Source organism: Macaca thibetana, chromosome 2 (genome assembly GCF_024542745.1).
Source record: "Macaca thibetana thibetana isolate TM-01 chromosome 2, ASM2454274v1, whole genome shotgun sequence".
NCBI classification, from domain to species: Eukaryota; Metazoa; Chordata; class Mammalia; order Primates; family Cercopithecidae; genus Macaca; species Macaca thibetana.
Window position 1 is genome coordinate 101,575,985 of NC_065579.1, and position 1,064,918 is coordinate 102,640,902.

Below are 1,064,918 nucleotides of genomic sequence, written 5' to 3' on the forward strand. Positions count from 1 at the left end.
TTCTTTCTTTCCAATCTGTATGCCTTTAATTTTTTCCTGTCTTACTGCACTGGCTAGAAATCCAGTACAGTGTTGAATGAAAGTGGCAAAAGTGGACATCCTTGCCTTGTTCTCAATCTTAGGGAGGAAGACCTTCAGTCCATCACCATTCAATCTGATGTTAACCTGTAGGTTTTTCATCTATACCTTTTCCAAATTGAGGAAGTTTCATTCTGTTATTCGTTTCTTGAGAGTTTGTATCATGAATTGGTGTGAGATTTCATCAGATGCTTTTTCTGCATCTATGAGGTGACATGTGGTTTTTGTTCTTTAGCCTGTTAATATTGTTATAACATTAATTTATTTTTAAGGTGTTGATCCAACATTGCATTCCTGGGATAAATCCCACTTGGTTATGGTGTATAATTATTTTTTATGTTGTCAGATGTGGTTTGCTAATATTAAGTATTTTTGCATCTATGTTCACTTGAGATATTTTCTGTAGTTTTCTTTCCATGTGATGTCTTTGGTCAGTAATACCAGCTTTACAGAATGAGTTAGGGAGTGTTGTTTACACTTCTATTTCTGAAAGAGTGTGTGAAGGATTGGTATTTTTTCTTTTTAAAATATTTGATAGAATTCACCAGAGGAGCCATCTGGGCCTCTGTTTTTGTGGGAAATTTTTAAATTTTTTTTTTTTTTTTTTTTTTTTTTTTTTTGAGACGGAGTCTCACTCTGTCGCCCAGGCTGGAGTGCAGTGGCCGGATCTCAGCTCACTGCAAGCTCCGCCTCCCGGGTTTACGCCATTCTCCTGCCTCAGCCTCCCAAGTAGCTGGGACTATAGGCGCCTGCCACCTCGCCTGGCCAGTTTTTTGTATTTTTTAGTAGAGACGGGGTTTCACCGTGTTAGCCAGGATGGTCTCGATCTCCTGACCTTGTGATCCACCCGTCTCGGCCTCCCAAAGTGCTGGGATTACAGGCTTGAGCCACTGTGCCCGGCCCAAGAAATTTTTAAATTTCTAATTCATTTTCCTTACTTGTCTGGGGTCCCCCTTAGGGTGGGCATCTGCTTCTCTTAGGGGATGAGACCCTTGTGGTTAGGGAGATTCTTGCCCCAGCAGGGATTGAGATCACCAGAGTGAATGTGATGTGTGTCTTTACAAGCTCCTCACTTTTCCTCTCTCCTTTGCTTTAGGGTGCTCACCTCTCCTTGTCTTGGAGACCATCCCTGTTCTCCACTCTTGTACTGCCCACCACCACCTTTTTCTAACTTCTGAATATAAGAGGCCTTAGAGCTCAGCCCTGGATTCTGATTTCACTCCATGCATTCTCCCTAGCTGGTACCACCTTATCCCACATGTGAGGCAGGTTTCTGGAATCTTATTTTTTGAACTGTCCCAGATTCATGCATTCACTTGGATATGTCCAATATGATCATAGTTCGAAGTGGAAGCTTTGATTTTATCCTCAAACCTGGTCATCCCCCAGTTTCTCCCAATCTTCTCACCTACCCAGTTGCTCATTCAGGAACCCAGCAGTGGGTTTTGGAGGTGGGAGAAGTTGAGGGTCATTAATTTTCTTCTTCCTCCTCTCCAGTAACCAAGTCATGACCTAGTTCTGTTGATGCTACTCCCAGTCCATTTCTTTCCTCTCTTGCCACACTAGTCCACACCATCAGCATATCTTTTAGAACTTGGATTACGGAGGCCAGGCGCGGTGGCTCACGCCTGTAATCCCAGCACTTTGGAAGGCGGAGGCGGGCGGATCACGAGGTCAGGAGATCGAGACCATAGTGAAACCCTGTCTCTACTAAAAATACAAAAAATTAGCCGGGCGCAGTGGCGGGTGCCTGTAGTCCCAGCTGCTCTGAAGGCTGAGGCAGGAGAATGCCATGAACCCGGGAGGCGGAGCTTGCAGTGAGCCAAGATCATGCCACTGCACTCCAGCCTGGACGACAGAGCAAGACTCCGTCTGAAAAAAAAAAAAAAAAAAAGAACTTGGATTACGGGCTGGGCGCAGTGGCTCACACCTGTAGTCCCAACACTTTGGGAGGCCAAGCAGGTGGATCACGAGGTCAGGAGTTCAAGACCAGCCTGGCCAACATAGTGAAACCCCATCTCTACTAAAAATACAAAAATTAGCCAGGCATGGTGGCGGGCGCCTATAATCCCAGCCACTTGGGAGGCTGAGGCAGGAGAATTGCTTGAACCCAGGAGGCAGAGATTGCAGTGAGCTGAGATCGCACCACTGCACTCCAGCCTGGGTGACAGAGCAAGACTCCGTTCCCCCACCAGAAAAAAAAAGAACCTGGATTACTACAATGCTCTCCTAACTGGTCTTCCTACTTCCCCTTGCTCCCCCTCCAATCTATAGACAGCAGAGCAGCCAGAATGAAATTGTAAAGCTGTAAATTGCAGCATGCTCAGATCCCTCCAGTGGCTCCCAGGACCTCAGGACCTATTCTCCTATTGGGATGGCCTGGGCAACAGTTCACACATAACGCCCCTAACAGACAGGATGTGTGCCCCCCACCCAGGATGGAGGGGCTGGGACAGTTAGCACCTGCATTCCAAGCAGAGCTCTCCTTCATTCTTGATTTTTTTTTTTTTTTTTTGAGACAGAGTCTTGCTCCGTCACCCAGGCTGGAGTGCAATGGCGTGATATTGGCTCATTGCATCTTTCGCCTCCCGGGTTCAAGCGATTCTCCTGCTTCAGCCTCTGGGGTAGCTGGGATTACAGGCACGTGCCACCATGCCTGGCTAATTTTTGTATTTTTAGTAGGGACAGGGTTTTGCCCCGTTGGCCAGGTTGGTCTCAAATTCCTGACCTTAGGTGATCCACCCACCTCGGCCTCCCAAAGTGCTGGGATTATAGCCGTGAGCCACCGCACCTGACCTTGATTCTTTATAAAGTATTTGCACATTGAGTCTTGTCATATCCTCCCAACAGCCTGGTTGAAGGGACATAGCAGAGGTATCCCCATTTTATAGATAAGCAAGCTAAAGACAGGAGAAGAGACCTATCCAAGGTCATTCAATAAGTGGCTCCAAAAAAGACAAATAAAAAATGAACAGATAACAAGTTGTGATACATCCATACTTGACAATAAAAGGAATGGACTATTGGCCAGGCACGGTGGCTCACACCTGTAATCCCAACACTTTGGGAGGCCAACGTGGGTAGGTCACTTGAATCCAATTCAAGACCAACCCGGGCAACATGGCAAAAACCCATCTTTACTAAAAAAGATAAAAAATTAGCCGGGTGTGGTGGTGCTTGCCATAGTCCCAGCTACTCAGGAGGCTGAGGCAGGAGAATTACTTGAAACCAGGGAGGCAGAGGTTGCAGTGAGCTGAGATCGAGCCACTGCACTTCAGCCTGGGCAATAGAACATGATTCCATCTCCTTGGGAGGCTCAGGTGGGAGGATCACTAGGGCTGAGGAGACAGAGGTTGCAGTGGTCCAAGATCATGCCACTGAATTCTAGCCTGTGCAACAGAGCATGGAGCAAGACCCTGTCTCCAACAACAACAACAACAACAAAAGGAATGGACTATTGATAAAACAACATAAATGAATCTCAAAATAATGATGCTGAGTGAGAACAGCCAGATGAAAAAGAGTACATGTTGTATAATTCCATGCATATAAACTCTAGAAAATGCAAACTATAGCAAAAGAAAGCAGATTGGCGATGCCGTTCCAACCTGAAGACAGCAGGACTGGGCCAGAGTGGGGGTAGTGGTGGTGTTGAGAAAGAGGCAGGGATTACAGGGGTGTGAGGAGAGTTGGGGTTGGGATGGTGGATATGTTCACTAACTTGATTGTCGTGATTGTGTCATGGCATATAATAAGTCAAACTTAGCAAAATGTACACTGAGTATGTACAAGGTATTATATGTCAATTATAGCTCGAAAAAGCAGCAGAGCACTGATTCTCACCACATCTCCTGAGTCCCCAAAGTCTGCTGTCTCCTTTCCCAAGTGGAGGGGCCCTTTGTGACCATCTGGGGCTTAGATCCTGGAGCAGGGGTCAGGCTGGGATGGTAAAGGGACCAGTGGGCTCCAAAGGCATTGTGGTCTTCATCCTGTGGGGGTCACCCCAGCCAGCAGCTCCTGGGCTGGGGTGGGGATATATCTGAATCTGATGCCTGCTTCTCTCACATGGGTAAGTTTTAGGATCTTACTTTTGTCATTTGACACACTTTCATGATGTCACATGGTCTTCAAGAATATCACTGTTGGCCCGGCACGGTGGCTCACGCCTGTAATCCCAGCACTTTGGGAGGCTGAGACAGGCGGATCATGAGGTCAGGAGATCGAGACTATCCTGGCTAACAAGATGAAACCCCATCTCTACTAAAAATGCAAAAAAAATTAGCTGGGCATGGTGGCGGGCGCCTGTAGTCCCAGCTACTCCTGAGGCTGAGGCAGGAGAATGGTGAGAACCCAGGAGGTGGAGGTTGCAGTGAGCTGAGATTGTGCCACTGCACTCCAACCTGGGTAACTGAGCGAGACTCCATCTCAAAAAAAAAAAAAGAATATCACTGTTTTACATTTTTTAATTCCTTTATGTACATGCCCACCTTATAATACACCCCATATCACGTAAATGCAGAAGTATGCCTCACAGTCACGCTTTGTGAAAGTGCAGCCCACTTTTTTCCTTCCTTTTGCTTGATTCCCTTCTTGTTCTACCGCCTTTATTAGTAGCCCCATCAGAACCCATTTTAACACAGTAAAGTGGGTTGGCCAGGTTGGTCTCAAACTCCTGACCTCAGGTGATCCGTCCGCCCCAGCCTCCCAAAGTGCTGGGATTATAGGTGTGAGCCACCGCGCCCAGCCTGTAATCAATTTTTAAAGGCTAGGTACTTTGGAGGCTGAGGTGGGTGTATCACTTGAGCCCAGGAGTTTGAGACCAGTCTGGACAACATGCCAAAACCCCATCACTGCTACAAATAAAAAAAAAAAAAAAAAAAAATGCCGAGCGCAGTGGCTCACGCCTGTAATCCTAGCACTTTGGGAGGCCTAGGCGGGTGGATCACCTGAGGTCAGGAGTTCAAGACCAGCTTGGCTAACATGGTGAAACCCCGTCTCTACTAAAACTATAAAAATTAACCGGGCATGGGCCGGGCGCGGTGGCTCAAGCCTGTAATCCCAGCACTTTGGGAGGCCGAGGCGGGCGGATCACAAGGTCAGGAGATCGAGACCACAGTGAAACCCCGTCTCTACTAAAAATACAAAAAATTAGCCGGGCGCGGTGGCGGGCGCCTGTAGTCCTAGCTACTCAGGAGGCTGAGGCAGGAGAATGGCGTAAACCCAGGAGGCGGAGCTTGCAGTGAGCCGAGATAGCGCCACTGCACTCCAGCCTGGGCAACAGCGTGAGACTCCGTCTCAAAAAAAAAAAAAAAAAAAAAAATTAACCGGGCATGGTGATGCCTGTAATCCCAGCTACTAGCAGGACTGAGACAAGAGGATCGCTTGATCGCTTGAACCTGGGAGGTGGATGTTGCAGAGAGACAAGATCGTGCCACTGAGATGGTGCAGAGAGCCAAGATCGTGTCTGGGCAACAGAGCGAGACTCCATCTCAAAAAAAAAAAAAAAAAAAAATTAACCAGGGATGAGGCTGAGAGGGGAGGATTGCTTGAGTCCAGGAAGCAGAGGTTGCAGTGAGCCAAGATCGTGCCACTGCACTCCAACCTGGGAGACAGAGTGAGACCCTGCCTCAAAAAAAGAAAAAAAAAAAAAAAAGAGAAAAAGAGAAAAAGAAAAACCTTGTTAGGATGCTAATGGATTCTTTTTTTTTTTTTTTTTTTTTTTTTTAATAGAGATTGGGAGTGGATCTCACTTTGTTGACCAGATTGGTCTTGAACTTCTGGCCTCAAGTGATCCTCCCATCTCAGCCTCACAACCTCATAAAATGCTAGAATTATAGGCCACTGTGCCCAGCCAGGATGCTTATGGATTCTAATGTATTAAGTGTGTGTGTGTTGAGAAAACTGATTTATTCATGATATTTAATTTTCCTACTTGTTCAAGATTTATTTATTTATTTTTATTTTTTGAGACAGAGTCTTGCTCTGTCACCCAGGCTGGAATGCAGTAGTGCGATCTCTGCTCACTGCAACTTCCACCTGCCAGGTTCAAGCAATTCTCCTGCCTCAACCTCCCGATTAGCTGAGATTACAGGCACGTGCCACCATGCCTGGCTAATTTTGTATTTTTAGTAGAGATGGGGGATTCACCATGTTGGCCAGGCTGGTCTTGAACTCCTGACTTCAGGTCATCTGCCTGCCGTGGTCTCCCAAAGTACTGGGATTACAGGCGTGAGCCACTGTACCCAGCCTCACGATTTTTAAATTAAAATTACTGAATTTTAGGTATGGAGATAAAGCAGTAAACAAAACTGATAAAATTCCCTGCATCTTACGGCCGGGCGCGGTGGCTCACGCCTGTAATCCCAGCACTTTGGGAGGCCGAGACGGGCAGATCACGAGGTCAGGAGATCGAGACCATCCTGGCTAACACGGTGAAACCCCGTCTCTACTAAAAAATACAAAAAACTAGCCGGGCAAGGTGGCGGGCGCCTATAGTCCCAGCTACTCGGGAGGCTGAGGCAGGAGAATGGTGTGAACCCGGGAGGCGGAGCTTGCAGTGAGCTGAGATCCGGCCACTGTACTCCAGCCTGGGTGACAGAGCGAGACTCCGTCTCAAAAAAATAAAAATAAATAAAGAATTCCCTGCATCTTAGACCTTAAATTAGAATAAGACTTGTCTTTCTGTCTTATTCAGATCTAATTTTATGTGTTTTAATAAGATTGGGCTCTAATTTGGTTGAACTTAATCTGCAAGAATCTAGAGGAAGCCTAAACTGGGAGTTTCAGGTAGGAAAGGATTTGGCTTCCTGTCTGCTGGGTGTAACAGTGTGGGTGAAGGACCCCGGGAGAGCAGGGCCATGGACACTATTACCAGCATTACTTTTATTATTTGCCAGTAGACTATGGCAAACTTGTTCATAATGTTATTTTTACACTATCTTTAAGTTTTAGCATTAAGCATATTCTGGGATTAGTAAAATGGACTGAGGAACTTTACATCTTTCTCTTTGATTTTGAATTAAATAACTTTTTTTTTTTTTTTTTTTTTTTTTTTTTTTTTTAGATGGAGTTGCCCAGGCTGGAGTGCAGTGGAGTGATCTCAACTCACTGCAACCTCCTCCTCCCTGGCTCAAGCGATTCTCCTGCCTCAGCCTCCCAAGTAGCTGGGATTACAGGCATGCACCACCACACCCGGCTAATTTTTGTATTTTTAGTAGAGACTAGTTTTCACCATGTTGGCCAGGCTGATCTTGAACTCTTGGCCTCAGATGATCCACCCACCTCAGCCTCCCAAAATGCTGGGATTACAGGCGTGAGCCACCATGCCTGGCCAAATTAAATAACTATTATATAGGTGCTTACACATAAATTATTTTATGTAAACTATTGGCAAAGTTTAAATAATTTTGGAAGTGCATGTCCTTTAAAGCCTCACTACTCAACGTGTAGTCCATGGACAGGCAGCATCAGCATCACCGGGAAGCAGGGCCTTGTGGCTGGTCCTACAGGCCAGCCTCATCTTGCAAGGCCAGTTTCCCCAGATCTTGTGTGATGTGTGATGTTGACCACCATAGATGGGCCCTGAGTTTCCTGGGAGAAGTCACCCAACCCAGCCCCATGGTGTTCAAGATCCAAGAGGCTGGGCCTAGTGGCCCACAGAAGACCTGGATGAGGCCAGAAAGCACTCTTTTTTGGTAGTGGGGGTCCTGCAAGGGAGTGATGTGGTGTGAATGAGGTACGTTTGCATTCTGTGGGCCTGCAAGGGTTGGAAGTGGCCTTCACCAGCTGAACATTTCTCTACCAGGGGAGAGGATCTGAGGGTCTTGACTTATCTCACTCAGCCCAAACCTGCCCATTTCCCAATCTCACTCCAGAGTCACCCCTTGCAGCATCCCTTTTCCCCTCCTCTTACCCACCAGTCGGTGCCAACCAGGATTTAGGTGCCAACCAGGCTGGGTGTGGTGGTTCACACCTGTAATCCCAGCACTTTGGAGGCTGAGGCGGGTGGATCACTTGAGGCCAGGAGTTCGAGACCAGCCTGGGCAACAGAGTGAAACCAAGTCTCCTCAAATAATACAAAAATCAGCCAGGTGTGGTGGTGCGTGCCTGTAGTCCTAGTCCGCTATTCAGGGAGAAGTTCTGGCTGGAGCTGTGTGATAAAAGTTGGGGCATTAAGAAACTAAAGGGGTCGGCCGGGCACGGTGGCTCAAGCCTGTAATCCCAGCACTTTGGGAGGCCGAGGCGGGTGGATCACGAGGTCAGGAGATCGAGACCATCCTGGCTAACATGGTGAAACCCTGTCTCTACTAAAAATACAAAAAACTAGCCGGGCGCGGTGGTGGGCGCCTGTAGTCCCAGCTACTCGGAGGCTGAGGCGGGAGAATGGCGTGAACCCGGGAGGCGGAGCTTGCAGTGAGCCGAGATCGCGCCATTGCACTCCAGCCTGGGTGACAGAGTGAGACTCCGTCTCAAAAAAAAAAAAAAAAAAGAAACTAAAGGGGTCGAGGGGGCTGGTGGCCGACTCCTCTGCCTTCCTGAGCCTCCAGGCCCACCCTCTGATGGCCCCCAGTTTCTCTCCATGGTTCCAACCCTGACCTCAGGGAGTCTCCCGACCCCCACCCAGAACCTGACTCATTGATCTCCTTACCCCATGTCAAGCCAGTCCAGCGTCTCTCTAACACTTTATTCATTCACTCATTCACTTAATCATGTTTTTCAGAAATGCTTTATTAAGCCTCTCGTGGTTCTCTCCCAGGGGTGGGCTGCCCCCTTTGGGGGTGTCCGGATATGTGAAAGGGCATTTGGTTGTCACATGACTGGGCAGGGAGCAGAGGTGTTCAGGTTCCTCACAAAACAAACTGCCTCCCAGGATGCCAGGAGCACCTCATAGAGAACCTTGTTCCACAGCCACCTACAGCTGGTTTAGGAGGGTGCGCTGTGAGCCAACACAGTACTGTCTGAACATTGAGAGTAAAAAGATGAGGGAAGGGCATTTCTACCTGGGAAAGCAGAGAGGTTTCCTGGAGGAGGTGACTTTTGAGCTATGCCTTGAAGGATAAGTAGGGTTTACAGATACAGGATGAGGCAGGAATTCCAGGCAGAGGGAAGCAGGTGTGCGAAGGCAGAGAAGTGTGGGCAGGCTCAGAGTTTTGGGGGCTCTCTAAAGGGGACACCCCTGGACTGTGCAGGAAAGGGGTGCTGAAGCCCCCAGAATGAGCTGGACAGGTGGGGAAGGGGAGGTCTGTGGCAGGCCTCCCCTCCCTTTTCCAGCCCTAGAAATGACTTAGGATGTTGGTAATGGTGTCTACTTGACTTTCTCATATAGGTCCCTGACCACAGGCGGTAGCTTGGTGTTCTCAGCTCGTGAGGAGGGCATGGCTGCCTCAGAGGACCCGCAACTCACTGGAGGCAGCTGCAGAAGCCACGCTGAATAGTCACCACCATCGCCGTCACTGACCGACCCGTCCCTCAAGGCCTGGGTGAGGGGGATGAGGCACGGGCAGGCAGGGCTCAAGGATGGGACTAGAGGCAGCCCCTGGCTGAATCCCCTTCCCCAGAGCCCAGAGGACCCAGACTCTGAGACTTGTTTCCGTCCTCGCAGTTCTTCTCAATTGCCAGGAGGCTCCACTTCTGCCTCCAGTTTTCCCAAATGTGGGATTAGGGGGAGGGTGGGTTTCCAAAGAATCTCTCGGGGCCAGAGCCCAGGGTCCAGAGCACAGCCAGGGCCCTGAGAGCACCGGGTGCCCTCAGCGAGCCCAGACCCCGGGCCCCTCCTCCTCGTCTCCTGCCAAGGACTAGCAATCACCCTCGCATTCCCTACACACTACAGGCCTCTCCCTTCCCAACAGCTTGCGTTGAGAAGTGCTGGATCCGCCCCACTTTCCAGATGAGCAAACTGAGGCACCACGCTCTAAATTGCTGGCCCAGGCGGCGGCACCCCAGTGGTCAGGAGGTAACCAAGCTAAAGCCGCCGGAAGGGGTTCGCGGCAGTTTCAGGGAGGCGCGTCTGCGGGTGAGAGGAGGGACCCAGGGGGACCGCACCAGGGCGGGCTCACATCTGGCTCGCGCTGGGATCTTTGTTGCAACCGAGGGTCAGGAACCCCCACGTGCAGATTGGCTTCTTCTGCAGGGGACAGGGCAGGGGGTGGAAGGTCCGGGCCAACCAACCCGAGAGTAGCGGGACTGCCCAAACCCAGGACCCCAGCCGTCCAGGGAGGCCGGAGCCTGGAGGGCCGTGTAGAAATCCCATGCCCCACCGTGGGATTTTCCCCTAAGTCGTCCTCAAACCATAGATGCAAACCAGAGCCAGGAGCGAAAGACAATCACTGGGAAGAACCCCAGGGGACTACATGTGCATCCATTAAAATAAAGGATGGCCGTGTGTGTGTGTGTGTGTGTGTGTGTGTGTGTGTGTGTGTGTGTATGTATGTATGTATTTAGATACAGGGTGTCGCTCTGTTGCCCAGGCTGGAGTGCAGTGGTGAGATCTCAGCTCACTGCAGCCTCGACTTCCTGGGCTGCAGTGATCTTCCCACCTCAGCCTCCCCAGTAGCTGCTACCACAGCCCCGCACCGCTATACTCGGCTAGTTTTTGTATTTTTGGTAGAGAAAGGGTTTCCCCCATGTTGTCCAGGCTGGACTCAAACTCCTGAGTTCAAGCAATCCAGCGGCGTCAGCCTCCCAAAGTGCTGAGATACAGGCTTGAGCCACGCTGCCAGGTGTGTTCTTTTCATGTTTAGTAATTTTTTTTTTTTTTTTTTTTTTTTTTGGAGACAGAGTCTCGCTCTGTCGCCCAGGCTGGAGTGCAGTGGCCGCATCTCAGCTCACTGCAAGCTCCGCCTCCCGGGTTCTCGCCATTCTCCTGCCTCAGCCTCCCGAGTAGCTGGGACTACAGGCGCCCGCCACCTCACCCGGCTAGTTTTTTGTATTTTTTTAGTAGAGACGGGGTTTCACCGTGTTAGCCAGGCTGGTCTCGATCTCCTGACCTTGTGATCCGCCCATCTCAGCCTCCCAAAGTGCTGGGATTACAGGCTTGAGCCACCGCGCCCGGCCTGTTTAGTAATTTTTTAAGTATGTATTACTTTTATAAATAAGGATTTGCAATAATTTATAGCAAGAAAAAACAATTAGAAAAAACAATTAGAAAAAATCCGATTTTTTCCACCTTCGAACCTCAGGTGAAGTGGTCAAGTGAGGTGGGTGGAGGCAGACACATCTTCTTTCGAGCAAGAGAGGAGGTGACCTTTTGCTTACAGGGGCTGGGAGCTGGAGGGATGAGAGACTCAGTTGCCCTCCCTGAAGGCACATTTTTGGAGCTGTCTCCCAGCTGGAAATGCATACTATCTCTTTAATCCTAAAAATCATAAAGCTGAGTTCTAAAGAAGCAACAGAAAAGTCATGAACATCTCCCTTTTACAGGTGAGGGAACAAAGGCACAGAGAGGTTAAGTTTACACATCTGGAAGGGTCTTAGCCCAGGTCCGCACTTTTCGCCAAAGCCAGGGGGCTTGTTAAGTGGTCTCAGCAGAGGTTTAAGGTGCTTCAGCTTTTGGAAAGTGGCCAAAGGATACCACTTGTACAGCTGTACAACCCTAAGGGGTCATGATATAGTTTGAGTGTATCTCACTGCCAAATCTCATGTTGAATTGTAATCCCCAGTGTTGGAGGTAGGATCTGGTGGGAGGTGTTTGGATCATGGGGACTAATCCCTCATAAATGGCTTGGGCCACGCTCGGTGATAAGTGAACTCTCGCTCTGAGTTCACACAAGATCTGGTCATTTAAAACTGTGTGGCACCTCCCCCTCCATTCCCTCTCTTGTTCCTGCTTTCACCATGTGCCTGTTCCCACTTCACCTTCCACCATGACTGCAGGCTTCCTGAGGCCTCCCTGGAAGCCAAGCAGATGCCAGCAGCATGCTTCCTATAAAGCCTGCAGAACTGTGAGCCAGTTCAACTTCTTTTCTTTATAAATTACCCAGTCTCAGGTATTTTTTTTTTAATATAACAATGCAAGGACAGCCTAATACAGAAAATTGATAGTGAGGATTGGGGCATTGCTATAAAGATACCTGAAAGTGTAGAAGTGACTTTGGAACTGGGTAACAGGTAGAGTTTGGAAGAGTTTGGAGGGCTCAGGCCGGACATGGTGGCTCACACCTGTAATCCCAGCACTTTCAGAGGCTGAGGTGAGCAGATCACCTGAGGTTGGGAGTTCAAGACCAGCCTGGCCAACATGGTGAAACCCTGTCTCTACTAAAAATACAAAAATTAGCCAGTCATGGTGGTGCGCACCTCTAATCCCAGCTAATCGGGAGGCTGAAGCAGGAGAATCACTTGAACATGGAAGGTGGAGGTTGTAGTGAGCTGACATCGTGCCACTGCACTTCAGCCTGGCAACAGAGTGGTACTCCATTTCAAAAAAAAAAAAAAAAAAAAAAAGAGTTTGAAGAACTGGGAAGAAGATAGAAAAATGAGGGAAAGTTTGGAACTTCTTAGAGACTGGTTAAATGGCTGCGACCAAAATGCTGATAGTGATATGGACGATGAGGTCCATGCTGCCAAGGTTTCAGATGGAAATGAGGAACTTATTGGTAACTGCAGCAAGAGTAACGCATGTTATGCCTTAGCAAAGAGCTTGGCTGCATTGTGTTCATGCCACAGGGATCTGGGGAGGTTTGATGTAGGGTATCGCAGAAGAAATTACTAAGCAGCAAAGCATTGAAAATATGGCCTTGCTGCTGCTTTTTTTTTTGAGACGGAGTCTCGCTCTGTCGCCCAGGCTGGAGTGCAGTGGCTGGATCTCAGCTCACTGCAAGCTCTGCCTCCCGGGTTTACGCCATTCTCCTGCCTCAGCCTCCCAAGTAGCTGGGACTACAGGCGCCCGCCACCTCGCCTGGCTAATTTTTTTTTTTATTTGTATTTTTTAGTAGAGACGGGGTTTCACCGTGTTAGCCAGGATGGTCTCGATCTCCTGACCTCGTGATCCGCCCATCTCGGCCTCCCAAAGTGCTGGGATTACAGGCTTGAGCCACCGCGCCCGGCCGGCCTTGCTGCTTCTAACAACCTACACTCAGATGTGGGAGCAAAGAAATGACTTAAAGTTGGTGTGTGTGTGTATATATATATATATGTGTGTGTGTATATATATATGTATATATGTGTATATATACATATATATATATAGTTTGTTTGTTTTTCAGATGCAGTTTCACTCTTATTGCCCAGGTTGGAGTGCAAGGGTACAGTCTTGCTCACTGCAATGTCCGCCTCCCAGGTTCAAGCAGTTCTGCCTCAGCCTCCCGAGTAGTTGGGATTGCAGGCAAGCACCACTACACCGGCTAATTTTTTTGTATTTTTAGTAGAGTCGGAGTTTAACCATGTTGGTCTGGCTGATCTCGAACTCCTGACCTCAGACAATTCACCTGCCTTGGCTTCCCAAAGTGCTGGGATTACAGGCATGAGCCACCATGCCTGGCCAGAACTTATATTTAAAAGGGAAGCAGAATGTATAAGTTTGGAAATTTTACAACCTGGCCATGTGGTAGAAAAGCAAAGCCCATTTTCAGTGAGAGAATTCAATCAGGCTGTGGCACAACCACTTGCTAGAGATATTTGCATAGCTAAAAGGGAGCCAAGTGCTAATAACTAAGACAATGGGGAAAAGGTCTTGAAGGCATTTCAGAGACCTTTGTGGCAGCCCCTCCCATCACAGGCCCTGAGGCCTAATGGGGAGAATGATTTCATGGGCGAGGCCTAGGGCCCTGCTCCCCTGCACAGTCTCAGGACACTGCTTCCCATATCCCCGACCACTCTAGCTCCAGCCAGGGCTCAAAGGGGCCCAAGTATAGCTCAAGCTGCTGCCACTTTGCAGTCTCACTTTGGAGAATGCAAACAGTAAGCCTTGGCAGCTTCCATATGGTGTTAATCCTGTGGGTGCAGAGTCCAAAAGCGAAGGCTTGGCAGCCTCCACCTAAATTTCAGAGGATGTATGAGGAAAGCCTGGATGTCTAGGCAGAAGCCTGCTGCAGGGGCAGTGCCCTCACAGAGAATCTCTACTAGGGCAGTGCCAAGGGGAAATGTGGAATTAGACCCCACACACAGAGTCCCCAGTGGGGCACTGCCTGGTGGAGCTGTTAGAAGGAGGCTGCCATCCTCCAGACCCAGGAATGTTAGAGCCACCAATGGCTTGCAACTTCAGTGTGGAAAAGTCACAGGCGCAGAGTTGCCCAAGGCCTTGGGAACCCACCCCTCCCACCAGTGTGCCTTGAATGCAGGATATGGAGTCAAAGAAGATTATGTTGGAGCATTAAGATTTAATGAATGGGCCAGGCGCAGTGGCTCATGCCTGTAATCCCAGTGTTATAAATAAATTTTTGGTGCAGCAAAAGAAATAGCACTTGAGTAAAAAATTTTCTCTTTTTCATCTCAGCAAGGCAATTTAATTCCATAGAAGGGTGTGCCCTCACAGATGGAGCAATGGTGAGCACACACCTGGGCAAGGGAGGGGAAGAATTTCTTATTCCTGATGCACATGGCCCTTGTTGCTGTGTCGTCCCCCTATTGGCTAGGGTTAGACCACACAGGCTAAACTAATTCTAATTGGTTAATTTAAAGAGAGTGATGGGGTGAGTGGTTTGGCAGGAAAAATGGTTATGGAATGAGTCAGGGTGGAGAATGGGTCAGGGTGGAGCAGGTAATCGAAAAAGGTTGCTTTATGAGGAAGTTAAGTTTAAAAGTAGAAGGCAAAGAATTGAACATACTGACATATTGATTCTTTGAAGATAAATTTAGGACTTATATCTAACACCAGGACTTTGGGAGGCCGAGGCGGGCAGATCACCTGAGGTCAGGAGTTCAAGACCAGCCTGGCCAACATGGTGAAACCCCCTCTCTACTAAAAACACAAAAATTAGGCAAGGTGCAGTGGCTTATGCCTGTAATCCCAGCACTTTGGGAGGCTGAGGTGGGTGGATCACCTGAGGTCAGGAGTTTGAGACCAGCCTAACCAACCTGGTGAAACACTGTCTCTACTAAAAACGCACAAAAAATTAGCCGGGCATGGTGGTGGGCACCTGTAATCCCAGTTACTCAGGAGGCTGAGGCAGGAGAATTGCTTGAACCCAGGAGGAGGAGGTTGCAGTGACCCGAGATCCCACCATTGCACTCCAGCCTGGTGACAAAAGCGAAACGCCATCTCAAAAAAAAAATGTAGCCAGGCGCAGTGGCTCACGCCTGTAATCCCAGCACTTTGGGAGGCCGAGGCGGGCGGATCACAAGGTCAGGAGATCGAGACCACGGTGAAACCCCGTCTCTACTAAAAATACAAAAAAAAAATTAGCCGGGCGCGGTTGTGGGCGCCTGTAGTCCCAGCTACTCGGGAGGCTGAGGCAGGAGAATGGCGTGAACCCGGGAGGCGGAGCTTGCAGTGAGCCGAGATCGCGCCACTGCACTCCAGCCTGGGCAACAGAGCGAGACTCCGTCTCAAAAAAAAAAAAAAAAAAAAAAAAAAAAAAAAAAAAAAAATTAATGAATGGCTGCTGGATTTTGGACTTGGATGAGGCCTGTAGCCCCTTTCTTTTGACCAAATTCTCCCTTTTGGAATGATAATGTTTACTCACTGCCTATACTCTCCCCCCCACTATATCTTGGGGGTAAATAACTTCTTTTTTATTTTACAGGCTCATAGGTGGAAGGGACTCATCTTTAGATGAGACTTTGGACTTAAGACTTTATTTTTTTTTTTGAGTGAGAGTCTTTCTCTGTCACCCAGGCTGGAGTGCAGTGGCTCGATCTTGGCTCACCGCAACCTCCAGCTCCCGGGTTCAAGTGATTCTCCTGCCTCAGCCTCCTAAGTAGCTGGAATTACAGGTGGGCACCACCACGCCTGGCTAGTTTTTGTATTTTTAGTACAGACGTGTTTTTACCATGGTGGTCAGGCTGGGAGACTTCTGAATTAATGCTGGAATGAGTTAAGACTTTGGAGTCTAAGCGCTTGGGAGTTGATAAAACAATTTTTAAAATAAATAAATAAGTAGGCCAGGAGCAGCAGCTCATACCTGTAATCCCAGCACTTTGGGAGGCTAAGGTGGGAGGATCACTTGAGTCCAGGAGTTCAAGACCAGCGTGGGCAACATGGTGAAACCCCATCTCTACAAAAAAAAAAATAAAAATTAGCCAGGCGGCCGGGTGCGGTGGCTCAAGCCTGTAATTCCAGCACTTTGGGAGGCCGAGACGGGCGGATCACGAGGTCAGGAGATCAAGACCATCCTGGCTAACACAGTGAAACCCTGTCTCTACTAAAAAATACAAAAAACTAGCGGGGCGAGGTGGTGGGCGCCTGTAGCCCCAGCTACTTGGGAGGCTGAGGCAGGAGAATGGCGTGAACCCGGGAGGCGGAGCTTGCAGTGAGCTGAGATCCGGCCACTGCACTCCAGCCTGGGCGACAGAGCGAGACTCCGTCTCAAAAAAAAAAAAAAATAGGCAGGTATGATGGCATGTGCCTGTGGTCCCAGCTACTCGGGAGGCTAAGATGGCAGGAGTGCTTGAGCCTAGGAGTTAGAGGCTCAAGTGTGAGAACAGACACTCATAGCTCATGGCATGAGCTATGATCATGCAACTGTATGTATTTTTTAAAAGATTAAATGTTGAGGGGGTGGAAAATGGGATGGGGTAGGAAATGGGGTGGGAAAAATAAAAATAAAAGCAGAGAGGGGGATTGCACAGACCAAGGAAGATAGCATGTCAACCCAACCCCCGATTTAGTCATAACTCCTTGTATATAAAATTGAGCACCAATTAACATCCTAACAAACTCATTAGTAGGACATCTGAAAGGAGGTTCACTAAAGTTAACAATGATTATCTCTATGTTTCTTCTTTAGCTTTTATTATTTGAAAACTTTTAAAATAATAAACAACTTTCAGTTTTACAAAAATAACAAAAGTATTTTTAAAATGCCCACGCGGAGTCTGCATTTTATTCCACAACACGTCTGCAACATTTTTTTTCTTTTTTTGAGATGGGTCCTGCTCTGTTGCTCTGTAGCTGGGTGCTCTCTGTAGCTACAGGCATGTGCCACCACACCTGACTAATTTTTTGAGGAGACAGGGGTCTGACTATGTTGCCCAGTCTGGTCTCAAACTCTTGGGCTCAAGCGATCTTCTGCCTTGACCTCCCAAAGTGCTGGGATTGCAGGCATGAGCCACCACGCCTAGCCAACTTTTTATTTATTTATTTATTATTATTATTTTTTTTTGAGACAGAGTTTTGCTCTATTGCCCAGGCTGGAGTGCAGTGGTGCCATCTCAGCTCACTGCAACCTCCACGTCCTGGGTTCAAGTGATTCTCGTGCCTCAGCCTCCCAAGTAGCTGGGACTACAGGCGCCTGCCACCACACTTGGCTAATTTTTGTATTTTTAGTAGAGACAGGGTTTCACCATGTTGGCCAGGCTGGTCTCAAACCCCTGACCTCAAGTGATCCACCCACCTCGGCCTCCCAAAGTGCTGAGATTACAGGAGTGAACCACTGTGCCTGACCAAATTATTATTTTTTTATGTTGAGTTATCCATAAATGTTTTAACCTTGAAATATTTTGTATTAATATTTCCATGGTGGAGCAGAAACTGCAGTAAAATCAAGCCTTTAGATGCTGTGGTGTGTTTGCTCAGGGACACTGTACTCCGAATACGTGACTCTCCATCAGTTTGAGAAGCTTAGATTGCCCCCAGCATTGACAGATGAGGAAAATGAGGCCCTTAACCAGCTTTTAAAAAAGTTCAATGGGGCCGGGCGCGGTGGCTCAAGTCCGTAATCCCAGCACTTTGGGAGGCCGACACGGGCGGATCACGAGGTCAGGAGATCGAGACCATCCTGGCTAACACAGTGAAACCCCGTCTCTACTTAAAAAAATACAAAAAAATAGCCGGGCGAGGTGGCGGGCGCCTGTAGTCTCAGCTACTCGGGAGGCTGAGGCAGGAGAATGGCGCAAACCCAGGAGGCGGAGCTTGCAGTGAGCTGAGATCCGGCCACTGCACTCCAGCCTGGGCGATAGAGCCAGACTCCGTCTCAAAAAAAAAAAAAAAAAGGCCGGGCGCGGTGGCTCAAGCCTGTAATCCCAGCACTTTGGGAGGCCGAGACAGGCGGATCACGAGGTCAGGAGATCGAGACCATCCTGGCTAACACGGTGAAACCCCGTCTCTACTAAAAATAAAAGAAAATTAGCCGGGCGAGGTGGCGGGCGCCTGTAGTCCCAGCTACTCGGGAGGCTGAGGCAGGAGAATGGCGTGAACCCGGGAGGCGGAGCTTGCAGTGAGCCGAGATCGCGCCACTGCACTCCAGCCTGGGGCACAGAGCAAGACTCCGTCTCAAAAAAAAAAAAAAAAAAAAAAGTTCAATGGAACTCTTTTTATTGAGACAAGGTTTATGTACCATAAAATTCTCCCTTTTAAAGTGTACAATTCAGAACATTGTCATCAGCCCCAAAAAGAAACTTTGTACCATTAGCAGTCATTCTCCCATGTTCCTCTCTTCTCAATCACCAGCAACCAATTCACTCTGCCTTTATGGACTTGCCTATTTAGGACATTTCATGTAAATGGAATCATGTTAATCTGTGGCATTTGGTGTCTGGCTTCTTTCACTTAGTGTGGTATTTTCAAGGCTCGTCTATGTTCAGGCGTGTGTTAGTACATCATTCCTTTTTATGGCTGAACTGTATTCTGTGGTATGAATAGTCCACATTTTATTTATTCATTCATCAGTTGATAGCCATTTGGGTTGTTTCCATGTTTTGGCTATTATGAATAATGCTGCTATGAATATTCACATATGAGATTTGTATGGGGATATGTTTTCAATTATCTAGAAATGTATAGCTAGGAGTAGAATTTCTGGGTTATATGGTAACTCTATGTTTAACTTTTTGAGGAACTGCCAAACTCTTTCCCACAGAGGCTGTGCCATTTTACATTTCTGCCAGCAATCTGTGAGGGTTCCAGTATTCCCACACCCTTGCCAATATTTGTCTCTCTCGCTCTTTTTTTTTCTGAGACAGACTCTTACTCTGTTGCCCAGGCTGGAGTGCAGTAACACGATCATGACTCATTGCAGCCTTGAACTCCCAGGTTCAGGTGATCCTCCATCTTAGCCTCTCAAGTAGATGGGACTACAGGTGCATGTCATGACACCTAGTTAATTTTTTTCTAATTAAAATTTTTTGTAGAGATGTTATCTCACTATGTTGCCCAGGCTGGTCTTGAACTCCTGGGCTCACACGAGCCTCCCGTCTTGGCCCCCAAACTGCTAGGATTATAGCCGTGAGCCACCATGCCCAGTATCTTTCTCTTTTTTCTTTTTTTTTTTTTTTTGAGACGGAGTCTCGCCTGTTGCCCAGGCTGGAGTGCAGTGGCCAGATCTCAGCTCACTGCAAGTTTCGCCTCCTGGGTTTATGCCATTCTCCTGCCTCAGCCTCCTGAGTAGCTGGGACTACAGGCGCCCGCCACCTCGCCCGGCTAGTTTTTTGTATTTTTTAGTAGAGACGGGGTTTCACCGTGTTAGCCAGGATGGTCTCGATCTCCTGACCTTGTGATCCACCCATCTTGGCCTCCCAAAGTGCTGGGATTACAGGCTTGAGCCACTGCGCCTGGCCTCTTTCTCTTTTTTTATTACAGCCATCCTAGTGTGTATGAAATGATATTTCACTGTGGTTTTGATTTGCATTTTCCTAACAGGTAATGATGTCGAATATCTTTTCTTGTGCTTATTGTCCATTTACATATCTTCTTTGAGAAATGCCTAGTCTCAAAGGACTTCTTTGAGAAATTCAAGTCCTTTGCAAATTTTAAAATTATTATTATTACTATTATTATTTAGAGACTGGAGTTCACCATGTTGGTCAGGCTAGTCTCAAACTCCTGACCTCAAGTGATCCGCCTGTCTCAGCCTCCCAAAGTGCTGGGATTATAGGTGTAAGCCATTGCGCCCGGCCAAAATACTATATTTTTTATTGTTGAGTTGTCCATAACTGTTTTAACTTTGAAATATTTTGTATTAATATTTCCACGGTGGAGCAGAAACTCCAGTAAAATCAAGCCTTTAGATGCTGTAGTGTGTTTGTTCAGGGACTCTTCTCTCCCAGTATGTGACTCCGCATCAGTTTGAGAAGCTTAGATTGCCCCCATCATTGACAGATGAGGAAAATGAGGCCTGTACAAGTTAGGAAACTGGATGGGTGTGGTGGCTTATGCCTGCAATCCCAACACTTTGAGAGGCTGAGGCGGATTGCTTGAGCCCAGGAGTTCAAGACCAGCGTGGGCAACATAGCAAGACCCCATCTCTATAAAAAATAAAAAATTAGCCAGGCATGGTGGCATGCCCACCCAGTTACTGAGTAACCCAGTTACTCAGGACGCTGAGGTGGGAGGATTCTTTGAGCCCAGGAGTTCAAGGCTCCAGTGAACTATGATTGCACCACTGCACTCTAGCCTGGGTGACAGAGGAAGATCTTGTCTCTTAAAAAAAAAAAAAAAGTTGGCCAGGCATGGTGGCTCATGCCTGTAATCCTAGCACTTTGGGAGTCCAAGGCGGGCAGGTCACCTAAGATCAGGAGTTCGAGACTAGCCTGGTCAACATGGTGAAACCCCATCTCTACTACGAATACAAAAATTAGCTGGGCATGGTGGTGTGTGCCTGTAATCCCAGCTGCTTAGCAGGCTGAGGCATGAGAATCGCTTGAACCTGGGAGGCGGAGGTTGTAGTGAGCTGAGATCACGCCACTGCACTCCAGCCTGGATGACAGAGTGAGACTCTGTCTAAACAACAGCAACAAAAGTTAGGAAACTTGTCCAAATGACACAGCCAAGTCTTATGTAGAATAATGGGAAACTGGGAAGATTTATCTGGAGGAGAGGAGCAACAAGGAGATTTCAGTTCCCTGCTCTGCCTTTGAAAGGCTGTGACAAACAAGACAACCAGAATGTTTTTGTGGCCTCAGAGCCAGAATGAGAGTTTAGATTCTCAGAGGGAGACATGTCAATGGGAAAGGCCTCCTTACAACAGCTGGAGCCTAGCATGACAGAGGCGGCTTGGGAGACACTGAACTATGTCTGGACAATTCATTGGCAGGAAAACCGTAGGAAACTGCAGGGGCCATCTGATGCTTGGCCTCTTCAGCATCTATTTCCCCTACCTTTTTTCCTGTCGAATCAGGCCCCAATTTCCTTTTGAGGCCCTGCATGGTTCTAGGAGTGGAACTTAGACTAACTAGACTTAGTCGAAGTTTACCAGTGCCTCCCATCGCTCCATTAATGTGGTTCGGGGTATGCATGTGATTAGCTGGTCCAATTAGAATACATCTCAAAACCTTTGGTGAGGACACCGAACACTTTCTCTTTCTTTCTTCCCTCCCTCCCTCCCTCCCTCTCTTCTTCTTCTTCTTTTTTTTTTCCAAGATGGAGGAGTTTTGCTCTGGTTGCCCAGGCTGGAATGCAGTGGTGCGATCTCGGCTCACTGCAACCTCCGCCTCCTGGGTTCAAGTGATTCTCCTGCCTCAGCCTCCCGAGTAGCTGGGATTACAGGTGCCCACCACGACGCCTGGCTAGTTTTTTTATTTTTAGTAGAGACGGGGTTTTGCCATGCTGGGCAGCCTGGTCTTGAACTCCTGATCTCTGGTGATCTGCCCACCTCGGCCTCCCAAAGTGCTGGGATTACAGGCATGAGGCACCACGTCTGGCCACCCTTCCTTCCTTCCTTCCTTCCTTCCTTCCTTCCTTCCTTCCTTCCTTCCTTCCTTCCTTCCTTCCTCTTTCTTTCCTCCTCCTCCTCCTCCTTCTTCTTCTTTGTCCTCTTCTTCCTCTTCTTCACTCTCTTTATTTCCTTTCTTCTCTCTCTTTCTTTCTTTTGAGACAGACACTCTGTTACCAAGGCTGGAGTACAGTAGCACAATACTAGCTCACTGTAGCCTCAACCTCCCAGGCTCAAGCAATCCTTCTGCTCAGCTTCCTGAGTAGCTGGGACTACAGGCATGCACCACCACACCCAGCTAATCTTCTTAATTTTTTGGTAGAAACAAGGTCTCACTATGTTGCTCAGGCTGATCTCAAACTCCTGGGCTCCAGCGATCGTCCCACCTTGGCCTCACAAACTGCTGGAGTTACCAGTGTGTGCCACTGCACCATACCAAGATATTTCCTTCTCCTTGGAAATAACGAGGGAGCCTGACTAGATGTGACAAAGAAGACATCTTGGTTATGAGGTGGGCTGCCCTTAAAATGAGATCAGCAGCACAGAAGGCACAGAGGAGAGCGAGAAAGAAACAAATCCTTTCTGATGTCGCTGAGCTGCTGGGTCACACTTTGCCTGAAGGTGGAGGGGGCCTCTGGAGTTTACTGTTAAAGCTAGTTTGAGTGGGCTTTTCTGTTATTGGCAAAATGAATGCAATAAATATAGGACTCTGGCATCCAATGGAGAGGGATGGGGACAAGACCTTGTAGCCTTTATGATCCTGTCAAACCCTAAGCCTCTATAACATGTCCAAAGACTTGAGGTTGGAAGGCAGTAGAGTCAGTCTTGGGAACTCAGGTGGGAGACTTTCAACTGGAAGAAAGGTGTTTTTGATAGGTAGACTTTATAGGATATGAGTTCAAATGATCAAACTCCGTTATAGCTACATGAAAACCCTTCAGTAACTTGTGCTTGATAATCAACTCAGAGCAGTTTCAGGGCACAGCTGTATGAGCCCCTCCTCTGCTCCAGGGTCCCATAGATCTGGGTTCAAATCCCACCTCTGCCACTTCCCCACTGCTTCTTAGTCGATCTCTCTGGGATTCAGTTTCTTCATCTATAAAGCAGACAGAAAGCTAATATGGGCAACCTGGGCCAGTGTGGGAGATAGGAGAAGCTTCAGGTATGGTGGCTTTTGCTGCAGTGATGGCGCAGAGATGCACTGGAGACCCTTATCAAGCACGGAGCTCTTACCCCTGCCAGGCATAGACAAGGGGACTACCATTAACCCGCTTTTGCAGATGAGGAAACAAATACACTGGGAGGTTAAGAACGGGACCCAGTCTGGGCGCAGTGGCTCACGCCTGTAATCTCAGCACTTTGGGGGGCCAAGGCAGGTAGATCACCTGGAGGTCAGGAGTTCGAGACCAGCCTAGCCAACATGATGAAACCCTGTCTCTACTAACAACAACAAAAGCATTAGCCGGGCATGGTGGCAAGCACCTGTAATCCCAGCTACTCAAGAGGCTGAGGCAGGAGAATCACTTGAACCCAGGAGGTGGAGCTTGCAGTGATCCGAGATCACACCACTGCACTCCAGCCTGGGTAACAAGAGTGAAACTCCATCTCAAAAAAAAAAAAAAAAAAAAAAAAAAAAAGAACAGGACCTAGGCACAGAGCTGGTAAGTGGAGGTGCTGCGGATCCACCCCAGGGTAGTGTCACCCCCCAGGCTGCTCTGCCCTCAGAGGAGGAGTGGCAGTCTGCTGTTGGTTTGGCTGTTGGGACCTGAACTGCAGAAGGTGAGGGCAGGATTCCAGACCCCCAGCAAGAGCTTTCTCCAAGACCCACCCCACATGTGACTTGACCCTGGGGCCTGAGGTTGGGTGGCAGCTGGAAGGTGCAGAGAGCCAGAAGTGGACTCCCCCACTTCACCCTGGGAAAAGTCTTCACCTGCAGGAAATGAAAGGTTCCATTCAAGTGAGCAGTCCCACTCCCCAGTTATTATTCCCATCTTCTCTGCATAGAGCCAGCACTACAGGCAGCCGAGACCTGTGACTCCTTCTGGATGTCCCCAAAGCCTCTACACCTCCCTTGAGAAGATGGCTGGAGCGAAAAGCTTTCACAAGGACTGAAGAACTGTGATGAAAGAACCCCGGTGGGCCTGTGTAAGCCCGGGACCTCAGTGGCAGCTTCTCTTTGCCGTAATGAAGTAGCCAGGAGGTGGGCACAGATTCTAGGAACCCTTGCCTAAGTGGCCTGCACAAGTCGAATGGGGTGAAGAAAGCTGCTGTGGCCACAGTGGGGCCACATGGGGCACCACCTGATGTTCCAAAACCCAAATGGTGGATACAAGTCACTCTACTACCCATGGACACAGAGACCTTGGCTAGGAAGGCTTTGCATCTAAGAGTCCCACAGGTGATCCCAGTCCTGACCCAGTGGTTTTGGCACCCTCAAGGGGTTGCTGCCCAGCCAGTCTGCAGGGTCTCACTGCAAAGGCGAGGATGTCTCAAAGTTCCACCATGTTCCGCTGTGCTGCAGCTCACTGCCTGGCACTAGACAACCTTGGAGGGTGTACTTGGGCAATCCCAAAGACCCCATCTGCCCCAGAGGCCCTTCCTTCCTATCAATGAATGGCCTGAACTTGGGAGTTTGTACCAGCCAGGAGAGGAATAAATTCTCCATTTCTACCTTTCCTTTCACAGACACTGGTACCAAAGGGCCCCTTGCATAAGAATTAAATCTGGTCCTGAGCAAAAAAAACCCCTGATTTTAAATATTTTGGAGTGTTTTTGTGCAGCCAAAGGCCTCCCAGGATTGTGGCTGTGTTGTGGCAACACTGTGGCCTTGGCGCCATCTGCTGGCAGACACCCCCCCCCCACCATCCCCACCCCTAGGCTGGGAGCTGGGGAGGGGTTGCGATTTTGTGAATGAATTCAGAGGCTTCCAGCCTTCCTGAATATTTGCAAATCCGAGATATTGGATCCTTTCCTAGGTAGAAAGTGCCCAGTGCTCCGAGAGTTCTTGGAGGGTCTGGGACCCTCTGGAGGGAAGAGGAGTACTGCACCACTGAGCAACCTCTTTTCTGCTCTGGTGGGAAGGTCCCCACTGCTCTCTAGGCCAGCGGAAGAGGGCTGCCTCAGAGGCCCCTCCCTGAGCTCTAGGAACCTGGCCGGTGGCTGGGAGGGAAGGAATAAGATGGGGATGCTTCCTACTCTGGCCTCCACTCTGCCAAGTGTGAGACCAAGAGAGCTCCCCGCTTTCCCCTTTCCCCCGTCCCCTTCAAAGTCTTATCCTCCTCCCCACTTCTCCTGCCACAGCAGACCTCTCCTGTGGCCCTCCCTCAGAGCCCACGTGGTGTTTTGGACAGTCCCTTTCCCATGGCACACCTCAGCTTCCCCACCTGTAATGCAGTAGTTCTGGATTCTCATCCATGGGAGATGGCAGCAGGGGAGGACTCCATGTTTCCTGTTTGGGTGGCTATGACTATTCTTTCCTGACACAGCTCCTGGTGCTGTGCGCAGGAGTCTTTCAAGGGTATACAGGCACCCAGCAGGTCACAGGGACTGATAGTGTCAACTTGACTAGATAAGGCCAGTTTTCCAAAACGGTGGCACCAATTCACAGCCCTATCTACAGCCCCATCTCACCAACACTTATTATTGACAGACGTATACTCATCAGAATGATGAGTGGCATTTCAGTGTAGCATTTCAGTGTATTTCAAGTGGCATTTCAGTGTAGTTGGAGTTTGCATTTTCCTGGTTACTGATGAGGTTGGACATCTTTCCATGTGGTTTTGGCTGTTCTGTTCCTGTTAAGTTCCCATCCAAGTCGTGTGCCCATTTTTCCATTGGATTGTTTGTGTCTCTTGAGAACTCATGAGACTTTTTTACATATCCTTAATGGTAATCCTTTTTTGATTATGTCTCACAAATATCTTCTCCCAATTTGGTCTTGTCTGTTCGTTTTCTTTATGATGTCCTGTTTTTCTTTTTAACTTTCTATTTTGACATAATCTCAGATTTACATCAAAAAGTTGCATGAATAGTGCAAAGAATGTCTTCATACCCTTTACCCCAGTTCCCCAAATGTTAACATTTGACATTTGTGTCCCTCTCTCTCTCTTTCAGTGCCCCCATATTTACACACGTATCTTCCCTCCCCTTCCCTGAGCTCCAAGTCACTTGGGAGTAAAGGGCAGAATGCTGCCTTTTTACTCCTAAATACTTCAGTGTATATTTCTTTTCTTTTTTTTTAAGACGGAGTTTTACTCTTATTGCCCAGGCTGGAATGCAGTGGTGCAATATCTACTCACTGCAATCTCCCAGGTTCGAGTGATTCTCCTGCCTCAGCCTCCTGAGTAGCTGGGATTACAGGTGCACACCTGGCTAACTTTTGTATTTTTATTAGAGACAGGGTTTCACCATGTTGGCCAGGCTGATTTCGAACTCCTGACCTCAGGTGATCCACCCACCTTGGCCTCCCAAAGTGCTGGGATTACAGGTGTGAGCCACCACTCCCGGCCCGGTGTATATTTCTTAAAAACAAGAACATTCTCGGCCGGGCGTGGTGGCCCATGCCTGTAATCCCAGCACTTTGGGAGGTCGAGATGGGCAGATCACGAGGTAGGAGATCGAGACCATCCTGGCGAACATGGTGAAACACCGTGTCTACTAAAAATACAAAAAATTAGCTGGGTGTGGTGGCCGGCACCTGTAGTCCCAGCTACTTGGGAGGGTGAGGCAGGAGAATGGCATGAACCCAGGAGGCAGAGCTTGCAGCTAGCTGAGATCAAGCCACTGCACTCCAGCCGGGGTGACAGAGTGAGACTCCATCCTCAGTTAAAAAAAAAAAAAAAAAAAAAAAAAAAAAACATTCTCCTACATGTAAACATTACTACTGAACAACTGTCAAAATCAGGAAATTAACACTGAAACACTACCATTATCTAATCTATAGACTTTATTCAGATTTCATCAATCATACTAGTAATGTCCCTTGGAGCTGAGGTCCCCAACCCCTGGTATCAGTCCATGGCCTGTTAGGAACCTCACAGCAGGAGGTGAGCCGTGGGTGGCAAGCATTATCACCTGAGCTCCACCTCCTGTCAGATCAGCTGCATTAGATTCTCACAGGAGCGCGAATCCTATTGTGAACTGCGCAGGTGAGGGATCTAGGTTGTGTGCTTCTTATGAGAATCTAATGCCTGATGATCTGAGGTGGAACAGCTTCATCCTGAAACCATCCCCCGCCCGTCATCCATGGAAAAATCGTCTTCCATGAAACCAGTCCCTGGTCCCAAAAAGGTTGGGGACCACTTCCTTAGAGCAAAAAGAACATCCCATATCATGTGTTCTACTTCTTTAGCATACTAAAGAGGTTATGTCTATGTCTTTCTATACTTTAATCTAGAACAGTATTTGTGTTTCATGAGACTGACTTTTTGGAGATGATAGACTAGTTATTTTATAGAATGTCCTTCAATTTGGGATTGTCTAATGTTTCTTCATGATTAGATTAAGGCAATGCATTTTGGACACTCTGTCCTCAGAGCATCAGCAGAAGGCACATGATCTAGATTTCTCTCATTCCTGGTGATATTAAACTTCATCACCTGGTTAAGGTGAGGTCTACTAAGTTTCTCCATATAAAGTTACTGTTTTTCCCTTTCTGATTACTAAGTATCTAGGGGAGATACCATGGACTGTGTAATTGCCCTATTACTTTATTTCTCAAGTCTACTAGTTTTTATGTCCATTGATGGTTTTCATCGAATTATTAATATGGCTGCCAAATAGTGATTTTCTAATATCCTTCCTCATACTTCATACATCTATTAGTTGGCTTTGGTTTTTTGTTTGTTTGTTTGTTTGTTTGTTTTTGAGACAGAGTCTCTCTCTGTAGCCTAGGCTGGAGTGCAGTGGCACAATCTCAGCTCAATACAACCTCTGCCTCCCGGGTTCAAGCGATTCTCCTGCCTCAGCCTCCTGAGTAGCTAGGATTATAGGTGCCTGCCACCATGCCCACTAGTTTTGTATTTTTAGTAGAGACAGGGTTTCACCATCTTGGCCAGGCTGGTCTTGAACTCCTGACCTTGTGATCCACCGACCTTGGCCTCCCAAAGTGCTGGGATTACAGGCGTGAGCCCCACCATGCTTGGCCTGATTAGAACCTATCTTAATCCAGTATGACCTCACCTTAATTTGATTATGTCTACAAAGACCTTATTTCCAAATAAGGTCATATTCAGATACTGGTGGGGGGTGCTAAGGCTTCAATATATCTTTTGAGGGGAAAAATTCAACCTGTCACAGACTCCAATTTGTTTTGTTTTTCATATGGATGACCAGTTAGCCTGCGTCATTTATTCAGTAGCCATCCTTCCTCACTGGCCTGCAATACTACCTCTGAGTCCATTAAGTAGATGTGGATGCCTTGGGTCTATTTCTGGGTTTTCTATTCAGTTCTGAGGATCTAATGTTGCATTCCTGAACAAACACCCACACTGTCCCAATTACTCAGCAGGCCTAGACATCTGGTAAAACAGGTCTGCTCATTTTGTTTCTCTTCAAGACTGTCTAGTGGCTGGGCACAGTGGCTCACGTCTATAATCCCAGTACTTTGGGAAGCTGAGGCAGGAGGATTACTGGAGGCCAGAGTTTGAGACCAGCCTGGGCAACATAGCAATACCTCTCTCCACAAAAAATTAAAAACTTAGCCAGGCATGGTGGCACACACCTGTAGTCCTAGCTACTTAGAAGGCTGAGACCGGTAGAGTACTCGAGCCTAGGAGTTTCAGGCTGCAGTGAGCTAGGATGATGCCACTGCACTCCAGCCTGGGCAATAGACCAAGACCTTGTCTCTTTAAAAAAAAAAAAGAGAGAGAGAGAGAGAGAGAGAGAGACTGTCTAGGCTCTTCTGTGGTCTTTGCTTTTCCATATAAATTTGACAAGCAGTATGCCAACTTTCTCACAAAAAACTTGGGAGTTTGGCAGGAATTGCACTGAGCCTATGGATCACATCTCTTCTTCCAGGAAACCTTCCCTCTTTACTAGCCCCATTAGGCTCTCTGTCTCCTCTGGGTTCACACTATCCCTGCCCCATTCTGTAGGGGTGATCTGGCCCACTTGACTGGCCTGAATACTGCAAACCACAAGGTTATGTTCCTTTCAAAAGTCTCCTTCATGTCTCTTGCGTGTGTCCATACCAAGATCTGACTATGAAGACCCTGAAAGCTAGATCTGAGTGACACAGTTATCCTGTCTCCACGCTCCCCTATACAGAGCCCAGAGCATTGTCTTAGGAATCCTTGGTAGGGCTTGTCTCACACGTCCATGTGAAGAGACCACCAAACAGGCTTTGTGTGAGCAACATGGCTGTTTATTTCACCTGGGTGCAGGCAGGCTGAGTCCAAAAAAAGAGTCAGCAAAGGGTGGTGGGATTATCATTAGTTCTTATAGGTTTTGGGATAGGTGGTGAAGAGCAATGTTTTCGGGGCAGGAGGTGGATCTCACAAAGTACATTCTCAAGGGTGGGGGGAATTACAAAGAACCTTCTTAAAGGTGGGGGAGAATTATAAAGAACCTTCTAAAGGGTGGGAGAGATTACAAAGTACATCGATCAGTTAGGGTGGGGCAGAAACAAATCACAATAGTGGAATGTCATCAGTTAAGGCTATTTTCACTTTCGTGGATCTTCGGTTGCTTCAGACCATCTGGATGTATATGTGCAGGTCACAGGAAATATGATGGCTTAGCTTGGGCTCAGAGGCCTGACATTCCTGTCTTCTTATATTAATAAGAAAAATAAAACAAAATAGTGGTAAAGTGTTGGGGTGGTGAAAATTTTGGGGGGTGGTATGGAGAGATGATGGGCGATGTTTCTCAGGGCTGCTTTGAGCAGGATTAGGGGCAGCGTGGGAACCTACAGTGGGAAAGATTCAACTGAAGAAAGATTTTGGGGTCAGGGGTGATATTGTGGGGTTGTTAGAAGGAGCATTTGTCATATAGAATTATTGGTGATGGCCTGGATGTGGTTTTGTTTGAATTGAGAAACTAAATGAAAGACACAAGGTCTGAATAAGAGAAGGAGAAAAACAGGTATTAAAGGACTAAGAATTGGGAGTGCCCAGAACATCCAATTAGAGAGTGTCAAAGGGGGTTCAGTGTAATTATTTGCTTGGCTGGCAAGTTTTTGGGCTCTATCCTTGAGTTTTTTTATGTTGTCATATACCAGACCAGATTGATTTAGGTAAAAACAACATTATTTGTTTAAAAATATACAGAGTCCCCCCCCCCTCTTTTTTTTAAGTGGTGAGTAAGTTGGGCCTCGTAATTTGAGGAAAGAGAAATGCAAAGCCAGCAATTGTTTGTTAAAAAAGGATTAGAAATGGCTAGGAGAGAGTGACTGAGATTGATAGTGTGGTGGAGAAAGCTGGGGAGAGGTAGAGGGTGGCATAAGAACAGAATGACAATAAGAGTAAGTATAAAAGTAAAGAATAGGACTTCATCAGGGTGAAAGTATTGGAATGTACTTTGTCACTGAAGACCTTCTATCCACTTCAAGTGAGACTTAAGGGTGGCAGTTTGAGGTAAAACCAGGAGCCACTAAATACCAAGAGCCTGAGAAACTGCTTGGGTGATTTTGTTTCATGCGTCCGTGTGAAGAGACCACCAATCAGGCTTTGTGTGAGCAACATAGCTGTTTATTTCACCTGGGTGCAGGCGGGCTGAGTACGAAAAAGGAGTCAGCAAAGGGCGGTGGGATTATCATTAGTTCTTATAGGTTTTGGGATAGGTGGTGGAGTTAAGAGCAATGTTTTGGGGGCAGGGGGTGGATCTCACAAAGTATATTCTCAAGGGTGGAGAGAATTATAAAGAACCTTCTAAAGGGTGGGAGAGATTACAAAGTACATTGATCAGTTAGGGTGGGGCAGAAACAAATCACAATGATGGAATGTCATCAGTTAAGCCTATTTTCACTTCTGTGGATCTTCAGTTGCTTCTGGCCATCTGGATGTATATGTGCAGGTCACTGGGGATATGATGGCTTAGCTTGGGCTCAGAGGCCTGACAGATTTGACTAATAAAGGCCGGTCCAATATCGGACTGTATAGAGGTGGGAAGGCCAAACCGAGGAATTATGTCTGACAGAATGGAAGAAATGACCATTGTGGCCTTCTCAGACCCTGTGGGAAAGGCCTCTACCCATCCAGTGAAAGTGTCTACAGAGACCAAGAGGTATTTTAGTTTCCTGACTCGGGGCATGTAAGTAAAGTCAATTTGCCAGTCCTGGGTGGGGGCAAATCCCCGAGCTTGATGTGTAAGGAAGGGAGGGGGCCTGAACAATCCCTGAGGAGTAGTAGAATAGCAGATGGAACACTGAGAAGTGATTTCCTTAAGGATAGATTTCCACAATGGAAAGGAAATGAGAGGTTTTAAGAGGCGGGCTAGCGCCTTGTAACCTACATGGAAGAGATTATGAAATGATGACAGAATAGAATGGTCCTGTGAGGCTGGAAGGATATATTTTCCTTGGTACAAGAACCATTTGCCTTGTGTGGGAAGAGACTGATAGGTGGAAGTTTCAGTGGGGGAGTAGGTGGGAATGACCAGATGAGAAGGAGAAAAACTGCCAAGGGATAGAAGTTGGAACGCTAGCTGGTTTTTTAGCTACCTTATCAGCATAAGCGTTGTCCTGAGCGATGGGATCTGATGCCTTTTGATGGCCCTTGCAGTGAATGACTCCAGCTTCCTTTGGAAGTAAAGCGGCCTTGAGAAGAGTTTTTATTAAAGAGGCGTTAATGATGGAGGACCCTTGCGTAGTGAGGAAACCTTTCAGCTCATAAAACAGCATGGTGGTGCAGGATATGGGGTCAGTATAAATATTGATGAGTAGTCCCTTTACAAGAGTGAGTGCCCGAATTAAGGCAATGAGTTCGGCTTGCTGAGAGGTAGTGGAGGGGGCAGAGCAGTAGCCTCGATGATAGATGTGGAAGATACTATAGCATAGCCTGCCTTTGCTTGTGTGTGGCGATTAGGCCTGGTAGAACTGCCTTCAATAAACCAAGTGTGACAAGGGTGAGGAACAGGAAAGAAGGAAATATGGGGAAGTGGAGTGAATGTCAGGTAGATCAGAGAGATACAGTCATGGGGATCAGGTGTGGTATCAGGAATAATGTGGGAGGCCGGATTGAAGTCCGGGCCAGGAACAATGGTAATTGTAGGAGACTCAACGAAGAGTGAGTACAGCTCGCTGAAGGAGCTGGGGAGCAGAAAGTATGTGTCAGGTGTGAGTAAGAAAACAGATTTTGGAAGTTATGAGAGCTGAAGAGAGTGAGTTGAGCATAGTTTGTGATTTTGAGGGCCTCTAAAAGTAATAGCCGCAGCACTGAGACATGATGGCCAGCCTAAAACAGTAAGGTCAAGTTGATTGAACAAAAAGGCTACAGGGCATGGTCCCAGCTGTTGTGTAAGAATTTTGACCACACAGCCCTGTACTTTGGCTATGTGTAATGAAAAGGGTTGGGATGAGTTAGGGAGAGCCAGTATCTAGGGATGTTTTTAAGGAATGGAAAGAGGAGTGGCAAAAGGATTTAGGATCTATGGGGTCAGCTAGGTTTGCTTTTGTGAGTTTACATAATGGTTTAGTCAGGATGGTAAAACTAGGTATCCAAAGGTGAAAGTACCTAACCATACCTAGGAAGGAAAGGAGTTGTTTTGTAGAAGGGGTTTGGGTTTGGGAGATTAGCCAGACACGATCAGCAGGAGAGCACGTGTGTTTTCATGAAGAATTATGCCGAGATAGGTAACAGATGAGGAAGAAATTTGGGCTTGACTGAAATAATGGGGGCTGTCCGCAAAGCCTTGAGGCAGTACAGCCCAGCTAATTTGCTGAGCCTGATGGCTGTCTGGGTCAGTCCAAGTGAAAGCGAAGAGAGGCTGGGATGAAGGGTGCAAGGAATAGTAAAGAAAGCATGTTTGAGATCCAGAACAGAATAATGGGTTATGGAGGGGTTGTGGAGAGAGGTATTGAGGATAGGAGAGTATATGGCTTTGGCACCACAGGATGGATAGGCTAGACAATTTGGTTGATAAGGCACAGATCCTGAACTAACCTGTAAGGCTTGGCCGGTTTTTGGACAGGTAAAATGGGGGAATTGTAGGAGAGTTTATAGTCTTTAAAAGGCCATGCTGTAACAGGTGAGTGATAACAGGCTTTAATCCTTTTAAAGGGTGCTGCAGGATGGGATACTGGTGTTGAGCAGGGTAAGGGTGATTAGGTTTTAATGGGATGGAAAAGGGTGCATGATCGGTCGCCAAGGAGGGAGTAGAGGCGTCCTATACTTGTGCTTTAAGGTGGGGAGATACAAGGGGAGGATGCGAAGGGGGCTTTGAACTGGGGAAAAAGGTGGCAATGAGGTTTGGCTGTAGCCCAGGAATAGTCAGGGAAGCAGATAATTTAGTTAAAATGTCTTGACCTAATAAGGGAGCTAGGCGGGTGGCGATAACTAAAAAGGAGTGCATAAAAGAATGTTGTCCAAGTTGGCACCAGAGTTAGGGAGTTTTAAGAGGTTTAGCAGCCTGGCCGTCAATGCCCACAACAGTTATGGAGGCAAGGGAAACAGGCCCTTGAAAAGAAGATAATATGGAGTAGCCTCCGTATTGATTAAGAAGTGGACAGACTTATCCCTCCACTGTAAGAGTTACCCAAAGTGTGATGGTCCAGGAGGCTTCCGAGGTGATCGGGCAGTGTCAGTCTTCAGCTGCTAAGCCGAGAAGACCTGGGAAGGAGCCAGAGAGCCTTGGGCCAGAGTTCCAGGGTCTCTGGGAGTGGCTGCCGGGCAAGTTGGACAGTCCAATTTCCAGTGGGGTCCCACACAGATGGGACATAGCTTAGGAGGAATCCCAGGCTGTGGACATTCCTTGGCCCAGTGGCCAGATTTCGGGCACTTGTAGCAAGCTCCTGGGGGAGGAGGTTCTGGAGGAACCCCTGGCAGCTGCGGTTCAGGCGTTTGGAGTTCTTGTGTGCTGGAGATGTGGCTGGGGTTTGTCTCACAGTGGAGGCAAGTAATTGCAACTCAGAAATACGTTGCCTGTACTCTATTATTGTGCACCTTGAAGGCAAGGTTAATTGAGTCCTGTTGTGGGGTTTGAGGGCCGGAATCTAATTTTTGGAGGTTTTTCTAATGCCGGGAGGGGATTGGGTAATAAAATGCATATTGAGAATAAGACGGCCTTGTGGCCCCTCTGGGTCTAGGGCCACAAGCGTCTTAGAGTTGCTGCTAAGTGGGCCATGAACTGGGCTGGGTTTTCGTCTCTACCTTGGGTAGTTTAAGTTTGTCATAATTAACAGCTTTGTAAGCTGCCTTTTTAAGCCTTTCAACTAGGCAAGAAACCATGTAATCTCACCTAGCTATACCTGGGGAATTGGCCTGATAGTTCCATTGGGGATCTTCTCGGGGAACTGCTCTAATACCTTCCTGGAGTTCTGGCTCATGAAGCCAGTGGTTATCAGTGCGAGATTGGGCTAGAGAAAAAACTTTCCCGTTCATCTGGAGAGAGGGTAGAAGTTAGGATGACATTTAAATCACTCCAGGTTAAATTGTAGGACAGAGTTAGAATATCAGAATTCCTGTATATATTGAGTGGGGTCTGATGAGAAAGAGCCTAAACGCTGGCTGGTTTGGGAAAGGTCAGATAAAGAAAAAGGCACATGTACCCTGACTATACCTTCAGCTCCAGTCACCTCTCTAAGAGGAAATTGTTGGGCAGGTGGGGGAGGGCTAGTTGTGGAACGAAACTGTAAGCCAGACCGGGTGTGAGGAGGGGAGGTGATAGAAGGATTATAGGGTGGGGGAGCAGAGACTGAGGAAGAACTGGGACCTGGCTTGGCCTTGCGAGGAGCAACCTGGGGAGAAGGGGAGAGGTCAGATGAGTCCATGGAAAAGAAGGATTCAAAGGACTCAGAGCTTGGGGTGGAGACTGAAGGAACAGACAGGAGAGAGAGAAGAAAGATTTGAGATGAGTCGCATTGGGAGCAGTGACTAGGGAGGGACCGATGTGTAAAAGAATGCCTGGACATCAGGCACTTCAGACCATTTGCCCATATTTCGACAAAAATTATCTAGATCTTGTAGGATAGACAAATCAAAAGTGCCATTCTCTGGCCACTTGGAACTACTGTCGAGTTTGTATTGGGGCCAAGCGGTATTGTAGAAGAAAATAAGACGCTTAGATTTTAGGTCAGGTGAGAGTTGAAGAGGTTTTAAGTTCTTGAGAACACAGGCTAAGGGAGAAGAAGGAGGAATGGAGGGTGAAACGTTGCCCATAGTGAAGGAGGCAAGTTTAAAGAGAAGGGTAAAGACATGGAGACGTGGGGTGGGGAGCAGCCCTGGGCTGCAACGTGGGTGAGCAGCCAAAGCAGGCGTCCCCGCAACTGACTTGCCACCAAGGGAACGTGGGTTAATGATCAAGGCAGGCATCCCCATGGAGATCAGCCACCAATGGAACGTGAGTGAATAATCAGAGAGGCATCCCCGCAATGATTAAATACCAAGAGAAGGCTGCCTCTGTAACCGGCGCTGGAGTTTTGGGTCCACAGATAAAATGTGTCTCCTTTGTCTCCATCAGAAAATGAAAGGAATTGAAATGAAGAGAAGGGAGAGATTGAAGAGTGGCGCCAAGATTGAAAGGAGAAAGAGGTTGAGGGATAGTGAGAGAGGCTGGAGAAGAGAGTAAAAAGAAGCCGCTTACCCGATTTAAAATCAGTGAGATGTTCCTTGGGCTGGTTGGTCTGAGGACCCGAGGCTGTAGGTGGATCTCTTCAAGGAGTGAGGATGAGGAGAGCAGACTGGTCTCCCGAAGGAGTCCCGGGTTTCGGCACCAAATGTCTCATGCGTCCATGTGAAGAGACCAGCTATCAGGCTCTGTGTGAGCAACATGGCTGTTTATTTCACCTGGGTGCAGGCAGGCTGAATCTGAAAAAGGAGTTAGCAAGGGTGGTGGGATTATCATTAGTTCTTATAGGTTTTGGGATAGGCGATGGAGTTAAGAGCAATGTTTTGGGGGCAAGGGGTGGATCTCACAAAGTACATTCTCAAGGGTGGGGGGAATTAGAACCTTCTTAAGGGTGGGGAGAATTACAAAGAAACTTCTTAAGGGTGGGAGAGATTACAAAGTACATTGATCAGCTAGAGTGGGGCAGAAACAAATCACAATGGTGGAATGTCATCAGTTAAGCTATTTTCACTTCTGTGGATCTTCAGTTGCTTCAGGCCATCTGGATGTACACGTGCAGGTCACTGGGGATATGATGACTTAGCTTGGGCTCAGAGGCCTAACAGGCCCCTTTCTCTAATCCCCTACTCAGTCTATGTAACCCTTAAACAAACTTAGGCCAGATCATATCCCTGGGTCTATTCAAACCCTCCCCATGGTTCCCCAGCTTGTCCAAAGAAAACCCACATCCTTATCATGGTCTTCGAGACCTGACTCTATCTGCAACACCTGACTCCATCTGTAACCCCTCGCCTCACCCCTCCTTGTTGCCTCTGTGACCCCATCTCCTCTATTCTACACACTCACTCAACCTCAGACACTCTGGTCTCCCTGCTGTTCTTCAGGCATGCCAGATACTGTCCTAGTTCAAGACCTTTGCATTTGCTGTTCCCCCTTTCTGAAACACTCTTCCCCTAGTTATGCCCTGTCTTGCTCCCTCACTTCGTTCAGATCTCGGCTCAAATAGTATCTTCTCAGTGAATCCTCCCCTGACCACCCAATATAAAATTGCATTGTCCTCTACCTATATTCCCACCTTCCTCTCCCTGTTTGATTTTCTTCCTACCACAGCAGTTGTTGCCATCTAACATACTGTCTACTCTTTATTGTGTTAATGTCTATGTCCCTCCCTAAAATGGGACCTCATGCAGGCAGAGCTCTTTACCTGTTTTGTTCAACAGCACCTAGAACAATGTCTAGGACACTGTGGGTGTTGAATAAATATCTGTTGAATAAAAGAACTGAGAGAGATGAGACTCATGTCCAGCCCAGACTTTTTTTTTTTGAGACAGAGTATCGCTTTGTCCCCAGTCTGGAGTGCAGTGGCATGATCTCGGCTCACTACAACCTCTGCCTCCCAGGTACAAGCGATTCCCCTGCCTCAGCCTCCCAAGTAGCTGGGATTACAGGTGCCTGCCACCATGCCCAGCTAATTTTTGTATTTTTTAGTAGAGAAGGAGTTTCACCATGTTGGCAAAGCTGATCTGGAGCTCCTGACCTCAGGTTATCTGTACGCCTCTGCCTCCCAAAGTGCAGCCCAGACTCATTTATATTCACTTGTTGAGAGACTTTGTGTGGTTCCCTCCTGAGTCCAGGCCTGGGTTTCTACATTGGTAAAATGGGGAAGGGTGTGTGTGTTTTTAAGGGCCCATCTGACTCTGTTGGGTGTGATGGAGAGGCCATCTTGAGAAAACAGTGTGCTGCCCCCTCGTGACAAGGTGGACTCTTCCCCAGTACCATCAAGTCTTAGGCTTCTAACTTCCAACTCTGCTGGGAAATACATGTTAGGAGGGCATCCCCTGCCCCGGAGTCATTCTTTCTGCTGTCTCACCTCCACCAACCCATCCCCACCCTCAGCATTCGAGGCCTGTGAAGGTCCTCTTGGTCTTTGATGCCTTTCACACCAATCGCCTTTCATGTCACTGTGACCCTGTGTTATGGGCTAAATGTGCCCCCTCCATTACTCCCCATTTCATGTTTGAAGTCCTAACCTCCAGTACCTCAGAATGTGACTGAATTTAAAGGCAGGGTCACCAGGCTCAGGGATAAGATGGCCATTAACAAGCCAAGGAGAGAGGCCTCAGAAGAAACCAACTCTGCTAATACCTTATCTCAGACCTCTAGCCTCCAGAACTGTGAGAAAACACATTTCTGCTTAACCCACTCAGTATGTGGTACTTTCCTATGGCCACTCTAGCAAATGAATACACCCTTGAACTCACAGAATAATTTATTATTTTTTTAATTTATTTTTTTGTTGTTGTTGAGACGGAGTCTCGCTCTGTCACCCAGGCTGGAGTGCAGCGGCTGGATCTCAGCTCACTGCAAGCTCTGCCTCCCGGGTTTACGCCATTCTCCTGCCTCAGCCTCCCGAGTAGCTGGGACTACAGGCGCCCGCCACCTCGCCCGGCTAGTTTTTTGTATTTTTTAGTAGAGATGGGGTTTCACCGGGTTAGCCAGGATGGTCTTGGCCTCCCAAAGTGCTGGGATTACAGGCTTGAGCCACTGCGCCCGGCCAAAATAATTTATTTCATTTGTTGTAGTTCAACTCCAGAAGCACCATGTGGGGACAAGTTGTTCCCATTCCACCTTGGGAGTGGAGGCCAGGCGAAGGAAAGACAGTAGGGCCAAAGCTATCACTCTAGGAAGCTCATGAGGAAGGAACCCATCTGCCCAGCTCTCCTGAATCCTGGAGGCTAGCCAGAGCTCCCTCTTGCCTCTGCAATTCCACCTACCTGGAATGCCCATCTCTATAGATCTTCTCCATCTTGCAAGGCCCAATTTAGGGCTTCCTACTTCTCCCCTTCCTCTCTCACTTCCTGTTCCAGCCCATACTGAACTGCAACAGCTTAATCCTGACCCCTTGCTGGCCTCAAGTTTGGGTCCCGGGCTGCCTGTGTCCTGTGGCCAAGCGGCCGCCTCCTTCTTTGCTCAGTAATGCTATGATGTAGTCTCCCAATTCCCAGCCTGCTCTGGACTCAGCTGTTGTGCCTAGGTCTTGCAGCTCCCTTATGGCTGACCAGTGCTTCACCATCAGAAAGCCCCAAGGTAGGCTGCTTCATATTTTTTTTTTTTGAGACGGAGTCTTGCTCTGTAGCCCGGGCTGGAGTACAGTGGCCGGATCTCAGCTCACTGCAAGCTCCGCCTCCCGGGTTTCTGCCATTCTCCTGCCTCAGCCTCCGGAGTAGCTGGGACTACAGGCGCCCGCCACCTCGCCCGGCTAGTTTTTTTTTGTATTTTTAGTAGAGATGGGGTTTCACGGTGTTAGCCAGGATGGTCTCGATCTCCTGACCTCGTGATCCACCCGTCTCGGCCTCCCAAAGTGCTGGGATTACAGGCTTGAGCCACCGCGCCCGGCCCGGCTGCTTCATATTTTTGTATTTCACTACAAATTGTGTTTGGGCAGTTTTGCAGGGTGTGGCCCTTCCCGTAATTTCTTTCTTGTGTTTGTTTTGAGACAGAGTCTTGCTCTGTCACCCAGGCTGGAGTGCAGTGGTGCAATCTTGGCTCACTGCAACCTCCACCTCCCAAGTTCAAGCGATTGTCTTGCCTCAGCCTCCGTAGTAGCTGGGACTACAGCCACACGCCACCATACTGAGCTAATTTTTGTATTTTTAGTAGAGATGGGGTTTCACTATATTAACCAGGTTGGTCTTGAACTCCTGACCTCAAGTGATCTGCCCACCTTGGCCTCCAAAAGTGCTGGGATTACAGGTGTGAGCCACCATGCCCGGCTTTGCCTGAAATTTCTCTACCTCTGACCAGGTGACCTCAAGATGGTCTTCCAGGCTGGGTGCAGTGGCTCATGTCTGTAATCCCAGGACTTTGGGAGGTTGAGGCAGGCAGATTGCTTGAGCCTAGGAGTTCAAGACTAGCCTGGGCAACATGGCAAAAACCCATCTCTACAAAAAATACAAGAAAAAATTAGCCAGGCCTGGTGGCACACGCCTGTACTCCAGCTACTAGGGAGGCTGAGGTTGGAGAATTGAGTGAGCTCAGGAGGCCAAGGCTGCAGTGAGCTGACATCACACCATTAGCACTCTGGTCTGGGCAAACAGAGCGAGACTCTATGTCTCAAAAAAAAAATATATATATATATCTTCCAGAAACAAACCCTTCTAGGATGCTAGAAGAACTGAGAAATTTTTCTTTCTCTTCAAATAATTTGCAAACTCATATATATATATATACACACACACACACACACACACACATATATATATATATATAAATAAAACAAAGTTTACAATTTTTTTTTTTTTTTTTTGAGATAGAGTTTCACTCTTGTTGCCCAGGCTGGAGTGCAATGGCGCAAATCTTGGCTCACCACAACCTCTGCTTCCCAGGTTCAAGCGATTCTCCTGACTCAGCCTCCCGAGTAGCTGGGATTATAGGCACGGGCCACCATGACCGGCTAATTTTGCATTTTTAGTAGAGACAGGGTTTCTCCATGTTGGTCAGGCTGGTCTTGAACTCCCAAATCAGGCGATCCACTCACCTCGGCTTCCCAAATTGCTGGAATTACAGGTGTGAGCTACCGTGCCTGGCCACAAAGTTTACAATTTCAAGCGTACAGTTCAGTGGCATTAAATATGTTCAGATTGTTGTACAGCCATTAAAGAGTAACTCTCCATTCTCCCCTCCCCCAGCCCGACAAACACCATTCTACTTTCTTTCTCCATAAATCTGACTAACTAGGTATCTCAAATAAGCCTAATACAGTATTTGTCCTTTTGCAACTGGCTTATTTCACTTAGCATAATGTCTTCAGGGTTCATTCATGCTGCAGCATGTAACAGAATTTCATTCTTTTTTAAGGCTGAATAATATTCCATTGTATGTACATACATCTTTATTCATGCATCCATCCATCAATGAATGGGTTGCTTCTCCCTTTTGGCTACTGTGAAATGATACTGCTATGAACATTCATGTAATTTCATTTTCTTCTGCTCTAACTCCAACTGGAATAAAGCTAGGCCCTTGACTAAGTCCTGAAAGGGTTTAAGGTCTCATAACAAAGGGACCTGGGCTCTACCTTGTGGGTGAAGCCTGTCTTAGAATCCCAGATCCCACATCCCACAGTCTCCACAATGTTTTGTTTTTTTTTTTTTACACATGGTTTCACTTTTGTTGCCCAGGCTGGAGTGCAATGGCACAATCACGGCTCACTGCAACCTCTGCCTCCTGGGCTCAAGCGATCCTCCCGCCTCGGCCTCCTGAGTAGCTGGGACTACAGGTGTACATGAGCCACCACGTCCTGCTAATTTTTGTATTTTTTGTAGAGACGGGGTTTGGCCATGTGGGCCAGGCTAGTCTTGAACTCCTGGGCTTAAGCGATCCGCCCACCTCAGCCTCCCAAAGTGATGGGATTACAAGCGTGAGCCACCGCGCCAAACATGGTGGTCTCCACATTTCATCTAGAACCAGTCAAAGGCCTTGACCTCGAGCTTAACACAGACCTGAACCTTTGCTCTTCCCGTTTTCCCTTATCAGTAAACAGTCCCACAGCCACCCAGCTGCACAAGTCAGAAGCTTGGAAAACATATTCGACGTCCTCATTCCCTTACATCCATCCATTCCAAGTTCTGATACTTCTGTCTCCTAAATATTCCTCAAATATTTCTCAAAGTGGGCAAAATATTTCTTTGCCCACTTTTTATTTCCCTCTGCTTTGCTACAATCACCTGTCTCCTGGAAGACTACAAAGACTCACTGGTCTCCCAGCTCCCACTTTTGCACTCACTATCTCCAGGCCATTCTCTGTTGTTTCTATTGTTACTATTATTTTGAGACGGAGTCTCGCTCTGTCGCCCAGGCTGGAGAGCAGTGGCGCGATCTAGAATCACCGCAACCTCCGCCTCCCGGGTTCAAGCGATTGAACCTCCAGCCTCAGCCTCCCGAGTAGCCTATTATTTATTTCTAAAAGTAGGTGATACAGCCATACGATTTAACAATTCCTGCTCTACAGGTCCTCTCTACAGAGGCAACAGGTGCTCTCCATTCCGTGGTCTCCTTCCAGATATTCTGGGCCTCCCTGGGAGCTCACCTGGCCGGATACCTTCCCCCACCCACTTTCCTACAGGGCCAGGGGCCTCCTCGCTCCGCTTGAGACGCTCCATCCAGGCGCTCCCTCCCTATCGTCCGTCTCCCTTGGGCACTGCCCGGCCTCCCAGGCTGGGCTGAGTAGGCCAGTCTCTGGTCAGTCATTCTTCTGTTCCAAAGCTCGAAAGCCTTCGCAGCCCTGAGAATGAAACCCCCTGCTCTCAGCACCGACTCCTTCAGGCCAGGTGGCCCCTCCGCACCCTCTCTTAAGCCAGTTTTCGCGTCATCTCTTCCCAGCGGCCCGCCTGCCACGTCATCTCTACCACAGCACCAGTCCTCCACGGCCCTTGACAATACTTGGGAGGGCAAGTTCATAGGTGAGTTCTCACGCTCTTCCGAGGAGGGAGGAGCGCGGCGGGAGGGGTCGGCAGGCGGGCTTGGCCCGGGAGCGGGGAATAAGGTCGCTCCGCGCCTCTCAGTTTAGCAGAGGAAGACTATTAACCCAGAAACCCTTTCGCCTCGGGCTGGCGAGCTCCTCCCCGCCCTACTCCCTCCGCGCGAAGAAGACTGAGCCTGCGCAACAGGGACTGCGCCTGCGCAAAAGACCACGCGGGCGGGGGAGGAAACTGCAACTCCCGGCAGGCAGGTGGTATTTTTCATTCCCTCCCGTGACCAGTGACTTCCGGCGCGAAGGGGCGGGGCTGGGCTCGTGGCTGAGCCAGCAGCTGCAGCAGCTACGGGAGTGGCCGGGTGGCCGGCTGGCGCCAGCCGCCATGGAGGCCGTGCCCCGCATGCCTATGATCTGGCTGGATCTGAAGGAGGCTGGTGACTTCCACTTCCAACCAGCTGTTAAGAAGGTGAGCTTGCCTTCCGTCTTCCCCCCCATCCGCCGCGTATCTCCGTCGTCTGCCAGCGCGTGACGCCCCCTGCGCGCCCATCACCTCAGGCCCCGTCGCAGGGTCCGGTGAGGCCAGGAGGGGCTTCCGCCAGTGTTCCTCAACCTGTCCCACACCCAGGGGCTCGCAGGCCATTCTTCTCCCCGATAGCCCGGTGCTAGCACCTGCATCCTCATCTGAACCCGCTTCCCGACTTCTGCCCCGAGTCATCCGCAGTTCCCACTGAGGCACCACACTTCCTCCTTCTGACGCTCGGGACCCAGTTCTGCCCCGCCCCTCCTCCATGGCTGGACCGCCCCGCGCGGGAGCGGTGGGCGGCCCTGACCGTGCGGATTCTTCTGCTGCGCCCGGCCCTCGGTGCACTGTCAAGTCCACGGCCCTCCTGGGACAGACGCTGGGGATGGCTCAGGGCGTGTGTATAAGACGTGAGCCCCGGTGACCCAGGGAGATGCCCGACCCGTGCGGTGAGGGTTTGTTTTAAAATTGCTGCGATGCTGTATGGTCTCTCATTCGGGAGTCTCTTTGGACCAAACGATACAATCCCATGACATTTTTAGAGGGTTACTGCTTTTCGTAACCGACTGGAGGGCATAAACAGTGTTGTAGAGCTTAGAGAAATCTTACTGTGTTGGAAGAACAGACGGGCAGGTTTGGCGTTGACTAAGGCCCTAAGGAACTTATGTGGAGAGGTCCAGGTATGGTGATTGAACACAGGTGCCCTCTGAGACATCCGCTGTGTTGGTAGCACTGAGGGCTAGATAGAGCAGAAGTGAAAAGGAACAAGCAGGAGGCTGTCGCAGGTGGGGGGCCTTGTGGGCATAGCACAGCAGATGCCAGAGTAAGCCCCAGTCTAGATGGTGCACCACTTAGCGAGATGCTTGGGAAAACAAATAGGAAAAAGAAAATGGGTTTTGAAGTAGTTTCCCAAGAAGCTATCTCCCCTCTTCTCTCCATACACCATTGCCTTAGTTCAGACAGTGTTTGAGTCCATCATTTAGCCTCTTGGGCCCAGGAAATGAGGCTAATTGATCCAAACTTCTAGAATTTTGTTAACTGTTATCCATACGTTACTCTCTTCATCTGCTGCTTTTTTTTTTTTTTTTTTTTTTTTTTTTTGAGACGGAGTTTCGCTCTTGTTGCCCAGGCTGGAGTGCAGTGGTGCGATCTTGGCTCACCGCAACCCCCGCCTCCCGGGTTCAAGCAATTCTCCTGCCTCATCCTCCCGAGTAGCTGGGATTACAGGCATGCGCCACCATGCCTGACTAATTTTGTATTTTTAGTAGAGACGGGGTTTCGCCATGTTGATCAGACTGGTCTTGAACTCCCGACCTCAGATGACCCGCCTGCCTCGGCCTCCCAAAGTGCTGGGATTACAGGCCGCCTTCTGCTCTTTCATAAAAATACAATTGGATGAATTTTTCTAAGACACAACAAAACTCCTGTTTTCTTTCTTTCTTTCTTTCTTTCTTTTTTTTTGAGACAGAGTCTCACTCTGTCACCCAGGCTGGAGTGCAGTGGCGCCATCTCGGCTCACTGCAAGCTCCACCTCCTGGGTTCACACCATTCTCCTACCTCAGCCTCCCAAGTAGCTGGGACTGCAGGCGCTCGCCAGCACGCCCGGCTAATTTTTTGTATTTTTAGTAGAGACGGGGTTTCATCATGTTAGCCAGGATGGTCTCCTGACCTCGTGATCTACCTGCTTTGGCCTCCTAAAGTGCTGGGATTATAGGCGTGAGCCACTGCGCCAGGCCAAAACTCCTGTTTTCTATTTTACAGAATGGAGCCAGTTTTTTTTTTTTTTTTTTTTTTTTTTGAGATGGAGTCTTGGAATAGAGCCAGTATCTTTACTTTTCCATTAGAGTTCTTCCAGAGTTATCCCAGTTCTTTCAGCATTTATTGAGTCCCCACTGTGTTCTTCATCTACTGTGTGCATCTGATAGAGGTACCCTAGATTCTGTTCGCAGTCACTTGTTGTTTCCTTACCATACTGTTTCCTCTTCTGTGCCTTTGGTCATGGAATTCCTCCTGCCTAGAAGAGCTCTCATTTTGCCCTGTGGGGTGGTGAGGTGCCCTTCTTCAATCTCTGTGAATTCATTTTCTTGTCTCCCATCCAACTTTCAAGGTCCAGCTTAAGCTCTCCTTTCTGCAGAGCCTTTCTTAATCTTCCTACCTGGATTAATCTTTCTTTTCTCTTAATTCCTTAACTCTTTTCATCCTTTCCCTGGTGACAGTTATGTATACCGTGTTTTAACCCCGCTGTTCAAGTGTGCGTTACCTCAGAAGTATCCCTGTGTTCCCCAGAGCCTAACAGTGTACCCTCTACATAGTTGGCAGTCAGAAAAATCTTTCTGAAATGATTGAATGACAGCTGAGAGGAAATTTAGAGATGGTGACCATAAATATATGGGAATGCAGTGGATAAGATCTTGGCCCACAAACTCCTAGGACGTATTTTTGTTTGAGTTTAGCCTTTGCTGCTCTGACCACTCACACGGAGCGGAAAGGGTATTGTGTGACCAGTGACTTCCCTCGAAGCACCTGGGCCTCCAGGAGAGGAGTTGCTCATTAGCCCTTTAGCCCGAGACGGTATCAGATATGAAACAATTCCTTCCATAGACATTGGAGGAAACTGTGCAGACACCACTGCAGCCTGGGGGACTCTTCCCAACCTGCACCCCCTTCCCCAACTGCAGAGCCCCTTCTCTGCCTTCTGCCACTGGTACCCTTGTCCTTCTTTATCCTTGCTCTGAGCTGTGGGAACCTCTGCCAGTGAATTGGAGCCGAGGGTTAGAATTTAATGTAGGATAGAAGGGTGAAAATTGGTTCTGTTTACATCAACTGGTTAAGTACTATGCTGAACCCTGATAAGCAGACAAATAAGAGACAGCCTTTTTTTTTTCAAGGAATTCATAAAGGAAATTTAAAAATTAGAGTGATGACAGTAATGTAAGAGTAGAAGTATTTGTAGGCCAGGCGCGGTGGCTCATGCCTGTAATCCCAGCACTTTGGGAGGCTGAGGTGAGCGGATCACCTGGTCAGGAGATCAAGACCGTCCTGGCTAACACATGAAACCCCATCTCTACTAAAACTACAAAATATTAGCTGGGCGTAGTGGCGGGCACCTGTAGTCCCAGCTACTTGGGAGGCTGAGGCAGGAGAACTCGGGAGGCAGAGCTTGCAGTGAGCCAAGATGGCGCCACTGCACTCCAGCCTGGGCGACAGAGCAAGACTACGTCTCAAAAAAAAAAAAAGAGAGAGAAGTATTTGCAGTGTATAGAAATACCAGCCTAAGGAGGGGCCATCAGAGAAGGCTTGCCAGAGATGGGTTTTAAAGGATGAATAGGAGTTTTCCAAACAGGTAAAGGGGTTCGTTGTTTGAGAGGACTGGGCTTTTGACACATCTTTCATGGTGGCCAGGGGACATGCCTTCCATTAAGGCATAATGTGAAATAGAAGCCAGAAAAGCAGGATGGTTTTGAACTGCAGTGGCTAACTGTAGGTTAGGATATTGGACCCACGTAACTTGTTTTTTTGTGTTTTTTTTGAGACAGAGTTTTGCTTTCGTTGCCCAGGCTGGAGTGCAATGGCACCATCTCAGCTCACCATAACCTCTGCCTCCCAGGTTCAAGTGATTCTCCTGCCTCAGCCTCTCAAGTAGCTGGGATTACAGACATGTACCACCATGCCCGGCTAATTGTGTATTTTTAGTAGAGATGGGGTTTCTCCATGTTGGTCAGGCTGGTCTTGAACTCCCGACTTCAGGTGATTTGCCTGCCTCGGCCTCCCAAAGTGCTGGGATTACAGGCATGAGCCACCACACCCAGCCAGACCCACGTAATTTTTTTAGTGGGGAAATGCTACTGGCCCTTCATCTTCTTAACTTGTACTTTGGAGGAAACTGATGATGGATAACTCTTGTCCTCTTTATCAGTGAGTGATTTGGCCTCAGGTATTACTGTTTAAAGTTCTTTCTTCTTTGTGACCCAAACACTTGCCCTTAACCAGCTCTACTTGAGCTCAAGTCCAGCTCACTTGGACTGAGCTGTTAGACATTCATCCCTGATTCATTCATTGAACAAATAATTATTGAGTGCTTGTCATGTGCCAGCCCTGGGTACAGTGGTGACAAAAACCTGTGTCTTGGCTGGGAGCAGTGGTTCTCACCTGTAATCCCAAACCTTTGGGAGGCTGAGGCAGGTGGATCGCTTGAGTCCAGGAGTTTGAGACCAGCCTGGCCAACATGGTGAAACCCCATCTCTACCGAAAATACAAAAATTAGCTGGGCATGGTGGTGAGCGCCTAGCTACTTAGGAGACTGAGGTGGGAGGATTACTTGAGCCCAGGAGGTGGATGTTACATTAAGCCAAGCTCACACCACTGTACTCTAGTCAGGGCAACAGAGTGAGACCCTGTCTCCAAAAAAACCCCACAAAACCCTGTCTTCATTGAAACTTACCTTCTAGAAATCTACACAGTAACCCTCATCCTCAAGTGCAGGTGTACATCTGGCTGGTAGCCACCCTGCCTGTCACTTGGCTTATCTTCATCTCCCTTCCTCCCACTCTGGCTAAGTTGATCTCTCAATCTCTACTTTCCCATCAGGCTGCTCATGGCCTGTCCCCAGCTTGCTTCAGCCTGCCTCTCTAACTTCACTCCCCAATCCTCTCCTATGAGAACTTTCAGCTTCTCTTTTTCCACATCTGGTCACTGCCCTTGCTCAGGCCCTTACTCAAATTCCCTTCCTCCTGTTTATCACACGGGTTGAACTGTACTTCATTAGGGTCCTCTTAGCTGCCCAACAAGTGTGAGGGCCAGAAATAAGAAAGAACTTTACCCTCCTCTGAATTCAGACTGTCTTGCTCTGCACCACTGGGCTAGACTGCACCCCACACAGTGCACACTGTTTTTTTTTCTTTTTTTCTTTTTTTTTTAAGACAGTCTCGCTCTGTCACCCAGGCTGGGGTATAATGGTGCAGTCTCACTGCAACCTTTGCCTCTGGGTTCAAGCAGTTTTTGTGCCTCAGCCTCCCGAGTAGCTGGGATTACAGGCATGTACCACCACGCCCAACTAATGTTTGTATTTTTAATAGAGATGGGGTTTCGCCATGTTGGCTAGGCTAGTCTCAAACTCCTGGTCTCAGGTGATCCGCCTGCCTTGGCCTCCCAAAGTGTTGGGATTACAGGCATGAGCCACTGTGCCTGGCCCACAGTGCACACTCTTGTTGCCTTTTTTTACTGTTCATTTTATTTTATTTTATTTTATTTTATTTTTTTGTTTTGTTTTGTTTTGTTTTTTGAGACGGAGTCTCGCTCTGTCGCCCAGGCTGGAGTGCAGTGGCGCGATCTCGGCTCACTGCAAGCTCCGCCTCCTGGGTTTACGCCATTCTCCTGCCTCAGCCTCCTGAGTAGCTGGGACTACAGGCGCCCGCCACCGCGCCCGGCTAATTTTTTGTATTTTTAGTAGAGACGGGGTTTCACCGTGGTCTCGATCTCCTGACCTTGTGATCCGCCCGCCTCAGCCTCCCAAAGTGCTGGGATTACAGGCGTGAGCCACCGCGCCCGGCCTACTGTTCATTTTATTCACATCCAGGTAGAAGCCTGGTTTTTCAGGTTTATGGAATTTTTTCCCCTTCCAGATTTTCCATGGGATGATTTTCCATGGGATGGCTCTTGAAAAACTAACTTGCACATGTATGTACATACACAAACACACACATAGAAAGGTAAATAAGAGGACTAGAGGCCTTAAAGGCCCTTGGCTGTTCAGCAATGAAGGGCATGGGACATTGCCAGTTACCTGTGGTGGTGACCTGTCTTATCTCTTGTCACAGATTTGGAGTCACCCAGTTGGTCTGCCTATGCCTGTCTGTTCACTTGTATTTGTAGCAGAACAGCTCCAGGCACAGATGACCTGGATTGTCCATTCTTCTCTGACTTGAATCTCATACACCAGAGGCCTATATCCATTTCACTTAAGAGTTTAGACCAGATTCTTTCCTTTACTCAGTACGTAATAAAATACCTGTGTATAGGGAGTGCTTAACAAGCATTGGTTTAATGACCTAGTTTAGTTCTAGGACCTTCTGGGAGAAGACTCAGGTTACCTGTGTTGTTCAGACAGGCAAGGGGCCATTCAGAAAAGATGTGGGAACGAGGCCTTGAGTATTATTGTAGGGATTAGACAAGGGGAGGATGAAGGTACGTTCTTGTCCCCAGTACTCTTGGCCTGTGGCTGTTTTCTTTCAGGCTTGCTGACATGGACCAAGGAGCTGAAGATTTCACTTGGCAATGCGCCATTCTCTGAATATAATTAGTCTCATTTGAAATTTAGTAACTGAACATATACTGTATTAATTAACAATACTGGTCAGGCACGTTGGCTTATGCCTGTAATCCCAGCATTTTGGGAGGCCAAGGCAGGAGGATCACTCAAAACCAGGAGTTTGAGACTAACCTGGGCAACAAAGCAAGACCCCGTCTCTAAAAAAAAAAAAAAAAAAAAAAAAAAAAAGTCAGGCATGGGCATGGTGTCACGGCACACACCTGTAGTCCCTGCTACTCGGGAGGCTGAGGTAGGGGGTACAGCTTGAGCCCGGGAGGTCGAGGCTGTGGTGAACCAAGATCTCGCCACTCCAGCCTGGGTGTCAGAGACCCTGTCTCCAAAAAAAAAAAAAAAAAGCTTGTTTCTTGGAGTAGCCCAAGGAATGCCCTACATTTGAGTCAACTCTGGAAGTGGAGAAAAAAGAAACATAATGTAATTGGTGAACAAAGGTAAAACTAACACATGTGATGCCTTTTAATTGCCTTTTCTTCTTGGATTATTGCTTTAATTAGCATGATGAAATTCCAAATGTTATATCAAATTAAGAGCAAAAGAGTAAAGCATACATAGAAGAATGAGAACATACTAGTACAAGAGAAGGTGATGCAGAAGGATTAATACTAGGTCCAAAGTCAGGAAATCCATCTTGGGGTCCTAGCACTATCATTGCTCAACTGTGGTTTCCCATTTTTCTAATCTGCAAAATCATGGCAGGACCAGGATGGATGTTTCCAGTGATCTCATCTAGTTACAAAATTCTCTACTGTTTGGTGCTCAGTAAAATAGCAGAGTAGCATCATGTAAACAGCATAGCTATTGGAATCAGACCTTGATTTAGGCCTCTCATTCGTTTAATAGCTGAATGACCTTCAGCTGTCACAAAGATTACATAACTAATCTGGTCCTCACTTTTCTTACCTGAAACATGGAACTAGTAATATACTTCATAAGCTTCTGAGAATCAAAAGTTAATGCTTCTAAGTTCTTTTTTATTTTAAGTTTTTTAGAGATTGGGTCTTGCTGTTACACCCAGGCTGGAGTGCAGTGGCGCGATCTCAGCTCACTGCAGCCTCTACCGCCAGGTCTCAAGTGGTCCTCCCACCTCATCCTCCCGAATAGCTGGGACCACAGGCACACACCACCATGTGCCGCTAATTTTGCTTATTTTTTGTAGAGATAAGGTCTCAGTGTGTTGCCCAGGCTGGTCTCAAACACCTGGGCTTAAGTAGGTGTATAAGTATATACACCTACTATGTACCCACAAAAGTTAATGGGGTACATGAAATTTTGATATGGCCATACATGTATAGTAATCACATCAGGGTAAATGGGGTATTCATTACCACAAGCATTTATCGTTTCTTTGTGTTACAGACAATCCAATTATACTTTTATTTTTAAATGTAATAAATTATTGCTGACTATAGTCACCCTGTTTTGCTGTCAAATACTAGATTTTTTTTTTTTTTTTTTTTTTTTTTTGAGACAGTTTCACTCTTGTCATCCAGGCTGGAGTGCAGTGGCACAATCTCGGCTCACCACAACCTCTGCCTCCCAGGTCCAAGCGATTCTACTGCCTCAGCCTCTCAAGTAGCTGGGATTACAGGCACCAGCCACCACGCCCAGCTAATTTTTGTCTTTTTAGTAGAGACTGTGTTTCGCCATGTTGGACAGGGTGGTATCGAATTCCTGACCTCAGATGATCCACCTGCCTTGGTCTCCCGAAGTGCTGGGATTACAGGTGTGAGCCACCATGCCCAGCCTGAAATACTAGATTGTATTCATTTTATCTAACTATATTTTTGTACTCATTAACCATTCCCACTCCGCTCCCCACACTGCCACTACCCTTCCCAGCCTCTGGTATTCATCATTCTGCTATTGGTTTCCATGAATTCAGTGGAGTTAATTTTTAGCTCCTACAAATAAGTGAGAACCTGTTCAGAGTTTGTCTTTCTAATGCTTGTAAGTTCTTAGTACAGGTCTTGGCCTATTGTAAACAATATTTTCACCTGAGCATCTTCCTTCCCTGTTTAGGAAATAACTTGAATCCTTATAACAGCTCTGAGCTAGACGTAGCAAGTGCTATTAACCCCATTTTACACATGAAAGAAGCCAGGCCTAGACTGGGCGTGGTGACTCACACCTGTAATCCCAGCGCTTTGGGATGCCGAGGTGGGAGGATAGCTCGAGGCCAGAAGTTTGAGACCAGCCTAGGCACCATAGCAAGACTCCTGTCTCTACAAAATAAAAATGAAAATTAGCTGAGGCTGGGCACAGTGGCTCACGCCTGTAATCCCAGCACTTTGGGAGGCCAAGGCGGGTAGATCACGAAGTCAAGAGTTCAAGACCAGGGCCGGGCGCGGTGACTCACACCTGTAATCCCAGCACTTTGGGAGGCCGAGGCAGGTGGATCATGAGGTCAGGAGATCGAGACCATCCTAGCTAGCATGGTGAAACCCTGTCTCCACTAAAAATACAAAAAATTAGCTGGGCGTGGTGGCGGGCGCCTGTAGTTGCAGCTGCTCAGGAGGCTGAGGCAGGAGAATGGCATGAACTCAGGAGGTGGAGCTTGCAGTGAGCCGAGATGGTGCCACTGCACTCCAGCCTGGGCGACAGAATGAGACTCCATCTCAAAAAAAAAAAAGAAAAAAATAAGAGTTTGAGACCAGCCTAGTCAACATGGCAAAACCCCATCTCTACTAAAAATACAAAAATTAGCCGGGTATGGTGGCATGCGCCTGTAGTCCCAGCTATTTGGGAGGCTTAGGCAGGAGAATTGCTTGAACCCGGGAGGTGGAGGTTGCAGTGAGCTGAGATCGCGCCCTTGTTCTCCAGCCTGGGCAACAGAGTGAGACTCCATCTCAAAAAAAAATTAGTTGGGCATGGTGGCACACACCTGTAGTCCTAGCTACATCAGAGGCTGAGGTGGGAGGATCACTTGGAGTTTGAGGCTGCAATGAGCTATGATAGTACCACTGTACTCCAGCCTTCCTGACAGAGCAAGACCATTTCTAAAAAATAAAAATAAAAAACAAAAAACCAAGCCCAGATTTCACAGCATCTCAGGGGTACTGTTTCCTACTTGTAATCTGGTAACTCCTTTCTTTTCTTTTTCCCCTCGGTGGCTCTGATCCCTGGACGTGCCCTCTCTGAGAGCTCTCCACGGGTCTTCTCTTACTCCTTCAGAAAAGGATCCCCAGCTACTCCAAAGCCTGGCTGTTTTTGGAGGTTCTCTGGTCTTCCTGCCATTAGTGTGTAGGTACTGGGGTCCTGTCAGGGCCTCTGGTTCTTTCTCCTGGTCTGCTGCTGGGCCTGCCTTCTCAGGCTCCTTTGGAGCCTCATACTCCTTACTAGACTGTTTCGAGTTCTGCAGAGTCCCAGACCATAGCGAAATCAGGACAAGGTCTCTGTCCCTTACTCCAAGAACTTCACCCAGCCTCTTTCTTCTTTTTTAGTGGAGGAGTGATCAGAAGTCACAGAGGATTTTGTTAGGGTTTTAAAAATATCCTTTTTGCTTCTAACAGGCTCCAAATAATAATAATAACATAAATATCCTGGCTGCTCCACTGACTCATTGTGTGGGCAGGGATTCATTTTCTGTGCCTGTTTTTTCAGAGTTGTTTGTAAGAACCATATTTTTAAAAAACAGAAATGCTTTGGGAGGCTTATGTGGGATGATTGCTTGAGCCCAGGAGTTTGAGACCAGACTGGACAACATAGTGAGACCCCTGTCTCTACAAAATTTAAGAAAAGTCTGGGTGTGATGGCTTGTGTCTGTAATTCCAACACTTTGGGAGGCTGAGGCAGAAGGATTGCTTGAGGCTAGAAGTTCCAGACCAGCCTGGGCAACATAGCAAGACACTACCTCTACAGAAAATTAGCTGAGTATGCTAGCATGTGCCTGTAGTTCCGGCCGCTTGGAAGGCTGAGGCAGGAGGATTACTTGGACCCAGGAGTTTGAGACTACAGTGAGCTATGGTTGCAGTACCACTGTAACTCCAGCCTGGGCAACAGGACGAGACCTTGTCTAAAATAAAATAAAATAAAATAAAATAAAGTAAAATAAAGTAAAATAAAAATAAAATAAAATAAATTTAAATAGAAATGGATTGGTCTAATATGGAAAGAACATGGGCTCTGGAGCCCAAATGCCTGGGTTTCAATCATATCCCTATCAGTTATTAGCGCAGTGACCTTGGTGAATACCCTCTTTGCCTCAGTTTCCTCATTTCCTCATCTATAAAGTGGTGATGATAATAGTGTCTACCTCTTAGGGTTGTTGTAAGGACAGAGTGCTTACTAGGCACTTAGCACAGTGCCTGACTTGTGGTAGGTTCTCAGTAAGCATCTGCTGCTGATCTTACAGGAGGACCAAGATGAGACTCAGATAGAATGTGACCTCTAGGCATGATTTGCTAGGGGTGGGAGCAGCATCTTTCTGTCACCATTGTGTGAACAGCAGGGTCAGATGTTTCTAGTGATATCACGGGAAGCCTTGTTTCTAGGACATAGGAGTCTCATGTCCATCTGATTCCTTTGGCCTCTATCCCACGAGACCTCTGAGCTACACTTTTACTCATTTTCTCTAACCTAAAAGGGTGGGCAAAACCTCTTACTGCAAGGGGGTTAACCACAGAACATTCTCTCATAAAGTCAAGTTTTACCTCATAGCTTAGGCCACATTTAAAAAATTAGTTAATTAATTATTTTTGAGACAGTGTCACACTCTGTCACCCAGGCTGGAGTGCAGTGGCACAATCATGGTTCACTGCAACCTTGAACTCCTGGTGCCAAGTAGTCCTCTCACCTCAGCCTCCCAACTGACCAAGAGTATAGGCGCACACCACCACACCTGGCTAATTTTTGTGCTTTTTGTAGAAATGGGGTTTCACCATGTTGGCCAGGCTGGTCTTGAACTCCTAGGCTCAAATGATCTGCCCACCTCGGCCTCCCAGAGTTCTGGGATTACAGGCATGAGCCACTGTGCCTGGCCTATTTTTATTTTTTAATACAGACAGGGTCTCACTCCGACACCCCAACTGAAGTGAGGTGGTGCCATCATAGCTCACTGTAGCTTCAAACTCCTGAGCTTAAGCAGTCCTGCCTCAGCCTCCCAACTAGCTGAGACCACAGGCATGCACCACCGCTCCTGGCGAATTTTTAAATTTTTTTTCATAGAGATGGGGGTCTCGCCATATCGCCCGGGCTGGTCTGGAACTCCTAGCCTCAAGTGATCCACCCCAGCCTACCAAAGTGCTGGGGTTACAAACATGAGCCATCATGCCCAACCCAAGGCCACTTTTTATCGTTGTGGTTTTGTTGTTGTTGTTGTCATGGTTTTTGAGGGAGTGAGTGGAGAGGGGGTTGAGTTGGATAGAGCAGAGTGAGGATTGTTAAATGCCTGTCAGCTCCCTAAAGTTCTTGGTAATTCCTTATGTTTGTGCATAGTTGAAAATTTCTAGGGGGATTTATTTCATGGCTTTTATCATATTCTCAAAGGACCCACAAAAGGTAAAACCCGCTGACAGGGGAAAGTGGTGTTCGAATACCATTTAGCTCTTTAGCAACTCTTAAGACATTTGCTTTTCAAATTTCAAACATATAGAAAAGTTGGAAGAATAATGCAGTGCTTGCCCAAATTCTCACTGTCTAGTTTTTTGGTTTTGTTTTGTTTTGTTTTTAGAGACGGGATTTACTCCATGTTCACCAGGCTGGACTTGAACTGCTAGGCTCAGGTGATCCTCCTGCCTCAGCCTCTGGAGTAGCTGAGACTACAGGTGTGCGCTGCACCTGGCTGATTCATTTTTAAATTTTTGTAGAGATGGGATTTATTGTTATGTTGCCCAGTCTGGCCTTGAACTCCTGGGGTCAAGTGATACTCTGACCTCGGCCTCCCAAAGTACTGGAATTACAGGTGTGAACTGCTGCACCTAGCAGATCACCTAGTTTTTTGTTTTTTGTTTTTTGTTTTTTTTGAAACAGTCTTGCTCTGTTGTCCAGGCTGGAGTGCAGGGGCGTGATCTCGGCTCACTGCAAGCTCCGCCTCCTGAGTAGCTGGGACTATAGGCACACGTTGCCATGCCCGGCTAATTTTTTGTATTTTTAGTAGAGACGGAGTTTCACCATGTTAGCCGGGATGTTCTCGATCTCGTGACCTTGTGATCCACCTGCCTTGGCCTCCCAAAGTGCTGGGATTACAGGCCTGAGCCACTGCACCCGGCTTTTTTTTTTTTTTTTTTTTTTTTTAAGATGGAGTCTTGCTCTGTGGCCAAGACTGGAGTGCAGTGGTACAATCTCAGCTCACTGCAACCTCCCCCTCCTGAGTTCAAGCTATTCTCCTATCTCAGCCTCCCGAGTAGCTGGGATTACAGGTACTCACCACCACACCTGGCTAATTTTTGTATTTTTAGTAGAGATGGGTTTCACCATGTTGGTCAGGCTGGTCTCGAACTCCTGACCTCAAGTGATCCACCCGCCTTGGCCTCCCAAAGTGTTGGGATTACAGGCATAAGCCACCGTCCCCAGCTACCTAGTTTTGATGGATGTATTTCACCATATTTGTGTTCTCTCCAGATAGATAGATAGAGATCCCACAAGCCCTTTGAAAGTAAGTTTTGGACATCATTTTTCCTGGACACATCTCAGCACGTTTTTCCTAAGAGTGAGGACATTCTCCTGCACAATCACAATATTATTATCATACCTAAGAAAATCTACCATAATTTTCCCCTATCTTTTATGACTTTTCTTTTTTTGCAGACTCAGATCCAGTTGGGGTTCTCATATTGCATTAGTTGTGTTCTGTCCCTTTAATCACTTATTTATTTATTTATTTGGAAATAGGCTGGAATGTGCACACAGCTCACCACAGCCTCAACCTCCCAGGCTGATTCTCCCACCTCACCCTCTGGAGTAGCTGGTGCTACAGGCTGGGCCACCATACCTAGCTAATTTTTTTTTTTTTTTTTTTTTTTTTTAATTTGTAGAGATGGGGTCTCATTATGTTGTCCAGGCTGCTCTTGAACTCCTGGGCTCAACAATCCTCCCACCTCAGCCACCCAAAGTGCTGGGGTTACAGGCTTGAGCCACCATGTCCAACCTGTTTAATCATTTTTAATCTAGAATAGCCCACTGCTCAACCCCCTCCTTTTAAATGACATTAATTTTTTGAAGAGTGGGTTCATTGTTGCCCCATTTTCTTCATTTTTGTGAGTGTTTCCTTTTCATGTTCATCTGTCCTCTGCATTTCCTGTGAAAGCAATAATTTGCTGAGTATAGAACACATCTGATAAGGCCCCTACCATTCCTTAATGCTTGTTGTTTGAGGTTGGGGTCACTGGCATGACCCTGCTGTCAGCACACAGTATAATGGAGGCATGTTTGGAATGTGAGCCGAACAGCAGCTAATATTCAAGGAAGTGACATTTCAGCTGAATCTTAGTAAAGAAGGTAGGGACAATGTAGATAAGCATTGATACCTGAGAGCAGTAATTCCCAAGTACTGTGGGCTGGTTGTCCCTGGGAGGTGCCAGAGGACAATCCTTGAAGGTTGTGAGGAGCAGGTTGTTTATTTTTGTTTATGTTTGTAGAGACAGGTCTTGCTCTTTTGCCCAGGCTGATCTCCAATTCCTGGCCTCAAGTGATTCTCCCACCTTGGCCACCCAAAGTGTTGGGATTACACGCTTGAGCCACCTCGCCCGGCCAGGAACAGGTTGTGCAGGGTCATAAACTCTGTGCCAAGATTAGATTTGGTCCTAGAGGCTTTGGGAAGCTACTGCACACATTCTTTTTAGATTATACGTCATTTCCTGTCATATCACTGTCCTGAGATAAGCATGTTTTGGTCTATCTTCTCCCTAGGGGTGTATGTGTGTTTCTGAAGGATTTAAAGCTAGAAGTGACCTCAGAGTTGTGTTAGAAATAACAATTCTGGCCACTTGGTAAGGGACGGATTTTTAGGGGTGGATTGTCCAGGACAGAGGTGGAGAGAGAAAAGAACTTATGGACACAGGGACTTTCAGGAGCTGAAACCAACAGGAGAACCAGGGTTATACTCAGAGGTTTGGGAAAGGGTTGCGTGGTGCTGTAATGAGCTCAGCTGTCACCTCCCTGCCATCTGTTCCTCTTCTCCCTTTGCTCACCAGGCAGATAGAAGCTGTCACACAGGCTTCCTGGTTCCCATGTGGCTGATTCCTTAGCCATGGTTCCTGGATCCTGGGAAGGGACCCCAGGAAAGATGGGTGGCCACACACATGGTGTGAGTGAGTGTACTCCCAGACAGAGCAGGCTGCCTCATCTCAGCCTTTCCCAGCCTCTCTCTCCACCTTGCAAACCTTGGTCATGGCCTTAAGGAGCCCTGTGAGGTGGGTATCAGTGCTCTTAGTGTTTGTGGCGTGAGTGGATCTGGCCCCCCCAGATTGCTAGCCAAGACACCAGCAGCAAGTACTGCAACAGGGGCAGTTGCAGTTGCCTTAGTCTGGTGATCTGAGTTGAACAGGGGGCCTTTTGGGCTGAGCCTGTGCCTCCAGGCAGGTGTGTATGCTCGTTGTCCAAGACAGTCTGCTCTGGAGGTGGTGAGTGCCACTGTGGACAGGCACTCTAGTGCTCTCTCTGATGTGGGTAGTGACCTCTCCTTCCTCACCTTCTCCCACCTGGGCCATTCTCCTCACATAGCCGCAGGTCTTTCCTCACAGATGAGGACACTGCAGATCACATATTTCTATGCTATCCTTTCCCAGGCCAGGAGGATGGGTTGGTGAGAGAGGCTTTCTGTTCCCACTCTTGTTTGGTGCCTCTTGCCTGCACTTGCTATGAGCTTAAGGTTATGGTTGTGACCCCAAAACACAGCAGGGCCCAATCTAGGGAGGCTTGAGTTTGTGACCCTTTCTGGAATCCTTACTAGGACCCCATTTCAGTCAGCTGAGTTCCTTGGCTTCCTGAGCTGGCAGACTCCTGGACTTTGTAGAGAGGCTGCAGCATTAGGAGGACTTGCCAGAGTGCTGGTACAGGGTCAAGGCTCTCATGGTCAGCATTTTGGTGCTGCCTCTTCATAAAGTCAAGTTCCTGGTGGTCCAGGAGACATGCTTATGGTTGTAGATCTGCAGTTAATCCTGAGCTCTGGTTGGTGCTTGCCCAGGACTCAGAGGGCGAGGCACGGGTTTTCTCTGCCACTGGCTTATGTTCTTCTCTTTCTTTAGTTTGTCCTGAAGAATTATGGAGAGAACCCAGAAGCCTACAATGAAGAACTGAAGAAGCTGGAGTTGCTCAGACAGGTAGGAGGAGAGTATTGTTTTTTTATGCATGGGTAGACAGGATTGGTTTGATAGGGAGATAAAGAAACCGCCTAGGCCGGGTGCGGTGGCTCAACACCTGTAATCCCAGCACTTTGGGAGGCTGAGGTGGGCAGATCATTTGAGGTCAGGAGTTTGAGACCAGCCTGACCAACATGGTGAAACCCCATCTCTACTAAAAATACAAAAATTAGGCGGATGTGGTGTCATGTGCCTGTAGTTCCAGCTACTCGGGAGGCTGAAGCAGGATAATTGCTTGAACCCAGGAGGTGGAGGTTGTAGTGAGCCGAGATCATGCCACTGCCCTCCAGCCTGGGTGACAGAGCGAGACTCCATCTCAAAAACAACAAAAAAAGAAACCGCCCAGCCCATTTCTAGCTTTTGATGTAAAGTGAAAGACAGCTGGATGTGGTGACTCACGCCTATGATGCCAGCACTTTGGGAGGCCAAGGCAGCAGGATCGGTTCCTCCTGGAGTTCAGGCCCAGGAGTTTGAGACCAAATTCAACATAGTGAGATCCTGTCTCTACAGGGAAAAAAAAAAAAATTAGCCAGGCATGATGGTGCACACCTGTGTCCCCAGCTACTCAGGAGGCTGAGGAGGGAAGATCACTTGAGCCCAGGAGGTTGGTACTGCAGTGAGCCAACCATGTTCATACCACTGTACTCCAGCCTGACTGACAGAGTGAGATCCTGACTGTTCAGAAAACAAAACAAAACAAAAAAAATGAAAGATGAGTGACTCTTCCTTTCACTTAAACACTTAAGAGACCATTGTAAGGTTATTAATTGGCCTAATTTCCATATTATTGTGTCTCAAGGAATAGGGAGGCCTGAGGAGAGGGAGAGAGACAGGAAAAGGCCAGCCAGTGAAGCAGCGATAACACACGGGACATTTATAAGTCTGCCGTCTTCTATGGGTGCAGTTCATGGCACCAAAAACAATTACAATAGTAACATCAAAGATCACCGATCACAGATCACCATAACAGATATACAATAAAAAACAGTTTGAAATATTGTGAGAATTACTAAAATATGACACAGAGTCATGAAATGAGTGCATGCTGCTGGAAAAATGGTGCCGACAGGCCTGTGTGATGCAGAGTTGTCACAAACCTTCAGTCTGTAAAAAACACAGCACCTGCTAAGTGCAATAAAATGACGTATGCTGTATTTTTCCCTGATTATTTTATGTATTATTGGATAACAACATGTTTTCCCTTATGTTTTTGTTAGAAGTCTGAGAGTCTGCACTGGCATGGCTGAGCTTGAGTACCAGTGATGTAGATACATGCCATAGAAATCAGTAGCTGTTAGTGTTTTCTTATCTGTCATGGACCACATACCAATCCTTGCAATAACCCAGCAGCATTAGCAACTATTTTCAGTATACTACCCATCAGTAAATTTTTGGATATATTTTCATTTAGTCTAGTGGGTGAAGATATTTTCTTTTTTTCTTTTTTTGAGACCTAATCTCACTCTGCCACCCAGGCTGGAGTGCAGTGGCACGATCTCAGCTCACTGCAACCTCCACCTCCCAGGTTCAAACGATTCTTCTGCCTCAGCCTCCTAAGTAGCTGGGACTATAGGTGCCCGCCACCGTGCCCAGCTAATTTTTTGTATTTTTAATAGAGACAGGGTTTCAACTTGTTGGCCAGACTGGTCTCGACCTGCTGACCTCAGGTAATCCACCCGCCTCGGCTTCCCAAAGTGCAGGGATTACAAAGGCATGAGCCACCGCGCCTGGCCTGGGTGAAGATATTTTCTCTGTCAGTTATTCAAAGTTAGTACAAGGCCAGGTGCAGTGGCTCAGGCAGAGGTTGCCGTGAGCCAAGATTGTACCACTGCACTCCAGCCTGGGCAACAGAGCAAGATTCTGTCTCAAAAAAGAAAAGCTAGAAATTATTACACTTAGTGAGGAAGGCATGTGAAAAAGCTGAGATAGGCCAAAAGCTAGGCCTCTTGCACCAGATCACCAAGTTAGGAATGCAAAGAAAAAATTCTTGAAGGAAATTAAAAAATAATCGAATGATGTCATATCTCTGGATATCAGATTCTCCCCCTTCCCCAGAATTTGCTAGTTTTGTTTTTGTGTTTTTGATTGTTGTAGGCTACCCCTGTGCCAAGAATCAGCCTGAAATGTAAACTTAAAGTTTTTTTTTTTTTTATTTTCCTGAGACAGGGTTTCGTTCTGTCGTCCAGGCTGGAGTGCAGTGGCACAATCCCGGCTCACTGCAGCTTCCATCTCCCCAGTTCAAGCCATCCTCCCACCTCAGCCCCCAGGTAGCTGGGACTACAGGTGCACACCACCGCATCCAGCTACTTTTTAAATTTTTTGTAGAGGTGGGGTTCCCCTCTGTTGCCCAGGCTGGTCTCAAACTCCTGGGCTCAAGTGATCTTCTGGCCCCAGCCTCCCAAAGTGTTGGGATTAAAGGCGTGAGCCGCAGCACCCGGCCTTGTAAACTTAAGGTCTTCACAGGTCTTTTCTGAGCCTGTACCATTCCCTGCACATGCGCAGTGACTTTCTCATTTCCCCTATATATGTGGTTGCTTTTGAACATCTTACTCTTCAATGTCTGCCTCCCAAAAGAGGAAAAAGACAAAAATGAAGAAGGGAAAAGATGCCAGGCCTTTAGATCCCTTGGAAGTTACTTCAGCTAGGGGTGGAGAAGCTTACAGCCATGGAGGGAGGTGCAATAGTGGAGGAGCTGCCTCTTTCTCTGTACCTCTGTGATCAGAAGCAGCAATCAGCAAGATCTCCTGTATTTGGAGTACAGAGTCCTTTTTGTCCATGCTGGCTCCCACAAGCTGCTCCTGGAACTGGTGCACAGCTACCTCCCAGGTGCTGGGGGTGGGGGATGGGTGACTGCTACTATGGTAGGGGCTGAAATTGACCAAAATTAATGGCAATGAACTGCACTGTCAAAGCCTTCCCCTAGAAGTTGCAAGCCTTCAATAGACTCCAGAGTTAAGTCAGATTCTGCCAGTGCAGCTTGTCTTGGTGGGGAGACAGATTTCTGATGCTTCTTATGCTGTCTTCTCAGAACCCTCCTCATAAATTGAATCTTCTAAAAGGGTTTATTTGAACAAAGTTTGAAAACCAGTGAGATTGGCCGGGCGCGGTGGCTCAAGCCTGTAATCCCAGCACTTTGGGAGGCCGAGACGGGCGGATCACGAGGTCAGGAGATCGAGACCATCCTGGCGAACACGGTGAAATCCCGTCTCTACTAAAAAATACAAAAAACTAGCCGCGTGAGGCGGCGGGCGCCTGTAGTCCCAGCTACTCGGGAGGCTGAGCCAGGAGAATGGTGTAAACCCGGGGGGCGGAGCTTGCAGTGAGCTGAGATCCAGCCACTGCACTCCAGCCCAGGCGACAGAGCCAGACTCCGTCTCAAAAAAAAAAAAAAAAAGAAAAGAAAACCAGTGAGATAATCTTAGCCTCTAGGACAACCATCATTTTGCACACACAGGCATACACTATACACAAGGACGCAACACACCCTAGAAGGAGCATTACCACCAATCTCCAAAGCGTCCTCTGAGACATATCCTCCAAAGCATAAGGCAGACAACCTGCACAGAGCAACGGGCTGGGTAGAGCAGCCCCTGAGAGAGCTGTGAGCCAGCAGCTTTCAGACCTGTGCTTTTCCAGCGCAAAAAAAGCTCACACAAGGCCATCTGGGGTAGCCACTTCCCCTTCCTGGGACTTGGTTTAATTTATCCCAGCAATGTGCGAGTTGGACTAGATCACTGTTTCTGTTTGTTTTTGTTTTTGTTTTTGTTTTTGTTTTTAAAGACAGAGTCTCACTCTGTCGCTCAGGCTGGAATGCAGTCTATCTCGGCTCATTGCAACCTCTGCCTCCTGGATTCAAGCGATCCTCCTACCTCAGCCTCCTGAGTACCTGGGACTACAAGTATGCACCACCAGGCATGGCTAATTGTTGTAATCAAGCAATCCTCTGCCTCAGCCTCAGAAAATGCTGGGATTACAGGCATGAGCCACCATGCCTAGTCTTGATGACTGTTCCTTAAACTTTTGAAACCCCAGAACAAATTTTCTTACATAGGACACTGATAATAATCTTTCAGTGAAAAAGTTATTGGGAGCTTTAGGCAATCCTCTTTCCCTCATCTGAGCCTCAGTTTCCTCATCTGTAAAACCAGGGTTTGAATAGTTGTTTCTAAGAAGACTTCCCTTTTGAAACTCTGGAGTACATTCTTGGCTCTGTGATTACAGGGAATAAAACTGACAGGTGCAGAGGATGCTGTGGGGGTGTCACAGCATCAAGCTGTCTCTCAGACTCCTCTGTGCAGTTCGTCTGAGAGTCTGACAGACCAGGCTACAACCACAGGGGGCTGCATTCTTGGATGGATTAAAGGGTACAGGTGATCTCTTGGATCTGGAGGGGAGACTGCTTCCATTGTTTCCCAAAGATGGTTTTAGGAAGTACAAGACAAATTTTATTTTATTTTATTATTTATTTATTTTTGAGACCGAGTTTTGCTCCTATTGCCCAGGGTGGAGTGCAATGGCAAAACCTTGGCTCACCACAACCTCTGCCTCCAGGGTTCAAGCGATTCTTCTGCCTCAGCCTCCTGAGTAGCCACCACCATGCCCAGCTAATTTTGTATTTTTAATAGAGACGGGGTTTCTCCATGTTGACCAGACTGGTCTCAAACTCCCGACCTCAGGTTATCTGCCCACACTGGCCTCCCAAAGTGCTGGGATTACAGGTGTGAGCCAATGTGCCTGTCTTATTTTTTATTTTATTTTATTATTATTTTTTGAGATGGAGTCTCACTCTGTCATCCAGGCTGGAGTGCAGTGGCGCAATCTTGGCTCACTGCAAGCTCTGCCTCCCGGGTTCACACCATTCTCCTGCCTCAGCCTCCCAAGTAGCTGGGACTACAGGCGCCCACCACCATACCCGCCTTATTTTTATAATTTTAGTAGAGACGGGGTTTCACCTTGTTTGTCAGGATGGTCTCAGATCGAGACCACCTGACCTCGTGATCTACCCACCTCGGCCTCCCAAAGTGCTGGGATTACAGGTGTGAGCCACCATGCCCGGCCTTTTATTTTATTTTTTGAGATAGGGTCTCACTCTGTTGCCCAGGCTGAAGTGCAGTGGCATGATCATGGCTCACTGTAGCCTCCACCTCCCAGGCTCAATCACTTCTCCCCCTTCCCAAGCCTGTAGTCCTAAGTAGCTGGGACTACAGGTGTGCATCACTGCACCTTGCCAATTTTTGTATTTTTTGTAGAGGTGGAGTCTCGCCATGTTCCCCAGGCTGGTCTCAAAATCCTGGGCTCAAGCGATCCTCCCACCTTGGCCTCCCAAAGTGCTGGGATTACAGGCATGAGCCACCATGCCCAGCCAAGATTTTTAAATATTTTTATATGTGCTACTTTAGTGAGTATTGAAAAAAACTGTGTGGCTAGTGCATCACACCTATTATTTTAGAGCTGTTATTGCTTAGGATGTGGCTCTTGATTTTAAAAATGGGTTGTTTAAAGAAAGATGTTAAGTACAAGTGGTATTTGGATATGGCAGAGGTCATGATGGAGGGGTATGATAAGAATGACTAGATTTGAGAAGCACTGCCCTAATGCTGTAAGCTGTGGCTGTGACATGCCTTATCCTTGCACTGGGCATTCTAGAGGCCTCACCACCAGGGAGATTATCATCCCTGTTTAAAGAAGAGACTGAGTTTCAGAGTCTCCCAGGATACTGCTGGGAAGTGGTGTAGAGTACAACTGATGCCTGACTCTTCTGTTCTGCTGTCCCCAGGGTGTATGTACCCCTTCTGAGAGCATCTCTGCCAGCAGCTCAGAGCTGAGCTCTCAGAGTGGAGTGTCCTGGAGGATTTCTTCTGGCTAAGTCCTAGTGAGGGGCTCTGGTCCTCTGCAGGGGGCTGAGGGCAGACAGGTGTCAAGCCGTCCCCCTCACTGTGCACCTGCTCCTTGGAGGGTGTACTGTTTGCTTTTCTGTTTGTTTAAGCAGAGGGTTCATTTGTTTTTTTGTTGTTTTCCCCCCAAAATAAGAATAGGTCTGTTGGCCGGGCGCAGTGGCTCAAGCCTGTAATCCCAGCACTTTGGGAGGCCGAGGCGGGCGGATCACAAGGTCAGGAGATCGAGACCACAGTGAAACCCCGTCTCTACTAAAAATACAAAAAATTAGCCGGGCGTGGTGGCGGGCGCCTGTAGTGCTAGCTACTCAGGAGGCTGAGGCAGGAGAATGGCGTGAACCCAGGAGGCGGAGCTTGCAGTGAGCCGAGATCGCGCCACTGCACTCCAGCCTGGGCAACAGCGTGAGACTCCGTCTCAAAAAAAAAAAAAAAAAAAAAAAAAAAAAAAAAAAAAGAATAGGTCTGTTGTTTATCATAAATATTGAAAATGTTTAATATAAAGAATACATAAACAATATGAAGAAGTAAATACATGTTTCTGTCAGATGTATATCCATTTATTTATTTATAATTATTATTTTTTGAGACCGAGTCTCACTCTGTCACCCAGGCTGGAGTACAGTGGTGCGATCTCAGCTCACTGCAACCTCTGCCTGCCGCATTCCAGTGATTCTCCTGCCTAAGCCTCCTGAGTAGCTGAAATTACAGGTGTACACCACCATGCCTGGCTAATTTTTGTGTTTTTAATAGATACAGGGTTTCACCACGTTGCCCAGGCTGGTCTCGAACTCCTGGGCTCAAGAGATCCACCCGCCTAGGCCTCCCAAAGTGTTGGGATTATAGGCATGAGCCACCTCGCTCAGCCATATGTATCTATTTATATAGAATAAGATAAATTACTTAAATCTTATCATCCCGAGATAATCACAGTTAACATTATGGTATACAATCTTCTGAATCTTCTTTTTGTTTATGTACCTATTTGTGGTTTTTTGTTTGTTTTTTCTTTTGAGACAGAGTTTTGCTCTTGTTGCCCAGCCTGCAGTGCAATGGCATGATCTCAGCTCACTGCAACCTCCGCCTCCCGGATTCAAGCGATTCTCCTGCCTCAGCCTCCCGAGTAGCTGGGATTACAGGCATGCACCACCATGCCTGGCTAATTTTTGTATTTTTAGTAGAGATGGGATTTCACCATGTTGGCCAGGCTGGTGTTGAACTCCTGACCTCAGGTGATCCGCCTGTCTTGGCCTCCCAAAGTGCTAGGATTACAGGCGCGAGCCACCTTGCCTGGCCTATGTACCTATTTGGATATGGATATCAGTATTTGTATGATTCCATTTGTTACATTCTTTTTTTTTTTTGCCCAATAGCATGCCATAGGCTTCTTAACATATGAATAACTAGAGACTCTTGTCTTTAGTTTTCATGGTTGCAGAATATTCTCTTGTGAGGCACCTTGACATAATTAATTTAAAACAGTCCTCTTTAATGGGAATTCTGGCGGGTATCCAGTTTTGCCTTTTTGTTTTTTTTGAGAGACAGAGTCTTGCTTCATCACCCAGGCTGGAAAACGGTGGCACAACCGTAGCTCACTGCAGCCTTAACCTCCCGCTCAACCGATCTTTTCCCGTCAGCCTCCCAAGGAGCTGGGACTAAAGGCATCATCACACCTAGATAATTTTTAAAATTCTTTTTTGTTGAGACAGGGTCTTGCTACATTGCCCAGACTGGTATCTAACTCCTGGCCTCAAGCGATCCTCCCACCTTGGCCTCCCAAAATGCTGGGACCACATGTGTGAGCCACTGCACCTGATCTGGAGTCCAGTTTTTGACCCTGGTAATAATGCTGTGATAAATATCCTTCTATTCATATCCAAGCATTTACTTTCCTGGATGTCTGTTACTGTAAACTGTGAGATATAGAACTGTGGGTCACGCTGAGTGGCAGCTCACGCCTTTAATCCCAGTACTTTGGGAGGTGGAGGTGGGAGGATCACTTGAGCCCAAGAGTTTGAGAACAGCCTGGGCAACATGGCAAAACCCCGTCTTTATTAAAAACAAAAAACTGTGGGCCAAAGGTTAAGTACAGTAAAAAACTTAAAACATGTTGCAAATTGCTTTTCAGATATTTGAGATGGGCTGGGCACAGTGGCTCATACCTGTAATCCCGGCACTTTGGGAGGTTGAGGTGGGTGGATCACAAGGTTCAAGACCAGCCTGGCCAAAATGGGGAAACCCCGTCTCTACTAAATATACAAAAATTAGCCAGGCATGGTGGCGTATGCCTGTAGTCTCAGCTAATAGGGAGGCTGAGACAGGAGAATTGCTTGAACCCAGGAGGTTGCAGTGAACACTGTATTCTAGCCTGGGTGACAGAGTGAGACTCTGTTTTTTTTTTTTTCCTTAAAAAAAAAAAAAGAAAAACTACGTGGGATGGATTCAGTCAGCCAGCTGCCAGCCCTGGCTTGTGGAATGGTTTGTTGAACGACTATAGGTGTAGCCATGGACTTTTTGGGATCCCTTGGCATGTGCAGTCGGCCGGCTCTGATGCGTTTTCCTGGCTTTGTGGGTTAGCTGGCCTGCCTGTCCACTGCCCCATATGACAACAGGCCTGCTTCTCCCATCCTGCCCCCCCAGAATGCTGTCCGTGTCCCACGAGACTTTGAGGGCTGTAGTGTCCTCCGCAAGTACCTCGGCCAGCTTCATTACCTGCAGAGTCGGGTCCCCATGGGCTCGGGCCAGGAGGCCGCTGTCCCTGTCACCTGGTGAGAGCCCCAGGAAGGGCTGGAGGATCCCGGGGGGGAGTCTGGGTGGTGGGGGTGCTCCTTCCCTCCCTTCCCCCTTCTCCTTGCTGCATAGGATGGGGAATGGCCTCGTATGGTCCCCCTAGGCCTCCCCACAACCCCACACTGGAGTAGTTAGTCCCCTTACCTAATCTCCGGGCTCTGGCCAGTTCCTGCCCTCGAGATAACTGGGGTGCCATGTCTGCAGGACAGAGATCTTCTCAGGCAAGTCTGTGGCCCATGAGGACATCAAGTACGAGCAGGCCTGTATTCTCTACAACCTTGGTGAGCTGCCTGATCCCTTCCCCATGGCCCTACTCCCCAGTCCTGCCAGCCTAGGCTTCAGCTCTTCAGATGGCCACGAAGGCAGTGGGCTGATAAAGGGAGAACTCCAGGATTCCCGCCCCTCCACTGACTTCCCTACAGCCCTGCCAGCTCCTCTGCTGTTTTCTGGTCTGGGCCCATGGGGAGCCTCTGCTGGGGCGAGGTTCTACTGGTCTGGTTGCCACACAGAGTTGCCACTGTGTGCTCTGGCTGGGAGAGATGGCCTTTCTTCTTTGACTGGACAGCCCCTCCCCACTGTGGTTTTGGGCTGCTTCAGGAAGGAGAAGAGCAAGGCTGGCCTCAGCTTGCCCTGCTAGTCAGCCTTAGCCTGGCTCAAGGGAGAAGCTTGGGGAGCCCCAGAGTTCTGTGCAAACATCCCTGAAGCTTCAAGATTGGACCCCTTGGACAGGAGCCCTTCCATCCTCTGCCAAATGCAGAGCAGGAGACTGCGGACTGGGCAGGACTTCTGAGTTTCGCTGTTCCCTCCAGCTTGGGTGTCCTTGGACTCATTGCCCTGGTTCTCAGAGCCCTGTTTTCCTGACTGTGGATGACAACAGTGCCCCTTCTGCCTCACCTTTACATGGGTATGAGCAGCCCCAGGCCCCCTAACACTGTGTCCCCTCCCTCCCCAGGAGCACTGCACTCCATGCTGGGGGCCATGGACAAGCGGGTGTCTGAGGAGGTGAGGAGAGGGGCAGTAGTGGAACATGTGGACATACCAGGGAGGGGCAGCCTGCCAGTTATGGATGAATCCTGACCCATGGAGTGGACCCAGGCCATCCTCCCACTCCCTCCCAGGGCATGAAGGTCTCCTGTACCCACTTCCAGTGCGCAGCCGGCGCCTTCGCCTACCTGCGGGAGCACTTCCCTCAAGCCTACAGCGTCGACATGAGCCGCCAGATCCTTACTCTCAACGTCAACCTCATGCTGGTGAGGAGGTGCCCTGGTTGGAGTGGAGTTGAATCCAGGGAAGGGGATGGCTGGGGAGGGGGCAGTTGGGCCTGGATCCTGGACCAGGCCATGTGCTGATGGCAGTGAGGGACAAGCAGGGGGCCTTGGCTTTGTTGAATCTAGGAGCACAGTGGTGCTGCTTGGCGTGGGGTCAGCTGGGGGAGAGGGCAGTGAAGAGGGATCCCTCAGTCTGCCCCTGGGGAAGGGGAAGGGGAAGGGTGAGGCCTTGGGTGAGTGAGGGACACCTCATGTGTCTCCCCAGGGCCAGGCTCAGGAGTGCCTCCTGGAGAAGTCGATGTTGGACAACAGGAAGAGCTTTCTGGTGGCCCGCATCAGTGCACAGGTAGGGACGGGGCTGATGGGAGGCCTTCGTTTTACTGTTGACCCCCCCACTCACTGAGCCCCACCCTGTCCCCAGGTAGTAGATTACTACAAGGAGGCATGCCGGGCTTTGGAGAACCCCGACACTGCCTCACTGCTGGGCCGGATCCAGAAGGACTGGAAGAAGCTTGTGCAGATGAAGATCTACTACTTTGCAGCCGTGGCTCATGTGAGGGCCTGGGGCCCCAGGGTGGGGTGGGGCTGAGTGGCCACAGCTCAGGAAGCAAGTCATGGCACCTCTTCTTCTTTCCCAGCTGCACATGGGAAAGCAGGCCGAGGAGCAGCAGAAGTTTGGGGAGCGGGTGAGTGAGCTGCAGCAAGGAGGGGACTAGGGACCGATAGCAGCCTTCAGTGAGATGCTGGTGTGCTCCCACTCCTTACACACCAGGGGGTGGCCTTCTCTGTCTCACCCTGGCCACCACCTGCTGCAGGCCTGGTGTCTTAAGTGTTGTCCCATCTGTGCAGCCCTCGTCCCTCAGAGTCTGAGGAGGTGGGGCAGGCTCCCCACAGAGCGGGTGGCTGGGGCAGGGCGTGGCGCTGCTCCCGGCTGCCTCCTGAGCTGCTTGTCATCTGATGGGTCACCTGATGGAAAGGCAGGGCCGGGTGGGAGGCAGGAGGAGTAGGGGTCCAAGCAGAGGAGGACAGAGCAGGCTTTCCTGCCACTCTCCACAGGTTGCGTACTTCCAGAGCGCCCTGGACAAGCTCAATGAAGCCATCAAGTTGGCCAAGGTAAAGCTGAGGAAGGCCTGGCTGCCCCTCAGACCCTTGGTTGGTGCCAGCCTTGGTTGGTGCTAAGACCCCACCCCTGTCCCTAACCCCACAGGGCCAGCCTGACACGGTGCAAGACGCGCTTCGTTTCACTATGGATGTCATTGGGGGAAAGTGAGTCTGTGGGGGTGGCCCTGGTTCCCTCTTTTTGTGAAGGGTCCTGTGTCTCTGCTGGCATCTTTGGGAGGAAGCCTTCAGTGCCAGAGAGCGATGTCCTACATGGGAAGTAGGTTCTGGATCTCCACTGACACCCCGTCACTGCCCACTCCCCCTGCTCCTGACCCCCAGGTTCAATTCTGCCAAGAAGGACAACGACTTCATCTACCATGAGGCTGTCCCAGCATTAGACACCCTTCAGCCTGTAAAAGGTCGGGGAGCTGAGAGGTGGGGGCAGAGGTGACGGTGGGGTGGAGACAGGACACAGGAGGCTGCCTCAAGGACTCTGCATGGGCCTGATCTCCACAATTCCCACCTCTCCAGGAGCCCCCTTGGTGAAGCCCTTGCCAGTGAACCCCACAGACCCAGCTGTTACAGGCCCTGACATCTTCGCCAAACTGGTACCCATGGCTGCCCACGAGGCCTCGTCACTCTACAGGTGGGTGGAGGGTGGAACAGAGGGAGGCTGGGTGTCTTGAGATGTGGGTCTCCAGCCAATGCTGTGTTGCTTCTGCAGTGAGGAGAAGGCCAAGCTGCTCCGGGAGATGATGGCCAAGATTGAGGACAAGAATGAGGTCCTGGAGTGAGTGTGGGACTTGGGCCAGGAGGCGGAGGCGGAGGCAGGCAGCACATCCTGGGGCTCTGGGAACCCCAGGGCTGCCTATGCTGGGAAAGGAATGAAATGTCCGTTCCAAACAGGTTTCCCAACGCTGCCTTCCCGCCCAGGGTGGTGGGGCTGGTGTGTAAGGCAGGAGTCATGTCTTGGGAGGAGGAGGTGCCTTCTGTCCCACTATTTCCAGCAGTGCCCTGGGCATGTTCTGTGAGACCAGGCCAGACCTGGTAGTAGGGGTCTGAGGTCACAATTTGCTCTCTGCTGAGACCTCAGATTCAGTGGTGGGGCTTGCCCTAGCGGCTCCTTTGACATGGTCAGAGTTGGATCAGCACCCAGCACCCACCTGGCCCTGTTACCCCCCCACAGCCAATTCATGGATTCAATGCAGTTGGATCCCGAGACCGTGGACAACCTTGATGCCTACAGCCACATCCCACCCCAGCTCATGGAGAAGTGTGCGGCCCTCAGCGTCCGGCCCGACACTGTCAGGAACCTTGTCCAGTCCATGCAAGGTGAGTAAGGGGCAGAGCAAGCAGGTGGAGGGGAGTGTGGAGGTCATCTGCTGTGGCCTCCTCCTTGTCTCTGGTCACCGAGGATGGAGGCTGCACCCCTCTAGGCCCTGGCTTGGGTATCCATGCCCACTCCTCTGGATCAGCATACCTCATGCACCCTGCTCAGTGTACGCATACCTCATGCAGCCTGCTCAGCACACCTCAAACCCTGACCTGAGGGGGCGGTACTGTCTCTTTGGGGAGGGGCCCATGGGTGCCCAGTCAGCCTGCCTCAGGGGCTGCCTCTACAATCCACACCCCCAGTGCTGTCAGGTGTGTTCACGGATGTGGAGGCTTCCCTGAAGGACATCAGAGACCTGCTGGAGGAGGATGAGCTGCTAGAGCAGAAGTTTCAGGAGGTGGTGGGCCAGACGGGGGCCACCTCCGTCCCCTCCAAGGCTGAGCTGGCAGAGGTGAGGCGAGAATGGGCCAAGTACATGGAAGTCCACGAGAAGGCCTCCTTTACCAACAGTGAGCTGCACCGTGCCATGAACCTGCACGTCGGCAACCTGCGCCTGCTCAGCGGGCCACTTGACCAGGTCCGGGCTGCCCTGCCCACACCGGCCCTCACCCCAGGTGAGCCCCACCCGACCCCATTGGGAGACTTGAGCTGGGGGTTTCTCTGGCCTCACTGACCACTGTTGCCCACAGAGGACAAGGCTGTGCTGCAGAACCTAAAGCGCATCCTGGCCAAGGTGCAGGAGATGCGGGACCAGCGTGTGTCCCTGGAGCAGCAGCTGCGTGAGCTTATCCAGAAAGATGACATCACTGCCTCACTGGTCACCACAGACCACTCAGAGATGAAGGTGGGCTGAGTGAGCAGGGTGGAAGGACTCTGGGCCCCACCCTTAGGAGTCGAGGCCCTGAGTGTCCATCCCCGGCCCCCACCCCTCCCTCAGAAGCTGTTTGAGGAGCAGCTGAAAAAGTACGACCAGCTGAAGGTATACCTGGAGCAGAACCTGGCCGCCCAGGACCGTGTCCTCCGCGCACTGACAGAGGCCAACGTGCAGTACGCAGCCGTGCGGCGGGTACTCAGTGACCTGGACCAAAAGTCAGTGCCCAGTCCTCTGCTTTTGTCTGGAGCCACCTGGAGCCCACCCCCATGGTTCACCTGGAGCTGGCCCTTCTGCCCACCAGGTGGAACTCCACGCTGCAGACCCTGGTGGCCTCGTATGAAGCCTATGAGGACCTGATGAAGAAGTCACAGGAGGGCAGGGACTTCTACGCAGACCTGGAGAGCAAGGTGGCTGCTCTGCTGGAGCGCACGCAGTCCACCTGCCAGGCCCGCGAGGCTGCCCGCCAGCAGCTCTTGGACAGGTTCGTGTGGCCCTGGGGCTGTGGTGCGGCTTGGGTCCAGACAGGCTGGGGTGATGGGAGCCTGGCCCCACTTCTTCCCTGCCTGTCCCACAGGGAGCTGAAGAAGAAGCCGCCGCCACGGCCCACAGCCCCAAAGCCACTGCTGCCCCGCAGGGAGGAGAGTGAGGCAATGGAAGCAGGAGACCCCCCCGAGGAGCTGCGCAGCCTTCCCCCTGACATGGTGGCTGGCCCACGACTGCCCGACACCTTCCTGGGAACTGCCACCCCACTCCACTTTCCTCCCAGCCCCTTCCCCAGCTCCACAGGCCCAGGACCCCACTATCTCTCAGGCCCCTTGCCCCCTGGTACCTACTCAGGCCCCACCCAGCTGATACAGCCCAGGGCCCCAGGGCCCGCTGCAATGCCCGTAGCACCTGGACCTGCCCTCTACCCAGCCCCTGCCTACACACCGGAGCTGGGCCTTGTGCCCCGATCCTCCCCCCAGCATGGCGTGGTGAGCAGTCCCTATGTGGGGGTAGGGCCGGCCCCACCAGTTGCAGGTCTGCCCTCCGCCCCACCTCCTCAATTCTCAAGCCCCGAGCTGACCATGGTGGTTCGGCCAGCCACCACCACAGTAGATAGCATCCAGGCGCCCATCCCCAGCCACACAGCCCCACGGCCAAACCCCACGACTGCTCCTCCCCAGCCCCGCTTCCCGGTGCCCCCACCACAGTCACTGCCCACACCTTACACCTACCCCGTAGGGACCAAGCAACCCGTCCCAGCCCAGCACCACTTCTCTCCTGGGATCCCTGCAGGTTTTCCAGCCCCGAGGATTGGGCCCCAGCCCCAGCCCCATCCTTCACAAGCATTTGGGCCTCAACCCCCACAGCAGCCCCTTCCACTCCAGCATCCGCACCTCTTCCCACCCCAGGCCCCAGGACTCCTACCCCCACAGTCCCCCTACTCCTATGCCCCTCAGCCTGGGGTTCTGGGGCAGCCGCCAACCCCCCTGCACACCCAGCTCTACCCAGGTCCTGCTCAAGACCCTCTGCCAGCCCACTCAGGGGCTCTGCCTTTCCCCAGCCCTGGGCCCCCTCAGCCTCCCCATCCCCCCCTGGCATATGGTCCTGCCCCTTCTGCCAGACCCGTGGGCCCCCAGGCAGCCCCTCTTACCATCCGAGGGCCCTCGCCTGCTGGCCAGCCCACCCCCAGTCCCCACCTGGTGCCTTCACCTGCTCCATCTCCAGGGCCCGGTTCTGTGCCCCCTCGGCCCCCAGCAGCAGAACCACCCCCTTGCCTGCGCCGAGGCGCTGCAGCTGCAGACCTGCTCTCCTCCAGCCCGGAGAGCCAGCATGGCAGCACTCAGCCTCCTGGGGGTGGGCAGCCCCTGCTGCAGCCCACCAAGGTGGACGCAGCTGAGGGCCGTCGGCCGCAGGCCCTGCGGCTGATTGAGCGGGACCCCTATGAGCATCCTGAGAGGCTGCGGCAGTTGCAGCAGGAGCTGGAGGCCTTTCGGGGCCAGCTGGGGGATGTGGGGGCTCTGGACACTGTCTGGCGGGAACTGCAAGATGCGCAGGAACATGATGCCCGAGGCCGTTCCATCGCCATCGCCCGCTGCTACTCACTGAAAAACCGGCACCAGGATGTCATGCCGTACGACAGTAACCGTGTGGTACTGCGCTCAGGCAAGGATGACTACATCAATGCCAGCTGCGTGGAGGGGCTCTCCCCATACTGCCCGCCGCTAGTGGCCACCCAGGCCCCACTGCCCGGCACAGCTGCTGACTTCTGGCTCATGGTCCATGAGCAGAAAGTGTCAGTCATTGTCATGCTGGTTTCTGAGGCTGAGATGGAGAAGGTGAGAGAGGGGCTGGGTGCCCACGAGGGCAGTGTGGGGTGGCAGGGCAGGGGATCCTGGAAAACCAGCCCTGTTTTGGTTTGTCTGTCCCTCAGCAAAAAGTGGCACGCTACTTCCCCACCGAGAGGGGCCAGCCCATGGTGCACGGTGCCCTGAGCCTGGCATTGAGCAGCGTCCGCAGCACTGAAACGCATGTGGAACGTGTGCTGAGCCTGCAGTTCCGAGACCAGAGCCTCAAGCGCTCTCTCGTGCACCTCCACTTCCCCACTTGGCCTGAGTTGTGCGTCCACTGCTCTGGATGGTGGCTGGGGGTCTGGGGTGCTGTCCAGTCCTTGGTGCTGGGAGGGATGAGAGCCTGAGATCAGGTCTGGCTCATAGGCTCTTCCCCACCCCATCCTGTCCCACAGAGGCCTGCCTGACAGCCCCAGCAACTTGCTGCACTTCATCCAGGAGGTGCACGCACATTACCTGCATCAGCGGCCGCTGCACACGCCCATCGTTGTGCACTGCAGGTAGAGGGTGGGCCTGACAGTCTCTATGCGGGCTCTTGGCCTGGCGTCATTCCCCAGCCTCATGCCCCCTTCTTGGCACAGCTCTGGTGTGGGCCGCACGGGAGCCTTTGCGCTGCTCTACGCAGCTGTGCAGGAGGTGGAGGCTGGGAATGGAATCCCTGAGCTGCCTCAACTGGTGCGACGCATGCGGCAGCAGAGGAAGCACATGCTGCAGGAGAAGGTGAGGATCTGGGCAGGTGGGGCTGGGATGGGCCTTCTGTCTCCGGGTGACGGGCCCCTGCCTGGCTGACCTGGCCAAATGCACCTGTGCAGCTGCACCTCAGGTTCTGCTATGAGGCAGTGGTGAGACACGTGGAGCAGGTCCTGCAGCGCCATGGTGTGCCCCCTCCATGCAAACCCTTGGCCAGCGCAAGCATCAGCCAGAAGGTGAGGAAGGTTCCCTGGAAGCTGCTGGGACAGCCACAACCTTGGGACTCCCTCTCCTCACCCACTCTGTCTTCTCAGAACCACCTTCCTCAGGACTCACAGGACCTGGTCCTCGGTGGGGATGTGCCCATCAGCTCCATCCAGGCCACCATTGCCAAGCTCAGCATCCGGCCTCCTGGGGGATTGGAGTCCCCAGTTGCCAGCTTGCCAGGCCCTGCAGAGCCCCCAGGCCTCCCGCCAGCCAGCCTCCCAGAGTCTACCCCAATCCCATCTTCCTCCCCGCCCCCCCTTTCCTCCCCGCTGCCTGAGGCTCCCCAGCCTAAGGAGGAGCCGCCAGTGCCTGAAGCCCCCAGCTCGGGGCCCCCCTCCTCCTCCCTGGAGCTGCTGGCCTCCTTGACCCCAGAGGCCTTCTCCCTGGATAGCTCCCTGCGGGGCAAGCAGCGGATGAGCAAGCAGAACTTTCTGCAGGCCCATAACGGGCAAGGGCTACGGGCCACCCAGCCCTCTGACGACCCCCTCAGCCTTCTGGATCCACTGTGGACACTCAACAAGACCTGAACAGGTTTCGCCTACCTGGTCCTTACACTACATCATCTCTCATGCCCACCTGCCCACACCCAGCAGAGCTTCTCAGTGGGCACAGTCTCTTACTCCCATTTCTGCTGCCTTTGGCCTGCCTGGCCCAGTCCGCACCCCTGTGGGGTGGAGATGTACTGCAGGCTCTGGGTCAGGTTCTGCTCCTTTATGAGACCTGACATTTTTCAGCTCTTTGCTATTGAAATAATAAACCACCCTGTTCTGTGGCCCATGTCTGAGTCTGCCCATTGCTGCCTCAGCTCCAGTAGCACTGGCAGGAACTTAGCACCTTTCGTGGATAACAGGATGGTACCAAACTGTTATACTACCAGGACAGTTCTTTAAGGGTCCTGCAGTTCTGGCTTGCTCATCCTCCCCGCTTTGCTACCTGTGCCATGCTGTATGTTTCCTCAGCAGCTCTGAGGAGGGTCCAGGCAGTGTGTGCACAAACAATTCCGAGAGAGACAAGTAGCTCCCAAAGTGCCTGACAGATGTGGTTTTTTAAAAAAGTTTAATATTACAGTCAGGAGGCAGCGGCTGGTAGATACTCGGCTCTTTCCCCCAAGTCCAGGTTCAGTGCATTGGCCCCCACACAGCACCCCAGACCCCTCCCTGCCTGGGCAGGGAGGCCCCATGCTCAGTCCAGCTTCTCCAGCACGGAGGGCACATACACCAGGCTGAGCTCACTGCCAAAGTTGCAGACAATGGCAGCGTTGTCCAGCACCAGGATCTGGCGGGCAGGCTGGGCCTCACTGTTCTTCCCCAGGTAGACTGTCTGTAACAGGTCCCCGTAGTTTAGGTCCCAAAAGGAGACACAGCCTTGGCCGCCGGTCACCAGCAGGTTGTCTGAGATGACACCCAAGCTTGCACCACAGCCCAGATCCTGGAGGCAAGGACATGACAAGCTCAGTCCTGAGTCCTTCCCTAAAGTCCCAAGAATCCTATGATCCCCACCCCCTCTACCTGCTGAATGGAGTAGAACTTGATGCCTGTGCTGCGGTCCCAGATGCTGATGAGGTCATCCAGGCCACTGCTGATGACACAGGAGGTGGTACAGGTGAGGGAGGTGACATCCCCACGGTGAGCAAACACGTGGCTGACCCGGCTGCCAGTCAGTACATCCCACAGGCAGATGGCCCCATCTTGTCCTCCACTGGCCAGCACCATGGTCTGGGGAAACAGGTCAGGGGAGCGGGGTCACTGTGGTGGAGTACCTCTGTCAAAAATGGTGTTCCTGTGCCCTGGTGGGTGGGGCCCTGACTCTGCTTCCTGGAAGGGGCCCAGCTCCCAGGAGTCAGCAAACATGGGCCACAGGCTCTGTACCCCCCTACCCCCGCCCCGCAGGCCCCTCACCTGGTCAATGTACACAGTCGTGATGGCCCCCGAGTGGCCCTGAAGGGTGAAGAGGCAGCACGAGTCCTCCAGACGGAATACCTGTGACAGGGATGGACCTCAGGTTCTGGTCTCTGGGATTTTCCAAGTTATACTTTGGCCGGGAAATGCCCTCTGTCCTTCACCAGGACTCCTCCAGCCTCTCCCTGACGAATGCATCAGGCTCCCACCCTGCGCCAGGCCACTCCAGCACCCAAGAGATGAGACAATACTCACTCTCAGCGTGTGGTCTTGACTCCCAGTCACCAAGCGCCCGGCAGCGGCTTTCAGGGCTGTGATGGGTTTTTGGTGTGCACAGGGCACTGTGTGGGTCAGGCGACAGGCCACTGTGTCACTGCTGCCGTACACTGGAGAGGCAGGGCAACTGCCCCGCCCTGGGGTCCCTGAGGACAAAAGGCCAAGTGAAGGATCTCTGAGAAGGCAATGGGCAGATGGCCCCTGCACATCCCACGAAGTGTGAACACCTGCCCACCCCAGGCCCTCCGACCTCTAAACTGCAGGGGGCTGAGGGCAGTGTGGGTCTCCAAGGAGAAGAAATCAAGGGAACCGTTGAGCCGCGCAGCCACAATCCTGGAAGAGAAGAACAGCTGCCAGGGGCCTCTCCCTTAGAGCCCCAGGAGAGCCCCAATCCTGGGGCTGAGCATGTGGGCACAAGAGAGATAAAGGGCCAGTTCAAGAAGGGTCAGGAGGGACATGGCCAAGAGGAAAGCACATGGTACCAGAACAGATGCTGGAGCCAGAGGGCAACTGCAAATATTAACCTCCTTGTGCCTCAGTTTGTCTGCAAAATAGGGATAAGAGTACCCACCTCACATAATGGTCATGAGAATCAAGTGAGCTAACATGTAAGGTGGTACCTGGTGAATGTCACATAAGTTTGTAAATTAAAAACAAGCGGAGGGCTCCATGTAGCCTGGAGCTGAAGGGAAGACTGCTGAGGGGAAACAGGATGCAGAGTGGGCTATGTTGGGCATTGTGGAAGCCTGCATTCTCCATCACATAAAAGCAGCTTCAACCCAATCACAGCCCACACCAATTCCTTTTTCCACAAAGAAGGATTTTTTTTTTGCTCTCCAAAATTCCTAGGTACAGTCTGACAGGCAGGGATGGGTATATTTGCCCAATAACCCCAAAGCCTCAAAGCAGGTGGGGTTCAAAATCTTAATGTAGCGAAAGGCAATGCATGCCTACAACCTCTGCCCATGAATTTGAAGGGCCACACCAGACCTGGGGAAGCCACAGTTGTATGATTGGAAGTGGGTGGACAAAGAGAGACCACAGTCACCAGGAACCCTGAGGATCAGGGCTGAGACCTCGGGGCTTTCCTTAAAGCTAAAACAAGCAGCAAAGGAGAATTTCCAAGAAGCACAGAGGGACCTGGGGAAATTGGCCAGGCTGGAGAGGATGTCAGCCAAGGCCCATGCAGAACCTGTGCTGACAGGAATGACGGCAGCAGCCACTGGCAGAAATCCACAGCACTAAGGGCAAGGGACGCCCCCTCCCCAAGGAAAAAGAAAGACTCCAGCTCTAGGTCAGATGGTGCTGCCACCAAGAGTCAAGGAGCCTTGGAGGAGGAGCCAGTGTGGGACAGGCAGGCGAAGGCGTTCGGTGGAAGGCACCTGGCCATTGGGTGGAGACCCAGGTTCACCAGCTCAGAGGTGGGGCCAGAACCCAGGTGACTGAGACTCCCCAAGCAGTGTGCATGCAGACGGAGCCCTGGCGACGCCCACAGCCAGCAGGCTTGCTGAGGAGGGCAAGCACGACAGGACCAGGGAGAGCAGAGAACAGCCGCCAGCAGCCAAGGAGAAGAGGGTTCTGCAAGCACACTTTGTTTCTGTAACCAAAAATGCAACCAAGATACCCCAAAGGCTCAAGACTGACAAGCTAATCAGAGAAACTGGCTTCATTGAGAAGGGCGAGAAAGGACAGGAGTGTATCACTCCCCACTGTCACTGCTTAAGGCCCTGGGAGGTCACCTTGTGCCAGGCCCAATTCCGAGCACGTCACACCCCTAATGCTTTTTAATTGTTACCTTCCCATCCAAGTGGACTGCCCTCTGCTTACACGTGTGGGGCTGGTCATCAAGAAGGTCAATCGAAACATACAGTGCAGCAGTGGACAGGAACCAGGACTCAAGACTCAAGATGAGTATGGCCTAGCCAACAAAGGCTGGGGACATCTGGGGCTGGGGCAGGCCACACTCACCTTTTGTCCAAGAAGACCAGAGCGGTAATGCCTGAGGAGACCTCCTCGCTGCTGCAGCACAGCACCCCTTCAATGGCGTCCCACACCTATTAAGTCCAGAGACTGTGAGCACCTGCCCACCAGAAAGGCCCACAATCCCCGGGGTGGACAGCCGCTCTGCCCACCTTTAGCCCCTCTGCCCACCTCCAGCCGGCCGCTGCTCCGCCCCACCACGATGAGGTGGCCCTGCAGCTCCAAGCTCCAGATGGAACCCTCCGCACTGGGGGCCCAGGCAAGGGAAGGGGAGCCTTTCTCAGGGGAGCCACCCTCGTCCTCAGGGGCCTGGGGCAGCACCGGCCCAGGCGAGGGTGGGCGCAGGGCTGGTGTGCAGACGGCCGCCAGCCCCTCCTCCTGGTACACGCGCTGCACCAGGCGGCTGAAGTCATAGCCTAGGGAGTCCCGAGCGCGGCCACAGACCGCCCGGTGCCGGGGCTCAGGCTGAGTGGGCTGTGAGGGCTGTGGCTGCGCCGAAAAGTTGGTGTCAATTAAGCAGGTGAGGTCAGGCTGGTCCCCGAAGAGGGAAGGCGGTGGAGGGTCCCGGGGGCGGTGTCTCAGGGGAGGGCTGTCCCCAGGCTCCTCTGGGCCAGCCTTCCCACCATCTGAAAGTCGTTCCCAGCTCTCCTGAGCCTCAAGCCCGCTGCCCACGCCACTGTCCCGGCGCTGCCTGCTGGGGGCCAGGATGGTGGAGTGAGAGGGGATGTAGGAGAGGGGGTGTGGGGGAGGGGGAAAGGGTGAGAGGGGGAAGTGAGGGGCCATTAGAGGGGACAAGCGGAGAGGGTGCGGTGTGGGGGTGGGAGGGAGCCTGGAGGGGTTGGGGGATACGTCAGAGGGAGAAAGGAGGAGAGATACATGGCTGCACGGGGTAGGTGGTGGGGTGAGGGGGGTGGGGGGTCACAGAGGAGAGGGCAGCCGCACCTACCCTGGGCGCGGGATACGCGTGAGGCAATCCCCGGTCTGTGCGTCCCACACACAGACGTGGCCTGCCAGGCAACAGCTCACCAGCAGCATGCCGTCGCTGGCCAGGCACTCGATATCCTGCGGGAGCCTGGTGTTGGTGTGGGCCAGGCCCCAGCCCTCCCCTGTCTGGCCGTTGTGCCCCCGCTCACCATGAGGTGGCCGCGCAGGACCAGCGGCACAATCTCCGTCTCAGGTGGCGCATAGCCGTAGTCGTCGCAGGGCAGCTCTCCGCGCCTCCGCCGCCCGGGTCCGCTGCCCGGCTGCCCGTAGTTGCGCGGGCACAGCACGCGGTACAGGCAGAGCAGCAGCAGCACCAACACAATGCCCGCGGCTAGACCCAGTGCCGCCACCCTGCACGGGAAGGCGGACTGCTGTGAGACACACCTCATAGCCTGTCCCCTCCCCTCCTCCCTCTCCCCTACTATTGCCCACCTGCCCCCCTCCCCACACTCTATCCCACCCCACCCCACCCAGCAACCTTACTTGTACAGTGTGACGTCTCCATGGGCCTGCACCCCACCTGGGCCCTTGGGTCCCGCTTCCCAGTGCCCAGCAGGTATGGGCCCCGGTGGGGGCCAGGCACTGCGGCCATCCTGAGGGTGCCGGCCCTCCAGGGCCTCCCTCGGGTTCAGGCGGAGTGTGACTGGGATGACAGGCAGCAGGCTGATGTACCTGGATCCGGACAGTGGGCAGCCTCAGCGGGGGGCCCCCTCCCAAGGCTTCCTCCTACTGTGCCTGCCAGCCAGTCCGCTCCCTCCTCCCCAGGCACGCCTCAGCTCCACCGGCCAGACTCTCCCAGCATGGGGGTTGGGGACAGAGGTAGGTCCCTCCCCAGCCCAGCCTAGCAGCCAACCTTGCTGTCCCAGATACCAGCACCCAAGCAGCCCTTCTGACAATGTGGGGTATCTCCCTCCCCACTCCTGGCACAGGTGGGTGGGTCTCATTCTAGCGAGGGCTGGCAGCCACCTGTGACTCCTCAGAGGAACCTGGGGTTGCTCTTGGGTTATGGCTGCCTAGACCACCAGTTTCCACCTCACAACCTTATGAATTGTTTTAGTTATTTGCAGAATTCAAACTGTGGGCCTCCTACATTGGGGAAAGGGGATGGTGAGTTGACACCATCGAGTGAGGTGGCACCTGGCATGGCCCAGCTCACCTCTTGGCCAGCGTGATGTTGTAATAGCTGAAGAGCGTCGGCCAGTGGCGGAAAGACAATTTCCTCCAAAGTTCCTCATCCTCAGGCCCCCAGGTTACCTCTGGGACTGGGCTGTCATGGACAACCTCTGCTGGACTTCCATGCTCAGGTGGCTCGCCTGGCGATGTCTGGTTCTCAGGTAGCTTAGGGGCATCAGGTGGGAAGATGGAGAAGGCAGGGTCCGGGTGGCTGGCGGGCAGCATGCCACTAGGCACGGGCATGGGAGCCAGGGCTCCCTCACCCAGCGGGCTCTGTTCCGTCACCTGGGCAGCGAGGTAGGTGCGCAGCCCTGCTGGGTCTGTGTATACCAGGATGCCAATCCAGACAACGGTGCCAGCCTGCAGTGGAGCAGGGTACTCAGTGGGAGGAATGGGCCTCAACCCCAGCAGCTTCAGCCCTCATGCTGAGAGGAAAGCAGCACGGGGACCTGAGGCCTAGGGATGGAGAGAGGACACAGGCCCCACTGTGTGCTTTCCTCCTGCCTCTCCGAGTCCTCCTGCTAACACCTGCCAGCACTTGCTGCTGGAGGGCCTGCTTCCCTTTCCACAGTTAGGGGCTGAGTTTCTTGGCCTGGAAATAGACTGAACCACCCTGAGGTTTGACACAGAATGTCCCCGTCCCTAATCTCCACCTCAGCTGGGATCAGAAAGCTGCTACCATTCATATGGTCAGCATGGCCAGAGGGCCAGCTGCCTGACCTGCTCCAGAGTCCCCCAGAGGGCCTAGTCTCAGGGAGCCTCAGCCTTCCTCCCGTCTCAGTTCAGCTCCCTGGGAGAGGCACTGCTGCCCCGCAGCCAGCGCAGCCTGGCTGGTGACTGATTTTGCCCAGCACTTTCCACTGTCTGCACACCATGCAGCAGCCAATGAAATGTGGCCCAGGGAAATGTGGTGGCCACAGGTGGGTCCATCCCAGAGCACTCGACTAACAGGCTCCTGTCCTGGGCCACTCTCGGGAGAGGATGGCTCCTGTACCTGAGAGCCCTGGAGCTGCTGCTCCCACAGGCTTGTCTCCTCAGAAGCCACCAGGGTCTGGGCAGGGAGGACACAACAGGCAGCTCCCCAGAGCCAGGTTTCCAGGGGCCACCAGAGCCTGAGGAGCATCCCTCGCCACTCTAAGGACAAGTGCAGCACCACAAGAGGCCTGGAGCGCTGGCCCTCCAGAAGAGGGCAGGGCAGGGGTGGCAGGTACCATGATGAGACGCTGTGCCAGGCGGGTGCGGGCCAGGAAGTAGACAACACGCAGCCTCTTGGGGAGCCGCAGGTTTCGGAAGGAAGACGGCTGCAACGTGATGGTGTGGGGTGTGGACGGCCGCACAGCCAGCTGCCGCTCGTAGCGCGTTGGCTGCCCCACTGGCTTGGCTGAGGGTAGGCAGGCCTCAGGGGGCAGCCGCTTGTTCAGGTCCGCTAGCTGTTGGGGGCACAGTGGTCAGGGCCCGAGTCCACCATCCAGAGGGCGCCCGCACAGGACCACTGCCCTGCCCAAGGTCCACACCCTTCTCACCCAGGACTCCCTCAGTACAGCCAGGGCTGAGGAGGTGGGCGGGGCAAGGCTCAGCCCACTCCTACCTCCATCCGGCGAATGTCAATGGACAGGACAGTGGTGAAAAACAGCATCTGAAGGAAGAAGTCAGACACCAGCCCCACGACGGCAAAGAGACAGAACTCCTGGAATCAGAGCACACAGGGTGGGGTGGAGGGGAGGCGGTGCCATGACCTGACTGCCCCAGCCCTAGAGGAGCAGTGCCCGGACTGCAGCCACCTCAGAACCAGCAGGGCAGCAGCAGGCAGGGCACAGCAGAGATGAAGAGAGATGCTGGTTGGTCCTCAGCTCACATACCACTAGCAGCTCACCCTGTCTCCACCAGGGGGCAGCAGAAACCCTCACACTTTCTTCCGAAAGGGCTGAAAGGGGGGGGGGAGTACCTTCCTTGAATCTTCCGGTCCCCCTAGAGAGGACTGAAGGCCTGATCCAACCTGGCAACCTCTAAGCCCCACCAGCCTGCTCCCCAAAAAGTCCTTCCCCACTGAGCCCCCGCCCTGCTCATGCATCACCAACCCAGCCAGAGCCCAGGCCTGATTCAGGGGCTCTCAGAAAGGTTCCCAGCCAGCAACTGCCCTGGAACAATGGAGAGAGAGAGAGGGATTAACTCTCCTCTAAAATCGAAAAAGGGTGAGCTCTCTGCTCCCCAAGCTCTGTCAGCAGACAGAATTTTCTGAGATGTCGGTGTTGAGACCTCTAGCGCATGACCACAGTGCTACTCGGATCTGGGGTAAGACCGTGGGGTAGACAGTGGCACAGTGGTTGTCTCAGCTCTAACGTCCCAAGACTACCCTATCCTGCAGATACTACTGTTTTCCAGGAGAAGCAGCCCACAGCCCATCTGTTCTCTGTTCACCCCCATCTCTCAGCTGGCCTGCCAGCCCTGGGGGAAAGATGGGGGAGAAAAGATGGCATCCTCCCCTTCCTGCAACTCCTTTTGGAATGGCCGGCATCAGTCTGAGGTTCCAGCTCAGTGCAGGGCCACCTCCACCTCTGCTCACAGCCCACAGCTGAGCAAGGGCACTTTGCCAAGAGCAGGGTCACTCTGGGCAATGGGTGGTGGCCCTCCACAGGTCAGGCCAGGCAAGGCCTCTTGTCTGGAGATGGCAGCATGGGTCAGGGCCAAAGGAAGAGACCGGAGGAAGGGTCTAGGAACCCCACGGTGCTTCTCCCTCAGAAATGGGAAACAGGTGTGACTGAAATGGCACAGACAGTCCCCAGTTTCTGCCATGCCCTTGCAGCCTCCTCCTGCCACCTGACTGAAGGGGAAGCAGGCAGGGAGGGGTAGGAAGAGAGGGTCAAGCGCAGAGCCTGCCTGGCTAGGCACTCAATCTCGGAACCCAGCCAGAGTTTGCTGAGCACTTCTGAGTCAGGCGTGCCAGGGGCCATCTGTGTGCTATAGTGATCCGCTTGCCAGGCAAAGAGGTCCCACCTCAGAGGCAAGGATGCCTGTGCTGAAGAGGGGAGCACCCTGTCCATGGCTGCACAGCTGGGGAGCACAGCAGTTGTTTCCATGCTCATCCAGGTGGCAGGCCTTGGGGCCTTACCTGGATGGCAGGCACTAGGGTGAAGTAGCCAATGAGGATGATGCCCAGCTCCGTGGCCATGTTCTTCATGATGGACCAGCTCTCGCTGCTTAGGCCTGCAGAGGGCAGCAACAGGGCACAGGGCAGCACGTGGCCACTCAGCGACATGACTCACACAACCTCAAGAGCCTCAGAGTGGCAGAGGCATGGGGAGGGCCCCCAGCCCTCTGAAGCAGCCATTCCACCAAAGCACCCCAACCCTCAGGGCCCTGCTAATGCCCAGACTCTAAGGGGCTGTCACCACCACACAGCTGCTACAGGGAACAGGTGTTCACAGCCTGGAGGGTGCAGGGGAGAGCTATAACCATCAGAAAGGGGAAGCAGCAGAGTGGAGATGAGAAAATCCACAAGGAAAGCCAAGTGCCACCCACTCCAGCCACATCCAACCTCCGCATGTGGTTCTTGTCTGGTCTGTATGGGCCAGCATGACAGTGTGCCCACCAGCCACATGGCAGAAGCACTCAGGGGGTGGAGGAGCTGGCTGCGTTCTTCCTCAAGCCCCTTCCTGTGGTGAGCCCTGATCCCATGCTATCACACTGTCACATGTCTAAGGCTCTGTGCTCCTACTGGGCAAGGACTATTTCGCCCCATGTCTTCCTAACTCCATATCCAGCACGGGGCCTGGCTTATCACAGAGGCTCACAGAGGTTTGCTGGATGAATGGACAGCTGCCTACAGTCCTGTTCCTCACAGACATAGGGTGACAGGAGGTGACGAGGAGGAAGACGCTCAAGTGACCAGACCTCCAAGGCCGCTTCTCCCTTTTCTCATTTTCCCCAAAACCCCAGATCCCCAGCTTCTACCAGCAGGGCCAAAGGGAGCTTTTCTGGCAGCCATGAAGGCAGCATCTCTGAAACGGCCAGACCCTGGGGCTTGGGGTAGTGTGCTGGAGTGAGGCAGTAAGAGAAAATACTAGGCACTAAAATCCCCAAACAGAAAGTCACCACCAAATACAAGCCCCACCCACACTGAAGTGCAGTGGCGTGATTACAGCTCACTGCAGCTTTGACCTCCCAGGCTCAAGCAATCCTCCCACCTCAGCCTCTTGAGTAGGTGCGACCACAGGTGCATGCCAGTATGCCCTGCTAATTTTTGTATCTTTTGTAGAGATGGGGTTTAACTATGTTACCCAGGCTGGTCTCGAACTCCTGGGCTCAAGTGATCCACCTGCCTCAGCCTCCCAAAGTGCTGAGATTACAGGTGTGAAGGTGTGAGCCATGGCACGCAGCCTGGTTTGCTTTCTTACTGACACATGAACCAGGACGAAGTACAGTCCAGTGGCCCCATGGCTCCCCAGGGCACACACTCAAGAGCTGCCAGGGCCCAGTGGCCCACTGCATATTATGCTGGAGGCAAGAGCAAGGGACATTTCAGGGGCTCTGTTTGCTCACAGAGCGTCAGCAGCAAGAGGAACAGGCCCCTCTCCAGCCCCTCCTGCAGCCCCCTGCCCAACTCTCCCACTGTGTTACCTTGGGCGATCCGCAGCTTCACCTCCAGGTCTACCGGGGTTGACACCACGGACTTGGTGAGCACCAACACATTCTCTAACCCAATAACCACCACAAGGTAGGGGAAAATCTCGCTGGGGACAGAGAAGGAGAAGGTGAGGACAGTGCTGTGGTGGTTCCCAACAGACTTGGGCCCTCAGGAAGGCTATAAGGTTTCCAGCCTGTTACAGGGGCTGCTGAGTGACTCCCACAACCACTGGGCAGAAACCCTCCCCTGTCCACCTCACCCAACAAGGCCTGCATCTACACAGTGCTCAGCTTTCAGGCAGGCTCCAGAGCCTTGCGGAGGGGCCAGCAGCTGTCCTGTCTCTAGCCATCTGGCTCAGAGGGGCTGGGAGAGGCCCCTCAGGGAGAGCTGTGCAGCGCCACTGCTAGACCACACTTCTCCCTGCCCTTCCCAGGAGGACTGCTGGCTAAAGACAATGACTGCTGCCAAAACCCACGCCAGTAACTCTGGGTGGACCCATCACAGCTAAATACGCAAGGAGATGAAACCACCCTGAAGGCCCACTCACCTTTGTTGAGAAGCTGTGTGCGGAGAACAACTGTTCCTACAGAAAGCTCTACCAGCTATCTGAGCCCACCGTCCCACACTCCCCGCGGCAGAACCTACGAAAGTCTATGTGCGAGGAACGCCAGCTGAGTTATAACTTGCGTCTCTGCTTTGGAGCCGAAGGAAGGGAGGGCCCCTGTAGAGGGTACGGCAGACGGTATGGGAGGGCGGTGTTTAACACCATCAGGCTCAGGAAAGGGAGCAGGTATCTAAGAGCAAGGAAACTACCAGAAACAAAACACGACGTCGATTTTCATACGACCAGCCTGACGGTCCAAGGTGGGGGACAGGCCAATCCATAATCCATTAATAACCATTAACAGACAGGCAGGTGGGCCTATCCAGAGCCAAGATCAAAGCCTGAGGACAAGCCAAGGGAAGGGCTTCCAGACTAAGGTTCAGAGAGGAGCAGCAAGGGGAAAGTAAACATCGGTGGAAAAGGCAACAAATTACAGTGTGCTCATATCTTCCAAAGAGCTTCCTCTAAAATGACCTATTTCATTAGGCATTTAAATGTTCTAATTACGAAAAAAAAGAAATGTTCTCTATCTCACACCTCCAGTGGCTTAAGCCATCAAGCTGCAGTGTGTGTGCGGTGTGTGTATATAGAATATATAAACATAGATGCACAAATCCGACTACACACATGCAATACATACTCATGTATACACAAACACACATACCAACACACACCCCATATATACACACCCAGCCCACAAATACACACTTCTGTACCTATGGACACTCACTATAGCTAGATATGCTATATACAAACACTAGTATGAATAAAAGCCAGACAAAGAAGAGGAAGAAAATATACCTCTTAAATGTCAAAAACGACAATGTGAAGACGTGAGGTCACAGCAAACACCCAGTCCAGGGAAGGCCAAGTACCCAGAAGTGCAAGGCTCTCTGGCCTGAGCCCACCCTGTGGCCCAGTGGAGCCTGCTGGGGACCTACCCGCCATTGAGGGTGGGCGTCAGGCCGAAGAGTGTGCAGAGTCCCACAGACATGAGCAGCGAGCTGAGCACTGTGACCACGGCGGCCAGGGCCAGCCCCCACTTGGACTTGACCATGTCGATCTTCCCTGGAGGGCAGAGAGGGCACATCAGGGCAGCCCCTCCCACAGCCCCCGGCCCACAGGGGCTCTCGGGAGTAGGTTGCCCTGACAGTTGAGGAAGGGAGAGCTCCTGGTTTCACCAAAGGAAAGGGATAGGCACAAGTACTTCCCAGTGTCATGGACATAGTACACCTTTTAGGAACCCTAACCCAGGAAGGGGCTGAAAGTGAGAAGAGCCCCGGACCCACCCAAGCTCCTAAGACCCTGCTGGGGGATAAAGCCCTAGCTCTGACGACCACCAGGTGTGTTCTATCTCTCTACCCCAAGCCACCTCCAGAGGCAGGGAAGCAGGTGACATGGAAATGCTCGTTTAGATTGGAGAAAGCTCCCGGTCTCCCTGCCATGAACCTACGCGTGGAGAAGTAGATGTAGGCAAACAAGATGATGTAGGTGGTCACAAGGGGGATGAGCTCAGCGACACCAATCTCCTCCTTGAAGTGCACGTGGACCAGGCTCTCCGCCCGAAGGCTGCAGTTGGGGCTGGGGTGCAGAAGCATCAGGCGGGCACGCAGGCTGCCCAGGAACCTGGTCAAGGAGTAGGGTGGGGGTAGATGGAAGTGTTGCTCTTGGTTCCGGGGACAAAGACAATCCTTGGACAGAGGGTCCATTAGGACCTCCCTCCTGCCCCTGTGTTGGAAGGGAACTCCTCTCTGGTGCCTGGGCTTCTCTGTAGTCTCCAGGGGTGCTGGGAAAATCACAGAGGGGCAACGTTTTCTCAGGAGCCCCTCCTGCTCCTTTCTCAGCTTCCCTTTCCGGACCTACTCTACACTCACTTTTTATTTATTTTCCTATTTTATTTTTTGAGACAGAGTCTCGCTCTGTCGCCCAGGCTGGAGTGCAGTGGCGAGATCAGGGCTCACTGCAAGCTCCGCCTCCCGGGTTCACGCCATTCTCCTGCCTCAGCCTCCGGAGTAGCTGGGACTACAAGCGCCCGCCACCTCGCCCAACTAATTTTTTGTATTTTTAGTAGAGACGGCGTTTCACTGTGTTAGCCAGGATGGTCTCGGTCTCCTGACCTTGTGATCCGCCCGTCTCAGCCTCCCAGCGTCTGGGATTACAGGCGTGTGCCCCCACGCCTGGCCTCCAACACTCTTGATTACCAAAGACCCAGGAGAGGCGATCAGAAGCACCTCGAGTGCCGTTGCCAGTTGGGGAGGTGCCTGCAGTGCCCCACTGGGAAGGACTCAGGCCATACAGGGCTCACTAGCAACCAGCTGGGGATGCCTGCCCTAGGCTCAAGAGAGACCAGAGGAGGCACCAGGACACTGAGACTGCCAGCCCTGCCTTAGTCCCCTATGCTTAACCAGCTGTCAGGTCATCCCCATTAAAATGTGGTAGACAGTATCATCTAGTGTAAGGGATGTAAACATTTCAACAGGAGGCCTGGAAACTCTCCAAGTTTCCAGCGGGGCATTCAGAACACTCTAACCAGAAGAGGGACTACTCAAAGCCTCATGTCACCCAGCAGACCAGTCAAGAGCCCAGGGTGCTGTCAATCTTACTTGGCATGGTAGCGCTGGAAGACCAGGGTGATGGTGTAGGAGACCATCCTCTTCCTGGTGTAGAGGCTCACCCCGCTGTACTTCCCGGGAACACCAAACAACAAGTCTGCAAGTAGAAACCAGCAGGTACTGACAAAGAAATGACAGCTACCGCAGAGCCACCAAGGACCCCTTTTTCACCCCCAACCTGGGAACAAAGGGTAAACCCTTATCTGCCTAAGTACACATCAAAAAGACAGTGACCAATGGGCACCCTTGCAGGTCTGAAGGGAACTTGTACTGCGGCTACCTTTGAGTGTGGCTGAAGTCTGCAGGGTTTTAGGCTCGTGCTGGTGGATGGTCCCAATGATGTCAGGATCAGCATGGAAGCGTTCCCGGTCATTCTGCCAGAAATTCCCAGGGGACAGCAGCAGGCATCCATGCTCAGGGAGTAGGTCCCTGAGCTTCCTGAGGCCTGGCAGCAGGTCGGTCACTTGCAGACACAACTCCTCCAAGCTCCTGGTCCCAGAGCTGCACAGGAGACAGGACAAGGAACCTGCTGTGTCTGCCACCACAGGGCAGATCTGCGGTACTTAGGGGACGTCCTCTGTCTGTTCTTCAATACCCCATATTTGCTCTCTAGTAACGCCAAATAGCCTGACCACTAGGGCAGCAGGGGAAAGTACTTCCAGGTGGCCAATAACCTAACCATGTGGCTGTCTGACTTCAAGTGCATCTGAGGCCCAAAAGCCCATCAGCTCTGAGGACAGGCAAGCGTACTATGAGAGCATGCACAATCCCGCCCACTAAAACACCCTGGCCAGTTCAGTGGATGAGGAGGGACGGGGGTAAATCTGGGGCTTCATTTAGTTCACCAAAATATCTGTCAACGCCACTAGCTAACTAAAACCTGGCAGTGATGCAGCTTGCCAATTACACACATTGTATGCCGAGCCAGCATAACCCAGGGACCCACTGACAGGCAGGGGAGCACAACCTGGGCTGGGGCTTCAGAAGGTACCCCCCGGTAGAGCTTGCTTCTCGTCGGCAGAGACACCACCATTACATTCACACCATAACCCACAGGCAGGAGGCCATGCAGGTCATGAGTCAGCTCAGTGGACACTTACTCCATCTGAGATGTAAGGATGAGACTCAGGGCTATGTGTGTGCCATCTGCATAGGTCTAAGGGGAATGCAGCCACTGTGGACCCTCAAGGATGCTGAGAAATTCAAGGCTGGCTCACCCTCCATCCTTCTTGCTTGTTCTATCTCTGCAGAGCTGACTGGCTCACTGGAGTTACACTGAGGACTGTAACTCTCCCTTCAGTACAGAATGGGATTCAGGGAGGCAAGGGTCCCTGAGGGGGTACCTGTCTCTCAGCACGTGGTTCCGGATCTCCTCCACCAGTTGGAATGCCCGGGACAAAGGTGAACGAAATACATCTACTGCCAGGAGGTTCTTGTGCCAGGGAAACACTGAGGATTTCACAAATATCTGCTGGACGTAAGCCACCGGGGCACCCACATACTGCAGAAGAAATGAGGGAGGGCAGAAAGGGCAGCTGAGCACAGGAGGAAGGAACACGGTCCAATTCAAGGGATTTAATGGGCATTGGAAACCATGTCCCACAGAGTTAAAGAAACCAATGACTAACACAAGTTCTTGAGTTTGCAGGATGGCAGATAAGAAAAGAAACAATTTGCTGAAACCCAGAAACTCCCTCCGCTAATGAGATAAAAGAACTGGCTGAAATAAGCTGGAACCAAGATGGCCGACTGGAGTTGTGCAGAATGACCCTGCCGCCATCACAGCCTGAATTTCCACTGCATGTTTCATACTGACTTCCCTGGAATTTGCACATGAGATGCATGAGGTGGCATCAAGAGATAACTGGGCATGCTCAAGGACTTTCCAGAAATCCCCCTTCCTTCCACCAATCATCTGCTAATCCTAGTATCCACCCTCTAAACCTTTTCTAATAAAATTACTGCCTTAAAGCCAGCACAGGGAGACAGATGTGAGCTGGACTCCTGTCTCCTAGGGAGTCAACCTTCAATATAAAGCTTTCTTTTCCCCAAATCTCAGTGTCATAAGTATTGGCTTCTAGCACATTGGGCAGCGAGCCTCTTTTGCTCAATAACACATCTACTATGGGCAAAGCGTATGTGGGACCAGGTGTAGGCAAACTATGGCCTGTAGGCCAAATCAGGGCCCATGCCTGTTTTTCTTTTTGAGACAGGGTCTTGCTCTGTTGCCCAATCGTGGCTCACTGCAACCTCAATCTCCCAGGGTCAAGAGATCCTCCCACCTCAGCACCCCCACCCACCAAGTAGCTGAGACTAGAGGTGTGCACCACCATGCCTAATTTTCAAAAATGTTTTGTAGGGACAGGGTATTACTATGTTGCCAGGCTGGTCACGAACTCCTGGGCTCAAGCGATCCTCCCATCTTGGCCTCCCAAAGTGCCACACCTGGCTAACTTCTTTATTTTCTGTAGAGATGGGGTCTCACTATGTTGCCCAGGCTGGTTAGTGCCTGTTTTTCCACCTCCAATTTTTACTGAAGCACAGCCACACCCCTACCATTACTATTGTCTATGGCTGCAACAGAGGCCGTCTGGCCCGCAAAGCCTAAATGCTTACTATCTAGCCCTTTATGGAACATGTCTGCTGACCGCACTATAGACTGCACACTCCCCAAAGCATGTAGCCTGTCTTACTGATCCAGGTTTCGTCACTTGCAGCCGAGTAGCGGGTTTTGAAGATCAAAGGACCCAATTTTAAATCACAGCTTTCCAAACATATGACCTTGGAAACACTTTTGACATCTCTGGATTTCAATTTCCTCACTGTGAAAGAGGAACGACGACATTCACCCTGCAGCATCAAGATGTATGCACACACCACACACGCATACACACAGTGTCTGAGAGATTAGCAGAAATATCAGTAATGAACAATCAGGAACTTCACTTCATCCGACCCTCACAACAGCCTGATGAGAAGCAAGGAGAGGCTCAGGCATCGTGCCCGCCTAGAGCTTCACACTCCAGGCAGAGTGGTGCAAGGACTCAAACCAAGGTTCCCTCACTAAATATCACACACTTTTCTCACTAGAATCTGCCATCTACCCTTCAAGAGCTTAACAGGGATGTAAATGACAAGCATGTTCACACATGCAACCCTCAGTGACAGGCATGTCGCGGAGCACCCCAAAACATGCTGGGTCAGCCATGGCAAGATTACGGCCCAGGAGAAGCTAAATGGAGCCATAAAGTTAGAAAAGAACAGGTAGGAGAGGGGCAGGAGGGAATGTGAGTTGCAAGGGATGCTGAGAGCACAGAAGGCACCAAGGAAACCTGTCAGGGGATAACAGAAATTATGAGGAAGATGACAAGCAGGCTTAGACTGAAGCCTGACTAAGCTGTCAGAATTTTAATCAATTGACAAAGTGAAGCCCAGTGTCTCTGAGGTGAAGGGCAACCTGATGAAAGCAGTGCTCTGGAAAGACTCCCCTGGAGGTGGTGACAACTGGAGACAAGGAAAGACGGTCCTAGACAGTGGTGTACTGCGAGCTATGGACTGAAGGGGGCAGGGCCCAGCCCAGCTGAGGGATGAGGGGCTGTCCCCACGCCTGGGCTGCAGTCAGGAACTCCAAGGGGCATGTGTGTGGATGAAGGGGAGGTCATAGGGCCACTCACCGACGCAGTACTCCAGGTTACAGCATAGGCAAGGGCCAAGATGCTGAGCAAGCAGAGCAAGTTAATGTCTCCTGGGACCCTGGGCACAAAGGAACCAGAGGCAACCGTCTGAGCCTTGTGAACTTGATGTGGCTGTGCCTTAGTGAGGGCTCTGGGGACAAAAGGCCTCGTCCACTTTGTCTTCTGTACCACACTCAGCCACTAAAAGCTGCTGGGAGGTACAGAGGCACCTGGATGGAGCTGGCCACCACAGGCTGTGACCAGAAGCTCACACAGGCCTGAGCAGGGAAGGAGCACTAACCTGGTAAGGAAGAGGTGGGCACGGCCCACACTCACTGTGCTGAGCTCCCACAGTCTCCACTTAATATTCAAGAGAGAAATGGACATAGAAACACTGGTATCTTGAGTGGGTGATGGAGGAAGTAAGGGCCAGTGGGGTCCAGATGCCCCTAGGCAAAAGACTCTTAACAGTGAGAGGCTGTGGCAGGCAGCCTTCTAACACAGTCCCCAGCAGTCCACACCTCCTGGTGCTCATGCCCTTGTGTAATCCCATCCCCTTAAGAGTGGGCTGGACCTAATGATCTGCCTCTGACAAACAAATACAGCCACAGCAATAAGAAATCACTCTTCCAATTAGGTTACAAAAGACTATGACTCCTTCTCCCACCCTGGCCCCGTTCTTTTGGGAGCCACCACTCTGATGAAACCAGCCACCACACTGCGAGCTGCTCAGGGAAGGCCTATGTGGCAAGGAATTGAGAGAGGCCTTCAGCCAACGCACAGTGAGGAACTGAGATCCTCAGCCCAACAGCCTGTAAGAAGCCTACCTTTAAGTGGGCTTGGACGGGGGTCCTCCCCGAGTTGACCTTTGAGATGGCAGCAGCCTTGGCTGATGGTTCTATTGTAGTCTTGTGAGAGACCCTGAGCTAAAGGACCCAGATAAGAAAACCATGGCTCAGAGAGATAAAATGAAGTGTCCGAGGTCACACAGTTGATAGGCAACAGAGCCAGGACTGAAACTCAGAGCTGGGTAGCTCTGAAGAATGTGAGTCTCATGGAGAACAACATGCAGAAGGAAAGGCCTAGCACAAGCAGCGTGGGAGAGGAGCTGAGGTTATGGGGGCCCTGGAGTCTCCAGCCACCATAGTTCAGAGCATGAGGCTCCCACCCAGAGCTTCCTGGAAACCCTGTGTCCACGCTCACACAGCCACCATAAACACTGCAATGTTGGCCGTAGAAGTCTGGCATGCAACAAGTCCAGCCACCGCTGTGGACCTGCCAGCTGGTTTTGGTGTGAGGCTCAAGTTTTCACAATGAGCCAGTCTTGGGGACCCAGGCAATGCTGGAGACCTCAGGTTTTTGAAAAACAGAATCCTTCCTTTCTATTTAGATAGAGCAACCTAGAGCTCCAGGTATTTTACCTTCACACTGGTGCACCCGTGGGCTCCCTCAGAACAGGATGTGGAGGACTCCTGCCACTCAGCTCTTCCTACAGAAAAGACCTCCTGATCCTTGCCCTCCAACCCTGGTGGGCAAGGGCTATGGTGGGAAGAGCAGGCTCAGGAGACCTGCCTGAGTTCCAATCCCAGTGCCACCACTCCCTGGCTGTGTCCCTTGGATGATGGTCTCTATACTCTCCAAGCCTTGTCCCTTACTGAGGGAAATGAGAATAAAACCTCAGACCTCACTAGAGCACCGTGAGGACCAAACAAAACAACTCCTGGGAACCATCTAGATCTAGCAAAGTATCTGAAAATGTATTCGTTATATCATTTCTATTATCCCCTAAAACTATGAAAACTGGAGTTGGTGTCCCATGCACAATCATCTCAGTCTACAAGTTTCTCCAAATTCAATACGACGGGTCTCCTTATCACCACTGTCATCGAGTCATTGCCTCTAAGGGAATGGCTTCCCAATGCCTATGGAATTAAAAGTTTAAACTTCACAGGCCAGGAGATTCAAGTTGGTTCCACCTACCATGCTCCAAGAAAAACTGCAGACTCACTGTCTCCTAAATAAGCCACGCTGTTTCTTTACTCAACAAGAAACCTTTCTTGAGCATCTACTCTGTGTAAAACACTGGAGTTTATAAACCTGAAGGAAACATGACTCCAACGGGGTCGTCATGTAGAACACAGAGAAGAAGCAGAGGACACAATGCAAGAGCTGGGGAAGGCTTCCTGGAGCTTCACGGAGCTGAGGGATAAAGCCTAAGGAGGGCACTCCTGGTGCACACCACAGGGCAGTCCAAGCACACGAATCTTCATTCTCCCCTCTGTTTGACCAGCCAGACTTGATCAATGACAATGATGGCAATGGCGACAGCCACAAACACTGCTGAATGCAAGCGACGGGCCAGGCACTGTGCTAAACCCTTGCATTCTTTCGCTTAATCATATGAATTACAGTGTATAATGTAGGTATAATTATCCCATTTTATGGATGTAGAAACTAAGGTACAAGGTGATAGTAACTTGCCCAAGGTCACAAAGCTGGAAAACGTAGTCTCTACTGTTTCTGCTTTGTTCCTCTCTTCCTCTGGTAAAAACATCCCTCTGCCCAGAGAGAACCGCCCTTCCCCAAGAGTGGCCACAGAGGCCAATGGTCACAGTGACACAGGGTAAGCCTAACTCTGAGCACAAAGACATGGCAGAACTGACTGGAGTCCTTTCTGGAGGACACATAAAGGTTTAACTGTAGGGTGCAGCCATCAATCGCATTGTGGAGAAGCACCTAGCAAAAGGGGAGGAGGAGGGCTACATAAAAAGAGAGCCATCTCCAACAGAGAGAAAAATCCACAATTCAACAAAAAGAAGTCAAACAACTCAAAATGGGGACATCTGAACACACACATCACAAAGGAAGATAGGCAAATACAATAAGCACTTGAAAAAGGGACTAAGGTCATTAGTCATCTGGGAAATGAAAATTCACATCACAATCACAATGAGATTTCTCTATATTAGAATATGGCTTTTAAAAAAATCCAAACAACTGAATACACCAAGAACTTTACAGCACAAAGACTGAACCTTAATGTATGGGAATTTTTCAATAATTTAGAAGGCCAAGGTATATAAAAAGAAGGACATTTCATCTCTGTAGTCCTCATTCTGAAAACCAAAGTCCACAGTGAAATTCTTAACCAAAGTCCAAAGTATATTCAGATTTTCTCAGGTTTTTGCCTAATGTCCTTTTTCTTTTCCAGGATCCCATCCAGGAAACCACGTTACGTTTAGCTGTAGTGTCTCCTGAGGCTTCTTGTAGCTTGTGACAGTTTCTCAGACTTCTCTTGCTTTTGATGATATTGACAGCTCGAGGGGTACTGGTCAGGCATTTTGTAGGGTGTCCCTCAACTAGGATTTGTCTGATGTTTTACTCATGATTGGACTGGGGCTATGGGTTTGGGGGAGGAAGATCAGCAGTAAAATGTCCTCCTCCTCACATACCAAGGGCACAATCAATCATTGTGATTTATCACTGCTGCTTTAACCCCAATCACTTACTGTAGGAGGTGTCTATCAGGCTTCTCCACTGTAAAGTTACTTTTTCTCACAATCACACTGTCCTCTTTGAAAGAAAGTCATCAGGCATAGTCCACACTTTAGGATACATTACTTAGAATTATTTTGCCCAGGAAATTTGTCTATTGTCATCCATTCATTTATTTATATTTATTCAAGCATATGGACTCAGGAGGGACTCACAAAGAATTATTTTATATTTTGGGTTATAATTCAATACTGGTTTATTTTGTTGCAAAAATTGCTTTAGGCCAGGCACGGTGGCTCACGCATGTAATCCCAGCACTTTGGGAGGCTGAGGCGGACGGATCACAGGGTCAGGTGATGGAGACCATCCTGGCCAACATGGTGAAACCCTGTCTCTACTAAAACACAAAAAATTAGCCGGGCGTGGTGGCGTGTACCTGTAGTTCCAGCTACTCGGGAGGCTGAGGCAGGGGAATCACTTGAACCCGGGAAGCGGAGGTTCCAGTGAGCTGAGATCGCGCCACTGCACTCCAGCCTGGGTGACAGAGCAAGACTCTGTCTCAAAAAAAAAAAAGAAAAAGAAAAAGAAAAAAAAATTGCTCTAGCACTGACCACTGGGAGCTCTTTCAATTTGCCCCCCTATGTCTCTTTGACATACACTATATTCATTTCAAACTTTGAAAAATATTTGTCTTCTCTTCCCAAACAGTATAGGATCTCCTCAAGGGCAGTAAGCCTCTATCTGTCCCCACATCATTCCACACCACGCACATGCAACGAACGAGTGCTGAACTGAGCAATGAGCAGAGCAGGGAGGGAAGTTTTGGCTTCTTGGTATAGGCAGCAGATGCCTGCAATGTGCTGTCTACTGCCCGAGTCTCCTATTTTCCCTTTTATTTTTTATTTTTAAAAATTTTTTTAGAGACAAGGTCTCACTCTGTTGCCCCAGCTAGACTGCAATGGTATGATCATGGCTCACTGCAGCCTTGAAATGCTGGGCTCAAGTGATCCTCCTACCTCAGCACTGGGATTACAGGTATGCAACACTGCACCCAGCCCTGTTGTCCCTTTGGAAACCATCCTCTCTCATTCCCAGCGAGGTGCTGACGACAACAATGAAATACCTGCCTTTAGCCATAGGGCTTGGGAAGGGGACAGGCAGGTAACCTTATTCATAGCCAACTGGGCTCCCTTTCTTCTTCCATTGGATTGAATGATGCAAAAACATACGGCTGAATCTGCTAGGGCCACTGTTGGGAAGACCAAGAGTGAAGCTGACCCAGAGAGGACAAAGTCAAGAGATGGATTCCTTTTGAGGCTCAAACTATATTGTACTTAAGTCAGCCCTGCACCTGGCTGAGTTATATGAACCAAAAACTCCCTTTCACTTACTCTGATTTGGGTTGAATTTTCTGTTCTTCATAACTAAAACAGTCCTTACCACCCACTTCAGTATCGCTGGCCTGTATCTTTATCAAGGACAGTCAATGGAGGTGAGATAACTGACCACTGAGCTGTATGACACCAAGTGACTGCACTGGGCCCAAGTCTCCTTTTCAATCCTGCAGGGGATAAGGGCTCCAATCAGAGAGAGAGAAAATGGACAATCCTCCTGATTCCAGAGCCCTCCTGTTACTCTGCACCAACACTTTCTGTCATCATCTCATCATTCAAAGAGCTCACAAACACTACACACCCCTTACAACCTCATCATTAAACATCTACTCCACACCAATGGGCCAAATGAACTCTTCTAGTCAGGAAACACAAATACTCCCTTATGTGCTAAAATTGAATTAAAAGGTTAATGAAGGCTGAACACAATGGCTCATGCCTGTAATCCCAGCACTTTGGGAGGCTGAGGCAGGCGGATCACCTGAGGTCATGAGTTTGAGACCAGCCTGGCCAACACGGTGAAACCCCGTCCCTACTAAAAACACAAAAATTAGCCAGGTGTGGTGGCAACATGCCTGTAGTCCCAGGTACTCGGGAGGCTGAGGCGGGAGAATCGCTTTCAACCCAGGAGACAGAGGTTCCAGTGAGCTGAGATCACACCACTGCACTCCACCCTGGGCAACAGAGTGAGACTCCATCTCAAAACAATAAAAATAAAATGGTTAATGAAGGTAAAAGGTTTAACCAAGAAGGTCCCATAATGAGCCAGTGAGCCAATGGCCAACCAGGGCCATAAAGCCACAAAACTGGTTTCACCACAAAACTGGTTTCAGCCAGCATCAGACCATGCACCCTTTGACCTTCATAGGCAGAGCCCCATGAAGCCAGGGTTGTGCACTCCACACTGATACCATGTATAGTTGTGCCACAGACCGATCTTACTAGATATGCCTCTATTTCAGCCACAGAGTCAAGTTCATAACAAGTTACCTGACTACTACGTTAACCAAAAAGGAAATGGGAATATGCTATGACTGTCAGAGAGAAGCGGGAGGGGAGCTCTGTTCACTGAGCTTTGGTTTTCCTCAACAACAGATTCAGCAAGTACAGCACCAATCCGGGGACCACAGAACACCACAGGAAGAAAGGGCACTTTGTCCATACCTGACAGGCAAAAGGTACAGAGATGAGCTAGTCAAGCTTCAATGAGCTCTAAATAATGAGTGCGGTGTGATGGTGAGTTAGGTCCCTTGACTGAGTCCCTCAACTGAAGACCTTTTTTCTCATTTATATCAGTGCTCGGCCCAGAGACAGTCAACTGAAAACAGTACAGTCCAGAAGGAACAGAGGGCTGGGGTCAGGAGACCTAGAGTTCCAAACTAAATAACTGGCCGGGCGCAGTGGCTCATGCCTGTAATCTCAGCACTTTGGGAGGCTAAGGCGGGCAGACCACCTGAGGGCAGGAATTCGAGACCAGCCTGGCCAACATGGTGAAACCCCATCTCTAATAAAAATACAAAATTAGTTGGGCGTGGTGGCGCACACCTATAGTCCCAGCTATTCGGGAGGCTGAGGCAGGAGAATCACTTGAACCCAGGAGGCAGAGGTTGCAGTGAGCTGAGATCACACTACTGCACTCCAGCCTGGGCAACAGAGCAAGACTAAAATAAAAAATTTTTAAATTAAAAAAATAAATAAGTAACTGAGGCACTTAATCATTCTGAGCCCCAGCTTCCTTACCTGGAAAAGAGATTTAGAATCTGTACTTTTTGGATTGTGAGGATAAAACAGGACCTGACAGATCTGAAAAAATTAGGTGCACGATACAAATACTAGACAGCACTGGAAGTCTATGTCAGACCACTCTCAGGGATGTGCAATTGTTCTGACTGCCCAGGGACAAGAAGGAGACAGCCTGTGTGTCTGCCAGGATACTGCCGCACACCCATGCAGCATGTGTGAGCAACTCAGGGTATGAACCCAGACCCGGCTGGCCACAGCTAGAACAAACACAGATCTCAGTTTTACTATAATAGTTATGTTTTGGCATCATTTGGTGTTTCCTTTCAAAAAAAGTTACTCAATAAATGTATAAACTAGCCAGGCGCAGTGGCTCACACCTGTAATCGTAGTACTTTGGGAGGCTGAGATGGGTGTAATCACCTGAGGTCAGGAGTTCAAGACCAGCCTGGCCAACAAGATGAAACCCCGTCTCTACTAAAATTACAAAAATTAGCTGGGCATGGTGGCGGGTGCCTGTAATTCCAGCTACTCGGGCGGCTGAGGCAGTAGAATTACTTGAACCCTGGAGGTGGAGATTGCAGTGAGCTAAGATTATGCCACTGCACTACAGCCTGGAGCAAAACTCCATCTCAAAAAAAAAAAAAATGTATAAACTAAGTATCTATATGGTACACTGATAAAGCTGTTAAAGTACATGAATTCACAAATCAGAAGCTAACCAACCTCAATCTCACTGGCAGATCCCTGCCTCAGCCAATCTCCACCCAATGCTCTGTGCTGGCCTCAGGAACATGCCGAGTACCCACCCACTCAGGCTGCTCCGTAGGCTCTCCTTGTTTGCGGTCAGAGTCCACAGGCGGGGGCGAGTAATCCTTTACAGGGGTGGTGAATTCCACAGGTCCTGTTCCTGGCAAGGGGAGTTTCAGCAGTGGGTAGCTGGGATGAACAAAAAGGAGAAAAGGTTAGACACTATGAGAGGCAGTCCTCTCTCAGCAGTGACACAGGAGCCACTGGAGTTAATAACTAAATTATGTTAGGACTGTACAAATGTGCAAAATATTAGAATCACAAAATTGCAAAGCCAAAACTCAGAAGTCATCTAGATTAGAATTTTTCTTTTTTTTTTTTTTTTTTTTGAGACGGAGTCTTGCTCCGTTACCCAGGCTGGAGTGCAGTGGCCAGATCTCAGCTCACTGCAAGCTCCGCCTCCCGGGTTTACGCCATTCTCCTGCCTCAGCCTCCCGAGTAGCTGGGACTACAGGCGTCCGCCACCTCGCCCAGCTAGGTTTTTGTATTTTTTAGTAGAGACGGGGTTTCACCGTGTTAGCCAGGATGGTCTCGATCTCCTGACCTTGTGATCCGCCCATCTCAGCCTCCCAAAGTGCTGGGATTACAGGCTTGAGCCACTGCGCCCAGTGAATTTTTCAAACTTATTTTAGTCACATAAACCTTACAGAGAAGCCCAACTGGTAAAACAGACTGTTCTGTTAAATGTTTTCAGGCTGTATAAGCTAAGTATGTATAAGTATACTTAGTTATAACATTATATATAACATTAATATATATAAACATATATACACACACACACACACACAAATAGATAGATAGGCGCCCGCCACCACACCCAGCTAATTTTTGTATTTTCAGTGGAGACGGGGTTTCGTCATGTTGGCCAGGCTGGTCTTGAACTCCTGACCTCAGGTGATCCACCCACCTCAGCCTCCCAAAGTGCTGCGATTACAGGCGTGAGCAACCATGCTTGGCTAGTTTATACATTTAATGAGTAACTTTTACTGAAAGGAAACACCAACATTAACACCAACATGTTATAATATATAACACTATATATATCTTTTCAGGCTGGGCGCAGTGGGTTATGCCTGTAACCGCAGCACTTTGGGAGGCCCAGGCTGGAGGGTTGCTTGAGCCCAGAAGTTTGAGACCAGCCTAGACAACATAGTGAGACCTCCTCTCTACAGAAAATAAAAAAAATTAGCCAGGCATGGCAGTATGAGCCTGTGGTCCCAGCTACTCAGGAGGCTGAGGGGGGAGGACTGTTTAAGCCTAGCGGTAGAGGCTGCTGTGAGCCATGATTACACCACTGCACTCCAGCCTGGGCAACATAAGACCCCTGTCTCTGAAAGAAAAAAGTTTTCAGAGACTTAATAAAGGCAAGATGCTAAACACAAACAAAAAAATCACCTTGCCAAATCAGACATAAGGGAACAATAAAAAACAAAATTGGGGGTACCTTTAAAAATCCAGGATTCCAATTCGGATAGCTAAGCAACTGTTCCACTTGAAGGGACAGACCATGAAAATTCTGTGTAATTTACTAAGGATGTGGTTTATACTAGGATCATGAGGAAAGTAAGTTAATGGACCCAATATATGCAAAGGAAAAGCCCTGACCTTGCATCAAAAAGTTGGCAAATGAGCCGGGTGCAATGGCTCAAGCCTGTCATCCCAACACTCTGGGAGAGGCCAAGTAGGCGGATCATTGGAGCTCAGGAGTTTGAGATCAGACTGAGCAACACAGTGAAATCCCATCTCTACCAAAAACACAAAAAATTAGTGGGGCGTGGTGGTGTGCACCTGTGGTCCCAGCTACTGGCTGAGGCAGGAGGATCATTTGACCCTGGGAGGTGGAGGCTGCAGTGAGCTGAGGTCATGCCACTACACTCTAGCCTACGTAACACGGTGAGACCCCATCTCAAGTGAAAAAAAAGAAAAAAGAAAAAGTTGGCAAATAGATGTACATTTTGTTTCACATCTCAGTTTCTTAAAATTTAAAAATAACTTCTATATAGTACAATGTACAGATCTTAAGTATAAAGTGCAGTAAGTTTTTACATGTGTGTATCTGTGTAACTACCATCTAGATCAAGCTACAGAACATTTCCGGAGTCTCAGAAGGCAGCCTTGTTCCCACTCCCAGTCAACAGCACACCGCCCCAACCACCAAAGGTAACTATTAGAATCTCTATCACCATAAATTAGTTTTACCTATTTTTGAATGTCATATAAATGAAATCATCCATTCTACTTATATACTCTTTTGTGACTGACTGCTTTCACTCAAATTCTATCTGCTAGATTCCTCCACAGTGGTGCATACAGCAGATCATTCCTTTTTGGATACATACTGTTCCACTAATGAATAAAGTATAGTGCATTTGTCTATTCCACTGGTTGAGGAACATTTGGCTGTTTCTGGTTTGAGCTATTAAGAGTAAAGTTGGGGCCGGGCGCGGTGGCTCAAGCCTGTAATCCCAGCACTTTGGGAGGCCGAGACGGGCGGATCACAAGGTCAGGAGATCGAGACCATCCTGGCTAACATGGCGAAACCCCGTCTCTACTAAAAACACAAAAAATTAGCCGGGCGAGGTGGCGGCGCCTGTGGTCCCAGCTACTCGGGAGGCTGAGGCAGGAGAATGGCGGGAACCCGGGAGGCGGAGCTTGCAGTGAGCTGAGATCTGGCCACTGCACTCCAGCCTGGGCGACAGAGCGAGACTCCGTCTCAAAAAAAAAAAAAAAAAAAAAAAAAAAAAAAGAGTAAAGTTGGGCCAGGCGCAGTGGCTCACACCTGTAATACCAGCACTTTGGGAGGCCGAGGCGGGTGGATCACCTGAGATTGGGAGTTTGAGACCAGTCTGACCAACAGGGAAAAACTCTGTCTCTACTAAAAATACAAAATTAGCCCGGTGTGGTGGCGCATGCCTGTAATCCCAGCTACTCAGGAGGCTGAGGCAGGAGAATCACTTGAACCCGGGAGGCGGAGGTTGCGGTGAGCTGAGATGGCACCATTGCACTCTAGCCTGGGCAACAAGAGCAAAACTCCATCTCAAAAAAAAAAAGAATAAAGTTGGCCAGGCCGGGTGGCTCATGCCTGTAATCCCAGCACTTTGGGAGGCCAAGGCAGAAGGATTTCTTGAGCCCAGGAGTTTGAGACCAGCCTGGGCAACATGGTGAAACCCCATCCCTACAAAAAAAAAAAAAATATGGCCGGGTGCAGTGGCTCACGCCTGTAATCCCAGCACTTTGGGAGGCCGAGGTGGGCGGATCACAAGGTCAGGAGATCAAGACCATCCTGGCCAACACGGTGAAACCCTGTCTCTACTAAAAAGACAAAAAATTAGCCGGGCGTGGTGGCGGGCGCCTGTAGTCTCAGCCACTCGGGAGGCTGAGGCAGGAGAATGGCGTGAACCTGGGAAGTGGAGTGTTCAGTGAGCCAAGATCGTGCCACTGCACTCCAGCCTGGGCGACAGAGCAAAATTCCGTCTCAGAAAAAAAAAAAAATACAAAAGTTAGCCAAGCATAGTGGTGCACACCTGTAGTCCCAGCTACTCGGGAGGCTTAAGTGGGAGGATTGCTTGAGCCGGGAGGCCGAGGCTGCAGTGAGCCATGATCATGCCACTGCATTCCAGCCTAGGTGACAGAGTGAGACCCTGTCTCAAAAAAAAAAAAAAAAAAAAAAAAAATTTTGGGCTGGATAATTTTTTTAATTAAAAAAAAAGAAAGAGCCGGGCACGGTGGCTCACGCCTGTAATCCCAGCACTTTGGGAGGCCGAGGCAGGCGGATCACGAGGTCAGGAGATCGAGACCATCCTGGCTAACACGGTGAAACCCCGTCTCTACTAAAAATGCAAAAAATTAGCTGGGCGAGGTGGCGGGCGCCTGTAGTCCCAGCTACTCAGGAGGCTGAGGCAGGAGAATGGCGTGAACCCGGGAGGCGGAGCTTGCAGTGAGCCGAGATTGCGCTACTGCACTCCAGCCTGGGCAACAGAGCGAGACTCCGTCTCAAAAAAAAAAAAAAAAAAAAGAAAGAAAAAAGACTAAAACTATTATCCTTTATTGGGTTTTGGTAGTCCCATAAGCACTTATTTCTGTTGGGTATATTCCTAGGATGAAATGGCTGGGTATGGAGTTATATGCATGTTTAGCTTAGTAGATGACACCAAACGGTTTTCCATAGCAGTTGTACAAATTTATGTTCCCACTATCACCAGTGTAATAGGAGTTTCAGTTTCTTCAAATCCTTGTCACCTCTTGATATTGTCAGTCCAATTAATGTTAACCATTTAGAGGAAGAGACAGTGGTATCTCAGCATGGTTTTAATGTACATTTTCCTGATAAGAAACAATTTAAAAAATTATTTCAGACTATACTCCAAAACAGGTATAGTCTAAATATAGAACAAAAACTGGCCATACTCTGTGATTACTATGCACATGCTGTAGTTTACTACTGGCCACTTGGATATAGCCTCTTTTGTGAAACGCCTCTTCAAGTCTTTTGACAATACCATGTTTTAAATAATTTAAATACATTTATTATGTTAATTACAGAAAACAATTACACAATCTCCTTACCTTCATGAAAATCAATTTTTACTTTTCTCTGGCTTTTCCATCTTTACCTACACTCAAAAACCATGTATTAAGTATGTATTATATGCTGGGCACTGGGGATATAAAAGATAACACTACGGTCTGCCTCCAAGATGCTCTAAGTAGGAAGAGAGAAACAACTGCAAGAGAATGTGATAAGAATTCATTTAGGGCTGCTCTGCCTATGAAGTAGCCATTCTTTATTCCTTTACTTTTCTAATAAACTTGCTTCCACTTAAAAAAAATTAATTTAGGCCAGGCACGGTGGCTCACGCCTGAAATCCCAGCACTTTGGGAGGCCAAGGTGGGTGGGTCACATGAGGTCAGGAGTTCAAGACCAGCCTGGCCAACATGGTGAAAGCCCGTCTTTATTAAAAATACAAAAATTGGCCAGATGCAGTGGCACACACCTGTAATCCTAGCTACTCGGGCGGCTGAGGCAGGAGAATCACTTGAACCCGGAAGGTGGAGGCTGCAGTGAGCTGAGATCGTGCCATGCCAGTGCACTCTAGCCTGGGCAACAGAGAGAGACCCTGTCTCAAAAAAAATGTAGGCTGTGGCTACAGCATTTGCATAGTAATCACAGAGTATGGTCAGTTTTTGTTCTATATTTAGACTATACATGTTTTGGAGTCTGCTTGTGCTTTCTGGCTGTGAAGGTAGAAGACTAGGAAGACAGTGAATAATAACAATGAAATACTCTTACATGATATGTAATATGTGCCAGGCACTATTCTAAGCACTTGACATGTACAGATATGCCTTAACTTATGATGGGGTTATGTCCTGATAACACTGTTGTAAACTGAAAATATCTTTTTTTTTTTTTTTGAGACGGAGTCTCGCTCTGCCGCCCAGGCTGGAGTGCAGTGGCCGGATCTCAGCTCACTGCAAGCTCCACCTCCCGGGTTCACGCCATTCTCCTGCCTCGGCCTCCGGAGTAGCTGGGACTACAGGCGCCCGCCACCGCGCCCGGCTAGTTTTTTGTATTTTTTTAGTAGAGACGGGGTTTCACCGTGTTAGCCAGGATGGTCTCGATCTCCTGACCTCGTGATCCGCCCATCTCGGCCTCCCAAAGTGCTGGGATTACAGGCTTGAGACACCGCGCCCGGCCAACTGAAAATATCTAAGTCAAAAATGCATGACTAGGCTGAGCAAGGTGGCTCATGCCTATAATCCCAGCACTTTGGGAGGCTGAAGTGGGCAGGTTACTTGAGGTCAGGAGTTTGATACCAGTCTGGTCAACATGGTGAAACCCCATCTCTACAAAAAATACAAAAAATAGCCAGATGTGGTGGCTCACACCTGTAATCCCAGCTACTCGGGAGGCTGAGGCAAGAGAATCATTTGAACCTGGGAGGCAGAGGTTGCAGTGAGCCGAAATTGCACCAGCCTGGGCAACAGAGTGAGACCCCGTCTCGAAACAAAAACAACACAATGTGATTCCAATTTCCTCTCCAAATTAAAATCCACCTTCTCTCACCATGAGCAGCAGCTTGTTGAATCAAATGACTCAATGACTCACATCACTCTCTGACCTGCACGTAGGGCAGTCCAACTAACATGGCATATGGGTGCTCTTTTTTTTTTTTTTTTTTGAGACGGAGTCTCCCTCTGTCGCCCAGGCTGGAGCACAGTGGCGCAATCTCGGCTCACTGCAAGCTCCGCCTCCTGGGTTCGCACCATTCTTCTGTCTCAGTCTCCTGAGTAACTGGGACTACAGGCGCCCGCCACTACGCCCGGCTAATTTTTGTATTTTTAGTAGAGACGGGGTTTCACCTTGTTGATCAGGATAGTCTCAATCTCCTGACCTCGTGATCCACCCGCCTCGGCCTCCCAAAGTGCTGGGATTACAGGTGTGAGCCACCACGCCCGGCCCTGGGTGCTCTTCTTTACCCCATGGTGCACCCACCGCTTACCAGGGCAGGTCCAGAGTAACAGCACCCTCTGTCTTGCTGGGCTGCTGCTGGGACATATCTTGGGCCCAGTGGTCTAACCTCCAAGAGTTACAAACAGACACCTCTTGCCATAACGCCTACTTGCTACACATTTCATCAGATATTCCCAGAGGAAAGAACAGTCACTGCACCCAGGGGCCAGGCAGGAAGAACAGCTAACTCTAGCTCACCTGCAAGGCTCAGCACTGGGTTCATTTGAAGTAGTATCCTTGGCTCTCAGTCACTGAAACCTGCAGCCTCAACGGCAGCTCAGAGAAGAAAGTCACACATCCTCAGTGCTGTTTGGGGTGAGCCTGACTCCTCATATACAGATGCCCTCTCTCACTTCCGGATTCTTCTGCCTGATGGAGACCGACACATTCCCAAGCTGTCATTGACCACCACCCCCTCTAGTGCTGCTCTGTACTTTCCCTGGGGTGACTCAGTGGTGGTGAGCCAGTGGTGTGCAGAAAGTATTTCTGCAGCTCAGGTGGCTGTTAGATCTGAATAGGGAAATTAAGTGCAGCAGTCCTTTGGGTTTGGCTGTACAAGCCTTTCATCCCAGGAACAATAAAAGGTTAAGCAATTAAATGGAAACTGAATGTCGAACAAAACTACTAGAAGAAGTCTATATCCATACTTTATTTTCTGTATGGAAACCGAATGTCGAGCAAAACTACTTAGAAGCAGTCTATATCCATACTTTGTTTTCTGTAGGCAATCCCAGGCTCTGGAAGAAGGGGGCACTGCTCTGCTGCTCTGGACACAAAAGCTTCTGAGGTTGAAGACAATGGTGAAGCTTGTGTCCCTGGGTCCATAATCTCTGGTTTTCTGGCCAAGTCCCAGAATCTATGGATTCTCTTATACAACCTTTTATTAGTCTTTGGAGGTTGAGAGACTTCACCCAGCCTTGGAAAAATGTTCTCAAGTCAATCAGGTTTTAAGAAAAAAAATAAAAAAAACTTTTAAGATCACATGACAAAGATACTGGTTTGGGAAAATAAGTACACAGCACTAAGAATGAGACAGTACAAGACTGGGTGTGGTGGCTCACGCCTGTAATCCCAACACTTTGGGAAGCCGAGGCGAGTGGATCACTGGAGCTCAGGAGTTTGAGACCAGCCTGGGCAACATGGCAAAACCCCAGCTCCATTAAAAATACAAAAAATTAGTGGTGCACGCCTATAGTCCCAGCTACTCAGAGGGCTGAGGTAGGCGAATCACTTGAGCTCATGAAGTCGAGATTGCAATTAGCCACTGCACTCCAGCCTGAGCAACGGAAGCAAGACCTTGTCTCAAAGAAGAAAAAAAGAAAAAGAATGGGATAATACAGAAGGGTCTTTCCTCCTTCTTTTTTTTTCTTTTGGACATGGAGTCTCACTCTTTTGCCAGGCTAGACTGCAGTGGAGTGATCTCAGCTCACTGCAATCTCCGCCTCCTGGGTTCAAGCGATTCTCCTGCCTACGCCTCCCGAGTGGCGGGGATTACAGGTGTATGCCACCACACCCAGCTAATTTTTGTATTTTTAGTAGAGACGGGATTCACCATGTTGGCCAGGATGATCTCGATCTCCTGACCTCGTGATCCACCCACTTTGGCCTACCAAAGTGCTGGGATTACAGCCGTGAGCCACCACGCCCAGCCAGGTCTTTCCTCTTAAAAGAAAAACAGGGTGACTACAAAAGAGGAAACCATAGTACCATCAGAGAGTGAAACCAAAGGAGGGCAACATAATGAGACCCCATCTCTACAAAAAATGAAAAACAGCCAAGTGTGATGGCGCACGCCTGTGGTCGTGGCTTCTTAGGAGGCTGAGGTGGGAGAATCGCTTGAGCCTAGGAGGTTGAGGCTGAGGTGAGCTGTGATTGTGCTACTACATTCCAGCCTGGGTGACAGAGTGGGACCATGTCTCAAAAAAAAATTTTTTTAAAGAAGAAAAGAGAAAGAGGTCAATTAACTTAGAGAAAAAAAAAAAACCCAAGAGCTGAGTTCTCAGAGCACTCCAAATTCATCACTTATGGGACACAGCTATAAGTATTTTATCTTGTACAACACAATTTAGCAGTTTAAACACCAATACAAACATACTGAGCCAGAGTGAGACCAGGTGACAGTAACACAGGTGCAAGCACCAGAGTCCCTATGGCTTGGATTTGAATTTGAACCCCAGTTTCCCTAATTTTTATGTGGACCAGGCAAATCTCTAAGTCCCTATCCCCTTTTGTTAAATGGAAACATAACTGCACCACTTCCTAATGTTATACCTGAAGCATCAACACAGCACCCAGCAAGAAACTCTCTGTGATGTTCATCTTTCTTTCTTTTTTTTTGTACAGACAGGGTGGGTCTTACTATATTGCCCAGGATGGTCCTGAACTCCTGGCCTCAAATGATTCTCTCGCCTCAGCCTCCCAGTGTTGGAATTACAGGCATGAGCACTGCACCTGGCCAATATTCATCTTTCTTACTGATAATCAGGGAAGAGCTTGAGATCATTAGCAACTGAACTGAACAGAGAGTTCCCTCCTGACTTCTCATCCTCCCTTCAGCATAGCACTGAAAACATCTATAAATGTTAGAAAGACAATGAATCTGAAAAACAGAATTCTTTCCAGAGAAAATAATAAGATGGGCTCTTTTCACGACTGTCAGCGTTTCAGAGCTAAAAGGGTCATCAGATACCATCTTATATCAAACTCCTCCTTTACAACGTCATTGTCAGCCATAGCCTTCAGGCTTCTATGAGGCCTTGAGAAAGACAGACAGGAACAAGGGCAGCTACAGCTCTCACATCCTGTCCTTGGCAAGTGCAGCTGGCCACAAGAATCAACAAGAGGTCTGAAGCAAGCTCCATGTGAACACAAAAAAATGACTAGAGAGCAAAGAAGCAAGTCTCTGAGGTTAGCCTGCCACAGGCTGCCCAAGGTACTGTTCTAATGGACTTTGCCTTGCAACACACAAAGAAGGCTCCTGCACTTAACCCGGTACTAAAAGGAAACCACTACTACCGAGAAATAAAATTGAAATATCATATCTTTCAATTATCTGTGTCTTAGAAGTATCTAAACATTATTTTGAGATAGAGTACCAGTGATGTGAATAAATCTGGTGAATCAGTAGGTCAGGGCCAGCCGGAACCATTTTATTATATTAGCTAACCATGCCAGGACTAGAGTTCTCCACTCACAGTTAGAAGGAGCCCAAGCTCCCCCTGTGTAAAAAGCATACAGAGGCCAAGAGCGCCATAGTGGTTAGGGTTAGAAAACCTACTGTCCTACGACACTGGTCCACCATATCCAAGGCAACCCAAAAACATACCAGCAGGCTAAGATGCAGAACCCCGTGAAGAGGATGATGGGGATGGGATACGATGCACAGAGGAGCCCATGGTTGTAGAAGGCCCGAGATATCTTCTCACGCAGCCTTTCAGTCAGGGTCATCCTCAGCCGAAGTCACCTTGCTGCCATCCCGGAAAGTGACCATGGATCACCCTGGCACACACTTGACGGCACTGACAAAGAACAACATGTGCAGGTACCTGGTCAGAAGGGAGAAAAGCCAGTTAACAAAGAGTACTTGGCTCTGCACACTAGGGCTGCTGGAGGGAGGCGATAGTTATGTGGCTGGGGAATGGTTTCAGAATGCCTGTATGTAAGGTCTAGTGACATCAATTCCAAAATACACACACACACTCACACACACACACACTCTCTCTCTCTCCCTCTCCCCCCTCACCGACCCAACTCCCTCCCTCCTATATTAGGCAATGCTAAAAGGCCACCCCGCAAAGGGCATTTTTCTCATGTGTGGCACAGGAAACCATGCCTGTGTAACAGACGTCACCTTCAGCTGCTGTCAAACAGGCATTCTTCCCCACCCTTCTCTATGCACCAACCCCACTGAGAGAAGTCCTTGGGAAAAACCTTTACATAGGGATGGCCTCCCCAAAACACACTGTTGTACAAATAGTGATTCACTCATGAAGAATGTCCAGTGAGGTCATGCCTCAATATAAAAACACCAAAAAGCTTAGGTCTCTGACATAATGGTCACCAAGCAAAATTCACTCTGGTAGAACTCTCTGCTCTTGGTCCTACAGTCGTTCCTGGGAACATAAAGGTAGAGAGCACCTCCTTTTCTGCCTGCCCAGTAGCTGTCCCCTTCTACGAGTAACAGCAGCCTGGTGTGGCTCAGGGGAACCACCTCACTCCACAGGATTTAGCCTGGATTAACTATGAGTCAAGGTGCCCCGTGCTGACCCAAGCTACACCAATTGGGCCTCGCTCCCTGGACTTTGACTTCTGAACACAAAGAAACAGGAACTTGGATATTCATGATGTTTATTCATCCCACAGAGGTTCCTGCTCCCAAGATCCCCAGGCTGTTCTGGCTCCCATCCTTTCCGAGGACTGGCTCATCAACTTTTCTTTCCATTTTGTAAGCTATTCTATATCCTTCCAATAAATTATCTTTTTGCTTGTGTTAGCCAAAGTTAATTTCTGGTGATTTCAAACAAATAACATTAAACCAATAAAATCAGAATAGAAAACTCCAGGAGGCCCAGGGATCTAGAATTATCTTCCCTACTGAGTCCTCCCATGGAATCCAAGTTTAAACCTACTTCTCTTGTTCCATGTTGCTGTTTTCTTGTGCTACAGGGAACTTGCCCAGACACGTGTCTTGGCTTGATGGTACTCACTGATGAAAACCCAGACTCAAAGATGACTCCTCATAACTGTCAAGATCAGAAACAAGAAGTAAAAGGAGTCACACCACAGCCAACTCAAAAGCCAAAAGGAATGCCTATTGCTCGTTCTACCTTTCCGAAAGCAGAAGCCTTAAGTGCACATGCAAGTTTCCAGTTCAAGAACCTTCTATTATTTTGACATGGAGTCTCATTCTATCGACCAGGCTGGAGTGCAGTGGTACCATCTTGGCTCACTGCAACCTCTGCCTCCCAGGTTCAAGTGATTCTCCCACCTAGTCTTCCAAGTAGCTGGGATTATAGGTGTGCGTCATCACGCCCTGCAAATTTTTGTATTTTTTTGTAAAGACAGGTTCTCATTATGTTTTCCAGGCTGGTCTCAAACTCCTGGGCTCAAATGATCCAGCTGCCTCAGCCTCTCAAAGTGCTGGGATTATAGGCATGAACCACCATGCCCAGCCAGTACTTCCACTACTTTTTTTTTTTGAGATGGGGTTGCCCAGGCTGGAGTGTAGTGGCACAATCTTGGCTCACTGAAATCTCTATCTCCTGGGTTTAAGCTATTCTCCTGACTCAGACTCCCGAGCAGCTGGGACTACAGGCAGCCGCCACCACGCCTGGCTAATTTTTGTATTTTTGGTAGAGACCAGGCTCACCATGTTGGCCAGGCTGGTCTCAAACTCCTGACCTCAAGTGATCCACAGCCTCGGCCTCCCAAAATGCCGGGATTATAGGCGTGAGGCACTGAGTCCAGCCACTTCATTACTTTTTATGGCTGAATATTTCATCAAATGAGCATGCCACATTTTGTTTATCCATTCATCAGTTGATAAACATTTGGGCAGTTTCTATGTTTTGCCTATTGTGAATAGTGCTGTGATGAACATTCTAACATTCCTGTATTTGTTTGAACACCTGTTTTCTTTTTCTTTTTTTTTTTTGAGATAAAGTTTCGCTCTTGTTGCCCAGGCTGGAGTGCAGTGGCGCGATCTCAGCTCAATGCAACCTCCACCTCCTGGGTTCAAGCGATTCTCTTGCCTCAGCTTCCTAAGTAGCTGGGATTACAGGTGCCCGCTACTACGCCCGTCTAATTTTTTGTATTTGTAGTAGAAATGGGATTTCATCATGTCGGCCAGGCTGCTCTCGAACTCCTGACCAGGTGATCCACATGCCTCGGCCTCCCAAATTGCTGGGATTACAGGCATGAGCCACCACACCGGGTCAAATTATTCTTGTTTACTTGGTCTCGAACTCGAACTTTTTTTTTTGAAACAGAATCTTGCTCTGTTGCCCAGGCTGGAGTGCAGTAGTGCGATCTCGGCTCACTGTAGCCTCCGCCTTCCAGTGGTTCAAACGATTCGTGCCTCAGCCTCCCTTGTAGCAGGGAGCACAGGTGCAAACCACTACGCTAGGCTAATTTTTGTATTTTTAGTAGAGATGGGGTTTCACCATGTTGGCCAGGCTGGTCTAGAACTCCTGACCTTAGATGATTTGCCAGCCTGGCCTCCCAAAGTGCTGGGATTACAGGCATGAGCCACCGGACCCTGTCTCAATTTTTTTTTCTTTTTTAGACAGAGTCTTGCTCTGCCGCCAGGCTGAAGTGCAGTCGTGCGATCTCGGCTTACTGCAACCTCCGTTTCCTGGGTTCAAGCAATTCACCTGTCTCAGCCTCCTGAGTAGCTGGGATTACAGATGTGTGCCACCACACCCAGCTAATTTCTGCATTCTTAGTAGAGACAGGGTTTCACCATCTTGACCAGGATGATTTCAATCTTTTGATCTCGTGATCTGACCGCCTCAGGCTCCCAAAGCGCTGGGGCTACAGGCATGAACCACTGCACCTGGCCAACCTTTTTGTTTTGTTTTGTTTTGTCTGAGACAGAGTCCCGCTCTGTCTCCCAGGCTGGAGTGCAGTGGCACAGTCTCGGCTTACTGTAACCTCCACCTCCTGGGTTCAAGTGATTCTCCTGCCTTAGCCTCCCAAGTAGCTGGGACTACAGACACCCACCACCATACCCGGCTAATTTTTTATTTTTAGTAGAGACGGGGTTTCACTATATTGAACTACTGACCTCATGATCTGCCCTCCTTGGCCTCCGAAAGTGTTGGGATTACAGGCGTGAGCCACCGTGCCCAGCCACCCCCAATTCTTATTTTTACTTTTCTGTTGTTGTTGTTCAGTTGGGGTTTTTTGTATTTTTTTTCTTTTTGTTTTCTTTTGAGTATATTCATTCTTAGGAGTGGAAATGCTTGGTCATAAGGTAATTTTCCTCAATATCTTCTTCTAAAAATGTGTAGTTTCACATTTGTTTAAGTCTGTAATCCAGCTGGATGCAGTGACTCATGCCTGTAATCCCAACACTTTGGGAGGCTGAGGTGGGAAATCACTTGAAACCAGGAGTTTGAGACCAGCCTGGACACTGTGAGACCTTGTCTTTACAAAAAAAAAAAAAAAAAAATTAATAACTAGCAGGGCAGGGTGGCACACGCCTGTAGTCCTAGCTACTTGGGAGGCTGAAGTAGGAAGTTCACTTTAGACCAAGAGTTTGAGGCTACAATGAGCTATGGCCACACCACTGCACTCTAGCCTGGGCTACAGAGCAAGACTGTCTCAAAAAATAAAAATAAAAATCTGTGATCCATTTGAGTTCATTTTTAGATGAGGTGTGAGATATAAATTCCTTTTGTTCCCCTTTGGTCTAAAGATAGCCAATTGTTCCAGCACCATTTGGTGAAAAGACTATCCTTCCTCCATTGAATTGCTTGGCATCTTTGTCAAAAAGCAGTTGTCTGGGCCAGGAACAGTGGCTCACGCCTGTAATTCCAGCACTTTGGGAGACCGAGGTGGGTGGATCGCTTGAAGCCAGGAGTTTGAGACCTGGCTAACATAGTGAAACCCCTCTCTACTAAAAACAGAAAAAAATTAGCTGGGTGTGATGGCACACACTTGTAATCCCAGCTACTTGGTAGGCTGAAAACCGCTTGAACCCAGAAAGCAGAGGTTGAGCAAGCCAAGATCACGCCACTGCACTCCAGCCTAGGTGACAGACTGACTCCATCTCAAAAAAAGAGAAAAAGGCCTGGCGCAGTGGCTCACGCCCATATTCCCAGAACTTTGTGAGGCAGAGGCTGGCGGATCACAAGGTCAGAAGTTCAAGACCAGGCCGGGCGCGGTGGCCCAAGCCTGTAATCCCAGCACTTTGGGAGGCCGAGGCGGGCGGATCACAAGGTCAGGAAATCGAGACCATCCTAACACGGTGAAACCCCGTCTTTACTAAAAATACAAAAAAACTAGCCGGGTGAGGTGGCAGGCGCCTGTAGTCCCAGCTACTCGGGAGGCTGAGGCAGGAGAATGGCGTAAACCCAGGAGGCGGAGCTTGCAGTGAGCCGAGATCGCGCCACTGCACTCCAGCCTGGGTGACAGAGCAAGACTCTGTCTCAAAAAATAAAAAAAATAAAATAAAATAAAAAGAAGTTCAAGACCAGCCTAGCCAACATGGTGAAACCTCTTCTCTACTAAAAAGACAAAAATTAGCTGGGTGTGATAGTGAGTGCTTGTAATCCCAGCCACCTGGGAGGCTGAGGCAGGACAATTGCTTGAACCTGGGAGGCGGAGGCCACAGTGAGCCAAAGATTGCATCACTGCACTCCAGCCTGGGCAATGGAGCATGACTCTGACTCAAAAAAAAAAAAAAAACAAAAAGAAAAAAGAAAAAAAGGCCAGGTGCAGCAGCTCATGCCTTTAATCCCACACTTTGGGAGACCAGGGCGGGCAGATCTCTTGAGGTCAGGAGTTCGAGACCAGCCTGGCCAACATAGTGAAACCCTGTCTCTACGAAAAATACAAAATAGCCGGGCATGGTGGCGTACGCCTGTAATCCCAGCTACTCTGGAGACTGATGCAGGAGAATTGCTTGAACCCAGGAGGCGGAGGTTGCTGTGAGCTGAGATCGCGCCACTGCACTCCAGCCTGGGCGAGAGGGAGATTCCCTCTCAAAAAAAAAAAAAAAAAAAAAAAAAACTTGATAGAATTTTGATAGAAACTGCATTAAACCTGTTCATCAAATTTGCAAAGAACTGGCATGTTGAGTCTTCCAATCCATGAACATGGTATATTTCTCCATTTATTTAGATCTTTGACTTCTTTCATCAGCATTGTGTAGTTTTCAGCATACATGACTGTACATGTTTTGTTAGACTTATACCTATTATTTCACTTTTTTCAGCAACTATGTTTTCAATTTTGGTTTTCACATGTTCATTGCTAGTACACTGATTTTTTTATGTTAATCTTTTATCCTGCAACTGTCCTGAAATCACTTATTAAGTGCCAGAGTCTTTGTGTGTGTGTAGATTCTTTGGGAATTTCTACGAAGACTTATCATGTTATCCGTGAACAAAAACATTTATTTCTTCCTTTCCATAATTTCTTCAAATATTTTTTCTGCACCACTCTTTCTCCTTTTTGAGACTTCAAAAACATAAAAGATAAACCTTCTGTTATTGTCCTATGGGTCCCTGAAGCTCTGTTTTTTTGTTTTGTTTTTTTCATTTTATTTCAATCTCTGTTAGTCAGACTGGATAATTTCTATTATTCTACCTTCATGTTCACTGACTCTTCTGTCTTCTCCATTCTGCTATTGAGCCCACCCAATTAATTTTTCATTTAGATTGTCATATTTTGCAGTAAATAAATTTCTAATTTTCTGTTCATTTCAAGAGTATTCACCCTTACTTGCTATAGCAAGGTTTTAATTAACATTTTAATTACACTTTGGCTTTTAATTTTTTGGATCTGTGTTATGTTGCGGTTGCCATCGGTTGGCTGTCTTTCCCCCTCATGATTTTCCTGATTCTTCATAGCTGAAGTAATTCTAAATTACTGGACATTTTGATTATTATGCTATGTGACTCTAGCTCTTGTTTAAGTCCCACGAAAAATTCTGAATTTGCCTTTGCAGCAATCAACCTAATTAGGTCCAGTCCACAAGTTCCTACCCACCTTCTGTGGGCTGTGGTACCAATATGAGATCAGTTTTCTTTCTTTTTTTTTTGAGACGGAGTCTCGCTCTGTCACCCAGGCTGGAGTGCAGTGGCACGATCTCGGCTCATTGCAAGCTCCAACTCCCAGATTCATGCCATTCTCTTGCCTCAGCCTCCCGAGCAGCTGGGACTACAGGCGTCCGCCACCACGCCCGGCTAATTTTTTGTATTTTTAGTAGAGATGGGGTTTCCCCATGTTGGCCAGGATGGTCTCGATCTCCTGACCTCGTGATTCACCCGCCTTGGCCTCTCAAAGTGCTGAGATTACAGGCGTGAGCCACCGGGCCCGGCCGAGATCAGTTTTAAAAGCCTCTGAAGTATTATTTTGGTTTTTCCCAAGCATACTGCGCAGGGGCCAGTGTGGAACTACTTGAGCAGTAATCTACTCCACAGTTTGGTCCTCAAAGCCTCTGGTATGCTATTTAGGGTCAGATGCACATATGTTAATTCTGAAGAACAGCCCAGGAGTTCATATGCAACTTTATGAGTTTAATTTGTTGAGCTCCTTCCTCTACACAATCTTTCTAATACTTTCCAGATCTCAAAGGCCCCTTTCCTGGTCTTCTAGCTAAAAGTCAGGGGTTTAATTTCCCTGACCTGCTGAGTACCTCCCACAACTGTGACTACCTCCAAGGAAAAGCAATGAGAGAAAGGAAACAACAAAATCAAGCATTCCCTCCATGCTCCTGGGACCACAGTCCCTATGAATAGAAGACTTCCTCTCCTATCCATCTGCCAATGTCACTGCTGTCTCCACCGCTACAGAATTACATGGAGGGCCAGAGCAAGAGAAAAGGAGAAAAGACAAAGCAAACAACACACGAGACTTCTTCCTCCATCCCCGTTCCTGACCCACGATGATCCCCTTTCCTGCTCCTCAAACTAGAAAGACAGCTTCTGTTAGACCTCTTTTCATGCACATCCAGCACATATTTCCAGGTTTGGGGCTGACTTTAAATCCAGGCTGGAAAATATTATATGGAGGAAAAAAAATATGGGAAACTCACTACCAGTTCACTGGTATTTGGAGTTCTGCTTTCCTTCTCCAATTTGCGTGCTAACATTTACCTTTCTGGGGTTACTCCACTGATCCATGCATTCTGTCCAGGGATTTCAGTTGCTCTCTGTCAGACATAAAGGGTGGAGTTATGTTTACTCCATCTTTATCACAATCAGAACTCTTAAACTTTTTTGTAATGTGAAAATCTTCATACATTTCAGGATTCTTTGCCTTTTTTGCCTTTTTTTTTTTTTTTTTTTTTTTTTTTGAGACGGAGTCTCGCTCTGTCACCCAGGCTGGAGTGCAGTGGCCGGATCTCAGCTCACTGTAAGCTCCGCCTCCCGGGTTTACGCCATTCTCCTGCCTCAGCCTCCCGAGTAGCTGGGACTACAGGCGCCCACCACCTCGCCCAGCTAGTTTTTTGTATTTTTTTTTAGTAGAGACGGGGTTTCACCGTGTTTGCCAGGATGGTCTGGATCTCCTGACCTCGTGATCCGCCCGTCTCCACCTCCCAAAGTGCTGGGATTACAGGCTTGAGCCACCGCGCCCAGCCGATTCTTTGCCTTTAAAGAAACTTTTTTTTTTTTTTTGAGATGGAGTCTTGCTCTGTCACCCAAGCTGGAGTGCAGTGGTGTGATCTTGGCTCACCACAACCTCCGCCTCCTGGGTTCAAGCAATTCTTGTGCCTCAGCCTCCCAAGTAGCTGGAGTTACAGGCGTGTGCCACCCCACCCAGCTAATTTTTATATTTTTGGTAGAAAGGGGGTTTCACTATGTTGGCCAGGCTGGTCTCAAACTCTTGACCTCAATCGATCTGCTTGCCTCAGCCTCCCAAAGTGCTGGGATTACAGGTGTGAGCCACTGCTCCTGGCCCTAAGGAAACTTTTCACACTATGCCTACTGGCATTTTTCTGTCAATCACATCATTTCATTGTGAGAAGCATGTAATACAAGTTTTCTACAAAAAGCATACATTACTTTTACAATTTGAAAAAATAAAAATTATACACAAAAAGTGCACAAAAGGAGAATAGAGGGAAACATTAGTAGTGGTTGCTTGTCTTTGTGTAATGTGATTACATGCAGGATTTTTTTTTTCTTGAGACAGAGCCTCACTCTGTCACCCAGGCAGCAGCAGGATTACAGCTCACTGCAGCCTCAATCTCCCAGGCTCAGGTGATCCTCCCACCTCAGCCTGCTTACTAGCTGAAACTATAGGCACGTACCACCATGAGAGATAATTTTTTGTATTTTTAGTAGAGACAGGGTTTTGCCATGTTGCCCAGGCTGGTCTCAAACCCCTGGGCTCAAGCAATCCTCCCGCCTCAATCTCCCAAACTGATTATAGGTGTGAACCACCACACCGAGCCGAGAAATTTTTTTAACTCAAATCTCAATACCTTTACATTGTTCACTATAAGCATTCATTTATTTATTTTTCTTTTTTTAGAGATGGGGTCTCACTCTGTCAACCAGGCTGGGGTACATGGGTACCATTGTGTCTTACTGCAGCCTTGAATTCCTGGACGCAGTCCTCCCAGCTCAGCCTCCCGTGTAGCTAGGATTACAGGTATGTGCCACCATGGCCAGCTAATTTTTTTTAAAAAAAATTGTTGGGGGGAGACAGGGACTCAATATGTTGCCCAGGCTGGTCTTGAACTCCTGGTTTCAAGCAATCCTCCTGCCTCAGCCTCCAAAAGTGTTGGGATTACAGACGTGAGCCAACGTGCAAGCCTATTTAAAATAAACTTTTAAAGTTTAGTATAACATGTCACCGAAAAGCATACAAATTATAAGCACACAGCTCCATGAATTACTACCAAGTAAACAAAGCCATGTAACCTAAACATCACTCCATCAAGAAACAGAACATTAACCCAAAGGGTCCCCCTTATGAGCCCCAGTGCTGACTATTTTTCAATTATAAAAGTAAAAATATACATGTTTATATTCAAATATTCAAATAGTACTGGAATGACCTTTTTTTTTTTTTGAGACAGGGTCTCACTCTGTCACCCAGGCTGGAGGACAGTGGCATGATCATGGCTCACTGCAGCCTCCACCTCCCAGGCTCAATCAATTCTCCCACTTCAGCCTCCCAAGTAGCTAGGACTACAGGTGTACACCACCACATCCAGCAAAATGTTTGTTATTTTTTGTAGAGATGGGGTTTCACCATGTTGCCCAGGCTGATCTTGAACTCCTAGACTCCAGCCATCCTCCTGCCTCGGTCTCCCAAAGAGCAGGGATTATAGGCTGAGCCACCCACCATGCCTGGCCCTCACAGACCCCTTCTTATCCCTTTCCAATTCACCTTATCTCAGAGGTCAGAGTGGACACAGATTCTACCAATGCCATGAGCTGGATCCCCTTCTGCACTTAGAACAAAGTCCAAATGCCTCTCCCTAGCTCCCAGGGCTCTGCACAACCCACCCCGGTCCTCCCCAACTTCACCTCATGTCACCTCTCCATTCTGCTCTCTTCCAATGCCTTATGTGTGCCAACCTCATTCCCATCTCAGGGGCCTGGCACATACTGTTCCGTCCTCTATTCCCTCTTCTCTTTATAGGCTGGTTCTTTTTCCTCTTCAAGTCTCAGCTGAAATATGACTTCTACAAAAAGACCTCCCCTGTCTTCCAGTAGTTCTCTCTATTGTTCCTTACAGAGCCTATTTCTTCTTTTTCAGTGCATTTAAAACTCTGTAACTGTACAAATGACTCATTCCCTAGTTTACTATCTGTCCTCTGTCGAGACTATAAATAAACTCCCTGTCTGTTCTTCAGGGTCTTTAATAGTACTTGGTATGTTAAATTTTTATTAAATGCACCTATACACCCAGCTACTCAGGAGACTGAGGTGGGACAATCCCTTGAGCCCAGTTCTATGCCAGCCTGGGCAACATAGACCCTGTCTTTGAAAACAAACCACTTGTTGAATAAGTGATGAGGAAACCAACCAACCCAACCAGGATCAGATATTATCAGGACAGTGTTCAGTACATATCTTCTCAATTTCTAACTGTGATACAAAGCACCTCAGGCATTCTGGAAGAAAGAGAGACAGCTAATAATCCCATCTCTCTGAATGAAATAATAGACAAGGAACACTTCATCCATCCTGTTCTTCACAAATGTCCCAATCTAAATCCTTGTTAGAAATGCAAATTATTGGGCCTATCCCAGACCTGGTGAATCAGAAAATCTGGGGGTGAGGCCCAGCAATCTGTATTTAACACACCCTCCAGTTGACACTGATATGCTCAAGTTTGAGAAACACTGCCCTACCAAACCCTGGAGCCCAAGAGTTGCCTCAGTCAACTCTATGGTGCCCACATCTGGAACATGTCTAAACTGGACTAGCAGGGCAGGCACTGTAGCTAACTAAAGTCTGCAATCCCAGCAGTTTGGGAGGCTGAGGCAGGAAGATTGCTTGAGGCCAGGAAAGTTCAAGACCAGCCTGGGCAACATACAGAGAACCTGTCTCTACAAAAAAAAGTTTTAAAATTAGCCAAGTGTGGTGGCTCATGACTGGAGTCCTGGCTACTTGGGAGGCTGAGTGGGAAGGATTGCTTGAGCCCAGGAGGTCAAGGCTACAGTAAGCTGTGATTCCACCACTGCACTCTAGCCTGGGCAAAAGAGCAAGGCCTATCTTAAAAAATAAAAAATAAAAAAATGAACTGGACTAGTGGCAGATATCCAAAACCACCAGCCTGAAAAATTCTAATAATCTCCTACCTGATTTTGCTACCTACATTTGCACTTCACTTCTGGTTTCTCTCCCCACACGGTCAGTGTGGACAGCTTCCTAAAATAAAGACCTGCTCATGGCCAGGCGCGGTAGCTCGCACCTGTAATCCCAGCACTTTGGGAGGCTAAGATGGGAGGACTGCTTGAGCCCAGAAGTTCGAGACCAGCCTGGGCAACATAGTGAGACCCCCATCTCTTTAAAAAAATATATTTTAATGGGGGAAAAAAAAAAAAAAAAAAGACCTGCTTAGGTCACCCCTTGCACAAAAGTCTTGAATGGCTCTCCAGTGCCTGCACATTTGAGGCCACACTTCTTTGCTTATTATACAGGCACACTCAAAATATACTGAAACCTCTTTCCAGCTTTATTCTCTTGCCATAAAAATAACTAGTATTTACAAACCATGTGTCAGCCTCTGGCCTAAGACTTTTGCCTACATTATCTCCTGAATCCTTATAACAACCCTTAAACTAATAACAACTTTTACTATTTCAATTCCACAGATGAAGAATCTGAAGCCCGGAGGTGTAACCTGCCCCCATGTTACCCATCTAGAAGGTCCCCATGAATATCACAGTCATGTTGGGTTGCTGGCATTCTTCCCTCAAATAACCTGCATTCCCACTTTCCACACCTTTGCAGTCAAGGCTCTCTCTTTACTGAATGCCCTTTTCCCATCTTCCCACTCTAATTCCCACCTCTAATTTTCTCTATTCAGCCTTCAGGCACTAGATAAAATGCCATTTCCTCCATAAGCCTTCTCTAAACATCATCCTATTCGTTTTGTGCCAGAAACAGGTAAGTACTAATGTTAAAACAATGTTATGTTCAACATGTTAACAGAGATCATCTCTGTCAATGCTGAAGACATCTGACAAAATTCAACCCTCATCCTTTTAAAATAAAAATAGACAAATGCTTAGTAGATATGTGTATGTTGATTTACATACATACATAAATACATACATATAGGCCAGGCACAGTGGCTCACACCTGTAATCCCAGCACTTTGGGAGGCCAAGGCAAGTGAATCGTTTGAGGTCAGGAGTTCAAGACCAGCCTGGCCAACATGGTGAAACCCTGTCTCCACTAAAAAACACAAAAATTAGTCAGGCATGGTGGCGGGCACCTGTAATCCCAACTATTTGGGTGGCTGAGGCAGGAGAATTGCTTGAACCCAGGAGGCAGAGGTTACAGTGAGCCAAGACTGTGCCACTGCACTCCAGCCCGGATGACAGAGTGAGACTCTGTCTCGAAAAATAATAAAAATATATACATACACATATATATAAAATACAGACTTCAACTAAATATTTACATCTTTCTCAATCTCAAAGCTAAAAATCAAGCCCAATGGGAATACACTAGAAGTGTTCTCACTAACGTCAGGGGCCATACAGGCTATGCATTTAACCACCATTATTTATTACTATTGTGGAGCTACTAGTTATCACAATTAGGCAAGAGAAAGAAAACACAGGTATACAACTGGAAAGGAAAAAGTTAAATTATCATTTTTGCAAATGATATTATATACAAAATCCAAGATAATCAACTGAAAACCTTTTACAGTTGTTAAAAGAATCACCATAAGATAGTGAGAACTAATATATATCAATGCCTTCACATACATCACCAACAAGCAGGCAGAAAATAAAATAATGATAATATTGATTATAACGATTCAGTAACACTAAAATAACAAAACCAAAAACTTGAAAATAAAAAGAAATGTAAGAAATCTCTGAAACTCCCAGCAGGACGCGGTGGCTTACTCCTGTAATCCCAGCAATTTGGGAGGCCGAGGTGGGCGGATCACCTGAGGTCAGGAGTTACAGACCAGCCTAGCCAACATGGCAAAACCCCATCTCTACTAAAAAGACAAAAATTAGCCAGGCGTTGTGGCACGTTCCTGTAATTCCAGCTACTCAGGAAACTGAGGCAGAAGAATCACTTGAACCCGGGAGATGGAGGTTCCAGTGAGCCGGGATTGCACCACTGCACTCCAGGCTGGGTGACAGAGCAAGACTCCATCTCGGCCGGGCGCGGTGGCTCAAGCCTGTAATCCCAGCACTTTGGGAGGCCGAGACGGGTGGATCACGAGGTCAGGAGATCGAGACCATCCTGGCTAACACGGTGAAACCCCATCTCTACTAAAAAATACAAAAAAAACTAGCCAGGCGAAGTGGCGGGTGCCTGTAGTCCCACCTACTCGGGAGGCTGAGGCAGGAGAATGGCGTGAACCCGAGAGGAGGAGCTTGCAGTGAGCTGAGATCCGGCCACTGCACTCCAGCCTGGGTGACAGAGCAAGACTCCGTCTCAAAAAAAAAAAAAAAAAAAAAAAGACTCCATCTCAAAAAAAAAAAAAAGAAAGAAACCAAAACAAATCTCTGAAACTCGGAAAGACAGAAAAGATGACTTCAACAAAAAGAAAAGCATGCCACATTCTTAATGAGGAAGAGTCAATATAACATAACCAAAATGTCACTCTTCCTACATTCATCTAGAAATGTAACACAGTCCCAATAAAAATAGGACTTCTTTAACTAAACAAACTTAAAGTTTATATAGAAAAACAAATATAGCCGGCCGGGCGCGGTGGCTCACGCCTGTAATCCCAGCACTTTGGGAGGCCGAGATGGGCGGATCACGAGGTCAGGAGATCGAGACCATCCTGGCTAACATGGTGAAACCCCGTCTCTACTAAAAAATACAACAAAAAAAAACTAGCCGGGCGAGGTGGCGGGCGCCTGTAGTCCCAGCTACTCGGGAGGCTGAGGCAGGAGAATAGCGTGAACCCGGGGGGCAGAACTTGCAGTGAGCTGAGATCCAGCCACTGCACTCCAGCCTGGGTGACAGAGTGAGACTCCGTCTCAAAAAAAAGAAAAACAAACATAGCCAAGAAAGTTCTGAAAAATAAAGATGATGAAAGGGAACTAACTTCACCAAATAACAAAACATGCTAGAGTAATTAAAACAGTGTGGTCCTACCACAAATAACACAGATTAATGTAACAGAACAGAATGTCCAGGAATAGACCAAAATGTACACATATGACAAAGTATATTATATACAGTAAATGATAAACAAGTGGGAGAAAGATTAATTGTGCAATAAAAGGTGTTGCAACAAATAGGTAGCCACAGAAAAAAAATTAAATTGGATCTAACACTTCACATCAAAATTCCAAATAGGACCAAGCACAGTGGCTCAGGCCTATAATCCTAGCACTTTGGGAAGTCAGGGCAGACAGATCACCTGAGCCCAGGAGTTCAAGACCAGCGTGGGCAACATGGCAAAACCCCTCTTCTACCAAAAGTACAAAAATTAGCTGGGCATGGTGATGCACACCTGTAGTCCCAGCTACTCAGGAGGCTGAAGTGGGTGGATTACCCGAGCCTGGCAAGGTCCAGGCTGTAGTGAGCGATGATCACACTACTGTGCTCCAGTCTGGACAACAGGGCAAGACCCTGCCTCAAAATAAAAATGAATTCCAAATAGAGAAAAGATTTAAAGGTAAAATATGAAATATAAAAATTACTGGCCGGGCGCAGTGGCTCACGCCTGTAATCCCAGCACTTTGGGAGGCCTAGGCGGGAAGATCACGAGGTCAGGAGATCGAGACCATCCTGGCTAACATGGTGAAACCCCGTCTCTACTAAAAAAAATACAAAAAACTAGCCGGGCGTGTGGTGGGCGCCTGTAATCCCAGCTGCTCGGGAGGCTGAGGCGAGAGAATGGCGTGAACCCGGGAGGCGGAGCTTGCAGTGAGCCGAGATAGCGCCACTGCACTCCAGCCTGGGCGACAGAGCGAGACTCCATCTCAAAAAAAAAAAAAAAAAAAAAAAATTACTTTAGGCCAGGTACAGTGGCTCACGCCTATAATCCCAGCACTTTGGGAGACCAAGACAGGTGGATCACCTGAGGTTAGGAGTTCAAGACCAGCCTGACCGATATGGCGAAACCCTGTCTCTACTAAAAATACAAAAATCAGCCAGGCATGGTAGCATGTGCCTGTAGTCTCAGCTACTCAGGAGGCTGAGACAGGAGAATCACTTTAACCTGGGAGGCGGAGGTTGCAGTGAGCCGAGATCATGTCACTGCACTCCAGTCTGGGCGACAGAGCAAGACTCTGTCTCTGGCCGGGCGCGGTGGCTCAAGCCTGTAATCCCAGCACTTTGGGAGGCCGAGACGGGCGGATCACAAGGTCAGGAGATCGAGACCATCCTGGCTAACACAGTGAAACCCCGTCTCTACTAAAAATACAAAAACTTAGCCGGGCGAGGTGGCAGGCCCCTGTAGTCCCAGCTACTCGGGAGGCTGAGGCAGGAGAATGGCGTGAACCCGGGAGGCGGAGCTTGCAGTGAGCTGAGATCCGGCCAATGCACTCCAGCCTGGGTGACAGAGCGAGACTCCGTCTCAAAAAAAAAAAAAAAAAAAAAAAAAAAAAAAAAAGACTCTGTCTCAATTAAAAAAAAAAAAATTACTTTAAAAAACCACAGGAGGCTGGGCGCGGTGGCTCAAGCCTGTAATCCCAGCACTTTGGGAGGCCGAGACAGGTGGATCACGAGGTCAGGAGATCGAGACCATCCTGGCTAACACGGTGAAACCCCATCTCTACTAAAAAATACAAAAAACTAGCCGGGCGAGGTGGTGGGTGCCTGTAGTCCCAGCTACTCGGGAGGCTGAGGCAGGAGAATGGCGTAAACCCGGGAGGCAGAGCTTGCAGTGAGCTGAGATCCGGCCAGTGCACCCCAGCCTGGGCGACAGAGTGAGACTCCGTCTCAAAAAAAAAAAAAAAAAAAAAACCACAGGATAGGCCAGGTGAGGTGCCTCACACCTATAATCCCAGCACTTTGGAAGACCAAAGTGTCTGAGGTTAGGAATTCGAGATCAGCCTGGCTAATATGGTGAAACCCCATCTCTACAAAAAATACAAAAATAAATTAGCCGGACGTGGTGGTGGGCGCCTGTAATCCCAGCTACCCGGGAGGCTGAAGCAGAAGAATCGCCTGAACCCAGGAGGTGGAGGTTGCAGTGAGCCAAGATCATGCCACTGCCCTCCAGCCTGGGCAACAAGAATGAAAATGTCTCAAAAAAACAAAACAAACAAACAAAAACACAAAAAACCCCACAGGATAATTTTTCACAATCTTCTACTAGGGAAGATCTTTCTAGGTATGACATAGAACTCAAAAGCCTTAAAAGTAAAAACCAATCTATATAATTAGTTAATAAACAAATATTTCACAACAAAATTATTTTAAGTAAAAAGATAAAGAAGGCCGGGCGCAGTGGCTCAGACCTGTAATCCCAGCACTTTGGGAGGCTGAGGAGGGCGGATCACGAGGTCAGGAGTTCAAGACCAGCCTGGCCAACATGGTGAAACCCCATCTCTACTGAAAATAGAAAAATTAGCCAGGTGTGGTGGCAGTAGCCTGTAATCTCAGCTACTCAGGAGGCTGAGGCAGGAGAATCACCTGAACCCAGGAGGCAGAGGTTGCAGTGAGCCGGAATAATCCAAGATCATGCTATTATACTCTAGCCTGGGCAACAAAGTGAGACTCCATCTCAAAAAAAAAAAAGATAAATAAGATCTGGAAAAACACAACTTCAATTCATATCGCTGACAAGGTGTTAAGTTCCCACATATATAAGCAATTTTGACAAAATCAATTTAAAAACACCAAAGCCCAGCTAGGCACAGTGGCTTACACCTATAATCCCAGTGCTTTGGGAGGCTGAGGTGGGTGGATCCAGGAGTTCAAGACCAGCCTGGCCAACATGGTGAAACCCTGTCTCTACTAAAAATACAAAAATTAGCCAGGCATGGTGGTGCATGCCTATAATCCCAGCTACTCGAGAGGCTGAGACAGGAGAATCGCTTGAACACGGGAGGTGGAGGTTGCAGTGAGCTGAGATTGAGCCACTACACTCCCGCCTGGGTGACGGAGATGAGACTCTACCTCAAACAAACAAACAAAAAAAGCCCAACAGAAAAGTGGTCAAGGATACGAATAGGGTTTTTGTGGGGTTTTTTTGAGACAAGGTCTCACCCTGGCTGGAGTGCAGTGGCATGATCTCAGGTCACTGCAGCCTTGACCTCCCAGGCTCAAGCAATCCTCCCACCTCAGCCTCCTGAGCAGCTGGGACTACAAGCACACACAACCATGCCCAGTTAATTTTTGTATTTTTTCTACAGATGGGGTTTTGCCAGGTTGCCCCGGCTGGTCTCAAACTCTTGAACTCAAGCAATTCGCCCACCTTGGCCTCCCAAAGTGCTGGGATTACAGGCCTGAGCCACCATGCCCAGCTTGAATAGTTTTTTTCACAAAAAATAAAACGTAAATGGTCCTTCAACCTCACTGCAACCAAACAGAGACAAATTAAAACTCCTCCTGAGATAATAGGAGTGTTCATTCTACTACTCTTTCAACTTTTCTGTAGGTTACACTAAAAAGTTTGGGGGGGGGTGGTGGAATCTAAACAGAGAAACTAATTTTTCACCCATCACAATGGCAAAGATCAAACTGTGTGGTACCACAGTGTTGGAGAGGGTGTGAATAAACAAGCACTGCCACACACTGCTTAGGAGCACATGTGGATAAAACTGCTATGGAGGTTTATCTGGTAAGAGTTATCAAAATTACAAAAGCAAATCCTCATCAACTCAGCACTTCTGCCTCTGGTAAGTAACTGGACAAATACACTTGGCCATGCGTGGACTGACTGATGCACACAGAAAGTTACTCATCCCAGTGCTGTCTGTACTAACAAAACTTAAAATTCCTCTACAATTCCATCAATAGAGCTCTGACTAAATAAATTAAAGGACATCCTGAAAATGGAATATTATCTAGTTATAAAAGACGAGGGGCTGGGTGCAGTAGCTCAATGCCTGTAATCCCAGCACTTTGGGAGGCTGAGGCGGGCGGATCACTTGAGGTCAGGTGTTTGAGACTAACCTGGACAACATGATAAAACCCCGTCTCTACCAAAAATATAAAAAATTAGCTGGGTATGGTGGTGTGCAGGCCTGTAGTCCCAGCTACTCAGGAGATTGAGGCAAGAGAATCACCTGAACTCGGGAGGCGGGGGTTGCAGTGAGCCAAGATCACACCATTGCACTCCTGCCTGGGCGACTCCGTCAAAAAAAAAAAAAAGACAATGAGGAAATGTATTAATGATAAACTATCATAAATAAACATTCAGAGAAAAAAGCAAGGGAACAGCGTGCTACTTTCATGTAAGAGAACAGAAGTCTCTGCTTATTTGTCTATAAATGCACAACACACCTGGGAATGGACACATGAGAAGTAGCAGCACCAGCAGCCTCTAGGGAGAGGATCTGGTAGCCAGGTGCAGGATGGAAGGGAAACTTTCCCATGTATACTGGTTTACCTTTCCAATTTTGTGTCACATAAATGTATTTCTACATTGAAAAGCTGAAATTAAAAAATAATGAACAAAGTCTCCTGTGGAAGCAGCAGTCCTCTTCTCTGAGCTTCTCTAACTATGAATTTCCACCTTGCTCATTCCGACTCTCAGCCTCCCGGACTGACTGTGTTCCCCTTCGGTAGAAGGGCATAACTGAATCACCTTGAGTTCCCTAGAGCACCCAGCACCTCACCTGGTGGCGAGCAGAAAGTCACTACAGGACTGCTCACTGTGCTAAACTAGTTCACTGGTGCAAACAATTCATTCCTTTGGGGGAATGTTTTCCTGAAAGTTGTCAAGTGGACCAATGCTCAGGGCAGAAAACTGCTTCTCTTAAGCTTCAAAATTAGCCAGTAACCTGGGAGAATTTTCAGCAGATCAAGTTAATAGTATTGAAAAAAGGTCAGGTACAGTGGCTCACGCCTGTAATCCCAGCACTTTGGGAGGCCGAGGCGGGCAGATCACCTGAGGTCTGGAGTTCAAGACCAGCCTGGCCAACATGGTGAAACCCCATCTCTACTAAAAATACAAAAATTATCAGGGCGTGGCCGGGCACAGTGGCTCATGCTTGTAATCCCAGCACATTGGGAGACCAAGGCAGGTGGATCACGAGGTCAGGAGTTCAAGACCAGCCTGGCCAACACGGTGAAACCCCGTCTCTACTCAAAATACAAAAATTTGCTGGGCGTGGTGGCACGTGCCTGTAATCCCAGCTACACGGGAGGCTGAGGCAGGAAAATCGCTTGAATCCAGGAGGCAGAGGTTGCAGTGAGCCGAGATCGCACCACTGCACTCCAGCCTGGGCAACAGGAGTGAAACTCTGTCTCAAAAAAATAATAATAATTAAATAGTATGGAAAAAATAAAGGAATTTCAGTTAATGAACAAAAACTGATTTCAGAGAATTTAAAGCCTAAAAACACACATATTCAAGAGGATGAGTACTGGCACATTTTAGAGTAACTGTTGGTATGGCACAACACCACCCAAACTGAAGGAAGACCAAATTATATTAATTGGTTGTAATGGTTGTCACAAATAACCACGTGCATAATGTCAACCCTCTTCACAGCAGAACACCAACAAACATATTAAAGATTTTATTCCACAATGCCAGCTACCTACATTCTTACTCCCTCTTGACCTGGTCAGGAATGACTAACAAAGGGACTGAACCTCTGCTGCTAAGAATCAGTTTTATTTGTGTTTATTTATTTTGAGACAGAGTTTCACTCTTGTTGCCCAGGCGGAAGTGCAATAGTGTGATCTCGGCTCACTGCAACCTCAGCCTCCCAGGCTCAAGCGATTCTCTTGCCTCAGCCTCGCAAGTAGCCGGGATTACAGGCATGCGCCACGATGCCCAGCTAATTTTTTATTTTTAGTAGAGACAGGGTTTCACATCAGGCTGGTCTCGAACTCCTGACCTCAAGTGATCTGCCCTCCTTGGCCTCCCAAAGTACTGGGATTACAGGTGTGAGCCACTGTACCCAGCCAAGAACCCGTTTTAAAGCTAGAAACTTGAGAGCCCATGGGGACAGCCTTGTCATTTCACACAATCAGACTCTTGGCCCATGGACAGAGGGCCCTCAGCCTCAGCCCCAGCAGGTACTCGTAGGAGCACAGCCAGGAACAGCCTCCTGCCACCAGCTACACATGAGCATATCAGGCTACACAGGCTGAAGACCTTTTGCCTGATTTCCCACAAGAAGTGTGCTTTGCTGGAGGGCATCAAAGCTCTTCACATTTTATACAATCAAATCCCAAAATGGGAGATGTGATGAGTCTTGTATTACTACTTCAACATTGGGGGAACCCACCCCCAGTATTTCAGCATAGGTTCTTTCAATTTTCCGTAAGTGTTGGCCGGCTGAGAAATAAAGAGAAAGAGTACAAAGAGAGGAATTTTACAGCTTGGCCTCTAGGGGTGACATCACATATCGGTAGGAGTGTGATGCCCACCAGAGCCACAAAACCAGCAAGTTTTAATAAGGATTTCAAAAGGGGAGGGGGTGCAAGAACAGGGAGTAGGCCACAAGATCACATGCTTCAAAGGGCAAAAAGGAGAACAAGGATCATATGCTTCTGAGGAAATAGGACAAAGGCAAATTCAGAACTATTGATAAGGGTCTATGTTCAGTTGTGCATGTACCGTCTTGATAAACATCTTAACAGAAAACAAGGTTTGAGAGCAGAGAACCAGTCTGACCTCAAATTTATCAGGGCAGGGTTTCCCAATCCTAGTAAACCTGAGAGTACTGCAGGAGACCAGGGTATAGCTCAGTCCTTATCTCAACCGCATAAGACAGACACTCTCAGAGCGGCTGTTTATAGACCTCCCCCCAGGAATGCATTCCTTTCCCAGGGTATTAATTATTAATATTCCTTGCTAGGGAAAGAATTTAACGATATTGTCCCTCTGCAAGAAGAAAAATAATGGCTTTATTCTGCCAGACCCCACAGGCAGTCAGGCCTTATGGCTGTTTTCCCTTGTTCCCTAAAATCGCTGTTAATCTGTTTTTTTTCAAGGTGCACTGATTTCATATTGTTCAAACACACATCTTACAATCAATTTGTACAGCTAACACAATAGTGATCCTGAGGTGACGTACATCCTCAGTTTACGAAGATAACAGGATTAAGAGATTAAAGACAGGCGTAAGAAATTATAAAAGTAAGCCGGGCGCGGTGGCTCACGCCTGTAATCCCAGCACTTTGGGAGGCCGAGGCAGGCGGATCACAAGGTCAGGAGATCGAGACCACGGTGAAACCCCGTCTCCACTAAAAATACAAAAAATTAGCCGGGCGTGGTGGCGGGCGCCTGTAGTCCCAGTTACTCCGGAGGCTGAGGCAGGAGAATGGCGTGAACCCGGGAGGCGGAGCTTGCAGTGAGCCGAGATCGCGCCACTGCACTCCAGCCTGGGCGACAGAGCGAGACTCCGTCTCAAAAAAAAAAAAAAAGAAATTATAAAAGTATTCATTTTGGGAACTGAAATATGTTCATATTAAAATGAAATCTTCACAATTTATGTTCCTCTGTCACCACGACAGCCAGTCCCTCTGTTCGGGTCCCTGACTTCCTGCAACACTTCAAGAACTCTGTTTTTTGTTTTGAGACGGACTCTCACTCTGTCCCCCAGGCTGAAGTGCAGTGGCACAATCTCAGTTCACTGCAACCCAACCCCCGCCCTCAGGTTCAAGCGATTCTCCTGCCTCAGCCTCCCGAATAGCTGGGATTATAGGCGCCTGCCACTGTGCACAGCTAATTTTCATATTTTTAGTAGATACGGGGTTTCACCACCTTGGCCAGGCTGGTCTTAAACTCCTGACCACGTGATCCACCCACCACGACCTCCCAAAGTGCTAGGATTACAGGCATGAGTCACTGCACCCAGCAAGAACTCAATATAAACATTGCATGGAAGATGGTTCCAAACACAGAGAGTGCAAAGAGAGGAGGAGTGTGTGAGGGGAAAAGTAGCAAAGAAGACAGCCAAGAGATGAGGCTCACCTGGGCCCCTTTTCCTTGGGGTCAGGGTCCAGGAGCCCCTAGAGCTCTCTCCAGCACACCAGACTTCACCAGCCCCTTTCACCACCTTATCTCCCAGGAGAGCCTCCCCTCTGTACCCGCTTCATGCCCACCAGCTTCTAAGAGCCTTTCATCCTGCTCACCACTGGCCCTAAGACTCCCTTCACACTCTTGAAGGCAAAGGGTGGTACTCTGGGCTCACAAACCTAAGTGCTGTGGGTACCTGTCAAGTCACAATGTGTGAAGCCTCACAGATAAACAAATCACATCTACATGGTGCTCATTCCCAAATATTTGGTCAAAGTCTAAAAAACAAAGATTTTTTTTCTGTTTCAAATTCTAAGTCCTACTGCAAGTTTTAGTTGCTTCTTTTTCATATCTATAATCTGGTACTAAGTAAAACTTTCCAGCTAACAGGACAGCTGTGGACTGTGATATGCACTGGGACCACACAATTCTTCCAAATGTTCACAGTCACTTCTAAGACTGGAACATGCTTGCTTTCCAGACATTTATAGAGGCAAAGGAACAGATAGTTACCAGATTTCAGAGCTAGGAGAGATGGGATCCTCCAGCACAATATCCTATTGGTAAGGAAGAAACTGAGGCTTAGGGAGGGTCATGCCAGATGACCCAGGTCATGTAGCAAATGACAACAGTCAACACTCTGGTTCCAACTCCCAGCCCGGGGAACATTTCCATGACAGAGTTGATTCCCCAGCACCTCCCAACAAAATAATTTGTTTTAACCCATTTAAGAGCAGTCTAGACTGGGCGCAGTGGCTCAAGCCTGTAATCCCAGCACTTTGGGAGGCCGAGACGGGCGGATCACGAGGTCAGGAGATCGAGACCATCCTGGCTAACACGGTGAAACCCCGTCTCTACTAAAAATACAAAAAAACCTAGCTGGGCGAGGTGGCGGGCGCCTGTAGTCCCAGCTACTCGGGAGGCTGAGGCAGGAGAATGGCGTAAAAACCCAGGAGGCGGAGCTTGCAGTGAGCTGAGATCCAGCCACTGCACTCCAGCCCGGGCAACACAGCGAGACTCCATCTCAAAAAAAAAAAAAAAAAAAAAAAAAAAAAAAGAGCAGTCTAGGCCGGGCCCGGTGGCTCACTCCTATAATCCTAGGACTCTGGGAGGCCGAGGCAGACAGATCACTTGAGGTCAGGAATTCGAGACCAGCCTGAGCAACATGGTGAAACCCCATCTCTACTAAAACTATAAAAATTAGCCAGGCTTGGTGGCAGGCACCTATAATCTCAGCTACTTGGGAGGCTGAGACAGGAGACCCAGGAGGCAGAGGTTGCACTGAGCTGAGATCATGTCACTGTACTCCAACCTGGGCGACAGAGTGAGACTCCGTTTCAAAACAACAACAACAACAACAACAACAACAAAAAGGCAATCTAGCACTCAGATTTAGATGTTTACTATAACCAGTGACAATATTGTTGTGCAGCCATCACCACCATCCATCTTTTTTATCTTCCTAAACTGTAACCCTTCGTCTTAGCTAAAAGATCAGCTTATTCTTTTAACTAGTTTACCATACAACTTCTCAAAGGTTTTTCTGTAAAACAGTCATCTGACAGCCTCTGTCCCATCCACTATGTGTGTAGCAAAGGCACACGCAGTGAAGCCTCCATTCTTTTAATCTAAGGACCTGACTGCTTGAAGACAGACTGTAAAACACCTTCATGGATGAGTTATGACTTATGATCAAACACCATCAGAGGCAGCCACTGAAAGGGCTGACCATGAAGACACTATGCTGAAATGAGAAACGCCTACAACCACCCTGGCTAACACGGTGAAACCCCGTCTCTACTAAAAATACAAAAAATTAGCCAGGCGTGGTGGCACATGCCAGTAATCCCAGCTACTTAGGAGACTGAGGCAGGAGAATCACTTGAACACGGGAGGCGGAGGTTGCGGTGAGCCAAGATCGCGCCATTGCACTCCAGCCTGGGCAACAAGAGCGAAACTCCGTCTCAAAAAAAAAAAAAAAAAAAAAGAAAGAAAGAAAGAAAAAGAAAAACGCCTACTTATTTCCTAGTTGTGAGTGACATCATGTCCCTACTAGTGTCCTAGAAGGTTGTGCTTCTCAGCCTCCCTTACTGCTTCCCTATAGGCTTTGTTCCTGGCCAGCTTTCCTCATCTACCCTTTCTCCCCAGGGCTTCTCAGCCTGACTCCTGAGTCCAAGTCTCATCTGTTTGCTGATGTCTCTCACATATACACCTCTCAAGCCTCTCCCCTAAGCTCCTTATTTACACTATTTCCACTTGGTATCTCCACTCAAATGCCTAATAAGTACTTCAAATCTGGCCGGGCGCGGTGGCTCAAGCCTGTAATCCCAGCACTTTGGGAGGCCGAGACGGGTGGATCATGAGGTCAGGAGATCGAGACCATCCTGGCTAACACGGTGAAACCCCATCTCTACTAAAAAATACAAAAAACTAGCCGGGCGAAGTGGCGGGTGCCTGTAGTCCCAGCTACTCGGGAGGCTGAGGCAGGAGAATGGCGTGAACCCGAGAGGAGGAGCTTGCAGTGAGCTGAGATCCAGCCACTGCACTCCAGCCTAGGTGACAGAGCAAGACTCCTTCTCAAAAAAAAAAAAAGTACTTCAAATCTAACAAGACCAAACACAGAACTCTTGATTTCTCCTAAGTATCTGTTCTTCCCCAGCCATCTCAGTTAATTATACTACTAGCTACCCTGTTTACTGCTTGGGCCCAAAGTTTAGGAAACATCCTACAACAAGCCCACATCTGAAACAGCTGGTTGCAACAGTTTTACCTCCAAATCAGATCTCCAACCTGACGAACCATCGTCATCGCCCTGGCTACTCTCCCCTCACTGACCATGGGGACAGCAGGAATGCCTCTATTCATTCCTGCCTCACTCCATCCTCGATACATCTTTCTAAAGCACAGATCACTAATGTCACTACCCTGCTCAAAACACTCCAGAGGGCCAGGGCCCAGTGGCTCATGCCTGTAATCCCAGCACTTTGGAAGGCCGAGGCAGGCAGATCACTTGAGGTCAGGAGTTTGAGACCAGCCTGGCCAACATGGTGAAACCCCCGTATCTACTAAAACTACAAAAATTAGCTGGGTGTGGTAGTGCCTGTAATCCCAGCTACACGGGAAACTGAGGCACGAGAATCACCTGAACCCAGGAGGCGAAGGTTGCAGTGAGCTGAGAATGCATCACTGCACTCAAGCCTGGCAGCCTAAGTGACAAAGTGAGACTCTGTCTCTAAAAAAAAAATTAAAATTAAAAATTAAAAAATGAAAGAAAGCAGGGGCTTAGCCTTGTTCACTGCTGATTCCCCAGAACTTGAACAGTGTCTGATACTTAGGAAGAATTCAATAAGCATCTGTTGACTTGTAAGTTTTTTTGTTTTTTATTTTTGATAGGGTCTCGCTCTATCACCCAGGCTGGATACAGTGGTACAATCGTGGCTCACTGTAGTCTCGACTTCCCGAGTGATCCTCCCATCTCAGCCTCTCACACTGCTGGGACTACAGGCATGAGCCACCATATCTGGCTAATTTATTTTTTTATTTTTATTTATTTATTTATTTGAGACAGAGTCTCGCTCTGTCACCCAGGCTGGAGTGCTGTGACGCAATCCTGGCTCACTGCAACTTCCACCTCCCAGGTTCAAACAATTCCTCCTCAGCTTCCCGAGTAGCTGGAATTACGAGTAGCTGGGATTACAGGTGTGTCCCACCATGCCCTGCTAATTTTTGTATTTTTAGTACAGGCAAGGTTTCACCATGTTGGCCAGGGTGGTCTTGAACTTCTGACCTTAAGTGATCCGCCCACCTTGGCCTCCCAAAGTGCTGGGATTACAGGCATGAACCACCGCACCCGGCCAAATAATGTTAAAAGTATAATGAGAAGAGGCTTGCCTGCCACCATGTAAGACATGCCTTTGCTCCTCTTTCACCTTCTGCCGTGATTGTGAGGCCTCTCCAGCCATGTGGAACTTATATTCATTGCTCAACAAGGAAGAGACCTGCAAGGCTATTACCCTGGGCAGCTGGCAAAACTCCATTTTGATCATAGTACAAAGAGAGCTCCCAGACTGGAACCAGAAATTAGCCACAGTTTCACTGAATCTTTGACCTCTTAATTCGCTGCCAGAGTTCTACTGTTGTAAAGAGAGAAGCAGCTTTGAAAGAAATGCTTTTAAATTAAAATAACCATGGCATTCGAACAAAATAACGTTTGGCATTCTTAGATGACTCTTTTAGACTAAGGTAATGGTAGCAAAACTACTTTTAAGTGTGTATACAGATGGCTGTAATCCTAAAATATTTACATGCTGCAAACTATTTTCAGATTAAGTTGGTCAGTTTAGAACAGGGGATCAAGATCTAGCCTTAAGAGAACTTGTTTTTTACCCCACTACTGGGGTAAAAAAGTCTTACTGCTGATGCTGGCAAACCATCATACATTTAGGCCAATGGTTATATGTAGGATCAATCAGGTAAGAAGATTGCTGCATCTGCTCAGTAAGTGCATTACCATTGGGAAAAATAAAAAAGAACTCTGGGGGACACAGCCAATGAGGAAGAAGACTGGCATTAGACACCCTAAAGGGGCTTGGGATGGAGAAATCCAGGTATAGCATAGGGCTGGAGTGAGATGTGGGATTGGTAAAAAGGATTAAGTGAATGTCTGTAGACAGGAGTTAACACTGCTATCTTGACAAGAAGAAAGCCTGACAACTAGGCATCAGCTCCTCAGGCAGAAAGCTAAAAGGTCTTCTCTAAGGACAGGAAAGGATCCCAAAGAAAAGAACCTTGGCAGGGCACAGTGGCTCACAACTGTAATCCCAACACTTTGGGAGGCCGAGGCGGGCGGATCACCGGAGGTCAGGAGTTCAAGACCAGCCTGGCCAACATGGTGAAATCCCATCTACTAAAAATACAAAAATTAGCCAGGCATGGTGGCAGGCACCTATAATCCCAGCTACTTGGGAGGCTGAGGCAGGAGAATTGCTTGAACCCGGGGGGCGGAGGTTGCAGTGAGCCGAGATCACACCACTGCACTCTAGCCTGGGCGACAAGAGCAAAACTCTGTCTCAAAAAAAAAGAACCTTACAGTTCCCCAGCATACTAGTTGGCTCCCTCCTCATTTACCCCAAAGTAACACCTATCAATTAATAAACTTCTCCCCCCTCAAAAAAAAGCATAATGAGGATTAAAGGATACAGATGAAACAAGAGTGTCCCCGAGTTAATGACTAAATGACAGATATAACTGAGTGATAGGTACACAAGGGCTTATTGCTCTCTACTTGGATGTATATTTGAATTTTACTATAATAAATATTAAAAAACAAGTCCTCAAAATGTGCAAAGCTTTTCAAGAATTTATCCCCTTACAAATTTTGGCAAAAATGAGTACAGAGGAGGAAGCAGGGAAAGGCAAGGCTCAGAGGGATTCAACAGTATAAAAAAAAATAGAAAATAAAAATGAGAACAAAGATTTGGCTATAAGAATATGATCACAGTAATATTTAGAACAGGAAGGAAATGTGTTATGTATTTTATAGTAAAACCTGAGACAAAGAGCAGAAACCATTAAAAACAATCTAGAAGATTAATACACTAAGCGCAAGCTGGAAGACCCTGGATACAAACCTGACTCTGAGCTTCCTAGTGGCCAAGGCAGACAGACAAAAACATCAATGACATAGTTCCAGTATACTTAGAGGTATAGCGATCCCAGTCACTCAATCTGAAGAAATTTTCTCAGCAGCCTCAGAGGTTCCCTTGGGAACTTCTGATAAAGACTGCAATATAAACTGATGGGGCCATGCAAAGTGAGATGAGTGAAAACAACTGGAAGAAGGGCCAGAATTGTGCTTTCTCATGATCTAGCTTCACCCAAAGACAAAACACTGCAGATCTGAAACAGGTACACTGAAGTACCTTCAAGCACAACTCAGTGGATATTCTTTCCACAGTTGAGCTCAGCTGTGGCTTTTGGGAGTTGAATTCAAGATTATCCTTCCTGGCAAGAACATGAGATGTAACATCTCAACTGTCTCCTAAATATGTCTCTAATAGTCACTGTCTCTGGAGGTGACAAATGCACATCACCGTCAAACTCTACCAGGGCTCAGGCCTGAAAGAAGAGACCTAATCAAAACATGGAGATGAGGCATGAACATGACCTTTCAGAGGGAGGAAGGGTTAACTAGGTAGGCCAGCTTGGGGCAGATCATGAGAGTGGGAAACTACTGACTATGACTGGAGACCTGGTGAGTGACAGTGCAGTCTTCCAAAAGGTGCAATCCAAGCCCACAGCCAAATGCAGCAAACTGGGCTGAACAAGGCTGCTCAATGGATAAAATTATTGAAAAACATAAAAATAAATGAGATTTTATGTTCAAAAAACCAAAAATGTCATGCAGTTTTACCCACGAAAAGAACCTCACAATATAATGTAGACAATGAATACAAAACATTCTGATCCCACTATAAGACAGAGAACGAGTAAGCAAGAAAGCATGATAAAAAGCCTAAGAAGCCTGATAGTGGTTACCAATGGGGCTACAATTTAACTTTGGGGTTTTCTGCTTACCTGTTAATTTTGCAACAAGGATGACTTGAATTAAAAACAAACTCAGCCAGGCGCGGTGGCTCATGCCTGTAAACGCAGCACTCTGGGAGGCCAAGATGGACGGATCACCTAAGGTCAGGAGTTCAAGACCAGCAAGGCCAACATGGAGAAACACTGTCTCTACTAAAAAGACAAAAAAATTTAGCTGGGCATGGTGGCGGGCACCTGTAATCCCAGCTACTAGGGAGGTTGAGGCAGGAGAATGAACCCAGGAAGCAGAGGTTGCAACGAGCCATCGCGCCATTGCCCTCCAGCCTGGACAACAGGAGCAAAACTCTGTCTTGGAAAAAAAAAAAAACACAAACTCTACCAGCCTGGGCAACATAGTTGAAACCCTGTCTCTACAAAAAATTTTTAAGGCCAGGTGCGATGGCTCACACCTATAATCCCAGCACTTTTGGGAGGCCGAGGCAGGTCAGGAGATCGAGACCATCCTGGCTAACACAGTGAAACCCCGTCTCTACTAAAAAATACAAAAAATTAACCAGGCATGGTGGCAGGCACCTAAAGTCCCAGCTAGTAGGGAGGCTGAGGCAGGAGAATGGCGTGAACCGGGGAGGCGGAGGTTGCGGTGAGCTGAGATTGCACCACTGCACTCCAGCCTGGGCAACAGAGCAAGACTCCATCTCAAAAAATATATATATATTTTAAATTAGCCACGCATGGTGACATGCGCCTGTAGTCCCAGCTACTTGGGAAGCTTGAGGTGGGAGAATCTCTTGAGCCCAGGAGACTGAAGCTGCAAGTGAGCTATGATCGCGCCACTGCACTCCAGCCTTGGGTGACAGAGCAAGACCCTGTCTCAAAACAAACAAAACAAAAACTAATCTATTCAACTGTAAAATAAACTGGGAAATAACATATTTTAAAAATCAGGAATGCAGAGGAATGAAATGAAGAAAACCAAGTCTCACTTGTAAAATTATAAAAAATCAACGTATTTGAAATCTCAATATTCAGATGATTTGAAAATACTCTGAAGTTGGGGAATGGCACAAATACAACCACTGTAATTGTCATATTTGTGTGAACTGATTATTTGAGTCCCTCTGGCCTCCAACCAAAATTAAGATGTTTAAAATAGAAGAGGTTCAACAAAATTTTAACATCTAGATTTGTCTAAGGGACCATTACTGGTCACCATAGCTTCAAATTTAAGACAGGTGCTATGTGTGAGACACAAAGACCTCTTTCACATTAGTGACTGCAATTTTTTTTTTCTTTTTAAGATGGAGTCTTGCTCTTGTTGCCCAGACTGGAGTGCAGTGGCGGGATCTCGGCTCACTGCAACCTCCGCTTCCCAGGTTCAAGTAATTCTCCTGCCTCAGTCTCCCGAGTAGCTGGGACTACAGGCGCACACCACCACACCTGGCTAACTTTTGTATTTATAGTAGAGATGGGGTTTCACACATGTTGGTCAGGCTGGTCTCGAACCCCTGACCTCAGGTGATCCGCCCACCTCAGCCTCCCAAAGTGCTGAGATTACAGGCATGAGCCACTGCACCTGGCCAACACCTTGTATATTTTACGCTTTCTGAAAATGCTAAATATCAAATAAACCAGTGGTTACCAAATGTTTTGATCATGAATGCCCAAACAACAAAAATTCAAGTATATGCTCCTAATACATGCTCACTTACATATAAATTATATATATGTACTACAGTGATAATACAGTGTACATTATAAAGTATATGCTAAAATTATTATGGTGGCTCATGCCTGTAATGATGGTGGCTCATGCCTATAATCCCAGCACTTTGGAAGGTTAAGGCGGGTGGATCACTTGAGGCCAGGAGTTTGAGACCAGCCTAACTAATATGGTGAAACCCCATCTCTACTAAAAATACAAAAATTAGCCAGATGTGGTGGTGCACACCTGTAATCCCAGCTACTTGGGAGGCTGAGGCAGGAGACCAAGATAGCATCACTGCACTCCAGCCTGGGCAACAGAGTGAGTGAAACTCCATCTCAAAAAGAAAAAAAAATTAAATGAGACTGAAATAAACAGGAAAATTAATTTTTTTCCTGAGATCCACGTGCATCTTTATGCTTACACACCAACTTTGGACCCCACTGCAAAGCTGCCTTATGACTTAGCATCCCTGCAACCATTCTAAGTTAGTGCCCTTGACTGCTTAACCAGAAACTGCCAAATGGCAGTGGTCAAATTGCTGTCACCTTGCTGAGTTCCACCATCCCGACACTCGAGTCAGTGACGCAGGCTTCCTCCCATCACCCCTACCACCTTCTTCCACTACCCTTACCTGCCAATGAACAACAGAAAAGACTGTGGGCTGGCTGCAGTGGCTCACGCCTATAATCCCAGCACTGTGGGAGGCCGAGGCAGCCGGATCACCTGAGGTCGGGAGTTTGAGAACAGCCTGACCAACATGGTGAAACCCCGCCTCTACTAAAAATACAAAATCAGCCGGGCATGGTAGCGCATGCCTGTAATCCCAGCTACTCGGGAGGCTGAGGCAGGAGAATCGCTTGAACCTGGGAGGCGGAGGTTGCAGTGAGCTGAGCTCATGCCACTGCACTCCAGCCTGAGCAAGAAGAGCGAAACTCCATTCCAAAAAAAAACAGACTGTGGAAGCCAGAGGGTACAAGAACAGCATAAAAGCATGGACTCTTTTGTCAGCCAAATCTCAGTTTGCACACATACTCTGTCTCAAATTCACTAGGTGACCCAGGGCCAGTCAAATCACTTGCCTAAAACTCTCCGTAAAGGGGGTGATAACAGAGTTATCTCATCTGGTTATTATGAAAACTAAGTGAGGCCGGGCGCGGTGGCTCAAGCCTGTAATCCCAGCACTTTGGGAGGCTGACGCGGGTGGATCACGAGGTCAGGAGATCGAGACCATCCTGGCTAACATGGTGAAACCCCGTCTCTACTAAAAATACAAAAAACTAGCCGGGCGTGGTGGCGGGCGCCTGTAGTCCCAGCTACTCGGAGGCTGAGGCGGGAGAATGGCGTGAACCCAGGAGGCGGAGCTTGCAGTGAGCCGAGATCGCGCCACTGCACTCCAGCCTGGGCGACACAGCGAGACTCCGTCTCAAAAAAAAAAAAAAAAAAAGAAAACTAAGTGAGATAAGCTAGTATTACAGTACCTGGGACAGTGCCTAAACAGCACAAGCACTCAATATCACCCAGAATTATTACTTTGGGTGGCAAAAGACAACACCTGAACCTTGTTTCTTTAACCAACTCATTAAGGTAGCAAGTTCTAACGGAAGGAGCTCAGGTGGCAGAGGTGTGGCAGACCTGGTTTGAAGGATGATCCACCCTTGACACGCTGGGTGACCTTGTAAGAACCCATTAGGAGTCCTTTCATCTGTTCAACGAGGGGTGATAACACAAACTGTATATGAAGTACCTGTCAGAGCCAGTAAAACACTGGCAACCACCAATGGTGAGAGTAAGCAAACAGCACATGAACCTGTCATTCCAGGATCCCTGAGGCACATTCACATGCATGGCTAGATTCTGAGAGAGAAAATATCCCTAAATTCTACCACCAAATGTTAATAAACATATATGCAGTGAAGTCCACAGGCACGGTTCCTTTCCCAACTGGGTAGTTGTTCATATACGACCTCAGGTAAATCACAATCTTTATGCCTCCATTTTCTTTCCTTTTTTAGTTTATTTAATACCTGAATAGCATATGCCTCCATTTTTATAGTAATAAACTTGGAGTAAACTTTTTACCCACCTCATGACAGTGACTGGGGGAACAGGGGAAGGGCCCCAAACCAGTGATTATAAAGTACATGGAGATCTCTAGAGAGGGGCTGTTTTTACCGCAATAGCAAAAGAAAAGAGAGAGCACTCAAGCCGGGCGCGGTGGCTCACGACTGTAATCCCAGCCCTTTGGGAGGCTGAGGCGGGCAATCATGGGGTCAGGAGATCAAGACCATCCTGGCTGACACGGTGAAACCCCGTCTCTACTAAAAATACAAAAAAGTAGCCGGGCATGGTGGCGGGCACCCGTAGTCCCAGCTACTCGGGAGGCTGAAGCAGGAGAATCGCTTGAACCCGGGAGGCAGAGGGTGCAGTGAGCCGAGATGGCGCCACTGCACTCCAGCCTGGGCAACAGAGCGAGACTCCGTCTCCAAAAAAAAAAAAAAAGAAAAAGAAAAGAGAGAGCACTCAAACATCAGATCAGTTCATAATAAATTTAAAGGCCGGGCGCGGTGGCTCAAGCCTGTAATCCCAGCACTCTGGGAGGCCAAGGCGGGTGGATCACGAGGTCAGGAGATCGAGACCATCCTGGTTAACATGGTGAAACCCCGTCTCTACTAAAAAAATACAAAAAAAAACTAGCCGGGCGTGGTGGCGGGCGCCTGTAGTCCCAGCTACTCGGAGGCTGAGGCAGGAGAATGGCGTGAACCCGGGAGGAGGAGCTTGTAGTGAACCGAGAGCGCGCCACTGCACTCCAGCCTGGGCGACACAGGGAGACTCCGTCTCAAAAAAATAAATAAATAAATAAATAAATAAATAAATTCAAAAAGCCTAATTCTTTCCATTTCAATTTATGACCAAAAGAATAAATATGGAAATATATTTATACAGTGTGAAATATATGTATATAGTGTTGTTTACATCATGTGCTGAGTGGGAATACCGCAAATGTGTAAAACACCTAAAATGTAAACTATATTAGCACACATTTTAAAAGATACAGGTCTTGGCCGGGCACGGTGGCTCACGCCAGTAATCCCAACACTTTTGGGAGGCCAAGGCTTGTATAATGCTTGAGCCCAGGAGTTAAAGACCGCCTGGGCAACACTGCAAGACCCTCATCTCTACAAAAAATACAAAAATTAGCCGGGCGTGGTGGCACACACCTGTTGTCCCAGCTACTGGGGAGGCTGAGGTGGGAGGATCACCTGAGCCCAGGAAATCAAGGCTGCAGTGAGCCGAGATCGCGCCACTGCACTCCAGCCTGGGAGACAGAGTGAGACCCTGTCTCCAAACAAAAAACAGGTCTTTAGGCACCATTGAGGAACACCTAAAATAGATACAGCACTAACTAGACACCCTCGACCCTGACTCCCTAATAAAAGCGTCAGTCTTTTGCACAATATCCTGACATGACAGCAAACCAATAAGGACACCGCATAACCAAACTCCACAAAACTTTTGGCCAAATAAAAGAAACACACAAAGCTAACAACATTAAACCTTTTCTATGGCCGCTTCACAATACGTATTACAAAATCCCCAGAGTTTATTCACCTAGCTCCGACTGTCGCCATACAAGGTGGAGCAGTGAGTGACTTGAACCAGGGGCTGACTGCTGCCAGAGCCCTCACTGGGACTCACTGCCCCCGCACCCGCTCCGCATTCCCATCTGGACAACTTTCTGGACTTCAAACAGTCCGGATCCAGGGCTCCCTGCAACTAACGCTATCGTGACATTATAAACCGGTTTAGTACTGCAGTCATAAACCCACTCAGAAGTAAACAGAAGCAACATTAGTGAAGCAAAGTTGAGATTTAAGCAATACGGAAAACTAGAAACCAAGCAAAACCAGCAAAGCAGCTAGCGTTCTCTCTCAAGATCTTCCAAAAGAGGCAGAAGTGGAAAGCATGCTCTCCCCCGCACTCCGGAAAACCCAGACAGCACCAAAGCAGGTTCTAGAACAGCTGCCCGGAGCAACTAGGCCAGGGGATGCGACGGCGCGCATCTCCCCGCGGCACACCAGGGGCCCGCGGAGGTCTGGTGGGGACGCGGAGCTCCAGGGGCCGGCCCGTGCAGGGGCGCGGTCGGGTTGGGGGTGGGGACGCGGCGGCCCTGCCTCCTTGCCGGCCTGCGGTCTCCAGGGCCGGTCCGCACGGCTGCTGGACAGCGCCATGCCCACGCACCCCCCTCCCCTAGCGGCCCCCATCCCGGAACTCCCGGCTTCGCGCGGCTGGAGTCGAGCTGGGGCCCGCGGGCAGGCGCCCTGGGCGCCTGATGGTACCTGTGGCGGCAGCAGCTACCAGGCGGCGGCGGCGGCGACGGGGGCGGCAGCGGGGGCGGAGCGCGGCGTGCGCGCTCCCGGCCCGCAGTCCGGTGCGCGGCGCCCGCCCTCTCCCTCCTGGCCGCCGGGCGCCCGCCCCTTCACCTCTCACCTCCTACCTTTACCCTCCCGCCCCACCGCCCTCGGCACGTGCTCCCAGGGCGTGCGCATGCGTAGTCGAACCCCGTTCGCGGCTCCCGTTCGCCCCCTGGTGGACACCGGTGGGAAGTATGGGCGGCCGGACCGGGCGGGGCGGAGCATGAAGCCGGGTTAGGGCCCGCCGGGTTAGGGCCCACAGGCCCCCATCGGTCATCAAGAACTTGCAGAAAGCCGGGCGCGGTGGCTCCCGGTTGTAATCCCAACACAGTGGGAGTCCAAGGCGCGAAGATCGCTTGAGCCGAGGAGTTAGAGACCAACTTGTGCAACGCAGGAGACCTCCGTCTCCACAAGTAAAATTAAATAACCGGGTGTGGTGGTGCGCACCTGTGGTCCCAGCTACTCAGGAGGCTGAGGTGGGAGGATCACCTGAGCCCGGGAGGCTAAAGTGAGCCAATAAACAAAAACAAAAACAAAAAACCCACCCTGCACAAGATGCTCATGTTCCCTGTTTTATAATGGCAAAAAATTAGAAGCAGCCGGGCTGAGATACACTACAAATGCAGATGAGAAGAATAAATAATGTCCATAAAACTAGTTTCCCTATAGACATTTAAAAGCATAAGTTGGCATTTAACCATTTTCCACAGGGAACAGGTATTTGTTATAATAGCAACAGCTACGTTAACTGTTTACTAGGTGTCTGGTGCGAAGCTGGTATTGTACACGTCCTCGCATTTGGCCCTCCTGAAAACACAAGGTAGGCCTTGTTACAGGGCCTCACAGAAGGGTAAGGGGAGGCTGCTTCCCCGCGAGGGAAACGCAATCAGAGACGCTGCCCGGACCACTCTGGGGGGACTTTGATCATGCTACTGCATGCCCTTGCTGTACCCAGGTCTTGTGTCAGAGGTAAGCCTCCCCTCAGCCCCTCCCTACTGCCCTGGACACCCGCACCCACTCCAGGGCTACCTGGTTAAGGCAGGACCTGTACCTGCCCTCAAAGGCACCAGCAAACCTCTCTGGGAGTTCCAGAAAGTGCAGATCTAGTCACCAATGCAAGGCAGAAATTAGAGGTGGCCCTTCTGACTGCACCAGCCCCCTGACCCTCTACACATTCTTCAAATACCTCCTCCTAAAACCCTGTTCCTCTCTGCCCACCACACTATTGTCACAATGAAATTAACAATGGGAACAGTGGGCCTTGGCCCAAAGTGACCTTCAGGGTTATGCCATTTTCAGCATTCTCTTTTGGCTTAATATGGGAATTTTTATCCTATAAAGAAAGAATTTGCTGGGCGCGGTGGCTCACGCCTGTAATTCCAGCACTTTGGGAGGCCAACGCGGGCAGATCATGAGGTCAGGAGATCGAAACCATCTTGGCTAACATGGTGAAACCCCATCTCTACTAAAAAAAAAAAAATAGCCGGGCATGGTGGTGGGCACCTGTAGTCCCAGCTACTCAGGAGGCTGAGGCAGGAGAATGGTGTGAACCCGGGAGGCAGAGCTTGCGGTGAGCCGAGATCATGCCACTGCACTCCAGCCTGGGTGACAGAGCAAGACTCCATATCAAAAAAAAAAAAAATGAATTTTTAAGGTTATTTTTATTTTTACATTTGAGGTCTCACTCCTTTACCCAGGCTGGAGTGCAGTGGCATGGTCATAGCTCACTGCAGCCTCAACTTCCTGGGCTCAAGTGATCCTCCCAAGTAGCTGGGACTACAGATGAGCGCCACCATGCCGTTTTTGTTTTTGTTATTTTTATCAAGATGGGGTCTTTTGCTGTGTTGCCCAGGCTGTTCTCAAACTCCTGGGCTCAAGCAGCCTTCCCATGTTGGCCTCCCAAACTGCTAGGATTACAGGTGTGAGCCACCATGCCCATCCTGTTTGATGTATTCAATGAAAGAGAAGCAACAATAGAGAGCATTCAGGGGAACTTACCTACACCCCCTTACCTATCCTGACACCACTCTCTCCAGGTCTGATCCCTTGAAATACCATCATTTGTCCCCTCAGAAACCTTGGGCATGAAGGAGTCCTCCTGAGCCGTAGGCCCACTGTACCAAAGTCTTCTCTCCAGAGAGGGTCAGGAGCCTGTCTTCTAACCACCTCCACGGCAGGACTTAGCCGGACAGCCTTGGGAACTGCTGTCACTCTCCTCACTCACCACCTCTTCCCACCCACCACTCCATCAAAGCTGTGTTCGCAGACCGTCAGCGAAGTCTGGATACTCCCCCACAAAAAATAAGAGGCTCCAAAACTGACAAGCACCTAGCTAAGTACCTTTGTGCCTTGAAGCATGGCAAACAATCCTCCACTGCCCTGAGAGGACCCACTGAGAACCCTGTGGAGGCTCTGGGGAAGGGGAAGCTGGGGCTTATGGGGCCCTGGTAAGTCTGCTACAGAATGCCCCCCATGGAGTATAATGAAGTGGCCGTGATTTTAGGGCTTCTCCCACAACATTTTTTTTTTTTTTTGAGACACAGTCTCACTGTTGTCCAGGCTGGAGTGCAGTGGTGAGGTGTTGGCTCATGGCAACCTCCCCCAGCAGGTTCAAGTGATTCTCCCCCCTCAGCCTCCTGAGTAGCTGGGATTACAGGTGTTCACCACCATGCCCAGCTAATTTTTTTGCATTTTTAATAGAGACAGGGTTTTGCCATGTTGGCCAGGCTGTCTCAAAGTCCTGACCTCAGGTGGGATCCACCCGCCTTGGCCTCTCAAAGTGCTGGGATTATAATAGGCATGAGCCACCTCGCCTGGCCCTTTTTTTATTATTATTTTTGAGACCAAGTCTCGCTTTGTCACCCAGGCTGTAGCACAGTGGCACAATCTTGGCTCACTGCAACCTCCACCTCTCAGGTTCCAGCGATTCCCGTGCCTCAGCCTCTTGAGTAGCTGCGACTACAGGCTTTCGCCATCGCACCAGGTTTATTTTTGTATTTTTATTAGAGACAAGGTTTTGTCATGTTGCCCAGGCTGGTCTCAAACTCCTGGGCCCAACTGATCCACCCGCTGTAATCCTGGGATTACAGGCGTGACTCACCATGCCCAGCCTCCTACAACATTTAATATGAAACATAACAGAAAAGTTGAAAGAACCATACAGTGAACACTCATATACCCTAGATTCTACAACTATTAATGTTTTGCTTAGTATCTCATGTCTATCTAAAAAATCTATCGTTTTATCCATCTATCTGTAATTGCCCAAGGCTGCTTCTTGCCCACTGCACAGACAAAATCACTTCACTGAGGCCTTGGCATTGCAGTAAAGAGTTTCACTGACAGACAAAATCACTTCACTGAGGCCTTGGCATTGCAGTAAAGAGTTTCACTGACAGACAAAATCACTTCACTGAGGCCTTGGCATTGCAGTAAAGAGTTTCACTGACGCAAGGCTGGCCATGCACAAGGCCACGCTTTGTGCATGGAACTATTACTCAAATCAGTCTCCCCAAAGGCTTAGAGGTTAGGGTTTTTCAAGGATAGTTTGGTAGGCAGGGTGCTAGGGAATGGGAAATGTTGATTGGTTGGGGATGCAATCATAGGAGGGGTCCTCATGCGCTGAGTCAGCCTCTGGGTGGAGTCAGCAGAAAAGCAAGTCTGAAAAGAAACATCTCAAGGCCGGGCGCGGTGGCTCACGCCTGTAATCCCAGCACTTTGGGAGGCTGAGGCAGGTGGATCACGAGGTTAGGAGATCGAGACCATCCTGGATAACACGGTGAAACCCCATCTCTACTAAAAATACAAAAAATTAGCCAGGTGTGGTGGCAGGCACCTGTAGTCCCAGCTACTCAAAGCTGAGGCAGGAGAATGGTGTGAACCCAGGAGGCGGAGCTTGCAGTGAGTCGAGATTGCGCCACTGCACTCCAGCCTGGGCGACTCCATCTAAAAAAAAAAAAGAAACATCTCAAAAGGCAAATTTTAGGTTCTGCAATAGTGATGTTATCTATAGGAGTAACTGAGGAAGTTACAAATCTTGTGACTTCCAGAGTAATGACTGGTTATCGTTATCGTTTAACTACACCTACACCTTAGCAGAATTCAGGCCCCTCCTATAAAAATCCTAGCCTTGGCCGGGCGCGGTGGCTCAAGCCTGTAATCCCAGCACTTTGGGAGGCCGAGGCGGACGGATCACAAGGTCAGGAGATCGAGACCACAGTGAAACCCCGTCTCTACTAAAAATACAAAAAATTAGCCGGGCGCGGTGGCGGGCGCCTGTAGTCCCAGCTACTCAGGAGGCTGAGGCAGGAGAATGGCGGGAACCCGGGAGGCGGAGCTTGCAGTGAGCCGAGATCGCGCCACTGCACTCCAGCCTGGGCAACAGCATGAGACTCCGTCTCAAAAAAAAAAAAAAAAAAAAAAAAAAAAAAATCCTAGCCTTGTGACTTTTCATTAGTTTTACAAAGGCAGTTTAGTTTTGGAAAGGGCTAATGTCATCCTTGCTTTAAGGTTGAACTATAAATTCCTCCCAAGGTTACCTTCGCCTATCCCCAGGTTGGAGGTTAGAAGCAAGATAGAGCTGGGCACGGTGGTTCACTCCTGTAATCCCAGCATTTTGGGAGGCCGAGGCGGGCGGATCACCTGAGCAGGAGTTCGAGACCAGCCTGACCAACACGGAGAAATCCTGTCTCTACCAAAAATACAAAATTAGCCAGGCGTGGTGGCGCAGGCCTGTAATCCCAGCTACTCAGGAGGCTGAGGCAGGAGAATAGCTTGAACCTGGGAGGCAGAAGTTGCGGTGAGCAGAGATCGCGTCATTGCACTCCAGCCTGAGAAAAAAGAGCAAAACTCTGGAGAAAAAAAAAAAAAGAAGCAACATGGAGTCAACCACGTCAGGTTTTTCTTACTGCCATAATTTTGCAAAGGTGATTTCATATCAATCCTTTATTTTAAGAGACAGGGTTTTGCTCTATGGTCCAGGCTGGAGTGCGGTGGCACAATCACAGCTCACTGCAGCCTTGACCTCCTGGACTCAAGCAAGCTTCCCAAGTAGCTGGGACCACAGGTGGGTATGACCACTCCCAGATACATTTTGGAGTTTTCTTCATAGAGATGAGGGTCTCTCTGTTGCCCAGGCTGGTCTCGAACTCTTGGCCTCAGGCAACTCTCCCATCTTGGCCTCCGAAAGTGCTAGGATTACAGGTGTGAGCCACCATACCCAGCCCCTATCTTATTTTTGATGCACTTCCAGTTAAGTTGCAGAACACTGATTTTAGTTTTTACATATAGTAACTCAAATGGAACGGTTCCATTTAGCCCTAACTAGGTAGAGCTCAACTTTACTTCAGATTGTTCCCCATGAGAAAGGTGAATTCAGGCCAGGCGCAATGGCTCACACCTGTAATCCCAGCAGTTTGGGAGGCCGAGGCGGGCGGATCCCAAGGTCAGGAGATTAAGACCATGCTGGCTAACACAGTGAAACCCCGTCTCTACCAAGAAAAATACAAAAAATTATCCGGGCGTGGTAGTGGGTGCCTGTAGTCCCAGCTACTCAGGAGGCTGAGGCAGGAGAATGGCGTGAACCTGGGAGGTGGAGCTTGCAGTAAGCTGAGATTGTGCCACTGCACTCCAGCCTGGGCGACGGAGTGAGACTCTCAAAAAAAAAAAAAAAGGGAAAGGTAAATTCAAAAACTTTAAAAACTAAATGGAGCACAGAAATCAAGAAATGATAACAATTTCTTTTTTTTTTTTTTTTTTGAGACGGAGTCTGGCTCTGTTGCCCAGGCTGGAGTACAGTGGCCGGATCTCAGCTCACGGCAAGCTCCGCCTCCCGGGTTCACGCCATTCTCCTGCCTCAGCCTCCCGCGTAGCTGGGACTACAGGCGCCCGCCACCTCGCCCGGCTAATTTTTTTTTTTATTTTTTAGTAGAGACGGGGTTTCACTGGGTTATCCAGGATGGTCTCGATCTCCTGACCTCATGATCCGCCCGTCTCGGCCTCCCAAAGTGCTGGGATTACAGGCTTGAGCCACCACGCCCGGCCATGATAACAATTTCTAATACTTGGGCTTCTACCCTGGGCCAATTCTCAAACCTGATCTCAATCCTCAGAACAATCTTGAAATATAGAGACTGAGTTTATTTTACAAATGTAGAAAATTTCTCTGCAGAGGGGAGATGATGTGTCCAAGGTCTCTCTGAGAACCGAACAGAGGGCCTTCTTCTGGGACCCAAGACTGCAGGTTCTAGCTCACTGCCCAGCTGCCTCACCCTGTCACGAGCACAATAAAGGGAGTTTCATGATTATATGGGTTTGTCTTTGCAATCACTCACACTGAGGATCATGCTTATCATGAATTAGCCATTAGTGATAGCAGCTGGCAACATCTTAAAGTGGAAAGAGCTGCCTCAGGGCCAGACTCCTTGGATTCAAATCCTGACCCTGACACAAGCAGCACCTCTGTGACTGGGAGAATTAACTTCACCTCAGGGAACCTCAAATTAGGAGTCAGGTTCTGGCCGGGCGCGGTGGCTCACGCCTGTAATCCCAGCACTTTGGGAGGCCGAGGCGGGCGGATCACAAGGTCAGGAGATCCAGACCATGGTGAAACCCCGTCTCTACTAAAAATAGAAAAAAATTAGCCGGGCGCAGTGGCGGGCGCCTGTAGTCCCATCTACTCGGGAGGCTGAGGCAAGAGAATGGCGTGAACCCGGGAGGCGGAGCTTGCAGTGAGCCGAGATTGCGCCACTGCACTCCAGCCTGGGCGACAGAGCAAGACTCCGTCTCAAAAAAAAAAAAAAAAAAAAAAAAAAGGAGTCAGGTTCTGAGATGCAAACACCACCAACTGCTATGGGTTTTGAAAACAATAAAATTGGAGGGTGAACACATGTAAAATGCCTACATTGAAATAAACGGTAGCTTTTTTTTTTTTTTTTTTAATTGAGAGATAGAGTCTCGCTCTGTCGCCCAGGCTGGAGTGCAGTGGCACAATCTCAGCTTATTGCAACCTCCACCTCCTAGGTTCAAGTGATTCTCCTGCCTCAGCCTCCTGATTAGCTGGGACTGCAGGCACACGCCACGATGCCCAGCTAATTTTTGTATTTTTAGTAGAGACAGGGTTTCACTATGTTGGCGAGGATGGTCTCAATCTCTTGACCTCATGATCCTCCTGCCTCGGCTTTCCAAAGTGCTGGGATTACAGGCATGAGTCACCGCGCCTGGCCCCAAAGGTAGCTTCAATAACCATGATACAATCATTTAAAAATATTTAAAATGTCAAAGTTGAATGAATACATTTATTCAATGTCTTTATTACCTATCAAATTCCTACTATGTGTCAGAGACCCAGAGTACAATAAGTTAATTTCCTGTACTAAAGAAGTTAACTGTCTTAGTGTTGAACCTTTAAACAAAACCTTATAGGCAATATAAGGGTTATTACAGAGATCATAATAGCCCATAATAATAACCAATTATTGATTGTTGGGTTCTTGCCAGAAGCAGGTTTTACAATATATTTATCTCAAATAATCCTTGTGATGACCTTTAGAAGCAGGTAAGATAACCATAACACCCCCCCCTTTTCTTTTTTTGAGATGGAGTCTCGCTCTGCTGCCCAGGCGGGAGAGCAGTGGCACGAACTCAGCTCACTGCAACCTCCGCCTCCCAGGTTCAAGCAATCTTCCTGCCTCAGCTGCCCCCAGTAGCTGGGATTACAGGCACTCACCACCATGCCTGGCTAATTTTTGTTTTTTGTTTTTTCAGTAGAGACGGGGTTTTGCCATGTTGGCCAGTCTGGTCTCTAACTCCTGACCTCAGGTGAATCACCTGCCTCAGCCTCCCAAAGTGCTGGGACTACAGGTGTGAGCCACCACGTCTGGCCGATAAACCCCATTTTAAATTGTAAAAACCATTGCATCCAGAGCTCTAACAACTTCTCTGAGGTTCCACAGTTGCTGTGTTGCAGAGGCAGCATCAAATGTTGATCCACCTATCCCCAAAGCCCCTGCACTTCTGCCACTGAGTTTCCAAATGCTATGAGGGAAAGGGATTTGGAAACCAAAGACCAGGAATCACGAAGATGCTGATGTGATTTTGGGTAGGGCCTTATAGGGTAAGAGCTTGTTAGGCAATAAGAACAGCAGCAGTCAGCCAGGTGTGGTGGCTTATGCCTGTAATCCCAGCACTTTGGGAGGCCAAGGTGAGTGGATCACCTGAGGTCAGGAGTTTAAGACCAGCCTGGCCAACATGGAAACCCCATCTCTACTAAAAATACAAAAATTAGGCCGGGCGCGGTGGCCCAAGCCTGTAATCCCAGCACTTTGGGAGGCTGAGACGGGCAGATCACAAGGTCAGGAGATCGAGACCATCCTGGCTAACACAGTGAAACCCCGTCTCTACTAAAAAATACAAAAAACTAGCCGGGCGAGGTGGCGGGCGCCTGTAGTCCCAGCTACTCGGGAGGCTGAGGCAGGAGAATGGCGTAAACCCGGGAGGCGGAGCTTGCAGTGAGCTGAGATCCAGCCACTGCACTCCAGCCTGGGCGACAGAGCGAGACTCCGTCTCAAAAAAAAAAAAAAAAATTAACTGGGCATGGTGGTGCACGCTGTGGTCTCAACTACTCAGGAGGCTGAGGCAGGAGAATTGCTTGAACCCAGGAGGCAGAGGCTGCAGTGAGATGAGATCACGCCACTGTACTCCAGCCTGGGTGACAGAGCAAGACTCAGTCTCAAAAAAAAAAAAAAAAAAAAATTAATAAAAAGAACAGCAGCAGTGGCTAATCCTTAAACCAGTTACCAGGCCTACTTTACATGTCATTACTTACTGATCCTAACAACCCCAATAAAACCCATGAAATGGGCACTCTTGTCTCCCCACTTTTTTTTTTTTTTTTTTTTTTTTTGAGACTGCACTTGGCTTGTCTCCGCATTTTACAGGTAAAAGAAACGGGCCTAGAAATGTCCAATCACGCCAGGCGCGGTGGCTCACGCCTGTAATCCCAACACTCTGGAGGCCGAGGCAGGCAGATCATGAGGTCAGGAGATCGAGACCATCCTGGCTAACACAGCAAAACCCCGTCTCTACTGAAAATACCAAAAATTAGCCAGGCATGGTGGCGGGCGCCTGCAGTCCCAGCTACTTGGGAGACTGAGGCGGGAGACTGAGGCAGGGGACTGGCATGAACCCAGGAGGCGGAGCTTGCAGTGAGCCGAGATTACGCCACTGCACTCCAGTCTGGGCAACAGAGCAAGACTCCATCTGAAAGAGAGAGAGAGAGAGAGAGAGAGAGAGACGAGAGAGAGAGAGAGGAAAAAAAAAATGTTCAATCACTTCAGTAAGATCACTATAGTCAGTTACTTGGTTGTTGTCTTCTCTGTAAGCTGATCATACACATGCACCCCTTGCCCAACGTCCGGTGGCTATGGAGCCTCCCGGCTGGGTGAGTGCACCTCACCTCTCCATTGTCATCCTTGTCCAACAAAGCATGAGTGAACATGACCTACCAAGTCTAGCAGAAGCTTTAAGAGCCACAGCTTGTGTGAATGAGCCTCTTGTTCTTCCCCTTAGTCAGGAGAACATAGTCCTGTGTTGGAACTGTTCCTTCAGACCAGGTGCCAGGATGAGAAGCCATGTGGAGCAGAACTGCAGCAAACAACCCATGGTCCCCAACATGTAATGTGACTGAGGAATGTGCTTGCGGTTTTAAGCCAACTGGGATTTGAGGGCTATTTGTTACTATAGGAGAGCTGTAAGTGGCAGAGTCAGGATCCTAACCTCAATAGATGTAAACACCATAAAATTCACCCCTTTCCAGTGTATATTTCAGTGACTTTCAGTAAATGTATGGTGCAACTATCATCACAATCTTCTTTTAGAACATTTTCATCACCCCAAGATGAAACTTAATGGAGTTACTTCCCATTCTCACTCCCAGCCTCAGGCAACTAATTTATCATCTATCTCTATAGATTTGCCTTTTCTGGACATTTCATATACATGGAATCATACTATACACACACACACATATATACACATTATATATATACTATATGGTATGATTCCATGTGTATGTGTGTGTGTGTGTGTATATATATATATTTTTTTTTTTTTTTTTTTGAGATGGAGTCTCGCTCTGTCGTCCAGGCTGCAGTGTAGCGGCACAATCTTGCCTCACTGTAAATCTCCGCCTCCTGGGTTCAAGCAATTCTCCTGCCTTAGCCTCCTGGGTAGCTGGGATTACAGGAGCCCAACAACACACCCGGCTAAGTTTTGTATTTTCAGTAGAGATGAAGTTTCACCATGTTGGCCAGGCTGGTCTCAAACTCCTGACCTCAAGTGATATGCCCGCCTCAGCCTCCTAAAGTGCCGGGATTACAGGTGTGAGCCACTGCACCTGGCCTATCTTTTGTATCTGGCTTGATGGTTTTTGGTCTCACTATGCTTCCCAGGGTGGAGGGCAGTGGCTATTCACAAGACAGGATCACAGCACATTACAGCATTGAACTCCTGGGCTCCAGTGATCCTCCTGCCTCAGTCTCCTGAGTAGCTGAGACTACCAGTATGTGCCCGACTAGCATACTGCTTTTAAGGTTCACCCATGTTGCAGAATGTATTGGGACTTTAGTTCCTTTTTTACTGCTGAGTAACATTCCACTGCACAGATATACTATATTTTTATCATCAGTTGATGGACATTTGGATTTTTTCTACTTTTCAGCTATTATAATAAACACTGTTGTGAATACTCACATACAAGTTATTCCATGAAAGGGCCATATATGCAAAATGACCCCCAAATGCAGAAGGAGCTGAGAAACCAAAGAACAAGGCAGACATATCCAGTTTATCAGCAGAGGGCAATTTATTAGGGAAATTATGGACAAAAGCATGGTCTTGGTCAGCAACAAGTCAGGTAGATCTCCCCACCATTATTCCCCCGACCCAGGGCTTATATACCATAGGAAAAAGGGGTATGTGCTCTATAGGGACAATGAAAGGCAACCCTCTAGAACAGGCCAGAATGAGTTGCACAATAACATCAAGGTTGCTTTGACCTAAAGGTAGAATATATTGTGAGTACATGTTCTTACATTAAAGACAGTAAACAAACAAGGAATCAGGAGGCATTCACAGGGCTGGGGTTAATCTGAGGTCAACATGGCAGATTAGCATCCAAGATGGAGTCACTTTTGTCACCACACAAGGATTTGTGTAGAACTATGTTTTCATTTCTTTTGGGTAGATAGCTATGAATTGAATGGTTGAGTCATATAGCAAGTATTTATTTATTTAGAGACAGGGTCTTGCTCTGTCACACAGGTGGGAGTGCAGTGGCACAATGTCAGCTCACAGCAACTTCCTCCTCCTGGGTTCAAGCAATTCTCATGCCTTAGCTTCCTGAGTAGCTGGGATTACAGGCACCTGCCACCACGCCCAGCTAATTTTCTGTATTTTTAGTAGAGATGGGGTTTCACCATGTTGGCCAGGCTGGTCTCAAACTCCTGGGCTCAGGTGATCCGCCTACCTCAGCCTCCCAAGGTGCTGGGATTACAGGTTTGAGTCACTGCACCCGGCTTAGGTTTAACATTTTAAGTAACTGCCAAATTATTTTCCAACGTGGCTACCCCATTTTCCATTCCCACTAGCAATGTACGAGGGTTCCTATTTCCTCACATCCTTGCCATCACTTGTTACTGTCAGTCTTTTTGATATAGCCATTTTAGTGGCTATGTAGTGGTATCTCATGGTGGTTTTTTTTTGAGACAGAGCCTTGCTCTGTCGCCCAGACTGGAGTGCAGTGGCGTGATCTCGGCTCACTGCAAGCTCCGCCTCCTGGGTTCAAGCGATTCTTCTGCCTCAGCCCCCAAATAGCTGGGACTACAGGCTGGGACCACCATACTCGTCTAATTTTTGTATTTTTAGTAAAGACAGCGTTTCATCATGTTGGCCAGGCTGGTATCGAACTCCTGACCTTGTGATCTGCCCGCCTCGGCCTCTGAAAGTGCTGAGATTACAGGCGTGAGCCACTGCACCCAGTCCTCATTGTGGCTTTAATTTGCACGTCCCTAATAATGTTGAGCACTTATATATGCATGTTAGCCATTCCTATGTCTGCTTTGATGTCTATTCCAATCTTCTGCCTTTTTTTTTTTTTAAAGAGACAGGGTCTCAGCCAAGTGCGGTGATTCATGCCTATCATCCCAATACTTTGGGAGGCCAAGGCAGGTGGATCATTTGAGGCTGGGAGTTTGAGATCAGCCTGGCCAATACGGTGAAACCCCGTCTCTACTAAAAATACAAAAATTAACTGGGCATGGTGGTGCATGCCTGTAGTCCCAGCTACTTGGGAAGCTGAGGCATGAGACCTGCTTGAACCCAGGGGGCAGAGGTTGCAGTGAGCTGAGATTGTGCTGCACTCCAGCACAGGTGACAAAGCAAGAGTGTCTCAAAAAAATAGGACAGTATCTCACTGCATCACCCAGGCTGGAGTGCAGTAGTGCAATCATTGCTCACTGACTGTTGCCTCAACTTCCTGGGTGCAAGCAATCCTCCCACTTTAGCCTCCTGAGTAGCTTGGACTACAGCCATGCACCACCATGCCTAGGTTTTTTTTTTTTTTTTTTTTTTTTTTTTTTAATTTTGTAAAGACAGGATCTCACTGTGTTGTCCATGCTGGTCTTGACCTCTTGGCCTCAAGGAATTCTCCTGCCTCGGCCTCCTAAAGTGCTATGATTATAGGCATGAGCCACCATGCCCAGCTTGCTGACCATTTTTTAACTGGATTATGTGTCTTATTCCTTTTTTGAAATGGAGTCTCACTCTGTTGCCTAGGCTGGAGTGCAGTGGCATGATCTCGGGTCACCGCAACCTCCGCCTCCTGGGTTCAAGCGATTCTTCTGCCTCAGCTTCCCAAGTAGCTGGGATTACAGGCGAACACCACCACACCTGGCTAATTTTTGTATTTTTAGTAAAGATGGGGCTTTACCATGTTGATCAGTCTGGTCTCGAACTCCTAACCTAGTGATCCACCCGCCTCGGCCTCCCAAAGTGCTAGGATTACAGGCATGAGCCACTGTGCCTGGCATGTGTCTTTTCTTTCTCTTTCCTTTCTTTCCTTTCCTTCTTTCCTCCCTCCCTCCCTCTCTTCTTTCTTTCCCTTCCTCCCTCCCTCTCCTTCTCTCTCTTTCTTTCTTTGACAGAATCTTGCTCTGTTGCCCATGCTGGAGTGCAGTGGCGCAATCTCGGCTCACTGCAACCTCCGTCTCCTGGGTTCAAGAAATTCCCCTGCCTCAGTCTCCCAAGTAGCATGTGCCACCATACCCTAATTTTTGTATTTTTAGTAGAGACGGGGTTTCACTATGTTGGCCAGGCTTGTCTCAAATTTGTGATCTCATGATCCGCCCACCTTGGCCTCTCAAAGTGCTGGGATTATAGGTGTGAGCCACCACGCCTGGCAAATTTCTTCTTATTCAGTTGTTAAGAGTTCCTTCCGTATTCTGGATACAAGTCTCTTATTATAAATATGATCATAAATTTTTTTCAGGAAAACAAGTAGAATGAGTAAGTATTTCAGAAAAGGACTACTAAAACTGACATCACAAAGAAAGTGACCACAAATAAAGACCAATAATAAACAAAAAAGTTAGATACTTTCCAAAAAGTTCTTTTCTTTTCTTTTTTGAGACAGAGTGTTGCTCTGTGGCCCAGGCTGGAGTGCAGTGGTGCAATCTCATCTCACTGTAACTTCTGCCTCCCAGGTTAAAGAAATTCTCCTGCCTCAGCCTCCTGAGTGGCTGGGACGACAGGCGTGCACTACCATGACTGGCTAATTTGTGTATTTTTAGTAGAGACGGGGTTTTGCCATGTTGGCCAGGCTGGTCTTGAACTCCTGGCCTCAAATGATCCACCTGCCTTGGCCTCCCAAAGTGCTGGGATTACAGGCATGAGCCACTGCACTCGGCCTATGAATTTTAAATGAGTTGAAATTTTACCCATATTTTAAAAATTATTTTACACTAGAAAGCATAGACTAGCAACTTCATTCCAGGGAGGAAGAAAAACACATTTTTGAGTCCCGAAGAATTAGGACACCATCAGAGATGAAACAGGAACATTACAAGGTCTTGTACAAATAGCACAGACCCCATAAATTCTTCCCCCATTTTCTGCTCCCGCAACAAAAAAGAAAAAAAAAATTTAGGGCCAGGCATGGTGGCTCACGCCTGTAATCCCCAGCACTTTGGGAGGCCAAGGAGGGCAGATCACAAGGTCAGGAGATAGAGACAATGCTGGCTAACGTGGTGAAACCCCATTTCTACTAAAAATACACACACAAAAAATTAGCCAGGTATAGTGGTGGGCACTTGTAGTCCCAGCTACTTGGGAGGCTGAGGCAGCAGAATGGCATGAACCTGGGAGGCGGAGCTTGCAGTGAGCCAAAATTGCACCATGCACTCCAGCCTGGGCGACAGAGCAAGACTCCGTCTCAAAAACAAAAAAAAATTAGGGGGAAATAATTGTTCTTCCCTACAAACGTCAGCCCCATGTTGGTAGAATCATTTTTATGGCCCATATCACACCTTATGATCCTGTTTTTCAACCCCTGTATTAGTCTATTCTCACACTGCTATAAAGAAATACCTGAGACTGGGTAATTTACAAAGAAAAGAGGTTGAATTTGCTCACGGTTCTGCAGGCCGCACAGGAAGCATGGCAGTATATGCTTCTGGGGAGGCCTCAAGGGAGCTTTCACTGGTGGTGGAAGGCAAAGCGGGAGCAGGTGTCTTATATGGCAGGAGCAGGACCAAAATGGGGTGGGGGGTGGGGGGTAGGTGCTACACACTTTTAAACAAAAGATCTCATGAGAACTCAGGACAGTACCAAGAGGGAAATCCGCTCCCGTGATCCAATCACCTCTCAGCAGGCCCCATCTCCAACAGTGGGAATTAATTTTTTTTTTTTTTTTTTTTTTTTTTTTTTTTTGAGACGGAGTCTTACTCTGTTGCCCAGGCTGGAGTGCAGTGGCCGGATCTCAGCTCACTGCAAGCTCCGCCTCCCGGGTTTACGCCATTCTCCTGCCTCAGCCTCCCGAGCAGCTGGGACTACAGGCGCCCACGACCTCGCCCGGCTAGTTTTTTGTATTTTTTAGTAGAGACGGGGTTTCACTGTGTTAGCCAGGATGGTCTCGATCTCCTGACCTCGTGATCCACCCGTCTCGGCCTCCCAAAGTGCTGGGATTACAGGCTTGAGCCACCACGCCCGGCTGGGAATTAATTTTGACATGAGATTTGCGCAGGGACACAGACCCAAACTATATCAACCTCATTAGGCTATAGCAGTCTTTAGGATTGTTTTGGTTTTTGGTTTTCGGGGTTTTTTTTGAGACAGTGTTTCATTCTGTCATCCAGCCTTGAGTGCAGTGGCTCGATCATAGCCCACTGCAGCCTTGAACTGCTAAGCTCAAACAGTCCTCCCACCATAGCCTTCTGAGCAGCTGGGACCATACCACCATGCCCAGCTTTTTGTTGTTGTTGTTGAAGACAGGGTCTTGCTATTTTGCCCAGCCTGGCCTCAAACTCCTGGCCTCAAGTGATCCTCTCATCTCAGCAACCCAAAGCACTGAGGTTACAGGTATGAGCTACCATTGCCAGCCTTTAGGATTGTTTTTATCTTTATAACCCTTTTTATGAAACAGGTCTTCTGGCCAAGTGCAGTGGCTCATGCCTGTAATCCAGCACTTTGGGAGACTGAGGCGAGTAGATCACGAGGTCAGGAGATCGAGACCATCCTGGCTAACACGGTGAAACCCCACCTCTACTAAAAAGTACAAAAAACTAGCCAGGCGAGGTGGCGGGCGCCTATAGGCCCAGCTACTTGGGAGGCTGAAGCAGGAGAATCGCTTGAACCCAGAAGGTGGAGGTTGCAGTGAGCCAAGATTGCGCCACTGCACTCCAGCCTGGGCGACAGGGCAAGACTCTGTCTCAAAATAAATAAATAAATAAATAAAAATAAAATCCTGGGCCGGGCGCGGTGGCTCAAGCCTGTAATCCCAGCACTTTGGGAGGCCGAGACGGGCGGATCACGAGGTCAGGAGATCGAGACCATCCTGGCTAACATAGTGAAACCCCGTCTCTACTAAAAAATACAAAAAACTAGCCGGGCGAGGTGGCGGGCGCCTGTAGTCCCAGCTACTCGGGAGGCTGAGGCAGGAGAATGGCGTAAACCCGGGAGGCGGAGCTTGCAGTGAGCCGAGATCCGGCCACTGCGCTCCAGCCTGGGCGACAGAGCAAGACTCTGTCTCAAAAAAAAAAATAAAAATAAAAATAAAATAAAATAAAATCCTGGATTCAAGTGATCTGCCTGCCTTAGCCTCCCAAAGTGCTGGGATTGCAGGCACGAGCCACCATGCCCGACCAACATCAGGTTTTAATTGATAAGTAAGCAAGGATAAGGAACAGATTCTGTACACATGGAAAAATACAGAGAAAATCATGTGCTAGTGATTAAAGAAATGCCAATTTTTGCCGGGCGCGGTGGCTCAAGCCTGTAATCCCAGCACTTTGGGAGGCCGAGATGGGCGGATCACGAGGTCAGGAGATCGAGACCATCCTGGCTAACACGGTGAAACCCCGTCTCTACTAAAAAAATACAAAAAACTAGCCGGGCGAGGTGGCAAGCGCCTGTAGTCCCAGCTACTCGGGAGGCTGAGGCAGGAGAATGGCGTGAACCCGGGAGGCGGAGCTTGCAGTGAGCTGAGATCCGGCCACTGCACTCCAGCCTGGGCAATAGAGCGAGACTCCGTCTCAAAAAAAAAAAAAAGAAATGCCAATTTTCACACTAGAATCCTTTTTATGGCCCATATCACACCTTATGATCCTGTATTTCTACCCCTGTATTAGTCCATTCTCACACAACCACCACTATTAAATTAATTAAAAAATAAGTTAAACCCAAAGTTGACAGAGGAAAATCTCTGCATCACCATCAACTGGCTCCATCATTCTGAAGAACAATCTGATAATGTGCCAGGGCCAGTTTCTGCTGTAATTGAGTAATTCCATTAGAAGGAATAGATTAAAATGGCATCACTCCTCACTTCTCACAGGCCCCTGTGCTGGTTTATTTATAGCACTTACCGTGGTCTATCTAAGTTAAATATGTCCCCTGTCAATTCTGTTGATTGCCTGTCTTCTCCTCCAGAATGTAAGTTCTATGAGCTCTGCCAGTGACCTGGTTTGTCAGGTTCTAAACAAACAAGTACTTATGCCCCCCAGCAATAGGTAGAGTTTATAAAATTTATAGCAGCATAATTGATAACTGTAAAAACCAGAACCTACATGCCCAGAGGACAACTAAACAAACTAGAATATAATGATAGCATAAAATGTTGAATAGCTATTTTCCTTTTTTTTTTTGAGACTAAGTTTTGCTCTTGTTGTCCAGGCTAGAGCACAATGGCGCGTTCTCAGCTCACTGCAACCTCTGCCTCCCAGGTTCAAGTGATTCTCCTGCCTCAGCCTCCTGAGTAGCTGGGATTACAAGTGCCCACCACCACACCCAGCTAATTTTTGTATTTTTAGTAGAGATGGGGTTTCACCATATTGGCCAGGCTGGTCTTGAACTCCTTACCTCAGGTGATCCACTCGCCTTGGCCTTCCAAAGTGCTGGGATTACAGGCATGAGCCATCGTGCCCGGCCCTGAATAGCTATTAAACATAAAATATTTGAGGGGAGGCTGAGGCAGGAGGATCTCTTGAGCCCAGGAGTTCAAGACTACCCTGGGCAGCAAAGCAACATCCCGTTTCTACAAAAAAATTTGAAAATCAGCCAGGCATGGTGGTGGGCACCTGTGGTACCAGCTACTCAGGATGCTGAGATGGGAGGATCGCTTAGAATTCAAGTGAGCTAGGAAGTGCCACACTGCACTCCAGCTTGGGCAACAGAGAGAGAGAGAACCTGTCTCAAAAAAAAAAAAAAAAAAAAATTTGTTAAAACACTTATAAACTAAGTGAAGAAATATGATAACAACATTTATGCCATGTAAAAAATGGTGCCTTGTCCATTCAAAACCGTAGCTCAAATGAACTTTGCATAAATACTGAAGTCTTAGTGAAAAAATCATTAGATTCTTTAGTAACTACTTTCTCTTTTTTTTTTTTTGAGACGGAGTCTCACTCTGTCGCCCAGGCTGGAGTGCAGTGACCAGATCTCAGCTCACTGAAAGCTCCGCCTCCCGGGTTTACGCCATTCTCCTGCCTCAGCCTCCCGAGTAGCTGGGACTACAGGCGCCCGCCACCTCGCCCGGCTAGTTTTTTGTATTTTTTTTTAGTAGAGACGGGGTTTCACCATGTTAGCCAGGATGGTCTCGATCTCCTGACCTCGTGAGCCGCCCGTCTCGGCCTCCCAAAGTGCTGGGATTACAGGCTTGAGCCACCGCGCCTGGCCGTAACTACTTTCTCTTAATTGCACTCGTAACTTTCGTTTTTTTTTTTGAGACGGAGTCTCGCTCTGTCGCCCAGGCTGGAGTGCAGTGGCCAGATCTCAGCTCACTGCAAGCTCCGCCTCCCGGGTTCACGCCATTCTCCTGCCTCAGCCTCCCAAGTAGCTGGGACTACAGGCGCCCGCCACCTTGCCTAGAATACACCTGGTGTCTACTCTGAGGTGACCTCAACTGAGGGGCTGAGTGGGACTAGTTGTCACCTAAAGGATGCAGAGGCAAGAGCTCACTTCCCGCAGTCTTCACAGGTGAGGGAGGCACCAGCTCCTCGCCAAGGCCCGATCTGCCTGGCAGCAAGAACATCCCTTACCCCTCTCACCAAGGCCATACACACCTGCGCCTACACAGGGTCTCATGTGGCCAAGGCCCTGGTGTCAGGCCCTTAATGGCTAGGATTTGTTGGCACAAAGGCAAGGCACCACAGAAACTGGAGAAGTGAAAGGTCCCCACCTTTGGGTGGGGAGCCGGCCTCTGGGTTGCGTGACTATCAGTCAGCAAGTGTGGACTTTGGAGTGAGGCGCAGTTACTTACAGCCTGCTGTGCAGCCTGTGTGCTTCCAAACCTCTCTAGGTCTGTTTCCTCGCTGGACTCATAGGGAAAGGGGAAGTACCTTTCCAGGATGGAAATTGAACAAGACAACCCACAGGAAGCCTCAGTGTGGAAACTTACTTTATTCTAGCCATGATTATCCTAGTTGTCACCTTGCACACCTGCCATCTGGTGCCATCTCCTGGCTGGCACATTTATACCCTCTCTGGCTCTGAAAGGCATGTCAACCAAAAATGGGCAGCTGGGACTAAGGCATATTTAAACAAAGGCTCCAAGGGACCCCTTTCACTTGGGTCTAGCATCCAGCCTCTCTCAGCAGAGGCAGGATCGTGGTACCTTGTCGTGTTTTCTGAACAGGGCCCAGGACAGCCAAGGCATGCCATCACTGCAGCACTCAATCCTCCTTGGTCACAGTGGAGTCAGCGGTCCAGCCTGAAATACTACTACAGAGGAGAAAGACCCATTCCTGCAAGGTTGCTCTATCTTCCACATCCAAAAACAGTCCTACATAGCTTCAGCTGCTCCCAAATCAGGTCACAGAACAGCAGGAGACATTCCTTTGGCAAAAAAGGACACGCTTTTGTCCTGTATCTTATACTGGTAAGTGAGGCTCTGATCCCGCTGGGCTGTGGGCTGCGATGGTCTCCTCCACAGGATTCTCAGCTACAGAGACAGAGAAGAATGAAAGAGGAGCAACCACCCCAGGAAGCTGCTCCACTGGGAGCCCCACCCTAGCTTCTCTGTGACCTTCAGCTGAGGCCTCTATGAGATGACAGTCAGACGTGCCATCTGGTAATGGGGCCAACTTGTAAAATAAAGCCTATCACCAGCTAACTACAAATAAAGGGTTCCCCTCCATTACAGTAGTCATATTGGCTCAATACAAAAAATGTGAAAGAGAAACAAAAAGGAGAAGGAAGGAAAAAGTCTTTCAAAGGAAGACCATTAAAGTATTTTTATTTTATTTTATTTTATTTTATTTTAAGCAGAGTCTTACTCTGTTGCCCAGTCTGGAGTGCAGTGGCGCAATCTTGGCTCATTGCAACCTCCGCCTCCTGGGTTCAAGCGATTCTCCTGCCTCAGCCTCCCAAGTAGCTGGATTACAGGTACGCATTACCATGCCCAGCTAATTTTTGTATTTTTAGTAGAGGCGGGGTTTCACTATGTTGGCCAGGCTGGTCTGGAACTCTGACCTCAGGTGATCCACCCACCTCGGCCTCCCAAAGTGCTGGGATTACAGGTGTGAGCCACCGCGCCCGGTCCCTTTGTTCTTTTTTCTAAGCATGGTTTTGTACTTGCGGGCTAGACTAATTTTGAAAATCCCATTAGAATTTGCACATTCAATACAGAGGCCCAGGAAGGCTAGATACCTGTTTTGATGGTGTTTCCGCTGACTACAATGCTCTGGGGGTCTGGCTGAAGAGAGGCCACAGCTGCCCAGCAGCACCTTCTCCTCAGGCCCTGCTGCAGCACTACAGACATAGCACTGCTGGGCTTGGTCCTCTGTGTGACCTACCAGCCTTGCCTCTGAAGGACTCTGGGCCAAGACTCCTAGCCACTCTTACTGGGTCAGGAGTGCTCAACATGAAGTTAACCAGGAAGCTGTGGTGGAGGCTTGGGAGTGGTTCCAGAAGAGAAGTTTGAGAAGGCAGAGAGCCACACGGCAGCCCATTTAGAGGGGTAGAATCCAGCTTCCCTCCCAGAGAAGGACTCTCAGTTTCTGCCCAAGTACTCCAATTGTTCTAGTAAGAGGCAGCAGTTGGGGCAGCAACCCTGGTCCATGGGTATGGCCTCCCCAGGTTGTTTCTCTTTTTTCTTTTTTTGAGACAGAGTTTCTGTCGCCCAGGCTGGAGTGCAGTGGTGCGATCTTGGCTCACTGCAACCTCTGCCTCCTGGGTTCAAGCGATTCTCCTGCCTCAGTCTCCTGAGTAGCTGGGACTACAGGCCCGCACCACCATGCCTGGCTAACTTTTCTATTTCTATTAGAGGTGGAGTTTCACCATGTTGGCCAGGCTGGTCTCGAACTCCTGACCTCAAGTGACTGGTCTGCCTTGGCCTCCCAAAGTGTTGGGATTACAGGCGTTAGCCACTATGCATGGCCCCGAGTTATTATTTTAAAAGGAACAGGCTGGGCACGGTAGCTCACTCCTGTTATCCCAACACTTTGGGAGGCAAACGGGGGTGGATCACAAGGTCAGGAGTTCAAGACCAGCCTGGCCAACAAGATGAAACCCCGTCTCTACTAAAAATATAAAAAAAATTAGCCAGGCATGGCAGTGGATCGCCTGTAATCCCAGGTGCTTGGAAGGCTGAGGCAGAGAACTGCTTGAACCCAGGAGGTAGAGGTTGCAGTGAGCCAAGATCGCGCCACTGCACTCCAGCCTAGGCGACAGAGCAAGACTCTTTGTCTAAAAAAAAAAAGGAACAGTGTTGACCTGAATAGACAATGCCTGCTGCAGTACTGCAGAGAAATTTTGCTGTTACTTGACGGCATGCCCTGCATTCCACTGTAGACAGCTGTCTCCTCTTTAAGAGTGCTCCACTTTGGTCACAAATGGGATCCCCATGGAATATGTGTGTTGGTCCATGAGGCTAAGTGCCATCTGGAGCAGGTCTATTACCTGAAGTCTCACAATTTCCAGTGTTTCCCTTCCACCTGAAGTCATGTCCCAACCAGACAGTCCCTCAGGCCTGACTCTCCCCTATGCAGTCAAGAATCATAGGTACGCGGGCAAGCAGCCCATTGCCCAGTAGGCCCCTGCATACCTGCCCATGCACATCCCTGCAGAAGCCAGTGGCCAGGCCCTCAGCCCGCAGGATCAGGTGGCTCTGGTGACTGACGCCATTCAGCAAGATGTCATTCTCCTCATCCTCCACATCTCCACTGTCGTGCACAAGGATCACCATGTTTCCCTGCATCAGATACAAGATGGAAGCCTGCTCCTTACCGGAAGGGACACCCAGAGTCAGGGAGTGCCAGCCTCTCATTGCCTCCGCTCCCCTGCACATCCTCTCACAGATCACCCTCCCTGCTGCTGCTACAGCCAGCCCCTACCTGTGCTCCCAGACCCTGATTCCAGTCATCTACTGGACAATCTCACCCATAATGAGCCAACCCATATTTTCAGCTCACTTCATCTAAACCAACAGTCTTCAAAATTAGCTCACTCTCCTGAATTCCTGAATGTTATTAAAAGTGTCACCATCCTGCCAGGCACCCATTTATTCCATCTACAGTTCCTGAATACTTACAGTGCACCAGATCCCACAATAGAAATAACAAGTGAGAGATATGGGCCCAGGAGCAGATAGATGCTGACAATACAGGATGATAAGAGCAAGGGAGAGGGAAGCATGAGGTATATGGGGAGCACAACGAAGAGGCATCCGCTCTAACCTGGAGAAGCAGGTCAGGAGGTGAGCACACGTGAGCTGAATCTCAGAGGGCAAGTAGGAGTTAGCCAAGCCGAAATGACTTTTTGGTCAACCCTGCCAAAAAGTGACAGCTTGAATAATAAGTCCTTTCAAAGGAATACTGTCCAGTTGTTAAAAAGAATAAAGCTGGCCGGGCACAGTGGTGCACGCCTGTAATCCCAACACTTTGGGAGGCCAAGGCAGGAGGATCATTGAGCCAGGGAGTTCAATACCAGCCTCGGCAACATAGTGAGACCCTGTCTCTATTTGTAAAGAATAGTAATAAAAGGCCGGGCATGGTGGCTCACACCTGTAATCCCAGCTCTTTGAGAGGCCAAGGTGGGTGGATCACCTGAGGTCAGGAGTTCAAGACCAGCCTGGCCAACACGGTGAAATCCCATCTCTACTAAAAATATTTTAAAAATTAGCCGGCCAGGCATGGTGGCTCACGCCTGTAATCCCAGCACTTTGGAGGCTGAGGTGGGCAGATCACAAGGTCAGGAGTTCAAAACCGGCTTGGCCAACATGGTGAAACCCTGTCTCTACTAAAGAAAACACAAAATTTAGCTGGGCATGGTGGCGTGTGCCTGTAATCCCAGCTACTTGGGAGGCTGAGGCAGGAGAATTGCTTGAACCCGGGAGGAAGAGGTTGCAGTGAGCTGAGATCACACCACTGCACTCCAGCCTGGGCAAAAGAGCAAGACTCCATCTCAAAAAAAAAAAAAAGAAATTTAGCCGGGTGTGGTGGTGGGCACCTGTAATCCCAGCTACTTGGGAGGCTGAGGCAGGAGAATTGCTTGAACCTGGGAGGTGGAGGTTGCATGAGCCAAGGTCACTGAGGTTGCACCACTGCACTCTAGCCGGGGCAACAAGAGTGAAACTCCATCTCAAAAAAAAGAAAAGAATAGTTTAAAAAAGAAAAAGAATAAATGGCTCCTGTAGGGGTACAAAGCAGCGTGGCCAGGCCAGGGTCTGAGCTGGGGTTCTGTCCCTGCTGGGCTGCAGCCCCAGCTGGACTGCTGCCACGGAACTCAGTGCAGAATAACTCCGGGAGAAACTGCAGTGGGACCTGGAGGCAGAGCATGTGAAGGTGGAGGATGTGACCCTCAACCGTTGTGCCTGCAGCTTCTGAGTCCTGGTGGTGTCGGCCAAGTTCGAGGGGAAGCGGCTGCTTCAGATACACTGGCGGATAAACGTGTGCCTAGCCGGAGGCTCTCACACATGCTTTTGAGCAGAAAACCCTCATCCCAGAGCAGCGGGCCTGTGAGCAGCAGAAACGAGGGACTGACACCTACACAGCCATTAAATTATCAATCAAGGCTAGAAACAAAGGAAAAGAATGAAGCAGATCCATGTGTTATTGGACAATGGACAACAAAATACACTGTGTATTACTAAATGAAAAAAAGAAGTAGCAAACAGTGTGGATGGCACGTTACCAGTAATGTGAAGAAAAATGCAGGGAGACAAATATGTGCATATACTTTGAGAGCCAAGGCAGGAGAATCACCTGAGCCCAGGAGTTCAAGATCAGCCTGGGCAACATAGTGAAACCAAGTCTCTATAAAAAGTAAAAATATAGAAAAAAGAGGCCGGGTGCGGTGGCTCAAGCCTGTAATCCCAGCACTTTGGGAGGCCGAGACGGGTGGATCACGAGGTCAGGAGATCAAGACCATCCTGGCTAACGCGGTGAAACCCCCTCTCTACTAAAAAATACAAAAAGCTAGCCGGGCGAGGAGGCAGGTGCCTGTAGTCCCAGCAACTCCGGAGGCTGAGGCAGGAGAATGGCGTGAACCCGCGAGGCGGAGCTTGCAGTGAGCTGAGATCCGGCCACTGCACTCCAGCCTGGGCGACAGAGTGAGACTCCATCTCAAAAAAAAAAAAAAAAAAAAGGCCGGGCGCGGTGGCTCAAGCCTGTAATCCCAGCACTTTGGGAGGCCGAGGCGGGTGGATCACGAGGTCAGGAGATCGAGACTATCCTGGCTAACATGGTGAAACCCCATCTCTACTAAAAATACAAAAAACTAGCCGGGCGTGGTGGCGGGCGCCTGTAGTCTCAGCTACTTGGGAGGCTGAGGCGGGAGAATGGCGTGAACCCGGGAGGCGGAGCTTGCAGTGAGCCGAGATCACGCCACTGCACTCCAGCCTGGGAGACACAGCGAGACTCCGTCTCAAAAAAAAAAAAAAAAAAAAAAAAAAAAAAAAAAAAAAAAGAAAAAAACCAAATATGTGCATAATTGTACAGACTGGCTAGAAGGATGCACGTTGAGCCGGTCGTGGTGGCTCACACCTGTAATCCTAGCACTCTGAGAGGCCAAGGCGGGCAGATCACGAGGTCAGGAGATAGAGACCACGGTGAAACCCCGTCTCTACTAAAAATACAAAAAAAAAAAAAATTAGCTGGGCGCGGTGGTGGGCACCTGTAGTCCCAGCTACTCGGGAGCCTGAGGCAGGAGAATGCATGAACCCGGGAGGCGGAGCTTGCAGTGAGCCGAGATCTCACCACTGCACTCCAGCCCGGGAGACAGAGCAACTCCATCTCAAAAAAAAAAAAAAAAGAAGGATGCACGTTGGAGGGAGGGAGAGAGGCAAGAGCACTTTTCTTCCTTCTTTTTCTTTTTAAAACAATGTCCAAGTTTTATTTTTTCAACTAAAAGAAGTATTCTTACAAAAAGAGGGTAGTAGCAGGTCACAGACCCAGCTGGACTGCAGAAGGTGACTTTGGCTACTTACTCTCAACCCCTAATCCTGACTGTGCCTTCCACACCCCTAAAAGTTCCTCCTCCTCCCATTCTTTCTGCATTACGCTGGTTCCTGGCTCTGCAGCTGTAGCCAGGATGGCCTCACAAGTTCCCTGAACAGAGCTTCCAGGCAGGACTTTGCACACAGGTGTTCAACACACACTGCTGGATACCCACACACCTGGCTAACTCAGTTAGCTTATCTCTCCCATTGCTCTGTACACTCAGTCTGACCACACCATACCACTGTCCACACGTTCCTGCCAGCTACACCATTACACAATGACAAGTGCTACTGTGGGCCAGACACCGTGCTGACATGTTACAAGCTTCATCTCACTTTACTCTTGTAGTCAGGTACCTGCGAGGTAGGCACCACAGCCATTCCTATTTTACTGACTGGCCTATTGTTATTGTTAAAAACTCTATTATGGCTATTAAGTACAGCAGTATTTACACCTAACTGATCACAACCAGTTACAGATTTCTTTGTTCCTTCTCTGCTCCCACTGCTTCACTTGACTAACCAAAAGAAAACAAAAACAAAAACTCTAAAACCTCTATTACAGCAGAAATCCCTGTTTGTCCCTCATAACTTGGTAATCAAGGTAACACTGTATATCCTATACTTGTATTGCCCTTTACAATTTTCAAAGTAGCTTATACTCATTATCTTAGCTGATCTATAAAATACACTCAAGGATGATAATAACTTGCCCCAGGACACACAGGCTATATCTGGCAGACCTGGGACTGCAGCAGTGCCACACGTGACCAGCCCCACTGAACGCAATGTTGATCATCGCTTTATTTTGGGGGGCTTTACTTTTCAGCAACGGCAGGTAAGGGAAAGCAGGTGGCTGGAGCAAAAGCTTTCTGGCGCTACCAGAGTAAAGCCAAAACCCCAAGCAAATAAAAAGATCACAGCAAGCGAGGTGTGGACCTGTCTGAGTTCTTGGAGGTCACAGGTGGGCGCACAGAAGGCAGTTCCATGAGTACCTTTAGTTCCCAGCACACGGTGGCTCTGCAGTAGTGAATGAAGTCTAGCACAGCCACCGCCCCCACGCCCAGGCTCAGGAGTACACTGAGGTCGTCCACCAGCAGCACCGGGTACGTCCACCGAGCCTCTCCACCGTCTACTGGCTTCAGGGCCTCCCGTACAAACTCAAACAATGGTTTCAAGTTCCCAGCATTAGCCTCCCTGGAGAGACAGGACAAAAGTTATCAGACTTCACTCTCTCTACAGATGTTTATCAAGAACCAAGTAGCACCACAGGAGAGGGCGAAGGGGGACAAAGAACTTTATCACAATTCTTGGCAACAAAGAGTTCATGATCTGGTTAGAAAGAAAAGGCATGCACGTGTACAGGAATAATTCAAATATTTCCTGAGGCCTGCTAGGTATAAAGCACTGTGTTAGAAACTGGGGGACACAAAAATAAACAGCTCCTAGGGCCCTTAAGAGACACCATACATAGTCAGGTGTGGTGGTTCACACCTGTAATCCCAGCACTTTGTGAGGCTGAGGCAGGCGGATCACTCAAGGTGAGGAGTTCAAGATCAGCCTGGCCAACAATGGTGAAACCCTGTCTCTACTAAAAATACAAAAATTAGCCAGGTGTGGTGGCGCACACCTGTAATCTCAGCCACTCGGGAGGCTGAGGCAGGAGAATTGCTTGAACCTGGGAGGCGAAGTTGCAGTGAGCCAAGACTGAGATCATCCCATTGCACTTCAACCTCGGCAACAGAACGAGACTCTATCTCAAAAAAAAAAAAAAGAAAAAAGAGAGACACCATACAGCCTCTCAACCCAAGAGCTTAAGGCATCTGGAAGATAACTGGATTGGGCAGGCAGAAGCCTTCCCAGGAGGTCATTCACAGCTGGAAAAAGTTAAACAGGCCAGGCACAGTAGCTCGCACCTATAATCTCAGCACTTTGGGGGACCAGTGGGGGAGAATCATTTGAGCCCAGGAGTTAAAGAATAGCCTAGGCAACAGAGTGGGACCATATTTCTACAAAAAAAAATTTTTTTTTAATTAACCAGGCATGGTGGTACACCCCTGTAGTCCCAGCTACTTGGAGGCCGAGATGAGAGGAGTGCTTGAGCCCAGGAGGTCGAGTTTGCAGTGAGCCGTGTGTGTACCACTGCACTCCAGCCTGGACAACAGAGCAAGACCCTGTCTCAAAAAAATAATGAAATAAGAAGTTAAACAGCAACTCAGATGCCCTGATGGTCAGTGGCAGTGGCCTAAGGGCTTCTGTATACATAACAGATTTGACCTGTTTCTGACACAAGCCAGACTGACTATCTCCGCCTTCTCTAGTGACTACCCCCAGCCATCATTTCTCAGCAATGAGTGGAGGAACAGAGCACAGGGCCCAGGGCAACTGGTCTACTGCCTTATGCTCCGGGGATGAGCCCCTGGCATTGCGTTATTTTCACTAACAATGAGGACATCTCCCCATATCTTGGGATGAGGTGTAACCAGCCCCTGCCTTCAAATGAGGAAACCCCAAGTCAGAGATGCTAAGGGATGTATGTGAGGTCACACACAGGGTCAGGAAACATGGCCTCACAGCCACCACAGAAGGGTGTGTGTGTCTGAGAGATAAGGTGGTCGGGGGAAGTTAATGTGTGGACCGCTTTGTAGTGGAGGAAGAACAGCAGCCAAGCAGGGAGTCTTCACAGAGCTATGTTTGTGGCCAATGTTCAGAAAGAAGGAAAAGCAGGAAAACCAATCTCAGGCCTGTGACGCTGAATACCAAACCAGGGGAAAAACTTTTTCTTAAATGTCTGAAGAGTAAATATTTTAGACTTGCAGGTCATATGGTCTTTGTCCTGACTACTCAACTCTATTTGTTGCTGTAATGCAAAAACAGCCAGGGACAACCTGCAAACAAATGAACGTGGCTGTATTCCGGTAAAATTTTATTTACAAAAAATAAATTAAAAAAAATAATATTGGCCGGGCGCGGTGGCTCAAGCCTGTAATCCCAGCACTTTGGGAGGCCGAGACGGGCGGATCACGAGGTCGGGAGATCGAGACTATCCTGGCTAACATGGTGAAACCCCGTCTCTACTAAAAAATACAAAAAACTAGCTGGGCGAGGTGGCGGGCGCCTGTAGTCCCAGCTACTCGGGAGGCTGAGGCAGGAGAATGGCGTGAACCTGGGAGGCGGAGCTTGCAGTGAGCTGAGATCCGGCCACAGCACTCCAGCCTGGGCGACAGAGCGAGACTCCGTCTCAAAAAAAAAAAAAAAAAAAAAAAATATTAAAAAAGACAATTTTAAAAATATGAAACAAAACATATTTATTTACAAAAACAGGCAGCTGACCCATAGCCCATAGTTTGCCGTTGCAGAGTTTCCGCTGTCGCAGAGCTCAGGTGTATACTAGGGCTCTAAGCCAGGGCTGGAAAACACAGCAAAGCATATTGTTCTGCCATCCTTCCAGCAAATGATCCTCTCTATAGCTTTGGGGACAAATGTCCACCCTCAGCCCCAGGATAAGAGCCAGCATTTGATAATGCTGCAACACCAGATGAAGTGTCTGTCTCCTGAAGCCAGTTCCATCTTCCTGCACAATAAGAAGGAATCACACAGCAACCAGGAACCCTGTCTGGGCCCACCTGCCACGTGTGTGCTTCCGGGCTGGGCTGCAGGCTGACTGACCTGAGAAACTGCAGGGGATGTGGCTCCTCTTGAGTCTGGAAAAAGACGTCCACTGCGGACTTCAGTCCCTCGAGGAACACAAGCTGCCCACGCTCCCGCGCCACAGTCAGGTTGACACCCTAAACATGACAAACAGTGAGTTACTGTGCCCATCAGACTAGATGCCAGCTTGCAAGAGGGCACAAGACACCTTCCAAACATGGCAGAAGTGTATCTGATCACCCAATGTACAGGCCTGTCTTCATTCCCCTGGGTGCTCCCAACCCACAATCCCCCATCTGTTTTCAGATGTGTATTTCCATTTAATTGTCACATTAAAAGAAAAACTAGCCAGGCATGGTGGCACATGCCTGGAGTCCCAGCTACTTGGGAGGCTGAGGCAGGTGGATCGTTTGAGCCCAGGAGTTTGAGACCAGCCTGGGCAACATGGCAAGATCTCGTCTCTACAAAAAAAAAATAAAAAAAAATTAGCCAAGTGTGGCAGTTTGCACCTGTAGTCTCAGCAACTCAGGAGGCTGAGGTAGGAGGATCACGTGTGCCCAGCAGGTCAAGGCTGCAGTGAGCCATGATCATGCTGCTGCACTCCAACCTGAGCAACAGAGCGAAACCCTGTCTCAAAAAGACACAAAAAACAAAAACCTAGGCTGGGCATGGTGGCTCATGCCAATAATCCCAGCACTTTGGGAGGCCAAGGGGCAGATCACTTGAGGTCAGGAGTTCGACACTAGTCTGGCCAACATGGTGAAACACCATCTCTACAAAAAATACAAAAATTAGCTAGGGGTGGTGGCAGGTGCCTGCAATCCCAGCTACTCAGGAGACTAAGACAGGAGGATTGCTTGAACTGGGAGGTGGAGGTTGCAGTGAGCCGAGATCGCACCATTGCACTCCAGCCTGGGTGACGAGAGTGAAACTCCATCCCACAAAAAAAAAAAAAAAAAAAAAAAACCCACAAAAAATGGGACGCAGAAATTTAGTATGCATATCCCTGCTCAGACCAGGACTTTTTTTTTTTTTCTTTTCTTTTTTTACTTGTCACTGACTTGAAGCTCAAGGACTTTCTTTCTTTTTTTTTTTTTTTGAGACATAGTCTCACTCTATTGCCTAGGCTGGAGTGCAGTAATGCAATCTCGGCTCACTGCAACCTCTGCCTCCCAGGTTCAAGCGATTCTTGTGCCTCAACCTCCTGAGTAGCTGGGATTACAGGTGTGTGCCACCATACCTGGCTAATTTTTATTTATTTATTTATTTATTTATTTATTTATTTATTCATTTATTTTTTGAGATGGAGTTTCACTCTTGTTACCCAGGCTGGAGTGCAATGGTACGATCTTGGCTCACTGCAACCTCTGCCTCTTGGGTTCAAGCGATTCTCCTGCCTCAGCCTCCTGAGTAGCTGGGATTACAAGTATGTGCAACCACACCCAGCTGATTTTTGTATTTTTAGTAGAGACGGGGTTTCTCCATGTTGGTCAGGCTGGTCTCGAACTGCCAAACTCAGGTGATCCACCCACCTTGGCCTCCCACAGTGCTGGGATTATAGGCATGAGCCACCGCACCCAGCCTAATGTTTTTATTTTTAGTAGAAACAGGGTTTCGCCATACTGACCAGGCTGGTCTTAAACTCCTGGCCTCAAGTGATCCACCTGCCTCAGCCTCCAAAAGTGCTGGGATTACAGGTGTGAGCCACTGCGCCTGGCCTCAAGGACTTCTTAAATATGGTTCATGAACTACCATCCGATTAAGAAACCCTTTAAGATGCCTGATTAAAATGTAGATTCCTGGCCGGGCATGGTGGTTCACGCCTGTAATCCCAACACTTTGGGAGGCCGAGGCACGTAGATCACCTGAGGTCAGGAGTTCGAGACCAGCCTGGACAACATGGCAAAATCCTGTCTCTATGAAAATTCAAAATTAGCCAGGTATGGTAGCACATGCCTGTAATCCCAGCTACTTGGGAAACTGAGGCAAGAGAATCACTTGAACCGGGGACGCAGAGGTTATGGCGAGCCAAGATCATGCCATTGCCCTCCAGCCTGGGCAACAAGAGTGAAACTCTGTCTCAAAAAAACCAAAAGCAGATCCCTGGGTCTAATTCCAGAACAAGGGCACAGCTCAGGATGTCCAGCTCAACAAACACCCAGGGATAGTGATGCATTCTAAATGTGCAACCCACTGCTCCACCTGTGCAGAAACAGGTCACATGGAGCTCAGTGTGGTGGCTCACATCTGCAATCCCGGTACTTTGGGAGGCTGAGGCAGGAGGATCCCTTGAGCTTAGGAGTTTAAGACCAGTCTGGGCAACATAAGGAGACCCGTTCTCTAAAAAAGAAAAAAAAAAAAAAAAAGGCAAGAAAGAAAGAGGCAACATGTAACTCTTTAGACTTTCCATGCCCCTACATCAGGTCTCAACTGCTCATTCACACACAAAATGCCCAGGGTCTTCCAATGTCCAACACCATTTGTTCTGATAGCTGCAGCTGACAGAGAAAGACTCCTGATCGTATCACCCTTGCTCTTGCTCACTACCAGTCTATTTATGTAAGTGCAACAATATGCCATGAGTATAGAAGCTCACGCTCCAGTACTTCACATGCCAAGTACTGTGCATGCCATTTCTGCTGTGCTGATTATCATTCAAAGGTAAAAGAAAAAGTAGCCAGTTTAGACATGCGAACACACAGCTGTCTCATCCTGAAACAGATCCAGTGGCCATAAAGCCATGCTACAGAGCCCTGGAATGCAACATGTTTTCTTTACATCCTGACTGTTCTCCCTGGGCTCCTGCCCTGATGTCTAACACAAGAAGTTCTCCCTTCTCTGCAAAGGATGGGAAAGAAAGAACCTACCATTCTCTCACCTCCTCATTTGCTTCTGCCCAACAGAGAAAGAGGCAGTGACTTGGTCCAATAGTAAGACTGGATTTTATTTTTTTTTATTTGTATGTATGTATGTATTGAGATGGAGTCTTGCTCTTTTGCCAAGGCTGGAGTGCAGTGGTGCGATCTTGGCTCGCTGCAATTTCCGCCTCCCAGGTTCAAGTGCTTCTCATGCCTCAGCCTCCCAAGTAGCTGGGATTATAGGCGTGAGCCACCACGTCTGGATCCTCTGAGAAATAAATGAGTGGAATGCACGCCCCATGAGTGAGATGATCCCAAAGTGTTAAGATTAAAGGCATGAGCCACCACCCCTGGCAGCCAAGAATTTTTATAGTGACTAGGTCTTGGGTTTTGTCAAATGCTTTTTCCGCAGTAAGTGATATCATCATATGAATTTGTTTCTTTAGCCTGTTGAGATGGTGGATTACAATAGCTGATTTTCAAATGCTGAACCGGCTTTGCAAAATTGTAATAAACCCAAGTGAGGTGTACAGTTCTTCTTATACATTTCTGGACTTGATTTGCTTATATCTTGCGGGGGGCGGGGCGGGGGAATTGCATCTCTGGGAGATATTTTTTTTTCCTTTTTTTATTGAAAAGGTGTGTCACTCTACAGGCGCACGCCAACTGCCCAGATAATTTTTGTATTTTTAGTAGAGATGGGGTTTTGCTATGTTGGCCAGGCTGGTCTCAAACTCCTGACCTCAGGTGATCTGCCCACCTCGGCCTCCCAAAGTGCTGTGATTACAGGCATAAGCCACCGCGCCCAGTCCAAGACTGGCATTTTAAAGATCACTGCTGAAGAGTAGCCCAGTTATCTCCCTCTCTAAGCCTGGCCTGTCCAAAAAAAAACCAAAAAACAGCCCTTCAGCTTCCATTCTCAGGCAGTGAAGTCCACCTAGTCACAGGTAATGGCCCAGGCTAGGTCAGGAAGTTCATCAGCCTCTTGGCCATCTTATTCTTGCCCCTGTGTATGATGTGGTGAGGGGCAGGAAACGAAAGTCCCGCTCCCCACATTGGGGTCTGAAGCGCTAGACTTAGGGAAAGACAGTGGGAGGCATCCAGTTTAGCAGCAGACCAAAGTGTGATCTCCAACCAAGGAGGACGAAAATCAAAACTCAAATGGAGAAGGAGAAAATCTTAACTGGTCCAGAATGAGTAGAGAAGGGTTTAATTAACATCTACAAACAGCAGGTCTGGTTCTACAAAGTCTCAATAAGTCTCAATTAATGCTGAGATGCTACCTCAGCCCTTCAAATAAGGGGTTCAGGATCCCAAGATTTCTTTCTTTCTTTTTTTTTTTTTTTTTTTTGAGACAGAATCTTGCTCTGTCGCCAGGCTGGAGTGCGATCTCGGCTCACTGCAACCTCTGGCTCCCGGGTACAAGCAATTTTCCTGCCTCAGCCTCCCGAGTAATTGGGACTACGTGTACGTGCCACCATGCCCAGCTAATTTTTATATTTTTAGTAGAGACGGGGTTTCACCATGTTGGCCAGAATGGTCTCGATCTCTTGACCTCGTGATCCGTCCACCTTGGCCTCCCAAAGTGCTGGGATTACAGGCGTGAGCCACCGTGCCCGGCTCAATATTTATTTAGTCCCTCTTTTGCTAAGTTCTGTACAATGCAAATAGGAAAGCCCAGCTTTAGACCATGTGTGACACACACACTCACTCAGGGACCTCACCATGGAACTCCAAAATATTTACCAGCTTCTGTCCCACGATATTGTAGTGGCTGAAGGACTGGGAGAGTGCCACAAAGCAGACTTTACAATTAGCTAGAAAACAAAACAATTGATTTTAAATAAATCCTCTGGTTACAACCAGTCTCACTGATTTCATACCTCTGAAAACAAAAGCACTGAGGCAAATCTAGAGACCCAGAGGCTCTGCAACCCGACATACACAATTTGATTCTAAGATGTACTTTTTTTCTTAACAGTTATATCTTATTTTGCTGATTCTAAGATATATTTCTGTTAGACGTAGTACTAGGTACTTCTTCTTCTTCTTCTTCTTCTTCTTATTATTATTATTATTATTTGAGCTCGCTCTGTTGTCCAGGCTAGAGTGGCACAATCATGGCTCACTGCAGCCTCAACTTCTCTGGCCTCAAGTGATCTGCCCATCTCAGCCTCCCGAGTAGCTGGAACTATAGGTGTGCCCAGCTAATTTTTGCATTTTTTTGTAGAGACAGGGTCTCCCTATATTGCCCAGGCTGGTCTCGAACTGCTGGCCACAGATCATCCTTCCACCTGGGTCTCCCGAATGCTGAGATTATAGATATGAGCCATTACGCCCAGCCATGCAGCAGCCACGTTCTTTAGGAAGCATCTACTGCCAGGACAAAGTGTCAATGGGGTCGAGTGCCCAGAGACCTCGAGATACACAAAGACCAGAGAGCAACAAAATCAGAAGCCACATAAGACCTCAGTGAGGCAATGTCCACACAGTAGGTGGAGAAGCAGAAGGTAGGACACAGAAACAGTGAGCACACGCCACTCTTTGGCAGGGCTGGGGAGGGAACGAGATGGCCCAGTGATCTGTTATCCTCACAAAATAGCCCCCCTAGGTATCCCAACACCAAGGCTTGGCTTGTAAATGCTGTTATTGCTTCCTTAAATAGTTTTGGTTTTTATTACTTCTGCACCCATCTTGGGTTTCTTTTCTACAGCATCAATGCGTCCCATACCTTTGAGGTAGAAGGAGAGAAAGTGGTGTACAAGGAAACTCCCATCTGTCTTGGCATCACAGAGTAGAGTCAGTTTCCCCTAAAAGTTACGAGGAACACAAAAAGGTTAGACTCCCTGGAAAGAGGTCAGCTTAGTGTAGAAATCTAGTCAATTGTGTCCACACCTAAATTCCTACACCTGAAGAGTTTATTTTTTTAATGATATATATGCTAAGGTACCCTGAAAAGATGAAAATAAGTCAAAATTATGGAAAATCCATGATTAAAGTTATCACTTATTGTTACTTAGGCAGGCATATCTCAGACTCCATCTCCTCAAAGCAAACAGAGAATAAAATAATTTCTCTTCCTCACTTCTCATGTTAGTAATTCAGGAACCAGTCTTAGGAAGAATTGGATCCTGAACAAAGGATGTTTTACCATGAGACTCCAATGAAAATCAGATTGCTAGGACTGGAAGAGGCCTTCAAAAGGCCTCCCCGCCAACTACTTTATATTCTGATGCCAATTCTATTCTGTAGGGTGAGGGAGAAGGGAGGAAGAAGCAGTTGTTGATAGAGATGTCTGATAACAAAGTTCACCCAATGGCCCTGCTTCAGAGGCCTGATCATGGAGAGCTCTAGAAAGACCTCTAAGGGTGGTCCCTGCAGAGCCGGGCTGTCCCGCTCCACTCACCTCTATTTCTGTCAGTGACAGGGAAGGTCAGGATCAAGTGATATCATGCATTCCACCTCCTTGCCGTGTGACCTTCCACAAATGCCTAACTTCTCTGGGCTTCAGGTTTTTTCACTTATAAAATATGAAAGCTCACACCGTCAGACCTTCAGGGTTACCCCTGGTGCTGTCATTTCCTGGTGCCCACTTGAATACTCCATTCTCTTATCTGGCCCTAGGCTGACTTTGGAAGTGCCAGTGGTAACTGGCAAGGTAATCAGAGTCATCTGGACAAGAACTGCCTGGCAACTAAAATCCACAAGGATCTACTGAAAGCTACAATTTGGCACTATGGGATCATAAAAAGGCTTTAGACACATAGTATCCTGGTTGCCATTGAAAAGGAGTTCACCATTTCATTAGGAAGACAAAGATTATGAATAAACCAGGCCAAGTGTGGTGGCTCACGCCTGTAATCCCAGCACTTTGGGAGGCAGAGGCAGGCGGATCACCTGAGGTCAGGAGTTCGAGACCGGCCTGGCCAACATGGTGAAACCCCGTCTCTAACAAAAAATACAAAAAAAAAAAATTAGCCGAGTAATTAGCTGGGTGTGGTAGCGCACGCCTGTAATCCCAGCTACTTGGGAGGCTGAATAAGGAGAATCACTTGAACCCAGGAGGTGAGGTTGCAGGGAGCCGAGATAGCGCCAGTGCACTCCAGCCCGGGTGACGGAGCGAGACTCCATCAGAAAAAGAAAAAAAAAAAAAAGAATAAGCCAGAAGATACGCTCCTGAAAGAGGTTACTCCTACGTTAAAATGTGAAAGGTTTCAAGGTGCCCCAGAGTGTGAAGAGAACATGCCAGCCTGGGGTGCCAAAGACTGACTTAGTCCAAGCCAATGTTTGCTACGTCCAGCTTCTAACAGTTATATCAGAAACCACAAAGAGGAAGAGTAAGAATAGCAGCGTTCAACACAATGTGCCGATTGCTCCGGGGCTAGGGGGCGGTTAGGAAGCTCGCCTATACGAACTCCCCTCTCCTCTCAGGCCTATTCCGCAGTCTCCTCTGAGCGCCTGGGACCTCCACCCCAGTGAACACGCACAGGGCGCCCCAGGGCGCCCCAGTTCACGTCCGTGAATATAATCCAACCCCCCTGTCGGCCATGCTTCCCAGGGACTTTTTTTTTTTGAGACGGAGTCCCGCTCTGTCGCCCAGGCTGGAGTGCGGTGGCGAGATCTCAGGTCACTGCAACCTTCCCCTCCCGGGTTCAAGCTATTCTCCTGTCTCAGCCTCCCGAGTAGCTGGGATTACAGGCGTGCGCCACCACGCTCGGCTAATTTTTGTATTTTTCCTAGAGACGGAGTTTCAGCATGTTGGCCAGACTGGTCTCGAACTCCTGACCTGAGATGATCCATCCGCCTCGGCCTCCTAAACTGCTGGGATTACAGGCGTGAGCCACCGCGCCCGGTCGCTTCCCAGAGACTTTTAAGGGCACGTACGGCCTTTGAGAATATACGAGATGGCCCAGAAGCCCACCTTCGGCGGGTCCAAGTCTACACTCCAATCCCCGGGTCGACCCTCTGCGGACTACAACTCCCAGGTGCCCCATGCCAGGTCGTCGCGCCATTCCCTGGGGTCGTGCGCACCGCCTCCCGGATGCAGTATTCCGCCGCCCTGCCAGGTCCCGCCCCCTTCCGGGCCGCGGGACCTCTTACCTGCTCCGCCCTGTCGGGGGTGGTGTTAAGCAAGTTATTAAGTTCCACGAACATTCCGAGCTCCTGGCACTAACACTCTGGAGGAGAATCCGGGGTGCTGCAAAGACGATGGAGGCTTAAACGCACCAGACAGCCCACCTCACGCAAAGAAGCGCGCATGCGCAACGCCACTTTTGCGAACCAGCCACAGCCAATGAGGCGGGTGTCTGGATGGGGCCGCTGCGCAAGCGCATAGACGTGCGTGGAGTCCCAGGTAGTTGGAAACGATGGGCTTTTCTGTAGGACTGCCAGCGGCCTGTGGCGGCTCATTCCGCGCAAATCGGCCTGGCGCCCGAGCCCTCCCAGTGGCCCCCAAAGCTCCACGCGACCGAGTATTCTCCTTCCCTTGGCCTCGCTCTCTGCCCAGCCCCGGGCCTCCTTTCCTCCACAGGTGGCTATCAGGCGCCCTCTGTATGCCCCACACTCCTGGGAGCTTGGGCTCATCGGTAAACGAAAACAAAGGACAGGAAATTATTATTTTTTAATTATTATCTTTTTTTTTTTATTGAGACGGAGTCTTGCTCTGTCGCCCAGACTGGAGTGCAGTGGCGCGATCTCGGTTCACTGCAAGCTCCGCCTCCCGGGTTCACGCCATTCTCCTGCCTCAGCCTCCGGAGTAGCTGGGACTACAGGCGCCTGGCACCACGCCCGGCTAATATTTTGTATTTTTAGTAGACACGGGGTTTCACCGTGTTAGCCAGGATGGTCTGGATCTCCCGACCTCATGATCCACCCGCCTCGGCCTCCCAAAGTGCTGGGATTACAGGCATGAGCCACCACGCCCGGCCGACACGGAATTATATCTTGAAAAGTTATGTGGAGGAAAGCAAAGCGGGATTGGGGAGTAACAATGGGGGCAAGGTAGGTTTCAGAATTAAAGAGGTTGTCAAGGTGGGTCTCACAGAGAAAGGGTGTTTGCGGCCGGGCGCAGTGGCTCACGCCTGTAATCCCAGCGCTTTGGGAGGCCGAGACGGAGGGATCAAGAGGTCAGGAGTTCGCAGACCAGCCTGGCCAACATAGTGAAACCCCTTCTCTATTAAAAATACAAAAAATTAGCCGGGCGTGGTGGGGGGAGCCTGTAATTCCAGCCACTCGGGAAGCTGAGCCAGTAGAATCGCTTGAACCCGGGAGGCGGAGGTTGCAGTCAGCGGAGATCGTGCCATTGCACTCTAGCCTGGGCAGCAGTGTGAGACTTCGTCAAAAAAAAAAAAAAAAAAAAAAAAAAAAAGTGTGGTTGCAACACGCCCTGTATTCCTGTCCTCAGAGCCTTTGCACTAACTCTTCCCTCTTCCTGGAATGCCCCTTTTCCCAGATATTCAGCTGATTTTAAAATTCCCCACTTCCTTCAGGTCTTTGTTCAGATGTCACTTTATTCGTGAGGCCTTCCCTGAGCACCTTACTTAAATCACAAACTGTCCCTTTTCGAACACTTCTTTTTCCTTGCTTTTCTTTTTCCATAAGGTTTGTATCTATTATACCGTATATAGTTTTGTTCTAGCCCAATCAGCCTCAGTTCAGTGGACAAACCTGTAGTTCAACCAAAGTCAAGTTTATTGACAGTCACTAAAATAAAAGAGAATTGTTATATGATTTGGGAAAGAATCGAATTCAGGTGAAATTTAAGTGAAGCGGTGTTTGATATACTTAAAGCACAGCACAGCTGTGTATGGAGGAGTCCTACTCTGGCATGGACTGCAAAGGGGACCCAGGGTCGTTCCTCTGGAAACTGCAAGTTGTTAAGATAGATGTAGAATGTAATAGTTAGCTGAAGCTCTGCACCTGGGATGGAAATCGAGGCTGCTGCTCTGTGTCAAAGGGACGTAGGTCCTTCAGCCAAGAATGAGATGTTTCATGTTTATTGAAATGTGAGAAAGAGAAAAAAAAATTGGCCTAACCCTCACAGCTAGGTCTTGGTGTTCCTGTTGAGCATAAACAATTTCACGAAACATCAACATCAGACTGATAGTGATGGATCAAGACAAAACTAGACCACTCCATAATCATGTTGAACACAAAACACATACATTGTCCAAGCCACAACCAAACATCTCATTTCCCAGCAATAAGAATACCTCTTCTTTACCAATCTTTTTAGCCTGATACAAGTTCTTTTTTTTTTTTTTGGCCTGATACCAGTTGTTTATCACATACTGGCTTTGCAAAGATGCCTCCCTGTAAATAAGATATATCAGGGTACCTAATCATAGAATTACTCCAACCTTCTGACAGCATCCGTCCCCGAGCAAAGCCGTACTTCCTTAAACCCTCCCCTAAATCACTTAACAAGCCCAAATCCTGTAATTGTTTTCTAACACTGTCTTAATGAGATACCCCATGGTTCCCCCATGGTGTACATTCTCCCTCATAGCAATGAGTAATAAACTTAATGTTTTCAGTAATAAGTATATTCCTGGTGGTCATTGCCTGGAGGGAATAGACGTGATGTCAATCAGCAAAGTTTTAATTTTAGAAAACAAAATTTCTTGCTGAGAAAGCAGTAGTCTCCACCAGGCGAGGTGATTCATGTTGCATGGAAGGCTGCGGCAAGAGAATCACTTGAAGCCAGGAGGTGGAGGTTGCAATGAGCCAAGATCACACCACTACACTCCAGGCTGTGTGACAGAGCAAGGTCTGTCTTAAAAAAAAAGAAAGAAAAGAAAAAGAAAAAAGTGGTAGTCTCTCAAAGAAAGGGGTTATTTATGAGACTACAGCTGCAGCATATTTAATCCCAGCTACCTGGAAGACTGAGGGGGGAGGATCCCTTGAACCCGGGAGACAGAGGTTGCAGTGAGCCGAGATCACGCCATTGCACTCCAGCCTGCACATCTATTATCTGTGATGATAAATAGCAGGACAGGTTTTCACAGTCTGAGCTAATTTTATGTTTCTTACTTTCCTTATTTGAACTTTAGTACCAAAAGGCAAGAGGACAGGGATTTTTGCCTGTCTTCTTTGCTGTTATTTCCTCAGTGCCTAAAAGACTGCCAGGCATTGGACCAGGTGCCGTGGCTCACGCCTGTAATCCTGGCACTTTGGGAGGCTGAGGTGGGCAGATTACTTGAGGTCAGGAGTTTGAGACCAGCCTGGCCAACATGGTGAAACCCTGTCTCTACTAGAAATACAAAAATTAGCTGGGCTTGGTGGTGCATGTCTGTAATCCCAGCTACTCGGGAGGCTGAGGCAGGATAATCCTTTGAACCCGGGAGGCAGAGGTTGCAGTGAGCCAAGATCTCACCATTGCACTCCAGACTGGGTGATTATTTTCCAAAGTGGTTGTACCATTTTACATTCCCACCAGCAATGTAGAAGGGTTCCAGTTCCTTGGCAATAGATGGTGTGGTCAATCTTTTTAATTTTAGCCATCCTGATACTACACTACTTTTTCTTTTTTTTTTTGAGACAGTCTCTGTTGCCCGGGCTGGAGTGCAGTGATGCAACCTCGGCTCACTGTAAGCTCCGCCTCCTGGGTTCATGCCATTCTCCTGCCTCAGCCTCCTGAGTAGCTGGGACTACAGGCGCCCACCACCAGGCCGGCTAATTTTTTTGTATTTTTTTAGTAGAGACAAGGTTTCACCCTGTTAGGCAGGATGGTCTCGATCTCCTGACCTCATGATCTGCCCACCTCAGCCTCCCAAAGTGCTGGGATTACAGGCGTGAGCCACCACGCCTGGCCTCTTTTTTTTTTTTTTTTTTTAGGACGGAGTTTTCCCCTGTCGCCCAGGCTGTAGTATAATCTGCGATCTTGGCTCACTGCAACCTCCACCTCCCCGGTTCCAGCAATTCTCCTACCCCAGCCTCTTGAGTAGCTGGGATTACAGATGTCCACCACACATCCAGCTAATTTCTGTATTTTTATTTTTTTGTTTTTGTTTTTTGGAGACAGAGTCTCGCTCTGTGGCCCAGGCAGGGGTGTAGTGGCATGATCTTGGCTCACTGCAACCTCTGCCGCCTCCTGTATTCAATCAATTCTCATGCCTCAGCCTCCCAAGTAGCTGGGACTACAGGCACATGCTGCCATGCCCGGCTAATTTTTTGCATTTTAGTAGAGATGGCATTTCACCATGTTGCCCAGGCTGGTCTCGAACTCCTGAGCTTAGGCAGTCCACCCGCCTCGACCTCCCAAAGTGTTGGGGATTACAGGTATGAGCCATTGTGCTTGGCCACATTGCGCTTTTAGTTTGCATTTCTGTAGTAATGAATGATGTTGAGCATCTTTTCATGTGCTTATTTGCCATCCATATACCTTTGGTGAAGTGTGTCTGTTCAAATATTTTGTCCTTTTTTTTTTTTTTTTTTTTTTTTTTTGAGATGGAGTCTCACTCTGTCGCCAGGCTGGAGTGCAGTGGTGCAATCTTGGCTCACTGCAACCTCCATCTCCTGGGTTCAAGTGATTCTCCTGCCTCAGCCTCCCACGTAGCTGGGACTACAGGCATGTGCCCCCATGCCCAGCTAATTTTTGTATTTTGAATAGAGATGGGGTTTCACTATGTTGGCCAGGATGGTCTTGATCTCTTGACCTCATGATCCACCCACCTCAGCCTCCCAAAGTGCTGAGATTACAGGCGTGAACCATATACAGAACAATTAATTTCTGTATATTGATCTTATTCTGCAACTTTGCTAAACTCATTTATTCATTCTAGTTAGCTTTTTGAAGATTTTTCTTGGATTTTCTGTATAGATGATTATGTCATCCATGAATAAAGACAGTTTTCTTCTTCCTTTCCAGTCTAGATGCCTTTGATTTCCTTTTCTTGCTTGAGTGCACTGGCTAGAAATGGTGAGAGCAGACATCCTTGTCTTATTTCTGATCTTAGGGGAAAGCTTTCAGTCTTTCACCATTAAATATATGTTAGCTGTGGGTTTTTCATGGAGGCCCTTTATCAGGTTGAAAATGTTCCCTCTTTTTGGTACTCCTTTTTCTGGCCTCTGTAGTTCTTGTATGCTGAATGCTTGTGTGACCCTCTGCAAGTCTGCAGGTTCTCTCTCTGTGCAACACTGTCATCTCTGGTACTCTGTCCCGTGAACTCTAGCTGCCTTGGTCTCTCCAGACTCTCAGCTCTGTCTTTTCAACTCAAGGAGTATTCCAGGGCCAGGCATGGTGGCTCACACCTGTAATCCCAGCACTTTGGGAGGCTGAGGTGGGTGGATCATTTGAGCCCAGGAGTTTGAGACCAGCCCGGGCAACGTGGTGAATCCCTCCCTATTAAAAATACAAAAACACCACGCGAGCGTGGTGGCACACACCTGTAGTCCCAGCTACTTGGGAGGCTGAGGTGGGAAGATTACATGAGCCTGGCAGGTCGAGGCTACAGTGAGCTGTGATTGCACCCCTGCATTCTAGCCTGGGCAACAGAGTGAGACCCTGTCAAAAAAAAAAAAAAAAAGAAAGAAAAAAGAAATATTCTAGGCTCCACCTTAGTTTCTCCTCACTGTCTGGAATTTTTTTTTTTTTTTTTTTTTTTGAGACGGAGTCTCGCTCTGTCGCCCAGGCTGGAGTGCAGTGGCACGATATCGGCTCACTGCAAGCTCCACCTCCCGGGTTCACGCCATTCTCCCGCCTCAGCCTCCGAGTAGCTGGGACTACAGGCGCCCGCCACCACGCCCGGCTAGTTTTTTGTATTTTTAGTAGAGACGGGGTTTCATCATGTTAGCCAGGATGGTCTCGATCTCCTGACCTCGTGATCCACCCGCCTCGGCCTCCCAAAGTGCTGGGATTACAGGCATGAGCCACCGCGCCCGGCCTGGAAATTCTTTTAAGGTGGTATGAACTGAGATGATCCTAGGTTCATCACATTATTTTCCCATCTCTCATGGATTATGTCTTTTGCTGGAAATGGAAGTCTGTGGATTATCTTTTTGTTGTTGTTTTATTTTGCTTTGATTATCTTTTGAGATCCAAAGTTAAGAACATATTCCTTTACTGTTTGAGCTTATTGAGTTATTTAAAAAAGGTCTTTCTTACCCCAAAGATCATAAATATATACTCTTATATTTTCTTGAAAAGTTATAAAGGATTTCTTTTCACATTTAAGCCTTTAATCTATCTGCAGTTGATTTTTGTGTTTGGTGTGAAGGAATGCAGATCCATTTTTGGAATAGCATGTTGCATTTGATTTTGCTGGTAAGTTGATTGGTATTATGTTGGATCTCTTTTTTTACTCCCCTTTTTTTCTTCCATTTCTTTCTTCTTATTACTTTTTGGTTCTAGTCTAATCCATGTATATTGAATCTTAGATATAGTTTGAGGATAATCAATATATATTTAATATAAAATATTGATTCTTCCTATATTTATTCATTCTTGTTTTGAGAGTGATGGGTTAGTTCTACTTATTTTCCCATTAGAAAGATGCCCTCATTGGCCAGGTGCAGTGGCTCACACCTATAATCCCAACAGGTTGGGAGGCTGAGGCGGGCAGATCACTTGAGGCCAGGAGTTCAAGACCAGCCTGGGCAACATGGTGAAACCTCGTCTCTACTAAAAATACAAAAATCAGCCAGGCATGGTGGTGCATGCCTGTAGTCTCAGCTACTCAGGTGACTGAGGTAGGAGGATGGCTTGAGCCTAGGAGACGGGGGCGAGGAGGGGTTGCAGTGAGCCAAGATTATACCATTGTGCTCCAGCCTGGGCAACAGAGCAAGACTCTGCCTAAAAACAAAACAAAACAAAAAACGATGCCCTCATGAACATACTAAACCATGTCCTTGGTGAACATATGCAGGAGTTTCTCTAGTATCTGGAGTGGAATTGTTGGGTTATAGGCAGAGGTGAATTTATCATAAAGCTGATAAAGCTAATCTACTGTTCATAATGTTGTACTCTTTTTGTCAAAGAGAACTCCCCTCCAATTATATAAGCTTCAGGTCCTGGAATACTTGGATTTGCCTCCATTGTTGTTTATGCACATGTTGAACAGAATAGTGCAACTATGGAAAATTCAAACAGCTTCTCTAAAGGAAATTGGGGAGAATGGTGTTGGAAGGACTGGAGGAACAAAAGGGTGAAGGGGATTTTACTTAGCAATTGGGAAGCTCCTACCTCCCCTGGCCTGGAGCACTCTCCTCTGTATTGAGTGGGCTGGAAGCCTGTAAACTAAATCTTCCAGACTGCTTTTCCAGCTGGCTTCCAATGCTGCTCTGTCAGGGAGACACTGGCAGGAGACTGGAAGGCAGGAAGAAGGAATTCTTCTGCTCATGATCACTCCCCTGGCAGGGTCAGCATCAGTAGTGGGTGACTGGGCTGCAGCAGACAGCGACAGTCTCAGCAGAGGCAGCAGGGGTGAGTGAGCGCAGGTGTCTGGGTTCCAGCAGCCACAAGGGGAGCCACGCCTCCCATGGCTCTGCAGTTCCCATAGCTCCCTCTGTCCACAGTCCCTTCACGCCCTCAGTTCACCACATCTTTAGCTCTGTTTGGATCTACAGGCCTTCATCATCTGTATTTTCTTTCCATTAGCTCCATTTCCTTCCATCCCTAGCAGGAATCTATGAACTACCCTTGAATTCAGAGTTCTCTTGCAAGCACCCTCAACGTCTTCATCTTGTTGGCCTCCTGGGAATGGCACCTGCTCTGCAGCTCCCAGTCCTGGATGCATCCTTTAGCCCCACTTCTCTAGTGACCCTCACTACTAGAAAACAGCATGGGCCCTGCCAGCCCCAGTCCACATGGTGCTGCATGGACACCATGGCTCCCTGCGCCTCCCTGTCTCTCAGTTGATGAGTTGCTGCCTCATCAACAGGTTGTTGTCTGACACCTCTATCATCTGTGACAAGAGGTTTTTGTTTGTTTTGTTTTTAAAATAATAGAGATGGGGGCCACCAGGTGTAGTGGCTTACGCCTGTAATCCCAGCACTTGGCCGCACATGGTGGCTCAAGCCTGTAATCCCTGCACTTTGGGAGGCCGAGATGGGCGGATCACAAGGTCAGGAGATCATCCTGGCTAACCTGGTGAAACCCCGTCTCTACTAAAAAAATACAAAAAACTAGCCGGGCGAGGTGGCGGGCACCTGTAGTCCCAGCTACTCGGGAGGCTGAGGCAGGAGAATGGCCTAAACTCGGGAGGCGGAGCTTGCAGTGAGCTGAGATCCGGCCACTGCACTCCAGCCTGGGCAACAGAGCGAGACTCAGTCTCAAAAGAAAAAAAAAAAAATCCCAGCACTTGAGGAGGCTGAAGCAGGCAGATCACTTGAGGTCAGGAGTTCAAAACCAGCCTGGCCAACATGGTGAAACCTGTCTCTACTAAAAATACAAAAATTAGCCAGGTGTGGTGGCGTGCGCCTGTAGTCCCAGTTACTCAAGAGGCTGAGATACGAGAATTGCTTGAACCTGGGGATTGAAGGTTGCAGTGAGCCAAGATCACACCACTGCACTCCAGCCTGGGCAACAGAGCAAGACTTCATCTCAAAAATAAATAAATATAAATATAATAATAATAATAATAGTGATGGAGTTTTGCCATATTGCCCAGGCTGGTCTCGAACTCCTGGGCTCAAGCGATCCTCCCATTTCAGTCTCCCAAAGTGCTGAGATTACAGGTGTGAGCTACCACACCCAGCCTAGAGAGTTTTCATACCACAGAGTTCAAGGTGAACCTGTAGAACCCATAAACTGTTGACAAAAGAAAAAAGCGGGAAGCAGCCTTGGGTTATCTCCAGCACACCCACCAGAGGGCAGCAGACACTGGCTAAAGCTCTTAGTCACACATCCTCAGTGCTGGAAACAGTTGCAATGGCCAGCACGTGGGCAGAGCCCACTGCAGACAGTCCTCAGAGGTGGGAATCTGCCCTGCATCCGGCAATCTCTCTGCTGCCCCTGCCCCAGCCTGCCCTTAGCTCCTCTCTCTCGAGCCCAGTGGTAGAACTCATGGGCTCTCCTGCTCTAGGCTGTCCTGACTTAGGGAATGTCCCCACTGCCCTCTTCCCTTCACAGCTCCCCTCCAGATCAGAGTGCGAGTCAGAGTCCTCACAGTGGCCTCACAGCCCTGGCTGCTTGGAATCCTTACCCACTGCCCACTCACCACGGCAGCACCAGGCTCTGCGCTGTTACTCCAGGCCTCAGCACAGGCACGCTCAGGGGCCATGTGCTTCTGTTCTCTTTGTTTATGAGCTATTCCCCCAGGTGTCTGCAGAGCACGTTTCCTTGAACTCCTTCAGGCCTTCCCTGAGCACACCCCTGTAGTAGACACAGGCAGCACCACCACATCCCTTTGAGCGGGACCCCGGGGAAGAGCGGTCACCAGACACCCTCCTGCAGGGCCCAGCACGCTGCATGCAGCCTCACCCGAGGCCACAGCCCTCCTAGGACAGCCTTCATCTGGTGACTGAGCAGAGCGGGGGCCATAAAGAACTGGCGTTTCCATCTCATGTGGGACTCTGTCCGACTGCCTAACTTCTCCAAGACTTTGTTGGGCGCCCACCACCGTTCAAGTTCTCCTGCCCGATCCTCCTTCTGCCTCCTTCCTTCCACAGGTGTTGGCCTCATATTCCATCTTAGCAAATGCCTCTGAAAAGCCCAGCCCACAACACTCCAGCTCCACCCATCGCCATCCTGCTTTAGTTTTCTCTGCAGAACTTACCACCTCCTCACAATTCACTTTGCTTACCCAGTGCCCTTCCTCACTAGAATGTAAGCCCGGTGAGGGCAGAAATTTTTGTCTCTTTTCTTCGCTCATGTATCCCTAGCATCTAGAAGAATACCTCTGATACAGTAGGTGCCAAGAAATGTGAGGAATGAGACAAGGACCTGTGGTCAATGTAGTATAGCTGGAGAAAGATGTGCTTGCAAGAGGGTCACAAAAGATGACAAAAGAGTATATTTAGCCTTGTTTCCCCAAAGGCTGAGCTGAGTGGAGTTCCTTTATTAGGAAGGAAATAAAGGAGTCAGGCAGAAGTAGGAGAGGCCTGGGGAGGCAGGAGTTGTCAAAGTGGAGGAGCTGGCTGGGGTCTGGGAAAAGCCAGCAGTGTCTCCCAGAGCTGTACACATGCCAGACAAGTGACTGGAACAACTTTCTTTTTTTGTTTTTTTTTTTTTTTTTTTTTTTTTTTTTTTTTTTTTTTTGTTTTTGAGACGGAGTCTCGCTCTGTTGCCCGGGCTGGAGTGCAGTGGCCAGATCTCAGCTCACTGCAAGCTCCGCCTCCCGGGTTCACGCCATTCTCCTGCCTCAGCCTCCGGAGTCGCTGGGACTACAGGCACCCGCCACCTCGCCCGGCTAGTTTTTTGTATTTTTTAGTAGAGACGGGGTTTCACCATGTTAGCCAGGATGGTCTCGATCTCCTGACCTTGTGATCCATCCATCTCAGCCTCCCAAAGTGCTGGGATTACAGGCTTGAGCCACCGCGCCTGGCAACAACTTTCTTTTTATTTATTTATTTCAAGACAGGTTCTTGCTCTGTTGCTCAAGCTGGAGTGCAGTGGTGCAGTCATGACTCATGGCAGCCTCAACCTCTTAGTCTCAAGTGATCCTCCAGTCTCAGCCTCCTGAGTATCTGGGACCACAGGTGTGCACCACCATGCTCAGCTAATTTTATTTTTTGTAGAGATATTGTCTCACTATGTTGCCCAGGCTGGTCTCAAACTCCTTGCCTCAAGTGATCCTCCTGCCTCGACCTCCCAAAGTGCTAGGATTACAGGTGTGAGCCACCGTGCCAAACCGCTGGAACACTTTTCTGTCATCTTCTGTCTCCACTAAGTGGAGGGTCAACCCGAGTAGGGCTGGTTGCCTGCACCCCTGAGCTGTCTGCTGAGCCTGCCCCGCTACCCCATGTTGGAGGAGCCTTGGGTGGAGGAGACTCGCGTGAGGTGAGGCTGAGCACACAAAAGAAGTCAACAGTGACATCCGAGGAGAGTCTGTGAGGTGGTGTGTCCACCATGAGAGGAAGGCAAGGGCTGTGGGGGCCATGCTGGGAGGAGGTGGGAGAGATGCAGCCAACGCATGGTTGGTTTGTTTATTGATTGATTGATTTAGATGGAGTCTTGCTTTTGTCGCCCAGGCTGGAGTCCAATGGTGTGATCTAGGCTCACTGTAACCTGTGCCTCTGGGTTCAAGGGATTCTCTTACCTCAGCCTCCCGAGTAGCTGGGGTTACAGGTGCCTGCTACCACACCCAGCTAATTTTTGTATTTTTAGTAGAGACGGAGATTTTGCCATGTTGGCCAGGCTGGTCTCAAACTCCTAACCTCAGGTCATCTGCCTGCCTCAGCCTCCCAAAGTGCTGGGATTACAGGAGTGAGCCATGGCGCCCAGCCACCAGTGCATGATTTTTAGACCAGCCACTGAAGCCACAGAAGCACTGGCTGCCTCAGAAGGGGTGGGGCAGGAGTCTGGGAGGGGCTAAACCAAGACTTGTAGTGGGGACAGGGAGAGGAGAAATGTTTAAAAAAAAAAAAAAAAAAAAAAAAAAACTACCCAGGGCCAGGTGTGGTGGCTCATGCCTGTAATCCCAGCACTTTGGGAGGCCAAGGCGAGAGGATTGCTTTAGCCCAGGAGTTCAAGGCTGCAGTGAGCTATGATCATGCCACTCCACTCCAGCCTGGGCAACAGAGAAAACCCTGTCTCAAAAATAGAAACACAGGCTGGGCACAGTGGCTCACACCTGTAATCCCAGCACTTTGGGAGACCAAGACGGGCGGATCACCTGAGATCAGTAGTTTGAGACCAGCCTGGCCAACACGGTGAAACCCTGTCTCTACTACAAATACAAAAATTAGCCAGGCGTGGAGGCTGTAGTCCCAGCTACTTGGGAGGCTGAGGCACGATAATTGCTTGAACCCGGAAGGCGGAGGTTGCTGTGAGCCAAGATCATGCCACTGCACTCCAGCCTGGGCGACAATGTGAAACTCAGTCTCAAAAAAATACAAAAACAAAAAAACCAAAATAAAGTCTCTGGAAATGGTCCTAAGTGCATTCAGAAAATGAATAAATATTCAAGTGAATCTACTAAAACTTGGTAGGACTAATCAAAGCTATGATAGTTAAACCAACATGCATTCCTTCTTTCTCCTTCCCAGTTCAATGAGATGGAAAGTCCACTCCAGACTGGTTAAGCCAAGAACATAGGATTCCCTCTCCAACTAGCTCCCAGTAGGAGAACTGTCTTCCCAAGAGGGATAGAATGTTGGCATTTTCCACCCGGCCCCCAGCTACCTGTTGCTGAGGCTAAGCTCTTTATGAGTATGGCCAAGATGGTAGCTCTCTTAGTGCACCCAGACCTCATGCAGGGGATAGAGACTCTACATTGTGTGTGGTGCCACTGAGAATGCTGGGGCCTTGATTGTCTTAATTCTGATTCATAAGGCAGGGGCAAGCCAAGAAGACTTGGAGCTACTTCCCTACTCTCCACAGAGTGACAATCTCTTATAGCAGGTGTGTCACTCAGCAAGAGATGGGCCATTGTCCCCGACCCCAGCTCCAGAGCTGTGGCTCAGAGATTTGGCCTGGGTTAAGGGGAAGGCTGGGAGCTTCAGATGTTTTCCCAAATGAATTGACTTTGTTTGCAAGAGTGTGGAGAAGTTCAAGCCTAATGGTGCTCTCAGAAACAATTGAGGTTCTGATTAAAAAAAAAAAAATGCCATTAAGAGGAATTTGGAAAATTAATCAGAGATAGAAGCAAAACCATAGGTTGGCTAGTTTGCTAGACAGGACCAAGGAAAGGTACAGTTAAGAGCCATTCTGGAGTCACAAGTCTCAGTCATTGACCCAAAGAGATATCCCTTCAGGCCAGGCACGGTGGCTCACACCTGTAGTCCCAGCACTTTGGGAGGCAGAGGCGGGAGAGTCACTGGAAGCCAGGAGTTTCAGACCAGCCTGGCCAACATGGCGAAACTCCATCTCTACTAAAAATATAAAAATTAGCCAGGTGTGGTGGCACACATCTGTAATCCCAGCTACTTGGTTGGCTGAGGCAGGAGAATCACTTGAACCCAGGAGGCAGAGGTTGCAGTGAGCTGAGATAACGCCACTGCACTCCAGCCTGGGGGACAGAGCGAGACTGTGTAAAAAAAAGGAGAGAGAGAGAGAGCGATTCCTTCACAAAAGTCCAGAGTTAACTGGATTCCTCCGTAGAGCAATTTGTACCCCAAGGAATTGTTGAAAACAGTAGAGCAATCAGCCAGCAATTAGCGGAGTCTCACAGCTGTGTGTGGTCAGGGAATGAGATAAAGTCCTGCCAGAACCACTGCCATCCCAGGGCGACTGTGGGCATACCCAAGGCTGTGCCCTCTGGGGAGCAACGTAAGAGGCTTCACACTATGGGTGGTGATTGGGATTGGGGTGGGGGCCGATGAGTATAGACTTCACTAAATCCACTAGTCACCAGACAAACAAAAACCCATAACAAGCCATGGAACAGAGAAACCAGTGCCCAAAGTTTCACAATATATCACCTAAAATGTCCAGTTTCCAATAATAAATTACATACAAGACATGCAAAGAAACAGGAAGGTCTGACCCATACCCCAGGGAAAAAAACAGGCAATAGAAACTACCTGTGAGAAAGTTCAGATGTCAGATTTCATGGAAAGACTTCAAAGTAATCATTATGAGTATTTTCAAATAACTAGAGAAAACCATGATTAAAGAAGTAAAGGGGCTGGGCACTGTAGCTCACACCTGTAATCCCAGCACTCTGGGAGGCTGAGGTGCAAGGAGAGCTTGAGCCCAGGAGTTCGAGACCAACTTGGGCAACATAGTGAGACCCTGTCTCTACAAAAAATTAAAAAAACTAGTTGGGTGGGGTGGCATGTGCCCCTGGTCCCAGCTAGTTGGGAGGCTGAGGTGGGAGGATCACTTAAGCCTGGGCAGTCAAGGCTGCAGTGAGCTGAGATCGAGCCACTGTACTCCAGCCTGGATGATGATAGAGCCAAGATCCCACCTCAAAAAAAAAAAAAAAAAAAAAAAAAAAAAAAAAAGAAGTAAAGGAAGGTGTGATGAAAAGTCCCATCAAATAGAGAATATCAGTAAATAGACAGACATTGGGTGTGGTGGCTCACGCCTGTAATCCCAGCACTTTGGGAGGCCAAGGTGGGTGGATCGCTTGAGGTCGGGAGTTCCAGACCAGCCTGGCTAACATGGTGAAACCCCGTCTCTACTAAAAATAAAAAAATTAGCCAGGCAAGGTGGCGCATGCTTGTAATCCCAGCTATGTGGGAGGCTGTGGCAGGAGAATCGCTTGAACCCAGAAGGCACGCCACTGCACTCCAGCATGGGTGACAGAGAGACACTTCATCTCCAAAAAAAAAAAAAAAAAAAAGGAAGAAAGAAAAAAAGAGATAGAAATTATTATTATTTAAAAATTTTTTAGAGACAGCCTCTGTTCCCTAGGCTGGAGTACAGTGGAGTGATCACAGCTCATTGCAGTCTTGACTTCCTGGGCTCAAGCAATGCTCTCACCTCAGCCACCACACCCAGCTATTTTTTTTTTTTTTAGACAGAGTCTTGCTCTGTTGCCCAGACTGGAGTGCAGTAGCGTGATCTCAGCTCACTGCAACTTCCGCCTCCCGGGTTCAATCGATTCTCTTGCCCTGGCCTCCTGAATAGCTGGGATTACAGGCGCCCACCACCACATCCAGCTAATTTTTGTATTTTTAGTAGAGACGGGGTTTCCCCATGTTGGCCAGGCTGGTCTCAAACTCCTGACCTCATGTGATCCTCCCTCCTCGGCCTCCCAAAGTGCTGGGATTACAGGCACGAGCCACTGTGCCCGGTCTTTTTTGTAATTTTTTGTTTGTTTGTTTGTTCGTTTGTTTGTTTTGAGACAGAGTCTCGCTCTGTTGCCCAGGCTGGAGTGCAGTGGCGCAATCTCTGGGTTCGTGCCATTCTCCTGCCTCAGCCTTCCGAGTAGCTGGGACTACAGGCACTTGCCACCATGCCCGGCTAATGTTTTGTATTTTTAGTAGAGACGGGGTTTCACCGTGTTAGTCAGGATAGTCTCGATCTCCTGACCTCGTGATCTGCCCGCCTCAGCCTCCCAAAGTGCTGAGATTACAGGCGTGAGCCACCACACCCGGCCCTTTTTTGTAATTTTTATACAGGCAGGGTCTCTATTTGTCCAGGCTGGTCTTTATCTCCTGAACTCAAGCAATCCACCTGCCTTGGCATCCCAAACTGCTGGGATTACAGGATTGAGATGCTGCGCCCAGCTCAGAAATTATCTTTTTAAAAAAGAATCAAATGGGCCAGGCACAGTGGCTCATGCCTGTAATCCCAGCACTTTGGGAGGCCGAGGTGGGTGGACCATTTGAGGTCAGGAGTTCAAGGCCAGTCTGGCCAACATGGCGAAACTTTGTCTCTACTAAAAATACAAAAATTAGCCAGGTGTGGTGGCACATGCCTGTAATCCCAGCTACTCGGGAGGCTGAGGCCCAAGAATCACTTGAGCCTGGAAGGCAGAGGTCATAATGAGCTGAGGTCATGCCACTGCATTCCAGCCTGGGTAACAGAGTGAGACTCTATCTCAAAAAAAAAAAAAAAAAAAAAAAAAGAATCAAATGGAAATTTGGGAGTTGAAAAGCATAATAATTGAAATGAAAATCTCAACAGTAGATTTAACTGGCAGAATAAAATATTAGAAAACTTGAATGTAGATCAACAGAGATTGTGCCATCAGAAGAACAGAGAGAAAGAAGAATGAAGAAAAACAAACATAGCCTCAGAGGAATGTTGGACACTGTTAAATATACCAATTATATCCATAAGAATACCAGGAGAAGGTAGAGATAAAGGAGCAGAAAAAAAATACTCAGAGAAATAATGACTGAAAACGTCTGAAATTTGCTATAAAGTATTAATACATCCAAGACACTCACTGAAATCCAAGTAGGGTAAACACAAAAAGATCAATGAACCAAAACATTATATTAAGAATTCTGGCCAGGCACGCTGGCTCACGCCTGTAATCCCAGCACTTTGGGAGGCCAAGGCCAGCGGATCACGAGGTCAGGAGATCGAGACCATCCTGGTAAACACGGTGAAACCCCGTCTCTACTGAAAATACAAAAAAATTAGCTGGGCATGGTGGCGGGTGCCTGTAGTCCCACCTTCTAGGGAGGCTGAGGCAGGAGAATGGCGTGAACCCAGGAGGCGGCGGAGCTTGCAGTGAGCGGAGATCGCGCCACTGCCCACCAGCCTGGGCGACAGAGCAAGACTCCGCCTCAAAAAAAAAAAAAAAAAAAGAAATCTGAAAGGCAAAGACAAAGAAAAATCTTGAAAGCAGCAAGAGAAATATGACTCATCACTTGAAAGTGAATTCCAATAAGCCTTACAGGTGACTTTTTTCTTCTTTTTTTTTTTAGACAGAGTTTCACTCTTGTTGCCCAGGCTGGAGTGCAATGTTGCAATCTCGGCTCACTGCAACCTCTGCCTCCTGGGTCCCAGTTCAAACAGTTCTCCTGCCTCAGCCTCCTGAGTAGCTGGGATTACAGGCACACGCCACCATGCCTGGCTAATTTTTTTGTGGATCTCGTGATCCACCTGCCTCGGCCTCCTGAAGTGCTGGGATTACACGCGTAAGCCACCGCACCGGGCTACAGGTGGCTTCTTATCAGCAACAACGGAGGCCAGAAGGTAGTAAGAAAGCATGTTCAGGCTGGGCGTGGTGGCTCATGCCTGTAATCCTAGCACTTTGGGAGATCAGGCAGATCACCTGAGGTCAGGAGTTGGAGACCAGCCTGGCCAACATAGTGAAACCCTGTCTCTACTAAAAGTACAAAAAAATTATCCAGGCGTGGCAGCAGGCGCCTATAATCCCAGCCACTTGGGAGGCTGAGGCAGGCAGGAGAATTGCTTGAACCTGGGAGGTGGAGGTTGCAGTGAGCTGAGAGCGCACCACTGCACTCAGCCTGGGCAACAGAGCGAGACTCCATCTCAAAAAAAAAAAAAAAAAAAAAAGAGCATGTTCAAAGAGCTCAAAAAAAAAAAAAAAAGTCAATCAAGAATATTAGGCCAGGCATGGTGGCTCTCACCCGTAATCCCAGCACTTTGGGAATCTGAGGTAGGAGGATCACTTGAGACCAGGAGTTCAAGACCAGCCTGGACAACATAGCAAGACCCGCTACCTTTACAAAATAATTAAAAATTAGCTGGGCATGGTGGTGAGCACCTATAGTCCCAGCTACTGTGTAGGTTGAGGCGGGAGAGTTGCTGGAGCCCAGGAGTTCAAGATGACTGTGAGCTTGATCATGGCACTGTACTTCAGCCTGGGCAACAGAGCAAGACCCTGCCTCAAAAAGAAAGAAAAGAAAAAAAAAAGGAATGTTATATTCAGTAGAGCCACCTTTCAAATTGAAGGTGAAATAGGCTGGGCACGGTGGCTCACGCCTGTAATCCCAGCTCTTTGGGAGGCTGAGGCAGACAGATCATGAGATCAGGAGATCGAGACCATCCTGGTTAACACAGTGAAACCGTGTCTCTACTAACAATACAAAAAAATTAGCCTGGTGTGGTGACAGGCGCCTGTAGTCCCACCTTCTCGGGAGTCTGAGGCAGGAGAATGGCGTGAACCAGGGAGGCGGAGCTTGCAGTAAGCCGAGATGGTGCCATTGCACTCCAGCCTGGGCGACAGAGCGAAGTCCGTATAAAAAAAAAAAAAAAAAAAAAAAAAAAAAGAAGGCGAAATAAAGACGTTTCCAGATAAACGAAAACAGAGAATATGTCGCTAAGCTGCCTTACAAGAAATACTAAGGGAAACTTTTTTAGCCTGAAAACAAGCAACTCCAGATAGTAATTTGAATCCATATTTTTTTCCTGTATTTTCATCTTTTTTTTTTTTTTTTTTGAGACAAGGTATCACCTTGTCACCCAGGCTGGAGTGTAGTGGCACGATCTCGGCTCACAGCAACCTTCACCTCTCAGGATCAAGGTATCCTCCCACGTCAGCTTCCCAAGTAGGTGGAACTACAGGCATGAGCCACCATGCCTGGCCATTTTTTTTTTTTGAGACGGAATTTCACTCTTGTTGCCCAGGCTGGAGTGCAATGGCGCAATCTCAGCTCACCGCAACTTCCGCCTCCTGGGTTCAAGTGCTTCTCCTGCCTCAGCCTCCCAATTACCTGTGATTACAGGCACGCGCCACCATGTCTGACTAATTTTGTATTTTAGTAGAGATGGGATTTCTCCATGTTGGTCAGGCTGGTCTCGAACTCCCGACCTCAGGTGATCTGCCCGCCTCGGCCTACCAAAGTGCTGGGATTATAGACGTGAGCCACCACACCCAGCCACCTGGCCAATTTTTAATTTTTAATTTATTATTATTATTATTATTTTTTGAGACAGAGTTTTGCTCTGTCGCCCAGGCTAGAGTGCAGTGGTGCAATCTCGACTCACTGCAAGCTCTGCCTCCCAGGTTCATGCCATTCTGCCTCAGCCTCCCCAGCAGCTGGGACTACAGGCACCTGCCACCATGCCCGGCTAATTTTTTGTATTTTTAGTAGAGACGGGGTTGCACTGTGTTAGCCAGGTTGGTCTCGATCTCCTGACCTCATGATCTGCCTGCCTCGGCCTCCCAAAGAGCTGGGATTACAGGCATGAACCACCGCACCCAGCCACCTGGCCAATTTTTAAATTACCTGTAGTAATGAGGTCTCACTATGTTGCCCAGATTGGTCTCAAATTCCTGGGCGCAAGCAGTCCTCCAGCCTCAGCCTCCCAAAGTGCTGGGATTACAGGTGTGAGACACCACACCAAGCCTTGCCAGTGTTTTCATTGCCTTTATGCAGAGCCAGATTTTTGGAGGTCCTACCATTTTTGCTGACATCATTATACATTTTGCTGCTTTAGTTTTAGTTCTTCTAATTTTTTGCCTTTTGTTTAGAGACAGAGTCTCACTATGTTGCTTGGGCTGGTCTCCAATGCCTGGCCTCAAGCACCCTCAGCTTCCCCAGTAGCTGGGATTACAGGCATGAACTACCATGCCCAGCTATTTTAAAATTTTGTTTTATTTATTTATTTTCTTAGAGGCTCTCACTCTGTTGCCCAGGCTGGAGTGCAGTGGCACAATTGCAGCTCACTGCAGCCTTCAGCACCTGGGCTCAAGCAGTTCTTCCACCTTGGCCTCCTGAGTAGATGACACTACAGGCTCATGCCACCATGCCCGGCTAATTTTTTATTTAGATGGGAGTCTTGCTCTGTTGCCCAGACCGGTCTCAAACTCCTGGGCTCAAACGATCCTCCCACCTTGGGCTCTCAACGTGTTGACATTATAGGCATGAGTCACTGCAAGGGGCCTTCTGGCTGTTTTATTTTGAATTAGAAAGTGTGAGTCCTCCAAAATGGTTCTTTTCAAGATTGTTCTTTTCAATGCAACAATCTGGGTTCCTTGCATTTCAAATGAATTTTAGGATCATCTTGTCAATTTCTGCAAAGAAGTCAGCTGGGATTTTGACAGGGATTGCATTTAATCTTCAGATCAATTTGTGGAGCATTACCATCTTAATAATATTATTTAAAAAAAATTTTTTTTGAGACAGGGTCTCACTCCAGTTGCCCAGGTTGGAGTACGGTGGCCTGATTTCAGCTCACTGCAGCCTTGACCTCCCTGGGCTCAGGTGATCCTCCCACCTCAGCCTCCTGAGTCTCTGGGACCACAGGTACATACCACCATGCCGAGTTAATTTTTGTATTTTTAGTAGAGACAAGGTTTTGCCATATTGTCCAGGCTGGTTTCAAACTTCTAGACTCAAGCAATCCACCCACCTTGGCCTCTCAAAGTGCTGGGATTACAGGTGTGAGCCACCGCACCTGGCCCTCGCTTAATCATATCAAGTCTTCCAATCTGTGAACACAGGATTTTTTTTCTTTTTTTTTTTTTTTGAGACGGAGTCTTGCTCTGTCTCCCAGGCTAGATTGCAGTGGCACGATCTCGGCTCACTGCAAGCTCCGCCTCCTGGGTTCACGCCATTCTCCTGCCTCAGCCTCCCAAGTAGCTGGGACTACAGGTGCCTGCCACCACGCCAGGCTAATTTTTTGTACTTTTTTTAGTAGAGACGGGGTTTCACCATGTTAGCCAGGATGGTCTCGATCTCCCAACTTCGTGATCCGCCCACCTCGGCCTCCCAAAGTGCTGGGATTACAGGTGTGAGCCACCAGAATGCAGGATATTTTTTCATTATTTTGGTCTTTAATTTCTTTCAACAATGTTTCTTTTTTCAGTGTAAAAGTCTTACACTTGTTTTGTTAAATTTATTCATAATTTTTTTTTTTTTTCCTGACACGAAGTTTCACTCTTGTTGCCCAGGCTGGAGTGCAGTGGTGCAATCTCGGCTCACTGCAACCTCCACCTCCCAGGTTCAAACAATTCTGCCTCAGCCTTCCAAGTAGCCGGGATTACAGGCACGCGCCACCACACCCAGCTAATTTTGTATTTTTAGTAAAGATGGGGTTTCTCCATGTTGGTTAGGCTGGTCTCGAACTCCTGACCTCAGGTGATCCGCCCACCTTGGCCTTCCAAAGTGCTGAAATTACAGACATGAGCCATGGCACCCGGCCTTCATAAATATTTTTAAGTAACTATGGCCAGGCGCGGTGGCTCAAGCCTGTAATCCCAGCGCTTTGGGAGGCCGAGACGGGTGGATCACGAGGTCAGGAGATCGAGACCATCCTGACTAACATGGTGAAACTCCGTCTCTACTAAAAAATACAAAAAACGGCCGGGCGCGGTGGCTCAAGCCTGTAATCCCAGCACTTTGGGAGGCTGAGACGGGCGGATCACGAGGTCAGGAGATCGAGACCATCCTGGCTAATATGGTGAAACCCTGTCTCTACTAAAAATACAAAAAACTAGCCGGGCGAGGTGGTGGGCGCCTGTAGTCCCAGCTACTCGGGAGGCTGAGGCAGGAGAATGGCGTAAACCCGGGAGGCGGAGCTTGCAGTGAGCTGAGATCCGGCCACTGCACTCCAGCCTGGGCGACAAAGCGAGACTCTGTCTCAAAAAAAAAAAAAAAAAAAAAAAAAAATACAAAAAACTAGCCAGGCGAGGTGGCGGGCGCCTGTAGTCCCAGCTACTCGGGAGGCTGAGGCAGGAGAATGGCATGAACCTGGGAGGCAGAGCTTGCAGTGAGCTGAGATCCGGCCACTGCACTCCAGCCTGGACGACAGATCGAGACTCCATCTCAAAAAAAAAATAAAAAAAAAAATAAATAAATAAATAAATATTTTTAAATAACTAAACATAAAAAAGAATATTTAATTCTTTTTGATGCTATTGCAATGGAATTTTTTTTCTGTGTGTGTGTGTAACTTTTTTTTTTGAGACAGGGTCTCACTGTGTCACCCAGGCTTGAGTGCAGCGACACAATCATAGCTCACTGCAGCCTCAACCTCTCAGGCTCAAGCCATCCTCCCACCTCAGCCTACTGAGTAGCTGGAACTACAGGCAGGCGCAACCATGCCTAGCTACTTTTTGTATTTTTTGTAGAGACAGGGTTTCACCATGTTACCCAGGCTGCTTTCAAACTCCTAGACTCAAGTGATCCTCCTGCCTCAGCTTCCCAAGTTGTTGGGATTATAGGCGTGAGCCACCACGCCCGGCCATTCTGTGTGTTTTGACAGATGTATAATGACATGTTGATACCATTATAATGTCATACAGAATAGTTACACTGATCTAAAAATCCACTGCACCGCACCTATTCATTCCTCTCTCCTCCAAAAACTTTGTTAACCACTGATCTTTTTACTGTCTCCGTAGTGTTATACTATACAGTATGTAGCCTTTTCAGATTGGCTTCTATTGCTTAGTGATAGGCATTTACAATTCCTCATGTCTTTTTTTTTTGTCTTTTTTTTTTTTTTTTTTTTTTTTGAGACAAAGTCTTGCTCTGTTGCCCAGGCTGGAGTGCAGTGGCTCGATCTTGGCCCACTGCAACCTCTGCCTCCCAGGTTCAAGTGATTCTCCTGCCTCAGCCTCCCAAGTAGCTGCAATTACAGGTGTCCGCCACCATGCCCAGCTAACTTGTATTTTTAGTAGAGACGGGGTTCCCCCAATCTGGCCAGGCTGGTCTCGAACACCTGACCTCAAGTGATACGCCCACCTTGGCCTCCCAAAGTGCTAGGATTATAGGCTTGAGCCACCATACCTGGCCACCTCCATATCTTTTGTGGCTTGATAATTTATTTACTTTTAGCATTGAATAATAATCCATTGTCTGGATGTACCACAGTTTATTTATTCATTCACCTACGGAAGGACATCTTAGTAGCTTTCCCAAGTTTTAGCAATATGAATAGAGCTGCTACAAACATGTGTATGCAAGTTTTTATGTGAACATAAGTTTCAACTCGTTTGGGTAATACCAAGGAGCATGACTGCTGGATCATGTGGTGAGGGTGTGTTTAGTTTTGTCAGAGGCTGCCAAACTGTCTTCCAAATGGCTGCACCATTCTGCATCCCCACCAGCAATGAATTTGAGTTAATGAAAATTTTTTTTTTCATTTTCAGATAGTTGCTAGTGTATAGAAATATAATTGATTTTGTATGTTTATCTTGTATTCTACAACTTAACTCATTTATTAGCTCTAATAGTTGTATGGGTGTGTGTATTCTTTAGGATGCTCTGTATTTTCTATATACAATATGCAAGTTCATGGCACATAGAAATAAAGATAGTTTTACTTCTTCCTTTCCAATGTGTATGTTTTAAATTTTATTTTCTTGCCTAATTGTCTAGGCTGGACCTTCCAGTACAATGCAACATCCAGATGTACATTTCCAGCCTGCACCCGGTTCCAGCTGCCTCACTGATGTGGAGTTCTAATTGGGGAGGAGGAGCCAGGCTTGCTGGAGCAGGGAAAAGCAAAAAGAGAAAGCAGATAAGCTATGAGTCTGCCTTTCTTCATGGTCTAGGACACATAGCCTTCCTGGGTAAATCAATCACAATCTTCCTGCACCCAGCTATCACCAGACCCTCGGCTGATAGAAAAATGGGAGTTAGCTCACTGCAACCTTGGCGTTATCATGACTACACAAAGCCCTCTTCAACACACAGCACAAACACCACCCTATAAAACTCCCAGCAAGCCTTTGTCTCTTTGCAGTCAGCTCCTCTCTTGCTGACTTGCCCGTTGCACCCTTGCAAAATATTTTCATACTTTTTCTAACAAATCTACCTTTCTTTACCTACAGCTGTCTTGGTAAATTCTTTTACCGCCCAGGTGACACCAGCCGCAGATAGTTGTGACCCGTGACATTTCAGTGGCCCATATGGGGAACCTCTCTCCTTACAGAAAACTCACCTCTCTCTCTTTCTCTTTTCCAACTTGGGACTCTTGGTGGAAAGCATCTAAGCACAGAAACAACTGTAGGTCTCTGGCTGGAGCTACATGCCAGTGGGACTGAAAGGTGTCCATGTGAAAGTATGCGACTACCACCGGTCCAGATAGTCGCTGACGTAGCTACTTAGATGCCTAATAGAAGTCTCCAACCAACTCATGATCGCCTCACCAAACCTGCTTCACCCACAGTGTTCTGCAGTTCTATTCTGCTTTTTTTTTTTTTTTTTTTTTTTTTTTGAGACGGAGCCTCGCTCCGTCTCCCAGGCTGGACTGCAGTGGTGCAATATCGGCTCACGGCAAGCTCTGCTTCCCGCGTTCACGCCATTCTCCTGCCTCAGCCTCCCGTGTAGGTGGGACTACAGGTGCCCGCCACCACGCCCAGCTAATTTTTTGTATTTTTAGTAGAGACGGGGTTTCACCGTGTTAGCCAGGATGGTCTCGATCTCCTGACCTCGTGATCCACCTGCCTTGGCATCCCAAAGTGCTGGGATTACAGGTGTGAGCCACTATGTCCAGCCAGTTCTATCCTTCTAGTGTTGAAACCAAGTCATCCTTTGCTTCTCATTTTCTTTTTTTCTTTTTCTTTTCTTTTTTTTTTTTTTTTTTTTTTGAGACAGGTTCTCACTGTCTCCCAGGCTGGAGTACAGTGGCACAATCTCAGCTCACTGCAACCTCTACCTCCTCGGTTCAAGCAGTTCTCCTGCCTCAGTCTCCCAAGTAGCTGGGATTACAGGCACTCGCCATCATGCCCGGCTAATTTTTGTATTTTTAGTAGAGACGGGGTTTCACCATGTTGTCTAGACTGGTCTCAAACTCCTGACCTCAAGTTATCTGCCCACCTCGGCCTCCCAAAGTGTTAGGATTACAGGTGTGAGCCACTGCACCCACCCTACTTCTCACTTTCTTTCATCCACATTGCGACCACCAGTAAAATCTGTGGTCTCAACCTTCACAATATGTCCAGAATGTGACCCCTTCCCACCAGCTCTAAAACCACCAGTCCACTCTGAGCCTCCAGCATCTCCTGCCTGGGTCAGTGCAGTAGGCTCCTAACCAGTCCTCTTAGTCTACTCTTGCCCTAGCTTCAGCTAAGTGATCCTTCTAAAATTAAATCAGGCTGGGCGCAGTGGCTCATGCCTGTAATCCAGACACTTTGGGAAGCTGAGGCAGGAGGATTGCTTGAGCCCAGGAGTCTGAGATAAGCCTGGGCAACATGGCAAGACCCTGTCTCTACAAAAAATAATAAAATTAGCCAGGCGTGGTGTTGCGCAACTGTGGTTCCAGATATTTGGGAGGTTGAGGCAGGACTACTTGAGTCTAGGAGGCCAAGATTGCAGTGAGTCATGTTCACAACTCTGCACTCCAGCCTGGGTGACAAAGTGAGACCGTGTCTCAAAATAAATAAATAAATAAATAACAAAACTAAAGCAGATCACATCATCCTTCTGCTAAGAACCCTTCAATGTCTTTTACCACATTCTGTGAGAAAAGCTGGGGTCCTTACAGTGACCTAAAGGCCAAGGTTTCACTTCGTTTCATTTCATTATTTCATTTCATTTCATCCCCCTCCCTCCCTCCCTTCCTTCTTTCCTTCCAAGGGTGGGAATAACTCAGCCCCTGGCTAGAAGGCAAGGCCCCACTGCTGGGTGGCCCCCATGCCTTGCATTCCGTATTCCAGTCCCAGCTCAGGCGCTCCATCACTGAGTGGCGCTGGGAAAGTCATGGCCTCTCTCTGGGCCTCAGTTTCCCCATATGAAAGTTTCCACAGAGGCTGGTATAGGTGGCCAAATGTTTCCTTCCATCCTGACTGTCCAGGATTCTGTGATTCCTTTCTAAGCCACTGTGTCCTCAGGAAATCCCTCGTGCCAGCCTGTGGGTAGCTCAGGCCTTTATGGCAGGGTGAGGGTGGCCCCCGGGTCCTGGAGCTCTGGCCTCAAGCAGATCTGGATGGGGCTGGATGCCAGCCACCCACCAGAAGTGGGGCTGGGGCTCCCTGTGCTCCCCCAAAGCACCAGGCTTGGAGGGCATGGGATTGGCGGTCCCTCGTCACCTTTTGTTCCTGTCTCTGGGGCTTTGCAGGCCAATGGAAACGCAGCCCTGAGAATAAAAGGCCCTTGTCCAGAGTTCTGAGCCCTAATCCTCTTATGTGTCACCAGCGGAAAGCCAGAGCCGGTGGCAGAAGGGCTGCTCTGATTCCCTGCCAGCCCGCCCCTCATCCCACACTCTGGTGCCAACCCAGTCTCATCACAAAGGGCTACTGCCTCAGCCAAGCAACAGCACCACTGAATGTAATCACCACTCGGGCCCTGGCGATGGAGTGCTCAGACTGAGAGCTCTGGATGGGGCTTGGATGGTTCTAGAAAGGCTGAGCATCCACCCTGTCCTGAGAGCCACTGGCCAAGTCAGAGCCCCAGCTTTGCCCAGTGTGGCTGGGCCCAGGGTTCTGCCTCCCTCCCTTGGGATCCCAGATTGTTGTTCTAGCCATAAGGGGGCCCTGGATTAGGTAGTCATGGGACCTCTCTTGGCTCCCTCCTCCCTTTAGGAAGCGTGGACAGACCCGCAGCTCTCTGCTGAGACTGGCGGGGCCTGGAAGAGGTGGGTGCAGTGGCCTCCCACACAGAACCTCCCTGTCTGAATAGTGGAGGGACAGACTCCTCCATACAAGGCAAGAAGTGTCCCTGTTCCAGTGTGGCCTCTCAGAGGATACAGCAACCCACCTGACCCCTGGGGAAGCTGGACAAGGCTCTGCTGGACTTAGAAGAGTGGGTAGGAGCAGGGCAGATGACTGAGGTGGGGTTGGGAGAAAAGGAAGGAGGTGGGGCCTGCCAGGAGGACAGCGGTGCAGCCGAGGACAGCATTCTGAGGATGGGGCGAGCAGCTGGCAGCAGCTACACAAGGACTGCAAAACATGATCCCTGTCCCAGAGGCCTGGGCATGCAAAATAGGGACACAGGTACCGCACAGAGAGAGGACTTCAAGAAGACAGAGGACAACTGGTCACCAGTTTTACCTGAATATTTAGTGGGGAGAAGTTAAAAACGTACCATATAAGCACTATAAAATCAGTGCTTTAAAAAGAAAACAAACAGCTGTGAAGTGAAATGCAAAATTTACCTGAATTTTTAAGACGAAACAAAGAAGTGTGTATCCATGGAGACACTTCAGACTCTGCAGGCAGATCCCGGGCCCTGTCTCGCTCCTTAGCCATATGTTTGAGTAGGGTGGCTATGTAATTGGGACTACATGACTACATGCAGATAGACCACGCAGTCAATCAGACAAGTGTCCCACCCACCAAAGAGCACAGTGTGGAGCCAGGGAGAAGGTAGATCCATCCACGGACAAGCGTGGTTTTGGTTTGTTGTTGTTGTTGTTGTTGTTTGAGACAAGGTCTCGCTCTGTCACCTAGAGTAGAACGCAGTGGTGCAATCCTGGCTCACTGCAGCCTCCACCTCCCAGGTTCAAGTGATTCTCCAGCCCCAGCTTCCTGAGTAGCTGGAACTACAGGTACCTGCCACCACACCCAGCTCATTTTTGTATCTTTAGTAGAGACATGGTTTTGCCATGTTGGCCATGGCTGGTCTTGAACTCCAGACCTCAGGTGATCCAACCTCCTCACCATGGTAGTCCCCAGGGCTCAAGCCTGCAGCCCACAGGGCCTCACATTTCTGCTTTTAAAGTAATTACTGCAGCTGGCCTGGAGACTCACACCTGCAATCCCAGCATTTTGCAGGGCTGAAGAGGGAGCCCAGGAGTTCAAGACCAGCCTGGGCAACATAGTGAGACTCTATCTCTACAAAAAATAAAAAATTGGCCAGGCGCGGTGGCTCACGCCTGTAATCTCTGCACTTTGGGAGGCTGAGGCGGGCGGATCATGAGGTCAGGAGATCCAGACCACCCTGGTTAACACGGTGAAACCCCGTCTCTACTAAAAATACAAAAAATTAGCCGGGCGTAGTGGCAAGCGCCTATAGTCCCAACTACTCGGGAGGCTGAGGCAGGAGAATGGCGCGAACCCAGGAGGTGGAGCTTGCAGCGAGCGCGCCACTGCACTCCAGTCTGGGCGACAGAGTAAGACTCCGTCTCAAAAAAAATAAAAAATAAAAAATAAAAAAAATTAGCCAGGCGTGGCGGTGGGTGCCTGTAGTCCCAGCTACTTGGGAGGCTGAGGCGGGAGAATGGCATGAACCCGGGAGGCGGAGCTTGCCGTGAGCCAAGGTCATGCCTCTTGCACTCCAGCCTGGACGACAGCAAGACTCCGTCTCAAAAAAAAAAGAAATACTGGGTTGAAGTAGGACATCTTGAATGAGTGACTTCCCCACACTGCAACCTCGATGAAATTCACTGAACTTCAGGTTCCTCCTGTTTTTGAGACAAGGTCTCCTCTGTTGCCCAGTCTGGAGTGCAGTGGTGCGACCATAGCTCCCTGTAGCCTTGACCTCTTTGCCTCCTCCTGCCTTGGCCTCCCAAAGTGCTGGGATTACAGGCGTAATCGTTTTTCTTTTTTTTTTTTTGAGATGGAGTCTTGTTCTGTCACCCAGGCTGGAGTGCAGTGGCGTGATCTTGGCTCACTGCAACCTCCACCTCCTGTGTTCAAATGATTCTCCTGCTTCAGCCTCCCAACTAGCTGGAATTACAGGTGCACACCACCACACTCCCTGCTATTTTGTGTGTTTTTAGTAGAGGCGGGGTTTCATCATGTTGGCCAGGCCGGTCTTGAACTCCTGGCCTCAAGTGTTCTGCCCACCTCAGCCTCCCAAAGTGCTGGGATTACAGGTATGAGCCACTGCGCCTGGCTGATTTTTTCAAAAGGTTAGGCCAGGCGCGGTGGCTCACGCCTGTAATCCCAGCACTTTGGGAGGCTGAGGCTGGTGGATCACCTGCAGTCAGGAGTTCGAGACCAGCCTGGCCAACATGGTGAAACCCCATCTCTACTAAAAATACAAAATTAGTTGGGTGTTGTGGCAGCCTGTAATCCCAGCTACTTGAGAGGCTGAGGCAGGAGAATCGCTTGAACCTAGGAGGCAGAGGTTACAGTGAGCCGAGATCACGCCACTGCACTCTAGCCTAGGTAACGAGAGCGAAACTCCATCTCAAAAAAAAAAAAAAAAAAAAAAGAAAGGAAAGAAAAGAAAAAGAAAGAAAAACAGTAAAGGTAATGCCTACATACATCTGTGGGTTGTCATGAGAATTAAATGAAATAATGCTGTTGAGAACTGTGCATAGTATCTGGCTGTGTGACAGTTATTACTAAGCTTATGAATCATGGCTTAATAAAGCCTGAGGATTTGAGGGTTACTCTGGAAGGAATTTCTTGGCCATCCAAGGGTTGAGCAGAAATCTCCTAAGTTTCCTCATCAAGCCCACTGTCCTCAGCAGTCCTGTGTGCAGTGCTGTGCAGAGTGACCTGCCACCTGCAGGTTAAGTCAGCTAAGCCAACAGGCTGGGAAACAGTCAACTAGCGACTCAGGAAACAAGAACAGGAGCGTCACAGTTTCCAAAGCATTGTTCACACTCCCCACCACCGCACCCCTCATCAGCTTGCTTTTAGTGCCACTAACACTGCACCCTGGGACCAGCCACCACAGGCAGAGAGGAGTGTGATGCCACGTGAAGCAGCCAGGCTCTGGGGTTGAGACTGGTGAAGGTCTTGGTTGGGGGTACAAATGACACATCCAACAAAGGTGCACATGGCAGGTGGCACTTGTAGTTAGCTCAGAATTCTGGAGGATAGAATTGGAGCTCAAAAGAATTTCAACAGGTTAGAAATATGATACTCAGTTTTTACAAAGGCCAAGTCTGTCCTTGTGCCCCCAAACCCATCTGAACAAATGGAGTAGTACTTTTTTTTTTTTGAGACGGAGTCTCGCTCTGTCGCCCAGGCTGGAGTGCAGTGGTGCAATCTTGGCTCACTGCAACCTCCGCTGCCCAGGTTCACACCATTCTCCTGCCTCAGTCTCCCAAGTAGCTGGGACTACTGGAGCCCGCCATCTCGCCCGGCTAATTTTGTGTATTTTTAGTAGAGATGGGGTTTCTTTTTTTTTTTTTTTTTGAGACGGAGTTTCGCTCTTTTTGCCCAGGCTGGAGTGCAATGGCGTGATCTCGGCTCACCGCAACCTCCACCTCCCGGGTTCAAGCGATTCTCCTGCCTCAGCCTCCCAAGTAGCTGGGATTGCAGGCATGGACCACCATGCCTGGCTAATTTTGTGTTTTTAGTAGAGACGGGTTTCTCCATTTTGGTCAGGCTGGTCTTGAACTCCCGACCTCGGGTGATCCACCCGCCTCAGCCTCCCAAAGTGCTGGGATTACAGGCGTGAGCCACCGCACCCGGCCAGAGATAGGGTTTCAACGTGTTAGCCAGGATGGTCTCGATCTCCTGACCTCGTGATCCGCCCGCCTTGGCCTCCCAAAGTGCTGGGATTACAGGCATTAGCCACCGTGCCTGGCCTGGAGTAGTACTTCTATCAGAAAAATGACACTGGGGACCAGCTCAGGGTGACTAAACTGAGAGAGGCATGATGTTAGCAAGTCACTGAGGTCCTCAGACCTGGGCAAGAAGGGCTGTGATCTTCCCTATGGGGTAATGTTCCTCAGGGCCAAGGGACATGCCCACTCAGAAGCCACACTCACACCACGCTTGGCACCGGGGACCCCAGAATCTATTGCCCAAAAGGCCCCAAACCCCTGCTTCGCAAGCGATGGGGTCTGAGAGGAGGCTAAGGGATTGTGAACAGAACCAGAACGTGTGGTCTCAGGGGGCCACACATGGATCCCTGAAATCCCCTGCATTACAAGTATAGCCTGGGGATACAAGGAGAGGGACCAGGTTGGGGTCAGCAGGGCTCCTCTCCTGGCCCCAGCACATTCTCAAACAGAACTCTGAAGAGTCCAAGAAATCTAAATTCAAACTTGGCCTTCCAAGTCATCATGAAGGTCAGAGTGGAGATTTGCTTATTGAATGGTTTGCTTGTACGATTGCTTGTAAACTTTCAGACATGGGCCTCTGTGCATCCCCTAGTACTGTCCTGCAAATGTTTGTGTGTGCCTGGGCGAGGAGGCGTGTGTGCTCCTCTGAGTTCAGGCAGCACCTAGAGAAGTGCAACCCCTTCCGAACCCCCACAAATGTCCTAAGAAAAGCACCTGTGACATTGAGGGGCCAGGAGAGCTGTCACGTGAGGGTCAGCTGAGGGGACTAAAGACATTCAGCCAGGAGGAGAGAAGGTTCAGGAGCGGCACTCTGGTTGTATTTTGTTTTTGGAAAGTTGATGAAAGAAAAAGGAGGACTTACTCGTTTATTCCAAGTGCTGAGAGAGTAGACTAGGTCCACAGTGTGACTCAGGGAGGCAGGAAGGCTCAGTGAAAAAATGACCCATCTGACAAAAGGTGGGGAAGGCGGGGAAGGGGTAGAAGAACAAAACAGGGAGTAGAGCACGGTGGGAAGTCGTGAGGGCCTTCCTGCTGGAGGAAGTCCGACTGTGCGAGGCACGTGATCTTTGGAATTTTGCAGGGGTGATTTCAGCCGCAAATGGAGGTCGGGGCCAGCCTATGATCACGCTCGTCCTGCCCGGAGAGTCTCTCTGAGTCTGCCTGGGGAAAGCACGTTGCAAGTCCCTCACAGACAAGCCTCCCCTGGTCCCTGACATCATGTATCTGAAACTCTTTCCATTTTCCAGGAAGGGTAAGTTGAGGCACAGGACAGGGAAGTCACAGTGGTATGTGGTCACCAGCTTGTCCCGCTCCGTGTCAGAGGGGCCTGCAGTGTGCTCCTGCTGGTCATGCTCTCCTCCACCTTTTTCAGGTTGGCAGGGTCTCTAGGGTGGGTGACAGTTCTCACATGGACAGTTCTCCATGAATGCCAGAAGTTAGAGTCTGGTGTCTGGCATTTGGCAGGGCCTGGGAAGCCAGGGGAGCCAAAGGGAGGTCCTTTTTCCTGTGGGAACTCATTCCAGCTGCCAGCAGAGTGAGGAGCAAAGCCATGTCACTTGGCTTTCTGGTGGTTACTCCTGGCAACCTTGTCGTGGCCTTGGACATGGACCCGGTCTGCCCCAGGGTTTCTGTTTCTCCATCTGTAGAACAAGGGTGAACTTCTGCCCTGGCTGTCCATAGAGCTGGCCAGACCAGGAAGCATGCTGTCCTCCTCGAGAGGGCCAAGCAGTCGCCAGAGTAAAGACAAGTGGGAATCAGGGCCTGCCGCCTCCCAGGAGAGGCCCAATTAGAGCAGAGAGCAGTTCCCACCAGAGGCTCTGGCCGGCCCTCAAAGCTAGCCGCGTGGGCAGGCAGCAGCAGGCTGTGTGATTAACGATGGCAGCTCAGGCCGCCCACTGGGCCTGGCCTTGGGAACTTCCAATGAGCACACATAGTGCCAAGGGGGAAGAGGACCAGTTCCCTTTCTTCTGCAGCGAAGGGATGAGGGAGCCGGCCAAGGGAGCACCCGGCAACCAGAGGGCAAACCCAAACAAAGGGCCACGCTTTTGAGGGCTCCTGAGACCTCAGCACAGGCCTCCCCGAGGGCCTCAGAGTGGGGGTGGCATCAGGGGTCCGGAGTTCAGCTCACTCCACAGGCTCCATCAATACATCCTGAGGAAGGCTCAGCCCTCTTCCAAGCCCAGGGCCATGATGCAAACAAGAAACTGCTCCATCCTCAAGGAAACAGAGTCTACCATTCATTCATTCATTCATTCATTCATGCATTCATTCATCCATCCCTCCATTCATTCAACAAAGACTACCAACTACTGAGTGCCCTGGGACCATGTAGGGAACAAGACAATCAGGATCCCTGCTCTCAGAAATCTCTATTCTGACTCCTCAGGCAGAAAGCAAGTAAACCAATGTGGAAAAACTACACAGAGGCAAAGAGTGGTTATGGGCACTGACTCCACAGGCTGAAAGCTCTGGGTTCAAAGCCCAGCCCTGGCTGCACCTCTGATCACGAGAAAGCTATTTAACCTCTGTGCCTGGGCCTCCTCCTCTGTAAGGTGGGATAATAAAAGCATCTATCACACAGGATAGCTCTAAGAATTAAAGGAGTTAATATATGTAAAACACTTCAAGCACTACCTAGCACATAGTAAACACCACAGAAATTTTTTTTTTTTTTTTTTTTTGAGATGGAGTCTCACTCTATCACCCAGGCTGGAGCGCAGTGGCACGATCTCGGCTCACTGCAACCTCCACCTCCTAGGTTCAAGTGATTCTCCTGCCTCAGCCTCCCAAGTAGCTGGGATTACAGGTGTGTGCCATCACGCCCAGTTAGTTTTTTATATTTTCAGTAGAGATAGGGTTTCATCATATTGGCCAGGCTGGTCTCGAACTCCTGACCTCAGGTGATCTGCCAGCCTCGGCCTCCCGAAGTGCTGGGATTACAGGCGTGAGCCACCACGCCTGGCCAAGTATTTGTTAAATGAAAAATAAAGTAGTTTCCAGTAGAGACACATACTCTGAAGAACCTGAGTGGGAGGGAATGTCGGGGGAGGTGTGGGGTGAGGAGAGCCACATCAGGGAAGGTAAAAATTAGACTGCTTTTGGCTTCAAGTGATAAGAAACGTGGAAACTGGGCAGCTCCAGAACTGGCCATTTCAGGGACTCACGGACATCTTTGAAGAACCAGGCACTTTGCTGCTCTCTGTTCTGTTACCTTCAGCCTTGGCCTCAGGCTGGCGCCTCTTGTAGCCACAAGATGGCTGCCACTGTGCCAAGCATTACATCTAAGGATGTAATGCATGACAGAGGTCACTGGAGAAGAGATCATCTATTCCTGGTGATAGAAAAACTTTCCCGGAATTCACTCCAGTAAGCTTCACTTCACAACTCATTTACCAGAGCAGCGTCACGTGTTCACGCTTAAAACTGATCACCAAGGCCAGGCACAGTGGCTCACAACTGTAGTCGCAGCACTTTGGGAGGCCAAGGGGGGCAAATTGCTTGAGCCCAGGGGTTTGAGACCAGCCTGGGAACCATGGCAAGACCCTGTCTCTACAAAATTAAAAAAATAATAATAATTAGGGGCTGGGCATGGTGGCTCACGCTTGTAATCCCAGCACTTTGGGAGACCGAGGTGGGTGGATCACCTGAGGTACGGAGATGGAGACCACCCTGGCCAACATGGCGAAACCCTGTCTTTACTAAAAATACAAAAAATTAGTGTGGGGGCGGGCACCTGTAATCCCAGCTACTCCGAAGGCTAAGGCAGGAGAACTGCTGGACCTCAGGAGGTTGCAGTGAGCTGAGATAGCGCCATTGTACTCCAGCCTGGGGAACAAGAGCAAAACTCTGTCTCAAATAAATAAATAAATAAATAAATAAAAATTTAAAAATAAAAACAATCACTGGCAAGGTGGCAGAAATCACCTGGATTGGCTTACCAATTAGGACTCGCTTCTAAACGCAGGGGCCTCAGAGGAGGCCTGGTAACGAAACAAAGAGAAGGTCCTCAGGAAGGATCACCACATTGTTGTTGGGTAGGCAACCACCAAATGCTGCAACAGAGGGTCAGGGGAGGCCTCGTTGAGGATGTTGATCTGAGCGGGCATCTGAATGACGGGAAGGAGCCATCTGTACAGAGATGTGAGGGAAAGATGTTCTCAGCAGACCGAGGAGCACGTGCAAAGGCTCTGAAGTAAGTCTTGTTATTCAAGGAACATAAGGAAAACCAGAGTGGTCATAGGATGGATTGAACAAGAGGGAAACAAGACAATAATAGCTTTTGGAATTTTAAATATATAGGGAGAATTTAAAAATATTAACTGTAGCGTATATATGAGGAGAGAAACAAATGAGTTAGTGTTCTAAGGTTCTTTAATTGCCTGGGAAGAAGATAACAATAATGTTAAAACCAGACATTGACAAGAAAGGGATGCAAGTTATAATTTCTACAACTATGCTATCTAATATGGTAGCCACCAGCCATGTGACATTGAGGGGCCAGGAGAGCTGTCACATGAGGATCAATTTACATTTAAATGAAGTAAAATTAAACAAAATTAAAAATTCAGTTTCTTCGTTGTATTAGCCACACTTCAAATGCTCAATAGCACATGTGGTTACTACACTGAACAGCAGCCACACAGAATATTTTCATTCAGTACAGAATGAAAAATTGGTCAAAACTATTCTAGAGAAATTACTAAATGAATATGGAAAAAGCAAATAACTTTCATTTCTCTTCTTTTTTTCTTCTTCTGCTCTATCACCTAGCTGGAGGGCAGTGGTATGATCTCAGCTCACTGTAACCTCCACCTCCCAGGTTCAAGTGATTCTCCTGCCTCAACCTCCCGAGTAGCTGGGATTACAGGTGTGTGCCACCACGCCTGGAAAATTTTTGTATTTTTAGTAGAGACAGAGTTTCGCCATATTGCCTTGGCTGGTCTCAAACTCCTGGCCTCAAGTGATCTGCCTGCCTCCGCCTCCCAAAGTGCTGGGACTACAGGCGTGAGCCACCGCACCCAGCCTTGAAAAAAGCTAGTAACTTTCAAACTGACAGTGGCAAAGCATGAAATGATAAAAATAATCATTTCTTATTTTGCAAACTGGGCAATGGTAATGAATAAAATTTGAAATTTTAATTTTACTCATGGATTTTCAAATGAGTTTTTTTTTTTTGGAGACTGAGTCTTGCTCTGTTGCCCAGGCTGGAGTGCAGTGGCATAAGTTTGGCTTACTGCAGCCTCTGCCTCCTGATCTCAAGTGATCCTCCCACCTCAGCTTCCCGAGTAGCCACAGTGCCAGCCTCACGCCCTGCTAATTTTTGTATTTGTATTTTTAGCAGAGATGGGCTTTCGCCATGTTGGCCAGGTTGGCCTCGAACTCCTGATCTCAGGTGATCTGCCCACCTCAGCCTCCCAAAGCGCTGGGATTACAGGCGTGAGCCATTGCGCCCAGCCGAGATATTTTTTTAAAAATGTTTTATTAGGTAGTGCAGGTCAGGCATGGTGGCTTACACCTGTAAACCCAGCACTGTGGGAGGGCAAGGCGGGCAGATCGTTTGAGGTCAGGAGTTGGAGACCAGCCTGAGCAACTGGTGAAACCCTGTCTCTGCGAAAAAAAATTACAAAAACTAGCTGGGCATGGTGGCACGCATCTGAGGTCCCGGCTTCTCAGGAGGCTGAGGCGGGAGGATCACTTGAGCATGGGAGGTCAAGCCTGCAGTGAGCCAAGATTGTGTCAACACTTTTTTTTTTTTTTTTTGAGATGGAGTCTCGCTCTGTCACCCAGGCTGGAGTGCAGTGGCGCGATCTTGGCTCACTGCAACCTCCACCTCCTGGGTTCAAGCAATTATCGTGCCTCACCCTCCTGAGTAACTGGGATTACAGATGCCCCTGACCATGCCCAGCTAATGTTTGTATTTTTAGTAGAGACTGGGTTTTGCCATCTTGGCCAGGCTGGCTTTGAACTCCTGACCTCAGGTGATCTGCCTGCCTGGGCCTCCACACTCAGCTACTCAATATATTTTAGAAGGCTGACATAATGTTGATACCAAACATCCAACAAAGATAGGCAGGTTATAGGCCAATCTAACTCATTAACATATGTGCAAGTACTAAAAATACACATTGGCAAATTTGGTCTAATAATAATTTGAAAGGTTAATGCATCTGACCAAGTTACGTTTATTCCAAAATTACAAGATTGGTTTAACATTTGAAAAATCGATGTAATTTTCTGTATTAAGCAAATAAGTTAGGAAAATTACATGATTATCCTAATAGACGTGGAAAAGCTTTTGATAAAATTTAACATCCATTAAAATTAAAACTCTTCAAGACTATGAATAGAAGAGAACTTTAATGTGATAAAGGGTAGCTGCAAAAAAGCTTACAGCAGGCAGTCTTGATGAAATATTGAAGGCTTTTTTTCCCTTTGAGACTAGCAATGATATGAGGATGTCTGCTCTCACCATATGTATTCTTACGGTACTGAAAGGTCCTGTCTAGTGTGATATCCAAGAAACAGAATTAAAATGTGTAAGGATTGTAAAGGAAGAAACAAAGCTATTACTATATGTAGATTACATGATTTTATACATAGAAAATCCCAATGCACTGTGGGAGGCAGAAGCGGGAGGATTGCTTGAACTAAGCAGTTCGAGACCAGCCTGATAACATAGCAAGATCTCGTCTCTACTAAAAACCAAAAAATGTAGCTGGGCATGGTGGCGGGCACCTGTAGTTCCACCTACTCAGGAGGCTAAGGTGAGGGAATCACTTGACCTCAGGAGATCAAGGCTGTAGTGAGCTGTGATTGCACCACTGCACTCCAGCCTGAGCAAAAGAGCAAGACCCTGTCTCAAAAAAAAGGAGAAGAAAAGAAAATCCAAAAGGATGTATGGATCAATTATTATAAGGGTATTTAGCAAGGTTGCTGAATACCAAATCAATACTAAAAAATAATTGAGCTTCTTTACAAAAAGCAGTATGTATGTTTCAACACAAGAGGCAATATATAACTAAAAAATTAAAAACTAAAAAGTTGGCTGGCAGCAGTGGCTCACACCTGTAATCTCACCACTTTGGGAGGTTGAGGCAGGAGGATGGCTTAAGACCAGGAGTTCCATTTACAGTGTTATTTGTGTGTCACTGTAGTCTACCCTGGTTGATAGAGTGAGATCCTATCTGTAAAAAAATAATAATTAAATTTAAAAAAAAACCAAATCAGCCAGGCTCAGTGGCTCATGCCTGTAATCCCAGCACTTTGGGAGGCCAAGGTGGGCGGATCACCTGAGGTCAGGAGTTCGAGAGCAGCCTGGCTAACACGGTGAAACCTCATCTCTACTAAAAATACAAAAATTAGCTGGACATGGTCGTGGGTACCTGTAATCCCAGCTACTTGGCAGGCTAGGAAAGAGGATCACTTGAACCCGGGAGGCAGAGGTTGCAGTGAGTCGAGATCAAGCCACTGCACTCCAGCCTGGGCGACAGAGCGAGACTCCGTCTCAGGAAAAAAAAAAAAAAAAAAAAATATATAAAAAAAAATATATATATATATATATATATATATATAGAATAGTTTCTACTGTAGACTTTATCCCTGACTTACTGTAATCTAGATACATTGTATGTGTATACACACACACACACACACACACACTTTCTCTGATGAGTGGAATCTTCATCATTCATTGTTGCTTAACTATATAATATACCTTATCAATTTCTTACACAAATCGAAACCACTATGTGAATTTAAGAACATAAATTTTTCTTCCCAAAATTATAGCTTGTGTTGCTATGGTCATTTTTCTATAGAATAGATAACTTAAAAAGGGTGAGAAAACAAATTCCACGGATCCCAAAGAAAGATCATTTCCATCACTATTGGTCCCACTAATGCTGCTTTTCAACCCTGTTTTCTACAAACTGGGGCTACAAAGGGAGGCTAGAATAACTTGTCCTAACTTTGGGACTCAAGACAAATGTTTTAATTTTTTAAGCATGTTTTTACATGTTGAGAGAAATTGAAATTTACAGATTAAGAAAAAGATAACCTAAAAGAAAGATGGACTCAAGAGTTAAGCAGGTGCTGCCGGGCGCGGTGGCTCAGGCCTGTAATCCCAGCACTTTGGGAGGCCGAGACGGGCGGATCACGAGGTCAGGAGATCGAGACCATCCTGGCTAACACGGCGAAACCCCGTCTCTACTAAAAAATACAAAAAACTAGCCAGGCGAGGTGGCGGGCGCCTGTAGTCCCAGCTACTCGGGAGGCTGAGGCAGGAGAATGGCGTAAACCCAGGAGGAGGAGCTTGCAGTGAGCTGAGATCCGGCCACTGCACTCCAGCCTGGGCGACAGAGTGAGACTCCGTCTCAAAAAAAAAAAAAAAAGAGTTAAGCAGGTGCTTCACAAAAGCAGAAATCCAGATTGCTAATAAACATGTTAAAAGCTGTGCAGCCCGGGTGCAGTAGCTCACACCTGTAATCCCAGCACACTGGGAGGCTGACGCGGAAGGATTGCTTGAGCCCAAGAGTTTGAGACCAACTTGAGCAACATAGGGAGACCCCCATCTCTATGAAAAATTAGAAAATTAGCCAGGTGTGGTGGCACATACCTGTAGTCCCAGCTACTTGAGAGGCTAAGGTGGGAAAAGCCTGACCTCAGGAGGTTGAGGTCGCAGTGAGCCATGATTGCACCACTGCACTCCAGCCTGTGCAACAGAGCAACACCCTGTATCGAAAAAAAAAGCTGTGCAATGTCATTAATAATTAGAGAATGCGAATTAAAATCACTATTACTTGCCACTACATTTTAGCCAATAAGAATCTCTAAAATTGACAAGTATAAAACTATCAAGCACTGCTGTGGATGTGGAGCAAAGGCAATCCAGTGTTGGTGGGAGTATACAACCACTTTTTTTTTTGAGACAGAGTCACACAGGCTGGAGTGCAGTGGCATGATCTCAGCTCACTGCAACCTCCATCTCCTGGGTTCAAGAGATTCTTCTGCCTCAACCTCCCAAGTAGCTGGGATTATAGGTGTGTGCCACCACGCCCAGTTAATTTTTCTATTTTTAGTAGAGACAAGGGTTTTACCATGTTGGCCAGGGTGGTTTTGAACTCCTGACCTCAAATGATCCTCCTGGCTTGGTCTCCCAAAGTGCTGGGATTACAGTCATGAACCACCGCGCCCGGCCTGATACAACCACTTTTAACTATGATCTTGTAAAGTCAAGATAAGTTAAATTCCATCCTAGCAATTCTGCTTCTAGGTATGTGCTCCAGAATTGCGTGCACATGGGTACCTGGAGGTGAATCCTTCTGATCGCCACATTCTTCTTCTGGTTTTGATAAACCATTGGCCAGAGTGTTACTTAGTCTGGCTGGCCATCTGAGTCCTTAGGGTAACTCTGCAATCTTGTTCCTATGTACTTTGTGTCATATTACGGTTATACACTCAGGAGACAGTATTATTTCCAAGCTTGCTTTAGAGGAGTTCCTCACACTTTCCCCAAAGCTGCTTGTATGCCTGCAATGAGCTGTTGGGCTGAGGAAAGCGCCTCTGCTGTAGCACCCAGCAAGGGTGGTATTCGCATGCTCCCTGCTCCTGGACCAGTGAAGCTGCCTCAGTTCCCCTGCTGGTACCCGCCCTTTCCCTTGGGCCTGGAGAACCCTGAATGAATTTCATGACACTGAGAAATACGCTTCACAAGGCAAAGTTTTTGGTCCGTTTTATTCATTGCTATATCCCTGATGCCTAGCTAGTCCTAGGAAAAGGCAAAGATTCTATAGATGAAGAGCCTTAGGTTCAGAAAGCACATGGCTCCTGAACAGAGAGAACTTCTAGCTCCGAGTTCAGTGTTTAGTGCTGCTTTCTGGAGCACAGATGAGCCTTTTCATCAGGATAAATTATCTGAGAAAGGACAAGGTCCCCAGAGAACTCTTGCCAGGCCTTTGGATCACAGTCGTCAAGAAGCACAAACACTCTGGCAGGAAAGAGGACAAACGCAGATGGAAATCAATATACCCTGTTCTAACACTTCAGCCCCTTCTTTGGGTCCAAGACTCTTGGCAACATCCAGTAACTCTATTCCATAGGCCTCCGCCATCTCCTGCTCCCCTTCTGATCTGGGCTTTCCTATCCCTCTTGCATTGTGCTGGGTAGGTGAGACAGAGCCAAGGGCTTTGACACATATTTCATAACACTCTTGCAGCAGAAACAAAACAGAGCACAACACTAAGAAAACCTTCTGTCTGCTGAGATCTAGAATTTACAAAGCACTTTTTTTTTTTTTTTTTTTTTTTTTTTGGAGACGGAGTCTCACTCTGTCGCCCAGGCTGGAGTGCAGTGGCACAATCTCGGCTCACTGCAACCTCTGCCTCCCAGGTTCAAGCAATTCTGTCTCAGCCTCCCGAGTGCTTTTTTTTGAGACGGAGTTTCCCTTTTTTAGCCCAGGCTGGAGTGCAATGGGGCGATATCGGCTCACTGCAACCTCCACCTCCTGTATTTAAGTGATTCTCCTGCCTCAGCCTCCCGAGTAGCTCGGATTACAGGCATCTGCCACAATGCTTGGCTAATTTTATATTTTTTCTTAGTAGAGACGGGGTTTCACCACGTTGGCCAGGCTGGTCTTGAACTCCTGACCTCAGGTGATCTGCCCGCCTCGGCCTCCCAAAGTGCTGGGATTACAGACATGAGCCACTACGCCCGGCCTACAAAGTACTTTTACATCCAGTCCCTCTTGATTGGGCCTAATTGTGAAAGGATCCAGAGGTACCTATCCACGAAAGACAGGTTCCCTAGTTAACAGAGTCCAGAAAGGCCCAAGCAGAACCAACGAGCTGAAAGTGGGTCAGAGATGTGGTTAGGAACCCATGACACACGTCCCAATATGCAGCCCTATGCTACAGCAAAGAGCAGACTGAGCTCATGGCCTCAGCTAAACACCATCTGGGCAAGGGACCCAAGATGAAAACAGAGGACTTCTGTTGTTAGTAAATGGGAGACTAGGTAAATTGTACCAACTCTTGCACTAGGAGCCAAAACATTTGAAAAGCATCAAAGAGCTAACAAGATACTAAAGAATTACTAGGCTAACATCCCAGAGAGGACACGAATCCAGACAGGTGAGCCCAGCATTTGGGCCACTTGGGCCTGGAGGCAACTGCCCATTTAGCAGAGGCAATGGAGAGAATGGGTTGTGTTTCTGAAAGTTTTGTAGGGCTGGGCAGGGGGAGCTGGAGTACGGGGCCTACCAAAGGTGGAATACTGGTAAACCACTGCCTGTTTTGAGGTGTGACCTGAGAGGATTATACCCTAGGGTTAAGGATAAACCAGAAGCAAACCAGCCCTTGCATAGTCTGACAGGTCTGTGGCTTGGTTTCAGTGGCTTAGAAAATATCCAATCTTGAATCTGGATTACTGTGACCCCAGAATTCTAGTGCTCCTGGGTACTTGACAGAAGCAAATAAAATTCCTCTCTAGAGGCAGAAATTGTCCTAGGCTTCAAAATATTTTAATGAACAGGTTTTCAAATACAATGTCCAGCACAAAGTAAAAAATGAGGCACACGTGAACACACATCGGGGGAACCAGCAGAAATTAGGTGACAGGAACACACAAGGATTCCAGTTATTGGAATGATCACAGAGTGAACACAGGCAAAATGTTCAAGAAAACTCCAATCGCTGGTAAGTCTGGCTATTTGAAATCTTCACTCTCTAATCCATCCCCATACTACAATCCCCATCCTCAATCTGCCTTACCCACTGTCTCCAGAGTTGTCTTTAAACAAAACAAATCTGACTATCCCTCAGCTCTGTGCTTAAATGGCATTCAGGGCTGTTTGTAATCTGTCCTAAACTGCCCTTTTCAGCTTCATCATACAATCTCTTCATATAGACTACTTTCCTGGGTATTCCACCTTTGCCTTCAATGTCCTCGTCTCCTATTTTATCCTGAAAAATGCCTCCTTATCCTTCAAAGTCCAATTTAAACCTCCTCTCTTTGAAGCCTTTCTGAAATATATATATGTGTGTGTGTATATATATATTATATATATATATTTTGTTTGTTTGTTTGTTTTTGAAATGGAGTCTCGCTCTGTCGCCCAGGCTGGAGTGCAGTGGCCGGATCTCAGCTCACTGCAAGTTCCGCCTCCTGAGTTTATGCCATTCTCCTGCCTCAGCCTCCCGAGTAGCTGGGACTACAGGCGCCTGCCACCTCGCCTGGCTAGTTTTTTGTATTTTTTAGTAGAGACAGGGTTTCACCGTGTTAGCCAGGACAGTCTCGATCTCCTAACCTCCTGATCTGCCCGTCTCGGCCTCCCAAAGTGCTGAGATTACAGGCTTGAGCCACTGCGCCCAGCCTTTTTTTTTTTTTTTTTTTTTTTGAGACGGAGTCTTGCTCTGTCACCCAGACTGAAGTGCAGTGGCACCATCTCAGTTCACTTCAAACTTTGTCCTCTGAGTTCAAGCAATTCTCCTATCTCAGCCTCCCAAGGAGCTGTGATTTCAGGTGCCCGCCACCACGCTCAGCTAATTTTTGCATTTTTAGTAGAGACGGGGTTTCATCATATTGGCCAGGCTGGGCTCGAACTCCTGACCTCAGGTGATCCTCCCCCCTTGGCCTCCCAAAGTGCTGGGATTACAGGCATGAGCCACCCCGCCCGGCCCTTTCTGAAATCTTAACTCCAACTCTCATAGCTTTTTACACACTGACACAGTATTCTAATTATTTGTACTGACACACTGTTATAATTGTTTGTTTATGTCTGTTTCTCAAGCCGACTATTAACTTGTTGAGGTTTGGATCTATTTTATTCATTTAGTATTCCTAGCATCTAGCATAGTGCTGGCTCAGAGTAAGTGCTTAATAAACATTTTAATTTTTAGAGGTAGGGTCTCAGCTGTGTTGCCCAGGTTGGAGTGCAATAGCTATTCACAGGCTTAATCCCATTAATGATCACCACGAGAGTTTTGACCTTTTCTGCTTCTGATCTGGGCTGGTTTGCCCCTCCTTAGGCAACCTGGTGGTCCCATGCTCCCAGGGGACACCACATTGTTACCAAACTTAGTGTGGACACCGGATCATCAGAGTGCACTATAGTTCAGAATTCCTGGACTCAATTGATCCTCCTGTCTCAGGCTCCTGAGTAGCTGGGACTATATGTGTGTGCCATGCTGCCCAGCTTACTAAACATTTATGAAAGAATGAAAGTGTATATGTATTTTTTGAGACAGAGACTCACTCTGTCACCCAGGCTGGAGTGCAGTGGCATGATCTTGGCTCACTGCAGCCTCCGCATCCCAGGTTCAAGTGATTCTCCTGCCTCAGCCCCCCGAGTAGCTGGGACTACAGGCATGCGCCACCACGCCCAGCTAATTTTTGTATTTTTAGTAGAGACGGGGTTTCACCATGTTGGCCAGGATGGTCTCGATCTCTTGACCTTGTGATCCACCCGCCTCGGCCTCCCAAAGTGCTGGGATTACAGTGGGCAAGAGCTACTGCGCCCAGCCAGAGTATTCTTAATAATAGGTGATACAGACTGTTACAGGCTGAACTGTGTTCCCCCAAAATCCATACGTTGAAGCCCCAATTTCCACTGTGACTATATTTGGAGACAGGGCTTTTAATGGGCTAAGATTAAAAAGCTGATAAAGGAGGGGCCCTAATCCAATAGGATTGGTGTCCTTGTAAGAACAGGAACTGACATCAAAGATCTTTCTCTTTCCACATGCATACAGAGAAAAAGCCGTGTGAGGATGCAATGAGAAGGCAGCTATTTGCAAGCCAGGAAGAGAGGCTTCATCAGAAACCAACCCTCTTGGGTTGATCTTGAACTTCCAGCCTCCAGCACCATGAGAAAATAAATTTGTGCTGTTTAAGCCACCCAGTCTGTGGTATTTTGTCATGATAGCCTAAGCAGACAAACACACAGAACATTTCTGATATTTCAAACATGTTTAAATATACATCTTTGCCAGCCTGGCCAACATGGTGAAACCCTGTCTCTTCTAAAAATACAAAAATTAGCCAGGCCTGGTGGCACACACCTGTAGTCCCAGCTACTTGGGAGGCTGAGGCATGAGAATCACTTGAACCCAGGAGGTGGAGGTTGCATTGAGCCGAGATCACGCCACTGCACTCCAGCTTGGGCAACAGAGTGAGACTCTGTCTCAAAAAATAAACAAACAAATAAATAAATATAAATAAATATACATCCTTGGCCAGGTGCGGTGGTTCACACCTGTAATTCCAGCACTTTGGGAGGCTGAGGTGAAAGATTGCTTGAGCCCAGGAGTTTGAGACCAGCCTGGGCAACATAGTGAGACCCTGCCTTTCCAAAAAAATGATGTATAAATTAGCCAGGTGTGTTGGCATGCACCTGTAGTCCCAGCTACTCCGAAGGCTGAGGTGGGAGGATCACTTGAGCTGGGGAGGTAAAGCCGCCATGAGCCTTGCACTCCAGCCTGGGCGACAGAGCAAGATTCCACCTCAAAATAAATAAATAGATAAACAAACATCTTCAGTGGAGGTAACTCAACTCAAACTTAAAGGAGTGGACACAATGACTAAGAAAATGAATAACTTTTTAAAAAGTTTTATTTCAAGAACTTTGTTTTTTTACTGGTATTTCAAAAAAAGGTGGGTCAAAGTACAAAAAAAAGTCAGTTGAATAACAGCACAGGTTTAGAAATCACAGCAGCAGAAGCAATGTACAGACAGCACAGACAAAACAACCCAATGTATGCAATTTTGTTCAGTTTCTTTGCTTATTTTAAGTATTTTTTTTTGCCTCCTGTACAAAATACATCAAAGCATGCCATGAGATCAGAAAAAGAAGAGTTTAACAAATGGTTACAAGAAATAGACTCTGTACAAGAGGAGATAATGTTTCTTTCCCCCCCCCCCCCCCCCCCACCAGCCCCGCTTCCTCTCTTCTTGCTCTGTTTTAGGTTAAATTATTCTGAAGACAGTTCACATCCAAGTCAGCCTGGTCACCTTTGCCACCCTCAAGTTTGGGCGACATGGAGTTCTGGATGTTAAATGACTCCTCCTCTTTCAGGCAGGATTTGAGAGCCTCCTGGATTTTGTGGGGAGCACTAGGATCATCCTGGAAGAGGGAAAAAGTTGGGGTGGGGGGAGACAATGCATACAGCAATCAAATAATAATATCAGGTTTTTCTATCTGGCTGAAGGAAGCATCACTGAAACAAGGAAAAAGCTCCAAGACTTGAATTAACTAAAAGGAACCAAAGTAACTCATTAGCAGCAACTTTTTAGGAAAGTCATCCTTAAAAGCAATGGCCAGGCAGAGAGGAAAACTTGACAGTAATCAGCTTACAAATACCTTTAATTTGGGCCATGTCCAAGGTTTTCTCTTGAACAGAGATCGGGAAGAAAGAGTCCCTTGGCCCAGGTGCCTCTATAGCCTCATGTGTTGATGAGCTCTGCGTGGCCTGCTGAGCCCGGCCTTCCTCTGGCCTTCCATCCTGTTGAGTTTTGCTTTCACAAAGATGTCTTGGTCAGGGAACATGTCTCATCAGTGTATACAGTGGGGTATGCATAGGACTGGTAAAGTGCAGAACTGCTCCTGGCTATGCTAGGGGCCTCTCTCCCCACAGTAAGAGCATGTCCTCTGAGTAGAGGTCAAAGATGTGTCAGTCTCTCATTGTCACAAGTGAACCTGCCAAAAGGATGTCCTCAATCCAAGCCCGAATGAACCTGGCTGCCTCAATGGCTTGCCACACTCTGCATCACATGATATTTGCACTGCTGATTCTAATGTAATAATCCATGTATATTGCCTACAGCCCTGTGACAAGCTCTCTCTGACAAACTCCTGAACCTGAGATGAATTTGCATTTTATGTATATATGTATTTATTTATTTTTGAGATGGAGTCTCGCTGTGTCACCCAGGCCAGAATACAGTAGTGTGATCTTGGCTGACTGCAATCTTGAACCTCTTGGGTTCAAGGGATTCTCGTGCCTCAGTCTCCCCAGAACCTGGGATTATAGGCGCTCGCGACCACGCCTGGCTAACTTGTATTTTTAGTAGAGATGGGGTTTCACCATGTTGGCCAGGCTGGTCTCAAACTCCTAGCCTCAAGTGATCCACCCACCTCGGCCTCCCGAAGTGCTGGGATGACAGGTGTGAGCCACCACACCAGCCTGAATTTGCCTTTTAAAGGTTCTCAGGAAGCCCACACTAGCACAAAGTCCTCCAGGTCTGCATTCTGCACATTCAGAGAACTTCTGTGGCAACTCTTGCTTTACTCATTTCCTTTAGGACCACCTAAGGGGAATATACCTACTACAATTCAGTGGGCTTCAGTTCTTTCTCTGGTGCCCCAAACAGCTGTTGTAAGTGCTTGGAACTCTGCTGATGGAAGAGGGTGTGTAACCACTAAGGCAGATTCATGGATGGCAAGAAGGTAGAGAGTGTCCTAATCTGACCAGCTAGCTAAGGCCATTCTTGCTTCAACTACTACCAAAATTCAAGATTACCTTAAGGACCAGGATCATGCTTAAGGACCAGGGTGTTCTCCACAGAAGTCTGGTGAATCCTCGTCTGTGCTGCCTGCTACTGAGTTTGACCCATAACAGCACTAGGTTATGGGAGTGATGAGTTGGAAAGAAAGTAGGGACAGACCCCAGGCTTTCCATGGTGCTTGTACACACAGGACACCGGGGCGTCCACGAGTTCTGTGCGTATGGAAATCACTGCCAGCTGCCCAATGGCCACAGCCTCACTCAGTGCTTCTCCAGAGGCCAATATTAAGGAGGACAATTTAGTAGAGTTTCAAAGACTTCACACATGATTTGTAGACAGGGGAACACATGTTTCTTGTCCCAATGAGACAAGAACAAGACAATGAACTTCACAGAGTACTGAGGCATACATGAGGCAAGGCAGCTGCACATAGCACGTGTAGCCAGTTGAACGGTCAATCACTGCTTAGAATCAGAAAACACTGTGCAGCGACATAAATGTCCATCTGCTGAGACAGAAAGATCTCCATGATACACTGATTGAAAAAAAGTAAGGGGTAGGACATATGTATAGCAAAATCTCATTTATGTTTCAAAAATATAGATATAGGTGTGTGTTTGTGTGTATATATATACACACACGTGTGTACTTTATGGAGAGGGAAGTGGGGGTGATGTAGAGCTGCACTTTTTTATTTCATGTACTTCTGTACTGTTTGGGGGAAACCATGGGCATGAAAGCTTGAGAGCTGAGCTAACACTATCGTTATGTAGGATGGACTTTGAATCACACTAAAATCTGAAACAGGACAAGAGGACCTATACTCACTTCTCCTCTTACAAGGATACAACTTGCTCTTATGTCTTTCAAGATAACCTCTCACCCTCAACTCCTTCATCACATATTCTTTGGGGGCGTACAGGGGTACAGAAACATTCTCATAATGTGAAGAAAAGTAGACTAAGGGACTCCTCACAGACCCAGGTCTCAGAGCTCTGATGCCATGAAGGTGAGCTCCCAGATTAAACCTGACCCCTCAAGGGCTCATGAGGTCCAGATTAGAAAACTGCCTTCTGAGCCAAGGCATGGAAGAAGCATATCACAAAAGCAAGAGATATGCAAACAGCGCTATTAGACAAGCTGAATCCCTCCAACAAACACAACAGGCAAAGGAATGTCTACACCAAGATGGGGCTCTCCTAACCCAGGTGTTTGCTCTAGAACTTGATCCTATTAAGCCAAGGGTAGCTGAATTCCACAGCAGGTCCAACTGCCTTTGACTTAACAGAAGTACCTCATCACAAGGGAGCTGGATCAACATCTGGCATAAGTTTCTAGGAACCACTGTGGACTCACTGCTCCCAGCCTTCAACCCCAGCAATATGGACACCCTTCAACCCAGGGGTCATGTGGGTTCAGGTCTGGACCCCACTGGTCAGAGGCAAACGTCTATTGGAAGAGGGTGGGCAGTCAGTGCTTTAACAAATACATGCAAGAGGAGAGTCTGGGAAGTGAGAGTTAAATAGGAAAAAACAAACAAACAAACAAAAGCACAGGGGCATCAATGGAGAAACCCTAGTAATAAACTGAAATCCTGGAAGGTCTGTCAAATCTTAGTACAACCCAAGTTACCCCCATGGTCTCCACAGCACCGTTGTGGGGACCACCAGGGCAGCCCAGTGTTGGGGCAGCTGCCCTGAGTTTCTGGTGGCTTCATTCACGCAGTGTGCCTGGAGCGCGGGCAGCTTCCTACACTCTCCGTGCCTCCTGACATACCCTTCAAGGCTGGTTGTTCAGCTACACAAGACACTTACACAGACTCAGCCTAAGGCTGGCCAGCTACAGAGCCGCACATCAGCCTGAGGGCAGAGAGGAGTGGAGGAGGGAAGTAGGTGCCACTGGTACAGATACCAGCCACTGACCCTTCCCTGTCACAGGCCCAAAGCCCCAGACTTTTTTGTTTGCAATCTTTTCAGAGTGTGGCTAGTAGAGGTGATTGAAACAGTGTAGGAAATTGACCTGCTCAACCTATTTTGCTTATATAAAAGAAATAACACCTCCATGAAAATAAATAAAACTCTCCAAAATTTTAGAGAACACCAATGCCAGCAAGGAGTTTGGGGGCGGGGAGAGAGGGGTGGGGAGAGGCCACAAGGCAGGCTGGACTCCAGTGCCCCCTCGTCTCTCCTCCCGGCTCATCTGGAGGATTTCTCACTCTCCCCGGCTGCTGGCACCCCTTGGAGGCAGTCAGTGTGGCGGCTGTAGCAGTGAGCAGGGCTTCACTTCATAAACAAGTGGCAACAGTGTTCATCAGCAATGCCCACAAGATCTTGAATATGACTAAGTTTGACCTTTGGGTGAGGTGGAGAGAATTAGAGATGAAGGTAGAAAATCCACCAGTACATTTCCTGCTGGATAGGAGAGTCACCTCTCTGCTTTCAGAGAGGAAAGGATGATGTCCCCTTGGGCACAAGCTGACAGAAAGACACCAGCCTCAATCTCCTTGGAGTCTGGGTATTTGGTTAAAAAAAAAAGGGGGGGCCGGCCGCGGTGGCTCAAGCCTGTAATCCCAGCACTTTGGGAGGCCGAGACGGGCGGATCATGAGGTTAGGAGATCGAGACCATCCTGGCTAACACGGTGAAACCCCGTCTCTACTAAAAAATACAAAAAATCTAGCTGGGCGAGGTGGCGGGCGCCTGTAGTCCCAGCTACTTAGGAGGCTGAGGCAGGAGAATGGTGTAAACCCGGGAGACGGAACTTGCAGTGAGCCAAGATTGGTCACTGCACTCCAGCCTGGGCGACAGAGCGAGACTCCATCTCAAAAAAAAAAAAAAAAAAAAAAAAAAAAAAAGAAGGCATCAGCCTCAAGATCTAAGAGGAGCCAGGAGAGAACCAGAGCCAGATCTTGCTGCTTCCTAACGGATGGCTTGAGTGCTGCCTTGGCCACCCCATCACCCCGTCTCAGGCATAGCCCACCATGGCCGACACCCTCACCCGCCCCGTAGCTGACCCCCAAGCCTCACGCTAGATCACCACTGCCTGTGGCCAACCACCCACTGTGGCCGACCACCACCCTTCTGTGGCTGACCACCCCCTGCTCTGCTGTTTTCAAGGCTTGCCATCTTCTGAACTAAGGGTCAGTGGCAGTGCTCAGGTACAAAAACCTCACTTTCCACAAAGCTGGATCAGCCAAGAACAAGAAACCTTTGCACTGGCTGTGTAGCCAAGCCCTCCAAGAGGAGCTCTTTCTTTTCCCCCTCTGGGAAGAGGAAAGGTGTCTGAAGCTATGGTACCAGAAACACAAGGGTCAGAAACTTTCCTAAGGACGCTTGCACTCCGTCAAGCGGAGTGGGAGGACTCTGTCCAACCGTGGACAGTGAACATGCTGACTACAGGAGCTCCCGCCGTGGCAGACCTGCTGCCATCTGCAGGATGGCAGATTGGCCAGTGGAACCGAGAGCCCCCGTAGCAGGCCATCACTCACTAGTATTCAGCAAGTGCTGACTGTGTGCATGTTACTGAAGAGGGCGGGGTAATGTGCTCACCGAGAAGAGTGAGCGAGACTCTGTCCTGCCCTCAGGGTGCCTACATCTCTGTGGGTTGATGAACATGGCGACCAATCTTACAGTTTATAAGACATAGTGTTTCCTTGGTTATAATGTTCATCTTGACCTTACTTGTTGTATCTTGGTACATACCAAGTGAAATAATCTGTTCTTTTTCTACCCTTTACATCAAAGTCTTTAAAAAATTATCCTAAGTTTACCTCTTTTACTTCATATTTAAATTCACCCATTTACTTCTCCTGTACCAGGCCAAGATTTCCTATTCTGGGGTTTTGTGAATGAGGCCACACATTTACTCTTATTCTCTCTTCCTCCTTCTGGGGCTGCAATTTCCCCATTTATAAAAGGAAAAAGGACAGTCATGGTAGCTCACACCTGTAATCCTAACACTTTGGGAGGCTGCGGCAGGAGGATCACTTGAGCCCAGGAGTTTGAGACCAGCCTGGGCAACATGGCAAAACCCCATCTTTACAAAAGTTAAAATAATGAGCCAGATGTGGTGGCACATGCCTATAGTCCTAGCGACTCAGGAGGCTGAGGCAGGGGTATCACTTGAGCCCAGGAGTCTAGGTCTGCACTGTGTAATGTGGTAGCATTAACTACCTTTTAAGAGCTCTGCAGCCGCAAGTGGCTAGTGGCTGTTGTAGTAGACAGAGCAGATATAGAATACTTGTATTTCACAGAAAGTTCCACTGGACAGTATTGGTCTAGATTGCTGAGGCCCCTGTGAGGTCTGACACTCTATGGTCCATGATTTCTAAGAACGTCTTCTAAATTTCTTCTTAAACTCCATTGCTTCAGTCTGCAGTCTCAGTTTAGCTTGTTTATCTGTGTAATAATCTGTGTAAAAATGCATTTATCTTGAAGTATGGAACCTGCATTATATAGAGAATTCTAGGATTTGGATGTGGCACGATTTGGGATTTGGATGGTTTCTGCCTTGTTTTCGAAATTCTCTCTAGTATTTTACTGGTCTAATCTAGGCAATACACTAGGCCACAGTCTTTAGAAAATGGTCTATTGGGATCTTTTATTGGATTTCAACTGATATTTATAAGCCCATCCTCCTAAGAACAGGATTATTCCTAGACTTAAGGCTCTGCTAGTGTTTGGTTTTCAGGCCTTGGCCCTAACCAGCTGTGTATAACCCTGCCAGTTCTTAGGGTCTTCAAATAGCAGCAAGGACACAGAACTCTTTCCACCCATCCCAAAGAGCAACCATCATTTGCTTCACTGACCATCATGAAATTCCTCAGCAGTGAAAGCAGAGCCTTTCTACTTGATATGGAAAATAAGACAATAATCAGACTTCTAAAGCATAGATGAAGCAAAAAGTCATGAGTAATCCTAGAAAAAGATCTTCTCAGCCAGGCAGGTGGCTCACGCCTACAATCCGAGCACTTTAGGAGGCTGAGGCACGAAGACCACTTGAGGCCAGGAGTTCGAGACCAGCCTGGGCAACACAGTGAGACCTCATCTCTATAAAAATTTTAAAAAGAAAAAGACCTTTTCTATTTAAAATTCTGCTTGTCAAATAAGTGATCCATCATCAAGTGCTTATTCCCACCTTTGCTGCCCAACCCAGTTGCCCTAGGCTGACCTCCAGAGCTCTCTGGGGATTTCATACTTTGAAATAGACACCAGACATGGGCTAGGGGCCAAAGCATGCATAAGAGGAGAGATGTGAAGAAAACAAGTTACCTGACAGATAACGTTATCATAGTGAGCCAAGGCACGGGCATGGGGGGAGGAGGTACGGGGAGTGTTGCAAAGTTTCCTTACATTTGGGTGAGAGCCCTCGGCAATGGTGGAGAGGGAGAAGTTATCATTGTGGAGTTCAGCTGGGGTCCGGAATTTGCTGATTAAGAGAGAAGAGTGAAGGAAAAATGTAAGTGAAATAATCACGACAAAACATGACAATGTCTCAGCTTCTGGATCAAATACTGTATTTCGGCCGGGCGTGGTGGCTCAACGCCTGTAATCCTAGCACTTTGGGAGGCTATGGCAGGCAGATCACTTGAGGTCAGGAGTCAGATTAGCTTGGTGAACATGGTGAAACCCCATCTCTACTAAAAATACAAAAATTAGCTGGGTGTGGTGGCATGCACCTGTAATCCCAGCTACCTGGGAGGCTGAAGCAGAAGAATCATTTGAACCCGGGAGGCGGAGGTTGCAGTGAGCCGAGATCGTGCCACTGCACTCCAGCCAGGCCAACAGAGCGAGACTCCATCTCAAAGAACAAACAAACAAAAAAACCAAATACTGTATTTCTTTCTTTATTAAAAAAAGTATTTTAGGCCGGGCGCGGTGGCTCAAGCCTGTAATCCCAGCACTTTGGGAGGCCGAGACGGGCGGATCACTAGGTCAGGAGATCGAGACCATCCTGGCTAACACGGTGAAACCCCGTCTCTACTAAAAAATACAAAAAACTAGCCGGGCGAGGCGGCGGGCGCCTGTAGTCCCAGCTACTCGGGAGGCTGAGGCAGGAGAATGGCGTAAACCCAGGGGGCGGAGCTTGCAGTGAGCTGAGATCTGGCCACTGCACTCCAGCCCGGGCGACAGAGCCAGACTCCGTCTCAAAAAAAAAAAAAAAAAAAAAAAAAAAAGTATTTTAAATTTTATTGGTAAGTGCAGAACTGTGCCTAGTGCTGGTTATCGGTTTTTAAAGGCTTTTCTTTTCTTTTCTTTTTGAGACAGGGTCTCACTCTGTTGCCCAGGCTTGAGTGCAGTGGCACAATCACAGCTCACTGTGCCTTGACCTCCTGGGTTCAAGTGATCCTCCCACCTCAGCCTCCCAAGTAGCTGGGACTACAGGTGCATGCCACCATGCCCAGGTAATTTTTGTAGAGATGGGGTTTTACCATGTTGCCCAGGCTGATCTTGAACTCCTGAGCTCAAGCAATCTGCCTGCCTCAGCCTCCCAAAGTGTTAGGATTACAGGTGTGAGCCACTGTGCCCGGCCAAATACTGTGTTTTATCAAATGCCACGGATTATCTTTTTTTAAAATTTTACTTTAAGTTCCGGGATATAAGTGCAGAACATGTCAGTTTGTTATATAGGTATACGTGTGTCATGGTAGTTGGCTGCACCCATCAACCCATCATCTAGGTTTTAAGCCCCATGTGCATTGGCTGTTTGTCCTAATGCTCTCCCTCCCCTCTCCTGGATTATCTTAAAACAAATTTTTTTTTTTTTTTTTTGTAAAGATGAGGTCTTGCTATGTTGCTCAGGCTGGACTCAAATCCTTGGGTTCAGGTGGTACTCCTGCTTTGGCCTCCCAAAGTCTTGGGATTACAGGCATGAGTCACAGCATCTAGCCAAATGCCATGGACTGTAATAAGATGCACCATTATTTGATGTACCATTAAGAAAAAATAAAAACACTTCCACCACTTAAACCATCATCCAATACTTTCTTACACCTTAGAGGTTTTTTTTGTTTTTGTTTTTGTTTTTTTGAGACAGAGTCTTGCTCTGTTGCCCAGGCTGGAGTGCAGTGGTACAATCTCGGCTCACTGCAGCCTCCACCTCCTGGGTTCAAGCATTATCTGGCTTAGCCTCCCGAGTAGCTGGGACTACAGGCGCCCATCACCACACCCAGCTAATTTTTGTATTTTTAGTAGAGACGGGGTTTCACCATCTTGGCCAGGCTGGTCTTGAACACCTGACCTTGTGATCCACCCGTCGTGATCCACCTGCCTCGGCCTCCCAAAGTGCTGGGAATATAGGCATGAGCCACCATGCCCAACTGAGCTTTTCTTATATACTTGAAGTAGTTCTTTTAGACTTTAGATAAGGGACTGACAACAATATGAACAGCTAGGAACCCATTTGTGCATGCCGGGGAATTACCACTACATCATAACTACCATGTGGCCAACAGTGATCATAAGATGCCAGTGGCTGGGCACAGTGGTGCATGCCTGTAGTCACAGCTATTTGGGAGGCTGAGGTGGAAGGATCACTTGAGCCCAGGAGTTCAAGACCACCCTAGGTAACATAGTGAGACCCTGTCTCAATTAAAAAAAAAAAAAAAGATGCCAGTGATTGTAAGACACAATCCAATTTCAGAGATGTTAATATGTGAGGGAAAAAAGGTATATTTTAGAATAAATAAATTATGGCAGTATCTGCAGTGCACCAGGTGCATGTCACACCATCAAAGCAGTAACCAGGCTTGGGAAAGAAAGAAGGCATGTGGAGAAACAAGAGGGCCATGCTCTGTGAAAAACATAGGGCTGGCTAGAGGAGGAGGCCCTAGAATAGTGTCCTGCACCTGGCTTCAGCTCTTGCTTCTTCACTGCCCTGGCTGTTGTTCCTTTCTCTCCTCCATCCTCATCAGCAACTGCCGTGATTGAAGCAGTCCCATCTCCTGTCCCCTGGATACCCCTGCTCACCCACCCCCTTGGTGTAGGCGTGAGGAGCCAGGGGTCCAGGACTGTGTCTTTCTGGAGTGATCACGTGCGTAGATGCAGCCCGCCTCAGTGCACAGGCACAATGGAGAGGCCCTACCAGCCCCGCGGCGGTTAGCTGAAAGGCTGCAGAGAGCTGCTGGCATCTGTATATTGTGTGAGTCTGCCCAGCAAAGGAGCAACAGATGGTGTTTTGTCCTTTTCCCAGGACCCAGGGAAAGTCCTTCAGTCATATTCTCTAGAGGAAGTCTCAGGTCAAGGGGAGGGGGATTAATGGGGCAACAGGTTGAAAGGGAAGTGGGAGCAGTTCTGCATAAATTGTTTCTGGGGTCCCAAGGAAGCTGAACTCCAATCTCCCTTTTGTGACTCCTGTGACACTTCCAAAAGGTTTTCTAACTTTGCTTAGTGATAGGAGTAATTCTCTCATAGCGTATAAGGTCACATCCTAGTGTTCAAGGCACGGGCTTAAAGGCAAACACATGTTGATTCTCACATGCACACAATAGTCACTGCTTTGCTAAGGGAAGAGCTGAAATAAGATTCTACATCCCATATGGCCCTTAAAATCTACAGTAGAGGAAGTTAAACCTAGTTCTCCCCACATATTCTTTTCAGGAGAGGTAAAGAGGATTTCCTTAAGTTCCTTGCACTTCCGATTGGACACAGGCTTGACTAGCTTTCAAAAACCAATGCAGTATGGTGCTCAATAAACACTTTCTCCTCAGCATTCACCGAAGAGGAGATGGTTTTGGATGACAGATATGAAAGAGATGGAGTTCCTCCACACAGAATTGTGAATGACATCTCGCACTGGCTGCTGGCTGTCACAGTCCAGGGAAGAAGGGGCTATCAGGAGGGTGGACAGACTGAGTAACTTACTTGGGGGCTAGAGGAGGAGTAGCTACATGCTGGTTGCCTTTTTAAAGCAGGCTCTCAGATGCCTAGGGCAGGGGTTTGGGAAAGCTGCTGGACAGCGGCAGTGTGCCACAGGGGCTTCACCTCTGCTGCAGCTCCAGCACATTTTGTGTGGGAACAGACGAGCCTGGGTGAATCTTTAGCACCAACAAAACAGCTGGGAATGGAGCACAGGTGCCAGAAACCCTCAGGACAAAGTCCCTGGATCAGTTGGAGGGGTATAGCAGGGTCGGGGGCCTCCCACACCCTGACCTGGGTGGACGGGTGAGTGACACAGACTCACTTGGTCCTACGCAGCTTGGTGTTCTCCGTCTTGAGAAGGTAGAGCTTCTTGGCGAAGAACACCGTCATCATGAAGAGCAGGAGCAGGACGAGGGCAGCTGAGCCCACGGCCACGCACATCACCTGGAAGTCGGTGATGATGGACTCGCAGCGCATCCCCTTGTGCCAGATGTAGTCCTGTGTGTTGCACCTGCAGCAGCGACATTGAGAAACCGTAGCGATGGAGCAGGCAGCCACGGCCACAGCAAGGGCCTGGGCCCTCACCCCAACACCTATCTCCACAGCCTGTTCCTAAGGCCAACTAGAGCAACTGCAATGCTCCGAATCTGCACAGACCTCAGAGCTGGTGTGATCGCCCCCACCTTCACAACCATTCTATGAAGTGGGCCAGGGAGCTCTGAGGTCTGTGATATAAATGAGGTAACCGAGGAGTAGAGAAACCGAGTGAACTGGTCAAAGTTCTCTGACTGCTAAGTGACTGAGGAGGGAAGGGAATCCTGGTCTTCTGCTGTGCAGCCTCAATGAAGACACCAACAGGATCCTCTCAGGCCTCTCCCTGCCCTTGGCTCTGGGTGAAAGAAAGATGAAAAACAAGAGGAATAAGAGCTACAACTACAAAGTCCCAGGACCTGCCCTGCACATGCAAACCTATCTTGCTGCTTTGTAGTCCCACCTAGTTCACGTGGCTAAGAAGACACCGGAAAATAAGGAAGTGACAGACAAGGACAAACAGAAAGATGGATGTAGATCCTTCTATCTCTGCAGCCCCCCAAGTTCTGCCCCTAAAGCTCCCTATTCTAGTACTATGAGAACTGTCATGCAAGCACAGTGAGAATCAACCCTCTGGGTGGGTTTTAGTCTTTTTGTTGAGTGACTTTCTCCTGCCCTTGGGGACATTCCCAGGCTCCAACTCTTCCAATGACATTGCTGTTTCCATGGGAACGAGGCTGCTTCAAAGAGGAAAGATGTGGAAGGATACAGAGGCAGGCAAAGGAGGGAGGACATGAACCTCAGGGTGAATGACAGACAAGAGAAAAGGGTCCAGAAATGGGGAAATTATGCACCAGAGAACTGGCTACTCCACATCTAGAATAGGGTGGGGAGACATGGCTAGCAAGAAATTCTTTGTTTTCCAGCTGAGCCTCTGCCGTCATGGAGGGCTATCTGTTTGAGGTTGCCAGGGAATGCAGACCCCTCTAAGCGGGGCCCTCTACTCCAGTGTTCTAGAGAAGTTCCGCCACAGCTCTGCTCATTTCCCTGCAGTGGGTCAGGGTGACAGAGACAAAGGCACACTGCAGTCTGCAACCAACGGCTCAGCAGTCTCCTGTGAGTGGAATGCAAAAATAGTTTTCAAGCCGTGGCCAGGCCTGGGTGTACACAGCCAGGGGAGGAATCTGGTAGGAAGGCCCGAATGTGATCCTGGGATGGAAGCTCAGCAAGGGGAACTGGAGTGGACACGTGGAGAAGCCCTTGCGAGGCAGTGAGAGGCTGGTAGACCCATGCTGGCACAGCCATGTAGCTTAGTGAGGAAGACAATCTTATTCTTCTACTTGGGAATTTTCCGAGAGTTCCAGGAGATTCTGGGAATTTTTACAGCTCTCTAGAGCTGTAAAATTTCATACTATTATGAGGAGTTCACTTTGAAGGTGAAAATTCCAGGCCTCCAATAGGATGAAAGATGATGATTTTGCAAAGAGGTTGCACAACCCCCAGGCTACATCACTATAGTCCCCCAAACTGAAGTTTGAGGAGCAAAATCACAGGGTTTCCTCATATTTCTGGTAGCCCTTAATCAATGGGCAAGTTAGTTTATTGCCATATTTTCTTTTTTAAAATAAAACTGCTACAATTTCTTAATCACAGTACCTCCTTTTGGCAGTGGCTGGGCAACTCCAAGAACTGTGTGGTCACGTCCTATGAGTGACCCTAAAGTCATGACCATTTATAAAAAAGAACTTCGGCCAGGCGCAGTGGCTCATGCCTGTAATCCCAGCACTTTGGGAGGCTGAGGTGGGCAGATCACGAGGTCAGGAGATTGAAACCATCCTGGCTAACACAGTGAAACCCCGTTTCTACTAAAAATACAAAAAATTAGCCGGGTGTGGTGGCGGGCACCTGTAGTCCCAGCTACTCAGGCGGCTGAGGCAGGAGAATGGTGTGAACCTGGGAGGCGGAGATTACAGTGAGTCGAGATTGTGCCACTGCACTCCAGCCTGGGCGACAGAGCAAGACTTCATCTCAAAACAAACAAACAAAAAAGAACTTCATAGAAAGAAACTGGAACTCAAGTTACAATGCCAAGGACAAAATGCTCATTGCTTTCTATATGTTATTCTCTGATCACTACATCAGGACTTAAGGAACTTGAATTCTTCATATACCTGCAGAACGAACAAGAACAAGAAGGATGGAGAATGACACTTGAAAAAGAGATACCCTGGCCGGGCATGGTGGCTCACGCCTGTAATCCTAGCACTTTGAGAAGTTGAGGTGGGCGGATCACTTGAGGTCAGGAGTTTGAGACCAGCCTGGCCAATATGGTGAAACGCTGTCTCTACTAAAAATAAAAAGAGACAGTCAGATGACAGAAGTGCTCCACTTAGGACTAATGGAGACAACCCTCAAAGGAGTCTGAGGGCTCTACTCCACTTCTACAGCCAGTAAAGGATGGAGACAAGCAAACCACCTGATCACCCCAACCTGGGATTCTTCTGGAATCAGGCTGCAAGCTCTGCAGCAAGTTAAATACCTCACTGTGAGGGCAGTTCCCAAGAGTGAGGTGAGTAGGGTAATTACTGATGAGCTGCAGACAATGCCCTTAGGGAAACTAAACTCTGAGTCTTTAAAAGGATTATGGATATGATATCCCAAGGTAGACAAACATCAAAGTAGAGAGAAAAAAGCCACCTCCCAAAGTCAAGAAACACCCCTCCATCTGCAATACGAAGACCCTCAGCTTGATTTTACCTGTGTGAGTGGCTGCATTTTGGGGTCTGTTTCCAAGAAGGTCCTTCCTTTTGAGTTTGCATGCCTACATCCCTTCTGAGGAACTGGCCCCTCCTCCCTCTGTGCACAAGGCACAGAGCAGTGTTCAGCAGCTGTCTTTATCCCACAGAGTAGGTTTATGGGCCTACCCCTCTCACCAGTACCGCCAGAACTCTCTCCAGCAAACACTCCTCAACCCAGCCCTCTTTCCAAAAGTCTTAAAGAAGTCCCTTCATTTTGCCTTTTTCTTTTCTTTTTTTTTTTTTTGAGACAGAGTTTCGCTCCTGTTACCCAGGCTGGAGTGCAATGGTGCGATCTCGGCTCACCACAACCTCCACCTCCCAGGTTCAAGCAATTCTCCTGCCTCAGCCTCCCGAGTAGCTGGGATTACAGGCGCCCACCACCACATCCGGCTAAATTTTTTTTTTTTTTTTTTTTTTTGAGACGGAGTCTCGCTCTGTTGCCCAGGCTGGAGTGCAGTGGCGGGATCTCAGCTCACTGCAAGCTCCGCCTCCCGGGTTTACGCCATTCTCCTGCCTCAGCCTCCTGAGTAGCTGGGACTACAGGCGCCCGCCACCTCGCCCGGCTAGTTTTTTGTATTTTTTAGTAGAGACAGGGTTTCAGTGTGTTAGCCAGGATGGTCTCGATCTCCTGACCTCGGGATCCGCCCGTCTCGGCCTCCCAAAGTGCTGGGATTACAGGCTTGAGCCACCGCACCCGGCCCGGCTAAATTTTTTATAGTTTTTTTTTTTTTGATACGGAGTCTCGCTCTGTCGCCCAGGCTGGAGTGCAGTGGCACAATCTCCGCTCACTGCAAGCTCCGCCTCCCGGGTTCACACCATTCTCCCTCAGCCTCCCTAGTAGCTGGGACTACAGGCGCCCGCCACCACGCCCGGCTAATTTTTGCATTTTTAGTAGGGTTTCACGTGTTAGCCAGGATGGTCTCGATCTCCTGACCTCAAGTGATCTGCCCACCTTGGCCTCCCAAAGTGCTGGGATTACAGACGTGAGCGACGGCGCCCAGCCTCATTTTGCCCTTGTAACTGAGGGTTTGGGTAAGGACACAACGCACAGAGGAAAGACAGAATCTTATTTCTGAGGAATCTCTCCTAGTGATAAGGTCACAGGAAGTGTATTTTACGAAGTAATTCTGTAGAAGCCTGAGTGAACATTTCTCCACCTGGGAATCCTACGACTGTACAACCTCTTGCAAGCTGTGCCTGTCACACTGCCCTCTGTTGAGTCGGCCTCACATACACACTTCAGTGTCCCTATGCACCTGCCTGCCATGCCCTTACCTGCAGAAGGCCCCTATGTTCTCCACCAGGTAGCACTGGCCGCCATTGTGACAGTAACTTGGGAAGAGGTCGCACACTGACCGGCAGGAGCCGTTATGCCGCACAAAGCCACTGCGGCACTCAGTGCCATTTTCACTGGAGGCCAGGTCCCTGCCTGGCTCTCCTGGGCGGGGCCTGAGGGCGATGCTGCTGCCGGGGACCGACCCCAGAGTGTGCTGTGGAGGGACAGCATGCCATCGACTGTTGGGCTGGCCTGTCCCGGGCCCCAGACCGGGCTTCCCAGTGGGCACTAGAAGCTCATTTTCATCTTCTAGGTCTCCACCTCCTACTGCATCTTTGTCATCCTCCTCCTCCTCCTCCTCTTCATCCAAGTCATCGTAAAAGGATGTGGTGGGGTAGAAATCAGATTCATCAAAGGGGGTGAAATCATCGTATAAGTCAAGCAGGCTCCAGGAAGGGGTCTCTCCCTCAGTATCAGGGTGGTTCTCTGAGGTTCCTGGTGACCCTGGGAAGCTCCCCAGGTCTGCGCCACGACCCTCACCATCCAATCCTTGGAAGTAGTCGATGTCAATGATATCTGATGCCGGTTGGGGCTCCAGGGTGCCCTGAAAGGGGTAAGTCGGCTCTGGCCCTTGAGGGTCGGGTGTGCTGCCCCCCAGGTTCAGCCAAACCTCCAAGGGGCTCTCCTTGGGGAGTTCAGAAGCTGGGCTCAGGTTGTCGCCAGGGGTGGGGGAGGGTGGCCCGCTGGCTTCTGTAGCCTCAGGAATGGCAGGGGGCATGACTGACTGCCCGAGGACCTCGTGGGGAGCCTGGAGTGTAGCTGGAAGGGCCTGGGCATCGCCACTACCCGCCTCTGAGGTCACTCCTCCCAGGCCTGGGTTGTCAGCCTCCAGCCAGGCGGTGCCGGTCGCCTGCAGCACCTCCTCTGGCCCGGCCAGCTCGCCGCCAGGCGCGGTCCACGACGCCTCATCTTCCCCAGCCGCTGGTGGGCCGGCTTCTTCCCGCGTGTCGTTGGCACGCGGCTCCCACGCCGGCCTGCCCTTCACCAGCTCTTCGGCCTCGACCGCGCTGCCCGCCTCACGCGCTGCGGGCGGGAGGGCGAGGGGCGGGGCGTCAGGGCGGCGCGCTGGGGAGCCCTGGAGCCCGGGCCCGACCCAGCCAGGTCCGCTTGCCTAGACCCGGTCAACCCAGACCCCGCCACCCGCAGACCTCACCGCCCCAGTGTGACCCCATTCACCCGGCACCTCTAAGCCCCGTCCCGGAGTCTGCCCCCAAGCCCAGGATCACAGCCCGCCCAACGGCTCGCGGCTCGGGTCCCGCCGGACCTGCCCTGCCGTCTGAGGAGCCGGGCCAGGGCGGCCCCCAGCTCGGCCCACCCAGAAGTCTCACCCCTCGGGAACCCACCCTGAGCCGCGTCCACAGGCTCCCTCCTTCAGCTCCAGGTTCCGCCCTGAAGTCTCACCCTCAGGCCCCGCCCCAGCCCCGCCCCCGGCCCCGCCCCCATCCCGCACATTGGCCCGCGCTCTTGGGTCCCGGCTACCCCCACCCGGGTCGGCCTCCATCCGGGTCGGCCTTCCCCGGACCCCCACCACCTCCTGGGACCCTTCCGCCGCCCGGCCGTGGCTGGGCGGTGCCCCGCCCCCTTGCCACAGCTCACGGCTCCACCTGTCCCTGCAGCCAGCGGGACCCCTGCCCTGGGTGGGGCGCGAGGGCCGCGGGGGTCCCGGGCGCAGTCATACCTACCCGGCACGGCCCCAGAGGCCAGGACCAGCGCGGCCCCCAGAAGCAGCAGCAGTGGCGGCGGCCCCCGGCCCGGGCCCCCGCCCCCGGCTCGCCCCATGGCGCGGCGCCCCGACCGCTGTCCGCGGTCCGCCCGGCTGGCTGCGCCCTCGGCTCGCCCGGCCGCCGCGCCTCCCGCCCGTTCTGCGGACGCCTCAGCCCACGATGGGCAGCGCGAGGAGCCGCATGCCGCCGCCGCCGTCCGCCGCTGTCCCCGGCGCGCCGCGCCTCCCCGCCTCCCGCGCCGCCGCTGCCGCCGCTGCGCTCAGCGCCGCCCTCACCCCGCCCGCCGCGCCGGCCCCGCCGCACGTAGCGCTGACGCCGGCCCCTCGGTCCGCCTGCCAGGGGAACAGACAGACCCCTCGCTGGGGACTAGGAGACACATGGACTGGGAGCGCGGGGCAAGCGTACTTGCGCGGCGCGGCAAGCGGCGTTAGGCGACAGGTGCACGGGCGGGAGACCTGTGGGATGGGGCCACGGTCCTGCCCCAGGTGAACAGGCGCCACGGGGCCCCGACCCGGAGGAACCCACCCGCCACGCGGCAAGCATGGAGGCGGGGACGTCGCGGGCCCAGATACCCGCAAGGTCGGGGCGGGGCTCAGAAGAGACGCAGGGGGCGGAAGCAAGAGCCCCCACTGTGGAAACAAGCCAGGCCCGGGGCGCATGGAGCCTCTCGAATTTCTGCACCAATCCCGTGTTCCGGGCGGGAAGGCTCTCAGGGAGGTCTCCGGGTCTCCACCAGGGAGGGGCGGGCGTTGGCAGAGCCTGGCAAGGGGGCGAAGCCGACGGCCCAGGCTCTAATCGGATCAGACCTAATCCGTTCGCAACCAAAGCCACTAGCCCAGATTTCGCACAGCCAGGCCCGCCAGAACGCATCCCTGGAGCAAGGGGTGAGACCCTCCCTGGGACTGCGGCTACCTCGCCTTCCTTCTAGCCTCCTCCCGGCAGCCTGGGGAGTGGCCTTTAATCCTGGTCCCTTCTCCGGGATACGTCGTCCCCCAGGTGTCTCAGACCACCAAGACTCAGATTCCTAGGTAGACCAGGGGGGCCTAGATCCCCAGCCGGGCACACATGGACGCCTAGCTTTAGAGTATCTGTGGGGCCCATTCACAGCTTCAGGGCTCACAGGGCAACCCAAGACCACTCACCAGGAGGTCTGCTTAGTTGGGAGGAGGAACCGCAACCTAGTCACTTAGTTTATTCCCCCAAACTGACCGTCTACCCCTTAATGTGTTATTCACCCAAATGTGACAGTTCAGGGTATCAGCCCAAGGAGACAGGACAACTCCGGTATTTAAGAGACTCTCGGTCCCATTTCTGTCTTAGAGGACCAAGTAAGTGACCAAGATGGAGATTCCATCTCCTAATCTTTCTTATACATGTCTCCAGATGGAATTGCCTTGGTTCAACACCTGTTTCTCCACAGAATTATGGCTGCAGCCTATTTGCCTTGCCTAGCGTCTCTACTTCTCCTGCCTGGTAAACTCCTCATGCCAGAAAAGCTCAGTTCTTATCACCTTTCCCTTTATGAAGCCTCCTCAGCAGTTACACTTATGCCCATCATCTCATCTTACCTACAGTTAATCCTCACTGGACTGCAAGGCACTTGAGTGCACAGGGCTGGTAACAGAGGGAGGCTCCATATCAGACAGGCATAAATGAACGAATGGCAACCACCCACACCCAACCCATAACTGTGGTCTGGAGCTCCTTGAAAAAAGGGGTAAGGCTCTTTCACAGTTTCATGCTGCCTCCAGGGACCAAGTAAAATATGTTTGAAACAATAGCCTTCTCTAAACAGGGCACCTTAGGGCTTTGCACTCACCTCTTGGCCACAGAGGCAGCAACACACCCTTAATTGCCTCCAACCCATCTCGGCTTCCCTTGTGTGCAGCTTACCTCCTGTCACCTTTCACTGTATGTAGACTCTCTGTGTTCCTCTGCTTGTTTCCTCAACTCGGGTTGTGGCTGTCAGAATGGCCTACTTCCTCCTTCCCTTCCTGAGGTCGGTCTGTGTGGGAAGGCCTCATGGATGAGTTCCTTGATGTCTGGGGCATGACAACCACTCACACGTTTTCAACAGCATTTGATGGAGGAAGTTCTCCCACTCATTTTAAATATATTGTGTTAACTATTTAAGTATCTTCCCTTTCCTGGAGATGAAGTCTGCTAACACTTACTTCAATGTGGATTTTTTTTTTTTTTTTTTTTTTTTGCGACGGAGTCTTGCTCTGTCGCCCAGGCTAGAGTGCAATGGTGTGATATTGACTCACTCACTGCAACCTCTGCCTCCCGGGTTCAAGTGATTCTCCTGCCTCAGCCTCCTGAGTAGCTGGGATTACAGGCATGCCACGCCTGGCTAATTTTGTATTTTTTGTAGACACAGGATTTCTCCATGTTGGCTCAGACTGGTTTCGAACTCCAGGCCTCAGGTGATCCGCCCGCCTTGGCGTCCCAAAGTGCTGGGATTGCAGGCATGAGCCACCATGCCCTGCCCAATTTGGGATTTTAAATCAATTGTTGCTACTCAGTTTCGTTCTGATCTTCCCTAGTGGATCTCAATAGCAGTTTGAGAAGTGAGCATAGCACACTTGGTTGGGTAACACCTCCACAAGATGAATGGGAAAACTCAGCCAGTGGAATGTGATGGGAAGGGCAGGATTCAGCATCAGTGTGACTTTGAGTTAGCAACTTGTCTCTCATATGTGAAAGTGCTTGGTAACCAGAGTGTCAAATGAACATTTATTCTGAGCACAGGACTGTGGTAGGGTAGAAAAGAGACAGAAGATGTAGGAACCACAGAGTGAAAAAAAGGGAAACTGACGTCCTTATACCCATGTCCCCATATTTATGTCTCTTGCATCTGGGCATCAGGGATGTTTTATGTGGCAACAGTTTCTTCATGCCTCTGAGGTTCTTACTGGGTTGGCAGCCTGGCTCCAGGGCTCAGGTAGGCTCAAGGTCCATTGCCATGAAAGCAGCCAGCCTCCATCTGCATGAAAAGCCCCTGGTTTGACCAGGGGGCTGCAGTCCAGAGCAGGAGTGCTACAATTGCCATGGTTGGGGGCATAGCTGCGTGGACTGGAAGTTCCCGGCTTTAAGTCCTCAGTATTAACCATTAACATTGATATGGTTTGGATGTTTTATTCCCTCCAAATCTCATGCTGAAATGTGACATGCAGTGTTGGAGGTGGGCCTAGTGGGAGGTGTTTGGGCCATGGGGGTGGACTCCTCATGAATGGCTTGGTGCTCGAGGTAATGAGTTCTTGCTTCATGGGTTCATGTGAGATCTGGTTGTTTACATGAACCTAGTACCTCCTCTCGTCTCACTCCTGCTCTCACCATGTGATGCTGGCTCCCCTTTGTCTTCAGTCAAGATTGTAAGCTTCCTGAGGCCCTGACTGGAAGCAGATGCTGGCTCTATGTTGTGTACAGCCTGCAGAACCGTTAGCCAAACACACTCTTCCTTATAAATTACCCAATCTCAGGTATTCTTTTATAGCAACACAAACAGGCTAACACAAACATATTAATGAGTTTTTAGTTTTCCTTGTGCTAATGTGCCTAATTCTTCACAATCACACTACAAATATCTTGTCAGTCCTATTTTACACATCTGCAAATGGAGAGAATTAGCAATTTTGTCCAAGAGTACGCTAATGAAGTGGTAAGGACAGGATTTGAACAAAGACCCTGATTCCAAACCCTTTCGTTTCAATATGGAGGTTTTCATTCTTGCTTGAGAAATCAGGACACAGAGGTAGACTATCAATTGGCAGAACAGAGGACCTCCCTCCTCCCCTCCCCAACTCTCCTACCTTCACTTAGCCATTTAAGAAATAATGCCATGATCTCTTACCAGGGAACACAGCAACAAGACCAGACTCCTGGTTCTAGGCTGCATGGCAGTCTGCTCTGTGACCATTTTATGTGATGTGCCTCTTTACACCATCCCCAGAAAGGGAAGGGCTAAGAGGTAGGGGTCTGAGTTCTTTGTGCTGACCACCACCTCCGCACTGCAGAAAACTCTGGATTCTCAGTTGAGCAAGTGCTGTCATCTAAGGACATCACAACCTGAAGAAGGTGGTAATCTTGTTCAGGCAATGGGTCTGCAACCAGATGGGAAAGGCCTCTTGAATTTCATAACCCCAAAGCCAAACCAGCTGGGAGAAAGCCACATAGCACAAGCAAACACAGGGCCTCACCATGTGGAGAAACTTTTTTTTTTTTTTTTTTTTTTTTGAGAGTTTTGCTCTTGTTGCCCAGGCTGGAGTATAATGGCATGATCTTGGTTCACTGCAACCTCCACCTCCGGGGTTCAAGCAATTTTCCTGCTTCAGACTCCCGAGTAGCTGGGATTACAGGCATGCACCACCACACTGGGTAATTTTATATTTTTAGTGGAGATGGGGTTTTGCCATGTTGACCGGGCTGGTCTCGAACTCCTGACCTCAGGTGATCTGCCTGGCTGGGCCTCCCAAAGTACTGGGATTACAGGTGTGAGCCACTGCGCCCAGCCAAGCAACTGTTTGTCTGCAGAAGAGACCTGCTGCCTCAGCAGGTGACCTAAGCACTTCGCGGGCATCCTGTAGCTACTGTGGAATAAGCTGACTGCAAACAGGGATGCCACAGGAAACCCATCCATGTCTGGACCAAACCAGACACATCAATCAGCCTGTGCCGATTTGGTTGGATCCACCGTCTATCACCTGCTCAGTTCTGAAACTGCTACAGAAATCTGCTAGGGAGGATCAGAATGAAACTGCGTAGCTATTACCATCCAAGACTGTTCCCACTTCCTTACATTCTTCTGGACCAACTGCCCTGAGAGAGCACCTTAGATGGTAGATTGCCACAGAACCAGAGCAGGAGGCATTTTCCTTGTCACTTGTCTGAAGGTGGTTGTCACACTGTATTAAGGCACGGCTATTTTCCAGAGGCCTGCAAAAGCTCTATCCTAAGGGCAGGTGGGAGTATCTCCCCTGAAGGGTAAAGTTGCTGTCAGAATTAGTCAACTGGCTGCCCTCTATAGGTTAAAAGGGCATGGAAAGGTCTTTGGGGGCAGTGGTAGTAAAGATGACTACAATTCTGCGTGGCAGGCTAAGAGCAGGGGTTCCGTAAGAATTGGAACAGGGCTAGAGCTAGCTACAGTTGGTTTTGGAACCTGTTTAGTTTGATTCATAGCACCTTCTCTATCCCTTTAGTCACCCTTTGTGTATGACAGTGTTGCCTCAACTTTGTCCCAAGGACTTCAGGATCACAGGTGTATCCTAATGGCCAGAGTGCTGGCATGCCTAAAAACAAGCCACAGGGAAATGAAGCTGGGGGGAGGAGCTGCTCACAAGGAGATCCAACAAAGGAGGTTTGGGTCTGAAGGCAGGTAGCGCTTCCTTCAGGGATATACCTTTCCCATCCCATTCTGAAACGACCTCCTTAAATGGAGATAATCCATCAACAGGGAATTGAGGGTACTTTCACATTGTTTCCAGGAAGACACCCCCCTTTAATGGGAGCAAAAGAACTATGCTCCTGGAACTGTAGAAAGCAGGGGTTTTGTAATAAACAGTTACAGGCAGAGCGGTTTGCAGAGTACTCTCACAAACTGGCATTATATAGACAAAAGGGTGCTCTGGGTATTCAGATAGGTATTTTTCCAGAATGAAGGTCAACCCCTCAGGCTACCATATCCAGCAGGACAGAAATCATGGGAGACCACGCAATTCACAGACTATCCACATTGTCCACCCGGAAGTTGTCCCCAGGAAACTTTTTGAGAGTTTTGCTCCTGTTGCCCAGGCTGGAGTACAGTGGCGTGATCTCCAGCTCACCGCAACCTCCACCTCGTGGGTTCAAGCAATTCTCCTGCCTCAGCCTCCCGAGAAGCTGGGATTACAGGCATGTGCCACCACACCCGGCTAATTTTTTTATATTTTTAGTAGAGACGGGGTTTCTCCATGTTGGTCAGGGTGGTCTTGAACTCCCAACCTTGGGTGATCCACCCGCCTCGGCCTCCCAAAGTGCTGGGATTACAGGCATGAGCCACCACGCCCCACCTCCAGGAAACTCTTGATTGCATTTATTTTCTTTATGAACACTTGGAAGAATACAAAACATTTTTTTTTTAACCATTTATGGTCTTGTACCCCACCCCATTAGAATAAATGGCCTGGATGGCATAGGCCCTGCATACTGTATTCACAACTGCAATTTCACTGTATTAATTGACCAATGTCTGGCAAATAGTGGCTCCTCAAATGTTTACTGTATGAAACATCTCATACAATAAACTGTAAGGAACTGTAGGGATCTTGCTCTATCATACGACCTTCTTAACCACTAGCTCTCCAAGGTTGGTTCCTTGACCAGCTTCATCAGCATCTCCTGGGAACTTGTTAAAAATGCGAAATTGGGCTGTGCGGTGGCTCACGCCTGTAATCCCAGCACTTTGGGAGGCCGAGATGGGCAGATCACAAGGTCAGGAGATCAAGACCATCCTGGCCAACACAGCAAAACCCCGTCTCTACTAATAGTAAACAACCACAACAAATTAGCCAGGCGTGGTGGCGGGTGCCTATAGTCCCAGCTACTTGGGAGGCTGAGGCAGGAGAATGGCGGGAACCTAGGAGGCGAAGCTTGCAGCAGTGAGCCGAGATGGCGCCACTGCGCTCCAGCCTGGGCAACAGAGCGAGACTGTGTCTCAAAAAAACAAAAACAAAAACAAAAACAAGCAAAATTTGGTTGGGCGTGGTGGCTCTCGCCTGTGATCCCAGCACTTTGGGAGGTTAAGGCGGGAGGATCACTTGAGTCCAGGAGGTTAAGGCTGCAATGAGCTATGATCATGCCACTGTACTCTAGCCTGGGTGACAGAGCAAAACCCCATCTCTAAAAAAAAAATTTTTTGAGATGGAGTCTCACTGTCACCCAGGCTGGAGTGCAGTGGTGCGATCTCAGATCACTGCAACTTCCGCCTCCCGAGTAGCTGGGATTACAGGTGCATGCCACCATGTCTGGTTAATTTTTTGTTTTTACTAAAGACAGGGTTTCACCATGTTGGCCAGGCTGGTCTTAAACTCCTGACCTCAGGTGATCGGCCCACCTTGGCCTCCCAAAATGCAAGTGCTGGGATTACAGGCGTGAGCCACTGCACCCAGCCTAAACTATTCTTAATTGAATGTGGGGGAATTACTCCATGGTAAGGACCCAGGGAACCTATGTAAGACTAGTTGATCATGCATGTCCTCCAATATCCTAAAAATAATTCACACTCAAGTTTATAAACCAGTCTTTAGTTTGAATAAAGGATTAACCTTCCCCATCACCCTTGAGAAAGTACAGGAATCTGGTGAGACCCAGCTGGCTTTGGCTCTCTTTATTAGAGGCACACTTTTGTGAAGAGCAGGGCATTCATCTCATGGCAGACACAGAATCCTCTTCTTTTGCTTCACTGGATTTATGAGCATCCTGAAAACAATCACTTCTTTTTTCTGCACAGGGTTTATTGTCCTTAGAGTATGTCAAGGTTCACAGAACCTTCTGCCCTCAAGGCCTGCCTCCAACTTGGGACTGTCTAAACTGCATCCTGACAAACATTATCCCATTCACTAAGGAAAGCTATTTCTCACACCAGGAGGTGCCAGGATGTTGGCCATCATTTTTGGAGAACTTCCATTTTCACTTTGACCATGCAAATGAACACTGGGTGAGGTATGCTCAAAATGTATGTTCCTTACACATCATGCAGGTGGGCAGTCAGAAAGGAAGCCCGAGTCACAGAATTTTAACTGCCGACCAAACCAAGACAAGGCGGGGCCAAATGTTTAGGTTCTTCATAGGATATATGAAGAAACTGGTATATGAATGCAGAAAATGGGACTAGAATCCAGAAATGGTGTTCCATTTATTCACTGAAAAAGAGGGAGATTAGGCCTTCTTCATTCATTTTCTCCAATCTCGCCAAACTCCCTCCCCTCATTTTCTCCAAAATAACAACACACTGAGAAACATGTTTGTACAAAAACCACGTATTATTCCCCCCCCTTCACAAAATCAGGTGGCTGTGAATTACAGGAATAAAACCAGATCAAAGACATGAAAAGAAAAAGCCACCACTTATACTGAAATATAACAGTGTTAAGAATTCAGGTATTTTGTAGAATTATTATTATAGTAAAAATATTTCCACCTGGATCTTTTAAATTTGAAAGTGATCACATTAAAGACCTGAGGTTACAAGGGACCACAGTATGAACCAGAATTCCATTTTCCTTCTAGGACTCCAGGGGAACAGGTAAGTATTTGGAATGAGTTTCCTTTGGGAAAGACTGGCAGGAAGTAGGGAAAACCCTGGCCATTGTCAAAAGGCACTGGGGTCTTTCTGGAGCCAAATGCATTGGAACTAAACTCCAGTAGGAATAAACTCATTCCCATTTTCCACTCCCAAGAGTCTAGAACAAAAACAAAAGGACCAAGGTCTCCTCGGTTCCAGTATTCCAGTACTCTGATGGTGACCAGGGACACCTGGTTAGAGGCAAACCTGAGGGTTTGAAAGGCAAATCTCAATTGTGGTTTTATTTTTTTTTTTGCTTTCTGATATTAAGGAAAAAAGTTCCCTATACCCTCTCATATGTAAAGCTTTAGAAAATATATAGAAAAAGATATCCAAAAGATGTCCACCTTGCATTCTAAATAATGAAACTGCCACTTGAGAATGTGAAGTAAGAAAGCCAGGAGCTTTGGAAACCAAGCTCTACCAAAAACACCCTTTCCCCACACATGGAAGGACAGAAGGGAGGGAAGGACGAGAAAACCGGGAACTTTCAAGTCACTTATCAGCAGGGGTAAATACGAGCTCAAATTAAGGCATTTTTGTGGCTTGTCCTCTGGAATGGCATTCTACCCTCCCAGCCTGAGCACCCCAAACCTCAAAGCATGATGCTCTGACTGCCAAGTGAGTTCCTTGTTACCCTCAGCATCTCTTTGAAAACCCTGTGATAGATGGAATGTGAGATTCTCAGAAATGGAAGGGAGAAGGTACAAGGAACTAATATCCTGCTTCACTTTTCCCATCCCATCCTAACCTTAAAAGTACCGGTTCATGAAATTCTACTCCCTGGCTACTGTAACAAGAGGTAGTTTGGGGACTTGTACCCCCAGCCATCCTAACCAAGTTTCACGAGCTAAAACATTCAGCACTATCTACTTTTTTTTTTTTTTTTTTCTTGTAAAGGGTTTTTTAAAGAGGGAGAAAAAAAAATGCACACAAAGCAGTGAATAGTAGGCTAGACTCATTGCAGGGGTCATTACCCAAGACTCCTAACTTTCAAGGCTAGTTGAGGAAACTAAGGAATGCTTCCCAATATTACAACCCTCAAAGGTCAAATTGCCCCCAGAAAAACAAAACACTCACCCCCAATCCAATGAATCATCTGCATAGAAAACCAGAGCCAGCGGGCCTAGGGAAGGAGCGGATGTTTGTGCTCTCCTCTAGCACATACTAGTTCAGTGGTATGTTCTGCCAGGCAGTGTGGAGGCCCTCAGAGGCCTCACTAGGGAATAAAATCACTGAGGTTCTCCTTCCACATCTCTTTTAATTTTCACACATTTGTGTGTGGCAAAAGTCTCAAACTTTACCATCAGCACCATTCTTAGCTCAGAAAAGCAGAAATAAGGTCACTTATAATGCCTTAAGGTTTGTCCCCTGTGGCTATCCCCCTTCTGCCCATCACTATTTTTTGGTTCCTATTAACTTAGGGTGCTCTCCTTTAAAACAATAATAACAGAAATATAAAAAGATAATGATTATATAGCATTATCCATAGAAGCATAAGACAAAGCAAAAAACTGCAAGAGAGCAAAAATGATAAAGACATAGCATGCTAAAGTTGACAGGACCTGCAGAGAAACTGTCAGCTTACTCCCACACCAGGACAGGGGAGATGCAGGTTATTTTAAGGATGACCAGGGCACACTGTCACCACAGGTTTCCCCTTGAGTGTTGGCTGAGGACCCAACACAAAAAGTGTCAGAAGGAGGGGTGGTAAGAGGAGTGGGGAGGCACTGGACACGTGCTTGGAGCTGTGAGAAGAAAAACCCTGAAAGAAACCAAAGAAAGTTTGAGGAACACAAGTCTTGTCATCCCCACTCCAGCTCATGGTGGTGGGCGTGGATGTTCTCTGCATCTTCCAGGCTAAGGAGCAGCTGAGGCTGGTGGGCCAGGAGCAGGAGGCGGAGGGACCCCATCTGCAGGTGGTGGTGGCGGCGGCTGCTGCTGTGGTGGAGGGGGATCTGCAAACATATCCAAGAGTAACTCGTTATTGCTGGAAATACAAGGGACTTAGAGGAAAGAGCCTACTCAATGAAAAAAAGACACAGAAGTCATTTTCTTAGTGGCAGGCAACCAATGCACCCTCTGAGGCATTGATTCCACTGTGGTCTATGCAGGTCAATTCCTTCTGAATCTCCAGGGCGCTGCTCATGTTGCTTAGCCTAACCCTAGTGGCTGGGGAGTGGGAGGTGTCTGAATTTCCCCCACCCTCCTTCCAGGCCAACTCCTTCCACGAATTGTTCAGAAGTTAATTTTGATTTCATTGTATTTCAATGGTTCTAATTTTATTTCTTCAGTTAAATAATAAGCTCCTTCCTGGGACAGTTCTATGTCTTATTTTTCTTTCTCCCATAGTCCCTAGCCTAGCTGGGCACACAAGAGATTATCAATAAATTCTTGCTATTTAAATGTCTCCACCAGGGCCAGAGAGCTTCACTTGAGGCAGTTGCTGACAAACTGGATAGTCCAGGGAGGCCTCCACAGCTCCTGAACTGCAGTCCTTCGATTTTTGGCCCAAACTAGGTCATGTCCTGAAGGGAACAATTAGTATGAGTGTCTGGGACTCTTTCCTATGTCAACTTTAGCTGCTTTAGTGTACAAAGGAACCCTAGAGATCATTTAATCTGGGTTTTAAAAACCCCTAGATCTTGCCAGAATTGAAAACATATGAAACAAAGTGCAGCCTTGCTCACCAATCAATTCACCCAACTCTATGCCCAAGAGGTTTCTACCAAACCCTTAAGACTCTTCAAAGCATTTTGAAACTCACTGATCTAATCCCTTGTGTCATCTTTCAGTGGAGGAAATGAAGGGCTGAAGTGGAGAAGCAACTCATCCAGTGTGGCCTACCTAGTATCCTAGAACCAATTCACATGGCTCAGAATTCCCAGAGCACTGACTTATGGTAGGAACCAGGCAGCAGGTGGGAAGGTTCCACCTGAAACCCTCCACATTCTCAACGAGCTCTACTGAGGTCCCTTTGGGAAGGAATCCTGAAGTGCAAAACATGCGTGACCAGCAGGGCATGACAGTGGTAAATTGGTAAAGACCAGTGACACTACCTCTGCAACAGGGATGGAAAACTGGTCAACTCTCCTGACAGGCGGGTTCATTTATGTACGGTTTGCAGGGTGGCTTGGCAAACATTTTCTTGCCAAGAAAAAGAGGTACCAACTGTACTATACAACCTCTGACCACTAGCTTAAGGGAGGTAATTAAAAAAAAAATTGTTGTGATCTTATATACCTAGATAAATTAGTGTCTTTCTTTTGTGTATCTACTTTGTCCCAGACTCTGGGGGCCAGAGAAGAGTAAGACACGTCTCAGTCTGTGAAACCTCCCAGAGTATTACAGTGTACTTAAGGCACATCGTAGTCTCATGTAACCTATGGTAAGTTCTATATGCCTTCATGTAACATTTGCTAAGTTCTATCCAAGTTTTCATTTCTTGTTTTCCCAACTAAAGCTCCTACAGAGCAAGAATTCTTATGCTTCCTATCTCTCTGAACTATAAATAGTAGCTAAACTTTTGGCCACACGTGAACTTCTACATGAACCCAAGATTACAGATGTGGCTGGGGTACCCGACCCACTATTGGCTGCATTTCAGCATCATCCTCACTGGGAAGACCTTCTGGAGTAAAAGGCAGGCCAGGGTCTCTGAAACAACCCTCAGGCCGAGGCTGAAGCCGAGCAAGAGCCTATGGGAGAAATGACCTGGCCTCTAAACACAGCCTCAGACAACTATCACTTAGCAGCACCAGTGCTTTCTTCATTGAGCTTGCTGGGACTTCGTATTTCCTCTCAACACAGACCCCAAATACTACTTTCTTAGCCTACACAGCCACTACTAATACATCAAGAATGGCTACAAGAAACATATGTTATTCCAGCTCTAAACTCACTTCTTTTCTTTACACACATCACTTTTGAACCCTGTATCCACAAAAGGCTGCTGTAGGGAAAACCACCACCAGTAGCTCTACATGTCTGTTGAGAGTCATAATGAGACAGGCTTAAACAGAGGAATATCTTTTTGGCCCCAATGCCGACAGTGCATGCCATAAAGGCACAACCCTGATTAGAAGCATTTTGTCATCTGTGCACCTGTCCATCGGGGTGCCTAAGAACAAAGACTGAAAACTGGTCTTCTAGAAGCCACTGTCACAGACTGCATCATCCATGGACCTGCCAAATCTCGGGGAGAGAACAAAGCCTCCTTCCCTTATCTACAGCCCTCCAGAACAGACCCTGGGATAATGCATCCCCCTACCGTGTTACTTACACATGCCGTTAGGTGCTGTCAGGGATACCCGGGGTCCTAAGATGTTTCCTGGCATTGGAGGCATGCCAGGAGGGGTAGGGCCACTCCCAGAGGGGTGGATGTTGGCTGCAACAGCGGGAATCATGCGGCCTGGCATGTGCTGCCCGGGCATCATGGAACCTGGGCCTGGTATCTGACCTGTGGAGGGAGATTTAAAGTACTATAAGTATACTAGAAAGGGGTATAAGAAAGGGATCAACTTAAATCCAACTCCTAAATACAGATAAATATCCAACCTTCCAGAGGATCTGAAATACCAACAGAGCAATAATCTGTAATAATCTCTACGTCTAGCTTTTTGTATTCTGAGTTTTTTGGAGGAGGGTGTTAATGGGGGTAGATCTGTGGAATGACTGATTATTCTAAACACTGGCAAGAAGGTGGCTGTAAAAAGAAATGGCAAAGGTTCCCTAAAATAAAGCACTCACTCTGGTTAGTTTGGGTGAGCAGTAGATTGTCAAATGTCTTCCTGAGGATATACAATGCCAAGCACAGCCCACAGGGAATGGAGAGGACTTTAAAAGGAAGTCAGTAAGTAAAAGTCAGTAAAAGGACCACAACTCAGTCCAGATTGTGCTCCATGGCTTACAGGGAAGGTTTGTCTGAAAGGGTATTAGTACTGCGAAATCACCATTAAAAGGGGATTCTGATTTGAATCCCCAATTCCTGTCCACAACTATTTCTCCCATTAAAAGCCTCATGTATGATTAAAAAAAAAAAAAAAAAAAATTCCTTATAGAGGTTACTATGAAGCACTCGCCTGATAGACTCATATGGGAAAACACAGACAGCTCCATCTCTTCCTACCGTTTTCTCCCTTTCCCTTCCTTTCATTTCATTTCTTTTTTTTTTGACAGTCTCACTCTGTTGCCCAGGCTGGAGTGCAGTGGCATGACCTCAGCTCATTGCAACCTCCGCCTCCTGGGTTCAAGCAATTTTCGTGCCTCAGCCTCCCAAGTAGTTGGGATTACAGGTGCCCCACCAGGCCCAGCTATTTTTTTTGTATTTTTAGTAGGGACGGTTTTTTTTTTTTTTTTTTTTTTTGAGACAGAGTCTCGCTCTGTCACCCAGGTTGGAGTGCAAGTGGCACCATCTCTGCTCACCGCAAGCTCTGCCTCCCGGGTTCCCGCCATTCTCCTGCCTCAGCCTCCCGAGTAGCTGGGACTACAGGCGCTCGCCACCACGCTCGGCTAATTTTTTTTATTTTTAATAGAGACGGGGTTTCACCGAGTTAGCCAGGATGGTCTCGATCTCCTGACCTTGTGATCCGCCTGCCTCGGCCTCCCAAAGTGCTGGGATTACAGGCGTGAGCCACTGCGCCCGGCCGAGACAGGGTTTTGCCATGTTGCCCAGGCTGGTCTTGAACTCCTGAGCTCAGGCAGTATGACTGCCTCAGCCTCCCAAAGCGCTGGGATTACAGGCGTGAGCCACTCTTCCTATTGTTTTCTAATAATGACAGAAGACTCTACAGTATTCAATACTGTTGTTCAATACTGAGGGACATGAACACTAAAGGAATCATTTGAGAGATGAAAATCATATGAGAATCAATATAGTTTTTTTTCTTTAAATCCAGGGGCTTTACTATCTTTTTGTAAGGACAACTGTATGCAACTGAATATAGGTTAGAAGACAGTACCAAGACAGCTAGAAATAAGAATGCTTGATCTTGAAAAATGTGGAGATGGGACCATTTGATAACTAACTGGCAACTGAACACTGAAGGACAAGAACACTAAAATACCTCCTGTATTCGGTTTCACACTGAGCTTTCTGACCCTTTAGAATGTTTAGCCAACTTTTTCTGTAAAGAGCCAGATAGTAAATATTTTAGTCTTTGCCAGCCATATGGTCTCTGTCACAACTATTCAACTCTGCAATGTAAGCATGAAGGCAGTCACAGATGATACACAATAGACTGTGTTCTAATAAATACATCTTTATGAACTCTAAAAGGTTAATTTCACAAATTTTTCATGTGACATGAAACATTATTCTTCTTTTGATATCCCCCTCCAACCATTTAAACTATAAAAACCACTCTTAGCTTACAAACTGTATGAAAAACAATTGATGAGCCAGATTTTGACCTAGGCTGTAGGCGATTCCTGCTTTGGATATGATGGTAAATATTTACTAGTTCTTAAACCAAGGGATTTGGCTGCTGGGCTTGTTTTCTTTTGTTGAGAAAGAATTCTCTACTGAGGTTGGAGTGCAGTGGTGCAATCACAGGTCAGCTCACTGCAGCCTCAACAACTCAAACTCAAGTGATCCTCCTGCCTCAGTCTCTCAAGTAGCTGGAACTACAGGTGAGCATCACCATGCCTGGCTAGTTTTAAATTTTTTTATAGAGATGGGGTCTCACCATGTTTCCCAGGCTGGTAGTCTTGGTTTTTTTTTTTTTTTGAGACAGGGTCTCTCTCTGTCACCCAGGCTAGAGTGCAGTGACACGATTTCAGCTCACTGGAACCTCTGCTTCCTGGGTTCAAAGGATTCTCCTGCCTCAGCCTCCTACATAGTTGGGACTACAGGTGTGCACCACCATGCCCGGCTTTTTTTTTTCCTTTGGTATTTTCAGTAGAGACAGGGTTTCACTATGTTGGCCAGGCTGATCTCGAACTCCTGACCTCAAGTGATCCACCCACCTCAGGCTCCCAAAGTGCTGGGTTTGTAGGTATGAGCCACCGCACCCGGCCGTAGTCTTGGTTTTAAAGAGTAATAAATCAAGAAGAATAGTTTAATGGGCACAATCAAGGCTTATTTTATTTTATTTTTTTAGACAGAATCTTGCTCTGTCGCCATCTTGGCTCACTGCAACCTCTGCCTCCCAGGTTCAAGCAATTCTCCTGTCTCAGCCTCCCGAGTAGCCGGGATTACAGGTGTGCATCACCATACCTGGATAACTTTTGCATTTTCTGTAGAGACAGGGTTTCACCATGTTGCCCAGGCTGGTATCGAACTCCTGACCTCAAGAGATCTGCCTGCCTCAGCCTCCTAAAGTGTTGGGATTACAGGCGTGAGCCACCGTGCCTGGCCTGAAATTTTTTTATGTAGGACAAATTATATTCTCTACAGAATAAGAAAACAGAATCAATGTAGTTTTTCTTTAAATCTAGGGACTTTACTATCTATGTAAGGACAACTGTATGAAACTGAATATAGGTTAGAAGACAGTACTGAGACAGCTAGAAATAAGAATGCTTAATCTTGAAAAATTTGGAGATTGGACCAAATTAAAATACACAAAGCAGTATTGAAGATAATTCAAATAAAGACTCTCTGTCACTACAGAAAGAGGTCTATCTAAACAAAGACATACAAAGCTTCAAACCACACCCTGCCTATCTCCAGTGGCTGTTCCTTGACCCAAGAACCTAAGAGAGGAGCCCCTTACTTCAGGGGTGTCAATGAAGAGAACTACAATGAAGTATGAGAATTAGGAATAAGGGGCTGGGCACGGTGGTTCACGCCTGAGGTCAGGAGTTCATGACTAGCCTGACCAACATGGTGAAACCTCATCTCTACTAAAAATACTAAAATTAGCCAGGCATAGTGGCATGCTCCTGTAATCTCAGCTACTTGGGAGGCTGAGGCAGGAGAACTGCTTGAACCCCGAAGGCGGAGGTTGCAGTGAGCCATGATTGCACCACTGCACCCCAGCCTGGGTAACAAGAGTGAAACTCTGTCAAAAAAAAAAAAAAAAAAAAAAAAAGAATTAGGAATTAAGGTAGTCCAGTCTTCCAGGGACTACTTTTTAAAACAAAATACATCAACATTATGTCCCAGAATATACAGAATAGTGAGTTTTGGGCCCTCTGGCCCATCTTTCTGCACTCTATAATGTAACGCAAAGCCCGGCAGAGGAGTCTCAGAGATCCGCTTGCTGGAAAATAACTTGGTCAAATCACTTTGGCAAAACCAAGAGCAGCTGCTGAATCTACTCCTACGTGGACACTGCCACTAGGACCAACTGACCATCATTAATTTTTGTCTTTTTGTACTTGTGCCGTAGCTAGGATAGAAATAGGCAGTGTTGGAGAGTCTGCCAATCTAGGGATTGACTCAGAGATAAAAGGGACAAATGGCAAGAATACTACAAGGCATATGAACGATGAGTGCACATAAAGGAGTGAAAGGCAAATCAAGGAAAAACCATGGAAGGAGCAAGCCAAAAAAAATGAAGACTTTCCAGCTGATCAATAAAAATTTGTGAGTAACTTGGAATTGTGGATGAGATGTAAGTAAAGTGAAGGAAAGGGATTAGGGATAGGACTAATCCTAAAAACACCTGGGACAGCAGGGACCCAAGGACTCAGGCATCCTTGTGATGGGACTGTGAAGCCACATGCTTGTAGATCCACAAACCAATAAGAAATAACAGAAATCCTGGGTGCCTTGGCCCACCCCCAGGGAATATGCTGCAGGACAGCAGGTACACCTTGATAAGATCTGCATACCTACATCCCTACAACCCATCCTGACTCCTGCAGCCGCTCCTCTATTCTCCATCTCTGACCTGTTGTTGCAGGAATGTTACTACATAAGTGGAAGCACTGTTTGCAATGTTTTGGAATTGGCTTCTTTTTTCACTCCAGGTAATTTCTTGGAGAGTCACCGGTTGTGTATGCAGTCACGGGCTGTTCCTCTCAGTGCTGGGTGGTGCTCCCTGCTGTGGATGGACCACACACCTTAAAGAGGACATCCAGTGCTTCTCACTTTTTGGCTACTATGAATAAAGCTGCTAGAAAAGTTTGTGTATGGGTTAAGATTTTTTTTTAAAAAAAAAACACATGGCCAAGTGGGCGCGGTGGCTCACCACCTGTAATCCCAGTACTTTGGGAGGCCGAGGTGAGCAAATCACCTGAGGTCAGGAGTTCAAGATCAGCCTGGCCAACATGTTGAAACTCTGTCTCTAATAAAAATACAAAAAAATTAGCCAGATGTGGTGGCGGGCACCTGTAATCCCAGCTACTCTGAAGGCTGAGGCAGGAGAATCGCTTGAACTGGAGAGGCGGAGGTTGCAGTGAGCCGAGAACGAGCCATTGCACTCCAGCCTGGGCAACAAGAGTGAAATTTCGTCTCAAATAAAATAAATAAATAAATAAAATAAACACACAGCCAAGCCTAAGTTAAACAATCAGAAAATAATGTGAATATCACTCCCATTGTAACTGAGAGGTACCATTTATATGTAGCATCTACATAAATACCATACCCTTCTGTGGTACCTTACTATCTTTCATCTGTATTACACTGAGGCTTATAAAGGTTTTTTTGTTTTGTTGTTTTTTGAGACAAGAGTCTTGCTCTGTTGCCCAGGCTGGAGTACAGTGGGGCGATCTCGACTCACTGCAACCTCTGCCTCCCCAGTTCAAGTGAGTCTCCTGCCTCAGTCTCCTGAAGAGCTGAAACTATAGGCTCACGCCACCACGCCCAGTTAATTTTTGTATTTTTAGTAGAGACCGAGTTTCACCATGTTGGTCAGGAAGGTCTCAATCTCTAGACCTTGTGATCTGTCTGCCTTGGCCTCCCAAAGTGTTGGGATTACAGGTGTGAGCTACCAAGTCCGGCCAGGTTTTTTTTTTTTTTCCCCAAAACAAAAATAAAACAAAACTGCTGGGTCTGTCATGATTCAAAGGAAAAAGGGCTACATTAATTCAAAAAAGAGTCATGCATGTAGAACAAGGGGTGAGAACTTCAATAGTAAGGCTACAGAAGACTTAGTGAAAAGTTGTGAAGAGAAGATTGAACCTAATTTTTTGTGGGATGGAAAGCAATTTTTTAGAAAATGTTTAAGAGATGGGGTCTTGGCCATGTGCGGTGGCTCATGCCTCTAATTCCAGCACTTTGGGAGGCCAAGGTGGGTGGATCAAGGGGTCAGGAGTTCAAGACCAGTCTGGTCAAGATGGTGAAACCCCATGGTGGTTACAGGCATGGTGGCAGGCGCCTGTAATCTCAGCTACTCGGGAGGCTGAGGCAGGGAACTGCTTGGACCTGGGAGGCGGAGGTTGCAGTGAGCTGAGATCATGCCATTGCACTCCAGCCTGGGCGACAGAGTCAGACTCCGTCTCAAAAAGAAGAAGAAGAAGAAGAAAAAAAAAAGATGGGGTCTTGCTATGTTGCCGAGGCTGAACTAGACCTCCTGGGCTCACGTGATTCTCCTCCCTCAGCCTCCTCTGTAGCTGGGGTTACAGGTGCATGCCACCATGCCCAGCTAGGATAGAAAGCTTTAAGAAGGGATGCAGAGGAGTTAGTGCCTAGAGAGAGAAAAAGCGCTTTTGCAGAGAAGTATGGGCTGAATGTCAGGTTGATGAGATAGACAAGAATAGGAGATGGCACTCTGCAAGTTCCTTCTTTTTTTTTTTTTTTTTTAATAAAAGAGATGAGGTCTTGGTTGGGGGCGGTGGCTCATGCCTGTAATCCCGGCACTTTAGGAGGCTAAGGCGGGTGGATCATGAGGTCAGGTGTTTGAGACTAGCCTGACCAACGCGATGAAACCCCATCTCTACTAAAAATACAAAAATTAGCTGGGCATGGTGGCGCACACCTGTAATCCCAGCTACTCAGGAGGCTGAGGCAGGAGTTGCAGTGAGCTGAGCTGAGATTGCGCCACTGCACTCAAGCCTGGACGACAGAGCAAGACTCAGTCTCAAAAAAAAAAAAAAAAGAGATGAGGTCTTGCTCTGTCACCCAGGCTGGAGTACAGTGGTATGATCATAGCTCACTAAAGCAGTGAACTCCTGGGTTCAAGTGATGCCCCCACCTCAACTTCCTGAGTAGCTAGGATTACAGGTGTGCACTACTACGTCAGCTAGTTTATTTATTTAATTTTTTATTTTTTGAGACGGAGTCTCACTCTGTTGCCCAGGCTGGAGTGCAGTGGCGCAGTCTCCACTCACTGCAAGCTCCGCCTCGTGGGTTCACGCCATTCTCCCGCCTCAGCCTCCTGAGTAGCTGGGACTACAGACGCTCGCCACCACGCCTGGCTAATTTTTTGTATTTTTAGTAGAGATGGGTTTTCACCGTGTTAGCCAGGATGGTCTTGATCTCCTGACCGCGTGATCCGCCTGCCTCAGCCTCCCAAAGTGCTGGGATTGCAGGCGTTTGAGCTACCGCGGTCGGCCCATACCAGCTAATTTTTTATACAGATGGGGCCTTCTATGTTGCCCAGGCTGGTTTCAAACTCCTAGGCTCAATGATCCTCCTACCTCAGTCTCCTGAGTTGCTGAGACTATAAGTGTGAGCTACTGTGCCCAGCCGCAGGTTCCTTAAAAACAGGCATCCTGGGGATTGGTGACAGAGCAAGGAGGAAGGGTGAGCATGGAACTGAGATGGAGAATGAATTTGGGTTTGGTATCTGACTACTGGGAGTGTGAAGATGGGATGATGTGAAGAGGACACAGAACTTTTGCTTTGGGAACAGGAGATATAGGCTGGGCAGCCACACAATGAAATACAGAGGTATGTGTAAAGGGAAGAAGGTATAGAACTCCCAGAGTTTCAAATAGAGCAGTGGCAAACACAGAGACTTACTATTCTAAGATTCTCCACAAACTGTCAAAGGGGCAGTTTTTAAGGTAGTACTGTCCCAGCTTTGTTTTTAAGGTGGTACCTTTGTTTTTAAGGTGGTACTGTCCCAGCTCCCTTTTGGAGGCCCGTTTTTTGCTCTCTTCCTACCCCACATCACCTGCTAGGCCATTAATAAAAGCAATGCTTTGTTTTCCACACTCTAAATCACTACTAATGATTCTCTAATGGTATTCTAGGTGGTGTGAAGGGTGACAGGAGATGACTTCGTTGCTGCTGGAAACAGGAGGCCTACCCTGCAGACGAAAGAACACTCCTAATGGACTTGTTGTGAGAAAGGGAAGCCATATACTAGGAGAAATAATGCCGCCCGTGTTTATCAACAGGTACAGGTTGCTTCCTTCCACCAAGTCCGACCTGGACAGAGGCCTTAAACAAGTTAGGAAGAACATATTGCCACCCTTCACAGGTCTCCTCCTCTCTCTCTGAATCCCTGAGCTTTGGTTTCCTGAGACTTTATTGAATAAAGCTATGTATGTGGCCCGGCACAGTGGCTCACGCCTGTAATCCCAGTACTTTGGGAGGCTGAGGTCAGGAGTTCAAGACCAGCCTGGCCAACATAGTGAAACCTTGTCGCTACTAAAAATGCAAAAATCAGCTGTGTGTGGTGGTACATGCCTGTGGTCACAGCTACTCGGAAGGCTGAGGAGAAGATCGTTTGAACCTGGGAGGTGGAGAATGCAGTAAGCTGAGATCGCGCCACTGCACACTCCAGCCTGGGCGACAGAGAGACTCTGTCTCAAAAAAAAAAAAAAAAAAAAAAAGAGAGAGAGACACACACAGAGACAGAGACATAGAGAGGAGAAGGTGATGTAAAGATGAAGCAAAGAAAGACGTGGCCATAAGACAAGGAATGCTGCAAGCCACCAGAAGTTGGAAGAGACAAGGAACAGGATTCTTCCCTATACACCCTGGAAGGAGCATGGCTTTGCTGGATATTGGACCTGATTTCCCAGAAAGTAAGAATAAATTTCTCTTGTATTAAGTTATTATGACAGGCTGGGTGCAGTAGCTCATGCCTGTAATACCAGCACTTTGGGAGGCCAAGGAGGGTGGATCACCTGAGGTCAGAAGTTTGATACCAGCCTGGCCAACATGGTGAAACCCCGTCTCTACTAATAATACAACAATTAGCCAGGAGTGCATATGCCTGTAATCCCAGCTACTTGGGAAGCTGAGGCAGGAGAATCACTTGAACCCAGGAGGCGGAGGTTAGAGTTAGCAGAGATCACACCACTGAACTCCAGCCTGAACGACAAGAGCAAAACTCTTGTCTCAAAAAAATTATAGCAGCCTCAGGAAACTATGTAGGAAACATGTGGTATGCCTTAGGCACTGTACTTAAGAGTTTTATAAATGTTAACTCATTCAATCCCCATACAACACTATAAACCAGGCACTATTATCCCTGTGAAAGAAAGGGGAGGACACAAAGATTAAGTAGCCTGCCCAACGTCATAAAGCTGTAAATGAGGGAGCTCAGATCTGATGTAGGTACTCTGATTCTAGAGATGGTGCTTGCAGCCAGTATGCACCTCTGACAATCAAGGTCTGGGGGAGAGGGGTCTAACAGGTGCTCAGAGACAATGTGATGCAAACCCTGGTGTCACCAAACTGATTGACCTGTTATTTGCCCCATGCTCAGCTCCAGACAGAAATTACTTTCTGAACCAGCAATTCAGAGTGTATGTTCCAGCAGAGAAATCAACTATTCAAGAAACAATCTGGCAAAGAGGAGCATCACTGGCTGACTGACAAACGCCCATGAAGTGATGTCTACCTATCATGCACTGGGAAATGCCTGCAGGCTCTTGCTCTTAAGTCCAGTAGTACTATTTCCAAAGCTATCTTCTCAGTGGCAGTGGCCCATTTACCTATTTCCCTACATCTTTATGAATACAAGCTGGGATAGGGCAGCTTTAGGGTTTTCCAAGGCTGTTAGCCCAACAGATAAAAAACCTTTCTTTTCATTTATTATAAATTCTAAAGCCTTGTGGAAAAAATTCTTTATCCTATTGTCACAAACAAGGTCATAAAGCCGCTTGGATACAGGTGTTCTGAGTAGGAGAGGACAACAGCTTCTCAGCAGCAAAAATGAAGGTATAGAGGAAAAGCAATTTACTTCTGCTTATGGCACCTTGCAAAGACAAACATCTCGCAGGAAAGCAAAGGGTACTCTAAGAGTGAATGATGTCCCTTTGCTGTCCAGAGGTTCCTTCTGTCAGATGCTATGCAACTCAGCACTGGTGTACCTGGGGCAGTGGGTTTAGAGAAAAGACAGGAAAGGAGGTAAGAATAAGGCTGAGTAAGGGTCGACCATGCCAGGTGATGTGACAGTTATCTCTTTGAAGCCTCCAGGTTGTTAGGAAGATGATGGTAAGGGCCCAGTTTTGAGATAAGGAAACTAAGCCTCAGAGAAGCTATGTAATTTGGCCCAAAGTCACAATGAACAAGAGACTGAGCTGAGATTCAAATCCAGGTCATTCTGATCCTGAAGTCCATTCTCTTTTCCTTTACCCCACCGTCCTTTCGAAGGAGTAACTTTCCCCTTAGAAAAGGTAACTTCCAAGGATGAAATCTGAAATAGGTAGAATTTAAGAAGACTCAGGAGAAGACAAAATCAATTTCTCGTAAAGCAACCCTTGTCCTTACGAAACCTAAACATCCTTATGGTTTTTGTGGTGTCTTAATACAGGTCTCACCACTTTTAAATGAACAACAGTGTCTGAAGGCATTTCCATTAATTCTTACTAACATTAAGAGATCTGGGCCGGGCGTGGTGGCTCAAGCCTGTAATCCCAGCACTTTGGGAGGCCGACACAGGCGGATCACGAGGTCAGGAGATCGAGACCATCCTGGCTAACACGGTGAAACCCCGTTTCTACTAAAAAATACAAAAAACTAGCCGGGCGAGGTGGCGGGCGCCTATAGTCCCAGCTACTCGGGAGGCTGAGGCAGGAGAATGGTGTAAACCCGGGAGGCGGAGCTTGCAGTGAGCTGAGATCCGGCCACTGCACCCCAGCCTGGGAGACAGAGCAAGACTCCGTCTCAAAAAAAAAAAAAAAAAAGAGATCTGGCCCACACAAATCTGAAATGCATAGGAACAGGCCTTGGCAAACAAAGTAAAGGGTGTATGTCTTTTCCATTAAAAAAAAAAAAATCAGGTATTTTTTTCCCAACAGACAGGTGGAGGAAGAAAATGAGAGAGAGAGAGAGAGAGAGAGAGAGAGAGAGAGAGAGAGAGAGAGCGTGCGCATCAAAACAGCAGTATCAAAGCTTAGAATGGTGGCAGTCTGACCTACATACAAGCTTTTTTTCTTTTCTTTTTTTTTTTTAAACAGCAGGCATCTGAAGCCTGAAAAATTAAAAGGTTTGCTAAAATTAAGTTTAACTAGTAGAAAAATCCCTCATTCTCTTTCAGGTTTATTATATCTTTTACTAAAGCATTACACTCATGACACTTAATGGAATATTAGTAAAGTATCTTAATTTTATACTTTGGGTTGAGAAAGGAGGGTAGGAAAAGAAAGTTAATCTAGGAAAGGGAACCTGTGAATTTCCAGTCTTGAGCACATTTCATCAATCCATTTCTAACTGTCTATATAAGCCACATCCTCTGGCTGAGTCCCCTGGAGAACGGAAATAACAAAATCAGGGCCAAGTGAGGGGAAGCCCAGGCTCCTCAGAGACTGTGCCTTCCCCACAGCAGCTTCCTGGGGGTGCCTGTGACAGACTCTCTTTGTTGAAGACTGGGCCCTCACTGTTCTCTTTGTGAGGGTAACCTGCTACTCCGGAAAGTAGCATGGCAGCCTTGTTATCACATGATGCAAGTAGGACCAAAGGCACCGCAGATAATAAAATCTTGGCTGATGTGATGGGCTATTGCTTTTTTCTTTTTTTTTTTTTTTTTGAGACGGAGTCTCACTCTTGTGACCCAGGCTGGAGTGGTGCAGTGGTGTGATCTCGGCTCACTGCAACCTCTGCCTCCTGGGTTCAAGTGATTCTTCTGCCTCAGCCTCCTGTGTAGCTGGGATTACAGGTGTCTGCCACCATGGCCGACTAAGTTTTGTACTTTTAGTAGAGATGGGGTTTCGCCATGTTGCCCAGGCTGGTCCCAAACTCCTGACCTCGGGTGATCTGCCTACCTTGGCCTCCCAAAGTGCTAGGATTACAGATGTGAGCCACCACGCTCGGCCAGGCTATTGCTTTTCTTTTTCAGTGTGGGGTTGAGTCCAGGGGTGGGTTAGAAAGTGATAACTGGTTGTAATCCTTTCCTGAGCTTTATTTCTCATGAGGTACGGTTGTGTAAGTAGGTCTGAGGGGCTTAAAAAGCCAAGTGTAGCTGGGTGTGGTGGCACATGCCTGTAGTCCCGGCTACTCAGGTGGCTGAAGTGAGAGTATTGCTTGAGCCCAGGAATTCGAGGCTGCAGTGGGCCATGACTGCACAACTATACTCCAGGCTGGGCGACACAGCAAAACCCTGTCTCAAAAAAAAGTTTGTTTTTTTTTTTAAAGACAGGGTCTTGCTCTATCGCCCAGGCTGGAGTGCAGTGGCGCGATCTTGGCTCAACACAGCCTCGACCTCCTGGGCTCAAGTGATCCTTCTGCCTCAACCTCCCAAGTAGCTGAAACCACAGGCGCATGCCACCACACCCGGCAAATTTTTTTATTTTCGTAGAGACAGGGTTTCATCATGTTGCCTAGGTTGGTCTCGAACTCCTGAGCTCAAGCAATCTGCCTGCCTTGGCCTCCCAAAGTGCTGGGATTACAGGCGTGAGCCATCATTTCCAGCCCATTCTAGTTTTATCATTAGAATATCACTGTATTATGTCTGAGTTCTCATCAAATCAGACCAATTCTATTCTGATTTTCTAGGCACTTTCAAAAATTCTTACACTATTAATAATGATGAAACAATGAAAATATTTAAATCAAACATGTTCTTTCCCTCTGCTTACACACATCGAGCACACACAAAGGCTTCCCCAATGCAGGCAGCTGACTTAAGATCCATGAGGCAAGAATATTCAAGAGTGTCTCATTTATTACAAATGCCTAGGATGGGCTGGGCCTAGTGGCTCATGCCTGTAGTACCAGCACTTTGGGAGGCCAAGGCGAGAGGGACACTTGAGCTCAAGAGTTTGAGACCAACCTGGGCAACATAGTGAGACCTTGCCTCTACTAAAATACATCCCTGCCTATGGAGAGCAGAGATTACCACTATAATTATATACTAGATTTCTGTCATTTCCTTCGAACTTAATGATAGGTAATCTTCCTTTAAACATGTGCTAAAGTTCCTACAGTCCTGACCATCTCAACTTAAAGGAGATCCCGCCGGGTGCAGTGGCTCACACTTGTAATCCCAGCATTTTGGGAGGCCGAGGCGGGTGGATCACCTGAGGTCAGGAGCTGAAGACCAGCCTGGCCAACATGGTGAAACCCTGTCTCTACCAAAAATAAAAAAATTAGCTGGGCATGGTTGCAGGTGCCTGTAATCCCAGCTACTCGGGAGGCTGAGGCAGGAGAATTGCTTTAACCCGGGAGGCAGAGGTTGTGGTGAGCCAAGACTACAAAATTGCACTCCAGCCTGGGTGACAACAGCAAAACTCTGTCTCAAAAAAAAAACAAAAAAAACAAAAAAAAAAAACAAAAAACCGGAGATCCCAGGAAGTCAGAGGTGCCCTCCTGCTCGAGTAAGCAGCACACCTCAGCAAACAGCAGCCACCACCTGGGCCATTCTCCTCTATGGTTCCCCATGTGCTTTCATATTAACAGATACCATGGGCCAGGGTATGGTCAAGGGAATAACACACATGTGCTTAAGAATTGGTTTCTATTATGACTATTCACCTTTTGCCATCTGGAATGGCAGCCTTATAGGGAGAATCTTAATGTAGGCATCATTTGATATAATTTTATAGTTTAAATGAAAAGGAATGAAATGCAGTGCTGTGTATTTCATTAAGATCAACAAAACCTAAACAAACAGTACAGGTGGGGCCAACCTTCAGTTTCCATTTGCCAACTGGATACCAGAAACACTCTACTACAGATACTTCCCTTGTCTTTTTGTTTGGTAGGAAGAAACCAAGTTAGGACACTATAAGAGATAGGAACAAAATAATAAGAGCCAAGGAAGAGCAATAGAGGCATGCACACAGTCGTCTCTAAACAAAAATTACAAGCATTTGATGAATCAAAGGTAGGGGATGGGGCAGAGGGGCTGAAGGACTTACAGAGGGGTACAGGTACGAATTAAATGGCATATGTACAGGTACCAGCTTATACCAGTTACACTGAAACCTAGAAGTCCATAAGTGTTTGAGAGCCTAGCAGATTCATAATACCAAGCTGCTACTTTAACAGGCTCCACCACTAACTGATGGAGAGTTGTGTAGAGAAAAATTACATGTAACTTATCTGCATACTTATACAGAAGCCAGAGAGATGAAAAATTAACCACTTGGTAATAAACCTGCCTAGTCCCTGCACTCAGCATTTCCCCAACCTTACTGGCATTCAGAGGCTGATTATTCCCATCATGTATCATAAAGTCTAGTCAAATACCAAAGACAGCCAACTGACCCAGACAGTCTTCAGCTCCCAATGTAAGTTGTGGCCTGTTAACTTTTCTGGAACTTAGGAATCCTAAGTTGGAAGGACCTGCTCATAGTTCTTACCCTGTGGCAACTCAGAGACGAAAGCCATTCTGGCCCCAGAACGCTACGGACAATCTTACTTGTCCTGGTTTGAAAGTACTCTGTAGCTGACCTTTAGAATATGGTCTATCAGACCTACCTGTTAGAACCAGCTTTTTCTGAACCGATAACTTTAAAACAGCGTGTTTAATTTACTTTTTTTTTTTTTTTTTGAGATAGAGTCTCTCACTCTGTTGCCCAGACTGGAGTGCAGTGGCATGATCTCAGCTCACTGCAACCTCTGCCTCCTGGGTCCAAGCAATTGGGTCCATGCCTTGGCCTCCTGAGTAGCTGGAATTACAGGCGTGTGCCACCAGACCCGGCTAATTTTTCTGTTTTTAGTAGAGATGGGGTTTTGCCATGTTGGCCAGGCGCTGGTCTCGAACTCCTGGCCTCAAGTGATCCACCTGCCTTGGCTTCCCAAAGTGTTGGGATTACAGGCATGAGCCACTGCGCCCAGCCTAATTTGCTGTTGCTCTTAATTTTACTCTTTAACAGACTTAATTTTACATTCAAACTCCAAAGCAACGCAACAAAGGGATAATTTGGGAAAATTATTATCTTGAATTGCTGGAACTCTCACATACTGCTAGAGTGTAAACAGGCACCACCACTGTGCAAAAAGTTTGGCAGCATCTATTAATCTGAACATATGCATATCCTATGATCCACTCTTAGGTTCATAAATACTCAATTCTATACCTCAGGGATATATACAACAGAAATGTACCTATATATCTTATCAAAAGACATGTGCTCATGTATTTCACAACACCACAAACTATTCATAATAACTAAAATCCAGAAATCAGTCAAATGTCCAACAGGAGAACAGACTAGTAAATAATACAGCCACAGAACACTGTATAGCATACAGAAGGAACAAATGTACAACCACTAACAACAATGTGGATGCATCCCAGATACACAGTGTTGAGTGAAAGAAGCCAGACGTGGCCGGGCATGGTGGCTCAAGCTTGTAATCCCAACACTTTGGGAGGCAGAGGTGAGAGGACTGCTTGAGCCCAGGAGTTCAAGACCAGCCTGGGAAATATAGTGAGCCCATGCCTCTACAAAAAAATTTAAAAAGCAGTGGGGCGTGGTGGTGTGCACCTGTGGTCCCAACTACTCAAGAGGCTGAGGTGGGAGGTTGAGGCTGCAGTGAGCCTTGATGGTGTCCCTGCACTCTAGCCTGGGTGACAGAGTATGGTCCTGACAAAACAAAACAAAACAAAATAAAACAAAACAAAACAAGGAAAGCAGCCAGATATAATAAATATCATTGTGGTTACATTTAGATAACATTCAACCAGCCCAACTAGTCTACGGTGCTAGAAGTCAGGTGCTAGAAGGCGACTGAGTATGATGAGGGCCTCTGTGTGTTCGTTACACATGAATATTCTCTGTTAAAACTCATCAATTCTGTAAGTATAAAGGAAGTAAAAAAATTAAAAAAAAAACCCTCAGCTGAATATTTATGATTGTGCATTATCCAAAATGTACATTTTATTTCAATAAAAAGATCATAAGACTATCTTGTCATAGACTAAAAATAAAAAAAACCTCTCATCATGCACTGCACTCAATAATTCTTTCCTTTACAAATTCACTTTAGAAAAGTCTATTTTTGTGAGAAAGTAAAAAGATTAAAATGACCTATTTCTCTTCCAAAGACTATTTTTATGAACTCTAGTTTGCTGGCACTGCTTCACTAGAATAGCTGTATCTGAATCTGCTGTAAATCCCCTTAGTCTTCTGTCACGGGAGGCAGCACTGTGGCACTGGCCTCACTTTGCAATTAGATGGAGCTCAGTGTGAATCCTGGCTCCACCATGCAGCAAAGTTCTGTGGCCTTGCCATGCTTTGTAAGGTGAGAATGAAAAGTAAGTGAAAAGTAAATGAAAAGTAAGTGAAACAATGTGGGTAAGGGGCATGGCACACAAATACCTATTATCACCAAAATCTCATTTAGGGAAGAAAGTAGATGCACCTCTCTGCTCATCTTTTACAAACTAAATGCAGATGCTAGTGCTCCTTAGATGTTCTGTGAGATTTAATGTGAATATGATGCTTTAGCACCATTAAAAGCCAAATACCATGTAGCTACAGTAAACTTCCTCTTAAAAGTTTATCCCAGTATTTTAGAAACTGAATTTTTATTTATTTATTTATTTTTTAGAGACAAGGTCTCACTCTGTTGCCCAGGTTGGAGTACAATGGTGCAGTGTCATAATCACAGCTCACTTGCAACCTCAAACTCCTGGGTTCAAGTGATCCACCAACCTCAGCCTCCTGAGTAGCTAGGACTACAGGTATGTAGTGCCACCACACCTGGCTTTTTTTTGGTAGAGACAGCTTCTCTCTATATTGCCCATGCTGGTCTCAAATTCCTGGGTTCAAGCAATCCTCAAACCTTGGCCTCCCAAAGTGCTGGAATTAATGGTGTGAGCCACCAAGCCTGACCTAGGAATTTAATTTTTGAATAACTACTGTTTTTGAAAAATTACTTTGAGATCTGCACTCTGTTAAGCATTTGTATCTTTTGAAAGCTTAACCCTGGAGAAAATCAGATTCTATACAGAGAATTTAAGATCCACTCAAGTAGACAGAGAAGAAGACTGAGAAAGAAAGCATCTGGTTGTGAGCAGGGCAAACTTCTAAGGCTTTCTCCGCAAATGTCATTTAGAGTGGCAAGTCTGGTGATGGTAGTAAATCTCATGATTGCACATTAATCCTCTGAATGTGTCTAAACAAAAGCTTCCCAAAGTAAACTTAGCCCTGTTTTTCAGTAAAGCCAATAAAAACTACTAAAACTAAGGCCTAAAATATATTTTGGGTTGTGAATAAGTGTGTTGATAATACCATGACTTGGCCAGAGAATTTGCATCCCAACCCCAGAAGCACAAACTTTGGCTCTGGCTAAGCACTTAGTATATTACTGTTGATAAACAAACTATAAAAATCTTACAAGATGACTTTCACTAGACTAACAATACACAGCACACACTCACACATATTGCCCTCTAAGAAGAGAAGGAATGTGGGGTTGGGGGGTGAACTGGAATTAAAAGTACATCTTAGGTTTTAATGATGCTGGCAGTTAAGCTTGAAGGAACTATGAGTTCAACTTCCAAAATGGTTAAAATTTAGTAAATAATAGCCAACTCGAAACAGCTCTCACAAGCTACAAATGGGACAATTTAAGCATAAGAAAATGCCAAGCACAGTGGAACATGCCTATAATCCAGCTACTTCAAAAGCTGAGGCAGGGGGATTAATTGAAACCAGGAATTTGGGTCTAGTCTGGGCAACTCAGTGAGACCCAACGTCTTTTAAGAAGCAACACAAATAGTATCTATGATAGACTGAAACACACAAAATATTTAAAAACTTGTAATTTTACAATATTAAAAATATACACAAAAAAACCTTCACTGGTCACCTTTGGTGACTGGGGGGCAGCAACTCATTATACAGACAACCAATAGAGGGAAAATATGATGCATTTATCCAGGTTTTCCTATGAGAACTGATTTTCAGGGTAACTAATTGAGACACAGTCTCACTCTGTCACCCAGGCTGGAGTGCAATGGCGCAATCTTGGTTCACTGCAACCTCCACCTCCTAGGTTCAAGCAATTCTCATGCCTCAGCCTCCTGAGTAGCTGGGACTGCAGATGTGTACCACTATGCCTGGCTAATTTTTGTATTTTCAGTAGATATGGGGGTTCACCATTTTGGCCAAGCTGGTCTCGAACTCCTGACCTCAGGTGATCTGCCCACCTCGACCTCCCAAAGTGCTGGAATTACAGGCATGAACCATCATGCCCAGACTAAAATAGCTAATTCAGGAAGCAATTCTGAATGCTAAATTCTAAAACAATTAAGTTTAATGGGGATTTTTATAATGGATGAATCCAACTGATAACACCAGAACTACTGATCAATCTTAGTATCACAAAAAGAAAAACTGACATTACAAGAATGCCTGACCTCATAAGTTAATCTTGGCTGGGTGTGGTAGAGCTCATGCCTGTAATCCCTGGACTTTGGAAGTCCGAGGTGGGAGGATTGCTTGAGCCCAGGAGTTCAAGACCACCCTGGGCTACAAGGCGAAACCCTATCTTTATAAAAACATAACCAAAAATTAGTCAGGTGTAGTGGTGTGCGCCTGTAGTCACAGCTACTCAGGAGGTTGAGATGGGAGGACTGACTGAGCCTGGGGGGTTGAGGCTGCAGTGAGCCATGATCATGTCACTGATGTCACTGCACTCCAGCCTAGGCAACAGAGCAAGACAGTGTCTCCAAAAAAAAAAAAAAAAAAAAAGGTGAATTTGAATCTGATAAAATATCCAGAGCAATCCTCTGGTTTATAGGAAATGTGTGTTTGTGTGTAGGTGGGGTGGGGGTTAGGACATATGACATGACACTATGCACCTTTGGTGTATAATCAGGCATAGCCACATTGCAGAAAAACCCTGGTTTCTTCAACACATAAATGGCACAAAAAAGGGAAGGTGAATTATTACATAGATTTTTAAGAGACATGTCAACAAATGTGTGAATCTTAATTGAATACTGATTCAAACAAACTAAGCACTCAAAGATATTTAACGAAAGATATTAGGAATTATGGTTACTTTTGTTTGATGGTGATGATAGTTATGTTAAAGAGTAAGACTCCTTTGGCCGGGCGCGGTGGCTCAAGCCTGTAATCTCAGCACTTTGGGAGGCCGAGACAGGCGGATCATGAGGTCAGGAGATCGAGACCATCCTGGCTAAAATGGTGAAACCCCGTCTCTACTAAAAAATACAAAAAAAACTAGCCGGGCGAGGCGGCGGGCGCCTGTAGTCCCAGCTACTCGGGAGGCTGAGTCAGGAGAATGGCCTGAACCCGGGAGGCGGAGCTTGCAGTGAGCTGAGGTCTGGCCACTGCACTCCAGCCTGGGCGGCAGAGCGAGACTCTGTCTCAAAAAAAAAAAAAGAATAAGACTCCCACTGGTTAGAGATATATTTGAAGTCTATCTCATTTCCCAAAGTGAGGAGGAAAAGATAAAAACAGACTCGAAAATGTTGATAATTTTGAAGCTGTCCAATAGGTACATGGGGGATTATCATACTATATTCTCTCTACTTTATCTATGGTTGCAGATTTCTGTAACAAAAAGTAAAAGTGGCAGAAAGATGATGGTTGTTGAAACCAGGTCATGGGAGTTTGCTGTGTTACGTGTGTTTATCTTTGAAAATATCTACAAATTTTTTAAAGTATCAATAATCCAAAGATAAATTCTGAATGAACTCTGAGATATTACTGTCCATTCAGAGACCGACCTACTCAAAGAAAAGGCATCATACCAAGAGAAAAAGAACATGGAAGGCCTTATATGGCGATAACCCTAAATCTCACATGCCTACAATTTTCTAGATGACAATGAAAATTTTGAACAGTCTTCATGAGAAAACACCAACTGTGTGGTTGGCCTCAGTGATGCTCTGTGCCTCTGTAGTGACCAAAAGCTTTTTCCAAGAGCAGGGCCTTCCTCTTACCTGGCTGGGGTGGATGAGGTGGTGGCATCTGGTGGTGCATCAGAGGGTAAGGAGGGGGCTGTTGATGAGGCATCATGCCAGGGTGCCCTGCTGCTCCAAGTGGGGCCAGGCCAGGTCCTCCTGAGTGCTGGTGGGCCTGTTGAGGGTTCTGGCCATGCTGCTGCTGTTCCATTTGCTGTCGTGCTCGTAATTCAGCATACTTGAGTTGTTCCATGTGGAAGTTTTGGCGTTCAGTAAGCAACTGCTGCCTCTGTTGTTCTAGCTGTAAGCAAAGGAAGTGGAAGGGAAAAGACACCAGAAGAGGCTTTCAGGATTGGATAACACAAAGAACAACTACATAATGCCTGAATTCCTTCTATCCCATCACACTGACATCACCACCTCACTTCCTGCACCTTCTACAGTGAGAACAAAGGCGTTATTTGAGTAGCATATTTCCATTTGGACATCTGTTACCATGCAACGTCTTCTCCATGTTGAGTCTAAGTCTTTCCTTGTAATCTTCCTGCAGTAGGGCTACTGCTCTTTGGGCTCACTTGGACACATGTAATCCCCTCTATGTTTGGCAGGCCTTTAGATAACTAAAAATACTTCCTATGGCTGTCTGAGTCTTCCCCAGGTAAAATGAGCCTCTGTTGTCCTTGTAATAGTTCCTCAGATGTTAACATTTCAAGTTCCCCCAACTTCCTATGTGCTCTCTTTTGGATGTGATACTCTTTTGGTTATCATCTATTTTAGAACATAACACCAGAATTAAATTACTCTGCATGAGTTGATGTGGCCTTAGCTGCAAAGATATGCATTTCTCTATGTGGAACTTTGGCAGTGCCACTGCAAATCTTAGCTTTCAAGTACCCAAAATTATACTTGGTGACACATTCACGGAATATTTTAGTTGCCTATAAAAAAATCAGCATGAATCTTAGTTTAACGACTACAAGCATTTCAATATTCAAGATAATCTTTCTGGCACCCAAATGAGAATAAAGAGAAATACAATATTATATGTTTAGTTCAGAGAATGAAGCCTATCCTAAATTAATTTAATTCAGGGATGATAAAGAAAATCATGCAGGAAACCTGAACATGTAGGAAAATGAAAATCCAGATCTCTGAAAGTAGTATAAAAATCATAAGCATTAGGAGGGTTAATAAACCCACTTCTTTTCAATAATGTCTCCATCCCATCATTTTCATAGAAAAATCTGAGTCATTGGGAATCATTTTCTTGTGCGGTGTTGTCCAATACAGCAGTTACAAGCTACACACAGCTACTGAGCACCTGAAGTGTGGCTAACACGAAATGAGATGTGCTGTCAGTGATGCACAGTAAAATGTGAAGACTTAATATGAAAAATTGTTCATATAGGCCGGGCGCGGTGGCTCAAACCTGTAATCCCAGCACTTTGGGAGGCCGAGATGGGCGGATCACGAGGTCAGCAGATCGAGACCATCCTGGCTAACACGGTGAAACCCCGTCTCTACTAAAAAATACAAAAAACTAGCCGGGCAAGGCGGTGGGCGCCTGTAGTCCCAGCTACTCGGGAGGCTGAGGCAGGAGAATGGCGTAAACCTGGGAGGCGGAGCTTACAGTGAGCTGAGATCCGGCCACTGCACTCCAGCCTGGGCGACAGAGCGAGACTCCGTCTCAAAAAAAAAAAAGAAAAAAAAAAAAAAGAAAAATTGTTCACATAGATTACATATAGAAACAATGTATATATGTAGGTTTTACATATACTGAATTATGTAGAACATCATTTCACTTGTTTTTAATTTGGTTACTAGAAAATTTCAGTTATATATATGGCTCACATATTTCTGTCAGATAGCACTATTCTGATGCATTTAATAGGTTAGGGAAGTAGAACATTTTTGCTTTTGGGGGCAGCCAGTTCTGTGGATAAACACTACACACTATTATTTGCAAAAACTAGATGGAATAAGCATGAGAATTAGCCTAAGAATCTGGGCCTTTGGCAGAGGGCCAACTGGGGAAAATCCCTGTGAAATTGAGTGAGAAGCATCACTGGTTATAGGAGTAGCAACTAGGGTATTTCCATGGACAGATGGGGTGTGGAAAGACAGGCCATGAACACAGTATGAAGAAAAGACGCATGAGCAGGCGAAGAGGAGAACAAATAAAAAGAGTAAATGGTATAGCTTATGTCCTGGATTTTGGTAACTGGCTTGTAGACTTTCCTTAGGGAGAGGGAGATCTTCTGAAACAAAACATTTTGAGAGAGGTTGACGGTTACCAGGAACAAGCAAGACAGGGTTCTACTGGTCCTAATAGTCTAGTGTGGGCTCTTCATTTTCTGGGAAAGGTGATCTGAGGAGGGTAAAGCCTGGCCTGGTTCAGTTTCCTGTGTGCATGATGAGAAGGGAGCTGTAAGATATAAACAGCAAGAGAATCTTCTGGAAGTAAGACTAAACAGATTAGTAAGTAAGAGGCAAAATGATTATAAAAGGTGGGGTGGGAAATCTAAATATTCTGGCTACAGATCCTTGGTTTTGCTTTCTTCTTACCATTCTTTCTAGGAATTTAGGACTTGAATTTGCTTAGGAGGTAGCCAGAAAACGTCCTCTTATCTATGTTTTTGTTGAGTGACAACTGGTCTGAACAGCTTGGCTGTAGTCCTACCGTTATGTAAGAACTATGGAATTCAGGTCAAGATATGCTTTATAAGGAAGCTGAACTGCTACTGGAGGGAGCAGTGACTCTAAAAAGAAATTTTGGTCTCTGCATTCTCTAGCTGAATTTTGGGTTCTGTTTTTAACCAAACTAGTCTTTCTTTGGGGGCTTACCTTAATATCAAGGTATTATCTTTGGAAACAAAAAAAGAATCTACTAATAAGATGAGAGGGCCAAGCTGAGAAGAAAAAATTGGCCAATTTTCCTTGCCTACAACATGAGCTAGCCTGTATTATCCTCTTTATTTTCTGAGTTTCATCTGTCATTTTAAAACTTAGAAGGTAATTTAAAAAAAGTAATTAGAAGAATTAGAAAGGATAAGCGATTAAACACATACATAAACCTGAAAGAGAACCCAGTTTAAACCAAAAGTTCCAATGTGGGGCTAAACAGATCCTATGAGTTGAGAGCAATGTCCAAATAACAGGCTACCAGTTGGCTCCACAAGGGCCATGTCTGCTCTGGGGCAGACGCAGCAGAGCTTGCCACCATGTACTGGCCTCATTATGCAAATAAGATAACTTTTCTTGTTCTAGACATCTTATTTTTATTAAATCAAGTTGAAGACTGCATTCACTTTTGTGACAATCAGAAAGAATGTTAACTAGGAATTTTTGAGGGAAAATTGCCAGTACTGGTCATATTTTAAATGCACTTAACCAATGAACCAGTGATTAGGCATCTGGAAATACTGTCCTAAAATACCGTATGTATGCACGTGTAAGGATGGTCATCAAGGCATTCTTTTTGATGTTCAGTTACATAAGATAACCTGAATGGGGAAAAAAACAAGTTGCAATAAAAATATTTATAAGATAATCCAAGTATATAAAAATGACTTTGTGATCATGTATAAACACATTTAAAATGTTCTGAAAGATACAAACTATTAACAGTGATCATCCATAGAAATGAAACTGGGAGTAGGAGAACTTTTCTTTTTTTTTTTTTTTTTTTTTGAGACGGAGTCTCGCTCTGTCGCCCAGGCTAGAGTACAGTGGCCGCCTTCCAGGTTCAAGCGATTCTCCTCCCTCAGCCTCCCAAGTAGCTGGGATTACAGGGGCCCACCACCACAACCAGCTAATTTTTGTATTTTTAGTAAACATGGGGTTTCACCATGTTGGCCAGACTGGTCTTGAACTCGTGACCTCAGGCGATCCACCCGCGTTGGTCTCCTAAAGTGCACAGGCATGAGCCACCGCACCTGGCCAGAACTTTTTATTTATGATTTGAAAATTTAAAGTACACACATAAATATTTTTTAATAACAAAAAAATAGGCTCCAGCGAACCCAGTTTTTCATACAAGGCAGCCTATGGCCCTGCTCTGAAGACACATCCTGAGTCCCCACTTCCCCTGCTTTCAAAAACCCTGCCTTCCTCTCCCTCTTCACTGTATATGCATAAAGCAGCCGTATCCGAGCAAAATCTAACACAACAGAGCACTTTTCAACACCAAGACACCAAACACAGACACAGCTGCAAGTGCAGCTGAAGTTCACACAAAGCTCTTCTCCCTTCTATTTGCATAAAGCAGGGAGGGGGGTGGGAAAGAGTAAAAGACAGTGAGGGTCACAAAAATTTATCTATAATGCCAAGGACTGAAATACCAGCTGAGACTTGAAGCCTCAGAGCTAAAGTAAATAATCACACCTTCCTTTTCAATGCTTTGTATCAGTGATGAGAAATTCACTGAAGAAAACCCAAATCCTAAACAGACATATCCATCCCTTTTTATACCTGAGGTAAAAGAAAACAATGTAATTGCGTTTTGCTGCTTCCATGTGTACTTCTGGAAGCAGAAATCAAAAAAGGGAGCCTGCATCATTATTGTGGGCTGGTCATTTTATCTTTGTTGCAGTGTGCTTGCTTCATGAGGCCACATGTCTTTCTGCTTCAGAACTGAACCTGCTACTGGGTACAGCTTTCTAATCTCAAATAAAACTACCTTTAATGTAATAGCAAATGTTGAACAATAGATTCAATTGTATGACAAGCAGCACAGAGATGAATTACTACAAATACACAGAAAACAAAGTTAAATATAATTACCCTGGGACAGTATGAAATTCTTTTTTGCTGTTCTTTCTTCCTTAGTTTGTCATAAAATATAACAAACTTTTCCGATAGCCCATTATCTCTATCTTCAAAATCCATCCAGAACTTCACCATTTCTGTTAACTTTCATGGCTGACACCCTGGTCCGAGCCACCGTATCTCACATGCATTAACCTAACAGCCTCCACACCCAGTCTCCCTGATTCTGACCTTGCTGCCTTATAATTTATTCTCTCTACATAGTAGACAGAGTGATTCCTGATAAACTGTAAGGAAGATCACTTCAGTCCTCAACTCAAGGTCCCTCAATTATTCCACATTTTAGAGTAAAGCAAAAGGCCTCTGGACGGCTTTCAAGAATTTCTGTGACTTGGTCACCATGATCTCTTTGACTTTATCCTCCTAACTCCCTTGACTCATTTATGCTCCAGCCCACCCACCTACTCCCTTGTTTTGGAACATGTCAGTCATACTCCTGCCTCAGGGCCTCTGCACTGACTGTTTCCAGCACCTGGAAGTGCTTGCCCATCAACTGTCAGTTTCTCAATAAGGCCTAATCTGATGACACCACTCAAAACAGAAATCCCTTCCCTGCCACTCCTAATCTCCCCCGACTCAGCCCATAACATACACACAAAGTTTGTATGTATACCTATATATATGCAGCATATACCTTATTACTTATATAACTTCCTTAATTCACTCCTGATTTCAAAATATTTGAGATCCACCAAGGCAGAGATCTTTGCTGGGTTTTATTTACCACTGTATCCTCACTAGCTACATGCCTGGATGACAGCAGATGCTCAGTGAGTATTTGGCAAATGAACAAATAAATCATTTTATCCACCACAAAAACTATCAAGGCAGGCTGATTCTCCAGTCTCCTAAGCAATCATTCTTTTCATATTTCAAGAGCTGGACCTTTCTTACAAATCATTATCAGTCCTCCTCTTCCAGGAACCTTACCTTGATAATCTGAGCTGACCATGAGACCTCCCCTTTCTCTGAATTTTCATAGCCCCATCATCTCATTGTATTTGGTTTCGTGTCAATGTCTCATCCATCCTTTAACTTCCTTAAGTACAGAGTCTGGGTTTCTCACAGCTTTGAGTTCCCTAATAGTCCCTCTTTTCTGAAGGTAGACAGTTTCTTTTTTTTTTTTTAAAGACAGAGTTTTGCTCTTATTGACCAGCCTGGAGTGCAATGGAGCGATCACAGCTCACTGCAACCTCTGCCTCCTGGGTTCAAGGGATTCTCCTGCTTCAGCTTCCCTAACAGCTGGAATTACAGGCGCCCACCACCACGCCCACCTAATTTTTGTATTTTTAGTAGAGATGGGATTTCACCATATTGGCCAGGATGGTCTCGAGCTCCTGATATCACGTGATCCACCCGCTTCATCCTCCCAAAGTGCTGGGATTACAGGCGTGAACCACTGCACCCAGCCTCTGAAGGTATAAAATTTCTATACCTAGCCAAATGAACTTCAGAGACACAGACAATATTTAGTCCAAAAGGTATAAATGGAATCAGCTCATAGATCCATTCTCAATGGCCTGAGAGTGTCTTTTAAAAGAAAACATTTAAAAGAAAACATTTAAATGTAAACGGCTTATGTGGGGCCCAGGCTCTTCAATTCTCTCCAGGTAGTTCTAGTCTACAACACAACCCATGTCTGAAACCTGCTCTGTTGACTGCTGCTCAGTCTACAGACACAATGAGTGGTAGACTCACTGGCAGCTCAACACCTTCCCCTGAACTGGAGTGCTTTTCTCATGCCAATTCCCTGACAGACTCTATAACTTCCATAACTGCCTTTCCTTTAATATTAACGCTTTAAAATATGAGGAAGCTGGAATAGCTACTAATTATAGCTGAGTTCATGATACGTATAACAAATTGTGATTTTTTTTTTTTTTTTTTGAGACAGAATTTTGCTATTATCACCCAGGCTGGAGTACAATGGCATGATCTCTGCACGCTGTAACCTCTGCCTCCCGGGTTCAAGTGATTCTCCTGCCTCAGCCTCCCAAGTAGCTGGGATTATAGGTGCCCGCCATCACGCCCAGCTAATTTTTGCATTTTTAATAGAGACGGGGTTTCACCATGTTGACTAGGCTGGTCTCGAACCCCTGACCTCAGGTGATCCTCCCGCCTTGGTCTCCTGAAGTGCTGGGATTACAGGCATGAGCCACTATGCCTGGCCCTGAAATTTTTATATGATTACATCTAATTACAATTACTTAAGACTAAAAAGAACATCTGGCTTTAAGTCATCAGACAAAAAAAAAAGCTTTATATTTGACTGTGAGTCTTAATTTCTGAAACCCATTGCTATTTAAACAAAACCAAACGTTCCATTTAAGAAAACGTTATCCTAGGCCGGGCGCGGTGGCTCAAGCCTGTAATCCCAGCACTTTGGGAGGCCGAGACGGGCGGATCACGAGGTCAGGAGATCGAGACCATCCTGGCTAACACGGTGAAACCCCGTCTCTACTAAAAAATACAAAAAAAACTAGCCGGGCGAGGTGGCGGGCGCCTGTAGTCCCAGCTACTCAGGAGGCTGAGACAGGAGAATGGCGGGAACCCGGGAGGCGGAGCTTGCAGTGAGCTGAGATCCGGCCACTGCACTCCAGCCTGGGCGACAGAGCCAGACTCCGTCTCAAAAAAAAAAAAAAAAAAAAAAAAAAAAAAAGGAAAACGTTATCCTAAAGCTACTGCTTACTGAGTTAAGATGAGCAAGAGTGCACCCTAAAATGAACTGAGGCAGTGTGGGAGGTGGAGAGTTAGGTGCCTCTACTCCTAGCTGATCTATTCACTGTCTCGAGTATCAACTTTATTGATTCATAATAGAAGGATGACAGAAGCTGCATATATATCTCAGAGTCCCTAGGTTAAAATGAAATAGCAAAAGCTCATTTCTTTATAAATTATGAAGTACTAGATAAATACAGAGAACAGAACAAACAGGTTTGATATCTGGCTCTGTCATTTCTGACTCATGTAATCTGAGGTACACAACCTACCAGGTTCAAGCTCCAGTCTGGAATGTAAGAAGGGCTAATAAAGAAGTGGCTTATGTTGTCATCCGACATCACTGCTGGATTCTTGAATAAGGGGATTCAAAGCAAACATTATTTTCTTGCTTGTGGCTTCCTCACATAGTTTGCCGGGAAATAAACTGAGTAAATCCATTTAAAGTGCTTTGGCATAGTAACTGACCCAATAAATGCTCACAAGGCCAACAATAGCTTATGAATTTTTTTTTTTTTTTTTTTTTGAGATGGAGTCTCGCTCTCTCACCCAGGCTGGAGTGCAGTGGCGTGATCTCAGCTCACTGCAACCTCCGCCTCCCAGGTTCACGCCATTCTCCTGCCTCAGCCTCCCGAGTAGCTGGGACTACTGGTGCCTGCCACCACGCCCGGCTAATTTTTTTTATATGTTTAGTAGAGATGGGGTTTCACCGTGTTAGCCAGGACCTTGTGATCCACCCGCCTCGGCGTCCCAAAGCGCTGGGATTACAGGCGTGAGCCACTGTGCCCGGCCGGCTTATGAATCTTAAGAATTTTCTATATATTTGTTGATTACTGGTTTGCATAATGGGAGGCGTATATTTACCAAACACTATGTATGTGCTAGACACTGTGCCAAGGCATATGTCATACTTCTCTCAATTTTCAAAAGAATTCTGTGTGGAAATCATCAGTAGAAAAACATTCATAGCTTTGCTTCCCACAGGGAAGGATAGGATGTTAGTGCTAGGGTGAGAAAGAGGTTATGTCTTAATTATACACAAAATGAACGGGTGGCATTTTGAAGTTCAAATGACCCATTTTTGTTGGTCTGAGAACGAGTCTCTAAGCTGGTTGCCAACGATCCTGCTTTCTAATATTTACACCGTCTCCACTGAAAACTTTCACCTACCCCAGATCCAGAGTTGGTCTCTGCAACCAACAGGATGTGGCAGAACGGATGTGACTTGCATGTTTACATTATAAAGAACATTACAGCTCCCATTTTGGGTGATTTTTCATACTCTTAACTTTTCTGAATCGCTTAGAAACCATAGCAATTTATAACCAATACAGTTGGATTACTGACATTCACTCAGTAGGGATAGGGACTGTCTCAAAGAATTTTCCTGCCACAAACAGCTGACATTAAATGCTGATTAAGAAAATAATGGTTGGCCGGGTGCGGTGGCTCAAGCCTGTAATCGCAGCACTTTGGGAGGTCAAGATGGGCGGATCATGAGGTCAGGAGATCGAGACCATCCTGGCTAACATGGTGAAACCCCGTCTCTACTGAAAAATACAAAAAACTAGCCGGGCGAGGTGGCAGGTGCCTGTAGTCCCAGCTACTTGGGAGGCTGAGGCAGGAGAATGGTGTAAACCCAGGAGGCGGAGCTTGCAGTGAGCTGAGATCCGGCCACTGCACTCCAGCCTGGGCGACAGAGCAAGACTCCGTCTCAAAAAAACAAAAAACAAAAAACAAAATAACGGTCGACCATGAAAGAATTCAAGCATAGCAGCCTTGTGTATTGGGATGGAGTCTGGAGAGTATTTCTGCAACATTTTCAGCTGTGTTGTTTTATTCAGAAAATATTTATGAAATATTGTGTGTGATCTGATTAGAAAGCAACATTTGTTAAAAGTCAAAAAGCTGGACACAGCAGCTCATGTCTGTAACTCAAACCCCTTGGGAGGAGGAGGCAGGAGGATTGCTTGAGGCCAGGAGTTTGAGACCAGCCTGGGCAACATAGCAAGATCCTGTCTCTATTTAAAAAAAAAAAAAAAAAAAAAATTAGCTGGTCACAGTGTCTCATGCCCATAGTCCCAGCTGCTTGGGAGACTGAGGAGGGAGGATCATGTGAGTCCCAGGAGTTTGTGGCTGCAGTGAGCTATGACTGCACCACTATACTCCAGCCTGGGCAACAGAGTGAGCCCTATCCCCCCAAAAAAAAGTCAAAAGAGAAAAAATATTGAAGTTACATAATTTAAGCAGTTATTTAAAAAATATATACCACACAAGGAAACTTCTGCAGGCCTGAGAGAAGTGGAGCAGTTACACATTGCCCCTTGGTGTCTGGGGGCCAGTGGACAGAAGTGGAAAGGGGATACGAACTCTGCTATTCTTAGGGGACAGACAACGGGTGCATCAGAAGGTTTAAAAAACTGGGGGACCAGCAGGTTCATTCTTTGAAGACAAAGCAACTTAGTGCTGAGGAAAGAGCTCCTTGCCAAACTAGATATATTATTTAAGTGCTCAGGGTCGCCTCAATATTCAAGATTAATGGATCACTTACACTTTGCAAATGACAGCAAGACGTCTTGTTGCCAGTGGGATCTACCCAACCATCATTTGAATTCTGCATATACCAATAATCCACTCCACTATATTACAGCCCCCCTATTACTCCAGGTCCTCTAAGAAAATCCGTAAAATGTCAAAAGGGAAGCTTATAAGAGAAAGATAAACACAAAGACTCATCCCCCAAAGCTCCACCTGTAGGACATTTTCTCTGATAACTTCTCCCTCTCCCCATCTCCTGGGGATGCCTCCTTTCTGTTCCCATAGCACCATCTGTACAACTGCTGTACTATACAAGCATACTGTATTGTCATTATTTGTTGACTGTTTCTCCCATTAAAATAAGTCTTTAAGGGTGGATTACCCTTTCCACTTTCCCAACTACGCCAACAATGCTGGCACACACTCATTTAAGTAAGGGCCTCTGATGTGCTACTTCTGTGTTAAAAAAGACATCTGATTAAGTCCCTACCCTCAAAAAGTATACACTCTGGTACAGAAATGCGAACACATGAACTGGTGATTACAGTACAATTAAGTGCTTTGTGAGACTGCCATAGCAGTAAATGTGAAGGCCATGCCACCCATAGCTGAGGAATGCAGGAGGTAGGCAAAAAGTGGGGCAAAGGGCCTTCTTGGCCAGAGAAGCAGAAAGCAAACAGGTGGCAAGGAGAGTAAGGCTGTGAAGGAAGCCTGCATTTGGTCCAGCATACACAGAGGGTGACCGAGATGAAACAGAGGTCTCATGAGCTCCCAGGGCAGGAGAGGGTCAATGGTGTGAGAGATGCTTACATAGACAAAAGCTCAATGACAGATGTAGAGCATGGAGTGAGAGGCACAGTAAGTCTCTGATTAGGCTCCTTCCTAATCAGGGAACTGAGGGTGGGGTGGTATAGAGCTGGGGTAGGAGAGCTACTGAAGCAGCTTCTTCCTACTCATGGGGCCAGATGGTCTTAGGACAAAATGGATAGGGCTATAGTGACAGGTACTGGGCTGCTCATCATGAGGAGTTCAACAGAGGACTTGCTTGGGCCACTAAGAAACACTTTAAATAATGCAAGAAGATACTTAGGCAAATGTAAACAGTGATCCTAAAACGATCAGTATTCTGGAATAATTTCTTTTTAAAGTTCTACCATTTGGAGTCAGAATCTCATATGTAGATAAAAAAGTCAAAATAGTCAGAGGGAAAAAGCCCTAACTAAATGCTCAAATTTAGCCCATGCTTAGGGAGTCACTAATTCTTTCTCCAGTCAACTCAAAAAAATATATTTTTGGCCAGGTGCGGTGGCTCACGCCTGTAATCCTAGCACTTTGGGTGGCTGAGGCACGCAGATTGCCTGAGCTCAGGAGTTCGAGACCAGCCTGGGCAACACAGTGAAACCCTGTCTCTACTAAAAAAACAAAAAATTAGCTGGGCGTGGTGGTGCATGGCTATAATCCCAGCTACTCGGGAGACTAAGGCAGGAGAATCACTTGAACCTGGAAGGTGGAGGTTGTGGTGAGCTGAGATCGTGCCACTGCACTCCAGCCTGAGTGACACAGTAAGATTCCGTTTAAAAAAAAAAAAAAAAAATTGTTTTTTTTCCCACAAAGAGCTTACTTAATCTCTTTTTCTCTAGAACTTCTCCCAAGATAACCAATTTCTTACTTTCTATGACTTCCACTCTCACTTTTGGCCCTTTTCATAATTCTCTTGGCCCTGTTTGGGCCATGACCTTATGTCAAAAATTTCTGTTCCAGGGAATGCTAGGTACAAGACTCCAGATGGGCCTAATTTCAGTTACCATTCAGTATAGGAGAGGGAAGAGAAGTGTGAGAAAGCCCAAGGATGGATCTGAGGGAAGATAAGAGAAAATGTGGTTCCTAATTCAAGATGAGATTAAGTTCTACTTTCTAGTATTTATTTTGAAGAAGTCAAGGAATCAAGAAAATCTCTGAACACTTACATACTGCTGATGAGACCGTACATTAGTTCAGTGTGGAAAGCAGTTTGGAGGTTTCTCAAAGAAATAAAAATATTATTCAACTATATACTACTATTTAACCCAGTAATCCCATTACTGAGTATATACCCAAAAGAAAATAAATTGTTTGGCCGGGCATGGTGGCTCATGCCTGTAATCCCAGCCCTTTGGGAGGCTGAGGTGGGCAGATCATGGGGTCAAGAGATAGAGACCATCCTGGCCAACATGTGAAACTCCATCTCTACTAAAAATGCAAAAATTAGCTGGGCGTGGTGGCACGTGCCTGTAGTCCCAGCTACTATGGAGGCTGAGGTAGGGGAATTGCTTGAACCCGGGAGGCAGAGACTGCAGTGAGCTGAGATTGTGCCACTGCACTCCAGCCTGGCAACAGAAAGAAAAAAGACTCTGTCTCAGAAAGAAAAAAGGAAAATACATCAATTTACCAAACATGCACCTGCATGTGCATGCTTCCTGCAGCTCCATTCGCAATAGCAAAGATGTGAAATCAAACTAGGTGCCCATCAACAGTGGACTGGACAAAGAAAATGTGGTACATATACATTATGAAATACTACACAGCCATTAAAAAAAAAAGAATGAAATTATGTCCCTTGCACCACCATAGATTCAGCTGGAGGCCATTATTCTAAGTGAATTAACCCAGAAACAAAAAATGCCACATATTCTCAGCTTTTTTTTTTTTTTTTTTTTTTTAATTTTTTGAGACGGAGTCTCACTCTGTGGCCCGGGCTGGAGTGCAGTGGCCGGATCTCAGCTCACTGCAAGCTCCGCCTCCTGGGTTTATGCCATTCTCCTGCCTCAGTCTCCCGAGTAGCTGGGACTACAGGCACCCGCCACCTCGCCCGGCTAGTTTTTTGTATTTTTCAGTAGAGACGGGGTTTCACCGTGTTAGCCAGGATGGTCTCGATCTCCTGACCTCGTGATCCGCCCGTCTCGGCCTCCCAAAGTGCTGGGATTACACGCTTGAGCCACCGTGCCCGGCCATATTCTCAGTTTTAAGTAGGTGCTAAACACTGGGTATATACAGACATAAAGATGGAAACAATAGACAATGGTGACTCCAAAAGGGGAAGAGGAGAAAAGGGTGAAAGACCGAAAAGCTACATATTGGGTACTATGTTAACTATTTGGGTGACAGCTTCAATAGAAGCCTAAACCTAAGCATCATACAATATATCCATGTAACAAACCCACACAAGTACCTCTGAATCTGAAATAAAAATTAAAACTAAAAAAAAAAAAAAAAAAAGAAAAAAAGAAAAAATCCCTGAATCAGAAAATGGAGTTATGGGCCGGGCGCGGTGGCTCAAGCCTGTAATCCCAGCACTTTGGGAGGCCGAGACGGGTGGATCACAAGGTCAGGAGATCGAGACCATCCTGGCTAACACGGTGAAACCCCGTCTCTACTAAGAAATACAAAAAACTAGCCGGGCGAGGTGGCGGCACCTGTAGTCCCAGCTACTCGGGAGGCTGAGGCCGGAGAATGGCGTGAACCTGGGAGGCGGAGCTTGCAGTGAGCTGAGATCGGGCCACTGCACTTCAGCCTGGGCTACAGAGCGAGACTCCGTCTCAAAAAAAAAAAAAAAAAAAAAAAAAAAGAAAATGGAGTTATACAGTTTCTACTTTATTGGTAACAAGTAGGTAATGAAATAAAACTCTAAGTTTTGTAGAAGGAAGAATTTAATATCATCATGTATCTTCACAGCCAACATGTACAAGAAGCTGAGATTTAGAGAATTAGCTTTAGAAAGTTAACAGAGTACCTTCTACTTAACATCACTGGCTAATAATCCTTTTGAAATGGCAAATCAAACATAGGAAAAAGGACAGAAGTTAGCCATGGAGACCAAGAGAACAGGCTACCATTTATTTTACCTAACTTGTGTTTTGTGAAAAGTGACCAAGGTTTAATCATGAAAAAGCCACTATAAAATTCCAAATACTTACAGCTTCTTTCTCTCTGTCCATGATAGTTTCCAGCTCTTCAAAATGTCGAAGTTTGATCTCTAGTTTCTTCATTTGTGTCTCAACCAACAGAGCTACCAGGGACTTGATCTTTCTTTCTTCCACTGCAGCCAGGTGCTAAGGGTAAAGATCATTCAAGCTATTTAGGTAAACATTTGCTTAAAGAACATTAAGAAAATGCTGACAATATGCAAAGTGGAGATTATATAATTTACAATGGTACCCTATATGTCTCCTTTGTACGTTTCTACTAAACATTTATTTCAATCTAAAATAACGTCTCTGAATTTCTGGTCCTTAAACAGATAAACCAACCCTTAAAAGATTAAAGGAAATGCCTCATGTGGTAAACTACTACCTTCAAAAGGCCTATCAAGAAGGAGAGGGCAAACTAGGACCCTGATGGGCCAAAGATGAGGACAGGAGGTACTTTGCCACCTACCATCCCATCCTGGCACTCGGTCTGTCCCCTCACTATCCTTTCCTCCCTAAGACTTTTCCACGGGTGGGCAGGCAGGCAGGCAGGCAGTGATCTCCTCAGCACCTGACACTCTTACAAAAGCCTCTCCCTTCTCTTTGGTGAGCAGACCTCACGTGTGGAAACAAAAGGGAAAACAATATTTCACCTGTAATTCCAGGTCCAGATCCATAGCTGGAAAAATAAATACAGTACTAAACAGAAAGGTACTCTGGAAGACTACCACTCCTTTCCGCAAGACCGATGGTGACTCCTACTCATGCTTCTTGCCAACTCAACAGCACAAAGAGGAAGATGCCACATTACTTGTATCTGCTTAAGACCCTAACTACTAGCCAGTAATCAATCCCACCCTCTACAGACTTCCAAGAACTTCCCCAACAAACTCCCAGCACCATTTTTCATTCACTTTTATTATGCCTGCTGAATTTACGTGTTTATCTTGCTTCTGCACAAGGCTTAAAAAAAAAAAAAAAAAAAAGCAGCAGCAGCAGCAGGGTCATTAAAAAAAAAAAAAAAACCCTATGTTGCTCAGGCTGGCCTCCAACTCCTGGGCTGAAGTGATCCTTCTGCCTAAGCCTCCTGAGTAGCTGTGACATGCCACAGCTGTGCATGTCACAGTACGCATCTTCCCAAGGTCTTAAGAAACAGCATGAAGCGGCTACTTTACTGATCTCTTAATGATCTTAGGTTTCCTATAGAACCTAGGAGCAACCATGCAAGAGGAACTTAATATAGGCTTTTGGGAACTATGCTGAGACCTAACACTTAGACGAAAGCCTAGTTTTTTGTTCATCTACAGTTGAAAATAAAAACTGTAGTTTTACAGATATGGAGACCCATTTGCAGAAAGATTCAGAAATGTAGACAAGAGGTGACAATGAGGTTTTATAGCTATTAATGATCATGTGTGCCTCCCTAAACTACAATGAGCTACATCAATGACACCAAAACTTTAAACAATTATGTAACTCAAGCCATTATCACTGTACAATGTTATACAATTTATATTTTTGAACAAAAAAATTTATGTACATGATATAAACTGAAAAGTTACAAACAGGTATAAAATAAAAAGTAGGTCTCCTCACTTCTGTCAGCTATACATCAATAACTCTTCCTTTGAAGATAATAATGTTATCAATTTCTGGTCTTTTTATGAGAATGTGACTCCTAGAACTCAGCTGGTTTGAAAGAAAATGTTTGGTTTTTTTTTTTTTTTTTTTTTTTTTTTTTTTTTGAGATTTATGCAGGAACGGGGGGGGAGGGTGGTAGGTGGAAAGGGGGTCCTCAAGTGTTATTCATAAAATAATATGAAAATAGGGTCTTCAAGTATTATTCAATAAAATAATACGCAAATATTTCCTTTTAAAACTGCAGGTCACTGGTCAGCCGTGGTGGTTCACGCCTGCAACATCAGCACTTTGGGAAGCCTAGGTGGGCAGATCACATGAGATCAGGAGTTGGAGACCAGCATGGCCAACATAGCAAAAACCCTGTCTCTACTAAAAATAAAAAAAATTAGCTGGGCGTGGTGGTGCACATCTGTAATCCCAGTTACTTGGGAGGCTGAGGCATAAGAATCGCTTAAAGCCAGGAGACAGGCCGGGCGCGGTGGCTCAAGCCTGTAATCCCAGCACTTTGGGAGGCCGAGACGGGCGGATCACGAGGTCAGGAGATCGAGACCATCCTGGCTAACACCGTGAAACCCCGTCTCTACTAAAAATACAAAAAAAACTAGCCGGGCGAGGTGGCGGGCGCCTGTAGTCCCAGCTACTCCGGAGGCTGAGGCAGGAGAATGGCGTAAACCCGGGAGGCGGAGCTTGCAGTGAGCTGAGATCCGGCCACTGCACTCCAGCCCGGGCTACAGAGCGAGACTCCGTCTCAACAAAAAAAAAAAAAAAAAAAAAAAAGCCAGGAGACAGAGGTTGCAGTGAGCTGAGATCCCTCCACTGCACTCCAGCCTGGTGGCAGAGCAAGACTCCATCTCAAAAAAAAAAAAAAAAAAAAAAGCGGGTGGGCAGCAAGTATCAAAAAAATTAAAAAGATCCATAGCAAGAAACATTACTGAAGTTTTAAGAACACAAGACATAGACAATCCTACAAGCTTTTGGAAAGGCACCGTCCCAAAAAAACAGGTTACCCCAAAAATTGGACTGTATCAGACTTCTTAAGAGTAATATCAGATGTTGAAAATAATGGTAAAATGCCTTTCAACTCAGAGCTAATGAATTTCAAACTAGAATTTCCTGTACAGCAACCTGTAACAGTGTGAATATAGAACAGACATTCCTGAAATTAAGGACTAAAAAGTTCACTTCCTACACATGCTACTGAGGTATGTGTTCTAGCTCAAGTAATGTAATATCAGAAAAAGGTAAAAAGACCTTAGATTCAAAAGTCACAGACCCAACCTAAGAAAGAAACTCTGAGTTTATAGGGCAAGCAATGATTCAAAAATAAACTGAGGCTGGGCACAGAAGCTCATGCCTATGCCTATAATCCAAGCACTTTGAGAAGGTGGGTGGATCACAGAAGGCCAGGAGTTCAAAACCAGCCTGGCCAACATAGTAAAACCCTGTCTGTACTAAAAATACAAAACAAAACAAAACAAAAAAAACCATTAGCTGGATGTAGTGGCACACACTTGTAATCACAGGAGGCGGAGGCTGTGGTGAGCCAAGACCGCGCCACAGCACTCCAGCCTAGGCGACAGAGCAAGACACTTTCTCAGAAAATAAAATAAATTGAGACAAATGAAACAAGACTGGTAAGAACTTGATAACCAAAGCTAGATAATGTGTACACAGAGACTCATTTTACTACTTTGTCTACTTCTGTATATATTCTTTTTTTTTAATTTCTTTTTCTTTCTTTCTTTTTTTTAAAGACAGAATCTGGGCAGGTGCTATGGCTCATGCCTCTAATCCCAGCACTTCAGGAAGCCGAGGTGGGTGGATCACTCGAGGCTAGGAGTTTGATACCAACTTGGCCAACATGGCAAAATCCCTTCTTTATTTTTATTTTATTTTTACAATTTAAAAAAAGAAAGGAAAAAAGGAAAAAAGACCAGCCTCCCAAGTAGCTGGGACTACAGGCGCACACCACCACACCCAGCTAACTTGTATTTTTGGTAGAAACAGGGTTTTGCCAGGTTGCCCAGGCTAGTCTCAAACTCCTGAGCTCAAATGATCTGCCTGTCTCGGCCTCCCCAAGTGCTGGGATTACCGGCATGAGCCACCGTGCCCAGTCTACTTCTATATATATTTTAATACTTTCATAATAAAAGTTTAAAGGTGGGTTGGGGTAGGTCAACAAATGGAGCTGGGAAAACTGAATATCCAATACAAAAGAATGAATTTAGACTCCTATCTCACATCACTCACAAAAATTGACTTAGTGGATCACAGATCTAAATATAAAAGTATACAATAAAAAATTCTTAGAAGAAAAAACAAAGTATATCTAAATGATCTTAGGTTAAGCCAAAGATTTCGAGACATGTAAAGAGCACAAACAATAAAAGAGAAAATTAGGTTGGACCTCATCAAATTAAAAACATTTGTGTCACCAAGAAGTTCACTGAAAACATGCCAGTTGCAGTTGCCCACATCTGTAATTCCAGTGTTTTGGAAGGCTGAGGCAGGAGAATCGCTTGAGACCAGGAGTTTGAGACCAGGGCAACATGAGACCCCGTTCTACAAAAAAATAAAAAAAATTAGCCAGGAATGGTGGCACATTCCTATAGTCCCAGCTACTCAGGAGGCTGAGGAGGAAGGATCATGTGAGTCTGCGAGTTTGAGGCTGTAGTGAGCTGTGATCTTGCCACAGCATTTCCAGCCTAAGTGACAGAGCGAGCCCTGTATTTTTTTTTTTTCAGACAGAGTCTAGCTTTGTCGCCCAGGCTGGAGTGCAGTAGCGTAATCTCGACTCACTGTAACCTCCACCTTCCAGGTTCCAGTGACCCTCCTGCCGCAGTCTCCCGAATAGCTGGGATTACAGGCGCCCACCACCAAGCCCGGCTAATTTTTGTATTTTTAGTAGAGACATGATCTGCCTGCCTCAGCCTCCCAAAGTGATGCTCCCAAAGGGATGGGATTACAGGCGTGAGCCACTGTGCCTGGCGAAACCCCGTCTTTAAAAAAAAAAGAAAAGAAAGAAAGAAAAAGAAAAAAGAGACTAGTAAATGGCAGAGCTGGAACCAAAAATTTAAATTCCAAACCCAAAGGCCCATGAATTATTTTCCAGTGCAGCTTTGGAATAACTGATACTTCAGTGGATACTTTCCTGGGTAATTCTTAGAAGGGACTTGTGGTAGATTAAAGATAGCCACAAGTTCACTGGCCTTTATTTCATTAAGAGGCAGATCAAGACAGGCTCTCTGCCTTGCCCAGTAAAAATTAGTGGTAGCCTTTTCTAAGCCCAGGCCTTACAATCCTGGAAACTTTCATGTCCTGTTCTTGGAATGTTCTCTCTGGGAGTCTCAAGTTACCATGTACAAAGTATGATCACCCTGCTGGAAACACCACAAAGAGAAATTCTGAGACTACATGGAGCGGAAAAAAACCTCAGTTACCCCTGCCAAGGACTAGGATTCTAATGAAGCCGTCTCAGACCTACATAAACCTACCTATGAAGTTAAGACTGCTAAATGACTCAACTGATACATGAAGCAGAACTGCCCAGCTGTTTGGTGTTAAAATTTAACAAAATTATGAGATTTAATAAAATTGTTATGTTTTAAACTACTCAATTTTGCTATTGTAAAATAATTTGGTTATCTGGAAATGGGGAGCTTTTGTAACAGAAACCTAAAATGCTCCTCTTTGGCTTGGGGACCACATAGTGGGTGTTAGCTGAAAGGGCTTTAAGAAAACCATCAGTAGGTATGTAAAGAGAGGAAAACAGTATTGAAGGTTGAAGAAGTAGATCTTTATTATCTAGTAGCACAACTTTTGGAAACACCATCATCTCTAGTCATATGGAAATAGAAAGGGTAATTAATACACTTGAGGATATGGTTGGGGCATTTCCAGGCAGAATGGAAAAATTTTTTTTCTATTGTAAGCAGGTAGAAGAACATGGAAGTAAAGAAAAACTATTGGCCGGGCGCGGTGGCTCAAGCCTGTAATCCCAGCACTTTGGGAGGCCGAGACGGGCGGATCACGAGGTCAGGAGATCGAGACCATCCTGGCTAACACGGTGAAACCCCATCTCTACTAAAAAATACAAAAAACTAGCCGGGCGAGGTGGCGGGCGCCTATAGTCCCAGCTACTCGGGAGGCTGAGGCAGGAGAATGGCGTGAACCCGGGAGGCGGAGCTTGCAGTGAGCTGAGATCCAGCCACCGCACTCCAGCCTGGGTGACAGAGCGAGACTCCGTCTCAAAAAAAAAAAAAAAAAAAAGAAAAACTATTAGGTTTTCAGGCAGAATTTAGAGGAAATATAAAAAGCAGGGTTTGAATAAAACATTGTTTCTCATGTCTGGTTCCTTCCAGCAGAGTCTGAAGCTAAGAAATGGCTTTGGGAGAAAGATCCAATCCAGAGCACTACCAGCAAAGGATGACCTGAAGGTAAATAGCTCAAGGTGCAGCTATAAAGCTTTCTGAATGGTATTTATAGTAGGACTTCTAAGAGTCTTGAGTATATGCCTTAGACCTTTCTACTAGACATGAGGGCCTCTAAGCATCTTTTAGATGTTTTTTTGAGACAGGGTCTCACTGTCGCCCAGGATAAAGTGCACCGGTGAAATCACAGCTCGCAGTAACCTCAAACTCCTCGGCTCAAGAGATCCTCCTGCCTCAGCCTCCCGAGTAGGTAGGATTATAGGCATTACACGACCATGCATGGCCAACTTTTAAAAACTTTATTTGTAGAGACAGGGTCTCTCTCTGTTGCCCAGGTTGGTCTCTAACTCCTGGCCTCAAGCAATCCTCCCGCCTCAGCTTCCCAAAGTGCTGGGCTTATGGTGTGAGCCACTGTGCTGGGTCTAAACATCTTTACAGCATGTCTCCTATATATATATATTCTTTTATTGAGCTTCTTAGGTCTGGAAGTTAAAGTTTTCATCAAATTTGGAAAGTTTTCACACAGCCAATATTTATTTTTATTCTGCCTACATCACTCTTTCCTTTCTTTCTGAACTCCCATGTTTGGACACTTGACTTTTCCCACAATTTCCTAACCAAGCTCTTTATGATCTTTCAGGAATAACTGCCTCTGCTTTTGTTTTCTGCCTAGTTCATATCACTGTGCTGAAATATTTGTTTTTAACCACTGTCCCTAGTTTTAAACTAGTTTTCTGTGTCACCTCTACGAGTTCACCTCTCAATTTCTTTGTATCATCATTACTGAAGTTACAAATCTAAGATCCCTCCAACTAGACAAAAAGGGATCCAAAAATTAAGGGCTTTGTTCTCATAACATCTTAACTAAGACTAGGCAAAAATTGAGGGCTTTGTTCTCATAACATCTTAACTAAGACTAGGGCAAAAAGGGAACTATGTAGGCAAGAAAATATAGGTGTGGCTTTTGTCTAATGGGAATTACTTTTTTTTTTTTGAGACAGAGTCTCACTCTGTCCCCAGGCTGGAATGCAGTGGCGTGATCTCAGACCACTGAAACCTCCGCCTCCCAGGTTCAAGTGATTCTCATGCCTCAGCCTCCCAAGTAGCTGGGACTATAGGCACGTGTCACTACGACTGGCTTAATTTTTGTATTTTTAGTAGACATGGGGTTTCACCATGTTGGCCAGGCTGGTCTTGAACTCCTGACATCCCTCAAATGATCTGCCCACCTCAGCCTCCCAAAGTGGGGATTACATTTTAAACACAGAATTCCCACAAAGTTCTTAAAAAGGTATAATACCTTGAACTGAAGTAGAAAGAATATAAACTGGGCCTAAAAGTAGAATGCAGGCCAAGAAGCAAAACTCTGCTAATTTTTTAATGGAAAAGGAAAAAGACTCAGAAGAAAAAACTGAAAGCCCAGAGGGCCGAGTCAAACTGTGTGGAGAACAATTCTGCGAGTAGGACTGGGCCCTGATGAAGGAACTGGAAATGTGTGCCTGGCTAGATTTCAAATTTGCCATGAAGTATGACTGTTTTATGTCTTCAATTCAAACCCTCCTTGAACGGAGTGCAGTTAACCTTGATGTGTCTCACCCCTGTTATACTAGTGCAGAAAATCTTCAAATTACAGTATCAGCATTCAAGAAGCTGTAAATAGGTAAATAGGAATCACTCCTAAAGAGCCTCATCTGTACGTGGACCTGATTTACATAAGACTTCCAACCTCAACTTGATATGATAATGAGATAAAGTCATGAGAGATCTATTTTTCAGTGGGGGAAAGGTATACAATTTATGATAAGAGAGCAGACTGTGGTGGGTTAAGGTGGCACATCTTCTACCTTGAGCTGTGCTCTGTGTCCCCTTACCTTGAATTTGGACAGAACATTTCACCAGTAGAGTAGGGCAGAAATTATGCTGTGTCAGTTTGGGGCTCCAAGTCATAAGCCACTGGCAGATCCTCCTCCTTGCTGCTTGTGACATTCTTCTCTCAAAGTTCTAAGCTTTGTAAAAAGTCCAACTACTCCTGGAGACTACCTTACACCTGCTTCTTAGGAAGGATGTATAGAGAGTGATGGTAGCCATCTCAGCCTAGGCATAGGCATATAAATGAAGTTGTCTCTGGCCCTCTCTAATAGCCCAGCCATGAGGTAGTACTGAGTGACTCTGGTCAATGCGACATGGAGCACATTTTGCCAGCTAAGCCTGCCCAAGTTCCTCACTGCAGTATCATGACAGATAATAAAATGACTGAGGTTTTAAACGACTAACTTCAAGGGTAGTTACATAGTTTACATAGCAATAAATAACTGAAACAGGAATATAGCGGATGCTCAGATCATGGATTCTTGAAAGGTCTGGCAACAGTGATGACCAGGGTGTTTCAGGGAGAAGCTACAGGGAGAGGCCCAACCCTTCACATATTGGCTTTACAGAACCTGAGAAGAATGATGAGGTCTGGGATGGTGCCACAGAAGATACACGGCAGCAGTCCCCAACCTTTTTGGCAGCAGGGACAGGTTTCATGGAAAAGGGTGAAAGACAATTTTTCTACGGGGCAGGGTGGGGGTGGCGGGTGGTTTCAGGACGAAACTTTTACACTTCAGATCATCAGGCATTAGATTCTCACATGAAGCACACAACCTAGATCCCTCACATGCACAGTTCACAAAAGGGTTTGCACTCCTATGAGAATCTAATGCCACCACTGATCTGACAGGAGGCAAAACTCAGCAGTAATGCTTGCTATCACTCGCTCTGACACTCACCTCCCACTGTGTGGCCTAGCTCCTAACAAGCCACTGAGGTTGGGGATCCCTAATACATGGAACATAGAAGAAACAACCTGAGATAAGTGATTAATGAGAAGTAATAATCCAGCTAGAATAGGGTTGAGGCAAATTTTGCATTACAAAGCATGAATTCCAACAAGTAGAACAGAAATTACTTTCTATGTAGTCATACAAAAATGAAACTGAACAGGACTAACTGTAGGCAAAATGATCAAATGGGCTATTTTTTCCTTCTGTCTCTTCTCAATAGGATTATTAAGGTATGGTAACAATGATCAACATGCTTAGTGTAAATCAATTTCAATCAACCCTTGTCTGTTAAAGCCTTGTGACTAAAATATATAATGACAATTTTCACACCTCCAGAAAGAATTTCATGCTGGAAGCAGTGGCTGACACCGGTAATCCCAGCACATTGGGAGGCTGAGGTGGGAGGATTGCTTGGCACCAGGAGTTTAAGACCAGCCTGGGCAACATAGGGAGACCCCGCCTCTACAAAAAAATTTAAAATTAGCTGAGTGTGGTGGCACATGTCTGTGGAACCAGCTACTCGAGAGGCTGAGGTGAAAGGATCTCATTTGAGCCCAGGACATGAAGGCTACAGCGAGCCGTGATCACATCACCACATTCTAGCATGGGCGACAGAGCAAGACCCTGACAAAGCAAGCAAGCAAGCGAGTGAGAGAAAGAAAAAGAGAGAGAGGGAGAGAGAAAGAAAAAAGAAAGCAAGAATGAATGAAAGAGAGAGAGAGGAGAGAGAGAACGAAAAGAATGAGAAATTGCAGAAACAATGCATCAAGTTATGAGACGTTTCTGAGGGGTAAGAAAGAGTCTTCCCGTTGTCCCAGAGCTAATATCCAATTACCATGTTGCCACGAATACAAACCTACTTACGCCATTTTGGAAAACGTGGACATGGGGTGGTTTGTAGAATAAATCCAAAGGAAGTATCTGTGGTTTTAAGAAAATGTGATCTCTGCTTTCTTGGAAGAACTGAACCTACTATTGCTGACAAAAAGAGAACATGCTCTAATATGGTGGATTTACAGTTTATTCTGGCAATAGTTCTGGGGCCTTCCTTCTCCTCTAAGCCTAAAGACCCAGATGGTAAGGATCCAAAGCATCCAAACAATGGTACTTCTGCTTACACCCACACATCCCTCCTTTAGTTGAGACAATTCACAGCCTGTCAGTAGGTGCAGTGAAAAAATGGACATGCTCTTGAAGAACCTTTCAGGGGGCAATAATAGAAGCCATAAAGCATGCCACCTCATCTATTTAGGAGATAGATCTAGAATCTCTAATTATCACTCCACGTCTGTATGACAAAAGATTCTTACGGAAAACTTTTAATAACAAAGCTGTTTACAGACACAGAAGAAGAAAATGAGAATAAGAGAAACTTGGATTGGCTACATAAGTTAATATTAATTATAGTAATTTCAGTGGAATCCTTACCCCCCTAATTACCATGTAGTATGAAAATGATTATGTGTGCTATCAAATTTATCAGATCCAGCTGTAAGTGGCACTGAAAGGTTCACACGTGCCAAGTCGTGCAGCATGAGCATTTGTACACTTTCGTAACTCAGAGGGAAACCTAGGTGTTTTGAGTATGAAGATACGAGCTCCTAGTAAATAGAAGGAAGAGTGAATGATGATGAGGGAGTGAAAATTCAGTGACCTGGAGAGAAATTCTTCTTTGGACACCTTTTAAATTTTGTATGGAATAGTGAAGAGGCAGGCCAAATGATCCATAAAAGTAGTTTCTCTGCAGTGAAGGAGTCAGGCCATTGTAAGATAATCAGTAGTGCATACCAGGCAAATCTTTTGTGCCCAAAGTTGCTCATATTAACAGCTATGAGGCCAGAGGAAAACATCATGAAGCATTTGTGAAACTTTAAAAAAAATTCTTTTTTGTAGAGATAGAGTCTCACTATGCTGCACAGGCTGGTTCTGAACTCCTGAGCAAAAGTGATCCTCCTGCCTTGGCCTCCTAAAGTGCTGCAATTACATGTGTGAGCCACTGCACCCAGCCTCGTGAAACTTTTAAAAGGTAATCTACCATTTCAGTTCTTCCTATGGCAACATATACTGAAGCACAGCAGAGTGATAACAAGAGGAGACATTGGCCAGGTGAGGTGGCTCACACCTATAATCTTGACACATTGAGAGGTCAAGGTGGGCAAATCTCTTGAGCCCAAGAGCTCCAGACCAGCCTGGGTAACATGGCAAAACCCAGTCTCTACAAAAAAAAATTTTAAAAAGAGAAGAAATAATAGAAAGAAAAAACCATGCTCTGTAAGAAAAGAATGTCCGAAAAAGCTTAGATAGAGATAAAAGAATAAATTCTGTTTGGCAGAGCTACAAGAAACAGTTCAAGAAGGACAGGTAAGAAATGAGAGTTGAGAATTAAGTAGGGTCCTGATTATAGAAAAATCCTAAGTTCTCTACTAAAGAGTTTGAAATTGTAACCTGAGAGAGATAGGGAGGTTACTGAAGAAAGCAACATGCTCCTATTTGCATTTTTAAAGATTTCTGTGAATAATGTAGGATTCCATTTATATGAAGTGAAAAAAAAAAAGGATAAACTAATCTACAGTGTAATGAGACAGACTAGTGATTACTCTCCAGGGAACGCAAAGTAACTGGAATAAGAGGAAGCTTCTGGAGGGGCTGGTATGTTGTTTATTAAAATGGATGCTTGTGACATGGGTGGGCTCAGTTTGTCAAAAATTCACAAAGGTGCAGGCTTAAGTATGTCCATTTATTTGAATGTGAGTTATACTTAAGAACAAGTTAAAAAGCAAAAAGATTACACTGGCTGCAGGTTAGAGAATGGGACTGAGAAGACAGGCAAAAGATTAAGAGATGCTGACCTGAGTGGGCAGTTGAACATTAGCCAGTGATCTAAAGCACCATGAAGGATTTGCTGGCTGAATAGCTATGGAAAATGAAGGAACCAAGAATAAAAAATGAGCTGAGGTTGCAGGTTTGAAGACTGAGGAAGGGCACAAAGGAGAAAGCCCTCTCCACCTCTAGCTCCTCATTTATAAGGTGAGAGTCTGGGCACAGTGTCTCACACTTGTAATATCAGTACTTTGGGAGGCTGAGGCAGATGAATCACCTGAGGTCAGGAGTTCGAGACCAGCCTGACCAATGTGGTAAAACCCTGTCTCTACTAAAAATACAAAAGTTAGCCGGGTATAGTGGTGGGCGCCTGTAATCCCAGCTACTTGGGAGGCTGAGACAGGAGAATCGCTTGAACCTAGGAGGTGAAGGTTGCAGTGAGCCAAGATCACACCACTGCACTCCAGCCTGGGGGGTAGAGTGAGACTCTATCTCCAAAAAAAAAAAAAAAATAATAATAATAATAATCCTTAAGGTCTCTGAAACACCTAATGACAGTATTACAGTAAGAACTTAAACAGCTCAGAGACAAAGAGATGCCCAAACACTCCAGGGTAGCAGAAGACAGACTAAAAAAGATGTTTGCAATGAAAAAGCAAAACCAGACAAATGGTGAAAAAGAGTCAAGTTATATTAGCCGTCACTTAAGCAAGCATGTACCTTCCCAGAGGTGAGGGGGATGTAGGGGAGATAGAACAACTAAAATTAGCTCAAGAATCAGAAAGATCAGGAGATATCTTACTGATTCTTGAGCTAATTTTAATTATTAGGAAGTATTAGCTAGTTTTAGTTATTAGGAAAAAGGCAGGTAGTATGAATTTGTAGGACTTCAAGTTAGTATAATAACGATGATCAGCCAGGTAACTGTCTGGGTTGACTGAGCATTTGCTGCGGCCTGTAAACACCTCCCTAACCTCCATTGTCTCTATGTTAGATGGGTGGTCATTCAAAACAGTAATCTTGTAGTTTGAATTGGTTCATCATATCAGATTAAACACTTACAGAAGTAGTTCACAGTAGCTGAATGATCCAGGGAATTAAAGACTATGAAAAAGCATCTTTATTAAGAGATCAAAAACAGTTCAAAATAAAATGATGAGCAATGTTCTAGTAATCACTGTTTCTTGAAATGTGGTATCCTATAATGGAAGGAAACTACTTCTGAAGTAGAATGAAGAATAGGGGAAAAGATTTTTCAAAACTTTACATATTCATGTTTAGAATTACTTAAAATGTTAAATTAACACAGAGAGGAAAATAACATTCTCATGTCTTCTTAAATATGCTCTGCAGCTAATACTATAAATAGAAAAAACCACCCCCAGAAAAGCTGGCAAATTCAAGAAGAAAAAGAGCTATTTTAGGGTCTCTCTCTCCTTTCAGTCTGTAAGATCAGGGTGAAGTATTTAGGCAAGGAAACGGGTTTTTGTCTTGAATATCATAAATATTTCAATCTGATAGAAATTATTGGAACAATAGTCCAAGATAAGTTCTGCAGGCAAATTAAAAACAAAATGATAATCAGTTCCTTAAAGAGACTTCAAAATTTGCCTTCATTCTCTGTAGTCTTTACAAGGCTAAATGATACAATGAATGGAATGAAGGTCACCCTTTAGACTGGATCTACTATTTCTATCGCCCTCCTCCTTCCTGTGGATTTCTTAACCTAGAAATGCCATTCAAGCAAATAGTCATCTTCTATTGGGAGCAAAGCTCTTTATACTAAATGTTCCCAATTAACTAAAAACAATACGACCATTCATGCCTTAAGAGAGCACTGGAAAAGGGCTGTCAGGGGCAAACCTTGGCTTTGGTAGCCGCTGAGGCAAGAGCAGCTGCTGCGGCTGTGGCAACATTTCCTTCGGAAATTTCATGTTCTACTTTCTTCTTCCCAGTATCACTTTCTCTTTCTTTACACGTATCAGTGAGTTCTTTGTTCTCTTCAGTCTCCTTTTCTTCTGAAAATATCAGAAAGCTTTATTACTAGTGTGCCCAGTCTCGAAAATCCATCTTTCTCCTCACCTCCACCACCGTAACAAACTAGGACTGATGTGACAAAGAGATGTCAATGCTTTTTTCATTTCTTTTTTTTTTGAGACGGAGTCTCGCTCAGTTGCCCAGGCCGGAATGCAGTGTCGCGATCTTGGCTCGCTGCAAGCCTCCCGCGTTCACGCCATTCTCCTGCCTCAGCCTCCCAAGTAGCTGGGACTACAGGTGCCCGCCGTCACGCCCAGCTAATTTTTTGCATTTTTAGTATAGATGGGGTTTCACCGTGTTAGCCAGGATGGTCTCAATATCCTCAATACCCGCCTCGGCCTCCCAAAGTGCTGGGATTACAGGCGTGAGCCACCGCACCCGGCCAATGCTTTTTTCTTTTTAAGAGTTCTGTTGAGGCATTCCATGCATTTAGGTTTGCCTCTATTGGGGGACATGTTTTCTAAACAGTACAGTTGTTTTCCTATCATTTTGCTAAGTTCTATGTGGAGGTCCCTTGGATATATATATAAAGGAAAATTCAGGGGAACTAAGTCTAAAACCAACATACTTGCCCATCAGTCAATGAAATGCCCTAGGAACTCTAGGGTCTGTAGGAAATCAGAAGCTGACAACAGACTACTTCTGTAAGCCTGACAGGCATGATGGGGTGTATCAGCAACTGACACAGAAAATAAAATGGCAAGTCTGTGAGGTGACTTCAATACTGCTGAATAACTTGTTGTTCTACATATTAAAAGCACAGAGAAAAAGTGTAGCCACCAGCATTAGTATTAGTACCTATGTGATAAATGAAACTCAATTACATACTTACTGTTACATTAAGAAACAAACCCAAAATAAAGGGGAAATATTTCTATATAAACCACCTTCATTTCTCCAGTGCCTTTTACAGTTTCACATAAGAATATATAAGGAGTTTCCTCAAATTACCTGATTTGGTATCCTCACTCACTTCACTATCCTGTTCCTTTTCACTATTTTTTTCATTTTCTCCATCTTGTGCTTTATCACCTTCATCTGTTTCATTTTCCACTTTGTTTTCTGCCTGAAAGGGATACAAAGCAAGAGGACAGGCAGTGAGCAAAAAAACCCCAGACCTTTTTACGAGTAATTATCTTAGACTAGCAAAAGGTTCCAATATTTTTGGCAAGAAGTAGACTAGATTCAAAAGTGACTTGTAGAGAACAGCTGGAAAAAAACTAATAAATTCTGAGCAATACTTTCTACCACTTCAACACTTGAGTGCTCACAAGATATTCCTCCGAAGCACAGAGTCACTGCCCTCTCTGCATACTCTGCTGTAAAGCAAGGTTTACAATGCCCAAAGGAAAGTGAAGGGAATGAACTGATATTATTTGTTGACTAAAAACAGGCCAGGCCGGGTGCAGTGGCTCACACCTATAATTCCAGCACTTTGGGAGGCTGAGGCGGGCGGATCACCTGAGGTCAGTAGTTTGAGATCAGCTGGCCAACATGGTGAAACCCTGTCTCTGCTAAAAATACAAAAAAGAAATTAGCCGAGCATGGTGATGGGAACCTGTCATCCCAGGTACTCGGGAGACTGAGGCAGGAGAATCCCTTGAATGCCCGGGAGGCAGAGGTTGCAGTGACCCAAGATCACGCCATTGCACTCCAGCCTAGGCAGCAAGAGTGAGACTCCATCTCAAAAACCACCACCACCAGCCGGGCGCGGTGGCTCACGCCTGTAATCCCAGCACTTTGGGAGGCTGAGACGGGCGGATCACGAGGTCAGGAAATCGAAACCATCCTGGCTAACACGGTGAAACCTCGTTGTATTAAAAAAACAAAAAAATTAGCCGGGCATAGTGGTGGGCGCCTGTAGTCCCAGCTACTTGGGAGGCTGAGGCAGGAGAATGGTGTGAACCCGGGAGGGGGAGCTTGCAGTGAGCTGAGATCACACCACCGCACTCCAGCCTGAGGGACTGAGCAAGACTCCGTTTCAAAAAGAAAAAAAAGGAAAAAGAAAAAGGAAAAAAAACCCCACCACCACCACACACACGTGTGTGTGTGTGTGCGTGTACTTAATAATTACTGATTTAAAGAATTAAGAGCTTTTAAATTTTACACCATCAACAAAGAAGTTGAAATACTGCTGGAAAAGTTGACAAAGTCTTTTAATATAGCCATCTGCTAACAGTTTCAGGAAGAACCATGAGAGAACATCAGTGATCATGCTTTAGAAACTGAAAAAACTGCAACTGACTATCACTGACTTCATGAGGCTATATTGTTTGCTTAGAGGTAGGGTCCCCATACAGTGCCTAGGGTGGTTTCAAAGTCCTAGTGTCAAGTGATCCTCTAACCTTCCAAGTAGCTGGGACTACAAGTATGAGCCACCACACCCAGCTGAGATTATTATAGGAATTAAATGAAATAAACAATGTGAAGTACAAATACCATCTTTAGAATACTGCAGGAACTATAATCAATTTCATTATTACCCTCACCCTCCCCTTGACTATATACAATTTTAGAATACCACATGTAATCAAGACCTTCAATCCTGGCTTATATATATATTCACTCAAATAGTGACTGACTGCTCACTATGTGCAGTAAAAGCATTAGGAATACAAAGGCCCAGAGGCTGGGCGTGGTGGCTCATACCTATAATCCCAACACTTTGGGAAGCCAAGGAGGTGGATCACCTGAGGTCAGGAGTTTGAGACCAGCCTGGCCAACGTAGTGAAACCACGTCTCTACTAAAAATACAAAAATTAGCTGGATGTGGTGGTGCGTGGCTGTAATTCTAGCTACTTGGGAGGCTGAGGCAGGAGAATCACTTGAACTCAGAAAACGGAAGTTGCAGTGAGCCAAGGTTGCGCCACGGCATTCCAGCCTCGGTGACAGAGTGAGACTCTGTCTCCAAAAAAAAAAAAAAGGAATACAAAGGCCTACATCCTGACTTTTGTAACCTCCTGTTCTGCCACACCCATGATGCATTTACAGTCTCCTACAGAAGAGAGATTGAGCCACTAACACACTGGCTTTAGTGTCTCTCCTCCCCAACCAGTGTGAATCTTTGATTTTCTAACCTCTATTTCAATCTTTATATTTCTACCTACTCTTTAAAACCTACCTCAAATGTCATATTCTCATTAATTATTTTCTAAAGATTCTTCAGCAGGCAGTTAGCCCTCATAGGAAATCACTTATTATTCTGTCATTCTCTTCTGGCACAAGTATAGGACTCAAACCTTACAATTCGATATTCACAAGAACCACAACTTTTTTGTTGTTGTTGCTGAGACGGAGTCTCACTCTGTTGCACGGGCTGGAGTGCAGTGGCACGATCTCGGCTCACTGCAAGCTCCACCTCCCGGGTTCACACCATTCTCCTGCCTCAGCCTCCTGAGTAGCTGGGACTACAGGCGCCTACCACCACACCTGGCTAATTTTTTTGTATTTTTAGTAGAGATGGGGTCTCACCATGTTAGCCTGGATGGTCTCGATCTCTTGGCCTTGTGATCCGCCCACCTCAGCCTCCCAAAGTGCTGGGATTACAGGCGTGAGCCACTGAGCCTGGCCAAGAACAACTTTTGTATTCATATTCCCAACTTGCGTATTCATATTCCCTCTTCTTTTGTGGGAAATTTGTATTCCTTCTTCTTCTAATACAATGAAATTAGATGTTTAAAATATAAAAGAAGAGGATAGGGAGTGAATATACCTTCTCCCCAGTGAATAAATGAAAAATGTCCCATATTATATCTTGTGAGAACTATATCTTAAACCAGCAAAGTCCAAGTAGCAGATAGAATTACTTACAGTTCCCTAAGAGGGACTCAAAAACACCAAAAAAACAAACCATTATGCTCCAAAAGGCATGCTATCTGTGGTTTTACTGCTGTGAGACTTTACCTTTTCAGGCTGCTGACCATCAGGGTCGGCTTCCATTTTTTCCTCTTCAGCTCCTTCTACAAGTAAAAGAATAAAAACAAGTACTCCAATGTTGAAAAAGGTAAAACTATTATACAACTGTAAGCATGTCTGAAATACAAATATACACAGTAATACATACGAATATAGCCATACAGTCAGGCACAAAACACACTATATGATAAAGTTCAAAAACACGTAAAAAGTAATCTATGGTGTCAGAACTCAGAACAGTGGCTAACAGGGGGAAGAGGTGAGTTATACAGAAAGCAGGTTCAGTGGGGAAATGGGAGGTCCTAGGGTGCTGGTACTTCTCTGTTTCTAGGTCTGGAATTTGTAGAAATGAACTAGGCTGTCTGCTTATGATTTTCGATTTTCTGTATGTATTAAAATATAAAGGCAAAATAAAAATAATTCATTATTATTTAACAGATGCTTGACAAGTATATATTTTGACTCAGGTACTGGGGGAAACACTGCTGACCCAGATATTCACTGAAATCTCAAGAGGATAACATTTTGGCTAGACAGGACACAAACCAACAAGTCCAGCACAGTATAACAGAGGCACGTATCAACAAATTACAAGAGAAAATTATTTCACATATGAGAAAATTATTAATTTTCTATAATTTTAGGAACCTAATAAACTAATGTCAAACTATATAAGCAGCCAGGCATGGTTGCTCATGCCTGTAATCCCAGCACTTTGGGAGGCTGAGGCGACTGGATCACGAGGTCAGGAGTTCGAGACCAGCCTGGCCAACTTGATGAAACCCTGTCTCTACTAAAAATACAAAAAAATTAGCCAGGTGCGGTGGTATGCACCTATAGCCCTAGCTACTCGGAGTCTGAGGCAGGAGAATTGTTTGAACCAAGGAGGCGGAGGTTGCGGTGAGCCGAGATTGCAACACTGCGCTCCAGCCTAGGAGACAGAGCGAGACTAACAAACAAAAAAACAGACCAACCGGCCGGGCGCGGTGGCTCCAGCCTGTAATCCCAGCACTTTGGGAGGCCGAGGCGGGCGGATCACGAGGTCAGGAGATCGAGACCATCCTGGCTAACACGGTGAAACCCTGTCTCTACTAAAAAATACAAAAAACTAGCCGGGCGCGGTGGCGGGCGCCTGTAGTCCCAGCTACTCGGGAGGCTGAGGCAGGAGAATGGCGTGAAACCGGGAGGCTGAGCTTGCAGTGAGCCGAGATCCGGCCACTGCACTCCAGCCTGGGCGGCAGAGCGAGACTCCGTCTCAAAAAAAAACAAAAACAAAAAAAAAACAGACCAACCAACCGTATAAGCAAAAACTGAGAATGGCAGGGAAGAAACAAAGACAAACATCATCATAAAGGATTTGAACACACCTCTCAATAAGATATAGAGCAGATATGAACACAGAAAAACGGTACAAATGTACATATGCTGAATTCTACATCCACCAATTAGGCAATAATACACATTAATTTCAAGCTCACACAACATTTTAAACATAGTGATTACCAATTAGGTCACAAAGTTTTGAGTCCTCACAAATTTCAAATAACCACTATCATACAGATCAATTTATCCAATCACAATGCAAAGAAATCAGATACTTAAAATATAAAAATAAACTTCTCTATGCATGGAAACTCAATTGTGGGAAGTAAAAGTAGTTATTACAGAGAATGTAAAGTCTTAGGTTTAAATCAGAAAAGAAATAAAGGCTCAAAGTATATGAGCTCTATGTCCTTTATGATATAGCAGAAAAAGAAAACAATCTAGAAGATAGGGAGGAAAAAAAAAAACAGAAAAAAAATACACTAGAGATTTAGAAAAATATACGAGAATTAATATTCCCAAATGTTGGTTCTTTGAAATGATTAATAAAAATGATAAATGTAACTGATCAAGAAAAGAGAGAGATGGCATAAACAAACTATATGAGGAATGGAAGAAAGATCATGACAGAACAAGGTCAAAAAGGAAGTGATAATATATTCTGAATAACTTTATTCCAAGTAAAATTTAAAACTTAGATCAAATGGGAAAATTACTAAAAATTTATTTTTATCAAACTGATTCCAGAAGACAAAGAAGTCCTGAATTGTCTTTATATTAGTTAGAAAAACTGAAATAACTATAAAACTTAAAAATACACTAGTCCAGATGTTTTATACTGGGAAATTCTACCAAACTCTTAGGGAAAAGATGATTACAATCTTACATAATCTTTCCTAGAGTATAGAAAAAGAAGGAATTCCCCTACCTCAGTCTATGATACCAGTATAACTTTGATTCACAAATCAAATAGGGATAATGGGTAAGAAATATTAGAGGCTAGGCTAAATCTCATTTGTAATCACAAATGAAAAACTAAGCAAATTATATGAAAACAGAATAGAGCAATGTGTTAAAAAAGAAAACCTATACTAGACAGAGTAATATGAAGGATGACTTAATATTAGTACTCTACAAACCTATTTAATTAAATGCATGTAAAGTATCTGACAAAACTCAGTATTGTCCATTATAAGCTCCTGGAAAATTAAGGCTACAAAGAAGGTTCCTGATCTCCAAAAGGCTGTTCTCAAAAATCCTACAACAAATAACATTATTCACTGAAAGATGCCAACAGTATTCTCTATATAAAATTAAAAGCAAGATAAGAATACAAATATTACTATTTCCCTTCAATATTGTCATACAGGCCAAAGCCAACACAGTTAATTAAGAAAAAATCTTAGGCTGGCCATAGTGGCTCATGCCTCTAATCCCAGCACTTTGGGAGGCCAAGGTGGGTGAATCACTTGAGTCAAGGAGTTTGAGACCAGCCTGGGCAACACTGTGAAACCCCGTGTCTACAAAATATACAAAAACTAGCCAGGCATGGTGATAAGCACCTGATCTCAACTACTCAGGAAGTTGAGGGAGGAGGATCGCCTGAGCCTAGGAGGTCAAGACTGAAGTGAGCTGAGACCTTGCCACTGCACTCCAGCCTGGACGACAGAGTAATACCCTGTTTCAAAGGAAAAAAGAAAGAAAAAAGGAAAGCTGAAAAGATATGCAGAGAGTAAAACTGTCTACATACAAAAATCTGCAGAAAACTTATTAGAAATAATGATAGGGTTTTGGAAGGGAGTGAGTTATAAAATTACCATATAAAACCAACTGCTACATTTTGATATGTTAACAAAAAAAAATCTAAAGACACATGAAAAAATAAAACTTGAATGTTATCTTAAACAAGACACAAAAAGCACTTAGGATAAAAATGACAAACAACACTTTTAAAAAATTACTCTTATGTATATTTTTAAGAGAAACGGTCTCCCTCTGTAATGCAGGTTGAAGTGCAGTGGTGAGATCACAGCTCACTGCAGCCTCAAACTCCTGGGCTCAACTGATCCACCCACCTCAGCCTCTTCAGTAGCTGGGATTACAGGCGTGCACCACTGTGTCTGGCTAATTTTGTTTATTTTTTGATAGAGATGGTGGTTTCACTATAATGCACAGGCTAGTCTTAACTCATAGCCCTAAGCAATCCAACCACTTCTGCCTCTCAGAGTGCTGGGATTACAGATGTGAGCTATCGCATCCATCCCTGAAACATATAACTATTAAAATCAAGGACTTCTCTTCATTAAAAGACTCCAAAAGAAAGAAGAAAGAAGTACCATGTAGTGTAGTAACTTGCAAAAGATTAGTACATAAGGCTGGGCGCGGTGGCTCAAGCCTGTAATCCCAGCACTTTGGGAGGCCGAGACGGGTGGATCACGAGGTCAGGAGATCGAGACCATCCTGGCGAACACGGTGAAACCCCGTCTCTGCTAAAAAATACAAAAAACTAGCCGGGCGAGATGGTGGGCGCCTGTAATCCCAGTTACTTGGGAGGCTGAGGCAGGAGAATGGCGTAAAACCCCGGAGGTGGAGCTTGCAGTGAGCTGAGATCCGGCCACTGCACTCCAGCCCAGGCGACAGAGCGAGACTCCGTCTCAAAAAAAAAAAAAAAAAAAAAAAAAGATTAGTACATAAGATCTATACAGAAAAAGACAAATACTCTACACAAAAGTAAGGAAGTCAGGAAGAGTTGCTTTACAGGAGTACATATGACCAATAAATATAAGAAAAGATATTAGGTTTTGCCCAGTGCAGTGGCTCAGACCTGTAATCCCAACACTTTGGGAGGCCAAGGCAGGTGGATCACTTGAGGTCAGGAGTTCGAGACCAGCCTGGCCAACATGGTGAAACCCCGTCTCTACTAAAAGTACAAAAATTACTGGGTGTGGTGGCGCATGCTGGTAATACCAGCTACTCAGGAGGCTGAGGCAGGAGAATGGCTTGAACCCAGGAGGTAGAGGCTGCAGCGAACCAACATCGCGCCTCTGCACTCCAGCCTGGGCAACAGGGCGAGACTTTGTCTCAAAAAAAAGAGAGATACCTAATATAAGACCACGAAGAAATGTCATTTTACACCTGCTAGATCAGCAGAGTCTAACACCAGAAAGGACTGGATCAAGTGTTGCTGCCTGAAATATAAAACAGCACATACACTTTGGAAAAAAAAACTGAAATTTCCAGCCCACGTATGGTGGCTCATGCCTATAATCCCAGCAATTTGGGAGGCAGAGGCAGGAGGATCACCTGAGTCCAGGAGTTTGAGACCACTCTAGGCAATGTAGTCAGACTCTGTCTCTATCAAAAAAGCAAACAAACAGACAAAAAGCAATTAGCCACGCATGATGGTACATGCCTGTAGTCCCAGCTACTCAGGAGGACTGCTGAGCCTGGGAAGTTGAGGCTGCAAAGAGCTATGATCACCCCACTGTACTTCAGTTTGGGTGGCAGAGCGAGACCCTGTCTGAAAGTAAGCAAACAAACAAAAAAACTGGAATTTCCTAAAATGTTGTTACTCATAGAACCAGTCCACAACAAAATAACGATTTGAGCAAGACGTGTTCAAAGTTCAATATTCAAGAACGTTCACTACTCTTCCTTCACTGACAAATTCATCTGATGAAAAAGTGACAAATGACATAGACAGCAAGCTTAGTGATGCAAGCTCCTTATCTTGGCGTGTCGGCTGGTCGATCAACCACACTTTGAGTAGCACCGCATCTAAGAGACATCCTGTGCATGTGCACTGTGAGGCATATACAAGACAGTACATGCATGTGTAACACAGAAACCACTGGATACAACCCAAACTGCTCATTCAATAACAGAATGGATAATTAAACTGGATTAGAATCACACAAGAGGATTTTACAGCAGTGAAAACAAACAGCTACATGCATAATGTAACCACATGAATAAATCTTAAAAACATAATATGGAGTGAACAACAACAAAAAATCAAGTTTCAGAAGTCTGACACGGTCACTTAGAGATCCAAGAAAAAAATAAAGTCTGAATATACCATGTTTTATAAACTTTAAAAAAAAAATTACATGTCACATAGTGCTTAAGTACATTTATGTTTGTGATAAAAGTTATTTTCACAGTACTTAGAATAACTCAAAATTCAAGATGCTTAGTGCTGGGAAAGGGAAAGTGAGAGAAGATATGGGAGGAACAGACTGATTCAAATTACTGGTAATGTTCTAATACTTAGTTCAAATGAAATATATAACCTGCATTAAGACACATTGTAATATAATAATGAAGAGAGATGAACAAAAAACTAAACAACTAAATGCAGATGGGATTATAAAAAACCACAAAATGCAAGGCATGGGTGGCTCATGCCTATAATCCCAGCACTTTGGAAGGCTGATGTGGGAGGACTGCGGCCAGCAATTCAAGACCAGCCTAAGCAACAAAGCGAGACTCCATCTCTACAAAAAAATTAAAAATTAGCTGGGCATCGTGATACATACCTGTGGTCCTGGTTACTTGGGAGGCCGAGGAGAAAGGACTGCTTGAGCCCAAAAGTGCAAGGCTACAGTGAGCAATGATTGCCACTGCACTCCAGCCTGGGTGACACAGGGAGACCTTGTCTCTAAACAAATAAAAATTAAGGGCCGGGCACGGTGGCTCAAGCCTGTAATCCCAGCACTTTGGGAGGTCGAGACGGGCGGATCACGAGGTCAGGAAATCGAGACCATCCTGGCTAACACAGTGAAACCCCGTCTCTACTAAAAAATACAAAAAAAAAAAAAACAAAAAACTAGCCAGGCGAGGTGGCAGATGCCTGTAGTCCCAGCTACTTGGGAGGCTGAGGCAGGAGAATGGTGTAAACCTGGGAGGCGGAGCTTGCAGTGAGCTGAGATCTGGCCACTGCACTCCAGCCTGGGCGACAGAGTGAGACTCCGTCTCAAAAAAAAAAAAAAAAAAAAAGGCTGGGCGCAGTGGCTCATGCCTATAAAGCCCAGTACTTTCAGAGGCAGGGGTAGGACAGCTTGAGGTCAAGAGTTTGAGACCAGCCTGGTCAATATAGTAAAAGCCCATCTCCACACAGAAAAAAAATTTAAAAAAAAAAAAAAAAAATTAGCTGAGCACAGCAGCATATACCTGTAGTCCCAGGTACCTGGGAGGCTGAAGCAGGAGGATCACTTGGGCCTAGGTGTTTGAGGCTGCAATAAGCTATGACTATACCTCTGTGTACTTCCGCCTAGGTGACAGAACAAGACACTGTCTCAAAAGAAAAATTTTTTTTTGAAATGGAGTCTCGCTCTATCACCCAGGTGGGAGTGCAGTAACATGCTCTCAGCTTACTGAAACCTCTGTCTTCCAGGTTCAAGCAATTCTCATGCCTCAGCCTCCTGACTAGCTGGGATTACAGGTGTCAGCCACCAGGCCTGGTTAATTTTTGTACTTTTAGTAGAGACAGAGTTTCACCATGTTGGCCAGGCTGGTCTCGAACTCCTGACCTCAAGTGATCCACCCGCCTCAGCCTCCAAAAGTGCTGGGATTATTGGCAAGAGGCCACGGTGCCCGGCCAATAATAACTTTTTTAAAAACTAAAAATTTTAAAAGGTTGGTTTTATACAAATAGGAAACAAGGATGAGATTAATTTCTGTATTTCTCAGTATCTTTATTAACTGTATCATCCTCTTGGTATTCCATGAAATGGCAAGGTAGGGGAGTCAACCCAATCTTGACTTTCTTCGCTCTCTCACCTTCCAGTAGCAATTAGTCAATAATTTCTATCAACTCTATCAGTGAAAATATCTCAGGCTGGGCGTGGTGGTTCACTAGGAATTTGAGAACAGTCTGTGTAACAAAGTGAGACCCTGTCTCTACAAAAAATTAGCTAGACGTAGTGCTGCATGCCTAGGGTCCCATCTACAAAGGAGGCTGTGAAAGAAGGTTGCTTGAACCCAGAAGGTCTCTTGATCCTAGGTCAAGCCTGCACTGAGCTGTGTTCAAGCCCCTGCACTTTAGCCTGGGTGACAGAGTGAGACCCTGTCTCCAAAACAAAACAAAACAAGACAAAAAACAACCCTCAAATATGCAGCCATACAGTGAATATGAGCAGACATTAGATGAAGATAAAGGTTCAACCTTCTTAAAATGAGTAAAACTGAAGTTAAATAAAACTGAAATAAAAATGACAGTAGCCTTAGGCTACCTGGGAGGCTGAGAAGGCAGGAGGATGGCTTGGGCCTAAGAGTTTGAGGGTACAGCAGGGTATCATTGTGCCACTGCCCTCCACACCGGGTGACAGAGTAAGAACTTGTTTATTAAAAACAAACAAACTTCACGTTACTTTTAAAATTTCTTTCTAATCCCGTGACAGATTAAGTACAAATTACTTGTAAATAAATACGCATTAGGTCACCTTGACTGAGTTAGCTTAGAGACTGAATAAGTATAATGTGGGAGAAATGCAATATGATTTTTTTCTCACAAAGATATCTGCTTTTGAAATGACTACCCACCATCTGTAGGTCCACATTCCAAAAGGATGACACACCCACTTTCTGTATTGGTAAGGCAAGCCAAATTTGAAATCAATTCTTTAATTAGCTATGATTCCAAGATAAAGTTACATAATATTAATAGCTATTTACATGGTAATAGCACAGTTAGAGACAGACTCTCTATAAGTGAAAAAATCCAGAGACAATGCTCAGGTCTTTGTTTTGGTTTTTAAGATGGGGTCTCGCTGTGTTGCTCAGGTCCACCTGACTCGGACTTTTAAGGTGATGTCTGTTAAGCATTTAATGGTAGGGCCAGGTGTGGTGGCTCACACCTGTAACCCCAGCACTTTGGGAGGCCGAGGTGTGGGGATTCTTGAGGAGGTCAGGAATAGCCTGGGCAACAGAGCAAGACCCTGTCTCTAAAAAAATAAAATAAAGAATTTAATGGTGTGTTGTCCATCTCTCAAGATGCTATGTGGAACAGTATGTAAAGCAATTTCTATTCCACAAAATATTTGTTTAAATCTGCTATGTCTTCTTGAAAAAAGAAAAAGTCTCTCTTTGGTCTAAATTCTGGTCTGATTCATAAACCCTTAGGAGGCTGCAGCCTCTCCATGAATCTCATGTCATTTTGTTGTGGTTGATAAACCAACAGGTTAAAAATCCTTCCCCAAAAACATGTAACCTGACCCATATCTGCAGCGTTAAAGAGGATTAAACAACTTAAACAAGAAGGCATATAACTTAAACTAGTGGGTCATGTGCCAAAGACATTCTAGTAATAACATGGCTAGGAAAAACAGTATGAAAAAAGGTCTAATAACTATTTCCTAACAGGTTGAAAGAACTGGGAGAGGCATACTGGAGAAGAGATTTAAATGTTTGCCACATAGCTGCCTTTAATGTAAGCATGTAATAATCAGGCACTATGACTATTTGGCAGGAACCACCCTCCATTTTCTGCACTTCATTTGTAAACTGCCAGCAGTTATTTTCAAAAACAGACTGAATCATGCTACTTCTATTTTCTGATGACTTCCTAATATCTGCAAGGTAAGAACCCTTCAAAATCAATCCCACAGCCATCTCCAGAGCTGCATGCACTTGACCAGAGTACCTGCTCCCCACAGACCTCTTGGCAATCATTCCAGAATATGCCACCTACATTCCTTTTTTTTCCCCTTACTTGTTCTTGTATAAAAGGTCACATCCTTTGTGAAGACTTCCCTAAAGGACCCAAGCAAAACTAATAGTGTTTCTTCTGCATGAGCCTCTACTTAAAGTCAAAACTATTTTCATAGTAACATTAAGATGTTATTTGCCTTTGCATTCTCATTCTCACACAGATTTAGAGTCTGACATTTTAGAGGCTGCATGATGCACAATGAAATGATCAGTCAGATAGCGAAAACAATGCACTCGTGAATTCTTTCAAAAGTTCCTCAGTCTTGATTTATATTACAGATGGTACCTGACTTATAATGGTTTGACTTGTGGCATTTCAACTTTACAATGGTGCAAAAGCGATATGCATTCGGTTGAAACCATAATCTGAATACCCATATGATCATTCTGCTTTTCATTTTTGATGTAATACTCAGTAAATTACACGAGACATTCAATATGTTAGTAGACTTTGTGTTACATGATTTTGACCAACTGTAGGCTAATGTAGATGTTCTGAGCATGCTGAAGGTAGGCTAGGCTAAGTTACGTTTGGTAGGTTAGGTGTATTAAATGCATTTTTGACATATTTTCAACTTATAATGGGTTTATCAGAACATAATCCCATTGAAAGCCAAGAACCATCTGTATAGCAAACATCAACAAACATAATCCATATAAACTGAAGCATCTGGGGTTCTCCTAGATATTTTTTCAGAGTATAAAGGAGTCCTGAGACCAAAAACTTGGAGAACTTACAGTCTCATAGATTTCTGTCTTGTCAAAAGCAGAATGAAGCACATGGCAGGAACCCAGTCAATACTTCTGTGAGACTGATCACGTCACTCCCTATATTTAACTGCAAGGATTTCATAAAGCCAGCAATACACAGCCCAAGCTCACAACCTTTGGCATCACAAATCTCTATAACCTAGCTACAACCTACCTTTGTAGCCTATTCTTTCTACGTTCTTATTTGAACTTTGTATTGTGGCCAATCTAGTTTATTTCCCATTCTCTAAATAACTTCTCATTTCTGTTTCTGTGACTTCAATCACATTGTTTTACAGAATCAAATACTTTCTCGAATCTGCTCAGTGACATTCTAAACCTCTTTTACTTTTTTTTGAGACAGAGTCTCACTCTGTTTGCCCAGGCTGGAGTGCAGTGGCACGACCTTAGCTCACTGCAGCCTTTGCCTCCTGGGTTCAAGTGATTCTTATGCCTCAGCCTCCCAGGCTGCTGAGATTATAGCGATGCGCCACCACACCCGGCTAACTTTTGTATTTTTAGTCGAGATGGAGTTTCACCGTGTTACGCAGGCTGGTCTCCAACCCCTGACCTGAGGTGATCTGTGTAACTCAGCCTCCCAAAGTGCTGGGATTACAGTCATGAGCCACCGCGCCCAGCCTTCTAAACCTCTTTTTCTACGTTCAGCTCAAATACTACTTTCTTTGTGAAGCATTCCTCCATCAAAAATTACACGATGCCTTTTAAGAATTCTTTTTTTATTTTTTAAGAGATAGAGTCTTGTTTGGTCACCCAGGCTGGAGTACGGTGGCAGAAGCAGACCTCACTGCAACCTCAAACTTCTGGGCTTAAGCAATCCTTCCATCTCTGCCTCCCAAGTAGCTGGGACAACAAGTGTGCATCACCATATCTGGCTAGGTTTTTTTCTTTTTGTAGAGACGAGGTCTCACTATATTATGTTGCCCAGACTAGTCTCAAACTCCTTAGCCCAAATGATTCTCCCACCTCGGCTTCCCAAAGTGGTGGGATTACAGTCATGAGCCACCACACCTGGCTCCTGTATAATAATTCTTACAGCCCTTCCTATGTAGAGTTTTCCATGAACAAATAATACTATACTTCATTTTATCGCCAACACCCCAAATGCTGAAATTATTTTTTTCATGTATGTGTAGCACAAAAAAATAGCTTCAATTGGTAGAGGGTATTAACTGTATGTCGCATGACATGACTTGCCCACAGCAAGAGGCATATATCAAATACCCAAAATGCCTAATTTGATGAAACAATCTCCCAAAGGCAGACAGTTATATTTTGTAACAAAAGTCAATTTCTTCCTGAAAATATACATCCTACTACCTAATAAATATGAGGAAAGTCACGTAAATCCTAGTCAGTCCTTAGAAATTAAATGTCCAATTATGAGCTATTCAGAAGTTTGAGTATATATTTCAATATGTTTTTACAATACTTGAAAGAGCCTTTTAAATATAACAAAGAGAAAGCAGCCCATTCCACATGATGTAAGTCTGATGATCAAATATGGTTCCACATTTTTCTTACATGCATTGGCCTAGGGTATTTTCACACATGGTGTTTTAGAAGTGCCTGACTTTAAAAATAATGTTATGGAAATCCTCATGGTGAGAAGAGTGAGGCTACTTATAAGCTATGAATAGTATCTGAGGCGAGAATTCTAACAGTCATTTCTGGGCTATATGTTCTTAGAAAGTTACTTCTTCAGTATTATTTATTGTCAGGATTATCTTAATCTCATAATGTCTAGACTAGTCCTTAACCTTCTTAAAAACTAGGAATGATTAGTTGGGTAAACACAGAGCTGTGACAACTGGCTCAAGATGTACTCATTGGAAACCTGTATTCCATAGGTTATTAAGGAGCTCAGTAGACAATCTACTCATTGACATATTTTTAAAAACTCTGATTATTCTATTTGTGATTAAATTTCACCAAAAGTCATCAACTTGCAAGGAAAACACTTCAATTAACCTAATCCCTCAAAATCTGTCCAAACCAGAATTGAGATGCAGACAGTAAATCCACTCAGTAGCAAAAGAAATGAAATTAATACTTGAGATCAGGAAATACAAATGACGGTAACAACAAAAGGTTTTTGACAAACCCTTGACTAGCCCTTGAATGTACAAGTACATTCCAACTCTCTTGAGGGAAAGCGCTGGTGTCCTAAAAAGGGACTAAAATCATTGTGTTAAATAACTGATTTAGGAAAGTGTCCTTATCCTTAGGAAATATATGGTGGACTATTTAGGCTACAAAGAATCATCATGTCTTCAAATTACTTTGAAGTAATTCAGGCTGGGTGCGGTAACTCACGCCTGTAATCCCAGCACTTTGGGAGGGCGAGGCGGGCAGATCTTGAGGTCAGGAGATCGAGATCATCCTGGCTAACACGGTAAAATCCCATCTCTACTAAAAATACAAAAAATTAGCCGGGAGTAGTGGCGGGCACCTGTAGTCCCAGCTACTGGGAGGATGAGGCAGGAGAATGGTAAGAACCCAGGAGGCAGAGCTTGCAGTGAGCGGAGATCGTGCCACTGCACTCTAGCCTGGGTGACAGAGCGAGACTCCGTTTCAAATAATAATAATAATAATAATAATAATTCAAGAAAAAGAACATTTATTTAGAAGGCTAAATATCAAAAAGTTGAACCTAACTAGTAGGTATACAAGATTTCACTGTGCTATCCTATCAATGTATCAGTATGTTTGCTATAAGTATCAGTATGTTTGCTATAAGTAAATTATAAGATAGGCAATTTTGTTTAGTTTCCAAGTCATGTAAAAGAATATCTACCTGTAATCCTAGCAAAACACAGGCATAAAATGTGGCCTTGGGTTGAGCGCAGTGGCTCATGCCTGTAATCCCAGCACTTTGAGAGGCCAAGGAGGGATGATGGCTTCAGCTCAAGAGTTTGAGACTAGTCTAAGCAACATAGTGAGACCCTGTCTCTACAATAACTAAAATAAGTAGCCCAGGATGGTAGTGCACACCTGTAGTCCCAGCTACTTGGAGGCAGAACTGGGAGATCACTTGAGCCCGGGAGGTCAAGGCTGTAGTGAGTCATGATCATGCCACTGTATCCAGCCTGGGAGACATAGCAAGACCCTGTCTCTTTAAAAAATAAAAATAAAAACATAAAGAAAAATTTAATAAAATCTTTAATAGAGCTTTCTAATAAAAGCCTTAGTTATGTAGTGAAGAAAATTTTCTTTGAAAATCATATATATGTTATCTAAATAATAAATCAATTTAATGACTTCCACATGGGAGTATATTCTCAATTGAACAGTTAGAGTAAGACTTGAAAAAATATAGGTCAGACTCAGGCCAGGCGTGGTGGCTCACACTTGTAATCCCAGCACTTTGGGAGGCTGAGGCAGGCAGACTGTTGGAGTCCAGGAGTTTGAGACCGGCCTAGGCAACATGGCAAAACCCCGCCTCTATAAAAAAACAAAAAAATCTAGGTGTGGTGATGCACCCCTATGGTCCCAGCTATTCGGGAGGCTGAGCTGGGAGAATCACCTGAGCCCAGGATGCAGAGGTTGCAGTGAGCCAAGATTGTGCCACTGCACTCCAGTCTAGGCAACAGAGTGAAACCCTGTCTCAAATACATATGTCAGATTCTGACATTCTTTTGGTCAAACTGCTCCACTTCCTCCACTTTACATAAAGTAAACATCACAATAATCCACAAATTACCTTAACATCTCATATCCTCCCCTCCCCCACCAATCGAGCTATTATGACTTTACAAGAGCCTCCTTGCTGTTCTTCAAGTATGCCAGGTACCTCCTACCCAGAGGGCTTTACACTGGCTTCTCCCAATACTGGGAACACTCTTACACTGCATGTCTACATAGCACTCTTGCTCACCTTATTTACATCTTCGCTCAAAAGTCACTTTCTCAATGAGACTTTCCCTGATCATTTAAAATTGTAATCCCCACACTTTACTCATATTCTTGCAACCCTGCTTTGCTTTTCACAATAGCACATCAGCCAACATACTCTTCATAAATAATTACATCTATACACGCTAAGTTTTACTTATTTGATTAGATTGCTGTCAATCTTACACTCGATAAATATAAAACATAAAGGGGAGAAATTTTGGTTTACTTTACCAGTATCCTAGCATCTAGAACACAAAGAAATGATGTGACAATATGATACACTGAGTTTGATTTTTTGTGATTATGTCCAAGAAAGCTTCTCTGGCACAGGCTCATGCACTGAATGACACTGACTGAATTTTGGTGTAAGGTTTTTGGTTTTTATTTGAGACAGGGTCTCGCTTAGTCACGTAGGCTGGAATGCAGTGGTGTGGATCACAGCTCACTGTAGCTTGGGCTCAAATGATCCTCTCACCTTGTGTTCCTGAGTAGCTAGGACTAAAGGTTTGCACCACCATGCTCAGCTAATTTTTTTATTTCTATTTTTTTGTACAGATGGGGTCTTGCTATGTTGACCAGGCTGGTCTCTATATCCTAGCCTAAAGCAATCCTCCTGCCTGCCAGGCAGGAGGATTAGAGAGATTTAGGTTAAATTTCTGGTTCAGATACACACCTATGTAACCTCTCCATGCCTCAGTTTACTTGCTTTTGCCAAAAAAAAAAAAAAAAAAAAGTTACTTCCTCCAAAGGATTCTCCTAAAAAGAAACTCAAAGGTCTCCCAAAGAAACCAAGGTTGCTAGGTACTTTAGTCTTGTTTCAAATCTCAGTAAACTAGAAATGGCTAAATTTGCAGCCTATTTCATAGCCACTAATGCTCTATGGTATCATCTACCAAAATATGTTTTCAAAACATACATGTAAAAACACATCCCTCATTTGGCAAAGTACACAAATCTCACTGACTCAAAACATTTAGGAAATTAAGACCCAGGCTTCATTAGTCCCAGGTTTTTCCAGCCTATGCTGGGTACTGTCTGATGGTGCAGAATCAGGAAAGAAGAACAGAGAAGTGACTTGGCCTGCTAAATTCAGTCTTCATATAAAAAAAGAAAATAAGTTAATTTCAAACTAAGAATTATAGATACTCTCAAATTACTTTTAAATCAAAGAGCTGGTACTCTAGGTGTAACAATGTTAAGAAGAATTAAAACAATAATTTGCGCAGAGGGCTGGTATCTTAGTCCATTTTGTGGCGCTATAAAAGCATATCTGAAACTAGGTAACTTACAAAGAAAAAGGGTTTATTTAGCTCACAGTTCCACAGACTTAGAAATTCAAGGGCATGGCCCTGATTCCTAGCAAAGGATTTTATTCTGTGTCCCAACAGGGCAGAGGAGGTCAAAGGAGAAGCAGACAGGTGTAAAGAAGAGAAACCTGAGGAGGGTCCTGAAATTATAATAACCCACTCTGAGGGGAATGAATCCATTACTAGGAGAACTAATCCAATTCCCCAAGAGTGAGAATGGAAACTCATTCACTACTACAAAAATAGCACCAAGCCATTTATGAAGGATCTGCCTCCACAACCCAAACACCTCCCAACACCATCACATTAGGGATCAAAGTTCAACACAAGTTTTGGCGAGGACAAACAAACCATATCCAAACCCCAGCAGCAGGGATGAGAGGCTTCATTAATCTGAAAAAATGTTTCTGTATAAGCAAAATGAGATGGCTAGACTGGCACTTAATTCAAACAAAGTAGAAAGAACAACAGGGGTAGGCCCTATGCAAACTCATAAAAAATGGTAAGATTTGAGACTTGAAAGGACCTCACTGATATCCACTTGAACTGCCAAGAATGGAGCACTAGGTGTTCAGATGGTATGTTCTGGAGAGCAATAGCTAGCAATTTTAATTTTTACTTCCTATTATCTTTATTTTAAGAATAAATGAAAAAGAATAGCCAAGAATGGTGTCATGTGCCTGTAGTTCCAACTACTTGTGAGGCTGAGGTGGGAGAATCACTTGAGCCTGGGAGGTACAGATTGCAATGAGCTATGATCATGCCACTGTACTCCAGCCTGAGTGACAAAGCAAGACACTGTCTTAAAAAATAATAATAATACGCCAGGCACAGTGGCCCACGCCTGTAATCCCAGCCCTTTGGGAGGCTGAGGCAGGCAGATCACTTGAGGTCAGGAGTTGGAGACCAACCTGGCCAACATGGTGCAACCCCGTCTCTACCCAAAATACAAAAATCAGCCAGGTGCTGTGACACACACATGTAATTCCAGCTACTCGGGAGGCTGAGACAGGAGAATCGCTTGAATCTGGGAGGTAGAGGTTGGAGTGAGTTGAGATCACACCACCATACTGCAGCCTGGGTGACAGAGCGAGACTCCATCTCCAAAAATAAACAAACAAACAAACAAACAAACAGACAAATGAAAATCATTGTATCTAAAGCACAGTGTATATAAATTTCATACAGGTGAGATAAAGATGGAAATAATTAGGCAGAATGACACCTATAATTCTTTAATCAGCAGACATACACAGTTTCACAATGAAAGAAAAGAAAAATATTAATGAACAATGTAAAACATGCTGGGAATATACTGGAAGGCAGGAGAATTGCTTGAACCCGGGAGGCGGAGGTTGCAGTGAGCCGAGATCACGCCACTGCACTCCAGCCTGGGTGACAGTGAAAGACTCCATTTCAAAAAAAAAACAGCCTTTCATATAAGGGCACTTCCATTTGAGAAGCTGTACTACATATAAAGCTGCTTTATTAAGTGCACTTCTCTTTAAGACTGATTAAAGAGAAACAGGTAATTAAGTCCTTAATAGCAAAAATGTCTCCTTTCTGACATCATAAAACAGCACTAGTAAACGATACATTACAGAAAGTATCTAATAATACCTTTTCTTCTACAGATGAGACAATTCAGAGCTAACCAGCAAAGGTAAACTGCTTTTGAAAGTCCTATGGCTATGAAGGGTAGAAACAAAGGTAGAATCTAAGTTTCAACTTCTCAAATACAATGATGACAATGCAGTCTGTAAGAATCACTTTTGATACCAAGAAACAAAGAGACTGAAAGTAACAAGACAGAAAAGTGATTCAGTGTAAACAGAAACCAGGCCCTGCCCCGTGGCTCACACCTGTAATCCCAGCACTTTAGGAGGCAGACGTGGGTGGATCACTTGAGCCAAGGAGTTCGAGACCAGCCTGGGAAATATGGTGAAACCCCGTCTCTACTAAAAATACAAAAATTAGCAGGGCACAGCGGTATGTGCCTGTAGTCCCAGCTACCCGAGAGGCTAAAGCAGGAGGATCACATGAGTTCAGGAGGTGGAGGCTGAGGTTGCAGTAAGCCAAGATCATGCCACTAAACTCTAGCCTGGGCAACAGAGGCAGACTCCATCTCAACAACAACAACAAAAAAAGTAAACAGAAACCTAACAGCATCTGAAATAGTATACTAATATCAGATAAGATAGACTTTAAGACACAAAATGTTATATAAGACAAAAAGGACATTTTATAAAGATAAAAGGTTCAATACAACAAAAAGATGTAACAATTATAAACATATAAGCAACAACGGAGTCTCTAAATATATAAAGCAAAAACAGAACTGAAGGAATAATTCAACAATAATAGTTGGAGATTTCAATACCCCACTTTCAATGAAGGAGAGAACTATGCAAAAGATAAACAAGGAAGTAGACAACTTGAACGACCCTATCCAATAAGAACAGAAAACATATTTTTCTCAAATGCACAAAGAACGTTGTCTGGAATAGACCACATGTTAGGCAACAAAACAAGTCTTAATTTAAAAATACGGAAATCACACAAATTACCTTCTCTGATTACAATGAAATGTAACTAAAAATCAGTAAAAGAAGAAAATCTTTAAAGTTTACATATTTATGAAAATTCACAATAACATCCTCTTAAATAGCCAATGAGTCAAAGAAGAAATCACAACAGAAATTACAAAGTACAGGGGCTGGGCTCAGTGGCTCATGCCTGTAATCCCAGCACTTTGGGAGGCCAAGGCAGGTGGATCACCTGAGGTCAGGAGTTCGAGATGAGCCTGGCCAACATAGTGAAATCCCATCTCTACTTAAAAAAACAAAACAAAACAAAAAAAAACCACACATACAACAAAAAAAATAAGCCAGGAGTGGTGGTGGGTGCCTGTAATCCCAGGTACTTGGGATTACAGGAGGCTGAGGCAAGAGAATGGCTTGAACCCAGGAGGCAGAGGTTGCAGTGAGCCAAGATCGCACCACTGCACTTCAGCCTGGGCAACAAGTGTGAAACTCCATCTCAAAAAAAAAAAAAGAAAGAAAGAAAGAAAAGAAAAGAAAAGAAAAGAAAAGAAAAAATTACAAAGTACTTTGAGAAGAACAGAAACATAAATAAATATATCAAAACTTATGGAATGTCACAAAAGCAGTACTGAGGGAAATTCATAGAGCTGTAAACACCTACATTACTAAATAAGATCTCAAATAACATACACTATCTTAAAACAACTAGGGAAAAAAAGCAAATTTAACCCAAAGCAAGCAGAAGGAAAAAATGAAGATTAGAGTGGAGAGAAATTATAGAACAGAAAAACAAAGAATCAATGAAACAAAAAAGCTGGTTCTTTGAAGAGACAAAATTGACAAGCCTTTACCTGGACTGACTTTAAAACAAGAAAAGCAAGTGGATGAAATTACTATAATCAGTAATGAAAATGAGGACATTACTATTGACAGTTATGAGAGAACACTATGAACTTAAAAAGATAGCTTTGAGATATAATTCACATAATATAGAATTCACCAATTTATTGAGATGTAATTCATATAATATAAAATTCACCCATTGAAGGAGTACAATTCAATGAAATTTAGCATATCAACAGATACGTGCAACCATCCCTATGGTAAAATTTAAAACATTTTCATTACTTCAAAGAGGTATCCTTTCGCAATCAACCCCAAATCCTCCATTCCACCTATGCAGAGCAACCATTAATCTACTTTGTTTTTATAGATTTCCCTCTTCAGGACTTTTCTTATAAATGCAATCATATAGTATATTGGCTATTTTCACTGGCTTTTCACTTACCAAATGTTTCCAAATTCATCCATGATGTGGCATATGTCAATACTTCATTCCTTTTTATAGCCAAGTAACATTCCATTGTATGGATATACTACATTTTGCTTATCACACATCAGATGATGGACATTCCAGTTGTTTCCCCTTTTTGTTGTTATAAATTTTTTGCCAACAAATTAAGATAGTCTACACGAAACGAATAAATTCCTATAAGACACAAACTACCAAAACTGACTCATTAAGAAATGTTTAAATCTCAGTAGAATTATAACGAGTTAAGAGACAGAATCAGGGCTGGGTGCGGTGGCTCACACCGGTAATCCCAACACTTTGGGAGGCCGAGGCGGGTGGTTCACAAGATCAGGAGATCAAGACCAGCCTGGCCAACACAGTGAAACCCCGTCTCTACTAAAATACAAAAATTAGCCAGGTGTGGTGGCACGCACCTGTAGTCCCAGCTACTGCAGGGGCTGAGGCGGAAGAATTGCTTGAACCCAGGAGGCAGAGGTTGCAGTGAGCCAAGACCACACCACTGCACTCCAATCTGGGTGACAGAGTGAGACACCGTCTCAAAAAAAAAAAAAAAAAGAAAAGAAAAAAAAGAAAAAGAGAGAATCGGTAATCAAGAAAGTAAGAAAAGCCCAGGACGTGATGGCTTTACCAGTAAATATTACCAAATGCTTAAAGAAGAATTAACTCCAAAGCTCCTCAAACTTTTCTTAAAAAAAAAAAAAAAAAAAAAAAAAGAACAATTCCTAACTTATTCTTTGAGGCTGGTATTACCTTAATACCAAAACTAGACAAAGATATCACAGAAAAAAAAACTACAAACAATCTATGAATACAGATGCAAAAATCTTCAACAAAACACTAGCAAACTGAATCTGATAGCATGTTAAATGGATTATTTACAAAGGCCAAGTTGGATTTATCAAAAAACAACAACAAAAAAAAGGGAGGGTGGTTCAACATGTGAGAATCAATTACAGAATAAACTAAAACTTTGGACTGCAGTTGATGATGATGTGTTAAAGTAGGTTTATCAACAAATGTACCACTCTGGTATGGGATATTGATCGTCGTGGGGGAAACTGTGCATGTGGGGGGTAGTCAGGTGGTATGCAGGAACTCCGTAATGTCTACCAAATTTTGCTATGAACCTAAAACTGCTCTAAAACATAAAGTCTACTAAGAAAAAAAAAAAAACGGGGAGGTGGGGCATGAATCTGAGTAGGTATTTCCCAAAGAAGACATAAAAATGGCCAATAAACACATGATATTCAAGATTATTAATCATCAATGCAAATACAAACCCCAACATCAAACCACTAGACTGGCTATTAAAGGTAAAAATAGAAAAATAAGTATTGACAAGGATGTGAAGAACTTAGAAATGTCATACATTATGGGTAGGAACATAAAATGGTATAGCCACTATGAAAAACAGGCTGGCAGTTTCTCAAAAAGGTAAACAAAATTACCATGTAACTCAGCAATTCTACCCCTAGGTATATACCCAATCAAAAGAAGTGAAAACCCTCTGTTCACAAAAAAGCTTGTATATAAGTGTTCATAGCAGCATTTTTCATAGTAGTGTAAAAGTGGAAACAAAATGTCCATGAATTGACAGATAAATATAATTGGGTATATGACAGATAAATATAATTGGTTATATCCACCCAAAGAAATAGTCAGCACTGACAAGAATGAGGTACTGATGGATGCTACAACATGGATGAACCTTGAAAACATGCTAAGTCAAAGAAGCAGACACAAAAGGCCACATATTACATGATTCTGTTTATATTAAATGTCCAGAATAGGCAAACCCATAGAGACAGAAAGCAGATTGTTAGTGGGTACCACAGCTGAAGAGCAAAAGGACTGGGGAGTGACTGCTTAATAAGTATGTGATTTCCTGTTGGGATGAGGAAAATGTTCTGGAATTAGATAGTGGTGATAGACACACAGCATTGTAAATAGAGCAGAAGCTATTATACTTTTAAGCAGTTAAAATGAGGAATTTTATGTTACAGGATTTTCTCCTCAGCTAAGAAAACCCACAAAACAATGAACTGAAACCCATTCAGCAACATATAAATTAACATAATCATAAGTCATTTCTTTTTTTTCACCTACAGTTCCATCCATCTTTCAGTATTCTTCTATCTGTCTATTCAAAACCTGGATCTACAAACAGTAACCAGATAATTCACAACTGTAATACCATTAACAATTACAAGACAATTTTTTTAGTTCTAGCTACCAAAAGAAACAGACAAGAGAAAACAAATCATGTACTAATCTTAAAAGACAAGTTTATACTGATCATTGTACTCACTTTTTAGTGCAGGTAAACCCAATTACTTGAGTAAGCTGACAGGAATACAAACATATATTAACCCTGTCCCTTGAAAGCAGCAGTGACTCACCAAGCTTCTCTGGCTCATCGGGCCCTGTGCCCGCAATGCAGCTGCTCTCCAGGCCGTAGGTGGGATCCACTTTCCCAGAGGCTCGTGCTGCTTCTTGTACTTTCTTGACATGAGCTTCAACCAATTCCAGCGGTACCTCCTCCCGGACCCGAGAAAACTCCTCTGGTTCAAGAATAAAAATGGAACAGCAATCTAACTTTGCACAAAAATTTGCTTCAGTGTAAAACCACCATCGGGAAACCCAACACAATATTATTGTCTTAGGTGTAGCAACCTCTTCAGGCTCTCAGTCCCTCTACACCAGCAAAATGAGAGGACTAAATGAGATTTAAAAAAATAATAATAATGAAATTCTATGGCTCTACATTTTATCCTACACATCACAGAGCCTTGATATAAGAGATCTTTCAACTCATACCAGCAATAATCAAAACTGCTGTCCATATTTTAACTTTGCTTACTAGATTAATAAATCAAAAAAACAAAAACAGCAAGGATTAAACACCCATAAAACCAAGAAAGAGTTCTATGATGTGACGAAGTTCTAGTTATAATTAATGTGTAACCCATGAATATCAAATGACTTCCTTTGCTAGTTATACCAAATTATAAATTAATCACAAAATATACAATAAAAAACCCCTGTCCCTCCAATTCCTAAAGCTCTTAATTTTAAGACGCATTACTTAAAAATTTTGTAATACTTCCACAAAGAATATGGTATCTTTCACAGGTAATATCTGATTTTTGTTATTTACATTAAAAGAAATGAATGTAATGGCTGGTAATATTCAAATTGAGATAAACTGAGTTTTTCTGTTGAGGAGATGGTTTAGGGACGTCCGTACCCAAAGCCGCTTTTGCTGCAGCAGATGCCACGCGAGGGTCCACCACAGATGCCAAAAAAGCAACAGTACTCATGACTGGATTTCCTGACTGACTAAAGGGGACAGGCTGGTAAGCCAAAGGCCCAAGGGAAGCATCTGAATTCTCAAGGTATGGGTCCTCAATGGGAAGTCTCAAAAAGTGGAGGATGCATTCATCCTGAGTACGACTTCCAACATGTTCCGACACTTTGTTCCAATCATCCTTATACATCTCCAGGGCCTAAAACAGAAAAAACAGATGCTTTAATGTCCGGTAACAAGAAAGTAATGTGTAATATTAGAAGTTCTTTATATAGCTTTTTTTAAAAAAAAATTAATGCAAATAGTTAAGCATAAATAGAAAGATTTGATGGCTTTCTTTATATTATTTTCAATCAGGCAAGAAAAATAAATAAAAGACATGCATACTATAAAGAAAGAAGTATTCCAAGCATGGTGGCTCACGCCTGTAATCCCAGCACTTTGGGAGGCATATCACCTGAGGTCAGGAGTTCGAGATCAGCCTGGCCAATGACACGGTGAAACTCCATCTCTACTAAAAATACAAAAATTAGCCGGGCATGGTGGTGTGTGCCTGTACTCCCAGCTACTCAGGAGGCTGAGGTACAAGAATCGCTTGAACCCAGGAGGCAGAGGTTGCAGTGAGCCGAGATTGCATCACTGCACTCCAGCCTGGGCGGTAAGAGTGATAGAAAGAAAGAAAACAGGGAAGGATGGGAGGGAGGGAGGGAGAGAGGAAGGGCTGATATTTTTACTAATATAGACAGACATGACTGTTTATATAGAAAATTCCAAGGAAGCTATAAAAAAAAGTACTAAAACTAAACAGCTGAGCAAAGTCAAAGGATAGAAGGGCAATAAACTCAACTATATATCCATATATAATAGCAATGAAAAATTTTAAACATGAAGAAAAAAAGTATTTAAAGTAATATAAAAACTGGGTGTGGGGGCACACATCTGTAGTCCCAGCTACTCAGGGGGCTCAGGCGAGAGGATCTCTTCAGCCCAGGAGTTCAAGGCTAGCCTGACAAACACAGCAAGACCCTGTCTTAAATAGCATAATTAAATACTTAGGAGGAGGAATAAACATAATAAAGAATGTATAAGAGTAACAGACTGGAATGAGTAAAACATGAGAGAACTAAAAGACCCAAATAAAATAACGAAGAGATATATTGTGTTCATTCACCAGAAGTCTCAGTATTAAGATGTCAATTATTTCCAAGTAGAACTTTAGATTCAATACAATTCCAGTCAAACTCCAAGTAGGCTTCTTTTTAGTAGAAATTGATAAACTGATTCTAAAATTTATAAACCACATACATTTCTAGTTGTATAATTTATTATTTTTTTCAGAGAAAATCCTGAAAGAAACCAACAAAAAGTTTAAAAGGAGTCTCCGAGGGAAAAATGGATAGAACAGTAGAAAGAAAACCACAACTATGTGGTGCTAAGAAAGTTGAGGAATTAATTGGATAACAAGAATTTATTTAGTGGCATACTGAAGTTGCTACTCTAACACCATTCTCTCCAGGACCATGGTTCTCAATGAAGAGTAATTTTTGCCCCCTTGAGGACATTGGCAATGTCTGCAAACATTCTGGTGGACCCAACTGGGGAAGTGCTGCTGGTATCTAAGAACAAGGAGGGGCCATATATGCTGTAAAACATATATGAACCCTCCACTCCAACAACAACAAAACTAGCCCAAATGTCAATATTGAATGCTCCAACTGAAAAACCTTGCATTAGAGCCTAATTTGCTGATCTACACTGTGAGATTGAGTTTTCTATAACAATAGTTGTCTCCATGTTTTACTTTTTCAGTTAATTATTTTACTTCAAAGTTTGTTTGTTATTTTTTAATTTTTAGAGATGGGTTCTCACTATATTGCCCAGGATGGTCACGGACTTCTGAATTCAAACAATCTTCCCACCTCAGCCTCCCAAAGTGCTGAGATTACAGGTGTGAAATACTGTGCCTGGCCATCAATTAATTCTTAACTCTGGGTTCCAACTGCTGCTCAGGCTTTCATTTCTGCTGGAATGATATAGGACTTCTCAAAACCCAAGCCAGCAAACGGTCTGAGTCATTAAATCCCTTGAAACACTAGGCTAATTCTAGGTTTCCTCTGGATATTCAGTGACCTCTGGATATTCAGTAACCTCAAGTAGTTTGAGAAGGAATTACTTTTTGAAAGACCCAGATTGTAAGAAAAAAGAAAAATAAATCTATCTCACGCAGGTCCATGGAAGTAGAAATATATCTACTGGGGCTGTATTATGTTTCTAATTATAAATAGGGATTTTCTAGGCATGCTCTATCACGCCCTTTTCCAATGAAGTTTATATTTTAAAAATATTTTTTCATGTTCCTTTCGCCAGGGAACAATAAGAAAGTTCACCAAGTTTTTTTTCCAGAATAAAGGTGGAGTTGGGGAACCTTCTGAGATACAAAATCCAAGCAAGAATCAGCATCCAGAAGAGCACAGAGTGGAGAATCAGTAAATGTCTGAGCCTGGGAACTGAGAGTAATGTTAGTAAGAGAGGAAAATAAAGAGATGTTTTGAAAAGAGAATACACTGGCCAGGAAGGAGAATGATTCAATTAAAGGTTCAATTAAAGGTTTTTAGTAAGTATCTTATAATACTACAAAACAGCTTCATTCATTCAATTAAAGGTTTTTAGTAAGTATCTTATAATACTACAAAACAGCTTTATTCATCCTGGCATAACCCAGGTTCAGGTCTTCATCATCACTCAACCTGGATACGTTCTCTCTCTCTCTCTCTTTTTTTTTTAGAGACACGGTCTTGCTATATTGCCCAGGCTGCTGTCCAACTTCTGGCCTCAAGTGATCCTTCCATCTCGGCCTCATAAATTGATTCTTATAATTACCTTTTTATACTTAATTTCATCCTTCTCCAAGCTGCTAGAGTGAAATATGTTTTACGTAAAACACTCTTTCTCTCCTGCCTAAAACTATTTCATTATGTGTCATTATCTTATGAAACTAAGCCAAACATGATCAGGACACTGCCTACTTCTCTCACCCTATTCCCTACTCTTTTTGTTTCAAGAATACACAGGTCCCACTGATATATTCCTACTAGGTATTGTGCCTATGAACCATTTGTTCTGCACTGGAAACATCATGTTTTAGGACCAACACAGCTATACCATTCCCAGAAGGCTGCTCATTGTCTTATCTACCTGGTCTGTTTGCAAAGCAACTCCTCTGTACAGCTCTTGTGCTCTGGACATACCTCTAATCATAAAGTTGGGAATTCTGCATTCAAGCTTTGTGTTTTATCTTCCTCTGTCACCTAGTAGACTATGAATTCCTTAAAGGTACAGACTATGTCCTATAGATCTCAACATGCAGTGTCTGTCATAGTGTCCGACACACAATACCTAATAAAGTTTACTGAACTCAAACCACAGGAAACTGAACTAAACCAAAAAAGAAATCTGACTTTGCTAAGGCTCTCAAATGTAAAAAGGCTATTTTTTAATTAAAAAAAAAAAAAAAGGCTTCTCCTAAACCAAGCTTATCCAACCTGCGGCCTGCAGCCCGCATGTGGCCCAGGATGGCGCTGAATGTGACCCATACAAATTCATAAACTTTCTTAAAACACTATGAGATTTTCTGGGGGATTTTTTTCTTTTAAGCTCATCAGCTATTGTTAGTGTTAGTGTATTTTATGTGTGGTCCAAGACGGTTCTTCCAGTGTGGCCCAGGGAAGCCAAAAGATTGAACATCTCTGTCCTTAAGAAAAGTTTTTTAATAGAAGATTTACTATTCCTCTTAGTGTAGTTCAAAAGTACATAGAATGAAATATTTCCTGGGTTGCGTATCAAGAAAAAGTATGTAAAGTGCATGCACACTGTGAGGAAATCTTGCATGTTGGTTACTAAATATCTTCTAATGCTATGTTTCCTGTAATTTAGCTGGCATAAAAAAATGAGAGAAGGCTGGGCGCGGTGGCTCACGCCTGTAATCCCAGCACTCTGGGAGGCCAAGGCGGGACGATAACAAGGTCAGGAGATCAAGACCATCCTGGCTAACATGGTGAAACCCTGTCTCTACTAAAACTACAAAAAAAGTAGCCGGGCTTGGTGGCGGGCGCCTGTAGTCCCAGCTACTTGGGAGGCTGAGACAGGAGAATAGGGTGAACCCGGGAGGCAGAGCTTGCAGTGAGCCAAGATCATGCCACTGCACTCCAGCCTGGGTGACAGAGTGAGACTCCGGTTCAAAAAAGAAAAAAGAGAGAAACTCTTATAGTGATACATAAATGTTAATAAATTATAAGTTTTATTTCCAGGTATAGCCTTTATGTCTATTAATTATCTAAGGGAAAATAAATAGCATGAGAAAGCAAAGCATACATGACAAACACTAGAGTTATCAAGGGAGAATCAGTGAGCTTACAAATTCAAGTCTTGTCACTTTAAAGCCCAGGAATAATTACAAATGAACAGGAAGAATAGTGCAATCAGTTGTGGACTTAAAAGAAACTGTGAAGGCCAGGCGCGGTGGCTTGTGCCTGTAATCCCAGCACTTTGGGAGTCTGAGGCGGGCAGATCACGAAGTCAAGAGATCGAGACCATCCTGGCCAACATGGTGAAACCCTGTGTCTTGTGAAAATAACAAAAATTAGCTGGGCGTGGTGGTACGTGTCTGTAGTCCCAGCTACTGGGGAGGCTGAGGCAGGAGAATCGCATGATCCCAGGAGGCAGAGGTTGCAGTGAGCCGAGATCATACCACTGCACTCCAGCATGGAAGACAGAGTGAGACTCCGTCTCAAAGAAAAAAGAAACTGTGTACCCAGCACAGTGGCTTACATCTGTAATCCAAGCACTTTGGGAGGCTGAGGCAGGAGGATCACTAGAGACCTGGAGTTCAAGACCAGCTTGGGCAGCGTAGCAAAACCCTGCCTCTATATTAAATAAGTATGTGCAAAAATATATAGATATGTATGTACATATATATTAATTTGAAAAAAAATTTTTGATCGCCTTAATCACTGTGGAATAGAGTGGCTCCATTATCTCTCTTTCCTTCTGATGCCCTGATTCTAACAACAGAATTTCAAACTTCCATAAAGACTGTGGTGGTCTTTTGTAGCTTCTTTTTGTTGTTGTGCTATTTTGTTTTTTCACCTCAAACTTCAGACTTTATATGCCTACTCATTCTAATGACACATTTTCAAGTAGAAATTCCCCATACCTTTTTACAACTGAAGTCTTATTCAAACAAGCCGTCGTCATCTCGATCTTACAGAGTAATTTCTTTTTAAAAAGTTAATATAAAATCTTACATTATCCTTCATTTCTACCAATTAAAGATCTTTCTTTTTCAAACTGCATTCCTTCATCTATTGTATACATTCCATTTTGACTATTTCCAAAACTGAAATGTTGCCTCCAATATTTACAATAAGATAACAAAGAAATGAACATGACCAGATATTAACCTTTAGCATTTACTCAAAAACTGTGCTTTGATAAAAGACTTTATGAAACAAGGTCTTTTAAAAATCAAAGCGGTGGGCTCAAGAATACAAAAAATATTTGGAATGCTTCCTGTGTGGTATATTTGTTTAATAAAATAGTATGCCAGCCTGAGCAACATGCTGAAACCCCATCTCTATTAAAAATACAAAAAAAACTAGCCAGGCATGGTGGTGCACACCTGTAGTCCCAGCTACTCGAGAGGCTGAGCTGGGAGGATCGCCTGAGCTCGGCAAATTGAGGCTGCAGTGGACTGAGATTGTGCTACTGCACACTAGCATGGGGGAAGGGAGTAAAACCCTGTCGGGGGGGGGGGGGGGGGAGTACGAAGCTATTTTGAAAACAGCAAACCCCACTGAGTCTACCAGATTTATCAACGTATTAGAAAGAGACGATATTTGATTATAAATCCATTTAAAAATACTCATGTGACTTCATATTCTTAAGCTATTGAGTATCTCTAAATAAACTATATAAATGGAAGATGTTAGAGGTAAACACTGATGTGGAGAAGTCTTTTATTTCTCTTTGTGTAATCGCAAACAATTACTGTTGACTGAATTGTAAGTTTAAAAGAAAAATCAAACACTGCACAGATTCCACCTGCAAGAGAGAAAATGCACTATTGTGTAAGAATACTGTGGTTTTCCTGGATGTTTTGTTTTTTGGTTTTTTTTGAGACGGAGTCTCGCTCTGTTGCCCAGGCTGCAGTGCAGTGGCGTGATCTCTGCTCACTGCAAGCTCCGCCTCCCGGGTTCACGCCATTCTCCTGCCTCAGCCTCCCAAGTAGCTGAGACTACAGGCGCCTGCCACCACGCCTGGCTAATTTTTTGTATTTTTAGTAGAGACGGAGTTTCACTGTGTTAGCCAGGATGGTCTCGATCTCCTGACCTCGTGATCCGCCCGCCTTGACCTCCCAAAGTGCTGGGATTACAGGCGTGAGCCACCCCACCGGATGTCTTTAAACAGTAGTTCAGTTATTCTTACCTCACTTTTACTACCTACTAATCTTAAATGTGAAAAAGGAGAAAAGTTTCAGCGTCAATGTGCAGCAAGAAAAAGAACAATTGTTGTCCCAGTCATTGTTATATAACTTACTTTCTCTCCAGAGCCCAAAGATTCCAAAATAGCAATACAAGTGTTTTTATAGTCACCCACAAGTACTGAAAACACGATTCATTTTAATTAATATTAAAATCTAGTAGACATGGCTATACAAAATAGTCCTGAAATTAAAAGTGAGTCAGTCAGTACCATAGGAAAGATAGTTAAATAAATAAGAAAAAAGTGAGTCAGCAAAGCTCTCTGCATATCACTGATACTGAATGGGCATATGAGAACATATTAAAGTAGAGGCAAAAGAACACACAACTAGGGATCGTTTTGATTTTGATCACAACAGAGAAAGACAAGGTTTGGGGGAGAAGGAGAAAACAGCAAGAAAAAGTAAAAGAGGAATGCAAAAAAGAAATGAAAATAGTTTGATGCACCAAGGATACTTCTACAGTAATTACAACAATTGGAACAACCTGAAAAACCAAATCAAAGCAGTACAGCAATCAAAATGTCACCAAGTCCACTCTACGTGGTCTGGGAACCCAGAGGGCACCAGGCTCTTTTAGGACTGTGATGTCAAACAATTTCCTTGATAATACTAAGGCACTACTGTCTTTTTCATTATGTCGACGTCTGCATTCATGGTGCAAAAGGAGAGGCAACATCTTAGCATAAATCCAGGCAATGAAACCAATTGTCTTAGTAGTCACTTTATTCCTAATTGTCACACACTCACAACTTATTTTGTTGTGAGTGTGTGACAATTATGAATTAGCTTCACTTAAACATCCTCGATGAATCTATAAAAATTATCAATTTAATCGTCTAAATATCTAAAAATAACTCCACGGTTTTAAAATTCTGTACTATCAATGGGAGATACAGAAAAGGATTTAAGTATCAACTATCAAAGCATGATGGCTGTTCTAAAGGAAAACACATGTGTGATTGAGTTTTGAGCTCCAGTGGACACTTTTTAAAACAGAATACTAAAGGTGAATTTAAAATGCTAGTCACAGGCCAGGCACAGTGGTTCATGCCTTAGTTCCAGAACTTTGGGAGGCCAAGGTGGAAGGATTTCTTGAGTCCAGGAGTTTGAGACCAGCCTGGACAACATGGTGAAAGCCCACTGCTACAAAAAATACAAAAATTAGCCAGGCGTGGTGGCACATGCCTGTAGTCCCAGCTATTCAGGACTAAAGGTAAGAGGATCGCCTGAGCCTGGGAGGTAGAGGCTGCACTGAGCCATGATCAGGCCACTGCACTCCAGCCTGGGTGACAGAGCAAGACCCTGCCTCCAAATAAAACAAAACAAAATAAAATGCTAGTCATAGAATCTTAGCACACATCCCATATGCATTAATCTGCTTACCTCCAAGAGTAGAAGGGTCTCCTGTTCAGTCCATTCTCTTCCAGCACTAGCACCTTTACTCTAAGGAAACAAAATCAGAAATTTTTTGCTCATTTTTAAAGTTGAATATGGAGCTCAGTAGAATTACTTTCCACGCTCAGGTGACTGTGCTATACAAACTATCAACGTAAGTCTTTGACTAACAGGAATAAAACACTTTAAGGAGCCTAAACTTCTAAAAGAAATGCTGGCTTATTTCAAAGACTGGCTGGCCACGGTGGCTCACGCCTGTAATCCCAGCATTTGGGAGGGCAAGGTGGGTGGATCACTTGAGGTCAGAGTTCTAGACCAGCCAGGCCAACACCATGAAACCCCATCTCTACTAAAAATACAAAAATTAGTCGGGTGTGGTGGTTCTTGCCTATAGTCCCAGCTGCTCCGGTGACTGAGGCAGGAGAACCCAGGAGGCAGAGGTTGCAGTGAGCCAAGATCGCGCCACTGCACTCCAGCCTTGGCAACAGAGCGAGACTCCATCTCAAAAAAACACAAAAACAAAAACCAAAAAAGACTTCCTGCTGTCAAACAAGGACCCATAACTATTTGGATATGTTATTTCTATTATTTTGATACTTAACAGTATCTTTAGCAAGCTAAAAAGGCATATTAATTTACTGCATACCATAAATCAGCTGTAATACACAAACATAACACACATCTTGGTAATAACTTAAAGACAGTACTTCTTCCAGGATTCAAGGATCAGATGTACTACAGACATAAAACACTGACAGGTTCTTGATTCCAACTGCAGTAAGTCTATACTATCTCATTTTAAAACACCTCTCAAATATAAAAGAACCTCCAAGTGAGTCCGTAAACTCAAAATCACCTTTTCCATGTGAGTCCCTTATAGTTTATGATTCATGTGACAATGTGAGTATAAGAAAAGTGAGACTGGCTTGTGTAAAAACTACAATTTAATTGATTAATTTATATTTCTTGATCTGCATACCCTGCTGCATTCACTCATCTTCAGGAGACTTGATTTGTAGTATAGCTGATATTATCATGCAGCTATAAACATTACTAATTCAAAATATACATTCTAACGTATTTCCCTCTCTCAAAGCTCTATTTTGAGAGATTACCATTTAATAAATAAACATTTCTACAATCCGTGATTTTCCTGTATATGTCAATAGTTTCTCAGTTTAGATAATTAAATCTCTTAGTGCAATAGTGCTACACACTGCATGAAAAAATTAAATTCTGTATGAAGGAAGAAAGAAAAAACAAAAATAAAACAACAACAACAAAATTAAACCCTGATTTGCTACATCTCTGGGGCATTCAATTCATAGCATTCTGACACACCCTGTTCACTTGCAAAAAGAAAAAACAAATAATGCATCAAAAATAAGTAGTCTTTTAACTAAAGAATAAAAACAGTTGACCTAAGCATTGCAGAATTAATAATTAAACTCCTACAGTATGGCTTTGTGAGAAAGAAAAGATGCCTGTATCTATAACACAGAATATACAGCTGAGATCCCCAAGGATTACTTTAAGATAACCAAAGGTTCTTTTAAAAAACCAAAATCCGAGGTAATCACCAATCAGATTTGGAGCACCAAGAAGAACAAAATTCATTAACATCTAATCTAAATTCTGAAGAAACAAAACCTGAGCAAACATAAGGAAGATCTCTACAACCTAGACCCAGACATTTATTTATAGGGAAGGTCCTCAACAACCATCTCTCCACTTCTCAGCCACAAAGTGTAGAAAGAATTTTTTCTGCCCCACAGACTTAAGTCAATGTTTCTTCCTCTTCTTTTTTTTTTTTTTTTTTTTTTTAAGATGGAATCTTGCTCTGTCGCCCAGGCTGGAGTGCACTAGCGTGATCTCAGCTCACTGCAACCTCTTCCTCCTGGGTTCAAGCGACTCTTGAGCTTCAGCCTCCTGAGTAGCTGGAATTACAGGCGCCCGCCACCATGTCTGGCTAGTTTTTGTATTTTTTTTTTTTAGTAGAGACGGGGTTTCACCATGCCCAGCCTGTTTCCTCTCTTGATAACAACTGGCTCTACAACATAAGCCTCATCAGAGCCCACAAAATGATTGCTGAAGCTTCCATATGATTAAAAAAAAATTTTTTTTTTATTAGGCTGGGCCTGGTGGCTCATGTTTGTATTCCTAGCACTCTGGAAGGTCAAAAAAGGTGGATCACTGGAGCTCAGGAGTTCAAGACCAACCAGGACAACACAGTGAGATGTCCTCTCTTTAAAAAAATACAAATACAAAAAAGCTGGGTGTGGTGGCTCATGCCTGTAATCCTAGGACTTTGGGAGGCTGAAGCAGGAGGATCACCTGAGGTCAGGAGTTTGAGACCAGCCTGACCAACATGGTGAAACCCCATCTCTACTAAAAATACAAAAATTAGCTGGGCGTGGTGGCACGTGCCTGTAGTCCCAGCTACTTGTGAGACTGAGGCAGGAGAAACGGTTGAACCCGGGAGGCACAGGTTGCAGGGAGCTGAGACTGCACCACTGCATTCCAGCTTGCGCAAGAGAGCGAGACTCTGTCTCCAAAAAAAAAAAAAAAAAAAAAGCCCAGGCCCAGAGGCTCACGCCTGTAATCTGAGCACACTGGGTGCCCAAGGTGGGAGGATAACCTGAGGTCAGGAGTTCAAGACCAGCCTAGTCAACATGGAGACACCCTGTCTCTACTAAAAATATAAAAATTAGCCAGGTGTGGTGGCACACACCTGTAATCCCAGCTATTTGGGAGGCTGAGGCAGGAAAATCACTTGAACCACAGAGGTGGAGGTTGCAGTGAGCCAAGATCGCCCCACTTCATTCCAGCCTGGGAGAAAAGGGCAAACTCAGTCTCAAAAAAAAAAAAATTCTTTTGTATTTCTGAAGGTATGATACATATACAATAAAATACACAAATTAGTATAAAACTTGATACAATTTAACTTATATGACAATGTAATAATACTCAAATCAAAACCCAAAAGGCTCCCTCCTTTAAACCTCAAATTGATAGCCACTCACAAAAGTATATACTAGTCTTTTACACAAAAGTATATACTAATCTATACTTACAGAAGTATACACTCACAAAAGTATATACTAGTCTTACAGAAGTATATACACTCACAAAAGTATATACTTACAGAAGTAAGTATAGACTAGTATATACTTTCTGTAACCATAGGTTAGTTTTTCTTGGATCTGAATTTTATATTAACAAAAACAGGCGTGAGCCACCGTGCCTGGCCAGAAGATGTCTTTTATACTGACTCACATGTTGACCTTTTTTCTAGCACTCTTTATTCTTCCATTAGATCCAGTCAGGTCCCAAAATGTTGTGTCAAATTATAGTTTACCCCAAATCAGGACTTTTGTCATGTTTCCAAATAATGTAAACTTTTTAACAATTTATTCAATTTAATCTCCTTCTGCCTTTCTGCCATTCTTATAATTTCTACCATTATAAATCCCAAATATTATTGTTTAAACTATCTGTATTACTTTATATTTAACCACATAGATTACCCTTTTCTCTGCTCCTTATTCCTTCATGGAGTCATGTGCTTTCATCTGGGATCATTATCCTTTATGCTGAAGACATTCCTTTACTTTTCTTAGACTGTGTGCTAGTGATAACTTTTCTACATTAAGAATGCCTACAAACGTCTTTATTTCACGTTCAATTTTGAAAGTAGTATCTACTGGATACAGAATTCCAGAGAGATATTTTTTCTTTTACAATTTAAAAATGTTATTGTATTTGTCCTTTGACTTTAATCATTTTTGTTGAAAAGTCAGCTATCGGTTTTATTATTATTCTTTTGAATTTAGTATGTTCTTCTCTACCCTTATCCCCACCCTCCATGTCTGCTTTTAAGATGTTAGTTTTTAAGAGATTAAGCATAAAGTACCCGAGTGTGGTTTTCTCTATATATAAATCTGGATCTGTTCTTTTTGTGTGTGTTTTTCAGTAGAGGCAAGGCTTCTCTTGAACTCCTGGCCTCAGGCAACCCTACTGCCCTGGTCTCCCAAAGTGTTGAGCCCGGCCTGGCTCTGTCTTTCTTGTTTTTTGAGTTGGTATCTTTTAATTTGTTCCAACATCTTTTTGGCCATTATATATTCAAGTATCACTCCTCCTTCATTCGTTCTCTTATGGGTCTCTAATGACAAACATTAATTCTTTGGACTCTATCATTCTTTTTTCTTTTTCTTCTTCTAATAATAGAGACACACAGTCTTGCTATATTGTCCAGGCTGGTCTCAAACTCCAGAGCTCAAGGGATCCTCCTGCCTTGGCCTCCCAAAGTGCTGAAATTACAGGTGTGAGCCACCATGTCCAGCCTGAACTGTATCTCACGTATCTTTTCCACTCTCCTCTCTGTCCTGGCCCCTCCCTACCTCAATCCAATTTCTTTTTCTCTTGGTACTTCAGTTTCAATATATCCACTAATTTGTCTCTGAGTTCACTAACCTGTCTTCTGCTGTATGCAGTCTGTTGTTAAACCTATCAAATAATTTCAAGTATACTTTTCAGTTCTAAAATATTCATGATTCTTTTTACAGATTCCAATTCTCTCTTCAAATTCTCCATTTTCCCATCGAATTTCTCTAATAGTGTTATTTTTAAAATACCTATCTACTAAGTCATATGGGAATATAAAAGGTAAGATAAATCATAATTGTTTTTAAAAATACCATCAGATTTGAGTAGAAAGCTCATCAGATGTATCTTAGAAGGACTAAGATGTGCTGGATTGTAGCCTGCATGTGATTAGAAAAAAAATCCTTACCTTTGCTAATGTTTTCTTGGAGTAAATATCAGTACGTAGACCAAAGTTCTGCAAATCAATTGGTTTTTCCTTGTTTTTCTCAGGAAAATTTAGCATCTGTTGAGCAGCAGGAACCTGAGTCAAATAAATGATAAACGGCTGAGTTAGCCTCTTTAAAGTCAAGAGGGTAAACGTTTTTTAAAATTTGTTTAGGCCGGGCGCGGTGGCTCATGCCTGTAATCCCAGCACTTCGGGAGGCCGAGGCGGGCGGATCACAAGGTCAGGAGCTCAAGACCAGCCTGACCAAAATGGTGAAACCCCGTCTCTACTAAAAATACAAAAATTAGCTGGGCATTGTGGCATGTGACTATAATCCCAGCTACTCAGGAGACTGAGGCAGTAGAATTGCTTATAACCCGGAGGCGGAAATTGCAGTGAGCCAAGATCATGCCACTACACTCCAGCCTGGGGAGCAGAGACAGACTCTGTCTCAAAAAAAAAAAAAAAAAAAAAGGTTAATATTGGAACTTAAGCCACTCTTGGTGGATTTCCTACGAAAAACAATAAATACCCACACTTCTACACTATACTTCTAACAAAAATTCAACATACAAGTTACATTTTGGTGTCCCTTTAAGTCCAGAAAGGATAACAAATTTTCATTACTATATTCTATTTCACAATGGAACAAAATTTATACCTTAGGTTCCTGTGAATCCAACTTAATGCTATACAGAATTTGTCTGACATAATCTGTTTGATAATGTATATATGGATGTCCACTTTACAAATCTTAGGACAAGTTATAAAGATTTCTTTGCTTCACGTTTCTAGAACACAGACTGAAGGAAGGGAAAGAAGATTTTGCATCATCTGCTTACTTATGTGTGTCTTTTTGATGACAGAAGGATAAAGGGAGTTATGCATATAAAAGTAAATTAATAATTTGATAGACTAAGGCATTGGGTTTTGGGATTGGTGGTACAGCATTAACTTAAACACTATATATTCTTTTGGACTGTAATATTTACAGTACACCAAAACACACATACAAACAAGCATCAAAGAAACAGCACTAACAACAGCATTCCTAAATAGATATGCTATAAACAGACATTTGTTACTATTCAGGTCTGATGAAAAGTCAACATTAATTTACCTGAGGTGATCGAAGATGCAGAGGCACAAGCCCAGAGGGAGTATCAGCTAATACATTAAAATGAGGAGTAGGAGGAGGTCCCATTGCCATGGGTCTACTTTCTGGGTCAACTTGGTAATTAACGAGTCCCCACTGCTCTAAAAAGGCATGGACCCTAAAGAATAAAGCTCGGAAAGTTAAAATCTAAAGAATCAATTTCATGTGCTTTATTATCATCCTTACACCATTAAAAAACAGAAACAATAAAACAAGTAAATGTGCTCAGCAGGCTATCAAACACCACAAATTACTTGACAGATTTTGTTCGTTATGTAGGGAACAATTTCTACAAGCCACAAATAATGTTGATAACACAGCACCCCCCAAACCTATTACAAAGTTTAATCATTTAAATCACAGAAATGAGAGCACAAATACGCATTTAGGTCCATGGTAATAAAAGAACCCACACACAGACCAAATACACACATAGAAAAAATCCACATTTTTCTTGACAGAGTCTCGCTCTGTCTCTCAGGCTGGAGTGCAATGGTGCAATCTCAGCTCACTGCAACCTACTCCGCCTCCTCAGTTCAAGCGATTCTCCTGCCTCAGCCTCCCAAGTAGCTGAGAGTACAGGTGCCCGTCACCATGCCCAGCTAATGTTTGGTATTTTTAGTAGAAACAGGCTTTCTCCATGTTGGCCAGGCTGGTCTCGAACTCCTGACCTCAGGTGATCCACCCACCTCGGCCTCCCAAAGTGCTGGGATTACAGGTGTGAGCCACTGTACCTGGCGGGTTTTTTTTTGTTTTTTTTTTTGGCAGAGCTAGGGCGCAGAGTTTATCCACTCCCAACCTGAATCTACTCCTTCCCTGGTTATTTTATGATTTGACTAAAAAAATTAAAATGTGAACTGTAAAATCTAGAAAACTAAATTAAATATTTATCTTACTTATTTTATTTTTTTGAGACACAATCTCGCTCTGTCGCCCAGGCTGGAATGCAGTGGGACAATCTCAGCTCACTGCAATCTCTGCCTCCTGAATTCTCCTGCCTCAGCCTCCCCAATAGCTAAGATTACAGTCATGTGCCACCACGCTCGGCTAATTTTTATATTTTTAGTAGAGAAGGGGTTTCGCCATGTCGGCCAGGCTCGAACTCCTGACCTCAGGTGATCCGCCCGCCTTGGCTTCTCCAAGTGCTGGGAATATAGGCGTAAGCCACTGCACCCAGCCTAAATTAAATATTTTAAATTTTCAACCTCTAATGCTGAACACAGTGCTCACGCCTGCAATCACAATACTTCAGGAGACCGAGGCAGGAGAATTGCTTGAGGCCAGGAGATTGAGACCAGCCTTGGCAACATTATGAAATCCCATCTCGACAATAAAATTAAATTAATAAAATAAAATAAAAATAAAATAAATTGAATGAAATGAAAGGAAACAAAATATAATCCACCCCTAAATGACACAACTAAAATTAGGTGTTTTACCCAGTTGAAACAACCAGTTTAATATGACAGCAAAGCATAAGTAAATTCCTACAGTTAAATGTCTCAGAAAAAGTCAAACATTTTACCTCATCACAGCACACACATCTCCAGTCAAGTTCCTCCGACAAGCAGTGCTAGTTAAATACTCTTGGGGGTTTAGGCGATACGTGTCAATCATAAAATTTCGATATGCCAAGTATCTAAAAAGCAATGGCAAAATTCATAAGGTGGACACGTATCCTTTCAGAAACAATGTTACTCAGAAACTCAAAAATCTTCAGATTCCTTAGAAATACAATAAATTAAGACAAGAGCATAAAAAAACGGTGATATTATATTGCATATTAAGTTATGAGTGAATTTAGAACCACAAATATGCAAAACAACTGTTTACTAATGTATAATAACAAGTAATGTAACGACATTCATGTGAAGTAACATAAATTCAAACTTGGTCATGGTGGTAGTTAACTGCAGAATTTGAAACTAACACATGGTTACATAGGCTATCTGCCTCACTACCACATATCTATACTTTACTGTGTGCAGGGCACTGTTATAAGCAATGTATGTCTGACAACTGAATCCTCATAATCGCTCCATATTGCAGGTAGGGTCTGCTATCATCCCATCTATGGGTGAGGAAACAAATACTGAGTTGTTAGAGAATTTGTCCTAGCCACAGGGTTGGTAATTGATGGAGCCAGAATTCATCGCACCCAGTGTGGTGGCTCTTCAATCTATGCTCTCAACCTCTGTTGCCTATCACTTCTGTATTTCAAATGTGGCACGTGGATTTGGCTCTGAAAATAGCTATGTAACTTCTCGTGGCAGTTCTTTAAGGGAGATCATGGCTGGGCAATAAGTAGAATCCATGAGACCAAATCCAGAAAAGAACATACGAAAATGGAGAGAGAAACTGAGATTCTGTTACAGCAGATTCCAATGACTTCTGTCACAAAATACAGTACTTAATAACAAGAGTGTTAAGGACTTTGAGACCTAGCAACTGTTCTTGGCACACAAGAAAAACAAAACTCAGGCAGCCAAGATCATGCCACTGCACTCCAGCCCGTGTGACGGAATGACTTTGTCCCCCCGCCACAAAAAAAAAAAAAAAAAAAAAAAAATCAACAGATTATACCCTGATTAATACATGGGAGCGTATCTACAGTACTGAAAGGTGTGTACTTATATATAGGGACAAGTGTTCCAGAAGTATATACTGATGAATCATCAGGGAAAGACAAAAAGTACTTTCTGCTAAACTTCTTCCTTCCAATAAGAGTTTCTCTATTTCCAATGCAAAAGCACAAAAATCCTTTATGTAATTAAGCTTAATTCACATGTAGCTATATCACCATGTCTCTCTTTTAATTAGCACTCATGCATCAGGAAGATAAAGATTCATTTTCTCCTGGATGAATAGAAACAATCCATAACATACATGCACACACAAGCTGAAAGTTGTTAGGACAGACCGGGCGTGGTGGCTCACGCCTATAATCCTAGCACTTTGAGAGGCTGAGGCAAGTGGATCACTTGAGGTCAGGAGTTCGAGACCAGTCTGGCCAACATGGTGAAACCCCATCTCTACTAAAAATACAAAAATTAGCCAGGTGTGGTGGTGCATGCCCGTAGTCCCAGCTACTTGGGAGGCTGAGGCAGGAGAATAGCTTGAACCCAGGAGGTGGTGGCTGAAGCAAGCCAAGATTGCAACACTGTACCCCAAGTCTGAGCGACAGAGTGAGACTCCATCTCAATAAAAAAAAAAAAAAAAAAAAAAGGGTAAGTTGTGAGATAAGCCTGAATTCATTATAGTAAAAATTGGTTTAAAATCCAAACTTAAACTCCAAGAGCTGATGTCCATACAGTTCAAGGTTTAGAAATAAAAGAATACCCTAGGCAACATGGTGAAACCCCCATCTCCGCCAAAAAATAGATAGATAGATAGACAGACAGAGAGACAGACAGACAGACAGATAGATAGATATCAGCCAGGTGTGGTGACATGTGCCTGTTCTCCCAGCTACTGAAGAGGCTGAGGTGGGAGGATCCTTTCAGTCCAGAAGGCAGAGATTGCTGTGAGCCAAGATCATGACACCGCACACCAGCCTGGGCAACAGAGACCCTGTCTCAAAAAAACACGAATGAAAAACCCCCAAAAAACAAAAAACAAAACTAGATACAATTTCCTTTGTACCATGGAATGCTATACAAATGAGATATGAACACTGTTCTGAAAGGAGTATTTGCAAACTTCCAAGAATCAGCAATAAGAAACTCAGGTGGATGCTTGAAGAGGCCCTACCACACACAGGCAAATAAACAAGTTTTCTAAAACACTGGCCTCACATTTCTGGAGTCTTGGATTTGTTTTTTCCATTGAAGAACTCAGGAAGAGCACGCCGTTCAATCACATGAATACTGAAAAGAAGAAGGAAAAAAAAAGGTTAGGAGCCTTCTTTTTAAAAGAATAAAATCATTAAGTATTCTAAGTAAAAGTGATGAATCCAAAACCTCAGTACCGCTTGCCAAAATTAATTGGCTTACACTAGTTTCTATGTATTAACGGCATACAAGAAAGTTAAGGAAAGCCTTCTCTTTCTTATTCCCAATACTTACTGTAGTTTTCCTATTCCCATAACCAAACTAAAAAACTACTATCGACACACTGAAAACTATACATTTTATTATTTTTTGACATAATACATCATAACTAGATAAGAAGCCACAAGATACGAAGAATTCTTTGAAAAATGTTGACAATAACAAAGTAGCTGGCATGGCATGGCAACAAACTGATGAAACAAATGACCAGAATAGACAATAAATTTGCAAGTCTCAGCTTCTCAGGCTGTTAACATAAATGAGCCTCTGTCCAGCCCTCAGAAACACTGTGATAAATTACTTTTTAGTTTTTAGTTTTGGTGGAGGTGCTGGGGAGATAAATTAATTTTTAAAAATTTTCAGTATCAATTGCTTTTAATAATATCATAGAAGTACATTTTAACAATATATACAAATGCTAATAATTTTATGAAATGTTACAGGTCATAAGCAAAGATCAGGTAAAATGATCAGGCCTAACGGTATAAAAATGAACCAACTGTATATCTAGCACAAAGTTTCTGCTGCTAATACAAGTGTCATCTTCCTGATGACATTTTAAGTTTCTCAGTGGCTTTCCAGATATGCAACATGTAAGTATTGGTTGCATAGCAAAGAGCAAATCGATGGTCTGGGAATATAACTCAAATTATTCACTCTTTGAGTATTTGGTAACATTTAAATTAAACTGGATTTGCACGGTAAAATACTATAAATACAATGAATTACCTGCAAACTTCTAGAAAAACAATTTCTAAGATGAATTAATGCTATATAAATATATATAATGACTTCTAAAAGAATAACCGTAAGGAACTAATTACATAATTCTAATATAACTCCCAATGTTTTCATTGTTACAGGTTAGGAAGAGCCCACTTTAAAAAAAATTCTGTTTATCTTTGGAATGTGTTTGTGTTTTTTTGTTTGTTTTGTTGTTGTTGAGACAGAGTCTTGCTCTGTCACCCTGGCTAGAGTGCAGTGATGTGATGTAAAGACATCCGTGAACCCGGGAGGGGGAGGCTGCAGTGAGCTGAGATCACACCACTGCACTCCAGCCAGGGCGACAGAGCAAGACTCTGTCTCAACAAAAAAACAAACAAAAAAAAAACATAAACACATTCCAAAGATAAAAATCACTTTCCATCTCCCTTCGTCAAAGGTGACAGTAATTTCTGACGAGGAACATGGGCAGAAAGGCACAACCTGATTTGAAGGAAAGTTCTTGTACTGCTCAGTACCATGCTCACAGATGAAGTGGTCACTCACCAGTTATAATCAAACCATGATGCATAACTAGGAATAATAATGTGATTAGTCTGCTCTGTCACATTATCTTCCCCAGGGTCAATTGATCGACTCTGATCACCTTTGGCAGGATCTTCATCTTCCTACAGAAAAGAAGACAAAGTGGAAAGAAAGAAAGAACTACAGATATCTATCTATCTATCTATCTATCTATCTATCTATCTATCTATCTATCTATCTATCTATCGATACATATGTATCTATATATAACATCTCTCACACTTTAGTTGTTAGATTAAATAAAATGAAGCTCCCTGATTCAATCAGATATCCGAAAAACAAATTTCAAGTAAAAACAACCTTTCACAGTATTTAAGGTTTAAGGTACAAGGTAGCCAGCTGACAGATAAGGTTTTGTTGCTCATTTATGATAATGAGGGAACCAATGCAGAGAAGGTAGGTCTCTCATAATAAGATTAACAAGTTGATTTAAGAAAGTCTGTTTCAATGCACAGGACTTCAGACTAAATAAATAACTCATAACCTAGATCTCATTCCATAACAGCTTGCTTCTTCCTTGCCCAGTTTTACTTAATCTAAAGTAAATGTTTACTTGATATACATTCTTATCGCATACATTTAAACGTATTTTAAATACGTTTTTTGATACTGAAATGTTCTCCAATTTTCTCTCTGTGGTGATTTTATTATTTGTAACCTTATGAAATTGTTTTCTATTAAAAAAACAAATTATGGGCTGGGCAAGGTGTCTCACGCCTGTAATTCCAACACTTGGGAGACTGAGGCAGGAGGATCACTTGAGACCAAAAGATCAGGACCAGCCTGGGCAACACAGTCAGACTTTGTCTCTACTAAAAATTTAGAAATTAGCTGGACATAGTGGTGCATGCCTGCAGTCCCAGCTACTTGAGAGACTGAAGTCAGGAGGACTGCTTGAGCATAGGAGGTCAAGGCTGCAGTGAGCTGTGTTTCCACCACTGCACAGCACTCCAGCCTAGGCAAGACCCTGTCTCAAAAAAATAAAATAAGCAAAAACCCAAATTTTAAATCAGTTTTCTTTTACAATGGTTCCAAAATTTAATTTCTACCTTTAACTTAATTCAACCTAAATTTCCTGTTCAGTATCTGAAATGACGATCTAGTGTACTACCTATAAACTTAACAGTTTCTATAAGAATAGTAAAAAGGAATAAATTTAAAGCTGAAAACACCAAGGACTCTAGTTATTACTTAAATGATATCGAATACAAACGTGATAATAACGATGACAAGGGTAACAAATTTTATTTCCCAAATCACAGAAGCTAGCAAAAAATATTCTCAAGGCTGACCTCTTTTTATTATGGCTTTAGTTAATACATTTTTGTGGCATAGACTTTACAAATCATTTAGGACACAAAATATTTTCCTTACTCAGAAAAAACAGGAAGAGGCTGGCATTGCAATTAATGAAGGACAACAGTATAAGTTGTAATGACCTCAATCAGAAAACAATAAGGAGGATGACATTCTGGGAGACTGCTTTAGAGACAATACCTTTAATCCTTTTAAGCTATATAAACGACTGGTACATGGCTTCAAATCCTCTTATCTTTGGCATTAAAATGAAGGAATTTGACTTTCCTTTTTAGCTGGGACCACAGGCAGATGTCACCACACCAAGCTAATTTTTTAAGTTTTTGGAGATGCAGGGTATCCCCATGTTGTGCTGGCTGGTTTTCAACTCCTGGGCTAAAAGTGATTCTCCCACCTGGCCTCTCAAAGAACTAGGATTACATACATAGCCACTGCACTCAACACTTTACATTAAAAAAAGACAGAGTGTCTTGCACTGTCGCCCAGGCTAGAGCACAGTGGCAGAATTTTGGCTCACGCCAGCATAGAATTCCTAACCTCAAGAAATCCTCCCATCTCAGCTTTCCAAGATGCTGAGGTTATAGGTGCCAGTCACTATTTACTTTAAATAATATCTTTTTGCACAAGTAATGTTCATTAATAAGTGGCTCTTTGACTAAGTAACTTTTATTTTTGTTTTTTCAAATCATAGCACATCAGGGACACTAGAAGGGAGGATGAAAATTTCCTCTAAGTAAAATCTTGGGGTCCAAGAAAGTCAAGTATTTTGCCAAGTGCAGTGGTTGTCACCTGAAATCCCATCACTTTGGGAGGCTGAGGCAGGCAGACTGCTTGAGCCCAGCTGTTCGCAACCAGCCTGGGCAACATAGAAAAACTCCATCTCTACAAAAAATAAAAAAATTAGTTGGGTGTAGTGGTGCACACAAGTAGTCTCAGCTACTCGGGAGGCTGAGGTGGGAGAGGGATCACCTGAGCCCAGGAGGTCAAGGTTACGGTGAGCTGACAGCCTGTCTCAAAACAAAAAACTAACAAAAACACCTTCCAGAAATGGTTCTTATGCTGTATTTGTTTTCCTTGGGGGGAAAACTAAAAAAAAAAAAAAAAAAAGAAAAGAAAAAAGAAAAAAGAAAAATTCAAAAACCAGAAGGGCCTCATAGTCCAAAAATTGGGCTACGTACAATTCAGTGCTTCTACTGTTCGGTACACAGGACCCTTAGAGAAGCTCTCTCACAACAGGCTTAACTGAATGTTACCTTTCCTCCTGCTGTGACTGTTTCTTCATCCTGCTCATCTGCAAAACCAAAACACACAATTCATTTTCAAAACAGGTAAATGTTCTTTGGGTTATTTGGAAAATTAATGGTGTAAGAACTGATACTGGACAAAGAAAAGGAATGAAATAGAGCATTATAAAAGCAAAATCACTCTGAATAATTCACTAAATTAGAATTTTACACAGAATCACAGACGTAATTAGAAATTCAAAGCAAAGATCATTAAAAATTTCAAACAGTAGGGAATTTAATTACTACTTGAGCTAATATCATAGTCATGATCTTAGTAACAGATACAGGACTTGATTATGATTCTTGTCTCCTGGGTTTTGCTAAAATAACAACATTTTAGGTTCCAAAAGAATTGAGTAAAGAATGATGAATAAAAAAACAAGTGATAACCAATCCCTTAAAAATCTTAGTAAGACAATGCCTTCTGAGGATACAGGGCTCAGCATGAGAGAAAGCCCAGGTAAAATTTATAAACTAGACAGTTGATTTCCACAGTGAAAAGCAAAACTGCCAGTACAGAATAGGAAAGAGGTAGTATTAAAGAACAACAAATTACGTTATTATATGCCTGTAATATTTAAGCTTTTTATGACTACTGTGACAGTTGGCACTAGGTAAGGCATGATGAAGTTCAAAAAGAACATGGGATGCTGGGTGCAGCAGTGCACATCTACAGTCCCAGCTACTCTGGAGACAGAAGTGGGAGAATCACTCAAGGCCAGGAGTCCAAGTCTAGCCTAGGCAACAGAGCAAGATCTTATCTCTTATTTAAAAAAAAAAAGGGGGGTAGGGTGTGGTCGCTCACAGCTATTATACCAACACTTTTGGTGGCTGGTATGGGATATAGCAAAAATAAACAGAAATTTATCAGATTTTGAAAAATGCTATACAAAGAATAAACATAAATATATTAGAGAGGAAGTGGGTAGGCGGACACTTCAGAGCAAGTAAAGAGGTATCTCTGAAAAGTTGGCCTTTAAGTTGAAATGTTAAGAGATGAGAAAGACAAGGTAATTATTCCACAAAAAGGAAAGAACCAAATCAAAGGGCCTCCAGTTGGATTGGTTTGGTGACTTCACAAAACAGAAAGCCACTATGAAAACACATAAAGGCTGAGCAAAATAGACAAACCACAACAGCAAGTGCAGTGATACAAAGCACTGGCAGGAAACGTAAGACAGACCAGGACCGAAATCGGGGTTCTGCAAAATATTTGGAAAGAGGTTACTGAACTTCTTTAAATCTCCATTTCCTCACCAATAAAACAAAACAGTTTAATAGTGAAGTGCAAACACATGTAGAACAAGATCTGACAACTACTCATGCCACCCAGAGATGGACATGGTGGCTTAATGTGTGAGTTAGTCACAAATACTTGCTAACAAGGAATAGGCGATTCTGGATGTGAAAAAAATACTGTATTAATTACCAGTAGGAGTTCTGCAGCTCTGCATAGTGACTATTTTTATCTAGGAAGTAACTAACAGAAAGAAATCTAGGTAAGGCTGCCAAAAACAAACACTTGGTCCATTGGACAATGGTAAACCATAGGATAACCAACCTCTTACTAGAAACTATTAGTTTGACTTAATAATCTCTCCCATTACTCAAATTACACATTTTTAGTCTGACAAATTTCATTCCCCAAGGTAGTCTTGGTACTCAGTGGAAAGATATGTCTGATAATACTAAATTAGCTGATCCCTAAATGGTAATATTCAATAAATGTTCTCTTCCTTCTTTCAGATGTGAGAAAATATGCTCCACACCAAACAATTGAATCCTTCAGAGACCTGAAGAATGAAAGACCTATATTTGACGAGGTAGCATATAAGGCAGAACACAGAGCAGTTAAAACAACAGCTCTGGTCAGGCACGGTGGCTCACGCCTGTAATCCCAGCACTTTGGGAGGCTGAGGTGGGTGGGTCGCCTGAGGTCAGAATTTCAAGATCAGCCTGGCCAACATGGTGAAACCTTGTCTCTACTAAAAATACAAAAATTAGCCGGGCATGGTGGCAGGTGCCTGTAATCCCAGCTAGCTGGGAGGCTGAGGTAGGAGAATCACCTGAACCTGGGAAGTGGAGGTTGAAATGAGCCGAGATCACACTACTGCACTCCAGCCTGGGTGACAAGAGCTAGACTTCGTCTCAAAACAAAAAACAAAATACAACAGCTCTGAGAACAAAAATTTACAGTTGATGGATCACTATCCAAAATACCCACTCATATCTGCCATCAATAGTAATTGTAATTGCCTAGCGCGAAAGCTCACACCTGTAATCCCAGCACTTTGGGAGACTGAGGTGGGTGGATCACCTGAGGTCAGGAGTTCGAGATCAGTCTGGCCAACCTGGTGAAACCCCATCTCTACTAATAATACAAAAATTAGCTGGGCATGGTGGCACGTGCCTGTAGTCCCAGCTACTCGGAGCTGAGGCAGGAGAATCACTTGAACCCGGGAGGAGGAGGTTGCAGTGAGCCAAGATCGTGCCACTGCACTCCAGCCTTGGTAACAGACCGAGACTCCATCTCAGAAAATAATAATGACTGCAATTTATTCAAATACAGAATTCCTTAATTAGAAGATAGAATTGACGTCTCATTTTCTAAAAAAGGAGATCTTGAAAATCCCTTTCACGTTTAAAATTCCATAAAGTCAAACATTTAGTATATACTGAAAACATTAGGTTCTCCTTTACAAGTGAATAAAAGAAATCAAGGCTATTGTCTCATCCACAACTCTCCAGAACAAAGATGTTTAAAACTACCCCTATTTAATTTTTAAAGAGAACAAGTGATTATACTTTTCTCTATTTTCCTGCAAAATCACTCAAGAATTACACCTTACTTGTGAAAATGTACTCTAAGACTTGGAAATACTAGGAAAAGATGATGTCATTCTCATTTCATACTGCTTAGAAACTTTAATTTGGCTTACAAAGTATTAACACTCCACAGATTTTTGTTCTAATACAATATCAATTTGCATACTATGTTACAAAAACAATTCTTTCAGCGACATTTGAAAAAGCACTTTAATTAGAACTATTTCGTTAAAACTCATATTCATATTCAATTATAATATTACCACCTTTGCTAGTTTGTAGAAAAATATGCTCCAACAGGGGGAGATCACTAAGAATGGCAACAATGGATCACAGGAAATTAACTTTCCTACAACAGTAGCTACCCAAATCATAATGACACTAAGAGTAAGCCACAGCTAATATCCTGCAGTGGTTAAGCACAAGTCTCACTTAAGAAAGGAGTATCGGCCAGTCACGGCGGCTCACGCCTGTAATCCCAGCACTTTGGGAGGCCGAGACAGGCAGATCATGAGGTCAGGAGTTCGAGACAGGCCTGATCAACATGGTGAAACCCCGTCTCTACTAAAAATACAAAAATTAGCTGGGCGTGGTGGCGCGTGCCTGTAATCCCAGCTACTCAGGAGGCTGAAGCAGGAGAATTGCTTAAACCCAGGAGGCAGAGTTCGCAGAGAGCCGAGGTCGTGCCACTGCACTCTACCCTGGGCAACAGAGCGAGATTCTGTCTCAAGAAAAAAAAAAGAAAAGGAGTGTATCAAGCTGGGCATGGTGGTATGTGCCTACAATCCAAACTACTTGGAAGACTAAGGTGGGAAAATCGCTGGAGCCCAGACGTTTAAAGCTGTGGTGGTCTACATTACGCCACTCACTCCAGGTTACCAACAGAACAAGACCTTGTCTCTAAAAAACAGATAAAAATAAAGAAAGAATAGACTATCAAAGGAGATGACATATTCAAGAGAGAAAGCACAGACCATTGTATATATATTTTGGGGGGGGGGTGCTTACCTAGATCCGCTACAGTTCCTCCTTTAACAGGTGTATTTTCACTATCTTTCTTTAGGTTCACTAGAAAAGCAAAAGAGTTATGTTTATGTGGGAAAGTTGTACTTCTTTTTAGAAAGAAAACAGAATAGGACACGATTAAATGACATGCATCTCACTACAACTGCGACACAATTCAATATTTTCAGGTAAAAATCATAAGTCCACATATGAAATATTTAGTAGACTATATTCTAATTACCCAAGCACTATGTATTTTCATCATAAAAGTAAACAATACAAAATACTCAACAAAACATGAAAATAATCTTTCAACTGCTTCCACAAAGTTTTTTTATTGAAGTTTATGATGCATTTGTTTTGATTCTCACTTATATTCCATTCATTCATTTAAAAAAAAATTAAGGAAGAACTAATACCTTTTCAGTTTGTTTTGAGACAGGGACACAGTCTGTCGCCCAGGCTTGAGTGCAGTGGTGCGATCATGGCTCACCACAGCCTTGACCTCCCAGGCTCAAGCAATCCTTTGATCTCAGGCTCCCAAGGAATTACACTATGGGCACATGCCACCATACCTAGATAACTTTTTTATTTTTTATAGAAACATGGTTTCACCACGTTGCCTAGGCTAGTCTCGAACTCCTGAGCTCATGCAATCCACTCACATCAGCCTCCCAAAATGCCGGGATCACAGACATGAGCCACTGCGTCTGGCCAAACAAATCTTTTATACATCCATATAGACGTCAAAATATATCCTGAGGGTTTTTTAACTCTATGTAAATGTTATGAATACTGTGCTTAGTTCTTAGCACTGACCTTTCCACGTAAGAACTTTGAGTTACATTACATTTCTTTCATTTTTACAAGTTCACTGTGTCCATGGGTGGATGTAAGTTAACTGGCCCTACATTTGTGGAAACCATGTTTATTTTGAATATTTCACTGTTCAAAAACATTCTTTTGTAATTATCATTGTGGGCACATGTAATTATTTAAGATAAATTCTAAAAATAAAACACTGCAACTAAAGGTACACATTTTAAAATTTTAAAAACACAGTCAAGACCGGGTGAAATGGCTCATGCCTGTATTCCCAGCACTTTGGGACGTTGAGGCAGGTGTATCATTTGAGGTCAGGAGTCTGAGACCAGCCTGGCCAACATGGTGAAATTCCGTCTATACTAAAATACAAAAACTAGCTTGACATGGTGGTGTGCATCTGTAATCCCAGCTACTCAGGATGCTGAGGCAAGAGAATCACTTGACCTGGGAGGTGGAGGTTGCAATGAGTGAGACTGCGCCACTGCATTCCAGCCTGGACAATACAGCGAGACTCAGATTCAAAAAGAACAAAAAACAACAACAAAAAAAATACAGCCAAATTGCGTTAAACATCTTCATTAATTTACACTTTCCATCAACAGCATTTGATAGTACTCATTCTTCAAAACTTTCACACTTTTCCATCTACCTTTTAGGTTTTAAAAATCTTATTGATGAAAACAGTGATCTGAAGAACTTGCCTATCTTTAAGTGACCATCTGTTCACACACTTCTTGGCCATGTATTTCTAACAAGTTACCAATCTGACATAATCAACAGTAAATACTTAGTCTAAGGGGTTCAGACTCTTTATACATTTTTAGTATTCTAGTCCTTTGTTATATGGGTAAATACTTCATCCCCCACCCCAAAAAAAACCTGTTTAAAGTGCTAAATTTCTTGTATTTTAACCTCAACTAGTTAACAGTGATTCTAAATATATTTGATGAGCTAAACACATAGTAACAGAAAAAAATGTGTGCCCATAAAATTCTTATGTTGAAACCCAACTGTAGTGTCCTGGCATTTAGAAGTGAGGCCTTTGGAAAATAATTAAGTCAGGAGGATAGGCCCCTCAAGAATGAGATTAATGCCCTTATAACTGGGTGTAGTGGCTCATGCTTGTAAGTCCTAGCTACTAGGGAGGCTGAGGCAGGAGAAACGCTTGAGCCTAGGAGGTGAAGGCTGTATGAGTTATGATTGCACAGCTGTATTCCAGTCTGGGTGGCAATGCAAGTATGCACTTTTAAATAATTAATTTTATGTTATGTGAAGTATATCTCAATTAAAACAATGCTATATTATGCATAAAATCATACACTGGAAAACTGAATGCCTGTTTTCTACTTCACCCTCAGCATCTGTCCCTATAGTGGTTGAATAAAAGTTACTTTGTCATCCAGGCACAGTGGCTCATGCTTGTAATCCCAGAACTTTGGAAGGACAAGGCAGGTGGATCACCAAAGGTCAGGAGTTCCGACCAGCCTGGCCAACATGGTGAAACCCTGTCTCTACTAAAAATACAAAACTTAGCTGGGCATGGTGGAAGGCACCTGTAATCCCAGCTACTAGGGAGGCTGAAGCAGGAGAATCACATGAACCTGGCAGAGGTTGCAGTGAGCAGAGACTGTGCACTCCAGCCTGGGCAACAGAGCAAGACTGTCTCAAAAAAAAAAAAAAAAAAAAAAAAAAAGGTCAGGCGCAGTGGCTCACACCTATAAACCTATAATCCCAGCACTTTAGGAGGCTGAGGTGTGCAGATCACTTGAGGTCAGGAGTTAGAAGACCAGCCTGGGCAACACACTGAAACTCTATCTCTAATAAAAATACAAAAATTAGCCAGACATAGTGGTGCACTTCTGTAATTCCAGCTACTCGGGAAGCTGAGGCAGGAGAATCACTTGAACTCAAGAGGCGGAGGTTGCAGTGAGCCGAGATCATGCCACTGCACTCCAGACTGGGTGACTGGGCAAGATGCCGTCTCAAAAAAAAAAAAAAAAAAAAGGGCCAGGCGAGGCGGTTCATGCCTATAATCAGCACTTTGGGAGGCCGAGGCGGGTGGATCACCTGAGATCAGAAGTTCGAGACCAGCCTGGCCAACATGGCAAAACCCCGTCTCTACTAAAAATACAAAAACACTGGCCAAGCATGGTGGCGGGCACCTGTAATCTCAGCTACTCAGGAGGTTGAGGCAGGACAATCACTAGAATCCTGGGGGCTGAGGTTGCAGTGAGCTGAGATCACACCACTGCACTCCAACCTGGGCAACAGAGCCCAGACTCTGTCTCAGAAACAAAACAAACAAACAAATTTATACAACACTAGACTCAAAAACTGTACAACACATGTCCTTTTCAAGTAGTACAAGCAAACGTTCACCAAAATAAACTATATGCTGTGTAATAAAACAAGTATGAATAATTTTTTTTATTTTTGAGACAGAGCTTTGCTCTTGTTGCCCAGGCTGGAGTGCAATGGCGCAATCTCGGCTCAATGCAACCTCCACCTCCCGGGTTCAAGTGATTCTCCTGCCTCAGCCTCCTGAGTAGCTGGGACTACAGGCGCCCGCCACCACACCCGGCTAATTTTTTGTGTGTGTTTTTAGTAGAGATGGGGTTTCACCATGTTGTCCAGGCTGGTCTAGAACTCCTGACCTCAGGTGATCCATCCGCCTCGGCCTCCCGAAGTGCTGGGATTACAGGCATGGGATTACAGGCCGTGCCTGGCCAAGTGTGAATAAATTTCAAAAGACTAGATTTTCAGTGAATGATTTTGGGTTTTTTTGAATCAGGGTCTCACTCCTTAGCCCAGGCTGTAGTCCACTGGTGCGATCATGGCTCACTGAAGCCTCAATGTCCTTGGTTTCCAGCAATCCTCTCACTGAACAGCTAGGACTACGGGGAAAGACCACCATGTCCAGCTCTGCCATAGATTTTAATTAGGAATTAACTATAAAATAAGCCAGACATGGTAGCTTGCACTTTAGGAGGCTGAGGCAGGCAGATTGCTTGAGCTCAGGAGTTTGAGACCAGTTTGGGCAATATGGCAAGACCGTGTCTCTACAATGAATAAAAATTAGGCAAACGTGGTGGTGAGCACCTGTATCCCAGCTAAAACGAGAGGCTGAGGTGGGAGGATCACTTGAGTGAGCAGTGAGTCATGACTGTACCAATGCACTCCAGCCTGGGCGACAGAGCGAGAGACCCTGACTTTTTTTTTTAAATTCCAGGAATGCAAAGTTGATTCAACCACTACAAAAATCATACAATGTAATTAAATAATATTAACTGATTAAAAGGAGAAATATCATTACATCAGTGGATATTGAAGAATGGTATCAAAATTTGGCATTCATTCATAAAAACTCACAAAAATCCAGGAAGAAAGCTTCTTGAAATTGATGAAACATCTATTGTGTGATATCACACGTCATGGTAAAATATAAATGTGTTCTTTCGAAGACAGAGAAAAAAGCAAAATGTCTGCTTTCTAAACCGCTATTAAAATTATAGTGGAGGTATAACGTAATTGGAGGTTTGTGTAACAGAAAATCCTAAGAAATCTACAAAAAAGTGCCAGAATACATGATTTTTTAAAAAGCAACAGAATACACGGTCAAAAATTAAGGAATATTAATTCTCTTTCTACATACTAGCAAAACATAAGTGGAAAATTTTAAACTTTCAGTAACAAAAAAAATTGAGATATAAATTTAACAAAATGTGAAAGACCTCATAATAAAACAGACAAAACACAGAAGAAGAAAAATTACATTAAACGCTGGTGCTAAGACTTACATGGAAAAGCTAAGAGCTATAATAGCAAAAACAATATTGAAAAATGTGAACAAAAGTTGAAGTTTACTCAATTTCAATACTTACTAAAAAAACTATAATAACTCAGGCCCTGTGGTATTAAGTACAATGAGATGGTTAGAATAGAATACTGAATCTAAATGTAGACATGTGTGATGATTTTCAACAAAGGCATCAAAATAGTTCAATGTGAGAAGTAGTGTCTTTTCAGCAAATGGTGTACAAACAACTAAATACCTATGTGGGGAATAAAATAATCTTCGACCCGTAATTCATAACATCCTCAAAATCAACTTTAAATTGGGTCACAGACCTAACTATAAAAGCAGAAGGCATAAGCCTTCTGCAAGAACACACAGAAAAACACATTTACAACACTAACGTAGGCAAAAAATTTCTTAGGACACAAGAAGTTAAGAGCACCTGTCCTCCAAAAAAAAAAAAGTGTTAAGAAAATGAAAATCCAAGCAACTGTGAATAGGGGCTTGAACTGGTTATACTTAAATTCAGAAAAATCAAATGCTTGAATGGTGTAATTTATAAATTCACTAGAGAACAGAAAACCAATAAAAAGGACAACTACCAATTCTCCTGCTTATTTTTTTTTATCCTTTAATCCCTCCATCTGGATGTCAAGAACTGCTTGGGACACTTTCCTTGCCATCTTTGTCACCTTTAGCCATAGTGCTTTAGCCTTCGACCGGACAACACACCATCAGCTGAGTGCAAAATACAGACAGACCAATGCTGATGAGCCTAGCTTCTCCTGGTATTCTTAACTGTCCTGTATGTATATACATATGTATATACATATATACACCCAGTGCCCATCTTATACATATGTATATTGTCCTATATGTCTATACATATGTATATTTCCTATATGTGTGTGTATATATAAGGTATATACATACATATGCATATTGCCCTACATGTATATACCTATGTATATATACATATACACCCAGTACCCATCTTAATTATTTATCAATTGCTCTGTCTTTAGTGCCATATAAACCATATAGTCTTCTTTATCAATTGCTCTGTTTAGTGCCATATAAACCATATAATCTTCTCCTATTTTTAACCGTATACTTTCTGAGTTTTAGTAACTCATCTTACTTTTAGATCCAGATGGCTTCCTATATTTTACAAATTTCTCAACAATGTACAAATGTACAAATAATGTTCTGGTTTTTCCTAGGCTTTTTATAATACTCTTTTCTGTCACTGCATAAGTTTAGCACAGGAGAGATAGTTATATGCTTCATATACATCTTAATCTAAATCCTAGATTTTTTTTCTTTTTCATTATTTTTCATGCTCACAGAATAGTAAAATAAAAAAGAGATACCTTATAATTTACTACAATCCTTCATCTTAGGCCGTTTTGAAGAAATTGTAATTCAGCTTCTAATAACCAGAAAAAGTTCTAATTCCTCCAGTTATTTCAATAAAGTATATTTAAAAAAAAACACTAATAACTTTAATGACTTAGTTTCTAGTTCCCAAATTTTAAATCTCCACTTTCTAGATTCCAGTGAAATTCTATAAACTCAGATGATTAGTATGAGAGTTATAATTCACCAACTGATATATATAGTCATATATATAGTCTCTTATTTACAAGCTGTACCCACAAAGATGGGTGGAGAAGGCTAATAAATCATAAAACGCCAATCATAGGTCTTTACTTTATAAAGTATGCTAGAGCTTATTTTTTTTAAATCTAATCACTGGCTCACTGAGGACACAAACATTTAATGATCAATAAAAAATACCTTATCAATATTTAAAGAACATTTTGGCTTTTTTATGTTTGTTGTTTTTGTTTTTGAGACTGAGTCTCACTCTGTCGCCTAGGCTGGAGTGCAGTGGTATGATCTCAGCTCATTGCAACCTCCGCCTCCTGGGTTCAAATGATTCTTCTACCTCAGCCTCCAGAGTAGCTGGAAATACAGGCGTGCCACTGTGCCTGGCTAATTTCTGTATTTTTAGTACAGATGGGGTTTCACCACGTTGGCCAGGCTGGTCTTGAACTCTTGACCTCAAGTGATCCCCCTGCTTTGGTCTCCCCAAGTACTGGGGTTACAGGTATAAGCTACCATGCCCAGCCCACTTTGAATTTAATTACATTGAATAGAAGTCAGGTCAGAATTTACATAACTGGTAACTAAGGTTCATCACACTTAGAAGAAATTCATTACTGGAGATCTTCAAATTTGCATTCACATAAAGCATTCCCTAGAGATTTCAATAAGTTAAACTGTATATAAGTACATACTCCACTTTTTCATATGAATATGATTCTGTTGCAATTTAAAAACCATTAATTTTAAAACATTCCTAAATTTAAAGTTGTTTTTGGTCGCTGTAAGTTTTCTCAATAAACAAAGAGTAGGGCCGGGCGCAGTGGCTCACGCCTGTAATCCCAGCACTATGGAAGGCCGAGGCGGGCAGATCACAAGGTCAGGAGATCGAGACCATCCTGGCTAACACGGTGAACCCCAGTCTCTACTAAAAACTTCAAAAAATCAGCCGGGTGCGGTGGTGGGCGCCTGTAGTCCCAGCTACTCGGGAGGCTGAGGCAGGAGAATGGAGTGAACCCGGGAGGCGGAGCTTGCAGTGAGCTGAGATCGCGCCACTGCACTCCAGCCTGGGCGACCAAGAGAGACTCCGTCTCAAAAAAAAAAAAAAAAGAGTAAAACTACTCAAATGATTACAGAACATTCAAAAATGATATCCATAAAAGGGATAATCTATTCATACTTGAAAGTCGAGAACTGTGGACCCACAGCAAGCAATGACTCATCCCATGGTATTGCTGAGAATGACTAAATTACATCTAACACTCTCATGCAGAATAATACAAACCATTTTTGGGAAGTACTACTTCTTCTATATTGGGTACAGGTGTTGGGTCTTCCATATCCTTGGTTAGATCTTCTTGTTCGTCTTCCTCTTTCTGACTTCTGCGCTTCCCATAAAGGCTAGCTTGGCTAAAACATACAAGGTATATGAAATATAAACAAGATTGATTATTGCTACTTATAGCAAACAGTTTCTGAGGCTGCACACCTTCATTATTTGTAGAATATATGCTCAAGATCACTTTAAAAGACAAACAGTAGGTCGGTCGCAGTGGCTCATGCCTGTAATCCCAGCATTTTGGGAGGCTGAGGCAGGTGGATCACTGAGGCCAGGAGTTTGAGACCAGCCTCGCCAACATGGCGAATCCCTGTCTCTACTAAAAATACAAAAATAAGCCAGGCATGGTGGCAGGCGCCTGTAATCCCACCTGCTCAGCAGGCTGAGGCAGGAGAATTGCTTGAACCCAGAAGGTGGAGGCTGGAGTGAGCTGAGATGTCGCCAGTGCACTCCCACCTGGGTGACAGAGGGAGACTCTATCTAAAAGAATTTTTAAAAATAAAAAAGGCAACATTAAAAAAAAAATTAGATAACTTCCCCCAAATTACATCTAACCAGCCAATAAAACAAAAATAAAAGTTAACAGGCATAAAAAATGGGCAAAAAATCCTACTAGACAATTGCTGGCACTATCACAAAAGGGACTTAAATTAGTGTAATAAAAGAAGAACTGCTAAGGAAATATGATATATTCTAAGATTATAAGCAATCACATATGTGATCAAAGATATGTACCATTGTGTTTTAATGGCCATTTTATCATCCAAATATCAGGAATGGCAAGTAGAATCCTTAAACATAGTACTAAATCTACCGTATAAAATCATCCACTGCTCTTGCACCAAAAATTCAATCAAATCATTATTAATTTTTAAAACTAATAAATGCCAGGGGGGCTCAAAAAAATAAACCCAGTAATGATTCTTTACCTTTAGGGATTACAAGGGATATACAACAGAAATCCTTACCTCACATAACAGGATTCACAGAAACACAGAGAAATACAATAGAAGTAGTATATTTCAGCGCAGAGAAATGAATAAAAGTACCAAGAAAATACATCATAGAGAGGTTGTAAGGACTGAAGATTAGAGTTAAGCTGAACCTTGAGAATTGTTTAACAATTCACTAAGAGGTAAGGGCTGGGTGTGGTGGCTCATGCCTGTAATCCAAGAGCAAGGGAAGGCCAGGAGTTCGAGACTAGCCTCGGAAACAGAGCGAGACCCCATCTCTACCAAAAAACAAAAAATTTAAATTTTGAGACAGGGTCTCACTTTGTTGTCCAAGCTGGAATGCAGTGGTGCAATCACAGGTCACTACATCCTTGAACTCCTGGGCTCAAGTAATCCTCCTTCCTCAGGCTCCTGAGTAGCTGAGGCTATAAGTGCACACCATCATGCCCAGACTATTTTTCTTTCTTTAATTTATTCTAGATACAGGGTTTCACTATGTTGTCTCAGGTGATGTCAAACTTAAGCGATCCTCCTACCTTGGCCTCCCAAAGTTCTGGGATTACAGGCATGAACCATGGCTCCTGGCCCAAAAAGTTTTGTTTTGTTTTCTTTTGTTTTGGTGGGGGCGGAGGGAGGAGACAGTCTTGCTCTGTTGCCCAGGCTGGAGAGAAGTGGCATGAATCTCAGCTCACTGCAACCTTTGCCTTCTCAGGTTCAAGCAATTCTCACGCCTCAGCCTCCCCAGTAGCTTGGATTACAAGGGTGCACAACCACGCCCGGCTAATTTTTTTTGTATTTTTAGTAAAGATGGGGTTTCACTATGTTGCTCAGGCTGGTCTCTAACTCCTGAGCTCAGGCAATCTGTCCACCTCAGTCTCCCGAAGTGCTAGGATGACAGGCATGGACTATTGCACCCAGCCTCCAAAAAGTTTTTAATGCTAAGCCAGGCATGGTGGCATGCACCTGTAGTCCTAGCCACTGAGGAGGATTGCTTGACCTCAGGATTTTAAGGTTACATGATTGCACCACTGCACTCCAGCCTTTATTCTGCACCCTGAATATTCTGCATTGTCTTTTTTTAATGATTATTTATTTATTCTTCAGCAGATGTTATTATACTAATTTAAGCCCCTAATTTATTTGTTATTTTTATTTTTTTCTGCCAAAGAGCAAGATCTTGTCTGGCAAAAATAAATAAATGAAATATTAAAAAAAAAGACAATGCTTCAGGATGCAGAATAATGGCCAAAAGGTATAAGAAAAGAAAAACACACTTGCTTTGGGAAGTACTGCATAGCAATCTAAAGTGCACTGTGAAGTGAGAGTGGAAATGGAGAAAAAGCTGACTGAAACAGCATGCTGGGCCAGCCTGAGTTCTACAGTGCAGAAAGAATGTTCAAAGTTCCCTTTGAGGGATGACATATTGGCTTAGGTTAGAATAGGATACATAAAGTAAAAGTGTTTTCCAAATAAAAATCACATGAGTTTTTTTGTTTGTTTGTTTTTGTTCTTGTTTTTTTTTTTCTTTTTCTTTGAGACGGAGTCTTGCTCTGTCACCCAGGCTAGAGTACAGTGGCGTGATCTCAGCTCACTGCAAGCTCCGCCTCCCAGGTTCACGCCATTCTCCTGCCTCAGCCTCCCCCGAGCAGCTGGGACTATGCCCGGCTAATTTTTTTTTGTATTTTTAGTAGAGACTGGGTTTCACTGTGTTAGCTAGGATGGTTTCCATCTTCTGACCTCGTGATTCACCCATCTCGGCCTCCCAAAATGCTGGGATTACAAGCATGAGCCACCGTACTCAGCCTTTATTTTTTTTTAAACAAAAGGAAGGAAAGTACACTTGGAAGAGGGCTAAGCAGGCAACTTGAAAGACAAGTGCTACATGATGATTTTTTAAAAGCCTATAAACCTAAAGGCAGCAGAGAGATAAAATACTTAAAGGGGAAGAAAACATACAATGCAGATGAATGAAACAAAAGTTGGGAAAACAGATTTCAAAATATTTTCTAATTATATTTTCAACATAATTCTAAGGAGAAACGTAAAATGAGAAAAGGTGTGGTCATTACAAGGCAAATGTATTCCATTAAAGTACATGCATACATATATTTTAGAGAACTCAATCTGGTATGCGTTATATTCAAAGTAGAGGGTACATGTCACCACTGTGAGCCTCAAGCCTCCTAGGGATCACATCTCGGTTCAGTAACCACTGGTGTCCCGGCACCCCATTTTATCTCATCATAGTTGACAGTGCCCTCCCTGCAGAGATCTCATGTAGCTCCAAAATCTCTGAACAGCAACAGCAACATTCAGACTAGAAATGTAAGAAATAGGCTAGGTGTGGTAGCTCATGCAAATAATCCCAACACTTTGGGAGGCCGTGGTGGAAGGACTGCTTGAGACCAGGAGTTTGAGACCAGTCTGGGTAACAAGGAGAGAAAACATCTCTACAAAATATACAAAAATTAGCTGAGTGTGGTACTGCGCACCTGTAGTCTCAGCTACTCAAGAGGCTGAAGTAGGAGAATTGCCTGAGCCCAGGGGATAGAGGTTGCAATGGGCTGAGATCACACCACTGTGCTCCAGTCTGGGCAACAGAGCAAGACACTGTCTCAAAAAAAAGATGAAATGTTAAATATATATAAAAGGAATGTATGCCAGGCACGGTGGCTCATGCCTGTAATCCCAGCACTTTGGGAGGCTGAGGCGGGTGGATCATGAGGTCAGGAGATTGAGACCATCCTGACCAACATGGTGAAACTCTGTCTCTACTAAAAATACAAAAAAATTAGCTGAGCGTGGTGGCGCGAGCCTGTACTCCCAGCTACTTGGGAGGTTGAGGCAGGAGAATCGCTTGAATTTGGGAGGCGGAGGTTGCAGTGAGCTGAGATTGCGCCACTGCACTTGAGTCTGGCAACAGAGTGAGACTCCATCTCCAAAAAAAAAAAAAAAAAAAAAAAAAAAAACCTGTAAAAAATAAAGTTACCCCATAAACAGCTAATGAAAAATCTATTTTTATAATTTCAATTTTCATGTCATAATACAAATGGGCTCAAAAACTAAGTTTTTAAAGGTTTTTTGATGACTGTAACTTGCTTAACAATATATGAAACTAAGAGGTTTTTAAATGCACCTAAAGACTTCTATTAGTAAGAGTGTTGTCATAACTACCCTTCAGGAAGTAATATGATTCAAGGAATCTTCTGGGAACAGAAATGCTAACTAGGGTAGGGAGGAAAGTCTATATAAGGAAACTGCAGGAGAGATGATGTCAATTGTACCTTTACACTTCAATCAACATCCAAAAAGTTGACTGTCACATGAAAATAATCAATTTACAGACCATAATTATCTTGCTAAGTTTAAACTATAAAAATTATAATAAAAATATTTTAAGCTATGCAAACCAGAAATTATGTATCTTAATATATACCAATTATTAACTACCATATACCATTTATTAAGTGTGTATTTAAGGCCAGGCAATGTGCAAAGGCTTTAAAGTCTCATTTAACCCTCAAAACAATCTATTCAGTAGAAATCATAATCCTCATTCAACCAAAGCTCACTAAGTACAAAAGTTGTACTGCCATGCTTTGCCGAACATCAAGCAGCCACATATTCACCTCTTCTATGAGTACATTTTGTCACAAATGGGACAAATGGTAAAATCAGAAAAGGAGACACTGAACTTGGTGAATATAATGTCTTAAACTCCTTACCAGCCATGCTTCTCAATACATACTTAGATATCAAAAAAAAAAAATCCAAGTGATTTTCCAGGCTCAGCCTCCCAAGCCTCATAAATCCAACAGCCAGTTCCACATCTCCTTGTGTAGAACGTCTAACAAGCATTCCAAACCTAACATTCAAACAGGCGTGCACCACCACGCCCAGTTAATTTTTATATTTTTTAGTAGAGATGAGATTTCACCATGTTGGCCAGGCTGGTTTTGAACTCCTGACCTCAGTTGATCTGCCTGCCTTGGCCTCCCAAAGTGCTGGGATTATAGGTGTAAGCCACCACATCCGGCCTGTTTTAATGCCCTTTGAATCATGTAATCGTTCTTACCTTTTTTTTTGAGACGGAGTCTCGCTCTGTCGCCCAGGCTGGAGTGCAGTGGCCGCATCTCAGCTCACTGCAAGCTCCGCCTCCTGGGTCTACGCCATTCTCCTGCCTCAGCCTCCCGAGTAGCTGGGACTACAGGCGCCCGCCACCTCACCCGGCTAGTTTTTTGTATTTTTTAGTAGAGACGGGGTTTCACCATATTAGCCAGGCTGGTCTCGATCTCCTGACCTTGTGATCCGCCCGTCTCGGCCTCCCAAAGTGCTGGGATTACAGGCTTGAGCCACCGCGCCCGGCCACGTTCTTACCCTTTCTTGCCACTTTTCTTCCGTGATTCTGTTGGTGTCGGAGGGGGAGGCGAAGGCGAATGTTTCCTCTTTCGAGCATTAGCTGATGCTTTTCTATCTCTTCTTTCTGGACTTCTGACTGGCTAGGAAGAAGTAAATGGAAATAAATATCAGCTATCTTTGCTCCTCAGTTTCTACAAATCCTTGGCAAAAGGTGAGTCTCCACATACAAAGACAAGAGCATATCCTTAGTTCAGAGCAAATGAAAAGAATATCATTAATCATCCAGGAACACCAGTAATCAAGAAACTTTCCCTGACCTTTCAGGTGATATATATCATCAATGGAAGTATCAGCTATCAGTTATTCAAACTATGCTATAATAGACATGCTGAAACCCTGCACAACTAAAAACTGGTACTGTTCACATTCTATGTTTTGAGGTGGGAAATGTATTTCAATAACTACTGGAAAAATATGAAATACACTCTATTAAACTGACAAAATACAAAGACAGGCCAAATGATCCTGTGAAAATGTAGCATTATAGGAATTATTCTTAATCTCTAAAACAAATAGAAGATAACTTTATGTTATAAGAAATGTTAAGCAAGATGGCAACATAATTTAGAAGTCAACGTCTGGCCGGGCACGGTGGCTCAAGCTTGTAACCCCAGCACTCTGGGAGGCCGAGATGGGCGGATCACGAGGTCAGGAAATTGAGACCATCCTGGCTAATATGGTGAAACCCCGTCTCTACTAAAAAATACCAAAAAAAAACTTGGTGGCGCCTGCAGTCCCAGCTACTTGGGAGGCTGGGGCAGGAGAATGGCGTAAACCCAGGAGGCAGAGCTTGCAGTGAGCTGAGATCGGGCCACTGTACTCCAGCCTGGGTGACAGAGTGAGACTCAGTCTCAAAAAAAAAAAAAAAAAAGAAGTCAAGGTCTAGGGCCGGGTGCCATGGCTCATGCCTGTAATCCCAGCACTTTGGGAAGCCGAGGTGGTAAGATCACTTGAGGCAAGAGGCAAGGAGTTCAAGACCAACCTGTCCAACACAGGGAAACCCCATCTCTACTAAAAATACAAAAAATTAGCGGGCTATGGTGAAGCATGCCTGTACTCCCTGCTACTCAGGAGGCTGAGATATGAGAACTGCTTGAACCCAGTAGGCGAAGGTTGCACTGAGTCGTGATCATGTCACTGTACTCCAGTCTGGGTGACAGAGCAAGACTCTGTCTCCAAGAAGGAAAAAAAAAGTCAACCTTTATAAGTAAAAACTATCCCGGTTTGCAGATGATACAATTTTATACATAAAAAAAGCTACCAGACCTAATGAACAAGTTCAGGAAAGTTGCAAGACCTAAGATCAACATACAAAAGCAAGCCTGCAAACAGTAACTACCAATTTAATAAAACAGACTATCATAAAGAAAAAAACACCTAAATGATCAGTACTAGATTAGGTAAAAGCATGAAAGGCATAAGTAAATAACCTAAAATTAAAACATCAATTAGGCTGGTCATGGTGGCTCACACCTGTAATCCCAGCACTTCGGGAGGCCGAGGCGGGGGGAATGCTTGAGCCCAGGAGTTCAAGACCAGCCTGGGAAACATAGTAAGACCTTGTCTCTACAAAAACAAACAAACAAAAAGTTAGCTGGGTTTAGGGGTGTGCGTCTGTCACCCGAATTACTCAGAATACTGAGCCGGGAGGATAGCTTATGCTCAGGAGGTCAAGGTCACAGTGTGCTATAATCGCGCCACCACACTTCAGCGTAGGTGACAGAATGAGATTCTGTCTCACGCCAAAATGAAAAAAATCCATGAACTAAATGTTAATTTTCTCTGTTGCCATCCTATTCCTTTCAACTGCATTTCCATTGAGAAGCTCCATGGCATCAAACTGAGAACCTTGAACACCTTATGAGTATGTAATAGCAGTTTGAAAAAAATCTAAAGGATATACACCTTTGAATGATACAATAAATCTGAAGTTGAATTTTTTTCTTTTTTTTTCTGAGACAGGGTCTCACTCTTGACACCCAGGTTGGAGTGCAGTGGCATGATCTCAGCTCACTGCAACCTTCACCACCCGAGTTCAAGCGACTATGGATCACTGCAGCCTTAACTTCCTGGGCTCAATTGATCCCCCTCACCTCAGTCTCTCAAGTGGCTGGGACTTCAGTTGCGCACCACCAAGCCCAGCTAATTTTTGTATCTTTTGCAGAGACAGGGTCTTGCCATGTTGCCCAGGCTAGTCTCAGACTCCTGCGCTCAAGCACTCCACCTACCCTGGCCTCCCAAAGTACTGGAATTACAGGCGTGAGCCACCATGCCCAACCCTAAATTTTTAAACAAATATCCTTTTTTTTTTTTTTTTTTTTTTTTTTTTTTTGAGATGGAGTCTCGCTCTGTCGCCCAGGCTGGAGTGCAGTGGCCGGATCTCAGCTCACTGCAAGCTCCGCCTCCCGGGTTTACGCCATTCTCCTGCCTCAGCCTCCGGAGTAGCTGGGACTACAGGCGCCCGCCACCTCGCCCGGCTAGTTTTTTGTATTTTTTAGTAGAGACGGGGTTTCACCGTGTTAGCCAGGATGGTCTCGATCTCCTGACCTCGTGATCTGCCCGTCTCGGCCTCCCAAAGTGCTGGGATTACAGGCTTGAGCCACCGCACCCGGCCCAAATATCCATTTTTATATAACCTCCTAAAAATAAATGAATAAACAAACTAAATCAGAACAGAAATGGGTATGAACTGGTCGGTTAAAGAATGTAATGTAGAAACTGGAATATTCCTAATGACAAAAAAGCCTTCAATTAAAATATATTAAGGGAAAGCAAATATGTAAGTGTATCTTCTGGAAGGGTTAAAATAAGAGAATATGGAAGAGTCATCAGCACCATAAGACTGGTGGAAAAAAAAAATTTGACGAGTCCAATTCCAAAACAAACAAGAACCAACTGCAAGTAAAAAGGTATGACAAAGACTCAACTGTAAAACATTTTTCTCTTCTCTTTTTTTTTCTCTAATTTTTTTTTTTTTTTTTTTTTTTTTTGAGACGGAGTCTCGCTGTGTCTCCCAGGCTGGAGTGCAGTGGCGCGATCTCGGCTCACTGCAGGCTCCGCCTCCCGGGTTCACGCCATTCTCCCGCCTCAGCCTCCGAGTAGCTGGGACTACAGGCGCCCGCCACCACGCCCGGCTAATTTTTTGTATTTTTAGTAGAGACGGGGTTTCACCGTGTTAGCCAGGATGGTCTTGATCTCCTAACCTCGTGATCCGCCCGTCTCGGCCTCCCAAAGTGCTGGGATTACAGGCTTGAGCCACCGCGCCCGGCCTTTTTTCTCTAATTTTTTTTATCATTTGAAGAGACGAGGTCTTGCTACATTGCCCAGACTGGTCTCAAACTTCTGGGCTCAAACAATCCTCCCACCTCGGCCTCCGTAACTGCTGGGATTACAGGTGTGAGTCGCTGGGCCCAGCCATTTAACATTTTTGTTTCCTAATATTTTTCCTAAAAATTGGCAAGGCATGGTGGCTCATACCTGTAATCCCAGCACTTTGGAAGGCCAAGGCTGGTGGATCAACTGAGGTCAGAAGTTCAAGATCAGCCTGGCCAAGATAGTGAAACCCCATCTCTACTGAAAATACAAAAATTAGCCAGGTGTGGTGGCATGTGCCTGTAATCCCAGGTACTTGGGAAGCTGAGGCAGGAGAATCACTTGAACCCAGGAGGCAGAGACTGCATTCAGCCAAGATCGTTCCACTGCACTACAGCCTGGGCAACAGAATGAGACCCCGTGTCAAGAAAAAAAAAAAAATTAATGTGAAAAACAGTAAGGTTTTCATAGTAAAGTCACAGCACTGAAATAGGTATGAAAGAACTGTACTCTGCATGTCAGTGGTTCAAAGAATATCCATCTCTAAGATGTTTCAACAAAGTAAAACAGGCCAGGCGCAGTGGCTCAGGCCTGTAATCCCAACACTTTGGGAGGCCGAGGCGGGCGGATCACCTGAGATTAAGAGTTCAAGACCAGCCTGGCCAACATGGTGAAACCCCATTTCTACTAAAAATACAAAAATTAGGCAGGTGTGGTGGCGCGTGCCTGTAGTCCCAGTTACTTGGGAGGCTGAGGCAGGAGGATCGCTTGAACCCAGGAGGTGGAGGTTGCAGAGAGCCAAGATCACACCACTGCACTCCAGCCTGGGCAACAGAGTGAGAATCTGTCTCAAACAAACAAACAAACAAATAAATAAAGTCAAACAATACCCCAGGAAAAGGAACCAGAAGTCTCTAAAGCTACCACAAATCCAATACTAACACCCCTTCTTCTCAGTGTCAAATTGTCTTCTAGTGACACCTACCGCACGAGTTGTGCCTTCCACAAGTTGTGCCTTACAAGGAATCACGGGTAAATATCTAAGCGACTGAACTTCTCAAAGGATTAAATGATATAAAATGTCAAATCATCCACCCTCAGAAAAGCGGATTGAACTATAACTGTTAAGATGTTTAAGGCCTGTACTTTACACTACCTACCATCTGTGGATTAACAGTTATTTAAGAATATTAAACAGGTCGGGCATTGTGGCTCATGCCTGTAATCCCAGCACTTTGAGAGGCCAAGGCATGTCACCTGACGTCAGGAGTTGGAGACCAGCCTAGCCAACATGGAGAAACCCTGTCTCTACTAAAAATGCAAAACTTAGCCAGATGTGGTGGCAAACGCCTATAAACCCAGCTACTTGGGAGGCTTGAGGCAGGAGAATCGCTTCAACCCAGGAAGCAGAGGTTGCAGTGAGCCGAGATTGTGCTACTGCACTCTAGCCTGGCCAACAGAGCAAGACTTTGTCTCAAAAAATATATACACATATTAAACAAAATGAGTTTTCCATAGGAAAACCAACGGCTACATTAAATTCTGCTGTGATGATATTGCACTTCAGATCTAGTGGGCAAAATCAGCTATACCACTATCCTTCTGCATGGGCCACTTTAAATCTTAATAACCTTTTAAGATTTTCATACCCCTTTTTGGGAGGTTATTAGCTTCTGAGATGGCTGTTACAGCCACTTAGGAATTTTCACCTGATGGCACATCAGCCATCAGGTAGATGTGAAAGTTCCTAAGTGGTTTGTATATGACAATTTATTGATGAAGATTTAGTAACATTTAGGCCAAGAAGACAGACTTAACGGTGAGAAATCATGCCAAAGAAAATACCTCTTCATTCTTGGTTGAAATCCGCTGACGAAAACTCACAGGCTTCCTATTTTCATCCACCTCATAATCCTCCTCATTCATCCATTCATTGAAAATATCAGTGTCCAAAATCCATTTCACATGAACCTAAAACCGTATCAAATCATGAATATCTACATAAATAACAAAATCACTCAAGGTTTTAAAGTATTGAAAAGGAAACACGCTGATTTATTTTCAAAGCCTCAAATGCATAAAACACATTAATAACGTAATACTACTAATGATATATGAGGTATACTCTGGAGCCTAGTTTCCTTCCTAACAATGTGATACCATAGTAAGTAATCATTCCCAGTCTTAAACTTCTGACACTATAATCTACAGGGCAATAAATGTCTAAAAATCCTTCAGTAGTACTTCGCAACATTACATGGTTCATGAGTCATATGGCTTACTCCTTTACTATTAGATGACAGTATAATTTCAACATTTAATTTCCAAAAATAGTTAAAAATAGAAAAATCTGGAAGAAGAGTACAAAGTAGTGCTTTTGTTTTGGACTACTCTTGCAACCTGTACAATTAATTTTTTTGTTTTGAGACGGGGTCTTGTTACAAAGGCTGGAGTGAAGTGGTGCAATCATGGCTCACTGCAGCCTCAACCTCCTCAGCTCAAGCAATCCTCCTGCCTCAGCCTTCTAAGTATGTAGCTAGGACTATAGGGCACTTGACATTATGCTCAGATAATTTTTTTTTTGGTAGCTCAGGCTGGTCAAGCAATCCTCCTGCCTTAGCCTCCCAAAGTGCTGTTATTACAGGTATGAGTCACCATGCCCCACAAAGTTTAAATTACTTCCACTTCAAAAGCTGACTAACAAGTCAGTGTATGGACTCTTACTACATTATGGTAGAAATGATTAATAAAGTGAGTCTACATCATTCTAAAAGTCACACAGGCACTGCTTCCAAGCTTTCCAAATGACATCATCAGTGATGTTCAACTCTACTCCTCACACTCCTCTCTCACAAACCACAATCTGACCTGCCTTTGGATTCTCCTCAAACATCAAGCACTGCAGACATCTCATCTAAGACCTAGATAATAAAGTCTTCGTAGCCATGCATATCTTGTAAATGGATGACAGGAAAGGGAAACCAACATTCTGTATCTCCTTAGAGAGACTGCTTAGAAAACAGCTGAGAAGAGCTATTAGATTATTATAATAATTTTTTTTGGCCGGGCACGATGGCTTACACTTATAATCCCAGCACTTCAGGAGACCGAGGCAGGCGGATCACCTGAGGTCAGGAGTTTGAGGCCAGTCTGACCAACCTGGTAAAACTCCGTCTCTACTAAAAATATGAAAATTAACCAAACATAGTAGCGTGTGCCTGTAGTCCCAGCTACTTGGGAGGCTGACGCACGAGAATCACTCGAACCCGGGAGGCAGAGGTTGCAGTAAGCCAAGATCACACCACTTCACTCTAGCCTGGGCGACAGATGAGACGCCATCTCAAAAAAACAACAAAAAAAGAGATTATTATAAGATTTTTTTTTTTAAATCATTTACCTTCCATGGCTTTTCTGGAATTGGTGGATCTTCAATTTCAGCATCAACATCATTACTATGGACCCAAGTATCATAGCTATAAAGGAACAGAAAAGAGAAAAACAAATTAGAGTCAAAGGTAATTTACTAGAAAGACTTTTACAAATAGTAAGAACATATTTTAGAAATACTACTAAAATCCCAGCCTGGTCAATATGGTGAAACTGCGTCTCTACCAAAAAATACAAAAATTAGCTGGGCATGGTAGGACGTGCCTGCAGTCCCCGCCACCCAGGAAGCTGAGGTGGAAGAATCGCTTGAACCCAGGAGGCAGAGGTTGCAGTGAGCCGAGATCATGCCACTGCACTTCAGTCTGGACAACAGAGTGAGACCCCATCTCGAAACAAAACAAAACAAAACAAAAAACTAAAAGAAATACTACTAAAATCTATTAATAGCAACTTATTAGACACTTTTCTCCTTACTATTCTGCCAAGAAAGCTCCTCTGTAGAGGTCACCAGTATATAACGTATATATTGCTAAACCCGAAGTTGAAGACTAAGACCAAAAAATTTTAAACAGCTGCTTGCTCTTTCCTCAAAGCATTTCCCACACTTGGCCACCAAGAAAGTACTATATCACCTAATAGTCCTTATATTCACCAGCCTCTCTTCAAGTTTCCATGCCAGTTTCTGGTCTTAGTCCCAAACGTCTTCAACCTTCAAAAGTTCCGAGATTCAGTTTTTGGAAAAATCCTTCTCCCCTGCTAATTTCATTCCTTCCTATAACTTTAAATACACACTGATGACTTCAAATTTTATGTCAGCACTCTCCCATGTATTCTGAACTCATAAATCCAACAGCCAGTTCCACATCTCCTTGTGTAGAACGTCTAACAAGCATTCCAAACCTAACACTCAAAGCTCAACTTGCAATGCTACCCTGGCCCCAGCGATGTACTCTAGCCAATCATTTCCACTTCAGTAATGGCAACTTTATCTTTCCTGCTGTTCAGGCCAAAATCATTGCAAACAGCCTTGATTCCATTCTCAAGCACATCCTGTAATCAAACCAACTGCAAATGTGACCAGCTCTAACTTCAAAAGTATGTCTAGAATCCATCTAATTCTTACTCCTCCACTCTGCTCAATGGTTTTCCGGCTTCTGCCATTGGTCTCTTGGTCTCTCAAGAGTTAATTTTTCACATAGCAACCATAGTGATCTTTTTGAAAACTAAGTCAGTCCACATCACTCCACTGATCCAACCCTTCCAACAGCTCTCACCCAATGAGAGTGAAAGAAAAAAACCTAATGATGGCTTGCCATGGCTTCAAGATCTGATTATCTGATGGAGACGCTGACCCCATCTCCTGCTCTTCTCTCCTTACTCATGTTATATTTGAGTCACACAGGCTTTGATAACATTATTCCAACATACCCTACTAAGCCTGCATACACTCTACACAGACTGGTCCCTCACTGCCGAGATATACATATAGCTTAGTCTCTCATTTCTTCACATCTCTTTGCTCAAGGAGCCTCTTTATCAACAAGCTCTAAGTTAATGACATAAATCAGGCCACCTACTCCAACAAAATCATAAAATAAGCATAACATTTTTCACCAAAATAAAACACTGTGAATATCACTATACTGACCAGTAAACTATGAAACCAAATGACATCTAGTATGATGACAAACATCAGCTTCCTTTTAGTCACCATTCAGAAGTCAGTTCAAAAGCATATAGAACCTGGCCAGGTGCAGTGGCTCACGCCTGTAATGCCAGCACTTTGAGAGGCCGAGGGGGTGGATCACCTGAGGTCAGGAGTTCAAGATCAGCCTGGCCAACATGGTGAAATCTCGTTTCTATTAAAAAATACAAAAATTAGCAGGGCGTTGTGGTGGGCGCCTATAGTCTCCACTACATGGGAGGCTGATTCAGGAGAATAGCATGAACCTGGGAGGCGGAGGTTGCAGTGAGCTTAGATCACACACACGACTGCACTCCAGCCTGGGTGAGAGTGAGACTCTGCCTCAAAAAAAAAAAACAAAAAACTCAATCTTATACTCTTCCAGTCTTGATTAGAAATCCAAATGTGGGCAGAAGTGAGGGCACAGGCCATAGTTAATTTTTAAAAGGTAAATTAACAAGACCCCTTGAGAAGACAAGACCTGAGCCAGCTGCCACATCTTAATTTGATACATAAAAGGTGAGCAAACAGGCTACTGTCTTAAAATGTGTTACAAATGTGTTATTTTGGAATTTATACCAACTCTATACTTATGTAGCTTGTCATCATAAATTTAAGTTTCCACTGAAGTGTTTCAAAGGGCAAACTGCTTTCCTATCATAGTTGCTGAGATATTAAAAGGTGTTTTTGGATGCAAGGACTACTGACTTGAAGCCTTTAGACTGAAGTGCTTTACAGAAAGCACTTATTCAAATGATGTTTTAAAAATAAGCTGGGCCTACTGACATACACTTGTAGTCCCAGCTAGTAAGGAGGCAGAAGAATCCCTTGAGCCCAGGAATTTGAGGCCAGTGTGGGCAACATATTTTTTAAAAGTAAAAACTAATCCTTAGGGGACGGGAAGTTATTCACTTAAATTTGTCAATTATGGTTCACACGAGACTGATTACAAAGGTGACTTGATTTAGTTGTAATTAACTCGAACTACATAAAAAGACGGCATATACTCTTAAAATGTTGAATGAATCTAAAGACAAACTTCCTTCTTTTAAAAATATAATTACAAGTAAAATAAACTTAAATAGATTAACAGAAACAATGCAAAACCTGACGTTTTGTTTCCTGATAAAGAACACACATATATGCAACAGTCTTGTTCCTCCCCAATTAAAATGGAATCTGATTAACCTCTAGATCCGGCTACCAATTTAAGGGAAATACAGAGAACAGAGTAATCCATTCAAATAAACCACAGTGCTGCCACTGAAAAACTCCATACTGTGGTAAACAAAACATGACAAACCAACTGGTTTCTTAAAACCAGTAAGGTTTTAAGAAAGGGGAGGTCATGAAGACAGAAGAAAAACCTATACAACTATAAATTAGAAAAGTACTTAAATACACCAACTAATCCCAACAGGTAGATTTTATCTAAATTCTAATTCAAACAACTATCAATCAATCAAATGTGTCATTTAATTGACAACATTGACTGGATTTTTATTTTTATTTGAGACAGGGTCTCGCTCTGTTGCCCAGGCTACAGTGCAGTGGCATGAACTCAGCTCACTGCAGCCTCAACCTCTGGGGCTCAAGTAATCCTCCCACCTCAGCCCCATCCCAAGTATCTGGGACTACAGGCACATATCACCACGACTGGCTAATTTTTGTATTTTTTGTAGAGACAAGGTTTCACCACGTTGTCCAAGTTGGTCTAGAACTCCTGGCCTCAAGTGATCCTCCCACCTCAGACTCCCAAAGTGCTGGGATTACAGGCATGAGCCATCGTGCCCAGTCATGATATTTTATATTAAAGAACTGTTTGGGGTTAAGATGACAATGGTATTATTACTTTGAACTGTTTGAGGCCAGGAGGTTGAGACCAGCCTAAACAACACACAGAGACCACCCCCCAACCAAAAATTAAAAAACAAGGCACCTATGGGTGGCACGTGCCTGTAGTGCCAGCCTCTAGGGAGGCTGAGGTGGGAGGATCACTTGAGTTGTCTTCATGCCACCGCACTGCAGCCTGGGTAACAGAGCATGACCTTGTCTCCAAAAAAAAAAAAAAAGTCCAGGCATGGTGGCTCACACCTATAATCCCAGCACTTTGGGAGGCCAAGGTGGGTGGATCACCTGAGGTCAGGAGTTTTCAAGACCAGCCTAGCCAACGTGGCAAAACCTCATCTCTACTAAAAATACAAAAATTAGCCAGGTGTGGTGGCTTGCGTCTATAATCCCAGCTACGCAGGAGGCTGAGGCATGAGAATCGCTAGAAGCAGGGAGGCGGAGCCAAGATTGTGCCACTGCACTCCAGCCTGGGAGACAGAGTAAGACTCCATTTCAAAAAAATTTTAAAAAAGAGAGAATGTATTTCTTTTTAAACACATAATAAAATACTTATGATTCAAATGGTGTTTGGGATTTGCTATAAAAAACATGAGAAGACGAGAAGTAGATAGAAGTAGAGGTTAAAAAAAAGTGGGGGTGGTGGCGAGGGATAAAAGACTACAAATAAGGTGCAGTGTATACTGCTTGGGTGATGGGTGCACCAAATCACCATTAAAGAATTTACTCACGTAACCAGATATCACCTGTACCCCAATAACTTATGAGAAAATAAAATAAAAACATAAAAATTAAGCAGGTGAAAGAAGACTGACTAGACCTGTAGAAACCACAATGAAAATCTCCACTTTACTTGACAAGAATGAAATGAATACTAAAGCTGCTCTACTATAGGTTTAGAAAAATAAAGTATAAGGAATGTTATCCCTATTTCCATGTGCACTATGCAGGCATTAATATTAAATAATTTTTATTTAATAAATAAAAAAAAATTTTTTTTTTGAGACAAGAGTCTCGCTCTGTCTCCCAGGCTGGACTGCAGTGGCGTGATCTCGGCTCACGGCAAGCTCCGCTTCCCGGGTTCACGCCATTCTCGTGCCTAAGCCTCCAGAGTAGCTGGGACTACAGGCACCCGCCACCACGCCCGGCTAATTTTTTTGTATTTTTAGTAGAGACCGGGTTTCACCATGTTAGCCAGTATGGTCTCGATCTCCCGACCTCATGATCCGCCTGCCTCAGCCTCCCAAAGTGCTGGGATTACAGGCATGAGCCATCACGCCTGGCCCCACTATTTTCACTAATATCTAGCTCTTGTTTATAATACTCGTTATACACACTATAGATACTGAAACCAGTATGGGTTATAACATGTAAAGCCACAACAGTACTAGGCAAATACATTTCTGATGAGAAGAAAAACTCAATTTTCGACATAAATTAATTTCATCCTTAATGGTTTGGCATGAGTAGTTTTTGAAAAAAGCAAACTGATCAGACTGGACGTGGTGGCTCACACCTGTAATCCCAGCACTTTGGGAAGCCAACGCAGGTGGATCACCTGAGGTCAGGAGTTCAAGACTAGTCTGATCAGCATGGTGAAACCCGGTCTTTACTAAAAATACAAAAATTAGCCAGGCATGGTGAGGCACACCTGTAATCCCCGCTACTAGGAAGGATGGAGGCAGGAGAATCACTTGAACCTGGGAGGTGAAGGTTGCAGTGAGCCAAGACTGTGCCATTGCACTCCAGCCTGGGTAACAGAACGGGACTCTGTCTCAAAAAAATTTAATCAGTAATAAACACTAGAAAAAATTCTTTATTTGTTGAAGACAGAGTGAGACTCTGTCACCAAGGATGGAGTGCAGTGGCATGATCTCGGCTCAGTGCAACCTCCGTTTCCCAGGTTCAAGTGATTCTCATGCCTCAGACACCTGAGTAGTTGGGATTACAGGCGTGTGCTACCATGTCTGGTTAACTTTTTATAGTTTTAGTAGAGACGGAGGTTCACCATGTTGGCCAGGCTGGTCTTGAACTCCTGACCTCACATGATCCACCCACCGTGGCCTCTCCAAGGGCTGCAATTACAGGCATGTGCCACCGTGCCCTGTAAAATTCATTTCTTAAAAGAAACAAATATAAATTAGCAACCTAATACCACACAGACTTTCTCGGCAAATACATAAAAGACACCAGGTTTTTTGGGTTTTTTTTTTTTTTTGAGACGGAGTCTTACTCCGTCGCCCAGGCTGGAGTGCAATGGCGCAATCTCAACTCACTGCAACATCTGCCTCCCGGGTTCAAGCAATTCTCCTGTCTCAGCCTCCCGAGTAGCTGGGATTACGCCCAACACCACGCCTGGCTAATTTTTTTTATTTTTAGTAGAGATGGGGTTTCACTATGTTGGCCAGGCTGGTCTCGAGCTGCTGACCTCATGATCCACCTGCCTTCGCCTCCCCCAAAGCGCTGTGATTACAGACGTGAGTCATCACGCCCAGCGCTGATATCGATTTTTTTTCAAAGATAAATAAAGCCATTTATGGCTTATTCATTCATGATTTAATGGTGATCTCATTAAATTCTGTACCTTAAGAAAATAGTCAATGAAAGACTCTGGAAGAGTCTGAAAGACTACACACAAATCAACAAATTGTCACTATTCAGAAAATAAAACTATAAATAAATGTGCCTTCCTTTCACAGAAATCTTTATACCAGGTCTCACAGCAAATGAACATTACCTGTCTGGGTAAAAGCCCCAATGCACTAACACTTGCTTGTCTTTTCTCATCACCGGTCTCAACCATTCTTCTGAAAGAGAAAAAGAAAAAAATTTTACTCAAACTGACAAAATAATGAAGAAACTATTATTTTTAGCCTTAATTTTTACTAAGATGTTTTAGTTTGCTAATGAACAACATTTTTCCAACATGCCATTGCTGGTTTAGAAAGAAAAAGTTTTCAAATTGAGTACTATCGGCCGGGCGCGGTGGCTCACGCCTGTAATCCCAGCACTTTGGGAGGCCGAGGCGGGCGGATCACAAGGTCAGGAGATCGAGACCACAGTGAAACCCCGTCTCTACTAAAAATACAAAAAATTAGCCGGGCGCGGTTGTGGGCGCCTGTAGTCCCAGCTACTCGGGAGGCTGAGGCAGCAGAATGGCGTGAACCCGGGAGGCGGAGCTTGCAGTGAGCCGAGATCGCGCCACTGCACTCCAGCCTGGGCGACAGAGCGAGACTCCGTCTCAAAAAAAAAAAAAAAAAAAATTGAGTACTATCTACCAGATTAAAGGGAAATTTCTCAGTCTTTCAGACTTACCAAACTGTAGATCTACTATCCATCACTCTTGACAAAACCAATTATCCACTGTGGTAAAATACTCCCATCCCATTCTCCTGCCAGCCTCCCCTCTCTCTTCTACCCAAGTAATAATCATCATATTATTTAATGCTTCACTTCCCATGGTGAACCTCTCATCCCTCTTTCTGTGAGGCTTAGCAATTATTACACATCTTTCCAGATGTAAACTGTACTTCATCTCATTGATGAAAGTTTTACTAACTACTCTGCTTCCTCTAGATTCCCTTTTTCTGATGTTCTGTAAGTTATACAGTGCTACATCAAAGTTTTTATCAAAAATACTATTTTTACTATTCTTTACTGCCTCATACCTATTAATTTAGCCCTCCCAACAAGAGTGTAAGCAATGTGATTACATATTGTAGACTTTTTTTTCAAGTTTCCTTTCCAAAGATAAGTGCAAATTACACAATAAAGTGATTTTCATTCTAATCATAGTTAAATTACCTCCACATTTCAACAATGGTTATCATGTGCTTCTTTGGTAGTCTGAATTTAGCTTAGAAAATGTATGCCTAATAGCAAGAGAGAAGTTCTGAAGCAAGCCCCCTTAAAGCCCAAGAAAGAGGGAAAAAAAAAAAAAAAAAACCACCAGACCTTAGTAAATTAGCCAAGTAAAAATTACTTTCCAGTGCTGGTTTTAACAAGATATAGCCTTGTTTTCACTGAATAAAGCCATGAAGCCCCTACACCTGTGCTGTTTTTAAAGTATACAATGACTCACCTAACCATCTCAAAAGAAAGTGAAAGGGGGCCAGGTGTGGTGGTTCAAGCCTGTAATCCCAGCACTTTTGGAGGCAGGGGCAGGAAGATCACTTGAGCCCAGGAGTTCAAGACCAGCCTGGGCAACAAAGTAAGATTCGGTCACTTAAAAAATTTAAAAGTAAAAATAGCTAGGCATGGTGGTGTGCATCTATACTCCCAGCTACTCAGGAGGCTGAGGCAGGAAGATCACTTGAGCATTATAGTTTGAGGCTGCAGTGAGCTATTAATAAGTGCACTCTTGCTCTTCAGGCTGGGCAAGAGTGAGTCCCCACCTCAAAACAAAAGGTGAAAATGACAGAATCAGGTCCTGTTCCCTAACCTGGTAACTCAACATGGCAGAGGAAAAAAGAAAAGAAGGGGCCAGAGGATCTTTCTAAATCCCCACTACCTAAACTACCTGTCCTGTCCTGTTAAGAGTGTCTTGGTGGTATTCTGACTAGTAAAAGCTGACTTTCAGAATACTGATTATCTTGTCAAAGACTATGTACTTTAATGAGAAAAACAAGAAAACATATCTTTCCTAACCACAGCTGACTTTGATACAAATTTTGACTTTTTTTTCTTTTTTGAGATGGAGTTTCACTCTTGTTGCCCAGGCTGGAGTGCAATGGTGTGATCTCGGCTCACCGCAAACTCTGCCTCCGAGGTTCAAGCGATTCTCCCGCCTCAGCCTCCCAAGTAGCTGGGATTACAGGCACGCGCCACCACGCCTGACTAATTTTTTTTATTTTTAGTAGAGACAGGGTTTCTCCATGTTGGTCAGGCTGGTCTCAAACTCCTGACCTCAGGTGAACTATCACCTTGGCCTCCCAAAGTGCTGGGATTACAGGCGTGAGCCACTGTGCCCGGCCAAAAAAATTTTTGATTTTTATCAAGGCAATTTTTTTTGGTTTTTTTTGTTTTGTTTTGAGACAGAGTCTCGCTCTGTAGCCCAGGCTGGAATGCAGTGGCGCAATCTCGACCTCGGCTCACTGCAAGCTCCGCCTCCCGGGTTCACACCATTCTCCTGCCTCAGCCTCCTGAGTAGCTGGGACTACAGGCGCCCGCCACCATGCCCAGCTAATTTTTTTTATTTTTAGTAGAGACAGGGTTTCACTGTGGTCTCGACCTCCTGACCTCGTGATCTGCCCGCCTCGGCCTCCCAAAGTGCTGGGATTACAAGCGTGAGCCACCGGGCCCGGCCAAGACAATTTTTTTAATTGTCTTTGAAAAATTTCCTAATAGCAGAAACAACAAGAGGTGTGAGATGTAAACTCACTCTCTTCCCAGGTATTATAAATTTATACCCAAGAATTAATTTATAGAAGTATGGCTGAATGACAAGAGTAAGGCCAATGCCACTGAAAGATGAATTACTTACATATCCCAAAAGAAGGGAAAGAACATACCATGCAGAGCCACTGCAGAGGCATCACAATAGTCAAGAGGTAGAAGACAGGAACAAGGGGAAGCCTAAGCCAAAGCCTGTATTGGGGTTTCCATAGAAAAGGTGACACGGGGCAGAGTAAACAGTTTAGGGTAGGGATGGCTGAATAATTCCAAGAAACATTGGGGCACAGAGGTTGTCTCTAATTGCCTAGTACCTCACCCTGGAATGATTTAGAAAAGGGGAAATATTGGTTTGGTGTGTGAGTTAGATAAGAAGATGGTTACAGCTACATACTCAGATTGGTTGGTTTACATATGAAAGATGTGCTCCTAGAGAAGTTATTATCTTTAGAAATTAGCTAGCCCTCAAAAGGGCAATCTCTCCCCAGGGCATCAAATGCCAGAGCAACACAAATACAGAAAATAAAAATATACAGTTAATATAATAATTAGTATAATATAAAATACAGTTAATAATTAGCATATCATACAGTTAATATAATAATTAACTGAAATTAGCTTAGCTAGAAGAACAGAATTGGGTTTTTTTGTTGGGTTTTTGTTTTTTTTTTTGAGACGGAGTCTCACTCAGGAGGCTGAGGCAGGAGAATCACTTGAACCCGGGAGGCGGAGGTTGCAGTGAGCTGAGATCACACCACTGCACTCTAGCCTGGGTGACAGAGCAAAGACTCCGTCTCAAAAAAAATTTTTTTTTTAAATTCCACTGTATGTATATGCCACATTTTGTTTATCCATTCATCTAATTATTTTAACTTAGGTTTTAGATATTTTCCTCTTTTACCAATAGGAATCTTCTTTTTTTTTTTTTTTTGTAAGAGAGAGTTTCGCTCTTATTACCCAGGCTGGCGTGCAATGGCACAATCTCAACTCACTGCAACCTCCGCCTCCCAGGTTCAAGCGATTCTCCTGCCTCAGCCTCCCGAGTAGCCAGAATTACAGATACCTGCCACCATTCCCGGTTAAATTTTTGTCGTTTTAGTAGAGACCAGGTTTCACCATGTTGGTCAGGCTGATCTTGCACTCCTGACCTCAGGTGATCCACCTGCCTCAGCCTCCCAGAAAGCTGGGATTACAGGCCTGAGCCACAGCGCCAGGCCTTGTTTTTTAAGACATAAGATTTCACTATGTTGCCCAGGTTGGAGTGCAATGGCTATACACAGGCACAATTATCACACACCACAGCCTCAAACTCCTGACCTCAAGTGATCCTCCCACCTCAGCCTCCAGAGGAGCTGAATACAGGCACATACAACCACACCTGGATTTAACCACCTTATTAGTCCGTTTTTTTTTTTTTTTGAGATGGAGTCTCCTTCTGTCGCCCAGGCTGGAGTGCAGTGGCGAGATCTTGGTTCATTGCAACCTCCGCATCCCAGGTTCAAGTGATTCTCCTGCCTCAGCCTCCCAAGTAGCTGGGGTTACAGACAGGTGCGAGCACACCCGGCTAATTTTTGGTATTTTTAGTAGAGATGGGGTTTCACCATTTTGGTCAGGCCGATCTCAAACTCCTGACCTCAAGTGATCCACCTGCCTTGGCCTCCAGAAGTGCTAGAATTACAGGCATGAGACACCACATCTGGGCCTTATTAGTCTTTCATAAGAACCACTTGACATTGCTGAATATCTCACTAATGTGTATTTTCTACATCATTGATTTTTGCTCTTTTATTATTTCCTTTTTTCATTAGGTTTAATTTGGTGGTGTTTTTCTAATTTCTTGAGAAAGATGTTTGGACCACTGATTTCTAACCTTTCTCTTTTCCTAATATAAAGAAATAAATGTTCCTCTAGGCACAGCTTCTACTACATCTTTTAAAAGTTAATGTTGGCCGGGTGCAGTAGCTCACACCTGTAAACCCAGCACTTTGGGAGGCCAAGGTGGGCGGATCACAAGGTCAAGAGATCAAAACCATCCTGGCCAACACGGTGAAACCCCATCTCTAATAAAAATACAAATATTAGTTGGGCATGGTGGCGGCCGCCTGTATTCCCAGCTACTCAGGAGGCTGAAGCAGGAGGATCTCTTGAACCCGGGAGGTGGAAGTGGCAGTGAGCTGAGATCACGCCACTACACTCCAGCCTGGGCAACAGAGACTCCATCTTAAAAACAAAACAAAACAAAACAAAAACAAATAAAAAGCTGGTTATTCTGTTTAAGACTTTGAGGATATGACATAAAATCCATATGGTATGATGTATGAGCTTATCCGTTCACAACGCAAAACCAACTTACCATCATCTTGTGAGGAAGAATATGGGTAAATGTGGTGGGAAGCTTTTGACTTCTCATCCGTAAATGTTCCCTGGAAAGCAAATGAACAAAAACCACAAAAATAAAGCACATGGCAAATGAACTATGGGATCCCAGATACAAATTCCATACAAATTCTAAATGCATGGTTTTACTTATAGACTTTATTTAAAAAGTATTGCTTATTTTTAGTCAAATAAAAAAAATAGTGATTAACAACAATAAACCAAGAAATTGTCTACACAGTTTAGACTGCTGTATAGAAAAAGTAATTCGAGCATCTATTAGCTAGTTCTCTACAGATCTCTCTCTCTCTGGGTACCCATATCAGTAATATGGGTACTACTAATTCTTTTTTTTTTTTTCCTGAAATGAAGTCTTGCTCTGTCACCCAGGCTGGAGTGTGTGGCAACACGATCTTGGCTCACTGCAACCTTCTCCATCTCCTGGGTTCAAACAATTCTCCTGCCTCAGCCTCCTGAGTAGCTGGAATTACAGGCACCTGCCACCACACCTGGCTACTTTTTCTACTTTTAGTAGAGAGGGGGTTTCACCATGTTGGTCAGGCTGGTCTTGAACTCCTGACCTTAGGTGAGCCGCCTGCCTTGGCCTTCCAAAGTTCTGGGATTACAGGTGTAAGCCACTGTGTCTAGCCAGGTACTACTACTTCTTAAAATTACTTCCAAGGTCATCACAAATTATCATTATTTAAAGTGAATCAATGCAGTTTCTGGCCTTGAGCCATAAGCTAGGACTCTGTGCAAGCATAACACAGAAATATTGTCAAGTTCAGTTTCAGACCACTGTGATAAAGCATTACAAAATTAGTTGCACAAATTTAGTTTCCTGACGTATATAAAAGTTACATTTATGGCCAGGTGTGCTGGCTCATGTCTGTAATCCTGGCACTGTGGGAGACTGAGCCAGGTGGATCACTTGAGGTCAGGAGTTCGAGACCAGAGTGGCCAACACGGTGAAACCACGTCTCTACTAAAAATACAAAAATTAGCTGGTGTGGTGGCACATGCCTGTAATCCCAGCTATTCCGGAGGCTGAGGCAGAAGAATCACTTGAGCCCCGGAGGCAGAGCTTGCAGTGAGCCAAGATGGCACCACTAGCTTGGGGGACAAAGTGAGACTCTGTCTCAAAAAAATAAAAAATAAGTTACATTTAGGCCAGGCGCAGCTGCTCACACCTGTAATCCCAGCACTTTGGAAGGCTGAAGTGAAAGGATCACTTGAGCCTAGGAGTTGAAGACTAGTCTGGGCAACACGGTGAGACCTTGTCTCAAATTTAAAAATTAGCCAGGCAGGCTGGGCGCGGTGGCTCAAGCCTGTAATCCCAGCACTTTTGGAGGCCGAGACAGGCGGATCACGAGGTCAGGAGATTGAGACCATCCTGGCTAACACGGTGAAATCCCGTCTCTACTAAAAAATACAAAAAAAAAAAAAAAAAAAACTAGCTAGGCGAGGTGGCAGGCGCCTGTAGTCCCAGCTACTTGGGAGGCTGAGGCAGGAGAATGGCGTAAACCCGGGAGGCGAAGCTTGCAGTGAGCTGAGATCCAGCCACTGCACCCCAGCCTGGGTGACAGAGCGAGACTCTGTCTCAAAAAAAAAAAAAAAAAAAAAAAAAAAAAAAAGCCAGGCAATAATGCCTGTAGTCCCAGCTACTCAGGAGGTGAAGTGGGAGGATCACTTGAGCCCAGGAGTTCAAGGTTGCAGTGAACTATGATTATGCCACTGTACGTTAGCTTGGGCAAGAGAGTGAGAGAGACCCTGTCTCTCAAAACAAAAATAAAAAGTTATGTTTACACGGTTTTAGAAAACAACGTATATACCTTAATTTAAAAATATTTTATTGCTCAAAAATGCTAACAATCACAGCCGGACCCAGTGGCTCACGCCTGTAATCCCAGCACTTTGGGAGGTCGAGGTGGGTGGATCGCCTGAGGTCAGAAGTTCGAGACCAGCCTGGCCAACATGGTGAAAACTGTGTCCACTAAAAATACAAAAAATGAGCTGGGTGTGGTGGCAGGTGCCTATAATCCCAGCTACTCAGGAGACTGAGGCAGGAGAATCCCTTGAACCCCGGAGGCAGAGGTTGCAGCGAGCCGAGATCACGCCATTGCACTCCAGCCTGGACAACAAGAGCAAAATGCCACCTCAAAGAAAAAAAAAAAAATGCTAACAATCATCTGAGACTTAAGCAAATCAGTCTTTTTGCTGATAGAGGATACTGCCTCAATGATGCTGGCAGCTGACTGATCAGGGTGGTGGTTGCTGAGGGTTAAGGTGGCTGTGGCAATTTCTTAAGATAAGTCAACAGTAAAGTTTGTCACATTAATTGACTACTTTCACAAACGATTTCTCTGTAGCATGTGATGCTGACAGCATTTTACACACAGTAGAATTTCTTTCAAAACCCTGCTGTTTGCTTTATCAAGTAAATTTATGTAATATTTAAAATCCTTTGTTCTCATTTCAACAATGTTAACAGCAATTATGCCAGGAGTAGATTCCATGTCAAGAAAGCACTTTGTTCATCCATAAGGAACAACTCTTCCATATGTTCAAGTTTGGTCATAAGATCATGGCAATTCAGTCACATGTTCCGGCTTCAATTCAAATTCTAGTTCTCTTATTTGAACCACGTCTGTAGCTAAAGTCTTTAACCCCTCAAAGTCAACCATGAGGGTCAGAATCCACGTCTTCACAACTTCTGTTACTGTTGATATTGTGACCTCTGATGAATCACATGTGTTCTTAGTGGCATCTAGAATGATGAATCTGTTCCAGAAGATTTTCAATTTACTTTGCCCAGATCCATCATACGAACCATTAACTATAGCAGCTATATCTTTACAAAATGTATTCCTTAAATAACAAGACTTGAAAGTCGAATTTCTCCTTAAAACATGGCTGCAGAATGGAAGTTGTGTTACTATGCATGGAAATAACATTAATTTCCTTGTACATCTCCAATAGAGACTTTGGTGACTAGGTGACTGTCAATGAGCAGTGGTATTTCAAAAGAAATTGTTTTTCCTGAGCAGCAGGTCTCTACAGTGGGCTTAAAGTATTCAGTAAATCATACTGTAAATAGATGTGCTGTCATCTAGGCTTTGCAGTTTGTTATGGAGCACAGGCAAAGAAGATGTAGCATTATCTATACGGCCTTTGGATTATAAGAACTGCAAATGACCATTGGCTTTAACTTACAGTCACCAACTGCATTAAGCCCCAAACAGCCTGGCTGAAGCTTTAAAGCCAGGCATTGACTTCTCTAACTATGACATCTTATAAATATGATGCATAGCATCTTATAAATAAGACGCTAAATAGCATCTTATTTTAATAGAAGACTATCATTTACATTGAATATATGTTGTTTGGTGTAGCCAGCTTCACCAATTATCTTTGCTCAATCTTCTGGATAACTTGCTGCAGATTCTACATTAGCACTTGTTGCTTCACCTTGTATTTTTATGTTCTGAAAATGGCTTCTTTCCTTAAACCTCATTAAGCAACCTCTGCTACCTTCAAACGTTCCTTCTGCAGCTTCCTCACCTCTCTCAGCCTTCACAGAATTGAAGAGAGTTAGTCCTTTGTTCTGGATTAGAATTTAGCTTAAGGAAATGTTGGGCTGCTTTGATCTCCTATTCAGACCACTGAAGCTTTCTCAGTATCAGCAATAAGCATGTTTTGCACCGTATCATCTGCATGTTCACTAGAGTTCCACTTTTAATTTCCTTCAAAAACTTTTCCTTTGCATTAAAAACTTGGTTGTTTGGCTTAAGAAGCCAAGTTCTCACCTTATCTTGGCTTTTGTCATGCCTTCCTCACTAAACTAAATCACGACTAGCTTTTGATTTAAAGTGACAGATAAGCAATTCTTCCTTTGACTTGACCAGCTAGAGGTCATTGTAGGGTTATTAATTGGCCTAATTTTAATACTTGTGGGTCTCAGGGACGAGGTAGAGAGAGGAATAGCCAGTCAGTGGAGAAGTCAGAACACATATATTTATCAATTAACTTCACCATCTTCTATGGGTGTTGTGCTAAACCAAAGCAATTAAAATAATATCAAATAGCATCTATCACAGATCACCATAACATATACAATAATACTAAAAAAGTAAGCCAGGAGTGGTGGCTCACACCTGTAATCCCAGGACTTTGGGACGCCAAGCCGGGGAGGATCACAAGGTCAGGAGTTCAAGACCAGCCTGGCCAACATGGTGAAACTCCGTATCTACTAAAAATACAAAAATTAGCTGGACGTGGTGGCGGGTGCCTGTAATACCAGCTACTCGGGACGCTGAGGCAGAGAACTGCTTGAACCCAGGAGGTGGAGGATGCAGTGAGCTGAGATCGCACCACTGCACTCCAGCCTGGGTGACAAAACAAACAAACAAACAACTAAAAAAGTTTGAAATATTGTGAGAATTACCAAAATGTGATACAGAGACACAATGTGAGCACATGCTATTGGGAAAATGGCACCAACAGACTCGCTTGACACAGTTTCCACAAACCTTCCATTTAAAAAAAGGAGTGGGGGGGAGTGTGTGCTGCAGGGTGGGTTCCGTGGCTCATGCCTGTAATCCCAGCATTTTGGGAGACCGAGGCGGCAGGGAGAATCTCTTGAGGCCAGGAGCTTGAGATCAGCCTAGGCAAGACCATGTCTCTTCAAAAATAAAACTAAAATAGCCAGGTGCAGTGGAGCACACCTGTTGTTAAAAAAAGAAAAACAACAAGGCCGGGCAAGGTGGCTCATGACTGTAATCTCAGCACTTTGGGCAGATCACAAAGTCAGGAGTTCGAGACCAGCCTGTCCAATATGGTGAAACCCTGTCTCTACTAAAAAATACAAAAATTAGCAGGGCATAGTGGCACATGCCTGTAGTCCCAGCTACCTGGGAGGCTAAGGTAGGAGAATCGCTTGAACCCGGGGATTGGAGTTTGCAGTGAGCTGAGATCACGCCACTGCACTCCAGCCTGGGAGACAGAGTGAGACTCTGTCTCAAACAAAGAAACAAAAAAGAACAACAACAAAAAAGAAACAAAGTAATAACAATAACACCTATATCATTAGAATTCTTTACAACTGAATTAACAAATACAATGAATTAAGGCATTAGGAACACTGAAGGTACTCAATCAATGTGAGCTGTTGGTTCATTTACTTATCATCTTGTAGAGGTTTTGCCTTGTTACCCAGGCTGGTTTTGAACTCCTGGGCTTAAGCAATCTGGCTGCCTTGGCCTCTCAAAGTGCTGGGACTACAGGCGTGAGCCACGGTGCCCAGCCTGTTAATTCATTTAAAATGCTTACACATAAAGGCCTGATCATCAAATCAATGAAGGTACTATTATTATGACCTATTAAGGTCTCTTTCCTAAGATTCTAAGAAGCCAGTTAGACCTCTGCATCTCTCTGGAGGGTATCCCTAGAAAACAATCACTAAGGCAGGTTTCATCAAAAATATAACAGCTAAGGCCGGGCGCAGTGGCTCATGCCTGTAATCCCAGCTCTTTGGGAGGCCGAGGCAGGCGGATCACAAGGTCAGGAGACCGAGACTAATACAGTGAAACCCTGTCTCTACTAAAAATACAAAAAAAAAAAATTAGCCAGGCAAGGTGGCATGCATCTGTAGTCCCAGTTACTCGGGAGGCTGAGGCAGGAGAATGGCTTGAACCCGGGAGGCAGAGCTTGCAGTGAGCCGAGATCGCACCACTGCACTAAAGCGTGGGTGACAGAGCGAGACTCCACCTCAAAAAAAAAATATATATATATATCTCTCTCTCTCTATATATATATATATAAAACAGCTAAATATTCAGCATAAATTGTAGGACAATACATAAAATGTTTCCAGTACAACCTGGTAGCAAAAAGGGTAGGTAATTTCAGGTTCAAGGCAAGAAACAGCAATCAATTTGTTCCACTCCTGTCCTGGTAACATTCCACATATAAACTGCATTTGACAGTCAATCCAATAAAAAGATATTCCAAAAGAGAGAGGTTTAAGGGATCTGTTCAAAGCCATAATACTAGTAAAAAAAGGAACTGGACTTCAGATTGCTCAATGTGATAAAATAATTATATTACCTTACACTTTGAGATATCATATATAAAAGAAAGAATGTACTCAATCTTTAATTGTATGCAGTACTAGAAACATTAACTTTCAGAACATGCAAGATATTTTACTAAATGCTAAAACATAATTCAATTGGTAATCTCTTTTGCAGCAGGAAAAAAAGACATTTCATGAGGCTTCTCAACCAATTCTAAGGATACATAAAACTCTGTCACACAAGGAATGTTTCAGAAAACTATCTTCTACATAAGTCTCCTCAGCTAGATTACTATGTGATGGGCTTAATTACAGTTTAGTCACGTGTAATCGTAAACTTACATGTAGTAAATACCCAAAGTCTCAGCCTAAAAGGAAGTCAGAAGAAGAAGGCTAAGATATCAGAAGACAGTACTAGTACATGTGTATCAAGACAAAGTAAGCTTGAGGGGGCAGAATTTTTCTGAGACACAGTCTCGCTCTGTCACCAGGCTGGAGTACAGTGGCGCCATCTCAGCTCACTGCAACCTACACTCCTGGGTTCAAGCAATTCTCCTGACTCAGCCTCCCCAGTAGCTGGGACTACAGAGGCGCGTCACCATGCCCAGCTAATTTTTAGTAGAGACGAGTTTCACCATGTTGACCAGGATGGTCTCGATCTCTTGACCTTGTGATCCACCCGCCTTGGCCTCTCAAAGTACTGGGATTACAGGCATGAGCCACCACGCCTGGCCATCAATTGCTTTTTTTTAAATAATGTATGTAACAGAATACATAAAATGCGGGGTTAAGGGAGACAGGATTACTTGAAAGTAATATGTCATTTCTTCCTACCAATTATGTTACCAACTCTATTTGACTTTATAATCTCTGTGATGTAGATAGAGCTCTGTGATATAGAATACATTGGTCTCCTTAGGTCTATGTAAGCACACTTCACAATAAGACTAAAGACTCCATACCAATGACTTTATTAAATGCTACTCTAGGCTAAAAGCTAAAGATGAGTGGAGAGAAAAAAAACACTGCTACTTTAAGAACTCAAAAAGAGGCCAGGTATGGTGGCTCACACCTATAATCAATCCTAATACTTTGGGAGGGCGAGGCTAGAGGATGACTTGAGGCCAGGAATTCAAGACCAGCCTGGGAACATAGTGAGAAATCATCGTGGCCGGGCACGGTGGCTCATGCCTGTAATCCCAGCTCTTTGGGAGGCTGAGGTGGGCAGATCACTTGAGGTAAGGAGTTCGAGACCAGGCTCACCAACATGGCAAAACCCCATCTCTACGAAAAATACAAAAATTAGCCAGGCATGGTGGCACACACCTGTAGTCCCAGCAATTCTGGAGACTGAGGCACATGAATCACTTGAACCTCGGAGACAGAGGATGCAATGAACCGGGATCGCATCACTGTACTCCAGCCTGGGCGACAACACAAGACTCTCTCAACAACAACAAAAAAAAAACCACACACACACACAAAAACTGGAAGATCTCTTGAGCCCGGGAGTCTAAAGCTACAGTGAGCAAGGATGCTAGGACAGCGCCACTGCACTCCAGCCTGGGCAACACAGTGACACCTCACCTCTAAAAAGAGAAATAAAAACTCAAGAAAAAAATTTATTTTGATGTAAATATATCAAGAAATCCAAAGCATTACTATGGTTGACATTTATTAGAGGCTTACAATTACAAAATGAAGTGATCGTGTCTATTATTATCTAAAGTGATTGTGTCTATTACCTGATGTCGTTTGATGATATCTTTCAATTTGTTAGCCAACTTCAGATCAATGTCTGGAATGAGGTAGATGTTGGGTCTGGTCAAACAATTGTTCTGAGGATGAAAAGAACAGACTTTCAAATTCTCTTGGTTTTGAAATAATATCACATTATTTATGTAATACACAAACCACCCCCAGATAACCTTTTCTGCCACAAAAAATATTGAGAAGCATGACCTAAAGAAATTCAGCAGCTTTTTCATTAAGATACCACACCAGATTGCCAGATTAATCCTCCTCCCCAATTTTACCCAAATTTACTTTAATGGTCTAATGTAGTGTTTTTAGCTATGGAAGGGGATTACAGTTAATCTTAAAAATAGCAATGACAAAACATGTATGTTGACTCCCCAAATCATGAAAAAAACTCTCACCCAACAAACAAAACATATCCAATTGTTTCCCTAGCTAAGAATCTGTGAGACAAACAACTTTCACATATTAAGTTAACAGTAATATCTAACTGAATTTTTGCCAGCTACCTCTCCCCAGGAAGGTTAATTTAGTGATCACCATAAATTATTAAACAATGAACATATTAGGAAACACAAATAAGGACATTAAGCATTCTTTTTTCCAGGTTATAATATAGTTAGAGAAATAATATGTGTATTTATGGTACAACCATGGAACAAACCCAAAGAAAATATTCAGTCAAGTGAACAGTAGGATGGAAGAGTGCTTAAACCAAATAAAATGAAGGCAGGCCGGACTCGGTGGTTCATGCCTGTAATCCCAGAACTTTGGAAGGCCAAGCAGGCAAATCACTTGAATTCATGAATTCGAAACCAGCCTGGTCAACACAGCAAAACTCCACCTCTACAAAATATACAAAAAATTAGCCAGGTGTGATAGCGTGTGCTTGTAGTCCCAGCTACAGGGGAGGCTGAGGTGGGAGGATCACTTGAGCCCGAGAGTTCAAAGCTGCAGTGAGCCTAGCTATGACCGCACCACTGCACTCCAGCCTGGGTGACAGAGTGAGACCCTGTCTCAAAGAAAATAAAAATAAAATAAAGGCAAGTCAAACAATACATTAGGTAAAATTAATGAAGAAAATTATAAATTATTTCACCATAAATTTTAATAGTCTTAAAGACAAGATTAATCATAGCTCTAATCCCCAAACACCCATAAAAATAATAAAACAATACCTTTCAGAACATTTTCTTCCTTTGTTCTTTTGGCAATCCAATAAAGCCAATCTGTTTTTGTTTTGTTTTGTTTTTGAGACGTAGTCTCGCTCTGCTGCCTAGGCTGGAGTGCAGTGGCGCAATCTTGGTTCACTGCAAGCTCCGCCTCCTGGGTTCACGTCATTCTCCTGCCTCAACTTCCTAGGTAGCTGGGACTACAGGTACTCACCACCACACACAGCTAAATTTTTGTATTTTTTTTTTTTTTTTAGTAGAGACGAGGTTTCACCATGTTAGCCAGGATAGTCTCGATCTCCTGACCTCGTGATTTGGGAGGCCTGCCTCAGCCTCCCAAAGTGCTGGGATTACAGGCGTGAGCCACTGCGCCCGGCCCGCCAATCTTAAAACTGAAAATATATTAAAGGCAAACTTTTTAAATAACCTGTTTCCAAGTTACCTGCACCAATGTTTTTTCAATGTTCATAAACATTTCCACATTACGATCCATTCGGGATGGGTTCTGTAGGTCAAACCTCCGCCTAAAAAAAAGGAAAAACCCTAGTTAATTTGTCTCCCACCTTAAACACAAATGAAAACTTGGTTTTAGAATTCGATGCAAATGAGTTAGAAAGATTTGGAAATTAAAATAACACTCTACAAAACGTGTGAGATATTCTCTCAGTAATATAAGAATACACAGTATCAACACCCTTATAAAAGAGATATTAAGATCCACCTCAGTGAAAATGAAGTATCAATTCCATGACATATCTATCTAATTTTCCTTAAATCTAAGACATCTTACATCTTACAGAAAAGTAGTTCACAGATCCATGCTGGGTACAGTGGCTGACGCCTGCAATCCCAGCACTTTGGGAGGTGAGGCGGGCGGATCACAAGGTCAGGAGTTCAAGACCAGCCTGGCCAACATGGTGAAATCCCATCTCTACTAAAAATACAAAAATTAGCTGGGCATGGTGGAGCACGCCTGTAATCCCAGCTACTCTGGAGGCTGAGGCAGGAGAATCGCTTGAACCCGAGAGGCAGAGGTTGCAGTGAGCCAGGATCATGCCACTGAACTCTAGCCTGGTGACAGAGCAAGACTCCGTCTCAAAAAAAAAAAAAAAAAAAAAAAAAAAATCATTTGTTCAAATTCAGCAGTATCTGTGTTCTCTTAGATAAAGGAAAGCATCTTGGGTATTTAATTCTGATACAGCTGTAAGACGTGATTTAAACAGACAAGGTTTCTCCAAATAAAATTTTTAACTGGCCACAGTAACAGTCAAGAGCAGAGACTATCCCTTAATCTGAAATCACTTGATTGCTGGGGGTATACCAAACCCGCAAGTATGAATAACAAGCACTGTTTTCCTAAATGTGGTAAAACTGATGTATTTACCTTTACTTGAAACTCTTCTCCAATGTCTCTTTACATTAAGTTCCCAAGCATGTCACCTCCATGTGGTTAAATCTTTACAAAGTCTAACGCCTGTTTCTCCTTATTTTTTATTCAATACCTACTTTGTTTTTGCTCTGTTTTAGTTCTTTTAACACTAACATCCAGGAGAGGAGTAGAGCTTAGTGACTGAAAGTAAGGATTGTGGAAAACTACATTAGTCTTGAGCAATTTGTTAACCCAAGGATTGACTGCTTCATAAATGTAATAGCCTACTGTGGGTTTTTGTGAAGGTTAAATGAGGTATATACTACAACAGTGCTTAAATTTAATATAAAGTAACTGATCAATAAATGTTAGCTATAGTTATAATTTTTGTTTTTGGAGGCAAAGTCTCACTGTGTCATCTAGGCTGGAAAGGTCTGGTGCAGTAAGAGCTCCCTGTAACCTTGAACTCCTGGGCTCAGGGGACACTCCCACCTCAACCTCAGCCTTGAGTAGCTGGGTCCACAGGCACCAGCCATCATACCCAGGTAATTGTTTTTTATTTTTATTTTTGTAAAGCCAAAGGTCTCACTATGTTGGTCCAAACTGGTCTCAAATTCCTGAGCTCAAGCAATCCTCCTGCCTCAGTCTCCCAAAGTACTGACATTACAGAGGTGAACCAACACGCCTGGCCCAGTTATAATTTTCTTAATCATTACCAGATACTACCTAGCATTAGGCAGTCTGAGTCCAGAGCTCATACGCTTAACTCACATGTCATGCTATTTTATCCTGGAGATGTTCCCCACACTTCCAATCTTTCTTTTTAAACTCTATAGCCTTTCCAGGATGTTACTACCCACTCAATGGGCCTGACACTATCACTTCCAGAATCAGTCCCCAAGTCACTTGCTCTATGAAGCTAAGCCTATCTTCTATGTTGTTGTTGTTTTAAATGGAGTCCCACTCTGTTGCCCAGGCTGGAATGCAGTGGTGTGATCTCGATTTACCACAACCTCTGCTTCCTGGATTCAAGCGATTCTCCTGCCTCAGCCTCCCGAGTAGCTGGGATTACAGGCATGCTCCATGACACCCAGTTATTTTGTATTTTTAGTAGAGACAGGGTTTCACCATGTCAGCCAGGCTGAACTCGAACTCCTGACCTCAGGTGATCACATGCTTCGGTCTCCCAAAGTGCTGGAATTACAGATGTGAGCCACCACACCTGGCCATCTTTCATGTTTTTTTCTTTTCTTCTTTCTTTAATAAAGATGGGGTCTTGCTATGTTGGCTAGGTTAGTCTTGAACTTCTGGCCTTAAGTGATTCTTCTGCCTCAGCCTCCCAAAGTGCTCGGATTATAGGTGTGAGCTACCACACCTGATCCTACTAGGATGTTTGCCACCCTTTTGGGGTACAGCATATTAGACCATCCTGTGGGGATGGTCTCCAGGGTAGTCTAGCTTGCTGTCATCATACAAAGCTCCTTATTTAAGACCAGCTTTAGCAACTTCCCCACAAAACTGTTTGGCTGTATTGTTGTCTTGCACTTGGCTCAGTGCATTTTTGTTTTTCCCTTTAGAAGTTTCCTTCTGAAGCCCTTTTACACAACTTCTATGGAATAAACTCTTCACCTGGGATCCATCCAGTGTTAAAGAGTCTGATTAGGCTGGGCACAGTGGCTCACGCCTGTAATTCCAGCACTTTGGGAGGCCGAGGTGGGCGGATCACGAGGTCAGGAGATCAAGACTATCCTGGCTAACAGTGAAACACTGTCTCTACTAAAAATACAAAAAAAAATTAGCTGGGCGTGGTGGCAAGCAACTGTAGGCCCAGCTACTCAGGAGGATGAAGTAGGAGAATGGTGTGAACCCAGGAGGCAGAGCTTGCAGTGAGCCAGACTGCAACATTGCACTCCAGCCTAAGCAACAGAGTGACACTCGGTCTCAAAAAAAAAACCAGACTATTTTTATTCGGACCATTTTCTTTCTTTCTTTCTTTCTTTCTTTTTTAAAGACAGAGTCTTGCTAGTCTTGCTCTGTTGCTAGGCTGGAATGCAGTGGCGCGATCTTGGCTCACTGCAACCTCCGCCTCCCAGGTTCAAGTGATTCCCCTGCCCCAGCCTCCCAAGTACCTGGGACTACAGGCATGCACCACCATGCCCAGCTAATTTTTTGTATTTTAGTAGAGACGGGGTTTCACCATGTTAGCCAGGATGGTCTTGATCTTCTGACCTCGTGATCCACCCACCTTGGCCTCCCAAAGTGCTGGGATTACAGGTGTGAGCCACCGTGCCCGGCCCTATTCGGACCATTTTCTAGAGGTAGCCCTAAATATACTCACAAGAGGCAATAAAACTGGAGGAATACAGTTAGTAGAGGAACTTTTTAAAAATTTTCTATTTTTATTTAATATATATATTTTAATAGACTCTTGCTCTGTCATCCAGGCTGGACTGCAGCAGTTCAGTCATAGCTCACTGTAGGTAGCCTTGCATTCCTGGGGTCAAGCAGTCCTCTCGGCTCAGCCTACCGAGGAGCTTGAACTACAGGTACATGCTACCTTTCTGGGGTAGTATTTTAAAATTTCTTCAAGAGACAGGGCTTCTCTATGTTGCCCAGGCTGGTCGCCAACTCCTGGGCCCAAGCGAACCTTTCACCTTGGCTTCCCACCAGCCCGTAATTCCTTTTGACACACAATGCATATTTACTGCCTTAGATTGAAAGGCTACAGCAAGATATTGCCCAGTAGATTGACAAAAGGAAACAATGCAGAAGACTTTTATATTAATGAGTAAACCCTCAACTGAGAGCTTGCATTTACAGTTTAAATGGCCAAAGATTTAAAAAGTCAGAAAGGCGGGACGCAGTGGCTCACTCCTGTAATCTCAGCACTTTGGGAGGCCTATGCGGGCGGATCATGGGGGCGAGAAATAAGAGACTATCTTGGTCAACATGGTGAAACCCTGTCTCTACTAAAACATAATTAGCCAGGCATGGTGGCGTGTACCTACAGTCCCAGCTACTTGGGAGGCTAAGGCAAGGGAATAGCTTGAACCTGGGAGATGGAGGTTGCAGTGAGCTTAGATGGCGCCTATGCACTCTGTACTGGCGACAGAGCAAGACTCGGTCTCAAAAAAAAAAAAAAAAAAAAAAAAAAATGCCAGGCACAGTGGCTCACGCCTGTAATCCCAGCACTTTGGGAGGCCGAGACAGGCAGATCATAAGGTCAGGAGATCAAGACCATCCTGGCTAACACAGTGAAACCCCCGTCTCTACTAAAAATACAAAAAAATTAGCCGGGCGTGGTGGCGGGCACCTGTAGTCCCAGCTACTCGGGAGGCTGAGGTAGAAGAATGGCGTGAACCCGGGAGGCGGAGCTTGCAGTAAGCCGAGATCATGCCACTGCACTCCAGCCTGGGCAACACAGCGAGACCTTGTCTCAAAAAAAAAAAAAAAAGTCAGAAAAGGAAAATGTATTTATTTGCTTTTCTCTAAAGGACTGTGATAACATAGGGCAAGAATATCTCTTTCCAGTTGATTTTGTTTTTTTTTTTTTTCTAGAGCCCTCCTATGGGATTCTTCTAGAACCTAGTACTAGTCAGATGGATTTGTAAGGAATTAGAGATACTCAACTTGAAATAAGAAACATAATACAAATGTAACACAACTGGCAAAATCATCTTTCAATAAAATGGTACTCATTTATAGTTCCACTAAGAATGTATTATGCTTTCTCCCTCTCAGTAGCCAACTATGTACTTATTTTTATTTTACATTACCTCACCTTTTAATCTTTGTCAATCTGCGATAGATTTTAAAATATTTAATGATTATAGTTTTTGTGGTTTTTTTTTTTAATTGACAGGGAGTTTCATGCTTGTTGCCCAGGACGGAGTGCAACAGTGAGATCTCGGCTCATTGCAAGCTCCACCTCCCGGGTTCAAGTGATTCTCCTGCCTCAGGCTCCCGAGTAGCTGGGATTACAGGCACCCGCCACGATACCCGGCTAATTTTTTGTATTCTTAGTAGAGACGAGGTTTCACCATTTTGGCCAGCCTGGTCGGTCTCCAACTCCTGATCTCAGGTGATCCACCCGCCTCGGCTTCCCAAAGTGCTGGGATTACAGGCGTGAGCCACCACGCCGGTCTAATGATTATAGTTCTAATTTGCATTCCTCTTTCGGGTTGAAGCTTGAACACCTTTCTGCATTATTAGAAAGCAAAACTTAATTTAAACATTCTTGGTAAATTCAAGATAGTGTTCCAGCTCGCTGGGTGACAAAGCAGGACTCCATCTCAAAAAAAAAAAAAAATGGGCTGGGCGCGGTGGCTCAAGCCTGTAATCCCAGCACTTTGGGAGGCCGAGACGGGCGGATCACTAGGTCAGGAGATCGAGACCATCCTGGCGAACACGGTGAAACCCCGTCTCTACTAAAAAATACAAAAAACTAGCCGGGCGGGGCGGCGGGCTCCTGTAGTCCCAGCTACTCGGGAGGCTGAGGCAGGAGAATGGCGTAAACCCGGGGGGCGGAGCTTGCAGTGAGCTGAGATCCGGCCACTGCACTCCAGCCCGGGCGACAGAGCCAGACTCCGTCTCAAAAAAAAAAAAAAAAAAAAAAAAAAAAATTTAACAATCTCTTTAGAACTGTAGGGAAAAATAAACAACATCCTAATCTCTGGGCACGTGGGCACTAAAGTCAATTCTCTATTACTTAATTGAACTTGGTATTTAATCTCTCCTTTGGGAGATCTGTTTGGATTTCCATGAATAGGTCAAACTTGTTATCCTTCAGTTACATATAACTACAATTCAAATCTATACAAAGTTTTATCCTTCAGGAGAAAAACCATTAATAAGACACTCATTGATTTTGCCTATTTAGAAACATCCAGAAAGATCAAACTTAAAATTTCAATTCTGTAATTTCTCTTTTTTTTTTTTTTTTTTTTTGACACAGGGTCTCTGTCACCCAGGCTGGAGTGCAGTGGTGCAATCTTGGTTCACTGCAGCCTCTACATCCTGGGCTCAAGTGATCCTCCCACCTCAGCCTCCCAAGTAGCTGGGACTACAGGCATGTGCCACCATACCCAGCTAATTTTTCTACTTTTTGTAGAGGCTGAGTTTTCCCATGTTGCCTGGGCTGGGTTCAAACTCCTGGGCTCAAGCAATCTGCCTACCTCAGCCTCCCAAAGTGCTGGGATTACAGGCATGAGCCACAACAGCTGGCCAATTCTGTAATATTAATATGTACAGTCTCTTCACAAATATGCTAGCAATTACCAGGTATTCCCATTCAACCTCATATGCATGACATTAGAGCTTCATGCCATTAGCGACTAAAACAAAGACTACTGAGAAGTAAGAAAGCAGAACCACAATGAAAGAAGAAGAAAATAGTGCTTGCCATAATAACGAAACCAGCAAACTTTGGACCTAAAGCCAGAAATGCAACCTAGACCGTGAGGTTCAATTAAAGAACACACACAGGCCAGGCGCGGTGGCTCACGCCTGTAATCCCAGCACTTTGGGAGGCCGAGGCGGGCGGATCACAAGGTCAGGAGATCGAGACCACGGTGAAAACCCGTCTCTACTAAAAATACAAAAAATTAGCCGGGCGCGGTTGTGGGCGCCTGTAGTCCCAGCTACTCGGGAGGCTGAGGCAGGAGAATGGCGTGAACCCGGGAGGCGGAGCTTGCAGTGAGCCGAGATCGTGCCACTGCACTCCAGCCTGGGCTGGGCGACAGAGCGAGACTCCGTCTCAAAAAAAAAAAAAGAACAAAAAAAAGAACAAAAAAAAAAGAACACACACAAGGTTCTGAGAGGCATGTTAGGCATGGGGCAAGTCAGGGCATGGTCAGAATGACAGGTCAGCATTCAGATATCCAAACAGAGTGGGGAAGTTACTAACATATGCACTCACTTCAAGTGTGAGGCACAAGAGATGAGAGAAGGTACACACTGAAACTGGATACATAACTATACCTGAAAGGAAATAATTGTGGCACAATCTGCATTAAGAGACTTGGAAAAATTCTTATTCCTGACAATGCTAACCCTATCCTTTACGTCTTTTTTAGCCCCACTTTTAATTTTAAGGAAATCGTATTACATATGTATCTCTCTCTTTTTTTTCTTGAGACGGAGTCTCGCTCTGTTGACAGGCTGGAATGCAGTGGCGCGATCCCGGCTCACTGCAACCTCCACCTCCCGGGTTCAAGCAATTCTCCTGCCTCAGCCTCCCAAGTAGCTGGGACTACAGGCGCATGCCACCATGCCCAGATAATTTTTGCATTTTTAGTAGAGACGAGGTTTCACTATGTTGGCCAGGATGGTCTCTGACTCCTGATCTCGTGATCAGACCACCCTGGCCTCCCAAAGTGCTAGGATTACAGGTGCAAGCCACTGTGCCCGACCTGTATTATACATATCTTTCTAAACTACTGCAAGTGATTTCAGATAAAAATATTTCACTGTGGCCGGGCACGGTGACTCAAGCCTGTAATCCTAGCACTTTGGGAGGCCAAGGCAGGCAGATCACCTGAGGTCAGGAGTTCAAGACCAGCCTGGCCAACATGGAGAAACCCGGTCTCTACTAAAAATACAAAAATTAGCCATGTGTGGTGGCAGGCACCTGTAATCTCAGCTACTCAGGAGGGTGAGGCAGGAGATTCGCTTGAACCCGGGAGGTAGAGGTTGCAGTGAGCCGAGATTACACCACTGTACTCCAGCCTGGGTGACAGAGCGAGATTCTGTCTCAAAAAAAATTTTTTTTTCATTGTGCAGAAACTATAGACACAAAGCAAGTTCCACAATACGTGACCTGTGAAAAATCATATCACTTTGGAATTCTGTCCTTAAGTGTCTAGGTCAGGACTTGTGATAGAAGCTGAACAAGAACCAGGGACAGAAAGAGTTCCAACCGGGAACCCAGAGTCAAGAGTAGGGAACAAACCATCTCTACGAGTACTGAAACATGCCGTTGGTCCTAGATCAGGGAATAATACCCTCGTGAGAGGTCCAACATCAGAGCTAGACACAGAACTGGAAAACAGAGAGCTACCTCTGAAAACAAAAACAAAAAAGACTCATGCTTTTAGTCAATATCTTTTTTTTTTTTGAGACAGAGTCTTGCTCTGTTGCCCAGGCAAGAGTGCAGTGGCGCAATCTCAGCTCACTGCAACCTCCGTCTCCCGGGTTCGAGTGATTCTCCTGTCTCAGCCACGTGAGTACCTGGGATTACAAGTGCCCACCACCAAGTCTGGCTAATTTATTTTGTATTTTTAGTAGAGACGGGGTTTCGCCATGATGGCCAGTCTGGACCCGAACTCCTGACCTCAGGTGATCCAAATCAACGTCTATTCAACACCATCCATATATAAAAAGTTTCAGTAAATACACGTTAGTTTATATGTCCTATTTACTATATAAATAATTTAATTGCACACTTGTCCTTATTGTTGATCTAAATATTTATTTGCACTTCCCAGCCATAAAGTATGGGGTTAGCTTAACTTTGAAAGTAAAATATATAAATTACATGTGTATTCTCCTGGAAAGATGCTAAGCTTATAAACTGCGCACAGCTAACTCAACTGAAAATACCAAACAATTTCAAGACAATATACTCCACTCCCCCAACCCTACCCTGTGAAGTATGTCCCTGACAACCCCACAGATCAGGACCATCATCGTCAAACATCACTAGTCCCAGCAACTGATGGAAACCCCAGAGTTCAAGGGGAAAAAAAAGAAATAGTACCAAGAGAGACAGCTAGAAAAGGGGAAAAGACTGAAGGGAGCAAAATGGCAGGAACATCTGCAGGGATTCTCAATCTATCTCCAACACTGATCTAGGCAAAGATATGTATTTCTCCTTTTATCACTGTCCTGAGGATAGCAAAATGGAACACTCTTGAAGGCCTAGCTAACTTGATCTCTTAAAACTGCTATCTGGCCAGGCACGGTGGCTCACACCTGTAATCCTAGAACCTTGGGAGGCCAAGGAAGGTGGATCACCTGAGGTCAGGAGTTTGAGACCAGCCTGGCCAACATGGTGAAACTCCATCTCTACTAAAAATGCAAAAATTAGCTGGGTGCATGGTGGCAGGTGCCTGTAATCCCAGTCACTCAAGAGGCTGAGGCAGGAGAATCACTCGAACCTGGGGGCAAAGGTTGCAGTGAGCCAAGATCGCACCACTTCACTCCAGCCTGGGCGAAAGAGCGCAACTAAGTCTCAAAAAAACAAAACAAACAAAAATACTATCTATCCACTTCAAACATAATGTATGAGTTCATTATACACATTTACACATTTCCTGGCAAGCCTACCTTCTAATTTGCTAATAATGTATACCTGTTACTATAAAAATCAAATATAAGAAATCACACTGGGCGCAGTGGCTCACACCTGTAATCCCAGCACTTTGGGAGGCTGAGACGGGCAGATCATGAGGTCAGGAGATCAAGACCACCCTGGCTAACACGGTGAAACCCCGTGTTAGCTAAAAATGAAAAAATACAAAAAATACTAAAACATCAGCCAGGCGTGGTGGTGGGTGCCTGTAGTCCCACCTACTCGGGAGGCTGAGGCAGTAGAATGGGGTGAACCCGGGAGGTGGAGCTTGCAGTGAGCTGAGATCACGACACTGCACTCCAGCCTGGGCGACAGAGCGAGGCTCTGTCTCAAAAAAAAAAAAAAAAAAAGAAATCACTTGCCTAATAAATACATGGTTGTGGCCAGGTGCAGAGGCTCATCCCTGTAATCCCAGCACTTTGGGAGGCTGAGGTGGGTGGATTGCTTGAGGCCAGGAGTTCGAGACCAGCCTGAACAACATGGCAAAACCCTGTTTCCACTAAAAATAGAAAAATTAGCCAGGCATGGTGGTACATGCCTGTAGTCCCAGCTACTCAGGAGGCTGGGGCATGAGAATTGGTCGAAATCTGAGAGGCGGAGGATGCAGTGACCTGAGATTGCACCACTGCACTTCTAGCCTTGCTGACAGCCTTGGTCCTATTTTTAAGACCCTGTCTCAAAAATAAGTAAGTAAATACATACATGGTTGGTTGATATTTTTCTTGGATGTAGAAACAAGGTAAATTAGGGCTCTTGGTAAAACACATTAATCATAATGTGCTTACAGAATTTTCTAACACAAGGAAATAGGACTTAAAAGTAAACAACTTAAGATCAAAACATGCAAACAAATACAAAAACTTACCATCCCTGTTCATTTTTATACTTGTAAGCAGACCCAAGAATGTGACATAAGGTGCCTCCAGCTTTGAAATCCATGAAACACTTTGCCTAAAAATGATACAAATTACACATGAGAAAAATAAAGCTTCTGACAAAATTACTCATGTCTGAATCCTAAGTTTTATAAATTCAAAGATATAAACACATATTAATTAAACAACCTCCTTAAATATCTTCTTGAATAAACTGAGGAATCAATAAGTTTTTCTAAAAGTCGATTAGGCTGGGCATGGAGGCTCATGCCTGTAATCCCAACACTCTGGGAGCATAAGGCAGGAGGATCACTTGAGCCCAGGAGTTCAAGACCAGTCTGGCAACATAGGGAGATTCAGTCTCTAGAAAAAAATTTTAAAAATTAGCTGTGCATTGTGGCACATGCCTGTAATCCTATCCAGGAGGCTGAGGTGGGAGGACACTTGAGTCTGAGAGGTTGAGCCTGCAGTGAGCCCTGATCGCCCTACTGCACTCCAGCCTGGACGACAGAGTGAGATGCAGTCTCAAGAAAAATGGAATGAAATAAAATAAACTGAATTCAAACTACTTTCTGGTAGCAAGTACAGTGGCTCACACCTATAGTCACAGCTACTTGGGAGGCTGAGATGAAAGAATCACTTGAGCACAGGAATTCAAAACCAGCCTAGACAGTATAGCAAGACCTCATATCCCTCCCAAAAGAATTCCTTTTAAATTCCATAAACATACTATAATTTGAGTAAATAGTCTGTCAAAAGAAAGATTTTAAAAAGCTAAATTTAGGCCAGGAGCAGTTTGTTGTTGTTGTTGTTTTTTCTGAGACAGGGTTTCGCTTTTGTTGCCCAGGCTGGAGTGCAATGGTGCTATCTCGGCTCACTGCAACCTCTGCCTCCCAGGTTCAAGTGATTCTCTTGCCTCAGCCTCCTAAATAGCTGGGATTACAGGCATGCGTGACCACGCTCGGCTAATTTTGTATTTTTAGTAGAGACAGGGTTTCTCTATGTTGGCCAGGCTGGTCTCGAACTCCTGACCTCAAGTGATCTGCCCGCCTCAGCCTCCCAAAGTGCTGTGATTACAGGCGTGAGCCATCGCGCCTAGCTACACACCAGTAATTCTAACATTTTGAGACACCAAGGTTGAAAGAATCACTTGAGCGCAGGAGTCTGAGACCAGCTTGGGCAACACAGTGAGATCCCACCTCTACAAAAAGTTTAATCCCAGCATTTGGCAGGCCGAGGCGGGCAGATGGCTTTAGCACAGGAGTTCAAGACCAGCCTGGGCAACATGGTGAAACCCTGTCTCAACAAAAAATGCAAAAGAAATTACCCAGGCATGGGGGGAGTGTGCCTGTAGTCCCAGCTACTGGGAGGCTGAGGTAGGAGGATGGCTTGAACCTGGGAGGCAAAGGTTGGAGTGACCTGAGACCACGCCCTTATACTCCAGCCTGGGCAACAAAGCCAGAACTTGTCTCAAAAAAATACAAATACAAATACAAATACAAATATAAATATAAATATAAATATAAAAATTAGCTGGGCATGGTGGCACATGCCTGTAGTGTCCCACCTACGCAGGAGGCTGAGGTGGGAGGATTGCATGAGCATGGGAAGTTGAGCTATAGGGAACTGTGATGGTGACAAATCCAGGCTGAGTGACAGAGTGTGACCTTATCTCAAAAAAAATTTTTTTAATAAAAAAGGTAAATCAAAATGTTCCAAAAGAAAACACCTATAACCCCAGTACTCTGGCTGAGAAAGAAGGCAGGGAGGAAGAGAGGAGTGCTTGAAGACAGGAGTTCTGAGGCCAGCCTGGGCAAGGAAGTGAAACTTTGCCACAAGAAAAAAAAAAAGGAAACAAAAAAATAAATATAGAGATAGTAAGAGTTTTTCATCTTATAGATTCTTGACTATAAATTATACAAAAATTAGGCCAGGCGTGGTGGTTCACGCCTGTAATCCCAGCACTTTGGAAAGCCAAAGCGGGTGGATCATGTGAGGTGAGGAGTTTTCCACCAGCATGGCCAACACGGTGAAGCCCCATCTCTACTAAAAATACAAAAACTACCTAGGTGTGGTGGCGGGCGCCTGTAATACCAGCTACTCGGGAGGCTGAGGCAGGAGAATCACTTGAACCCGGGAGGCAGAGGTTGCCAAGAGCACACCACTGCACTCCAGCCTGGGCAACATAGTGAGACTGTCTCAACAAAAAAATAAAAATAAAAACATAAATTATACAAAAATTGTAAGTGAACACTTTTATTATACTTATTTTTTTTTCTGAGACAGGTTCTCAACTGTGTCGCTCAGGCTGGAGTACAGCAACGTGATCATGGCTCACTGCAGCCTCTGCCTCCCGGGTTCAAGGAATTCTCATATCTCAGCCTCCCACGTAGTTGGGATTACAAGCGAGTGCCAATACGCCCAGCTAATTTTTTTTGGTTTTTGCATATTTAAAAGACAAAGTTTTGTCATATTGGCCAAGCTGATCTCAAACTCTTGACCTCAAGTGATCCGCCCACCTTGGCCTCCCAAAGTGCTGGGATTACCGGCATAAGCCACCACACCTAGCCTATTATGATATTTTAATGACCATAAAAACGTGGTGTAACTATATAAAACTATATTTAACTAATAGCTAAAATCCATGCCACAATTCAAGAGATCTGTGCTTTATGGATTAAAAATATAGCTCAAATTAAATGAAATGGTGAATAATTTCCACATTATGAAGGTATAAGCAATATAAACTGAGCATCAGATAGGCGAAATAGGATGAAGTGTTATTAGAAACACCCATGCATTTTTTTCTTTAAAAACTATTACTACAAAATAATATACTACAAAGAACCACATGGTATCAAACATTAAAAAAAGAGACAAAAAGCAGAATGGTGGTTGCCAAGGAAAGAGGGACAAGGAATGGAAGTCATTGTTTAATACATACAGAAGTGAGCATAGTTTCTCCATCCCATAATCCCAAACCTTTGGGAGGCTGAGGCAGGAGGATCACTTGAGCCCAAGAGTAGAAGACCAACCTGGACAACATAGTGAGACCCCACCTCTGTTAAAAAAAAAAAAATAGTAATAAATAAAAAATAAAAAGTATCCTGTAATCCCAGCACTTTGGGAGATCGAGTTGGGAGGCTGAGGTGGGAGAATCACTTAAGCAAGGGAGGCAGAGGTTGCAGTGAGCTGAGATCATGCCATTGCACTCCAGCCTGGGCAACAAGAGCAACACTCCGTCTCAAAAAAAAATTAAGAAGAATCATTAAGATCCCTTAGATCACTTGATGTCAGAAGTTCGGGACAAGAGTGGCCAACATGGTGAAATCCCATCTCTACCAAAAAATATAAAAATTAGCAGGGCGAGGTGGCACGCGCCTGTAGTCCCAGCTACTTGGAAGGCTGATGTGGGAAAATCACTTGAACCTGGGAGGCGGAGGTTGAAGTGAGCTGACGTCACACCACTGTAATAGAGTGAGACCCTATCTCAAAAAACAAATGAAAATCATTAAAATGGCATATTTTGTCATAGATATTAGAACATAATTAAATATAAATAAAATTTAAAAAAATAAATAGGCTCAGGCCTATAAAACCCGCACTTTGGGAGGCCAACGAGGCAGGATCACGAGACCAGTAGTTCAAGACCATCCTGCGCAACATACCGAAACCTCATCTATAAAATAAAATAAACTATAAAACAAAAATGAACCATGTGTGGCGGCACATGCCTGTGGCCCCAGCAACTCAGGAGGCTGAGGTAAATGGGTTGCTTGAGCCTGGGAAGTTGAGGTTACAGTGAGCTGTGACCACACCACTGCACTTCAGCCTGGATGACAAAGTGAGACCCTTTAACCAAATAATTACACACACACACACAGGGGGAGAGAGAGAGAGAGAGAGAGAGAACGCGACAGAGAGACAGAGAGGCGGCGGAGAGAGGGACAGAGGGAGGGGCAGGCAAATAATCAATCAGCTGGGCACAGTGGCTCAAGCCTATAATCCCAGCACTTTGGGAGGATGAGGCAGGTGGATCACTTGAGGTCAGGAGTTTAAGACCAGCCTGGCCAACATGGTGAAACCCAGTCTCTACTAAAAATACAAAAATTAAGGCCAGGCGCTGTGGCTCACACCTGTAATCCCAGCACTTTGGGAGGCTGAGGCGGACAGATCACCTAAGGTTGAGAGTTCGAGACCAGCCTGACAAACAGGGAGAAACCCCATCTCTAATAAAAACACAAAACATTGGCCAGGCATGGTGGCACCTGTAATCCCAGCTACTAGGGAGGCTGAGGCAGAAGAAGTGATTGAACCCGGGAGGCAGAGGTTGCAGTGAGCCGAGATCGCACTATTGCACTCCAGCCTGGGCAACAAGAGCAAAACTCCGTCTCAAAAAAAAAAAAAAAAAAAAAAAATTAAGAAGAATCATTAAGATCCCTTAGAGTTCTTCCAAATTAAGCTGATACACTCTCCAAGTCAATCTGGTTATTCTGTGCTTTTTAAATATGCAGCTTTTCTGATCTCCTACTATTTTGGCCAACTCTATACCCAATACATCCCAAATGCTACATTATAATGTCCTTAAAAAAAAAAAAAAAAAAAAAAAAAAAAAAAAAAAGGCCAGGCGCAGTGGCTCACACCTGTAATCCCAGCACTCTGGGAGGCTGAGGCGGGCAGATCACAAGGTCAGGAGATCGAGACCATTCTGTCTAGCATGGTGAAAGCCCGTCTCCACTAAAAATATAAAAAATTAGCCAGGTGTGGTGGAGGGTGCCTGTAGTCCCAGCTACTCAGGAGGCTGAGGCAGGAGAATGGCGGAGGGAGGTGGAGGTTGCAGTGAGCCAAGATCATGCCACTGCACTCCAGTCTGGGCAACAGAGCAAGACTTCATCTTAAAAAAAAAAAAAAAAAAAAAAAAAAGTACATTTGGGTGCAATTCTTATCCACTGATAACATTTTATCTTTGAAAATCCTGTAGTGCTGACATCTCAAAATAGACTAATGTAGGCTGGGCATGGTGGCTCACGTGAATAATCCTAACACTTTGGGAGGCCAAGGCGGGCGGATCACGAGGTCAAGAGATCAAGACCATCCTGGCCAACATGGTGAAACCACATCTCTACTAAAAATACAAAAATTAGCTGGGCATGGTGGCACACGCCTGTAGTCCCAGCTCCTTGGGAGGCTGAGGCAGAAGAATCGCCTGAACCCGAAAGCCAGAGGATGAAGTGAGCCAAGATCGCGCCAGGGCACTCCAGCCTAGCGACAAACAAGACTCCATCTCAAAAAAAAAAATAAATAAATAAATAAATAAATAAATAGACTAATGTAATAGGTGGGTATCTACTACAGTAGAATGAGACTTACTTCTCCTACACAAAGCCTCCCCTTAATCCTCAGATTGATCTAAAATGTTCTCCTCAAACCATGCCTGTAATCACTATTGCACCTCAGCATAATACTGACATGACTGATTCACATATTTTATGTGGGATATGAACTCCTTGTGGACAGGAACAGTGCTTATTCAAATCTATCACCGACATTCAGCAATGTGCCACCTGATAACATAGGTAATCTGAATTTTCTCAATAGTTCAACTATATTGACACCACTTAAAATGAGAGATCCATGCTACTCAGAAATATATACTGAGCAGGCCATAACAATAAAACATCTGTATAAATAATTTAAGGTCAATTTCTCAACAGATATTAAATTTGAAAAATGAAATCATTACCAAATATACACTTAAGACAAACTTTTTTTTTGAGACTGAGTCTCGCTCTTGTCACTAGGCTGGAGTGCAGTGGCGCAATCTGGGCTCATTACAACCTCCGCCTCCCAGGTTCAAGTGATTGTCCTGCCTCAGTCTCCTGAACAGCTGGGATTACAGACACGTGCCACCACACCAGGCTTATTTTTGTATTTTTAGTAGAGATAGGGTTTCACCAGGTTGGCCAGGCTGGTCTTGAATTCCTGACCTTAGGTGATCCACCCACCTCAGCCTCCCAAAGTGCTGGGATTAACAGCGTGAGCCACCGTGCCAGGCTAACAAAGTAACTTTTATTCAACCACTACAGGGGCAGATGCTGAGAATGAGGTAGAAAACAGATGGCCAGGCACGGTGGTTCATGCCTATAATCCCAACACTTTGGGAGGCCAAGGCAGGCTGATCATGAGGTCAGGAGTTCAAGACCAGCCTGGCCAATATGGTGAAACTCCATCTTTACTAAAAATCACAAATTAGCTGGGTGTGGCGGCAGACGCCTGTAATCCCAGCTACTTGGGAGGCTGAGGCAGAAGAATCGCTTGAACCCAGGAGGCGGAGGTTGCAGTGAGCTGAGATCACACCATTGCACTCCAGCTTGGGCAACAGAGCAAGACTCCGTCTCAAAAAAAAAAAAAAAAAGAAAACTGACATTCAATTTTCCAGTGGTAAAATATACATAAAAGCAGTGTAATTCCAGCACTTTGGGAGACCACAGTAGGAAGATTTCTTGAGCCCAGGAGTTCAAGACCCACCTGGGTAACATAGGGAGACCTTGTCTATATTATTTAAAAATAAAAATAAAAAGGAATAGACAGAACTCACGAACCTATCAAAGGTATTAGTTCCAACAACGAAGTTCAACAAGATAAAAACCTCGGTCAGGCACAGTAGCTCACGCCTATAATCCCAGCACTTTGGGAGGCCGAGGAGGGCAGATCACGAGGTCAGGAGTTCAAGACAAGCCTAATCAACATGGTGAAACACCATTACTACTAAAAACACAAAAAAATTCGCAGGACATGGTGGCACACACCTGTAATCCCAGCTACTCAGGAGGCTTGTGAACCCGGGAGGCAGAGGTTGCAGTGAACCAAGATTGTACCTCTGTACTCCAGCCTGGGTGACAGAGCCAGATTCCATCTCAAAAACAACAACAACAACAACAACAACAACAACAAAAAAACAAACTTCTACAGATGTGGCAGAATAAAATGATACTGGCGGGGCAAGGTCTATCCATATATCAAGGATTCTTACGGCTTGCACACAAATGGATTTGGGATAGAAATGGACTTGGGATTGGCTCATAAAGCTCAGCAGCACAATCACCCAAATGAAAACATGAGAAACCAAAGTCAGGTAATGGAAAGTTGAAGATGGGGACAAGAAACTTCTTAGAGACATTCACTGCACCTTGACTGTATCTCCCATTCCAGCACCATCCTATAAACCCCAGTGCTGAAGAGGCCCTGCCGTAATTCATAGTGAGTATGGTTCTTAAACATTTCCTAAATGAAAAGCACAGGATGTTAGAGTAAATACTTGTTAATTCGTATCGGAAAATCTAAAGAATAAAAAGGTAGCCAGATGCAGTGGCTCGCACCTGTATAATTCTAACACGTTGAGAGGCCAAGACAGGAGGATCACTTAAGGCCAGGAGTACAAGAACAGCCTGAGCAACATAACAGAGCAAAACTCTGTCTCTAGAAAATAATTAAAATAAAATTAGCCGGGCATGTAGGATGCACCTCCCAGCTACCCAATAGGCTGAGTCAGGAGGGCTAGCTGAGCCTAGGGCTAGCTGCGGCAAACCATGATCATAGTCCTGTCTGAAAAAAACAAACATAAAAAAAGTAGCAAAAACTGAAATTTCCAGAGCTAGCAAAATGATGCCTTACATGAGTATCTCAACAGCTGAACACTCTAATTAGAGACTCTGGGGGTCAAAGTCATCTCTAACAGGCTGCCTCTACTCTCAACTGTGTGACCCAATTGCTTTTAATAAACAATTCTATCCCTGGCTGACTCTATTGGAAATTTAATCTGATCTTATTCTGGATATATGTAAGTGGTCTCATCCTACTTATTCGTAGCCCACCTAACATCTTGCTGAGCTTAATGAAACTTAGAAAAGATAGGCCGAGCGCGGTGGCTCAAGCCTGTAATCCCAGCACTTTGGGAGGCCAAGACGGGCGGATCACGAGGTCAGGAGATCGAGACCATCCTGGCTAACACGGTGAAACCCCGTCTCTACTAAAAAATACAAAAAACTAGCCGGGCGAGGTGGCGGGCGCCTGTAGTCCCAGCTACTCGGGAGGCCGAGGCAGGAGAATGGCGTAAACCCGGGAGGCGGAGCTTGCAGTGAGCTGAGATCCGGCCACTGCACTCCAACCTGGGCGACAAAGCAAGACTCCGTCTCAAAAAAAAAAAAAAAAAGAAACTTAGAAAAGATAAATCTAGGCCAGGCACGGTGGCTCACGCCTGTAATCCCAACACTTTGGGAGTCCGAGGCGGGCGGGTCATGAGGTGAGTTTGAGACCATCCTGGCCAACATGGTAAAACCCCATCTCTACTAAAAATACAAAAATTAGTTGGACGTGGTGGCACACACCTGTAGTCCCAGGTACTCGGGAGGCTGAGGTAAGAGAATCACTCGAACCCAGGAGGTGGAGGTTGCAGTGAGCCAAGAACACGCCACTGCACTCCAGCCTGGGCAATAGAGCAAGACTCCATCTCCAAAATAAAAAATGAAAAGATAAATCTACTACAATAATTTGTGCCATTAACCCTTATTTCTTTACTTATTCATAAAAGACAAAGTAGGCCGGGTGCGATGGCTCACGCCTGTAAACTGAGCACTCTGGGAGGCCGGGGGGGGCGGCGGGGTGGCAGACCACCTGAGGTCAGGAGTTCAAGACCAGCCTGGCCATAGTGAAACCCTGTCTCTTATAAAAATACAAAGAATTAACCAACCAGGCATGGTGATGCGCGCCTGTAATCCCAGCTACTTGGGAGGCTGAGGCAGGAGAATCGCCTGAACCCGGGAGGTGGAGGTTGCAGTGAGCCGAGATTGCACCATTGCACTCCAGTCTGGGCAACAAGAGCAAAACTCCATCTCAAAAAAAAATTAAAAAAAAAAAAAAAAAAAAAGACAAAGTAGTGCTAACGACTGGTAAAAAACGTGTGTTTCTATGAAAGGAGTGTACACATTTATAACACTATGTTTAGGTCTATCAGTCAATAAATGACTGTGCCAGAAAAGGGATGTGAAGTAGTAAATAAGCAGAGAATGTGTCCAAAAAACCAAGAGAGTTCACAGGAAATCACAAAGTCATCCTCACACCTTGAAAACGGTCGAGAGAAAAAAAAACACATCATTTAAATTCCAGAATTCTTATACCTCACAAAGTAAAATGACATACATCAAAAATTCCATACATTTACTTATCTATTAAACTTATTTGGAAATTGTATTATTATCAGCACCTCTAATGATAGGTCATTGCTACTGTAACAGTCTTGGAGACAACAAAAAGTACTAGCACTGATACCAATCACTGAGAATTTACCATGAAGCACTTTTGACTTATTTCCTCATTTACTTGTCACAACAATCACACGAACTTTACTTTTTTTTTTATGACACAGAGTCTTGCTCTGTCGCCAGACTGGAGTGCACTGGTGCAATCTCAGCTCGCTGCAACCTCCGCCTCCCAGGTTCAAGCAATTCTCCTGCCTCAGCCTCCTGAGCAGCTGGGACTGCAGGCGCGTGCCACCACACCCAGCTAATTTTTGTATTTTTAGCAGAGACAGGGTTTCACCATGTTGGTCAGGATGGTCTCGATCTCTTGACGTCGTGATTCATCCGCCTCGGCCTCCCAAAGTATTAAAATTACAGGCATGAGCCACGGCGCCTGGCCTGAACTTTGTTCTTTTACACCAATTTTACAAGTGAAAAAAGTGTTGCTGGCTCCAGCAATATTGTAGACTAAACAACTATTACACACTACCACTAACATGTAGAAATATTGGGTAAATGTAACAGACATTATTTTAAATGAGCAGCTGAATTCCTAGAAAGAAAGCAAATCAAAGGGAGGAAAAAAAAGAAACAACTAAACGTCAAAGTGGTAATCACGCAAGGTAAAAAATACAACCCTAGGCTAGGCACAGTGCCCCATGCCTATAATGCCAGAACTTTGGGAGGCCAAGACAAGCAGACCACTGTAGGTCAAGAGTTGAAGACCAGCCTAGCCTAGCCAACATGGTGAAACCCCATCTCTATTAAAAATAGAAAAATTAGCCAGGCACGGTGGCAGGCACTTATAATCCCAGCTACTTGGTAAGCTGAGACAGGAGAATAGCTTGAACCCAGGAGGCAGAGGCTGCAGTGAGCCGAGACTGTGCCACTGCACTCCAGCCTGGATGACAGAGCAAGACTCTGTCTCAAAAATAAATAAATAAATAAAAATTAGCTGGGCACGGTTATACATGTCTGTAATCCCAGCTACTCAGGAGGCTGAGGCAGGAGAACTCGTTGAACCCAGATGGTGGAGGTTGCAGTCAGCCAAGATCGCACCACTGCACTCCAGTCTGAGTGAGAGTCTGCCTCAAAAACTAAATTAACTAACTAAATAAAAAATGAATTTTTTTTTAAATTGCACTTTTTTAAAAAAATTATCATGTAAATTTTAATTACATTAAAATGTAAGATAGGCCAGGCGCGGTGCCTCATGCCTGCAATCCCAGCACTTTGGGAGGTCAATGCGGGCAGATGACAAGATCAGGAGTTTCAGACCACCCTAGCCAATGTGGTTAAACTCCGTCTCTACTAAAAATACAAAAAATCGGTGGGGTGCGGTGGCTCACACCTGTAATCCCAGCACTTCAGGAGGCCAAGGCGGGTGGATCATGAGGTCAGAAGATCGAGACCATCCTGGCTAACACGGTGAAACCCCATCTCTACTAAAAATACAAAAACTTAGCCGGGCGTGGTGGCAGGCGCCTATAGTCCCAGCTACTCGGGAGGCTGAGGCAGGAGAATGGCGTGAACCCGGGAGGCGGAGCTTCCAGTGAGCTGAGATCGCACCACTGCACTCCAGCCTGGGCAACAGAGCGAGACACTGTCTCAAAAAAAAAAAAAAAAAATAGGCCAGGAGCAGTGGCTCATGCCTGTAATCCCAGCACTTTGGGAGGCTGAGGCAAGTGGATCGCAAGGTCAGGAGTTTGAGACCAGCCTGGCCAACATGGTGAACTCTGTCTCTACTAAAAATACAGAAATTAGCCAGGTGTGGTGGCAGGCACCTGTAATCCCAGCTACTCTGAAGGCTGAGGCAAGGGACTCGCTTGAACCCAGGAGGCAGAGGTTGCGATGAGCCGAAATGGTGCCACTGCACTCCAGCCTGGGTGACAGAGCCAGAATCCATCTTAAAAAAAAAAAAAAAAAAAAAAAGCTGGGCGTGGTGGCAGGCGTCTGAAAACCCAGTTACTCGGGAGGCTGAGGCAGCAGAATCATTTGAACCCAGGAGGCACAGGTTGCAGTGAGCTGAGATCGCGCCATTTTCCAGCCTGGGCGACTGGGCAAGACTCCATCTCAAAAAAATTATAATAAATAAATAAAAAATAAAGCTTCTGGAAGAAAATACAATAGAATATATACATGACTTTACAAAAGGCAAAGATTTCTGGCCGGGCGTGGTGGCTCATGCCTGTAATCCTACCACTCTGGGAGGCCAAGGCAGGCAGATCACTTGAGGTCAGGAGTTCGAGATCAGCCTGACCAACATGGAGAAACCCCGTCTCTACTAAAAAGACAAAATCAGCCAGGCGTGGTGGTGCATGCCTGTAATTCCAGCTACAAGAGGCTGAGGCAGGAGAATCGCTTGAATCCGGGAGGCGAAGGTTGCAATGAGCTGAGATCGTGCCATTGCACTCCAGCCTGGGCAACAAGAGCGATACTCCGTCTCAAAAAAAAAAGGCAAAGATTTCTATAAGAACACAAAAAGTATTAACAATACAGAAAAATTTTCCTAAATTGTTCTGTACCAGGAAACGGAAAATGATGGTCCACTGATCAAATGCAGTCCACTCTTGTTTTCGCAGATAAAGTTTAACGAAAGCAAATTCACACTCATTCATGTATTTTTTTGTGGCTACTTTCACACAATAGCAGCAAAAGTGAGTACTTGCATCACAAACCACATGACCCAAAAAGCCCAAAATATCCGGCATTTTACAGAAAAAGTTTACCGTTTCCTGCTGTATATTACAATTACAAACCTCTGGTCATCAAAGGACATCATTATGAGAGTAAAAACATAAACTATTGCCGGGCGCAGTGGCTCAAGCCTGTAATCCCAGCACTTTGGGAGGCCGAGGCGGGTGGATCACGAGGTCAGGAGATCGAGACTATCCTGGCTAACATGGTGAAACCCCGTCTCTACTAAAAATACAAAAAACTAGCCGGGCGTGGTGGCGGGCGCCTGTAGTCTCAGCTACTTGGGAGGCTGAGGCGGGAGAATGGCGTGAACCCGGGAGGCGGAGCTTGCAGTGAGCCGAGATCACGCCACTGCACTCCAGCCTGGGAGACACAGCGAGACTCCGTCTCAAAAAAAAAAAAAAAAAAAAGACATAAACTATTAAGCGGGAGAAGAGATCTGTAATAAATATTTCTGACCAATGAACCATATCCAGAATACCTAAGAAAAATTCAGCCAGGTATGGTGGCTTACACCTGTAATCCCAGCACTTTGGAACACTGAACTGGGAGAATCGCTTGAGCCCAAGAGTTTGAGATCAGCCTAGGAAACAAGGTGAGACTGTCTCCACAAAAAAACAGAAAAAATTATCCAGGTGTGGTGGTGCACACTGGTAGTCCCAGCTACTCGAGAGGCTAAGGTGGGAAGATCCTCTGAGCCCAGGAGTCTGAGGCCGCAGTTAGCTATGATCAAGCCAATGTACTCCAGCCTGGGTCATTAGGCCAGACCCCGTTTCAAAAAAGAAAAAAAGAAAAAGAGAGAAAGATGAATGTGCAAATTTTTAAACAGGCAAACAGGTACTTCTCAAGAAAGGATAGACAAGTGGTCAATAAATAAAAGTTGCTCACATTAATTATTAGCAACTAGAAAATAATGCATTATAACCACATTTGGGAGGCCGAGGCGGGCAGATCACGAGGTCAGGAGATCGAGACCATCCTGGCTAACACAGTGAAACCCCGTCTCTACTAAAAAATACAAAAAACTAGCCGGGCAAGGTGGCAGGCGCCTGTAGTCCCAGTGCTACTCGGGAGGCTGAGACAGGAGAATGATGTAAACCCAGGAGGCGGAGCTTGCAGTGAGCTGAGATCCGGCCACTGCACTCCAGCCTGGGCGACAGAGCGAGACTCTGTCTCAAAAAAAAAAAAAAAGATTCCAAGGGTTGGTGAGAAAGTAGAAAATCAGAATGCTCAGCTGGGCGTGGTGGCTCATGCCTGTAATCTCTGCACTGTGGGAGGCCAAGGCAGGCGGATCACAAGGTCAGGAGATCGAGACCATCCTGGCTAACACGTGAAACTGGTGAACCCCCATCTCTACTAAAAATACAAAAACTTAGCCGGGCGTGGCACCATGTACCTATAGTCCCAGCTACTCGGGAGGCTAAGGCAGGAGAATGGCATGAACCCTGGAGGCGGAGCTTGCAGTAAGCCGAGATCCTACCACTGCACTCCACCCTGGGCGACACAGCGAGACTCCATCTCAAAAAAAAAAAAAGAAAAGAAAATCAGAATGCTCATACACTGTTTGTGGGAATATAAATCAGTAGAACCGCTGTGGAAAACTGTTTAGCAACATCTGCTAAAGCTGACCAACCTATAACGTAGCAAGTAAACTCTCAAGAACATAACCAAAAGAAATATCTATGTTGAGCAAAAGAAATATATAAAAATATTCACAGCAGCACTATTTATAATAGCTCTAAGCTGCAAATTACCTCAAAAGCCTATCAATGACAGAATGAATAAAAAAAATTGTGGTATATTCCCACAACAGAATACTATACAGCAACTGTTAGCAAATCATGAAACAGCTATCGAAAAATAACAAGGGTCTCACTGTGTCACCCAGGCTGGACTGCAATGGAATGATCACTACTCACTGCAGCCTCCAACTCCTGGGCTCAAGTGATCCTCCCACCTCAGCCTCCTAAGTAGCTCCAACCACAGGAGTTTGCCACCATGCTAACACTAATATTTTAATATTCTGTAGAGATGTGGTCTCACTATCTAACCCAGGCTGGTCTTGAACTCCTGGGCTCAAGCAATCTTCCCACTTCAGCCTTCCAAAATAAAATAGCCACACGTGGTAGTATATGCCTAGGTTAAGACAAGAAGATTGCTTAAGCCCTAGAGGTCGAGGTTGCAGTGAGCTGTGTTCATTTGGGACACCACTCCAACCTGGTAACACAACAGGGTACCATCTCAAAAAATAAAAATTGGCCGGGCACGGTGGCTCAAGCCTGTAATCCCAGCACTTTGGGAGGCCGAGACGGGCGGATCACGAGGTCAGGAGATCGAGACCAGCCTGGCTAACACGGTGAAACCCCGTCTCTACTAAAAATACAAAAAACTAGCCGGGCAAGGTGGCGGGCGCCTGTAGTCCCAGCTATTTGGGAGGCTGAGGCAGGAGAATGGCGTAAACCTGGGAGGCAGAGCTTGTAGTGAGCTGAGATCCGGCCACTGCACTCCAGCCTGGGTGACAGAGCGAGACTCTGTCTCAAAAAAATAAATAAATAAATAAAAATAAAAATTAAAGTTTTACCAGTACACACCCCTACTCATTATGTATTGCATGTATATATACTCATTTATGTATCGTATATAGCTGCTTTCATACTACATTGAGCAGCTGTGACAGAGTCCACACAGCCTATAGGCCTAAAACATTTACTATCTAAAATATTTACTATCTGTCCCTTTATTTAATTAATTAATTTATTTATTTAGAAACAGGGTGTTGGCTGGGCACGGTGGCTCACGCCTGTAATCCTACACTTTGCAAGGCCGAGGCGGATGGATCACTCGAGGTCAGGAGTTTGAGACCAGCCTGGCTAACATGGTGAAACCCCTTCTCTACTATAAATACAAAATTAGCCAGGTGTGGTAGCGCATGCCTGTAATCCCAGCTACTCAGGAGGCTGAGGCAGGAGAATCGCTTGAACCCAGGAGGTGGAGGTTGCAGTGAGCCAAGATCGCACCATTACACTCCAGCCTGGGCAACAAGAGCGAAATTCTGACTCAAAAAAAAGGAGGAGAAATAGGTTGCCACTCTGTCGCACAGGCTGGAGTGCAGTGGTGCAATCTCAGCTCACTACAACCTTCGCCACCTAGCTCAAGCAATCCTCCCACCTCAGCCTCCCAGATAGCTGGGACTACAGGGGGGGCCCTCCCAAATGACCAGCTAATTTTGGTATTTTTTGTAGAGACCAGCTTTTGCCATGTTATCCAGGCTGGTCTTGAACTCCTGGACTCAAGTGATCCACCCACCTCGGCCTCCCAAAATGCTGGAATTATGGGAGTGAGCCACAGCATGCGGCACACTCTGTCCCTTTAAGAAAAAATTTAGCTGGGCGTGGTGGCTCACGCCTGTAATCCCAGAACTTTGGGAGACCATGACAGGCGGATCACCTAAGATCAGGAGTTCAAGACCAGTCTGGCCAACATGGTGAAACCTCCTCTCTACTAAAAATACAAAAAAATCAGCCGGGTGTGCTGGCGGGTGCTTGTAATCCCAGCTACTTGGGAGGCTGACGCGGGAGAATCGCCTGAACTCGGAAGGTGGAGGTTGCAGTGAGCTAAGATCACACCATTGCACTCCAGCCTGGGCAACAAAAGCGAGACTCCGTCTCAAAAAAAAAAAAAAAGAAAGAAAAAAGAAAAAATTTATCAGCCCGTACACAACAATGAGAATAAACAAATTACGACTATAAGCAATAGCACACAAAAATTTGAGGCTGGGCATAGTGGCTCATGCCTGAAATCCCAGCACTTTGGGAGGCCAAGACGGGCGGATCACTTGAGGCCAGGAGTTCGAGACCAGCATAGCTAACATGGTGAAACCCCATCTCTACCAAAAGCACAAAGTATCAGCTAGACATGGTGGTGCATACCTGTTAATCAGTTACTTTAGAGGCTGAGGCATGAGAATCGCATGACCTCAGAAGGCAGAGATTGCAGTGAGCCAAGATCCTACCACTGCACTCCAGCCTGGGCGACACAGACTGTCTCAAAAGAAAAAAAACCAAAAACTTTTTTTTAAATGTAATATTTGTCTGCATGCTTCAAAAATGTTAAGTCATGGGCCAGAGAGAGTGGTTCATACCTGTAATCTCAGCACTTTGAGAGGCCAAGGCTGGCAGTTACCTGAGGTCAGGAGTTGGAGACCAGCCTGGCCAACATGGTGAAATCCAGTTTCTACTAAAAATACAAACATTAGCTGGGCGTCGTGGCACATGCCTGTAATCCCAGCTACTGGGGAGGCTGAGGCAGGAGAATCATTTGAACCCAGGAAGTGGAGATTGCAGTGAGCCAAGATCGTGCTACTGCACTCCAGCCTGGGCAACAGAGCAATACTCTGTCTCAAAAAACAACCACCAAAAAAATGTAAGTAATGACAAACAAATGTCAGTCAGCTGGGCATGGTGGCTCAAAGCAGCAATCCCAGTACTTTGGAAGGCCAAGGCAGAAGGACTTCTTCAGTTCAAGAGTTCAAAACCAGCCTGGGTAACACAGTGAGACCCTGTCTCTATCAAATTAAAAATTAAAAAATTTGGCCAGGCGTTGTGGCTCACACCTGTAATCGCAGCACTTTGGGAGGCCAAGGCAGGCAGATCACTTGAGGTCAGTAGCTCGAGACCAGCCTAGCCAACATGGTAAAGCCCCATCTCTACTAAAAATACAAAAATTAGCTGGGTGTAGTGGTGCACACCTGTAATCCCAGCTACTCAGGAGGCTAAGACAGAAGAACCCGGGAAGGGGAGGCTGCAGTGAGCTGAAATTGTGTTACTGCACTCCAGACTGGGTGACAGAGCAAGACTCTGTCTTAGAAAAGAAAAGAAAAGAAGAGAAAAGCCAAGCCAGGCATGGTGGAATGTGTCTGTGGTCCCAGCCACTCAGGAGGCTGAGGCAGGTGGATCAGTTGAGCCCTGGAGGTAAGGGCTGCAGTGAGCTATGACCACACCACTGTACTTCAGCCTGGGTGACAGAGTGAGGCAGTATCTCAGAAAAAAAAAGGAAAAGAAAAAAACAGGCTGAATTATCTCAAATTAAATAAGACTAAAAATACATACCTAAATAAAATATGTGGTGTTGGTGTGGATCTTATAAAGGACATTTTTGAGATAACTGGCGAAATGTGTAGATAGATTATATGGTAAATAACAGTATTATATCAAAGCCACTCTCCTAAATTTGATCACTATATTTGCCAGGATAAAGCCCATGTTCTACAGAGATCTGTGCCTCAGTCTCAAGTCTCTCAAGCTATTCCCTCCCTGCTAGATTGGACTTGATGGATGATGACAACTCAAGTGACTATGACTGGTGATTTCTTTCACGTAAATCCATCCTTTTATTCTTCCTTCCAAGACCTATATGCTAATCTCTGCATTCTCCCTCATCCATTCCACAAAGTCCTAGAATCAGCATGATTTTGGCAAAACAATACCATTCTCACATACAGATCATAAAATGTTCAGTAAGAGAGATCATAACATTTGCCAAATTCGATAGTTTTCTCCTATTTCTTTTTTTTTTTTTTTCTCGAGACAGAGTCTCACTCTGCTGCCCAGGCTGGAGTGCAGCACAATCCTGGCTCACTGCAACCTCTGCCTCCAGGGTTCAAGCGATTCTCCCGCTTCAGCATCCTGAGTAGCTGGGATTTTTTTGTATTTTTAGTAGAGACAGGATCTCACAAGGTTGGCCAGCCTGGTCTAGAACTCCTGATTTCAGGTGATCCACCAGCCCCAGCCTCCCAAAGTGCTGGGATTACAGGCGTGAGCTACCGCGCTCAGCTTGTTTTCTCCTGTTTCTTTGCCACAGAACATTTTAGAAACTCAAAGAGGTCTATTAGGAAAAATTGTTCAAAGTGAAACTTGAAGACAACAGATTCTTCTTAGCCCTCTGCATTTACTCCTCACTTCCCTCTTCTCAGATGCTACAGGTACTCCCCAGGAAATAATTATAAAACCAGTGATAAAGTCCAACTCCAACTGTAAGCCCCTTCTTGTTAACTTCATGTTCCAAATGATTTATTCAATCAAATGAAAACAGACTGTTAAAGAGACAGTCCTCCAACTCCCACCCTTTCCATTACACCAGACTGATTCAGTTTGTGAGAATTCCTGCCATGAGGTCAGTCATACTGGGGAGAAATTCCAAGGTGTCAGAAAGAGATAGCTTATGAACTGTGACTCATCTAAAACATCCCAAAATATATTACCCAGTTCAGTCACACCACCACATTTGGCTATGACAACATTTTTTGCTCAGTGTATTTACAGGTATTCCACCAAATCACATAACAATTGAAAACAAATTTAGAAAACGTTGAATGAGGCTAGGCACAGTGGCTCCCAGAACTTGGGGAGGCTGAGACGGGCGGATCACCTGCGGTCAGGAGTTTGGTATCAGCCGGGCCAACATGGTGAAATCCTGTCGCTACTAAAAATATAAAAATTAGCCAGGGGTGGCCGGGTGCAGTGGCTCATGCCTGTAATTCCAGCACTTTGGGGGGCCAAGGCGAGCAGATCACAAGGTCAGGAGATCGAGACCATCCTGGCTAACACGGTGAAACTCCATCTCTACTAAAAATACAAAAAATTAGCCAGGTAGTCCCAGCTACTCAGGAGGCTGAGGCAGGAGAATTCCTTGAACCCAGGAGGCGGAGGTTGCAGTGAGCCAAGATCACGCCACTACACTCTCGCCTGGGCAACAGGGCAAGACTCCATCTCAAAAAAAAAAAAGAGAAAATGTTCAACGATAGTCCCCTTAAAATGGGTGTATCTGTCCCCTCAATGCATCTCCTTCTTCAAGAGTAATAATCCTTCTTTTCCTTTTTTTTATTTTTTAATCTTTTTTGGAGACAGGGTCTCACTTTGTTGCCCAGGCTAGTCTCAAGTTCCTGGGCTCAAGCGATCCTCCTGCCTCAGCCTCCCAAAACGTTAGGATTACAGGAATGAGCCTGGCCCTTCTGGGTCAACACTTTCAGAGGAGAAGGCGAGAGGATCACTTGAGCCCAGGAGTTTGGGACCAGCCTGGGCAACAGAGCAAGACTCCAGCTCTTAAAAAAAAAATTATAAAAACAAAATAATTTTTTCAGTAAGTTCTGACATCTGCTTTAAAATAAGTCAGTATTATACTTCACCATTTTTGTAGCTATATTAAGAAAAGCTCAATTTCACAAGATTGTTGCTCAGGCTAGTCTCAAACTCTTGAGCTCAGAGGACCCACTCACCTAGGCCTCCCAAAGTATTGGGATTACAGATAGGCATGAACCACAGTGCCCAGCTGAGATTTTTAAGAAAATAAATATATATGTATACAGTATTCTGTTTTATGTTTACACTATGTTTTCACAACACAAAACACTTCAGTTAGGTTTTTCTTCTGAAACAGGGTCTCACTGTCGCCTAGGCTGGAGTGCAATGGCATGATTATAGTTCACCACAGCCTTAACATCCTGGGCTCAAGGGATTCTCCCACCTCAGCCTCCCAAGTAGCTGCGACCACAGGCATGCACCACCACACCAAGCTAATTTTTTAAAATTTTTTGTAGGCAGGGTGTCTCACCATGTTGTCCAGGCTGGTCTCAAACTCCCGGGCTCAAGGACTCCTCTAGCCTCAGCCACCCAAAATGCTAAGATTATAAGCATGAACCACTGCACCCAGCTTTTTTCTTTAGAAAAAAAAAAGAGAGAGAGAAAGAGAAACTGATGGGATTTGGCTCTGTCACTCAGGCTAGAGTGCAGCAGTACTACTATAACTCATGGCAGCCTCTAACTCCTGGGATCAAGTGATTGTCCTGGGTCAGCTCCCAAGTACTTGGGACTACAGGCACACAGCACCATGCACGACTAACTTTTAGTTTTTCTGATAAATAGGGTCTCACTATGTTGCTCAAGCTGGTCTCAAACTCCTTGCCTCATGTGACCCTCCTGCTTCAGTCTCCCAAGTACACCGGATTACAGACATGAGCCAGTGTGCCCAGCTAAATATGTACTGTTTACTGTACATTAGCCATACTTCAGCAAAGCTGGAGGACACATTATAGGGAGAGAGAGAAAGATGAAAAAAAGTAAAAATATGGGAAAAAATAAATAAATGAAACATCAATCAAATAAATAAGTACAATGCCAGTGAACTCAGTTATCTACCTGTGAATCCATATGATACGGAGTACAAGCCTGCATTGAAGTTGATCATACAGCTCTCCAGAGCCTTGCCCACCACCTGGTCCAGCATGCCCTCTGCCTGGAATACTAGTCCATGTCTCCAACATAGCAGCCCATATTTTGCAGCCTACTGAGCTCTATCTAACTGGTCATGCTAGATCATGTAGGCTCACTGCCCTTGCACATGAATTATAAAGGCCAGAAGCTAGCTAACTAGATTTTTCAGAGACTTAACTCTTCTACAGTAATTTGTTTTATCCACACGTATATGGCTGAGCAGTTCAGTTAGACTATTTGTTTTCTCCATGTTTGCAAATTATTTCCTACATGGCCGCCAAGTTACAAGAATATTTATGAGTTCATTAGTACAAAATTCAAAAACACGCAAAACTATACTATATTATTCAGGGATGCATGCTAACACAGTGATACCTATAAAGAAAAGCAAGCAGGCCGGATACGGTGGCTCACGCCTGTAATCCCAGCACTTTGGGAGGCTGAGACAGGTGGATCACCTGAGGTCGGGAGTTCAAGACCAGCCGGAACAACACGGAGAAACTCCTTCTCTACTAAAAATGCAAAATTAGCTGGGCGTGGTGGCGTATGCCTGTAATCCCAGCTAGTCGGGAGGCTGAGGCAGGACAATCGCTTGAACCCAGGAGGCAGAGGTTGCAGTGAGCCAAGATCGCACCATTGCACTCCAACCTGAGCAACAAGAGCGAAACGCCATCCCAGGAAAAAAAAAGAAGCAAGGAAAAGATTATCTGTGGGGGAAAAAGGGGAGTTTAAGGTTAGGGAAGGAATACATACGCTTGTTAGGGTTGTTAGCAATGTTAGCAATTTCTGACCTGGACTGTGGTTAAATGGATGTTCTCTTTATAATTATTTAAGTCAAAATGTATTTTACTTTCCATATATTTTGCAATAGGAAGTTGTTAAAAAAAAAAAAAAAAAAAAGAAACCATTATTCCACAAGTACATTTCCCATACTATTTTGCTTAAACAGGTGCTTATATTCTACTTTCATCAGACAGAATTCTAAGCTACAAACTCAAATGCTCACTTCAAATATATATACAACACTTATGGTCTCCTTCCTAGTCCCATGTTCCCAAAGATAGTCTCTCCATTCTGAAATTCATACAATGGCAGAGTGAAATCAGTTCAGGAATATAATACTCTACATTTTTCCTCCAGTTGCAAATTAAATTTTTTTTTTTCTTTTTGAGATGGAATCTTGCTGTCACCCAGGCTGCAGTACAGCGGCATGATCTTGGCTCGCTGCAACCTTCGCCTCCTGGGGTCAAGCAATTCTCCTGTCTCAGCCTTCCGAGTAGCTGGGATTACAGGCGCCTACCACCATGCCCGGGTAATTTTTGTATTTTTAGTAGAGACAGGGTTTCACCATGTTAACCAGGCTTGTCTCTAACTCCTGACCTCAGGTGATCCACCTACCTCAGCCTCCCAAAGTGCTGGGATTACAGGCGTGAGCCACCGCCCCCAGTCTAAATAATTTTTTTTTTTTTTGAGACGGAGTCTCGCTCTGTTGCCCAGGCTGGAGTGCAGTGATGCGATCTCGGCTCACTGCAAGCTCCGCCTCCCAGGTTCATGCCATTCTCCTGCCTCAGCCTCCCGAGTAGCTGGGACTACAGGCGCCCGCCACCACACCTGGCTAATTTTTTTGCATTTTTAGTACAGATGGGGTTTCACCATGTTAGCCAGGATGGTCTCAATCTCTTGACCTCGTGATCTGCCCGCCTTGGCCTCCCAAAGTGCTGGGATTACAGGCTTGGTGAGCCACCTCGCTGGGTCAATGATTAATTTTTTAAGTGCAATGACAGGTTTACAATTTTGGGAATAAGGTACACATTCTCAGGATCTCCTGGGGCTGTGTCACGTAAAAAAGAAAACAAAATCTTGGACATCTCCCAAACACAATTAAAATCCAGTTACTTGAGACTCTCACTTAACCTTCTACATTTCTTACTCTCAGAGCTTTCTTGTTTTTTTAAACACAGATGCTTATAATCTATTTTAAAATGCAGAATTAAAAAAAATAGCTCTAGGTCGGGCACTGTGGCTCATGTCTGTAAACCCAGGACTTTGGGGGGCCAAGGCGGGAAGACAGCCTGAGCCCAGAAGTTCGAGAACAGTCTGGGCAACAGGGCAAAACCCTGTCTCTACAAAAAAAAACACAACAATTAGCAGGGTGTAGTGGTGCAAGCCTATTGTCCCAACTACTCAGGAGGGTGAGGTGGGAGGATCTACCTGAGCCTGGAAAGTCGGGGTCGAAGATGCAGTGAGTTGAGATCATACCACCACACTCCAGCCTGAGTGACAGGGTGAGAGAGACCCTGTCTCAAAAAGAGAAAAATAGTTCTATTATTACGATTACGTTTATATTATGTAGACTAAAGCCTTGGAGGGCTTGTAGAAAAATTAGAAACTTTACTTGTAGTGAAGGTAAAATATATTTTTCTTTTTTGTTTTATACCCACATCTTAGCAATTTTTTTTTGTTTCAATTCATGTGTTTGCTAATGCAACACACCTTTAGCCTTAGCCTTATGAAGTGTTTGGTTCTTTCTTTCTAAATCTCTCAGCATTTGATAGAACAAGAGCCAGTTGTCTGACATCCAGCATGATTTGGGAAGTTACTATATAAAGTTCCACTCTAGCCGGGCATGGTGGCTCACTCTTGTAATCCCAACACTTCAGGAGGCCAAGGTGGGCGGATCATGAGGTCAGGAGTTCGAGACCATCCTGGCTAACACAGTGACACCCCGTCTCTACTAAAATACAAAAACAAATTAGCCGGGCGTGGTGCCAGGCACCTGCAGTCCCAGCTACTTGGGAAGCTGAGGCAGCAGAATGGCGTGAACCCGGGAGGCAGGGTTGCAGTGATCAGAGATCGTGCCACTGCACTCCAGCCTGGGCGACAGAGTGAGACTCCGTCTCAAAAAAAAAAAAAAAAAGTTCCACTCTGATTTTTTCTTTTTTTGAAATGGAGTTTCGCTCTTGTTGCCCAGGCTAGAGTGCAGTGGCGCAATCTCAGCTCACCACAACGTCTGCCTCCCAGGTTCAAGTGATTCTCCTGCCTTGGCCTCCTGAGTAGCTGAGATTACAGGCAGGTACCACCACATCCGGCTAATTTTGTATTTTTGGTAGACACAGGGTTTCTCCATGTTGGTCAGGCTGGTCCTGAACTCCCAACCTCAGGTGACCTGCCTGCTTCAGCCTCCCAAAGTGCTGGGAATACAGGCTTGAGCCACCGCACCCAGCCTCTACTCTGATTTTTTAAAAAAATGATTAGTCCAAATAGCGATCTCGGTTGGGCATGGTGGCTCACGCCTGTAATCCCAGCACTTTAGGAGACTGAGGCGGGTGGATCACGAGGTCAGGAGTTCAAGACCAAGGCTGGGCGCGGTGGCTCAAGCCTGTAATCCCAGCACTTTGGGAGGCTGAGATGGGTGGATCACAAGGTCAGGAGATCGAGACCATCCTGGCTAACACGGTGAAACCCCGTCTCTACTAAAAAAATATAAAAAACTAGCCGGGCAAGGTGGCGGGCGCCTGCTGTAGTCCCAGCTACTCGGGAGGCTGAGGCAGGAGAATGGCGTAAACCCAGGAGGCAGAGCGTGCAGTAAGCTGAGATCCGGCCACTGCACTCCAGCCTGGGCAACAAAGCGAGACTCCGTCTCAAAAAAAAAAAAAAAAAAAGGAGTTCAAGACCAGCCTGGCCAACATGGAGAAAACCCGTCTACACTAAAAATACAAAAATTAGCTGTGCATGGTGGCGGGCGCCTGTAATCTCAGCTCCTCGGGAGGCTGAGGCAGGAGAATAGTCTGAACCCAGGAGGCAGAGGTTGCAGTGACCAAGATCGCACCATTGCACTCCAGCCTGGACAACGACAACAACAACAACAAAATAGTGAACTCTTTTTTTTAAAACAGAGTCTCAGCTCACTGCAACCTCTGTCTCCCAGGCTCAAGTGATCCTCCCACCTCAGCCTCCCAAGTAGCTGGGGCTACAAGCGTGCATACACCACCACACCCAGATGATTTTTCTTGTATTTCTTTGTAGAGACGGGGCCTATATTGCCCAGGCTAGTTTCAAACTCCTGGGGTCAAGAGTTTTGACAACCTCAGCCTCCCAAAGTGCTGAGATTACAGGTGTCAACTATGCCCAGCATGAACTCTTATACCATACTGATTACTCAGGGAAAAAACTTTTTAAAGTATATAACTTATATGTCTCACTGAAACATTCTTTGCTTTGTTAATTATCTATCTCAACGAATTTTGTTTTATGCCATTACGGATTGTATCAATTCCTTTCATGTGGGAAAACGCTGAACACCATTTTGAGAGGAAGGCAAGTACATCTGGTCCCAGTGGCACTAAACCTGGAATTGTTTTTAATTACGGCTTATGCCTAAAAACATTCCTCCCTAATACTTTAAAATCTGGAACTAAATAATGGTTTAGTTCCCAGAAGTCAAAGAGCCCACACATAACGCTCTCTGAAAACACCATTTTTGAAAACATGCATATTTTCCTAATTAGGAATCCCAATATAATTTCAATCATATTATGTAAAATACTTTATATAATATAATCTGTAATTTTACTCTAAATTACATGTTACAATTAATAAAGTGCAATCAATATGTACTATATTACAGTGAATTAAGCTATCGAAAACCTCAATCAATAGCTAATTTGATAATTCTAGCCCAGTTCACAATGCAAGAGAACAGGAAATGAATACTTTAGCTGTAAAGGAACAAGGAACTTTCAAATTTTTCACACATAAAATACGTAACACACATCCCACAGAAAATGATAATGATAAAGCAAATGGGTAAAATGTTAGCAACTGTAGATTCTGAGTGAAGGGAAAAGAAAAGTTCTTCATACTAATCTTGCAAATTTTTACTTTTAAGTATCTTTAAACTTTTGTTACAAAAAACATCAGGCAGCTAGCTGGGCACGGTGGCTCACACCTGTAATCCAGCACTTTGGGAGGCCAAGGCAGGCAGATCGCCTGAGGTCAGGAGTTCAAGACCAGCCTGGCCAACCTGGTGAAACCTTGTCTCTACTAAAAATACAAAAATGAGCCAGGCGTGGTGGCGGGCTCCTGTAGTCCCAGCTACTGGGGAGACTGAGGCAGGAGAATTGCTTGAACCTAGGAGGTGGAGGTTGCAGCGAGCCAAGATTACACCGCTGTACTCCAGCCTGGATGACAGAGTGAGACTCCATCTCAAAAAAAAAAAAAAAAAAAAAAAAATAGGCCAGGCACAGTGGCTCACGCCTGTAATCCCAGCACTTTGGGAGGCAGAGGCGGTCGGATCACAAGGTGAGGAGTTCGAGACCAGCCTGGCCAAGATGGTGAAACTCTGTGTCTACTAAAAAATACAAAAATTAGCCAGGTACGGTGGTGGCACCTGTAATCCCAGCTACTCTGGAGGCTGAGGCAGGAGAATTGCTTGAACCCAGGAGGCAGAGGTTGCAGTGAGTCGATATCACGCCACTGCACTCCAGCCTGGGCGACACAGCAAGACTCCGTCATAAATACATATACATACACACACACACACATATACATACATACATAAATACCAAAATTGACTAAGCCACCTTCTACTTTCCCCTATGATGTGGTTTCCCATCACCTTCAAGATAAAATGCACACTTCTAGCACAGTAAACCAGTCCTTTTATGACTGACTCTGGCCCATCTCTCTGCTGACTGCCCTCTACCTACCCTTAGGTCTAAATGTGCTGAACTATGTGCAACTACCTTTAAGTATCACATTCTCTCAGACCGTAATGCTTTTATGTGTTGCTACCACTGCCTGAAAATCCCATCCTCCCCCACTTAGCTGAAGAACTCACACTCAACTTTCAAGACACAATTCAAACGTCCTTTTCCACAGAAACATTTCCTGACATCACCAAGTAAGTCAAAGTCTCCACTCACACAGCTCATTAGACTGTGAGTCCCCTGAGGACAAATAATATACAGTATTTGTTTGTATTCTTAGGACCCTGCACCTAATCAAATTCTTAGCATTTGCTGAGCTCCAATCAGTGGAGAAAAGGAGCCCTTTTAAATGAACTTTTCTGGAATAACCAGATAACCATAACGAAAAACATAAAAATGGATCTGCCATTTCCCACACCAACTAACCAGGGCAAATCCTAAACGGATCAGAGAGCTAAATGTAAAAATAAGGCTGGGGACTGGCACGGTGGCTCACGTCTGTAATCCCAGCACTTGGGGAGGCTGAGGTGGGCAGATCACAAGGGTCAGGAGATTGAGGCCATCCTAGCTAACATGGTGAAACCCTGTCTCTACTACAAATTAAAAAAAAAAAAAATTAGCCGGGCGTGGTGGCAGGCACCTGTAGTCCCAGCTACTCGGGAGGCTGAGGCAGGAGAATGGCATGAACCCGGTAGGTGGAGCTTGCAGTGAGCTGAGATCGTGCCACTGCACTCCAGCCTGGGCGACAGACCGAGACTCTGCCTCAAAAATAAATAAATAAATAAATAATAAGGCTGGGTGTGGTGATTCATACCTGTAATCCCAGGACTTTGCAAAGCCAAGGCGGGAAGATCACCTGAGCCCAAGAGTTCAAGACCAGCCTGGGGCCGGGCGCAGTGGCTCACACCTATAATCCCACCACTTTGGGAGGCTGAGGCGTGTGGATCACCTGAGATCAGGAGTTCAACACCAGCCTGGTCAACATGGTGAAACCTCGTCTCTACTAAAAACACAAAAAAATTAGCCAGGCGTAGTGGCAGGTGCCTGAATTCCCAGCTACTTGGGAGGCTGAGGCACAAGAATTGCTTGAACCTGGGAGACAGAGGTTGTGGTGAGCTGAAATAGCACCATGCACTCCAGCCTGGGAGACAGAGCAAGACTTTGTCTCCAAAAAAAGACCAGCCTAGGGAACACAGAAAGACCCTGTCTCTATCTTTATAAATTTAAAAAAAAAAAAAAAGTGAAAAATGAAACCATACAAGTACTAAAAGAACACATAGCTGAATTCCTTTATAACCAAGGAATGATAAAAGCTTCCCAATTATAATTCAAAATGAGAAAAGTAACCACATCAATCTATTTAACTAAATTTCTTTAACTTTTTGGATCATAAAAACATCATACGCAAACACATTTAACGGTAAGATCACTGAAACACTATTTTTTTTTTTTTGAGACGGAACCTCGCTCTCTCACCCAGGCTGGAGCACAGTGGCCCGATCTCAGCTCACTGCAAGCTCCACCTCTCAGATTCACGCCATTCTTCTGCCTCAGCCTCCCGAGTAGCTGGGACTACAGGCGCCCGCCACCACGCCCAGCTAATTTTTTGTATTTTTAGTAGAGACGGGGTTTCACCGTGTTAGCCAGGATGGCCTTGATCTCCTGAGCTCGTGATCCGCCCGCCTCGGCCTCCCAAAGTGCTGGGATTACAAGCGTGAGCCACCGCACCTGGCCTATTTTTTTTTATTTTTTATTTTTTTTGAGATGGAGTCTCGCTCTGTCACCCAGGCTGGAGTGCAGTGACGCAATCTCGGCTCACTGCAAGCTCCGCCTCCCGGGTTCACGTCATTCTCCTGCCTCAGCCTCCCCCAAGTAGCTGGGACTACAAGCACCTGCCACCATGCCCAGCTAATTTTTGTACTTTTAGTAGAGACAGGGTTTCACCTTGTTAGACAGGATGGCCTCAATCTCCTGACCTCGTGATCCGCCCACCTCAGCCTTCCAAAGTGCTGGGATTACAGGCATAAGCCACCGTGCCCAGACTACTATTTCTTATTCTCAATTATATTTGAAAGATCAGTAAGTTGTTAAACGATTTAGTGATCAAGAACAGTCCCCACAAAAAAGGTCTACTGATCATAGATTCATAAAGGCAGCTAACACCACACTAGAAACAAAACCCGAAATGAATTCAGAGACAAAAATTATGAGAAAAGATATGACAATTCCTAAAAATCTAGTATTTGTACAATCAGAGTTCAAAAATATAAATGAAGGAGTATAAGATAGCAGAGGCTGGGCACAGTGGCTCACACCTGTAATCCCAGTGCTTTGGGAAGCCGAGGTAGGCAAATCACTTGAGTTCAAGACCAGCTGGGCCAACATAGTGAAACCCCATCTCTACTAAAAATACAAAAATTAGCCAGGTGTGGTGGGTGGTGCATGCCTGTAGTCCCACCTACTCAGGAGGCTGAGGCAGGAAAATCACTTGAACGCGGGAGGCAGAGGTTGCAGTGAGCCGAGATCACTCCACTGCACTCCAGCCTGGGTGACAGAACAAGACTCCATCTCAAAAAATAACATAAAATAACATAACATAAAATAAAAATAAAAATAAAGGCCAGATGTGGTGGTTTACACCTGTACTCCCAGTACTTTGGGAGGACAAGGTGGGTGGATCACTTGAGGTTGGGAGTTCAAGACCAGCCTGGCCAACATGGTGAAACCCTGTCTCTACTAAAAATAAAAAAATTAGCTGGGTGTGGTGGCGCACACCTGTAATCCTAACTACTCAGGAGTCTGAGGCACAAGAATTGCTTAAACCCAGGATGCAGAGGTTGCAGTGAGCCGAAATGGCACCACTGCACTCCAGCCTGGGCAACAGAGCGAGACTTTGTCTCAAAAATAAAATAAAATAAAGATAGCAGAGAAGGGCTGGCATGGTGGCTTGCATCAGTAATCAAAGTGCTTTTGGAGGTCAATGCAGAAGGATCGCCTTCTGGCTAAAATTTTGAGACCAGCCTGGGCAACACAGCAAGATCTCATCCCCACAGAAATTTAAAAGTCACCCATACGTGCATGCTAGCACGTGCTAGTAGTCCCAGCCTCTTGGGAAGCTGAGGTGGGAGGATGGTTAGAGCCCAGAGATCAAGGCTGCAGTACGCTGTGATCAAACCAGCCTGGGCAATAGAACAAGACCCTGTCTGTAAAAACAAAAATAAAACACACAATTGCAAGGACACCAAAATTATATTCTCACACAAGTTCAGAAGGTATCTCACCTACAAAATGTAAAAAATTCCACAAAACAGTATTCTAGGCACAAAACCTGCATCAGGAGAAAGCATGGAGAAGACTCTCACAGCGAGAGGATAGGGAACTGCAACATAGTAAAATATTTTTAGGTCTTCACAATGACTGCTCCAATATTTAATGCAAATATCAAGTGCTTCTTCAAAAAGCAGCTTCCTACGGTTAAAAAGTAGTAATATTCTATAACTAAAATTGTTCTCTTGGGTTTTTTTTTTTTTTTTTTTGGTTTTTTTAATTCTACACGCTAGCAGCAGCAAAGGAAAAAAGCCGGATGCTATACCTAAAAGTACAGCAACTGTGGATGCCCAAATAATAATAAGTTGATGTACTTACAGGGAGTTTGGTGAAGGCCGGGTTGGTGACATGCTTCCCAAAGGCATCTTCCTGGAACTGAAGAAGCTGCACCACCAGCCCAGCCAGTGTTTTATTGGTAGGAGCATCCGCATGAACATACTGCAAGATAAAGACAGGCATTCAAAAACAAGTACAATTTTTGCAGAAGAAAATGTTGGCTTACTTCTTAGTACCTACTAAGTACTTATGTTATGGGAAATTTATAGCTGTCTGAGACACGCTCTGTGCTATAAAGGAGCTTACAAAAACAAATACGTGTGTGCATTTAAAAATGGTTAAGATGGTTAATTTTCTTTTTTTTTCTTTTCTTTGAGACAGAGTTTCTTTCTTGTCACCCAGGCTGGAGTGCAGCGGTGCGATCTCGGCTCACTGCAACCTCTGCCCTCAGGTTCAATCGATTCTCCTGCCTCAGTCTCCCAAGTAGCTGGGATTACAGACATGAGCCACTATACATAGCTACTTTCGTATTTTTAGTAGAGACAGGGTTTCACCACGTTGGACAGGCTAGCCTCGAACTCCTGACCTCAGGTGACCTGCCCGCCTCGACCTCACAAAGGTAAATCTCCTGTGTTTTTTACCAAAAGAATGAAAGTAAAATATTATCCATATTAATGTAAAGAATGTCAAAAGCCCAACCCAGTAATAGACACATCAGCTAGGAAGCTTCACAGCAAGGAAAAACAATGGGTAACACAACAAGAAAAGCATAAATTAGTGAGTTAAATGTAAAAGTTTTACTTGGCAATTAAATGTTCAGTATCACTGAGTAGCCAACACACTCAAAAAAAATTTTTTTTTCTTTTTTCTTTTTTATTGAGATAGTCTTGCTCTTTCACCCAGGCTGGAGTGCAGCGGCACCATCTCAGCTCACTGCAACCTCTGCTTCCAGGGTTCAAGCGATTCTCCTACCTCAGCCTCCCTAGCAGCTAGACTACAGGGGCACACCACCATGTCCGGCTGATTTTTTTTGTATTTTTAGTAGACACGGGGTTTCACTATGATAGCCAGGCTGGTCTTGAACTTCTGACCTCACGATCCGCCCGCCTTGGCCACCCAAAACGCTAGGATTACAGGTATGAGCCACCACGCCTGGCCTCAAAAAGTATTTTTAAATCTCCAATTCTGAGCAAGAAAAACATCTACACTCGCCTTTCAGTTGAACAAGAGAGAATTTCTTTTTTTTTTTTTTTTTTTTTTTTGCTGGAGCAAACTTTCAAACTACCACCCGACATTTCAAGGTTAATGTGGTATGTCTCCATTACAATAAATATTTTTTAGATGACTGGTGTATGGTCAAAATTATATCAGCTGCAACGTCTACAATTACTATGCATAGGACAAAGGGCACACAATTTCTGCTACCATTGAAACTTACAGCATATAAAAGGGCAATCATTTATTTATTTATTTATTTTTCTGAGATGGGGTCTTCTTCTATCACTCAGCCTGAAATGACGAAACCCCAGCTCCACTAAAAAAAAAAAAAAATACAAAAATTAGCTGGGTGTGGTGACAACACACCTGTCCCCAGCTACTCGGGAGGCTGAGGCAGGAGAATCGCTTGAACCTGGGAGATGGAGGTTGCAGTGAATCGAGATCACATCACTGCACTCCAGCCTGGGTGACAGAGCGAGACTCCGTCTCAAATAATTAATTTTAAAAACATTTTTTTTTTTTTTTTTGAGATGGAGACCTAGGATGGACCACAGTGGTGTGATGACAGCCACTGCAGCCTCAATCTCCTGGGCTCAAGTGATCCTCCTCCTCGACCTCCCAGAGAACTAGGACTACAGAGGCGTGCCAACACATCTGGCTAATTTTTTAATTTTCTGTAGAGAACAGTTTTCACCAACTTCTCCGGGCTAGTCTAGAACTCCTGGGTTCAAGTGATTCTCTCACTTTGGCCTCTCAAAAAGCGCTGGGAGGCCAAACGCTAGAGGCATAAAGTACTGCACCTGGCCCATATACTTTCAAGTGAAAATTTTCAATCACTTTTTCTCCAATTTACTCAACATAGTAAAAATTTAATAGATAACATTCAAGGGCCGGGCATGGTGGCTCACACCTGTAATCCCAGCACTTTGTGAGAACAAGGCGGGCGGATCACAAGGTCAGGAGATCGACACCATCCTGGCTAATGCAGTGAAACTCCGTCTCTACTAAAAATACAAAAAATTAGTCGGGTGTGGTGGTGGGCACCTGTAATCCCAGCTACTCGGGAGGCTGAGGCAGGAGAATCACTTGAACCCGGGAGGCAGAGGTTGCAGTGAGCCAAGATCACGCCGCTGCACTCCAGCCTGGGTGGCAGAGTGAGATTCCAACTCAAAAAAATACATAAATAATATTCCATTTGGGCCGGGCATGGTGGCTCACACCTGTAATCCCGACACTTTGGGAGGTTGAGGCAGGAGGATCACCTGAGGTCAGGAGTTTGAGACCAGACTGGCCAACATGGTGAAACCCCATCTCTACTAAAAATACAAAAAACAGCCGAGTGTAGTGGCACACACCTGTAATCCCAGCTGTTAAGGAGGCTGAGGCAGGAGAATCACTTGAACCCAGGAGACAGAGGTTGCAGTGAGCTGAGATCACGCCACTGCACTCCAGCCTGGGCAACAAAGCAAGACTCGTCTCAAAAAAAAAAACAATAATAAGATTCAATTTGCTAAATAATTAGTGATACTCAACACAGTATTTTTTTTTACCTGTTATTTGAGGTTCAAGGATACATGTGCAGGTTATGTAGGTAATTGCATGTTTTGGGGATTTGGTGTTAAGGTTATTTTGTCACCCAGGTAATAGGCATAGTAACCATAGTTTTTTGATCCTCTCTCTCCTGCCACCCTCTCTCTAAAGCCAGCCCTGGTGTCTTGGTGTCTTTTGTTTCCTTCTTTGTGTCCATATGTACTCAACTGTATCTTTTTTTTTTAAGAGTCTCACTCCTAGTCACCCAGGATGGCATGCAGTGGCATGATCATGGCTCACTGCAACCTCAACCTCCTAGGGCTCAGGGGATCCTCTCATCTTAGCCTCCCGGGTCGCTGGGACTACACACATGCACCACCATGCCTGGCTAATTTTGGGGGCTTTTTTTGGTAGTGACAGGGTTTCACCAGGTTGCCCAGGGTGGTCTCAAACTCCTGGACACAAGCAATCTGCCAGCCCTGGCCTCTCACTATGATTACAGGTGTGAGCCACCGCGCCCAGCCTAATTTTTACTTAAGAATAAACTTCGGGCTGGGCGCAGTGGCTCACGCTTGTAATCCCAGCATTTGGGAGGCCGAGGTGGGCAGATCACAAGGTCAGGAGATCGAGATCATCCTGGCTAACATGGTGAAACTCCATCTCTACTAAAAATACAAAAAACTAGCCAGGCGTGGTGGCACGTGCCTGTAGTCCCAGCTACTTGGGAGGCTGAGGCAGGAGAATGGCGTGAACCCAGGAGGCGGAGCTTGCAGTGAACCGAGCTTGCAGAGAGATCGCGCCACTGCACTCCAGCCTGGGTGACAGAGTGAGACTCCACCTTTAAAAAAAAAGAAAAGAAAAGAATAAACTTCAAAGCTGGACACGGTGGCTCACGCCTATAATCCCAGCACTTTGGGAGGCAGAGGTGGGTGGATCATGAGGTCAGGAGATCGAGACCAACCTGGCTAACACAGTGAAACCCCATCTCTACTAAAAATATAAAAAATTAGCCTGTAGTCCCAGCTACTCAGGAGGCTGAGGCAGGAGAATGGCGTGAACCCGGGAGGCGGAGCTTGCAGTGAGCTGAGATCCGGCCACTGCACTCCAGCCTGGGCAGCAGAGCGAGACTCCGTCTCAAAAAAAAAAAAAAAAAAAAAAAAAAAAAAAAAACTGACAAAATACATTGTACATATCCACAAGATAACTTCATAATCTTTAATAACCACAGGTTTCCTAAAGGAGTCATATAATGTACTGCACTTTTTTTGTATAAGGTAAAGCAACGTAAAAAAATAATGACTGATCGTGCACAGTGGATCACACCCATAATCCCAGAACTTTCAAAGGCCGAGGAGGATGGATCACTTGAGGTCAGGAGTTTGAGATGAGCCTGGCCAACACAGCCAAACTCCATTTCTACTTAAAAAAATACAAAAACAAACCAGGCAGAGTGCCACACACCTGTAATTCCAGCTACTCAGTAGGCTGAGGCTGGAAAATCGCTTGAACCCAGGAGGCAGAGGTTGCAGCAAACCAAGAGTGTGCCACTGTACTCCAGCCTGGGTGACAAAGTGAGACTCTGTCTCAAAAACAGTAACTACAATCTTTATTTTTCAGATAACTAACAATGCCAAACTCTATAGCTGAAAAAGACAATGTCCGTGAAAAAGGCTCTTCAGATGGAACCAAATCAACTTTTCAGGTAAATATACATATATATGTAAACATGTACGTGTATGTATGTGTGTGTGTGTGTGTGTGTGTGTGTATATACATTTTTTTTTTTTTGAAACCCAGTTTCGATCTCGTTGCCCAGGCTGAAGTGCAATGGCGCGGCTCACCACAACCTCTGCCTTCCAGGTTCAAGCAATTCTCCTGCCTCAGCCTCCCAAGTACCTGGGATTACAGGCATGTGCCAACATGTCTGGCTAATTTTTGTATTTTTAGTAGAGATGGGGTTTCTCCATGCTGGCCAGGCTGGTCTCGAACTCCCAACCTCAGATGATCTGCCCACCTTGGTCTCCCAAAGTGCTGGGATTACAGGCGTGAGCTACCGCACCTGGCCTCAGGTAAATATTTATTTTTTTTGAGACAGAGTCTTGGTCTGTCGCCTAGGCTGGAGTACAGTGGCATAATCTCGGCTCACTTCAGCTTCTGCCCACCGGGTTCCAGCGATTCTCCTGCCTCAGTCTCCTGGGCAGCTGGGATTACAGGCATGCGCCACCATGCCTGGCTAATTTTTGTATTTTTGGTAGAGACGGGGTTGCACCATGTTGGCCAGGCTGGTCTCAAACTCCCGACCTCAGGTGATCCGCCCACCTTGGCCTCCCAAAGTGCTGGGATTACAGGCATAAGCCACCATGCCCGGCCTATATCTTTAATAACTATAGTGAATATAGGCCGGGTGCAGTGGCTCACGCCTGTAATCCCTGCACTTTGGCAGGCCAATGTTAGAGGACTACTTGAGTCCAGAAATTTGAGACCAGTCTGGGCAACACGGTAAGACCCTGTCTCTATTTATATATTTATTTTTTTTTGACACAGAGTCTTGGTCTGTCACCTAGACTGGAGTGCAGTGGCCTGATCTCAGCTCACTACAACCTCTGCCTCCCAGGTTTGAGTGATTCTCCTGCGTCAGTCTCCTGAGTAGCTGGGACTACAGTCGTGCGCCACCACACCCAGCCAATTTCTATATTTTTAGTAGAGAAGTTTCACCACGTTGGCCAGGCTGGTCTCGAACTCCTGAACTCAGGTGATCCACCAGCCTCGGTCTCCCAAAAGTGCTGGGATTACAGGCGTTGAGTCACAGTGCCCATTCTGAGTCCAATTTTTAATAAACTATAAAATATTTAATTCTGATTAGATTTTTTTTTCCCAAATCATCCCACCGAATTACCAAACATGAAAATGCATGTAGGCAAGGCACAGTGGCTCACGCCTGTAATCCCAGTACTTTGGGAGGCAGAGGCTGGCGAATCACCTGAGGTCAGGAGTTCAAGCCCAGCCTGACCAACATGGTGAAACCCCAGCTCTACTAAAAATGAAAAAAATTGGCCGGGCGCGGTGGCTCAAGCCTGTAATCCCAGCACTTTGGGAGGCCGAGATGGGCGGATCACGAGGTCAGGAGATGGAGACCATCCTGGCTAACACGGTGAAACCCCGTCTCTACTAAAAAATACAAAAAACTAGCTGGGCGTGGTGGCGGGCGCCTGTAGTCCCAGCTACACGGGAGGCTGAGGCAGGAGAATGGCGTGAACCCGGGAGGCGGAGCTTGCAGTGAGCTGAGATCTGGCCACTGCACTCCAGCCTGGGCGACAGAGCAAGACTCCGTCTCAAAAAAAAAAAAAAAAAAAAAAAGAAAAAAATTAGCAGAGCGTGGTAGTGGGTGCCTGTAATCCCAGCTACTCAGGAGACTGGGGTAGGAGAATCACTTGAACATGGGAGGCCGAGATCGCACCACTGCACTCCAGCCTGGGCAAAAGAGCGAGACTCTATCTCAAAAAAGAAAAAAAAAAAAAAAAAAAAAAAAAACACTGGCCGGGCGCGGTGGCTCAAGCCTGTAATCCCAGCACTTTGGGAGGCCAAGACGGGCGGATCACGAGGTCAGGAGATCGAGACCATCCTGGCTAACACGGTGAAACCCCATCTCTACTAAAAAATACAAAAAACTAGCCGGGCGAGGTGGCGGGCGCCTGTAGTCCCAGCTACTCGGGAGACTGAGGCAGGAGAATGGCGTAAACCCGGGAGGCGGAGCTTGCAGTGAGCTGAGATCCGGCCACTGCACTCCAGCCTGGGCGACAGAGCGAGACTCCGTCTCAAAAAAAAAAAAAAAAAAAAACACTGACTCCTAATCAATAAATTTTAATTTTGATGTCATAAACAATCTGTTGGGTTTTTTGGGGTTTTTTTTTGTTTTTTTTTTTTTTTTGAGACAAGGTCTTGCTCTGTTGCCCAGGCTGGAGAGCAATGGCGCCAACACAGTTCACGGCATTCTCAACCTCCTAGGCTCAAATGATCCTCCAAGGACCCTTCCTCAGCCAAGTAGCTGGGACTACACATGCATGCCACCACAATTGGTGGGGTTTTTTTGTCTCTTTTTTTTTTTTTTTTTTTTTTTGAGAGTGTCTCATCATGTTACCCAAGCTGGTCTCCAACTCCTGGGCTCAAATGAATGTCCCACCTGGAATTCCCAAGTGCTGGGATTACAGACCTGAGCCACTGCAGCTGGCCCAATTAATCTTTTGATCAAAAAAAGTCTATCATATTTTATTTAAGAAAAGAAAAATATATTAGTCTCAAAATATTTCAAATAAGAGTCAGTATGGGCCAAGTGTGGTGGCTCACACCTGTAAGCCCTGTACTTTGGGAGGCTGAGGCAGGCAGAGAGCCCAGGAGTTTGAGACCAGCCTGGAAACATTGCAAAACCCTGCCTCTACTGATAATACAAAAAATTAGGCCGGGCGCGGTGGCTCAAGCCTGTAATCCCAGCACTTTGGGAGGCCGAGACGGGCGGATCACGAGGTCAGGAGATCGAGACCATCCTGGCTAACACGGTGAAACCCCGTCTCTACTAAAAAATACAAAAAAAACTAGCCGGGCGAGGTGGCTGGCGCCTGTAGTCCCAGCTACTCGGGAGGCTGAGGCAGGAGAATAGCGTAAACCCGGGAGGCGGAGCTTGCAGTGAGCTGAGATCCAGCCACTGCACTCCAGTCTGGGCGACAGAGCGAGACTCCGTCTCAAAAAAAAAAAAAAAAAAAAAAAAAAAAAAAATTAATCAGGTGTGGTGATTCATGCCTACAGTCCCAGCTACTCACGAGGCTGAGGTGGGAAATCACCTAAGCCCAGGAGGTTGAGGCTGCAGTGTGCTATGATCGCACCACTGCACTCCAGCCCGGGCAACAAAGCGAGACCCTGTCTCAAAAAAAAAGAAAAGTTCCTAAATGAAGTCTCAGGTATCTTTCATTTGAAAAAGAAGGTAAATAATATCTATCATTTAGGACTGCTGTGAGGATTTTAAGTGAGTTATACTTTAAGTACCTGGCACATGGTAAATGCTCAGTTGTTCACTGAATGCATGAGCTGAATGCAAGAGTCTGAGGTTGCAGTGAGCTATGATCACACCACTGTACTGCAGCCTGGGCAACAGAGAAAGACCCTGTCTCAAAAAACTAAAGTAAAATAAAAATAAATAGGCCGGGCGCGGTGGCTCAAGCCTGTAATCCCAGCACTTTGGGAGGCCGAGACAGGCGAATCATGAGGTCAGGAGATCGAGACCATCCTGGCTAACCCGGTGAAACCCCATCTCTACTAAAAAAATACAAAAAACTAGCCGGGCAAGGTGGCAGGCGCCTGTAGTCCCAGCTACTCGGGAGGCTGAGGCAGGAGAATGGCATGAACCCGGGAGGCGGAGCTTGCAGTGAGCTGAGATCCGGCCACTGCACTCCAGCCTGGGTGGCAGAGCGAGACTCTGTCTCAAAAAAAATAAAAATAAAAATACAAAAAACTAGCCAGGTGAGGTGGCGGGCGCCTGTAGTCCCAGCTACTCGGGAGGCTGAGGCAGGAAAATGGCGTGAACCCGGGAGGCAGAGCTTGCAGTGAGCCCAGATTGCGCCACTGCACTCCAGTCTGGGCGACAGAGCGAGACTCCATCTCAAAAAATAAATAAATAAAATAAAAATAAAAAATAAAAATAAAAATAAAAAACAACACTAGCAAAATCATGTTTACTGAGACTGAAACTGTTGTCTGCTCTGAAAATGCAGTATTACATGCACTAGAAACGGTTAGTTAAAACCAATGTGTACACAAATAGAAATGCATTGTGTAGAAAAGAAGCAAAGAACCTTCTGATAATATTTTCACCACTTCGACACTAACACCCAGAGACTGAAAAGATTCTGGCTGTCAGGCCTAGGGCATATATGATTCTCAATCTCAGTAGACCATAGAAATACACTCTGGCTTTACAAAGTCCTGAGAAGTCAAAGACAACTTTGTCCATAAAGTCTCAGGGATAGTGAACCAACATTAGCCTAGTGGTCTCAATACTACTGGGCAATTCTTCAAACTGCTTTGTAGCCACTTCCCTACCCACCCAAACAAATATCTGAAGGATTATCCACACCTAAAGCTTCTTGTAGTTGGTCCCAAACTGATGCACACTGAACAGTGTGGAGAGGTAGAAATTACTGAAATTTGCCTTTTTCTACTCTCTTCCTTGATATTCAAAGGAACATCTCTAGATTATTTTTCTTTGTTAAAGCTTCACTGAATTTAAGACCCAAAGCATTGGCTAAAAGGAATGTAATAAGAAAGAATTAACCAATATTTTCATAACATATTCAATTCCACTAGCCACTCCTGGAAGCTCTATTACCTACGTTTAAAAAGCGCGGTGGCTCACGCCTGTAATCCCAGAACTTTGGGAGGCCGAGGCGGGCGGATCACGAGGTCAGGAGATGGAGACCATCCTGGCGAACACGGTGAAACTTCGTCTCTACTAAAAATACAAAAAAATTAGCCAGGCGTGGTGGTGGGCGCCTGTAATCCCAGCTTCTAGGGAGGCTGAGGCAGGAGAATGGCGTGAACCCGGGAGGCGGTGGAGCTTGCAGTTAGCGGAGATCGCACCACTGCACTCCAGCCTGGGCGACAGACCGAGACTCCGTCTCAAAAATAAAATAAAAAGTGACCAATTTATCACTGTGTAAGAAAGGGCAATATTACTAAACATCTAGAGTCTAAATGTAATTTCGGGGGGGGGGGTCCAAGCACCTAAAAATATAATTACTGTCTCTCACTTCCTCAAACTTCAGACAAGAAATGTAATTTTTCCCAGCTGAACTTCAAAAATAAAAAAGAAAGAAAGAAATGGTCATTTCTGGGGTTTGTTTTTTGCTTGTTTGTTTTTGTTTTTTGAGACAGAGTCTTACTCTATTACCCAGGCTGGAGTGTAATGGTGCGGTCTCGGCTCACTGCAGCCTCTGCCTCCTAGGTTTAAGCTATTCTCCTGCCCCAGCCTCCCGAGTAGCTGGGATTACAGGCGTGTGCTGCCACACCCGACTAATTTTGTATTTTTTGGAAAGACGGGGCTTCACCATGTTGGTCAGGCTGGTCTCGAACTCACCTCAGGTGATCCACCCGCCTCGGCCTCCCAAACCGCGCCCGGCCAGAAATGGTCATTTCCGAATGTACCACGTGTAATGCCAAAGGAACCCAAGATCCCTGCCCATGCCTAATAACTGCCAAACACTGACAGGCTTCACTGAGCTGTAAAGGCCAAATAAATAGGTTCCTAGTTTATCTTTTCATTCATTCAACAAATATTTACTAAGCAGCTACTAAGGGTAAGGCACTAAGTATCAGCCACGTTCCCGGATACACTGTAGTGAACAAAGCCCTTTCTTCAGTGCTATGATCCTCAATAGGAGAAAGTACAGAATTAAAGAGGGTGATAGGAAAACTTCAGAGGCTGGGGAGCCTTTTTGACTACCTGCTTCATTACACCCTTTAAGGGAGTTCTCCGGAATATTTACACAAAGGGGAAGTTGGAGAAAAAAAAAAATGTTATAAACAAGGGATTAAGTCAAAACTTTGAAAACTACTGACTCGGCGGAACTTCCATTCCAAAGGTAGGATAAATAAGTAAATGAATAATTTCAAAATGTGGTAAACACTACGAAGAAAATAAAGGTGACATAAGAAAAGTGCTCTAATAAAAACTGGGTTCTCGGAAGGCCTCCCTGAAGAACACTTTACGTACAAGTGAACATTAACTCTCACGCCACACAGAACCAGAAGCACAATGAGGTAGAAACCGTCGTTAATAGCTCTCATCCATCCTAGAATTCATATTACCTGTTAGTAATTAACGAATACAATCATCCCAGTCGTTTAGCAAATCAACAACAGGTAGCAAACCCCCTCGAGACTTTGAATACTCTCTAAACAAAACTTGAAGCTGCTTTTACCACGCTTGCTCGGTCTTTAAGGATCAGTGTTCATACACCTAAGGCAGCTGACAAAAGAGAGTCACACTCGCCTAGTGGCTGAGCTCGACCTGCTCTGGCACAAGAGACTGAGCAGGGGCTTTCGCCAGGGGTGCGTGGGCTCACAAGAACAAGCGCCTGACCCGTCAGGCCACCGGCGCGCGGGCGCCCAGAGCGGACGGCGGGGGCGTGGCGGGCCCTGCGCCTGCCTTTGTTGTCCCTCGTGGCGTGCGGGGGGGAGGGGAGGCCCGAGGCCCGCGAGGCCAGATGCCGCCTCCGGCCCCAGTCGCGTGGTCTCCCGGCCCCCATGGGCGCGCGAACCCACCTTCTTGTAGTGCTTGCCCAGCCAGACCCGCACCGAATCCAGCTGGGACACCGTCTCCGGGCTCTCCCAAAACTTGGTGGCCGGACCCCCATCCTTCCGCCGATAAACGGCTAGGCCTGCGGCTACCGCCGCGGCCCCCGAGCCCGTGGCGCCTACCGCTGCCCCAGGCCCGCCGCCGCCCGCCGCTGCGGCCATCGTCGCAGCCCGTCGTCCCCACACCCTGGCCCACCCCGGCCCTCGCGGTGTTTCCCGTTCGTTCCCGCGCGCGCCCGCGCGCGCGTAGCCGCCACTGCCGCTTCCCGGCCCCGCCCAGCCAACCCCCTTCCGGTGCGGACGCCCGGCCCCGCCCCCTCTCGGGACTGGCGCCGTATCCGACGCGAGCCCGCGCATACGCATGCGCAGCACTCGTGCGGGCGCGCCTTGGACTAGCACGTCCAGCCGCCTCTTCCGCCAGCCTCTGTAGGCTCCGTTCACCCCTAGTGAGTGCCGGTTTTTGAGCCATGCTCTTCTCTCGCTACCGACGTCGAATCGTTATGCGGTTAACAACCGCAGGTTGATTCTGTGTCATAGCCTGCCTCCGCTGAAGGGAAAAGGTCTGGTGCGAGAAGTGCCGAGGGGAAAGCCTGCCTAGGCTATCGAGTGCGCCGGGCCCGGCTTTCCCTTAGACCCTCCACCCCCAGCGGCCCGGCGGCATTTGGGAAGAGCCATCTGGGACGCCCACGCCAAGGCTTTTCGGCTTCACAGACCTTCCACTCCCTCAGGGGTCCAGCCACAGCGGCTCATAACTGCCCCCACGGGCCCTTGCATCGGCTGTTTCGGAGACCTCAGCGGGTCTTCCCTTCTGATTTTCACTTATGAGACGCGTTCAGATTCACTGGTTCAAAGGACTTCAGAAAGCCGTTGTCAGGCAGATTAATTGAGGTCGGGCGTTCAAGACTAGCCTGACCAACATGGAGAAATCCCGTCTCTACTAAAAATACAAAATTAGCCAGGTGTGGTGGTACATGCCTGTAATCGCAGCTACTCGGAGGCTGAGGCAGGAGAATGGCTGGAACCCAGAAGGTGGAGGTTGTGGTGAGGTGAGATCGCACCATTGCACTCTAGCCTGACCAAGAAAGAGCAAAAACTCCATCTCAAAAAAAAAAAAGTATATTTAAAAAAAAAAAAAGAAGTGGCCAGGCACTGTGGCTCGTGCCTGTAATCCCAGCACTTTGAGAGGCCGAGGTAGGTTGATCACCTGAGGTCAGGAGTTTGAGACCAGCCTAACCAACATGGTAAAACCCTGTCTCTACAAAAATACAAAAATTAGGCCAGGAGCAGTGGCTCACGCCTGTAATCCCACATTTTGGGAGGCCGAGGCGGGCTGATCACCCAAGGTCAGGAGTTCAAGACCAGTCTGGCCAACGTGACGAAACCCCATCTCTACTAAAAAATACAAAAAAATTAGCCAGGCATGGTGATGGGCACCTGTAATCCCAGCTACTCGGTAGGGTGAGGCAGGAAGAGTTGCTTGAACCTGGGAGGTGGAGGTTGCAGTGAGCTGAGATTGTGCCACTGCACTCCAGCCTGGGCAACAGAGCAAGACTCCGTCTCAAAAAAATATATGTATAAAAATTACCTGGGCACGGCCGGGCGTGGTGGCTCAAGCCTGTAATCCCAGCACTTTGGGAGGCCGAGGTGGGCGGATCACGAGGTCAGGAGATCGAGACTATCCTGGCTAACATGGTGAAACCCCGTCTCTACTAAAAATACAAAAAACTAGCCGGGCGTGGTGGCAGGCGCCTGTAGTCTCAGCTACTTGGGAGGCTGAGGCGGGAGAATGGCGTGAACCCGGGAGGCGGAGCTTGCAGTGAGCCGAGATCACGCCACTGCACTCCAGCCTGGGAGACACAGCGAGACTCCGTCTCAAAAAAAAAAAAAAAAAAAAAAAAAAAAAAAAAAAAAAACCTGGGCACGGTGGCATGCACCTGTAATCCCAGCTACTTGGGAGGCTGAGACAGGAGAATCGAAGAATCACTTGAACCCAGGAGGCAGAGGCTGCAGTGAGCCAAGATCAGGCCACTACACTCCAGCCTGGGCAACAGAGCAAAACTCCCACTCAAAAAAAAATTATATAAATAATTCATTTCCTCATCAAACTTTCCACTTATTTTTGTCACACAAACTCAAACCATTCCAAACTTGACCAAATGCATATTTGTAAATTTTTCTCTCACAGTGAGTGATTTGGCTGCCATTATTCTCAATATGTTTCTTTGTTTTCTTAGTTCTCCAGATATACCCAGTCTCCATGCTGAGTTACCCTCCTACGTAGCTACTCTCCAACCAGCCTTCCCAACATCCCATGCTAGTCCACCCTAAATATGCTTAGACATGCCTTGCTCTCTCCAATCGAATGACTTTAGGACTGAATTATTTGAGAAGGGATGATAGAGGATTAGGAAAGATAAAAATGTCACTCTTGGCTGGGCACAGTGGCTCACTCCTGTAATTCCAGCACTTTGGGAGGCCGAGGTGGGTGGTTCCCTTGAGGTCAGGAGTTCAAGACCAGCCTGGCCCACATGGTGAAACCCCATCTCTAAAAATACAAAAATTAGCTGGGCATGGTGGCTTACACCGGTAATCTCAACACTTTGGGAGGCTGAGGGCAGATCACGAGGTCAGGAGTTTGAGACCAGCATGGCCAAAATGGTGAAAACCCATCTCTACTAAAAATACAAAAATTAGCCAGGCATAGTGGTGCATGTCTATAATCCCAGCTACTTGGGAGGCTGAGGCAGGAGAATCACTTGAACCCAGGAGATGGAGGTTGCAGTGAGTCGAGATCATGCCACTGGATTCCAGCCTAGAAGACAGAGTGAGAATCCGTCTCAAAAAATAAAAATACAAAAATTAGCCGGGCATGGTGGCAGGCACCTGTAATTCCAGCTACTTGGGAAACTGAGGCTGGATAATTGCTTGAATCCGGGAGGCAGAGGCTGCAGTGAGCTGAGATCGTGCCATTGCATTCCAGCCTGGGTGACAGAGCAAGACTTCGCATCAAAAAACAAAAAAAGTCACTCTTGGCCGTGCGCTGCGGCTTATGTTTGTAATCCCAGCACTTATGGAGGTTGAGGTGGGTGGATCCTTTGAGCCCAGGAGCTCCAGACCAACATGGGCATCATAGCGAAATCCCATCTCTACAAAAAATACAAAAATTAGCTGCCAGGTGTGGTGGCAGATACCTGTGGTCCCAGATACTTGGGAGAACTGCTTGAGCCTGGGAGCTCTAGCCTACAGTGAGCCATAATAGCGCCACTGCACTCCAGCTTGGGTGACAAAGGCAGACCTTATCCAAAAAATAATAAATCTAATCAAGTCTAAATACGTACTAATATGATGGCCACAGTCAGCTGCAAATAGTCCTTTTCTTTTCTTTCTTTCTTTTTTTTTTTTTTTCCTTTCCTGAGGCGGAGTTTCACTCTTGTCGCCCAAGCTGGAGTGCAATGGTGCGTTCTCCGCTCACTGCAACCTCCACCTCTCGGGTTCAAGTGATTCTCCTGCCTCAGCCTCCCAAGTAGCTGGGATTACAGTTGCCTACCACCACACCTGGCTGATTTCTTTTGTATTTTTTAGTGGAGATGGGGTTTCACCATGTTGGCCAAGCTGGTCTTGAACTCGTGACCTCAGGTGATCTGCCCGCCTCGGCCTCCCAAAGTGCTGGGATTACAGGCGTGAGCCACGGCACCCGGCCTCTTTTTCTTTTTTGAAACGGAGTCTCCTTACGTTGCCCAGGCTGGAGTGCAATGGTGTGATCTCGGCTCACTGCAGCTTTCACCTCCCGGGTTCAAGCAGTTATCCTGCCTCAGCCTCCCAAGTAGTTTAGACTACAGGCGCCCACTACTACGCCCAGCTAACTTTTGTATTTTTAGTAGAGACAGGGTTTCACCATGTTGGCCAGGCTGGTCTCGAATTCCTGACTTCGTGATCCACCCACTTTGGCATCCCAAAGTCCTAGCATTACAGGCGTGAACCACCATGCCCAGCTTTTCTTTTTTTTTGTTTTTTTTTTTTTTTTTTTTTTTTTGAGATAGAGTTTTGCTCTTGTCACCCAGGTTGGAGTGTAGTGGCGCTATCTCAGCTCACTGCAACCTCTGCCTCCCAGGTTCAAGTGATTCTCATGCCTTAGCCTCCTGGGTAGCTGAGATTACAGGCACCCGCCACCATGCCCAGCTAATTTTTGTATTTTTAGTAGAGATGGGGTTTCACCATGTTGGCCAGGCTGGTCTTGAACTCCTAACCTCAGGTGATCGACTTGTCTCAGCCTCCTGAGGTCAGGAATTCGAGTCCAGCATGGCCAACATGGTGAAACCCCATCTCTACTAAAAATACAAAAATTAGCCGGGGGGCGTGGTAGCAGGCGCCTGTAATCCCAGCTACTCAGGAGGCTGAGGAAGGAGAATCAGTTGAACCTGGGAGATGGAGGTTGCAGTGAGCAGAGATGGTGCCACTGCACTCCAGCCTGGGCAACAGAGCAAGACTCTGTCTCACACACACAAAAAAAATAAAGAGCCGGGCACAGTGGCTCATGCCACTTTGGGAGGCAAGGTGGGTGCATCAACTGAGGTCAGGAGTTCGAGACCAGTCTGACCAACATAGTGAAACCCCGTCTGTACTAAAAATACAAAATTAGCTGGGCATGATGGCACATGCCTGTAATCCTACCTACTTGGGAGTGGGAAGTGGGAGAATCACTTGAACCTGGGAGGCGGAGGTTGCAGGGAGCCGAGATCCCACCGTTGCAATCCAACCTGGGCAACCAAAGCAAAACTCTGTTTCAAAAAAAAAAAGTTACTCAAGAAGAAACAGACAATCTGACGGGGTGAATCCTCAGCCGCCCAAGTAGCTAGGACCAGAGGTGTGCACTACCACGTCCAGCAAATTTTTTATTTTTATTTTTTATTTTTTTTTTTTTTTTTGAGATAGAGTCTCGCTCTATCCCCCAGGCTGGAATGCTGTGGCGCGGTCTCACTGCAAGCTCTGCCTCCTGGGTTCATGCCATTCTCCTGCCTCAGCCTCCCCAGTAGCTGGGACTACAGGCGCCCGCCACCATGCCCGGCTAATTTTTTGTGTTTTTAGTAGAGACGGTGTTTCACCGTGTTAACCAGGATGGTCTCAATTTCCTGACCCCGTGATCCGCCCACCTCAGCCTCCCAAAGTGCTGGGATTACAGGCGTGAACCATGGGTGCCCAGCCACGCCTGGCTAATTTTTAAATTATTTGTAGAGACAAGGTGTCACTATATTGCCCAGGCTAGTCTCAAACTCCTGGGCTCAAGTGATCTTCCCACCTCAGTCTCCCAAAGTGCTGGGATTATAGTCTTGAGTCAAGGCACCCAACCTGTGTTTCTGTTGGGATTTCTTTTTCTGTTTTTTGGTATTAGGGTGATACTGGCTCATAAATGAATTCACTCCTGTTTTTGAAGAGTTTGTGAATAATTGCTATTTTGTAAACATTTGGTAGAATTAAGTGGTAAAGCCATCTGGACTAGGCTTTTCCTTGTGGGTAGGTTTTTGATTATTAATTTAATTTTTTTTTTTTTTTTTTGAGACTGTCTCACTCTGTCACCCAGGCTGGAGTGCAGTGGTGCAATCTCGGTTCATTGCGACTTCCACCTCCTGGATTCAAGCGGCCCTCCTGCCTCAGCCTCCCAAGTAGCTAGGACTGCAGGCACACACCACCATGCCTGGCTAATTTTTGTATTTTAGAAGAGACGGGTTTTCGCCATGTTGGCCAGGCTGGTCTCGAACTCCTACCTCAGGTGATCTGCCCACCTCAGCCTTCCGAAGTTTGGGGGTTACAGGCATGAACCACCATGCCCAGCTGATTAATTCAATCTCTTTACTTCTTATAGATCTATTCGTATAATCTGGGATTTTTGTTGTTGTTATTTTTCGTTGTTGTTATTGTTGTTCTTTTTGAGATGGAGTCTCCACCTGTTGCCAGGCTGGAGTGCAAAGTTGCTATCTCGGCTCACTGCAGCCTCGACCTCCTGGGTTCGAGTGATTTTCCAGCCTTAGCGTCCAGGATAGCTGTGATTACAGGCGCATGCCACCGTGCCTAGCTAATTTTTCTTTTCTTTTCTTTTTTTTTTTTTTTTTTTGAGACGGAGTTTCACTCTTGTTGCCCAGGCTGGAGTGCAATGGCACGATCTCAGCTCACTGCAACCTGCACGTCCCGGGTTCAAGTGATTCTCCTGCCTCAGCCTCCCCAGTAGCTGGGATCACAGGCATGTGCCACCACACCCAGCTAATTTTGTTTTGTTTTGTTTTTGTTTTAGTAGAAACGGGGTTTCCCCATGTTGGTCAGGTTGGTCTCGAACTCCCGACCTCAGGTGATCCACCCGCCTTGGCCTCCCAAAGTGCTGGGATTACAGGCATGAGCCACCGTGCTCGGCCTACGCCTGGCTAATTTTTGTGTTTTTAGTAGAGATGGGGTTGCGCCATGTAGGCCAGGCTGGTCTGGAACTCCTGACCTCAGGTGATCCACCCACCTCAGCCTCCCAAACTGCTGGGATTACAGGCATGAGCCACTGTGCCTGGCCAGGATGTCCTAGTTTTTGTTTTGTTTTTTTAGGCAGGGTCTCCCTGTGTCACCCAGGTTGGAATATGTGGCTCTATCACATCTCACTGCAGCTTCAACCTCCTGGGCTCAAGCAGTCCTCCAACCTCAGCCTCCAGAGTAGCTGGGACTACAGGCTTGTGCCACCACACCCTGCTAATTTTTGTATTTTTAGTAGAGGCAGATGGGGGTTTGCCATATTGCCCAGAATGGTTTCCAACCCCTGGGCTAAAACAATTTCATGCCTTGGCCTCTCAAATTCCTGGGATTACAGGCATGAGTCGCCTCCAGGGTCCTGGATAGGCATGTTAAAATAATTTCAGCATGCCCTGGGGCATAGGGGCTTTCCCTAGTCATCTCCTACCTGTCCCCAGGGTAGTTAGGGCAGGAGGATAGTGGTTGGGGGTTTGGGCTGTGGATTGGTTGGTTTACATATAAAAGGCATACTTACTGGCAAGTATTTTACTATCTCTAGGAACTGACTAACCCTGGTGGGGGCAGTCCCTCCAGAGTCAGCAAGGCCTGAAGATGTCAAAGCATCAAACCAGAGAAAATAGGAATGATGACTCATGCCTGTAATTCCCCCATTTTGGGAGGCCAAGGGACGTGGATCACCTGAGGTCCGGAGTTCGAGACCAGCCTGGTCAACATGGTGAAACCCTGTCTCTACTAAAAATACAAAAATTGGCCAGATGTGGTGGCACGCATCTGTAATCCCAGCTACTTGGGAAGCTGAGGCAAGAGAATCACTTGAACTTGGGAGGCGGAGATTGCAGTGAGCCAATATTGCACCACTGCATTCCAGCCTGGGTGAAAGAGCGAGACTACATCTCAAAAAAAAAAAAAAAAAAAAAGCCATGATTTTGTTTTAAGAGGTGGGGGTCTTGGCTGGGATGGTGGCTCACGCTTGTAATCCCGGCACTTTGGGAGGCTGAGGGAGGCTGGTAGATCACTTGAGGTCAGGAATTTAAGACCAGCCTGGCCAACATGGCAAAACCCCATCTCTATTGAAAATACAAAATTAGCTGGGCGTGGTGATGCAGGCCTATAATCCCAGCTACTTGGGAGGCTGAGACACAAAAATTGCTTGAATACAGGAGGCAGAGGTTGCAGTGAGCTGAGGTTGCACCCCTGCACTCCAGCCTGGGCAACAGAGTGAGACTCCATCTCAAAAAAAAAAGAATAAAGAGATAGGGGTCTTGCTATTTTGCCCAGATTGGTCTTGAATTTCTGAGCTCCAGTGATCCATCCACAACTCAGCCTCCCAAGTAGCTGGGACCACAGGTGTGCACAACTGCACGTGGCTAAAAGGATATGATTAATACAGTAATACACGATTGCAATAGAGCTTTTTAAAAATCTGCCCAGGCTGGGCGCGGTGGCTCAAGCCTGTAATCCCAGCACTTTGGGAGGCCGAGACGGGCGGATCACGAGGTCAGGAGATCGAGACCATCCTGGCTAACACAGTGAAACCCCGTCTCTACTAAAAAAATACAAAAAACTAGCCAGGCGAGGTGGCGGGCGCCTGTAGTCCCAGCTACTCCAGAGGCTGAGGCAGGAGAATGGCGTAAAACCCGGGAGGTGGAGCTTGCAGTGAGCTGAGATCCGGCCACTGCACTCCAGCCTGGGCGACAGAGCGAGACTCCGTCTCAAAAAAAAAAAAAAAAAAAAAAATCTGCCCAGTGCAAAATGGCGCATACTTGGAATCTCAGCTACTGAGGAGGCTGAAGCAGAAGGATTAACTTGAGGTCAGGAGCTCAAGACCAGTCTGGGCAATGTAGTGAGACCTTGTCTCTACAAAAAATTAAAAATTAGCCAGGTGTGGTGGTGTGTGTCTGTAGTCCCAGCTACAGGAAGTTGAGGCTACAGTGAGCCATGATCACACCACTGCACTTCAGCCTGGGCGACAGAGCACAACTACATCTCTAAAATTTAAAATAATAATAGTAATAATAATATATGGAATTGCAAAGGACCCAGAAAAGCCAAAAACAATTCCAGAACAGACCAAAATAGAAGAATTCACACTTCCCAATTTTAAAGCTTACTACAAAGCAATGGTAATCAAGAGAGTGTGGTCCTAGTAGCACAAGGATAGACATATAGGTTAGTGGAATAGAAATGAGAGTCCAAAATAAACCCATAATCTATGGTCAATTTTTTTTTTTTTTGAGACTGAGTCTCACTCTGTCGCCTAAGCTGGAGTGCAGTGGCATGATCTCAGCTCACTGGAACCTCCACCTCCTGGGTTCAAGCAATTCTCCTGCCTCAGCTTCCCAAGTAGCTGGAACTATAAGCTTACACTACCACGCCCAGTTAATTTTTGTATTTTTAGTAGAGACAGGGTTTCACCATGTTGACCAGGAGGTCAAACTCCTGACCTCAGGTGATCTGCCTGCCTTGGCCTCCCAAAGTGCTGGAATTACAGGTGTGAGCCACCGTGCCTGGCCTAGTCAATGAATTTTTGACAAAATGCCATGATCATTTAATGAGGAAAGAATACCTTTTTCGACGAAGGATGCCTGAAAAACTGGAGAGCAGCATGCAAAAGAATGAAGTTAGGACTTTACCTCATGCCATACATAAAAAATAAGTCTAAATGGATCAAAGAACTCAAAGTAAGTACTAAAACTAAAACCTAAACAAAAAAAAAAGACTTAAAACTCACAAACATTTTGTCTTTTTTTAATTTCATAATGGGGCAAACAGTCATGACCTTGATTGGCAAAGACTTCTTAGAAAAAAAGTGTAGGCCAGGCGCGGTGGCTCAAGCCTGTAATCCCAGCACTTTGGGAGGCCGAGACGGGTGGATCATGAGGTCAGGAGATCGAGACCATCCTGGCTAACACGGTGAAACCCCGTCTCTACTAAAAAAATACAAAAAACTAGCCGGGTGAAGTGGCGGGTGCCTGTAGTCCCAGCTACTCGGGAGGCTGAGGTCGGAGAATGGCGTAAACCCGGGAGGCGGAGCTTGCAGTGAGCTGAGATCTGGCCACTGCACTCCAGCCTGGGCGACAGAGCGAGACTCCGTCTCAAAAAAAAAAAAAAAAAAAAAGAAAAAAGAAAAAAGAAAAAAAGTATAAACAGTGGCCAGGTGCGATGGCTCACACCTGTAATCCCAGCACTTTGGAAGGCCGAGGCGGGCGAATCACAAGGTAAAATGATGGAGACAATCCTGGCCAACACGGTGAAACCCTGTCTCTACTAAAAATACAAAAAAAAATTAGCTGGGCGTGGTGGTGTACGCCTGTAGTCCCAGCTACGCAGGAGGCTGAGGCAGGAGAATCACTTGAACCTGGGAGATGGAGGTTGCAGTGAGCCGAGATCGTGCCACTGCACTCCAACCTGGCGAGGGAGCATGGCTCAGTCTCAAAAAAAAAAAAAAAAAAAGCCGGGCGCAGTGGCTCACACCTGTAATCCCAGCACTTTAGGAGGCCGAGGCGGGCAGATCACGAGGTCAGGAGATCGAGATCATCTTGGCTAACACAGTGAAACCCCATCTCTACTAAAAATACAAAAAATTAGCTGAGCGTGGTGGCGGGTTCCTATAGTTCCAGCTACTCGGGAGGTTGAGGCAGGAGAATGGTGTGAACTCAGGAGGTGGAGCTTGCAGTGAGCTGAGATCGGGCCACTACACTCCAGCCTGGGAGACAGAGCGAGACTCCGTCTCAAAAATAATAATAAATAAATAAATAAGAAACTTGTTTCTAGAGTATAGAAAGAGCTCTTACAACTCAGTAATGAAAAGACCAGTAACTCAGCTGACCAATTAATCAATAACCCAATGAAATAAACTGGATACATGCAACACTGGGGAGTCTTACCCAAGAGTATATAGTGTATGATTCAATATACATGGAGTTATAGAATAGGTTAAACTGAAGTGTGGTTGCCTCTAGGAAAGTGAAGGGGCATGAGAGAACTTTCTGGGGTGATGATAATAAGCTGCAGTTTGATACAGATTTATATTACACAGGTGTCTGCATACCAACTTATGGAATGGTATGCAAGATTTGTAGATTGTATTGCGTGTAAATTTTACCTCAAAAGAAAATAACTCTAGGAACCGGCCATGGTGGCTGAGTCAGGAGGATTGCTTGAGCCTATGATTTCAAGTCCAACTTGGCCAGTGTGGCAAGATCCGTGTCTAAAATTAAAGCATCAGGCCAGTGCAATGGTTCATGCCTGTAATCCCAGCACTTTGGAAGGCCAAGGAGGGTGTATCAATTGAGGTCAGGAGGTGGAGACCAGCCTAGGCAACATGGCAAAACCCCATCTCTACAAAAAAGGTTAACTGCACGTGGTGGCACATGCCTGTAGTCCCAGCATCTTAGGAGGCTGAGGCAGGAGAATCGCTTGAACCCGGGAGGCAGAGGTTATAGTGAGCTGAGATCATACCACTGCACTCCAGCCTGGGGACAGAAGGAGACTCTCTCAAAAAAAAAAAAAAAAGTCAGAAACTGCATGACCATTTACCAGCCATTACAGTCATTAGCTTTCTCAGTTTATGATAAGTTTACCAAAAAGGTTTCTGAAAAACATAGCAAAGGCCAGGTGTGGTGGCTCATGCCTGTAATCCCAGCACTTTGGGAGGCTTGGGTGGGTGGATCATCTGAGGTTAGGAGTTCGAGACCAGCCTGGCCAACATGGTGAAACCCCATCTCTACTAAAAATGTAAAATTAGCTGGGCCTGGTGGTGCATGTCTGTAATCCCAGCTACTTGGGAGGCTGCGGCAGGAGAATTGCTTGAACCTGTGAGGCGGAGGTTGTAGTGAGCTGAGATCGTGGCATTGCATTCTAGCCTGGGAAACTTCATCTCAAAAAAAGAGAGGAAAAAAAAAAAAAGGAGGCCAGGTGCAGTGGCTCGTGCCTATAATCCCAGCACTTTGGGAGGCCCAGACGGGCAGATCACGAGGTCAAGAGATCGAAACCATTCTGGCCAACATGGTGAAACTCTGTCTCTACTAAAAATATAAAAATTAGCTGGGCATAGTGGCGCATGCCTGTAGTCCCAGCTACCCGGGAGGCTGAGGCAGGAAAATCGCTTGAACCTGGGAGGTGGAGGTTACAGTAAGCCAAGTTCGCACCACTGTACTCCAGCCTGGTGACACAGCAAGACTCTATCTCAAAACAAAAAAAGAAAAAACATATCAAAGACTAGGCTTAGCAAACGTTTTCTGCAAAGGTCCCAATGCTCTCCATTGCAACTACTCAACTCTGTCATGAGAGTTCAAAAGCAGCCACAGACAATAGGTACATGAATGAACACGGATGGGTTCCAATAAAAATTTATTTACAAAAAGAGTTGGCAAAAAGGGCACGGTGGCTCAACCCTATAATCCCAGCACTCTCAGAGGCTTAGGCAGGAGGATCACTTGAGACCATGAGTTTGAGACCAGCCAGGTCACCATAGTGAAACCCTGTCTCTACAAATAATTTTTTTTTTTTTTTTTTTTTTTTTGGTGACAGAGTCTCGCTCTGTCGCCCAGGCTGGAGTGCAGTGGTGCGATCTTGGCTCACTGCAAGCTCCGCCTCCCAGGTTCATTCTCCTGCCTCAGCGTCCTGAGTAGCTGGGACTACAGTTGCCCGCCAGCACACCCAGCTAATTTTTTGTGTTTTTAGTAGAGACGGGGTTTCACCGTGTTAGCCAGGATGGTCTCCATCTCCTGACCTCTTGATCCGCCTGCTTCGGCCTCTGGAGTCTTGCTCTGTCGCCCCGGCTGGAGTGCAGTGGCGCTCACCGCAAGCTCTGCCTCCCAGGTTCATGCCATTCTCTTGCCTCAGCCTCCTGAGTATCTGGGACTACAGGTGCCTGCTCAAGTGATCTGCCTGCCTTGGCCTCCTAAAGTGCTGGGGTTACAGGTGTGAGCCACTGTGCCCGGCCTTTTCTATTATTTTATTTATTTATTTATTTATATATTTATTTATTTATTTATTTATTTATTGAGATAAAGTCTCTCTCTGTCCTCCAGGCTAGAGTGCAGTGGCTTTGTCTTGGCTCACTGCAACCTCCGCCTCCCAGCTTCACGTGATTCTCCTGCCTTAGCCATCTGACTGGGATTACAGGCAGCCACCATCATGCCCGACTAATTTTAGTATTTTTAATAGAGATGGGGATTTTCACCATGTTGGCCAGGCTTGTCCCAAACTCCTGACCTCAAGTGATCCGCCCACCTCGGCCTCCCAACGTCCTGGGATTATAGGCGTGAGCCACTACGTCCAGCATCTATTCTTTTTTTTTTTCTGAGATGGAGTCTTGCTCTGTCACCCAGGCTGGAGTGCAGTGGCATGATCTCGGCTCACTGCAACCCTGCCTCCTGGGTTCAAGCGATTATCCTGCCTCAGCCTCCAGAGTAGCTGGGATTGCAGGCTTGTGCCACCATGCCAGGCTAATTGTTGTATTGTTAGTAGAGACAGGGTTTCACCATGTTGGTTAGGCTGGTCTGGAACTCCTGATCTCGTGATCCGCCCGCTTCGGCCTCCCAGAGTGCTGGGATTATAGGCGTGAGTCACCGCACCCGGCCACCTCAATTCTTTTTTTTTGAGATGGAGTCTTGCTCTGTCGCCCAGGCTGGAGTGCAGAGCCACTGCGCCTGGCCTAAGATTTCTTTTTCTTTTTCTTGTTTTGAGACAGTGTCTCACTCTGTCACCCAGGCTGGAGTGCAGTGGCATGATCATGGCTCACTGTATACTTGACCTTCCTAGGCTCAGGTGATCCTTCTACCTCAGCCTCCTGAGTAGCTGAGACCACAGGTGCACGCCACCACACCTGGCTAATTTTTTATTTTTTGTAGAGACAAGGTTTCACTATGTTGCCCAGGCTGGTTTTGAAATCCTGGCCGTGTGTGTGTGTGTGTGTGTGTGTGTGTGTGTGTGTGTGTGTGTGTGTCAGGGTCTTGCTCTGTCACCCAGGCTCAAATGCAGTGGCAAGATCATGGTTCACTGCCGCCTTTCCCTCCTGGGCTCAAAGTATCTTCTTGTCTCAGCCTCTCATGTAGCTAAGACTACAGGTGCATGCCACCATGTCCAGCTCATTTTTATCTTATTTCCTGTAGAGACAGGGTCACACTCTGTTGCCCAGGCTAGTCTATAACTCCTGGGCTCAAGTGATTCTCCCACCTTGTCCTCTCAAAGTGCTGGGATTACAGGTGTGAGCTACTGCACCCAGGCTCATTCGGATTTTTTAAAAGCCTAAATGTTGGTCCTTTGGCAGTACCATTTTTAACAGTAAGGGCTAGCTGGGTATGGTGGCTCAAGCCTGTAATTCCAGCACTTTGGGAGGCCGAGGTGGGCGGATCACAAGGTCAGGAGATCGAGACCATCCTGGCTAACATGGTGAAACCCTGTCTCTATTAAAAATACAAACACAAAATTAGCCAGGCGTGGTGGCAGGCACCTGTAGTCCCAGCTAGGGAGGCTGAGGCGGGAGAACGGCATGAACCTGGGAGGTGAAGCTTGCAGTGAGCCGAGATCACGCCACTGCACTCCAGCCTGGGTGACAGAGTGAGACTCCGTCTCAAACAAACAAACAAACAAAAACAGTAAGGGCTAAAAAACATTCTGGGAAGCTAAGCTTGGTGCCTTGCACCTGTAATCCCAGCACTTTTGGAGGCCAAGGGAGGAGGATCACTTGAGCCCAGGAATTCAGGGCCAGCCTGGGCAACAAGGCAAAACCTCATCTCTATAAAAAATCAATCAATAAATTAGCTGGGTGTGGTGGCATGCGCTTGTGGTCCCAGTTACTCAGGAGGCTGAGGTGAGAAGATTGCTTGAGCCTGGGAGGTTGAGGCTGCAGTGAGCCACAATCATACAACTGCACTGCCGCCTGACAAAGCAAGAGACCCTGTCTGAAAGAAAAAAAAACGGCTGGGTGTGGTGGTTTATCTGGTTAACATGAGACCTCCATCTCTACGGAAAAAAAGCTAGCATGTATGTCTGTAGTCCTCTCTACTCAGGAGGCTGAGGCAGGATAATCCCTTAAGCCCAGGAGTTCAAGGCTATAGTGAGCTATGATTGCACCATTGCACCCAAGCCTGGATTACAGAGTGAGATCCTGTTTCTTTTTTTTTGAGACAGAGTCTGGCTCTGTCGCCCAAACTGCAGTGCAGTGGTGCAATCTTGGCTCACTGCAAAACCTCCACTTCCCGGGTTCAAATGATTCTTGTGCCTCAATCTCCCAAGTAACTGGGACTACAGGCACGTACCACTACGCCCAGCTAATTTTGTTTATTTACTTCTTTATTTTTCTGAGACAGAGTTTTGCTTTTGTTGCCCAGGCTGGAGTGCAATGGTGCGATCTTGGCTCACTGCAACCTCTGCCTCCTGGTTTCAAGCGATTCTCCTACCTCAGCCTCCCGAGTAGCTGGGACTACAGGTGCCTGCCACCATGCCCAGCTAGTTTTGTATTTTTAGTAGAGTCGGGGTTTCTCCACGTTGGTCAGGCTGGTCTCGAACTCCCAACCTCAGGTGATCCACTCGCCTCGGCCTCCCAAAGTGCTGGGATTACAGGCATGAGCCACCAAGCCTGGCCGGGGAATTTTGTTTATTTTAAGAAGAGACAGGGTTTCACCACGTTGGCCAGGCTGGTCACAAACTCCCAACCTCAGGTGATCCACCCGCCTCGGTCTCCCAAAGTGCTGAGATTACAGGCAGAGAACAGTGGAGTGAGATCCTGTTTCTTTTTTCTTTTTCTTTTTTTTTTTTTGAGAAGAAGTCTTGCTCTGTTGCCCAGGCTGGAGTGCAATGGCACGATCTCGGCTCACCGCAACCTCCACCTCCTGGGTTCAAGCGATTCTCCTCTCTCAGCCTCCCGAGTAGCTGGGATAACAGGGATGCACCACCACGCCCGGCTAATTTTGTATTTTCAGTAGAGACAAGGTTTTTCCATGTTGATCAGGCTGGTCTCGAACTCCTGATCTCAGGTGATCCACCCACCTCAGCCTCCCAAAGTGCTGGGATTACAGGCATGAGCCACCGCGCCTGGCCGAGATCCTGTTTCTAATAAAAAAGAAAAAGAAAAAAAAAATCTGCCAGGCGCAGTGGCTCACATCTGTAATACCAGCACTTTGGGACGCCAAGGCAGGCAGATCACGTGAGGTCGGGAGTTAGAGGGAGTCTCTATGACCAACATAGAGAAACCCCGTCTTTACTAAAAATATAAAATTAACTGGGTGTGGTGGCACAGGCCTGTAATTCCAGCTACTCGGGAGGCTGAGGCAGGAGAATCGCTTGAACACTGGAGGTGGAGGTTGCGGTGAGCCAAGATAGTGCCATTGCACTCTAGCCTGGACAACAAGAGTGAAACTGTGTCTCAATAAACAAACATGGTGAAACCCCGTCTCTATTAAAAATATAAAAATTAGCCAGGCATGGTGGCATGCACCTGTAGTCCCAGCTACTCAGGAGGCTGAGGCAGAAGAATTGCTTGAACTCGGGACACAGAGGGTGCAGTGAGCCGAGATCATGCCACCGCACTCCAGCCTGGGCGATAGAGTGAGACCCCATCTCAAAAACAAAAAAAAAAAAACACAAACAAAAATTCTGGTCCGGGCTTGGTGGCTCACGCTTGTAATCCCAGCACTTTAGAAGGCCGAGGTGGGCGGATCACAAGGTCAGGAGTTCAAGACCAGCCTGGCCAACATGGTTACCCCATCTCTAATAAAAATACAAAAAATTAGCCGGTGCAGTGGCATGAGCCCATAATCTCAGCAACTTGGGAGGCTGAGGCAAGAGAAGTGCTTGAACCGGGACCCAGGAGGCAGAGGTTGCAGTGAACCAAGATCGCACCACTGCATCCCAACCTGGGATACAGAGTGAGACTCTGTCTCAATAAATAAATACAGAAATAAATAAAATTTAATTTAATTAAAAAAAATACTCCTAAGCGTGGACACCGTGGCTTAGCCTGTAATTCCAGCACTTTGGGAGGCTGGGGCGGGTGGATCACCTGAGGTCAGGAGTCTTAAGACCAGCCTGTCTACCATGGTGAAACCTTGTCTCTACTAAAAATACAAGATCACGACACTGCATTCCAGCTTGGGCAACAAAGTGAGACTCAGTGTTTAAAAAAAAAAAAAAAAAAGGCAGGGCTCAGTGACTCTTGCCTATAATCCCAGCACTTTGGGAGGCCAAGGCAGGTGAACCACCTGAGGTTGGGAGTTGGAGACGAGCCTGACCAACATGGAGAAACCCCATCTCTACTAAAAATACAAAATTAGCCAGGCACAGTGGTACATGCCTGTAATCCCAGCTACTTGGGAGGCTGAGGCAGGAGAATCGCTTGAACCAGGAGGCGGAGGTTGCAGTGAGCTAAGATCGCGGCACTGCACTCCAGCCTGGGTGACAGGGCGACACTCTCTCAAAAAAAAAAAGACAAAATTTCTGGGTGCAATACATCTCTTTTCAGTTTTACTAATATATATTTTCCAAGATTGAAAATAACTGACTTGGGCCAGGCGCGGTGGTTCACACCTGTAATCCCAGCACTTTGGGAGGCCGAGACAGGCAGATCATGAGGTCAGGAGATGGAGACCATCCTGGCTAACACGGTGAAACCCTGTCTCAACTAAAAATAAAAAATAAAAAATAAAAAAAAAGAAAATTAGCCAGGCATGGTGGCGGGCACCTGCAATTCCAGCTACTCAGGATGCTGAGGCAGGAGAATGGCGTGAACCCGGGAGGCAGAGGTTGCAGTGAGCCAAGATCACGCCACTGCACTCCAGCCTGGGCGACAGACGAGAATCCGTCTCAAAAAAAAAGAAAATAACTGACTTGTAGCCAGGCACAGTGACTCATGCCTATAATCCCAGGACTTTGGGAGGCTGAGGCTGGTGGATCACTTGAGGTCAGGAGTTCGAGATCAGCCTGGCCAATATGGTGAAACCCCGTCTCAACTAAAAATACAAAAATTAGTAAGGTGTTCTGGCAGGCATCGGTAACCCAAGCTACTCAGAAGGCTGAGGCAGGAGAATCGCTTAAACCCAGGAGGTGGAGGTTGCAGTGAGCTGAGATTGTGCCACTGCACTCCAGCCTGGTGATAGAGTAAGACTCCATCTCAAAAAATTAACAAAACAAAATGAAAGAAAATAACTGACTTGTACAAATTGGCCATGACATTAACTAGAGCGTCTATCAGAAATTACTTATCTTATGGCCGGGCGCAGTGGTTCATGCTTGTAATCCCTCCCAAAGTGTTGGGATTACAGGTGTGAACCACCCCACCTGGCCTCTATTCTTTTATCAGTGTTGGTAATTCCAGCTAATCTGGAGGCTGAGGTGGGAGAATCACTTGAACCTGGGAGGCCGAGGTTGCAGTGAGCTAAGATCTCCCCACTGTACTCCACACTCCAGCCTGGGCAACAGAGTGAGATACCATCTCAAAATAATGATAATAATAAATTACTAATTTTATAACAAAGTGTTTAATGCATACCCAAAAATGTGATGCTCCATTACCCAAATTCCCTTATCTTTGCAGTTGAAAGCCAAAAAAGTAACCCCAGGGTTTGAAAGAAGTCCATAAATAAATGATATATATTCCTATTTTAATGTTGCAGTAACAACTTAAAATATTGGCACAAAGGATGGGGATAAGATACAAATTTACCCGAAAGAATTTATTGGCCAGGCGAGGTGGCTCACGCCTGTAATCCCAGCACTTTGGGAGGCCGAGACGGCGGATCACGAGGTCAGGAGGTCGAGACCATCCTGGCTAACACGGTGAAACCCCGTCTCTAAAAAAAAAAAAAAAAAAAAAAAAACAAAAGAACTAGCCGGGTGAGGTGGCGGGTGCCTGTAGTCCCAGCTACTCAGGAGGCTGAGGCAGGAGAATGGCGTAAATCCGGGAGGCGGAACTTGCAGTGAGCCTAGATCCGGCCACTGCACTCCAGCCTGGGTGACAGAGCGAGACTCCATCTCAAAAAAAAAACAAAAAACAAAAAACAAAAACTAGCTGTGTGTGGTGACGTGCACCTGTAGTCCCAGCTACTTGGGAGGCTGAGGCAGGAGAATTGCTTGAACTCAGGAGGTAGAGGTTGCAGTGAGCTGAGATCACGCCACTGCACTCCAGCCTGGGCGACAGAGTGAGACTCTGACTCAAAAAAAAAAAAAAAGGATTTATCTATTGTTAGGAATTTTGCAATGATATTAAGGATTTACTAGCTTTTGAAGGTATGACATTGGTTTTATGGTTATGATGAATAAATAGGAATCTTGTAGAGATGCACCCTGTTTTTTTTTTTTTTTTTTTTTTTTTTTTTTTTTGAGACGGAGTCTCGCTGTGTCGCCCAGGCTGGAGTGCAGTGGCCGGATCTCAGCTCACTGCAAGCTCTGCCTCCCGGGTTTTTACGCCATTCTCCTGCCTCAGCCTCCCGAGTAGCTGGGACTACAGGCGCCCGCCACCTCGCCCGGCTAGTTTTTTGTATTTTTTAGTAGAGACGGGGTTTCACCGTGTTAGCCAGGATGGTCTCGAACTCCTGACCTCGTGATCCACCCGTCTCGGCCTCCCAAAGTGCTGGGATTACAGGCTTGAGCCACCGCGCCCGGCCAAGATGCACCCTGTTATATTTACAGATGAAGTGGTATGATTTGATTTTTATTTTTTTATTTTTATTTATTTATTTATTTTTTTGAGACGGAGTCTCGCTCTGTCACCCAGGCTGGAGTGCAGTGGCCGGATCTCAGCTCACTGCAAGCTCCTCCTCTCGGGTTCACACCATTCTCCTGCCTCAGCCTCCCGAGTAGCTGGGACTACAGGCACCCGCCACTTCGCCCGGCTAGTTTTTTGTATTTTTTAGTAGAGACGGGGTTTCACCGTATTAGCCAGGATGGTCTCGATCTCCTGACCTCATGATCCACCCATCTCGGCCTCCCAAAGTGCTGGGATTACAGGCTTGAGCCACCGCGCCCGGCTGATTTGATTTTTAAAATCTGGTGCGAATTAGGGCATGAGGACCTATAGATGAAGCAAGGTTAGCCTTCGGTTGATAATCCCTGAAGCTGGGTGATGGCTAATATGGGTGTTCATTATACTGTGAGGAACTGTGAAGATGCAGGTCTGGAATTTTACCCTACTTACAAGCTGTTAGTGAGCCTGCCACTATTTCCTCTATGCTGGTAGAAGTCACAAGACTCCTGGGTCAGAGACAAAACAAAACAAAACCATAATCACAGCAAAAGTAGCAGCCAGGACAGCATGGTAAAACCCATCTCTACAAAAAATACAAAAATTAGCCAGACCTGGTGCGTGCCCATAGTCTCTGCTACTCCGGAGGCTGAGGTGAGAGGATTGCTTAGGCCAGGAGGTCGAGGCTGCAGTGAGCTGAGATCTCATCACTGCATTCCAGCATGGGTGACAGACAGAGACCCTCTTTCAAAAGAAAAAAAAAAAAGCTGGGGGCGGTGACTCATGCCTGTAATCCCAGCACTTTGGGAGACCATGGCAGGCAGATCAGCTGGGGTCAGGAGTTTGAGACTAGCCTGGCCAACATGGTGAAACCCTGTCTCTATTAAAAATACAAAAATTAGCCGGGCATGGTGGCGGGCGCCTGTAATCCCAGCTACTCAGGAGGCTGAAGCAGGAGAATCACTTGAACCTGGGAGGCAGAAGTTGCAGTGAGCTGAGATCGCACCACTGTATTCCAGCCTGGGCGACAGAGGGAGACTCCATCTCAAAAAAAAAAGAAAAAAAAAAAGAAAAAAAAAACCAAACCAGGCTTGGTGGCACCTGCCTGTAGTCCTAGCTATTCTGATGACTGAAGTTGGAGGACCACTTTAGCCCAGGAGCTTGAGGCTGCAGTGAGCTATGATTGCATCACTGCATTCTAGTCTGGGTGATGGAACAAGACACTGTTTCAAAAAATCCAAACAACAAAACAAATAAAACCAACATTTCCTTCATATTTTTCCATGTCTGCACATTTGATCTAACTTGTTCTTTTTTTTTTTTTTTTTTTTTTTTGAGACAGTCTCACTCTGTCACCCAGGCTGGAGTGCAGTGGCGTAATCGATGCTCACTGCAACCTCCGCCTCCTGGGTTCAAGCAATTCTCCTGCCTCAGCCTCCCGAGTAGCTGGGATTACAGGCGCCCACCACCAGGCCCAGCTAATTTTTATATTTTTAGTAGAGACGGGGTTTCACCATGTTGGCCAGGCTGGTCTTGAACTCTTGACCTTAAGTGATCCACCCGCCTCAGCCTCCCAGCGGCGGGATTCCAAGCGTGACGCACCACACCTGTCCTAACTCATTCTTTTTTATTGCTGCATATTATTTCATTAAATTGATGTCATGGACTGAATTGTGTCCTTCAGAATTCATGTACTGAAGCCCTAACCCTCAACTGTAACTGCATTTGGAAATAGGGCCTTTAGAGAGGTAGTTAAGGTTACATGTGGATATAAGGGCAGGCCCCTAGTTAGATAGGACTGTGTCTTTGTAAGTAGGGGAAGAGTCACCAGAGACCCTTCTCTTTGCACACACAGAAAAATAGCCATGTTAAAGACAGAGTAAAAAGGTGGCTGTCTTGCTCTGTCACCCAGGCTGTAGTGCAATGGCGGGATCACAGTTTACTGCAGCCTCCACCCCCTGGGCTCAGGCAATTCTCCCACCTCAGCTTCCTGAGTGGCTGAGACTACAGGTATGTACCACCATGCCTGGATACATTTTTTCAATTTTCTGTATAGATGGGGTCTTACCATTGTTGCCCAGACTGGTCTCGAACTCCTGGGCTCAAGCAATCTGCAGGGCTCAGCCTCCCAAAGCGCTGGGATTACAGGCATGACCTACTGCTCTGGGCAAAAATTTTCTTTCTTTTTTTTTTTTTTGAGATGTAGTCTCACTCTGTTGTCCAGGCTGGAGTGCAGTGTTGTGATGTCGGCTTACTGCAACCTCCACCTCCCAGGTTCCAGTGATTCTCCTGCCTCAGCCTCCCAAGTAGCTGGCATTACAGGAGTGAACCACCTTATTTTTGTATTTTTAGTAGAGTTGGGGTCTCATCTTGTTGGCCAGGCTGGTCTCAAACTCCTGACCTCAGGTGATCCACCCACCTCGGCCTCCCAAAGTGCTGAGATTACAGGTGTGAGCTACTGCGTCTGACCTTTTTTTTTTTTTTGAGACAGGGTCTCACTCTGTCACCCAGTCTGGAGTGCGGTGGTGTGACCTTGGCTCACTGCAACCTCAATCTCTTGGGTTCAATTGATCCTCCCAACTTTTTTTTTTCTTTTTTCTTTTTTTGAGACGGAGTCTTGCTCTGTTGCCCAGGCTGGAGTGCAGTGGTGTGATCTCGGCTCACTGCAAACTCCACCTCACAGGTTCAAGCAATTCTCCTGCCTCAGCCTCCTGAACAGCTGGGATTACAGGTATGTGCCACCACACCCGGCTAATTTTTGTATTTTAGTAGAGACGAGGTTTCACCATGTTTGTTGGTCAGGCTGGTCTCGAACTCCTGACCCCTGCCTTGGCTTCCCAAAGTGCTGGGATTACAGGCATGAGCCACCATGCTTGGCCGATCCTCCCATGTTATCCTCCTGAGCAGATGGGACTACAGGCACATGTCACCTAACCCAGCTAAGTTTAGTATTTTTGCAGAGAGGAGTCTCACTTTGTTGCCCAGGCTGATGTCAAATTCCTGGGCTCAATTGACCTGCCCATCTCAGCCTCCTGAAGGACTGGGATTTCAAGCTTGAGCCACTGCGCCTGTGGGAGATACATCTATTCAAGTATTTTGCCCCCTCAGCTCACCGCAACCTCCTCCTCTTAGGTTCAATCGATTCTCCTGCCTCAGCCTCCCGAATAGCTGGGATTACAGGCATGTGCCACCACGCCCGATTAATTGGGAATTTTTAGTAGAGACAGGGTTTCTCCATGTTGGTCAGGCTGGTCCTGAACTCCCGACCTCAGGTGATCCGCCTGCCTGGGCCTCCCAAAGTGCTGGGATTACAGGCGTGAGCCACCACACCTGGCCTTAGGTCTTGATTTATTTGTGGCTGGGTGTAGTGGGTCACACCTGTAATCTCAGGATTTTGGGAGGCTGAAGTGATAGATCACTTGAGGCCAGGAGTTTGAATCAGCCTGGGGTATCATAGTGAGACCCTTTCTCCAGAAAAAATGAAAAAATATCTGGGTGTGGTGGCACGTGCCTGTAGTCCCAGCTACTTGGGAAATTGAGGAGGGAGGATTAATTGAGCCTGGGAGGTTAAGGCTGTGATAAGCCACAATGATGTCACTGCACTCCAGCCTGGGTGACAGAGTGAGACCCCGTCTCAAAAAAAAAAAAAAAAAAGATATTTGCATGTTCTCTACCAGACTATAACTATCTCTCTACCAGACTATAACCTTCTTTGGAGCAGGGATCACGACTTTATCACTTAACTTTCCCAACAACATTGCAAACATAATCTGAGTGAAGCTGAATCTATCATCTTTTCCAACTCCTGTGTCCCTTAATTATGTTAATAGTGCATAATCCTTTCTGTCACTATGGTACAGATCTCAAAGTCATCTCTCCACACACTCGTGGCCTGGGCTCAGCCTGCTGCTCAACAGTCACCCCCTCATTTTTTTCTTTCTTGCCTTTCTCACTATTGAGTATAGCTGAATCCTTCATTCTCTCTCGGGACCTAATTAGCATGTTAGTTTCTATTTTCCCAGCTGATTCAACCCTTTCACTTCCAGAGGAAGCTTTCTAAAGTACAGTATTGGACAAGCGTGGTGGCTCACGCTTGTAATCCCAACACTTTGGGAGGCTGAAGTGTGCTGACCACTTGAGGCCAGGAGTTCGAGGCCAGCCTGGCCAACATGGTGAAACTATCTCTAGTAAAAATACAAAAGTGAGCTGGGCGTGTTGGTGCACACCTGTAATTCCAGCTACTTGGGAGGCTGAGGCAGGATAATTGCTTGAACCTGGGAGGTGGAGGGTGCAGTGAGCCGCAATCACGCCACTGACTCCAGCCTGGGTGATGGAGTAGAGACTGTCTCAACAACAACAAAAAAGTGTAGTATTTTAGTCTCCTAATAATTTTTTAAAATGTCTTACAAAAAAAATTAAAAATTCCTTAGTATGGTACTCCCCAACAGTTTTTCAGTTCTATTTCCTGTAAAGCTTGCACACACATCCCAACCCTCTGGTCACACTGAACTACTGAATATTCCTAGGATTTGCCCCTTGTTCCACTCCGACATCTTTGTTCACGCTTCTTTCATTTTGCCATTCAGGAGTAACCACTCCTTTCTCTGAACTCTTGGAGCACCAGATACCTCCTTTCCAGCATTTACCACTTTCCATTTCCTTCACACAATGTTGTCATCTTCTCTACTAGGCCCTAAGTCCCTTGAGGCAGGGCCTTTGTATCCTCCACACCAGCTTAGCAACTGATACACAGAGCACTCAGATGTCCGTGCAGGGATCTCTCCATTCCCCACACAACAAAGCACCATGCCCTGTTCAGATGCACTAATTATTTGAATGAATAAATGATGTTCCACCCAGACATCCCGGTCTTCTAGACAATGTAGAGAGAAAGAAAAGAGATGTTATGTTGAATTGTTTGCACACAAAAGTGACGGGATATGGCACTAATTCTTCATACAGCCTCAAAGGCCACATCCTTTTTTTTTTTTTTTAAGTTTCACTCTTGTCGCCCAGGCTGGGATTCAATGGAACAATCTCCGCTCACTGCAACCTCCGCCTCCCGGGTTCAAGTGATTCTCCTGCTTCAGCCTACCGAAGTAGCTGGGATTATATGCGCCCGCCGCCACGCCCAGCTAATTTTTTTGCATTTTTAGTTGAGACGGGGTTTCACGACATTGGCCAGGTTGGTTTTCAACTCCTGACCTCAGGTGATCCACCCGTCTTGGCCTCCCAAAATGTTGGGATTACAGGCGTGAGGCACCGCGCCGGCCCAAAGGCCACATCTTAAAACCATACTCTGTAAAATCCTGACCCAGTTTCAGAGCTGCGGCACTGCGTTGTTTCCTTTTGAAGTTGAATTCCACTGAACCTATACTTGAACCTTATCTAGAGGACTACAGCGTATAATTGGGACAATCCCCTTTCTCATTCCTAAGAAGTGATGTGGCCGGGCGGGACCTCCAGATTTTCAGCAACTATGACTGGCACTCTCCTCGCGACCAGCAAGTGCCACCTTGTCCTTTGCCTAACGTTGTACAATTTACGAAATAAACAAACCAACAGGTTGATTTCATCTTCCCAGCAACCTGGGGAGACAAGACAAAAAAGGTCACCTCCCTAAAAAAACAGAAGATTAGAGGGGAGATGGGGAAGAGAGGAGGCGTGGCTACGAGCTGTGGCGGGGAAGGCGGGTGGAATCCCGGAGCCCGAGGTGGAAACCGTTCCTGGCTCAGCCAAGACCCGGGTTGTTCGCACCAGGAGGCGCCGCTGGCGCGCAGAGGGCACGAAGACCCTCCCCGCTCTCACACTGCAGGCAGCTAAGTCGCCGAGGAAGGTGGCAGCTTGACGCCGGACCCCGCCACCCCGAGCCGCTCGCTCTGCCACCACAGAGCAGCCGGCGCCAGCCCGTCCCCTTCGCGACTCCGCCGGAAGTCCCGCCTGCACCGCCGCCTCGCCCCGTTGGGCCGGGTACCGGGGCATCCCGGGTGCCGGGTGCCTCGAGCGGCCACGACGAGCCTCAGATGGCACCAGGCTCGAAGCCCGCCGAGGAGCGGTGCCGCGCGCGGCAGGCGAGTGCCGTGACCCCGGGAGGGGAGAGTCGGAACGGCGGCGGGACTTCCGCCACGGGACCCGGAAGGGGCCGCGCCGCCGCTGCTGGGAGTTGTAGTCCGGCCGTGGTTGGGGGAGCCGCGGCTCATGCGCGGTGCACCGAGGCTTGTTTCACATCTGTAACAACAGGTGAATTGGGCTTTTTATTCTCCCCTTTCGTGCCCTCTTGAGGATCCTGCCGCGGCCGGGGGTGGTCGTCGCGAGGAGGGGGCCCGGTCCTACCGCCGGCCTGGCGGAGAGTGGGGCGGAGACGCCGGCGGGCCCGAGGAGCAGGCCGGGCATCCTAGGCCTGCCCGGGAAGCCGGCCCGGCCGATCCGTGGGCAGCCAGGCCTCGGCCTGCCGTTGCCATGGAGCCCGGGCGGGGGCGGGGGCCAGACCGGTCCGCCGGGGCGGGCCTCGCAGCCAGGGGCTCCGCGGAGGCCGCGGGAGAGGCCGCTTCATTGGCGCAACGACGCCTTCGCCTCAGGGGATGCTCCGTTTCCCCAGGCAGGGCCTGGAGGAAGCCTCCTGAGTGCCCCGAGACCTTTGTCTACTTCTCCTCCTTCCCGGTGCTGCCCAGACCGTTCGTCCAGAGGGAGGCCCCGTGCCTTCTGGCCCCCCTAGTTTGCCCCCTTTTGCACCGACTATGTCACTGGGGGAGGCCAAGGGGTGAGGTATTCTTTGTTTGCTGGTGGTAACTTGCCCCATTTAGCAGGGGAAGACCAAATGCATGTTGGGTCCTTTGTTTGCAGTGAACTGGAGTCCCAGGGGTCCTCAGAACCCCTAAGCCAGGGGTATGGCATATCTATCTGGTCGTTGTGTAGCAACATTGGTCACTTGAATTGTGATTTTTCAAGGCAGAGGCTGTTTCACTTTACAACCCCACTCCATGGGGGTTTGCCATACACTAAGGTAGACTGCAGAAGGCCACTTACAGGCTTTCAACCTGGTTTTGGTTGCAGCTTACTGGCCAGAGTGAAATGAGACGTTGGTGATTTTCCTTGAAGTTTCTTGCAAGGCGGTAACCCCACTGTCATTGTGGGTCTCGACTACATCTTGTAATTTACACTTAAATCTTAGAGATTTAAGGCGATGTGCAGAAACGACATCCTTTGCTGCGTTTTCTACCTGTGTTGGCTCTTTATCCCTAAAAGATAGTTGCTCTTCAAGTGTTTTCATTTATGTAGCTGTGATACAAAGTTTTATTAAGGCCAGGTGTCTCACGCCTGTAATCCCAGCACTTTGGGAGGCCGAGGCAGGTGGCTCATCTGAGGTCAGAAGTTTGAGACCAGCCAGGCCAACATGGCTAGACATCGTCTCTACTAAAAATACAAAAATTAGCCGGTCATGGTGGCGTGCCCCTGTAACCCTAGCTACTTGGGAGGCTGAGGCAAAAGAATTGCTTGAACCCAGGAGGCAGAGGTTGCAGTGAGCCAAGATCGCGCCATTGCACTCCAGCCTGGGCAACAAGAGCGAAGCTCCGTCTCAAAACAAAACAAAACAAAACAAAAACCACATGCAAGTTTTATTAGCTGTTGGACCTTTCTTGCCCCCTTCAGCCTTTGAAGATAACAGTATAATATGTCTCAAGGAATGGACCATAGTACATTTAGGCAACAGCATGATATCCTGGAAATAAGAAAAGTAGCCTAGTATATAAGCAAGGAGGGTTTTGGAGTCAGCATGCTTCAATGCTGATTTCCATCTGCCCTGAGGCAGCTATGGGATCTTGGGCAGATTGTGTAACCTGCGCTTCAGTTTTCTTCTCTGGAAAGATAATTCCTACCTCACTGGATAGTTGCCTGGATTAAATGGGATAAAGTCTATGGAAGTATGTTACGAACTGTAAAAATGCTGTTCAACTTTGGGTTATTGTTATTTTCCCAATCTTGAAGAGTGTTATAGCTTCTTTGTGTTAGATTATCATAACTATTATGGGATTAGAACTCAAAACGGAAGTAGGTTTTGCTCTGGGCTTGCAGAAAATGGTTTTCAGGCTTACAAGGCTTTCTTTACCTTGACATCTTCTTAGATGATGTCAGAAGACTTCAGCACTTCTACAGGTGCTGGTGTAGGACAGCTCACAATTTAATAGGCCTTGAATGGGTCATGGCAAGTCCTGATTTGTAAGGCCATTCTGTCCAGTATGTGCCCATCATGCCACTAACAAAATTTGTCCTTGTTAGAGCTAGTAAATGAATTTTAATGGTCGGAGCAACTTTCTTTCCCTGTGGGCCCCCCACTGTATTGACCCAGCGTTGTACTTCCCAGGAGGAGGCCCAGCCTCGTGATGAGGAATAGCAAGGAGAGAATTCAGCTCCAGTTCAAAAGCCTACAAAATCTGAGACTGTCATTGCTTTTATAAGGTAAGTTGATTTAGCCATGCACAGAGCAGTGGTAGATCTCATGCTCAGACGTACTGTAAAACAAGAGGCATGTGTTAAACCTATTTCTGACCATTTTGGAAGAAAGATATCATTTATTTTATTTTATTTTTGAGACAGAGTTTCGTTTTGTCCCCCAGGCTGGAGTGCAGTGGCACGATCTTGGCTCACTGCAACCTCCTCCTCCCACCTTCAGGCCATTCTCCTGTCTCAGCCTCCCAAGTCGCTGAGATTACAGGCGCCTGTCACCATGCCCAACTGATTTTTTTTGTTTTTAGTAGAGACGGGGTTTCACCATGTTGGCCAGGCTGGTCTCGAACCCTGACGTCAAGTGATCAGCCTGCCTCAGCCTCCCAAAGTGCTGGGATCACCAGTGTGAGCCACTGTGCGCAGCCAGAAGGGTATCATTTTTAATTAGTCTTTGTGGAGTCTCTGTCCTGGAACCATCCCCTAGTGTCTCTACCTGGGGTTAAATTGTATTTCATTATGCAGGAAATCTTGGTATAATAGCATTTTACTTATCTGTAAATTACTTAAGAGAGACATTGAACTTCAAAGATTTTTTGTTTTTGAGACAGAGTCTTGCTCTGTCGCCCAGGCTGGAGTGCAGTGGTGCAATCTCAGCTCACTGCAATCTCCACCTCCTTGGTTCAAGCAATTCTCCTGCCTCAGCCTCATGCCACCAAGCCCGGCTACCTTTTTTGTATTTTTTTTTCTGAGATGGAGTCTCATTCTGTTTCCCAGGTTGGAGTGCAATGGTGCGATCTTGGCTCACTGCAACCTCTGCCTCCTGGGTTCAAGAGATTCTCCTGCCTCAGCCTCCTGAGTAGCTGGGATTACAGGCATGCACCACCATGCCTGGCTTATTTTTGTATTTTTAGTAGAGAAAGGTTTTTTGTTTTTTTTTTTTTTGAGATGGAGTCTCACTCTGTCGCCCAGGCTGGAGTGCAGTGGTGCGATCTCAGCTCACTACAAGATCCGCCTCCTGGGTTCACGCCATTCTGCTGCCTCAGCCTCCCGAGCAGCTGGGACTACAGGCGCCTGCCACCATGCCTGGCTAATTTTTTTTTTTTTTTTTTTGTATTTTTAGTAGAGATGGTGTTTCACCATGTTAGCCAGGATGGTCTCGATCTCCTGATCTTGTGATCCACCCGCCTTGGCCTCCCAAAGTGCTGGGATTACAGGCGTGAGCCACTGCGCCCAGCCGAGATGGGGTTTCACCATTTTGGTCAGGCTGATCTCAAACTCCTGACCTCATGATCCGCCTGCCTCGGACTCCCAAAGTGCTGGGATTACAGGTGTGAACCACGGCGCTCAGGCACGCCTGGCCAATTTTTTTTTTCCCTGAGACGGAGTCTCACTCTGTCACCCAGGCTGGAGTACAGTAGCGCAATCTTGGCTCACTGCAACCTCTGCCTCCCGGGTTCAAGCAATTCTTCTGCCTCAGCCTCCTGAGTAGCTGGGACTATAGGCATGCACCACTATGCCTGGCTAATTTTTTGTATTTTTAGTGGAGACGGGGTTTTACCATGTTGGCCATGCTGGTCTCGAACTTCTGACTTCGTGATCCGCCTGCCCCGGCCTCCCAAAGTGCTGGGATTACAGGCGTGAGCCACTGCGCTCAGGCTCGCCTGGCCAATGTTTTTTTGTATTTTTAGCAGAGGCAGGATTTCAGCATCTTGGCCAGAATGGTCTCGAACTCCTGACCTCAGGCAATCTGTCTGCCTCAGCCTCCCAAAGCAATGGGATTACAGGCATGAGCCACCAAGCCTGGCCCACTACAAAGGTTTTTAACATTACTGCATTATGGTCGGGCGCAGTGACTCAGGCCTGTAATCCCAGCACTTTGGGAGGCTGAGGTGGGCAGATCACAAGGTCAGGAGTTGAAGTCCAGCCTGGCCAACATGGCAAAACACTGTCTCTACCAAAAATACAGAAATTAGCCAGGCGTGGTTGCGGGGGCCTGTAATCCCAGCTACTTGGGAGACTGAGTCAGTACTATCACTTGAACCCGGGAGGCGGAAGTTGTAGTGAGCAGAGATCATGCCATTGCACTCCAGCCTGGGCGATGGAAGCAAGACTGTGTCTCAAAACAAAACAAAACAAAAAAACCATTACTGACTGCATTACAAGGAAGACAGCTTTCTTTTGGATCTCTATGAAATGTTCTAGAGCTCTGTAAATTATCTCTAAAAGATCCTATCTTGATTCTCATAGTATCATATTTTAGATTAGTACAGTACATGAGCCTAAATTGACAATATTTGGGCTAGAGGATTAGGGACTTTTAAAAAGCAAAACTGGCCGGCCACGGTGACTCAAGCCTGTAATCCCAGCACTTTGGGAGGCCAAGGCAGGCGGATCATGAAGCCAAGAGTTCGAGACCATCCTGGCCAACATGGTAAGAGCCCCTCTCTGCTAAAAATACAAAAAAAAATTAGCTGTGCACCTGTAGTCCCAGCCACTTAGGAGGCTGAAGCAGAAGAATAGCTTCAACCTGGGAGGTGGAGGTTGCAGTGAGCTGGTATTATGCCATTGCACTCCAGCCTGGTGACAGAGCGAGACTCCATCTCAGGGGAAAAAAAAAAAAAAAAAAAAGCAAAATCAAGAGTCTATTTGCAAGCAAATTAACTTACAAATTTTTTTTTAGAGACAGGGTCTCACTGTGTTGCCTAGGCTGGTCTTGAACTCCTGGCCTCAAGCGATCCTTCAGCTAGGTGCCCCAAAGTGCTGGGATTATAGGCATGATCCACCACACCTAGCCATTAAATTTTGCTGCTTTTTTTTTTTCTTTTGAGACAGAGTTTCACTCTTGTTGCCCAGGCTGGAGTGCAATGGCGCAATCTCATCTCACTGCAACCTCTGTCTCTTGGGTTCAAGCGATTCTCCTGCCTCAGCCTCCCGAGTAGCTAATTTTGTCTGGCTAATTTTGTATTTTTAGTAGGGACGGGGTTTCTCCATATTGGTCAGGCTGGTCTCAAACTCCCGACCTCAGGGGATCTGCCCGCCTCGGCCTCCCAAAGTGCTGGGATTACAGGCATGAGCCACTGCACCCGGCTTGCTTTTTGTTTTTTTTAAGAGAGACAGGGTCTTGCTTTGTCACCCAGACTGGAGTGCAGTGGCGTGATCACAGCTCACTATAAACCTCAAAATCCTGGGTAAAGTGATCCTCCTGCCTCAGCCTCCTGAATAGCTAAGACTACAAGCATGTACCACCACACCTGGCTAATTCTGAAAATTTTTTTAAGAAATGGGGTCTCACTGTGTTTCCCAGGCTGGTGTTGAACTCCTGGTCTCAAGTGCTCCTCTCATCTCAGCCTCTCAAAGTGCTGGGATTACAGGTGTGAACCACGGTGCCTAGCCAGTTTACCATTTCTTAGCAATAGAGTATTGTTTCTTTTTTATTTTATTTTATTTTATTATTTTATTTTATTTTATTTTATTTTTTTTTTGAGATGGAGTCTTGCTCTGTTGACCGGGCTGGAGTGCAGTGGCCGAATCTCTGCTCACTGCAAGCTCCGCCTCCCGGGTTCAAGCCATTCTCCTGCCTCAGCCTCCCGAGTAGCTGGGACTACAGGCGCCCGCCACCTCACCCGGCTAGTTTTTTGTATTTTTTAGTAGAGACGGGGTTTCACCGTGTTAGCCAGGATGGTCTCGATCTCCTGACCTCGTGATCCGCCCGTCTCGGCCTCCCAAAGTGCTGGGATTACAGGCTTGAGCCACCGTGCCCGGCCTCTTTTTTATTTTATTTTATTTTATTTTTTATTTATTTATTTATTTTTTGAGACGGAGTCTCGTCCTGTCGCTCAGGCTGGAGTGCAGTGGCACGATCTTGGCTCACTGCAAGATCCGCCTCCTGGTTTCACACCATTCTCCTGCCTCAGCCTCCCGAGTAGCTGGGGCTACAGGCGCCGCCACCATGCCCGGCTAATTTTTTGTATTTTTAGTACAGGCGGGGTTTCACTGTGTTAGTCATGATGGTCTCAGTCTCCTGACCTTGTGATCCGCCTGCCTCGGCCTCCCAAAGTGCTGAAATTACAGGCATGAGCCACCGCACCCGGCCTCTTTTTTATTTTTTATTTTTATTTTTTTGAGATGGAGTCTCGCTCTGTTGCCCAGGCTGGAATGCATTGGCATGATCTTGGCTCACTGCAACCTCTGCTTCCCGGGTTCAAGTGATTCTCCTGCCTCAGCCCCCTGGGTAGCTGGGATTACAGGCGTGCACCACCACAGCTGGCTAATTTTTGTATTTTTATTGGAGACGAGGTTTCCTCATTTTGGCCAGACTGGTCTCGAACTTCTGACCTCAGGGTGATCTGCTTATCTTGGCCTCCCGAAGTGCCTGAAGTGCTGGGATTATAGGCATGAGCCACCGCACCCAGCCGAGTTTTTTTTTTTGAGACAGTCTCACTCTCATTGCCCAGGCTGCAGTGCAATGGTGCAATCTTGGCTCACTGCAGCCTCTGCCTCCCGGGTTCAAGTGATTCTCCTGCCCCAGTCTCCCAAGTAGCTGAGACTACAGGCACCTGTCACCATGCCTGGCTATTATTTTTTTAGTAGAGACGGAGTTTTACCACGTTAGTCAGGGAGTATTGTTTTTTAAGTAATAATCACTTAAAATGTTTTAGATTTTATAATATTCTGGTTTTCTTTTAAATTAGAATGTCAAATTACATACTTTTTATTTTCATTTGGATAGAAGGTATCTATAGAATGTAACTTCCTAAAGTAAATTTTATCATTGTTGATATTGTATTGAAGTATTGAAGATTTTCTCTCTACCATATCCTATGGGCTGAAATTTCCAGCATCCCTGGGGGAGCGGAGGCCATCAGGGCAGACCTGCTATGGACCCGAAAGATTCCGCCCCAGGTCAGCCCTCCACTCCCCACCTCCCCACAATTTGAGAATGAGAGGGAATAGCAGTCAGGAGCAGGAGTATTGGCCCCAGTAGACTCCAAGCAATTTTGGACATGATTCTGATTTGCTAAACACTGTGTAGATGTTTTTAAACAAAGTTCACTTAAGGTTACTGCACTAATCCAGGAGTACTGGATTATAAAAACATCTATAAATCTGAGTTTGAGTATTTTTTTTTTTTTTTTTGTTTGAGATGGAGTCTCGCTCTGTCGCCCAGGCTGGAGTGCAGTGGCCGGATCTCAGCTCACTGCAAGCTCCGCCTCCTGGGTTCACGCCATTCTCCTGCCTCAGCCTCCCGAGTAGCTGGGACTACAGGCGCCCACCACCTCACCCGGCTATTTTTTTGTATTTTTTTAGTAGAGACGGGGTTTCACCGTGTTAGCCAGGATGGTCTCGATCTCCTGACCTTGTGATCCACCCGTTTCGGCCTCCCAAAGTGCTGGGATTACAGGCTTGAGCCACCACGCCCAGCCAAGTTTGAGTATTTTTAAAAACAAAATTGTTAAACCAGAGGTGTTGCTTTTTTTCTTGTCATCTCTAAGTATAGTCCTCAGTTAAATATGCTAATAAGCAAAATGCACCAAAACTTTTGGCTAATAGTTGTGCTTTAACTTAATATTTGTTATTTCATAGAAACTCTGTTAGGAAAAGCTTTTTATTCTGAATCACTGTACAGTTATTCTTTGATAATGTCAGTCAAATCTTATTTTTAGGGGCTTGACTAGGTTTTATGAAAGCCCAGTAAGCCATTTGCCCATAAGGCAGTCATCAGTCCTATTTCCTGATGCCACGTGACAGAAGGGGTCCATGTAGAATTTAGTTTATTCCTGGAAGTCCCAAGGAAACTTGCAGGTCTTATGATGAACTAGGAAGGAAACCTGCAAGTATTATGATGAACTGGGAAGGAAACCTGCAAGTATTATGATGAACTGGGAAGGAAACCTGCAAGTATTGTGATGAACTAGGTAGAACTACGTGTCTCTCATGATGAAATGCATCCCCCTCTGTTTAACAGGATGTGGGGAGTTTTCAGAAGCAAAGACAATTACTCTGGAGTGGAGCCGGCCTTCCAGTCCTCACGACTGGGGAGCAGCAGTTGGTGCTCATTAGTGAAGAGTTTCTTTTTTTTCAATTTCTGGACAGTGCTCTCCATGTTACTGAAGTCTTCTTTGTGGGTTGCTGGACCAGGAATATTAACTATTGCCTCTTGGCCCTCCTTGTTCTCAGGATTCCAGCTTTCCCTCCTGGCCAGAAATGTTCAGCCTGGACTCATTCAGAAAAGGTAAGACTGCAACTGTGCTTGCAACCTCATGCCCTTCCTTATTGGGATGGGCAGCTCTGAGGACTGTGAAAGTCTCTCCCCAGTGTGTCGTTCTTGCACGTTTCTTTGGGTGGTTTTCCAAAGTCCTTTCCTATAGCCTTCCTCTTGCATGGTGCTTATAATCTGTGCCAACTCTTGCCCTGGCCTTTGTGTATATTTGCCATGCTTCCTCCCAGTGCCCTCCTCTGCGTTCTCCCTGCTTGTTAAAATCCTATTTTTTTTTTTTTTTTTTTGAGTTGGAGTCTCTGTCGCCCAGGCTGGAGTGCAGTGGCGCGATCTCTGCTCAATGCAACCTCCGCCCTCCTGGGTTGAAGCAATTCTCCTGCCTCAGTCTCCATTGTAGCTGGGATTACAGGCACCAGCCACCAAGCTCGGCTAATTCTTTTTCATTTTTAGTTGAGACGGGGTTTCACCATGTTGGCCAGGCTGGTCTTGAACTGTTGACCTCAAGTGATCCACCCACCTCGGCCTCCCAAAGTTGTGGGATTACAGGCGTGAGCCACCGTGCCTGGCCTCTAAAATCCTATTTTTCTAGGCTAGTATTTTATACCATCTCCTTCATGAAGATGTTGACCAAATGCAGTCTTTCTCCAACCTTCCTCAGTACCATACCTGTTAGTTCTCATGGTTAGTCTATTCTGAATTAATCATTGTGTCACTAGATTGGAAGCTCCCTGCAGCCAGGGCCTGTTGTGCTCTTTTATCATGCCTAGCATCTGGCCAGCATTTCGCACATAGTAGACCTCAGTAAACACTGGTGGAAGTGGATTGAATCTGTATTAGGCTATTCTTGCATTGGTAGGAAAAAATACCTGAGACTGGGTAATTTATAAGAAAAGAGGTTTAATTGGCTCACATTTCTGCAGGGTGTATAGGAGGCATGCTGCTGGCATCTGCTTGGCTTCTGGGGAGGACTCAGGAAGCTTTTACTCAGGGGTAGAAGGTGAAGCGGGAACAGGCATGTCACATGGCAAAAATCAGGATCCAGAGAGAGAGTTGGGGAGGTGCCACACAATTTAAACAATATCGGCTGGGTGTGGTGATTCATGCCTGTAATCCCAGCACTTTGGGAGGCCAAGGTGGGTGGATTGCCTGAGCTCAGGAGTTTGAGACCAGCCTGGGCAACTAGGTGAAACCCCATCTCTACTAAGATACAAACAATTATCCAGGTGTGGCAGTGTGCGCCTGTAGTCCCAGCTACTCGGGAGGCTGAGGCAGGAGAACAGCTTGAACCCGGGAGACAGAGGTTGCAGTGAGCCGAGATTGCACCACTGCACTCCAGCCTGGGCGACAGAGCAAGACTCCATCTCAAAAAAGAAAAAAAAAAAAAAAAAATTAGCTGGGCGTAGTGGCCTGTAATCCCAGCTACTCGGGAGGCTGAGGCAGGAGAATCGCTTGAACCTGGGAGACGGGTTGCAGTGAGCTGAGATTGTGCCATTGCACTCCAGCCTGGGCAACAAGAGCGAGATGCCATCTCAAAAATAAATAAATAGGCTGGGCGTGGTGGCTCAAGCCTGTAATCCCAGCACTTTGGGAGGCCGAGATGGGCGGATCACGAGGTCAGGAGATCGAGACCATCCTGGCTAACACGGTGAAACGCCGTCTCTACTAAAAAATACAAAAAAACTAGCCGGGCGAGGTGGCGGGCACCTGTAGTCCCAGCTACTTGGGAGGCTGAGGCAGGAGAATGGCATAAACCCGGGAGGCGGAGCTTACAGTGATCTGAGATCCGGCCACTGCACTACAGCCTGGGTGACATGGCGAGACTCCATCTCAAAAAAATAATAAATAAATAAATAAAATAAAATAAACAAGATCTCATGAGAGGCTGGGCATGGTGGCTCACGCCTGTAATCCCAGCACTTTGGGAGGCCAAGGCCGGCAGATCACTTGAGGTCAGGCATTTGAGACCAGCCTGGCCAACATGGTGAGACCCCTGTCTCTACTAAAAATACAGAAAATTAGCCAGGTGTGGTGGTGTGCGCCTATTCCCAGCTACTTGGGAGGCTGAGGCACGAGAATCGCTTGAACCCGGGAGGTGGAGGTTGTAGTGAGTCGAGATCGTGCCACTGCACTCCAGCCTGGGCGACAGGGCAACAATCCATCTCAAAAAAAAAAAAAAGAAGATTTCATGAGAATTTACTCACTATTACAAGGATAGCAGCAAGCCATGAGGGATCCACTCTATGACCCTCCAACAGTGGAGATAACATTTGTTTTTTTTTTTTTTTTTGAGACAGTCTTGCTCTGTTGCCCAGGCTGGAGTGCAGTGGCCGGACCTCAGCTCACTGCAAGCTCCGCCTCCCAGGTTTACGCCATTCTCCTGCCTCAGCCTCCCGAGTTGCTGGGACTACAGGCGCCCACCACCTTGCCTGGCTAGTTTTTTGTATTTTTTATTAGAGACGGGGTTTCACCGTGTTAGCCAGGCTGGTCTCAATCTCCTGACCTTGTGATCCGCCCGTTTCGGCCTCCCAAAGTGCTGGGATTACAGGCTTGAGCCACTGTGCCCGGCCCATTTGTTTTTATTTGTTGTTGTTGTTGAAGTCTCACTCTATTGTTGCCCAGGCTGGCGTGCAGTAGCACGATCTCGGCTCACTGCAACCTCTCTCTGTCTCCCGGGTTCAAGCAATTCTCCTGCCTCAGCCTCCTGGGTAGCTGGGACTACAGGCGTGCGCCACCATGCCCGGATAATTTTTGTATTTTTAGTAGATATGGGGTTTCACCATGTTGGCCAGGCTGGTCTCTAACTCCTGAGCTCAAGTGATTCGCCCGTCTCGGCCTCCCACAGTGTTGGGATTGCAGGTGTGAGCCACCGCTCTCTGCAGGAGATTACATTTCAACATGAGATTTGGGTAGAGACAAATATCCACACTATATCAGAGTCATTCTTACATTAGTGGTCATGGAAACTCTGGCAAGTCTTGAAATTAGTCTCTCCAGCACACACAGTGAGGGGGTTGCGTAGGCAATGGTAGAATTGAGCCATGACAGGGCTGTAGGGTGGAGTTCACGATGTGTTTATAGGAGGTGAAGTAGCTTGTGGGGACTTTAGGAGCCAGATCCTGAGAGCTTTGTATTTCTTAGAAACATGATTTTTCTTCTTCAAGAGACTGAAGAGTAAAAGGCCTGTAGCCCATGTTGAAGCTGATCCTGAGGCTTCTGTCTGAGGATATTTTACAAATAAATGAGAACCATAACAAAATGTCCATAACTGCTGATTAAATAGGTCCTCCTGATTGTGTCTTCTCTCTAAGTTGTGTTCCTCGAGGCCTGGGAAACCCCTGGCCACGTGGTGCCCTGTGTAACCCATTGAATGGGGCCAGAAAGAGGGCTGAATGTACCAGGGCTCAGAGCAGCCTCTCCCTGCCTCCTTGTGTGTCTCCAGCGACTCCATCTGTTTTCATATTGTTTGAAAAAATTAATTTCTGTCATCCTGGGCTTTTTTTTTTTGCTAACTGTGTAAGAAGGAAAAACCTGAACTTGAGATTAGTGTTGGCAGCACATTTTTTTTTTTTAGCTAAAATTAGCACTTTATATTTACTTACTAACCAGTGGGCTTTGTTGTCTACCCACTTGTAAAAGGTCGATGAAAACAGGTTTTCTCATCGTGAGAGTGTCTCTGGATTAATAGTACTGATTTTGTAAAGAGATGGAAAGCTCAATAAAAATCATGACGCTTGGCTGGGCGCGGTGGCTCATGCCTGTAATCCCAGCACTTTGGGAGGCTAAGATGGGCGGACTACCTGACATCCGGAGTTTGAGACCAGCTTGGCCAACATGGTGAAACCCCGTCTCTACTAAAAAAAAAAAAGAAATACAAGAATCAGCTGGGTGTGATGGCAGTCACCTGTAATCCCAGCTACTCAGGAGGCCGAGGCAGAAAATCGCTTGAACCCGGGAGGTGGAGGTGGCAGTGAGCTGAGATCATGCCACTGCACTCCAGCCTAGGTGACAGACTGAGACTCTGTCTCAAAAAAAAAAAAGAAAAAAAAATTTTTTTTTGTCTGGGCGGCATGTCCCATGCCTGTAATCCCAGCACTTTGGGAGGCCGAGACGAGAAGATTGTTTGAGCCAGGAGTTTGGGAGCAGCCTGGACAGCACTGGGAGACCCTGTCTCTCTGTATTTTTAGCAAGGGCCACCTCCTGGGTTCACGCCCTTCTCCTGCCTCAGCCTTCCGAGTAGCTGGGACTATAGGCGCCAGTCACCACGCCTGGCTAATTTTTTGTATTTTTAGTGGAGATGGGGTTTCACCATGTTAGCCAGGATGGTCTCGATCTCCTGACCTCGTGATCCACCTGCCTCAGCCTCCTAAAGTGTTGGGAATACAGGCGTGAACCACCGCGCCTGGCTATTTTTTATATTTTTTTAAGAAATAAAAATAATGATAAAAATATATATATATATTTGGTGGAAACAGGGTCTTCATATGTTTCCCAGGCTGTTCGCAAACTCCTGCCTTCATGTAATCCTCCTGCCTTGGCCTCCCAAAGTGTTGGGACTACAGGTGTGAGCCACTGTGCTTGGCTTGAGCTTTCCTTTTACATGTTTCTTTGTTCTTCATCATGAAATTATGAGCTCCTAGGGTGTCATGAACCTTGAGAGGAAATGTAAGTTGATGTGAAGCTTGAGGTTCTTGAGTTTGACTGACTGGGGTGACTGACTGGGGCTTAAATCTGGTTTTCCCTAATACTAGCAAGGTGTTAGCTTACCTGATCCTGTTTCCTACCCCCTATCTTCAGGACTACAGTGAAGATATTAGAACTGAAATATAGGAAGAGCACCTGGCTGTGGTCTGTGCTCAACCCTTAGTCTTGGGCATGGTATGCCCCTGATAAATACTGTAGCGCTATAGCCTTACCTCAGCATGCAGTGTGCTGTGAGGTTGCATGATTGAGCACCTGTTGTGTAGGAGACACTAGGGTGAAGAGAGCTCTATTTCAGAGATGCTTCTTGGTACTCTGGAGCTTTTAGCCTCAGTGGGATGGGCCATTTGATGGTTCTGATGGAAACAGCTATAGCAATTCCATGCAGCATTGTGGATGGTGGCCCACTGGGTCTTGTGGCTAGCTACCATCTTTCCCATTATGTAATTTAACAAAGCTGTTGGCAAGAATGCCCATGTTCCTGGTAAGTTACTTGTTGTTGCCCTTGCCAGCGTCGTAACTCAGCTGTCTGATTTCTTACCTGTAATGCCATCAGACTCAGGCTACAAAGAGCAAACTTAACAATAAAAAAGAGAGAGAGAAAAAAAGAACCAGCTGAGTCTTTCACAGCCAGCACAAAACTTTGAAAAACACTGGATCAATAGCAAGAATGTGCATTTTCTCTCCAGCTACATGGTCAGAAGTGGGCTCAGTGAAGTTGTGGGATTGTAACGACTCTCTCCCAATTGCTGAAAATGCTTAATGAGATAATAACTAATCATTGAATCATTTATTCTTTTTTTTTTTTTCAATCCAGCATCCCTGGATGTGAATGAGGACCCTCCTTAAACAGGAATGGAGAGGTTGAGCTGGTCATTTCCAACCTTAGCTTCAAGGCAGAACTGGAATTAGTTTCAAAATAAACCTTGATCCTAGGCACTTAGTTCTAGAAGATCCTACAAGCACGTCTGCTGTAACCCTATGTATGTTTTCTGTAAAATCACATACGTATAAAATAAAAAGAAAAAAAATCACACATTTATAATATTATAAGAGAGCTTATGGGAAAAATAGAATTGGGCCAATGCAACTGCAACTTTGTGACCAAAATATGACAAAAACAATCATTGGTGCTTGGGAAGATGCTTTGGACCACCTAGACAGGCAGCTCAGGGTGATGTGATGCTACAAATGTACAAAGAGCTGTTTTTCTTCTTTTTTTTTTTTTTTTTTGAGAAGGAGTCTTGTTCTGTGGCCAGGCTGGAGTGGATGGCGCAATCTTGGCTCACTGCAACCTCCGCCTCCTGGGTTCAAGTGATTCTCCTGCCTCAGCCTCCTGAGTAGCTGGGACTACAGGCACATGCCACCATGCCCTGCCAATTTTTGTATTTTTAGTAGAGACGGGGTTTCACCATATTGGCCAGGATGGTCTTGATCTCTTGACCTCGTGATCCACTGGCCTCGGCCTCCCAAAGTGCTGGGATTACAGGCGTGAGCCACCGCACCCAGCTACAAAGAGCCTTCTAATGCAAGCAGAGCTGGCAGTTACTGAGGAAGCCCGGGTGGAGGTGGAGCTCTGAAACAGCCACTGTGGTAAAGGAGTGTGCGCAGCTGGGACTGTGAGGGAGGAGGGTTGGAGTGCAGGACTTGCTTCCCCCCAACATTTTATTGTGAAAATTTTCAAAAATACTGAAATATTGAAGACATTGTATAGTGAACACCTTTGTATCTACCACCTTGATTCTCTATAGGCACTCGATTTTAATAAAAAAAAAAAAAGAAATAGCTGAAAGGGCTTTTTCTTTCCTGCTGAAGATTATAATTCTACTCCTGCCTTTTCAGCTCCTTTGCCTTCAGAATTTTTTGAAACAAGAGTTATGTTTTACTGATATCTTTCTCCTCTTTACTAATTATATATGAGTCAATTTGCATACCACAAATGAACGTCTTTGTAGAACAGGTGGTTTCTCAAGCTTCAGGTGTGTGTGGCCATCTCTGCTCCCCTTCTACCCCATTTACTATACTGAAACCAGGGGGGCAAAGAGAGCAAAGAGCGCATGCATTTCTCCCACCCCCCAGACTAGTGACTCTCTGAATGTCACCATTTAGGTGGTTTAAAAGGACCTTAAGCCTTCCTTACCCATGTATTTCCACCTTCCCGTGGAAGACTCAGTGAGTGTCTTAATTTTCATTCATGTACCTCAAGTTTTTGGGACTTCTTAGAAATGTACTTTCTGGTTACTAATAAGTAGCATTTAGCCCCCAAATGAATGGAAGTATTTGGAATGGCACGTTGTTCTCTTTTAGAAAGAGGGAGAAGGCTGGTAAGTGTGTGTGGGTCTGGTTTTAGCTCTCAAGCTGGACCCACATAATACAGTTGTCCCTCTCTTGCCCAGCTCTTGGAGGGAAAGAACGATTTGAGATTTGGTGGCTGAGGTAGCCATCCGGGGAACCCATAGCAAAGCTACCATAAGAAGCAGACACGTGGTGCTTTTGAGTTGGCGCTACCAAAGCTTTCAGCTTTCTCCTGTTGTCCTGTCACATCCTCACAACTAAGAGAATTATATAGGATGGGTGTTAACCTCATAGGGGGTAGCTAAGGGGACAGGAAGAGCTTGAGGGCTCTCTCCAAGGCTGTCACGTATCACATCATATGAGACGCTTGCCTTCTTCCCATGTGGCGTTGTTAGTGCTGTTCCTCAGAACCTGTGGCTGCTCCCAGCACTGTCTAGCAGCCCTGCTGCCCAGAGCTCCTCACGGATGCTCTGAGTGAGTCAGTTCAGGGGTCTGTGACTGTGAGGGGTGAGAACATGTCGCCCTGATGCCCTCTCTCTTTCCCCAGATCGGGCCCAGCACAGGCAGCGTCAGTGCAAACTTCCCCCACCCCGCCTTCCACCCATGTGTGTCAACCCTGCCCCTGGAGGGACCATCTCTCGAGGTAAGGGAGGAGCCTTGCCTCCAGCAACAGCTTGGTCCAGGGTCTGTGGGGAGGCGGGTGGCAATGGGAGCCCTGGTGCCAGGGCCACAGGCCTCCAGAAAATGAGTGAGGAAGGGTGGGGTTAGCAGAGCTGTTGGAGCCCTGAGGGAGAAATTACTTGGAAAAGTCTGGGTTTCTTCATGATCCTTAGACTCATGGCCTGGACCCTCCAGTCTTCTTGGGCCTCCTTGTGTGGCCTGGACTAAAGCCTAGGCTCAGTTTGGGTAGTTCTCTCAGCACCAGCATGGAGAATCTGCAGGGCTTGGGGCATCGAGGCTCCTAGAAGTCCCTGATCAGGTGGCTCAGAGAGCAGGGTGCTTGTAACAGGGCTGGAACAGACAGCCCTGACTCAGCCCTAGTGCTCTCCATCTTGGAGGCTTTGGGGATACACACAGATCACTTTCCTGTCTCCCATGTGGCACCTCAAAGCACTTTACTGACATTAAAATGTGCCTCTCGGCCGGGCACGGTGGCTCAAGCCTGTAATCCCAGCACTTTGGGAGGCCGAGACGGGCGGATCACGAGGTCAGGAGATCGAGACCATCCTGGCTAACCCGGTGAAACCCCGTCTCTACTAAAAAAAAAAAAAATACAAAAAACTAGCCGGGCGAGGTGGCGGCGCCTGTAGTCCCAGCTACTCGGGAGGCTGAGGCAGGAGAATGGCGGGAACCCGGGAGGCGGAGCTTGCAGTGAGCTGAGATCCGGCCACTGCACTCCAGCCTGGGCGACAGAGCGAGACTCCGTCTCAAAAAAAAAAAAAAAAAAAAAATGTGCCTCTCAGTCCATTTGGCAAGGTAGGCTGTCCTTTTGATTGGGGAGAATGTTAGAGCACCAGGTAAGTGGCAGCTTACCTCAGGCCCTACCAGTACCCAGAGATGGCGCCAGGGATAGGACCCAGGGAAGCATCGCTGCACATGAGCGCCTCCTCTCCTCCCTCAGACTTATTAATAGACCTTTTCCAGGCCTGCTAAGGCCAGTGCTCCTGGAAGCCTTTTTGTCCTGATAGCTGCTCTTCTCCGCCCCATAGGTTGCCTGTCCACACCCCTCTGCCTAGCTGAAGGAGCCCTGTTTTAGGTCATAGAGTCATTTTTTCATCTAGAGACAGCATGTCTACTCTAGGGTCTGTCTGTAAAGTGCTTTGAAGGTCAAGAGCTCAGGAGGAGTGCTGGAACACAGAGCACCTCAGTTTCTGCAGCCCATGCTGCTGCTGCATCCCAGGCAGTTTCCACACTCCTGCTGCCACGGCCCTGACTACTGACAGCAGGATAGAAATGAGTACTTCTAGCCCCCTGATCATTTGACTTAGGTTTTAAAGAAATGCCACCCCCCTACCGTTACCAAAACAAGAGTTGATTGCCCTTTTTTTTTTCTTTCTTAAAATGCCCTGTAACTCGAAAAGGCTGAACGTTAACATTTCCAACATGGCAGGTGAGTGGCTCTGAGAGTGTCAGATGTGCTTTGGCTAAGCTTGAAGACGGTTAGTTGGGGTTAACCAGGCAGTTGGCTAGGCAGTGCCTTCTTGAGCACGCGCAGAGGAGAACACTGATTGCAGGATGGGCAGTCGCTGCCTCTGGGGCAGCCCCACAGTTGCTGTGCTCTCTTCCCCAGAGGAGTGCAGACCCTTGAGCCTGGTGGTCTCTCCTCACAGCTGCGCCTCCAGGAGGCATCCGTGGATGTGTGCATTTTGCCTTCTCTCTCTCAGCTAGAAGCAACAGCTCTATTAGCCTGCAGATAGCGATCAGGCCTCTCCCCTGTGCTTTCTAGCTCCCTAGAGGCTTTACTGGTGCTCCTGCCCTTAAGGAGATGTGGTACAGCAACAGTCTTTCTGGTGTTCATATAAGGAAAACAGTACACAGAAAATGGTGGCCATTTATATCGATCACAGTACTCAGCAGAATCAGATTTGGAACTGAAAAAAATGATCACCTCCCTACCTCCTTGACCCCCCTTCCCCCACTGCCAATGTCTTCCCAAGGCTTCCTTCCAGGGTAAAGGGTGAGTACATCAAGAAACTCACCTCTGGCTGTCCCTTGTCACTCTGCCCCACCTACTCAGATTTGAGACACAGAAAGCACCATGGGATGACACTTCTGGCAGGATCTTGGGGGCCACAAAACTGATCTTTCCTTTCCATTGCCTCGGATAGATGTGTGCCCTCTTCTTGATGTGGTGGTTTATGTCAAGAGACTTGTGGCTGGCCGAGCATGGTGGCTCACGCCTGCAATCCCAGCATTTTGGGAGGCCGAGGTGGGTGGATCATCTGAGGCCAGGAGCTCAAGATCAGCCTGGCCAACATGGTGAAACCTGTCTCTACTAAACATACAAAAAATTAGCTGGGCGTGGTGGTGCATGCCTGTAATCCCAGCTACTTGGGAGGCTGAGGCAGGAGAATTGCTTGAATGTGGGAGGCGAGGGTTGCAGTGAGCTGAGATCGCACCAGTACACTCTAGCCTGGGCAAAAGAGCAAGGCTCCATCTCAAAAAAAAAAAAAAAAAAAAAAAAAAGAGACCTGTGACTTATGTGGAAGGGGAAGCCATGAGGACGGATGACCTGGTAGGGCAGTCAGGTGCCCACCTGGCTCCTGTAGCTCCTCTTACTCATCTCCTTGCCAGCCAAGTGGATCCTTTCTTGCCATTTTGACCACATGTAATATATCTAAATATGGTTGGGTAAGTTGCCAAAATATAGGCTGAGACCCCTGGTTTCTTTAGGTGTTGGTGGTCCCTTCCACTGTCCCTCTAGAAGTTCTCTGCTCTGCCCCAAAGCCTGAACTATCTTGGGCTTCCTCTTGTTGCCTTTTTCTGGGGCCTCCAAAGTATAGGTTCCTAAAGCATTCTCCCGTGTATTCAGCAGATCCTTTACGCCTTAATTCTGTGCTGCTAGATGTAGTTGTTTAGCACATATAGTACCAGATGTCATGCCCGATCCAGAAGTGGATAGAGAGATCGCTGAACCAGTAAACCCTTTCTTTTTTCAGAACTTCCCTCCTTTTTCACAGGCAAAGAAATCAACTTTCTCTCCTCCAAGAATACGGAGAAGGCTTAATGTTGGTGTAAAGAAAGGGGGGCATGCCTAAGGCCCTCTTTTTTTTTTTTTTTTTTTTTTTTTGCCTTTGTTTTATTGTTTCTAACTTTCTATTTCTATTTATCTATTTATTTGTGAGATGGAGTCTCGCTCTGTCACCTGGGCTGGAATGTGGTGGCATAATGTTGGCTCACTGCAACCTCTGCTGCCTGGGTTTAAGTGATTCTTGTGCCTCAGTCTCCCTGGTAGCTGGAACTACAGGCATGCACCACCATGCCCAGCTGATTTTTTTGTATTTTTAGTAGAGACGGGGTTTCACCATTTTGCCCGTGCTGGTCTCCAGCTCCTGGACTCAAGTGATCCGCCTGCCTCAGCCTCCTGATTACAGGCATGAGCCACCGTGCCTGGCTTTTTTCCTAATTTTCTTTTTTCTTTTTTTGACGGAGTTTCACTCTTGTTGCCCAGCCTGGAGTGCAATGGCGCAATCTTGGCTCACCGCAACCTCCACCTCCTAGGTTCAAGTGATTCTCCTGCCTCAGCCTCCTGAGTAGCTGGGAATACAGGCATGTGCCACTATGCCTGGCTAATTTTTTGTATTTTTTTAGTAGAGATGGGGTTTCTCCATGTTGGTCAGGCTGGTCTCAAAACTCCTGACCTCAGGCAATCTGCCCACCTCGGCCTTCCAAAGTGTTGGGATTACAGGCATGAGCCACTGTGGCCAGCCCTTTTTTCTAACTTTCTTTAAGGTCCTTTATTGATTGATTGATTGATTGTGATGGAGTTTCACTCTGTCGCCTAGGCTGGAGTGCAATGGCACAATCTCGGCTCACTGCAACCTCCCTCCTGGGTTTGAGCCATTCTCCTGCCTCAGCCTCTTGAGTAGCTGGGATTACAGGCACCCGCCACCATGCCCAGAGCTAATTTCTGTATTTTTAGTAGAGATGGAGTTTCACCACATTGGCCAGGCTGGCCTTGGACTCCTGACCTCAGGTGATCCACCCGCCTCGGCCTCCCAAAGTGCTGGGATTATAGGCATGAGCCACCGCACCCGGTCTTTGAGGTCCTTTAGAGGAGGAGTTGGCAAACTTTTTTGTAAGCATCAGGTAATAAATATTTTATGCTGTGTGGGGCATATGCTTTCTGTTGCAGTTATTTGACTCTGCCATTATAGAATGAAAGCAGTCATAGATAATAGCAAATAACATAATAGAATAACAGTAAATGAGCGTGGCTCTGTTCCAATAAAACTTTCTAACAACAGGCAGGGGGTTGGATTTGGTCTGTAGGCTGTAGTTTGCCAACTCCTGCTCTAGACCAGTGAGGAGAAGATGACAGAAGCAGAAGAGTTCTAAGAGCTGCTGTAAAGAGTTGCCCTTATCTTACAAGAGTCAGTGAGGTTTGTGGAGGTGAAATACTTGCTCAGGGTGACTTTTGCTGTTAGAACCCAGTTGAAATAAATGAATAGGAAAAGGGGACTGCATTAGTCCATTTTTATGCTGCTGATAAAGACATACCCAAGACTGGGTAATTTATAAAGAAAAAGAGGTTTAATGGATTCACAGTTCCATGTGGCTGGGGAGGCCTCACAATCATGGTGAAAGGCAAAAGGCACATCTTACATGGTGGTAGGCGAGAGAGAGAGAGCCAAGTGAAAGGGGTTTTCCCAGCCAAGTGTGGTGGCTCATGTCTGTCATCTCAGCACTTTGGGAGGCCGAGGCGGGTGGATCATGAGGTCAGAAGTTCAAGACCAGCCTGGCGAATATGGTGAAACCCTGTCTCTACTAAAAATACCAAAATTAGCTGGGTGTGGTGGCGCATACCTGTAGCCCCAGCTGCTTGGGAGACTGAGGCAGGAGAATTGCTTGAACCCAGGAGGCAGAGGTTGCAGTGAGCTGAGATCGTGCCACTGCATTCCAGCCTGGGTGACAGAACAAGACTCCAAAATACAAAAAATTAGCCGGGCGCGGTTGTGGGCGCCTGTAGTCCCAGCTACTCGGGAGGCTGAGGCAGGAGAATGGCGTGAACCCGGGAGGCGGAGCTTGCAGTGAGCCGAGATCGCGCCACTGCACTCCAGCCTGGGCGACAGAGTGAGACTCCGTCTCAAAAAATAAAAATAAAAAATAAAAAACAAAAAAGGCCAGGTGTAGTAGCTCACGCCCGTAATCCCAGCACTTTGGGAGGCAGAGGTGGGCGAATCATGAGGTCAGGAGATCAAGACCGTCCTGGCTAACACAGTGAAACCCTTCTCTACTAAAAATACAAAAAATTAGCCGGGCATGGTGGCGGGCACCTGTAGTCCCAGCTACTCGGGAGGCTGAGGCAGGAGAATGGCGTGAACCTGGGAGGTGGAGCTAGCATTGAGCTGAGATCACACCACTGCACTCCAGCCTGGGTGGCAGAGCAAGACTCTGTCTCAAAAAAAAAAAAAAAAAGAGCCGGGCGCGGTGGCTCAAGCCTGTAATCCCAGCACTTTGGGAGGCCGAGACGGGCGGATCACGAGGTCAGGAGATCGAGACCATCCTGGTTAACACGGTGAAACCCCGTCTCTACTAAAAAATACAAAAAACTAGTCAGGCGAGGTGGCGGGCGCCTGTAGTCCCGGCTACTCGGGAGGCTGAGGCAGGAGAATGGCGGGAACCCGGGAGGGCGGAGCTTGCAGTGAGCTGAGATCCGGCCACTGCACTCCAGCCTGGGTGACAGAGCGAGACTCCATCTCAAGAAAAAAAAAAAAAAAAAAAAAAGAAAAAAAGAAGAAAAGGGTTTCCCCTTATTAAACCATTAGATCTTGTGAGACTGACTCACTACCATGAGAAGAGTATGGGAGAAACAGCCCCCATGATTCAATGACCTCCCAAACAGGTCTCTCCCATGACACATGGGAATTATGGGGGCTACAATTCAAGATGAGATTTGGGTGGGGACACAACCAAACCAGGGACAAAGAACCCCTTGGGAACAAACTAGTTGGTTGGCATCCCTGGAATTTTTTTTTTTTTCTTTTTGAGACGGAGTCTCACTCTGTCACCAGGCTGGAGTGCAGTGGCACAATCTTGGCTCACTGCAACCTCCACTTCCCAGGTTCAAGCAATTCTGCCTCAGCCTCCCGAGTAGCTGGGACTACAGGCACGTGCCACCTTTGTATTTTTAGTAGAGATGGGGTTTCACCATGTTGGCCAGGATGGTCTCAATCTCTTGATCTCGTGATCCGCCCGCCTCAGCCTCCCAGGGATTACAGGCATGAGCCACTGCACCTGGCTGATTTTTTTTTTAACATAAAAATCTAAACGTCTGTTCAACACATGTGTTGTAAACTACAAAAAATAGTATAATGAATCTGCAAGTACCTGTCACCCAGCTTCAACAATTAACAACTCATGACCAGTGTTGCTTTGTGTATAGCTCTTCATTTTGGCTTCTTTGGAAGCAAATCTAAGAAATCATGGCATTTCAACCTTATGCCAAATGGCTGTCAGAACAGAGTGCTATCCTGAGGGCTTCCTCAAGTGCCACAAAGGGCTTGGGTCCTGTGTCCAGATTGGGCCTTTCTGTCTAGACTGTTGTCTCCTTCAGCTTTCAGATACCATTTTCTTTTCTTTTTTTTTTTTTTTGAGATGGAGTCTTGCTCTGTCACCCAGGCTGAAGTGCAGTGGCGTGATCTTGGCTCACTGCAACCTCCGCCTCCTGGGTTCAAGCGATTCTCCTGCCTCAGCCTCCTGAGTAGCTGGGATTACAGGCACGCGACACTATGCCCAGCTAATTTTTGTATTTTTAGTAGAGACGGGGTTTCACCATGTTGGCCAGGCTGTTCTCGAACTCCTGACCTCGTGACCTGCCCGCCTCGGCCTCCCAAAGTGCTGGGATTACAGGCATGAGCCACTGCGCCTGGCCTCAGATACCATTTCAAAGTTTGTCCTTGGCCATTGCAGCCACTACCAGGCTAGGTAAGCTTCTGGATTCTCTTGAGGGAATTTAGGCTGTTAACAATCCTTGAAACTTACTGTAAGGCAGCGTGGATATCTAGACTTTTGGCAAACTGATGTGCCACCTGGCCAAATGCCAAGTCCTGGGAGAATCATGTTCTTCATTCCCAATATGGATGATCTGGGTAGGGGTGTTTGATACAGATGGTGGTGTCCACGTGTGACAGTTGCAGTGTCACACAATTGCTGCCAAAGCCACCTTCCCTTTTGCCTCTTTCCTGGTAAAAACCCACCGAGAAGTAAATGGCAAAGCTGGAGTTGAAGCTATACCACTCTGCCCAGGTGTGTCTCTAAAGGACCTTTCCCCTGTTGTTTCAGAACTCAGAGGGCGGGGGGTTCTCCAACACAGCACTGTGCAAAGCCTTCTGAATATTCCCATTTGATCCTATCCACAGCCACACAGAATGAGTAGAGCAAGTTTGTTCTAATTTTCCCAGTTGATGAAATTGCCCAGGTTTCTCAGCTGGCAAGTCATATAATTTAGGCTAAGCCCAAGTATTAGGACTCAAATTCCATGTTCTTTTCATGGGCAGCAGTTCTCTTTTTTTTTTTTTTTTTTTTTTTTTTGAGATGAAGTCTCACTGTTGTCACCCAGGCTGGAGTGCAGCGGCGCAATCTCAGCTGATTGCAACCTCCGCCTCCCAGGTTCAAGCAATTCTCCTGCCTCAGCCTCCTGAGTAGCTGGGATTACAGGTGCCCAACACCATGCCTGGCTAATTTTTGTATTTTTAGTAGAGATGGGGGTTTCACCATGTTGGCCAGGCTGGTCTCGAACTCCTGACCTCAGGTGATCTGCCTGCCTCCGCCTCCCAAAGTGCTGGGATTACAGGTGTGAGCCACTGCACCCGGCCAGCCGGCCAGCAGGCCAGCAATTCTTGGAGTGCAGTGCCAGACCAACAGCTTCAGCATCACCTGGGAACTTGTTAAAAATGCAGATTCGGCCGGGTGTGGTGACCCACGCCTATAATCCCAGCACTTTGGGAGGCCGAGGCAGGCGGATCACCTGAGGTCGGGAGTTCGAGACCAGCCTGATCAACATGGAGAAACCCCGTCTCTACTGAAAATGCAAAATTAGCCAGGCATGGTGGCACATGCCTGTAATCCCAGCGACTTGGGAGGCTGAGGCAGGAGAATCGCTTGAACCTGGGAGGTGGAGGTTGCGGTGAGCTGAGATTGCGCCATTGCATTCCAGCCTGGCAATAAGAGGAAGACTACGTTAAAAAAAAAAAAATACAGATTCTCGGCCTATCGCCGTGACTCATGCTTGTAATCCCAGCACTTTGGGAGGTCTAGGCGGGCAGATCACTTGAGACCAGGAGTTTGAGACCAGTGTGGCCAATATGGTGAAACCCTGTCTCTACTAAAAATAGCCTGTAGTCCCACCTACTCGGGAGGCTGAGGCAGGAGAATCGCTTGAACCCAGGAGGCAGAGGTTGCAGTGAGCAAAAATTGTGCCATTGCACTCCAGCTTGGGCAACAAGAGCGAGACTCCATCTCACGAGGAAAAAAAAAAAGCAGATTCCTGGGCCCTACTCCAGACCTAATGAATAAGAAACTGAGGGTGGGCCGGGCGCGGTGGCTCAAGCCTGTAATCCCAGCACTTTGGGAGGCCGAGATGGGCGGATCACGAGGTCAGGAGATCAAGACCATCCTGGCTAACACGGTGAAACCCCGTCTCTACTAAAAAATACAAAAAACTAGCCAGGCGAGGTGGCGGGCGCCTGTAGTCCCAGCTACTCGGGAGGCTGAGGCAGGAGAATGGCGTGAACGCGGGAGGCGGAGCTTACAGTGAGCTGAGATCCGGCCACTGCACACTCCAGCCTGGGCGACAGAGCGAGACTCCGTCTCAAAAAAAAAAAAAAAGAAAGAAACTGAGGGTGGCTCCCAGCAGCCTGTTTTAACAAGCTCTCCCAGAGCTCATCGGACTCAGACCTGGACTCATAAAACCAACACATCCCTCCCTCCCAACTTACCTCCAGCTACACTGCCAACCTCTGTCCAAGGACCCCTGTAAGGGACAGAGACCTTGAGGCCCTGGCTCTGCACTGTCACTACCCGCAACATGCAAATTCAGTCTGATTCCCAGTTGACCCAAAGCCTTGCTCTTCACGGCCATAGGAGGCAGAAGAGGAATGAACCTGGCTAAGATCCAGGCAGAATATTTTGGAAATGAAATCCTATTTGGCTTTCCAGCAAGTGAGGACCAGTACTTTTTTTTTTTTTTGAGACAGAGTCTCACTCTGTCACCCAGGCTGGAGTGCAGTGGCGTGATCACTGCAAGCTCCACCTCCCAGGTTCACACCATTCTCCTGCCTCAGCCTCCTGAGTAGCTGGGACTACAGGTGCCCGCCACTATGCCTGGCTAATTTTTTTAAATTTTTAATAGAGATGGGGTTTCATTGTGTTAGCCAGGATGGTCTCAATCTCCTGACCTCGTGATCCTCCTACCTCGGCCTCCCAAAGTGCTGGGATTACAGGTGTGAGCCACCGTGTTTGGCCTTTTTTTTTTTTTTTTTTGAGACAGAGTTTCACTTTTGTTGCCCAGGCTGGAGTGCAATGGCTTGCTCTTGGCTCACTACAACCTCCACCTTCCGGGTTCAAGCAATTCTCCTGCCTCAGCCTCCCGAGTAGCCTGGACTACAGGCATGCACCACCATGCCCAGCTAATTTTGTATTTTTAGTAGAGATGGGGTTTCACCATGTTGGTCAGGCTGGTATCGATCTCCTGATCTCATGATCTGCCCACCTCGGTCTCCCAAAGTGCTGGGATTACAGGCGTGAGCCACTGCGCCTGGTGAGGAACAGTACTTTGACTGCTGGACTTTACGCTGGACCAACTCAATTCTTGGCAGTGTCCAAAATTGGGTATTTTTGCCTTCCCCTCCAGCCCTGGGGATTAAATGTTTCTGCTTATGTTGAAGAGGTCTTCCTTGGCCTGGCTCCAGATCTTCTTTTTCATTTTTTAAACTTTTAATAGAGTTGGGGTTTCTTTTTATTTTATTTTATTTTATTTTATTTTATTTTTTTTGAGACGGAGTCTCGCTCTGTCGCCCAGGCTGGAGTGCAGTGGCCGGATCTCAGCTCACTGCAAGCTCCGCCTCCCGGGTTTACGCCATTCTCCTGCCTCAGCCTCCGGAGTAGCTGGGACTACGGGCGCCCGCCACCTCGCCCAGCTAGTTTTTTGTATTTTTTAGTAGAGACGGGGTTTCACCATGTTAGCCAGGATGGTCTCGATCTCCTGACCTCGTGATCCGCCCGTCTCGGCCTCCCAAAGTGCTGGGATTACAGGCTTGAGCCACCGCGCCCGGCCGAGTTGGGGTTTCACTATGCTGCCCAGGCTGGTCAAAATCCTGGGCTCAAGGGATCCACCCGCCTCAATCTCCCAAAGGGTTGGGATTACAGGCGTGAGCCACCACACCCGGCCCTGGCTCCAGATCTTTACCAGGTTTACTTTGTAAGCCATTAAATAAGATGGGGCTGCCAATTTGCCAGAGGCACGTGAGCGGTAGTTAGGAACAATTGCTAGGACCTAGAGGGAACTAACTGAAACTTCCTTAGATGACATTGAGCTAAGGATTAGCATTATTTTCCCCCCAAAAGCCCCATTCCATCTTCCTGCCTCCCATCCACATGACAGCTGGTTTGGATTTGCTGGAGAGTGAGCTTGGCAGGGTCCTAGCCCTGGGCCGCGCCGAGCCGCCTACTGAAGGCCCGGGGCTGTGGTGAGCGAGGGCGGGCTGCCGATGCCCTCGCCTGGGCTCGGGCCTCGGGTCCGCCCGGCCCGCAGGGGGCGCGCGGCGCTCGGACCGGCCGCTCCAGTTCTCTTCGCCCGGTCCCTGCCGCGCGTAGGCCGCGGGGTCGGCGGGAACACGATGGCGGCTGCCAGGAGACTCATGGCGCTGGCCGCCGGCGTCTCTCCGCGCCTGCGGCCGCTGGGTCCCCGCGCTGCCGGGCGACAGGGTCGCTCGCGCTGCTTCTCATCAGGCTGCGCCCACCCCGACCGCACCAAGGAGGCCGCCGAGGCCGAGTCAGGGATGGCCCCCGGCGGGCCTGGGGAAGGCGACGGAAGCATGGTGAACGGTGAGGGCATCGGCGGGGGCGGGCGGTCCGCAGAGCCCTTGACTCCTGGGATGGCAGAGCAAGGGACGCGGGCCGAAATCGGGCCTGGCGGCGGGGGGTCCTGTCTTCCATAGTGGCCAAGTTCGCCATCCGTCGGCGCGCAGCGGCCCTGCTGTTTGTAAAGCTTAGCGTGGCACAGGCCCGAATGGACCCTTAGAGTGCCTGCTCCCAGCAAGAATAGGTGAGAGGTTCGAGACCTCGAGGGAGTGGGGAAAACGAGTAAAGTCCAACTCCTGCCAGGATGAGTGGCCAAGGGCTAGAGCTTCTAGGGACAAGCATGCCCTCACCAGTGTGAGAAAAGCCCAAAATAACTCCTGGGACATCAGGATCTCAAATAGAGACAGAACGACCGCTCTGGTGGATTCCAGCTTTGTGCCTCCCAAATAGTGCAGAGAATAAAACTGTTGAAAGCATCAAGGATAGGTAGCGCCAGCCTTCACCAACCTTATAGAGCTGAAGTGGGCGTGGGGGGGTGAGGGGTCTCAGTGCAGCTCTCTTGTTAAACCAGTGGGTGTAGTGGGCTACTCAAAGTTGGGCCCCTCTGTGACCAACCCCCCCATCCCCGCCCCGCCCAAATCCACTTACATGTGGTTTCTTAACTGCTTGACTCTTAGTTGCTTTACAAGTTACCGCTTAGAGGGAGACAGGATCAGGTGTCCTCCATCCTGGCCACTTGACACAGGAGTCTGTCCCAAGGAAATAATCTCAAACCAGGCAGCAGAGTTACATCAGAATGCTTGGAGGCACTTTTTCAAAATGTAGAGCCGCCTCCAACATCGTTCCCATTCTCTGGTCCCCTGTGGGGAGCTGGATGCCCATGCAGTGAAAAAGCTCCCCAGGTGATCAGTGTACACCCAGGTGCACATGTGCATATCTACATCTCCTTTTGGAGCTGCCTGAGGCTACAGTGGAGAATGATATGGTCCCCCCATATTCCTAGCAGACCTCTTCATGACCTGGTTAAGCCTTGTGTCTGGTACAAGCTTACTCTAGGTAGATATCTCTTCCCTTTCTGCTCTGGGATTAATCCAAAAAACAAGTGAAAAGAAGCGAGGTACCTCTGATGGTATCTCATGCATCAATTTTCCCCTTGACTCCAGAGAACTTGGGGGAGGAATAGTTCATGCCTGCTCAGATATAGAGGTTTTCTTTTTTCTTTTTTTGAGATGGAGTTTCACTCTTGTTGCCCAGGCTGGAGTGCAGTGGCGTGATCTTGCCTCACCACAACCTCTGCCTCCCGGGTTCAAGCGATTCTCTTGCTTCAGCCTCCCAAGTAGCTGGGACTACAGGCGCCTGCCACCAGGCCTGGCTAATTTTTTTTTATTTTTAGTAGAGACAAGGTTTCACGAGGTTTCACTATGTTGGCCAGGCTGCTGGTCTCGAACTCCCGACCTCGTGGTCCGTGTGCCTTGGCCTCCCAAAGTGTTGGGATTACAGGTGTGAGCCACTGCGCCCAGCCAGATGTAGAGGTCTTTAATCAGTCCCCCGACATAGTTTGGTTCTGTGGGAGCCTTTTGCAGTGTGCTTAGATATGGTTGAGAGCTGGGGCCTGGTATTCAGCATCTGGATCTCATCACTTGAGATACATGGGGCCAGGTCTCTCTTGTGTGTGTCTTATTTTAGGAAGAGCCTTGCATTGTCTTGATCTCCAGTTTGTGTGTGTGGTGGATTTTTGTTTTTGTATTTTTTGCTTGCTTGTTTGTTTAGTGTCTTCTTTCAGACATCAGACTAGGGGGGGGTTATTGACCAAGCAGGCTTTTGTAGGTGATGTATGAAATAAGGAGGTTGGGCGGGGAGAGGATGCTGGTAGCTTCCCTTCTGTGGTGTTTGGGTCATTGGCCCTTCTTCAGGAGATGGTTATTCAAGTGGGTCTGGCCCCACTCTTCCCTGTAAACCCTGAAGTCATTCCTCTTTTCTTTTCCAAGATGCTCCTGGGTGGTTGGGGTCATGAGACAACATCCTCAGAATCTAGCCCAGGGTTGCCCTGATACACACCCCATGGAGTTTTTAAAAGGAAAAAGAACAACTGTAATGCTTTTGTTCTTATTTTCTTAGCTTCTAGGGACCTATTAAAAGAATTCCCACAGCCCAAAAATCTTCTCAACAGTGTGATTGGAAGAGCCCTCGGCATCTCACATGCAAAAGACAAACTAGTCTACGTGCACACAAATGGACCGAAGAAAAAGGTAATTGCTGGTGGCAAGGAAAAACATTAGTATGACTCAGAAAGGAGGCTGTTTGTCCTTTCTCTCTTAGGTTTCCTTGTCAAGGAGGCCATAGAATGGGTTTCTTGAATTAAAATGGTTAGCAGAGACTCAGAGCAAAGCTAGGTTTGAAGAAGAGCCAGAATACGCATGCCTGGTTTAGCAAAGGGGAACACAGGCAAATGAGGTGCCATCTTATCTAAGACGGCCCCACACGGATCCTTGGTTTTTGTTCCCCATTGACTAAGGACTGCAGAGGGTTAGAGTTGATGATGAGAATTCTTGCCCTTAGAGTCTTATAGATTCTGGAACCATAGAAGCATGCCGGCAACCCATCCTGGATGATCTGTTAACATTTATTTATTTTTGTAGAGACAGAGTAAGAGTCTCTCTGTTAGCCAGGCTGGAGTGCGGTGGTGCAATCATAACTCACAGTAACCTCAAACTCCTGGGATCAAGTGATCTTCCTGCTTCAGCCTCCAAAGTAGCTGGGACTAAAGACAGGTGCCACCACACTCAACTAATTTTTTGTATTTTTTGTAGAGACAGGTTCTTGTTATGTTGCTCAGGGTGGTCTCAAACCCCTTGGTTCAAGGGATCCTCCCTCCTCAGCCTCCCAAAATGCTGGGAGCCACCACTGCTCTCAGCCTGGATGATTTTTAAAGATAAAGATGAGGCTGGGCGTGGTGGCTCACGCCTGTAATCCCAGCACTTTGGGAGGCCGAGGTGGGTGGATCACAAGGTCAGGAGATCGAGACCATCCTGGCTAACTCGGTGAAACTCCATCTGTACTAAAAATACAAAAAATTAGCCGGGCGAGGTGGCAGGCGCCTGTAGTCCCAGCTACTCGGGAGGCTGAGGCAGGAGAATGGCGTGAACCTGGGAGGTGGAGGTTGCAGTGAGCCGAGATCATGCCACTGCACTCCAGTCTGGGAGACACAGCGAGACTCTGTCTCAAAAAAAATTAAAAAATAAAAAAAATAAAGATGGGGCCTGATTGTGGTGATTCATGCCTGTAATCCCAGCACTTTAGGAGGCAGAGTAGGGAGGATCCTTTGAGCCCAGGGGTTTGGGACCAGCCTGGGCAACATAGACCCCATTTCTACAAAAAATGAAAACGTTACCCAGACATTGTGGTGCAGGCCTGTAGTCCCAGCTACTAGGGAAGCTGAGATGAGAGGATTGCTTGAGCACAGGAGGTTGAGGCTGCAGTGAGCTGTGATTGCACCACTGCACTCCAGCCTGGGCAACAGAGTGAAATCTTGTCCCCCACAAAAAAACAAAAAGATGAGGCCGGGCGTGGTGGCTCACGCCTGTAATCCCAGCACTTTGGGAGGCCAAGGTGGGTGGATCATGAGGTTAGGAGATCGAGACCATCCTGGCTAACATGGTGAAACCCCATCTCTACTAAAAGTACAAAAAAGTAGCCGGGCGTGGTGGCGGGCACCTGTAGTCCCAGCTACTTAGGAGGCTGAGGCAGGAGAATGGCGTGAACCCGGGAGGCGGAGCTTGCAGTGAGCTGATACCGTGCTACTGCACTCCAGCCTGGGTGACAGTGCAAGACTCCGTCTCAAAAAAAAAAAAAAAAAAAAAAAGATGAAGATTCCAGCTTGGCCTCTAGCTAGAACATGGCACCTCGAAGAAACAAAACAACTTGGGGTAGAACAAATGGTTTCACAGTGAGATAGTTAAGAGTCTCATAAGGAGTTAATGATGGGATTGGGGTTCTGTCCTCTGTTCTCAACTCTGAACCTAGCACATTGCTGCTGTGAAGTCTGCTGCTGTGAGGTCTGCTGCTGTGAGGTCCACCACTGTTTATTCTCCATGTAATTTGCAACAACTTTGTAGTTTGGAGTGGCAAGAGTTCTGATTTCTCTCTTCTCTTTCTCAGAAAGTCACACTGCACATAAAGTGGCCCAAGAGCGTGGAGGTAGAAGGCTATGGCAGCAAGAAGATCGATGCTGAGCGGCAGGCTGCAGCTGCGGCCTGCCAGCTGTTCAAGGTGACCCTCCCTCAGTGAAAGCCATGCAGACATTCTTCCTGGGAAACTCCTTGCCCTTTGTTCTTATTAGTAGAGGTTGGCCCAGTGTTCTACCACTCACCTGTCCTGAGCCTTTCCCACTTCCTGATTCCTTTCTTGCTGTTCAACCAATGACATATATATATATTTATCTATTTTCTGTATTTTGGGTTTGTTTTTTTTTTTTTCTTTTGAGTCAGAGTTTCACTCTGTTGCCCAGGCTGGAGTGCAGTGATGCAACCTTGGCTCACTGCAACCTCCACCTCCTAGCTTCAAGTGATTCTCATGCCTCAGCCTCCCAAGTAGCTGGGATTACAGGCGCCTGCCACCACTCCTGGCTAATATTTGTATTTTTAGTAGAGAGGGGGTTTTACCCTGTTGGCCAGGCTGGTCTTGAACTCCTGACCTCAACTGATCTACCTGCCTAGGCCTCTCAAAGTGTTGGGATTACAGGCATGAGCTCGTAATCTATTTTCTGTGGTTTTAAAAACTACAGAGAGGAACTGCTTATGAAAAACTTCCAATATACAGCATGATGGATATATTTCTGTGTTGGTTTCTGTTTTTCTTTTCTCATCATTCCATGTAGGTTTTTCTCTATAGCAATGTAGTCCTGTCTTACTTTATTTTTATTTTTTATTTTTTTTGAGATGGAGTCTCGCGCTGTTGCCCGGGCTGGAGTGCAGTGGCACGATCTCAGCTCACTGCAAGCTCCGCCTCCCGGGTTCATGCCATTCTCCTGCCTCGGCCTCCTGAGTAGCTGGGACTACAGGCGCCCGCCACCACGCCTGGCTAATTTTCGTATTTTTGGTAGAGACAGGGTTTTACCGTATTAGCCAGGATGGTCTCAATCTCCTGACCTTGTGATCCACCTGCCTCGGCCTCCCAAAGTGCTGGGATTACAGGCACTTTTTTCATTTTTAGTAGAGACGAGGTCTCACTATGTTGCTCAGGCTGGTCTCTAACTCCTGGCCTCGAACAATTCTCCTGCCTCCACCCCCCAAAGTACTGGGTTTACAGACGTGCGGCACCGTGCCTGGCTCTAATTTTTTTTTGAGACAGGGTCTTGCTTTGTTGCCCAGACTGGAGTGCAGTGACATGATCATGGCTCACTGCAACCTCGATCTCCCAGGCTCAAGCCATCCTCCCACCTCAGCCTCCCCAGTAGCTGGGACTGCAGGCCTGCACCACCATGCCTGGCTAATGTTTTTGTATTTTTTGTAGAGATGGGTTTTTTCCATGTTGCCCAGGCTGGTCTCAAACTCCTGGTCTCAAGTCATCCTCCCACCTCAGCCTCGCAAAGTGCTGGGATTGCAGTTGTGAACCAGTGCGCCTGGCCGGGTTCCTAAGTCTTCATCTCTGTTCTGACAAGAGAAAGCCACAGGATGCATATTCCCTCAGCTTCTCCTCTTCTCATGGTCTCCAGGCTTTTACTGTTCCTTTCTCCTTCCTGCATTTGAACAGGAAGGTCCCTGTTGCTATTCTGGGCCCCCATAATACCCATCTCTTTTCTCTGTTCTTGTAGTAGTCCATTGCTATAAAGGAATATATGAGACTGGGTAATGTATTTTTTAAAAAAAAAAGAGGTTTATTTGTCTCACAGTTCCACAGACTGTACAGGAAGCCTGGTGCCAGCATCTGCTTGGCTTCTGGTGAGGCCTCAGGAAGTCATAGTGGAAGGGAAGGGGAGCTGGTGTGTCCCACAGCAAGAGATAAGCTAGAGTCACTGAAACAACTAGCTCCTGTGTGAACTAACAGGGCAAGAACTCATTCATTACTGTGGGGAGAGCATCAAGCCATTCATGAAGGATCTGCCCCCATGACCCAAACACCTCCCACCAGGCCCACCTTTGTCATTGGGGATCACATTTTGGCATGAGATGTGGAGGAGGCAGATACCCAAACTAACAGTCCCCTTTCTCTGTGTCTCTTCTGCATCTCCTCTCTCGCCCTTTTGTTTATTTTTCAGATTCTTCCTCTTCTGGTTCTTTTCTGTAGGCCTCAAAAATACTCAGTGCTCTGATTTTTTCCCTTGGCTCTGATCCACTGCAAACAACTCTGTGCTTGTATTTTCTCTACTCTGCTGACTTGGCCATCTTCGTTCATGCCCTCTAGTTACCTATTTTTTTTTTTTAAATAGAGATGGGGTCTTGCTATATTGCTGAGGCTGGTTTTGAACTCCTGGGTTCAAGCCATCCTCCCACCTCAGCCTCCCAAAGTGCTAGGATGACAGGCATAAGCCACTGTACCCAACCTATGTGTATTTTACTCAATTTAAAAAAATAGAAAAAAAAAATGCTTTAGTGGACCACTCTGAATACTTTTCCGTGTTGTACACTTGAGGTGTTTAGTTTTCTCTCTGAAGGCCTTTTCCTTTTTATTTTTTTATTCCTCTCTCCCATTGTCTTGGCATTTTCCTTATTGTTGAACTTTGAACTATTCCTAATGAATGGTTATATCTGAAGGGGCTGATAAAATTATCCATTTTATATTAACTTGAGAGCCAGTTAATACCTTTTTTTTTTTTTTTTTTTTTTTTTTAAAGACAGACAGGATCGGCCGGGCGCGGTGGCTCAAGCCTGTAATCCCAGCACTTTGGGAGGCCGAGACGGGCGGATCACGAGGTCAGGAGATCGAGACCATCCTGGCTGACACGGTGAAACCCCGTCTCTACTAAAAAATACAAAAAACTAGCTGGGCGTGGTGGCGGGCACCTGTAGTCCCAGCTACTCGGAGGCTGAGGCAGGAGAATGGCGTAAACCCGGGAGGCGGAGCTTGCAGTGAGCTGAGATCCGGCCACTGCACTCCAGCCTGGGCGACAGAGCGAGACTCGGGCTGAAGTGATTCTTCTGCCTCGGCCTCCCAAAGTGCTGGGATTACAGGTGTACGCTGACTGTCTGGCCTCTGTGTACATCTGTATCCCCTCAGTGCTCTGTAGCCTTGGCACTGCCATGCATTTTGTCCTCAGCCACTGGAAGACCTTTGCTTCTCTTTTCTCTGTAGGTCACTCTCAAGTACCTTTTCCTCTTCCACCCTCTAAAACATCTTGATTGATTGATTGATTGATTGAGATAGGGTCTAGCTATGTTGTCCAGGCAGGTCTTGAACTCCAGAGCTCCTGCCTCAGCTCCCAGGTAGCTGGGATTACAGGCACACACAACCATGCCCAGCTAATTTTCTTTCCTCCCTGAGGAATCTTGTCTCTTATAGATTCAACCATTCTCTCTGTGTTTAATGTCTCGAAAATATCCATCTCCCATAGGGTAGTTCTACCTCAGTGGTTCTCAACCATGGATAATTTTGTTCCTCATGGAACATCTAATTCATTTTTTTTTCTTTTTGAGACGGGGTCTCACTCTTGTCCAGGCTGGAATGCAGTGGTGCAGTCTCGGCTCACTGCAGTTTCTGGCTCCTGGGCTCAAGTGATCATCCCACCTCAGCCTCCCAAGGAGCTGGGACTACAGGTGTGTGCCACCATGCTCAGCTGATGTTTTTATATTTTCGGTAGAGACAGAGTTTTGCCATGTTGGCCAGGCTGGTCTCAAACTCCTAAGCTCAAGCAGTCTGCCTGTCTTGGTCTTCCAAAGTGCTGGGATTACAGGTGTGATCCACTGTGCCTGGCCTCTTTTTTTTTCCCTGTAGAGATGGTGTCCCAACTACGTTGTCCAGGCTGGTCTTGAACTCCTGGGCTCCAGTGATCCTCCCACCTTAGCCTCCCAAAGTGCTAGGATTATAGGTGTGAATCACGGCTCCTGGCATAGTTATTTTTTTATTGTCTTTAATGTGTACAATATGATGTTTCATACTCATATACACTTTCATAAACACAGAATGAAATGAATACTATAGTGAAGCAAATTAACATATCCATCACCTCAAATAGTTATCTTATTTTGTGGTAAGAGCACGTAAGGCTGGGCATGGTTGCTCATGCCTGTAATTCTAGCAATTTGGGAGGCTGACATAGGCGGATCAGTTAAGCCCAGGAGTTTGCGACCAGCCTGGGCAACAGGGCGAAAAGCCTTTTTTGTATTTTACAAAAAATACAAAAATTAGCAGGGCATGGTGGTGTGTGCCTGTAGTCCCAGCTACTTGGGAGGCTGAGGTGGGAGGATTGCTTGAAGCTGGGAGGCAGAGGTTGCAGTGAGCCAAGATCATACCACTGAACTCCAGCCTGGGCAGCAAAGCAGGACTCTCTCTCTCAAAAAAAAAAAAAAAAAAAAAAAAAAAAAGAGCACCTAAAATGTACTCTTGGCCTGGCGCTGTCTCATGCCTGTAATCCCGGCACTTTGGGAGTCCAAGGCGGGTGGATCACGAGGTCAGGAGTTCGAGACCAGCTTGGCCAACATGGTGAAACCCTGTCGCTACTAAAAAGACAAAAATTAGCCAGGCGTGGTGGTGCATGCCTGTAGTCCCAGCTACTTGGGAGGCTGAGGCAGGAGAATCTGTTGAACCCAGGAGGCGGAGGTTGCAGTGAGCCGAGATTGCACCACTGCACTCCAGCCTGGGCAATAAGAGCAAAACTCCGTCTCAAAAAAAAAAAAAGAAAAAATGTATTCTCTTAGCAAATTTCCAGTTTATAATACAATATTATTAATTATAGTCGTTATGGTGTACCTTAGATCTTTAGACTTATTCTTATATATATGTAACTTTATATTCTTGGACCTACATCTCCCCATTTCTCTTTTCTTCCTGCCCCTGGTAACCACCAGGCCCTACTCTGTTTCTGTGTATTCAGCTTATTTTAGATTCCACGTGAGAGATCATGTGGTATTTTCATTTTGTTTTGTTTTAGAGACCGAGTCTCAGTCTGTTGCCCAGGCTAGAGTGCAGTGGCACGATATTGGCTCACAGCAACCTCCGTCTCCTAGGTGCAAGCAATTCTCATGTCTCAGCCTCCCGAGTAGCTAGGACTGCAGGCATGTGCCACCACGCCCAGCTAATTTTTGTATTTTTTTTTTTTTTTTTTTTTGAGACGGAGTCTTGCTCTGTCACCCAGGCTGGAGTGCAGTGGCCGGATCTTAGCTCACTGCAAGCTCCGCCTCCCGGGTTTACGCCATTCTCCTGCCTCAGCCTCCCGAGTAGCTGGGACTACAGGCGCCCGCCACCTCGCCCGGCTATTTTTTTGTATTTTTTAGTAGAGACGGGGTTTCACCGTGTTAGCCGGGATCGTCTCTCGATCTCCTGACCTCGTGATCCGCCCGTCTCGGCCTCCCAAAGTGCTGGGATTACAGGCTTGAGCCACCGCGCCCGGCCTTGTATTTTTTGTAGAGATAAAATACAAAAATTTTTTTTTATCTGCCTGGTGGCCAGGCTGGTCTTGAACTCCTGACCTCAAGTGATCTGCCTGTCTTGGCCTCTTGAAGTGCTGGGATTACGGGTGTGAGCCACTGTTCCCGGCCCATGTGGTATTTTCTTTGTGTCTGGCTTACTTAGCATAATGTCTTCCAGGTTTATCCATGTTTTTACCTTTATTTATTTATTTTGAGACAGGGTCTTGCTCTGTGGCCTAGGCTGGAATGCAGTGGTGCGATCATGGCTCACTGCAGACTCCACCTCCTGGGCTCAAGAGATCCTCCCACCTCAACCTCTGGAGTAACTGAGACTGCCGGTGTGCACCACCACAGCTGACTAATTTTGTAGAGATGGGGTCTTCCAGTGTTGCCCAGACTGGTCTTGAACTCCTGAGCTTAAGTGATCCACCTGTCTCAGCCTCCCAAAGTGCTGGGATTACAGGTATAAGCTACCGCACCTAGCTGGATCTCCTCTTCTTTAAAGGCTGAATAATATCCTGTTGTGTAGATGCACCATTCATCCTTTGATAGACGCTTAGGTTGTTTCCGTATCTTGACCGTTGTGAATAATGCTGCAGTTAACATGGGAATGCAGACATCCCTATGAGATGAGGATTTCATTCCCTTTGGGTGTATACCCAGAGCAGATATTGCTGGACCATATGGTAGTTTTATTTTTAATTTTTTGAGGAACTTCTTTATTTTTTATTTATTTTTTTTATTTTTTGAGACAGAGTCTTGCTCTGTTGCCCAGGCTAGAATGCAGCAGCGCAATCTCGGCCCACTGCAGCCTCTGCCTCCTGGGTTCAAGCAATTCTCCTGCCTCAGCCTCCTGAGTGCCTGCAATTACAGGCGTGTGCCACCACGCCTGGAATTTTGTATTTTTAGTAGAGATGGAGTTTCTCCATGTTGGTCAGGCTGGTCTGGAACTCCCGACCTCAGGTGATCACCTGCCTTGGCTTCCCATAGTGCTGGGATTACAGGTGTGAGCCACTGCGCCTGGCCAATTTTTTGTACTTTCAGTAGAGATGGGGTTTTACCAGGTTGGCTAGGCTGGTCTCGAACTCCTGACCTCAGGTCGTCCACCTGCCTCAGCCTCCCAAAGTGCTGGGATTACAGGCGTGAGCCACTGTGCCTGGCTCTCTTTTGGGTTTTCTATATATAAGATATGTCATCTGTAAGCAGGGATAATTTTACTTCTTTCTTTCCAGTTTGGATGCCTTATTTTCTTGTCTGACTGCTCTTTCTAGTACTTTTAGTACTATGTTGAACAAAACTGCTGAGAGTGGCCGGGGCCATTTGGCAATGTCTGTAGGGATTTTCGTTGTACACAGGTGGAGGAGTGCTACTGGCAGCTGTAAGATCAAGGCCAGGAATGCTGCTTCCCAGCTTACAGTACATAGGACAGTCCCCTATGGCATAGAATTACCCTGCCCAGAATAGCAATTATGCTGAAGTTGAGAAATCCTTCTCTGCCTGGCTGACTGACTGGCTGCATGTTTGAAGGCACTTTAAACTCAGACTTTTGTTTTTTGAGATGGAGTCTTTCTCTTTCGCCCAGGCTAGAGTGCAATGGTGCAAAGGCATGATCTTGGCTCATTGTAACCTCTGTCCGCCTCCTGGATTCAAGTGATTCTCCTGCCTTAGCCTCCCTCATAGCTGGGATTACAGGTGCCCGCCACCACGCCTGGCTGATTTTTGCATTTCTAGTAGAGATGGGGTTTCACCATGTTGGCCAGACTGGTCTCAAACTCCTGACCTTAGGTGATCCGCCTGCCTCTACCTCTGCCTCCCAAAGTGTTGGGATTACAGGCATGAGCTACTATGCCCGGCTATCCCAGCCTGTCTGAAGCAGGTCATTATCACATTTTTCTCCATCTCTTTTTCTCTTCCCCATCTGTGTGCATAGTTTTGTTTTGTTTTGTTTTGTTTTGTTTTGAGACGTAGTCTCGCTCTGTCGCCTAGGCTGGAGTTCAGTGGTGCAATCTCGGCTCACTGTAACCTCCGCTTCCTGGGTTCAAGCGATTCTCCAGCCTCAGCCTCCCGAGTAGCTGGGACTACAGGCACACAGCACCACGCCTGGCTAATTTTTGTATTTTTAGTAGAGACGGGGTTTCACCATATTGGCCAAACTGGTCTTGAACTCCTGACCTCGTGATCCACCTGCCTCTGCCTCCCAAAGTGCTGGGATTACAGGTGTGAGCCACCGCGCCCAGCCTAGTTGTTTTTGTTTTTTTGATCATAGTGTCCCTAAATGGGTGTGAGATGAGATCTCGTTGTGGTTATAGTAGTTGTTTTTTATTCTAGAACTCAGCCTTTTATTCTCTAATAGCTGTACTCCCAATTCTTCAGTTTCCCTTTCCCCCCAAACCAGATGTCTTTTTCCGCATTGCCCGCAGGCTTGGTGAGACGTGCTGGCAGCGCAAAGGGGACTGAGTCAGCAGCCACAGCCAAGAAGAAGGTGTCCACGGGAGGACATAAATGCACCCCAGCCTCCTAAATAGAAGAGGCTTATTCTTGAAGAATGGTCCTTGCCAGGGCTGAGGGCTGGAGCAAGGCACTCCAGACACAGGCCACTGTGGCTTAGAGCCCGGGTGAATATGCGTGGCTGTGGGGAATGAGAATGAATGTGGGTCTGCCTGCCGGGTCATGGGGTAGACAGGCAGGGAGGAGCTAGAACTCCAGGGCCTTCGCTGTCGCAGGGGCAGAATGATTTGATCCTGTGGCTGCTGGGGCTTCTGACTAGTGGTAGTTGATAGAATGACACAGCCAAGTTTGCCTTTAGGAAAAGTCACTGACAGCAGTAGTTTTTGGCAAGACCAGAGACAGGGACACTGGATGGAAGAGAACGCCAGCGGCAGCAGGGGAGGCGGTTTCTTCAAGGGTATTAGAGGGCTGGGCATGAGGGCTCACGCCTATAGTCCTAGCACTTTGGGAGGCCGAGGCGGGTGGATCACAAGGTCAGGAGCTCGAGACCAGCCTGGCCAACATGGTGAAAGCCCATCTCTACTAAAAATACAAAAATTAGCCGGGCGTGTTGGCGCGTGCCTGTAATCCTAGCTACTCAGGAAGCTGAGGCAGAAGAATCGCTTGAACTCGGGAGGCAGAGGTTGCAGTGAGCTGAGATAATGCCATTGCACTCCAGCCTGGGTGACAGAGTGAGACTCTGTCTCAGAAAAGGAACAGCAACAAAAAGGTATTAGAGAAGTTGCACGGATAGCGCCTGGACAGTTGAGGCAGGAGGAAGAACGGGTTGGTGGAGCAGCATGTGCCAGTGAGGGGAGCTGTGGACGAGCAGTGGGTTGGCGCCTAGGTTATGGCGAGAATAGTGGCAAGTGGATGTTGGTACAGCTCAGGACCGGTGCGGGAGCACGGCCAGGACCAGCAGTGCGCTTGTGGGGACGAGACCCTCTTGTCTAGCCAAAGAGTGGTTGCAAAGGCAGGGGGAGAACAGTGCTGTCCTGCTGGGGAAGCCAGGCCAGGGAGGAATGCTTGTATTGCTGCTCTGTGGAACCAGAGGCATTCTTGTCAGAAGCGAGGCGGTGACGCAAAAGTGGGGCAGCTGAGCCCTGGAACGGGCCCTGCCCCAAGGGTTCGCAGGTGTGTGTGTGGCATGCCTTGGCCCCATCTTCTGTCCCCGAATCCTGCTGTTTTCATGCGTCTATTCTCTGTTTTGTTTTTTTGTTTTTTTTTTTTTTTGAGACGGAGTATCGCTCTGCCGCCCGGGCTGGAGTGCAGTGGCCAGATCTCAGCTCACTGCAAGCTCCGCCTCCTGGGTTTACGCCATTCTCCTGCCTCAGCCTCCCGAGTAGCTGGGACTACAGGCGCCCGCCACCTCGCCCGGGTAGTTTTTTGTATTTTTTTTAGTAGAGACGGGGTTTCACCGTGTTAGCCAGGATGGTCTCGATCTCCTGACCTCGTGATCCGCCCGTCTCGGCCTCCCAAAGTGCTGGGATTACAGGCTTGAGCCACCGCGCCCGGCCCATGTGTCTATTCTTAATAGACGAACTTTAGAATTGGTTTGTCAGATGCTTAATAAGAAGCCTCTGCAGACTTTGATTGAAATTGTGTTCAATTTATGGATTAAGAGGTTTTTGTCTCCTCACACATAAAAGTTCTATCATCCAGGAACGTATATCTCCCTGGATTTACATCCTGTTGCCAAGTTGTATGCTTAGTCCTTACCTTTCTGACCCACCGTAGTTCATCTTAGGTAGGTGATGGTTTTTGTTACTGTTGTGAATAGAATTTTAAAAATTAAATTTAATTATCTCAAAAGCCCAAGAAGAAAGTTTTAGGAAGGCAGGCCGTGGTCACTCTCCAGCTTGTCATGAGTCGGGTGGGACTGAAAGCTCACTGTAGAGAGGTTCCTGGCCCGTGACCCCTGCCATCTGCTGTCACATGGACCTGACATTCACCTGACAAGCCGTGTTTTTGTCGCCTTTACCACTCCCAGTGGCAGCTCCTGCAACCTATGCTTTCTTCGCATTTGCTCCTGTTCTCTCAGCTGCTCACTCATCTCACTCACGTCTTTGTTCCTTAGACCCTGGCCGTCTGCATTTCTCTTCTGCCACTTAAATTCGTGTTTTCCTTTTTTTTGGAGATAAGGTCTTGCTCTGTCACCCAGGCTGGAGTTCAGTAGTGTGATCATGACTCACTGCAGCCTCGATCTGTAGGGCTCAAGTGATCCTCTTGCCTCAGTTTCCCGAGTCGCTGGGACTGTAGGCACACACTACCATCCCTGGCTAACTGCCTCTTATATTCTGAACTGCTTGAGGGCAAGCACCAGGTCTTGTCTCTCCTGCTGATGCTGGTGGCCAACATGTTGCTGTGTACATGCTAGAGACTTAAGCAATGTTTAATTTATATTTTCTGTAGAAAAGCATGAAGCTGTAACACATTTAAAATCCTATATTTGTATAAATAGCTTTAACATTTCAAGTTATTTCTCTAGAATGTATTCCTAACATAGGATTCTTATATTCTGTCTCTTTTGAGTTGGAGTTTTGCCGGAGGTTCGCTCTTGTTGCCCAGGCTGGAGTGCAGTGGTGCGATCTCGGCTCACCACAACCTCTGCCTCCTGGGTTCAAGCGATTCTCCTGCCTCAGCCTCCCGAGTAGCTGGGATTACAGGCATGTACCACCACGCCTGGCTAATTTTGTATTTTTAGTAGAGACGGGGTTTCTCCATATTGGTCAGGCTGGTCTCAAACTCCCGACCTCAGGTGATCCACCTGCCTTGGCCTCCCAAAGTGCTGGGATTACAGGTGTTAGCCACCATGCCTGGCCTTCAGGATTCTTATAAGAATATATATAACTTCTTATAACAGAAGTTATGTCTGTTTCATGGTGTGGGCTATATAGGTTTTTTTTTTTTTTTTGTGGAGTTAATCTCTATTGCTCAGGTTGGAGTACAGCATCACCATCTCCACTCACTGCAACCACTACCTCCTGGCTTCAAGCGATTCTCCTGTCTCAGCCCCCCGAGTAGCTGGGATTACAGGTGCCCACCACCATGCCCAGCTAATTTTTGTATTTTTAGTAGAGATGGGGTTTCGCCATGTTGGCCAGACTGGTCTCAAACTCCTGACCTCCAGTGATCATCCTGCCCGGGCCTCCCAAAGTGCTGGGATTACAGGTGTGAGCCACTGTGCCTGTCCGGCTATGTATTTTTTTTTTTTCTTTTTTTTTGAGACAGAGTCTCGCTCTGTCGCCCAGGCTGGAGTGCTGTGGCGCGATCTCAGCCTACTGCAAGCTCCGCCTCCCGGGTTCACGCCATTCTCCTGTCTCAGCCTCCCGAGTAGCTGGGACTACAGGCGCCCGCCACCACACCCGGCTAATTTTTTTGTATTTTTAGTGGAGACGGGGTTTCACCATGTTAGCCAGGATGGTCTTGATTTCCTGACCTCATGATCTGCCCGTCTCGGCCTCCCAAAGTGCTAGGATTACAGGTGTGAGCCACCGTGCCCGGCCCTATGTACTTTTAAATTGCTGTATTTACTGAAGCTTCCTAGGTAACTATGTGAATTTATCTTCTTGGGCTCAGTGTGGTGGCTCATGCCTGTAATCCTAGCACTTTGGGAGGCCAAGGTGGGCGGATCACTTTGGTCCAGGAGTTCAGGACCATCCTGGGCAACATGGTGAAGCCCTGTCGCTACAAAAATTCTCTGGGCTTGGTGGTGCATACCTTTAGTCTCAGTTACTTTGGAGGCTGAGGTGGGAGGGTCACCTGAGCCCAGGAGGCAGAGGTTGTAGTGAGCCGTGATTGTGCCACTGCACTCCAGCCTGGGTGACAGAGCGAGACCCTGTGTCAGAAACACAAAAAACAAACAGTATCTTCTGCTCTCCCATTGCCATGTGGGGTTATTTGTTTGTATCAAAGCTAGGCATCTTTCAGTGTTCCATGCCCAGTTCTGGACTAGGGGCTGAAGTGGGTAAACAGATGAAAAACCATGGCTCCACAACACAAGGGACTTAATGGTGTAGCTGGACATGGGCCAGGCTGACTGAGGTGTAAAGATGGTATGAATCCTTTAAACGTCCCTTTTCCCCTCCAGGGTTGGGGTCTGCTGGGTCCCCGGAATGAGTTGTTTGACGCAGCCAAATACCGAGTGCTAGCTGATCGCTTTGGCTCCCCTGCTGACAGCTGGTGGCGTCCTGAACCCACCATGCCCCCTACTTCCTGGCGGCAGCTGAATCCGGAGAGCATTCGGCCAGGGGGACCTGGGGGCCTATCCCGCTCTTTGGGCCGGGAAGAAGAAGAGGATGAGGAGGAAGAGCTAGAAGAAGGGACCATAGATGTTACCGACTTCTTGTCCATGACCCAGCAGGATTCCCACACCCCACTCAGGGACTCAAGGTACAGATTGGGGATGGGGATGCAGCGGAGGCTGGCTGTGCCTTGACACGGGGATGGGCGAATGTTCTCTGCTAGCTTTCTCTGAGATGGGAGTGCCCTGCCTCACATTGCAGCCTGTGTGTCCCGTCACTCAGTGTGTGTCTGCCCATTCTTGGGGGACAGCCAGCTGTGGTCTTCTATGTGGCTGGGCTTTTGCAGAACAGCAGCACGGAGAACTTGCTCTCTGCTGTCTTATCTATGTGAGGGAATGGAGGGCACAGTCCCCATCCAGTGTGGCTGTGGGAGGAGCAGAGATGCCCGGTTTCCCATCCATTTCATGCCTCCTGGCCTTTCGGCTCCCTGCTGCAGTGCAGTATCCTCACCCTTACATCTCAGAGCCTCAGGGAAATTGGTCCAGGAAGAGAAGATTCTTTCAGCTAAACTTTTGGTCCTCCCAGGGGGAGTTCCTTTGAGATGACAGATGATGACAGTGCTATCAGGGCTCTGACCCAGTTTCCACTTCCCAAGAACCTTCTGGCCAAGGTGATTCAGATTGCAACGTCATCCTCCACAGCTAAGGTGAGTTGGGTCTCCTAGAAGTGTGTGTGGGGGCCATTTACTTGGTCATGTCTGGTGTTCCCCAAAGGCAGGTTTACAGAGGGCTGAGGGGGCCTGTTCCTCCAGCCCACACCTCGGCCAGCTGGTGGAACTCCGGCGTGGAAGGAAAAGCAGTCAGTGTGACAGAATGGAGGTCAAGTCTTAGCAGCACAGGGCGTGGGCTGGGGGCCGCAGGAGCAGAAGACCCATACCTGTTCTGGGCGGTGGATTGTCAGTGGGGAGGGCTTAGAGGTGTGGGTCTTGGTGAGGTATGAGTTTCTCTCTTGCTACCAGGCAAAGGGGCTTCGGTTAGGCAGAGCTTCTGTCCGGGTGCAGGGCCTTTTTGCTCCCGCAGGATGTGCCTGGTTTTTAGCTCATGCTGACAGCTTCAACCCACAGCTGCCACGAAGGTGCTGAGATGACTGGGCTAGGAGGGCAGGTGGTGGAATTGCCCAAGCACTGTCTTCCGCAGTGGAAGTCGAGGTATAGCAGGAGAAGCGAGCCTGGGACTAGAGTGCCCGAGCCCATGGGCCTGCTCCTGGCTATGCAGCAGCACCTCTAGCATGGCTCATGCCGGGCACCAGCTGAGATGGTGGCTCCTTCCGTCTCTGGGCTCCTTGGCATTCTGAGAATGCCCCAAGTCTCTTCCCATTCCCTGCATTTCTGTAACCATCTCTCTTGCCTTCCATGTAGAATCTCATGCAGTTCCATACTGTGGGCACCAAGACCAAGCTGTCTACACTCACCCTGCTCTGGCCCTGCCCCATGACCTTTGTTGCCAAAGGGCGCCGCAAAGCAGAGGCTGAGAATAAGGCGGCAGCCTTGGCCTGCAAGAAACTGAAGGTGAGTCCAGGGAGGTCCTGGGTGTGATGCATGAGAATGTCTTGAAGCTCCCCTCTGCCAGTGGCAAATGGGTCCCATTTTTTAGGAAATGAAACCACCACAGCAGGCCTTTTGCCTGGCACAAAGATAGCTGGTCTGCAGGCCTCGCTTGTAGGCCCTGTGGCTGTTGCCACAGCTTTCCCAGAGCCCCTGTGGAGATGCTTTGACTGTGCCCCAGCCTTTTCCACACTGTTGGCCTGAAACTGGTGAGGCCGGGAGGAAACTTGCTCATTGTTCTGAATAGTATAAAGCCAGGAGGAGCCGGGCCTGTTTTGAGAGGCAGACCTGGTGTCCAGTATGATCCCGGGTTTTGTGGCCAAAATGAATAATGTGACTTGTGACTGCAGTGAAGACTGAGGAAGCAGTCAGCATCAAGGTAGAGACTGTGGCAGACAGCTGGCAGTTCTCTTTCTTTTGACACAGGGTCTCTGTGGCCCAGGCTGGAATGTAGTGGCACGATCATGGCTCACTGCAACCTTGACCTCCTAGGCTTGAGCGATCCTTTCACCTTAGCGTCCTGCATAGCTGGGACCATAGGTATGCGCCACCACTCCCAGCTAATTTTTAAACATTTTTTGTAGAGACAAGGGTCTCACTGTGTTGCCAAGGCTGGTCTTAAAATCTTGGGTTCAATCAATCTTTCTGCCTTCACTTCCTGAAGTGTTGGGATTGCAGGCATGAGCCACAGCTCCTGGCCATGGCAGTTCTCTTTAAAGGGGCTGTGGAGTTAGCTGATGGCACAGTAGTGGGAGGGCGTTGGGATTGTGTCTGACTGCCTGAGGAGTTAGTAATCTCAACCCATGTTGGTGGAGGTTTAGTTTGCAGAACAAGACAGAAATGGGCCTGCTTTACTCTGAATGGTCAGGTGCACCATTTCATGGGTGCAGTTGGCCCCGGGAACCACGTTTTAGTTATAGCTGATGGTCAGGGTTTTTTTTTGAGACAGAGTCTTGCTCTGTAGCCCGGGCTGGAGTGCAGTGGCCGGATCTCAGCTCACTGCAAGCTCCGCCTCCCGGGTTTACGCCATTCTCCTGCCTCAGCCTCCCGAGTAGCTGGGACTACAGGCGCCCGCCGCCTCGCCCGGCTAGTTTTTTGTATTTTTAGTAGAGACGGGGTTTCACCGTGTTAGCCAGGATGGTCTCGATCTCCTGACCTCGTGATCCGCCCGTCTTGGCCTCCCAAAGTGCTGGGATTACAGGCTTGAGCCACCGCGCCCGGCCAGGTCAGGGGTAACAAGAACCTGGAGAAAATGAGGAAGAGGGGACAGGCAGGTGGTGAGATAGAAGGCTACCTGTGACTCGAGGGCAGAACAAGGACTGACTGTAGAACTGGAGGCATCTGAGCTTTGGCCTGACGCACACGCACTGAGCAGAGGCACCTTGGCATGGTGGGGCCTGTCTGGGAAGGAACAAGCTTTGCAGTGGCTGGAGGGCCATTTGTCAGGCTGGTGGGTAAAACCCATGAAGTCTGGGGAGAGGGCGGAAGCCTGTTCTTGCAGCAAGGAGCTTGTGTTGGCACCTCCTGCGGAACGAGGACCAGATTCCTGTCCTTGAGGTCCTAACAGCTGATGGTGCCAGCGTGCCCAGAGGCAGGGGGTTGGCCCCTGTTGTGGAAAGACTTCTTTAAGGAGGAAGTGTTTGATCTGGGCTCCGAAGGGCGAGCAGAGTCCAGACATTAGAGGTGACAGGAACACAAGACTAGTTTTACCCACGTGCCTGAGGTATTGGAATGCCATGTTTTATCTCTGGCGAGGTGGCTTTAGGTATGTAAGGAGGTAAGACACAGTGTTTTCCTTGCAGTGGCTTGTTTGATCAAGTTGCATTATAATCAACATTTATAGGAAACTCCACGTGTATCTGTATATGATGGGGTTACAGATGGGTCAGGTGCCATGTAGGGACTAGGAGGTGGGATGGAAGGATTGGGGGAGGAAGGCTTTGATGAGGCAGCAAAGGAAGAGGGAGTCTGTGGGGTGTATTCTAGCGTCATTGAGGGCCTGGTCTGGCTGGTCCGAGGGTACACGTTGGGAATTCACGGAGGTGACAGGGGCCTATTGTGGTGTTGGAGGGGCTCTAGTCGCACAGTGAGTGGTTTCTCCTCAGGGCCTTCCCCAGACGTAGGGCTGTTCTGCTGTGACACATCACGTTTAGCTTTTCTTGAATTAACTTTATTATTATTTTCTTCGAGACAGAGTCTTGCTCTGTCGCCCAGGCTGGAGTGCACCATCATGATCTCCGCTCAATGCAACCTCTGCCTTCAGGGTTCAGGTGATTCTTGTGCCTCAGCCTCGCTAGTAGCTGGGACTATAGGTGCTGGCCACCCGCCCGGCTTTTTTTTTTTTTTTTTTTTGAGATGGAGTCTCGCTCTGTCGCCCAGGCTGGAGTGCAGTTGCACAATCTCAGCTCATTGCACCCTCCGCCCCTCCAGGTTTAAGCAATTCTCTGCCTCAGTCTCCGGAGTAGCTGGGATTACAGGCGCGTGCCACCACGCCCGCCTAATTTTTTGTAGTTTTAGTAGAGGTGGGGTTTCACCATCTTGGCCAGGCTGGTCTTGAACTGCTGACCTCATGATCCACCTGCCTTGGCCTCCCAAAGTGCTGGGACTACAGGTGTGAGCCACCGCACCCAGCTAATTTTTGTATTTTTAGTGGAGACGGGGTTTCACTATGTTGGCCAGGCTGGTCTTGAACCCCTGACCTCAGGTGATTTGCCTGCCTTGGCCTCCCAAAGGGCTGGGATTATAGGTGTGAGCCACTGCACCTGGCCTGAATTAACTTTAGTTCATTTTTTAAAACGTTTATTTTGGTAAGTTTACATTTTCCTAGTTCATAATTTCTCCCTCCATCACCATGTCAGCCAAGATCCAAAATCTCTTAGACATTACTTGGCACAACTTCTGCCTCGGAGCTCCTGAGCTTGTCTGGGCTGGTTTTTGGGGAGCCCTAGAGCATAGACTGAGTCTTGCATGTCTCCCTGCAGAGCCTGGGCCTGGTGGACAGGAACAATGAACCACTTACACACGCCATGTATAACCTGGCCTCTTTGCGTGAGCTGGGTGAGACCCAGCGCCGACCGTGCACCATCCAGGTGCCCGAGCCCATCCTCCGCAAGATAGAGACCTTCCTGAACCATGTAAGAGGCCCTGCATCCCTCATCACCCTTGCCCCCTGGAGTCTGCCTCCGTCTCTTCAGACTGAAGGCCTCTACCTGCGACAGGCAGTAGTACCTCCCCATTCTCTTCACTGAGATTGGGGCCTGGGAGCCCCCTGGCCTCAGCAGCCCAGTCTTGCCCACAAGGATCCCGGGGCAGTCACGGACTAAATTAATCCTGTGCCCAGTGGGTTGGGCCACAACCTCTGACCCAGGCGGATCCTGCAGAGTGGCTGGTTGGGTGGTAATGAGGAATTTCTTTTTCGTTGTTTTGCTTGCCTCCCTGCCCCCCAGTACCCTGTGGAGAGTTCGTGGATCGCCCCAGAACTCCGGCTGCAGAGTGAAGACATCTTGCCCTTGGGCAAGGACTCAGGGCCTCTCAGTGACCCTATCACAGGCAAGCCCTATGTGCCCCTGTTGGAAGCAGAGGAGGTACGTCTCAGCCAGAGTCTGCTAGAACTGTGGCGGCGGCGAGGGCCAGTCTGGCAGGAGGCCCCCCAGCTACCTGTGGATCCACATCGGGATACCATCCTCAACGCCATTGAGCAGCACCCGGTGGTGGTCATCTCTGGGGACACAGGCTGTGGGAAGACCACACGCATCCCCCAGCTGTTGCTGGAGCGCTATGTGACCGAGGGCCGCGGTGCCCGCTGCAATGTGATCATCACCCAACCTCGCCGCATCTCTGCTGTGTCTGTGGCACAGCGGGTCAGCCACGAACTGGGCCCCTCCCTGCGCCGGAACGTGGGCTTCCAGGTGCGGCTGGAAAGTAAGCCCCCGGCCCGAGGCGGGGCCCTGCTCTTCTGCACTGTGGGTATCCTGCTGCGTAAGCTGCAGAGCAACCCCAGCCTGGAGGGTGTGAGCCACGTCATCGTGGATGAGGTGCATGAGCGGGACGTGAACACAGACTTTCTGCTGATCCTGCTCAAGGGCCTGCAGCGGCTCAACCCGGCCCTGCGGCTGGTGCTCATGAGTGCCACAGGGGACAATGAGCGCTTCTCCCGATACTTTGGTGGCTGCCCTGTCATCAAGGTGCCTGGCTTCATGTACCCGGTCAAGGAGCACTACCTGGAGGACATCCTGGCCAAGTTGGGCAAGCACCAGTACCTGCACCGGCACCGGCACCATGAGGTGAGGGACACCCCCATCCCACCCGAGACTCCTGGCCTTTCCTCCATGGATGCCCCTCCTCCCTGGCCCTGGGGCTTGGTGGCCTGGGGCAAGTTACCCTCCCCAGTCCTCAGTTTCCTTGATAGAAACTGAGGACTAACCCCATGTGCGTGGCACGCATGTGAGGATTGGAGTTGATGTCAAGCGGCTCCGTCTCACTGAGTCAGGTGGCTGTGTCCTTGGCATGACCCCTTACCCCGGGGCTGTGACTGTGGCCTCTCTTCCCCCACCCCAGTCTGAGGATGAATGCGCACTCGATTTGGACCTTGTGACTGATCTGGTTCTGCACATCGATGCTCGTGGGGAACCAGGTGGGTGCCTCCCCATCTGCCCCATGCCAGTCCTGGCCACGCTTGCAGAAGCAGCTGGCTCATGCCCCAGGGCTCCTTTGCAGGTGGGATCCTGTGCTTCCTGCCTGGGTGGCAGGAGATCAAAGGAGTGCAGCAGCGCCTCCAGGAGGCCCTGGGCATGCACGAGAGCAAGTACCTCATCCTGCCAGGTGAGAGCCCGGGCAGAGGGACCAGGGACCTTTGGAAACCAGCCTGGCCTCTGTCCTGGGGACTGACCCAACTGGGACTCCGGGGGTCCCGGTTTCTGACCAAGCTGCGGCACTTTTCACTGGGCATAGTGTTTATCTGTACCTGTTTCATCAAAATGGGGTCAAAATCCTTGCCCTGCCCACATTCCAGGGGGGAATTCTGGTGGAAGCAGTGCCCATAACCAGTGTGTGTCTTGCCCACCAGTGCACTCCAACATCCCCATGATGGATCAGAAGGCCATATTCCAGCAGCCTCCAGTTGGGGTGCGCAAGATTGTCTTGGCCACCAATATCGCGGAGACTTCCATCACAATCAATGACATCGTGCATGTGGTGGACAGTGGGCTGCACAAGGAAGAACGCTATGACCTGAAGACCAAGGTGGCACCTACCTCCTGGACCTGGCCAGCCACTGGGGGAGGGACTCCGTTTCGAGGTGGTCTGCAGCCCAGATCTACCTTAGACCTATTTTGTGTGTCTTGAGAAGGCCACGCTTGTGGGGTCTCAGTGTTCCTGATGTTGGGGGCTGGTGAGGGTTACTCAGAGTGGGGAAGCACTGAGGAAGTGGTATCTGTGCTGCTTACCTGCCCCTCCTCCAGGTGTCCTGTCTGGAGACAGTGTGGGTGTCAAGAGCCAATGTGATCCAGCGCCGGGGCCGAGCGGGCCGCTGCCAGTCAGGCTTTGCCTACCACTTGTTCCCTCGAAGCCGGCTGGAGAAAATGGTCCCTTTCCAAGTGCCAGAGATCCTGCGCACGCCTCTCGAGAACCTGGTGCTGCAAGCGAAAATCCACATGCCTGAGAAGACGGTGCGGTGGGGTGGGGCGGGGTGGGGGCTGGCCTGGGGACCAGACAGGTGGGAGGCAGGCTCATGGCGGGCTCTGGCTCTGTTTGTCTCAGGCGGTGGAGTTCCTGTCCAAGGCTGTGGACAGTCCAAACATCAAGGCAGTGGACGAGGCTGTGATTTTGCTCCAGGAGATCGGTATGTAGGGGCTGGGCTGGGCTGGGCCGGGGAGTAGCTCCTGAGGGTGGCACTGACAGCTGAGCCATTGCAGGGGTGCTGGACCAGCGGGAGTACCTGACCACCCTGGGGCAGCGCCTGGCTCACATCTCCACCGACCCCCGGCTGGCCAAGGCCATAGTGTTGGCCGCCATCTTCCGTTGCCTGCACCCGCTACTGGTGGTCGTTTCCTGCCTTACCCGGGACCCCTTCAGCAGCAGCCTACAGAACCGGGCCGAGGTGGACAAGGTCAGTCCTGACTCCTTCCTGGAGCCCTCCACCCACTGCTGTTCTGAGGGGGCGTTGTCTAGCCCCTGCCTGTGACCCGGCTGCCCTCTTCTCCCCTCGCAGGTGAAAGCACTGTTGAGCCACGACAGTGGCAGTGACCACCTGGCCTTTGTGCGGGCTGTCGCCGGCTGGGAGGAGGTGCTGCGTTGGCAGGACCGCAGCTCCAGGGAGAATTACCTGGAGGAAAACCTGCTCTATGCACCTAGCCTGCGCTTCATCCACGGTCAGCTGGGCCCACGCCTGCTTTCCTGAGCCCCTCCCGCCCCTCCCACCCCCACTGAGCTTCTGTTACCCCCAGCCTGTGGCTAGGGGCTGTAGGTTCACTGCACATTCTGTCTCCCTAGGACTCATCAAGCAGTTCTCGGAGAACATTTATGAGGCCTTCCTGGTGGGGAAGCCCTCGGACTGCACCCTGGCCTCTGCCCAGTGCAACGAGTACAGTGAGGAGGAGGAGCTGGTGAAGGGCGTGCTGATGGCCGGCCTCTACCCCAACCTCATCCAGGTGCTGCCTCTGGGAGGGAGTGGAGTTCACCAGGTCCCAGCCTCCTTCCCTGTCTGCAGCTCCTTGCTCAGCCCCACCCATCTTTTCCTCCATCCCTGCAGGTGAGGCAGGGCAAGGTCACCCGGCAGGGGAAGTTCAAGCCCAACAGCGTCACATATAGGACCAAATCAGGCAACATCCTGCTGCACAAGTCGACCATTAACAGGTGAGGGCATGCAGGCCTGGATGGGGCAGCTGGGATGGTCCAAAAGGGTGGCCTCACCAGCCCTGTGTTCCCTAGGGAGGCCACACGGTTGCGGAGCCGATGGCTGACGTATTTCATGGCGGTCAAGTCCAATGGCAGCGTCTTCGTCCGGGACTCCTCTCAGGTGCACCCGCTAGCTGTGCTGCTCCTGACCGACGGGGACGTGCACATCCGCGGTGGGTGCCTGCAGGCCTCCCGCCCACCCCGCTCTGCAGCTGCTCCTCTGGGGCCTGGCCTCACCACAGCTTACCACCATCTTTTCTGTTCCCTCAGATGACGGGCGCCGGGCCACCATCTCACTGAGCGACAGTGACCTGCTGCGGCTGGAGGGTGACTCGCGTACCGTGCGGCTGCTGAGGGAGCTGCGGCGGGCCCTGGGCCGCATGGTGGAGCGGAGCCTGCGCAGCGAGCTGGCTGCTCTTCCCCCCAGCGTGCAGGAGGAGCACGGGCAGCTGCTTGCGCTACTGGCAGAGCTGCTGCGAGGACCGTGTGGCAGCTTTGATGTGCGCAAGACAGCTGACGACTGAGCCCTGCTTCTGCTGGGGCTGTGTACAGAGTGCAAATGTTTATTTAAAATAAAGTTCTATTTATCCCTTGTGACCACTGCTGTCCACTAGGGGCTCCTCTCTCAGGGCCTCCATACACTGGGCCACGGTTCCCCAAAGAGGAAGGAAGGTAGAGAAGAGAGATGCTTATTGCTGGGGGACAGGGGCTGCCTGTGGCCCCAAGTCTTGAGAGAGAAAGAAGGGGGTTAGAACCTCCTTCCTTCGCCAAGAGCAGGAAGCAGCTGTGCTGTTAACCAGCCCAGTCCCCTGGCACAGCTGCTCCTCTGGGTACCCACCACAGGAAGCCTGTCAGAACTGTCACTGTCCTTGTAGTTTTGGACAGTTAAGTAAGTGTCGTCGAGTAGCCCTTTACCAGGCAGACTGGGGGAGAGTTCCGCAGGTAGCCGAGGCCGAGGGCTGTGCGGCACAGTGGTCCTTCCTGTATTCACATCCACAAGTTCATAGCCGAGGGGCTGAATGCTGAGGTCATGGAGATCATGTGCACACTGCATTTCATTCCCTTGATGCAAGGGGGTGAGCTGAGGGCAGGAGGATCAGGGAGGTAGATGCAAACCGAGACACAGAAGCATGGAGCCTGTGTGATGGGACATCAGGCAGCTTTATTTACTCTTAACACTGTTACAACAGAATCACAGACACAGGTAATGGCTGAGCCATAAGCAAATCGGGAAGTACAGAACTGTCCCACCCCAAATGGCTGCGGAGTACACATCACACAGGGCCTCTGGTCCTGGCCTTCTCAGGTGCTCTGGTGTGCAGGATCCTTCGAGGGAACTCTGACCACTCCTATTGTCTTACCTAGAGAGCATGCCACTTGGGCCACCTCCCCCCAACCCTTGGCCAAAGGAGCGAAAGGACCTGGAACCTGTCGTCAACCTCAGCATCCTCATGACCCTGGGACAGACGCAGCAGAGGCAGCAGGTACTCTGGGCCTGTGCTGTTGCCCCTGTGGTGTCTCCTGACTACCCAACCCTCACTGTTTCCTTCTCACTTTCATCCCAGCAGGCCCTTCCTCCTGCTGACGAAACACTGGCTCCCTCATGTTCTGGGCACAGCGGAAGTGTTCTGCACATGGTCTCTATGGAGGAAAGCTAGTCCCCCCGGCCCAGGCAGCACTTCCTCCGTGAGGCCCTGCAGTTTCCTGGTGTGTGCCTGGGGAGCTAGAGACATGGTGCCAAACCTCCGTAAGGCACTGCTACCTCAGAAAGGGGGAGGAGCTGTCAGGCCCAGGACTGCCTCCCTGCACATGGAGAGCAAATCTAAACCTAAGCCAAGACCCCTACCTTCTCCAGCTCCAAGGGATGCCAGGACCAGAGAAGGGCAGAGGTCAGGAGGGGCCTGAGGAGGCCAAGTCTGGGGCAGCCTCAGAGGCAAATCTACACTGTAGCCAGTCCCCTCCAGAGAAGCCCTTGGAATCTTCCAGGCCATTTCACTACAAACTTATGTTTGAATCCTTTATTAGAAACCATGCAAACTTTAATACAAAAAATACAAGTGCAATAAGAATCTTTGTGTCAATACAGTTCCCAGGATTTCTCCTCACTGCAGCCATCCCAAGGCCTAGCTGAGATGCCCTCTGTGGGCCTCGCCTCTCCTCCCTCCCCTCTCCAGTCAGGGCGTAGGGGAAGCAGATGGCCTTAGTCTCATGCCTTTTATTTTTAAATTTCCAGACCTGATTTCCCACTATCCGCATGAGGGTCCCCTGGACATGAGGGCTTGCATGTCCTAGGGTGCGGGTGCCGGCCTGAAGGAATTCCATCTCCTGGCCCTTTCTTGTTCTCCAGCCCTGGCTTTGTATCCTAGGGCTGACCACCAGATCCCAGGGAATGGGAAAGAGATGCCAAAACCAGCCTCTTGGTTAGAAAAGAAAAGCAGCATACACACAACAAAATGGCAAAACCAACCAGTGCACGCTCCGAGAGCCCCTTGTGTGCCCGACCGGCTCACCAGCCACAGCCTCTGCACCCCTCTTCCCTGCTGCACCGCCTCCAGGGCCCTAAGCTGCCCACATCTTCCAGCGGGGGTGGCGTAAGGATCTCTCCGCCCTGTTCCCTCTAACACTTACTGAGGACTTTCATATAGACATGGCTTCAACCTGCAGAACTATTTCGCCAGTTTTTAGGTTATTAGAAAAAAAATAAAAGGACAAAACAAGAAAAATGTGACAGCAGCTAGGCGGGTATGTTAAGCATGGGAACAGTCAGCACTGACCCCCAACTTGGGGCAGGGCAGCAAGAAGGGCCGGACACCACCTGCATGTGGGGGGGGGGCATTCGTGGCGCCAAAGGGAGAGGCAGTGGCTTAAGCGCCACAGTCAGCGTCCTGTCACCACTCAAACTCCACCTCCACTCTTCCCTCCAGGTAGATCCAGGAAGGAGGGAGGGCATGTCAGTTTCTTTTGGGTTTGGACCAAAGAACCAAACAAAGATGACGGTGGAATCTAGTTCTTCTCTCCTAGATCCCAACTTAGCCTCAGCCACCCCAACCCCCTCCCAACCTCCTCTATGGAGCAGTGGCGCAGTGATGGGGCAAGACGAAAGCAGGGAGCTGGGCCTGGGCTGGAGCGTGAGAGGAGGTGTGGGGTGGGGCTGCTGCTGCGAAGCAGGAGGGAAGGCGAGCCTAGCGGGCTGCCCGGCGCCCAAGCGCTCACTGGTCTAGTGGACAGTCCGGGAAAGGGGGCCAAGGACCCGGGAGCCCGAGTTGGGGCCGCCAGGGAAATGTGGGGGGCGGGAGACAATGTCGGCCCCGTGGTCGGTGCGGGCCCTGGCGTTTGCCCGGAACGTCAGCCTGTAGGTCTCAATCTGCAGTGACATGGGAGGAGGGAAGGGAGAGGGGAACAGGGGAGACAAGAGGGGAACACGGGGGAGACGGAAGACGAGACCAGAATGTCATCATTAGATGCCTGGAAAATAAAAGGTTACTTCGTTAAAATTTAGGCCACACTCTAGTCAAAAACAAAGGAGTTTCAATTTGCGGCCAGTGGCAGGGTCCCTGGCTGGCCCTTAGGCCGAGCCCAGCCACTTACTTGTCTCCTGGATCTGGCTGTCCAAGGTCTGGGCCTCCCTTTGGTCACCACTCCCTGACAGGGTGGGGTGGCCATTGAGGCCACTGGCTGAAGTGGGGGCGCCAGCTTCAGGCGCTGCCTCAGAGATGGCCGGCTCCTCCCCAGCAGGGGGGCCCGGACACAGAGGAGCCTCGCTGCCACCGCCCTCAGTCTACAATGAAACAGTGGGGGAGACAGTGCAGGGTCAGTCGGGAGGGGAGTGGGATGGGTGATGGTGGTGGGTTTCACACACAGCCCCCACCCGTGCTGTCCCGGCACCCATTGGCTTAAGGCACAGTCGCTTGGAGAATCCCAGGCAGGTGCCCTGACCCCACCCACCCCACCTCACCTGGGAGACTGACTCCCGAGGGTCAGGAGCAGCTGGGCTAGTGACACTCTCAGAGCCCCTCTGTGGCATGTGAGGCTCTGATGAAGCCTCTCTGAGGGCAGAGGTGCCAGGCCTCAGGCTGGTACCAAATTAGCCATGACAACAGTAAGCAACAAGCCTGAAGGGCAGCCCCCCAAAGGGTGCAGCCCATCCTCCCAAACCCTCCCTGGACCCAGGCCACCCCCTGCACACAGAGTGGGGTCGTCAATAGCTCCCGGGCAGCCCTGCCTGCACATCTGTCTGGTCAGGAACGCAGGCACTGAGGCTTTGTCTGTGCTGGGCACCTTTCTGGGACCAGGGGTCCACGGGAGGCAGAAAGGAGGTGTCCAAGGAGGAGACTGTGGAGGCCCGGAGGGCTTCATAGGAGAAGGACATTTGGGGGACATGGAACACTCAGTGTGAGGAAGGCAGAGAAGAGAGAACAGCTGCGAGAGGTCACTGGGGAGCTGGAAAGCCTGTGTCGCCAAATACCCAAAAAGTGACAAGGCAGAAGTGGTTTCTAATCGGCATAGTGAGAGAAATAGGCCTCAATTAAAAATCCTAATTCCAGAACTAATAAAGAAACGGATATAATATGAATAAGGAAAAGCACACAAGGCTTGGGGTCAGAAAAGCCCAGATGTGAATCCTTGTCCACACTCACTCACTGTGTCCTTGGACAAGAGACTAAAGTCAAGTTAACACCCCGCTGAGATGGGTGCGAGAACGGCATCCTCACAAGGTGTGGGGGGCACGAACTGAGAGCCTGTGGCAGCAAGGACCCCCCAGATAATGGGTATGAGGTAGTATATTGTTGTAGTTTGGATTTGCCTTTCCTTGATGATTCATGAAAAAATGGTTAAGAATGGAACTGTTTAGATCTTTCTAAATAGAACACATTCTAAACTGGATCACACTCTTCACTGAGAGGGAAAGGGAGTTTTTTTTTTCTTTTTGGAGACAGAATTCATGGAAGCTGATCAAGGCTTCAGTCAGAGCATCAGGAGAGGATGGGACAGGGGACAGGCTGGGCACTGGCTGGCACTGGGGAGCAGAGGCGGAAGGGAAGGCCCAGGGCAGCGGTTCCCGGCCCCTCTCCCCAGCGCACCTGAACCCGAGCAGCAGCAGCCTTCCTTGTGCTCGGGGCCTACAAGATGCCGCCCCTCATGGGCCCCCCACCCGCCGATGACGTGGAACAAAGGACAGACAGCATCTTGGCACACAAAAGGTCTCACAGTACTGTGGAAGGAGGAAGGGAGGAAAGAGGAGAGAGGGAAGGGAGAAGAGGCCCAGCCAGTCGCCAGGATGTGAAGCTCTGCCACTTGAGCTCTGTCCCAGAGCCCTGCACAGGGAGGCCCCAGGCAGGCCCTGCAGAGGCAGGCCCCAGGCAGCCTGCTGTCGCTGGCAGACAAGAATGTACTGTCCTGCCTCCCAGCCCAGGAGCGGAGCCTGACATGGGGTGGGAACCCACATTCCCCTCTTGTGTGACAGCTGGAGAGAACTGTGTGGTGCAGAACCCCCGCTCGCCTGGTGGTGGTCTGTGTCCCAGCCCGTGGCCTTCTAAAATGCCTGGATGGGCTCAGTTAGGAAGGCCATGGCTCTCAGGAGCAAGGTTCTGCCTCCAGCTGACAGGTGAGGGGTGGCTGGGCTGGGGCCTCTTCACTTCTGCCTCAGTCAGGACTGATGATACACGATGGGAAAACAGCAATGGTGTGGGTGAAGACATGACTCCTGAAGAGACTGAGGGGCGGTGACAGGTGCCTACCTGTGAGGACCCTGACCCTAGCTGCATAGTCCCCACCCCTCCCCAGCTGTGCCTCCCCAGTGACCCACTCGCTACCTTCACGGCACCTCCTGCAGGTAGGTGGCCCACATTATCAAGGGATCCCACCTTGGCCTGGGCCTTCTCCTTGAAGTTCAGTTTCTGACTTTCAATCTTGACATCTCCTCCACCTGGAACCACAAAGGAATTGGTCACCTAGGGTGGCAGAGGAATATCCCTGCAGGCAAAACCAGGACTGGTGATATGCCCAATCTAGAAATGAGAAAGATGTGACCTGCTTCTGGGTGGCAAACGAAGAACAGTGAACACGTTTGTCTAAAGAGGGCTTCTCTTATCACAGTGAGGCTGAGACAATCTCTCCGTCCAGCCAGTGGGAGTATCTCCAAGAGAAGGAACGCCATCCCTTCCACCACCCCACGCCACAGCCACCGAGCTGCAGGCCAGGCTTGGGCAGGCCTGGGGCTCCGAGCACAGCCTCCGGGACGAAGCCTCTGCTTCTCTACTTGGTATGGGAATGCCCTCCCGCTAACTGGGCCATGCAGTGCTTCTCAGGTACAGCCTCACTGAATTCTCATGAATGCCCTGTCATCACGGCCACGGTCCCTGCTTCACAGCTGGTAAAACATGCTGCAAAAGAGAAGGGACTCACCCAGAGTTACCACCAAACTGGTGATTGACAGGGACAGGTTGTGAAAATTGTCTGAGCCCCTAACCGTATCACACTGTAGCAAAAAGAAGGAATGATAAAAAGGAGAGTGGCCCCGAGGCTGTGCGCTGAGAAAGGAAAGACATGGACCAAGGCAGGCCCGCGGGATCGAGTGACCTCAGGCTAGGACGGGGAGGGAAGGTGGTCTGAACTCAAGCCCAGAGTTCAGAGCTCACTGGCCAGAGTGTGCCCATGAGACCTAGGGGAGGGGTGCGGGATGAGCTGCCGTCAATGAGTACCCAGCCCCTCCTGAGCCCAGCAGCGTGGCTCCCCTTGGGCCCCTTCTCCTATTCTTCCTTCTCCTCTCAGCTCACATGGCAGACCTCCATGCACAGCTTCTGGCCAAGGTCTCCCGGTGTCCCATACTGGGAAACTTAGCCCTGGCAAAATCTAGACCCTAAGTGACTCAGTGCCATTAGAGAAGGAAGTATCTCAAAGGAGTAGATTTCCCAGATAAAAGGGGGAAAAAATGTTTAAGAATGGAATTGTTTAGATCTTTCTAAATAGAACACATTCTAAACTGGATCACACTCTTCACTGAGAGGGAAAGGGAGTTTTTTTTTTTCTTTTTGGAGACAGAATTTCGCTCTGTTGCTCAGGCTGGAGTGCAGTGCCACACTCTTGGCTCACTGCAGTCTCCGCCTCCCAGGTTCAAGCAATTCTCCACAGGCATTCACCACCACACCTGGCTAATTTTTGTATTTTTAGTAGAGACAGGGTTTTGCCACGTTGGCCAGGCTGGTCTCAAACTCCTGATCTCAAGTGATCTGCCTGCCTCGGCCTCCCAAAGTGCTGGGATTACAGGCATGAGAGACTGCGCCCGCCCTGAGGGAAGAGAATTTTGCCTTCACCTTAACTGGCCTGTGGTGGCTAGCCTTCTGGGATACCAGGTCAGCCAGCCAGTGTGCCTGCTGCTGCAGCAATCCTACCCACAAATCTGTTGTAGACCCAGGAACTAGGACACAAGGCTGCAAGGATACTAGCCAAGGCAAGAGCCCAGCCTCTGCACAGTGACTTCCACAGGGCTGCTGGGCCAACCATGTTGCTGGAAGGAATCTGCATTAGTGCAAGTTGCTGAACGCCTCCCATTCTCCTGCCAGGGCTAGTGGCTGATGCTTCACTGGTTGGGAGCATCCTTTGCTTCTGAACCTGACAGGTGGGACCTGAACACTGCTCTCTATACAGCTCCTTCAGCAGTAGCTCCTGTAATCCTCGTTTAAGGCAACCCAGGTTCTCAGCTCAGAGTGCACCGCTTCCCCAGGCCTAGCTCAATAGTGCCACGCACACAGTGGGTACTCAAGAGAATGCCTGTGCGGATGGCTGTCGTAAGAAACTGATCCTCCTCCACTGAGAGGTTAGCACCTGAACTCCCGCTCCCTGACAGAACGAGGACTGTATTGTTTCCACTGCTGTGTCCTGGGTAGTCTTCATGGGACGCTAAAGGCACAGAGATGAAACCCTTGCCAGCCAGCAGGCTGCCCAGCTGGCCAATGGCAGGACTACATACCCTGGGAGTCCCAGTGGGCAAGGGAGGTGCCACTCACCAGGCTTGTGCTTGATGTTAGCCTTAGACCCACACTTGGAGGAGACCTTAGAGATATCCACTTTCTTGTTCTGAATCTGAACCTGAGGAGAAGGACACAAAAGACTCATTCAGAGAGAGGGTGTATTATCAGAGCCAACCCCATGCTACCTTTTAAATCTTCTCCATGTTCAGGGTTTCTCACTCCCTCTGTAAGCTGCTGTCTCAGTCTGTTCAAAGACAGGGTCATCTCCCTAAATACTTACAAGAGCCCTTGACCCACCCTGGCCCTGCTCTTCACTTCTTTTCTTTTTTTGTTTTAGATACAGTCTCGCTCTGTTGCCCAGGCTGGAGTACAGTGGTACGATCTCAGCTTGCTGTAACCTCCGCCTCCTGGGGTCAAGCAATTCTCCTGCCTCAGCCTCCCGAGTAGCTGGGATTACAGGCGTGCACCAATACACCTGGCTAATTTTTTGTATTTTTAGTAAAGACAGGGTTTCACCACGTTGGCCAGGCTGGTGAACTCCTGACCTCAGGGGATCCACCCACCTCGGCTTCCCAGAGTGCTGGGATTACAGGCGTAAGCCACCGTGTCTGGCCTTCACTTTTTTTTTTTTTTTTTTTTTTTTTTTTTTTTTTTTTTTTTTTTTTGAGACAGAGTTTCACTCTTGTTGCCCAGGCTAGCACGATCTTGGCTCACCCCAGCCTCCATCTCCTGGGTTCAAGTGATTCTCCTGCCTTAGCCTCTGGAGTAGCTGGGATTATAGGCATGCACCACCACGCCCGGTTAATTTTGTATTTTTAGTAGAGATGGGGTTTCTCCATGTTGGTCAGGCTGGTCTCGAACTCCTGACCTCAGGTGATTCGCCTGCCTCAGGCTCCCAAAGTGCTGGAATTACAGGCGTGGGCCACTGTGCCTGGCCACCAGCCTTCACTTCTAACCCCACCTCCAGCCAGACCAAACCACTATTTCCACACCCCACAGGCTTTTTCTGTGCAGACCCTGTCCATGCATGCTCCAGACAGCTCTTCTGTCATTTCACCAGGTCCAAACACCAGCATCAAGGCTCCATTGAAATATCCCCTTTGTTCCATCTCAAAACCTTACCCATCAACTCCTCGCCCAGAGAAACCTGGAATAACATACTTACTTCCAGTCCTTTTCAATGCATTTTCCCCTTGGCGGGGGAGGGGGTGGTGTGTGTGTGTGTGTTTGTGTGTGTAATCATAGTATTCCTGCTTAAACCATGTTATAACAATTTTCCCAGCCAGGTGCAGTGGGTCACACCTGTAATCCCAGCACTTTGGGAGGCTGAGGCAGGCAGATCACCTGTGGCTAGGAGTTTGAGACCAGCCTGGCCAGCATAGTGAATCTCTCTCTCTACTAAAAATACAAAAATTTGCATTTAAAGGTGGTGCATCTTGGCCGGGCGCGGTGGCTCAAGCCTGTAATCCCAGCACTTTGGGAGGCCGAGGAGGGTGGATCACGAGGTCAAGAGATCGAGACTATTCTGGCTAACATGGTGAAACCCTGTCTCTACTAAAAATACAAAAAAAATTAGCCAGGCGTGGTGGTGGGCACCTGTAGTCCCAGTTACTGGGGAGGCTGAGGCAGGAGAATGGTGTGAACTCGGGAGGCAGAACTTGCAGTGAGCCAAGATTGCACCACTGCACTCCAGCCTGGGCAACAGAGTGAGACTCTGCCTCAAAAAAAAAAAAAAAAAAAAAAAAAAGGTGATGCATCTTTAGGTCTATAGCCAGGCATGCCCACTGGGTTGCTGGATGGGGATTCCAGCATTCCTATGAGTGGCCCCACTATCCTTCGTAGTGGATAGTGTAGGAGAGCCTGACTTTCCAACACATCAATTCCAAGCAGTGTTACACTGTTCTGGTGGGTTTCGCCACAATCTACTAAATGGTGAGCTACCTTTTTGAGCCCTGTTTTCCTTTCTTTGGTGTCAGGAAATACGGTCTTCACCATGTTCCCAGAGGACAGATATAATGCCACCTGTATTTTTGTATTTGCACCCACAGCCCAAGACCTGGCACAGAATAACAACTACCCACAATCCCCAGCTTGCCAGAGCCATTCTCAGTCTTGCCTCTAAAACTCAGCTCATGCCTAACCCAAAAAACCCACTGTGTTTTCTTCCCCATCCTTCAATGCCCAGCTCAAAGGTGCCTTCCATACTGCCTCACATGGCTCTCGCTTCAATCCGTCTCTTTTTCATATCATCTCTTGAAGGGACACCACCAGGAACTATACCATAATTGCTTCACATGTTTGATAATTACATACAGAGTAGTTACTACAGTGAAAACACACAGCCTCTACTTTGTCTCATCTTTTCAAAAAGTCTGCAATTTTCCATAGACAGAAACTTGTTTCTTTTCTCCTCAATCTATAGTTCATTATACAGATATTTATAGGTATCTCCAAAATGGAAGTTAGGATATAGCACAGATACCTCCTCCTAAGTATGTGCTGACAGCAAATGGAGTCCTGCAGCTACAGAGTTGGTGGTCACACCATTGTGCTTTATCTGGGTTTAAAACAAGGTATCTTGTTATTTGTTAGGGGAAGAAATGGCCAATTCAAGAAGAGGGGGCCATGAAGGCCTCATCCAAACATCTCCCTATCCTTATCCCTCATAAGAGAGGGCATAGAGAAGGGTACTTTTACCAGCCAAAGATCTGGTAGCTGCTTAAACCAACCTAACATGGGTCTTGAAGCAATGGTGACAAGCTCATCTTAGCTGTAACCACAACAGCACATGCAAGAAGTTAACAGAGTCACTCTCCAAGGCATGGGCCCTCACCAAGATGCAGAGTCACACATTTCTTTCTTGTTTTCTTTTGAGACAGGGTCTCACTCTGCCACCCAGGATGAAGTGCAGAGGCATGACCTCAGCTCACTGCAGCCTCAACCTCCCAGGCTCAAGTGATCCTCCCAGACTCAAGTCCCTCAAGTGGCTGAGACTGCAGGTGCACACCACCATGCCCAGCTAATTTTTGCATTTTTTTGTAGAGACGGGGTTTTTGTAGAGACTATAGTCACCAGGCTGGAGTGCAATGGCATGATTTCAATGCACTGCAACCTCCCACTCCTTGGTTCAAGTGATTCTCCTGCCTTAGCCTCCCGAGTAGCTGGGATTATGGCACGCGTCACCACGCCCAGCTTTTTGTATTTTTAGTAGAGCCAGGGTTTCACCATGTTGGCCAGGATGGTCTAGAACTCCTGACTTTGTGATCCACCTGCCTCAGCCTCCCCAAGTGCTGGGATTACAGGTGTGAGCCACCACGCCCGGCCGAGACTCTGTCTTTAAAACAATAACAACAACCCAAAAGTTAGCTGGGCATGCTGGTGCACGCCTGTAATCCTGGCTACTCAGGAGGCCGAGGCAGGAGAATCAATTGAACCCAGGAGGCAGAGGTTGCAGTGAGCCGAGATCACGCCACTGCACTCCAGCCTGGGCCACGGAGCGAGACTTTGTGTCAAAAAAAAAAAAAAATAAATAAATAAAAATAAAGGCCAGTGGCTCATGCCTGTAATCCCAGCACTTTGGGAGGCCGAGGCAAGCGGTTCATGAGGTCAGGAGATCGAGACCATCCTGGCTAACATGGTGAAACCCCGTCTCTACTAAAAATACAAAAAATTATCTGGCCGTGGTGGCAGGCGCCTGTAGTCCCAGCTACTCAGTAGGCTGAGGCAGGAGAATGGTGTGAACTCGGGAGGCAGAGGTTGCAGTGAGCCGAGATCATGCCACTGCACTCCAGGCTGGGTGACAGAGTGAGACTCTGTCTCAAAAAGCAAACAAACAAACAAACAAACAAACAAAAAACCTAGGTAGCCCACACCATGAAACAGATGTAGCTTCTGACATAAGAGTCCTATGTTAGGAATACATCCTAGAGAAATAACTTGAAATGCTAAAGCTATTTATACAAAAATATGATTTAAAATGTGTTACAGCTTCATGCCTGAGCGACAGAGTGAGACTATGTCTCAAAAAAAAAAAAAAAAAAAAAAAAAAAAAAAAAAAGGAGTGGAGACTTGTAGAGTAAAAACAACTTAAGATTAAAAGAGTTGAAGCCTGTATTATAATACATAACTTATTAGTGATATTTTAAATATATGGATCAACATATGCATTTTTTTTTTTTTGAGAGAGAGTCTTGCTCTGTCACCCAGGCTGGAGTGCAGTGGCACAATCTCAGCTCACTGCAAGCTCTGCCTCCCGGATTCAAGCGATTGTTCTGCCTCAGCCTCCTGAGTAGCTGGGACTACAGGCACGTGCCACCACGCCCAGATAATTTTTGTATTTTTAGTAGAGATGGGGTTTCATGTTGTTAGCCAGGATGGTCTCGATCTCCTGACCTCATGATCCGCCTGCCTTGGCCTCCCAAAGTGCTGGGATTATAAGCGTGAGCCACCGCGCCCGGCTACATGCTAAAGTATTAACAAATAAATAATATATACAGGGCTGGCTTCAAAATACTTGGGATAGGCATATATAGATAAACCAAGACTGCTCATGTAGATAGTAAATGAGGTACCCTGTAAAAAAATAGTAAAATGAACAAAAGGTTCATTTTACTATTTTTTCCTACTTTCTACTTTCAAACGTGTGTGTTTGAAAATTCCCACAATAAAAAGTTGGGTTTTTTTGGTTTTTGTTTTTTGAGATGGAGTTTCGCTCTTGTTGCCCAGGCTGGAGTGCAATGGCACAATCTCGGCTCATTGCAACCTCCGCCTCCCAGGATCAAGCGATTCTCCTGCTTCAACCTCCAGAGTAGCTGGGATTATAGGCATGCACCACCAGGCCTGGCTAATTTTATATTTTTAATAGAGACAGGGTTTCTCCATGTTGGTCAGGCTGGTCTCGAACTCCCGACCTCAGGCGATCCGCCTGCCTTGGCTTCCCAAAGTGCTGGGATTATAGGCGTGAGCCGCTGTGCCTGGCCCAGTAAAAAGTTTTAAAAAGCTTAACTGAGCCTCACTCACTTAATAAAGCCCACCACCTCTAGGTTACAGTTCTCCCTCCTTAGGTGGCTACGTGGAGGAGTCTACAATCTGCTTCCAAACATTTCCCCCACACCACCCTGCCTCCACTGTATGCTTCAGCCTCAGGGAACCATGTGCGGCATCTCCTTCATGGGCTGGCCCAAGTGTCCCCTCCTCGGGGACCGCAGAAACCACGCTGGCTCTCTGTGGTCCTAGGAGCAATCACGGCATCACACACCTAACTCTGCTTGTGCTTACACAGGCTGCCTGCCGCTCTGTGAGAGCCTGCAGGCACACTTCAGGTAACCAAAACATGCTGTGGAAGTCAGCTGCCAGCACGTCTCAGCACCCACTACACATGCACAGCCCCTTGCAAGGGTGAAATGGAAACAAAACGGACACAAAATCTTAACTGGGACTAGCCACAGAAGAAGCCACTACATTGGCATTGGCTCATCACTCCCCTCTCTCCACTCCACTGGTGTCCTCCTGGCTCTCATCAAGGGGTATGTCTGTGTGTCTGTCAGGGGCATTTTTGGAGCATTAACTAGGATCCTGTTTTGAGCTTCTCATCCTGGTGGTAACTGCGGTATTTCTTTGTGTATGTGTGTGGGTGAGGAGTGTGTAATGCTGTTCTGTCTGCACAGCAGGTCCTTCCCCCGCCCCTTTTTTTTCAGACAGTGTCTCTCTCTGTCACCCAGGCTGAAGTGCGGTGGTGCCATCATGGCTCACTGCAGTCTCAACTACCCAGGCTCAAGCAATCCTCCCGTCTCAACCTTCTGAGAAGCTGGAACCACAGGCACATGCCACCTAATGCCGCCAGGCACATGTCTGGCTAATTTAAAATTGCTCTGAAACCCAGGCTGGTTTTGAAGAAATACTCCTGCCTAGGCCTCCCAGGGCCACTGCACCTGGCCTTATTTTAAAAGATTGTTTTTGGGACTGGGCACAGTGGCTCTTACTATAATCCCAGCACTTTGGGAGGCCAAGGTGGGTGTATCACTTGAGGTCAGGAGTTCGAGACCAGCCTGCCCAACATAGCAAAACCCCATCTCTACCAAAATTACAAAAATTAGGCCGGGTGTGGTGGCTCATGCCTGTAATCCCAGCACTTTGGGAGGCCGAGGCGGGCGGATCATGAGGTCAGGAGATCGAGACCATCCTGGCTAACACAGTGAAACCCTGTCTTTACTAAAAAATATAAAAAATTAGTCGGGCATTGTGGCGGGCGCCTGTAGTCTCAGCTACTTGAGAGGCTGAAGCAGGAGAATAGCGTGAACCTAGGAGGCGGAGCTTGCAGTGAGCTGAGATCCGGCCACTGCATTCCAGCCTTGGCGACAGATCAAGACTCCATCTTAAAATAAAATAAAATAAAATAAAATAAAATAAAATAAAATAAATACAATACAATACAAAAATTAGCCGGGCATGGTGGCAGGCGCCTGTAATCCCGGCTACTTGGGAGGCTGAGGAAGGAGAATCACTTGAACCTGGGAGGCGAAGGTTGCAGTGAGCCGAGATTACACCACTGCACTCCAGGCTGGTGACAGAGCAAGACTTTTCTTTGTAGAGATGGGGGTCTCACTATGGTGCCCAGCCTGGGGCCCATCATTTTAAACTGCACATTTCCTTGTGGTGGCTCTAGGGAAGGACTGATGGAGGCTACGGAAGGAAACAAAGCACCTGGGTTCAGCTGTGGCCAGCTGCTGTTTACCCTCATCTCCCCACCAGGAAAGACTGCTCACAGCAGTCTCCTAATGCTCTCTGTTTGAGGAAGCCTCCTAAAGTGAAAAGGCTTTAAAAATACATTCACCCTCAGAAAAAACAAAACAAAACAAAACAAACAAACCCTACACATGTGAGATCATGTGTAGGCAGTGTGGAAACATCACAGCAGGTGATACATTAATGGTGACTATTTTCAGAGCTCTTATATGCACCACACAACACACACAAATGCATTTCTATGTCTCACCTACACAAGTGACCCGGTTGCCTCAGAACCCCTGTTCACCTTCTGTTTTAATCCAGGACAAAGCCAGGCTCAGCGGCTGCCTGGGCCCCCCGTGGGCTGGATCTTTGTCACCTCACTTTAGCTGACCCTATTCCAGGTAGACTAACATCTGGTCAAGCAACTCCACCCGAGTGTAAAGGATGCCATTTCTACCCAGTCCAGGAAGAGGCAGTGGTGAAAAGCTGACCAGGAAGGAGGGGCAGGAAGGAGAGTTGTGTGGGGCAAGAATGAAAGCTCCTGGCCGCATTCCTCATGACAGAACTGCTGGGGGTGTCTGTAGGCCATGGGCAGAATGCCATGATCACCAAGGAGGAGGCAGGAGTGTTAACAGAGTCTAAAAATGAAAAGGGTAAGTGGAGCAGGACCTAGTCCAGTTCAGGACAGCAAGGAGAAAGAACCGAATGAACTCAAAAGAAATGGAGGCAAGACAGGCTGTCCCACTTGGTCTGGAAGAGAGCGGTGAGGGCAGGCGCTGTGCATGGCAGCCTCTGGTGCCTCTGGTACAACTCCACAGAGTACCACTCGCCTGGGCACTGTCACAGTGACAAGCAGAAAGCACACAGGGTGTTCTTCACACACTCAAAGACAGTAAGACTCTGCCCTATCTCTCCCTAGACCAGAACCTTCCTGTGAGCTGGGATCACTTGTGTCCCCAATACCCATCATAGAGCTGGCACACAATGGCAGCAAGACAAAAAGAAGGATGTTTGGGGGGAAGAGGAAAGAGGACAAAAAGATAAGGAGGAAAAGTCTGGGCGCAGTGGCTCATGCCTGTAACACAGCACTTTGGGAGGCCGAGGCAGGCAGATCATGAGGTCAGGAGTTCAAGGCCAGCCTGGCCAGCATGGTGAAACCCTGTCACTACTAAAATACAAAAATTAGCTGGGCATGGTGGCGCATGCCTGTAGTCCCAGTTACTCGGGAGGCTGAGGCAGGAGAATCGCTTGACCCTGGTAGGTGGAGGTTGCAGTGAGCCGAGATCACACCACTGCATGCCAGCCTGGGCAACAGTGAGACTCTGTCTCAAAAAATAACAACAACAAAAATGGGAAAAGGGACTAAAAAAGGAGGGGAAGAAAAAGGAGGAAGGGATTAGAAAAGGGAAAAAAAAAAGGGAAAGCAGAAAGGGAAATGGGAGGGCTGGGCACAGTGGCTCATGCCTGTAATCCCAGAACTTTGGGAGGCTGAAGTGGGTGGATCATGAGGTCAGGAGTTCAAGACCAGCCTGGCCAACATAGTGAAATGCCATCTCTACTAAAAATACAAAAATTATCTGGGCATGGTGGCGCATACCTATAGTCCCAGCTACTCGGGAGGCTGAGGCAGGAGAATCGCTTGAACCCGGGAGGTGGTGGTTGCAGTGAGCCGAGATTGCACCACTGCCTCTAGCTTGGGCAACAGAGTGAGACTTTGTCTCAAAAAAAAAAAAAAAAAAAAAAAAAAAAGAAAAAGAGGAGAAAGTAGGGAGAGAAAATAAAGTAGGGGAAAAACCAGAGAGCTGGAGAGCAACAAAGATGAAGAAAAACGCGGGGAAGGGATAGGAAGAAAATGACTAATTCTTATTTTATAATAACAAGGATTCAAAGATGAGCTCTGGAAAGATGTAGACATCTGTCTCAGAGCAATTACTCCCACGGTAATTCAAGGGCATGCAGACAAACATATGCATCCCAGGAATGGACTCCAGACAGGCAACAGGTCTGCTGCTGACCACTGTGCTCAGACCCAGGCTCTGACATACCTGGAGAAAAATCCAAAGCCTCCCACCCACATGGGTAAAAAGATACTGAGTGGATATCACCATGCTGGTGTTCAGGGGCTCGCCAGAAACACCCTGTCTAACATGGGAGCATGAAGGTCCCCTCAGTTTGCTAGTCTGCTTCTTAGAGAATGCCACAGCTCAGGTCACTGGGATTCTATCCACATGGGCACCTGGCTCTCTCCCCAGTATACCCCACAGTGGGCTATGTCTCAGATGCCAGCTAACCAGAGCTTATACTTACATTACCACCTCCAGGGACATGCTTAATATTGTCCTTGGAACCACACTTGGACTGAATATGGCTGTAGCTCACTTTTTTGGAGACTATCTGGACCTGGAGTGTTAGAAAACAGAAAAAACAACACAAAGGGAGAGGACTGGTTAGAATCGACACAGGGAAGGCAGTGAGTCCACACGTGATCACAATGACCAACAAAAAGTGTTGTTAAACCTCCACCCCCATCTTCTACAGAACATGTGGAAAAGCACAGGAAAAGAAATGTGAAAGAGCAAGAAGGGGAGTGAAAAACGTGAACAGACAACACAACGACAGGAGCAGAGCTGCGCAGGCGGGGCATGTTGGTCATCACCGCTCCTTGGGGGTGGGGCTGTGGTTCACAAGGCCCAGGCAGCAGCCCAGCCTGATGCCCCACCAGGCACAGCCCTACCTCCTTGCCCTGCTCCCTCCTCAAGAGCTGGGCACAGTGTCCTTGGCTCTTCTCTGCAAGAGTCTTATCATGTGGACCTGTTCTCACCCAAAGAGGGTGCTTCCCTTAAATCTGGGCCCTGGAATGGCTGCAGCCAGACCCACTCTCAGAAGCAAAGGCTGCTCTGAGAAGCACTGGGCAGCTGGCAACAAGGGCACGGATGATACTAACAGGAAGGAGGGGACGGTGCTCAGATGTGAATACAAATGGATACAGAATCTCCACTACCAGGGGAGTGGCTGCAGCCTCCACACTTAGCCCATTTGTCTCAGGGCTCGAGAAGGCATAGCATTTTTGACTCAAGGGTAAAATACCTTCTTGAATCCTCCATATGCCTAATCCTCTGCCCTGTGAGATGCCCATGTGGAAACAACAGGCTCTCAGCAGGGGAGCAATAACACCCAATCCTGGGGGCACAACCACACTGTATAGTACGGGAATGGCTTCCCCTGGAACTGAGAAACACCAAGGCCCTGGCTCTAAGAGTCTGGAACAAAGAATCCCAGGACCTTCTCAAGAAGGAATAGTTGCCAACTTCCTTTCTTTGCAAATGATGCAGGCCCTAGGCTGAAGAGCTCTCCACAGAGTACAGAAATCCTGAGAAACTCCAACCCATATACCTCATTGTACCTACTCATTTCTAGCCTTTTTCACAACTTTGATGGTAAACAAGTGGTTAGCAAACTACTTAATGAGCCTTGGTCTGAACCTAGGACCTCTAGTAGTCACCTAGAAGCCACAGTGCAGCTTTCTTCACTCAGCCCTAGGCTGAGACTTCATGCTGGTCCCTAAGGGCTGGAGTGCAGGCTTCTCTGGCAGAGGCACACCTACCTGCTACAGTTAAGGAAGGTGTTGCAAGAACTCAGGAGGGGCCTGGTTTCCAGGTTTACAGAAGCAAGGGGAAAGAACCTGTGGTTTCAGCTTACCTCTGCCCTCCAGTTGATGCTGCATGCCTATACTAAGTGGGTTTCCATTGGGAATGAGCATCCTAACTTTCAGTTAAGAGGTGACCTGGGGAACCAGTACAAATGAAGTTATCTCCATACCCAGCAGCGTTATGAGAGGGATCTTTTAGTTCAAGGTAAAGCACAGGGGCTCCAGGGTTCCAGGTGGTGGAAATTACCCCTGCCATGTCTTCCTGATAACGAATGTAGGTGCACTGTATTTGCATCCATACCAGGTAGGTTTCACATCAAGGTCAGTGTGAAGGAAATGAACGAAAGTCTTTGGATCCATTTTATCCAGCCAAAAATTACATACATATATATATTCTCCAAAGGGCTAATGGGCTCCCAACTCCATTAACTTTCAAAGTTAATACAAAAAATTTTCTGATGGTTGAGTCATCAAGCACAGAGAAGGGAATATGGGGGAGAAGAAGTAGAAACTAGTTAAGGAAAGGGAAAAAGTGCAAGAGAGGGCAAGTGGCTCAGGCTGGAAGAAGTATTTTACCATCTTCACCTTCCAGAGGTGGGTCTAAGTAAAACTCACTTTCCCCGCAGGTTGTTTCTGTGCACTTGCAATTGGGCCGGCTGTTTTAGTGACTGCATTAGATTCAGGCTTTCGGGTTGTAGCAGCTGCCTCTGTTTTTTTCTCTACTTTGGCCTGGATGGAGATAAAGGGAGGGCAAATTTCAAACCAAGAGGATAAGAGCTCAAATGCCAAGAAGGGAAGAAGGCTGTAGGGGACTCAAATCCAGGTCAGGCCACCAGGCAAAAGCAGGTGGCCTTTGATCCTAGGCAAAACCACACATTTCCCAGGGTAGACCAAGTCACAGATCCTTGAGTAGAGGGACACAAAAAAAGGAGCTGCAGGCCACAGTCTCGAGAAATGAGGAACAGGTCAAGACACTATTTAATGGAGAAAAGGCACAAAGGAAGGCTAAGACAACCAAATTAGTGATTCTGAGAGTGTGCTGGGGCATGATTTTCCAATTACAATACCCCCCACCCCGTGCCAAATGTTCTGATATGCCCCAAGCAGTTGCCACGGCCAGAGAAGTCAATACTGATAGAAAGTGTCACATTCTTCAGGTATGTTGGAGCGGAAAACAATTCACTAGATCAAGTCACTCAACTCCCCACCCAAGACCTCCTGTAACTTTCACACCATGAAACCATAAGAGCAAAGACAGGGGGAGGTAGGCGATCAGCAGCACAGCCCAGAGGCCTGCTGGGCACATCAGAGCCACTGTCGCTACCACAAGCAACTCTCAGGCTCTTCCCTAGGCTGATCTCAGCTTGCCATCGGTGTCTTCCAACAGCACCAGGATTCCACCTCATTTTTGTCCCTCCTGAATATCTTAACAGCTCCAGATTAAGCAATTTAAGTATTCTGCCCTGGATGGTGGTGGTGGTGGTGTAGAGCTAGTGAATAACCTAGGAGATGAGATGGTCACTACTCCAGGGACCCGAATGTTCTCAGATGGACTTTCATCACCACCTTTTCACAGAGTTCCCATGGTTACCAACAATTAAATAATTCTGGGATTGATGCAACCAGAAAATCATAACCACTGGAAAATCCTAAAAGTGAAGAAGCACTGTGATCTTTCTCCATCACTATATGCAGTGCAGTCCTGTTGTTTAGGAAGGCCAGAGGCTCACAGCACGACTCATCCTGGCCACAAGAGGGCACCCTAGTCCTCTTTCAGATAGATGCCACTCAAGTGATGGGTTGTGGAAGTAAGAGGTGTTCTACCTTCTGCCTATCCTGACATTCTCTGTACAGGCTAAGAACCATGAAAAACTAGGCTCATGTCAAGCATCTCTCATACTTGCAGAGTCTCTGAGGCCTCCTCTGTTTCTTCTATAAAATAATCCTTTTACATCCAAGCAAAAATGTAAACCAAGACCCCAACATCTAGAATAGGAACCTTTCTTATTGAGACAGGAAGAGAAAGCCCAGAGCTGAGCCCACCCCGCCCTCCCTGCTGCTGGGGCGCAAAGCCCACTACAGAGCCCAGGCTGAAATACCCTGACGCTGAGTCCAGTGTCCTAACTGCCTGTTGCTTTGGTGGGCCTGCGAACAGTGGGTGGAGATGAAGGGGAGGATGCAGGGGCCAGCATGACAGGACCCCGGGTTCCCTGGACCCACCCGGCCTCCTCCAGGCTGATGCTTGATGTTTTCTGTGGAGCCAACCTTGGAGCGGACATTCTTCAGATCAGGAGCAGAAGCATTGGTGGCCAGGCGGCTGAGCCTGGGGGTGGTGGAGCTGGGCTTGGCTGAGGTGGGCTTCTTGTCTATGGAAGGAGTTGTGGAGGGCCGGGAGGGCATGGGTGTGGGTTTGACTCGGGTGGGAGCCACCCCTGCAGCGGGGGCTGTCCCACTGAGAGTGGTGGTTTTCTTCATGGAACTGGTGGAGGTGCTCTTTGGGCGACTCAAGTCAGCTGCAAAGGGAGTCAGAGATAAAACGGGTTCAGGGAGAGAGACAAAAAGGGAGACTTAAGCCACAGAGGAGGTGGGGGTTCAAGTTAGGGCTCTGCAAAATGGCAGAGGGGCTATTACCTGGTACAGACTTTGCAGTCATCTTCTTGACCTCTGCAGGTTTTCCCTCAGTCTTAATTGCTGTACAAAATATACTTATTAATATAACATTTAACAAACTGACCTGTTGGATAGTCCATCCAGTATTGAGATTCCTCATTATTTAACAATTACTGAATATCTACCTTGAGCCAGGGACTGTGTTAGTCCCTGGGAATGGAGTGGTAAACTAGATGGTCAGGCACTGTGTCTTATTCTTCTGTACCGCCCTGATAACGCCTTCTATGTGGCCTTAAAAGTAGGCTGTCAGCCGGGCGCAGTGGCTCACGCCTGTAATCCCAGCACTTTGGGAGGCTGAGGCGGGTGGATCACAAGGTCAGGAGATCAAGACCATCCTGGCTAACACGGTGAAACCCCGTCTCTACTGAAAATGCAAAAAATTAGCCGGGCGTGGCGGCGGGCGCCTGTAGTCCCAGCTACTTGGGAGGCTGAGGCAGGAGAATGGCGTGAACCTGGGAGGCGGAGCTTGCAGTGAGCCAAGATCCTGCCACTGCACTCCAGCCTGGGCGACTGAGCGAGACTCCGTCTCAAAAAAAAAAAAAAAAAGTAGGCTGTCAATACATGCCTATGGACTTGAATAGCCCTCTTCTTATCATCATGTAAGCCCATGAGCACCAGGTGCTGTGGGTTACTAAGAAGGCAAGAGTAAATTCTACCTGGAAATTCATGAGCGGTACATTTTTCTGCCTTTACTCAAGATTTTTCTGAATACATACAACTGCTAAGCTCACACAGAGATCAAGGCTTATTAAGTACTAGCTGGGTGTGGTGGCTCATGCCTGTAATCCCAGCACTTTGGGAGGCTGAGGTGGGCGGATCACGAGGTCAGGAGATCGAGACCATCCTGGCTAACACGGTGAAACTCCGGCTCTACTAAAAATACAAAAAAAGCTGGGGGAGGTGGCGGGTGCCTGTAGTCCCAGCAACTCGGGAGGCTGAGGCAGGAGAATGGCGTAACCTGGGAGACGGAGATTGCAGTGAGCTGAGATTGCGCCACTGCACTCCAGCCTAGGTGATAGAACAAGCCTCTCTCTTAAAAAAAAAAAAAAAAGTATCAGGCCCACAGGGCTACCACTGTTCTGGGTAGCCCACTAAGGACCAGTGCGTAAGCAGGCTTGCACACCTGTTTGTGATACTGGCTAGAGCTATGGCTGGGGCAAAGCCAAGATCCCATTTTCCCCTCCCTAGATCCCATGGGAGAGAAAGACAGGCAATACTCACCAGTGGGCTTCTTGGGCAGGAGCGTGGAGGGGCTCCTACTGCTTGGGCCAGTTGAGGCAACAGAGCTAGCTGTTGTGGCTTTTGCGACAGTTTGAGTGCTCTTGGATCCAGATCTGGAGGCCGGGGCAGAAGCTGGCTTGGATGGTGAGGCCCGCTTCTCAGGAGCCTTTGCATCTGCAATGGGCTGGAAATAGGTAAGTGGGAGTGAGGCCTGCAGGTCAGCAATAGCCCCAAGGAGTCACGCTACAAGATGCTTCTTTTTTTGTTTGTTTTGTTTTGTTTTTTTGGAGACAGAGTCTTGCTCTGTTGCCCAGGCTGGAGTGCAGTGGCATGATCTCGGCTCACTGCAGCCTCCACCTCCCGGGTTCAAGCAATTCTTCTGACTCAGCCTCCAGAGTAGGTGGGACTACAGGCGTGTGCCACCACGCCCAGCTAATTTTTTGTATTTTTAGTAGAGACAAGGTTTCACTGTGTTAGTCAGGATGGTCTCGATCTCCTGACCTTGTGATCCACCTGCCTCAGCCTCCCAAAGTGCTGGGATTACAGGCCTGAGTCACTGCACCTGGACACAAGATGCTTCTACACAAGCATGTACCAGAGAACAGGAGGTACTGTGGGTTCAGCAGCTACTGACAGGAAAATATATATGGTTCTAAGAGCAAAGTCCTCCACATAAAGCAGCAAACTAGCCATGCAGGGTGCTGTGTAATCTGAGGACATGCAACAGAGAGTAAAACTACTTCAATCCAACCTGAGCCAGTGAGAATGAATAGCCCTGAAGGGTACATCACCACAACCTACATCTGCCTCCAGATCTACTGCATTATATACTAATATATATATATGTGTATATATGCATATATATATGCATACACACACACACACATTTTAATGTAACCTCTGTAGAAATGCCAAAAATACTAATGTATTTAATGTAATAAAATCTAATGTATTATACTTGACCAAAGATTAAACACATACACAAACAAAAACTAAAAATTATGTTCAGTCAAATCAAGCTGTTCTTTTGGCTAACACGCACCTACAGAATGCTGAACAGGACTGAGCAGAAAGATGGAGAGGCCACAGGCCAAATCTGGGCCAGAAGTGTGAGCTGCAGCCCTACTCCAGCAAATCACTGAGCCTCTGAGCTTTACTTCCTCATTGGGATAAAGAGATTAGAATGGAGGGTGATGAAGGACCAGCTCTGATAATATGTGATGTCAGGGAATAAAGGAGGAAAGGTCTCAGCACAGAGACGATGAGAAGAGGCAGCCTGAGCAACAGAAGGGATAAAGAGCACTGATACCACAGCTACGGTCTGAGAGCAAAAGGGAAAAAGTCTCTCAAGTGTAGATGCTTGGCATCTGGACCACTCTAGTTCCTTTTACATGGAGGCTGGGAATGACGTCTCTAGTGAAGAAGGGAAACAATCAATTTAGCCTGGTTTCTATGGGGATAGGGGATGAAGACACTATTTTGATAAACAAATTACCACATTACAAAAGAGAGTACGCCAAATCACAGACACAGTGGGCTCAGCTCTCTTGCTCCAAGAGAAGTGGCTATAAAGAGGGCAGTATGGAGGTAGAGACAAGCAGGATATCGTTAAATGGAAAAATAAGCTAAGGAAGTACTTAGAAATTAAGGGCTGGCATCCAATCAAATAAAGTGTAACTCTGCAAATGTAGGGTAATGACGATTTCCACAAATAAAGGCCCTAGGTACGGTGTGAAGAACTCTAAGGCTGGAATCAGGGGACGTGGTTCTGCTTCCAGCTCTGCTGGAAACATGTAGGATTTTGGGCAGAGGGGTTCCCTTTCCTATCGCTCTAAAATTTGAGGACTAAACCAGATGCTCTCTGGGAAGTGCATCAAATTTTTAACACTATGACTATTATTCAGAATAATCTAGCATAGTCTTATTATTTTGCCAGTAAGGGTAATAATGATAAAATAAGTTAGAAAAAAGTTATGTGGGATAGAAATCTCAAAAGGATATTGCATCTTTTAGATGTCAGGCTCCTGGTTTCAATGACCTGCAGAAGTTAACTGGAGCTATTCTGCTGTTTCCCAATTTACATTTTCTTCTTTGCCAGAATCATAATCTACTTATTTTTTTCTGTATAGGTTTTTCTCTGTCTCTACAAATCTTTCTACCAAAATAAAGTGCAGATGAAGAGGCCACTAGCCAAATCTGGGTTAGAAGCCCGAGCTCTATTCCTGGTTTGGCCCCTTAATTCTAAGAGTGTTATTGGGCAAATTGCTGGGCCTCTCTGAGCTTTATTTCCTCATCTGGATAAAAGAGATTAGAACAGGACTGGCGCGGTGGCTTACGCCTGTAATCCCAGCACTTTGGGAGGCCGAGGCAGGCGGATCACTTGAGGTCAGGAGTTTGAGACCAGTCTGCCCAATGTGGCGAAACCCCAGCGCTACTAAAAATACAAAAAATTAGCCAGGCATGGTGGCAGGTGCCTGTAATCCCAGCTACTCAAGAAGCTGAGGGAGGAGAGTCACTTGAACCCGGGAGGCGGTCCAGCCTGGGCAACAAGAGTGAAACTCCATCTCAAAAAAAAAAAAAGAAAAGAAAAGAAAAGACATTAGAACAGAGGACCAGCTTTACATGCCTGGCTAGATTTTATCAATCTGTTTCTTATCTAAAAGACAAACATTAATAATTACAATGCAGATCACCCGTTTAGGTCAGCTATATCTTGAAATGCTGTCTAAAAGCTGAATGGCAAAAGGCCATAAAAGAACAGTGATAGCCCTGGGCCTCAGCACTGGAGTCAGCTCCAGCCTCAGATACTGGTTCTGCCATTTACTAGCACTGGACTTTAGGAAGTTTATTTAACTGAGCTTAAGCTTCCTCACCTATAAAATGAAAATACTGATACCTACGTCATGGGTGATTGAGAGAATTAAGAGTTAATGTATACAGGCCAGGCGTGGTGGCTCACGCCTGTAATCCCAGCACTTTAGGAGGCTGAGGTGGAAAGATCACCTGAGGTCAGGAATTTGAAACCAGCCTGGCCAACATGGCAAAATCCCATCTCTACTAAAAATACAAAAATTAGCCAGGCAAGGTTGTGGGTGCCTGTAATCCCAGCTTCTCAGGAGGCTGAGGCATGAGAATTGCTTGAACCTGGAAGCCGGAGGTTGCAGTGAGCCCAGAGTGTGCCACTGCACTCTAGCCTGGGTGACAGAGCAAGGCTCCATCTCAAAAAAATAAAAATTTTTAAAAAGTTCACGTATATAAAGCAACTAGTACAGTACATTTCATTTATATGATTTATTATAGAGTGAAATTTCACTAGACACCTCTCCTTCCTACACTCTCCTCTGTCACCCCCTGCTGCTGCTGAATAAGCATCAGGGAGGACCTGCGGCCAGGACTCCAGGCACCTCCCCTCTGCCCTCTTATTCAAACCTATTGTTTTCTAAAGATCAAGAAAAGCAACCGACTGGATAAATGAGGATCAGAGAGAAAGCTTTATAAGATTTTATCGTTACTAGTTGATGAGAGGATTTCTCAGTTTCTTGGCCAGGGTTTCAGCCTAGACTTCAACTGCTAGGTTCCACAGTTTTCTTCACAATATTAAATTAAAAACTGACACTTTAACATGGGAAACTATTTTGTACCATGAATTTAAAGAGGACTATCAGGCTGACCTAAAGGCCCTTCTCAAATAAGACAAGATGTTAAGAAAGGCAGCCATAGCCTCCACTATCCTCTCCTCCTGGAGCAATTCTGTAACGCTATGTGCTCCAAACGCTGCTCCAAATGTGACCGGTTTCTGGGCAATACAGAAACCGTGGGTGACCTGGAAAACTGGATGACTTCAGAAGTAGCTCAGTGAGAGGTGGCCTAATGCCCAAAGCAAAGTAAGTTATCACATCATGCTGGAACATGCTGAGATAAGCGGGAAGAGCTAGTTATATCACAATAGTAATGGATAAAACTTCCACAGGATAACGGAAAGACAAAGAATTACATTTGATGTGGGAATTATACCAAGAAAGAATATCTAATTGGTATGTGGAGTAGAGGAAACTGGTTAATAAGTGCTTAAATAGGTAAAGAGTAGGTAGTCAAGAGAAAGGAGGAGGAACCTAAGTAGATGGAGTATTACCTCCAAACAGGGCAGGGAAAGGTAAAAGCATAAAAGGGCTTCAAAATGTTAATGGCTGCATCAATGGGCCCCAAATTGATTTCCTTTTCTTTTTTCTTTTTTTGGCTGCTCTTTGTGGAGCAGGGGTAACCCATAGGCAGTGCACCCAGAGTAGCCATGCCAATTTTCAAATCACCCTCTCCCCCATTTCCCTTGCCTTCTCCCAATTCCACCAGCCTGATTCTGTTGCCTGTTAGCAACAAGAGTCTGTCTATTTGTCACTCAGAGGGGAACAATTTTCCTCGGCACAGTAGTTAGGTGACCACTTACCTTTGGCTTCACGTCTTTTGAAGGTAAGGTGGAAGGCCTGGCAGAGGCGACGGCAGGGCGTTTGGGTGGGGCAGCTGGTACTAAGCCTGAAGCAAGGCTCATGGGTTTTTTATTCAACCCACCACTGGTGGTGGGAGCTGGCTGCTTAGGGAGAGAAGTGGGCTGTGTTTTGGCTTTCGATGTTGAAGTCTTTGCAGGTTGAGTGGTGGCCAAAGGCTTTAGGTTGATTGTTGTTTTTTTTATTTTTTATTTTTATTTTTTAAAGGGCAACATCAAACACACAGAAAAGAATAAAAACAAATTAAAAAAGTATAAATTGCACAATTCAAAGTAAAATTATAAGCAATGAGGATAGATGCAACTTAAAATTAGCATTTCTTTCTTCTGAGCTCAACAAATAATGGAATGAGATCAGGATAGAGAAAGTGAGTGGGGAATAGTTTCCTTTTTTTTTTTTTTTTTTGAGACGGAGTCTCGCTCTGTTGCCCAGTCTGGAGTGCAGTGGTGATGTCAGCTCACTGCAAGCTCCGACTCCCAGGTTCAGGCGATTCTCCTGACTCAGTCTCCCAAGTAGCTGGGACTACCGGCATGTGCCACCGCGCCCAGCTAATTTTTTGTATTTTTAGTAGAGATGGGGTTTCAAGGTGTCAATGGTCTCATCTCCTGACCTTGTGATCTGCCTGCCTCGGCCTCCCAAAGTGCTGGGATTACAGGCGTGAGCCACCGCGCCTGGCCTGGGAATAGTTTCTTAATGTTAGTGGCACAAATTCTGGCAGTTTGGCACCTGAAGATTTAATTCAGTAAGACAATTACTTAACTCTTAATAATTAACTAACTTTTGGTGGCTAAAATAATTCTAGAAGAAAAGCATCAGGAGATGATTGAGCCATTATTAGCTGTATTTTTTTTAATAACTTTTTAATTTTTTGAAGACCCTGGACAACATGCTGAAACTACCTGTACCTTGATGGGACAACAACAGCCACAGCCTACAGTGTGGCTTTTGAACTTTGTAATAAGTACTAGTTATGCATCTGAAGCTATATGATCCACCTTCAAAATCTGCATTCTCTTTTCGTGAATGGAGATTTCAGAATCTTTTTTTTTCTTTCATGTAACACTGAGATAATAGCAAACAATTCGGAATTTCAGAATATTTTTGCGATTGTCCTTTTGGTTGTTGTTAAGGGAAGCAGAAACAATCTCTATAGAACTTTTTTTTTTTTGAGATGGAGAGCAGTGCAGTGGCATGATCTTGGCTCACTGCAACCTCCAACTTCTTGGTTCAAGTGATTCTCCTGCCTCAGCCTCCTGAGTAGCTGTTACAGGCACGCATCACCACGCCCAGCTAATTTTAGTATTTTTAGTAGAGACGGGATTTCACCATGTTGGCCAGGATGGTCTCCATCTCCTAATCTCGTGATCCGCCTGCCTCGGCCTCCCAAAGTGCTGGGATTACAGGCATGAGCCACCACGCCCGACCTCTACAGAACATTTTTTACAGATATATAAGATAATAGGGTCAAAGGCTGAGATTTTAAAGTTGGTTTAGGCCACTATGGTAAATGAGAATACAAGATATTTTCTACCAAACATGAGGAAGGACGATAATAGCTCAGAAAAAAGAAATTTCATTCGTGATTCAAGCAATAATAGCAGAAGATACTCTTGTTTAAAAATTATGGCAGTAGAAGATAACCACCATTCTGGCACCTACCTTTGTTTTCTTCTCTGGGCTTGGTGGGAGCTCCTTGTTTGGTGGGGTGGTGATGTCATTTCCGGTCCCACTCACAGCAGGCCTTCCTTCTTCTGGCCTGGCTATTCCTAAGGGGAGAGGGTGGGTGGGAATTGTGCTAAGCAAACATTTTTTCATACCCATTTTGAAAATACAAGGTTTAGCAAAGACAGACCACTAACTAGCACTTCACTCTGAAAAAAGTCCACAGGGTTGTGCTGCTGAAATGTGGACAAGACTCCCAAGTTCTCATTGTGATGGAGGACAGTTTTAGATTCCTCAGATTCAGGGAGCCTGACCCTGTGGAAAAGCAGTCTAAGTGGCACATGCACAAATGATCAGTGGAAAGAAATGGTCCTTTAAGTTTGGTTTCCCTTCCCTAGAGACCAAAGGGACTCTGTCTTCCAACCACTAGCTCTCCATGCAATAGGACAAAAACCTCTTCTACCAGTCTATCTTTGGAATAAAGGTTGCTGTGAGATGGGATAAGAGCCAGAAGATCATTCAATGACTCCCTTTCCTTCCTTTCCCTATAAAGAACCACTTTATGGAGGATGTGAGATTAACCTGATCTAGTTCTAACAGTGACCCAGATTTCCAACAAGGCCGAGGAGACCCATGGAACCAGACTCAGGGCCAGAAATAAGTCTCCTACCTAAGGCAACATAGCCTCCTCTCTGTGGAGAGGTTACTTCGGATTTCAACAGTACTATAACAGAGCATTAAAATACCGTGAAATACATAACCTTGCTGTGGGGAAGGCCTTTCTAACTGTTACAAGGTCAAGAGGCCACAAAAGATAAGTTTGACTAAAGAAAAATAAAAAACTTCAGCGTGGCAGAAAACAAAATAAGACAAAACACTATAATAAAAGTCAAAAGGCAAATGACAAACAGAACTACTTGACCCTCATACCAAAGACAAAAAGCTTAGTCTATAAATTACTACCACAAATCAGTAACTGCTACAAAGGCCAATAATCCACTGGGAAAATGACCAAAACAATGTGAACAGACTTTATAGAAAAGAGATACAAAGTTTTTTGAAACTACGAAAAGATGTACAATGTTAAGTATAAGAAAAATAAAAATTAAAACCCCACTGAAATGCCATTTTTTGAGACAAATTCTCGCTCTGTCACCCAGACTGGAGTGCAATGGTGCGACCTCGGCTCACTGCAACCTCTGTCTCCCCTGTTCAAACAATTCTCCTGCCTCAGCCTCCCAAGTAGCTGGATTACAGGCATGCGCCACCACACCCGGCTAATTTCTGTATTTTTAGTAGAGACAGGGTTTCACCATGTTGGCCAGGCTGGTCTCAAACTCCTGACTTCAAGTGATCCACCCACTTCGGCCTTCCAAAGTGCTGGGATTATAGGCTTCGTGAACCACCATGCCTGGCCTGAAATGCCATTTTAACACTAACATATTGTCAAAAGTCCTAAAATTTTAAAATAACTATTGAGAATAATATGGAGAAATATACTTGGGAGGTATGTGAACTGCTATGATCCACAGGCAGGGCTGCCTGGCAGTGTCATTTTCTGAAAATTACAAGGACAGACAAATTCTAATCCAGAAAACCAATTTTTAGTAATTTATCCTAGAAGTGTATTTACACATCAGCAAAATAGTAAATGTGCAAGGTTTCTACCAGATCACTGTTTCTAAAAGCAAAAGAACAATCCAGAGGTCCGTTAATAGAAAACTGGTTATTATGGTAGAAATATCAATGTAATCTCTGAATGTGAAAAAATAAAGCATGGAGAAATTCTTTTATGATTACTATGCAATGGTCTCTATTAGAAAAAACAACAAAGCATAAGTATAATGTGAAACCATTGGTCTTGAAAAGGGATGGGGGAAAAGATATTGCAAATACACTTGTATATGCATTTTAAAAGAATCTTTGAAAGGATTGTAATTAAAGAACATTTTTGAGGGAAAGGATGGGACACAAAACTGGGGAGGTTAGGAGGCTTGAAACTTTGAGAAATAATGACAGATTTCACAGGAAGTTGCAAAGAAATACATAGGGAAGGTCCCTGTGTACGCTTTTACCCAGTCTCCCCAAGTGTTGACATCCTGCGTAAATACAGTATACTATCAAAACCAAGAAACGGAGACAACCCACAGAGCCTACTCAGATTTTTCGCTTTACGTGCACTCATTTCTGTGTGTGTGTTTGTGTGTTAGTGTGTGTAGTGCTATGCAACTTTATCAAGTGTAGCTTTGTGTAACCACCACCACCTCAGCCTCCTAAAGTGCTGGGATTACAGATTACCTGGCCTGGAGTGGCTGGTTACAATCAATAGTGCTCCTTCATGTTACCCCTGAATATGAATATCTACCCCATCCCCTTTCCAATCCCTAAATATATGGCAACTACTATGTTCTCCATCTCTATAATAACTTCCAGTACACTATATTTAAAAGTAGATATCCTTGCCTTGTTCCCAATCTTAGATAGAAAGCATTTGCTTATTCACCATTAAATACGATGTTAGCTGTAGGCTTTCTGTAGATGCTCTTTGTCAAGTTAAATTTAAAGTTTCTCTCTATTCCTACTTTGCTGAGAGTTTTAACATGAATGGTTATTTGATTATCTTAAATGATTTTTCTGTGTTTACAATTTATTTTCTTTAGACTATGATATAACAGATTACTTTTTTTTTTTTGAGATGGAGTCTCACTCTGTCACCCAGGCTGGAGTGCAGTGGTACGATCTCAGCTCACTGTAAGCTCTGCCTCCCGCCATTCTCCTGCCTCAGCCTCCCAAGTAGCTGGGACTACAGGAACGCACCACCACACCCGGCTTTTTTTTTTTTTTTTTTTTTTTGTATTTTTAGTAGAGACGGGGTTTCACTGCATTAGCCAGGATGGTCTCGATCTCCTGACCTCGTGATCCGCCCGCCTCGGCCTCCCACAGTGCTGGGATTACAGGCGTGAGCCACCGCACCTGGCCGACAGATTATTTTTGATTATTGCACTAACCTTGTATACCTGAAATAATTCCAATTTCAGTTTTTTTTTTTTAAGAGATGAAGTCTGTCGTCTAGACTGCACTACAGTGGCGTGATCACAGCTCACTGCCACCTCGAGCTCCTGGGCTCAAGAGACCCTAATGCCTCAGCCTTCCAAGTATCTGGGACTACCGGCACGTGCCACCATACCAGAATAATGTACAAAAAAAACATTTTTTTGAAGAGATGGAGGTCTTGCCATGTGGCCCAAACTGACTGGTCTCAAGCAGTCTTCCCACATCGGCTTCCCAAAATGCTGGGATTACAGGCATAAACCACCATGTCCCATCATAATTTCAATCTTTTCAATTGATTAAAGTTGGTTTTATGACCCAAGATCCATCTTGGTGAGTGTTTAGGGGACACCTGGGAAGAATGTATATTCTGTGACTGAGTGGAATTTCTATCAATGTCTATGAGATTTTGTTGTTTGATGGCACTGTTATATCTTTACTAACATTCTGTCTAGTAGTTCTATCAATTGTTCACAGTGGGACATAGAAGTCCCCAACTGTAATTGTGACTTTGTGTACTTCTCCTTTTAGCTCTGTCAGTTTTTGTTTCACGTATCTTGACACTCTTGTTTCTGGGTGTGTATACATTTAGAACTGCTAAGTTTTCTCAGTGGGATTGATCCTTTCTTCTTTTCTCTGACATATACTTTGTCTGGTGTTAGTCACTCCAGGCCAGGTAATCTGTAATCCCAGCACTTTGGGAGGCTGAGACAGAGTATCACTTGAGGCCAGCAGTTTGAGACTAGCCTGGGCAACAAAGTGAGACTTCCTCTCTACAAAAATCAAAAGAAAATTAGCGGGGCATGGTTGTACATGCCTATAAGACTCAGCTACTTGGGAGGCTGAGGTGGGAAGATTGCTTGAGCCCAGCGAGTCAAGGCAACAAGAAAAAACAACTCTCTCTCTCTCTCTCTCTATATATATATACACACACACACATATATATATACACACACAGACACAAAATCATTATATATAGCTATTGTTACTTTAAAAAATTAACATATTTCTTTCCATCTTTTAACTTTCAACCTACCTATGTCCTTATGTTTGTTATGCATCTCTTGTAGACAGCATATACTTAGGCAATTTTTTTTTCTTTTTAAGACAGGTGTGATCATGGCTGACTGTACTCACTGTAGCGTCTACCTCCTTGGCTCAAGCGATCCTCCTACTTCAGCACCCGAATAGCTAGGACCACAGGCATGTGCCACCATGCCCGGCTAATTTTAAAATTATTTATAGAGATGAGTTCTCCCTGTGTTGCTCAGGCTGGTCTCGAATTCTAGGCTCAAGTGATCCTTCTGCCTCAGCCTCCCAAAGGGATTACAGGCAGGAGCCACTGTACCTGGCCTACTTGAGACATTTTTAAAAAAAAATCTACTCTTCCAATCTTTGTCTTTTAATTGTAGTACTCAGACCATTTGCTTCTAAAATAATTCCTGATGGTCAGGTACTGAATGGATGGTCAGGTACATCCAGTCAACACTTTGGGAGGCCGAGGTGGGCTTACCACCTGAGGTCAGGAGTTGGAGATCAGCCTGGTCAACAGGGTGAAACTTCATCTCTACTAAAAATACAAAAATTAGCCGGGTGTGGTAGTGGGCGCCTATAATCCCAGTTACTTAGGAGGCTGAGGCAGGAGAATCACTTGAACCTGGGAAGCGAAGGTTGCAGTGAGCTGAGATCACACCACTGCACTCCAGCCTGGGTAACAAGAGTGAAATTCCATCTCAATAAATAAAAAATGAAATAAAGTAAAATTATTACTGCTATGTTAGGGCTTAAGTCTGATGTTTTATTTTTTATTTGTTCTCTTTTTCATTTCTCTGTTTCACTTTCTTGCCTTCCTGTTGGTTACCTGAACATTTTTAATCTTTTTAATTTCCTTTTTTCATTTTTTCAAATTACGTCTCACCCAAGGTTACCTGAACATTTTTTAGAGTTCTATTTTTATTTAAAAAAAGTTTTTGAGTATATTGCTTTGTATATAGTTTTCTTAGTGGTTGCTCTAGGTATAACAATATACATACAACAAACTGGTATCAATGTTCTACTACTGTTTTTTTCTCTAGAGATGGGGTCTCACTGTGTTGCTCAGGCTGGTCTCAAACTCTGGGCTCAAGTGATCCTACTATCTTCAGCCTCCTGAGTAGCTGGGGCTACAGGTGCACACCACCACACCCAGCTATGTTTTACTACTTTGAGTGACTTACTGGATGGAACCTTACTTCCATTTAGGATCCTTTATTTTCTCCCTACTTTAATTTTTTTTAAAGACAGAGTCTTGCTCTGTTGTCTAGGTCGGAGTGTAGTGGTGCAATCTCGGCTCACTGCAACCTCTGCCTTCTAGGTTCAAGTGATTCTCATGCCTCAGCCAACCGAGCAGCTGGGATTACAGGTGTGCACTACCATGCCTGGCTAATTTTTCTTTTTATCTTTAGTAGAGATGGGGTTTCATCATGTTGCCCAGGCTGGTCTCGAACTCCTGGCCTCAAGTGATCCACCCACCTTGGTCTCCAAAAGTGCTAGGATTACAGGTGTGAGCCACTGTGCCCAGCCTTAAGATATGTCTTAAGTGTTTCCTCTTCACAGATTAAGCACTACATCAGATAGTATTACAATTTGTGCTTCATATATGATTTATGATTTTAAAAAATTCATGAGGAGATAAGTCTATTATGTTTCCTTTTTTTTTTTTTTTTGGAGACCCAGTTTCGCTCTTGTTGCCCAGGCTAGAGTGCAATGCCATGATCTTGGCTTACCACAATCTCTGCCTCCCGGGTTCAAGCGATTCTCTTGCCTCAGCCTTCCTGAGTAGCTGGGATTACAGGCATGAGCCACCATGCCCGGCTAATTTTGTATTTTTAGCAGAGATGGAGTTTCTCCATGTTGGCCAGGCTGGTCTCGAACTCCCGACCTCAGATGATCCGCCTGCCTCAGCCTCCCAAAGTGCTGGGATTACAGACATGAGCCACCATACCTGGCTATTTCCATATTTTTACCCATTCCATTGTTGTTCTTTTATTTTCTGAGATTCCAAGCCGCCTTCTGTTACCATAACTTATCTTTTTTTTAATCTTTAGCCATTCTCTAAGGGTATGTCTACTAGCAACAAATTCCTAGTTTTCCTTTATCTAAAAATGTCTTTTTTATTTATTTCCCCTTCATTCCTGATGGATTGTTTTACCAAATAATTTGCAGTTGACAGTTCTTTTGACACTTGAAAAATATGCCACTTCTTTCTGCACTCCCCAGTTTCTGATAAGAAACAGGCTGTCATTTAAATTGCTGTTTCCTCAGCACCATAAGGAAGGTTAAAAAAGAAAATTGCTGTTTCCCTAATGCATCATATCTCTTTGCTTGTTTTTAAATATTTTTGTCTTTAGTTTATAAAAGTTTAATTATGAAAAGTCATGGCATGAATTTCTTCGCATTTATTCTATTTGGTATTTGTTCAGTTGCTTGAATCTATAAATTTTGCCTTTTGTCAAATTTGGGAAGTTTGTAGTCATTATTTCTTTGAACAGTTGTTCAGCCTTGCATTCTTGCTCCTCTCCTGCGATTCTGATGATACATATGTTAGATCTTTTGTTATTGTCCCATGGGTTTGAAGATATATTTTTTCCTTGTAGACCATTTTTTCCTCTGTTGTTCAGATTGAATAAATCCTATTGATCTGTCCCCAACTTCACTGATTCTGTCCTCTGTTATCTGCAGTCTGCTGCTAAGCCCATATAAGGTTTTAATTATTGTATTTTTCATATCAACAATTAACATTTGGTTCTTTTTATGTAACTTCTATTTCTTTGCTGAGGGTTTTAGTTTTCATTTGTTTCAAGAGAATTCATAATTGCTTGTTAAAAGTACTTTTATGATGGCTGCTTTAAAATTCTAATTTTGTACTTTAGCATGCAATCATCCTGTTTATATTGTTTATATTTAGTCTACAGGTTATGACTGTAGTTCTGATGACAATTTGGTTTCTAGAGTCCTTGCAATGCAATTATGGCCTATTGTGTTCTGGTTCTGCTAAGGTTCTAATTAATCCCTTTTGGTACTGCCTGAAAGGGCTGTAGGGACTTACCTGGGCCACCCAGTGTCAGCACATAGGGGCTGAGTGATGCTGGAACCATAGACTAGACACAGCTTCCTCTGGACTGCTCTCTGGCTGCCTGGGACAGGCAGACCTCCTGTTTGATCTCTGCTGGGGTTGCTGGGAGCAGGAAACACCTACCTTGGGGGCTTTCTCCTGCTAAGGGGAAGGAAGTAGAGGTTTTGAAACCTACGAAAGTCTCCTGCCACGGGGTAGAGGATTACAAGACACCAGGGCTATAGAAGCCACTGGTGCTGTTACCTGGTAGGGGACAGGGGACAGGCCTCCCTGCAGTTGCTGGTGATGTGGGTGGATCGGGCCTACAGCTTCTGCTGAGTGTGGAGTGGACAACAGGAAGGCCCTTATGGGCTGCACTGACACTGTACCTGCAGGCAGACTGAGCCCACTATTGGGGATGGGTAGTGAAATAGGGCTCACCACTAGGTCTTTGCTGGTTTTTTTTCTTTCTTGCTTTTTTGGCAATAGAGAACAGATTTTATTTGTTTTCTTTTTTTTTTTTTTTTTTTTTCAGTCTATGCTTGTTATTAATTCCAGGTTACAGGCCTCTCTAGTGCCCAGCCAGGGATATGCAGGAGACAAAAAGAAAACCCAGGGGATGGGTGCAGTGGCTCACGCCTGTAATACCAGTACTTTGGGAGGTTAAGCAAGGAGGATCACTTGAGGTCAAGAGGTCGAGGCCAGACTGGGCAACAGAGCAAGACCCTATCTCTACCATTAATCAATCAATCAACTGATCAATCCCAGGGAATTCACTGCACTGTCATTCCTCAAGTCCTGAGATCCCTACCAGGTTTGCCTTCTTTCTACCTCATATTCTTTTATGGAATTATCTTCCATTATTTCCAGAGTATTTAGTTGTATTTATAGGGAAGGAGCAGAAAACAATGAGTTGATACCATCTTGTCTTGGTAGGAGGTTTTCTTAATGAAGAGCACTTTGTACTTTTTGATGTTTGAACCATATGTACTGAGAGTCAAAAACTGAGCATTTTTATAGTTTTAAAATGTAATGGGAAAAAACCATAGCCAACAACTGCGCAAATTTGGTAACGCATTTGTTCTACAGCAAGCTCAAAGAAGATCTTATTTGTGTAACTAGCTGCCATTGGACCCAGACCCGATAAATATTTTTCAATAAGTTCAGCATTTTCAGTAAACAACATGAATACTTCATAAAGTTGCATTGTCTATGATATAGGCATGCAGTAACTCAACCTGTACAAATAAATGTAACTGCACATAAGCAGAAACTGCTTTCTCTCTCCCAGATGGTAGCTCTCAACAAACTCCCTCCCTTGTCTCATGGATATAACAGGCAACTTCTTTTTTGTTGTTTGTTCTGAGACCTGATCTTGGTCTATCTCCCAGGCTGGAGCACAGTGGCATGATCTTGGTTCACTGTAGCCTCGTCCTTTTGGGCTTGAGCGATCCTCCCACCTCAGCCTCCCAAGTAGTTGGGACTATAGGTACGTGCTGCCATGCCCACCTGAGTTTTGTATTTTTTCTTAGAGATGGGTTTTTTGCCATGTTGCCCAGGCTGGTTTCAAACTCCTGGTTTCAAGTAATCTGCCTGCCAAGGCCTCCCAAAGTGCTGAGATTACAGGTATGAGCCACCAAACCCAGCTATCAGGCAATTTCTAGAGACCACAATCTACATATCCCCAGAGTTTCACAAAAGAATGTGTGAAGTGGGCCAGGCGCGGTGGCTCACACCTGTAATCCCAGCACTTTGGGAGGCCAAGGCAGGCGGATCACGAAGTCAGGAGATCCAGACCGTCCTGGCTAACACGGTGAAATCCCGTCTCTACTAAAAATACAAAATAAAAATTAGCTGGGCGTGGTGGCGGGTGCCTATAGTCCCAGCTATTTGGGAGGCTGAGGCCAAGGAATGGCATGAACTCGGCAGGCGGAGCCTGCAGTAAGCGGAGATCGTGCCACTGCACTCCAGTCTGGGCGACAAAGCGAGACTCCATCTCAAAAAAACAAAACAAAACAAAACAAAAGTGTGTGAAGTGGAACTCATTAACTCCTTTCACTGAACTGTGCTCTTCTGTTGGGTCTTTCTATTACCTATACTACCACCAGCTGGGAAAACCAGCCTCACATCACAGCATGACTGTCAATTCCTTTTTCTCACACACCACCCACATTCCAGTTTCACTTTATCTTCACCTGTTATATTTCCCCTCTCATGTCCTCAGTGTTTCATCTACCACTACCTGAATCAAATTTCCCTAACAGGATTGTCTGCCTTCAACTCTTGGTCTTCCAGTTCATCACACTTACTGACAGCAAGTCAGTCTACCTAAAGCTGACCTGGAGCTACCTTATCTGCTGTCATAGGCAGTCACCACAGTTTCAGAACATGGTAGTAAGCTTTAAACTTTTCAGTGGGACATTTGAAGCTTAGCAAGACTGGATTCCAAACAACTTTCTAGAATTTTCTCCCATTATTTCTTGCCACATATGTAAAGATGGCTTTGGAATATTTCCTTAACCTATCCTCTCTTCTCTAGAGAAGCCTCAAGATGAATGAAGCGGGTGGGTCTAAATGACTCAGATTGGTTAAGAAGGCTATGGGACCTGGTATACAGTTGACTGGACCAAGCTGAGCCAATAAGATATAATTATTCACTCACTGTCAGTACAGACAAAGACATGGAAATTACAGTCATGCAACATTGGAACCCTGACATATATGGTGGTAACAAAGCTGGCCACGGAGCTCAAACCATGGCAACTCAATGCTATTCTGTCCTGGGCAGAAAGAGTCACAAGGGAAGCAAAAAGAGATGACAGAGGAAATACAGATTTTTAAAGGGAAGAGAATGGAGCACATGTGCAGGGAGAAGCAGAGGTCCCAAGAGAGATATACACAATGGTGGCAGCCTGGCCACATTTCCTGACTAGATGCCCTGAGATTCCTCCATTGTTCTTTTACCTAACATGAGCTGTCTAGGCTTCATACCTTTGCTTATATGAGTTCCCTTGCCTGGAAGGCTTTCCCTCTGCATTGTTTGACATGCCAGGGTTCCAAGGCCCACCTCAAATGTGACTTCCTCCAAAATGTTTTCACGATTCACAACCCTCCCACTGCCTCTTAGCCCTCCAACTGGATCGAAAGTTACTTGAGGATAAGGACAATTTCCAGTGCCTAGACAGTGAATGCAAATGGTAGGCATGTTAAATGAAACAATCTTCATATGAAAGTTGCTTGAGGATAAGGACAATTTCCAGCTCCTAGATAGTGAATGCAAATGGTAGGCATGTTAAATGAAACAATCTTCATATAAAAGTTTTACCTACAGAGTGGTTAACAGAGTCAGCATTTAAACTTTTTTTTTTTTTTTTTGAGACGGAGTCTCGCTCTGCCGCCCAGGCTGGAGTGCAGTGGCCGGATCTCAGCTCACTGCAAGCTCCGCCTTCCGGGTTCACGCCATTCTCCTGCCTCAGCCTCCCCAGTAGTTGGGACTACAGGCGCCCGCCACCGCGCCCGGCTAGTTTTTTGTATTTTTTAGTAGAGACGGGGTTTCACCGTGTTAGCCAGGATGGTCTCGATCTCCTGACCTCGTGATCCGCCCGTCTCGGCCTCCCAAAGTGCTGGGATTACAGGCTTGAGCCACCGCGCCCGGCCTAAACTTTTATCAGGGTGAATGGATCGGTGGATTTGTCAGTCATCTGAAATTTTTTTCTATTAGCACAAACTTCTATTAGTGTGAATTAGAAAGAACTTGTTCTGAAACAAAGTCTTCACTCATGATCACCTAGAAGGTATGTGGTACTGAACAAAGCACCTGGGGATCAAGAAAAAGATGACAAAGTCCTGTCCAGGAGGAGCTTACAGTTCTGTCACAGCTAGAAGGAAGCAACAGCATGGGACACCTGAATGCTTGTGATCCTGGAGTCATAAGAAATCAAAGAGGAACTATTAAACTTCTCTGCCTCCATAAAAAAACATGTTTTTTATCTCCCAGCACTTTGGGAGGCAGAGACGGGTGGATCACGAGGTCAGGAGATCGAGACCATCCTGGCTAACAGGGTGAAACCCCGTCTCTACTAAAAAATACAAAAAACTAGCCGGGCGAGGTGGCGGGCGCCTGTAGTCCCAGCTACTCGGGAGGCTGAGGCAGGAGAATGGCGTAAACCCGGGAGGCGGAGCTTGCAGTAAGCTGAGATCCGGCCACTGCACTCCAGCCTGGGCGGCAGAGCCAGACTCTGTCTCAAAAAAAAAAAAAAAAATACAGAAAACTAGCCGGGCGAGGTGGCGGGCGCCTGTAGTCCCAGCTACTCGGGAGGCTGAGGCAGGAGAATGGGGTAAACCCGGGAGGTGGAGCTTGCAGTGAGCTGAGATCCGGCCACTGCACTCCAGCCTGGGCGACAGAGCAGACTCCGTCTCAAAAAAAAAAACAAAAAAAAAACAAAAACAAAAACAAACAAACAAACAAAAAAACATGTTTTTTATCTCCATAAAAAAAACATGTTTTTTATCTCCATAAAAAAACAAAAACCCAAAACATCTGTATGTCTTCTACTTACCACTCCTCTAGAAAATACCATTTCTTACTTTCAAAGAAAAAAAGTAAAATTTTATAAAAATGTACTGAGAGTAATAAATATTAGAGAAAACAGGTCCCAGGAAACAAGACTATTTTTTTTTAAACAAGCAAAACACATGTTTTAAATCCCCATTTACAAGCTCCTGAATTATGGCCCTTTGTGCTCAAACTGGACTCAGAAAAACGCAAGCTTTTTCAGACCACCACAGTAAGAGCTGTGGGGGGATGGGAGATGGGGAAGAAAAGGGCCAGGAAGAAAGACACAAAAGGCAGTCACAAAGACCGCAACATTTAGCTGTTTATTAGGTTGTAAGTCTCTCCTCTCCCCGTTTTCTCTTTCTTCTTTTTCTCCCCACAAATCCTCTCAAAACACACACAAAAAGAGAACACTAGAAGCAAGATTGGGTCAAACATGAAGAACACAGAAAGAATATTAAACAGCTAGCTTTAAAGGGTTCTTTTTCAGTTTGAACAAAAGTAAAACGTTCTCAAAAGCAAAACAGAAAACAGAGCTTCCACCCAGATCGTGCAACTTAATGAGAGGAGGTTAGTGCTGATAAACCCATTGTGAATCTATACAAAGTGACAGATTTTCAAGCAAGGAAATCAATCATTTGCGATTGGAGGATTTAGAGCTCAGGAATCATCTGGTTCAAACCAACCGGGAGCTGAGGGCTGGGTGGATGGGGGATGGGTTGGACAGGGTGACATGAGGTCAAGAAAGGGGCTCTAGTTTTTATGCCCACCATTCTCTGACCCCATTCCACCCCGAACCCACCTACTCAATTCACACTATCTGTCATGCTAGTAAGACATTCGGCTTGACCCTGCAAGATTCACTTTGTTCTCTTTCTTGCCTCATTCCCAGCAAGCCTCTAACACAAGGGAATTAAGCTTTCCCCAGGCAGTCACAGAACCAGGCTGTAAAAAGCTGCTTAGTGCTCTGCTGGTAATCTGTCACTTTGGTTCCTTCCTTGCTGTCTGCTTGTTCCCAATGGAGGCAAAATTTAGAAACATACCATCACGTGGGGGCTCTTCACACAGAAACGATGGAGTGCTCTGGGTTGCAGTGACCTCAATTTCTTTCTTCCCTGCCAGAGCTGTCTGTCCTGGCTGTTTCTTTCCTCGCTGGCAGACCTGGGAGCATGAATCAATTCTAGTTTCACTAATATCTTCCTGCCCTTTTTCCTTGCTGCTTCCTTCAGGAATCTGCTCCAGCTTACTATGGAGATACAATCCAGCAGTGCCGAGTTCCTTTTTCCCAGAGTTGCTGCTGCTGTTGCTGAAGTGGGCCAATTCTTCTCTCTTCTTGGCCACTGGTTCCTCGCAGATGAAAGGAGGTATCTCTTTAGTAGACACGATGGGCAGTTTCCCAGGGCTCAATTTGTAGCTAGCTGTCTGTTCCTCACCCACAGTCATGGAGCGCTTCATAGCAGGAGCTCCCAGTTTCCCAGGCATAGGACTAGACATTGGGCTACTAGGGGGAGGCAGCAGGCCAGAAGAAGGCTCTTCTCGGGCAGGGAGTTCAGGGTACTTATCTGCAAGGTTGACAGCTGGGGGAACTGAGAGGTGAGAACATTCAGACAGGGCCCTGCGCACTGTCTTCTTCTGCTGGGGGGCTTGGTTGAGCACAGCTTCCTCCTCGGTAGAACTCAATTTCTCCAACTCTTTATCATGGTCTCTGATGTGAGAGCTTGCATTCAAATGTTCCTGGGTGAACACCATAGTGATTGGCGGAATGGTGGTGGGTGAATGCTCAATAATGGGGGCTGGGTGGGCTACAGACACCAGGAGTGGGGACTCACATTTCAGCTGCTCAGAGTTATTTACCACCCCAATCACTGGGCAGCCAGGGATGATGCTATTCTTCATCTCTCCCGGAGTTGCTTCCCTTGAGCCCAGAGGGCCTTGAGCCACTGGATGAAAGTTGGGGTTCCAAACACTGGTTTCCTGCTCCTTAGCATACCTGGTAGGGACGTCAGCAGCCCCAGGGAAATCCAGATCTGACTGGCTCTTGGTCTCTAGTCCATTCTTCCCTGCCACCTTCCCCTGAACTGGAATGGTTTTGTTTTTGTCTGGCCCCTCTATGAGTCCCAGATGGAACTCGGAGGTCTTCTGGTGTACCGAGTTCCCCTCCAAGGGATGGTAGGTCTCTGAAATCACATACCTGCTCTCAAGGTGACCCGAGGCTGCTTGATAGTCCGTGTCCTGCACTTCAATGCTGAGCTCTTTGTCTAGCTTCCCCTCAAAAAAGCAGAGCTTATTCTGCTCCAGGAAGCTGGCATTCTTCACAAGCCCATCTTTCGGTTGCCCGTCCATGCTGACATTCAGCCCAATTTCATTCAGTTTGCCCTCTGTCCTCTGCCATTCGAATCCGGCTTGACTGATTTCTTTTGGGGAGTCCATTTGGCACTCCGCAGGCTTGCTCTTACTGAGCTGACCGTACGCGGCAGTGAGAGAGGCTGTCTGCTTGTCTGAGAGCGACATCGTCTCTTCCACTGCTCTCCCTGCTTTCGCTCCTGGAGCTCTAATACCACCTACGATCACACAGAGCTTGCAGTGACATCACACCAATTCCCCAGTATTCATGACAAAATTCACCTCTCCCTCAATGCCCCTCTCTCCTCAAGCAGTTGGGTATTAAATGTACTTACAAATGTGAAAGAAAGAAAGAAAGGAAGGAAGAATGAATGAAAGAGAAAGAACCTGCTGCTTTCTGCACAATGAAATGCTACTGTTAATCTGAGAATGTAATTTCCTGTGAACTAGCACTCTGTTTAGATCTGCAATTTAAAACACGGTACGGTGCCAATCCAAGCACTAAGGATAGTAATTATTTTGGCTTTCACTGATATAGATATGTGTATACCCACACACTCTCTTATCTGATATCATGCCCACCCTTCCACATTCACCCACTCAGAAAACTGTTTTAAAAATAACCGAGACTCATTTGCCAATCCCCAGCTATAACCCCCGAAGAAGAATCCAGGAAATTGTTCAAAATTGGACTAAAAAAAAAAAAAAACCCCACACCTTAACATAGTATTAAAATTACAGGCATTCATTCTCAGAGGAAGAGTGGGTTTGCTGTCATTGCAACTCATCAAATTCACTTGAAAGCTGACTTGAGTGGGGTCCCTAAAACCCAGAAGAGCTCCATCCATAGCTCTGCATAATGGAAGAGTTTAATAAAGGGTTCATTTAAAGACTTCAGTGATCAGGGCTTTGGGGATAGGTATTCTAATTATAAGAAATTTGTGTGACAACAAATGCCTGATGCATTTACGCCTGTCCCTGCCCCCACTTGGTTCCTTGGATGAGGCTGGGTTTCTCCCTCCACTACCAGCTACCAGCCCTGCTCTTTCCAGCCTAATGATCTGTTAGGTGTCATGTGAACACACTGGGGGCAGTTCATCTTTCTCTGACCTCCAGACTTAGGGACTCTAACAATTGTAGCTTGGAGTTTTCCCCACCCACCAGAGCCTACTGCCATTTAACTCAGCATGGTCCTTTGCTGCCCTGGGCTTTGAGCTCACAAATTATATATTCAAGCTGAAGGACCCATAAAACAAAATTGTGGGAAAAAAATTATACTGTAAGAACAGGCCATGCTCTTACTTTGAACAAAGCTGATTTTTCTTGTCTAGCTGTAAGTTACTGTCTTGCACTAACATAGCATATTGGAAATATTCTATCAGAAATCCAAGAGAAGTCTTTTTCCAAGATGAAGAAAAGATTTAGATTGCTTTTTTTTTTTTTAAAGGCCATTTGCCATAAACTGCAATGATTTGATTACAGTTTTTAAATGCCTTTGGAAAAAAGGGCAAATTAAGACTGTTCTTTGGTCTATAAATTGTAAAGAAATTACCAAGGTCTGCACAGGAAAGCTTGCTAAACTGTAGCCTCTGTCCCCAATAACTCACCTTCTCTATTCATACCACTCAAGTTCCCAACAAGAGTGCAGGGATCAACCATATATCCTTTTTGCATTACCTTTAGTACCTGACACAGGGCTACATTCATGATCATGAGTGGCAACATTGCAATGCTGAAAAAAAATATAAATTTCCATTTACCTCTGTCCTGAACATGAACTGAGCCTCATATACATTTCTTCCCCTTGATCTTGACCTGTTTAGTAGCAATACATGACAAAGCACAATACAGATTAATTGGCAAGGAACCTGGTTTCTATACTCTATGGCAAAGATGTTGCTGAGGAAAAGGAAGTGAGGTATAACAAAATGAAGAATGCCAGGAGAATCATGATTCTAATTAGTAACAAGAAAAAATATGAGGCAAGATTGGATACAGAAAGGCCGTGGTAACAGAACACGGCTGAATTATCGCTTTCTTATCTTTTTTATACATATAATTGAATAATCTAATTAAGTATGTACAATATGTGATGAAAATTATGAAAGTCTGGAGGTGGCTGGGTGCCATGGCCCACAACTGTAATCCCAGCACTTTGGGAGGCTGAGGTGGGCAGAATGCTTGAGCCCAGGAGTCTGAGACCAGCCTGGGCAGCATGGCAAAACCCTGTCCCTACAAAAAGTACAAAAAATTAGGTGGGCATGGTGACACAAAATTGTGGTCCCAGCTACTCAGAAGGCTGAGGTGGGAGAATTGCCTGGGCCCAGTAAGTCAAGGCTGCAGTGGGCCGTGATCACATCACTGCACTCCAGCCTGGGTGAGAGGAAACCCTGTCCAAAAAAAAAAAAAGGTCTAGGGGTGGGGAAGATATTGTTGCAATACAGTGCGAATATGCCAGAGGAAAACTCTGGAAAATACCTTAGAAATCAGGTAAGCTTCAACAACCCCATTCTCTCAAAACTAGTCACCCCCTACAAATGACACACATGTATACATCCTCAATTTACTGACATGGTGGGGAAAAAATTAATTTGGCTCTGAGTCAGAAGGCCAGATTTTAAAATCTGTGTCACTTAATAGTTAAAGAGTCTTAGAAATTCATTTAACTGCTCTTAGCTTCAGTTTCTTCCTCTATAAAAGGAGGGGAATCTTTAAGGTGCTCTCGGATTCCGTTTTACCACTTTCACATCTGAAGTTGAAATAGACATTCAAGGAATCACAGGCCTGCTGCTATGTCCAACTCACAATGTGATTTCAACTTGGGGCTCCACTAGGCAGTACATTCAGTAACCTTTCTGTCTCATGCGAGGGTGCAGCCTATTGGCAGAGGCATGACTGGGTGTGGTGGATGCTGCAGCATGTCTGAAGAAAGTGGTAGTTGGCCCTTATATTCTGAAGAAGCGGAAAATACCAAGGCAAAGAACAAGCATAGAAACTTGTTCCTTATAGCCAAATTATTTTTAGTTCTGGCTAGCCTACCCAGACCCACTTCACCAGATCCTCCCTGCCCAACAGCTAAGGCAATAAGTAAAATTACAGGTCTCTGCTACCTTCAGATATCACATATTCTGCCTCAGTAATTCTATCCACAAACAGCAGACTGCAAAATGTGAACCAGCCAAAAGACCAAGAGCAGAAACCAGAAGAATGAAGCTAGCCAGGCACAAAGGAGTGCATATTCCAGACTACAGTTCATACTGTGTAGATCAGAAATGTGGTCAACCTGAAAAAATATAATTATGAGGTCCACATCTAGCAACTAGGCCAAGCACTGGCTTCATAGTTACAAGGCTCAGGAGACAGAGAGTTGAAAGAGGCAATCTGGGGAGGGGGGCGGTCAGGGCCAAGAAGTTCAAGCCCATAGAAGGGGCGAGTACCCAAGACATCATGCCAGCCAGATGCTCAGGCATACAGATAAGCTTGGTGGTCACCCAGGGGTCTGAGTACAACAAAACACATAGCTGTGAGAATTGAGGGAATATATATAAAAAGCATTTGACAAAGTAGTTAAAACACAGAAATACATAATGTATCTACTGATGCTAGCTTTAAAAAAACAACCAAGAAGGCCAGGCACGGTGGCTCACGCCTGTAACCCCAGTTCTTTGGGAGGCCGAGGCAGGCGGATTGCCTGAGGTTGGGAGTTCAAGACCAGCCTGAACAACATGGAGAAACTCCGTGTCTACTAAAAATATAAAATTAGCTGGGCGTGGTGGCGTATGCCTGTAACCCCAGCTACTCGGGAGGCTGAGGCAGGAGAATCGCTTGAACCTGGGAGGCGGAGGTTGCAGTGAGTGGAGATCATGCCACTGTACTCCAGCCTGGGCAACAAGAGTGAAACTCCATCTCCAAACAAACCAAAAAACAACCAAGAAACTGTACATATGTATATGAAGTAGGTTTTCCTACTCTCTACAGGGAATCTGATGTGTAGTAGTAATAATAATAACAACAACAACAACAACAAAAAACAACAAAAGAAAGAAAGCCTAAGTCCCTGGACTGGAGAACTGCTACATTCTGATAAAGATTGACAAAAACAAAACAAAACAACCACTACTACTCACAAGAAACAACATATGAATCGTAACTGCAATCACTAACAGATAAAAGAAAAAGAAAAGCTAAATTTCAAAATCTGGGGCACTGCCTAAGGAAAGGAAATAACCTATTCCCTGAATCCCTTTTAGGACAAGGGTCCATTATATCCATCAACAGTACTGCAAAGACACTAAAGTATGTGTGACAGCACAGTCAGAATGCTGGGGCTTCCCTAACAGATCCCTCATTTTACAGAGGAATAAAATGGGGTCCAGAGAAAAAAAGTGGTTTGCCCATGATCAAATGGTGAAAACTTAATGGAAAAGCCACAAAGAAGATGCTAGGTTTCTGACTGCCAGTCTTCCCAAACCGCTGAGCAAAAATTAATCTTAGTCACTAGATGACTCTCCTTTTCGATGTATCTTTTTTTTTTTTTTTTTTTTTTTGAGACGGAGTCTTGCTCTGCAGCTCGGGCTGGAGTGCAGTGGCCGGATCTCAGCTCACTGCAAGCTCCGCCTCCCGGGTTTGCGCCATTCTCCTGCCTCAGCCTCCGGAGTAGCTGGGACTACAGGCGCCCGCCACCTCGCCCGGCTAGTTTTTTGTATTTTTAGTAGAGACGGGGTTTCACCGTGTTAGCCAGGATGGTCTCGATCTCCTGACCTCGTGATCCGCCCGTCTCGGCCTCCCAAAGTGCTGGGATTACAGGCTTGAGCCACCGTGCCCGGCCCTCGATGTATCTTTTTTTTTTTTTCCGGCTAACTACAACCTCTGCCTCCCGGGCTCAAATGATTCTACTGCCTCCTCAGCTTCCGGAGTAGCTGGGATTACAGGCCAGCACCACCATGCCCAATTAATTTTTCTATTTTTAGTAGAGACAGGGTTTCACGACAGGGCTCAAGGCCAGGCTGGTCTTGAACTTCTGACCTCAGGTGATCTGCCCAACTCGGCCTCCCAAAGTGCTGGGATTACAGCTGTGGGCAGTGCTGCCCGCCCAATCTATCTTTTTTTGTGATAATTGAAGTACTTCAAACTTTAATTTGGAATTATAATTTAGCTCTTTTGTGATCAATTCAAAACTCCCAAATTAATACACAGTATGCATACACATGTGTATGTGTGTGTGTTTAGGGGAGCAAAAGCGAGTTTGAAATAAGGGAGAAAAAGAAGCAATGCACTTAGTTTCAGTGTTTACCTTATATCTTAAGAACGGGCTTGTTTTAGGCTGGGCGCGGTGGCTCACGCCTGTAATCCCAGCACTTTGGGAGGCCGAGGCAGGGGGATCATGAGATCAGGAGTTCAAGACCAGCCTGGCCAATGTGGTGAAACCCCATCTCTACTAAAAAAAGATACAAAAATTTAGCCGGGCGTGGTGGCAGGCACATGTAATCCCAGCTACTAGGGAGCCTGAGGCAGGAGAATCGCTTGAACCCGGGAGGTGGAGGTTGCAGTCAAACGAGATCCCACCACTGCACTCCAGCCCCGGCGACAAAGTGAGACTCCGTATCACACACACACAAAAAATGGTCTTGTTTGTATTATGCAAAGAGTGAGTAAGGTGTGGGTGACTTATTCCTTAGCAAACTTCTGTTTCTAATTTCCAGTCTTAAAATAACTTAGATTTAATATCTTTCTATAGTGCCTTAGCACTGTGTTTCCTTTCAGGTGGCTTCTGAGTAGGAAGACAGGTTCAGCCTCACTAAGAAAAAGCAAAGAACCAGAGGCTTTTACAGAGGGGAAGGGACAGAGTAGTTTATAGTTTGATTACACTATTGCTTTTGCAAGGCATACAAAGATATTAACTGGAAGAATAATTAATGGCTTTGTTGCACCCCAAAGGAGGTGAATGCCACCTGGATGACAAATGATGGCGAAAGCCTAGTATAGAATAATTAGTAAAACTCAAGAAAGGCTGGGCATAGTGGCCCACGCCTGTAATACCAGCACTTTAGAAGGGTTAGGTGGGAGGATCACTTGAGGCCAAGAGTTCAAGACCAGCCTGGGCAACATAGCAGGACCCACATCTATACAAAAAAAATTTAAAAAAAAAATTTTTTTTAGCCAGGTGTGGTGGTGCATGCCCATAGTACTAGCTACTTGGGAGGCTGAGGAAGGAGGATCACTTAAACCCAAGAGTTTGAGGCTGCAGTGAGTGAACTATGATCACGCCACTGCACTCCAGCCTGAGTGACAGAGACCTTGTCTCAAAAAAAAAAAAAAAAACAAAAATGAAAACAAAAAACACCCCACAAAACATCCTGAGAATGGCCAGTTCAGTACTCCAGTCCAAATAAGAATCAGACATAATCTCACTCAGGGATGCAGATTTATCCACAGGAAATAGCCACAGCAAGAAACTCCAATCTCCCAGCTGCTGTAAAATTATATCAAGTTGGTGGATGAGGTAAACACATGAAGTTTGAAAAGGGTGAGCCTGCCTAGGTAAAAAGAAACACACTTAAGAACCAGAAGGACTAAATTCTAGATTCAGCTGCCACTGGGATCCCTTGTCTCTAGATTCTTCCTCCCCAGGAGCTGGGATTACAGGTGTCCACCATCACCACGCCCAGCTAATTTTTGTATTTTTAGTATACATAGGGTTTCACTATGTTGGCCAGGCTGATCTCAAACTCCTGACCTCAGGTGATCCTCCCACCTCAGCCTCCCAAAGTGCTGGGATTACAAGTGTGAACCACCGCCCCTGGCCCCTTGCCTCTAGGTCCTATTCCTACTCACTCACCTCTGTAACGTCTCTTTGAACCCCTCCTGAGTTCTTCATATTATCACAATACTCTATACCTTTTAAAATTTAGAAACCACACTGCAATCTTTTATTTATATGCTTTTCCCAGGAGCTTCTAGACGGTAGGAATGTGAACTGTGCATTTGTGCCATGTGGGTGCACCGCACAGTGCTTGACTCACAGTAAATAAGCTTTCAAAAAAGATCTGCTCAGTGAAAGGATGGGTAGATTCCTTTTATACTGCATCTGTATCATTTGACCTGATCCATCCCATCATTAAAGCTGTCTTCAACCCAACCTAAGAGGCAGTGATCTGGAATGTCCTTTGAGCTACAGATTGTGAAGTTCTGTTCCATTCTGAGTTTGAAGAAAGTGCATGGATTCCTGTGTGTCTGGGCAGAAAGTGGTTTCTAGGACTCTTGGCAAAGCCTGCAGGTCTCTAATCCCAGTACATGTACTGGCAGATATTTCTGTTTTAGCCTTGTGCTTGGAGTTAGTATTTAACCTGTTCAGGGCCTTGGTTTTTATACATGAGAGACAACTAGTTTCTCTGCATTCTTTCTAATCAGTTACCAAGGCAACACTACTTTTCAGATTGACCAACTGTTCCCAGTTATTGCCTCCAGGAAACAATTATCATTACAATGAAAGTCAACAATTCTATTTTTTTTTTTTGAGACGGAGTCTCGCTCTGTCGCCCAGGCTGGAGTGCAGTGGCCGGATCTCAGCTCACTGCAAGCTCCGCCTCCCGGGTTCATGCCATTCTCCTGCCTCAGCCTCCTGAGTAGCTGGGACTACAGGCGCCCGCCACCTCGCCCGGCTAGTTTTTTGTATTTTCAGTAGAGACGGGGTTTCACCGTGTTAGCAAGGATGGTCTCGATCTCCTGACCTCGTGATCCGCCCATCTCGGCCTCCCAAAGTGCTGGGATTACAGGCTTGAGCCACCGCGCCCGGCCAACAATTCTACTATTAACAATGATTGATGACACCACTCCTTGTTAATAAATGGTAAGGTCATCAAGTTATAATCTAGTTTCTTGCCTGGAAGTAAATGTTCCAAGTGTTAAGACATACATATATATATGTAAAACTATTTCAGAAACCATATTCTACATTTTAGAAACATTTCTTACATGTTTTAACTCAAGAAAATAAATCATGATTCTCTCTGATTAACTTTCAAAAGATGAGAAGCAAATAGACAATGAAAAAGCTGAGGCGAATAATCTGAGTTATGTGAATCAAAGACATGAAAATGCTTATGGATAAGAAATCCTCTAAAGGCTGGGCACGGTGGCTAAGGCCTGTAATCCCAGCACTTTGGGACACTGAGGCAGGAGCATCGCCTGAGGTCTGGAGTTTGAGACCAGCCTGGCCAACATGGTGAAACCCCATCTCTACTAAAAGTACAAAAATTAGTCTGTGTGTGGTGGCTTACTCCTGTAATCTCAGCATTTTGGGAGGCTGAGGTAGGCAGATCACCTGAGGTCAGGAGTTTGAGACCAGCCTGGCCAACACGGTGAAACCCAGTCTCTACTAAAAATTCAAAACCTAGCTGGGCACGATGGTGTGCACCTGTAGTCCCAGATACTTGGGAGGCTGAGGCAGGAGAATCGCTTGAACCTGGGAGGTGGAGATTGCAGTGAGCCGAGACCACGCCACTGCACTCCAGCCTGGGAGACAGGGAGACTGTCTCAAAACAACAACAACAACTCTAAAAACTACAACTTGAAAGTATCAAGTCTTTGTTCGTTTAAGCCTAGTATTGACCCTCCCATGGCCCTCCCCAAAATAAAAGAGAATCATCCAACTAAAACTAGGTAGAAAGATAACCCATTTCTTCAAGCAAAAATCTAAGATCTTCTGCTTACAAAGGTACACAATACCCCTAGGAATCTTTAGGAGTTTACTTTCTTCTCCCCAGTTTCATCTCAAAACATTTCACAGATCTCCGTTTCCCAAATCTGACTTTATTCCATGCACCTGCACTTCACTATGTATGCCTTACACAGCTGTCCCCTAGTATGCTTTACCTTAATTTGCTCAGCAAACTCTTAACCATACTTTCAGTCTCCTGTGTGAAGATTTCTCTAGGTTTTGTAGGAAAACTTAGTCCCTTTTTCCTCTGTATTTCCACAGGATCTAGCTCACACTTCTATCCTTTTTCAGAGAAGTAAACTTCTCTCACTAGAGGAAAATTGTCTGTTTTCTATCCTGGAATCTCTGAAGAGTAGAGAATGTGTTTTATTAGTCTATTTTTAGAGTAGGAGTAATATCACTTGGTATCTACTGAATGAATAAACTAAATACTAAAAACTACAAATCATGTTGTGTGTCCGCTATTTGCAGAGCAATAGGCAATGTTTATGTATTTTGGGAGGCCAAGGTGGACGGATCACTTGAGCTCAGGAGTTCAAGACCAGGTTGCGCAACATGGCCAAACCCAGCCTCTACAAAAAATACAAAAATTAGCCAGGCATGGTGGCATGCACCTGTAGTTCCAGCTACTTGAGACTGAGGTGGGAGTATCACCTGAGTCCAGGAGGCAGCGGCTGTAGTCAGCCGAGACTATACCACTGCACCCCAGCCTGGGCGACTGAGCAAGACCTTATCTTAAAAAAAAAAAAAAAAAAAAAGAATGGAAGCCCCCTTACTGTCCCCTCCATATCCTAAAGAAGTAACTATATCTGCAATACTGTAAATCAAAACTAAGTTTTTATTTTAACAGTGTGTTCAAGATCCCCCAATGCTATTTGTCAACCAGAGGGTACAAGTGAAGGGTGAGGGAATATGAGGGGAAGAAGCTTCTTTTAAAGCAGGATATTCAAGCCAGGCATGGTGCCTCACACCTATAATCTTAGCACTTTGGGAGGCCAAGGAAGGAGGATAGATTGAGGCCACGAGTTTGAGACCAGCCTGGGCAATACAGTGAGACCCCATCTCTACAAAATATATTCACCAAGTATGGTGGTGCACACCTGTAGTCCCAACTACTTGGGAGGCTGAGGCAGGAGGACTGTTTGAGCCTGGGAGGTTGAGGCTGTAGTAAGCCATCATCATGCCACTGCACTGACAGAGTGATACCTTGTCTCAAAAAAAAAAAAAAAAAATTTAACAAAACAAAATAAAGTAGGATAATCAATTGTTGCTTGATTCATTTCAAAGAATATTTAAATGTTCTAGCTCAAACAAGGTAATGACCACACAGTATTGTTTGGAGGTTAAAAGAGTTTAGGATGGCAATGAGCATATAGTAAGATTCAATCAATGGTAGCTGTTTTTAGCTGTGTGACTAGTCCCAATAAATTTCATTAGCATGGTAGTAAGAAAAAAAGCCAGTGGGGTCGGGTGCAGTGGCTCATGCCTGTAGTCCCAGCACTTTGGGAGGCCGAAGTGGGTGGATCACGAGGTCAGGAGTTCGAGACCAGCCTGGCTAAAATGGTGAAACCCTGTCTCTACTAAAAATACAAGAATTAGCCGGGCGTGGTGACGCATGCCTGTAATCCCAACTACTCAGGAGGCTGAGGCAGGAGAACTGGGGTTGCAGTGAGCCTAGATCGTGCCACTGCATCCCTGCCTGGGCGACAGGGAGACTTTGTCTCAAAAAAAAAAAAAAAAAAAAAAAAAAAAAAGCCAGTTGAATCAGAGGGCAAGTGGGGTGAAAGTAATGAGGAAAGGAACTTCACAAATGGCACTACAATTAAGAAAAGACATTACCAAATGGGTACTTCTCCAGTTGTAAAATAGTAGCAAGTTCTAAGATAACAAATGGTTTTTTCATCTGCTGAGCATATTTTATTTATGTACAAGGGCCTTGAAACTGTTAGAATTCTGGGTTTATAAATTCCTTCAAGTTTCACACCAAGAGAGTTTCTCACCATAAACTGACATTCCCAGCTGCTGGTAGACAGTTGATGAGCTCAAGCAAACTGAAGAAAGAAATGAAAGCCAGATTATAAGAAGACCAGGCTTCACTATGGCAAAGGGAGGGCCTATTTACAGGGATCCCAAACTGTCCCATTCACAGTAGCAGCATAGCAAGTACACTGTCACTCACAGTTCCACTTGGTTTCCAGGGGAACAACTAACATGGAGCGGGTACTGGAATCTAATATGGATCATCCTTTCAAGCTTGTGCTTCCCTTCACAAAAAACACAATCCCATAAGAAGTTCTTTTCTGGCTGGGTGCAGTGGCTCATGCTTGTAATCCCAGCACTTTGGGAGGCTGAGACGGGCAGATCACGAGGTCAAGCAATCAAGACCATCCTGGCTAACACGGTGAAACCCGGTCTCTACTAAAAATACAAAAAATTAGCCTGGCACGGTGGTGGGCGCCTGTAGTCCCAGCTACTCGGGAGGCTGAGGCAGGAGAATGGCATGAACCTGGGAGGCAGAGCTTGCAGTGAGTCGAGATCGTGCCACTGCACACGAGCCTGGGCAACACAGCGAGACTCTGTCTCAAAAAGAAAAAAAAAGAAAAAGAAGTCCTTTTCTGAAAAGTTGAGCTGAGACTTCCCGACGTATACATTAATCTTCCCTGCCTGGAAGAACATGCATAGTATGCAAAGAAACCTGATAAAGTTTCCCTAAATTTGAGAGCAGCATGAAAAAATAACAGTAGAGCAAACAGTAAGCTGGAAGAGACTGGCAATATATTCACTTTTCCTACTTCCAAACAGGGTAAGATCAGCAAATAGATAATTCATTTATAATTCAAAAAATGTCATTAGGCATCATGTATATATAAAGCTCTAGGCTGGGTGTTAAAAAGTACACGTAAATAAACACAGACTCTCTCTGGAAAATAAAATGCTAGACAGAGTCAAAACCTAGATTCTAATCCTAAATTAACCTCTGATTCACAGTTTATGTTCTCATGATGTATCTTCATTTCTCCAAGTAGAAAAATGTTTAATTAGTGCCTAGATACTAAAAAAAAGTCTATTTTATATTTAGTAATTGTCAACCTTCTTCTTTTTAAGTACCTGAAACTTCTGGAAGCTCCTGAAGCAAGACTAAGAAAAGCATGGGTCTTAGAAACATAAAGACTTGGATTAAAATTCTAACCCTGGCACTTCACCAGCTGTGTGACCTTGACAGCCTCCATTTTCTTACCTGAAAAATAGAGATAATCTTTTTTTGTTTGTTTTTGAGATGGAGTCTCGCCGTGTCGCCCAGGCTTGAGTGCAGTGGCGCAATCTCGGCTCACTGCAAGCTCCGCCTCCCGGGTTCACGCCATTCTCCTGCCTCAGCCTCCCGAGTAGCTGGGACTACAGGTGCCCACCACCACACTCAGCTAAATTTTTTGTATTTTTAGTACAGACAGAGTTTCACCATGTTAGCCAGGATGGTCTCGATCCCTGACCTTGTGATCCACCCACCTCGGCCTCCCAAAGTGTTAGGATTACAGGTGTGAGCCACCGCACCCAGCCGATAATCTTTAATAGTATTATTTTATGTTTGTGTGTATGATCTATTTACCTATTTCTAGATAACCAGGCAAATAAAATCAACTCAATAGGTGGTAGGTGCTATTATTATTGTTATTTATTTATTTATTTATTTGAGATGGATGTTATTTATTTGTCTCCTAGGCTGGAGTGCAGTGGTACAATCTTGGCTCACTGCAACCTCTGCCTCCTAGGTTCAAGCAATTCTCCTGAGCCTCCTAAGTAGCTGGGATTACAGGCGTGCACCACCATACCCAGGTAATGTTTGTATTTTTAGTAGAGATGGGGTTTCACCATGTTGGCCAGGCTGGTCTTGAACTCCTGGTCTCAAGTGATCCGCCTACCTCAGCCTCCCAAAGTGCTGGGACTACAGGTGTGAGCCACTGTGCCGGGCCAACACCACTTGTAATATCTTTACTGCCCAAACAATGGAAACCATGGGTGATACCATTTGACCACAAGATGAATGAGAACAAGATATGTGAGAATTGGTAGCAATTTGGGGGCAGGGCAGTTAACATGAATAATTCAAAGTGAAGAACAAAAATAAGCACCAGTGATGGGCTAACAAAACACATGAAAGACACATTATGCTGTTCGATAGAAAAACTCGATATGCAAGACATAAACTCATCCTGGGATAAGCTAGAAACAGTGACTTCAAGAAAAATACTGAGGCCGGGCGCGGTGGCTCAAGCCTGTAATCCCAGCACTTTGGGAGGCCAAGACGGGCGGATCACGAGGTCAGGAAATCGAGACCATCCTGGCTGACACGGTGAAACCCCGTCTCTACTAAAAAATACAAAAAAAAATTAGCCGGGCGTGGTGGCGGGCGCCTGTAGTCCCAGCTACTCGGGAGGCTGAGGCAGGAGAATGGCGGGAACCCGGGAGGCGGAGCTTGCAGTGAGCTGAGATCCGGCCACTGCACTCCAGCCTGGGCGGCAGAGCGAGACTCCGTCTCAAAAAAAAAAAAAAGAAAAATATTGAGTGGATTAATTTTTCTTCTACAAAACTATACAATAAATAAGAATAGGACAACTCTGAAAAAGAGTAATAGGGCAAGGGGTTGGGCTAGCCCTATCAGATATTAAAATATATTAGGAAACCTGGTGGAAAGATCAATGGATCAGGAAAGAAAGTCCAGAAATATACCAAATACATGCAGAAATTTAGGGCATGACAAAGGTGGCATTTCAGTGGGAGATCGATTATAAACATGATGGTGGGATGATCAAGTAACCCTGCCTCACAACCTTATAAACAAAACATACCAAAACAAAAAACAAACAAAAAAACAAAACAAACAAAAAAATCCCCAAAACCCACAAACAAATAAGCAAATTCTAGATTGGCCAACAATTTAAAATGCAAAAACATTAATAGAAGAGAAGAGAAAATATTTTCATAATTTCAGAGCATGGATTGGCTTTTATAGACTTGATAATACACGAAGAAGTCATTAAAAAAAAAAAAGAATTAAACACAGCCGGGCACGGTCGTTCATGCCTGTAATCCCAGCACTTTGGGAGGCTGAGGCAAGTGGATTGCCTAAGGTCGGGAGTTCAAGGCCAGCCTGGCCAACACAGTGAAACCCAGCTCTACTAAAAATACAAAAAATTAGCTGTGTGTGGTGGCAGGCACACTCAGCTACTAGGGAGGCTGCTAGGGAGGCTGAGGTAGGAGAATCGCTTGAACCTGAGAGGTGGAGGTTGTAGTGAGCCAAGATCGTGCCATTGCACTCCAGCCTGGCAACAAGAGTGAAACTCCGTCTCAAAAAAACAAACAAACAAAAAACACCACACACACAAAATCTATGCCGTGAAATAATTTTTCACCGATTAGATCAGTATACATAACAAAAAAAAAATCACAATAGTAGAGAAAGGCAGGGAGACAGGTACTTGTCTATGTTGAGGGTAGGAGTAGAGATGTACCTTTCTCTACAAGGGACATCTCTGTAGGCCTACAGAGAGCAATATGGAAACACCCATCAAAATTATGAATATATATTCTCCAAACCAGAGATTCTTACTCTGGAACCCCTTTTTATTACACAGACACACACGCATGAGTATGACATCCTATAAATACAAAGATAGTTTATGTACCATATTTCTAATGAAAAAAAGTTGGGAAACACCTAAAATGTGCATCAGTAAAGAAGTACTGGCCAGGCGCGGTGGCTCAACACCTGTAATTCCAACACTTTGGGGAGTCTGAGGAGGGCGGATCACCTGAGGTTGGGAGTTCGAGATCAGCCTGACCAACATGGAGAAACCCCGTCTCTATTAAAAATACAAAATTAGCTGGGCATGGTGGTGCATGCCTGTAATCCCAGCTACTCGTGAGGCTGAGGCAGGAAAATCGCTTGAACCTGGGAGACAGAGGTTGCAGTGAACTGAGATCATGCCATTGCACTCCATCCTGGGCAATCAGAGCGAAACTCCATCTCAAAAAAAAAAAAAATTACTATAATAAATTAGTATATACCTATGTAATGAAATAGTATACAGCTATCAAAAAAGAATGAGTCATCTCTAGAGACATCTGCCAGGAAAAAAGATTTAAAAAAAAAAACGAGGCCTCTTTCTTTATATTGATTCTTTTTTTTTTTGAGATGGAGTTTTGCTCTTGTTGCCCAGGCTGGAGTGCAATGGCACGATTACGGCTCACTGCAACCTCCGCCTCCCGGATTCAAGTGATTCTCCTGCCTCATTCTCACAAGTAGCTGGGATTACAGGCATGCGCCACCACGCCCAGCTAATTTTGTATTTTTAGTAGAGATGGGGTTTCTCCACGTTGGTCAGGCTGGTCTTGAACTCCTGATCTCAGGTGATCCGCCTGCCTCGGCCTCCCAAAGTGCTGGGATTATAGGTGTGAGCCACTGTGCCTGGCTTCTTTATACTGAGTCTTAAAAGAGCTCTTTAAAAATTAAGTCTAAAAAGAGTAGCACACATCAGTATGTATGTATACATCTCATTTATATGAAATCAGGAAATACATATGTTATTGCTTATTATACACAAATTGTCTGGAGGATATATAAGATATTGTGAACACTGGTAGCCTCTGGAGAAGGAAAGCTGGAAGGCGGTTAATGGAGGGAGGCCAGCTTATGTTTTACTGTATACTCCTTTGTATCAAGTAAATGTATTAACCTATTCAACAATTAGTTTTAAAAAGTTTTTTAACTATTAAAAAAGTATACATTGTCTTTAGGGGAAAGGTGTGGTAGAATTTACAGAAGAAACAATAAATTTTGTTCCAAACCCATTATCCTTCCCATATCCACTCTGTAAGGCCACTGCTAACACAGTCTCTAAGCCTGACCTGACCCAGGCAGGGCCCCAAAAGTTCTGCAGTACTGGTTTTGCTTCCTCAAGAACAACAAATCCTCTTTCTTCATTTCTTTGCAAATACTGAACAAAAAGAGACGGCTGGGATTTCACAGAAATTACATGTTAACTTTTGGATCACTGCCGAAACTAAAGAATGGGTCTAGAAACCAAAACGAAAGAAATGGATAGAACACTGGAAATCTCAATGAATGCTGGAAAGCCCTCTACACACTATTTCATTTTCTGCCTTGTAATATGGTAGCTAATAGAAGATAAAAACAGAGAAGATGAGAATGTTTTATGCAAATAACAACCTTTAGCATTCTTTACTCACACAGCAGTACTCCTTAGTGGGTACATACTCATGCATAGAGCAAGCTTTACCCAAAAGAACAAGTCCATACCATGCAGAACACAATCCCATGATGAAACCTCCAAAAGCCTGACTGGCTACTAAAACCAATTGGTGTTTTTTTTTTTTTTAATTCTGGAGTTAGTAGCTACATCATGCAAGCTGGGAAACAGTGATTAAGAAATAGTGTCACTTGTAGGCTGTGAAAAATCTCAAAGACAAGGAAACATTTTTTGAAAGCTAGATTCAGGAAAGCCACAATTAAATGTATACTTTTTTGGGGAATTGGGGGTGGGGGGAAACGGGGCTACCATTTCTAAATCTTAAAGGAATCATCTTCTTAATCTCATTCCAACTACTTGACTGAGTAGAGCCAAAAAAGAGTAAAATTAAGAGGAACGCAACATGGGCAAGTTTTATGGACTACGTTTGATGGACACAGACTATGCCCAAAACTCAAACCCACATGCAACTGTGGGGCAATGGATATAAGCAACAAACTGGTCAAAAAATGTATCTGTATCATTGAGAGATCATTTCCCATTACTAGAAACACAAATAAATCTGTGCCTACCAATGCTGGTTTGAGGCCACCATTTCCTCATAAGGAGGTGGACTGATTTCATTTAACCTAAAAACAATTTGGATATTTAGTCCCACCAGCACAAGCTACATATACACTGAAAAAAAATCTCATGCACATAGCTAGACATTAAATACTTTCTTTCCTCCTGTGAATCCTTACACCAAGTAATGATTAAAATTTAGCTGTAAACTTGATTCATAGGAGGCACAATTTTAAAAAAATTAAGAAATGGATGACGATAGGTCTTTTGTTAGACAATTCATTGAAAATTCAACTTTCCCTAAAATTCAATGTTCAGTGCTGGGTAAAAAAGGCATGCAACCAAGTTACCAGCCTCCTCAAGCAGGACACAAGGAACACATTGGCTGCAGAAAACACGCAGTAGCAGTTACTGGTTTCATGCCAACAAACCAATGATTAACAAGGATGATTAGAGTCGGGATGGAGCCAAGGCACAAGCTCTTTGCCTTTTTGATGCTGACTCAAAAGCCACAAGCACACACATTTCCCCATGGCAGATTCATACCAGTGGACTTCAGTTGCTTGTATCTCTCTCGTTCCTGGATTGTAGACTTTGGCAAAAGTGGAGTAAGTCCTCGGGACTTGGTGGGTCTCATGTAGCCTTTCATTGGTTCTGCCATTCTGCTTTTATCTTCCTTTTTCCCTTCTCCTGGTGTCTTTGATTCAGATTTTTCTGTCATTTTCTGAGGTGTCTCCAAAATCTTATCTTTGGGTTCTGGGAGTTGAACACCCTCGGAAGCAGTCATTATTACTAACTTATCCGCCACCTCTGAAGGAGGAGCTTCGACTTTGCTATGTAAGAAATCTGACTGGATTTCTGGTGTTGGCAAGGAAACACTTTCCAATTCCGTGATTTTACAAGCCAGACTAATTTCTTTCAATTTATCATTTTCACTTTTTGGAGACAAAAGAGTCAGATCTACCTTCTTATTCAAACTATCTGAACCTTTGGAATTTCTATCTTGAGCATTTTGGTCCTGACAAAAACTGAGTTTTTGTGCTTTGTCTCCCAGTAAGTCAGGAATCTGAACTGGAGCAGACCCTTCTTTAGTCTCTTTCTCTTCGTTCACTGGATGTGCTAGGAAATTACCTCTATCTGCATATGCTTCTAGGGCTCTGGCCTCTCCTGGTAGGCTCTGGTCTTCTACTGGCACTCCAGGAAGGAGGTGACCTTTTGCTAGCTCTGTGACTTTCTCTACTGAATGCTTAGACACACCATTGTCCACTGACTCAGATTCTCCTACCACATGCCCTTCAGCAATCCCTGCTTCATTTTTCATGGAATCAGCAAGCTCAGCTTTATTTTTAAGAGAGTGATCTCCATGACTGTTAACTGTTTCTATGGCTGCTGTAATAGGTAGAGCAACTCCTCCTGTGCTTGTAGAGGGCACAACAGCAGAGGGAGCATTGGGTCTTTCTTGATCTGGGACTCCATCTTTGGTGTAGTTATCTACCATTAATGATTTGGAAATCTGGGCTGGGGCTATCTCTTGCCCATTTTTTGCCAAGGTATCTGGAAAGGAATCACCTTCCTTTACTACTTGAGGAGTAGGAGTGGGCAGTTTTTCACAGGCTGCTGATTCCAGAACTTTTAGAGGAGATGATTTATTTATCAGCTCTGATGGTGTTCTGGGACAGGTAAATGTAATATTTCTATTTTCGTCCATATAGGCCATTCCTTCAATTCCCTGGTCCCCTGTGGTTTCCATGGGAACATGTATTTTTGTTGCATCTATCTTATTCTCCAGAATGTGCTTCTCAGGAGAACTATTTTTAACCTTTTTACTTTTTCCATCATTAATCCTTTTACTTGGTTTGTCAGCCACTGAAGTGTATCTATTGGCTGCATCTGTCTTATTCTCCTCAGATACTACTGAAGGAACAAATCCTGCCCCCTGGATTTGCTCTTGGCAGCTCACATCTGTCACCTTGGCAGGTTGTTCAGTAACAGCAGAAGCCTTGACTGTGCTTATTTTGTTTTCCCCAAGAGTCCCAAGCTCAACAAAATTAACCTCAAAATTTCCACCCTTCCTGTCAACTACTTCCACTGTGGGTGTATCTGGTGTATGTGAGAACAAAGAATCATGCATTTTGGGGAAAGTAAATCCAATTTCCTTGCTTTTATGGGGAATACTACCAGCATCTCCATCCTTCCCTTCAAAAGGTGGGTTGAGGATTTCTTCCTTCCTCTCCATTCTAGCAGGCTGTGTGGAATAACTATTTTTAAACTTTTTGCTTTTGCCTTCATTGCCTCTCTTTTTAGGCTTTTCAGAGATCCAGGGAGCTGCCTCATGATCCTTCCATGGACACTTTCCTTCCTTGCTCTGGTTACTGACACCCATATCTTTGACTACATCTCCTGTTTCTGTCCTAACACCAGAAGTCTGAGTGATGCCTGATCCACTTTCCAAAGGAATTAATGCCTGCATGGTGCCTGCCATCTTAGGCTGAGTCATCTCTTTAGGCTCCCCCATCACCAGTGCCTCCGTGAGATCAGCCTTAGTGCCTGGTTGCTTTGAAGAATTCAGCCCCAGCTCCTCACTCTTATCCTGAGTAGTCATTCCTTCAGTTTTAGAGACTGGTTCACTCGGTATGAGAACAGCCCTTCCGTCCTTCTGACTGTCCAGAGGAAATGGCATCTCAGATTTTGCTTTTACCTTCCCAGAGTCTGTTCTCATTTTCCCAGAACTTCCCCTTCCCTTCCTGCTTTTGCCATCACCTGCCATTCTCTTAAATGGTTCATTCTCTACCCCAGGGACCTGTACCAACAGTTGGCCCTGCAGCTGCTCAGAAGTAAAGACGCTGATCTCTTGTCTTTGGTTGGGAAAAGCTTCCTTTTTTAGTTCTTTATCCTCTTCAGCTCCTTCAGGAAACTCCTTCAGTTTGACATTCTGCAGTTTAGTCATTTTACTTTCATTATTCCCTTCTTTTAGATTACATTCTAATGGATTACTTGCTATCAAAGTGGGTATCAAATTTGGTATTTCTTTTGCTGCTGTGGGTTTTGAAACTACACCCATAACCTCTTGGTCCAAGATAGGAGAGCAACCCTCTTTGAGTCTGATATCCAAAGGAGTTTCTACATTGTATGCAGAAACGTCTGCTAGGGGTCCTTTCAGATTGAGAGGGCCTACTGACTGGCTTTTATCTATAGGAGTCTTCAGGTGGGGTGCAGGCTGTGGTCTGTGTTCATGTTGCTTCAGCAATTTCTTGTCTTGGCCTTGTGGTACTGACTTGTTACCTTTGCTCTCTTCCTCTACTCTCAGCTTAGACTGATAACTTACTGCAGTTTTGGGGGTTTCTTCTAAAGGATATAAAGGAATTCTGAGACTCTCTGAGACAAAGTTCTCAGTTACTAATCTGGCTGCACTGGAGTTAACTACACATTCCCTTTTCAAGTTTTCTCCAGATACAAGTCCATATTCTGTACCCATAGTGGTAGGCTGGCTGGGGAGAACACCTGATTTTTGTGTGTCAGCTGCAAAGGGATGACCTTTAGGTTTATCTGCATTGTCATCATCCCAAGGTCCTCCAGCCCGGGGTTGAGAATATCTCTTTTGCTTTGGTTTCTTCTTCTTTTTCTTCATCATTATTGGTGTGCTTTCTATATCCCAGGCCTCCCTGCCAAGATCCCTCTGGGGTTCAAGTGAGTCAACATGAATACTTTTTCTTTGGTTCCCAGGCCCACCACAGGAGGATGAACCAGAGACCCAACCTGACTCAGACAAAGAGCAGTGGCCCAGCCTGTGATCAAGAGTCTTCCATGGAGGAGAGCCTCCCAGCAGCTCAGGAGGGACCCTGGCAGGCTTGGGCCGGGCTGACCTGCGGTCACTGGGTCTGCAAACTTGTTTGGCTTGTGTGGGAGGGGTACCGCAATACATGAAGTTGGCTAAAATTCCAAACAAAAAACTCTTTGTTATTGTTTCTTAAAAAAAAAAAAAAAATCCAGACCATATAATGACTAATTTAAGGAGGCTATTTTCACTAATCCATATACTACTTACTATAATTTGCTCAGGAAAACAGTTTTTTTCTAAAACATTTCTCACTTTTAACTGGCACTAGCAAAAATATTTAACAGATCATCATCTCAGGTAAAGACTGTTTTCAAACATTTATAAAATATTTGACATTTCAGAAGTAGCAGGATTTAACTTTTAAAAATGAAATATTTCAAATATTTTAACCTCTAAAATAAGCACTTACTGCCTGTAAATCTCATCTGATTTATATTGGTCATTATTAGTGCTTGCCTCTTTTTGGTGAAATTTTTTAATTGCTTTGGTTAAATATACATGATTTTGGACAAAATTTATAATTCTAAGACTTGGTCACCAATATTAAACTAATACTTGTCCAAAAAAACCCGATAGATTCTGGGAACTAGATCAGAAGGCCAGACTTAAGTCACTTCACGCACACACACACAAAATATATTGAATCCACCTTTTGGTCAGAGAAAAATTCTCATCATTCCATCATTGTCTACTTTGAAAGACAAATATGTTAAATTTCAACATTCTGCTCCTAAATATACTTCCCAAAAGACAGAGAAATATATATAACATTAAGTAGGATAATTAATTTTAACAATTAAGGTGAGTATCTTTGGAAGAGTTTCAGCAGGTGATCTGGTCTAACCTTCCTCCAAGTTCATATAATATGGATCTAAGATCCTGGCAAGAGTCTCATTAAGAGCAGGTCTATGCCAGCTCCTGTCAAGTCTGACCCAATAAACTGATTTCCAAGAATATTATAATATGTAAATAGTACATTTCATTCTTGTCCTTACCCCTCTAATATCTTCTAAATCCTAGCCTTTATTTAATATATCAGGTTAATTATTGCATTGCTCAAAAAATTGCTAGGCTATAGTACCCCACAGTATTTATAACATTTAATTCAGCAATTAATCAGCAGCTATTCAGTGCCATCTTTTATACTATTTTATTCAATTATTATGTAAATCTTGGGTTTCAGAGTCCATGCCTGAGAACTTATCTCTTTATTCAGGTTATAATGTAATAATTCAGGGGCAAGGAGTGGGACTTAAATATGTGACTTAACATGGTGTATTCTGTATACCATAAGCACTTGATAAATCTTTACTGATTTGTTGAGTCAGTAAAACAACATTAAAAAAAAAATCAAACATTTAAGCTCCAGTCTTGTGTTATGTAGTGTGCAAAGCAATAGAGATTCTAAGTGAAATAAGTCATGGCCCCTGCCCTCAGGATGTCCACATTCCAATCACAGTCACAGAAAAGTAAACAGAAAACCAAGTTGATAACCATATACATATGCTTCTGGGTTATCAAAAACAGTTAATCTTAAAATTCACTGAATAATCAAACTTTAAATGGGAAAGTATCTTAAAGCAGCGCCTCTCAAAGTTTAATGAAAATCAGAATTATCTGGGGATCTAATTAAAATGCAGATGATAATTACAAAGGCCTAAGGTAGAGCCCAAGATTCTGCATTTCTACCAGCCTCTCAGGCAATGCAGACGCTGTTGGGCCACGGAACACTGTAGCTAGTAAGGCTTTACAGGACATTTGACCAATTAATTTATGTTATGCTTAGTAAACTGAGATATAGGCAAGTTTTGTAACTTGCCTAAGACCACACAGGATAGAATAGTGAACAGCTGAACCAGATCAAAATTTGGGTGTCCTTTCTTCACTATGTAAACAGTGGAGAAGGCCAGGCATGGTGGCTCACACCTGTAATCCCAACACTTTGGGAGGCCGAGGTGGGCGCATCACCAGAGGTCAGGAGTTCGAGACCAGCCTGGCTAACATGGTGAAACCCCATCTCTGCTAAAAATTAGCTGGGCGTGGTGGCAGGCACCTGTAATCCCAGCTACTCAGGAGGCTGAGGCAGGAGAATCACTTGAACCCAGTAGGTGGAGGTTGCAGTGAGCCAAGATCACGCCACTGCACGCCAGCTTGGGCGACAGAGTGAGATTCTGTCTCAAAAAAAAAAAAAAAAAGTGGAGAAAAAAAAATTTAGGTATCCTGATTTGCTGTAGTAATAATTTTTAAATATATAACAAGCTGACATTCTGTCTAAACCAGATAAAATCTGTCTAAGAGAATTGACTTCATAAACTATACTGTGATTACCACCATACAACAGAAAACTAGAGACAATGTCTACCATCACTAGTCTATCGCCCCTAATTTGTTTTTCTAACTTACCTGAGGTCTCTGAAGAAAGCTCAGAAGGTTGACTGTTGCATGGTTTCTTTTCCTCTAGTTTTTCTAACACAGAATCCTCATTGGCTGGCAAGCTGCACTTTTCCCCCATGCCTGTGACGGTTTCTAAAGATAATAACAAAAAGCACACACGTTTCAGAGAAGCATGATTTCAGCCATTTTCCACCTGCCAGAAATTGGATATGGGATTAGTTTCTGAGGAGTTCTCCTAAAAGGGGCAGCAAAGGAGTGAAGTGGTAGTTGGAAGCTGAAGTTGGGAGGGTTTGTCTTGTTATGTTACTTTTTTTTTTTTGGAGATGGAGCTTTTAGCTCTTTGTTGCCGAGGCTGGAGTGCAATGGCGTGATCTCAGCTCACTACAACCTCCGCCTGCCAGATTCAAGTGATTCTCCTGCCTCAGCCTCCCAAGTAGCTGGGATTACAGGCATGTGCCACCATGCCCGGCTAATTTTGTATTTTTAGTGGAGACAGGGTTTCTCCATGATGGTCAGGCTGGTCTTGAACTCCCAACCTCAGGTGATCCGCCCACCTTGGCTGCCCAAAGTGCTGGAATTACAGGTGTGAGCCACGGCGCCCGGCTGATGTTTCATTTTTTAAGATAGGAAAAATAACAAACATTTATTAAATTGGTGGGAATGATCCAATGGAAAAGGATTTAAATTGGTGTGAGGGGCAAAAAAGGGGAGAATACGTGGGGCAATATATCAAGTAGGAAAGAGGAGATGGAACCTAGTGCAAAATGAGGAGAGGTTGGTCTTAATTAGGAGCAGGAACAGTTTACTTATAAAAACAGGAGAATTTTCATAAGCAGAGTCCATGGATACAGACACAAATAGTTGGGTAGATAATGGAATAGAAATTTGTGGATGTTCTATTTTATTGCTTGAATTATCTGGAAGAAAAACAGGACAATCAGCAGAGAATGAACATAGACAAGGTGTTGGAGGTGGGAGGAAGGTAAAGGTGGGAAAGAGCTGTCTAGGAGAGCAGGAGTATGAATAAACTTGCAAAGTACAGCGTGATGGTCTGTACTTTACCTGGCATGATGTTTGTCCTTAGTCTTCTCAGGACTACACCCTGGTAGAGAGAAATAATGAGAATAAGCACAAGCACATACCTGGTGAAATCATGAAAGTAGGTGCAGCTGACTGCCCCACATCCTGCAGAGATTCTAAATGGGAATCCTCACTTATTCCTTTTTGTGTTTGTGCAATTTCCATGTCTTTAATTGGAACTGGTGTTGCCTCTGTTTCTGAGAGTGGTGGAACATCTTTGGCTGGAGTCACATTGTTGGCTAGGGTCAGAATCCCATCCTTAGCCAGGGGTGCTTCTGTTTTGAGGGCTGGGACCTGATCCTTAGTCGGGACCACCTCCATTTCTGGAGGCAGACATACGTTCTTGATGAGAGCTACTTCTGTTTCTGGAGGTGGAGTCAAATCCTTGCCCAGAGCCATTTCTGTTTCTGACAGTGGAGACATGTCCTTCAATGAGCCCACTTCTTTTACTGTGTATGGAGCCACATCCTTGCCCAGGGCCATTTCTGTTTCTGGGAGTTGAGCCATGTCCTTGACTAGGGCCACCTCTGCTTCCAAAGGCAGTGCTTTATCCTTGGTCAAGATCACGTTGGTTTCCGGGGGCAGGGCCATGTCCCTGGCCAGGGCTACCTCTGTTTCTGAGGACAAAGCCACCTTTTCAGCAGAGGATATTTCTGTGGATGATATAATGTCGTTAGCTTGTGCCACCTCTATTTCTGAGAGTAATACCAAACCCTTGGCTGGGTCTATCTCGTTTTCTTTGGGTGGTCCCATGTCCTTGGAAGGGGCCAAGTCCATTTTTATAGGAGATGCCCTCTCTGTTTCTTTGAACAGTGTCACATCCTTAGCTGGAGCTACCTCTGTTTCTGTGGGCAGTACCACATTCTTGGCTGAAGACACATCTGTTTCTGTGGGCCATCTGACATCCTTAACCAAGGCCACTTCTTTTTCTATGGGCAGTTCCATGTCCTTGACTAGGGCCATATCTGATTCCATGGATGGCTGCATGTCCTTGGCCAGTGTCACATCTAATTTGGTGGGTGATTCCATATCTTTAGCCAATGCCACCTCTGTTTTTGTGGCTAGTGCCATGTCCTTGGCGAGAGCCATCTCTGTTTCTTTAGATAGTGCCATGTCAGTAGTCTTCAGTCCCATCATTATTTCCAACGCTTGTGCTGGTGGCCTCTCTTCTTCTGATGCCATTTCTATCTCCTTGGCTAGCTCTAAGGGAAATAAATTGAAAATTTAGGACATATCATTGTCTACTCATACCTTTGCATTAAAAATGCTTACTTTCTTCAGACATAAAAGTATTTGGCTTTTGTGACCATAAGACTGTACACATAACCAAGAAGTTAATGTTAGGTCGGGTGCAGTGGCTCACGCCTGTAATCCCAGAACTTTGGGAGGTCGAGGTGGATGGATCATCTGAGGTCAGGAGTTCGAGACCAGCCTGACAAACATGGTAAAATCCTGTCTCTACTAAAAATACAGAAATTAGCCGGATGTGGTGGCAGGCGCCTGTAATCCCAGCTACTTAGGAGGCTGAGGCAGGAGAATTGCTAGAACCCGGAAGGCGGAGTTTGCAGTGAGCCAAGATCGCAGCATTGCAGTCCAGCCTGGGGGACAAGGCAAGAATCCGTCTCAAAATAAATAAATAAATAAATGAAAAAAAAGAAGCTAACGTCAAGTAACATATTCTGCCTAATCTCTGACAGTCGCAACACTTGGAAGAATAAGATGTAAAATACTGGGAGGACAAGTAGTGGAGGAGAAAAGGCAAAGAAGAGAGAAAACACAGGCTTCAAAAAATAACATAGGCACAGAATTAGTATTACAACATCTGTGGGACAGCAGGTCAGTCATGCTTCTTATCAAGAAACACCCTCGAGTTCTAAATCTGTACTGAATTTTTTTGTTTTTTTAAGATGGGGTCTCACTCTGTTGCCCAGGCTGGAGTGCAGTAGCATGATCTTGGCTCCTGGGTTCAAGCGATTCTCCTGTCTCAGCCTCCCTAGTAGCTGGGATTACAGGTACACACCACCACGCCGAGCTTATTTATTGATTTATTTAGCTCTTTCACCCAGGCTGGAGTGCAGTGGCACGATCTTGGCTCACTGCAACCTCCGCCTTCCGGTTTCAAGTGATTCTCCTGCCTCAGTCTCCCTAGTAGCTGGGATTACAGGCATCTGCTACCACGCCCAGCTAATTTTTTGTATTTTTAGTAGAGATGGGATTTCACCATGTTGGCCAGGCTGGTCTCGAACTCCTGACCTCAGGTGATCTGCCCACCTTGGCCTCCCAAATTGTTGGGATTACAGGCGTGAGCCACCATGCCCGGCCCAATTTTTGTATTTTTTGTAGAAATGGGGTTTCACCATGTTGGCCAGGCTGGTCTAGAACTCCTGACCTCAAGTGATCTGCCTGCCTCAGCTTCCCAAAGTGCTGGGATTACAGGTGTGAACCACCACACCAGGCCAAAAATCTGTACTGAATTAAAAAGAAATTCTGATACCTAATACAATGAAAATGTGATGAAACAAAATATATATACACATATGTTTAAAAATATATATATGTTAAAATATATATATATTTATTTGCCCATTAACCCTAAGTGTTATAGTTTAACAATTTAATTCCTCCAGTGGTGATATCACTAATATAAGCAAAACATATGTGACAGTTCTGAAATTTATATACCTGCTGTAAGCTGCTAAAAAATACACCTGATGATTTATATTGATTACCAATACTGCAACCATCAACTGATAAAGGGAGTCTCTAATATTTTACCTGCTGTTGGCTGAGGAGGTTCTGCAACAGCCTCCGGGGAAACAAAGGACTCTGAGTGTGGAGAGTTTAAGGCTTCCACAGACCACCCCTGAGGTACAACAGCTGTGTTGCAAGGAGACATACCTAATATTAAAACACAAACACATCTGGAAACTTAGTAAACACTAGAAACAAAAGGTATCTGATATTTAAAATCAGCAGCATATATTGCCAGGCAGACACAGACTAATAAAAAACAATGCAAAAAAAGTTTTTTTCTTTTTTTAAGACGGAGTCTCACACTGTCGCCTGGGCTGGAGTGCAATGGCACGATCTCGGCTCGCTGCAACCTCCGCCTCCCGGGTTCACACCATTCTCCTGCCTCAGCCTCTCAAGTAGCTGGGATTACAAGCACACACCACCACACCTGGCTAATTTTTTTTGTATTTTTAATAGAGACGGGGTGTCACTATGTTGGCCACATTGGTCTCAAACTCCTGACCTTGTGATCCACTCGCCTTGGCCTCCCAAAGTGCTGAGATTACAGGTGTGAGCCACCGTGCCTGGCCAACAATGCAAACAAGTTTTAAAGGAAACAATGCTGATATTCTTCAGGTTTTAGCTAGTTGTTAGTAGGTGGTATAGTATATCCCAGTAGTGCCATTAATCAACATTCATTGGCTACCTTCTACAGGGTAATATAAAGATTCAAAATATTAATGATTCAACTCTAATTTCAACACCATAACCAACATAATATACTATAGTAAAAAATTGTGCGTCTTAATTTCTTCATCTGCAAAATGAGATTAACACTTCCCTTTCCAACATTAGAAGACAATTTTATTAAAATACTTTGTAATAGGTTTTTGTTGTTGTTTTTGAGATGGAGTCTCACTCTGTTGCCCAGGCTGCAGCAGTGGCATGATCTCAGCTCACTACAACCTCCACCTCCCAGGTTCAAGTGATTCTCCTGCCTTAGCCTCCCGAGTAGCTAGGATTATAGGCATGCCCACCATGCCCAGCTAATTTTCTTATTTTTCTTATATTTATTTATTTTTGAGATGCAGTCTCACTCATTGCCCAGGCTGGAGTATAATGGCACAATCTCAGCTCACTGCAACCTCCGCCTCCTGGGTTCAAGTGATTCTTCTACCTCAGCCTCCAGAGTAGCTGGAATTATAGGTGTCCGCCACTACGTCCAGCTAATTTTTGTATTTTTAGTAGAGACAGTGTTTCACCATGTTGGCCAGGTTGGTCTCGAACTCCTGACCTCAGGTGATCTGCCCACTTCCACCTTCCAGAGTGCTGGGATTACAGGCATGAGCCACCACACCTGGCCTAATTTTTCTATTTTTAGTAGAGATGGGGTTTCACCATGTTGGCCAGGCTGGTCTCAAACTCCTGACCTCAGGTGATCTACCCGTCTCTGCCTCCCAAAGTGCTGGGATTACAGGCATGAGCCACTATGCCCAGCCTAATTTTTATATTTTCAGTAGAGACGGGATTTCACCATTTTGGCCAGGCTGGTCTCCAACTCCTGGACTCAAGTGATCCACCTGCCTTGGCCTCCCAAAGTGCTGGGATTACAGGCGTGTGCCACTGCACCCAGATTTTTTTTTTTTTTAAAGACAAGGTCTCAACTCTGTTGTCCAGGCTGGGGTACAGTGGCATGATCACGGCTTAATGCAGCCTCGACCTTCTGGGCTCAAACAATCCTTCCACCTCAACCTTCTGAGTAGGTGAGACTACAGGTATGTGCCACCATGTCTGGCTGAATTTTAAAATTTTTTGTAGGACAGGATCTCCCTATGTTGCCCAGATTGGTTTCAAATTCCTGGGCTCAAGCAATTCTCTCGCCTCAGCTTCCCAAAGGGCTGGGGTTACAGGTATAAGCCACGGTGTCCAGCTGTAAATGAAGAAGTAGACAAATGTGGCTGGGTGCAAAGGCTCACGCCTGTAATCCCAGCACTTTGGGAGGCTAAAGCAGGTGGATCACTTGAGCCCAGGAGTTCAAGACCAGCCTGGGCAACGTGGCAAAACCCCCTCTCTACAAAAAATTGGCCAGGCATAGTGGTACACACCTGTAATCCCAGCTACTCAGGAGATTGAGGTAGGAGGATCACCTGACCAGGAGGCCAAGTCTGCAGTGGGCCATGATTGCATCACCGCACTCCAACCTGCGTGACAGAGTCAGACACTGTCTCAAAAAAAAGGAGAGATCACAGCCCAACTGTGAATCTGTGAATTGTCTCCTTTGATTAATCCAAAGAGAGCCTTGTCATACCCAGAGCCCCTAAATCTAACTTTTCTTAGTGGTTAACTTAAAAGGTGATGTGTGAAAGGCCACGTTGATTGTTTGGCATTAAACAACTAAAGCAGACCAGAATAAACCACCCCAAAATACGCTACTTTGGCATAAGGACTTTTTTAAGCTGAAGGCTATTATTAGCCTGGAGATGGCACCATAGGAATCTACACAGCAACCTTTACTAACTAGCTTTTACCTACTATTTACTTGTCTCCCACAATTTGCGGCCCCTCTACAGAATCAAAAGTCTTTTTTCCTTCATCTTCTCACTTCTCAAAAAAAATTTGTCATTCTTTATTGAAGAAGCTATATAAGGTGGAATTCTAAAGCCACCTCTTGCAGAGTTACTCATGCTCTAGGTACCTCTCATATACATATGAAATTCACATGTTAAACTTTGGTCTCTTTTTTCTTGCTAATCAATCTTTTGTCATAGAGCCCTAGTCAGTAAACCAAAGATGAGTAAAGAAAAAAATTTTTTTCCTTCCCTACAGAATAAATCCATTTGGAGAAGCCATACCGTAACTGCCTTTCAAGGGATCATTTTGTCCTGCAAATATTGAAGTATCAGCTGTTGCACTGGAGGGAAAGACCAAATCTGCCAGGTCATCATCATGGTACATCTTAAAGGGATCTGGAATATAGAAGAAATCCAAAACTCATTCCTGGTGAATGCAACTAGAAAGATTAATATTTCTCTTCTTTTTTTTTTTTTTTGAGACGGAGTCTTGCTCTGTTGCCAAGGCTCTGTTGCACTGGAGGGCAGTGGTGCCATCCTGGTTCACTGCAACCTCCACCTCCCAGGTTCAAGCGATTCTCCTGCCTCAGTCTCTTAAGTAGCTGGGATTACAGGTGCCCGCCACCATGCCTGGCTAATTTTTGTATTTTTTTTTGTAGAGACAGGGTTTCTCCATGTTGGCCAGGCTGGTCTCAAATTCCTGATCTCAAGTGATCTGCCCACCTCGGCCTCCCAAAGCGTTGGGATTACAGGCATGAGCCACTGTGCCCGGCCAGTATTTCTTATTATCCTATGATGAAGATAGATGAGTTGTCAATAGTAAGTAAATTGAGATCACATGTGACTGCACATGGTAGAGAATCAATATACACTAATTCATTTGTTATGAGTTAATAATAAATGATCCCTTCTCTAAGATTTGGTTACGTACATCAGATAGCCAACAAATGTATGAAACAAAAAGGGCAACTAATGCTCAACTGTATAACAAACACTCTAAGAGGTGAAAGTACAGAGAAAACTAAATTTTCAATATATATTTATATAACATTCATTTTAAGTTACTTTTTAAAAAGACAGAGCCATTAAGCAGCTTAAAAAAAACCAACAAGGAATTTTTCACCTCATGTAGACATGACGAAGAAAACTGCATTTCAAAACTGTCTGAATGGGACAAGATAAACAATTGTTATCCTGAGAGAAGAAACAAACTCTTGACTCAGGAGCTGGCATGAATAAAAGCACTCAAAACATCAGGTAAACTCTTTGTGCTTTTGTACATGAAAAAAAAGCAGGGCCGGGCGCGGTGGCTCATGCCTGTAATCCCAGCACTTTGGGAGGCCAAGGCGGGTGGATCATGAGGTCAGGAGATTGAGACCATCTTGGCTAATACAGTGAAACCCCGTCTCTACTAAAAATACAAAAAAATTAGTCAGGCGTAGTGCCATGTGCCTGTATTCCCAGCTATCTGGGAGGCTGAGGCAGAAAAATCGCTTGAACCTGGGAGGCTGAGGTTGCAGTGAGACTCTGTCTCAAAAAAAAAAAAGAAAAAAGAAAAAAGAAAAAAAACCAAAGCTGTTCAGGCTAAACAAGAGTTACACTTTCTGAAGAGGCCTTCTCGAAATTTATCTTATTATCTTAATCACCCTGGAGGCTTGTTAAAATAAAGATTGCTGGTTCCTGAAAATCTGCATTTTCAACCAGTTCCTGAGTGCACTAACACATCACTCCCTTAAGACACTTCAGTTGTCACAGACAGCCGCATAAAAGCCCAGGCCTTGAAAGAATGTTCATTTTCTTGGCTCTGAGGCAGCTATACCACCCTCTTTTTGTAAGAAATTTCAGGATTAGGGGAGACCACTGCATCAGGAAGTGTGAACAAGCAGAAGGTAACACTTGGAAACTTGTTGAGGCTTCTTCAGAAAACCACGGGAGCCTGGAAAGGTGGCACACACCACAGCTACCTGAGAGGCTGAGGTGGGAGGATCTTGAGCCCAGGGGTTCAAGGCTGCAGTGCACTATGATATGGCGACTGTGAATAGTCACTGCACTCCTGTCTGGGCAACATAGTGAGACCTCTATCTTTAAAAACAGAAAACACAGCCTGTTTTTTGTTAAAACAAACAAACAAACAAACCCTTATTTTCAAAAAAATGGAAAAATTAGCCAGGTATGGTGGCACATGCCTGTAGTCCCAGCTACTCAGAAGGCTGAGGTGGGAGGATCACTTGAGCCTGGGGAGGTTGAGTCTGTGGTGAGCCGTGGTTGCACCAGTGAGCTACAGCCTGGGTGACAGAGTGAAATCCCATCTCAAAATAAATAATACAAACAGAACAAAATTTAAAAAAAGAAAAGTCGGGGAGATAGAATATGAGAGAGATGATAAACATTCATGCTCCCCAGTTCTATATGGTTTGGGGTAGCTTGCTGCTTGCTCTGTCTCTCACACTTCCTTTGAGGGAAAGTAGGATTCTTAAAGCATCAAACAGAGTCAACGCTGTATGGTTTGCACCGTAAGATAGGAGCTTGCTAAATTACGTGTAAAAATACATGATTCTTACAGAGAGTTCTGTCATTTAGTCATTAATTTTTTTACTGGGTGCCTACCACGTGGCAGACCCAGTATGCTCTAAAAAACCCAAAGATGTACAAGGTCAGGGATGGGAACATTTAGCCACAGGATATATTTTGGTTCAAGTCAAGGGAGATCTTTGTTTGATATGTATTTAAGCTAAGAACTAAAGAACTGAGTGGTTATGAGGAGCAGGACAAAGCTTTTCTCTCTCTACATTCCCTCTCCTCTAATCTCACAGTTTAAAATTCCATCTATAGGTTGATGACACCTGAATTTATATCTCAAGACCTCTAGACATCTCCCCTTATTTTCAGACTTTTATGTAGCATGTTTCCAAATCTACTCCTTATATAGTCCTTCCATCTCTAATGGCCTTCTATCCTTCTATCTTTTTTGTAAAAATCCTTGGAGTCATCTTGGGCCTCTCTTTTTCATATACCACAGCCAATCCATCAGAAAATGCATTGCATTTGACCTTCAAAATGTGCCCTAGAACCTATTTATTCCCCAGCTCCAAAGCAAGGGTTTCTCACAAGGTTGCAGTCCAGCGGTTGGCCAGGGGCTGTGGTGATCTGAAGACTTGATTGGGGCTGCAGAACCTGCCTGTTAAGATGGCTTACATGGCTGTTGAATGGAGGCCTCTGTTCCTCTCCCATGTGTGTCTCTCTGTATCAGCTGGCTTTCCTCATGATGAGTAAACCCAGAGTGATCAAGATGGAAGCTACGATTTTTTTTTTTTTTTTGAGACGGAGTCTCGCTCTGTTGCCCAGGCTGGGGTGCAGTGGTGCGATCTCAGTTCACTACAACCTCTGCCTTCTGGGTTCAAGTGATTCTCCTGCCTCAGCCTCCCGAGTAGCTGGGACTACAGGCACCCGCCACCATACCCGGCTAATTTTTGTATTTTTAGTAGAGATGGGGTTTCACCACGTTGGCCAGGATGGTCTTGATCTCTTGACCTCATGATCCACTTGCCTCGGTCTCCCAAACTGCTAGGATTACAGGTGTGAGCCACTGCGCCCGGCTGAAGCTACGATATTTTTTGTAATTTAATCTCAGAAATGACACACCATTATTTCTGCTATCTATTCTACGATCACACAGACCAAACCTAGCACAACATGGGAGGTGACCACACAAGGGTATCAATACCAGGAGGCAGGGATTATTGGGAGCCATCCTGGCAGTTGACTACCATACTCAACTTTCAGGAAATTAAACTCCCCTGAATTGTTTTTCCTACTCAAAATTGGTCATTCCTTTGTTACCCTTTCTGGATCCTCTTCTTACTGATTTGAATGATTTATTTATTCATTTATTTATCATTTGACCTCGGACGATCAAGGCTGCAGTGAGCCCAGATTGTGCCACTGCACTCCAGCCTGGGTGACAGAGGGAGATTCTGTCTCAAAAAAATAAAATAATGAACAAAATATGGTATATCCATACAATGGAATATTACGTGTCCATAAAGTATTGATACGTGCCACAAAATGCAGGACTCCTCAAAACATTATGCTAAGTGAAAAAAAGCAGTCACAAAGAAACCACATTATATGATTCCCTTTATATAAAATGTCCAATCTAAGCAAATTTATAGAGACAAAAAGCAAATTGGTAGTTGCTTAGGGTTGCGGTGGATAGGAAGATGGGGGTGATATTTAAAAGGTACAGAGTTTCTTTTTGTGGTAATAAAAGTGTTCTAAAATTGACTCTGGTTATGGTTATAACCATAAAATAAATAGATAAATAGATAAGTAGATAGAGTACAATTCAGTGGAATTTTTTTGGAGATGGAGTTTTGCTCTTGTTGTCCAGGAGTACAATGGCATGGTCTTGGCTCACTGCAACCTCCACCTCCCGGGCTCAAGTGATTCTCCTGCCTCAGCCTCCCGAGTAGCTGGGATTACAGGCGCGCACCACTAGGCCCGGCTATTTTTTGTATTTTTAGTAGAGATAGGGTTTTACCATGTTGGCCAGGCTGGTCTCGAACTCCTGACCTCAGGTGATCCTCCCGCCTCAGCCTCCCAAAGTGCTGGGATTACAGATGTGAGCCACCATGCCCGGCCAATTCAGCAGAATTAAGTTACTCTATTTTGTTTTATTTTATTGAGACAGGGTCTGGCTCTGTCACCCAAGCTGGAGTTCAATGGGACAATCTTGGCTCACTGCAACCTCCGCCTTCTGGGCTCAAGTGATCCTCCAACCTCAGCCTCCCAAGTAGCTGGGATTACAGGCGCCTGCCACCATACCCAGCTAATTTTTTTAATTTTAGTAGAGACGAGGTTTCACCATGTTAGCCAGGCTGGCCTTGAACTCCTGACCTCAGGTCATCCGCCCGCATCCTCCTCCCAAAGTGCTGGGATTACAGGCGTGAGCCACCACGCCCGGCATAAATTACTCTATTTATCTACTCTATCTACTCCACCTATCTGTCTGCCTGTCTGTCTACATGTCTATTGGGGACAGGGTCTTGCTGTGTTGCCCACGCTAGAGTGCAGCAGCACGATCCTAGGTCACTGCAGCTTTGAAGTGATTCCCCCACCCCAGCCTCCCAAACAGCTAGGACTACAGGCATGTGCTGCCACACCCAGTTAATTTTAAAATTTTTTGTAGAGACAGAATCTCATTATGTTGCTCAGGCTGGTCTCAAACTCTTGGCCTCAAGTGATCATCCCACCTATGCCTCACAGAGTGCTGGGATTACAGGCACAAATCACTGAATCTGGCTGAATTATACATTTTAAATGGGTAAACTGTATGGCACCATGAATTATTGGCCGGGCACAGTGGCTTACACCTGTAATCCCAGCACTTTGGGAGGCGGAGGTGAGCAGATCATCTGAGGTCAGGAATTTGAGACCAGCCTGGCCAACATGGTGAAACCTTGTCTCTACTAAAAATACAAAAAATTAGTTGGGTGTGGTGGGCACCTATAATTCCAACTATATGGGAGGCTGAGGCAGGAGAATCGCTTGAACTTGGGAGGTGGAGGTTGCCATGAGCTGAGACTGCGCCACTGCACTCCAGCCTGGGTGACAGAGCGAGACTCTGTCTCAAAAAAAGAAAAAAGAATTATATCTCAATATAGCTTTTTCTTCACCCTCCCCCCAAAATTACTTTGTATCTAGGAAAGCCAATAACTGACAAATGGTACAGAGTATCACATACTAGGTTATTTGAAACAAACGATGAGCATCTTATAAGTTAGATGTCAAAAAAGAAGCCATATTTAAGTGGAAACATAACTTGAGCTCTCAACCTGGCCAACAGGGAAGTACCAAAGCTACTCCTTTGAGGCTCTTTTGAAACTCATTCTTGCTAACAACTCTAGCTCTGGGCTACTACAGATAGGCTTTTTTTTTTTTTTTTTTTTTTTTGGTGTTTTGTTTTTTTTTGAGATGGAGTTTTGCTCTTGTTGCCCAGGCTGGGGTGCAGTGGCGCAATCTCAGCTCACCGCAACCTCCGCCTGCCGGGTTCAAGCAATTCTCCTGCCTCAGCCTCCTGAGTAGCTGGGATTACAGACATATGCCACCACGCCTGGCTAATTTTGTATTTTTAGTAGACACCGGCTTTCTCCATGTTGGTCAGGCTGGTCTTGAACTCTCGAACTCAGGTGATCCACCCACTTTGGCCTCCCAAAGTGCTGGGATTACAGGTGTGAGTCACTGCACCCAGCCTGTTTTTAATTTTATAGAAAGTGGGTATGAATCAGCTTTCTCTTCTGTCAAAAGAGGATATATATATTTGGCAGAGTTAGGTAAGAAATACTGATAATGTATATATAAAGGCTCTAGCACTGTGCCTGGCACAAAACAGCACTGGTTTAACATTACCATAATAATTGCTTCTGGAAGAATTAAGGTTCTAAGGTACTATGGATCCTCTAATCTTCCATGTGTATGAATTTCAGATAATGTATTTAAAATAGGTTTTGAAGAGCAGGGAACTAGAGGGCATTAAGTGTCTCAAAGGAAAGGATAAATGAAGACAAGAAAGGGACAAATCAATGCTCAGGTTGCATTTTGTGAGCTATATTTAAGCTAAAATATTTTCAGTTGAATGGTGGTTGTAGCTTTTTCACATTTATGTCATAGCACACATTTAGTAGTCATGAGCAAGCCAGCACTTACCAGTCTGGATAGGATTGACCACTTGCTCAGGTTGGAAGCAAAAGTTGGTATCTTCTGGCCAGTTCTGGCTATTTGGGTATTCCTGGTAGGCCATTTTCTCTTCAAGGAATTCAGTTGGAGACCCTTAAAATAGAGACAGAAATCAAAAGTTACAAGGTATTACAGTTTTCTCCTATACTACAATGGAATTTCTACAAAGTATTACAGCTAGTACAATATAAAAATTTCTATGTAGTTAGCATCTTACAAGAAAGCTTTTTTCTTTTAATTGAAAGATAAAAGGAGCTGGGTGCAATGGTGCGTCTGTAGCCCCATTTACTTGGGAGACTGAGACAGGATTGCCTGAATCCGGGAGTTTGAGGCTGTAGTGCACTATGATTGCACCTGTGAATAGCTATTGCATTCCACCCTGGGCAACACAGCAAGACTCTGCCACTAAAAAAACCTTTAAGATAGAAGGAAATAAAGTAGGTCATTAAAGTTAAAAAAGCACTACAGAGTGACTTCTAGGTTATGCAGGCATGAAGAGGGTAGCGATTTCTCCACATGAAAGAACAAGGATAAAACTGTCAAAAGCAACCATTTCAGGGCACTGGAATTACAAAAATAAAAATAAAAAATAAAAGTCAGCCTAAATAAGTGGAAAGATATAACATGTTCAGGAATGAAAGATTCAATACTGTTAAGATGGTAATCCTGAAAATGACCAATACATTGAGGAAATTACAAAATAAGCTCATTCCATAATTTATGTCAAAATGCAAAAAACCTAGAAAAGCCAAAACAATTTTGAAGAAAAACAGTTGAAGGGCTTACATAACCTGATTTCAAAAGTTATTATAAATGTACGAACTCAGGCCGGGAGAAGTGGCTCACCTCCTGTAATCCCAACACTTTGGGAGGCTGAGGCAGGCAGATCACTTTGAGGTCAGGAGTTCGAGACCAGCCTGACCAACATGGTGAAACCATGTCTCTAGCAAAAATACAAAAATTAGCTGGGCATGGTGGTGCATGCCTGTAATTCCAGCTACTCCAGAGGCTGAGGCATGAGAATCACTTAAACCTGGGAGTGGGAAGGCTGCAGTGAGTGAAGATTGCACCACTGCACTGCAGCCTGGGTGACAGAGCAAGACTGTACCAACTCAGTGTGGTAATGACAACACATTTAGATAAATGGAACAGAACAGGTTCAGAGAGAAACATACAAAGTTAGGGTCAACTGGCTATCTACAAACATAATATAATTCAACATAATTATATTAAACCCAGAAACAAATTTTTTTTTTCAACAAATGATACAGAAACAATTGGACACTTACCACATACCATATGCAAAAGTTAACTCCAAACAGATCAGAGACCTAACGTAGTTCACTTGCTAATTTATTATGCCAAAAAAAAAAAAAAAAAAAGACAAGACAAAGACCTAATACAAGAGTTAAGGCCAGGCGCAGTGGCTCACGCCTGTAATCCCAGCACTTTGGGAGGCTGAGGCGGGTGGATCACGAAGTCAGGAGATCGAGACCATCCTGGCTAACACAGTGAAACCCTGTCTCTACTAAAAATACAAAAAATTAGCCAGGCGTGCCAGTGGGCGCCTGTAGTTCCAGCTACTCGGGAGGCTGAGGCAGGAGAAGAAGGGTGTGAACCCGGGAGGCGGAGCTTGCAGTGAGCCGAGATCGCGCCACTGCACTCCAGCCTGGTAGACAGAGAGACTCTGTCTCAAAAAAAAAAAAAAAAGAGTTAAAAAGAAAATCTTTGTGACTTTGGATTAGGCAAAGATTTTAGACATGTCACCAAAAGCACTATCTGTAAAAGACAAAATACATAAATTGAACATCATGAACATTTTAAAATTTTGCTTTTCAAAGATACTATTAAACAGCCAGGCATGGTGGCTCACGCCTGTAATCCCAGCACTTTGGGAGGCTGAGTTGGGCGGATCACCTGAAGTCAGGAATTCGAGACCAGACTGGCCAACATGGCGAGACTCCGTCTCTACTAAAAATTACAAAAATTAGCTGGGCCTGGTGGCTCACGCCTGCATTCCCAGCTACTCGGGAGGCTGAGGCAGGAGAATCGCCTGAGCCTGGGAGGCGAAGGTTGCAGTGAGCTGACATTGCGCCACTGTACTGCAGCCTGGGGCAACAGAGTGAGACTCAAAAAACAAAACCAAACAAACAAACAAACAAAAACAAACAAAAGACAACAACAAAGATACTATTACAGAAAATGAAAAGAGAAGTCATAGACTTTGAGAAATATTTGCAAATCATAAATCTGATAAAAGATTTGTATGTAGAAGAGATTATAATCTCTTACAATACAATTATAAGATAAACAACTCAATTTAAAACTTGGTGGCCGGGCGTAGTGGCTCATGCCTGTAATCCCAGCACTTTGGGAGGCCGAGGCAGGCGGATCACGAGGTCAGGAAATCGAGACCATCCTGGCTAACACAGTGAAATCCTGTCTCTACTAAAAATACAAGAAAAAATTAGCCGGGCGTGGTAGAGGATGCCTGTAGTCCCAGCTACTCAGGAGGCTGAGGCAGGAGAAAGGTGTGAATCTGGTAGGCGGAATGCAGTGAGTGGAGATCACACCACTGCACTCCAGCTTGGGCGACAGAGCAAGACTCTGTCTCAAAAAAAAAAAAAAAAGGCTGAAATATTCAGTAGACATTTTACCAAAGAAAATATATAATGCTTAATATGCACATGAATGAAGCCCATCAGTGCTTAGGGAAATGCAAATTAAAACTACAATGAGATCCGACTACACAACCACTAAAATGGCTGTTATCAGGCCAGGCACAATGGTTCATGCCTGTAATCCCAGTACTTCGGGAGGCTGAGGCAGAAGGATCACCTGAGCCCAGAAGTTTGAGACCAGTCTGGGTAACATAGTGAGACCCTGTCTCTACAAAAACATACAAAAAAAAATTAGCCAAGCATGGTGACGAGTGTCTGTAGTTTCAGCTACTGAGGATGCTAAAGTGGGAAGATTGCTTGAGCCTGGGAAGTAGAGGCTGCAGTCACCTGTGATCACACTACTGCCTTGGTGACAGAAAGACTCTATTTTTAAAAAAAGGCTGTACAAAAAGACTGACAGGAGCAATTTTGAGAATGTGTAAAATGGTAGTTTGGTGGTTTCCTTTTATTTATTTTTGTTTTTCTTAAAGGTGCTCTTTTTTTGTTGTTGAGACAGGGTCTTGCTCTGTCATCCAGGCTGGAATGAAGTGGTGTGGATCATGGCTGACTGCAGCCTTAACTTCCCAGGCTCAAGCAATCCTCTCACCTCAGCCTCCCACGTAGCTACAAATATAGGCACTTGCCACCACACCTGCCTAATTTAAACACATTTTTTCTTTTTCTTTTGGCAGAGACAGGGTCTCATTATGTTGCCCAGGCTGGTCTCCAACTTCTGGGCTCAAGCAGTTCTCTGATCTCAACCTCCCCAAGCCACTGTGCCTGGCTCTACCTGTATTTTTAAAGACTAGTCAAGTACAACAGTGAGACGCAGGGAAAGAGTGGAATGTGGAGTTCAATCTGTAACTAACTGTGAACAATTGAGATAACTCACTACCTTTGGACCAGCCTCTTTATTTTTTTAAATAACAGCTTTATTGAATATAATTCACAAAATTCACCCTTTTAAAGTAGAGTTCAAAGGTTTTTTAGCAGATTCACAGTTAACTTCAGAATATTTTCTTCACTCCAAAAAAGAAATCCCATATCTTTTCTCCTTTCCCACTTTCCCCTACCCCTTGGTAACCACTCGTCTACTTTTTGTTCCTACGGATTTGCCTAATCTAGATATTTCATATAAATGAAGTCACGCAATGTGTCATCTTTTGTGACTGACCTCTTTCATTTAGCACAATGTTTTCAAGGTTCATCCATGCTGTAGTATGGTATCTGAACTTTATTCCTTTTTATAGCCAAATAACATTCCACTGGGTAGATCCACCACATTTTGTTTATTATCAGTTGACATTTGGTTGTTTCTACTTTTTGGATATTGTGAATAATGCTGCTATGAACATTCATGTACAGGTTTCTGTGGGAGCATGTTTCAATTCTCTTGGATATATACCTAGGAGTACAACTGCTGGGTCATAAAGCAACTTTATGTTTAATATATTGAGACACTGCCAAACTGTTTTCCAAAATGGCTGCATCATTTTACAATCCCAACAACAATACATGAGGACTCCAGTTTCTTCACAGCTTCACCAACACGTTATCTTTTTCTTATCGTAGTCACCCTAGATGTGGTAAGAAGTGGCATCTTACCATGGTTTTGATTTGGACTGCTCTAATGACTAATGATGTTGAACATCTTTTCATGTATTTATCTGGCATTTGTATGTTTTCTTTGGAGATGTGTCTGCCTAAGCCCTGTATCCATTTTTAACTGCTACTTTATTTTTAGAGGTGGGGTCTCACTACATTGCCCAGACTATTAGAGTGCAGCGGCTATTCACAGGTGCAATCATACTCCTTTGCAGCCTCAAACTCCTGGGCTCAAGTAATATTCTTGCCTCTGCAAGAGACACCTATAGCTGAGACCACAGGTGTATACCACCATGCTTGGCTATCTTTTCTTGTTTTTATTTTTGAGACAGTCCTGCTCTGTTGCTCAGGCTGGAGTGCAGTGGCACGATCACAGCTCACTATAACCTTAAACTCCTGGGCTCAGGAGATCTTCCTGCCTCAGCCTCAAGAATAGCTGGGACTACAGGTGCACACCACCACATCTGGCTATTTTTTTAAATTTTCGTACAGAAGAATCTCAAAAGCATTATACTAAGTGAGGAAAGCAAGACACCAAAGAATATATATTGCATGATTCCATTTATACGAAATTTCTAGAACATACAGAACAATAACAGGAAGCAGATCAGTGGTCACCTGAAACTGTAGGTCAGAATAGGGACTGGCTTTGTAAATGGGCTCAAGGGAACTTTCAGGGTAATAAAAAAATGTTCTAAAGATGGATTACAGTTATGGTTGCACAATTCCATAATTTTACTAAGAATCATTTTGACTTCATAATTTTACTAAGAATCATTTACTTCCACACTTACAATAGGTAAATTTTTGGGTATGTAAATTACACCTCAATAAAGTTTCTTTTTCTTTTTTTTTTTTTTTGGAGACAGGGTGTCACTCTGTCACCCAAGCTGGAGTGCAGTAGTGTGATCATAGCTCACTGCAGCCTCGACCTCCCTGGCTCAAGCAATCCTCTCACCTCAGCCTGCCAAGTAGCTGGGACTACCAGCATATGCCACGCTGCCCGGCTAATTTTTCTTTTTTGAGACGGAATCTCGCTCTGTTGCCCAGGCTGGAGTGCAGTGGCACGATCTCAGCTCACTGCAAGCTACGCATCCTGGGTTCATGCCATTCTCCTGCCTCAGTCTCCCAAGTAGCTGGGACTACAGGCGCCTGCCACCACGCCCGGCTAATTTTTTCTATTTTTAGTAGAGACGGGGTTTCACTGTGTTAGCCAGGATGGTCTCAATCTCCTAACCTTGTGATCCGCCCACCTCGGCCTCCCAAAGTGCTGGGATTACAGGTGTGAGCCACTGCGCCTGGCCCTGCCCGGCTAATTTTTAATTTTTTTGTAGAGGAGGGGGTCTCACTATCTTGCACAGGCTGGTCTTCAACTCTTGGCTTCCCGTCTTGGCCTCCCAAAGTGCTGGGATTACAAACATGAGCCACCACACCTGGCCCAATAAAAGCTGTTTTTACTACACACTTCCTTGTTAGGGGATATGAACTTTTGTGGAGAAGGGAGGACAAGGGTATGAAAGTGAGATGAGTAAAGAATTCTGAAGGAAGTTTTGAGAGGCTGAATAGCCCCAGTACTACAGTTTAAAATTTCCCTACTACCTTGTGCTGGAAAAACAGACCAGGACTTACAGAAGGTATCCCTGGGAAAGGAGAAGGCTCAGCCACAGAGTACCTATAAAAGGACCCATGGCTAATGCACCTACCTCAAGGCAAACTGCAAAGTAGGTGGCAAGACTATCCCTTGTTTATTACTAGCCAAGTCATCAGGCCTCCTCTAAGTGCAAGCTTTCCACTTGAAGGTTGCCCTTTATTTTTGTGTTTCAAAGAATCAATTAAATCTGATTTCATTTACATGAAGTGTCTTGGGGAAAGATGTAAAAAGAGGAATGAAACAAGATAATTATTTCTAGATTTTGCATAATCTGGAATGTCTTTAGGAACATCTCCCTAGAGGATCTCAGAAATTTTGAGTTATTTTTAATGTCTGCAAGAATACAAGGGAGATAATAGACTATACTTTTTGTTTTGTTTTGTTTTGTTTTTTGAGACGGAGTCTCGCTCTGTCGCCCAGGCTGGAGTGCAGTGGCCGGATCTCAGCTCACTGCAAGCTCCGACTCCCGGGTTCACGCCATTCTCCTGCCTCAGCCTTCCAAGTAGCTGGGACTACAGGCGCCCACCACCTCGCCCGGCTAGTTTTTTGTATTTTTTTTAAGTAGAGACGGGGTTTCACTGTGTTAGCCAGGATGATCTCGATCTCCTGACCTCGTGATCCGCCCGTCTTGGCCTCCCAAAGTGCTGGGATTACAGGCTTGAGCCACCGCGCCCGGCCTTTTTTTTTTTTTTTTTTTTTTGAGATGGATTCTCGCTCTCTCGTCAGGCTGGACTGCAATGGTGTCATCTCGGCTCACTGCAACCTCTGCCTCCCAGGCTCAAGCGAGTCTCCTGCCTCAGCCTCCTGAGTAGCTGGGATTACAGGTGCACACTACCACATCTGGCTAATTTTTGTATTTTTGGTAGAGACAGAGTTTCACCATGTTGGTCAGGCTGGTCTCAAACTCCGGACCTCATGATCTGCCCACCTCAGCCTCCCAAAGTGCTGGGATTACAGGCGTGTGCCACTGTGTCCAGCCCTGAACTAGACTTTCAACTAAGATATCTGAATTATTGTTTTGTAACTAAAACTCTTTTTTTTTTTTTTTTGAGATGGAGTCTTGCTCTGTCACCCAGGCTGAAGTGCAGTGGTGCGATCTCAGCTCACTGCAAGCTCCGACTCCGGGGTTCACGCCATTCTCCTGCCTCAGCCTCCCAAGTAGCTGGGACTACAGGTGCCCGCCACCATGCCCGGCTAATTTTTTGTATTTTTAGTAGAGACGGGGTTTCACTGTGTTAGCCAGGATGGTCTTGATCTCCTGACCTCGTGATCCACCCGCCTCGGCCTCCCAAAGTGCTGCGATTACAGGCATGAGCCACCGCACCTGGCCTAAAACTCTTCTTATATAAGCAAAACACTTGATCCCTAAGAAACTTATCTGTTGAAGGGAGAGTGAACACTGTAAATGACAAAGTCTCTTGAGTCTTATGTCAATCTGAGCCTCTAATAGGAGCTGTTTCTCTCTGGGGGTCATGGGTGCTGTCCTGCACATAACTGAGAGGCTTCTTCTGTTCTAAGTTAGGAGAAAGGGAAGTACATCAATTCGTCAGAAGAGAGACTTTTTCTAATTTCATGCACTCCTGCCTCAGCCTCCCGAGTAGCTGGGACGACAGGTGCCTGCCACCATGCCCGGCTAATCTCTTGTATTTTAGTAGAAGCGGGGTTTCACCGTGTTAGCCAGGATGGTCTCAATCTCCTGACCTTGTGATCAGCCCGCCTCGGCCTCCCCAAGTGCTGGAATTACAGGCGTGAGCCACTGCGCCTGGCCCACAAGTGTTTTTTTAAAGATGAAAACTGATCATCATAATTGTCTTCCATCAATAACAGCTTACAATGGACTAGACATGCTCTGTACACGGTTATTCCCTATGTCAACTTCTAATGAAATGTGGCCCTGTACATTTATGTCTAAGCACCTCTGGAGGTTTAAATGTATCATCTCTAACCCCTCGAAGTCCCCCCTCACCTCACTCCTTCTGGTCTCTCCCCAGTGTTCTTTTTCTTTTTTTTTTTTTTTTTTGAGACGGAGTCTCGCCCTGTTGCCCAGGCTGGAGTACAGTGGCAGGATGTCGGCTTACTGCAACCTCCGCCTCCCGGTTTCATGCCATTCTCCTGCCTCAGCCTCACGAGTAGCTGGGACGACAGGCGCCCACCACCATGCCTAGCTAATTTTTTGTATTTTTTAGTAGAGACGGGGTTTCACCATGTTAGGCAGGATAGTCTCGATCTCCTGACCTCGTGATCCGCCCACTTCAGCCTCCTAAAGTGCTGGGATTATACGTGTAAGCCAACGTGCCCAGCCTCCCCAGTGTACTTTCTCTGTTCTGTCCTCTCTTTTTCTTTAAGAGAGCCAACTTCATTTATTATTTTATTTTACTTTATTTTTTATTTTTTGAGACAGAGTCTCGCTCTGTCACCCATGCTGGAGTGTGGTGGTGTGATCTCGGTTCACTGCAACCTCTACCTCCTGGGTTCAAGCAATTCTCAAGCCTCAGTCTCCCGAGTAGCTGAGATTACTGGCGTGCACCACCATACCTGGCTAATTTTTGTATTTTAAGTAGAGACGGGGTTTTACCATGTTGGCCAGGCTGGTCTTGAACTCCTGAACCCAAGTGATCTGCCTGCCTCAGCCTCCCTAAGTGTTGGGATTACAGGCATGTGCCACTGCACCTGGCCCCAAAAGTCAATTTTAAATGGCATTTCAACACAAGTAGGTTCCCCAGAGCTAAATGTGGTGAAACTGGGTTAATTATGTAGTTTAATTTTCTGTACTTTATATATGTATTCATCATTATTTCAGCAGATATGTAAGGCCAGTTTTACATAGGTCACACATACTTGTTTTTAAACACTGCTGGAGAAGAAATCTCAGGGCTGACTGAAGCAACAGACTCAGGCACTGGGTAAAGAGAGGGACAGGACAGCAAGAGCTAATCTACTGGTGGTGACAGGCAGCACTGAATCAATAGCACCATAACATATGAAATAATTTTTTTTTTAAAGTGATTAGGGTTTTCCCCTACTTTGAACCTTACTTTTCCCCAGTCAAATTTCTACCCTTTCAATACCTTTTAGTATCTGCTGTATACTGATGGTGTACAGTTTTGAGACGGCGTCTCCCTTTGTCTCCCAGGCTGGAATCCAGTGGCTTGATCTCAGCTCACCCTAAAGTCCATCTCCCAGGCTCAAATGATCCTCCCACCTCAGCTTCTTGAGTACTGGGACTACAAGCACGTGCCACCACGCTCGGCTAATTTTTGTATTTTTGGTAGAGACAGGATTTCGCCATGTTACTCAGGCTGGTCTTCAACTTCTGGGCTCAAGCACTCCACCCACCTTGGCCTCCCAAAGTGCTGGGATTACAGGCCACCGTGCCTGGCCCAGTCTGCTTTCTTATAAACAATATTAGTGCTGCTCATAATTTACATATTACTAACAAATGAATCAGTGACTCCTTCTGTTTCACACACTCAGCTCTTTCTTTGTTTTTTTTGTTTTGTTTTGTTTTTCCCAGTGGTAACCTCAGAACTTTAAAGTGAAAGGAACCTAGAGGATCACCTAATCCAAACCTCTAAAGTTTAAACCATGCCACATTTGTCCAGATAATTCATTTACCAATTTAAGCACCTACTGTCAATCGCTACTCCAGGCATTAGTGATTCAGCAGTAAACCAAATGATGAAATGTCCTGCTGTCATGGAACTTAGATCACCACCATCACCACCATTACCCTATGCTTAGGCACTATGAAAACACAGAAGCAAGTATTAGTCTAGTTGAGAGTTTAAGACATGCCCAGTGATGTAAATCTCTGCAAGCTTTAGTTTTCATATCTAATGCCTACTTCATAAGGCTGAGAGAAGATATGTGAAAGTGCTTAGAAATTATGAGAAACATGCTAAATTATTGCTAATCCTACAATAACCATTATGGTTTATGTAGGATAAGTGTCTACAATGCAGTAAGTGCTATTATAGGAGTTTAAAGAACAGTCACATAATACAGTCGTGGGATGATCTAGGATCTTCCTGTAGGAGACTAGAACTTAACTGAATCTAGAAATATAGAAGGATGTAATTAAATGAAGCTGGGAAACAGAGAAAGAGACAAAGTGGGGAAGACACATAGCAAGCAAAATAGAAGTTAGGGCCATGGGCAGGCCCTAACTTCCCATTGGTTTTCCAATGGGAAAACCAGGAGCATATCACTTTGGATGAAACACATTTATGGAGGACAGCAGTTCTTCATAAAGGGCAGCTAGAGCTTCAAAGGCCAAATAGAAACTTAAGATTTGTCTGCCTGAATGCCTTCTAAAGGGAAACTCACCCCTAGGAACCATCCCATTCCTCTATTTGTTCCTGGTGTTTTGCTTTCTCCACCAAACAAGTAGACTTATGATTCAAGCAGGCCCAAAGTCCTTTTGGAGAAACTTGATATACAGACATTTTAGATATTGAACCATAAGAATATAATTGAGCTGGCTGGGCATGGTGGCTCACGCCTGTAATCCCAGTACTTTGGGAAGTTGAGATGGGCGGATCACCTAAGGTCAGGAGTTCAAGACCAGCCTGACCAGTATCGTGAAACCCTGTCTCTACTGAAAATACAAAAACTAGCCAGGGTGTGGTGGCGTGCATCTGTAGTCCCAGCTACTCAGGAGGCTGAGACAGGAGAACTGCTTGAACCCAGGAGGCAGAGGATGCAGTGAGCTGAGATCACACAACTGCACTCCAGCTACAGTGACAAAGCGAGACTTACTCTCCAAAAAAAAAACAACAACAACAACTAGGAATATACCTCAAAAAAAATTAAGAATTTTATATCAGAATATAAAATTAAGAATACAGCTGCCAGTGGCCATCTTTCTCAACCCTAAAAGACACTGCCTGAGAATGAAGCCAAAGAAGGTGTAGGGAGGAAAGAAGGGGATAAAGGAGGATGGGAGAGAGACAAAGAAGGAGAAGAAGGACAGAAAGAGGCCAGGCATGGTGGCTCACACCTGTAATCCTAGCACTTTGGGAGGCCGATGTGGTGGATCACTTGAGGCCAGAAGTTTGGCACCAGCCTGACCAATGTGGTGAAACCCCATCTCTACTAAAAATACAAAATTAGCCAGGCATGGTGGCGGGCTCCTATAAGCCCCGCTATTCGGGAGGCTGAGGAAAGAGAATCGCTTGAATCTGGGAGGTGGAGGTTGCAGTGAGCCAAGATCGCGCCATTGCACTCCAGCTTGGGTGACAAGAGCGAAACTCTATCTCAAAAAAAAAAAAAAGAAAGAAAGAAAACAGAATCAGGAGATCCAGGCTCTAATTTTGACTCTGCCACTTAACTTTGGGTGTGACCTTAAGACTGTTAGAGCTAGACTACTCATCCAGAATTTCAAAAAAAAAAAAAAAAATTGTGCTACATAATTTCTAAAGCCCATTTTAATTTTAAAATTAATTCTGAGACTTCTGACTTATCCATTCACCTTTATAATTCTCAAAAACGTGGTAAAACATAACTTACAAATAAGACTCAGCAGTTATTAGAAAGATGAAATACTTGGTCATTTAAGTAGACGAAAGTACTTGTCACTTGTCTAAACCAGAAAAATGACAATGAATCAAAGAACAAACCACAGCATCTTCAGGAAGGTTCAAAAGTGGCATACACACTGAGCAGAGGGGAAGAAAAGGTGATAAAACTTGGATAAACACCTTTTTAAATTAGTAAAAATATTAAAAGCAATATGTTTTTTCATAGGATTAATATATTTGTCTTAGTTCTTAAATCACAAAACACAAATGTAATAAAACAACCTCATTCTGGATTACTGCAGTGAAATTAATCAGAAAATTATAGGAGAAAGATGTTTCTGATGTTCTCGGGTTGAAGCTAGGAATCAATCTCAGAACATTTGGCTACCTTCAAGAACAGCTTTTCCTTTTTCTTCTTTTTTTTTTTGAGACGAAGTCTCGCTCTTGTACCCCAGCCTGGAGTGCAATGGCATGATCTCAGCTCACTGCAACTTCTGCCTCCCGGGTTCAAGTTATTCTCCTGCCTCAGCCTCCCGAGTAGCTGGGATTACAGGCGCCTGCCACCATGCTTGGCTAATTTTTGTATTTTTAGTAGAGACGAGGTTTCACCATGTTGGCCAGGATGGTATCGAACTCCTTACCACAGGTGATTCACCCGCCTCTGTCTCCCAAAGTGCTGGGATTACAGGCGTGAGCCACTGCACTCGGTCATTTTTCTTCTTTTATTATTAAATATTCTAAAAAATGGAAAGGAGGGAGAGAGTAGCTGGGCACCAGCAGACATATTTGAGTTCTTACTTTTAGTTTATTGAGACAAGATCTCTGTTGGGAGCGGTGGCTCATGCCTGTAATCACAGCGCTTTGGGAAGGTAGAGGCGGGCAGATCACTTGAGGTCAGGAGTTAGAGACCAGCCTGGCCAACATGGTAAAACCCTGTCTCTACTAAAAATACAAAAATTAGCCAGGCATGGTGGTGCACACCTGTAATCCTAGCTACTCGGGAGGCTGAGACAGGAGAATTGTTTGAACCTGGGAGGTGGAGGTTGCAGTGAGCCGAGACTGTGCCACTGCACTCCAGCCTGGGCGACAGAGCTAGATTCTGTCTCACAGAGAGAGAGAGAAAATAAAGGGAATTGTTAATTGACACAAGGCCTGACTGTTTCCCAGGTATAGTGGCGTGATCACAGCTCACTGCAGCCTCAACTTCCTGGGCTCAAGCAATCCTCCCCTCTCAGCTTCCCCAGTAGCTAAGGACACAGATGTGTGCCACTATGCCCTTCTAATTTATTATTATTATTTTGGGGGTAGAGACGGGGTCTCCATATATTGCCCAGGCTGGTGTTGAACATCTGGGCTCAAGCATTCCTCCTGATTTGACCTCCCAAAGTGCTAGGATTACATGCATGAGCCACCGCACCAGGCCCATATTTGAGTTCTTAATCCTGGCTTTGCCACAGGCTGACCATGTAAATTTGGGACAGCCCTTTCATCTCTCTTGGTTACAGTAATGACCTCTAAAGATACTTGTTCAGTTCTAAGATTATGGTAAGTAAAGAACATTCCACCTATCTTCAAGTCATATCGTGTTTAGAGAAGGTGCACCTACCCATCTATTTCAAAGCTAATAAAGACAATGTGTTTAGGGCTTCAACAACACAAAACATTATTACGGCAAATGTTAGATGCTAATCTAATAGCCTTCCTCACCCATCAAATGAACCCATGCCAGGCTTGTTCCCTACTACTCCAACAGGAAAGCCATGTAGTAAGTAGGCCGTCCCCTCATGGCTCCTGCTAGAGCCTGTGCCCCACTCTGTCCTGTGCCTTTGCTCATGAGATCACTGATCCCCTGCTTGAAATGTCTCCTCCCTGATCCAATTCCAAAGCCACGACTTGGGCCTCATAGCTTCCATAGAACCTCTCTGATGACTTTAATGCTTACTTTCCACTACTTAGCTCTTTTACCAATCACTGTTACTAGGAAAGAATTTATAGTCCTTAAGCATATGTTTTCCTGTTAGTCTTTTTGTAAAAAATTAAAAAGTCTTTTTTTTTTTTGAGACGGAGTCTCGCTCTGTCGCCCAGGCTGGAGTGCAGTGGCCAGATCTCAGCTCACTGCAAGCTCCGCCTCCCGGGTTTACGCCATTCTCCTGCCTCAGCCTCCCGAGCAGCTGGGACTACAGGTGCCTGCCACCTCGCCCGGCTAGTTTTTTTTTTTGTATTTTTTAGTAGAGACGGGGTTTCATCGTGTTAGTCAGGATGGTCTCGATCTCCTGACCTCGTGATCCACCCGTCTTGGCCTCCCGAAGTGCTGGGATTACAGGCTTGAGCCACCGCGCCCGTCCTAAAAAGTCTTTAAGTATTCTATTTATCATTAAAATGTTCATTGTTTCACATGTTAGTAGGTGAATTCATTAATGTTTAAAAAGAAAATATTGTGCTTTTACTACTTTTATTTCCTCACAATGCCTAGCTCACTGCATGGGACAGAATAGTATTCAATAAACAAGTGGCTATCAAATTATCACAAGATTGTTATTTGGACTGAATGATGTAAGTTAAATTCACACTATACACCACACTTCTTGGAAAGTGATTTGCATTTAGTATAAAGAGCATAAGGTTGGTGACATAATACTTTTTTCTTTTTTCAAAGCATAAGGAATTCCAAAATAATTTAAACAACAGCCTATCATTTCTAAGATAAACATTAAAAACTCTGTGATTCTGCTTATATTTCTTACTCTTGGTAAGAAACTGTAAAGAAATAGTTTGTTTTTTCTTAAACAACCACCTCTTTATCAAAAAATAGTTTTTAATCAGAGAAGTGGGTACGTTTTCCTCACCCCTCCTGGAGAAGGAGCATGAAAGTCTGTTTTTTGTTTGTTTTTTCTTCTTTTTTTTGAGGCAGAGTCTCACTCTGTCGCCTAAGATGGAGTGCAGTGGCACGATCTCCACTCACTGCAACCTCCCAGGTTCAGGCGTTTCTCCTGCCTCAGCCTCTCAAGTAGCTGGGATTACAGGTGTGTGCCACCATGCCTGGCTAATTTTTGCATTTTTAGTAGAGACATGGTTTCACCATGTTGGTCAGGCTGGTCTCAAACTCCTGACCTCAGATGATCCGCCCGCCTTGGCCTCCCAAAGTGCTGCAATTATAGCTGTGAGCCACCATGCCTGGCCCAAGTCTGGTTTTAAGATGCAGAATTTTGCTGGTTATTCCCTTCCACAGGGTACAGCACAGCCTGGAGCAGCTATCTCAACAGCAAAGTTCAGAATCACCACTCCCCCGCCATCAGTATTATTAAGGAGCATGTTTGACCAGAGGTTCACTCCCACATTTTTATTCAATACTGCTGACCTAGATTTTGTTCTAAAAACCACACAGCAGAAGCAGGCAAACTCCCCTGTAGAAACAACAGCCTTCAGAATAAATTTTTTAGCATAATTGCAATCTACTCAGAGAGTCTATTTCAGTAAAACTATGGAAAATGAAATTCCAAACAAGAAGCAATTTACATAATGCAGTAGAAACAATCCTTACCCCTACCACTGACCATCCCTAGAGACTTTGGTTCTCCTATAAAAGTAGAATGGGGAAGGGACAGGGCTCAGTTTTCTATCTCTGAAATTGAAGGCATTTACAGAAAAGGCAATGGCTAAACATTTAAAGAACTAATTAATCAAGTAGATACCTACATATCAAAACTAGACTGATTCTGTCACATATGATCCATTCCAAGTGCAAGATAGACTGATGGATTTTAAATAACAGTACAAAAAGTTCATTGATATGGTTTCAGATTCCCCATTGCAAATAACCTTTAAGAAACTACCACTTGGCTGAGTGCAGTAGTTCACCCCTATAAACCATAGCACTTTGGGAGGCTGAGGTGGGAGAACTGCTTGAGCCCAGGAATTGTTTTTCCTTTTTTTGAGACAGAGTTTTGCTCTTGTTGCCCAGGCTGGAGTGCAACGGCACAATCTCAGCTCACTGTAAACTCCACTTCCCGGGTTCAAGCAACTCTCCTGCCTCAGCCTCCCAAGTAGCTGAGATTACAGGCAGCTACCACCACATCTGGCTAATTTTTTGTATTTTTAGTAGAGTTTTTCCATGCTGGCCAAGCTGGTCTCAAACTCCTGACCTCAGGTGATCCACCCGCCTCGGCCTCCCAAAGTCCTGGGATTACAGCGCCTGGCCAGAGCCCAGAAATTAATCTGAGATCAGCCTGGGCAACATAATGAGACCCTATCTCTTAAAAAAAAAAAAAAAAAAAAAGGAAGAAGAAGAAAAAAAGAAACTACATTTGTGAAGTTTTGATGTCAAATCAAATAAGATATCCATAGTTACCTGGAAAAAAACTGTCAAAATATTCCTCTTCCTAACTACATATTTGTGTGAAAAGCATTTTCTTCATACACTGCAACCCAAACAACATATTGTGACAGACTGAATGCAGAGGCAGATATAAAAATACAGCTGTGTTCTATTCAGACAGACATTAAAAAGATTTTTAAAAGCAAAACCACAGCCGGGAGCGGGCTCACGCCTGTAATCCCAGCACTTTGGGAGGCAGAGGCAGGCGGATCAAGAGGTCAGGAGTTCAAGACCTGCCTGGCCAACGTGGTAAAACATTGTCTCTACTAAAAATAAAAATAAAAAAAACTGGGCATAGGTGGCATGTGCCTGTAGTCCCAGCTACTCAGGAGGCTGAGGCAGGAGAATTGTTTGAACCCGGGAGGCAGAGGTTGCAGTGAGCTGAGATTGCGCCACTGCACTCCAGCCTGGCCAACCGGGCAAGACTTCGTCTCAAAAAAAAAAAAAAGGCCGGGCGCGGTGGCTCAAGCCTGTAATCCCAGCACTTTGGGAGGCCGAGGCGGGCGGATCACAAGGTCAGGAGATCGAGACCACAGTGAAACCCCGTCTCTACTAAAAATACAAAAAAAAAATTAGCCGGGCGCGGTGGTGGGCGCCTGTAGTCCTAGCTACTCAGGAGGCTGAGGCAGGAGAATGGCATGAACCCAGGAGGCGGAGCTTGCAGTGAGCCGAGATTGCGCCACTGCACTCCAGCCTGGGCAACAGCGTGAGACTCCGTCTCAAAAAAAAAAAAAAAAAAAAAAAAAAAAAAAAAAAAGGCAAAAACACTACCACTCTTCTTACTAACCTCTTTCATTTTTGAAACTATACTTCTCATTAAAAATATTGTTTATATTACTTTTTTTAATGAGATAATAAGTATTTTTAAGGTTTCTCTAGTTTTAATTTGATAAATAGATATAACCCTCATAAACAAAAGCTCTTTGGGGGTCTTTACTAACGGCTGTGCTAGTATTTGGTCTCTAAACTCCTCTTCAATTTCAAAAGTCTGTTAGTCCAAATCCCAATATACTCCAGTGCAGGCTCACTCTTCCAGCCTCCTCCAGCCCCATTCTTCCCTCTCCCCATTCCTTGAAGAAAGTCAAGAAATTCAAGACAAAGTTCAGGCTTCATTATGCTTTTGGGATAGAAGCTTAGCTGTGTGAAAAATGAAAAAATACACAATATAGTATCTCATTAAGAGGTAAACTTAATCATAAAGATGTTAAAATGGTATCACAATAAAAATTAAGAAAAATTAATGCTGGCAAAGGTGCTTCACAGAAAAGAAAGGGGAAAATGTCTGAATGTGATATTTTCATTTACTATTGACAGGTTTTTTTTTTAATTAAAAACTTTTTTTTTCTATTTATTTTTAGAGATGGGGGTCTCACTTTGTTGCCTAGGCTGGAGTGCAGTAGCTATTCACAGGCATAATCATAGCTCACTGCAGACTTGACTGAGCTCCTGGCCTGAAGTGATCCTCCCACATCAGCCTCCCACGTAGCAGGGATTATAGGTACATGCCACTGTGCCCTGCCAATTACCACTGTTTTGTTTTTATCTTTTTTTTTTTTAATGCTCACAGGGATACCAATTACTACTGACACTATAAGTAACGCATGTGGGAACATCTTAGATTAATAGATAAAACAAAGGTGACAAGGAAAATATGTGTATATTCATATATATACGTATCTTACAGAATGCTAAAATAGTTGTGGTAAAATCGTATTGATTGCTGAATCTGGAAAAATGTATAAAGTTCTTTCAACTTTTCTATAAATTTGAAATTACTTCAAAATAAGCTGGGCATGGCGGCTCACACCTGTAATCATCGCACTTTGTGAGGTGGAAGCAGGAGGATCGCCTGAGCCCAAGCACTAGAGACCAGCCTGGGCAACATGGCAAGACCCCAACCTCTACAAAAAAATTTTTAAAAATTAGCCAGGCATGATAGTGCACACCTGTCATCCCAGTTACTTTGGAGGCTGAGGTGGGAGGATTGCTTGAGCCAGGATTTCAAGATTGCAGTGAGCTATGTTAGAACCACTGCACTCCAGCCCGGGCAACAGACCAAGACCCTGTCTCCAAAAACAAAGAAGAAAAAAAATCTTTCAAAATAAAAATACAAGTATTTCAATAAAAAAAAGTGACAGGGGAAAGCCTACTCCTTTCTCAGATTTTCAGCCAACTCCATTTTTTATAATTAAACAGATCCAAATGTTCATATCCAACCATATTAGCGTCTTTCTCCACTGTATTAAACTAGCAAAAAGCCCACTAACCTTTCCTGATTTAAAATAATATTTTAGGCTGGGTGCGGTTGCTCACGCCTATAATCCCAGCACTTTGGGAAGCTGAGGCCCATGGATGACATGAGGCCAAGAGTTCAAGACCAGCCTGACCAACATGGTGAAACTCCATCACTACTAAAAACACAAAAATTAGCCAGGTGTGATGGTGCATGTCTGTAATCACAGCCACTGAGGAGACTGAGGCAGGAGAACTGCTTGAACTCGGGAGGCAGAGGGTGCAGTGAGCCCAGATCGTGTCACTGCATTCCAGCCTAGGTGACAAAACAGGACTCGGTCACCAAAAAAAAAAAAAAAAAAAAAAAAGGCTTTAAACACATCTCAATTAAAAAAACAAAAATAATTATATTTGACATCCCTACAATGTTTGGAAGACTTTGAGTTTAGCCCTCTAACAATATTTGAAAACACCAAGGCATTTGAAGGAAGTCTCCAGCAGGAAGGAGATAACTTTAAGATCACATAGCACACTTGTTTTGCTTCAACCAGAAATTCTGCTGGATGTGTCTCAGAGTGGCCATAGGTGCAGGATACTACTCTGAGACCATAATACAGGTTAAGCTGGCAGTAGCTGAGCTGTAAACTCAGAATACTATAAATTCAGAATACTGAATATTTTCAGTATTCTACCTCCCACAACACTTGATTTATTATCATACTGAATGTACTTGTTCCTGTAAACACATCTCTCTACACCAACTTCCTATGAAAACATGTGTCCCTGGCAAGGCATGGTGGCTCATGCCTGTAATCTCAGCACTTTGGGAGGCTGAGGCGGGCGGATCACGAGGTCAGGAGTTCGAGAACAGCCTAACCAACAAAGAGAAACCCAGTCTCTACTAAAAATACAAACATTGGCCAGGCATGGTGGCACATGCCTATAGTTCCAGCTACTCGGGAGGCTGGGGCAGAAAAATCACTTGAACTTTGGAAGCAGAGGTTGCAGTGAGTCGACATCGCACCACTGCACTCTAGCCTGAGTGACAGAGCAAGACTCCATCTCAAAAAATAAATAAATAAAATACAAAAAAAATTGGTTTGTGTATTTTATATGCTTACACATTTTCCCATGATACTGCAGGTCATTTTAGTGATTAAATTTGACACTTTTGACAGAAAAGCAGGTCAATTAGTTCCTTGGGATCAAAAAGGGGTTGATTACAAAGCGGCAGGAGAGAATTGTTAGAATGATTCTACAATGGTTCTGCATCTTGAGTATGGTATGACTATGCATTTGTCAAATCTTTGGGTGAATTTTACTGAATGTAAATTCATACTTCAATAAACAGGACTTTAAAAACTTACCAAAAAAACCCCCACAAAACAACAACAACAAAAGACCTGGGTGCAGTTCACACCTGTAATCTCAGCAGTAATCTGGGCCAAGGCAGGAGGCTTGAGCCCAGAAGTTTAAGACTAGAATGAGCAACATACAGAGACCCCATCTCCACAAAAAATAAAAAATTAGTCAGTCACTGTGGCACATGCCTGTAGCCTCAGCTACTCAGGAGGCTGAGGTAGGAGGACTACTTGAGCCTAGAAGTTTGAGGTTACAGTGAGCTATGATCACGCCACTGCACTCCAGCCTGAGTGACCGAGTGAGACCCTGTCTCTAAATAAACAAATAAAACTTTTTTTTAAAAAAAGAGTCCACTATGTTTAATGAGGTAGAGATGCCAAAGCTTCCCTAGCAAGATGTAGAAGAGGCAATTCAAAAGCTTAGGGAGATAGAAATGTTGAAATGGATTTTTCATGTGTAACCTACGTTGCACAAAAAAGCCCAGAAAATAATCCTTTCACTCAGGCATTAAGAAATCCATTAGTGAGGTTGGGCATGATGGCTCACACCTGTAATCCCAGCACTTTGGGAGGCTGAGCCAGGTGGATCACTTGACAACAGGAGTTCAAGACCAGCCTGGTCAACATGGTAAAACCCTGACTGTACTAAAAATACAAAAATTAGCCAGGTGTGGTGGTGCACAACCGTAATCCCAGCTACTTGGGAGGCTGAGTCATGAGAATTGCTTGAACCCAGGAGGCAGAGGTTGCAGTAAGCCAAGATCATGCCACTGTACTCCAGCCTGGGCGACAGAGTGAGACCGTGTCTCCAAAAAAAAAAAAAAAAAAAAAAAAACACAACAACAAAACAGAAATGCATTAGTGAGGGGATCACCTTCATCCTTGAAAAGCTCTGTGGTTGCTCCCCTTTGCAGTGTGTCCCTGTTCCTCTAGACATGGGTTGGCAAACTTTATTTATAAAGGGACACAGATAAACATTTTAGGTTTTACAGTCCCTAAGGTCTCTGTCACAACCCCCAGGTTGGCCATGGGAAATGCCACCACTAAGTGGGTTCCCTGATTCAAAGGAGTAACAGGATCCTCTAATAACAGAGGCCAAGTAGCAGCATGTAATCACCAAAGACAAGGTGGGAACATCTACTATAAAGACAGTAGAGTTGTACTGGTAATCAGAACACCTTGGCCCACCAGGATCTTTGGCAGTAATTGATCACAGTATTCCACAAGCAGCCTACCAAAACAGATTCATCTGTACAACTGAAAAAAACTCCAGCTCTGGTAGTAAAAACCTGACTAGAAAAGTTTTGACCTCTCATCTAATTTCCAGACCCAAGTCAATCAACAAGCCCAGGTCCCCTGAGGAATAACCTGTAGCGTTACCACAAGTACAAGTACATACTGTAAATCCTCATCCAAGTTTCCCCAAAGGCCATTTACTAGAGTGACTATGGATTAGAGAAAAGGAAATACCCAGACCTTTCGGAGATTACTAATTCCTAGGGACCCAAAATGCTACTGTGGCCTATCAGTCAAAGTGAGTGCTGACAGTGGTTAGGTAATAGATGAAATGCTTAGCTCAAGTCCACCTCACAGGGGACCCCATAGTACAATGGACCTACTTTGTTGTTATCTCCTCAGTTCCTGAATAAATACTTGGAACAGACATACTTGGCTATTGGCAGAAGTCCCATATTGGCTTTCTGACCCAACTGATAAGAGTCATTTTAATAGTAAGGGCTACGTGGACGCCCCCAGAACTTCCCCTCCCTACTAAGATATTAAGCCAGAAGCAATACCACATCTCAAGAATTAAAGAGCTTAAATTAATGCTACCATCAAAGACTTGAAAGAAACAGGGTAGGGATACCTATTATATCTTGATTTAACTTGCCAGTTTGTCCTGTGCAGAAGTCAGATGGATCTTAGTGACTATCATAAACTCATGGACTATCATAAACTTAACCTGGTGATGATTCCAATTGCAGCTGATGCCCCAGATACAGCATCTTTCCTGGAGCAAATCAACATGGGTCACGGCACTTGGTAGACTGCTATTAACCTGAATAATGCCTTTTTCTTCATACAAATCTGCAAGAACCACCAGAAGCACATTACTTTTACCTGCTTTTTATGTGCCTATGAATCTAGCCTCAGGGCTACGCCATTCTCCTACCATAATGTAGCCCACAGAGATCTTGATATCGTGACATTCCAAAAAATAAATAAATAAGCACATACACACACACTAGTCAACTATACTGACATTATGCTAATTGGGTCTGATAAACAGCAAATAGCAAATACATTAGATGCTTTAGTAAGACATACACAAACTAGTTGATGCGAGATGAACCCCACAAAAATTCAGAGACCCACTGCAGCAATGAAATGTCAGGATTCAATTGTTCAAAACATGTCAAAACTTCCCTTCCAAGGTGATTAAGTTGCTGTAATTAACATCACCAACAAAGAGAAAGAGGGTACAATGTTTGGTAGGCTTCAACCCAGCTACAAAGTTACCTACAAGGCTGACAGTTTAGAGTGGGTTTCAGAGCAAGAGAAGATTCAAGTTCAAGCTGTGGTTCAAGCAGGTTCAAGCTGTGGTTCAAGTTGCTCTGCTATTTGGGCCTTATGATCCAGCAGATCCAATGATACCTGAAGTGTCCATGGCAAATAGGGATGCTGAATGGAGCCTTTAGCAAGCAAGAATAAGAGAATCATAGCCCACACTTCTAGAATTTTGAGAAAATCTATGCCCTCTTTTGCAGAAAAGTATTTGCCTTTCAAAAAAATAGTTTCAGGCTTGCTACTCGGTCTTGGCAGAGACCAAAAGCCTAACCATGGGACATAATGTGACCACGTGGCCTGAGCTTCTCATCATGAACTAGATGTTATCCAACCTATGTAGTCTAGCTTGGTATGTGCAGCACGATCTATCATCAAGTGAAAAATATGTTTAAAAAAAAAAATTTCAAGCAGGTCCAAAAATATGAGTAAGTTACATAGCAGGTAGCTCAGACTTCAGCATTGACTCCTGTTGCATTGCTTCCTCTCCCTCAATCCAAGTCAATGGCCTTCTGAGAGCTCCACATGACCAGCTGACTAGGGAAAGAAAAAACTCAAGTCTGGTTTACACATAGCTCTGCACAACATGCCAGTATCGTCCAAAAGTAGACAGCTGCAGCACCACAGCCCCATTTAAAGAGGTAGTGATGAAAAGCGGTGATGAAGAAAAATCTTCCCTTCAGAGGGCAGAACTTTGAGGGGTACATTTGGTTTTCCCTTTTGTCTGAGGTAAGACATGGCCAGAAGCAGAGATTTACACAGATTTATGAACAATTATTAAGGATTTTGTTGGCTAATTAGGAATTTGGAAGGAAATGGTGACAAGGAAATCTGGGGGAAAGATATGCAGATGAAACTCTCAGAACAGGCACAGACTGTGAAGATATTTGTGTACCATGTGAATAATCATTTGCATTCACTGTAGAGGAGGCTCTTAATAAGCAAGCTGAAAAAATGATGTACTTCATGAATATCAATGTTAGACACTTTCCACAGCTAACAGAGGGCTTGCTCAATAAACCCAAAGAAAAAATGATCATGAATGCTGTGCATGGGCTCAACAACATGGTCTTCCCCTAAATAGGGCTGACCCGACTAAAGCTACTGCTAAATGTCTAATCTGTTAATGGCACAGACTAGCTCTGAGCCCTGAATATGCACCATTTCCCAGAGGCTAGCTAACCACCTGGTGGCAAGCTGATTACGCTGGACTTCTATTATGGGGAATGAGGGCAAGGGTGAGGGAAGAGATTTGTCCTCACTAGAATAGACATGTATTCGGGACACAGATTAGCCTTCTCTGCCTATAATGTTTTTGTCAGTTCCACCACCCATGAACTTATATAGAAGTGCCCAATCTACCACCATGACATTCCACACAGCATTGCGGCTGTTTCTTTTTTTTTTTTTTTTTTTTGAGACGGAGTCTGGCTCTGTCGCCCAGGCTGGAGTACAGTGGCCGGATCTCAGCTCACTGCAAGCTCCGCCTCCCGGGTTCACGCCATTCTCCTGCCTCAGCCTCCCGCGTAGCTGGGACTACAGGCGCCCGCCACCTCGCCCGGCTAATTTTTTTTTTGTATTTTTTAGTAGAGACGGGGTTTCACTGGGTTATCCAGGATGGTCTCGATCTCCTGACCTCATGATCCGCCCGTCTCGGCCTCCCAAAGTGCTGGGATTACAGGCTTGAGCCACCGCGCCCGGCCTGTTTCTTTAAAAAAAAAAAAAAAAATTTTTTTTTCTTTTTTTTGAGACGAGGTCTCCTTCTATCGCCCCGTCTGGAGTGCAGTGGCACGATCTTGGCTCACTGCAACCTCTGCCTCCTGGGTTCAAGCAATTCTCCTGCCTCAGCCTCCCAAGTAGCTGGGACTACAGGCGTGCGCCACCACGTCCAGCTAATTTTTTTTTAAATTTTTAGTAGAGATGGGGTTTCACCATGTTAGCAAGGCTGGTCTCTAACTCTTAACCTCAGGCAATCTGCCCACCTTGGCCTCCCAAAGTGCTGGGATTACAGGTGTGAGCCACCATGCCTGGCCAAAAAAAAAAAATTTTTTTTAAATAGAGACGAGGTCTTACTATGTTACCCAGGCTGCTCTCAAACTCCTCGACTCAAGTGATCCTCCTGCCTCGGCCTCCCAAAGTGCTGGGGTTACAGGCATATGCCACCATGCCAAGCCCACACAGCATTGCTCCTGACCAAGAAAGTCATTGCATAGTAAAGAAATGCAGAAATGGGCTCATGTCTATGGACCTAACTGGTATTGTCACACCCAAACACACAGAATGGTTGGCCTAATTAAAATAGGGAATTGATTACTGAAGACTAAGTTACAGTTTCAGGGAGACAGCACCCTGAAAGGATGGGGTAATGATTTCAATCAGAGACCCCTTACATGGTGCTGTTTCCTCCCACAGTCAGAATATGCAGGTCTGGGAATCAAAGGGTAGAAATGTGTGTGGCTCCACTCACTATTATATCTAGCAATCTACTCACTGAATTTTTGCTTTCACTCCTAACAACTGAGTTCTGCTGGCTTGGAAGTGTTAGTCCCTAAGCAGGAAATATATCTACTAGCATACACAACAATGGTTTAATTGCATTAGAAGATGAGACTGCCACTTGGCTATTTGGGACTCCTTACACCACTGAACCAACAGGCTGAACCTACTGGTTGGGAAAGATTGAGCCCAATTGTCAAGGGGAAACTGGGTTGCTGCTACACAGTGAAAGCAAGGAGGACTATGTCTGAAACCCAAGGGATTATCTAAGGCACCTCTTAATACTTCCATGCCAAAAATAAAGATTAATGGAAAACTACAGCAACCAAAAAAGGACTGGACTAATGAGGGAATAAAAGTTTGAGTCATTTCACCAGGTAAAGAACCTCAATCAGCTGAGGTTCATGCTGAGGGCAAGGGAAACATGAAATAGGTAACTGAAGAAAGAAGCCTAGATATCAACTATGGCCTCATTACCAATCACAGAAATGAGAATAATGAACTTTCTCTATTATATTTGATATTTATTTGTATATTCTAACCATTTTCTTCTTTCCTTCTTCCCATTACTATAAGTTAGAATTAGTTTAGTTTTGTTTTTTTTGAGACCGAGTCTCACTCTGTTGCCCAGGCTGAAGTGCAGTGGTGCGATCTTGGCTCACTGCAACCTCTGCCTTGCAGGTTCAAGTGATTCTCTTGCCTCAGCCTCCTGAGTAGCTGGGATTACAGCCATGTGCACCACACCCAGCTAATTTTTTTTTTTTTTTGAGATCAAGTCTCCCTCTGTCATCAGGCTGGAGTGCAGTGGCAAGATCTCAGCTCACTGCAACCTCCGCCTCCCGGGTTCAAGCAATTCTCCTGCCTCAGCCTCCCAAGTAGCTGGGACTATAGGCGTGCGCCACCATACCCGGCTAATTTTTGTATTTTTAGTAAAGACAAGGTTTCAGCATGTTGGCAAGGATGGTCATTGATCTCTTGACCTCGTGATCCACCCAACTCAGCCTCCCAAAGTGCTGAAATTACAGGTGTGAGCCACCACACCCGGCTCGAAATTAGATTTATAATACAACTTTCGTTAACAAGCTAGTCAGTGGAACTTTGTTTTCTTCCACATGAAAATCTTTAATGCTTATGCTGATGCATATCTGAATGCTTATCATCAAAGGGTGCAGTTAAAAAAAAAAAGGCAGTTTAAGGAAATTCGAGCATTTCAAAGAAAGCACTTTTAAAAATGTATATACATGAAGGTGGCTGGGCATGGTGACTCATACACCTGTAATCCCAGCACTTTGGGAGGCCAAGCAGGTGGATCACCTGAGGTCAGGAGTTCAAGACCAGCCTGGAGAATCCCCGTCTCTACTAAAAATATAAAAATTAGCCGGGCGTGGTGGCACGCACCTGTGGTCCCAGCTACTTGGAAGGCTGAGAGGCAGGAGAATCACTTGAACCTGGGAGGCAGCGGTTGCAGTGAGCCAAGATCACACCATTGCACTCCAGCCTGGGCAAACTGCGATTTTCAAGGAAAAACAAAAAAAAGTGGCCAGGCACGGTCGCTCATGTCTGTAATCCCAGCACTTTGGGAGGCCGAGGCAGGTGGATGACGAGGTCAGGAGATTGAGACCATCCTGGCTAACACAGTGAAACTCGGTCTCTACTAAAAATACAAAAAAAAAAAAAAAAAATAGCCAGGCGTGGTGGTGGGAGCCTATAGTTCCAGCTACTCAGGTGGCTGAGGCAGGAGAATGGCATGAACCCAGGGGGCAGAGCTTGCAGTGAGCCAAGATTGCGCTACTGCACTCCAGCCTGGGTGACAGCGTGAGACTCCGTCTCAAAAAAAATTAAAAATAAAAATAAATAAATAAATAAAAAGAAATGTATATACATGAAGACATTTTGCTATATCATGAAATAAATGTAGTGCTGTAAGATAAAGGAAGATGAATATAAATTGAGTTTTGGCCATTTTTATTTTATTTTTTTTGAGATGGAGTCTTGCTCTGTTGCCCAGGCTGGAGTGCAGCAGTGCGATCTTCGCTCACTGCAACCTCTGCCTCCTGGGTTCAAGCAATTCTCCTGCCTCAGCCTCCCAAGTAACTGGGATTACAGGCACATACCACCATGCCCAGCTAACTTTTTGCATTTTTAGTAGAGATGGGGTTTCATCATGTTGGCCAGGCTAGTCTTGAACTTGGGATCTGAAGTGATCCGCCTGCCTCAGCCTCCCAATGTGCTGGGATTACAGGCGTGAGCCACCGTGCCCAGGCAGAGTTATGGCCATTTTGCCCCTCCACATGCTGCAGTCATCTTTAACCTGTTTAACTTAATCTCAATGATGACAGTTTTGTTTTTCTTTTTCATCGTATTCAGTATATTTCAGGCTATTCAGCAGATGCTTGTGATTCTGGAGGTTCAAATCACTGGTGAAAGTTTATTCTGTTTCCTCAGTTTTACAGGAGCTTTTCTCCATAAAATGATCTGCTACCTAAAGTACCCTCTGTCTTCCTCATCAACAGGCACTAAATTCAAAAAGTACCTTACTGAAACTTTTTTGTTCATAACTTTCATTGTTGGAGTTAGGTCATATCCTGCTAACAACAGTCTTATTGGAACTGATTCACCTTTTACTGGTGTACCATCCACTATTTCATATTTGGCAACTGTTTCTCTTTCTGTGGTGGTACTTACTGGGTCCAATTGCTGTGATCTCTTTTTTGATCAGTTGTAACCCCATATATGTTGTATTTTTATTCTTACAAGAAGTAAATTTCTGTAACAGTCACATCCTTTAAATGATACTTCATTATATCCAACTTCTATAGGAAGACAATCTTCAATACCGACTTTCTTCAGAATAGCTGGCAAGTTGGTGAACAGTAAGATCACATTCTTTTTACCAAGTCTGTCAGTCTTCTTACTACTACCACTTCAATACATCAAGAGGACATTAGCGCCAATGTAAGATTCTCATGACTTTTCAACTTGTATAAATTCAAAATCACAACTTCTGAGTCAGTTCTCCAGGTAAGGCTAGTTCTTTCAGTAGGTTAACAAACTCTTGAATATTACTCTTATCATAGAAAAGTTCAATTTGACGTACAAACTCAATTCTAATGTTTTGGTGCTCTAGCCTCTTTCTAGTCTCTTTCACCTTTCCTGAAACAGATTCTCCACCATAGAGAAGACAGTTTTTTTACTTTGCCATTTTCAGTTTTCACTTCTGCCATTTTCTGTTTCCTTATCATTAAGGACAATATCAATCTCACAAATCAGACCAAAAAAGTTTCCAAAAAACCTCACTGTCAGTGATACTGCCACATCCCCCAATATTTCACTCCTCTTCCCTCAGAACTCCAAGCCCCCAGCTCCCATCACATGACTTTGGCCCTCTGCCGCTGGAACTTCTATTTGAGGACTGATAAACAGCCAGCAGGATGGGCACAGTGGCTCACACCTATAATTCCAGGACATTGGGAGGCTGAGGCCGGAGGATTGCTTGAGCTCAGGAGTTTGAGACTAGCCTGGGCAACCCAGCGAAACCCCGACTCTATTACAAAAACAAACAAACAAACAAAAGCATAGCCAGCAATGGATACAGTGACTATCAGGGCTGAGCATGTCCTCATTCCTCATTTTAGAACAAGGGTAAGAGTTTCACCCTCTGATATAGCTGTATCTTGTTAGGTGGAAACGAGTTGTTTCATTGTTATATGGGAGCTCAAATGTGTGTAAAGTGCGTATGGAAGCTAAGTAGTCAAAATAATAGGCTGTGCAAGAAATCAATATATTGCCTCTCAATTCCAAATCTACCTTTCATTGCCCTGCTTATAATAATGTAAACATTTCTTCCTAGACAGCTGGCATGATGATACTAAGCTTAGTAGAGGGCATGGAAGGAAGGGGTTTCTCTTCCCGGTTCTAGTGTGCTTTTCCATCTTCTTACTTCCATGGTGCTCATCCCAACAAGCTTTAGTGGGCACTCCCATGGAAATCTTCCCAGGCAAGTTCCACCAGTGCCTCAAACAGGCTTGCTGGTGACGCCGTAGCACCCCCAAGTACAGCTTCCTGCTTAACTACCTTTGAGGTAGGAAACCAGCAGGACTTAATTTCCTGTCACACCCTGCTGATTGGAACAAGATCTGGCTGAAACCAGCAGATGCTGACAAAAGTAACCACTAGCTGCCCTCATGGTTTATTAGCATACAGACACTCCTACCAGTGCCATGGCAGTTTACAAATGCCATGGCAACAGCCTAGAAGTTACCTTATCTGATTCCAGAAACTTCCAGCCCCTTTTCCTGAAAGTTCTAAATAACCTGCCTCTTAATTAGCATATAATTAATAACAAATATAAACAGCTAGTTAGCAGCCCACAGGCAGCAATTCTGGGCACACTGCCTATGGGTTACCCCTGCTCAGCAAGAAGCAGTATTGGTTCAATAAAAGTTTCTTTCTCTCACTACTGGCTCACCCTTAAATTCTTTCTTGGCAAAGCCAAGAACCCTCCTGGGTTAAGCCCCAGTTTGGGGGTTTGCTTGCCCTACATCATCACCCTGACCTGCGGCAACTCAGCAAACATCTTTACTACCAAATGGAGACTTCCCCCAAGATATGTAATCAGCTTTGGGGGTGGGGGGCGGGGGGGGCGTACTTTTCCAAATTTGGTATTTCTTTGTATACTCTGCCCCAGCCCTAAGGGTAGTGACTATTCCCTGTATCTGTCATTCCTGTATTCTTTAGAGTTCTCTTTACCTCTATAGTAAATTCTCTGTTCAAATTATGGTGTAGCTTCTGTCTCCTGACTAGACTCTGATCCAAATATTGGCCATTAAAAACAGCATAAATCTACATAATAGGAAAGAGTGAAGAAAAAATGAAAGACGTTTAATCCAAAGAAAATAAATCAGAAGGCACATGTTAATCTCTAAATGTCTAAAAAGCTATCACCTTCCGCAGAACACACTGTATCTCTGTTGCTCAGCACTAACAGCAGCAGAAATAGCAGAATGCCTGTTCGTTTTACACAGAAAAACTGAAGACCAGAAATATTAATTTGTTAAATAGAAAGCAAAATCCTTCAATTAAAACCTCTAAGGAATCTAATGTTAATACTTAAGTTTACAGTTGACACAGTTTTACATCTTCTCATTTCATTTTAAATTGCTGAAAACCCACTGGAGGGCCAGGCTTGCCAGTTTTTTGCAGTGAGAGTCCTAAGTTAATTTTTTCACAAGAAACAAAACAAAAAAACTCTTTCAGTCTGCCTGGAGCTCACTTTTGAAGTTTCACCTCCAGTTTTGTCCTCTAGAAACAGAGTATTTCTGCTTCACAATGGACCGATATGCTCCAGTTACATCCAATTAAAATACTGTTACACAATCAATTAAGTAGGAAAAGGGGCTGATGGTCAAACAGAATGATTCATTAACAAAAGTATATAATGGGTTGAACTGTAAGGACTTTCTATGTGGACATTAATCATCATTCTAATATCATCTTATATTTAAATATTAACCCCTTCAACGAGGTTGCAAAGCACTGAAAATAATTTCTGTCACTTCAGGCAAACAACTATTTTTATTGAGCTCTCCTTTTACAGAGCAGGAATCTTAGCCTCAAAGAGGGCAAACAACTTGCCTAAGAAATCAAAGTTAGTAGGTGCTCTATCCACAGCTTTCTCAAAATTTAGATAAATTCACGACAGATAACATATTTCCAGAAAGATATGCACCAATAACCTGGCAAGAATTATTGCAATTGTATCTGGTCTTGTTTTTAAGTTTCTTTTCCCATGTGAAGCCGGAAGCAAATAGATATTAAAGATTATTCATTCAATAGCTACAGAGGATCTACTATCCATCAGACAGTGTTCTAGGTGCTGGGCCACAACAGTGACCAAAACAAAAACCCTGTCCCTCTCATAAAATTTGTTTCTATAATATCTTCTTCTGATGGGGAAAGGCAGATAAGTAAACTATACAAATTATCAGAAAGTGGCATGACAAATGCCACAAAGAAAATTCAAGTAGAACAGTGGGATGAAAAAATAGAAGGGGTGCAATGTTAAAAAAGATAGTTGAGAAGTACTCATTGAGAAAGTGAAGAGTCAATCATGAATATATCAGAGGGAAGAACATTCCAGGCAGAGAAAACATATAGTGCTCAGAGCTCAAGGCAGATGCCCACCTGGCTTGTTCAAGGAACAGTAGCAAGAACACCATGAAGCAAAGTAAGCAAAGGGGTAACTAAGAAAAGATCTGGTCAGAAAGATGACAAGGACATCATAGGGCCTTGTGGTATTTCAAAAGGACTTTGGCTTTTACTTTGAGATGGGAAACCACTGGAGGGTTCTGTGCAAAAGAACAGCATGATCAATGTACAGGACCACTGTAGATGTTTTTAAGAATATGCTGCAGGGAGCAAGCAAATGGAAGCAGACAGACTAATTTGGGGAGTTACTACAGTAGTCAAGGTTAATGATGGTGGTCCAATCAGGGAGGGAGCAGTGGAGGTGGCGAGATGTGGTCAGGTTCCAAACATCTTTTTCTGACAAACTGGGTGTGGGGTGTGAGACGAACAGAAGAGGACAGGGAAACCAAATGTTTAGCCTGAACAACTAGGACAGAATTTCAATTTAATGAGATAGGGAGGCAGGTGTTTTTTTTCTTCTTTGTTTTGATTTTGGGGTGGGGCAATCATGAATTCAGTTTAAAATATTTCAAATTTGAAATGTCAATTCTACATCCAAATGGAGATTTCAAGCTCGAATTTCAAATTTCCTCAGTTCTCACTCAACCTCCTCATGGAATTTAACCAATATTGTATCTGTTCTTACAAAATGTTCCCTATAACTGCTTAGCATTTAAGCAATGTTTACATATTTGTGCATTTCTCTCTGCAACTGGACAAACCAGAATAAACCCACAAGATACCTAACATATAAAGCATCCCTTTAATCCTGAAGAGATCTGTGACATAAATGATGGTTACTTTGAAATTTTTACTTTAAATAAATGAGCTGCATTTGTTTATTTCTACCATTTTAACAATTTTTACGTGTACAGTTCAGTGGTATTAAGTACATTCACATTGTTGTGCAATCATCATCACCATCCATCTCCAGAACTTTTTCATCTTGCAAATCAGAAACTTTGTACCCATTAAGCAACAACACCTCCATTCCCCGTCTCTCCCAGTCCCTGGGAACCACCATTCTACTTTGTTTCTGTAAATCCGACTACTAAAGGAAATTCATATAAATGGAGTATATTAATTTCTGTAAATTTGACTACTTTAGGTACCACATACAAATTTGTACTTTTGTGACTGGCTTTTTTCATTTAGCACAGTGTCTTCAAGGTTTATTCATGTTGTATCATATCAGAATTTCCTTCCTTTTTAAGGCTAAATAACGTTCCATTATATGAACGTACCACATTTTTGCTTATTCATTCCATGTGTTGACGGGACATTTGGGTTGCTTCCATCTTTTGGCCACTGTGAATAATGCTGCTACAAACATGAGTGTACAAATATCTGTTCAAGTCCCTGATTTCAATTCCTTTGGGCATATATCCAGAAGTTGGGTTGCTGTATCTTACAATAATTCTGTTTTTAATTTTTTGAGGAGCCACCATACTATTTTCCATAGCACTTTCATTTTACATTCCTACCAGCAGTACACAAGGATTCTGATTTTTCCACATCCTCTTGAAAACTTGCTAATTTCTGTTCTTGTTTTCATACTAGCCATCCTAATGAGTATGAAGTGATATTTTGTTGTGGTTTTGATTTGCATTTCTCTAATGATTAATGATGCTAAGCATCTTTTCATGTGTTTCTTGGCGATTTATGTATCTTTTATGAAGAAATGTTTCTTCAAGTCCTTTGTCTATATTTTTAATTTTGTTCTTGTTGTTGTTGAGCTGTAGGAGTTATTTACATATTCTGGATATTAACTCCTGAGAAGATAAAAGATTTGCAAATATTTTGCCTCCATGGGTTACCTTTTCACTCTACAGAGATAGACAAAAATTTTCAATTTTCATATAGCCTAATTTATCTGTTTTTTCTTTTGTTGTCTGTGTTTGTGGTGTATATACAAGAAAACACTGCCAAATCCAATGTCATGAAGATTTCCCCCTGTGTTTTCTTCTAAGAAATGTATAGCTTTAGTGCTTTGTTTAGGTCTTTGATCCATTTTAAGTTAATTTTTTAATATAAGATAAGGGTCCAACTTAAAAAAAAGAGAGAGAGAGAGAGGGAGAGAGAGGATTTCTCTCTGTCTCCCAGGATGAAGTGCAGTGGTATACTTTACCATAGCTCACTGCAGTCTTGAACTCCTCAGCTCAAAGGATCCTCCTGCCTCAGCTTCCTGAGTAGCTGGGACTACGGGCCTACACTACCACACCAGCTAATTTTTTTTTCTTTTTTTCTTTTTTTTTTTGAGACGGAGTCTTGCTCTGTCGCCCAGGCTGAAGTGTAGTGGCACATCTCGGCTCACCGTAAGCTCCACCTCCCGCATTCACGCCATTCTCCTGCCTCAGCCTCCCGAGTAGCTGGGACTACAGGTGCCTGCCACCACGCCAGGCTAACTTTTTGTATCTTTTAGTAGAGATGGGGTTTCATTGTGTTAGCCAGGATGATCTCTGTCTCCTGACCTCGTGATCTGCCCTCCTGGGCCTCCCAAAGTGTTGGGATTACAGGCGTGAGACACCGCACCTGGCCAATTTTTTTTTCTTTTAAGAGATGAGGTCTCCCTATGGTCTTGAACTCCTTGCCTCAAGCAATCCTCTCACTTGGCCTCCCAAAGCGCCGGGATTATTGGCATAAACCACTGTTCCCAGAAGGATCCAACTTTTTTTATGTGGATATTCAGTTTTCGCCACATCATTTACTGAAAACACTATCCTCTCCCATTGAATGGTCCTGGTACCGTTGTCTAAAATCATCTTACCATGTATAAAAGAGTTTATTTCTGGGCTTTCCATTCCGTTCCTTGATCTATATGTCTCCCTTGAAGTCAATACAACACAGTTTTGATTATTATAGCATTTTAGTAAGTTTTGAAAATCAACAAATGAGACTTCCAACTTTGTTCTTTTTCAAGATTGTTTTGGCTATTCAGGAGGGCTCTTTGAGATTCCAAATGGATTTTTCTATTTCTGCAAAAAACACTGTTGACATTTTGAGGAAAAAAGATCATCTTTTAAAAACACATTTAGGGCTGGGCACGGTGGCTCACGCCTGTAATCCCAGCACTTTGGGAGGCCAAGGCGGGCAGATCACCTGAGGTCGGGAGTTCGAAATCAGTCTGACCAACATGGAGAAACCCCATCTCTACTAAAAACACAAAATTAGCCGGGCGTGGTGGCACATGCCTGTAATCCCAGCTACTTGGGAGGCTGAGGCAGGAGAATTGCTTTAACCCAGAGGTGGAGGTTGCAGTGAGCCGAGATTGCATCATTGCACTCCAGCCTGGGCGACAGAGTAGGACTCCATCACACACACAAAAAAAACAAAACAAAAAACACATTTAGGCTGGGTACAGTGGCTTATGCCTATAATCCCAGCACTTTGGGAGGCCAAGATGGGCAGATCACTTGAGGTCAGGAGTTTGAGACCAGCCTGGTCAACATGGTAAAATGCTGTCTCTACTGAAAATACAAAAATTAGATGGGCATGGTGGCAGGCACCTGTAATCTCAGCTACTCGGCAGGCTGAGGCAAGAGAATCACTTGAACCCGGAAGGTAGAAGCTGCAGTGAGCCAAGATCATGCCACTGCACTCCAGCCTGGGCAACAAAGCAAGACTCCTTCTCAAAAATAATAAAAATAAAATAAAATAAAACAAAATAACACATTTAGGCCGGGCACAGTGACTGACACCTGTAATCCCAGTACTTTGGGAGGCCGAGGTGGGAAGAACGCTTGAAGCAAAGAGTTCAAGACCATCCTGGGCAAAAAAGCAAGACCCTGTCTTTACAAAAGATTTTAAAAATTAGCCAGGCATGGTGGTGTGCACCTGCAGTCCTAGCTACTTGGGAAACTGAGACGGGAGGATTACTTGAACCCAGAGTTCCAGGCCACCATGATCACACCACTGCACTCCAGCCTGGGTGACAGAGTGAGACCCTGCCTCAAAACAGAAAAACACTTTAAATCATCCTACCAGTGACCGACATTTCAACTGCTGCTTTCGTGGCCCCTAGAGGCTTCATAGTTGTAGCAATCATTTGTGTGTATCTTTCTTATCCACAATAGTAGCATTTTTCGCAAGGAATTTATCCTTGAGAAATGTAAAAAGCATGTAAAATTGAAACATAATAGAACTTGAACAAGCAACAGACTATTCAATAATAATTGTTGGATACTGCAATACCTCACTTTCACTAATGGATAGAACAACAAGACAGAATACCAATGGGGAAAGAGAAGACCTATATAACTCTATACACCAACTTGATCTAACAGACATCTTACAGAACATTCCACCCCCATCAAGAGCAGAATATACAGTCCTCTTCAGGACAGACCATATGTTAGGCCAGAAAACAAACCTCAATATATTGAAAGGGATTGAAAGAATACAAATTATGTTCTCCAACCACAATGGGATGAAATTAGAAAGTAAACAGAAGATTGGAGAATACACAAATATGCAGAAATTAACACACTCCTAAATAATCAACACATCAAAGAAATCACAAAAGAAATTAGAAAATACTTTCAGATGAATGAAAATGAAAATACAACATATCAAATCTTAAGAGGTACAGCTAAAACAATAAGAGGGAAATGTATAGCCATAAACACCTATATTAAAAGAATAAAATAAAATAAAAATCACCAATCACTAACATAACCTTCTACCTAAGGAAACTAGAAGAATAGCAAATTAAACTCAAATTAGGCAGAAGAAAGGAAATAAAAAAGATTAAAGTGGAAATAAAGGAAACAGAGGAGAGAAAATAGAGAAAACTCACCAAAACTGAAAGTTGGTTTTTCAAAAGATGAAAAAAAATGACAAACCTTTAACTACATTTATTAAGAAAAAAGGATTCAAACTACTAAAACCAGAAATAAAAAGGAGATACCACTATGAATCTTACAGGAATAAAAAAGGTTTATAAGGGAATACTAAGAACTGTAGGCAAACAAATTACATAACCTAGATGAAATGAACAAATTTCTAGAAACATAAAAACTACTAAAACTAACTCAAGAAGAAAACATTTGGGTGGAAAATTCCAAAACTAACATCTGTGGCTATTTCTACAGTTTCCAACAATGCAGCTCAAGAATTAGCACCTGGCTGGGCGCAGTGGCTCACGCCTGTAATCCCAGCACTTTGGGAGGCCAAGGCAGGTGGATCACCTGAGGTCAGGAGTTCAAGAACAGTCTGGCCAACACGCTGAAACCCCATCTCTACTAAAAATACAAAAATTAGCCAGACATGGTGGCAGGAACCTGTAATCCCAGCTACTTGGGAGGCTAAGGAAAGAGAATCATGAGCCCTGGAGGTGGAGGTTGCAGTAAGCCGAAGGTTGCAGTGAGCCGAGATCACGCCATTGCACTCCAGCCTGGGCAATGAGAGCGAAACTGTCTCGTGGGGCTCAGGGAGAGAGAGAAAAAAAGGATTAGTACCATAATAGATGGAGTTCCTTCAAATTTCCTCTACAGTGTTGAAGGATCTCATCCTCTATGATAAGTCGTAAGCAGACAAATCTTACATTAAGAGAATCTTGCTTTGAATTAACTAACCTCCTGGTTAATTACGATACTTCTTGTGCCCCCACCTCATACTGTTAAGTTGACCATTTATTCTAGCTATTGCTGCAGCATCCAGCTGCACATAGGTGTGATTTGACAGCACTCTGTATCAACCAAACCAGAGTTTTCTGTCCTACAACTTCTCTGACACCAAGAGACAAGACATCTGCAGCCTGGCACTGCACACGTGCAAATCCAGAAGTACAAGAGTGTTAAGCCCAGGAGGCGGAGCTTGCAGTGAGCCGAGAGCGCGCCACTGCACTCCAGCCTGGGTGACAGAGCAAGACTCCGTCTCAAAAAAAAGAAGAGTGTTAAGCAATGAGAGATGGTAAATGGTGAATAAACGTTATCCAATTCTATAACGGAGATACTCAGGTAGAGAACACGGAGAGGCATTCTACACAGGTCCTCAAAAGACCCCAAAAGAATTAAGCCCACTTTGCCCACAGTAGTGACTAGGTTAGTAGCCACACTTCACTGTATTGTCTTTTCCTCTAATTTCACTTTTCCCGGTATCCCACTCTTGTGCCCTGGGGCCACTTCCCAAAATAAACTACCTACATGCAAAGCCCTTGCCTCAGTGTGGATTTTCTCTCAGTAGCTAGAACTTGAGACAGGTTTTTAAAAAAGCCTTTAAAGGCCGGGCACGGTGGCTCATGCCTGTAATTCCAGCACTTTGGGAGGCCGAGGCAGGCAGATCACCTGAGGTTGGGAGTTTGAGACCAGCCTGACCAACATGGAGAAACCCTGACTCTACTAAAAATACAAAATTAGCCAGGTGTGGTGGCATATGCCTGTAAGCAGAGATTGCGCCATTGCACTGCACTCCAGCCTGGGGAACAAGAGTGAAACTGCATCTCAAAAAAGACCCAAAAAAACAAAAAACATCAGAAGGCTGGGCACGGTGGCTCACACCTACAATCCCAGCACTTTGGGAGGCTGAGGCAGGTGGATCACCTGAGGTCAGGGGTTCGAGACCAGCTTGGCCAACATGGTGAAACCCCATCTCACTAAAAATACAAAAAATTAGCTGGGCTTGGTGGCAGGAGCCTGTAATCCCAGCTACAGCTACTTGGGAGGCTGAGGCAGGAGAATCGCTTAAACTTGGGAGGCGGAGGTTGCAGTGAGCTAAGATTGTGCCATTGCATTCAAACCTGGGCAACAAGAGCAAAACTTCGTCTCAAAAACAAAAACAAACAAAAAAAATCAGAATTATATTTTCACTTAAAGCTCAAGAAGAAGCTATTTTGTCTTATTCAATACAAAACCCCAAAAGAAACTGAAATAACATGACTTAGAGTATAATTAAATGCTTGGCTTGGAAAAGGATTCTAGTCCATGAGCTGTTTCAGCGGAGTCCTAAACACCCTAGAAGCAAATGTAACATCTTGTATATGGGTATATGTGGACTTTTCTGAAGAGAAATTCTGCATTTGTATTAGAAAACCATGAACCAAAGAAACTTTAAGAAATATTAGATGCTGTTGATTTACTGATGTGTCTCCAGCATGCAACTAATTATCTGGAAAATGAAAGAAAAGAAAGAAAGCTTTGTTCCAGGAATTTGGTGGAGTTGGGATGGATGTCTTGCTATGTCTATACACAGCAACAATAACGTGCAGCTTATGTTTGGGCTCCACTTGTGAGTTATGACAATTTATGGCATGGCTCCAACAGCCGTTCAGAAACTAACACACCATAGATTTATGTATCTGTTAATATTTCACATTTTTGGTGCTTTTGCATTTTTCTGATGCTAAATCCTTTGCATCCTACCAGATGAGACAGTGATGAAGCACACGGAATACCTTCTGTGTCATGACATTCTTAAAAAGTAGTTTTACTGTTTCACTGCTGGCATGACTTTACACATGCAAACAGTTATCACAATAATAAACCATTTACGCACTCTAATTACAATGAAAACAACCAGTAACACTGCCATTTGTACAGCACTTAGTGCAATGTGTCTAGCCCCAACCACTGTAAATAAGAGTAATTTACCTCCATGGTCGCACAGAGCTTTATCCCACAAATAATTTGTAGTTAAGTCTTGTTAAACCTTCACTGTAATAGAAACGGCATCAACATAAAATTGAGGATAATCCAGTATTACATATGATTTAGGAATGAAACTAACATTCTGTGCCTGCCTGACCAGTCCTGTGTCTTTGCCTAGAACACCCTCTAGCCTCCCACCATATTATCATAAGGAGGAAGAATCCAAATGAAGCCAGGTTTCACCTCTCATCAGGGATGAGTACAATAACATAATTCAAGAATTGCTTCAATTACCAAAAGCTTTAATCCTAGGGCATGTATAATAAAGTTAATGGTCAATTATTCCTTACAGTATTTAAAATCTGTGCTTTAAACCTGAGAACAGATTACTGAGCTGTTTTAACAAAAAGGAAATCTAAAAACATTAAATTAAGTGTTCTTAACAAAAATGTCTGCCAAGCTTAAAAAGTTCCTTAGGCTATGCAAATTACTTAGACATAAAATATTTTTAATGTCTTAATTCAGTCAACATATTGTACTTGCAACCCTACTGTAAACAAACACTAACCCAGAATGGCTAGTGAACTGGGAATTTTGTTGAATTCTTCCCAGATACTGCATACCGGGTTATCAAATAATAAAGTTACCAACCTAAATGTTACTGAATGTAGCAAATTTTATTTGATAATTCAGGAGGCACTTTGGAAGACTGTGAATGTGAATTTTAACTGCACTAAACTAAATGTAGTGTCAGAAATTAACAAATGTAGTATTAGAAAGCATCTAACAACAACTGATATACCATGGAAGCTTCCTTTTGGAGTAACTTCTTAATACCTTTCTGTCAAGTGACTTTCTCACAAAATGACATTAAATATCAGTAGTCATTTGAACTTAACTTTTATAATTCTGGATAAAAGAGAGTTTACAATGACTACCAAAAATCATAAGTGAAAATGCTTGACAAAAACTTAAAAGTCCATACAATTAATCTGGGTAGGATTAGAAGCTATATTAGACCTAGAACTTGGGCCTCAAGTCTTTACCCAACTTGTGTTTTAGTAACATTATATTTCAATAATTATGACCCCAACCAAATCCAGTCCATAAAGTGTTAATGTAAGATGTTTATTAGTGGAATTTATTTAGTACAGTAATCACATTAAAAGTCCCGATATACAAACTGTTGAAGTCTAAAGTCACAAAAAATACAAACTTAGGTATACGAATGAAGTTATAAAAACATTTAAAAACAAAGTTCTATATCTTCAACATTGGGCCAAAAAAGGAAAAAAAAAAAGAGAGAGAAAGAGAAAGAAGTCATATGAAAATCATCACATTTCAACAAAGCAGCCCTGACCAATCCGGCTGCCTCGCCATTGAGATACTGGACCACTTGGGTGTGACCACTATGGCAATACAGCATTTCATTATGGGACTGGCTACTCTGTATGAAACTATATGTGAAACATAAAAATTCTTTCTTTCAAAATGAAACGTCCAAGTGAAACGAACAGAGCTAATATATACCAAATTTTAGCTGGCTATTAGAAAATTTCAACAATTCTGTAAGTTCAAAAAGGAAACATATTTGAAAAAAACAAATTTCAAACAAAAATAAGCATAACCAAATGGAAATAAAAGAGTAAATCAATGTCAATCATGAAGTGTGAGTGTACACAACGGGGTCATACCCAGACTTCTCCACCCATAACTTAGACAGCTACAGGGACTGGTTCCGAGCAATAGAAAGATGTCAAACATGATTTTTAAAAATAATTACTACCAGTTTTGAAAAGTTCCCTGGCGAAAGAAACCCAAAAATCAACTTAATAAGTAACTGTACACCAAAGGGAAAGGGTTGTTTTATTTGATGGTATATTCTCTATGGCAAGACAGTTTTAATGTTTTATCAACTGCAAAGAAGATAAGCATAACCTCTTTCCTTTAAAACATATCACCCTCACGTGTCTTCTGTCCAGAATCCATAGAATAAATTTTTGTCAGAGAATCCAGCCCTGTGACCAGATCGCTGTAGAAGAGGGAATGCTTCCTAAATTTCAGAAGTCGCTGCAGGGATTCAGTTTAAACTTTCATGATATTCTAATCTTACCATCTCAAAAGTAGTTTTGTATCAGGGGATCTAAAACAATGTACATCTGGCCAGGCACAGTGTCTCACACCTGTAATTCCAGCACTTTGGGTGGCCAAGGCAGGTGGATCACTTGGGATCAGGAGTTCGAGACCAGCCTCGCAACACTAAAAATACAAAAATTAGCCGGTGTGGTGGCACACGCCTGTAATCCCAGCTACTTGGGAGGCTGAGGCAGGAGAACCACTGGAATCTGGGAGGCAGAGGTTGCAGTAAGCCAAGATCACGCCACCACACTCCAGCCTAGGCGACAGAGTGAGACCCTATCTCAAAAACAAAAAACAATGTATATCTCAAAATCTTTCTCAGAACATGGTGCCAATTATTTCTTTTAAGCTGAAATAATTTTTACCTTGGGGGTTATAAGAACCTTCATAATCAGTAAGACGATAGAAAACTTTAAAGTATTTCAGATCTTAAACTAGAATTCCTCTAAGATTTCAAAACATGGTCCATATTTTATGTTATATTTCTATAAATACAATCAAAACTTACCATTGTACAGTACTAATCTCGACTGGTTCTAGATTTAAGCAATTAGTTTGAAAAAATTAGGAATGGGAATAAGAAAAAATTAGGAATGAGAATAAGAAAGTCCTTTTGAAACAATCCTTAGATAGAGTCCATCTCCCAAAAAAAAAAAAAATTTGGTCCAACTTGCAAATAATAAAGGATGATTTAATTTGGAAAAATACTCAAGAGTAGCTCTGAGTAATCCTAAATTTAAAAACTTAAAATTAAAATATCTATCATTACTCAGATTTTAGTAAGGTGGAGAGAAAGATAGGTAGCCTATAAGATTAACCTTCCCTAAAAGCAAGCTCAGAGGAAAAGAGGAGGGAGGAGAAAAGGAAATTCACTGCAGTACTGGTGGCCTCAACCCCTTTATGAAAACACATGTTCTCATTTGGTGTTACACTATTCTGATTTATGTTGAAGATTTGAAAACCAAAGGAAAAAGGTCAACTAAAAATATTTAAAGGAAAAAAATGTGAGAATGAATCAAATGATAAAATCATGAAGAAAACAAAAAATAAAAGACATCAGATAACCTTCGTAAAAATTACTAAAATTAAAAAGAATTCATTCTGCACTTTGTGTTCACAAAGGGAAATGAGGCTCCATCAAACCCTGCAGAGCACAAGAGGAAGCAGGTTGTTTGCTCAGGCATCAGCAGAAATAGGCCCCGAAGAACTACCCTCAGTTTCTTCTACATCGTGTCCAGGAAGGAAAAGCAAAGCTCTGCAAAATGCTGAAGGTTTTAGAAGTATAACGGTGCTTAGGAAAGATCACTGGTCTGGTGTTGCAGTAGCCCCAGTGTTGAGAGACACGCTAGGCTTCTAGGAGGAGAAAAATAGAGAGGGAGGAAGAAGTAGGAAGGGGAAGGAAAGGGTGGAAAAGCACAGGTCATTAGTAAACAGCAAGTTCAATATCACAAGATGCTCATAAACCCAAGCTATTAATGAAGCTGGTTTGCTCTCGGGACTATAGATTACATTCTGAAGGAAACAGAAATGGGAATTTTCAAAATGGCATTGAGTTAGATGTTCCAGGTAGTGATGGCCAAATTAGAATGAAGTTACCACATGCTCCAAAAACATGCACTGTCATCCCCTCCCTCCACCTTCCCTCCCCCAATAAAACATGCATATTTTCAGTAAAGTATCTTTTTTTTTTTTTTTGAGACGGAGTCTTGCTCTGTTGACCAGGCTGGAGTACAGTGGTACGATCTCAGCTCACTGCAACCTCTGCCTCCCAGGTTCAAGCCATTCTTCTGCCTCAGCCTCCCAAGTAGCTGGGACTACAGGCACGTGCCACCACGTCCAGCTAATTTTTGTATTTTTAGTAGAGATGGGGTTTCACCATATTGGCCGGGCTGGTCTCAAACTTCCAACCTCAGGTGATCCACTCGCCTCGGTCTCCCAAAAGTGCTGGGATTACAGGTGTGAGCCATCACGCCCGGCCAAGTATCTATTTTTTTTTATTTATTTTTATTTTTTTTAATTTTTAAATTATTTTATTTTGAGACAGAGTTTCGCTCTTGTTGTCCAGGCTGGAGTGCAATGGCGTGATCTCGGCTCACTGCAACCTCCGCCTCCTGGGTTCAGTGATTCTCCTGCCTCAGCCTCCCGAGTAGCTGGGATTACAGGCATGCGCCACAACGCCCGGCTAATTTTGTATTTTTAGTAGAGACGGGGTTTCTCCATGTTGGTCAGGCTGGTCTTGAACTCCCAACCTCAGGTGATCCACCCGCCTCGGCCTCCCAAAGTGCTGGGATTACAGGCATGAGCCACTGTGCCCGGCCTCAAGTATTTATTTTAATACAGTTAAGTGGTTAAATTCAGAACTCAAACAACCCAGGTGTGCAAACTATATGCTACCTAAGGGCAGAGAGGTATCCAAGAACAGAACGACCTACTCTCATAATGTCATGGGCAGTTCATAAAGAGCCAGGTTCTTTTTTGTCACAAGGGAATCCTGAAACAGTGAGGGCCAGGATACAGTTTTTACTCTTCTATTCTGTACTACTAAGACCTGGCAGCGGTAAGCACCTGCTACACAGAGTATGAGTCTCTTCTGGTCAGGCATGACTTCCTACTGGAGAAGAAATCTACTCTTGTTTTTGTAGTTGTTTCCTTCCTGGATGAAAATGGCATCCAGTCTTTCAACTGCCTAATCAAATCAATCCCCTCCAGCCTTTCCTTACCCTGGTTAACTGTTTCCTGGTTAAAGAAAGCTGAATTTACTCATTTTTTAAAAGTTCATGTTCAGACTTCTCCTTTAATCATGGGGATATTTGCATAAATGTTTTCTTAAAAACCACATCACACAGATGACTGCTTTCAAAGCAGACACAGAAAGTCAATACTACATTTGACTGAGATTATCAAAGAAATACAAAAACATCAATTCACAAAACTGGAAGATAAAGTGGCATTTCTGGTTGTTTCTAGCTTCTATAGTAAAGAATTCCTAATTTATTAAGTTGCTAATAAGGATGTAAATGTCACTTGGTAAACATTCACAATAAAAAGAACTTGGTCATCAAAAAATCAACTTTCCTATGGTCACAGAATAAAGAGTAAATCCTAGAATAGCTGCTATTGCTAACAGAAGGCTTTCTGGAAGCCTTATAGAAATCCTGTGGTGGCTCACAGAAGGGCTTCTCATAGCTGAGGTATGCATATAAGAGAAATACAGAAATAGGACAAATCTAGTAACTACCTCCAATGCAATAATATGAATCAAATGTATGGCCCAGTTAAGAGCACACTTGTAGGAAACAATGGGATTGATCATTAGAAGTCAACTCATTTGGGTTAGCAGTGTTGGCCTGATCACAACTGCAAAGTAAATGCAGGTACTTATGAAATAAATGTACAAAGTAAATGCCTATTTATGAAAATAAATAGGCAACTCTCACGTCAGCTACTTAAGAAAATATTTATATCGTATATCCCTGGGACTCCTGCTACTGCTTTGAGAATTTTGCTCACTACAAAGACATTGGGGCAGGGGGTTCGTGCTGGTTATGAGACAGGAACCCACAGGAACTCAGTGCTAACTGAAAAAATATCAAAACCCTAGTAAAGAGCTAAGAGTTTAGTTAGAAGTAAATTTCAAAAGCAACAGTTAAGGGAAAGATAAAGGAAACACACTGGGGGCAAAATTAGTAACTCCTAATTTGTTGCTCATTGGCTTCCTAACATTGAACTGTAGAAAGCTAAATGTAATGTGATTCAGGGAAGAGATCTGCTGTTTTAAAGAGTTGTAGTGGCCAAATTCCTCCCATGTAACATATTTTGGTGATTATTATTCTGCATCTACAAAAGTATTTTAAGGTTGATCCAGTTTTGTGTGGTACAGCTCCAAAAAATATTCAAAAAATATCAAAGGAAACTCATTATTCTCCTTCCATTGTTGGAGATTTTACATGGCAATGTCCTGGGTTTAAACGCATCCAACAAGAACACTACCACCCTCAGAAATAATTCATATGCTTTCATTAATAATGCTCTTCAAAGGAGATTATCAAGGTGTTCATTGTAAGTGCATCACCTACACATTTGGAGAATCCTGGGAATCACTTACCTGTAGTATCGCTCCCTTCTATTCCATGACCACCATTGGCTAGCAGTGTTGGTTTAGAAGATGGAGTATCTGCAACAATGACAAATAATTACCCATTGTGACAGACAGAAAAATGAAAAACAGATTCAACTACTGTCTTATTACTGGAGTTTTTCTCACTCTTTGTAGCATTAGGTTAAAGCAATTAAAAACTGTTCAAAATTTAAAGATTTAATAAAAGGAAACCCAGAAACAGAACAGAGCAGAATCATTAATTCCTAGGGCACCCAAGCTCTTCTAAGTACCAGTTCCACAGGAGAGCCCTTCATAATAGCAAGTCTAAATCTTTTTCATTCTGCAAATTGTCAAAGATTACCATTAAATTCAGTAAAACCATCATGGAGCAACACAAGTTTAGTATCAGCAATTCAAATCCAAATCAAACGCTCCAAGAATATGAGGGCATTTGTTTTATTATTATTTTTGAGATGGGGTTTTGCTCTTGTCACCCAGGCTGGAGTGCCGTAGTGCGATCTCGGCTCACTGCAACCTCCGCCTTCTGGGTTCAAGCGATTCTCCTGCCTCAGCCTCCTGAGTAGCTGGGATTGCAGGCACCTGCCACCATGCCCAGCTAATTTTTGTATTTTTAGTAGAAATGGGGTTTCACCATGTTGGCCAGGCTGGGCTCAAACTCCTGACCTCAGGTTATTCACTGCTTTGGCCTCCCAAAGTGCTGGGATTACAGGTGTGAGCCACTATGCCCGGCTGAGGCCATTTATTAATTACTTATTAATTCCCACACAGGAAATCCAGGGTACCATCATTGCTTCTGGATGAGGACTGCATCAGCTGGAGGTAACCAGATGTACTTCTGGAAGCAGAGGACTCCTTTTTTTTTTTTTTTTAAAGGAAATTAGTTGTATCTCATTCCCTAATGACTAAGGATGTTGAGCATCTTTTCATGTGTTTCTCTGCCATCCCTTTGTCTTCTTTGGTGACTTGAATGATCAAAATTTTTGACTATTTTAAAATTGAACTGTTTATTTTCCTACTATTGAATTTTGAAAATTCTTTATGTATTCCAAATGTCAGTCCTTTATCAGATAAATTTTGTAAAAATTTCTTCCCTGTATTTAACTTACACTGTATTTTCATTTACTTAACTGTGTCTTTAAAATAGCAAAAGTTTTTAATTTTCATGAAGTAGCTCACAGGATTTTTTTCCCCACATTTTCCTCTAGAAGTCTCATAGTTTTCATATTTACATTTCACATTGAGGTCTATGGTACATTTGGAGTGAAATTTTGTATATGGTATAATGATGTGGGTCTAAGTTTCTATTCCTGTACATTGACACCTAATTATTATAGAATCATTTGTTGAAAAAGTCATCTGTATTCTATCAAATTGCCTTTGCACCTTTGTAAAAAAAATCAACTGACCATATTACGTTTGGGTTTATTTCTGGGCTGTGCTGTTCCATCAATTTATAAGTCTATCCATTTTGCCAATACCATCCTGTCTTGATTACTGTATTTGTCTTGAGAGGCAGTCTCTCTCTGTCGCCCAGCCTGGAGTGCAGTGGCGCAATCTTGGCGCACTGCAACTCCACCTCCTGGGTTCAAGAGATTCTCCTGCCTCAGCCTCCCCAAGTAGCTGAGATTACAGGCATGTGCCACCACGTCCAGCTAATTTTTTTTGTATTTTTTGTAGAGACGGGGTTTCACTATGTTGGCCAGCTGGTCTCGAACTCTTGACCTCAGGTGATCCGCCTGCCTCAGCCTCCCAAAGTGCTGAGATTACAGGCATGAGACACCATGCCCAGCCATAAGTCTTAAAAATAAGGTAATATGAGCCCTCCAACTTGGGTCTTTTCCAAAAATGTTTTTGTTTGTTTTGTTTTGTTTTTGAGACAGGGTCTCATTCTGTCACTCAGGCTGGAGTGCAGTAGTGCGATCGAGGCTCACTGAAGCCTCGACCTCTCAGGCTCAAGTGATCCTCCCACCTCAGCCTCCCAAGTAGCTGGGCCCAAAGGTGCATGCTACCACGCCTGCCTAATTTTTCATTATTATTATTTTTTGGAAAAACGGGGTCTCCCTATGTTTCCCAGATTGGTCTCAAACTCCTGACCTCAAGCAAACCTCCCACCTTGGCCTCCCAAAGTATTAGTATTATAGGCATGAGTCACTGCGCCTGGCTTTGTTTTGTTTCTTTGCTTTTCCATATAAATTTTAGAATCAGTTTTTGATTTATACTAAAATTCTTGATGGGATCTTACATGCAATTGCATATAAGACTATATAGATCAATTTGGGGATGTACAACTTTTTCTTAAAGTCTCTGACTATATCTAACATTTTAGCAACCAGCCTAGCTCTGCAGTTACCTTGCTGACCCAAAAATTTAGAGATATTATTCCTAAGACAATAAGTAAATATCTACAATATATGCTGCTAAAATAAAAAATGCAAGATTTTACTTTGGAAGACCACAAACATGCTGTCCAACCCCTTAGTCCTCATAAATACAAGGCAGAAATCTTTCACACAAGCTTCTCATTGAAAAGATCATTCATTCTGTTACTTAAGAGGAATGGCCAAAGAGAACAATCTAAAAGAACAAGACAGTCCAAAACCAGAATATAACTTAAATAAAAGAAGGAAATAAAGGAAGGAAAGACAATGGAATTCTGTTAAATACCCACTATGTAACATATACCCTGCTAAGTCTTCACAAACTGCATTTTACTTATCCAGAGAGATGCCATAAATATGCTCCATCTCACATTTGGCATAAGTAAATTCCCTTTCACATTCACACAATAAGTTTATAAGGTTTATTCTTCCTCGCTCAAGAAAGAATGCATATTTTTAAAAACTTGCTTCATTTAAAAAATGCGTATTATAAGAAAATGGAAATTACAAAAATTGATATCCTGCGACTGGTATAAGAGCAGCTACTAAAGTGATAAAACCTTTTAAAATTTGATAACCAGTGTTGACAAGGGTAATTTCATTACATATCTGGGGGAATGTAAACAGGAACAACCTTTTTATGAGACAAATTGGCAGCCTATCAAATTCTGCAATACTCAACTCAACAATCCATTTTAGGTATTTAGTTCACAAAGAGACATAAAAGTATAAAAAAGTGAATATAAACAGAATGTTTATTATGGCATTGCTTAAAAACAGCAAATGTCCACCAACAGATTCATTATAATATTGTAAAATAGTATACAGTAATAAAAGAAATGAGAGCACTTCGTGTTACTGATACGGGAAGATAACAGGCATCTAATAGCTAAATACAGATAAAGGCCAGGACACCCTAGGGTGTGTCCATAGTCCCATCTATTAGGGAAGCTAAGGCAGAGGGGTGTCTTGAGTCCAGGAATTTGAGACCAGCCTGGGCAACATCGTGTGACCCCCAACTCTAAAAAAAATAAAATAAAATAAAATAAAAATTAGCTGGGTGTGGTGGCACACGCCTATAGTATTTATCTCTTAATAAAAAAACAAAAAAAATAAAAATAAAGAACCTGGCCGGTGCAGTGGCTCAAGCCTGTAATCCCAGCACTTTGGGAGGCCAAGGCAGGTGTATCACTTGAAGTCAGGAGTTCGAGACCTGCCTGGCCAACCTGGTGAAATCCCATATCTACTAAAATACAAAAAATTAGCCGGCATAGTGGCGTATGAATCACAACTACTCCAGAGGCTGAAGCACAAGAATTGCTTGAATCTGGGAGGCAGAGGTTGCAGTGAGCTGAGATTGTGCCACTGCACTCCAGCTTGGGCGACAGAGCAAGACTCCTTCTCCAAAAAAAAAAAGAAAAAAAACTTCATTCCCATATATTTACCTATGTGATTAGGGTTTCTTCACTATGATAGCTACAAAAACAGGAAAAATTTCTCAATCCTATTTCATCGGAGAAAGAAATATTCATCCACAGACCCATGATCTAACTGAGAAAAATAACAGATCCCATCATCTCATAAGAAAAGCATTTCCAATAAAATTCAACTTTTATAGTAATAACATCAAAAATTACAACGCATGTGGGCCAGGCACAGTGGCTCATGCCTGTAATCCCAGCAATTTGGTAAGCCAAGGCGAGCGGATCACTTGAGGCCAGGAATTCAAGACCAGCCTGGTCAACATAGTGAAGCCCTGTCTCTACTCTTTTTGAGGAAACAAATAGGAGTAAGTGAAAATGAAGGGAGATTTTAAAAATACATAATACATGTGATCGACTGATAAATTTCCTCTGGACCAAGTTAAAATACAGAACCTTATTGTTACAGGAACTTTAAAAATTAAAATTTAAGTTTACATACATATTTAGTAGCAGAAACATGGTAAAACAATCGAAAAAAATTTCAAGCATAAAAATGTATTACATTAGGATAAAAGTCTGAGACATGTTATGGAAATAAGAGTTCAAGGACTCAAAAGAAGAATTTAAATTTCCAATGATAAAGAACAGCTTGTTCGTATATTTTTAAACTAGATGATGGAAATCAAAATGCTCTATATTTAGAAGCATTTGGATACATTTAGCAGAATGAGGTAACTTATTTTTATGTGGCAAAAGTAAAACATTCTCAAAATTACATGTTTTACGACTAAACTTTTGCTACAAAATTTTAGACGTAAACTTAATGTACAAAGAGAATTTCTCAGAATTCTGAGTATATGACCAAAAGTTAAGACCACTACTTTAGACCAAGTTAAAAAGAAAGCTTCATATATACAGACAGAAAATTTTCTAAGATAATAAAGTAAAAAAAAGCAAGTTAAAATTCATACGGGTTGATTTCATTTGTGTGAAACTAAAGCCACTAAATTTTTTATTGTATGTTTGTAACTGCAAAGAACAAAGTCTTAAAAGATCTACCCTTCTTGAGGAAATAAATAGGATTACATGAAAATGAAGAGAGTTGTTCTTTGTTTTTTGTTTGAGACAAAGTCTAGTTCTATCGCCAAGACTGGAGTGCAGTGGCGCAATCTCGGCTCACTGCAACCTCTGTCTCCCGGGTTCAAGCGATTCTCCTGTCTCAACCTCCCAAGTAGCTGGTAGCTGGGACTACAGGCACGCACCACCACTCTCAGCTAACTTTGTATCTTTATTAGAGACAGGTTTTCACCACATTGGCCAGGCTGATCTCAAACTCCTGACCTCAAGTGATCTGCCTGCCTTAGCCTCCCAAAGTGTTAGAATTACAGGTGTGAGCCATGGCACCCGGCAAAGATTTTGACTTAATTTTTAAGAGAGAGGGTTTTGCTCTGTTGCCCAGGCTGGTAGGCAGTGGTATAATCACGCCTCACTGTAACCTCAAAATGCTGGGTTCAAATGATCCTCCTCCCTCAGCCTCCCAAGAACATGGGACAACAGGTGTGCACCACCACAGTTGGCTATTTTATTTATTTGAGATGGAGTCTCCCTCTGTTGCCCAGGCTGGAGTGCAGTGGCACAATCTTGGCTCAATGCAACCTCCGCCTCCCAGGTTCAAGCGATTCTCGTGCCTCAGCCTCCTGAGTAGCTAGGGCTACCGGCGCGTGCCACCATGCCCGGCTAATTTTTTGTGTTTTTAGTAGAAACGGGGTTTCACCATGTTGGCCAGGCTGGCCTCTAACTCCTGACCTCAGGTGATTCACCTGCCTTGGCCTCCCAAAGTGCTGGGATTACAGGAGTGAGCTACCACACCCAGCCAATTTTATTTTTATAAAGACAGGGTCTCACTAAGTTGCTCAGGCTGGTCTCAAACTCCTGGGCTCAAGTGATACTCTTGCCTCAGTCTCCCAAGTAGCTGGGACTACAGGCGTGAGCCACCACGATCAGCCTCATCCACTGTGCTTTAATTCAATACTACTTTATTTATTTTGTTGCTCAAATTTTTCCAGTGTTGAAAATGGGGAACTCTTTCAGTAGACTCCTGTGTCCCTTTGACATACTATCTCTGTCATTGTGGGCTTTGGAGCATAACTCCTGAACAGTCTTTTTATAAATGATCTGTGCAATTAAAGGCAAATTTTTTTCCAGTGAAGAGCATAAATGAGAGATTTAATTGTGAATAATATGTATAATGGAAGTCTTATTTGCACATACCTGTTTACTTTCTCCCTGCCTTTCCTCCTGCCTCAGCCTCCCAAGTAGCTAAGACTACAGGCATGCACCACCACACCCAGTTAATTTTTTATTTTTTTTTTCTTTGTAGAGATGCAGTCTCGCTGTGTTGCTGGTTTTAAACTCCTGGCTTCAAGTACTCTTCCCGCCTCTGCCTCCCAAAGAGCTAGAATTACAAGTGTGAGTCACCATGCCCAGCCTCCCTGGTATTTTCGACCTAAAATGTGCAAAAGGGAATTTCTGATTCATAAAATGTGACTTTCATATAAGATGCAGCAGAACACATTTCAACCAGCTTGGAAACCAGAAAATTATTCAAAAGCTATTTGCTTAGATACTAAAATAGTAGGTGAAAGTTGGATTAGGTACAGGATATATATATAGCCTCAAAGTATCTCCTCACAAATTACTTATTCATTACACAGAGAAAAATATAAATTTTACAGTAAAGAGGCTGGGCGTGGTAGCTCATGCCTGTAATCCTAGCACTTTGGGAGGGAGGAGAAGGCAGATGGCTTGAGCCCAGGAGTTCAAGACAAGCCTGGGTAACATTGCAAAACTCTGTCTCTGTAAAAAAAAAAAAAAAAAAAAAAATTAACCAGGTGGCCAGGGGTGGTGGCTCACGCCTGTAATCCCAGCACTTTGGGAGACCAAGGCAGGCAGATCACATGAGGTCAGGAGTTCAAGACCAGCCTGGCCAACACAGTGAAACCCCGTCTCTACTAAAAATACAAAAATTAGCCAGGTGTGGTGGCGTGCACCCGTAATCCCAGCTACTCGGGAGGCTGAGGCAGGAGAATCACTTGAACCCAGGAGGCAGAGGTTGCAGTGAGCCGAGATCATGCCACTGCCCTCCAGACTGGGAGACAAAGTGAGATTCTGTCTTAAAAAAAAAAAAAATTAACCAGGCATGGTGGTGCATGCCTGCAGTCCCAGCTACTTGGGAGGCTGAGGCTGGAAGACTGCTTGAGCCTGGGAAGGTCAAGGCTGCAGTGAGCCATGATTGTGCCACTGCACTCCAGCTAGGGTGACAGAGTAAGACCCTGTCTCTAAATAAATAAATAAAATGTTTTTTTTTTTTATTTACAAAAAAAATACAGTAAACAGGTAGACACTAACAAGTGATGAAAGTTATTACCACCAATAATGTGATATAGTGACATCATGTGTTTCCTGATGTGGTGCACTTAGGACACACATCATATTTACATAGTACTACTGCCAAAAATGTGTAACTTGAATCTAATTATGAGAAAATGCCAGGCAAACCCAAATTAGGGGACTTCTAAAAAATAACTTGCCCATACTATTCAAAATATTAAGGTCATGAAAGACAAAGAAGAGCTGAGGAACTGTTCCAATTAAAGGAGACTGAAGAGACATGAAAACTAATGTGATTCCAGATTCAACTGCAGACAAGAAGAAAAAAATTAGAAAGGAATGTGTTAAATCTGTTGGGACAACTGATGACAATGAAATAAGGTTCACGGATAGACAGGAGTATCTCATCAACATTTAACTTCTGATTTCTATCGTCATATTCTTGTAATGTGCAAATGCCTAGTTCTTTGGGTAAACAGGTGTGAGTTCTGCAATATGTTCTTAAATAATCCAAGGGGAAGGAAGTATATGTAAATATAAAGAGAATGATAAAGCAAATGTGCAAAACAGTAACAATTAATAAACTCAAGTAAAGGGTACATGGTAGGTTCTTGGCTCTATTCTTGCAGTGTGAAGTTTAACAAAGTCATTTGCTTGCAGAATATTATTTAAGAGATGGGGTCTTTGGGGTCTTGCTATGTTACCCAGGCTGGACTCAAACTCCTAGGCTCAAGCAATCCTCCCTCCTACTAAGTAGCTCGGGTGGGGCTACAGGTACATACCACTATCCTGGCTTGTTTGCAGAATATTTTTAGCAATTAAGTGTTTTTTTTTTTTTTTTTTTTTTTTTTTGAGATGGAGTCTCATTCTGTTGCCCAGGCTGGAATGCAGTGGCACAATCTCAGATCACTGCAACCTCCACCTCCTGGGTTCAAGCAATTCTCATGTCTCAGCCTCCTTAGTAGCCGGGATTACAGGCGCACGCTATCACACCTGGCTAATTTTTGTATTTTTAGTAGAGACGGGGTTTTGCCACGTTGGCCAGGCTGGTCTCAAACTCCTGACCTCAGGGGATCCATCTGCCTCGGCCTCCTAAGTACTGAGATTACAGGCATGAGCCCCCGGGTCCTGGCCCCCTGTTTTCTTTCAGGCCAGGGTACTATTATTATGAACTATACATTTTGGTACAACTTTTTTTTCTCCAAAAAGAACTATTAGTTATGAGATAAGAGTCTATTTTCAAATCAAAGTCAGAAAATAACTATTTTTGCAAAAATGTCACACTAATTTTTTATGCATAGATATAAACTTCCCTAAATATGATCATGAGACTACTAAGAGGGTTTAGGATTAGACAAGTACACCTACCCTAAATAAATATCTACCATTTTGGAGACACAATTGCTTGTTAGTCTGCACATTAACCTAAACCTGAACAAACTGACAAAAAAACCTATTTCAATTCAGTGTAATAAGATTCTCTTGCCTCAGCCCCGAGTAGCTGGGATTACTGGTGTGCACCGCCATGTCTGGCTGATTTTTTGTATTTTTAGCAGAGACGAGATTTCACCATGTTGGTCAGGCTGGCCTTAAACGCCTGACTTCGTGATCTGCCTGCCTCAGCCTCTCAAAGTGCTGGGATTACAGTCATGAGCCACTGTGCCCAGCCAGAACAAGGGTTTAAAATGAGAAGATCTGGTAGCTCACGTCTGTAATCCCAGCACTTTGGGAGGCCTAGGAGGAAGGGCTGCTTGAGGCCAGGAGTTCAAGACCAACCTGGGCAATAGAGCAAGACCACATCTCTATTTTAAAAAGATTGTTTTAGTTGTTTAATGATCAAATGCAACCCTCTCATTTCTAATACTTAAGCTTCACCTGGGATGTGGGACTAAATGCAATAATATAGGATGTCAACTGTACAGTGCTAAATAGCTATTGTTATTCTCACGTTATTAGCTATTGTTATTCTCACTGTTATTAACCATATGTTGATCAACTATAAATTTGTTATCTATCAACCAACTATAGAATAACTGTAGGTTGATCAAGAAACTTTACCAGAATAAAATAAAATGAAAGCAAGAAGAGGTTAGAAAGGAAGAAGAGAAGCTGGATTCTACTATACATACATCATCTCACAATCTAAAAATATAAGCCCAGGGGAGAATAAAAAACAATGTAACAACACTAAAAACAATAAGGTTGTCAAGTAGAAAAAAGGCTTGCGTATTTCCCTGCCAGATAAGACATACTGGACCCTAATCATTGGAATGCTGCACATTACTGGACAAGTCCTAATTCAAAAGATGCTTATACTATGCTTTCTCACTGACTGACTTCCCCAGAGAACCCCCATTTCATGAAATGAAAACTTTCTCAGTGAAACACACACAGCATCCAAAATAGCATACTTTTTTTTAGAAACTAATCACATCCTCTGAGACACAGATATTCAAATTTACTTTCTTTTGTTGATTCCCTTTCCCCAGATGTCAGATTCCCACAGCAGGCAAATCAGCTTGGCAGAGAAGTAGCAAGAACCTGAGAAGGCATGTGTGCTGTGAGTCAGCCTTGGGCAAAACAGCCAGGTCTCAATGCAAGGGAACCCTCTGGTGCTGTCAGACCCATGCCAACACTGCCCTCTACTGGTCAGCTAAGCTGGTTGCAATTTTCTGCAAAAGAAGGGACCAGTCTGTTAAGAAGAAATTCTGCAGTATCTATTAAGAGTCGTTACTTAGGCCCTTTTCCGTGGATTAGTGTTTCTCAATCATGCATATGCATCCGAGTCACCTATTAAGGCTTGTTAAAACAGACTGCTGGTGTGTGGCAGGGTGTGGTGTCTCCCACCTGTAATCCCAGCACTATGGGAAGTCAAGGCAGGAGGATCATTTGAGCCCAGCAGTTCAAAACCAGTCCAGTCCAGGCAACACAGTGAGACCTTGTCTTTACTAAAAATGCAAAAAACTTAGCCAGGCCACTGCCCTATGTTAATTTCTTATTCTGTGGGAATAAGCTTTTAGCTTCAAAGGCCTTAAGGAATGCTAAGGAGAAAGCATTTTCTCAACTTCAGAATAACTATTTAATCACACAGAGAACAGAAAAATTAAGTGATTTGTTCCATAAATGTGCTGACTATTTGTGTCTGAGGGGCAATACTGTGCTACATGATCATCTGAAAGAACAAGAGTCACAGATGTGTTACTTCGTCATTCACACCTAAGAGAAAGCTTCTATCTTGTGTCTCCCTCACCTAGAAAATAGGGCCACATAATGCTGATAATGAAGAATTAAGGAAAACACCATTTTTCAAGGAAAAAAGTCAGGTAGTACATAATTTTCTTTCTTTTTTTTCTTATTACAGCCATGGTACAAAACAAGTAGTACACATATCCTGAAAAAGTATTTGACAATTGTTTCCCAAGGTGATAGGCATTTTAGAAGAAGAGTTTGACACCAATTTTATTTTTAAGTATTGGTATTTAGATGGTTTACACAGACAATGCTAAGATAAAATACTTGTAGAAGCAAGAATAAGTTGAAGTGCAAAAGGAAACAAGTATAGTATATCCACAGAAAAGGAATAAAGGTTGGGGGGTTCTTGTGTTGCCAGGTATGAAGGCAGAAATCATACTTAGAGAAAAAAGCAATTTTTCTGCTTTGTGATAAATGCCATAAAAGCAGTCCTGCTTTCTTACCTCTTATTTTACAAGTTGAAGACAATTAGGGTGGACATGTAAGAATTAAGGGAAATAAAACACCATTGTTCAAAGAGTTCTATTATGTGTAACCTACTCAACCATCCCTTCTATATCTAGAGGCAAGAAAATGGTTGATAAACTTCCACTGGTTGGCCTAAGTAAGCCTGTTGTAAGAACATATCAAGAGCACTAGGCTGGGTGCAGTGGCTCACACCCGTAATCCCGGTGCTTTGGGAGACTAAGGCAGGAGGATCGCTTGAGGCCATGAGTTCCAGACCAGCCAGAGGAACACAGTCAGACTCTGTCACTACAAAAAATAAAAGGATAAGCAATGCACGCACACCTGTAATCCAAGCTATTCAGGAGACTGAGGCAGGAGGAACCTTTGAGCCCAGGAGTTAGTTACATGTTGCAGTAAGCTATGATTGTGCCACTGCACTCCAGCCTAGGCGACATGGAAAGAACCTGTCTTTTTTTTTTTTTTTTTTTGAGACGGAGTTTCACTCTTGTTGCCCAGGCTGTAGTGCAACAGCGCGATCTCGGCTCACAGTAACCTCTGCCTCCCAGGTTCAAGTGATTACTCTCGTCTCAGCCTTCTGAGTAGCTGGGATTACAGGCACCCACCACCACGCCCAGCTAATTTTTTTCTGTTTTTAGTAAAGACAGGGTTTCACCATGTTAGCCAGGCTGGTCTCGAACTCCTGACCTCAGGTGATCCACCCACCTCAGTCTCCCAAAGTGCTGGGATTACAGGCATGAGCCACTGCATCCGGTAAGATCCTGTCTTTAAAAAAAAAAAAAAAAAAGTGTCAGTGATCAGCAATAGTTTACTGAACCTCATCTAAGAACAAAATCAAACTTAAGTTAGATGTATAATAAAACGTTAATGAAGTCTAGGGGCCTTCCATCACTTCTAAAGACGTATTCAGAAGAACAGCTTGTTTAGAATGTTCTCCAGGAAAAACCCAAATATGAAACCTGTCATTATGGCAAAAACCATCAGTCAGATAATGTATAAAAATCAGACCCACAGCAGAGAAGTCTCCATTCATAAAGAACTCACTAATTGCACAAGATTTCTACAAGGATAAATAAGGCGGCTCCTTTCAATTTTCTTCTTTGATGTCTCCAAACAGCCATCACCCCTTCCTTTTATTCTTAGTTAAGACTTCTACAACTTTTAGGAAGCTGGTATGGAAAAAATGCAGTAATTTATAATCTATTGTAATTATAAACTTTATTATTATTATTTTTAGAGATGGGGTCTCTCTCTGTCACCCAGGCTGCAGCACAGTGGTGCTATTATGGCTCACTGCAGCCTTGACCTCTGGGGCTCAAGTGATCGCCTCCTACCTCAGCTTCCTGAGTAGCTCAGACTACGGGCACACACTACCATGCCCAGCTGTAATCATAAAAACTTTAAACACGGTATCTTCAAAGAGTTCGTGGAAAATGCATTCTATGAAAAACCATTCATGGATTTCAAGGGAGTTTTTCTGCATCAAAATAACTCATACTCCATCTCTACTAAAAATACAAAAATTAGCTGTCATGGTGGCACATGCCTGTAAGCCCAGCTACTCAGGAGGCTGAGGCAGGAGAGTCGATTGAACCCAGGAGGTGGAGCTTGCAGTGAGCCAAGATTGTGCCACCACACTCCAGCCTCGGTGACAGAGAGACTCTGTCTTAAAAAAATAAAAATAAAATTAAAAAAGCTCATACTAACTTGTTATAACATGTCTGAACAGGATCTAGTTTGAAGCACTCAAAAGGATAAAACATCAGTTTGAAAAGAGCCCCTAACAAAGCAACATGAATCCTGCTAAAATTGAAGCAAAAGCAAACGGCAAATTTATGGTGAAGCTTGGATGAAAGAATGGTGAAATCATTGATGCTTTGTGTAAAGTTTATGGGGACAATGCTCCAAAGAAATCAGTAGTTTACACATGAATAACTTGTTTTAAGATACCAGCCAGATGCAGAGGTCCGTGCCTATAGTCCCAGCTACTTGGAAGGCTGAGACAGGAGGATCACTTGAGCCCAGGAGTTCAAGGCTGTAGTGCTATGGTCACACCTGTGAATAGTCACTGTACTCTAATTTGGGCAACGTAGTAAGACCCTGTCTCAAAAAAAGAAAAAAAATAAAGGAGGAGATGATGTTGAAGATGAAGCCCACCGTGGCAGATCACCAATATCAATTTGAGAGGAAAAAAGAACGATCTAATTGAAGAGGACTGACAATTAGCAGAACCAATAGTCAATACCACAGACATCTCAATTGGTTCAGTTTATACAATTTTGGCTGACAAATTAAAATTGAGCAAACTTTCCACTCAACTGGTGCCAAAACGGTTGCATCCAGATCAGCTGCAAAGAGCAGAGCTTTCGATGTAAATTTTAAACAAGTGGGATCAAGACCCTGAAGCATTTCTTTGAAGAACTGTAACAGGAGATGAAATATGGCTTTACCAGTATAATCCTAAAGACAAAACACAATCAAAGCAATGGCTACCAAGAGGCGTAAATGCTCCAGTCAAAGCAAAAGTGGATCAGTCAAGAGCAACGACAAGAGTTTTTCAGGATGTTCAAAGCACTTTGCCTGTTGACTTTCTGGAGAGCCAAAGAATGATAACATCTTATTATGAGGGTGTTTTGAGAAATTCAGCCAATGCTTTAGCAGAAAAACACCCAGGAAAGCTTCACCAGAGAGTCCTTCTCCACCAGGACAATGCTCCTGTTCATTCCTTTCACAAAGATAATTTGTGACAGTTTTGATGAGAAATCATTAGGCATCTACCTCACAACAGTCCTGATTTGGTTCCTTCTGACTTTTTTGTTTTCTAATCTTTAAAAAAATCTTTAGTAGCAATGAAAAATTAAAAACTTAAACAAACAAAAAAAACTTTAAAGGGCATCCATTTTTCTTCATTTCTTCATTTTTCTTCATTTAATAATGTAAAAAAGCCAGGCAGTGGCTCACACCTATAATCCCAGCACAAAAGAAGAACAAATAAATATTTACTCCAAAAAATTTGGATTCCTTAATGGAAAATGGGAAAGTCTATCTCTGTCTTAATCCATAATGGATGGTGGAGACATTTGTTCTCTGACTGACTAACATAAACAAAGAAAACTTAGTAAGAAGAAAGGAATGATAAGACGTACATACTGTAGCAACTAGTCATGGTTGAGATGCTCTTCTCATCCTAATATTAACTTACCCTCATCAGTCATAGGTGAAAGAAGGCTAGCTGCTTTTCATTTTCTAATTTCCTTTAACTGTGCATTGTTTCCACCATCTGGGACTGAGACTAGGTGGATAAGGACAGTGAGGTGGTAGCAGTAGATTTTCTTGTGCTTCATCTTGAGTGACTTAATCCATGTAACATTAACTTGGCCCAAGAGGAGGAAAGTTTTTAAGACATTATTTTATTTATAAAAAATTAAATCCTCCCTGCTATTTTTGACATGTAAATAACTTAAAATTTCAGGCCAGGCATGGTGGCTCATGCCTGTAATCCCAGCACTTTGGGAGGCCAAGGTGAGTGGATCACCTGAGGTCAGGAGTTTGAGACCAGCTAGGCCAACATGGCAAAACCCCATCTCTACCAAAAATACAAAAATTAGCCAGGCATGGTGGTGCATGCCTGTAATCCCAGCTACCGGGGGGGCTGAGGCAGGAGGATCACTTGAACCTGGGAGGCGGAGGATGCAGTGAGCAGAGATCGTGCCACTGCACTCCAGCCTGGGCAACAGAGACTCCATCTCAAAAAAAAAAAAAAAAACACACACACAGTTCATTAACTCAGAAGACTACTCCAGAAACTGGCAAGTGGTTACTCCAGGAAGGAGAACTGCCTAGCTAGGGTGTAGGGATTGGGATAATTTGTTTTACTGTATATCCCTTTGAACCAATTGGATTTTGTATATATGCATTTGTTAACCTGTTCAAAAAAAATACGAGTTTCTGGAAAATTGAATTAAAGGATAAAAGCATGAACTTTATTTCTCAACATAAGCTTTTTCAACGTCAAGACACTTTTGCAAAAAATTATAGCAACTTTTTTTTTTGAGACAGAGTCTTGCTCTGTCACCCAGGCTGGAGTGCAGTGGCACGTTCTCCACTCACTGCCACCTCCACCTCCCAGGTTCAAGTGATTCTCGTACCTCAGCCTCCCAAGTACCTGGGATTACAGGTGTACACCATTACTCCTGGCTAATTTTTGTATTTTTAGTAGAGGCCGAGTTTCCCCATGTTGGCCAGGCTGGTCTCAAACTCCTGACCTCAGGTGAGGCGCCTCCCTTGGTCTCCCAAAGTGCTGGGATTACAGGCGTGAGCCACTGCGCCTGGCCTGAAGTAAATATTTATATGGATATAATTAGATCTTAAACTCTCAGTACTTCTTTAAATGAGCTGTGGTTTGCCCCCTCCCCAAGACACAAATTAAGCGTATATTAAGGAAGCAGGTTTTCTTCTTCCACTTATGCTGTAGAAAGCCAAAAGAGATGTCACTCCCACCCTAACAACAAGAAACAGCAAGATCAACTACAAAAAACTTGAATTCATTGGAAAGCTACCTAGTAGTATGAAATCCAAAGAAAGACAAGCCCCTCCAGGAAATATGGGAGGTGAACACCAGCTCTCCTGTGTCACCGCAGGTGCAGAAGAGACACTGGGTACCCTACAAGCAGGTAAGAAAAATTCAAGTAAAAATTGTAGTGATTTGTTAAAGGTAAGTGAAGGCTAGCATGAGACTATGGGGTCCCTCAAATCCACAGACACAAAGGGAATTCACACTCATTTGCAAGATTGTCTTTGCAGATGTCTGCTGCATGCTCACAGGAAAGATTGGAAGCAGGGTGAGGGACCAGATAGTCTCCCTCCATGCTACAGACCTGGAGAAGGCCACCACCATTAAGGGAAAAGCATGAACTCCTCCTCCTGGGATCTTTCTCTCCTGGGGAAGGAGTACCAAACTCTGTCAGCCCCAGAACACACTGGCTGTAGCTAGGGAAAGAGTAATAGAAACATACTTTATAAACCTGAGAGAGGAGCAAGAAAAACTCCTCATCCAGGATCCTACACCAATACCATTAGAAGACTCTACTACTGTGAGAAGGATAATACAATTGAGAAAGACCCAACCCATGAGATATAAGCACATGATTAAGCACAAAATGGGACAATAAAAAAACAAACTCTGCCCACCACCTGGCTAGAACTCTTCTGATAAAAGAGGGAAAAGACAATGGACAAGGACCCCTCTGAGGCCTGGGTACACAGGGAAGGCTGAAAGAGTGGAGCAAGCACATTAAAGAAATACCTTCCGGCGCCTCAGTCCCCACTCTAAGCACGGAATTAAAGGGACTGAAGACAGTAACACTGAAGGCAATTATGGTAACAACAAAACCCAAAACTTGCTCAGCTCCTGTTTAAATTGACTAAACCCAAGAGACATGCCCATTTCCAAGCATAAATACCTTTTGGCCTGAGCCTACTATTTTACATGTGAGATCCAGCATTCAATCAAAAACTAAGATACACACACACACACACACACTCACACACACACACACTCACACACACACACACGGCAATCAGACTGAGAGATGACCCAGATTTTCAAATTATCACACAGAGATTTAAAACAACTATGATTGGCCGGGCGCGGTGGCTCAAGCCTGAAATCCCAGCACTTTGGGAGGCCGAGACGGGCGGATCACGAGGTCAGGAGATCGAGACCATCCTGGTTAACACGGTGAAACCCCGTCTCTACTAAAAAATACAAAAAACTAGCCGGGCGAGGTGGCGGGCGCCTGTAGTCCCAGCTACTCAGGAGGCTGAGGCAGGAGAATGGCGTAAACCCGGGAGGCGGAGCTTGTAGTGAGCTGAGATCTGGCCACTGCACTCCAGCCTGGGCGACAGAGTGAGACTCCGTCTCAAACAACAACAACAACAACAACAACAACAACAAAAACCCACTATGATTAATATGTTAAAGTCTATAGTAGAAAAGGTGGAAAACATACATGAACAGATGGGAAATTTTAGCAGAAATAAGGAAGCTCATAAGAAAGAGGCAAACAAATGCTAGAAATTAAAAACATAAAAGATGCTGAAGTAGATAATGCCACTGAAAGCTCATTATTAGATTCAACACAACTAGGAAAAGAATTGGGTAATTGGACGACAGGTCAAAAGCATGTACCCAAAGTAAAACACAAACAGAAATAAAGAGAGAAAAAAACTAACAATGCATCCAAGAGATACAGGACACTATCCAACAATTTAACAAAAATATAATTGGAATCCCAGAAGGAGAAGAGAAAAAGAATGGGGCAGAAGAAATATTTTAAAAGATAATGGCCAAAAATTTCCCAGACTTAACCACTTCAGAAGCACAGATTAAGAAACTCAGAGAAGCCCAAGCAGAAAAATTCCAAAATATCATCTAAACACAACATAAACTGCTAAAAAACAAACATAAAGATAAAATCTTAAAGGCAGACACAAAGAGGAATTCACAAAGAAAATATTTTAAAATGTTTTTAAATAAATGAAAACAAAATACAACATATCAAAATCCATGGGACACAGCTAAAATGGTGATTAGAGGGTAATTTATAACATTAAGTAACTACATTAGAAAAGAAATGTCTCAGATCAAAACCTGATTTAAACTGTCACCTTAAGAAACCAGAAAAAAGGCCGGGCGCGGTGGCTCAAGCCTGTAATCCCAGCACTTTGGGAGGCCGAGGCGGGTGGATCACGAGGTCAGGAGATCGAGACTATCCTGGCTAACATGGTGAAACCCCGTCTCTACTAAAAATACAAAAAACTAGCCGGGCGTGGTGGCGGGCGCCTGTAGTCTCAGCTACTTGGGAGGCTGAGGCGGGAGAATGGCGTGAACCCAGGAGGCGGAGCTTGCAGTGAGCCGAGATCACGCCACTGCACTCCAGCCTGGGAGACACAGCGAGACTCCGTCTCAAAAAAAAAAAAAAAAAAAAAAAAAAAAGAAACCAGAAAAAGAATAAATCAACTTAAGTAAACAGAAGAAAGAAAAGAAATAAAGATATGAGAAGAAATGAAAAACAGAAAGACAATAGAAAAAAAAATTAATGAAACCAAAAGCTGGATCTTTCAATACAATTGATAAACCTCTATCTAGACTTATCAAAAAATAAAAATAAAAAAAGAAACATCACAAATGACTAATATAAGAACTGAAAGAGGGGATATAACAGATTCTTAAAAGCATATCTCCATTAGTTTGTAACATTTATGCCAGGAAACTGACCAAGGAATTCCTTCAAAGATACAAACTACCAAAGCTAACTTAAGAAATAGATAACCAGAATAGTTCTATGATCTCTGAAAGAAACTAAATTCCTAGTTTAAAAATCTGACAGAACATTCCAGGCCCAGAGAGCTTTATTGATGAATTCTATCAAACACTGAAAAGAAGAAAAAAATATCAATTCTATGCAAACTATTCCAGAAAAGAAAAAGAAGGGAACACTTCCCAGTTCATTTTATGAAGTCGGCATGACCTCAATTCTAAAACTGGACAGAAGACATTATGAGAAAAATACAGACCAATTCCCTCATGAACACAGATACAAAAATACTCAACCAATTATTAGCACATCTGATCCAGGAAAAAGGGAAATTTCTCTTAAAGGCTTTAATTATGCTTTAATCCTGACCTGGGATGACCCCAAAGACAACAAATGGCATCTGATTCCAGTCTAAATGAAGAAATATTAGGGTTAAAAGTTATCTACAGACTCATGAACACTCACTCAAAGGGTGGTAAGTCTACCTTCTCAGTTTCTAATAAGGAAATACAAAGTTACTAGCCTATACTAAAAAAACTCAGCTCAATTCTTAGTTTCCAAGATTACGACCAAAGGCATAATCCCTAACCTGCTTTCTGAACATATGTAAGCAGTCTGGTTTAAATACTTACCTTCAACCTGGCTAGTTTCTGAGCACGGTTTCTTCTTTGACTCTGAGTTTCCGGTTTTCTCATCAACATCCAGGAGAGGAATATAGTCTGTTTTTCCAACAGTTTCTCCCACAACATCATCAAAGGCCTCTGCCTCTAGTGTGGCAATGAAGTCTCGCTTTATCTCTCCCTCAATGTCTGGAGATGGCTCTGTTAATGCATCTGCAAGACTGAGGTCGGCCATTCTGCACTGCTGCAACTGCCTGGTGAAGAAGAAAAAGATGTTTCATGTAATGAGCACTGCAAAAGGAAAAACATTTCTAGAAACTCTTGTCAATTGTTTGAAACAAACAAAAGAATCAAAATCTAAGATTTTACAGCCAGAAGAGGCTCCCTTATTTGAAAGATGAGAAAATTAAAGCTAAGAAATGGACAGTCTTACCCAAGGTAACTCACATTTCTGGGGGTGGGGGGAGGTGGTGGTGGCAGGACAAAGCAATTGCAATTGTGTCCTTTCTATTTGTAAGAAAAGTGAGGTGCAAAAAAACCCACAATCAACATATCCAAAGCTATAGCCAGTAAGATTCAAATCAGGTCTTTACATAGTTACATTACTATCGGACAAATGAAATCAACTTTCTTGACCAAAGACTGTGAGTATGGGCCTTATCTTGGAGTAAGCACCTGCTTCTTCATGATCACTTGTGGATAGCCCTGTCAACCAAACTACTTAGCTCTGCCAGCATAAAAAAAAAACACACACATTTCCCTCAATTAGCTACGGGAAATGGTCCCTCTCTGCAGTCATGTATATTACCATTTTTACAGACTACCAGCTTCTTAATTACATAATCTGCAGTTAAAAAGTAATTCTACTGGCAGCCATAAAAAAGTCATGTCCTTTGTGGGAACATGGATGGCAAGCTGGAGGATATTATCTGCAGCAAACTAACGCAGGAACAGAAAACCAAATACCACATGTTCTTATTTATAAGTGGGAACTAAACGATGAGAACTTATGAATACAAAGGAGGAAACTGCAGACAGTGGGGTCTACTGGAGGGTGGAGGGTGGGAGGAGGGAAAGGAGCAGAAAAGATAACTACTGGGTACTGGACTTAATTGAAATAATCTGTACAACAAACCCTTGTGACATGTGTTTACCTACGCAACAAACCTTTACATGTACCCTTGAACCCAAAATAAAAGTTTAAAAAAAAAAAAAGTAAATCTACTGTAAGTAAACCATAGATGAATAGCCTAGAAAATACAGAAATAATGTAGTAAAAAGAGCCAAAGGGGCCAGGTGCAGTGGCTCACACCTGTAATCCCAGCACTTTGGGAGGCCAAGGCAGGCGGATCACTTGAGACCAGGAATTCAGTATCAGGCTGGCCAACATGGTGAAACCCCATCTCTACTAAAAATACAAAAATTAGCAAGGCATGGTGGTGGACGCCTGTAATCCCAGCTACTTGTGAGGCTGAGGTAGGAGAATCGCTTGAACCCGGGAGGCGGAGGTTGCAGTGAGCCGAGGTTGCGCCACTGAACTCCAGCATGGGCGATAGAGTGAGACTCTGACACCCCCACCAAAAAAAAATTAAAAAAAAAAAAAAAAGAAGAAGAGCCAAAGACCTGCAATAAATTAGCACCATTCAAATGCAGGGCATAATAGGAAATAAAGTGTGCAAGGTACTACGCCTGCTTTCAAAGAGTCTAACAGAAACTCCAAGAGACTCCATAGGATAAGTTGACATACAAGCTATGGTGTTGACAAGGTAAATACAAGTCAAACAGATCCTTAGTTGCATAGTGTAATGGCTACTACTTGTGTTTGTCCAGAAATCTATTCTTCTATCTCCCCTAATAAAACCAATCCCTACCCCTATAGCGTTTGGGACATGACTAGAGTTGGGTCAATCAGAAGTCAAGAAGAAGACAGTTGGAAAGGACCACTTATTGACTACACACTGGAAGAAACGTTCATGACAGCTATTTGGTTGCCCTCGTTGACTACTTCAAGTCTAAGTGAGCAGCTTTCATCTTTCTTTTGCCTAATTTAGTCAATCTATTTCTGTTGTTTACAATGGAAGAATCTCAACTAATACACAGTCTTTCTCCAACCCAAACTTGAAAAAGTCAAAATAGGCCGGGCGCGGTGGCTCAAACCTGTAATCCCAGCACTTTGGGAGGCCGAGACGGGCGGATCATGAGATCAGGAGATCAAGACCATCCTGGCTAACACGGTGAAACCCCGTCTCTACTAAAAAATACAAAAAACTAGCCGGGCGAGGTGGCGGGCACCTGTAGTCCCAGCTACTTGGGAGGCTGAGGCAGGAGAATGGCGTAAACCCAGGAGGCGGAGCTTGCAGTGAGCTGAGATCTGGCCACTGCACTCCAGCCTGGACAGCAGAGCGAGACTCCGTCTCAAAAAAAAAAAAAAAAAAAAAAAAAAAAAGAAAAGGAAAAAAAAGAAAAAGAAAAAGTCAAAATATACTATGATTCAAGTCACTTAATTATCAGGCTTTCCTTTTAGGCTCTTCTCCACTATCTACCTCTCTCCAACAAATGTACTTAGAAAAAAGAAACAGAATTAAAGCAAGGAATATGGTCCTATCTTCCTTCCTTCCTATTCTATCTTCATCTTTGTTCCCACACACTCCCCTCCTCCCACTTACGTGGTGTGAGGCTACCATGATTACAAAACATGTATAAAGCAAATACTTCCAGACCCTGAAAAATCAGAATTCATCTTACCCTCAATTCCCAAATCCAACAAGCAAAGGGTGTTGATATATATTAGAGTGGTGGCACAGAGGCTTAAGAATCAAGATCTGACACCCAATTAGTAAGTACAGACAGGATAATTAAGGCCAGGGGCAAGATCTACATCTTCTAGGCAAGTGCTTATAAAAAAAAGATAATATGTGTTCAGTACTCAGAATGCTGGAGATAGTTTGTCTCTACCTATATGGGGCTTAGTGAAAACATTCATTACATATTCTTTATATTATCTAAGAAAAAAATACAATACCAAGATTTGGAAAGACACTAAATAATCAATTATATTTACATAGACTTCCAAATAAAATCTTTAAAAATTTCAAATAAATTTAAGCCTTCTTCCATGTGCCTAACTTTATGAGTTTTCCTATTTGAGATAGCAACCTTAATTCCTCATCAATAATTTTAAATGATTATCTTTTCAAATTCTAGATAGTACCATCATACAAAAACGTAGTAGAAAGAACTGTTTCTCTGATTTCTTTTCTTTTTGACATGGAGTCTCGCCTCACTGCAACCTCCACCTCCCAGGTTCAAGTGATCCTCCTGCCTCAGTCTCTCGAGTAGCTGGGATTACAAGTACGCACCACCACACCCAGCTAATTTTTGCATTTTTAGTAGAGACAGGGTGCCACCATATTGGTTAGGCTGGTCTCGAACTCCTAACCTCAAAGTGATCCACCCACCTTGGCCTCCCAAAGTGCCAAGATTATAGGTGTGAGCCACTGCACCTGGCCTGATTACTTTTCTAAAAGCAAATGTGATACTTAAATTTCCTGTGACTATACTAATGAGTTCCTAAATCATATCTTTTTATTTTTTATTTTTTTGAGACGGAGTTTCACTCTTGTTGTCCAGGCTGGAGTACAATGGCACCATCTCGGCTCACCACAACCTCCACCTCCCAGGTTCATGCGACTCTGTCATCGTAATACTTGGAATTCGATTAAGTTCATTTAGGTCTCAAAAAATGTCAAAAGATACTTGTGACCCAGGTGTGGTGGTATGCACCTGTAGTTCTAGCCTTTCAGGAGGCTGGGGCAGGAAGATTGAGACTAGGAGTTCCAAGCTACACTGTGCAATGATCACGTCTGTGAATAGTCACCACACTCCAGCGGGTGTGCAGCCACGATTGCCTCACTGCACTCTAGCCTGGGCGACAGAACTAGACTCCGTCTCAAAAAAAAAAAAAAGCCAGGCACGGTGGCTCAAGCCTGTAATCCCAGCACTTTGGGAGGCGGAGACGGGCGGATCACGAGGTCAGGAGTTCGAGACCATCCTGGCTAACACGGTGAAACCCCGTCTCTACTAAAAAAATACAAAAAGCTAGCCGGGTGAGGTGGCTGGCGCCTGTAGTCCCAGCTACTCGGGAGGCTGAGACAGGAGAATGGCGTAAACCCGGGAGGCGGAGCTTGCAGTGAGCTGAGATCCGGCCACCGCACTCCAGCCCGGGTGACAGGCGAGACTCCGTCTCAAAAAAAAAAAAAAAAAAAAAAATCACACTCTGAGCCAGGTGTGATGGTTTACACCTGTAATCCCAGCACTTTCAGAGGCTGAGGTGGGAGGAGCACTTGAGACTAGGAATTCAAAACCAGCTAGGCAACATACTGAGACCCTGCCTCTACAAAAACTGAAACAAATAAGCTGGGCACGGGGGCAGATGCCTATAGTCCTAGCTACTCAGGAAGCTGAGGTGTCACAACTGCTTGAACCTGGGAGGTTGAGACTGCAGTGAGCCATGACTGTGATGGTACCACTGTACTCCAGCCTGGATGACAGAGTGAGACCCTGTCTCAAAAAAATTTTAAAAATAAAAATAAAAAATAAATAGGGTGCAGAGGCTCAGGCCTGTAACCCCAACAATTTGAGAGCCTGAGGCAGCTGGATCACTTGAGGCCAGGAGTTCAAGACCAGCCTCGCCAACACGGTGAAACCCCATCTCTACTAAAAATACAAAAATTAGCCAGGTGTGGTGGCGTGCACCTGTAATCCCAGCTACTTGGGAGGCTGAGGCATGAGAATCACTGGAACCTGGGAGGTAGAGGTTGCAGTGAGCTGAGATCGCACCACTGCACTCCAGCCTGGGTGACAGAAAATTTGTCTCAAAAAATAAAAATTAAATTTAAAAACTTTTAAATAAATAAGTAAAAAATAAATCACACTCTGGCTGTTAACATCAAGGCCAAAAATAAATATACAAATAAATAAAAAAATTAAACAAATTTAATTCCATTTAGAAATATCTAATAACTATAATAAAGTTAAATCCAATTTAATCAGTCTGTTAGAAGAAAAATAGCAACAAGAGCAAATTATGTCAAAGAAAGATATGCACTGAGAGAGTTTAATAATAGATGTCATAAAGAAGTTGTTGAATCCTCTCCATAAAAAAGCAAGTATGGGCCAGGTGCGATGGCTCACACCTGTAATCCCAGCACTTTGGGAGGCCGAGGCGGACGGATCACAAAGTCAGGAGATCAAGACCATCCTGGCTAACATGGTGAAACCTCCTCTCTATTAAAAATACAAAAAATTAGCCAAGCGTGGTGGTGCATGCCTGTAATCCCAGCTCCTTGGGAGGCTGAGGCAGGAGAATCACTTGAACCTGGGAAGCGGAGGTTGCAGTGAGCCAAGATTGCGCCACTGCACTCCAGCCTGGGTGACAGAGTGAGATTCCGTCTCAAAAAAAAAAAAAAAAGGTATTAAATTGGACAAAACTGTTACGATCAGCCATTCCAAAGCACTGGACATTAATAAACTGTAGAACACAAGTTGAGAAGCTTTGCATTCTTGAAATCTGCTTGAACTTTGGTTAAAACCAGGAAGAGTCTATGGCCCTTTTGTCTAGAGCTGTTTCCACCCCCATCTTAGCCCACAGCCCAGTTTGGTCAGCAAGAATTACACTTTTATTAGTATGATGGTTAATAATGAGCGTCAACTTGATTGGATTAAAGGATGCAACACTGATCCTGCGTGTGTCTGTGAGGGTGTTGCCAAAGGAGATTAACATTTGAGTCAGTGGGCTGCGGAAGGCAGACCCACCCTTAACTGGGTGGGCACCATCTAATCAGCCACCAGCGATCATAAAGCAGGCAGAAAAATATGAAGAGGGAAGATGGGCCTAGCCTCCCAGCCTACATCTTTCTCTCGTGCTGGGTACTTCCTGCCCTCAAACATTGGACCCCACGTTCTTCAGTTTTGGGACTTGGACTGGCTCTCCTAGCTCCTTAGCTTGCAGACAGCCTTTTGTGGGACCCTGTGATCGTGTAAGTCAATACTTACTAAATTTCCCTTTTTATATACATACATATATATCCTATTAGTTCTGTTCCTCTAAGAAAACTCTGACCCCAGACTAATATAGATTCTGGTACCAGGAGTGGTTCCAGAGGAACAGAATATTAAGGATGGAGTTCTTTTGTTGGTTTAGGGGTTTCTGGAGTTGGCTGCTTAATATTATTAGATCCAAAAATGCTAAGGACTCTACTTCTAATAGCATGGAGAACATTGATAGTCCTTGGCGTGAACGGTTTAGAGAGTTATGCAAAATAAATGCATTTGACACTCCTGATTCACTGCTCATGAGAGGCAAGGACTTTAGTGACTCTATACATAATACCTTTGGCCAGATGTGGAAAACCCAGGAACATAATGAAGCTGGTTGGTTGCTACTAAGTTCAGTGGACAAAGTGATGAAAGAAAATGATGAACGCAGGGATTCTGTTTCCTGGCTTCAGAAGCAGATACTAAGTCTCAAATCTGCTAAGATTGCCCTGAGTGAGAGTCTTAGCTCCTGTTGAGAAACAGCTGAAATTGTGGAAAAACAGACACAAGTTCTTACCATGTGAGTGGCTGACCTGCAACCAAAGATGCACGCACAGCCACCTGAGGTGTCTACTGCTAAAGTGAGGGCATTGATTGGAAAAGAACGGGACTCTGCAACTTGGAATGGGGATGTGTGGGAGGACCCTGACGAAGCTGGGGACACTGAGTTTGTAAACTCTGGTGAACCTTTTTTGCCAGAAGGAACAGCTTCCCCATTCCCCGCAGTGGCAACATATCCCCTTACTCCCCGCCATCAGCCTTTCCATCTTTGTCTAAGGAGATAAACCCCGAGCTGCCTGAGGCAAGAGTCATGGCCTCCCCTCGGGCAGTTGCCAGGCAAGATAATGATGATTTTCCTCAGAAGGTACCTGCAACACCCATTTGCTTCTAGACCTATAACTCTAGTCCTGCAGGTCCCTAGAGGTGAGGTTGAGAGTGTGACCCAGGAGGAGGTACGCTACACTCAAAAAGAACTGTTCTCAGCTGGGCACAGTGGCTCACACCTGTAATCCCAGCACTTTGGGAGGCCAAGGTGGGTGGATCATGAGGTCAGGAGTTCGAGACCAGTCTGGCCAACATAGTGAAACCCTGTCTCTACTAAAAATACAAAAAATTAGCCAGGTGTGGTGGTGTGCACCTGTAATCCCAGCTACTTGGGAGGCTGAGGCAGGAGAATCACATGAACCCGGGAGGTGGAGGTTGCAGTGAGGCGAGATTGTGCCACTGCACTCCAGCCTGGGCGACAGAACGAGACTCTAAAACAAAACAAAAACAAAAACAAAAAAGAACTGTTCTCTAATTTATATTAACAGCAATCTGGAGAAGAGGCATGGGAATGGATATTAAGGGTATGGGATAATGGTGGAAGGCACATAGAGTTGGATCAGGATGAATTTATTGATTTGGGCACACTAAGTAGGGACTCTGCATTTAATGTTGCAGCTCGGGGAGTTAAAATAAGGTTCTAACAGTTTATTTGCTTGGTTAGCTGAAATATGCATTAAAAGATGGCCCACTGTGAGGGAGCTGGAAATGCCTGATATCTCTTGGTTTAATGTAGAGGAAGGGATCCAAAGGCTTAGGGAGATTGAGATGGTGGAGTATCCAATACTCACTTTAGACCTACACATCGCAGCTGGGAGGGTCCAGAAGATATACCCTTGACCAATGCCTTGTGAAACAGATTTGTGAGGGTAGCACCTGAATCTTTGAAGAGCCCTGTAATTGCGCTTCTCTGTATGTCAGACCTAATGGTGAGAACCACAGTCACTCAACTACAAAATTGAAATACGACGGGAATAACTGGATCCCAAAGTGGCAGGGGCCAAGTGACAGCACTCAACCATCAAAAGCAAGGTAAGCGTAGCTACTGTAATGGACAACAGAGGCAAAGTGACAATCAGAATAGTCTGACTCATGTAGAGCTCTGGCATTGGCTAATTAATCACGGTGTTCCTAGAAGTGAAACAGACAGGAAGCCTACTGCATTCCTACTTAATTTATACAAACAGAAAACCTCTAGGTCGAATGGACGAAAGACTAATTTGAATTATAAAAAGTGAATCATGGTTCCTCAATCAATTGGAAATCAATCAATTTCCAGACTTTAGCCAGTTCATAGACCCAGAACCTCTTGAATGAAGGCAAGGCCAGGTTCCCTTGAGGAAGGACCCCACTACATTACTGACAATTTATGCAGTGAATCTTTCTCCCATCCTTCCCCAAGGAGACCTCCATCCAACCTTTCACTTTGGGGACTACTGGATACTGGCTCTGAGCTGACGTTGATTCCAGGGGACTTAAAACATCATTGTGGTCTTCCAGTTAAACTAGGGGCTCATGGAGGTCAGGTAATTAATGGAGTTTTAGCTTAGGTCTGACTTACAGTGGGTCCAGTGGGTCCCTGGACTCATCCTGTGGTCATTACCCCAGTGCCAGGATGCAGAATTGGCACAGACATACTTAGAAACTGGCAGAACTCCCACATGGGTTCCCTGACTGCTAGGGTGAGGGCTATCATGGTGGGAAAGGAAGCCCTTACAGCTGCCTCTACCTAAAAAAATAGTAAATCAAAAACAATATCACATCCCTGGAGGGACTGCAGAGATCAGTGCCACCATCAAGGACTTGAAAGATGCAGAAGTGGTGATTCCCACCACATCCCCGTTAACTCTTCCACTTGGCCTGTGCACAAGACAGATGGATCTTGGATAGTGGATTATCATAAGCTTAACCAAGTGGTGACTCCACTTGCAGCTGCTGTACCAGATGTGGTTTCATTGCTTGAGCAAATTAACACATCTCCTGGTACCTGGTATGCAGCCATTGACTATGCAAATGCCTTTCTCCACTCCTGTCCATAAGCCCCACCGAAGCAATGTGCTATCAGCTGGCAAGGCCAGCAATATACCTTTACTGTCCTACCTCAGGGGTATCAACTCTCCAGCTTTTTGTCATAATCTTATTTGGAGAGATCTTGATCGCTTTTCGCTTCTGCAAGATATCACACTGGTCTATTACATTGATGACATTATGCAGAGTGGATCCAGTGATCAAGAAGTAGCAAACACACTGGACTTATTAATGTGACATTTGCATGCCAGAGGATGGGAAATAAATCCGACTAAAATTCAAGGACCTTCTGTCTCAGTAAAATTTCTAGGGATCCAGTGGTGTGGGGCCTGTCCAGATATTCCCTCTAAGGTAAAGGATAAGTTGCTGTGTTTGGCCTCTCCTACAACCAAGAAAGAGGCACAATGCCTAGTGGGCATGTTTGGATTTTGGAGGCAACACGTTCCTCATTTGGGTGTATTACTCCAGCCCATTTACTGAGTGACCTGAAAGGCTGCCAGTTTTGAGAGGGGTCCAGAACAGAAGAAGGCTCTGCAACAGGTCCAGACTGCTGTGAAAGCTGCTCTGCCACCTGGGCCATATGACCCAGCAGATCCAATGGTGTTTAATGTGTCAGTGGCAGATAGGGATGTTGTTTGGAGCCTTTGGCAGGCTCCCATAGGTGAATCGCAATGGAGACTACTAGGATTTTGGAGCAAGGCGCTGCCATCTTCTGCAGATAACCACTCTCCTCTTTTTTTTTTTTTTTTGAGATGCAGTGTCACTCTCGCCAAGCTGGAGTGCAGTGGTGCGATCTCAGCTCACTACAACCTCCACCTCCTGGGTTCAAGCGATTCTCCTGCCTCAGCCTCCCAAGTAGCTGGAAATACAGGTGTGCGCCACCACTTCCAGCTAATTTTTGTATTTTTAGTAAAGATGGGGTTTCACCATGTTGGCCAGGATGGTCTCAATCTCTTGACCTCGTGATCTGCCCACCTCAGCCTCCCAAAGTGCTGATTACAGATGTGAACCACCACGCCCAACCAACTACTCTCCTTTTCAGAGTCAGCTCTTGGCCTGTTACCAGGCTTTGGTGGAAACTGAATGACTATGGGTCATCAAGTCACCATGCGACCTGAACTGCCTATCATGAGCTGGGTGCTTTCAGACCCATCTAACCATAAAGTGGGGTGTGCATAGCAGCATTCCATCATCAAATGGAAGTGGTATATACGTGATCAGGCTCAAGCAGGTCCTGAAGGCACAAGTAAATTACATGAGCAAGTGGCTCAAATGCCCATGGCCTCCACTCCTGCCACCATGCCTTCTCTCCCCTAGTCTGCATCGATGGCCTCATGGGGAGTTCCCTATGATCAGCTGACAGAGGAAAAGAAGATTAGGGCCTGCTTCACAGACGGTTCTGCATGATATGCAGGCACCACCCAAAAGTGGACAGCTGCAGCACTACAGCCCCTTTCTAGGACATCCCTGAAAGACAACGATGAAGGGAAATCTTCCCAGTGGGCAGAACTTAGAGCAGTGCACCTGGCTGTGCACTTTGCATGGGAGGAGAAATGGCCAGATGTGTGATTATATACTGATTCATGGGCTGTAGCCAATAGTTTGGCTGGATGGTCAGGGACTTGGAAGGCGCATGATTGGAAACTTCGTGGCAAAGAAATTTGGGGAAGAGGTATGTGGATGGACCTCTCTGAGTGGTCAAAGACTGAAGATATTTGTATCCCATGTGAGTGCTCACCAATGGGTGACTTCAGTGGAGGAGGAGTTTAATAATCTAGTGGATAGGACGACCCATTTTGTGGACGCCACTCAGCCTCTTTCCCCAAAACCCCCTGCCATCAGCCATGGCCAACAAAGTGGCCATGGTGGCAGGGATGGAGGTTATGCATGGGCTCAGCAACATGGACTTCCACTCACCAAGGCTGACCTGGCTATGGCCACTGCTGAGTGCCCACTTTGCCAGCAGCAGAGACCAACACCAAGGCCTCAGTATGTCACCATTCCTTGGGTGATCAGCCAGCTACCTGGTGGCAGATTGATTATATTGGACCTCTTCCATCATGGAAAGGGCAGAGGATTGCCCTCACTCAAATAGACACTTACTCTGGATATGGGTTTGCCCATCCTGTATGCAATGCTTCTGCCAAGACTACCATTTGTGGAATGCTTTTTGTTGTTGTTGTTGTTGTTGTTTTGAGACGGGGTGTCACTCTATTGCCCAGGCTGGAGAGCAGTGGCACAATCTTGGCTCTCTGCAACATCCGCCTCCCGGGTTCAAGTGATTCTCCTGCTTCAGCCTCCCAAGTAGCTAGGATTACAGGCACCCGCCACCACACCCAGCTAATTTTTGTATTTTCAGTACAGATGGGGTTTCACCATGTTGGCCAGGCTGGCCCTGAACTCCTGACCTCAAGTGATCTGCTCGCCTCGGCCTCCCAAAGTGCTGGGATTACAGGCGTGAGCCACCGCACCCGGCCGACTCATGGAATGCCTTATCCACCATCATGGCATTCCACGCAGCACAGCCTCTGACCAAGGCATTCACTTTGCAGCTAAAGAAGTGCGACAGAGGCCAGGCGCGGTGGCTCAAGCCTGTAATCCCAGCACTTTGGGAGGCCGAGACGGGCGGATCACGAGGTCAGGAGATCAAGACCATCCTGGCGAACATGGTGAAACCCTGTCTCTACTAAAAAATACAAAAAACTAGCTGGGCGAGGCGGCGGGCGCCTGTAGTCCCAGGTACTCGGGAGGCTGAGGCAGGAGAATGGCGTGAACCTGGGAGGCGGAGCTTGCAGTGAGCTGAGATCCGGCCACTGCACTCCAGCCTGTGCGACAGAGTGAGACTCCGTCTCAAAAAAAAAAAAAAAAAAAAAAAAAAAGAAGTGCGACAGTAGGGTGATGCTCATGGAATTCACTGGTCTTACCGTGTTCTCCACCATCCTAAAGCAGCTGGATTGACAGAACGGTGGAATGGCCTATTGAAGTCACAATTACAACACCAACTAGGTGACAATACTTTGCAGGACTGGGGGAAAGTTCTCCAGAAGGCCGTGTATCCTCTGAATCAGCGTCCAGTACATGGTACTGTTTCTCCCACAACCAGGATTCACAGGTCCAGGAATCGAGGGGTGGAAGTGGAAGTGGCACCACTCACCATCACTCCTAGTGATCCACTAGCAAATTTTTTGCTTCCTCTCATGCAACATTATGTTCTGGTGGCCTAGAGGTCTTAATTCCAGAGGGAGGAGTGCTGCCACCAGGAGACACAACAATGATTCCATTACACTGGAAGTTAAGATTGTCACCTGGACACTTTGGGCTCCTCCTCCCTTTAAGTCAACAGGCTCAGAAGGGAGTTACAGTGTTGGTTAAGGTGACTGACCCAGACTATCAAGATGAAATCAGTCTACAACTCCACAACTGAGGTAAGGAAGAGTATGCATGGAATACAGGACATCCATTAGGGCATCTCTTAGCATTACCATGCCCTGTGATTAAGGTCAATGCGAAACTACAACAGCCAAATCCAGGCAGGACTACAAATGACCTGGACCGTTTAGGAATGAAGGTTTGGGTCACTCCACCGGGAAAAAAAACCATCACCTGCTGAGGTATTTGTGGAAGGCAAAGTTAATACAGAATGGGTAGAAGGTAGTCATCAATACCAGCTATGACCACGTGACCAGCTGCAGAACTGAGGACTGTAACTGCCATGAGTATTTCCTCCTTTGTTTGTTAAAAACATGTTTGTGTATGTATACACTTGTACTAATATCTTCACTTTATATTTCCCTTTCCTTTATCATGTGACATAAGATTTACTGATTTCATAACAGCATTTAAGTATTGCTAACTTTATGTAATAGTATTTGGGTTGGGGATTGGTGTGTTTCTGGTTGTATGAAGGATAGTTTTATTATATTACATGTAATTATGACATTATTGTCTTTATTTGAAAATTACATATGATCTCAGGAGATGTGTATGGGTTCAAGTTGACAAGGGGTGGGCTTGTAATGTTAATATTGTCAACTTGATGGGATTGAAGGATGCAATATTGATCCTGGGTGTGTCTGCGAGGGTGTTGCCAAAGGAGATTAACACTTGAGTCACTGGGCTGGGGAAAGCAGACCCACCCTTAACTGGGTAGGCACCATCTAATCAGCCACCAGGGAATACAGAGCAGGCAGAAAAACATGAAGAGGTGAGATGGGCCTAGCCTCCCGGCCTATATCTTTCTCCCATGCTGGATGCTTCCTGCCCTCGAACATCACACTCCAAGTTCTTCAGTTTGGGGACTCGGATTAGCTCTCCTTGCTTCTCAGCTTGCAGACAGTCTATTGTGGGACCTTGTGATCATGTAAATCAATAATAAATTCCCCTTTGGAGATACATCCTATTAATTTTGTCCCTCTAAGAGAACCCTGACTAAAACAAGTAGTGTGGGGCTCGTGACAAAAACTGATAGCTTTGCTGCCAAAGGGGGGTCCTGTCACATGACAGAGCTGTTGTCCACAGCAAATACCAACTCACACTACTGGAATTATAAATTTCACTATTTGAATAACCACTGCTCAATTCAGAATTTAGCAGCTTTTCTGAAGGAACCATAAATAGGAATTCAATGGTTCCTATAGTAGGAACTGGACTTGGTAATCCCAGCCTGTAATCCCAGCACTTCGGGAGGCCAAGGTGGGCGGATCACTTGAAGCCAGGAGATTGAGACCAGCCTGGCCAACACAGTAAAATCCTATCTCTACAAAAAATACAAAATCGTAAAAACTAGCTGGGCGCAAATTTTTATTATTTAGGTGGTACACACTTGTAATCCCAGCTACTCAGGAGGCTGAGGCAGGAAAATCGCTTGAACCCAGGAGGCGGAGGCTGCAGTGAGCCGAGATCATGCCACTGCACTCCAGCCTGCGTAACAGAGCGCGACTCCGTCTCAAAAAAAAACCAAAAAAACAAAAAAACAAAAAAAAACAACAGTTCCTATAGTAGTATTGGCACACCTGTGACCCATTTATAACAGACGAATGTGGGTGGGAAGCCCTATTCTGTGCTCGTCCAGCCTACTTTACATATAAAGTATTATTGTAACTCCAGATCATGACAGGGAAAATGCTGAGAAATGAGTTCATTAAAGAGCTTTTAAAAGCCTAACAGATTATAATGTCAAAGAATTCCATGAATAGTCCACAAACTATTCAGTTACGCCTTTTTCCTATTCTATCGCTGACAACTATTATTACTAGTTATGCTTTGGGAGCTGTTATGAACCAAAAACTAAAAAGGATGTCTATAACTAGTTTGTTTTTTTGTTTGTTTGTTTGTTTTGAGACGGAGTCTCGCTCTGTCGCCCAGGCTGGAGTGCAGTGGCCGGATCTCAGCTCACTGCAAGCTCCGCCTCCCAGGTTCACGCCATTCTCCGGCCTCAGCCTCCCGAGTAGCTGGGACTACAGGCGCCCACCACCTCGCCCGGCTAGTTTTTTGTATTTTTTAGTAGAGACGGGGTTTCACCGTGTTAGCCAGGATGGTCTCGATCTCCTGACCTCGTGATCCACCTGTCTTGGCCTCCCAAAGTGCTGGGAGTCTATAACTAGTTTTGATAGAGGCAGGAGGCAAACAAATGTCTAGGCAGACAGGGGCGGGTCCTCAGTGAAACCCGAACTTTAATCTGAAAACTGTCCTGGGTAAATCCTCGGATCGGATTGAGAACCTGCCTTCCAGTTTGGCATGATTGATCCCCATCCTTCACCTATTTAACCTGTAACTACCCTTTCCTAATTGGTTTTCTACACTGTCCTGCCCACCTTTGAGTGGTGTCTTCGCTTTGACCTTTTTTGCTTACTCACAAACCAATCAGCACACACTCCCCATTCTGAATCAATAAAGAGCCCCAGGCTCAGCCATATTGGGGAACTTTCCTGTCTTCGGGTAGTAGAACCACCCACCACGTTCTCTCTTTTTGCTAAGAGCTTTCCTTTCGATTAATAAATTCTACTCCACTCACATGCCTAATTCGTCCTGCTCGTGAGACAAGAACCTGGACCTAGTTAAGCTAAGGAGCAAAAATCCTTCATCAGCTTCATGGTCAAAGAGAACTTAAAAGGACATCTGTGCCATCCTTAACAACATACCATAAAAGTCCAGTAAATTTAATTTTCCCCAGAAATACATAATGACATTTACATGATACAATCTACTCAAAACTTTTCCTAATATAAGTCACAGGGTAAAAATACAGTCAAAAACACCAATACATTTTAAATATCATTTATCAGAATGCGGATTATCAAAGGGCAGCTTTTATCCATCGTAATCTTTCCCCTACCCAGCCCTCAGCATCCCCACATCCCACACACACACACTCCCAGATGACTTCCTGGGAGCGTGGTTCATGGAATATGAACAGTAGCTAAAATGCAGCCTAAGAGGGTAAAACCGATAGAAAATTACACAGTTTCAAAGTGGGAAGGTCATGAGGCTGCGAGCACATCTACCTAGACACTTAGCATCTGTATTTCATCAACAGTTAAGCTATTCTTTACCTGTCACCACATAAATAGAATACGATTTTAAAATACACACACACCCCTACCTTATGGAAAATGATCCTAGAAAGGTAAGCTAGTGTCATTTTTCAAGTTAAAGTACTATTTTTTTTCCCAGAAATCCCCAGTTTTCAATAAATTAAAGAGATTATCCAATTTTATAGTTATTCCATTCTGAAACATGTATAAGTACAATATACTCTTTAAATGCTCTAGAGATGTTAAACTGGTTCTTCGAGTATTCATGTATGAATTTCATCTAACACGGAATCACTTGAAGTTACTATTCAGTTATGCCTTAAATGCTTAGTTACATACTTTTTGGATAAAAGGATATGACACTATTATTTTCAAATCTGGATGTTCAGGAGGATCAAAAAATGAACTCTTGTGAATAAGAAGCACTTACTCTTAAAAAGAAAAAAAAACTCTCATTGACCATTTACACTATTCCTCTTCTATCCATACAGAAAATAAAGTTAACTTTAAATAGATTTGTGAGTAAGAGTCAAGAGAATTTGAAAGCTGGGAACAGAAGTTCCTATGCTTTACTGAAGCACCAGTTTAATCTGACACTCACTGTGGCCTTGAATGAGTCACCTTTCAGGGCTGAGTTCTCTAATCTGTAAAATGAGAGTGTTATGTTAAATGTTTACTGAGGTTGACTATTCTATCAGCTACTTGTAATTTGGCTGCATCATTTCAGTTAGCTATAAATAAACCTCCTAAGACCCTCAATGTGAATATGAACTATTATTTCATATATCAGGTATTCTCAATCACAACTGAGTTGAGGTTTATTAAAAAACAAAAGCTTTTTGGCAAAGGGAGGGACTGAAAACAAATTCACCAGTGCATGGTGCCCTGCTTGAGCCAATGTGAGTAGAGCTTAAGAAACTCCACCCAGTTCTGGCTAACATCAAAGGAGACTCAACACCACTCTGCCAGAAAATAAGCCCCGTATTATCTAACCAGGCACCAAGGGAACACACAGTTTTCAAGCACAGCACTTCGTATATCTGATCTCTCATTCTGACGACATGCCTGAAGTGAAACTATCAGTGAGCATAGTTTTTGAAAATAGGTAAACTAAGGCAAGAGGCAACTACATGGCATGATGATAAAATACTCTCTTAACTACAGTCTCACTATTAAGAGCTAGGTGCTCATAAACAGGAAATAAGAATATAGGATGAGGCCACAGGATAGTTCACAAACTCTGGAATTAATTACTGTACTAAAAATATTTTACAGGTCTATACAGATTAAACAGTGTTTGTTAATATCTAACTTAATTACACAGAAGTTCTGAAGAACCTTTTAAGTTCCATGAAGTCCTCCTGAAAATTTTAGGTCATTCGCATCTAGAGCCATTCACTTGCCGTCTGTGCTCATTCTGTCTGATGAGAAATTGGCAATCTGGTTTACCAATGGCCTGTTGCTGACTCTGTCCTCTTCTATTTATCCCTTGAAAGGTGCTACTATGAGAGCTAAAATGAAGGGGAAAAAAACTCATGAAAAGCTAGAACAGAGCTTGGGCAACATAGCAAAACCCCATCTCTACAAACACATGCAAAAATTAGCCAGGCATGGTGGCACGTGCCCTGTAGTCCCCGCTACTCAGGAGGCTGAGGTGGGAGGACTGATTGAGCCTAGGAGATTGAGGCTGCGGTGAGCCACTATTTCACCACTGCACTCCGGTGTGAGCAACAGAGTGAAACCCTGACTCCAAAAAAAAAAAAAAAAGCAAGAATAGAAGCCTAACTCCCACCATCATACTCACTTTTCCTAACCACTGTAGTACTTTCATTTTACTGTGTCATATTAGCCAAATTTCTACCAACATTCATTTGCAGTAGCCAGCATTCTCTTTTTAAAAGTACAGAATCCTATTTCTTAATTTAAAAGTGGGTAAGAAAATGTACACCCCTGGAAAGACCACTGTTCATCCCAAAGATGGTTCTATTGAAGATGTCTGAATTTTTGATTCTGGTGTGAAAAAGGAAGAAAAATATTTTGGCAATGTGGGAACTTCCAGGGAATAAAGCAGATACAGACATGGTATTAAAGTAGGGAGAGGGTATACAGGCCCAGGAGCCCTAGGAGGCAAAAGAAAGGGAGTTAATACAATGCCAAAGACAAGCTTGGTATCTTTCGAAATATTGCCTCCTGTCAGTTTCAGCAGAAAGGAAGAAACTTTCTTCTCTACTTTAGAAACAAAGTTGTAAGTGATAACTTTGTTTCCTTGAGGCAAATCATTTTGAGTTCCAAACAACCCATTTAATACACTTTTAATAATGATTACTAAAGGGAGGATACTGCATATAATGCTCCCTTATATTTTCTCTATAATCCATAGCCTGTCCTTTTTTGGGTGAGTGGGTGGGTTATGGACAAGACACATAACCGTAAAGATATCTGGGTTAATATTTTATTTTATACGTTTGTTTTTGCATGACATTTAAATGACAGAGAATTCTAAAGCCAACACTAAGCTGCTATCCTAGGACATTAGTGAGAATGCTGTGGCCAAAATACAGTGCTTGTTCCTCAGGCTTGAAAGGAACCCCACGTTGCAGCCAGTGTGGGAGATCATTTATTATCTTGATGGATACAGGTATAGCCTGCTTCATCATAATTTCATATTCAACATCAGATTTTTTTTTAGTATGCCTAGCAGGTTTTTAGTTACTAATTAACTTTATTACCCAGATTTGTTTCTTACTGAACTTCTTTCAGAGGCCTGTTACACATCAAGCCGAACTTTGTCTGGCAGTTGTGTTGTTTTTAATTTATTTAACCACAAAATCCTGATTTATACTTTCAAGCAAAATGGTATTTTACTTAAAAATAAATCGTTAGCAAGGATGTCTATAGGAATCAACTACCATCTTACACAGTTTGCAGACTTATGATTCCTCAGACAAATCTGAATTTCTTCTGCTTCTCCTCCGAACAAGACTTGCAGATAGCAACAGACAACTGAGGAAGATCTTGACTATCCTGAGCAATGAACTACAACCCCCCTGTAGAATATATTAACTGTACACCCCTAGGTTCCTCCCTACACAGTTCAAGGACAACAGCTGTGCGATTACAAACTGATGGAATTTCCAGGCTTGACAGGGTTCTGTTCATAACCACCATTTGTCCTGTTCATCATAGGATTAGCAACAGCAGAGAGCCCTTGATTACTAGAATAGCTGAGGCCATCACACAGCTACATTCCTACATGAAAGAACACACCGATACAGGTTTAAAGAAGTTACATTTTACTTTCATGTAGTTACCAAAGAGTCCCCCCCACTCCCCCCCATTTAAGGGAGCCCTGTCCTCTGGATATAAAAATACTGTATACACTTGCACACACATATTCACATACATAAAACCTTGCATCACAAAGTTAAAAGGTTACCTTGCTTCCTTACTGGAACTATCCAGGCAGCTTGTGTTCAGTCCTGACTAAATGCACTTTGGATCAGGCACCTGCCTTCAACATTTCTGTTCAAATGAATTTCAATCTATTTCTCCAGGAAGAATAAACCAGATACCTCCCACTGTTAGCCATGTGATACAGGCAGCATGATGTCTGAAGTCTGGTTATGTAGGCCAAAATAAGAAATGACAATGACACAGCATTTACATTTCTGATATCACCATCCTTAAGAATGAATCTTCTATTTTATCTTAATTTTTTAAATGAGTAAAACTTTAAAAGATTCTTAATAATACCTAACCCCTCCAAATTTTGAAAAAGGAGCATTTTTTAAAACTTTACATTTATCCCACTTCCTTCCTCTAATTAACACAGAAAAACATTCAGAGTTAATCTATACCAATCCAAAAATTATTTCTAATCACATTCTAAAGGCTTTTTGTTTTGTTTTGTTTTTTTGGAGACAGGGTCTTGGCCTGTTGGCCCAGGCTGGAGAATACAGTGGCATGATCTCGGCTCACTACAACCTCCAACTCCTGGGTTCAAGTGATTCTCCTGCCTCAACCTCCTGAGTAGCTGCGATTGCAGGTGTGCATACCACCATGCCTGGCTAATTTTTGTATTTTCAGTAGAGAGGAGGTTTCATCATGTTGGCCAGACAGGTCTCAAACTACTGGCCTCAAGTGGCCACCTCTTGAGGCCACCTCGGTCTCCCAAAGAGCTGGGATTACAGGCATGAGCCACCGTGCCTGGCTCTAAAGGCTTACACCAGTTCAAATGATCTAGGATCAAATCCCCTCACTTTAACAGATGAAAAAAAATGAGAAATGGAAAAAACAAGCCACTTATAAATGAGGCTGGAACAAAGGATCAGGCTAAAAGAGCCAGAGAACACCAAAAACAGAAGAAGAGCATGACAAAATAAGCAAAACCTTGTAGTTTTGTAGTTTCTGCTTTTATCTAAAACAATGACTTCTCTGTACTTCGAATACTTTTTGAATTATACCACTTATATATACCTTTACCTACCTACTACTTATACCTATTTTTTTCTTCGTCAAGGAGGGAGGCAGGCAGGAAGAATCCTGAACATCAGGAAAACATTCCACCTGATCTTTAAAGGGACCCCAATGCCTAGATGTCTTTTTTTTTTTTTTTTTTTTTTTGTAAATCCACACTCTTTCCTGTGATATCAAGGCTGACTGAGAAGACTTAGTCCTATCATCCACCATAGTCATCAGCAGCTTTCCATGTGGGGTCTCCCTACAATTTAGTCACATGGGACCATCTGCATTCTTATATTATCACTGTACACCCTATGCTCATTTGCTCTCCACACTTGAAGTTATCTTCTCTCCCTCCTCATTTGTGAAAGTCTTGAAATCAAGGTCCACATCAATTATCTTACCACCTTTTCTATGACTCCTTTTTAGAATCTTTCTCCTAGTGGTATTCAAACCTAATACATCATCAGTACTTACAACAGTAGAGTCTGGTCTATACTGTAGTTCAGTGGTCCCCAAACCTTTTTGGCATCAGGGACAGGTTTCGCGGAAAACAATTTTCCACAGATAGCAGGAGAGGTGAGGGGGAGGAGATGGTTTTGGGATGAAACTCTTCCACCTCAGATCATCAGGCATTCTCATAGAATTCTCATAGGAGCATGCAACCTAGATCCATCACATGCTCAGTTCACAAGAGGGTTCACGCTCCTATGAGAATCTAAAGCTGATCTGACAGAAGGCAGAACTCAGGCACACTCATCGCAAAGTTAATGTAATGCTGTTCACCTGCTGTTCACCTCCTGCCGTGCAGCCCAGTTCCTAAATGGCCATGGACTGGTCCTAGTCTGCAGACCGAGTGTTGGGGACCCCCACTGTAGTTAGTTGTATATACCAGCTCCTGTAAACTGCTTGGTCCTAGAAGAGAAGGACCTCATCAAAGTGATGTGCAAACCGTCTCTGTTCCTAGTAGATTACACAGGAGACAGGCCAAAATGATAAAAACCAACAAAACAAGGGGCTAAAAACACATTTCTAAAATGACACAATGGAAGTTATTAGAAATTGAATCTAATTTGAAATTAATCAAAAGTTCCAAAATTACAAAACCTCTTCACAACTATAAAAAGAATAAACAGATTCAAGGCTGAAGGGTTATCAACAATTATGAATATTCACCTTGGCCAGGCGCGGTGGCTCATGCCTGTAATCCCAGCACTTTGGGAGGCTGAGGTGGGCGGATTACGAGGTCAAGAGATTGAGACCATCCTGGCCAACAAGGTGAAACCCCTCTCTACTAAAAATACAAAAATTAGCCGGACGTGGTGGTGCACACCTGTAGTGCCAGCTACTTGGGAGGCGAGGCAGGAGAATCTCTTGAACCTGGGAGGTGGAGGTTTCAGTGAACCGAAATCACACCACTGCACTCCAGCCTGGGTGACACACCAAGACTCTGTTTCAAAAAATAAAAAAAAAAAGAATATTCACCTCATTTTGTCCACTTTCTAAATTCAAACTTTCTTGAGTTTGTACAAGAGCAAGCATGTTTTCTGGAATTAAGGAAAGAAAGCCAGTAAGGAGTAACCGTATGAACCAGCTCTCCATGCTAGTCATCTAATCATTATTAGGCAAAGCAACAAAAATAGCTCTCTCTGCTTTTAGAAAAGCATGACATGATGCAATATAGCAAAAACAAATATTCAAGATGGTTGACCAGTTACTGGCCTGGCATGGTGACTCACACCTGTAATCCCAGAACTTTGGGAGGCCAAAGCAGGAAGACCACTTGAGCCCAGGAATTCAAGACTAGCCTAGGCAAGATGGCAAGACACCATCTCTACAAAAAAAATTTTTTTAATTAGCTGGGCTTGGTGGTGTGTGCCTGTAGTGCCAGCCTCTCAGGAGGTTGAGGCGGTAGGATTCCTTGAGCCCAGGAGCTTGGGAATGCAGTGAGCTATGATTACAACACTGTACTCCAGTCTGGGCAAGAAAGTGAGACCACATCTCTGAGAGACAGAGAGAAATACAGAAAGGTATCAGCTACTACCATCATGTTAATGTGATCATATAAATATAAAACTTTTATAATTATTAAAATATTAAATCTCTATAGTTATCAGCTCATATTATCTGTCAGAAAGTAATAAGCATATCATGTAACTTTAGGATGACTTAGTGCTGAGGAGATTGGAAGAAAGGAAGAATACTCATACTTGATCAGCTCTTAGCTTTTGAGAAATATTTTATTAAAGAAAAAATTCTCTTTCGGCTGGGCCTGGTGGTTCATGCTTATAATCCCAGCATTCTGGGAGGCTGAGGCAGGAAAACTGCTTGAGCCCAAGAGTTCAAGACCAGCCTGGGCAACACAGTTGAGACTGCGTCTCCACAGAAAACATTTTAAAATTAGCCTGCACACCTATGGTCCCAGCTACTTGGGAGGCTGAGGTGGGCGGATCACTTGAGCAAGGGAAGTTCAAGGCTGCAGTGAGCTGTGATAGCACCACTGCTCCAGCCTGGGCTACAGAGCAAGTCCCTGTCTTGAAAACAATAGATAACAAAAGAAAAGAAAAACTTATCCCATTAAGCAAAGTGAAGTTTCACTCTATATCAGTCAAAATGAAGAAAAGTGGAAAGTACTTAACAAGCATTTTGTAGTTGTGGCAAAGGCCTTACTTTGACCTAATATCTTACAGATGCTTTCAAAAAGAGGGGGGAATATCATTATTAAATGAAAATTGAACAAGCAAAAATTGAAGAGATCTTTCAAGTTATTAGTAACATAACTTTTAATATTTTACCTGAAATACAAGTAAAAATCTGAGTTAAAAGTTTAAAACACACAATCTGAGTTAAAAGTTTAAAACACACACACACACACACACACACACACACACAGAATCAGAATTGTTCAGGGACAGGGTTAAGCAGTATAAGTTTTATTTGTTGATGTTGTTTTGTTTTTGTTTTTTTAAGAGACAAGGTCTCACTATGTTGTCCAGGCTGGAGTGCATTGGCTAGTCACAGGTGTGCTCATTGTGCACTACAGCTTCAAGCTCTTGGGCTCAAGCGATCCTCCAGTCTCAGCCTCCTGGGTAGCTGGGACTAGAAGCATGTGCTACTGCACCAAAAATCTCAGTGTTGTTAGTTTTCTTGCAGTAAGGGTAATCATGACACAGAGATACCTCCTTAAAGTTGATTCTGAGGCACCCACAATTGAGGGTCACTGAATTAATCAACAATCTACCTAATCCATTCAAGATAAAATTCACTGAAATGAAATACAACACAGGATTAATACAACTTAACACTAGAAAGACATCACATTCCCCCTTGTCAGGAAGGTGTTTTAGAATCAGTTTACTAGATGTAGAATCTGAGGCACGGATTTTCGTGCAAGTGATTTACTAAGGGAGTGCTTTTAGGAGAAACCTATAAGGCCATGAATCTATTAACGTACACAACAATAACAGATTAAGAAACTAAAAGCTCACCTCTCAGAATTAGAAAAGGTTCTGGGAAAAGAAAGACTCAGCAAATTAGGATAGAAGATACATCCTTTATCTGACAAAGGGTAGCTACAAAGAAAAAAAGAAAACCTCCCTCAAATAAATATCATTCCCTTGAGATTGGATAGAAATGAGAATGTACACTATTGCCACTTCTAATCAATACTGTGCAATGAGCCAAGATAAAACATTAAAGGCATATGCATTGTTTTTAAAAAACCATAAGGATTGGCCGGGCGCAGTGGCTCAAGCCTGTAATCCCAGCACTTTGGGAGGCCGAGACGGGCGGATCATGAGGTCAGGAGATCGAGACCATCCTGGCGAACACGGTGAAACCCCGTCTCTACTAAAAAAAATACAAAAAAACTAGCCGGGCGAGGTGGCGGGTGCCTGTAGTCCCAGCTACTCGGGAGGCTGAGGCAGGAGAATGACGTAAACCCGGGAGGCGGAGCTTGCAGTGAGCTGAGATCCGGCCACTGCACTCCAGCCCGGGCGACAGAGCGAGACTCCATCTCAAAAAAAAAAAAAAAAAAAAAAAAAAAAAAAAAAAAAAAACCATAAGGATTATGAAGTAAAAAAAGATAACTCATTATTTGGAGGCAACCTGAGTACATACATAGAAAACTAAATAACGATTAGAATTAGTAAATTAATTAAGGTTGTTGAACTCTAAAATTAAAAACCCAATTATATTCCTATGTACCAGCAAAAACAATAGGAAATTTAAAAAATTTAAAATACCACCGTGTGCAGTGGCTCATGCCTGTAATCCTAGCACTTTGGGAGGCTGAGGGTGGCAAATCACTTGAAGCCAGAAGTTTGAGACCAGCCTGGCCAACATGGCAAAACCCCATCTCTACCAGAAATACAAAAATTAGCCGGTCATGGTGGCACATGCCTGTAATCCTAGCTACTTGGGAGGCTGAGGCAAGAGAATCACCTGGGAGGTGGTGGTTGCAGTGAGCTGAGATTGCACCACTGCCCTCCAGCCTGGACAACAGAGCAAGATTCTGTCTCAAAAAAAAAAAAAAAAAAACATTTACAATAGCATTTTAAAAATTACCTAAGAATAATTAATAAAAGGTATCTACGACTGCTACATAGAAAACAAAAAAAAATTGAAAGAAATTAAAGACTTAAATAAATGGCAAGATCACGATCATGTACTATTTCCAGACTTGATATTTTAAAGGTATCAACTATCCCCAAACTAATGTGTGTGTGTGTATGTATGTGTGTGTATATATATATATATATATATATATATATATATATATATATATATATATACACACACACATTTTATTTATTTATTTATTTTGAGATGTAGTCTCACTTTGCTGCCCAGGCTGGAGTGCAGAGGCACACGATCTCGGCTCACTGCAACCTCCGCCTCCCAGGTTCAAGCAATTCTCCTGCCTCAGCCTCCTGAATAGCTGGGATCACAGACGTGCCACCATGCCCGGCTAATTTTTGTATTTTTAGTAGAGACAGGGTTTCACCATGTTGGCCAGGCTGTTCTCAAACTCATGACCTTGTGATCTGCCTGCCTTGTCCTCCTAAAGTGTTGGGATTACAGGCGTGAGCTACCGCGCCCAGCCTAATCTATAGATTTAACATAACCCCAAGCAAAGTCCAGTAGTTTTTTTCTTTTCAAATCAAACTGAAAAGTTGATCCTAAGTTTTATATAGAAATTTAAAAAGCCAAGAACAGCTAAGATAATCTTTGAGAACAAACTTAGAGGAACTGAAACTACTGGATATCAAAACTCACTGATGGATTGAACTATGTGAAAATGCTGAAAACTGATGAGTTTCTAACCTATGGCAATGTCATATGTTTGAAACTAAAAATACATAAATACAGTAATGAAGACATTATGGTACCTGCACAACCACCAAGACAGAGGCCAACGTACTCGGTGTGCTGAACATCTGGGGGGAAAAAAAACAACAAAAAGAGGCCAATGCAAGAGAATGGTTTTGAAACAGAACCACAAGGCATATGGATACTTAATATCTCACAAATGTGACACTGCAAAACAGTGGGGGAATTAACTGTCTTTTCAATAAGTGGTGCTGGGCCAACTGGATATTTTGAGCTCTACCTCACAGTATATACAAAAAGTAATTCCAGGTGGATGGCAGCCCTAAATGTGAATGGTAAACAATAACATGGTGAATATTTTCATGATCATGGAGGCAGATGAAGAAAACGAACGGATAATGGAGAGAGTAGAGAGACAGGGACAGGAGAAGGAAAAGAGGAAAGCGAAAAGAAGAGGATGAGGTGGGAGGATCATTTGAGCCCAGGAATTTGAATACAGCCTGGGCAAGGTGGCAAGAAGGGAGGGAGGGAAATTCCCCTCAGCAGTACCTACCAAGTTACAAGAAACAGATGGGCTTATTTCTAATTGTAACACTAAATGATTTTTTTAAAAAACGAAGTGATGCCTTTAAAAGTGAGAAAAACTATTTTGAAGCTAGATTTTTACAGCCAACTCATCCATTAAGTGAAGGCTAAAATGGGAAATTCAAACACACAATAAGAAAAAAAATTATTGGCCAGGCATGGAGGCTCACGTCCGTAATCCCAGCACTTTGGGAGGCCGAGGCGAGTGGATCACAAAGTCAAGAGATGGACACCATTCTGGCCAACATGGTGAAACCCCGTCTGTACTAAAAACACAGCAAAATCAGCTGTGCACAGTGGCATGTGCCTATAGTCCCAGCTACTCGGGAGGCTGAGGCAGAAGAATCACTTAAACCCGGGAGGCGGAGGTTGCAGTGAGCCAAGATCGCGCCACTGTGCTCCAGCCTGGGCAACAGAGCAACACTCCATCTCAGATTAAAAAAAAAAAAAAATTATTTTCCATGCATTCTTCTGAAAATGAACTTCAGCACAGACTCCAGGAAATGAAAAATGAACACAGCATCCTATGAAAGCTACAGTATCCAAGAAATAGTACCATTCGCCTACAAGAGAAATGAAATGCAATCCTAGGATGACGATAATGCACTAGGATCTAGAAACAACTCTGTCCAAAATTAACCTTTCCGCAGTGTAATTTAAAAAAGACCAATGACTTAGACATGTGGTGCAAATGGTACTGAAAAAAGGTGCAACTGGCCAGGCACGGTGGCTCAAGCCTGTAATCCCAGCACTTTGGGAGGCCGAGATGGGCGGATCACGAGGTCAGGAGATCGAGACCATCCTGGCGAACACGGTGAAACCCCGTCTCTACTAAAAAAAAATACAAAAAAACTAGCCGGGCGAGGTGGCGGGCGCCTGTAGTCCCAGCTACTCGGGAGGCTGAGGCAGGAGAATGGCGTAAACCCAGGAGGCGGAGCTTGCAGTGAGCTGAGATCCGGCCACTGCACTCCAGCCTGGGCGATAGAGCGAGACTCCGTCTCAAAAAAAAAGAAAAAAGGCGCAATTAACAACAGGGGAGGGGAGCAGTTTACTGAAAGAGAACTACACAAGAAAGTACTAATCCAAACATAGGGCAAACTGAACTATGGCATTATTCTATATTATATATTTTAAAGAAATAAACCTTAGAATTAGAACACTCTCATCAAATTTACTAATATAAGATGGATCCAGAAAGAAGGATATTTTGTATTTACATACAAAAGAACATGTACAATATGATGTATCAAGAAAGAACAAAAAAGGAGAAAAGAGAAGGAGGCGGAAAGATGGAGATGACTCCAAAACAGCAGCTGAAATCAACTGAAAGACTTTTGCTGACTCTCCGAGTTTACTCTTAAGTGGGCAGAAGTCAAAGAGAACTTTGCCTGCCCACTGGAATGTGTTTCTCTATTGGTCTGGAGTCTACATGTGCTGACCTTTAAAAGACAGTATAAGGTTTGTCTGTTTTCCCTTCTGCTAGCAGGCTGCTAGACTGAACATGGTAGACAATGACTTTCCCTCTGATGTTGGCTGTGTTCAATATGCTATTGTTTTTCTTATACAAGCACTGGGAGATTTTTGCAATTGATGTATTTTTAATCATTTAAAACTAAGCAAGCCATGACATTATAAAAGGCAAACTTACACCACAAATGAAACTACTAACAAAAAACACAAACATAATCATCTGGGAATGGCAGGAGTCGGGGGGAGACCCTCTTCTAAACATAGCAAGCACCAAACAGCTGCTTTGACTTGCAATACTAAACCCCTTCCAAGTAATTTGGAAGTAAATTCAGGGTAACTAAAGATACAAAAAGCAATATGCAATAGGAGAAAGTATTTGGTTGTGAATAAAGAATCAAAAAAATGGGCCGGGTGCAGTGGCTCACACCTGTAATCCCAGCACTTGGGGAGGCCAAGGCAGGTGGATCATGAGGTCAAGAGATCGAGAGCATCCAGGCCAACATGGTGAAATCCTGTCTCTACTAAAAATAAAAAAATTAGCTGGGTGTGCTGGCGCACGCCTGTAGTCCCAGCTATTCGGGAGGCTGAGGCAGGAGAATTGCTTGAACCCGGGAGGCAGAGGTTGCAGTGAGCTGAGATCACGCCACTGCACTCCAGCCTGGGCAACAGAGTTTGACTCTGCCTTTAAAAAAAACATCAAAAAATGTACATAATGAAAGGGACTGTGGCAAATACGGGGATTCTGTTTCTTCTCCCTGGGTGCTCAAAAAGACATTTCCTATTTCCCTTAGAGTTAGAAGTTGAGACCATGTGAGGGGGTTCTAGACAATGCAATGTGAGCTGAAGAAATATGCTTCACTACAAAGCACTTTATGAAATTCTCCTTGCTGGTGCTCTTTGCTATCAACCAACTAAATACAAAGAATCCAGCAGGAGACTCCAAGACACCAGATGGAAGGAGTTGAAATCCCTCAATTACATGACAGCCACAGGCCAAACACTCAGACTATGATGTGAGCAAGAAATAAACCATTATTGTGTTAAGTCACTGAAATGCTAGTTATGTTAAAGAGATAGCAACAACTATCCTAATTAATACAGAGATCTTACATATCTAACACCCTCATTTTACAAGTAAGGAAACTGATGAACAATGAGCTTTCCAAAAATTATACTAGTTGGTAGGAGAAACAGGTCTCCTGACTTTCTATTCAGGGACTTTTACACAATAAAAGACTTCTGTGCTACATTTATAAGTAAAAGTTATTATCCCAATATTTGTTCCAAAACCACAAAAAGGCAGTGCAATCATTTCTTTCTTTTTTTTTTTTTTTTTTTTGGAAGCAGGGTCTCACTCTGGTGCCCAGGCTGGAGTGCAGTGGCATGACCATGACTTACTGCAGCCTCGACCTCCTGGTCACCTCCGTTTGTAAAAAGAAAAGAATTCTCTACAAAGTTCTTTTTCAGTCTACCATTTTATGATTTGACTCTCTTCATGTCGACAAAATTTCTTGAGTAGCTATTAGAACTATATAGGATTGTGGATATTTGACCATTTATTTACTGATAAAATGTGATTTCATATGGCTTGATTTAATAGTAAATGACAAGCACTGTGTTTTTAAAAAGCACCAATTTTTATTAGGTATACATACCTACACACACTCTTTTTTTTTTGAGACAGAGTCTCTGTCGTGCAGGCTAGAGTGCAATGGTGCGATCTCAGCTCACTGCAACCTCCACCTCCTGGGTTCAAGCAATTTTGATGCCTTAGCCTCCCAAGTAGCAGGGAATACAGGTGTGCATCACCACGCCCAGCTAATTTTTGTATTATTAGTAGAGACGGGGTTTCACCACACCGGCCAGGCTGATCTCCAACTCCTGACCTCAGGTGATCTGCACACCTCGGCCTCCCAAAATGATGAGATTACAGGCGTGAGCCACCACGACATCATTTTATAAGAAGAAATAATATGCTGACTCGACCGGGTGTGGTGGCTCACACCTATAATCCCAGTACTTTGGGAGGTCAAGGCAGGCAGCTCACCTGAGGTCACGAGTTCGAGCCTAGCCTGGCTGACGTGGTGAAACACCGTTTCTACTAAATTCAAAAATTAGCCAGGTGTGGTGGTGCACACCCATAATCCCAGCTACTCAGGAGACTGAGGCAGGAGAATCACTTGAACCTAGAAGGCAGAGGTTGCAGTGAGCTGAGATTGTACCATTGCACTCCAGCCTGGGCTACAAGCACTAAATTCTATCTCAAAATAATAACAATAATAATAATATGCTGACTTAGAGGCTCCTGGATATTGTCATTAGAGCTATAAAGCAAAGTCTATACATCTGAAGAGAAATATCTTTTAAATACACTCTTCTCCTGTGTCCTTACTGCTTTGTATTATCTTACAAAGAAACTACTACACACACAATTTCAGTTAATGAACATAAAGGATAAAAATTAGTGACTATTTGGCCAAATGTTTTGGCCAAAATTGTTGCAATTACTATGTAAACATAAATCCTGCTTGCCTATTATTCCATCAGTTTACACTTCCACTTAATCATGGATTTAAGATTGAGTTTGCCTTGTCAGGCTCACAGAGGCTTAAATTACTCGTAAATAAATATTCCCACAAGAGACTACATCATAAACACTCATATTTATTACATCCCACTCAAATACAACAGTTTCTCTTCTAAAAATTGGCAATCTATACAAAACAGCAATTTAGATTGGCCTTCAGACACAGAGGTATGATTCTTAGTAAATCACATTACATCAAGATGCTTTATTCTGAAGATGTAAGAAACGAACATACTTTTTCAAAAACACTATATGTCAAGTGAATAATGAACTTGTAGGGTTAGAGTATATGAAAAACTTATTTCCCTTGTCTTTAAGATTTTTCTAGAAGAATCTTAATCTTCCTATAAAACCACCTGACTGATAAAAGGAAGTCTGAAATCTTATCTCCAATTAAATCTTATCTCTAAATAAATGACTAAATTTCAGAAGTTTCTCAGATTTCATTTTTGCTGTTACAGTAATTAATATAAGTTATGCCATTATCTTATGCAGTTGATTTTAAGTGGTGAACACCACCTACATCATTACTTCCATATAGAACCACCACCAATTAATTAGTTCAAACTAAAAACAATGAAATAAAGTATTAAAATGTTCTCCATAACTAAGAAAATACTGTCATTGTCAGCTTTACTATTTCTACCCATCACCACAACTACCCCCCAAAACCCCACATATCAATACAGCTTTCATCAAATTAGAATCAATTTACTTAAAAAAACAGAAACATATGCATCACCTATTAATATGTACACATCTGCCAGATAATGATTAGAGGCAGCAAGTATGCCAAGAGTCCAGAAAGCAGGTGAGAATCTTCTGTAGCCTAGAAAAAAGTGTATCTAGAGAAAACATAATAGTCTCCTCTATTCCCAAAGCACTTAGGACTAGTAAGACTTCCTGATGTCTCCAACTCATAAATGGTCATCATTTCACAGCTCAAGTAAACACATGTACGAAAATGTAAAATAAAAAAGAGTAAGGGAGAACCTTAAATTCTCCAGTTTACTCTCAAATTTTAAAACTCAGAAAAGAGAGCTCCAAAGTGGTTTCCCTTTGCCAAAAGCCATCTAGAAAACTAGAGACAGAGCTACAATCAGGACAAAAGTCTCCCAACTGCCACCAAGCCCAGAGTTCCCTCCTCAAGATGAATACTCACTGAACCCACAAGAGAAGCACCAGTTCAGAGTGCAAACCTAGGTCAAATAGGCCCCTCGGTGCAGTGGTCCACATAGTGTTTTGAAAAATGGCCAATATCTCCAAAATCAGTAATCTTTGCATGAAAATACAGCTTTACAGCTTTTTTAAAAAACACAGGTCAGGCGCCTTGGCTCAGTCCTGTAATCTCAGAACTCTGGGAGGCTGAAATAGGAGGATCACTTAAGACCAGGAGCTTGAGACCAGCCTGGGCAGCATAGTGAAACTCCGTGTCCACAAAAACAAAACAAAACAAAACAAAAAACCAAAAAAAAACTAGCCAAGCATGCACCTGTGGTTCCAGCTACTCAGGAGACTAAAGTGGGAGGATCGTTTGAGCCTGGGAGGTCAAGGCTGCAGTGACCCATGATTGTAGGACTGCACCTCAGCCTTGGGTGATAGTGTAAGACCCTCTCTCAAAAAAATAAAAAATCCGAAGATCAGGCCATGACTATGTATTTCCACTTAGCAACAATATACTGGAGCTGAGAAATAACTGACTCTGTATACCTATTCACACAATATCTGCAGCATAAGCTCTTAATCGAGACCAACTTCACTCACTTTAACTTCAAGAACGTTGCAGGGGCCAGGCACTGTGGCTCATGCCTATTATCCCAGCACTTTTGGAGGCCGAGGCGGACAGACCACCTGAGGCCAGGTGAGATCAGCCTGGCCGACATGGCAAAACCCCATTTCTACTAAAAACACAAAAATTAGCTGGGTGTGGTGGCACACACCTGTAGTCCCAGCTACTTGGGAGGCTGAGGCAGGAGAATCACTCGAACCCGGGAGGCAGAGGTTGTAGCGAGCCAAAAATCGCGCCCATGTACTCTAGCATGGGAAACAAAGCAAGACTCCATCTCAAAAAAAAAAAAAAAAACACCCACAAAATTGCAGGAGTTTAAGTACAAGACAGCTGCACTAAAGCTATTTAAATCAACATCAACTCTAAACATTTCTTAATGGTAGTAGAATCTTGGCTGGGTTTTAGTGGCTTGGTTTAACTAAATCACAAAGTCAGCAGACAGGAAAGGTGGGAGAGGGAGAGAAATGGAAAACAAAAGTACCACAAAATGGTCGGGCATGGTGGCTCACGAGGTCAGGAGTTCCAGACCAGCCTGGCCAAGATGGTTAAACCCCATCCCTACTAAAAATACGAAGATTAGCTGGGCATGGTGGCGGGCACCTGTAATCCCAACTACTCAGGAGGCTGAGGCAGAGAATTTCTTGAACCCAGGAGGCGGAGGTTGCAGTGAGCCAACATTGCGCCACTGCACTCCAGCCCAGGCAACAGAGTGAGACTCCTTCTCAAAAAAAAAAAAAAAAAAAAAAAAACCCATGACAAAACTAGTAGTAATTCCTGTAGAACATAATCAGAACTTCATTCACACATCCAAAATGTCTTACTTCTGGTCAGGTGCAGTGGCATAGGTCTGTAATCCCAGCACACTGGGAGGCCAAGGTGGGCAGATAGCTTGAGCCCAGGAGTTCAACACCAGCCTGGGCAACACGGCGAACCCCTGCCTCGATAAAAAATACAAAAAAGATTAGCTGGGTGTGGTAGCACACACCTGTAGTCCCAGCTACTTGGGAGGCTGAGGTGGGAGGATCATTGGAGTCTGGGAGGTTGCAGATGAGTGAGCCGAAATCGTGCCACTGCTCTCCAGCCTGGGCTGGAGTAAGACCCTGTCTTACAACAGAGTAAGACCCTGTCTCAAAATTAAATAAATAAGGCAGGTGGGGGGGCTCACACCTGTAATCCCAGCACTTTGTGAGGCCAAAGCAGGCAGATCACTTGAGGTCAGGGGTTCAAGACCAGCCTGACCAACAGGGTGAAACTCTATCTCTACTAAAAATATAAAAATTAGCCAGGTGTGGTGGTGTGCACCTGTAATTCCAGCTACTCGGGAGACTGGCATGAGAATGCTTAAAACCCGGGAGACAGAGGCTGCAGTGAGCCAAGATGGCGCCACTGAACTCCAGCATGGGTGACAGAGCAAGACTCTCTAAATAAATAAATAAATAAATGTATATGTTTTTTTAAGTCTTACTTCCTAGGAAGCAATCATCACTAACTCCTTTTTCAGTTTTGTCAACAACTTGAAAAGCTTGGTTCTGACACCTCTGCTTTATGGAAAAGGCAAGAATGCATACTGATTCCTAAGGTAGTAATCTGAATGGTTTAAAAGTCTACACATGTAGCTGCAGACAACTACTATAATGGCAGAGATCTTACATGATATTTTAAGATCTAGTTCCAATAGTAATAAAACTGCAGTAAAAAGAGGTAGGTCGGGCGCGGTGGCTCATGCCTGTAATCCCAGCATTTTAGGAGGCCAAGGTGGGAGGATCACGAGGTCAGAAGATCAAGGCCATCCTGGCTAACGTGGTGAAACCCCGTCTCTATTAAAACACAAAAAATTAGCTGGGCGTGGAGGTGTGCACCTGTAGTCCCAGCTACTCAGGAGGCTAAGGTAGGGAAATCGCTTGGACCCAGGAGGCAGAGGTTGCAGTGAGCCGAGATCGCTACTGCACAGAGCAACAGAGCAAGACTCCATCTCAAAAAATATTTATATATATTATATGTATTATACATTCCTATGTAATATAATTACATATTTTATATATATATGGCATTTCTGGCCAGGTGTGGTGGCTCACGTCTGTAATCCCACCACTTTGAAAGGTTGAGGTGGGAGGATTATCTAAGGCTAAGAGTTTGAGATCAGTCTTAGCAACAGAGTGAAACCCTGTCTCAATTAGGAAAAAAAAAAAAAATTTAAACACAGCATTTCCAGTCCTTTCAAACTCAGATGAAGTTTAATTAAAATCTTCAGGGGCACCCCAGTAAAGCAACAGCATACCTCGCACCCAGATGTTGGTTTCTAGTACCACTCTCTGATAAAGAAACCAAGACTCTTTGGAGAAATGACTAATTCTAGGACTGAGGAACAAAATATTCAAGATGAGCCTGAAGTACCTTGTATTGCCAGAAAGTTAGGAAGTGATTAAAAAAAAAAACAAAAACTGATAGGGGTAAGTTGGCCAGGTGAGGTGGCTCACGCCTGTAATCCTAGCACTTTGGGAGGTCAAGGCAGGCAGATCACCTGAAGTCAGGAGCTCAAGACCAGCCTGGCCAACATGGTTAAAACTCGTCTCTACAAAAAATACAAATATTAACCGGGCATGGGTGGGTGCCTATAATCCCAGCTGCTCGGGAGGCTAAGGCGGGAGAATTGCTTGAACCCAGGAGGTGGAGGTAGCAGTGAGCTGAGATCACACCACTGCACTCCAACCTGGGTGACAGAGTGAAACTCCGTCTCAAAAAAAAAAAAAAAAAAGGATAGGAGTAAGTCAAAGGAACACAGGAGTCAACTAAAAAAGTTCCCAATGACCAAAGCTGGAACAATATAAACAAATAACTGAATAAATAAATGAGAATAAGCAAGTCTTCAGTGAAGAATTCCAAATAACAAGATACTCCACTTTCAGGAGGTGGAACATAACCCTTCATCCTTTATGTGTGCATAGCACACAGTGACCTCCTTCTAAAGAGTACAATATGAAAATGGGGGGAAACAGAAATGTGACAAACACTACCTAAGCCAAGTGATCAAGACTAATATCAACAGTGATAAATCAGCTGGGCGCAGTGGCTCACGCCTGTAATCCCAGCACTTTGGCAGGACAAGGCAGGAGGTTCCCTTGAGCCCAGGAGTTCTGACACCAACTTGGGCAACATGGTGAAACCCCATCTCTATGAAAAATACAAAAATTAGGCTGGGCTCAGTGGCTCACGCCTGTAATCCCAACACTTTGGGAAGCCGAGGTGGGGGGATCACAAGGTCAGGAGACTGAGACCATCTTGGCTAACATGGTGAAACCCTGCCTCTACTAAAAATACAGAAAGTTAGCCAGGCATGGTGGCACATGCCTGTAATCCCAGCTACTGAGGAGGCTGAGGCAGGAGAACCGCTTGAACCCAGGAGGCAGAAGTTACAGTGAGCCAAGGTCGCACCATTACACTCCAGCCTGGGCGACAGAGCAAGACTCCATCTCAAAAAAACAAGCAAACAAAAAAAATTAGCCAGGCATGGTGGTATGTGCCTGTAGTCCCAGCTACTCGGGAGGCTGAGGTGGGAGGATCACTTGAGCCCTGGAGGCCAAGGCTGCAGTAAGCCACGATCGTGCCACTGCACTCCAGCCTGGGCAACAAGCAAGACTCTTTCTCAAAAAGAGTGGCACATGCCTATGGTCCCAGCTATTTGGGAAGCTGAGTTGAGAGGAAGCTTGAGTCCAGGAGGTTCCAGTGAGCTGTGATCACAGCACCGCACTCCAGTTTCAGCAATAAAGCAAAACACACACACACACACACACACATAAAAATCATGCTGACATGATTTGACAATATGCACCCTTGATATAACGTGATGAGAGTAGCACTTTACCTCTGTGATCTTCCTTCTAAAAAGCATAACCCCTGTCTAATCATGAAAAAAAGATCAGACTGAGGGACGTTCTGCAAAATACCAGACCAGTACTCCTCAAAACTGTCAGTCATCAAAAACAAGGAAGGTGTAAGAAACTGTCATAGCCAAGAGAAAGCTAAGTATGATAACTAAACATAATGTGGTATCCTAGATGAGATCCTAGAACAGAAAAAAGTATTTAGGTAAAAATTAAGGAAATCTAAATAAACTATGAGCTTTAGTTAATAATAATGTATGAAAATTGAGGTCAGGAGTTTGAGAGCAGCCTGGCCAGCATGGTGAAACTGCATCTCTACTAAAAAAATAAAAATAAAAAAATTAGATGGATGTGGTGGCGTGTGCCTATAATCCCAGCTACTAGGGAGACTGAGGCAGGAGAATTACTTGAATCTGGGAGGCGGGGGTTGCAGTCAGCCTGAGATCACGCCACTACACTCCAGCCTGGGCAACAGAGCAAGAATCTGTCTCAAAAAAAAAAAAAGAAAAAAAAAAATTAGCCAGGTGTGGTGGCAGGCACCTGTAATCCCAGCTACTCAGGAGGCTGAGGCAGGAGAATCGCTTGAACCCAGGTGACAGAGGTTGCAGTGAGCTGAGACTGCGGCACTGCACTCCAGCCTGGGCGACAGAGAAAGACTCCATCTCAAAAACAAAAACAAACAAAAAATTATAGTAATAACCAGTATTTACTTCCAACTTAAATCTGATCCATGACCTAAAACTGCACTCTGAAAAAATCTACAATTCCCTGGAGAAACTTAATAAATACAGGAAAAGTGTGTATATCAATTAACTTACAAGTCTCTAGTCACTGCAAACTAGCTGACTCTCCATTAAAGCTTCAAATCTTAAAGTTCTACCACTGGTACTCTTGGAAGCTAACTTATCCTTGTTGATCACAGAGAGACAACAATGACCAAGTCTAATAAAAGCTTCTTCATGTACACAGAAACAAAACAAAGTAACTTGGCGATGTGCACACCTAATATTTCCAACTGAAACACAAAACTTTAGAAAGGGCATTTGAAACCAACCTCCTCATTTTAAAAGTGAGAAAAAGTCCGAAGAGATTAACAAATACATTTGTTCAAAGTCATCCCTGAGTTCTCAACTAAAAGTAGAATTTCTTTTCTGTCCTATATCACAAATCAGGAAGCAGGGGGAAAAGGTAGGAGGTATTATCATTCTGATCATCGTTTCCTATGCTAACTTAGAATGCTTTAGTTTCTCAGGGGTAAAGAAGGTAAGTCCAGCTATATCTATCTATTGGAAATAGCATCACATAGCTCTCCTTTTTAAAATGGCATGTCCTCCTCGTATGGATTTTTGTATTCTATTTAACTATCAGTTATCGCACCATGCTTCTACAGTCAGTATCTATGATGCAAAAGTTGAAGCCCTGGTTAAAGCTTCTTAAATCTACAATTTTGGCCGGGCGCGGTGGCTCACGCCTGTAATCCCAGCACTTTGGGAGGCCGAGGCGGGCGGATCACAAGGTCAGGAGATCGAGACCACGGTGAAACCCCGTCTCTACTAAAAATACAAAAAAAAAAATTAGCCGGGCGCGGTTGTGGGCGCCTGTAGTCCCAGCTACTCGGGAGGCTGAGGCAGGAGAATGGCGTGAACCCGGGAGGCGGAGCTTGCAGTGAGCCGAGATCGCGCCACTGCACTCCAGCCTGGGCTACAGAGCGAGACTCCGTCTCAAAAAAAAAAAAAAAAAAATCTACAATTTTATTTCATACAAACAGAAAAGTCAGTATATTAGTCTTTTTTCCAGCTGTCCTTAATTTTTTTTAATTGGAGTGAAATTTACATAACATACAATTAACCATTTTAAAGTACATTATGATTTCTCTCCAGTTTCAAACTGTTCTTAAGAATTTTATTTATTTATTTATTTTTTGAGACAGAGTCTCGCTATGTCACCCAGGCTCGAGTGCAGTAGTAAGATCTCGGCTCACTGCAACCTCCGCCTCCGAGGTTCAAGTGAGTCTCCTGCCTTAGCCTCCAAAGTAGCTGGGATTCTAGCATGCCACCACATCCAGCTAATTTTTGTATTTTTAGTAAAGACGGATTTTTTCACTATGTTGGCCAGGCTGGTTTCGAACTCCTGACCCTAGGTGATCTGCCACCTCAACCTCCCAAAGTGCTGGGATTACAGGTGTGAGCCACCATGCCCAGCCAAGAATTTTTAATTAAAGATGCACTAATCCAAATGTAGAAGAGCTACTCAATTTTCAGTTAATTAATCACATCTGAAGATAATGATGGCCTATGCCCTCATATCAACGTATCCTGAGCCCTTTTATCATTCTAATCTCTTTCTACACGTGGCCAACCAGAGTGTATACATATTGTGCCAAGTACCTTTCACCTTTTTCTACATATCAGTAGTATTCTATTATACAGAAAACTCACACTCCTGCCCTAAACATAACCACAGTTAGGCTTATTGTGTGGTTAGCCTATCTGGCATGCCTTTGTCTCATAAATGCTTAGAGGACATTTCACACTACTTAGAAAGGAATGATCTCATCCCACTGACCCAACAGCTAATTTTATCAAAAAGCTTTTTGTTAAAAGCTGTGATAACCCAGGAAACCAGATCTATTTTTACTGTTATGACAAGGAAAAGGAACAGGGAAAATCATAGGGAAAAAACAGCTTACACATTGATCATTTAAAAAAATCACTTAGGGGCCCGGCACAGTGACTCATACCTGTAATCCCAGCACTTTGGGAGCCTGAGGCAGGAGAATTACTTGAGGTCAGGAGTTCGAGACCAGCCTGGCCAACACAGTGAAACCCTGTCTCGACTAAAAATACAAAAAAAGAGCTGAGCGTTATGGCACACACCTGTAATCCCAGCTACTTGGGAGGCTGAGGCACGGGAATCGCTTGAACCTGGAGGGGGAGGTTGTGGTGAGCTGAGATCATGTCACTACCCTCCACCCTGGGTGATAGAGAGAGACTCTGTGGCCAAAAAAAAAAAAAAAAAAAAAAAAATTTCACTTAGGCCAGGTGCAGTGGCTCATACCTGTAATCCCAGCACTTTGTGAGGCTGAGGTGTGAGGACTGCTTGAGTCCAGGAGTTCAAGACAAGCCTAAGCAACATACTGAGACCTTGTCTCCACAAAATATACAAAAATTAGCCAGGCATGGTGGCACATGCCTGTAATCCCTGCTCCTTGGGAGGCTGAGGTGAGAGGTTTGCTTGAGCCCAGGAGGTTGAGGCTACAGTGAGCTATGACTGCACCACTGCACTCTAGCCTGAGAGACAGAGAGTGAGACACTGTCAAAAAAAATAGTAATAACTTATTCTACAGTTTTCCCCCTTTCTTTGGTGTCTGGCTACAAGTGAACAAAAAGAAAAACTTTCAGAATTGTTCAATGCAAGAAAAAAATCATTATTTTAATAATTAAAAAGCAAACTTCATATTACAGTCCAAACACTAAACCTACCTTGGGTCTGATTTGTATGAAAAAGAAAAAAAAAGATTTCTCTCCAATATTACCCCAAGAAATACACAACTCTTCAGTGGGAGATGCAATATAATAAAATGACAAGATATTAAAATTAAAAGAAGAAGAAGAAAAAAAACTAAGGGAGAAAAAAAAACTGCGACCCATATAAAAACATAAGAACTAGACCAGATGCAGTGGCTGACACCTGTAATCCTGGCACTTTGGGAGGCCGATGAGGGAGGATTGCTTCAGCCCAGAGTTGGAGATCAGCCTGGGAAACATACGGAGATCCCATCTCTACAAAATATTTAAAAATTAGTCAGGCATGGTGGTGTGTGCCTGTGGTCCCAGCTATTCAGGAGGGTGAGGTGGGAGGATTGCTGGAACCCCAGGAGGTTGAGGCTGCAGTGAGTCATGATGGCACCACTGCACTCCAGGCTGGGCAACAGAGTGAGACCCTGTCTCAAAAAACTAAAAAATAAAAATAAGAACAGCCAGCTGGGCATTGTGGCTCACACCTGTAATCCCAGCACTTTGGTAGGCTGAGGCTGGCAGAGCACATGAAGTCAGGAGTTCGAGATCAGGCTGGCCAACATGGTGAAACCCTGCCTCTACTAAAATTACAAAAATCAGTCAGGCGTGGTGGCACGCACCTGTAATCCCAGCTACTCGGGAGGCTGAGGCATGAGAATTGCTTGAACTTGGGTGGCGGAGGTTGCAGTGAGCCAAGATCGCACCACTGCATTCCAGCCTGGGTGACGGAGTGAGACTCCGTCCCCCCCCCCGCCCCCCCCCAAAAAAAAAAAAAAAAAAAAAAACAGCAGTTATTGCAGACTTATATTCCAGTGGCCATTCTAATCACTTTACATAAATTACTTCACTTAATACGTTAAACAACTCTAGGACATAGATAACCCCAATAACCCCATTTAAAATGAGGACACCAGGGCACTTAGAGGTTAAATAACTTGCCTGAGATTGCTCAGCTAGTAAAGTGGCAGACCTCCAACTTTTAATTTACTACCAAATATTGTCTCTCACAGCAATCTTTATAGCAAGCTCTATGCAAAGCTAAATGGTCATTCAATAGATTGAAAAGTCAAAGGCTATGATAATAGCCTTTAACAATTAAACAATAGTTAAATTGTTTATAACACTACCTTCCCACCTTTTCCACCCATAGCCACCCAAACCCAACCAGGCTGGGTAACCAGTTAGCTCCCTTCACCAACACCACTACCGATCTGACCCTCAAATGTAGTAAGTGCCATGCATTAAGCATTCATCTCCTATAAACTTTATTCCTCCTGTTTTTTAATTATTTATAAAACTAGTTGTTATTCATCATTTATCATATTTCTGTGTACTCAAAGTACATGAATGTGCCTTCTGTCTTCATAGGTCCAAGGGAGTGCCTTCTTGATACTGTCATGTATAGAGCTATGGCCAAATGCTTTGACATAGGGTATGCCCCTCCAGACCCTTGAGGAGGCTGTTCTTTCTGCTTATGTAAACAGTACCAGTCTCTGAGCTAAAACACTTAAGAAACACAAAATAGATCAAGAACACTGTTTAGAGTGAATCTCCCTAAGTTTATATGTATCAGCATGCACGTGAAAACTAAATGAGTGAAGGTGGGTGATATAAACAAAGCAGCCTGCAGCAGGCAAACATAAGCAATGAAAGCTAATATAGTATCTTCTGGTGCGTAGACCAGCTGTCTGACTTTCTAATGATGAATGTTAGCCTACAGTAAGATAAAACAAAAGATGACTATAAGGCTGAGAGAGAAAGACTAAAATTACTGGCTTACAGCCTGAAAAGTATTCTGAAGACAAAAATCAGATACAGAATTTGGATACAGAATTTGGACCCGTATGAAATGCATAAGGCTCTGCCCAAATCTCAACTACACCTCCCTACACTGTCATTGATTCTTAGTGGGCCAGAATACATTCAGTAAGAACAGTAATACTAGCATCAACATGAAATAAAATCTAAAAAGAAAATAAACTCAAGTAAAAACAGTTCTGAGGAAAGGAAAAAGGGTTCCTTCAAGAACAGGAAAAGCTGTTTAAACTCTAGTAAATAAAATTCTGAGGAAAGAAAAAAATGGTCCCTCCAAGAATAGGAAAAGCTGTCACAAGAGCTACAGAACCTCCCTTTATCGCTTCATGTGCTGGATTGATCCTATATACTCAAAACCTGCATCAGAATGAGTAACATATGAATAACTAACATATGAATAAGAGTGGATAAGTATGTTAAATCAAAAATAATTTATATCAATTATTATCAATCTTCAATACTAAAATAATTCTTTCACGCTTAATAACTAAAATGCTATTCTTCTCTACCTTTTCATCTTATTTATTTATGAGACAGGGTCTCATTCTGTTACTTAGGCTGGAGGGAGTGACACAATCTTGGCTCACTGAAGCCTTGATCTCCCGAGGCTCAGGTGATCCTCCCACCTCAGTCTCCCAAGTAGCCAGGACTACAAGTACGTGCCACCATGCCTGGCTAATTTTTGTATTTTTTGTAGAGACAGGGCTTCTCCATGTTGCCCAGGCTGGTCTCAAACTCCTGGGCTCAAGTGATCTTGTCACCTTGGCCTCCCAAAGTGCTGGGATTACAGGTGTGAACCACAGCACCCAGTCTCCATATTTTCAATACCTCCTCAACCTACCTCCATCCTATGAAAGTCGCCATGACTTTCAGGAGCACTCTATATGATATATACTTCTAGTATAGAGTTGATACATGACATGTGCTTCTACTATACCACTTTATTATTTATGTGCCTATTACCCTTTATAAACTGTGAGCTCAAGAGTGAGGATTTTCGGCCAGGCACACTGGCTCATGCCTGTAATCCCAGCACTTTGGGAGGCCAAGGCAGGCGGATCACCTGAGGTCAGGAGTTCAAAACGAGCCTGGCCAACATGGCAAAAAGCCATCTCTACTAAATATACAAAAATTAGCCAAGCATGGTGGCAGGCGTCTATAATCCCAGCTACTCAGGAGGCTGAGACAGGAGAATCGCTTGAACCCAGGAGGTGGAGTTTGCAGTGAGCCGAGATCACGCCATTGCATTCCAGCCTGGGCATCAGAGCAAGACTCCCTCTCAAAAAAAAAAAAGAGTGAAGATTTTCAGAGTATTTGGATGCTCACCCAGTACCTATCCCAGTTCCAGGAGCATGACAGATGCAAAAGAATGTACAAAAGAGTGAAGGAAAGAAAAATATATGTTTTTCTAATTCTCAAATCTTCGATTTTTTCTTTTCATTACCATCCATGGCCAAAAAAAAAATTATATTATGACCCATTTTCACATACACACATATAAATGAAACGGAAGTTTTATAAATCAATACTCATCCATACTATGTACAATGCACTTTCTTTTTTTTTTTTTTTTTTTGGAGACAGAGTCTCACTCTGTCGCCCAGGCTGGAGTGCCGTGGCACAATCTCGGCTCACTGAAAGCTCCGCCTTCCGGATTCACAACATTCTCCCACCTCAACCTCCTGAGCAGCTGGGACTACAGGCGCCCACCATCACACCTGGCTAATTTTTTGTATTTTTAGCAGAGACGGGGTTTCACCATGTTAGCCAGGATGGTCTTGATCTCCTGACCTCGTGATCTGCCCGCCTTGGCCTCCCAAAGTGCTGGGATTACAGGTGTGAGCCACCACACCCGGCCTACTGAAACCTTCTATTCCATTGTCTTCTGGTGGTGTTTTGCTTTTAAAAGTTGGCTGTAGGCCAAGTGCAGTGGCTCACGCCTGTAATCCCAGCATTTTGGGAGGCCGAAGTAGGCAGATCACATGAGCCCAGGAGTCCAAGACCAGCCTGGGCAACATGGTGAGACCCAGTCTACAAAAAAACACAAAAATTAGCCAGGCATGGTGGTGCGCCTGTAGTCCCACCTATTTGGGAGAGCTAAGATAGGAGAATTACCTAAGCCTGGGGGAAGTAAAGGCTGCAGTGAGCCGATATCATACCACAGCACTCCAGCCTGGGAGACAGAGTGAAACTCTGTCTCAAACAAACAAACAAAAACAACACCACAAAAAAGAGCTGGCAGTGAGTCACAATTTGAAAATTTCAGTTCTGGTAAAAACCAACCTCTTAACAGAAAGAGGTACCATTAAAACTGATTTTCAGTTTTCCAGTGCTGACGATCCCCTCACAATAACAGGCCTCTCACAAAGAATCTCTCCAGAAAAAGAGAAGAGCAAACACAAGAAGAAGCGCCTGGTACAGAGGTTCCAATTCTTACTTCCTGAACATGAAATGCCCAGGATGCTATAAAATCACCATGGTCCTCAGTCATGCACAAACAGTAGTTGTGTGTTTGGCTGCTCTGCTGTCCTCTGCCAGCCTATAGGAGGAAAAGCAAGGCTCTCCTTCAGTTAGAGACAGCACTGAAAGAACCCTGATTCAAGATGAGTGGGAAACTATACCAATAAACGCATTATGGATGCCAACAATAAATAAAAGTAGTTTTCAAACTTTAATGTGGACATCCCCTGGGAAGGTGGTTTAAAAGAGATTATGAAGTTCTATTCCCAGAATTTGATTAAGTAAATCTGGGTAGGGGTCCAGAAATCTACATTTTAAAGGAGTCCAAATGGTTCTGATACAGATGATAAAACAATCCTTACTAGAAACATACTTACACAATTTAAGATTTAATCTCAAAAGTCATAGCTTGAACTCTTCTTACACTAAGTTAAAGGTTAAGCAAAGTACCTGCAAGAGGACTCTGTCCTGCTAACGGACTGGTTTTTCATCTGAACATTGTTTAGCTCAACAGTCCTTTCATAGGCTTCCTCTAAAGCAACTTGGTAAGCCACTAAAATCTAACTGTTCCTCTTAACTACAGCCCTTTGCACCAAGAAAACAGAAGAATGATATAAATGAAAGGCATTTCTGTTGCCCAGTCATTTGCTCTGTAACTGAAAGGGCTTTTGAAAACCAGTCACATTGACTATACAAGTGACATATGCAGTCATCAGTTTGGAATCTCTAAGGACTACAGCTCAAAAACAATCACTAACAGCTCAAAGTCTGACCCCAAAGTGCTTAAAAGCCATTGACGAAATAAAGCTTTCATAAGAGCATCCTACAATCCACACTTCTACTCCTTGCTATTTCAAGCCAATAGGATCTTAAGGTTTTAAATTTGACAAAATCGTATTTTTTAAAATTTTGTAAGACAGAGTCTCACTCTGTTGCCCAGCTGGAGTGCAGTGCCACAACCTCGGCTCACTGCAGCCTCTGCCTCCCGGGTTCAAGCAATTCTCCTGCCTCAGCCTCCTGCATAGCTAGGACTATAGGCATGCGCCACCACACCCAGCTAATTTTTGTATTTTTAGTAGAGACAGGGTTTCACCATATTGGCCAGGCTGGTCTTAAACTCCTGACCTTGTGATCCGCCCACCTCAGCCTCCCAAAGTGCTGGGATTAAAGGCGTGAGCCACCGCATCAGCCATTTTGTATTTTTGATAGAGACGGGGTTTTGCCATGTTAGCCAGGCTGGTCTTGAACTCCTGACCTCAGGTGATCTGTACACCTTGGTCTCCCAAAGTGCTGGGATTACAGGTGTAAGCCACCACGCCCAGCCAACAAAATCGTATTTTAAATGCACTAAGTACTTGCGTCAGCAATCCAAAAATGATATTAAGAAAACAGTTCTGGGCCGGGCGCGGTGGCTCAAGCCTGTAATCCCAGCACTTTGGGAGGCTGAGATGGGTGGATCACAAGGTCAGGAGATCGAGACCATCCTGGCTAACCCGGTGAAACCCCGTCTCTACTAAAAAATACAAAAAACTAGCCGGGCGAGGCGGCGGGCGCCTGTAGTCCCAGCTACTCAGGAGGCTGAGGCAGGAGAATGGCGTGAACCCGGGAGGCGGAGCTTGCAGTGAGCTGAGATCCGGCCACTGCACCCCAGCCTGGGCAACAGAGCGAGACTCCATCTCAAAAAAAAAAAAAAAAAAAGAAAACAGTTCTGCTTAAAATAGCATAAAAAAATACTTAAAAGAAGTGAACAATTTATTTATTTATTTATTTATTTATTTTGAGATGGAGTTTTGCTTTTGCTGCCCAGGCTGGAGTGCAATGGCACGATCTCAGCTCATCGCAACCTCCCCCTCCCGGGTTCAAGCAATTCTCCTGCCTCAGCCTCCTGAGTAGCAGATATTACAGGCACATGCCACCAGGCCTGGGTAATTTTTGTATTTTTAGGAGAGATGGGGTTTCATAATGTTGGTCAGGCTAGTCTCAAACTCCTGACCTCAGGTAATCCACCTGCCTCGGCCTCCCAAAGTGCTGAGATAACCGGCATGAGCCACCGTGCCTGGCTGAAGTGAACAATTTATACTCTGAAAAATACAAAAAGAATTCCTGAAAGAAATTAAGGAAGATTTAAATGGAAAGACATCCAAGTTCATGGATCAGAAGATTTAACATTGCTAAGATGGCAACTCTTCCCAAACTGATCTACAGATTCAGGCACAGTGGCTCACACCTGTAATCCCAACACTTTGGAAGGCCAAAGTGGGCATATCACTTGAGCCCAGGAGTTCAAGACCAGCCTGGGCAACATGGCAAAACCCCATCTCAGCCTGGGTGATGGAGTGAGATCCTGTGTCCAAAAAAATACACAAAAATCACACCAAGCTTTTTTGTAGAAATTGACAATCAATCCTAAAATTCATATAGAAATTCAAGGGACCCAGAATAGCCAAAACAACCCTGAAATAAAAACAAGGTTGACGGACGCATACTTCCCAATTTCATAACATACTACAGAAAACTATAATAGTCAAGACAATGTGGTACTAGCATAAGCATAGACAAAGTCCTGGGAGGGTAGCACACCCCAATTCCACCAGGAGAGATGCTCCTTCACTCAGGACCTTCCCAGACCTTGTCTTATATATCTCTTCAGCTGGCTATTTATTTGTATCCTTTAAAATATCCTTTGTAATAAACTGGTAAATATGTGTTTCCGAGTTCTGTGAGCTGCTCTAGCGAGTTAAGTCCATGGCTATAAATGGGAATGCCAATTTATAGCCAGTCAGTCAGAAGCACAGGTAAAATAAGCTGCAGCTTACAACTGGCATGTGAAGTGTGGGGAGAGGCAGTCTTGGAAACTGAGCCCTCAACCTGTGGAATCTTGTTGCTATCTCCAGGATGATTATGTCAGAATTGAGCGGCTGGCAGCTGCAGAAATGACTGCTTGCTTGCTTGCTGGTGGGGATAAACCCCCACACATCTGTTTTCAGAAGGGTGCTATGAGAATACCAGCAGTAGGAGAAACGGAGTTTGTTTTTTTCACACACACCTGTATCTAAAATACCAAAAACTCTGGCATAATTAAAACTTTTTAATAATAAAAAGACAAATTAATTAAAAAATGGACAAAGAATCTGGACATTTCTCCAAAGATAATATACAAATGGTCAATAAACACATTAGTCACCAGAAAAATGAAAGTCAAAACCACAATGAGATACTACACCCAGTAGGATGACTAAAATAAAAAAGACAGATAATGAATGGCAAGTGTTTTAGATGTGGAGGAAACTGGAACCCTCATATACTGCTAATGAGAACATAAAATGGTGCAGCCAGCTGAAAAAGTCTGGCAGCTCCTCAAAAGGTTAAACAGAGTTACCATATAAAAGCAGAAATAACCCAAATGTTCCTCAACAAAAAAATGATAAATGAGGTACATACATACAATGGAATATTATTCAGCCATAAAAGGGAGTAGAGTACTAATACATGCTACAAGATGGGTGAACCCTGAAAACAGTCACAAAAGACCATCTACTATATTAATCTGTGTATATAAAACATCCAGAGTAGGTAAATTTATACATAAAGTAGATTCATGGTTGTCTGGGGCTTGGGGTTGATTGTATTAGGGAATGATAAAGAACATGGGATTTCTTTTGGGGGTCATGAAGATGTTTTAGACTTTACTGCACTAATGGTGCACATGTCTGTGAATATATCAAAAAACACTGAACTGTACATTTTATTTATTTATTTATTTATTTATTTATTTATTTATTTATTTCGTGATGGAGTCTTTCTCTGTCACCCAGGCTGGAGTGCAATGGCAATGATCTCGGCTCACTGCAACCTCCGCCTCTTGAGTTCAAGTGATTCTCGTGCCTCAGCCTTCCGAGTAGCTGGGATTACAGGCACACGTCACCATGCCCGGCTAATTTTTGTATGTTTAGTAGAGATGGAGTTTTGCCATGTTGGTCAGGCTGGTCTCAAACTCCTGGCCTCAAGTGATCTACCTGCCTCGGCCTTCCAAAGTGCTGGGATTACAGGTATGAGCCACCACACCTGGCCTGAACTGTACACTTTAAATGGGTGAATTGTATGGTATATAAAATATACCTCAACAAAACTGTTACCAAAAAGAGAGATAACACGAAACACATGAAACTTCCTTCCTATGAAATTATTCTTAATACTAGCTTTAAGGATATTTCCTTTTTGCATTACTTTTAGAATATTTTCTACAAATATTATTTTCAGTCAGTCCAAGTTTTTTAAAAGCAAAACTTGTCAAAAGAAACATACTTTGTGAGAGATGCATATACAAACTTCTTGCAAGAAAAGGCTTGTTAGGGGGTGCCCCAAAAGCTAAGAAGAAAAATTAAATTTTCCACAGTTTACCAACAGGCAGCTTTCATTTTACACGATACTGCAAAACCATAAAAGTGAGAATGCAGGCTGAAACCATGCAAAGTGATCATAATAATTAATGAGAAAAACTGCAATTGCTCTGAAAAAAAAAATTTTTTTTTAATTGAGACGGAGTCTCACTCTGTGGCCAGGCTAGAGTGCGGTGGCGTGATCTCAGCTCACTGCAATCTCTACCTCCTGGGGTCAAGCGATTCTCAGCCTCCTGAGTAGCTGGGACTACAAGCACGTGCCACCACACCCAGCTAATGTTTGTATTTTTAGTAGAGATGGGGTTTCACCATGTTGGCCAGGATGGTCTCGATCTCCTGACCTCGTGATCTGCCCGCCTAAGCCTCCCAAAGTGCTGGGATTACAAGCCTGAGCCATTGCACCTAGCTGCTCTGTACTTTTTAAAAAAATTCTGGGCCGGGCACAGTGGCTCATGCCTGTAATCCCAGCACTGGGAGCCCGAGGTGGGCAGAAGAAGTTCGAGACCAGCCTGACCAACATGGCGAAACCTCATGTCTACTAAAAATACAAAAAATAGCCAGGCGTGGTGGCACACGCCTGTAATCCCAGCTACTCAGGAGGCTGAGGCAGGAGAATCACTTGAACCCAGGAGGGGTTCACTACAGAGGTTGCAGTGAGCTGAGACTGCGCCACTGCACTCCAGCCTAAGTGACATAGTGAGACTCCATCTCAAAAAATAATTTAAAAAATAAAATAAAAATTACCCAGGGGTGGTGGCGCACACCTGTAATCCCAGCTACTTAGGAGGCTGAAGCAGGAGAACTGCTTGAATCCGGGAGGTAGAAGCTGCAGTGAGCTGAGATTGCACCACTGCACTCCAGCCTGGGCAACAGAGCGAGATCCTATCTGCAAAAAAAGCAAAAATGTGTTGAGGTCAGACACAGTGGCTCACACCTGTGATCCCAGCACTTTGGGAGGCTGAGGCAGGCAAATTACCTGAGGTCAGGAGTTCAAGACCAGCCTGGCCAACATGGTGAAACCCCATCTACTAAAGATACAAAAAATTAGTCAGGCACGGTGGTGCATGCCTGTAATCCCAGCTGCTCGGGAGGCTGAGGCAGGAGAATCGCTTGAATCCAGGAGGCGGAGGCTGCAGTGAGCCGAGATCATACCACTGCGCTCCAGCCTGGGTGACAGAGTGAGACTCAGTATCAAAAAAAAAAAAAAAAAAAAATTCACTGAAACATTAAAAACTCTGTCAGTTATAATTATAGGAAAATTAAAAGAACAGGAAAACTAATCATTAATGCACTAAAGCAGCAGGTGAGCGAAGGGCAAGCGAGCATTTCCGCCTGTCACATCAGTAGTGGCATTAGATTCTCAGAAGAGCACAAACCCTACTGTGAACTGTGCATGCGAGGGATCTAGGCTGTGCACTCCTTATGGGAATCCAATGCCTGATGATCTTCTGAGGTGGAAGAGTTTCATCCCGAAACCATGCCCTACCCCAACGTCCCCTTCCATGGAAAAATTGTCTTCCACTAAACCAGTGCTAAAAAGGTTGAGGAGCACTGCACTAGAGAACACAGAAATATTGAAAATTATAATGTTTACTTTCTTTGAAAAAATGTATTAGTAGTTTAAACAGTGCTTACATTTTTATCATACAATTTATGATGTGCAATAGACATCTTTTCTTTTTTTTTTTCTGAGACGGAGTCTCACTCTGTCGCCCAGGCTGGAGTGCAGTGGCTCGATCTCGGCTCACTGCAATCCCCAACTCCTGGGTTCACACCATTCTCCTGCCTCAGCCTCCCGAGTAGCTGGGACTACAGGCGCCCACCACCACACCCGGCCAATTTTTTTTTTTTTTTCCCAGTAGAGACAGGGTTTCACCGTGTTAGCCAGGATGGTCTCGATCTCCTGACCTTGTGATCCGCCCGCCTTGGCCTCCCAAAGTGCTGGGATTACAGGCATGAGCCACAGTGCCGGGCCGCAATAAACATCTTTTCTATGCCTTAGCCAACTGTCACACTCCTTTCTGAGTCTGGAATAGCATCATATACTTTATGTTTTATACTTCAATATCACAGAATACCTTCTAGAGTTATTTCACTATGAAATTTCTTGCCAGCATCACTTCTTTTTTTTTTTTACCAAGCCACTTTATTCATTTATGTAGATAAGTTCACCTTCACTAAGTTATTTTGGCTACATATCCAGAGTCTTTTGAATGGGAGCATCAGCATTCCCTCAGTCATCTATTTCTTCTATAACTCCATTTGAGTTCAATTTGAATTTCACTTCCATTGTTGTTACTTTTTGGTTTTTTGCTGAAATTTCATCTTTTTTGGCCAATTCTATCGGTTATCTATTTTTGTTAACTATCACATAGATTTATCACTGGGAGACAAGGAGGCAACACAAATACATGCTTTGCATAATTGTTACTTACGTAGTGACTTGTAGACAGAAGAGCTGGCAGTGAATTTTGTACTTTATACAATTATTCACAGTTAATATGCTGTGTAAAATTTAAGCCATGTTATTAGGGAATTGGTATTATGTAACCATACCATGGTAAGTGAAATGTGTGTATATGAGAACCACATAAAGCAACAACACCCTGTATATCACATCTTAAAATCACAGAACTTAAAAGCCTTCTTCGCAATAATCTAGCCACAGTGTGTATGTGGACCCTTGATGTAGATACTGATGACCCGTCTACTTCCTGCCTGACCATTTCAAGTGATGCCCACATTACTTCACAGGGAGGCTCTTTCATTGTTGAACAATTCTAAGTTAAAAAATAAAGCCCCCAGCTAGTATAATGGTCAAAAGCATAGGTTCTAAAATCAGACTGCCTGAATTCCTATCCTTGCTTTTCCTCTGTTGAGTTAGGTAAATTTGGGCAAGGTATGTAATATCTCCATGACTGTTTCCTCATCTGTAAAATAAAAATGTTAAGACCTTCAATCATGAGGTTGTTATGAGGGATGGCAAGTGTTCAGTAAATTTTAACCTATATAATTAATCATATTATCATCATTATCTGTAGAGTGCTTAGTCTTCCTTATCCATCCCCATGTACCTTGGTTCAAACCCTCTCCCCTCACCTAGATTCTGCACTAGACTCAGCTGAACACTGACAGTCTCTCACGCAGCTCTCCATATGGTCACCAGAATTATCTCTCCATATGGTCATCAGAATTATCTCCCCAAAAATAAAATCTGAGTCCTGTCAGCCTAAACAATTTGGCCTAAAGCCATCAGGTAGGGTAGAGCAAGCAGAGCAAGATCAGAGTCCTCGTTTAGGGGTGGGGAGGAAGCCATGGTGGCTGAAAGCAGAGTATCAAATACCAAGCAAAGTGGGGAGGGAATTCATGTGGTAAGGTGGCCTGGCCCAACATAACTTATAAGGAGTCAAAAGATGGCTACTATTTTAAAAGATGAAACGAAACCTACAGATTGAGGAAACACAGTAATCCAAGAGGGAAAGAAAACCCAACATCTGTCAAGCAGACACAATTACTTATTTTAACTCAATGTTTCCTTGTTTCCTTGTAAACACGTGGGTGTTTTGGTGTTCATTCATTTTGTTACTTTCTTAGCACTGGTTTTCACAAAATTCACTTTCAAAATAAAATTTCATTTGGAATGATGTCTCTTGAATTTGTCAACAAAAGGAAACTCCTAGTGATGCCTGACATCAGCCACACAAATATTTGGTATTTGAAAAAATGCTTGTTCTTTAAAAAACACATTTGTGGTTTCTCTGTCACTTAAAAAAAAAAAAGAGAGAGAGAGAGAGATGTTTGGCACAGTGGCACATAGCCTATAGTTCCAGCTACTTGGAAGGCTGAGACAGAAAGGATTGCTTAAGTCCAGGAGTTCAAGGCTGCAATGAGCTATGATTATGCCTGTGAATAGCTACTGTACTGGGCAATGTATCTAGACCCCCATCTTTTAAAGAGAGAGAGAGAAAGAAAAAATACAAAAGAGAAAAGAAAATGACAAGAACAAAGAAAAAAGCAGACAATATTAACTGTGAATCTAAAACAGGTTGTAGGGCTGCTCCTGATGCTGTAACCTGATCATGGTGCACACGGATAAGCTCCCATTACAACAACATAAGAAAGCCACAGACAATGGAGCAAACCATCACCTTCCTTGTATTACAATCTCATGTCCTTGCTTTGGATGCTGTGCCTCCTAACCACACCTAGTAAAAGTAGCATCACATATTTGGCAACATCTAGTATTTAAGAACCAAGTAAAGGTCTAAAAGGAATTACCAGGCAAGACTGCATGGCACTGTTCAAAGAACACACACTTTTCATCAGGTAGATCCAGATCTCAATTATCCTTTTATTTTATTTTTTTTGAGACAAAGTCTTCACTCTGTCACCCAGGCTAGAGTGCAGTGGCAGGGTCAAGGCTCACTGCATCCTCAACCTCCAGGACTCAAGCGATCCTCCCACTTCAGCCTCCAGAGTAGCCGAGACCACAGGTGCATGCTGCCAAACTGGGCTAATTTTTTAAATTTTTTGTAAAGACAGGGTCTCACTATGTTGCCCAGACTGGTCTCAAACATTATGACATTGATACATAACTGTTAACTAGACTACAGACTTTATTCAGTTTTCACTATTTTTTTTAACCTGCATTTGTGTATTTCTATGCAGTTTTGTCTGATGTATAGATTTTTATAACCACCACTGCAATCAAGATATAGAACTGTTCTGCTACCTCTCTATATTTACAGCCCCTCCATCCCCCCGTCCCCTGGCAATCACTAATCTATTCTCCATCTTTACAGTTTTGTCATTTTGCGAATGTCATATAAATGGAACTATATAGTACGTGACCTTTTGAGATTAGCTTTTTCACTAAGCACATTACCCTTGTAGTCTATTCAAGATGCTGCATGTTATCTATAGCTTGCTTGTTCCTTTTGATTGCTCAGTAGTATTCCATGCTATGGATGTCACATGTTTTGCTTTACACTTGTTAACAAAACATTTGGGTTGGTTCACATTTTGCTGTTTTGAATAAGTCTGCTACGAACAATTATGTACAAGTTTTTAAGTGAACATATATTTTATCTTATTTGGAGTAAATAACCAAAGGAGTGATTTCTGGGTAGTATGGTAAGTATATGTTTAATTTTTAAAGAAACTGTCAGGTGGACCCAGAGTCTATAATCCTAGCACTTCAGGAGGCCAAGGCAGAAGGATCGTTTGAGCCTAGGAGTTTGAGACACCAGTCTGAGTAACATAGCCGTACCCTGTCTCCACAAGAAACGCAAAAATCAGCTGGGCATGGTAGTGCCTACCTATAGACCCAGCTACTTGGGAGATGAAGTGGGAAGATCACTTGAGCCCAGGAGTTCAGGCTGTAGTGAGCCATGATGGCACCACTGCACTCCAGCCAGGGTGACAGAGCGAGACCAGGTCTACTAAAAAAAAAAAAAAGAAAGAAAATTAACTAGTAAAAATTAAATTAAGGCCAGGCGCGGTGGCTCACACCTGTAATCCCAGCACTTTGGGAGGCCAAGGCAGGCGGATCACGAGGTCAGGAGTTCGAGATCAGCCTGGTCAACATAGTGAAACCCTGTCTCTACTAAAAATACAAAAAAATAATAGTTGGGCATGGTGGTGCGTGCCTGTAGTCCCAGCTACTCGGGAGGCTGAGGTAGTAGAATTGCTTGAACCTCAGAGGTGGAGGTTGCAGTGACCCAAGATCACACCTCTGCACTCCAACTTGGGCAACAGAGTGAGATTTCGTCTGGGGGAAAAAAAAAATTAAATTAAATTAAAAATTTTTGGCTGGGTGCAGTGGCCCACACCTGTAATCCCAGCAATTTGGGAGGCCAAGGCGGGTGGATTATGAGGTCAGGAGTTTGAGATCAGCACTCTAGCCTGGGTGACAGAGCAAAACTCTATCTCAAAAAAAAAAAAAAAAAAAAAAAAAAAGAAAAAAAAAAGAAATAGGCCGGGCTCAGTGGTTCACACCTGTAATCCCAGCACTTTGGGAGGCCAAGGCAGGGAGCTCACCTGAGGTCAGGAGTTTAAGACCAGCCTGACCAACAAGGAGAAACCCTGTCTCTACTAAAAATACAAAAATTAGCCGGGTGTGATGGTGGGCACCTGTAATCCCAGTTACTCAGGAGGCTGAAGCAGGAGAATCACTTGAACCCAGGAGGCGGAGGTTGCGGTAAGCTGAGATTGTGCCATTGCACTCCAGCCTGGGCAACAAGAGTAAAACTCTGTCTCCAAAAAAAAAAAGCAGAAAGTCAAAACTATTCTAAAAGACTTTTCTTTAATCCCTCATATATCGCGGTACAAAAATTGACAGAGAAAAGAATGGAAGAATGAGGGAAGGGAACACAAACATCCTGGATTCACAGTCTGTTCAAATGCTAATCAAATCACCTTTGAAAACCAATTTCAACACACACACACACACACACACACACACACACTTAGGTTGGGTGCGGTGGCTCACACCTGTAATCCCAGCACTTTGGGAGGCCAAGGTGGATGGATCACCTGAGATCAGGAGTTCAACACCAGCCTGGGCAACATGGCAAAACCCCGTCTCTACTAAAAATACAAAAATTATCCAGGCATGGTGGCGAGCACCCGTAATCCCAGCTACTAGGAGGCTGAGGCAGGAGAAATGCTTGAACCTGGGAGGCGGAGGCTGCAGTGAGACAGAGCAAGACTCTGTCTCAAAACAAAAACAAAATTTTTTTTTTGTTTTTAAAAGAAAAAAAAATTTTCTTTTAAAAAGAAAATTTAAAAAATTAAACACACACACTCAGACCCATATATCCTTTTCAAGTGAACCAAACCACAGCCAGTCTTTAATTTCTTTATAGCACCATTGAGACTCTTAAATAATTTCTTTGAAATAAACTATAAAAATCAGATTCTTGTACACATTCTTTTTTATGGTTATTGATTTTGGCAAGATAGGAGAATTAAAAGAGGGAATAGTCTATACAGCAATGTGAAGTCTACCAATCTAGATATTCATCAATTATGAAATAACTAAGAATCATTTTAGTTCAAACTACCACCACATATCATGTTCATTCAACAACTACATCCCAGGCTCTGGACTAGGGTTCATGGCTTCCACAGGACATCGTACTATTCCAGACTAAACTGAGTCCCTTAGGTCCCTAAGACTCTTTTTTCTATTCATCTGTATATCCCCAAAGGATTTTACATAAATTATAAATCAACCATGTAAGATAATATCCTGCTGCCAATGTGAGGGCTAAAAATTTGATCTTGCAATTTGTTTAGTCTAATTCTCTTCCAGAGTTTCTGAACACCTTTACTACTGAAATTTTGGACAAGGTAATTGTTATGAGAGGTTGTCCCCTAAACTGGAAGATGTTTAACAGCATGCCAATAGCACCTTCCCAGTTGTGACCCATGAGAAATGTTTCCAGACACTGTCAAATGTCCCCTAAGGGGCAAAATCACAACTCTACCCCTACCCCCACTGAGAACCACACACCATAAAAATCTAGGGATTGGGAATGCAGGGAAATGGAAGGATTAGGTGAAGGAGTAGCTAAGGAGAACAGGGTGGGTTTTTTGGTTTTGTTTTTGTTTTTTTGAGACAGATTCTCACTTTGTCACCCAAGCTGGAGTACAGTGGCGCGATCTTGGCTCACTGCAACCTCCGCCTTCCAGTTCAAGCTATTCTCGTGCCTCAGCCGCCCGAGTAGCTGAGATTATAGGTGTGGACTACCATGCCCAGCTAATATTTTGTATTCTTAGGAGAGACAGGGTTTCGCTATGTTGGTTGGGCTGGTCTTGAACTCCTGGCCTCAAGTGATCCACCTGCCTCAGCCTTCCAAAGTGCTGGGATTACAGGTGTGAGCCACCGCGTCCAGCTCAAGTAATGAAAATATTCTAAAACTGATTGTGGTAATGGATGCACAACTGTGAAAATACTGAAAACCAATGAACTGTATACTTTAAGTGGCTGAACTGTATGTTATATAAATTATATCTCAATAGAGCTATTCTTTTTAAAATTCAGATTCTGGACTCCACTCCAGATCTCATAAATTAGAATCAAAAGCAGAAAGCCAAAACTATTCTAAAATACCTTCCAGGATCACCAGGAGGACATTTGGGGTTCACAGCCAGACAGTGATGAACATCTCAAACTAGAAGATGCACAGACTGGCCAAGAGGAGAATGCGCTTGCTGTGCACTACCCAATGGTTAACTGCTTGGAAAAATATGAAAACTGATAACGTGTTAAATATGTTCAATAACACATCTCAAATTTATGTCTAAGAACACATTTCAATTTCAACTCCGTGTTAAGTTGAAAGGATAGCTTCCTAAACAAATTATGACATAAGTACCTTCACCTTTAAAGAAACAGAAACTAAAACTCCAAATATTATATGCTTTTGCATCTATGCTCATTTACAAAGTGGTTTTACAATTACTGGTTTTGAGTTATACTGCAGCTACTCACACTGTAAGAAAAAGATAACAAAGTACAAGAAAATAAGATTGAGTATAATTTTTAATTAGACCTGATGCATCAATCTGAATAGCTAACACCAAAAATCCTAAGCTATGAAATCTAAATTTCCCAATAAATCTGAACATCTGGAAGTATACCTCATAGCAATTAGAAAAAACTGTACTATGGAAAAGATTTAAGTCATTCTGGTTTCTGTTTTGCAAGTTCCAGCAGAAAACTAATGCTAGGGTTCATTGAAACAAACACTGCTAGTATCTCCTATTTCCTCCAAGAACAAACAAGAAAGCCATTATTATCTCAAATGTTCTTCTGAAAAGTATAATGACCCTTCTTATAATATTATGGAAAATATGAAAAAGAATTTTAATCAAAATAGCATTTGTAAAGTCACGTGAACACTTTCGTTTTCATTTTATTTTTAAACTTTAAAATCTAAATACCTACCCAAATACCCAGTGTTTCTAAAACTAATGACTAAATCTGATTTACTTCTGTCTCTAGTATGTAAGTGACATCTGAACTATGAGACTCATATGAAAAAGTATGCCATTTATTTGTACATGAACTGTCTCTCAGGCACTCGACCTAGGGGAGTAACACATATCAACGATCTCCAGAATGTGCATATTACAACCTGATACCAAAGTGATGCTATATTCATGTATTTATTAACAAAGAATGATGCTTACAATATATTGAGCAAAAAGTTCATGAATAGTATATATAGTTCTTGTTTTCACAAGAAAAATATGTATATATATTCACAGGAAATGTCTAGAAGAATATATATGAAAATGTTATTCTCTTATATAATGTTTGTGTTTCTAAATTCTCTACATTAAATAAAAGTTTCGCAAAAAGAAAAAAAAATGCTTGGATAAAAACACATCCAGGCCAGGCATGGTGGCTCACACCTGTAATCCCAGCACCTAGGGAAGCCAAGGTGGGCGGATCATGAGGTCAGGAGTTTGAGACCAGCCTGGCCAACAGGGTGAAACTCCATCTCTACTAAAAATATAAAAATTAGCCTGGCATGGTGGCATGCGCCTGTAATCCCAGCTACTCCAGAAGCTGAGGCAGAAGAATTGCCTGAACCTGGGAGACAGAGGTTGCAGTGCGCTGAGATCACACCACTGCATTCCAGTCTGGATGACAGAGCAAGACTCCATTTTGAAAAATAAATTAATTAATTAAAAAAAATTTTAAAAATAAAAACACACATCCAAACCACTGCCGGTCAGGAAAAAGAGAAAGAAAAACAGATACACAAAAACTCTTCTGTTTCTGGGAAGATGGGGTAGACATGCTTTTTCCTTATTCTTGCCATCAGTACAACTAAAAATCCTGAACATTATGGTCTGAAAAGTGGAAAGAAAGCGGAACAGCTAGAGACTTTAGCACACAAGGAATAATACGGTGACAAGTTCCCTGGGTTTTCTTTTTGCCTCATATATCCCAGAATTAGAACTAATGAAGCTGGCAATCCAGAAACATCAATAAATACAGAAGGGAAAAGTCCCAGCCGGGAGCAGAGTAGTGCATGCCCGTAACCTTCGCTACCCTGGGAGGACTGCTGGAGGGCAGGAATTTGAGGATACAGGGTACTATATTCACAAACCTGTGAATAGCCACTGCACCACAGCCTGTGCAACATAGCAAGATCCTGTCTCTAAAAAAAATAGGCCGGGCGCGGTGGCTCACGCCTGTAATCCCAGCACTTTGGAAGGCCGAGACGGGCGGATCATGAGGTCAGGAGATCGAGACCATCCTGGATAACCCAGTGAAACCCCGTCTCTACTAAAAAATACAAAAAATTAGCCGGGCGAGGTGGCGGGCGCCTGTAGTCCCAGCTACGCGGGAGGCTGAGGCAGGAGAATGGCGTGAACCCGGGAGGCGGAGCTTGCAGTGAGCTGAGATCCGGCCACTGTACTCCAGCCTGGGCGACAGAGCCAGACTCCGTCTCAAAAAAAAAAATAAATAAATAAAAAAAAATAAAGGCTGGGTGTGGTGGCTCCTGCCTGTAATACCAGCACTTTGGGAGGCCAAGGCGGGCAGATCACTAGAGGTCAGGAGTTTGAGACCAGCCTGGCCAACATGGTGAAACCCCATCTCTACTAAAAATACAAAAATTTGGGCCAGGCAGAGTGGCTCACACCTGTAATCCCAGCACGTTGGGAGGCCGAGGGGGGCAGACCATGAGGTTAAGAGATCAAGACCATCCTGGTCAACATGGTGAAAACCCGTCTCTACTAAAAATACAAAAATTAGGTGTGGTGGCTCGCACCAGTAGTCTCAACAACTCAGGAGGCTAAGGCAGAAGAATCACTTGAACCCAGGAGGTAGAGACTGCAGTGAGCCGAGATTGCGCCACCGCACTCCAGCCTGGTGAAAGAGCGAGACTCCGTCTCAAAAAAAAAAAAAAAAATACAAAAGTACAAAAATTAGCTGAGCAGGCCGGGCACAGTGGCTCACACCTGTAATCCCAGCACTTTGGGAGGCCGAGGTGGGCGGATCATGAGGTCAGGAGTTCCAGAACAGCTTGGCCAACATAGTGAAATCCCATCTCTACTAAAAATACAGTGAAGTAGCCAGGCATGGTGGCGGGTGCCTGTAATCCTAGCTACTCCGGAGGCTGAGGCAGGAGAATCACTTGAACCTGAGAGACAGAGTTTGCAGTGAGCCGAGATCATGCCACTGCATACCAGCCTGGGCAACAGTGTTAAGACTCCATCCCGGCCTGGCGCGATGGCTCAAGCCTGTAATCCCAGCACTTTGGGAGGCCAAGACGGGCGGATCACGAGGTCAGGAGATCGAGACCATCCTGGCTAACATGGTGAAATCCCGTCTCTACTAAAAAATACAAAAAAAAAAAAAAAAACTAGTCAGGCGAGGTGGTGGGCGCCTATAGTCCCAGCTACTTGGGAGGCTGAGGCAGGTGAATGGCGTAAACCCGGGAGGCGGAGCTTGCAGTGAGCTGAGATCCGGCAACTGCACCCCAGCCTGGGCAACAGAGCGAGACTCCATCTCAACAACAACAACAAAAAGACTCCATCTCAAAAAACAAATTAGCTGGGCATGGTGGCGGGCTCCTGCAATCCCAGCTACTCATGAAGCTGAGGCACGAGAATCACTTGAACCCAGAAAGCAGAGGTTGCAGTGAGCCGAGATCACACCACTGCACTCTAGCCTGGGCGACAAAGCAAGACCTCTGTCTCCCAAAAAAAAAAAAGAAAAGAAAAGCCCCAACAAAAGTCAGCCTTCTTTAGCTAAAAGACCAAGAAAGTGGCAGTCTAGCAAGACAGAAAAGTTTTAGACAATAACCAATCTACTCCAGCCAAACACCAAGAAAATACTGTGGCTTAAAACCTACCCGTTCTAGTAAAGGCCAAGTGGGGAGCCTAGATTTCCAACCTCTCAAAGCTGTAATTAGGCACTCAACACCCCTTCCAAGGTGAAGACAGAGAAAGCTAAGTAGGGTAGCCAGGAATTTCATCCCTGCAGACCAGTAACAAGGTCAGTGGGGACCCCGTGGGGAACCTGGGCCTCCACCATAGTATATCAATACAAACTGCAGTTTCTTTAAAAAGTAAGCATGTGACTACCATATGGCCTAGCAACTGTACTCCTAGGCAAACTGCCAAACTATTTTTCAGAGTGGCTGTACCACTTTACTGTTAACTGTTTCAATGTCAGTACCCTGGTTGTGATATTGTACCGTGATTCTGGAAGAAATTTCCACCAGGGGAAACTGGGTAAAGGGTACAAGGGATTTCTCTGTATTACTGTTTCTTACAATTGAATGTAAATCTATAATTATCTCAAAATTAAAAACTTATTTTTAAAAACTGTGTTTAAAAACTAAATTAAAAAATTGACAAAATACTAAATATTTAGACTTAAGGCTGAACTATGAGTTATATATCATTATATCCCAAGCACCTACACCAAAGCCTAGAACATATTAGACCATAAATATTGAATTTGATTGAACATACAATCAGCACTTCAAAAATATAAGATGCTTACAAACTTAACAGTTCCATTTCATTGGCTGTAAATCAAGTAACAATACCTTAAAACAAGTGCAAAAAGGTTACCTTTAAGAAAATACAAAAGTATTCTGGAATCTTTTCAAAGAAAACAATGACTCAGTCCTAGACTACAATGACTTAGATATTACCTCATTATTTTAGCCAATTTATTGTAGGAAGAGAGGGAGGGAGGCCAGCAAGACAGTAGGCTAGCCTATGAGGCTTAAAAAGTACCATGTATATAATTTAAAAATTAGCATATAGTATGGATTCTTTAGAACCCAGGTAGCACACATAAATACTACACATACCAAACCCATTTGCAAAGGTGTTTTAAACCAAAAGTCTTACTCTACTTGTCCAAGTTTCATCGGTATTTCTGATTTTCACTAGGTCTGGCTGAATAGGATTATGTCTTATCTTTTAGAGTAACTATCAGAACTGGTGATTATCTCCATCATCTATGAACACAATCCTTTTCATTTGATAAAACTGGCATTTGGTAACAAGGAAGTATCTTATTTTACCAGAAAGACCCAAGTAATTAATTAATTAAAGAAAAAAATGTATTCAGGGATCTTTATTGTTGCTTTGGTTTGCTGGTTTTCTAAAACCAATAAAACAATTGTCTTTTCCTGCATAAACACCTGATTTGAAAATCTAGATATTGCCGGGCGCGGTGGCTCAAGCCTGTAATCCCAGCACTTTGGGAGGCCGAGACGGGCGGATCACGAGGTCAGGAGATCGAGACCATCCTGGCTAACACGGTGAAACCCCGTCTCTATTAAGAAATACAAAAAAACTAGCCGGGCGAGGTGGCGGGCGCCTGTAGTCCCAGCTACTCGGGAGGCTGAGGCCGGAGAATGGCGTAAACCCGGGAGGCGGAGCTTGCAGTGAGCTGAGATCCGGCCACTGCACTCCAGCCTGGGTGACAGAGCCAGACTCCGTCTCAAAAAAAAAAAAAAAAAAAAAAAAAAAAAAAAAAGAAAATCTAGATACAATATTATTTTATTTTATTTATTTTTGAGACAAGGTCTCGCTCTGTCACCCAGGTTGGAGTGCAACAGCACGATCTCGGCTCACCGCAACCTCCACCTCCAGGGTTCAAGCAATTCTCCCTGCCTCAGCCTCTGAGTAGCTGGGATTACAGGCATGCACCACCATGCCTGGCTAATTTTTGTATTTTTAGTAGAGATGGGTTTCATCATGTTGGGCAGGCTGGTCTTGAACTCCTGACCTCTGGTGATCTGCCCGCCTCAACCTCCCAAAGTGCTGGAATTACAGGCATGAGCCACCGTGTCTGGCATTACAATATTATTTTAAACAGCCTTCATCATTAAGCAATGAAAGTGCAAGTAGAGTCAGCAGTCAGTAAAAAGATTTTGTGACTGAATAATTCAAGTACAGAATTAACAGCCAAAACTACATGAACTGAACAGATAATGACAAAAACCCAATCAGGGCCAGGCACAGTGGCTCACACCTTAATCCCAACACTTTAGGAGGCCAAGGTGGGCAGATTGCCTGAGCTCAGGGGTTCAAGATCACCCTGGGCGACATGGTGAAACCTCGTTTCTATTAAAATACAAAAAATTAGCCATGCATATGGTGGCAGGCACCTGTAGTCCCAGCTACTTGGGAGGCTGAGGCATGAGAATTGCCTGAGCCTGGGAGGTGGAGTTTACAGTGAGCCGAGATCGCGCCACTGCACTCCAGCTTGGGCAACAGAGCAAGACTCCATCTCAAAAAAAAAAAAGAAAAGACCCACTCAGGATAGCAACATTACAATAATGGCAAGCCACATTTACTTTGATCCTTTATGGCCCATATGAACACATGATATCTTAACTATTTGAGAATTCAACTTTTGGTCCAGGCACAGAGGCTCACAACTGTAATCCTTGCATTTTAGAAGGCTGAGCCTGTAATCCTAGCACTTTGGGATGGTGAGGCAGGCGGACTGCCTGAGCTCAGGAGTTCGAGACCACCCTGGGGGCAATATAGTGAAACCCCATCTCTACTAAAATACAAAAAATTAGCCAGCTTGGTGATACACAGCTGTAATCCCAGCTACTCGGGAGGCTGAGGCAGGAGAATTGCTTGAACCTGGAAGGTGGAGGTTGCAGTGAGCTGAGATTGTGCCACTGCACTCCGGCCTGGGCCACAGAGCAAGACTCTGTCTCAAAAAAAAAAAAAAACAACTTTTGAACATCTCTCTCTTAAACCTCTGGCCTTTAAAATCCCAATCATATCACATTTAATACACATGGGTTATTAAATGGGTCCAGGAATTGTTGGTCTGCAGTAGAACTCTGCAACAAACAATAAACAGTGCAACAAACAATAAACAGTTTCATCACCAAAAGGTACCCGGATGTAATCTCAACGAGTAAAACCTCAGTCACTCATATATCACTGACATATTTCCTTTGGACCATGATATAACACAAGGCAACTCATTTTGTTGATCATTCTCAGCCACTATGAAGTTTATCACTTATGCCTGTAAATGGTACATGGTCATGAACTGCTATAGAATAAAGTCCAAGAGAACCCATCAAAACTGTGGAAGATTAAAAAAGATGGAACATTAAAAAAAAATTGATGGATCATTAAAAAAAAAATGGATCATAGACCTAAATGTAAGATAGAAAACTATAAAACTCCTAGAAGATAACAGAAGAAAATCTAGGTGACTTAGGGTTTGGCAATGACTTCTTAGATACAACCCCAAAAACATGATGTAGGAAAGAAAAAACTGATAAGCTGGACTCTATTGAAGTTAAAAGTTCTGATCTGCAAAATACACTGCTAAGAGAATAGAAACACAACAGACTGGGAGAAAATATTTGCAAAACATGTATCTGATAAAGAACTGGTATCCAAAATATACAAAGAGGCCAGGTGCAGTGGCTAATAAAATCCCAGCAATTTGGGAGTCCAAGGTGGGTGGATCACAGGAGCCCAGGAGTTCCAGACCAGCCTGGGCAAGTGTCGAAACACTGTCTTTACCATAAAAAAAAAAAAAAAAAAAAAAAAAAAAAACATTTAGCCAGTCTTATAACCCAATCTCAAAATAAATAAAAAATTAAAAATGAAACAAAATATACAAAGAACTATTTTATTTATTTATTTACTTTTTTGAGATGGAGTCTCCCTCTGTCGCCCAGGCTGGAGGGCAGTGGCACGATCTCGGCTCACTGCAAGCTCCGTCTCCCAGGTTCACACCATTCTCCTCCTCAGCCTCCCAAGTAGCTGGGACTAGAGACGCTGGCAAATACGCCCGACTAATTTTTTTGTATTTTTAGTAGAGATGGGGTTTTACCGCATTAGCCAGGATGGTTTCGATCTCCTGACCTCGGGATCCGCCCGCCTCGGCCTCCCAAAGTACTGGCATTACAGGCGTGAGCTACCGCACCGGGCCACAAAGAACTCTTAAAACTTAATATGAAAATGAACAACATGGCCAGGGGCGGTGGTTTACACCTGTAATCCCAGCACTTTGGGAAGCCGAGGCAGGCGGATCACCTGAGGTCGGGAGTTAGAGACCAGCCTGCCAACATGGAGAAACCCCATCTCTACTAAAAATACAAAAATTAGCCAGGCATGGTGGCACATGCCTATAATCTCAGCTACTCGGGAGGCTGAGGCAGGAGAATCACTTGAACCTGGGAGGCAGAGGTTGTGGTGAGCCAAGATCGTGCCATTGCACTCCAGCCTGGGCAACAAGAACAAAACTCCGTCTCAAAAAAAAAAAGAAAAAAGAAAATGAGCAACCCAATTTTAAAAATAGGGAAAGATCTGAACAGGCACTTCACCAAAGACACACCAATGGCAAATAAGCATATGAAAAGATGTTCAATAACATATGTCATCAGAGAAATGCCAATTAAGACAATAATTGTGACAACTGTGGTTAAAAGAAATCATTAATAAGAAAAAAAGACTTCAAATTCATTAAAAAAAAAAAAAGTTTATCCCTATTAGAATGGCCAAAATCCAAAGCACAACACCAATGCTGGCAAGGATGTCAAACAATAGGAAATCTCATTCATTGCTAGTGGAAATGCAAAATGGTACAGCCAGCAAGGTGAACTGCAATCACCTATGGTCCCAGCTACTCAGGAGGCTAAGCCAAGAGGATTGCTTGAGCCCAGGAGATGAGCCTAGCCTGAACAACACAGCGAGATCTGTGTTTTTAAAAAAAAAAAAAAAAAAAGGCCGGGCGCGGTGGCTCAAGCCTGTAATCCCAGCACTTTGGGAGGCCGAGGCGGGCGGATCACGAGGTCAGGAGATCGAGACCATCCTGGCTAACACGGTGAAACCCCGTCTCTACTAAAAATACAAAAAGAAATTAGCCGGGCGTGGTGGCGGGCGCCTGTAGTCCCAGCTACTCCAGAGGCTGAGGCAGGAGAATGGCGTGAACCCGGGAGGCGGAGCTTGCAGTGAGCCGAGATCACGCCACTGCACTCCAGTCTGGGCGACAGAGCGAGACTCCGTCTCAAAAAAATAAATTTAAAAAAAAAAAAAAAAAAAAAGTTATACCCAGTTTGGGAGGTTCTTACAAAACTAAACATACTTTCTCACCACACAATCCAGCAACTGCACTCCTTGGTATTTACCCAAAGATGAAAACTCATGTCCACACAAAAACCTGCACGTGGACATTTATTCACAAATGCCAAAACTTGGACCAACCAGGATGCCTTTAGTAGGTGAATGCATAAGCAAATTGTAGTGTACCCAGACAATGGAACACTATCCAGCAATAAAAAGCAATGAGCCATCAAGTCACAAAAAGACATTGAGAAACCTCAAATGCATATTGCTAGGTGACAAAAAGCCAATCTGAAAGGCTATATACTATATAATTCTAACGATATGACATTCTGAAAAAGGCAAAACTATGAAGACAGAAAGATATTAGTGGTTACAGCAGTTGAGGGGAAGAAGTAGGGATAAATAGGTGGAGTACAGGGCATTTTTAGGGCAGTGAAACTATTCCATATACATATCATTATAAAACCACCTTTGCAAAAATTATAACTGAGACAATTATTACAGTGAAAGAGATCTGATCTAACCGACTCCATCCTGCTTCTAACTTCCAAGCTGTCCTTGTTCATTGCTAGACTTGGGCTGAACTAACTTTGGGAGGAACTTAGTTTACAGTTTAGGTTAGTTTTCCCAAAACAAACCCCCTTCCTGGTTGGGGACTGGACTGCCTTTGCAGGACTAACAAATTCTAACAAGATTAGAAGTTATGGTTTAAGAGTCATGCAGCTAGAGGCTGCAGGATTCTAAACCTCCCTAAATTACTCCTGGGAATAACATCATTATTGCAAAACCCAAGATCGTGCTTGAGATATTTTGCAGACCCTATACTCAATGGATTAGCTGAGATATTTTGCAGACCCTATACGCAATGGATTAGCTGGCACCAACCAGATTGATTTAAACTGGCTCATCTTGTCTTGTGGCCCCCACCCAGGAACTGACTCAGCACAAGAGGACAGATTCAACTACTTATGATTTCATCTCCAACCCAATCAATCAGAACTCCTGACTCACTGGTCCCCTACCCACAAAATTATCTTTAAAAACTCCAATTCACAAATTCTCAGAGAGACTAATTTAAGTAAAAATAAAACTCCAGTCTCCCACACAGCCAGTTCTGCTTGAATTACTCTTTCTCTACTGCAATTCCCGTCTTGATAAATCGGCTCTGTTGAGGCAGTGGGCAAGGTGAACCTGTTGGGCGGTTACAATTATACAGTCAAGCATCACATAACAACGGGAATACATTCTAAGAAATGTGTTAGGTGATTTCATCATTGTGCAACCGTCATAGAGTGTACTTACACAAACCTAGCTGGTATAGCCTACTACACATCTAGGCTATATAGTACAATTTGTTGCTCCTAGGATACAAACCTGTACAGCATGTAACTACTGAATACTGCAGGCAGTTGTAACACAATGGTAAGCATCTGTGTATCTAAACATATCTAAAGACAGAGAAAAACTAATGTGTTATGCCAAGAGTTACATCACTAGGCAATGAAAAATTTTCAACTCCACTATATAGAAAGTACCTGTCTCTACAAAAAAAGAAAAAAATTGCCAGCCTTGCTAGTGTGCACGTGTAGTCCCATCTACTTTGAACCCAGAAGTTCCAGGCTGCAAGGAGTTATGATCATGCCACTGCACTCCAGCTTGGGTAACAAAGCAAGACCCTGTCTCTTTAAAAAAAAAAAAAGTCTATTAACTTTAAAAAAGAACCTCTGCACAATGGAATGATCTTCATTCTTTATATACTACTGTACCACCTCATAACCATGACTAACATTACTAATACCACTCACATCTCAAACATAACAATCTAACTCCTTACAACTTAAAGTGTCATCTGTATACCAACAGGATTAGCATCATCTTATAGATCAGAAATGCAAAATCTTGGGTCCCACACTAAACCTTCAGAATCAGAATCTGCCTTATAACAAGATCATCTGATTTGTATGCACACTAAAATCTGTGAAGTCCTAATCTAAAGCTTTTGATTCAAAGGCCACACAAGGCAAGGGGGACAGAAATCAAGGCCCTGGGCCCTCCCAAAGTTAAGCCTTATAAGACACCCCACCATATACCTCTCCAATCTAAACCAAGCCCCAAATTTTTCACTATCCCTAGTGGACTATATAGAAGCCTGTTTTGGTGTTGAGCAAATCAAAAGAATAAAAACTTTCTGAGAAATCATAGCCACAGAGGAACTGCTGTATGCACTGACATCTTAGTTTCTCATAATCTGGATAAGCCAATGACTGTCAAGTCATGCAGTTTGAGGAAATCAAAAACTAGTGATGCCACAGAATACCTGACAGATATTAACACCAAGGCTAACTTCTCAAGCAACAATGTAAGCCAGAAGATAATGGAATGATAAGTTCAAGGCTGGACAGGGTGGCTCACGCCTGTAATCCCAGCACTTTGGGAGGCTGAGGTGGGAGGATTGCTTGAGTTCAGGAATTCGAGACAAGCATGGGCAACATAGTAAGACCCCCATCTCTACAAAAAGAAGAAAAAAGAAACAATAAATTCAATAAACTGAAAGAAAATAAAATACAATACTAATAAACATATATATAAACATACAATACTATGCCCCCCAAAAAGTAGTTTTCAAGTATGAGAGAAAATATATACCTATACGGTATATCCACAGAAGTTTTCTGGGGACAGGGTCTTTGCTGGGTTAGATTCTCAAAGGGATATACATTTAATGAAATTAAGAACCACTTATTTACAAAAGCATTAAAGGTCATTCAACTTAACTACCTCCTCAGTATCTCTAAATACCCTGGCTCTGTTTTTTTTGGTTTGTTTGTTTGTTTGTTTTGAGACGGAGTCTCGCTCTGTCGCCCAGGCTGGAGTGCAGTGGCCAGATCTCAGCTCACTGCAAGCTCCGCCTCCCGGGTTCATGCCATTCTCCTGCCTCAGCCTCCCGAGTAGCTGGGACTACAGGGGCCTGCCACCTCGCCCGGCTAATTTTTGTATTTTTTAGTAGAGACGGGGTTTCACCGTGTTAGCCAGGATGGTCTTGATCTCCTGACCTCATGATCCGCCCGTCTCGGCCTCCCAAAGTGCTGGGATTACCGGCTTGTGCCACCGCGCCCGGCTCTGGCTCTGTTTTAACATAAGTTAAACTCAGTATCTTACTTTAACATGAGGAAACTCACCATCTTATAAGAAAGTTACATTCCGTTTTTCTCTTTAACTTCTACTTGATGGTCCTCGTTCTTTTGTCAAAGCAACAAAACACTAAATCTAATGCCTCTTCCACTTGCCAGATCTTTGATATACAGTTAGCCCTCCAAAGCCACAGGTTCCATTCACATCCTCGGATTCAGCCATCACATAAATATTTTTTTAATTTAATTTAGGCCGGGCGCGGTGGCTCAAGCCTGTAATCCCAGCACTTTGGGAGGCCGAGACGGGCGGATCACGAGGTCAGGAGATCGAGACCATCCTGGCTAATATGGTGAAACCCTGTCTCTACTAAAAATACAAAAAAAACTAGCCGGGCGAGGTGGTGGGCGCCTGTAGTCCCAGCTACTCGGGAGGCTGAGGCAGGAGAATGGCGTAAACCCGGGAGGCGGAGCTTGCAGTGAGCTGAGATCCGGCCACTGCACTCCAGCCTGGGCGACAAAGCGAGACTCCGTCTCAAAAAAAAAAAAAAAAAAAAAAAAAAAAAAATTTAATTTAATTTTTCTTTTTTTGAGACCGTTTCACTCTGCCTCCCAGGCTGGAGTGCAGAGGCGCAATCTCCGCTCACTGCAACCTCTGCTTCCTGGGTTCAAGTGATTCTCATGCCTGAGCCTCCTAAGTAGCTGGGATTAGAGGCATGCGCCAAGTATACTGCAAGACATGCACAGGTACATCAGTTTACGTATGGGACCTTAACATCCTCAGATTTTCTTATCCGCAGGAGCTCTGAGAACCAATCTCCCATGAATACCGAGGACAACTGTATTTGAAAATAACTGTCCCCACCTCTTTATTCTCTAAATGAAACATCTGTAATTCCTTAAATAATGTCTCAAAAAATTTAATTACTCCATCACCAGCCAGACTGTTTTATTCTGGAAAGACTCTACCCATGCTCTGAAAATGTGCCTCTTAAAACTGAACACTCTCATTTTACAGTAGAGGGGGAAAAAAACCTCAACACAATACTAAAGGTCTGGAATATCATGCTCCCCTATATTTTTTTTTTTTTTTTTTTTTTTTTTTTGGTGTGATTGCACCAAGCTGGATTGCAGTGGTGCAATCATGGCTTACTGCAGCCTCTATCTGCTGGGCTCAAGCAGTTCTCCCACCTGAGCCTCCCAGAGTAGCTGGGACTACAGGCACATGCCACGGCACCCAGCTAATTTTTAAATTTTTTGTAGAGACAGGGGTTTCAGTTTCTTATGTTTAAAAATATAGCGGCGGTCTGGGCATTTATGCTTCTGACTGCCTGAATAATACCACCTCCCCATTACTGTCTCAAAGTTAACAAGAGAAGCCTTTTTTTTTTTTTTTCCCAGACAGGGTCTCACTCTGTCACTCAGGCTGGAGTGCAGTGGTGCAATCTCAGCTCACCGCAACCTCTGCTTCCCAGGTTCAAGTGATTCTTCTGCCTTAGCCTCCCGAGTAGCTGGGATTACAGGCATGCGCCACCATGGCTGGCTGGCTGATTTCTGTATTTTTAGTATAGACAGGGTTTTGCCCTGTTGGCCAGGCTGGTTTCGAACTCCTGGCCTCAAGCAATCCACTTGCCTTGGCCTCCCAAAGTGCTGGGATTACAGGTGTGAGTCACTGCAACCGGCCCAGAGAAGCATTAAAAAAAAAAAAAAAAAAAAAAAAAAAACTGTTTTAAATAATATTTAAGGACCAGATGTGATGGCTCATACCTGTAATCCCAGCACTTTGGGAGACCGAGGTAGGCAGATCATTGAGCTCAGGAGTTCAAGACTAGCCTGAGCAACATGGTGAAACCCCATCTCTACAAAAAATACAAAAATTAGCCAGACGCCAGACATAGTGGCACACACCCGTAATCCCGGCTACTCAGGAGGCTGAGGTGGATCATTTGAGCCCAGGAGGCAGAGGTTGCAGGGAGCTGAGATCGTGCCACTGCAATCCAACCTGGATAACAGAGCAAGATTCTGTCTCAAAAAAAAAAGGAATATTTAAGTAATAAACATCCAGCTCTACTAATTAAAAACTAATGAAGATTAACTGAATCCTTGATTGTGAGTCAATTCAACAAAGCACCATGAACTCCTTAAGGCATTTATTTTATTTATTTATATTTTAGAGGTAGGATCTCACTGTGTTGTCCAGGTTGTACTTGAACTCCAAGGCTCAAGTGAGTCTCTTGCCTCTGCTTCTCGAGAAGCTGGGACTAGTCAGGCATGGTGGCTCACGCCTGTAATCCCAGCACTTTGGGAGGCCAAGGTGGGCAGATCACAAGATCAGGAGTTCGAGACCAGCCTGGAGAACATGGTGAAACCCTGTCTGTACTAAAAATACAAAAAATTAGCCAGGTGTGGTGGCAGGCACCTGTAATCTCATCTACTCGGGAAGCAGAGGCAGGAGAATCGCTTGAACCCAGTAGGTGGAGGTGGCAGTGAACCGAGATCATGTCACTATACTCCCAGCCTGGACAACAGAGCGTCCATCTCAAAGAAGCTGGGACTACGGGCACAGTTCACCATGCTAGGCTCCTAAGACATTTATTTAAACCCACTTAGTCATTCATACCTAAGCACAATAAGTATAGCATTTACAGTGTGTATCATGACACTTTTAATAATAAAGTCAGTGTTTTAAAGTCAGTGTATACTGTTTCTTCTATTTTACTTTTTAAAAAATAACCTACAGCACTTACCAGAGTGTATACACCTAGAAGGTATATAAATACCTGTGGTATTAAATTGAACACAGTAGAAAGAATGCTAGAGATTAAAGTTCAAATTCTGACTCAGCTACAACTTAGTAAATGACCTTAGGAGAAGGCAGAATTATTCTGGGCCTCAAAGTGGTTCCAATAAGTCCATGAGTTTTGTATTTCACAGCCAATCTGCCATCTATATAATCCAATGAAACTTAAAGGAAATGTAATTTTCACTGAAAACATCAATGCATCACTAATTCCATATACACAAAAATTATTTTTTGATTTGTATCACTAGATAATATCTTACTAGCATTCTGAAGGTCACCCATTCCAGTCACAAAGCCCTTAATTCTCACAACCTTGATTTTATAAATAAGAAAAGAGATAGACTGATCTGCCCTAGACCTCATAACTATTACATGGTACAGATGAAACCTGAACCTTGGTCTTTTGACACTCAGTCCAGTGCTATTACTGCCATAATATAGTTGCCTGTCACTGATAATTGCAAAGTTTGTTAATTTGGGCAAGTCTACCTTAGACTCTTAGACAACACACTGTTGAAAGGCATCCCACCTCTGACTGATGAAACAGGCTGACTGGTTTGCCTCTGAAGCATCTCAGCAAGTCTCAGCTATACTGAGCACACAAAGTTATTCAGAATATCCTTCAAACATTTCTTTTGTATCTATTATTGTTATCTTACTTCAGCTTGATAAAGAACAACTGTCTGGGTAGCCACTGACACTCTTAAAATATACCCAGCCCAAGAGAACTTGCTAAAATGGAACATACTAAATTGGCTGAGTACTAAAGCAACTGGCTATATCAGAGAACCTCATTCTTGGTGACCCAAACTTACCTTTAATTATCAGATATACGACCGTGCAATATTGATGTTATTGTTTTAAGAAAATCAGATGTGATTAAAACAGTGAGATTATCCCTTTTTTAACCTATTAAACTAGCAATATTAATGAAAAAAAATTGTTTGAGACAGGGTCTCACCCCATTACCCAGGATAGAATGCAGTGGCATGATCATAGCTCACTGTAACCTCAAACTCCTGGGCTCAAGTAAGCCTCCTGCCTTAGCCTGCTGAGTAGCTGCGACTACAGACACCACCATGGCCAGATAAATTTTTTTAGCTTTTTTTTTTTTTTTTTTTTTTTTTTTTTTTAAGAGATGGGTCTTGCTATGTTGGCCAGGATGGTCCTTTTTTTTTTCTCCCTCCTTGGGAGCTACTTAACCAGGCTTGTTTTGAACTCCTGATCTCAAGTGATCCTCCCACCTCAGCCTCCCAAGGTGCTGGGATTACAAGCGTGAGTCACCATGCCCAATCATGTTTCTTTTTATCCTTTTTCTTCTTGTTCTTCACAGAGACCTCTTCTTCTACCACTACTACTTTTTCTTCTTCCCTATCTTCTTCAATTTTAATTTTACTCTTGGCCTTTTTTGCTTTCTTTTCAGTAATTTCATTTTCTTTACCTGTTCTACTTGAGTTTTTAAAAATTTTTTACTTTTTGTACAAATGGGTCTTGAAACTCCTGGCCTCAAGCAATCCTCCCATCCTTGGTATCCGAAGTGCTGGGATTACAGGTGTAAGCCACTGCACCTGGCCCTATTTTGTGTTTTTTTTTAGAACAGATTGGAAGTGTGAACCCACCAGAGAATCCATTCTTTTAAAAAATCATTTTAATATTTTCTGATTAAAAGGGAACTGTGGGCCAGGTGTGGTGGCTCACACATGTAATCTCAGCACTTTGGGAGGCAGAGGCAGGAGGATCACTTGAGGCCAGGAGTTAAAAGACCAGCCTAGGCAACATAGTGAGATCTTGTCTCTACAGAAAAAAAAAAAAAAAAAAAAAGCAAAAAATTAGCCAGGTCCATGTGGTGGTGAGTGCCTGTAGTCCTATCTACTTGGTAGGCTAAGGCGGGAGGATCACTGGAGCCTGGGAGGTCGAGGCTACAGGAAGCAGTGATCACACCACTGCACTCCAGCCTGTGTGACAGAGTGAGACCTTGTGTCAAAAAAATAAATAAAATTAAGTAAAGGGGAACTACCCCTTTTTGAAGTACAGTGTGCTTTTAAAAAGCATTTCTGCATGTCTGGTAATAAAAGGCAGACAAATATAACAAGCAAATGGGTCAGATACTGCCTTTTAACAGCAAATGGTTTGTTACCCCCATGTCTCTGTAACTTAGCAAGTAAGAGGGAAAGGAAAATAAGTAAGCTTGAGTTTATTCAAGAAGAAATCTGAGGGCCAGGCACGGTGGCTCATAGCTGTAATCCTAGAACTATGGGAGGCCAAGATGGGCAGATCGCTTGAGTTCAGGAGTTCGAGACCAGCCTGGGCAACATGGTGAAACCCTGTCTCTACAAAAAAAAATACCAAAAAAATCAGCCGGGTGTGGTGGCACATGCCTGTGGTCCCAGATACCCATAAGGCTGAAGTTGGGAGGATCACCTGAAACCAGGTCAAGGCTGCAACAAGCCATGATGCCAAACCACACTCCAGAGCCTGGGCAAGGGACTGAGACTCCCACCTCAAGTAAAAAAGAAAAGAGAAAGAAAAAATCTGAACATAGAATTAACAATGAACATAGCCAATCATTACGATAAATACTTCTAAATTCATGAAAAAAGTAGCTGGGCGCGGTGGCTCACACCTGTAACCCCAGCATTTTGGGAAGTCAAGGCAGGTAGATCACTAGAGGTCAGGAGCTTGAGACTGGCTGGGCTAATGTGGTGAAATTCCATTAGCAGGCTGTGGTGGTGCATGCCTGTAGTCTCAGATACTCGGGAGGCTAAAGCAGGAGAAGTGCTTGAACCCAGAAGACAGAGGTTGCAGCGAGCCAAGATCGTGCCACTTCACTCCAGCCTGGGCAACAGAGTTAGACTCGGTCTCAAAAAATAAAAAATAAAAATAAATAAATTCATGAGGCCAGGCGCAGTGGCTCACGTCTGTAACCCTAGTACTTTGGGAGGCCCAGGCAGGTGGATCGTCTGAGGTCAGGAGTTCAAGACCATCCTGGCTACTAAAAATACAAAACTTAGCCAGGCATGGTGGCAGGTGCCTATAATTTCAGCTACTCGGGAGGCTGATACAGAAGAATCGCTTGAACCCAGGAGATGGAGGCTGCAGTAAGCCGAGACTGTGCCACTTCACTCCAGCCTGGGCAAAAGAGCGAAACTCCATCTCAAAAATAATAACAACACTACTAACAATAAATTTGGCCGGGTACGCTGGCTCATGCCTGTAATCCCAGCACTTTGGGAGGCCGAGGTGGGCAGATCGCTTGAGGTCAGGCGTTCAAGACCAACCTGGCCAACATGACAAAACTGCGTCTCTACAAAAAATACAAAAATTAGCTGGGTGTGGCAGTGTGTGCCTGTAGTCCCAGCTATTCGGGAGGGTGAGACAGGAGAACCACTTGAACCCAGGAGACCGAGGTTGCAGTGAGCTGAGATCACGCCACTGCACTCCAGCCTGGGCAACAGAGTGACACTCTGTCTCAAAAAAAAATTAAATAAAACTATTTCATTAATGAGGCCAGAACACATTTCCCTAGGGAAATAATATATAAAATCAAATTAATGTTCCTATCCTTAAACACCTAACTTTATGATCCTTAGTATTCTGAGTTCCAGAAACAAAGGACAATTAGGGGCAAGAGGTATAGAAGAGCAGAGACAAACGTGAGAATTGCCTTTCCTGGACCTCAGGAAGCATTTTATAATAGGTAAAAATAGTTTTACAATGCCCCACTTCCTTTCTGTGCCATTTTCCAAGTCATTAGTGGCATTATGCTCCCCTAAGTCACACTACTATAGCACCTGACTGCAGCATAAATCGAACATACATTTGCCAGTAGAGAAAGAGAAACAAGAAATGAAGTACAATCTCTGACTTCAAGGGATTCTCAGTCCAGTGGCAAGATATATTTAATTTTAGGCCAAGTGCGGTGGCTCATGCCTGTAATCCCAGCACTTTGGGAGGCTGAGGCTGGTGGATCACTTGAGGTCAGGAGTTAGAGACGAGCCTGGCCAACATGGTGAAACCCTGTCTACTAAAAACACTAAAATTGGGGCCGGGCGCGGTGGCTCAAGCCGGTAATCCCAGCACTTTGGGAGGCCGAGACGGGCGGATCACGAGGTCAGGAGATCGAGACCATCCTGGCTGACATGGTGAAACCCCGTCTCTACTTTAAAAATACAAAAAACTAGCCGGGCGAGGTGGCGGGCGCCTATAGTCCCAGCTACTCGGGAGGCTGAGGCAGGAGAATGGCGTGAACCCGGGAGGCGGAGCTTGCAGTGAGCTGAGATCCGGCCACTGCACTCCAGCCTGGGCGGCAGAGCGAGACTATGTCTCAACAACAAAAAAAAAAAAAAAAAAAAAAAAAAAAAAAAAAAAAAACCACTAAAATTAGCTGGGCATGGTGGCACATGCCTGTAATCCCACCTACTCAGGAGACTGAGGCAGGAGAATGGCTTGAACCTGGGAAGTAGAGGTTGCAGTGAGCAGAGATTGTGCCACTGCACTCCAGACTGGGCAACAGAGAGACTCCATCTCAAAAAATAATAATAATTTAAAAACAATATGGAAATCCAAAAGAATATACACATACACACACACACACACACACACACACACGCACTCACAATTAGCATTAGTAAACAAGTTCAGCAGGGCGCAGTGGCTCATGCCCATAATCCCAGCACTTTGGGAAGCTGGGGCGGGCGGGATCACCTGAGGTCGGGAGTTCGAGACCAGCCTGACTAGGATGGAGAAACCCCATCTCTATTAAAAATACAAAATTAGCCAGGCATGGTGGCACATGCCTGTAATTCCAGCTACTCGGGAGGCTGAGGCAGGAGAATCGCTTGAACCCAGGAGGCGGAGGTTGCAGAGAGCTGAGATCGTGCCATTGCACTCCAGTCTGGGCGACAAGAGTGAAACTCCATCTCAAAAAAAAAGAAGAAGAAAAAAAAGTTCAGCAAGGCCACAGAATACCAGATCTATAAAAATGTTATATTTCTATATTACCAGCAATCAACAGCACAAAATGAAATAAGAAAATAATTCCATTTTCAATAGTATCAAAACAACGAAATACTCAGGAATAAATTTAAAATAAAAAACTTGTACACTAAAAACTACAAAATATATTTTATATATACACACACACAGGTTTTTTTGGGGGGTTTTTTTGTTTGTTTTTTCTTTTTCTTTTTTTTTTTTTTTTTGAGACAGAGGCTCACGCTCTGTTGCCGAAGCTGGACTGCAATGGCAGGATCACAGATCAACTTCCTGGGCTCAAGGGATCCTCCCACCTCATCCTCACCCTGATGAGTAGCTAGGACTACAGGCGCAAGCCACCACACCCAGCTTGTGTGTGTGTGTGTGTGTGTGTGTGTGTGTGTGTGTGTGTGTGTGTGTGTGTGTGTGTGTTTAGAGATGGGGTCTCAGCCACCACACCCAGCTTGTGTGTGTGTGTGTGTGTGTGTGTGTGTGTTTAGAGATGGGGTCTCAGCCACCACACCCAGCTTGTGTGTGTGTGTGTGTGTGTGTGTGTGTGTGTGTGTGTGTGTTTAGAGATGGGGTCTCACTATGTCAGCCAGACTGGTCTCAAACTCCTAGGCTCAAGCAATCCTCTCACCTCAGCCTCCCAAAGGGCTGGGATTACAGGTGTAAGCCACCACCACACTCAGCCTACAAAATATTCTTGAAATAAAGACATAAACAAATGGAAAGGCATCCCACGTTCATGAAGTGGAAGATCTAACATTGTTAAGATGGCAACACTCTCTAAATTGATCTACAGATTCAAGGCATTCCCTATCAAAATTCCAACTGCCTTTTCTGCAAAAGTTGCCAAGTTGATCCTAAAGCTCAAACGGAAATGCCAAGGATCCAGAATAGCCAAAACAATCTTTATAAGAACAAAATTAGAAAACTCACACTTCCTAATTTCAAAACATATTACAAAAGTACATTAATCAAGACAGCATATTTATGCAGATAGTAGTACCACAGGGTGAAAATAAAAGAAAGAAAGCATGGTGGTACTGGCATAGACATACACCAATGGAATAGAATTGAAAGTCCAGGCCGGGCACGGTGGCTCACACCTGTAATCCCAATACTTTGGGAGGCCGAGGCGGGTGGATCACTTGAGGTCAGGAGTTCAAGACCAGTCTGGCCAAAATAGTGAAACCCTGTCTCTACTAAAAATAACAAAAATTAGCTGGGTGTGGTGGCACACACCTGTAATCCCAGCCACTCGGGAGGCTGAGACAGGAGAATTGCTTGAACCTGGAAGGCAGAGGTTGCAGTGAATCGAGATGACGCCACTGCACTCCAGCCTGGGCAACGGAGCAAGTCCCTGTCTCAAAAAAGAAAGTCCAGAAATAAGCCCATACCTTTAGGGTCAATTGACTCAAAACATGGATGCTAAGATAATACACAATTCAATGAAAAAAGAAAAGTCTTTTCAATAACTGGTTCAAGGACAACTAGATATCCACACACCAAAAAGAAAAAGAAAAAGATTTTGGGCCGGGTGCAGTGGTTCACGTCTGTAATCCCAGCACTTTGGGAGGCTAAGGCGAGTGAATCACCTGAGGTCAGGAGTTCGAGACCAGCCTGGCCAACATGGTGAAACCTCAGTCTCTACAAAAAATACAAAAATTAGCTGGGCGTGGTGGCGGATGCCTGTAATTCCAGCTACTCAGGAGGCTGAGGCAGGAGAATCACTTGAACCTGGGAGGTGGAGGTTGCAGTGAGCCAAGATTACGTCATTGCACTTCAGCCTGGGCAACAGAGCGAAACTCCATCTCAAAAGAAGAAAAAGAAAAAGATTTTGGACTCCTACCTCACACATCATGTATAAAAATTAACTTGAAATTGATTTTTTGGCCGGGCGCGGCGGCTCAAGCCTGTAATCCCAGCACTTTGGGAGGCCGAGACGGGCGGATCACGAGGTCAGGAGATCGAGACCATCCTGGCTAACACAGTGAAACCCCGTCTCTACTAAAAATACAAAAACTTAGCCGGGCGAGGTGGCAGGCGCCTGTAGTCCCAGCTACTCGGGAGGCTGAGGCAGGAGAATGGCGTAAACCCGGGAGGCGGAGCTTGCAGTGAGCTGAGATCCGGCCACTGCACTCCAGCCTGGGTAACAGAGCGAGACTCCGTCTCACAAAAAAAAAAAAAAAAAAAGAAAAGAAATGATTTTTTAAAAAACTAAATATAACAGCTAAAACTGTAAAATTCTTTAAAGAAACAAATTACAACTACATTCCCAGCACTTTGCAAGGCAAGGGAAGTGGATCACTTGAGTCCAGGAGTTTGAGATCAGCCTGGACAACACAGTAAGACCACATCTCGGCCGGGCACGTGGCTCACGCCTGTAATCCTAGCACTTTGGGAGGCCAAGGTGGGCAGATCACAAGGTCAAGAAATTGAGACCATTTTGGCTAACATGGTGAAACCCTGTCTCTACTAAAAACACACAAAAAAATTAGCCGGGCGAGGTGGCGGGCCCCTGTAGTCCCAGCTACTCGGGAGGCTGAGGCAGGAGAATGGCATGAACCCGGGAGGTGGAGCTTACAGTGAGCAGAGATCAGGCCACTGCGCTCCAGCCCGGGCAACAGAGCGTGACTCTGTCTTTAAAAAAAAAAAAAATTACATCTCTACAAAAAATAAACCAAAATTTGCCAAGCATCATGGTGCACGCCTGGAGTCCTACCTACTCAGAAGGCTGAGGTGGGAGGATAGCTTGAGTCTGAGAGGTGGAGGCTGCAGTAAGCAAAGATCGTGTCACTGCACTCCAGCCTAGAAAACAGAGAGACCCTGTCTCAGAAAGAAGAAAGAACGAACGAATGAAAGCACGAACAAAAGAACAAACGAAAGAAAGAGAGAGAGAAATGTTTATCACCTTAAATTAGACAACAGCTTCTTAGATGTGACACCTATAGCACAGGAAACCAAGAAAAAACTAGATAAACTGGACTTCATCAAAATTTAAAACTTTTGTGTTTCAAAAGATACTATCAGCCAGGCATGGTGGCTCATACCTGTAATCCCAGCACTTTGGGAGGCCAAGCAAGAGGACTGCTTCAGTCCAGGAGTTCAAGACTAGCCTGGGCAACATAAGGAGACCCCCATCTCTAATTAAAATTGTTTTTTTAATTATCCAAGTGTGGTGGCACACATCTACAATGCCAGCTACCCAGGAGGCTGAAGTGGGAGAACACCTAAGCCCTGGAGGTCAAGGCTGCAATGAATCATGATCACACCACTGCACTCCAGCCTGAGTGACAGAGCAAGATCTTTCTCAAAAAAAAAAAAAAAAGAAAAAAAAGAAAAAAATAATTTTCAGGTTTTAATTTTTTTTTTTTTTTTAATAGAGACAGGGTCTCACCATATTGCCCCACGCTGGTCTTGAATTGCTGGGCTCAAGCGATCCACCTTCCTCGGACCCCCAAAGTGCTAGGATTACAGGCGTGAGCCACCACGTCTGGTGATAAATAATTTTTTAAAAGGTTAAACACAATTAACATACAACTAAGCAATTCACCTTCTAGGTATTTACACAAAAATAAATGTCCATACAAAAACATATCTGAATCTTCACAGAGCATTATTCATAATAGCTAAAAAAAATGCAACCCAAATGTTCATCAATGGATGAATGGACAAACAAAATGCAGTATATCCATGCAACGTAATATTATTCAGCCATAAAAATGAATGAAATGATACATGCTACAACATGGATGAACCTAAAAGCATTATGCTAAATGAAAGAAGCCAACACAAAAAGGCCATTTATTGTATGATTCCATTTATATGGAATGTCCAGAATAGAGACAGGAAAATGATTAGTGGTTGCCAGAGGCTGGGTGAATGAAGGTAATGGAAGAGACTGCTAATGGGTATGAGGTTTCTTTTGGGGGTAATGAAAATGTTCTGGACTTAGATAATGGTGGTAGTTGCACAATATTGTGAATACACCAAAAACCACTGAATTCTATGATTTTGTTTTGTTTTGTTTTGTTTTGACAAAGTCTGGCTCTGTGGCCCAGGCTAGAGTGCACGATCACGGCTCACTGCAACCTCAAATTCTTGGGCTCAAGTGAATGTTCCTCCTACCTCAGCCTCCCAAGAGTCTGGCACTACAGGTGTGCACCACCATGCCTGGCTAATTTTTTTTTATTTTTTTATTTTTAGTACAGACAGGGTTGCCATGCTATGTTGCTCATGCTGATCTCAAACTCCTGGGCTCAAGCAATCCTCCCACCTCAGCCTCCCAAAGTGCTGGGATTACAGGCATGAGCTACCACACCTACTCCAAATTGTATGCTTTAAAATGGTGAGTTTTATGATATGTGAATTACTTGTCAACTTTTTTAGATGTGGAATGACATATGCCCAAAGATATATACTGGGGAAAACACCAAAGAAGAGTAGGGTAGAAAGTGGCCATGAATGACCTTCTAAACGTGAAACTTGAGCTGATGTGTAGAGAAGTAAGCCTGTAAATCTGCCTTATTCCCCACTTTCTCTGCTCCCAATCCTTCCTAAACTCAGAAATCACTTGTCACCCAAAGCAACACACTCACTGTCCAAATTCAAATTATTTCAATAAAAATGTTCTTCCCATAAGAAAATGACTGAGAGCTCTCCAGAGTCCTACTAGTGGATTTCTATTCCTATAAGAGAAAGTGGCCTAACCCAAATTAATTATATGCTGAGCATCCCAAATCCAAAAATCTCAAACCTGGGCGGGGTATAGTGGCTCAAGCATGTAATCCCTAGCACGTTAGGAGGCTGAGGTGAAAAGATCGCTTGAACCTAGGAGTTTGAGACCAGCCTAGGCAACATGGTGAAATGCTGTCTCTATAAAAATACAAAAATTAGCTGGGCATGGTGGCACATGCCTATAGTCCCAGCTACTCAAGAGGCTGAGGCAGGAGGATCCCCTGAGCCCAGAAGCTCAAGGCTGAAGTGAGCTGTGATTGTGCCACTCTACTCTGACAACAGAGCGAGACCCTGTCTCAAAACACAAATACACAAAAATCCAAAATCTGAAATGCTCCAAAATCTAAAACTTTTTGATGTCAAAGGAAATGCTCACTAGAGGATTTTGGAATATTTGTATATTACAGACATTCCAAAATCCAAAAAATCCAAAATATGAACAATTCTGGTCTCATATATCAAATAATGGACACTCAACCTGTATCTGACAAAGAATTTCAAGGCTGGAGCTGGGTGCGATAGCTCAGGCCTATAATCCCAGCACTTTGGGAGGCCAAGGTGGGCAGATCACTTCAGGTCAGGAGTTCGAGACCAGCCTGGTCAACATGGCAAAACCCCATCTCTACCAAAAATACAAAAATTATCTGGGGTCTAGTGGTGCACACCTGTACTCCCAATTACTTGGGAGGCCGAGGCGGGAGGATCACTTGAACCCAGGAAGCGGAGGTTGTAGTGAGCCGAGATCACACCACTGCACTCCAGCCTAAGCGACAGAGCGAGACTCCATCTCAAAAAGAAGAAGAAGAAGAAAAAGATCTATAACTAAATTTGTTGTAAGTTTCTCTTCTGACAATAGTAAAAGGCTTAGAAAGCACATTTCACGAGAGGTAGCTGGGGGAAAAGCTACTAGCGTGGAAAAGAAAAAAGTGGGACAAAATAACTGTCATTGAATAGGTGCAAAGTTGAGATTAGAGCTACCAGGAATAACTGTAGACAGAAAAATTAGGACCACTGAAGAGAAACTGCAGGGAGGCAGATCTACAATCATTATCAGGAAAATATTTCTAAAATGACAAATCTGCAAACTTGGAATTGGTAGCAACCAGCTGTGAAGTCCTTATCTTTGGAAATACCTGCATAGAGAACCCAGGAATCACCTATTATGTGAAACACTTGTCTAGATTATCTGTAAATCTCTTCTATGATTCTACGAGGAGGAAGAAGTCCAGAAAAAGAATTGTTCTTTCTCTCAATACTGCTAAAAGTATTTTTTTAAAAAAGCTAAATACCAGGAACTTCTTTAATTAAAAGGAACAATCCCATCAAGAAGACAAAGGTTGATTTGTTAGTCAAGATAATGAGACCACTTTCCTTAGGATCAAGTATAGCACTGGCAGTGAGAATAGGTCATTTGGTCAGGCACAGTGGCTCACACCTATAATCCCAGAACTTTGGGAAGCCGAGGTAGAAGGATTGCTTGAGGCCAGGAATTCAAGACCAGCCTGAGCAACATAGCAAGACTCTGTCCCTTAAAAAAGAAATAAATAAAAAATAAATCATCGATTCTAGATAAAATCACTCACTTTCTGTTTGGCCAAAGGTAAATGACTTCATCTCTCTACCTGAGCTGAAAAACAGTAATTTAAAATACCAATATTATAGGAGTATAATTTAAATTAGTTAATAACTGCAAAATGCTTTGGAAATTTACTTTATATGACAATTAAGACTGTATTTTTTACTTCATACATATACTAGAGTTGAAAAAATCAGCATGTGTTATTCATTAAATCAGCCAAATTTCTCACTGTCAGAGAAAGAAGTTAAGCAAGGAAGAGAATACTAGAATGAACTCTGTGGTGCTGGATTAGCATCAGAAATATCAGTATAAACTCATGTTTATATTTATATACAGAGAGAAGTAAACAAAGATATGTATGGGTCAGTATACATACATATTATTTCCTAACTATCCCCTGAGAGGGCCTAAAAGTAGTGATACCCTAGCAGTGATGAGTACATCAAGCTCATTTAGAAACCAGATATTGGTTTCTGGCCAGGCACGGTGGCTCACGCCTGTAATCCCAGCACTTTGGGAGGCCGAGATGGGCGGATCACGAGGTCAGGAGATCGAGACCATCCTGGCTAACACGGTGAAACCCCGTCTCTACTAAAAATACAAAAATTAGCCGGGCGCGGTGGCGGGTGCCTGTAGTCCCAGCCACACAGGAGGCTGAGGCAGGAGAATGGCGTGAACCCGGGAGGCAGAGCTTGCAGTGAGTGGAGATTGCACCACCGCACCCCAGCCTGGGCGACAGAGCAAGACTCCGTCTCAAAAAAAAAAAAAAAAAAAAGAAAGAAACCAGATATTGGTTTCTAAATACTTTTTTCCAACAGAAGGAACCAGGACACCTTGGAGAAATGGCTGATTTTAGGGTCAGGGCAGAGAAAGTATAAGATGAGACTGGAGCATCTTACAGTGCCAGAAAGTACAAAAGTGCTAAAAGACAAACGTAGGGAAGGGTATTTCAAAAGAACATGGTGCCAATGTTAAAATGGTCAAAGCTGCAACAACTTGAGCAACAAAATATAGTACTGGATTATAAGCAAATAAAAAAATATTCATGGGTCCATATTGATACAAATGATTTAATAAATAAATGGGGGAGGCACAAATCTTCTTTACAAAAGGACTCCAAATCATAAAAGTAGAAAAAATTAGAAAAATAGAAAACCAACAGAACAATATAATCAGTGCTGCCACAGGTAAGATTCACTAATGAATGCTAAAATAAGTAGAGGAAATTTTTAAGGAGAAATAAGATCTCTGTATAACCTCACAGTTATCTTCCCCAAAATATTAACTAATTACTTTGGGAATTTTAACATGCCCACAAATTCTTCCACACTCCTCCCTTCAGGGGTTGGAGCTTAATTCCCTTCCCCTGGAGTATGGATATGACTTGGTGACTCATTTCTAGGTTCTATCAAGTAAAATTAAAAAGCAGAAAAATAGTCACTTTACAGTACAGAACATCACTTTAATCAAGTTACCAAAGTTAACAAGGCACAGTGGCTCATGCCTGCAATCCTAGCATTTTCGCAGGATGAGGCGGGTGGACTGCTTGAGGACAGGAGTTCAAGACCAGCCTGGGCCACGTGGCAAAACCCCGCCTTTACTAAAAATACAAAAATTAGTCAGGCATGGTGGCACGTGCCTGTAGTCCCAGCTACTCTGGAGGTTAAGGCACAATAATCACTTGAATTGGTAGGCAGAGGTTGCCGTGAGCCAAGATCATGCCACTGCACTCTAGCCTGGGCAACAGAGCAAGACCTTGCCACAAAAAAAGGCCGGGCGCGGTGGCTCAAGCCTGTAATCCCAGAACTTTGGGAGGCCGAGACAGGCAGATCACGAGGTCAGGAGATCGAGACCATCCTGGCGAACACGGTGAAACCCCGTCTCTACTAAAAAAATACAAAAAACTAGCCGGGCGAGGTGGCGGGCGCCTGTAGTCCCAGCTACACAGGAGGCTGAGGCAGGAGAATGGCGTAAACCCGGGAGGCGGAGCTTGCAGTGAGCTGAGATCCGGCCACTGCGCTCCAGCCCCGGCGACAGAGCGAGACTCCGTCTCAAAAAAAAAAAAAAAAAAAAAAAAAAGGTAATCAGTAATGAGTCATGTTGATATCAGGTATCCCCAGATATGATATGACAAGAAGGGTAAACCATGTCTATGGTATTCTTCCCCAAAATGCATAACCTCAGGCTAATCATGAGAAAACACCAGAAAACCCAAAATGAGAACCATTCTACAAATACATGACCACTCATCTTTAAAGATGTCAAGGAAAGATAGGGAAGGAGAGACTAAGAAACTGTCACCTATTGGAAGAAACTAAAAAAACATTACATCTAAATGCAAATGTGGTATCCTGGATTGGATCCTGTAACAGGAATAGGACATCACTGGAAAACACAGGAAAACCAGAGGAAAGTCTGTAGTTTGGTCAATAATATTCCACTAATGCTAATTTCTTAATTTTGATAAGGGTATCAGGTTATACAAAATGTTAACACTAAGAGAAGTGGAATGAATATAGAATGTATATAGAAAGTCTGGGCCGGGCGCGGTGGCTCAAGCCTGTAATCCCAGCACTTTGGGAGGCCGAGACGGGCGGATCACAAGGTCAGGAGATCGAGACCATCCTGGCTAACACGGTGAAACCCTGTCTCTATTAAGAAATACAAAAAAAACTAGCCGGGCGAGGTGGCGGGCGCCTGTAGTCCCAGCTACTGGGGAGGCTGAGGCCGGAGAATGGCGTGAACCCGGGAGGCGGAGCTTGCAGTGAGCTGAGATCCGGCCACTGCACTCCAGGCTGGGTGACAGAGCGAGACTCCGTCTCAAAAAAAAAAAAAAGAAAGTCTGTACCACCTTTACAACTCTTCTGTAAGTCTAAAATTATTTAAACTGAGTTTTAAACTATTTTCCATATAAAAAGAAGGAAGGGAAGTTATAAATAAACATTTTTTTTTTTTGAGACGGAGTCTCGCTGTCGCCCAGGTTGGAGTGCAATGGTGCAGTCTCGGCTCACTGCAACCTCTGCCTCCCGGGTTCAAGGGATTCTCCTGCCTCAGCCTCCAGAGTAGCTGGGATTACAGGCGCCCGCCACCACGCCCAGCTAATTTTTTATTTTTAGTAGAGACAGGGTTTCACCATGTTGGCCAGGCTGGTCTCGAACTCCTGACCTCTTGCTCCGCCCACCTCAGCCTCCCAAAGTACTGGGATTACAGGCATGAGCCAAGGCGCCCAGCATAAATAAATTTTTAAAAGATATTTAAGTATATACAAACTAATAAAATGTTTACAGTAAGATTAGCTTTTTTTTTTTTTTTGAGATGGAGTTTCACTCTTGTTGCCCAGGCTACAGTGCAGTGGCACAATCTTGGCTCCCTGCAACCTGTGCCTCCCAGATTCAAGCGATTCTCCTGTCTTGGCCTCTCAAGTAGCTGGGATTACAGGTGCCTGCCACCATTCCAGCTAATTTTTGTATTTTAGTAGAGACAGGGTTTCACCATGTTGGCCAGGCTGGTCTTGAGCTCCTGACCTCAAGCGATCCCCCTGCCTCGGCCTCCCAAAGTGCTGGGATTACAGGCATGAGCCATCATGCCCAAGCCAAGAAGATTAACTTTTTTAACCTATAAAGAATCACAACAGCTGGTTGCAGAGGCCAGCACCTGTAATCCCAGCTACTCAGGAGGCTGAGGCAGGAGAACTGCTTGAACCCGGGAGGTGGAGGTTGCGGTGAGCTGAGATCGCACCACTGCACTCAAGCCTGGGCAATACAGCTAGACTCAGTCTCAAAAAAAAAAAAAAAAGAGTAAGAATCACAAAAGTTAGCCAAGTGTGATGGCGCACATTCACAGTCTGAACCACTGGGGAGGCTGAGGCAGGAGGATCACTTGAGGCTAGAAGCTCAAGGCTGCAGTGAGCTATGATCTCCCCACTGCGCTGACAGAACAAGACTCCATCTCAAAAAAAAAAAAAAAAAAAAAAGAAGAAGAAGAAGAAGAAGAAGAAGAAAGAATCACAAAAGTAATTGTGTTGACTTTCAAGCTTAAAATGTTAATGACATCCAAAATAGTTCACCATAAGGTCTGCATTGAAAGACTGGCCTAGGAGCTCTAAAATGGTAGATGAGTATGATGAATATGATCCCTTATGTATATCAGTGTGCTTTATTACCCCATTTTTGCAGGGGTGAGCAGGTCTGGCTCTTTCAGCAAGGCTGAAGTGCAGTGGCACAATCATAGCACTGGAGCCTTGAACTCCTGGGCTCAAGTGATCCTCCCACCCCAGCCTCCAGAGTAGCTGGGACTATAGACACATGCCACCACACCTAGCTAAGTTGTTGTTTTTGTTATTTTGCTGTACACTAAAATTATCTGGTGATTTTTTTTTTTTTTTTTTTTTTTTTTTTTTGAATGGAGACAGGGTCTCACTATGTTATTCAGGCTAGTGTCAAACTTCTGGCCTCAAGCAATCCTCTACCTCAGGCTCCCAAAGTGCTGGAATTACAGGCATGAGCCACCGAGCCCTACCATCCCCCTTCTTAACCTTAACCTTAACTGTCCTCAACCCACTCACTCCTAGCAGTAAGTCTACAATAACCTGGTTCTAAAAGTGCTGCTTAGAAAGACAAAGTGAAATCAGTGAAATTTACTTGGTTTCCTTTTCAAATTGACTATATAAATGAACTGCCAAGATGCCTTCCAGTGGGTCAAAATGTTCCTCTCAGATTTTCTCACATCTTAAGGAAATCTAAAAGCTACATAGCGACTACTCACGCTTAATCTTTTTTTTTTTTTTTTTTTTTTTTTTTTTTTTTTTTTTTTTTGAGACGGAGTCTCGCTCTGTCGCCGGGGCTGGAGCGCAGTGGCCGGATCTCAGCTCACTGCAAGCTCCGCCTCCCGGGTTTACGCCATTCTCCTGCCTCAGCCTCCTGTGTAGCTGGGACTACAGGCGCCCGCCACCTCGCCCGGCTAGTTTTTTGTATTTTTTTTTTAGTAGAGACGGGGTTTCACCGTGTTTGCCAGGATGGTCTCGATCTCCTGACCTCGTGATCCGCCCGTCTCGGCCTCCCAAAGTGCTGGGATTACAGGCTTGAGCCACCGCGCCCGGCCTCACGCTTAATCTTTTAAAAAAAAAAAAAAAAAAAAAAAAAAAACAAAGTGATTCCAAAAATTTTAACTGTCAAAAGCAAAAGTTTACAGAGCCAAAGGATTGATCACCACATTCAGAAACAAGATTAGGAAAGAACAAGATACTGTGAGATCAGGAAGAACCTACTCTCTGACTAAAGCTAAGCTGCCTATATATAAGAATATCCAGGTGCTTCCTTCACTGTCAGGAAACAATGGAGAATGATTTCTAAATAGGTAATATAAATGTATTTGTAAATTTGAAAATTTTAACAAAGGGATGCTGGAATGACAAATACTTGAAGAGACAACTTTAAAAACAAGTGGGACAGAGTAGGAAAACGTGTTAAGACACTCTCCAACACTGTGTGTCTTTACATTGGGGAAAGGGAGACTCACTAGACTTTTGTTCCTTGATTAAAACACCCATAAGGCCAGGCATGATGGCTCACGCCTGTAATCCCAACACTCTGGGAGGCCCAGGCAGATGGATCATCTGAGGTCAGGAGTTCAAGACCAGCCTGGCCAACAAGGTGACACCCCCATCTCTACTAAAATTTCAAAAATTAGCCAGGTGCGGTGGCTCACGCCTGTAATCTCAGTACTTCGGGAGGCCAAGGCAGGTGGAACACAAGGTCAGGAAATCAAGACCACCCTAACACAGTAAAACCCTGTCTCTACTAAAAATACAAAAAATTAGCCAGGTGTAGTGGCACGTGCCTGAAGTTCCAGCTACTCAGGAGGCTGAGGGAGGAGAATCGCTTGAACCCAGGAGGCAGAGGTTGCAGTGAGCCGAGATAGCGCCACTGCACTCCAGCCTGGGCAACTGAGACCCCATCTCAAAAAAATATATATACATATATATACACACACACACACACACACACACACACACAAACACACACACACAAATTAGCCAGGCGTGGTGGTGGGTACCTGTAATCCCAGCTATTCAGGAGGCTGAGGCAGAAGAATCGCTTGAAACTGGGAGGCAGAGGTTGCAGTGAGCCAAGATCATGCCACCGCACTCCAGCCTGGATAACACAGCGAGACTCCATCTCAGAAAATAAAATAGAATAAAATAAAAATAAATGGCCGGGCATGGTGGCTTGCACCTGTAACCCCAGCACTTTGGGAGGCCAAAGCAGGCGGATCACTTGAGGTCAGGAGTTTGAGACCAGTCTGGCCAACATGGCAAAACTCCGTCTCTACTAAAAATACAAAAATCAGCCGGGTGTGGTGGCACATGCCTGTAATTCCAGCTACTCATGAGGCTATGGCAGGAGAACTGCTTGAACTCAGGAGGTGGAGACTGCAGTGAGCCGAGATCCTGCCACTGTCCAGCCTGGGCAACAGAGCAAGACCCTGTCTCAAAAATAGGTAATTAAATAAATAAAATTTAAATTTAAAAAATACCCACTAAGAATATCTAGTGCCTTTCCAATTCTATAATCAACTACCTTTTTATTACTGATTAGGCAGCCCAGAACAATGGAGGTGTCCTGGTCAGTGGATAATTAAATCCAATTGTGCACATGGCACTTAATGCTTCCAACATACATTAACCGGTATCTGGTTTATCAGTCTCTGGTGAGTTTGTTATTTTGCATGAATAAATTCCAAGCACTTGAATCATCCCAATGTAAACCAAAATTCTGAAGTTTCTGAACTACTATGTGGGGGTTGGAGAGACCTTGGTTTGGTTGGATACTACTTTCGCCACTTAACTATCTGTGTGACCCCTTATTCCCATCAGTCTCAATCTCCTCATCTGTTAATAAATACAGCTAGTGACTGGGAGATGGCAAGTGCTCAAAAAGTGACAGCTTTATTATTTTGAAGCTAAATTTGAAAGGATGTGTATAACTGAGGTGAAAACATTTCATTTGAAAAGAACTAGTACAGATCAGCAAACTACGTCAATTTAAAAGACACAGTTTGAAGAGATATGTCCCAATCTATGGAGTTGAGAAAAGTAAAGTTTAAAAGTTGCAAGTAAAGTACACACTGCACAGTACAGACGGGAGTCTCCTGCTTAGCAACTCTAATGTTGTCTACCAAACACCCAGCTTGTAATAGAGCATGACAACTGTTCACTCTAAATCCATGTGCTCAGCTTGGATTCAGGATTGATTTATAAAAATAGCTGCTGGTGGTGCTCTTTGAATCTCTTTGCGCTGATGACTGGGCAGTGTTACCCTACAGGCCTAGAGCAGCTGTATTCCCTCACCACACCCATTTCTCTGTCTACCCAGCCAAGCTGACGGCACCCTGCCCCCGCCCCCCATCTCTACAGCATACTATTCTCCCTCCTCCTGGGCTGAGTGAGCAAATTACAAGCACAAATATCCCCTGATGCAATGCCACAACCATCCCTGGGAAAGAGCAAAGGCAGTTGCCAAAAGCACAGCAGCAGGGAAATGGGCGGGAGACGCGCGCGCACGCACACACACACACACACACAGAGCAAGAAACGCTGCAATACTACGCAGCCAGGGAGAGAGAATTGAGAGGCCCTGGGGAGCAATGCTGTAACAGGACCAGAGAAGGCAAAGGAGAAAAGGGGGTTTCCAGTAGAAAGCTGGGTAACACTAACCTTCCCGAGAAGCACGTATTTCATCCGAGTTTGGGTTCTAAAGCACAAACCTATAAGGTAATCAATCACTGCCTCCTCCGCAAAACAGCAAATGAATTTAATTTACTCGTTCCTGGAAGTAAGCAAAACTCTCACAACTCTTCCACAGGACAATTTCACCAAAGGGATCTCACACGGGCAGAGAACTTGTTCCATGTGATAAATCACAATCTCTGTTCTGGGTAATGTTTCCAACTGCCCCTCCTAGTCCCTGTACCCTCCCCACCCCCACCCTAATGCGACCCCTTCGCACTCCCACTGCCAGACACACGCTTTAGTCCCCACACAGTGCTGGGGCCTTTGCATGCGGGAAGAGCCCCGCCTAGGGCCCGGTTCTCCAGACCACCCTTCAGCCCCACCCATAACCCCTAACTGGACACACTAAGGCTGAATTCAGCCTCACATCAACTGACCCCCATAAAGCCTCAGAAAACGACCTCTGAGTTCTCCTACACCCCCGAACCCCACCCAAGGTCCCAGACTGTGGCCGACCCTCGCTCCGCGGCTCAGCCCCATCCAAAGTCCGAGGCAAGTCGCTCGGCCCCACCGCCCCGACCCTCAAAACTGGACCTCTCAGCCCCCCTCAATCCAAGAATCCCCCAGATCGCGCCTCAAAGACTCCGAAGGTCACGGCCGCCGGCCCCCCGCCTGGCCCCCTCCCTCGGACGCCCCCGCGTCTCGCAGGCCGGCGGCCACCGCCCTTCCACGCCTCGGGCGGGCCCCGTGGGGTACCGGGCTGCCGCGGGACAAGGCGCGGGCAGCCCCAGGACAGTGAGGAGGCCGCCCCTCCATGGGACCCCGCCTGCGGCTGCACCTACCCGCCGCCGCCGAGACGGAGCCGGAGCAGGAGGAAGCCAGGAGAGCGCCGGGAAGAGCCGTGGAGGAGCTGGGAGACGTCGGGAGGAGCCGGGAGCCAGCGAGCGAGCCGGAGGGGCGGGGCGCAGGGAGGCGGCCGCTTCCTCGTCGCCCTCTTGAGGGCGGGCGCAAGGGAGGGACGCCGCCACCGCCTACCCGGCAGGCGCCGCCGCTCCGGCCAATAAGGGTGGCGAGGGGGAGGGCGGAGGGCTACGGCGGACCAATGGGTGCTGGCCTTGCTGCCACGCTCTCTCTGCAGAGCTGCGCGAGCCGCGGGCCGTTGTGGGGGAGCTTCTTGCCTGCGGCTTGCGAATGCCGAAGCTGACGGCAGGCCGATCGATTGCCTCCGCTGTTCTATGATGGCCGTCGCTGTCTCTCAGAGTCTGGGCCCCTGGAGCGGAGAGAGTGCGAGAGTGGGCGCGCACGCGGGCCAGGCCACCAGAGGGTGGGGCCTGTGGGCTCTGTGATGTAACCTGGGAGGGGCGCGGGGCGGAGCCTAGGTCGCGGGCCAGCTGAGCTCTGGAAGGAACTTTTAGTGAAGCGGGAGGACGCCACAGGTCCTCTGCAGGGCTCCGCTTCCTGGAGCGGCATGTGGCTAGTGAACTCTGAAACGTGGCTGGCCCAAGTTGAGATGTGCTGTAAGTGTGTGTACAGTACACACACACCAGATTTCCTAGACTTAGTACCAAAAAATATATGTATTTTTTTTAAAGGGTTACAAGTGGGATAATTAATTATAACAAAATTGATGACAGTTGGGATATATTTGGTTAAATAAGAAATATTGAGGCCGGGCGCGGTGGCTCACGCTTGTAATCCCAGCACTCTGGGAGGCCGAGGCGGTGGGTCACTTGAGGTCAGGAGTTCGAGACCACTCTGACCAACATGGCGAAACCCTGCCTCTACTGAAAATACAAAAATTATCCAGGAATGATGGCAAGTGCCTGTAATCCCAGCTACTTGGGAGGCTGAAGCAGGAGAATTGCTTGAACCCGGGAGGCGGAGGTCGCAGTGAGCTGAGATGGTGCCACTGCACTCCAGCCTGGGCAACACAGTGAGACCCTGTCTCAAATGAAAAAAAAAAGTTTCCTTTTCTACTGCAATTAACATTACTTCATCCCAAAGCCCCAGATTTTGTGGAATCCTTAACTTACTGTCGTAAGAAAACACACAGGTGGGAGCTTTAAAGTTACTTTGATCATTCTTCCTGATTGCTGGAGTAGTCAGCATATTCCTGTACCAGACTTCAGGAATAGAATTGGCTTTGAGCTCCTTTGTAGTTAGATGGCGAGGAAAACTGAAAAGTGTTGGAATCCTCTATTCTTTCTGTAAACCAAAAAGTGAGACAGGTCTCAATCAATTTAGAAATTTATTTTGCCAAGGTTAAGGACTTTCCCGGAAGAAAAAAACAGAATCACAGAAACAGTCTGTGATCTCTGCCTTTCTCCAAAGATAAATTTGAGGGATTCAGTATTTAAAGGGGAAAAGTGGGCTGGAGGGAACAAGAGAAAAGGAGCAGGTAGAGGAATAGTCAATTGTGTAATTGTGTATTATGTCAAGTATGTCTGCTTAGAAATGAAAGGAAAGGCAACTTCTTGCATGACTCAGCTTTCAACTTAATTTTTTCCTTTTGGAATAGTGAATTGGGGTCCACCTAAGTTGTTTTTTTTGTTTTTGTTTTTTTTTTTTTTGGAGATGGAGTCTTGCTCTGTCGCCCAGAGTGGAGTGCAGTGGCACAGTCTCTGCTCACTGCAGCCTCCGCCTCCCGAGTTCAAGCAATTCTTTTTTTTTTTTTTTTTTTTTTGAGACGGAGTCTCGCTCTGCCGCCCAGGCTGGAGTGCAGTGGCCGGATCTCAGCTCACTGCAAGCTCCGCCTCCCGGGTTCACGCCATTCTCCTGCCTCAGCCTCCGGAGTAGCTGGGACTACAGGCGCCCGCCACCGCGCCCGGCTAGTTTTTTGTATTTTTTAGTAGAGACGGGGTTTCACCGTGTTAGCCAGGATGGTCTCGATCTCCTGACCTCGTGATCCGCCCGTCTCGGCCTCCCACAGTGCTGGGATTACAGGCTTGAGCCACCGCGCCCGGCCTATTCAAGCAATTCTTACACTGCCATGCCCAGCTAATTTTTGTATTTTAGTAGAGATGGGGTTTCACCATGTTGCCCAGGCTGTTCTCAAACTCCTGAACTCAGACAATCCGCCTGCCTCAGCTTCCCAAAGTGCTAGGATTACAGGCATGAGCCACCACGCCCAACCCGAAGTTTTTTGTTTGTTTGTTTCGTTTTGTGTTTTTTGAGACAGAGCCTCTCTCTTTCACCGAGGCTGGAGTGCAGTGAGTGGCACGATCTCAGCTCACTGCAACCTCCGCCTCCCAGATTTAAGCAATTCTCTGTCTCAGCCTCCCAAGTAGCTGGGATTACAGGCGCCTGCCACCACGCCTGGCTAATTTTTGTTTTTTTAGTAGAGACAGGGTTTCACCATCTTGGCCAGGCTGATCTTGAACTCCTGACCTTGTGATCCACCCGCCTCAGCCTCCCGAAGTGCTGGGATTACAGGGGTGAGCCACCATGCCTGGCCGAGGGGTCCAACATTTTTATTTTCCTTTCACATTTCTTTAAGATGTTTTTTCCCCAGGGCCAGGTACAGTGGCTCACGGCTGTAATCCCAGCATTTTGGAGGCCAAGGTGGGAGGATCGCTTAAGCCCAGTGGGAGGGTCTCACTCTGTTGCCCAGACTGGAGTGCAGTGGTGCAGTCATGGCTTACTGCAGCCTCCACCTCCCAGGCTCAAGTGATCCTCCCACCTCAGCCTCCCAAGTAGCTGGGACCTCAGGCTTCTGCCTCCACACTCGACTAATTTTTTTAATTTTTGTAGAGATGGGGTCTCACTGTATTGCCCAGGCTAGTCTTGAACTCCTTCACTCAAGCTATCCTCCTACCTCTGCATCCGAAAGTGCTGGGATTACAGGTGTGAGCCACCACACCCAGACTTCTTTACACCATGTTATATGTAGAGCTAGAGACCCAGGAGTGATTCTCAGTTATTCCCTTCCTTTTCCCCTCATACCTACCAGATTTTCCTCCTGCCTTAGAAACATCTCCACTGACATATGCTGTTCTGGTCCAGTCCTTTATCTCTTTCCTGTATCCTGCCATAGTTTCTTTCAAGCCTTCCCCTTGCTCCTGCTTCAGTCCAAATATCACAACTTTCTGTACCACCCCCTTCCATTCATAATATCCTCCTGCATCCCTTGTATGCCTCTCTATTACAACTCTCACCATATATGTGATAGTTATTTGTATAAATATGGATCTGCCCGGCCAGGCGAGGAGGCTCAGGCCTGTAATCCCAGCACTTTGGGAGGCCAAGGCAGGCGGATCACGAGGTCAGGAGATCAAGACCATCCTGGCTAAGAGGATGAAACCCCATCTCTACTAAAAATACAAAAAAAAAAAAAAAAAAAAAAGGATCTACCCTAACAGATTGCATCTCAAACTACAGGTTCATTCTGTTTCCCCAATTCCAGTGGAAAAGAACATTCCTTCCAGTTCCAGGGTGCCCAGGATGAAAAGCATAGGACCACCTATTCTGGGCACACTGCCTATGGGATTGCCCTGCAATTACAAGGAGCAGTAATAAAAAAGAAGGAAAAAAAAAAAAAAAAAAAGCACAGAACCTCAGCATCTCAAAGTTGGAAAGGATTTTAGCAAACTGACTCAGTCTCATGTCTAAGGATATATTCTTGAGACTCTACAAGTTCACAATAAGCCATCTCAGGATTACATTTGAGTTATCCTTTAAAAGAATGCTTTATATCTATTCATCCAAATTTTGATGAAAATGTAGGCTAGGACACAAACATTGGCAGAATCCAATAGCTTATCTTAGAGGCTTTCCTTCAGTTTTAACCTAAACCCCTTCAATGACTTTTCATTGCATCAGAATCCTAAACATGTATTTCAAGACCTTGTGCAATGATACTGCCTCTGTCTTACCTCATCATCTGCCTTTTTTCTCACTGTGCCCAGTACCATCTGCTTTCTCTGTTTCTTAAACTTTCCCTTGTCAAGGCCCTTCTCATATTATTTCCTCTGCTATCCTAATATATGATTAATATGATTTTCTGCCAGGTATGGTGGCACATGCCTGTAATCCCAACACTTTGGGAGGCCAAGGCGGGAGGATTGCTTGAGTTCAGAAGTTTGAGACCAGCCCAGGCAACATGATGAAACCCTGTCTCTACAAAAAAAAAAAAAAAAAAAAAAATTAGCTGGGATGGTTGTGGGCACCTATAGTCCCAGCTACCTGGGAGGCCGTGGTGGGAGGATCACCTGAGCCTAGGGAGGTTGAGACTACAGTGAGCCATGATCATACCTCTGCACTCCAGCCTGGGTGACAGAGTAAGACACCATCTCAAAAAAAAAAAAAAAAAAAAGATGTGATTTTCCACATAGAAAATTTGAAAGACTAATAAAAGAGTTCATGGCCAGGCATGGTGGCTCACACTCGTAATCCCAGCACTTTGGGAGGCCGAGGTCAGGAGTTCGAGACCAGCCTGACCAACATGGTGAAACCCCGTTTCTACTAAAAATACAAAAATTAGCCAGGTGTGGTAGCTAATGCCTGTAATCCCAGCTGCTCAGGAGGCTGAGGCAGGAAAATCACTTGAACCTGGGAGGCGGAAGTTGCAGTGAGCCAAGATTGTGCCATTGCCTGGGCGACAAGAGCGAAACTCCATCTCAAAAATAAAAAGAGTTCAGCAAGGTTACCGGGTACAAAGTTAATATACGAAAAGGCATAACAGCATATATATCAATAATCAATAAGAAAATGAGATAGAAAAGAAAAACCCTACAAAAATGAGATACCACAACACACCTACTAATTAGAATGGCCAAAAGCCAGAACACTGACAACACCAAGTGCTGGCAAGAAATGTGAAACAATAGGAGCTCACATGCATTGCTGCTGGGAATGCGAAAGCTACAGCAACTTTGGAAGACAGTTCAGCAGCTTCTTACAAAACTAAACGTACTCTCATATGATCCAGCATATTGCCCTCCTTGGTATTTACTCAGAGGAGCCAAAAATTTATGTCAACACAGGCAGGGCAAGGTGGCTTACGCTTGTAATCCCAGCACTTTGGGAGGCCGAGGCGGATGGATCACCTGAGGTCAGGAGCTAAAGACCAGCCTGGCCAACATGGCGAAACCTCATTTCTACTAAAAATAACAAAAATTAGCTGGGCATGGTGGCGGGTACCTGTAATCTCAGTGGCTCTGGAGACTGAGGCAGGAGAATCGCTTCAACCCAGGAGGCGGAGGTTCCAGTGAGCTGAGATCACACCATTGCACTCCAGCCTGGGCAACAAGAGCGAAACTCAGTCTAAAACAAAACAAAACAAACAAAAAAAAACATTATGTCTACACAAAAACCTGCACACAATTTTTTTTTTGCGGGGGGCGACAGAGTCTTGCTCTTTTTGTCCAGGCTGGAGTGGTGCAGTGGCGCCACCTCAGCCCACTACAACCTTTGCCTCCCGGGTTCAAGCGATTCTCCTGCCTCATCTTCCCAGGTAGCTGGGATTGTAGGCATGCACCACCATGCTGGGGCTGATTTTTGTATTTTTAGTAGAGACGGGGCTTCGCCATGTTGGCCAGGCTGGTCTTGAACTCCTGACTTCAGGTGATCTGACCTCCTCGGCTTCCCAAAGTGCTGGGATAACAGGCATGAGCCACTGCGCCCCGGCCTCATGAATGTTTATAGTAGCTTTATTCATGATTGCCAAAACCTGGAAGTAACGGAGATTTCCTTTCATAAGTGAATGGTTAAATAAACTGGGATTGGAAGAATGCACCAAAAAAAAAAAAAGGCTGGCCTTGGGTGGTAAGGTTACATAGTTATTATTTACTTCTTAATGCTTTTCCAAATTTTGTACTATAAATCATTTATTTCTTTTTACAGTCAGAAAAAGTTCAATGAAATTTTGTTTTTAGAGACTGGTTCTCGCTATGTTGCCCAGGCTGGAATGCAGTGGCTATTCACAGGTGCCACTCGACTACTGATCAGCACGGGAGTTTTGACCTGCTCCATTTCTGACCTGGGCTGGTTCACCCCTCCTTAGGCAACCTGGTGGACCCCTGCTCCCAGGAATTAACCATATTGATGCCGAACTTAGTGTGGACAGACACCTAATCCACATAGTGCACTACATCCCAGAACTCCTGGACGTAAGTGATCTTCTTGCCACAGCTTCCTAAGTAGCTGGTACTACAGGCGTGGCACCCCACCTAGCACTTTATGTGTGTATGTATGTATTTATTAATTTATTTATTTTTGAGATGGAGGATTGCTCAGTCGCCAGACTGGAGTGCAGTGGTGCGACCTCAGCTCACTGCAACCTCTGCTTCCCAGGTCCAGGTGATTCTCCTGCCTCAGCCTCCCAAGTAGCTGGGACTACAGGCGTGTGCCACCAGGTCCAGCTAATTTTTGTATTTTTAGTAGAGACAGGGTTTCACCATGTTGGCAGGATGGTCTCCATCTTTTGACCTTGTGATCCACCTATCTCGGCCTCCCAAAGTGCCGGGATTACAGGCGTGAGCCACCACGCCTGGCCACACTTTATTTTTTTGAGACAGGGTCTCACTCTATTGCCCAGGCAGTACTGCAGTGGAACAATTTTTTTTTTTTTTTTTGAGATGGAGTTTCACTCTTGTTGCCCAAGCTGGAGTGGAATGGCTTGATCTTGGCTCACTGCAACCTCCACCTTCCGGGTTCAAGTGATTCTCTTGCCTCAGTCTCCCAAGTAGCTGGGATTACAGGCATGCACCACCATGTCCATCTAATTTTGTATTTTTGGTGGAGACAGGGTTTCTCCATGTTGGTCAGGCTGGTCTCGAACTCCCAACCTCATGTGATCCACCTGCCTCAGCCTCCCAAAGTGCTGGGATTAAAGACACGAGCCACTGTGCCCGGCCTGCAGTGGGACAATCTTACCTCACGGCAGCCTCAACCTCCTAGGGTCAAGCAGTTCTCCCACCTCAGCCTGAGAGAGTAGGCTGGGACTACAGGTACATGCCATCATGCCTGGCTAATATTTTATTTTTTATTTTTGGAGAGACAGGGTCTCACTGTGTTATCCAGGCTGGTCTTAAACTCCTGGCCTCAAATGATTCTTCTGCTTCAGCCTCCCAAAGTGCTGGGCTTACAAGTGTGAGTCACCATACCCAGTATCAATAAATACTTTTTTTAAAAATGTATTCTTATTTTTATTTTATCTCTTACAGAAAGGAAATAAATACATTTTAAAGTGAGGTAAGCAACAGCAACAACAAAAATCTTCACAGAGTGAAACAATAAATAAAACCGATGTGGTACCGAGGAATAAAACTAACAATAGGTTGTAAGACTTTCTATAGAAAAATATTATAGGCCCGGTGCGGTGGCTCATGCCTGTAATCCCAGCACTTTGGGAGGCCAAGGCGGGTAGATCACAAGGTCAGGAGTTCGAGACCAGCCTTGTCAATATGGTGAAACCCCGTCTCTACTGAAAATACAAACAAAATTAGCTGGGTGTGGTGGCACACGCCTGTAATCCCAGCTACTCAGGAGGCTGAGGCAGGAGAATTGCTTGAACCTGGGAGTCGGAGGTTGCAGTGAGCCAAGATCCTGCTGCTGCACTCCAGCCTGGGCGACAGAGGGAGACTTTGTCTCAAAAAAAAAAAAGCAAAACATTATAAAACTTTACAACTTTTAGAAGAAAATATAGGGTCAGGGTGCTGTGGCTCACACCTGTAATCCCAAAACTTTGGGAGGCAGAGGTGGGTGGATCGCTTGAGCTCAGGAATTCGAGACCAGCTTGAGTGACATGGTAAAACCTCATCTCTACAAAAAATACAAAATTAGCTGGGCCTGGTGGTGCATGCCTGTAGTCCCAGCTACTCGGGAGGCTAAGGTGGGAGGATCGCTTGAACCCACGGAGGCAGAGGTTGCAGTGAGCCAAGATTGTGCCACTGTATTCCAGCCTGGGTGACAGAGTGAGACTCTGTCTCAAATAAATAAATCTCTTTTAAAAAAAGAGAAAGAGAAAAGAAAATATTGGGCAATATCTTGATGCTCTCGGTAGGAATCTTGCTGCAATTTTTTGGTACCAAAGCTTGTCAGATAAACACAATTTTACATACCAATTTTATCATAATTTATGATGTTTATGTTAGGATTCCATGGGAAGAGGGAAATACAATTACATGGATTAGAATTTGAATGGAATAGGATCATAGCATTTTAAGAATCAGAAGGGTCTTTTGGATTATTTTAGCCCAATCCTTTTTCAAGTGAAGTAATTGAGATATGTTGAGGACCTACAAGAAAAATGGCAGAATGCAGGCTTGAACTCATTTTCTTACTCTCGTGTGGGTGCTTGCTGCACTTACCCCTTCTTTCATCTTTAAATTAATGTAGGCCGGCACTGGACGCTGTGGCTTATGCCTGTAATCTAAGCACTTTGGGAGGCCGAGGTGGGCGGATCACCTGAGGTTGGGAGTTTGAGACCAGCCTGGCCAACATGGTGAAACCCTGTCTCTACTGAAAACACAAAAATTAGCTGGACGTGGTGGTGTGAGCCTGCAAATCCCAGCTATTCTGGAGGCTGAGGCAGGAGAATCACTTCAACCCAGTAGGCTGCAGTGAGCCAAGATCGCACCACTACACTCCAGCCTGGCAATAGAGTGAAACTTCATCTAAAAAAAAAATAGGGCCAGGTGCCGTGGCTCATGCCTGTAATCCCACTTTGGGAGGCCGAGGTGGGTGGATCACCTGAGGTCAGGAGTTCAAGACCAGCCTGACCAACATGGAGAAACCTCGTCTCTCCTAAAAATACAAGATTAGCTGGGCATGGTGGTGCATACCTGTAATCCCAGCTACTTGGGAGGCTATGGCAGGAGAATGGCTTGAACCTGGGAGGCAGAGGTTTCGGTGAGCTGAGATCACGCCATTGCACTCCAGCCTGGGCAACAAGAGTGAAACTCTGTCTCAAAAAACAAACAAACAAACAAAAACAGGGGTTCATTTTGATCACTTTACAGGAAATCAAAGATTGAGGTAGCTAGCCAGGTGTGGGGTGTGGTGGCTCATACCCCACTGTATACCGGCTACTCAAGAGGCTGAGGTAGGAGGATCTCTGAGCCCAGGAGTTTGAGACCATCTTGTGCAACATAGCGAGACCCCTTCTTTTGTTTTTTTGTTTTTTTTGTTTTTGGGTTTTTTTTGAGACAGAGTCTCACTCTGCCGCCCAGGCTGGAGAGTGGTGGCGTGATCTCGGCTCACCGCAACCTCCGCCTCCCGGGTTCAAGTGATTCTCCTGCCTCGGCCTCCCGAGTAGCTGGGATTACAGGTGCCTGCCACCATGCCCGGCTAATTTTTGTATTTTTAGTAGAGATGGGATTTCAGGTGATCTGCCCACCTCAGCCTCCCAAAGTGCTGGGATTACAGGCGTGAGCCACCATGCCTGGCCAAAACCCCTATCTCTTAAAGCCATCATTGGCCAATAAACCCCTATTGATGTAAGCTACTATTAGTTTCTGTCATTTGCAGCTAAATGCAATCCCAACTGATACACGGAGTAAAAGCCCTGGACTACAAGTTGAGAAACCCCATTACAGTCCCAGTTCTGCTGGGAACAAGCTATGTGGCCTTGGGCAAGCCATTTCCCATCTCTGGGCCTCAGGTTCCTCATCTCTACCAGGGGAAGTAGAACAAGATGGTCTCTTTTACCTCTTACTTTCTTTGGTCTCATTCATCGTTCATGCTGTATAATATGTAATACGGCACTTCTTTTCCCTAGAAATATGACTACTTCTTTCAAGGTTCATTCAGTGTTCCCTTTTTCCTGTGACCTCAGGACTAATTACAAGGGCCTGTCTCCTTTGAGTGAATGTAACACCTTTGGGGCATTCCCTGAACACAAAGTCCCTCTAGCTAGATCCTTGTTTTCTCTTCCTTTGGTTAATTTTTTTTTTTTTTTTTTTTTTTTTTTTTTTTTTTCTGAGAGTTGGGGTTTCACCATGTTGACCAGATTGGTCTCAAACTCCTGACCTCAGGTGATCCGCCTGACTCAGCCTCCTAAAGTGCTGGGATTACAGGTATGAGCCACCGCGCCCGGGCCCTCTTCCTTTGGTTAATTTTATATACCTACACCTAGGCGGAGCACAAAGGAGGGAAGGGGTTGTTTCTACTCTAAAAATACTGGAGTACCATGCCCACCTCTGCCCCTAACCCACCTCTGCCCCTAACCCCTAAACATGCTATGTGATTTCTCCTCTTGGGGCCTCAAATGCATCGTTTATGAAAAAAGAGGATGGCAGACTGTCAAAGAGCCCTTGAAGCCCTGGCATTCTAAAACCGAATTATAACTTCTAATTTTCTTCTCTCACTGTGATAGCACTTTTCTGGTTGTGAAGTGCTTTGCTCTCTGGTATGAGAGGTTAGGCTTTCTATGACTCAGTCTGAGTTAGTATTACTATCCACATTTTGAAGTTGAGGAAACAGATTTAGGGATGTGAAGTTGTGTGCCCAAGATCACTGATGGGGCTCAGGGCACCCCACCCCAAAATATGACTATAGGAGATCACAGCATGCCACCCCAAAATATACCTCTTTGGCATACTTGACCTGATTATTCTGAGAAACTGCAGACACAAGAGTAGCTCTGAAAATCTGTCCTTTTATAAAAGAACTTTGGCCGGGCGCGGTGGCTCAAGCCTGTAATCCCAGCACTTTGGGAGGCCGAGACGGGCGGATCATGAGGTCAGGAGATCGAGACCATCCTGGCTAACACGGTGAAACCCCGTCTCTACTAAAAATACAAGAAAATTAGCCGGGCGAGGTGGCGGGCGCCTGTAGTCCCAGCTACTCGGGAGGCTGAGGCAGGAGAATGGCGTGAACCCGGGGGAGCGGAGCTTGCAGTGAGCCGAGATCGCGCCACTGCACTCCAGCCTGGGGCACAGATCAAGACTCCGCGTCAAAATAAATAAATAAATAAATAAATAAATAAAAATAAATAAATAAAAGAACTTTGCATCTATAAAGGAAATCTACATTAGTAGATTATCTGTATCAGGAAGAGAACTGCTCTGAGATAACATTTTTTATGTTATGTTATGTTATGTTACGTTATGTTATGTTATGCTATGTTATGTTATGCTATGTTATGTTACGTTATGTTATGTTATGTTATGCTATGTTATGTTATGCTGTGTTATGTTATGTTACGTTATTTTATTAAGACAGAGTCGCACTCAGTTTCCCAGGCTGGAGGGCAGTTGCACAATCTCGGCTCACTGCAACCTTCACCTCCCAGGTTCAAGCAATTCTCATGCCTCAGCCTTCCGAATAATTGGGATTACAGGCTTGTGCCACCACACCCAGCTAATTTTTTGTATTTTTAGTAGAGATGGGGTTTCACCATGTTGGCCAGGCTGGTCTTCAACTTCTGACCTCAAGTGATCTGTCCACCTCAGCCTCCCAAAGTGCTGGGATTATAGACATGAGCCACCACCCTTAGCCCTGAGATATCCTTTATTACCTGAGAGACATTTTATCTGCATAGCAGAACACCCTTGGTTCACATATATTTCCTCCTCTTGCCCTCCTGTGGCTTGTTGCCACCTACCCCTCCCTCAGGCAGGTCTGTATTCATTTCTGTAGCTCAGGATGCTATATAAGCTTCAATAGTCTGACCCTTTTAAGGGTCTTATGTTTTGTGGGGCTCCTGTGTGTATATACATAATTAAATGTACTTTTTCTCATGTTAATCTGTCTTATTTCAGTTTAATTCATAGCCAACCAAAGAACCTAGAAAGATAGAGAGGAGACATTTTCCCCTCTCCTAGTACACACCCAGTTACCCAACTAGTAAGTGGTAGATCTGGAACTGGAGATCACATCCTTTGACTCCTTGCTCAGTTCACTTTCCACCTCTTCTTGAATTTTTTTTTTTTTTTTTTTTTGAGACGGAGTCTGGCTCTGTCGCTCAGGTTGGAGTGCAGTGGCACGATCTCAAGTCACTGCAAGCTCCGCATCCTGGGTTCACACCATTCTCCTGCCTCAGCCTCCCGAGTAGCTGGGACTACAGGCGCCCACCACCATGCTCGGCTAATTTTTTTTGTATTTTCAGTAGAGATAGGGTTTCACCGTGTTAGCCAGGATGGTCTTGATCTCCTGACTTCGTGCTCTGCCCGCCTCAGCCTCCCAAAGTGCTGGGATTACAGGCATGAGCCACCACGCCCGGCTTTTTTTTTTTTTTTTTTTTTTTTTTTGAGGCAAGTTCTCACTCTGTTGCCCAGGCTGAAGTGCAGTGGTGTGTTCATGGCTCACTGCAGCCTTGATGGCCCAGGCTCCAGCAATCCACCCACCTCAGCCTCTTGAGTAACTGGGACTATAAATGTGTGCCACTACGCCTGGATAAACTTTATTTATTTATTTATTTATTTATTTTTTAGGAATGGGGTTCTTACCATGTTGCCCAGACTGGTCTCAAACTCCCGGGGGGCGCAAGGGCTCAAGTGATTCACCTTTGCCTCCCAAAGAGGTAGGATTACAGGTATGAGCCAGCACTGTGCCTGACTGATTTTTTTGTTTGTTTTTTCTCTTTCCCTTTTCTCTCCAGGATCTGCTTCCTAGCTATAATCATAATTGCTGTCTCTGTTCAGAGCTCACCATAGATCACTCAGAATTGGCCAACTATGGCCAGTTCAGTAAGCCTTTGGTGAGAGCCTGCTTCAGAAAAGGTTTTCTGAGAGGAGATGAACATGAAAGGATTATTTTAAAAGATGCTTGCCTTAGCTCCTTGGCACTTCCTCACTTAGCTTGGAATGAAACATTGGGCAGATTGGATAAACTAACTTATATTTAGGAAACAGCTGCATATAATCATGGAATTCCTGTGGGCACGGTCCACACTGACTCAATTAGTGTGGACAGAGGACTTTGCAGGGAAGCATTTTTTAAATACTTACTTGGGAATAATTTTGCCAGGGACAGTGGCTCACGCTTGTAATCCCAGCACTTTGGGAGGTTGAGATGGGAGGATGGCTTGAGCCCAGAAGTTTGAGACTAGCCTGGGCAGCAAAGTGAGACCCCATTTCTTTTTTTTTTTTTTTTTTTTTTTTTTTTTTTTTTTTTTTTTTTTTGACGCGGAGTCTTGCTCTGTGCCCCAGGCTGGAGTGCAGTGGCGCGATCTCGGCTCACTGCAAGCTCCGCTCCCCCGGGTTCACGCCATTCTCCTGCCTCAGCCTCCCGAGTAGCTGGGACTACAGGCGCCCGCCACCTTGCCCGGCTAATTTTCTTGTATTTTTAGTAGAGACGGGGTTTCACCGTGTTAGCCAGGATGGGTGAGACCCCATTTCTACAAAAAAATTTTAAAAATTAGCCAGGGCCAGGAGCAGTGGCTGTTATACCAGCACTTTTAGAGGCTGAGGCAGGTGGATCACCTGAGGTCAGGAGTTTCAGACCAGCCTGGCAACATGGTGAAACCCCATCCATACTAAAAATACAAAAATTAGCCAGCCATGGTGTCAGGTGCCTGTGATCCCAGCTACTTGGAAGGCTGAGACAGGAGAATCGCTTGAACCCAGGAGGCAGAGGTTGCAGTGAGCTAAGATCCCACTGCTGCACCACTCCACTCTGGGTGACAGAGCAAAACCCTGTCTCCAAAAGAAGAAAAATTAGCCAAGCATGGTGGCATGTGCTTGTGGTCCCAGCTACACAGGAGGTTGAGGCATGAGGATCCCTTGAGCCCAGTAGGTCAAGGCTGCAGTGAGCCATGTCCGTACCACTACACTCCAGCCTGAGTGACACAGCGAGATCCTGTCTCAAAAAGAAAAAAAAAAAGAAAAAGAAGAAGAAGAAGAAAATACAAATTAACACCATTAAAAACAAAAAATAATTTCAAACTTATTGAAAATTTGCAAAAATAAAAATTGTATGTAGGACTCTCGCATACACTTTACCAAGATTCACCTATTTTATTTTATTTTATTTTATTTTATTTTTATTTTAAGATAGTCTCACTCTGTCTTCCAAGCTGGAGTGCAGTAGTACAATCTTAGTGGACGGTAGCCTCGAACTCCTGGGCTCAAGCAATCCACCCCCCTCATCCTCCTGAGTAGCTAGGATTACAAGTATGTGCCACCACACCTGGCTAATTTTTTTATCTTATGTAAAGACAAAGTCTTGACATGTTGCCCAGCCTAGTCTCTAACTCCTGGTCTCTAGCGATTCTCCCACCTCAGACTACCAAAATGCTGGGATTACAGGCATGAACCGCTGCCCCAAGCCTATTTTATGTTAGATTAGTGGGTAGATGTGCTTGTTGGTTTCATGATTGTATTGCATAATGGTGGAGATTAGATTTCTAGTGTACTTATTACCCAAACAGTAAAGATTGTACCTGACAGGTAATTTTTCAACCCTTGCCCCCCTCTCAGCCTACCCTGTTTTAGAGTCCCCAGTGTCGATTATTTTCATCTTTATGTCCATGTGTATCCTTTGTTTAGTTCCCACTTATAGATGAGGAGGTATTTGGTTTTCTCTTTTTTTTTTTTTTTTTTTTTTTCCTTCTTTTTTTTTTTTTTTAGACAGGCTCTAATTCCCATTGCCTAGGCTGGAGTGCAGTGGTGCAATCTAAGCTTACTGCAGCCTCAACTTCCCAAGCTCAGGTGATCCTCCCACTTAAGCCTCCCAAGTAGCTGGGACTACAGGCATGTACCAACAGGCCCAGCTAATTTTTTGTATTTTTAGTAGAGATGGGGTTTCACCATGTTGCCCAGGCTAGTCACAAACTGCTGGGGTCAAACAAGCTATCCACCTTGGTCTCCCGAAGTGCTGGGATTATAGGTGTGAGCCACCACGCTAGGCCAAGTGTTCCTTTTCCTTTGCATCCACACCAACATCTGTTTTTTGACTTTTTTTTTTTTTTTTTGAAACGGAGTCTCGCTCTGTCCCCAGGCTGGAGTGCAGTGGCCGCATCTCAGCTCACTGCAAGCTCCGCCTCCCGGGTCTACGCCATTCTCCTGCCTCAGCCTCCCGAGTAGCTGGGACTACAGGCGCCCGCCACCACACCCGGCTAGTTTTTTGTATTTTTTAGTAGAGACGGGGTTTCACCGTATTAGCCAGGCTGGTCTCGATCTCCTGACCTTGTGATCCGCCCGTCTCGGCCTCCCAAAGTGCTGGGATTACAGGCTTGAGCCACCGCGCCCGGCCCTTGACTTTTTAATAATGGCCATTCTGAGTGGTATAAAATATCTCATTGTGGTTTTAATTTGCACTTCTATGATGATGAGTGATGTAGAGCATTTTTTCATATGTTTGTGGCCACTCGTATGTCTTCTTTTGAGAAGTGTCTGTTCATGTCTTTGCCCAGTTTTTAATGGAGTTGTTTGGTGGGTTTTATTTATTTATTTTTGTTTTATTTTTATTGAGATGGGGGTCTCATTATGTTGCCCAGGCTGGTCTTGAACTCCTGAGCTCAAGCAATCCTCCCACCTTGGCCTCTCAAAGTGTTGGGATTGCAGGCATGAGCCACTGCGCCCAGTCATGGAGTCGTTTGTTTTTTCTTGTTGAGTTGTTTGAGTTCTTTGTAGATTTTGTGTATTAGTATTTTGTCAGAGGCATAATTTATAATTTTTTTTTTTTGAGACGGAGTCTTACTCTGTCTCCCAGGCTGGAATGCAGTGGAGCGATCACTGCAAGCTCCGCCTCCCAGGCTCACGCCATTCTCCTGGCTCAGCCTCCCGAGTAGCTGGGACTACAGGCACCTGCCAACATGGCCGGCTAATTTTTTGTATTTTTTAGTAGAGATGGGGTTTCACCATGTTAGCCAGGATGGTCTCGATCTCCTGACCTCGTGATCCACCCACCTCGGCCTCCCAAAGTGCTGGGATTACAGGCGTGAGCCACTGTGCCTGGCCTAATTTACGAATATTTTATCCCATTCTATAGGTTGTCAGGTTGTCTGTTTACTCTATTGATTATTTCTTTGGCTGTGCAGAAGCTTTTTAGTTTAATTAAGTCCCATTTGTCTATTTTTGTTATTGTCGGATTTGCTTTTGGGGTCTTCATCATAAATTTCTTTGCCTAGGCCAATATTCAGAAGAGTTTTCCTAGGTTTTCTTCCAGCATTTTTAGTTTCAGGTATTACATTTGAGTCATTAATCCATATTTTTTGTATATTTTTGTATATGGTGTGTGTAGAGAAAAACTCTGTTTTTCCTCTACTCTCCCACCGCAACAATCATCAACACAGAAGACTTTTGTGACCGAATGTAGGGGGGATTTTCCCCACACACCAGGCAGCAGATGCCAGCTGGGTGTCCTCTAATTCAGTTCTGATACTATCTACCTGGAGATAGTGTTAGATCCCACAGGTGGAGGGCTCAGTCCCCAAAACTACCCCCAACACATACCAGCTACAAGTTCCAGCCTCCAGAACTTCTGACCGACCAGCTTTAAGTTGGGGTCCCCATGACCCACTTTGGGTTCAATTTGCTGGAATGTCTCACAGAAGTCACAGAAACACTTACTTAGGTTTATTGGTTTATTATAAAGGATATTACAAAGAATGCAGATGAAGAGATGCATAGGGCGAGGTGTGGGGAATGGATGCGGGGCTTCCATGCCCTCCCAGGACATGCCAGCTTCCAGGAACCTCCATGTGTTCAACTATCCCGAAGCTCTCTAAACCCTATCCTCTTGTTTTTTCTTTTCTCTTTTTTTTTTTTAGATGGTCTCACTCTGTCGCCCAGGCTAGAGTGCAATGGCGCAATCTCAGCTCACTGCAACCTCCACCTCCCAGGTTCAAGCAATTCTGCTGCCTCAGTCTCCCAAGTAGCTGGGATTACAGGTGCCTGCTACCACACTTGGCTAATTTTTTTGTATTTTTAGTAAAGACGGGGTTTCACCATGTTGGCCAGGCTGGTCTCGAACTCCTGACCTCAAGTGATCCACCCATCTCTGCCTCCCAAAGTACTGGGATTACAGGCGTGAGCCACCACGCCCAGCCTCTCTTTGGGTTTTATGGAGGTTTCATGGCATCAGCATTCCTTCCCCCAGGGTATAGTGATGTGTAGCATTTTTTAAAAATTTGTTTCTTGGCTGCTTGTATGTCTTCTTTTGAGAAGTGTCTATTTATGTCTTTGCCCAGTTTTCCTGGAAGGATCTGAAGACCCACAGTCTGGAAGGATCTGAAGACCCACAGTCAGAAAGGTGGAAATAGATTAGAGTCCTGCTTTGGAGCAGGTGAAAGAACAGGGGATAGATTGTTTCCTGAGGCTTAACACACCTAACATTATAACAAAAGGCTGCAACAAGGGCTGTGGGAGTTATGAACTAGGAATTGTGGAGGAAAACCAATGTATAACAGCACATGATGAGAGGTCAGGGTCCAGTTTCATTCTTCTGCATATGGTTAGCCAATTTTCTCAGCACCATTTACTGGATAGGGTGTGGATTCACCTTTTTGTTTTTGTTTTTCTTTTTTTTTTTTGAGATGGAGTTTTGCTCTTGTCACCCAGACTGGAGTGCAATAGTGCGATCTCCACCCACTGCAACTTCCACCTCCTGTGTTCAAGCGATTCTCTTGCCTCAGCCTCCAGAGTAGCTGGGATTACAGGTGCATGCCACCACGCCCAGCTAATTTTTGTATTTTACTAGAAACAGGGTTTCACAATGTTGGCCAGGCAGGTCTTGAACTCCTGACGTCAGGTGATCTGCCTGCTTCAGCCTCCCAAAGTTCTGGAATTACAGGCATGAGCCACCATGCCCGGCCAGTTCACCTAGTTTTAACATTTTGCCTATTTGCTTAATTATGTGCCATATACGTATACCACACACAAATAATATTTTTTGAACCCTTTGAATGTGGGTCCCACACATTATAACTTTTTACCCCTAAATACTTCAGTTTGTATTTCTAATAATAAGGATGTTTCTTATAAATACAGATATCAACCTCAGTAAATTTAACATCGATTCAAGAATTCTATTTAATCTCCCATCCATATTCCAATTTTTGTCAGCTGACCCAGTCATATCCCTTATAGCATTGTTTTTCTCTTCTGGAGCAGTATCCAAATATCACATTCAGTTGGCATGTCTCTTTAGTTTCCATTAATATGGACCATTTTCACAGCCTCTGTGTGTGTGTGTCTTTTATGACGTTGATATTTTTTAAGAATACAGCTACCCCTAGGCCGGGCGCTGTGGCTCACGCCTGTAATCCCAGCACTTTGGGAGGCTGACGCGGGTGGATCACGAGGTCAGGAGATGGAGACCATCCTGGCTAATATGATGAAACCCTGTCTCTACTGAAAATACAAAAAATTAGCCGGGCATAGTGGCACGCACCTGTAGTCCCAGCTACTTGGGAGGCTGAGGCAGGAGAACCACTTGAACCCAAGAGGTGGAGGTTGCAGTGAGCCAAGATCGCGCCACTGCACTCTAGCCTGGTGACAAAGCGAGACTCTGTCTAAAAAATATATATATATATATAGCTACCCCTTTTAAAAATGAGAATGTGGCCAGGCGGGTGCCTCATGCCTGTAATCTCAGCACTTTGGGAAGCCGAGGCGGGTGGATCACCTGAGGTCAGGAGTTCAAGACCAGCCTGGTCAATGTGGTGAAACCCTGTCTCTACTAAAAATACAAAAAAAATAAGCTGGGCTTGGTGGCAGGCACCTGTAATCCCAGCTACTTGGGAGGCTGAGGCAGGAGAATTGCTTGAACCTGGGAGATGGAGGTTACAGTGAGCCTTGACTGCGTTACTGCACTCCAGCCTGGGTGACAGAGTGAGACTCCACCTCAATTAATCAATCAATCAATCAATCAAATGAGAATGTGTCTCATTTGGAGTGCCTGATTTTTTCTCATAGTTATATTTCAATTATGCGTGCCAGTCCAGAATACTGCACAACTGATGCTGTGTTCTTTTCAGGGCTTCTCATATTGGGAGGCATGTGGTGTGTCCATCTGACCCTCACTGGTGGATGTTCACTTTGGTTATCAAGTCAAGTTGTTTTCTGGCTTCTCTGTATTGCTACTATTTTTTCCCTTGCAACTAACAAGCAATCTGTGGAGAGACTGGAGAGATGCTCTAAGACAGGCTTATATCCTGATCCTCATCAAAATATCTCCCAGATACAGATAGCACCCATTGATGACTTTTTTTTTTTTTTTTTTTTGATACGAGGTCTCACTTTGTTGTCTAGGCTATAGAGCAGTGGCACAATCTCAGCTCACTGCATCCTCCACTTCCCAGGCTCAAGCCATCCTCCCACCTCCACCTCCTGAATAACTGGGACTACAGGCATGCACCACCACACCTGGATAATTTTTGTATTTTTTGTAGAGATGGGGTTTTGCCATGTTGCCCAGGCTGGTGTCAAACTCGTGAGCTCAAGTGATCTGTCCGCCTTGGCTTCCCAAAGTGCTGGGATGACAGGGGTGAGCCATCATGCCCGGCCCAGTGATTCTTTTTTATTTTTTATTTTTTTTTGAGACGGAGTCTCGCTCTGTCGCCCAGGCAGTGGGCGTGATCTCAGGTCACTGCAAGCTCCGCCTCCCGGGTTTATGCCATTCTCCTGCCTCAGCCTCCCGAGTACCTGGGACTACAGGCACCCGCCACCTCGCCCAGCTAGTTTTTTGTATTTTTTAGTAGAGACGGGGTTTCACCGTGTTAGCCAGGATGGTCTCGATCTCCTGACCTCGTGATCCGCCCGTCTCAGCCTCCCAAAGTGCTGGGATTACAGGCTTGAGCCACCACGCCCGGCCCCAATGATTCTTTTCTAAATCAATCTTTGCTGTAATGGTTGCACAGTGTTGATGACTTTCCATTCCACCTTTCCCTCCACATTTGCCTGTTTGATACTCAACATTTTTATGTAAACTACATTCCTCCCTTCTCAAGAGGTACAGTTTTGACATCTTTCAAGGTAAGTGAGATCTAGAGTTCCACTAGAAAGCAGACATTGTTGTGTAAGGCAAGAGAAGGAGATAGCCTGCGTTGCCTAGTCCTTGAGAGGAGAGAAAGAGTGACCTGAGCCAGTCACTCCAAGGACTCCAGCTAAAGGAGCTGAGACCTTCAGAACAACAAAGAAGCAGAAAGGAATATTCAGAGGCTTCACAAACAGGCTCAGTTTCAAATTCTGTCTCTTCCCCTTGCCTGCTGTGTGATCTTCATCAGCTCATCAGCTCACCTAGCTTCTCTTGGCCTGTTTCCTAACTAGTAATATGGGATAATTCTTACCTTAGAGGCTCATTGGGAAGATCAATGGAAACAATGCTCATATTTTGCTAGGCCCACAGTGTGCTTAATGACAGATGCATATTATATAGAATATGGGGAAATTATGTTGTGTTTTAATTTTGTTTCATTTCAATAAATGTTTACTTAGAACCAACCATACACTAAGGCATTGTGCTTGGAGCTGTAGACAAAATAAATCAGCCCCTAAAAGTTCACAATCCAGAGGAAGGAAAAGACAAATTTAATTCCTCTCCTAGGTACTCACCCAAGAGAAATAGAAACATATCCACATAAAGATTTGTTTAAGAATGATCATAGTAGTGGATCTCACCAGGATAGTAGTTTGGTGATTACCAGAAGCTAGTAAGCGCAGGCAAGAGGGGCAGATGAAGAGAGGTTGATTGATGGGTACAAAAGTACAGGTAGATAGAAGAAATAAGACCCAGTGTTCAATAAATCAGTAGTATCAGTAGTGATTAAACAATAATCTATTGTATATTTTTATATTTTTATTTTATTTTGTTGTTGTTGTTGTTGTTAAGACAGAGTTTCACTCTTGTTGCCTAGGCTGGAGTGCAATGGCATGATATGGGCTCACCGCAACCTCTGCCTCCCGGGTTCAAGCGATTCTCCTTCCTCAGCCTCCCAAGTAGCTGGGATTACAGGCACACATAACCATGCCCGGCTAATTTTGTATATTTAGTAGAAACGGGGTTTCACCATGTTGGCCAGGCTGGTCTCGAACTCTGGACCTCAGGTGACTGCCCACCTCGGCCTCCCAAAGTGCTGGGATTACAGGTATAAGCCACTGTGCCCAGCCTGTTGTATATTTTTAAATACCAAGTACAGAATAATTGGAATGTTCCCAGCATAAAGAAAAGATAAATGTTTAAGGTGATGATTTTCCCAATTACCCTGACTTGATTATTACACATTATTTGAACACATCAAAACATCACATGTGGCTGGGCACGGTGGCTCACCTCTGTAATCCCAGCACCCAGGCCAAGGTGGGCAGGTCACTTGAGGTCAGGAGTTTGAGACCATCCTGGCCAACATGGTGAAACTCTGTCTCTACTAAAAATACAAAAATTAGTCGGGCACGGTGATGTGCGCCTGTAGTCCCAGCTACTTTGGAGGTTTGAGGCAGCAGGATTGCTTGAAGCCAGGAGGTGAAGGTTGCAGTGAGTCAAGATCACACCACTGCACTCCAGCCTGGGTGACACAGCAAGACTCTGTCTCCAAAAAAAGAAAAAAAAAATCACATGTACCCTGAAAATATGTACATCTATTATGTTTCAATAAAAAAATTAGCCAGGGCCGGGCACGGTGGCTCACGCTTGTAATCCCACATTCTGGGACGCCAAGGTGGGTGGATCACTTGAGGTCAGGAGTTTGAGACCAGCCTGGGCAACATGGTTAAACCCCGTCTCTACTCAAAATACAAAAATTAGCTGGGCGTGGTGGCACAAGCCTGTAGTCTCAGCTACTAGGGAGGCTGAGGCAGGAGAATAGCTTGAACCTGGGAAGTGGAGGTTGCAGTGAGCTGAGATTGTGCCACTGCACCCCAGCCTGGGCAACAGAGCGAGACTCTGTCTCAAAAAAAAAAAAATTTAAATAGGCCAGGCGTGGCGGCTCTTGCTTGTAATCCTGGCACTTTGAGAAGCTGAGGTGGAAGGATTGCTTGAGGTCAGGAGTTTCTGACCAGCCTGGGCAACATAGCTAGATCTAATCTCTACAAAAAATTTAAGAATGATCACACGTGGTGGCTCACAGCTGTAATCCCAGCCCTTTGGGAAACCAAGGCAGGAGAATTGTTTGAACCCAAGAGTTTGAGATCAGCCTGGGCACCATAGTGAGACCTCTTCTCTACAAAATATCAAAAACTTAGCTGGACGGGTGGCACGTGCCTATAGTCCCAGGTACTGGGAAGGCTAAGGTGAGAAGATCACTTGAGCCCAGCAAGTCCAGGATGCAGTGAGTGATAATCACACCACTGCACTCCAGCCTGGGTGACAGAGTGAGACTCTATCTCAATAAAAATAAATAAAGAGCCAGGTGCAGTGGCTCACGCCTGTAATCCCAGCACTTTGGGAGGCCGAGGAGGGTGGATCATGAGGTCGGGAGATCGAGACCATCGAGCACTCTAGCCTGGGTGATGACAGAGCAAGACCCTGTTTCAAAAAAAATAATATTTAGGCCAGGCGCGGTGGCTCACGCCTGTAATCCCAGCACTTTGGGAGGCTGAGGCAGACGGATCACAAGGTCAGGAGTTCGAGACCAGCCTGGCCAATATGGCGAAACCCCGTCTCTACTAAAAATACAGAAAGATTACCCAGGTGTGGTGGGACACGCCTGTAGTCCCAGCTACTCGGGAGGCTGAGGCAGGAGAATCGCTTGAACCCGGGAGGCAGAGGTTGCAGTGAGCCGAGATGGCGCCACTGCACTCCAGCCTAGGCGACAGAGCGAGACTCTGTCTCAAAATAAATAAATAAATGAAAATTTAAAAAACAATGCTTATAGCAACTGTATTCTTTTTTTTTTTTCTTTCTTTTTTTTTTTTCTTTCTTCTTCTTTTTTTTTTTTTTTTTTTTTTTTTTGAGACAGAGTCTCACGCTGTTGCCCAGGCTGGAGTGCAGTGGCGCGATCTCGGCTCACTGCAAGCTCCGCCTCCTCGGTTCACGCCATTCTCCTGCCTCAGCCTCCTGAGTAGCTAGGACTACAGGCGCCTGCCACCGCGCCCGGCTAATTTTTTGTATTTTTAGTAGAGACGGGGTTTCACTGTGGTCTCAATCTCCTGACCTTGTGATCCGCCCGCCTCGGCCTCCCAAAGTGCTGGGATTACAGGCTTGAGCCACCGCGCCCGGCCTTTCTTTCTTCTTGAGATACAGTCTCGCTCTGTCACCTAGGCTAAAGTGCAGTGACACGATCTTGGCTCAATGCAACCTCTGCCTCCCTGGTTTAAGCAATTCACCTGCCTCAGCCTTCTGAGTAGCTGGGATTACAGTCGCACGCCACCATGATAATAATGTTTGTATTTTTGTAGAGACGGGGTTTCACCATGTTGGCCAGGTGGTTGGTCTCGAACTCCTGACCTCGTGATCCGCCTGCTTCGGCCTCCCAAAGTGCTGGGATTACTGGCTTGAGCCACCATGCCTATCCGCAACTTTATTCTTTTTTTTTTTTTTTTTTTTGAGACGGAGTCTTGCTCTGTTGCCCAAGCTGGAGTGCATTGGGGCGATCTAGGCTCACTGCAAGCTCCGCCTTCCAGGTTCACGCCATTCTCCTGCCTCAGCCTCCCAAGTAGCTGGGACTACAGGCACCTGCCGCCACACTCGGCTAATTTTTTGCATTTTTAGTAGAGACAGGGTTTCACTGTGTTGGCCAGGATGGTCTCGATCTCCTGACCTCGTGATCCGCCCACCTCGGCCTCCCAAAGTGCTGGGATTACAGGCGTGAGCCACCGCACCCGGCCTATCGCAACTTTATTCTTAACAGCCACAAACTGGAAACATGATATTGTGAAATATATATAGTCATGCAATGTTTTGGTCAACAAGCTGGATACATGACAGTGGTCCCATAAGATATACAGATAGATTGATAGATAGACAGATAATTGTTTTTTTTTTTTTTTCCTAGACAGAGTGTCTCATTATGTTGTCCAGGCTGGTCTTGAACCCCTGGTTCAAGTGCTTCTCCCACCTCTACCTCTTAAAGTGCTGGGATTACAAGGTGTGAGCCACTTAGCCCTACCCCATAAGATCATAATACCATAATACTGTGTTTTTGGCCAGGCACAGTGGCTTGAGTCTATAATCCCAGCACTTTCGGAGGCCAAGGCAGGTGGATCACTTGACGTCAGGAGTTCAAGATCAGCCTGGCCAACATGTTGAAACCCTGTCTCTACTAAAAATACAAAAATTAACCTGGCATGACTGCAGGTGCCTGTAATCCCAGCTAGTTGGAAAGCTGAGGCATGAGAATTGCTTGAACCCAGGGGGTGGAGGTTGCAGTGAGCTGAGATTGTGCCACTGCACTCCAGCCTGGAATAGAACAAGACTCAGTCTCAAAAAAAAAAAAAAAAAAAGAGAGATTATAATACTGTAGTTTTACTGTATCTTTTCTATGTTTAGATATGTTTAGATACATAAATATTTACCAGGTGTTACAATTGCCTATAGTATTCAGTGCAGTAACATGCTGTATAGGTTTGTGGTGTAGGAGCAATAGGCTACATCCTATACCCTGGGTATTCTAGGTATTTAACAGGCTGTATCATCTAGGTATGTGTAAGTACACTCTATGGTGTTCGCACAATGATGAAATAGCTTAATGATACATTTCTCAGAACACATCCCTCTCGTTAAGCTAAGTATAACTGTATTTGGTCTTTATCCCAGTTTTCTGGCATACAACTCCTAAAATTCTTGGAATTCAAAGTGATATCTTTTGTACACTATTAAGATGCTTGGTGACTGGCAGCCCCTAGGTAGCTTCAGGATGCGGGCTGGTAACAGCAAAGACCAAGGCAGATTAGAGGGTTGGAACTTTTCAGCACCACTCCCCAACCTCCTGGGAGACAAGAGAGGCTGACAGTTAAGTGGATCACCAATGGTTAATTATTTAATTAACCATGCCTATGTAATGAAGTCTCCATTAAAAACCCAAATGAGGCCAGGCACAGTGGCTCACACCTGTAATCCTAGCGCTTTGAGAGGCCGAGATGGGCAGATCGCTGGAGCCCAGAAATTCAAGACTAGCCTGTCTCTACAAAATAAATAAATAAATGAATCTGAAAAAAATTAGGCTGGGCGCAGTGGCTCACGCCTGTAATCCCAACACTCTGGGAGGCCAAGGAGGGTAGATGACCTGAGGTCAGGAGTTCGAGACCAGCCTGGTCAACATGGTGAAACACCATATCTATTGAAAATACAAAAAATAGCCAGGCGTGGTGGTGCATGCCTGTAATCCCAGCTACTCAGGAGGCTGAGGCAGGAGAATTGCTTGAGCCCAGGAGGCAGAGGTTGCAGTGAGCCGAGATCGTGCCATTGCACTACAGCCTGGGCGACAAGAGCAAAACTCTGTCTCAAAAAAAAAAAAAAAAAAAAAATTAGCCAGGTGTGTGGTGGTGTGCAGCTATAGTCCCAGCTACTCAGGTGGCTGAGGTAGGAGGATTGCTTGAGGCTGGGAGGTTGAGGCTGCAATGAGTTGTGCACTCCACTGCACTCCAGCCTGGGCAACTGTATTAGTCTGTTTTCACACTGTTGATAAAGACATATCTGAGACTGGGAAGAAAAAGAGGTTTAATGGACTTACAGTTCCACATGGCTGGGGGAGCCTCACAATCATGACAGAAAGCAAGGAGGAGCAAGTCATGTCTTAGATGGATGGTGGCAGGCGAAGAGAGTTGTGCAGGGAAACCCTGACTTATAAAGCCATCAGATCTCATGAGACTTATTCACTATCACGAGAACAGCATGGGAAAGACTTGCCCCCATGATTCAATTACCTCTTACCAGTCCCTGCCACAGCATGTAGGAAATCAAGATGAGATTTGAGTGGGGACACAGCCAAACCATATCAGCGACAGAGCAAAAACCTGTCTCAAAAACAAACAATAAAAACCAGAATCTGAATGAGCTTCTGGAGAGCTAAACACTTGGAGGTTGCTGGAAGGTGACATGCTTGGAGAGGGCATGGAATCTTTGCGCCCCTCCCTCCATACCTCACCCTATGCATCTCTTCATCTGTGTTCTTTGTATTAAACTGTATAATAAATCAGTAAATGTGTTTCTCTGGGTTCTGTTAGCCTCTCTAGCAAATTAGTTGAACCCAAGGAACTTCAATTTATAACCAGTCTGTCTGAACACAGGTTAAAAAAACCTGGACTTTGCCAACGGCATTGGAAGTTGGGTCGGGGGGCGATCTTGTGTGACGAAGCCTTCAACATTTGGGATCTGACTCTCTCTCTGGGTAGATAGTACCAGAATTAAACTGAATTGGAGGATATCCAGCTGGTGTCCACAGCTGAAGGACTACTTGCTTGGTGTGTGGGGAAAAACCCCCACACACTGGTCACAGAAGTATTGTTGACTGCTGAGTAAGAGAATAGGAAAAATCACTTGGTTGTTTTTGTTTGTTCGCACACCTATAATGTCATGTGTCGTGTCAGAAGTGGGATTTGCTACACCAGCCCTGCTCATGGAAACATGTAGTTTGGGCCGAGACCGTGCCATTGCACTCCAGCCTGGGCAACGAGAGTGAAACTCTGTCTCAAAACAACAACGACAACGACGAGGAAAATACAGAAATTAGCTGGGCATGGTAGTGCGTGCCTATAGTCCCAGCTACTTGGGAGGCTAAAGTGGAAGGTTTACTTAAGCCTGGGAGGTGGAGATTGAAGTGAGCCCAGATTGCGCCACTGCACTCCAGCCTGGGTGACAGAATGAGACGATGTCTCAAAACAAAAAAGAAATGCAACTAATAAGAAAAAAAACACAAAATTTCAATTCCTTGTTTACTGTTATATGCAATAGCTAAAAATGAAAGTAAAAGAGAGTTCTGGGTCACTCTTGATGCTAGACTAAGCTCAGCTTTCAGTTAGTCTGAGCTTTGGCCACAAGCCACGAAGCCTCCCCAAGAAGGGAAAAATTATAGAGAGACAACAGAAAGTACCTCTAAGACCTGTGGTTATCAAAAAGGCAGTCAATGCAGGGAAGCAGCAAAACCAAGATACTGTGAAAACTAGAGGTATAGTATGAAGGAAGTGTTTCATTTTGCAGATTGGTATCATCAGGTTCCTGAGGAGGCTTTACTAAAATGGATTTTGAGAGCAATTAATTTAGGAGCAGTATCTTTGGTTTGAAGTGCTGCAGAGTGAAAGAGCATGTTTGGGTTGATACAGGACCCACAGCTCACTATGGAACAATCACAGATGGCTCTATGAGACACAGACACATAGGAGGTCATTCCCAAGGGAACAGCCAGCCTGGTGGACTGGATAAAAGTCACGGTAAGGTCTGTTTACCCTGCAAATGGGGACTGCCTGGCTCCACCTACAAATGCCAAATAGAACACTCAGATGAAGCAGCCGATGTACTTCATATGCAAGCCATATGGGACTGACTTTAGGATAACTGACATATTAGCTCACTTAATATTGCTAAGAGCCCTTTAATGGGAACCCCGGCCCCCTAAAATAACTATATTGCTGCAAAAGGGAAAGACAAGCCAGGAAGCCTTATCAAATGTACAGTCTAAGATTCCCCTCATGAGTCTTTCAGATGCTAATAAAAACACTACGTTAGCCATTGTTTTGGACAAAGCTCCTGCACTAGACCCCAATAGACCAGACTAAAAACTAAAATTGGCCGGGCGAGGTGGCTCACACCTGTACTCCCATAGCTTTGGGAGGCCGAGGAGGGCAGATCACCTGAGGTCAGGAGTTCGAGACCAGCCTGACCAATATGGTGAAACCTCATCACTACTAAAAATACAAAAATTAGCTGGGCATGGTAGCGGGTGCCTGTAGTCCCAGCTACTTGGGAAGCTGAGACAGGAGAATTGCTTGAACCCGGGAGACGGAGGTGTCAGTGAGCCAACATCATGCCACTACACTCCAACCTGGCAACAAAAGGGCAAAAAAAAAAAAAGAAAAGAAAAGAAAAAAACACTAAAATGGAATTACTCATTCTAAAATTACATGTTAATTTTAATTCTAAAATTAATTCTAATTACATGTTAAATTTAATTCTAAAATTACATGTTAAGAAACCAAGCTGTTTACCTGACCTTCTGACAAATCAGAAGAATGAGAGATAATAGACAAATTCCCAAACAGGTCAGTTTTATTTGACATGATGATGAAGTTCCCTCTGTATGTGTTTTTTGTTTTGTTTTTGAGACACAGCCTCACTCTGTTGCCCAGGCTGGAGTGCAGTGGCACAATCTCAGCTCACTGGAACCACTTCCTTCCAGGTTCAAGTGATTCTCGTGCCTCAGCCTCCTGAGTAGCTGGGGCTACAGCGTGCACCACCATGCCCAGCTAATTTTTTGTATTTTTAGTAGAGACGGGGTTTCACCATGTTGGCCAGGCTGGTCTCAAACTCCTGACCTCAGGTGATCCACCTGCCTCGGCCTCCCAAAGTGCTGGGATTACAGGCATGAGCCACTGTGACTAACCTCAGTTAACTTTTGGTATTTTTAGTAGAGACAGGGTTTCACCATGTTGTCCAGGCCAGTCTTGAACTCCTGGCCTCAAGTAATCAGCCCGCCTCAGCCTCCCAAAGTGCTGGGATTACAGGTATGAGCCACTGCGCCCAGCCTGTTTGTTTGTTTTGAGACAGAGATTTGCTCTGTCGCCCAGGCTGGAGTGCAGTGGTGCCATCTTAGCTCACTGTTACCTCTGCCTCCCAGGTTCAAGTGATTCTTGTGCCTCAGCCTCCCAAGTAGCTGGGACTGGCATGCGCCACCATGCCCAGCTAATTTTTTTTTTCTATTTTTAGTGGAGATGGGGTTTCACTATGTTGGCTAGGCTGGTCTCGAACTCCTGAACTCAATTGACCCACCCACTTTGGCCTCCCAAAGTGCTGGGATTACAGGCGTGAGCCACCGTGCACAGCCTCCTCTTTTAATCCTTACAAAAAAGTAACTGACATCAACCAATCAGTTATTTTTTTATTCTGTTTTCCTGTACCCATCTTACAAAGAAAGTAACTTGGAAATGATGAATCTGCTTTTCATACTTTGTTTCTGTTTTCATCAGCCTTTCTCTACCTATAAACCAACCTCCTCTGTTGTGGAAGATTTCACACAGCTGAGAAAAAAAGAAAAAAGAAGCCACTGGCCAGGCATAGTGGCTCACATCTGTAATCCCAGCACTTGGGGAGGCCGAGACGGCAGATCACTGGAGGCCAGGAGGAGTCCGAGAGCAGCCTGGGCAACACAGTGAGACTGCATCTCCACAAAAAATACAAAAATTAGCCAGGCGTGGTGGTGCATACATGTAGTCCCGGCTACTCAGGAGGCTGAATTAGGAGGATCTCTTGAACCCAGGAGGTTGAGGCTGCAGTGAGCAGTTGATCACACCACTGCACTCCAGCTTGGACAACAGAGACCCTGTCTCAAAAAAAAAAAAAAAGCAATAATTTGACAGAGAAGTGAAATAGGCAAGTAAAACATTGGTTGTCCACTTCATCCCATCTATAGCAATGGCTCCACCCACAGTGATCACTTACTATGGGGAATGCGTCCTGGGGGCTGGGGGGACATCTTCAATGCAGAAGCTCACCCCATCAACCCCACTGCCCAGCACTGCTGCTAGAAGCTGAAGGAAGAACAGTGGGAGGGGGAGGACTTGATGAGGGAATTGTACTCTCTCAAATGGAACAGGTTGAAATTTCAGAAAAGGACTGTGAGTTCGTGGCCATGAAAAACCCTAGCAGGGTCAGGAACATTCTTCTTATATGAAAACCATGACCAGGCACAGGAGAAGCAGCCTGTCAAACAGAAAGTCCCACTGCTCAGCTGCCCAGTCAGCTCTTCACCTCCACGTTGTCATTATTAGGACAAGTTTTCCTGGACCCCCCACAATCACTGGGTGATTTTTTTATTTTTATTTTTTTAAGACTAAACTACAAATAACAAATCTGCTTTTGGCTATCAAAAAAAAAAAAAAAAAAAGCATTGATTGTCTAAAACTGGAAGAGATAAAAGCATGAAGGGCTGGTTTACATGCATTCATGAGTGTGTGCTCACACTTAACATGCATGAGACTAAAGGATGACCCATTAGATTTTCCTCTGTGTTTCTGGTGGATCTGGAGAGAAGGGGCCAGGGAGCAGGCTGGTATGACTATGCAATTCTTGCCAAAGAAGCATTATGCTGACATAATGACTATACCTTTTTTTTTCTTTCTTCCCCACATCATCTCAAAAATCTTCCCCTACCTTATGCAGTGGTCCTAGGCCTAGGACCACAATTCCAAAAGCTGGAGGCAGAAAGGATTCCTAAGCAAGAGACTGTAACTATGTTTTTAAACCCTACGTAAGGATTCCTTTTTATTTATTTATTGTTTTGAGGCAGGGTCTCTCTCTGTCACCCAGAATGTAGTGGTGCCATCACGGTTCACTGTAGCCTCGACCTCCCAGGCTCAGGCAATTCTCCCACCTCAGCCTCCCAAGTAGCTGGGACTGCATGTGTGCCACGCCAAGCTAATTTTTCTGTGTGTTGTTGTTGTTGTTGTTGTTGTTGTTGTTGTTGTTTTTCTGAGACGGAGTCTTGCTCTGTCGCCAGGCTGGAGTGCAGTGGCGTGATCTCGGCTCACTGCAACCTCCACCTCCCGGGTTCAAGTGATTCTCCTGCCTCAGCCTCCCGAGTAGCTGGGATTACAGGCGCCCGCCACACGCCCAGCTAATTTTTGTATTTTTAGTAGAGACTGAGGTTTCACCATGGTGTCAGGATGGTGTCAATCTCTTGACCTTGTGATCTGCCCTTCTCGGCCTCCCAAAGTGCTGGGATTACAGGTGTGAGCCACTGTGCCCCGCCATAATTTTTGTATTTTTTTTGTAGACAGGATTTCTTCATGTTGCCCATGAACATGGTCTTGAACTCCTGGGCTCACTTGATCCACCTGCCTTGGCTCCCAAAAGTGCTAGGATTATAGGTAGGTATGAGCCACCGTGCACAGCCTCATAATTTCTTTCTTTCTTTCTTTCTTTCTTTCTTTCTTTCTTTCTTTCTTTCTTTCTTTTTTTTTTTTTTTTTTTTTTTGAGATAGCATCTCACTCCCTTGCCCAGGTTGGAGTGCAGTGGCGTGATCTCAGCTCACTGCAACCTCTGCCTCCCAGGTTCAACTGATTCTCCTGCCTCAGCCTCCCGAGTAGCTGGGATTACAGGAATGCACCAACATGCACAGCTAATTTTTGTATTTTTAGTAGGGCTGGGGTTTCACCATGTTGGTCAGGCTGGTCTTGAACTCCTGACCTTCAGTGATCCACTTGCCTCAATCTCCCAAAGTGCTAGGATTACAGGCATGAGCCACTGTGCCCAGTCCAGCCTCATAATTTCTAAGGGCCTGATGGGAGTTGGTTGTGCCTTTATCCCATTTGGTAAAATTGCTGTTAACAGTGAATACGGCTATATTGCCTGGTGGTAAAAATAGCCCACTAGTTTTTTTCTTTTTGTTTTTTTTTTTTTTTTTTTTTTTGGGACGGAGTCTCGCTCTGTCGCCCAGGCTGGAGTGCAGTGGCTGGATCTCAGCTCACTGCAAGCTCCGCCTCCCGGGTTCACGCCATTCTCCTGCCTCAGCCTCCCTAGTAGCTGGGACTACAGGCGCCCGCCACCTCGCCCGGCTAGTTTTTTGTATTTTTTTTTTTTTAGTAGAGACGGGGTTTCACCATGTTAGCCAGGATGGTCTCGATCTCCTGACCTCGTGATCCACCCGTCTCGGCCTCCCAAAGTGCTGGGATTACAGGCTTGAGCCACCGCGCCTGGCCTAGCCCACTAGTTTTGCACTGCGTAGCCTTACCCTATCTGAATGGGAATGGACTGAGGAGACGTACTTGATAGACTAGTATTGCTGCCTGTAATCAAGACCAACACAGTGGCTGAACCTAATGTCCCTTCCAAAGGTGGAAAAGTTTGGGTATAAATGAAGAGAAGAAGAAATAGTAGCCAAGGGTAAACAAATGAATACATGGGTTATATAATGAGGGGGATCCAATGTTACATCAACACCTCCAAGAAATGACATTGTCTCAGCTCAATTATACCAGATGCTATAATATGTTTGCTGAGACAACTCCTGCTTTTGGAACCTGACAAGGTTGAATGGAAGTCTGCAAACCTGAGTGGCCTTGCCCTGAAAAATACATTTATATGATATGATATAGACTAGACTAATTACTAATGATTAAATGGGATTCCAGTAATTTTGCCAGCACTACTGCATTGTATATCCTTTTGATGTAAGGGATCTGTGTTCAAAGACTAGGGGTTGACTGCGATATTGTGAAACATATATTTGGCTTTTGTCCCAGCTTCTTGGCATGCAACTCCTAAAAACGTTTGAAACTCCAAAGAGATGAGTGTATTTCTTATGCTACTGAGACCAGCCTGAGCAATATAGCAATACCTCGTCTCTACAAAAAATGCAAAAATTAGCCAGGCTTGGTGGCATACCTGTAGTCCCAGCGGTCCAGGAGGCTGGGGTGGTAGGATTGCTTGAGTTCAGGAAGTCAAGGCTGTAGTGAGCTGTGATCACACCACTGCACTCCAGCCTGGGCAACAGAGTGAGACCTGACTTTAAAAAAAAAAAAAACAGCAAAAAAAAAAAAAAAAAAAAAAAAAAAAAGATATGGTGGCAGACTCCTGTAGTTCCACCTACTCAGAAGGCTGTAGGAGGATCTCTTGAACCCCAGAGGCAGAGGTTGCAGTGAGCTGAGATTGTGCCACTGCTCCAGCCTGGGCAACAGAGTGAAACACTGTATTAAAAAGGAAAAAGAGGCCGGGCGCGGTGGCTCAAGCCTGTAATCCCAGCACTTTGGGAGGCCGAGACGGGCGGATCACGAGGTCAGGAGATCGAGACCATCCTGGTTAACATGGTGAAACCCCGTCTCTACTAAAAAAAAAAATACAAAAAACTAGCCGGGCGAGGTGGCGGATGCCTGTAGTCCCAGCTACTCGGGAGGCTGAGGCAGGAGAATGGCGTGAACCCGGGAGGCGGAGCTTGCAGTGAGCTGAGATCCGGCCACTGCACTCCAGCCTGGGTGACAGCGCGAGACTCCGTCTCAAAAAAAAAAAAAAAAAAAAAAAAAAAAGTTCTAAGTTGCTAGCCAATCGGGACAAATACAGAATGTGAGGTCCCATTCCAGCCAATGGAAACCGGACACAGCAGTAGGATGGACGTGTCAGGTTATAAATGTTCCTGTCTCCTTTGTTCAGTGTATTCTTTTTTTTTTTTTTTTTTTTTTGTATTTTTAGTAGTGATGGGGTTTCACCATGTTGGCCAGGCTGGTCTCGAACTCCTAACCTTGTGATCCGCCCACCTCGGCCTCCCAAAGTGCTGGGATTACAGGCGTGAGCCACCGCGCCCGGCCTGTTCAGTGTATTCTTGTGGCAAAACTGCTAGTACCCTTTCTGCAGGAAGTAAAAATGGCCTTACTAAGGAAATTAAATTTATGTTCAAGTGCTATTTCTTTATGGCAACGGGAAACAAGTATTTCAAACACCACCTTGGGCACATGTTCTCCTGGGGCTCTGTCACGGGGCCATGGTCACTCATATTTGGCTCAGAATAAATCTCATCAAATATTTTACCGAGTTTGACTCTTTTCTTTTTTTTTTTTTTTTTTGAGACGGAGTCTTGCTCTGTAGCCCGGGCTGGAGTGCAGTGGCCGGATCTCAGCTCACTGCAAGCTCCGCCTCCCGGGTTTACGCCATTCTCCTGCCTCAGCCTCCGGAGTAGCTGGGACTACAGGCGCCCGCCACCTCGCCCGGCTAGTTTTTTGTATTTTTAGTAGAGACGGGGTTTCACGGTGTTAGCCAGGATGGTCTCGATCTCCTGACCTCGTGATCCACCCGTCTCGGCCTCCCAAAGTGCTGGGACTACAGGCTTGAGCCACCGCGCCCGGCCAGAGTTTGACTCTTTTCTTTGACAGTACCCTTAAAATTTGGTTTTTTCTTTTTCTTTTTTTCTTTTCTTGAGATGGAGTTTCGCTCTTGTCGCCCAGGTTGGAGTGCAGTGGTGCGATCTCGGCTCACTACAACTTCCGACTCCTGGGTTCAAGTGATTCTCCTGCTTCGGCCTCCCCAGTAGCTGGGATTACAGGTGCACGCCACCACGCCAAGCAAATTTTTGTATTTTTAGTAGAGACGGGGTTTCACCATGTTGGCCAGACTAGTCTGAAACTCCTGACCTCAGGTGATCCACACACCTTGGCCTCCCAAAGTGTTGGGATTACAGGCGTGAGCCACCACGCATGGCTTTTTTTTTTTTTTTTTTTTTTGAGATGGAGTTTTGCTTTTGTTGCCCAGGCTAGAATGCAATGATGCGATCTCAGCTCAATGCAACCTCTGCCTCCTAGGTTCAAGTGATTCCCCTGCCTCAGTCTCCATAGTAGCTGGGATTACAGGCATGTACCACCACATCTGGCTAGTTTTGTATTTTTAGTAGAGACGAGGTTTCACCATGTTGGTCTGGCTGGTCTCAAACTCCTGGCCTCAAGTGATCCACCTGTGGGCTATGATGAGGTTTCTCTTGAAATAACCTGATCAATCTTTTATTCTTTAATTCATAGTACCCCACCCTTTTTTTTTCCTCCGTTTTCTCCTTTTTTCCGTTTTGCCTTTGTTAGATGCCCAGGTACACCACAGTACCAGGTGTTAATCAGTATCAGCTCACATTCCTTTCCTTGTTTGGAAAGAGGACTTTCTAGCTCATTACAGACACAGGTTCCCCTTCCTCTCCACTTTCTTTTATGTGCCCACCCTATCTAAAAAAATCAAATGAACCCGGGAGGTGGAGCTTGCAGTGAGCCGAGATTGTGCCACTGTGTGCCAGCCTGGGCGACAGAGCGAGACTCCGTCTCAAAAAAAGAAAAAAAAAAAAGTTTTAATAGTGAAAACAAAGTTCCAGAGATATGGGGTTAACTTTAAAATTTCTTCAACTTTGCTGTATATTTGAAATGTTTCTTTATAAGATGTTGAGAAGGAAAGACATTCACACGCAATGCTGTATAGTTCAAATAGTTTAGCCAACCAGGATTAGTTTAGATTGTATGACCCAACCCTGGCCAATGAGGAAAGGGTACAGGTGCAGGACTTGTGTCAGGAATAAAGGCTCTTGTGCCCCTTTGTTCAGGTGTGCTCTCATGGCAACTGGTCAAGGAGGCACTCCTCTGCAGAGAAGTAAAATTGCTTTGCTAAGAATCCTTTGTTCAAGTGTTCAATGTCCTTAGGATTTTGAGCGTTATTCCTAACACACCTGCCTCGGCCTCCCAAAGTGCTGGGATTACAGGCGTGAGCCACTGCGCCCGGCCTATTTTTTATTTATTTATTTATTTTTGAGACAGAGTCTCACTCTGTTGTCCAGGCTAGAATGCAGTGTCAAGATCTTGGCTCACCGCAACCTCCGCCTCCCGGGTTAAAGTGATTCTCCTGCCTCAGCCTCCTGAGTAGCTGGGATTACAGGTGCCCACCATGCCCAGCTAATTTTTGTATTTTTATTTTTTTTTAGTAGAGACAGGATTTCACCACATTGGCCAGGCTGGTCTTGAACTCCTGACCTTAGGTGATCCACCGGCCTTGGCCTCCCAAAGTGCTGGAATTACAGGCATGAGCCACCGCACCCAGCCAAGATTTGTTTATTTCATTGTGTAGAGACTAACTGGCCATGTTGTCTTCTGATTAACCCCTGTTCTGGGAAGTAATGCATTTTTGATATGTACATTATGTAATCCCAGCACTTTGGGAGTCTAAGACAGGAGGACCCCTTGAGTCTATGAGTGTGAAACCAGCCTGGGTAACATAGTGAGACCTTGTCTCCACAAAAAATTAAAAAATTAGCTGGGATGCCCCTGTTAGTCCTAGCTACTTGGGAGGCTGAGATGAGAGAACTACTTTTTTTTTTTTTTTTTGAGACGGAGTCTCGCTCTGTCGCCCAGGCTGGAGTGCAGTGGCCGGATCTCAGCTCACTGCAAGCTCCGCCTCCCGGGTTCCCGCCATTCTCCTGCCTCAGCCTCCCGAGTAGCTGGGACTACAGGCGCCCGCCACCTCGCCCGGCTAGTTTTTTGTATTTTTAGTAGAGACGGGGTTTCACCGTGTTAACCAGGATGGTCTCGATCTTCTGACCTCGTGATCCGCCCGTCTTGGCCTCCCAAAGTGCTGGGATTACAGGCTTGCGCCACCGCGCCCGGCCGAGAGAACTACTTAAGCCCAGGAGGTCAAGGCTGCAGTAAGCCAAAATCATGCCACTTCACTCCAGCCTGGGTGACAGAGCCAGACCCTGTCTCAAAAATAAATAAATAAGTAAATAGGCCAGGTGCAGTGGCTCACGCCTGTAATCCCAACACTTTGTGAGGCCAGGTGGGCAGATGACCCGTGGTCAGGAGTTTGAGAACATCCTGGCCAACATAGTGAAACCCCATCTCTATTAAAAATACAAAGATTAGTTGGGCATGGTGGTACACGCTGGTAATCCCAGCTACTCAGGAGGCTGAGGCATGAAAATCTCTTGAACCCTAGAGGCGGAGGTTGCAGTGAGCTGAGATCACACCACTGCACTCCAACCTGGGCAACAGAGTGAGACCCTGTCTTAAAAAAATAAATTAAATAAATAAATAAATAAATAAATAACAATAAAACAAGTTTGATAAAGTGTGAATAGGCCGGGCATGGTGGCTCATGCCTGTAATCCCAGCACTTTGGGAGGCTGAGGCAGGCGGATCACGAGGTCAGGAGATGGAGAACATCCTAGCTAACACGGTGAAACCCCATATCTACTAAAAAAAAATACAAAAAAATTAGCCAGGCATTGTGGCGGGCGCCTGTAGTCCCAGTTACTCGGGAGGCTGAGGCAGGAGAATGGTGTGAACCCGGGAGGTGGAGCTTGCAGTGAGCTGAGATTGTGCCACTGCGCGCCAGCCTGGGCGACGGAGCGAGACTCCGTCTCAAAAAAAGAAAAAAAAAAAGTTTTAATAGTGAAAACAAAGTTCCAGAGATATGGGGTTAACTTTAAAATTTCTTCAGCTTTGCTGTATATTTGAAATGTTTCTTTATAAGATGTTGAGAAGGAAAGACATTCACACGCAATGCTGTATAGTTCAAATTGGACTTTCATGAGTGGTACATAGAGAAATAACCAGTTTGACTGGGTGTGGTGGCTCACACCTATAATCTCAACACTTTGGGAGGCCAAGGCAAGTGGATCACTTGAGGTCAGGAGTTTGAGACCAGCCTGGCCAACATGGCAAAACCTGTCTCTACTAAAAGTACAAAGATTAGCTGGGCATGGCGTGCACGTGTAATCCCAGCTACTCGGGAGGCTGAGGCAGGAAAATCACTTGAACCCAGCAGGAAGATGTTGTAGTGGGTCGAGATCGCGCCACTGCACTTAGGCGACAGAGCGAGACTCTGTCTCAAAAAAAAGAGGGAGAAATAACCAGCCCACTGAGGGAGCACAGAAGAGAACATGATCATTTCTGCTGGGACAGGTGGCAGTGAGGGTTAAAAAGAATCCTATAGTGGAGGAGTCCAAGGAACTGGGGCTGAAAGACAAACTTTTAAAGGCAGAGGAAGAAAGAAAGTGGAAAAGGGGCATTTCATTAGATAATAACCAGGGCAACATGAGAATGCAAGGCCCATTTGGGAAGCTGCAAATCAGCAGGGACTCTCGGGTGCAGAGCGGCAGGGGAGAAAGCTGACAAGCTGAACTGTGCCCAGGCCGGGACAGCATGAAAGACAGACAGGAGCATCTAGTTTTGACTCAGTCAACAATGGGGACCGGGGCAGTGGCTCACGCCTGTAATCCTAGCACTTTGGGAGGCCGAGGCAGGTGGATCACTTGAGGACAGGAGTTTGAGACCAGCCTGTCCAATCTGGCGAAACCTTGTCTCAATACAAAAATTAACCAGGCATGGTGTCATGTGCCTGTAATCCCAGCTGCTTGGGCGGGTGAGGCACAAGAATCCCTTGAACCTGGGAGGCGGAGGTTGCAGTGAGCTGAGATCGCACCACTGCACTGCAGCCTGGCAACAGAGTCTGTCTCAAAAAAAAAAAAAAAAAAAAAGCCGGGCGCGGTGGCTCACGCCTGTAATCCCAGCACTTTGGGAGGCCAAGGCGGGCGGATCACAAGGTCAGGAGATCGAGACCACGGTGAAACCCCGTCTCTACTAAAAATACAAAAAATTAGCCAGGCGCGGTTGTGGGCGCCTGTAGTCCCAGCTACTCGGGAGGCTGAGGCAGGAGAATGGCGTGAACCCGGGAGGCGGAGCTTGCAGTGAGCCGAGATCGCGCCACTGCACTCCAGCCTGGGCGACAGAGCGAGACTCCGTCTCAAAAAAAAAAAAAAAAAAAAAAAAAAAAACCAAACATAGAAAGAAAGAAAAAAGCCAATGGGGACCAAGCACAATGGCTCACGCCTATAATCCCAGCACGTTGGGAGGCTGAGGTGGGAGGATTGCTTGAGCCCAGGAATTAGAGACCAGCCTGGGCAACACAGCAAGACCCTCTCTTTATTTTTATTTAAAAAAAAAAAAAAAGAAAGAAAGAAAAGGAAAGAAACAACAGGGAGCTGCCGAGCGGGGTGTGTGTGAGATGGGCGGAGGCTTGCTCTGGAAAGGATCATCTGACAGGGCAGAGGAGGCAGGGGGAGACAGCCAGTTGTAGGAAGGAACAGCAAGGCTGTTGGTCAAAGTTTTCTATTGTTTTCATTAGCAAACTGATAATCCGTGCAACTTTTGTAACAGAAAAATGGTTATGACGGCCGGGCGCAGTGGCTCACTCCTGTAATCCCAGCACTTTGGGAGGCCGAGGCGAGCAAATTACATGAGGTCAGGAGTTCGTAACCAGCCTGGCCAGCATGGTGAAACCCCGTCTCTACTAAAAATACAAAAATTTGTTGGGCGTGGTGGTGCACGCTTGTAATCCCAGCTACTGAGGAGGCTGAGTCAGGAGAATCCCTTGAACCCGGGAGGCAGAGGTTGCAGTGAGCTGAGATCATGCCATTGCACTCCAGCCTGGGCAACAAGAGTGAGACTCCGTCCTCCCAAAAAAAGAAAAAAGAAAAGACAAAGAAAAATGGTTATGACATGACCTTCCCAGAGGCAGGTCAGCAAGATAATCCAGTTTTCAGTTTGTCCCAATTCCCAGTTTTCTGGGAACTCTGACCTCCCTAAAGACTTTCTTTTCTGTTTGAAGCTGTAGGCTGTCCATGGACCTTCCTTCTGGCCCTCAGTCACCACCCAGAGGATGCAACTCCAGAATGAACACACTAGGAGTCAGGAAACTTGGTTTCTAGCCCTGCTTTTGCCACTTTCCCTCTCTGTGCCCCAGGCTCCTCATTTGTTAATTGGTTGTGTTGGTATGATTGTTTTCCAGGCTTCCTTTCAGGTTCAAAGCTTTTTTTTTTTTTTTTTTTTTTTTTTTTTTTGAGACAGAGTTTCACTCTGTAACCTAGGCTGGAATGCAGTGGCACAATCACAGCTCACTGCAGCCTCCTGAGCTAAAGCGATCCTCCCACCTCAGCCTCCCAAGTAGCTGGGACCACAGTCGGGCACCACCACACCTGGCTAATTTTTTTTTTCACTTTTGTAGAGATGGAGTCTCCCTCTGTTGCCCTGGCTGGTCTTGAACTCCTGGGCTCAAGTGATCCTCCCTCTTTGGCCTCCCAGAATGCTGGAATTATAGGCGTGAGCCACTGCTCCTGGTCTCAAGACTTCCTTAATCCGGTCTTCTTGCAACTGGCCTTCTAGGTCCTCTCTCAAATGTTCATTTACCCCTTGACTCGCGGTGTCTTTGTGATCTTGGAGACCCTCCTCTGTTCTACCTGTCTGCCTGTCTTACCTCCTTCCTCCTCTGTCAAGGGTGTCACTGCAGTGTCCAGCTCCAGCTCCTGGCTGGGACATGAAAGAGCTCTACTGACAGGTAAAGGCCTCTGAACCTTAGGGGTGGGCTTGTGAAAGGAGTGACAGTTCCCACTTCCCTGGGTTGTGATAAAGAACAACAGACTGCCTTGTGGAAGCCCCCAGCCTGGGGTCTGAGCACCAGGCACCCAGCTTACCTCTACACCTTCCCTTTCTCTCAGTCTTATTGAGTTCTAGGGATTCAAAGTCCCCCCCCGCCTTTTAATTGCATTTATTTTAATGCTGAATTTACTCCTGTGCCATAAGTTTTTGTTTCTTCAGTTTCTTCTGGGATATCTTTTTCTTCTGGGCAACCTCCTCTTCTGGTTTAGGAACAATCTGTTCCTTTTCAGTAAGGACCATCTCGATGTGGCAGGGAGAGCTAATGTGTGGGTTAATCTGACCACGAGCTCTGTAGGTCCGGGAGCGCATCTTAGGTGCTTTGTTCACTTGGATATCTTCAATGACCAGAGAATCTACATGGAAACCCTTAAGTTCAGCATTACTCCTTGCATTTTTAAGCATGTGCAGCAAAAATTCAGCACTCTTTTTGGGCCACTGACCTTGTGTCCAGCCCCACTCTTGGCCTGGGCGCACCTGCCAACCCCACCATTGTAACGTCGGAATGATACTCCGTGGCTTTTCATATATACATACCCGTGATGGCCTGGGCAGTTTCACGAGTGTTCTTAAAGTGAACACGAAGATTGGAACCTCTTGATTTGCATGATTTTGTGGGGTTCTCTGGGTCAAGTGAATAGTGAACCATTTTCACAGATTACCTCAGGCTGCTTAAGGAAAGAGGAAGAGTGGTGGCTGCTGGGAGAACTCATGAGAACTTCGAATTGAAAGTTTTACATACATCGCCCCTTGAGTTCTCACAGTGAGGTTGGAATTTGTTCTCCTTAGACAGATAAGGAACTGAAGGCTCAGAGGAGCTACACAACTTGCCCAAGGTCACAGAGGGAGATCCAAGAAATTCACAACCAAGCCATGAAAAGAAATAGTTACTCAGTATCCTATGCACCCAGCACTGACTTTTATCATTATTATTTTGTTGTTGTTGTTGAGACATAGTCTCGCTCTGTTACCCAGGCTGGAGTGCAATGGGGCCATCTCGGCTCACTGCAACCTCCACCTTTCGAGTTCAAGCAATTATCCTGCCTCAGCCTCCCAGATAGCTGGGATTACAGGTGTACATCACCACGCCCGGCTAATTTTTGTAATTTTAGTAGAGATGGGATTTCACCATGTTGGCCAGGCTGCTCTCGAACTCCTGACCTCAGGTGATCTGCCTGCCTTGGCCTCCCAAAGTACTGGGATTACAGGTGTGAGCCACCGTGCCCAGCCCCAGCACTGACTTTTAAAAATGCTCAGTGGCTCACACCTGTAATCCCAGCACTTTGGGAGGATGAGGGGGGAGGATCACTTGATCACAGGAGTTTGAGATAAGCCTGGGCAACATGATGAAACACCGTTTCTACACAAAATACAAAAATTTACTGGGCATGGTGGCATGCACCTGTGGTCCCGGCTACATGGGAGGCTAAAGCAAGAGGATCGCCTGAGACTAGAAGTTTGAGGCTGCAGTGAGCTGTGATTGTACCACTGCACTCAGTCTGGATGACAGAGCTAGACTGCCTCAAAAAATAAAATAATAAAATAAAATAATATATATAAATATACATCGTGATCCCCACTGCTAGACCCCACACAGGCCCTAAGGAACTGACAGAGCAGAGTAAAACACAGTCCAGCCGAGGGGAGCCTGTCCAGCGGGTGCTACTACACAGATGGGGAGGCAAGGGCAATGGGGTGGGTTGTGCTCAGCAGCCTGGGACAGGAAGAGAGAAAGAGGTGGCATTTACTGCTTCCTGGGGAACAGTAGGAGTTCCCAGACTCCCTCATTCACTGAGAACATCCTGATATTTCACCTGGCGGTGAATTGTTGCTGGTGGCGGGACAAGGCAGAGGAGGGCCTTCCAGGCTTCCTCAAAGACATGGAGTCAAGAAGCTGAGGCATATATCTTTCCTGTTCTCCCAGGAGATGCACTCTCCTCCCCCTCCAGCCTGGACAGCATTGCATTCATTTTTTTCTTTTGTTTTTTTTGTGTGTGTGTGTGTGTGGTTTTTTTTTTTTTTTGAGACTGAATCTCACTTTGTTGCGCAGGCTGGAGTGCAGTGGTGTGATCTCGGCTCACTGCAACCTCCACCTCCCAGTTCAAGCAATTCTCATGCCTCAGCCTCCTGAGTGGCTAGGATTACAGGTGCGTGCCACCACACCTGGCTAATTTTTTTGTATTTTTTTTTTAGTAGAGATGGGGTTTCACCATGTTGGACAGGCTGGTCTGGAACTCCTGATCTCAAGTGATCTGCCTGCCTTGGCCTCCCAAAATGCTGGGATTACAGACGTGACCCACTGCACCCTGCCTCATTTTTATCTTTTGGCATTTAGTTTCTCTGTTAATATTACGGTCCTGTCATTCTTATGTTCATTTGCAGAATGCACATTTCTTTTCTTTTCTTCTGAGACAGAACCTTACTCTTCACTCCAGTCTCCCAGGCTGGAGTGCAGTGGCATGATCACAGCTCACTGCAGCCTTGACCTCCCGAACTCAAGCAATCCTCCTCCCTTAGCTTCCCAAGTAGCTGCGACTACAGGCGCACACCACCATCCCAAGCTAATTTAAAAAATTTTTTTATAGAGACAAGGTTTCCCCATGTTGCTCACGCTGGTTTCAAACTCCTGAGCTCGAGCAATCCTGTTGAGATTACAGGCATGAGCCACCGCACCTGGCGTACATTTCTTGAATGCTAACTGTGCACATGACACTGTACGCTAGTTGTGTGAGGCACACAGATATGAATGAGGCATCCTAACCCCCGATGGCCACTAAGAGGGAGTTACATACATAAATAATCATAATACAAGGAAGAAGATGTTAAGTGGTCCAACTAAGGTTAAGATAAAGCATTATAAAAGTTCAGAGATGAGAAAAATAATGTCCAAAGGGCAGTTGGAAAAGATTTCATGAAGGAGGCAACATTTGTGTTCACTATAGAAAGAGAAAGGACAATTTTTAAATTTTAAGGAATAGCTGGGTACAGTGGCTCATGCCTGTAATCCCAGCACTTTGGGAGGCCAAGGTGGGTAGATCACCTGAGGTCAGGAGTTCGAGACCAGCCTGGCCAATGTGGTGAAGCCCCATCTTTACTAAAAATACAAAAATTAGCTTATGTGGTGGTGCATGCTTGTAATCCCAGCTACTCGGGAGACTGAGGCATAAGAATCACTTGAACCCGGGAGACAGAGCTGAGCTGAGATAGTACCACTATACTCCAACCTGGGCAACAGAGTGAGACTCTGTTCCAAAAAAAAAAAAAAGTTAAGGAACAAGCTGAGATGTGCTTTCTGGTTAGAGGGCACAGTGTGAACCAAAGTAAGTTCTGCAAACGTTTGGATTATGTGACCCTTTAAACCTGTGAGGCCATGTTGGTATAGCTGGCTCACTACTGCCTCCCCAGCAACTGGCCTGGCACACAGAAGGCACTCAGTAAAAATTTGTTGCCTTTTTGTTTTGTTTTTTTTTTTTGAGACGGAGTTTTGCTCTTGTTTTTTTTTTTTTTTTTGAGACGGAGTCTCGCTCTGTCGCCTGGGCTGGAGTGCAGTGGCCGGATCTCAGCTCACTGCAAGCTCCGCCTCCCGGGTTCACGCCATTCTCCTGCCTCAGCCTCCCGAATAGCTGGGACTACAGGCGCCCGCCACCTCGCCCGGCTAGTTTTCTGTATTTTTTTTAGTAGAGACGGGGTTTCACCATGTTAGCCAGAATGGTCTCGATCTCCTGACCTCGTGATCCGCCCGCCTCGGCCTCCCAGAGTGCTGGGATTACAGGCTTGAGCCACCGCGCCCGGCCTGAGTTTTGCTCTTGTTGCCCAAGCTGGGGTACAATTGGCATGATCTCGGCTCACTGCAACCTCTGTCTCCTGGGTTCAAGCGATTCTCCTGCCTCAGCCTCCTGAGTAGCTGGGATTACAGGAACCTGCCACCACGCCTGGCTATTTTTTTGTATATTTAGTAGAAACGGGGTTTCTCCATGTTAGCCAGCTGGTCTTGAACTCCTGACCTCAGGTAATCTGCCCACCTCGGCCTCCCAAAGTGCTGGGATTACAGGTGTGAACCACCGCGCCCGGCCAAAAATTTGTTGCTTTGATCAGTGGTTCAGTTTGGCTGGAGTGTAGAGAACTTGGAGAGGGACAATAGGCAGAAGGAAAATCTTAGTTATTCATTGCTGCACAACAAATTACCTCAAATCTTCGCACTTACTACAACAATAAACATTGATTATCTCTCAGAGTTTCTGCAGATCAGGAATTTGGGAATGGCTTGACTGGGCAGTTCCGGCTTGAAATCTCAAGAATTGCAGTCACATTTGGATAGGGTTGCATTGTCTGAGGGCTTAGCTAAGGCCAGGGGATTCCCTTCCAAGGCGGCTTACTCACAGGGCTGGCAAGTTAGTGCTGGCTTTGGCAGGAGATCTTGCTTCTTCACCATGTGGGCTCCTCCACAGGGCTGCTTCAGGGTCCTTATGGTGTGGACATTGACTTCCTCTGGAGTGAGTGGTGGGCATGGAGGCATGCACCTGTGGTCCCAGCTACATGGGAGGCTGAAGCATGTAGTGAGTGATCCAAGAGACAGGATGTAGGAGGGAGCTGTAACCTCTTCACAGCCAAGCCTTGGAAGTCACTCTGTAGCATCACTTCTGCTACATTCTGTGCACTAGAAGCAAGTCATTTAAGTCTGACCCACTTTCAAGGGAAAGGGAATCAGCCTCCACCTTGGAAAGGGGAAATGGCAAATAATTTGCAGGCATATTTTAAGTAACCACAGACCATGAGGGTAAGAAGGTTTGTCTGCTCAGAACTCAGGGGTTCTTCAGCTGAGTGGGACTCCAAGGGATCCAGCTTTCTGTGGGGATCCAGCGGTCCTGCCCTGGTGCCATCTATCCAAGGGACTGTGGGCTTCTGGCAGCAAAACCAAGAACCAAGGCAAGACCCAGTGCTGCCTGCTGTTGAGAAATCTGAAGTGGCTCAGACCAGAGCAGGGGGTGCTCCCCATCTGGCAAGCACATAGCAAGAGGACATGAGCCCTTTTGCCCCAGGAGAGTCAGGAAAGGCCTCCTGGGGGTGGCATCTGAGCTGCATTCTTTCAAAGCTTTTATTAGGCCTAAAGTGTGGGGCTGGGTGTATACACAGAAGGTTAAACGCACCTGGTGTGGCGGCTCAGCAGGCATCGGAAGCCACACAGGAGAGCTGAGGCCTGAGGACACTCCCACCGACCATAGCAGCAGACACTGTCTCTGCCCTGCAGCTGGTGAGACCTTTCTAATGCCACTTGGTGTTGGCATACAGCTTTTCAGATGGCTGTGGACTGTCCCACAAGAACTCCGTGAGCTCCGTGGGGCAGGCTAAAGTGCGCTGGAGATTGTATGTGTAAACTGTTTGCTCATTTCCCCAATCAAAGGTCCCTGAACATTGTTGGGGTCTTCTCCCCCTTTCTGCTCCTACTTCTCTGAATGTGCTTACCCTATATGGGCCTGTTTACCTCTCTGCTGCTGCTGCTGCTTCTTTTTTTTTTTTTTTTTTTTGAGACGGAGTTTCGCTCTCGTTGCCCAGGCTGGAGTGCAGGGGTGCGATTCGACTCCCGGGTTCAAGCAATTCTCCTGCCTCAACCTCCCAAGTAGCTGGGATTACAGGTGTGTGCCACCATGCCCAGATGATTTTTTGTATTTTAGTAAAAACAGGATTTCTCCATGTTGGTCAGGGTGGTCTCAAACTCCTGACCTCAGGTGATCTGCCTGCCTTGGCCTCCCAAAGTGCTGGGATTACAGGTGTGAGCTACTGTGCCTTTTTTTTTTTTTTTTTTTTAATGGAGTTTCACTCTTGTTGCCCAGGTGGAAGTGCAATGGTGTGATCTCGGCTCACTGCAACCTCCATGTCCTGGGTTCAAGTGATTCTTCTGCCTCAGCCTCCCAAGTAGCTGGGATTACAGGTGTTCGCCACCATGCACCTGGCCATTGAACTTGCTTTGTCTAGGTACTACACATCACCTCAGAACCAGAGAACAGCAATGATGTCATTGGGAAATCCCACAATTGCCAATTAGTGCAATTGGCACTAATGTCTAGGGTGTAAGCACCTAGAGAGGGCAGTGGTTAAAATTAATGTATATGTAGTTAAGGCTGGATGAGGTGGCTCACACCTGTAATCCTAGCACTTTGGGGGACTGAGGTGGGAGGATCACCTGAGGTCAGGAGTTTGAGACCAGCCTGGCCAACATGGTGAAACCCTGTCTCTACTAAAAATACAAAAGTTAGCCAGGCTTGGTGGTGCATGCCTGTAATCCCAGCTATTTGGGAGGCTGAGGCAGGAAAACTGCTTAAACCTGGGAGGCAGAGGTTGCAGTGAGCCGAGATCGCACCACTGGACTCCAGCCTGGGTGATAGAGCGAGACTCCATCTCAAAAAAAAAATATATATATATATGTAGTTAAAATTGAGTTGTATGCATATTGCCTTTTACTGTATATAAATTATTCCTTTATTAAGCAAAACAAATAATGTTAGTAACCTTGTACCTGATGCTCACCATAAGAGAGACCCACATGTGTGCTAAGTAATGAATCAAATCGCATTACCCAACAGACCTCATCCTGTGTAAGTCTCAGTAGTGGGTAGGGTTTCAAAGAAGTAAAGAGTGGCACTTTTTGAAGTGCCAGCTTATCTTTTTGGAGTCCCTCAGTGTTAGAGTTTAAATGCAAGCATTAAGCCCTCTCAATACTTCTCGTTCACTTCTCTAAAATTTTGGTAGGCTGGGCGTGGTGGCTCACACCTGTAATCCCAGTGCTGTGGGAGGCACAGATGGGAAGATCACTGAAGGCCAGGCGTTAGAGACCAGTCTGGGCAACAAAGCGAGGTCCCATCTTTAAGGAAACAAAAATTTTTTTTTAATTAGCCAGGACTGGTGGCATGCACATGTAGCCCCAGCTACTGGGGAGGCTGAGGCAGGAGAATCACTTGAGCCCAGGAGTTTGAGGTTATAGGGAGCCATGATTGCACTCCAGACTGGGTGATAGAGCAAGACCCTGTCTCAAAAAAAAAAAAAAAAAAAGATAAGTAGTCCTGGCATGGTGGCTCACACCTGTAATCCCAATACTTTGGGAGACGGATGTGGGCGGATCACCTGAGCTCAAGAGTTCAAAACCAGCCTGGCCAATATGTGAAACCCCATCTCTACTAAAAATACAAAAATTAGCCAGACTTGGTGGTAAGCACCTGTAATCCCAGCTGCTTGGGAGGCTGAGGCAGGAGAATCGCTTGAACCTGGGAGGTGGAGGTTGCAGTGAGCCAAGATTGCACCATTGCACTCCAGCCTGAGCAACAAGAGTGAAACTCCATCTCAAAAAAACAAACAAACAAACAAACAAAAAATCATAGCAAGACCTCATCTCAAAAAAAAAAAAAAAAAAAAAAAAAAGAGAGAAAGAGAGAGAGAGAGAGAGAGGGCTATGGTCTTTGGTTAGCACCCTTTCTTGGCCTGGAACATCCAGCACAAGGGGCAAGTGGGTCAGAAGAGATGAACTCAGGGCTGGGTACAGTGGCTCATGCCTGTAATCCCACCACTTTGGGAGGCTGAGGCAGGCGGATCACCCAAGGCCAGGAGTTTGAGACCAGCCTGACCAATGTAGTGAAACCCAGTGTCTACTGAAAATACAAAACTTACCTGGGCTTGGTGGCACATGCCTGTAATCCCAGCTATTTGGGAGGCTGAGGCAGGAGAATGACTTGAACCTGGGAGGTGGATGTTGCAGTGAGCCAAGATCCCGCCACTGCACTCTAGCCTGTGTGACTCTGTCTCAAAAAAAAAGAAGAAGAAGAAGAGATGAACTCAGGGCCTATGAGACCACAGCTAGGAGCACACATCTACCTTCTGCATTACAACAGGCTACTCCCCTCCCTGTCCAAACAATCTGGGTGAAAGCCACCTCCAAGCATTTCTCCTGGCATGCATCACCACCCCAGAACCTGCTCAGAGATCAGCACTGATGTCAGCAGGGAATCCCAGGCAATCAGCAGCGGGGTGTGCAGCCTGATCTGTCTCTCTGGGGCACCCAGGTGAGAAAAACCCTACCCAGGGGCGTGTTTAACTGGTTTTTTATGGACTTTCCTGGCTCAGAGAACTTGGCTAAGATGCCACAGGCACTATGCAGCAGTCAGGTTATATACCTGCCCATACCCAAGACCCACAGGGGTGCTCAGCAACCTTCCTTAGAAACAGGAGACAGAAGGCCAGGCGCGGTGGCAGATTACATGCCTGTAATCCCAGCACTTTGGGAGGCCGAGGCAGGCACATCACTTGAGGTCAGGAGTTCAAGACCAGCCTGGCCAATATGGTGAAACCCTGACTCTACTAAAAATACAAAAATTAGCCAGCCGTAGTGGCAGATGCCTGTAATCTGAGCTACTCAGGAGGCTGAGGCAGGAGAATGGCTTGAACCCTGGAGGCAGAGGTTGCAGTGAGCCAAGATCGCATCACTGCACTCCAGCCTGGATGACAAAGTGAGACTCCTTCTCAAAGAAAAAAAGAAGAAGTATGATGCTATGTACTCCAAAGTCATGCTGACTGGGTTCCAGTCATGGTTCCTTCACTGATGAGCTGCAAGGCCTTCAGATGATGTATGATGGTACCAGAACCCAATGTGCCCTTGATAAGTAGAATCAGGATCAATCATCATTATCATCATCATCATCATCATCATCATCATAATATTTTAGTTCTATTGGAGGGGGACATAAGTTGGCCATGACAGGTTGTGGGTTTTGTCACCTACAACATGCAAAGAAACATGGAAAAGAACATAGGGGACAGAACAGAGAGCTGAGAGGCGGAGCATGGGCCTGGGAGGCAGGTCACACACAATCACCTAGCCCTGTTCTCAGCAGGAAGAATCCGTTCTCGCTCAGGTCACTTGCTCAAGCTGGGGACTAGCCTGCCCAATTTAGATGGGAAAGTCATTGGAGAGGACCTTGTTCAGCCAGTGAACAAGAGAAATGCCCACACTTTCTTCCAAGATAGAATCTGAGGGGGCTGCACCTCACATGATTCCTCTAAGGCTGCTCCTGGACTCCTGGCCACTGTGACTGTTGTTCATATCATCAGGAATGAAGCCTGAGCAAGTAGTTTGAGGCCAGGGCATCTGGTTGTAAGCACTGGCTTTGTCACTTACTAATGGGTGATCTTGAGCAAGTTGGTTAAGCTCTATAAGCTCTAAGTTGCTCATATATAAATGAAACAGTCATAAACCCTCAGTTCCACAAAATTACTGAGAGGGTCAAGGAAGATAACAACGATGAAACTACGTGAATGATAGGGACAATTATTATTACATAGCACCCTGGCTGGGGCTTCTGGATTCTGGTTTTGGCCCCACCCTTCCCCTAGGGTAAATCCCTTCCCTTCTCTGCACATTCCAAATAGTCGGGTTAAAAGAATCTCTGTGTTTGGCCAAGTCTGACAGTCAACGATGAGATGATCGTGGTGGGAAAAGCAGGCGATGGGAACTGCTGGAAAGTCCACACAAGGCCAACAGACAACAGCAGCTAGTGCTGAATGATGAAAGGAAGTGACCCCACGTGGGCGGCCCAAGATTCTGGCAGCCCTGGGCTTACGCAGGGAGGCCCCAGCTGATTGGCCTCAGTTCCCTGAGCAGCTCCGGGACGCAGCCCACCCCTGAGCGCCCGGGCAAAGCCGGGGCAGGGCCACTCAGAGTGGGAGGGGCAGGCCGGGCAGACATTACGTCATCTGTGCGTGTATAAATCATAGGCCCACCCTCCCGGGGCCCCAGCGGCTCTAATGCTCTCTGGCCAGGATCTCTGAGTTCCTTGCTGTGTCCCCAACCCTTCGCATTCCAGGCTCCCAAGGAACTGAGCTGGGACCTTCTGGGCTTCTGTCCAAGCAGCTCGTTCTAATTACCCCACCCCCTTCATCCCCCGGGAATAAACAATATAGCCTTAAACGAGGGCCTCTGCTCAGCCTTGAGGAAAACACTGGGCCACGGTGAGTGTTTATTTCTTTATACCCACACTTTGTTCCAAGATAGAACCTGAAGGAGCTGTGTTTATTCTCGTTCTCCTGTCCCCTCCCTGGACTTCCAGGCACTTCGAGTGTCGCATGCTCACGTTCACAAGACCCTCTGGGATAGCAGAGGGGACAGGTTTTGAATCAGAAATGTGGGGGTTTGATTCCAGTTCTGCCTCCTTAGTAACTGGCAAGTCTCCCAGTCTCTAATTTCCTTGTCTACAGAATGGGTCTACAGAATGGGACTCACCGGGTTGCTGTGAAGGTGATTTGACTTGGGGCATGTCAGGTGGCTATGCACAGTAGGTGCACCTGCGATGACCTTCCGTTCTCCTTCACCTTTCCATTACACCAGGATTCTCAGACTTGAGAACCACAGGAGGGTTATTAAAGCTCAGATTGCAGGGCCCCACCACCAAAGCCTCCGATTCAGATCCTGAGGTTTGCATTTCTAACAGGCTCCCAGGCCTGCTGCTGCAGCTGCTCCAGGAGCCACACTTTGAAAACCATTGCATTAGAAACTCCTGACTTCGGCCGGGCGCGGTGGCTCAAGCCTGTAATCCCAGCACTTTGGGAGGCCGAGGCGGGTGGATCACGAGGTCAGGAGATCGAGACTATCCTGGCTAACATGGTGAAACCCCGTCTCTACTAAAAATACAAAAAACTAGCCAGGCGTGGTGGCGGGCGCCTGTAGTCTCAGCTACTTGGGAGGCTGAGGCGGGAGAATGGCGTGAACCCGGGAGGCGGAGCTTGCAGTGAGCCGAGATCATGCCACTGCACTCCAGCCTGGGAGACACAGCGAGACTCCGTCTCTCAAAAAAAAAAAAAAAAAAAAAAAAAAAAGAAACTCCTGACTTCAAGTGATCCCCAGCCTCGGCCTCCCAAAGTGCAGGGATTACAGGTATGAGGCATTGCGCCAGCCCCCGGTAGTTTTGTTTTGTTTTGTTTTGTTTTGTTTTGTTTGAGATGGAGTTTCACTCTTGTTGCCTAGGCTGGAGGGCAATGGCGTGTTCTCGGCTCACCACAACCTCCACCTCCCAGGTTCAAGCAATTCTCCTGCCTCAGCCTCCCGAGTAGCTGGGATTACAGGCATGCACCACCACGCCTGGCTAATTTTGTATTTGTAGTAGAGATGGGGTTTCTCCATGTTGAGACTGGTCTTGAACTCCTGACCTCAGGTGATCTACCTGCCTCGGCCTCCCAAAGTGTTGGGATTACAGGCGTCAGCCACTGCACCTGGCCAGTTTTTTGGTTTTTTTTTTTGAGAAGGAGTTTCATTCTTGTTGCCCAGGCTGGAGTGCAATGGCGCGATCTTGGCTCATTGCAACCTCTGCCTCCTGAATTCAAGCGATTCTCCTGTCTCAGCCTCCCAAGTAGCTGGAATTACAGGCATGCACCACCACACCCAGCTAATTTTGTATTTTTAGTACAGGCAGGGTTTCACCATGTTGTTCAGGTTGATCTCGAACTCCTGACCTCAGGTGATCTGCTCTCCTCGACCTCCCAAAGTGCAGGTGTTTTTTGTGTTTGTCTTTGCTTTTGTTTTGTTTTGTTTTTTGTTTTAAGACAGCATCTTGCTCTGTCGCCAGGCTAGAGTGCAGTGGCATGATCTTGGCTCACTGCAACCTCTTCCTCCCTGGTTCAAGCGATTCTCCTGCCTCAGCCTCCCGAGTAGCTGGGACTACAGGTGTGCGCCACCACGCCCAGCTAATTTTTGTATTTTTAGTAGAGATGGGGTTTCATCATGTTGGCCAGGATGGTCTCGATCTCTTGACCTTGTGATCCACTGCCTCAGCCTCCCAAAGTACTGGGATTATAAGCATGAGCCACTGCCCCTCACCAGTAGTTTTTTTTAATAGCTTTATTGATATATAATTTACATACCATAAAATTCACCCATTTTCAATGTACAGCTTAATGAGTTTTAGTAAATGTAGAGAGTTGTGTAACCATCACCAAAATCCAGTTTTAGAACATTCCCATTATCCTAAAAACTTCCCTCTGGCCCATTTGCAGTCAACTCTCATGTCCACTCCAAGCTGCAGGCAACCCCTATTCTGCGTTCTGGCTGTATGTTTCACCATTTCTAGGAATGTCACATATATGGACTCATACAAGGTGTGGGCTGTTGTGTTTGGCATTTTTCAGAGAGGTTCATCCATGCATCAGTATCGGCATGTCATCAGTAGCTCGCTCCTTTCTACTGCTGAGTAGCATTCCACTGCATGGATGTACCACAGTTTATTCACTCACCAGTGACAGACATTTGAGCTGTTTCCAGGTTTTTTTCCCAGTTTTTTTCTTTTTTCCTTTCTTTTTTTTTTTTTTTTTTGTGAGACAGAGTCTCACTCTGTCGCCCAGGCTGGAGTGCAGTGGCGCAATCTCAGCTCACTGCAACCTCCGCCTCCCGGGTTCAAGCAATTCTCCTGCCTCAGCCTCCGTAGTAGCTGGGATTACAGGCGCACGCCACCATGCCTGGCTACTTTTTGTATTTTGTTTTTAGTAGAGACGGGGTTTCACCATGAACTCCTGACCTCGTGATCTGCCTGCCTCGGCCTCTCAAAGTGCTGGGATTACAGTCATGAGCCACCACACCCGGCCTTTTTATTTTATTTTATTTTATTTTATTTTATTTTATTTTATTTTATTTTATTTATTTTATTGAGACAGAGACTCTCTTTGTCACTCAGGCTGGAGTGCAGTGGCATGATCTCAGCTCACTGCAGCCTCTACCTCCCAGGCTCAAGTGACCCTACTGCCTCACCTCCCAAGTAGCTGGGACTACAGCACATGCCACATGCCAGCTAATTTTTGTATTTTTAATAGAGACAGGTTTCCTCATGTTGCCCATGCTTGTCTTAAACTCCTGGGCTCAAGCGATCTGCCCACCATAGCCTCCCAAAGTACTGGGATTACAGGTGTGAACCACTGTACCCGGCCAGTTTCTAGTTTTATGAGTAAAGCTGCTGTGACCATTCATGTACAAGCTTTTGTGGGGGCATTGTGCTTTTTTATTTTATGTTTTTGAGACGGAGTTTCACTCTTGTTGCCTAGGCTGGAGTGCAATGGCACGATCTAGGATAACTGCAACTTCTGCCCCGGGTTCAAAAGATTCTCCTGCCTCAGCCTCCCAAGTAGCTGGGATTACAGGCATGCGCCACCATGCCTGGCTAATTTTTTTTTTTTTTTTCTTGAGACGGAGTTTCACTCTTGTTGCTCAGGCTGCAGTGCAATGGCACAATCTCGGCTCACTTGAACTCCGCCTCCCGGGTTCAAGCAGTTCTCCTGCCTCAGCCTCCCGAGTAGCTGCAGGCATGAGCCACCGCGCCCAGCCTAATTTTGTATTTTTAATAGGGACAAGTTTTCTCCATGTTGGTCAGGCTGGTCTCAAACTCCCGACCTCAGGTGATCTGCCTGCCTTGGCCTCCCAAAGTGCTGGGATTACAGGTGTGAGCCATTGCGTCTGGCCTATTTTTTATTTTTGAGATGGAGTCTTGCTCTGTCGCCCATGCTGGAGTGCAGTGGCACAATCTCGGCTCACTGCAACCTCCGCCTCCCGGGTTCAAGTGATTCTCCTGCCTCAGCTCTGGAGTAGCTGGGATTACAGGCACACACCACCACGCCCAGCTGATGTTTTGTATTTTAGTAGAGGCGGGGTTTCACTGTGTTGCCCTGGCTGGTCTTGAACTCCTGAGCTTAAACAATCTGCGTGTCTCGGCCTCCCAAAGTGCTAGGATTACAGGCGTGAGCCACTGCGCCCAGCCTATTATTATTATTATTATCATTATTATTTTGAGACGTAGTTTTGCTCATGTTGCCCAGGTTGGAGTGCAGTGGTGTGATCTCAGCTCACTGCAACCTCCACCTCCAGGTTCAAGCAATTCTCCTGCCTCCGTCTCCCAAGTAGCTGGGACCACAGGTGCATGCCACCACAACTGTCTAATTTTTTGCATTTTTAGTAGAGGCAGGGTTTCACCATATTGGCCAGGTTGGTCTTGAACTCCTGACCTCAAGTGATGTGCCTGCCTCGGCCTCCCAAAGTGCTGGTATTACAGTATTACAGCCGTGAGCTACTGCACCCGGCCTTTAAATGCTTTTTTTTTTTTTTTTTGAGGCGGAGTCTCGCTCTATCCGCCAGACTGGAGAGCACAGTGGGCGAGATCTCAGCTCACTGCAAGCTCCGCCTTTCCGATTCATGCCATTCTCCTGCCTCAGCCTCCTGAGTAGCTGGAACTACAGCTACTATGCCTAGCTATTTTTTTTGTATTTTTTAGTAGAGATGGGATTTCACCGTGTTAACCAGGATGGTCTCAATCTCCTGACCTAGTGATCCGCCTGTCTCGGCCTCTCAAAGTGCTGGGATTATAGGCGTGAGCCACTGCGCCCGGCCTTTTTTTTTTTTTTTTTTTTTTTTTTTTCTTTTTCTTTTTTTGAGAAGGAGTTTTGCTCTTGTTGCCCAGGCTGGAGTGCAGTGGTGTGATCTTGGCTCACTGCAACCTCTGCCTCCAGGGTTCAAGCGACTCTCCTGCCTCAGCCTCCCAAGTAGCTGGGATTACAGGCATGTGCCACCATGCCCAGCTAATTTTGTATTTTTAGTAAAGACAGGGTTTCTCCATGTTGGTCAGGCTGGTCTCAAACTCCTGACCTCGGGTGATTCACCCGCCTCGGCCTCCCAAAGTGCTGGGATTACAGGCATGAGCCACCGTGCCCGGCCTCTTTAAATGCTATTTTTAAGAGTAAATCCTGGCCAGGCATGGTGGCTCATGCCTGTAATCCCAGCACTTTGGGAGGCCAAGGCCGGTGTATCACAAGGTCAGGAGTTCAAGACCAGCCTGGCCAAGATGATGAAACTCCGTCTCTACTAAAAATACAAAAATTAGCCGGGTATGGTAGTGGCCCCTATAATCCCAGCTACTTGGGAGGCTGAGACAGAGAATTGCTTGAACCTGGGAGGTGGAGGTTGCAGTGAGCCGAGATCTCACCACTACACTCCAGCCTGGGTGACAGAGTGAGACTCTGTCTCAAACAACAAAAAAGAAGTAAATCCTAATTTACCAACCCACCCCTTCTCCCTCCGTAGTGAGTGCAGCCCACTCTGTTGGAGGTATGAGACAAGAGATAATTCCAAAAGACTAACGGGGGCCCCCAGCCTCCCACCAGCAGTTAACCAGTTGAGATCAAACTCAGACCTCTCCCAGGCCCTGCCATCCCATAGCCTCACCTCACCCATTGTCATCTCCCTCCCCTACATTACTCCAAATGTTATGCCTTGATTTAGAGCAGGCGATTAGAGGATTTTGCCCTCAGTTAAATTAAACTTCTCAAAGCAGCCAGTAGGGAAGAGAATGAAAACAGGATTGACCCAGATCTCTTGAAAATCCTGGGGCTTTTCATCAATCCTGAGCATCAGTAGGCCTGGAATGTTCTCATGGAGGAGGCACTGTCTGGTCCAAAACTAGTGTCGTCTCTGTGTGTATGGCTAGTCCGCAGCAAACTCAGGACCCAACACTGGCCTTCTACCACAAACCCCTGATTCTTTGCTGTTCTTTGGCTCCCTGGCTTGACAGACTTTGTGTCTAAAACGCCTAGATTCTGCTTCTCATGTCTCGGGTACATCCTAGCTGCTGTCTGGGAAAGCACTGTTCTTGTTCCCCTTCTGAGCCCTTTCATCTGCCACATGGCAAGGCAGTCAACACTGTATTCTCTCTAAACACACAGTCACTTGCAAGGGCCTGAAAGAGTCCATAGAGCAAAGGCTGCCTATCCATGACCCTTTGCTCCAAGCCAGGAGCCAGTTTCCCTCTCCAGTTTCAGTGACCCTCTCTCATGTCCAGGCAGTTTCTGAGCTTAAATCATAGCCCATGCCATTTGGTGGAGGAGGTTCTGGCTTCAGAATCCAAATATCTGGGTTGTGTTCCTGGGGCAGCAGGGACCTCAGGCTCTTTTTTTTTTTTTTTTTTTTTTTCTTTTTCTATTTCTTTTCTTTTTTTTTTGAGATGCAGTCTTGCTCTGTACCCCAGGCTGGAGTATAGTGGTGTGATCTCGGCTCACTGCAAACTGTCTTCTGGATTCAAGCGATTCTCCAGCCTCAGCCTCCTGAGTAGCTGGGATTACAGGCATGCACCACCACATCCGGCTAATTTTTGTATTTTTAGTAGAGACAAGGTTTCACTATGTTGCCCAGGCTGGTCTCGAACCCCTGACCTTAAGTGATCTGCCTGCCTTGGCCTCCGAAAGTGCTGGGATTACAGGCATGAGCCACCATGCCTGTCCCACGTTTTATTTTTCATAAAACATTTCCTGAGTGTTTACTATTCATTCTTTCTTCCATTGGTTTGTTCATTCATCCATTCAACAGAAACTTTAAGTGCCAACAGTGTGCCAAAAACTGTGAAATGCACTAGAAAAAAAAAAAAAAAGTAAAACTTTGTGTCTGGGAGCAGTGGCTCATGCCCGTAATACCAGCACTTTGGGAGGCTGAGGCAGGTGGATCACATGAGGCCAAGAGTTAGAGACCAGCCTGGCCAAAATGGTAAAACACTGTCTCTGCTAAAAATACAAAAATTAGCCAAGCATGGTGGTGGGCACCTGTAACCCCAGTTACTTGGGAGGCTGAGGCAGGAGAATCACTTGAACCTGGGAGGCAGAGGTTGCAGTGAGCTAAGATTGTGCCATCACACTCCAGCCTGGGAGACAAGACTGAAACTTCCTCTCAAAAAAAAAAAATATATATATATATATATATATATGATATATAGATATCTACATTTGTATATATTTTTATATTTGTACATTTGTATATATATCTGTATAGATATAGATAGATAGATATCTATCTATATAGATATAGATAGATAGATATCTATCTATCTATATATATTTTTTGAGACAGAGTCTCACTCTGTCGCCAGGCTGGAGTGCAGTGGCGTGATCTTGGCTCACTGCAACCTCCGCCTCCCAGGTTCAGGCAATTCTCCTGCCTCAGCCTGCCGAGTATCTGGGACTACAGGCGCACACCACCACGCCCAGCTAATTTTTGTATTTTTAGTAGAGACAGGGTTTCACCATGTTGACCAGGATGGTCTCGATCGATCTCCTGACCTCGTGATCCACCTGCCTTGGCCTCCCAAAGTGCTGGGATTACAGGCATGAGGCACTGTGCCCGGCCTGGATATATATTTTTTTTAGTTAGCTGAGCATGGTGATGTGTACCTGTTGTCCCCAGCACAGGAAAGGCTACAGGTGATATATATACATATTTATATATATACACACACACACACATATGTATACACATATACACACACATATATATAGTGAATCACCACATCCCAAAGTCTCTGTTTTGTGTTTTTTATATATATACATAAAATATAGATATATATAATATATATATATAAGATATATATATATAATAGATATCTATTTATATATATATATCTTATATTATAATATATATAATAGATATCTATTATATATATATATCTTATATATATATATTATATATATCTATATTTTATGTATATATATAAAAAACACAAAACAGAGACTTTGGGATGTGGTGATTCACCCAAGGTACCAACTAACAAGTTGCACAACCAGACTCAAATTCAAGTCTCCTGATGTTAAATTCAGTTCATTTTATGGGACACCTCATTGCCAGACAGATGGGGTAATTAGTAAATGAGTAAGATGGGGCCCCTCCCTGCAAGTCTCTTTCCCTAACACTGGACACCTCCCCTCATTGTAGCCTTTTCCTCGATGTATAAGAAGTACTTGTTTTTGTGACTGCCATCTTTCCTTGTGGGATTCTGGGAGGCAGAGGCAGTTCTGACTCAGCTCCATATTCTAGGAGCCTGCCCAGAACAAGGTATAGCAACTGAATGACGCCAATGTCCACCTGGGTTCTTAGCTCCAACAATGACGCAGGGCTCGGGCCACAGCTCCTACCCCAGCTATGCAGAGGCTGGGAAAGTGGAGGTCTGGCTTCTATTTTGGGGAGGCAGGACTCCAGAGTGGGAGAGTCTCCAGCTAAAAAGAGTGTTCAAAGGCTCTGTGAGGCCAGAGAGAATGCCAGGCTGTGTCCTGGCCTGAATCTGGGTGGGTGAGGAGATCTATACACATTGAGCTCTAATTGAAACCTTGATTAAGGAGGCCAGGCGCGGTGGCTCACACCTGTAATCCCAGCACTTTGGGAGGCCGAGGCGGGCAGATCACAAGTTTAGGAGATCGAGACCATCCTGGCTAACACGGTGAAACCCCGTCTCTACTAAAAATACAAAAAATTAGCCAGGCCTGGTAGTGGGTGCCTGTAGTCCCGGCTACTTGAGAGGCTGAGGCAGGAGAATGGCGTGAACCCAGAAGGCAGAGCTTGCAGTGACCGGAGATCGCGCCACTGCATTCCAGCCTGGGCGACAGAGTGAGACTGTGTCTCAGAAAAGCAAACCAAAAAAAATTAGATTAAGGAATCCTCCCAGCTGGGTCTCAACACCCCTGTGGAGGCTTAGAGCCAGGGTCAAGACTTCCCATGGCCAGACCGGGCACGGTGGCTCACACCTGTAATCCCAGCACTTTGGGAGGCCGAGGCAGGTGGATCACGAGGTCGGGAGATCGAGACCATCCTGATTAACACGGTCAAACCCTGTCTCTATTAAAAATACAAAAAATTAGTTGGGTATAGTAGCAGGCACCTGTAGTTCCAGCTACTTGGGAGGCTGAGGCAGGAGAATGGGGTGAACCCGGGAGGCGGAGCTTGCAGTGAGCTGAGATAGCACCACTGCACTCCAGCCTGGGCGACAGCGGGAGACTCCATCTCAAAAAAAAAAAAGACTTCTGATGGCCAAAGCTGCTCCGAGAGATTATTGGCCAAGAAGGCCTTTGAGCCGGCCCTGGCCAGATAGCATTTCCCTGCACAGGCATGGAGACACGCAGCCTCTGGGCCATGGCCTGCCCAGCTGTGTGGGCAGGATTCACTGGGAACCACAACACTTAGGAGCAAAATGTGGCTCCTTCCTGGCCACCAACTTGAGGAGGGGTCATCAAACATGATGTTGAACCTTCCAACAAATAGGGCCCAGTTGAACTGTGACACTCTGATACCCTGACAAATGCTCAACTCCTCTGCCAACCTCAGTTTTTCTAAGGTCAACTCTACAGAGAACAGAAAGAGCCAGAGATGTAGAAAAAAAAAATAAGAGAAATTATGGATTAAAATATAATCTAAAATAATCATGGCCAGGCGCAGTGGCTCAAGCCTGTAATCTAGCACTTTGGGAGGCCAAGGTGGGCGGATCACGAGGTCAGGAGTTCGAGACCGGCCTGGCCAACATAGTGAAATCCCATCTCTACTAAAAATACAAAAATGGCCGGGTGCGGCGGCTCACGCCTGTAATCCCAGCACTGTGGGAGGCCGAGACGGGCGGATCACAAGGTCAGGAGATCGAGACCATCCTGGCTAACACGGCGAAACCCCGTCTCTACTAAAAACACAAAAAATTAGCCGGGCGAGGTGGCGGCGTCTGTGGTCCCAGCAACTCGGGAGGCTGAGGCAGGAGAATGGCGGGAACCCGGGAGGCGGAGCTTGCAGTGAGCTGAGATCCGGCCACTGCACTCCAGCCTGGGCGACAGAGCGAGACTCCGTCTCAAAAAAAAAAAAAAAAAAAAAAAAAAAAAGAAATCCCATCTCTACTAAAAATACAAAAATGGCCGGGTGCGGCGGCTCACGCCTGTAATCCCAGCACTTTGGGAGGCCGAGGCGGGCAGATCACAAGGTCAGGAGACTGAGACCATCCTGGCTAACTCGGTGAAACCCCGTCTCTACTAAAAATACAAAAAATTAGCCAGGTGTGGTGACGGGCGCCTGTGGTCCTAGCTACTCGGGAGGCTGAGGCAGGAGAATGAGAATGGCGTGAACCCAGGAGGCGGAGCTTGCAGTGAGCTGAGATGGCGCCACTGCAGTCCAGCCTGGGGGACAGAGCGAGACTCCATCTCAAAAAAACACAAAAATTAGCTGGGTGTGGTGGCGAGTGTCCGTAATCCCAGCTACTCAGGAGGCTGAGGCAGGAGAATTGCTTAAACCCAGGAGGTAGAGGTTGGAGTGAGCCGAGATCACACCATTGCACTCCAGTGCAGTCGACAGTACAAGACTCCGTCTCAAAAATAATAATACTAAAAAAAAAATAGACCAGACTTGGTGGTTCACACCTGTAATCTCGACTCACTGGGAGGCAGAGTTGGGAGAATTGTTTGAGGCCAGAAGTTGAAGATCAGCCTGGGCAGCATAGCAAGACCACATCTCTGGCTGGGCGCAGTGGCTCACGCCTGTAATCCCAGCACGTTGGGAGGCCGAGGCAGGTGGATCATGAGGTCAGGAGTTCAAGACCAGCCTGAACAACATGGTGAAACCCCGTCTCTACTAAAAATACAAAAATTAGCTGGGCGTGGTGGCGTGTGCCTGTAATCCCAGCTACTCAGGAGGCTAAGGCAGGAGAATCGCTTGAACCCAGGAGGCGGAGGTTGCAGTGAGCCGAGACCGCACCATTGCACTCCAGCCTGGTGACAGAGCAATACTCCATCTTCAAAAAAAAAAAAAAAAAAAAAAAAAAAAAAAAACCTACATCTCTTTTTCTTTTAATTAAAATTTAAAAATTAAAAAATAATAACCATATGGACAAACCCCCGAGAGAGCAGAGGAAGGAATGATTAACACTGCCCAGGGGAGTCTGAAGAAGCTTTGGAGGAGGATTGAACTGAGAGAAAAAGATTGGCAGGAGTTTGTTGTGCAGAGAAGGGGAGGGACAGGTGTTTCACCAGAGGGAGCAGCATGTTCAGGGACACACAGCTGTGAACAGGCAAATTGTTGAGGAACACTAAGAAGTTTGGCTGGACCCGAGGACGAACAGGGAGGGAGGCAGGAAGTGAGGCAGGAAAGGCCAGTGAGCAAAACGGAACCTGAGACCTTGCTGTGACCTTCAGACAATCTAAACTGCTCGAAAGGTTGAGAAGCTTTGCATTTGGAAGGGAAATTATGTGCTGAGAAATAAAGCCGTGCATGGAGCGACAACTCTATGTCCAGAGCTTTACAAGCATTTGTTCTACATCACAATAAAGTGTGTATTTCACAGACAGGGACACAGAGCTATGGTCTTTCCGCATTACAAGCTCTCTGAGAGCAGGGAACAGGACCTCAGCATAGCCCTACCAGCTCCTTTGAGGGTGAGGACACCCTCACCTGGGAAGAAGCAAGTTGGAGCTTTATTTTATTTATTTATTTATTTATTTATTATTTATTATTATTACTCTTGAGACAAGGTCTCACTCTGTCTCCCAGGCTGTAGTGCAGTGGCGTGATCTTGGCTTACTGCAGCCTCGACCTCCCAGGCTCAGGTGATCCTCCCTCCCACCTCAGCCTCTCTGGTAGCTGGGACTACAGGCATAAGCCGCAATGCCTGTTTAATTTTTTGTATTTTTGTAGAGATGGGTTTGCACTATGTTGATCTCAAACTGTTGAGTTCAAGTGATCTCCTGGCCAGCACTTTGGGAGGCTGAGGTGGGAGGATCACCTGAGTTTGGGGAAGTTGAGGCTGCAGTAAGATCATGCCACTGCACACCAGCCTGGGCAACAGTGTGATACCCCATATGAAAAAAACAAAAAAATTGTTGGGGCTGGGCGCAGTGGCTCAAGCCTGTAATCCCAGCACTTTGGGAGGCCGAGACGGCGGATCACGAGGTCAGGAGATCGACACCATCCTGGCTAACACGGTGAAACCCCGTCTCTACCAAAAAAATACAAAAAAACCAAAATTGTTGGATGAAGTTTTCTGTAAATATTAATAGTTGTTTTAGTTGTCTCTTGGCTTTGGCCAACACCTTTGGGGAGTATCTGCCAGACTGTCTGTGGTTCACTAAAGTCATGTGGAAAAGGAAGGGGCTCCATTCACTCATTTCTCTGCCTGTCACCTCTTGGTTCCTTGTTTCCTCATCTGCCTCAGCAGGCTTCTCTGACCAGGTGGTGGGCAGTGGGAGAGGGTGGGAGAAGGCGGGAGAGGGTGGAGGAACCACCTTCGCCTCAGCCAGAGTGTGGGCCAGGTCCTCTGTGGGGACAACTGCTTCATGGCTCAGCCTTAGCTGATCATGGTGGCCTCACCATGCCTGTCTGTCCATCTGGAAAATGGGCTCAATAATGGTATCTGCCTCATAGGGTTTCACGAGGACTTGAGGGAGATGACTTTTGCTGCTGTCTTGATTTTGTCTGTTGTTTTTGTAGTTACGCAGAGGATAACAGATGAATCAGACACTGAACCTGCCCAACCCTATGTGCTGGGCTCATCATAATCATACCTGGGACTTTTGAGAACTTACTGGAACTGTGTTATGCACCGTATGTATATTAAGTCATTTAATTTTCTTTCTCTTGCTTGCTTGCTTTTTTTTTTTTTTTTTTTTTTTTTGACGGAGTCTCACTCTGTCGCCCAGGTTGGAGTGCAGTGACACAATCTCAGCTCACTGCAACCTCCGCCTCCCAGGTTCAAGTGATTCTTCTGCCTCAGCCTCCCAAGTAGGTGGGATTACAGGCATATGCCACCACGCCCGGCTTATTTATGTATTTTTAGTAGAGACCGGGTTTCACCACATAGGCCAGGCTGATCTAAGTCATTTAATTTTCAAACCACCCTGCTATTTATCCACCACACTTTACAGATAATGAATCTGAAGTTTCCATCCACCCATCCCCTCCTCCACTCAGGTGCTCACCAGATCTTACGCTCATGAGTCTGTGCTTTGGGGCAGCCCACACTTCTTAGCACACTCGGTCCTCCTGACCCAGCCAGATGTCTGGGCAGGCCTCGGAGCTCCCAGACCAGTCGCCGCACCCTGTTTCAGCCGCACCTGGCCACCCTCCCTCCCCTGCTGGGTAGCTTGACAGCTGCCAAGGCTCCTCATTCTTCCTTCTGCACACCCAGTTATTTGGGCACTGGCAAATGCCAGGCAGGTGAGGTGCCTCAGCTTCCACCGGCCCCGCTACCCTTGCCCTCGAGGTGCAGGATAGGCGTGGGGCAGGGAGCAGGGGAGAGACAGGGTGTCTCCCAAGCTCAGGAGAGCTGAGACTAGACTGCAACTGAATCATAGCATTAACCCATCTAGAACCAGGGCTCAGGAGAACAAAAATGCCTGTGCATGGCCAGCTGGATCAAGGGAGAGACATGATGCCCAAGAACATGAGTACCCAGGAGGCGTCCTCTGCCCAGATGCGGGGACAATTTCTCTCACTCATCAAACTTAGATCAAGTGGCCCCGATCTCTTCCTTTATTCTCAACTATTGGTTCAGGGCCCATCATGAGGTCAGGAAGGAGAGGGAAAGCAGGGTTTTCCTGCCATATATTAGTACATTAAGTCTTTCTTTCTTTCTCTCTTTTTTTTTTTTTTGACAGAGTCTCACTCCGTCACCCAGGCTGGAGTGCAGTGGCACCATCTCGACTCACTGCAACCTCCGCCTCCCGGGTTCATGTGATTCTCCTGCCTCAGCCTCCCAAGTGGCTGGTATTTGAGGCGCCCGCCACCACACCTAGGTAATTTTTGTATTTTTTGGTAGAGATAGGGTTTTGCCATGTTGACCAGACTGGTCTCGAACTCCTGACCTCAAGTGATCCACCTGCCTCAGCCTCCCAAAGTGCTGGGATTATAGGTGTGAGCCACTGCGCCCAGCCAGAAATTAAGTCTCATAGAAATTCAATGTTGGGCTGGAGCAGTGGCTCATGCCTGTAATCCCTGTACTTTGGGAGGACAAAGAGGGTGGATAACCATTAGTCTCTACTAAAAATACAAAAATTAGCTGGGTGTGGTGGCCCATGCCTGTAATTCCAGCTACTCAGGAGACTGAGGCAAGGAGAATCGGAGAATCGCCTGAATCTGGGAGGCAGAGGTTGCAGTGAACTGAGATTGCGCCACTGCACTCCAGACTGGGTGACAAGAGCGAAACTCCGTCTCAAAAAAAAATGAAAGAAGAAATTTAATGTTGGTGTCACCAAGAGATTGCTTCTGGGCTCAATAAATTGAAGCCCAAATTTGGAACTGAAGGCCAGAGGTGAGCAACCTGTCCCAGTGTTCTGCAAGGCAGCCGATGCCAAGCCAGCACCCTTCCCACCATTCTGTTCTGCTTTGTGTTAGAGGAAGGAAGTGCCCTGTGTGAATGTACTTTTAACAGAAAGAGAAGACAAAAATAGCCAAAGAATGCTATAAAGGACCCTGAAAATAATCTCCCATTTGTTCAGGGACCACTGATTTCCTTGGTGGGGTGGACCCAGTGTCCTGCAGAAAGGAGCCAATGGCTCAGGCCTTCAAGGATTTTCTTCCCTCCAGACCCACTCCTGTGGGGCTCTTTCCATCGGGGCTCAGGCCTGGGGGTGCTTTCTCACCCCAGTATTCCTGGAAACTCCTGCTGTCACACAGCTTCCCTGTCTCCCTCACCATTCTGCAGCCAGAGGCAGGGCTTGACAGTGAGGCGGTGGGGCCAGAGCAGAGGCTTCGTGTTTGTTGACAGTAGGAGTTACCAAGGCTAAAACCTGGAAAGTCCAAGACAGAGCTCTGTCCCTGTCACTAACTCTGAAGCTTGCGCTCAGTGGCTCCCTGAAACTTCCCCTTCCAACTTCCCACCAGTCAGCCTACTCTTTACCTCCTTGAGAAGCAAGCTCAGTAGCCTGTCTCTTGAGAAGGTGACTTGAAAGTGGGAGAGGCCGGGCGCGGTGGCTCAAGCCTGTAATCCCAGCACTTTGGGAGGCCGAGGCGGGTGGATCACGAGGTCAGGAGATCGAGACTATCCTGGCTAACATGGTGAAACCCCGTCTCTACTAAAAATACAAAAAACTAGCCGGGCGTGGTGGTGGGCGCCTGTAGTCTCAGCTACTTGGGAGGCTGAGGCGGGAGAATGGCGTGAACCCGGGAGGCGGAGCTTGCAGTGAGCCGAGATCACGCCACTGCACTCCAGCCTGGGAGACACAGCGAGACTCCGTCTCAAAAAAAAAAAAAAAAAAAAAGAAAGTGGGAGAAAGTCAAGAAAGAGTGTAGGCCACTGGACGCGGTGGCTCACACCTGTAATCCCAGCACTTTGGGAGGCTGAGGTAGTGAAATCACCTGAGGTCAGGAGTTCGAGACCAGCCTGGTCAACTAAAAATACAGCCCGGCCAACTAAAAATGGCCAACCAGCCTGGCCATCTCTACTAAAAATACAAAATTAGCTGGGAGTGGTGGTGCATGCCTGTAATCCTAGCTATGCAGGAGGCTGAGGCAGGAGAATCGCTTGAACCTGGGAGGTGGAGGTTGCAGTGAGCCAAGATTAGATTGCATTGCTGCACTCCAGCCTGGGTGACAGAATGAGTCTCAAAAAAAAAAAAAAAAAAAAAGAGTCTAGCCTTAGAACCCGAAGCCCAAACATCTACTTCCGTCTCTGCTGTTTGTTAAGGGAGTACTGGAAGCAACTCGCCCACCTCCATGAGCATGAGTGTTTGCATCCATAAAACGAGGGGAATTCCATCCTGTGAGAGTCAAACGAAAATGGCCACATAGAAGAGAAACCAGCATCCCCGAAGTTAGTTCTCAGGAACTTAAGTCCAGTGAGATACTCCATTGAGAAAAGGCTCCATGGGCAAATAGGTTTGGAAAACGATCTGTCCTCTCTTGAAATTCGTGATGCATGCTGGCAGGCCAAGGGCTCTGAGAAACCCTGCAATAAAGAAACCAGGTGAAAATTGTTTAACTACAGGTGCGCATCACCACACCCAGCTACTTTTTTGTATTTTTAGTAGAGACAGGGTTTCGCCACATTGTCCAGACTGGTCTTGAACTCTTGGCCTCAAGTGATTCTCCTGCGTTGGCCTCCCAAAGAGCTAGAATTACAGGCATGAGCCACTGTGCCTGGCCATCTCATGCCATTTATATAAGGGATTTGAGCGTCTGTGGATTTTGATACCAAAGGGCATCCTGGAACCAATTCCCCACAGATACCAAGGGACAACTGTATTATTCTAATATATCTAAGTTATTCTAACATATGGGTTTTTTTTGTTTTTATTTTTGTTTTTTGAGACGGGGTCTCGCTCTGTAGCCCAGGCTGGAGTGCAGTGAAGCGATCTCAGGTCACTGCAAGCTCCGCCTCCCGGGTTCAAGCGATTCTCCTGCCTCAGCCTCCCCAGTAGCTGGGATTATAGGTGCCCACCACCACATCTGGCTAATTGTTGTATTTTTAGTAGAGATGGGGTTTCACCATGCTGGCCAGGCTGGTCTTGAACTCCTGACCTCAGGTGATCTGCCAGCCTTGGCCTCCCAAAGTGCTGGGATTACAGGTGTGAGCCACCATGCCCGGCCAAGACTGTAATTTATAAAGAAAAGAAATTTACTGGCCAGGCGCGGTGGCTCATGCCTGTAATCCCAGCACTTTGGGAGGCTGAGGCAGGTGGATCATGAGGTCAGGAGATCGAGACCATCCTGGCTAACATGGTGAAACCCCGTCTCTACTAAAAATACAAAAAATTAGCCAGGTGTGGTGGCAGCCTCAGCTACTCGGGAGGCTGAGGCAGGAGAATGGCGTGAACCCAGGAGGCGGAGGTTGCAGTGAGCTGAGATTGCGCCACTCCACTCCAGCCTGTGTGACAGAGCAAGACTCTGTCTCGAAAAAAAAAAAAGAAAAGAAAAGAAAGAAATTTATTTCTTACACCTCCTGAGGCTGGGAAGTTTAAGAGCATGGTGCCAGCACCTTGGAGAGGGTCATCCCATGGGAGAATGGCAGAAGACGGAAGCAAGTGCAGAAGACAGAAGAAATCAGCTGAACTCTCTTTGAGAACAAACCCAGTCTTGAGACAACTAACCCACTCCCATGATAAGAGCATTAATCCATTCATGAAGGCAGAGTCATCATGACCTAATCACCTCCTAAAGGCTTCATGTCAATTAAATCTCATGAGTTGCAGAGGGGACAAGAATTTAAACCATGGCAATACCTAAATATAGATAAAGACCAGGAATCCCTAGGGTGTGCCTGAAGTCCCAGCTATTAGGGAGGCTAAGGCAGAGGGTGTCTTAAGTCCGGGAATTTGAGACCAGCCTGGGCAACATAGTGAGACTCCATCTCTAAAAAAAAAATAATAGGCCGGGCGCGGTGGCTCACGCCTGTAATCCCAGCACTTTAGGAGGCTGAGGCGGGCGGATCACGAGGTCAGGAGATCGAGACCACGGTGAAACCCCGTCTCTACTAAAAATACAAAAAATTAGCCAGGTGTGGTGGCGGGCACCTGTAATCCCAGCTACTCGGGAGGCTGAGGCAGGAGAATGGCGTGAACCTGGGAGGCGGAGCTTGCAGTGAGCCGAGATCACGCCACTGCACTCCAGCCTGGGCAACAGAGCGAGACTCTGTCTCAAAATAATAATAATAGTAATAAACATAAATAAATATAGATGTACACATCCATATCCATACGTATTATGTATATTTATACATGCATAGAAAAGGTCCAGAAGGTACACCCCTAACTTAATAGGGGCTATCATTTCAGAGGGACATGGGATTAGGAAGGGTGAGAGTACAGTGAGGCTTGCAGTATTTCCATGTTGCCTTAGTCTTCCACTGTTGCTGTTGAGCAGCAGCTACGTGTTGTCTCTGTGTCAGTCCTCTGGCCTTCTTTTCAGATGTGCTTTGGTATCCTGTGTCTTTGGTGTTCTGGCCTCATTACATACCCAGGTGTGGATTTCTTCTTATTTACTCTGCTTGGGATTCATGGGATTTCTTGATTTGGGGGGTTTAAGTTGTTCATCAGGTATTCTTTCTTTAAAAAGTTCCTTTCTTGCCAGGTGCGGTGGCTCATGCCGGTAAGCCCAACACTCCGGGAGGCACGGCAGGCAGATCACACAGTCAAGAGATGGAGACCATCTAGCCAACATGGTTAAACCCTGTCTTTACTAAAAATACAAAAATTAGCTGGACGTAGTGATGCATGCCTGTAATCCCAGCTACTCAGAAGGCTGAGGCAGGAGAATAGCTTGAACCCAGGAGGCAGAGGTTGAACCGAGATCATGCCACTGCACTCCAGCCTGGGTGACAGAATGAGACTCCATCAAAAAAAAAAAAAGAAAAAGAAAAAATGCCTTTCTTGTGGCTCATGCCTGTAATCCCAGCACTTTGGGAGGCTGAGGAAGGTGGATCACCCGAGGTCAGGAGTTCAAGACCATCCTGGCCAACAAGGTAAAACCCTGTCTCTACTAAAAATACAAAAATTAGCCAGGTGTGGTAGCATGTACCTGTAATGCCAGCTACTTGGGAGGCTGAGGCAGGAGAATGGCTTGAACCCTGGAGGCAGAGGTTGCAGTGAGCCAAGATCATGCCACTGCACTCCAGCCTGGGCAACAGAGTGAGACTATGTCTCAGAACAACAAAAACAAAAACAAAAATGACCTTTCTTCTATTCTTTCTTTTCTTTCCTTCTGGAACTCAAATTTGATATAGTTAGATTTTTCTCAGTATGTTCTGTCTCTTTCCACCTATTTCATGGTTTCATAAGTATCATCAGTATGTATCTCATTCCATTCCAAATAATCTTCTAACACGTTTCTCTAGCATATTAGCTCTCACTCCAGTTGGATAATAATTTTTTTTTTTTTTTTTTTTTTTTTTTGAGACAGAGTTTCACTCTTGTTGCCCAGGCTGGAGTACAGTGACGTGATCTCGGCTCACCGCAACCTCTACCTCCTGGGTTCAAGCAATTCTCCTGCCTCAGCCTCCCGAGTAGCTGGGATTACAGGCATGCTCCACCATGCCTGGCTAATTTTGTATCTTTAGTAGAGACAGGGATTCTCCGTGTTGGTCAGGTTGGTCTCAAACTCCTGACCTCAGATGATCCGCCCGTCTCGGCCTCCCAAAGTCCTGGGATTACAGGTGTGAGCCACCATGCCTGGCCCAGTTGGATTAAATTCTAAGCTGTAGTTTATCCCATCGAGTTTTACATTCCTTTTTTCCATACGGAATCTTGCTCTGTCACCCAAGCTGGAGTGCAGTGACACGATCTCAGCTCAGGGCAACCTCTGCTTCCCAGGTTCAAGTGATTCTCCTGCCTCAGACTCCCAAGTAGCTGGGATTACAGGCACCTGCCACCACGCCCAGCTAGTTTTTGTACTTTAGAAGAGAAAGGTTTTCGTTGTGTTGGCCAGGCCTTTTTTGTTTTGTTTTGTTTTTTGAGACAAAGTGTTGCTCTTGTCGCCCAGGTTGGAGTGCAATGGCGCAATCTCTGCCCACTGCAACCTGCCCCTCCCCGGTTCAAGCAATTCTCCTGCCTCAGCCTCCCGAGTAGCTGGGATTACAGGCGCCTGCCAGCACTCCTGGCTAAATTTTTGTATTTTTAGTGGAGACAGGGTTTTGCCATGTTGACGAGGCTGGTCTCTAACTCGTGACCTCAGTGATCCGCCCATCTTGGCCTCCCAAAGTGCTAGGATTACAGGTGTGAGCCACCACGTCCGGCCTATTTTTATTTTTATTTTCTTTTTTTTTTTTTTTTTTTTTTTTTTTTTTTTTTTTTTTTTTTGAGACGGAGTCTTGCTGTGTCTCCCAGGCTGGAGTGCAGTGGCGTGATCTCGGCTCACTGCAAGCTCCGCCTCCCGGGTTCACGCCATTCTCCCGCCTCAGCCTCCCAAGTAGCTGAGACTACAGGCGCCCGCCACCACGCCCGGCTAGTTTTTTGTATTTTTAGTAGAGACGGGGTTTCACCATGTTAGCCAGGATAGTCTCGATCTCCTGACCTCGTGATCCACCCGCCTCGGCCTCCCAAAGTGCTGGGATTACAGGCTTGAGCCACCGCGCCCGGCCTTTATTTTTATTTTCGAGATGGAGTCTTGCTCAGTTGCCCAGGCTGGAGTGCAGTGGTGCAATCTTGGCTCACTGCAACCTCTGCCTCCTGGGTCAAGTGATTATCCTTCTCAGCCTCCTGAGTAGCTGGGATTCTAGGCACCTGCCAGCATGCCTGGCTAAATTTTTGTATTTTTAGTGGTGGCGTGGTTTCGCTATGTTGGCCAGGTTGGTCTCGAACTCCTGACCTCAGGTCTTCCAAAGTGCTGGGATTATAGGTGTGAGCCACCACACCTGGCCTATTTATTTATTTTTATTTTTATTTTTGAGACCAGGTCTCACTCTGTCACCCAGGTTGTAGTACAGTGGCACGATCTCGGCTCTCTGCAACCTCCACCTCCCAGACTCAAGCAATCCTCTCAACTCAGCCTCCAGAGTAACTGGGACTACAGGCGCATACCACCATGCCTGGCTAATTTTTTGTATTTTTTGTAGAGACAGGTTTTTGCCATGTTGCCTAGGCTGGTCTTGAACTCCTGAGCTCAAGTGATCCATCCACCTAGGCCTCCCAAAGTGCTGGGATTATAGGTGTGAGCCACTGCGCCCAGTCGGACAATTATATTATTTATGTTTACAAGAATGAATCAGAGGCCAGATGCACTGGCTCATTCCTATAATCCTGGCACTTTGGGAGGCCGAGGTGGAAGGATCACTTGAGACCAGGAGATTGAGACCTGTCTGGGCAACATAGGGAGATCTTTGTCTCTACAAAAAAATTTTTAAAAAAACATTGGCTGGGTGTGATGGTGTGTGTCTGTAGTCACAGCTACTTAGAGTGAAACCCTATTCCCCATCCCCACCCACTCCTAAAAAGAATAAGAGTCTGTGGAAGCCCTGGCGCAGTGGCTCATGCCTGTAATCCCAGCACTTTGGGAGGCTGAGGCAGGCGGATCACCTGAGGTCAGGAGTTCGAGACCAGCTGGACAACATGGCGAAACCCCGTCTCTATGAAAAACACAAAAATTAGCCAGGCGTGGTGGCAGGCACCTGTAATCCCAGCTACTCAGGAGGCTGAGGCAGGAGAATCGATTGAACCTGGGAGGCGGAGGTTGTGGTGAGCCGAGATCCTGCTACGGCATTCCAGCCTGGGTAACAAGAGTGAGACTGTCTCAAAAAAAAAAAAAAAAAAAAAAAAAAAAAAAAAGAGTTCTGCAGAAAAAGAAAGGCTTTCCCTGCAGGTGTCAGCAAAGGTAAGGAGGTCCCAAAGAACAGGAATAGTGAGGAGTCCTGGGAGGAGGGTGGGGATGTTGCTCAAGCCCATCCTTTATACTTGAGACCTCTGGTCCAGAGAAGTGAAGTGTTCTGCTCAGTGTCACACCACTGGTCAGGGCAGATCGGAATCAGAAAGTAGGCCTTATTTCTTCATTAGAGTCTAGGAAGTGGCCAGGGGAAAGAGGCTGTGCTTGAGAAGGTTAAGGCCTATGACCCACCCTGCGTCATCCAAAGTAAACTAGGAAGGAAGTGTAAAGAAACCCAACAAAGGTCTGACATTTTTCCATGGTGACCACATTGATGCATTTATTAAAAATACAAAATGCTAATAATCCAAACCACCCCTCTTCCCTTTTTTCCCCTTTGGGAGCCCTTGCACTGCATGACACGCACACTTGGACTAGGCCATTGGGAACTGCAGCTTGGACAAGGAACAGCCACAGCTTTGCCTGTACTCAGAGCAGGTCAAGTGCCATTAAATGCAGCTGGAAGCCAGGGCAGGGGAAGGGGTGGGAAGCTCCTGGAGAGCCCCCAGCTCTTCCCAGTTACTGACTGGCTCTGGAGGAGAGGAGCTAGAAGGCAGAGATACCTGAAGAGACAAACCTGGGGCGCCACTGCCATCTGATGTCTTCCTATGGCCATTGCAGTGGTCACAGCCCCAAGCCCCGCGGGCAGCCTGGGAGCAGAGTGAAACAAGAGGGCAAAGAAAGCGTATGGGTGGAAGTTTTTATTTACCCTTGACAGTGGGTACGTGGGTGCTTTGTATGTCTGAGATACTTCATATTGAAGAAAAACATCCATATTGAAAAACTAAACAAAACATAAATGGAAAATGAATCAACATGTACAAAGTAGCCACAGTATGGAGGAGCGGATTTGACTCTGCCTGCGGAAGAGCTGCCCTGCTCTGGCCAGCACTGGAAGGGACCGCCGCCTCTGTTTTGGGAGTGTGCAAGCAGGGGCTCTGGACTGGGCTTTGCACAACTTCCAGGAGTCATTGCTTAGATATCGGAATGACCAAGATCTTAAGGTCTTAGAATCATTGAGGTAATCCACCCCCATCCCGGCTGCCAGGTCACAGTCATACAGAGGCTGAGCATGCCCAATGCCACCCAGTTTTCCTCTGCTGCTGTTTCTGCCTTGCCTCCCTGTCCCTCCTCCACCCTACCCTAGCATGGGCAGGCTTTGTGTCCCAAGGTCGCCAGTCACATATGTCCCACCACAGGCAGCCGAGCTTGTGAGCCAAGATCACACCACTTCTCTCCAGCCTGGGCAACAAGCAAGTCTCTGTCTCAAAATAATAATAATAATAATAATTTTACCTAATTAAAGTTCATATTTCAATGTAGTCAAATATTCCAAAAATGTCCTTTATAGTACTTTTTTTCGGTTTGGTCCAGGATCCCATCCAAGATCACACATTTCATTTAGTTGTCATGTCTCTTGAGTCTCCTTTAATCTGGACCAGTTCCTGGGCCTCTCTTTGGTCATGTATGACACTGATATTTATAAAACATGCAGGCCAGTAATTTTATAAAGTTCAACTTGGGCTTTTTCAATATTTCCTTTCCTTGTGTATTTCTTTTTTTCTTTTTTTTTGAGACAGAGTTTCGCTCTTGTTGCCCGGGCTGGAGTGCAATGGTGCATTTTTGGTTCACTGCAACCTCCACCTCCCAGGTTCAAGCAATTCTCCTGCCTCAGCCTCTCAAGTAGCAGGGATTACAGGTATGCGCCACCACACCCAGCTAATTTTTTGTGTTTAGTAGAGACGGGGTTTCACCATGTTGGTCAGGCTGGTCTTGAACTCCTGACCTCAGGTGATCCACTTGCCTCAGCCTCCCAAAGTGTTGGGATTACAGGCGTGAGCCAACATGCCTGGCCGTGTATTTCTTGATTTCTTGCTTTGAGTGCCAGTGGCCCAGCCACTTCCTCAGGTCAGGAGCCAAGAGACCATCCTGAATCCATCCCTCTCCCTCACTCCCACCTACCCATCCATCACCAGATCCCAGCGCCTAATGCTCTTCCCTCCCATGCCCCAGCTTCTGCTGCGACTATATCATCATTCCTTACCCATCATCTATCTTTGTCTTGCTCTCAACAATTACACGGCTTCACACTTCTCCCTTCTTAAACCCTCTATAGGCTGGCTGCTCAAAGGGTAGCAAAAGGATCAGCAGCTTTGAGAGTTTGTTAAAAATGCAGAACCTCAGGCTGCGACCCAGAGCTGTGGAATCAGAATCTGCATTTTAACAAGTTGCCCACGTGTTTGACAAGTCCTGCTCTCGGAGGCTTACAGACTCCTTGGAACGGCATTCAGGGTTCCCCGCCCCCCCGCCACCAAAAACTTCTCCTACCTTGTCCACAGGTATGAATGCATGGTATTTGCCCTTTAAACACAGTTTCTTTTTCCTGGAACACCCTGTCTCGTGAGACTCCTGCTGAAGGTTAGATTTGAACATCGCCTCCTATGGGGTCCACTTCTTGCTCTGGAGCCCCATGTCCTCTGGACCCCTCTCTATCCTAGCTTCTGTTACACGGAAATGTTACACCTAAAACCTTGTCATTTTTAGCAACTATTTCTCCCACTAGCCAGTGAACGCCTTGAGACAAAGCCTGCATCTTACACACTTCCTTATCCTCAGTGCTCAGCACAAGTCAAATGTTTATTGAATGAGAGAAACAGCTTTTCCTCCATGGAGGCCCTTCCAAGTAGATTTGAAGTGGGTATTGCAAAGGGGCCATCCAAATGCCAGAGCCACAGTATGTTGGGACAGGGCAGTCACAGAGAACATCTAGTTATCTAGTTTTTGTTTTTGTTTTTTTTCCAGACAGAGTCTCACTCCTGTCACCCAGGCTGGGGTACAGTGGAACAATCTTAGCTCACTGCAGCCTTGACTTCCCTGGGCTCGGGTAATCCTCCCACCTCAGCCTCTTGAGTGTCTGGGACAATAGGCATGCACCACCACACCTGGCTGATTTTTTGTATTTTTAGTAGTTATGGGGTTTTGGCGTGTTGCTTAGGCTGGTCAAGAACTCCTGGGCTCAAACTATCTGCCCATCTTAGCCTCCCAAAATGCAGGGATTACAGGCATGAGCCACTGCACCTGGCTGGAAAATCTAGTTCAAATGCATTTGTTATTTATGAAGAAAGGCCCCAGAAGGAAAAGTGACTTAACTCCAGATTCCTCTGCTGGAGAGATGTAACCTGAGTCACTATTGATTCATGCTTTGCCCTTTCTCGAGCCAAGTGCCCTTGTGATAAGCAGAGAAATAAAAATCAAAGTGAGTCACAGATGAATAAGCACATAATGGAGATTGTTTTGTGTTAAAGATGGGGTCTCACTATATTGCCCAGGCAGGTTTTGAACTCCTGGGCTCAAGCAATCCTCCTGCCTCAGTCTCCCAAGTAGCTGGGACTATAGCTGCACAATTTGTAAAGTTTGAAAACATGAGGCCGGGCATGGTGGCTCACACATATAATCCTAGCACTTTGGGAGGCCAAGGCAGATGGATCACCCAAGGTTGGGAGTTCGAGACCAGCCTGACCAACATGGAGAAACCCTGTCTCTACTAAAAATACAAAATTAGCTGGGTGTGGTGGCGCATGCCTGTAATCCCAGCTACTCGGGAGGCTGAGGCAGGAGAATCGCTTGAACCCAGGAGGTGGAGACTGTGGTGAGCCAAGATCGCACCATTGCACCCCAGCCTGGGCAACCAGAGTGAAACTCCGTCTCAAAAAAAAGAAAAAAAAAAAAAAGGAAAAAATATCTGAAATCTATCTTCTTGCTTAGGAAATAATCGTAAGACCAGGAAGGATAAGGGTTAACTTATGGGAGCTGGGTGCAGCTGAAGAGTTTATGAAATCAGGGTAGGCAAGGGGCTTCAGCTAAGCTGTTTGTTCTTAAGCTGGTGTGTGAAATATGAGTGATTTTTTGTACATCTTTGCATACTTTTAAAATTTTTAAATCTGAATCAGATCACACCTTGAATGGAATAGTTATCCCCAAAATTTAAAGTGAGTTAAGTTTTGCCCATGGTTTTGAGTTAACCAACTCTTGATCTTGTGGGTGTCCACACATAAATTTTTCTATAGTAAATGCAAACTTTCTGCATGGCAGACTTCCAGCTCTAGCAAGCAAGTTTCAGAGAGCAGGGGCATTCTAGAAAACAGAATCCTTACCTGATAGTGGAGCATAAATTGAACTAAGGCTGAGGTTGCATCTTAGCATACTGTCTAAAGAGGTCAAGTTTCATTTTATAGGCAACAACAAAAAAACCATTAAATTATCAAGAATGGGTTGACTTAATTTGCAATTTTAGGAAGGACAGGTCAGACAGGAAGCCAGCTGGCCTTTGCAGCAATCCAGGGAAATATTACTACCTGCTAAAAGTAAACTTAAAAAAACATGGTGGCTCACATCTGTAAACCCAGCACTTTGGGAGGCTGAGGTGGGAGGATTGCTTGAGCCTGGAAGGTTGAAAGCTGGAGTGAGCCAAGATCACACCACTGCACTCCAGCCTGGGCAAGAGACTGTCTCAAAAAAATATCTGTATATATAATATAATCAAATATGTCTGAACCCCTAATTTTCCAACACATACATAAAGGAACACGTTTTCTATTCTGGGTGCCCCTGTGCTTCAGACCAATATATTTTGCCCCCAATAGCCCCCAGCATCCCTAGTTGTGTGTGGGCACTGCAGCCTCGACCTCCCAGCCTCATGTGATCTGCCTGCCTTGGCCTCCAAAAGTGCGTGGATTACAGGAATGAACCACTGCAGCTGGCCACAGGCACGCTTTTTATGCGCCCATTTCATCTTGCAAATCAATCTGAACCACAAGTTTTTGGACTTAGAGAGCTTCTTGAGGAAATGTGGCTATCCAAAACAATAATTTTAGCTAATGAGGTCCCAGGACCTTAAAGGGAAATGTAATTCTCCTTAAATCCATCAAGAACTAGGCAGAGAGCATGGGTTCAAGATCTTTTATTTTCAGAGCTTCCAACAGTTGGTTAGTAATGCTAGCTAAGCTGGTATAATCTGAAGGCCATCCCACCTTTCTCTTCAGGCACTCAACCAACAGAATCTCTTTCTTACGAACAAGATCATTAACCAGTTGGAATCTGTCTCATTGCGCGTGTAGGAAGAAGTCCTCTCCCCCACATTTTTCCCAACAAGATTGTTTTATAGCCAAATGTAACTCAAACCCATAACACAGCAACTAGCCATCTCCAGTATCACTTGATTCCCACCCCCCCACCCCAAGAATAGGAAGTTGAGGTAAGGGGAGAGACTGTCTCGTTTTAAGAAAAAACTGCCTACACCTCAATGAAGCCGTGATGGTAAGGAGGCTGGCACCAGAGGGTGGGGATGAGTAGGCACTGAAACAGGCCTCTCTAGAATGAATGAAGTCAGCCCCAGCTCCTTGGATGAGGTGCTCTTTTGAAATCCCCACGTCTATGGGGTTAGATAAGGGACAACCGGTGATGATTCATCACTCCCTGTCTCTCAAATTAAAACATGATAAACCCAGAAAGTTTTACCTTCAAAATCCACCAAGCTCCCTCCTGAGAAAATTCTATCCAGTCATGTCCATGCCAGCACCCACTCCCTTCTCCTAATGCCCAGGGCTTCCAGCCCCTCTCCTCACCCTTGGGTGGCCCATCCAACACTGATTTGATACTCTTTGACTCATAATATGACCATTTTTAAAAAATTAGAAAATAAAAGCTATCAAACAATATCACAGCAACATAAGGAAGACACTCAGTGGACATGCTCCTCCCCCATCCTGTGGAGCCCACCCAGCCCCACCCCCCTTCCCTGGGAAACCTACACTGCAACATTCCAGCACTGAGCCAGGGGTGGCCCTGGACGCTGCCTCAAGTGCTTTCCTGACTGTGGCTCCTATACCAGCCAATGTCATGGAACTGGGGTGAGGAAGAACAGGGCCACATCTCCCACCAAATTGATCTCAGTGGCCAGTGGTGGGTCTGGGAGATTTAGCTTATGTCAGGCAGCCAAGCCTGGGTCCAACGCTCTCACCAGGACCTCAGTTCTTGGCTTAAATAGCAGCAGCCCCAGTACCACAGCGCTTCCTGGGGGTAACAGAGCACCTAGCTTTCTGTCCCATAACTTATAACAGGTTTATATTTTCTTACCCCCTTCTTTTTTTTTTTTTTAATTAAAAGCCGAGGTAGTCCCTGGGATAATAAAACCCTACCTAGAATGGCAGTATTTCAACCTAATGAAGCAGTAAAGTAAGTCTCCAGGAGTTAGAAAAAAAATAAAATAAAGTGATTGATGAAGTTGAATAAATTAAAGGTATGGATTATCCCACAAAGACCTTTCCTTCCCAGGTTGTCTTTGCTATTTGGCCAGCAGCATTTCTGTCTGTGTAACTTCTCTACTCCCCTCCATCTCCTCTCCCCTCATGAGATGGCTGGAGCCCGAAAAGGCCCCGGCTGCTTCATCCCACCGTGGCTCAGAGCAGCTTGACGCGGTGCTCAGAACTGCATTGTGGCACAGTTCTGATATGGACGGAGGACGTCTAACAGGGACAGAAGAGGCGTAGCCAGCAGGATTCCCCGGGCTCCAACCTTGGGAGTGTGGGAGGTAGGTTTAAGGCATGGAAGTCCCAGGCCCCCTCTCCAAATGTCACACAGCTGGCCCCTTTGCTTAAGTTTCTCTGCAGCAAAGAGGGTAAAGGGGGACGGAGGGAAGCTCGGGCTGCTGCTGGGTGGTCCTGCCGCCCTCAGAGCTTCTTCAGACGACTGTACATCTCCCTCTTGCTCTTCTCCCCTGCCCAGGTCCGGCTCTTGGTGCGGAACTTCTTCAGGTCTTCTTTAAAGTCCTCATGGTGCATGGGCCGGTAGCTAGGGGGCTCACAGTAAGACTGAGGGGACAAGAGAGAATGAGGTTAGAGTACACCTGCCTCACACTCACAACCTGGTTTCCTCTCTGCCTAGGGTTACAAGGCTGAAAGCGGCCAGGCAGACCTGGGCGGCCAGTTCTACAGGGGCTTTCTTTGTGTTCAGCAGATACCCACCCCCTGGAAAGAAAGTCATGACCGCCAGATAGATCCATTAGTCTACCACTGGGGTAAGGAGAGGAGGGATGCTCTCCACAGTCCCAGTCTTACCTGGCATTTCATAAAGAACTCCTTGTATCCCCCCTTCAGGACATACAGCTCAGGGTAGTGGAGTTTGGGGTATTCATTACCCAGGCGATCTCTCTCTCTCACGTACCGGCACCTAGTCAGGGGAAGGAAGGCCAAAGTAGGGTTAGCTTTTCCAGCACAGAGCAACACCCAGGCAACGCAGTCAAAGTAGCAGTTGTGGTCTAAGTCCCCCTTATACACATCTTCCCAACTTTACATTTATTCTTAGAAACAGTGCTAAGTTGCAAGTTCCTGGCCACGTGAGCAGCATTCACAGCCAGTGCCAGTAGATGGTCTCTTCCCCAACTTTCCTTTCTCCAACAGTCCTAGCGTCTGAGTCCGGCCCAGCACCTTCACCACCAGTTTGTAGCAACAGTTTCACTATCTAAGCCAGCTTCCCCTTACTTTCTCCACCCCAGCCTTCTCTTCAGCTAGGCTCCCTCACTCACCTCCTTCTACATAAGTGGGCTTCTTTCTGTGCCTTTTAAGGAGGCTGAACTTGCTCCTGCCTCAGGGCCCTGTTTCTATCCTCTACCTGAACTGAACGGTCTTCAATATCCAGCCAATGGCTGCTTACTGCCTCGCCCTTGGTGAAAAAGCCCGAGGCCCCAAGTCCTTCAGAGGCCTACAGCTCATTACCCCTACTGCTGCTCTGCCCCTTGTTCATCCCACGTGAGTCCCTGCGGCCCCACTACTGTTTCTCCAGCCTGCCTGGGAGCTCCCACCACTGGCCTTATTTTGCTCTGAAGCACCTTTTTTTTGAGACAGAATCTCGCTCTGTCACCAGGCTGGAGTGCAAGGGCGTGATCTCAGGCTTACTGCAATCTCTGTCTCCCGGGTTCAAGCAGTTCTCCTGACTCAGCCTCCCGAACAGCTGGGACTACAGGCGCGTGCCACCGCCCAGCTGATTTTTGTATGTTTAGTAGAGACGGGGCTTCACCATGTTGGCCAGGTGATCCTTGCGATCCATCTGCCTTGGCCTCCCAAAGTGTTGGGATTACAGGAGTGAACCACCGCGCCCAGTAACCTTTTTTTTTGAGACGGAGTCTCACTCTGACGCCCAGGCTGTAGTGCACTGGCACAAGCTCGGCTCACTGCAACCTCTGCCTCTTGGGTTCAAGGGATGCTACTGCCTCAGCCTCCAAAGTAGCTGGGATTACAGGTATCCGCCACCATGCCTGGCTAATTTTTGTATTTTTAGTAGAGACAGGATTTCACCATGTTGGCCAGGCTGTTCTTGAACTCCTGTCCACTCTGAAATGTAAGTTCCATGAAGGCAGAGATTTTTGGTCTGTTTTGTTCACTGCTCTTCTCCCTCAATATCTAGAAAGGTATCTGGTACACAAGAGCCAAGAGAGTATCTGCTGATTTTCTCTTGAAGCTCAGTGGTTTGGGGCCTACGGTAGCTGCTCTAGTCATGAGGGATGGGCAGCAGCTTCCTCAGCAGGACGTAACTTAAACCATTTGCCTGTGGTTAAAACGAGTTCGGCTGGGCACGGTGGCTCACACCTGTAATTCCAGCACTTTGGGAGGCTGAGGCAGTGGATCACGAGGTCAGGAGTTCCAGACCAGCCTGGCCAAGATAGTGGAACCCCGTTTCTACTAAAAATACAAAAAATTAGCCGGGCATGGTGACAGGCGCCTGTAATCCCAGCTACTTGGGAGGCTGAGGCAGGAGAATCGCTTGAACCCGGGAGGCGGAGGCTGCAGTGAGCCGAGATAGCGCCACTGCACTCCAGCCTGGGCAACAGGGCAGGATTCCGTCTCAAAAAAAAAAAAAAAAAAAAAAAAAACACAGTTCACCTGTGATTCTCAAATCTTTCCTCAGTGGATTAACAGAAAGCCAGTGATGGTGAAACTCAAGTGGGGAACGAAGTGTAAGGGATATCTGTAGATGGTAATATAAACATGCAGCTTGCAAATGCAGAATACAGAGATGGGGCATTGTCTGTATATCCAGGTGAAGTTTTAATATGGTATAATAATGTCCTTTATATTAGAGGTTGTTAAAGAGGAAGATGGGGAAATGAGAGAATTGAGAGAATAGCATCTTTTGAGCTGGGCATGGTGGCTCACACCTGTAATCCAAGCACTTTGGGAGGCCAGGATTGCCTGAGCCCAGGAGTTTGAGACCAGCCTGGGCAACACAGTGAGACCCTGTCTCTACAAAAAATATAAAAATTAGCCAGGCATGGTGATGCATGTTTGTGGTGATGCATGTTTGTGGTCCTGGGAGGCTGAGGTGGGAGAATCACTTGAGCCTGGGAGGCAGAGGCTGCAGTGAGCTGTGCTCCTGCCACTGTACTCCAGCCTGGACAACAGAAACTGACCCTGTCTCAAAAATAAAAAAAAGAGAGAGAGAACAGCATCTTTTGTGGGTTTAAAAAAAATTTATATGTATGTGTATGTGTGTCTAGTTTGTTTCAGGCCTGTAATCCCAGCACTTTGGGAAGCTGAGGCAGGTGGATCACTTGAGGTCAGGAGTTCGAGACCAGCCTGGCCAACATAGCGAAACCCTGTCTCTATTAAAAATAAAAACATTAGCTGGGCATGGTGGCATGCGCCTGTAGTCCCAGTTACTCGGGAGCCTGAGGCAGGAGAATTGCTTGAACCCGGGAGGTGGAGGTTGCAGTCAGCCGAGATCGCACCACTGCACTCCAGTCTGGGTGACAGAGCAAGACTACATCTCAAAAAAAAAAAAAATCTGGTGAGTGAATAATTCCATTCATGAATGACCATCCTTTGGAGACAGATGTTTGAAGGACTTATGACAGTCAAAAAGTGTCAAGTTCTACTGTAGTTGCCTGTGTGTAGAGCATGTACATACAAATGTGACAAAATGTTAACAATTAATAAAATCAGGTGAAGTATATGCAAGTACAACCTCTGTGTGTGTGTGTGTGTGTGACAGAGAGACAGAGTCTCACTCTGTCACCTAGGCTGAAGTACGGTGGCATGATCATGGCTCACTGCAGCCTCAACCTGCCAGGCTCAAACGATCCTCCCACCTCCTATTTTTCATAGAGGTGGGGTCCCACTGTGTTACCGAGGTTGGTCTGAAACTTTAGCAAGTGATCCTCCCTTGAACCATCCTAGTTAAGCTGCACTCTCTGTCCCACCTCTCTGCCTGTCCTCCTGTTTTCTTAGCATTTATATGGATCCCCACTTGGATCTCTGCTGCAACAGGGTCCTTGTTGGTCCTGCTCGCTGTGGTATTTATACTGTACTGTGCTTTACTGTAGTTACATTTTTATTGTCAGAGCCTGATACATACCAGGCTTACAATCCTTTTAAAATGGACACAATGACTGATGGGCAGCTCTTTGCCCCCTTTTTTTCACCCTGAAATTGGTAATAATATCAAGTGTTTCAAAGCATCATATCATATCAGGTCTTCACACTTTTCTGGCATTTGCATAAGGAATGGTTACTTCATACTTGAAGGAGGTCACATGAACAGTAGCCTCACAGGTCAGACTAAGGACAGTCGGGGAGACTGGAAGAGCCAAAGTTCACCTCAGGATAAAATTACATATGAAAATGGCTTGTTATGTGCAAGAGACTGCTTGATATGCTACAATATGCTCCAAGTGCAAGCCACAAACCACCATGTCCCACAAAAGCAACATGGAGCCTCTGCCCCAGAACCCAGTTCCATGCAGCACTCACATGCGGGGACCTCTCTCAGAAGAAAACTCGCAGTGAAATACAACAATGACACGCTTGCCATCAGTAGGTACAATGGGCTTCTTCAGTAAGAAGTCTTCAACCTCTTCTTCCATGTGCAAGTTCACTGCACCCTATGAAGACAACAGAGACCCTTGGAACCTGCATGTTTCACACATGAAGTAATGATTCAGCAAGATGTAATGATTCAACAAAAATGATCTTTAAGTCCACAAGACCAGTTTGTGATTTTTTTCAGTTTTTCCGGCTGAATAGCCCAGTAGACCATCTGGCACCTGTATCTCAGTGGAGCTTTGAGGGTCCGTACACATTTGTCATACAGTAATGCACATGGGGACTGGAAATGGGCAATTCAAATATGACTATGGTATACTTTATAGGTAGTTTTATAAATTTGGGGATTTTCAAAAGCTACAAGACAATGGCAAACAGTAACATCGTATTTAACGTACCTCCTTACTATATTTAAACACTATTAATTGGGTAAAGCATTAAAATGGCAGGCCAGGTGCTGTGGCTCATGCCTGTAATTCTAGCACTTTGAGAGGCTGAGGTGGGCAGATTGCTCAGGAGTTCGAGAACAGCCCAGGCAACATGGTGAAACCCCGTCTTTACTAAAATAAAAATTTAAAAAAATTTAGCTGGGCGTGGCAGCGTGCGCCTGTAGTTCCAGCTACTTGGAAGGCTGAGGCAGGAGAATTGCTTGAACCCAGGAGGCAGAGGTTGCGGTGATCCGAGATCATGCCATTGCACTCCAGCCTGGCGACAGAGCGAGACTCTGTCTCCCAAAAAAAAAAAAAAAAAAAAAGATTAAAATGGCAAAATCAGTTCCTTTATTCTTGGGAACGTGTGTCCCAACACGCCCCTCAACCAGGCAGCCTGCTGAACAATCAACTTTGGAGGCATCACTAAGCCTGGCACAGACACCGGGACATGTTGCCAGAGATGGGCTTCTTCTCGTCAGGAGCCCTGGGGTGCTCAGACATTGGTACCCAAGCCTCTTAAATGCTACGAAACCCATTCTGGTCCCCTTGAATGACTTAAACATTAGTGGGTACCTCCTACAGGTGCCCTTGATAATGATGGTGTGAGGGACAAACATGAAGAGTAACTGTCGCACAAGGTGGTAGAGAGTATTGCAGACAAGGGAACATTCGTTAAGAGCACCCGGAATCAAATGCCTTCCACGCTCACTGCATTGTTTCAAAATTCTAACAACTAGCATATGAGCTAAGCGGCCAGGTGTCACTGTCCTCCCCACTTTAAAACCACAGATCCTGTTTAGGGCTCCTTCTACAGCAAGTCTCAGGAATCCATACCTTGATGTGGCCTCCCTCATATTCATATGGGTATCGACAGTCAATGATAACAAACTCTTTAATGAGGTTGGCAAACTTGCCATTCAAAACAGATGCCATCTGTTGAGAGAAAACCAAGGAGAATCAACTTTGACCATGAGGAAAAACTAGATTCAAGTACCTGATGTGTGGTAGGTTCCAAAAGGATGGACTTACAATTTCTGGAGAGATGTATTTTAAATCCTGATGTTTCCCAGCAACTGTATGAAACAGGTAACCCTTAAAAAGAAAAAAAGATACTTAGAGAATCTGAAAGCCCATATAAATTCACACTCACACTGTTTGTCTGGCTGGTAGGAGGCACCTTTTAAAAAACAAACATTAATGGCCAGGCACAGTGGCTCACACCTGTAATCTCAGCACTTTGGGAGGCCGAGGCTGGTGGGTAACCTGAGGTCAGGAGTTCGAGACGAGCCTGGCCAACATGGTGAAACCCCATCTCTGCTAAAAATACAAAAATTAGCCAGGCGTGGTGGCACGCACCTGTAGTCCCAGCTACTCGGAAGGCTAGAGCGGGAAAATTGCTTGAACCCGGGAGGCGGAGGTTGCAGTGAGCTGAGATTGCACCACTGCACTCCAGTCTCAGTGACAAGAGCGAGACTCCATCTCAAAAAACCAACCAACAAACAAGCAAACAATTAGTTAGTACACACTAGTTACTCTTCTAGTTACTTCATTAACATCTTGATATTTAATTTTCACACAAACCAATAAGGTATATTATCCCCGTTTTGGGCACCGTATTCAAGGTTACCTAGCTAGTAAGGCATATTTAAATAAAGAAACCTCAGGTAACCTCATTTTCCTCCTGCTTTTGTCAAGAATCCACATGTCAGTAGTTAGAGACTGTGAACAGCACTTAAACATATAGATTTCACTCATTTACTGAGCACCTGCTATGTCCAGCATGGTGCGAGGCACTGGGGATAGGAAAAAAAGAGACCTAGCCTAGCCTTGAGGAGGAAGATGCACACATTAGCCATTACTCATTAGGGCGACTGGCTGAGTCAAGAGTTCATCTATCCCCATGCACAGGCCCATTAAGACAAACATAACCAGGCCTCAATTCAAGTCGAAAATTCCACTGAGTGTGATGGTGCATGCCTGTAGTCCCATCTACTTGGGAGGCTGAGGCAGGGGGAGCACTTGAGGCCAGAAGTTCGAGGCTACAGTGTACTATGATAGCATGGGCGAATAGCCACTGCACTACTGCCTGAGCAACATAGTAAGACCACATCTCTCCCCGCCAAATAAGAGAAGGTTCCAAAACTGAGGATGCAGCTGGGTCTTTGCTTGTTCTCTTCCTTCTCCTTGTTCCTTCGAAACCCATTTAGGCTGAAATATCAACGGCCCAAGCCCATACGTTTCCCAACCCCCTAGCCAAGACAAACCCTTTTACTTCTCACGGACTGCTGTTTATGTTTACACCTCACTGAAATTTATTTCAGTCTACCATGTGGTACACGTAGTTCATGTCTTACCTCTCCAACCACATGCTAAATTCTTTGAGGGAAGGAACTGGGTCTCATTTCGGAATTTCTGCCTAACACATAAGTGCTTCAATAAATGTTAACTAAATTAATGAATAAAACATTGATCTGGGCCGGGTGCGGTGGCTCAAGCCTGTAATCCCAGCACTTTGGGAGGCCGAGACGGGCAGATCACGAGGTCAGGAGATGGAGACCATCCTGGCTAACACGGTGAAACCCCATTTCTACTAAAGAAAAATACAAAAAACTAGCCGGGAGAGGTGGCGGGCGCCTGTAGTCCCAGCTACTCGGGAGGCTGAGGCAGGAGAACGGCGTAAACCCGGGAGGCGGAGCTTGCAGTGAGCTGAGATCCAGCCACTGCACTCCAGCCTGGGTGACACAGCGAGACTCCATCTCAAAACAAACAAACAAACAAACAAACAAAAAACCAAAAAAAACCACATTGATCTGGTAACTTTCAAGTCAAAATGTGATTAAAGAAGCTGCTACTGACACATTCCCTGTCCTAGCCTTGTATTTTACTGCAGCCAAGCCTTCATGTAGTGTATCAGGCTATTAGAAGATCTTCCTCTAGACTTTCTAGAGGGCCTTTTCCCTCAGTGGCCAAGCTTCTCTGAACAATGGAGAAATTCAGTCTCAATACTGGACCTTCTAAGATAACCTTTCAACATGCAGACTTGTAGTGAGGCTACAGATTTATTTCTGCTTTATACTATCCTGCTAATTACTGTTTTTTTTTTTTTTTTTTTTTTTTTTTTTTTTGAGACGGAGTCTGGCTCTGTCGCCCAGGCTGGAGTGCAGTGGCTGGATCTCAGCTCACTGCAAGCTCCGCCTCCCAGGTTCACGCCATTCTCCTGCCTCAGCCTCCCGAGTAGCTGGGACTACAGGTGCCCACCACCTCGCCCGGCTAGTTTTTTGTATTTTTTAGTAGAGACGGGGTTTCACCGTGTTAGCCAGGATGGTCTCGATCTCCTGACCTCGTGATCCACCGATCTCGGCCTCCCAAAGTGCTGGGATTACAGGCTTGAGCCACCGCGCCCGGCCTAATTACTATTTTTATAGTAACACAGTTCCCAGAAAGCCTGGTCTTCAGGTTATAATCAAGGTGGTTGGTGGACAGCTCCCCACCTAAAACTGCCCATCAGCAATAGCAAGATCTACAGTCTCAGAAACCAACATATACCCGATCATGAAAACTAAGTTTACTTCCCCACCTTTAACATTCTTTAACTGTGTCCTTTTGGAGGCACGCGAGGAACCACCCTGGGGAGGGAGACAGGCTGAGTGGGGTTCTAAATACCCACACTCACTCCTACACTTGCCAGAGCAGCTCTGCTTGCAATTACCTTGGAGAAGTCTCCTATAAGGTCCCTTGGGTCGTTGTCCAAAATGTTTTCAATGGTTCCTTTGGGGGAAGATGCCGGGGATAAAGACTGATGAAGCGTCTGTAATGAATCAAAGGTAGAGAATGAGACAAGGGCTCTGAATGGAACTTCTGAAAACATTCACTTGGAGCATGTCTCGAGGAGACTGAAATGTTAATGCCTACATTTAGTAAGAAGTTTTTATTTTATTGAATCTGGAGTGAACAAAAATGAATGTGGGTTATTGACTAGGTCTCCTATTATTCCAGTGTCTAACTGAATTGCTCTGAAACTAAATTATCCTTCCTTTTTTTTTTTTTTTTAAAAAAAAGGGGGGGCCAGGTGGTTAGGCTGGGTGCGATGGCTCATGCTTGTAATCCCAGCACTTTGGGAGGCCCAGGTGGGTTAATCGCTTGAGCCCCGGAGTTCCAGACCAGCCTCGGCAAGGCAGGTGAATCGCTTGAGCCCAGGAGTTCCAGACCAGATCACACAGCAAGACCCTGTCTACACACACACACACACACACACACACACACACAAGCTGAGCATGGTGGTGTGTGCCTATAGTCCCAGCTACTTGGGAGGCTGAAGTGGGAGGATCACCTGAGGCTGGGGAGGTCAAGACTACAGCGAGTGGTGATGGTGCCACTGCACTCCAGCCTGGGTGACAGAGGGAAACTATCTCCAAAAAAAGAGAAAGAAACAAGGGGGGTTAAAACTAGGACTAAGTGGCCGGGCGCGGTGGCTCAAGCCTGTAATCCCAGCACTTTGGGAGGCCGAGACGGGTGGATCACGAGGTCAGGAGATCAAGACCATCCTGGCTAACATGGTGAAACCCCGTCTCTACCAAAAAATACAAAAAACTAGCCGGGCGTGGTGGCGGGCGCCTGTAGTCCCAGCTACTCGGGAGGCTGAGGCAGGAGAATGGCGTGAACCCGGGAGGCGGAGCTTGCAGTGAGCTGAGATCCGGCCACTGCACTCCAGCCTGGGCGACAGAGTGAGACTCCATCTCAAAAAAAAAATAAAAAAATTAAAAAAAAAAAACAAAACTAGGACTAAGTTTAGAAAAAGTATGTCTTAGCTTTTTTTTTTTTTTTAAGACAAGTCTCGCCGTCACCCAGGCTGGAGTGCAGTGGCATGATCTTGGCTCACTGTAACCTCCGCCTCCCAGGTTCAAGCGATTCTCTTGCCGCAGCCTCCGGAGCAGCTGGGACTACAGGTGCGCACCACCATGCCTGGCTAATTTTTGTATTTTTTTTTTTTTTTTTTTTTTTTTTTGAGACGGAGTCTCGCTCTGTAGCCCGGGCTGGAGTGCAGTGGCCGGATCTCAGCTCACTGCAAGCTCCGCCTCCCAGGTTTACGCCATTCTCCTGCCTCAGCCTCCCGAGTAGCTGGGACTACAGGCGCCCGCCACCTCGCCCGGCTAGTTTTTTTGTATTTTTTAGTAGAGACGGGGTTTCACGGTGTTCGCCAGGATGGTCTCGATCTCCTGACCTCGTGATCCACCCGTCTCGGCCTCCCAAAGTGCTGGGATTACAGGCTTGAGCCACCGCGCCCGGCCAATTTTTGTATTTTTAGTAGGGATGGAGTTTCACCATGTTGGCCAGATGGTCTTGAATTCCTGGCCTCAGGTGATCTGCTTGCCTTGGCCTCCCAAAGTGCTGGGATTATAGGTGTGAGTCACCGCGCCTGGCCTATGTCTTAGCTTTATTCAATGAGAAGAGGAAGCCAGCTGTTAAAGGATAATTTGAGCAAAAGGACAATATGTGCAATACACAGAACCACATCAAATGTTTTAATCCATGAATTCCTAATTATTATTGAAAAACAACTATAAGTCTTGCTTTCAACTTTGGAAGATGCTTGGTAGGGCATTATTTGGAAACTGGCAAATAGAGATCCAATATTCATCCTGCCTTTCCCAAGGGTAACCACAGTGTTTGATGAGTGTAAGTTTCTCTTTATAGATATATTCTAGCTAATTAATGAGGAAAGAACATAAAAACTGCAGTATCATCTTTCTGAAACCCTAGTGAAATGAAGTAAAAAATCTGGGCAGCAATCACCAATGGCTGCCCGGCACATTATATCTCCTGATCAAAGTAGACAAAATCACCTATGTGATATTCTTGCCAAACAAATAAAACTGGAATTCAATCCATCCTTTCCAGAGTTAGGTTTTTAAGGCAATATAGGGGATGGAAGACAATGTCTGAAGACCCCACAGGACTATGGGAACCTTTGCAGGACAAATGACTTGAGCTCTTCAACAAATAAAAATATGCAAGAGGGCCGGGCGCGGTGGCTCAAGCCTGTAATCCCAGCACTTTGCGAGGCCGAGGCAGGTGGATCACGAGGTCAGGAGATCGAGACTATCCTGGCTAACATGGTGAAACCCCGTCTCTACTAAAAATACAAAAAACTAGCCGGGCGTGGTGGTGGGCGCCTGTAGTCTCAGCTACTTGGGAGGCTGAGGCGGGAGAATGGCGTGAACCCGGGAGGTGGAGCTTGCAGTGAGCCGAGATCACGCCACTGCACTCCAGCCTGGGAGACACAGTGAGACTCCGTCTCAAAAAAAAAAAAAAAATGCAAGAGGGAAACAGATGGAGCACTGAAATCTGAAGAGTAAGAAGGCCTATTGACCAACTACAGTGTATAGACTTTATTTGGATCCAGATTTTAACAAACTATAAAAGTGCTTAGGAGACAACTGGGGAAAACTGAACCCAGACTGGATATTTGACATTTGATAATAAGATATTTAGCTCTGCCGGGCGTGGTGGCTCACACCTGTAATCCCAGCACTTTGGGAGGCCAAGGGGAGAGGATCACTTGATGTCAGGGGTTCAAGACCAGCCTGGCCAACATGGTGAAACCCGTCTCTACTAAAAATATAAAAAATTAGTCAGGCATGGTGGTGGGCGACTTTAGTCCCAGCTACTCGGGAGACTGAGGCGGGAGAATTGCTGGAACCTGAGAGGCGGAGGTTGCAGTGAGCGGAGATCGAGCCATGGCACTCCAGCCTGGGAGACAGAGTGAGACTCGGTCTCAAAAAAAAAAAAAAAAGAAACAAACCAGAAATTTAGCCCTGTATATGTTTCTATGAGGAAAACACCCCACAAAGTCAAAGTATTTTTCTTATTCCCTCACCCAACAACAGCAGAAGACAGACTTCTGTTACCCCCAGATATGAGGGGATTTCTCCCTACCAGCAAGCAAGCAAGCAGTTTTGCAGTGGATAATAGCTGGGTGTTGTCCAATTCAATTCTGACACTATCTACCTGGAGAGTGTCAGATCAGGAAGTTGAGGGCCCAGTTCTCAAAACCACACCACCCTTCAGACACCAGTTGGGCCTCTGGAACTTCTGATCTATGACCACCAGCTTTAAGTGGGGGTTCCCATGATCCTTTCTTTGGCTTTAATTTGCCAGAAGTGGCTCATAGAACTCAAGAAAACACATTTGCCAGTTTATTATGAAGGATATTCAAAGGATACAGAAGAAGAGATGCATAGGGTAAGGTATGGGAGAAGGGACATGGAGCTGCAACGCTCTCTTTGGGTGCCCCAACCTTCAGGAACCTCCATGTGTTCAGCTATCCAGAAGCTCTCTGAACCCTATCCTTTCAAGGTTTTATGGAGGCTTCATTACACAGAAATGATTGATTAAACCACTGGCCATGAGTGATCAACTTGACCTTTAGCCCCTCTCCTCTCCCTAGAGATTGGAGTATGGGGCTGAAAGTTCCAACCTCTAATCATGTCTGTCTTTCCATTGACCAGTCCCATCCTGAAGCATACATCAGCATACAAAAAGATATGACCTTGGATATTCCAAGGATTTTAGGAGTTACATGACAGGAGAAGGGGAGGAAGACTAAACATATATTTTGTAATATCACAGGTATGATAACTGTACTCAAGCAATGCTTGACATATTCTCCACAATGAAATTTAAAATACTTTATATTTAAAATACTTTAAATTTAAAATATTTTTAAAAATTAAAATATAGGCCGGGCGCGGTGGCTCAAGCCTGTAATCCCAGCACTTTGGGAGGCCGAGACGGGTGGATCACGAGGTCAGGAGATCGAGACCATCCTGGGTAACACAGTGAAACCCCGTCTCTACTAAAAATACAAAAACTTAGCCAGGTGAGGTGGCAGGCGCCTGTAGTCCCAGCTACTCGGGAGGCTGAGGCAGGAGAATGGCGTGAACCCGGGAGGCGGAGCTTGCAGTGAGCTGAGATGTGGCCACTGCACTCCAGCCTGGGTGACAGAGCGAGACTCCGTCTCAAAAAAAAAAAAAAAAAAAAAATTAAAATATATGAAAATAAACCAAAACATGAGGGCCAACATATATACATAATAATTATTAACAGTATTGTTTTATCCAAGAAAAGTTTTACAAATATGGAAATAAAAAGGTCAATCTCTATTATGATAAAAGAAAATGAATATTCTGGCCAGGCGCAGTGGCTCACACCTGTAATCCCAACACTTTGGGAGGCCAAGGAGGATATATCATCTGAGGTCAGGAGTTCAAGACCAGCCTGGCCAACTTGGTGAAACCCCGCCTCTACTAAAAATACCAAAAAATTAGCCAGGTGTGGCAGCGGGCACCTGTAATCCCAGCTACTCAGGAGGCTGAGACAGAGAATTGCTTGAACCGGGGAGGCGGAGGTTGCAGTGAGCCAAGATCCTGCCACTGCACTCCAGCGTGTCTCAAAAAGAAAGAAAAAGAAAATGAAACCTTTTTTTTTTTTGAGATGGAGTCTCACTCTATCACCCAGGCTAGAGTGCAGTGGCATGATCTCTGCTCACTGCAACCTCCGCCTCCCAGGTTCAAGCGATTCTCCTGCCTTAGCCTCCTGAGCAGCTGGGATTATAGGCGCACACCACCACGCCCAGCTATTTTTTGTATTTTCAGTAGAGACAGGGTTTCACCATATTGGCCAGGCTGGTCTGGAACTCCTGACCTCGTGATCCACCTGCCTTGTGCTCCCCAAGTGCTGGGATTACAGGCGTGAACCACCGCACTCGGCCTGAATATTCTTAAATATTGATATACTGTCTGACATGTATACAATGTAAAGTTTCATAAATGTTCTTGCCCTTATAACCCAGAATTTCATTTTTAATTAGAAATAAAAGGAAAATCAGGGGAAGGGAAATTCTAAATGTCCAGAAGATTAGATTTATTCAATTATTTATAGTATACTTGAAAGTTGAAACACTATCAGCCAGGTGCACTGGCCCGTGTCTGTGGTCCCAGATACTTAGGAGGCTGAGGTGGGAGGACTGCTTGAGCCCAGGAGTTCAAGCCCAGCCTGGGCAACACAGTAAGGCCTCTTTTCTACAAAAAAATTTTTTAAAAGATTTTTTAAATTACCTGGGCATGGTGGTGCATGTCTGTAGTCCCAGCTGCTGGGGGGCTGAGGCGGGAGGAGTGCTTGAGCCCATGGAGGCTGTACTGAGCTGTGATTGTGCTACTGCACTCCAGCCTGAGCGACAGCACTAGACCCTGTGCCCCCCACAAACAGAAAGAACAAAAACCAAACAAGTCTCCCCAAACAAAAATACTATGCAGCTATTAAAATATTCTTTTAGAACAATACTTTAAAGAGAAAATGTTCATAAAGCATTAATAACAAAAGCAGATACGATAAGGCAGTAGGCCTAAATGTTTTCTTAGCTGTCATCTCTCTAACCTTTTAAAACTGCAATTTACTTAAACCTTTTCATGCCACAGAAAACACAGGCAGTTCACCATTTTATAATGCTTAATACCAAACCTCAATATAAGGACAGTGTAATGAAGGAAAAACATACAAATAAACCAGTGTTTTGTGTCTAGCCACGGAATAAACAGAATAACATAAAGGACCATAGGACTTAGGCCCATACAACCATCACACTAGTTCACCCATGCCAGGCGCTATGTCTAACACCTATAATCCCGGCACTTTGGGAGGCCAAGGAGGGAGGATCACCTGAGCCCAGGAGTTTCAGACCAGCCTGTGCAATACGGCGAAAGCCTATCTCTACAAAAAATACAAAAATTAGCTGGGTTTGGTGGCACACACCTATAGTACCAGCTGCTTGAGAGGCTGAGGTGGGAGGATTGCTTGAGCCTGGGAGGTGAAGAGTGCAGTGAGCTGAGATCATGCCACTGCACTCTAGCCTGGGTGACAGAGACCCTGTCTCAGAAACAGAAAACAACAAAACAGCCCATACAACTATGACCAATGCAATGAATTAACTTGAAGAATTAGACAGACCTTTATAAAAATCAAGTATTTAATAGGCCATGATAGGTCTGGATTAAAAGGAAATAAAATATCTACAACAAATGATAATAAAAACATTTCAGGTCAAAAGTTATGAGACAAATCTAAAGCAGTGGGAAATTCATAGATTCAAATAGGTTTATCCAGAAATAAGAAAATTAAAAACAAACGAGTTAACCATTCAACTCATGAAGCTGGAGACAGCAACACAGCAAGCCTGCTCTCCTTAGTCAAAGGATAGCCTACTGAGGCAGAAGACTTTTCAACAATAATCATTCTACTACAGTCAACACAGAAACAATTATGGCCAACAGCAAGCGGGGGCCTCCACCTTTGCCCAGCTGTCATACAGTGCCCCAGTCACCACTCTACTGGGATGGAATGAACTTCTGCTCCCTCCCAGCAATAATGAGACAAGTCCCCACCCAAGGTGTCAATGGAGTTTGTGCTGGGGAACCCGGACTTCCACCCACACCTTTCTTGCAGTATCAGAGGAGGCCTGCTAAAACGTAAGATTTACATAGACCCGAGACTCACAAATATACAGGAGACAATGGAAAAATCACTGGTCATACCAAGAACCACAAAAATCTCAACTTGAATAGGAAAAGACAATCAATTGATACCAATACTATGAATGGATGTTGGATTTGTCTGATTTTAAAACAGCCATCTTAAAACTGCTTCAACAGGCAATTATGAACATACTCAAAGCAATTGAAAAACCAACATGAAAATAGCCAAGTATCGGTCAGGCGTGGTGGCTTACACTTGTAATCCCAGTGCTTTGGGGGGCCAAGGCAGGAGGATCACTCGAGGCTAGGAGTTCAAGACCAGCCTGAGCAACATAGCTAGATCCCATCTCTGTTAAAAGAAACACACACACACACACATACGAAAAAAAAACCCCAGCAAAACTTACCTAAGAAAATAAATGAACCACTAAGTGGAAGTTTTTAGAACTGAAAAATACATTATCTGTGCTAGAGCAAAAAGGAACCTAGGAAACTAACCTCATGGGCCTTCTCTGGACTAGTTGACTCTTTGGGATTGGCCCCAGACATGCTCTTCCTCCTCTTTGTATTTCCAGGTGGAGACTCCTCTTGAGATCGTTCTGGTCTCTTCAACACTGACCGAGTGCTGGAGCTACACAGGGAAGGGGAGTCAAACAGCTTGCATCGGTTGTCCTTACAGGAAAAAAAACAGACAGACCCATCTTTCATTAAAACCTGTTCACTTGAATGGTAAGACAAATAAACCATTCTAAATTAGCAAACAGGCACTGCTGATTCATTTAGTCCTAGCAACTCTCATAGGGCCTGGCACATAGCAGGCACTGAGCACTTAGTGCTCAATGAATATATACTCAGCTGACATTATATACAGATGAGTAAAACATCCTTTGCCCTCACAAAAACTGTCTAAATAATCCTGTGTCAAGAGAAGTGTGACCTTCCAGTCAGGAACACATTTTTGGCTTGCCTATCTTCCCCTCCATTTTATTACTTGCACCTTGCTTAAGCAGCTCAATGGGTTTAATACCCCACCTAAATCCAGAAAAGATGCACCGTAGCCAGGTTATAATAAAAATGGGGGCATGATCGGTTAAGGTACAGTTAAGATGGTAAATTTGGAGGGAGTGGGGATGGGCTAGTAGCAAACGCCTTTCGAAATTGTGTTCAAAGTCTTTTTTTCTACTGGTCTTTTAAAGACTAATTTCCCAGGTTGGGCGTGGTGGCTCATGCCTGTAATCCCAACACAGTGGATCACTTGAGGTCAGAAGTTCAATACCAGCCTGGCCAACATGAAGAAACCAAAAATACAAAAAAATTAGCCAGGTGTGGTGGTGCTTGCCTTTAATCCCAGCTACCCAGGAGGCTGAGGCATGAGAATCACTTGAAGCCAGGAGGTGGAGGTTGCAGTGAGCTACGATTGCACCATTGCACTCCAGCCTGGGTGACAGAGCAAGACTGTCTCAAAAAAAAATAAACAAAGACGAATTTTCCAGAGTCCAAGGGAAGCCAACCTGACCAGTGGTAGAGAGAATCAGCTCTCTAAACGCATCTCAGCCTATTCTCGACTCCATGTGTCTTGGCCTGGCTTTTCCTTCTGCACAGAATATCCTTTCACATCTCAGTAAACCATTCATTTTCAAGTTGATGCTAACATTTTTTTTTCTTTTTTTTTTTACACAGAGTCTTGCTCTGTCGCCCAGGCTGGAGTGCAGTGGCGCGATCTGGGCTCACTGCAAGCCCTACCTCTCGGGCTCACGACATTCTCCTCCCTCAGCCTCCCGAGTAGCTGGGACTACAGACACCCGCCACCACGCCCAGCTAATTTTTTTTTTTTTGTATTTTTAGTAGAGATGGGGTTTCACTGTGTTACTCAGGATGGTCCCGATCTCCTGACCTCGTGATCTGCATGCCTCGGCCTCCCAAAGTGCTGGGATTACAGGCGCGAGCCATTGCGCCTGGCCAATGCTAACATTTCAATGTCACTTCTTTGAAATCTTCCTGATAGTCCCCAATGGAACAGATCACTCCCACATCCGCTCCCAGAGACCAGGGATTTTCTCCCTCTTTTGTCTGAGTTTATTTACCATTACAGCTCCCAGCAGTGGTTAGTTTGTAACAACCATTTGTGGAAGAAATTTCCCCACTATTAAGAGCTTACAAGCCGATGCTTATGATTTTAAAATCAGATCTATAAAACTAATAGCCACTTCCAAAGTGTTCTCACATTTTATGTAATTGTATGCCTATCAAAATGACCTGGTAAATTTACTCATAACATGTGTACTGGGTTAACATATTTTCTCAAAAGTTATGCACATGAATGTATTATAATCCGTAAGTGATCTCAAAATTGTAGCTTGGCTGGGTGCGGTGGCTCATGCCTGTAAACCCAGCACTTTGGGAGGCAGGTGGATGGATCACCTGAGGTCAAGAGTTTGAGACCAGCCTGGCCAACATAGTGAAACCTGATCTCTACTAAAAATACCAAAAAAATTAGCCGGGAGTGGTGGCGTAAGCCTGTGGTCCCAGCTACTCAGGAGGCTGAGGCAGGAGAATCACTTGAACCCAGGAGGCAGAGGTTGCAGCAGGTCACGATTGCACCACTGCACTGAACTCCAGCCTGGGCAACAGAAGGAGACTCTGTCTCAAAAACAAAACAAAACAAACAAACAAAAAAACTGTAGCTCATTTGTTCCATAATTATAGTTCAGGTTATTGATAATTAAAAAATATGAACTTATCAATTTAGATGTGTACCTAAGGGTGTGTATCTCTGAATATACAGGTGTATATATCTGTGTAGGAACATTCTTGCTTCTAACTTTGAAAGTATCCCTATGATGAAAACACGAATCTTGTGTGTGTGTGTGTGTATATATATGTTATTTTGAATATATATACACACATACACTATAGATTCTGTATCTACACTATGCTTTCTGTTTGAAAGTATCCCTATGATGGAAACACAAATCTATACTATGTTTGTGTATATGTGTGTGTGTATATATATATAAAAAAATAAATTATTTTTAAAATTGAAAATATCTACCTGAAAATACCCAGCCTCAGGTAGGTATTTTCAATTAAAAAAAAAAAATCCAGCCAGGCACAGTGGCTGTAATCCCAGCACTTTGGGAGGTTGAGGTGGACAGATCACCTGAGGTCAGGAGTTCGAGACTAAAAATACAAAAATTAGCTGGGTGTGGTGGCAGGCACCTGTAATCCCAGCTACTTGGGAGGCTGAGGCAGGAGAATCACTTGAACCTGGGAGGCAGAGGTTGCAGCGAGCCAAGATTGTGCCATTGCACTCCAGACTAGGCAACAAGAATGAGACTCCGTCTTAAATAAAACAAAACAAAACACAACAACAACAAAAAAAAAACCCTGTGAGTTACTGTTGCTTGTCTAATTTTATGCTAGGTTCTGTGGAATATGAATGAGAATAACCTAAAAAAAGTAAAGTCTTCAGGCTAAAGGCTTCAGATAGGCTTTTTTCAAACTGACTAGATGGTAAAAGCCAGGAATGACCATGGTCCCGCCTAACCCACACTCCTTATAGATCAGGAGACATGCAGAGAGATATCATCACTAAAGGTTTGTAGGTAGCCAAACTGAGGCCTAAAACCCAGATCCCCAAATCCTATCATTCATTTCAATCTTTGGCTATACTCAACTAAGGACTACTCTGTCCAGTGCCCCAATCACTCAGGGCTTCCTCCAGACACACTAAAACAACTCACAAGGTTTGTAGTTCTCATGACGAGAGGAGCTGTCCAGAGGCTTGCCATGCACGAGGAGGTCTCCTCCTCATTCTAAAAAAACAGAAAAATTGATTTTAAAAAGATCCTGTAGAGACTAACATTAGTTTAAATGCTTTAGGCGTGTTTCTCCCTGAAGAATACGAATAGGCCTGGATGGGAAGTATCCTTAATGTACCATCCTATACCATTCTGATTTCATATTTCTTGCATAGAAACTGCATATAGACTGATTTCATATTTCTTGCATATAAGACTGTTAGCTCCTTCAGGGTAAGAAGGATCATATGTCTTCTTTTGATACCCCCATCCCCCAACCCAAAGGATTTAATAAGGCTAGTAGCCCTATTATTAAATGAATTATCACCACATGAACAAAAGTATCGGCTAAGCAAGCCCCGGGGAATTGCTGTTGCTGTTCTTTTTCACATCACATGACTTCTCCAGAGGTAATTAGTAGAATAGATAGGAACACACACACACACGCACACACATACACGGTACCTTCAGATTCTCTCCGTCGAGAAGGTCCACGAAGCCATCATCCTCATCAGACAAAGTGGCTGTCACAGGTGATTGGGGTGTAAAAAGAGGAATGAAATTCCCTCGTTCACTGCTATCTCTTTCATTTGAGGAAAGCTGTAAGACAAAATTCACGGATTAATAATAAATGAGAGCTCTGGTCCACTTTGATTTCCTTGAATGGGTCACTAGTTTCTATGATGAAAACATACTATGTTATACTTGTTACACTAAGTAATATTTTAGCAATTACTGATTATAGGAAAATGTATCCCAAGATTATAAATGATTTGATGTCCACACACAGCCCTGAGTAGTCAGTAGCCTTCACAGAGAACTCTTGCCAGAAGCAATTCACCTTATAATGGGTACTAGAGATAGCCTCTTGTGAAGAACAAGGTTTCTTTTATTAGGAGGTTGCATCAGTGAACACCGATCAGCACTGAGGACTCTGACAGTATGAGAATCTGCTGAAATGAGTTAGGGCAAGCAGATGCAAATCTCTATTGAGAGCATAAAATGGCCTAGAGAACGCACTTACATATAACTTCAGTTCTGACGGGGGGAATAAAAGGTAACTTCCTTCTATAAAATCTATCCTCGTTCTTTTTTTTTTTTTTGAGACGGAGTCTTGCTCTGTCACCCAGGCTGGAGTGCAGTGGCCACATCTCAGCTCACTGCAAGCTCCGCCTCCCGGGTTTACACCATTCTCCTGCCTCAGCCTCCCGAGTAGCTGGGACTACAGGCGCCCGCCACCTCGCCCGGCTAGTTTTTTGTATTTTTTAGTAGAGACGGGGTTTCACCGTGTTAGCCAGGATGGTCTCGATCTCCTGACCTCGTGATCCACCCGTCTCGGCCTCCCAAAGTGCTGGGATTACAGGCTTGAGCCACCGCGCCCGGCCGAATCTTTATACATATAATCTAATAGAAGCCTCACAATATACTAGCTAATTGTGAGGCTAGTAATCCTTTCCTTTTCCTTTAGCAAATCAGGAAACTCGTGCTTAAGAGAGGTTACCAAGATTATACACCTCACGTGTTTGACTCCAAAATCCAAACTCTTCTCACTACACTATCTCCCTAGCAGACAACCATTCCCAGAATTAAAATGGCGGTACCTCATTAGCCAACCTATAGTCATATATTTTTTTGGGAAACCTCTAAACATGGAATATAGAAAATTTAGAAAAACTGCTCATAAATCCACACCTGGAGATAAATCCTACTAGTAGAAACACTGCTAATACTGAATTCTTTATTTTCTAGGCACTTTCAAATTCAGAAAAAAAGCTTAGAGTTTTTTCACAGTAGCAGGGTAGTCCCAATGTTATGCCCTACAAGTAATCCTTAAAATCCAAATCTCTTTGGGGTATGAATCTGTTGTAAACTAGGTGGCCCTCCTTCGAGTTTCTGAGTGGATCATGCACTAAGGAATCCTCTCTGCAGCTGGCCTATTCTGGTTCTGGCATTAGCTTTGCTTCACAATATAAAAGAAGCTCTGGGCAGTCTCTAGTCCTCCCCAAGTGCATCTGACCACACTCTGGGAAATGGCAAATTTTTTTAGCCAGCTGAGCCTAGGAGTAGATAACTTTATTATGGGGAAGTACCTTTATCATGAAAGCTCACACTATATCACACCAACTTTTGTGAGGTAGGTTCTGGGATCCCTAGGTGCAGATATGATACAGGCTCTAGTCGCTAAGCACACACCAAATATATTGTTTCTGACATCCAACTCTTAAAGCGTTACTGTGTACTTGGGAATTTAGAGATTGCTTATTGAGACAGGAATTCATTGTCCAGGCTGGAGTACAGTGGTCTGATCATAGCTCACTGCAGCCTCGAATTCTTGGGCTCAAGCAATCCTCCCACTTCAGCCTCCCAGTAATTGGGACTATAGGAACAAGCCACCACACTGCTTATTTTTTAACTTTGTACAGATAGAGTCTCATTATGTTACCTAGGCTGGTCTTGAACTCCTCCTGACCTCAGGTAATCCTCCCACCTTGGCCTCCCAAAAGTGCTGGGATTACAGCCATGAGCCACGGCACCCAGCCAGAGATCATTAAATCCTGGTTTCCCACTTAGGTATATCCTTTGGTACATCATCCAAACCTCTCTAGTGGTACTTTCCTAATCTGTTCAAGTGGGTTAACTCCACTTACTTCACAAGACAAGAACATATAAAAGTGCTTTGTGCAAATAATAGACAGAGTAGCAACACTGGCTGAACCTCAGAACACAAACCAGATTGGAAAAGTGTATTTTCAGATTTAAGATCCTAGGTAAACCTGCAAGCCAAATGTGGTCATCCTGCTCAAGTTGGGCGTCTTCAATCTATAGATGCTATCAGTTAATCCAATTCAGACCAACAGCAGGAAACTTTGGAAGTAATGACAGTCCCTGTCTGGCAAATACATAGCCCTAAAACAAGTGACCCCAAAACTGCCCAGTAGCCTGAGCGTTCACTGGAATCTATAGTAGTTTAAAAAAAAAAAAAAAAAAAGAGATGTGGTCTCACTGTGCTGCCCAGGACTCAAGCAATCCTCCTGTCTCAGTTTTCCAAAGTGCTGAGATTATAGGCATGAGCCATGGCACCTGGCCCATAACTATTCTTAACCACCTTTGGAGGAAGTCAAGTGCTCTCTCTCCAGCTCTTTGAGAAGCACTTAGAATGCATAGTAAAAGAGCAAGTTTTAAGTAAGAGGTCTAGTGTTATGGCTCTTTTAAAATTTGTCTCGCAGGCTTTCCAGTTTTTGCCAGAAAGCCCTTAAACAAACAAACAAAAAATAGTAAGAGATCTAATCCCACCATACATACATTTAGGATGACCCAGGATTTCCCAGATTAACAAGGTCAAATATTCCTTGCACAACTCCAATATTTCAAACACCATCTCCCACTCTTACTACCGCCTGTCTGTTCTCCAGACACAGCAAAACCACCAAGAATGCTTGACAGTCTAGTTTCAAAAGACAAAGTCAAGGTAAAGACAGCTAGCGCTACTGTAGTGCCTTCAATTCTGGATGAAAGAAGGTGTTTTAATCCTTTCTTCCTATCAGGAAATCCCCTATGAAAGCCAGAGCACATACCATCCAAGCTGGGGCAGAGTTCTGCCTCTGTGTGAAGAGATCTTTACCCTCCTGGAGTCCATGAGAGTGCAGGCAGCCACGAGATACAGGTCTTACTGGCTTCTTAAACTCAAAGGCTTCCTGCAAGACATAGTCGAGACATCTACTGTCCATGAAAACCAACTCAGGCCTCAGCTTGGGTGAAAGAGGCAAGGAAGTGGGCACTGTTCACCTTTCTGCCTCCAAATTAAAGTTTCACCTAATTCCAACAATGGATCTCTGTAACTAAGAATATCCAAGGCTCTGTCAACAGCTAACTTCTAAAGTAACATCTTTTTCTTGCCATACTGTATTTCCTAACACAAGTATCAGCCAAATATACAAAACATGATAAATAAGCTAAATCACAATGTTTCTGAAATCTAGAGTAAAAATAAATAAAATCTAATATAATTGCCTGTGAATAGTTGTCAAAATTTTCCATCTAGATCCATCTGTTTCAGGGCTTCATATCTCCAGCTCTTCCTACCAACTGAGATAATTTTTTCTACTTAAAATTATTATTCTATTCTATACTAAAAGCAATGAAAAAAAAGCCCTACTGGTTTACTCAACATGGACGATTCTTACAAGCATAATGTGTTAAAGCCAGATATGATAGAATATATATTGTATGATTCCACTTTATGGAATGAAAGCACTCACAGGCCCCCTGCCCTAAAATATTCACTTAAGAACTCATAATTAAGTGTTAAAAGCAGTAATGGCTAGCACTGGCATGGGTGGCTGGGTTCCCCATCGCCCTTGGTCTCGGGGTCGCTGTCGGCACTGAGGCTGCAGCTATCATGGTGAACTTACTTCAGATTGTGCGGGACCACTGGGTTCATGTTCTTGCCCCTGTGGGATTTGTCATTGGATGTTATTTAGACAGAAAGAGTGATGAATGGCTAACTACCTTCCGGAACAAGAGTACGTTATTTAAAAGGGAATTGTGACCCAGTGAGAAGTTACCTGGAAGTAAAGACTGGCTGAATTACAGAATGTTCACATCTTAAAGTTCTGAGAGAAATAAAAACGTTCAGAACCAAAAAAAAAAAAAAAAAGCAGTAATGGCTAATATTACAGTGATTTCTATGCCAACACAGTACTAAGTACTTTCTGCGCATTAACTTTTTAACCATCAAATACAACCTGATCGTCCCGATTTTACAGGTGAGAAAACTAGACCTTGCAGGTTAAGCAATGTGCCCAAAATACTGAAGTAAAACAGGACAACTCCAGAGTGAGCGCTCTTTAACCACCACCTATGCTGTTTTCCCTTTAAAACAAAGCTCTAAGCAAGCAACCCTGAGAGAAGCCATTTCAGGGGAAAACCAGGCATCAGTACAGCTTTGCCCTGGTAAAAAGCATGAGAGGCTGATAAACTGCTCCAAGCACTCAAGGCAGGAACTCATTTCCATATTCTTTCTCATGACATTTCCCAAGTTGATAAAGAAATCATCAGGAAAGTTCATGGAGGCTGTGGGTTTTACACTAAACCTGGAAGATTTTAAGGATTATGAACTGTGGCATTTTAGCAGGAATGGAAAAGGGGAGAAAGTAAATATACAGAAATACAGTAGAGAGAAGGCTGAAAAAATTACAACTGTTTTGGATGCCTACTCTGTGCAATGTCTAAGAGAACAAAAAAGCCAGGCCCATTCAGGGCAAACAACCACAAGTTCACCTTCCAAGCCACCATTTCAGTTACTCTGAGATACCCTAAAACTTGTTAGCCCTGTTCTTACAAATACTGCCAAAGAGCCTTTTCCTAAGCTTACAATTCATTTCAGGGTCAGAGCAAAGAGGCAAGGACAGCCTGGGCAGAGACTTCCAGACAAACACTATTTGTACATGTAATTACTCCTGTGAGCTACCATCTGAGCAACTCCTGCCTGTCAGGCACCATTTTCAATACTTCATACATAATCTTACTTATTGCCACATCCCTAAAAGATATTACTACTCCTATTTTACAAAAGAACAAAGAAGATTAAAAAGAGAAGAATTTGCCAACGTCATACAGCAGGATCCAAACCAAGATTTCTCTGACTCCAAAGACCGCACATAACGGCCAAGTTTAGTCTCCCAGAAAGCAGCCCAGCCACTTATCTCTAAGCCACTGACAGCCTGTGGGTTTCACCTCTGCCTCAGGTTAGTATACTGAAGTCATGCTCACATTTTCCTTGTTCTCATCTGGGTCGATGAGCTGAAAGATGTCATGGTCGAGAGAATCAGAATGGCTCCTCTTCAGAGCTGGACTACATCCCAAGAGCTTCTGCTATTAAAGTGAAAAAAGAAAATAATTAAGGCACACAAATAAAATTTCAGTGGAAAATTCAGTTCTCAAAAGAAAAAAGGGGGGCTGAGTAGGGGGTAGGCTAGCTCCTCACACACTGCAGTAGGTAACCAGCAAATGTGGCCAGAGCTCCACCTTGCCAGGACACAGCAATGAAGTTTCCATTCCATGGGTTTACAGCTAACCTCACAAGGTCTACAGCGCACCGCTCAACAGGGATTACAGTGCCAAATCAATCCCCAAATAACATTTGCATCAAAAGAATCCTTCCTGGTTTAATAAAGTTCTGTTAGAGATGGAGGACAAATTCCTCCAGGCCGAGCATCTTGAGTACTTATGAGACTAAGGAAAGGCTGGGAATAGTGGCTCTTGCCTGTAATCCTAGCACTTTGGAAGGCCAAGGCAGGAGTTTGAAACCAGCCTGGGCAACAGAGTGAGACCCCCATCTCTACAAAAAATACAAAAATCAGCCAGGTGTGATGATGTGCACCTATATATAGTCCCAGCTACTCTGGAGGTTGAGGTGGGAGGATCACTTGAGCCAGGGAAGCAGAGGTGGCAGTGAGCCAAGATTTTGCCACTGCACTCCAGCCTGGGTGACACAGCAAGACCTTGTCTCAAAAAGAGACTAAAGAAAAGTCGTTTTTACTCTCTAAATTAAGTGTCCTATCAAGGTCATGCTGGTAGCTAAGGAACGGATAACAGGCATTAGCTCAAAATAAACAAGGAACTAACTTACAGGTAGGGAATGTATTCTTCTCATGGGATTTTCAAGGCTGTAATGAGATCAGAAGGTAAATAATGAGAATAAAACAAGTAAAGAGGTATTCATATTAGCAGAGAGACAGTGTTTAGCCTGTAGCTTGGGGGTATAGTCACAGACTCCCATTTTAGGCAAGAGATGGGAGAATAAATTTCTGAAGCTGTCTTATTCTCAGGAGCACCCCTAACACTAGGCTTCTAGGTGAAAAAAACAAACCCATGTCTTTTCTTAAAATACACATGTTCGGCTGCATGTAATCCCAGCACTATAGGAGGCCAAGGAGGGTGTATCACGAGGTTAGGAATTCGAGACCAGCCTGGCCAACACAATGAAACCTTGTCTCTAATAAAAATACAAAAATTAACAGGCTGTCGTGGTGCACGCTTGTAGTCCCAGCTACTCGGGAGGCAGAGGCAGGAGAACTGGTTGAACCTGGGAGGTGGAGGTTGCAGTGAGCCACTGCACTCTAACTTGGGCGACAGAGTGAGACTCTACCTCCAAAAAAAAAAAAAAAAAAAAAAAAAAAAAAAAAAAACCACAAACAAACAAAAAACCCACATGTTCTTGTAAGGCTATGACGTCAGAGCACAGAGTAAGGGTTTGGGTAAGACCCGAACAGAACACCAAAATTATAGCTAAAATAAAGGGAGAAAAGTTCTGAAAATTGCTGACACAAACTATTCATTCTTGAGATTCCAGAGTGTTTCTAGGGACAGCTAAATCCAGGGCTCCAGTCAGTGTATGAAGAACTTCATTTAAATAAGGTATTTAAGTTTAGACACGTTCTTTCTAAGTACAAACATTTAAAAGCGTTTAAAAGTGAATACGTACTTTTCTTTACTGTCCAATGGCCCAGGAGAATCTAGACAGAAACCTATGGAAAAAAAACAAAACAAAACAAAACAAAACCTCTCAAGAAATAATACAAAAACACCATTTTGTCATTAAAATTAAAACACTAAAGAAAGTACTTGGGTCTTTATTTAAGTCAGGCAACAAATACTCATGGCTTGTACTTTTGCCAGAATTGATGTCATGGCTATTAGATCGTCAAAAATGTCATGTTTGTACAAGTCTGAATAATTTTTTCATAGTGTATTTACTGTTTTTCCTCCATTTGCAAATAACATCAAAAGAAATAGGATTTGAGAAGAGGGTGAATAAAACTGATTCATATCATGATTGTTTGGTTATTCAGACAGAAGTGACCCAGATAACTTTCTACGAGTTCCAATCACAGAAACAATAGGTACCAAATTTTCTTGGCATAGTTTAAAAAAAATTTTTTTTTTTGAGACAGAGTCTTGCTCAGTCGCCCAGCCTGGAGTGCAGTGGCGCGATCTCAGCTCACTGCAAGCTCCGCCTCCCGGGTTCCTGCCATTCTCCTGCCTCAGCCTCCCAAGTAACTGGGACTACAGGTGCCCGCCGCCACGCCCGGCTAATTTTTTGCATTTTTAGTAGAGACGGGGTTTCACCATGTTAGCCAGGATGGTCTCGATCTCCTGACCTCGTGATCCGCCCACCTCGGACTCCCAAAGTGCTGGGATTACAGGCGTGAGCCACTGCGCCCGGCCTAGTTTTTAAATATTTTATCTTGTCAAATCATATGGGGTTTGAAAAATACAACTACTAGGCCGGGCACGGTGGCTCACACCTGTAATTCCAATACTTTGGGAGGTTGAGGCAGGCGGATGGCTTGAGGCCAAAGTTCAAAACGAGCCTGGGGCAACATAGCAAGACTTGTCTCTACCAAAATTTAAAAAAAAAATTAGTTGGGTGTGGTGGCACGTGCCTGTAGTCCCAGCTACTTGGGGAGGCTGAAGTGGGAGGTTCGCTTGAGCTTGTAAAGTTGAAGATGCAGTGAACCCTGATTGTGCCACTGCACTCCAGCCTGAAGCCTGGGCAACAGAGCAAGACCCTGTCTCAAAAAAAAAAAAAAAAAAAAGGCCAGGTGCAGTGGCTCACCCCTGTAATCCCAGCACTTTGGGAGGCCGAAGTGGGTGGATCACCTGAGGTCAGAAGTTTGAGACCAACCTGGCCAACATGGTGAAACCCGTCTCTACTAAAAATGCAAAAACTAGCTGGGTGTGGTGGCCTGCACCTGTAATTCCAGCTACTAGGGAAGCTGAGGCAGGAGAATTGTCTGAATCTTGGAGGCGGAGGTTGCAGTGAGCCAAGATGGGGCCACTGCATTCCAGCATGGGTGACAAGAGTTGAGACCTTGTCTCAAAATGAAAAATACTACTAGTCATGACATGCAAGGCAAGCACTTGCTGCCTTTAACAAAATGACACCAAGGTGTCCATCTCAAAACAGGAAGCAGGGTGAAGGAGACACTGTTCAGCATTACTTATATGTCAGCTCAGATGACGCAGACCCACCCACCCATAGCTCACATGTCTATGTAGCCTTACGGAAAGTGAAGTGTTAGAGCCCTTGCTCACCACACTGCTACAAATGATAATCCTATCCCCAGTTCTCTATTAAATTACATTCTACATACAGAAGCCTACATTACATTTTAAGACTTTTGCAGCCGGGCGTGGTGGCTCACGCCTGTAATCCCAGCACTTTGGGAGGCCGAGGCGGGGGGACAATGAGGTCAAGAGATTGAGACCATCCTGTCTAACACAGTGAAACCCCATCTTTACTAAAAATACAAAAAAATTAGCCGGGTGTGGTGGCGGGTGCCTGTAGTCCCAGCTACTCGGGAGGGTGAGGCAGGAGAATGGCATCAACCCCGGAGGCGCAGGTTGCAGTGAGCCAAGATTGCACCACTGCACTCCAGCCTGGGCAACAGAGCAAGACGCCGTCTCAGAAAAAAAAAGGACTTTTGCTCTTCCAATTCCTTTAACCTAAAGCATCTTTGCCCCAACGGTCTTATCTGTAAAAACACAGATAAACTCTGCAGTAATATGAATGCATGAAGAATGAAATGCACTGGCAATTTCCTCCATAGCAGCATCAATGAAATGATTTCATGACACTGTACTTCCAATAATTTGACCCTGTATTTTAGCCAGTAAGATTGCCTGAATGCCACTTACGGTGGTATGGTGAATTTTACTTTACTACCCATCCTTAAAGGGCAAGCGCACACCATCTCCTTACAGACATTCGAAGCCTATTTCCTTTATTCATAAATAGCCATAAGGGCTCCTTTGTATTCTTCTTAATAATGTTTATCAATGGGCATGGTGGCTCACGCCTGTAATCCTAGCACTTTGGGAGACCGAGGCAGGCGGATCACCTGAGGTTGGGAGTTCAAGACCAGCGTGACCAACATGAAGAAACTCTGTCTCTACTAAAAAATACAAAATTAGCTGGGTGTGGTGGTGCATGCCTGTAATCCTAGCTACTTGGGAGGCTGAGGCAGGAGAATCACTTGAACCCGGGAGGTGGAGGTTGTGATGAGCCGAGATCATGCCATTGCACTCCAGCCTGGGCAACAAGAGTGAAACTCTGTCTCAAAAAAAAAAAAAAAAATGTTTATCACCCAATGCCGTGACTTCCTCAAGTTCTAACCAAAACTAACCTCCTGGGTGAAAAGGCATGTTTCAGGAAATTCACAGTATTGCTCCCCACACAACAGACTTAAATACCTGAATCTGTTGACTCAGAGGAGCCCATTCTCTGCAGATTACTGTTGTTCTTCACCTCCAGTGGTTGCTCATAATTACTGAAACCAACAGAAATAAACCATGAGTGATTTATAGGATATAATTAAAAGGTCACATGCAGGAGATAGGCCATGAGATTAAGCAGCAGCCACTTTAAGAAGCAGAGTAAGAAGCAAAGATCCCACTTTGCCACTCTGAACACCCAATTAGCACTTGGGCAAAGGAGAAAAAAGGAGTGGGTGGGCATGGCCTTGGACCACACTGCAGGTTATGATGGCTATGGCAAATATTGGGGTATTTCCTAAAACAAGAGTATGTGTCCTAGGTACTGTGACAGAGTCGGGATGAAAGTTGAACAGGGCACTTTCTGCTTTTCAGAAGTCGGGAAACGCACAAGACATGTGCTTAGCAAATGGGATGCCAGAGATTGAAGGGAAAGTAGCTCTTCCGCCGGAAACACCGTGGAATGCATTTTTTGCTATCAGGAAAAGCCCAGGAAGCTTTCAGAAAGTTAGGTAAAAAGACCTGGCCTTAGGAAAGCAGCAGAGTGGACATCAGGAATGTGCACGGGTCGAGGGACTGAGATGATTTTACATAAACGCCAGGAAAGAAAATGCCATGGTCCTTTATTGAGAAGGAACAAAGATCACAGCAAACTAAGATCCTGAGGGTGGTTTAGCAAAGGGTGAATGTGAGCGCCTAGAAGAGCCTGATTTTCCCCGCGGGGGTAGATTCCAAAGAGCTTCCAGGGATACAGACATAAGTAAAGTACGGAGCAATCCGAAATGGGTGAAGGTGGGCCTGGCTCGGGCTTAGGCCCGAGATCTCCACCTCTTCCCCTGGGAGGTCCGGACCGCCTCTCCCGCCCAACATTCCGCCCGGGCGGGGGTGCACATGGCGGGCCCTAGCCCGGCTGGCCCCCGAGCGGCGAACCCGGACGGAAGGGTCTCGCCCTTCTCCCGGTCCGTTTCTTGGCCTGATCTCCCCGAGGCCGACGCCGAGGCCAGAGGCCTGGGACACCGCCCGCCGGTCTCTCCTCACCTGCCCAGCCCCTGCAGCTGGTCCATAGTGACGGTCAGGTTAGTGACAGGCGACAGTCCCCCGGCGGCTGGCGCGCCAAATAGCGCCTTCACGACGGGCTGCGGCGCGGGAGGGGGGCTGCAGGCGAAGAGCAGGCGGCGGCGGTGCGGGGGCTCCGGGCCCAGTTCCATGGCGGCGCCCGGCCTCGCAGAGCTCCAGCTCCCTCTTCCTCCGCCTCCGCCGCGACCGCCCCGCCCCGCACACACCGGCCTCGGCCGCGCGCCACCGGCGCCCGCGGGTCAAACACAAACACGACTCCGCGGTTCAGGGACGCGGCTGCCGCGGGCAAGCGGCGCGGCCGGGCGGGTGTGCGGACCCTCCAGGCGCCAGCCACAGGCACGGGTGCTTCCCTCTCACACCGCGAGGCCAGCGGGCGGGCGGGCGCCGGCAACCTGAAGATTAAATCCAAACAAACGCGGCGGGTCAGCGAGAGAAGGCGGGCGAGAGCCTCGAGGCAACGGCCCAGACTCAAGCTGTCTTCGCTGTTCTCCCACCCGCTTGCCCAGCTCTGGGTAGCAGAAAACCGAGCCGACCTCCACCTCTTACCCAGGCTGTCGCAGCCAATCTGGCCTTTCGCGGTAATAGCAGCTCAGTGGGGGCCGCTGCTGCCCCGCCCCCTTTCCTAGTTGGCGCCAAACGGAATCCACCAATCAGTAAGCAACTTCTCCTCCTCGCAACGGAATGGCAGCTAGGCTGGGCCAATGAGAGGGGAAGAAGGAAGCGGCTCGCGGGACTCTGCCAGGTCATCCGCTCTCAGAAGGGGGCGGAGCCTAGAGTGGACTAGCGCGGATCAAAATGAGCGGGGGGGATCAGAGGTCAATGAAAACTCCCAGCAGACCCTGCGAGACACTGCTCGCGGCTGAAAGGCCCCCTTGCCCCGTCGCATGCTGGGAAGCGTAGTTCTCATCGCGAGGCGCCGTCCAGTTAGCTTCGGCCTCCGTTGGGCCTCCACTACCTCGCCCCCAACCTGGCGCCCCACACCCTGAGGGAATGTGGAGGCTAAGGAAGAGCTGTGGAGGTCTGGCCGGATCCAGCCTTGGCTCGGCCTCTAACCGTGCAGTATTGTGGACCCCTTTCTTCCGCCCCGGGCCTTCAGGCCCCAATTTATAATGAGGGAGGGAATGGAATGACCCCCAGGACTGGACTCGACCACCAGGGCCCAACTCTGGAGGGCTCACAGACCCCGGGTGCTGCTGGCCTTATGGGATTTGAACCCCGCAGTACAACATGTGCTGTGGGCCTCAGCATTGTTTGCTCACTTCCATTCTAGCCCTTACTGGATTCTCTTAGAATCATTTCTTTCTTCCCACGACTTCTTAGCCCCCTGGGAGCACCTAGAGAGCAATAACAGCAAATACAATAATAGCAAATAATAGCTAAAGTTTACATAGTGCTTATGCACTTGACGCTGTTCCCAGTGTGTTAATCTGTATTAATTCATGTAATCTTTACAACTCTGTGACATAGAATTATCCCCATTTTCTAAGTGGGTGTATTTACTTTTATAGCCCCTGCACGTGTGGCAGTTCCTAGAACGATTTTGAGAGCCATAAGTGCATGATTTAATTGCAACCTACTGCTGAGCATAGTGGTTCACGTCTATAATCCCAGCACTTTGGGAGGGCGAGGTGGGAGGATTGCCTGAGCCCACGAATTTGAGACCAGCCTGGGCAACAAAGTGAGACACCCCCCTGCCCCCTATCTCCAAAAAAAAAAAAAAACCCTACAGTTTGAAAAGCCATGATGGACAGGTGGAAGCCCCCAGCCTTTGGCCCCAACACCAGACCCTTCACAGTGGGGAATCTCCCTCTCAGGATTCATCTGCTTTTCTGTGCACCAGTGCTCCACCACCCAGGAACCTCCCTTCCCTCCAGAAGCCCCAGGCTATTTAGGCCTCTCTGCACAGTTCACAGGGTCTGTGAACTGTTTCAAATAGTTCTCCCTGTCGTATCTCTGAATACTTTCCTCTCCTCCTGTGTTTTGTGTGGTTTAATACTTGGCTCAACATTCCTGTTACCACATTCATTCATCCAACATATGTTTATTCAGGGATTACTAGAACAAATTCAGTGCTTGAAATAATGCCACAATCCCTTGCCCTCAGGGAGCTCTGGTCCGCTGAGCTTAAAGCTCCTTCTAATAATGAAATTATTACCATGACAATAGCTGTGGTTCACGGAGGGCCGGTGGGCACCTAGAGGAGGGGCGGAGACTGGGGAAGGCAGTACAGTGCGGGGCACGTCCCAAAGGAGATTAAAGCTGAAGGTGAAGGTTGCTGGAGAAGGGGAGCTTGGAGCTGGGGGGAAGTGCTTTCTAAGGAAAGGGTCCTCAGCAGCCAGGAGGTGAGGAGGAGCGCTGTACTTGCCGGGAACTACTCCTGCGTTGATCCAGTCGGTTCTAGAATGGGCACATGGGAGTGGCTGTGAGGGACAGTTCTTGAAAGGATTGGACTTTGCTGAAGAGTTTGGTCTTATCCTGTGGACAGTGGAGGGTGTGGAGGGTATGTGATAACCGGATCAGATTTGCTTTAGGGTGGATCAGTGGAGGAGAGTGGAGAGGCCTGAGGAACAAGGACTTTTGGCTGTCCCAAAAGTCTGGGAGATTCTGAAGCAAGGTGGGGGCTCAGAGACCGAAGGAAAGGAATGACCCTGGGAGCCCTGAAGGAGGTAGATCTCATCAGATTTTGATAATTGAGAGTTAAGATTGTAGGGGGCTAGAGGGAAGGGAGGAGGCTAGAATGATTCTTAGGTAATGATTCAAGTACCTGGGTGGATGTAACATTTCAACAACTGGAGACATAATTCTTGGAGGAATTTGATGAGCTCAGTTTTGTGCTGGTGGCCTGGCTAGGGGGTGTAGTCAGGAGACAGATTTGGCGTTGATTAGCATGAAGATGGTAATGCCCACTGAGGATGTACAAAGGGTTTTTAGGACCCTGGATCTGGGGAGCACTAGCATTGAGGACTTCATGTAGTGGGACAGGACCACAAAGCTGGGGCTGAGAAAGAAACCACAAGGGAGCAGCTAAGTCCATAGTTCAGAGGTGCACCGAGGAGAGTCACTGAAGGTGGCCAGAAGGAGGTCATAGGCAACCATGGAAATCGTGGGAAGGCGAGGAGGTGGCCACAGAAGGCTGTGGGAAGGGAAAAGTTGGCACAGAAGCTACAGTACAGTTCAAATGTGCCAAAATGCACGTGCACAAATATTCATGGCCATGTTAATCATTGTAGCCCCAAACAGAAAGCAACCCTAATGCCCATCAACAATTAAATCAGTAAATAGAACAAAGTTATTTTATACAGTGATGAAAAGGACAGAAGCACTACCCACAGTAGGAGTGAATCTCACATCAATGTCAAACATAAGAAGGAAGACACAGAAGAGAACATGCTGTTTAGGTCTGGCTCACACCTGTAATCCCAGCACTTTGGGAGGCTGAGGCAGGCAGATCACTTGAGGCCAGGAATTCGAGACCAGCCTGGCCAACATGGTGAAACCCAGTCTCTACTAAAAAAAAAAAATATATATATATATATACACACACACACCCCCACACACGCACGTGTGTGCGCGCATATACATATATAATACACACACATATATATACACACACACTACATACACAAAATTTAGCCATGCGTGGTGGCACACAACTGTAATTCCAGCTACTATGGAGGCTGAGGCATGAGAATTGCTTGAACCCAGGAGGTGGAGGTTGCAGTGAACCAAGATTGAGCCACTGCACTCCAGCCTGGGTGACAGGGCGAGACTCTGTTTCAAAAAAAAAAAAAAAAAAAGTTAGTTATAGTACTAGTTACCTTTCAGAAAGATGGTGGTGATTGCAAGGGGCCATGAAGGGGATATTGGCAACTGGTCATATTCTGTTTCTTATTCATTTTTCACTTTTTGAGACAGAGTCTTGCTCTGTGGCCCAGGCTGGAGTGCAGTGACATGATCATGGCTCACTACAGAACTTCCAGGTTCAAGTGATCCTCCCACCTCAGCTTCCTGAGTAGCCTGAACCAGGCATGCACCCGTAAACCTAGCTAATTAAAAATTTTATTTTGCTGGGCATGGTGGCTCACACCTGTAATCCCAGCACCTTGGGAAGCCAAGGTGGGTGGATCATGAGGTAAGGAGTGCGAGACTAGCGTGGCCAACATGGTGAAACTCCATCTCTACTAAAAATACAAAAAATTAGCCAGGCATGGTGGTGCACGCCTGTAATCCCAGCTACTTGGGAGGCTGAGGCAGGAGAATCGCTTGAACCCAGGAGGCAGAGGTTACAGTGAGCTGAGATGATGCCATTGCACTCCAGCCTGGGCAACACAGCAAGACTCTGTCTCCGGAAAAAAAAATTAATTTTAGAGATGGGAGTCTAATTGTGATGCCCAGGCTGGTCTCAAACCCTCGAGCTCAAGCGATCCTTCCGTCTGGGACTCCCAAAGTGTTAGGATTATATGCGTGAGCCACTGCGCCTGGCCACTTTCTGTTTCTGGATCTGGGTGCTGATTACCTCAGTGTGTTCACCTTGTGGAAATTCACTGAGCTACACACTCAAGATTTGTTGGCTGTTCCATATGAATAGTGTATTTCAATGAAATATTTATTATTAGTGACAAAAAGTCTTTCCTTGATGCCACTTTCCCCTCCAACTATATTCATTCCTTCCCTTCACAGTAAAACTCCTGGCCAGGCACAATGACTCATGCCTGTAATCCCAGCACTTTGGAAGGCCAAGGTCAGGAGGTCAAAACCAGCCTGGCCAACATGGTGAAAACCCATCTCAGCTGGGCATGGTGGCTCACGCCTGTAATCCCAGCATTTTGGGAGGCCGAGACAGGTGGATCATAGGTCAGGAGTTCAAGACCAGCCTGGCCAACATAGTGAAACTCCATCTCTACTAAAAATACAAAAAATTAGTGGGGCGTGGTTGTGGGCACCTGTAATCCCAGCTACTTGGGAGGCTGAGGTAGGAGAATCACTTGAACCTTGGAGGGGGGAGGTTGATGTGAGTGGAGATGGCGCCACTGCATTCCAGCCTGGGCGACAGTGTGAGACTCCCTCTCAATAAATAAATAAATAAATAAATAAATAAATAAAAGAAACTCCATCTCTACTAAAAATACAAAAATTAGCCAGGCATGGTGGTGTGCACCTGTAATCCCAGCTACTCAGGAGGCTGAGGCAGGACAATCACTTGAGCCAGGAGGCAGAGAATGCAGTGAGCAGAGATCAGGACACTGCACTCCAGCCTGGAAGACAGAGAGTCCCTCTCAAAAAAAAAAAAAGAAAGAAAGAAAAAGAAAAAACATGGTGGGGCGCGGTGGCTCACACCTGTAATCCCAGCACTTTGGGAGGCCGAGGTGGGCGGATCACCTGAGGTCAGGAGTTTGAGACCAGACTCAACATGGAGAAACCCCGTCTCTACTAAAAATACAAAATTAGCTGGGCATAGTGGTGCATGCCTGTAATCCCAGCTACTCGGGAGGCTGAGGCAGGAGAATTGCTTGAACCTGGGAGGCGGAGGTTGCGGTGAGCCAAGATGGCGCCATTGCACTCCAGCCTGGGCAAGAAGAGCGAAACTCCGTTGGAAAAAAAAAAACAACAACACAGTAACACTCCTCAAAAAAGTTGTCTCTAATTTCTCTCCTCCCATTTTCTTTTTTTTTTTTCTTTTCTTTTTTTTTTTTTTTTGAGACGGAGTCTCGCTCTGTCGCCCAGGCTGGAATGCAGTGGCCGGATCTCAGCTCACTGCAAGCTCCGCCTCCCGGGTTTACGCCATTCTCCTGCCTCAGCCTCCCGAGTAGCTGGGATTACAGGCGCCCGCCACCTCGCCCGGCTAGTTTTTTGTATTTTTTAGTAGAGACGGGGTTTCACCGGGTTAGCCAGGATGGTCTCGATCTCCTGACCTCGTGATCCGCCCGTCTCGGCCTCCCAAAGTGCTGGGATTACAGGCTTGAGCCACCGCGCCCGGCCCTCTCCTCCCATGTTCTCTTGGACTCACTCTCATCAGACATTGATCTTCCCCACTCCATGGAAGCGGCTTTTTTTTTTTTTTTTTTTTTTTTTTTTTTTTGAGATGGAATCTCGCTCTGTCGCCCAGGCTGGAATGTAGTGGCAATCTCTATTCACTGCAACCTCCGCCTCCCGAGTTCAAGTGATTCTCCTGCCTCAGCCTCCCGAGTAGCTGGGATTACAGGCACCCCCCACCACGCTTGGCTAATTTTTGTATTTTTAGTAGAGACGGAGTTTCACTGTGTTGGCTAGGCTGGTCTCAAACTCCCCACCTCAAGTGATCCGCCCACCTTGGCCTCCCAAAGTGCTGGGATTATAGGCGTGCGCCACCATGCCCAGGTGGAAATGGCTTTTGTCAAGTTCTCCAGGGACCTTCATTTTGCTGAATGGGGACCAATTTGCAGTCCTTACTTTACTCCACCCAGCAGCCACCTATTATCCTCATTGCGTGCTTGGCCACTCCTAGAAACATTTGCTTTGATTGGTTTTCAGAGCACCGCTCTCAGATTTTCCTCCTCTTTCCAGTTGCTCCTAAAAAAGTTAAAAAAAAAAAAAAAAATGATGCCGTGGAGAGGTCATGATGGAGGGAACCCATTGGCCCCTGAAGGTGGGAAGCAGGAATCCAGGCATAGCAGGAGACGACAGCCCTGGACTTCCTGCAGGAGCTGGGAGCTCCTTCAGGGCACTATGGTCCCTTGTTCCCAGCAGTCGCGTAGAGCCTGGCTCATGGCGGCAAGCAGAAATGTTTGTGGAGTGAATAAAGAATAAGACTTTGAATGTTATCCTGAAGGCAGTGGATTTAGAAAGAGTCTCTGAGAAGCCATCATTCCTCCCCTGCTTTTCCCCATGGAAGATAGACTGGATTATGGCTTGGGGTGGTGAGATGGGTTCCTAGGATTCTTTTCTCTTCCCAGAAGGTTGGGGAAGGACTTTTTATCCCACTCTTCCCATTGGAGGGCATTGATGTAGCGCCCAGGAAGGCCACCAGAGGGCACTATTTTCCCAGGAGACCATTATTTGAGAAAGAATTGAGAGTTGCTTGTAGAAAACAATAAAGCTTAGCACATGTGTGAGAAACCAAATACAGCCCTCTTTCTGGGATGTTTCCAGAGCCTTCTTCAAGGTGGGACATGCTCAGGGCCAAGAGCCTTACACCTGTGTTGTTGGTCTCAGCTGGCCCTGTATCTTATGTCACAGCCTCTTTTTTTTTGGAGACAGGATCTCACTCTGTCGCTGAGGCTGGAGTGCAGTGGTACAATCTCTTGGCTCACTGAAGCCTCAACCTCCTGAGCACAAGTGATCCACCCCGCTGGCCTTCCCAAAGTGCTGGGATTACAGGTGTGAGCCACTGCATCTGGCCTGTGGCAGCCTCTTGACGACTCTTGGTCTCAGTTGTACCCCTCTAGAAAACGGGAGTAATGGCCCGTGGCCGGTCTCCCACACAGAGGCATCAGCAAGAGAAAACATAGCAAGTAGTAGAGATAGTGTTTGGAAGTTTGAAATAAAATATACTGGAGAAATTCGAGGGGTTGGCCAGGTGTGGTGGCTTATGCCTCTAATCCCAGCATTTTAGCAGGCTGAGGCAGGAGGATCACTTGAGCCTAGGAGTTTGAGACCAGCCTGGTTAACAACGAGACTCCATCTCAATATTTAAAAAGAAAAAGAAAAAGAAATTCGAGGGGTTGCGAATCCTCACTGTCCCCCGCACCCCACCCCTGTGCTAATTGTGTTTCTGCATGTATGGTTAGTTCATTCCTCTTTATTGACACACACTACTGAGTGTATGATGCTACAGTCATGAACACTGTTTTTTGTTTTTGTTTTTTTTGAGACGGAGTCTCGCCCTGTTGCCCACGCTGGAGTCAGTGGCACGATCTCGGCTCACTGCAAGCTCCGCCTTCGGGTTCACACCATTCTGCCTCTGCCTCCCGAGTAGCTGGGACTACAGGCCCCTGCCACCACGCCTGGCTGATTTTTTTTTTTTTTTTTTTTGTATTTTTAGTAGAGACAGGGTTTCACCATGTTAACTAGGATGGTCTCGATCTCCTGACCTTGTGATCCACCTGCCTCGGCCTCCCAAAGTGTTGGGATTACAGGCGTGAGCCACAACGCTCGGCCCTGAACACTGCTTTGAGTGGGTGTCCAATGTTAATGTTCTGTGGAAGGTGATTCCCCAGTAGGTGGAGGTGATGAGTTAGTTCAGAGCCAGTGGGCAGTGAATGGAGGCCACTGGGGCAGCAGGGAGCCATAATAAGTTCTGGAATAGGGTGAGGATTTCATTTCAAAGGGCTAAGTTTTCTTGTGAGGTTTCCTGGGGTCCTCCTTCTGGAAGGCAGAGTTCCTAGATAGCATCTGAGCTCTCCTTACAACTTATAGCTGGGTGCTGTGCCCCTGCACAGAACGGACTCAGAGGAGAGGAAACACCCTGTGCTGGGGGCTGGGAGGGGCTGGAAACCTGCACAAGCTGAACCTGTGCCGTGGTTGCTCAGTCCTGGCCTTTCTCAATCCTTGGGCCTCTGGTAGGTGAATTGTTCCTGAGTTCCTTCCTGTCCTGGTTGAGTTAGAGCCTCTTGCACCATCCTGCTGATGGCTGGTTGATATTAAGCAAAGTGCAGAGTGGGGAAGGGTAAAGGGATGGCAGGGTGGGGGTTGGAGGCATGGGTTTTAGAACCTATCCCTTTCTAGCCCTGAGCAATGCTTGCCCCAGAAGGAGTTGGGGCTAGCAACTCCTTCCAGCCTAAGATCCTTCCAGCCTAAGATCCAGACTCCAAGGCATGCCCTAGGCCTTCTGGGATGTTTGTGTGTTCTGTGAAAATGGGAACAGATTTGAAGAAATCAGGGTTAATCAGAGTGAAACAGGTTCCTTTTCTGTGGCATTACCCAGTGCCTTTAGCAAGTGGTGTATTGTGAGTCTTCAAGAAACAGCAAGAGGGAGGTTTCATATACTTCCTTGCATGAGGAACCCTTTTCACAGAGAATTTTGCAGACTGCTGTTCCATGGAACACACTGTAAGAAGTTTCCATTTCATCCAATGCAGCCCCCATGTTCATTTCACAGAGGAGGAAACAGGAATGTATAGAGGGGAAGGATCTTGCCCCTTGCCTCAGGCTGGGTTGGTGGTCTCCTGAGTGCACTGGGCCTCCCTCCGTTGTGTACACTCAGAGCCTTCCTGAGTGAGCATCGAGGTGGATGCTGCAGGGCTACTGCTCTTCCTCAACTTCGTACCATTCTGTCATCTTCAGGGGGATCAAGACCCCACTCATGTGAGCTCAGGCTTGGCCATAGAAGACAGTGGGTATAGGAAGCAATGCCCTTTCCTGGGAAGACATCCCCACACATTACTAACGCTTACCTCCCTACCTCACAACTTTTTAAATTGAGTTGTAAATTACCTACCTCTATGATCATTGACCAATGTTCTAAATGGTGTAACGACCGCTGCAATCCAGACACAGAGCATTTTCATTGTCCCAAATGCTCCCTCACTCCCCCTTGCAGTTAGTCTCCTCTTCCTAACCGTGGTTCCTGGTAACCACTGACCTACGTTTTTTTTGTTTGTTTGTTTTTTGTTTTTTGAGATGGAGTCTCGTTCTGTCACCCAGACTGGAGTGCAGTGGCTCGATCTTGGCTCATCACAACCTCTGCCTCCCGGGTTCAAGCGATTCTCCTGCCTCAGCCTCCTGAGTAGCTGGGACTACAGGCATGTGCCACAACACCCGGCTAATTTTATTTTATTTTATTTTTTGAGACGGAGTTTCCTCTTACTGCCCAAGCTGGAGTGCGATGGTGCAATCTCAGCTCACCGCAACCTCCGCCCCCAGAGTTCAAGCGATTCTCCTGCCTCAGCCTCCCGAGTAGCTGGGGATCACAGGCATGTGCCACCACACCCGGCTAATTTTGTATTTTTAGTAGAGACAGGGTTTCTTCATGTTGGTCAGGCTGGTCTTGAACTCCTGACCTCAGGTGATCTGCCCACCTCGGCCTCCCAAAGTGCTAGGATTATAGGCGTGAGCCACTGCGCCCAGCCCCTACTTTCTATCACTATAGTTTTGTCCTTTCTGGACATTTCATATGAATAGAATCATCCCATATGTGACCTTTGCATCTGGCTTATTTCACTTAGTGCAATGTTTATGAGGCTTATTTGTGTTTCTGCATGTATGGTTAGTTCATTCTTCTTTATTGACAAACAGCATTCCATTGAATTGATATACCACAGTTTCATGGACATGTTGATGAATATTTTGGTTGTTCCTGCCTTTTGACTGTTATGAAAAAGTTGTTATGGGCCAGGCATGGTGGCTCACGCCTGTAATCCCAGCACTTTGGGAGGCCGAGGCGGGTGGATCACAAGGTCAGGAGATCGAGACCATCCCAGCTAACATGGTAAGACCCCTGTCTCTACTAAAAATACAAAAAAATTAGCCAGGCATGGTGGCGGGTGCCTGTGGTCCCAGCTACTCGGGAGGCAGAGGCAGGAGAATGGCATGAACCCGGGAGGTGGAGCTTGCAGTGAGCCAAGATTGCGCCACTGCACTCCAGCCTGGGCAACACAGCAAGACTCTATCTCCAAAAAGAAAAAAGAAAGAAAAGAAAAGAAAAATTTGCTATGTACATTTTTCTTTTCTTTTCTTTTTCTTTTTAGACAGAGTCTCGCTCTGTCACCCAGGTCAGAGTGCAGTGGTGCTATCTTGGCTCACTGCAAATCTCTGCCTCCTGGGTTTAAGGGACTCTTCTGCCTCAACCTCCCAAGTAGCTGGGACTACAGGAGCATGCCACTACGCCCAGCTAATTTTTGTATTTTTAGTAGAGATGGGGTTTCACCATGTTGGCCAGGCTGGTCTTGAACTCCTGACCTCAGGTGATCCACCCACTTTGGCCTCCCAAAGTGCTAGGATTACAGGCATGAGCCATCGCACCTGGCCTGTACATTCTTTTTTTCTTTTCTTTTTTTGGAGACAGAGTCTCACTCTGTTGCCCAGGCTGGAGTGCAGTGGAGAGATTCTCCTGCCTCGGCCTCCTGAGTAGCTGGGATTACAGGTATGTGCCACCATGCCCAGCTAATTTTTTGTATTTTTAGCTGAGGCAGGAGAATCACTTGAACCCAGGAGGCAGAGGTTGCAGTAAGCTGAGATCATGTCACTGCACTCCAGCCTGGGTGACAGAGCAAGACTCGTCTCAAAAAAAAAAAAAAAGAAAAGAAAAGAACTGTTTGGTGGGTGACTGTTTCTGCTGAGCAAGACCCTACCTTGGAGGCCACCTCTGCTGTACTGGGGAGAGATTTCCCAAGAAGGGGAGGAGGAAGTACTCTTCTCTCTGTAGCCCTATCAGCGAGTTTGAAAATAACCCTCAAGGCAGCACTGGGGCCCTTCCCATCACTAAGGCAAAAACCTAAGTCCTTGGGGGTTGTCATGGTAACAACACCGTAAGAGGGTACCCATGTCCTGTTCATGGACATGTTGCACATGGACTCTGGCCACCTGTGCCAGGACATGATGTGTGCGTGGGGTTCCTCTACAGTCTCCCTCATCCCTGCTCAGGGCACTCCTGTGAGTTCAAGGCAGGGGTCACCACTGTTCCCATTTGGTGGAGGAGGAAACTGAGGTAGAGGGGGTTGTCCAGCACCCCAGAGGGAGATCCTAGTGGGTCAGGTCTCTTTCAGCTGAGTCTATGCTCTGGCTGCCCTGTCTCCCTGGGGTGGAAACTGTCCCCCTGCACCTCATCCTTCAGCACCACAACCCCCACCACAACCCTCTTCATCTTTAACCTCTTTCCCATTTTCTCTTCCATAGCTCCTCTGGTCAAGAGATTGAGATTCAGCTTTCATGGATGTATTAGAAATCAAGGCTGGGCACAGTGGCTAACACCTGTAATCTCAGCACTTTGGGAGGCCGAGGCAGGCAAATCACTTGAGCCCCAGAATTCAAGACCAGTCTGGGCAATAGTGAGACTCCCTCTCTACGAAAAAAATAAAAATAAAAATAGCTGGGTGTGGTGGAGTGCACCTGCGGTCTCACACCCTAGAGAGACTGAGGCAGGAGATTGCTTGAGCCCAGGAGTTAGAGGCTGCAGTGAGCTGTGATCACACCACTGCACTCCAGCCTGGCAACAGAGCAAGGCCCTGTCTAAAAAAAAAGAAGAAAAGAAAAATCAAGAGGTTGACTCTGACTTGGCCAGGGCTAGCGGCTGCTGAATGTCCATGAAAGCTCAACACCCTCGTGGCGGTGGCATGGCCTCCAGGTCTCCAGGCTGGCCAGCTCGCTCCCACCCATGCACGTGCTGCACTCTACACTGAATTAGTTGCTGCTCATGGAATCTGTGGTGATCTTCTCACCATCATACCTTGGCTCACACCGTCCCCACCTGCTGTGCTTTCACCCACACAATGTCCTACCTGGCCCTGGGGGCAGCAGTACTGCCTTCCACGGTCTCTCACACAGCAGCCCTCCCTGTCTAATAGAAACATTGTCTTCTTGATCATCTAGCCAAATGGTGAGCTCCCCAGGGCGGTGACTCCTTCTGAATCGCCTCTATGGCCACCGTAGTACACGTGGCCCAAGGCCTAAGAATCAAAAGACCTTGGGACATTTTGGAAACACACATAGAGCCAGCTTGCTGGTCGCTGTCTCTGGGGAGTGGGTCTGGGCTTAGACTCATTTTTCACTGTGTACCCTTTCTTAGTATTTGGGTTTTTCACTAGGCTTCTTGTATATTTCTTTTCATAATAGGAAAGGAAGAAAGACTCATAGTAAAGTGGGATGGGGCTTCTCTCAGGAACCACAGGGAACCCTCAACTGTGGTGGCCCCAGCTTTGCCAACTGTGCAAGCCACTTATCTCTGCCCCATCACCCTTCCACAGGCAGTACCTGGCCTTTCAGGGAATCTTGCCCCTCCAGGCCCCTCACTGCCCCTCCCCACAGGCGAGTCCTGGATTTTATTACCCTGAATTTGCTGCTTCTGCTTGTCCTCCTCTTCTTCCTTCTTCCCTCATCCTTCCCCTCCTCTCCACTCTATTCCTCTTTCTTGTTCTCCGCCTCCTTCTTTAAAATTATTATAACTGTTATTAAAGGATATAGTCTTCTTATGAAAAAAATCCAAACAGTCTGGGCGCAGTGGCTCACACCTGTGATCCCAGCAGTTTGGGAGGCCAAGGTGGGCAGATCACCTGAGGTCGAGAGTTTGTGACCAGTCTGACCAACGTGGAGAAACCCCGTCTCTACTAAAAATACAAAGTTAGCCGGGCATGGTGGCACATGCCTGTAATCCCAGCTACTTGGTTCAAGCGATTCCCCTGTGTCAGCCACCCAAGTAGCTGGGATTACAGGCATGCACCACCATGCCCGGCTAATTTTGTATTTTTAGTAGAGACGGGGTTTCTCCATGTTGGTCAGGCTGGTCTCAAACTCCCGACCTCAGGTGATCTGCCCACCTTGGCCTCTCAAAGTGCTGGGATCACAGGCGTGAGCCCCTGTGCCTGGCAAAAACAAACAAACAAACAAACAACAACAACAACAAAAAACACAAGTTTTGATTGAGCCAGGTGTGGTGGTTCATGCCTGTAATCCTAGCACTTTGGTAGCCTCAACTTCCTGGGCTCAATTGATCCTCGTATCTCAGTCCCTAGTTGCTGGGACTGTCAGAGGCATTTAAACCAAAGCAACTCCATCTTAAATTGGAGCTAGGTAAAATAAGGCCAAGACCTACTGAGCTGCATTCCCAGATGGTTAAGGCATTCTAAGTTACAGAATGAAATAAGAGGTTGACACAAGATACGGGTCATAAAGACCTTGCTGGGGCCGGGTGCGGTGGCTCACATCTGTAATCCCAGCACTTTGGGAGGTCGAGGTGGGCAGATCACCTGAGGTCAGGAGTTTGAGGCCAGCCTGACCAACACGGAGAAACCACATCTCTACTAAAAATACAAAATTAGCTGGGCGTGGTGGCACGCGCCTGTAATCCCAGCTACTTGGGAGGCTGACGCAGGAGAATCGCTTGAACCTGGAGGCAGAGGTTGCAGTGAACTGAGATGGCGCCATTGTACTCCAGCCTGGGCAACGAGAGTGAAACTCTGTCTCAAAAAACAAAAAACAAAAAACAAAAACCTTGTTGATGAAACAGGTTGCAGGAAAGAAGCCGGCTAAATCCCACCAAAACCAAGATGGCTATCACTGCTACACTCCACCAGCTCCATGACAGTTTACAAATGCCATGGCACTGTCAGGAAGTTACCCTATATGGTCTAAAAAGGGGAGGCATAAATAATCCACCCCTTGCTTAGTATATCATCAAGAAAGAACCATAACAATGGGCAACCAGCGGCCCCCAGGGCCGCTCTGTCGATGGAGCAGCAGGCTTTCTTTTATTCCTTTACTTTCCTAATGAACTTGCTTTTGCTTTGCTCTGTGGACTTACCCTGAATTCTTTCTTGTGCGATATCCAAGAACCCTCTTTTGGGATCTGAATCAGGACCCCTTTCCTGTAACATCTTTCTGGCAACGATGGAGGGACTATAGTGTGGAAACCCCCGACACAAAGGCTAACTGCGTAAGTGATGGGGTCTGGTAACATCTTTCTGGTGAACACTGAAGGGACAATATTGAAGAAACCCCCTGTCCCAAAGGAAATAGACCGCAGGACTAATTGGCAGACTTTGGGTAAGTGGGATGCCTATACCCGGGTAAAGAATGGGATTGGGTTAAAAGCCCAATTTAGGGGACTTAGAGTCTCTCCTAAGTCAGAGTGGGTTAGAGGCCCCTCTCTTAATAAAAGGCAGGAGGCTGGGTGCGGTGGCTCATGGCTATAATCCCAGCACTTTAGGAGGCTGAGGTGGGTGGATCACCTGAGTTCAGGAGTTCAAGACCCAGCCTGATCAACATGGGCGAAACCCCATGTCTACTAAAAATACAAGTAACCAGGTGTGGTGGCGTGAGGCTGTAATCCCAGCTACTCAGGAGGCTGAGGCAAGAGAATCACTTGAACCCAGGAGGCGGAGGTTGCAGTGAGCTAAGATCATGCCACTGCACTCCAACCTGGGCAACAAAGCGAGACTCCGTCTCAAAAATAAATAAATAAATAAATAAATAAATAAATAAATAAAAATAAAAGGCAAGAATGCTTGACTGACCTTGGGTTAGAGGCCCAACTTAGAAGGGTTAGAGTCCCTTTAAGATTTAGGGAGTTGGAGTCTCCTCTCAGTAAAGTCCCTTTCAGCTAAGAACGGGTTTAGCACTACAGGTTGTAAACTGCTCTTCTCTTTGGATTGATCTGCCTTGCACTCTTTGCTGATGGCTGTGGGTGACAGGCATGTACAGGATTGTGGGATACAGGGAGCATTTTCCTCCCTAAAAGGGAAACTTGAGAGCTGATGGGACTTCTGGAAAAGATCCCTTTGCTACTGACAAGTGGCCGCCTGAACTTTTCAGTGTCGCTGCAATGGGTGAATCTTTCTCTGGCCTCCCTGAGCACCTGCCTTCCCCACCCTGCCTCAGGCAATGCTTTCCTTTCTTTCTCTATGCAAATCAGTTGAATGAATGGTAAAAATCACTGTTTCATGTAAAGTTTGGATTACTGGAAAAAAGGATTTGTGAGGCTAGTCTTTAGACAGAGTTTTGCTGTTGTTGCCCAGAGTGAAATGGGCAGTGCAATGGCGTGATCTCGACTCACCGCAACCTCCGCCTCCCGGGTTCAAGCGATTCTCCTGCCTCAGCCTCCTGAGTAGCTGGGACTACAGGCACCACGTCTGGCTAATTTTGTACTTTTTTAATACAGACAGGGTTTCTCCATGTTGGTCAGGCTGGTCTTGAACTCCTGACCTCAGGTGATCTGCCTGCATGGGCCTCCCAAAGTGTTGGGATTACAGGCTTGAGCCACCATGCCGGGCCTGAGGCTAGTCTTAAACTGTAGCGAATCTGATGTGCTCTGTGTGTCTTTCTATATTGTTCTATCATGGAGAGGAGTACCTTAGGATAGAACATGGGCTTAGGATACCTGTGAGCTCGCTTTTCAAGACAGCCCAGCAAACTAGTCAGTCATGTGCTTGGGGAGCTTGACCTTGTAACCATGGGCCATGCTTTCTCTTTTCTTTTCTTTTCTTTTCGGTTATAGCAGCACTTTTATTTTTCCTTACACAATGACGTGTTCCTGGGGTCTGATGTTCTCACATAACAGTAGAAAACCAAAATTTGTTGTCATCTCTTTAAAGAATCGAGAATTGCATACAAAAAAAATCTTGCATAAATTACAAGGATGAATACATTTACAGGTGTAAATGCAAACTGCTTCCAACTCAAGGCAAGTAACAGCCCATGGTGTTCTGGCAGAAAACATCAGCTAAGAAAACTGGGTCCTATGGCTTGGACTTTCCAACCCTGACAGACCGGCAGGACAGAAACAACTGGTTCAGGAGCCCTTGCCAGCCTCTAGAGAAATCCCAGAACACTCAAGCCCTGACACATTAATACCCTGCACAGATTGGAGACTGCTGGCCACGCAGACTCACCAAGCCACAGACTTGTCTTCCACAAGCACGTTCTTACCTCAGCCACAAAGTGACCAAGCCACATGTACTAAAGGTTCAACTCAAAGATATGTACAGGGTATTAAACAAATACCAAGGGGAACAGTTAACTTGAATACAAGGTCAAAATCAGGAACAAGTTCTACAATCCAGTGCTGATATCAGATACAAGCTTCAAGGACAATTTCTTTTCGAAGGCTTATTCCAGTTTCGTGAGACTAGCATGAGGTGTATGCATTTGCCAAGGGCAAGTTTATACATCTGAATTAACCCGTGCAGCAAATGCTACGCATCTGCTCGGTCCATTTAGAAGCATTTGCAGTGGACGATGTAGGGGCCCAACTTGTCCTACTTCTGCTTGCTTATCCACATCTGCTGGAAGGTGGATAGTGAGGCCAGGTTGGAGCTGCCGATCCACACCGAGTACTTGCGCTCTGGGGGTGCAATGATCTTGATCTTCATGGTGCTCGGTGCCAGGGTGGTGATCTCCTTCTGCATCCTGTCGGCGATGCCTGGGTACATGTTGGTGCCTCTGGACAGCACCGTGTTGGCGTACAGGTCTTTGCGGATGTCCACATCACACTTCATGATGGAGTTGAAGCATCTCATGGATGCCGCAAGGTTCCATGCCCAGGAAGGAAGACTGGAACAGTGCCTCCGGACACCGGAACTGCTCATTGCCGATGGTGATAACCTGGCCATCGGGCAGCTTGTAGCTCTTCTCCAGAAAAGAGGAAGATGCGGTGGTGGCCATCTCCTGCTCAAAGTCCAGGACAACATAACACAGCTTCTCCTTGATGTCGTGCACAATTTCCCATGGTGAAGCTGTAGCCATGCTCGGTGAGGATCTTCATGAGGTAGACGGTCAGGTCCCGGCCAGCCAGGTCCAGACGCAGGATGGCATGGGGGAGGGCGTAGCTCTCGTAGATGGTCACCGTGTGGGTGACCCCGTCTCCAGAGTCCATGACAATGCCAGTGGTGCGCCCAGAGGTGTAGAGGGACAGAACTGCCTGGATGGCCACGTGCATGGCTGGGGTGTTGAAGGTCTCAAACATAATCTGAGTCATCTTCTCTCTGTTGGTCTTGGGGTTCAGGGGGGCCTCGGTCAGCAGCACCGGGTGCTCCTCTGGGGCCACGGGCAGCTCGTTGTAGAAGGTGTGGTGCCAGATCTCCATGTCGTCCCAGTTGGTGACGATGCCATGCTCAATAGGGTACTTCAGGGTCAGGATGCTGCCCGTGCTCTGGGCCTCGTTGCCCACATAGGAGTCCTTCTGGCCCATGTCCACCATCACGCCCTGGTGTCGGGGGCATCCGACGATGGAGGGAAACACGGTTCGGGGGGCGTCGTCCCCAGCAAAGCCAACTTTGCACATGCTGGAGCCATTGTCAATGAGGAGCATGGCGATCTCTTCCATTGCGACCGGCGGAGGAGTAGGACGGTGGAGCGGCAGAAGAACAAGGTGCACGAGTTGGCGGTGGCAACTCGCTTTCTCTTTTCACAGTGGTGGCTGGATTCAATTTCTGGTTCAAATTCTGGTTCAATTTCTGGCTTGGAAAATGAGTCCTTTATCTTCTATGTATTTATATGTATTATGTCTGTGATGTTTATATATGAAAGAGCTTTGAATAACTGGTTTAATAATAATAGGTGCTTAAATCAAATATCTTATCAGAAAAGTAAAAAGTGTAATGCCTTTTATTTAGTTCGTGTGACATTAGTAATCTTTGGGATATAAAAACAGCTGTAAAGATTATTGGTAAAATAAAAATGTCTTCAAAATTGTAATCATTTGTTCTAAATTAGGCAGGTCAAATATTAGGTTTGCTAAATGCTTTAAGGTCATAAACTGCTTCTTTGACTTTGAAAATTGTTCAATTTACCTACTTTGGAGCATTAGATTCTAGATAAGGCCTGGGGACATGTGGAGTTAGCCATGTCCCCTAGCTATGCTGGAAAGAGTCAGCCCTTATCTGCACTTCTGTCTGATGTCCTAGGCTCCACACCTAGTACATAATTAAAATCCCAAACTTACCAAGGTTTTTGTCGCCCAGGCTGGAGGGCAATGGCACAATCTCAGCTCACTGCAACCTCTGCCTCCCGGGTTCAAGCGATTCTCCTGCCTCAGCCTCCCAAGTAGCTGGGACTACAGGCACATTCCACACGCCCAGCTAATTTTTGTATTTTTAGTAGAGATGGGGTTTCTCCATGTTGACCTCAGGTGATCTACCCAACTCAGCCTCCCAAAGTGCTGGGATTACAAGCATGAGCCACTGGGCCCAGCCATGATGATCTGCTCTTTAACAAAAATTTGTAAAGGGTTATAAAAGGTTTATGAAAATCTTACCTTATGGTCAAACTGATTAAGATTAAAATACATTTGTTATAAGGTTTTATTAAGAATTGGGTTTGCCGGGTGTGGTGGCTCACGGCCTGTAATTCCAGCACTTAGGGAGGCCAAGGCGGGCAGATCATGAGGTCAGGAGTTCAAGACGAGCATGGCCAATATGGTGAAACCCCATTTCTACTAAAAATACAAAAATTAGCCGGGTATGGTGGCAGGCACCTGTAATCCCAGCTACTCGGGAGGGTGAGGCAGGAGAATCGCTTGAACGCGGGAGGCAGAGGTTGCAGTGAGCTGAGATTGCGCCATCGCACTCCAGCCTGGTGACAGAGCAAGACACCATCTCAAAAAAAAAAAAAAAAAAAGAAAGATAAATTGGGTTTGACATCAATAATGCATTAATGCAACAGTGACATTTGGCTTATTTGGTATAAAAGTCATACAAGGCCGGGCGCAGTTACTCACGCCTGTAATCCAAACATTTTGGGAGGCCGAGGCAGGCAGATCATCTAAAGTCGGGAGTTTGAGACCAGCCTGACCAACATGGAGAAACCCCGTCTCTACTAAAAATACAAAAATGAGCCGGGCGTGGTGCTGCATGTCTGTAATCCCAGCTACTCGGGAGGCTGAGGCAGGAGAATTGCTTGAACCCAGGAGGCAGAGGTTGCGGTGAGCTGAGATCATACCATTTCACTCCAGCCTGGGCAACAAGAGCGAAACTCTGTCTCAAAAAAAAAAAATCATACAAAAGCATTGTCAAATATAAAATGGTGTTTGGTTTTCTTTGGGCTGTATTTGTATAAATATGTTATTGGTATGTGGTCCCAAATTATGGAAAACTCCTATAATTCTGATATGGCTTAGTGTTTGTTATTAATAATTGTAATTGTTACATAAAATCATTGTATGCCACAGAGGTAAAGAAATTTCTTTTTTTTTTCTTTTCTTTTTTTTTGAGATGGAGTCTTGCTCTGTCGCCTGGCTAGAGTGCAGTGGCGTGATCTTGGCTCACTGCAATCTCCACCTCCCAGGTTCAAGCGATTCTCCTGCCTCAGCCTCCCGAGTAGCTGGGACTACAGGTGCGCCACCACACCCAACTAATTTTTGTATTTTTAGTAGAGACGGGGTTTCACCATGTTAGCCTGGATGTTCTCGATCTCCTGACCTCGTGATCCACCCAACTTGGCCTCCCAAAGTGCTGGGACTACAGGCGTGAGCCACTACGCCCTGCTTGTCAATTGTGGTTTGTTGTTGTTGTTGTTGTTGTTTTTGAGATGGAGTCTCGCCCTGTTGCCCAGGCTGGAGTGCAGTGGCAAGATCTCAGCTCACTGCAACCTCCATCTCCCGGATTCAAGCGATTCTCCTGCCCTAGCCTCCCGAGTTGCTAGGATTACAGGCATGTGCCACCACGCCTGGCTAATTTTTGTATTTTTAGTAGAAATGGGGTTTCACCATGTTGGTCAGGCTGGTCTCGAACTCCTGACCTTGTGATCCGCCTGCCTCGGCCTCCCAAAGTGCTGGGATTACAGGCGTGAGCCACTGAACCCGACCCAATTGTGTTTTTAATAGTGGCTGTCCTAAGACGTTTTGTCATCCACAAACAATTGTCTTGTTTGAATCTTCTTGAAAAGGTGGTTTTGACTGGGCTGATGGCTCACACCTGTAATCCCAGCCCTTTGGGAAGCCGAGGTGGCCAGATCACTTGAGGTCAGGAGTTCAAGACCAGCCTGGCCAACATGGTGAAACCCCGTCTCTACTAAAAATACAGAAATTAGCTAGGTATGGTGGCATGTGCCTGTAATCCCAGTTACTCAGGAGGCTGAGGCAGGAAAATTGCTTGGGTCCAAGAAGTGGAAGTTGCAGTGAGCCAAGGTGACGCCACTGCACTCCTACCTGGGCGACAGAGCAAGATTCCATCTTGGAAAAACAACAACAAAAAAGGTGGTTTTAGGCTGGGCATGGTAGCTCACACGTTTAACCCCAGCACTTTGGGAGGCCGAGGCTGATGGATCACCTGAGGTCAGGAGTTTGAGACCAGCCTGGCTGACACGGTGAAACCCCATCTCTACTAAACATACAAAAAATTAGCCGGGCATGGTGGCAGATGCCTGTAATCCCTGTTACTCGGGAGGCTGAGGCAGGAGAATTGCTTGTGCCCAGGAGGCGGAGGTTGCAGTGAGCCGAGACTGCACCATTGCACTCCAGCCTAGGCAACAAGAGTGAAACCCCATCTCAAAAAAAAAAAAAAAGAAAGGAAAAAAAGGTGGTTTTATAATCAACTGTAGAACTTTAACAGGTGTTTTCTTTTTTTTTTTTAATTTTTTTTTATTTTTTCAGATGGAGTCTTGCTCTGTCACTGAGGCTGGAGTACAATGGCATGATCTTGGGTCATTGCAATATCCACCTCCTGAGTTCAAGCCATTCTCCTGCCTCAGCCTCCTGAGTAGCTGGGATTACAGGCACACGCCACCATGCCTGTCTAATTTTTGTATTTTTAGTAGAGACAGGGTTTCGCCATGTTGGCGAACCTGGTCTTGAACTCCTGACCTCAGGTGATCCACCCGCCTCAGCCTCCCAGACTACTGGGATTATAGGCGTCAGCCACCGCACCCAGCCAACAGGTGTTCTTAAATGCAGGTTTCTGATAACTTTGGAAATTGTGACATTAGAATAGTGGAAAAAACTTTCAGAACTCTCGAGGAGAACTGAAATGTTCATGAATATCAAACAAATGTTAACTGAATGGACTAAACTAACAGAAATCTAAAGTAATCTTTTTAACTTTTTGCTTAAAACGCTGGTGATTCTTTATTTTGTTTTTCAGAATCGAGGAAACTTCTTTTGTGCTATTTACAGCTTGTAGCAACTAAGTAAAGTATACTCCTGTGAACAAAATTTGGAGCATATTTGTTTTTCTCCACCCAATTTCTCCAGAATTTGGAAACTAGTTGTGCGTATTTTTAACTTACGGCAATATAGTTATTTGCAAAAGTGCAATAAGAATCTGTTTTCTTTTGCAACAGGACACATTTGGAACAACTGGTTATTTTACCAAGGCTTTGACTGGAATGGTGTGCTTTCCTTTAAGGAATCAAACTTGACTTGTAAAGCCAGTAAAAGCCGCTTAGGGAACTGGTCTCACCCCTCGTCTACAACAGTCTTTGTACAAGGTTTCTGACCTATAAGTAAAGAATGTCACTTCTAACAGGTCCAGGAGCCCCAAGTTATCTTGGGACCCCAAGAAGAGAGTAATTTACCTAACTCATGGATACAAACCCATGGCGGTGCTCAGCTCTAAAAAAGTCTTATCTAAAATTCCTTCTATTAAACAGAATTCGATCAAAGCCAATTTAAAAAGAGCTTATGTGAAAAATAATTATTCTTGCTGCACTATACAAATAATCAGGCCAAGTATAAGAAAACAAATTGGTCTTACTATGATTTGTCTTTAGTAAAAATGGGAAACTGGAGAGAGAAATTATGTTTCAAAAACTATGGTATACTTGTTATTAAATTTTAGTCTCATCAGTTATTTTTAAGTTTGTTTCTGCAATTTAGGCTAACCTTGCTTATTCCTGGGACCCAACCGGTGATCTCTAACTGCTGCTCAGAAAAAACAAGAGGGATGCATAATGTAAACATCTGGATCAATATTCTATTTCTGGGTACATTGCAATGAGCTAGCAACCCCATATCAGCTTGATTCCAACAGTTGCCCAGTTCATGGAGAGCTTTCTAATTTAGTTTACTTGAATAATTTTACTTATTTTGTTTTACCACTGTGGAATATTGCTGTTGTATTCTTTGTGTAGGAATGCAGAACAAGCTTACTCAACATTTTCTCTTTTCTTTTCTTTTTTTTTTTTGAGACAGAGTTTTGCTCTTGTTGCCCAAGCTGGAGTGCAATGGTGCGATCTCAGCTCACTGCAAACTCTGCCTCCTGGGTTCAAGCGATTCTCCTGCCTCAGCCTCCTGAGTAGCTGGGATTACAGGCGTGTGCCACCACACCTGGATAATTTTTGTATTTTTAGTAGAAACGGGGTTTCACCATGTTAGCCAGGCTGGTCTCAAACTCCTGACCTCAGGTGATCCACCCGCATCTGGCTCCCAAAGTGCTGGGATTACAGGCGTGAGCCACTGTGCCTGGCCCCTTACTCAACATTTTCCTAAATTGAACCCTTATTAATCTTTCAGATGTCACCTTTTGTCAGAACTCAAAACTTATGAATGGCCATCACCATACTGGTACTTTCTGACTGAGTTCCTCTCTACTCTGAATACAAGAGACCCTCATAGTTAGGCAGGAATATCATCGCTGCTATGCAGCCTGAAGAAGTTACAGAACATGGATCTTCATCCTTCTGCAACCCTTAGGATTAAGGGTTCTCTTATAGAAGGGTGGGGGAAATTGTTAGAGATGTTTAAACCACAGCAGCTCCATCTTGAATAGGAGCTAGGTAAAATAAGGCTAAGACCTACTGGGCTGCATTCCCAGCTGTTCAGGCATTCTAAGTCATGGAAAAAGATAGGAGGTCAGCACGGGATACAGGACATAAAGACCTTGCTGATAAAACAGGCTGCAGCAAAGAACCCGGCTAAATCCCACCAAAACCAAGATGGCCACGAGAGTGACCTCTGGTCATCCTCACTGCTATACTCCCACCAGCACCATGAAAGTTTACAAATGCCATGGCAACATCAGGAAGTTACCCTATATAGTCTAAAAAGGTGAGTCATGAATAATCCACCCCTTGCTTAGCATATCACCAAGAAATAACCCTAACAATGGGCAAGGGCTGCTCTGTCTATAGAGTGGCCACTCTTTTATTCCTTTACTTTCCTAATAAACTTGCTTTTGCTTTGCACTGTGGACTCGCCCAGAATTCTTTCTTGTGCAAAATTCAAGAACCCTCTCTTGGGCTCTCGATCAGGACCCCTTTCCTGTAACAGGACTACAGGCGCACACCATAACGCCAGCTAATCTTTTGTATTTTTTGCAGAGACGGTGTCTCCCTATGTTACCCAGGCTGATCCTGAACTCCTGGGCTCAAGTGATCCACTCTCCTTGGCCTCCCAAAGTGTTGGGATTACAAGCATGAGCCACTGTGCCCTGCCTGCCAAAACTTTTCTCTTTATTTCGAATGTGATGGAGAAGACAAGCATATTGCTTAAATAAGTCACACAGTGTGAGAGGCAGAGAGGCAAACCAATGATTCAAACCCATGTCTGCCTGACTTCCAGGGTCTAAGGTCCCAACTAGCCCTTGGGGATGGCTTCCTGCCCTGTTGAGAACACCTGCTATTAAGAACACCTGCTGTTTCTGCAGCATCCGTTATGGACCAGCCATGTCCCAAGTTCTTTACCCACACTGACTTATTTATTAGACCTCATCCTTTATCAAAACTCACCCAAGATCCGTGCTTTCCAAGGCCAGTTTTACAGAGGGGGAGATGGAGGCACAGAGAGGTTGCATAGCCACTTGTCCGAAGTTACAAAGCAAGCGTCAAAGCTGGGACTTGAACTCCCGCCCTTTGGCTCCAGTGTCCATGCTCTTGCACATTTTATAACGTGGCCTTCATCAGAAACAACCTCCTTAGAGCCTGCCCCATCTGTTCCACCCCAGGAGATCAGAAGACTCACCCACTTCCTTCACAAATTTTCCCAGTTTCTCCTCAGGGACATTGCCTCATGGGAAAGCTGAGAAAGACATTTTTGGAGCCTGGGATGCTCGTGTCTTTCCTGGCTCAACTTCTGGGGCCCTCTCTGAGGGGTGGGCTTGAGGGAATCCCGAGTGTCCCTTCTGAGCTTACAGGGCCGAGTGCCCATCTATCCACCCCATGCTGCGTGCCTCTGTGGTCCAGGGCACACTCAGAACCCAGAGAGCCCACAGTCTGAAGGAAGACAGACAAGCAAATGGACAAGAGGTCTCCCAGCCCCAGCCTCAGACCCCTTTTTCCTGCCTCGAGTCCTCCTGCTGCTCCTTCCCCCATCCTTCTCTGCTTGGCCCTCTCAGGACCAAAACAAAGTCTCATTTTAACTCCCACAGGAGAAGCTTATTGAGGATTTCCGCAGAATCCCCCAAGAGACACTGAGTACTTGCTTTGCAGTCACAATATTCTCACGCTGTTGAGACATTTCCCCCCACTCTTCTATAAGAGAATCCTTAATCCTAAGGGTTGCAGAGGGATGAAGATCTGTCTTCTGTAACTTCTTCAGGCTGCACAGCAGCGATGATATTCCTGCCTAAGTCTCATGCTTAGACTTCCACAGCTATTCTACAGTGGGGGAAGTGCTGAAACAATGGTGCACAGGGCCTAGGAGCCCTAGGCCAACTGAGCTAGGCTTTCCTGAAGAGGGGGGCCTTATGCAAGGAGGCTGGGATGAGGGTGGAAGGAGGGTGTTCCAGCTAAGGGAAGTTCCAGCCTGTTGTGTGTGGGCCCCAGGGAAGGCAAGTGTCTATGCCTGCATGGGTTCCAAGGGCACTGGGCTGGAGAGGAGGGCACAGGCCAGTTCTCCAAGTTCCCGGTTGCCCGTCAGGTTTGGGTGGCTGGAGGTGCTCCTAATTCTGCAGCAGGCAGAAGGAGCACTGGCATGGGGTTGAACCCCAGCATGGCCATGCCCCACCTGGGGCCTTGCCAAGCCCTTTTCTCCTTGTTCTCTGAGGGCCTCCGTTACACCTTCTGGACAATGGAAAGTTGAAATAGTCAGTGTTGTTTGTCACACGCTTGAATGTATGGGCTTAGAGCTCTTTCTTAATTTCTTTTTTTTTTTTTTGAGACAGAGTCTTGCTCTGTCACCCAGGCTGGAGTGCAGTGGTGCCATCTTGGCTCACTGCAAGCTCCGCCTCCTGGGTTCACACCATTCTCCTCTCTCAGCCTCTGGAATAGCTGGGACTACGGGGGCCTGCCACCACTCCCAGCTAACTTTTTGTATTTTTTAGTAGACACAGGGTTTCACTGTGTTAGCCAGGATGGTCTCGATATCCTGACCTCACCATCTGCCCACCTCGGCCTCCCAAAGTGCTGGGATTACAGGCGTAAGCCACTGCGCCTGGCCCTTAATTTCTTAAAGAAGATTTTACCAAACCAATAAATAAAGTCTTAAGTGCATGTTGTTATGTTTCCCAAACGATTTAAATCTCCATGATTTGAGGAATTCCTGAAGCCACTTCTTGAACCCCTTCCTGCTATGACTATGTTTTCTGGTGCTGGTTGCAGGGCTACGGCCGTGTGACCTGTGTGGTCATACAGGGCCCCTGCACTCAGAAGGGTCCTGTACTTAGTTTAATGCTCTGTTTTTGAGGTCTTGAAACTCTTTATGATTTTTGAACAAAGGGCCCCACGTTTTCATTTTGCACTGGGTGCTGCAAATTACGTAGCCAGTCCTGGCAACAGTGGCTCCACACTCCCAACAACACAGGAATGGGCCCCTGGAGACCATTCTGTGAGTAACGTATTTCCCTCCACACTTGCCTAGAGTCTCCCTGGAGTCTTTGTTCCCGGTCTCAAGCAGCTGGAGGAGCAGGGGGACAGCCTGGAGGGGAAGGAAGAGAGTTGGAGGTAGCACAGGGCAGAAGGGCACTTCTAGTCTAGCCTGTCAATACCGAGAGTGCAGCAGACTGAAAAGCTGTATTCCCAGCACCTCTTGCCATGCTGGACTGCAGGACAGACACAGGGTTGCTCAGGGTGGTGTTTGGTGGGGTCAGAAGGGGACGGGGAGCACAGTTCAGAGAAATAGGAGGCCCCAGATCAGACCAAGAGACACTGTGAACTGGAGGCAGAGGTCTGAGTCCTGCCACCAGCCATGACTTAGCCAAGACCTGCCTCTCAAGGTAACTCTCCCACCTGGCTCTGGACCTCAGTTTCTTCCCTTGCCAAATGGGGCTGGTTACCCCTGCCCTGTCCTTCCAGGAGTGCTGTGAGCTCAAAGGAGGTGGACACACAGGAGCCCTTTGTGTCTTAGAGGACCACACACACAGGTCACATCTCTGGACTCAAGTGGCCAGACTCCACAGACACCATGGCCACGGTGCGGCTGGGAGGAGGCACAGAACATAATTTCCATTGGCTCCATTTCCCCAGCCACACCCCTCTCAGGGGTCCCAGTTTGAACTCAGATCTAGGTGGGACCTGGCCAAGGCTCCCCGCATGGTATTGTTACGATGACAACCCCAGAAATTAGTGTTGGGGCTTTTACTTTGGTGACAGGATGGATCCCAGAGGCCCTACACAATACTGTTGCTATGGGCAAGTTTGCTGGGAGATAACTCATTTCAAGGGGGCTGCCCTTGCCCATATAGGTGACCACCATGGCAGAGGCTCCTTGCCCAATGGAGAGAGCCCCCTGCTCCACCAGCTGTAGGGACAGCAGGCATCTTCCACTCACAGCCAGGGTTTGACATTGATCTACACGACTACCACTAGTCCCAGCTGTACCCACCCCCAGCAGCCTCCATCACCCATCACACCTCCTGGGTATCCATCGCCCTCCAACCTGCAATCTCAGCTCCTGAGGGCTCTTCTCTTGTGCTCTTGGCTTATTCGTTCTATTTCAGGAAGGAAAGAAAACCCTAGGGAGGGAAGTTGTCGCTGGAGATAGGATCAGTGGTTCTCAACTGGTGGTAAGGGGGCAGGAAGGCGGCCTGCAAAATCTCCTGAATTGCTTTTTGGAAATAAGCAAAAGCCAGGTGTCACTTGGATCTGAGTTCAAGTTGGGATCCCTGAGAGGGGTGGGGCTGGGGAAATAGAGTCAGTGGAAATTGTATTCTGATGTCTCCTCCTTTCTTCCTCCCAGGGAGATAGTCTCTTCCATCTTCACCTCTCAAAAGGCATACAGGTGGGCAGGGACCTGGGGAGCCACTGGATGGGGCAGTTTCCACCCTTCTAGGGCATCCATGAGCAGATGAACTGACCTCCACTGGGGACAAGCTGGGCTGTGGGAGGAATCACATGGTCCCCCCAGGAAAGGCGTGGGGATGTATGAGGCCTAACATGGAGTGCCCTGCCTTACTCTCTCCTCTTGGAAGTTGCACTCTGGAGGGTCTCCTGCTTGAAGCACATGGTCTCCTGGAGGCTGACCATGAGATCCCGGGGGGTTGCAAGTCTTTGTCCTGGCAGAGGAATGGAGAGATGCTTCCCAAAGCAGTCCCATGTCTAAGGGCAGGCCTTGCTCTCTCCATATTCACTTCCAGAGTGAAGGCCTACCCACAGGAACTGGCACCCAAACCCACCAGGCTGCCCCACAGCTGGGCTGGCCTGAGCCTGGTCCTCTTCTGGAAAGCTTGTGCATCCTCCAACTCAGCCTTGGCCTTCATCCGTGCCCAGCTCAACTTATTGTTCAACCCCAGACTCTGCTGAGAGAAGGTGGAAAAAGTTCTGTCACTGAAGTCAGGACATCTTGTTGCAGATCAGGCCTGGGCTGGGACAGGCTCCGAGGCTTCCAGCCCTAGCATTAGCAGCCCAGCTTATGTGGTCACCATGTCTCTGGTCCTGCACCCTGTGTGCTGTGTGCAATGGGGCCTTTAAGAGATCTTTTGGCATGTATCAGGAGCCACCACGGTCCAAACCATAGTCCTGGTCCTTCCCTCTCATTCCTTGTTTGACCATCAGGAACTGTTCATTGCCCTTTGGAGTGGAGCAAGCAGTGAGGGGTACGGCAAGAGGGGAGGGGGCAGCCTCTGGCCCCCAGAAGCAGAACAATTCCTCAGAACAACTGGTCAGAGATAAGTGAGAGTAGGCCGGGCGCGGTGGCTCACACTTGTAATTCCAGCACTTTGGGAGGTTGAAGTGGGCAGATCATGAGGTCAGGAGTTCAAGACCAGCCTGGCCAACATGGTGAAACCCTGTCTCTACTAAAAATACAGAAAATTAGCCAGCCATGGTGGTGTGTGCCTGTAGTCCCAGCTACTTGGGAGGCTGAGGCAGGAGAATCACTGGAACCCAGGAGGTGGAGGTTGCAGTGAGCCTAAATGGGTCACTTAGAAAATTGATGCTGGGGCCAAGCGCGGTGGCTCATGCCTGTAATCCCAGCACTTTGGGAGGCCGAGGTTGGCAGATCATGAGGTCAGGAGATCGAGACCATTCTGGCTAACACGGTGAAACCCCGTCTCTACTAAAAACACAAAAAATTAGCCAGGCGTGGTGGCGGGCCCCTGTAGCCCCAGCTACTCAGGAGGCTGAGGCAGGAGAATGGCGTGAACCCGGGAGGTGGAGCTTGCAGTGAGCCGAGATCACGCCACTGCACTCCAGCCTGGGTGACAGAGCGAGACTCCATCTCAAAAAAAAAAAAAAAAAAAAGAAAAAGAAAGAAAGAAAAAAAAGAGAAAATTAAATTGATGCTTGGCCTTTGGCTTGGGGGAATTTTTTGTCCAGTTATTTATTTTTTTTAAGTGTCCCTGGCATCCTTTGTGCTGGATGATGGCCTGGCTGGGCTTGCTTCTCTCTTAGGCTCCTTCTGGAATTTAGGATTCCTGCCCTCTGCAATCTCCTCACTTACCCACCTCCTGTGGTCTACTTAGACTCAGAACAAGCTCCAGTTTCCGGCTTGGGGCCCCCACTGAGTCTCTTGTGGACCACCGTCCCCTTTCCTCTGTCACTGTTTCCAACACTCTGCTTCCCTCCTGTCTCCTCATCCAGCCCCTGCTGGCCACCATGCCTTTGCTCAGGCTGTTCCCCTGGCTCTGACACTCTCCCTTCCATCTCAAGTCTGCCTTCTTCCCGGATTCCTCCCCTGACACTGTGGCCTCTGCCACTTCCCTTTATGCCTTCTCCTGCAGTAGGGGCAGCAGCAGTCTTGCCTGAACTAGATTGGTGTTGCCACGAAAGCTGCACCATGACCTCAGGGCTGCATATCTGCATGAGCAGCCCTGAGAGCTCCAATTCTTTTTTTTTTTTTTTTTTTTTTTTTTTGAGACGGAGTTTTGCTCCTCTTGCCCAGGCTGGAGTGCAGTGGCACAATCTCGGCTCACTGCAAGCTCCGCCTCCCAGGTTCACACCATTCTCCTGCCTCAGCCTCCTGAGTAGCTGGGACCCTAGGCCCCCACCACCATGCCCAGCTACTTTTTTGTATTTTTAGTAGAGACTGAGTTTCACCATGTTAGCCAGGATGGTCTCGATCTCCTGACCTCATGATCTGTCCACCTCGGCCTCCCAAAGTTCTGGGATTACAGGCAGGAGCCACCATGCCCGGCCAGGAGATTTTTCTTAAACCTCTGAGAGCTTGCGTGATCTGGGGAAGGAGGAATCAAACATGGTTGGCATTAGCCCAGGCTGGGTGCTGGGGGCTGGGAGGGGTAGCATATTCCTGCCCAAGGTCAAGGCCTAGAGTTTCCTCTCCCTCCTCAGAGGAGGTGCAAATGTGGAGGGTCCAGAGGAGACTAGCAGCGAGGAGATGCCCCATGTTGGCCAGGAGGCCTGGGGGACTCTCCAGCCCTGTGTTTAGCTTGCTGTGTGATCCTGGGCATATCACTCAACCTCTCGGAGCCTTGGTTTCATCTCCAAGTTGGTCCTTCTTCCAGCTCAGATGCTGCTATTGTTCTAAGGCATTGGTTCTCAAACTTCACTGTGCATCAGAATCACCTGCAGGGCTCATTGAAACACAGATTGCTGGGCCTTAACCCCAGAGTTTCTGACTCAATAGGTCTAGGGTAAGGTCTCAGAATTTCCATTTCTAACAAGATCTCTGCTAATCTTTGTATTTTTACTAGAGATGGCATTTCACCATGTTGGCCAGGCTGGTCTCGAACTCCTGACCTTAGGTGATCCACCTGCCTCGGCCTCCCAAAGTGCTGGGATTACAGGCGTGAGCCACTGTGCCCGGCCTGGGTGTTAGTTTTTTTAGTTGTAAAAGTGGATGTGTACTCGTGTGTGAGTGTATGTGTGAAATTTGCAATTGCAATTCTCCTTGCTGTTGGTATACTCACCTAGGCACTAAATTCACAGGAGGCCATCTGCAGCTTCTCAATCCTGACCTCATGCCATGCCAAATTGAACTGTGAGGTTGTGGCCTGGGCTTACACATTCTTCCCAAGTGATTCCAGTGGACCAACAAGGATGGGAACCCCCTTGCTCTGTGGAGTTCAAGGCTCAGGGTGGTAAAGATGCTTGCAAAGGGCACTAAGTAGAGCAATGGCTCGGCTCACAGCCATGTAGTCAGTCTCTCAGGAGACTCCTCAGGGCTGAGATGAGTATAGAGGTCCCCAAAAGACCTGTCCAGCATGTGGCAGTCCAGCCCTGCAGCCCTTGCCCTTTGCTCTGAAGCCTCCCAGCCTGAAGTTCTAGCTTCTGGACCCACTCCTCTGCCCTCCACTCCTCCAGGGATTTGCTCACCCCAGCAAAGTTTTGGGATTCACAGATAGGCAACTTCCTGGGGTCCTCAGCAGCACTGAAGTATCCCCAGCAGTTCTTCACTTGCTGTTGGGGAGAAGAACGAGTTCAGATCATGGCCATTTACTCAGGAGGCTCCAGTGTGGTGTAGAAGCAGTGAATACTGGGCTCCTGGTGCAGACACAGCCAAAAAACAGAGCCAGGCATCCACCCTACAACAGCCTTGAGATGAGCGTGGGGAGCTGGGGTCTAAGGACTTTACCCCACTGTCCTTGAAGGGACACTGCTCAAGGGTGAAGTTCCCGACCTTGTACATTGTCCCTTTGATGCGAAACAGCAGTAACTGGTTCTGACACTGTTGGGTTCTGTGAAGCCAGGAGACAGTACGCATCTCCACAGTTAGCATTTGCTAGCATGTCCATTAGTGAGGGGAGCCCAGAGAGCACCCCTACCCCATAGCAGGTGGGGAATTTGGGGCCTGGAAAGACCCTTGCCATTATTCACCAGCTCCAAACTGAGGCCCTGAGAAGGGAAGCAAATTAGCTAAGGCCACATAGCTGAGTAATAGAGTAGGGACTTGGAGTCAAGTCCACATTATTCCAACATCTGGTGCCATTTCTTTCCTTTTCTCTTTTTTTTAGACAGTGTTTTCCTCTGTGCTCCAGACTAAAGTACATGGCATGATCTTGGCTCACCACAAACTCCACCTCCTGGGCTTAAGCAATCCTTCCTCCTCAGCCTTCCGAGTAGCTGGGAACACAGGAGCACACCATGCCTGGGTAATTTATATATAAATTATATATCCTCAAAAAAACAATTATACATAAATATATAATATACAAATACATAGTACATAAATATGTACTATATATTATATATATAAATATCGATCTATCTATCTAGCTAGCTATATATTTTTTGTAGAGACGGGGTTTTGCCATGTTGTCCAGGCTGGTCTTGAACTCCTGGGCTCAAGCAATCCACCTGTCTCGGCCTCCCAAAGTGCTGGGATTACAGGCGTGAGCCACTGCACCTGGCGTCTGGTGCTATTCCTACTTGTCATATCACCTATTACACCAGCTGGAAAAATCTTCAGAAAGTGCAGAGAACAGCCCTGGGAGATGGCTGATGTAACCTTGTGAGATGGGAAAACTGAGGCCCAAAGAGGTTAGGGGGGCCTTCCTAAAGCACCTCCAGCCCATGAGGGCAGCAGAGCCCTTAGCCCAGCACTCCCTCTAGGATGTCTGGCTGGAGTTGGCTATATGTACCCTGGGCCCTGCTCCTTCTCACCCAGTTTGGCTGGGGCATACTCCTCTATTGACTGCTTGTTAAAGTTGTTGACGGGGATATCCAGAGCCTTGGCGTGGCTCAGTCTGCTGCCATTGGTCCAGTTGGTAGATTCAGCCCAAGGCAGACCCAGAAGCAGCAGCAGCCTGGCCACTGTGATGCCTTCCATCTTGCCTGGCTGCAGTCTGCCATGTGCAGCGTTTGCTTGGTTTTTTCCCTGCCTGTGGCAGGCTGTGGTGGGGGGTGGGGGGTGTGGTTTAAGGGTTGGGGATGTGTGGGGCGGGGGCACTGCCCTCCTGCCAGCTACCCTCCTTCGGCAAGGCCCATGCCTAGAAAATCCCAGCCTGGCTGAAGGGGTTGCAATGATTACTTAACTTCTTGGCTTTCCTCCACACAACTTGTGTCACATGAAGTAGTAAGTAGAAAAGAGGGAACTGAGCCTTAGCAGAGGGTCCTGACACTCGCCCTGTCCCAAATTCCCACCCTCATGGCAGCCCACATCTGCCTTTCCAGTTTGCTGCAGAGGGCAGGAGGCAGGGCTTGAATTCTTCCACTTGTCCCCACAAGAAGGACAGCAAAGTGGGTGGGTGGTGGGCATTGAGTCCAAGTCCTGGTTCTGCCGTTTTCTGGATAGGGGTCCTTGTTTGAGTGATTTATCTGTGGGCCTCATTTTCCTCATCACCTGGCTCATCAGAGAGCTGAAGGTGTTCCTGCAGTTGGGGGCACAGCAGGCTGGGCTCCAGGTCCTCTTCCCTAGGAGTCTAATGGGCAGGAGGGATGGCTGGGAGGAGCAAAGGAGAGGGGCGATGCAGGATCGGTCTGCATTCTCAGGGCTTGTTGGGGGGAAGGGTGCATGAGGGTTTCCCACAGACCAGATGTGGAGGACAGAGGGGAGAGCTGTGGTGTCTTTCCCGAGAAGACCCCCTGACACTGACAGGCAGTGAGGAGCAAACCTGGAAAACCCAATGCCGGCGGAGTGGGAGGCTGCCCCCGTGCTGTGCCGTCAGAGGATCTGGTAGGGGATCCTCTGAGGGATCTCAGGAAACAGTAACAACCGCATAGGGTTTGGAAGGATGGAGAAGGGTACTCCAGGCAGAAGGCTCAGTAAATGCAACAGCACAGAGGCAGGAGCACACAGGGAGGGTCTGAGGGTTACCAGCTACCCAGTGATCATGTGTATTGTTAATGTTTTTCAACTTTTAAAATTGTGATAAAATACAAATAAAATTTACCATCTTAGCCAATGTTAAGTGTACAGTTATTTTCTTTTTCTTCTTTTGAAACAGTGTCGCTCTGTCACCCAGGCTGGAGTGCAGTGGCATGATCTCGGCTTGCTGCAACCTCTGCCTCCTGGGTTCGAGTGATTCTCATGCCTCAGCCTTCTGAGTAGCTGGGACTACAGGCGCTCACCACCACACCTGGCTGATTTTTTTTTTTTTTTTCTTTTGAGACAGAGTTTCTCTCTTGTTGCCCAGGCTGGAGGGCAATAGTGTGATCTCAGCTCACCGCAACCTCTGCCTCCCGGGTCCCGGTTCAAGCAGTTCTCCTGCCTCAGCCTCCTGAGTAGCTGGGATTACAGCCATGCACCACCACACCCAGCTAATTTTTGTATTTTTAGTAGAGTCGAGGGTTTCACCATGTTGGCCAGGCTGGTCTCAAACTCCTGATCTCCTGATCTGCCCGCGTCGGCCTCCCAAAGTGCTGGGATTATAGGCGTGAGCCCCCGCGCCCAGCCACAATTAATTATTTTCTACTCGAATCATCTCCTTTTTCTTTTTTTTTTTTTTTTTTTTTGAGACGGAGTCTCGCTCTGCCACCCAGGCTGGAGTGCAGTGGCCGGATCTCAGCTCACTGCAAGCTCCGCCTCCCGGGTTCACGCCATTCTCCTGCCTCAGCCTCCCGAGTAGCTGGGACTACAGGCGCCCGCCACCTCGCCCGGCTAGTTTTTTTTTTGTATTTTTTAGTAGAGACGGGGTTTCACCGTGTCAGCCAGGATGGTCTCGATCTCCTGACCTCGTGATCCACCCGTCTCGGCCTCCCAAAGTGCTGGGATTACAGGCTTGAGCCACCGCACCCGGCATCATCTCCTTTTTCTCCCTTAGGGGAAAGGATGAAGCCTCACCAGTGAGGCTGACTGGGGCAGTATGTGTTCCTTGGGGCCCCAGTGAGGCAGGAGAATAAGAAAAATGAGGCAGAGAATAGCAAAGGGAATTAAAATTTGAAAAAAGAGCAAAATAAGTAAAAGCAGAGGGCAAAAGCAAGGTGAAGGGGCGGTTGAGCAAGAAGCAAGATAAGAGGCAGAAGTTGAGCAGCCAGGCTGGGCACGGTGGCTCAGCCTGTAATCCCAGCACTTTGGGAGGCGGAGGTGGGTGGATCACCTGAGTTCGGGAGTTCGAGACCAGCCTGACCAACATGGAGAAACCCTGACTCTATTAAAAATACAAAATTAGCTGGGCGTGCTTTTGCATGCCTGTAATCCCAGCTACTCGGGAGGCCGAGGCAGGAGAATCTCTTGAACCCAGGAGGTGGAGGTTGCAGTGAGCTGAGATAGCGCCATTGCACTCCAACCTGGGCAACAAGAGTGAAACTCCATCTAAAAAAAAAAAAAAAAAAAAAAAAAAATGGAGAAGTTGAGCAGCCAAAATAGAAGGAAAATAAAAAAGTGAGCAAGGACCCCATTGCCTGCAAGATCTGGACCAAACCAGTAAGAGGCAGCTCTTCAGGGATACTCATGCACACTAAAGATAAAAAAAATACTCTTTTGTTTTGTTTTGAGATGGAGTTTTTGCTTCGTTGCCTAGGCTGGTGTGGAATGGCTCACTGCATCCTCCGCCTCCCAAGTTCAAGTGGTTCTTCTGCCTCAGCCTCCCAAGTAGTTGGGATTACAGATACCCACCACCGCACCTGGCTAATTTTTGTATTTGTAGTTTTGGCCACGTTGGTCTCGAACTCTTGACCTCAGGTAATCCACCCACCTCAGCCTCCTAAAGTGCTGGGATTACAGGTGTGAGCCACAGTGCCCAGCCAGAAAAAGTATTCTTAACTTGACCCCATATGATAATCAGCTCACTGAAGCTCATGCATATGGACATGTATTTCATGTATGTACTTAAAGTTATGAGAGGGAGGTGGTGCGCAAGCGCACAGGGGCCAGAGTAACTAAGCAACACACCTACCGATCAAAAGGGCAGACACTAGCCAGAGATTAGGTAGCCTTGGGAAGAGAAGAAAAAACAAACACATTGGAAGACCCAAAGTTCACCAAACTAGTGCTGATCTCATCCCGCAGAAGTCGGTGTGCTCTCCCTCTCCGATAGCGTAATACTGTGCTTAAAAAGCTTTTGCTGCTTACTTTGCTCTCTGTGTGTGTCTCATTCAATTATTTGTTCAGGACACCAAGGGCCTGGAACTGCAGGGCACCATCTGGTAACACCAGGGAATGGCTGGAAAAGTCCCTTCTGGACTGAGGGCACCTAGAGAGGGCATCTTGAAGGAGGTGGGATTTGGTCTGTCCTTGAGAGACAGACTGGGTTCAGATAAGTGGTTGAAGGAGATCCAAGACACCCAGTACGGGCAGAGGAGAAAGCCTTAACCAGGCTTAGAAGCAGAAGTTGCTGCAGTATATTAGGAAGTTTAAGGCTTTCATTTGTAGGTGGGAGGAACAGGAAGTGAGGAGGATGGCTGATCATAGACAACCTTGAATGCCTGGCTAGAGGGCTAAGCTTTGTTCCTGGGTTCCTGAGATGTGGCATGCACAGTTCCACCCTTCACACTGTGCATTGAGTTGATTAGAATTATTCATAATAATCAAAAAGTGGAAACAACTCAAATTAATGGATGAATGGATAAACAAAATGTGGTGTATCCATAAAATGGAATATTCTTCAGCTATAAAAAGAAAGTACTCAGCACTTTGGGAGGCCGAGGCAGGCAGATCACGAGGTCAGGAGATGGAGACCATCCTGGCCAACATGGTGAAACCCCATCTCTACTAAAAATACAAAAATTAGCTGGGTGTGGTGGTGCATGCCTGTAGTCCCAGCTACTTGGGAGGCTGAGGCAAGAGAATCGCTTGAACCCGGGAGGCGGAGGTTGCGGTGAGCCGAAATCGTGCCACTGCACTCCAGCCTGGCAACAGAGCGAGACTCCGTCTCAAAAAAAAAAAAAAAAGAAAAGAAAATATTGATACAAGCCACATCATGGATGAACCTTGAAAACGTTATGCAAAGTGGAAGAAGCCAGTCACAAAGGGACCAAATAGGTTGTTCTCAGAATTTCCCAAGGGCTATCTCATGGAAAATAAATAAATAAACAAAAGTTTTAAAAACCCAAGGGATTAAATGTTGGCCAGGTGAGGTGGCTCACACCTGTAATCCCAGCACTTTGGGAGGCCAAGGCAAGAGAACTGCTTGAGCCCAGGGATTTGAGACCAGCCTAAACAACATAGTGAGATCCTGTCTCTACAAAAGAAAATATATAAATTAGCCGGCTGTGGTGGTAGATGCCGGTAGTCCCAGCTACTCAGAGGCTGAGGCAGGAAGATCCCTTGAGCCCAGGAATTCAAGGCGGCAGTGAGCCGTGACTGGGCCACTGCAGTCCAGCCTAGGTGACAAAGTGAGACTCTGTCTCTAAAAATTAAATAAAAATAATAAAATATTATAGACTGTGATAAAGATTGCACAGCTCTGTGAATACACTAAAAACCACTGAATCGTAAACTTTATTTTGTATTTATTTATTTTAATAGTCTGGCCGGGCGCGGTGGCTCAAGCCTGTAATCCCAGCACTTTGGGAGGCCGAGACGGGTGGATCACGAGGTCAGGAGATCCAGACCATCCTGGCTAACACGGTGAAACCCCGTCTCTACTAAAAAATACAAAAAACTAGCCGGGCGAGATGGCGGGCGCCTGTAGTCCCAGCTACTCGGGAGGATGAGGCAGGAGAATGGCGTAAACCCCGGAGGCGGAGCTTGCAGTGAGCTGAGATCCGGCCACTGCACTCCAGCCCGGGCGACACAGCGAGACTCCGTCTCAAAAAAAAAAAAAATAGTCAAGTGAAGCAGTGGGAGTGGCAAAGGAACAGAGAAATCTGTAACTGGTTGTGATCAATTAGTTGTAAACACCACTGCACTTGGGCCAGCCTGAACTGTACACTTTAGATGGGTAAACTGTGTATGCCAACTGTATCTCAATATAGCTGTCACAACAAAAAAGACTCAACCTGGGAGCGGGCATCTGCTTTCCAATTCCTGCAGCCACTAACATGGACAAGAGTTTGTCCTGACTACCGTCACATCACCCTGGGGCACCCCTGGTGGGAGGGCTGGAGAGGAAGGCTAGGAGCAGGAGGGTGTAGTCAGGGGGCTATCTTCTCTCCTGCTGCTGCCCGCCCAAGCCCTTCAACTGTCCTGGGCTGGTCCAGCTGCACCCACCTCCCACCCTGGCTGCCTCCTGTGGAGACGATCTTTCTTGGCCAGTTCTGCTCAGAGCTCAGTGCCAAGAGATGGGGGCAGTGCCCATGGCACAGAAGTCTCCTCACCTCAATCCAGAAGCCAGTGTCAAAGTTCCTTGTACATATTTCTATGTTTGTTTGGAGCTGATCCTAATGTAGACGTCAGACCTCTTTGCATCCCAGCCTTTCCTGGACCCGCATTTAGGGGACATACTCCTCAACTGCCTTATCCGGGTTCTCCTGGGGGCTCTCACCCTCTCCCTGCACTCTGATGAAGCCAGCCTGCCTCTCCTGCAACCATTCTTCAGGGAAGGGAAACAAATGTTTTCATACTGGCACACAAAAGAGTACAGGCACCCAAAAGAGGCAGCCGCCTCTTGGGCGGTCACTTGTTCCTGTAGCTCTACGTTGGCCTAATCCTTGACTAATTCCCTAAGTCTTTTTCACATATGTAGCTCCGGAGGCACTCAGATCCTGGAAAGGTCAACTGCTGAGGTTACACACTCTATGGACAGCATTAGAAATGGCTGGACACGTGCCCAGAACCCATTTGGAGACCTTGGCTCAGGTCTCTCCCCATTCAAGGCCTCAGAATCTACATCCAGAAACAGAGAGGACTGGAGTATTCAGAAGGTGGCCCCTGAAACCCTTTGTGACCTCAGAATGGAGAGGAGGTAATTTGGCCTGCACCTCTCAGCTCAAAAATAGCACCTGGCATCTGGGACCTGGCCTCCATGGCTCTTAGCACCTCACCATCCTTGGCTACAGGCTCCCAACCCACCCACAAGGCAAGGGAAGGATCTGTTCCCGTCACCTTGGGGAACAGAGGTCCTACACTGGGAGATAGTGGAGGATGGATCCCCCAAGCCATGATTCTGGGGCTCCCAGAAACTGTACCCCTTTCTCAGTTCAGCCTGAGTGATGCTCCTATAATAAAACTGCCACCCAAGGAGGGCCTACTATGCACCCTTGCAGAGCTGCTTCCCTGCAGCCATGGCATCCAAGGCCTTCTCCAGTCAGCTCCCTGCTGGAGGATGGCCCACCTTTCACTGTTGTCTCCCACACAGCGAGCTTTTTCTTTGGAGGCATTGTCAAGCAGGTGCTTCTGAAACATTTGGAGAAAGATAGCATGTCACAGGGACAAACCCAGGGTTGTCACAGGATCTTCTCTCCTTCCAGTTCTCTCCCCACCTCCAGCCACACTTCTTTGTCTAACTCAGCATTGTCCAATAGAACTTTCTGTGATCAAGGAAATGTTCTGTATCTGAGACGTCCACATGTAACTGACTGTTGAGCAATTGAAATGGGGGTAGTGTGACAGAATAATTGTGGGTTTTTTGGTTATTTATTTATTTATTTATTTTGAGACGGAGTCTTGCTCTGTCACCCAGGCTGAAGTGCAGTGGCGCGATCTCGGCTCACCTCAACCTCCTGGGTTCAAGAGATTTTCCTGCCTCAGCCTCCCAAGGAGCTGGGATTACAGGCATGCACCACCACGCCCAGCTAATTTTTGTATTTTTAGTAGAGATGGGATTTCGTCATGTTGGTCAGGCTGGTCTCGAACTCCTGACCTCAGGTAATCCACCTGCCTCTGCCTCCCAAAGTGCTGGGATTGCAGACATGAGCCACTGAACCTGGCCAATTTTTAATTTTAATTAAGTTCAATTAATTTGAATTGAAATTGAATTGCCACTTGTGCTTATGGCTACCATATTGGCTAATGCATTCAAGCAGAAGTGAGCAAGATAAGATGAACAGGGAGCAGTGAGAGGGAAGCTGGTCAGGGCTCAGGTCAGGGAGGAGCCAAAGAAGGAGGAGGCAAAGAGTCCAGCGGGGTGAATATGAGGGTCATTAAGCAGGGGGTGAGCAGCAGGAGGCCTGTCACACAGTCTCTGGTCGCTGGAGGCACAGGAGTGCTGGAGCTGCACAGGGTTTGTGGATCACTGACAAGGAGACAGGTTGGGAGTTGGGGAAGCACTCAGGACACAGTCACCTAGCAAGAAGCTCAAGGATGTGGGGCTGAGAAAACTGGATTGTACAACCCACCTGGCTCTGGGTGGGTATTCCTGGACAAGACAGCATGTGATTACCTACAGCTGCCTTGGCCTTTCCCAGGAGAAAACATGCTATGATTTGACCATCCCTCTTCCCTGCAAAGGATGACAGCAGGGTTCTCTGAGTGGGATATCCAATATCCAGGTCTTTTCCTTGTGGCTGGGCAGAGCCTCCATCCCTGGACACCATGTCCCAGGCCCTTTTTGGTAATCAGTCTAGGAAACAAAGGCACATTTACTGGAAACTGCCTATCACTACCCCTTGCTGTATAGTGTTTCGTTTGACAAATGATTCCTGAACTTGGGTCTGGACCTGCTGGGAGCGGCCCTTACCTATCTGGGCCCTCTGAGGACAGAGCCCAATGCCAGTTCTGAGAGGGGCCCAATAAGGAAAGGAATCCTGTCCTTCAGGAGTCTGTGGACTGTGCAGGGGCTTGCCCTTGGGAGTCCCTGTCTGAGGCACAGACAAGATTGTCATAGTTGGGAGGCCCTTGGCCTGGGAAGGAGATGCAGCCCCATGATCAGGAGCCTGGACAGAGGGAGAACTTGGGGAGACCCTGTCTGAGGGGCAGCCCAGGGCTTCATGATTCTTGTCTGAGGACACCTGTCGTCTTACCCCTGGGACTAGCCTGACAGATAAACACAGCTTGAGATTAAAGGTGGGGTTGGTGAGCTGTCTCCCAGCCTGGTGTTGGTGGGGGGCACATCACAGAGGATGTCAACTGGGGGCTGAAATCCAGGGGACACGGTTCCCCAACAAGATACATATGCACATTTTTTTGTTTGTTTATTTGTTTTTTGAGACGGAGTCTCACTCTTGTTTCCCAGGCTGGAGTGAATGGCACAATCTCGGCTCACCAGAACCTCCGCCTCCCAGGTTCAAGCAATTCTCCTGCCTCAGCCTTCCTAGTAGCTGGGATTATAGGCATGTGCCACCATGCCCAGCCAAATTTGTATTTTTAGTAAAAGCAGGGTTTCTCCATGTTGGTGAGGCTAGTCTTGAACTCCTGACCTCAGGCGATCCGCCTGCCTTGGCCTCCCAAAGTGCTGGAATTACAGGCGTGAGCCACCGCGCCCGGCCATATGCACAGTTTCATGTGTGCATATGTATCTTGTTGGGGAACAGTTGGGCTAAGGCCATTGCCAAGTAAGGAGACCTGACCCTGACCTCACTTGGCAAAACACCCCAGGAGTGCAGGACTTGACAGTGGACATGCACTTTCTCACTCACTGTTGCATTTGAACAAACACTCCAGGGCATCTCATTCCCATCCTACAAATATGAGAACATTACCAGGAAAATATGGCAACTTGCTCAAAGTCACGCAGCTAGTAATCGACGGTGCTTGAGACCATCCACCCCAGGTCTCTTGGCAATACAATTCTGCAAGTGAAAGAAAGGCAGAAAGGGGAACTTGTCCTGAGTCTGGGCAGAAATTGTGATTGGCATTCCCTGTCCACCACAGGGTATAAGCATACCCTGCCCCATGCCCCAGGTTTAGGGAAGGAAACTTCTGTCTTTGAGTATATTATTCAATGCATTGCTCCAATGCGTTGCTATCCACAAGGTTGGGGCTACTGTCCCAATTTTTGCACAAGAAAGGTTCAGGGAGGGAGGCAATTTACCACAAGTTAGCTCATGGCCTGAGTCACCCCAATTTTCTATTTTTGAGTCAGGGTCTCTCTCCGTTGCCCTGACAGTGGCATGATCACAGCTCACGGTAGCCTCCATCTTCTGGGCTCAAGCAATCCTCCCACCTCAGCCTCCCAAGTAGCTGGGACCACAGGAACACACCACCATGCCCAGCTAATTTTAAAACATTTTTATAGAGACAGGGCCTTGTTCTGTTGCCCAGGCTGGTCTCGAACTCCTATCCTGAAGCAATCCTCCTACTTGTAATCCCAAAGCATTGTGATTACAGGTGTGAGCACCATGCTTTGCCAACCATGTTACTATCTCGGTAGCACCATGTTTACTTCTGAAGTATTAACCTAACAGGTCACATAAATAACAGCAAAAACAATTCCCATGTACTGGCCACAGACTATGCTGTATTTGACTCTCACCACAATTCTACAAACTAGACACTGTGATGATCATCCCTGTTCTACAGATGAGGAGGCGGGTGCAGAGCAGACACATCGGTATGCAGATACACAGCTGGTCGTGGCAGGGCTGAGCCAGGAACCCAGTCAACCTGATGAGGGAACCCAGGCTGTTTGCCTGCGAAGCCCTGGGCTTTCTGTGCTGACTATAGATTATGGGCACAGGGAGGGACAGGGACAGTGGCTTGCCCACAGAGACAGAGGCTGGGGACGGATATGGTTCCTGGGATTCCCATCCCAGGACTCCCTCCCCAGTGCTCCCCAACGGGATGAACAAACTGCCTGCATGGTTCTCTACTTTTCAGACAAGTTGGCCATACTGGTGAAAGTTGTCTCAGGGGCAAGCAGGCCTGAGGGGTAGATGCTTCCACCAGGACAACCAGGGCTGCAGACACGGAGCCAGAGAAGAAACGCAGAGTGGGGGCTAAGCAGGGTCTTGTTCGTCAATGGGGGAGGGATTGTGGAGTGGGATAGGGTAGCTCCAGCATCTGCTCATCTGTGGAAGGTCTCCCAGAGCCTTTAGCAGCCTCAGTGCACCAGGTTCCCTGATCACATTGTGTAGGAGTTGGAGCCTCCTGGGTCTGCAGGAGAGGAGGGGGCCACTTAGAGAAGTGGGGGTGGGAGATTCAAAGACAGAGAGGAAAGAGAGAGAGAGAGAGAGAGAGAGACAGAGACAGAGACAGAGACAGAGACAGAGAGACAGAGGGACAGGGGCTGCCCAGGCCTTTGTGAAGGGACATTTATCTAGCTCTCAAGTCTTGATGTGGAAAAGCCTCACTTTTTACTTTTTTTTTTTTTTTTTTTGAGACAGAGTCTCGCTCTGTCACACAGGCTGGAGTGTAGTGGTGCAATCCTGGCTCACTGCAACCTCCACTTCCCGGGTTCAAGTGATTCTCCTGGCTCAGCCTCCCGAGGAGCTGGGATTATAGGCGCATGCTACCCCGCCCAGCTAGAGACGGGGTTTCACCGTGTTAGCCAACATGGTCTCAATCTGCTGACCTCGCGATCCACCCATCTCGGCCTTCCAAAGTGCTAGGATTACCTTGGGTCTCAAAATGTTCCCAAGCCCCTCCAGACATGGCCTTTCACCCTGGCTTCTCTCAAGCCAAGTCTTAGGAAAGGTTGTCTACACTTCTTGACCCCATCTTTTCACTCTTCTTCATACTGGAGGCTACTGCAGAATGGCCAACCCACCCTGGGTCCACTGGCCACCCTCAAGCCTGGTGTTTGTCTGCACAGACAGTGGTGAGCCTTCCTTCCTGCTGCCTCAGTTTCCCCAATGCCACTCTCCTGCTGTCCCTCCTGCCTCCCTGGTGGCGTGAGCCACCACGCCCGGCCAAGCCTCACTTTTTCTTTCTCATTCCGCCTTGCCTAGAATCTTCTGATCACTCTATTAATGGGGTGAGCCATTATGAAAAAGGCGAGTTGGTGAGAGCCTCCTTTCTCCCTCCCTAGGAGGAAGGGGCAGCAGCCATGGGTTCTAAAGGTCTAAAGTCAGCCTCCCTACCTCAGGTAGTAGACACCGACCTGCATGTGCCAAGGGCAGGACTCACTCCTGGAACCTTGTGCGACGGCCCCGAGAGGGAAAGCAGGTGCCCCTGAGTCCAGACTTCTGCAGTCGTATCAGAGGGCCTATGCAAGCTGCTTGGGCTCTGGCTGATTTCATGTGAGGGCGTGCCCAGCACTGGCCGAGGTGGAATGTCCTCTTGAGGCAGTTAGAAAGGGGCTCTGAATATGCCAGATCTGACCTAGAGGAACACAGGAGTGTGCAGGTCTCATGCCCTAACCTAAGGACTAACATTGTCATCTGCTTCTCCCCCAGTTTGGCTTCTTGGGGATCCTAAAGCCAGTCAGAAGCGGGGAGGAAGCAGGAGAGTCCTGAGAGGCCTGATATCCCTGGATGGCCCTTTTCCCAACAGCCATAAAGGGCCTGATGTGCAAGCTCTGCTTGACCAAGAGGCCACTGGGGCAACACTTGAGCTGTGAAACCAGGTTGCACAGAAGTCCACTTCTTCCTTCTCTCAAGGCCAGGTGTGCAACCAGTGGCCTTCATCCAAGCTTCCACCTTCTAGGACCCCTGCTGTCCAAGCCCCCAAGTGTCCCACAGGCCAACTGAGGTCAAGAGGTACCCCAGGCCTCAGGGCCACATGGCCAGTCCACAGAGGAGCTGGGACTGGAATTTGCCACGTGGACGCTGGACCCCTCTATCACTTTGGCCCTTTATCTCTCCCGGCTGTGCTCTCTCCCTCTCCCAACACCAGCCAGGCATCCCAGCTTGGTGTCTCAGCCAGAGCACCAAACAGGGAGTCATTTGAGGTCGCATCAGGAGAGACTTCCTGGAAGCTGTAGGGGCAAAGAGGAGATTGCTGTGCCTGGTTGGAGGTCAGGGAAAGCTTCATGAGGTGAAAGGGCAGGCCCAACAGAAGGATGGGGGCAGACCTGGGAGAAAGAGTAGGAGGCTCAGATGAGCCTATGTGATGGAGGCCTATGTGACAGTCTGGCACTTGGGGTGTGCAGGGATGGGGTGAGGACAGTGGGAACAAAAAGGCCACAGGCCCTGATGCCAGACTAGGGGGTATGTGGGCTCCTGAAGGTAGAGGGTTGAAATGGCCAAATCGGTGGTTTAAAGGAACCCCTGGACAATGGTGTGGAGGGTGGACTATGGTCTGAGGAGAGCCTGAAACCTAGAGAAGGTGGAGTCTGGAGGCTGGGGCAGCACTGCATGGGAGAGATGGTGGCAGGAGCCAGGCAGGGGTGGAGGGGGAGGCCGGAGGGGAGTGCTTTCAGAAAGAAGGAGCTGAGGGTGCTTCAGGGCTCAGGCAGCAGACACTCAGCAGAAGAGCAGTCAAGGGGGCCCAGTGGGGACAACTAGGATGTTCATGGGAGTCTTGAACTCAGAGACACAGATAGGGTGGTGTCTACCTATTATAACTGGTGTTCTGGGAGAGGGTGTCCCCAGGGAAACCCAAGGCCAGGGAAGAGAAGCAGCCCAGGAGGTGACCCCACACGCTCTCAATATTAAGAAGACAGTCCTTGGGGGAGACCAAGAAGGAGCCACCAGGGAGGCAGGAGGGACAGCAGGAGAGTGGCATTGGGGAAACTGAGGCAGCAGGAAGGAAGGCTCACCACTGTCTGTGCAGACAAACACCAGGCTTGAGGGTGGCCAGTGGACCCGGGGTGGGTTGGCCATTCTGCAGTGGCCTCCAGTATGAAGAAGAGTGAAAAGATGGGGTCAAGAAGTGTAGACAACCTTTCCTAAGACTTGGCTTGAGAGAAGCCAGGGTGAAAGGCCATGTCTGGAGGGGCTTGGGAACATTTTGAGACTGAGAAAAACAGTGAAGAAGGATGCAGAAGGGGATAGATGGAGCAGAGCCTCTGTCTGGCTGACAGCTGGGTCCAGAGAGCAGGTAGTATGGCCTTGAATAGAAAGGGCAACTTGTCCCTTGCAAGGGTGAGTCTCTAGGTTGGGGGTGCTACTGTCTTCATTCACCAGTTCTTTTTTTGCTGTTTGATTTTTTCATACTGAGTCTCACTCTGTTACCCCGGCTGGAATGCAGTGGCATGATCTTAGCTAACTGCAACTTCTGCTTCCCGGGTTCAACGGGTTCAAGCGATTCTCATGCTTCAGCCTATAGCTGGGACTACAGGTGTGAGCCACCATGCGTGGCTAATTTTTGTATTTTTAGTAGAGATAGGGTTTCACCATGTTGGTGAGGCTTGTCTTGAACTCCTTATCTCAGGTGATCTGCCCACCTTGGCCTCCTAAAGTGCTGGGATTATAGGTGTGAGCCACCGTGCCCTGCCTCATTAATCAATTCTTAATCGATGCCTACTGGATGCCAGGCAATGCCTAGAGCTGGAGATTTAGCAGTAAACAACTAAATCCATCACCCTGACTCCTGAGGAGTAGAAGGATGTAGAATAGGCACCTGGCTCTCTTCCTCTCTTGAGGGACTTAATGCTCTTGAGCAACCCTGGCTATGACAATCTCCTGTCGGGTCTGGGAGGTTGTCAGAGAGATGGAGAAACCACTTCCTCATCTTGCACACGAGGCAGGCCTCACTCACTGCCCAGCAAGTCCTGTGAAGCAATAGCCAGGGGCTGAAGCAAACCCCAGCCCACACCCTGGCAGGCAGCCAGGGATGGGTGGGTCAGGAAGGTTCCTGGTTGGGCCTTTGCATCAGGCTCAGGTTGAGCATAAAGGAGGCTCCTGTGGGCTAGAGGGAGGCAGACATGGGGACCATGAAGACCCACAGGGATAGCCCCTCCCTGGGGCGGTGGTCACTGGTGCTGCTGCTGCTGGGCCTAGTGATGCCTCTGGCCATCGTTGCCCAGGTCCTCAGCTACCAGGAAGCTGTGCTTCGTGCTATAGATGGCATCAACCAGCGGTCCTCGGATGCCAACCTGTACCGCCTCCTGGACCTGGACCCGAGGCCCACGATGGTGAGCTTTTGGCGAGGTTCTGTTCTGCTCTGGCTAGGCTTGGCCACCTGTTGTTCCTTCTGCTCCTGCTGCACTGCCTGCCAAAAGGGCATCTCCCCCTTTAAGTGTGGTCCTGTCTTTTCCAGGGAACCTTCTAGAGCTTGTATCTCCTCCCAGCATGAGAGCTTCCTGTCTTAGAATTCCTGCGGTGGCAGAGATACCCTCACCCCAACCCCATGCAGGTGTAGAGGCTTCTGTGAGCTCCAGGCACTAGAGTGGGGTCATTGGCTCTGGGCAGTGACCTCCTCTGCTTTAAGTCTCTGCTGTACCACGTTACCCCACACAGGGAAGAACTCTGTCCAGACTTTAGGTTCCAGTGGGTGTGTCTTGTACCCCAGGAAGCCCCCCGACTTCCCTTGCCCCCACCCCAGAGTGGGAGGGGCTCCTTGTTAGAGCTCATCTGAGGTCTGCTCCTACTCACTGTTCACCTAGGAGGGTAGGAATGGCTCAGTCTTCCTCCCCTCAGTACCCCAGTGCCGCGCCCAGTGCCCAGGGCCCATCGCACATCGGGTACTGTTGAAAGCCTGTCCTCTTGGTGGGAAGGTCATGGACACAAATCAGAAAATACAAGTATGGGCCTCCCCATTTCCTCCTCTGACTAGGATGGGGACCCAGACACCCCAAAGCCTGTGAGCTTCACAGTGAAGGAGACAGTGTGCCCCAGGACAACACAGAAGTCACCGGAGGATTGTGACTTCAAGGAGGACGGGGTGAGGCTTGGGGCTGGGGGTGTTGGTGGGTGCCTCCCAAGGAGGTGAACAAGGGGCACCTGCGGAATATTTCCCACTGGGATGGGGCTGGGAGGTTGTGGCAAATGGTTTCAAGTTTCACCGTGAGCTTCTCCTTTCCAGCTGGTGAAGCGGTGTGTGGGGACAGTGATCCTAAACCAGGCCAGGGACTCCTTTGACATCAGTTGTGATAAGGTGAGTGGGCTGTTCTGGGTTGCAGGGGCTGATGGGAGCATAGAGTGTGGACCATCCTATGGGTCAACTAACTACCTCCCCAACCCAGGGCAGAGAAAGCCCCTCCTACCCAGGGCTCTTCCCCCAACCTGAGCTCCATCTCTGGGGCCAGCTCTGGAATCCTAAGGTGTAGCTCTCCAAGTGTAGCCCTTCCTGGGGACTCGTTAGACATGCAAATTCTCAGGCCCCACTCAGATCTACTCAGACAGACGCTGGGTAGGGCCCAGAAATTCATATTTTGATAAGCTTTCCAGGAGATTCCGGCTCCTGTAAAGTTTGAGAGCCACTGTCTTAGAGTACTCAGCTCTCAGCCCTGTGTTCCCATCTCAGTGTTTCTGGGCTGAGCTGTGTGACCCTGCAGAGCCCCTCACGATCCCCGGGACTCAGTTTTCTCATCTTTTTACTTGGTGTAGGGATTCAATCACATGCTTCAAAGATCACAGTCAGAGGTTGAACTGGGGCCCCAAAGTTCCTGCGGGGGCCCACGAAGAGGGGCATCTAGGTGGGGAGGTGTCTTGGATTGACCCTGGGTACACCCCTGACAAGGAACCTGTTTCTTCCTGTATACAACACCAGGATAATAGGAGATTTGCCCGGCTGGGCAATTTCTTCCGGAAAGTTAAAGAGAAGATTGGCGGAGGGCTTAAAAAAGTTGGCCAGAAAATCAAGGATTTTTTGGGGAATCTTGTACCCAGGACAGCGTCCTAGTGTGTGCCCTACTCTAGCTCAGGCTTCTGGGCTCTGAGAAATAAACTATGAGAGCAATTTCCTCAGGCTGCAATCTCACTTGTCTTGCCTCCTCTCTCTCACCACTACCGAGCCCTTAACTCAGGGAGGCCGCGTGTGAGTGTGAGTGTGTGTGAATGTGACACAGAGGTGGCAAGGGCAGTGTTCCATCCAGGAGGACACAGGGTAAGGCAGCAGGGCCAAGAGGTCCAAGAGAGCATCCCCATTCTCAGTGGAACCCCCAGTGGGGAATTAAGGAGCTCTACTCTGTGTGTGGTGGTGGGGGAATGCTGTGGAGCTGTTCCTGCTCATGGGGAGGTGACATTCGGGAGAGGGGCCAAGCGTGTTGCTAACATGCAGAGAAGCATGGTCCAGTCCCATGGGTGGCTGGCCAACTGGGTGCGGTCTGCCTGCAGGTACAATTCCCATAAAATTCCACTGCTTCCTAAAAGACTTAACTCAGGAAAGCCCATAACTCCGGGCATTTCCTCTGGCATTGGGACACATCACAGTTTCGTCAGGTAGGTAGCAGATTTAACTTGTGGGCTTGTGTTTAGGGATTGTTGGAAACAAGAATATGGTCGGGCATGATGTCTCATACCTGTAATCCCAGGACTTTGGGAAGCCAGGCGGGTGGATTACTTGAGCTCAAGAGTTTGAGACCAGCCTGGGCAACATGGCGAAGCCTGTCTCTACTAAAAATACAAAAATTAGCTAAGCGTGGTGATGCATGCCTGTAGTCCCAGCTACTCGGGAGGCTGAGGTGGGAGGATTTCTTGAACTTGGAAGGCAGAGGTTGCAGTGAGCTGAGATTGCGCCACTGCTCTCCAGCCTGGGTGACAGGGTGAAACCCTATCTAAACAAACAAAGGTGAGTGGGCTCATAAAAACCAAAGACCAGCCAGGGGCGGTGGCTCACGCCTTGTCATCCCAGCACTTTGGGAGGCCAAGGTGGGCAGATCACCTGAGGTTGAAATTTCAAGACCAGCCTGACCAACATGGAGAAACCCCGTCTCTACTAAAAATACAAAATTAGCTGGGCGTGGTGGTGCATGCCTGTAATTCCAGCTACTCGGAAGGCTAAGGCAGGAGAATCACTTGAACCCGGGAGGCAGAGGTTGTGGTGAGCTGAGATCATGCCATTGCACTCTAGCCTGGGCAACAAGAGCAAAACTCCATCTCAAAAAACAAAACAAAACAAACAAACAAACAAAAAACCCACCTAAAGCAAATACCCACATGCACACCCTAGCTCTCTGACCTTGGGAACATCATCTGACCTTTCAGTCTCAATATTTTCACCTGTAAAATGGAAAACATAACAGTTCATTCCTCCAGGATGACTATGGGGATAGATGATAGATGGCACGTGTGAAGTGCTGGGCACATAATAGAAATCTAGAGATTCTTTGTCTTTTTGCATCATGTCAACGCAAGGATGGATTCTTTGTTGTGCCAAAGAGCTGGTCTTCTCTTCTCCCTCTCTGCTGAAACACCCCCAGTGGCAGGAAACTCACTGCCTGCTATTGTGAGTCAGTGCATTCCATGGCTGGGTAGTTTCTTGTCTTAGAAATTGATGCAGTGAAATTCAGTTTTCCATGCCTTTACCTAGCACAGTGTTTGGCATATTATTGGCACTCAGATGTTTTAATGAATGAACAGAAAAAAGCTGTTAATCATTCATTTATCATCTTTAAGAAAAATAAGATTAAAAGGCCAGGCACAATGGCTCACACTTGTAATCCCAGCACTTTGGGAGGCCAAGGTGGGTGGATCATCTGAGGTCAGGAGCTCTAGGCCAGCTTGACCAACATGGTGAAACCCCGTCTCTACTAAAATACAAAAATTAGCCAGGCCTGGTGGCAGATGCCTGTAATCTCAGCTACTCCGGAGGCTGAGGCAGGAGAATCGCTTGAATCCGGGAGGCGAAGGTTGCAGTGAGACGAGATGGCACCACTGCACTCCAGCCTGGGTGGCAGAGCGAGACTCCACCTCAAAAAAAAAAAAAAAAAAAAAAGAAAGAAAAGAAAAATAAGACTACAGGCTTTGTGAAGCTAGCTTTTTGGCACCATGCTTTTCTCAGTAATTATTTATTGGATAAATAAAGATCTAGTTAGTAAAATATAGTCTGAATACTTCAAAACACACACACATATTTCTTTTCCTCTCTATATATGAGACTATAGCTTTATTTTTTGAGTATATATGATGCTTTAACATAAAACAACACATTTGATTTTTTGAGGGGGCTTATAATTTTCTGCCTTCCCACCCCCTTTTGTGTAGTATAACATTCAAACGGAAAAAGTGCACATCTCATAAAGGTACAGACGGATGCATTTTCACAAACTGAACACCCCTGTGTGGAATCAGCGCTGGGATCAAAAAACATAAATTACAAGTACCCCAGAGGTCCAACTCACGCCACTCACAAATATTACCCATTCTGTCCTCCCAGAAATTACCAATATCCTGATTTTTTTTTTTTTTTTTTTTTTTTTTTTTTTTTGAGACGGAGTCTCGCTCTGTCGCCCAGGCTGGAGAGCGATCTCGGCTCACTGCAAGCTCCGCCTCCCGGGTTCACGCCATTCTCCTGCCTCAGCCTCCCGAGTAGCTGGGGCTACAGGTGCCCGCCGCCACACCTGGCTAACGTTTTTGTATTTTTAGTAGAGACGGGGTTTCACTGTGTTAGCCAGGATGGTCTTGATCTCCTGACCTCGTGATCTGCCCGCCTCAGCCTCCCAAAGTGCTGGGATTATAGGCGTGAGCCACCGCGCCCGGCCCTTTTTTTTTTTTTAGGGAGATTCTCACACTGTCACCTAGGCTGGAGTGCAGTGGCGCAATCTCAGCTCACTGCAACCTCGGCCTCCGGGGTTCAAGCAGTTCTCCTGCCTCAGCCTCCTGAGTAGCTGGGATTACAGGCGCGCACCACCGTGCCTGACTGATTTTTGTGTTTTTAGTAAAGGCAGGGTTTTGCCGTGTTGGCCGTGCTGGTCTCAAATTCCTGACCTCAAGTAATCCTCCCGCCTCCTCCTCCCAAAGTGCTGGGATTACAGGCATGAGCCACTCCACCAGCCCAATATCCAGATTTTTTTTTTTTTCTTTTGAAACAGAGTCTTTGCTCTGTCACCCAGGCTGGAGTGCAGTGGAATGATCTCGGCTCACTGCAACCTCTGCCTCTCAGGTTCAAACAATTCTTCTGCCTCAGCCTCCTGAGTAGCTGGGACTACAGGCGCCTGCCACCACGCCCAGCTAATTTTTGTATTTTTAGTAGAGACCAAGTTTCACCATATTGGCCAGGCTGGCCTTGAACTCCTGACCTCATGATCTGCCCACCTTGGCCTTCCAAAGTGCTGGGATTACAGGCATGAGCTACCATGCTTGGCCCAGTATCTTGATTTTTAGCATGCAGACATTTTGCCTGATTTTGAACTTTATTTATTTTATTTTTTATTTTTATTTATTTATTTTTTTAAGATGGAGTTTCACTCTTGTTGCCCATGCTGGAGTGCACTGGCACGATCTTGGCCCACCGCAACCTCCGCCTCCTGGGTTCAAGGGATTCTCCTGCCTTAGCCTCCTGAGTAGCTAGGATTACAGGCATGTGCCACTACACTGGCTAATTTTTTTTATTTTTATTTTTTTGAGACAAAGTCTCACTCTGTTGCCCAGGCTGGAGTACAGTGGTATGGTCTGGGCTTACTGCAACCTCAGCCTCCCGGGTTCAAGCGATTCTTCTGCCTCAGTCTCCTGAGTAGCTGGGACTACAGGTGCGTGCCATCACACCTGGCTAATTTTTTGCATTTTTAGTAGAGACAGGGTTTCTTCGTATTAGCCAGGATGGTCTCGATCTCCCAACCTCATGATCTACCTGCCTTGAACTCCCAAAGTGCTGGGATTATAGGTGTGAGCCACCCTTTCCCGGCCTAATTTTGTATTTTTAGTAGAGACGGGGTTTCTCCATGTTGGTCAGGCTGGTCTTGAACTTCTGACCTCAGGTGAACCACTGGCCTCCCAAAGTGCTGTGATTACAGGCCTGCACTACCGTGCCCGGCCTTGATTTTGAGCTTTAAATAAGTGGAATGATATGATACATATTCTTTTTGCCTGGCTTCTCTCTCTTCATATTATGTTGGTGAGATCACCTCTGTTGATGATGAGAGGTAGGGATCGAGTTTCTTTTTTTCTTTTTTCATATGGATATCTAATTGACCCAGCACTTTTTATTGAAATAATTATTTCCCAACCCTGACATATTTTTTAAATACTGTTTTATTTTCTGATTATAAAATCAAGACACATGTCAAGCATGGTGATATGTATTTGTAGTCCCAGCTACTTGGGAGGCTGAGGCAGGAGGATCACTTGAGCTCAGGAGTTTTAGAACAGCCTGGGTAACATAGTGAGACTCCCATCTCTAAAAAATTTTTTTTAAAAATTAAGACACATTGAAAAGTCTTGACACTCCTGAGCATTGATAAAGTTGTGGAGGGTGGAGCCATCCTGGGGAGCCATTTGGAAGTACCTAATAAATATGAATATATGTACACCTGTGAACAAGCCATTCTGCCCCTTGGTCTACAGCACAGAGCAGCTTTTCTCCAGGTGTTGTCTGGGGAATCCCTGGGGGGCAACGTGAGACTTTCAGTGGGTCTGTGAGGTAAGGTATATTTTTTTCTCTCTAAATAGCTTATAAGTGGAGTTTTGGAGACTATGTGGTATCTGATATCTTTGGGGAACAACTTCAACACAACATCCTGGTGACCTTGCACATGTCCACATAGGCCATGCAGGCAAGTTTTGAACCACAGTTTTTGTTTGTTTGTTTTTTCTTTTTGAGATGGAGTTTTGCTCTGTTGCCCAGGTTGGAGTGCTGTGGCGTGGTCTCGGCTCACTGCAACCTCCGCCTCCTAGGTTCAAGTGATTCTCCTGCCTCAGCCTCCCAAGTAGCTGGGATTACAGGCACCTGCCACCACGCCCAGCTGATTTTTCTTTAGTACAGACGGGGTTTCACTATGTAAGCCAGGCTGGTCTTGAACCCTGACCTCAGGTGATCCACCCACCTCAGCCTCTCAAAGAGCTGGGATTATAGGCGTAAACCACCATGTCCAGCTTGAACCACAGTTAATCTGAATCTTGGCAGAATTCCCTGTGGTCCTTCCTGGGACATGAGAGCCTAGAAGCTTATGAGGAGGTGCTCCCCTAGGCCACTTCCAACTTGCCTCCCTGTATCTCCTGGGAGGGTTCTGGTGAGATATGTGGCTTTCTGCCTCGGCCCTTTAGGGTTTAGTTGTATACTCTAAAACCACTTAACCAGCCGGGCATGGTGGCTCATGCTTATAATCCCAGTACTTTAGGAGGCCGAGGTGGGTGGATTACCTGAGATCAGGAGTTCGAAACCAGCCTTGCCAACATGGCGAAACCCCGTCTCTACTAAAAATACAAAAATAAGCCTGGCATGGTGGTACATGCCTGTGATCCCACCTATTCGGGAGGCTGAGGCAGAAGAATTGCTTGAACCTGGGAGGCAGAGGTTGCAGTAAGCCGAGATTGTGCCACTGCCCTCCAGCCTGGGAGACAGAGCAAGACTCTGTCTCAAAAAAAAAAAATTAATTAATTAATTAATTAGACAAAAATGGCCGGGCACGATGGCTTATGCCTGTAATCCTAGCACTTTGGGAGGCCAAGGGGGGGCGGATCATTTGAGGTCAGGAGTTCGAGACCAGCCTGGCCCACATGGTGGAACCCCATCTCTGCTAAAAATACAAAAATTAGCTGGGCATGGTGTCACGTGCCTTTAGTCCCAGCTACTCGAAAGACTGAGGCAGGAGAATCGTTTGAACCCGGGAAGTGGAGGTTGCAGTGAGCAGAGATCGTGCCATTCCACTCCAGGCTGGGTGACAGAACGAGATACCGTCTCAAAAATAAATAAATAAATAATTAAAATAAAAATAAAACCACTTGACCATCACAAACACTTAAAACCAATAGTAAGTGCAAAACTATGCCTACTGGTGCATGCATATTCCCTGATCTCTCTATTGTTTTCACTCCAGGTCTCAGCTGCTTTAAGGAATAAAAACTTCCCTGGGGGCCTGCCTCCTCTGCATTGCCCTGCATTCCCTAAACTCCCAGCTGAGGAGATAGGTGGTCTCCTGGCAGCTGGAGTGCCTATGTAAAACTGTGTTTTTGCAAAAAAAAAAAAAAAAAGCACTTGATAGAGTTTGGACAAAACTTGCAGTGCAGAGAAAAAAAGTCAAGGTAACTATGTGGTTTGGGTGGATTCATTGTGTGTGAGAATGTATAATTGGTATTAACAGTGTATTACATCTTTGAACCTTAAATGCTCATAAAATGTTAGAGAAAATTGCTTTGGTGTCCAATGCTTTCACTGTATAAATGATGTTCTGTTAATTGGCAAGCCAGAAATGTCTACTTTCTGTGTTAACAGCAGTCAGCATGCGTGACTGGTAAACCCCAACAAAACTCAGAGGACTGCTTGCCAATTAAAGTTTCTTGAAACAACATGGGTGGATTCACAAAGCTAATCTCTCCAGCAGTCAGACAAGAACAATTGCTGCCTCTTACAAAGTAAGAGCTCTATGTTCCCAGTACTAACACTGCTGCTGCGTGCCAAACTTGTAACTCCTGTTGAAAGCAGGCCCATTTATTTTCTAGTGAAAAACAGGCCACACTACACAGGACTCTGGCCCCACCTGCATCTGCAGAGATCTTTGACCCCCACCCCCTCCAGGCTAACGGCTATACTTTTGTTACCAGGTTTTTTCTTTATTCAGGTTTTAAAGTGTTTCAGTCCATTCAGCTGACTCTGGCCCCACTGTGGCCCTTGAAATTAATCTGTTATGTTTTATTTGATGGACATTTCACAGACCTAAGTAACTGATCCTGCCGAATGTATTGTGAAAATAGATGCTTTCAGTATGAATGATATTTATCCCGACTTTAAGGGATGCTCCCAATGGGGAAAGGCCATAGTTAGGACAGTGGCAGTGGGACAAGTACACAACTGGGAGCCCACCAGGCCACATGATGGCAGTAAAGCAGCATAGAATACAAGGCTGGGAGGGTGGGGGGACACTACCCACGAAAAAGCCGGGGGAGGCAGAAGTGCTAAAGGAAACCCAACACCCTGTGTGGACTGCCCTCCCACTCAGCCAATTAGTCCCAAAGAGCCTTAACATTAAGAGTGTGGGTGAGGTGACTGGTAAGTATGCAGACTGGAGCCTGTGGCAAAAAGATGTAGCCGCTAAGCAATGGTCCCCTTGTGGACCTGGAGAAAGCATTTGTCTGATGCCACTACCAGGTATATCCTTTTTGAGAGGAAATTATTGGCTGGTTATTGGCTGTTAGTGGACACTGAGAAATTAACAAAGCAGCAGCAGGTGTTATTATGCCTTGACATCCATGAGAGGGTCAAAAATGAAAACACCAACAAAACGGATTTTTCCCAGAAAGGAAATAAACTAAGAGTGTGGCAGGAAGAGCGTCAGACAAAACCTCACACTGAGTTGAGGAAGGAAAGGGCTTTATTCGGCCAGAGCGTTGGCAGACTTATGTCTTAAAAAACCGAGCTCCCAGAGTGAGCAATTCCTGTCCCTTTTAAGGGCTCACAACTCTAAGGGGGTCCACATGAGAGGGTCGTGATCGATTGAGCAGCAGCGGGTACATGACGGGGTGATGGGGGAGGTGGGGGGGGGTGCTGCATGCACCAGTAATCAGAATGTAACAGAACAGGACAGGGATTTTCATGATGCTTTTCCATACAATGTCTAAATCTATAGATAACACAAGCAGTTAGGTCAGGGGTTGATTTTTAACTATCAGGCCCAGGGCGTGGCGCCAGGCTGTCTGCCTTTGGATTTCATTTCTGCCTTTTAGTTTTTACTTCTTTTTTCTTTGGAGGCAGAAATTGGGCATAAGACAATATGAGGGGTGGTATCCTCCCTTAAGAGTTTAACACGGCCGGGCGCGGTGGCTCAAGCCTGTAATCCCAGCACTTTGGGAGGCAGAGACGGGCGGATCACGAGGTCAGGAGATCGAGACCATCCTGGTTAACACGGTGAAACCCCGTCTCTACTAAAAAATACAAAAAACTAGCCGGCTGAGGTGGCGGACGCCTGTAGTCCCAGCTACTCGGGAGGCGGAGGCAGGAGAATGGCGTGAACCCGGGAGGCGGAGCTTGCAGTGAGCTGAGATCCGGCCACTGCACTCCAGCCTGGGTGACAGCGCGAGACTCCGTCTCAAAAAAAAAAAAAAAAAAAAAAAGAGTTTAACACGTGCAGGAAAAAGTGGCTAGTCACCTTCTAGATATGGCTGTCTCAAATGTGGGGTTCTGTGCCAGAGCTTCTTGGGGGCTTTGGTATACCACTGTTTCTGAAAATGCCTGGGCCTGATTCAGGGACACATCCGCTCTGTTTAAGGCTGATGGGGTGCACTGGGCCATTGCAGCTGTTCAGCCTCAAGGAAATCTGTTTTTTTTTGTTTTTTGTTTTTTGTTTTTTGTTTTTTTTGAGACGATGTTTCGCTCTTCTTGCCTAGGCTGGAGTGCAATGGCATGATCTCGGCTCACAGCAACCTCTGCCTCCCGAGTTCAAGCAATTCCCCTGCCTCAGCCTCCTGAGTAGCTGGGATTACAGGCATGAACCACCACACCCGGCTAATTTTGTATTTTTAGTAGAGATGGGATTTCACCATGTTGGTCAGGCTGGTCTTGAACTCCTGATGTCAGGTGATCCACCCGCCTCAACCTCCCAAAGTACTGGGATTACAAGTGTGAGATCCCGCGCCTGGCTGGAAATCTGTTTTCAACTGCAATGGAAAAGGGGAGAAAGAGTGAGAGAGAAAGCAGAGCTCTGGGTTGTGGTGTTTGCTCTGGAAAATATCTCCTACAATTCATCTTGTTAACATTTTCACTGACTAGTGGGCAGTAGCCGATGGACTGGCAATGTGGTCTGGTGCCTGGCAGTGGGGCAACTTGATGATTTAGTCTCAAAGACTGAAGTCTTTGTAGGGATGAACATTATGGCAGCAGACTGCACTGGACCCACAGCCCCGTTCATGACTCCTGTGGCTGCCCATGAAAAACGACCATTCAAAGATGAACATCAATGGAATCTACAAGTTAATCAGACCTGTGCTGGCCAAGTAAGGACCATGACCACGTGGACATACCAGCACACAAGGCATGGTAATCCATCTGCAACTCAGGACTGCACCCCCAAATTAGACCTAGTGATTCCAGCACGGGAGGCCAAGGAAGTCTGGCAAGTGTGCCTGACTGCCAGCTACACAGTTGGGTGACAAAGGGAACTCCAGGGTGCATAACCAGGGGTGCTATCCCTGTCTGCACAGTAGTCATGGGCCAGACTATTCGAGGACTCTTAGATGGACTATGTTATATATTTAGATTCCCTGAACACATCTAATCAACAATGGTGCTACCTTTACAGTAAAAAGTACCCTGGAGGCCGGGAGCTGTGGCTAACACCTGTAATCCCAGCCCTTCGGGAGGCCAACGTGGGTGGAACACCTGAAGTCAGGAGTTTGAGACCAGCCTGACCAACATGGCAAAACCCCATCTCTACTAAAAATACAAAAATCAGCTGGGTGCAGTGGTGGGTGCCTGTAGTCCCAGTTACTCGGGAGGCGAAGGCAGGAGAATCGCTTGAATCCAGGAGACAGAGGTTGCAGTGAGCCAAGATCGCACCACTGCACTCCAGCCTGGGTGACAGAGTGAGACTCTGTCTCAAAAAAACAAAACAAAACAAAACAAAACGCAAAACTCTCCATAGTGGTGATAAAAAGTTGCATTGCCTGACTTCTTGCTGGCCTTTTGAGGTGAGGGTATGTGCAGTCATCAAGCTCTTGCTGGGTCAGGATTAATATTTGATGACCAATAAAGATTTTTTTTTTTTTGAGACATAAGTTTGCTCTTGTCACCCAGGTTGGAGTGCAGTGGCTCAATCTTGGCTCACTGCAACCTCCTTCTCCTGGGTTCAAGCGATTCTCCTGCCTCAGCCCCTCTCGAATAGCTGGGATTATAGGCACCCGCCACCACGCCCGGCTAATTTTTATATTTTTGCAGAGACAAAGTTTCACCATGTTGGCCAGGCTGGTCTCGAACTCCTGACCTCAGGTGATCCACCCGCCTTGGCCTCCCAAAGTGCTGGGATTACAGGCGTGAGCCAGCGTGCCCAGCCTCCGTATGAGGGTTTTGATTAGGTATGTGGCTTTCTGCTCTGGCTCCCCAGGGTACAGCTGTAGGCTATAAAGTTGCTCAATTGCAGTCTAGAATTGGCTCCTCAGCAACAGACTGTCCTATCATTTGTGACGCAGTCATCTGGTCCCTTTTGTTTTGGTGTCACTTAGTATAAAGGCCACAAGGAGTTCACGCCTTTGGCACTTTTCCTTTTGCTGTCTATATGAGTAATAAAATGTTAAAATTGAAGAAAGGTTCACTGTAACTTAACCCATCAAATCTGTCAGGAGTTTGCTTCGTTCTCCTGCTATGACAACAGCTTAACAGCTATTACAACAGATTGGATGCAGAAGCAGATGGAAAATTCAGCTTATGTATTTATTTATTTATTTTGATGGAGTTTTAGCTCCTGTTGCCCGGGCTGAAATGCAATGGCACAATCTTGCTCACTGCAACCTCCGCCTCCCAGGTTCAAGCGATTCTCCTGCCTCAGCCTTCTGAGTGGCTGGGATTACAGGCACACACCACCATGCCCGGCTAATTTTTCTGTGCTTTTAGTAGAGATGAGGTTTCACCATGTTGGCCAGGCTGGTCTCAAACTCCTGACCTCAGATGATCCACCTGCCTTAGCCTCCCAAAGTGCTGAGATTACAGGCGTGAGCCACTGCACCCTGCCAGCTTCTTCTATTGAGTATTAAAGAATTTTGCAAAAATGTAAAATAATGCCTCTTTTGTTACTAAATTTTTTAAAGGAAAACATTTTCATAAAAATATTTATGTTAACAAGTAATGGGTTTATTAGTTTTTAAAATGAATATATACATATATGAAATTTCTGCATTGCAATATCTAGTTTGGTAAATAGTGATGAATTTAGCTCACACAAACAAAAGTATAACCACCCAATGGGTCCACCTTCCCTGCTGCCTAGACAGAGCCAATTTATCAAAGACAGGGAAATTGCAATAGAGAAAGAGTAATTCAAGCAGAGCCGGCTATGCGGAAGACCAGAGTTTTATTATTACTCAAATCAGTCTCCCCCAAAACTCAGAGATCAAAATTTTTAAGGATAATTTGGTGGGAAGTTGGGGCGGGTAGTGAATAGGGGGTGCTGATTGGTTGGCTCGTGGATGAAATCATAAGGAGTTGAAGCTGTTCTCTTACGATGAGTCAGTTCCTAGGTGGTGGCCGCAGAACTGGTTGGCAGGTCCAGATGGGGTCATTCAGTTGTCAGAAATGCAAAAATCTGAAAAGACATCTCAAAAGGCCAATCTTAGGTTCACAATAGTGATATTATCTTCAAGAGTAATTGGGGGCTGGGCGTGGTGGTGGCTCACACCTGGAATCCTACTACTTTGGGAGGCCAAGGTGGGAGGATCACCTGAGGTCAGGAGTTCAAGACCAGCCCGACCAACATGGAGAAACCCCGTCCCTCCTAAAAATACAAAATTAGCCGGGTATGGTGGTGATGCCTGTAATCCCGGCTACTTGGGAGGCTGAGGCAGGAGAATTGCTTGAACTCAGGAGGAGGAGGTTGCAGTGAGCCGAGATAGCGCCATTGCACTCCAGCCTGGGCAATAAGAGTGAAATGCCGTCTCAAAAAAGCAAAAAAACAAACAAAAAACAAATCCAAAAATATTAGCTGGGTATGGTGGTGCGTGCCTGTAATCCCAGCTCCTCAGGAGGCTGAGGCAGGAGAATCGCTTTGTAGCAGGATGAGCAGCAGAGAAAACTCCTCAGACACCGAGTTAAAGAAGGAAGGGGTTTATTCGGCCGGGGGCATCAGCAAGACTTCTGTCTCAAGAGCCGAGCTCCCTGAGTGAGCAATTCCTGTCCATTTTAAGGGCTCACAGCTCTAAGGGGGTGCATGTGAGAGGGTCGTGATTGATTGAGCAAGCAGGGGGTACGTGACTGGGGGCTGCGTGCACCAGTAATTAGATTGGAACAAAACAAGATAGGAATTTTCACAGTGCATTTCTATACAATGTCTGTAATCTATAGATAACAGAACCAATTAGGTCAGGGGTCGATCTTTAACTACCAGGCCCAGGGTGTGGCACCCGGCTGTCTGCCTGTGGATTTCATTTCTGCTTTTTAGTTTTTACTTCTTCTTTCTTTGGAGGCAGAAATTGGGCATAAGACAATATGAGGGGTGGTCTTCTCCCTTAGCCTGAACCCAGGAGAGGGAGGTTGCAGTGAGCCGAGATCGCGCCACTGCACTCTAGCCTGGGCGAGAGTGAGACTCCGTCTCCCTTCCCCTAAAAATAAAAATTGGGGAAGTTGTGCTTCTTAGGGCCTCTGGAATAATGGCTGGTAATATTTAGAATTCCAGCCCCTCTCATCCTAATTGGGTGGCTGGTGGCCTTTCATTCATTTTACAAGAACAGTTTAGCCCTTGGGAAGGGCTATTATTTAAACTATAAACTGAATTTCTTTCCAAGGCTAGTTCAGCCTATGCCCAGGAGTGGACAAAGACAGGTTAGAGGTTGAAAGGAAGATGAGGTGGGTTAGGTCTGATATCTTCTACTGTCATTGATAAGGCTCTGATGACTAGAGGAACACCAGGGTCCTTGGTCTCTGATAGGATTAACAACACAGACACACGTGGAGTGGTTTCAAGGAGCGAAAAGTTTAATAGGCAAGAAAGAACGAAGGAAGAGGAAAACAGCTCCTCTGTAGAGACAGAGGGAGCGGAGATTGGAACAAAGAGAAAAGCACCGTGTGCGGAAAAGTGGCTGCTTATCTTGGGATGCTGGAGGAGGTGGTGTCTGGTTTCCACAGGGCTCAGGGGATTAGTTTGATCAGATGTGTCATTTACGTGGCAGCCAAAAACCTGGCCCTCCCACCCTAGCTTTTTAATATGCAAATGTAGAGCACCTTGAAGTTCTACTCACGTGGGAATATGTGGGGGGTGGCCATGTTGCCAGGCATCTGTCAGGGCAAAGAAGAGGAGGGCGGGAATCGCCAGGTTTGGGTGCACCCAGTTTCTAATGGCCTGAGTTTGCATAGCAAAGCTTGCCATCCGGCTCTAGGATCCCAGGTTTTCCTGCTAGACAAGAAACCTTTCTGGAGCTGCTTTAAAAGAAACAAAAGCCGGGCGCGGTGGCTCACGCCTGTAATCTCAGCACTTTGGGAGGCCGAGGCGGGTGGATCACGAGGTCAGGAGATCGAGACCATCCTGGCTAACACGGTGAAACCCCATCTCTACTAAAAATACAAAAAATTAGCCGGGCGTGGTGGCGGGCGCCTGTAGTCCCAGCTACTCGGGAGGCTGAGGCAGGAGAATGGCATGAACCTGGGAGGTGGAGCTTGCAGTGAGCCGAGATCGTGCCACTGCACTCCAGTCTGGGAGACACAGCGAGACTCCGTCTCAAAAAAAAAAAGAAAAGAAAAAAAGAAACAAAAACTTACCAAGGCCCCCTTTTCTTCTCTATCTGCCTAAAATAATTTCTTAATAACTCCTATAACATCCGAATTTCCTTAGTTATAATGTTGCAAAGGCTGTTTCAAAAGCTCTTTGGGGTCTTCAGTAATTTTTAAGAGTCTAAAAGGATTTCAACAACAAAACGTTTGGGAACCACTGTCCTAGAGAAGGTCTCCATGGATACGCATAAGTCTGTCCAATTGGAGTCCTGGTCTATTTCTTTCTTTTTTTTTTTTTTGAGACGGAGTCTTGCTCTGTCGCCCAGGCTGGAGTGCAGTGGCACACGGTCTCTGCTCACTGCGAGCTCCGCCTCCCGGGTTCACGCTATTCTCCTGCCTCAGCCTCCCAAGTAGCTGGGACTACAGGCGCCCGCCACCACGCCCGGCTAATTTTTTGTATCTTTTTTAGTATAGACAGGGTTTCACCATGTTAGCCAGGATGGTCTCGATCTCCTGACCTCTTGATCCGCCCGCCTTGGCCTCCCAAAGTGCTGGGATTACAGGCTTGGGCCACCGCGCCCGGCCCGTCCTGGTCTATTTCTACATCAGACACCACACAGCAGTGAACACACAATAACAGGTCAACACGTGTCATTATAGAAGTGTGCAAAAGAGCTAGTAGTAGGCGTTCTTACGTTGTAAGTGTATTTATATAATGTTTACAACCATGGAAAACAACACTATATTTTGCTTATGGGTACCTGTGGTAAACACAACCCCAAATACTGCGCCCGAGAGGGACCTAGAGGGTCAAAGTGCGCCTCAGCATTTTCTCTCGCCCTGCACAAGTCGCATTCCGCCCCGAGAACTACGCTTCCCGGCAGGCAGCGCGCCGCGCGGTGACGCACTTCCTCCAGTTGTGCTTCGTCTGGCGCCGCCAGTGGCCCGCGGTGCGCGTTCGAATCCGTTTCAGACACGGTGGTGCTACTTCGTTTGGTCCGTGCGTGCGCGCGCAGATGTGGGCCCCGCGGGAACAGCTTCTGGGCTCGGCTACTGAAGGTGAGTCCGGGCAGCGAGACCGCCTCCCCCACCCCGTGCTCCAGCCGCAGGCGCCGCGCAGGCGTCGGCCGTATCCGCGAGAGTTGCACGCGGGGTGCGAGCTGTGTGAGGCGCTGACTACCCCTACAGCGGCTCTTACTCCCCTGGAGGGCCAGGTTCCTCCCCAGGTGTCCCGTACAGTCTCCACGGTGCTCACTCCACGACTCTTCGCCGGGCCTCCTGCACTTGTGCACTCCGGCAGTCATTGGCCATTTATGGTTGTTGAGCATTTGAGATGTGCAGAGTCGGCTGGGCGCGGTGGCTCAAGCCTGTAATCCCAGCACTTTGGGAGGCCGAGACGGGCGGATCACGAGGTCAGGAGATCGAGAGCATCCTGGCTAACACGGTGAAACCCCGTGTCTACTAAAAAATACGAAAAACTAGCCGGGCGAGGTAGCGGGCGCCTGTAGTCCCAGCTACTCGGGAGGCTGAGGCAGGAGAATGGCGTAAACCCGGGAGGCGGCGCTTGCAGTGAGCCGAGATCGCGCCACTGCACTCCAGCCTGGGGGAGCCAGACTCCGTCTCAAAAAAAAAAAAAAAAAAAAAAGAGATGTGCAGAGTGCAACTGAAGAACAGCATTTTATATTACTATATCATTTATTTTGAGACGGAGTCTCGTTCTGTCGCCCAGGCTGGAGTGCAGTGGCGCGATCTCTGTTCACTGCAACCTCCGTCTCCTGGGTTCAAGCAATTCTCTGCCTCAGCCTCCCGAGTAGCTGGGATCACAGGCGCCCTCCACCACGCCTGGCTAATTTTTGTATTTTTAGTAGAGACAGGGTTTCACCATGTTGGCCAGGCTGGTTTTGAACTCCTGACCTCGTGATCCGTCCGCCTCGCCCTCCCAAAGTGCTGGGATTACAGGCGTGAGCCACCGCGCCCGGTGTATATTGCATTTTTGTATTTTTTGAATCCGTCCCTAATGCAGTGGCGGGATCTCGGCTCACTGCAGCCTCCGCTTCCCAGGCTCAAGTGATTCTCGTGCCTCAGTTTCCGGAGTAGCTGGAATTACAGGGGGCGCCTCACCACCCCGGCTGTTGTATTTTTAGTAGAGAGGGGATTTCGCCATGTTTGCCAGGCTGGTCTCGAACTCCTGGCCTCAAGCAATCCATCTGCGTTGGCCTCACACAGTGTTGGGATTACAGGTGTTAGCCCCCCTACCCGGCCCAAAACACTTTTTTTTTTTTTTTTTTTTTTTTTTTGTAGACAGAGTCTCGCTTTGTAGCCCAGGCTGGAGTGCAGTAGGCGATCTCCGCTCACTGCAACCTTTCTCCCCCAGGTTCCAGTGATTCTTCTGCCTCAACCTCCCAAGTGGCTGGAATTACAGGCACATGCCACCACGCCCAGCTATTTTTTTGTATTTTTAGTAGAAACTGGGTTTCACCATGTTGGCCAGGCTGATCTCGAACTCCTAACCCCGGATAATCCACCCGCCTCGGCCTTCCAAAGTGTTGGGATTACTGGTGTGAGCTACTGTGCCTGGCCCCAAATGACTTCCAACAGGAGCAGTCTAGAACAGGGCTCGGCAAACTTTTTGTGTTTGGTTTTTTTTAATAAACAGTGTCTCCCTATGTTGCCAAGGCTGGTCTCCCAACTCCTGGGCTCAAGGGATCCTCCCGCCTCGGTCTCCCAAAGTGCTAGGATTACAGGCGTGAGCCACTGCACCTGGTCTCGCAAATATTTTCTTTTAAAGGCCAGGTGGTAAATATTTCAGGCTTTGTAGGCCACACAGCTAGTGGTCTGCTGGTGTGTGAAGGCAAAGACTATAGGTAAGCGAATGAGCATTGCTGTGTTCCAATAAAACTTTCTCTATGGACATTGAAATTTGAACTTTGGCTGAGTGCAGTGGCTCACGCCTGTAATCCCAGCACTTTGGGATGCCAAGGCGGATGGATCCCTTGAGCCCAGGAGTTCAAGACCAGCCTGGTCAACATGGCAACACCCCATCTCTACTTAAAAAAAAAACAATTAGCTGGGCGTGGTGCCATACACCTGTAATCCCAGCTACTCTGAGGCTGAGGTGCAAGAATTGCTTGAACCTTGGAGGCAGAGGTTTCAATGAGCCGAGATCGTGTCACTGCACGCCAGCTTGGGTAGCAGAATGAGGCTCTGTCTAAAAAAAAAAAAAAAAAAAAAAAAAAAAAAAAAAAAGAACATTGAATTTCATGTATACTTTTCATTATGAAATATTCTTTTTGATTTTTTTTTTCCAGCCATTTAAAAATATAAAAACTGGCCCAGCGTGGTGGCTTACACCTGTAATTCCAGCACTTTGGGAAGTTGAGGCTAGGATCACTTGAGCCCAGATTTTGAGACCAGCCTGGGCAACATAGTGAGACATCATCTTTATGTTAAAATTTTTTTTTTTCTTAAGTAAAGACTATTCTTAGCCCTTGGGTGGTATAACAACAGGTGACAGGCTGGATTTGGCCTGTGTGTAGTTCGCCAAGCCATCGTCCAGCATGTAGCTGTTTGTCCTGTGTGGGAGCCCTTATGCCTCTTTCCATCCACTCTTTGAGGGTGGTGGGCTTTGTCTCTGCCTACTGTGCCAAGACCAGTTCAATTGGATAGCAAAACTAAAGAAAGTAAAGATGGTGGGCCGGATTGCAGTGACTCACGTTTGTAATCACAGCAGTTTGGGAGGCTGAGGCGGGTGGATCATCTGAGGTCAGGGGTTCGAGACCAGCCTGGCCAACATGGTGAAACTCTGTCTCTACTAAAAATACAAAAATTAACCGGGCTTGGTGGTGTGCGCTTGTAGTCCCAGCAACTCAGAAGGCTGAGGCAGGAGAATTCAACCCAGGAGGTGGAGGTGGAGGTGGAGGTTGCAGTGAGCTGAGATCGTGCGTGCCACTGTACGCCTGGGCACCAAGAGCAGAAGTCCGTCTCAAAAAAAAAAAAAAAGTAAAGACAGTAACACTAAGTTGAACTTTAGAAGGAGAATAACTTTTCCCTCTTGTGAGTGGCAAAGAAGGTGATTTGTGGTCACAGAGCTAGAAAGGTTCTTTGACTTCCCTAAGTGCTTTGCAGATGTGTCCAACATGGGCGGAGGCACCTGCTCCTGAGGTCCTGGAGTGTGCCTGTCATTCAACACCTGTTCCCTTCTTGGAGGACTTCTTTGCCTCCCTGAATGATTTGCCTGTGAGTGGTCTTATGCTGGGGAGAGGCACCTAAGGAGTAAGGGCAGAGCCGGGACTCGAGGTAGGATCCCTTAGTTCAGCTGTATGAGGTTATTCTGTGTCCCTCAGTTTTTTCCCGCCTGCTCAGGGGGATCAGAACCATCTGTCCCTCTGGAAGGGCAAGGCTTAGATGGTTTTTTTTGCTGAAAACTCTAAGGATTTGCCTCCTTGCCTTGTGCTTTGCTCAGATGTAGCCACTGGGAGTGGCCAAATCATGGTACTCAGTTTTTCTACTTCTAAAACTTTAGAACTTGAAATAGTAAGATTGCTTTTTTTTCCCTCCTGACTTTAGTGAGGAAAACAGTAACTTGGAAAATTACCCAAGACAGTTATCAAACAAGATTATAATTTGGCCGGGCGCGGTGGCTCACGCCTGTAATCCCAGCACTTTGGGAGGCCAAGGCGGGCGGATCACAAGGTCAGGAGATCGAGACCACGGTGAAACCCCGTCTCTACTAAAAATACAAAAAATTAGCCGGGCGCGGTTGTGGGCGCCTGTAGTCCCAGCTACTCGGGAGGCTGAGGCAGGAGAATGTCATGAACCCGGGAGGCGGAGCTTGCAGTGAGCCGAGATCGCGCCACTGCACTCCAGCCTGGGCTGGGCGACAGAGCGAGACTCCGTCTCAAAAAAAAAAAAAAAAAAAAAAAAGATTATAATTTTATGTATTTTTAAAATTTTAAAATGCTGCTCCATTTACACAAAGATGTGCAGTTCTGGATAGATACATAGTTTAGGCACATATTATGGGGCCAGGATGATGGTTTTCTAGGGCATGCAAGAGGAGAAATTGTATATATGTCTTTATTAAATCACTTGACACATTCTCATCAGCTTAGTACAAAAGCCAGAGTTGTTGTTGGGGTCTATTTAGAGTGTTTTTCCAGGGGTGATGATTTCAGCAGGGGTGATGTCATTATCACATTTAGGGCTTTTTTTTCTTGCAAACCCAAGGACAAGGCTACCCTTAGCCTAATTCCCCATAGTAACTGCACTATTACTCTCTGGGGAGCTCAAAAATAGATGAGACAAACTATAAGCTGCTTTTTTTTTTCCTTTGAGACGGAGTTTTTCACTCTCATTGCCCAGGCTGGAGTGCAGTGGCACGATCTCAGCCCACTGCAACCTCCTCCTCGTGGGTTCAAGTGATCCTCCTGCCTCAGCCTCCTAAGTAGCTGGGATTACAGGCATGCGCCACCACACCTGGCTAATTTTTGCGTTTTTAGTAGAGATGGGGTTTCACCATGTTGGCCAGGCTGGTCTCGAACTACTTACCGCCCGCCTTGGCCTCCCGAAGTGCTGGAATTACAGGCATGAGGCACCATGCGGAGCCTGGCCAGCTTCTATATATCTTGTAAACACGTATGCCTTATCAGTATGTTCCTGTCTTTCACACTGGAATAAAGAGTGTCAAGGAGAAAGCTTCGGTCTGCTGCTAAGACCCTCCTCCCCGAGAGGCACTCCCTTCCCCAGACTCTGTCCCTTCTACAAAGGCACAGGTCACAGGTTAGAAATACCACATCGCAGTTCCTTTTCTGAACTTTCAGAATCAGTGACATTCAAGGATCAGGAAAACATTCTTCTTTCCCCTCAGCAAAGATATGGCAGGGAAGGCTGGGCGCGGTGGCTCATGCCTGTAATCCCAGCATTTGGGAGGCTAAGGTGGGTGGATCACCTGAGGTCAGGAGTTTGAGACCAGCCTGGCCAACATGGTGAAACCCCGTCTCTACAAAAAATACAAAAAGTAGCCAGGTGTGGTGGTGCATGCCTGTAATCCCAGGGAAGTTGAGGTGGGAGGATCCTTTGAGCCCAGGAGGTGGAGGTTGTAGTGAGCAGAGATTGCGCCACTGCATTCTAGCCTGGGCAACAGTGAGACCCTGTCTCAATCAATCAATAAATTCCACAATGATTATTTTTATTATTAGAGGTGTGGGTCTCATTGTCGCCCAGGCTGGTCTTGAAGCCCTGGATTCAAGTGATCCTCCCACCTCAGACTCCCAAAGTGTTGGGATTAAAGATGTGAGCCACTGAAACCGGCCTGACACATTTTTTTTTTTTTTTTTTTTTGAGATGGAGTCTCGCTCTGTCACCCAGGCTGGAGTGCAGTGGCCGGATCTCAGCTCACTGCAAGCTCTGCCTCCCGGGTTTACGCCATTCTCCTGCCTCAGCCTCCCGAGTAGCTGGGACTACAGGCGCCTGCCACCTCGCCTGGCTAATTTTTTGTATTTTTTAGTAGAGACGGGGTTTCACCGTGTTAGCCAGGATGGTCTCGATCTCCTGACCTCGTGATCCGCCCGTCTCTGCCTCCCAAAGTGCTGGGATTACAGGCTTGAGCCACCGCGCCCGGCTGACATTTTTTAAAAATACATTTTTATTAAATCACAGACTTTTCTTTCATAAACTATTTTTGAGATGGAGTTTTGCTGTTGCCCAGGCTGGAGTACGGTGGTGTGATCTCTGCTCACTGCAACCTTCGTCCCCTGGGTTCAAGTGATTCTCCTGCCACAGCTTCCTGAGTAACTGGGATTATAGATGTGCACTACCATGCCTGGCTAATTTTTGTATTTTTAATGGAGATGGGGTTTCTTTGCCATGTTGGTTAGATTGGTCTCAAACTCCTGACCTCAAGTGGTCTGCCTACCTCGGCCTCCCAGAGTTCTGGGATTATAGGTGCGTGCCACTGTGCTCGGTCCATTTTCATAAATTAAAGAAAAAAAATGTCTACCTGGAGTCACATAACACATGGGGGAAATGATGCCTTGTCTCAACAGTTTTGCTAATTTTTAGGGTAGAAAAATGATGAATGCTTCGAGTTTACCTTACTACATTTGATTAAGATTAGTGTTTCTGTAAAGATGTAATAGGGAAGTGGTGCAGAGCATAGAGAAGTTGACTCAAGCATAAGGCAGTAGGAGCAAGGAGCTCGGGGTCTGGGTCTGCTGAGAAGGCTCAGGTGACCACAGCCAAGGCTCAGAGGGCTCTTGGGGATCCTCATGATGGGCCTGGTAGGGCTGGCTTCTTAAAACTGCTTCTTTCTTTCCCCAGCTCTGCCTGCCAAGGATTCTGCCTGGCCTTGGGAAGGGAAGCCTAGATATCTGGTGAGTTGGACCCACCTTTCTCTTTTCTGAAATGCTGGCTCATTTCTCAGAGAATGGGCTCATCTCTCTTTCTTGGGAAGGGAGGAAGTGATTAAGTGGTTTATGCCTTGTGTTAGCCATTGTTCTAGGCATATTATAATGGTTTTTGTGTTTAATCTTTCTGTTTTTTGAACTTATACAAAAACATGACCAAGTTTAATATTAATTCAGAGTATTCTAAAATGTAATGGTAACTTTTTATAAAAACCTTGGGTTATTAAGATCCTAAAATGCACTATTAAAAGTTCCCTATGTCAACATTTGCACAAATAATTATAACACTTTAATAGTATCTAATAGTCTTATCTTGTACATTGGACCTCTTTTTCACATTTTATTATAGAAAACAAAGATGCAAAAGTGGAAAAAGAGTTAATGAACTCTTCTGTATCCTCATCCCACTTCAGCAATGATCAACTCATGGCCAATTTTATTTCATCTCCATTCCTACTGGATTAAAGAAAATCCAAGGCATCATACCATTTAATCCATAAATATTTCAGTCTTATGTTTAAATCATTAACAGCTGTAGGAGATGGGTGGTGATGTCCCCATTTGAGAGATGAGATCATCTGGCTTAGAGGGATTACATGATTTATGCACGGGGACATGCGAATGGCCAAATGGTAGAGTCAGGAATTAAATCCAGATTTCTCTGATCTCAAACCATTAATTTTCTGTGATGCCTTCTTGACTGTTTTTTTTTTGTCCTAGAAAACTACCCAGTGATAAAAGAACACATTTTCCAACTCTAGGAAATGGGGTTATGTTTTTAGATGAAGAGCCCCATAGAGTTCACCCCCTTCTTCTGATGTTGCATATCCCTGTCCCCCAACCCTTATGGTCTTTTCTGTACCAGAAATTTAATTTATTGGTTTCTGGGCAGAGGACTATATGAGATTGTGGGAGCTAGCCAAATAGAGTGTTAAATTCACTGTCCTTATTCTCAAAGATCCAAGATTCTTTGGGAAATGATGCATAGAGACAGGAAATTAATGACACTGGTAATAATTATTATGAAGACAGCTAAAACTGTAAAATAGTACAGGGAAAGACTAGGTGTTAGGCTGTAGCTGTTAAAACAATGCACAGCCATGAAGAATGGCCTTAGTTTTGGATTGATAATCAAATTCATGGTATGCAATGTCCTTTAACCCTGCATTAAATTCACATAGCTTCATGAAGGGATAGAGTATAGGAGACATAGCAGCCACACCATTCTTCTCAGGAGGTTTTGTGCTGGTCTCTGGGGCAGCTTCCAGGCCATAGGGGCCAAGCTTGATTGATACAGATGAGGGTGACTTGGGAGCAAATTACTTCATTATCAGGGAAGCAACTGCCTTTATTTTCCTGTATTCCCTCCTCTGCCCCAACCTTTTTCTTTTTTTTTTTGAGGCGGAGTTTCGCTCTTGTCGCCCAGGCTGGAGTGCAATGGCGCAATCTTGGCTCACTGCAACCTCTACCTCCTGAGTTCAAGCGATTCTCCTGCCTCAGGATCCAGAGTAGGTGGGATTACAGGCACGCGGCACCACACCCGGCTAATTTCTGTATTTTTAGTAGAAACGGGGTTTCACCGTGTTAGCCAGGCTGGTCTCGAAGTCCTGACCTCAGGTGATCTGCCCGCCTCGGCCTCCCAAAGTGCTAGGATTATAGGCATGAGCCACTGTGCCCGGCCCATCTTATGTTTTCATGCACTTCAGAGAAAGTTGCAGATCTCAATACATTTCACCTCTAAATACTTCAGCATGCATATCATTAAGTAGAATTCAATATTGTTTCTGATTTTTTTCTGAGGTCAAATTTACATACAGCGAAATGCACAGATTTTGAATTTGCCATTTGTTGAGTTCAGCACTCTACAGCTATTTGTTAGCCATTCACATAGCTTCCTTTTTTATGTGTCTATTCAAAGTTTTGACACATTTAAAACAATTTGGTGTTTTTTTTTTTTTTTTTTTTTTTTTGTTTGTTTTTTTTTTTTTTTTTTTGAGACGGAGTCTGGCTCTCAGCTCACTGCAAGCTCCACCTCCGGGGTTTACGCCATTCTCCTGCCTCAGCCTCCCAAGTAACTGGGATTACAGGTGCCCGCCATCTCGCCCGGCTAGTTTTTTGTATTTTTTTTAGTAGAGACAGGGTTTCACCGTGTTCGCCAGGATGGTCTCGATCTCCTGACCTCGTGATCCACCTGTCTCAGCCTCCCAAAGTGCTGGGATTACAGGCTTGAGCCACCGCGCCCGGCCATTTAAAACAATTTGTGATTGACATATAATGTTTGTACCTTTTAATGGGGTACAATGTGATGTTTTCACACATGTATACATTGTGTAATGATCAAATTGGGGTAATTAGCATATCTATCACCTTAAACATTTATCATTTCTTTGTGATGAGAACATTCAAAAACCTCTTTTCTTTTTTTTTTTTTTTGTTTGAGACGGAGTCTCGCTCTGTCGCCCAGGCTGGAGTGCAGTGGCCAGATCTCAGCTTACTGCAAGCTCCCCCTCCCGGGTTCACGCCATTCTCCTGCCTCAGCCTCCGGAGTAGCTGGGACTACAGGCGTCCACCACCGCGCCCGGCTAGTTTTTTGTATTTTTTCAGTAGAGACGGGGTTTCACCGTGTTAGCCAGGATGGTCTCGATCTCCTGACCTCGTGATCCACCCGTCTTGGCCTCCCAAAGTGCTGGGATTACAGGCTTGAGCCACCACGCCGGGCCAAAAACCTCTTTTCTAGCTATTTTGAAATATACAGTTCTGGCTGGGCATGGTGGCTCACACCTGTAATGCCAGCGCTTTGGGAGGCGGAGATGGGCGGATCACCTGACGTCAGTAGTTCGAGACCAGCCTGGCCAACATGGGGAAAACCCGTCTCTACTAAAAATACAAAAATTAGCTGGGTGTGGTAGTGGGCGCCTGTAATCCCAGTTACTCAGAAGGCTGAGGCAGGAGAATTACTTGAGTTTGGGAGGTGGAGGTTGCAGTGAGCCGAGATCGAGCCACTGCACTCCAGTCCAGGCAACAGAGCAAGACTCCATCTCAAAAAAACAAAAAAAATACAATTTATTATTGTTAACGCTAAGCTTCCTATTTTGCAATAGAACACCAGAACTTATTCCTTCTGTATGATGTAGTTCTGCACCTATTGACCAATCTCTCTCCTGCTTTCCTCTCCCTTCCCCTCTCCATCCTCTGGTAACTACTATTTTACTCTTTACTTTCTTTCTTTCTTTTTTTTTTTTTTTTAAATTAAATAGAGACGAGGTCTCACTATGTTGCCCAGGCTGGTCTCGAACTCCTGGATTCAAGCAGTCCTCCCACCTTGGACTCTCAAAGTGCTGGGATTACAGGTGTGAGCCATTGCACTTGGCCTACTCTCTACTTCTTTGAGAACAACTTGTTTTCTTTTTCTTTTGAGATAGAATCTCCCTCTGTTGCCCGTGCTGGAGTACAGTGATGCGATCTTGGCTCACTGCAATCTCCGTCTCCTGGGTTCAAGCGATTTTCCTGCTTTAGCCTCCTGAGAAGCTGGGATTACAGGCATGCGACACCACGCCTGGCTAATTTTTGTATTTTTAGTAGAGACGTGGTTTCATCATGTTGGCCAGGCTGGTCTCGAACTCCTGACCTCAGGTGATCCGCCTGCCTCGGCCTCCTGAAATGCTGGGATTACAGGCGTGAGCCACGGTGCCTGGCTCGTCTTTTGTCATGTATTTGTTTCATGAATATTTTGTTCTAGCCTAGAGCCTACCTATTCGTTTTCTTAATGTCTTTTGATGAGCAGGAGTTTTAAAATTTTGATGAAGTTTGTTAAAACTATAAAATGGTTTTTTAAATATGAAATTTGGTCAACTTTTCTGTTTTATGTTTTTTGCTGTCTGTATGCTGTCAAAGAAATCTTCGCTTATCTCCAAGTTGTGAAGATTTTTTTCTAGAAACTGTATAATTTTGGCTGGGGGCGGTGGCTCATGCCCACAATCCTAGCTTTGGGAGGCCGAGGTGGGTGGATTGCTTGAGGTCAGGAGTTTGAGACCAGCCTGGCCAACATGGTGAAATTCCATCTCTACTAAAAATACAAAAATTCAGCCGGGCGCCATGGCTGATGCAAGTAATCCTGGCACTTTGGGAGGCCGAGAGGGGCGGATCACCTGAGGTCAGGAGTTCGAGGCCTGCCTGGCCAGCGTGGTGAAATCCCGACTCTACTAAAAATTAGCTGGGCGTGGTGGCACGCGCCTATGGTTCCAGCTACTTGGGAGGCTGAGATAGGAGAATCACTTGAACCTGGGAGGTGGAGGTTGCAGTGAGCTGAGGTCACGCCACTGCACTCCAGCCTGGGCGACGGAGTAAGACTCCGTCTCAAAAAAAGAAAAAAAAATTAGCTGGGCGTGGTGATGCGCGCCTGTAATCCCAGCTGCTTGGGAGACTGAGGCAGGAGAATCACTTGAACCTGGGAGGCAGAGGTTGCAGTGAGCCAAGATTGCACCAACGTACTCCAGCCTGGGCAACAGAGTGAAACTCCGTCTCAAAAAAAAAGAAACTTTTAAAAAAAAATCAACTTTAAGTTGAGGTGATTTTTAGGTTTTTTTGGAATGGTATGAGATAGGGATTGGTGTTCTTTGTTTTTAAATTTGGGCATTCCGTTCTTCCAACACTGTTTTTGAAAAGACTTTCCTTCTTTCATTGAATTCCTTTGATACTTTTGTTAAAAATCAATTGTGGGGCAAGGCACAGTGGCTCATACCTGTAATCCTAGCACTCTGGGAGGTCAAGACAGGTGGATCGCTTGAGCCCAGGAGTTCGAGACCAGCCTGGGCAACATGGCGAAACCTCATCTTTACAAAAAGTACAAAAAATTAGCTGGAGTTGTTTGCCTGTAGTCCCAGCTATGTGGGAGGCTGAGGTGGGAGGATCACTTGAGCCTGGCAGGTTGAGGCTGCAGTGAGCCATGTTTGCACCGCTGCACTCCAGCCTGGGTGATGGAGTGAGACCCTGTCTCAAAAAAAAAGAAAAATCAGTTGTGGGTCTGTTTTCTGGGTGCTCTGTTCTGCTCCTTTGAACTCTTCTCACATTTGTATTGTGCTCCTCACTAATGTAGCTTTATGGTAAGTCTTAAAAATCAGGTAATATAAGTCCTTAATTTTTTATATATAAGTCCTTAATTTTATTATTATTATTATTATTTTGAGACAGAGTCTCACCTCTGTCTCCCTGGCTGGAGTGCAGTGGCGTGATCTTGGCTCATTGCAACCTCTACCTCCCAGGTTCAAGTGATTCTCCTGCCTCAGACTCTTTAGTAGCTAGGACTACAGGTGTGTACCGCCATGCATGGCTAATTTTTTGTATTTTTAGTAGAGACGGGGTTTCACCGTGTTAGCCAGGATAGTCTCAATCTCCTGACCTCCTGATCTGCCCGCCTCTGCCTCCTAAAGTGCTGGGATTACAGGCATGAGCCACCGCACCTGGCTAATTTTATTATTTTTTTGAGGTTGCTTTGCATATTCTAAGTCTTTTGCATTTTTATATAAATATTGAAATCTATCAATTTGAAATTGAAATTGTATCAATTTCTACAATGAGATTTTGATTGAATTGCTTTGAATTTTTATATTAGTTTGGGGGAAAATAACATCTTAACATTATTGAGTGTTCTGGTCCATCAGCACAGTGTCTCTCCATTTATTTAGACAATTTTTTCCTCATTTATGTAGATCTTTATCTTAATAATCTGGGCTTTTTCTTTTTTCTTTTTTTTTTTTTTTGAGACAGAAGATCCCTCTGTTTCCCAGGCTGGAGTGCAGTTGTGCAATCTCAGCTCACTACAGCCTCTGCTTCCTCAAGTGATTCTCTTGCCTCAGCCTCCTGAGTAGCTGGGATTACAGGCGTGCACCACCACACATGGCTGTTTTTTGTATTTTCAGTAGATGGGCTTTCGCCATGTTGGCCAGGCTGGTCCCAAACTCCTGACCTCAAGTAATCCTTGGCTTCCCAAAGTGTTTGGACTGCAGGTGTGGCCACCATGCCCGGCTGTCACCGTTAGTATTAATGAATCAATAATAGTGGTGGTTATTAATCCATACTTTATTCGGATTTCTTTAGTTTTAATGACCGTTTTCTGTTCCAAGATCCCATCCAGGTTATCATATTACACTTAGTTGTCATGTCTCCAAGGAAGTACTAGTCAGATATTTTGTAGAATGTCCCTTACTTGGGATTCGTTTGACGTTTTCCTCAAGTGACAGTATCACTTGAGCCCAGCAGTTCAAGACTAGTCTGGGCAACACAGCAAGAACCCATCTCTAAAAAATTAAAAAAGAAATTCACTGGGATTGGTGGCATGTACCTGTAGTCCTAGCTACTTGGGAGGCTGCCGTGGGAGGATCACTTGAGCTCAGGAGTTTAAGGCTGCACTGAGCTATGATTATGCCACTGTACTCCAGCCTGGGCGACAGAGTGAGACCTTATCTCTTAAAAAACAAAACAAGGCCGGGCACGGTGGCTCAAGCCTGTAATCCCAGCACTTTGGGAGGCTGAGACGGGCGGATCACGAGGTCAGGAGATCGAGACCATCTTGGCTAACACGGTGAAACCCTGTCTCTACTAAAAAATACAAAAAACTAGCCGGGTGAGGTGGCGGGCGCCTGTAGTCCCAGCTACTCGGGAGGCTGAGGCAGGAGAATGGCATAAACCCGGGAGTCGGAGCTTGCAGTGAGCTGAGATCTGGCCACTGCACTCCAGCCTGGGCGACAGAGCAAGACTCCGTCTCAAAACAAAACAAAACAAAACAAGCCAGGCACGGTGGCTGATGCCTGTAATCTCAGGAGAATTGCTTGAACCCCAATTGCTTTAATTTTTTGATACTCTGTGTGTATGCGTGTGTGTAAAATTTAAAATTCTAATTGTTCATTCCTGGTATATAGGAAAGCAGTTGACATATAGGAAAGCAGATGATCTTATATCCTGCAGCCTTTCTATGCTTGTTTATTAGTTCCAAGATTTTTATTTATTTATTTACTTATTTTTGTAGATTCTCTGGGATTTCCTATGTAGACAGTCATGTCATCTGTGAACAAAGACAGCTTTACTTCTTTTCAAATATGTGTACATGTTCTTTTTCTTGTCTCATTGCAGTAGCTAGGACTTTCAGTACAATGTTGAACAGGAGTGGTGAGAGAAGGCATCCTTGCTTTGTTTCCAGTTATCTAGGAAAACCATCTAGTCTCTCGCTATAAAGCAGGATGTTTGTTGTAGGTTTTTTGTAGATGTTCTTTGTTAATTGAGGAAGTTCTGCTATATTTCTAGTTTGCTGAGAGCTATTACTTTTTATTTTTGTTTTTTATTTTTTTGAGACAGTCTCACTCTATCTGCCAGACTGGAGTGCAGAAGTGCCATCTCGGCGCACTGCAACTTCTGCCTCTTGGGTTCAAGCAATTCTCATGCCTCAGCCTCCCAAATAGCTGGGATTACAGGTGTGCACCACCACGCCCAGCTAATTTTTGTATTTTTAGTGGAGACGGGGTTTCACCATGTTGGCCAGGCTGGTCTCAAGCTCCTGACCTCAAGTGATCTGCTTACCTTAGCCTCCCAAAGTACTGAGCCACCATGCCTAGCTGAGAGTTTTTTACCTTTTTTTGTTGTTGTTGAGACAAAGTCTTGCTCTGTCTCCAGGTTGGAGTGCAGTGGCATGATCTTGGCTCACTGCAACCTCCGCTTCCCAGGTTCAGGTGATTCTCCTGCCTCAGCCTCCCGAGTAGCTGGTATTACAGGTGCCCACCACCATGCCTGGCTAGTTTATTTATTTTTAGTAGAGACAGGGTTTTGCCATGTTGGCCAGGCTGGTCTCGAACTTGTAACCTCAGGTGATCTGCCTGCCTTAGTGCCCCAAAGTGCTGGGATTACAGGCAAGAGTCACCATGGCTGGCCAGAGACGGGGTCTTGCCATGTTGCCCAGGCTGATCTCAAACTCCTGAGCTCAAGCAATCCTGCTTTAAACTCCCAAACTGTTGGGATTACAGGCATGAGCCGCCACGCCTGGCAACTGAGAATTTTTATAGTCACTAGATGTTGGGTTTTGTCAAGTGTGTTTTCTGCATCAAATGATATGATCATCTGATTTTGTTTCTTTAGCCTATTAACATGGTGGATTACAATGATTGATTTTCTTTTCTTTTCTTTAAGCCCACGAGCCTAGTTTATGACATTCCATTGGGCAAAATCTTCTGTTCCCAGCACTGAGTATGGCCCAAGCCCCACAGCAGCTGCCGAGGGACCCAACTGCCCTGCCTGCCTCTAGCTCCCAGCATTGCTACTGGGGAGGCCAAGGGTACTGAAGTTCGTCCCACTGTCACCTGTCCATACATGTCAGAGGGGCCAGGCCGTCATGGGGCGGTTGGGGCAGGACTATAGTTGTGACCGAGGGCTTGTGAGTGGGCCTCCTACTCCATAGTGCAGGAGGAACTCTAGAAGCTCTGCTGTCTGTCAGTGATACAGCTTCCAAGGTGTTCTTGAGTAGCAGACATTGTCCCTCAGGAGGGGGGACCCCAAGGCCATGAGCACCCTGTTCCAGGGGAGGCCTTTTATGTAGATGGGCCTGAGGGAGTGGGGAGCCCAGCGCATCAGATACTGGTTGAGTTGGGGTTTGCTCTTTGGAACAACTCCTTCAGGAAGCTGAGGCCTATGATTTGGTAACAGACCTGCTTGGTAGGCCATCTTCACACACTCCTCCATCTTGCAGTGCTCTTCCCGGCATAGGCCTGTCATCTTTTAGGGCAGCGTGCCTCCATGAGGCTGGATGAACTGGCTAAGCAGCAAAACATTGTCATAGTTTTACTTGTGGTTCAGGTTCCAATGGCAAATGGGGCACTGACCAGAGGGGTTTGGAGGATTTGGACTCTCCTTGGGAGTCGCTGTGATACGGCCTTCAATTATAGTTGTCTTTCCTTCTTGGATCTCCACCACTGCCCTGAACCGGCGAGCTGGAAGCTGAGACCAGCTGGTCGCTGCTGGGCCTGCTAGGAGCCCATGGGGAAGCTGCCCACAGCTGGACCCCAGAGCCTCGAAGGCAGCAGTCTTGAAAAACCAACCCTGACCTCTACAATGATTGATTTTCAAATGTTGAACCAGCTTTGCAGAACTATAATAAACCCAAGTGTGGTGTGTAATTCTTATACTTTTCTGGATTTGATTTTCTTATATTTTGGGAGGGGGGTATTGTGTCTGTGAGATCTATTGATCTATAGTTTTAATTTCTAATGTCTTTATCTAGATTTGCTATTAGGGTAATGCTGGATTCATAGGATGGGTTAGGAAATGTTCCGTCTGCCTCTATGTTCCAGTAGAGATGGGGTTTCACCATGTTGGCCAGGCTGGTCTCAAACTCCTGACCTCAGGAGATCCGCCTGCCTCAGCCTCCCAAAGTGAAGTGCTAGGATTACAGACGTGAGCCACTGAAAAAAGTTTTAATTTCGGTGAAGTCTGTTTTATTGTGTTTTTCTTTTTTGGATTGTGGTTTTGGTGTCATGTCTAAGAACTCTTTACTAAGCACTAGGTCCCAATACAGATCTTCTCCTGTATTTTTTTCTAACATTTTTATATTTTTATATTTAAATTAGTGATTCATTTTGATTTTTTTTTTTTTTTTTTTTGTATACGGTGTGAGGTTTTAGGTTCAGGTTAATTTTTTTGTCTGTGAATGTCCAGTTGGTCCAGTGCCGTTTGTTGCAAAATCTATTCTTCATTGAATTACTTTTAGCAATTTGGGGTATTTGTGTTGATCTCTTTTTGGGTTCTTGGTTCTCGGTTCTCTTCTGTCGATCTGTGTGTCTATTCTTCCATCAATACCCTGTCTCAAGTATTGCAGTGACCAAATAGTAGTAAGTTTAATATGAGGTATAGTGATCCCTCTTACTTTGTTCTTCTAGTTTCTTTGCCTTATATATATAATAGGATAAATTGTCTATAAATCTACAAAAAAAATCTGTTTGGGATTTTGATAGGAATTGTATTAAATCTATAGATCATTTTGGGGAAGATTGACGTCTTTGTTGAGCCTTCCAACTCATGAACATGCTTTGTCTCCCCATTTAGCTAGATCTTCTTTGATTTTTTTTTTCCATTGGCATTTTGTAGTTTTCAGTGTACAGATGTTATACTTGTTTTGTTGGGTTTATGTTAGGCACCTCTTTTTGGGGGGAGTGATTGTAAATGGTATTATGTTTTTAATTTCAGTTTCACATGGTTGTTGCTAATCTATAGGAATACGATGGATGTTTATGTGTTCATCTTGTATCTTTCAATCCTCCTGGACTCACTTACTAGTTATATGATCATTTTTATAGATTCCTTTGCATTTCCTGCATAGAAAACCATGTCCTTGGCAAATGGGGTAATTTTATTTCTTCCTTACCAGTCTCTATGCTTTTTACTTCCTCTTCTTGCCTTGTACTGGACAGAATGTTTGATTATTTTTTTTTTTTTTTTTTTTTTTTTTTTTTTTTTTTTTGAGACGGAGTCTCGCTCTGTAGCCCAGGCTGGAGTGCAGTGGCCGGATCTCAGCTCACTGCAAGCTCCGCCTCCCGGGTTCACGCCATTCTCCGGCCTCAGCCTCCCGAGTAGCTGGGACTACAGGCGCTGCCACCTCGCCCGGCTATTTTTTGTATTTCTTAGTGGAGACGGGGTTTCACCGTGTTAGCCAGGATGGTCTCGATCTCCTGACCTCGTGATCCGCCCATCTCGGCCTCCCCAAAGTGCTGGGATTACAGGCTTGAGCCACCGCGCCCGGCCTGATTATTTTTTGAGAACCAAAAATTATTTACTTATTTTAAAAACCAGTTTTCATTTAAATATAAAACATTCCATTGCTTAATTATAGCAAATAGTAATAGCAAGTGTTTACTGCATGTCAGGCATTGATGTCAGTGCTTTATCTTTATTAAGATAGTAGGTGTCATTATCAAGCCCATTTTATAGATGTGGAAACTAAGACACAGAGAGGTTATGTAAGTTTCCAAAGGTCATGTATTGTATAAGTGGCAAAGTTGGGATTTGGACTTATGTGGTCGGGCTCCATAGATTGGGCTCCTACTACATCCACTGTGCAAAAAGCCTAGCTTCCATTGTAGCTGAGCCTGTTTTATGCTTCAGTGGAAGAACTAGAGGGGGAAGAGGAGTCAAGAGAGAAATGGAGAGGATGTTGGAACATGAGAGACACAAGGCTTGAACAAGAGAAATTATGAGACCCGAGATATAAAAAGACAAGTGGAAAGATCACTGAGAATATGAGAACCAGGATATGCCTGAAGCAGCAGGTCATGGAAAGCATGTAAGGGACAGCAGCCCACACCACTGCCCGCTCAGGCCTTGGCTGCCTAATCCTGGGTCCTGGCCTGCTGTCTAGACTTTCTGTCCTCACTCCTACACTATGCCATGCAGCCTGACTGCCTGGGCTGCTGGCTATAGATGTGACATCCCTCCCAAAACTTCTTACACACTCAAGGATTTCAGTATCTACACCTAGTTTCCTACTCTTAGCTCAGCGTCATTATTTTTTATTTTTATTTTTATTTTTTTTTTTGAGACGGAGTCTTGCTCTGTCGCCCAGGCTGGAATGCAGTGGCCGGATCTCAGCTCACTGCAAGCTCCGCCTCCCGGGTCACGCCATTCTCCTGCCTCAGCCTCCCAAGTAGCTGGGACTACAGGCGCCCGCCACCTCGTCCGGCTAGTTTTTTTGTATTTTTTAGTAGAGACGGGGGTTTCACCGTGTTAGCCAGGATGGTCTTGATCTCCTGACCTCATGATCCGCCCGTCTCGGCCTCCCAAAGTGCTGGGATTACAGGCTTGAGCCACCGCGCCCGGCCTCAGCGTCATTATTATTCTCTACTGCTTCTGCTCTTCTGTGCTGGGTTTTATTAAATCTCTTTTATAATCCAGCTCTCAGGGGAGGATGCTAAGAAGCTCTGGCTTGGTAGCCTTGCAGTGTGCTTTCTCCAGCTCCTACTGTCATCTTTGATTTCATAGAAGCTTAATTAGTTTCGCTTTAGAACCTGGAATATATATTCCCAACTCCTGAAGTGCCAAGGACCACTGGAAGGTGGACAAGAAGACTGATGAATACCTGAGAATAGGAGGAAGAAGCTGAGTCAGAGAAGAGATACTCAGGACGATCAGAAGCAGCTGGGAATAATGTGCAAATGTTCCCCGAAGTCTGCAGAGTAAAGTTAAAAATCTAAAGCAAGTCCAAGGCAGGCAGATCACTTGAGGTCAGGAATTAGAGACTAGCCTGGCCAACATGGTGAAACCCCATCTCTACTAAAAAAAACAAAAAAACAAAAAAAAACCCCAAAATATTAGCCAGGCGTGGTGATATGCACTTGTAGTCCTAGCTACTTGGGAGGCTGAGGCAGGAGAATCAGTTGAACCCGGGAGGCAGGGGCTGCAGTGAGCCAAGATCACGCCACTGCACTCCAGCCTGGACGACAGAGTAAGACTTGTCTCAAAAAAAAAAAAAAAAAAAAAAAATCTAGGGCAAGTTAGGAGGGTCATGAAATACCCACAGGCTGAAGCAGTTGGTCACTGAGCAAATAATGCTTGAATTCAGTAGAAGTAAGTTGATTGGTGGCTCCCTTGGTATCTGAGGGCAATGCCACCTTTCAAGTATAACTAAAGAGAAAACACCACTGAATACTCATTTTGAAGAGAAGAGACTTCAAGATGAAAAAGCATATGGTGTAGGTTTTTTTGAGACGGTCTCGCTCTGGTCACCCAGGCCAGAGTGCAATGGTGCAATCTCAGCTCACTGTAGCCCCGACCTGCTAGGATCAGGCAATCCTCCTACCTCAGCCTCCTGAATAGCTGGAACTACAGGTGTACACCCCCATACCTGGCTAATTTTTGTTTATTTTTCATAGAGACAGGGTCTCACTGTGTTGCCCAAGCTAGTCTTGAACTCCTGGGCTCAAGCAATCCTCCCACCTCAGCCTCCCAAGTAGCAAATCCATTTCTTTCTCTCTTTTTTTTTTGAGGCAGAGTCTCCCTCTGTCACCCACACTGGAGTGCAGTGGAGTGATCTTGGTTTACTGCAACCTCTGCCTCTAGGGTTCAAGCGATTTTCCTGCCTCAGCCTCCCGAGTAACTGGGACTACAGGCGTGTGCCACCACGCCCAGCTAATTTTTGTATTTTTACTGGAGACAGTGTTTTAACATATTAGCCAGGCTGGTCTTGAACTCCTGACCTCAAGGTAACCTCCCACCTTGGCCTCCCAAAGTGCTGGGATTGTAGGTGTGAGCCACCGTGCCTGGTCTAGATCCATTTCTTATGTAGCTAGATTCTCCAAGACCACCAGTTCCATTCTCCCTGTGAATCTTAATTGTGACTTGATGAATATGAATTTATTGGTTGATTTAGGGACCAGTGACTTTCGAGGATGTGGCTGTGCTTTTCACTGAGGCAGAGTGGAAGAGACTGAACCTTGAGCAGAGGAACCTATTCAAAGAAGTGATGCTGGAAAATCTCAGGAATCTGGTCTCGTTGGGTGAGGATATGTTCTCTTCCTTCATTTTTCCATTTAAGTATTTACTGACCATATTCAGTGTGCCAGCCAATGTTTTAATCTCTTAGAACATATCGATGAATAGAATAATAAAGCATTTCTTCTCTCATGGAGCTTACATTCTAGTATAGGTAGACTGACAATGTACAATAAGCAGCATATATAGGTAAATTATATATGTCAAAGGATAATAAGTGCTACATAGTTAAAAAATGTATAAGATATATATAAATATAAGTAGAGCAGATTAAGGGAGATCTGAAGTGCCTGGGTGTGGAGGCAACTGGCTGAACTTTTAAATTGCGTGATCAGGGTAGGCCTCTCTGAGGAAGTACATTTGAACAAAGGCTTGAAGGAGGTAAGGAGGTTGGGTATGTGGGTCAGGTGGGAAACTGCTCCAGACAAGAGGAAAGCAGTGCCACGGCTCTGGAGGCAGGAGCATATCTAGTCCTTTGGAGGAAAAGCAAAGAGGCCAAGGTGTTTGGAGTACAGAGAACGAGGAGGAGAATAGTAAGAGATGCCTTCTATGACCTAGAAGTTGGAAATGTTTGAGGTTTAAGGTATAAGTCTGTCAGTTTGATGTTTTAAAGATTACTGGATATCATACATCATGTTTTTATTCACTTATTTGAAAACTAAAACTGATTACTAGGTTAGCAAATAACAAAATCATTCTGGATATTCTTGAGTTATTGATGAGAGTCAGATTTTCAAAGTTCCTCACATTTCTCTCAGCAGCTTTCTCAAGGTTTGTCTTCATCTGGCATAGCTATGAATTAAATAGTTCTGATTTATTCTCTTTGCATCTGTTTAGACCTATTTTGCACTGCTTTAATCTCATTTGAATTGGCCTCATTTCAATCCTAGTTTTGCTTATTTCTATTTCAGTGCAGATTCATCCATTTAAGTTAGCTTTCAATTGGCCAATCTGATCTGGTCTCATTTCATCTGGTCTTGTTACTCTATCTTTATGCTCATACATTTTGTTGATTCTGAAGAATATGTTAAAATTGTCTTAAAATAATCTGATTCAAATTAATCTTGACCCTGAAACTTTGGATCTCATTGGATCCATTTCAGGTGTTAAACTGTTTTTGTTCTTGATCCATCTTTCCCTTTCTCTCTACATCACTTTTTCTCTTATTGCTGAATTATTTAAAGCAAATCTCAAATATCATGACATACCACTCATGTTATATCACAGTGCAACTCCAATAAATAAGGATATTTTATTTTATTTATTTATTTTTTTTGAGATGGAGTTTCACTCTTGTTGCCCAAGCTGGAATGCAGTGGCGCGATCTTGGCTCACTGCAACCTCCACCTTCCGGGTTCAAGCAATTCTCCTGCCTCAGCCTCCCGAGTAGCTGGGATTACAGGCACGCACCACCACACCCCGCTAATTTTTTTGTATTTTTAGTAGAAATGGGGTTTCACCATGTTAGCCAGGCTGGTCTCGAACTCCTGACCTCAGATGATCCACCTGCCTCAGCCTCCCAAAGTGCTGGGATTACAGGCATGAGCCACTGTGCCTGGCCTAATATTTTCTTATATAACCACAGTGTCATGATCAGAACTCAGAAAGTTACCAGGAATGCTTCAGTATCATCCAACACCTAGATCATCTCAAGTTTTTTTGCAAAATTGAATCGGGATTCAGATGAGATCCACACATTCCATCTTCTAAAAAATTCTCTTAATTTATATCAGCTCCTTCTCTGTCTCCTTTTTTTTTTCCCCTGTAGCCCACGGATCTGTTTGTAATGTTCTGAATCTAGAATATAAATCTATGTTAGATAGTATCATAAAGTAATTTTTGCATGGTAGATTGTAAATCAAGAGAAAATAGTTTTTGAGCTTTACCAAGAGGTGTTCACCAATATGAAAAAAAAATCACATCACTCATGGCAGTGCTGGTTGTGGTGTTTGAGTAACCGCTTGCATAGCACACTTAGGTCTGTCACTACTAGAACACACATAGTCATCAATAAGGCACATCCATGTGTGTCTGCATTTGTAGCTGTCTTGTCTACAGTGTAAGCACTTGTCTTGTCCTGTAAGCACCTGATTGCTCTGGTATGTCTCATAATGTAGCCCTGTCAAGAGATTACATATTGAAATGAATATTTTTATTGTAAATTACTTTCTTTTTTTCTTTCTTTTTTTCTTTTTTTTTTTGAGACTGAACTTTGCTCTTGTCACCCAGGCTGGAGTGTAGTGGTGCAATCTCGGCTCATGGCAACCTCTGCCTCCCCAGTTCATGCAATTGTCCTGCCTCAGCCTCCTGAGTAGCTGGGATTACAGGCATGTGCCGCCATGCCCGGCTAATTTTTGTATTTTTAGTGGAGACAGGATTTCACCATGTTGGTCAGGCTGGTCTCAAACTACTGACCTCAGATGATCTGCCTGCCTCAGCCTCCCAAAGTGTTGGGATTACAGGCGTGAGCTGCCACGCCCAGTTCCTTTCTTTGTAATGTTTTGGATAGGGCATTACATTATTAAAACATTCTGCGGCCAGGCGTGGTGGCTCATGCCTGTAATCCCAGCACTTTGGGAGGCTGAGGCCGGCGGATCACGAGGTCAGGAGTTTGAGAACAGTCTGGCCAACACGGTGTAACCCCACCTCTACTAAAAATAGAAAAAAAAAAAATCAGCCAGGCATGGTGATGTGCACCTGTAATCCCAGCTATGCAGGAGGCTGAGGCAGGAGAATCACTTGAACCTGGGAGGCGGAGGTTGCAGTGAGCCAAGATTGCACCACTGCACTTCAGCCTGGGCGACAGAGCAAGACTCCATCTTGGAGAGAAAAAAAACACAAAACATTCTGCATATGAGTACATTTAATTAAATATGAATTTTATTTCAGGACAGTAAGTGAGATGTTACGAAACATAAGTTACAAAAAGGAGGCTTTTGTTCTGACAGTATTGAGAACATCTTCTGCCTAACCCTCTAGTCCTTTTTTAATTAACTTGGCTCCTGTCACTCATTTACTCAAAAGTATGTATTGACTATTAAACGCTGGGTCTAGTTCTGCATTCTTAGACTATACCAGTGATATGTATGGGAGAAGGGTGCTGTAGACATAGAAACCAGACAGTGTAAGTCATCTGGATGGGAGGATAGTGTGGCTCAGATGGAACAAATGAAGGCTGGAGAATAGGCTTGAGTCAAAGAAGCAGTAGGTGGAACCCAGTGGGCCCTCTGAGCAGCTTGGCTTTTACTCTGAACATTATGGACTTCCTTTTTTTTAAGTTGAAGGGTCTTGTTTATTAGAAATGTAGAAAAAAGAAGGAAGAGGCCAGGTGCAGTGGCTCACGCTTCTAATCCCAGCACATTGGGAGGCCGAGGCGGGCGGATCATGAGGTCAGGAGTTCGAGACCAGCATGACCAACATGGTGAAACCCTGTCTCTACTAAAACTATTAGCCGGGCGAGGTGGCATGTGCCTGTAATCCCAGCTATTCAGGAGGCTGAGGCAGGAGAATCGCTTGAATCCGGGAGGCGGAGGTTGCAGTGAGTCGAGATCACGCCACTGCACTCCAGCCTGGGTGACAGAGCGAGACTCCATCCCAAAAATAAATAAATAGATAAAAACAAAAAGGCCAGGCGCGGTGGCTCACACCTGTAATCCTTTCTCTTTGGGAGGCTGAGTTCGAAGCTCAGGAGTTCAAGACCAGCCTGGGCAACATGGTGAAACCCCGTCACTATTAAAAATACAAAAGTTAGCTGGGCACAGTGGCACACCCCTGTAGTCCCAGCTACTTGGGAGGCTGAGGCAAGAGAATTGCTTGAACCTGGGAAGCGGAGGTTGCAGTGAGCCAGGATCACACCATTGCACTGCAGCCTGGGCAACAGAGACTCTGTCTCAAAAAAATAAAATAAAATAAAATAAGAGGAAGAATTGGCTTTAGTCACCCACTCCCATTCCATTCTTCTGTTCCTTCTTCTAGGACAGAACTCTGTGGCTCCAGGGCCTAATTTCTTTTGGATGGATGGGGGTCCAGTTGGCTTTATTATTTATTTGTCTGAGACAGAGTCTTGTTCTGTCACCCAGGCTGGAGTACGATGGTGCGATCCTGGCTCACAGCGACCTCCGCCTCCTGCGTTCAAGTGATTCTCCTGCCTCAACCTCCCGAGTAGCTGGGATTACAGGCGCCTGCCATCATGTCCGGCTAATTTTTGTATCTTGAATAGAGATGAGATTTCACCATGTTTGCCAGGCTGGTCTTGAACTCCTGACTTCAAGTGATCCACCCGCCTCGGCCTCCCTAAGTGTTAGGATTACAAGCGTGAGCCACGGTGCCCTGCCCCATTTGGCTTTAGTTACCCGCTCCCACCACCACATTCTTCGATTCCTGATTCTAGGGCAGCACTCTGTGGCTCCAGGGCTTCATTTCTTCTGGATGGAGAGGGGTCCTGGTTTCAGTGACTCCTCTGGAGCGGTGTAGCTTAGGTAGTCCTCATCCCTCTTCCTGTCCTGAGAGAGTTGGAGCAGTTGGTCTGGGTGTCTGGGAATCTGATCATCAGGATGTCTGGATGGCAGCTTTGCAAGCCTAGAGTAGTCAAAGCCTGGAACACTCCTGGCCCCTAGATGTAGTTCAAAGGCCAAAGTTGGTTAGCTTTCCCAAGAGGTATTGCATCTATGTCAGGGGGCTTAATTCTCACTGGCTTCTTTTCTTCAAAGGCCTAGTCAAAGAAGCAAGGATCTCATTATTTATAGAACATAGGCCTTTAAACAGCTCAGAGTTATTCGTGGTGTATTGAGAGTATTTAGGAACACATATTTTGGCATCCTGAACCCTGTCTTGTCCTTTCTTACTTTATGACTGTGGACACAAAGTTACTAATCCTTCTAAACTTCAATTTCCCGATCTATGAAATGATAATACCAGGATTAAATTTGGTCTTTATGTAAAGCCCTGCATAGCACAAAACACAATGCTGGGCCCATAGTAAGTGATGTTTATTATGGGGTCTATTATTATTAAGGATAATAATAATAGTAATAAAACTTACAATCCAAATTCAGGTAATAAAGACCATTGGAACTTTATACAAGTGAATAAATAAATAAAAATTTGGAGTTTATTTAATTGTCAGGCAAGGGAATGAATAGTAAAGAAACCTTACTGAATAGTTCACAGAGAGGACTACTAAATAGTAGGAAGGCAGTTTTATGGCATTTGTGCTAATTAAATATGAAAGACCAGGACTCTGCATAGGATGGAATGAATCCATGGGTCTATACATGTTTGGTTAAAACAATTCTCCTGGCCAGCGCAGTGGCTCACACTTGTAATCCCAGCACTTTGGGAGGCTGAGGAGGGTGGGATCACCTGAGATCAGGAGTTCGAAACCAGCCTGGCCAACATGGTGAAACCGCGTCTCTACTAAAAATACAAAAATTAGCCGTTTATGGTGGCGCGCGCCTGTAATCCCAACCACTCAGGAGGCTGAGGCAGGAGAATTGCTCGAACCCAGGAGGTGGAAGTTGCAGTGAGCGGAGATCCCACCATTACACTCCAGGCTGGGCGACAAGAGTGAAACTGTCTCCAAAAAAAAAAAAAAAAGGCCGGGCGGTGACTCACACCTATAATCCCAGCACTTTGGGAGGCCGCGAGGTGGGTGGATCACAAGGTCAAGAGATTGAGACCATCTTGCCCAACATGGTGAAACCCCGTCTCTACTAAAAATACAGAAATTAGCTGGGTGGAGTGATGGGCGCCTGTAGTCCCAGCTACTCGGGAGGCTGAGGCGAGAGAATCACTTGAACCCGGGAGGTAGAGGTTGCAGTGAGCCGAGATCGTGCCACTGCACTCGAGCCTGGCGACAGAGTGAGACGCTGTCTCAAAAAAAAAAAAAAAAATCCTATTTATTAGTTAGGCAAGGGTCTTCAGTTAGGCTGATAAAGGGTCTGGCCTGGATTACAAAAGGTTCATGGTTGTTATTTTCAGCTGGTTAGAAACAGTTGCAATTTAATTTTGATATTTCTTAGGAAAGTACAGCTCAATGGTAACATTGCTGTATTTGCTGACTTGTGGAAAACAGGGAAGAGCAGGTCTTGGATTGGAGGACCAAGAGCCAGCCTCCTAAGTCAGTTGTGCCTGTCTTCTCCACTGATGAATCCTTACTTCTGTAGAACCTGGCATGTCATCTTCCTCTAATAAATATCTACTGATAAGTGGGGAAACTCAAATGAAGGCTTCCTATGCACATTCTTCAACTACTATTCTGTACTGCATTCTACATTGGCGGACATCGAGACTAAGTGACTCCTATCTCAATCCATCCTTCTCAAAGGAAAAGTCATAAAGAGCATTCCCATATAGGTCACAAAGACTGTTCTCTCTCAGTGGAAACAAATGCTTGTGGCATTATGTGATTATGGTAGAAGATAATTTTAGTATAACTGTAGATATTTACAGAGCTGAGGATGTCTCAGATGCCTACTTGGAAGATTCTCTGTTGGGATAATATATAGAATAGATTCGGCTGTGGGTTTTTTTGGATTAAAGTAAAACATGTAATAGGTAAAAATGGAGTGCAATGTATAATCTGAATCTAATCATGGGAAACATCAGGAACTTTTTTTGTGACGGCGTTCACCGTGTTGCCCAGGCTAGTCTTCAAGTCCTGAGCTCAGGCAATCCGCCCACCTTGTCCTCCCAAAGTGCTGGGATTAACAGGCATGATCCACTGTACCTGGCCCTTTGTATTATTCATATTCTTGCAGCTTTTCTGTCTATTTGAAATGATTTCCAAATCAAAAGTTTGAAGAAGTTGAATGGAAATACAGGTCCTGCATAGCACATCTTGGGGAGAAAGACTTTAATCATTTAGAAAGATTAATGGGCCAGGTCTTACCATAAAACAGGAGCCCAGTCAGCCCTTCCTGTGACTTTTCTGACTGGAAACTTTCTCTCTTCAGCAGAATCAAAGCCAGAAGTCCACACCTGCCCTTCTTGCCCTCTGGCTTTTGGCAGTCAGCAATTCCTCAGCCAAGATGAGCTACACAATCATCCCATTCCAGGTTTCCATGCAGGAAATCAACTCCACCCAGGAAACCCCTGCCCAGGGGATCAGCCACAGCCACAATGTCCTTCTGATAAAAATCACAGGGGAGCTGAAGCAGAAGATCAACGAGTGGAAGGAGGCGTCAGACCCTTGTTTTGGAGTACAAATGAGAGGGGGACTTTAGTGGGTTTCTCTAGCCTGTTCCAGAGACCACCAATAAGCTCTCAGGGAGGCAACAGAATATTAGAGATACAGCTCAGTCCAGCCCAGAATGCAAGCTCTGAGGAAGTAGACAGAATTTCCAAGAGGGCAGAAACCCCAGGGTTTGGAGCAGTCAGGTTTGGAGAGTGTGCACTAGCTTTTAACCAGAAGTCAAACCTGTTCAGACAGAAGGCAGTCACAGCAGAAAAATCTTCAGACAAAAGGCAGTCACAGGTGTGCGGGGAGTGTGGGCGCGGCTTTAGCAGGAAGTCACAGCTCATCATACACCAGAGGACACACACAGGAGAAAAGCCTTATGTCTGCGGAGAGTGTGGGCGAGGCTTTATAGTTGAGTCAGTCCTCCGCAACCACCTGAGTACACACTCTGGGGAGAAACCTTATGTGTGCAGCCAGTGTGGGCGAGGCTTTAGCTGCAAGCCATACCTCATCAGACATCAGAGGACACACACAAGGGAGAAGTCATTTATGTGCACAGTGTGTGGGCGAGGCTTTCGTGAAAAGTCAGAACTCATTAAGCACCAGAGAATTCACACAGGGGATAAGCCTTACGTGTGCAGGGACTGTGGCCGAGGCTTTGTAAGGAGATCATGTCTCAACACACACCAGAGGATACATTCAGATGAGAAGCCTTTTGTTTGCAGAGAGTGTGGGCGAGGCTTTCGTGCTAAATCGACTCTCCTCCTACACCAGTGGACACATTCAGAGGTGAAACCTCATGTGTGTGAGGAGTGTGGGCATGGATTTAGCCAGAAGTCGACGCTCAAATCACATCGGAGAACACACTCAGGAGAGAAGCCTTATGTGTGTGGGGAATGTGGGCGGGGATTTAGCCGGAGGATATTCCTCAGTGGACACTGGAGGACACACACGGGAGAGAAGCCTTACACGTGCTTTGAGTGTGGGCGAAACTTTAGCCTCAAGTCCGCTCTTAGTGTACATCAGAGGATACACTCTGGGGAGAAGCCTTATGCGTGCGCGGAGTGTGGGCGCGGCTTTATCACAAAATCACAGCTCATCAGACACCAGAGGACACACACAGGAGAAAAGCCTTATGTCTGCGGAGAGTGTGGGCGAGGCTTTATCGCTCAGTCAACCCTCCACTACCACCGGAGTACACACTCCGGGGAGAAACCTTATGTGTGCAGCCAGTGTGGGCGAGGCTTTCGTGATAAATCAACTCTCCTCGCACACGAGCAGACACATTCAGGGGAGAAGCCTTATGTGTGTGGGGAATGTGGGCGGGGATTTGGCCGGAAGATACTCCTCAGCAGACACTGGAGGACACACACAGGAGAGAAGCCTTACGCGTGCATGGAGTGTGGGCGAAACTTTAGCCACAAGTCCACTCTCAGCTTGCATCAGAGGATACACTCGGGGGAGAAGCCTTATGCTTGCACGGAGTGTGGGCGAGGCTTTAGGAGGAAGTCACAGCTCAACATACACCAGAAGACACATTTGGGGAAAAGCTTTAGAGGTGCAAGGAGTGAGGATGTGATTTTCGCAAGTCAGCCATCAGCCGCACCAGCAGAAATGCTCAGGGAGAAGCCTTGTTTGTAAGGTAATGTGGACAGAGCTGTACGTGGACATCATTCCTTGTCACATGTCAGAGGACACACTGGAGAGAAGCCTTCTTCATGGAGTGAGAGTAAAGTGTTGGCTGGAAGTGGCCCCTTAAGAGATACTGGGAGTCAAATCTATCCACTGTACACCCACCCCACTCTCGTTCTAAGGGCTTTAGGGAGAGTCTTCTGACCACTTACATTCCTACAGATGTGAAGATGGCAGAGATCTAACTTCTGAGGGCAGAGCTGTCAAGTGACAGTCCCCTTAGAGGAATGGTCTTTGCATCTGACTACTTCCTCCTGCAACTGTGTTCTTCCATTGGCTTCTATGACACTCTACTGCTTTATTTTTTTATACATCTCTAGCCTTTGCTGTGTCCTCTCCTACCCCACCTTTAGATTTTACTCAGAGTTCAGTTTCCAACTCTACAATCTGAGGGACTCCTTAACCAGGTCCCCTTCCTAACCCTCCAGGCCCAAATCCAAGATTCTTTAACCATGCTCTAAAAGTTCTTCAGACTCAGGACTTAAATATCATAGCCACACCACCTTGGCCTTCAATGACAGGGATCTAGCAATGCCACATCATTGACCTTCCAATACCAGGTTTAAGAGTTTTTAAGGCCGGGCGCGGTGGCTCAAGCCTGTAATCCCAGCACTTTGGGAGGCCGAGGCGGGTGGATCACGAGGTCAGGAGATCGAGACCATCCTGGCTAATATGGTGAAACCCCGTCTCTACTAAAAATACAAAAAACTAGCCGGGTGTGGTGGCGGGCGCCTGTAGTCCCAGCTACTCGGAGGCTGAGGCGGGAGAATGGCGTGAACCCGGGAGGCGGAGCTTGCAGTGAGCCGAGATCGCGCCACTGCACTCCAGCCTGGGTGACAGAGTGAGACTCCGTCTCAAAAAAAAAAAAAAAAAAAAGAGTTTTTAAACACAGCTCTTTTTTTCTTTTTTTTTTTTGAGACGGAGTCTCGCTCTGTAGCCCAGGCTGGAGTGCAGTGGCCGGATCTCAGCTCACTGCAAGCTCCGCCTCCCGGGTTCACGCCATTCTCCGGCCTCAGCCTCCCGAGTAGCTGGGACTACAGGCGCCCGCCACCTCGCCCGGCTATTTTTTTGTATTTCTTAGTAGAGACGGGGTTTCACCGTGTTAGCCAGGATGGTCTCAATCTCCTGACCTCGTGATCCGCCCATCTCGGCCTCCCAAAGTGCTGGGATTACAGGCTTGAGCCACCGCGCCCGGCCTAACACAGCTCCTCTTAAATCATCCAATCTCAGTACCCAGTGTTTTAGCCATGCTCGGGTGGCTAAATTACATCCAGGAATAGTGCTAGGGCCTTTAGCCATTTGTCTCTCCTCACACTCCCAGGGCCCATATGGCCCAGGTTCTGACAGTTTACCTTACTCCCTTGGCCTGGGGCTGGCCCTACCTGACATCCTATGTCAATGAGTGTACCTTGGAGAGCTGTCCACTCAGGCCCCAGTGCCTTTATTTGCTAAGAGACTGCCACAGAAAAGAAGGGGAGAGATGTTTGTGTAACCTCAAAATACTTAGGCTTGGTTTTGATGCTGGAGAGGAAGAAGGACTTGGAGAGAGAGAAGGAATGGCTGATCCAGAGGCTTTTGTCCACTCACTCTCACTGGAAGTGGTTGATCTCCAGGGAATCCCCAAGGTTAGCCTGGTTAGGGGAAGGGCTAGGGGTACCTGGAATGTAGGATCTCCCCACTGCCTGGCCTACCACCCTAATGCTGCCCATTTCCCATGGCCTGAGCTAAAAGCCATAGGAAGTGTCCATGGCCTGAGCTAAAAGCCACAGAAAGTGTGCGTATGTGTGTGTGTAGGGGTTGCTGTGCAGGGGAAGGGTGGGACACCATCATTCCACAAGACCTCGAAGTTACTTCTCCCATAGAAAAACAAAAGTGGAAAAATTAATGATCAAACAACTACTTTAAATATGAGGGGGAGAAAAAAGTGTTCATTTTCTATTAAAATCCATGTGGGCACTGTGGAGACACCGCACAGGTCTGGTCCGGCAAGAGGACTGTCAGGTCCAGGCAGTCACAGGAAGAGATTGTAAGATGCAATAAGTCTGAATTTCTCTTCAAAGGGTTTAGCCCGTTAACTTCCTTATCCTTGTTCTCAAACTCAACTTTCTTGTTCTTCCTTGCCTCTAGTTACCGTAAACAGCCTACCCCCTTCCCATCAGCTCTAGTCAATAACTCACATCTGTTCCCTTGGTTACCTGTACCCATTGTTCCTCTGAAACTACACACTACACCTCTGTACCTCATGTCCCCCTCCCCTTCTATATTTAGGAAAATATGTACAAGTGGCCAATTGGGTCAGCTCAGATTGTGCAGTCCAACCACAGCCCATGGGGGGAGTGACAGAGATGGGGACTATGTTAAGGATAAAAAAAATCCTGGTCTCTCTTTTTCTGTGTGCTCATGTGATCTTAATTGACACAGGTGGCACCCTTCTGTAGAAGTAAATTACCTTGCTGAGAGAATTAAACTTTTGCCTGAGTGCTGGTTTTACTTCATGGCACCGAGCATTTATTCCTGGGGCATTTTATATCCAGCAATTCTAGGGGCTCGTCCAGGATCCCCATTCTCCTTTGGGAAGGGGTCTTCAGTCAACCTACCCAGGGGAGACACAACCCACTGCCCTGTTGGTGGCCTCAGGGACGGGAGATTGAGACCCACCTGTTGTGATGAATAAACCTGGACGGACTCTCAACAACGCGGGGAAGAAAGACTTGCAATACAGCGGTGACCAGGGAGACTGCACAGACCAAGGTAGAAAACATCGCAGGGGTGACAAAATATTTCTCTAGTGGTTTTGCGGGGGTCAGGGCATTCTGGAGGTTGAAAGTGCATGAATGGTAACAAGCACTACTGCTGTGCGGAGTGAGTCCAATCTGCGGTTCCATGGTCATCTCATATGGCTTAGGGTGGCCCTTTGGGGGTCCTGTCTGGGGTTTATACTGACCTGCCATCAATGCTAAGAGTGACCTGGAACATTCCCTCAAGGGAATGTTCGGCCAGAGTGGACAGTGAAAGAAGGGTGCAAGGAACCTCCAGCAGGTGGAGCTAAAGGATAGGTGAATTAGCAAAGCTTTCAGTGAAGGACAGGCAAGAGACCCCTAATATGAGGGGTTGAGCCACAGCAAGCCCCCACTAGGCAAGAGATTCCTAATATGAGAGATAGAGCCTAGCCCGGACCCAGTATGGTAAATAATACAAGCAAAAAATAGAAAGTTAGCAACAAAGATACACTGCCTGATAGTCCCCTAGGTCTCAAAGATATACCAACTGATAGCCTCTTAGGTCTCATGCTAAAAGGTTGGAAAGATAACAAGAGAACTAAACATAAGACAAAGGAACATGATAAAATAATTGCTGTTCTATTTGGTCTCAAAGACCTATCCTCAGTCCCTCAATCTTCTGGCCAAAGTTTGGATTGACTAAGGGTATACTATATCAACTTTTAATTAAACATGTAAGTAATAAAAGCCCAGTTTCTCAAGAAGAACTGGACTATGCTCTTTGTTGGAAGTGAAGACCTGTCCTCCCTTTTCCCTTATGCACCTGCCCCTACTGTAGAACCAGTGAGAGAAGGGGGGATCCTGGCAAAGAGAACAGCACATGGTATCCCCTAGACCATCGTCCACCTAATACCCCTAGTCCCCCTCCTAATACACCCAATCCTTCCCCTCAGGCCCAGCCTAAGTCCCCCTCCCAAAAAGAACTCCAAGCTCCTAATTCGCCAGGTAGCTTTTGCTGAGCTAGTAACATCAAGGATCCACTGCAACTTGTCGGCATCGCCCCACCCATAGTACGCCCCAGTGGCAGGCAAAGCCCATGCTCCTGCCCCCTGGCTGGTCCAAGTTCCCAGCACCATATTGACAGCGGCTCTGCAAGACATATGGGCCAGGCCCCAGCCTATGCCCCGAGCAGATTACAGTATGGGACATCTGCCTTACTTTTGCCAAGGTCAAGTAATATGGGGCCTAAGGTGCAGCTCCAAGCAGCTAGGTATCCCTGCAGCTAAGTCTCCTAAGCAAGTAGTAAATAATCTTTCAGCAGATATATCCACTAGCATTTATTGTGGTCAGGTCAGTGTTAAAAGTAAAAATATCCACTAGAAAAGAATTTTGGTTCTTTAAAGTCACATTTTTTTTTTTTTTTGAGATGGAGTCTTGCTCTGTCGCCCAAGCTGGAGTGCAGTGGTGTGATCTCGGCTCACTGCATGCTCTGCCTCCCAGGTTCACGCCATTCTCCTGCCTCAGCCTCCCAAGTAGCTGGGACTACAGGCACCCGCCACCACACCTGGCTAATTTTTTTGTATTTTTTAGTAGAGACGGGGTTTCACCACGTTAGCCAGGATGGTCTCGATCTCCTGACCTTGTGATCCGCCCGCCTCAGCCTCCCAAAGTGCTGGGATTACAGGCGTGAGCCACCGCGTCCGGCCTCTTAAAGTCACTTATATTAAAATATGCTACCAGAAAAGAATTACATGTGTATAAATAAGTGTGAAGCTATCCTGTTAAAAAGGATGGTTTAACATTACTGATAATTCGTGTAACCTAGCAAGTTTCTTAATGAGAGATGCAAATCTAAAAAGAAAGCACGCATGTTTAGATTTAACTGATTACCATACACACGTCTGGCCAAACAAGAGAAACCCCCTTCAAAAGTGATTAAGGGAAAAAGAATGCAACAAGTGTTCAGTGATTAATAAAAGTTCGAGAGAAAATCAAAGTGTTTAATAATTTGTCTATTCAAATTTATAAGCTGTCTGCACTTAGTCAAGCTTTAAAGTCCCTGCAGGACCCAGAAGGATCCATCTATACTAATTCTAAATATGCTTTTACGGTGGCTCATACATTTAGAAAATTTCAGACGGAATTAATAGTAAAAGTTAAAGCCTTGTTTATGAGGCGTTAATCACCGAAGTGTGAAGTAACCTTCAGTTACCAGAAAAGAAAAAAATAGCTATTGTCCATGTCCCCAGGCACCAAAAAGCCTGTCTTTCAAGAGTCAAGAAAATAACCTAGCAAATCAGGTAAGCCAGAAAATAACCTAGCAAATCAGGTAAGCCAGAAAATAACCTAGCAAATCAGGTAAGCCAGAAAATAACCTAGCAAATCAGATAATGCTGCAGGAGCGTTTCTCCTGTAGGTGCTAAAGGGAACTCAGAGAAATGTTATTCAAACCTCTTATGAAGGAAGTCTTATCTCCACCTACATTAGAGGACCCATTAAAGACCCCAAGCTGTGTATAGCACAGTCAAAGTTTATATGTGTATAGGAATTTATACCCTTAGCCAAACAATTCTAGAGACTTGGTTGCCATAAATCAAATGTCTTCTGACTTCCTATTACCCTACTAAGAATCCAAACTACCTCTCAAAGCAATCCAACATTCCTACATACTTGGTTTATACTTCCACTTTCTCTTCCCTCAGAACTCACAATTTTCCAGTACAGGCGCCACCCCTAGAGTTTCTAGTACCTCGACACCAGCCTGAGGAGCTGGCCTAGTGCCTCTAACCACTGAAACTGCAGTCCAAACAGCAAGAAAAGATGGACCGATCACACCTGAGTCAAGAAAGCACCGCCATTCCTGAAGTCGTGGGCCATTATCCAAGGGAAAAAACCCCCTCAAACCTAAGGTTAAGAAAAGTTTAACACTCTTATCTATTCTATTCCCCTTTCTTCTTTCCTCATTCTCTTGCTGACCTTGTTATCAATGTAACTAGGTCAGACTCACCCCAAATCATTACCTTTGATGCTTGCCTTGTCATGCCTTGTCAAAAGGATGAATACTGGGAAAGATATGTCTCTACTTTAGAAAAATACCTCTGCCCCAGCTGGGTGCGGTGGCTCACGCCTGTAATCCCAGCACTTTGGGAGGCTGAGGCGAGTGGATCACGAGGTCAGGAGATCGAGACCATCCTGGCTAACACGGTGAAACCCCGTCTCTACTAAAAATACGAAAAGTTAGCCAGGCATGGTGGTGGCTAATTTTTTAGCCTGTAGCCAGCTACTTGGGAGGCTGAGGCAGGAGAATGGCGTGAACCTGGGAGGCGGAGCTTGCAGTGAGCCAAGATCACACTACTGCACTCCAGCCTGGGCAACAGAGCGAGACTCCATCTCAAAAAAAAAAAAAATACCTCTGCCCCTTCAGAGAAGCCATTGACCCCGTGCCTTGCTCATGGCGGGGGTACCAAGACACCCCAAGTTGGGAGATATGTTCTCAGTGGGCAGATGTCATCCTAACTACCAGAGAATATGGCGGGACCTCCCCAGAAATCTGTACCGACCTAAAATCTTACCTCCGCCTTACCAAAGGAATCACCCCCTCTAGTTGTCAACTTGACCACTGTAACCCAGTAACAATCTCTATTAATGCCCCTACCTCCACCAATCCTGTGCCCCCTTTAGAACGCTTGTATGGATTAGGAGTGGAGGCCAATGGATATGACCACATAGGCTTCTTTAAAATACGCTTTGTTGACCCCCTTCTTCTTCTTTATCCGAAACTTCTACTCTACCTAAAAACAATGCCAAAGTAAATACTGTAGAAGTAAAAGATTTAAGACAAAGCCTAACAACTGAAACAGGATATCAAGATGTAAATGCCTGGTTGGAATGGATTCAATATTCTGTCCGCATGTTAAACAAAAGCAATTGTTATGCTTGTGCGCACTGCAGACCAGAGACCCAGATTGTCCCCTTTCCACTAGGTCCACTTCGATCGACCAGGCATGGGCTGTGTGGTACTTTTTTTTTTTCCAGGATTCCACAGCCTGGGGCAACAAATCATGCCAAGCGCTCTCTGCTATATCCCAAAGTCCAACACCCTGTGGGTCAGCCCCTGAGGACCATCCAGCTTCCGTCTCCCAATGTCAGTTTCACTTGGTGTCTTTCACAACAGGGGGAGAATTTGGCATTCCTTGGAAGTTTAACGGGATGCAGTGAGCTTAAGCCCTTCCAAGAGCTTACCCATCAGTCTGGCCTTAGTCATCCTCCAGTGGATGTATGGTGGTATTGTGGTGGACCCTTACTGGACACTGCCAAGTAACTGGAGCAGTACTTATGCTCTTGTCCAATTGGCTATCCCTTTCACCCTGTCATTTCATCATCCAGAGAAAGAAAAACCACAACACCGAAAAATAAGAGAAGCCCTTATCGGTCTTTTGACTCTCAAGTTTACATAGATGTCATTGGAGTCCCACAGGGAGTGCCTGACAGGTTCAAAGCCCGAGACCAAATAGCTGCAGGATTTGAATCCATATTTCCATGGGTAACTATTAATAAAAATTTAGCTTGGGGCCGGGCGCGGTGGCTCAAGCCTGTAATCCCAGCACTTTGGGAGGCCGAGACGGGCGGATCACGAGGTCAGGAGATCGAGACCATCCTGGCTAACACGGTGAAACCCCGTCTCTATTAAGAAATACAAAAAAAAAAAACTAGCCGGGCGAGGTGGCGGGCGCCTGTAGTCCCAGCTACTCGGGAGGCTGAGGCCGGAGAATGGCGTGAACCCGGGAGGCGGAGCTTGCAGTGAGCTGAGATCCGGCCACTGCACTCCAGCCTGGGTGACAGAGCGAGACTCCGTCTCAAAAAAAAAAAAAAAATTTAGCTTGGATAAATTACATCTATTATAACCAGCAGTGGTTTATTAATTACACCAGGGATGCTATCAAAGGAATAGCTGACCAATTAGGGCCTACTAGCCAAATGGCTTGGGAAAACAGAATAGCTCTAGACATGTTATTAGCTGAAAAAGGTGGAGTCTGTGTTATGATTAAAACCCAATGTTGTACCTTCATCCCAAACAACACTGCCCCCGATGGGAGCATAGCAAAGGCCTTGCAGAGACTTACCGCTTTATCCAATGAATTAGCTAAAAATTCTGGAGTCAATGACCCCATTTGAGGATGACTAGGAAAGTGGTTTGGTAAATGGAAAGGAATCATGGTCTCAATTCTTATTTCCCTTGCAGTTGTAGTAGGCGTCCTCATTCTCATTGGGTTTTGTGTCATACCATGCATCCGTGGGCTAATACAAAGAATTGTACAAACAGCACTTACTAAAGCCTCCATTGGTTCTCCTCTACCTTATTCAAGTAAGCTTTTCCTTTTAGATCAAATCAAATGGCAAAGCCAAGACATGTTTAAAAAGTTTGAGGAGAAAGGACTGTAAGAAAATTAAAAGGGAGGAATTGTAAGATGCAATAAATCTTTCTGATTTTCTCTTCAAAGGGTTTAGCCTGTTAACTTCCTTATCCTTGTTCTCAAACTCAACTTTCTTGTTCTTCCTTGCCCCTAGTTACTGTAAACAGCCTACCCGCCTTCCCATCAGCTCAATTCAATAACTCACATCTGTTCCCTTGGTTACCTGTATCCTTTATTTCCCTGAAACTGCACGTCTCACACGCTCCACCTCTGTACCTCACTTCCCCCTCCCCTTTTATATTTAGGAAAATATGTACAAGTAGCCAATTGGGTCAGCTCAGACCAGTCCGGCCACAACCCATGGGGGAGTGACACAGAGATAGGGACTGTGTTAAAGACAAAAACTCCCTTGGTTTCCCTTGTTCTGTGTGCTCGTGATCTTGATTGACACACGTGGCACCCTTTTGCAGAAGTAAATTGCCTTGCTGAGAAAATTTACCTGAGTGCTGGTTTTACTTCGTGGCATCGAGCATTTATCCCTAGAGCATTTTATATCCAACAAGATGCAGAGGAGACCTCTGTCCAGGCCAGGGCCAATGGCTTTGGGTGCCTTCTAGTCAAGAATCACCCCTTCCTTTGTCTCTTTGAAAAGAGGAGGAAACCAGGGCTGTAATGGCCTCATCTCTGCAGTAACAAGCTCGAGATGTTGTGAGATCTTCGCAATAAAGGTTTGCAGGGGAAGGAGGGGGTGGGGAAAGGAGTAGCTGAGTCTCTGGTGTAGGGGCTGACAGCTCATTTCTGAAGGATGATAGTGTAGCAGGATGAGCCGCAGACAAAACTCCTCAGACACCGAGTTAAAGAAGGAAGGAGTTTATTTGGTCAGGGGCATTGGCAAGACTCCTGTCTCAAGAGCTGAGCTCCCCAAATGAGCAATTCCTGTCCCTTTTAAGGGCTCACAACTCTAAGGGGGTGCTCGTGAGAGGGTCATGATCGATTGAGCAAGCGGTGGGTATGTGACTGGGGGCTGCATGCACCAGTAATTAGATCAGAACAGAACAGGATAGGGATTTTCACAGCGCTTTTCTATACAATGTCTGTAATCTATAGATAACATAACCAATTAAGTCAGGGGTCGATCTTTAACGACCAGGCCCAGGGTGTGGCGCCAGGCTGTCTGCTTGTGGATTTCATTTCTGCCTTTTATTTTTTAATTTTTCTTTCTTTGGAGGCAGAAGTTGGGCGTAAGACAATATGAGGGGTGGTCTCCTCTCCTCGCTTAATAGGAGGCCTCATTCAAATGACCGCAAGGCTCAGTAAGTCAAACTGAGATCAAGGCAGCCTGTCTCACTGCCAACTTCATCCTTCAACCCCACCCTAAGGTTCCCTGGCTCTGCCCATTTTTTGGTTGTTGTATTTGGTCCTCCAAATCCTTCATCCCATTTCCTTGAGCTTTGTCCCTCAGTGCAACTTCTCCCTCAGCACACACCTAGGGACTACTCTTTATCCCTCCCTGCGGACTTATTCTTCAGCACTGAATTCTCCGTTTGTTTCCCAAATTTTATTGCAGTGGTGCCTGCAGAGTAGGATGATGGGGAAGAGTGCTTTGGGAGGAGCCACAGAGGGCTCTGGAGGGGCTACTTGCCACCTCTGCTGCTTGCCCAACGTTTGGGGAATGAGGATAGGACTTCCCAAGGTCAGTTCCAGCTGTCACTGATCCCCTACCTCCTCCCTCTCTGAGGAATGGCTCCACCTCACTTTGCCAATTTTAGCATCTTAATGGTCTGCATTTAGAGGCCACTTTCCCATAAGCCTCTGTGGGAGTGCTTGCTCAGTGCAATCCCAGGGGTCTTGGTTTTCTGCAGCTGTTCTTTTCCAACATCACTCCCTTCTCTCCCCTGCCTTGTTAACCCTCCTTTCCCATCTAGAAGGGTCCCTTCATGTCTTGGCCTTAGGAATTCCTCTTTTTAGGCCTTGGAGTGAGGTGAGAATCAAGATCTCCACAACTGACTCCTGTGATTCAGGAGTGCTGGGTTCCATGGTAAACCTCTCCAAGAAAGGAACCGGCAAGGGTGGAGTGAGACTTGGGTATTTATAATGAGTCTTCAAGGGATCATGGGCTCTCAGAACCTTAGAACTCAGGACTTGTGAATCCTGCATAACTCCTGGAGAACTGAGATAACGCTGGGCTCAGATTAGGAATCTGGGGCTGCTTGCCATTGGGGGAAATGAATCCCACTGTTCACCCTGACTTGGGTGATTCAAGGGCCCTGATTCCCCAGGACCGTGTTTGATTAAGAAGAGTAAGCCCGGCCGGGTACAGTGGCTCATGCCTGTAATCCCAGCACTTTGGGAGGCCAAGGCGGGCGGACCACAAGGTCAGGAGATCGAGACCATCCTGGCTAACACAGTGAAACCCCATCTCTACTAAAAATACAAAAAATTAGCCGGGCGTGGTGGCGGGCGCCTGTAGTCCCAGCTACTTGGGAGGCTGAGGAAGAGAATGGCCTGAACCCGGGAGGCGGAGCTTGCAGTGAGCCGAGATTGCGCCTGGGTGATAGTGTGAGACTCCATTTCAAAAAAAAAAAAAGGGCCGGGCACGGTGGCTCACGCCTGTAATCCCAGCACTTTGGGAGGCCGAGACGGGCGGATCACGAGGTCAGGAGATCGAGACCATCCTGGCTAACACAGTGAAACCCCGTCTCTACTAAAAAAATACAAAAAACTAGCCGGGCGAGGTGGCGGGCGCCTGTAGTCCCAGCTACTCGGGAGGCTGAGGCGGGAGAATGGCGTAAACCCGGGAGGCGGAGCTTGCAGGGAGCTGAGATCCGGCCACTGCACTCCAGCCTGGGCGATAGAGCGAGACTCCGTCTCAAAAAAAAAAAAAAAAAAAAAAAAAAAAAAAGAAGAAGAAGAAGCCCAAAGGAGAGATTGTGGAATGATGAACGTGTGGGGAGATGGTTAGATGAAGGTTTAAACTTGGAGATTCCAATTCCATGGGGGAGAATTTTGTGTGGTGGGAGACTGACAAATGAGAAAATCTGTGAAATGTTCTAATAGATACTGGGAAGAGGGATCTGTCTTTTGAAATATCCAAGCTTTTATGGATTTCTACATTACCTCTTGTTCTCAAGCTGAATCTATATTGAAGATTTTAAAAATCTGGTATATCTGGGCCAGGCACAGTGGCTCACATCTGTAATCCCAGCACTTTGGGAGGCTGAGGCTGGCAGATCACTTGAGGTCAGGAGTTCGAGACCAGCCTGGCCAACACAGTGAAACCCCATCTCTACCATCTGATCTGTTCCCAAGCAAAGAAGAGAGACTACCAAATATATGATGTTGGTAACAATAGCATGCCTGTCTTATAGATGAGCAAATAAAAACAAATGTAGATAACTTGGCCATGTTCACACAGCTAATTAGTAATGGTACTTGGGTTTAGCCTGGGATTCTGGAAACATCTGGAGTTTGGGTCTGAGGGGTTGTTCTGTTCAATTCCTTGCCCCCAGGCAGCCTGGTCCTTCAAATTCCTCTGGTCTCCTAAAATCTGACTAATTCTGGCCGGGCGTAGTGGCTCACACCTGTAATCCCAGCAGTTTGGGAGGCCGAGGTGGGTGGATCACCTAAGATCAGGAGTTTGAGACCAGCCTGACCCAACATAGTGAAACTCCATCTCTACTAAAAATACAAAAATTAGCCAGGCGAGGTGGCTGGCACCTGTAATCCCAGCTACTCAGGAGGCTGAGGCAGAAGAATCATTTGAACCTGGGAGGCAGAGGTTGCAGTGAGCAGAGATCACACCATTGCACTCCAGCCTTGGCGACAGAGTGGGACTCCGTCTCAAAAAAAAAGTCGAATTCTGATACAAGCAAGATTTAGGTGTCTGCTACTCCAGACCCATCTCCAGGGACCTCTTATGTGAGATTCCAACGTGGCCTATTGACATTTTCCAAGCTGGAAACCTCTATGATAAGGCACTGCAGAAACAGTACCTGGTGAACATTTGTACTTCTTATCCCTAGAACATTGGATCCTTCCAGCTTAGAATTCCTTGTTACTGGGGGCAGAGTGGGGAGCTGTTTCTACCAAAGAGCACAGGAAGTGTCTGCTAAACTAATGCTGTTACTAACTTGGCCGTTCTGGCTTTCCCATGATGGTAGGCTGGCAGGAAAAGGGAGGAGCCATTATACTTACATAGGTCATTGACCCTGATTATCATGCATTGGTGATGTTGCTACTCAAGTTTATTTGAACCCAGGAGGTTCTGTGAATGCTTCCATACCCAGGCATAACCATCAGTGGGCACTTGCAGCAATCACAGCTCTCTATCAGGGTAAGTCAGCTAAGGCATCTGACCTCTTGGAAGTGAAAGTCTGCGTTTTCCTAGGAGGTAAGCATCTTTGACCTGTAAAGGCTGGCTCTGGGGGCAGGAACTATAATATGGTTGGTAAAGGAGGGAGGTAATAAGAATCAATTATGGCTTCAGGCCCAGTTGTAATGATGGGAAATGTTATCTTTACCACTAATCCACTTACATTGAGTCTTAAGTAGAGCTCGTGGCTCACTGGGTTCTTGCCTGGCTCTGTGATATGCTGAGCTACATGCAGAGCTGGCACACGGGCAGACTCAAACACAGGCAGGGGAGGATGGCACTGGACAACTTTTAGGCCCCATCTCACGTCCTTTTGGCTCACATTCTTACCCTGAGCATAGCTGCACTCAGGTGAAATCAAAGACCTCCTCACCGTTTCTCTCTTGCTCCTTGAAGGAGCTTCTCTGCTGATGCAGTGTGGGAAGCCTGCAAGAGCCCCTCAGCCTTTCTGGCAGTAGGCAAGTCTGGGACTGCAAATGGGTTAGGTCTCCCTGGCAAATCACTGACAACGGATGATGGAAACCAATGGGCAAACAACCAGCCTCCTAGGCTTTGGTGGCAGACAGAGGATCACCAACTAGATTGAAGCCCAGTGTCCACAGTGGTAACCAGCTCAATACCCTATGCTTGGGATGGCCTTCCCTTCTCCTTTCTTTTATTCTTTTAGTGTCCCGATCCTGTTTTCTGATTTCCCTTCCTAAAATAAACTACCTGTACACAAGTTGCCATCTCATGCTCTGCTTTTGGGAGGCCCTGAAGCATAGTGTATTAGTCTGTTCTCATGCTGCTAGTAAAGCATACCCGAGAGTGGGCAATTTATAAAGAAAAGAAGTTGAACTGACTCACAGTTCACATGGCTGGGGAGGCCTCACAGTCATGGCTGAAGGCAAATGAGGAGCAAAGTCATGTCTTACATGGTGGCAGGCAAGACAGCTTGTGTAGGGGAGCTTCCGTTTATAAAACCATCAGGTCTCATGAGACTTACTCACTATCACAAGAATAGCACAGGAAAGACCCAACTCCAGATTCAATAACCTCCCACCAGGTCCCTCCCACAACATGTAGGAATTATGGGAGCTACAATTCAAGATGAGATTTGGGTGGGGACACAGCCAAACCATATCACATAGACACAAGAGCTATTAAAGAGACAAGTGTAAGCCTGTGACTCCTGGGACCACTAAACCAGAGGAAGAGCTCTCACCTGAATTATAATTTGTGTTGGGAGGGTTCCCTTTCAAATGTATATTCTGTGGGAACTCATAATCTCAGTTGTCTTCTTACTCTCCTGTATCCTCTGTTCCTCTCTTTTGGCAAAGAACTAGAGCCTATACATCAATTTATGTTTTACCAGTCCTTCAAAATGTCCATAAGCTGCCAAATTTCCCTAAACTTGATATATTTCTCCTTAAGTCACAATCAAACTTAAGGAAACAGTATATACTCATTGTCCTTGTTTCCTTAAATCCAAGTTCTCCATTTTCTTGCAATTTTTCACTTATAGGATCATCTAAAATTTGTGGGTGAGGTTTCTTTATATTGGAAATTTGTAGGGAAACCCCACCTGGAGCATCCAAAGATGGGAAAGAGTTGGGGGTCAGAGCCATGGATAAGATACAAACGTCCCAGATTGAGACTATGTAGGAAAAACATGTCTAGTGTCTGGGAAGAGATGTTATTTTGGGAGAGAGAAAAAAGCCACTCAACTGTGGTTGCACTGCCAGAGACCCGGTTACCACCCAGTCATCCATAGCACAGAAAGTCCCCCACTTACAATGGTTTGACTTCCATTTTTCAGCTTTATGCACTCAGTAGAAACTGTACTTAGAATTTTGAATTTTGATCTTTTCCCAGGCTAGCAACATGCAATATGATACTCTCATGATGCTGGGCAGCGGCAGTGAGCCATAGTTCCCAGGCAGCCACACATCACCAGGGTAAACAATGGACACTACAGTTCACTGTGCTGACTGATAATTTTGCCCAACCATAAACTAATGTAAGTGTTTTGTTTGTTTGCTTTTGTGGCAGTGTCTTACTCTATCACTCAGGCTGGAGTGCAATGGTGCAATCTTGGTTCACTACAACCTTATCCTCCAGGGCTGAAGCAATCCTCCCACCTCAGGCTCCCAAGTAGCTGAGACTACAGGAACGTGCCACCACAGCCAGCTAATATTTTTTATTTTATTTTATTTTTGGTAGAGACAGGGTCTCACCATGTTGCCCAGGCTGGTCTTAAACTCCTGGCCTCAAGTGATCCCCCCACCTCAACTTCCCAGAGTGCTGGGATTATAGGCACGAGCCACCACGCCTGGCCTAATGTAAGTGTTCTAAGCACATTTAGGTAGGTGAGGCTAAGCTATGATGTCCGGTAGGTTAGATGTATTAAATGCATTTTTGTCTTACAATATTTTCAATTTAAGATGGGTTTATCCGGATGTAACCTCATTGTTAAACCAAGGAGCATCTGTATTACCTTTGTAGGGACAGGCAAACCTACAGGAAACCTAAAATTCCGGTCTTGGCCCACAGTTCCCAGGCCCATGAGTTACAAATCTTCAATGGCTAACCAGAAGACAGACTAACCCAAACTACCTGCTTCTGTAAAATGCTCAAAGAGGGATGGGAGGAGCTATCTGCTCTCCCAGGACCTAAAATAAGAAGTGTAAAGCTTTAGGAAGAGACTGACATCCCCATTTATAATGAGAAAACTTTGAATCACAGAGGTTTATAAATGACTGAAATGCTTTTCAGAGAGATTATATCTTACCCTTCTCACTCCCAATGCCAGAATTCTCTGACTCAATTGCATGAGAATTCTGGCCTCTACTTTTGGGGGTGGGGGAACTGTTGGAATTTCTCAATTTTAATCATTCTTGGTTTGACTCAAGCCTCCAGCCCCAACTCTATTGAGCCACACACCCTCCCTGCCTTACCCTGCCCTCCGCCCCTTTGGAAATTCTCCTTAGTCCCAGGCTTCTCACTCTGAGAGACTCAGGCAATCTTGAGCCTCTAATCCCATATTGTAGCTGTGCACACTATTGAGCTGGGCTTTCCATCTGAGCTGTCAAGGACCTATTGTCATTTTTTAGAAATAGGGTTTCACTCTGTTATGCAGGCTGGAGTGCAGGGGCATGAGCATAGCTCACTATAGCCTAAAACTCCTGGGCTCAAACAATCCTCCTACTTCAGCCTTCTGAGTAGCTAGGACTACAGGTATACACCACTACACCTGGTTAATTTTTTTTTTTTTTTTTTTTTTGATAGAGACAGGGTCTCACTATGTTGCCCAGGTTGATCTCAAACTGCTGGCCTTGAGCATCCTTTTGCTTCAGCCTCCCAAAGCACTGGGATTATAGGTGTGAGCCATGGCACCCAGCCTAAAGAACCTATTTTATTAGGGGATTTGATGACTCAAAGTTTCCCTTTCTGCTAGTCTAATATTACAGTCAGTCTTATAAAACAGCAATGGTGTACTTTGGCTATGGTGCTGTGGCTGTGGTCTACGTTCCCTGGGGTGGAGGGTAAGAGTAACAAAATACTCCTCTACAGGGGTGCTGCTGTAACAAAATACCCGAGACTGGGTAATTTACAGAGACAGGTTCTTGCTATGTTACTCAGGCTGGCCTCAAACTCCAGGGCTCAAGCAATCATCTTGTCTCAGCCTCCTGACAGCTGGGACTCCAGGCATATGCCACTGTACCCAGCAGAAATTTCTTAGACTGGGAAGTCTAAGATCAGGGCTCCTGCACCTGGACATGAACATGAACCTGGATCTTTGGCTTTGATGTTGGACCTTGTATGTGGATATGAACATTGAACCTGCACCTTGGAACTAAACCTCTTACTTGGATTTGTTCTGCATTTTGGAACTCACCTTAGACCTGAACCTTGGTCATGAAATGGATCTGAATCATTCTTGGGTCTTGGACATGGGACTCATTCCTCCATCTGTATCTTGGACTTAGGACCATGATCTGAATCTTGTAAACTGACTTGGACTTTGGACTTGGACCTTGGACTAGAATTTGTCCATGGCTGTGGACCTCATCTTTGGATCTGGATCTGGACCTGGTCTTAGATGTTAGACCTAGATGCAGGCCTTGATTTGATTTGGAACATGGACTTGGTCCTTGCACATGGACCAACACTGAGTCCTTGGAACTGTATCTTGGACCTTGGATCTGAAATTTAAATCTTTATAACTGGAAATTCAATCTCTACCTGGATCTTGGACCTGGATCTCAGACCTTGCTTTTTACTGGGCCATGGATCTCACCTTAAACATGGAAATTGTACCTGGATTTGGACCTTTGACTTGGACCTCGACCTAGGGATAAGATTTGGACCTCACTTGCAAGTTTTGGTAATGAAATTTTCCTTTGCTCCTGGACCTGTATTCTTTGGACCTAAGCTTCAGTCATGGATTTGGACCTTAGACGTGACCATCAGACCTTAGAGTTGAACCTAATTCCTGGTCCTCAGTCCTATAACTCAGAATGAATTATGCATAACCTTGGACTTAGAACTTAGATCTGGATCTTAGAGCTGAAACTTGACCTGGTACTGGATATTGAACCTTGGACTTCAGACATGGATTTAATCTGGGCCTTGGGATGATTTAAGATCTAGAAGTGGACCTAAAATTAGACCTTGGACTTCTGTGCCTGAGCCTGGACTTTGGAAGTGGACTTTGGGCCCTGTAACTCAACCTTGAACATGAGCCTCAAATGTAGACTGTGGGCCAGGCGCAGTGGCTCACACATGTAATCCCAGCACTTTGGGAGGCTGAGGCAGGTGGATCACTTGAGCTCAGGAATTCGAGACCAGCCTGGGGAACGTGATGAAAACCTGGCTCTACAAAAAATAAAAGAATTAGCCAGGCTTGGTGGCATGCACCTGCAGTCCCAGGTACTCAGGAGGCTGAGGCAGGAGGATCTCTTGGGCCCAGGAGGCAGAGGTTGCAGTGAGCTGAGATTGTACCGCTCCACTCCAGCCTGGAGGACAGAGTGAGACTCCATCTCAATAAAAAAATAAAAATAAAAAAAAAATAAGAGAAAATACAGCATGTTTGTAAGATCTGTCTCTTGATGATCCAAGAAAGAGAGGAAATAATTGCCAGAGTAATGCCTTGAGTAGGTGGGAGGAGACAGGATCTTCTGCACAGATTGGGGTAGCTTTAAATAGGAACTGGGAAGGTTTGCCCGTTGTTCATCCTAACAAGAAGGAAGCAGAGTACATAAGCACAGATGCAGATAGGTGGCTCAATGTGGTCTTAGGAGTCTGGAAAGTTTCTCTTCTGGCTGTTTTTGTTACCCTCCTGAAATAGGAAGTAAGGTCAACAGCTGGAGAGTGAGGAACGGGGAGGAGGTGTTGGAGGTTTGAAGAGAAGGGAGAATACATGAATATATCTAGGAAAGTGGAGGAGTGGATGGTCTAGGAAGACATGGGAGACATGAGAGAGGGATGTAGAAGGGGTAAGATTTAGTGATTTAAGATTTTCTTTTTTAGCTTAAAAGTAAGAGTGTGGTGGCTCATGCCTGTAATCCTAGCACTTTGAGAGGCCGAGACTGGTGAATCGCTTGAGCCCAGGAGTTCAAGACTAGCCTGGGCAACATGGCAAAACCCCATGTCTACAAAAAATACAAAAATTCGTCCAGCATGATGGAGCATGCCTGTAATCCCAGCTACCTGGGAGGCTCAGGTGGGAGGATCACCTGAGTCCAGGAGGCAGAGGTGGCAGTGAGCCAAGATCACACCACTGCATTCCAGCCTAGGTGACAGAGTGAGACGCTGTCTCAAAAAAAAAAAAAAAAAAAAGAATTTAGAGATGGAGGAATTCTAATAATGTCAAATATTAGAGTATGGATACTATTCATTACCATTAATAAAGGACCAGTATGCCTGGTACTGTGCTGGGGTGACAGGGATACAGGCATGAAGAAAACAGCCTTTGCATTAATGAAATTTGTTCTCCAGGCAGAAGGCCAGATTTTAAACAAATAAGCTATGAGGCTGGTCTGAAGGTAGTGAATTATCTCAATTGTTCACAGTCAGTTACAGGTTGAACGCCTTGTTCTACTCTTTCCCCCTTCTCACTACTGCACTTGACTAGTCTTTAAAAAAAAAAAAGATAGGAATTTTGACTTAATTACAATGGTGGTACATGTTAGGAAGAGCATGATACACTGCATGACAGAGTACAGAACTGGGAGAACCTAGCTGGACTGCAGGATGTAGGAAGGCCTTCCTATGGAAAGTACATTTAAGTTGGGACCTGAAGGAGAAACAGGAAATGAGCCAGGCAGGAAGTGGAGGGACCTCATGGGTAATGACCTTAGCAGATAGAGAATGTCCATCAAGCCTCAGCACTAGGAGTAGGTGAGTGGTGAGAGGACACTGAAGGGGGCTGTGGGGAAGTGCTGGTCTTTATTCAGTGTGCAGTGGAGAGTTTTAAATGGGGATGACCTGAAGAGATAGACATTAAAAAATAATTTTTTTTTTTTGAGACGGAGTTTTGCTCTTGTTGCCCAGGCTGGAGTGCAATGGCGTGATCTTAGCTCACTGCAACCTCCGCCTCCTGGGTTCAAGCGATTCTTTTGCCTCAGCATCTTGAGTAGCTGGGATTGTAGGCATGCACCACCATGCCCGGATAATTTTGTATTTTTAGTAGAGACAGGGTTTCACCATGCTGGTCAGGCTGCCAACCTCGGCCTCCCAAAGTGCTGGGATTACACGTGTGAGCCACCACACCTGGCCTAAAAAATAATACTTTTTTAATGCATGTGGAGAGGTAGATTGAGAGAGGGGATGGACAAGTTGGGAAGCTTGAGAACCAGCAAGAGATGAAGGTCGCTTGGGCCAGGATGGAGCAGTGGATGTGGAGAGCAGCGGATGTGGAGAGCAGCACACCACACACATCTGAGAATGATTTCAGACGTAGGTGCAGGACTCAGTGTTTCCCTCCCTCTTTCCTTCTAGCTGCTCCTCCCTTACTGTTCCTGCCTGAGCTCACAGATGCCCCACACCTACAGTCTTCATCTGAAAACCTGTGAGAAAAGATTATTAAGTCTAAATTTTGGAGTGGTTACACAGCAATACTGTAGCAATAGGTAACTAGTGTGCACAGGTAAAGATGGGGGTAAAACCAACACATGTTCACAATTGTTCAATGTGACATTAATTGCAATAGCAAAATTTTGGAGACCATTTAAATGCCTGTTATTGAACAGATTATGGTATGCCCACACATGGAGTATTACACAGCTGTAAAACACAGAATAAAGAAGACCGTTATGAGATTATATGAAGTGACTTCTAGATGATATTTTAGGGTTAAAGAAAAAACAAAGTGCAAAAGAGTATTATGAAGGATGTTATATTTTGTGTGAGGAGGAAGGGGAAACACATACATTTTTTTCAAAAAGAAATGTAAGAAGGGTAAACCAGAAACAAATACAATGGATTTTTTTTTTTTTTTTTTTTTTTTGAGACAGGATCTCGCTGTCACCCAGGCTGGAGGGCACTGGCACAATCACAGCTCACTGCAGCCTCCACCTTCCAGGCTCAAGTGATCCTCCTACTTCAGCCTCCCAAGTAGCTATGACTACAGGCATGTGCCACCATTTTTATTTTAAATTTTATTAAAAATTTAAATATTATTATTTTTTACCTGAACTACACAGATGTAAAAAATTATTTTATTTTTCTAAAAAGATGCAACAAATTACTTCTTACTGTAAATGACAATTTATAATTGTATAAATTTATGGGTTACAAAATGATGTCATAATCTGTGGCTACAATGTGGAATAATTAAATCAAGCTAGTTAACATATCTATCACTTCAAATACTTAGCATTTTGTAGTGAAAACATTTGAAATTTACTGTAAGCAATTTTGAAATGTGTAATACTCTAACTATATTCACCACACTGTGCAACAAAACTCAAAAAAATTATAAAATGTATTCTTCCCGTTGGAGATTTTGTACTCTTTGACCATCATTTAAATTTTTTAAATGCAATAAAATATCAATTTCAAAACAGCATGAAAAATTGAGTGTGTTTAACCATACTCAGCTGATAATAGGGCAAATGAGTGGAACAGAATAACATTCTATTGCATGTTTAATGAACTGGCAACAAGAGAAAGCTGGTGGAAGAAAGGCAGAGGAACTTGGGCAAGAATTAGAACTGAGGGGCTCCACAATCATCTGACATCAATTCCCATGTTCTCTCTGTGGTTAGAAATGTACGTGATAGGAACTCCAGGAATCTTAGGGTTCTTCTTTCAAGGTCCCAGGTTTGTGGCTACAGCATTTATGCCGAGTTACTCTCTGTGCTAAGCAGTCATCTGCATAGATTCCCTCCTGTGCATGGTATTTGGTAATTGTTCAAATTTCGGATCCTTGGTGATCCTTTAAGCCACTTGATATTTCTGCCCCATTTTCTCAGTTTCAGCCATTACACAATCAGTTATACAAGGGATACACCTGGCATATAGACAGTTCATCACTGACTGCAGTATGTCTAGTTTGGCTCTAATGGAAAAGTTGGTAACACTGGAATCAAACAGGATGTGGTAAAGTAGACCCAGCTGTGTAATATATTGGAAAAATAAGCAGGAAGGGTATTGGGGAACTTTTCTTTCCTTCAGCATGCTGGGATATTTCTTTTCTTTTTAGGTCTTTATCATTTTATTTAAGCCTGTGATATCAGAGACTAAGCATTCGCTTCCTGGTCAGACTTCCTTGTTTTCTTTTGCTCTCCCATGCTCATGTCATACTCTCGTTTATTTTTTTAAGACAGGGTCTCACTCTGTCACCCAGGCTGGAGTGCAGTGGCTCAAACTGCAGTGAAGCCTCAACTTCTCAGGCTCAAGCAATCCTCCCACTTTGCCTCCCAAATAGCTGGGACACAAGCATGCACCACCACACCCAGCTAATTTTTTTATTTTTATTTTTGTAGACACAGGGGTCTCACCATATTGCCCAGGGGTCTCAAACTCCTGGACTTCAGTGATCCTCCCACCTCAGCCTCCCAAAGTGTTGAAATTACAGGCATGAGCCACCGCGCCCAGCCTATTTTTACTTTTTATAGAGACAGGGTCTCACTATGTTGCCCAGGCTGCAATTGGTTTGCTACAGGGAATGGTTTTTTGTTTTTATTTTTATTTATTTTTTGAGACAGAGTCTCACTCCGTCACCCAGGCTGGAGTGCAGTGGCGCAATCTCGGCTCACTGCAAACTCCGCCTCCCGGGTTCACGCCATTCTCCTGCCTCAGCCTCCCAAGTAGCTGGAACTACAGGCGCCTGCCACCACGCTGGGCTAATTTTTTGTATTTTTAGTAGAGATGGGGTTTCACTGTGTTAGCCAGGATGGTCTCAATCTCCTGACCTCATGATTCGCCTGCCTCAGCCTCTCAAAGTGCTGGGATTACAGGCGTGAGCCACTGCATCTGGCCATCTAAACTTAACTATCTCCCAAATGTCCCATTTCCAAATGTCATCACATTGGGGGTTAGGACTTCAACATACGAATTTTAGGGGGATATAATTCCGTCCATAGACTTTTGTTTTTTGGTAGACCTGGGTGCTGGGTGTGGTCATTACTGTTGGGAGTGTCATTGCTCTCATGTCAGTGCAAGGGACTATACGTACCTACATACATACAGAAACATTTACATCTATCTCTATAGATTGAAAAACGAGTTCACACTGATATCTCCAATTTGACACCACACGGTTTATTCTAGTTTTCTCCCTTTCCATATTTATGGGAGCCAGGTTTTTATGAGACAACTATATTGGGAGATAATTCCATGTCTCTCGTGCTTCTGGGTGTCTTGTGGGCTGAGATGTTGACAGATTTTGTTCCAGACTATTTCAAGGATTTTTTTTTTTTGAGATGGAGTTTCACTCTTGTTGCCCAGGCTGGAGTGCAATGGCGTGATCTTGGCTCACCGCAACCTCCGCCTCCCGGATTCAAACGATTCTCCTGCCTCAGCCTCCCGAGTAACTGGGATTATAGGCATGCGCCAACATGCTTAGCTAATTTTTGTATTTTTAGTAGAGACAGGGTTTCTCCATGTTGGTCAGGTTGTTCTTGAGCTCCCAACCTCAGGTGATCTTCCCACCTCGGCCTCCCAAAGTGCTAGGATTATAGGCGTGAGCCACTGTGCCCAGCTGTTTCAAGGATTTTTGTATAGCAAATGGCCTTAGAAGACAGAGACAGTATCTCCCCAAGATTGTGGTTCCTTAGCAGTGATGCTAACCTGCTGTGTGTAACACTTGCCTGGGCCTGCCAGTGTTGCCCTCTGGGACTTGGAGGGCAAGTGGGACCAAGGCTAACACACTGCCTGCTGTGCCCTGAGCAGTAGTCTCTGCCCAAGTAATCTTGTGTTTTCTGCCAGCATTCATGAAGCCGGCTCCCTAACACAAGAAGTTCTTGAAAGTTCTGCTCAGCTTCTTAGCCTCTCAGCTGCCTCTTCCAGAATCAGCAGGTGCCCTTATGGGAAAAGTGGCTCTAAGTCCCAGGCTCACTTCTCTGAGTTTCCTTCTTGTCCGGAATTTTGGTTCTATATTGCCAGCTGATGTTTTAGACAGATGCTGTTTATATTTTGCACAGCTTTTCTAGCTGTTCTCTATGTTCAGTGGGTCCAAATTTCCTGGTCTACCATTAGTGAAAGTGGTAGATAGTGAAGGGAATTTTCAACTCAAAGGTTTCAAGGCCACCAAAAAGAAAAATACACATGTACTGAGAAAGAAAAGTCATAAGAAGTATCACAGGTTTCTTAGGTCATACACATACCAAACTCACCCATATATTCCTGAAAATAAACAGACTGTCTAGTGCCCCAGGTACCCTATTTGACCCTGAGGCTTAGTTCCAAAGCCAGCTACATCTTTTATAAAAGCCTTTCCATCCTATCTCCTTCACCTCCTCACCCAGCCAAAGGAAACCTTCTTTCCTCTGTTCTCCCACAGGAGTTTATACCTGTTAGGGCACTTCTCCATCTCTGCGACATGTTGGCTGACTACCGAAATTCATAATTAGCAACTTGAGAACCCAATCATGTCTTAACCATCTTTGCATTTTTCAGCATGTCTTGAATAGAGAATTTATGAAAATAAATGTTTGCATAAGCTGATAAAGGAGATGAAGAAAAACACGGAGGAGAAAACCAACAGTGTGGGATCAGAAAATCCAAGAGAAGAGAGTGTTTCTGAAGAATGAAGCAATACTGAATGCTGCTGAGAAGTCAGAATGATGAAGCCTGAAAAGGTTCCCTAAATGTGGCAGCATAAAGGATTCAGGAGAACACTGACTTTTTTTTTTTTTTTTTTAGAACACTGACTTTTATTGAGGAAGACAGGCCAAATGTTATTTGGAGTCACTGCATTTTTTAGGCAAGTCAATTAGACAAGCTTTTTTTTTTTTTTTTTTTTTTTTTTTGAGACAGTCTTGCTCTGTTGCCAGGCTGGAGTGCAATGACACAATCTCGGCTCACTGCACCCTCTGCCTCCTGGGTTCAAGCAATTCTCCTGCCTCAGCCTCTGAGTAGCTGGGATTACAGGCATGAGCCACCACGCCCAGCTAATTTTTGTATTTTTAGTAGAGATGGGGTTTCACCATGTTGGTCAGGCTGGTCTCGAACTCCTGACCTCATGATCTGCCTGCCTCAGCCTCCCAAAGTGCTGGGATTACAGGCATGAGCTACCGCACCTGGCCTGGCAAGCTGCTTCTTGAGAAAGGATGAACAGTTCTCAGCAAAGAGGAGTCATCATTCTTCTGAACCACCATGAACATTCCAGAGAAGAGGTAGATAGAAAGCTAGATTCTGGAGGATGTGCTGCAGTGAGCTAGGCTCTCAGGCAGGTGGTGGTGCCCAGCAGAAATGGCAGTATGAGCCCAGTCTTCCCTGGTCCTAGGAGAATGTTTTAGACTAGACGTCTAGGAGAAAAGTCTGGGCACTGTCTTCACAGACCTGCATCAGGCTGGTCCTAGGTCTCCTGTTCCAGCTACATAGTGGACACCTCCCTCTGGGCTATAGCGCACAGGGCCACAGCGCAACTGGGGCTCTTCCTCCTCATACCAGCGCTGTTCACTGAAGTCAGGGAAGAAGGCTGCAATCTCTCTGCTGGCTGAAACCACAGAGTCTGTAAGGGGAGATAAGACAAAGAAGGGGTCCTCACATGGTAGAAGCAAGAGGCAGTCATAATCAGGTTGAGAATCCTGAGCCTCTACTCTGCCTGCCCCTTCAGTCCTGGGGCATGTAAAGAAAGTCCACAGGCCACATCTGCCAACATGGCTACAAAGACCAGAAACACAAATGGAAGAAAGCTCATTGGAGGGACCTGGCTGTCAACTCTATCACACAGCCTGCCTGCTAACCCCAAAATATCCTATGGCTACGGACAGGGGACTCACCCGAACCGTGGGTGGTGTTGCGGGTGTCGGTGAGGCCGAAACTCCCACGAATGGAATCTGGGGCCACATGGCGTGCTCGGAACACTCTGGTGGGTCCCATGAGCGTCCTCCAGAGCTGGATGGCATCCTTGTGGGCAAGGATGTAGGCTCGGATTGGCCCGCTGTGAACAAAACAAGCAAATGTGAGGAATCTGGCCATCTAGACTAAGAGGGTGTGCTGTGAGCAGGGCCTGAATAAACACACACTCTATAAGAGTTTTCCTGCCTTTCCAGCTGAGTACCAATGCTGCTTCAAATAGGAGATACAGAGCCCCTGCTGGTGTACATAGAGCCTGAAGAGATCAGCAGGGTGGTTATGGAGCATTCAACGCGACTTTCCTAAACCACCACAGGACAGGTGCCTAACAGGTCAGCATTGGCTCAGTGACAGCCCAGACCTATGTTTCTTCAGACTTGACATTGATTACAACTTTATTTTTTGAGATGGAATCTCACTCTGTTGCCCAGGCTGGAGTATGATGGGGCAATCTTGGCTCACTGCAACCTCTACTTCCCGAATTCAAGTGATTCTCCTGTCACAGCCTCCCGAGTAGCTGGGATTACAGGCACCCACCACCATGCCTAATTTTTTTGTCTTTTTTGTTTTTTTTTTGAGACAAAGTTTCACTCTTGTTGCCCAGGCTGGAGTGCAGTACCACGATCTTGGTTTACTTCAACCTCCGCCTCCCGGGTTCAAGCGATTCTCCTGCCTCAGCCTCCTGAGTAGCTGGGATTACAGGCGCCTGCCACCATGCTGGGCTAAGTTTTTGTACTTTTAGTAGAGACGGGGTTTCACCATGTTGGCCAGGCTGGTCTCAAACTCCTGACTTCAAGTGATCTACCCGCCTTGGCCTCCCAAAGTGCTGGGATTACAGGCATGAGCCACTGTGCCTGGCCTGATTACAACTTTAAAGAATGGCAGTGAAATGAACAAATCCATTTAAGGGCAGGGGAGATTCACCTCAGTGGATAAAGATGCTGGAACCAAATTAGAAGTACCTGGCCATGAATTCCACCAGCCGCTGATAGAAAAAACGCCCTGCAAAGAGAGAGGACCTTCATCAAGATACCTTCATCCTGGTGCCCAAGGCAACTTTCTGTACTTCTACCTCCTTACCTAGAATAAAAATTGTTTTAGAGAAAAGAACAAGCACCTTGGAGTCTGACAAACCTGGGTCTGAATCTAAGGTCTGCCACTTACAACCTGCGTAGTTTTGGGTAAATCATTAACCTCCAAAACTTGGCTTCCTAATCTGTGTACGAGGAATGCAAGAACACCTACTTTTTAGAGTTGTTGGGAAAACTGAATGAAAAAATGAGCATGAGGACGATGTCTGACGGTGAACATTCATTCACTATATGTTAACTACTGACATCAGGACATAAAACTAAGTTTCTGGTTGGGACTACAAGGTAGAACCCTCCTTGGGAAAAAAAGATGGATAATCATGAAAAGTGTGTGTTTTAAACCAAGATTTTAGAAAACTGGCTGCAACTGTACATGGTTGGTAGGTCAGAGAGCCTGCCATTGTGTTCCAGGTAAAATCTCTCTTACGGGCCTCTTTGGATTGAGGCACCTTCCGTTCAGAGGACTACTGATCCTACCTTCGTGCTCTCGGTAAAACCTCTGGCAGTCTTCCTTTCTCCACAGTAGTTCTCTCATTCGTACAATCAGGAACTTGTTGCTTAGAATCTGCTGATGAACAGCCTGAATAAAGACCACCCCCAAAATAAAAATCAATCAAGAGACTGAAACTGACCAAAAGAAACCATGAGGACCACTTGTTGCTCAGGACTTGAGGGTTTGTCCCATTGGAGGGTGAGAAGATGAGGTGGGGTGAGGTCAAGACCTTCAGTCACACAGCTACAGTGTGCACCTTGGGTGAAAGGGGATAGGATGCAGTGTCTCTACTCTTCTATACGTGTAACCCCTTGAGCTCAAGACCACAGGACCCCCCACTTAGACCACCATAAAAGTCTTATTAGTGGTCCTGCCTTGAGTTTCTCTCACTCCCACCAAACCATCACACTTGATAGATGAGAAACTCTGTAATTTACATGTCACACTCTGGTCAGGTGTTAAGTAGTTCCTGTTATTCAAGGAATGAAGTGCAACCACTTTAGCCCAGTGCTCAAGGTTATACTTTCCTTGCTCTGTACCAATTCTCTAGTCTCACCAATCCAGGCTGCCTGCGGCCCTCAGACCCATCACATGCATTCTTTTCTCAGCATCTCCCTTCTGTGCAACACCTGTCCTTCTCCTGGCACTAACCAAAATTTACCATTCCTTTGAGGCCCAGTTGAGTCCTGCCACTTCCAGGCTCTCATTCCTGACTGCTTGGATCTTCCTCTGCACCATAGTGGGGTTACTTAGCAGTGCTACTCTGTTAGTATTTATTAAACTGTGGTATGCAGAATGTGAAAATGACCCCAAGCCCCACCAAGATTTCCCACCCGAATCTCCAGGGCTGTGAATATGATGCAATATGATTATGTTACATTACATAACAATAGGGATTTTAGAGGTATAATTAAGTTACTCATCAGTTGATTCTGCTGTAATCAAAAGGGAGATTATCCAGGTGGGCCTAATCACGTGAGCCCTGTGGGATTAGAATTGTGAAGGCTTCTCAATGCCAGGCATTTTCTCTGGCTAGAGGCTGAGGAAGTCAGATTCAAAGCATGCGAAGGATTCGATGCACTGTAGCTGTCTTGAAGATAGAGTGGGCCATGTGATGAGGGATGTGAGTGGTCTCTAGAAACTGAAAGGAGTTCCTGCCTGAAGGCCAACAGAGAAATGGCAGCCTCAGTCCTTCCATCATAAGAAATCAACTCTGCCAACAACCTGAATGAGTTTGGAAGTGAGTTCTTCCCCCAGACCCTCCAGATAAGGGCCTGGTCAGCCAATACCTTGACTTTGGCCTTTTGAGACATTAAGCAAACAACTCAGCCAAGTCTATGGACCTCTAAACTATTGAACTGTGAAGTAACAAATGAGTGTTTTAAGCTCTCAAGTCTGGAGTCATGTGTTATGTAGCAATAGAAACGAACACATATACATTGTCTTGAGATTTGGTTCTATTATTGCTTTGGGTCCTTTCTTATATTTTAGATCTGCCTCAAGTCTCCAATAGATACTTAGCCTCCGCAGGTCAGAGTTCACGGCTTCTAGCTTTGCCTCCACAGCATCCAGCACAAGTCTGTGTTGTCAGTCACCATAAGTGGCCTGATGGCACCTGAAGCAGTGGCAATTCCCAGGGCATGTGGTAGAGGCTTAGGATTCATTCTTACCTCCAGAATCAGCGGATGGGCGACTGCATCAGGCTTGATCAGGGCTAGAGTGAGCTGGAGAGCCTGAGGGCTTCGCAAGATTGAGGCCATCTCACTCCTGCCATTAGAAAGCTGTATTAGGAACCCTTCAGGACTGTACTCCCAGCCTTCCCTACATTGAAGCCATGTAGCCTTGCAAGCCAACGAGTGCTCTCACTCCTGACACTCATAAAGAACCTGACAGTTTCATCTTAAGGCCATATACATTATTTTATTTAATTGCCCATTTGGGGTCATGGGATCAAGGGAGGGGAGTGGTAGAGGGAGCATTCAAGTTTCCCCGTGGAGTATACAATCTGGTGCAACTGTAAGCCTACGAAGGAATTACCCATTCAAAAGAAACTCAAGTTTAAATACTACCTGTCTCTGCCAATATCCCTTCCTAACTTCCTTTTGTATTTTACAGAGGATTTGCAACTTATACTCCTCAACAGCCTATCCACAAGGGTATAATCTCTTAAAATGTTCCATCCCATAGTGCTCTCCTATCAAATCTAGAATTGGAATATTGATGGACAGGAACTGAGGTGCTGCCAGGATACCAAAAAGTCTGCTGGATAAACACCATCTCTATTCTAATATTATGGAGAGATCAGGATCTCCTGTGCCCAAATCAAACCTGTTAATACACTCAGCTGTCCTCAGTGGCAAGACCTGTCAACACGCAACTCCAATGTCAGGAACAAGTCATAACCATTTTGCATTTGAAACAGTGCCTGGCACAAAGGTGCTTGATCAATTTTATTAACTAAATAAACCTATATAGTCTTATTTCTATTCATCTTTGTATTCCTAGCGTCTAGCATGGTGTAAGAGCTCAACATTGTAGAAATGATATAATGGACATAAAAGCATTTTATAAACTGGACTAACGGGAATTTTGAGGTCTTTTCCAACTGTGAAATCCGAGTTATATGTGAGAAACTGATCACCTCTGCAGGAGTAAAGACTTTGTCTCAAAATCTTATCTCAATATTATCTCTCATTTGGCCATGTGTAGTGGCTCACACTTGTAATATCAGTACTTGAGGCCAGGAGTTTGACCTGGGCAATAAAGCAAGACCCTGACTCTACTATATATGTGTATGTGTGTGTGTGTGTGTGTGTGTGTGTATAAAATCTCTCATTTGTCAACAAAGACAGAGAAGTCTTCCATGAACACAGGCAGGGACAAAGTCTAAACAACATTCTCATTTATTTTATCCTAAAGCCTGTCAATCATGTTAAAGGTGGTATTAGAATTTGGCTCAAGCAATTATGTCATGGTCTTTTCTATTCATGTCCTTTCTACAGCTTTCAACCTGATTTTCCACTCAAACCATAAAGCCACACCCAATCTAACCAGCACAAGATCAGCCAACCCACTCTCCCTAATGCCACAGGTGGTAACATGTCATTTTCAGCAGTTGTCTACAGAGACATCCCCTCCCTCACTCTTCATATCCACACAATCACTAACTTCGGGCAATTTTCCCTACCTAATATATCTCAAAACCCATACCATTCTCCAACCCTCAACTACTATCACCATAACTCTAAGACATCATCATTCCTCTCTGGACATCTTGACAGCCTCCTCTTTGGTCTCCCAGTTTCTGTCCTGCCAACCTCTACAATCTCCACACAGCAGCCAAAGTGAACCAAACATGCAAATCTAATCATATGGTTCCCCTCCTTAACCCTTTAAAGGGCACCCTGCTCTTAGAATAAAAACCAAAATCCTTATCACAGCCTCCCAGGCTCTGCATGATCTTGTGGTTCCACACGTACCTCTCTAGCCTCATCTGGAACCCCACACTCCGTAAGTTTCTCTAGCTCCAACCTCATGGGCCTTTCAGTTTCGAAAGACCTTCTGGCTTGACAGCCTTTGTGTGAGTTTTCACAGTCCTGAATGTGCTTTCTCTGGTTGCCTCCTGCTCACCTTAATGATCTTAGCTCACTTCCCGTTGTACTTTCTCACAGCTCCTTGCAAATTCCCTTCAGTTCCATCTTCCTCACCAGAAGGTGTAAGAAGTACCTAGCACACAGCTGGGTCTTAAAAGTATCTGAAAGAACCAATGAATGCATCTGATCCAGCTATTCCAAGGCCAGGCTGCTAGGGGTTCTCGTAGCAAGAACACGCGGCCTGTAGGGAGAACATGGTTCCTTTATTAATGCAGCTAAGTTGTGGCGGTCTTCACTCTTGGTTTACAACAAACTGACACGTCGAGAATCCTGTTCGACTTAAAGGTGACTCCATCAGAGAATTAAAAATTTTAGGCAGGGCTTGGTGCCTGTAATCCCAGCACTTTGAAAGACCGAGGCGAGCGGATCACGAGGTCAGGAGATCAAGACCATCCTGGCCAACATGGTGAAACCCCGTCTCTACTAAAAATACACACACACACACACACACACACACGCCACGCGTGACGGCGCGCACCTATACTCACAGCTACTAGGGAGGCTGAAGCAGGAGTATTGCTTGAACTCTGGAGGCGGAGGCTGCAGTGAGCCAAGATCGCGCCATTGCACTCCAGTCTGGCGACAGAGCCAGACTCCGTCTCCAAAAAAAAGTAAAGCTATCGGTACATTGCCCCCCAGCACGCGAGCGGGCCACCACTCGGCTTCCTGGAGGGCGGCGGCCCAGTCCTAGTCCACCCACGCGCGGCCCGGATCTGCGCCGCTACCCCTGTGGCCCCGCCCTCCAGCCCCCCGGGCTCACGGCTTCAACTCTCGACCCAGCCCCCTACTTCTCTAGGCCTACAACCGCGCAGCCCTCGTACCCGGGGCCTAAGCGCAACCCAGATTCTAGGTCATTCGGAGCCCCAGTGCAGCGGAAGTCCGCTTCCGGGTTCACCTTGTCCTCCCGCACAGGGCCCGGCCACCAGGCACCACGCTGGATAGCCTGCGGCCCTCCCGGGGTCCTTCAGGCGCTTGTTGGGCAGCCCTGCTCGGGGTCCTCGTCCGGTTAAGCCGCGGGGTGAAGCGAGGTGTGAGGAACCCTAGCGGGCAGCGGGTTTCCTAGGCGGGTGCACTTGCCATGACGGGACTAGAGGATGAAGCCGTCCTGGGCGGTGGAACTGGCTTGTGGGAACCGCCCCTCGGAAGCCGGCATGGGCGCCCTCGGCGGGAGGGAGTGCCGGGCCGGATGCCGACGCAGTGCTACGCAGAGTGGCGGAAGCCAGAGGACCGGACGGGCCCGTTCAGGGTGGCGGGCCGGCGGGGGCGCTGCCGACCAAGAGGGACACCGACGGGAACCTTGCCCACCTTGTTATTTTCTATGCCTAGGGTAGTTCCTGGAACATGGTTGATGCCCAGTATTTGTCAGAAGTACGCGGAGGGCAAAGAACTTCAGCGCTGGATCGCGAGGGCACAGGCAGCCCTTCAAAGTCTTTTGAGCTGGGAGCGATACATTGGCACGAAGGATCGTAGCTAATATGGGGGTTGATGAAGGAGAATCCTTGGCTGGAGCCCAGGTGTGCATAGGGCCTGAGGGAAGCAAGTCATAACTGCCTTTCACGTGTAATTAGGAATCTGGGCAGCAGGTTGGTGGTTGCGTTACTTGAGTCTATTGAAGCAGCCCAGGGTGAGGAGATTAGAACTGGGGGTGTTCCTGGTGTGTACTTGGATGTATGGAGAGGATGGGGACAGGGAGAATGGATCGGGGGTCACCTGTGGCAGGTGTGAGGAGAAACTTGGTGACAGGCTTAATAAAGGTGGTAAAAAAAAAAATGTGTTTTGGTTTCTTGGAGTTTTTTGAGGGAAATCACTGAGAATGAGAAGAGTGAAAATAAACGATAACTGTCATCAATTTAAAGACTTAACTTGCACATTTAAGTGACTTCAGTGTCTGCCTACACAAGGTATTGCCCTCTTGGAAGGTTTGTCCCCAACTCCTCATGGCTTCTCTCTCTGCAGCAATAAGAAGTCACTTCCCATTAGTTTCCTGATACCCAGTCACCTTTGGGAACTTCTGAGGAAAGTTTTTCCAGTCTCTCCAGAGAGCCTTGCATTTCTTCTCTTTTTGTTTTGACCCCTGACCACCACCCCCTACTCTAACCTTAACTCCTCTGATACTCAGTTCCAATCCTAACCCAAGCCCTAGTCCCTAAATTTATAACCCTTTAATCCTAGACCTGGTCTCTAGATCCTGAGGCCTTGATGCTTATCTTCTAACCTCCTAATCCCAACCTCTAATCCCTAAACCTCAACCCATGACCTCTGATTCTCAAACCCAGGCCCCCAACCCTGACTCCAAAAATGGCAACCCAGTACTTCTCCCTACCCTGAGTCACAGACAGAGGGAGTTGTAGCAACTGAAACTGCAGTAGGCCAAAGGACCCAGTGAGTTAGCCAGCAAACTACTCTAAATACAAGATATGGTGGATAACAGCAAGCCTAAACAAATCTTCCTCGAAGATGAGCAACAAAAATCCCAGTCATTATGACTACGCCTCTGTATCTCAACAAAGGGGCTTAAATCAGCAAGTCATCCCAGCCCCTGAAGGAAGAGAACAGTCCTTGTAAGTTGCAAAGCTCTCAGACAGAGGACATGGGTGGTTCAGTAAAGCCCCTGTTCTAGGACACAGCAAAATAAACAACACAATAACCACTATGGCCCAGCAGATGAGGGCCACAGCCAATATCGCCATCCCTGAGTCTTCCTTTGCAGAATGATCATCAGGACTCCAGAAGTCCCAGCAAACCAGTAGCAATCCAGCTGAACAGAAGACAAGAACCCTATGTGAAGCCAGATTCCAGACAACTGATATAGATGGCATTCCAAAATCTGCAGCATTCCAGCATGTAACAAACTGCAATAAGTGACACAGATCTCTCCCCAACAGTCACCTTATGAGAAGTAAGGGGAAAAAAATGCTCCAATAAAATGGAATCCCAGAATCCCTTTACCATCCCACCCTCAAACCCCTCCCCATTGCCAGGATGCTATGGCATAAGAGACAAAGGACAATTCACAGTAGTAATAAAAAAAACATTTACTAAACACTGAGAAACAGTACTGACCAGGTGCCTTATTTGATGCTACGCTTATGTGAATTCTGTATGTATACTGTACTTAGATATAATTTTTTAAAAATTGATACTGCTAAAGCCTTGCTTAGATGGAAATTTGTAGCCTAAAATACATATATTAGAAAAGAAGAAGGACTGGAAATTCAATAAGCCTCCATCTCAACAAGTTGGAAAAAGAGGAACAGAGCCTCAGAAACCTGTGGCACATCATCAAGCATATAATATTGTTGTTGTTATTATTATTATTTTTGAGATGGAGTCTCGCTCTGTCGCCCAGGCTGGAGTGCAGTGGCCGATCTCTCCTCACTGCAAGCTCCGCCTCCCGGGTTCACACCATTATCCTGCCTCAGCCTCCTGAGTAGCTGGGACTACAGGCGCCGGCCACCACGCCCGGCTAATTTTTTTGTGTGTTTTAGTAGAGACGGGGTTTCACCGTGTTAGCCAGGATGGTCTCGATCTCCTGACCTCGTGATCCGTTCGTCTCCGTCTCCCAAAGTGCTGGGATTAAAGGCGTGAGCCACCGCGTTATTATTATTTTTTTTGAGGCGGAGTCTCGCTCGGTTGCCCAGGCTGGAGTGCAATGGTGCGATCTCGGCTCACTGCAGCCTCCGCCTCCTGGGTTCAAGCGATTCTCCTGCCTCAGCTTCCCGAGTAGCTGGAATTACAGGCGCCTGCCACCACGCCCAGCTAATTTTTGTATTTTTAGTAGAGACGGAGTTTCACCGTGCTGGCCAGACTGGTCTTGAACTCCCAACCTCAGGCGATGGATTGCCCGCCTTGTCCTCCCAAAGTTTTGGGATTACAGGCGTGAGCCACTGCGCCTGGCTGTTATTATTTATTATTAGCTCTTGCTTTATGCAGTTGTCTTTTAAGTCATATAGGGTATAAAAGATTTACAAACAAAACCATATATTTATACTGTCTTTACCTGTGTAGTTACCTCTACCAGTTCTATTTCCCCATGTTGATTTAAGTGTCCTTTCATTTCAGCCTAAAGTATTCCCTTTAGTATTTCCGGTAGGGTGGATCTGCTGGACACAAATTATTTCAGTTTTTATTAGTTTTGTTGGTCTATCTTACTTTCTCCTTCATTTCTTTTTTTTCTTTTCTTTTCTTTCTTTTTTTTCCTTTCTTTTCTTTTCTTTTTTTTTTTTTTGAGATGGAGTTTTGCTCTTGTTGCCCATGCTGGAGTGCAATGGTGCAATCCTGGCTCACTGCAACCTCTGCCTTCTAGGTTCAAGCAATTCTCCTGCCTCAGCCTCCCAAGCAGCTGGGATTACAGGCATGCAACACTGTACCCAGCTAATTTTGTGTTTTTAGTAGAGAGGGTTTCACTATGTTGGCCAGGCTGGTCTTGAAATTCTGATCTCAGAGGATCCACCTGCCTCAGCCTCCCTGAGTGCTGGGATTACAGGTGTGAGCCACAGCTCTCTTTCATTCCTGAAGGATTTTCTTTATGGATATAGAATTCTTGGCTGATGTTTTTTTCTGTTAGCACTTTGAATATATTATCTTACTGCTTTCTGGCCTCCATGGTTTCTGATGAGAAACTAGATGTTAATCTTACTGAGGATCATTTGTACTTAATGATTTACTTCTCTTTTGCTATTTCAAAATTCTCTCTTGGTCTTTGGCTTTTGACGGAGATTATGATGTGTATAGGTGTGGATTTCTTTGAGGTCGTCCTACTTGGAGTTTGCTGAGTTGCTTGGATGTGCATGTTAACATTCTTTGAAAAATTTGAGATATTTTCAGCCATTATTTCTTCAAATATCTTTCTGCCCTTTTCTTTCTTCCATTCTCCTTCCTGGACTACTATTATCTTCATGTTGTCTTGTTTGATTATATCCCACAGGCTTCCAGGGCTCTGTTCCTTTTTCTTTCTGCTCCTCACACTGGATAATGTCAATCTTTCTTCAAATTCACTTGTTCTTTCTTCTGGGCCTGTTCAACTTTGCTATGAAGCCTCTCTAGTGAATTTGTCATTTTAGCTATTGTACTTATCACCTCAGGAAAGTTATATTTTTAAAAAATAATTTCTTTATGATGTTCTCTACTTGTTCACACATCATTCTTATACTTTATTTCTTTAGACATAGTTTATCTCTTTGAAAAAATATGTATACATGTATGTATGTGTATTGTTTTTAATAAGGCCTTGCTGTCACCCAGGCTAGAATGCAGTGGCACAATCATAGCTCACTATAGCCTAAACCTCCTGGGCTCAAGCAATCCTCCCACCTCAGCTTCCTGAGTAGCTAGGACTACAGGCACATGCCAGCATGCCTGGTAATTTTTTATTTTTTGTAGAGATAGGGTCTTGCTATGTTGTCCAGGCTGGTCTTGAACTCCTGGCCTGAAGTGATCCTTTCACCTCAGGCCCCCAAAGTGTTGGGATTATAGCCATGAGTCACCTGTCTGGGCTGATTTAAAGTCTTCGTCTAGTAAGTCCAACATTGGAGCTTTCTTGGCAACAATTTCTATTGACTGATTTTTTTTCTTGTGTATGGGCCAGTCTTTCTTGTTTCTTTGTTTGTGTCATAATATTTCGTTGAAAACTGGATGTTTTAAATAACATAATGTGGCAACTTTGGAAATCAGATTCTCCCCTTCCCCTGGGTTTGTTGTTGCTATTAATTTGTTTAGTGATTTTTATCAACTAATTTTTTAAAGTATGTATTCTTGGTAGTATGTAACCATTGAAGACTCTGTTCCATTAGTTTAGTGGTCATCTAATGACTGGACATAGTGTTTTTAAATACTTGGAATCAATAAGTCTTTCTGCCTTTGCTGAGGTGTTCCGTATGTATTGAGCCATGCCTTCAGTGGTCAGGCAGGCAGATTACAACTCTGCTTTAGACTTCATTTCTTGCTATTCAGAGCATTAAAGTCAGCCAAGGTGAGCATATAGGGCCTTCTAAAGATTCTCCTAGACATATTACAGACCTGCTCATGCCCATGGTCTTCTAGATTCCCAGAAATATGCCAGAGCTTTTCAAAAGCTCCGTGGACATTCTATTCTCAGCTTTTTCTTATAAGATTTTTTTTTTAATTTTAGGTTATTTGTTTGTCCCAAATGTTATCACTGCTTAAGGTTTTTGCAAATTTTAAAAATTGAGGCTGTTTTTGACAGATGCCTCAGGGAAAAAGTTCTCGGTGACAGAACTCTCAGTCAGGTTAAAACAAAACAAAACAAAAAGTCAAAGGCAAGCCTGCTAGAGGAGGTCTCTAGGGAACTGCCAGGCAAATCAAATAATGATCATTTTCTGGAAATGGTGTTTTTGGGGACCTCCAAACCTGTTCGTCCCCCTTTCGTGTCTTTTAGGAGCTGGTTTCCACCATGATATCAGGGTTGGTTTAATTTAAGCCTACAGCAGAGTTGGGGTAGGGAGAATGGGTATAAGGCAAGTTAAAAACACCACAAAACTTGCTCTTCTTACTAAGATTTTAGATTTCTGTGGTCATTTGCTCACAATCTGTGTAAGAACAGAGGGAACCCATGGCATGAGTCATGTAGATTTGGGATGAGAAAATAGAATATCTGATATTTTTTAAAGATTCTTATTAACCAAGAGAAATGTTTACCAGCCAGGTTTTCTGCTGAGAACCATTTATTGAAGACAGAAATCAACGAGTTTGATCCAACCATTAGTAATTAAAGGGGATGTATTTGAAGAGGCAACCATTGTGTTTCACTTGGCCATGTGGAGATTCAGTAGGTTTTCTAATTCTTTGTGGTACGTTCAAGAGTTTTCCTGCAAGAGAAGTATCTGCTTAGAGAAATCAAATTTGAGGAAGTTAAGAGAAAAGCCACCACATTGGTAGCCACAACCATAGTCCAGCAGGGGAAATGCTAAACAATTATTCTCTGAGTTAAGGCAGGTTAGAGACATTCTAATTTCACTGGAGAAGAAAAAAGCAGAGTGGAAGTGGGTAGAAAAGAGGAAGGCAAAGGATGGGGATGTCTGGGTGAGCCTTTGGACCCCAGGAGAGCCTCTGGAAACTCCCAAGCGGGTAGAGGCAGTGGAGTTGACATGAAGCAGGATCCTGGCAGAGGCCTGTTGGGGGATATGGGAGGCATAGAAGATGGTATTAAAGAACAGAGTCTAGAGGTTGACCCACTGGATTCAAGGCCCAGCCCTGCCAGTTCCTTGCTCTGTGGGTTTGGGCAAGTCACATGGACTCTCTAGACCTCTGCTCCTTTGAATATGAAATGTAGCTAATAGCAATGCTTTCCTCATGGCAGGGCTGTGAGGAACACAGGAGTGGAGATACAGGCAAAGCATATGATGCGGTGCAGGGCACATGGCTGGCAATCAGTGATATCACTAGTCTTCCTGTTACAGATCTCTTTTTTGTATGTGTGTGAGATCCTATCAAAAACAGTTTCTATGCTGCTTTGCTGAAGGGCTGTAGGGAGGAGCCACTATTCATTCATTCATTCATTCACTAATTCATTCATTCCCTTTCTCCTCACACCAGAGCCAATGATTTCAATGAGTTCAGTGTGTGTCTTTTTATGTTTGTGCCAAATATATATAGTGTTTATTTTTAGTTTATATAATGCTGTCATGTTACTTGTATTATTCCGTCCCTTGCTTTTCCTCTCAGTGTGGTATTTTAAGATCTATCCATACTGCTAATGGCACATCTCATTTCTTCTGAAAGCTGCATTGAAATCTGTAAGGACTACCTTCCACAGTTTACCTATTGATTTCTTGACTAGTCTCACTCAGGCTGTCCCCATACCTGCCACCTGCCACATTGAATAACCCTGCAATAGACATACATGTCATTTCACGAAGCGATGAGGGAATCTTTTTGTGATTTCCTAGGGTTGGAAATGCTGGACCATGAGATATGAATATATTTAATTTCTTACTTTGCCTAAAAATGGCAGATTGCTTCCCAAAGTGTCTGTAACCGTCTTCACTGTCACCATAGATCATGAGAGTACAGATATCTCCAGGTCCAACCAACACTGGACGTACCCAGCCTTCTGATTTTTTCTAGTATGATAGGCAAATAGGCATCTCATTATATTTCAATTTGAATTTGTCCCTGATTATTTATAAGCTTTTGAATATCCTTTATATAATTAGCCTTTTGTCTTTATTCTTCTATAATAAACCCATAGCCTTTGCAGCTGTCGGTTTTCTTGTTGCTTATTTGCATGTACATTCTATTTTCTAGCTTATTGCAATAGCTCCTCTAGTTCTGTGAGCTGTTTACTCACTTATCCATAGTGTTTTTCATTTATCAGCGATCTTAAATTCAACTGGTTATTGATTGGGAATGAAATGAAATTTTAGAATAGAGAAAACTAACATAGTCATAATAAGTTATAATCTGGAGCATAGACTGTCTCTCCATTTATTCATATGATCTTAAATATCCTTTGGTCAAGTTTTAAAGTTTTCTCCTTTGAGTTTGCTCATACATCCAGCAGAATTTCAGAACGCCCCCACCATTTTGTTTTGTTTTTTGAGATAGTTTCACTCTTGTTGCCCAGGCTGGAGTGCAATGGTGTGATCTCGGCTTACTGCAACCTCTGCCTCCCGGGTTCAGGCGATTCTCTTGCCCGAGCCTCCTGAGTAGCTGAGATTACAGGCATGCGCCACCATGCCTGGCTAATTTTTGCATTTTTAGTAGAGACAGGTTTCATCATATTGGTCAGGGTGCTCTCGAACCCCTGACTTCAGGTGATCCACCTGCCTTGGCCTCCTAAAGTGCTGGGATTACATGCGTGAGCTACCGCCTGGCCCAGAACCCCCTTAATAGTGTTAATATTTGTGATTCAGCCCACGCCAGAATTGATGATTATCATATCATTGTTCTTGTCAAAGTGTCATTTAGCAAACAGACACAAAAACGGAAAGACTCAAGGAAAATAACAATGCTCATGTAGCAGTCTCTGGGGAGGTGCTTTGCCTTGGAGTGCAGCCATCTTCCAAGAAGGGATTTAGTGATAGGCTTTGCGATGGTTACTTTTATTTGTCACCTTGGCTGGGTCACAGTGCCCAGATATTTGGTCGAACATTGTTCTAGATATTTTGGTGAGGGTGTTTTTGGATGAGATTAACATTTAAATTAGTGGACTTTGGGTAAAGCAGATTGCCCTTCATAATGTGGGTAGGCCCCATCCAATCAGTTTAAAGCATTAATAGAACAAAAAGAGCTACTCCCACCCAACCTCCCACCCCGAACAACAAGTAATTCTACCAGAAGATAACCTTCAGACCTGAACCGCAAAGTCAGCTCTTCCCTGGGCCCTGAGTCTGCTGGTGCACCCTGCATATTATATTAGGGTGGATAGTTAGCAATCTCTTCTACACTTTGCAAATATTTTATATATATATATATATATAGTAGCTCAGGCTCTCTGGTATTGTGTTAAACAAGTGTTCATGACTTGTGTCTAAACTCAAAGGGAAGGAATCTCAAATTTCTGTTTTGTCAGATAGGTTTGTAGCTTCAGCTTTCTTTTAGCTTATAACTGATTCTCATGCTTGGGTGCATATATTTATTTTCTGTTTTTCTGTGTCCTCTAAAAATCAAGTATGTCTTTGTAGGCAACATTTTGTTGGATCTTCTTTTTCTTTATCCAGTTATCCAGTCTGAGAATATCTGTCTTTTGATTCACTAAGTATAACCTATTCATATTTACTGTAATTACTGTTATATTAGGAATTTTTTCATTTAGTATTTTCCTCTTTCATCTCTCTCTTGCTCACTCCCATTTAAAATTTTCTTTTCTTTCTTTTTTTTTTTTTTTTTGAGATGGAGTCTCACTCTGTCACCCAGGCTGGAGTGCAGTGGTGCGATCTCGGCTCACTGCAAGCTCCGCCTCCCGGGTTCATGCCATTCTCCTGCCTCAGCCTCCCAAGTAGCTGGGACTACAGGTGCGTGCCACCACACCTGGCTAAGGTTTTGTATTTTTAGTAGAGATGGGGTTTCACCGTGTTAGCTAGGATGGTCTCAATCTCCTGATCTCATGATCCACCCGCCTCAGCCTCCCAAAGTGCTGGGATTACACCTGGCCTCTTTTTTTTTGAGATGGAGTCTCACTCTGTTGCTCAGGCTGGAGTGTGGTGGCACGATCTTGGCTCACTGCGACCTCTGCCTCCTTGATTCAAGCAATCCTCCTGCCTCTGCCTCCTGAGTAGCTGGGACTACAGGTGTGCACCACCATGTCTGGCTAATTTTTGTATTTTTTATTATAGATGAGGTTTTGTCATGTTGATCAGGCTGGTCTTGAACCCCTGACCTCAGGTTGTCTACAGACCTTGGCCTCCCAAAGTGCTGGAATTACAGGCGTGAGCCACCACACCCAGCCATTAATTATATTCTTAAGAATATAACTTTTTATTATGTTTGAACATTTGAAAGATAATTTGGGGTTGGGTATGGTGGCTCATGCCTGTAATCCCAGCACTGTGGGAGGCCTAGATGGGAAGACTGCTTGAGTCCAGGAGTTCGAGACCTACCTGGGAAAAATAGTGAGATGCCATCTCTACAAAAAATACAAAAATTAGCCCAGTGCAGTGTTGTGTGCTCGTAGTCCCAGGTACGTGGGAGGATCGGTTGAGCACAGGAGGTTGAGCCTACATGGGCTGTGATTGCACCGCTGCACTTCAGCCTGCATGACAGAGTGAGGCAAGGCAAGGCAAGGAGTAAGGAAAGGGGCAAGGGGAAAGAAGGAAGGGGAAATGGGGAAGGGGAAAGGGACAAAGAAAGGCAAGGAGCAAGGCAAGGCAAGAAGCAGGGAAAAGCAAGGTGAGGGGTGGGACAAGTGGTAAGGCAAGGAATGAGGGGCAAGTGCCAAGGCATGGAACAGGGCAAGGAAAGACATAAGGCACGGTATGGGGCAAGGCCAGGGGCAGGGCAAGGGCCAGGTTATGGGGCAGGTCAAGGGGGCAGGGCAAGGGGCAGGGCAGGGGACAGGGCAAGGGGCAAGTCATGGGGCAGGGCAAGAGGTATGAGGCAGGGCAAGGGACAAGGCATGTGGCTGGGCAAGGCTAGATGTGAGAGACAGAACCAGGGGCAAGGCCAGGGCAAGGGGCAAAGCCTGGGGCAGGACAAGGCAAAGACAAAAAGACAAGGGCGAAGGTAAAGGCAAGGCAAGGCAAGAGGAAAGGAAAAAATAAAGGAAAGGAAAGTGAAGAAAAATGAAAGGAAGGGAGAAGAAAAGAAAGAGAAACAGAAGGAAGGAAAGAAAGAAGGAAGGCGAGAAAGAAAGAAGGAAAACTTGGCTGGATACAACATTCTGTGATATATATTGCTATGGTTTGAACGTGTCCCCCAAAGTTCATGTCTTGGAAAAATAATCCCCAATGCAACAGTGTTGAGAGGTGGAACATTTAATTACTTATTATGTCTTGAGGGCTCTGCCCTCATGAATGGATTGATGCCATTATCACAGGAATGGGTTAGTTATTGTGGGAGCAGGTTTCTGATAAAATGATGAGTTTGGATCCCTTCTACTCTCTCTCTCACACACACATGTGCATGTGTGCACGAGTACATGCTTTCTGACCCTTCCGCCTTTTGCCATGGGACAACACAGCAGGAAGTCCCTCACAAGATGCTGGAATCTTGATAGTGGACTTCCCAGCCTCCAGCACCACAAGCAATAAGTTTCTATTGTTTATAAATTACCCAGTTTGAGGTGTTCTGTTATAGCAGCACAAAACAGATTAAGATATATATTTTTTCCCTTTTAACTTCTAAGGATTATATACACACATTACATGTACACACATATTCCTTGTCTTGTTTTTTGTTTGTTTTTTTGTTTTGAGATGGAGCCTTGCTCTGTCGCTCAGGCTGGAGTGCAGTGGTAAGATCTCAGTTCACTGCAGCCTCTGCCTCCCGAGTTCAAGCGATTCTCTTGCCTCAGCCTCCCCTGTAGCTGGGATTACAGAAGTGTGCCACCACACCTGGCTAATTTTTGTATTTTTAGTAGAGACGGGGTTTCACCATGCTGGTCTCGAACTCCTGACCTCATGATCTGCCCACCTCGGCCTCCCAAAGTGCTGGGATTACAGGCAAGAGCCACCGCACCTGGCCTGTTTCTTGATTTTTTTTTTTTTATGATGGAGCCTTGCTCTGTTGCCAAGGCTGGAGCACAGTGGTGCGATCTCGGCTCACTGCAACTTCTGCCTCCTGGGTTCAAGTGATCCTCCTGCCTCAGCCTCCCAAGTAACTGGGATGACAAGTGCCTGCCACCACGCCTGGCTAATTTTTGTATTTTTAGTAGAGATGGGTTTCACACTGTTGGCTAGGATGATCTCGAATTCCTGACCTCAGGCGATCTGCCCTCCTCAGCCTCCCAAAGTGCTGGGATTACAGGAGTGAGTCACCATGCCCGGCCTTCCTTGTCTGCTTGCATCCAGTGTTGTGTGAAATCTGATGCCAGTCTGTTTTTTTTTCTTTAGAGGGAATCTTTTCTCTAGAAGTTTTTATAATTTCTCTTTATCTTTGATATTTATAATTTTATTATAATGCATCCATGTGAAGGCATCTTTCCTCTTTGCCACTCTACTGAGCCCTTTCAAACTGAGGTCCTTCATAGTTTTATTTCTAGAATATTTACTATTATTTATTCAAATATTTATTCTGTTTTTATTTTCATTATCTTCTGGGACTCCTTACATAGATTTTGGCACAAGTAGCTTATTCTTCATATCTCTTTGCTTTCCATATCTCCGTATCATTTAGAAGGCAGTCTCTCTAGTATGTAACCTACCAGCCTTGGTGGTTTGGAGGAGGAGAAAGGAGGGGTAAATGCCAAGGATAACTGGCCAGTCCCCACCTCTTTTCATCAGTTCTTTGCCCCAGCGAGGCTTTGACACTGCCATGACATTATTCCTCAGAAATGGCCCTGCTCTCAGGGTTGTTGCTGCCATTTTCTATAGTGAAGGGTCAATAATTAACACTCCCGGGCGCCTGTAGTCCCAGCTACTCGGGAGGCTGAGACAGGAGAATGGCGTGAACCCGGGAGGCGGAGCTTGCAGTGAGCCGAGATCACGCCACTGCACTCCAGCCTGGGCGATGAGCAAGACTCCATCTCAAACAAAAACAAAAACAAAAACAAAAACAAAAAAACACTCCCAGGCTGCATGAACCAAGGCAAGGGTAGCACCCAATCCTGCAGGTGCTGGATAGGCAGCACCCTATCCTCCAGGCCTCCTTTGTATTGATACCTCTGGTCACCCTCCCTCAAGGGGGCCATCCTCCTCCACCAAGCATGGGTCAGTTCAAGACAGATTTGCATCTCCCAAAGAGTGTCTCAGGTTTCCCTTCCCCTTCCCCTCTTTTTCCTTTCCTTTCCCTTCTCTTTCCCCTTCCTTCCTTCCTTCCGTCCTTCCTTCCTTCCTTCCATTTTCCTTCCTTCCTTCCTTCATTTTCCTTCCTTCCTTCTTTTCCTCTCTTCCTTCTTTTTTCCACTTCCTCTTCCTCCATCTCCTTCCTCCATTTTCATATCTTCTTTTCTGCTTTCTCTTCCTACACTTTCTCTCCCTCTCCATCCCCCTACTCCCCACCTCTTCTGGAATTATTAGTTTCCTCAAACTCCAATTGATCCTCTAAGGACTGATTTAGGGGAAGGTGCCAATAGCTCATTGTAGTTCATCATTATGGTTGGCTCTTAATGCAATTATATATTCATATATATGAGTACATATCTTTATTAAGCCTACATCTCATTTGAGTTCATTCAAGTGTACATCTCATTTGAGTTTCATGATAACCCAGAGAGTTCTAGCTGAGTCATAGAGGTATTAACTGAAAAACTTGTGACTTTTTCTTCAATGCTCTTCCCCAGACATCACATTCTGTACTTGGGGTAACTGGGTTCACTACCTATACATAAGAATAACTAAAGCTGTCAGTGGTACTAGCTCTAGATCACTTAGTTTGTGCAATGAGTTCTGACTTCAGTCTGCATTCTTAATCTCTGCAAATCCTTGGCATCCGAGCTTTCTGAATTACTTTGTAAAAGCAATATTAATTATATGAACAATTTCATCAGAGCCTTGGTAGAGAGAGAGAATTGTGCTCTGCAGTAAAATTTTCAGGTGGTCTCCTATAGTTAACTTTTCATCCATGGCACAATTAATGTTTGCATTTGAAATAAATGAATAAAATGCATCTTTGTCTTAAATAGATGGTTGAGGTCCCAACATGATATAGGGATCTCCCCTAGAAGATTTAGGATTTTCTAGTCCAAATGTGATGAAAGGAAGCTCACTGTATTTGGATGCCACACAATTCTTTTCTAGATCATTCTGATTTAGGGAAAATTCTATCATTTTATACTGATGTGATATCTTGATATCTTCCTTACCAATCGCTCTTTCTTTTTTTTTTTTGAAACGGAGTCTCACTCTGTTGCCCAGGCTGGAGTGCAGTGGCCGGATCTCAGCTCACTGCAAGCTCCACCTCCCGGGTTTATGCCATTCTCCTGCCTCAGCCTCCGGAGTAGCTGGGACTACAGGCGCCCGCCACCTCGCCCGGCTAGTTTTTTGTATTTTTTAGTAGAGACGGGGTTTCACCGTGTTAGCCAGGATGGTCTCGATCTCCTGACCTTGTGATCCGCCCGTCTCGGCCTCCCAAAGTGCTGGGAATACAGGCTTGAGCCACCGTGCCCGGCCACCAATCGCTCTTTCTACATGTCACTAAAACTCTTCTCCCCTATTAAATACTAGTCTTTATTTTGGCGCATAAGTGATTCTTAGAACACTTTGAACACCATTCTATAGATATCCTTAAGTTTAAAACCACCTCTTTGATATTAAAAGTTTAAAATGGATATAAGACCAGAGAGTTATTTGACAAGAGTCATAGACTGAGGTATGGTCTGGGTATAAAAGGAGGGATTTAGCAGGATTTTAAATGAGTGAGCCCAGCTCAGCAAGAATCTGACAGAAGTAGAAATCATGTGAGATCTTTTCATAGTTACCCCAAATCATGAAAGTGTCTAAAAGTTCTTGTGATTTCTCTTTAGTGGAACTGGAGAACATTCAGGTAATGGACCATCACTAAGTGAGTAGTATGTGTGCTCATCTGTAAATCAGATGAGTCCTGTGAGTTTGTCATGGAGATGGTGTCAGAAGACCTTGTTGTAAAATTATTACTAAATTATATAATTGTCCTGTTTTACCTGCTTTACCTCCCACCCTCTTTATTTTCTCTTCTACATTGATTTCTCCCAGTCTTGTTGTCATGCCTCATAATGCAATAATGATCTCTATGTCTTTGGCTGAGTTCTTGCTTTGGAATATAACCCTGAAGTCAGGGACAGAATCTCTAGACCTGGGGCTCAGACAAGTCCTGGCCCATTCACTCTCAGAATAACTGTTCACATTTCAATTAGTGTCTTTCATTAATATCCTAGATATTGGACATGAGAGGGAAGAGCAAGGGTGAAATAGATGTTCCTTACAGCTGAATTATCAGGCTAAATTACATTTCTTCCTCCAGAAGGTATTATTTTTGGGTGGGGAGATTCAAATATGAAGTATGTATTAGAAGATGACAATGAAATAATTAGTTGTAATACGACATTTTGAGTATGTAAGGAAATGCCCAAACTTATTAGAGAGGAACTCTGAAGTATGTAGGAGTGAATGACATGATGTCTGAGACCTGTGTTAATATACTCCATCAAAGAAAAAAGAGAAATAAAAGAATAGAGGGAGGAAATGTGGCAAAACATTATAATTTATTGAATACACATGATAGGCTTATGGGATCTATTATTGTCTCTTATGTATGTTTGAAACTTTTCATAACAAAACATTTAAAACCCTCTAAAACAGTGAGCTCTTATCTAGTTTACTTCTGAAAATAAAAAATAAAAGTGTCTTTACTTACACATTGTCCATCATACAATTTAGTTATGTTAAGCCCTTCAAATCTGAAAGAAATTATATTTTGAAATTACTTTTGCTGTATGGTATATCATAAATTGTGACTACATTTTACTTGATAATCTTTGGCTAAGTTTGGGAAATAAACATTCTGCTAATAATGAATTCTTAACAAATATTTAAAAATTCTACTATATGAATTATTATTTGTCAAAGAGATTGAATATGTAAAACATACTCAGCGTACAATAAAATACAGAAGTTCAAAATAGCCTTTGAAAATTCAAATAGAAATACAGAGGATTAGAAAAAGAATGTGTCTTAAAGTTAAAACATGCATTTGATGAAAGCTGAAACTTCGCCACCGACCTTACAGAAACACAAAGGATTATAAGAGAATACTATGAACAATTGTATGTCAACAGATTAGATATTCTGAATGAAATGAACAAATTCCTAGAAACACACAAATTATCAAAACTTACTCAATAAGAAATAAAAAAATCTCAACCAACCTATGACAAGTAAAGATACTGAATCAGTAATAAATGTCCCGACAAAGACCAGATGGCTTTACTACTGAATTCTACCGGTTTTTGTTTTTTGTTTTTTTTTTGTTTTTGTTTTTTTTGAGAAGTAATTTTGCTCTTGTTGCCCAGGATGGAGTGCAGTGGCGTGATCTCGGCTCACTGCAACCTCCGCCTCCTGGGTTCAAGCTATTCTCCTGCCTCAGCCTCCCAAGTAGCTGGGATTACAGGCATGTGCTACCAGGCCCAGCTAATTTTTTGTGTTTTTAGTAGAGACTGGGTTTCATCATGTTGGCCAGGCTGGTCTGGAACTCCTGACCTCAGGTGATCCACCCGCTTCGGCCTCCCAGAATGCAGGGATTACAGGCATGAGCCACTGCGCCTGGCCTACCAAATATTTTTAAAAGATTTAATACCAATCTTTCTTAAACTCTTCCAAATAATAAAAGAGGAGGGAACACTGGGAGCATTACGTCCTCATAGAGGCCAGCATTACCATGTTATCAAAGACAGGCAAAGACATCACATAAAAGAAAACTATAGACCAATATCCTTTATGAATATAGATGCAAAGATTCTCAGAAAAATACCAATAAATTGAATCCAACCACATATCAAAAGGATTATATACCATGACAGAATGGGCTTTGTCCCAAGAATTTAGAGCGGTTCAAAAAAAAAAAAAAAAAAATCAGCCAATTTAATAATATCACATTAATAGAATGACAGAAAAATATCCCATGATAATATCAATTGATTCAGAATACACACACATAATATTCAACAAAATCCAACATCATTTCATAATAAAACACCCAGAAAACTAGGAATAGAAGAGAACTTCTTCAACATGATAAAGAACACTTATGAAAAACCCATAGCTAACATCATACTCAATGGTGAAAGACTGAAAGACCTGTCTAAGATCAGGAATAAGACATGAATACCTGCTTTCACCACTGAGATTCAATATTGGACTGGAAATTCTAGGCAGAGCAATTAGGCAAGAAAAAGAAATAAAAGGCATCCAAATTGGAAAGGAAGAAGTAAAATGATCTCTATTCAAAGATGATATGATTCTATATGTAGAAAATCCCAAAGAACTAATATAAAAAATGACTAAAGCTAACAAATTCAGCAAGTTGCAGAGCACAAGATTAACACACAAAAATCAGTTGTATTTCTATAACTATAAATCAGCAATGAACAATTTGAAAATAAAATTAAGAAAACAATTCAGTTTACAACAGCATCCAAAAAGAAAATACTTAGTAATAATCCTGGAGGTGAAAGACTTGTACACTGAAAACCACAAAACGGAAACTGCTGAAAATAAATAAAGAAGGCCTAAATAAATGAATGATGTCCCATTCTCACTGATTGGAAGAATTAATTTAAGATGACAAAACTTCCCAAAGCAATCTACAGATTTAATGCAATCCCTATCAAAATTCCAGTGGCGTTTATATTTTGTGGAAATAGAAAAGTCAATCTTGAAATTCATACAGAATTGCAAAGGGCCCTGAGTAGCCAAAATCATCTTGAAAAAGAAACAAAATTGGAAAACTCCAAATGTCCAGTTTCAAAAACTTACTACAACACTACAATAATCTTGCAGTCTCAGCTACTTGGGAGGCTGAGGCAGGAGGATTGTGTGGGCCCAGGAGCTCAAGACTGCAGTGAGCTATGATCATACCACTGCTCTCCAACTTGGGAGACACAGTAAGACCCTGTCTCCAAAAATAAATAAATAAATAAATATACAATAATCAGTGGTACTGGTACTGGTATTAGGCTATAAACACAGAACAAAAGAAAAGAATCAAGGATCCAAAAATAAACTCATATATCTATGGCCAGTTGATTTTCAACAAGGGTGCCAAGGCCATTCAATGGGGGGAAAGGATAGTTTCTTCAACAAATAAAGCTGGGACAACTGGATAACCACATGCGAAATAATAACATTAGACAGGACGGGCATGGTGGCTCACGCCTGTAATCCCAGCACTTTGGGAGGCCAAGTCGGGCAGATCACCTGACGTCAGGAATTGAGACCAGCCTGACCAACATGGTGAAACCCCATCTCTATTAAAAATACAAAAATTACCCAGGGTTGGTGGTGGGCACCTGTAATCCCAGCCACTGGGGATGCTGAGGCAGGAGAATTGCTTGAACCCAGGAGGCGGAGGTTGCAGTGAGCTGAGATTGTGCCACTTGCACTCCAGCCTGGGTGACAGAGCGAGACCCTGTCTCAAAAAGAAAAAAAAAAAAAAAAAGTTAGACCTCTATGTCACACCATTTATAAAATTTAATTCAAAAATGGATCAATGGGCTAAAACTACTAAACTCTTAGAAGAAAAATTATAAGAAAATCTTTATGCCTTTGTATTTTACAGTGGTTTCTTGGGTGTAATATCAAATGCAGGAGCAACAAAAGAAAAAATAGACAAATTGACTTCATAAAAATTAAAAACTTTGTGCATCAAAGAACATTATCATGAAAGTAAAAGGCAACCTATAGAATGGGGGGGAATATTTGAAAATCATAGTATTTAGTATTCAGAATATATAAAGAATTCTTAACAACTGAAAAATAAAAAGACAACACAATTTTTTAAAATGGGCAAAGGACTTGAGTAGATGTTTCTTCAAAAAAGATATATGGATAGCCAAAAAGTACATGAAAAGATGTCCAACCTCATTAGTCATTAGAGAAATGTAAATGAAAACCTGATGAGATACCATTTCATACCCACAAGGATGGACATAATAATATTTTTAAAAAGTAGTAGCAAGGATGTGAAGAAATTGGAACTCTCATATTTCCAGAAGAATGTAAAATGGTTAGCCCCTATGGAAAAGTTTGATGGTTCCTCAAAAAGTTAAACACACGATTACCATATGACTCAGCAAATTCCACCCCTAGGTGTATAACCAGAAGCCTGAAAACAGGTACTCAAATAAATACTTGTACACAAATGTCTGTAACAGCACTATTCACAATAGTTAAATGTGGAAACAACCCAAATTTCCATCAATGAATAAATAAAAAAAAAATTGTGGTATATACACATAATGGAAAACTATTCAGTAATACAAAAACAAATGAAGAAATATGCCACAATGTGGATGAACCTCAAAATGATTATGTAAGTGAAAGAAGCCAGACACAAAGATCATATGTTGTATAATTCCAGTTATGTGAAATACACAGAATAGTAAATCCGTAAAAACAGAAAGTCTATTGCTAGTTGCCAGGGACTGTGGGGAGGAGGGAATGCGAAGTTAATTGCTTAATGGACATGAGGTTTTATTCTAGAGTGACAAAAATGTTTTGAAAGTAATAAAAGTGGCAGTTTTATAACATTGTAAATGTACTAAATGCTACCAATTTGTTCACTTTAAAATGGTTCATTTTATGTCATATGAATTTTACCTCAATCTTTAAAAATATGCATTTGCACCCATTTATAGTTATAAGAACTTTGATAAGTCGCTCCCCTCAGGTCTCAGTGTCTTCATTCAAAAGTGAGCCCTTTGGCATGGACAGTGAAAATGGAGAAGAACCTTTAAAAATTCTCTCCTCCACAAAAGCAACAAGAACACTGACAAAAAAGGTCAGAATCAAGTTTTCAAGAATTCTGGGAATTAAAAAACAAATCAAACCATGCAGCAATCCAAGGAACATCTATTCAAGAAAAATTGCTGCATCTCAGTAAGAATAGTGAGCTTCGTGGCATTTTATCTTGCTCTGAACCCATTTGCAGCATCCCCAGTTCCATGGTAGTAATGAAAAACAACCACCCACAATCATGGTGAAAACCAGCAGCCTGGTAGCACCTGGAGGGAGAAGACTGGTGTTGGAACGCCTGTAATCCCAGCTCTTCGGGAGGCCGAGGTGGGCAGATCACCTGAGGTCAGGAGTTTGAGACCAGCCTGGCCAACATGGTGAAACCCCATCTCTACAAAACACAAAAATTAGCTGGGCTTGTTGCTGTGCGCCTGTAATCCCACCTACTTGAGAAGCTGAGGCAGGAGAATCACTTGAACCCAGGAGGCAGAGTTTGCAGTGAGTTGAGACCATGGCATTGCACTCCAACATGGGCAACAAGAGTGAAACTAAGTCTCAAAAAAAAAAAAAAGAAAAAAGAAAAAAAAGCATTTATTTATTTATTTATTTGAGACAGTCTTGCTCTGTCACCCAGGCTGGAGTGCAGTGGTGTGATCGCGGCTCACTGCAAGCTCCACCTCCCGGGTTCATGCCGTTCTCCTGCCTCAGCCTCCTGAATAGCTGGGACTACAGGTGCCCGCCACCATGCCCGCCTAATTTTTTGTATTTTTAGTAGAGAGGGGGTTTCACCATGTTAGCCAGGATGGTCTCAATCTCCTGACCTCGTGATCTGCCTGTCTCGAAAGAATTTTGCTCTGTTGCCCAGGCTAGAGTGCAGTGGCATGAGCATGGCTCACTGCAGCCTTGAACTCCTGGGCTCAAGCAATCATCCTGCCTCAGACTTCCAAGTAGCTAGGACTATAGGCATGTGCCACCATGCCTGGCTAAGTTTTTAATTTTTTTGTAGAGACAGGATCTCGTTATGTTGCTCATGTCTCAAATCCCTAGGCTCAAGCAATTCTTTTGCCTTGGCTTCCCAAAGTGTTGGGATTACAGGCTTGAGCCACCCCTCTAGGCAAAAATATTTTTTAAGATTTTTGTAATTAAGTTGGTATTGATCCAAATTAGATTGGTATAAATTAAAATTTAACTTGTAATCTCCAGTGCAACTGCTAAGAGAATAATTTCTTTCTTTTCTTTTCTTTTTTTTTTTAGACAGAGACTTGCTTTATCTCCCAGGCTGGAGTGCGGTGGTGCAATCTCAGCTCACTGCAACCTCCGCCTCCTGGGTTCAAGGGATTCTTCTGCCTCATCCTCCTGAGTAGCTGGGATTACAGGCATGCACCACCACACTTGGCTAATTTTTGTATTTTTAGTAGAGACGGGGTTTCGTCATGTTGGCCAGGCTGGTCTCGAACTCCTGACCTCAGGTGATCCTCCCACCTCGGCCTCCCAAAGTGCTGGGATTACAGGCATGAGCCACCGCAGCCAGCCAGAATAATTTCTTTTTTTTTTTTTTTTTTTTTTTTTTTGAGACGGAGTCTCGCTCTGTCACCCAAGCTGGAGTGCAGTGGCCGGATCTCAGCTCACTGCAAGCTCCACCTCCCGGGTTCACGCCATTCTCCTGCCTCAGCCTCCCGAGTAGCTGGGACTACAGGCATCCGCCACCTCGCCCGGCTAGTTTTTTGTATTTTTTTAGTAGAGACGGGGTTTCACCGTGTTAGCCAAGATGGTCTCGATCTCCTGACCTTGTGATCCGCCCGTCTCGGCCTCCCAAAGTGCTGGGATTACAGGCTTGAGCCACCGCGCCCGGCCCAGAATAATTTCTAAGATACACTGAAAGGGAGCTCTTTGGAGGCCATCTCTCAGATGTCTCCTGGTTCCAGCATCGTTTGACCCTGTGATGCTGCGCATTCCCCAGCTGATGCTTTCTGATGGTCAGGTGTTGGTGTCTGTGCCAGTGATTGAGGCTGACACCAAAGTTGTTTACCTTACAACTCTTTTATGGGTTCTAGCGTAAGCTTTAGTGTTTATTCAGCCAAGAATACAAGAAAGTCCGATCCTGCCCAGCCAAATATCTCTCATCCTGATCAAGAAGATTCTTATTCCTTCTCTGGAGGAGAAGCTAAGAAGAGGAAGGAGAGAGAGAACTAACTGTGATCTACTCTTGTGTTTTTACTTTTCTCTCTTAAGATACTGCACTCAACCTGTAAGCCGTAGTTAGACAAGGGTGTAGCTTTTCTCCTTAAAGGAGAAAGCAGATGTCAGAGAATCCTCCTCCTATCTCTATAGGAGTTTCCTTAATGCAAACCCCTCCTCCTTGCTATTCCCCTTGGGCTCAACAATTGGGCATTTCACTTGTGTGTTACTCAAAGCTTCTAACATGTGATAGGTGCAGAGGCAAAACCACATACTAAGTTGAAAGCTAAAGAAAGTTGTTTTGGAAAATAATATCCATTTTAGGACCAATAAACTCTTAGCTGGGAAGATTCTTCACCCAGCTTCCTCTTTCTCTTCTTTTTGTTCTTTGTTTCTGTTCTTTGGCCTGAGGGGGCATGAGGATGACCTTCATGTAAGGTCACATGATCTAAATGCTGTGGCTGCTTGTTTCTGAGTGCCTCCACCTGAGGCTTGAACAGGTCACACACAGTGCCCTCACCTTGTGGATTTCTGTTTCTGCATTGTCTGAATAGGATCACATGTACCTTTTGAGGTCACAGAGAGGGATGGAAGAAAGGGAGGAACAAATACTGGAGGAATGTCTGGAGAGAAGATCTCATTGGATGATGTAGGAAGTGGGCTGAGGTCATCACCCTCTTTTGACCACCCTTAGCCTCTTGATTTGAAAGAAAGGGAGAACAAAATTAGGACTTACAGAATTTTGGAGCAGAGATGGCACTCACTACTGTAGGTAACCTTGTCACTGCCACAAATAGGTTCACTGGGCTTGATGTAGGACAAAAACCAGCAGTTATTTATATTCTTGAGGCATTCAACCTGAAGGTGAGACACACACAACTGCTTCAGACACTTTCATCCAGGTCCTTTGGCCATTACGATGTGTAGCTTGGGAGGTGGATGGAATATGAGCACCAGACCAGGAGTTCAGAGAACAGAATTCAGAAGCCTCAGTGTTAGACCCCAACAGTTACCACCCACAATATGTATATAATTGTAAAATAATATAAAATCTGTGTACTCTCTAGTCTCCCATAAATTCTTTATTAAGAAAAAAATACCGGCCTGGCGCGGTGGCTCAAGCCTGTAATCCTGGCACTTTGGGAGGCCGAGAAGGGCGGATCATGAGGTCAGGAGATCGAGACCATCCTGGCTAACATGGTGAAACCCCGTCTCTACTAAAAAATACAAAAAAAACTAGCCGGGCGCGGTGGCGGGCGCCTGTAGTCCCAGCTACTTGGGAGGCTGAGGCAGGAGAATGGCGTAAACCCGGGAAGCGGAGCTTGCAGTGAGCTGAGATCTGGCCACTGCACTCCAGCCTGGGTGACAAAGCAAGACTCCGTCTCAAAAAAAAAAAAAAAAAAAAGATAAAAATACCTGCCCTCTGTAACATAACAATCATATTTTTGTACCAACCACAAAATATGGTTGTTAGGTTACAGAGAACAAAATTAGGGAAATGTCTTTCCAGGTTAAAATTTCTAATGAATGGCCAGGCATGGTGGCTCATGCCTGTAATCCCAGCACTTTGGGAGGCCAAGGTGGGCAGACCATGAGGTCAGGAGTTTGAGACCAGCCTGGCCAACATGGTGAAACCCCATCTCTACTAAAAATACAAAAATTAGCCGGGCATGGTGGCAGGCACCTGTAGTCCAAGCTACTCGGGAGGCTGAGGCAGAAGAATCGCTTGAACCTGAGAAGCGGAGGTTGCAGTGAGCTGAGATCGTGCCACTGCACTCCAGCCTGGGCAACAGAGTGAGACTCCGTCTCAGGGAAAAAAAAAAAAAAAAAAAATCTGATGAACATTACCATATGTGGTGTCTCAGATGGCAGGGGCTCAAACTTGTCACAGCAGGTTGAAGGCACCGAAGGAAGGAGATGGAGAAAATACCACATAGGGCCTTGGTATGAGGGAGGCAGGGGGTATGCCTGGCATATCACAGTGGAAGGAGTGTCCACTGCAGCATAGGACCTACCTGAATTTGTGCCACGACATCCTCATCCATTTATTGGTGCAAAATACTTGCTTTCTACCCCACAGGTGAGTTATGTAAACTGATGGGGAGAACCCTTGAGAAGAGGGCTCAGGAACACATAAAATGTGCTACACATACTTGGTGACTCAGCTTTTATTCTTCTGTTATTCCCATGCATGCCCCTTCCACTGCCCACCTCCCAGAAGAAAGAGCTGGGGCTTTTGGGGAAACTGGCTCTCTCCCCATTCCTGTTCTTGGGAACCAAGGAAGCAGTACTCACTTTTGTTTCTCCTAGCTGACCTCTTTCAGAGGCCATAGGAAGGGGGAAGTCTGGAAGACAAAAGCACGTACAGAAAAATTGCTTCTCTGTCTTCTGCCGTCAGGGAAAAAGGTAAGACTAGGGGAACCCTAGTTGGCACACAGGAAGCATCAAACCCCATTAGAAGAGACTGGGATCCTCTTTGATGCAAGCTGCCCTCTAAAGGAGTGAAGAATCAGGAAAACCTGCCTTTACCTTCTTGTAAAATGGAGAGTTTAATTCTAGCCCTTCCATTTCATAAGTAACAACTTCTATAATCCTTGTCAGTTATTTTTAGTAAACATGCTCTAAGTTACAAATTACCATGAATTCATTATATTGAGATGCCCTAAAAGATGCTGCGTTTCATTAAGGTTTACATATTCAATCCAAAGCAATCTTTGCAATTACATAGTATATAAAATTTTATATAAGTATATATTATAATCATATGATATAACAGTATATAATATGTATGATATGTTATCAACTCTCATATATATAAGCTTTCTGGAGTATAATTCACATATCATAGAACTTTACCAGATTAAAAAAAAATGTTTTGATCAGCCTGGCCAACATGGTGAAACCCTGTCTCTACTAAAAAGACAAAAATTAGCCAGGCGTGGTGGTGCATGCCTGTAGTCCCAGCTACTTGGGATGCTGAGGCAGGAGAATGGCTTGAACCCAGGAGGTGGAGGTTGCAGTGAGCCAAGATTGCGCCATTACACTCCAGCCTGGGTGAAACAGCAAGACTTCGTCTAAAAAAGAAAAATGTTTTGAGACAGAGTCTTGCTCTGTCACCCAGGCTGGAGTGCATTGACAGGATATCAGCTCACTGAAGCCTTAACTACCTGGACTCAAGTAATCCCCCTACCTTAGCCTCCCAAGTGACTGGGACTACAGGCATGCACCACCATGCCCGACTCATTTTCTTGATTTTTTTTGGTGGAGCTGAGGTCTCACTATGTTGTACAGGCTGGTCTTGAACTGCTGGGCTTAAGCAATTCTCCCACTCAGCCTCCTAAAGTGCTGGGATTACAAATGTGAGCCACCGTGCCCAGCCGAATTTACTGGTGTTTACCATCATATAGAGAATTTTTTTTTCTTTTTAAATGATTCACCAAAAGTGTACAGTTTGATGGTTCTTAGTATATTCACAGTTATGCCACCATCACCCCAAAAATAAAACCTGTAACCATTAGCAGTGGTTTATCATGCCCCTCTCCCAACAATTTCCCCTCCTGCCCCACCCTCGCCCCTGAAGAACAATAATCCACTTTCTTTTTTTTTTTTTTGGACAGAATCTCACTCTGTCACCTAAGCTGGAATGCAGTGGCACGATCTCGGCTCACTGCAACCTCCGCCTCCTGGATTTAAGTGATTATTCTGTCTCAGCCTTCAAAGTAGCTGGGATTACAGGTGCATGCCACCACACCTGGCTAATTTTTGTATTTTTAGTAGAGATGGGGTTTCACTGTGTTGGCCAGGCTGGTCTCGAACTCCTGACCTCAGGTGATCTGCCCACCTCAGCCTCTCAAAGTTCTGGGGTTACAGATGTGAGCCACCAAGCCCAGCCTCTACTTTCAGTTTCTATAGATTTGCTTCTCTGGACATTTCATGTAAGTGGAGTCATGCAAGGAAGTATGTGGTTTTTTGTGTCTGTGTTTTAATGTTTTAACTATATTGTAGCTTGTTTCAGTACTTCATTCCTTTTTATAGCTAAATAATATTCAATTTATGTATATTCCACATTTATCCATTAATCAGTTAATGGACATTTGAGTTGCTTTCACTTTTTTGCTGTTATGAATAAAGCTGCTATGAATATTTATGCACACATTTTGGTGTGGGCATGTGTTTTTACTTCCCTTGAGTATATACAAAGTGTGGAATTGCCAGTCATATTTAAACCTTTTAAGGAGTTGCCAGGCTATTTTCCAAAGCAGCTGCATTTTACATTCCCACCAGCAATGCACGATGGCTTCAATTTCTTCACATCCTTGCTAGCACTTGTTACTATCTCTCTTTTTGCTTATAGCCATCCTAGTAGGTGTGAAGTGGTATCTCTGTTGTTTTTGTTTGGTTGGTTGGTATGGTTTTGTTTTTTTGAAACAGAGTCTCGTTCTGTCACACAGGTTGGAGTGCAGTGGCGTGATCTCTGCTTACTGCAACCTCCACCTCCCAGGTTCAAGCAATTTTCGTGCCTCAGCCACCTGAGTAGCTGGGATTACAGGTGTGCACTACCACGCCTAGCTAATTTTTGTATTTTCAGTACCTCAGGTGATCTGCCTGCCTCAGCCTCCTGAAGTGCTGGGATTACAGGCGTGAGCCACCACTCCTGGCCATATTGGTATCTTTATTGGTATTGTTTGAATCACAAAAGTTTTTTAAAGTCCAATTGATCTTTTTGTTTTTGTTGTTCCTTTCTGCCTTTGGTGCCATCATTAAGAAGGCTTTGCCTAATTCAAGGTCACAAAATTCACTCATATTGTTTTCTTCTAATAGTTTTATAATTTTAGCTCTTACATTTAGTTCTGTGATCCATGTTAGGGCATTATAATTTGTGTCCATGGTGTGAGGAAAAGGTCCAAATTTATTCTTTTGTATATAGATATCCAGTTGTCCTAGCAGCATTTGTTTAAAAAGATTATAGGCCGGGTGCGGTGGCTCAAGCCTGTAATCCCAGCACTTTGGGAGGCCGAGACGGGCGGATCACGAGGTCAGGAGATCGAGACCATCCTGGCTAACACGGTGAAACCCCGTCTCTACCAAAAAATACAAAAAAAAAAAAAACTAGCCGGGCGAGGTGGCGGGCGCCTGTAGTCCCAGCTACTCGGGAGGCTGAGGCAGGAGAATGGCGTAAACTCGGGAGGCGGAGCTTGCAGTGAGCTGAGATCCGGCCACTGCACTCCAGCCCGGGCGACAGAGCGAGACTCCGTCTCAAAAAAAAAAAAAAAAAAAAAAAAAAAAGATTGTTGTCCACTGAATTGTCTTAAGACCTTGTTAAAATCAATTCACTCCAAATGTAAGGTGTTTTCCCCCTGGATTCTTATATTTTATTGATCTGTGTTTCTTTTTCTTTTTCATAAAACGTATGACTCAAACATTGACCTGTATTTCTATTCTCATGCTAGTACCAAACTGTCTTGATGTCTGTAACTTTGTAGTAAGCTTTGAAATTGAAAAGTGTGAGTACTTCAACTTTGTTTTTTTTTCAAGATTGTTTTGTCTATTGTTAGTCTTTTGCTTTTCCATATGAATTTTAGGATCAGCTTTTCCATTTCTGTGAAAAAGCCAGCTGGGACTGTGATAGGATTTGCATGGAATCTGTAGATTGATTTCTAGAGTATTGACATCTTAACAATGTTAAGTCTTCCAATCCATGAAGATGGGATATTTTTATGTTGGTTTAGGTCTTCTTGAATTTCTTTCATCAATGTTTTATAGTTTTCAGGTACAAGTCTTTCACCTCCTTTGGTAAATTATCCTTAGGTATTTTATTATTTTTGATGCTACTGTAAGTGAAATTGGTTTCTTAATTTCATTTTCAGGATGTTCATTAGTAGTGTGTAGAAATACAAATGATTTTTGTATATTGCTCTTGTATTCTGCAAACTTGCTATTAACCCTAACAGTTTTTAGAGTATTCCTTAGGACTTTCTATTCACAGAATTATGTCATCTACAAATAGAGATCATTTTACTTCTTCCAATCCTATCTGGATAACTTTTATTCATTTTATCTTGCCTAATTACCCTGTCTAGAACCTCCAGTACAATGTTAAATAGTAGTGGTGAGAGCAATGTTGCTCCTACTCACCTCCTTTGTGCTGTTATTGTCAAATATATTACATTTCTATATAGAGAACATACAGAAATACATTCAAAGAAATATTTCTATATAGTAGAAAAAGTATTTTACTTTACTTTACTAAAAGGATTTCAATCCTTTTAGATTTATTGAGGCTTGTTTTATGATCTAGGATATAGCCTATACTGGAGAACATTGCATGTGCACCTGAGCAGTATGTGTATTCTGATGTTGTCAGATGGTGTAGTCTGTAGATGTCTGTTAGATCTAGTTGTTTAATAGTGTTGTTCTAGTCTTCTATTTCCTTATTGGTCTTCTGTCTAGCTATTTTAGCCATTATTATTTTTATTTTTTATTTTTTGAGATGGAGTTTCACTCTTGTTGCCCAGGCTGGAGTGCAATGGTGCAATCTCAGCTCACCACAACCTCTGCCTCCTGGGTTCAAGTGATTCTCTTGCCTCAGCCTCTCAAGTAGCTAGCATTACAGGCATGTGCCACCATGCCTGGCTGATTTTTGTATTTTTATTAGAGACAGGATTTCTCCATGTTGGTCAGGCTGGTCTCGAACTCCTGACCTCAGGTGATCTGTCTGCCTCAGCCTCCCAAAGTGTTGGGATTACAGGCGTAAGCCACCACACCTGGCCTATGTTTTAGCCATTATTAAAAGTGTGAGGTGATGTCTCCAACTATTATTGTTGTATTATCAATTTCTCCCTTCAATTCTTAGTTTGCTTCATATATTTGGGGCTTTATTTTTAGGTACATATATGTTCATAATTGTTTTATCTTCCTGATAGACTGACCCTTTATCATAGAATGTCTCTCTTCATTTGTAGTAACATTTTTGTTTTGAAGTCTATTTTGTCTGATATTAGTATAACCATTCCAGCTGTTTATGGTTGCAGTTTGCATGATGTATTTTTCTCATCATTTTACTTTCAGCTTATTCGTGTTTTTGAATCTAAGGAGTATCTCCATAGAAAGCATATAGTTGGATGTTGGTTTTTTTTCTGTTCAGTCTGACAGTTTCTGCCTTTCGATTGGATTGTGTAATTCATTCACATTTAACATTTTTATTGGTATAGTTGAATTGACTTATACCTGCCATTTTACTTTTTGTTTTGTATATGTCTCCTTTTTTCTCAAGTCCTCCTTCACTGGTTTATGTTGCATAAGTAAGTATTTTTTAATGTAATGTTGTAATTTTTTTTTTTTTTGAGACAGCTGCTCACTCTGTTGCCCAGGCTGGAGTGCACTGACACATTCTTGGTTCACTGCAACTTCCACCTCCCTAGTTCAAGAGAGTCTCCTGCCTCAGCCTCCCCAGTAGCTGGGACTACAGGTCTGCACCACCATGCCTAATTTTGTATTTTCAGTAGAGATGGGGTTTCTCCATGTTGGTCAGGTTGGTCTCAAACTCCCGACCTCAGGTGATCTGCCCACCTTGGCCTCCCAAAGTGCTGGGATTACAGGTGTGAGCCGCCAGGCTCAGACATCCTTCCTTTTTTTTTTTTTTTTTTTTTAGATGCCGTCTCACTCTGTTGCCCAGACTGGAGTACAGTGGCACAACCTTGGCTCACTGCAACTTCCACCTGCCAGGTTCAAGCGATTCTCCTGCCTCAGCCTTCTGAGTACCTAGGACTACAGGCACATGCTGCCACACTCTGCTAATTTTTTGTATTTTTATTAGAGATGGGGTTTCACGATGCTGGCCAGGATGGTCTCAAACTCCTGACCTCGTGATCCACCCGCCTTGGCCTCCCAGAGTGCTGGGATTACAGGCATGAGCCACCATGCCTGACCCATCCTTTCTTATATTAACCTTCTTATTTGCCATTTTTTGTTCTCTTCATTTGTTCCTATAGATTTAAGTTACCATCTGGTGTCATTTCTTTGCATCAATCCTGCTTTGTTCCCACTCATCTCTTTTGTGCTTTTATTGTCAAATACATTACATTTCTATATGCTGTAGGCAGATATAATTGCATACATATGGTCTAAAAGTTTTTAGTAATTTATCTTTTAAAAGATGGTATCTTACTATGTTGCCCAAGTTGGCCTCAAACTCCTGGGCTCAAACAATCCTCCCATCTTGGCTTCCCAAAGTATTAGGATTATAGACACGAGACACCATGCTGACCCACATATATGATTTTATACAATAATTTTTTTTTTTTTTTGAGACTGCGTCTTGCTCTATCACCCAGGCTAGAGTGCAATGGCATGATCTCGGCTCACTGCAACCTCCACCTCCCGCGTTGAAGTGATTCTCATGCCTCAGCCTTCCAAGTAGCTAGGATTACAGGCACCCTCCATCATGCCCTACTAATTATACAATGATTTTAAACTCAGTTAAAATAAGAAAGGAGAAGAAATGTGCATTTATCCTTTTATAATTACTTATCTTTACCTTGCTGTGTGTTGTTTATGTGGATTTGAATTTTTGTCTGCCTCTTGCTTTCAGCCTGAAGAACTTCCTTTGGTATTTTTAGTAAGGTAATTCTGCTAGAAAAAAGTTCTCTCAGTTCTTGTTTATCTGGGAATGTCTTAATTCCACCTTTTTTTTTTTTTTGGAAATGTCACTTTGCTGCATATAAGATTCTTGGATGATAGCTTTCTTCCTTTTAGCACTTTGAATATGTTATACCACTGCCTTCTGACCTTCATTTTTTTTTTTTTTTTTTTTTTGAGACAGAGTTTTGCTCTTGTTGCCCAGGCTGGAGTACAATGGCATAATATCGGCTCACTGCAACCTCCGCCTCCTGGGTTCAAGCGATTCTCCTGCCTCAGCCTCCGGAATACTTGGGATTACAGGCATGCACCACCATGCCCGGCTAATTTTGTATTTTTAGTAGAGATGGCATTTCTCCATGTGGGTCAGGCTGGTCTCAAACTCCCAACCTGAGGTGATCCGCCCAACCCAGCCTCCCAAAGTGCTGGGATTATAGGTGTGAGCCACTGCGCCCGGCTTATGGTTCCTAATGTGAAATCAGTTGTTAATCCTACTGAAAAATCACTTGCAAAGAAGTTTTGCTTCTTTTGCTGCTTTCAAGATTTTCTCTTGGTCTTTGTCTTTAGGTAGTTTGATAATGATGTGTCTACATATGAATGTTTTTGTGTTTGTCCTACCAGAAGTTCATTGAACTTCTTGGATGCACAGATTAAGGTTTTTCATCAGAATTTGGAATTTTTCAGCCATTATCTCTTCAAGTATTTTCATTCTCTTCTTTTTCTCTTTTTCTCCTCTGCTTCTTTCATTATGTGTATGTTCATATTCTTAATGGTGTCCCGCATTTCTAAGAGACTGCTCTTTTTTTCAGTATTTTTTTCTCTCTGTTCTTAAGATACCATAATCTCAGTTGTTTTGTCTTCAAGTTTACTGATTCTTTCTTCTGCTAGAAGAACAATCTACTGTTGTGCTTTCTAGTGAATGTTTTTATTTATTATAGTTTTCAACCCCAGAGTTTCCATTCTTTTTAAAAATTGAATTTGTATCTCCTTATTGATAAGACATCATCATTTTATCTTCCTTCACTTCTGGAAGCATGAGTTCCTTCAGTTTTTGTAAATATTTATATTAGTTCCTTTGATGGTTTTGTCTGGACCCTCTCACAGGTAGTCTCTGTTGCTTGCCTTTTTCCTCCTTTGTATGGATTTCATGCTTTTTTTTTTCTTGTCTCATAATTTTTTATGAAAACTAGATATTCAGATAGTGTATTATAGCAACTCTGGATACTGACTTCTCTCCATTATCAGGATTTGTTGTTGTTTGCTTGTAATTTGTTTAATGACATTGCTGGAATGTTTTAGTGAAATCTATTTCCCCTGCAGTGTGAAGCCTCTGATGTCACCCTTTTCTTTTCTTTTCTTTCTTTCTTTATTTTTGAGACAGAGTCTCACTCTGTTGCCCAGGCTGGAGTGCAGTGGTGTGATCTTGGCTCACTGCAACTGCTGCCTCCCAGGTTCAACCAATTCTCCTGCCTCATCCTCCCAAGTAGCTTGGATTGCAGGCATGAGCCACCTTGCCTGGCTAATTTTTGCATTTTTAGTAGAGACAGGGTTTTACCATGTTGACCAGGCTGGTCACAAACTCCTGACCTCAGGTGATCTGCCTGCCTCAGCCTCCCAAAATGTTGAGATTACAGGTGTGAGCCACTGTGCCCGGCCTGATGTCACTCTTCAGAGGATACAGCTTTGGCCATGTGCCCAGTCATCTTGGGGTGACAGTGGTTTTAGCAGGGCTAAGTTTGACTATCTCTTTCTCTGATTTCTCTGTTAAGATGTTGCCTCTATTGGTATCACACCAGATGTTACATTCTGCTAATTGCTACATGATTGCTCTATTGCTTTCAACAATTCTCTGAGGCATAAATTCTTCCACAGTCTGATCCAATTAAATTTGGATCCGTCTACACGATCGTTCTGAGACCAGCCTCTGAGGTTTGCCCTGACCCCTCTACCCCCAGGGGGGGCTCTTTTTAGCAGTCTTTTTCCTGATTCTTTCTGGTAGACTAGTTGATCTATGGCTTAGTTTATTGTTTTCATGGAGCCACCTGCCTTCTCTTAATTGCTGCCCATCAAAATCTCTCTTGTTTTTGAGAGTGCCTGCTATGGTTTGAATGTGTCTCCCAAAGTTCACGTATTAGAAACATAATCCCCAACACAACAGTGTTGAGAGATGAAGTCTTTGGGAAGCAATTAGGTCATGAGGGCTCTGCCCTCATGAATGGATTAATGATGTTATTGCAAGAATGGTTCCTGATAAACAGATGAATTCATTCCTCTTGTGTGTGTGCACACATGTGCGTGTTCTCTTGCCCCTCCACCTTCTGTCATTCATGACACATCAAGAAGGACTTGCAAGATGTGGGCTCCTCAACTTTGGACTTTTCACGTTCCAGAACTGTAAGAAATAAACCTCTGTTCTTTATCAATTACTCAGTCTTAGGTATTCTGTTATAGCAGGACAAAATGGACCAAAACAGTGTCCTTAGGCTTAAACTTCACCACACAAATATGGTCAGAAAGTGTTTTTCTTTATTTGGTTGGTTGATTTTCAGAAATCTCTGGAGATCTCTATTCTTATGACCTGCCTTTCTCCCTGGGCAAAATATCTGTGTCATTGCTCTGGACAGTAGCCTGCTTATTTCAGAGCAATAACCTGCTTTACAAGCAGAACACTGTGTAATAATGGTAAGAATGCTGTTCTTGTGATAGCCTCGAATCTTCTCAGTTTGTTTCTTCCAGCATGGAACCTCCCACCTACAAGCTAAGTGATATGATTTGTGTGTGTCCCCAGCCAAATCTCATCTCAAATTGTAATCCCCACCTGTGTCACCTGTTAAGGGAGGGGCCTAGTGGGAGGTGTTTGAATCACAGGGGTGGTTCCCCCCATGCTGTTTTTGTGATAGTGAGTGAGTTCTCACGAGAGCTGAGAGTTTTAAAGTATGGCACTTCCTTGCTCTCTCACTCTCTAAGTCTCCTGCCTCACCATAGTAAGATGTGCCTTGCTTCCCCTTTGCCTTCCAGCATGATTGTAAGTTTCCTGAGCTCTCCCCAACCATACTGAACTGTGAGTCAATTAAACCTCTTTTGTTTATAAGTTACCCAGTCTCAGGTAGTATCTTTATAGCAGTGTGAAAATGGACTAATACACTAAGCTAGGGTGAGGGCAATCATGGCCCCACTACTCTCAGTCTGCCTCACCTGGGATAGAGCCTCAGTCTCACAAGTAGCAGATGGGTGGGAAAAGACAGGACTCTGCCTCTTGGACTCATTCTCCTGGAATTTAGCCTCAGCAACACAGAGGTATGGGGGAATGAAAAATGTTGATGACGTGTCCTTCCCAGGGAGATATACCATTGTCCCCTGTAAGCTTAGGGAGAGAAGAAAAACTCATCTTAGCCGTATCTGTCCAGAGTAGATCTTCCATCACATTGCGCTGGGAAGGGGAGGGGAAAGATAGGCAGTGGCTTAAGTTCTACACATTCTCACTGTTCCTACCTTTTGAGACACTTATCAAAATGTGTGGCCGGGTTGGGTGTAGTGGCTCATGCCTGTAATCCCAGCACTTTAGGAGGCCGAGGCAGGCGGATCACCTTAGGTCAGGAGTTCAAGACCAGCCTGACCAACATGGTGAAACCCTGTCTACTAAAATACAAAAATTAGCCAGGCATGATGGTGGGTGCCTGTAATCCCAGCTACTCAGAAGGCTGAGATGGGAGAATCACTTGAACCTGGGAGACAGTGGTTGCAGTGAGCCAAAATGGCGCCACTGAACTCCAGCCTGGGCGGCTAAGGGAGACTACATCTCAAAAAAAAAAAAAAAAAGTGTGGCTGGGTGAGGTGACTCATGCCTTAATCTCAGCACTTTAGGAGGACAAGCCGATGGATCACTTGAGGTCAGATGTTCGAGACCACCCTGGCCAACATGGTCAAACCCCATCTCTACTAAAAATACAAAAAGTTTAGCCAGGCATGGTGGCACATGCCTATAGTTCCAGCCACTTTGGGGGCTGAGGTGGGAGACTTGCTTGAACCCAGGAGGTGGAGGTTGCAGTGAGCCGAGATCACACCACTGCACTCCAGCCTGCGTAAAAGCAAGACTCTGTCTCAAAAAAAAAAAAAAAAGTGCATTCATATTTGGAATGAACCATGATATCTATACACCTTCCACCACTGGTGTGTTCAGGTACCATTCCTGCCACGTAACCAGTGTCTAGCCCAGTTACTGGCATAAGGTCAATGCACAGTATGTATTTATTGGATGTGTAAATAAATGGGTGCTGGGAAACCCAGCATAGTAGTTAAGGGCCACATCACAAAGGCTTTTGTGTTCATTACAGCAGAAGTAAGATAAGATTTGCACTAAAAATGACAACTATTGTAGCAGTGGTACATGGGTGAGAGTAAGTCAAGTTAGAGGCAAAGGGAATGGTTAAGGAGAATATAAAAACATTTTCATGAAATGATGAGAACCTTCACTGAGGAAGTCACTGTTGTGGAAATGTGGAAAATGCACAAATTTACATGATATATGAAGTGTTCTATCAATGGAACTTAGTCACAGGTTATGGGCATACAGTGGAGAAATAGGTTTGAGGAAACAATATGAGGCCCTACAACTACGAGAACAAGGAAAGGGTGATTTGCAAGAAAGATGGAGTGGTCCACCTTGGTTGAGTTATGATGTGTTCCCAACAGAGGATGAGACTCAGCCAGAAGGGAACACAGCAGGCTTGCAGGGAGGCCGATGCCAATGACTGATACGTTCAGTAGCAGTGGGGGTGAGGATTGAATGAAAGGTGAGGAAGTATAGAAATATACCTAAATTTGTCAACAGATGATTAAATTGGAGAGGGAAGGGGAGGAGAGGGACCAGGCCTATTTGTTTTTTTACGTAAGATATGAGAGTTATGAAAAATAGTTTTCAGCCTGTTACAGAACTCTCCTAAGATGTGAGAGGCTTGAAAAAAATGTTTTAAGTGAGACACAGTACCAATGGAAAGTAAGAGATTGAAGACAAGTAGGAAAGAGTTGCAGAAACCGAATAGAAAAATGACATGTTGAGGCCTTCAGAGATTCCCTACACTTAACTATAAGCACAACTTTTGCTAAAACCCACCATTAACCAGAATAATATCTGAGTCTATTTCCACATAGCCTAATGAGGTTCTTTTTTTGATTTGAGATATGTAAATATACAAACTCTAGAAATGTACATTTCTGAGGTTTAAATACCTTAGGTAGTAACCTGGCATTTTGGAAAGTTCAATGTTCCTGGACTTCGATGGTTTGGATTCGACTCCTAGCTTTGATACTAACAACATTGTGTGAATCCTTTCTCTGGGTTTTAATGTCTACTTTTGTAACATGATTAATTAGGATTAAATAAAACTGAACAGCACTTCCACTTCCATCTCTAATTTTCTCATGATTCTAGATTTACTGCAGAAAATGTGGGCAGAGCAAGGACACATAACTCACCAATTGCAAAGGCCATCCACATGGAGGTAGCTAGAACAAGGATGGCATCTGAGCAGGTCCCCTTCATGGTGACAGAAGAACTGTGGAAATATGCAACTTTTTATGTAGGACAAACATCTATGCGAAGTACAAGTTCTCACAGAGATCCCTCACTGACCAAGAAATGAAGTCTAAATACTTTGTCCTTTCCTCAGGTCATTTGGAATGAATTGTGTCTGATGCAACTCAATTGTTTAATTCATTTCCCTAAAATCATTGGACATTTGGGAAAAAAAAGTTAAAAAAAGAATTTTAGAAGATGCCAGAAAAAGAGTTAGTAAAGAATACTTGCAAGGGAAAGAATAAACACCTAGAGTTTTTCAATAAAATATTTAAAAGTAGCCGGGTGTGCCAGGCGTGGTGACTCATGCCTGTAATCCCAGACCTTTGGGAGGTTGAGGTGGGTGGATCACGAGGTCAGGAGATCGAGACCATCCTGGCTAACACGGTGAAACCCTGTCTCTACTAAAAATACAAAAAGTTAGCTGGGTGTGGTGGCGGGTGACTGTAGTCCCAGCTACTCAGGAGGCTGAGGCAGAAGAATGGTGTGAACCCACAAGGCAGAGTTTGCAGTGAGCTGAGATTGCACCACTGCACTCCAGCCTGGGTGACAGCGAGACTCCATCTCAAAAAAAAAAAAGTAGCTGGGCATGGTGGCTCATGCCTGAAATCCCAGCATTTTGGGAGGCCAAGGCAGGAGGATCACTTGAGCCCAGGAGTTCGAGACCGGCCTGGGCAACATAGTAGGACCCCATCTCTGAAGGGCAGTCACTCAACAACATGTGTAAGTCAACAGACAGTAAGAAACAGGAAGGGACAAAACACCAAAACCTCACTCCTATACTTGTAATCTTCCCTAGTGGTGTTACTTTGGTGTAGCTTCTATTCTCTTCATCCTACACATTTTCCAGGCAAACATTTTTCATTCTATATCTAGGTAATTTCTACCCAAGACCTCCCCTGAGAAAAAAACAAGTAATAAATAATACAACCCTTTAAAGTTTGCAAATTTAGAAGTCCACTTTACCTGCTGTGACTCCCACGGTTGCTCTGAGAAACTGGCTGAACAGGATGGTTTTTGTTGATAGTTTGTTCATAATGAACAAGGAAGAGAGGCAAAGCTTATTTGTCTTTTCAAGGTTCCAATGCCTGGCAGTAGAAGAGAGTGAGCTTTGAAATTAGGAAGTATAGATATGATTCAAATCTATTTCTTTCAACTCTAAATTCTATAATGCCTAAATCTTGTGAGTTCATATTTCAAATTTCTGAGGGTGGTATGTACTGTCCAGTACTACGCCAAAATCTAGCTGTTCTTGCCAAAGCTGAACCCACCATTTTAGATAGATGTCATACACAATTTTTGAATTCCTGCATTATAATTATTACATTCAAGATGGCTTCAGATATTGACACAATACTATAAATTACCACATCTGCATGTGCAGTTATTTTATCAAGTCAAAAGTATTCACTTTATTGAAACATCTACTTTTGATTATTTCTGTATTGTCTCATAGAAGTTCTATTTATTTTTATTTTTTTTTTTTTTTTTTTTTTTTTTTGAGACAGAGTCTTGCTCTGTCACCCAGGCTGGAGTGCAGTGGCCGGATCTCAGCTCACTGCAAGCCCCGCCTCCCGGGTTCACGCCATTCTCCTGCCTCAGCCTCCCGAGTAGCTGGGACTACAGGCGCCCGCCACCTCGCCCGGCTAGTTTTTTGTATTTTTTAGTAGAGACGGGGTTTCACCGTGTTAGCCAGGATGGTCTCGATCTTCTGACCTCGTGATCCACCCGTCTCGGCCTCCCAAAGTGCTGGGATTACAGGCTTGAGCCACCGCGCCCGGCCGTATTTTTATTTCTTTAGAGACAAGGTCTTGCTCTGTTGCCCAGGCTGAAGTACAGTGGCATGATCACAGCTCACTGCAGCCTTGAACTCCTAGCCTCAAGTGACCGTCTTGCTTGGCCTCCCAAAGCAGTGAGATTACAGGTGTGAGCCACTGATCTGGCCTGACTCACAGGGTTTTAAAGTAGAAAATTACCTTATATGGAATCCTCCAAGTTCATTCTTATTTAGCAGAGTTGAGAAATCTGGAGATAGAGTGCTCATTCCCTTAAATGATAGCCTGTTTGACCATTTGAATAAAAATTTCTCAAAACGCTAACATTTTTTAAAGTGGAAGTTCAGAAGCTATTGGGTATCATAAATTCCTTAGGTCTAAGTCCTAAATGAATGGCCTTAACTGGGGACATGCCACATAGTTCTGGGAGGTCAAGTGTATTTTCTCAGCACTGCTCTGATCAACCACAGTGTCTACCATGGTGGTCTTCAAAATTTTTGCTTTTAATCCCTCTAAATTTGGTGCCTGCTTTTACATATATATATATATATTTTTTTTTTTTTTTTAAGTGACATGTAAAATTTTTCATCAGAAATTTTAATAGGCTGAGTACCGTGGCTCAAGCTTGTAATCTCAGCACTTTGGGAGGCTGAGGCAGGCGGATCACTTGAGGCCAGAAGTTCGAGACCAGCTTGGCCAACATGGTGAGACCCTGTCTCTACTAAAAATGCAAAAAATAAAAAACTGGGCATGGTTGCATGTGCCTGTAATCCCAGCTACTCATCAGGCTGAGGCACGAGAATGGCTTGAACCTAAGAGGCGGAGGTTGCAGTAAGCTGAGATCGCATCACTGCACTCTAGCCTGGGTGACAGAGCAAAACTGTCTTTTTTGTTGTTGTTGTTGTGCAGTTGCAAGATTTAATAGAGTGGAAACAGAGCTCCCATACAAAGGGAGGGGACCCAAAGGGGGTTGCCACTCCCTGCTGGAATGCCTGGGTTTATATCCCGATCATTGTCCCTCCCCCTGTGTTCTCAGGTGATATATGATTAGACTATTTCTTTACCTCCTGCCTTTAGCCTGATTTATATTTTAGTGAGCCCTCTTTACTACCTGATTGGTCGGGCTTGAGCTGAGTTACAAGCCCTGTGTTTAAAGGTGGGTGAAGTCACCTTCCCCAGCTAGGCTTAGGAATTCTTTGCCAACCTAGCAATTCCAGCTAGTCCTGTCTCTCAGCTCCCCCTCTCAACAGGAAAACCCAAGTGCTGTTTGGGAGGTTGGCTGACAACTGCTCTAACTGCTTCCTGCTGAATTCGGGTGTAGCAGGGGTCGTGCAGTTGAGATTTCCTCTGGAGGGGTGGCTTCTATGTCATCAACATCAGAGCATAGGCTAGCAGGCTGGTCCAGGGGTACGCAGTAGGTCTTAGTCATGGACTGCATCTGGGGCTCTATTTGAAGAACCATTTGTAGTTTTTTTTTTTTTTTTTTTTTTTGAGACGGAGTCTCGCTCTGTCACCCAGGCTGGAGTGCAGTGGCCGGATCTCAGCTTACTGCAAGCTCCGCCTCCTGGGTTTACGCCATTCTCCTGCCTCAGCCTCCCGAGTAGCTGGGACTACAGGCGCCCGCCACCTCGCCCGGCTAGTTTTTTTTTTTTTTTTGTATTTTTAGTGGAGACGGGGTTTCACCATGTTAGCCAGGATGGTCTCGATCTCCTGACCTCGTGATCCGCCCGTCTCGGCCTCCCAAAGTGCTGGGATTACAGGCTTGAGCCACCGTGCGCGGCCCATTTGTAGTTTTACAGCTTTGGTTCTGGAAGAGACAAACTTAACAAGGAGGTTAAAGATACAGGGATTGAAATGTATGGCCTGAAGTGCAGGGGCATATGAGTGTGGGGATGAAAGTAGGGTTTCCTTTAGAAAAACTCCTATACGATGAGGCTTCAATATTTCTGGGAAGCCGCATTCTCCACAGAAGCTCTTGGTAAGGGGAGCTACTAGTATTACAGCGGCATGGAGGGTATTGTCCTATACTAGGGGTCCTTCTATAAGCATTTCTAGTGGAAGGTCCTGCCTTGTGGCTCTTTTGGCTTCAATATCTGCTTGGCAGTTCCCTCCTATTTCCCTTTCCTTTCCTTTCTGATGACCCCGGCAGTGTAAGACTGCCACCTCTTTAGATTTCTGTACAGCCAATAATAATCTCCTAATGGCTTCCTGATGTTTGAAAGGTGTTCCCTCGGAAGTTGGGAATTCCCTTTCTCTCCATATTGCTGCGTGGGCATGGAGGACTAGGTAAGCGTACTTAGAGTCTGTATTTACCCTTTTTCCTTCTCCTAATTCTAGTGTATAATGGCCCCTGCTTTTGCTGGAATGTCTCTCCCTAACAAGGAAGTGGGGCTTTCAGGCATAATTAGAAAGAAATGTGAAAAGAGTAAAGTTCCCTAGTCACCACTTAGTGGCTGGGAGAAGTGTCTAGTGACTGCCTGTCCTAGGACCCCTCGGATAGTGACAGATCTGGAGGACAGTTATCCGGGACAGGAGAGTAAGACTGAGAAGGCCGTGCCAGTGTCCAGGAGACAGTTAACCTCCTGGCCCTCAATGGTCAAGCATACCTGGGGCTCTGTGAGGGTGATGGCATGGGCTGGCGCTTACCCTGGGCACCCTCAGTCCTGCTCTTGGATCATCTGGTTAGTGGCTTCTGACTCAGAGGACCTTCGTCTCCTGGGGCAGTGGGCCTTCCAGTGATTCGCTTGACATAAGGGGCATGGGTGAGGGGGCGGCTTATTTCTATTTGGACAATCTTTTTAAAGTGTCGTTGTAGACCACACTGGAAGCAAGCCCTATTAGGCATTCGATTTGCCCAGTCTTTCCCTTTTCCAGAGCCTCCAAAGTCCGCTTGCCTGAGGGCCATGAATAAAGCGGTGGCCTTCTTTTTATCCCGTTTGTCCCATTCTGTCTGCTCCTCCTGATCTCTATTTTAAAAAAAACCTAAGTTGCCAAGTTCATTAGGGTTCTAAGTTTTGCTCCAGGCCTAAGGTGGACTTTTGAAGTTTTTTTCTAACGTCTGTAGCTGACTGAGTGATAAACTTATCCTTTAAGATTAGTTGGCCTTCAATAGAGTCAGGTGACAGGGAGGTGTGCTTCCTCAGTGCCTCCCTTAGTCTCTCCAGAAAGGCAGTAGAATTTTCTTCCTTTCCCTGTGTTATAGTGGACATCACTGAATAATTTATAGGTTCTTCCTAGTTTTTCTAGCACGCAAGTTAGTTAATGTCTGCGGCACCAATCTCCACGTTCTGATTCTGCATCCTAATGAGGGTCTACACTGGGAACTGCCTGCTGCCCCTTGGGAAATTGTTCTTTTTCCTCTGTTGTCATCCTATAACTGACCTGACTGAGATACCAGAGATCGCCAAACTCTCAGGCTGCAGTTATGGCGGCACTTCTCTCATTTGGGGTTAGTGTCTGTTTTAGCAGTAACATTATATCTCTCCATGTCAGATCAAAGGATTATCCTAACCCTTGTAAAACATCAATATAGCCATCGGGGTTATCTGAGAATTTACTTAGGTCTATTTTAATTTGCTTCAAGTCCAAGAGGGAAAAAGGTACATGCACTCTGGCTGGGCCAAATTCTCCTCCTCGCACCACTTGGAGGGGGCATAATCGGGGAATACTGGCACTCTTTGGTTCATTGTTTACCCCTTTCTCTATCTCCTTTTGGACTGTTTGGGTTGGAGGGGGGTCCTTATTAGTTGGAGAAGGAGCTGGGGGAACGCTGGGGCAGGGAGGTAGACTCTGAGGGCTTCCCGTAGGGCATAAATTACACTTTTAACATAATCGCAAGTTGTCTCTTAATGAAAAGAAAGTTTGCACATATGGCACTTCATTCCATTTGCCCTATTTTCTACAAAAGAGGTCTAGCTGTAAGATGATGTTATAGGCCAGGCGCGGGGGCTCACGCCTGTAATCTCAGAACTTTGGGAGGCCGAGGTGGGCGGATCGTGAGGTCAGGAGATCGAGACCATCTTGGCTAACACGGTGAAACCTCATCTCTACTAAAAATACAAAAAATTAGCCGGGCGTGGTGGCGGGCGCCTATAGTCCCAGCTACTCGGGAGGCTGAGGCAGGAGAATGGCGAACCCGGGAGGCGGAACGTGCAGTGAGCCGAGATCGCGCCACTGCACTCCAGCCTGGGTGACAGAGCAAGACTCCGACTCAAAAAAAGAAAATTTATACTTCCCTTGGAGGGCAGGTTTCTCCCTCTTGAAGAGGATATTGTGGCCAGGGATACTGCAGAAGAATATAAGTCGTTTCTTTCTTAGTGTCTGAGGGTTAAATTGGTCCTAATTCTCCAGAATACATCTTATGGGCGTTTTTGCCTGGCGGGGAATGTTTAAAAAGAACATAGGGATGCCAGCACCCCTGGTCATTTTCCGATGAGCATTAGTCCTAGAGCATCGTCTATGATCCTAATGCTTATTCCTTTCCAGGGTGCGTAACCACCCACGGACCTCTGCTTACTGGATTAGTTACACTCACCAATGTAGCAGTCCTGCACCTGTTTTCCTGCCTTTCTGGACCACAAAGAAAGGGGTCCGGGCTGCTGGATTCTAGTGGTCCTTTACCAAGCTGCCCAACATTTCGTTTGCACTCAGGGGTGAGTTCTAGAGCTCGGCTGGGTTTCTGAGTATTTCATAACAACCCAGTTGCCCCATCAAGATGCATTTTTTTGTTGTTGTTGTTGAGATGGAGTCTTGCTCTGTTGCCTAGGCTGGGGTGCAGTAGCGCGATCTTGACTCACTGCAAGCTCTGCCTCCTGGGTTCACACCATTCTCCTGCCTCAGCCTCCCGAGTAGCTGGAACTACAGGCACCCGCCACCATGACTAGCTAATTTTTTGTATTTTTAGTAGAGACGGAGTTTCACCATGTTAGCCGGGATGGTCTTGATCTCCTGACCTCGTGATCCACCCGCCTCGGCCTCCCAAAGTGTTGGGATTACAGTGTGAACCACTGCACCTTGCCAAGATGCATTTTCATAAACAACAGTTCTTATGCAAATTTGTTTCAGAGAGGGTGTAGGTAACATTTTGAGTCAGGATTGAGATAGAGTTTTTGCCCACTAGGGCCTTTGTCTTTCTTTTCCTTTGTAGGAATATGCCTTAATTATCGATCTTAAGCTTTTTGTTGCCCCGGATTAAGTCCTTTTGGGTATGAAACATGAGAGATGGATCCTGTTTATCCTATGTGCCTTTTTCCTATGAGAAAGAGAGCGAGGAGGAAAAGATGGGCTTGCTGGTTTTGTAAGTACTTTAAGGCTTGGCTGAGTGCGAACAGCTCGCATGTTTGAGCAGAGCAGTTATTAGGTAATTCTAACTCTGCTTCCACAAGAGTCTCCTTATCAATTACTGAATACCCACTGTGGTTTTTTCCTCAATCACCTGGGAGGAACCATCTATCGTCCTGTCCTGAAGGGAGTTCCTCCTAGGTCTGGTTGGACATTTATATGGTGATTAAGATTTAAATCCCCTGTTAGGAAATCTGCTGGGTTAAGGGAATTATCAGTGGTTAGTGTTAAATCACCTTTTTCTAACAGAGTAGCCCCATACTTCAAGATTTTTGGGTTAGTAAGCTACTTTTTTTTTTTTTTTTAAACTTAGGATTGTTCTGAACTGGTGAAGTGTGTTCACAATGAGGTTTCCTCTAAAGGTTTTTTTTCTACTTTCTTCTGTTAGCAAAGCAGTTGCTGCTACAGATTGAATGCATTTGGGCCATCTGCAGGTTACTCGGTTAAGGATTTTTGATAGGAAGGCTACAGGTTGTTAGTGGTCTCAGTGTTTTTGGGCTCTGCCCTTGTTTACACTGACAACAAAGTAGTATTGGAGTGCTATAGGGTCATGGAGAAGATCTTTAATTATCAATTATAGATTTAAATTTACCTTGGCTTTTAAATGAATAGGGTACACTGTTTTTTCTTTACTACCTCTCTCTTTCCCGTTTTTCTTTCTCCCTCTCTTTGACTTTCTGTCTCTTCCTCTCTCTTTCTTTCTTTTTTTAGGTGGATTTTGGAAACACAGCAGAAGGATGTTTGCTCGTTGCCCCCATTTGCTACTGTAGGAACATGTGCCTCCCTTTAATTTACTCAATTCGTTTTCATCCTGATCTATTTTGTTGTTGTAGACCCAGTTCCAGTTGTTAAAATACTGGGTTATCAGTTCTAAGGTCCTGGCCAAGGAGCCAAGGCTTGGAGATTGTATTGCAGCGAGGATTAAGCTGGGTAGAAACTAGGGGAGGAGAGCATCTTACACAATGGGAGAGCAATCCTCCTAGCCATTTACAAACTTGAGGCCCTGGCAAGGGTGGTGGGGAACGGGTCCCACATAACTGCCCATGTCAATAGCTGTATGCCTAAATTGGGAGGGACACCAGGGGCAAGACTCCCTGGGTTCATAGCCTAGGTACCTAAGGCCGCAGCATAGAGCTTCCTTAGATCCCTTTGGAGATACAACTTGTTCTAATACTTGGGAGAGGAAATGAAAGTCTGAAGCATTAGTACCTAGGAGGCAGGGATTGGAGGAAGTAGATTCAGAGGTAAGGAGAATTTTGGAGGCTACACTTTCAAGAAAGTCATGGTCAGGACCCAGGAGGTATGGGTCAGAAGGAAAGGTAGGGGCACACACATGGGCGACTGTTGAGTAGAGACTTCTGGCTGCACCATGATCTTGACCGGCCAATGCCGGGAGTTCAGGGTGACAGCTTTCTGCCTCTAGTCGGCCCTTGGTATCCCCCAGGAAATTGTGAAAGCAGAAGCTGGTTCCAGGCAGACCAATGCTCCCAACCCAGAAGGGTTGGGGGTTGTCAGAAAGCCTTTTCCCTGAAAGCCTCACAGTTGAGTCTTAAGTCCGGTGGCTATGCTAATCGTTTTTAAATGGCTGACAGATGCCCGGTATTTCCTCTGATTCTAAGGAAGGATGGGACAGGATAGCAAGCAAAAGTGGTCCAATATTACTAACCACTTTGGAGAATCCCCATACAGGCCACCAGATGTTACCAGGCAGGTCTTTGTTCTTAGAGCTCCCAAGATGGTGGCTGGCCACTCCCAAGATGGCGACAAGCCTTTTCTTCTCTGACCTGGGGTTCTTGGCCTCATGGATCCCAAGGAATGGAACCTTGGGCTATGTGGTGAGTGTTATAGCTCTACTAGAAGCCGTGGGTCACAGAAGAGAACCCTGGAACCCAGCAACTAGTGTTCAGTTCGATTAGGATGAACCCAGGCGCTTAGCTGCGCAGGAACAATGGCAAGCCTCTAGCCTGACTGGGAGCGGCAATGGGCGCCTTGCTGGATCAGAAGCATAGCGGACACCCTGCCCAATCTGGAGGGGTGGAAGTCAATGGCGGGTCTACGATGGTGGCTTTCAGCAGTGGTGGACAGTGAGTGAAAGCTCAGTTCGAGCTGGAACAAACACAGGCCAGAAGAGTGTGCAGTTGCAAGATTTAATAGAGTGAAAACAGAGCTCCTATACAAAGGGAGGGGACCCAAAGCCTGTAAAACTGTCTTTAAAAAAAAAAGTTTAAATAGTTACAAATAACTCAATTACTGGCCTAGTTTAAATATTACTATTTTTTTATAAAATCATTATTTTAGATATATCCCATGGAATTTACATTCTATGGCAATTTGATTTCACATTGTATATCTGAAAACCACATAGATGAACTCAGTTAGAAATTTACGTCATTTCTTTTTCTCCTTGAATGAACGTTTCATTCTGCTTTCTCCACATAACTTTTATTTCAATGTTATGCTTGATGGTGCATTACTGATCATGCTTTTCTACTTTTCATCAGCAGAAATATGCAAATAAATGGATTTTTCAAATTTCCTGGGATGATAGGATATAAAGTTTTAATCTGTTTCTCTTAAACTGAGTTATTATCACAGTTAGTAGTACATGTTGATCAAAACATAGGTATACTATGAAATTCGATAGTTGTTTAATATAGAGGTACATTTCTTTTTTTTTGAGATGGAGTCTCACTCTGTCCCCAAGGCTGGAGTGCAGTGGTGCAATCTTGGCTTATTGCAACCTCCACCTCCCGGATTCAAGTGATTCTCCTGCCTCAGCCTCCTGAGTGGCTGGATTACAGGCGCATGCCACCGTGCCCAGCTAATTTTTGTATTTTTAGTAGAGACAGGGTTTCACCATGTTGACCAGGTTGGTCTCGAACTCCTGACCTCGTGATCCACCTGCCTTAGCCTCCCAAAGTGCTGGGATTACAGGCATGAGCAACTGTACCCAGCCTAATTATACATTTCTTAATGTGATGGATTAATTTGGTTTGGATCTGTGTCCCCACCAAATCTCATGTCACATTGTAATCCCCAGTGTTGGAGGTGGGGCCTGGTGGGAGGTGATTAGATCATGGTGGTGGTTTCTCATAGTTTAACACCATCTCCCTTGATGCTGTTCTCCTGATAGCAAGTTCTTGCAATAACTGGTTGTTTAAAGGTGTGTTGCACCTCCCCATTCTCTCTCTTCCTCCTGCTCTGGCCATGTAAGATGCCTCCTTCCTGCTTTGCCTTCTGCCATGATTGTAAGTTTCCTGAGGCCTCCCCAAACGTAGAAGTCTATACAGCTTGTGGAACCATGAGCCAATTAAACCTCTTCTCTTTACAAATTACCTAGTTTCACGTATTTTTCTTTCTTTCTTTCTTTCTTTCTTTTTTTTTTTTTTTTTTTGAGACGGAGTCTTGCTCTGTCACCCAGGCTGGAGTGCAGTGGCTGGATCTCCGCTCACTGCAAGCTCCGTCTCCCAGGTTTACGCCATTCTCCTGCCTCAGCCTCCCGAGTAGCTGGGACTACAGGCGCCTGCCACCTCGCCCAGCTAGTTTTTTGTATTTTTTAGTAGAGACGGGGTTTCACTGTGTTAGCCAGAATGGTCTCGATCTCCTGACCTTGTGATCCGCCCGTCTTGGCCTCCCAAAGTGCTGGGATTACAGGCTTGAGCCACCGCGTTCGGCCTCCTTCCTTCTTTCCTTCCTTCCTTCCTTCCTTCCTTCCTTCCTTCCTTCCTTCCTTCCTTCCTTCCTTCCTTCTTTCCTTCCTTCCTCCCTCCCTCCCTTCCTTTCTTTCTTCCTTACTTTCTTTCTTTCTATTTTCTTGAGACAGAATCTCACCGTGTCACCCAAGCTGGAGTGTAGTGGCGTAATCTTGGCTCAGTGCCACTGCTACCTCCTGGGTTCAAGTGATTCTCGTGCCTCGGCCTCCCAAGTAGCTGGGATTACAGGCATGCACCACAACACCCAGCAAATTTTTGTATTTTTAGTAGAGACAGCATTTCACCATGTTGGCCAAGCTGGTCTTGAACTCCTGACCTCAAGGGATCCACCCACTTGGCCTCCCAAAAGCTGGGATTACAGGCGTGAGTCATCGTGCCCGGCCGCACGTATTTCTTTAAAGCAGTGCCAGAACAGACTAATACATGGTTGATGCTTGCTAATGCCTTTCAGTTAGTTTAAATTTCTACCCTTGAATATTACTTGTTGCTAGAATGACTCAGGATTCAACATCAGTTCTACATTTATTCTTTGTTTTCCAGACACTGAAAAATCATGTTTACAATAAGTAAGTAGATGGGAATTGAAAGAGTTTTATATAGCAGTGTCACTTAAGTCTTGGAAGTTCTTCCAAATTTTATACCAGAAATAACATTGTGATAGGCGAGTGAGGTCAGCAAGATGGCTTACACTAGAGTTGCCTGGCTCTTGTTCCTCCCCTACTTCCCGCCCCAAAAAAGGAAGCAAAACGATCAATAACCAACTATATTTTGTCTAGAGTGGCTGAGAAGTGCAAGGGAGAGCACGAGGAGAAGAGCAAAACTCTCGCAGAGCACAGGAGCCCAGGATAGTGCCATAGGGTTGGGAGTGAGGCATCTGCCTCTGCACACCGTCTCCCCTGCCAGGATTGGATGAGAGCCCGGGAGGACTTCTTCCAGGAAAAAGGTAAGCTGAAGACCCTTGGCTGTCCCCAACACCACCACAGATGCCAGAAGTCATTGCTACAGGAGCATCCCCCAACTGCCCCTGTCCTCACGGAGCAGAGTTCAATGTGAACAGTTGCCAGGAGTCTGCCTGGCTACATTATCCCAAAGCAGGAACCCCCTTGACATCCTCAATCCTCATGACCTTAACGGCTAGCATGGGGCCATCTTGAAACAGGACCCATATCTGTAGTGAGGCCTACCTGGGGACCAGTAGCCGCAAAACCCCTCCATCCCTGAGGTCCTGCCATAATTCCACTAAATTCACATGGGTACCTACAGCACCAAAACCCTGGATGCCTGGAGTGTAGGTCCAAAGGAATGACTGGGATCCTGAGCCCAAACCCACAAGGCACCCTATCGCCCAGGGACACTGGCTGACCTACACTGCAGGGAGGCCCCTGTAGCCATTGGGCCCCAAGCACCCACTCCAGGATTGACAGCTGGTCTGGAGGTGGCCCTGAACCACCAGAGAGCGTCTGTCACAGGCACTCACCTAGTCTTCTTGCCCATGGCAGATAGCCAGCCCACTTCCTCAACCACAACAGTTGAAATATCCAGACAGAAAGTCAACAAAGAAACACTGGGCTGAAACTACACCATAGACCAAATGGACCTAACAGACATTTATAGAATACTCCATTCAACAACTGCAGAATACATGTTCCTAACCACACATGGACCATTCTCCAGGACAGATCATCACATGAGGAAGTAAGAAGTGTTCTCTGCTGAGTTAACCTCTTCAGTGAAACTCTCCCTGACTTAATACATATTTTATTCCATTATTTGATTCCCTTGTCTTGCTTTATAGATCTCCATTTCATGATCTCCATCAAAAATGTTATCTGGAATGCATTCATTCATCGAGTGATTATTTCCACCTTTAGATGAATGGTAAGCTCTGGAAAGGAGTAAACTCTGTTGTTACTGGGCATCTTCTCTTGAGGTTTGAAATTAGGACACCAAAAGTTTGGTGACCTATAGGTGAACTGTGGCAATGGTAGAGGATTCATGCCCTAATTCTTACCCTTCTGAAACATGTTCAAATTTGTGTGCATCCTTACCCAACTCAGCACATATTTTACTTGTGCTTTGTTGAATGCTTGTGGATTCCTCAAAACCAGGTAAGGTCCTTTTAAGAAAAGTTCTTAGCACAGTTTCCCTTTTATCTGGATATCCAATGAAACAGGCAAGCAGGTAGAAGCCCAGAAAGACAATGCTTGCCTCAGTTTACAGGCAATTTAGTCAGTGCTGCCTGACTGGTTTTCCAAATGAATGATATAGTCAAGAGCTTACTTAGCTTATTAAATTACAAATAATAATAATAATTATAATAACAAAGGCAGTATATAGAGAGTTGAAGAAAACATTTATTCAGTGCCTACTCTGGAATGGGCACGGTATCGTAAATGTTTATATGCATCATATATATTTAAATATTTTTTAAGCCAGGCACAGTGGCTCGTGCTTGTAATCCCAGGGCTTTGGGAGGCCAAGACAGGAAGATCACTTGAGGCCAGGAGTTCAAGACCAGCCTCGGCAACATAATAATACCCCTGTCTCTACAAAAAAATTAAAAAATTAGCCAGGTGTGGTGGCGTGTGCTTGTAGTCCCAGCTACTCAGGGAGGCTGAGGTTGGAGGATTGCTTGAGCCCACGAGTTTGAGGCTGCAGTAAGCTGAGCTCACACCACTGCACTCCAGCCTGGGTGTCAGAGAATGACCTTGTCTCAAAAAAAATATATATATATATATTCATGTTAAATTTTATTAAAATATATGTATGTATACAAAATATATGCATGCAAAGCACATATATTTTGTATGCATACATATATTTTAATAATATTTAACATGATGCATGAAATTATTACTAAAATTTAATATTTTAAACAATCACTTTAAATTCCCCAAGTACTAATCACTGAGAATCGAGAATGTCAGACCCTGAAGGTTGCTGAAATCTAATCCAAACCAGTCATTTGACACATAAAAACAAAGTGAGGCTCTACTGATGGGGCACTGGAAAGAAAATATTAAGACTAATTTTCCTTTGGGAGGCCGAGACAGGCGGATCACGAGGTCAGGAGATGGAGACCATCCTGGCTAACACGGTGAAACCCCCTCTCTACTAAAAAATACAAAAAAAACTAGCCGGGTGAGGTGGCGGGCGCCTGTAGTCCCAGCTACTCAGGAGGCTGAGGCAGGAGAATGGCGTAAACCCGGGAGGCGGAGCTTGCAGTGAGCTGAGATCCGGCCACTGCACTCCAGCCTGGGCGACAGAGCGAGACTCTGTCTCAAAAAAAAAAAAAAAAAAAAAAAAGACTAATTTTCCCTTACAGGTGGACAGCTTTCAATGAATCGTAGAAAAATCTTAATTTATCTTCATTTGGCATGGTAGGCACCTCCAGGTTAGGACTTAAGATAGTGCGGGCCACGCTTCAGAATCTCACCTAAACAGATGTGGTTAAGAATCATCTCTGTGCTAATACTTAGACTCTCCAGGGAAAACTCTGAATTCATCTCTTAGAAATCGGACGTTAGGCCGGGCACAGTGGCTTATGCTTATAATCCCAGCACTTTGGGAGGCCAAGTCGGGGACATCACTTGAGGCCAGGAGTTCAATATCAGCTTGGCTAATATGGTGAAACCCCATCTCTACTAAAATTACAAAAATTAGCTGGGCATGGTGGCACACGCCTGTAATCTCAGCTACTTGGGAGGCTGACGCAGGAGAATTGCTTGAACCCAGGAGATGGAGGTTGCAGTGAGCCAAGATGGTGCCACTACACTCCAGCCTGGGCAACAGTATGAGACTCTCTCAAAAGAAATAGGACGTTGGTAGAGGACTACATGGTCACACATAAATAGAAAAATTTTAATATTGTTCGTAGTATTTGTATGTGAAATAACATTTTATGGAAGATGGCACAGGAACATTTAGAATTCTAAAACACTTTGGCTGGGTGTGGTGGCTCACGCCTGTAATCCCAGCACTTTGGGAGGCCAAGGTGGGTGGATCACTTGAGGTCAGGAGTTCAAGACCAGTCTGGCCAACATGGTGAAACCCTGTTTCTACTAAAAATATGAAAATTAGCCGGGCATGGTGGCGTGGGCCTGTAATCCCACTACGCAGGAGGCTGAGGCAGGAGAACTGCTTGAGCACAGGAGGCAGAGTTTGCAGTGAGCCAAGATGGTGCCACTGCACTCTAGCATGAGTGACAGAGCAAGACTCCATCTCCAAATAAAATAAAATAAAACACTTTAAAAATCAACTTTAATTAGAGTCAGTGTTAAACAGCAAATGGGTATTCTTAGAAGATTATCCTAAATGAAATCTAAGTAGTTAGGGACAGAAAGGTTGAGAATATCTGAGCCCTTTCCAAATCTAACCCATACTGCAGAATATTCCATTCCAAGTTCTCAGAAAGTGGTAAGTTATAAAATGCTAAATGTGTGCATTTATGAAAAGAAAATTATCCCAGTTTCAAAGTACACATATAATGGAATATTTAATATGACAAGAGAGTCCGAATTAGAAAATCATTTAAGTTTGAGACATAGAACACAAAGGCATGGAATCAAGCAACCTAGATTTTGCCATATTATAGAAAGCCAGTATATTTTTAAGATATTTAAAGACAAGCGTGCTGGGCGCGGTGGCTCATGCCTGTAATCTCAGCACTTTGGGAAGCTGAGGAGGGTGGATCACCTGAGGTCAGGAGTTCGAGACCAACCTGACCAACATGGTGAAACCCCGTCTCTACTAAAAATACAAAAATTAGCCAGGCATGGTGGCACGCGCCTGTAATCCTAGCTACTCCAAAGGCTGGGGCAGGAGAATCTCTTGAACCAGGGAGGCAGAGGTTTCAGTGAGCCGAGATGCGCCACTGCACTCCAGCCTGGGTGACAGAGTAAGACGAAAGAAAGAGAGAGAAAGAGAGAGAGAGAGAGAGAGAGAAAGAAAGAAAAGAAAGAGAGAAACATAAGCAGATGAGCAGGTGGGGAAAGAAGGGAAGACAGAGAGAGAAAAGAAGTGAGCAAATGGAGTTAGAGTGCCACAGAATAGTAATAGTAGAGATGAAATATGAAGTTTTGTTTTGTTTTTTGTTTTGTTTTTATTTATTTACTTATTTTTTTGAGATGGAGTCTCGCTCTGTTGCCCAGGCTGGAGTGCAGTGGCACCATCTCAGCTCACTGTAACCTCCGCCTCCCAGGTGCAAGCAATTCTTCTGCCTCAGCCTCCCGAGTAGCTGGGTCTACAGGTACCTGCCACCACGCCCAGCTAATTTTTGTATTTTTAGTAGAGACAGGGTTTCACCAGTTGGTCAGGCTGGTCTCAAACTCCTGACCTTGTGATCTGCCCCCCTTGGCCTCTCAAAGTCCTGGGATTACAGGCATGAGCCACCGTGCCAGGCCTTGAAGTTTTATTTTTTTATAAAGGTAAGAGTGATGTTTGATTATATGTTTCTATTGAAGGATTTTTTCCGTCAGTGAATCAATGCTTGACTAACATTAAAGACTAAATAATGAAAAATGACAAATGAAAATAGTATTTAAAAAGTATTTTTAAAATCTACAGAAGGGTCTATGATAAAGATAGAAGCCAGGATAACAGCACTCAAATAAATAAGAGAAAAGGAGTTAAGGAAAGTAAACAAACAATAAAAGTGGGCAGGAATCTGAAACAGAAAAGCTGAAGACTAACAAAATAGGCAATAATCATTAAGTGAAAGATAACGACTCACTATATAAGCTTAATTTCCAAAGGGATTGACTTGGAATGCTTAGGTGCTTCAAAAAATGATATATATATATATATATATATTATATGTATCATATATACATATATGTCAATTATATACAACACATACATGTTATATAAAACATGTACTTCTCTAAAACAGTAGGTCTTTGAACACAGATATGAGCTGAGATTATTAAAAAGAGTAGATTGCTTAAGAGGAAAAGCACAATGCAGTATAAATACAGCTCAGAAGAAGCTTGGATGGATTTATTATCATCCATTGGCCTCTGGACTTGATTAAAAATTGAGGAGACAGTCTCCCTAAAATCCATGTACACTCTCACTCTCCAAACTTTGACAATTTTTTTTGCACAAGCAACGCAGCACTGCCACTTTGGCATTACTACTAACATGGCACTTTTCATGTTGCAATGTTTTAGAGTCTCTTAGAGCTTAGAGAAGATGACAAGGTCACATTTTGGATGTGTGATGGGATAAAGGTGATCATAAAAGTCAAGTATGAGGGGAAATGTCTCAGCTTTATATTCTATATGAAAATAAATCCAGTAACTCCAATGTTACTGGCAAGTGTTTAGTTTGCTTTCTTCTCTTAAGAACTTCTCTTAAGCCGCTGCTTTCTTCTTTTAAGCCAGTGATTTCATGATATTCAACATACAGTGATAGGCTCAGACTCCACACTGACGGACGCTTTCTCAGGCCCACTAATGCTTAACTGAAGACGATACAAATGGGACTGTAAGCCTGTTCATGAGCATTCAAGTGAATCATTTTCTCAATGAAAAAAATATATCAGGCTCATCCAGCCAGAGCCCAGAGGGAAGGTGGTAGATGAACATGTATTAAATATAATTCATGTGATAATTGCTTTGATGATCTCATCTAACTATAGTCATGCATCGCTTAATGATGGGGATACATTCTGAGAAATGCGTCATTAGGCGATTTCATCGTATGATTTCATCATAGAGTGTACTTACACAACCCGAAATGGTACAGCCTACTATGGTATAGTGTATGGCTCTTAGACTACAAACCGGTATAGCATGTTACTGTACTGAGTACTGTAGGCAATTGTGACATGTGGTAAGCATTTCTGTACCCTAAACATATCTAAACATAAAAAAGGTATACCATAAATATGGTATAAAAGACAAAAATGGTACCACTTGTATAGGGCACTTATCATGAATAGAGCTTGCAGGACTGGAAGTTGCTCTAGGTGAGTCAGTGAGTGAGTGGTGGGTGAATGTGAAGGCTGAGGACATTACTGCACACTCTTGTAAATTTAACACTGAACACTGAGGCTACACTAATTTAAAAGTTTTTTTCTTCAATGATAAAGTAACCTTAACTTACTTTAACTTTTTACTTTATAAACTTTTAAAAAAGTCTACCTTGTAATAACAGAAAGCTTAAAACACAAACACATTATATGACTGTACAAAAATATATTCTTGATATCCTTATATATAAGCTTTTTTCTTTTTTTTTTCTTTTTCTTTTTTTTCACTTTTTAAACTTTTGTTAAAATCTAAGACACCAGACCAGACACAGTGGCCCACGCCTGTAATCCCAGCACTTTGGGAAGCCAAGGTGGGCGGATCACCTGAGGTTAGGAATTTGAGACCAGCCTGACCAACATGGTGAAACCCCATCTCTACTAAAAATACAAAAATCAGCCAGGCATGGTGCAGGAGTACCTGTAATCCCAGCTACTCTGGAGGCTGAGGCAGGAGAATTGTTTGAACCCATGAGGTGGAGGCTGCGGAGAACTGAGATCGCACCACTGCACTCCAGCCTGGGCAACAGAGTTAAACTCTGTCTCAAAACAAAAACAAAAACAAAAACAAAAACAAACTGAGACATAAGCACATTAGCTTAGGCCTATATGGGGTCAGCATCATTAAGATGTCACTTAGCAAAAGGAGTTTTCAGCTCCATTATAATATTATGGGACCACTGTCATATATGTGGTTCATTGTGGACTGAAACGTTATGCCGTGCATGACAGTATTAAAATATCTTGAGATGTGTGTGCTATAATGTTTATTTTGCAGATTAAGATGATAAAAGTACTTTTATCAGCAAGAATAGGTAGATAAATTCAGACAGCACTTTGGCTGGAAGACTTAGGAAGCGATATAGCTAAGGCTGATCAAGAGGAAGCGCCTTGATCAGAACTGCAATTCCAGGAAAGAACTCTTTGTCTTCACTGGAGAGCCAAGTTGGCATCTCTTCCAACATTTCCTCTTGCCTGAAATATATGAATACTCATCTAACTGACCTCTGCTGCTAGGACTGTGGCTCAGGGATGACAGTCTCTCTCTGTGTGGTCAGGAGCATCTAAACTCTGGGTTAGAACTTTGGGAACCTCTGACCTCATTTCTTTCCAGAGCTGTGATTATTATGTCATCTGCAGCAGTAATGACAGTGGCTAAAGGGACATCATGCTAATTCTCTAAAAACATTTCATCCAAGGTATTAATTGTTGTAAACAACTACTAGTGGTTAATGAAAATACCCAAAGAGACTGTCAAAAGTAATTAGAAGAGAAACTTTCCAGCAATTTCCAGAGTGATGGGAAGCAGATATCCTCAGATGCAATAAATGAGTGTAGAGAATTGAATTCTACTTTCCAGATAGACTTATGGTTCCTTTGAGGGATAAATTTCCCTGAATGTGTGATTCCACATACTTCCTCACAAATATTAAATACTCAGATATTTATGATAGAAATAGTGAAATAGAAACACAAGAAAGAGTGGAAGTTCCCAGTGAAGATTCTTACTAACAAAAGAAAATTAGATATATATTTTAAAATGAGTGGAACTGCCAAGGAGATAGAAATACATAAAGACCATTTTTTTTCTCCCACCAATGCCATCTCAACAAAGAGGAAATGCTGATTTTGTCCAAAACTATTAGGAGAGACTTTAATGTAACACTATAGGAGTAACTCCTGAATTAAGCATGAAGGAAGTTTTTGAGGGATTGATGGTTATAGCAGCCTCATTTAAACTGTGGTTTTGGAGAAGTCTAGGAAGTGGAGGCAAACATTGTTATGTGAGAAACTCTATTAAATCTTTTAAAAGTGAAAAGAGGAAGGATTTTTAGCATTTATCATATCCTCTGATACACATATGTCATACCATGTCACCCAGAGAACCTTCTACTTCCTATCCATGAGATTCAATTAGCATGATGTTCTCAGTATAGTAAAATGTCAAAATGATCAGGATCACTTCAGATACATTGTGACATAGTACAGAAAAGTTGCCATCATCTGTGGAAAGAGAGAAACATGAACTGCTTTCTTATCTAGGTAAATGAAAATCGTTTTTGATCATCTTTGCTGATAAAGATGACAAAGAACACATTCTCCAGATAAATAGGCACATGCCACCTGCCAGAGCCTGTTGATCTAGTCCTGTAAGGTTAACACAATATGCACCGCAGCTGCTTATGAAACAACCACAGGGTTAGGGTAGTTGACTCTCATCTGCCCTGATCCATCTTGTTTTTGCAGTAGCCATTCTTGGGCTATGATGGGTCCTATATCCCCTTTATCTTCATGGCTGCAATTCTACCTGAGTGAAGTATGACTCTGCTTTACAATATTTTGATCAGTCAAGGTAGTTTTGGGAATAATCACTTACTTCTACTTACTGTAATGAATTTTACTTTATGGGTCATAAAACCAGTATGTGTGCTCTGCCAGCTGCCATCGTAATTTTATAATTATAGACCAGGGAGCTGACAATAGGGTAAGTTTGCAGAACCACTGGATCCAACAGAAGATGGACTTGGGGCTGGGTGTGGTGGCTCACACCTGCAATCCCAGCACTTTGGGAGGCTGAGGCAGGCGGATCACTTGAGGTCAGGAGCTCAAGGCCAGCCTGGCCAGCATGGTGAAACCCATCTCTACTAAAGATACAAAAAAATTAGCCAGGTGTGGTGGCACATGCCTATAGTCCCAGCTACCTGGGAGGCTGAGGCAGGAGAATGGCTTGAACCCGGGAGGCGGAGGTTGCAGTGAGCCGAGATCACACCACTGCACTCCAGCCTGGGCGACAGAGCAAGACCCTGTCTCAAAAAAAAAAAAAAAAAAAAAAAAAGATAGACTTAGGCCATGTATCCTCTGGTGCCCACATGCCCCAGTTTAACATTTTTATCATCCTAGTATCAGGGTGAGCTCATTATCTATATCCAACAGTCCTCAATAAATCTAGGCATATTCCCTTCCCTAGTGTTTATTACTTGGGTCCATGGCCAGAAGTCCCACTGCAAAGACTAGGCAGATACAAGTTTTCTATATTTGCAGAGGTTCTGTTGCTTGCATTCTCAATGACACCCAGGTCCCCATTCAAACAATGGGCCCTATGTGTAAGAACTCGTTCGGATATCAAAATTGTGGGAAGGGTCATCATTTTCTGCTTGGTGGCTGACATGAATCTTCTGTACGCCTGATCTTTGTCATTTCTGGTCATAGAAGCTGAGCAGTATCATCACTGGCTGCCCATCCAATCTCATCCCTAGGAACAAGAAGACCTATTTGCCTTTTGCCACAAATCCTTCTGGATCAAGGCCCCCCAGTTTGCAAAGCCAGCCTTTACTTGGAAGATGGTCCTGAAAAATAAAAGTATGGAAGTGGGGAAATGAGACAAGGAAGGTAGAAAAGCCATCCAAGGTGAGGTTTCTGCTCACTCCCACTTGGGGAATCGCTGAGAAATGCTGTGAAACAAACTGGGAATCCTCCCGGTTGAGTATGTAAAGCTGCAACATTTGTCCATCAGCTCCCATGCCCCAGTGTTTGACTTTTACCCCCACAGCCTTGGTACCTGCCTGTGTTCGAACAAGTAAGCTCACGCGATACCAGAGAAAGCCTCAGGCAGAGAAGAGATGCCCAGATGTGAGATATTATGAAGATGATAGCACACAGGAAGCTATCCTGCCCTACGGCTGCAGATGAACTCAGGTGGGCCAAGGGAGCACCAGCAGTGTCTGACATACATCTCAGTGCAATCTAGTGAATGAATCAGAGCTTCCATCCCCAGGACAATCAGTGGAACCACTCTATTCCTCTTCATTGAGGACCTGAGAAACTTGCCAAATTGCTTATAAACATGTTCAAAGTGCAGAGCAAGTTCAGAGAATCATATTTTCTCTAAATCCTTATTCATTTCAGGAAAAGACATTTTCTCATTAGAAGACATTTAACAGGGGTCTTTAAGATTTCAAGATTATAAATATCAGCCATGGACATCCTACACTCATGTGGTCTGAGAGTTGCTGATTTACTCTCACTAGGAGGATGTGGCTAACCAAATTGAGAGCCACTGAGACACCTAATTGTGGGGAGAAATTATGGATTTTCCTAAATGACAGAAAATAGTCATGAAGAAGAAAGACATTTTTTTTTTTTTTTTTTTTTTTTTTTTTGAGACGGAATCTCACTCTGTCACCCAGGCTGGAGTACAGTGGCACCATTGTGGCTCACTGCAACCTCTGCCTCCTGGGTTCAAGCGATTCTCCTGCCTCAGCCTCCCGAGTAGCTGGGATTACAGGTGCCCGCCACCATGCCCGGCTAATTTTTGTATTTTTAGTTGAGACGGGGCTTCACCATGGTGGTCAGGCTGGTCTCGAACTCCTGACCTCAAGTGATCCGCCCACCTCGGCCTCCCAAAATGCTGGGATTACAGGCGTGAGACACCGCACCCGGCCTGAAATACACTTTTTCAAAGGCTGATATTTTTATATAATCATGGGTACTTACAAAGAAAAATTTAAATACCAATTTACAATGAATGGGAAGAATTTTCCACGAGAAAAATAGTGAAATTAAACTTAGATGAATACATGCTATTTGGTGGAATGTGGCAAAAAACATGTGTTTGTCCTTCACGTAGAGGTGTCAATCCTCTTTGCATCTGGATGGGGTCTTTTGAGGACTCACTACCCATGGGCTGCCACACTTGCCAGACACCAAGTCCTGTGGGTGACTGCTAGGCCGGGGTGGTTAAGGCATGGTTGTGTCTCCACTGTTTTTCATCCCACCTGCATATAGTGGGCTCTGAGGCCACACAGGATGGTGGAGCCACATCAGACTCCTGTGCCAGTGGCAGATAAACTTCACGTGTTATCTCTGGATTCAGGCAATTTATTTCACTGAAAAATTGTGGTGCTTACTGTTCCAGAAACTGGAATAACCTTCATTGATATGAAAAATATCAACCTTCAACCTAAATAATGGCTCTTGGGATATGACTTTGGCAGAGATTCAGTAAGGTCCTTGTGATCCCCATGTGTAGAAGAGAGCAAGGGAAACATCAGATTTCTTCATATTAGACTGGAATGATTGTGCCTGAGCTGTGATGTGATTTTTTCTGTTATTTTGCAGGTTTATATTTATCGTCATGATCTAGTCAGCAGAATACATTTTCTCTTTTCTTAAATTACGTATCTGCAAATCTTCGGCAATGTTTAAATTTTCCATGTAAACAGAATGGGTTTTTGAAATACAGCTCTTCCAGCAAAAAAAAAAAGAAAAAAAAGAAATACAGCTCTTTCAAAATCATGAAGACAGCTAGAAAATAAATTTGAATATGAAGTTTATTCAAGAGGCATCCTGATGTCAAAAGTATTTGACTATGCATTGTTTTATTAGTTATATTGCTACATACAAACCACCCCTAAAACTTTGCTGCTTTAAATAAACCATTTTTTTAGCTCATTCTTTTGTGGGCCTGGCTCAGTCAGGCTGTTCTTCTAATCCGTTTCTGACTTAGCTGCATCTCAGCTGGGCTCATGCACACATCTGCAGCCAAGCAGCAGGTCACTCAGGTGCTGCTTGTCTTGAGTGGCATCACTTATGTGGCTGGAGGATGATGATGGTCCACTCTATGACAGGAGTAATGAGGCTGTGCATCTCTGCCATCCAACAGGCTAGCCGAGGATTGCTTGGCATGGGCATGGTTCCCAGAGAGAGAGGGGGAATCATGCCTGTCCTCTTGAAGCATAGGCTCTGAGATGACACAGTGACATTTTGGGGGCTCTGTATTGGCCAAAGGAAGTCACAAAGCCAGACCTGATTCAAGAGGTAGAGAAGTAGGACTCATCTTGGGAGGAGCTACAAAGTCTCATTGTAAAGGACCACACACACCAGGAGGCATGGGAAATTGTACCCATTTTTGCAACTACTCCAAGTCTAGATTTTTCTCTTTCTCTCCCTAGAAACAACTACCCATGAGCATTCAAATTTGTATCAATCGTCTATAATTAAGCCCTGTCCTAATTTGCATATCTTCCCCCAGAACAAGAAAAATCTATTCTCTTTATCAAGATATTCAGTGTCAATTGTCACTTGAGAAAGCCCCTTGGGGGCCTCATCTGTAACTCCATGGGTCTATCAAACATGTACCTGAAAAACCTAACTCTGTTCAGAAAAAGGCAGGTGGCAGTTTGGGATTGTCCAGCAATACATATTATGTATTTTTTTATATTGTGTTTCTTTCTATTGAGAAAACTAATTCTATAATTCTACTATATTTTTCCTCATAAAAGGGTGGGAAAATATAAAACACAACTAACCCTCTTCCAGCTCATGTAGCTAGATCTTTGATTGTGACTTCATCTTCATTTATGTTGGATATGACTCATGTTTATCTAGCCCTTTGGAATATTGCTTTGGGGACAAATGAGCATGTTTAGAATACGTCTGAAATTTATGTAATCTCAAGACAAATATTTTTTTTTCTATCTTTGCCAGTGTTGTGGAAATATATAATTAAAAACAAAATATTCTCCCAACTCAGAAAACCTCTTCACAAAGGTAAAAGAAATAAAATAGTTTCATTTTTATTTTTAATTTAATTTTGTGAGACAGGGTCTCACTCTGTCACCCAGGTTGGAGTACAATGGCACGATCTTGGCTCACTGCAACATTCACCTCCTGGATTCAGGCAATTCTCGTGCCTCAGACTCCCAAGTAGCTGGGATTACAGGCACGCACCACCAGACCCGGCTAAGTTTTGTGTTCTTTAGTACAGAGAGGGTTTTGCCACGTTGGCCAGGCTGGTTTCAAACTCTTGGCCTCAAGCAATCCTCCTACCTCAGCCTCCCAAAGTGCTGGAATTACCACCGTGAGCCCCAACACCCGGCTGAGAAATAAAATAGTTTTAATAAGCACTCAACTAGAATGTAATGTGCATCACAGGCGATCCACTAAGAGACTGCAGAGACAGAAAGAAACCTCACCCTTTCATATAGCCAAGCAGATACGATCTGTTACATACATGTTCTCAAAAATAAACAGTAATTAGTCCTTAATTAGTCTTCAAGTAAGATAACTTGATAGCACCATTTATTGCACATAGTTCAGCCTAAATTCACCTGGTAATTGGGGTATCCATCTGTGTTAGTAATGGTTTCATACAAAAGTAAAATAAACTTTGATCTTTATGACAGGAAGTAGTTTTGCAACTGAGAGCAAGGCACCCAGTGGAGTAGACTCCTACCCCGATGGAAACTGGGAGATAGGGGCGCTCTTATGTTTCAATGAAATGTAAACATCAAGGGAGACAGTGCCCCTATGGCTCCTAGGTCTTTGAGAAAGACATCCCTGGGTCATAAAGTTGGCAAGAAGCTTATTTAGCTTCTTAAAAGCTGTTGTTGTTGTTGTTTTGTTTTGTTTTGTTTCTGTTTTTTTTTTTTTTTTTTTTTTTTTTTTTTGAGGCAGGGTCTCACTGTGTCACCTAGGCTGGAGTGCAGTGGCACGAGCATGACTTACTGCATCCTTGACCTCCCAAGCTCAATGGATCCTTCTGCCTCAGCCACCTGAGTAGCTGGGACTACAGGTGTGCACCACCACACCCAGCTAATTTTTGCATTTTTTGTAGAGACAGAGTCTCCCTGTTGCCCAGGCTGGTCTCAAACTCCTGGGCTCAAGCGATCCGCCTGCCTCAGTCTCCCAAAGTGCTGGGATTATAGGTGTGAGCCACCGTACTCAGCCTACATGCATTTTGAGACAGAAAAAGAACTTACAGTGACAAATTTTCTAAAGTAAATACTCCAAGAAAAGGGAAGGGAGGGAAATTTCTTCCCTTTTTTTCAACCAGAAGTAAGCCTCATTTTAAATTTGTGTTTGCCCTTGCATCAAGCAAGAGTTCTTCTGTGTTAACCATGGTTGCTAGTGACCATGTTTAGAGTACTCGTAATTCTCATCAGCTTAGAATTTATTCATCCATCCCATCATTCATCAGGTTATAATTAAATCACATGCACCAGAACAAGCCTGGACTATGTTTATTCAGAAGTGAATCAGAGAGGCAGATTCCTTTCATCAAAGAAATTATATTCCGCAGAAGGAAACAGACAATAAGCAAATAAATAAATAAATTTACTTAATAATTTATTTACAATCTAATTACAGGGGCTGTTGAGGGTAATGACAAATAAAGTAGCATGAAGGACCAAGCTGGATGAGAAGTGTTATTTTAGGAAGAACTTTATGTGGCGATGGTGTTTGAGCTGAGCCGTGAAGGGGGTGATGAAGGACTACAGAGACAATGAGGGCAGTTAGCTTCATTAGCAAAGAGAAATCCAAAAAAACACTGAGATTTCTGGCCTGAACAAGGGAATAAATGTTAGTGGCCTTTACTGTGAGTGGGAACACAGGGAGAATGTATGTTTATTGAAGCGGAGATAATTCTGTTTCAAACATGCAAACTCTCAGCTGCCTTTTAAACACAAAAGTACAGATGCTAAGAAGACAACTAGTTGTACAGTTTTTAACTCACATGTAGTGTGAGAGAGGGAAGGGTATACAGATAATGGGAGTCATCAGTACATAGACCTCATTGAAACCAGGGATCCAGACTTCCTTTTCTGGCTGTTGGAGTGGTTTGTGGAAAACTCGTGCTCCCATGAAAAACAGATTAAGAAGGAAATAAGATTTTTAAAAATTAATCTGTATGAAACCTTCAGAGAGCTGCCTAGGCAACATGGATTTGAGTGGGCAGATGGCAAAAGGAAGTGAACTGGTGTGGTGAGCCAGAATTCGTTATCTGATTTTTGCCTATGGGCGTTTGGCTGTTAATAGCACGAAGGAGCCTGAAAACCCGGGCACAAGGAGGTCTAGGCGGAGTTGCTGCTAAGAGACCAAGAGGTGAACAAAACAAAGTGACAAAATTAGAATGCACAATGGCAAGCAGTCAGGATGTGGGTGGCCAATATCCCAGGGAAAGGAGGTAGAAGGATGAGACCCTAACACCTGGTTTGGTTTTTCCTTCCATTTCAGGCATTTGTCAGATTCTTGGACTGCACTGAGTAGGGGAATAAGAAGGTAGGCAGAAAGCCCCTAACATATGTCCCAGTCTCTCCTGGCTAAAAAGGAAAACACTGAATTTCAAGGCCCAACCAAGTCAAGGGCCCCCTTAGTAAATACACGACGCTTTGGGCTGGGTGACCTCAAGGTGCACACCTGAGGTAACATCAAGGCGATCCAGAAGTAGATCTTAAATGTAGCGCAATCTTGGCTGGGCATGGTGGTTCACGCCTGTAATCTCAGCTCTCAGCACTTTGGGAGGCCAAGGCAGGTGGATCCCTTGACGTCAGGAGTTCAAGACCAGCCCGACCAATATGGTGAAACCTCATCTCTACTAAAATTACAAAAATTAGCTGGGCATGGTGGCAGGCACCTGTAATCCCAGCTACTCAGGAGGCTGAGGCAGGAGAATCGCTTGAACCCAGGAGGCAGAGGTTGCAGTGAGCCGAGATTGCACTACGGCAATCCAGTCTGGGTGACATGGCGAGACCCTGTCTCAAAAAAAAAAAAAAAAAAATGCCATCTTAAAATGCTGCAAATTGGTCTCCTGTCATCTCAGTGCCTTGTCTGATTAACATAATTTTACCCCAGTCTTGATAAAGAAGTGAATAAATTAATCACTTACATAGATCAGTGGAGCATAATGGAGAATCCAGAAACAGATCAACATATATACAATCACTTGATTTTAAGCAAAGAGGTCAGAGAAATATAATAAAGAACAGTCTTGAGAGTCAGAGGATGAGAAAAGAAAAAAAAAAGAAGAATGATCTTTTCAACACATGGTGCCATGTCCATTGGCTATCCCTACGGAAAAAGTCATTCACAGTAATCACAGGTTTACATACGAAATGTGAAAAGAATAAAGATTCAAGTAATAAGTGACTTTGTGGTGGGCAAATGTATCTGAAAAAGGAAACACAGTCCATTAAAGAACAAAATTGATATGTTGGATTTTGTAAAATAACTTCAATTTATCAAAAGCCACCACAGAGGAGTACAGGGGAATTTGGGAGGAGAGGTGGGAAATGGAAGTGTTCTATACCTCAATTATGGTGTCATTACACAACTGTAGGGTTAACTAGGTTAATTCACAATATTCTCCACCAGAGAAATACTGGCCATATTCAGGGAGGAGAGGAATTATACCACAAAGGAACTACAGGGCCTGTTCAACATGTGCCAGCAAGACTGGAAGTTGAATATTCAGTGTGTCGCAGTTCTCTGGGCCTTAGAGTTTTCTTCTTTTAGGAGGGAAACAGAATAGAAATGTCTTCATTGGTAACTTTGAGGATTTAGTACTTGAAACAATGGCAGTAAGGTAGGAAGTGTCCAAAGTATGGTAAAGTTCCTGGACATCTGGTGGGTAAAGAAAGGAACAAGCCATGAGCGATGAGTTCTCTTTCTTTGTGTAGGTCCAGGGAAAGCTCTGGCCCCGCCATGGGCCCACAGCTCCACTTTTTTTTTTTTGAGACGGAGTTTCGCTCTGTCACCCAGGCTGGAGTGCAGTGGCCGGATCTCAGCTCACTGCAAGCTCCGCCTCCCGGGTTCACGCCATTCTCCTGCCTCAGCCTCCCGAGTAGCTGGGACTACAGGCGCCCGCCACCTCGCCCGGCTACTTTTTTGTATTTTTTTTAGTAGAGATGGGGTTTCACCGTGTTAGCCAGGATGGTCTCAATCTCCTGACCTCGTGATCCGCCTGTCTCGGCCTCCCAAAGTGCTGGGATTACAGTCTTGAGCTACTGCGCCCGGCCTACTTTTTTTTTTTTTTTTTTTTGAGACAGAGTCTCGCTCTGTTGCTCAGGCTGGAGTACAGTAGCACAACCTCAGCTCCCTGCAACCTCTACCTCCTGGGTCCAAACGATTCTCCTGCCTCAGCCTCCCAAGTAGCTGGGACTACAGGCGTGTGCCACCACACCCAGCTACTTTGTGTATTTTTAGTAGAGATGGGATTTCACCATATTGGCCAGGCTGGTCTCGAACTCCTGACCTCATGATCCACCCGCCTCAGCCTCCCAAAGTGCTGGAATTACAGGCATGAGCCACTGTGCCTGGCCTGTAGTTCTGCTGTCAGACTGCCATGGCTCTGGTGCTTCCCTTACCACCTGGGTTTGTATCGAGTGCCCCAGTGTGCATGGCAGATGCCATACGAACCATCTCCTTCCCATGTGCCTGTCACCTCACCCAAGACAATGGCTCTGAATCTGTGAAGACCTGTTCTAGCCATGTACCTTCTGAGTGCACCTGAGGGCGCCAAACACATGGTTATTCAATGAGCACATGAAGTTCCATTTTCACAGCCCTTCAGGCAGCTTCTAAATTCAATGCATGCAAAGCGATGTCCTCCTCTCCCCACAGACTCATGTTTTCTGCTGGGTTCCTGGTCTTCAAGAATGTCTCATCACCTTGCCTTCTATCTGCCCAGCCTAGACACCTCTTTCCATGGACCTCTCTGTGGCCCCCATGTCCTGCATGAAAGCACTGGAACCTATAAATCCCTTTCCCTCTCTGCTGAGACTCTTGGTCCCAACCCCACGCTCTATTCCCAATGCTCTTGCCTTGGTCCACAGCAACTCTATGTCCCACAGGATCATTTGAGGGCCCTCCCAAACCCTCTGGCCACATGATTTTATTTACTGCTCAGGACCCTCATGACTCCACTTGGCAGTGCAGCTTTCAAGACCTCCTGGCCAGACTTCTCTCCCATTCCACATTTCCAGATGCTCTCATTTCTGCCCATTGGGCCTGCCCTTTACATTGTCTCCTCTGGCTCCTGTGTGGCCTTGGCAGATCCATGCCCATCCTGTAAATTGAAATTCATTATGGGAGAACACTTTCATCCCATGCCCAGGCAGAGAGCAGGGTGGAGGAAGACCATGGGGTGCTCAGGGCTCATTATGGCAGAGTACAAGGACCAAGTCATGGTCCCTGGGATGGGGTGTGGAGAGACGGGAGGAGGGAAGTAGTGACACTCATGGCCTGAGTTTGCTGGCTGTGGACGTGCTAAGACCCCTTCTGGCATGAAACAGCCCCAGATGCCTCACATGGATAAGGAGGAGACTCTCAGGTTGTGTGGCCTCCCCAGGACATGACTGGGTAGAGGCAGGGCTCCTTGTTAGCCCTGGGTCTCCAAGCCTTCCTGATACCCACAGACAGCCCTACAGGCTGGCATGAGTTGTAGGTGGCTGCCCACCCATGCAAATTTCCATTGTACTGTCATCGTCCCCTTCTTCAGCCTTCCCTGAATACTAAGAGTGGTAGTTCATAAGTGCCACCGTGTGGTACAATGAACAGGGGTGGGACCCTCAGCCAGGCCCAGGCAAGTACTTGTGTGGTCCTTCTTCCTGACACTCAGGATGGATAGGTCTTCTCCAAGCATCTTGGGGCACAGATGCTCAGGATTATCTGGTGGCTTCAAAACCAACCAACTGCACTTTGGTGGAACAGAATTTTCTTCCCACTCTGCCTAGATCCCTACAACTGAGAACAGTGAGCAGAGGAGCCTGGGTCAGGCTCCTGGATCGCTTTGTCTTGCTTCCAAGTTTCTGTCTCTGCCATTATTTTTATCTTTCATAGTCTCTGTTTGTCCTTTTATTTCTTCTTCATCTTTCCAAACTTTTTTCTCTCATATAGATATTCATTCATCCACTCAATCAGTTACACATTCAACAAATATTAACTAAATACCTACTATGTGCCAGGCACTGGGCCAGGTCTGTGCACTGGTCAGAGGAAACTGCAAGAGGCTGGGAACTCAACAGGGATTGGCAGAGAAACTGCCTCGCCTCCCTCGAGCTTGCCAACCTAGCATTACCTGTGCTCTTTTGCTTCCTTGGAATCTTCTGAGCTAGTCAGACAGAACAGGAAAAGTAAAGCCTGAATTCTTTCTCTGGTGAGCCCCAGGGCTTATATAAGGAAATACAAAGAGTAGGTACACACTAAGTATTTGCTGAATAGATGATAAATTACAGAGCTGAATTTGTGACCAGAGGGATGCAGTTTGGAGGCACAGGAGAGACTGAGGAAATTGAAGGTTTGAGAGAACAGGGGACTTGCTTCTGCTTTTGTTTCTCAGGAGCATAGAAAGTGAATGTGTAAATCTCAATGTATACAGCACTCATAGAATTTAATGTTCACCTCTCTAAACATCAACAATTAAAATTAACCGTAGGGACCAGACAGAGAAGAGACACTCAGCCCTATACTCCTGCACTAACTCTGAACATTGTTTATAAAACAAATATAAGACAACTCTGTAAGGTGGGAAGAAGAAGTCAGGCCAGCTAGTGACCTCAGGACCTGAGGAACAACACAGCTGTGAGTTCTCTGGATTTTCTTTTTGCCTCATATCTTCTGGATTGTGTGCTGGAGAAGCTGGCAACCCCAAAACACCAACAGGCATGCAGAAAAAAAGCTCCTGGAAAAGCCTCCTTCAGCCAAGTAACTAAGAAAGGGGCAGCCTGGTGTTACAGGATCTTTGGGGTGTTGCTTTTCTGGCTGGAAACTTCTGTATCTGGTGATGCCTTTGCCTGGGTTCTTGTCCTGCATCCAGGAAGAATGAGGTATGCAGAAAGTGGAGGGTGAGCAAGACAAAGAGGAGTTTTATTGAGTGTTAGAACAGCTCAGAGGAGACCCACAGTGGGTACCTCCTCTCTGCAGACAGGTTGTCCCATCGAGTGTTCAGCTCTCTGCAGAGAGGAGGCCCTGGTATGGGTGGCTCCTCTCTGCTGGCAAGTCGTCCTGTCATCTGTAGCTTTCAGCAGAGAGGAGGTCCTGGAGAGGGTAGCTCCAATCTGCAGCTAGTCATCCTGACGCCCGCCCAGCTCCTAGCTGAGAGGAGGCACTGAAGTGGGTCGCTCCTCTCTGTAGCTGGTAGTCCTGATGCCTCTGCAGGTCTCTGAAATTCTCAGCAAAGAGGGTAGCTCCTCTCTGCAGCTGGTCATCCTGTCATCTCCCCAGGGCTTGTATGGGCCTCAGAGGGGAAGAAGTGCATGCCAGTTGGTCCATGGGTGGCCATGGGCAGGCCCAGACAAGGCACCACAGTTTCCCACTCTGGTCGGTGGGACTGGCAGCTCAGCCCCCACCCTTCAGGCCCTACCTGGGAACCTGCCCCCTTCCACCCAGGAACCCGGGCTTGGCCTTGACTTTGCTCCAAGATCAGAGCTGGTGCTGGGAGCGGGAAGAGACCAGGCAGTAGGAGCAGGCACTTATGAGCCTGTGAGGGTAGGGGGGCCTTCCTGGGCCCCTAAGAGTGTAAGAATGCCTGAGTCTACAGCCAGGGTTTGAACAGCTACAGCTGCACCCAGGAGAGCAGGCCTCCTGGCTGCTTCCAGATCTGCAAGACACAGGGAGGCTTGATCAACAGCCATGACTTGGGCAGCAGCAGCCATGACTTAGATAGCTGCAGCCCTACCTGGGAGGAGGGGGCTCCTGCCTGCTCTGTGGAGTGGGAGGCCTAGGTCTGCAGTGCGGTTTGGGCTGCTGCAGCTGTGCCTGGAAGGACAGGGCTACTGCCTGCTCCATGGAGCTGGAAGCCCTGTAGAGCATGGCGGGGCCGGGGGCGGGAGGGCAGAGCTCCTGCCTCCTATGTGGAATTAGAGGCCCCAATCCACCTCCCTGCTTCAGCCAGTGTCTTGGCAGTAGCCACTCTAGATGGACCACTGCTACCATCTCTACCAAGACAGTAAACATTTACACAATAACAGCTCTACTGCAGCCAAACACTATGGAAAAAAAGCTGTGGCCTCACCCCTCTCCATGCCAGCAAAAATTTAATGGGGAACCTAGACTTCCACCTTCACCAAGGTGAAACAAGGTGCTCTTCCAAAAAGGATGTCACAGAAGGTTGAGTGAAGAACCAGAACTTTTTATCCCTGCCCAGCAGTAATGAGATCTTCCCCATGGTATTACTGGAAACCACATGGGGGTTCTGGATTTTCACCCCTACCTGGTGGTAGTGACACACCTCTCCTCATCCCTATTGGGGTGCTATCAGAAGACACCTAATGGAAAGCAGAATTTTGATCACTGCCAAACAGTAACAAACATGTCCTCTGCTCCACATTGTCAGTGGGGAGCAGTAACAACTAACTGCATCCCCAACCCTGGCGTGTGTGTGTCATATGAGGTTGAGTGGAGTGTTGGAAAACTGGATATGTACAGACAGAAGAACAAAATCATACCATCATCTCATACAATATACAAAAATCAACTCAAAATGGATTAAAGATTTAAATTTAAGACTTCAAACTGGAAAACTATAAGAGAAGAGAATTGGAGGAACCTCCATGACATTAGTCTGGGCAATGATTTTTTTTTTTTTTTTTTTTTTTTTTTTTGAGACGGAGTCTCGCTCTGTCTCACAGGCTGGAGTGCAGTGGCGCGATCTCGGCTCACTGCAAGCTCTGCCTCCTGGGTTCACGCCATTCTCCTGCCTCAGCCTCCCGAGTAGCTGGGACTACAGGCGCCCACCGCCACGCCCGGCTAATTTTTTGTATTTGCAGTAGAGACGGGGTTTCACCGTGTTAGCCAGGATGGTCTTGATCTCATGACCTCACGATCCGCCCGCCTTGGCCTCCCAAAGTGCTGAGATTACAAGCGTGAGCCACCGCGCCCGGCCTGAGCAATGATTTTTTTTTTTTGATATGACCCCAAAAGCACACGCAACAAAAGCAAAAATAGACAAATGGGATTGCATCAAACTAAAAAGTTTCTGCAGAGCAAAGAAATCAATCAATAGAGTGAAGAGACAACCTATGGAATAGGAGAAAATATTTGCAAATGACACATCTAAATGGTTAATATAAAAAATATATAAGGTACTACTCAAACAGCTCACTAGTGAGAAAAAAATAACCTGATTTAAATATCAACAAAAGACCTGAATAGATATTTTTCCAAAGAAGACATACAAATGGCCATGAGGTATATGGAAAAAATGCTCAACATCAATAACCATTAAGGAAATGCAAATTAAACCCACAGTGAGATATAACCATACACCTGTGAGGATGGCTATTTGATTATCAAAAAGACAAAAAATAGAAAGTATTAATGAGGATATGGAGAAAAATGAACTCTTGTACACTGCTGGTGGGAATGTAAATTGGTACAGCCATTACGGAAAACAGTATAGAAGTTCCTCAATAAATTGAAAACAAGACTACCATAGATTCAGCAGTCTCATTTCTGAGTATATATCCAAAGGAACTGAAATAAGTTATGTCCAAGAGGTATCTGCTCTCCTATATTCACGGCAGTATTATTCACAATAGCCAAGATATGGAAACAACCACAGGGTCCATCAGCAGCTGAATGGATAAAGAAAAGGGAATGCTGTTCAGCCTTTAAAAAGAAGGAAATCCTGGCCAGGCGCGGTGGCTCAAGCCTGTAATCCCAGCACTTTGGGAGGCCGAGACGGGTGGATCACGAGGTCAGGAGATCGAGACCATCCTGGCTAACACGGTGAAACCCCGTCTCTACTAAAAAAAAATACAAAAAAACTAGCCGGGCGAGGTGGTGGGCGCCTGTAGTCCCAGCTACTCGGGAGGCTGAGGCAGGAGAATGGCGTGAACCCGGGAGGCAGAGCTTGCAGTGAGCTGAGATCCGGCCACTACACTCCAGCCTGGGCGACAGAGCGAGACTCCGTCTCAAAAAAAAAAAAAAAAAAAAAAAAAAAAAAGAAGGAAATCCTGTCATTTGCAACAACATGGATGCACCTAGAGAACAGTATGTAAAGGAAATAAGCCAGGCACAAAGACAAATACAGCATGATCCTACTTCATGTGGAATCTTGGAACATCAGGAAGGAAGAAATAATAACAGAAAGAGTAAAATTATGGGTAAATATATTTTTCTTCTCTTTGAACAGATGAAGCAAAAATTATAACATTGATATTGTTCTAGATAGATACACAGGAAATATTTAAGACAATTATATTATAAACAGAAGAGAATAAATAGACTTAAAGGGATATACGGTCTCTAAACATCACTCAAACTTATAAAATGTGGGCCTCAGTAGATTGTGATAAGTTATATACATATAATGTAATACATAGTACTATCATTTTAAAAATCTATGTAAAGAAATACACTCACAAACATTATTAAAAAAATCAAAGTAGAATTCTAAAAAATATTCATGCAACCCACAGGAAGGCAAGGAAAAGAGGGCAAAGAAATGAAAAAGAACACATAGAAAACTTAAAAAATAAAATGACAGTGTTAAGACCTAAAATATCAATAATTCCACTAAATGTAAATGGTACAAATACATCAATTGAAAGACCTGGCACATTGTATTTTTAAAATGACCCAGCTATGTACTGTATACATGAAACTCACCTCAAATATAATTGTACAGGTAGATTGGAAGTAAAAGGATGGAAAACAATATACTGTGCAAGCAATAATCAAAAGAAAACAGTAGTAGTTATATTGACATCAGGTAAATTAGATTTCAGAGCAAGAAAATTACCAGGGACAAAGAGAAACATTACCTAATAGTAAAAGGGTCATTAACCAAGACATAATTCGAAATGTATATATACCAAATATCAGGGCTGGAAAATACTTGAAGCAAAAATGGATAGAGCTGCAAGGAAAAATAGACAAATCTACAATTATAGTTGAAATTTCAACACTGCTTTCTCAACAATTGACAGAATAACTAGACAGAATATCAACAAGTATACAGAAGAGTTCAACAACATTATCAACCAACATAATCTAATCAACAGTTATAGAACACTCTGTCCAACAACAGTAGAATATACATTCTTTTCAAGCTCCCATGGAACATTTACCAAGATGGACCATATCCTGGGCCGCATAACAAACTTCAACAAATTAAAAAGAATTGAAATTATAGACTGGGCATGGTGGCTCATCCCTGTAATCCCAGCACTTTAGGAGGCTAAGGTGGGTGAATCCCTTGAGCTCAGGAGTTTGAAACTAGCCTGGGCAACATAGCAAAACCCCATCTCTACAAAAAAATAAATAAATAAAATATGAAAAATGGCTGGGCATTGTGGCACGCACCTATAGTCCCAGCTACTCAGGAGGCTGAGGTGGGAGGATCACCTGAGCCCCATGGTCAAGGCAGCAGTGAGTTGCGATTACACCACTGTACTCCAGCCTGGGTGACAGACTGAGACCCTATCTTGGAAAAAAAAAAGCATTGAAATTATCAAGAGTATGTACTCTGACCACAATGAAGTCAAACTAGAAATCAATAACAAAAAGATACCAATAAAATCTACAAACTACATAAACTACATAAAAACTAAGAACTACATAAAAACTAAACAACATACTTTTAAATATCTCATGAGCCAAAAAGAAGTCTCAAGAGAAATTTTTAAAACTAAATTTAGGCCAGGCACAGTGGTTCATGCCTATAATCCCAGCACTTTGGGAGGCCAAGGTGGGCAGATTGCTTGAGGCCAGGAGCTTGAGACCAGCCTGGCCAACATGGCAAAATCCTGTCTCTACTAAAAATACAAAAATTAGCCAGGCGTCATGGCTCACACCTGTAATCCTGGCTTCTTGGGAGGCTGAGGCACAAGAATTGCTTGAACCCAGAAGGCAGAGGTTGCAGTGAATCGAGATTGTGCCACCACACTCCAGCCTGGGTTATAGAGCCAGACTCCATGTCAAAAAGAAGAAAGAAGAAGGAAGAAGGAAGAAGGAAGAAGAAGGAGAAGAAGAAGAAGGAGAAGAAGGAAGAAGAAGAAGGAGGAGGAGGAGGAGGAGAAAGAGGAGAAAGAGGAGAAAGAGGAGAAGAGGAAGGAGAAGAAGAAGAAAATCCAACATATCAAAATTTGTGGGATGCAGCCTAATCAATGCTGAGAGGAAAATAAATAGCAAATATTTTACTTCAGAAAAGAGGGAAAGTCTCAAGTCAATAATCTAAGTTCTAGTCTTAAGAAAATACAAAAATGACAAAAATTAAAAACAGAAAAATGAAATATAAATGAAATAAAAAGCTGCTTTTTAAAAAAGATAAATAAAATTGACAATCCCTACCAAGATTGACAAAGAAAAAAGAGACAAGACACAAACTCAATATCAATAATAAAGCGGAATACCAACCATAGACCTTGTAGACATCAAAATAATAATAAAGGAATATTATGATCAACTCTTCACACACAAATTTGATAACTCAGATTAAATGGAAAGACTTATTGACAATCACAAACTTACTACCATTTCCTCAATATGAAATAGATAATCTGAGTAGCCTTATTACTATTAAAGATACTGAATTTATAACTTTAAAATTCTAAAAAAGAAATCTTTAGGTCCAAATAGTATCACTGTAGAATTCTACCAAGCATTTAAAGAATAATTAACACCAATTATACACTATCTCTTCCAGAAAATGGGAGACAACATCTCCCAACTCATTTTATAAGGCCAGTTGATATGGTTTGACCTGTTTCTCTGCCCAAATCTCATGTCCCATTGTAATCTCCAAAATTGGAGGTGGGGCCTGGTGGGAGGTGATTTGATCATGGAGGCAAATTTCTCACGAATGAAAGGTTTAGTACCATTCACTTGGTCTGTCCTTGTGACAGTGAGGGAGTTTTCATGAGATCTGGTTGTTTAAAAGTGTGTAGCACCTCTCCCCTCTCTCTCACTCCTACTTTGGCCATGTGACAGGCCTACTCCCACTTCGCCTTCCACCGTGATCGTAAGTTTCCTGAGGTCTTCCCAGAAGCCGAGCAGATGAAACATCATGCTTCCTGCACAGCCTGCAGAAATGTGAGCCAATTAAACCTATATTCTTGAGGCTGGGTGCGGTGGCTCAAGCCTGTAATCCCAGCACTTTGGGAGGCCGAGACTGGCAGATAAAGAGGTCAGGAGATTGAGACCAGCCTGGCTGGTGAAACCCCGTCTCTACTAAAAATACAAAAAATTAGCCGGGCATGGTGGCGGGCCCCTGTAGTCCCAGCTACTCAGGAGGCTGAGGTAGGAGAATGGAGTGAACCTGGGAGGTGGAGCTTGCAGTGAGCCAAGATCGCACCACTGCACTCCAGCCTGGGGGACAGAGTGAGACTCCGTCCCAAAAAAAAAAAAAAAAATCTGTATTCTTTATAAATTACCTAGTCTCGAGTATTTCTTTTTTTTTTTTTTTTTTTTTTGAGACGGAGTCTCGCTCTGTCGCCCAGGCTGGAGTGCAGTGCAAAGAGACTAATAAACCAGTATTACCCTAATACCAAAACCAAACAGTACAAAAAAGAAAGAAAACTACAGACTAATATCTTTCATGAATTTAGACACAAAAACACTCAACAAGTTAATAGCAAATTGAATCTAACAAAGTGTTAAAATAATTACACATCATGATCAAGTGGAATACCAGGAATGCAAACCTTGTTCAATATTTGAAAAAAATTGATGTAACCCACTATATTAGCAGGTTAAAGAAAGTGACATGATTATATCAATTGATACAGAGAAAGCATTTGAGAAAATCCAACACCCATTTATGATAAACAAGAAAAAAAGAAAACCCTGAGCAAACTAGGTATAGAAGAATTTCTTCAATATCTGTAAAAAACCTACAGCCAATATCTCCCTAAAATCAGGAAGAAAATAAAGATGTTGGCTCTTACCACTGTGTCTCATCACAGTACTAGAAGTCTTACCCAGCATGATAAGGCAAGAAAAGAAAATGGAAGTCATATAGATCAGAAAAGAAAAAATAAAATTGTCATTTGCCAGTGACATGATAAAAATGTTCTATGTAGAAAATTTCAAGGAATATTCAAAATTAACTCCCAGAACTAATAAGTAAGATCAGTAAGGTCATGGGATGCAAGATCAATATATTAAAATAAATCATATTTCTATATACTAACAATGAACACATGGAAATTGAAATTAAAAACACAGACTATTACAACTGCTTCCAAAATTGAAATATTTAGGAATGGGTCTAACAAAACATGACAGAACCAGCATGCTGAAGTGAACATATGCTGATGAAAGAAATCAAAGACCTATATAATGGACAGACCATGTTAATTCATTAGAAACTCAACATCATAAAGATGTCAATTCTCCCTCAAACTGCTACACTGTATAGATTTAATGCAATTTTTATCAAAAATCCAGGATTCTTTTTGTTAACGTAGACAAGTTTATTCTAAAATTTATGGCCAGGTGCGGAGGCTCACGCCTGTAATCCTAGCACTTTGGGAGCCCAAGGCAGGTGGATCACCTGGAAGAAAATACAAAATCCAGAAATAAACTCCCACAAATATGCCAGCTGCATCCTTAGAAAGGTATAAGAACAATTCAACAAAGGAAAGGGAGCTTTCTCAACAAATGGTTCTCTAAAAATTGGCATAAGCAAAAAGAAGAGGAGGAGGGGCAGGGAGAAGGGGAAGAAAAGACATTCATCATCCTTAATCATTATAAAAGTATAAATCCAGACCATGGTGAGATATCACTGCACTCCTATTGGACTGCTAAATTAAAAAAACAGTAGTGGTTAACAGGGCCTGGGGGGAAGGGGTTACAGGGAATTATTGTTTAATGGGTACACGTTTCAGTTGGGATGATGAAAACGTTCTGAAGAATGGGTAGTGGTGACGGTTGCACAAAAGAGTGAAAATAATGCCACGGACCTGTATGCTTAGAAATGGCTGAAATGGTAAATTGTATGTTTTGAAATTTTAATGACAATACCAAATGCTGACAGTACTAAGTACCAAAGATGTGGAGAAACTATGTTGGTGGGAATGTAAAATGGTAAAATCAATCTGGAAAATAGTTTGTCGATTTCTTCACAAACTAAACATAACTTGTCATAGAACTTACTGAACTCCTTGATGTCTATCCGAGAAAAAGGAAAGCTGTGTCCACACACAAACATGTATACAACTATTCAGAGCAACTTCATTTGCAATAACCAAAAAGTGGAGACAACGAAAATGTCCTTCAATAGGTGAATAGTTAAATCCACTGTAGTACAGGCATACCATGGAATACTACACAGCAATAAAAATGAACTAACTATTGATACACACTACAGTTAGGATGGACCTCAAGGACATTACACTCAGTGAAACAAAATCCAGTCAAATACCATAGAGTTCCATTTATATAGCATTCTCCAAATGACAAAATTATAGAGCACAGATGAGTGGTGACCAGGGGTTAGGGGTGGTAGGGAGAAGGGAGTTTATGTGACAATGAACAGCTGTGTGTTGGATGTGGTAATGGAATAGTTTTGTGTCTTGATTATGATGGTTGTTACAGATATTCATGTGTCTGATGAACTGGCATAGAACTATACAGACACAGTGCACCAATCATATGCTATCGTTACGTATGATGTAACCATTGAGGTAAATTGGGTAATGGCTATATGGGGCTTCTCAGTACTATTTTTTTTTGAGACAGAGTCTTACTGTGCTGCCCAGGCTGGAGCACAGTGGTGCAATCTCAACTCACTGCAACCTCCACCTCCTGGGTTCAAACAATTCCCTGCCTCAGCCTCCTGAGTAGCTGGGATTACAGGCGCCTGCCACCACGCCCGGCTAATTTTTGTATTTTTTTAGTAGAGACCGGGTTTCACTATCTTGGCCAGGCTGGTCTTGAACTCCTGACCTTGTGATCTACCCGCCTCGGCCTCCCAAAGTGCTGGAATTACAGGTGTGAGCCACCGCGCCCAGCCAGTACTATTTTTATAACTTCCTATGACTATATAATTATCTTAAAATAAAAAAGTTAAAAAAAATTAACTGTAGACATTTGAGATGAAAAATTTCCTAAGCTTTTTCCCATTCAAACCAATGGAAAGCAATGTTTCCCTGAGGACGTGGAATTATAAACACAGATATCTGAGCTGAGTGGTAACAGAGTGGGGTCCACAGAACGGTCCCACCATCGGTTCTGCGGGTGCTGTGCTGCTCTCTTTAGCTCAGCCATCTCTTCTTCAGTGATAGAGCTCAGGGCCAAGTGACCATGATAGGCCCCACCCACAGCAGCAAAAGGCCAGGAGGCCTGGCTGGGTTCCCAGTGGCACAGGCACTGGGAGGGCTGCACACATGCCCCTGCTTCCCGGGAAAACCATTGTTTCTTGGTAACTGAGGGGATTGCAGAGGCAGGATTGCCTAGTGGTTAGGAGCATGGCTCTGGAGTGAAATAGCCTGGTGGGATTCCTGACACTGCCACCAACAGCTGTGTGCCTTTGGCCAGGTGATAACTGCCCTGTGTCACTGCCCCCTCAGAGTTGTTATAGGGAGTACATTGGTGGACCTGAAGGACTGGTGACCAGACTTTCTGGGAAAGTGTTCCCCAAATTCCACCTGGCTCAGAGATAGGGATTTCACAGACTTTAGCGTCTACCATAAGGCCAGAACCATGCTAGACATTTCTTTTTAAAGTTACTCCTTTCAGCAAACCCACTTGAGTTCCATTCTTCAGATAAAGAGCCAAGATACATTGAAATTACGTGATCTTCTCAGAGACTCCCACCCAGAGAGAGGCACAGCTGGGCTGAACTCCCACCGTCCTCTGATGGGCAAGCCTAGCTCCTTCCCCCTGCAGGGACCCCTTAGAGCAGGGCCTCCTCACCATGACTGAGCAAACCTGTGTAAGTGGCAGTGAACAAAACTCACACCTGAATCATGCACCTCAACTACAACACCCACATTTGAAAGGAAACCTTCCTTGCCCCGCTTGGAGGAAGTGAGCTCAGTTTTGGGAGAGGCTGGGGTGTGTTTTAAGCCCCACTCTCAGTAAAGCTACAGTGGTAGCCATGGTAGGAGTGATTTTTAATATTTCACATACAAAAAAAAAACCTGCTTTAAGAATTGAGAATCGGGAAAAATTGTTCTTTCACATGAATGGCTGTGCTTCCTTCTCTCAGGGACTGTGGGTGGCTTACCCATGGACTCCCTTGAACTGGAAGCCAGTGTCATCCCTGTAAACATGTTAGTCTCCTATGAGACCATTTGCACAACCTTTTAAAATTATGATTTTTATTTCCATTATAACAAGTTATCAGTTGCATGAATCTTAATCAAAGTTGCCTCTATTTCTTTACATTAGGCCCAGCAACCACAGAAGGAAAGAAAAAATCCTCTTAGCCTAGCATTCTGGAGACAGAATTATATATGTTTATTTGTATCAAGATTTGTCTGTTATCCTTTCCAGTTCAAAAATAAAATATTAAAAGGAAGTTTTAGATAAACAGAATCATGAACCCATAGCAGGAATATATTCATTTTAATATATTCTCCTCCATCATTATCCATGTGCATGAATATTTACTTAAATAATTGTGAGCAAATTTAAAATACCAATTTAGGATCTACTTGATAGCATTTAACTGTAAATTTTACATTTTAAATTTCACATGAGTTCCCAATCATGATTTTTAAAAGTTTCCTCATATTTCACAAAGTTCGATGTCTCACATTTACAAATTAACTGATAGGCTCTGCAGAGTCACTATACAGCTTACAGCGCTCAGTCCCCGTCCCTGGCTTCTTACATCCTTGAGGTTCCCATGAACACAAAACGTGCCTCTGGAAGAGTCAGGGTACCAAGTCTCTCATTTTGCTTCTCTGTATAAATGGAACCATAAATTTGTCCCAAAGCTACTTTGTAGTGGAAGCATAATTTGTTACCCTTT

The 1,064,918-nt window shown here is 45.6% G+C and overlaps 13 protein-coding genes, 1 long non-coding RNA gene, 1 other non-coding gene and 6 pseudogenes across 90 annotated transcripts; 8 read left to right on the forward strand and 13 right to left on the reverse strand.

Annotated features, from left to right (window-relative positions):
* The first annotated feature begins 41,029 nt into the window (after nt 1-41,029).
* PTPN23 (protein tyrosine phosphatase non-receptor type 23) lies at nt 41,030-75,475 on the forward strand. Of its 4 annotated transcripts, XM_050780662.1 has the most exons (27): nt 42,404-42,481; nt 56,990-57,208; nt 58,043-58,117; nt 65,757-65,887; nt 66,688-66,815; nt 67,042-67,118; nt 67,790-67,839; nt 67,956-68,087; nt 68,371-68,451; nt 68,527-68,658; nt 68,744-68,791; nt 69,162-69,218; nt 69,313-69,371; nt 69,546-69,625; nt 69,738-69,852; nt 69,931-69,996; nt 70,393-70,538; nt 70,842-71,153; nt 71,229-71,383; nt 71,477-71,628; nt 71,715-71,894; nt 71,988-73,734; nt 73,830-74,014; nt 74,142-74,246; nt 74,328-74,466; nt 74,559-74,672; nt 74,751-75,475. In XM_050780662.1, the coding sequence occupies exons 5-27, from the start codon at nt 66,778-66,780 to the stop codon at nt 75,228-75,230; spliced, it is 4,650 nt and encodes a 1,549-aa protein (XP_050636619.1). In that variant the 5' UTR covers nt 42,404-42,481; nt 56,990-57,208; nt 58,043-58,117; nt 65,757-65,887; nt 66,688-66,777; the 3' UTR covers nt 75,231-75,475. The 4 variants fall into 4 exon arrangements, with proteins under 4 accessions (XP_050636617.1, XP_050636619.1, XP_050636621.1 ...); XM_050780664.1 differs by lacking the exon at nt 65,757-65,887; XM_050780661.1 differs by lacking the exons at nt 42,404-42,481; nt 56,990-57,208 and adding an exon at nt 42,531-42,984.
* A 267-nt stretch (nt 75,476-75,742) lies between these two features.
* SCAP (SREBF chaperone) lies at nt 75,743-144,712 on the reverse strand. Of its 4 annotated transcripts, none has more exons than XM_050780718.1 (24): nt 117,305-117,450; nt 111,110-111,223; nt 109,807-110,026; nt 99,967-100,096; nt 90,198-90,355; nt 89,135-89,355; nt 88,846-88,951; nt 87,696-87,868; nt 87,184-87,310; nt 85,632-85,744; nt 84,124-84,218; nt 82,603-82,701; nt 82,226-82,444; nt 80,998-81,374; nt 80,325-80,513; nt 79,991-80,192; nt 79,804-79,919; nt 79,029-79,551; nt 78,846-78,931; nt 77,128-77,210; nt 76,857-77,023; nt 76,602-76,682; nt 76,212-76,418; nt 75,743-76,131 (listed from the first exon to the last, which is right to left on the reverse strand). In XM_050780718.1, exons 3-24 carry the CDS (start codon nt 109,926-109,928, stop codon nt 75,886-75,888), a joined length of 3,840 nt encoding a protein of 1,279 aa, XP_050636675.1. In that variant the 5' UTR covers nt 109,929-110,026; nt 111,110-111,223; nt 117,305-117,450; the 3' UTR covers nt 75,743-75,885. The 4 variants fall into 4 exon arrangements, with proteins under 4 accessions (XP_050636675.1, XP_050636677.1, XP_050636674.1 ...); XM_050780720.1 differs by having other exon boundaries at nt 79,029-79,548; nt 117,305-117,449; XM_050780717.1 differs by lacking the exons at nt 111,110-111,223; nt 117,305-117,450 and adding an exon at nt 144,561-144,712.
* Nucleotides 144,713-163,784: 19,072 nt separating this feature from the next.
* On the reverse strand, nt 163,785-181,666 carry ELP6 (elongator acetyltransferase complex subunit 6). Its single transcript, XM_050780987.1, has 7 exons — nt 181,449-181,666; nt 179,080-179,158; nt 178,095-178,165; nt 173,509-173,627; nt 170,835-171,036; nt 166,447-166,593; nt 163,785-164,343 (listed from the first exon to the last, which is right to left on the reverse strand). Exons 1-7 carry the CDS (start codon nt 181,500-181,502, stop codon nt 164,215-164,217), a joined length of 801 nt encoding a protein of 266 aa, XP_050636944.1. The 5' UTR covers nt 181,503-181,666; the 3' UTR covers nt 163,785-164,214.
* Nucleotides 166,610-168,437, forward strand: LOC126947742 (bolA-like protein 2; annotated as a pseudogene).
* Nucleotides 181,667-225,759: 44,093 nt separating the features above from the next.
* On the reverse strand, nt 225,760-245,049 carry CSPG5 (chondroitin sulfate proteoglycan 5). 3 transcript variants are annotated; one of them, XM_050780851.1, is made up of 5 exons: nt 242,874-245,049; nt 241,131-242,214; nt 236,849-237,037; nt 233,020-233,095; nt 225,760-226,288 (listed from the first exon to the last, which is right to left on the reverse strand). In XM_050780851.1, the coding sequence occupies exons 1-5, from the start codon at nt 242,968-242,970 to the stop codon at nt 226,127-226,129; spliced, it is 1,608 nt and encodes a 535-aa protein (XP_050636808.1). In that variant the 5' UTR covers nt 242,971-245,049; the 3' UTR covers nt 225,760-226,126. The 3 variants fall into 3 exon arrangements, with proteins under 3 accessions (XP_050636808.1, XP_050636806.1, XP_050636809.1); XM_050780849.1 differs by having other exon boundaries at nt 232,939-233,095; XM_050780852.1 differs by lacking the exon at nt 242,874-245,049 and adding an exon at nt 242,535-242,608 and having other exon boundaries at nt 232,939-233,095.
* A 5,738-nt stretch (nt 245,050-250,787) lies between these two features.
* On the reverse strand, nt 250,788-446,380 carry SMARCC1 (SWI/SNF related, matrix associated, actin dependent regulator of chromatin subfamily c member 1). 2 transcript variants are annotated; one of them, XM_050780744.1, is made up of 28 exons: nt 446,074-446,380; nt 435,058-435,177; nt 405,435-405,520; nt 395,293-395,374; nt 393,666-393,758; nt 385,825-385,894; nt 380,818-380,887; nt 374,559-374,634; nt 373,007-373,132; nt 367,808-367,929; nt 362,424-362,548; nt 354,913-354,972; nt 351,046-351,083; nt 348,437-348,558; nt 346,913-346,984; nt 344,644-344,757; nt 343,083-343,236; nt 341,945-342,058; nt 337,141-337,200; nt 329,157-329,415; nt 328,309-328,470; nt 307,035-307,090; nt 304,083-304,197; nt 302,958-303,112; nt 289,388-289,522; nt 275,391-275,652; nt 255,518-255,694; nt 250,788-253,193 (listed from the first exon to the last, which is right to left on the reverse strand). In XM_050780744.1, exons 1-28 carry the CDS (start codon nt 446,266-446,268, stop codon nt 253,096-253,098), a joined length of 3,318 nt encoding a protein of 1,105 aa, XP_050636701.1. In that variant the 5' UTR covers nt 446,269-446,380; the 3' UTR covers nt 250,788-253,095. The 2 variants fall into 2 exon arrangements, with proteins under 2 accessions (XP_050636701.1, XP_050636702.1); XM_050780745.1 differs by lacking the exon at nt 255,518-255,694 and having other exon boundaries at nt 446,074-446,334.
* On the forward strand, nt 327,763-524,080 carry DHX30 (DExH-box helicase 30). Of its 5 annotated transcripts, XM_050780723.1 has the most exons (22): nt 471,329-471,535; nt 473,658-473,752; nt 479,918-479,972; nt 487,498-487,593; nt 500,811-500,941; nt 502,851-502,961; nt 514,833-515,134; nt 515,572-515,692; nt 516,404-516,553; nt 519,571-519,723; nt 520,036-520,872; nt 521,147-521,222; nt 521,306-521,410; nt 521,655-521,830; nt 522,049-522,255; nt 522,347-522,428; nt 522,502-522,695; nt 522,798-522,957; nt 523,079-523,236; nt 523,338-523,441; nt 523,517-523,656; nt 523,754-524,080. In XM_050780723.1, exons 3-22 carry the CDS (start codon nt 479,945-479,947, stop codon nt 524,005-524,007), a joined length of 3,585 nt encoding a protein of 1,194 aa, XP_050636680.1. In that variant the 5' UTR covers nt 471,329-471,535; nt 473,658-473,752; nt 479,918-479,944; the 3' UTR covers nt 524,008-524,080. The 5 variants fall into 5 exon arrangements, with proteins under 5 accessions (XP_050636679.1, XP_050636680.1, XP_050636682.1 ...); XM_050780725.1 differs by lacking the exon at nt 473,658-473,752 and having other exon boundaries at nt 471,447-471,535; XM_050780722.1 differs by lacking the exons at nt 471,329-471,535; nt 473,658-473,752; nt 479,918-479,972; nt 487,498-487,593 and adding exons at nt 327,763-327,766; nt 498,497-498,716.
* Nucleotides 524,081-524,625: 545 nt separating this feature from the next.
* MAP4 (microtubule associated protein 4) lies at nt 524,626-756,025 on the reverse strand. Of its 47 annotated transcripts, XM_050780603.1 has the most exons (22): nt 755,841-755,976; nt 713,687-713,828; nt 665,176-665,417; nt 646,301-646,369; nt 601,794-601,916; nt 595,371-595,484; nt 592,561-592,683; nt 589,848-590,987; nt 588,715-588,837; nt 583,020-586,403; nt 576,645-576,695; nt 551,881-551,987; nt 550,164-550,379; nt 545,723-545,906; nt 544,463-544,522; nt 544,052-544,344; nt 542,447-542,560; nt 540,490-540,582; nt 531,490-531,571; nt 529,297-529,409; nt 527,072-527,261; nt 524,626-526,948 (listed from the first exon to the last, which is right to left on the reverse strand). In XM_050780603.1, exons 3-22 carry the CDS (start codon nt 665,396-665,398, stop codon nt 526,941-526,943), a joined length of 6,810 nt encoding a protein of 2,269 aa, XP_050636560.1. In that variant the 5' UTR covers nt 665,399-665,417; nt 713,687-713,828; nt 755,841-755,976; the 3' UTR covers nt 524,626-526,940. The 47 variants fall into 47 exon arrangements, with proteins under 47 accessions (XP_050636560.1, XP_050636558.1, XP_050636559.1 ...); XM_050780601.1 differs by lacking the exon at nt 713,687-713,828 and having other exon boundaries at nt 755,841-756,025; XM_050780602.1 differs by lacking the exons at nt 713,687-713,828; nt 755,841-755,976 and adding an exon at nt 684,082-684,340.
* Nucleotides 627,046-630,528, reverse strand: LOC126947743 (vacuolar protein sorting-associated protein 26A-like; annotated as a pseudogene).
* A 39,982-nt stretch (nt 756,026-796,007) lies between the features above and the next one.
* LOC126948746 (60S ribosomal protein L17-like) lies at nt 796,008-796,561 on the reverse strand (annotated as a pseudogene).
* Nucleotides 796,562-831,992: 35,431 nt separating this feature from the next.
* CDC25A (cell division cycle 25A) lies at nt 831,993-864,631 on the reverse strand. 4 transcript variants are annotated; one of them, XM_050780856.1, is made up of 15 exons: nt 863,998-864,631; nt 862,939-863,015; nt 860,168-860,210; nt 859,313-859,349; nt 858,454-858,555; nt 856,257-856,376; nt 853,147-853,281; nt 852,625-852,696; nt 849,380-849,553; nt 842,062-842,160; nt 839,382-839,444; nt 839,187-839,285; nt 837,850-837,980; nt 834,163-834,274; nt 831,993-833,916 (listed from the first exon to the last, which is right to left on the reverse strand). In XM_050780856.1, exons 1-15 carry the CDS (start codon nt 864,165-864,167, stop codon nt 833,776-833,778), a joined length of 1,575 nt encoding a protein of 524 aa, XP_050636813.1. In that variant the 5' UTR covers nt 864,168-864,631; the 3' UTR covers nt 831,993-833,775. The 4 variants fall into 4 exon arrangements, with proteins under 4 accessions (XP_050636813.1, XP_050636814.1, XP_050636815.1 ...); XM_050780857.1 differs by having other exon boundaries at nt 858,454-858,552; nt 863,998-864,241; XM_050780858.1 differs by lacking the exon at nt 856,257-856,376.
* Nucleotides 855,875-855,936, forward strand: LOC126949478 (U7 small nuclear RNA). Its single transcript, XR_007723763.1, has one exon. It is a non-coding gene; the product is annotated as a U7 small nuclear RNA (small nuclear RNA).
* On the forward strand, nt 857,032-857,338 carry LOC126948765 (NADH dehydrogenase [ubiquinone] 1 beta subcomplex subunit 1-like). The gene has a single exon (XM_050781041.1). The coding sequence runs from the start codon at nt 857,081-857,083 to the stop codon at nt 857,228-857,230; it is 150 nt and encodes a 49-aa protein (XP_050636998.1). The 5' UTR covers nt 857,032-857,080; the 3' UTR covers nt 857,231-857,338.
* A 16,246-nt stretch (nt 864,632-880,877) lies between the features above and the next one.
* LOC126948707 (actin, cytoplasmic 2-like) lies at nt 880,878-881,992 on the reverse strand (annotated as a pseudogene). Its single transcript, XR_007723508.1, has one exon. The product of XR_007723508.1 is annotated as an actin, cytoplasmic 2-like (transcript).
* A 28,214-nt stretch (nt 881,993-910,206) lies between these two features.
* Nucleotides 910,207-912,347, forward strand: CAMP (cathelicidin antimicrobial peptide). Its single transcript, XM_050781017.1, has 4 exons — nt 910,207-910,577; nt 911,219-911,326; nt 911,468-911,539; nt 912,155-912,347. The coding sequence occupies exons 1-4, from the start codon at nt 910,368-910,370 to the stop codon at nt 912,284-912,286; spliced, it is 522 nt and encodes a 173-aa protein (XP_050636974.1). The 5' UTR covers nt 910,207-910,367; the 3' UTR covers nt 912,287-912,347.
* Nucleotides 912,348-926,819: 14,472 nt separating this feature from the next.
* On the forward strand, nt 926,820-1,021,819 carry ZNF589 (zinc finger protein 589). Of its 5 annotated transcripts, none has more exons than XM_050781036.1 (4): nt 926,820-926,944; nt 933,203-933,255; nt 946,688-946,814; nt 984,391-984,759. In XM_050781036.1, exons 1-4 carry the CDS (start codon nt 926,902-926,904, stop codon nt 984,435-984,437), a joined length of 270 nt encoding a protein of 89 aa, XP_050636993.1. In that variant the 5' UTR covers nt 926,820-926,901; the 3' UTR covers nt 984,438-984,759. The 5 variants fall into 5 exon arrangements, 4 of the variants coding, with proteins under 4 accessions (XP_050636993.1, XP_050636995.1, XP_050636996.1 ...); XM_050781038.1 differs by having other exon boundaries at nt 984,463-984,759; XM_050781039.1 differs by lacking the exon at nt 984,391-984,759 and adding an exon at nt 979,288-979,390.
* LOC126947745 (39S ribosomal protein S18a, mitochondrial-like) lies at nt 940,925-943,367 on the reverse strand (annotated as a pseudogene).
* Nucleotides 948,976-986,920, reverse strand: NME6 (NME/NM23 nucleoside diphosphate kinase 6). Of its 6 annotated transcripts, none has more exons than XM_050781013.1 (8): nt 986,750-986,863; nt 985,906-986,109; nt 983,946-984,042; nt 982,260-982,362; nt 981,654-981,693; nt 980,616-980,776; nt 980,173-980,344; nt 948,976-951,421 (listed from the first exon to the last, which is right to left on the reverse strand). In XM_050781013.1, exons 3-7 carry the CDS (start codon nt 984,033-984,035, stop codon nt 980,178-980,180), a joined length of 561 nt encoding a protein of 186 aa, XP_050636970.1. In that variant the 5' UTR covers nt 984,036-984,042; nt 985,906-986,109; nt 986,750-986,863; the 3' UTR covers nt 948,976-951,421; nt 980,173-980,177. The 6 variants fall into 6 exon arrangements, with proteins under 6 accessions (XP_050636970.1, XP_050636969.1, XP_050636968.1 ...); XM_050781012.1 differs by having other exon boundaries at nt 948,976-951,520; XM_050781011.1 differs by lacking the exon at nt 948,976-951,421 and having other exon boundaries at nt 975,863-980,344; nt 986,824-986,896.
* Nucleotides 975,863-976,964, reverse strand: LOC126948739 (rRNA-processing protein FCF1 homolog; annotated as a pseudogene). The gene has a single exon (XR_007723510.1). The product of XR_007723510.1 is annotated as an rRNA-processing protein FCF1 homolog (transcript).
* On the reverse strand, nt 992,594-1,023,444 carry SPINK8 (serine peptidase inhibitor Kazal type 8 (putative)). Of its 2 annotated transcripts, XM_050781034.1 has the most exons (6): nt 1,023,327-1,023,444; nt 1,022,261-1,022,340; nt 1,010,444-1,010,493; nt 1,008,885-1,009,006; nt 1,001,877-1,001,919; nt 992,594-992,755 (listed from the first exon to the last, which is right to left on the reverse strand). In XM_050781034.1, the coding sequence occupies exons 2-6, from the start codon at nt 1,022,325-1,022,327 to the stop codon at nt 992,744-992,746; spliced, it is 294 nt and encodes a 97-aa protein (XP_050636991.1). In that variant the 5' UTR covers nt 1,022,328-1,022,340; nt 1,023,327-1,023,444; the 3' UTR covers nt 992,594-992,743. The 2 variants fall into 2 exon arrangements, with proteins under 2 accessions (XP_050636991.1, XP_050636992.1); XM_050781035.1 differs by lacking the exon at nt 1,023,327-1,023,444 and having other exon boundaries at nt 1,022,261-1,022,362.
* Nucleotides 1,023,445-1,033,969: 10,525 nt separating this feature from the next.
* Nucleotides 1,033,970-1,044,415, forward strand: LOC126948777 (uncharacterized). Of its 2 annotated transcripts, XR_007723524.1 has the most exons (4): nt 1,033,970-1,034,131; nt 1,034,984-1,035,066; nt 1,043,429-1,043,626; nt 1,043,769-1,044,415. It is a non-coding gene; the product is annotated as an uncharacterized LOC126948777 (long non-coding RNA). The 2 variants fall into 2 exon arrangements; XR_007723523.1 differs by having other exon boundaries at nt 1,043,429-1,044,415.
* Nucleotides 1,044,416-1,064,918: the final 20,503 nt, after the last annotated feature.

Coding starts and splice junctions, on each gene's coding strand:
- PTPN23 (XM_050780660.1), top strand. CDS start 42,398: ATGGAGGCCGTGCCCCGCATGCCTATGATCTGGCTGGATCTGAAGGAG. Junction 66,816..67,041: donor GCCGCTGTCCCTGTCACCTG/GTGAGAGCCCCA, acceptor CCATGTCTGCAG/GACAGAGATCTTCTCAGGCA. Junction 69,626..69,737: donor CACCCTTCAGCCTGTAAAAG/GTCGGGGAGCTG, acceptor CCACCTCTCCAG/GAGCCCCCTTGGTGAAGCCC.
- SCAP (XM_050780717.1), bottom strand. CDS start 109,928: ATGACCCTGACTGAAAGGCTGCGTGAGAAGATATCTCGGGCCTTCTAC. Junction 89,356..90,197: donor AACCACGTGCTGAGAGACAG/GTACCCCCTCAG, acceptor TCTCCTGTGCAG/CTCTGGGACCAGGAGCTTGG. Junction 79,920..79,990: donor TCCTGCGCGGCCACCTCATG/GTGAGCGGGGGC, acceptor AGGCTCCCGCAG/GATATCGAGTGCCTGGCCAG.
- ELP6 (XM_050780987.1), bottom strand. CDS start 181,502: ATGTTCGTGGAACTTAATAACTTGCTTAACACCACCCCCGACAGGGCG. Junction 178,166..179,079: donor TCTCTCCTTCTACCTCAAAG/GTATGGGACGCA, acceptor TTTGTTTTCTAG/CTAATTGTAAAGTCTGCTTT. Junction 173,628..178,094: donor ATATCGTGGGACAGAAGCTG/GTAAATATTTTG, acceptor TGTCATGTTTAG/GGTGTCAACCTGACTGTGGC.
- CSPG5 (XM_050780849.1), bottom strand. CDS start 242,970: ATGGGGCGAGCCGGGGGCGGGGGCCCGGGCCGGGGGCCGCCGCCACTG. Junction 242,215..242,873: donor GGCCTCTGGGGCCGTGCCGG/GTAGGTATGACT, acceptor TCCCGCCCGCAG/CGCGTGAGGCGGGCAGCGCG. Junction 233,096..236,848: donor ACCAAGCTGCGTAGGACCAA/GTGAGTCTGTGT, acceptor TCTCTTAATCAG/CAAATTCCGGACCCCAGCTG.
- SMARCC1 (XM_050780744.1), bottom strand. CDS start 446,268: ATGGCCGCAGCGGCGGGCGGCGGCGGGCCTGGGGCAGCGGTAGGCGCC. Junction 385,895..393,665: donor ATATCATCAAACGACATCAG/GTAATAGACACA, acceptor TTTGCTTTCCAG/GGAACATTTACGGATGAGAA. Junction 275,653..289,387: donor TGGACAGAGAGAAAGAAGCT/GTAAGTATTTGG, acceptor CTTTGCTTACAG/CTAGAACAACAGAGGCAGCA.
- DHX30 (XM_050780722.1), top strand. CDS start 498,509: ATGGCGGCTGCCAGGAGACTCATGGCGCTGGCCGCCGGCGTCTCTCCG. Junction 516,554..519,570: donor TGGCCTGCAAGAAACTGAAG/GTGAGTCCAGGG, acceptor GTCTCCCTGCAG/AGCCTGGGCCTGGTGGACAG. Junction 523,442..523,516: donor CACAAGTCGACCATTAACAG/GTGAGGGCATGC, acceptor TGTGTTCCCTAG/GGAGGCCACACGGTTGCGGA.
- MAP4 (XM_050780599.1), bottom strand. Junction 595,485..601,793: donor GGTCAATCCTATCCAGACTG/GTAAGTGCTGGC, acceptor TCTATATTCCAG/ATCCCTTTAAGATGTACCAT. Junction 550,380..551,880: donor GCCCAGAGAAGAAAACAAAG/GTAGGTGCCAGA, acceptor ATCAACCTAAAG/CCTTTGGCCACCACTCAACC.
- LOC126948765 (XM_050781041.1), top strand. CDS start 857,081: ATGGTGAACTTACTTCAGATTGTGCGGGACCACTGGGTTCATGTTCTT.
- CDC25A (XM_050780856.1), bottom strand. CDS start 864,167: ATGGAACTGGGCCCGGAGCCCCCGCACCGCCGCCGCCTGCTCTTCGCC. Junction 839,286..839,381: donor AATACATCTCTCCAGAAATT/GTAAGTCCATCC, acceptor TTCTCTCAACAG/ATGGCATCTGTTTTGAATGG. Junction 833,917..834,162: donor AGTTCTTTATGAAATGCCAG/GTAAGACTGGGA, acceptor TTGTCCCCTCAG/TCTTACTGTGAGCCCCCTAG.
- CAMP (XM_050781017.1), top strand. CDS start 910,368: ATGGGGACCATGAAGACCCACAGGGATAGCCCCTCCCTGGGGCGGTGG. Junction 910,578..911,218: donor TGGACCCGAGGCCCACGATG/GTGAGCTTTTGG, acceptor TCCTCTGACTAG/GATGGGGACCCAGACACCCC. Junction 911,540..912,154: donor TTGACATCAGTTGTGATAAG/GTGAGTGGGCTG, acceptor ATACAACACCAG/GATAATAGGAGATTTGCCCG.
- ZNF589 (XM_050781036.1), top strand. CDS start 926,902: ATGTGGGCCCCGCGGGAACAGCTTCTGGGCTCGGCTACTGAAG. Junction 926,945..933,202: donor TCTGGGCTCGGCTACTGAAG/GTGAGTCCGGGC, acceptor TTCTTTCCCCAG/CTCTGCCTGCCAAGGATTCT. Junction 946,815..984,390: donor CAGGAATCTGGTCTCGTTGG/GTGAGGATATGT, acceptor TGTATTTTACAG/AGGATTTGCAACTTATACTC.
- NME6 (XM_050781013.1), bottom strand. CDS start 984,035: ATGGCCTCAATCTTGCGAAGCCCTCAGGCTCTCCAGCTCACTCTAGCC. Junction 982,363..983,945: donor CCCATCCGCTGATTCTGGAG/GTAAGAATGAAT, acceptor GTCTTTATTCAG/GCTGTTCATCAGCAGATTCT. Junction 980,345..980,615: donor CAACACCACCCACGGTTCGG/GTGAGTCCCCTG, acceptor CTCCCCTTACAG/ACTCTGTGGTTTCAGCCAGC.
- SPINK8 (XM_050781034.1), bottom strand. CDS start 1,022,327: ATGAAGGGGACCTGCTCAGATGCCATCCTTGTTCTAGCTACCTCCATG. Junction 1,010,494..1,022,260: donor GTGGATGGCCTTTGCAATTG/GTGAGTTATGTG, acceptor TTTGTCTTCCAG/ACTTCCCCCTTCCTATGGCC. Junction 1,009,007..1,010,443: donor GTCAGCTAGGAGAAACAAAA/GTGAGTACTGCT, acceptor TCTCACCTTCAG/GTTGAATGCCTCAAGAATAT.